Raw genomic sequence first — 1,153,433 nt, 5'->3', positions numbered from 1 at the left:
CACTAATATTTTTGTTTATCCACCCAGATAATATTTAAAAAAAAAAAAATTATTTTGTTTTATTAAACTGTCATTCCTTGTCTGGAAATATTAGATTGTTGAACCTTACATAAGTTGACTATTGTAGCATGAGTTTTTAAGTAATGTAAATTAGATTGTAGAAAGCTCAAGTAAGTATGTAAGCTGGCACATTAAACACCTAACAATACCAATAGGTTTGTAGAATTAACTGCAAATGTTTTTTTAATGTTTTTGTGGGTAATGTAAAAAATAAATAAAACCTGCTTAGGGCTAGATTAGAAAACATACTGATTCACCATAAAACCTTTGGTGTTTGTTTTTAGCCACAAAGCAGGGTAAAATACTGTACAATTTAACACATTACAGGATTAGCCATTAAGCAAGTTTGCCTTTTTTGGACCAGGTTACACTTGCTTGTAATTTAACAAGGAAATGTTTGTTTGACGTTAAAAATAATTTTAATGCACACAAATAATAAACACAAAGTGAATTGGCACAATCATTTCACACAGTGAAAACACAAACAAAAATCCAAACAACCCCCAAAAGAACAAAATAACAACAAACAAGAACTGTTTGAAGAAGTAGCATGCCAACATGAATACACAAATGAGGCGAAGAAATCATTGTTCCAGAAGTTATATCCAATGTGTCCACATGAAGTAAATTTTTTGGATCAGGTAGTAGGCATCATTTTTTATGTTAATTTTATGGAATAAAAGACAAAAAAACAAGAAAACACAAATTAAAATTGGCCATTAAAATCTTACATGTCTACATTGTGTCAATTAACTGATTTTTTAAAAAAATTAACAAAAAATCGGGCCACAATGTCATCGCGTATGGCCCCCCCACATACTGACCTCCGACCAACCTCGGGGGGGCCATCCTCAGGCAAGGCATCCTCTGGCTGCATTGGGACACCACTCCTTATGGCGATGTTGTGAAATATCCCACACAGGACCACAATTTTCGAAACCATAGCCGGCAAATACATGAGCTCGCCACCAGAGCGGTGGAGGCATCTGAATCAGCCTTTTAAAAGGCCGATACAGCACTCCACCACCTGCCTGGTGGCTGTAAGTGTGGAATTATACTCACATTGTGGCCCTGGTGTGGGAACCAAATAAGGAGTGAGAAGCCAGGGTGTGCAAGGGTAACCACTGTCTCTTGTGAAAATATAAAAAAACCATCAGAACCATTGTGTAACAAGCTTTGCATTGGTTTCAACAGAAGGTTTAAACTTACCCAGAAGCCACGCATCACGAGCTTGGAGGTTGTTTAATTTGTGCAAAAGCCCTGATTGCCGGATGACAAAGGAATCATGTGCACTGCCAGGGAATTTGGCATTCAGGGACAGGATCTGGAGGGAGGCATTACATACCACCATTACATTCAGTGAATGAAAGTGTTTTCGGTTCCTAAAAATAGCCTCCAGCCTTGCTGGAGGCTGAAGTGGTATGTGAGTGCCATCCACAACCCCTATGATGTGTGGGAAGCCAGCTATTTGGTAAAAATTCACCTTTGCCACACTAAGGGAACCCATATTCAATGGCATTTTAATAAAATGATGGAGGTGTTTAAAAAGGGCCTCCATCACTGCCCTCAGGATCCTTGAAAAGGAGGATTGGAATATTCCCACACCTATTCCCATAGTGGTTTGAAAGGATCCTGAGGCACAAAAATGTAACACCGACATTAATTGAGTAAGTGGTGGTATTGCTGTAGGACTGTCAATTTGCCGTTCACGATCACTCTCTATTAATGAGAGAGTGTCTATGATGATTTGGGGCAGCAGACGGTATCGCCTTAATACCTCATCATCTGGCATTCCAAAAAGGGTGACACGTGTTCTATATATCTGGGGCCTTGCATGCCTATGAGGCTTACGCCTGGGACGAAGTTGAGGTTGGTCGGGTTCTGGAACCATGGCCAATATAATACGACCAACATCAACCTGAAATGGTATGCCAGGTAGTTATTTTTTTAGACAAATGTGTAAAGAAAAATATACTTATCTTTTCAAAGAAATCCAAAGATGCTTACAGGCCTGGGATGGGTCATGTGCTGAACCACCTAAATTTAAAAAGTAGAAAATATATTTTAGATTAATTTAATAAACTATGATTGTAATCAAATTTCCGGGGGGAAAAATAGAGAAGGGAGGACACATTAGTTCTGAAAATATTACGCAACATTTCCAGGAGTATTCAATATGGGAGCGTTAACATCGTTTTTGCATTAATATTGGAGGTAAGACGTCATTATGGCCATTTTTACTTTTACACCCTACTCAATATCAAAGACTTATCGCAGTTTTGACAAGTCTTTGATAAAAAATGCATTGAATAGGTGTCGAAAAAAAGTGCAGAATTGGGGTTTAGGGGTGCAGGCTTTTAAAAAATAGCCTGCACCCCTGGGACTGACATTTATAAAAGAAATGTGTCAAAAAAAGTCTAACAACCAAAATAGGGACACCCCAAAAAAAAAAAGTAAAAATTGGGGTTAAAACAATAAAAAAGGGGATAAATTCTTACACAATAGGGAAATAGGTTCAGGGCTATTCTGCAAGTATGCGGCAGGTGTTTTGAAGAATAGAATTATAGTGGCAGGTGCACAAATGCTGAATTTTTACTAACTTACATTAGGGACATCAAAATATGCTAGTCCCCATTTTCCTGTTCACCAAATTTGATGGGACCACTTAAAAAAACGAAAAAAAAAAACCTAAGTGCTCTTCTGCATCACTTCTTCAATGTTGGGAAAAAAACACCTGCTGTGGCTGATAGGGCTAGGCATGCAGGGGGGACAGGTGGGGGTCCCACCTCTGTGTCACTGGAGCTCAATGATTTAGAGGAGATGGCCCAGGGGTGTGTGCAGGATGAGGAGGTGTTTAGCATGTCGAACATGGATACCGACATGCCAGACTTTGCGGCTCCTCATGTTGCCTCAGGTAAATGTAGTAATGTTAATAACTCAGAAATGTGTTTGTGACAATATGTAGATTCTAATGTTACTCTTTTCTCTTTTTTTTCACAGAGACACAGGCGGATGAGTCTGCTCCAGAGGGGAGCTTTGGCCGCAGAACTTCTGCTGGCTCTGCAGGGGAGGAACCAGTAGATCCGGCTGGGGACCCTGTGGCAGACAGTCCAGGGCAATCCCCCTCGCAGGCAGTGGCCCTCCTCACTGAGCTCAATATTAAAACGGATCAGCACACTGAGATTCTTGTGAGGCTGGACGCCAGTCCAAAAAGCAAAAGGACGATTGTTTTCTTGGCCCCTAAAAAAAGCAGAAAAATAACAAACATGCCTACAATATTGTTGGCCGAAAAAAAGTAATAAACTGATTTAGGAAAAACACGCAAATTTAAAATACATTTGTAAGCTAATTGATTGTATAACCCAGAAATTAGCAGCTGAGTAGTTCACCTGCGTACGTTTTTTGCTAATAAAAAAAGGCTATTTGCGAAACACCTTACAAGCATTTTTGCAATTCAAAACTGATTGTTTTTGTGTCCTCAATTGATAAATCGGAATACTATCGGTGAGCCACGGGAAGGACGAAGAGACCATCGTCATTGCGGTAGAGTATACCAGACCACAAGCTGAGCGAGCAGTTTGAATGGGAAGTGGATCAGACAGTGACGTATCACTTTTTCCGTTCACATTGGCCGTTCGCATCAGATAATTTATGTACGCCCCAAAAACGCCTCGCCACGCCTGCGTTTTCCCATCTCCACCCCCGTCACCGCCCAAAAACGGACAGTTCTGTCAATCACATTTGACATGTCACTTCCTGTTCGCTATTCGACGAACGACTGGAAAAATGATCGCAATCAGCCGTACGCACATGCGTACTGTTACACCGACGCATGCGTGGTTTTACAACATCGGATGACTACGAGCGTACGTCCGCTTACGAGCGGCTCTGAATGAGGGCCCATGTCAGCATTGGGTGTTGAACATTTAAAACAATTAGAGTTATCTGATATTCCTGTTAAATGTCTAAGATTTGGTGTATAGTACGCTCTATGCAATATTTTGTAGTGCATCTCAGCATATGAAGAAGATACCAATTGTTTATTCAGTGTAGTACAAGATGTAATGACATATTGAAGCGTTAAATATGGAAACGTATCCTTCCATTTGGCCAAGCATGTATCAACTTTAGCAAGATCCAGCCGTCTCCGTACATAATCATAAAGCATGGCCTTCCCCTCCCACTCCTCACCACAGCATCCAAAACATTAACTTTATCCAATTGATCAAGATGCGACAATGTTTTTAAAATATAACTTCTTACTATGCAAATATGCAAACACTGGAAAATTAATATTTGGATAACGCTCTTTAAGTGTAGACAAAGATAATACTGTAGAGCAGTCTTCATCTAAATATTGGTAAATCATACTAAGTCCCCGGAGATTCCGTCCCTAAAAACTTTTGTAGATATATCATCTTGTAAAGTAATGTCAGAAAAAATTGGCTTAAACAAAGACCTCGCGTGTGAAAGATTAAGTCGTTTCCTCAATAGTTGCCAAGCAGAAAAAGGAGTATTCAAAAGGGGGTTAAGTTTAATATCTGGAGCAATGTGTAAAGGCGAAGTATGCAATAAGCTGACCAAATTACTGTCAGGGCTAAAGGCTTGTTCTAATTACCTATATGCAAAATAACTGTTATTCCCTATCCAGTCCAGAACATATCTATAATTGGCTGCTATAGCATAATCCTGTACACATGGCAGATTCACCCCTCCAAGTGATAGTGGTTGTTGTAACTTTAATAACGAAATTCTTGGGCATTTGCCAGCCCAAATAAATTTAGATAAAGCTCCGTTAATTATTTTAACATCATTTTTTGTTAGAAGAAAAGGAAACATCTGGAGTGGATATAACAATCTAGGGAAGGAGATCATTTTATATAACTGGCGTTTGCCCAAAAAAGATAAAGGCAGATGTTTCCATTTTTCAAAATCTTGTAAGCAACTATTGAATAGAAAACGTGATATTAGCTGAGTATAAATTTTCCAACTTATTAGGAAATCTTAAGCCTAGATATGTTAAATGACCTTGAGTCCAGCGAAAGGGAAATTGGTCTCCCCATCCCAGTCTGGCATCAGTATATAGTGCGAAAGCTTCAGTCTTATTAAAAGTCACCAGAAAACCTGAGATGTCACGAAAATCTTCTAATATTTTTATTAACAAGGGAAAAGCCCTCTTTGGTTCACTAAAATATAAAAGACGGTCGTCTGCAAAAGCTGACACCTTGATCGTACAATTCCCCAATAAAATTCCATTCCATAGATCATTTTTAATAAATGTGCTTACTGGAGGATCTAGAGCAAGATCAGAAAGCAATGGGAATAAAGGGCATCCCTGGCATGTGCCTCTTGATAGATAAAATGGAGCAGAATTCAATCCATTAATTGTCAGGAAGGCAGTGGGGCGTGTGTAAAGTAACCTTAAAATATTAATAAATCCAGCGCCAAATTGCTGAAGGTGTAAGATATGTGATATATGTGACCAGGGAACGCGATCAAACGCCTTATCGGCATCACAACTAATTATTACAGCCTGTCTATTATTTATTTGTTTAGACCATGTCAAAGCTGCTATCAACATGCGTACATTGTGTACGGATGTACGACCCTTAACAAATCCAGTTTGTGCTGGATGGAGTATTCTAGGAAGAATGTTTTGAAGTCGCTGAGCTAATAATTTAGTGAACAGTTTTAGATCCTGGTTCAGTAGCGAAATGGGTCTGTAAGACTGAACTAATGTGGGGTCCTTTCCAGGTTTTGGCAATACTATAATTCTGGCCTCATTAAAACCAGTTTGCGGTGCCTTCCCTCCAATAATAGCATTAAACAAGGACAGCAGATGTGGCATTAATTGAGTGGAAAGAATTTGATAATATTCTGCACCAAAACCGTCAGGTCCTGGAGTCTTGCCCTTAGATAAAGTCTTAATTAATGGTAACAGTTCCAACTCCGTTACCGGTTCTACGTAGTGATGAGCGGTTCGGATTCTGAGGAATCCGAACCTCTCCGAACAGGTGGAATCCGAGTCCACCCGAACGCAAGTTCGGGTGTTCCCGCCTGACTCGGATTCCACCTCGAGGCCGAACGTCACCCGTCCGGCGTCGGATTCTCGCGAGAGCCGAGTGACGTTCGGCCTCAATAAAAAGGCGCGGCGCCCGGCAGTCGGCGCCATTTCTCGCGTGACGCGTAGTTAGGTAGTTAGCTAGTGCGCTGTCTGTTCTAGTGTTAGATAGATTAGAGTAGGCAGTGCTCTGTGACTTTACTGGGCATAAGCCCTTGTGTGTGCTCCGTGACTGGGCATAATAAGCCCACTTTGTGTATGTGTACTCTACTACTCACTGTATTATACAAGCTCCATGACAACTGACAGGGCATAGCCCACTGAGTGTATTATACAAGCTCCGTGACAGGGCATAGCCCACTGAGTATTATACAAGCTCCTTGACAGGGCATAGCCCACTGTGTCTATTATACAAGCTCTGTGACAGGGCATAGCCCACTGTGTCTATTATACAAGCTCCGTGACAGGGCATAAGCCCACTGAGTGTATTATACAAGCTCCGTGACAGGGCATAAGCCCACTGAGTATTATACAAGCTCCGTGACAGGGCATAGCCCACTCAGTGTATTATACAAGCTCCGTGACAGGGCATAGCCCACTGAGTATTATACAAGCTTCTTGACAGGGCATAGCCCACTGTGTCTATTATACAAGCTCTGTGACAGGGCATAGCCCACTGTGTCTATTATACAAGCTCCGTGACAGGGCATAGCCCACTGAGTGTATTATACAAGCTCCGTGACAGGGCATATGCCCACTGAGTATTATACAAGCTCCGTGACAGGGCATAGCCCACTGAGTGTATTATACAAGCTCCGTGACAGGGCATAGCCCACTGTGTCTATTATACAAGCTCCGTGACAGGGCATAGCCCACTGTGTCTATTATACAAGCTCCGTGACAGGGCATAGCCCACTGGGTCTATTATACAAGCTCCGTGACAGGGCATAGCCCACTGAGTGTATTATACAAGCTCCGTGACAGGGCATAGCCCACTGTGTCTATTATACAAGCTCCGTGACAGGGCATAGCCCACTGAGTGTATTATACAAGCTCCGTGACAGGGCATAGCCCACTGTGTCTATTATACAAGCTCCGTGACAGGGCATAAACCCACCGAGTATTATACAAGCTCCGTGACAGGGCATAGCCTACTGTGTCTATTATACAAGCTCCGTGACAGGGCATAGCCCACTGAGTGTATTATACAAGCTCCGTGACAGGGCATAGCCCACTGTGTCTATTATACAAGCTCCGTGACAGGGCATAAGCCCACTGAGTATTATACAAGCTCCGTGACAGGGCATAGCCCACTGTGTCTATTATACAAGCTCCGTGACAGGGCATAGCCCACTGGGTCTATTATACAAGCTCCGTGACAGGGCATAGCCCACTGAGTGTATTATACAAGCTCCGTGACAGGGCATAGCCCACTGGGTCTATTATACAAGCTCCGTGACAGGGCATAGCCCACTGTGTCTATTATACAAGCTCCGTGACAGGGCATAGCCCACTGAGTGTATTATACAAGCTCCGTGACAGGGCATAGCCCACTGTGTCTATTATACAAGCTCCGTGACAGGGCATAAACCCACTGAGTATTATACAAGCTCCGTGACAGGGCATAGCCTACTGTGTCTATTATACAAGCTCCATGACAGGGCATAGCCCACTGAGTGTATTATACAAGCTCCGTGACAGGGCATAAGCCCACTGAGTATTATACAAGCTCCGTGACAGGGCATAAGCCCACTGTGTCTATTATACAAGCTCTGTGACAGGGCATAAGCCCACTGTGTCTATTATACAAGCTTCGTGACAGGGCATAGCCCACTGAGTCTATTATACAAGCTCCGTGACAGGGCATAAGCCCACTGAGTATTATACAAGCTTCGTGACAGGGCATAGCCCACTGAGTGTATTATACAAGCTCCGTGACAGGGCATAGCCCACTGTGTCTATTATACAAGCTCCGTGACAGGGCATAGCCCACTGTGTCTATTATACAAGCTCCGTGACAGGGCATAGCCCACTGAGTGTATTATACAAGCTCCGTGACATGGCATAGCCCACTGTGTCTATTATACAAGCTCCGTGAAAGGGCATAGCCCACTGTGTGTATACAAGCTCTGTGACTCCAGTTCATAGTGATAAAGTAATATGGATCACGAGAATGAACTGAGAGGAGAGCAGAAACAACATGTAAATGCTAGCATTGCAGCGGCTGGAAGTCCATCACTTTTATCTAAAGCTGATGCTCAAGGGCGTAGAGGCTTTAAAACCTTAGGGAACCTGAAATCAAAAAATTTAGATTTTACAGGGGTAAAGACAAAAAAAAAACCTCTAAAGACTACTACTTTTGCAGAGAAACAGAAAATTGGCAACATACCATTCACCACACGTAGCGGCAAGGAAAGACTCAGGCTTTGCCCTTTATTTCTGAGTGGTGGTTCTGCAGCTGTCAGTGAGGCATCTTGTGCCTCTCGTGATGATAAAAGACCTTTTCAATCAGACTATAGAAGTGTGAAAAAATTTAAAACCAATAAGGCAGTCGAACAAACTGTGTTTTTTGAAACACAAATGTCAGAAATCCCTGAGGAGAGTCTAAGTGGGTCCACAAGTGGCATTTCTATGTGTAAGCCTGACCTTTCAGAGAAGCCGCCCTCCACAGTTTCTTTTCCATCTGTAGTTGTGGGGATGAGCAGTATTGCCGAGGACATAGAAATTGAGGATGCCACCGTGGAATTGCAAGAGGATGAGAGGAATATATGTGCAGCTGATGCTGGCACTAATGAGGATGTTGAGGATGAGGATATTATTTGTATAAGTCAGGCACCAGTGGAAGCAGCTCTTGGCCAAGATAAGAAGGCCATTGCCATGCCTGGGCATAGAACCAAGAAATCCACATCTTTTGTGTGGAATTACTTTTACCCAAACCCTGACAACATTTGTCAAGCCATTTGTAGCCTCTGTGAGACCACAGTTAGTAGAGGTAGGGACGTTAAACATCTAGGAACCTCTACGCTATTACGTCATCTGCAGCGAGCTCATGACAGGTGTTTGATAACAGAAACTACTGCAAAAAAAATAACAACAAGCAGTCCAGCATTAGCTAGATGCCTTCTCTCTACTAAATCCCAGCACCTGCAATCTCCACCGACAACACCTTCCTCCTCAATATCCTCAGGAATGATCAGTGGTAGTACAACATCCAATTTATTAGTGCTAAGTCACGGTGACTCCTCCAATTTCCAGGACACCTCAGAAGAAACTGAATCTTTGAGCGCTAGGCCTGCTGCTGCTGCTGCTGGTGGATCTTCATCCCAGAAGTGGACAAAGAAGACTACTAGTAGTATACCAAAAAAACAATTGACTGTTAAAGAATCTCTTGCAAGGGGAAGCAAGTATGACAGCTCTCACCCTGTCGCACAGCGGATCACTGACGCCATGACAGCTATGCTAATATTAGATCTGCGTCCAATATCCTCAATTAATGCAGTGGGATTTACACAGCTAGTTGAGGTCATGTGTCCCCGGTACCAAATTCCATCTCGGTTTCATTTTACCCGAAAAGCCATTCCTCGGCTGTACCAGGACGTTAAACAGAACCTAATTATTGGTCTGCAAAATGCTATTGTACCCACTGTCCACTTAACCACAGATATGTGGACAAGCGGTAGTGGACAAACTAAAGATTACATGACTGTGACAGCCCACTGGGTGGGTGAATCGCCTTCAGCAGCAGCAGTATCTAACAAACAACACCAGCTCATTCAGAGGCAGGCAACTCTGTGCATCACCGGATTCAATAAGAGGCATACCGCTGACAACCTCTTAGAAAAACTAAGAGATGTCATAGAAACATGGCTTACCCCACTTGGACTCTCCTCAGGATTTGTGATTTCTGACAATGCTACAAATATAGTGAAAGCATTACAGCTGGGTGAATTCCAACACATCCCCTGTTTTGCTCACACAATAAACTTAGTGGTGCAGGGTTTTTTAAAAAACGACAGGGGCGTTCAGGAGATGCTGTCTGTGGCCCGAAAAATTTCGGGACATTTTCGGCATTCAGCAACAGCGTGCAGGAGATTGCAGCACCTGCAAGAGCAGTTTAATTTGCCCTGCCATCAACTGAAGCAAGAAGTGGTAACGAGGTGGAACTCAACCCTGTATATGCTTCAGCGGATGGAGGAGCAGCAAAAAGCCATCCATAGCTATACGACAAGCCATGACATTGGGAGAGGAGGGGGAATGTACCTTACCCCAGCACAGTGGAGAGTACTTTCTGTCTTGTGCAAGGTGCTCAAACCATTTGAAGTTGCCACTTGTGAAGTGAGTGCTGACACTGCTAGCTTGAGTAAGGTGATTCCCCTGATTTCGCTTTTGGAAAAGCAGCTGGAGAAATTGAAGGATGATATTAAACAAAGTGATTCCGCAAAGTATGCTGGACTGATAGATCAAGTCCTTTGTTCGCTTCGCCAGGATCCACGGGTGGCCAAGATCTTGAAATCTGATCATTATATTTTAGCAACCATTCTTGATCCTAGGTTCAAGTCATATGCTGTGTCTTTCTTTACAACTGACCCAGATCTTAAAAGAACCAAAGCGCTCCTGGTGAGCAAGTTGGCAGCTGAAGTGACACATGGCACTACGATGACGTCTCCTCCTTCGGTTTCTGCAGCAGCAGCCAGAAAAAAATGCACCTTTTCCAAAAGACCCAGTGGTGATGCAGATAAGTCAAGTCAACATTTTGACATCTGGTCGGGTCTAAAAGATTTGCCCAACACCAGTGACACCTCTACCGCAACTCCATCTAATACGATTACCATCCAAAGAATGGTGGAGGATTATTTTCAGGACACCATACACGTAGACATGTCACAGAGTCCCTTCGAATATTGGAAGAAAAAAAAGGCAATTTGGAGACCCTTGTATAAACTGGCTTTGCATTATTTAAGCTGCCCACCCTCCAGTGTGTACTCGGAGAGAGTTTTCAGTACAGCCGGGAACCTTGTGAGTGAACGACGAAGGAGGCTACTTCCACAAAATGTAGAAAAAATGATGTTCATTAAAATGAACTGGAAATTTCACGAGGAAAACCTTTCCCACCAATCACGTCACAGTACAGATACTTCTGTAATGGTAGATTCCAGCGGGGATGAACTGATATTGTGTGAGGAATCGGATGATGTACACACTGATGAGGGTGACAATGATGGTGACATCATGCCACTGTAGACCTGTTGCCTTTAGTAGATTGGAAGATTTTTTTGTGGGGGCCCAAACAAACCAAGCACTTCAGCCACAAAGTGGCAGTACCTGTCGCTGAAATGCTTTGTTTGTTAAAGTGTGCATGTCCTTTTTAAGATCCAACATAAAGGGTGGGTGGGAGGGCCCAAGGACAATTCCATCTAGCACTACCTTTCATTTCTGCCACTGCTGTGTGGCATAGTTTCATAGATGTGCTTTAAACTGTGGTGTCTGTGCCACTGCGCCGCTGCTCTGACGCTTGGTCACCAGTCAGCTCACTGCAACCTTTGGCCAATAATGGTGAAACGAATAATTTAAGCTGTGAGGTGGTCTAAATTGACTGTAAATGACTGGAAATTAATGTTATTGAGGTAAATAACACTCTAGGAAGAAAAAAAAGCCCAATTTATGTAATTTTAGCTTTTTTTGCCAATTTTGGCAAAAAATCCAAATCCAAATCCAAAGCCAGTCACCGCAGTTTGGCAAATCCAAATCCAAATCCAAAGCCAGATGACGAATTAGAACCAAATCCAAATCCAAATCCGCCAAAAATGGTCCGGCGCACATCCCTAGTTCTACGAAAGATTCTCTTTCCTATTCTGTTAATATTGGTAAACCTGCCTCCTTCAAAAACATCATAGCTAACGCAGTAGATTCAGGGGGGGCCATATATAATTGTTTATAATATTGTTGAAACTGTTCTGAAATATCAGATGAACCATTAACATAAATTCCCAAATTATTCTGTAATTAAAGAATATGTGAAGATGTATTGTGAGTTTTGACTATATTAGCCAGTAATCTACCTAATTTATTGCATCCTCAAAAGAATTTGTTATGCTGAATATTATGTGAATATTGGGCCTGTTCTTCACACAAAAGATCCTATTCATTTTTAGCTTCCATGTATCTCTGTCTATTTTCAGGTGTTCTCACTCAAAATGAGTGAGTCATATGTTTTGGTTAAGTGTTTAGTAGATGCATCCAATTTAGAAGCTAACAGCTTACGTTTCCTGGCCACATATTCCATAATTTGTCCTCGAATCACCGGTTTTGAGGCAGCCCAAATTAGATTAACATCATCCAGATGTTCAATATTATCATCTGCATAATTACAAAACTCTCCCTCTAAATGGGTACGGAAATAAGTTGATTTATTTAAATATGTAGGAAATCTCCAATTATATGAAGTAAAAATAGGGGATTGTAATGAGAGAGTGAACCATATCGGAGCATGATCTGAAACTGCTATGGCTGCTATCCCAGAGGACTCTATCTGAATCTACTAACAACTGTATAGGGGACACCAAAGCCTCTCTGTTTCTACCTGGTATATTGGACCTATCTAAACCCTGAGATATTACACAATTGAAATCACCTCCCATATAAGTTCCCCTTCCATCCAGCCATTCAATCTAATATATACGGTAGATTTGTGAAAATTACCCTATTTGGGTAGGAGCGTAAACAGTAGCCAAAGAATAAATAGAGTCATGTAGTGATATTTTTACAAAGATAAATCTACCCTCAGGGTCTATCAATGTGTCTTTAATATTATATGGGATATTTTTACGAAAAAGAATCAAAACTCCTCTACATTTAGACGTGAAGGAGGCGGCTCTGTAATCACCTATCCATGTGTCTCTCAGCATAGTGGGATTTTTAGAATTCCAATGAGATTCTTGCAAAAATGCCACATCCAGTTTCATGCTTTTTAAATGTTTAAGGACCTTACGTCTCTTGATAGGTGTATTTAATCCTTCCACATTCCACGAAATGAATTTAAGTACTGACTTTACCCTTGTGGAGTTAGAAGATTGTATAACCATATTAACCTATCCCTACCCTAGGTTCTGAACAATAAATAATTTTAATTAAAAGGTCTATCTCTTTGCTATGTGAAAGACCTAACCCTCTGATTCAGTGGTGTAAGGTCATTCCAGATGCCCGGAAGCAAGCTATAATTTAGTCACAGCTGCTGACACTGTAATGTTGCAATTTGCATGCAGACAGGCTATACTGTAGTTACACGAAGGCAGCAGCTGATGGTCTGACATGGAGCTCTCCACTAGTGTATGGTGGCTTCTCAGGTGCTGGGAAGGGGTACCATGTATTGGGAAGCCATGACGGTACACTCCGGGTACATAGTTACAGCCCTAAGTGGGGTGAATATGTTGTGGACAATGGAGGAGGTGCCCCTTTCAGGGCTGGAGCCCGGCGGCAGGTGCCTCCATTGTCTCCCATAGTTCTGCCCCTGCTCTGATTACATTTTGGAAAGAGGATTGCCAGGCTCTCAGGGCGATCATTGAACTTTAAGAGTCCGTTTGTGACCAGCTCAAGGCGAGCAAGAAACTTGGCAAAGTCTAATGTGTCTTGATTGGCTCTAGGAGATGCTGTTTGTGCATTAACATGGTGAGTAAATGGTGCGTGGTCATACCTGTTAGGATTGTATGGTTCCTGTTGGCTTGTATCTTACCACTTTTCTGTGCAGGTAGTTGTGCCTTTGTTGTAGTTTGCAGATTCAGACACCTGGTGTGGGGGAAGGTTGTCCCTCATGGGTTCCCTGTGTCTAGAATTCTCTTGTTTGCAGTTCACTGTTGACTAGTGGGGGCGCTGCATAGTGTGTTTGGCTTGTTTCACTGATGAAGTCTGAATGCACGCTTTGTACTGATTGAGGATTCCTATCCATTTTGGATGCTTGATTGACATATTCTGATGTGCGTTGCAATGAATTCTGCGATCCAAGCTCTGCGTCAAGCACACTGATCCTCCTTATATTAATAAGTTTTACAGACTCTAAGAATTGTGCTTCAGCCATGGTGCTGCCGCCTCCTTCTCTGCAGTGAGCTTCTCACTAATTGTTTCTAAACCTGATTTATCTATTTTCAATCCCATCTCTTGTTTAGCAAAGGTGGCCCGCACTTTTGCAGCTTCTGCTTTTGCGCGTGCCATTATGGCTGCATTGCTGACAAAAAAAGATTTGGAGGAACTAGAGACTTGGGACCTTGTTTTGTATGAAGATGTCGTTTTCTGTGACATGATGGAAATGCTTGACTGTGTAGAGGCTGCTGTATTGTAATGTGCAGATAACTGAGCTGACACTGTAGCAGGTCTCTGAGTAATCAGGGTCTTGGGACTGTTGTTAGGCTGTTTGACTGTGCAGGGACTGTTGTCTTGCCATATGCAGGTAGCTGTACTGACAGTGTGAAAGTCCTGTGTAGTCAATGGCGGTACTCCTATAGCTGATCTGCCAGGTTAGACTGTATAGAAACTAGGGGTGAGCGGGTTCGGATTTCTGAAATCCGAACCCCCCCGAGCCCCACCGATCCGAGGCCGATCCGAGTCAGGCTCGACTTTTCCCGCCTGACTCGGATCTGAAATTGAGGCAAAACGTCATCATCCCGCCATCCGGGTCTCGCGGGTTTTGGATCCTATATAAGGTACCCGCGTCGGCGCCATTTTCTCACTCGGCTGTGGACAGTGAAGAGGGAGGGTGGGAGTTAGGGCTGTGTAGTGTAGTGTAGTGCAGTGCAGAGTAGTGTTGTGCTGTGTTGTGCTGCGCTGTGCTGCTGTTGTCCATAGGGGCTGTGTCCACTACTTCAAAGTCCATAGGGGCTGGCTGGACTGTGTTGTGCAGTCAGGTGTCCACTCCAAAGTCCTGTGCAGTGTCCCAGTCCTAAAGGGGTGCTGTAGTGTTGGCCAGGGGGTGCTCTGTCCATCAGGGGTGCTCCCCCCAAGTGCTAAAAAAATACATATTTTTTCAGTGTTTGTGAATTGTGTGCGCAGTAGCCGCACGTGCATCAACAAAGTAGTGCCAAGCGTGTGCCTGTGTCATAAGTAAAGGGCCGGCTGGCTTGACCATTAAAGGGTGCTGTAACCCCCAAAGTACACTCCAAACCAAATAAAAAAATATTTTCTGTGTTTGTGAATTGTGTGCGCAGTAGCCGCACGTGCATCAACAAAGTAGTGCCAAGCGTGTGCCTGTGTCATAAGTAAAGGGCCGGCTAGCTTGACCATTAAAGGGTGCTGTAACCCCCAAAGTACACTCCAAACCAAATAAAAAAATATTTTCTGTGTTTGTGAATTGTGTGCACAGTAGCCGCACGTGCATCAACAAAGTAGTGCCAAGCGTGCGCCTGTGTCATAAGTAAAGGGCCGGCTGGCTTGACCATTAAAGGGTGCTGTAACCCCCAAAGTACACTCCAAACCAAATAAAAAAATATTTTCTGTGTTTGTGAAATGTGTGCGCAGTAGCCGCATGCGCATCAACAAAGTAGTGCCAAGCGTGCACCTGTGTCATAAGTAAAGGGCCGGCTGGGCTGACCGTTAAAGGGTGCTGTAACCCCCAAAGTACACTCCAGTCCAAACCAAATAACAAAATATTTTCTGTGTTTGTGAATTGTGTGCGCAGTAGCCGCACGTGCATCAACAAAGGAGCCTGTGTCCCATAAGTAAAGAGCAGACTGGCTCATTTCTTAAAGGGTGCTGTAACCCACAAAGTGCACTACTCTCCTGCAAAAATAAAAAAATATTTTCTGTGTTTGTGTGCACCTTAGCCGCACGTATATATCAAATCGATATACCATAAATGGAGGACCAAACTTTTTCCATAAAAATAAAATAGAGAAAGATCAAGAACCACTTCCTCCTAGTGCTGAAGCTGCTGCCACTAGTCATGACATAGACGATAACATGCCATCAACGTCGTCTGCCAAGGCTGATGCCAAATTACATAGTAGAAGCCACATACAATCCCAAATGACAAAGTTCAGGAAAATTACCTTAAAAAAACATTTAAATCATCTGAAGAGAAACGTAAACTTGCCAATATGCCATTTATGACACGGAGTGGCAAGGAACGGATAAGGTCTTTCCCTATGTTCATGACTAGTGGTTCAGCTTCACATGACGATGGAAGCCCTCCTCCCTCTAAAAAAATCAAACGAGTTAAGCTGGCAAAAGCACAGCGAAGAACTGTGCGTTCTAAGAAGATATCACAAATCCCCAAGGAGAGTCCAAGTGTGGTGGCGGTTGCGATGCCTGACCTTCCCAGCACTGGACGGGAAGAGGTGGCTCTTTCCACCATTTGCATGCCCCCTGCAAGTGCTGAAAGGAGCACCCACAGTCCACTTGCTGATATGCAAATTGAAGATGTCACTGTTGAAGTACAACAGGATGAGGATACTGGTACAGCTGGCGCTGAGGAGGAAGTTGGACGAGGAGGAATCTGATGGTGATGTGGTTTGTTTAAATCAGGCTCCGGGGGAGACAGTTGTTGTCCGTGGGATGAAAAAGCCCATCACGGTCATGCCTGGGCAGAAGACCAAACATTCCACCTCTTTGGTCTGGCAATATTTCTATCCAAATCCGGACAACAACTGTCTTGCCATATGTACCATATGTAAAGATGGAATAAGTAGGGGTAGGGACGTTAACCACCTAGGAACATCCTCCCTTATACGCAGTCCAGGGACACCTAAATCCCATTGTCCTGTTGTATCCAAGCACCTGCAAACCACACCGTCAACTCCCTTCTCGTCAATTTCCTCCTTTGTCAGGATCAGAAGTAGTCCTGCAGGCCATGTCACTGGCATGACTGACTCTCCTATCCCGGATTCCTCCGGAGGATCCTGCATTGCTACGACTCCTGCTGCCGCTGCTGCTGTTGCTGCTGCTGGGAGTCGTTCATCATCCCAGAGAGGAAGTAGGAACACCACTACTTTTACTAAACAATTGACCCTGAAAAATGCCGTTGTACCCAATGTCCACTTAACCACGGACACGTGGACAAGTGGAACAGGGCAGACTAAGGACTATATGACTGTGACAGCCCACTGGGTAGATGTATCACCTTACGCAGCAACAGCAGCAGCGTCTCCAGTAGCAGCATCTCAGAAACGCCAGCTCGTTCCAAGGCAGGCTACGCTGTGTATCACCGGTTTCAGTAAGAGGCACACCGCCGACAACCTCTAAGAGAAACTGAGGGAAATCATCGCCCAGTGGCTTACCCCACTTAGACTCTCCTGGGGATTTGTGATATCTGACAACGCCACCAATATTGTGCGGGCATTACATCTGTGCAAATTCCAGCACGTCCCATGTTTTGCTCACACAATAAACTTGGTGGTGCAGAATTTTCTGAATAGCGACAGGGGCGTGCAGGAGATGCTTTGGGTGGCCCGAAAAATGTCTCGCCACTTTCGCCATTCAGCGACTGCGTGCCGAAGACTGGAGCGCCAGCAAACACTCTTGAACCTGCCCCGCCATCACCTGAAGCAAGAGGTTGTGACGCGGTGGAACTCAACCCTCTATATGCTTCAGAGGATGGAGGAGCAGCAAAAGGCCATACAAGCCTATACATCCACCTATGACATAGGCAAAGGAGGGGGTATGCACCTGACTCAAGCACAGTGGAGAATGATTTCCGTGTTGTGCAAGGTTCTCCAGCCCTTCGAACTTGCCACACGTGAAGTCAGTTCAGACACTGCCAGCTTGAGTCAGGTCATTCCCATCATCAGGCTTTTGCAGAAGCAGCTGGAGAAAGTGAAGGAGGAGCTAAGACGGAGCGATTCCACTCGACATGTGGGACTTGTGGATGAAGCCCTTCATTTGCTTTGCCAGGATTCCAGGGTGGTCAATCTGTTGAAATCAGACCACTACATTTTGGCCACCGTGCTCGATCCTAGGTTTAAAGCCTATGTGGTGTCTCTCTTTCCGGCCGACACAAGCCTGCAGAGGTGCAAAGTCCTGCTGGTGAACACACTGTCAGCTGAAGCGGAACGTGACATGTCAACAGCTCCTTCTCTATTTTCACCCGCAACTGGGGCTGCCAGGAAAAAACTTAGCTATCCTAAGCATCCCGCTGGCGGTGATGCAGGGCAGGCAGGACCAAGTTTGGACATCTGGTCTGGACTGAAGGACCTGGCAACAATTTTTGACATGTCTACTGTCACTGCATATGATACTGTCACCATTGACAGAATGGTGGAGGATTACATCGGTGACAGCATCCAAGTAGGCATGTCAGAAGAGTCCGTACCTGTACTGGCAGGAAAAAGAGGCAATTTGGAGGCCCCTGTACAAACTGGCTCTATTTTACCTGAGTTGCCCCCCTCCAGTGTGTACTCCGAAAGAGTGTTTAGTGCAGCCGGGAACCTTGTCAGCGAAAGGCGTAGGAGGTTGCTTCCACAAAATGTGGAGAAGATGATGTTCATAAAAATGAATTATCAACTCTTCCAGGGAGACCAGCCTCCAGAACGTACAGAGGGACCTGTGGTGGTGGATTCCAGCGGGGACGAGTTAATACTCTGAGGATGAGGATGTACACAACACTGAAGAGGGTGAGGAATCGGTGGATGAGGAGGATGAGGATGACATCTTGCCTCCGTAGAGCCAGTTTGTGCAGGGACAGATTAATTGCCAGCTTGTTTTGTGGGGGCCCAAACGAACCAATCATTTCAGCCACAGTCGTGTGGCAGACCCTGGCGCTGAAATGATTGCTTTGTTAAAGTGTGCATGTCCTGTTTATTCAACATAAGGGTGGGTGGGAGGGCCCAAGGACAATTCCATCTTGCACCTCTTTTTTTTCTTTGCATTATGTACAGTTTGGGGCCTAGTTTTTCAAACTGCCATCCTGTCTGCCACTGCAGTGTCACTCCTAGATGGGTCACATATTTGTGCTGCCCACTCGTGTCGCTTAGCATAGTCATCCAGCTACCTCGGTGCAACCTTTTGGACATAAAAACACTATTGTGAGGTGTGAGGTGTTCAGAATAGACTCGAAATTAGTGGAAATTAAGGTTATTGTGGTTAATAATAGCATAGGACCAGAAAAACCAACACATTCTGTGATTTTAGCTGTTTTTATGCTTTTTAAAAAAAATTCAGATCCAAAACACAAAACCCAGAACCCAAAACACGAAAGGGTGGTTTTGGCAAAACCAATCCAGATCCAAAACACGAAGAAAGATCCAGATCCAAAAGCAAAACACAAAACACGAAAAGGGGCCAGTGCACACCCCTAATAGAAACTCTTTTGCTGTCATATGCAGATAGCTCTGGCTGGCAGTGTAATGGAGCATACACACGGTCAGATTTGTCAGATAAACGATTGAATGATTTGAACAATTTTACCAAAGTTTTGAATGATTTGAACGATTTTTGACTGCATTAAAATGAATGGAATCGTGACTGCAAACACATCAGATGTCAGATATCGTTATCTGACAAAGGGGAACGCGCATCGTTCATCGTCCATCGTTCAGGCATGTCAGATATGTCAGATTTTCCTTCAGATATGAATGACTGAACGAGTTTTAAATTGTTATCATTCATATCTGAAGGAAAAATCTGACCGTGTGTATGCACCATAACAGATCTGTAAGTCAGTATATGTCCCACTTGCTGACAGAAAAGTTGCTGATGAAGTCAGATATATGCATCACACACTGTGAGCCCGATGTTTTACTGTACTGCCCCGCACTAAGGGCCTGATTCAGAGCCGCTCGTAAGCGGCCGCTCGTTCGTTCCGACCGATGTTCGCGCAACTGCGCATGCGTACAGATTTTAATACGCATGCGCGAACCAGTCAGTGCGGCCGGATATCGTTTGTTTGCTAAATAGCGAATGCCTGCTATTTTGAGTGACAGGAGGAGGCGTATGTGGGTGGTAACAGGGGAAGGTGCTTGAAAACAGGGAGTGGAAATCAGAACGCAGGCGTGCTTAAAGGTCAAAACGGGCGTTTTATGGGTGTGCATAATTAATACAGGAGCTTCATTGACCACGTCACTTGGTTGATTTATAGTCAGAACTGCTCGCAAGATTGTGGTAGGAAAAACCAGTCACAAGAATAGCGAGCAGTTCATACACTGTTCGATGTATTCGATTAATCTATTAAATAGTGGACATGACGTATGGTGCAAGCGGCCAGGGGGCGTCTTTTTCCAAATTACGACCGCAAGTTTTGTTCGCTCGTTCAGACATAGAGGCGTGAACAGACCACAAAGTGTGAACGGTTCATTTGAATAGCCAGCCCTTTTTAATGAGCGAGTGCAAATAGCGTCCGGCTCTGAATCAGGCCCTAAGTGTCTGACAAATTTGGAGCAGCCAGCATAACCAAAACTCTATCTTCCAATAATCCAGTCAGATGTGATCTGAAGGACTGAGTTTATTATTTGATAGAGGAACTTGCGTAGAAGTGATAAGTAATGTGAGTGATGATAAGTGATGACAAGTAATGTGAGTGATGATAAGTGATGACAAGTAATGTGAGTGATGATATTGCAAGTGATGGTAAAACTGTAAACGAACAATTAAAAGCAATTACTATATGTACATGGGATATGCAAACAACATGTAACATACAGTATGCAAAGTACAGGCTGCAATGTCACATAGTCCAGCTAACATGTATTACTGACTAAGCAGATCTACAATATGATGGAACAGTTGAAGCTTAGAACTCACCATCGGATGCTGTACCAGGTTGAGCATATGTAATGATGACTGTCTGGGACCATGTGAAAAGGAAAATGGCTGCTTAAAGCTCCTTTAGCCCAGAATGCATTGCTAGACTGCTATGGAATGCTAAGAAGGACAAAATGGATCAGATTTAAACTGCTGCTGTCCTGACCACTAGGTGGGGCTGCTAATGTGAATTAGTGCAACATAACAAACCCTATGCTGAAGGCATGACAGTATCTACCCTGGCTTTGGATCTGGATTGGTTTTGCCAAAACCTCTCCTCCATGTTTTGTTTTTCGGTTTTGGTTTTGGATCTAGATTTTTTTCTTAAAAAATCTTAAAAACAGCTAAAATCACATAAAATTGGTCTGATTTTGTTCCTACAGTATTATTAATCATTCTAGATGTCTAACCTGTGATTATATGTAGCGATGAGCGGGTTCGGTTTACAGAGATCCGAACCCACCCAAATTTAGCATAACTGAGTCGGATCCAAGCAGGCTCGGATGTTCCCGCCTTCCTCGGATCTCCCAAATCGAGGCAAAACCATAGAGATGAAATCTCGCAGTTCGTGAGCTTTCATCTCTATGATCAATGTAGTATATAAGGGACCACGCGACGGACGCCATTTCACTCCGGCTGTGGAGAGTGAACAGGGAGGGTGGGTAGTGTAGGGCTGGGAGAGGTGCTGGTGCTATCTGCTGTGTCCTGGGCTGGTAACTGATGATCCATTCTGGTCTCTGGTCACGGTGCTGTCACTGACACTGTGCTGTCTGCTGATCCATCTGGGCTGTCTGCTGTGTCCTGGGCTGGTGCTGCTGATCCATTCTGGGCTGGTGCCTGTGACAGCTGTCACTGTGCTGTCTGCTGTGTCCATCTGGGCTGTCTGTGCTGTCTGCTGTGTCCTGGGCTGCTGCTGCTGATCCATTCTGGGCTGGTGTTCTTCATGTCTGCTGTGTCCATCTGGGCTGGTGCAGAACTGCAGATACATCTGGGCTTGTCCTGTGTCCATCTGGGCCCAAGTTCTGGACTCTAAAAAAAAATATATATATATATATATAGTCCAAAAAAAAATCAATCCAAGTGTCTTTTTCCTGTGTGTGTGTGTGTGTGTGTGTGTGTGTGTGTGTGTGTGTGTTAGGCTTAACTGCAGTACCGCACAAGATCCAGCCAGCAACGCAAGTTGCAACCTAGTGCTGCCTGACTCCAGTCATCATCAATCTGTGCTCTGGGCTCAAGTTCTGGACCCGAAAATCCCCCCCCAAAATAGTGTCATTTATCTATTTATTTTCTCTGTGTGTGCGTCTTAGGCTAAGCCACACAAGATATATCAATGCAACCTAGTGCTGCCCGACTCCAGTCGTCACCAATGTGTGCTCTGGGCCCAAGTTCTGGACCCGAAAAAATGAAAAATAATGTCTTTTGAATATTTTTTTTTATATGCGCACGACTGCATGTGTGTGTATTTTGTAATAGTGTTTTGGCTACACTATTGGTGCTTGTGACACTGCTTCAAGACCGCAGAAAATATGGAGGGCTGCCACATGACAGGAGAGCAAGGCCAAGAGCCACATGTTGTAGCTGCCGCCAGAAGTCATCATGATAATGCAAGGCCGTCAACTTCTTTGTCCTCTATGAAGGCTCATGCCTTCAATCCTCAAGGGTATAACCATCATCATTGCACAGTCCTCAACTCTATTAATAATTATATCAATCAGTATATTTATTATTTTTTAATGAATGTATTAATTTATTCTCTACTCCTTGTATTATGATTATTTCTGGATAATTATGGTTTACCTGTTAGTATACACACTGCCACGATGATTATCTTTAGTGCTATATACTTTTCTGAGGTAGAGAGTGTGTGTGTATATACAGTAGGGGTGAGCGGGTTCGGATTTCTGAAATCCGAAGCCCCCCGAGCCCCCCCGATCCCAGGCCGATCCGAGTCAGGCTCAACTTTTCCCGCCTGACTCTGATCTGAAATGGAGGCAAAACGTCATCATCCCGCCTTCCGGGTCTCGCGGGTTTTGGAACCTATATAAGGTAACCACGTCGGCGCCATTTTCTCACTCGGCTGTGGACAGTGAAGAGGGAGGGTGGGAGTTAGGGCTGGCTGGGCTGTGTAGTGTAGTGTAGTGTAGTGTAGTGCAGAGTAGTGTTGTGCTGTGCTGTGCTGCACTGTGCTGCTGTTGTCCATAAGGGCTGTGTCCACTACTTCAAAGTCCAAAGGGGCTGTGTCCACTCCTCAAAGAGAGGGAAAGATACTGCACAGAACTAAAGAATAGTAAATTAAATTATAAACCAACCATTTCTCATTAACAGATAATTATCTGTAATCTATGATCGTTGGTGGTGCTCCCAAAGCCCATTATGTACACACTAAGCAATATAGAAGAAAAAAGTAGGGCTATGGTGTGGGGCACTCTTGTTAATTGATAATTGAATTAGTTTAATACATAACTTTTATTAACGACAATAAACTAAAGTACCATATAGTTAATTTAAAGATAGATGGTATAAATCCATCATCAAAGTCAAAATTCACTATCATAATAAAATCTGAAGGCAAATTGTAAATATTTACACAATCAAAACTGGATATATTGGATTGGTAATTTAATTATATTGAGATGTCTATATTACTATTGTCTGGCTTTGTGCAAATAACAATCCCAAGGTATCTTTTGCTACAGCACCTGGTATTCCCAGGGAGTCACCTTCCAAGTACTAATCAGGCCAATTACAGTTTAGCTGCCAAGATCAGACGAGATTGGGCAATCAAGTAATGTATGGCTGTAGGTAATGTAGGGAAATTTGCACAATTACAGCACAGAACAATAGAAATGTAGGACTAATTGTGTCAATAGTCCATTTGTTGGCTAGATATCCCAAAATCAAAGAAAGAATGCACAAGCAGACTTTATTTGTGTCACATATCCACATAATTTGTCAAAATAGTGATGGCGAAGTAAAGTATACAGTAGTTATGCTAATAGAGCCTCATTGGTGAATAAAGAGGCACAGCATATATATTATACATTCATAATAAGCCACACAAAAAAAGACATATAAGATTGATTATACAGATTAGTGAAAAGTAAATGGTATTAACAGTATCCATCAGGCTAGGAGCATTCATTGTATATATCAAAATAGGAATACATGTCAACTGATGACAAAAAATAATTGATATACCTAGCACATAGAACACAGCATTCTAACACATTTAAAATTAAGAAAAGCACACCTGTTAATGATTCAATTAGGTAAACAAAAAGAATCCCACTGAATACTAATGACTAATATGCAAAATATCACTTGTGTAAATTACTGCATATACAGATATACATATATATATATATATATATATATATATATATATATATGTCTCCATGTAAAGCTGGACACAAAATAATTATAATGAGAATTCAACAAACTCAAACAATGAATGAAATAACTGTGTCCAGAAATAGATACAAAGTCCTACATGTAGCGTAAGTCAATCAACTGAAAACCACAGGTAAAGAAAGCCATGGAGAACCAGTACCGCTATGGCTCACTGGAGAGACATATTGGTAAGTTAGTCACGCCTAATCGGCGATTGCCAGTGTGATGATAATAAAGACAGGGTGCATGTGTATGAAAATTGTGTAGAAAATAAAAGCAGTTCTAATATGAACTGTAGACCACTGTTGTGTCTGTCCACCTGCTGTAATAAGAATATGGTGAGCATACAGCGCTATAAGATCACACATAACCTAACATTTATACAATAAGACAGGCGTTGTGACACAGGGATCCTGCTGTGTAATGGTGCAAATACAATACCACTCCCGTATCCAAAATCCAGAAAGATCCAACCCATATGCTGGCTGGATATCTGTACAAAGTGTATGTATCTGAGAGGACGCACGTTTCGCCCGGCTGAGGGCTTGTTCACCTCATCCATATCGTTCTACTGTGACTCGCATGTATAAATACCAGAGCCAATAATCATCCACTTAGGCAGAGATTGGTTAGAAAACGGTCGGTTCCCAAAAGGATAGCTCCGCCCCTGTTAGCATCATGTGATCGGGCTGAGCGCCAAACACGATAGCAATATGCCGCTTGGCATGCTGGTAGATGTAGTTTGCACTAGCCTTTTTAACTACAGCTAATAGTGCAGATATATTAACAAACAGTTGAGGGTAGCTCCGCCCCTTGTAAAATCATGTGATCGGGCTATTAGTATCATGTGATCGGACTGAGCGCCAATCACAATAATAATATGCCGTTTGGCATGCTGGTAAATGTAGGTTGCACTGACGTGCTAAATTACAGCTAAAAGTGCAGATAAATTAGGTTAATGGACGGTTGAAAGGTAGCTCCGTCCCTAGTAAAATCATATAATCGGACTAGACAGATCAGGATATGATACTTTGCATGCTGGTACATGTAATTTAGTCTAGTTCTGCGGTTTTATAAGGCAGTGCAGAGATGGATATAAGACCCATAACAAGAAAAGAATGGATTGTAAATTTACTATGTAGCCACAAAAGGTATTTTTGTGGTCTAGAGTGAAAAATAAAAATTAAAATAAATATAAAAGATAAATTAAAAAATAAGTACTCCATGTAAAACAAATATAGAAAAATTAACTAAATGTGGGTAATGTGCATTGCATCATGGTAGATGTAGTTTTGGCACAAACTCATACCAGGTATTAGAAATAATAATTGGCTAAATAGTCTAACACAAAATAGTAATAAATAAAATATGAATATATATAGAAAAATGTGAAAAATTAGTGAATGATCATAAAGATCCACTGCATACAAATATAAAATAATAATGAAAGTGTGTATACCATATAAGTGTCATAAAAATATAATTATAAATATAATGACTAAACTAAGAATGTATGTTACACATATGTAACATGTGATGTCGCTATATTATGAGGTGTATTACCATATTAAAGTGAAAAAGTGTATGTGAAAATATAGATATAACAAAAAATTAAAGATGAAAGCAAAATCATGACAAAGCTAGAGATAATTCACCATTAAAATATTCTCCAATGGTTAAGATTAAAAAGTGAAAGAGGATATAATTAAATATATCTGCCATATATAATGAATGTGACATATAGTGAATGAGTGTGAATGAAGTGATATAGTGCAAAACAATAAGTGTTAAAATTACTAGTGCATGAACATGTATGTAAACAATGAATCCAAGTGAGTAAAGTATACCACCAAGAAATAATGAATGGTGATAACAAGGTGATGAGATACCCATATTAGTTCATTTTTAGAGAATTACGTTGATTCTAAACTTCAATTGTATTGATCACCGAACAGATATTGGTTAAAATATAACGTAAAAGCAAAAAAATTAATAAATCAGTGAATGTAAGAAGCTAAAATACACAATCATAAAATTTAGCAAAATTATATTACTCATGGTTGAGTTATTCACAAAAATACACCATAATTTATATATTCATTCATTCCATGTGGGTTCAGAGCACCTAGTCTAAATGTCCATCTGCTTTCCCATTTGATCAGCTCTTGTGTAAGGTCACCACCCCGAATTCCTAAACTAACTTTTTCCAGTCCAAAAGCTTTCAATTCCTTTGGATTATCATTATGTCGAGTATGGAAGTGACGAGCTACCGAGGTTAATTTCTTGAATTTGACAATGTCTAACGGGGCATTTCTAATGGTCCCTACATGCTCCAATATACGTTGTTTAAAAGTCCTGGAGGTCATTCCCACATATTTAATGTTACAACTGCAGGTGAGGCAATAGATAACACTTGAGGTGTTACAGTTAATAAAGTCTCTTATCTGAATGTCCGTTCCATATTTATCCTGAACAGTGTTACATTTGATCATATGTTGACACGCTTTGCATGTACCGCAAGCATGAGAAACTTGTATTTTGTTCTCCCCCTTAGGAAATTTGACATAGTGACTTTGGACGAGATTATCTTTTAAGTTTCTTGCTCTACGCCACCCCATAGTCACCTTTTTATCCAAAATTTGAGATAAAGCATGGTCTAAGTGGAGAATGGACCAATGTTGTTGAATGATGTTCTGAATAGTTCTCCATTCTTTACAGAAATTGCCTATAAATCTTGTTGTGTCTTTATTAGTCCTTGTTCTATGTTTCTTCTGGTTCTCATCTCTGAAGATCAATTGGTCTCTATGGGTGTCTCTGATGTTTGCTTGGGCCCGCTTAATGCACTTCTTGCTGTATCCTCTATCAATTAGTCTATCCGTCAGTTCAAGGCTTTTGGACCGATATGTTTGTACATCTGAACAATTCCGTTTCAACCGTAGAAATTCACCCTTTGGTAGGTTCTCATCTGTGGGCGGGAAATGTGCACTAGTCTGATGTAATAAACTGTTGGTTGTCGTGTCCTTCCGGTAAAGTTCAGTATATATAATCCCCTCATCTGACTTGCAAATTTTCAAGTCCAAAAAAGGTATTTGTTCTTGACTGTAGTGATAAGTGAGTCTGATGTTATCCTCATTCTTATTCAGCTCATGAATGAATTCAAGAAGCAAATGTTCATCTCCTTCCCATATCATAAAGATGTCATCGATATATCTCCACCAACCACCAACAAATTTTGTATATCGGTCCAAGGTATCTCCGAAAACGAATTCCCGCTCCCACCTGCCCATGAAGATGTTGGCATATGTGGGGGCACAAGCAGCCCCCATTGCCGTCCCCCTCATTTGCAGGTAGAAGCGGTCCCCAAAAGTGAAGTAATTTTTAGTCAAAATAAACTCCAGAAGGTCTAGGAGAAATTGATGGAATTCGCACGGTTCTTCCATCTGAAGAAAATATGCAATCGCCTGAATTCCCAAAACATGATCAATACATGTATACAGAGATTCCACGTCCAAGGTGACAAGAAAGTGCCATTTTTCTACCTTGACATCATGCAACTTTCGAAGGATATCTGATGTGTCCTGTATATAAGATGTTAGGCCCAATACATGGTGACGGAGATGAAGGTCCACAAACCTACTCGCATTCTCTGAGAGACCTCCCACTCCAGAGACAATAGGTCTCCCTGGTGGATCATGTAGATTCTTATGAACCTTAGGGAGTAGATAGAGCGTGGGTACTTTTGGGTTCTGCACTTTTAAATACTCATATTCTTCTTTGAGAATAATACCCTCATTTCTAGCTTTATCAATCATGTTGTTGAATAGTATAGTAAAATTGTCTGTTGGATTAAAGAGAATGTTTTTATAACATTCCTCATCATTGAGTTGTCGCATAGCTTCTCTTTGGTACATATCTGTCGGCCATATGACAACATTGCCACCCTTATCGGAGGGTTTAATAATAACTCCCTTCCAATTCTTGATATTCTTAAGGGCTTGGAACTCCTGTTTATTGAGATTACCCTTCATTCGTACTTGTCCCTTGATTTTCATATGTAATGCATCTAAATCCTTAGATACTAGTTCTTGGAAAATTTTAATTTCTGGACAAATAGATTCAGGGGGAAAGAATGTGGATTTTTTCTTAAATGTGGGTCTCTTCCGATATTCCATGGTGTAATTGCCCTCTTCTTGGAGTCCTTCAAGTGTGCATATAGCTTGTATTTCATCCTGTGCCAAGTTCATACTTTCACCGGATATTGGGTCTGTCAGGATAGCATTATTTTCATCGTATTGGTCCTTCTTCAGGTTGTTGAAATATTTTTTAAGTAAGAGTTTACATCCAAACAGTTTCAAGTCTTTTTCCCAACCAAACCGGTCGAAAGATTGTGTTGGGGAGAAAGACAGTCCTTTATTAAGTAGAGATGTTTCTGCTTCAGTTAGAATCAAATCAGATAAGTTGATAATGTTTCAATTGGAATTCTCAATTATTTCTTTCGAATTCTGGTTGAATATCTGGGTGGTAGTTGATGATCCCAATCTAGATGTTCTTCTGCACTTCTTCTTGCTCCGTCTCGTTAACCTCTTGGACAGAATTTGGTGTGTCCTCCTCTGCTTGGTCCTAAAAAAGCAGTCGACGGATGTTGATCATCAAATCTATCTTGTCTTGAACGAGATATTTGAGATATGTTTGGATTGTGTGAAAATTTAAAATGTGTTAGAATGCTGTGTTCTATGTGCTAGGTATATCAATTATTTTTTGTCATCAGTTGACATGTATTCCTATTTTTGATATATACAATGAATGCTCCTAGCCTGATGGATACTGTTAATACCATTTACTTTTCACTAATCTGTATAATCAATCTTATATGTCTTTTTTTGTGTGGCTTATTATGAATGTATAATATATATGCTGTGCCTCTTTATTCACTAGTGAGGCTTTATTAGCATAACTACTGTATACTTTACTTCGCCATCACTATTTTGACATATTATGTGGATATGTGACACAAATAAAGTCTGCTTGTGCATTCTTTCTTTGATTTTGGGATATGTAGCCAACAAATGGACTATTGACACAATTAGTCCTACATTTATATTGTTCTGTGCTGTAATTGAGCAAATTTCCCTACATTACCTACAGCCATACATTACTTGATTGCCCAATCTCGTCTGATCTTGGCAGCTAAACTGTAATTGGCCTGATTAGTACTTGGAAGGTGACTCCCTGGGAATACCAGGTGCTGTAGCAAAAGATACCTTGGGATTGTTCTTTGCACAAAGCCAGACAATATTAATATAGACATCTCAATATAATTAAATTACCAATCCAATATATCCAGTTTTGATTGCGTAAATATTTACAATTTGCTTTCAGATTTTATTATGATAGTGAATTTTGACTTTGATGATGGATAATACCATCTATCTTTAAATTAACTATATGGTACTTTATTTTATTGTCGCTAATAAAAGTTATGTATTAAACTAATTCAATTATCAATTAACAAGAGTGCCCCACACCATAGCCCTACTTTTTTCTTCTATATTGCTTACTGTGTCCACTCCTCCAAAGTCCATAGGGGCTGGCTGTGTTGCGCTGTGCTGCTGTTGTCCATAGGGGCTGTGTCCACTGCTCCAAAGTCCATAGGGGCTGGCTGTGTTGTGCTGTGCTGCTGTTGTCCATAGGGGCTGTGTCCACTCCTCCAAAGTCCATAGGGGCTGGCTGGACTGTGTTGTGCAATCAGTTGTCCATAGGGGCTGTGTCCACTCCATAGTCCTGTGCAGTGTCCCAGTCCTAAAGGGGTGCTGTAGTGTTGTTCAGGGGGTGCTCTGTCCATCAGGGGTGCTCCCCCCAAGTGCAAAAAAATAAATATTTTTTCTGTGTTTGTGAATTGTGTGCGCAGTAGCCACACATGCATCAACAAAGTAGTGCCAAGCATGCGCCTGTATCCCATAAGTAAAGGGCTGGCAGGCTTGTCCATTAAAGGGTGCTGTAACCCCCAAAGTACACTCCAAACAAAATAAAAAAATATTTTCTGTGTTTGTGAATTGTGTGCACTCTTTCTGCACGTGCATCAACAAAGGAGCAGCGCCAAGCGTGCGCCTGTGTCCCATAAGTAAAGAGCTGGCTGGCTCATTTCTTAAAGGGTGGTGTAACCCACAAAGTGCACAAGTCTCCAACAAAAATAAAAAAATATTTTCTATGTTTGTGTGCGCCTTAGCCGCACGTATATATCAATATAACATAAATGGAGGACCAAACTTTCTCCGATAAAAATAAAATAGGGAAAGATCAAGAACCACTTCCTCCTAGTGCTGAAGCTGCTGCCACTAGTCATGACATAGACGATAACATGCCATCAACGTCGTCTGCCAAGGCCGATGCCCAATGTCACAGTAGAGGGCACATACAATCCCAAATGACAAAGTTCAGGAAAATGACCTTAAAAAAACATTTAAATCATCTGAAGAGAAACGTAAACTTGCCAATATGCCATTTATGACACGGAGTGGCAAGGAACGGCTAAGGTCTTTCCCTATGTTCATGACTAGTGGTTCAGCTTCACATGACGATGGAAGCCCTCCTCCCGCTAAAAAAATCAAATGAGTTAAGCTGGCAAAAGCACAGCAAAGAACTGTCTGTTCTAAGAAGATATCACAAATCCCCAAGGAGAGTCCAAGTGTGGTGGCAGTTGCGATGCCTGACCTTCCCAGCACTGGATGGGAAGAGGTGGCTCTTTCCATCATTTGCATGCCCCCTGCAAGTGCTGAAAGGAGCACCCACAGTCCACTTGCTGATATGCAAATTGAGGATGTCACTGTTGAAGTACAACAGGATGAGGATACTGGTGCAGCTGGCGCTGAGGAGGAAGTTGGCAAGGAGGATTCTGATGGTGATGTGGTTTGTTTAAATCAGGCTCTTGGGGAGACAGTTGTTGTCCGTGGGATGAAAAGCCCATCACGGTCATGCCTAGGCAGAAGACCAAACATTCCACCTCTTTGGTATGGCAATATTTCTATCCAAATCCGGACAACAACTGTCTTGCCATATGTACCATATGTAAAGGTGAAATAAGTAGGGGTAGGGACGTTAACCACCTAGGAACATCCTCCCTTATACGGCAGCTGCAGCGCATTCATAAAAGTTACTGTCAAGTTCAGAAACTTTGGCTAAGACCGTAAGCAGTTCAGGGACACCTAAATCCCGTTGTCCTGTTGTATCCAAGCACCTGCAAACCACACCGTCAACTCCCTCCTCATCAATTTCCTCCTTAGTCAGGATCGGAAGTAGTCCTGCAGGCCATGTCTCTGGCATGACTGACTCTCCTATCTGGGATTCCTCTGAAGGATCCTGCATTGCTACGCCTCCTGCTGCTGCTGCTGCTGTTGCTGCTGCTGGGAGTCAATCATCATCCCAGAGAGGAATTTTACTAAACAATTGACCCTCCAACAGTCCTTAGCGAGGAGGATGAAGTACGACAGCAGTCATCCTGAAGCAAAACGTATAACTGAGGCCTTGACTGCTATGTTGGTGATAGACGTGCGTCCGGTATCTGCCATTAGTGCAGTAGGATTTAGACAATTGATGGAGGCAGTGTGTCCCCGGTTCCAAATCCCGTCTAGGTTCCACTTCACTAAGCAGGCAATACCGAGACTGTACAGAAACGTCAGAAAAAGTGTCATCAGTATCCTGAAAAATGCCCTTGTACCCAATGTCCACTTAACCACGGACATGTGGACAAGTGGAACAGGGCAGACTAAGGACTATATGACTGTGACAGCCCACTGTGTAGATGTATCACCTTACACAGCAACAGCAGCAGCGTCACCAGTAGCAGCATCTCAGAAATGCCAGCTCGTTCCAAGGCAGGCTACGCTGTGTATCACCGGTTTCAGTAAGAGGCACACCGCCGACAACCTCTTAGAGAAACTGAGGGAAATCATCGCCCAGTGACTTACCCCACTTGGACTCTCCTGGGGATTTGTGATATCTGACAACGCCACCAATATTGTGCGGGCATTACATCTGGGCAAATTCCAGCACGTCCCATGTTTTGCTCACACAATAAACTTGGTGGTGCAGAATTTTCTGAAAAGCGACAGGGGCGTGTAGGAGATGATTTGGGTGGGCCGAAAAATTTCTGGCCACTTTTGCCATTCAGCGACTGCGTGCCAAAGACTGGAGCGCCAGCAAACACTCTTGAACCTGCCCCACCATCACCTGAAGCAAGAGGTTGGGATGTGGTGGAACTCAACCCTCTATATGCTTCAGAGGATGGAGGAGCAGCAAAAGGCCATTCAAGCCTATACATCCACCAATGACATAGTCAAAGAAGGGGGTATGCACCTGACTCAAGAGCAGTGGAGAATGATTTCCGTGTTGTGCAAGGTTCTCCAGCCCTTCGAACTTGCCACACGTGAAGTCAGTTCAGACACTGCCAGCTTGAGTCAGGTCATTCCCCTCATCAGGCTTTTGCAGAAGCAGCTGGAGAAAGTGAAGGAGGAGCTAAGACGGAGCGATTCCGCTCGACATGTGGGACTTGTGGATGAAGCCCTTCATTCGCTTTGCCAGGATTCCAGGGTGGTCAATATGTTGAAATCAGACCACTACATTTTGGCCACTGTACTCGATCCTAGGTTTAAAGCCTATGTGGTGTCTCTCTTTCCGGCTGACACAAGCCTGCAGAGGTGCAAAGACCTGCTGGTGAACACACTGTCAGCTGAAGCGGAACGTGACACGTCAACGGCTCCTTCTTCATTTTCTCCCGCAACTGGGGCTGCCAGGAAAAAACTTAGGTATCCTAAACAACCTGCTGGCGGTGATGCAGGACAGGCAGGACCAAGTTTGGACATCTGGTCCGGACTGAAGGACCTGGCAACAATTTCTGACATGTCTACTGTCACTGCATATGATACTGTCACCATTGACAGAATGGTGGAGGATTACATCGGTGACAGCATCCAAGTAGGCATGTCAGAAGAGTCCGTACCTGTACTGGCAGGAAAAAGAGGCAATTTGGAGGCCCCTGTACAAACTGGCTCTATTTTACCTGAGTTGCCCCCCCTCCAGTGTGTACTCCGAAAGAGTGTTTAGTGCAGCCGGGAACCTTGTCAGCGAAAGGCGTAGGAGGTTGCTTCCACAAAATGTGGAGAAGATGATGTTCATAAAAATGAATTATCAACTCTTCCAGGGAGACCAGCCTCCAGAACGTACAGAGGGACCTGTGGTGGTGGATTCCAGCGGGGACGAGTTAATACTCTGAGGATGAGGATGTACACAACACTGAAGAGGGTGAGGAATCGGTGGATGAGGAGGATGAGGATGACATCTTGCCTCCGTAGAGCCAGTTTGTGCAGGGACAGATTAATTGCCAGCTTGTTTTGTGGGGGCCCAAATGAACCAATCATTTCAGCCACAGTCGTGTGGCAGACCCTGGCGCTGAAATGATTGCTTTGTTAAAGTGTGCATGTCCTGTTTATACAACATAAGGGTGGGTGGGAGGGCCCAAGGACAATTCCATCTTGCACCTCTTTTTTTTCTTTGCATTATGTACAGTTTGGGGCCTAGTTTTTCAAACTGCCATCCTGTCTGCCACTGCAGTTTCACTCCTAGATGGCAAAGAAAATGGATCTCAGACTGCATATTCTGGACATTTATATATAATTGGAAGTGGTACCTGTGGAGACCATTGATATATACACAAAGAAGAAATACAGGTGCACAACTCCAAATTAACTGATTATATATAAATAAATATATTTTGCAGTAAATACAATAGAGGTTTTTGGCATAATCTTGGCCAAGGTTATGGGCCTGCCCACCATATCCGGGTAACCTCTTGTTGGACAGGTCCCTAACATACTAAGGCTCAAATCCAGAGTGCAGGACACCCCCAAACTAGCCCAGCCAAACCACCCCAAAGCACCGCTCTAATAAGAAAAGTGAAGTGTTAAGAGCAGCCGCTGGCCGCATATAAAGCATAAAAATAAAAAAGTGAAATACATATATATAAAAGAATCAGACATTGAAGTATTAAAATGTGTTAAAGGAAAATGTGTTATACTGTGGTGCCCTGAAGCAGATCAGCAAAGCAATCTAGGGGGACCCACACCCCAAAAATGAACCAAAGCGGCACTACACAGTCTAAATATTAGCAGGACTTACCTATTATTGTGCCTCTGACTGGTGTGCATATTACATTGCCAGACTCCATGCTGTAACCAATGTAGTAGAAGTGCTAGTCTGAGTGGTGTGCATATTACATTGCCAGACTCCATGCTGTAACCAATGTAGTAGAAGTGCTAGTCTGAGTGGGAAGTGGCTCAGGCTTCCCAGGTGTGCTAATCAATGCACTAATTAGTTTACAAAGAAAATGGATCTCAGACTGCACATTCTGGACATATATATATATATATATATATAACTGGAGGTGCTACCTGTGGAGACCATTGATATATACACAAAGAAGAAATACAGGTGCACAACTCCAAATTAACTGATTATATATAAATAAATACATTTTGCAGTAAATACTATAGAGGTTTTTGGCATAATTTTGGCCTGCCCACCATATCCAGGTAACCTCTTGTAGGGCAGGTCCCTAACATACTAAGGCTCAAATCCAGAGCACAGGACACCCCCAAACAAGCCCAGCCAAACCACCGCTCTAATAAGAAAAGTGAAGTGTTAAGAGCAGCCACTGGCCGCATATAAAGCTAATTAGTGCATTGATTTGCACACCTGGGAAGCCTGAGCCACTTCCCACTCAGACTAGCACTTCTACTACATTGGTTACAGCATGGAGTCTGGCAATGTAATATGCACACCAGTCAGAGGCACAATATAGGTAAGTCCTGCTAATATTTACACTGTGTAGTGCAGCTTTGGTTCATTTTTGGGGTGTGGGTCCCCCTAGATTGCTTTGTTGATCTGCTTCAGGGCACCACAGTATAACACATTTTCCTTTAACACATTTTAATACTTCACTGTCTGTTTCCTTTATATATATGTATTTCACTTTTTTATTTTTATTTTTATGCTTTATATGCGGCCAGTGGCTGCTCTTAACACTTCACTTTTCTTATTAGAGCGGTGCTTTGGGGTGGATTGGCTGGGCTAGTTTGGGGGTGTCCTGTGCTCTGGATTTCAGCCTTAGTATGTTAGGGACCTGCCCGATAAGAGGTTACCCGGATATGGTGGGCAGGCCCATAAGCTTGGCCAAGATTATGCCAAAAACCTCTATTGTATTTACTGCAAAATGTATTTATTTATATATAATCAGTTAATTTGGAGTTGTGCACCTGTATTTTTTCTTTGTGTATATATCAATGGTCTCCACAGGTAGCACCTAAAATTATATATATATATATATATATATATTAGGGGTGAGCGGGTTCGGATTTCTGAAATCCGAACCCCCCCGAGCCCCCCCGATCCGAGGCAGATCCGAATCAGGCTCGACTTTTCCCGCCTGACTCGGATCTGAAATCGAGGCAAAACGTCATCATCCCGCCTTCCGAGTCTCGCAGGTTTTGGAACCTATATAAGGTACCCGCGTCAGCACCATTTTCTCACTCGGCTGTGGACAGTGAAGAGGGAGGGTGGGAGTTAGGGCTGGCTGGGCTGTGTAGTGTAGTGTAGTGCAGAGTAGTGTTGTGCTGTGCTGTGCTGCGCTGTGCTGCTGTTGTCCACTACTACAAAGTCCATAGGGGCTGGCTGTGTTGTGCTGTGCTGCTGTTGTCCATACTAGCTGTGTCCACTCCTCCAAAGTCCATAGGGGCTGGCTGGACTGTGTTGTGCAGTCAGTTGTCCGTAGGGGCTGTGTCCACTCCAAAGTCCTGTGCAGAGTCCCAGTCCTAAAGGGGTGCTGTAGTGTTGTCCAGGGGATGCTCTGTCCATCAGGGGTGCTCCCCCCAAGTGCTAAACAATTAATATTTTTTGTGTTTGTGAATTGTGTGCGCTGTCGCCGCACGTGCATCAACAAAGTATTGCCAAGCGTGCGCCTGTGTCATAAGTAAAGGGCCGGCTGGCTTGACCATTAAAGGGTGCTGTAACCCCCAAAGTACGCTCCAGTCCAAACCAAAAAAAAAATTATTTTCTGTGTTTGTGAATTGTGTACGCAGTAGCCGCACGTGCATCAACAAAGTAGTGCCAAGCGTGCGCCTGTGTCATAAGTAAAGGGCCGGCTGGCTTGACCGTTAAAGGGTGCTGTAACCCCCAAAGTACGCTCCAGTCCAAACCAAAAAAAAAAATTATTTTCTGTGTTTGTGAATTGTGTGCGCAGTAGCCGCACATGCATCAACAAAGTAGTGCCAAGCGTGCGCCTGTGTCATAAGTAAAGGGCCAGCTGGCTTGATCATTAAAGGGTGCTGTAACCCCCAAAGTACACTCCAGTCCAAACCAAAAAAATATATATTTTCTGTGTTTGTGAATTGTGTGCGCAGTAGCCGCACGTGCATCAACAAAGTAGTGCCAAGCGTGTGCCTGTGTCATAAGAAAAGGGCCGGCTGGCTTGACCGTTAAAGGGTGCTGTAACCCCCAAAGTACACTCCAGTCCAAACCAAATAAATATATATTTTCTGTGTTTGTGAATTGTGTGCGCAGTAGCCGCACGTGCATCAACAAAGTAGTGCCAAGCGTGCGCCTGTGTCATAAGTAAAGGGCCGGCTGGTTTGACTGTTAAAGGGTGCTGTAACCCCCAAAGTACACTCCAGTCCAAACCAAAAAAAAATTATTTTCTGTGTTTGTGAATTGTGTGCGCAGTAGCCGCACGTGCATCAACAAAGTAGTGCCAAGCGTGCTCCTGTGTCATAAGTAAAGGGCCGGCTGGCTTGACCGTTAAAGGGTGCTATAACCCCCAAAGTACACTCCAGTCCAAACCAAAAAAATATATATTTTCTGTGTTTGTGAATTGTGTGCGCAGTAGCCGCACGTGCATCAACAAAGTAGTGCCAAGCGTGCGCCTGTGTCATAAGTAAAGTTCCAGCTGGCTTGACCGTTAAAGGGTGCTGTAACCCCAAAAGTACACTCCAGTCCAAACCACAAAAATATATATTTTCTGTGTTTGTGAATTGTGTGCGCAGTAGCCGCATCAAATCCAGAGTGCAGGACACCCCCAATGTGCATCAACAAAGGAGCAGCGCCAAGCATGCGCCTGTGTCCCATAAGTAAAGAGCCGGCTGGCTCATTTCTTAAAGGGTGGTGTAACCCACAAAGTGCACTATTCTCCAGCAAAAATAAAAAAATATTTTCTGTGTTTAGCCGCACGTATATATCAAATCGATATAACATAAATGGAGGACCAAGCTTTCTCCGATAAAAATAAAATAGAGAAAGATCAAGAACCACTTCCTCCTAGTGCTGAAGCTGCTGCCACTAGTCATGACATAGACGATAACATGCCATCAACGTCGTCTGCCAAGGCCGATGCCCAATGTCATAGTAGAGGGCACATACAATCCCAAATGACAAAGTTCAGGAAAATGACCTTAAAAAAAATTTAAATCATCTGAAGAGAAACGTAAACTTGCCAATATGCCATTTACGACACGGAGTGGCAAGGAATGGCTAAGGACAATCCCTAGTATGTTCCTGACTAGTGGTTCAGCTTCACATGACGATGGAAGCCCTCCTCCCTCTTAAAAAATCAAAAGAGTTAAGCTGGCAAAAGCACAGCAAAGAACTGTGCTTTCTAAGAAGATATCACAAATCCCCAAGGAGAGTCCAAGTGTGGTGGTGGTTGCGATGCCTGACCTTCCCAGCCCTGGACGGGAAGAGGTGGCTCTTTCCACCATTTGCACACCCCCTGCAAGTGCTGAAAGGAGCACCCACAGTCCACTTGCTGATGTGCAAATTGAAGATGTCACTGTTGAAGTACAACAGGATGAGGATACTGGTGTAACTGGCGCTGAGGAGGAAGTTGGCAAGGAGGATTCTGATGGTGATGTGGTTTGTTTAAATCAGGCTCCGGGGGAGACAGTTGTTGTCCGTGGGATGAAAAAGCCCATCACAGTCATGCCTGGGCAGAAGACCAAACATTCCACCTCTTTGGTCTGGCAATATTTCTATCCAAATCCGGACAACAACTGTCTTGCCATATGTACCTTATGTAAAGGTGGAATAAGTAGGGGTAGGGACGTTAACCACCTAGGAACATCCTCCCTTATACGGCACCTGCAGCGTGTTCATAAAAAGTTACTGTCAAGTTCAGAAACTTTGGCTAAGACCGTAAGCAGTCCAGGGACACCTAAATCCCATTGTCCTGTTGTATCCAAGCGCCTGCAAACCACACCGTCAACTCCCTCCTCGTCAATTTCCTCCTTAGTCTGGATCGGAAGTAGTCCTGCAGGCCATGTCACTGGCATGACTGACTCTCCTATCCCGGATTCCTCCGGAGGATCCTGCATTGCTACGACTCCTGCTGCCGCTGCTACTGTTGCTGCTGCTGGGAGTCGTTCATCATCCCAGAGAGGAAGTAGGAACACCACTACTTTTACTAAACAATTGACCCTCCAACAGTCCTTAGCGAGGAGGATGAAGTACGACAGCAGTCATCCTGAAGCAAAACGTATAACTGAGGCCTTGACTGCTATGTTGGTGTTGGACGTGCGTCCGGTATCCGCCATTAGTGCAGTGGGATTTAGACAATTGATGCAGGTAGTGTGTCCCCGGTTCCAAATCCCATCTAGATTCCACTTCACTAGGCAGGCGATACCGAGACTGTACAGAAACGTCAGAAAAAGTGTCCTCAGTGTCCTGAAAAATGCAGTTGTACCCAATGTCCACTTAACCATGGACATGTGGACAAGTGGAACAGGGCAGACTAAGGACTATATGACTGTGACAGCCCACTGGGTAAATGTATCACCTTACGCAGCAACAACAGCAGCATCACCAGTAGCAGCATCTCAGAAATGCCAGCTCGTTCCAAGGCAGGCTACGCTGTGTATCACCGGTTTCAGTAAGAGGCACACCGCCGACAACCTCTTAGAGAAACTGAGGGAAATCATCACCCAGTGGCTTACCCCACTTAGACTCTCCTGGGGATTTGTGATATCTGACAATGCAACCAATATTGTGCGGGCATTACATCTGGGCAAATTCCAGCACGTCCCATGTTTTGCTTACACAATAAACTTGGTGGTGCAGAATTTTCTGAAAAGCGACAGGGGCGTGCAGGAGATGCTTTGGGTGGCCCGAAAAATTTCTGCCCACTTTTGCCATTCAGCGACTGTGTGCGCCTGTGTCATTTGTAAAGGGCCGGCTGTCTTGACCTTTAAAGCGTGCTGTAACCCCCAAAGTGCACTCCAAATAAAATAAAAAAAATTTCTTTTTTTTTCTGTCTTTGTGAAATGTGTGGGCTGTAGCCGCACCTGCATCCTCAAAGCAGCAGCGACAAGCGTGCGTCTGTCTGTTAAAGGGTGGTGTAACCCTCAAAGTGCGCTCCACAAACAATTAAAAAAATCTTTTTTTTTCTCTTTGTGAATTGTGTGCACTGTAGCTGCACATGCATCAACAAAGGAGCAGCGCCAAGCGTGCGCCTGTGTCCCATAAATCTGTTAAAGGGTGGTGTAACCCTCAAAGTGCTCCAAAAAATAAAAAACAATTTGTTTTCTGTGTTTGTGACTAGTGTGCGATTTAGCCGCACGTGCATCAACACAGTAGCAGCGCCAAGTGTGCGCCTGTGTCATAAGTCAAGTGCCGGTTTGGACATCTGCTCTGGACTGAAGGACGTGCCAACAATTTCTGACAAACCTACTGTCACTGCATATGATACTGTCCTCAAAGCAGCAGCAACAAGCATGCATCTGTCTGTTAAAGGGTGGTGTTACCCCCAAAGTGCGCTCCAACAAAATAAAATTATCTTCTTTTTTTCTATGTTTGTGTGTGAAATGTATGCGCAGTAGCCGCACCTACATCCTCAAAGCAGCAGCGACAAGCGTGCGTCTGTCTGTTAAAGGGTGGTGTAACACTCAAAGTGCGCTCCACAAAAAATAAAAAATTCTTCTTTTTTTCTCTGTCTTTGTGAATTGTGTGGGCTGTAGCCGCACCTGCTTCCTCAAAGCAGCAGCGACAAGCATGCATCTGTCTGTTAAAGGATTACATCGGTGACAGCATCCAAGTAGGCATGTCAGGAAAAAGAGGCAATTTGGAGGCCCCTGTACAAACTGGCTTTATTTTATCTGAGTTGCCCCCCCTCCAGTGTGTACTCCGAAAGAGTGTTTAGTGCAGCCGGGAACCTTGTCAGCGAAAGGCGTAGGAGGTTGCTTCTACAAAATGTGGAGAAGATGATGTTCATAAAAATGAATTATCAACTCTTCCAGGGAGACCAGCCTCCAGAACGTACAGAGGGACCTGTGGTTGTGGATTCCCGCAGGGATGAATTAATACTCTGTGAGGATGAGGATGTACACAACACTGAAGAGGGTGAGGAATCGGTGGATGAGGAGGATGAGGACGACATTTGCCTCCGTAGAGCCAGTTTGTGCAGGGACAGATTAATTGCCAGCTTATTTTGTGGGGGCCCAAACGAACCAATCATTTTAGCCACAGTCGTGTGGCAGACCCTGGCGCTGAAATGATTGGTTTGTTAAAGTGTGCATGTCCTGTTTATACAACATAAGGGTGGGTGGGAGGGCCCAAGGACAATTCCATCTTGCACCTCTTTTTTTTCTTTGCATTATGTACTGTTTGGGGCCTAGTTTTTCAAACTGCCATCCTGTCTGCCACTGCAGTGTCACGCCTAGATGGGTCACGTGTTTGTGGACAAGTGTCACTTAGCATAGTCATCCAGTTACCTCGGTGCAACCTTTTGGACATAAAAACACTATAGTGAGGTGTTCAGAATAGACTGGAAATGAGTGGAAATGAAGATTATTGAGGTTAATAATAGCATAGGAGCAGAAAAACCCACAAATTCTGTGATTTTAGCTGTTTTTCTGCTTTTTTTAAAAAAAAAATACAGATCCAAAACACAAAACCCAGAACCCAAAACACGGAAGGGTGGTTTTGGCAAAACCAATCCAGATCCAAAACACTAAGAAAGATCCAGATCCAAAACACAAAACACGAAAAGTGGCCGGTGCACACCCCTAATATATATATGTCCAGAATGTGCAGTCTGAGATCCATTTTCTTTGTAAACTAATTAGTGCATTGATTAGCACACCTGGGAAGCCTGAGCCACTTCCCACTCAGACTAGCACTTCTACTACATTGGTTACAGCATGGAGTCTGGCAATGTAATATGCACACCAGTCAGAGGCACAATAATAGGTAAGTCCTGCTAATATTTAGACTGTGTAGTGCAGCTTTGGTTCATTTTTGGGGTGTGGGTCCCCCTAGATTGCTTTGCTGATCTGCTTCAGGGCACCACAGTATAACACATTTTCCTTTAACACATTTTAATACTTCACTGTCTGTTTCCTTTATATATTTATTTTTTATTTATTTATTTACAGTTTCTTATATAGAGCAGCATATTCCGTTGCGCTTTACAATTGTCAACATTGATAGAACAAAACTGGGTAATAACAGACAGATATATAGGTAGGAAGGCCCTGCTCGCAAGCTTACAATCTATAGGGAAATAGGCATTGATACACAAGGATAGGTGCTATATATTGCATCTTGGTCCAGCCACAATGCACAGTTTCTTGGTTGGCTGCATGATCCAGTCACACAGGAATGTTGGCCAAATGTCATGAGGATGTGAGAGAAAGACAATGTGTGAGGTTATGTGTGGACTGTAAAAGGGGATGTAATTAGATATGGTAACTATGAAGGTTGTGAGGGCGGTTCTGGGATCTGATAAGCTTGCCTGAAGAGGTGAGTTTTCAGGGATCGCTTGAAGGATTGGAGACTAGAGGAAAGTCGTATTTTGCGTGGTAAGGCATTCCATAGAGTGGGTGCAGCCCTAAGAAAGTCCTGTAACCGTGAGTGGGAGCAAGTAATGTATGGGGATGAGAGACGCAGATCTTGTGCTGAGCGGAGAGGTCGGGTAGGGCGATATTTTGAGATGAGTGAAGAGATGTATGTTGGTGTGGTTTGGTTAATAGCCTTATGTGTAAGTAAGAGTATTTTGTATTGAATACGGTAGAAAACCGGCAACCAATGGAGGGACTGACAGAGCGGGGCAGCAGACGATGAACGTTTGGCAAGGAAGATAAGCCTTGCAGCTGCATTCATAATTGATTGTAATGGCGATAGCCTATTTTTGGGAAGACCAGTAAGGAGACTATTGCAATAGTCAAGGCGGGAAATAATAAGTGCATGAATTAGAGTTTTTGCAGTGTCTTGTGTGAGATATGGTTGAATTTTGGATATGTTTTTTAGATGTATGTAACATGATTTAGAGACAGATTGAATGTGGGGAACAAAGGACAGTTCAGAGTCAAGGATGACACCAAGGCAGCGAGCTTGTGGGGCAGGGTGGATTGTTGACTTATCAACTGTGATAGAGAGATCATGTTGGTAACTGTTGTTGGCTGGTGGAAATATAATTAATTCTGTTTTAGAAATATTAAGTTTCAGGTGGCGAGATGACATCCAAGATGAAATTGCAGAAAGACATTCAGTGACACGGACTAGTACAGTTGGTGATAAATCTGGGGAAGTTAGGTAGATTTGAGTATCATCCGCATACAGATGGTACTGAAATCCAAAAGAGCTGATTAGTTTGCCAAGAGAGGAGGTATAGATTGAGAATAACAGAGGCCCTAACACAGAGCCTTGAGGTACTCCAACTGATAGAGGTAGCGAAGAGGAGGCGGAATCAGAAAAACGAACATTGAAAGAGCGATCAGAAAGGTAATAAGAGAACCAAGAAAGAGCAGTGTTCTTAAAACCCAGGGATTGTAGTGTTTGTATGAGAAAAGAGTGGTCAACAGTGTCAAAAGCAGCAGAGAGATCTAGAAGAATTAGGAGTGAGTAATGGCCTTTAGCCTTGGCAGTGACCAGATCATTTACTACCTTAGTCAGTGCTGTCTCTGTGGAGTGTTGGGAACAGAAGCCAGACTGAAGTGGGTCCAATAGGTTGTGTGAGTTAAGAAAGTGTGTGAGGCGAGTGTAGACAAGTCTCTCCAGTAGCTTGGAGGGGCATGGGAGCTGGGAGATAGGACGGTAATTTGAGAGAGTGTTGGGGTCAGAGTTTTGTTTTTTCAGAATAGGAGTAATCACTGCATGCTTGAACAGTGATGGAAAGATGCCAGTAGAGAGAGAGAGATTACAGATTTTAGTTAGGGTTGGGATAAGCACAGGAGACAGAGCTTTACTGATTTGTGAGGGTATAGGATCTAGAGAAGAGGTAATAGAGTAGGAGGATGAGAAGAGGGAAGATACTTCATCTTCATTTGTGAGATCAAATGAAGAGAATGTGCCAGAGGATACAGGTAGCGAATTGAGCAGGTCACTAGCTGAGGAAGAGCATACCATTTCATTTCGGATCTCATCAATCTTGTCCCTAAAATAGGAAGCAAAATCTTGTGCACAGATAGTAGCAGGTGGTTTGGGTGAGGGAGGGGTAAGAAGCAGTTTAAATGTATTAAAAAGTCGCTTGGGGTTAGAGGCTTGAGCAGAGATAAGAGATTGGAAATATGTTTGTTTGGCAGTGTCCAGAGCAGTACGATAAGAGTTGTAGATAGTCTTATATGTGAGGAAGTCACTTGGAGTATGAGACTTTCGCCACTGACGTTCTACTTTACGTGAGAGTTTTTGTAGATGCTTTGTAAAGTTAGAATGCCACGGTTGACGTCTATGTTTACGTGGTGTGTGATGGGTAGCTGGAGCTACTTCATCAAGGGCTTTTTCTAGAATCTGGTTTAAGTGTGATGCAGCAGTCTCTGGAGAAGTGAATGTAGAAATTGGTGAGAGTTGTTGTTGTAGAGAGGTAGATAGTTGATGAAAGTTAATAGCATTAATATTTCTGCGGGTTTTAGGAGGTGTGGTTGATTTCACTGACGTTGAGGTTGATGTAATTGAGGAGAGTGTGCAGGTGATAAGATTGTGATCTGAGAGAGGGAAAGGAGCATTAGTGAAGTCAGAAACTGAGCATAGTCTGGTAAATACAAGATCAAGGCAGTGGCCCTCCTTATGAGTAGCGGAGTCAGTCCATTGGGAGAGGCCAAGAGAGGAGGTTAGAGAGAGTAGTTTGGAGGCATGAGGAGATTGTGGACTGTCAATGGGGATATTGAAATCACCCATAATGATGGTGGAGATGTCAGAGGATAGGAAGTGAGGGAGCCAGGCAGAAAAATGTTCCAGAAATTGTTGAGGTGGCCCAGGTGGGCGATAGATAACAGCAACTTGCAGAGAGAAAGGGGTGAAAGTCCTGATACAATGTACTTCAAATGATGTAAATGTGAGTGAAGGTACCTGTGGGAGAACTGTGTATGTAAAAGATTGGGAGAGTAATATTCCTACCCCACCTCCTTTACAATTACCAGGCCTGGAGGTGTGTGAGAAGTGTAGGTTACCATAAGAAAGTGCAGCAGGGGAGACAGTGTCTGATTGCGTGAGCCATGTTTCTGTTATCGCCAGAAGGTTGAGGTATATGTATTTCACTTTTTTATTTTTATTTTTATTCTTTATATGCGGCCAGCGGCTGCTCTTAACACTTCACTTTTCTTATTAGAGCGGTGCTTTGGGGTGGTTTGGCTGGGCTAGTTTGGGGGTGTTCTGCGCTCTGGATTTGAGCCTTAGTATGTTAGGGACCTGCCCAACAAGAGGTTACCCGGATATGGTGGGCAGGCCCATAAGCTTGGCCAAGATTATGCCAAAAACCTCTATTGTATTTACTGCAAAATGTATTTATTTATATATAATCAGTTAATTTGGCGTTGTGCACCTGTATTTCTTCTTCACTCCTAGATGGGCCACGTGTTTGTGCCGCCCACTCGTATCTCTTAGCATAGTCATCCAGCTACCTCGGTGCAACCTTTTGGACATAAAAACACTATTGTGAGGTGTGAGGTGTTCAGAATAGACTGGAAATGAGTGGAGATTAAGGTTATTGAGGTTAATAATAGCATAGGAGCAGAAAAACCAACACATTCTGTGATTTTAGCTGTTTTTATGCTTTTTTTAAAAAAAAATACAGATCCAAAACACAAAACCCAGAACCCAAAACACAGAAGGGTGGTTTTGGCAAAACCAATCCAGATCCAAAACACGAAGAAAGATCCAGATCCAAAACCAAAACACAAAACACGAAAAGTGGCCGGTGCACACCCCTAATAGACAGTATATACCACCATTTAACGAGTTAATATTTGAAAGCCATCTTGAATCCCTTCATTAAATGAAACATAAAATGAGTGGAAAGATAAACGAACCAGTTTTTATATGGGTTTTTTATATTTTGAAATTATTTTAATATACTGTACTGTGCATAATTTCAATATAATTTTTTTTATACTTGGATACAATATATGTTTTTTATATTACATGAATATACGATGTGTAGAGGAAAAGGAATTATTATAAACAAATCCAATATAGCAAGACTGGAATTAGGATCCTAGGAAGTGATCCAGGTGGATAATAATTCCTAATTTATAAGCACCAATCAAATGAGATAGTGTGGTACTTAGCCCAGCAGGGAGGAGGAAGGAACATCCAACTTGAAAAAGGACAAAGAAGTGGTTGAAACGTGTAGTTGTTCCTATATGGAATAATGTCATTAGACCTATGCCGAGAGCCTGACACCCGGCTTACCGATCAAAGGTAAGCCAGGCACCGGGTGCAGACAGCCATAGGGGGGAGGGTTAGGTTAGGGGCTCAAAGGGGGGTTACGCACCATCCTGGGAGGTTAGGGTTAGGCTAGAGGAAGGGGGGGCTAGGGCTAGGTTCCCTGGGGGGTGTTAGGGTTAGGCACCCCCCCAGGAGACTTAGGGTTAGGCTGTGGGGAAGGGGGGTTAGGTATAATCACTTAGAGGGGGTTAGGGTTAGGCACTTGGGGTGCAGGTTAGGGTTAGGCACCCCTAAAGGAAGGTTAGGGGGTAGAATAGGGTTAGTTGCAGCCAGCGGTAATAATTACTACACTTGGATTAATATGGAAAACAGCCAGCCAGCCCCTATGGACAGGACAACAGCCAGCCAGCCCCTATGGACAGGACAACAGTAAGCCCCTATATGGTATGGACTGGACAACAGCCAGCCCCACAATTATTATGCACAACAGCAGCGCAGCACAGCTCCTAGCTCCCTCCCTCTTGACTCTCCACAGCTGGAATAAAAAATAGCGGCGATCGTGGGACCTATACGATCCGAAACCCGCAAGAACCCGACAGTGGGATGATGATATTTTGCCTTGTTTTCAGATCCGAGACAGGCGGGAAAACCCGAGCCGACTCGTATCTGCTAAGTTCGGATGGGATCGGTTATCGGGGAACTGAACTGCTCATCTTTAGTTAGAACATAGAGGAATGCCTGCCTTCACACATCCACACCCCCATTTTTATAGACCATCCCCTGACTCCACCTGCAAACGGCACTATCTGTCACTCACAGTAGCGCTCAGTTTGTGTACTACGAGCGCACAATTCCCGATCACGGTGACTGGCTCGCGGACGCGCATAGCAACACGTACGCCTGCGTATACGGACGACTATCGGCCATAGCGTGCGATCACGGCTTAGCGTCCAGGTCTGAATCAGGCCCAGAGTTCCCACATGTGCACAGAGCGAGCAAACACAAGCGGAACTAAACACTGCAGGGTCCTGGGAACCAACAATGGTCCCGCAGGCAAACTCCTAAAGCTTTCAGTTTTCAGAATTTGCTGAATATTGGGCTAAAACCTTATGTTTCCGCATGTGTAATGGGACCATAAGTGATAATGGATAATCTCCATAGTAACATATGAGAGGGGAGAGAGTCAGACCTCCGCACCCAGGTCCCTCATTACACGTATGAGACCCCTAATCATAGCAGCCACCTCTCCTGGAATGTCTATCAGACCCCCCAATAAGGGGAACACGGCCCGGACCCCTGAGAGCAGGAAATTCTCCATCAGATCAATTACCTGCTGCCAGGCGATCACGGGCATGACGCACAGCAAGCCACACCCACCTGCGCTTTTCCTAGATCACTTTCACATCTCCTAGAAGGGAACGGGTAGAGTTGGGAAATATGCTCCTCATGCAGCTTCCTAGGGTGAGCGGGTTCGGTTTTACTCGGTTTTACTCGGTTCTTATCGCCACTTTACCGCAATTTCAGCTCGATTTAATTCGCTATCCAAAACACGTGTTCGGCGATAGCCAATAAAAAGATCCGAGTAAAACCGAACCCGCTCACCCCTAAACATAACCTGTTACTGATATTCATGGATACAATACATGATATTTACAGTACATACACTTTCCATATATGTCATCACAAGGTCAAATAAATCCAAATACAAGCTGTATCCTGACATTCAGTATATAGTAGAATATTTGATATAATTCACAAACCAAAGTAAAGGTATTTCCATGCCAAGGCCAGCCTGCATTATGTGATCGGTGCTGGAGAAGTCAGTAACACACCCGGCAGAACGACTGGGCTATAATAACCTTTCCGTGTGCATCTCTGGGATGGAGCCATGTAATTATAATGTTTGGAGGATGTTATCATTACTTCTCAACTATTATATAATAACAAGCACTGTACCAGGAACTCAGCTTATCAGCACCTTGGCACTCACTGGGCTACACAGCTGCCAGGGAACATTGTACTGCATAGACTATTGTTATCTCAGTTTATATCTTAATAATATTACACTAGGAAAATTTGTGTCAGGTCCCATTATTACATTATACAGTAAGATGTGTCAGGTCCCATCATTACATTGTACAGTAATATGTGTCAGGTCCCATCATTACATTATACAGTAAGATGTGTCAGGTACTATCATTACATTATACAGTAAGATGTGTCAGGTACTATCATTACATTATACAGTAAGATGTGTCAGGTACTATCATTACATTATACAGTAAGATGTGTCAGGTCCCATCATTACATTATACAGTAATATGTGTCAGGTGCTATCATTACATTATACAGTAAGATGTGTCAGGTCCCATCATTACATTATACAGTAAGATGTGTCAGGTCCCATCATTACATTATACAGTAATATGTGTCAGGTGCTATCATTACATTATACAGTAATATGTGTCAGGTCCCATCATTACATTATACAGTAAGATGTGTCAGGTACTATCATTACATTATACAGTAAGATGTGTCAGGTCCCATCATTACATTATACAGTAAGATGTGTCAGGTCCCATCATTACATTATACAGTAAGATGTGTCAGGTCCCATCATTACATTATACAGTAATATGTGTCAGGTGCTATCATTACATTATACAGTAAGATGTGTCAGGTCCCATCATTACATTATACAGTAATATGTGTCAGGTGCTATCATTACATTATACAGTAATATGTGTCAGGTCCCATCATTACATTATACAGTAAGATGTGTCAGGTCCCATCATTACATTATACAGTAAGATGTGTCAGGTACAATCATTACATTATACAGTAATATGTGTCAGGTCCCATCATTACATTATACAGTAAGATGTGTCAGGTCCCATCATTACATTACACAGTAAGATGTGTCAGGTACAATCATTACATTATACAGTAATATGTGTCAGGTCCCATCATTACATTATACAGTAAGATGTGTCAGGTCCCATCATTACATTATACAGTAAGATGTGTCAGGTCCCATCATTACATTATACAGTAAGATGTGTCAGGTCCCATCATTACATTATACAGTAATATGTGTCAGGTCCCATCATTACATTATACAGTAAGATGTGTCAGGTCCCATCATTACATTATACAGTAAGATGTGTCAGGTCCCATCATTACATTATACAGTAAGATGTGTCAGGTCCCATCATTACATTATACAGTAAGATGTGTCAGGTCCCATCATTACATTATACAGTAATATGTGTCAGGTGCTATCATTACATTATACAGTAAGATGTGTCAGGTACTATCATTACATTATACAGTAAGATGTGTCAGGTACTATCATTACATTATACAGTAAGATGTGTCAGGTCCCATCATTACATTATACAGTAAGATGTGTCAGGTCCCATCATTACATTATACAGTAAGATGTGTCAGGTCCCATCATTACATTATACAGTAAGATGTGTCAGGTCCCATCATTACATTATACAGTAAGATGTGTCAGGTCCCATCATTACATTATACAGTAAGATGTGTCAGGTCCCATCATTACATTATACAGTAAGATGTGTCAGGTCCCATCATTACATTATACAGTAAGATGTGTCAGGTACCATCATTACATTATACAGTAAGATGTGTCAGGTCCCATCATTACATTATACAGTAAGATGTGTCAGGTACTATCATTACATTATACAGTAAGATGTGTCAGGTCCCATCATTACATTATACAGTAAGATGTGTCAGGTCCCATCATTACATTATACAGTAATATGTGTCAGGTCCCATCATTACATTATACAGTAAGATGTGTCAGGTCCCATCATTACATTATACAGTAAGATGTGTCAGGTCCCATCATTACATTATACAGTAAGATGTGTCAGGTCCCATCATTACATTATACAGTAAGATGTGTCAGGTCCCATCATTACATTATACAGTAAGATGTGTCAGGTCCCATCATTACATTATACAGTAAGATGTGTCAGGTACTATCATTACATTATACAGTAAGATGTGTCAGGTCCCATCATTACATTATACAGTAAGATGTGTCAGGTCCCATCATTACATTATACAGTAAGATGTGTCAGGTCCCATCATTACATTATACAGTAAGATGTGTCAGGTCCCATCATTACATTATACAGTAATATGTGTCAGGTCCCATCATTACATTATACAGTAAGATGTGTCAGGTCCCATCATTACATTATACAGTAAGATGTGTCAGGTCCCATCATTACATTATACAGTAAGATGTGTCAGGTACCATCATTACATTATACAGTAAGATGTGTCAGGTCCCATCATTACATTATACAGTAAGATGTGTCAGGTACTATCATTACATTATACAGTAAGATGTGTCAGGTCCCATCATTACATTATACAGTAAGATGTGTCAGGTCCCATCATTACATTATACAGTAAGATGTGTCAAGTACCATCATTACATTATACAGTAAGATGTGTCAGGTCCCATCATTACATTATACAGTAAGATGTGTCAGGTACAATCATTACATTATACAGTAAGATGTGTCAGGTGCCATCATTACATTATACAGTAAGATGTGTCAGGTCCCATCATTACATTATACAGTAATATGTGTCAGGTACTATCATTACATTATACAGTAAGATGTGTCAGGTACAATCATTACATTATACAGTAAGATGTGTCAGGTCCCATCATTACATTATACAGTAAGATGTGTCAGGTCCCATCATTACATTATACAGTAAGATGTGTCAGGTCCCATCATTACATTATACAGTAAGATGTGTCAGGTCCCATCATTACATTATACAGTAAGATGTGTCAGGTACTATCATTACATTATACAGTAAGATGTGTCAGGTACCATCATTACATTATACAGTAAGATGTGTCAGGTCCCATCATTACATTATACAGTAAGATGTGTCAGGTCCCATCATTACATTATACAGTAAGATGTGTCAGGTACTATCATTACATTATACAGTAAGATGTGTCAGGTAAAATCATTACATTATACAGTAAGATGTGTCAGGTACCATCATTACATTATACAGTAAGATGTGTCAGGTACAATCATTACATTATACAGTAAGATGTGTCAGGTCCCATCATTACATTATACAGTAAGATGTGTCAGGTCCCATCATTACATTATACAGTAAGATGTGTCAGGTGCTATCATTACATTATACAGTAAGATGTGTCAGGTACCATCATTACATTATACAGTAAGATGTGTCAGGTCCCATCATTACATTATACAGTAATTTGTGTCAGGTCCCATCATTACATTATACAGTAAGATGTGTCAGGTCCCATCATAACATTATACAGTAAGATGTGTCGGGTCCCATCATTACATTATACAGTAAGATGTGTCAGGTGCCATCATTACATTATACAGTAAGATGTGTCAGGTCCCATCATTACATTATACAGTAAGATGTGTCAGGTCCCATCATAACATTATACAGTAAGATGTGTCAGGTCCCATCATAACATTATACAGTAAGATGTGTCGGGTCCCATCATTACATTATACAGTAATATGTGTCAGGTCCCATCATTACATTATACAGTAAGATGTGTCAGGTCCCATCATTACATTATACAGTAATATGTGTCAGGTCCCATCATTACATTATACAGTAAGATGTGTCAGGTCCCATCATAACATTATACAGTAAGATGTGTCAGGTCCCATCATAACATTATACAGTAAGATGTGTCGGGTCCCATCATTACATTATACAGTAAGATGTGTCAGGTCCCATCATTACATTATACAGTAAGATGTGTCAGGTGCTATCATTACATTATACAGTAAGATGTGTCAGGTCCCATCATTACATTATACAGTAATATGTGTCAGGTCCCATCATTACATTATACAGTAAGATGTGTCAGGTGCTATCATTACATTATACAGTAAGATGTGTCAGGTCCCATCATTACATTATACAGTAATATGTGTCAGGTGCTATCATTACATTATACAGTAAGATGTGTCAGGTACTATCATTACATTATACAGTAATATGTGTCAGGTCCCATCATTACATTATACAGTAAGATGTGTCAGGTGCTATCATTACATTATACAGTAAGATGTGTCAGGTCCCATCATTACATTATACAGTAAGATGTGTCAGGTCCCATCATTACATTATACAGTAAGATGTGTCAGGTGCTATCATTACATTATACAGTAAGATGTGTCAGGTCCCATCATTACATTATACAGTAAGATGTGTCAGGTCCCATCATTACATTATACAGTAAGATGTGTCAGGTGCTATCATTACATTATACAGTAATATGTGTCAGGTACAATCATTACATTGTACAGTAAGATGTGTCAGGTACAATCATTACATTATACAGTAAGATGTGTCAGGTACTATCATTACATTATACAGTAAGATGTGTCAGGTCCCATCATTACATTATACAGTAAGATGTGTCAGGTACCATCATTACATTATACAGTAAGATGTGTCAGGTCCCATCATTACATTATACAGTAAGATGTGTCAGGTACCATCATTACATTATACAGTAAGATGTGTCAGGTCCCATCATTACATTATACAGTAAGATGTGTCAGGTCCCATCATAACATTATACAGTAAGATGTGTCGGGTCCCATCATTACATTATACAGTAAGATGTGTCAGGTGCTATCATTACATTATACAGTAAGATGTGTCAGGTCCCATCATTACATTATACAGTAAGATGTGTCAGGTCCCATCATTACATTATACAGTAAGATTTGTCAGGTCCCATCATTACATTATACAGTAAGATGTGTCAGGTCCCATCATAACATTATACAGTAAGATGTGTCAGGTCCCATCATAACATTATACAGTAAGATGTGTCAGGTCCAATCATTACATTATACAGTAAGATGTGTCAGGTCCCATCATTACATTATACAGTAAGATGTGTCAGGTCCCATCATTACATTATACAGTAAGATGTGTCAGGTACCATCATTACATTATACAGTAAGATGTGTCAGGTCCCATCATTACATTATACAGTAAGATGTGTCAGGTACTATCATTACATTATACAGTAAGATGTGTCAGGTCCCATCATTACATTATACAGTAAGATGTGTCAGGTCCCATCATTACATTATACAGTAAGATGTGTCAAGTACCATCATTACATTATACAGTAAGATGTGTCAGGTCCCATCATTACATTATACAGTAAGATGTGTCAGGTACAATCATTACATTATACAGTAAGATGTGTCAGGTGCCATCATTACATTATACAGTAAGATGTGTCAGGTCCCATCATTACATTATACAGTAATATGTGTCAGGTACTATCATTACATTATACAGTAAGATGTGTCAGGTACAATCATTACATTATACAGTAATATATGTCAGGTCCCATCATTACATTATACAGTAAGATGTGTCAGGTGCTATCATTACATTATACAGTAAGATGTGTCAGGTCCCATCATTACATTATACAGTAATATGTGTCAGGTCCCATCATTACATTATACAGTAAGATGTGTCAGGTGCTATCATTACATTATACAGTAAGATGTGTCAGGTCCCATCATTACATTATACAGTAATATGTGTCAGGTACAATCATTACATTATACAGTAAGATGTGTCAGGTCCCATCATTACATTATACAGTAAGATGTGTCAGGTACTATCATTACATTATACAGTAAGATGTGTCAGGTACCATCATTACATTATACAGTAAGATGTGTCAGGTCCCATCATTACATTATACAGTAATATGTGTCAGGTACAATCATTACATTATACAGTAAGATGTGTCAGGTGCTATCATTACATTATACAGTAAGATGTGTCAGGTGCTATCATTACATTATACAGTAAGATGTGTCAGGTGCTATCATTACATTATACAGTAAGATGTGTCAGGTCCCATCATTACATTATACAGTAATATGTGTCAGGTACAATCATTACATTATACAGTAAGATGTGTCAGGTGCTATCATTACATTATACAGTAAGATGTGTCAGGTCCCATCATTACATTATACAGTAAGATGTGTCAGGTCCCATCATTACATTATACAGTAAGATGTGTCAGGTACTATCATTACATTATACAGTAAGATGTGTCAGGTGCTATCATTACATTATACAGTAAGATGTGTCAGGTACAATCATTACATTATACAGTAAGATGTGTCAGGTGCTATCATTACATTATACAGTAATATGTGTCAGGTACAATCATTACATTATACAGTAAGATGTGTCAGGTACAATCATTACATTATACAGTAAGATGTGTCAGGTACTATCATTACATTATACAGTAAGATGTGTCAGGTCCCATCATTACATTATACAGTAAGATGTGTCAGGTACTATCATTACATTATACAGTAAGATGTGTCAGGTCCCATCATTACATTATACAGTAAGATGTGTCAGGTACCATCATTACATTATACAGTAAGATGTGTCAGGTCCCATCATTACATTATACAGTAAGATGTGTCAGGTCCCATCATAACATTATACAGTAAGATGTGTCGGGTCCCATCATTACATTATACAGTAAGATGTGTCAGGTGCTATCATTACATTATACAGTAAGATGTGTCAGGTCCCATCATTACATTATACAGTAATATGTGTCAGGTACTATCATTACATTATACAGTAAGATGTGTCAGGTACCATCATTACATTATACAGTAAGATGTGTCAGGTCCCATCATTACATTATACAGTAAGATGTGTCAGTTCCCATCATAACATTATACAGTAAGATGTGTCAGGTCCCATCATTACATTATACAGTAAGATGTGTCAGGTACTATCATTACATTATACAGTAAGATGTGTCAGGTCCCATCATTACATTATACAGTAAGATGTGTCGGGTCCCATCATTACATTATACAGTAAGATGTGTCAGGTCCCATCATTACATTATACAGTAAGATGTGTCAGGTCCCATCATTACATTATACAGTAATATGTGTCAGGTCCCATCATTACATTATACAGTAAGATGTGTCGGGTCCCATCATTACATTATACAGTAAGATGTGTCAGGTCCCATCATTACATTATACAGTAAGATGTGTCAGGTCCCATCATTACATTATACAGTAAGATGTGTCGGGTCCCATCATTACATTATACAGTAAGATGTGTCAGGTCCCATCATTACATTATACAGTAAGATGTGTCAGGTACTATCATTACATTATACAGTAAGATGTGTCAGGTCCCATCATTACATTATACAGTAAGATGTGTCGGGTCCCATCATTACATTATACAGTAAGATGTGTCGGGTCCCATCATTACATTATACAGTAAGATGTGTCGGGTCCCATCATTACATTATACAGTAAGATGTGTCGGGTCCCATCATTACATTATACAGTAAGATGTGTCAGGTCCCATCATTACATTATACAGTAAGATGTGTCAGGTCCCATCATTACATTATACAGTAAGATGTGTCAGGTCCCATCATTACGTTATACAGTAAGATGTGTCGGGTCCCATCATTACATTATACAGTAAGATGTGTCAGGTCCCATCATTACATTATACAGTAAGATGTGTCAGGTACTATCATTACATTATACAGTAAGATGTGTCAGGTACTATCATTACATTATACAGTAAGATGTGTCAGGTACAATCATTAAATTATACAGTAAGATGTGTCGGGTCCCATCATTACATTATACAGTAAGATGTGTCAGGTCCCATCATTACATTATACAGTAAGATGTGTCGGGTCCCATCATTACATTATACAGTAAGATGTGTCAGGTCCCATCATTACATTATACAGTAAGATGTGTCGGGTCCCATCATTACATTATACAGTAAGATGTGTCAGGTACTATCATTACATTATACAGTAAGATGTGTCAGGTCCCATCATTACATTATACAGTAAGATGTGTCAGGTCCCATCATTACATTATACAGTAAGATGTGTCGGGTCCCATCATTACATTATACAGTAAGATGTGTCAGGTACAATCATTACATTATACAGTAATATGTGTCAGGTACTATCATTACATTATACAGTAATATGTGTCAGGTGCTATCATTACATTATACAGTAAGATGTGTCAGGTGCTATCATTACATTATACAGTAAGATGTGTCGGGTCCCATCATTACATTATACAGTAAGATGTGTCAGGTCCCATCATTACATTATACAGTAAGATGTGTCAGGTACCATCATTACATTATACAGTAAGATGTGTCAGGTCCCATCATTACATTATACAGTAAGATGTGTCAGGTCCCATCATTACATTATACAGTAAGATGTGTCGGGTCCCATCATTACATTATACAGTAAGATGTGTCAGGTCCCATCATTACATTATACAGTAAGATGTGTCAGGTCCCATCATTACATTATACAGTAAGATGTGTCGGGTCCCATCATTACATTATACAGTAAGATGTGTCAGGTCCCATCATTACATTATACAGTAAGATGTGTCAGGTACTATCATTACATTATACAGTAAGATGTGTCAGGTCCCATCATTACATTATACAGTAAGATGTGTCAGGTCCCATCATTACATTATACAGTAAGATGTGTCAGGTCCCATCATTACATTATACAGTAAGATGTGTCAGGTCCCATCATTACATTATACAGTAAGATGTGTCAGGTACCATCATTACATTATACAGTAAGATGTGTCAGGTGCTATCATTACATTATACAGTAAGATGTGTCAGGTCCCATCATTACATTATACAGTAAGATGTGTCAGGTGCTATCATTACATTATACAGTAAGATGTGTCAGGTCCCATCATTACATTATACAGTAAGATGTGTCGGGTCCCATCATTACATTATACAGTAAGATGTGTCAGGTCCCATCATTACATTATACAGTAAGATGTGTCAGGTCCCATCATTACATTATACAGTAAGATGTGTCGGGTCCCATCATTACATTATACAGTAAGATGTGTCAGGTCCCATCATTACATTATACAGTAAGATGTGTCAGGTACTATCATTACATTATACAGTAAGATGTGTCAGGTCCCATCATTACATTATACAGTAAGATGTGTCGGGTCCCATCATTACATTATACAGTAAGATGTGTCGGGTCCCATCATTACATTATACAGTAAGATGTGTCGGGTCCCATCATTACATTATACAGTAAGATGTGTCAGGTCCCATCATTACATTATACAGTAAGATGTGTCAGGTCCCATCATTACATTATACAGTAAGATGTGTCAGGTACTATCATTACATTATACAGTAAGATGTGTCAGGTCCCATCATTACATTATACAGTAAGATGTGTCAGGTCCCATCATTACATTATACAGTAAGATGTGTCAGGTCCCATCATTACATTATACAGTAAGATGTGTCAGGTCCCATCATTACATTATACAGTAAGATGTGTCAGGTCCCATCATTACATTATACAGTAAGATGTGTCGGGTCCCATCATTACATTATACAGTAAGATGTGTCAGGTACTATCATTACATTATACAGTAAGATGTGTCAGGTACTATCATTACATTATACAGTAAGATGTGTCAGGTACTATCATTACATTATACAGTAAGATGTGTCAGGTACCATCATTACATTATACAGTAAGATGTGTCGGGTCCCATCATTACATTATACAGTAAGATGTGTCAGGTCCCATCATTACATTATACAGTAAGATGTGTCGGGTCCCATCATTACATTATACAGTAAGATGTGTCAGGTCCCATCATTACATTATACAGTAAGATGTGTCGGGTCCCATCATTACATTATACAGTAAGATGTGTCAGGTCCCATCATTACATTATACAGTAAGATGTGTCAGGTACTATCATTACATTATACAGTAAGATGTGTCAGGTCCCATCATTACATTATACAGTAAGATGTGTCAGGTCCCATCATTACATTATACAGTAAGATGTGTCGGGTCCCATCATTACATTATACAGTAAGATGTGTCAGGTACAATCATTACATTATACAGTAATATGTGTCAGGTACTATCATTACATTATACAGTAATATGTGTCAGGTGCTATCATTACATTATACAGTAAGATGTGTCAGGTCCCATCATTACATTATACAGTAAGATGTGTCAGGTCCCATCATTACATTATACAGTAAGATGTGTCAGGTACCATCATTACATTATACAGTAAGATGTGTCAGGTGCTATCATTACATTATACAGTAAGATGTGTCAGGTCCCATCATTACATTATACAGTAAGATGTGTCAGGTGCTATCATTACATTATACAGTAAGATGTGTCAGGTCCCATCATTACATTATACAGTAAGATGTGTCGGGTCCCATCATTACATTATACAGTAAGATGTGTCAGGTCCCATCATTACATTATACAGTAAGATGTGTCAGGTCCCATCATTACATTATACAGTAAGATGTGTCGGGTCCCATCATTACATTATACAGTAAGATGTGTCAGGTCCCATCATTACATTATACAGTAAGATGTGTCAGGTACTATCATTACATTATACAGTAAGATGTGTCAGGTCCCATCATTACATTATACAGTAAGATGTGTCGGGTCCCATCATTACATTATACAGTAAGATGTGTCGGGTCCCATCATTACATTATACAGTAAGATGTGTCGGGTCCCATCATTACATTATACAGTAAGATGTGTCAGGTCCCATCATTACATTATACAGTAAGATGTGTCAGGTCCCATCATTACATTATACAGTAAGATGTGTCAGGTACTATCATTACATTATACAGTAAGATGTGTCAGGTCCCATCATTACATTATACAGTAAGATGTGTCAGGTCCCATCATTACATTATACAGTAAGATGTGTCAGGTCCCATCATTACATTATACAGTAAGATGTGTCAGGTCCCATCATTACATTATACAGTAAGATGTGTCAGGTCCCATCATTACATTATACAGTAAGATGTGTTGGGTCCCATCATTACATTATACAGTAAGATGTGTCAGGTACTATCATTACATTATACAGTAAGATGTGTCAGGTACTATCATTACATTATACAGTAAGATGTGTCAGGTACTATCATTACATTATACAGTAAGATGTGTCAGGTACCATCATTACATTATACAGTAAGATGTGTCGGGTCCCATCATTACATTATACAGTAAGATGTGTCAGGTCCCATCATTACATTATACAGTAAGATGTGTCGGGTCCCATCATTACATTATACAGTAAGATGTGTCAGGTCCCATCATTACATTATACAGTAAGATGTGTCGGGTCCCATCATTACATTATACAGTAAGATGTGTCAGGTCCCATCATTACATTATACAGTAAGATGTGTCAGGTACTATCATTACATTATACAGTAAGATGTGTCAGGTCCCATCATTACATTATACAGTAAGATGTGTCAGGTCCCATCATTACATTATACAGTAAGATGTGTCGGGTCCCATCATTACATTATACAGTAAGATGTGTCAGGTACAATCATTACATTATACAGTAATATGTGTCAGGTACTATCATTACATTATACAGTAATATGTGTCAGGTGCTATCATTACATTATACAGTAAGATGTGTCGGGTCCCATCATTACATTATACAGTAAGATGTGTCAGGTCCCATCATTACATTATACAGTAAGATGTGTCAGGTACCATCATTACATTATACAGTAAGATGTGTCAGGTACAATTATTACATTATACAGTAAGATGTGTCAGGTGCCATCATTACATTATACAGTAATATGTGTCAGGTGCCATCATTACATTATACAGTAAGATGTGTCAGGTGCCATCATTACATTATACAGTAAGATGTGTCAGGTACTATCATTACATTATACAGTAAGATGTGTCAGGTGCTATCATTACATTATACAGTAATATGTGTCAGGTCCCATCATTACATTATACAGTAATATATGTCAGGTGCTATCATTACATTATACAGTAAGATGTGTCAGGTCCCATCATTATATTATACAGTAAGATGTGTCAGGTCCCATCATTACATTATACAGTAAGATGTGTCAGGTCCCATCATTACATTATACAGTAAGATGTGTCAGGTCCTATCATTACATTATACAGTAAGATGTGTCAGGTCCTATCATTACATTATACAGTAAGATGTGTCAGGTCCTATCATTACATTATACAGTAAGATGTGTCAGGTACTATCATTACATTATACAGTAAGATGTGTCAGGTACAATCATTACATTATACAGTAAGATGTGTCAGGTACAATCATTACATTATACAGTAAGATGTGTCAGGTACCATCATTACATTATACAGTAAGATGTGTCAGGTCCCATCATTACATTATACAGTAAGATGTGTCAGGTCCCATCATTACATTATACAGTAAGATGTGTCAGGTACTATCATTACATTATACAGTAAGATGTGTCAGGTGCTATCATTACATTATACAGTAATATGTGTCAGGTGCTATCATTACATTATACAGTAATATGTGTCAGGTCCCATCATTACATTATACAGTAAGATGTGTCAGGTACTATCATTACATTATACAGTAAGATGTGTCAGGTCCCATCATTACATTATACAGTAATATGTGTCAGGTACAATTATTACATTATACAGTAAGATGTGTCAGGTCCCATCATTACATTATACAGTAAGATGTGTCAGGTACTATCATTACATTATACAGTAAGATGTGTCAGATGCTATCATTACATTATACAGTAAGATGTGTCAGGTCCCATCATTATATTATACAGTAAGATATGTCAGGTGCTATCATTACATTATACAGTAAGATGTGTCAGGTCCCATCATTATATTATACAGTAAGATGTGTCAGGTCCCATCATTACATTATACAGTAAGATGTGTCAGGTACAATCATTACATTATACAGTAAGATGTGTCAGGTCCCATCATTACATTATACAGTAAGATGTGTCAGGTACTATCATTACATTATACAGTAAGATGTGTCAGGTACTATCATTACATTATACAGTAAGATGTGTCAGGTCCCATCATTACATTATACAGTAAGATGTGTCAGGTACTATCATTACATTATACAGTAAGATGTGTCAGGTGCTATCATTACATTATACAGTAATATGTGTCAGGTGCTATCATTACATTATACAGTAATATGTGTCAGGTCCCATCATTACATTATACAGTAAGATGTGTCAGGTACTATCATTACATTATACAGTAAGATGTGTCAGGTGTTATCATTACATTATACAGTAATATGTGTCAGGTACAATTATTACATTATACAGTAAGATGTGTCAGGTCCCATCATTACATTATACAGTAAGATGTGTCAGGTACTATCATTACATTATACAGTAAGATGTGTCAGGTGCTATCATTACATTATACAGTAATATGTGTCAGGTCCCATCATTACATTATACAGTAATATATGTCAGGTGCTATCATTACATTATACAGTAAGATGTGTCAGGTCCCATCATTATATTATACAGTAAGATGTGTCAGGTCCCATCATTACATTATACAGTAAGATGTGTCAGGTACAATCATTACATTATACAGTAAGATGTGTCAGGTCCCATCATTACATTATACAGTAAGATGTGTCAGGTCCCATCATTACATTATACAGTAAGATGTGTCAGGTCCTATCATTACATTATACAGTAAGATGTGTCAGGTCCTATCATTACATTATACAGTAAGATGTGTCAGGTACTATCATTACATTATACAGTAAGATGTGTCAGGTCCCATCATTACATTATACAGTAAGATGTGTCAGGTACTATCATTACATTATACAGTAAGATGTGTCAGGTACAATCATTACATTATACAGTAAGATGTGTCAGGTACCATCATTACATTATACAGTAAGATGTGTCAGGTCCCATCATTACATTATACAGTAAGATGTGTCAGGTCCCATCATTACATTATACAGTAAGATGTGTCAGGTACTATCATTACATTATACAGTAAGATGTGTCAGGTCCCATCATTACATTATACAGTAAGATGTGTCAGGTCCCATCATTATATTATACAGTAATATGTGTCAGGTGCCATCATTACATTATACAGTAAGATGTGTCAGGTACCATCATTACATTATACAGTAAGATGTGTCAGGTACTATCATTACATTATACAGTAAGATGTGTCAGGTCCCATCATTACATTATACAGTAAGATGTGTCAGGTACTATCATTACATTATACAGTAAGATGTGTCAGGTCCCATCATTACATTATACAGTAAGATGTGTCAGGTCCCATCATTACATTATACAGTAAGATGTGTCAGGTCCCATCATTACATTATACAGTAAGATGTGTCAGGTCCCATCATTACATTATACAGTAAGATGTGTCAGGTCCCATCATTACATTATACAGTAATATATGTCAGGTCCTCTCATTACATTATACAGTAAGATGTGTCAGGTGCTATCATTACATTATACAGTAAGATGTGTCAGGTCCCATCATTACATTACACAGTAAGATGTGTCAGGTCCCATTATTTCATTATACAATCATTACATTATACAGTAAGATGTGTCAGGTGCTATCATTACATTATACAGTAAGATGTGTCAGGTACCATCATTACATTATACAGTAAGATGTGTCAGGTCCCATCATTACATTATACAGTAAGATGTGTCAGGTCCCATCATTACATTATACAGTAAGATGTGTCAGGTCCTATCATTACATTATACAGTAAGATGTGTCAGGTCCCATCATTACATTATACAGAAAGATGTGTCAGGTCCCATCATTACATTATACAGTAAGATGTGTCAGGTACAGTCATTACATTATACAGTAAGATGTGTCAGGTGCTATCATTACATTATACAGTAAGATGTGTCAGGTACTATCATTACATTATACAGTAAGATGTGTCAGGTACTATCATTACATTATACAGTAAGATGTGTCAGGTCCCATCATTACATTATACAGTAATATGTGTCAGGTCCCATCATTACATTATACAGTAATATGTGTCAGGTCCATTCATTACATTATACAGAAAGATGTGTCAGGTCCCATCATTACATTATACAGTAATATTTGTCAGGTCCCATCATTACATTATACAGTAAGATGTGTCAGGTACCATTATTACATTATACAGTAAGATGTGTCAGGTACTATCATTACATTATACAGTAAGATGTGTCAGGTGCTATCATTACATTATACAGTAAGATGTGTCAGGTACAATCATTACATTATACAGTAAGATGTGTCAGGTCCCATCATTACATTATACAGTAAGATGTGTCAGGTACAGTCATTACATTATACAGTAAGATGTGTCAGGTCCCATCATTACATTATACAGTAAGATGTGTCAGGTACAGTCATTACATTATACAGTAAGATGTGTCAGGTGCCATCATTACATTATACAGTAAGATGTGTCAGGTCCCATCATTACATTATACAGTAAGATGTGTCAGGTCCCATCATTACATTATACAGTAAGATGTGTCAGGTACAATCATTACATTATACAGTAAGATGTGTCAGGTCCCATCATTACATTATACAGTAAGATGTGTCAGGTACAATCATTACATTATACAGTAAGATGTGTCAGGTCCCATCATTACATTATACAGTAAGATGTGTCGGGTCCCATCATTACATTATACAGTAAGATGTGTCAGGTCCCATCATTACATTATACAGTAAGATGTGTCGGGTCCCATCATTACATTATACAGTAAGATGTGTCAGGTCCCATCATTACATTATACAGTAAGATGTGTCGGGTCCCATCATTACATTATACAGTAAGATGTGTCAGGTCCCATCATTACATTATACAGTAAGATGTGTCGGGTCCCATCATTACATTATACAGTAAGATGTGTCAGGTCCCATCATTACATTATACAGTAAGATGTGTCAGGTACTATCATTACATTATACAGTAAGATGTGTCAGGTACTATCATTACATTATACAGTAAGATGTGTCAGGTACTATCATTACATTATACAGTAAGATGTGTCAGGTGCTATCATTACATTATACAGTAAGATGTGTCAGGTCCCATCATTACATTATACAGTAAGATGTGTCAGGTCCCATCATTACATTATACAGTAAGATGTGTCGGGTCCCATCATTACATTATACAGTAAGATGTGTCAGGTACAATCATTACATTATACAGTAATATGTGTCAGGTACTATCATTACATTATACAGTAATATGTGTCAGGTGCTATCATTACATTATACAGTAAGATGTGTCAGGTGCTATCATTACATTATACAGTAAGATGTGTCGGGTCCCATCATTACATTATACAGTAAGATGTGTCAGGTCCCATCATTACATTATACAGTAAGATGTGTCAGGTACCATCATTACATTATACAGTAAGATGTGTCAGGTACAATTATTACATTATACAGTAAGATGTGTCAGGTGCCATCATTACATTATACAGTAATATGTGTCAGGTGCCATCATTACATTATACAGTAAGATGTGTCAGGTGCCATCATTACATTATACAGTAATATGTGTCAGGTACAATTATTACATTATACAGTAAGATGTGTCAGGTCCCATCATTACATTATACAGTAAGATGTGTCAGGTACTATCATTACATTATACAGTAAGATGTGTCAGGTGCTATCATTACATTATACAGTAATATATGTCAGGTGCTATCATTACATTATACAGTAAGATGTGTCAGGTCCCATCATTACATTATACAGTAAGATGTGTCAGGTACAATCATTACATTATACAGTAATATGTGTCAGGTCCCATCATTACATTATACAGTAAGATGTGTCAGGTCCTATCATTACATTATACAGTAAGATGTGTCAGGTCCTATCATTACATTATACAGTAAGATGTGTCAGGTACTATCATTACATTATACAGTAAGATGTGTCAGGTACAATCATTACATTATACAGTAAGATGTGTCAGGTACAATCATTACATTATACAGTAATATGTGTCAGGTACCATCATTACATTATACAGTAAGATGTGTCAGGTCCCATCATTACATTATACAGTAAGATGTGTCAGGTCCTATCATTACATTATACAGTAAGATGTGTCAGGTCCCATCATTACATTATACAGTAAGATGTGTCAGGTGCTATCATTACATTATACAGTAAGATGTGTCGGGTCCCATCATTACATTATACAGTAAGATGTGTCAGGTCCCATCATTACATTATACAGTAAGATGTGTCAGGTCCTATCATTACATTATACAGTAAGATGTGTCAGGTACTATCATTACATTATACAGTAAGATGTGTCAGGTACAATCATTACATTATACAGTAAGATGTGTCAGGTACAATCATTACATTATACAGTAATATGTGTCAGGTACCATCATTACATTATACAGTAAGATGTGTAAGGTCCCATCATTACATTATACAGTAAGATGTGTCAGGTCCCATCATTACATTATACAGTAAGATGTGTCAGGTACTATCATTACATTATACAGTAAGATGTGTCAGGTCCCATCATTACATTATACAGTAAGATGTGTCAGGTCCCATCATTACATTATACAGTAAGATGTGTCAGGTCCCATCATTACATTATACAGTAAGATGTGTCAGGTCCCATCATTACATTATGCAGTAAGATGTGTCAGGTCCCATCATTACATTATACAGTAAGATGTGTCAGGTCCCATCATTACATTATACAGTAAGATGTGTCAGGTCCCATCATTACATTATACAGTAAGATGTGTCAGGTACAATCATTACATTATACAGTAAGATGTGTCAGGTACCATCATTACATTATACAGTAAGATGTGTCAGGTCCTCTCATTACATTATACAGTAAGATGTGTCAGGTGCTATCATTACATTATACAGTAAGATGTGTCAGGTCCCATCATTACATTACACAGTAAGATGTGTCAGGTCCCATTATTTCATTATACAATCATTACATTATACAGTAAGATGTGTCAGGTGCTATCATTACATTATACAGTAAGATGTGTCTGGTCCCATCATTATATTATTCAGTAAGATGTGTAAGGTCCCATTATTACATTATACAGTAAGATGTGTCAGGTACCATCATTACATTATACAGTAAGATGTGTCAGGTACAGTCATTACATTATACAGTAAGATGTGTCTGGTGCTATCATTACATTATACAGTAAGATGTGTCAGGTCCCATCATTACATTATACAGTAAGATGTGTCAGGTCCCATCATTACATTATACAGTAAGATGTGTCAGGTCCCATCATTACATTATACAGAAAGATGTGTCAGGTCCCATCATTACATTATACAGTAAGATGTGTCAGGTACAGTCATTACATTATACAGTAAGATTTGTCAGGTGCTATCATTACATTATACAGTAAGATGTGTCAGGTACTATCATTACATTATACAGTAAGATGTGTCAGGTACTATCATTACATTATACAGTAAGATGTGTCAGGTCCCATCATTACATTATACAGTAATATGTGTCAGGTCCCATCATTACATTATACAGTAATATGTGTCAGGTCCCATCATTACATTATACAGAAAGATGTGTCAGGTCCCATCATTACATTATACAGTAATATTTGTCAGGTCCCATCATTACATTATACAGTAAGATGTGTCAGGTACCATTATTACATTATACAGTAAGATGTGTCAGGTACAGTCATTACATTATACAGTAAGATGTGTCAGGTACAATCATTACATTATACAGTAAGATGTGTCAGGTCCCATCATTACATTATACAGTAAGATGTGTCAGGTACAGTCATTACATTATACAGTAAGATGTGTCAGGTCCCATCATTACATTATACAGTAAGATGTGTCAGGTACAGTCATTACATTATACAGTAAGATGTGTCAGGTGCCATCATTACATTATACAGTAAGATGTGTCAGGTCCCATCATTACATTATACAGTAAGATGTGTCAGGTACAATCATTACATTATACAGTAAGATGTGTCAGGTCCCATCATTACATTATACAGTAAGATGTGTCAGGTACAATCATTACATTATACAGTAAGATGTGTCAGGTCCCATCATTACATTATACAGTAATATGTGTCAGGTCCCATCATTACATTATACAGTAAGATGTGTCAGGTGCTATCATTACATTATACAGTAAGATGTGTCAGGTCCCATCATTACATTATACAGTAAGATGTGTCAGGTACTATCATTACATTATACAGTAATATGTGTCAGGTCCCATCATTACATTATACAGTAAGATGTGTCAGGTCCCATCATTACATTATACAGTAAGATGTGTCAGGTACCATCATTACATTATACAGTAAGATGTGTCAGGTACAATCATTACATTATACAGTAAGATGTGTCAGGTACTATCATTACATTATACAGTAAGATGTGTCAGGTCCCATCATTACATTATACAGTAAGATGTGTCAGGTCCCATCATTACATTATACAGTAAGATGTGTCAGGTACAATCATTACATTATACAGTAAGATGTGTCAGGTCCCATCATTACATTATACAGTAAGATGTGTCAGGTACAATCATTACATTATACAGTAAGATGTGTCAGGTACTATCATTACATTATACAGTAAGATGTGTCAGGTCCCATCATTACATTATACAGTAAGATGTGTCAGGTGCCATCATTACATTATACAGTAATATGTGTCAGGTCCCATCATTACATTATACAGTAATATGTGTCAGGTGCTATCATTACATTATACAGTAAGATGTGTCAGTTCCCATCATTACATTATACAGTTAGATGTGTCAGGTCCCATCATTACATTATACAGTAAGATGTGTCAGGTCCTATCATTATATTATACAGTAAGATGTGTCAGGTACTATCATTACTTTATACAGTAAGATGTGTCAGGTCCCATCATTACATTATACAGTAAGATGTGTCAGGTCCCATCATTACATTATACAGTAAGATGTGTCAGGTGCCATCATTACATTATACAGTAAGATGTGTCAGGTACCATCATTAGATTATACAGTAAGATGTGTCAGGTACCATCATTACATTATACAGTAATATGTGTCAGGTAACATCATTACATTATACAGTAATATGTGTCAGGTCCCATCATTACATTATACAGTAATATGTGTCAGGTCCCATCATTACATTATACAGTAAGATGTGTCAGGTCCCATCATTACATTATACAGTAAGATGTGTCAGGTACTATCATTACATTATACAGTAAGATGTGTCAGGTCCCATCATTACATTATACAGTAAGATGTGTCAGGTACAATCATTACATTATACAGTAAGATGTGTCAGGTCCCATCATTACATTATACAGTAAGATGTGTCAGGTCCCATCATTACATTATACAGTAAGATGTGTCAGGTCCCATCATTACATTATACAGTAAGATGTGTCAGGTACTATCATTACATTATACAGTAAGATGTGTCAGGTACCATCATTACATTATACAGTAATATGTGTCAGGTCCCATCATTACATTATACAGTAATATGTGTCAGGTCCCATCATTACATTATACAGTAAGATGTGTCAGGTCCCATCATTACATTATACAGTAAGATGTGTCAGGTCCCATCATTACATTATACAGTAAGATGTGTCAGGTCCCATCATTACATTATACAGTAAGATGTGTCAGGTCCCATCATTACATTATACAGTAAGATGTGTCAGGTCCCATCATTACATTATACAGTAAGATGTGTCAGGTCCCATCATTACATTATACAGTAAGATGTGTCAGTTCCCATCATTACATTATACAGTAAGATGTGTCAGGTCCCATCATTACATTATACAGTAAGATGTGTCAGGTCCCATCATTACATTATACAGTAAGATGTGTCAGGTCCCATCATTACATTATACAGTAATATGTGTCAGGTACTATCATTACATTATACAGTAAGATGTGTCAGGTACAATCATTACATTATACAGTAAGATGTGTCAGGTGCTATCATTACATTATACAGTAAGATGTGTCAGGTACTATCATTACATTATACAGTAAGATGTGTCAGGTCCCATCATTACATTATACAGTAAGATGTGTCAGGTCCCATCATTACATTATACAGTAAGATGTGTCAGGTCCCATCATTACATTATACAGTAATATGTGTCAGGTACTATCATTACATTATACAGTAAGATGTGTCAGGTACAATCATTACATTATATAGTAAGATGTGTCAGGTGCTATCATTACATTATACAGTAAGATGTGTCAGGTACAATCATTACATTATACAGTAATATGTGTCAGGTCCCATCATTACATTATACAGTAATATGTGTCAGGTGCTATCATTACATTATACAGTAATATGTGTCAGGTACAATCATTACATTATACAGTAAGATGTGTCAGGTCCCATCATTACATTATACAGTAAGATGTGTCAGGTACAATCATTACATTATACAGTAAGATGTGTCAGGTGCTATCATTACATTATACAGTAAGATGTGTCAGGTCCCATCATTACATTATACAGTAAGATGTGTCAGGTACAATCATTACATTATACAGTAAGATGTGTCAGGTACAATCATTACATTATACAGTAAGATGTGTCAGGTCCCATCATTACATTATACAGTAAGATGTGTCAGGTCCCATCATTACATTATACAGTAAGATGTGTCAGGTCCCATCATTACATTATACAGTAAGATGTGTCAGGTCCCATCATTACATTATACAGTAAGATGTGTCAGGTCCCATCATTACATTATACAGTAAGATGTGTCAGGTACTATCATTACATTATACAGTAAGATGTGTCAGGTACAATCATTACATTATACAGTAAGATGTGTCAGGTCCCATCATTACATTATACAGTAAGATGTGTCAGGTCCCATCATTACATTATACAGTAAGATGTGTCAGGTCCCATCATTACATTATACAGTAAGATGTGTCAGGTCCCATCATTACATTATACAGTAATATATGTCAGGTACTATCATTACATTATACAGTAAGATGTGTCAGGTACTATCATTACATTATACAGTAAGATGTGTCAGGTCCCATCATTACATTATACAGTAAGATGTGTCAGGTACTATCATTACATTATACAGTAAGATGTGTCAGGTACCATCATTACATTATACAGTAAGATGTGTCAGGTCCCATCATTACATTATACAGTAAGATGTGTCAGGTACCATCATTACATTATACAGTAAGATGTGTCAGGTCCCATCATTACATTATACAGTAATATGTGTCAGGTACTATCATTACATTATACAGTAAGATGTGTCAGGTCCCATCATTACATTATACAGTAAGATGTGTCAGGTGCTATCATTACATTATACAGTAAGATGTGTCAGGTACTATTATTACATTATACAGTAAGATGTGTCAGGTCCCATCATTACATTATACAGTAAGATGTGTCAGGTCCCATCATTACATTATACAGTAAGATGTGTCAGGTCCCATCATTACATTATACAGTAATATGTGTCAGGTCCCATCATTACATTATACAGTAAGATGTGTCAGGTCCCATCATTACATTATACAGTAAGATGTGTCAGGTACTATCATTACATTATACAGTAAGATGTGTCAGGTACCATCATTACATTATACAGTAAGATGTGTCAGGTCCCATCATTACATTATACAGTAAGATGTGTCAGGTCCCATCATTACATTATACAGTAAGATGTGTCAGGTACTATCATTACATTATACAGTAAGATGTGTCAGGTACCATCATTACATTATACAGTAAGATGTGTCAGGTCCCATCATTACATTATACAGTAAGATGTGTCAGGTCCCATCATTACATTATACAGTAAGATGTGTCAGGTCCCATCATTACATTATACAGTAATATGTGTCAGGTACTATCATTACATTATACAGTAAGATGTGTCAGGTACAATCATTACATTATACAGTAAGATGTGTCAGGTGCTATCATTACTTTATACAGTAAGATGTGTCAGGTACAATCATTACATTATACAGTAATATGTGTCAGGTCCCATCATTACATTATACAGTAAGATGTGTCAGGTCCCATCATTACATTATACAGTAAGATGTGTCAGGTGCTATCATTACATTATACAGTAAGATGTGTCAGGTCCCATCATTACATTATACAGTAATATGTGTCAGGTGCTATCATTACATTATACAGTAATATGTGTCAGGTACAATCATTACATTATACAGTAAGATGTGTCAGGTCCCATCATTACATTATACAGTAATATGTGTCAGGTACTATCATTACATTATACAGTAAGATGTGTCAGGAACTATCATTACATTATACAGTAAGATGTGTCAGGTCCCATCATTACATTATACAGTAATATGTGTCAGGTACTATCATTACATTATACAGTAAGATGTGTCAGGTACTATCATTACATTATACAGTAAGATGTGTCAGGTACAATCATTACATTATACAGTAAGATGTGTCAGGTGCTATCATTACATGATACAGTAAGATGTGTCAGGTCCCATCATTACATTATACAGTAAGATGTGTCAGGTACAATCATTACATTATACAGTAAGATGTGTCAGGTACAATCATTACAATATACAGTAAGATGTGTCAGGTCCCATCATTACATTATACAGTAAGATGTGTCAGGTCCCATCATTACATTATACAGTAAGATGTGTCAGGCCCCATCATTACATTATACAGTAAGATGTGTCAGGTCCCATCATTACATTATACAGTAAGATGTGTCAGGTCCCATCATTACATTATACAGTAAGATGTGTCAGGTCCCATCATTACATTATACAGTAAGATGTGTCAGGTACTATCATTACATTATACAGTAAGATGTGTCAGGTCCCACCATTACATTATACAGTAAGATGTGTCAGGTACTATCATTACATTATACAGTAAGATGTGTCAGGTACCATCATTACATTATACAGTAAGATGTGTCAGGTCCCATCATTACATTATACAGTAAGATGTGTCAGGTACCATCATTACATTATACAGTAAGATGTGTCAGGTCCCATCATTACATTATACAGTAAGATGTGTCAGGTCCCATCATTACATTATACAGTAAGATGTGTCGGGTCCCATCATTACATTATACAGTAAGATGTGTCAGGTACAATCATTACATTATACAGTAAGATGTGTCAGGTGCTATCATTACATTATACAGTAAGATGTGTCAGGTGCTATCATTACATTATACAGTAAGATGTGTCAGGTCCCATCATTACATTATACAGTAAGATGTGTCAGGTGCCATCATTACATTATACAGTAAGATGTGTCAGGTGCTATCATTACATTATACAGTAAGATGTGTCAGGTGCTATCATTACATTATACAGTAAGATGTGTCAGGTGCTATCATTACATTATACAGTAAGATGTGTCAGGTGCTATCATTACATTATACAGTAAGATGTGTCAGGTCCCATCATTACATTATACAGTAAGATGTGTCAGGTACAATCATTACATTATACAGTAAGATGTGTCAGGTACAATCATTACATTATACAGTAAGATGTGTCAGGTACTATCATTACATTATACAGTAAGATGTGTCAGGTCCCATCATTACATTATACAGTAAGATGTGTCAGGTACTATCATTACATTATACAGTAAGATGTGTCAGGTGCTATCATTACATTATACAGTAATATGTGTCAGGTGCTATCATTACATTATACAGTAATATGTGTCAGGTCCCATCATTACATTATACAGTAATATGTGTCAGGTCCCATCATTACATTATACAGTAAGATGTGTCAGGTACTATCATTACATTATACAGTAAGATGTGTCAGGTACTATCATTACATTATACAGTAAGATGTGTCAGGTCCTATCATTACATTATACAGTAAGATGTGTCAGGTCCCATCATTACATTATACAGTAAGATGTGTCAGGTCCCATCATTACATTATACAGTAAGATGCGTCAGGTCCCATCATTACATTATACAGTAAGATGTGTCAGGTACTATCATTACATTATACAGTAAGATGTCAGGTACCATCATTACATTATACAGTAAGATGTGTCAGGTCCCATCATTACATTATACAGTAAGATGTGTCAGGTCCCATCATTACATTATACAGTAAGATGTGTCAGGTACTATCATTACATTATACAGTAAGATGTGTCAGGTACAATCATTACATTATACAGTAAGATGTGTCAGGTCCCATCATTACATTATACAGTAAGATGTGTCAGGTCCCATCATTACATTATACAGTAAGATGTGTCAGGTCCCATCATTACATTATACAGTAAGATGTGTCAGGTACTATCATTACATTATACAGTAAGATGTCAGGTACCATCATTACATTATACAGTAAGATGTGTCAGGTCCCATCATTACATTATACAGTAAGATGTGTCAGGTCCCATCATTACATTATACAGTAAGATGTGTCAGGTGCTATCATTACATTATACAGTAATATATGTCAGGTCCCATCATTACATTATACAGTAAGATGTGTCAGGTCCCATCATTACATTATACAGTAAGATGTGTCAGGTCCCATCATTACATTATACAGTAAGATGTGTCAGGTCCCATCATTACATTATACAGTAAGATGTGTCAGGTACAATCATTACATTATACAGTAAGATGTGTCAGGTCCCATCATTACATTATACAGTAAGATGTGTCAGGTCCCATCATTACATTATACAGTAAGATGTGTCAAGTCCCATCATTACATTATACAGTAATATGTGTCAGGTACTATCATTACATTATACAGTAATATGTGTCAGGTACCATCATTACATTATACAGTAAGATGTGTCAGGTCCCATCATTACATTATACAGTAAGATGTGTCAGGTACTATCATTACATTATACAGTAAGATGTGTCAGGTCCCATCATTACATTATACAGTAAGATGTGTCAGGTCCCATCATTACATTATACAGTAAGATGTGTCAGGTACAATCATTACATTATACAGTAAGATGTGTCAGGTCCCATCATTACATTATACAGTAATATGTGTCAGGTCCCATCATTACATTATACAGTAAGATGTGTCAGGTGCTATCATTACATTATACAGTAAGATGTGTCAGGTGCTATCATTACATTATACAGTAAGATGTGTCAGGTCCCATCATTACATTATACAGTAAGATGTGTCAGGTACAATCATTACATTATACAGTAAGATGTGTCAGGTGCCATCATTACATTATACAGTAAGATGTGTCAGGTCCTATCATTACATTATACAGTAAGATGTGTCAGGTACTATCATTACATTATACAGTAAGATGTGTCAGGTCCCATCATTACATTATACAGTAATATGTGTCAGGTCCCATCATTACATTATACAGTAAGATGTGTCAGGTACAATCATTACATTATACAGTAATATGTGTCAGGTCCCATCATTACATTATACAGTAAGATGTGTCAGGTACAATCATTACATTATACAGTAAGATGTGTCAGGTCCCATCATTACATTATACAGTAAGATGTGTCAGGTCCCATCATTACATTATACAGTAATATGTGTCAGGTCCCATCATTACATTATACAGTAATATGTGTCAGGTACAATCATTACATTATACAGTAAGATGTGTCAGGTACCATCATTACATTATACAGTAAGATGTGTCAGGTGCTATCATTACATTATACAGTAAGATGTGTCAGGTGCCATCATTACATTATACAGTAAGATGTGTCAGGTACTATCATTACATTATACAGTAAGATGTGTCAGGTCCCATCATTACATTATACAGTAATATATGTCAGGTGCTATCATTACATTATACAGTAAGATGTGTCAGGTACAATCATTACATTATACAGTAATATGTGTCAGGTCCCATCATTACATTATACAGTAAGATGTGTCAGGTCCCATCATTACATTATACAGTAAGATGTGTCAGGTCCCATCATTACATTATACAGTAAGATGTGTCAGGTCCCATCATTACGTTATACAGTAAGATGTGTCAGGTACTATCATTACATTATACAGTAAGATGTGTCAGGTCCTATCATCACATTATACAGTAAGATGTGTCAGGTCCCATCATTACATTATACAGTAAGGTGTGTCAGGTCCCATCATTACATTATACAGTAAGATGTGTCAGGTGCTATCATTACATTATACAGTAAGATGTGTCAGGTACCATCATTACATTATACAGTAAGATGTGTCAGGTCCCATCATTACATTATACAGTAAGATGTGTCAGGTCCCATCATTACATTATACAGTAATATGTGTCAGGTCCCATCATTACATTATACAGTAAGATGTGTCAGGTCCCATCATTACATTATACAGTAAGATGTGTCAGGTGCTATCATTACATTATACAGTAATATATGTCAGGTCCCATCATTACATTATACAGTAAGATGTGTCAGGTACAATCATTACATTATACAGTAAGATGTGTCAGGTCCCATCATTACATTATACAGTAAGATGTGTCAGGTCCCATCATTACATTATACAGTAATATATGTCAGGTGCTATCATTACATTATACAGTAAGATGTGTCAGGTACAATCATTACATTATACAGTAAGATGTGTCAGGTACAATCATTATATTATACAGTAAGATGTGTCAGGTCCCATCATTACATTATACAGTAAGATGTGTCAGGTGCCATCATTACATTATACAGTAAGATGTGTCAGGTCCCATCATTACATTATACAGTAAGATGTGTCAGGTACAATCATTACATTATACAGTAAGATGTGTCAGGTCCCATCATTACATTATACAGTAAGATGTGTCAGGTCCCATCATTACATTATACAGTAAGATGTGTCAGGTCCCATCATTACATTATACAGTAAGATGTGTCAGGTCCCATCATTACATTATACAGTAAGATGTGTCAGGTCCCATCATTACATTATACAGTAAGATGTGTCAGGTACTATCATTACATTATACAGTAAGATGTGTCAGGTCCTATCATTACATTATACAGTAAGATGTGTCAGGTACTATCATTACATTATACAGTAAGATGTGTCAGGTCCCATCATTACATTATACAGTAAGATGTGTCAGGTCCCATCATTACATTATACAGTAAGATGTGTCAGGTCCCATCATTACATTATACAGTAAGATGTGTCAGGTGCTATCATTACATTATACAGTAAGATGTGTCAGGTCCCATCATTACATTATACAGTAATATGTGTCAGGTCCCATCATTACATTATACAGTAAGATGTGTCAGGTCCCATCATTACATTATACAGTAAGATGTGTCAGGTACCATTATTACATTATACAGTAAGATGTGTCAGGTGCTATCATTACATTATACAGTAAGATGTGTCAGGTACAATCATTACATTATACAGTAAGATGTGTCAGGTCCCATCATTACATTATACAGTAAGATGTGTCAGGTCCTATCATTACATTATACAGTAAGATGTGTCAGGTCCCATCATTACATTATACAGTAATATGTGTCAGGTGCTATCATTACATTATACAGTAAGATGTGTCAGGTACAGTCATTACATTATACAGTAAGATGTGTCAGGTCCCATCATTACAGTATACAGTAAGATGTGTCAGGTCCCATCATTACATTATACAGTAAGATGTGTCAGGTACAATCATTACATTATACAGTAAGATGTGTCAGGTACTATCATTACATTATACAGTAAGATGTGTCAGGTACTATCATTACATTATACAGTAAGATGTGTCAGGTACAATCATTACATTATACAGTAAGATGTGTCAGGTACAATCATTACATTATACAGTAAGATGTGTCAGGTACTATCATTACATTATACAGTAAGATGTGTCAGGTACAATCATTACATTATACAGTAAGATGTGTCAGGTCCCATCATTACATTATACAGTAAGATGAGTCAGGTCCCATCATTACATTATACAGTAAGATGTGTCAGGTACAATCATTACATTATACAGTAAGATGTGTCAGGTACTATCATTACATTATACAGTAAGATGTGTCAGGTACTATCATTACATTATACAGTAAGATGTGTCAGGTACTATCATTACATTATACAGTAAGATGTGTCAGGTACTATCATTACATTATACAGTAAGATGTGTCAGGTACTATCATTACATTATACAGTAAGATGTGTAAGGTGCTATCATTACATTATACAGTAAGATGTGTCAGGTCCCATCATTACATTATACAGTAAGATGTGTCAGGTCCCATCATTACATTATACAGTAAGATGTGTCAGGTCCCATCATTACATTATACAGTAAGATGTGTCAGGTCCCATCATTACATTATACAGTAAGATGTGTCAGGTCCCATCATTACATTATACAGTAAGATGTGTCAGGTCCCATCATTACATTATACAGTAAGATGTGTCAGGTCCCATCATTACATTATACAGTAAGATGTGTCAGGTACTATCATTACATTATACAGTAATATGTGTCAGGTCCCATCATTACATTATACAGTAAGATGTGTCAGGTCCCATCATTACATTATACAGTAAGATGTGTCAGGTCCCATCATTACATTATACAGTAAGATGTGTCAGGTCCCATCATTACATTATACAGTAAGATGTGTCAGGTCCCATCATTACATTATACAGTAAGATGTGTCAGGTCCCATCATTACATTATACAGTAAGATGTGTCAGGTACTATCATTACATTATACAGTAAGATGTGTCAGGTCCCATCATTACATTATACAGTAAGATGTGTCAGGTCCCATCATTACATTATACAGTAAGATGTGTCAGGTCCCATCATTACATTATACAGTAAGATGTGTCAGGTCCCATCATTACATTATACAGTAAGATGTGTCAGGTACAATCATTACATTATACAGTAAGATGTGTCAGGTACAATCATTACATTATACAGTAAGATGTGTCAGGTGCCATCATTACATTGTACAGTAAGATGTGTCAGGTGCTATCATTACATTATACAGTAAGATGTGTCAGGTGCCATCATTACATTATACAGTAAGATGTGTCAGGTACTATCATTACATTATACAGTAATATGTGTCAGGTCCCATCATTACATTATACAGTAAGATGTGTCAGGTCCCATCATTACATTATACAGTAAGATGTGTCAGGTACCATCATTACATTATACAGTAAGATGTGTCAGGTACCATCATTACATTATACAGTAAGATGTGTCAGGTCCCATCATTACATTATACAGTAAGATGTGTCAGGTCCCATCATTACATTATACAGTAATATGTGTCAGGTGCTATCATTACATTATACAGTAAGATGTGTCAGGTGCCATCATTACATTATACAGTAATATGTGTCAGGTCCCATCATTACATTATACAGTAAGATGTGTCAGGTGCTATCATTACATTATACAGTAAGATGTGTCAGGTCCCATCATTACATTATACAGTAAGATGTGTCAGGTCCCATCATTACATTATACAGTAAGATGTGTCAGGTCCCATCATTATATTATACAGTAAGATGTGTCAGGTACAATCATTACTTTATACAGTAAGATGTGTCAGGTACTATCATTACATTATACAGTAATATGTGTCAGGTGCCATCATTACATTATACAGTAAGATGTGTCAGGTGCCATCATTACATTATACAGTAAGATGTGTCAGGTACCATCATTACATTATACAGTAATATGTGTCAGGTCCCATCACTACATTATACAGTAATATGTGTCAGGTCCCATCATTACATTATACAGTAAGATGTGTCAGGTCCCATCATTACATTATACAGTAAGATGTGTCAGGTCCCATCATTACATTATACAGTAAGATGTGTCAGGTCCCATCATTACATTATACAGTAAGATGTGTCAGGTACCATCATTACATTATACAGTAAGATGTGTCAGGTCCCATCATTACATTATACAGTAAGATGTGTCAGGTCCCATCATTACATTATACAGTAAGATGTGTCAGGTCCCATCATTACATTATACAGTAAGATGTGTCAGTTCCCATCATTACATTATACAGTAAGATGTGTCAGGTCCCATCATTACATTATACAGTAAGATGTGTCAGGTGCTATCATTACATTATACAGTAAGATGTGTCAGGTCCCATCATTACATTATACAGTAAGATGTGTCAGGTCCCATCATTACATTATACAGTAATATGTGTCAGGTACTATCATTACATTATACAGTAAGATGTGTCAGGTACTATCATTACATTATACAGTAAGATGTGTCAGGTACAATCATTACATTATACAGTAAGATGTGTCAGGTGCTATCATTACATTATACAGTAATATGTGTCAGGTGCTATCATTACATTATACAGTAATATGTGTCAGGTCCCATCATTACATTATACAGTAAGATGTGTCAGGTCCCATCATTACATTATACAGTAAGATGTGTCAGGTCCCATCATTACATTATACAGTAAGATGTGTCAGGTCCCATCATTACATTATACAGTAAGATGCGTCAGGTCCCATCATTACATTATACAGTAATATGTGTCAGGTCCCATCATTACATTATACAGTAAGATGTGTCAGGTACTATCATTACATTATACAGTAAGATGTGTCAGGTCCCATCATTACATTATACAGTAATATGTGTCAGGTCCCATCATTACATTATACAGTAAGATGTGTCAGGTCCCATCATTACATTATACAGTAATATGTGTCAGGTCCCATCATTACATTATACAGTAAGATGTGTCAGGTCCCATCATTACATTATACAGTAAGATGTGTCAGGTGCTATCATTACATTATACAGTAATATGTGTCAGGTACCATCATTATATTATACAGTAATATGTGTCAGGTACAATCATTACTTTATACAGTAAGATGTGTCAGGTGCCATCATTACATTATACAGTAAGATGTGTCAGGTCCCATCATTACATTATACAGTAAGATGTGTCAGGTACCATCATTACATTATACAGTAAGATGTGTCAGGTACAATCATTACATTATACAGTAAGATGTGTCAGGTGCCATCATTACATTATACAGTAAGATGTGTCAGGTCCCATCATTACATTATACAGTAATATGTGTCAGGTACCATCATTACATTATACAGTAAGATGTGTCAGGTACAATCATTACATTATACAGTAAGATGTGTCAGGTCCCATCATTACATTATACAGTAAGATGTGTCATGTGCCATCATTACATTATACAGTAAGATGTGTCAGGTCCCATCATTACATTATACAGTAATATGTGTCAGGTACCATCATTACATTATACAGTAAGATGTGTCAGGTACAATCATTACATTATACAGTAAGATGTGTCAGGTCCCATCATTACATTATACAGTAAGATGTGTCAGGTCCCATCATTACATTATACAGTAAGATGTGTCAGGTCCCATCATTACATTATACAGTAAGATGTGTCAGGTACTATCATTACATTATACAGTAAGATGTGTCAGGTCCCATCATTACATTATACAGTAAGATGTGTCAGGTCCCATCATTACATTATACAGTAAGATGTGTCAGGTACTATCATTACATTATACAGTAAGATGTGTCAGGTGCTATCATTACATTATACAGTAAGATGTGTCAGGTACTATCATTACATTATACAGTAAGATGTGTCAGGTCCCATCATTACATTATACAGTAATATATGTCAGGTGCTATCATTACATTATACAGTAATATGTGTCAGGTCCCATCATTACATTATACAGTAAGATGTGTCAGGTCCCATCATTACATTATACAGTAAGATGTGTCAGGTCCCATCATTACATTATACAGTAATATGTGTCAGGTGCTATCATTACATTATACAGTAAGATGTGTCAGGTACTATCATTACATTATACAGTAAGATGTGTCAGGTGCCATCATTACATTATACAGTAAGATGTGTCAGGTACAATCATTACATTATACAGTAAGATGTGTCGGGTCCCATCATTACATTATACAGTAAGATGTGTCAGGTACAATCATTACATTATACAGTAAGATGTGTCAGGTCCCATTATTACATTATACAGTAAGATGTGTCAGGTACAATCATTACATTATATAGTAAGATGTGTCAGGTCCCATTATTACATTATACAGTAAGATGTGTCAGGTTCCATCATTACATTATACAGTAAGATGTGTCAGGTCCCATCATTACATTATACAGTAAGATGTGTCAGGTCCCATCATTACATTATACAGTAAGATGTGTCAGGTACTATCATTACATTATACAGAAAGATGTGTCAGGTGCTATCATTACATTATACAGTAATATATGTCAGGTCCCATCATTACATTATACAGTAAGATGTGTCAGGTCCCATCATTACATTATACAGTAAGATGTGTCAGGTGCCATCATTACATTATACAGTAATATATGTCAGGTGCTATCATTACATTATACAGTAAGATGTGTCAGGTACAATCATTACATTATACAGTAAGATGTGTCAGGTCCCATCATTACATTATACAGTAAGATGTGTCAGGTCCCATCATTACATTATACAGTAAGATGTGTCAGGTACTATCATTACATTATACAGTAAGATGTGTCAGGTCCTATCATTACATTATACAGTAAGATGTGTCAGGTACTATCATTACATTATACAGTAAGATGTGTCAGGTCCCATCATTACATTATACAGTAATATGTGTCAGGTCCCATCATTACATTATACAGTAAGATGTGCCAGGTGCTATCATTACATTATACAGTAAGGTGTGTCAGGTCCCATCATTACATTATACAGTAAGATGTGTCAGGTGCTATCATTACATTATACAGTAAGATGTGTCAGGTACCATCATTACATTATACAGTAAGATGTGTCAGGTCCCATCATTACATTATACAGTAAGATGTGTCAGGTCCCATCATTACATTATACAGTAATATGTGTCAGGTCCCATCATTACATTATACAGTAAGATGTGTCAGGTCCCATCATTACATTATACAGTAAGATGTGTCAGGTGCTATCATTACATTATACAGTAATATATGTCAGGTCCCATCATTACATTATACAGTAAGATGTGTCAGGTCCCATCATTACATTATACAGTAAGATGTGTCAGGTACAATCATTACATTATACAGTAAGATGTGTCAGGTCCCATCATTACATTATACAGTAAGATGTGTCAGGTCCCATCATTACATTATACAGTAATATATGTCAGGTGCTATCATTACATTATACAGTAAGATGTGGCAGGTACAATCATTACATTATACAGTAATATGTGTCAGGTACAATCATTATATTATACAGTAAGATGTGTCAGGTGCTATCATTACATTATACAGTAAGATGTGTCAGGTCCCATCATTACATTATACAGTAAGATGTGTCAGGTACTATCATTACATTATACAGTAAGATGTGTCAGGTCCCATCATTACATTATACAGTAAGATGTGTCAGGTACTATCATTACATTATACAGTAAGATGTGTCAGGTCCCATCATTACATTATACAGTAAGATGTGTCAGGTCCCATCATTACATTATACAGTAAGATGTGTCAGGTACAATCATTACATTATACAGTAAGATGTGTCAGGTCCCATCATTACATTATACAGTAAGATGTGTCAGGTCCCATCATTACATTATACAGTAAGATGTGTCAGGTCCCATCATTACATTATACAGTAATATGTGTCAGGTACCATCATTACATTATACAGAAGATGTGTCAGGTGCCATCATTACATTATACAGTAAGATGTGTCAGGTCCCATCATTACATTATACAGTAAGATGTGTCAGGTCCTATCATTACATTATACAGTAAGATGTGTCAGGTACTATCATTACATTATACAGTAAGATGTGTCAGGTACTATCATTACATTATACAGTAAGATGTGTCAGGTCCCATCATTACATTATACAGTAAGATGTGTCAGGTCCCATCATTACATTATACAGTAAGATGTGTCAGGTCCCATCATTACATTATACAGTAAGATGTGTCAGGTCCCATCATTACATTATACAGTAAGATGTGTCAGGTCCCATCATTACATTATACAGTAAGATGTGTCAGGTCCCATCATTACATTATACAGTAAGATGTGTCAGGTCCCATCATTACATTATACAGTAAGATGTGTCAGGTCCCATCATTACATTATACAGTAAGATGTGTCAGGTCCCATCATTACATTATACAGTAAGATGTGTCAGGTACTATCATTACATTATACAGTAAGATGTGTCAGGTCCTATCATTACATTATACAGTAAGATGTGTCAGGTACTATCATTACATTATACAGTAAGATGTGTCAGGTACTATCATTACATTATACAGTAAGATGTGTCAGGTCCCATCATTACATTATACAGTAAGATGTGTCAGGTCCCATCATTACATTATACAGTAAGATGTGTCAGGTCCCATCATTACATTATACAGTAAGATGTGTCAGGTCCCATCATTACATTATACAGTAAGATGTGTCAGGTCCCATCATTACATTATACAGTAAGATGTGTCAGGTCCCATCATTACATTATACAGTAAGATGTGTCAGGTCCCATCATTACATTATACAGTAAGATGTGTCAGGTCCCATCATTACATTATACAGTAAGATGTGTCAGGTCCCATCATTACATTACACAGTAAGATGTGTCAGGTGCTATCATTACATTATACAGTAAGAATCATTACATTATACAGTAAGATGTGTCAGGTCCCATCATTACATTATACAGTAAGATGTGTCAGGTCCCATCATTACATTATACAGTAATATATGTCAGGTCCCATCATTACATTATACAGTAAGATGTGTCAGGTCCCATCATTACATTATACAGTAAGATGTGTCAGGTCCCATCATTACATTATACAGTAATATGTGTCAGGTCCCATCATTACATTATACAGTAAGATGTGTCAGGTGCTATCATTACATTATACAGTAATATGTGTCAGGTCCCATCATTACATTATACAGTAAGATGTGTCAGGTACCATCATTATATTATACAGTAATATGTGTCAGGTACAATCATTACATTATACAGTAAGATGTGTCAGGTGCCATCATTACATTATACAGTAAGATGTGTCAGGTCCCATCATTACATTATACAGTAATATGTGTCAGGTACCATCATTACATTATACAGTAATATGTGTCAGGTACAATCATTACATTATACAGTAAGATGTGTCAGGTGCCATCATTACATTATACAGTAAGATGTGTCAGGTCCCATCATTACATTATACAGTAAGATGTGTCAGGTCCCATCATTACATTATACAGTAAGATGTGTCAGGTCCCATCATTACATTATACAGTAAGATGTGTCAGGTCCCATCATTACATTATACAGTAAGATGTGTCAGGTCCCATCATTACATTATACAGTAAGATGTGTCAGGTCCCATCATTACATTATACAGTAAGATGTGTCAGGTACTATCATTACATTATACAGTAAGATGTGTCAGGTCCCATCATTACATTATACAGTAATATGTGTCAGGTCCCATCATTACATTATACAGTAAGATGTGTCAGGTACTATCATTACATTATACAGTAAGATGTGTCAGGTGCTATCATTACATTATACAGTAAGATGTGTCAGGTACTATCATTACATTATACAGTAAGATGTGTCAGGTGCCATCATTACATTATACAGTAAGATGTGTCAGGTACAATCATTACATTATACAGTAAGATGTGTCGGGTCCCATCATTACATTATACAGTAAGATGTGTCAGGTACAATCATTACATTATACAGTAAGATGTGTCAGGTCCCATTATTACATTATACAGTAAGATGTGTCAGGTACAATCATTACATTATATAGTAAGATGTGTCAGGTCCCATTATTACATTATACAGTAAGATGTGTCAGGTCCCATCATTACATTATACAGTAATATATGTCAGGTCCCATCATTACATTATACAGTAAGATGTGTCAGGTACAATCATTACATTATACAGTAAGATGTGTCAGGTCCCATCATTACATTATACAGTAAGATGTGTCAGGTCCCATCATTACATTATACAGTAATATATGTCAGGTGCTATCATTACATTATACAGTAAGATGTGTCAGGTACAATCATTACATTATACAGTAAGATGTGTCAGGTCCCATCATTACATTATACAGTAAGATGTGTCAGGTCCCATCATTACATTATACAGTAAGATGTGTCAGGTACTATCATTACATTATACAGTAAGATGTGTCAGGTACTATCATTACATTATACAGTAAGATGTGTCAGGTCCCATCATTACATTATACAGTAATATGTGTCAGGTCCCATCATTACATTATACAGTAAGATGTGTCAGGTGCTATCATTACATTATACAGTAAGGTGTGTCAGGTCCCATCATTACATTATACAGTAATATGTGTCAGGTCCTATCATTACATTATACAGTAAGATGTGTCAGGTCCCATCATTACATTATACAGTAAGATGTGTCAGGTGCTATCATTACATTATACAGTAATATATGTCAGGTCCCATCATTACATTATACAGTAAGATGTGTCAGGTACTATCATTACATTATACAGTAAGATGTGTCAGGTCCCATCATTACATTATACAGTAAGATGTGTCAGGTACAATCATTACATTATACAGTAAGATGTGTCAGGTCCCATCATTACATTATACAGTAAGATGTGTCAGGTCCCATCATTACATTATACAGTAATATATGTCAGGTGCTATCATTACATTATACAGTAAGATGTGTCAGGTACAATCATTACATTATACAGTAATATGTGTCAGGTACAATCATTATATTATACAGTAAGATGTGTCAGGTCCCATCATTACATTATACAGTAAGATGTGTCAGGTCCCATCATTACATTATACAGTAAGATGTGTCAGGTACAATCATTACATTATACAGTAAGATGTGTCAGGTCCCATCATTACATTATACAGTAAGATGTGTCAGGTCCCATCATTACATTATACAGTAAGATGTGTCAGGTCCCATCATTACATTATACAGTAATATGTGTCAGGTACCATCATTACATTATACAGTAAGATGTGTCAGGTCCCATCATTACATTATACAGTAAGATGTGTCAGGTCCCATCATTACATTATACAGTAAGATGTGTCAGGTCCTATCATTACATTATACAGTAAGATGTGTCAGGTGCTATCATTACATTATACAGTAAGATGTGTCAGGTACAATCATTACATTATACAGTAAGATGTGTCAGGTCCCATCATTACATTATACAGTAAGATGTGTCAGGTCCTATCATTACATTATACAGTAAGATGTGTCAGGTGCTATCATTACATTATACAGTAAGATGTGTCAGGTACAATCATTACATTATACAGTAAGATGTGTCAGGTCCCATCATTACATTATACAGTAAGATGTGTCAGGTCCCATCATTACATTATACAGTAAGATGTGTCAGGTGCCATCATTACATTATACAGTAAGATGTGTCAGGTCCCATCATTACATTATACAGTAAGATGTGTCAGGTCCCATCATTACATTATACAGTAAGATGTGTCAGGTCCCATCATTACATTATACAGTAAGATGTGTCAGGTCCCATCATTACATTATACAGTAAGATGTGTCAGGTACTATCATTACATTATACAGTAAGATGTGTCAGGTCCTATCATTACATTATACAGTAAGATGTGTCAGGTACTATCATTACATTATACAGTAAGATGTGTCAGGTACTATCATTACATTATACAGTAAGATGTGTCAGGTCCCATCATTACATTATACAGTAAGATGTGTCAGGTACAATCATTACATTATACAGTAAGATGTGTCAGGTCCCATTATTACATTATACAGTAAGATGTGTCAGGTACAATCATTACATTATATAGTAAGATGTGTCAGGTCCCATTATTACATTATACAGTAAGATGTGTCAGGTCCCATCATTACATTATACAGTAATATATGTCAGGTCCCATCATTACATTATACAGTAAGATGTGTCAGGTACAATCATTACATTATACAGTAAGATGTGTCAGGTCCCATCATTACATTATACAGTAAGATGTGTCAGGTCCCATCATTACATTATACAGTAAGATGTGTCAGGTCCCATCATTACATTATACAGTAAGATGTGTCAGGTCCTATCATTACATTATACAGTAAGATGTGTCAGGTACTATCATTACATTATACAGTAAGATGTGTCAGGTGCTATCATTACATTATACAGTAATATATGTCAGGTCCCATCATTACATTATACAGTAAGATGTGTCAGGTACAATCATTACATTATACAGTAAGATGTGTCAGGTCCCATCATTACATTATACAGTAAGATGTGTCAGGTCCCATCATTACATTATACAGTAATATATGTCAGGTGCTATCATTACATTATACAGTAAGATGTGTCAGGTACAATCATTACATTATACAGTAATATGTGTCAGGTACAATCATTATATTATACAGTAAGATGTGTCAGGTACCATCATTACATTATACAGTAAGATGTGTCAGGTCCCATCATTACATTATACAGTAAGATGTGTCAGGTCCCATCATTACATTATACAGTAAGATGTGTCAGGTCCCATCATTACATTATACAGTAAGATGTGTCAGGTACTATCATTACATTATACAGTAAGATGTGTCAGGTCCCATCATTACATTATACAGTAAGATGTGTCAGGTCCCATCATTACATTATACAGTAAGATGTGTCAGGTCCAATCATTACATTATACAGTAAGATGTGTCAGGTCCCATCATTACATTATACAGTAAGATGTGTCAGGTCCCATCATTACATTATACAGTAAGATGTGTCAGGTCCCATCATTACATTATACAGTAATATGTGTCAGGTACCATCATTACATTATACAGTAAGATGTGTCAGGTCCCATCATTACATTATACAGTAAGATGTGTCAGGTCCCATCATTACATTATACAGTAAGATGTGTCAGGTCCTATCATTACATTATACAGTAAGATGTGTCAGGTGCTATCATTACATTATACAGTAAGATGTGTCAGGTACAATCATTACATTATACAGTAAGATGTGTCAGGTCCCATCATTACATTATACAGTAAGATGTGTCAGGTCCTATCATTACATTATACAGTAAGATGTGTCAGGTGCTATCATTACATTATACAGTAAGATGTGTCAGGTCCCATCATTACATTATACAGTAAGATGTGTCAGGTCCCATCATTACATTATACAGTAAGATGTGTCAGGTCCCATCATTACATTATACAGTAAGATGTGTCAGGTGCCATCATTACATTATACAGTAAGATGTGTCAGGTCCCATCATTACATTATACAGTAAGATGTGTCAGGTCCCATCATTACATTATACAGTAAGATGTGTCAGGTACTATCATTACATTATACAGTAAGATGTGTCAGGTCCCATCATTACATTATACAGTAAGATGTGTCAGGTGCCATCATTACATTATACAGTAAGATGTGTCAGGTACTATCATTACATTATACAGTAAGATGTGTCAGGTACTATCTTTACATTATACAGTAAGATGTGTCAGGTCCCATCATTACATTATACAGTAAGATGTGTCAGGTACAATCATTACATTATACAGTAAGATGTGTCAGGTCCCATCATTACATTATACAGTAAGATGTGTCAGGTGCCATCATTACATTATACAGTAAGATGTGTCAGGTGCCATCATTACATTATACAGTAAGATGTGTCAGGTCCCATCATTACATTATACAGTAAGATGTGTCAGGTCCCATCATTACATTATACAGTAAGATGTGTCAGGTCCCATCATTACATTATACAGTAATATGTGTCAGGTCCCATCATTACATTATACAGTAAGATGTGTCAGGTCCCATCATTACATTATACAGTAAGATGTGTCAGGTGCTATCATTACATTATACAGTAAGAATCATTACATTATACAGTAAGATGTGTCAGGTACTATCATTACATTATACAGTAATATGTGTCAGGTCCCATCATTACATTATACAGTAAGATGTGTCAGGTCCCATCATTACATTATACAGTAAGATGTGTCAGGTGCCATCATTACATTATACAGTAATATATGTCAGGTGCTATCATTACATTATACAGTAAGATGTGTCAGGTACAATCATTACATTATACAGTAAGATGTGTCAGGTACTATCTTTACATTATACAGTAAGATGTGTCAGGTCCCATCATTACATTATACAGTAAGATGTGTCAGGTACAATCATTACATTATACAGTAAGATGTGTCAGGTCCCATCATTACATTATACAGTAAGATGTGTCAGGTGCCATCATTACATTATACAGTAAGATGTGTCAGGTGCCATCATTACATTATACAGTAAGATGTGTCAGGTCCCATCATTACATTATACAGTAAGATGTGTCAGGTCCCATCATTACATTATACAGTAATATGTGTCAGGTCCCATCATTACATTATACAGTAAGATGTGTCAGGTCCCATCATTACATTATACAGTAAGATGTGTCAGGTGCTATCATTACATTATACAGTAAGAATCATTACATTATACAGTAAGATGTGTCAGGTACTATCATTACATTATACAGTAATATGTGTCAGGTCCCATCATTACATTATACAGTAAGATGTGTCAGGTCCCATCATTACATTATACAGTAAGATGTGTCAGGTGCCATCATTACATTATACAGTAATATATGTCAGGTGCTATCATTACATTATACAGTAAGATGTGTCAGGTACAATCATTACATTATACAGTAAGATGTGTCAGGTCCCATCATTACATTATACAGTAAGATGTGTCAGGTCCCATCATTACATTATACAGTAAGATGTGTCAGGTGCTATCATTACATTATACAGTAAGATGTGTCAGGTACTATCATTACATTATACAGTAAGATGTGTCAGGTGCTATCATTACATTATACAGTAATATATGTCAGGTCCCATCATTACATTATACAGTAAGATGTGTCAGGTACAATCATTACATTATACAGTAAGATGTGTCAGGTCCCATCATTACATTATACAGTAAGATGTGTCAGGTCCCATCATTACATTATACAGTAATATATGTCAGGTGCTATCATTACATTATACAGTAAGATGTGTCAGGTACAATCATTACATTATACAGTAATATGTGTCAGGTACAATCATTATATTATACAGTAAGATGTGTCAGGTCCCATCATTACATTATACAGTAAGATGTGTCAGGTCCCATCATTACATTATACAGTAAGATGTGTCAGGTACTATCATTACATTATACAGTAAGATGTGTCAGGTCCCATCATTACATTATACAGTAAGATGTGTCAGGTCCCATCATTACATTATACAGTAAGATGTGTCAGGTCCAATCATTACATTATACAGTAAGATGTGTCAGGTCCCATCATTACATTATACAGTAAGATGTGTCAGGTCCCATCATTACATTATACAGTAAGATGTGTCAGGTCCCATCATTACATTATACAGTAATATGTGTCAGGTACCATCATTACATTATACAGTAAGATGTGTCAGGTCCCATCATTACATTATACAGTAAGATGTGTCAGGTCCCATCATTACATTATACAGTAAGATGTGTCAGGTCCTATCATTACATTATACAGTAAGATGTGTCAGGTGCTATCATTACATTATACAGTAAGATGTGTCAGGTACAATCATTACATTATACAGTAAGATGTGTCAGGTCCCATCATTACATTATACAGTAAGATGTGTCAGGTCCTATCATTACATTATACAGTAAGATGTGTCAGGTGCTATCATTACATTATACAGTAAGATGTGTCAGGTACAATCATTACATTATACAGTAAGATGTGTCAGGTCCCATCATTACATTATACAGTAAGATGTGTCAGGTCCCATCATTACATTATACAGTAAGATGTGTCAGGTGCCATCATTACATTATACAGTAAGATGTGTCAGGTCCCATCATTACATTATACAGTAAGATGTGTCAGGTGCTATCATTACATTATACAGTAAGATGTGTCAGGTCCCATCATTACATTATACAGTAAGATGTGTCAGGTCCCATCATTACATTATACAGTAAGATGTGTCAGGTCCTATCATTACATTATACAGTAAGATGTGTCAGGTCCCATCATTACATTATACAGTAAGATGTGTCATGTCCCATCATTACATTATACAGTAAGATGTGTCAGGTCCCATCATTACATTATACAGTAAGATGTGTCAGGTCCCATCATTACATTATACAGTAAGATGTGTCAGGTACTATCATTACATTATACAGTAAGATGTGTCAGGTCCTATCATTACATTATACAGTAAGATGTGTCAGGTACTATCATTACATTATACAGTAAGATGTGTCAGGTACTATCATTACATTATACAGTAAGATGTGTCAGGTCCCATCATTACATTATACAGTAAGATGTGTCAGGTACAATCATTACATTATACAGTAAGATGTGTCAGGTCCCATCATTACATTATACAGTAAGATGTGTCAGGTGCCATCATTACATTATACAGTAAGATGTGTCAGGTGCCATCATTACATTATACAGTAAGATGTGTCAGGTCCCATCATTACATTATACAGTAAGATGTGTCAGGTCCCATCATTACATTATACAGTAAGATGTGTCAGGTCCCATCATTACATTATACAGTAATATGTGTCAGGTCCCATCATTACATTATACAGTAAGATGTGTCAGGTCCCATCATTACATTATACAGTAAGATGTGTCAGGTGCTATCATTACATTATACAGTAAGAATCATTACATTATACAGTAAGATGTGTCAGGTACTATCATTACATTATACAGTAATATGTGTCAGGTCCCATCATTACATTATACAGTAAGATGTGTCAGGTCCCATCATTACATTATACAGTAAGATGTGTCAGGTGCCATCATTACATTATACAGTAATATGTGTCAGGTGCTATCATTATATTATACAGTAAGATGTGTCAGGTCCCATCATTACATTATACAGTAAGATGTGTCAGGTGCTATCATTACATTATACAGTAAGATGTGTCAGGTCCCATCATTACATTATACAGTAATATATGTCAGGTCCCATCATTACATTATACAGTAAGATGTGTCAGGTCCCATCATTACATTATACAGTAAGATGTGTCAGGTCCCATCATTACATTATACAGTAATATATGTCAGGTCCCATCATTACATTATACAGTAAGATGTGTCAGGTCCCATCATTACATTATACAGTAAGATGTGTCAGGTCCCATCATTACATTATACAGTAAGATGTGTCAGGTACTATCATTACATTATACAGTAAGATGTGTCTGGTCCCATCATTACATTATACAGTAAGATGTGTCAGGTCCCATCATTACATTATACAGTAAGATGTGACAGGTACCATTATTACATTATACAGTAAGATGTGTCAGGTCCCATCATTACATTATACAGTAATATGTGTCAGGTCCCATCATTACATTATACAGTAAGATGTGACAGGTACCATTATTACATTATACAGTAAGATGTGTCAGGTGCTATCATTACATTATACAGTAAGATGTGTCAGGTCCCATCATTACGTTATACAGTAAGATGTGTCAGGTCCCATCATTACATTATACAGTAAGATGTGTCAGGTCCCATCATTACATTATACAGTAATATGTGTCAGGTCCCATCATTACATTATACAGTAAGATGTGTCAGGTCCCATCATTACATTATACAGTAAGATGTGTCAGGTGCTATCATTACATTATACAGTAAGATGTGTCAGGTCCCATCATTACATTATACAGTAAGATGTGTCAGGTCCCATCATTACATTATACAGTAAGATGTGTCAGGTCCCATCATTACATTATACAGTAAGATGTGTCAGGTCCCATCATTACATTATACAGTAAGATGTGTCAGGTCCCATCATTACATTATACAGTAAGATGTGTCAGGTCCCATCATTACATTATACAGTAAGATGTGTCAGGTACAATCATTACATTATACAGTAAGATGTGTCAGGTACAATCATTACATTATACAGTAAGATGTGTCAGGTCCCATCATTACATTATACAGTAAGATGTGTCAGGTGCTATCATTACATTATACAGTAAGATGTGTCAGGTCCCATCATTACATTATACAGTAAGATGTGTCAGGTCCCATCATTACATTATACAGTAAGATGTGTCAGGTACAGTCATTACATTATACAGTAAGATGTGTCAGGTGCTATCATTACATTATACAGTAAGATGTGTCAGGTCCCATCATTACATTATACAGTAAGATGTGTCAGGTACTATCATTACATTATACAGTAAGATGTGTCAGGTACCATCATTACATTATACAGTAATATGTGTCAGGTACTATCATTACATTATACAGTAAGATGTGTCAGGTACTATCATTACATTATACAGTAAGATGTGTCAGGTACCATCATTACATTATACAGTAATATATGTCAGGTGCCATCATTACATTATACAGTAAGATGTGTCAGGTACTATCATTACATTATACAGTAAGATGTGTCAGGTCCCATCATTACATTATACAGTAAGATGTGTCAGGTCCCATCATTACATTATACAGTAAGATGTGTCAGGTCCCATCATTACATTATACAGTAAGATGTGTCAGGTCCCATCATTACATTATACAGTAAGATGTGTCAGGTACCATCATTACATTATACAGTAAGATGTGTCAGGTCCCATCATTACATTATACAGTAAGATGTGTCAGGTCCCATCATTACATTATACAGTAAGATGTGTCAGGTCCCATCATTACATTATACAGTAAGATGTGTCAGGTACCATCATTACATTATACAGTAAGATGTGTCAGGTCCCATCATTACATTATACAGTAAGATGTGTCAGGTACTATCATTACATTATACAGTAAGATGTGTCAGGTCCTATCATTACATTATACAGTAATATGTGTCAGGTCCCATCATTACATTATACAGTACGATGTGTCAGGTCCCATCATTACATTATACAGTAAAATGTGTCAGGTACTATCATTACATTATACAGTAAGATGTGTCAGGTCCCATCATTACATTATACAGTAAGATGTGTCAGGTCCCATCATTACATTATACAGTAAGATGTGTCAGGTCCCATCATTACATTATACAGTAAGATGTGTCAGGTCCCATCATTACATTATACAGTAAGATGTGTCAGGTCCCATCATTACATTATACAGTAAGATGTGTCAGGTCCCATCATTACATTATACAGTAATATGTGTCAGGTCCCATCATTACATTATACAGTAATATGTGTCAGGTACAATCATTACATTATACAGTAAGATGTGTCAGGTCCCATCATTACATTATACAGTAATATGTGTCAGGTACAATCATTACATTATACAGTAAGATGTGTCAGGTCCCATCATTACATTATACAGTAAGATGTGTCAGGTCCCATCATTACATTATACAGTAAGATGTGTCAGGTCCCATCATTACATTATACAGTAAGATGTGTCAGGTGCTATCATTACATTATACAGTAAGATGTGTCAGGTACTATCATTACATTATACAGTAAGATGTGTCAGGTCCCATCATTACATTATACAGTAAGATGTGTCAGGTGCTATCATTACATTATACAGTAAGATGTGTCAGGTACTATCATTACATTATACAGTAAGATGTGTCAGGTCCTATCATTACATTATACAGTAATATGTGTCAGGTCCCATCATTACATTATACAGTAAGATGTGTCAGGTCCCATCATTACATTATACAGTAAGATGTGTCAGGTCCCATCATTACATTATACAGTAAGATGTGTCAGGTCCCATCATTACATTATACAGTAAGATGTGTCAGGTGCTATCATTACATTATACAGTAAGATGTGTCAGGTACAATCATTACATTATACAGTAAGATGTGTCAGGTCCCATCATTACATTATACAGTAAGATGTGTCAGGTGCTATCATTACATTATACAGTAAGATGTGTCAGGTACTATCATTACATTATACAGTAAGATGTGTCAGGTCCCATCATTACATTATACAGTAATATGTGTCAGGTGCTATCATTACATTATACAGTAAGATGTGTCAGGTGCTATCATTACATTATACAGTAAGATGTGTCAGGTGCTATCATTACATTATACAGTAAGATGTGTCAGGTCCCATCATTACATTATACAGTAAGATGTGTCAGGTCCCATCATTACATTATACAGTAAGATGTGTCAGGTCCCATCATTACATTATACAGTAAGATGTGTCAGGTCCCATCATTACATTATACAGTAAGATGTGTCAGGTGCTATCATTACATTATACAGTAATATGTGTCAGGTCCCATCATTACATTATACAGTAAGATGTGTCAGGTGCTATCATTACATTATACAGTAAGATGTGTCAGGTGCTATCATTACATTATACAGTAAGATGTGTCAGGTGCCATTATTACATTATACAGTAAGATGTGTCAGGTGCTATCATTACATTATACAGTAAGATGTGTCAGGTGCTATCATTACATTATACAGTAAGATGTGTCAGGTCCCATCATTACATTATACAGTAATATGTGTCAGGTACAATCATTACATTATACAGTAATATGTGTCAGGTCCCATCATTACATTATACAGTAAGATGTGTCAGGTCCCATCATTACATTATACAGTAATATATGTCAGGTACAGTCATTACATTATACAGTAAGATGTGTCAGGTACAGTCATTACATTATACAGTAAGATGTGTCAGGTGCTATCATTACATTATACAGTAATATATGTTAGGTCCCATCATTACATTATACAGTAAGATGTGTCAGGTACAGTCATTACATTATACAGTAATATGTGTCAGGTACAGTCATTACATTATACAGTAAGATGTGTCAGGTGCTATCATTACATTATACAGTAATATATGTCAGGTCCCATCATTACATTATACAGTAAGATGTGTCAGGTCCCATCATTACATTATACAGTAAGATGTGTCAGGTGCTATCATTACATTATACAGTAATATGTGTCAGGTCCCATCATTACATTATACAGTAAGATGTGTCAGGTCCCATCATTACATTATACAGTAAGATGTGTCAGGTCCCATCATTACATTATACAGTAAGATGTGTCAGGTCCCATCATTACATTATACAGTAAGATGTGTCAGGTCCCATCATTACATTATACAGTAAGATGTGTCAGGTCCCATCATTACATTATACAGTAAGATGTGTCAGGTCCCATCATTACATTATACAGTAATATATGTCAGGTCCCATCATTACATTATACAGTAAGATGTGTCAGGTGCCATCATTACATTATACAGTAAGATGTGTCAGGTGCCATCATTACATTATACAGTAAGATGTGTCAGGTGCTATCATTACATTATACAGTAAGATGTGTCAGGTACTATCATTACATTATACAGTAAGATGTGTCAGGTCCCATCATTACATTATACAGTAAGATGTGTCAGGTCCCATCATTACATTATACAGTAAGATGTGTCAGGTGCCATCATTACATTATACAGTAAGATGTGTCAGGTGCCATCATTACATTATACAGTAAGATGTGTCAGGTCCCATCATTACATTATACAGTAATATATGTCAGGTACCATCATTACATTATACAGTAAGATGTGTCAGGTACAATCATTACATTATACAGTAATATGTGTCAGGTCCTATCATTACATTATACAGTAAGATGTGTCAGGTCCCATCATTACATTATACAGTAATATATGTCAGGTACTATCATTACATTATACAGTAAGATGTGTCAGGTCCCATCATTACATTATACAGTAAGATGTGTCAGGTCCCATCATTACATTATACAGTAAGATGTGTCAGGTACCATCATTACATTATACAGTAAGATGTGTCAGGTGCCATCATTACATTATACAGTAAGATGTGACAGGTACCATTATTACATTATACAGTAATATGTGTCAGGTACAATCATTACATTATACAGTAAGATGTGTCAGGTCCCATCATTACATTATACAGTAAGATGTGTCAGGTACAATCATTACATTATACAGTAAGATGTGTCAGGTACAATCATTACATTATACAGTAAGATGTGTCAGGTCCCATCATTACATTATACAGTAAGATGTGTCAGGTTCCATCATTACATTATACAGTAAGATGTGTCAGGTACAATCATTACATTATACAGTAAGATGTGTCAGGTTCCATCATTACATTATACAGTAAGATGTGTCAGGTACAATCATTACATTATACAGTAAGATGTGTCAGGTACAATCATTACATTATACAGTAAGATGTGTCAGGTGCTATCATTACATTATACAGTAATATGTGTCAGGTGCTATCATTACATTATACAGTAAGATGTGTCAGGTCCCATCATTACATTATACAGTAAGATGTGTCAGGTCCCATCATTACATTATACAGTAAGATGTGTCAGGTCCCATCATTACATTATACAGTAAGATGTGTCAGGTACTATCATTACATTATACAGTAAGATGTGTCAGGTACTATCATTACATTATACAGTAAGATGTGTCAGGTCCCATCATTACATTATACAGTAAGATGTGTCAGGTCCCATCATTACATTATACAGTAAGATGTGTCAGGTACAATCATTACATTATACAGTAAGATGTGTCAGGTACAATCATTACATTATACAGTAAGATGTGTCAGGTCCCATCATTACATTATACAGTAAGATGTGTCAGGTCCCATCATTACATTATACAGTAAGATGTGTCAGGTCCCATCATTACATTATACAGTAAGATGTCAGGTCCCATCATTACATTATACAGTAAGATGTGTCAGGTACAATCATTACATTATACAGTAAGATGTGTCAGGTCCCATCATTACATTATACAGTAAGATGTGTCAGGTCCCATCATTACATTATACAGTAAGATGTGTCAGGTCCCATCATTACATTATACAGTAAGATGTGTCAGGTACTATCATTACATTATACAGTAAGATGTGTCAGGTCCCATCATTACATTATACAGTAATATGTGTCAGGTGCTATCATTACATTATACAGTAAGATGTGTCAGGTACAATCATTACATTATACAGTAAGATGTGTCAGGTCCCATCATTACATTATACAGTAAGATGTGTCAGGTGCTATCATTACATTATACAGTAAGATGTGTCAGGTCCCATCATTACATTATACAGTAAGATGTGTCAGGTACAATCATTACATTATACAGTAAGATGTGTCAGGTCCCATCATTACATTATACAGTAAGATGTGTCAGGTCCCATCATTACATTATACAGTAAGATGTGTCAGGTCCCATCATTACATTATACAGTAAGATGTGTCAGGTCCCATCATTACATTATACAGTAATATATGTCAGGTACAATCATTACATTATACAGTAAGATGTGTCAGGTCCCATCATTACATTATACAGTAAGATGTGTCAGGTACAATCATTACATTATACAGTAAGATGTGTCAGGTCCCATCATTACATTATACAGTAAGATGTGTCAGGTACTATCATTACATTATACAGTAAGATGTGTCAGGTCCCATCATTACATTATACAGTAAGATGTGTCAGGTACTATCATTACATTATACAGTAAGATGTGTCAGGTCCCATCATTACATTATACAGTAAGATGTGTCAGGTACTATCATTACATTATACAGTAAGATGTGTCAGGTCCCATCATTACATTATACAGTAAGATGTGTCAGGTGCCATCATTACATTATACAGTAAGATGTGTCAGGTCCCATCATTACATTATACAGTAAGATGTGTCAGGTGCCATCATTACATTATACAGTAAGATGTGTCGGGTCCCATCATTACATTATACAGTAAGATGTGTCAGGTCCCATCATTACATTATACAGTAAGATGTGTCAGGTACTATCATTACATTATACAGTAAGATGTGTCAGGTACTATCATTACATTATACAGTAATATGTGTCAGGTGCCATCATTACATTATACAGTAAGATGTGTCAGGTCCCATCATTACATTATACAGTAAGATGTGTCAGGTCCCATCATTACATTATACAGTAAGATGTGTCAGGTCCCATCATTACATTATACAGTAAGATGTGTCAGGTCCCATCATTACATTATACAGTAAGATGTGTCAGGTCCCATCATTACATTATACAGTAAGATGTGTCAGGTGCCATCATTACATTATACAGTAAGATGTGTCAGGTGCCATCATTACATTATACAGTAAGATGTGTCAGGTGCTATCATTACATTATACAGTAATATGTGTCAGGTACTATCATTACATTATACAGTAATATGTGTCAGGTACTATCATTACATTATACAGTAATATGTGTCAGGTACTATCATTACATTATACAGTAAGATGTGTCAGGTGCTATCATTACATTATACAGTAAGATGTGTCAGGTACTATCATTACATTATACAGTAAGATGTGTCAGGTCCCATCATTACATTATACAGTAAGATGTGTCAGGTCCCATCATTACATTATACAGTAAGATGTGTCAGGTACTATCATTACATTATACAGTAAGATGTGTCAGGTCCCATCATTACATTATACAGTAAGATGTGTCAGGTCCCATCATTACATTATACAGTAAGATGTGTCAGGTCCCATCATTACATTATACAGTAAGATGTGTCAGGTACTATCATTACATTATACAGTAAGATGTGTCAGGTACTATCATTACATTATACAGTAATATGTGTCAGGTACAATCATTACATTATACAGTAAGATGTGTCAGGTCCCATCATTACATTATACAGTAAGATGTGTCAGGTCCCAACATTACATTATACAGTAAGATGTGTCAGGTACTATCATTACATTATACAGTAAGATGTGTCAGGTGCTATCATTACATTATACAGTAAGATGTGTCAGGTGCCATCATTACATTATACAGTAAGATGTGTCAGGTCCCATCATTACATTATACAGTAAGATGTGTCAGGTCCCATCATTACATTATACAGTAAGATGTGTCAGGTGCCATCATTACATTATACAGTAAGATGTGTCAGGTCCCATCATTACATTATACAGTAAGATGTGTCAGGTACTATCATTACATTATACAGTAATATGTGTCAGGTCCCATCATTACATTATACAGTAAGATGTGTCAGGTCCCATCATTACATTATACAGTAAGATGTGTCAGGTGCCATCATTACATTATACAGTAAGATGTGTCAGGTACTATCATTACATTATACAGTAAGATGTGTCAGGTCCCATCATTACATTATACAGTAAGATGTGTCAGGTGCCATCATTACATTATACAGTAAGATGTGTCAGGTGCCATCATTACATTATACAGTAAGATGTGTCAGGTCCCATCATTACATTATACAGTAAGATGTGTCATGTCCCATCATTACATTATACAGTAATATATGTCAGGTACAGTCATTACATTATACAGTAAGATGTGTCAGGTGCTATCATTACATTATACAGTAATATGTGTCAGGTACAGTCATTACATTATACAGTAAGATGTGTCAGGTACAATCATTACATTATACAGTAATATGTGTCAGGTGCTATCATTACATTATACAGTAATATATGTCAGGTCCCATCATTACATTATACAGTAAGATGTGTCAGGTGCTATGATTACATTATACAGTAATATGTGTCAGGTCCCATCATTACATTATACAGTAATATGTGTCAGGTCCCATCATTACATTATACAGTAAGATGTGTCAGGTCCCATCATTACATTATACAGTAAGATGTGTCAGGTCCCATCATTACATTATACAGTAAGATGTGTCAGGTCCCATCATTACATTATACAGTAATATATGTCAGGTCCCATCATTACATTATACAGTAATATGTGTCAGGTACAATCATTACATTATACAGTAAGATGTGTCAGGTACAATCATTACATTATACAGTAAGATGTGTCAGGTCCCATCATTACATTATACAGTAAGATGTGTCAGGTACAATCATTACATTATACAGTAAGATGTGTCAGGTACAATCATTACATTATACAGTAAGATGTGTCAGGTACAATCATTACATTATACAGTAATATATGTCAGGTCCCATCATTACATTATACAGTAAGATGTGTCAGGTGCTATCATTACATTATACAGTAAGATGTGTCAGGTCCCATCATTACATTATACAGTAAGATGTGTCAGGTCCCATCATTACATTATACAGTAAGATGTGTCAGGTACTATCATTACATTATACAGTAATATGTGTCAGGTACAGTCATTACATTATACAGTAAGATGTGTCAGGTGCTATCATTACATTATACAGTAATATATGTCAGGTCCCATCATTACATTATACAGTAAGATGTGTCAGGTGCTATCATTACATTATACAGTAATATGTGTCAGGTCCCATCATTACATTATACAGTAAGATGTGTCAGGTCCCATCATTACATTATACAGTAAGATGTGTCAGGTCCCATCATTACATTATACAGTAATATGTGTCAGGTACTATCATTACATTATACAGTAAGATGTGTCAGGTACTATCATTACATTATACAGTAAGATGTGTCAGGTACTATCATTACATTATACAGTAAGATGTGTCAGGTACTATCATTACATTATACAGTAAGATGTGTCAGGTACTATCATTACATTATACAGTAATATGTGTCAGGTACTATCATTACATTATACAGTAAGATGTGTCAGGTACTATCATTACATTATACAGTAATATGTGTCAGGTACTATCATTACATTATACAGTAAGATGTGTCAGGTACTATCATTACATTATACAGTAAGATGTGTCAGGTACTATCATTACATTATACAGTAAGATGTGTCAGGTCCCATCATTACATTATACAGTAATATGTGTCAGGTACAATCATTACATTATACAGTAATATGTGTCAGGTCCCATCATTACATTATACAGTAAGATGTGTCAGGTGCCATCATTACATTATACAGTAAGATGTGTCAGGTGCCATAATTACATTATACAGTAAGATGTGTCAGGTACAATCATTAAATTATACAGTAATATGTGTCAGGTACAATCATTACATTATACAGTAAGATGTGTCAGGTCCCATCATTACATTATACAGTAAGATGTGTCAGGTCCCATCATTACATTATACAGTAATATATGTCAGGTACTATCATTACATTATACAGTAAGATGTGTCAGGTCCCATCATTACATTATACAGTAAGATGTGTCAGGTGCCATCATTACATTATACAGTAAGATGTGTCAGGTTCCATCATTACATTATACAGTAAGATGTGTCAGGTACAATCATTACATTATACAGTAAGATGTGTCAGGTGCTATCATTACATTATACAGTAATATGTGTCAGGTGCTATCATTACATTATACAGTAAGATGTGTCAGGTACAATCATTACATTATACAGTAAGATGTGTCAGGTACAATCATTACATTATACAGTAAGATGTGTCAGGTGCTATCATTACATTATACAGTAAGATGTGTCAGGTCCCATCATTACATTATACAGTAAGATGTGTCAGGTACAATCATTACATTATACAGTAATATGTGTCAGGTCCCATCATTACATTATACAGTAAGATGTGTCAGGTCCCATCATTACATTATACAGTAAGATGTGTCAGGTGCTATCATTACATTATACAGTAAGATGTGTCAGGTGCCATCATTACATTATACAGTAAGATGTGTCACGTCCCATCAGTACATTATACAGTAAGATGTGTCAGGTACTATCATTACATTATACAGTAAGATGTGTCAGGTCCCATCATTACATTATACAGTAATATGTGTCAGGTCCCATCATTACATTATACAGTAAGATGTGTCAGGTACCATCATTACATTATACAGTAAGATGTGTCAGGTCCTATCATTACATTATACAGTAATATGTGTCAGGTGCTATCATTACATTATACAGTAAGATGTGTCAGGTCCCATCATTACATTATACAGTAAGATGTGTCAGGTACAATCATTACATTATACAGTAAGATGTGTCAGGTACTATCATTACATTATACAGTAAGATGTGTCAGGTACTATCATTACATTATACAGTAAGATGTGTCAGGTCCCATCATTACATTATACAGTAAGATGTGTCAGGTCCCATCATTACATTATACAGTAAGATGTGTCAGGTCCCATCATTACATTATACAGTAAGATGTGTCAGGTGCTATCATTACATTATACAGTAAGATGTGTCAGGTCCCATCATTACATTATACAGTAAGATGTGTCAGGTCCCATCATTACATTATACAGTAAGATGTGTCAGGTGCCATCATTACATTATACAGTAAGATGTGTCAGGTACAATCATTACATTATACAGTAAGATGTGTCAGGTACCATCATTACATTATACAGTAATATGTGTCAGGTCCCATCATTACATTATACAGTAAGATGTGTCAGGTCCCATCATTACATTATACAGTAAGATGTGTCAGGTCCCATCATTACATTATACAGTAAGATGTGTCAGGTCCCATCATTACATTATACAGTAAGATGTGTCAGGTACTATCATTACATTATACAGTAAGATGTGTCAGGTACTATCATTACATTATACAGTAAGATGTGTCAGGTACTATCATTACATTATACAGTAAGATGTGTCAGGTACCATCATTACATTATACAGTAAGATGTGTCAGGTCCCATCATTACATTATACAGTAAGATGTGTCAGGTACTATCATTACATTATACAGTAAGATGTGTCAGGTACTATCATTACATTATACAGTAAGATGTGTCAGGTCCCATCATTACATTATACAGTAAGATGTGTCAGGTACCATCATTACATTATACAGTAATATGTGTCAGGTACAGTCATTACATTATACAGTAAGATGTGTCAGGTCCCATCATTACATTATACAGTAAGATGTGTCAGGTCCCATCATTACATTATACAGTAAGATGTGTCAGGTACAATCATTACATTATACAGTAATATGTGTCAGGTACTATCATTACATTATACAGTAAGATGTGTCAGGTCCCATCATTACATTATACAGTAAGATGTGTCAGGTACTATCATTACATTATACAGTAATATGTGTCAGGTCCCATCATTACATTATACAGTAAGATGTGTCAGGTCCCATCATTACATTATACAGTAAGATGTGTCAGGTCCCATCATTACATTATACAGTAAGATGTGTCAGGTACTATCATTACATTATACAGTAAGATGTGTCAGGTACTATCATTACATTATACAGTAAGATGTGTCAGGTTCCATCATTACATTATACAGTAAGATGTGTCAGGTCCCATCATTACATTATACAGTAATATGTGTCAGGTACCATCATTACATTATACAGTAATATGTGTCAGGTACAATCATTACATTATACAGTAAGATGTGTCAGGTACAATCATTACATTATACAGTAAGATGTGTCAGGTCCCATCATTACATTATACAGTAAGATGTGTCAGGTCCCATCATTACATTATACAGTAAGATGTGTCAGGTCCCATCATTACATTATACAGTAAGATGTGTCAGGTGCCATCATTACATTATACAGTAAGATGTGTCAGGTGCCATCATTACATTATACAGTAAGATGTGTCAGGTCCCATCATTACATTATACAGTAATATATGTCAGGTACAGTCATTACATTATACAGTAAGATGTGTCAGGTGCTATCATTACATTATACAGTAATATGTGTCAGGTCCCATCATTACATTATACAGTAAGATGTGTCAGGTCCCATCATTACATTATACAGTAAGATGTGTCAGGTGCCATCATTACATTATACAGTAAGATGTGTCAGGTCCCATCATTACATTATACAGTAAGATGTGTCAGGTCCCATCATTACATTATACAGTAAGATGTGTCAGGTGCCATCATTACATTATACAGTAAGATGTGTCAGGTCCCATCATTACATTATACAGTAATATATGTCAGGTACAGTCATTACATTATACAGTAAGATGTGTCAGGTGCTATCATTACATTATACAGTAATATGTGTCAGGTACAGTCATTACATTATACAGTAAGATGTGTCAGGTGCTATCATTACATTATACAGTAATATGTGTCAGGTCCCATCATTACATCATACAGTAAGATGTGTCAGGTCCCATCATTACATTATACAGTAAGATGTGTCAGGTGCCATCATTACATTATACAGTAAGATGTGTCAGGTCCCATCATTATATTATACAGTAATATGTGTCAGGTCCCATCATTACATTATACAGTAAGATGTGTCAGGTCCCATCATTACATTATACAGTAAGATGTGTCAGGTGCCATCATTACATTATACAGTAAGATGTGTCAGGTCCCATCATTACATTATACAGTAAGATGTGTCAGGTGCTATCATTACATTATACAGTAAGATGTGTCAGGTACTATCATTACATTATACAGTAATATGTGTCAGGTACCATCATTACATTATACAGTAATATGTGTCAGGTACAATCATTACATTATACAGTAAGATGTGTCAGGTACAATCATTACATTATACAGTAAGATGTGTCAGGTCCCATCATTACATTATACAGTAAGATGTGTCAGGTCCCATCATTACATTATACAGTAAGATGTGTCAGGTCCCATCATTACATTATACAGTAAGATGTGTCAGGTCCCATCATTACATTATACAGTAAGATGTGTCAGGTGCCATCATTACATTATACAGTAAGATGTGTCAGGTGCCATCATTACATTATACAGTAAGATGTGTCAGGTCCCATCATTACATTATACAGTAAGATGTGTCAGGTGCCATCATTACATTATACAGTAAGATGTGTCAGGTCCCATCATTACATTATACAGTAATATATGTCAGGTACAGTCATTACATTATACAGTAAGATGTGTCAGGTGCTATCATTACATTATACAGTAATATGTGTCAGGTACAGTCATTACATTATACAGTAAGATGTGTCAGGTGCTATCATTACATTATACAGTAATATGTGTCAGGTACTATCATTACATTATACAGTAAGATGTGTCAGGTCCCATCATTACATTATACAGTAATATGTGTCAGGTCCCATCATTACATTATACAGTAAGATGTGTCAGGTCCCATCATTACCTTATACAGTAAGATGTGTCAGGTCCTATCATTACATTATACAGTAAGATGTGTCAGGTCCCATCATTACATTATACAGTAATATGTGTCAGGTACAATCATTACATTATACAGTAAGATGTGTCAGGTACCATCATTACATTATACAGTAAGATGTGACAGGTACCATTATTACATTATACAGTAAGATGTGTCAGGTCCCATCATTACATTATACAGTAAGATGTGACAGGTACCATTATTACATTATACAGTAATATGTGTCAGGTCCCATCATTACATTATACAGTAAGATGTGTCAGGTACAATCATTACATTATACAGTAAGATGTGTCAGGTGCTATCATTACATTATACAGTAAGATGTGTCAGGTCCCATCATTACATTATACAGTAATATGTGTCAGGTCCCATCATTACATTATACAGTAAGATGTGTCAGGTCCCATCATTACATTATACAGTAAGATGTGTCAGGTCCCATCATTACATTATACAGTAAGATGTGTCAGGTCCCATCATTACATTATACAGTAAGATGTGTCAGGTCCCATCATTACATTATACAGTAAGATGTGTCAGGTCCCATCATTACATTATACAGTAAGATGTGTCAGGTGCTATCATTACATTATACAGTAAGATGTGTCAGGTGCTATCATTACATTATACAGTAAGATGTGTCAGGTCCCATCATTACATTATACAGTAAGATGTGTCAGGTCCCATCATTACATTATACAGTAAGATGTGTCAGGTACAATCATTACATTATACAGTAATATGTGTCAGGTACTATCATTACATTATACAGTAAGATGTGTCAGGTCCCATCATTACATTATACAGTAAGATGTGTCAGGTACTATCATTACATTATACAGTAATATGTGTCAGGTCCCATCATTACATTATACAGTAAGATGTGTCAGGTCCCATCATTACATTATACAGTAAGATGTGTCAGGTCCCATCATTACATTATACAGTAAGATGTGTCAGGTACTATCATTACATTATACAGTAAGATGTGTCAGGTTCCATCATTACATTATACAGTAAGATGTGTCAGGTCCCATCATTACATTATACAGTAAGATGTGTCAGGTACCATCATTACATTATACAGTAATATGTGTCAGGTACAATCATTACATTATACAGTAAGATGTGTCAGGTACAATCATTACATTATACAGTAAGATGTGTCAGGTCCCATCATTACATTATACAGTAAGATGTGTCAGGTCCCATCATTACATTATACAGTAAGATGTGTCAGGTCCCATCATTACATTATACAGTAAGATGTGTCAGGTGCCATCATTACATTATACAGTAAGATGTGTCAGGTGCCATCATTACATTATACAGTAAGATGTGTCAGGTCCCATCATTACATTATACAGTAATATATGTCAGGTACAGTCATTACATTATACAGTAAGATGTGTCAGGTGCTATCATTACATTATACAGTAATATGTGTCAGGTCCCATCATTACATTATACAGTAAGATGTGTCAGGTCCCATCATTACATTATACAGTAAGATGTGTCAGGTGCCATCATTACATTATACAGTAAGATGTGTCAGGTCCCATCATTACATTATACAGTAAGATGTGTCAGGTCCCATCATTACATTATACAGTAAGATGTGTCAGGTGCCATCATTACATTATACAGTAAGATGTGTCAGGTCCCATCATTACATTATACAGTAATATATGTCAGGTACAGTCATTACATTATACAGTAAGATGTGTCAGGTGCTATCATTACATTATACAGTAATATGTGTCAGGTACAGTCATTACATTATACAGTAAGATGTGTCAGGTGCTATCATTACATTATACAGTAATATGTGTCAGGTCCCATCATTACATCATACAGTAAGATGTGTCAGGTCCCATCATTACATTATACAGTAAGATGTGTCAGGTGCCATCATTACATTATACAGTAAGATGTGTCAGGTCCCATCATTATATTATACAGTAATATGTGTCAGGTCCCATCATTACATTATACAGTAAGATGTGTCAGGTCCCATCATTACATTATACAGTAAGATGTGTCAGGTGCCATCATTACATTATACAGTAAGATGTGTCAGGTCCCATCATTACATTATACAGTAAGATGTGTCAGGTGCTATCATTACATTATACAGTAAGATGTGTCAGGTACTATCATTACATTATACAGTAATATGTGTCAGGTACCATCATTACATTATACAGTAATATGTGTCAGGTACAATCATTACATTATACAGTAAGATGTGTCAGGTACAATCATTACATTATACAGTAAGATGTGTCAGGTCCCATCATTACATTATACAGTAAGATGTGTCAGGTCCCATCATTACATTATACAGTAAGATGTGTCAGGTCCCATCATTACATTATACAGTAAGATGTGTCAGGTCCCATCATTACATTATACAGTAAGATGTGTCAGGTGCCATCATTACATTATACAGTAAGATGTGTCAGGTGCCATCATTACATTATACAGTAAGATGTGTCAGGTCCCATCATTACATTATACAGTAAGATGTGTCAGGTGCCATCATTACATTATACAGTAAGATGTGTCAGGTCCCATCATTACATTATACAGTAATATATGTCAGGTACAGTCATTACATTATACAGTAAGATGTGTCAGGTGCTATCATTACATTATACAGTAATATGTGTCAGGTACAGTCATTACATTATACAGTAAGATGTGTCAGGTGCTATCATTACATTATACAGTAATATGTGTCAGGTACTATCATTACATTATACAGTAAGATGTGTCAGGTCCCATCATTACATTATACAGTAATATGTGTCAGGTCCCATCATTACATTATACAGTAAGATGTGTCAGGTCCCATCATTACATTATACAGTAAGATGTGTCAGGTCCTATCATTACATTATACAGTAAGATGTGTCAGGTCCCATCATTACATTATACAGTAATATGTGTCAGGTACAATCATTACATTATACAGTAAGATGTGTCAGGTACCATCATTACATTATACAGTAAGATGTGACAGGTACCATTATTACATTATACAGTAAGATGTGTCAGGTCCCATCATTACATTATACAGTAAGATGTGACAGGTACCATTATTACATTATACAGTAATATGTGTCAGGTCCCATCATTACATTATACAGTAAGATGTGTCAGGTACAATCATTACATTATACAGTAAGATGTGTCAGGTGCTATCATTACATTATACAGTAAGATGTGTCAGGTCCCATCATTACATTATACAGTAATATGTGTCAGGTCCCATCATTACATTATACAGTAAGATGTGTCAGGTCCCATCATTACATTATACAGTAAGATGTGTCAGGTCCCATCATTACATTATACAGTAAGATGTGTCAGGTCCCATCATTACATTATACAGTAAGATGTGTCAGGTCCCATCATTACATTATACAGTAAGATGTGTCAGGTCCCATCATTACATTATACAGTAAGATGTGTCAGGTGCTATCATTACATTATACAGTAAGATGTGTCAGGTGCTATCATTACATTATACAGTAAGATGTGTCAGGTCCCATCATTACATTATACAGTAAGATGTGTCAGGTCCCATCATTACATTATACAGTAAGATGTGTCAGGTCCCATCATTACATTATACAGTAAGATGTGACAGGTACCATTATTACATTATACAGTAAGATGCATCAGGAATTATTATTTCACTGCAAAAAAAAAAATAGTGATCGGCGCTTTGGTGATGACCGCCACGGCGTCGGCCAGCTGGTCTCCCAGCCTGTAGTGTGACCCAGTCAGTCACAGTGCAGGAAGGGAGACCAGCTGACCAGAGCTACGGAGGACATTATTGGAGTACCGATCACTGGACGTAAGTGATATTATGTGGGGGGCGGGGGGAGGCGGTCGCTGGGGGAGTGGGCTAGGTGGCGTCGGCCAGTCGGCGCATGCGCAGGCATCTCGAAAAATACAGTGATAAGGCTGCAGAAGGGATTCGCAGGGACAGAGCTTTATTCCAAGCACTGTCTATGCAAGGAATTTTTAGTAAATCCCTGTGACATTGGCAATGCGAATTCAGTTTGTAATATCACACTACAATCTACATTTTAATGTGGATCATAGTAAATAGGGCCCTAAAACACTTGTAATGAATGGTGGTTAATGTCCCCACACACGGAGCGATCAGGTGGCCGACCACTGTATGTGCTGGCTCCCCCCTCCCCCACCCGCACATCTCATCCCCAGATCAACAGAACCTGCAGTAAGATCTTGGTGGTGCGATGTAGGACCTCACAGGTGGGCACACTGGCCGATATCATGCCCATACACAGTGCTATATAGCAGACAAATCATACCAATGGGCACCTTTAGACAGTGACAGGTACTTCACGATGGTATAAAGCAGACTTGTAGTGTGAGCTACAGTATATGCAGGAATACACAGGCTGCAACTGGGACAGCACAGAGATTAGCAGACAATGGTAAACAGAGCATTCAGGAAGATAATGGTAGAAACTGCATAGAATAAATACAGGTGATGTCTACAAACTGGTATGTGCAGGTATGGACTGTACGCAGGAGAGCGCAGGCTGAGGTGTTACTAGAAGAGACGCAGTCTGAGGTATTACTAGAAGAGACACAGGCTGAGGTATTACTAGAAGAGAGGCAGGCTGAGGTATTACTAGAAGAGACGCAGTCTGAGGTATTACTAGAAGAGACGCAGTCTGAGGTATTACTAGAAGAGAGGCAGGCTGAGGTATTACTAGAAGAGAGGCAGTCTGAGGTATTACTAGAAGAGAGGCAGGCTGAGGTATTACTAGAAGAGACACAGGCTGAGGTATTACTAGAAGAGAGGCAGTCTGAGGTATTACTAGAAGAAACGCAGGCTGAGGTATTACTAGAAGAGGTGCAGGCTGAGGTATTACTAGAAGAGACACAGTCTGAGGTATTACTAGAAGAGACGCAGGCTGAGGTATTACTAGAAGAGACACAGGCTGAGGTATTACTAGAAGAGAGGCAGGCTGAGGTATTACTAGAAGAGAGGCAGGCTGAGGTATTACTAGAAGAGAGGCAGGCTGAGGTATTACTAGAAGAGAGGCAGGCTGAGGTATTACTAGAAGAGAGGCAGGCTGAGGTATTACTAGAAGAGACGCAGGCTGAGGTATTACTAGAAGAGAGGCAGGCTGAGGTATTACTAGAAGAGACACAGTCTGAGGTATTACTAGAAGAGACGCAGTCTGAGGTATTACTAGAAGAGACGCAGGCTGAGGTATTACTAGAAGAGACACAGTCTGAGGTATTACTAGAAGAGACGCAGTCTGAGGTATTACTAGAAGAGACGCAGGCTGAGGTATTACTAGAAGAGAGGCAGGCTGAGGTATTACTAGAAGAGAGGCAGTCTGAGGTGTTACTAGAAGAGAGGCAGGCTGAGGTGTTACTAGAAGAGAGGCAGGCTGAGGTATTACTAGAAGAGAGGCAGGCTGAGGTATTACTAGAAGAGACACAGTCTGAGGTATTACTAGAAGAGACGCAGTCTGAGGTATTACTAGAAGAGACGCAGGCTGAGGTATTACTAGAAGAGACACAGTCTGAGGTATTACTAGAAGAGACGCAGGCTGAGGTATTACTAGAAGAGACACAGGCTGAGGTATTACTAGAAGAGAGGCAGTCTGAGGTGTTACTAGAAGAGACGCAGGCTGAGGTATTACTAGAAGAGAGGCAGGCTGAGGTATTACTAGAAGAGAGGCAGGCTGAGGTATTACTAGAAGAGAGGCAGGCTGAGGTATTACTAGAAGAGGTGCAGTCTGAGGTATTACTAGAAGAGACGCAGGCTGAGGTATTACTAGAAGAGACGCAGGCTGAGGTATTACTAGAAGAGACGCAGGCTGAGGTATTACTAGAAGAGAGGCAGTCTGAGGTGTTACTAGAAGAGACACAGGCTGAGGTATTACTAGAAGAGAGGCAGGCTGAGGTATTACTAGAAGAGAGGCAGGCTGAGGTATTACTAGAAGAGGTGCAGTCTGAGGTATTACTAGAAGAGAGGCAGGCTGAGGTATTACTAGAAGAGACGCAGGCTGAGGTATTACTAGAAGAGAGGCAGGCTGAGGTATTACTAGAAGAGAGGCAGTCTGAGGTATTACTAGAAGAGACGCAGTCTGAGGCATTACTAGAAGAGACGCAGTCTGAGGCATTACTAGAAGAGAGGCAGTCTGAGGCATTACTAGAAGAGACGCAGTCTGAGGTATTACTAGAAGAGACGCAGGCTGAGGTATTACTAGAAGAGACGCAGGCTGAGGTATTACTAGAAGAGACACAGGCTGAGGTATTACTAGAAGAGAGGCAGGCTGAGGTATTACTAGAAGAGAGGCAGGCTGAGGTGTTACTAGAAGAGAGGCAGGCTGAGGTATTACTAGAAGAGAGGCAGTCTGAGGTATTACTAGAAGAGACGCAGGCTGAGGTATTACTAGAAGAGACGCAGTCTGAGGTATTACTAGAAGAGAGGCAGTCTGAGGTGTTACTAGAAGAGAGGCAGGCTGAGGTATTACTAGAAGAGGTGCAGGCTGAGGTGTTACTAGAAGAGACGCAGGCTGAGGTGTTACTAGAAGAGACGCAGTCTGAGGCATTACTAGATGTGCAGTCTGAGGTATTACTAGAAGAGAGGCAGGCTGAGGTATTACTAGAAGAGAGGCAGGCTGAGGTATTACTAGAAGAGGTGCAGGCTGAGGTATTACTAGAAGAGGTGCAGGCTGAGGTGTTACTAGAAGAGACGCAGTCTGAGGTGTTACTAGAAGAGAGGCAGGCTGAGGTGTTACTAGAAGAGAGGCAGGCTGAGGTATTACTAGAAGAGACGCAGTCTGAGGTATTACTAGAAGAGACACAGTCTGAGGTATTACTAGAAGAGACGCAGTCTGAGGTACTACTAGAAGAGACACAGTCTGAGGTATTACTAGAAGAGACGCAGGCTGAGGTATTACTAGAAGAGACACAGGCTGAGGTATTACTAGAAGAGACGCAGGCTGAGGTATTACTAGAAGAGACACAGGCTGAGGTATTACTAGAAGAGAGGCAGGCTGAGGTATTACTAGAAGAGACACAGTCTGAGGTATTACTAGAAGAGACGCAGGCTGAGGTATTACTAGAAGAGACACAGGCTGAGGTATTACTAGAAGAGAGGCAGGCTGAGGTATTACTAGAAGAGACGCAGTCTGAGGTATTACTAGAAGAGACACAGGCTGAGGTATTACTAGAAGAGACACAGGCTGAGGTATTACTAGAAGAGACGCAGTCTGAGGTATTACTAGAAGAGACACAGGCTGAGGTATTACTAGAAGAGAGGCAGGCTGAGGTATTACTAGAAGAGACACAGGCTGAGGTATTACTAGAAGAGAGGCAGGCTGAGGTATTACTAGAAGAGAGGCAGGCTGAGGTATTACTAGAAGAGAGGCAGGCTGAGGTGTTACTAGAAGAGAGGCAGGCTGAGGCATTACTAGATGTGCAGGCTGAGGCAGAGAATTACACTGGTATAATTAGGTCAGACTGAGCACCAACTGAATGCAGGAGAAATTGGTTTGGGTGTAGGATCCCGACATTAGGATGCTGATGAACAGAATACTGACAGCAGCATCCTGACAGTCAAAATCCAGACGGATTTAGGTATTTTAATCCTTACCCTAACCCTCTCCTAATCCTAACTCTACTGTCCCACTGCCTAACCCTAACCTTCCTGTCCTGCAACCCAACCATAACCCTCCTCTCCCACAGCCCAACCATAACCCTCCTCTCCCACAGCCCAACCATAACCCTCCTGTCCTGCAGCCCAACCATAACCCTTTCATCCTGTAGCCTAACCCTCCTCTCCCACAGCCCAACCATAACCCTTCCTTCCTGCAGCCTAACTCTAACCCTCCTGTACTGCAGTCTAACCCTAACCTTCCTGTCCTGCAGCCCAACCCTAACCCTCCAATCCTGCAGCCTAACCCTAACCCTCTTGTCCCACAGCCCAACCATAACCCTTTCGTCCTGCAGCCTAACCCTCCTGTCCCACAGCCCAACCATAACCTTCTTGTCCTGCAGCCTATCCCTCCTGTCCCACAGCCCAACCATAACCCTTTTGTCTTGCAGCCTAAACCTAAAGCTCCTGTACTTCAGCCGAACCATAACCCTCCTGTCTTGCAGCCCAACCATAACCCTCCCGTCCTGCAGCCTAACTCTAACCCTCCTGTCCTGCAGCCTAACCCTAACCCTCCTGTCCCACAGCCCAACCATAATCTTCCCGTTCTGCAGGCTAACCCTAACCCTCCCCTCCTACAGCCTAACCCTAACCTTCCTCCTAGTGACTCACCCCTAACCCTAAGACTCCCCCAAACCCTATCGGTATTCTGATGCTTGGGATGCCACTGTCGGTATTGTGACCTTCGGCATTCTGACTGTTTGGATGCCGACTACATCCAGAGAAAACTAGCAAAGTGATTGGAGATGAACACAGGTGCGCTGAAGCACAATGAAACACACATTCATTTGCAGGAGTCAGTAGTCAGAGCTGCTAAAACTGGAACCAGTATAATACTGGCGCTGTGCTAGGTTAAGTGAGGAGTTTCAATAGGGAGTTCTGGACAATGATTGGTAGCACAGATCATGTGGGAAGAAATAGGCTAGCAATTGGTTCCATAGGAGTCAGATGACCAAATGCAAGATGGCGGTGCCCATGCTGTACCAGGCTCAGAATAAACACCAGTAATCAGGATCACAGCATGTGTGGCTTGGAATGACTGGCCGGTGAAGACATGCGAGTAGATGAACTGGCAAAGCTATGTGCAATAGGAGGGTCTGGGAGTCCGCTGCGATATATATATATATATATAGATAGATAGATAGAGAGAGAGAGAGAGATGTGCACTGACCCCATGTTGTGGTTTTGATTTTGGATATGTATCTCCTTGTGTTTTGGATATGGATCTGGTTTTGGATCTTTATCCCTTGGTGTTTTGTTTTTAGATTTTGGATCTGTATTTTTTCCATAAAATTATATAAACTGCTGAAACCACATAATTTGGGCCTGGTTTTGTTCCTACAGTATTATTGACATTATAACAATCATTTTCAGGCATTTCTGGGCATTTTTGACCACTTCACAGGTCACAATATTGATTTAATTATTTTTCACCAATATAGGCCAAAGGCTGCAGCGAGCTGGCTGGCTAAAGTAAGCGACAGAGCAGCGGCACAAATGCACGGCAGTTTTAAAAAATATCAGACATCTATGAAACATTACCACACAGCAGTGGCAGACAGGATGGCAGTTTAATAAACTATAATAATGTCAGTCGGCAATGCCCCAAATTGTGCCAAATGTAAAGGAAAGTGGTGCAAGACGGAATTGTCCCTCCCACACACTCTTATGTGGGATATTAAAAAGGACATGCACAGTTTAACAAACCAAGTACTTTAGCCACTAGGAGTGACACTTTCGTGGCTGAACTCCTTGGTTTGTTTGGGCCCCCACAAGACATTTTTTGGGAGGACTACCTTCAATTATTAAGGAGGAGGTTGATGATGAGGGTGTTGGTGGTGGAGATTGCATGTGCTGGTCCAACTGCTGGTAGCTGATACAGGAATGCTTGTTATTAATTTACAAATTATTATAATTTTGTTAAACAAATTGCATGAACTTGCTGCAAATGACGTAACAGGGAGGAGGTGCCTAGATAGTTAACATCCCTTCCTCTGCTAACTTTGGCTTTACAAATGGAACAGATGCCTTCATAACTGTTGTCAGAATTTAGAATAAAATAATTCCACACCCAAGACGTGGTTTTTCTGGCTTACTTTTTATCATGAGCAAGAACTGCTGCCACTGGTGGCTGATTTACGCAAACAATATCCTCATCATCAACATCTTCATTAGCATCAGATAGGACACAAATTTCCCCCTCATCCTCCTTTTGCACTTCCTCCACACTGTCATCCTCATTTTCTATTATTTCACAATCTAATACTAGCACAGCCGTCATGGTGTCAGTGATCCGCTGTGAAACTGGGTGACAGCTGTTATACTTACTTCCTCTATCAAAGTACTGTTTAATAGTCAATTGTTTTTTTTAATTACTACTAGTAGTAGTCTTCTTGGTCCCTTTCTGGGATGAAGATCCACCCCAGCAGCAGCAACAGGCGTAGCCCTCAAGGATTCTTCTGAGGAATCACGGATAGGAGAGGAGTCAGTCATGCTTATGAAATTGGATGCAGGACTACTTCTGTTCACGATTGTGGATGTTAATGATGATGCAGTTGTTGGTGATGGAGATTGCAGGCGCTTGGATCCAGATAGATGGGAGCAGCTAAGTGACACTGGACTGACTGTTGTTCGGTATTTTGTCCCCAAAGTTTCAGAATTTGAAATACTCTTTCCAATTTGATGAATGTGCTGCAAGTGACGTAACAGAGAGGAGGTTCCTAGATGGTTAAGGTCCTTACCTCTACTCACTGTTACATGGCAATGGTTACAAATGGCTTGGCAAAGGTTGTCTGAATTTGGATGGAAATAATTCCACACATGAGAAGTGGATTTTTTTGTCCTTTGCCCAGGCATGGCAACAATGGGATTTTTCCCACCATGGGCAACAACTGTTGCCTGATTTACAGTTTTTACACAAACATCCTCGGCATCAACATTCTCATTATCATCAACATCCTCATCATCCTTGTTGTTATCACCAACTAAGTAAATATCCTTCTCATTCTCCTGGTGGAACTCCACAGAAGCATCCTCGACTTCTACGTCAGCTTGTTGACTTGTGCTGCTCATCCCGCCATTTGCAGAGGGCACACAAATGGTGGTAGGAGGATCCTCTTCAAGTACAGTATTAGAAAGGTCAGGCTCACACATGGCAACCGCGGACACACTTGGACACACTCTGGGATCTGTGACTTTTCGGACTATTTTATGTTTTTTGGACCTCTCCTACAAATAGAAGGGCTTAAATCATCACAAGTAAAACCATCAGTCATAAACAAAGGCCAAGGCCTTATTCTGTGAATGGCATATTGCCAATTTTTTGTTTCTCTAAATCTGACTTAGCTTTAGATTATTTATTCTTTAATAGGGTAAAAGTTGATTTTACATGGCCTGACTTAAGCCCTGGGGCATCGACCTTCATAGATGACAGTGACGGCCTTGCATCGTCATCATGACTACTGCCGGCAGCTACAAGACTGGTATGTGGATCCTGCTCTCCTGTCATGTGTCCTCCATACTCACTGAGGTCTTACAGCAGTGTCACCAAGCAATTATAGCACAGCTAAGTTGCAGCTAATGCACACAACCACAAAAAAAAAAAATATATATTTAAAACTGGGGAAGAGCACCCCTGACCGAGGCAGCAGCCCTATTAGATATATATATAAAACAGCAGTAGTAGGCACTCCTGGTACAGATGACAAGGTTCAGACAACGTAATGTATCAACGTTTCAAAGCCTTTATTTTATGGCTTTTTCATCAGGACTAACAACAAACTGTTACATCTTACCTTATATATACACACAATACTGTGCAAAGGTTTTAGGCAGAGGTGAAAATAATGCTGCAGAGTAGGAATGCTTTCAAAAATAGAAGTTTTAACAGTTTATTTTTATCATTTAACAAAATGCAAAGTGAATGCACAGGAGATAAATCAGACAAATGATCGGAATCATCTGTTTTTTCTCACGGACCTCTGGTCAATCAGCGGCCGCTTTACATGTAGTGGCCACTCATTGGCTGGTCCCACATGGGTCCCACCAGCCAGTGTCAGTGATACTGAGGGGGAGAAGGAGATCAGGGGCACTGGTGGTAAGGATAGTGCAGGGGAAGGCACAGCAGCTCTCAGTGACCCTGTACCCAGCGTATGGTCCCACCAGCCAGTGTCAGAGTCACTGAGAGGGAGACGGAGACCAGGAGCACTGTTGGTAGGGATAGTGCAGGGGAAGGCACAGCAGCTCTCAGTGACCCTGTACCAAGCATATGGGAGAGCAGCCAGTGTCATAGTCACTGAGAGGGAGAAGGAGATCAGGGGCACTGGTGGTAAGGATAGTGCAGGGGAAGGCACAGCAGCTCTCAGTGACCCTGTACCCAGCGTACGGTCCCACCAGCCAGTGTCAGAGTCACTGAGAGGGAGAAGGAGACCAGGAGCACTGGTGGTAGGGATAGTGCAGGGGAAGGCACAGCAGCTCTCAGTGACCCTGTACCCAGCATATGGTCCCACCAGCCAGTGTCAGAGTCACTGAGAGGGAGAATGAGATCAGGGGCACTGGTGGTAAGGATAGTGCAGGGGAAGGCACAGCAGCTCTCAGTGACCCTGTACCCAGCGTATGGGTGAGCAGCCAGTGTCAGAGTCACTGAGAGGGAGAAGGAGACCAGGAGCACTGGTGGTAAGGATAGTGCAGGGGAAGGCACAGCAGCTCTCAGTGACCCTGTACCCAGCATATGATCTACCAGCCAGTGTCAGAGTCACTGAGAGGGAGAATGAAACCAGGAGTACTGGTGGTAAGGATAGTGCAGGGGAAGGCACAGCAGCTCTCAGTGACCCTGTACCCAGCATATGATTCCACCAGCCAGTGTCAGAGTCACTGAGAGGGAGAAGGAGACCAGGGGCACTGGTGGTAAGGATAGTGCAGGGGAAGGCACAGCAGCTCTCAGTGACCCTGTACCCAGCATATGGGTGAGCAGCCAGTGTCAGAGTCACTGAGAGGGAGAAGGAGACCAGGAGCACTGGTGGTAAGGATAGTGCAGGGGAAGGCACAGCAGCTCTCAGTGACCCTGTACCCAGCATATGGTCCCACCAGCCAGTGTCAGAGTCACTGAGAGGGAGAAGGAGACCAGGGGTACTGGTGGTAAGGATAGTGCAGGGAAGGCACAGCAGCTCTCAGTGACCCTGTACCCAGCGTATGGGAGAGCAGCCAGTGTCATTGTCACTGAGAGGGAGAATGAGACCAGGAGCACTGGTGGTAAGGATAGTGCAGGGGATGACACAGCAGCTCTCAGTGACCCTGTACCCAGCATATGGGAGAGCAGCCAGTGTCAGAGTCACTGAGAGGGAGAATGAGACCAGGAGCACTGGTGGTAGGGATAGTGCAGGGGAAGGCACAGCAGCTCTCAGTGACCCTGTACCCAGCATATGGTCCCACCAGCCAGTGTCAGAGTCACTGAGGGGAGGAGGAGACCAGGAGCACTGGTGGTAAGGATAGTGCAGGGGAAGGCACAGCAGCTCTCAGTGACCCTGTACCCAGCATATGGGAGAGCAGCCAGTGTCATAGTCACTGAGGGGAGAAGGAGACCATCGGCACTGGTGGTAAGGAGACTGCAGGGAAGGAGTTGCTGGGGGCATGGATAAGCTTTCCAGTGACATCTGGTATGAGGAATGATGAATCCTACAGATGTTATGAACGTGAAAGTAGCAGGACTGAGAGATGGGCTGACTGTGAGGTGAGAAGGAGAGCTGAATCCAGGATGGTAAAAAAGCAGCAGATGCCAAGTCTGCTACAATGACTCCATAGCCCTGGCTGGCACTAGAGCAGAAGTCCTCATAGTGTTTATGCTTTATGTACCTACTGCTCAGTACCCTGATCTTGCCATACACTCACACCCTCTTATGTCTGCTCCTGGTGTTAGAGTGATCATGGTTTCATGTGGTATACTCACAGAACACAGGCGTCGGCAGCATGTACATTGTGTGCGCTGATAAATGATTGGTTGACTTGTGTACCTGCTCGTCACCTATCAAAATTGCAGTATTCATGTGGCACAATAGCCAGAGATCAATGACAAAGGCTTCTCAGTATGCGTCTGACACAAAATGGGGGCTACATAAGTTGTTGTGATGTACTATGCATATTAGTGCAATCCCAAAAAGTGAAGAGAGATGTGTGATATGCTTTATTAGTGCACTGGGTCTTGTGAATAGAGAGGAAGAACAGTGATGATATGGGGGATCAGTGCTCTAACTGTCGTAGGTACTGGGGGCTCAGCTGCTATGGGGCCCGGACCCCTGCACCTGCGGTGCCAGCCTCGGTCCACACCCCCTTCCGCACCCTCCTCACTCCCCTCTTGTTGACTTACCTGCTCTGTGGTCGTGTCCCCCCCCTCGGTGGTCTTGTCCTACCGGTCAGCTCTACCTCTTTATCTTCTGTCTTATCATTGACTGATACTGGGAGGAGGCGTGGCCAACTCCTCTCTGTATCAATCAGTGAGGACTGAGGAGATGGAGCCGACCGGGAAAGGAAGTGTTCCTGCCCTGTGCAACGTGACCGTGGAGCAGGTAAGTCTACTGTCAAGGAGAGGGGAGTGAGGAGGGCGTGGGGGGAGGGGGTCGCGGACCTAGGGGGCTCGTGAAAATTTTGCTATTGGGCCCCCCTAGGTCCAGTTATGCCCCTGCGGGGGATCCTCATGCAGGTGCGTACATACAAATATGTCATAATCAGATGAGCAATTACATTAGGTGTCACTTATGCACCTGCCATAGAGCAAGCACAAATACACGCTGATGAAAAAGACTTGCTGCAGATACAGGTCCGGGCCCCCCGGGAGATGGGTGCAGCTAAGCATATGTAATATTGTGTGCACTTTGGGCCCTATATACTACAATCCGAATTTACAATTTTTCTTGCTAAATTCGACTGTGAGTTTAGGAAATATTACATGGATATACTAATATCCGCATGCAGGGACAGAGCTTGCAATAAAGATATTAAAGATCTTTCCCTGCAAATCCTGTCCACACACTTCTCTCTATATTTTTCGGAAACATTACAAAGAGAATGTGTCTGCACATGTGCCTCCAACCGGATACCGAAACCACCACCCCACCCCACTCAGATTACATTTCCCTCGTGATCGGTGCTCCAGTGATGTCCTCTGGAGCTCCAGTCAGCTGGTCTCCCGGCTCCTGCACTGTGACACCGGTCAGCTGTTCTGAACATGAGCCAGGAGACCAGCTGACCGGAGCACCAGTCACCGGTCCCTGGATGCAGATACGTGTTTTGGGTTTTTTTACTATATTTTTGCATTGATCAGCTTGTGCTCTATTTAGACCACACAGCTGATCACTGGGCACCTAACCCTAAGGAGGGTTAGGGGGTTAGGTTAGGTTAGTTAGTACTTACCTATCCATGATCGGGATTTCCAGCGCTGTCGGGCTGCCGCTCCCGGGAACTCTGCTGTTGTCGGCCAGGCACTGCCGGGAATCGAACATGCAGCCGGTGGTATTTCATACTGATTTCGGGTTAGGCACTCCCCCGGGGGACATAGGTTTAGGCACTTAGAGGGGGGATTAGGGTTAGGCACTGGGGGGGAAGGTTAGGGTTAGGCACCCCTAAGGGAGGGTTAGGTGGTTAGAAATAGGTTAGAGAATATTTACCTTCAACGATCGGGATTTCCTCTTCTGCCGGGATGCCGCTGTCAGGATTCCAACCACCGGGCAAAGGTCCGGTGGTTAATCATACCGATTCCGTTCTGCCTTTTAGAGCAGGGCAGGAGTCGGGAACCTGGGGGGACCCTGGATAACGCCATCTCCAGGTGGCGTTATTATTACAGGGCTTTTCCTGGTATTTATTCACAATATATTTTTAGTAACTTTGGCCATATCACATTTACCATTACAATAATGGGAAATGTGATCTGTTTACTAAAAATATGTGATAATTGGGGTTTGGAGTAGAATGTTGCGATTTTTCCTCCAATTGCCCTTTAGTATGATACTAAAATAATTTGAAAATGGTTTGAAAACACGTTTCACATTATTTTAGTAAAAATAATGTTAATAAATAGGCCCCTTTGTCATTTGTAACCCAGGGCTCGACAAATCCCAGTCGCCAGAGCGACCAAGTTTTCAGACGTGGCGACTGGATTTTGCAGGGAATAGAGAATTCCTAAGAAGCTCTGGAGATCCCCGACACAGAGGTCTCTGGGTCCCGGCATCCTTGGCACGGAGGTCTCTGGCTCCCGGCATCCCCGGCACAGAGGTCTCTGGGTCCCGGCATCCCCGGCACGGAGGTCTCTGGGTCATGGCATCCCCGGCACGGAGGTCTCTGGGTTCCGGCATCCCCCCACATGGAGGTCTCTGGTTCCCGGCACGGAGGTCTGTGGGTCTCAGCATCCCTGACGAGGAGGTCTCTGGGTCCCAGCATCCCCGGCATAGTGGTGTCTGGGTCCCGGCTTCCCTAGCGCTGAGGTCTCTGGTTCCTAGTATCCCCGGCACGGAGGTCTGTGGGTCTCAGCATCCCTGGTGTGGAGGTCTCTGGGTCCCGGCATCCCCCGCACGGAAGTCTCTGGGTCCTGGCATCCCCGGCGGTCTCTGTGTCCTGTCATATCTGCCTGTCTCTGGTCCCAGACTCCGTCTCCCTCAGTGGTCCCAGTAGATTTAGCAGAACCAGCGGTCCCAGGCATCCCAGAGCAGCAGCCACAATCCAATATGGGTAAGACATGTTGCTTCTATCTGTACATTTACCTCACGTCACCGTCCCCTCTGCTGGGCTTCAAGTTTACTAAGGCAAATAATCTAATGCAGACATTTTAATTTAAGGTCTTCCTCTGTTTGGCATGCTATAAATTGGGGGTACTACTGTATGGCATACTATATATTGGGCATTAGAGATAAGTATGAGGCTGGGTTTGATGGGCATTGAAGAGGCATGTGTGGTGGTTAAATGGCACGTTTGGAGGTCTGATGGGCATTGAAGGTACTTGTGTGGTAGTGTGTACAAGGTTTCATATGCTTTGGTAGGGGAAGATGGTCTGGCTCCTAAATTTTTAAGCTGGCTCCCAGACTTTAGAGAACTTTGTTGAGCCCTGTTGTAACCATTTAGTCACCAACTCTGCATTTCCCCCAAAGTGACAGATTATGGGTCCCTCATACATATGACACAACACATTGCTCTTAGAGGTCAGTCTCATGTGCTTCTGTTATCTGCATCTAATTTCCCCTTATATGTCAGTAACGTGTCTCCTGATGCTGTAACCCTCTAGCCAGGAGCCAGTCTGTTATGTTACCAGCAAGTTAGAATCATTTACGTCTTGTCTCTAATTATCTGATTAATGCATAGGAAAGTTTTCCACATTATACAACATGTTTTCAGGTTAGCAGAATAGATTTGTTGTGTCCTTGCCTCTTGTCAGATGGCCGTGTCCTTGGCGTGTGGTGTATGTCGGCCATATGGTATACATAACACTGTGAATGTGGAGGCAGTCAGATCATGTACAATGCTCAGGACTGCAAATATATATATGAATTAATTTCTTCAGTAAATGTGTCACAATCATAAAATGTAAACATACAGCAGCAGGGCAGTTATCTGACAGCAGAAATATATTCAGATAAATCTATTGTACATAGTAAGATTTCTGAATGTATTGTCTTTATGTTTCACCAAATTACACCACCCTGCATCCAATCAGAGCATCAGTGCACTCACAGGACTACACCAATCTGCATCCAATCAGAGCATTAGAGCACTCACGGGACTACACCACCCTGCAGCCAATCAGAGCATTAGAGCACTCACAGGACTACACCAATCTGCATCCAATCAGAGCATTAGTGCACTCACAGGACTACACCACCCTGCATCCAATCAGAGCATTAGAGCACTCACAGGACTACACCAATCTGCATCCAATCAGAGCATTAGTGCACTCACAGGACTACACCACCCTGCATCCAATCAGAGCATTAGAGCACTCACAGGACTACAACAATCTGCATCCAATCAGAGCATTAGAGCACTCACAGGACTACACCAATCTGCATCCAATCAGAGCATTAGAGCACTCACAGGACTACACCAATCTGCATCCAATCAGAGCATTAGTGCACTCACAGGACTACACCACCCTGCATCCAATCAGAGCATTAGAGCACTCACAGGACTACACCAATCTGCATCCAATCAGAGCATTAGTGCACTCACAGGACTACACCACCCTGCATCCAATCAGAGCATTAGAGCACTCACAGGACTACACCACCCTGCATCCAATCAGAGTATTAGAGCACTCACAGGACTACACCGCCCTGCATCCAATCAGAGCATTAGTGCACTCACAGGACTACACCACCCTGCATCCAATCAGAGCATTAGAGCACTCACAGGACTACACCAATCTGCATCCAATCAGAGCATTAGAGAACTCACAGGACTACACCAATCTGCATCCAATCAGAGCATTAGAGCACTCACAGGACTACACCACCCTGCATCCAATCAAAGCATTAGAGCACTCACAGGACTACACCAATCTGCATCCAATCAGAGCATTAGAGCACTCACAGGACTACACCACCCTGCATCCAATCAGAGCATTAGTGCACTCACAGGACTACACCACCCTGCATCCAATCAGAGCATTAGAGCACTCACAGGACTACACCAATCTGCATCCAATCAGAGCATTAGAGCACTCACAGGACTACACCAATCTGCATCCAATCACAGCATTAGAGCACTCACAGGACTACACCAATCTGCATCCAATCAGAGCATTAGAGCACTCACAGGACTACACCAACCTGAAGTCAGAGCATTAGAATGCCCACAGGACTACACCAACCTGCAGCCAATCAGAATATTAGAGCACTCACAGGACAACACCAACCTGTATCCAATCAGAATATTAGAGCGCTCACAGTACTACACCACCCTGCAGCCAATCAGAGCATTAATGCACTCACAGGACTACACCAACCTGTAGCCAATCAGAGCATTTGTGCACTCATAGGACTACACCAATCTGCAGCCAATCAGAGCATTAGAGTGCTCCCAGGACTACACCACTCTGCATCCAATCCGAATATTAGAGCGCTCACAGGACTACACCACCCTGCAGCCAATCAGAGCATTAGTGCACTCGCAGGACTACACCAATCTGCATCCAATCAGAGCATTAGAGCACTCACAGGACTACACCAACCTGTAGCCAATCAGAGCATTAGTGCACTCTTAGGACTACACCAATCTGCAGCCAATCAGAGCATTAGAGTGCTCACAGGACTACACCACCCTGCATCCAATCAGAGTATTAGAGCACTCACAGGACTACACCACCCTGCATCCAATCAGAGCATTAGTGCACTCACAGGACTACACCACCCTGCATCCAATCAGAGCATTAGAGCACTCACAGGACTACACCAATCTGCATCCAATCAGAGCATTAGTGCACTCACAGGACTACACCACCCTGCATCCAATCAGAGCATTAGAGCACTCACAGGACTACACCAATCTGCAATCCAATCAGAGCATTAGAGCACTCACAGGACTACACCAATCTGCATCCAATCAGAGCATTAGAGCACTCACAGGACTACACCACCCTGCATCCAATCAGAGCATTAGAGCACTCACAGGACTACACCAATCTGCATCCAATCAGAGCATTAGTGCACTCACAGGACTACACCACCCTGCATCCAATCAGAGCATTAGAGCACTCACAGGACTACACCACCCTGCATCCAATCAGAGTATTAGAGCACTCACAGGACTACACCGCCCAGCATCCAATCAGAGCATTAGTGCACTCACAGGACTACACCACCCTGCATCCAATCAGAGCATTAGAACACTCGCAGGACTACACCAATCTGCATCCAATCAGAGCATTAGAGCACTCACAGGACTACACCAATCTGCATCCAATCAGAGCATTAGAGCACTCACAGGACTACACCAACCTGTAGCCAATCAGAGCATTAGTGCACTCATAGGACTACACCAATCTGCAGCCAATCATAGCATTCGAGTGCTCACAGGACTACACCACCCTGCATCCAATCAGAGTACTAGAGCACTCACAGGACTACACCAATCTGCATCCAATCAGAGCATTAGAGCAGTCACAGGACTACACCAATCTGCATCCAATCAGAGCATAAGAGCACTCACAGGACTACACCAATCTGCTTCCAATCAGAGCATTAGAGCACTCACAGGACTACACCAATCTGCATCCAATCAGAGCATTAGAGCACTCACAGGACTACACCAACCTGAAGTCAGAGCATTAGAATGCCCACAGGACTACACCAACCTGCAGCCAATCAGAATATTAGAGCACTCAGAGGACTACACCAACCTGTATCCAATCAGAATATTAGAGCGCTCACAGTACTACACCTCCCTGCATCCAATCAGAGCATTAGTGCACTCACAGGACTACACCACCCTGCATCCTGTCAGAGCATTAGAGCACTCACAGGACTACACCAATCTGCATTCAATCAGAGCATTAGAGCACTCACAGAACTACACCACCCTGCATCCAATCAGAGTATTAGAGCACTCACAGGACTACACCACCCTGCAGCCAATCAGAGCATTAATGCACTCACAGGACTACACCAACCTGTAGCCAATCAGAGCATTAGTGCACTCATAGGACTACACCAATCTGCAGCCAATCAGAGCATTAGAGTGCTCACAGCACTACACCACTCTGCATCCAATCAGAATATTAGAGCGCTCACAGGACTACACCACCCTGCAGCCAATCAGAGCATTATTGCACTCTCAGGACTACACCAATCTGCATCCAATCAGAGCATTAGAGCACTCACAGGACTATACCAACCTGAAGTCAGAGCATTAGAATGCCCACAGGACTACACCAACCTGCAGCCAATCAGAATATTAGAGCACTCACAGCACTACACCAACCTGTATCCAAACAGAATATTAGAGCTCTCACAGTACTACACCACCCTGCAGCCAATCAGAGCATTAGTGCACTCACAGGACTACACCAACCTGTTGCCAATCAGAGCATTAGTGCACTCATAGGACTACACCAATCTGCAGCCAATCAGAGCATTAGAGTGCTAACAGGACTACACCACTCTGCATCCAATCCGAATATTAGAGCGCACACAGGACTACACCACCCTGCAGCCAATCAGAGCATTAGTGCGCTCACAGGACTACACCAATCTGCATCCAATCAGAGCATTAGAGCATTCACTGGACTACACCAACCTGTAGCCAATCAGAGCATTAGTGCACTCATAGGACTACACCAATCTGCAGCCAATCAGAACATTAGAGTGCTCACAGGACTACACCACCCTGCATCCAATCAGAGTATTAGAGCACTCACAGGACTACACCACCCTGCATCCAATCAGAGCATTAGTGCTCTCACAGGACTACACCACCCTGCATCCAATCAGAGCATTAGAGCACTCACAGGACTACACCAATCTGCATCCAATCAGAGCATTAGAGCACTCACAGGACTACACCAATCTGCATCCAATCAGAGCATTAGAGCACTCACAGGACTACACCAATCTGCTTCCAAATAGAGCATTAGAGCACTCACAGGACTACACCAATCTGCATACAATCAGAGCATTAGAGCACTCACAGGACTACACCACCCTGCATCCAATCAGAGCATTAGTGCACTCACAGGACTACACCACCCTGCATCCAATCAGAGCATTAGAGCACTCACAGGACTACACCAATCTGCATCCAATCAGAGCATTAGAGCACTCACAGGACTACACCAATCTGCATCCAATCAGAGCATTAGAGCACTCACAGGACTACACCAATCTGCATCCAATCAGAACATTAGAGCACTCACAGGACTACACCAATCTGCATCCAATCAGAGCATTAGAGTGTCCACAGGTCTACTCCAACCTGCAGCCAATCAGAATATTAGAGCACTCACAGGACTACACCAACCTGTATCCAATCAGAATATTAGAGCGCTCACAGTACTACACCACCCTGCAGCCAATCAGAGCATTAGTGCACTCACAGGACTACACCAACCTGTAGCCAATCAGAGCATTAGTGCACTCATAGGACTACACCAATCTGCAGCCAATCATAGCATTCGAGTGCTCACAGGACTACACCACCCTGCATCCAATCAGAGTACTAGAGCACTCACAGGACTACACCAATCTGCATCCAATCAGAGCATTAGAGCACTCACAGGACTACACCAATCTGCATCCAATCAGAGCATAAGAGCACTCACAGGACTACACCAATCTGCTTCCAATCAGAGCATTAGAGCACTCACAGGACTACACCAATCTGCATCCAATCAGAGCATTAGAGCACTCACAGGACTACACCAACCTGAAGTCAGAGCATTAGAATGCCCACAGGACTACACCAACCTGCAGCCAATCAGAATATTAGAGCACTCACAGGACTACACCAACCTGTATCCAATCAGAATATTAGAGCGCTCACAGTACTACACCTCCCTGCATCCAATCAGAGCATTAGTGCACTCACAGGACTACACCACCCTGCATCCTGTCAGAGCATTAGAGCACTCACAGGACTACACCAATCTGCATTCAATCAGAGCATTAGAGCACTCACAGGACTACACCACCCTGCATCCAATCAGAGTATTAGAGCACTCACAGGACTACACCACCCTGCAGCCAATCAGAGCATTAATGCACTCACAGGACTACACCAACCTGTAGCCAATCAGAGCATTAGTGCACTCATAGGACTACACCAATCTGCAGCCAATCAGAGCATTAGAGTGCTCACAGCACTACACCACTCTGCATCCAATCAGAATATTAGAGCGCTCACAGGACTACACCACCCTGCAGCCAATCAGAGCATTATTGCACTCTCAGGACTACACCAATCTGCATCCAATCAGAGCATTAGAGCACTCACAGGACTATACCAACCTGAAGTCAGAGCATTAGAATGCCCACAGGACTACACCAACCTGCAGCCAATCAGAATATTAGAGCACTCACAGCACTACACCAACCTGTATCCAAACAGAATATTAGAGCTCTCACAGTACTACACCACCCTGCAGCCAATCAGAGCATTAGTGCACTCACAGGACTACACCAACCTGTTGCCAATCAGAGCATTAGTGCACTCATAGGACTACACCAATCTGCAGCCAATCAGAGCATTAGAGTGCTAACAGGACTACACCACTCTGCATCCAATCCGAATATTAGAGCGCACACAGGACTACACCACCCTGCAGCCAATCAGAGCATTAGTGCGCTCACAGGACTACACCAATCTGCATCCAATCAGAGCATTAGAGCATTCACTGGACTACACCAACCTGTAGCCAATCAGAGCATTAGTGCACTCATAGGACTACACCAATCTGCAGCCAATCAGAGCATTAGAGTGCTCACAGGACTACACCACCCTGCATCCAATCAGAGTATTAGAGCACTCACAGGACTACACCACCCTGCATCCAATCAGAGCATTAGTGCTCTCACAGGACTACACCACCCTGCATCCAATCAGAGCATTAGAGCACTCACAGGACTACACCAATCTGCATCCAATCAGAGCATTAGAGCACTCACAGGACTACACCAATCTGCATCCAATCAGAGCATTAGAGCACTCACAGGACTACACCAATCTGCTTCCAAATAGAGCATTAGAGCACTCACAGGACTACACCAATCTGCATACAATCAGAGCATTAGAGCACTCACAGGACTACACCACCCTGCATCCAATCAGAGCATTAGTGCACTCACAGGACTACACCACCCTGCATCCAATCAGAGCATTAGTGCACTCACAGGACTACACCACCCTGCATCCAATCAGAGCATTAGAGCACTCACAGGACTACACCAATCTGCATCCAATCAGAGCATTAGAGCACTCACAGGACTACACCAATCTGCATCCAATCAGAGCATTAGAGCACTCACAGGACTACACCAATCTGCATCCAATCAGAACATTAGAGCACTCACAGGACTACACCAATCTGCATCCAATCAGAGCATTAGAGTGTCCACAGGTCTACTCCAACCTGCAGCCAATCAGAATATTAGAGCACTCACAGGACTACACCAACCTGTATCCAATCAGAATATTAGAGCGCTCACAGTACTACACCACCCTGCAGCCAATCAGAGCATTAGTGCACTCACAGGACTACACCAACCTGTAGCCAATCAGAGCATTAGAGCACTCACAGGACTACACCAATCTGCAGCCAATAATAACTAATAGCATTAGTGCACTCACAGGACTACACCAACCTGCATCCAATCAGAGCATTAGTGCACTCACAGGACTATTTCAACCTGTAGCCAGAGCATTAGAGTGCCCACAGGACTACACCAATCTGCAGCCAATTAGAGCATTAGTGAACTCACAGGACTACATCAACCTATAGCCATTAGGACTAGACGTCCCTGCAGCCAATCAGAGCTATAGAGCTAACACAGGACTACACCACCCTGCAGCCAATCAGAGCATTAGTGCACTCACAGGACTACACCAACTTGAAGTCAATCAGAGCATCAGAGCACTCACAGGATTAAACCAACATGCAGCCAGAGCATTAGAGTGCTCACAGGACTACACCAATCTGCAACCAATCAGAGCATTATTTACTGGTTACTTTGTACAGTAATTATAATTTAATACCCATGTGAAGGTTGACCTGATCGTCCAATGCCACCCAAGAGAGACTGATGCTGTCTTTGAGGAGTGTATACGTTGGCTCCCATCCTCTTCTCCGATGCTCGCTGCCAAAGTCATAAGGCAGCTGGACAACGCATCAATGACTATTTTCAGTACTGTGTGCTGTTCCGTGACTGCTCCTTCTTACCCCCTTATCTCAGGTCATTTTCTGTCTTCATGTCTGGATTATTATATCCCCTATCCCAGGACATTTTGTTTTTTAGTAGAGACTTTTACCTTGTTAATATGCCTATACCAGACAGGTCATCCAAGCATCATTGTCACTCTGAGAAACCTCCAATTGTGGAACTAGGGATAATAAAACATTTATGTACAGTCACATTGCCTTTCCCAGGAGAGACTTCTCACTAACCTGCCCCAAAGTCTGCACGACACGTATAGAACTGACAGTAATCTCAGACTAGGCCTGATATGGTTTCAGATACTGTATCCACTAGAATTGATAAAGAATAATTTTACCCATGACGAGTTCTCATTTGTTGCACTCACACGTGTCTCACTTGGCAGAATTATCACGTTTATAATCAACAGTATATTGATAACTATCTGGTTTTACAGACGAGATCAAAGCAAGTATCTTTGCACCTTGGTAGAACCTTGTTTTAGTGCAGGTGGTGTGTAGGGGGAGGAGGGCAGATGTACGATGTGCAGAGAGAGATAAGGCTCCAATACCTCAGCAATCAAATACCACAAATGAACGATTTGCGATTTCCCAATCCAGCAATCTGCGACCATACATTACAGATCTTTTTCAGTGATTTGCAGATCATTTTCAGGAAAGACTCATCATGTTACTAGTAACGGTCGGCAAATTGGTTCATCGCTTCCATACAGTAGCAATCTGCAGCCCCGATTGGTCGGTGAAATCCAACATGTTGGAGAACCTGATTTGGCGATTGCGGTCACTTTTTGATGGCAATCGTCAATCAGGGAAGCACATACATTAGCGATTTATTGTGACAAACATCACCAAATAACCCCAATCCATCGCAGATTGATAGGTGCCTTTAGATTTGGGAGGGGCGTCTCCTGGTTCGGATTAATTTGCTGTATAAAAATAAAGCTAAAAATACACACAAAATCTGGCGCTGGATCACTGCACAGCTGATAATATTTGAACAAATATAGAAAACCGACTGCTGCTCCAAATTATCTATCAAAGGGAATATGGATGAAAAAAATAAAAAGTAGATATTGAAGCGCTGTCTGTATAATAAAAATCACATATTTAATCACATAATGTAGACATAAACCAGACCTAGTCCAAAATATATAAAAAGAAAAAAATTGAAAATAAAAATAAAAAATATAAAAAAATATTCAGGCCTATTTAGACCCGAATCTACCTATAATTAACCGTTAAAAATAGCCAGTTCGGACAATACTTAATCACTTGTAATAAGTGACTAGCACTATATGTGTGTGAAAATGGGAAGACAAACATATATACAACACTAAGAAGCGAATGAACATAGGGCCTGATTCAGAGCCGGGCTTATGTTTTTTTTTTAACGGCCTCCTGGCTGCTCGCATGGCTGTGGGTGACCACCCACAGCTATTGCGAGTGGCCATGATGATAGTCGCGATGGTCAAGACCATTGCAACCATCAGGCTTGCGACGAGACCCTTGTGGTAGGGTCTCGTGGCCTCAAGCCCCAGAGAGCTTCTGGCTCTAATAGAGCCGGAAGCTCTCCCACTGACATCACTGTCAGTGTGATTAAAAATGAAGCTCCCCAGTATCGGTGGGCTACATGCAGAAGCAGCCAGTATTTACCCTGCATGCAAAAAGAATAAATGTATTTGCAACATTGCCCAGGAGCGAAGTTACTTTTTAATTTATTCCTAACTCAAAATCAGGCCTTAAATGAGATCCTACTACAATAAGCTCATATACAAGCATGTGTAATATAATATTATACTTTATATATAATTATCATATCATTATATACATACAGTATTATACATTGCTGTACATTGAGGAGGCAGGACATAGGGCCCCATTTACCAACGAGACATAGCACTCACTAAATGGGTTATGTCTTCTTTTCAATATTTAAGCAGTGATACAACTATTTGTCACTGTCCTTGGTGCAAGTGATCAGGGAGATCTCTGTGTGTGCACAACGCTGCACACTCTGTAGTTCTGTGCACACGCCCTTTATAAGCTGTGTGAGTGCTCCTTATACAGCCCTGACACGCGTATTAGCCAACAGTGGAGATGTCAGTAACATCAGCTGTGTACACTCGGCTCCAGAGCATGCACAGTGCGGAAACACACAACATACTAACCACAAAGAGACTGGTATTCAGCTCTGCATCACCCCTAAGAGGGTAACATTGGTACATGAGGGAGCAGTAAGAGGATAATACTTATACATGAGATAGCAGTAAGAGGATAATACTTATACATGAGATAGCAGTAAGAGGATAATACTTATACATGAGATAGTTGTAAGAGGGTAATACTTATACATGAGCTAGCAGTAGCAAGGGAACACTTATTTCTGAGGTCGCAGTAAGAGGATAAATTTATACCTGAAGTAGTAGTAACAGGGGAACAAAAACTTGAGGTAGAGATAAGGGAGGGACACATACTGTGCATGAGGCAGCAAAAAGAGGAGAACACTGGTACATGAGGTAGTAGTAACGGGAAAATGTGCTTGATGTAGAGATAAGAGGATAACAGTCATATATAAGCTAGTAGTAAGAGGAGAACACTTATTCATGAGAGAGCAATAAGAGGGTAACACTTATATATGATGTAGCGGTAAGACGGTAACACTTATATATGAGAGAGCAGTAAGAGGGTAACACTTATACATGAGATAGCGGTAAGACGGTAACACTTATATATGAGAGAGCAGTAAGAGGGTAACACTTATATATGATGTAGCAGTAAGAGGGTAACACTTATACATGAGATAGCGGTAAGAGGGTAACACTTATACATGAGATAGCGGTAAGACGGTAACACTTATATATGAGAGAGCAGTAAGAGGGTAACACTTATATATGATGTAGCAGTAAGAGGGTAACACTTATACATGAGATAGCGGTAAGAGGGTAACACTTATATATGATGTAGCGGTAAGAGGGTAACACTTATACATGAGAGAGCAGTAAGAGTATAACATTTATACATGAGATAGCGGTAAGAGGATAACACTTATACATGAGATAGCGCTATGAGGGTAACACTTATACATGAGATAGCATAACACTTATACATGATGTAGCGGTAAGAGGGTAACACTTATACATGAAAGAGCAGTAAGAGGGGAACACTTATACTTGAGATAGCAGTAAGAGGGTAACACTTATATATGAGAAAGCGATAAGAGGGTAACGCATATACATGAGAGAGTGGTAAGAAGGTTTCACTTATACATGAGGTAGCGGTAAGAGGGTAACACTTATACATGAGATAGTGGTAAGAGGGTAACACTTATACATGAGGTAGCGGTAAGAGGGTAACACTTATACATGAGATTGCGGAAAGAGGGTATCACTGACACATGAGATAGTGGTAAGAAAGTAACACTTATACATGATAGATTAGTAAGAAGGTAATACTAATATATGAGTTAGCGATAAGAGGCTAACACTTATACATGAGATAGTGGTAAGAGGGTAACACTTATTCATGAGACAGTGGTAAGAGGGTAATACTTATACATGAGATAGTGGTAAGAGGGTAACACTTATACAGGAGATAGCAGTTACAGGGGAACACTATTACATGAGTTAGTGGTAAGAGGATAAACTTATACCTGAGGTCGTAGTAACAGGGGAACACATTCTTGAGGTAAAGATAAGAGGGTATTAGTTATAAATGAGTGAGTAGTAACAGGGGAACACTTATACATGAGGTAGAGAAAAGGGAAGGACACATACTGTGCATTAGGCAGCAAAAAGAGGAGAACACTGGTACATGCGGGAGTAGAAACGGGAACACATACTTGAGGTAGAGATAAGAGGGTAATAGTTATATATGAGGTAGTAGTAAGAGGCGAACACTTATTCATGAGATTGCAGTAGCAGGGTAACACTTATTCATGAGATAGCAGTAAGAGGGTAACACTTATACATGAGAGAGCAGTAAGAGGGGAACACTTATACATGAGGTAGCAGTAAGAGGATAACACTTATACATGAGAGAGCGGTAAGAGGGTAACACTTATACAAGAGGTAGCGGTAAGAGGGTAACACTTATACATGAAGTAGGAGTAACAGGGGATCACTTATACAAGAGATAGCAGTAAGAGGATAACACTTATACATTTTGTTGCGGTAAGAGGGTAACACTTATACATGGGATAGCGGAAAGAGGGTAACACTTATACATAAGAGAGCGGTAAGAGGATAACACTTATATATGAGATAGCAGTAAGAGGGTAACACTTATACATGAGGTAGCAGTAAGAGGGTAACACTTATACATGAGAGAGCAATAAGAGGATAACACTTATAAATGAGGTAGTGGTAAGAGGGGAACACTTATACATGATGTAGTAGTAAGAGGGTAACACTTATGCATGAGGTAGCGGTAAGAGGGTAACACTTATACATGATGTAGCAGCAAGAGGGTAACACTTATGCATGAGGTAACGGTAAGAGGTTAACACTTATACTAGATGTTGCGGTAAGAGGGTAACACTTAAGCATGAGGTAACGGTAAGAGGTTAACACTTATACATGATGTTGCGGTAAGAGGGTAACTCTTATACATGAGATAGCGGTAAGAGGGTAACACTTATACATGAGATAGCGGTAAGAGGGTAACACTTATACATGAGATAGCGGTAAGAGGGTTGGACTTATACATGAGAAAGCATTAAGAGGGTAACACTTATACATGAGAGAGCAGTAAGAGGATAACACTTAAACATGAGAGAGCAGTAAGAGTATAACACTTATACATGAGATAGCGGTAAGAGGGTAACACTTATACATGAGATAGCAGTAAGAGGATAACACTTATACATGAGATAGCGCTATGAGGGTAACACTTATACATGAGATAGCTTAACACTTATACATGATGTAGCGGTAAGAGGGTAACACTTATACATGAAAGAGCGGTAAGAGGGTAACACTTATACATGAGATAGCGGTAAGAGGGTAACACTTATACATGAGGTAGCAGTAAGAGGGTAACACTTTCATGAGAGAGCGGTAAGAGGGTAACACTTATACATGAGAGAGCGGTAAGAGGGTAACACTTATACATGAGATAGCGGTAAGAGGTTTACACTTATACATGAAGTAGCAGTAAGAGGGTAACACTTATACAGGAGGTAGCGGTAAGAGGGTAACACTTATACATGATGTAGCAGTAAGAGTGTAACACTTATATATGATAGAGCAGTAAGAGTGTAACACTTAAACATGATGTAGCCGTAAGAGGGTACACTTATACATGAGATAGCAGTAAGAGGGTAACATTTATACATGAAGTAGCAGTAAGAGGGTAACACTTATACATGATGTAGCGGTAAGAGGGTAACACTTATACATGAGATAGCTTTAAGAGGGTAACACTTATACATGAGATAGCGGTAAGAGGGTAACACTTTCATGAGAGAGCAGTAAGAGGATAACACATATACATGAGAGAGTGGTAAGAGGGTAACACTTATACATGAGATAGCGGTAAGAGGGTTACACTTATACATGATGTAGCGGTAAGAGGGTAACACTTATACATGAGATAGCGGTAAAAGGGTAATATTATATACATGAGATAGCGGTAAGAGGGTAACACTTATACATGAGGTAGCGGTAAGAGGGTAACACTTATACATGATGTAGCAGTCACAGGGGATCACTTATACATGAGATAGCAGTAAGAGGATAACACTTATACATGATGTAGCGGTAAGAGGGTAACACTTATACATGGGATAGCGGTAAGAGGGTAACACTTATACATAAGAGAGCGGTAAGAGGATAACACTTATATATGAGATAGCAGTAAGAGGGTAACACTTATACATGAGGTAGCAGTAAGAGGGTAACACTTATACATGAGATAGCGGTAAGAGGGTAACACTTATATATGAGAGAGAAATAAGAGGATAACACTTATACATGATGTTGCGGTAAGAGGGTAACACTTATACATGAGATAGCGGGAAGAGGGTAACACTTATACATGATGTAGTAGTAAGAGGGTAACACTTATACATGAGGTAGCGGTAAGAGGGTAACACTTATACATGATGTAGCAGTAAGAGGGTAACACTTATGCATGAGGTAACGGAAAGAGGGTAACACTTATACATGATGTAGCGGTAAGAGGGTAACACTTATACATGAGATAGCGGTAAGAGGGTAACACTTATACATGATGTAGCGGGAAGAGGGTAACACTTATATATGATGTAGTAGTAAGAGGGTAACACTTATGCATGAGGTAGCGGTAAGAGGGTAACATTTATACATGATGTAGTAGTAAGAGGGTAACACTTATGCATGAGGTAGCGGTAAGAGGGTAACATTTATACATGATGTAGCAGTAAGAGGGTAACACCTATGCATGAGGTAACGGTAAGAGGGTAACACTTATACATGATGTAGCGGTAAGAGGGTAACACTTATATATGAGATAGCGGTAAGAGGGTAACACTTATACATGATGTAGCGGGAAGAGGGTAACACTTATACATGAGATAGCGGTAAGAGGGTAACACTTATACATGAGATAGGGGTAAGAGGGTTAGACTTATACATGAGAAAGCAGTAAGAGGGTAACACTTATACATGATGTAGCAGTAAGAGGGTACACTTATACATGAGAGAGCGGTAAGAGGGTAACACTTATACATGAGAGAGAGGTAAGAGGGTAACACTTATACATGAGAAGCAGTAAGAGGATAATACTTATACATGAGAGAGCGGTAAGAGGGTAACACTTATACATGAGAAAGCAGTAAGAGGATAACACTTATTCATGAAGTAGCAATAAGAGGGTAACACTTATACAGGAGGTAGCGGTAAGAGGGTAACACTTATACATGATGTAGCAGTAAGAGTGTAACACTTATACATGGTAGAGCAGTAAGAGTGTAACACTTATACGTGATGTAGCCGTAAGAGGGTTCACTTATACATGAAATAGCAGTAAGATGGTAACACTTATACATGATGTAGCAGTAAGAGGGTAACACTTATACATGATGTAGCGGTAAGAGGGTAACACTTATACATGAGATAGCGGTCAGAGGGTAACACTTATACATGAGATAGCGGTAAGAGGGTAACACTTATACATGAGGTAGCGGTAAGAGGGGAACACTTATACATGAGAAAGCGATAAGAGGGTAACACATATACATGAGAGAGGGGCAAGAGGGTAACACTTATACATGAAAGAGCGGTAAGAGGATCACATTTATACATGAGGTAGCAGTAAGAGGGTAACACTTATACATGAGAAAGCGATAAGAGGGTAACACATATACATGAGAGAGGGGCAAGAGGGTAACACTTATACATGAGGTACCGGTAAGAGGGTAACACTTATACATGATGTAGCGGTAAGAGGGTAACACTTATACATGAGATAGCGGTAAGAGGGTAACACTTGTACATTAGGTAGCGGTAAGAGGGTAACACTTATACATGAGATAGTGGTAAGAGGGTAACACTTATACACGAGGTAGCGGTAAGAGGGTAACACTTATACATGAGATTGCGGAAAGAGGATAACACTGACACATGAGATAGCGGTAAGAAAGTAACACTTATACATGATAGATTAGTAAGAGGGTAATACTAATACATGAGTTAGCGATAAGAGGCTAACACTTATACATGAGGTAGCAGTAAGAGGGTAACACTTATACATGAGATAGTGGTAAGAGGGTAACACTTATACAGGAGATAGCAGTTACAGGGGAACACTAATACATGAGATAGTGGTAAGAGGGTAATACTTATACATGAGATAGTAGTAGCAGGGGAACACTTATATCTGAGGTCGCAGTAAGAGGATAAACTTATACCTGAGGTAGTAGTAACAGGGGAACACATTCTTGAGGTAAAGATAAGAGGGTATTAGTTATAAATGAGTTAGTAGTAACAGGGGAACACTTATACATGAGGTAGAGAAAATGGAAGGACAGATACTGTGTATTAGGCAGCAAAAAGAGGAGAACACTGGTACATACGGTAGTAGAAACGGGAACACATACTTGAGGTTGAGATAAGAGGGTAATAGTTATATATGAGGTAGTAGTAAGAGGGTAACACTTATTCATGAGATAGCAGTAAGAGGGTAACACTTATACATGAGAGAGCAGTAAGAGGGGAACACTTATACATGAGGTAGCAGTAAGAGGATAACACTTATACATGAGAGAGTGGTAAGAGGCTAACACTTATACATGAGAGAGCGGTAAGAGGGAAAGACTTATACATGAGATAGTGGTAAGAGGGTTACACTTATACATGATGTAGCGGTAAGAGGGTAACACTTATACATGAGATAGCGGTAAAAGGGTAATATTATATACATGAGTTAGCGGTAAGAGGGTAACACTTATACAAGAGGTAGCGGTAAGAGGGTAACACTTATACAAGTTGTAGCAGTAACAGGGGATCAGTTATACAAGAGATAGCAGTAAGAGGATAACACTTATACATGATGTTGCCGTAAGAGGGTAACACTTATACATGGGATAGCGGTAAGAGGTTAACACTTATACATGATGTTGCAGTAAGAGGATAACACTTATATATGAGAGAGCGGTAAGAGGGTAACACTTATACATGAGATAGCGGTAAGAGGGTAACACTTATACATGAGAGAGCAATAAGAGGATAACACTTATAAATGAGGTAGTGGTAAGAGGTGAACACTTATACATCATGTAGTAGTAAGAGGGTAAAACTTATGCATGAGGTAGCGGTAAGAGGGTAACACTTATACATGATGTAGCAGTAAGAGGGTAACACTTATGCATGAGGTAACGGTAAGAGGGTAACACTTATACATGATGTAGCGGTAAGAGGGTAACACATACATGAGATAGCGGTAAGAGGGTAACACTTATACATGATGTAGCGGGAATAGGGTAACACTTATACATGAGATAGCGGTAAGAGGGTAACACTTATACATGAGATAGCGGTAAGAGGGTTGGACTTATACATGAGAAAGCAGTAAGAGGGTAACACTTATACATGATGTAGCAGTAAGAGGGTTACACTTATACATGAAAGAGCGGTAAGAGGGTAACTCTTATACATGAGAGAGCGGTAAGACGGTAACACTTATACATGAGAAAGCAGTAAGAGGATAACACTTATACATGAAGTAGCAGTAAGAGGGTAACACTTATACAGGAGGTAGCGCTAAGAGGGTAACACTTATACATGATGTAGCAGTAAGAGTGTAACACTTATACATGATAGAGCAGTAAGAGTGTAACACTTATACGTGATGTAGCCGTAAGAGGGTTCACTTATACATGAGATAGCAGTAAGAGGGTAACACTTATACATGAGATAGCGGTAAGAGGGTAACACTTATACATGAGATAGCGGTAAGAGGGTAACACTTATACATGAGGTAGCGGTAAGAGGGTAACACTTTCATGAGAGAGCAGTAAGAGGATAACACTTATACATGAGAGAGTAGTATGAGGGTAACACTTATACATGAGAGAGTGGTAAGAGGGTAACACTTATACATGAGATAGCGGTAAGAGGGTTACACTTATACATGATGTAGTAGTAAGAGGGTAACACTTATACATGATGTAGCGGTAAGAGGGCAACACTTATACATGAGATAGCGGTAAGAGGGTAACACTTATACATGAGATAGCGGTAAGAGGGTAACACTTATACATGAGATAGCGGTAAGAGGATAACACTTATACATGAGGTAGCGGTAAGAGGGTAACACTTTCATGAGAGAGCAGTAAGAGGATAACACTTATACATGAGAGAGTAGTATGAGGGTAACACTTATACATGAGAGAGTGGTAAGAGGGTAACACTTATACATGAGATAGCGGTAAGAGGGTTACACTTATACATGATGTAGTAGTAAGAGGGTAACACTTATGCATGAGGTAGCGGTAAGAGGGTAACACTTATACATGATGTAGCAGTAAGAGGGTAACACTTATGCATGAGGTAACGGTAAGAGGGTAACACTTATACATGATGTAGCGGTAAGAGGATAACACTTATACATGAGATAGAGGTAAGAGGGTAACACTTATACATGAGGTAGCAGTAAGAGGGTAACACTTATATATGATAGAGCGGTAAGAGTGTAACACTTATACATGATGTAGCCGTAAGAGGGTTCACTTCTACATGAGATAGCAGTAAGAGGGTAACACTTATACATGAGAGAGTGGTAAGAGGGTAACACTTATACATGAGAGAGCGGTAAGAGGGTAACACTTATACATGATATAGCGGTAAGAGGGTTACACTTATACATGATGTAGCGGTAAGAGGGTAACACTTATACATGAGATAGCGGTAAAAGGGTAATATTATATACATGAGATAGCGGTAAGAGGGTAACACTTATATATGAGGTAGCGGTAAGAGGGTAACACTTAAACATGATGTAGCAGTAACAGGGGATCACTTAAACATGGGATAGCGGTAAGATGATAACACTTATATATGAGATAGCAGTAAGAGGGTAACACTTATACATGAGGTAGCTGTAAGAGGGTAACACTTATACATGAGATAGCGGTAAGAGGGTAACACTTATACATGAGAGAGCAATAAGAGGATAACATTTATACATGAGGTAGTGGTAAGAGGGGAACACTTATACATGATGTAGTAGTAAGAGGGTAACACTTAAGCATGAGGTAACGGTAAGAGGGTAACACTTATACATGATGTAGCGGTAAGAGGGTAACACTTATACATGATGTTGCAGTAAGAGGATAACACTTATATATGAGAGAGCGGTAAGAGGGTAACACTTATACATGAGATAGCGGTAAGAGGGTAACACTTATACATGAGAGAGCAATAAGAGGATAACACTTATAAATGAGGTAGTGGTAAGAGGTGAACACTTATACATCATGTAGTAGTAAGAGGGTAAAACTTATGCATGAGGTAGCGGTAAGAGGGTAACACTTATACATGATGTAGCAGTAAGAGGGTAACACTTATGCATGAGGTAACGGTAAGAGGGTAACACTTATACATGATGTAGCGGTAAGAGGGTAACACATACATGAGATAGCTGTAAGAGGGTAACACTTATACATGATGTAGCGGGAATAGGGTAACACTTATACATGAGATAGCGGTAAGAGGGTAACACTTATACATGAGATAGCGGTAAGAGGGTTGGACTTATACATGAGAAAGCAGTAAGAGGGTAACACTTATACATGATGTAGCAGTAAGAGGGTACACTTATACATGAAAGAGCGGTAAGAGGGTAACTCTTATACATGAGAGAGCGGTAAGACGGTAACACTTATACATGAGAAAGCAGTAAGAGGATAACACTTATACATGAAGTAGCAGTAAGAGGGTAACACTTATACAGGAGGTAGCGCTAAGAGGGTAACACTTATACATGATGTAGCAGTAAGAGTGTAACACTTATACATGATAGAGCAGTAAGAGTGTAACACTTATACGTGATGTAGCCGTAAGAGGGTTCACTTATACATGAGATAGCAGTAAGAGGGTAACACTTATACATGAGATAGCGGTAAGAGGGTAACACTTATACATGAGATAGCGGTAAGAGGGTAACACTTATACATGAGGTAGCGGTAAGAGGGTAACACTTTCATGAGAGAGCAGTAAGAGGATAACACTTATACATGAGAGAGTAGTATGAGGGTAACACTTATACATGAGAGAGTGGTAAGAGGGTAACACTTATACATGAGATAGCGGTAAGAGGGTTACACTTATACATGATGTAGTAGTAAGAGGGTAACACTTATACATGATGTAGCGGTAAGAGGGTAACACTTATACATGAGATAGCGGTAAGAGGGTAACACTTATACATGAGATAGCGGTAAGAGGGTAACACTTATACATGAGATAGCGGTAAGAGGGTAACACTTATACATGAGGTAGCGGTAAGAGGGTAACACTTTCATGAGAGAGCAGTAAGAGGATAACACTTATACATGAGAGAGTAGTATGAGGGTAACACTTATACATGAGAGAGTGGTAAGAGGGTAACACTTATACATGAGATAGCGGTAAGAGGGTTACACTTATACATGATGTAGTAGTAAGAGGGTAACACTTATGCATGAGGTAGCGGTAAGAGGGTAACACTTATACATGATGTAGCAGTAAGAGGGTAACACTTATGCATGAGGTAACGGAAAGAGGGTAACACTTATACATGATGTAGCGGTAAGAGGATAACACTTATACATGAGATAGCGGTAAGAGGGTAACACTCATACATGATGTAGCGGGAAGAGGGTAACACTTATACATGAGATAGCGGTAAGAGGGTAACACTTATACATGAGATATAGGTAAGAGGGTTAGACTTATACATGAGAAAGCAGTAAGATGGTAACACTTATACATGATGTAGCAGTAAGAGGGTACACTTATACATGAGAGAGTGGTAAGAGGGTAACACTTATACATGAGAGAGCGGTAAGAGGGTACACTTATACATGAGAAAGCAGTAAGAGGATAACACTTATACATGAAGTAGCAGTAAGAGGGTAACACTCATACAGGAGGTAGTGGTTAGAGTGTAACACTTATACATGATAGAGCAGTAAGAGTGTAACACTTATACATGATGTAGCCGTAAGAGGGTTCACTTATACATGAGATAGCAGTAAGAGGGTAACACTTATACATGATGTAGCAGTAAGAGGGTAACACTTATACATGATATAGCGGTAAGAGGGTAACACTTATACATGAGATAGCGGTAAGAGGGTAACACTTATACATGAGATAGCGGTAAAAGGGTAACACTTATACATGAGATAGCGGTAAGAGGCTAACACTTATACATGAGGTAGCGGTAAGAGGGTAACACTTTCATGAGAGAGCAGTAAGAGGATAACACTTATACATGATGTAGCAGTAAGAGGGTAACACTTATACATTATGTAGCGGTAAGAGGGTAACACTTATACATGAGATAGCGGTAAGAGGCTAACACTTATACATGAGATAGAGGTAAGAGGTTAACACTTATACATGAGAGAGTGGTAAGAGGGTAACACTTATACATGAGAGAGCGGTAAGAGGGTAACACTTATACATGAGATAGCGGTAAGAGGGTTACACTTATTCATGATGTAGCGGTAAGAGGGTAACACTTATACATGAGATAGCGGTAAAAGGGTAATATTTTATACATGAGATAGTGGTAAGAGGGTAACACTTATACATGAGGTAGCGGTAAGAGGGTAACAATTACACATGAGATAGCAGTAAGAGGATAACACTTATACATGATGTAGTGGTAAGAGGGTAACACTTATACATGGGATAGCGGTAAGAGGGTAACACTTATACATAAGAGAGCGGTAAGAGGATAACACTTATGCATGAGGTAGCGGTAAGAGGGTAACACTTATACATGATGTAGCAGTAAGAGGGTAACACATATGCATGAGGTATCGGTAAGAGGGTAACACTTATACATGATGTAGCGGTAAGAGGGTAACACTTATACATGAGATAGCGGTAAGAGGGTAACACTTATACATGATGTAGCGGGAAGAGGGTAACACTTATACATGAGATAGCGGTAAGAGGGTTACACTTATACATGAGATAGCGGTAAGAGGGTTAGACTTATACATGAGAAAGCAGTAAGAGGGTAACACTTATACATGAGATAGCGGTAAAAGGGTAACACTTATACATGAGAGAGCGTTAAGAGGGTAACACTTATACATGAGAAAGCAGTAAGAGGATAACACTTATACATGAGGTACTGGTAAGAGGGTAACACTTATACATGAGGTACTGGTAAGAGGGTAACACTTATACATGATGTAGCAGTAAGAGGGTACACTTATACATGAGAGAGCGGTAAAAGGGTAACACTTATACATGAGAGAGCGTTAAGAGGGTAACACTTATACATGAGAAAGCAGTAAGAGGATAACACTTATACATGAGGTACTGGTAAGAGGGTAACACTTATACAGGAGGTAGCGGTGAGAGTGTAACACTTATACATGATAGAGCAGTAAGAGTGTAACACTTTTACGTGATGTAGCCGTAAGAGGGTTCTCTTATACATGAGATAGCAGTAAGAGGGTAACACTTATACATGATGTAGCAGTAAGAGGGTAACACTTATACATGATGTAGCGGTAAGAGGGTAACACTTATACATGAGATAGCGGTAAGAGGGTAACACTTATACATGAGATAGCGGTTAAAGGGTAACACTTATACATGAGATAGCGGTAAGAGAGTAACACTTATACATGAGGTAGCAGTATGAGGGTAACACTTTCATGAGAGAGCAGTAAGAGGATAACACTTATACATGATGTAGCAGTAAGAGGGTAACACTTATACATGATGTAGCGGTAAGAGGGTAACACTTATACATGAGATAGCGGTAAGAGGGTAACACTTATACATGAGATAGAGGTAAGAGGGTAACACTTATACATGAGGTAGCAGTAAGAGGGTAACACTTTCATGAGAGAGCAGTAAGAGGATAACACTTATACATGAGAGAGTGGTAAGAGGGTAACACTTATACATATGAGAGCGGTAAGAGGGTAACACTTATACATGAGATAGCGGTTAGAGGGTTACACTTATACATGATGTAGCGGTAAGAGGGTAACACTTATACATGAGATAAAGGTATAAGGGTAATATTATATACATGAGGTAGCGGTAAGAGGGTAACACTTATACATGATGTAGCAGTAACAGGGGATCACTTATACATGAGTTAGCAGTAAGAGGATAACACTTATACATGATGTAGTGGTAAGAGGGTAACACTTATACATGGGATAGCGGTAAGAGGGTAACACTTATACATAAGAGAGCGGTTAGAGGATAACACTAATATATGAGATAGCAGTAAGAGGGTAAAACTTATACATGAGAGAGCAATAAGAGGATAACACTTATACATGAGGTAGTGGTAAGAGGGGAACACTTATACATGATGTAGTAGTAAGAGGGTAACACTTATGCATGAGGTAGCGGTAAGAGGGTAACACTTATACATGATGTAGCAGTAAGAGGGTAACACTTATGCATGAGGTAACGGTAAGAGGGTAACACTTATACATGATGTAGCGGTAAGAGGGTAACACTTATACATGAGATAGCGGTAAAAGGGTAACACTTATACATGATGTAGCAGGAAGAGGGTAACAATTATACATGAGATATCGGTAAGAGGGTTAGACTTATATATGAGAATGCAGTAAGAGGGTAACACTTATACATGATGTAGCAGTAAGAGGGTAACACTTATACATGTGAGAGCGGTAAGAGGGTAACACTTGTACATGAGAGAGCGGTAAGAGGGTAACACTTATACATGAGAAAGCAGTAAGAGGATAACACTTATACATGAAGTAGCAGTAAGAGGGTAACACTTTTACAGGAGGTAGCGGTAAGAGTGTAACACTTATACATGATAGAGCTGTAAGAGGATAACACTTATACATGAGATAGCGGTAAGAGGGTAACACTTATACATGAGATAGCAGTAAGAGGGTAACACTTATATATGATGTAGCAGTAAGAGGGTAACACTTATACATGATGTAGCGGTAAGAGGGTAACACTTATACATGAGATAGCGGTAAGAGGGTAACACTTATACATGAGATAGCGGTAAGAGGGTAACACTTATACATGAGATATCGGTAAGAGGGTAACACTTATACATGAGGTAGCAGTAAGAGGATAACACTTATACATGAGAGAGCAGTAAGAGGATAACACTTATACATGAGAGAGCAGTAAGAGGATAACACTTATACATGAGAGAGTAGTAAGAGTATAACACTTATACATGAGATAGCGGTAAGAGGGTAACACTTATACATGAGATAGCGGTAAGAGGATAACACTTATACATGAGATAGTGCTATGAGGGTAACACTTATACATGAGATAGCATAACACTTATACACGATGTAGCGGTAAGAGGGTAACACTTATACATGAAAGAGCGGTAAGAGGGTAACATTTATACATGAGGTAGCGGTAAGAGGGGAACACTTATACTTGAGATAGCAGTAAGAGGGTAACAATTATACATGAGAAAGCGATAAGAGGGTAACACATATATATGAGAGAGGGGCAAGAGGGTAACACTTATACATGAGGTACTGGTAAGAGGGTAACACTTATACATGAGGTAGCGGTAAGAGGGTAACACTTATACATGAGATAGCGGTAACAGGGTAACACTTATACATGAGGTAGCGGTAAGAGGGTAACACTTATACATGAGGTAGCGGTAAGAGGGTAACACTTATACATGAGATTGCGGAAAGAGGGTAACACTGACACATGAGATAGCGGTAAGAAAGTAACACTTATACATGATAGATTAGTAAGAGGGTAATACTAATACATGGGTTAGCGATAAGAGGCTAACACTTATACATGAGATAGCAGTAAGAGGGTAACACTTATACATGAGATAGTGGTAAGAGGGTAATATTTATACATGAGATAGTGGTATGAGGGTAACACTTATACATGAGGTAGCAGTAAGACGATAATACTTAAAAATTAGATAGTGGTAAGAGGGTAACACTTATTCATGAGACAGTGGTAAGAGGGTAATACTTATAAATGAGATAGTGGTATGAGGGTAACACTTATACATGAGATAGTGGTAAGAGGGTAACACTTATACAGGAGATAGCAGTTACAGGGGAACACTAATACATGAGATAATGGTAAGAGGGTAATACTTATACATGAGATAGTAGTAGCAGGGGAACACTTATATCTGAGGTCGCAGTAAGAGGATAAACTTATACCTGAGGTAGTAGTAACAGGGGAACGCATTCTTGAGGTAAAGATAAGAGTGTATTAGTTATAAATGAGTTAGTAGTAAATGGGGAACACTTATACATGATGTAGAGAAAATGGAAGGAAACATACTGTGTATTAGGCAGCAAAAAAAAGAGAACACTGGTACATGCGGTAGTAGAAACGGGAACACATACTTTAGGTAGAGATAAGAGGGTAATAGTTATATATGAGGTAGTAGTAAGAGGCGAACACTTATTCATGAGATAGCAGTAGCAGGGTAACACTTATTCATGAGATAGCAGTAAGAGGGTAACACTTATACATAATGTAGCAGAAACAGGGGATCACTTATACATGAGATAGCAGTAAGAGGATAAAACTTATACATGATGTAGCGGTAAGAGGATAACACTTATACATGGGATAGCGGTAAGAGGGTAACACTTATACATAAGAGAGCGGTAAGAGGATAACACATATATATGAGATAGCAGTAAGAGGGTAACACTTATACATAAGGTAGCAGTAAGAGGGTAACACTTATACATGAGATAGCGGTAAGAGGGTAACACTTATACATGAGAAAGCGGTAAGAGGGTAACACTTATACATGAGATAGCGGTAAGAGGGTAACACTTATACACGAGGTAGCAGTAAGAGGGTAACACTTTCATGAGAGAGCAGTAAGAGGATAACACTTATACATGAGAGAGCAGTAAGAGGATAACACTTATACATGAGAGAGCAGTAAGAGTATAACACTTATACATGAGATAGCGGTAAGAGGGTAACACTTATACATGAGATAGCGGTAAAAGGATAACACTTATACATGTGAGAGCAATAAGAGGATAACACTTATACATGAGGTAGTGGTAAGAGGGGAACATTTATACATGATGTAGTAGTAAGAGGGTAACACTTATGCATGAGGTAGCAGTAAGAGGGTAACACTTATGCATGAGGTAGCAGTAAGAGGGTACACTTATACATGAGAGAGCGGTAAGAGGGTAACACTTATACATGAGAGAGCGGTAAGAGGGTAACACTTATACATGAGAAAGCGGTAAGAGGATAACACTTATACATGAAGTAGCAGTAAGAGGGTAACACTTATACAGGAGGTAGCGGTAAGAGGGTAACACTTATACATGATGTAGATGTAAGAGTGTAACACTTATACATGATAGAGCAGTAAGAGTGTAACACTTATACGTGATGTAGCCGTAAGAGGGTTCACTTATACATGAGATAGCAGTAAGAGGGTAACACTTATACATGATGTAGCAGTAAGAGGGTAACACTTATACATGAGAGAGCAGTTAGAGGTTAACACTTATACATGATGTAGCGGTAAGAGAGTAACACTTATATATGAGATAGCGGTAAGAGGGTAACACTTATATATGAGATAGCGGTAAGAGGGTAACACTTATACATGAGATAGCAGTAAGAGGGTAACCCTTATATATGAGAGAGTGGTAAGAGTGTAACACTTATACATGAGGTAGCAGTAAGAGGGTAACACTTATACATGAGGTATCAGTAAGAGGGTAACACTTATACATGAGGTAGCAGTAAGAGGATAACACTTATACATGAGGTAGCTGTAAGAGGGGAACACTTATACATGAGGTATCGGTAAGAGGGTAACACTTATAAATGAGGTAGCAGTAAGAGGGTAACACTTATACATAATATAGCGGTAAGAGGGTAACACTTATACATGAGATAGCGGTAAGAGGGTAACACTTATATAAGTGTTACCCTCTTACCACTCTAGCATGTATAAGTGTTACCCTCTTACCGATACCTCATGTATAAGTGTTCCCCTCTTACCGCTACCTCATGTATAAGTGTTCCCCTCTTACCGCTACCACATGTATAAGTGTTAGGCTCTTATTGCTACCTCTTGTATAAGTGTTCCTCTCTTACCGCTACCTCATATATAAGTGTTAGGCCTTTATTGCTACCTCATATATGTGTTCCTCTCTTACTGCTACCTCATATATAAGTGTTACCCTCTTACTGCTATATCATGTATAAGTGTTCCCCTCTTACCGCTACCTCATATATAAGTGTTAGGCTCTTATTGCTACCTCATGTATAAGTGTTCCTCTCTTACCGCTACCTCATATATAAGTGTTACCCTCTTACTGCTATCTCATGTATAAGTGTTGCCCTCTTACCGATACCTCATGTATAAGTGTTACCCTCTAACCGATACCTCATGTATTAGTGTTCCCCTCTTATCGCTAATTCATGTATAAGTGTTACCATCTTACCGCTACATCATGTATAAGTGTTACCCTCTTACTGCTACATCATGTATAAGTGTTACCCTCTTACTGCTTTCTCATGTATAAGTGTTACCCTCTTACCGCTACATCATGTATAAGTGTTACCCTCTTACCGCTACATAATGTATAAGTGTTATCCTCTTACTGCTACATCATGTACAGTATAAGTGTTACCCTCTTACTGCTACATCATGTATAAGTGTTAACCTCTTACCGCTACCTCATGTATGTGTTCCTCTCTTACCGCTACCTCATATATAAGTGTTACCCTCTTACCACTATAGCATGTATAAGTGTTACCCTCTTACCACTGTCTCATGTATAAGTGTTACCCTCTTACCGCTATATTATGTATAAGTGTTACCCTCTTACCGCTACCTCATGTATAAGTGTTCCCCTCTTACCGCTACCTCATGCATAAGTGTTACCCTCTTACTGCTACATCATGTACAGTATAAGTTTTACCCTCTTACTGCTACCTCATGTATAAGTGTTACCCTCTTACTGCTACATCATGTACAGTATAAGTGTTATTCTCTTACTGGTACATCATGTATAAGTGTTATTCTCTTACCGCTACCTCAAGTATAAGTGTTCCCCTCTTACCGCTACCTCATGTATGTGTTCCTCTCTTACCGCTACCTCATATATAAGTGTTACCCTCTTACCACTATAACATGTATATGAGGTAGCGGTAAGAGAGGAACGCATACATGAGGTAGCAATAAGAGCCTAACACTTTTATATATGAGGAAGCGGTAAGAGAGGAACACTTATACATGAGGTAGCAATAAGAGCCTAACACTTATACATGTGGTAGCGGTAAGAGGAGAACACTTATACATGAGGTAGCGGTAAGAGGGGAACACTTATACATGAGGTATCGGTAAGAGGGTAACACTTATACATGAGGTATCGTTAAGAGGGTAACACTTATACATGAGGTAGCAATAAGAGCCTAACACTTATACATTAGGTAGCGGTAAGACGGTAACACTTATACATGAGACAGCGGTAAGAGGGTAAACACTTATACATGCTATAGTGGTAAAAGGGTAACACTTATATATGAGGTAGCGGTAAGAGACGAACACATACATGAGGTAGCGGTAAGAGGGGAACACTTATACATTAGGTAGCCGTAAGAGGATAACACTTATACATGATGTAGCAGTAAGAGGATAACACTTAAACTGTACAAGATGTAGCAGTAAGAGGGTAACACTTATACATGAGGTAGCAGTAAGAGGGTAACACTGATACATGATGTAGCAGTAAGAGGATAACACTTATACATGATGTAGCAGTAAGAGGGTAACACTTATACATGATGTAGCGGTAAGAGGGTAACACTTATACATGAGGTAGCGATAAGAGGGCAACACTTATACATGAGGTAGCGGTAAGAGGGGAACACTTATACATGAGGTTTCGGTAAGAGGGTAACACTTAAACATGAGGTAGCGGTAAGAGGGGAACACTTATGCATGAGGTATCAGTAAGAGGGTAACACTTATACATGAGATAGCAGTAAGAGGGTAACACTTATATATGAGGTAGCGGTAAGAGAGGAACACATACATGAGGTAGCGATAAGAGGGGAACACTTATACATGAGGTAGCAATAAGAGCCTAATACTTATATAAGAGGTATCGGTAAGAGGGGAACACTTATACATGAGGTAGCGGTAAGAGGGGAACACTTATACATGAGGTATCACTTATAGAGTAACACTTATACATGAGGTATCGTTAAGAGGGTAACACTTATACATGAGGTAGCAATAAGATCCTAACACTTATATATGAGGTAGCGGTAAGAGAGGAACACTTATACTTGAGGTATCGGTAAGAGGGTAACACTTATACATGAGGTATCGGTAAGAGGGTAACACTCATACATGAGATAGCAATAAGAGCCTAACACTTATATATGAGGTAGCGGTAAGAGAGGAACACTTACAGTAATCATGAGCTAGTCGTAAGAGGGTAACACTTATATATGAGATAACGGTAGGATGGTAACACTTATACATGAGAGAGCGGTAAGAGGGTAATACTAATACATGAGATAGCGGTAGGAGGGTAACACTTATATAACTTATACATGAGAGAGTGGTAGGAGGGTAACACTTATACATGATATAGTGGTAAGAGGGTAACACTTATACATGAGAGAGCAGTAAGAGGGTAACAATTATTCATGAGATAGCAGTAAGAGGGTAACACTTATACATGAGATAGCAGTAAGAGGGTAACACTTATACATGAGGTAGCAGTAAGAGGGTAACACTTATACATGATATAGCGGTAAGAGGGTAACACTTATACATGAGGTAGCAGTAAGAGGGTAACACTTATACATGATATAGCGGTAAGAGGGTAACACTTATACATGAGGTAGCAGTAAGAGGGTAACACTTTTACATGAGGTATCGGTAAGAGGGTAACACTTATAGATGAGGTAGCTGTAAGAGGAGAACACTGGTACATGAGGTAGTAGTAAAAAATTTGCCACGGTGCTGGGGTACAGTGTATGACTACTGTGTAGAAGCAGACATAGGTGACTCATTTAGGGTGGGGATGGAATGAGGACAGTGGAGTTTGAGTTATGGAAGATGACGTAGAGATGCTTCTGGCATAGATGGTCGTCCTTCACCATTTGTCATAATTAAATTTCCTTTTCTGATCCTGAAAGAGGCTTCTTGATCTGCCTATCACACAGTATAACCCCAGCCTCCACCGCTTATTGTCACATCCCACAGCGCTGGCCTGATCAAAGTTCTCAACTATTTAGTATCATATAAAATGAGATTGAGCATTATAAATAGGACCATTTGCACCAAAGGTATGGAAATACATTTGTAAACTCCAACCTGCACCGGTACAAGGTTTCTCAGCACCCTAGGCAAAACTTCAGGTTACTGCCCCCACTCCCCACACGCACACCATCACCACCATCACCAATACCCACTTCCCAGCCCCACCATCCCCTCAGCTGAAAGCGTGGAGATGACATTTTAGAAGTTCCTCAGCCGCCTGCTGCATTAAGTACAAATATTTCTCGCTCATAGACATCCCGAAATTTGCGATAGGCAGACTCCGTGCCGTCCCCCAGATCCAGCACCCTAGGCAGCTGCCTGAAGCAGCCTAATGGTAGAGCCGGCTCTGATTCCAACAATCCTATTCTCAACCTTGATAGTTCTACACAATTAGTGCAGCTCTAAGGAGAAACACATTTCCAAATTGTCATAATAAAGTATTGTTCTGCAAGTTGTTAACCTTCCCCTTGTTACATCTCATAAAAGTGGGTAGCATGGTGTCAGAATGGTTAGCAATGCTGTCTCATTCCTACCACACACTGAGCTTTGGCTACCACTGTTAACGGCTGTACTATTACACCATCTATAGAGGGCATAGCGATACAGTACCCGCTGCTGGCAATGGGGACTCTACAAAGCCTTTCTAGCTTCAGTGAAGCCATCCAGCAGATGGTTGTCACACATGCGCATTCGTCAGTAACCTGCCATCAGCATTGTTGGGCTGACTGGCAACTCAGCAGGCTACCTCGTTGAGGAGGAAGACAGCACTGGACCTCACCGAACAGATGTGTCTAGATCCACTCCAGCGACAGGACCCTGATGTCATCTGTTACTATCCATGAGGAGATAGAGTGGGAAGAGTAACCTGTGATGAGCCACCGTGCCTGAAGCGTGGCGAGCGAAGCCAGCCCGCAAGGGTACACATTTCTACTATTGGTGGCCAGATACTACAGTTAGGACAAAATAACAGCGCTGTCAGGGTATGAAACCGCACGTCCGCCCTCACTCCACGTCACGTCCGGGTCCTTTAGCTGAAGGGGAAATAGGATCAACCCTCACCGAATGGCAAGTCTTGTTCATTGCCAGCGGGATATTTATAAGAATCACAGTGAAATTAAGGGGTCTATTTACTAAGCAGTGTTAGGAGACAGAGTGAAAAGTGATAAGAAAGTGATAAGGTGCCAGCCAATCAGCTCCCAACTTTCATTTTTCAAACACAGCCTGTGAGATGACAGTTGGGAGCTGATTGGCTGGCACCTTATTACTTTCTTATCACTTTTCACTGTCTCCTAACACTGCTTAGTAAATAGACCCCCAAATGCAGTATGGAGCCTGGCAATTAGGATCATTGTTAAATAGAGACCTAGAAGAATGAGGTAAATGATGAAACACTCACTGTAACACGTGTGCCGTGTAGACACCGTGTAAAAAATAGATAAGAGGGAGGTGAAGCCTGTGTAGAATAGGGTGGGGTTATAAACTGCGTCCAGTCAGATCAGCTGGAGCCTTGTTTGGGTTTGGGCTCGGGTTAGACTACTCACACTAATGGGTTACACACAAAATACAGCTCCAGACTCCTCTTCATGACTAAGAAATGATGTGACAGATGATTGCAGTACTGTATATTTTATATTGTAATAAATCTTTATAGTCCCCCTGATTTTACATCGCCATTCCAAACTTTATTATGTGCTCATCCTGTAGGGTCATTAACTGTGTTCTCTTATCAGCTGAAATAAAGAAACAAACTGCTGAAAACCCTTCTCATGTTGTTGCGGTTTATGGCTGATTATCCATGTGAGGTCCATGGTCAGGCGGTGACCTCCATCTTCTATCTGATAAGATGGCCCCCTCCCACCTGGCTGTATATCTTAGGGTCTGGGCCACCTGCTGACATCTCACACAGAGGCAGCTGTAGGAATAGTGACAAGGTGAGTGACCGGCCGTTGCTGATACCACGTCTCACAGCTATTATATAGCATTTATACATTATATACTGTAACTAACTCACATCTCTCACAGCTATTATATAGCATTTATACATTATATACTGTAACTAACTCACATCTCTCCCAGCTATTATATAGCATTTATACATTATATACTGTAACTAACTCACATCTCTCCCAGCTATTATATAGCATTTATACATTATATACTGTAACTAACTCACATCTCTCCCAGCTATTATATAGCATTTATACATTATATACTGTAACTAACTCACATATCTCAAATCTATTATATAGCATTTATACATTATATACTGTAACTAACTCACATATCTCACAGCTATTATATAGCATTTATACATTATATACTGTAAATAACTCACATCTCTCCCAGCTATTATATAGCATTTATACATTATATACTGTAACTAACTCACATCTCTCACAGCTATTATATAGCATTTATACATTATATACTGTAAATAACTCCTGTCTCTCACAGCTATTATATAGAATTTATACATTATATACTGTAACTAACTCACATCTCTCACAGCTATTATATAGCATTTATACATTATATACTGTAACTAACTCACATCTCTCACAGCTATTATATAGCATTTATACATTATATACTGTAACTAACTCGCATCTCTCCCAGCTATTATATAGCATTTATACATTATATACTGTAACTAACTCACATCTCTCACAGCTATTATATAGCATTTATACAGTATATACTGTAACTAACTCACATCTCTCCCAGCTATTATATAGCATTTATACATTATATACTTTAACTATCTCACATATCTCACAGCTATTATATAGCATTTATATTATATACTGTAACTAACTCACATCTCTCACAGCTATTATATAGCATTTATACATTATATACTGTAACTAACTCCTGTCTCTCACAGATATTATATAGCATTTATACATTATATACTGTAACTAACTCCTGTCTCTCACAGCTATTATATAGCATTTATATTATATACTGTAACTAACTCACATCTCTCACAGCTATTATATAGCATTTATACATTATATACTGTAACTAACTCACATCTCTCACAGCTATTATATAGCATTTATACATTATATACTGTAACTCCTGTCTCTCACAGCTATTATATAGCATTTATACATTATATACTGTAACTAACTCCTGTCTCTCACAGCTATTATATAGCATTTATACATTATATACTGTAAATAACTCACATCTCTCACAGCTATTATATAGCATTTATACATTATATACTGTAACTCCTGTCTCTCACAGCTATTATATAGTATTTATACATTATAACTATCTCACATATCTCACAGCTATTATATAGCATTTATACATTATATACTGTAACTAACTCACATCTCTCACAGCTATTATATAGCATTTATACATTATATACTGTAACTAACTCACATCTCTCACAGCTATTATATAGCATTTATACATTATATACTGTAACTAACTCACATCTCTCACAGCTATTATATAGCATTTATACATTATATACTGTAACTAACTCACATCTCTCACAGCTATTATATAGCATTTATAAATTATATACTGTAACTAACTCCCATATCTCACAGCTATTATATAGCATTTATACATTATATACTGTAACTAACTCACATCTCTCACAGCTATTAAATAGCATTTATAAATTATATACTGTAACTAACTCACATATCTCACAGCTATTATATAGCATTTATACATTATATACTGTAACTAACTCACATCTCTCACAGCTATTATATAGCATTTATACATTATATACTGTAACTAACTCACATATCTCACAGCTATTATATAGCATTTATACATTATATACTGTAACTAACTCACATCTCTCACAGCTATTATATAGCATTTATACATTATATACTGTAACTAACTCCTGTCTCTCACAGCTATTATATAGCATTTATACATTATATACTGTAACTAACTCACATCTCTCACAGCTATTATATAGCATTTATAAATTATATACTGTAACTAACTCACATATCTCACAGCTATTATATAGCATTTATACATTATATACTGTAACTAACTCACATCTCTCACAGCTATTATATAGCATTTATACATTATATACTGTAACTAACTCACATATCTCACAGCTATTATATAGCATTTATACATTATATACTGTAACTAACTCACATATCTCACAGCTATTATATAGCATTTATACATTATATACAGTAACTAACTCACATCTCTCCCAGCTATTATATAGCATTTATACAATATATACTGTAACTAACTCACATCTCTCCCAGCTATTATATAGCATTTATACATTATATACAGTAACTAACTCACATCTCTCACAGCTATTATATAGCATTTATACATTATATACTGTAACTAACTCACATTTCTCACAGCTATTATATAACATTTATACATTATATACTGTAACTAACTCACATATCTCACATCTATTATATAGCATTTATACATTATATACTGTAACTAACTCACATATCTCACAGCTATTATATAGCATTTATACATTATATACTGTAAATAACTCACATCTCTCCCAGCTATTATATAGCATTTATACATTATATACTGTAACTAACTCACATCTCTCACAGCTATTATATAGCATTTATACATTATATACTGTAAATAACTCCTGTCTCTCACAGCTATTATATAGAATTTATACATTATATACTGTAACTAACTCACATCTCTCACAGCTATTATATAGCATTTATACATTATATACTGTAACTAACTCACATCTCTCACAGCTATTATATAGCATTTATACATTATATACTGTAACTAACTCGCATCTCTCCCAGCTATTATATAGCATTTATACATTATATACTGTAACTAACTCACATCTCTCACAGCTATTATATAGCATTTATACAGTATATACTGTAACTAACTCACATCTCTCCCAGCTATTATATAGCATTTATACATTATATACTTTAACTATCTCACATATCTCACAGCTATTATATAGCATTTATATTATATACTGTAACTAACTCACATCTCTCACAGCTATTATATAGCATTTGTACATTATATACTGTAACTAACTCCTGTCTCTCACAGCTATTATATAGCATTTATACATTATATACTGTAACTAACTCCTGTCTCTCACAGCTATTATATAGCATTTATATTATATACTGTAACTAACTCACATCTCTCAGAGCTATTATATAGCATTTATACATTATGTACTGTAACTAACTCACATCTCTCACAGCTATTATATAGCATTTATACATTATATACTGTAACTCCTGTCTCTCACAGCTATTATATAGCATTTATACATTATATACTGTAACTAACTCCTGTCTCTCACAGCTATTATATAGCATTTATACATTATATACTGTAAATAACTCACATCTCTCACAGCTATTATATAGCATTTATACATTATATACTGTAACTCCTGTCTCTCACAGCTATTATATAGTATTTATACATTATAACTATCTCACATATCTCACAGCTATTATATAGCATTTATACATTATATACTGTAACTAACTCACATCTCTCACAGCTATTATATAGCATTTATACATTATATACTGTAACTAACTCACATCTCTCACAGCTATTATATAGCATTTATACATTATATACTGTAACTAACTCACATCTCTCACAGCTATTATATAGCATTTATACATTATATACTGTAACTAACTCACATCTCTCACAGCTATTATATAGCATTTATAAATTATATACTGTAACTAACTCCCATATCTCACAGCTATTATATAGCATTTATACATTATATACTGTAACTAACTCACATCTCTCACAGCTATTAAATAGCATTTATAAATTATATACTGTAACTAACTCACATATCTCACAGCTATTATATAGCATTTATACATTATATACTGTAACTAACTCACATCTCTCACAGCTATTATATAGCATTTATACATTATATACTGTAACTAACTCACATATCTCACAGCTATTATATAGCATTTATACATTATATACTGTAACTAACTCACATCTCTCACAGCTATTATATAGCATTTATACATTATATACTGTAACTAACTCCTGTCTCTCACAGCTATTATATAGCATTTATACATTATATACTGTAACTAACTCACATCTCTCACAGCTATTATATAGCATTTATAAATTATATACTGTAACTAACTCACATATCTCACAGCTATTATATAGCATTTATACATTATATACTGTAACTAACTCACATCTCTCACAGCTATTATATAGCATTTATACATTATATACTGTAACTAACTCACATATCTCACAGCTATTATATAGCATTTATACATTATATACTGTAACTAACTCACATATCTCACAGCTATTATATAGCATTTATACATTATATACAGTAACTAACTCACATCTCTCCCAGCTATTATATAGCATTTATACAATATATACTGTAACTAACTCACATCTCTCCCAGCTATTATATAGCATTTATACATTATATACAGTAACTAACTCACATCTCTCACAGCTATTATATAGCATTCATCCATTATATACTGTAACTAACTCACATTTCTCACAGCTATTATATAGCATTTATACATTATATACTGTAACTAACTCACATATCTCACAGCTATTATATAGCATTTATACATTATATACAGTAACTAACTCCTGTCTCTCACTGCTGTTATATAGTACTTATAGAATATATACTGTAACTAACTCCTGCCGCTCACTGCTGTTATATAGCACTTATAGATTATATACTGTAACTAACTCCTGCCTCTCACTGCTGTTATATAGCATTTATAGATTATACACAGTAACTATCTCCTGTCTCTCACTGCTGTTATATAGCACTTATATAATATATACAGTAACTAACTCCTGCCTCTCACTGCTGTTATATAACACTTATAGAATATATACAGTAACTAACTCCTGCCTCTCACTGCTGTTATATAGCACTTATATAATATATACTGTAACTAACTCCTGCCTCTCACTGCTGTTATATAGCATTTATAGGTTATATACAGTAACTAACTCCTGCCGCTCTCTGCTGTTATATAGCATTTATAGATTATATACAGTAACTAACTCCTGCCTCTCACTGCTGTTATATAGCACTTATAGATTATACACAGTAACTAACTCCTGTCTCTCACTGCTGTTATATAGCACTTATAGAATATATACAGTAACTAACTCCTGCCGCTCACTGCTGTTATATAGCATTTATAGATTATACACAGTAACTATCTCCTGTCTCTCACTGCTGTTATATAGCACTTATATAATATATACAGTAACTAACTCCTGCCTCTCACTGCTGTTATATAACACTTATAGAATATATACAGTAACTAACTCCTGCCTCTCACTGCTGTTATATAGCACTTATATAATATATACTGTAACTAACTCCTGCCTCTCACTGCTGTTATATAACACTTATAGATTATACACAGTAACTAACTCCTGCCTCTCACTGCTGTTATATAGCACTTATATAATATATACTGTAACTAACTCCTGCCTCTCACTGCTGTTATATAACACTTATAGATTATACACAGTAACTAACTCCTGTCTCTCACTGCTGTTATATAGCACTTATATAATATATACTGTAACTAACTCCTGCCTCTCACTGCTGTTATATAGCACTTATAGATTATACACAGTAACTAACTCCTGCCTCTCACTGCTGTTATATAGCACTTATAGATTATACACAGTAACTAACTCCTGCCGCTCACTGCTGTTATATAGCATTTATAGATTATACACAGTAACTATCTCCTGTCTCTCACTGCTGTTATATAGCACTTATATAATATATACAGTAACTAACTCCTGCCTCTCACTGCTGTTATATAACACTTATAGAATATATACAGTAACTAACTCCTGCCTCTCACTGCTGTTATATAGCACTTATATAATATATACTGTAACTAACTCCTGCCTCTCACTGCTGTTATATAACACTTATAGATTATACACAGTAACTAACTCCTGTCTCTCACTGCTGTTATATAGCACTTATATAATATATACTGTAACTAACTCCTGTCTCTCACTGCTGTTATATAGCACTTATAGATTATATACAGTAACTAACTCCTGCCGCTCACTGCTGTTATATAGCACTTATAGGTTGTATACAGTAACTAACTCCTGCCTCTCACTGCTGTTATATAGCACTTATAGATTATATACTGTAACTAACTCCTGCCGCTCACTGCTGTTATATAGCACTTATAGATAGTATACAGTAACTAACTCCTGCCTCTCACTGCTGTTATATAGCACTTATAGATTATATACTGTAACTAGCTCCTGCCACTCACTGCTGTTACATAGCACTTATAGATTATATACAGTAACTAACTCCTGTCTCTCACTGCTGTTATATAGCACTTGTACAATATATACAGTAACTAACTCCTGTCTCTCACTGCTGTTATATAGCACTTATATAATATATACAGTAACTAACTCCTGCCGCTCACTGCTGTTATATAGCACTTATAGATTATATACAGTAACTAACTCCTGTCTCTCACTGCTGTTATATAGCACTTATAGAATATATACAGTAACTAACTCCTGTCTCTCACTGCTGTTATATAGTACTTATAGATTATATACAGTAACTAACTCCTGTCTCTCACTGCTGTTATATAGTACTTATAGATTATATACAGTAACTAACTCCTGTCTCTCACTGCTGTTATATAGCACTTATAGAATATATACAGTAACTAACTCCTGTCTCTCACTGCTGTTATATAGTACTTATAGAATATATACAGTAACTAACTCCTGCCTCTCACTGCTGTTATATAGTACTTGTATAATATATACTGTAACTAACTCCTGTCTCTCACTGCTGTTATCTAGTACTTATAGATTATATACAGTAACTAACTCCTGTCTCTCACTGCTGTTATATAGCACTTATAGGTTATATACAGTAACTAACTCCTGCCTCTCACTGCTGTTATATAGCACTTATAGAATATATACAGTAACTAACTCCTGCCTCTCACTGCTGTTATATAGCACTTATAGATAGTATACAGTAACTAACTCCTGTCTCTCACTGCTGTTATATAGCACTTATAGATTATATACAGTAACTAGCTCCTGTCTCTCACTGCTGTTATATAGCACTTATAGATTATATACAGTAACTAACTCCTGCCTCTCACTGCTGTTATATAGTACTTATAGAATATATACAGTAACTAACTCCTGTCTCTCACTGCTGTTATATAGCACTTATAGAATATATACAGTAACTAACTCCTGCCTCTCACTGCTGTTATATAGCACTTATAGATTATATACAGTAACTAACTCCTGTCTCTCACTGCTGATATATAGCACCTATAGATTATATACATTAACTAACTCCTGTCTCTCACTGCTGTTATATAGTACTTATAGATTATATACAGTAACTAACTCCTGTCTCTCACTGCTGTTATATAGTACTTATAGAATATATACAGTAACTAACTCCTGTCTCTCACTGCTGTTATATAGCACTTATAGAATATATACAGTAACTAACTCCTGTCTCTCACTGCTGTTATATAGCACTTATAGAATATATACAGTAACTAACTCCTGTCTCTCACTGCTGTTATATAGCACTTATAGAATATATACAGTAACTAACTCCTGCCTCTCACTGCTGTTATATAGTACTTATAGAATATATACAGTAACTAACTCCTGTCTCTCACTGCTGTTATATAGCACTTATAGAATATATACAGTAACTAACTCATGTCTCTCACTGCTGTTATATAGCACTTATAGATAGTATACAGTAACTAACTCCTGCCTCTCACTGCTGTTATATAGCACTTATAGATAGTATACAGTAACTAACTCCTGTCGCTCTCTGCTGTTATATAGTACTTATAGGTTATATACAGTAACTAACTCCTGCCTCTCACTGCTGTTATATAGCACTTATATAATATATACAGTAACTAACTCCTGCCGCTCACTGCTGTTATATAGCACTTATAGATTATATACAGTAACTAACTCCTGTCTCTCACTGCTGTTATATAGCACTTATAGATTATATACTGTAACTAACTCCTGCCTCTCACTGCTGTTATATAGCACTTATAGATTATATACTGTAACTAACTCCTGCCTCTCACTGCTGTTATATAGCACTTATAGATTATATACTGTAACTAACTCCTGCCTCTCACTGCTGTTATATAGCACTTATAGATTATATACAGTAACTAACTCCTGCCTCTCACTGCTGTTATATAGCACTTATAGAATATATACAGTAACTAACTCCTGTCTCTCACTGCTGTTATATAGCACTTATAGATTATATACTGTAACTAACTCCTGCCTCTCACTGCTGTTATATAGCACTTATAGATTATATACTGTAACTAACTCCTGCCTCTCACTGCTGTTATATAGCACTTATAGATTATATACAGTAACTAACTCCTGCCTCTCACTGCTGTTATATAGCACTTATAGATAGTATACAGTAACTAACTCCTGCCTCTCACTGCTGTTATATAGCACTTATAGAAAATATACAGTAACTAACTCCTGTCTCTCACTGCTGTTATATAGCACTAATTGATAGTATACAGTAACTAACTCCTGCCTCTCACTGCTGTTATATAGCACTTATAGAATATATACATTAACTAACTCCTGTCTCTCACTGCTGTTATATAGCACTTGTAGATTATATACAGTAACTAACTCCTGCCTCTCACTGCTGTTATATAGCACTTATAGAATATATACAGTAACTAACTCCTGTCTCTCACTGCTGTTATACAGCACTTATAGAATATATACAGTAACTAACTCCTGTCTCTCACAGCTGTTATTTAGCACTTATAGGTTATATACAGTAACTAACTCCTGCCTCTCACTGCTGTTATATAGCACTTATAGATTATATACAGTAACTAGCTCCTGCCTCTCACTGCTGTTATATAGCACTTATAGAATATATACAGTAACTAACTCCTGCCGCTCACTGCTGTTATATAGCACTTATAGATTATATACAGTAACTAACTCCTGCCTCTCACTGCTGTTATATAGCACTTATAGAATATATACAGTAACTAACTCCTGTCTCTCACTGCTGTTATATAGCACTTATAGATTATATACAGTAACTAACTCCTGCCGCTCACTGCTGTTATATAGCACTTATAGATTATATACAGTAACTAACTCCTGCCGCTCTCTGCTGTTATATAGCACTTATTGATTATATAGCTAACTCATGTCTCTCACAGTTATCATATAGTGTTTACTGTATAGATTATATAGCTAACACACATCTCTCACAGTTATTATTATATAGCACTTACAAATTAAATAGCTGACTCCCATTTCCCACAGCTATTATATAGCACCTATATAATTTATACAGTAACGAACTCCTGCCTCTCACAGCTATTATATAGCACCTATATAATTTATACAGTAACTAACTCCTGCCTCTCACTGCTGTTATATAGCACTTATAGAATATATACAGTAACTAACTCCTGTCTCTCACTGCTGTTATATAGCACTTATAGATTATATACTGTAACTAACTCCTGCCTCTCACTGCTGTTATATAGCACTTATAGATTATATACTGTAACTAACTCCTGCCTCTCACTGCTGTTATATAGCACTTATAGATTATATACAGTAACTAACTCCTGCCTCTCACTGCTGTTATATAGCACTTATAGATAGTATACAGTAACTAACTCCTGCCTCTCACTGCTGTTATATAGCACTTATAGAAAATATACAGTAACTAACTCCTGCCTCTCACTGCTGTTATATAGCACTTATTGATAGTATACAGTAACTAACTCCTGCCTCTCACTGCTGTTATATAGCACTTATAGAATATATACAGTAACTAACTCCTGTCTCTCACTGCTGTTATATAGCACTTGTAGATTATATACAGTAACTAACTCCTGCCTCTCACTGCTGTTATATAGCACTTATAGAATATATACAGTAACTAACTCCTGTCTCTCACTGCTGTTATATAGCACTTATAGAATATATACAGTAACTAACTCCTGTCTCTCACAGCTGTTATATAGCACTTATAGGTTATATACAGTAACTAACTCCTGCCTCTCACTGCTGTTATATAGCACTTATAGATTATATACAGTAACTAGCTCCTGCCTCTCACTGCTGTTATATAGCACTTATAGAATATATACAGTAACTAACTCCTGCCGCTCTCTGCTGTTATATAGCACTTATTGATTATATAGCTAACTCATGTCTCTCACAGTTATCATATAGTGTTTACTGTATAGATTATATAGCTAACACACATCTCTCACAGTTATTATTATATAGCACTTACAGATTAAATAGCTGACTCCCATTTCCCACAGCTATTATATAGCACCTATATAATTTATACAGTAACGAACTCCTGCCTCTCACAGCTATTATATAGCATTTATAGATTATATAGCTAACTCATGTCTCTCACAGTTATCATATAGCACTTACTGTATAGATTATATAGCTTTCTCATGTCTCACATTTATTATTATATAGCATTTATAGATTATATAGCTATCTCATGTCTCTCACATTTATTATTATATAGTACTTATAGATTATATAGCTAACTCACGTCTCCCACAGCTATTATATAGCAACTATAGATTTTATACAGTAACTAACTCACGTCTCACAGCTATTATACAGTATTTATACATTATAACTAACTCATGGCTCACAGCTATTATACAGCACTTATACAATATAACTAACTCATTTCTCTCACAGCTATTATAGAGTATTCATACATTATAACTAACTCATGTCTCTCACAGCTATTATACAGCATTTATACTGTAAATTATAACTAAGTTATGTCTCTCTAAGCTATTATACAGCATTTATACATTATAACTAACTCACGTCTCTCACTGCTATTATACAGCATTTATTCATTATGACTATCTCACGTCTCTCACAGTTATTATACAGTATTTATACATTATAACTAACTCACGTCTCTCACAGCTGTTATACAGCACTTATACATTATAACTAACTCACATTTCTCACAGCTATTATACAGCACTTATACATTATAACTAACTCACGTCTCTCACTGCTATTATACAGCACTTATTCATTATGACTAACTCACGTCTCTCACAGTTATTATACAGCATTTATACATTATAACTAACTCACTTTTCTCACAGCTATTATACAGTATTTATACATTATAACTAACTCACGTCTCTCACAGCTGTTATACAGCACTTATACATTATAACTAACTCGTGTCTCACAGCTATTATACAGAATTTATACTTTATAACTAACTCACTTCTCTCACAGCTATTATACAGCATTTATACATTATAACTAACTCACGTCTCTCACAGCTATTATACAGCACTTATACATTATAACTAACTTGTGTCTCACAGCTATTATACAGCATTTATACATTAAAACTAACTCACGTCTCTCACAGTTATTATACAGCATTTATACATTATAACTAACTCACTTTTCTCACAGCTATTATACAGTATTTATACATTATAACTAACTCGTGTCTCACAGCTATTATACAGAATCTATACATTATAACTAACTCACGTCTCTCACAGCTATTATACAGCACTTATACATTATAACTAGGGGTGTGCACCGGCCACTTTTCGTGTTTTGTGTTTTGGTTTTGGATCTGGATCTTTCTTCGTGTTTTGGATCTGGATTGGTTTTGCCAAAACCACCCTTCCGTGTTTTGGTTTCTGGGTTTTGTGTTTTGGATCTGTATTTTTTTTTTAAAAACATAAAAACAGCTAAAATCACTGAATTTGTAGGTTTTTCTGCTCCTATGCTATTATTAACCTCAATAACCTTAATTTCCACTCATTTCCAGTCTATTCTGAACACCTCACACCTCACAATAGTGTTTTTATGTCCAAAAGGTTGCACCGAGGTAGCTGGATGACTATGCTAAGCGACACGAGTGGGCGGCACAAACACGTGGCCCATCTAGGAGTGACACTGCAGTGGCAGACAGGATGGCAGTTTGAAAAACTAGGCCCCAAACAGTACATAATGCAAAGAAAAAAAGAGGTGCAAGATGGAATTGTCCTTGGGCCCTCCCACCCACCCTTATGTTGTATAAATAGGACATGCACACTTTAACAAATTAATCATTTCAGCGCCAGGGTCTGCCACATGACTGTGGCTGAAATGACTGGTTCATTTGGGCCCCCACAAAACAAGCTGGCAAATAATCTGTCCCTGCACAAACTGGCTCTACGGAGGCAAGATGTCATCCTCATCCTCCTCATCCACCGATTCCTCACCCTCTTCAGTGTGTACATCCTCATCCTCACAGAGTATTAATTCGTCCCGGCTGGAATCCACAACCACAGGTCCCTCTGTACGTTCAGGAGGCTGGTCTCCCTGGAAGAGTTGATAATTCATTTTATGAACATCATCTTCTCCACATTTTGTGGAAGCAACCTCCTACGCCTTTCGCTGACAAGGTTCCCGGCTGCACTAAACACTCTTTCGGAGTACACACTGGAGGGGAGGCAACTCAGGTAAAATAGAGCCAGTTTGTACAGGGACCTCCAAATTGCTTCTTTTTCCTGCCAGTACAGGTACTGACTGTCTGACATGCCTACTTGGATGTTGTCACCGATGTAATCCTTTAACAGACAGACGCACGCTTGTCGCTGCTGCTTTAAGGATGCAGGTGCGGCTACAGCCCACACATTTCACAAAGACAGAAAAAAAAAGAAGAATATTTTTATTGTTTGTGGAGCGCACTTTGAGGGTTACACGACCCTTTAACAGACAGACGCACGCTTGTCGCTGCTGCTTTGAGGACAGTATCATATGCAGTGACAGTAGACTTGTCAGAAATTGTTGGCACGTCCTTCAGTCCAGACCAGATGTCCAAACCGGTCCTTGACTTATGACACAGGCGCACGCTTGGTGCTGCTACTGTGTTGATGCACGTGCGGCTACATCGCACACAAGTCACAAACACATAAAAAAAATAGTTTTTTATTTTTTGGAGCACTTTGAGGGTTACACCACCCTTTAACAGACAGACGCACGCTTGTCGCTGCTGCTTTGAGGATGCAAGTGTGGCTACAGCCCACACAATTCACAAAGACAGAAAAAAAAAGAAGAATATTTTTATTGTTTGTGGAGCGCACTTTGAGGGTTACACCACCCTTTAACAGACAGACGCACGCTTGTCGCTGCTGCTTTAAGGATGCAGGTGTGGCTACAGACCACACATTTCACAAAGACAGAAAAAAAAAGAAGAATTTTTTTATTGTTTGTGGAGCGCACTTTGAGGGTTACACCACCCTTTAACAGACAGACGCACGCTTGTCGCTGCTGCTTTGAGGATGCAGGTGGAATCTAGACGGGATTTGGAACCGGGGACACACTACCTCCATCAATTGTCTAAATCCCACTGCACTAATGGCGGATACCGGACGCACGTCTAACACCAACATAGCAGTCAAGGCCTCAGTTATACTCTTTGCTTCAGGATGACTGCTGTCGTACTTCATCCTCATTGCTAGGGACTGTTGGAGGGTCAATTGTTTAGTAAAAGTAGTGGTGTTCCTACTTCCTCTCTGGGATGATGAACAACTCCCAGCAGCAGCAACAGCACTAGGAGGAAGCGGTTCTTGATCTTTCCCTATTTTATTTTTATCAGAGAAAGTTTGGTCCTCCATTTATGTTATATTGATATATACGTGCGGCTAAAGCGCACACAAACACAGAAAATATTTTTTTATTTTTGCTGGAGAGTAGTGCACTTTGTGGGTTACACCACCCTTTAAGAAATGAGCCAGCCGGCTCTTTACTTATGGGACACAGGCGCACGCTTGGCGCTGCTCCTTTGTTGATGCACGTGCAGCCACAGTGCACACAATTTACAAACATAGAAAATATTTGTTTATTTGGTTTGGAGTGTACTTTGGGGGTTACAGCACCCTTTAATGGTCAAGCCAGGCAGCCCTTTACTTATGACACAGGCGCACGCTTGGCACTACTTTGTTGATGCACGTGCAGCTACTGTGCACACAATTCACAAACACAGAAAAAAATGTTTTATTTGGTTTGGAGTGTACTTTGGGGGTTACAGCACCCTTTAACGGTCAAGCCAGCTGGCTCTTTACTTATGACACAGGCGCACGCTTGGCACTACTTTGTTGATGCACGTGCAGCTACTGCGCACACAATTCACAAACACAGAAAATATTTTTTTATTTGGTTTGGACTGGAGTGTACTTTGGAGGTTACAGCACCCTTTAGCGGTCAAGCCAGCCGGCCCTTTACTTATGACACAGGCGCACGCTTTGCACTACTTTGTTGATGCACTTGTGGCTACTGCGCACACAATTCACAAACACAGAAAATATTTTTTTATTTGGTTTGGAGTGTACTTTGGGGGTTACAGCACCCTTTAACGGTCAAGCCAGGCAGCCCTTTACTTATGACACAGGCGCACGCTTGGCACTACTTTGTTGATGCACATGCGGCTACTGCGCACACAATTCACAAACACAGAAAATATTTTTTTATTTGGTTTGGAGTGTACTTTGGGGGTTACAGCACCCTTTAACGGTCAAGTCAGCCGGCCCTTGACTTATGACACAGGCGCACGCTTGGCACTACTTTGTTGATGCACATGCGGCTACTGCGCACACAATTCACAAACACAGAAAATATTTTTTTATTTGGTTTGGAGTGTACTTTGGGGGTTACAGCACCCTTTAACGGTCAAGTCAGCCGGCCCTTTACTTATGACACAGGCGCACGCTTGGCACTACTTTGTTGATGCACGTGCGGCTACTGCGCACACAATTCACAAACACAGAAAAAATATTTTTTTTTTAGCACTTGGCGGGAGCACCCCTGACGAACAGAGCACCCCCTGGACAACACTACAGCACCCCTTTAGGACTGGGACACTGCACAGGACTTTAGAGTGGACACAGCCCCTATGGACAACTGACTGCACAACACAGTCCAGCCAGCCCCTATGGACTTTGAAGTAGTGGACAACAGCAGCACAGCTCAGCACAGCACAACACTACTCTGCACTACACTAAACTACACTACACAGCCCAGCCAGCCCTAACTCCCACCCTCCCTCTTCACTGTCCACAGCCGAGTGAGAAAATGGCGCCGACGCGGGTACCTTATATAGGATCCAAAACCCGCGAGACTCGGAAGGCGGGATGATGACGTTTTGCCTCGATTTCAGAATCCGAGTCAGGCGGGAAAAGTCGAGCCTGACTCGGATCGGACTCGGATCGGGGGGGCTCGGGGGGTTCGGATTTCAGAAATCCGAACCCGCTCACCCCTAATTATAACTAACTCACGTTTCTCACTGCTATTATACAGAATTTATACATTATAACTAGCTCACGTCTCTCACAGCTATTATACAGCATTTATACTGTAGATTATAATTAAATCATGTCTCTCACAGCTATTATACAGCATTTATACTGTAGATTATAATTAAATCATGTCTCTCACAGCTATTTTACAGCATTTATACTGTAGATTATAACTATGGGGTCTATTTACAAAGCAGTGTTAGGAGACAGAGTGAAAATTGATAAGAAAGTGTTGGGAGCTGATTAGCTGGCACCTTATCATTTTTCACTCTGTCTCTTAACACTGCTTAGTAAATAGACCCCTATATCACGTCTCTCACAGCTATTATACAGTATTTATACATTATAACTAACTCACATCTCTCACAGCTATTATACAGCATGTATACATTATAACTAACTCATGTCTCTCACAGCTATTATACAGTATTTATATTTATAGATTATAACTAACTCACGTCTGTCACAGCTATTATACAGTATTTATACATTATAACTAACTCACGTCTCTCACAGCTATTATATAGTAGTTATACATTATAACTAACTCACGTCTCTCACAGCTATTATACAGCATTTCTAGATTATAACTAACTCATGTCTCTCACAGCTATTATACAGTATTTATAGATTATAACTAACTCACGTCTCTCACAGCTATTATACAGCATTAATACATTATAACTAACTCACTTCTCTCACAGCTATTATACAGCATTAATACATTATAACTAACTCACGTCTCTCACAGCTATTATACAGTATTTATACATTATAACTAACTCACATCTCTCACAGCTATTATACAGCATTTATACATTATAACTAACTCATGTCTCTCACAGCTATTATACAGTATTTATAGATTATAACTAACTCACGTCTCTCACAGCTATTATACAGTATTTATAGATTATAACTAACTCACGTCTCTCACAGCTATTATACAGTATTTATACATTATAACTAACTCCCGTCTCTCACAGCTATTATACAGTATTTATACATTATAACTAACTCACGTCTCTCACAGCTATTATACAGTATTTATACATTTTAACTAACTCACGTCTCTCACACCTATTATACAGTATTTATACATTATAACTAACTCCCGTCTCTCACAGCTATTATACAGTATTTATACATTATAACTAACTCATGTCTCTCACAGCTATTATACAGTATTTATAGATTATAACTAACTCACGTCTCTCACAGCTGTTACAAAGCATTTATACATTATAACTAACTCCCGTCTCTCACAGCTATTATACAGTATTTATACATTATAACTAACTCACGTCTCTCACAGCTATTATACAGTATTTATACATTATAACTAACTCCTGTCTCTCACAGCTATTATACAGTATTTATACATTATAACTAACTCACGTCTCTCACAGCTATTATACAGTATTTATACATTATAACTAACTCACGTCTCTCACAGCTATTATACAGTATTTATACATTATAAGTAACTCACGTTCATCACAGCTATTATACAGTATTTATACATTATAACTAACTCACGTCTCTCACACCTATTATACAGTATTTATACATTATAACTAACTCATGTCTCTCACACCTATTATACAGTATTTATACATTATAACTAACTCCCGTCTCTCACAGCTATTATACAGTATTTATACATTATAACTAACTCATGTCTCTCACAGCTATTATACAGTATTTATACATTATAACTAACTCCTGTCTCTCACAGCTATTATACAGTATTTATACATTATAACTAACTCACGTCTCTCACAGCTATTATACAGCATTTATACATTATAACTAACTCACTTCTCTCACAGCTATTATACAGTATTTATAGATTATAACTAACTCACGTCTCTCACAGCTATTATACAGCATTTATACATTATAACTAACTCACTTCTCTCACAGCTATTATACAGCATTTATACATTATAACTAACTCACGTCTCTCACACCTATTATACAGTATTTATACATTATAACTAACTCCCGTCTCTCACAGCTATTATACAGTATTTATACATTATAACTAACTCATGTCTCTCACAGCTATTATACAGTATTTATAGATTATAACTAACTCACGTCTCTCACAGCTGTTACAAAGCATTTATACATTATAACTAACTCCCGTCTCTCACAGCTATTATACAGTATTTATACATTATAACTAACTCCTGTCTCTCACAGCTATTATACAGTATTTATACATTATAACTAACTCACGTCTCTCACAGCTATTATACAGTATTTATACATTATAACTAACTCACGTCTCTCACAGCTATTATACAGTATTTATACATTATAAGTAACTCACGTCTCTCACAGCTATTATACAGTATTTATACATTATAACTAACTCACGTCTCTCACACCTATTATACAGTATTTATACATTATAACTAACTCATGTCTCTCACACCTATTATACAGTATATATACATTATAACTAACTCCCGTCTCTCACAGCTATTATACAGTATTTATACATTATAACTAACTCATGTCTCTCACAGCTATTATACAGTATTTATACATTATAACTAACTCCTGTCTCTCACAGCTATTATACAGTATTTATACATTATAACTAACTCACGTCTCTCACAGCTATTATACAGCATTTATACATTATAACTAACTCACTTCTCTCACAGCTATTATACAGTATTTATAGATTATAACTAACTCACGTCTCTCACAGCTATTATACAGCATTTATACATTATAACTAACTCACTTCTCTCACAGCTATTATACAGCATTTATACATTATAACTAACTCACGTCTCTCACACCTATTATACAGTATTTATACATTATAACTAACTCCCGTCTCTCACAGCTATTATACAGTATTTATACATTATAACTAACTCATGTCTCTCACAGCTATTATACAGTATTTATAGATTATAACTAACTCACGTCTCTCACAGCTGTTACAAAGCATTTATACATTATAACTAACTCCCGTCTCTCACAGCTATTATACAGTATTTATACATTATAACTAACTCCTGTCTCTCACAGCTATTATACAGTATTTATACATTATAACTAACTCACGTCTCTCACAGCTATTATACAGTATTTATACATTATAACTAACTCACGTCTCTCACAGCTATTATACAGTATTTATACATTATAAGTAACTCACGTCTCTCACAGCTATTATACAGTATTTATACATTATAACTAACTCACGTCTCTCACACCTATTATACAGTATTTATACATTATAACTAACTCATGTCTCTCACACCTATTATACAGTATTTATACATTATAACTAACTCCCGTCTCTCACAGCTATTATACAGTATTTATACATTATAACTAACTCATGTCTCTCACAGCTATTATACAGTATTTATACATTATAACTAACTCCTGTCTCTCACAGCTATTATACAGTATTTATACATTATAACTAACTCACGTCTCTCACAGCTATTATACAGTATTTATAGATTATAACTAACTCACGTCTCTCACAGCTATTATACAGTATTTATACATTATAACTAACTCACGTCTCTCACAGCTGTTGTACAGTATTTATACATTATAACTAACTCACTTCTCTCACAGCTATTATACAGCATTTATACATTATAACTAACTCACGTCTCTCACAGCTATTAAACAGTATTGATACATTATAGGTTGAGTCTCCCATATCCAAATATTCCGATATACGGAATATTCCGAAATACAGAAAATTTTTAGCATGACTGAGAAAGTGAAACCTTTACTTTCTGATGGTTCAATGTAGGGGTGAGCGGGTTCGGATTTCTGAAATCTGAACCCCCCCGAGCCCCCCCGATCCGAGTCCGATCCGAGTCAGGCCCGACTTTTCCCAGCACTGGACCGGAAGATGTGGCTCTTTCCACCATTTGCACGCCCCCTGTAAGTGCTGAAAGGAGCACCCACAGTCCACTTGCTGATATGCAAATTGAAGATGTCACTGTTGAAGTACAACAGGATGAGGATACTGGTGTAGCTGGCGCTGAGGAGGAAGTTGGCGAGGAGGATTCTGATGGTGATGTGGTTTGTTTAAATCAGGCTCCGGGGGAGACAGTTGTTGTCCGTGGGATGAAAAAGCCCATCACGGTCATGCCTGGGCAGAAGACCAAACATTCCACCTCTTTGGTCTGGCAATAATTCTATCCAAATCCGGACAACAACTGTCTTGCCATATGTACCATATGTAAAGGTGAAATAAGTAGGGGTAGGGACGTTAACCACCTAGGAACATCCTCCCTTATACGGCACCTGCAGCGCATTCATAAAAAGTTACTGTCAAGTTCAGAAACTTTGGCTCAGACCGTAAGCAGTCCAGGGACACCTAAATCCCTTTTTCCTCTTTTATCCAAGGAATCGGTGGATGAGGAGGATGAGGACGACATCTTGCCTCCGTAGAGCCAGTTTGTGCAGGGACACATTAATTGCCAGCTTGTTTTGTGGGGGCCCAAATGAACCAATCATTTCAGCCACAGTCATGTGGCAGACCCTGGCACTGAAATGATTGGTTTGTTAAGTGTGCATGTCCTATTTATACAACATAAGGGTGGGTGAGAGGGCCCAAGGACAATTCCATCTTGCACCTATTTTTTCTCTTTGCAGTATGTACTGTTTGGGGCCTAGTTTTTCAAACTGCCATCCTGTCTGCCACTGCAGTGTCACTCCTAGATGGGCCACGTGTTTGTGCCGCCCACTCGTGTCGCTTAGCATAGTCATCCAGCTACCTCGGTGCAACCTTTTGGCCATAAAAACAATATTGTGAGGTGTGAGGTGTTCAGAATAGACTGGAAATGAGTGGAAATGAAGGTTATTGAGGTTAATAATAGCATAGGAGCAGAAAAACCCACAAATTCTGTGATTTTAGCTGTTTTTATGCTTTTTTTAAAAAAAATACCGATCCAAAACACAAAACCCAGAACCCAAAACACGGAAGGGTGGTTTTGGCAAAACCAATCCAGATCCAAAACACGAAGAAAGATCCAGATCCAAAACCAAAACACAAAACACGAAAAGTGGCCGGTGCACACCCCTAGTTCAATGTACACAAACTTTGTTTGATGCACAAAATTATTGAAAATATATTATAAAATGACCTTCAGGCTGGGTGTATAAGGTGTATATGAAACATAAATGCATTCTGTATTTAGATTTGGGTCCCATTCCCAAGATATTTCATAATTTTATGCAAATATTCCAAAATACCCCTGGTCCCAAGTATTTGGATATGGGAGACTCACCCTGTTTAACTAATTATATATTATAACTAACTCACGTCTCTCACAGCTATTATACAGTATGTATACATTATAACTAACTCATGTCTCTCACAGCTATTATACAGCACTTATACATTATAACTAACTAACGTCTCTCACAGCTATTATACAGCACTTATACATTATAACTAACTCATGTCTCTCACAGCTATTATACAGTATTTATACATTATAACTAACTCACGTCTCTCACAGCTATTATACAGTATTTATACATTATAACTAACTCACGTCTCTCACACCTATTATACAGTATTTATACATTATAACTAACTCATGTCTCACAGCTATTATACAGTATTTATACATTATAACTAACTCATGTCTCACAGATTTTATACAGCATTTATACATTATAACTATCTCATGTCTCACAGCTATTATACAGTATTTATACATTATAACTAATTATATCTTATAACTAACTCTCGTCTCTCACAGCTATTATACAGCACTTATACATTATAACTAACTCATGTCTCTCACAACTATTATACAGTATTTATACATTATAACTAACTCACGTCTCTCACAGCTATTATACAGTATTTATACATTATAACTAACTCACGTCTCTCACAGCTATTATACAGTATTTATACATTATAACTAACTCACGTCTCTCACAGCTATTATACAGTATTTATACATTATAACTAACTCATGTCTCACAGCTATTATACAGTATTTATACATTATAACTAACTCATGTCTCACAGATTTTATACAGCATTTATACATTATAACTAACTCATGTCTCACAGCTATTATACAGTATTTATACATTATAACTAATTATATATTATAACTAACTCACGTCTCTCACAGCTATTACACAGCATGTATACATTATAACTAACTCATGTCTCACAGCTATTATACAGTATTTATACATTATAACTAACTCATGTCTCACAGCTATTATACAGTATTTATACATTATAACTAACTCATGTCTCACAGCTAGCATTTATACATTATAACTAACTCACGTCTCACAGCTATTATACAGTACATCATTTATACATTATAACTAACTCATGTCTCACAGCTATTATACAGCATGTATACATTATAACTAACTCACGTCTCACAGCTATTATACAGTACATCATTTATACATTATAACTAACTCACGTCTCACAGCTATTATACAGCATTTATACATTATAACTAACTCACGTCTCTCACAGCTATTATACAGCACTTATACATTATAACTAACTCACATCTCTCACAGCTATTATACAGTATTTATACTGTAGATTATAACTAAATCATGTCTCTCACAGCTATTATATAGTATTTATACTGTAGATTATAACTAAAACCTGTCTCTCACAGCTATTATACTGTATACTGTAGATTATAACTAAAACATGTCTCTCACAGCTATTATACAGTATTTATACTGTAGATTATAACTAAATCATGTCTCTCACAGCTATTATATAGTATTTATACTGTAGATTATAACTAAATCATGTCTCTCACAGCTATTATACAGTATTTATACTGTAGATTATAACTAAAACTTGTCTCTCACAGCTATTATATAGTATTTATACTGTAGATTATAACTAAATCATGTCTCTCACAGCTATTATACAGTATTTATACTGTAGATTATAACTAAATCATGTCTCCTGCATTTTTAGGCTTTACTTATTGCAAAGGGACAGTATTTGCTTTATTATTATTTTGTTTTATTGCTGTAACTATTCATTTCTCATACTGATGCATTGTTACCTTTTAGACATCAATTGTACCATTACTATCAGTAGACAGTTGTTTCAGTTAATTACACATCAGTCTGAGTTCCATACATTAGAACTGTTACCATTCCATGATAGAGCAGAATAACGTTCGTCTTACGTCACCTCAGTCACTGTTACAGACAGGTCAGGTGTTCTGCGCAGTAATGACGCACGGCATGCAGGTGATTGCAGCATATTGGAATAGGCCGGCACTACCCTATCAGGGGCAGTTATCTACACAGACCAAGTGGCATATTTCTCACAAACTGCTTTTTTATTGCGGTTGTGAGGTGGAAATTACAGTACAGTATGTACCAACTCGCAATGTATTTACTATTGGTAGGGAGCCAGAGCAGAGCTCCTGAAAAAGTCTTGCCCTGGAGAAGGCTTTGAAGCAAAGTGACAGCTGTACAGACCAGTGGAGCTGTTGTTTTCAGGAGAGAGTATGCCATCTGAATATGGCATCAGCTACCCGGCCTAAGCTTCACATTCTGGATCTTGGTAAACTTCACAATTCAGCAAGCCCCTTAGAAACCTATGGGGGCTGATTTTGTGGTCAGAACTGGAAGGATTGTGGCACAGATGTCTGCTGTGGTCCCACCTTCTTATATACGGCGGACACTGAGCTTTTGTGGGAATTCCTCTAAATGTATGTTCCAAAGAGATTTCCAGAAAACAGACTTTAGTAAGTATCCCCCTATTAATAATAGTAACTGGTATAGACTCACAGTGACAATAACTGACATTACAGTGACTGACACAGGCTCACAGTGACAATAACTGACATAACAGTGACTGACACAGACTCACAGTGACAATAACTGACATAACAATGACTGACACAGACTCACAGTGACAATAACTGAAATTACAGTGACTGACACAGACTCACAGTGACAATAACTGACATTATAGCCACTGACAGACTCACAGTGACAATAACTGACATTACAGTGACTGACACAGACTCACAGTGACAATAACTGACATTACAGTGACTGACACAGACTCACAGTGACAATAACTGACATTACAGTCACTTACACAGACTCACAGTGACAATAACTGAAATTACAGTGACTGACACAGACTCACAGTGACAATAACTGACATTACAGTGACTGACACAGGCTCACAGTGACAATAACTGACATAACAATGACTGACACAGACTCACAGTGACAATAACTGACATTACAGTGACTGACAGATTCAGTAACAATAACTGACATTACAGTGACTGACAGACTCACAGTGACAATAACTGACATTACAGTCACTGACACAGACTCACAGTGACAATAACTGACATTACAGTGACTGAAACAGACTCACAGTGACAATAACTGACATTACAGTGACTGACACAGACTCACAGTGACAATAACTGACATTACAGTGACTGACACAGACTCATAAAAACAGTGACTTGTATAGAACAACAATACCAGTGACTGACAGAGGGAGACATGTTTCATTAATTGATCAACATATTGGACCTTTGCACAAGATGTCGGGCAGGTGTGAGCAGCCTAGCTTTGGCCTCCTCCCTAGGGGACGTTACTGTGTTACTGTTGCACTTGCATTGCCTCAGTCTGTCAGAAGGTGGCATCCTCTTCTTCTGGGCTGGCTCTGACATCATAGCCAAGCACCACATTCCCAGCATAACACTGATATGGGGGAGCAGCACTCATGAACTTTACAGTTAATACGGTGGTGGCTGCTTCTCCTTCAGCAGTTGTTCCTCTGTGTATAAGTGCCATTATGTCCCTGTAGTCATAGGCACCCACAGAAACCTCCTAGTTTCTCTTAATGGTAGTGCCATCCTTGGTAGGGTATGCATGCAGAAATCGACTGGCTTGCCCGGGTATTGACGTGATCCACTAACAGTCTGAGTGTGCCAGGGAAAGGCTGAGAGGCACCAGGATATCTGCACCCGATTCTGCACATACCATTAGCATCACTCATGTCACAATCAGTCAATGGGGCCGATTTTAGGTGACAGCACAGAGAGCCAGGTGCTGAGTCTAAGCAGGGTGCCAGCATAGACACACTGGCAGCTGGTCCGGCGAGCCAGTCTGGTTCCTAGGTGCATATGTGCGCAACTTTGCTCTATGCGGAATCGCAGTAGCAACAGAATTTGTAAGCGCTTGTGAATCAGGCCCATTGTGTAAAAGACATCAATATTCTCTGGCTGACTACAAATCATAATGTAAATGTGTTTATCTTTAATTCCAGATGCTCTGTGCTTTGCTGCCAGTACTATTTCTGCTGGGAGCTGTGAGAGGTAAGTCCGGGGGTAAGGAACTAGTGGGGACAGTGAGTGATAAGGAATTAGCAGGTGGTGTGAGAGATAAGGGCCTGTGAGGTAAGTTAGAGGCTAAGGAACTAGTGGGGACAGTGAGTGTTAAGGAATTAGCAGGTGGTGTGAGAGGTAAGGGCCTGTGAGGTAAGTCAGGGGGTAAGGATCTAGTGGGGACAGTGAGTGATAAGGAATTAGCAGGTGGTATTAGAGGTAAGGGCCTGTGAGGTAAGTCAGGGGTTAAGTAACTAGTGGGGAGAGTGAGTGATAAGGAATTAGCAGGTTGTGTGAGAGATAAGGGCCTGTGAGGTAAGTCAGGGGGTAAGGAACTAGTGGGGACAGTGAGTGATAAGGAATTAGCAGGTGGTATTAGAGGTAAGAGCCTGTGAGGTAAGTCAGGGGGTAAGGAACTAGTGGGGACAGTGAGTGATAAGGAATTAGCAGGGAGTGTGAGAGATAAGGGCCGGTGAGGTAAGTCAGGGGGTAAGGAACTAGTGGGGACAGTGAGTGATAAGGAATTAGCAGGTGGTCTGAGAGGTAGGGACCTGTGTGGTAAGTCAGGGGGTAAGGAACTAGTGGGGACAGTGAGTGATAAGGAATTAGCAGGTGGTATTAGAGATAAGGGCCTGTGAGGTAAGTCAGAGGGTAAGGAACTAATGGGGACAGTGAGTGATAAGGAATTAGCAGGTGGTGTGAGAGGTAGGGACCTGTGAGGTAAGTCACAGGGTAAGGAACTAGTGGGGACAGTGAGTGAAAAGGAAATAGCAGGTGGTATTAGAGATAAGGGCCTGTGAGGTAAGTCAGGGGGTAAGGAACTAGTGGGGACAGTGAGTGATAAGGAATTAGCAGGTGGTATTAGAGGTAGGGGCCTGTGAGGTAAGTCAGGGGGTAAGGAACTAGTGGGGATAGTGAGTGATAAGGAATTAGCAGGTGGTGTGAGAGTTAGGGGCCTGTGAGGTAAGTCAGGGGGTAAGGAACTAGTGGGGACAGTGAGTGAAAAGGAATTAGCAGGTGTGTGAGAGGTAAGGGCCTGAGAGGTATGTCAGGGGGTAAGGAACTAGTGGGGACAGTAAGTGATAAGGAATTAGCAGGTGGTATTAGAGGTAAGGGCCTGTGAGGTAAGTCAGGGGTAAGGAACTAGTGGGGACAGTAAGTGATAAGGAATTAGCAGGTGGTATTAGAGGTAAGGGCCTGTGAGGTAAGTCAGGGGTAAGGATCTAGTGGGGACAGTGAGTGATAAGGAATTAGCAGGTGGTGTGATAGGTAAGGGCCGGTGAGGTAAGTCAGGGGGTAAGGAACTAATGGGGACAGTGAGTGATAAGCAATTAGCAGGTGGTATTAGAGGTAAGGGCCTGTGAGGTAAGTCAGGGGGTAAGGAACTAGTGGGGACAGTGAGTGATAAATAATTAGCTGGTGGTGTGAGAGATAAGGGCCAGTGAGGTAAGTCAGGGGGTAAGGAACTAGTGGGGACAGTGAGTGATAAGGAATTAGCAGGTGGTGTGAGAGGTAGGGACCTGTGATGTAAGTCAGGGGGTAAGGAACTAGTGGGGACAGTGAGTGATAAGGAATTAGCAGGTGGTATTAGAGATAAGGGTCTGTGAGGTAAGTCAGGGGGTAATGAACTAATGGGGACAGTGAGTGATAAGGAATTAGCAGGTGCTGTGAGAGATAGGGACCTGTGATGTAAGTCAGGGGGTAAGGAACTAGTGGGGACAGTGAGTGATAAGGAATTAGCAGGTGGTATTAGAGATAAGGGCCTGTGAGGTAAGTCAGGGGGTAATGAACTAATGGGGACAGTGAGTGATAAGGAATTAGCAGGTGCTGCGAGAGATAGGGACCTGTGAGGTAAGTCAGGGGGTAAGGAAATAGTGGGGACAGTGAGTGATAAGGAATTAGCAGGTGGTGTGAGAGGTAGGGGCCTGTGATGTAAGTCAGGGGGAAAGGAACTAGTGGGGACAGTGAGTGATAAGAAATTAGCACGTGGTGTGATAGGTAAGGGCCTGTGAGGTAAGTCAGGGGGTAAGGAACTAGTGGGGACAGTGAGTGATAAGGGATTAGCAGGTGGTGTGAGAGGTAGGGGCCTGTGAGGTAAGTCAGGGGGTAAGGAACTAGTGGGGACAGTGAGTGATAAGGAATTAGGTTGTGGTGTGAGAGGTAAGGGCTTGAGAGGTAAGTCAGGGGGTAAGGAACTAGTGGGGATAGTGAGGGTTAAGGAATTTGCAGGTGGTGTGAGAGATAAGGGCCAGTGTTGTAAGTCAGGGGTAAGGATCTAGTGGGGACAGTGAGTGATAAGGAATTAGCAGGAGGTGTGAAAGCTAAGGGCCTGTGAGGTAAGTCAGGGGGTAAGGAACTAGTGGGGACAGTGAGTGATAAGCAATTAGCAGGTGGTATTAGAGGTAAGGGCCTGTGAGGTAAGTCAGGGGGTAAGGAACTAGTGGGGACAGTGAGTGATAAGGAATTAGCAGGTTGTGTGAGAGATAAGGGCCTGTGAGGTAAGTCAGGGGTAAGGATCTAGTGGGGACAGTGAGTGATAAGGAATTAGCAGGTGGTGTGATAGCTAAGGGCCGGTGAGGTAAGTCAGGGGGTAAGGAACGAGTGTGGACAGTGAGTGATGAGCAATTAGCAGGTGGTATTAGAGGTAAGGGCCTGTGAGGTAAGTCAGGGGGTAAGGAACTAGTGGGGACAGTGAGTGATAAGGAATTAGCAGGTTGTGTGAGAGATAAGGGCCTGTGAGGTAAGTCAGGGGGTAAGGGACTAGTGGGGACAGTGAGTGATAAGGAATTAGCAGGTGGTATTAGAGGTAAGGGCCTGTGAGGTAAGTCAGGGGGTAAGGAACTAGTGGGGACAGTGAGTGATAAGGAATTAGCAGGTGGTGTGAGAGATAAGGGCCGGTGAGGTACGTCAGGGGGTAAGGAACTAGTGGGGACAGTGAGTGATAAGGAATTAGCAGGTGGTGTGAGAGGTTGGGACCTGTGAGGTAAGTCAGGGGGTAAGGAACTAGTGGGGACAGTGAGTGATAAGGAATTAGCAGGTGGTATTAGAGATAAGGGCCTGTGAGGTAAGTCAGGGGGTAATGAACTAATGGGGACAGTGAGTGATAAGGAATTAGCAGGTGCTGCGAGAGATAGGGACCTTTGAGGTAAGTCAGGGGGTAAGGAAATAGTGGGGACAGTGAGTGATAAGGAATTAGCAGGTGGTATTAGAGATAAGGGCCTGTGAGGTAGGTCAGGGGGTAAGGATCTAGTGGGGACAGTGAGTGATAAGGAATTAGCAGGTGGTATTAGAGGTAGGGGCCTGTAAGGTAAGTCAGGGGGTAAGGAACTAGTGGGGACAGTGTGTGATAAGGAATTAGCAGGTGGTGTGAGAGGTAAGGGCCTGTGAGGTAAGACAGGGGTAAGGAACTAGTGGGGACAGTGAGTGATAAGAAATTAGCAGGTGGTGTGAGAGGTAGGGGCCTGTGATGTAAGTCAGGGGGAAAGGAACTAGTGGGGACAGTGAGTGATAAGAAATTAGCAGGTGGTGTGATAGGTAAGGGCCTGTGAGGTAAGTCAGGCGGTAAGGAACTAGTGGGGACAGTGAGTGATAAGGGATTAGCAGGTGGTGTGAGAGGTAGGGGCCTGTGAGGTAAGTCAGGGGGTAAGGAACTAGTGGGGACAGTGAGTGATAAGGAATTAGGTTGTGGTGTGAGAGGTAAGGGCTTGAGAGGTAAGTCAGGGGGTAAGGAACTAGTGGGGATAGTGAGTGATAAGCAATTAGCAGGTGGTATTAGAGGTAAGGGCCTGTGAGGTAAGTCAGGGGGTAAAGAACTAGTGGGGACAGTGAGTGATAAGGAATTAGCAGGTTGTGTGAGAGATAAGGGCCTGTGAGGTAAGTCAGGGGTAAGGATCTAGTGGGGACAGTGAGTGATAAGGAATTAGCAGGTGGTGTGATAGCTAAGGGCCGGTGAGGTAAGTCAGGGGGTAAGGAACGAGTGGGGATAGTGTATGATGAGCAATTAGCAGGTGGTATTAGAGGTAAGGGCCTGTGAGGTAAGTCAGGGGGTAAGGAACTAGTGGGGACAGTGAGTGATAAGGAATTAGCAGGTTGTGTGAGAGATAAGGGCCTGTGAGGTAAGTCAGGGGGTAAGGGACTAGTGGGGACAGTGAGTGATAAGGAATTAGCAGGTGGTATTAGAGGTAAGGGCCTGTGAGGTAAGTCAGGGGGTAAGGAACTAGTGGGGACAGTGAGTGATAAGGAATTAGCAGGTGGTGTGAGAGATAAGGGCCGGTGAGGTACGTCCGGGGGTAAGGAACTAGTGGGGACAGTGAGTGATAAGGAATTAGCAGGTGGTGTGAGAGGTTGGGACCTGTGAGGTAAGTCAGGGGGTAAGGAACTAGTGGGGACAGTGAGTGATAAGGAATTAGCAGGTGGTATTAGAGATAAGGGCCTGTGAGGTAAGTCAGGGGGTGAGGAACTAGTGGGGACAGTGAGTGATAAGAAATTAGCATGTAGTGTGATAGGTAAGGGCCTGTGAGGTAAGTCAGGGGGTAAGGAACTAGTGGGGACAGTGAGTGATAAGGAATTAGCAGGTGGTGTGAGAGGTAAGGGCCTGTGAGGTAAGTGAGGGGTAAGGAACTAGTGGGGATAATGAGTGATAAGGAATTAGCAGGTGGTGTGAGAGGTAGGGGCCTGTGAGGTAAGTCAGGTGGTAAGGAACTAGTGGGGACAGTGAGTGATAAGAAATTAGCAGGTGGAGTGATAGGTAAGGGCCTGTGACGTAAGTCAGGGGGTAAGGAACTAGTGGGGACAGTGAGTGATAAGGAATTAGCAGGTGGTGTGAGAGGTAGGGGCCTGTGAGGTAAGTCAGGGGGTAAGGAACTAGTGGGGACAGTGAGTGATAAGGAATTTGCAGGTGGTGTTAGAGGTAAGGGCCTGTGAGGTAAGTCAGGGGGTAAGGAACTAGAGGGGACAGTGAGTGATAATTAATTAGCAGGTGGTATTAGAGGTAAGGGCCTGTGAGGTAAGTCAGGGGGTAAGGAACTAGAGGGGACAGTGAGTGATAAGGAATTAGCAGGTGGTATTAGAGGTAAGGGCCTTTGAGGTAAGTCAGGGGGTAAGGAACTAGTGGGGACAGTGAGTGATAAGGAATTAGCAGGTAGCGTGATAGGTAAGGGCCTGTGAGGTAAGTCAGGGGGTAAGGAACTAGTGGGGACAGTGAGTGATAAGGAATTAGCAGGTGTTGTGATAGGTAAGGGCCTTTGAGGTAAGTCAGGGGGTAAGGAACTAGTGGGGACAGTGAGTGATACGGAATTAGCAGGTGGTTTGAGAGATAAGGGCCTGTGAGGTAAGTCAGGGGGTAAGGAACTCGTGGGGACAGTGAGTGATAAGGAATTAGAAGGTGGTATTAGAGGTAAGGGCCTGTGAGGTAAGTCAGGGGTAAGGATCTAGCGGGGAGAATGAGTGATAAGGAATTAGCAGGTGGTGTGAGAGGTAAGGGCCTGTGAGGTAAGCCAGGGGGTAAGGATCTAGTGGGGACAGTGAGTGATAAGGAATTAGCAGGTGGTGTGATAGGTAAGGGCCGGTGAGGTAAGTCAGGGGGTAAGGAACTAGTGGGGACAGTGAGTGATAAGGAAATAGCAGGTGGTTTTAAAGATAAGGGCCTGTGAGGAAAGTCAGGGGGTAAGGAACTAATTGGAACAGTGAGTGATAAGGAATTAGCAGGTGGTGTGAGAGGTAGGGACCTGTGAGGTAAGTCAGGGGGTAAGGAACTAGTGGGGACAGTGAGTGATAAGGAATTAGCAGGTGGTATTAGAGGTAGGGGCCTGTGAGGTAAGTCAGGGGGTAAGGAACTAGTGGGGACAGTGAGTGATAAGGAATTAGCAGGTGGTGTGAGAGGTAGGGGCCTGTGAGGTAAGTCAGGGGGTAAGGAACAAGTGGGGACAGTGAGTGATAAGGAATTAGCAGGTGGTGTGATAGGTAAGGGCCTGTGAGGTAAGTCAGGTGGAAAGGAACTAGTGGGGACAGTGAGTGATAAGAAATTAGCAGGTGGTGTGAGAGGTAGGGACCTGTATGGTAAGTCAGGGGGTAAGGAACTAGTGGGGACAGTGAGTTATAAGGAATTAGCAGGTGATGTGAGAGGTAAGGATCTTTGAGGTAAGTCAGGGGGTAAGGAACTAGTGGGGACAGTGAGTGATAAGGAATTAGCAGGTGGTATTAGAGGTAAGGGCCTGTGAGGTAAGTCTGGGGGTGAGGAACTAGTGGGGACAGTGAGTGATAAGGAATTAGCAGGTGTGTGAGAGGTAATGGCCTGTGAGGTAAGTCAGGGGGTAAGGAACTAGTGTGGACAGTAAGTGATTAGGAATTTGCAGGTGGCATTAGAGGTAAGGGCCTGTGAGGTAAGTCAGGGGTAAGGATCTAGTGGGGACAGTGAGTGGTAAGGAATTAGCAGGTGGTGTGATAGGTAAGGGCCTGTGAGGTAAGTCAGGGGGTAAGGATCTAGTGGGGACAGTGAGTGATACGGAATTAGCAGGTGGTATGATAGGTAAGCGCCTGTGAGGTAAGTCAGGGGGTAAGGAACTAGTGGGGACAGTGCATGATAAGGAATTAGCAGGTGGTGTGTGAGATAAGGGCCGGTGAGGTAAGTCAGGGGGTAAGGAACTAGTGGGGACAGTGAGTGATATGGAATTAGCAGGTTGTGTGAGAGATCAGGGCCTGTGAGGTAAGTCAGGGGGTAAGGAACTAGTTGGGACAGTGAGTGATAAGGAATTAGCAGATGGTATTATAGATAATGGCCTGTGAGGTAAATCAGGGGGTAAGGAACTAGTGGGGACAGTGAGTGATAAGCAATTAGCAGGTGGTATTAGAGGTAAGGGCCTGTGAGGTAAGTCAGGGGGTAAGGAACTAGTGGGGACAGTGAGTGATAAGGAATTAGCAGGTTGTGTGAGAGATAAGGGTCTGTGAGGTAAGTCAGGGGGTAAGGGACTAGTGGGGACAGTGAGTGATAAGGAATTAGCAGGTGGTATGAGAGGTAAGGGCCTGTGAGGTAAGTCAGGGGGTAAGGAACTAGTGGGGACAGTGAGTGATAAGGAATTAGCAGGTGGTGTGAGAGATAAGGGCCGGTGAGGTAAATCAGGGGGTAAGGAACTAGTGGGGACAGTGAGTGATAAGCAATTAGCAGGTGGTATTAGAGGTAAGGGCCTTTGAGGTAAGTCAGGGGGTAATGAACTAATAGGGACAGTGAGTGATAAGGAATTAGCAGGTGGTGTGAGAGATAGGGACCTGTGAGGTAAGTCAGGGGGTAAGGAACTAGTGGGGACAGTGAGTGATAAGGAATTAGCAGGTGGTATTAGAGATAAGGGCCTGTGAGGTAAGTCAGGGGGTAAGGAACTAGTGGGGACAGTGAGTGATAAGGAATTAGCAGGTGGTATTAGAGGTAGGGGCCTGTGAGGTAAGTCAGGGGGTAAGGAACTAGTGGGGACAGTGAGTGATAAGGAATTAGCAGGTGGTGTGAGAGGTAAGGGCCTGTGAGGTAAGTCAGGGGTAAGGAACTAGTGGGGAAAATGAGTGATAAGGAATTAGCAGGTGGTGTGAGTGGTAGGGGCCTGTGAGGTAAGTCAGGGGGTAAGGAACTAGTGGGGACAGTGAGTGATAAGAAATTAGCAGTTGGTGTGATTGGTAAGGGCCTGTGACGTAAGTCAGGGGGTAAGGAACTAGTGGGGACAGTGAGTGATAAGGAATTAGCAGGTGGTGTGAGAGGTAGGGGCCTGTGAGGTAAGTCAGGGGGTAAGGAACTAGTGGGGACAGTGAGTGATAAGGAATTTGCAGGTGGTGTGAGAGGTAAGGGCCTGTGAGGTAAGTCAGGGGGTAAGGAACTAGTGGGGACAGTGAGTGATAATTAATTAGCAGGTGGTATTAGAGGTAAGGGCCTGTGAGGTAAGTCAGGGTGTAAGGAACTAGTGGGGACAGTGAGTGATAAGGAATTAGCAGGTGGTAATAGAGGTAAGGGCCTGTGAGTTAAGTCAGGGGGTAAGGATCTAGTGGGGACAGTGAGTGATAAGGAATTAGCAGGTGGCGTGATAGGTAAGGGCCTTTGAGGTAAGTCAGGGGGTAAGGAACTAGTGGGGACAGTGAGTGATACGGAATTAGCAGGTGGTGTGAGAGATAAGGGCCTGTGAGGTAAGTCAGGGGGTAAGGAACTAGTGGGGACAGTGAGTGATAGGGAATTAGAAGGTGGTATTAGAGGTAAGGGCCTGTGAGGTAAGTCAGGGGTAAGGATCTAGCGGGGAGAATGAGTGATAAGGAATTAGCAGGTGGTGTGAGAGGTAAGGGCCTGTGAGGTAAGTCAGGGGGTAAGGATCTAGTGGGGACAGTGAGTGATAAGGAATTAGCAGGTGGTGTGATAGGTAAGGGCCGGTGAGGTAATTCAGGGGGTAAGGAACTAGTGGGGACAGTGAGTGATAAGGAATTAGCAGGTGGTATTAGAGGTAAGGGCCTGTGAGATAAGTCTGGGGGTAAGGAACTAGTGGGGACAGTGAGTGATAAGGAATTAGCAGGTGTGTGAGAGGTAAGGGCCTGTGAGGTAAGTCAGGGGGTAAGGAACTAGTGTGGACAGTAAGTGATTAGGAATTTGCAGGTGGCATTAAAAGTAAGGGCCTGTGAGGTAAGTCAGGGGTAAGGATCTAGTGGGGACAGTGAGTGGTAAGGAATTAGCAGGTGGTGTGAGAGGTAAGGGCCTGTGAGGTAAGTCAGGGGGTAAGGATCTAGTGGGGACAGTGAGTGATATGGAATTAGCAGGTGGTATGATAGGTAAGCGCCTGTGAGGTTAAGTCAGGGGGTAAGGAACTAGTGGGGACAGTGCGTGATAAGGAATTAGCAGGTGGTGTGAGAGATAAGGGCCGTTGAGGTAAGTCAGGGGGTAAGGAACTAGTGGGGACAGTGAGTGATAAGCAATTAGCAGGTGGTATTAGAGGTAAGGGCCTGTGAGGTAAGTCAGGGGGTAAGGAACTAGTTGGGACAGTGAGTGATAAGGAATTAGCAGGTTGTGTGAGAGATAAGGGCCTGTGAGGTAAGTCAGGGGGTAAGGGACTAGTGGGGACAGTGAGTGATAAGGAATTAGCAGGTGGTATGAGAGGTAAGGGCCTGTGAGGTAAGTCAGGGGGTAAGGAACTAGTGGGGACAGTGAGTGATAAGGAATTAGCAGGTGGTGTGAGAGATAAGGGCCGGTGAGGTAAGTCAGGGGGTAAGAAACAAGTGGGGACAGTGAGTGATAAGGAATTAGCAGGTGGTGTGAGAGGTTGGGACCTGTGAGGTAAGTCAGGGGGTAAGGAACTAGTGGGGACAGTGAGTGATAAGGAATTAGCAGGTGGTATTAGAGATAAGGGCCTGTGAGGTAAGTCAGGGGGTAATGAACTAATAGGGACAGTGAGTGATAAGGAATTAGAAGGTGGTGTTAGAGATAGGGACCTGTGAGGTAAGTCAGGGGGTAAGGAACTAGTGGGGACAGTGAGTGATAAGGAATTAGCAGGTGGTATTAGAGATAAGGGCCTGTGAGGTAAGTCAGGGGGTAAGGAACTAGTGGGGACAGTGAGTGATAAGGAATTAGCAGGTGGTATTAGAGGTAGGGGCCTGTGAGGTAAGTCAGGGGGTAAGGAACTAGTGGGGACAGTGAGTGATAAGGAATTAGCAGGTTGTGTGAGAGATAAGGGCCTGTGAGGTAAGTCAGGGGGTAAGGGACTAGTGGGGACAGTGAGTGATAAGGAATTAGCAGGTGGTATTAGAGGTAAGGGCCTGTGAGGTAAGTCAGGGGGTAAGGAACTAGTGGGGACAGTGAGTGATAAGGAATTAGCAGGTGGTGTGAGAGATAAGGGCCGGTGAGGTACGTCCGGGGGTAAGGAACTAGTGGGGACAGTGAGTGATAAGGAATTAGCAGGTGGTGTGAGAGGTTGGGACCTGTGAGGTAAGTCAGGGGGTAAGGAACTAGTGGGGACAGTGAGTGATAAGGAATTAGCAGGTGGTATTAGAGATAAGGGCCTGTGAGGTAAGTCAGGGGGTGAGGAACTAGTGGGGACAGTGAGTGATAAGAAATTAGCATGTAGTGTGATAGGTAAGGGCCTGTGAGGTAAGTCAGGGGGTAAGGAACTAGTGGGGACAGTGAGTGATAAGGAATTAGCAGGTGGTGTGAGAGGTAAGGGCCTGTGAGGTAAGTGAGGGGTAAGGAACTAGTGGGGATAATGAGTGATAAGGAATTAGCAGGTGGTGTGAGAGGTAGGGGCCTGTGAGGTAAGTCAGGGGGTAAGGAACTAGTGGGGACAGTGAGTGATAAGAAATTAGCAGGTGGTGTGATAGGTAAGGGCCTGTGACGTAAGTCAGGGGGTAAGGAACTAGTGGGGACAGTGAGTGATAAGGAATTAGCAGGTGGTGTGAGAGGTAGGGGCCTGTGAGGTAAGTCAGGGGGTAAGGAACTAGTGGGGACAGTGAGTGATAAGGAATTTGCAGGTGGTGTTAGAGGTAAGGGCCTGTGAGGTAAGTCAGGGGGTAAGGAACTAGAGGGGACAGTGAGTGATAATTAATTAGCAGGTGGTATTAGAGGTAAGGGCCTGTGAGGTAAGTCAGGGGGTAAGGAACTAGAGGGGACAGTGAGTGATAAGGAATTAGCAGGTGGTATTAGAGGTAAGGGCCTTTGAGGTAAGTCAGGGGGTAAGGAACTAGTGGGGACAGTGAGTGATAAGGAATTAGCAGGTAGCGTGATAGGTAAGGGCCTGTGAGGTAAGTCAGGGGGTAAGGAACTAGTGGGGACAGTGAGTGATAAGGAATTAGCAGGTGTTGTGATAGGTAAGGGCCTTTGAGGTAAGTCAGGGGGTAAGGAACTAGTGGGGACAGTGAGTGATACGAAATTAGCAGGTGGTTTGAGAGATAAGAGCCTGTGAGGTAAGTCAGGGGGTAAGGAACTCGTGGGGACAGTGAGTGATAAGGAATTAGAAGGTGGTATTAGAGGTAAGGGCCTGTGAGGTAAGTCAGGGGTAAGGATCTAGCGGGGAGAATGAGTGATAAGGAATTAGCAGGTGGTGTGAGAGGTAAGGGCCTGTGAGGTAAGCCAGGGGGTAAGGATCTAGTGGGGACAGTGAGTGATAAGGAATTAGCAGGTGGTGTGATAGGTAAGGGCCGGTGAGGTAAGTCAGGGGGTAAGGAACTAGTGGGGACAGTGAGTGATAAGGAAATAGCAGGTGGTTTTAAAGATAAGGGCCTGTGAGGAAAGTCAGGGGGTAAGGAACTAATTGGAACAGTGAGTGATAAGGAATTAGCAGGTGGTGTGAGAGGTAGGGACCTGTGAGGTAAGTAAAGGGGTAAGGAACTAGTGGGGACAGTGAGTGATAAGGAATTAGCAGGTGGTATTAGAGGTAGGGGCCTGTGAGGTAAGTCAGGGGGTAAGGAACTAGTGGGGACAGTGAGTGATAAGGAATTAGCAGGTGGTGTGAGAGGTAGGGGCCTGTGAGGTAAGTCAGGGGGTAAGGAACAAGTGGGGACAGTGAGTGATAAGGAATTAGCAGGTGGTGTGATAGGTAAGGGCCTGTGAGGTAAGTCAGGGGGAAAGGAACTAGTGGGGACAGTGAGTGATAAGAAATTAGCAGGTGGTGTGAGAGGTAGGGACCTGTGTGGTAAGTCAGGGGGTAAGGAACTAGTGGGGACAGTGAGTTATAAGGAATTAGCAGGTGATGTGAGAGGTAAGGACCTTTGAGGTAAGTCAGGGGGTAAGGAACTAGTGGGGACAGTGAGTGATAAGGAATTAGCAGGTGGTATTAGAGGTAAGGGCCTGTGAGGTAAGTCTGGGGGTGAGGAACTAGTGGGGACAGTGAGTGATAAGGAATTAGCAGGTGTGTGAGAGGTAATGGCCTGTGAGGTAAGTCAGGGGGTAAGGAACTAGTGTGGACAGTAAGTGATTAGGAATTTGCAGGTGGCATTAGAGGTAAGGGCCTGTGAGGTAAGTCAGGGGTAAGGATCTAGTGGGGACAGTGAGTGGTAAGGAATTAGCAGGTGGTGTGATAGGTAAGGGCCTGTGAGGTAAGTCAGGGGGTAAGGATCTAGTGGGGACAGTGAGTGATACGGAATTAGCAGGTGGTATGATAGGTAAGCGCCTGTGAGGTAAGTCAGGGGGTAAGGAACTAGTGGGGACAGTGCATGATAAGGAATTAGCAGGTGGTGTGTGAGATAAGGGCCGGTGAGGTAAGTCAGGGGGTAAGGAACTAGTGGGGACAGTGAGTGATATGGAATTAGCAGGTTGTGTGAGAGATCAGGGCCTGTGAGGTAAGTCAGGGGGTAAGGAACTAGTTGGGACAGTGAGTGATAAGGAATTAGCAGATGGTATTATAGATAATGGCCTGTGAGGTAAATCAGGGGGTAAGGAACTAGTGGGGACAGTGAGTGATAAGGAATTAGCAGGTTGTGTGAGAGATAAGGGCCTGTGAGGTAAGTCAGGGGGTAAGGGACTAGTGGGGACAGTGAGTGATAAGGAATTAGCAGGTGGTATGAGAGGTAAGGGCCTGTGAGGTAAGTCAGGGGGTAAGGAACTAGTGGGGACAGTGAGTGATAAGGAATTAGCAGGTGGTGTGAGAGATAAGGGCCGGTGAGGTAAGTCAGGGGGTAAGAAACAAGTGGGGACAGTGAGTGATAAGGAATTAGCAGGTTGTGTGAGAGATAAGGGCCTGTGAGGTAAGTCAGGGGGTAAGGGACTAGTGGGGACAGTGAGTGATAAGGAATTAGCAGGTGGTATTAGAGGTAAGGGCCTGTGAGGTAAGTCAGGGGGTAAGGAACTAGTGGGGACAGTGAGTGATAAGGAATTAGCAGGTGGTGTGAGAGATAAGGGCCGGTGAGGTACGTCCGGGGGTAAGGAACTAGTGGGGACAGTGAGTGATAAGGAATTAGCAGGTGGTGTGAGAGGTTGGGACCTGTGAGGTAAGTCAGGGGGTAAGGAACTAGTGGGGACAGTGAGTGATAAGGAATTAGCAGGTGGTATTAGAGATAAGGGCCTGTGAGGTAAGTCAGGGGGTGAGGAACTAGTGGGGACAGTGAGTGATAAGAAATTAGCATGTAGTGTGATAGGTAAGGGCCTGTGAGGTAAGTCAGGGGGTAAGGAACTAGTGGGGACAGTGAGTGATAAGGAATTAGCAGGTGGTGTGAGAGGTAAGGGCCTGTGAGGTAAGTCAGGGGGTAAGGAACTAGTGGGGACAGTGAGTGATAAGAAATTAGCAGGTGGTGTGATAGGTAAGGGCCTGTGACGTAAGTCAGGGGGTAAGGAACTAGTGGGGACAGTGAGTGATAAGGAATTAGCAGGTGGTGTGAGAGGTAGGGGCCTGTGAGGTAAGTCAGGGGGTAAGGAACTAGTGGGGACAGTGAGTGATAAGGAATTTGCAGGTGGTGTTAGAGGTAAGGGCCTGTGAGGTAAGTCAGGGGGTAAGGAACTAGAGGGGACAGTGAGTGATAATTAATTAGCAGGTGGTATTAGAGGTAAGGGCCTGTGAGGTAAGTCAGGGGGTAAGGAACTAGAGGGGACAGTGAGTGATAAGGAATTAGCAGGTGGTATTAGAGGTAAGGGCCTTTGAGGTAAGTCAGGGGGTAAGGAACTAGTGGGGACAGTGAGTGATAAGGAATTAGCAGGTAGCGTGATAGGTAAGGGCCTGTGAGGTAAGTCAGGGGGTAAGGAACTAGTGGGGACAGTGAGTGATAAGGAATTAGCAGGTGTTGTGATAGGTAAGGGCCTTTGAGGTAAGTCAGGGGGTAAGGAACTAGTGGGGACAGTGAGTGATACGGAATTAGCAGGTGGTTTGAGAGATAAGAGCCTGTGAGGTAAGTCAGGGGGTAAGGAACTCGTGGGGACAGTGAGTGATAAGGAATTAGAAGGTGGTATTAGAGGTAAGGGCCTGTGAGGTAAGTCAGGGGTAAGGATCTAGCGGGGAGAATGAGTGATAAGGAATTAGCAGGTGGTGTGAGAGGTAAGGGCCTGTGAGGTAAGCCAGGGGGTAAGGATCTAGTGGGGACAGTGAGTGATAAGGAATTAGCAGGTGGTGTGATAGGTAAGGGCCGGTGAGGTAAGTCAGGGGGTAAGGAACTAGTGGGGACAGTGAGTGATAAGGAAATAGCAGGTGGTTTTAAAGATAAGGGCCTGTGAGGAAAGTCAGGGGGTAAGGAACTAATTGGAACAGTGAGTGATAAGGAATTAGCAGGTGGTGTGAGAGGTAGGGACCTGTGAGGTAAGTCAGGGGGTAAGGAACTAGTGGGGACAGTGAGTGATAAGGAATTAGCAGGTGGTATTAGAGGTAGGGGCCTGTGAGGTAAGTCAGGGGGTAAGGAACTAGTGGGAACAGTGAGTGATAAGGAATTAGCAGGTGGTGTGAGAGGTAGGGGCCTGTGAGGTAAGTCAGGGGGTAAGGAACAAGTGGGGACAGTGAGTGATAAGGAATTAGCAGGTGGTGTGATAGGTAAGGGCCTGTGAGGTAAGTCAGGGGGAAAGGAACTAGTGGGGACAGTGAGTGATAAGGAATTAGCAGGTGGTATTAGAGGTAAGGGCCTGTGAGGTAAGTCTGGGGGTGAGGAACTAGTGGGGACAGTGAGTGATAAGGAATTAGCAGGTGTGTGAGAGGTAATGGCCTGTGAGGTAAGTCAGGGGGTAAGGAACTAGTGTGGACAGTAAGTGATTAGGAATTTGCAGGTGGCATTAGAGGTAAGGGCCTGTGAGGTAAGTCAGGGGTAAGGATCTAGTGGGGACAGTGAGTGGTAAGGAATTAGCAGGTGGTGTGATAGGTAAGGGCCTGTGAGGTAAGTCAGGGGGTAAGGATCTAGTGGGGACAGTGAGTGATACGGAATTAGCAGGTGGTATGATAGGTAAGCGCCTGTGAGGTAAGTCAGGGGGTAAGGAACTAGTGGGGACAGTGCATGATAAGGAATTAGCAGGTGGTGTGTGAGATAAGGGCCGGTGAGGTAAGTCAGGGGGAAAGGAACTAGTGGGGACAGTGAGTGATATGGAATTAGCAGGTTGTGTGAGAGATCAGGGCCTGTGAGGTAAGTCAGGGGGTAAGGAACTAGTTGGGACAGTGAGTGATAAGGAATTAGCAGATGGTATTATAGATAATGGCCTGTGAGGTAAATCAGGGGGTAAGGAACTAGTGGGGACAGTGAGTGATAAGCAATTAGCAGGTGGTATTAGAGGTAAGGGCCTGTGAGGTAAGTCAGGGGGTAAGGAACTAGTGGGGACAGTGAGTGATAAGGAATTAGCAGGTTGTGTGAGAGATAAGGGTCTGTGAGGTAAGTCAGGGGGTAAGGGACTAGTGGGGACAGTGAGTGATAAGGAATTAGCAGGTGGTATGAGAGGTAAGGGCCTGTGAGGTAAGTCAGGGGGTAAGGAACTAGTGGGGACAGTGAGTGATAAGGAATTAGCAGGTGGTGTGAGAGATAAGGGCCGGTGAGGTAAATCAGGGGGTAAGGAACTAGTGGGGACAGTGAGTGATAAGCAATTAGCAGGTGGTATTAGAGGTAAGGGCCTTTGAGGTAAGTCAGGGGGTAATGAACTAATAGGGACAGTGAGTGATAAGGAATTAGCAGGTGGTGTGAGAGATAGGGACCTGTGAGGTAAGTCAGGGGGTAAGGAACTAGTGGGGACAGTGAGTGATAAGGAATTAGCAGGTGGTATTAGAGATAAGGGCCTGTGAGGTAAGTCAGGGGGTAAGGAACTAGTGGGGACAGTGAGTGATAAGGAATTAGCAGGTGGTATTAGAGGTAGGGGCCTGTGAGGTAAGTCAGGGGGTAAGGAACTAGTGGGGACAGTGAGTGATAAGGAATTAGCAGGTGGTGTGAGAGGTAAGGGCCTGTGAGGTAAGTCAGGGGTAAGGAACTAGTGGGGAAAATGAGTGATAAGGAATTAGCAGGTGGTGTGAGTGGTAGGGGCCTGTGAGGTAAGTCAGGGGGTAAGGAACTAGTGGGGACAGTGAGTGATAAGAAATTAGCAGTTGGTGTGATAGGTAAGGGCCTGTGACGTAAGTCAGGGGGTAAGGAACTAGTGGGGACAGTGAGTGATAAGGAATTAGCAGGTGGTGTGAGAGGTAGGGGCCTGTGAGGTAAGTCAGGGGGTAAGGAACTAGTGGGGACAGTGAGTGATAAGGAATTTGCAGGTGGTGTGAGAGGTAAGGGCCTGTGAGGTAAGTCAGGGGGTAAGGAACTAGTGGGGACAGTGAGTGATAATTAATTAGCAGGTGGTATTAGAGGTAAGGGCCTGTGAGGTAAGTCAGGGTGTAAGGAACTAGTGGGGACAGTGAGTGATAAGGAATTAGCAGGTGGTAATAGAGGTAAGGGCCTGTGAGTTAAGTCAGGGGGTAAGGATCTAGTGGGGACAGTGAGTGATAAGGAATTAGCAGGTGGCGTGATAGGTAAGGGCCTTTGAGGTAAGTCAGGGGGTAAGGAACTAGTGGGGACAGTGAGTGATACGGAATTAGCAGGTGGTGTGAGAGATAAGGGCCTGTGAGGTAAGTCAGGGGGTAAGGAACTAGTGGGGACAGTGAGTGATAAGGAATTAGAAGGTGGTATTAGAGGTAAGGGCCTGTGAGGTAAGTCAGGGGTAAGGATCTAGCGGGGAGAATGAGTGATAAGGAATTAGCAGGTGGTGTGAGAGGTAAGGGCCTGTGAGGTAAGTCAGGGGGTAAGGATCTAGTGGGGACAGTGAGTGATAAGGAATTAGCAGGTGGTGTGATAGGTAAGGGCCGGTGAGGTAATTCAGGGGGTAAGGAACTAGTGGGGACAGTGAGTGATAAGGAATTAGCAGGTGGTATTAGAGGTAAGGGCCTGTGAGATAAGTCTCGGGGTAAGGAACTAGTGGGGACAGTGAGTGATAAGGAATTAGCAGGTGTGTGAGAGGTAAGGGCCTGTGAGGTAAGTCAGGGGGTAAGGAACTAGTGTGGACAGTAAGTGATTAGGAATTTGCAGGTGGCATTAAAAGTAAGGGCCTGTGAGGTAAGTCAGGGGTAAGGATCTAGTGGGGACAGTGAGTGGTAAGGAATTAGCAGGTGGTGTGAGAGGTAAGGGCCTGTGAGGTAAGTCAGGGGGTAAGGATCTAGTGGGGACAGTGAGTGATATGGAATTAGCAGGTGGTATGATAGGTAAGCGCCTGTGAGGTTAAGTCAGGGGGTAAGGAACTAGTGGGGACAGTGCGTGATAAGGAATTAGCAGGTGGTGTGAGAGATAAGGGCCGTTGAGGTAAGTCAGGGGGTAAGGAACTAGTGGGGACAGTGAGTGATAAGCAATTAGCAGGTGGTATTAGAGGTAAGGGCCTGTGAGGTAAGTCAGGGGGTAAGGAACTAGTTGGGACAGTGAGTGATAAGGAATTAGCAGGTTGTGTGAGAGATAAGGGCCTGTGAGGTAAGTCAGGGGGTAAGGGACTAGTGGGGACAGTGAGTGATAAGGAATTAGCAGGTGGTATGAGAGGTAAGGGCCTGTGAGGTAAGTCAGGGGGTAAGGAACTAGTGGGGACAGTGAGTGATAAGGAATTAGCAGGTGGTGTGAGAGATAAGGGCCGGTGAGGTAAGTCAGGGGGTAAGAAACAAGTGGGGACAGTGAGTGATAAGGAATTAGCAGGTGGTGTGAGAGGTTGGGACCTGTGAGGTAAGTCAGGGGGTAAGGAACTAGTGGGGACAGTGAGTGATAAGGAATTAGCAGGTGGTATTAGAGATAAGGGCCTGTGAGGTAAGTCAGGGGGTAATGAACTAATAGGGACAGTGAGTGATAAGGAATTAGAAGGTGGTGTTAGAGATAGGGACCTGTGAGGTAAGTCAGGGGGTAAGGAACTAGTGGGGACAGTGAGTGATAAGGAATTAGCAGGTGGTATTAGAGATAAGGGCCTGTGAGGTAAGTCAGGGGGTAAGGAACTAGTGGGGACAGTGAGTGATAAGGAATTAGCAGGTGGTATTAGAGGTAGGGGCCTGTGAGGTAAGTCAGGGGGTAAGGAACTAGTGGGGACAGTGAGTGATAAGGAATTAGCAGGTGGTGTGAAAGTTAGGGGCCTGTGAGGTAAGTCAGGGGGTAAGGAACTAGTGGGGACAGTGAGTGATAAGAAATTAGCAGGTGGTGTGTGAGGTAGGGGCCTGTGAGGTAAGTCCGGGGGTAAGGATCTAGTGGGGACAGTGAGTGATAAGAAATTACCAGGTGGTATGAGAGGTAAGGACCTGTGAGGTAAGTCAGGGGGTAAGGAACTAGTGGTGACAGTGAGTGATAAGGAATTAGCAGGTGGTATTAGAGGTAAGGGCCTGTGAGGTAAGTCCGGGGGTAAGGAATTAGTGGGGACAGTGAGTGAAAAGGAATTAGCAGGTGTGTGAGAGGTAAGGGCCTGAGAGGTAAGTCAGGGGGTAAGGGACTAGTGGGGACAGTGAGTGATAAGGAATTAGCAGGTGGTATGAGAGGTAAGGGCCTGTGAGGTAAGTCAGGGGGTAAGGAACTAGTGGGGACAGTGAGTGATAAGGAATTAGCAGGTGGTGTGAGAGATAAGGGCCGGTGAGGAAAGTCAGGGGGTAAGAAACAAGTGGGGACAGTGAGTGATAAGGAATTAGCAGGTGGTGTGAGAGGTTGGGTCCTGTGAGGTAAGTCAGGGGGTAAGGAACTAGTGGGGACAGTGAGTGATAAGGAATTAGCAGGTGGTATTAGAGATAAGGGCCTGTGAGGTAAGTCAGGGGGTAATGAACTAATAGGGACAGTGAGTGATAAGGAATTAGCAGGTGGTGTTAGAGATAGGGACCTGTGAGGTAAGTCAGGGGGTAAGGAACTAGTGGGGACAGTGAGTGATAAGGAATTAGCAGGTGGTATTAGAGATAAGGGCCTGTGAGGTAAGTCAGGGGGTAAGGAACTAGTGGGGACAGTGAGTGATAAGGAATTAGCAGGTGGTATTAGAGGTAGGGGCCTGTGAGGTAAGTCAGGGGGTAAGGAACTAGTGGGGACAGTGAGTGATAAGGAATTAGCAGGTGGTGTGAGAGTTAGGGGCCTGTGAGGTAAGTCAGGGAGTAAGGAACTAGTGGGGACAGTGAGTGATAAGAAATTAGCAGGTGGTGTGTGAGGTAGGGGCCTGTGAGGTAAGTCCGGGGGTAAGGATCTAGTGGGGACAGTGAGTGATAAGAAATTACCAGGTGGTGTGAGAGGTAAGGACCTGTGAAGTAAGTCAGGGGGTAAGGAACTAGTGGGGACAGTGAGTGATAAGGAATTAGCAGGTGGTATTAGAGGTAAGGGCCTGTGAGGTAAGTCCGGGGGTAAGGAATTAGTGGGGACAGTGAGTGAAAAGGAATTAGCAGGTGTGTGAGAGGTAAGGGCCTGAGAGGTAAGTCAGGGAGTAAGGAACTAGTGGGGACAGTAAGTGATAAGGAATTAGCAGGTGGTATTAGAGGAAAGGGCCTGTGAGGTAAGTCAGGGGTAAGGAACTAGTGGGGACAGTGAGTGAAAAGGAATTAGCTGGTGTGTGAGAGGTAAGGGCCTGAGAGGTAAGTCAGGGGGTAAGGAACTAGTGGGGAGAGTGAGTGATAAGGAATTAGCAGGTGGTGTGAGAGATAAGAGCCGGTGATGTAAGTCAGGGGGTAAGGAACAAGTGGGGATAGTGAGTGATAAGGAATTAGCAGGTGATGTGAGAGGTAGGGACCTGTGAGGTAAGTCAGGGGGTAAGGAACTAAAGGGGACAGTGAGTGATAAGGATTTAGCAGGTGGTGTGAGAGGTAGGGACCTGTGAGGTAAGTCAGGGGGTAAGGAACTAGTGGGGACAGTGAGTGATAAGGAATTAGCAGGTGGTATTAGAGATAAGGGCGTGTGAGGTAAGTCAGGGGGTAAGGAACTAGTGGGGACAGTGAGTGATAAGGAATTAGCAGGTGGTATTAGAGGTAGGGGCCTGTGAGGTAAGTCAGGGGGTAAGGATCTAGTGGGGACAGTGAGTGATAAGGAATTAGCAGGTGGTGTGAGAGGTAAGGACCTGTGAGGTAAGTCAGGGGGTAAGGAACTAGTGGGGACAGTGAGTGATAAGGAATTAGCAGGTGGTATTAGAGGTAAGGGCCTGTGAGGTAAGTCCGGGGGTAAGGAACTAGTGGGGACAGTAAGTGATAAGGAATTAGCGGGTGTGTGAGAGGTAAGGGCCTGAGAGGTAAGTCAAGGGGTAAGGAACTAGTGGGGACAGTAAGTGATAAGGAATTAGCAGGTGTGTGAGAGGTAAGGGCCTGAGAGGTAAGTCAAGGGGTAAGGATCTAGTGGGGACAGTGAGTGATAAGGAATTAGCAGGTGTTGTGATAGGTAAGGGCCGGTGAGGTAAGTCAAGGGGTAAGGAACTAGTGGGGACAGTGAGTGATAAGCAATTAGCAGGTGGTATTAGAGGTAAGGGCCTGTGAGGTAAGTCAGGGGGTAAGGAACTAGTGGGGACAGTGTGTGATAAGGAATTAGCAGGTTCTGTGAGAGATAAGGGCCTGTGAGGTAAGTCAGGGGGTAAGGAACTAGTGGGGACAGTGAGTGATAAGGAATTAGCAGGTGGTATTAGAGGTAAGGGCCTGTGAGGTAAGTCAGGGGGTAAGGAACTAGTGGGGACAGAGCGTGATAAGGAATTAGCAGGTTGTGTGAGAGATAAGGGCCTGTGAGGTAAGTCAGGGGGTAAGGAACTAGTGGGGACAGTGAGTGATAAGGAATTAGCAGGTGGTGTGAGAGGTAGGGACCTGTGAGATAAGTCAGGGGGTAAGGAACTAGTGGGGACAGTGAGTGTTAAAGAATTAGCAGGTGGTATTAGAGATAAGGGCCTGTGAGGTAAGTCAGGGGGTAAGGAACTAGCGGGGACAGTGAGTGATAAGGAATTAGCAGGTGGTATTAGAGGTAGGGGCCTGTGAGGTAAGTCAGGGGGTGAGGAACTAGTGGGGACAGTGAGTGATAAAAAATTAGCAGGTGGTGTGATAGGTAAGGGCCTGTGAGGTAAGTCAGGGGATAAGGAACTAGTGGGGACAGTGAGTGATAAGGAATTAGCAGGTGGTGTGAGAGGTAAGGGCCTGTGAGGTAAGTCAGCGGTATGGAACTAATGGGGACAGTGAGTGATAAGAAATTAGCAGGTGGTGTGAGAGGTAGCGGCCTGTGAGGTAAGTCAGGGGGAAAGGAACTAGTGGGGACAGTGAGTGATAAGAAATTAGCAGGTGGTGTGATAGGTAAGGGCCTGTGAGGTAAGTCAGGGGTAAGGAACTAGTGGGGACAGTGAGTGATAAGGAAGTAGCAGGTGGTGTGAGAGGTAGGGGCCTGTGAGGTAAGTCAGGGGGTAAGGAACTAGTGGGGACAGTGAGTGATAAGGAATTAGGTTGTGGTGTGAGAGGTAAGGGCTTGTGAGGTAAGTCAGGGGGTAAGGAACTAGTGGGGATAGTGAGTGTTAAGGAATTTGCAGGTTGTGTGAGAGATAAGGGCCTGTGTTGTAAGTCAGGGGGTAAGGAACTAGAGGGGACAGTAAGTGATAAGCAATTAGCAGGTGGTATTAGAGGTAAGGGCCTGTGAGGTAAGTCAGGGGGTAAGGAACTAGTGGGGACAGTGAGTGATAAGGATTTAGCAGGTGGTGTGATAGGTAAGGGCCTGTGAGGTAAGTCAGTGGGTAAGGAACTAGTGGGGACAGTGAGTGATAAGAAATTAGAAGGTGGTGTGAGAGGTAGGGGCCTGTGAGGTATGTCAGGGGGTAAGGAACTAGTGGGGACAGTGAGTGATAAGAAATTAGCAGGTTGTGTGATAGGTAAGGGCCTGTGAGGTAAGTCAGGGGGTAAGGAACTAGTGGGAACAGTGAGTGATAAGGAATTAGCAGGTGGTGTGAGAGATAAGGGCCTGTGTGGTAAGTCAGGGGGTAAGGAACTAGTGGGGACAGTGAGTGATAAGGAATTAGCAGGTGGTGTGAGAGATAAGGGCCTGTGAGGTAAGTCAGGGGGTAAGGAACTAGTGGGGACAGTGAGTGATAAGAAATTAGCAGGTGGTGTGAGAGGTAAGGGCCGGTGAGGTAAGTCAGGGGGTAAGGAATTAGTGGGGACAGTGAGTGATAAGGAATTAGCAGGTGGTGTGAGATGTAAGGGCCTGTGAGGTAAGTCAGGGGGTAAGGAACTAGTGGGGACAGTGAGTGATAAGGAATTAGCAGGTGGTGTGAGAGGTAAGGGCCTGTGAGGTAAGTCAGGGGGTAAGGAACTAGTGGGGACAGTGAGTGATAAGGAATTAGCAGGTGGTGTGAGAGGTAAGGGCCTGTGAGGTAAGTCAGGGGGTAAGGAACTAGTGGGGATAGTGAGTGTTAAGGAATTAGCAGGTGGTGTGAGAGATAAGGGCCTGTGTGGTAAGTCAGGGGGTAAGGAACAAGTGGGGACAGTGAGTGATAAGGAATTAGCAGGTGGTGTGAGAGATATGGGCCTGTGAGGTAAGTCAAGGGGTAAGGAACTAGTGGGGACAGTGAGTGATAAGAAATTAGCAGGTGGTGTGAGAGGTAAGGGCCGGTGAGGTAAGTCAGGGGGTAAGGAATTAGTGGGGACAGTGAGTGATAAGGAATTAGCAGGTGGTGTGAGAGGTAAGGGCCTGTGAGGTAAGTCAGGGGGTAAGGAACTAGTGGGGACAGTGAGTGATAAGGAATTAGCAGGTGGTATTAGAGGTAAGGGCCTGTGAGGTAAGTCAGGGGGTAAGGAACTAGTGGGGACAGTGAGTGATAAGGAATTAGCAGGTGGCATGATAGGTAATGGCCTTTGAGGTAAGTCAGGGGGTAAGGAACTAGTGGGGACAGTGAGTGATATGGAATTAGCAGGTGGTGTGAGAGGTAAGGGCCTGTGAGGTAAGTCAGGGGGTAAGGAACTAGTGGGGACAGTAAGTGATAAGGAATTAGCAGGTGGCGTGATAGGTAAGGGCCTGTAAGGTAAGCATGATGAATACCTCGTAAACTGTGTTTGAACTAGCAGTGAGTTCAAAACATAATTATAACAAGAGAATAGTGGGGACTGCAAGACATAAGGTTTATGTTTGGGACCAGGGAGAGAGGGCAATAAGGAGTAAGGACTTTGTGGGTGCTTAGAGGGGTAAGGACCTGATGATGCATGGCAGGAGGTAGGGCACTTAGTAGTATAGAATTAGTGGGAGGTGTGAGTGCTATGGAACGGATGGAGCAGTTGTCACAAAACACTTTGCTGGTTATGTTATCAGAAACAATCCTCACGAGAATTTTACCTTTAGCAACCTCCGTTCCCATTAATATGTTCACCGGGTTTTGGTTGTCACCAACACTTAATCTCAAGTAATGACACCTTAACAGGTGACAGTTGGCGCAATTGGATACAAGTATCCTTTCCTTTGCCACCATTGCTTACCTGTCACCCAGGGGCACTGAGAGGGTGGACTGGTATTGATTACATGAACAAGGGCCTCTGTAGTTGCCAGGACTGCAAGAGAAGGTGTAACTAGGGATGGCCATTTTTGGGGTGTCCATTGATGGTTACCATCGATGGTACACAAACCTTCTCTTGCGAACCATCAATGGTTTGCACCCCTCGATGGCCACTGCTGTGGGGGAGAATGGCAAGCTGCGGGCCAATAAAAAAATCAGGGGCGGGGCTTAACAGCACCAGGGGACGGGGCTAAACTCCATCATATCTGGAGGGGATAAAAAAAACATTGGCTCCCACTTGACTCTTAGCCATCAATGGTAAAAATATTCAACATCGGTCATAAACCATCAATGATTTTCAATCATAGATGTTTGATGGCCATCCCTAGGTGTAACCTCCCCCCTACCACGATGTTGAACTACGCCCAACCAGTGCACACACCACTGGTTAGTGCCCATAAGTATCTACACAACAAGCGTTAGGAGTGCACCTTACCTATGGTTGGGTGAGTGGTGCTGCTACCCAGGTTGAATGGCCTAGGGGGTGGCACTGGCCTAGGGGGTGGCACTGTCTCATATCTGTATCACCTATATTTGACTTGCAGGGTACATAGGATGGCATCATCTGCATACTGTGGAGAGGTCACTGTGTATCTGTGAAGGGTGGATGGAACAGAGCAATGCTCTGCATATCTGTGGAGAGGTCAGTAGTGTAATAATCTGCAGAATATATCACCATGTATCTGTTAGGGGGTTATATAGAACAGAGCAATGTTCTGCAGATCACTAGACAGGTGAATGGGAATAAGCCTATAGTTACTATATACTAATACAGAAAGAAATTGGCTCAGGCTGCAGTATAGCAATGATGAGGCTATGGAGGAGGAAGGACAGTATACGGAGTATGGTAACTTGCTGATTCTGTCACATTCCAGGCGCGGAGATCTGCAACTCCAGGCTCGGATGTTTCACAGACAACATTCCATGGTCAGGAACAGTAGAGCGTCCGAACGTCCAACTACCATGGTCCACGGAGAAGATTAATCCCCGTTTCCTGCTCTACACAACCGCAAACACCAACTACTTCCAGGTAGGACAGGCGCAGGTGCTTTTTAGTATATTACCCACCAACTGAAGTGCCGGCGTTGCCCAGATTTAAATCTTCAAGTTAACAGGTTTTATAAGTCCAAATCCATTCAGTGGAATGCCCAGAACAGGCTCCCCGGGTCAAAGTTCTGCCCAGCATCCTCATTTCAAAGTTTTGTCCAGCATGCACCAACGAAAGGTCCAACCGGGACCTTAAACCCCTATTATGTCTTCTGGGATCCAATGTTATCTCTCTGAAGTTTTTGTCCAGATCCATTCAGTGGAAGGCTCAGAATAGGCTGCCCGGGCCAAAGTTCTGCCCAGCATACACCAACGGGAGGTCCACCCGGAACCCTAATCCCCCTAAACCTGACCAGGATGCAACTAAATCATCTCGCATTGGTTTCATCCCAATTGGTGCAGGGGTGTCCAAATACATAACTGGACAGAATAACATACAAAAAGACCAATTAATTTTCTATATAAGATTTGTGGGGCGGGGGGATTAGGGTGGTTGGTGCAGACTGATATTTTTGAACTGCTGGAGAGAGAAGTCTGACACAACAATTAGGCAAATTTCTGTGACGTGTTGCTGGTGAGTTAGTGCATCTAAGCATATTGTCAGGACTTGGCAGCAAGACCCCCATCACCTACCTGTAATATGGGTGGCTCTCTTCCAGCAGGGTTCCCAGCATTCCTGCAGCTCTCTGGCAGCTAGCTCCCCATCACTTACCTGTAGTATGGGTGACTCTCCTCCAGCAGGGTTCCCAGCATTCCTGCAGCTCTCTGGCAGATAGCTCCCCATCACTTACCAGTAATATGGGTGACTCTGCTCCAGCAGGGTTCCCAGCGTTCCTACAGCTCTCTGGCAGCTATCTCCCCATCACTAACCTGTAGTATGGGTGACTCTCCTCCAGCAGGATTCCCAGCATTCCTGCGGCTCTATGGCAGCCAGACCCCCATCACTTACCTGTAATATGGGTGACTCTCCTCCAGCATGGTTCCCAGCACTCCTCCAGCTCTCAGGCAGCTATCTTCCCATCACTTACCTGTAATATGGGTGACTCTCCTCCAGCAGGGTTCCCAGCATTCCTGCAGCTCTCTGGCAGCTAGCTTCCCATCACTTACCTGTAATATGGGTGACTCTCCTCCAGCAGGGTTCCCAGCATTCCTGCAGCTCTCTGGCAGCCAGATCCCCATCACTTACCTGTAATATGGGTGACTCTCCTCCAGCAGGGTTCCCAGCGTTCCTGCAGCTCTCTGGCAGCTAGCTTCCCATCACTTACCTGTAATATGGGTGACTCTCCTCCAGCAGGGATCCCAGCATTCCTGCAGCTCTCTGGCAGCTAGTTCCCCATCACTTACCTGTAATATGGGTGACTCTCCTCCAGCATGGTTCCCAGCGTTCCTGCAGCTCTCTGGCAGCTAGCTCCCCATCACTTACCTGTAATATGGGTGACTCTCCTCCAGCATGGTTCCCAGCGTTCCTGCAGCTCTCTGGCAGCTAGCTCCCCATCACTTACCTGTAATATGGGTGACTCTCCTCCAGCAGGGTTCCCAGCATTCCTGCAGCTCTCTGGCAGCTAGCTCCCCATCACTTACCTGTAATATGGGTGACTCTCCTCCAGCAGGGTTCCCAGGGTTCCTGAAGCTCTCTGGCAGCTGCACATTGTTCCAGAGTTCATGCCAGCTATGTCCCCAGCACTTTCCCTACAGTACTGTGTACCAGGTGTAGTACACAGTACTCAACCCCCATTGATGTAACAGGATTCAGTCATGTGAATCAGGTCACCAATCCAAGTGCAGCAAGGGGTATAAAAGGCTGTCCAGGTGCACTTGTAAACTGCCAGTCCAACATTGTATCCTATCTATGTACAGTGACTCCTGATTATACTGATCAGTACCTGTTATGACTGCAGTACTACTGGTCCCAGCCAGTTAAACTAGTTAAAATTCAACCAGGACTCTGAAGCACCACTGGTCCCATCCAGTAATATATCCGAGCGTAGCCTGTCCCAGACCGGCACCTAAGCGAGTATAGTGGTTCCCAGCCTGGTACCTGAGCCAGTATAGACGTTCCCAACCTGGTAACTGAGCGAGCATAGCCGTTCCCAGCCTGGTACCTGATTGAGTATAACCATTCCCAACCTGGCACCTGAGCCAGTATAGCCATTCCCAGCCTGGTACCTGAGTGAGTATAGCCATTCCCAGCCTGGTACCTGAGTGAGTATAGCTGTTCCCAACCTGGTACCTGAGCGACTATAGCCGTTCCCTGCCTAGTACCTGAGCGACTATAACCATTCCCAGCCTGGTACCTGAGCGAGTATAGCCGCTCCCAGCCTGGTACCTGAGCGAGTATAGCTGTTCCCAGCCTGGTACCTGAGCGAGTATAGCCTTTCCCAGCCTGGCACCTAAACCAGTATAGCCGTTCCCAGCCTGGTACCTGAGCGAGTATAGCCATTCTCAGCCTGGTACCTGAGTGAGTATAGCCATTCCCAGCCCGGCACCTGAGCGAGTATAGTCGCTCCCAGCCTGGTACCTGAGCGAGTATAGCCGTTCCCAGCCTGGTAACTGAGCGAGTATACCCGCTCCAAGCCTGGTACCTGAGCGAGTATAACCATGATGGTCGATGGTTTTGCCATTGGTGGCTGTAGTCCAGTGGTTTGCCGCCATCGATGGTACAGAGCCGAACAATGTTTTTTTTGCCCCTCCATGTGCTGGGACAGGGAGCTTAGCTGCACCCCCCGACATGACATGTGAAACCTTGCCCCCACACCCTATATTGGCCCGCTGCTTGGACAGTATTAAAACAGGGATGACCATTAGTGGTTACAGCTGATAGTTTCATACCATCAGTGTCATGCACCAATGGTACCATCGATGGTGACCATCAATTGGTAACCTACCGATGGCCTTCTCAGTTTATTAATGAAAATGAGAAGAGGCAATAATGTATACTTGTCTACTCTGCTGGAAGAGTAGGTATGTTTCATGAAACCAGCTGACACCTTGCTGCACCCCTAAGCCTCCAATACACACCCCCCTGTGGCCACCATGTACTAGGGATGGCCATCGTCCATTGATAATTTACAAATATCAATAGTTTAATACCGATGGTTGACGGAACCCTATGGTTTTTTGTGTCTGCTTCTGACAAGGAGCGTAACTCTGACCCCTGGTGGCCCACTAAACCCCGCCTCCATTTTTTATTGGCTCACAGGCACCCAGTAGTGGTGGCCATGGAGTGGTGCAAACCATCGATGGGTCACCATAGATGGTTATTGTACCACTGCCGGAAAACCACAGATGGCCATCTCTACCACTTAGTGAGCAAAAGTGCACAGTCCATGGGGGCCTGTAATATCAGTACTGTATAGTGGGGGTGGGGCCACAATGATGCAATTGAGTCACCACGCCCCCATACCGCCCACATATGGCCATGCCACGCTCCCCTGCTGTGATGCGGAAGTATGCAGTAATGTAACTAAAGGCGGCATGAACCCTAGATCCACCCCTGGCTAATGATGAACAGTCCTGGAGCCCCTAAAGCTAGAACACTTTATATAATATTCCGGAAAAAATTAAATAATCTACAAACAAAATGCAAACTCCATGGATGGTGTCTGGTCCTGCTGCAGAATAGCCATGTAATATATTGCATTATTATTTGCAGGAAGTGACCGCAGTTACCCCGTCCACAATTTCTGCATCTAACTTCAATGCTAGCAAGAAGACACGATTCATAATCCATGGATTTATAGATAAAGGGGAGGAGAGCTGGCTCAGCGACATGTGTAAGGTACGTGCCCCGGACTCAGTGTAAGGGACAGAAATGATCCACAAACATCAGTCATTTCCCTTATTAATACTTTCAGGCCCTGTTAGCGGTGGAGGACATCAACTGCATCTGCGTGGATTGGAGCGGCGGTTCCCGGACGTTGTATTCTCAGGCATCAAATAACATTCGGGTGGTGGGAGCAGAAGTGGCTTATTTCATTGACATACTCTTGGTATGTAACGATAGGGGGGTGGGTGGTATTATAGTCAGAGTGATATAAAAGTGATATTGGGGGATAAACACCTAAATATTAGAATAGTTGTCTTTAGGATTTGTCCTTTTTTACCCAACATAATCCGTAACATTATAACGCTTTCTGGCCAACTCTTCTTCCTCTATATAAATAAGCACAATATGGGCGGCTAAAACATTAGAGGGCTGATTCTCAGCTGTGAGCAGAGCAAATGAATAATTCAACTTCCCAAACTATTCTGCGGAATGTGCACCTCGTCCTGACTCCACCCCCAAACACAGAACACAAACTCCACCCCCAACCTCAGCACACAGACTCCACCCCCAACCTCAGAACACAAGCTCCACCCTCAACCTCAGCATGCAGGCTCCACCCGCAACCTCAACACGCAGACCCCACCCCCAACCTCAGCACTTAGATGCCACCCCAAAACTCAGCACACAGACTCAACCCCTAACCTCAGCACACAGACTCCACCCTCATCCTCAGCATGCAGACTCTACCCCCAACCAAGCCCCCAAACCGCCCCTATATCTCCATCTCATGTTCACACATGTTGGGGATGTGTGTGCAGCTTGGAGGATAAGCAGAATACTGTACACACCAGTGGTTAAATGTGTAGCCAATGACCAGTCAGATAACATAACTAGGCTCGGTTGTGTATTGCAATGATGTGCGGTCAGGTGAGGCTGGTGAGGCTGGTGAGGCTGGTGAGGCAGGTGAGGCTGGTGAGGCTGGTGAGGCAGGTGAGGCAGGTGAGGCTGGTGAGGCTGGTGAGGTAGATGAGGCTGGTGAGGCAGGTGAGGCTGGTGAGGCAGGTGAGGCTGGTGAGGCAGGTGAGGTAGGTGAGGTAGGTGAGGCAGGTGAGGCTGGTGAGGCAGGTGAGGCAGGTGAGGCAGGTGAGGCTGGTGAGGCAGGTGAGGCTGGTGAGGCTGGTGAGGCTGGTGAGGTAGAGCCTTTTCTGTCATACTCCACAGTTTTTACTATAAAAATTATAAGAACAATGTTAAGAAAATATTATAAAAATCTTCTTTATATTATTCTAATAATTTTTATAGACAAAACTCTGGGGTAAAAGGCACTGCCTCCCCGTCTACCTTTTCCCCACATCACTGACCAAAACACATCAAATTTCCAGCTCTATATACTGATGCACCTTTGTATAATGCCCACATGTACCCTCTGGTTTATATATGTATCTGTAAATCTGGTTCTGATACTAGCCAGTGTCTCCCCAGCCATTTACCTCACCGCAGGTCACTGCCAGTGTCTCCCCAGCCATTTACCTCACCGCAGGTCACTGCCAGTGTCTCCCCAGCCATTTACCTCACCGCAGGTCACTGCCAGTGTCTCCCCAGCCATTTACCTCACCGCAGGTCACTGCCAGTGTCTCCCCAGCCATTTACCTCACCGCAGGTCACTGCCAGTGTCTCCCCAGCCATTTACCTCACCGCAGGTCACTGCCAGTGTCTCCCCAGCCATTTACCTCACCGCAGGTCACTGCCAGTGTCTCCCCAGCCATTTACCTCACCGCAGGTCACTGCCAGTGTCTCCCCAGCCATTTACCTCACCGCAGGTCACTGCCAGTGTCTCCCCAGCCATTTACCTCACCGCAGGTCAATGGTTTATTGATAGAAAGTGAATATACAGCCGTACTCACTGTTGTATATATTCTGCAATGGAGTGAAGCCTGTAGCGGAGCAGGGGTGCAGAGAGCTCGCCAGCCGTGCACGATGGATGCAGTTGGGTAATGTTGTGGGTCTCTGGAGCTAAGAGGAGAATGTCTGTCCTCCACCATGTCGCTCATACGCAGTGACAAGATGGCGATGCGCATGCACAGATACACTACCGGTGGCCATCTTGGTTTGGGAACGAAGCTTCCCTGGAGGTGCCATTTTGTTGGAGACTGCGCAGTAGCACACTCCACTACTAGCCACACTCTCTCCCACCCACTTTGCTCTGCCAGTCACCACCTCCTATCCTCCCAGATTAACACCTCCCATGCCCGCCTTCAGTGCATCTTCTGTGCCGCCCCACGTGCTGAGGACACCATCAGCGACCCCACACTGTCGACACTACCGGCACTCCCACACTGAGGACAGCACTGGCACCCCTGCACTGCCAACACTGTCAACATACGTGCCCTGAGGACACCGCTGGCACCCCAGCTTTGCCAATATCCTGCACTGAGGACACTGCCAGCACCAGGGCTGCCATCAGAAAATGAGGGGCCTGGCACTGACAAAATAGGCAGGTCCCCTAACCGGGGTATGGGACAGAGGTGGGTGGATCTGTGGATAATGCGGGTGCAGCTACTTTGGAGAGGCATCAATTGGTGCGTAAACCAGTTAAAAAATTCTCAACATTTGGGCTGCGGGGGCAGTTGTTATTATAACTTGGGGAGAGGGGTGCAGGGAAGGCTGGCTGCACTGGTGGAGGGCTTAGCGAAGGCAGGCTGCCTGGCTGGACTAGGGGAGCTCAAGGAAGGCAGGCTGGACTGGGACAGAGCAGGGAAGACAGGCTGGCTGGACTGGGGGGTTGCAGGGAAGACTGGCTGGCTGGACTAGAATGCTGGCTGGACTTGGGGGGGCAGGGAATGCTGGATGGACTGGGGGTGGGGAGCAGGGAAGGCTATCTGCACTGGGGCAAGGAAGACAGGGTGGGTGGCTGGCTGGCTGGACTGGAATTAGGTTCAGGGATGGCAGGCTGTCCGGACTAGAGGACTGGCTGGACTGGGGGGGAGGGAAGCAGGCAGGGAAAGCTGGCTGGCTAGAGCAGGGCCGGTGCTAGGATTCTCAGCACCCTAGACAATTCGGTAGCCCTTCTCCCCTCCCCCACACCAATACCAACTTCCCAACTCCTCAGGGAGGCGGAGTCTTATAAGTTCCACAGCTGCCACCTTTATTAAGTAAAACTGTGACTCAGTGGTGCCCCCCAGATCCTGGTGCCCTAGGCAGCTGCCTAATGGTAGAGCCGGCCCTGGGCTAGGGTCGGGTGGGGGCACAGGGCATGGTTTGCTGACCTTGTTTAGAGAGAGAGGGGGCCTAGGTGGCAGCAGTGCAGAAATGCACCAGGTAGCAGGTAGAGGCAGAGCATTGGCGCCGTAGAATTTGGATTATGGAGCTGGCCGTGAGCCAATCACAGCTTGCGGCTGGCTCAATACTTCATTCAAGCACTGCCGATGCTCTGTCTCCTGTGACTGTCTGCCACCTGGTGCATTGCGCACCACTGCCACCCGGGCCTCATCTCGCTCCGGGCCCGGGACTGGATTCCCAGCAGTCCCCCCTGATGGCAGCGCTGGACAGCACCCCCGCACTCCCCACAGCAACCCGACACTGCCGGCACTCCCACACTGAGGACACCAACTGCACCCCTGCACTGCCGACACCGCTGGCACCCCCGCTTTGCCGAAACTGCCGGCACCCTGCACTAAGGACACTGTCAGCACCACCGCACTACTGCCCCACATATTGAGGATGCTGTCAGCGACCCTGCACTGCCGCTACTCCCACACTGAGGACATCCCCGCACAGCCGACATTGTGAGCACTCCTGCACCGAGAACACCGCTGGCACCCGCGCTCTGCCGACAATGCCGGCACTATGCAGTCAGGACACTGCCAGGACCCCCACTCTGCCAACACTGCCGGTACTCGCCGGAATCTTGGCAGATGGATATCACTGTGTAGCCCCGAGTTCATGAGTGTTTGTACTATTACTGCTGTGTGACTCTGCCAGTGAGACCATGCTGCAGCCTCCGGCAGTATAGTGTACAGGTCACCTCTTCATCACTCCAATTAGCCATCACTGCAGTGACAGTATTGGCATTACCCCCTCCAGGCTGCCAGAATGCTGCCTCTGCTGTTGTCTGCAGTGTGCTGCCTGTGTGTCTGACTGCTGACATCATCAAGTGAGACCCAGGAACATCCAGTCAGCTGTGTTTGAGTCCCGGGTTGGGCCCGTTCACACTGCACATCAACCCGGCTTGTTCCTGAGTTAAACTCTGGTCGATTGCAGGGTTGAAATGCAGAGTGACCGGACCCGACAATTTTTCTGTTGGCGCGTTCACACTGCACCCCGACCCGGGTTGACCTGGCAATATACTGGGTTATTTTTACGATGTGAAAGGGGCATAAATGGCGCAACCCGGGTTATCCGACTTGGGTCATGCCTAAAATTAGCTTATTGGTGTTTGTGCAGCAGTCAACTCCCACTTTTTATGACCTCACAAGTTTAGCAGAGCAGACCCAGGTTCAGTGTGAAATGAATGGGGCCGACCTCAGAATAACCCAGATCGATGGTGCTGTGTAAACGGTGTCTGACCTGGGTTGGAAAAAAAAGGTATGAGAGAGGTATGGACTAATTGGAGGAGGGGACCCAAACTAGTCTAGGCCTTATAAGGGTGTAATCCAGGTCTGCCATCAATGGACGGCAGGCTTGAAAACTTCCCCAAACCCGCCCTTTAATAAATCCACCCCTTGGTGTTTCTAGCAATCGGGGAGGAGCCATTCAGCCTTCAGTGTATGTTAGGGGTCACTGAGCAATGCCATTGCTGGTACGAAGGGTCTCCCAGTGGATGCTGTCTGTACGGGAGGCAATCGGGAAGCCGACTGCCTAAATACCGGCAGCCGGCTTCCCGTCTGCCATTTCCCGGCAAGGGTGAAATGCCGATGCCGGGCGTCTAGATGTAGACGCCCGCATTTCCACGATGCCGGGAGACCAACGCCCGGCATCCCGATCGTAGGGATGCCGGGCGCCGCGAGCGGACAGCCGCGGGGGGTAGGAGGGTTAGGTTTAGGGCTCCTGGGGGGGACTTAGGGTTAGGCACCCCCCCGGGAGGGTTAGGGTTAGGCTAGGGGGAGGGAGGGTTAGGGTTAGGCACCCCTGGGGGGGACTTAGGTTTAGGTAGCAGGGAAGGGGGTGGTTAGGGTTAGGCACTTAGAGGGGGGATTAGGGTTAGGCACTTGGGGGGGAAGTTAGGGTTAGGCACCCCTAAGGAGGGTTAGGGTTAGGGGGGTTAGGTTAGGTTAGTAAATACTTACCTATCCACGATCGGGATTTCCAGCGCTGTCGGGCTTCCGCTGCGTCGCACTCTGCTCCTGTCGGGCAGCCGCTGACGGCAACCAAACCGCCGGCCATGCGGCCGGTGGTATTTCGAACCAATTCCGTCTGTACTGTGCCTTACACCTTCACCTTATACGATTGTTCATTCTAGCACCATGAACCTGATAAAACCTGTGCAGTTCCTCTATCCTACCTGGGGGGTCACACTCTGCTCTGGTGCTCCTAGCACACTCTGGTCTGTGTCTCAGCAGTGTGTTGCATCAGTGGAGTGTGCTAGAACCACCAGATAGAGGAACTACATGGGGTGTGACAGGTGCAGGGTGCTAGAATGAAGACTACCTTATACTATTCCACTACAAACCAGATAGCCCTCAATGTGAGCTCTCTAATTCTGATTAGTAATTGTGTTTATTGTTCTCATCTATTAAATGATTTTCAGAGCGACTTTGGCTATTCTCTAGCCAATGTCCATGTAATCGGTCACAGTCTGGGGGCTCACGCTGCTGGAGAGGCGGGGAAAAGACGTCCCGGAATTGCGAGAGTAACTGGTAGGTTTAAAAACATATAATTAACCAAAACATAAAAATGGTCAACTTGTAATAGCTGAGAGCCGTCCTGTGACCATCACTGAGAGGCCGCTACTCTATGGGGGCGATTACACTTAGCCATGGGATAATTGCCCAGAGCTATTCAGTTACCTCTCACAGTAAGACTGTGGCTTAAGGGCCTGTTTCAGGCTGCGGACGCACGCAACCTGTCGATATTTGAGTTCTGCCTATGCCTATGCATCGCAGTGCGCGTGTTCAAGCCGGCAACTGCGATTGGGTATGTGAATGCAGCGGACACGCATCGTCACAAAGAAATAAATGCCAGGAAGCACTGTTTGGGGCTGGAGAGAGGAACTGGTCGAAGGAACGCAGGTGTGCCTGTGCATCTGAACGCCGTTACAGGGCCGTGCATAACTAAGCCACTGCGATGGCAGACGCAGCCAGAGGTCTAGATGGCGACAGGAAGATTCGCAGTTGATGAGTCAGGGTCAGCTCAACCACAACTGTGCATATGGGTCCAATGTTCCGGATGTTTTCGCTGACTTGTGGATGTATGTAGCCAGTGTGGAGGTAGTGCCCATGTGTTATAGGATCATATATATATATATATATATATATATATAATGTGTGTGTGCATCATATATTTAATTTTTTAGTCTTTGTATATTAATTGGAGATGAAGTACTATGTGTATATATGTAAACTGATGATAGTTAAGATATGTATATGCTGTACAGGGTGGTAGAAGTCATGGTAAGAACACAAGCACTCAGGGTAAGGGTCTGTGTCTTAGAAAATACTAGATTGGGCACGAGGGGATCTGAAGGCTGGAGCCATAGGTGGAGGAGAAGCGGGGGTTGGTGGGCGGTTGGCAAGTGTCGGTTGGAGAGGAGAGAGACAGCAAAGGTGCGGACGGTCCGTGGTTCTTCTCTCCAGTGCGGTACCTTGGTCTCAGAGCGCAGCGTTGAGAGCTAGAAGACTGCTGCTGGGAGTCGGAGGCACGCTAACCAGTGAGGGGCAATATAGTTGCTGAAGAGGCATCGCACTTCGGAAGATTAGCGGTGGCTGGAGAGAGAAAGGTGTCCGGCATTGGCTGCATCATAGCGGTTGGCTGTAGGGAGGAAGACGGAGATCAGAGAGACTGCGACGTCCGGGTCAATAGCGGTAGCAGCGGAGCTGGGGATCGGGGGAGAAGCTGTGTATTATAGTCATCCCAGCAGATACCGAACTTCAGTTTCACGCTAACCGCGGGAATGAAGTAGGAGCCGCCATTGTTTCTTCCCATTGCTGGCATCAATGTACCTATGGAGTGAGTAGAGTCATTCCAATGCACCTCACATAGACAGACTTCATCTTTACTTAATACAATTGTTCCAGAAGAAGGATCAGAGGCCAGATTAATGATTAACAATGCTGCATATATAAGGCTGATTTTATACCTTGCTGCCCCTATAGAGTATACTTTATAACATTCTTACCAATTCAGCCTCCAGGGGATTATAGACTGCAACATTGTAACAGATTATCACCAGAATAGAAACAAGCTACAGAGAGGAACACAAAGTACTATAGAAGGCAGTGAGGGGAATACAGCATAGCAACTATAATCTCTCACCGTGACTTCTGACACTATTGAGGATTGTATATTTATTCAGTTTAGGAGAAGGTGAAATCGCTCCATTGAGTAACAATCTTGGTCCCGTTCATGTGGAGGTGTCAGTCAGTTAGTAATAAGGGATAGACTATTTCCTTCCGCTGCCAGGAGACTTTGGACCTCAGACAGAGTACTAATGGGAAAGAATTGATATCCGCACACATCCCTTAATTACATAATATTACCCCATCTTCAATATTCAGACTCTAATATGTATTATTTATTTTTTACTTGGGGGTGCTGCCAACAGACAAATGGTATACAATACCTTATTATACAAAAACAGAAGTAAAGAAGAAAAAAAGGAAAGGTTTTGTCTATAGTAGGGCGCACATTTTGTGGATTTTTTATATATTAAAATCATATGCTTTATTTGGTATTCATTAAAAAATAGTTTATCTAATCCCAAAAGGGAATAGTGTTCAGCGAAATATTGGTTTAAAATAAATAGAAAAGTAGAAATGTGCAATAAAATATATTTTCTTCGCTGTGTGTCCTCTTTTATTAATCTTTGTTGTTATATTAGAAAATGTGTTTAATGTAGAAATATGAACCAATTGAAACCTCTCAACATATCTTGATATGGTAGTTTATTATTATACACCATATAATATTATCAGTACCGCTTCATTCACTGGGTGATTCAATATTAATTCTTCAGACCTGATGCATAATATTATTGGTCAGTATTTTCATCAATAAATAGCATATATATGGTCTGGTTCTATTCAATAAATATAATGTATCCTAGTCCCCTAATATATTCTCACATGATACTGTATCTATATTGGGGGTATTGGTTCTCCTTCTAATGTTTTAGGGAGGTTGTTTTGTCATCCAACCTCTACATAAACATGTTAGTAGTGTGGTTATAATCAGTGTGATTTACTTCAGACTTTGGACCTCACTCAGACCCGGTTACAAGCGCTGAGCGCTCGCACCCGGGTCGATGTTTAGGCCCTGTGCATGCGCAGTGGCCGCACTGCATGTGCGCAAGCCCAGGAGGGTGAGAGAAATTCTCTCGATTCGGAGCTCACTACATAAGGGCCAGCTGTCAATGTTGATCGACAGCTCAACCCATTTTGTAGGCATGGCGGGGGGGTGGTTTCCTTAAGGAACGACTGCCATTTTGAGGGCGGCCGCACTGACATCAGTAGTGATGTCAGTGGGGAGCTTCCTGCTCGAACAGAGAAGGAAGCTCCCTGGGGCTTGCGGTTGCCGAGACCCAACCTTAGGGTCTCGTCGCAAGCCCCGATGGTCGCGATGGGCTTGACCATCGCGACCATCAACCTGGTCGGTCGCTAAAGCTGTGGGTGATAACCCACAGCTTAGCTAGCGACCAGGAGGCCGCACTTGAAAAATCAAGCGGCCACCCTCATTCAGAGCGAGCGCTCACTTCTTGCGACCACCTCTGAATGAGGGCCTTTATCCGGGACTTTCACACATTGGCAGTGTTATGTAAATCCTGAACTAATTGTCATAAGGGAGTTTATTCACCACAATCCACGCTTAGAGTAACTGTTTAAGATGACATTGTAGAATAATATGTGTTATAGATATATGAAATAACCTTGGATTACATTAAGCAGCATATGTTGAATTTGTAGCTGTATGTTGATTTCTTTTATAAATAATATAATAGAAAACCATTTACAATTCGTGAGTCACTTACCTGATGTAGTGTCGAGGAGCTGAAAGGAAAAAATCGATTGGGTTTGTCAAATATTGAAAATTGTATTATATGAACACTATATACACTAACACCCCACAACTTGTCATTACTCTGTATGGGCTTTCCCAGGTTGGCATAAATATTTTTCATAAAATATAAATGTGGGTGGAGGCACCGATATAAGGGTACCTCACCTAATAGGCTGTGAATGGTAGGTACATACTAGGATAATCGTAACATAACCAGGTGTCCCTTTAGGCGTTAAAGGGAGGGTTACATGTATGTAATGGGAAGTGGGTGGCTTGGTATAGTGCTGTGATTGCAGTCATTTGCATATTTTCGCAGCAATCGGGTGTGTGCAATCGTAGACTTGCGATCTGTGCTGAATCAGAGCTATTCAATTGCTGCCTGGAAGTAGCCGCGAGCTGCACTTAACGTGGATTTCTGCTTGCAACCTCCTGAGGTGCAAGTAGAAATGGAAGTTTACCAGTGCTTCCAGGACTGGTTACGATGTAATTGCTGGCTGTTATGGCATAAACTAAACCTGGGAACTGTGACTTACTGAGCCTTAGCCGCAGGAAGGACAGCGTAAGGCAAGTGCAATCTGACTGAGCCAGTGTAAACCCCGTGGGTGTGGGAGCAGTATACCTGTAAGACTTTTGTTGTTAAATGTCAGTCATTAGTGTTAGCCTATAGGGATCCTTGGGGGATTGGCCTCGCTGGTATATTAGGTCTGTCAGCCAAAGACTCCTTCTCTTTGTTTGGTGGAAAGTACGGTAGTGTGCTTTTAGTTACACAAATTAGATGGGTGCGCTCTCCTGGTTCAGCTTGTCCGGGCGTGCTTTTTGGGGAGAGCTGAACACCAACGAGTGATGTGATTGGTCTGCGTGTGTCTGTGGGAGTGTCCATTCTTTGTTGTCCACCACCATACTAACTTTAAGATCACAATTTATTTCAATTGGCAACATCTAATTATCTAATTAGATAACCCAAATTTAATATGATTGATAATTAATTAATAATCTGATGTCAAATAAAGTTGACCTTTAATTTAAATCCAACTCCTGTTGTCTGTGTGTTTATTTTTGATAAGTTTTAGTTGTGTTAAGTAGGTAAGGTACAGTGCACATATCAACCAAAGGGAGTTTAATAACTGAATAGCTCTGGGAATATACAGTAAACTGGGAGCTAAAACCGCACAGTAAGACCCACGTCTAATTGTATTACTTACTATAATCTGAGTGACCTGTACGCTATAATCTCTGTCTCTATCCCCTGAGTGACCTGTACTCTATATTCTCTGTCTCTATCCCCTGAGTGACCTGTACTCTATATTCTCTGTCTCTATCCCCTGAGTGACCTGTACTCTATATTCTCTGTCTCTATCCCCTGAGTGACCTGTACTCTATATTCTCTGTCTCTATCACCTGAGTGACCTGTACTCTATATTCTCTGCCTCTATCCCCTGAGTGACCTGTACTCTATATTCTCTGTCTCTATCCCCTGAGTGACCTGTACTCTATATTCTCTGTCTCTATCCCCTGAGTGACCTGTACTCTATATTCTCTGTCTCTATCCCCTGAGTGACCTGTACTCTATATTCTCTGTCTCTATCCCCTGAGTGACCTGTACTCTATATTCTCTGTCTCTATCACCTGAGTGACCTGTACTCTATATTCTCTGTCTCTATCCCCTGAGTGACCTGTACTCTATATTCTCTGTCTCTATCACCTGAGTGACCTGTACTCTATATTCTCTGTCTCTATCCCCTGAGTGACCTGTACTCTATAATCTCTGTCTCTATCCCCTGAGTGACCTGTACTCTATATTCTCTGTCTCTATCCACTGAGTGACCTGTACTCTATATTCTCTGTCTCTATCCCCTGAGTGACCTGTACTCTATATTCTCTGCCTCTATCCCCTGAGTGACCTGTACTCTATATTCTCTGCCTCTATCCCCTGAGTGACCTGTACTCTATATTCTCTGTCTCTATCCCCTGAGTGACCTGTACTCTATATTCTCTGTCTCTATCCCCTGAGTGACCTGTACTCTATATTCTCTGCCTCTATCCCCTGAGTGACCTGTACTCTATATTCTCTGTCTCTATCCCCTGAGTGACCTGTACTCTATGTTCTCTGTCTCTATCCCCTGAGTGACCAGTACTCTATATGCTCTGACAGTCTTTATCCGTATTTGTTCTTACAGGGTTGGATCCAGCTGAACCCTATTTCCTTGGGACCCCAATAGAGGTCAGACTGGACCCCTCAGATGGAAATTTTGTAGATGTCATTCATACAGATTCCAAGTCGATGCTGCCTTATTTAGGTGTGTATAGGAGAGATGAGTGGCACCCTGGGTCCAGGTGTTGGGTTTCGATTCTGAGAAGGTGTGTGCCCTTGGGACGGCCACCCGTTTCATTATGTTGGGGGTTGATTACCCCTATCATTATGGGGGGACAGTACCCCTATCACTATTTCCGTTGCTATTTGGAGGAGCTGCTGTTCTGGGAGAGATTATAAAGCAAGTTTTAGAGGCTCCCGTCTGACACTTTTACCTATTTGATGTTTACAAGTCGACGTACAGTAGTACTGCTATATAGTCATCATGTCATCACAATACCGACAGTCAAACGGTCGACACCATATTGTCAAATGTCCTAAAATGCACACAGTCGAAATACCAACACATGATTGGTCAGCACAGTCAAAATGCTGACAAGCGAAATTCTAGGTTCAGAGTTTAGGGTTTGGGTTAAAATTTGGGTGTCAGCATTATGTACCTCTCTACATTCTGAACAATTGTGTCGGCATGTATAAGCTGTCGTCATTGTGGTTCCTATACAACGACCGTCAATATTGTGATTGTCAACATAACATACCAAAGCCGTAGTACTGACAGTATTAGCGCTGAGAAGTTCCTACTCTATAGATGGTTGTATGACAGGGACACTGCCACATACATCAGCCGCCACCGCGCCGGGTGCACGCAGAATGCAATGGGACAAGAGCGGCTATAACGCTGTTCTGGTGATCAGTCACTAACACACAATATTGCATAATATGTTTTCTGCTTTTATTGTATCATACATTTATTTTAGCCATTGTTTGACGCCTGTCTTGTCTGTGTTCCACTGAGTGCGCTCTCTCTCTCTCTCTCTCTCTCTCTCTCTCTCTCTCTCTCTCTATATATATATATATACTGTTCTGCTCTGCCAATGCTATTGGTTTGATCAATTCACATTTACAGTGAATGAAAATGGAAAAAGAAAATGTGTCTTTAGCTCCTGACCCAGCGCACAATATTGTCATTATAATAGGAGATTTTCAGTGGAAAACCTTTTCTTTGCTTTTTGATTTTTTCACCTGTCAGATTCAGTTTGTATGGTCAGTGATACATCGGAATAACAGCAGCTTTTGTTTTATTCGCACGTTTCAGGTTTAGGAACGAGTCAGCTGTCCGGTCACCTGGATTTCTTTCCAAACGGAGGAGAGGAAATGCCAGGATGTGATAAGAACGCAATATCCCAGATCATAGACCTCGACGGTATCTGGCAAGGTAACCGAGTGTGCGGCTGCTTTATAGGACTATATAGAATCTGTTGTACAGTATCAGTTATAAATATACAAAGGATATGTCTGCGTGGAATCAGTATGAGATACCGCCGGCCCTGTGGCCGACAGTTCGAATCCCGGCAGCGCCTGGCCGACAGAAGCAGAGTTCCCGGCAGTGGAAGCCTGACAGCGCTGGAAATCCCGATCATCCCTAAGGTAAGTATCTACTAACCTAACCTAACCCCCTAGCCCTAACCCTCCTTAGGGGTGCCTAACCCTAACCTCCCCCCCAAGTGCCTAAACCTAATCCCCCCTCTAAGTGCCTAACCCTAACCCCCCCTTCCCCGCTGCCTAACCCTAAGTCCCCCTGTGGGGTGCCTAACCCTAACCCTCCCTCCCCCTAGCCTAACCCTCCCGGAGGGGTGCCTAACCCTAAGTCCCCCCGGGGGTGCCTAACACTAACCCTCCCTCCCCCTAGCCTAACCCTAACCCTCCCGGGGGGGTGCCTAACCCTAAGTCCCCCCTGGGTGCCCTAAACCTAACCCTCCCCCCGCGGCTGTCTGCTGGCGGCGCCCGGCATCCCTTCGATTGGGATTCCGGGCGCTGGTCTCCCAGCGTCGGGTAAATGACAGGCGTCTAGATATAGACGCCGGTCATTTATCCCACATCGGGATAAAGCAATCGGGAAGCCGGCTGTCGGGATTAAGACAGTCGGTTTCCCGATTGCATCCCATCTGCGCTTGTGCTCACAAAAAAATCTAATAAATGGTTAATTGTATAAATATCACAATTTATTAAGTACATATAAATTAGAACTGCAGTTCCTATATTAAAAATATATCAGCAATTCACTAATACATTAATAAAACAAAATAATAATAAATAAAAGATAGAATGCATAAATGGTGTAATGAGTCTTACAAAAATAACTGTCCATGAATCATCATGTTGGAACAGTAGTAAATTGATTGATATCCGCAATGATTGGAGGGGAAAAGAGAAGACGGTCAGCAGAGAGTCCACGAATGAAAAGCACTCACCGCTTCGTGTCCCATAGGGCTCCTGATCAATATAATAAAGCTGCTTTGATGAAAATAGTATATTGTAATTTGCTCTGGCAATTATATGATGCGAAGTGGCTGCTCGCCGTCAATAGGATCCACAGTGGGATAGGAAGCTCCGGCAATCGATCCGTAGTGCGCGCTGCAGTCAGGGGGACACGATGTGCTGCACTCCGGTGCTCATGTGACCGCTCACCGTCAGCACAGCTACCCCGGAGGTCTGTCTGCTCCAGCAGACTCCCGGCTCCAGATATATCAATGGGATAAGTAGCAGCTGATTGCGGCTGCTGGCGGCTAGAAGTGAATGCTGATGCGGTCTCAAATTCCTGTCAGGAACAGATGCAGGTACTGGTTTCTCTCCCTTGACGCGTTTTTCCCCTCTCCCAGGGGTTTCATCAAAAGGCTGAAGTGACCATTGTGTCCATGGATTCCTATTTGAATGGGTAGTGACCAATCCCACCTTCAATAGATCTATACCTAGATAGATAGATACAATAGATCACCAGTTTTCATTTGTAAGCGAATTGCATTCTATTAACTCATTAGCAAAGAAAAAAATATATAATACAACTCAAAATGTCTCAGTATTGGATAGTTATAATACTAAAACCATTTAATATAAATGCCATTATCCATTGCTGGGTGAATATCAAGATCTAAAGTTGCAAACTATATAAACTATAAATTGCACATAGTTAAGCATCTGATTTGAATAAGATTGTAAATAGGTCAATAAGTGCTATACAGAAGACATATAAATATAAAGAAAACATATAGGTTAAACACAACAAGTCCAACTCCAGATGAACAAAAATAATTAATATATTAACCCAAAAAAGTCTTCAAGTTCTCAATTTTTCACAATTTAACCCATATGAATAAAAAAAATATTAATAAGAGATAGTTGTTTAAATGAAAAAGAAATAAAGACCATTGAATAATCCCATATTGTAAAACTACCGTTCTACAATAGTCCTATACGTCTATAGGTGGTGGGTGTATCCCCTATTAGATGTTTTTCCACCTAAAACAATATAAATAAATAAATAAATATAAGAAAATATATAAAAAAACATAAAAAAGTAGAGAGAATCAAAAGTCTGATTCAACAATTTAATTTAACCCCTCTGGGTATAAAGTCCGTATTGCATGCATCCAATAAGCTTCACGGATGCAAAGTTTGCGATATCTATCCCCTCCTCTCAAAGTGGGGGGGATGAATTCGATAGCTATAAGTATCAATCCTTCAGGGTTCCCAGAGTGTTTCAAACGAAAATGTCTTGAGACATTATGTGTGTCTAAACCATTAAGTATATTTCTCCTGTGATCTAGGAATCTAGTTTTTAAACATCTCGCGGTGCGTCCTATATATTGCAGAAGGCATGGACACGGCAATAGATATGACATACACACTATTGCAGTAAATGAAAGAATTAATGGGGTACTTGATCACAGAGTGTTTAGAAGAAATGGATAAGGTCTTATTGTGAATGTAACCACATGTAATACAGCGTGATTGAGAACATCTGAAACAACCTACAATTCTCGGTAACCAATCTGATTTCTTGGATGAAGCTTCTAATGTCTTTTTTCCTTTTAAAAAGACTTGGAGCTAATACCGTATATTCTTAAGGTTATCTGCCTTTTGGAATATTATTGTGGGTTTCATTTTCAATACTTTTTTCAAAAGGGGGTCAAAGAGTAATGTTTTGTAATTCCTACTAAAAATATTCCTAATCTGCTGGGAACAACTATTAAATTTAGAGATAAAAGCACTCGATTTATCCAGGTCTAATTTGGATGAATTCTTCTTAGAAGGCTTTAAAAGGGCATTGCGATCTAAATCTTCACTTTCTTTGAGAGAATCTTGTAAAATGGATTCAGGATAATTTTTTTCTTGAAAAACTTGACAAAGGTGTGTAGCTTGTTGGGTGAATACATCCCTTGATGAGCAATTCCGACGTAAACGTCTGAGCTGTCCCGAAGGGATGTTATTCAACCATTGTTTACTGTGGTTGCTGGAATAATTTATATAAATGTAAGAATCCGCTTCCTTATGAAAGGTGCTAGTTTGAATGGTTCCATCCACAATTGTGAGTCTGATATCCAAGAAAGTAATCAGTTATAAACAGTATCAGTTATAACAGTTATTAATAATTTGTAGCAAAGTTATTATAGATACCTAAGGGGCCTATTCATGATGAAAAAAAATATCAGTGGTGATATGTTCCGAACTCCGCGAGTTCAGTGTAAAAATTAGAGCAATTCATCATTCTTCCATTTCTTAACTTCCACTTCCGAAAAGCTGCTCTTTCTGCAAAGTCAGCTTTTCCCCGACAGCTGCAGAGTCCCGTTACTAAACTGCTTCATTTCCTCCAGCTGAGCAATGTGCAATCAGAAGTTTACAGGGGGGGGGGGTATTTCGAGGTTTGCAGTCCCCTCTGGAGATGTCCAGGACTTGGAAGCAGGTGCTAAGAATTCTGAGAGTTGGTTGTGGTTTATCTCAGATCCCTGCAGGCACCTGGATCTAGTCCTGGCCTTGAAATTTAGATCTCTCTGCTGCACAAGCTGCCATGTAAACATCAGCTCATGAAGAGTAGTGAGGACTGTACGCCATCTCAGGATGCTTTACAGTGACACTCACAAGTTCTGAAAAATGCTTTTTTGGAACTTAATAAATTATATAATTTCCACTTCTCCATTCTAATGTATGAGGACTGTGGTAACTATCGGAGGAGAATTGTAACCAGGAGATATCAGTGATACAGTTAATGAATAGCCCTGAAACATAATTTCTACAAAATTAGGTGAAGATGTTAATTTTCACCTACTGTAGAAATTAAGGGATGATGAATAGGCCTCTAAATGTCTATAAGGATGTCTACATCCTAATTTGTCATAAGCAATCGCCAAATGAGCCAATACAAAATTAAATCACCTAATAAACTTCTTCCAGGCAATAAAGAGGGGCGAGGGATGAGGAGGGGGCGCACAATTACACCTCTAGAGTTACAGTACAATTCCTTAGCTGCAAAAACAGAAACTTATTTAACTGAAGATCTCAATAATACTAAACACAAAGAATTTAGTAAGTACAATTATAATGAATAAAATGTATGTAAATTGCTTTTGAGACCTAAAATATCTAAAAGGGGTACAGATGTAAGGGTAGGAGGAGTCTGACCTTAATCTGCCAGCACAATGCACCTAGGGCCAAATGTAATAGGGTGAGAGTTACAAAATGTGAGAGTTTAGCAGTAACCTCTCACATTGGTCCAGTTTTATCTTCAAAATGGGAAAAACTTCTGGGTGAGAGTTTAAATCGTGAGAGTTTTTTGAGTCTAAAAACATGTGACTTTGCCTGTTCTCAGACTATATTACATTGGGGAAGTTTCCATGTTCTCTCTCTCTATTACATTGGGAGAGTTACCATGTTCTCTGTCTCTATTACATTGGGGGAATTTCCATGTTCTCTGTCTCTGTTACATTGGGAGAGTTACCATGTTCTCTGTCTCTATTACATTGGGGGAGTTACCATGTTCTCTATCTCTATTACATTGGGGTAGTTTAAAAAATGTCAGAGGTTACTTCTAAACTCTCACATTATCTAACCTCTCACCCTATTACATCTGGCCCCTAGTGCTACCATTATGCTACATACGGTACATTGGGCCTGATTCAGTAAGGATCGCTATTACGATCAAAACAGCAATTAAGCAAGCAGTCTCACTGTGAAAATATGCTAATGATTGTAATCGCAGAGCCGTCGAAGCCTAAAATAAGGACGCCCACTTTACCTTACATACATTGGTAATAGTTTGCAATACTGCAAAACCATTGGTAACATAGAGTACCATCGCAGCCTCGCGCACACTTGCACAAGCTCTGACCTTACTCAGGAATTACTAACCTCATCACATGCAGTGACTACACAAGACTGAGAAACCATCGGTAACATGGAGTACCATCACAGCCTCACACACACTTACAAAGACTCTGACCTTACTCAGGAATAACTAACCTCATCATACACAGTGATTACACAAGACTGAGATACCACCAGTAACATGGAGTACCATCACAGCCTCACATACGCTTACACAGGCTCTGACCTTACTCAGGAATTACTAACCTCATCACACGCAGTGATTACACAAGACTGAGATACCATCAGTAACATGGAGTACCGTCACATCCTCACACAGACTTACACAGGCTCTGACCTTACTCAGGAATTACTAACCTCATCACACGCAGTGACTACACAAGACTGAGAGACCATCAGTAACATGGAGTACCATCACAGCCTCACACACACTTACACAGGCTCTGACCTTACTCAGGAATTACTAACCTCATCACACGCAGTGATTACACAAGTCTGAGAAACCATCAGTAACATGGAGTACCATCACAGCCTCACACACACTTACACAGCTCTGACCTTACACATGAATTACTGACCTCATCACACACAGTGACTACACAAGACTGAGAGACCATCAGTAACATGGAGTACCATCACAGCCTCACACACACTTACACAGGCTCTGACCATACTAAGGAATTACTAACCTCATCACATGCAGTGATTACACAAGACTGAGATACCATCAGTAACATGGAGTACCATCACAGCCTCACACACACTTACACAGGCTCTGACCTTACTAAGGAATTACTAACCTCATCACATGCAGTGATTACACAAGACTGAGATACCATCAGTAACATGGAGTACCATCACATCCACACACACTTACACAGGCTCTGACCTTACTCAGGAATTACTAACCTCATCACACACAGTGATTACACAAGACTGAGAAACCATCATTAACATGGAGTACCATCACAGCCTCACACACACACACAGGCTCTGACCTTACTCAGGAATTACTAACCTCATCAAACACAGTGATTACACAAGACTGAGAAACCTTCAGTAACATGGAGTACCATCACATCCTCACACACACTTACACAGGCTCTGACCTTACTCAGGAATTACTAACCTCATCACACACAGTGATTACACAAGACTGAGACACCATCACTAACATGGAGTACCATCACAGCCTCACACACACACACAGGCTCTGACCTTACTCAGGAATTACTAACCTCATCACACACAGTGATTACACAAGACTGAGAAACCATCAGTAACATGGAGTACCATCACATCCTCACACACCCCTACACAGGCTCTGACCTTACTCAGGAATTACTAACCTCATCACACACAGTGATTACACAAGACTGAGACACCATCAGTAACATGGAGTACCATTACAGCCTCACACACACTTAAACAGGCTCTGACCTTACTCAGGAATTACTAACCTCATCACACACAGTGATTACACAAGACTGAGATACCATCAGTAACATGGAGTACCATCACATCCTCACACACACACTTACACAGGCTCTGACCTTACTCAGGAATTACTAACCTCATCACACACAGTGAATACACAAGACTGAGACACCATCAGTAACATGGAGTACAATCACATCCTCACACACACTTACACAGGCTCTGACCTTACTCAGGAATTACTAACCTCATCACACACAGTGATTACACAAGACTGAGACACCATCAGTAACATGGAGTACCATCACAGTCTCACACACACTTACACAGGCTCTGACCTTACTCAGGAATTACTATCCTCATCACACACAGTGATTACACAAGACTGAGACACCATCAGTAACATGGAGTACCATCACATCCTCACACACACTTACACAGCTCTGACCTTACTCAGAAATTACTAACCTCATCACACACAGTGATTACACAAGACTGAGAGACCATCAGTAACATGGAGTACCATCACATCCTCACACACACTTACACAGGCTCTGACCTTACTCAGGAGTTACTAACCTCATCACACACAGTGATTACACAAGACTGAGATATTATCAGTAATATGGAGTACCATCACAGCCTCACACACACACACAGGCTCTGACCTTACTCAGGAATTACTAACCTCATCAGACACAGTGATTACACAAGACTGAGAAACCATCAGTAACATTGAGTACCATCACATCCTCACACACACTTACACAGGCACTGACCTTACTCAGGAATTACTAACCTCATCACACACAGTGATTACACAAGACTGAGAAACCATCACTAACATGGAGTACCATCACAGCCTCACACACACACACAGGCTCTGACCTTACTCAGGAATTACTAACCTCATCACACACAGTGATTACACAAGACTGAGAAACCATCAGTAACATGGAGTACCATCACATCCTCACACACACTTACACAGGCTCTGACCTTACTCAGGAATTACTAACCTCATCACACACAGTGATTACACAAGACTGAGATACCATCAGTAACATGGAGTACCATCACATCCTCACACACACACTTACACAGGCTCTGACCTTACTCTGGAATTACTAACCTCATCACACACAGTGATTACACAAGACTGAATAACCATCAGTAACGTGGAGTACCACCACAGCCTCACACACACTTACACAGGCTCTGACCTTACTCAGGAATTACTAACCTCATCACACACAGTGAATACACAAGACTGAGACACCATCAGTAACATGGAGTACCATCACATCCTCACACACACTTACACATGCTCTGACCTTACTCAGGAATTACTAACCTCATCACACACAGTGATTACACAAGACTGAGACACCATCAGTAACATGGAGTACCATCACTGCCTCACACACACTTACACAGGCTCTGACCTTACTCAGGAATTACTAACCTCATCACACACAGTGACTACACAAGACTGAGAAACCATCAGTAACATGGAGTACCATCACAGCCTCACACACACTTACACAGGCTCTGACCTTACTCAGGAATTACTAACCTCATCACACACAGTGATTACACAAGACTGAGATACCATCAGTAACATGGAGTACCATCACACCATCACACACACTTACACAGGCTCTGACCTTACTCAGGAATTACTAACCTCATCACACGCAGTGACTACACAAGACTGAGATACCATCAGTAACATGGAGTACCATCACATCCTCACACACACTTACACAGGCTCTGACCTTACTCAGGTATTACTAACCTCATCACACACAGTGATCACACAAAACTGAGATACCATCAGTAACATGGAGTACCATCACATCCTCACACACACTTACACTGGCTCTGACCTTACTCAGGAATTACTAACCTCATCACACGCATTGATTACACAAGACTGAGATACCATCAGTAACATAGAATACCATCACATCCTCACACACACACTTAAACAGGCTCTGACCTTACTCAGGAATTACTAACCTCATCACACACAGTGACTACACAAGACTGAGACACCATCAGTAACATGGAGTACCATCACATCCTCACACACACTTACACAGGCTCTGACCTTACTCAGGTATTACTAACCTCATCACACACAGTGACTACACAAGACTGAGACACCATCAGTAACATGGAGTACCATCACAGCCTCACACACACTTACACAGGCTCTGACCTTACTCAGGAATTACTAACCTCCTCACACACAGTGACTACACAAGACTGAGACACCATCAGTAACATGGAGTACCATCACAGCCTCACACACACTTACACAGGCTCTGACCTTACACAGGAATTACTAATCTCATCACACACAGTGACTACACAAGACTGAGACACCATTAGTAACATGGAGTACCATCACAGCCTCACACACACTTACACATGCTCTGACCTTACTCAGGAATTACTAACCTCATCACACACAGTGATTACACAAGACTGAGACACCATCAGTAACATGGAGTACCATCACTGCCTCACACACACTTACACAGGCTCTGACCTTACTCAGGAATTACTAACCTCATCACACACAGTGACTACACAAGACTGAGAAACCATCAGTAACATGGAGTACCATCACAGCCTCACACACTCTTACACAGGCTCTGACCTTACTCAGGAATTACTAACCTCATCACACACAGTGATTACACAAGACTGAGATACCATCAGTAACATGGAGTACCATCACAGCCTCACACACACTTACACAGGCTCTTACCTTACTCAGGAATTACTAACCTCATCACACGCAGTGACTACACAAGACTGAGATACCATCAGTAACATGGAGTACCATCACAGCCTCACACACACTAACACAGGCTCTGACCTTACACAGGAATTACTAATCTCATCACACACAGTGACTACACAAGACTGAGACACCATCAGTAACATGGAGTACCATCACAGCCTCACACACACTTACACTGGCTATGACCTTACTCAGGAATTACTAACCTCATCACACGCAGTGATTACACAAGACTGAGATACCATCAGTAACATAGAATACCATCACATCCTCACACACACACTTACACAGGCTCTGACCTTACTCAGGTATTACTAACCTCATCACACACAGTGACTACACAAGACTGAGACACCATCAGTAACATGGAGTACCATCACATCCTCACACACACTTACACAGGCTCTGACCTTACTCAGGTATTACTTACCTCATCACACACAGTGATCACACAAGACTGAGATACCATCAGTAACAAGGAGTACCATCACATCCTCACACACACTTACACTGGCTCTGACCTTACTCAGGAATTACTAACCTCATCACACGCATTGATTACACAAGACTGAGATACCATCAGTAACATAGAATACCATCACATCCTCACACACACACTTACACATGCTCTGACCTTACTCAGGAATTACTAACCTCATCACACACAGTGACTACACAAGACTGAGACACCATCAGTAACATGGAGTACCATCACATCCTCACACACACTTACACAGGCTCTGACCTTACTCAGGTATTACTAACCTCATCGCACACAGTGACTACACAAGACTGAGACACCATCAGTAACATGGAGTACCATCACAGCCTCACACACACTTACACAGGCTCTGACCTTACTCAGGAATTACTAACCTCCTCACACACAGTGACTACACAAGACTGAGACACCATCAGTAACATGGAGTACCATCACAGCCTCACACACACTTACACAGGCTCTGACTTTACACAGGAATTACTAATCTCATCACACACAGTGACTACACAAGACTGAGACACCATCAGTAACATGGAGTACCATCACAGCCTCACACACACTTACACTGGCTCTGACCTTACTCAGGAATTACTAACCTCATCACACGCAGTGATTACACAAGACTGAGATACCATCAGTAACATAGAATACCATCACATCCTCACACACACTTACACAGGCTCTGACCTTACTCAGATATTACTAACCTCATCACACACAGTGACTACACAAGACTGAGACACCATCAGTAACATGGAGTACCATCACATCCTCACACACACTTACACAGGCTCTGACCTTACTCAGATATTACTAACCTCATCACACACAGTGACTACACAAGACTGAGACACCATCAGTAACATGGAGTACCATCACATCCTCACACACACTTACACAGGCTCTGACCTTACTCAGGTATTACTAACCTCATCACACACAGTGATCACACAAGACTGAGATACCATCAGTAACATGGAGTACCATCACATCCTCACACACACTTACACAGGCTCTGACCTTACTCAGGAATTACTAACCTCATCACACACAGTGATCACACAAGACTGAGACACCATCAGTAACATGGAGTACCATCACATCCTCACACACACTTACACTGGCTCTGACCTTACTCAGGAATTTCTAACCTCATCACACGCAGTGATTACACAAGACTGAGATACCATCAGTAACATAGAATACCATCACATCCTCACACACACTTACACAGGCTCTGACCTTACTCAGGAATTACTAACCTCATCACACACAGTGATCACACAAGACTGAGACACCATCAGTAACATGGAGTACCATCACATCCTCACACACACTTACACTGGCTCTGACCTTACTCAGGAATTTCTAACCTCATCACACACAGTGATCACACAAGACTGAGATACCATCAGTAACATGGAGTACCATCACATCCTCACACACACTTACACAGGCTCTGACCTTACTCAGGAATTACTAACCTCATCACACACAGTGATCACACAAGACTGAGAGACCATCAGTAACATGGAGTACCATCACAGCCTCACACACACTTACACAGGCTCTGACCTTACTCAGGAATTACTAACCTCATCACACACAGTGATTACACAAGACTGAGAGATCATCAGTAACATGGGGTACCATCACATCCTCACACACACTTACACAGGCTCTGACCTTACTCAGGAATTACTAACCTCATCACACACAGTGACTACACAAGACTGAGACACCATCAGTAACATGGAGTACCATCACAGCCTCACACACACTTACACAGGCTCTGACCATACTCAGGAATTACTAACCTCATCACACACAGTGACAGCCCAAGCTGTGTATGGCATCACAGTGGCTAATTTATGCACTCCCCTGTAACGGCGTTAAAATTTCTCTGACACGCCTGCATTTCGTGGACCGGGCTGTCTCCACCCCCAAACGGTCACTTCCTGTCAATCTTTCTGCGATGGGTTTGTGTAGTCACTGCGATTGCTGTCCCAATCGCAATGTAGTTTTCAAGTACCCGCACTGTGATGCATATGCAGAACACAATAATCGTCCGATTGCTTGCGTAATCACAGTTTTGATCGGTAATGAACCAGGCCCAGTATGCCCATCCATGTAACGCTATGGAGGGTGCTTGGCTAAAATTTATAAGAATTCAGAAGTGAAGTAGAAAGAAGAAAATAGAAAAAAGTTCAATTAATCTCGTTTCTGAACAGTGGGATCCAGATCAGTGTGATATAGAGTCCAACAAATGAACACTAGATAGATGAGTAGAAGGCAGAGAGCTACTGTGCATACTCCATATTGGCTCCTATAGGGAGGCTTCAATCCCTAACCAAGATGGCTGCCACCTGTACTTCTGCGCAGCCAGCTCCCATCGACAGGAGATGCTCGGTAATGCTTTATCATTTGGTGACACTGTGACCCCACAACACTTATAGAAACCATAGCGGCTTTAAGCGCTTACCTTTCTATCCACATTACTTTTACACTTGATGTGCGCATAAAGGGTTATATTCACCACGAGACAAATTGGAGAGGTGATAATCTGCAGTGAGCACATAAAGAGACACAGATATTGTATATATACCACGAGACAAATTGGAGTGGTGATAATCTGCAGTGAGCACATAAAGAGACACAGATATTGTATATATACCACGAGACAAATTGGAGAGGTGATAATCTGCAGTGAGCACATAAAGAGACACAGATATTGTATATATACCACGAGACAAATTGGAGTGGTGATAATCTGCAGTGAGCACAGTGTGAAATACCTGCAAGTGACTTTGTATAAAAAGCTACAATACAATAGTATGCGAAGGCTGGATAAGCGTGAGAATCACTAAGATATGCTGCGTTTTTTGCTGTATGGATGTTGATGACAGTCTTGTTGCTGGGCAGATTATAAGGCTGTCTGGTCAGCTGGTTGGGTGAGCCAATGATATTGCTTGAGGGAGTGGTCTGATGATCAGTATATAGTGGCTCGTTTGTATGTCAGACAGCCTCTTGTTTTCGGGATCTTTCGTACGGCATGAAAGAAGGTATAAATGGGGTGATAGTTCGTGGTGAGAAATTTTTTCGGTTGGGTTAAAGGGCGAATGGAAGGATTGTTGTGATTTGTATGGTGCATAGTTTGACCTGGAGAATGTTGTGTTAGCTTGGTGCGTTTGACAGAGCAAGGAAGAAGGTGAGTGTGTCAGAAGCCTGCCATGCTGTGTCATTGGGTGGCTTGGTTGTGAGTCATGGCTTTTAGTTGGTGATTTAACTCGGTATTTCAATCCTGATGGATTGCATCTTGATCATTTGGATCTGTTTGCTTATTATGGAATTCTTGTTCCGTCCTAGGTCGTTTTGGGTGGCGGGACAGTTTTCCGTTGGAGTCTGGCTTTGGCGGGAGTACGCTGCAGCTCTGTGGCTTTATGTGGCGCAAGATACGTTGTGGGGGCACTTGCCCTCGATGAACCTGGCGAATTTGTCCGCTTTGTGCGGGGGGACCCGGGCGGTTTTGTACGAAAGCGTCTAGGATTGGCCCAGGAGGGAAGTGGGACCCTCACAGCGTTAGTGCGTCTAGAGGGGGGACGTTTCAGTCGTTCCCCCGAGTATTGGAGCAAAGAAAAAGCTAGAACTGAGTCTGCAGCGTCTCTTTGCCACCCTGGTTAGGTTAATTCATTATAAATAAAAGCTGTGACCTTTTAGCCAAGCTCTTGTTGTCTGTGTCGTTATTTATTAGTTTAAGTTAAGTAAGCTATACAAGGTTGTTAAGCGTTTAGAAGCAATAAACCAATGTATGTCTTATCACTATAGTAACTATTTTCCTGCTGATACAGTATTTTCTTTTTAGAAATGTTTCTATTCAAAATATTAGGCTGTTACAAATGAATTTTCAAGATATTGTGTTTTTTTACATTCTTATTGTATTTGATTAAACAAATAAATATATTTACATATTTTGCATATTAATTAGCAGTCAGACATCCCTATTGCGCTGTTGTTATGTGATATACTTTTAGTTTTTCTTTTTCTGGCTTGCTACCATTTTTTTCAACAGCAGCAGAGGATTGTGATACAGTATATCCATTTGTTAATGAAATGTACTAATTTATAATCAGTGTGAGCAGAAGCCCTACTTTTTTACTGCGGCAGTTGTATACTTATATTCTGTGTGCTCATCAGGCTCTCGGTATTAATTACCTTAGCAACCAATCAGCCTTGCGGTAGAATTTTACTAGTACATGCTATACATTGATAAGTAGATGCTGATTGGTTGCTGTAGGTATCTTCACCTGTCCTCCCTAGAAGGTTTGATACATCTCCCCCTAAGTGGGGGTACCAGGACATTTGCTGTCTATCCCAATGCTGAGACCTTCTCGCATCAGCAGTCCATATAATCTAATTCACATCTCTCCCACAAACACTGTCCCTCTATCCTCTATCCTGTGCCCTCTGGAATGCCAGATCAGTATGTAACAAACTCGTACCCACCCATGACCATTTAATTTCCAAAAAACTTGCATCTCCTAGCCATTACTGAAACCTGGATTTCACCTTCTGACACCACTTCCCCTGCTGCTTTCTCCTCTGGGGGCCTCATCTTCTCTCATACCCCTCAGCCTGGGGGTCCCCATAGTGGTGGGGTAGGGGTCCTTCTATCCCCCGGTTACTCCTACCAACTCCTACCCTCTGAACCATCTCTTACATTCTCTACATTTGAGGTTCATGCTATATGCCTCTTCCAAACAGTAAACCTTAGAGTAACTGTCATTTACTGTCCCCCTGGCCCTCCTTCCAAATTCATTGACAACTTTGCTTCCTAGCTCCCTCACTTTCTCTCCTCTGACCTTCCCTCTATTATCCTAGGTGACTTCAATATTCCTATTGATAACCCTGCAAGCCTTTGCCTCTAAACTCCTTACCCTCACGTCTTCATTTGGTCTCTCCCAATGGACTTCCTCACCCTCCCATGTGAGTGGGCATTCGCTTGACCTGGTCTTCACTCACCGTTGTGATATTTCTGACAACTCCAATTCCCCATTCTCCCTCTCTGACCATCACCTTCTCTCTTTTAACCTATCCTCTCTCCTTCCTTTCCTCTACCTCCTAAGGCCACCATCACTAAGCGTAACATTGAGGCTATTGACACCATTTCTTTTTCTTCCCAGCTTGACTCACTTCTCTCCCCTATCCTCTCTCTCTCCTGCCCTGAACAAGCCATTTCCTTATAAAATACCTCCCTTACTTCTGCTCTGGACTCTGTTGCTCCGGTGATCATTATTCACCCTCGTAGATTTACACTTCAACCCTGGCATTCCAAAAGCACCAGATACCTGCAAAAGTGTTCATGAACTGCCAAGCAACAGTGGAGAAGATCACGCTCTAAGGCTGATTTTATTCATTTAAAATTTATGCTCTCATCATACCATACAGTGCTGCCCTTTCCCTCTCTAAACAGTCATATTTCAAGAACCTCATGTCCTCTCAGTCCTCCAATCCCCAACGTCTCTTCACCACCTTCAACTTCCTCCTCCGCCCACCCCTCCTCACCTCCCCTCCTCGCTCTCAGCCCTTGACTTTGCTACCTACATTACATCTAACATTTAGTCCATACATCAGTACATCATATCCCACCAGTCCCCCTGCTATCACCCCTCTCCTTCCATTTTACCAACTCTAACTTTCTTCTCCCCTGTTTCTGGAGAGGAAGTCATGTCCCTCATCCGGTCCTCCCCCCCTTCCACCTCCCCCCTTGACCCTATCCCTTCATGCCTCCTCTGCTACCTCTCTCCTTCTGCCTACTCCCATCTTGCCCCCTCCTTAATTAAAACTTGCCCTTGTCTCCCCCATTCTAAAAAAACCTACCCTCGATTCCGATTCTAACACTCTCTCCAACTACCGTCCCATCTCTCTCCTCCCTTTCGCGTCCAAGCTCCTTGAGCGTGTTGTTTACAACCGCCTTACCACCTTTATTTCCTCCCACTCCCTCCTTGACCCTTTTCAGTCTGGCTTCCATTCTCTCCACTCCACTGAAACTGCCCTCACAAAAGTCAGCAGTGACCTCCTTGCTGCTAAATCCAAGGGCCATTACTCTCTACTCATCCTCCTTGACCTCTCTGATGCTTTCAATACTGGGGACCACCCTCTCCTGCTGCAAATCCTTCACTCCCTTGGTCTATGTGACACTGCCCTCTCCTGGCTACCTCTCTGACCGTTCCTTCTCTGTCTCCTCTCATGATTCCTCTTCTCCCCCACAGCCTCTTACAGTAGGTGTTCCCTAAGGTTCTGTTTTTGGACCTCTCCTTTTCTCCCTATATACGTCCTCACTAGGTGAACTCATCAGCTCTTTTGACCTCCAATATCATCTCTATGCTGATGATACTCAGATCTACCTTTCCTCCTCTGATCTCTCTCCCTCTCTCCTCACTTGTGTCTCCCACTGTCTCTCTGCCATCTCTTCCTTGATGTCCCAGCAATTTCTTAAACTTAATATGTCTAAGGCTGAGCTAATCATCTTCTCACCCCCCTACATAACCGTACTTCCCACCATTTCTTTATCAATTGATGGCACAACTATCTCCTCTATCCCCAAAGTCCGCTGTCTTGGAGTTATCCTGGACTCCTCCCTCTCCTTGAAACCACATATTCAGAACCTCTCGCAGTCCTGTTGTTTTCAACTTAAAAATATTAGATTAGACCCTTTCTCACCCAGGATGCCACTAAAACCCTCATACACTCATTGGTCATCTCCAGATTGGACTACTCTAACCTCCTCCTATCTGGCCTCCCCAACTCCCTTCTCTCTCCTCTCCAGTCTGTCCTCAATGCTGCTGCTCAGCTCATCTTCCTCTCAAAACACTCTGCATCTGCCTCCCCTCTCTTACAAGCCCTCCACTGGCTCCCCTTCCCTTTCAGAACTCAATTTAAGGTTCTCACACTCACTTACAAAGCCCTCACCCATTCCTCTCCCATTTACATCTCTGATATCACCTCCCTTCACTCTCCTGTCTGCCCTCTTCATTCAACAAATGCACGCCGTCTCTCATGCCAATTGATTACTTCCTCCCACTCCCGCCTCCAAGATTTTGCCTGTGCTGCTCCCCACCTTTGGAACTCTCTCCCGCTTCCCATCAGACTCTCCACCTCTCTACAATCCTTCAAACGGGCTTTCAAGACCCACTACTTCATCAAAGCCTTCCAGCTCTCATCCTAACCCGCTGCTACATACTCCTTCCTCCCTGCCTACCCCATCTGTGTCACCCCTGTTTGCCTGTCCCCTCCCCCTTAGAATGTAAGCTCCTATGAGCAGGGCCCTCTATCCTTTTGTGCTTCTCCTTACTCTACCTTCATCTACTTCTTACTCTCTACCAGGGCACCTAACACTTGGTTGCTTTGCATTGTTGCTTATCTGGGTGTTATGGTCGTGAATGTAGCAATGTATATTATCCATGTCCTGTAATGTATTTTACTGTACTGTACTGTAAGTCACTGTAAATCAACCTATTTCTTTATGTACTTTGTAAGGCGCTGCGGAACACTTGTGGCGCCATATAAATAAACAATAATAATAATAATAATAATAATAATAATAATAATGTATAAGTGACACATTGCACCTCAGACTAGTGGCACAAAGCGGTCCCATCGGGATTAAGACATCTATCTATAGCTCATTTGTTGGGTTCTATATCACTTCCATCTCCGTAGCTTTCTATTCTAATTTGTTCCTTACGCTATTTATTTCGACTTTCTGATATTTTCTTTTCTGTCCCAACATACAGTATATATATTGTTACTATTTTTTTTTTCTCCTCTCCTTCTGAAATTCTTGACGAGACTTCTCTCAAAGGGTTGGGTAAGGGATGCCCGCGTTCAGGTTCCCTTTTCCTACCCCTTACCCTAACCTCCCTCCCAACTACCTAAACCTAACCCTCCCCCCTAGTGCCTAACCCTAACCTCCCTCCCCCGCTCCCTAAACCTAACCCTCCCCTCCTAGTGCCTAACTGTCCCCCCAACCCCGCTACTTACTTTCGGGAATCTGAGTGGTGTCGGTATCCAGGCGCTGTTATTCTAAGCTCCGACATCCCACTTGCTGCGATACTGATGCCTCCCCTCTCATATTCTGCATGCGCTATAGATAGTACTCACAGATGGACATAGAGATGTGTCCTCATACGCCTAGCCTTAATACACCACGGGGCACAAGACGCCTGATGCAAGTGAGCCGTCAGGTCCGGCTTGACTCTGCTTATTTGTGCCTCTTTTTTTGTGTTTTTTTTGCCCAAAAATGAGCCCTAATATCAATGCGATGGACTAGGATGCACCGCGAGAATGCACTCATTAAATATCTGGCACTTGTAGCACTTTATATACAGATTCAGAGACTTAGTCACACACAGATATACATGCACAAATTAATCAGGCAAGTCTGCTGATGCGTTCTAGTTACATCGCATTTACGGGAGAAAAAGATGAAAAAAAGAGGCTCGCCAATAGCAGATTCACGCGGGACCTGGCACGCCGGGGTGTGTGGTGCAACTACAGTAATAATGTATGAGGACATCTCTGTAACATGATGGTGGAGCTTGGTATTATCATTGTATGGTGTGGTATGATATGTCGACGTTCATTATGTAGACACTGATGAAATATGGACATGTTAGAATGTAGACATATCATCCCTTGTGGCCCAGCGGTCACTTAGCTGCCCCCTTTGCAGCTTCCAGGTCCTGGTGGTCGTGTGACCGTCACTTCTGGGTCAGACCTCCGATGCAGCAGCTTTCCAGAGAGTATTTCTCCCCTGTCCCTAACCCTAACCCTCCCTTTAGTGCCTAACCATATTCTCCCTTACGCAAAGCTAACCCTCCCATTTGCAGTCTAACCCTAATACTCCCTTTCCCACAGCCTAACCCTAACCCTCCCCTCCCACTGCCTAAGCCTTGCCCTTCCACAGCCTAACCCTCCCCCCCACAGCCTCACCCTAACAATCCCCCCCGCAGCCTAACCCTAACCCTCCCCTCAAGCAGCCTAACCCTAAACCTCTTCTCCCTCAGCCTAACCCTAAGCTACCCTCCTGCAGCCTAACCCTAACCTCTCCTGCGGCCCAGCCCTAAAGTACCGTCCTGTAGCCTAACCCTAACAATCCCCTCCCTCAGTCTAACCCTAAGCTACCCTCCTGCAGCCTAACCCTAACCTACCCTCCTGCAGCCTAACCCTAACCCTCCCCTCCCTCAGCCTAATCCTAACATCCTCTCCTGCAGTCTAACCCTCCCTTTAGTGCCTAAACATATTCTACCTTCCGCGAAGCCTAACCCTAACCTCCCCTCCTGTAGCCTAACCCTAACCTCCCCTCCTGCAGCCTAACCCTCCCCTCCCGCAGCCTAACCCTAACCCTCCTGCAGCCTAACCCTTGCTGTCTCTCGGCCTAACCCTAACCCTCCTGCAGCCTAACCCTAACCCTTCTGCAGTCTAACCCTAACCCTCCTGCAGCCAAACCTCGCTGTCTCTCAGCCTAACCCTAACCCTCCCTCACCCTAACCACCTCCTCCTGCAGCCTAACCCTAACCTCCACTACTACAGCATAACCTTAACCTTCCCTCACACAGCCAAACCCCTCCCTCCCCTGCTGCAGCCTAACCATCCCCTTCTTCTAGTGCATAACCCTACCCTCCCACAGGCTAAGCCTAACCCTTACTTCCTGCAGCCTAACTCTACCCCTCCCCTCCTGCAGCCTAGGCCTAATCCTACCCTCCCACAGCCTAAGCCTAACCCTTCCTTCCCACAGCCTAACTCTACCCCTCCCCTCCTGCAGCCTAGGCCTAACCCTTCCTTCCCACAGCTTAAGCCTAACTCTTCCTTCCCACAGCCTAACTCTACCCCTCCCCTCCTCCAGCCTAGGCCTAACCCTCCCTTCCCACAGCCTAAGCCTAACCCAGGTCAAACACACTGACATTCCCAACACTGATTTCGGACCATGCCCAGTATCCCTATTACCTGACAGGCTGGTAGATCACAACTTTGGCATTTCTCCAGCTTCCTTTATCATTCTAATGATATTCTGTGAATTCCTTACTCATAAATGTATGAACTACTTGGACGATAATCTGTACAAGGGACCGTCCTCCCTTATTTTGGTGTGTGTCTAGGAGAGTTCTCTGAGGCCACATAATTAACTATGGGGTCTATTTACTAAGCAGTGTTAGAAGTTAGGGGTGAAAAGTGATAAGCTGCCAGCCAATCAGCTCCTAGATGTCATTTTTCAAACACAGGGCCTGATTCAGAGCCGCTCGAAAGCGGCCGCTCATTCGTTCCAAGCGATGTTCGCACAACTGCGCATGCGTACGGATTGTAATACGCATGCGCGAACCAGTCAGTGTGGCTGAAAATCGTGTGCTCGCTAAATAGCGAATGCCTGCTATTTTGAGTGACAGGAGGAGGCGTATGTTGGTGGTAACAGGGGAAGGTGCTTGAAAACGGGGAGTGGAGATCAGAACGCAGGCGTGCCTAAAGGTCAAAACGGGCGTTTTATGGGTGTGCATAATTAATAAAGCAGCGTCATCGACCACGTCACTGGGTTATTTTATAGTCAGAACTGCTCGCATGATTGCGGTAGGAAAAACCAACCACAAGAATAGCAAGCAGTTCATTCGCCGTCCGATGTACTCGATTAATCTAATAAATAGCGGACATGACGTATGGTGCGAGCGGCCAGGGGGCGTTTTTTTCAAAATTACGTTCGCATGTTTTGTTCGCTCGTTCAGACATAGAGGTGTGAACAGACCGCAAAGAGCGAACGGTTAATTTAAATAGCCACCCCCTTTTTCTGAACGAGCGAGTGCAAATAGCGTCCGGCTCTGAATCAGGCCCACAGCCTGTCAGATGACAGTTAGGAGCTGATTGGCTGGTACCTTATCACTTTTCACTCTGTCTCCTAACACTGCTTAGTAACTAGACCCCTATGTCGCCAAACAAAAGAGAAAATGAGTTGCACGATACCAGTCTTTGCCTGATTGACTATCCAAGGCTGTGCAGGGCCACCTCACCTCGCCGTCCGGTGAATCGTTATACTGTCAGTGTGGTAACAAGGCTGGCCATCTACTAGCAACTACCATCATTAAGTACCTACAGACGGGGACTCTTACCACAACTTCCCCTGAAATTCCTACTATACCAATTTATATTCTGCTCTTCCCTATTACCTGACTACCAGTTGTTACGGGAGACGGTTACCTCCCTTGGCTCTGACCCAATCGGAATCCCTGAATGGTATGTTTATTAAAATGAGAGTTTTTAGAAATGGAGATGTGCCCATAGCAACCAATCAGATTCTACTTAACATATAACTAGCACCTTCTAGAAGATAATAGCTAGAATCTGGTTGGTTGCTATGGGCAACATCTCCATTTCTATAAACTCTCACTTTAGTAAATATACCCCTTACTCAGGACATTACACTTTTAGAAATCACTGCAGCCGTTTCCAAGCTTCAGCACCATAAATCCAGGCCCTGATGGGCTCTCCTATCACTACTATAACATCGTGCAGCCCCATGTAGCCCCTGCTTTACTGGATAATCTACAGCATCCTGCCCCTTTTGCACATTTTAACTCTCACACCATTTAGCTTACTAAGCCGGAATGTGACCCCAGCTAGTAGAGTCTTACAGACCTATCACATTGCTTAAAACTTGGCATTAAATTGCTCTGTAGGTAAAATCATGGCTGACAGACTTCCAACCATAAATCCCCAGGTTCTTGCTAAACACCAACACAGTTTAGTACACAACAAACACTCCGTTAAGACAGTGCAGACGGTTGTGGCTGCGTTTGTTGTGTGTCGCATACACATAACTTACCAAAGCCTATGACACTGTCCTGTAGCCATATTTCTATTTTACAGCATAGGAATTTTCCGTCACACTTTTATTGATTTTGGTCGCTAGCTGTATGTGTCCACTTCCACTTTTCTCCTACTTAACAGCCACTGAGTTGACCCTTTGACTATGTACTGCGGCACCCGTCAAGGCTGTCCCCTCTCCCCACTGTTGTTCATTTTGGAATTTGACCCCTCTTCCATCTATTATACATTTCCAACCCTCTGAATCCCTGTCTCATATCTTTCACACTCTTTAGCTGTTTGGTGAAGTTTCATGGATCACTGTTCCACTATGTCTTGGCTCTGGGGGAGCTTGTGGGACTGGGGTGGGGGGTGTTCCAATTTACATATCGGGGGGGTTAAAATACCAAAGTACCTGGGGCTTCTGTTCAGTCTAAATTTTACAAACATCTGGAGAGCTGGAGAGCTGAAAATCCCTTCCCCTTCTCAATATGGTGACAATCCCCCGCCTAATGTTCTTAATTCAGATTCTACCGATTTTATTTGATTGTCCCCCAAAGACATTCAATATGTTCATTTCCTTTTCCAACACTTCATTTTGGGCAAGACAAGAAACCGCATATTTCTTGCTAAAGCTGCAACCACACAGAGCCAACGGTGGCATTAACTTCTCCAGGGTCCAGTGGTATTCTCATACAGCTCACCTTATCCTATAGATTGTTTGTACCCTCATGACCAGGAAGTTCAGATCCACACTTGGGGGTACCCATTGCTTTGGTCCACCAGGAAATCATGGCATGTAATGCATCACAAACATGGCTTAAACACGCACACATCTGTACCCCTTTAATCTGTGGAGGTTGTCAATGTTGGTCGTTTGGTCAATAAGCTGGTCAGATGGCCTCTAACGTTCCGGGAAGACACTGAAAAGTTCACTGTGTTGGTCACATACCCCGTGGCATTTCTTTTAGCCCAACATTACGCTACTGTAGTCCTATTATTAGGAATTTCTCTCCTGTTGACTGACACAACCCTGTAAAGATATAACGATATAACTTCAACATCCACCAGCGGGTAAGGAAGCGATTTTATTGGCATATAAACACTATCCAGTCTCTTTGGACTCTCAGGGGGTCCTGCAGCTGAGTCCTCACAGCTTCCAGGCCTGCAGGTAACTGACTTTATTATGTCACTACATTATGTCAGCTGCTGTTCTCCACCATATACTGTATACAGAGATGTTTCTTAATGACCTGCATAGAACATTCTTTCTCCCCACATAGGAGGTTCCTTACCAGTATCTACTACTCATCGGGATCCCTCCCAGCACCCCCAGCAACGCACGCATGCACAGAAAGACGCCAGAGAGACTTCTGGGTCATAATCCTCTCTTACCGGGAGAGCTGCCCTTTGTGATTTTATTCTTGCATAATGGCATTAGTTACACGGGTATACATGCAGGGAGTGGCAGGATGTATCATATGTAACATACAATGCGACATGCATCTCGCCCAGTGTCTCCCTGCCAACACAGCGCATCCTTCACCTGTGTCATGTCTGTGTTCTAGATGTGCTACTAATTGTTTGTGCCAATGTATTACATGGCCTAGTTACTTCTTCTGCATCCTTCACCTGTGTCATGTCTGTGTTCTAGATGTGCTACTAATTGTTTGTGCCAATGTATTACATGGCCTAGTTACTTACTCTGCATCCTATTTCTGTTACTTTGTATTATTAAGTACAGTATGTGCAGTTGTTACTACACCTCCCCCCATGAATGGCTGGGTGCCCTCCCTGGCACGACTCTTACCCCATGTGTCAGTCACTATTGGGGATAGTGAAAAACAGCAGGAAGAGAGATCATGTTTTTGGGTTGTCCAGTTTTCTCACCAGTTACTATTGAAAGTCTTCAGTTTGCAGCCACTAGGGGGCGATATGAGATAAGATTAATATTTAGCTCACTTTTATACAGACTATTATAGTATACAGTACTAATATGTAATGTTCTTAACATTATACTGTATGCTAAACACCATGAAAGCTTTTTTATGGATAATACGTGTTCTTTCATATTTTTAGGATAGTTAATCTGCATTCATTTTAAAACAGGATACATTTAATATCCCGAGAGCGGGGATACCGGTGGTCACAATGCCGACGCCGGAATCCCGACACTTATCAGAAAACCGCCGCTGGCATCCTGCCCGCCGGAATCCTGAAGGTGAGTAGCAGGATTGGGGGGAGAGTTGGTGCTAGGATTAGGGGTTAGGCACTATGGGGAGGTTTAGGGTTAGGCACTATGGGGAGGAAGGGTTAGGCACTAAGGGGGATAGTTAGGTTTAGGCAGTGGGGAGGGAGGGTTAGGTTTAGGCACCAGGGAGGGAGGGTTAGGATTAGGCACCGGGGAGAGAGGGTTAGGTTTAGGCACCAGGGAGGGAGGTTTAGGTTTAGGCTTCGGGGAGGGAGGGTAAGGTTTAGGTACCGGGGAGGGAGGGTTAGGTTTAGGCACCAGGGAGGGAGGGTTAGGTTTAGGCACCGGGGAGGGAGGGTTAGGTTTAGGCACCGGGGAGGGAGGGTTAGGTTTAGGCACCGGGGAGGGAGGGTTAGGTTTAGGCCCCAGGGAGAGAGGCTTAGGTTTAGGCACCGGGGAGGGAGGGTTAGGTTTAGGCACCATAGAGGGAGGGTTAGGTTTAGGCACCAGGGAGGGAGGGTTAGGCACCAGGGAAGGAGGGTTAGGTTTAGGCACCAGGGAGGGAGGGTTAGGCACTGGGGAGAGATGGTTAGGTTTAGGCACTGGGGAGAGAGGGTTAGGTTTAGGCACCGGGGAGGGTTAGGGTTAGGCATCGGGAAGGGAGGGTTAGGTTTAGGCACCGGGGAGGGAGGGTTAGGTTTAGGCACTGGGGAGGGAGGGTTAGGTTTAGGCACCGGGGAGAGAGGGTTACGTTTAGGAACCAGAGAGAGAGGGATAGGGTAGGGTAAGGTCAAGTATACATACCTTCAGCCATCAGGCTGCTAACCTAGTTGGGATGCCAGCGTTTTGATTTTGACTGCTGGGATCCCGAACGCCAGCTTCCCGTGCCAACCCCTTTAAATCACATATTTTCTTAACTCTATATACCACCATTAATATAAACAGTCACTGAATACACCTTATATCCTCTTTAAAAAATGTTTTAATCATTACCTTCAGCATTATATATCACCAATACACCATGTATCATTCTGTAGCAGTAAACCCACTCGGCACCCTACGCTAGATATTTCGGTAATGCACCTGGGAATACTGCCCCCTCTATCGCTGGAATACACATTCAGTGCTTTGTGCATTACTTTACAATTTATTTTCTTATATATCTATATATATATATATATAAAATAAAATGTCTTCACTGACTGACTCATCAACACCCAGCTGAAACCCCTGGACCTAGAAACATGAAAATCAGGGAGTATATTCCTTCCATGACGTAGGTGCCCACTAAGAAGGGATTTTTCTAAATTTGACTCCCAAGGGGGTGAAAAGGGCTAAAATGTTCCTCCCCCTGTGCAATGTCCTGTCTGACTGTCTCTTCATGGCTGCAGCACAGATCATGTTCAAACACCAACTGTCACCCCAAGTGCTGCCAAACATCATTGGCAGTTGGTGTGGCTCCCCTCTTTGTATAGTGAGGGAAGGGAATGTGTTACTACACAGGTGAGAGAGGAAAATGTGTTACTACACAGGTGAGGGAGGGGAATGTGTTACTATATAGAGGTGAGGGAAGGGAATGTGTTACTATAGAGCAGAAAAAGGGAAAGTGTTACAACAGCAGTGAGAGGGGAATGTGTTACTACAGAGATGAGGCAGGGGAATGTGTTACTACACAGATGAGAAGTGAAATGTGTTACTATAGAGGTGAGGGAGGGGAATGTGTTACTACATAGATGAGGGAAGGGAATGTGTTACTGTACAGGTGAGGGAGGAGAATGTGTTACTACACAGGTGAGGGTGGTGAATGTCAAATGTGTTACTAGGGGTGAGGGAGGGAATGTGTTACAACATGGGTGGGGGAGGGGAATGTGATACTACAGGGGTGAGTGGGGGTATTGTGTTACTACAGAGCTGAAGGAGGAGAATGTGTTACTCCAGAGGTGAGGGAGGGGAATAATTTACTACAAGTATGAGTGTGGGTAATGTGTTAATACAGGTGTGAGGGAGGGGTGGTATTTCTACACAGGTGAGGGAAGGGAATGTCGAATGTGTTACAACATGGGTGAGGGAGGGAAATGTGTTGCTACAGAGGAGAGCAAGGATAATGAGTTACTACAGAGGTGAGGGAGCGGAATGTGTTACTACACCGATGAGGGAGTTGAATGTGTTACTATAGAGGTGAGAAAGGGGAATGTGTTACTACACAGGTATGGGAGGAGAATGTGTTACTACACAGGTGAGGGACGGGAATCTGTTAGTACACAGGTGTGAGAGGTGAATGCCAAATGTGTTACTACACGCACAAGGGAGTGGAATGTGTTTTTACAGGGGTGAACGGGGATAGTGTGTTACTATAGAGGTGAGGGAGGTGAATGTATTACTACAGGGGTGAGAATAGGCAATGTGTTACTACAGAGGTGAGGAAAAATAATAAGTTATTACATGTGTGAGTGAGGGTAATGTGTTACTACAAGTGTGAGGGAGGGATTGTATTTCAACACAGGAGGGGAATGTCAAATGTGTTACAACATGGGCGAGGGAGGGAAATGTGTTACTACAGGAGGTGAGGGTGTGGAATATGTTAGTACACAGCTGAAGGAGGGTAATATCTTACTATAACAATGTTGCATTACTATAGAGGTGAAGGATCAATATGTTATTGGAGTGGTGAGATAGAAATGGAAACAGTAAATATCTAATGTCTACCCAAGTTAAACAGGGTGCATCAGCTAATATATTGTTTAAGTTTACCTTTTACAAGGTGTTCCATTGTTGCATAAAGTAATAAAGTCCAATCCAGTATACTTAAGAATTTGTCATTTTATTAATGAATTAAATAAATAGATCTAGTCCTTATCTGGGAGCACATATTCCCCCAGGGTTAATGCAGCAATAACAACCATAGACTTCATTACAGAGTATTTTATATCTTATTACAGTCCTCAGGTAATACGCCCCCTGTACACCCACTGACATTATCAGATAGACAAAGTTTGCTCTTATGGTCTGTTCCTGTGCTTGTCAGTTAAAGAGAAAAAGATTCCTCTATGAGATGATCATGGTGTTCTGCATCTCTATATTTGGTGCAAATCTTTCACTAAATTTCTCTAGCACACAATTATACATAAATGGACAAGTACTTGTACACACTTTCAGATAAACATTTTCATAGGGAGTCGCCCTTAACGATATCTCATCTAATTTCTCCATTTAAATGTGAGTTTGCACAAAGCAAAATGGATGTGCAAAGGCCATATTGAATTTCATGAACTGTTTCATTATAAAGCATACAGTATATGTAAATATGGAATTATGTAAATATGTTTCTTGTAAATTAGTTTTTCATATATATATATATATATATATATATATATATATATATATATATATACAGGATTTTAAATTGAAATAAGGTTAAACCATGTTTGTAGAGTGACTATATTGTGTGTTGTGTGTTGTGTTTCCTACACAGGAACCCGTGACTTTGTAGCCTGCAACCACCTCAGAAGTTACAAGTATTACACCGAGAGTATCAGTAATCGTGACGGCTTTGTTGGGTTCCCCACCTCCACATACAGTTCATTCACATCTGTAAGTTCATATAGTGAGTAAGACTGAAATAACCGATGCCCTAACTGTAAGGTAAAGAATAATCTATAAGCATATATAAGAGTCTATAACTTCACTGATTTCAGACATTCAAGACCAGTCCGATGCCTGCGCTGAGCTTCCCCATTGCCAGAAACCCCCTGATATAAATGGGCCACAAAAAAGAAATAAAAAAGTCCTGTACATATGATAAATAAATTAAATAACTAAATAAAATGTGCAGATGCCCCCCCCCATTAACATCATGAAGAAGCCCCAGTGCTAAACATCCTGATATTCCACCCTTTGTGCCGTATATCTGGTAAAAGACCAAAGTCCACGTTCGCCTGTAAGTGCCCCCACAGATACATCTGTGAACCTTACTTACCGTCTATTCATCTGTCCTCCCCGGGAGAAGCCCAGGAAGATGCAGCAGTTGGGCAGTGATGGGAGCGGGGCCCGACCATTCATATCCTCATGGCAAAATCCTGTGAACCGCGCATATTTGACCAAGGGGCAGGGCCAAATGACGCGATTATCATAAAATCGTATCAATAAGCCCTGCACCCTAACGACAGACTGCAGATTCTGGGAGGGTAGGCAAGTGTGCTGTGAACAGTGCCAGATTAAAGCCCACATGGGCCTGGAGCGGAAATGTATGAAAGGCCTATTGTATGCTGCCGTGGGAGGGTGGCTAGTGATGTGGGGGCATGACCAGGGTTGTGTGGGTGTGGTCTGTGCAGGGGGCGTGTCCTGTGCCATAGGGTGTGGCTAGCCAGCCATCGACATAAAAAAATAAACACCAGGACAAGCATACAATAACAAAAAGTACACACAATAAACAAAGCCAAGAACTTTTACAGTACTGTATGTCCTATCTGAGCTTGCATCCCTGATAACTTGCTGCCAGCTTGTGGTGTACTTGTCTAAATCCCGGCCTGTCTGGAAGAGATGGGTAAGAAACACCTGCAGTAAAACAATTAACTGGCTAAAAATTTTGCCAAAATTGTTCCTAAATTTTCCATTTTTTGTTTCATTATCAAGTGATGTAAATAATAAGCATTTATTCCCGATTCAGTAGTAATTTTTGTCACTAGCCAACTAGTCTACCAGTATATTTTTGGAGTGTGGGAGGAAACTGGAGTACCCAGGAGAAACCCATACAAGTACGGGGAGAATATACAAACTCCATCTTAGGTATTCCAGTTTGCCCTTTGTTACTTGAAGGAGATTCAGATTGAAATACTCTTGAAGTTGGGACTAATCTCATATGCCGCTGTGCTCCCAGTTCATCAGATTGTCACCAAGAGTACATCGTTTGCTCCATTGGTCGTTATGGGGCCATTTGGGCTGGACTCTGAACACAGACGTCAGTCTCAGGGGGTGGGAAGCAGTCATGCTCCGGTCCAGGTCTCATGGTACTGGGTGCTTTCTTCAGCAACACTCAAATTCCTTGTGTTCAATGAGATCGGTGCTGTCCTAAGTTCAATGTCCAGATGACTAGGAAAGTGCGTTGGATAGACAATCTTTTGATCCTTTATGATTGACCAGGGCTGGCCAGCCTCTAAGCAGACCATCGCCCAGTGGATTATGGACCTGATTCAGACCCGCCTGCTAAGTTGCGCTCGCTGTGAGCGATTTTCGCCCATCTGTGCATGCGTATAATTCGCAGTGCGTGTGCGCAAGCCATTCTTTGCAATCTGATTTTTGTTGCAAATAAGCCACTATCAGGTCGCTACTTTGAGTGACAGATAGCGCTATTTGTGGGTGGTAACAGGGGAAGGTGCTTGTGAACGGGGGAGTGGATGTGCAAATGCAGGCATGTCAGGCCGCCAAAATGGCCTGACATGGGGCGTGCATAATTAGCAAAATAGCGTCATTGTACACGTCACCTGCATGTATTTCAGCCAGCACTGATCGCTGTGCTTGCGGCGGATTAAGGCAACCTCAAAGGCTGCGAGCAGCTCCGATGGTTCACGATGGTCCCGATTAATCCTACATTTCCCGGAGATGACGTGTGCTGCGAGTGGCAAGGGGGCGTCTTTAGACACTTGCGAGCACACTTTGACGTAGCGCGCTAAAACATAGAGGGCATCCTTACGCGACGCAGTGCGAGCACTTCATTTAAATATCCGGCCCCATTTTGCCAGCGAGCGAACGCATCTTGCGAGCGGCTCTGAATGAGCTCCTATTTTGGTTAGCCACCAGGCTTACTTTGGGACAGGCAAGCTTGTTCTGAAGATTATAAGAGCCCATTCTGCTAAGTCAGTGGGTAATTCTTTAACGGCAAAGCACTGGGCCTCCAATGAGCAACTGTGTATAGCAGCAACTTGGTCTTCCATGCACAAGAATGCCAATTTTGGAAATATGACTTATGGTCAGCTTGGGACATTCCCAATGTTCCAGTGTTGACCAAGGATAAAAAGAAATCTTTATACATACAACCTTTTTCTCTAATTCCATGGGGGATACTGGAAGTCCTAGTCTCGCCCTACTTGGTGCTGGTCTTGATTTAATGGCCTTGGCTCATGCTTTGACCTTGATTCTTCTCCTCTCTCTTGCTTATGCTCCATCTCAGAACTTTTGGGCTTTGTTTGTTGGAAGCCAGACAACCAGGGTATAAAGAGTGATGGTCCTGAGTTTCAGCTGTAATATTATAATTGCCCAGGCTCCTCACACTACTTGCTATACGCCAGTGTTTCGGTACCTCCATAGTCTAAAAGGATTGAGTGCAGGTATGAAAACACCTTATTATAAAGGGGAGAGAATACACCACTAACTATACATACATACTAGCTCCTTAATGAGGTGCATCACACAACCAGAAACAACTGTCTCTTGTGTCTCTTAGGGTGGAGGGTTTCCATGCCCTAGTAAAGGATGCCCATTAATGGGGCACTATGCTGATACCTATACGGGAGTCACTTCTTCCAGCCAAACGTTTTATTTCAATACTGGAAGTCAATCCAGCTTTTCACGTAAGTTTGGGAAAGCCAGAAATATGTTTCGTTAATGTCTTATAAAAGTTTTAATATAAAGAAAAAATTACAGCAGACGTGTGTATCCTGTAATGGCTTCATAAATCATCTTGCTGACACTGCGCGCATCCCTCAACCGAACCCTGAGCTCATTGTCACTGGCCCAAATTATTAGCCGGGGGTGGGGCTGTTATTTTGGTATTTAAAAAAATAAATAAATATATATATATATATATATATATATATATAAAATTTAAATATAATTTAATCACCACTTTAAATAATTAACATAAGATGTATGTTGGGGGGATAGTATATACTGTGTAGTGTAGATTATAAGGGTGTTAGCAGTAAATGTAAAACCTGTAAATAATAAATTTTTGGAAAAATATCAAAATAACACTCTCCCCCCCCCTGATAATATGGCTTAGTGATGATGAGCTGAGGGATCGGATGAGGGATGCAGAGGATGAAACTGTGGTGGTCATTCGGACCCGCTTGCGAGCGGCAGTACGCTCGCAAGCGGGTCGATGTTCCCCACTGCGCATGCACACGACGGAGGGAGCTCCGTCGTGCGCATCCGCGAGACCCGGACTGCGACAGCCAAGCTGTCACTGCGGGTCTCGCACCAAAGGGGGCGTGCTGTCGATGTTGATTGACAGCACGCCCCCTTTGGTGGGCGTGCCGGGGGCGTGCCTGCCAGACGGAGGCGTTCCCATGGGAACGCCTACCGTCTGAAGCCGGCCCCACTGACATCACTAGTGATGTCAGTGGGAGTGATTTTGGCTCTGATAGAGCCAAAATCACTCCAGGGCTTGCGGCAGTGAGACCCTACCGCAGGGTCTCCATCGCAAGCCCGATGGTCGCGATGGTCAAGACCATCGCGACCATCATCATGGACGCTCGCTATAGCTGTGGGTGGTAACCCACAGCTATGCGAGCGTCCATGAGGACACTCCAAAAAAAGGTAGGAGGGCCCTGATTCAGAGCGAGCACTCTGGTCAGAGCGTTCAGCTCTGAATCAGGCCCTGTGCCCACCACCCTTACCTCCCTCCTGCATGGCAGTAAGATGAGGGGGGGGGAGGGAGGCGCATGGGGAATGTGCATCTTCCCAGCTGTGATCAGGTCTGTCCGCCCCTGCCCCCACCCCCATACCTTACCTGGTGGCCAGTCAGTCTCTTACCCAGGCTTCCACGGTGCCTGCATTGCTGAGACAGGACAGTCCTTCTACGATTATTAGAATATATACATTATATAAATATATATGTTTATTAGTGGAACTGAAGCTATACCACTATCACTGTATAATGATAACTTTGTGCCTCACGATGCTCTCAGACATTTATATTTATGCCTGTTTGTATAAGACAGAATAAGATTTTCGTCCAAAGAGAAATACTTACAGACCTGTAATATTATACAATGTATTATCTCCAGGCTGGAGGTACAAGGTCACAGTGCAGATCACCGGCACCCTGAACGTACAGGGGTATTTCCACGTTTCTCTGTACGGGGCCAATGGAAACAGTCGTCAGTATGAAATCTATAAGTAAGTGACTGATACATTACATGGTGAATCTTCCTGGTGGTTTGATCTGAAAAAGAAATGATTGTTATGACTTGAGATAGGGAATACTGGGCCTGATTCAGAGCCGCTCGTAAGCGGCCGCTCGTTCGTTCTGAGCGATGCTGGCACAACTGTGCATGCGTATGGGTCATAATGCGCATGCGCAAACCAGTCATTGCGGTCGGAAATCGTGCGCTCGCAAAACAGCGAGCGGCTGCTAATGTGATTGACAGAATGTACCGTTTGTGGGTGGTAACAGGGGAAGGTGCTTGAAAACGGGGAGTGGAGATCCGAACGCAGGCGTGCCAAACGGTCAAAAGGGCGTTCAGTGGGAGTGCATAATTAGTAAAGGAGCATGATCGACCACGTCACTTGGTTGTCTTATAGCCTGAACTGCTCACAGTGATAGCGGTAAGAAAATCCTACCACAAGCACTGCGAGCAGTTCTGATGCCTTTCGATGTTCCCAATGAATCTAATAAATACCGGAGATGACGTGTGATGCAAACGGCAAAGGGGCGTCTTTACAAACTAGCGAGCACATTTTTCATTTGCTTGCTCAGACATAGAGGCGTCAACACACAGCAAAGAGCGAACGCTCAATTTAAATAGCCGGACCCTTTTTTGGAACGACCGTCCACAAATAGCGTCTGGCTCTGAATCAGGCCCTCTGTCCCAAGACAGTGTAGCCTGCAGCAGAGATATACTACCTGTAGCATTCCGGCTGTTGGGGAACTACAAGTAGCAGCACACCCTGCCAGCCGGTGCAGTACCACAGTGACTAGGACACACCAGAGTGTCAGTCTCACCTCTAGCGTAATTAATGGTTAGAGTTGAAAGCCAAATGCTGTATTTTCTCTGTCTTTCATCCATACAGAGGCTACATTAATACCAGAGACGCGTACACAGCGTACATAGATGTGGATAACGACGTTGGAGTCATTAGTAGTGTGAAATTTGTGTGGAACAATAACCTTATTAACCCTCTGTTTCCAACAATCGGGGCTTCATCTGTGATAGTGCAATTTGGACAAGATGGACGAACGTATGTATAATACTCCAATCACCTATTAGATGCCTCATTCACCCATCACAGTACTGCACTGTTTTAAAGGTGTATGTACCAAAGAACCAGGAGGTGCACCCACAGCTGGGGCAGGGGAATTGGAGAACAACATGTGTGTGTAACTATGGGCTTTGTTCATGTACATATGGTCCATTACACAATATTGCTTTGGGGATTTCAAATGTCTAGTTACCCTCTGCGTCCGATGTTTATAACCCCAGCTTCTCTGACCTTCATAATCCCACTGTGATTTCACACCCACAGTCATCCGCTATCCTCAGCCCTTCATACACCCACCGTGATATCTCACCCGCCATCACCCACTATCCCCAGCCCTTCATACAGCCACCATGATATCTCACCCGCCATCACCCACTATCCTCAGCCCTTCATACACACACCGTGATATCTCACCCACCATCACCCACTATCCTCAGCCCTTCATACAACCATCATAATATCTCATCTACCATCACCCACTATCCTCAGCCCTTCGTACACCCACCGTGATTTCTTATCCGCCATCACCCACTATCCTCAGACCTTCATACACCCACCATAATTTCTCGCCCACAATCATATGCTTTCATCAGATCTTCATACACCCACCATGATTTCTCAACCGCCATCACCTACTATTCTCAGCTCGTCATAACTCCACCATGATTTTTCACTCACAACCATACGCTATCGTCAGCCCTTCATAACCCCACCATGATATCTCACCTTCCATCGCCTTCTATCCTCAACCCTTCATAACCCCATCGTGATATCTCACCTTTCATCACCCACTATCCTCAACTCTTCATAATCCCACCGTAAATTCTCACCTGCCATCACCCTCTATTTTAAGCCCTTCATAACCCCATCGTGGTTTCTCCCCAACCATCACCTGCTATCCTCAGCCCTTCGCAATAGGGATGTGCAGGCTCGGATAGGTTCGAGTTTGCACGGCGAGTTCTGCTTTTCCCCTCCAAAAAACGGGACTCAGAAAGAGGCAAAACGTCAGCTTGCATGGACAAACATCATCATTCCTGGACTTTTGCCTCTTTCTGAGTCACGTTTTTTAGAGGGAAAAATCCGAACTCGGCGTGCAAACTCGAACCTATCCGAGCCTGCACATCCCTACTTCACAACCCCATCATGATATACCACCTGCTATCCTCAGCCCTTCATAATGCCACCGTAATTTCTCACCTGACATCACCCACAATCCACAGCCCATCATAACCCCACCATGATTTTACACCCACTATCACCCACTATCAAAAGCCCTTCATCACCCCACTGTGTTATCACACCCGCCATCACCCACTATTCTCAGCCCTTCATAACCCCACCGTGATTTCTCACCCACTATCCTCAGCTCTTCATAACCCCACCGTCATTTCGCACCTGCATCACCTGCTATCCTCAGCCCTTCATAACCCCACCGTGATATCTCACCTTCCATCACCTGCTATTCTCAGCCCTTCATAACACCATCGTGATGTCACACTCGTATCACCAGCTATTCTCAGCTCTTCATAACCCCACCGTGATTTTTCACCTGCCATCACCCAATATTCTCAGCCCCTCATAATCCCACCGTGATTTCTCACCCACCATCACCTGCTATTCTCAACCCTTCCTAACCCCACCATGATTTCTCACCCGCATCGCCTGCTATTCTCAGCCCTTCCTAACCCCACCGTGATTTCTCACCCACCATCACCTGCTGAAGATGAAGGGCAACGTACAACACACAGGACAGACCCTGTAAATATCAGTTTAATGAAGGGCAGTGCACAACACACAGGACAGCCCCTGTAAAATTAGTGGACACTCCATAACATGCCCACTGACACACCCAGGACACTCCCATAACATCCCCACTGAGATGCCCAGGACACTACCGTAACACGCCCACTGACACGCCTAGGACACTCCCATCCGATCATGGGGGCGGGGATTAACAATGGGGCTGGGCTTAGCGCCGGGGGGCAGCAGCGACGGTCAGTCGGCACATGCGCAGGGCACTGGTCACGGTATTTCTTTGAGAAAATACCGTGACTAGTGTGCGGAGGGATTCACAGGGACAGAGCTTTCTCGCAAGCTCTGTCCCTGCAAAGGATTTGTAGTAAATCCCTGTGAAATTGCCCTTAGAGTGTAGATGAGGACAGGTCTCCTGGAGAAATAAATGACAGAATTTAGTTATACATATACCCTGAGAGTTTTCATTTGATGCAATTTGAAAAGGGAACTGAGAAAAGGGGATGCTCCACCACAAATGTCTTTTATTGTAATGTTAATTATTGGTGCCACACACATCCTTACCTATTATCCACAGCCCCTCATATCTCCACCATGGTTTTACACCCATCACCCGTTATCGTCATCCATTTCATTACTAGCTACACAGCCGCCCTCCTCTACTATCCTCAGGATCTGCCCAGTTTGGTATCAGGCTACCAGAGGCCCATGTCCTTCTCCGATTACTGAGCCCACGTGCTGGCTGTGTGGTGTTAGTCATGATTTCACCCCTGGTGACTGGCATGCTACCAATGCTTCTTACTGCAGTACATACTCGTATCCAGGGCCGTAACTAGGGTAGTGCGACCTGTGCCATGGCACATGGTACCGCAGGGCAGGGGGCGCTGTTTGGGCTTGTCCATGCTCCTGTTTATTATCATTTTCACTTGTAGCTTCCTCTTTTTTTAGTCCCAGCATCTCCTGGCTGCCCCAGGAGTACCCATATCTCTTCCCAGGTCCTACCCATGGCTATTTTTCAGGTGCACTTATGTCCCTATTTAAAAAATGGGGGTGGGGCGCCAATGCTCTCTCTGGCACAGGGCGCCAAAAAGTCTAGTTACGGCTCTGCTTGTATCTGTAGTATACTGACTCCAGCACACATTGCAGCCTGTACCTGTCTCACTGAGGCTGCTGGGTCTTTCTTTACATGACTCATGTTACTCGGTTACTAGAACACATATAACGATTGGTATTCTTGTTTTCCCCAGGGATCAATTCTGCGGCAGTGGAACTGTAAGAGAAGAGGTTCTCCAGACACTTCAGTTATGTTAAAAATGTGAATTTGTTTTTTTAAATAAATATCCATTATGCAAACACTCTGTGTCCAGTATTATTCCTATTACAACCTATACAACAGAAAGGTACATTGACAACATTGCTCTCTGGCATAAAAATAGGACACAATTGTCATGTTTAGATTGAATAAAAGTCTGAAATTAGGTGTCGAGAAACATAATGTCAGGAATTCTCATCAGGAAATGGAGGCTGTGAGTTTACGGAGCCTCTTATTGACGCCACATGAGGAGCGATTCTCTCTGGCCTAAGCAGAGTAAAAATGGCGACTTTCCTGCTTGTCTGTGACGTCGCAATCTCAAATCGTATTCTAGAGGGAAAATCAGGCGATAGAAATGTTGCTGGACAGATTGTAAGTATCATACAATAGTATACTGACTGAGGAGAGAGATTCTGCTGTAAATGTGGGGTCTCATGTGGGCGGTATCAGGAAGACCGAGTGTTGTGCTTTATAAACTAAAACAATTGCTGTTGTGTAAAGTAACAGCTGATGGTGACAGCCGCAAGTGCCCACTGTTAGTGTGGATACTCAGTGGCGTCCCTCCCCGCGGTGTCACCTGGTGCGGGGTGGGATGCTATGCTCACAACCTTTGAAAAGGGGCGTGGTCTCACAGACAAGGGGCATGGCTTTGCAGGCAGGGGGCGTATCGACGCTGCCCGAACCCCCGTAGTCCTGACTCCTGTGCTTTTACCGGGGGTGTGCAGGAGATGCGGACTGCCCTGTGTGCAGTGACGGCTCCCTCACAGAGTCAGGAGCTGAGTGCTGCACTTAATACTACAGGTGCAACACCCAGTTCTCGTTACTGAGGGGGAGTCTGCATCTGGGTGTCACCCCTCGGTATGTGACACCCAGGTGCGTCCCGCACCCCCCATTGTGATGCCACTGTGGATACTACAGTATAAGTGCAGTATATTCTTTGTATTTTCCAATAAAACCTGGGGGTAAAAACCATTTTACCTCTAACTAGGAGCACAGAATCTATGGACGTGGTGTTACTGATTGGGTGTGAGGTATCAATGTAAAAATTGTGGTAAAACTTCTAAAAACTGTTTTTGGGGGTTTACTACATTACATATAGATCCCCGTATGGTCCACAAAGATGTCCTGGACGGTAAGTATTCCTATATAAAGGTAATCAAAATTGCCAATATAAAGGCAAATAGAGGCTGGTTGTATCTACATTTTCTTGCAAAATTGTTACAGTAATATAAAATAGTGGCTACTCAGATCAATGTAATGTAATATAACGTAAAGTAACATAATACAATATAACGTAATGTAATGTAATATAACGTAATGTAACATAATACAATATAACGTAATGTAATGTAATGTAATATAACATAATGTAATATAACGTAATGTAACATAATATAATGTAATGTAATGTAATATAATATAACATAATGTAATGTAATATAACGTAATGTAACATAATGTAATATAATGTATTGTAATATAATGTAATGTAACGTAATGTAATATAATGTAACGTAATATAATATAATGTAATGTCACGTAATGTAATGTAATATAACATAATGTAATGTAATGTAACATAATATAATATAACGTAATGTAACGTAATGTAATGTAATATAACATGTAATATAACGTTGCAAACACAAGAAAAGAAAGTACAAGTGCACAACTCCAACATTACTAATTATATATAATACATTATGCAATAGAATTTTGCAATCCATAGAGGTTTTAGCATAATCATGGCCATGGTTATGGGCCTACCCACCGCGCCCAGGTAACCTCTGAGGGTAGGTCCCTAACCTACTGGGGTTGAAATCCAGAGCACAGGACACCCCTAAACAGGCCCAGCTGAGCCACCCCAGGGCATCACTCCAATGAGAGAAGGTGAAGTGTAAGATAGATAAGAGCAGCTGCTGCATATATAAGGTGAAAAATACATATATATTAAACAAACAATAAAGGTGCTAAAAGTGCAAAAAGGAAAATGTGTTTATAATGCGATGCCCTGAAGCAGCCCAACCAAAGCAATCCAGGGGACCCATGCCCCAAAAAAACAACGTTGGAGTTGTGCACTTGTACTTTCTTTTCTTGTGTTTGCAACAATAGTCTCCACAGGTAGCACCTCCCATTATATATATATTCAGGGTGTGCAGTCTAGGACCCCCTTTCTATATACTCTATTTAGTGTGTGTTCCCATGCACACATGAAGGTTTGAGATGCCTTCAGCCTAGATTAGCACCCCTCCCCCATTGATTTTAAGCAGGGATTCTGGCATTTTGACTGCACCTTAGTACAAGGCACAATCCTAGGTAAGTCCTAAAAAATGTTATATTGCAGTGCAGATATGGGTTGTTTTTTGGGGCATGGGTCCCCTGGATTGCTTTGGTTGGGCTGCTTCAGGGCATCGCATTATAAACACATTTTCCTTTTTGCACTTTTAGCACCTTTATTGTTTGTTTAATATATATGTATTTTTCACCTTCTTATATATGCAGCAGCTGCTCTTATCTATCTTACACTTCACCTTCTCTCATTAGAGTGATGCCCTGGGGTGGCTCAGCTGGGCCTGTTTAGGGCTTTCCTGTGCTCTGGATTTCAACCCCAGTAGGTTAGGAGGTAGCCTCAGAGGTTACCTGGGCGCGGTGGGTAGGCCCATAACCATGGCCATTATTATACTAAAACCTCTATGTATTGCAAAATTCTATTGCATAATGTATTATATATAATTAGTAATGTTGGAGTTGTGCACTTGTACTTTCTATTCTTGTGTTTGCAACAATAGTCTCCACAGGTAGCACCTCCCATTATATATATATTCAGGGTGTGCAGTCTAGGGCCCCCTTTCTATATGTAATATAACGTAATATAACGCAATGTAATGTAATATAACGTAATGTAACATAATGTAATGTAATGTAATATAATGTAACGTAATATAATATAATGTAATGTAATGTCACGTAATATAGGGCCTCATTCAGAGGAGGTCGGAGGATGCAAGCAGTCGCTCAGAAACTGGGCGGCCGCTTGCATCCTGACAGTCCGCCTCTGTTTCGGTCGTTAGGGTGTGGGTTTACACCCACAGCTCTAACGACCGCTAGGGTGATGGTCGTGATGGTCTCTGACCATCGGGGCTTATGACGAGACCCTAGGGTAGGGTCTCACTTGTCGTAAGCCCCGGAGAGCTTCTGGCTCTGTCAGAGCCGGAAGCTCTCCACTGACATCACTAGTGATATCAGTGGGGCCTCCCCCAAACGGTAGGCATTCCAATGGGAACACCTCCGTTTGGGCTGCCACCCCCCCGGCCCGCCTTCCAAACGGGACGAGCTGTCAATCAACAGCGACAGCTCGCCCCCTTTGGAAAGAGACCCGCTATGACCGGCGCTGTCGGTCGTAGCGGGTCTCACGCATGCAAACGAAGGAGCCGGCTCCCTCGTGCGCATGCGCACTTGACAAACATCGAAGCGGCCATGCGGTCGTAGACCGTACGCCCGCCTCTGAATGAAGGCCATAATGTAATGTAATATAATGTAATGTAACGTAATATAACATAATGTAACATGTAATGTAATATAACGTAATGTAATATAATGTAATGTAACATAACATAATGTAATGTAACATAATGTAATGTAATATAACGTAATGTAATATAATGTAACGTAATGTAACATAATGTAATGTAATATAACATAATGTAATAGAATGTAATGCAATGTGACGTAATGTAATGTAATATAATGTAATGTACTGTAATGTAACATAATGTAATATAATGTAATATAATGTAATGTAATGTAATATAATGTAATTTACTGTAATGTAATGTAACGTAATATAATATATAATGTAATGTAACATAATGTAAAGTAATGTAACGTAATGTAATATAATATAATGTAATGTAATATAATGTAATTTACTGTAATGTAATGTAACGTAACGTAATGTAATGTAACATAATATAATGTAATGTAACATAATGTAATATAATGTAATGTAATTTACTGTAATGTAACATAATGTAACATAATGTAATATAATGTAATGTAACGTAATGTAATGTAACGTAATATAATATATAATGTAATGTAACATAATGTAAAGTAATGTAACGTATTGTAATATAATATAATGTAATGTAATATAATGTAATTTACTGTAATGTAATGTAACGTAACGTAATGTAATGTAACATAATATAATGTAATGTAACATAATGTAATATAATGTAATGTAATTTACTGTAATGTAATATAATGTTATGTAACATAATATAATATAATGTAATGTAATGTAACATAATATAATATAATGTAATATAATGTAATTTACTGTAATTTAATGTAACGTAATGTAATGTAACATAATGTAACATAATATAATGTAATTTACTGTAATGTAATGTAACGTAATATAATATATAATGTAATGTAATATAATGTAATTTACTGTAATGTAATGTAACGTAATGTAATGTAATGTAACATAATATAATATAAAGTAACATAATGTAATGTAACGTAATGTAATGTAATGTAACATAATATAATATAAGCTAATGTAATGTAACATAACGTAATATAATGTAATGTATCATAATATAATATAATGTAACGTAACGGGCTTTCACAGGTGCATGAATGTGGGCGCTATTATCATGTAGTGTTCACATCTTATTGCTGGTCTCTTACAGTGAGCTGGGGGAACACATTGTTTTCTTATTTTTATAGTCTAGATCAGACCCCTCCCTTTACAAGCCCCCATGAAAGACCATTCAGGTGATCTGAGCAGTCACTCATTTATATTACTGTTCTGAAAGGCATGGGACCAGTATTTGGAGGGTGTGCTGGTTCTTGTAGTGCCATTTGGAGGATTCTGAGGCACCTCCAGGTGAGTTGGCTCTTAACTTAGATATATTAATGTATGTGCTATTATCATGTGGCCTAACAGTATGCAATCATATGACCCAAAGTGGGTGCTATTATCATGTAGCGTTAGGGACCAGCGGTACAGAGACACCTTGGTGCGGCGCTTAAACTTATCTTTTTACATCTATGCAACAAAGATCTCTTTACAGTATTTCTATCATCACGTAGTATTCCATTCTTATTGCTGGCCGTATGCAGTGCGCTGGGGGAACATTACTTTCTTATTTTCTAGCCTTAAAATGATGCTTTCTGCTGATAATCATAGTATACAGCTTTTCTGTAAAGTGTTTTGTAATAAATGTCTGCACAGGGGCATGGCTATTAAGTACACATCATTTATAAGGATCTAAATCCTTCGGAGACAGAAGGATATGAGCAAGCTACATCCACAGAAGATCTGTGGTTAGTTCTCCAAAATGATTAGAACAACCTCCTTGCCGAGTTCCTTCAAAAACTGTGTGCAAGTGTACCTAGAAGAATTGATGCTGTTTTGAAGGCAAAGGGCGGTCACACCAAATATTGATTTGATTTAGATTCCTCTTCTGTTCATTCACTTCGCATTGTGTTAATTCTTAAAAATAAACTATTAACACTTCTATTTTTGAAAGCATTCTCACTTTGCAGCATTTTTCCACACCTGCTTAAACCTTTGCACAGTACCGTATGATAGTGATAAATGCATTTTAGATGCTTTCTAGGGCTGCTGCTGCTGCTGGGGGTGAATCTTCATCACAGAAGGGGACCAAGAAGACTCGTAATCTCAAACAATTAACTGTGACACAATCATTTGCCAGAGGAACCAAGTATGTCAGCTGTGGATCACCTAAGCCATGATCACCAATGGGAGCTTTAACTATGCTGAAATATAGAGTATGCTACTGCGCTACTTTCACACAGAAGAAAAAAAGAAAGGGGAGGAAAAAATATCCAACTAAGCGCCAGAGAATATAAGGGTCCAATTCAATATATATTCTATATCTATCTCAACAAATAATGTTACCTGTGTCCTGCTGCTCGCCCTAGAGAGAAATGGGATTCTGAGTCCCGAGGTAAGAAAACGGAAAAAGAAATATAGGGACAGCGCTGGGCAGAAGTATACTATTTAATATCACTTCTAAAAATACAGATAATGTAAATCCATCACATATAATACATAAATATAAGAAAAATAATAAAATAAACGAATCTTATAGAATCCAGAATCAACTGAATCAGTATATACTGAATGATCATTAAATAGGGCACTTTAAGCGGTCACAGGTGGTAAATTAATTAGTGCAAAACTGACCACAAGTATAGAAAGCAGCAGGTCATAGTCCAAGGCTAAAAATAGCAAAAAAGCGTATTATATACTTAGAAGCCACATTCAGCCAAAAGTATATAGATGTTAGTGCATATCCATATATTGCAAATTCTGCACATTCAGGAAACTCCAGCAGATTTAGTTGTAGTTAGTAATCGATGGGGATGAAATAAGGGAACAGATTGATAAATAATATAGCGTTATACTGGGGTAGCCCCATGTCAGGGACGACACATCACCTACATAAAGTAGCACTGTAAGCCGGCGTCCTGGTCAGAAACAGTGGAGCAGCGTCTGTCTTGTGTTCCCTAGCTGTCTGGTGATGTAGCGGCTCTTGACCAACCTGGAAGGAAGAGCCACGCTGGAGAGTGATCCCAGCACTATAAAGTAATGGCTGCTGCAGAGGTGTAACCTCCGTGACTGGGTGTAATCCTGCTGCTACGGAGAGATGTAGCTTCTGGATGTTTGGAAGGATGGATCGCGCCTCCGTGTGTGAGTATGTCCCGGCAGCTGAGAAGAAAGGTGGCGTTTCTGTCTATAGAGCTCCAACTGGAGCGGAGCAAAATGGGATAAGCCGCAATGCACAGTGTGACCATCTACTGGGCTTCTTCCATGGCGCTCCTTTAGGGAAGCATCTGCCTTCACCAAGATGGCCACAGTTTGTTCTTCTGCTCACACACTGTGCCATCTTGTACTTTGTTAGATCGCTACAGAGAAACCCTGCAATATACCTCAGCATACTGTATATCCTGCAAAGCATACCGCTTACCTGTATATGCACCGCTACCTACATGCAACAGTGGCTGGTGTTCTGTGTGTTCCACTCAATCTCCATTCCATCCAAGATATTGTGTGTATATAACTGTGAGTACAGACATACTGTTACACAGTTAACCAATCTCCTTATTAAGTACTGAGCTGTTTTGCACATCTGGTGAATCCACTGGTGTATACAATTTACTCTGCCTACCATAGCCAAATAGTATACACATATCAACAAACCAAATCACCAAAATGTTTTCTTTTGTGGGGGTCCAAACAAACCAAGCACTTCAGCCACAAAAGTGGCAGTCCCTGTTGCTGAAATGCTTGGTTTGTTAAAAAGTGCATGTCCTTTTTAAGTAGCGTGTTGGTAATATATTTTATTTTCTACTAGGCTTTGAATTTTAGGCTATTAGTTTTAGATTAATAAAAATATTATATAGGCTCAGATACTGTAATACACTGTCATCCTGTCTGCGCCTGAAGTGCCTCTATGGTTCACCAATGTGCTATATTTTTTTAAACTGTGATGTGTCTGTGCCACTGCTCTGTTGCTTAGTTTAGCTGCTCAGCTAGCTGTAGCCTTTGGTCGATATGGGTGAAAACAATATTGTGAGGTGGTCAAAATTTTCTGGAAATGACTGGAAATTAATGTTATTGATGTTAATAATTCTGAATATGTGTGTACTATTATTGATGGTAATACTGAGTAATAGTATACAAAAGCAGGTTCTCCAAAGTCATGGAGCAGGCCAGTGCTTAACCAGCAGAGTGGGTGGTTTATTTAACAGTAATGTGATTGTATAGCTGTATTCACAGTTATGCACATACTGGACCTCATTCAGAGTCGGTCGTAGCGGCCGCATGGTCATACGGGCTACAGCTGCAAAATCTGATCGTACGGCTGGTCGATCGTAGACAAAGTGATGCCCATTCGTTAGCACTGCACCTCCTCTAGCTACCGACTGATCTGATCGAACGAACGAGACAGTCGTAGTCAGGCGCTGTCAGTCGCTGTATGCTAATTATGTTCTGATGTTTGCGGCCGTTTGTGTTGTATTGATGGTCACATGTCATGTTTACATGGACTATCGAACAGCTTGTTATTAGCTTGTTGTCAATTATCTAATTAAGAGTGTTTAACTCTTGCTGTTCTTTTTATTCTTTTTTTTCATGTGTCAATAAACTTTACTGTTTTTTTTGTGTGTGTGTTTTTTTTCAAAATTTCCAAAACAAAGTAATGTTTATTATCTGTGAATGTACTGTTGCTAATTGTGTTAACTTTAAAAATGCATGTGCAGTTTGCGTTAGGATCATTTGCACTCTTATGTTTGCAATTGCACACTGCGTGTTTTATCCAATCAAATCTGACCTTATTTTTCAGGTCACATGATTAAAGGATTGGCCAATAGTGTTTATTTTAGGAAACTGAGTCAATATTTTAGCCAATCATCTTTCTTTTACCCCATGTATATTTCATGAAAAATCGGCCATTGCCATTATGAGAGCCGCAGCCTTTACCCATCGGGAATTGTTGATTCTTGTCAATATTATGGACAGGCGGATTACGAATGCCCAGGCTCCAATTTCCAACCGCATAAAGCATGCGGCCTATGCGGAGGTGAGGAGAGCCCTTCGCAGTGCAGGATATAGGCGCTATATAGCGCAACTAGAGAGGCGGTGGTCGGATTTGCGCCACCGGTCGCCAGTCCTTTTGGGAAATTTGCGGGCGCGATTACGCAGATGTAAGTATGCGTTTGTATAAATGTTATAATTAGTGGAGTGTTAAAAATGTATGTTCCTTTTCCAATTATTTTATTAAATGTAAACAATCCTGTTATTCAATATTTTTGGCTTATGTTTTGTGCCTGGGCCCTTTTTTTGGGGGGTACCCAAAAATGTATGCCTTTTGAGGTTTACAAAATGCTTTTTATTTGGTGTAAAAATTGATTAAATTTGTATTTGTATTTTAGATTTAAATAAAACATGTCACAGAACTTGGGAGGGTGATAGGAACCAGACTAACCTTGTTAATGTTGTGTACACTGTGTTTAAAATGTACTAGGATGTAACTTCATTAGGAAAAGTGATGTTAGCCATAGCAAACAAACACATTGTAGTTTTGGATAATCACAAACATTCTAGAAGTGAATACATGCAGTATGTTTAAAGGATATGGCCATCATGACTTAAGAATACACCTCCCAGTTGTTTAGAAATCATCCTAGGGTTTTTTTGGTTATGCCACATATTTAGTGTTTCAAAGTGTTTTTACACCATAAAAGTTTCAACATAATAATAATGTTGTGTGGAGGAAACTTTAGAACACACCCTAACATCATTGTGTCTACCCACTATTTGGGACATTGAATAATGTGTAATGTTAAAATGTGGGTAATTTTTTAGATGTTTTTAACCTACAAATACATTTTTCTGTCCACAGATCTAACCAACATACTGGTGGGAATTCGGGAGGATCTAACTCGTTCAAGTGGCCATCTGTTGGAGGCTTACTGCTGCCTACAGCAGATTGTGGGGAGTCTGGAGCATTTTTAAAACCTTAAGAACATTTGCATTAATGTTTTTTTTTTTTTGGATTGGGGTTGCCCTACATTATCCACCTCAAAATGGCTTTCAAAATACATTTACACCAAACCTTTTTTTTGGTAAAACATTTATTAAATAACAAACATGTTGCCAACATGCTTTTAATTGTAAAAAGCATTTCATTACAGAATCACACAAAAAAATGGCCTCAGGGTTTTCACAAATAAAATATCTTGCTTAGTCAGACATAAACAACCAAAGCAAAAATCAAACATAATTTTCTTTTTTAACAGACATTTTTTTTACAAAAACACAAAATTAACTAAACATGTGGTGGTATATCCGGAAAAATTATGTTAGTTGTCCAAAAACAGTGCAGGGTATTGCCAATGGGTTCCATTAGTTTTTCATTTTTGGAAAGTGTTGTGATTTTGGTTCCAAAAAACAAAACAAAATTAGGTTCATCTTAAAATACATTTGCTCTAACTGTAAAATTTAAAATAAATGTTAAAATTATTACCTAAAAAAATCTGGAAACAACAGAATCGCATCTCCCCCCCCCCCCGACAGCATCACAACACCTTCCTCTGGGGGGCCATCCTCTGGCAAGGCATCCTCTGGCTGCATGGGTACTCGACTCCTTATTGCAATGTTGTGTAAAATCCCACACAGGACCACAATGCGAGAAATAATATCCGGTGAATACATGAGTGCACCACAAGAGTGATGGAGACACCGGAACCGACCCTTTAAAAGGCTGATACAGCGCTCCACCACCTGCCTGGTGTCAGTAAATGCAGCATTATATTGAGTTTGTGGCCCTGGTATGGGATTCAAATAAGGAGTCAGCAGCCAGGGCATGCAAGGATATACACTGTCACCTGATGGAAATGGGACACCAAAAGATCCATAAATTGTCAATGAAAACATGTTTACACTATTGCTATAGCTACATACTGGATTTATACTTACCAAGAAGCCATGCGTCACCAGCTTGCAGTGTGCTTAATTTTGGCCAAATCCCTGAATGCTGGATCACGTATGCATCATGGCTGCAGCCTGGAAATTTGGCATTCAGGGAGAGGATCTGGAGGGAGGCATCACATAGCACCATTACATTTAGCGAATGGAAATGTTTATGGTTCCTATAGATTTGTTCCCTGCATGCAGGGGGCTGAAGTGCCATCCACTACCCCTATGATGTGTGGAAAGCCTGCAATCTCAAAAAACTTCTGCTTTACCACATCAAGGGCTTCCATATCCAAAGGCATACTAATAAAATGTGCTATATGATTGAAGAATGCATCTAGCACATGCCTCAGGATTCGTGAAAATGAGGGCTGGGAGAGGCCACCCACCAGCCCCATAGTGGTTTGGAAGGACACTGAGGCACAGAAATGTAACACCGCCAACAGCTGTGTAAGTGGTGTGATTGCTGTAGGAATGTGAATCTGACTTTCTAGATCATTCTTTATTATTGAAAGAGTGTCTAGGATAATATTTGTAGGCAGGCGATAAGTGGTTACAACCACATCATCAGGTATTCCAAAAAGGGTGACGCGTGTTCTATATATCTTGGCCCTTGCACGCCTCCTATGCCTACGCCCAGGAGGAGGCTGAGGAAGGTTGGTGGGGGGGGCAACATGGCCACTATTAGCTGGCCCACATCACTCTGTAAAGTTACAAATAAAAAAAAAGTGTTTTTGAGAATGATTTTTCAATATTTTTGCAAAAATACTTAGCTTAGTAATAATGGTGCATATTCTTACAGGGTTGGGCTGTGCCATCTTCGGGAACCCCTACAGGTGTTGTTTGTGTATGGGTTTTTATTTTATGGAAGACAAAGAAAATAATATTTTATTCAAAAAACACCACTATTACTACTGTTATTGTTAAAACAATCATTAACTTTGAAATTGGGCAATATTAAATTTGGAAAACATAATTTTTTTTTACATTATAAACCACAAATGCATTATTAAATGTCAAAAAGACTGCAAAAAACTATTCATTCTTAAATACAAAAAACTTTTAGGTTTGTAAAAATAGACACTTACCTGAATCAAGTACAAACTGGACTGTTAAACACCTAAAACAAAACAATAGAACATGACAATAATTGTTTGAATAATGTCTTTTTTTTGTTTAAAATAACAACCAAAAAACAAACAGCTTGCAGTAGGCTGGCACACTTACTGGAGTCTGCCAAGAATGTTGTTATTTTCTTCTTCAAAAAAACACAGCCACCCAAAAACACAAAGTAACCGGGTTCGGGAAATGTATGGACAAACAAAAATTAAAAAATAACCCACCACCCCAAAAAAAAAAACCACCACCCAAAAAAATATTACAAAAAAACCCAACACCAAAAAAAACAAAAACAAAACACCCCCCAAAAAATAAAAATAAATACCACCACCCAAGAAAACCCCCCCAAAAAAACCACCACCCAAAATAAAATAAAAAACTCCAAAAATACAAAAACACACACAAGGACCAATCAAACAACACACACAAGCACCACTCAAACAACACACACAAGCACCACTCCAAAAACACACAAGCACCACTCAAACAACACACACAAGCACCACTCAAACAACTCCAAACACTGTAAACACTAGCAATCCCTTCCTGCACCACAAATCACTCCAACTACAACCCACAAGTAAGAGAACATTTGGCTTTGCCTTAAAAAAGGCCAAAAAAACACAATGATTGAATAATGCAGGCAAGGTGTGCATTGTACATAGGCAAATAGGGATGCACGGGTAACCAATCCAGGGATGCGCTCACATCTAGCCCAACCCATGCAGTAATTGAATAATGCAGGCAAGGTGTACATTGTACATAGGCAAATAGGGATGCAAATAGATGTAGGCAAATAGAGATATTTCCAGACTCAGAGGAGGTAGTGCCTGCTCCTGAGGACAGGTCTGGGTCCAGCACAGATGGAGACTCTGCAGGGGAGGATCCAAGTACTCCATCTGGGGACCCTGTGGAGTCTACTCCAGGGCAACCATCGGAACGAGCAGTGCCTCTCCTCCCAAGGTTGGTCTCCCAAACTCAGGAGAACACATGTGTTTTTCTGAGGATGGTGACCACTCTGGTGAGGGTGGCGGTGGCCCTGGAGACCATTGCTGGGGCCATAGATCATTGGGCCAATACCCAGGAGCGGGCAAACCCACCTGCCATGATGGAGCGAGACTCCCTTCCTCCCAGGACCACCACCTCTGGCAGCCCAACAGCCACCCCCGCAAGTATGGAGAGCCCTATGCTTAGGCCTGAGGAAATTCCATCTACCTCTGTCCAGGCCAGTCGGCGTGTTACACACCAGTCGGCTGTCCGTAGCTTACCTCTTCCTCCCAAACGACGAAAGTAGCCCTGGATATCTCCTCCCTCACCTCTTGTCCAGTCCCCATATTTCTTGTCACCAATGTCTCAAGCTCTTTTGTTTTTATTAATTTATTTTTAGAATTGTGTTTTTTATTTTTATTTATAGGCAAATGTTGCCCTAACAATTGTAAGTAAAATTGTTATGAAAGGCTAATTTCCTAAAAATAATTTTTTTTTTAATACAAAATGTCTATATTTAACTATATCAATGTATACATGGTTTAAAAAGTATGGTATCTGAAAAGGCTGCTACGCAAAACACAATGCTAGATGTTTTTAAAAATGTGCGAACAAAATAAGTTTAAAAAGCACAAATAAACATATGTTTTCTGAATTCCCTAATGCACATGCAAGTGAAATCAGTTACAAGGTAATTAGCAGTGTTAATAGTTACAATGCAACAATCTTAGCTGCTTGGTTTGTGTGGTTCCAATTAGAAACATCACAAGTAACATCGGATTAACGATTGTACTGTTGTGGCTTACGGACAGTTCTTGCCTACCTTAGCCTGGACGATCATCCTGTTCGTAGAGTGACGTTGTCATGCATCCGCAATTCATGGTCGTATGAAGCAGGTAATTTATGCACTCCCGGAAACGCTGAAGAACGCCTCCGTTTGCAGACCACCACCCCCGTATACACCCACAAATGGACTTTCCTGTCAATCAACTTTAGCAATCCACTTCCATTTCGGAAGCCCTACGACCGACAGTATTTTGCATCGGTAGAGCTCATACGCACATGCGCACAGCTAGCCATGCGCAGGTGCAGAAAGAAAAACATCGGATGCGTACGACCGTGCTGCCGCTACGACCAACTCTGAATGAGGTCCACAGACTCTTGCATTGAGCGGAGCTTGTGTGGAGCATGTAGGTCGCAAACTGGTGACTGTACTGTATGTGGGTAGTGTTGATAAAGGAGTACGGTACTGCCCATAACCCTTTGGTTACTACAGGGAGGCTCTAATCCCAATTCCAAGATGGCTGCCAAGTTTAATAGTAAGCATGTGCGAGGCCATCTTGTCTACTGTGAGAGAGTGACAGTGGGAAATGGATATCACCCACTTAGATCTAAGAGACTCAGGGGGTCATTCAGAGTCGGTCGCAAGCACTGAGCGCTCACAACCAACTCAATGTTGCCCCACTGGGCATGCGCACGACGGAGCCGGCTCCATCGTGTGCATGCATGAGATCCGGCTAGCGACGGACTCTCCGTCGCTAGGGGTCTCGCAGCAGATGGGGCGAGCTGTCAATGGTGAGTGACAGCTTGCCCTGTTTGGGAGGTGGGTAGGGGGTGTGGTTGCCCAAATGGAGGTGTTCCCACTAGAATGCCTGCCTTTGGGAGCGGCCCCACTGACATCATTGCTGATGTTAGTGGGGAGCTTCCTGCTCGATCAGAGCAGGAAGCTCCCTGGGGCTTACGAGTGCCCAAACCCAACCTTAGGGTCTGGTCGTAATCCCCGATGGTCATGATGGTCTTGACCATCGCGAGCATCACCCATGTTGGTCGCTAGAGCTGTGGGTGTTAGCGATTGACAAGGAGGCGGTCATTCAGGATGGAAGCGGCCGCCCTGATTCAGTGCAACCACTTGCAACTAAAGACCACCTCTGAACGAGTTCCTCAGGGCCTGATTCAGACCCGCTCGCGAGCGCTATGCACTCACAAGCGGGTCAATGGTGGTCCAGTTTGCATGCGCACGACGGAGCCGGCTCCGTCGTGCACATGCGCGAGCTCCGATTCTCGTACCAAAGTGGGTGTGCTGTCGATGTTGAATGACATCATGCCCCCTTTGGTGGGCGGGCCGGGGGAGTGGCTGCCCAATCGGAGCCGTTCCCATGTGAACGCCTCCGTTTGGGGCTGGCCCCACTGACATCACTCGTGATGTCAGTGGGAGAGATTTCGGCTCTGTCAGAGCCGAAATCTCTCTGGGGCTTGCGGCAATGAGATTTTACCATCACAACCATCTTCCTGGCCTCTCGCTATAGCTGTGGGTGGTCACCCACAGCTATGCGAGCGGCCTGGAGGCCACTCTAAAAAACAAGAAGGCCGGCCCTGATTCAGAGCGAGTGCTCTGTCAGAGCATCCGGCTCTGAATCAGGGCCTTAGGGCCTGATTCAGACCCGCCCGTAAGCGGCCGCTCGTTCGCTCCAAGCAATGTTCGCACAACTGCGCATGCGTATGGGTCGTAATTAGAGATGAGCGGTTCGGATTCTGTGGAATCCGAACCGCTCCGAACATTGGGGATCCGAGTCCACCCGAACCCTGTTCGGGTGTTCACCGCCTGACTCGGATCCCCGTTCGGGGCCGAATGGCGGCCGCCTCATGTCGGATTCTCACTAGAGAATCCGACATCAGGTCTCCTCGCGTGTAGGGCAGAGCGCAGTGATAGCGCTCTGCCCTACACAGACACAGACACACAGCCGCCAGCGGCAGCTGTGTGTTTGTTACAGCAGCCAATGAGAGTCACACAGACTCTCATTGGCTGCTGCACGGAGGGAGCCGGCTGGAGCTCACACATGGGGGGCCATACTACAGAGGGGCCTGCTACTGGGGGGGGCTATACTACTGGGGGGGGTCTGCACTACAGAGGGGCCTGCTACTGGGGGGGGCTATACTACTGGGGGGGTCTGCTACTGGGGGGGCCATACTACTGAGGGGCCTGCTACTGGGGGGGCCATACTACTGGGGGGGCTTACTACTACTGGGGGGGGGCTGCTACTGGGGCAGCCTACTACAGGGGGGCCATACTACAGGGGGGGCCCATACTACAGGGGGGCTACTACTGGGGCAGCCTACTACTGGGGGGGGCCTGCTACTGGGGGGGCCATACTACTGGGGGGGCCATACTACTGGGGGGGCATACTACTGGGGGGGCATGCTAATGGGGGGCATACTACTGGGGGGGCCTGCTAATGGGGGGCATACTGCTGGGTGGCATGCTAATGGGGGGCATCCTACTGGGGGGCATTCTACTGGGGGCACTGCATAGTGGACCCTACTACTAAGGGGACTGCATAGGGGGCACCACTGCTGGGGGACATTGTGTAAGGGACACCGCTACTGTGGGCATTGTGTAAAAGGGTCACTACTGTGGGCATTGTGTAAAAGGGGCACTACTGTGTGTCGTAACATAAATAAGAGACACTACTTTATGGTGTAATGTGAATCAGGCCCTATGTGCGGTGTAATGCTAATAAGATTGTGCACTGTGACTCCTAGGGCCGTAGCCCACTTTGTAAACAAGTACTGTGACTCTGCTGGCCGTACCCCACTGGGTGGGTGCACTACTTTTCATTTCTGCCACTGCTGTGTGGCAATGTGTCATAGATGTGCTTTATACTGTGGTGTCTGTGACGTTGTGCCGCTGCTTTGTCGCTTAGTAACCAGTCAGCTCACTGCAACCTTTGGCCAATAATGTTGAAAACAATATTATAAGCTGTGATATGGTCTAAATTGAATGGAAATTAATGTTATTGAGGTTAATAATACTCTAGGAAGAAAAAAAAGACCAATTTATGTGATTTTAGCTTTTTTGTCAATTTTTGTAAAAAAATCCAAATCCAAATCCAAATCCAAAGCCAATCACCGCAGTTTGGCAAATCCAAATCCAAATCCAAAGCCGGACGACGAATTAGAACCAAATCCAAATCCAAATCCGGCAAAAATGGTCCGGCGCACATCCCTAGTCGTAATGCGCATGCGCCAACCAGTCTGGGCGAGGGCCTGCTAATTTGAGTGACAGAATGAGGCGTTTGTGGGTGGTAACAGGGGAAGGTGCTTGAAAACGGGGAGTGGATATCTGAACGCAGGCATGCCAAACAGTCAAAACGGGCATTTTAAGGGTGTGCATAATTAACAAAGCAGCGTCATCGGCCACGTCACCTGGTTGTCTCTTAGCCTGAACTGTTCGCATGATTGCAGTAGTAAAATCCTACCACAAGCACTGCGAGCAGTTCAGACGCCTTTCGATGTACTCGATTAATCTAATAAATAGCGGAGATGACATATGATGCGAACGGCCAGGGGTCGTTTTTACAAAATATCGAGCGCATATTTCGTTCGCACGCTCAGACATAGAGGCGTCAACAGACCGCAAAGAGCGAGCGCTCTATTTAAATATCCGGCCCCTTTTTCTGAACGAGTGAGCGCAAATAGCGTCCGGCTCTGAATCAGGCCCTCAGTGTATTATCCTGCATTTACTGCTGTTCCAGCATCCTCTACCTCAACTTGCAATCTGTATACAGTATCCAGCTGGTGATCTGTGTCAAACCCCGCTCCACTCAAACTCCACTTCAGCCTAACCAGTGTATCACAGTGAGTATCACATAAACCATCCTACTGGTTAAGCAACTTGGCTGTCATACCACTGCACCTGTACACATCCATTTCCAACAAGTTATGGGCTCAGACACACAAGTATAAAGCATAGAGGTGCCAAGCTACTAAGACGCCTGCAGCAGCACACAGATACCAACTTAGCCACATGCAAGACACAGACTACTACAGGACGCAGAGAGAGGACAGCACACAGTGGGGGTCATTCAGACCTACTCGCGAGCGGCAGTACGCTCGCAAGTGGGTCAATGTTCCTCACTGCGCATGCGCACGACGGAGGGAGCCGACCGCAGGGTTTCCCTCGCAAGTCCGATGGTCGCGATGGTCAAGACCATCGCGACCATCTTTTTGCACGCTCGTATATGCTGTGGGTGGTGACCCACAGCTATACGAGCATCCAGGAGGACGCTCCATTTTAATGGAGGAGGGCCCTGATTCAGAGCGAGCGCTCTGGTCAGAGCGTCCGGCTCTGAATCAGGGCCAGTGTTTCCTGTGCAGTTGGTCACTACAGAGACTGATCAGTGCACAGAAGCTCCATAAATATGGCTGCAAGAAACATACACACAGGAGCTATACCCAAAGTTGAAAGGTATAGAAAATTATACAACCTGGAAGTTCACAGTAGAACCAGGTGCAGATCCAAACCCAGAGCCGAAAGCACTCCCACTGACATCACTTGTGATGTCAGTGGGGCCGGCCCCAGACTGTAGGCGTTCCCATGGGAACGCCTCGATCTGGCCAGCCACCCCCCCGGGCCGCCCACCATAGGGGGCGTGCTGTCACTCAACACCGACAGCATGCCCCCTTTGGCACGAGACCCGGAGCAACGGCTTGCCCGTCGCTATCTGGGTCTCGTGCATGCGCACGACGGAAATGGCTCCGTCGTGCACATGCGCACTGGGCCAACATTGACCCGCTTGCGAGCGGGTCTGAATCAGGCCCAGAGTGCCATTATGCACCTGCAAGTGCGCACGCATTGTGGCATAGCGCAGCAATTGACAGGCTGCAAGCACTCGCAGCTGATGATTACTCCATTAAAGTCTATGGTGTGTGCGTGCGTACGCACTCGAACACCATAGCCGTGGGCACACTAGTCACTCCATCTATGCCGCGATGCGCTTGCTACATCTCTAGTATATAACAAAAGTTAATTGAATACAGCGGTATGAGTGACTACATTGACAAAATGATGTCAGTTTCTCAGCAGTTAACATCTGTTAGCGTGCAAGTTGACAATGAAGAGATCGCTGCAGTATTGTTACATAATGTAATGTCTGAGTTTTGGTTGTGGTACAGCGATTGTTTTCCATTGTGCATGAGTATAAGACAGTGATCGCATTAAGACTATGGATGCACAGAGGAATCCATCGCAACGTGAGTGACAGTTTGTCAATGTTTGGGAGTTATGACAGGGGCTGGTCTGAAAGACACAGGCGTGCCTGTCCTTTTCATGGGCATGCATAAATTAGCCACTCCGATTGCATAGGCAGCTCTACGTGTCAGAAGAGCTCCCAAGGCTGCAGCACGCCAGCTCTGCCACAAGGGTAAGATGGTTGCTCAATGTGCGTCAATGTTACCGATATTTATGTAGGTAAGCGACGTCGTACACATATGAGAAAGAAGCAGGGGGCGTCCTTATGCTCGGGTAAGCTTTGCAACCATTAGCATATTTTCGTAGCTGCAATGTGCACGAAATCACAGCTGTGATTGCATTGGCGTGTGTCTCTGAATCATGCTCATAGCCACAGGAAAGACTGTTGGTATATCAATTTAAGTGTAACAGGGCATTTCAGCTGCAATGAGGAATGCTTTACAACACTTACCAAATGTGACCCTATTACAACCAAAGGGATTGGCAATCAAGTACTTATACTGTAGCTACAACAGGTGGAATAATTATAAGCAGCTTGAAATTTGGGATAAGAATTAAAGTCACAGAAATCCAAGACATGCTTTATGTACCAACCAGAAATGGGAACAAATTGAATAGCCATCAGTGTCCTTGAACAGAGAGGTCATATACAGTAGTTCACTTCACTAAAGGAAAGGGGATTGCATGAAACAGAAGCGGGACAGTAATAGCTACTGACACAAGGTGTCAGCAATTGTACATCCTTCATACACAGCACTGTTATGCAATGATGACAACAGAGTCAAAGTCTCTAGAATTCTGGCATAGAGGACTTGGGGCCTGATTCAGCAAGGAACGCAAATGTGTGCATGCATGCACCTGGCTGCTACAAAAATATGCTAATCTATGTATATGTCAATCAGCATTGGAGGGGTTTCCGTGCTCACTGTGTACGCCATGCAAACCCTTACCCAGCCACACTGCCTGGTTGTGCATACGCAATGCGATGTATATGCATGTGCAGAACTAAGATCTGCCAAGTGCGTGTGTCTCAGCACTTGCATTCTTTGCTGAATCAGGCCCTTGGTCACCTTGGATACCACAGTGTTCAAAACAGAACAAGATGGTCACAGGAATGTCAGTGACTAATAAAGAGAAACCTGTCTGTACTGTACTGTAGCTCTACTAGTTTACTTGGGAAATGGTTGGCAACTTTGTTTTTCCTGCATAGCACCACTTGAGGTAGTACATTCAGATGTATGTTGTTCAATGGAAGTAAAGTCACTAATTGGATACAGATACTTTATGAAATTTCTAGATGACTTCTCAAGAGTAACACACGTATACTTCATAAGAGAGAAATCTGAAGTAGTAAAGAAAATTGAAAACTACAAGACACTTGTAGAAAATCAAACTGGTCACAGACTCAAGGCCCTGAGATCTGATAACAGTGGAGACTTCCTAAACAAAGAGGTGGAATCATTCCTAAGAGAATATGGAATAGAGCATCAGTTGGCCATTGCCTATACTCCTAAGCAAAATGGTGGAAGTTAAAGAGCAAACCATATGCTAGTTGTTTGCTGAAGGACACAGGCCTAGACAAACATTATTGGGTGGAAGCCATGTCCACATCAGTTTGTCTAAAAAAATCATTCTCGCACAGTTGCCCTAAATGAATTAACACATACTGAAAAATGGCTAAAGAGAAAACCAAATGTAAAACATCTCAGAACTTTTGGAAGTACTGCTTACTGTACATACACATACCAAAGTTAAGAAGACACAAACTGGATTCAAAATCAGTAAAGTGCAGCATGTATGGCTAATGCCATGAAAGCAAAGGCTACATATTATGGAATCCAAGTACCAAAAACCATACCACTGCACCTGTACACACATATATTTCCAACAGGGTGTGGTATAAAAGATTGACAGTACTAAAGTCGGCGGACATTAAATCGACACCAGATGGTCAACATACATTAGTGCTTAATCCTAACTGCCCCCAGGTGCCTTAACTCTAACTCTCACCTTAGTGCCTAAACTTAACCCTAGCCTAACCTTATTCCTCCCTCTAGTGCCTAACTCTAACTGTCCTCTCCAGCAACCTAACACAAAGTCTTCCTCTAGTGCCTAATCCTCACCCTTAACCCTAACCCTAAAAATATTGATAAAAACATAATAAAACATGCATTGACCATTTATGGGTCAACAATTTGTGTGACAACCATTGAACCCTGTTGACCTTTTTCTTGACTTTGGCTCTTGGATATTTTGAGGGACACTGAACACAATATGTGCAAATTCCTCATAGTATCTCCTTGGTGGCTTTCCAATGTTTTGATCTCACAGACTTTTTTTCTGTGGTTGGATTTCTAGAGTGGTAGAATTGGGTTCAAATATATCTCCAGCTGCTGATACATACAATGACATATACTTGTTCCGGGTTTCCAACTACAATTTTTTTTAAGTGATGCTGTTTCTTGAAATAAAAAAGCTCTTGATTTGTCAATATTTCTAGTATTTGGATTCCAGAGTCTGTACCCTTTACTCTCATGGCAATAACCAAACATCATACACTTCATGGACTTTGAATCCAGTCTTTTTCCTTTGGGTATGGGTACACAGATGGTACTCGGAAAAATCCTGATATGTCTGACAATTAGCTTTCTTCCAGACCACACTTCAATTGGTGTTTTGTCTATTAAGGAAACTGTATGAACACAATTGTTGCATGGAGCAGAGCCTATGGGCCTGTTGCAGATGTGGATGTAGTTGCTATCATAGCTGCTGACATGGTAGCAGCTGTGATAGCACTATTATGGTAATTCAGCAGGAAGCGTCATCTGCAAACTCATCGGCCGACCGAGTGACCATGGGGTCACGCAAGCTAGACATTGCAGATCCTCAAGAGAGGCCAGTAAATCTCCATCACCTGACAAAGATCCCTCTCCACTCACAAGCCTCCGTTTTGGGAATTGGTGAATAATCAGAGCAGTGGTTCTCAAACTCGGGGCCTGATTCAGACCCGGTTGCAAGCGCTGTGCGCTCACAACTGGGTCAATGGTGGGCCAGTGCACACAAGCGGCATGCACACTGCGTGTGCGAGCCCCAGGACTCAATACAAAAGGAGCGGCTGTCGATGTTGATCGACAGCTCGACCCCTTTTGTAGGCGTGGCCGGGGGGTGGCTTCACAAACTGAGGCGTTTCCAAGCGAATGACTGCCATTTTCTGGTTCTGTTAGAGCCGAAAGCTCTCTGGGGCTTGCGGCCACGAGACCCTACCACAAGGGTCTCATTGCAAACCTGATGGTCACGATGGTCTTGACCATCGCGACCATCATCATGGCCGCTCGCATGAGCTGTGGGTGGTACCCCACAGTTATATGCGAGCAGCCAAGAGGCCGCAACTTAAAAACCAATCGCCCGCTCTGATTCAGAGCGAGCGCTGGCTTTTTGCGAGCGCCTCTGAAACAGGGCCTCGGTCATCAGGACTCCACACAGGTCACATTTCCAGGTCACCCAGCAGGTGCACAGGTGTGTTCATTACTCACTGACACATTTTAAAAGATCCACAGGTGGAGCTAATTATTTCACTTGTGATGCTGCGAGGAGACCTTGAAAACATGCACTGTTTGGGGTCCTGAGGACCGAGTTTGAGAACCTGTGAATAAGGGCAATGGCAGGATATTCAGAACATTTTTTCCTTCATAACACCGATTATCCTAACTGCAGTAATTGGGTTAGTTTGGATCTGCAAAATCAGTTTACACATAATAAACTACAGTATATATGAATGAGGGTCTTTTCCATAATTTTACGATGTCATTTAGTTTTTATGGGCTATTACAGTGTTTCCCAAAATACCAGTGCAGGGTTTCCACATTTCCTAGTTGGTGCACAGGTGTACTCATTACTGGCTGACAGAGGTGGAGCTAATTATTGCATTTGTGATTCTGTGAGGAGACCTGGAAAACATGCACTGTTAGTGCTCCCTGATGAATGAGTTTGGGAAATGCTGGGCTATTATACCATCAGATATTACCTATTGCTCCAATCATCGTGTGTGGATAATTGGCATTCTGATAATCAGAGTTCTACTATAACATGGCTTAGTGCATGGGGGGTGTCAGAGCTGGTAATGAAATGGTTAAAGTGGGGAGAGGGATGTCAGAGCTGGTAATGAAATGGTTAAAGTGGGGAGGGGGATGTCAGATCTGGCAATGAAATGGTTAAAGTGGGGAGGGGGATGTCAGATCTGGCAATGAAATGGTTACAGTGGGGAGGGGGATGTCAGAGCTGGTAATGAAATGGTTAAAGTGGGGAGTGGGATGTCAGTGCTGGTAATGAAATGGTTAAAGTGGGGAGAGGGATGTCAGAGCTGGTAATGAAATGGTTAAAGTGGGGAGGGGGATGTCAGAGCTGGTAATGAAATGGTTAAAGTGAGGAGGAGGATATCAGTGCTGGTAATTAAATGGTTAAAGTGGGGAGAGCCATTATAGCAGCACGTGAGAGGGTAAATGAGGTGACAGACGTATGTAGTTATAGTAATATAGGCACCTGCCATAGCCCCGCCCACATTAGGGGGTATATATATATATGCAGGACCCTGTACCTGGGCAGGTGATGCAGTCAGTGCTGGGTGTAAGGTGAGTAATGGCAGAGGCTGTGGTATAAGCTTTAGTTATCTCTGTTCTCTGCACCTGAGGTTTTTATTCTTATTTTGTAAGTCTTATTACCCAGCACCAGTGGTTCTTGTGTTATTAATAACAGCAATGGGGTAATATGTGGGACAGGTGACTGGATATTGGGCTTTTATATTGCTGACCTATTAAGTTCCTGAATCTTTAAATATCTATAAATCTGTTTAGTGAGCTCCTGATAAATGTATGTAGTCTAACCCTGTGCAGCCCAGGATGGGTGAGTTATGTTAGTTTAGCAGGTGACCTAATAGAATGGAAGTCTGACATCCGTGTTGGTCACTCACCTGCTCCTGACAGCTGCTGTGGCTCCAGTTTCGCTTCTGGTTCCCTGTGGTCATGTGACTGTTACTTCTGTCGGTTGGGGCAGTGATTAGGGTGATTATATTTTGCCTTTTCTCCCTACCCCCCCCCTCCCACTTCCCCAGCTGGTGCTACATAACAGTGGCTATGATGTGGGGAGGATGACTTCTATGCCCCCCCAGAGCAGGTGGTGCCACTAGCACCTCATCAGTGGTGTAACTACTGCCCCCGCGGTGGCTTGGAGGTGCTGGTAGCTTGGGGGCGATGGGGGCAGTAGTAGTAACCACGGAGGGTGCAGGGGGTGTGGTCGCACCCCCTGCACCCTCCATCGGCCGGGCACACGCTGAGTGTTACCAGCGGTTACCAGCGTCCCGGCTCCTAATCAAACCCCCGGCGGTAGCCGGAGGACGGAGCTCCCTCCGTCTTCCGGGTCCCGCAGGGCACTATGGGAGTGATTTTTCACTTTTTAGGCTGTGCATAGATGAGGGAGATGTGCTGTTGTTGTTGTCAAAACTTCATACTTGTTACTGGCTGGCTGTTGGCGTGCCTGTAGAGGGGCGGGCTGGCTGTTGGCGTGTCTGTAGAGGGGCTGTTGGCATGTCCACAGCGGCTGGCTGTGTTGTCGAGGGGGTGCTCTGTCCTTCAGGGGTGCTCTTCATCCACCCCCAGTGTGAAAGAAAAATAAAAAAAAATATTGTTATCTTAACCACACTTGTAAGTGCAGGGGTGCTGTGCTGCTGTCTGTTAAGGGGCTGCTGCCTCTTTTCAGGGGTTCACCCCAGTGTTAAAAAAATAAAAAATAAGTTTGTCTGGCATGTAGGTGCGCAGTGGTGCTGTGCTGCTGTCTGTAAAGGGGCTGCTGGCCCAAAAATAAAATAATAATAATAATTGTGTGCATGTCAGCCACACGTGGCTGTCACTGTCATCGGCATAGCTGTGCAGGGGTGCTATGCTACTTTCTGTCAATGGGCTGCATGAATATTGCAATGAAAACTTTTTTTTTTTAAAGTTGGGTTACAAAAAGTTTTTTATTTTTTTTATTTTAATCTTAAACATAGCAGAAATGTTATCCTAACTGCTTCTAAAGTTATATGCTCTAAAAAAAACTGTAGCCTATATTTAAAAACCTATATAGAGTGGACATCCTAAATTCTAAACCAACAAAAAAAAAAAAAAAAAACTTAGCAGGTTGCAAATTCTGATAGGGCCCTATGATTGCAGCTGGCCCAGGGGCTGCCAATCTCTCCGCAACCTGTGCCATAATCTTGGAAAAGGAAGCCCAGGGGGATTCCTGCCCAGAAACTGGAAAATTTGACTGATGGAGACTCCTTGACACAGCGGCCACATAACCCATCCTGTATGAAATCCTGTGGGGATAACCCAGCTTTACAGGCCATACATGATACCAGAACTCAGTGGCATAACTAGGGTATTTGGAGCCCAGGGCAAATTTGAAAAGGGAGTCCCCCCCCCCCCCCTTCCTGATGTGCTCGCGCCGGACAAAAAAATGGGTGTGGTCACTTAAAAATTGGGCGTGTCAACATGACACACCCCTTTATTTTCACACTGAACATTCCTATCCATATGCATCTTAACCCCAGTAGTACCCCTTATACAGTACCCCCAGTATGCAGTTGTGGTCCCTCTTATGCAGGCCCATAGTAGTGCCCCTTATACAGTATCCCCAGTAGTGGTCCCCCTTATACAGTCCCCAATTAGTTCCCCTTACTCAGTACCCCCAGTAGTGGCCCCCCAAATGCAGTGCCCCATGTAGTGTTCCCCCTTATGCAGTGCCCCCAGAAGAAGTCCCCACAACGCAGTGCGCCCAGTAGTGGTATCCCCTTATGCAGTGCCCTTTATATAGTGCCCCCAGTAGTAGTCCCCCCTATGCAGTGCCCTTTATATAGTGCCCCCAGCAATAGTCCCCCCATGCAGTTTTCCCAGTAGTGGTCCCCTTTATGCAGGCACCCAGTAGTGATCCCCCTATCCAGTGCCCCCTGTAGTGGCCCTTCCTATTATTGCCCCCAGTAGTGGTCCTCCCAGTGCAGTGCCTCTAGTAGTAGGCCCCTTTTATAATGCCCCCAGTGGTAGTTTCCCCCACCCCCCCAAGTAGTAGTCCCCAGTAGAGGCTCCCCCTCCCGATTAAGTGCCCCCAGTAGTAGCCCCCCCAGTACAGGTCCTCCCAATAATGGTGCCCCCAGTAGTAGCCACCCCTCCCCATTGTGCCCCCACCCCAAGTAGAGGTCACCCTAGTAGTAGCCACCTCCCTCCCCCGTTGTGCCCCCAGTAGTGCAGACAGGTTTAAAAAATATATATATATAAAAATATACTTACCTGAATCCACGATGCTGCGGCTCCTGGACATTCAACCTGGTACAATCGGACAACGTCACTGCAGTAGCCTACCTAAACAATCAGGGAGGCACACAGAGCCACGCTGCCATGTCAGAAGTGTCAATCATTCTGGTATGGGCAGAATGACACCGCTTAGCAATATCGGCAGTGTTCATACCAGGAGTCCTAAATTGGGAAGCAGACTTCCTAAGTCTGCAAGATATACATTCTGGAGAATGGGCTCTACATCCTCAGGTATATCAGAACCTAGTGGACAGTCTTCCAGAGGTAGACCTTATGGCCTCAAGACACAACCACAGGTTTCTTGGGTACAGGACCAGGGATCCTGCGCCCTAATTTGTGGACGCACTGGCAGTAAAGTGGAATTTCAGACTGGCGTATCTGTTTCCTCCACTTTCCCTTCTTCCCAGGGTCAACGGGAAGGTCAAGCAGGAAAGTGGGCCAGTAATACTGATAGCTCCTGCTTGGCCCAGATGCCATTGGTTCACCGACCTGCAGAGTGTCTCCATAGACACTCTGTGGCCTCTTCCTCCAAGGCAGGACCTCTTAATACAGGGTCCCTGCCTGTGTCAGGACCTTCCTAGGCTGTCTTTGACTGCATGGCTCTTGAGGCCTCCGTCTTAAAGGCAAAAGGTTTTTACGAGTCTGTAATCCAGACAATGTTGAGGGCATGGAAACCTTCCTCTGCCTGCATTTATTACAGAATTTGGCATTCATTTTTTCAGTGGTGGGAACTGAGGAACTATGACCCTAAAGTATTTGTCTCAAGTGCTTTCTTTTCTTTAGGCTGGGTTGGACAGAGGTCTCTGTCTGGCTACTCCTGAGGGTGCAAGCCTCGGCACTGTCTGTTTGGTTTTAGAAAGGGTTGCCACCTTGTCTGATGTAAGAATAGTTTTTTCAGGGTGTTCTGAGGGTTCAGCCTCCCTTTGTTCCCCCGGTAGCCCCGTGGGATTTGACATTGGTACTCAGGGCTTTACAGGCTCCTCCATTTGAACCCCTGAAATCAGTAGACCTGAAGTAGCTGACAGTGAAGGCAGTTTTTCTTCTAGCTATCGCTTCGGCCTGCGGGGTCTCTGATTTAGCAGCCTTATCTTTTCACTCTCCTCTTTTAATATTTCATCAGGGTAGAGCCATTCTTCATACCAGGGCCGGCTACCTTCCTTCGGTTGTATCTCTGTTTCATATGAATGAAGAAATTGTAGTTCCGGCTTTGCAAGCTTCTGGCTTTTCGGCTGGTGACTCATCATGGGATGTTGTGCGGGCTCTACATATCTATGTAGACTGCACTAACTCCATTAGAAAGCCAGATTATTTATTTGTGTTGTATGGCTGTCATAAGTGAGCTGGCCAGCTAATAAACAGACTTTGGCCAGATGGTTTCATATGAGAATTTATGCATTTGATAATTGTTTTTTGGAAGCACACTTCATTTTCCCCTTCTGGGATGAAAATCCACTCCTAGCCGCAGAAGCAAGTGCAGGATTCTCAGGAAAGACACAACTAAAATCCTTAAGTCAGGGGTAGCTAACCTCTGTCCTCGAGAGCTCACATTTTCCAGATGACCTAGCTGGTGCACAGGTGTATTCATTACTTGCCAAAACATTTAGAAACATCCACAGGTGGAGATAATTATAGTTGTGATTCTGTGAGGAGACTTGGAAAACATGCACTGTTGGTAGCTCTTGAGGACCATGGTTGGCTACCCCTTCCCTTAAATCATAGATCTTACGCTTGACCACATCTGTGCTGGTTAAGTGGCATATTGAGGCCACTAACTTTTTTTTTTTTTTTTTTTTTTTTTATGTCCCTGTACAGGTTGGGAAATGCCCTTTTTTTTTTTTTTTTTGGGAATGCACTCTTCCTGGTCCCCTTCTGGTATGAGAAAATCAACTCCCATGCTCAAGGATTCTTCTATGGCAAGGACTGATGTAAATGTATACATTTTTTGTAAATGCCTCCTCCTTTCCCGTTCTCCCGCATAAATATTCTTCGGAATCAAAAAACAAAATTAAATTTACTACCAATCAACTCTTCCTGGCCCTGCCCTACCTTCGACTACATACATATTCCAACTTCCTCAGGCCTCTTGAATAAGATTTTCCTGATGTGCTATGATTGAAGTTGAACTGCCATGTGTTTGTGCCGCCCACTGCTGCAGCTTAGCTTAGTCAGCCAGCTAGCTTGGTGCAAATTTTGGGCCTAAACCAGATGTGGTCAAAATTGACTGGAAACAAGTGGTAATGTTATTGAGGTCAATAATACTGTAGGAACAAAAAGGCCCATTTTATGTGATTTTCAGCTGTTATGATTTTATTTAAGAGAAAATCCATAACCAATTCAGAACCTAAAACAGGGGAGATCTAGATCCAAAACACAAGGGTCAATGCACATCTCTAGTGTGTACCCAGTATAACTTTCTCCCCACACCCTAGTGATTAGCCCTAACCCTCTTGTTGGTTCCTCAGATAGCATTCTGAGTATGTCAACATGGTGAGTGTCACTACCACAAAGTTGACATTAGAATATCCACGATGTGACCGGAGCCCCCAGCACTTCCTGTCTCTATGTTCTGTGATATAATCAGACTACACTGTATGATGTGTTATGTATGTGACAGCTCAGTCTCCTCTGTCTCTATATGGTCTGTGATATAATCAGATTACACTGTATAATGTGTTATGTATGTGACAGCTCAGAGTCTCCTCTGTCTCTATATGGTCTGTGATATAATCAGATTACACTGTATAATGTGTTATGTATGTGACAGCTCAGAGTCTCCTCTGTCTCTATATGGTCTGTGATATAATCAGATTACACTGTATAATGTGTTATGTATGTGACAGCTCAGAGTCTCCTCTGTCTCTATATGGTCTGTGATATAATCAGACTACACTGTATCATACTTGCCTACCCTCCCGATTTTGGTCAGGAGCCTCCTGAAAATCGGGTGCCGCTCCCGACCTCCCGGGAAGGCAGGCAATTCTCCCGGCTGCTGCCCACCCCTCCTATTCCCCCCCCCCCCCTGCAATGACCCCCTGCAACCCCGCAGCGGGGGGGGGGGGCGGGGGTGATGTGATTTGCGTCATTTTGGCCCCGCCCCCTGCTACACAATGCCTATTTTATCGGCATTGCATAGCGGGGGCGGTGCCAAATGGACGCGATCGCGTGACCCCCGCTCCCACCACGCCTTCAAGTGATGTCACCCGTCTGGCAACTCCCCCTTGTCCTGCCGATCTGGCTGCTCCCTCCCGGAAGGAGTAGCCAGAAAGTCGGCAGGTATGCACTGTATGTGTCACGGACAGGGTATTTCAGCATGGCGCTAGGCGGGTGTTACCTGTGAGGTCGTTGTGGCGCGGGCTGTCTGGTGACGGAGCTGGTGTCTGGCGGGGGGCTTTGGCTGCGCGCATTGTTGTGCGGCCCTGTTGTCACTCTGCGCTGGTGAGGCCTGGCGGCGTCTCCGTTCCGTTTTGGCATGGGCGCCGCCATCTTGCCTTCTGGCCATGTGATGCGGCTGGCCAATCCTGGTGAGTCACATGTTCCCTCCAGCCAGTAACAGCACGGCATGGGGTATTTAGGAATGGTCAGTGCCTTCCTTCTTTGCCAGTGCAACGTGTATCTCAGCCTAGCTGAGAGGGAGTTCTCTGTGCTTTCCTGTTCCTGTGATATCGCTGTCTGCCTGTCAGCTCCTAGCTCCCACTGGACTACCCCGCTTCCTCCATCACCCTTGCCCATACCTGAGTGCCTGAGCCTGCTGACATCCTGCACTTCAGTTCACTACCTGTATACCTGGCTTGATTATTTTCAGTTTCACTACCTGCACATCTGGACAGCTCTAATTGTTTCTACTTGGACATTAACCCTTTTACTCCCACCACAGAACTCTTGTGCACATTATATATTCCTGGACTTTTATTTACTGCCATTATGTCTACTCAAGCACTTATTAAAATTTCTAGTTTTATTTTCAAATCTGCTTCTGTGATCGCTCCTGCTACCACCCCGGGTCCACAAACAACCCAGAACATCACAGTATGATGTGTTATGTTTGTGACAGCTCAGAGTCTCCTCTGTCTCTATATGGCCTGTGATATAATCAGACTACACTGTATGATGTAGGGATGAGCGGGTTCGGATTTATGAAATCCGAGCCCCCCCCCCCCTCACAATCCAAGCTGGGAACAGAGTTGGGCTCAGATTTTCCCACATGACTCTGACCTGAAATCGAGGCAAAGTGTCATCATCCCGCTGTTGGATCTTGCAGTTTTTGGATTCTATAAAAGGTCACTGCATCTGTGCCATTTTTCACTCTGGCTGTGGATAGTGAAGAGGGAGGGTGGGAGTTAGGGCTGGCTGAGCTGTGTTGTGCAGTGTCCCATAAAGGCTGTAGTCCTAAAGGGGTGCTGTAGTGTTGTCCAGGGGGTGATCTGTCCATCAGTGGTGCTCCCCCCCCCCCTCCCCCCAGTGCAAAAAAATATATATATTTTTTCTGTTTGAAATGTGTGCGCAGTAACAGCATGTGAAGCAACAAAATAGCAGTGCCAAGCATGCACCTGTGTCATAAATCAAGGAACGACTGTCTGTTGAAGGGTGGTGTAACCCCCAAAGTGCCGGGGAAAAAAAAAATCTTTCTGTGTTTGTGTGCGCCTTAGCCGCACGTATATATCAATATCACATAAATGGAGGACAAATATTTGTCCCATAAAAATAGAATAGTGAAAGATCAAGAACCACTTCCTCCTAGTGCTGAAGCTGCCACCACTAGTCATTACTTAGACGATGAAATGCCATCAACATTGTCTGCCAAGGCCGATGCCCAATGTCATAGTAGAGGGCCTATAAAATCCCAAATGACAAAGTTCAGGAAAATGACCTTTAAAAATTAAAATTATCTGAGGAGAAACATAAACTTGCCATTTATGACTGAGTGGCAAGGAACGGCTAATGTCCTCCCTTATGTTCATGGCTATTGGTTCAGCTTCACATGATGATGGAAGCCCTCCTCCCGCTACAAAAATCAAATGAGTTAAGCTGGCAAAAGCACAGCGAAGAACTGTGCGTTCTAAGAAGATATCACAAATCCCCAAGGAGAGTCCAAGTGTGGTGGTGGTGGTTGCGATGCCTGACCTTCCCAACACTGGATAGGAAAAGGTGGCTCCTTCCACCATTTGCACGCCCCCTGCAAGTGCTAGAAGGAGCACCCACAGTCCACTTGCTGATATGCAAATTGAAGATGTCACTGTTGAAGTACAACAGGATGAGGATACTGGTGTAGCTGGCGCTGAGGAGGAAGTTGGCGAGGAGGATTCTGATGGTGATGTGGTTTGTTTAAATCAGGCACCGGGGGAGACAGTTGTCCGTGGGATGAAAAAGCCTATCGTTATGCCTGGGCAGAAGACCAAACATTCCACCTCTTTGGTCTGGCAATATTTCTATCCAAATCCGGACAACAACTGTCTTGCCATATGTACTATATGTAAAGGTGAAATAAGTAGGGGTAGGGACGTTAACCACCTAGGAACATCCTCCCTTATACGGCACCTGCAGCGCGTTCATAAAAAGTTACTGTCAAGTTCAGAAACTGTGGCTAAGACCGTAAGCAGTCCAGGGACACCTAAATCCCGTTGTCCTGTTGTATCCAAGCGCCTGCAAACCACACCGTCAACTCCCTCCTCGTCAATTTCCTCCTTAGTCAGGATCGGAAGTAGTCCTGCAGGCCATGTCACTGGCATATAGATTAATTTAAAGATTTGCGCTATTGTGTAGTACCTCTTGCTGCTGAACACTGGGAAGGTATCATAAATGAAAATTGTGATATGGTGTACGTGCTCTGAGGTCCTATTTTATCATTGTAAAGTGGTAATCTGTGGTCTATATTATAGGTGTATCTGATATGGTGTATAATTCTGTGCCAATTTACTGTGACTTATTTGATTATTTGTGTTAATATTGGTGCCAAAGTCCTGGTGTAAACCACCTGTAACCAACTGCAGGGTGGGTGTTCTTATAACCTCGGTCCTGGTGACTGATGCTGGTTTGCAAAAAGGCGGTCATATTCATCTGAATCTTTTATTGGAGTTATAATGGGTATTAGTTAATTGAGGCCCTGGTTGGCATTAATGTAGTGATGATGTATCTTCCCCTCTCCAACTGGTATCTGCATCGGAAAACTGCCACTCCACCTCAAGGATTCACATAAACAACCCACAGTATCAGGTGCTGATGGACACCATTGTGCAGAAGGTGGGTAAACATGTGCGACTTACCCAGAACTCGACGCCGTCCTGCTGGTTCACCAGGTGCACTCTGTGTGGGTGTGAGGGGCAGGAGACACAAGGTCCAATGATAACCTTAACAGAACACTATGTACGTGGAAGGGTAAAGATACATTTATTGCTCTGCCCACATGCCTTGCTGTGGCAAATTGTGGTGCCAGAGGAGGCTAAAACTATGCAATTGCAGATCACACATACAATATGGTTTGAGGGTAAAGATTAGTCAGTCATACAAGTGATGGTGCTGTCCCAATGTGTTTCATCCCATGTGGGGACTTTTTCAAGGGTAGGTGAAGTGGTGACCTAAGATTGGGGTTTAAATACCTTGTGTAATAGGTCCATTAAGTCACCGGTCCGTTTCTTCCGGTGTGTCTGAGTGCTCCGCGTCATCTGCTAGAGCACGCTCTGCCTTACGGTGTTCAATATCACGCTGTGTTTTAGATGTCACGCGCATGCTCTGTAGGCAATGCGAGGAGATATTGTGTCATAGGAGGATGTCAGTGTATTTGGCTGTAGCACTCTGGTTGTCCTGCTCTTCACTGTTGTAGTAATGGAGATAATGTCCCCGTGATGGGGGTAGCCATTTTGGGTGTGATTCTGTTAATAGCCTTAATACGATGTCCTGCAATCCTCTATTGTACACTTTATGTTCCCTGTTGTACAGGCGGGATCTTTCCTTAGACTATCACTTAGCATGGTAAGATGCATTATGTTATCTATACACTTGTACTTGGAGTTATACTAATTACATATATAAAGTGGTCATGGTTTTTGCATGTCTTGTAACCTTGTCGGTTATCATGTGCTGTTTCGTACAGTGTAAGGTGAATTCAGCATCAATGATCATAATAGCAGGGTTAGTTCCTGATACTGTTGACCTATGGTATAAGTGTAATTCTGTTATATTCTTTCATGATTCTTCAGTATCTCTGGGATCTTACACTGGTGATTCTTCTATTGGTTAAAAAACCTGCATTGTCGTGGGCTTAAGTATGTTTAGAGGATGCAAACTTAGGGGTCTATATTAAGGCCTTCTGGTTGGAGTGTCTTCATCTAAAAGATACAATGGCTCATTGGCGTAACTAGGGGGGATCGGGCAGGGTGCGTGCCCTGGTCGCCGTGGGACCAGCGGCATGGGGGGCGCCGCCGGCCACGGTCCGGCCTGTCCTTTTTAGCCACCAGTGTAGCACCGACCGCAGTGATGTGCGGTCAGTGCTACACATTTACACAGGACCGGCGCTAGGCTTCCAGCGCCGGTCCTGTGCTGCACAACTGAGCCCATTCCCTCCCCCTGAGCGCTTGCCCAATAGCGCCAGGAGGCGGACTCAGGCTGTGCATAACACACACATCACTGGCAGCGGTGTGTGTGTGTGTGTGTGTGTGTGTGTGTGTTAAACAGCAGCCAATGAGAGTCACACTCTGACTGCTGCAGCACCCACTGCAAGAGCCGGGCTTCTATCCGACTCCTGAGGTGGGTAATGGGACAGACGTCATGACGTCTCTCCCATAATGCTGAGCGGTGTCGCGGCCCGGTGCAGCAGCGTGGATTCAGGTGTGTGTGTGTGTATATATGTGTGTATGTATATATATATATGTGTGTGTATATATATATATATATATATATGTGTGTATATATATATATATATATGTGTGTGTATATATATGTATATATATATATATATATATATATATATATATATATATATATATATATATATATATATATATATATATATATATATATATATATATATATATATATATATATATATATACCTGCCTGCACTAGTGGCACAATGGGGGAGGGGGGTGGTTACTACTGGGGGGACCTCTACTGGGGGTGGGGGCACAATGGGGGGGTGGGGTGGCTACAACTGGGGGCACCATTATTGGGAGGACCTCTACTGGGGGGGCTATTACTAGGGGCACCATTATTGGGTGGACCTCTACTGGGGGGGCTATTCCTGGGGGCACTTAATCGGGAGGGGGAAACCTCAACTGGGGACCACTACTTGGGGGAGGGGGGGGAAACTACTACTGGGGGCATTATAAAAGGGGCCTACTACTAGGGCACTGCACTGGGGGACCACAACGGGGGGCAATAATAGGAAGGACCACTACAGGGGGCACTGAAGAAGGGGTCACTACTGGGGGCCTGCATCAGGGGGACCACTACTGGGGGCACTGCATGGGAGGGGGGGTACTACTGCTGGGGGCACTATATAAGGGGCTTTCTGCTAGGGGCACTGCACTGGGTGGGACCACTACAGGGGGCACTAGATAGAGGGGATCACTACTGGGTGCCTGCATAAGGGGGACCACTACTGAGAAAACTGCATGGGGGGGGACTACTGCTGGGAGCACTATATAAAGGGCACTGCATAGCGGGGGGGACTACTACTGGGGGGCACTATATAAAAGGCACTGCATAAGGGGATACCACTACTGGGTGCACTGCATAAGGGGTAACACTATATGGGGCACTCATTTGGGGGGACCACTACTGGGGGCACTGAGTAAGGGGAACTAATTGGGGGCTGTATAAGGGGGACCACTACTGGGGATACTGTATAAGGGGCACTACTATGGGCCTGCATAAGAGGGACCACAACTGCATACTGGGGGTACTGTATAAGGGGTACTACTGGGGTTAAGATGCATATGGATAGGAATGTTCAGTGTGAAAATAAAGGGGTGTGTCATGTTGACATGCCCCATTTTTAAGTGACCATGCCCATTTTTTCAGCGAGCACACATATCGGGGTGTTGGGTGAGGTGGAGGCTCCCTTTTCAAATTTGCCCTGGGCTCCAAATACCCTAGTTACGCCACTGCAATGGCTTGCTACTTTATCGATCCTATTTGAGTGATCTCCCCCTCCCCCTCCAGTTGGGCTCTACTGATCCTAACCCAATACATTCAAGCCCATCTGGTTTGCCATTGTGCATAATTCTAAAATGGTCAGATACACTGTGTCCGACAAATGCCTTCCTGATGTTATTAATGTGTTCATTGATCCTCACTTTCAGGGATCTTGTTGTCCTCCCTACATACTGTAATTTACAAGGGCATTGTAAAACAGATGATGTTACGGCTATCACACGTGATTGTATTCTTAATTTGATAGGTCTTTCCGGTGTTCAGAGCAGTTGCTGTTGTGTTGGTACGGTACTTTTGTATCTCAGTAGTTTACAAGCCTTACATTGTCCACAATGGTAGAAACCTGATTTCACCATTTGTCTATCTATAGTGGATTGCTTTTGATGTTTGGTTTTAATATGGTTAACCACTAATTTTCTCCCCAAGTCTGGTGCTTTCTTAAAGACTAGATCTGGTCATGTTGGTAAAACTGTGTAGTTTCTCATCCATATGCGGTATAGGCCAGTGTTTATTTAGGATTTTCCTAATCTTAATGGCCGATTTTGTGTAGTTTAAAAAAAAAAAAAAGATTATTTCTGCGATGTTTTACCATTGTACTCTAGGAGGGGGGCTTGTGGGTCTCCAAGTGACTTACTGAATGCCTTCTCCACCCTGTCCATATCATAATCTGTCTTTAAAGAGCATTTTTAGAGCATTACCTTGTTCCACAAAATCCTCTGTTTGAACAGTTCCTCCTGACTTGTGTGAACTGGCTGAGTGGTACACTATTTAGCTAACTTGGGTGATGGCTACTGTCAGCCCTAATGTAGCTGACATCTTCTTTCTCATAAGTCTTCGTGTGTATCTCGTTATCTCGGATGAAGTTGTCCAGGTCTAAGAATTGGACTCTTTACTGTATTGTGTGATGAACACCAGATTACGGTCGTTGGCATGTATGTGTCAAAAATGTTTGTAATGATGCTTCACTACCTTGCCATATAAAGAGCATGTTATCTATGTAACTTCTCCAGATGATCAAGTTTGCCCCAAGCTCGCTGGAGGACCAGATGTTGTCATCCCAATGACTCATAGAGATCTGCGTAGCTTGGGGCAAACTTGGTCCCCCATTGCTGTTCTGCACTGTTGTAAATAGAATTCGTCCTGAAATCACATGTAATTGTGGGTAAAGATGAACTCTATTCCATGAAGTATGAATCTGGACTGTGTATGTCCTAATTCCGGATCCTGTTCTAAAAAATGTTTTACACTTGACAGGCCCTGGGTGTGGTTGATTATAGCAATTTAAGATTAATACTGGTGTTAGACCGGCTTTAAACTGAAGGGAACCAACCTTTCTACACTCCTAACATCCTGATCTAGACTTGAAGAAAATAACAACATCAACAAAGGTGAATCAACATTCTCCCTGCTACATGAGCCTGCTGACTGCATTGCCTGGACTTTCAACACTGGACTCTGTTTGGTTGCTACAAAAACTTTGCATCACTCTCTACTATTTATGCTGCCTCTGTGCTTAACAGATAATCTTAATGAACACTGTTAATGTCAGCTTACCTCTCTAATAATGAATTTCTACCTTGGCTCTTTTGCCTAGTCTTACATCATCTAGCTACTACCAATGTCTACTCTAATATTCCATTTCGGCTCCCATCAAATCTCCACTTTTTCTATAATCAATAATATATTTTTGTTGTGCTGACACTTTACCTCATCCTTACCATGACCATGTTGTCTTCAACTCCTCCCTTCACTCAGTTTCTAACTAATCTTTTGTTCTGCCCTCTGACTCTACCTCTATCCTTTTCCCCTGGTCTTCTCCACCTCCTCCTATCTCCCCTTCTCTCTCTGCCTTCCTCCCCCTCTTCCCCCCCCCCATTACTCCTTTTTCTTTCTCTTACACCCCCCAAGGATCCTATTACCCCACTGCTAATCTCTCCTCCCTCACTTCTCTCCCTGTCACTTTACCCCACCTCCATCCACATCTCCTTAATTTCCCTCCCTGCCCACCTCCTACAGGTCCCCCCCTAGCACAGGAGCCCGAATGATCCCTACACTCTATTCATCTCACTCTCCCAAAGTAATCTCATCTCCACGCTATACCAACCCTGACAATCTCATTCACATTTCTCTTATCAACTGTCTCTCTATCCTGTGCCCTCTGGAATGCCAGATCAGTCTAACAAAGTGGCCCCCACCCATGACCTTTTCATCTCCAACTCCCTGAATCTCCTTGCCATTACTAGTACCTAGATTTTACCCTCTGACACCACTTCTCCTGCAGCTCTCTCCTATGGGGGTCTCACTTTCTCCCACATGCCCAGGCCTGGGGGTCGCCATGGGGGGTGGTGTTGGGGTCTTTATATCCCCTGGTTACTCATACCAGCTTATACCCTCAGAAGAATCCCTTACATTCTCCACATTTGAAGTTCATGCTATACGCCTCTTCCAACCAGTACACAACTGAGAGTAGCTGTCATCTACCGTCCCCCCGGCCCTCCCTCCAAGTTCCTTGACAACTTTGCTTCCTGGCTGACTCACTTTCTCTCCTCAGACCTTCCCTCTATTATCCTAGGTGACTTCAATATTCCAATTGATATCACCACAGAATCTGCTGCCTCCAAACTACTCCCCCTCACTTCCTCATTTGACCTCTCCCAATGGACCTCCTCACCATCCCATGCAAGTGGGCATTTGCTCGATCTAGTATTCACTCACCATTGTGATATTTGTGCCTACTTCAGTTCCCCATTCCCCCTCTCTGACCATCACCTTCTTTTAACCTATCCCTCTCTCCTTCCCCTCCTCTACCTCCGAGAGCCACCGTCACTAAGCATAACATTGAAGCTATCGATACTGCTTTCTGTTCTTCCCTACTTGACTCTCCCCTACAGTCTTTCTCCTGCACTGAACAAGCTGCTTTCCAATACAATGCCTCCCTTACTTCTGCTCTTGACTCTGTTGCTCCAGTGATCACTACTCACCCTTGCAAATCCACACCTCAACCTTGGCATTATAAATGCACCAGATACCTGCAAAAATGTTCACGAACTGCCGAGCGACAGTGCAGAAGATCACGCTCTCAGGCAGGTTTTCTCCATTTCAAATTCATGCTGTCATCCTACAGTGCTGCCCTTTCTCTCTGTAAACAGTCATATTTCGAGAATCTCATCTCCCAGTCCTCAAATCCCCAGCATCTCTTTTCCACCTTCAACTCCCTCCTAGTCTCCCCTCCTTGCCCTCTGCCACTGACTTTGCTACCTATTTTACATCTAAAATTGATTCCATATGTCAGGGCATTATATCCAACAAGCTCTCCACCTCCTTTCCTGGATCTCCCCTCCCCATCCATTTTACTGACTCTGACATCCTTCTCCCCTGTGACTGGAGTGGAAGTTAAGGCCCATATCCATCCCTCCCCCCCCCCCTACACCTCTTCCCTCGACCCTATCCCCTCCCACCTCCTCTTCTGCCTGCTTCCATCTTGCCCACCTCCTTATCGGCCTTATGTGGTTCTAGGATGGTGTCAAGTGTAAGGATCTTGCTTGCTGACTCTCTTTGACAAACAAAGTCTGAGTTAGAGGAGTTAGCAAGTGAGATCCATACACTTGACACCATCCTAGAACCACATAAGGCCGATAAGGAATATAAGACATTAGAACTGGTTAAACAGAACTTGGATAGAGAGGAAGATTCCATCATTGGGACAAAAAAAATCACAAATTTTCAGGGATAAGTTTGGCATCAAAGGTCCACATAGGGAGAAAGTTGGAAAAACAGAAACCAGTGACAGTGCATAAGAAGGTATTTTCCTTAAGAACATTAATCACTTCAAACAGATACCCATATATAAAAAAATTAACCTTCATGTACCAACAATTCATGACCCGTTTACATACAACCAACAGGGAGTGACAAATTAACATATATTGAATCTTCGTACACATAATGAAGAAGACACAGATGAATTCTCCATACACTCCAAAGATCTAAGTCCCACTACAGATCACTACACAAACAATGTGAGACAATCATTTGAAAGAGGTTGGATAGACTCTCTAGGTACTAGAGATATTCAAATACAGGAGCTCACCCAGAAAATTCCTTCACAAACCAATATTGACACCTCAGAGTCCCTAATTAGTGCAGTACAGGAGGATTTAACATCAGCAAAAAATGGGAGGACAATTTTTTAGAATTAGTGACCCAGATACCGATATTAAAGAGCAGAACACAAATACAACAAAAAAGAAGTTAAATATGGTAGAAGAGTATGTAGGAGGACAAAGGAAACAACAAAAACAAAGAAGCAGGAGACAACCAATAGGGATATTTAACCTGAGCAGTAAGACACTGACACAACCCAAAATCTTTGTACTCAATAAAGGCCTCAAATTGCCACAGATACCAAATTAGACAAATTTTACATGTATCAAGACCTCAAAAATTTCACAAGGAAACTTAGCCTTAAAAAGTATTTCATGGACAAACAGGGATAATGCCCAAAGCCAACACACGAATATAAACATACCAGTTTGAAACCCCAATCTCAATTCAATACCACATACCTAAAAGGACATTATGTACACACCTTTATTAAAGCTGTGATGAATGACATTGACAAAATGAAAACAGAACAGATGCACACTAAGAGCAATTTGACCAGAGCAGAAAGAACAGCACTGATTAGCCTGAAGGACGATACTAACCTAGTCATTAAACCTGCAGACAAGGGGGGAGGGATTGTGGTGCTCCACAAGGAGGATTGCATAAAGGAGGCAACTAGAATCCTTCGGGACATCCACACCTACACCAAACTTAGAGGAGATCTGACCAAACAATACCTTGAATTAAAGAAGCTACTGAAAGAAGTTTTCAACACAGGGGTCCTCAAACAGGAGTTTGATTTCTTAAACACAGCCTACCCAGTAATTCTGGTATTTTATTATCTCCTTAAACTGCACAAAGATGCAATGCAACCACCAGGAAGGCCCATTACATCTGGGATAAACTCATTGACATCAGCACTTTCCCAATAAATAGATTACCTGCAAATTAATGTGAAAAAACAGATCATATTTGAGGGACACCACTCAAGTGCTGAATATACACCAGACCACCAACTGGAATAGCGAGTGCTGGTTAGCAACAAGCAATGTAACATGACTTTATACTATAACCCACCACACCCAGGGCCTGTCAAGTGTAAAACACTTTTTAGAACAGGATCCGGAATTAGGACATGCACAGTCCAGATTCATACTTCATGGAATAGAGTTCATCCTTACCCACAATTACATGTGGTTTCAGGATAAATTCTATTTACAACAGTGCAGAACAGCAATGGGGACCAAGTTTGGTACAAGCTATGTGAGTTTGAGTCATTGGGAGGACAATAACATCTGGTCCTCTAGTGAGCTTGGGGCAAACTTGGTCCTCTGGAGACATTAGATAGATGACATGCTCTTTATATGGCAAGGTAGTGAAGCATCATTACAAACTTTTTTGACACATATAAATGCCAATGACCATAATCTGGTGTTCACCACACAATACAGTAAAGAGTGAGGCCAATTCTTAGACCTGGACATCTTCATCCAAGATAACGAGATACACACGAATACTCATAAAGTAGATATCAACAGCTACATTGGGGCTGACAGTAATAATCACCCAAGTTGGCTAAATTAGTGTACCACTCACCCAGTTCACACGAGTCTGGAGGAACTGTTCAAACAGGATTTTATGGAACAAGGTAACGATCCAAAAAAGCTCTTTAAAGAAAATTTATTATATGGACAGGGTGGAGAAGGCATTCAGTAAGTCACTTGGAGACCCACAAGCCCCTCTCGTAGAGTAAAAAGTTAAAGTTAAAATATCGCAGAATGTGTTGTTTTTTTTTTAATATAACCAACTACACAAAATCGTCTATTAGGAAAATCCTAAATAAATACTGGCCTATACCGCATATGGATGAGAAACTACACAGTTTTACCAACACGACTGGATCTAGTCTTTAAGAAAGCACCAGACTTGGGGAGAAAATTAGTGGTTAACCACATTAAAAACAAACCATATCAAAAGCAATCCACTATAGATAGACAAATGGTGAAATCTGGTTTCTACCATTGTGGACAATGTAAGGCTTGTAAACTACTGAGATACAAAAGTACCGTACCAACACAACAGCAACTGCTCTGAACACCGGAAAGACCTATCAAATTAAGAATACAATCACGTGTGATAGCCGTAACATCATCTGTTTTACAATGCCCTTGTAAATTACAGTATGTAGGGAGGACAACAAGATCCCTGAAAGTGAGGATCAATGAACACATTAATAACATCAGGAAGGCATTTGTCAGACACAGTGTATCAGACCATTTTAGAATTATGCACAATGGCAAACCAGATGGGCTTGAATGTATTGTGTTAGGATCAGTAGAGCCCAACGGGAGGGGGAGATCACTCAAATAGGATCGATTAAAGTAGAAAGCCATTGGATCTTTTAGATGAAGACCCTCCAACCAGAAGGCCTTAATATAGACCCCAAGTTTGCATCCTCTAAACATACTTGAGCCCACGACAATGCAGGTGTTTTAACCAATAGAAGTATCACCAGCGTAAGATCCCAGAGATACTGAAGAATCATGAAAGAATATAACAGAACAACACATACCATAGGTTAACACAGTATCAGGAACTAACCCTGCTATTCTGATCATTGATGCTGAATTCACCTTACACTGTACATACTGTACAAAACAGCACATGATAACTGACAAGGTTACAAGACATGCAAAAACCATGACTACTTTATATCTGTTATTAGTATAACTGTCCAAGTACAAGTGTATAGGTAATATAATACAATGCATCTTACCATGCTAAGTGACAAAGTCTAATTAAGGAAAGATCCTTTAGAACAGGGAACATAAAGTGTACAATAGAGGATTGCAGGACATCGTATTAAGGCTATTAACAGAATCACACCCAAAATGGCCACCCGCATCATGGGGACATTATCTGCATTATTACAACAGTGAAGAGAAGGACAACCAGAGTGCTACAGCCAAATACACTGACATCCTCCTATGACACAATATCTCCGCGTATTGCCTACAGAGCAAGCGCGTGACATCTCTAACACACATATTGAACACCATAAGGCAGAGCGTGCTCTAGCAGATGACGCAGAGCGCTCACACACCGGAAGTAACGGACCGGTGACTTAATGGACCTATTACACAAGGTATTTAAACCCCAGTCTTGGGTCACCACTTCACCTACCCTTGTCCCCACATGGGATGAGACCCGTTGGGACAGCACCATCACTTGTATGACAGACTTTTTAATCTTTACCCTCAGACCATATTGTATGTGTGATCTGCAATTGCATATTTTTAGCCTTCTCTGGCACCACAATTTGCCACAGCAAGGCATGTGGGCAGAGCAATAAATGTATCTTTACCCTTCCACGTACATAGTGTTCTGTTAAGGTTATCATTGGACCTTGTGTCTCCTGCCCCTCACACCCACACAGAGTGCACCTGGTGAACCAGCAAGACGGCGTCGAGTTCTGGGTAAGTCGCACATGTTTACCCACCTTCTGCACAATGGTGTCCATCAGCACCTGATACTGTGGGTTGTTTATGTGAATCCTTGAGGTGGAGTGGCAGTTTTCCGATGCAGATACCAGTTGGAGAGGGGAAGATACATCATCACTACATTAATGCCAATCAGGGCCTCAATTAACTAATACCCATTATAACTCCAATACAAGATTCAGATGAATATGACCGCCTTTTTGCAAACCAGCATCCGTCACCAGGACCGAGGTTATAAGAACACCCACCCTGCAGTTGGTTACAGGTGGTTAACACCAGGACTTTGGCACCAATATTAACACAAATAATCAAATAATTCACAGTAAATTGGCACAGAATTATACACCATATCAGATACACCTATAATATAGACCACAGATTACCACTTTACAATGCTAAAATAGGACCTCAGAGTGCGTACACCATAGCAAAATTTTCATGTAACTGGCATGACTGACTCTCCTTTCTGGGATTCCTCAGGAGGATCCTGCATTGCTACGCCAACTGCTGCCACTGCTCTGAGTCGTTCATCATCCCAGAGAGGAAGTAGGAACACCACTACTTCTTTTACTAAGCAATTGACCCTCCAACAGCCTTAGCAAGGAGGATGAAGTACGACAGCAGTCATCCTGAAGCAAAGCAGATAACTGAGGCCTTGGCTGCTATGTTGGTGTTAGATGTGCGTCCGGTATCCGCCATTAGTGCAGTGGGATTTAGACAGTTGATGGAGGTAGTGTGTCCCCGGTACCAAATCCCATCTAGATTCCACTTCACTAGGCAGGCGATACCGAGACTGTACAGAGACGTCAGAAAAAGTGTCCTCAGTGTCCTAAAAAATGCAGTTGTACCCAATGTCCACTTAACCACGAACATGTGGACAAGTGGAACAGGGCAGACTAGGGACTATATGACTGACAGCCCACTGGGTAGATGTATCACCTTATGCATCAACAGCAGCATCACCAGTAGCCGCATCTCAGAAACGCCAGCTCATTCCAAGGCAGGCTACGCTGTGTATCACTGCCGACAACCTCTTAGAGAAACTGAGGGAAATAATCGCCCAATGGCATACCCCACTTTAGACTCTCCTGGGGAATTTGTGATCTTTGACAATGCCACCAATAATGTGTGGGCATTACATCTGGGCAAATTCCAACACGTCCCATAATAAATTTGGTGGTGCAGAATTTTCTGAAAAATGACAGAGGCATGCAGGAGATGCTGTTGGTGGCCCAAAAACAGTCTGGCCACTTTCGCTATTCAGTGACTGCGTGCCGAAGACTGGAGCGCCATCACCTGAAGCAAGAGGTTGTGATGCGGTGGAACTCAACCCTCTATATGCTTCAGAGGATTGAGGAGCAGCAAAAGGCCATTGAAGCCTATACATCTACCTATGACATAGGCAAAGGAGGGGGGGTTATGCACCTGACTCAAGCACAGCCCTTTGAACTTGCCACACATGAAGTCCGCTCAGACACTGCCAGATTGAGTTAGGTCTTTCACCTCATCAGGCTTTTGCAGAAGCAGCTGTAGAAAGTGAAGGAGGAGTTAAGGTGGAGCGCTTCTACTTGTGGATGAAGCCCTTCATTCGCTTTGCCAGGATTTGAGGGTGGTCATTCTGTTCAAATCAGACCACTACATTTTGGCCACCGTGCTCGATCCCAGGTTTAAAGCCTACATGGTGTCTTTCAGGCTGAAACAAGCCTGCAGAGGTGCAAAGACCTGCTGGTGAAAACAATGTCAGCTGAAGCGGAACGTGAAATGTCAACAGCTCCTTCAATTTCTTCCGCAACTGGAGCTGCCAGGAAACCACATTGGGTATCCTAAACAACCTGCTGGCAGTGATTCAGGGCAGACAGGACCAAGTTCAGACATGTGGTCCGGACTGAAGGACCTGGCAACAATTTCTGACATGTCTACTGTCACTGCATATGACAGAATGGTGGAGGATTACATCAGTGACACCATCTAAGTAGGCATGTCAGACAGTCCGTACATGTACTGGCAGGAAAGACTCAGGCCCCTGTACAAACTGGCTTTATTTTACCTGAGTTGCCCCCCCTCCAGTGTGTACTCCGAAAGAGTGTTTAGTGCAGCCGGGAACCTTGTCAGCGAAAGGTGTAGGAGGTTGCTTCCATAAAATGTGGAGAAGATGATGTTCATCAAAATGAATTATCAATTCTTCCAGGGAGACCAGCTTCCAGAAAGTACAGAGTGACCTGTGGTGGTAAATTCCAGCGGGGATGAATTAATTCTCTGATGTACACAACACTGAAGAGAGTGAGGAATCGGTGGATGAGGATGACATCTTGCTCTCCGTAGAGCCAGTTTGTGCAGGGACAGATTAATTGCCAGCTTGTTTTGTAGGGGCCCAAACGAACCAATCATTTCAGCCACAGTTGTGTGGCAGACCCTGGTGCTGAAATGATTGGTTTGTTAAAGTGTGCATGTCCTGTTTATACAACATGAGGGTGAGTGGGAGGGTCCGAGGACAATTCCATCTTGCACCTTTTTTTTTCTTTTTTTTTTTTTTCTTTGCATTATGTACAGTTTGGGGCCTAGTTTTCAAACTGCCATCCTGTCTGCCACTGCAGTGTCACTCCTAGATGGGCCACGTGTTTGGGCCGCCTACTTGTGTCGCTTAGCAAAGTCATCCAGCTACCTCTGTGCAACCTTTTGGCCTAAAAACAATATTGTGAGGTGTTCAGAATAGACTGGAAATGAGTGGAAATTAATGTTATTGAGGAAAATGGCATAGGAGCAGAAAAACCCACAAAATCTGATTATTTTATTTTTTTATGCTTTTTTTTTTTTTTTCTTCCAATTTCGGGGATCCGGGGCGATCCAAGCACAGCTCAGATCTCCCTGCCTGCCCCAGATCCCTGACCCGAGGCAAAACCTCGTGACCCCTCTGTCGAGTCGTGAGGTTTTATTTTCATTTTCAGCGGGCTTAACGCTGATTGACTGAGAGAGCCGTATGTCACGGCCATATGTCAATCAGCGTTAAGCCCATTGAAAACACTACAAGGAGGAAAAAAAGATTGTGCCCACCGCCAGCACCCACACTGGCAGCATCCCTTGCTGCTGACACCACCGCTGCCGACACTCCTGCACTGCTGCCCAACATACTGAGTACACCGTCAGTGAACCCCACACTGCCGACAATCCCACAGTGAGGACACCGCTAGCACCCCTGCACTGCCGACAGTCAGCAAACCTACACTGAGGACACCGCTGGCACCCACGCTCTGCCGGCACCCTGCATTTAGAACACCCCTGCAATGATGACACTGCTGTCACCCCCACTCTGCTGACACCGCTGGTACCCTTCACTGAGAACACTGCCAGCACTGCCATTCCATGTACTGAGGACACCAACAGCAACCCACGCATTGCTGACAGTCAGCAAACCTGCAATAAGGACATTGCTGACACCCCCACACTACCGACATCACCGGCACCCTTCACTGAGGGCACTGCCATTCCATGTACTGAGGACACTGTCAGCAACCCCGCTCTGCCGACACTGCTGTCACAGTATGTGCACTATTGGTGCATCCAACCCACACTGTATAATACACTGTATCCGTGTTGGAAATTAGAACTGAACTGCCACATGTTAGTGCCACTCACTGTCACTTAGCTTAGTCAGCCAGCTAGCTGGATGCAACCTTTTGGCATTAACTAAATTAAGCAAATAATATTGTGAGGTGGTCAAAATTGATTGGAAATGACTGGAAATAAATTATATTGAGGTTAATTATACTGTAGGAACAGAACAGGCCCATTTTATGTCATTTTAGCTGTTTTTATGATATTTTTCAAAGAAATTATCCAGAACCTAAACCCGATAACAAAACGCCAAGTAAAGAAATCCAGAAACAGATCCAAAACCAGGGGAGTTCCAGATCCAAAACAAAGACGTGAGGGTCTGCGCACATCTCTACCCAGAACCCAAAACACTGAAGGGTAGTTTTGGCAAAACCAATCCAGATCCAAAACCAAAACACAATGTGTCAGGTGCACACCTAGTATGATGTGTTATGTATGTGACAGCTCAGAGTCTCCTCTGTCTCTATATGGTCTGTGATATAATCAGACTACACTGTATGATGTGTTATGTATGTGACAGCTCAGTCTCCTCTGTCTCTATATGGTCTGTGATATAATCAGATTACACTGTATGATGTGTTATGTATGTGACAGCTCAGAGTCTCCTCTGTCTCTATATGGTCTGTGATATAATCAGATTACACTGTATGATGTGATGTATACGGTCTCTGTTCTCTCTGCAGATGTTTGGGCTGTTATTACTCATCTCTGTAACTTTGGCTGTGAGAGGTAAGAGATTTCTGCGTCTATAAGCACTGGGCAGGGGTCTGTCCTACATTCCTTTCCCAGTAATTGGGAGATGGTGGTCAGCACCTTTGCCATATAGCATCTGTATAAAAGATTAATGAGTTAAGTTCTCGCTGTAATTAAGGTTATTAGTAATGGTCATTTTATGTGACCTATGACTTATGTATATCTTCTCTATAATGTTTCCTGGAGAATAATACTAATACTGAGACATTGGCAGAATTGTACTACATGTAGCAGATGACAGAGCCAAGATGGAGTGTAGTATTAGCAACATCTGAGCAGAGGGAACAGTCACCCACTAATGTGTATATATCACGCCCTGATTTGTGCCGCTTACATGGTAGTGTGCAATACTCTACCACAGTGGTTATAGCAAGGTGGTGCATGGCTTATCCCGATTACACATGAAGTAATGGCGGCCGGTATGGCTGGCTGACCAGTGGCAGTTACACTCCGTTAGACTGCAGATGCTGGGGTTCTTGTTTGCCAGTATTTTGCCTTAGGGTGAACCATGTTTCTAATGTTTTGACTGGGTTAAACTGTAATTTGATGGAGCCTCTGCTGTGTCCTGGCAATTCTTAGAAATTGCCAGTATCATGATGCTGATCCTTCTAACCTACAGTACAAGCCAGGGCTATCTTCTGGAAAAATAGGTTCAGGAACTGTGGGTGGAGCTATAGAAAAACAATGCAAGATAGAGAGATAGATGGATATATATATATATATATATATATATATATAATTTATTTAGAAAAGAAGGGACTTTAAAATAAAACTTGTATTATGGAAAATACATGTTGGCCCAGGACATTACATCATGGTTAATGAGAGGTTCAGAAACTGAGTTCCTGCTGAAAAATAGCACTGGTACCACCTACGCCAGCCTGTTTATAATGTCTCTTGGTATCTGCAATGTACCTCTATCCCAATGGCTGTCGGAGTACAAAGTGCCACACTTGTTGTTCTGCAGCCTGTACGTGGAATGAGATGGTTCCTCTTCCACTAAAGCCCCTTGAAATGGGCTGGCCAGGCAGTGACACCCCCCTGCTCATTATACTCACTGCCTATAATAGATCACTAACATGATGTGGTAAAAGGTATTGCAGAAACTGCTTGATGTACTGTGTATCACCACTAACCTTCTCTGCCCAGCTGATGAGGTGTGCTACAAACGCCTGGGATGCTTCACTAATGATCCTCCCTATTCCGGCACGCTGGAGAGGTCCATCAGCCGCCTGCCATGGCTGGCGGAGGTGATTGGCACTCGCTTCCTGCTCTTCACTAGAGAAAATCCCAACTACTTTGAAGTAAGTTGTCCAGTAAATCATAAGCCGTCTCCCAGTAATGACCATCCCCCTCTTCTAGGCCCTTATTGTGTCTGATCTCCCCCCCCCCCCCCCCCTCCAGTGTCACATGTTGCACCTGGCAAACCCCTTAATAGTCTCAGAGGCTAAATAAAGGGATTATTGATGGAACACAACAGCATATGGAGGCTCTGGTTCTGTCTCTTACTAGCAACACGTGGCGTGGGCTTTATTGAACACTAAATGGGACCTGTACATGTGGAGGGTTGGGTACAGGATGCCGTGGTCATAATACAGATGGCAGCATCCCGACCCATGTAGGTAAGTGTCATAACTCGACCGTCAGGACTGTAACTGCTTCCCAATGTGGAAGCTGCCCTTGCTGGGTAGGGGGTGAGAGCATGCTCCATATATAGAGTTCTGTTACTATTGCTGGTACTGGCCAATTGGAGCTACTCAACTAGCTAGAACCCTTAAGCTACATACACACGTAAAGATTCTGTCGAACCATCCAACTTGTTGATTGGTTGGAATGAAAATCTGGTAATGTATGGCTCTGACCAGCACCTGTCATGCTTATGTTTCTTTTTATTTAGGATCGTCTTGACTACCGTCTGTCTAACATACACCTAATCGGGCACAGTCTGGGGGCGCACGCTTCTGGGGAAGCTGGAAAGAGACGACCAGGAATTGCAAGAATCACAGGTGACCTTGGTATAGATCATTATATAGATGTTGGAGCAACCCACTTAATTTGAGGCTTAATGCTGCCCAAGTTAGTGCCCAGTCCTGGCAGCATGTGGTGTTATTACATTGGTTGTATTGGGCATGGACAGTCGCATAACTGTATGCCAGCCAGAATCTCTCTGCAAATAGACTACTGTCAGGAGTACTGGGGGCAACTGTAATGCTATCTTCTGAATATTGGGTACACGTATATATACTGAGTTGTAGGGTTCTAGAATCCCTTTAGAATACATGTGTAACACCTGTAATAAGTTTCCAAACTTGCAAGGTTGTATAAATCATCGGGATGTAGTTTTTCCTTCCCATTTTGCCTATATCCACTCTTATTATAATGCAGTATTGGATAGTCTGACACCTACTTCTTCTCACTGTAATCCCCAGTCACTCATGAGCTGACTCACTGACCTATGATCTGTATGTTCATAGTTGTGTGCACACGGAGTCCTGGGGGTGTCCGGCACACCCTAATGCTGGCCACTAACTTCATGCTTGTCAGCAAAATATAAATGACACCGGCATAATATGGGTCAGTGAGGTGATGGTGTAGGAAGTATTGATGTGGATATGAAAGGGGGGAGATTGGGGGAATTTGGCTAGCACCAGGCCTCTTTGACATGAAAATAGAGCGATTTCCCTGGACACACCCCATAATGTGCTGTGCATGCCTGTGTGATGTGTAGGCTGATACAGTAATGGATAAACTGCTCAGGGTGACTGACTTTATGCTTGGTGGAACTTTCCTACAGGACTGGATCCGACTGGACTCTATTTTAAAGATACCCCTCCCCAGGTGCGGCTGAACCCTACAGATGCTGACTTTGTTGACGCCATTCACACCGACGGATGTTCCATCTACCTTCATTTTGGTATAACCGCAATGTTCTATATTGGCACATGTAACACGGGAAGCAATCGGGAAGCCGACTGCCTAAATACAGGCAGTCAGCTTCCCGACTGTCTTATGCCGGCATGGGTGAAATGCCGGGCGTCTAGTTGTAGACGCCCGCATTTCCCCAACGCTGGGAGACCGGCGCCCGGCATCACGATCGTAGTGATGCCGGGCGCCGCGGGGGGGGAGGGATTGGTTTAGGGCCCTGGGGACTTGGGGTTAGGCAGCGGGGAAGTTGGGGTTAAGCACCCCTAAGGAGGGTTAGGGGGGTTAGGTTAGTGTATACTTACCTATCCACGATCGGGATTTCCAGCGCTGTCGGGCTACCGCTGCTTCTAACTCTGCTCCAGTTGGGCTGCCGCTGACTGGAATCGAACCGCCGGCCGCATACACATTCCAGTAACACAACTCCCAATATGTAACTGATACAGAACCGGGTCTTCAAATGGCTTTTTTTTTTTCCAACTTGTTCAAAACTGTACAATGAGATTTGTTTCTTGGATGCATTAAGGTAATGGGGCCATTAGAAAGTGGGAGAGATACTATAGATTATAAAATATACATATCCTATTTGCAGCTAGGCGTGTTCAATTCCAAGCACACTAGCCCCCCGCCCCACTCAGTATTGTGGGTCTCCCAAGTGACAAGTTGCCCTAATCCCCCCCTCTTCCCTCAATATTTTGTTTTTCATTTTTAAAAACACCCCTTAAGAATAAGGCAAATGCAACAATGTAAGGAGACGGCTGTCACTTTGGAGATGTAGCAACAAATTTGATTCTAGACCTTTTGTAGAATTATGGGCAGAATCTGGTTGCTATGGACAAGCCCTGATCTGACCATTTTTAGAAAGTTTGATAAATATTCCCATTGACGTCTGAACATGAAATAAATAAACACTAGAGATGTGGTGGGAAGTATTTAAAGGTTAAATGTGCTAACACTTTAAACTGTTATTGTCTCAGGGTTACCGCACTACATGGGGATCCCCACCTGTATTAGTCTCTAATTTCCAGTATCTGCAGCAGTCCCACAGTACAGCGTCCCGTAGGATTCTATAAGGGGCTGCATTGTCCCTGAATGTAACTTTCTGGAGCTTGTGTCCATTAGCCAATGCTATCAGTAGATGCCATTGGCTATAGAAACCTATGGACACTTTGTGACAATCATGAGGGGGATCCTAAGGAACCCTTCGTTACGGGTCCCTTACATGGGCTGATGGACGTGCATTTCAACAATTGGGTCAGGAACCTAGAATACAAGTAATTGCTGGGACAGTTGTGCTTTGCAGACCAGTCCCAGCAAGAAGAGGATAATACTGTACATGTCGGCAGACTATCCTGGAGGCGAGCATGCAAAGGTGTTCTAAATGCAATCCTCAATGCATCTCTCCCTTCTCTGTATCTTCAAGTGTTTGATTGCACAAGTCAGTGAAAGAATGAGGCAAAGGGGAATAAAAGCCAAAGCCCCATTTTTCACTGGTATACTGGTAGCTGTGATGATGGGTTGGAGGGGAACTTGGGTTTCAAGTGCAGGTGAATGAATGATGGAGGCAGTAAAGGAGCTGTACAGCTCATGGCCTCCTGTGGGACTCTTACTATTGTGGACTAATGTTAAATACATGCAGAGAATACATCAATAAATGGAAGTGTGGCTACTTTCTTAGAAATGCTGTATTGTCACCTAGAGATGAGCAAATGGCTCACAGCTGTCCTGCACCGTACTCTGCCAGACTCACTACATGGCTTGCTGGTGTCTTTGGCCTACAGTTCTGCCCCAGCCATGCCACACTGCAGAGTATTTCCATGCATTGTCCATCATTCTATAGATTAATTGTAAAGATCCCTTTTGTGGACTAAGTAGTGTTGAAGCCAAAGCAGACCTGGGCTGTTTAGTCTCAAAACTGTATTCTAAAGTCGTTCATCCATCCTTCTAGGAATAACCCACAGTAACAGACCGCCCTATGCTGCTAGTTCAGGGGTAGGCAACACTTTCTAATGTTACATGCCCAAAGTATCTGGAGTCTCACCATTATGCCATATACAAACCTTTACAAAAGTAGCAGTGGTTATAATGGTGACTAAAATGTCAGTGGCTGCCCATGCTTGGTGCAGAGAGATGTAGTATGAGGGTAGAAGCAGTGCAGCACATACTGGCAGAGGGACTGACCTTACAGGTGCCACTCACCACATCCTGTAGTGTCAGGGGTTGCCTGTTCCTGCACTAACTATTATTTTTTGTTCTTTTTAATGAAGGTCTTGGAGGCTTTGGCATGTTGGAGCCAGCTGGTCATCTAGACTTCTATCCAAATGGAGGAGAACACTAGCCTGGATGTGACCGAATGCATATTAAGCATGGAGACATTGATCATCTGATTTATGGTACAGACTTCAGTCACTGTATTGGTGGCTGGTGATCTCGCAGGTGACAAGCGTTCTGATTGGCTGTCTGCTCTACTTTTCAGGAATTGAGGATAAGGTGCTGTGTAACCATGGAAGGAGCCACCAGCTTTTCACACACAGTATTGTCAGTCCTGGTGGGTTCATCAGTTACCCAGGTTCTTCGTACAGCGCTTTTCAGGATGTAAGTGGCGACATCACTATTAGGAAATGTCCACATACAGGGGTGGAAGAACTACAAATGAGCTGGTATAATGCACAATTTTAGAATGGTGAATATGTAATTGTTAGACTCTGGCTTCTTTAAGTTTGCAATGTGTACCCTTAACACAGATTGTGGGGGACATGTACTAAGCCTTGGACATAAAGTACCAACCAATCAGCTCCTAACTGTCATTTAATGCAGCCTGTAATATGACAAGCGCTGATTGGTTAGTACTTGGCACATCTCCCCCAGTATGTTGTCTGACAGGTATGCAGTCGGGAAGCCGGCGGACTGAATCCCGACAGCCGGCTTCCCGACTGCTTAATCCCAGTGAGGGTTAAATGACAGGCGTCTAAATCTAGACGCCTGTCATTTTACCGACGCCGGGAGACCAGTGCCCGGCATCCCGATTGAAGGGTTGCTGAGCGCGGATAGCTGTGGGAGGGGAGGGTTAGGTTTAGGGTTCCCGGGGGGGGACTTAGGATTAGGCTCCCCCACCCCCCGGGGGGGGTTAAGGTTAGGCTAGGGGGAGGGATGGTTAGGCTAGGGGGAGGGAGGGTTTGGCTAGGGGGAGGGAGGGTTTGTGGCAGGAAAGGGCGGGTTAGGTTTAGGCACTGGGGGAAGGTTAGGCACCCCTAAAGGAGGGTTAGGGTAGGGAATTAAGGGCCTGATTCAGACCCACTCGCGAGCGGCTGTCCGCTCGCAAGTGGGTCGATGGTCTGCACTGAGCATGTGCCTGATGGAGGGAGCTCCGTCGTGCGCATGCACCAGACGCGACGAGCGAAGGACTTTCCTTCGCTCGTTGTGTCTAATCAAAGGGGGCGTGCTGTCGATGTTGATTGACAGCACGCCCCCTTTGGTGGGCGTGCCGGGGGTGTGCCTCCCTGATGGGGGTGTTCCCAAGGGAACGCCTACCGTCAGAAGCCGGCCCACTGACATCACTAGTGATGTCAGTGGGAGTGATTTTGGCTCTGATAGAGCCAAAATCACTTCGGGCCTTGCGGTTGAAAACCTCAACCGCAGGCTCCGGGTCGCAGTGGCGATGGTCACGACCATCGCGGCCATCAAACTGCACGCTCGTATAGGCTGTCCAGGAGGACGCTCCATGATTATGGAGGGCGGCCCTCATTCAGAGCGTGCGCTCTGCTCAGAGCGTACGGCTCTGAATGAGGGCCTAAGTTAGTCAATACTTACCTTAGGGACGATCAGGATTTTCACCCATGTTGGGTAGCTGCTGTCGGGATTCCAACCAATCATACCGATTCCGTCTGACATTAGCCCAGTAGAGAAATCTTCATATATACCAGTGTAAGGAATTACTGAATGGACAGATTATTGCCTTTTATGGCATGGTAGCTCCTATATACTCCCCTATGTGGTCTGTGTATATACTGACTCCACCTCCTCACAAAACTGCATCAAATATGGAATTATAGGCAGATCCTATGATGCTAGGTGTCAGCTGTGTGTGATGGAGGTTAGTCCTAATCACACATGCCTACAAGTTGGTAGGTATACAGCAGATGTAAACAAGTTTAGTCCACACAACTTCAAATCAGTAGGTTTTATTGAATATAATAGGATACAGATAAAAGAAAAAGCAGTCAATATTAGGTATCAATCTCTATTGGGCTAAGTACTGTACAGCCATACAGCACTGTGATGCTCCAGTAACAGGCTTGGGTACATGCAGACCGTTCTATAGAGCCAAATAAACCTTGCACCTGCAGTGTAGATGGCATGACTTTAATTCTGGTTACTGACGTGTGATGTTATTGAGTCAAGCAGTTTATGAATTGCTTTAAGCATTTAACCATGTCAACAAGTCCACATGTTTGGTAACTTAACCAGGGATTTGTTTATTAACCAGTAGAAACACCTGGTTAAGCAGAATGTATGGGGGGGTTAATGATTGGTATATTGCACCTGTACACAGTGGTGGCAGCAGGATGTATTATGGGGTATGCAACAGTGGCAGCTTCCTTTTTTATAGGGGGCACATACTTCACTGTGGACTGGAGAATGCATGGAGACCTGTGCAGTAGTGCACTTAGCCAAGTTAGGTTGTGCTAGTCCTTGGTCCTAGTACCCAGATGAAGAGGAAACTGAGCAGAGTGCTCTCCTCGAACCAAAATTATAATATGGTTCAAGTTTATTCCTTTGTTTATGCAAGTCAATGGGGGCTACAGCACAACAAGCAGATATTTAAGTTTCCACTAAAGAGGGTATTGACAACTGTATCTAGATTTAAAAACCTTTGCTACATGAGAGGTAAACTATCTCCATTCTCTGGAAGCTGAGCAGGCATTTGATGGGGTTGTTTGGTCTATCATGGGCATTACCCTACAGGCTTTTGGATTCCACAGTAATTAGATATATTTTTGAAACCTAAAATCAGTTAACAGAAGGCCTAAGGTCCCCCAACCCCCCAGATCTTCTATATGTGCAGCAAAGACTGGGTAAACATAAGGCTCAATCTACATGACTACTTGGCCTACACAGCTTGAGTTAGATTGCTAGCAAACTCACACCTATTGTGCGAGCTGATGGCGGAGCAGATGGTAATGGTTTCCTCTCACCATACACAATCTTCTGGTGTCACATGGAACACCGGCCCTGATTCAGAGCCAGACGCTCTGACAGAGCACTCGCTCTGAATCAGGGCCGTCCTGTGACCACCCACAGCTATAGCGAGCGGCCAAAATGATGGTTGCAATAGTCAAGACCATCGTAACCATCAGGCTTGCGACGAGACCCTTGTGGTAGGGTCTCGTCTGCCGCAAGCCCTGGAGTGCTTTTGGCTCTATCAGAGCCAAAAGCACTCCCACTGACATCACTAGTGATGTCAGTGGAGCCGGCCCCAGACGATAGGCGTTCCCATGGGAATGCCTCAGTCTGGGCAGCCACACCCCCGGTACGCCCACCAAAGGGGGCGTGCTGTCAATCACCATCGACAGCATGCCCACTTTGGTGCGAGACCCATAACGACTGCTTGGCCATCGTTATTCGGGTCTCGCGCATGCACACGACGGAGCCGCCTCTGATGTGCACTTGGCCAACATCGACCCACTTGCGAGCGCTCAGCGCTTGCGAGAGGGCCTGAATCAGGCCCACAGGCCTAACATGACTTCTCTACCTTCTAATTTAGTTGTTTGTTTAAAAAAAAATGGGATTGTTTCAAAGTGTATTACATTAACTAGTCCAAAGCTTGCTCCCCATGGCTACTTCCCTTTAGCATATAACCCCCACATCTGACTCCTATTGTCTAAAAAAAAAAAAAAAAAACTTTTCATAACAATAATGACCTTACTACTAGTCAGAGCTCACTACACCCTGCTAGAGGCCTGTCTATTGGCACTTACTTTGAGTGTACTTGTCTCATTATGCAGCCTAGCAATCTCTAACTCCTCAAAGTTGACTGGCCTAGAAGAGACATGGGGAAGACCCACATCCAGATGAGAGAGGGCAGAATTGTTGCTGCTAGTCCTCAATTTGTGTCAGTCAGGGAAAATGATAAGACACTGTAGGGCTGTGTAAGTGATACCTGGTGCCCACCCATTTACAAGCTATATCTAGACCTTCGGTGAGTGAAGGGATTCCAGGGGGAGGGCACCATGGCCCACACGGGGATCTGGCTACAAACCCTGACATGGCACCTACAGTAGTTCACCAATTAATCCCTATCATGGTCTCCTGCCTATTTCAGGGTTTTCATACTTCCTCTTGATTAAAAACTGCAGATGTAATGTGAGGACCCCAGGTTTATGCGTGTTATTTTTGCCCTCTTGACCATTCACCACCTTGAGAAAAGCAGAAGGGTTATAGCTCTCTCTTGCACAGTTCCCCAGGTCCTTTATGAATCCCTTTAGATCGCACAGAAAATTACACAATAGCAAAGGTATAACGATACCTTTTATTTTACACATACTCTACTTCTACATGTAAAATCAGCAGCTACAACTATATACAGCAATGCCAGTAATATTAGCTACACCTTGGGGAACCCAGGCACATGTCCCTATAGCAGAGTTACCTTTAGTGTTAGAAAGGTGGACAGCTACTGGGTCCGGCTTACCCGCCTGGGCTGGGGACACCACACTTCTCTGGGAAATGGTTTCTCCATCCCTGGCTTGCAGTTCCTGGCCACTTGGCCTGATGGTCCTCTGCTGGTTGGCAGGATCTCCCGACTCCTTTGCCCAGCAAGGGTCCTGCCACTCAGGTTAGGTCCTCCACTCCACCCAGGTCTCGGGTCAGAACTCCCTGCATAAAACCTAAGTTTGCTATTTCCACCATAAGGTAACACCCCTGAGCCCTGCTATTGGGTGATTTGAATCCTCTGTACAGTTTAGTGATGGTCTTACCTCACTCCAGAGGTGAGGATTCCGGTGCCAAGCTGTCTGACACAGGACCTTTTTGGACAAAGACCACTCCATCACATTGACAAGGGGATTCAGCATTTCAAGGCAATAAAGCCAGTCACTGTTAACCCCTCACAGTCATTTGTGATGTCACATGCCATTCAGCTGGCTATAGCACGTCATCTCCGGCTATATAAGGATTAATCGCGAGCATCGTGTACCATCGGAACTGGTCATAGAGCTAAAGGTTGACCATACCCTCTCAAGTTCTACGATCATTTCAGTGTAAAACCTCCCAGGTCACGTGTGCCATGACACTACTTTGTAATTTATGCACTCCCATTAAACGCCGTTCGCATAATTAGGCATGCCTGCGTTCGGATCTCCACACCCCCGTTTTCAAGCACCTTCCCCTGTTACCACCCACAAACGCCGCAATCTGTCACTCAAGCTACCGACCTGGCGGTGTTCAAGGAGAGAGAAATTTCTGATCGTAGCCGCTAGTTTGCGCACGCGCATTGCGAACTGTACGCATGCGCAGTAAAGCGAACATCGGCTGCGTACGACCGTGCGGCCGCTTCGACCGACTGAATGAGGTCCTATTTCCCGCCATGGGAATGACATAGTACACACAGTAACACAACATGGTCAGACTCCTTGATATAAGGTCCTATTAATGTCCAATACACATGAAAGCAGAAACTGGCTGTAAAAAGTATACCATTTTGGGACGGGCTGAATAGCAGGGTTGTAAGACGCTGGGATGGGGGGGTACTTAGGCTGTCACACACCACCCCTACTTTTTCCAGCCGGTGCTTGTAAGTGTCCCTAACATTATTCTACCCAGTTGGTAGAGATCACACCTGGTCCCCCTGGGTCGAACAGTTGCTGGCTCAATTTGCTATCTGAGCCCACAGGCCCTTTCTCTGGATCTGGGGGAGCTCTGCTCAGCAGTTCAGTTTTTACAACTCCCTCCAGAGTCCCCGGCAGTGGGTTTAATCACCCTCCTCAGTGGGGTGCAACCCACCTCAGAGATATAGAGGCAGCCGTGGATGACTATGGCAGACGTGTATTATAAGCACTAAGTGTAAATTATATAACCACAGTTAAAAAACAGTTGAATAAACATTGAACAACATCTACGACAAGGTAATTACAATATCATTCCTTACCAGTAGTTTGTGTGTTGTATATTTGAATGTATTGAGAAATTTATCAAAAACTTCTATTAATGATCTCACTCCATGGAATCATCTCTAAGACTACTACATCCTTTACTCTCCCTGCAGCTCATCCTTCTGTACATATTGCTGCCTCATTACTTTTCTCTCCTCTTACAACCACACATGAGCTTTCAAATGATCTATACCAGTGATTCTCAAACGCAGTCCTCAGGACCTCACACAGTTGACTTTTTGCAGGTCACCCAGCAGGTACCACAGGTGTATTCATTAGTCACTGACACGTTTTTAAAATATCCACAGGTGCAGCTAACAGTTTCACTAGTAATTATGTGAGGAGACCTGCAAAACATGCACTGTTTGGGGTCCTGAGGACCGAGTTTGAGAACCTGTGATCTATACACATTGACATTAACATCCACAACCTCTCACCATAAAAATAATTCAGACAAATCCCACAAATATATTTATATCTCTCTCCTGTTGCTTCTATTAGCTGGTGACATAGCACCAAATCCAGGCCCAACCCACAACAAGCTATAAATCCAGCTAACCTCATAAACATTGCGTGCCTCCCTTCACCCTCCAAGTCACCAAAAATGTGCCTTTATAGAATACAAGCTCTGTCTGCAACAAACTAACATCCATCCATGACCTCTTTATTTCATCTAACCTCAACCTTCTGGCAATATCAGAAACATGGCTCCCACAATCGGACACTGGGCTCTATTTATTAATATTTTTACTGTGAATGCAAATTCAGTCAATAATATCACACTTCAATATGCGGATTGTAGTAAATAGAGCCCACTGTCTCCCCTGCTGCACTTCCACATGGTGACCTACACTTCTCACACACCTCCAGGCCTGGTAATTGTAAAGGAGGTGGGGTAGGAATATTACTCTCCCAATCTTTCACATAAACAGTTCTTCCACAGGTACCATCACTCATTTACATCATTTGAAGTACATTGTATCAGGACTTTCACCCCTTTCTCTCTGCAAGTTGATGCTATCTATCGCCCACCTGGGCCACCCCAACAATTTCTGGAACATTTTTCAGCCTGGCTCCCTCACTTCTTATCCTCAGACGTCTCCACCATCGTTATGGGTGATTTCAATATCCCCATTGACAGTCCACAATCTCCTCATGCCTCCAAACTACTCTCTCTAACCTCCTCTCTTGGCCTCTCCCAATGGACTTGTTCTTGTATTTACCAGACTATGCTCCATTTCTGATTTCACGAACGCTCCTTTCCTTCTCTCACATCACACCCTTATCCCCTGCACTCTCCTCCATTACATCACCCTCATTGTCACTAACGCTCCTTTCCCTCTCTCACATCACATCCTTATCCCCTGCACTCTCTCCTCCATTACATCACCCTCATTGTCACTAACGCTCCTTTCCCTCTCTCACATCATACCCTTATCCCCTGCACGCTCTCCTCCATTACATCACCCTCAGTGTCACTAATGCTCCTTTCCCTCTCACATCACACCCTTATCCCCTGCACTCTCTCCTCCATTACATCACCCTCAGTGTCACTAATGCTCATTTCCCTCTCTCACATCACATCCTTATCCCCTGCACTCTCTCCTCCATTACATCACCCTCATTGTGACACTAAGGCTCCATTTCCTCTCTCACATCACACCCTTATCCCCTGCACCCTCTCCTCCATTACATCACCCTCATTGTCACTAACGCTCCTTTCCCTCTCTCACATCACACCCTTATCCCCTGCACGCTCTCCTCCATTACATAACCCTCAGTGTCACTAACGCTCCTTTCCCTCTCTCACATCACACCCTTATCCCCTGCACGCTCTCCTCCATTACATCACCCTCAGTGTCACTAATGCTCCTTTCCCTCTCACATCACACCCTTATCCCCTGCACGTTCTCCTCCATTACATCACCCTCAGTGTCAGTGAAATCAACCAAACCTCCTCCTAAAACCCGCAGAAATATTGATGTTATTAACTTTCAACAACTATCGTCCTCTCTACAACAACAACTCTCTCCAATTTCTACATTCACTTCTGTGACTGCTGCATCACACCTAAACCAGATTCTACAAAAAGCCCTCAATGAAGTAGCTCCAGCTACCCATCACACACCACGTAGACTTAAATGTCAACCGTGGCATTCTAACTTAACAAGGCTTCTTCAAAAACACTCATATAAAGTAGAACGTCAGTGGCGAAAGTCTTGTACTCCATGTGACTTCCTCACATATAAGACTATCTACAACTCTTATCATACTGCCCTGGACACTGCCAAACAAACATATTTCCAATCTCTAATCTCTGCTCAAGCCTCTAATCCCAAGCGACTTTTTAATACATTTAAACTGCTTCTTACCCCTCCCTCACCCAAGCAACCTGCTACTATCTGTGCATATGATCTTGCTTCCTATTTTAAGGACAAGATTGATAATATCCGAAATGAAATAGTAGGCTCTTCCTCAGCTAGTGACCTGCTCAATTCCCTACCTGAACCCTCTGGCACATTCTCTTCATTTGACCTCACAAACGAAAATGAAGTATCTACACTCTTCTCATCCTCCTACTCTATTACCTCTCCTCTAGATCCTATACCCTCACAAATCAGTAATGCTCTGTCTCCTGCGCTCATCCCAACCCTAACAAAAATCTAATCTTTTTCTCTACTGACATCTTTCCATCACTGTACAAGCACGCAGTGATCACTCATAGTGTACAAGCACGCAGTGATCACTCATAGTGTACAAGCACGCAGTGATCACTCATAGTGTACAAGCACGCAGTGATCACTCATAGTGTACAAGCACGCAGTGATTACTCCCATTCTGAAAAAACAAAATTCTGACCCTAACACTCTCTCTAATTACCGTCCTATCTCCCAGCTCCCATGCCCCTCCAAGCTACTGGAGAGACTTGTCTACACCCATCTCACACACTTTCTTAACACCCACAACTTATTGGACCCACTTCAGTCTGGCTTCCGTTCCCAGCACTCCACAGAGACAGCACTGACTAGGGTAGTAAATGATTTGGTCACTGCCAAGGCTAACGGCCATTACTCACTCCTAATTCTTCTAGATCTCTCTGCTGCTTTTGACACTGTTTGATCACACTCTTCTCATACAAACATTACAATCCCTAGATCTCAGGGCCAGATTAACAATGGGGCTGATGGAGCTTCAGCTCCAGGCCCACCATCAGAATAGGCCCACAGACAGCTGATGTATGTGTGCTGCTGTAGACAGGATTTATTTTCTCCCTTCTACAGCAGCCTTCCTGTAGCTGTCCGGCCGCGCACCCTCTCTCCTAGCTGCGCACCCCCGTACTTTCTCCTCCCCGGCGCCAGTGATCAAAAACTGCCATGATGGCGGCACACAGTGGAGGGCTGGGCTTCACTAGCCCTCCCAGTGCTGATAAAACAATTACTCGGCAGCGACGCTGCCTCCGCGTAACGTGCGTGTGACGTTACGAAAGCCGCCTGCCACCACTACCGCACCCGCAAGCAGCCACTGTCTACTGGGCACCATAGACACAGGAGCTCTGTGAAGGCAGCCTGGTAGCGTGTGTGCGTGCGTGTGCGTGTGTGTGTTTTCTCAATCCACGGCACTCAACCCTCTGGGGTGCCCTTGGTATGTGACCACACCATCTACATTAAAATATCATACAAACTCGCCACTCACTTGGTTTTCAAACTGCAACTCCTTTGAATACAGGGAATGTTGGTTCCAATATATTGCAATAATTTGTTAAGCTGGCCACCGCTTCAGTCAGATAAGATAAATGATCTTGGGCTCAAGCTTGCATACATTTTAAACATAAATATGGGTACTGGCTTAAAAAGACAGGACCACACCCACGGATATCAGTTAATAAGCACCTGGATATAGACAAAAAAGTTAGTCTAACATTTGAAAAATGTTATCCTTGATCCCTGAACTGTCCTTTGTTCCCCACATTCAATCTGTCTCAAAATCATGTTACATACTTCTAAAAAACATATCCAAAATTCGACCATATCTCACACAAGACACTGCAAAAACTAATCCATGCACTCATTATTTCCCGCATTGACTGTTGCAATAGTCTCCTTACTGGTCTTCCCAAAAACAGGCTATTGCCATTACAATCAATTATGAATGTAACTGCGAGGCTTATCTTCCTTGCCAAAAGTTCAACATCTGCTGCCCCGCTCTATCAGTCCCTCCATTGGTTGCTGGCTTTCTACTGTATTCAATACAAAATACTTTTACTTACACGTAAGGCCATTAACCAAATGACACCAACATACATCTCTTCACTCATCTCAAAATATCTCCCAACCCGACCTCTCCGCTCAGCACAAGATCTGTGTCTCTCATCCCCGCGCATTCCTTGCTTCCATTCACGGTTACAGGACTTTCTTCGGGCTGCACCCACTCTATGGAATGCCTTATCACGCACAATAAGACTTACCTCTAGTCTTCAATCCTTCAAGCGTTCCCTGAAAACTCACCTCTTCAGACAAGCTTATCAGATTCCAGAACTGACCACATAACCTTCATAGCTTCCATATCTAATTACATCCCCTATCACAGTCCACACACAATCTCACACATCGTCTTTCTCTCACATCCTCCTGACATTTGGCCGACATTCCTGTGTGACTGGATCATGCAGCCAACCAAGAAACTCTGCATTCTGGCTGGTGCAAAATGTAATATATAGCACCTATCCTTGTGTATCAATGCCTATTTCCCTATAGATTGTAAGCTTGTGAGCAGGGCCTTCCTACCTATATATCTGTCTGTTATTACCCAGTTTTGTTCTATAAATGTTTCCAATTGTAAAGCGCAACGGAATATACTGCGCTATATAAGAAACTGTTAATAAATAAATAGATGTTTGTTCTATATTAAGAATCAATCTGTTATATGAAATGGGTACTATTGTAGCTGATAGAAGGAAACAGAACCTGCCTTCTGCAATTCAGGGATAAAGAGTGTGGACCAGTTAGTTAAACAATGTTTCCCACCTGTAAGTGCAGCTGTGACTTCTGTTTCTTCATAATGCGAAAGAAAGAATATACATTGTAGAAATTTATATATTTTATTAAACAGTCTTGATATTAGGACATTGGGAGCTAGTTACATAGGCTTGTGTGGCGGAATAGCTTATACTTGTCTCTTCTCCTCCTCCCCAGGGTGCTGGGTTCCCATGTACCAATGGAAGCTGTGCAATGATGGGATACTACGCAGACCTTTATCTCAGAGACCCAACTACCAGCCAGAAGTTTTACTTGAACACAGGAACTGCTGAGAACTTTCTGCGTAAGTTCTACATGAGGAAACCATGGGAGGGACAAACTGGTGGCGGGTGTCAGTGTGGACTACATCCATCTGACAAGTGTAGTGGTTTCCCTGAATAATGCAGACTTGAGATTAGGGATGTGCGCCGGACCATTTTTGCCGGCTTTGGATTTGGTTCTAATTCGTCGTCCGGCTTTGGATTTGGATTTGGATTTGGATTTTTTTACAAAAATTGACAAAAAAAGCTAAAATCACATAAATTGGTCTTTTTTTTCTTCCTAGAGTATTATTAACCTCAATAACATTAATTTCCAGTCTATTTAGACCATATCACAGCTTATAATATTGTTTTCAACATTATTGGCCAAAGGTTGCAGTGAGGTGACTGGTTACTAAGCGACAAAACGACACAGACACCACAGTATAAAGCACATCTATGACACATTGCAACACAGCAGTGGCAGAAATGAAAAGTAGTGCACCCACCCAGTGGGGTACGGCCAGCAGAGTCATAGTACTTGTTTACAAAGTGGGCTACGGCCCTAGGAGTCACAGTGCACAATCTTATTAGCATTACACCGCACATAGGGCCTGATTCACATTACACCATAAAGTAGTGTCTCTTATTTATGTTACGACACACAGTAGTGCCCCTTTTACACAATGCCCACAGTAGTGACCCTTTTACACAATGCCCACAGTAGCGGTGTCCCTTACACAATGTCCCCCAGCAGTGGTGCCCCCTATGCAGTCCCCTTAGTAGTAGGGTCCACTATGCAGTGCCCCCAGTAGTATGGCTCCCCCAGTAGTATGGCTCCCCCAGTAGTATGGCTCCCCCAGTAGTATGGCTCCCCCAGTAGTATGGCTCCCCCAGTAGTATGGCTCCCCCAGTAGTATGGCTCCCCCAGTAGTATGGCTCCCCCAGTAGTATGGCTCCCCCAGTAGTAGCCCCCCCTGTAGTATGGGCCCCCCTGTAGTATGGCCCCCCCTGTAGTATGGCCCCCCCTGTAGTATGGCCCCCCCTGTAGCAGGCCCCTCAGTAGTATGGCCCCCCCCAGTAGTATAGCCCCCCCCAGTAGCAGGCCCCTCTGTAGTATGGCCCCCCAAGTAGTATAGCCCCGCCCAGTAGCAGACCCCCCCAGTAGTATAGCCCCCCCCAGTAGCAGGCCCCTCTGTAGTATGGCCCCCCAATAGTGCAGATCCCCCCCAGTAGTATGGCCCCCCCAGTAGCAGACCCCCCCCCCCCAGTAGTATAGCCCCCCCCCCCAGTAGCAGGCCCCTCTGTAGTATGGCCCCCCCAGTAGTATTCCCCCCCCCAGTAGCAGACCCCCCCAGTAGTGCAGACCCCCCCCAGTAATATAGCCCCCCCCCCGAGTAGCAGGCCCCTCTGTAGTATGGCCCCCCAAGTAGTATAGCCCCCCCCAGTAGCAGACCCCCCCCCAGTAGCGCCCCCGGACCTTTGACAAGTAAAAAAATAATAAAAATAAAACTTACCTGATTCCCCGCTCCCGCGCCGTCCGCTCTGTCACACGCTGAGGAGGGAGCCGGAAGACGGAGCTCATGTGTGAGCTCCAGCCGGCTCCCTCCGTGCAGCAGCCAATGAGAGTCTGTGTAACTCTCATTGGCTGCTGTAACAAACACACAGCTGCCGCTGGCGGCTGTGTGTCTGTGTCTGTGTAGGGCAGAGAGCTATCACTGCGCTCTGCCCTACACGCGAGGAGACCTGATGTCGGATTCTCTAGTGAGAATCCGACATCAGGCGGCCGCCGTTCGGCCCCGAACGGGGATCCGAGTCAGGCGGTGAACACCCGAACAGGGTTCGGGTGGACTCGGATCCCCAATGTTCGTAGCGGTTCGGATTCCACAGAATCCGAACCGCTCATCTCTACTTGAGATATATATAATTTTTTTTGGAGGGGGGGGTTGATGGTCATTCTCTGTAGCTCTGACCACACGAAGATGCATCACTGTACAACAGTGGTTAAGAATCTGTTATAACAGATCAGCAGGTGCGAAGACCTTTAGATGAGGGATGATGGGAATAACTTATACATGAGCTACATAATGCAATGGATAAGAGGGTATTGTAGCTACCAGGGTGATTTTAATGAACCCATCTTAATTCCACTCCTGCTGCTGTGTCTGACCAAGGAAATCCTGGCTGGTGTTGCTGTTCCCTCACACAATACCTAATAGGTTACAGTCTGTATTTGAACCTATGGCTGTGAGTGTAAGCTCTGCTGGGCCAGATACTGTGCCACAGTTTTGAGGACTGTTCATATTACTAGGCTAAAGTTCTTGTAATAACTGTTTCTCGCTCTACACTGGGCACGATGGCTAGATGGCATCACATGTGCCAATACCATGGGTGACACTAGTGCTCTGCTGGCCTAATTTCTGTACTTCCGGCAGCTCCATCACTCAGGTGTGACCTGGTAACTACAGACACAGGTATCCTAAGGGCAGCAGTAACCTCCCAGCAGTCATTGCAGCCATGTGTGGGAGCAGACTCCATGTATGGGGATAGGAGCTGCTGGGGATGTTGCTAACTTTGATCTCTGCCTTAGAACAGATGTGAGACTTATTGTACTATCCCTGTGTCCTATGTCCAGGTTGGAGGTACCATGTAAATGTAACAATTGCCGGCACAATGGTTGCTCTGGGATCATTTCACATCTCTCTCTCTGTGGGAGTAATGGGTGCAGTCCTCAGTATGTAAGTCCATTTCTCAGATGTCTGTGGGGCAGGGTCTGAACTTGTTCTGCTAAATCTCTGTTCTCTCCTTTTCCCAGTGGATTCATTCACCCAGGCTCCTCATACGCTGCTTTCATTGATGTGGAGAAGGACGTTTATCCAGTCAAGGAAGTGACCTTTGTCTGGCACAAGAATGTGCTCTGCTTTATTCACCCATTGCTGGCGGCTTCTGCTGTGTCTGTCCAATATGGACCCAGTGGAAGAACGTATGTAACCTGTGTGCACCTCATACACATTACAGAATCCTGAGTGTATCATGTGAAGGGAGATGGGGAAGTGTCGTATCGGGGACTATAGTGAATTGGGTGGAGTCCTCAGCTTGCTCTGTTTTGTTACATTCAACTTCTTGGCTTTTTCCTAGAACACCTCCATAAATATGTATTCTACTTCTATCAACTGCTGGGAGGCTCTCACAGTTAATTCCTGGAAATGTAGCCAGGGACTTAGATGCTACTTAGGCAGGGGCGTATCTATAATGGGTGCAGAGTGTGTAGGGAACACAGGCCCCTGGGTCCACGGGGTCCCCACCCTGCACCCATAAAATTACTTACCCCTCCGGACTCCCATGTTGGTGCGGGGGTCCGGCGCTGTAAAAACAACTGGACCCCGGCAGTACAGGGAAAAGCAGTACAGTGAAAATGGCCGCCGTGGTATTGTGACCAGTGCATCCTCTATAAACTCTGGGCGCAATCTAGTGCCCAGAGTCTATTACTCCGGCACTGGCCATGCACAGCTCAGTGCGCCGCTGGACAGAGGAGGGGGCCCATGTCGGATACTGCACACGGGCCTTCTCCTCCTCTCTAGAAATGCCCCTGTACTTAGGGGTATATGTAGTAATAATTGTGGTACTTCTGCAATTATTAACAATCCAACTCGCCAGGAATACTTTCGTTTTTAATGAAAATATCCCGGCTATGTATTACCAGGAGTTTGCAATTGCGGTAACTGCTGGCCCCGCGACTTATATCCCCGGCATTTCGGAGACTTATTTCATAGAAACGAGACTTTCCCGGAGGAAGCTGATACTGCACTTGCGCACAGCGGCGGCTACACTGGCCGGGGGCTGCAGGGGGCTCTCCTGCACCTGGAGCCTCCATAGGCAAACATTAGTTTACACTATTTGAAGATGGTGTAAACTACTGGGACTAAACTCTGAAAAGCTTGCTTTTTGGAGTTTAGTACATAGGGGTCAGATTGTAGTCCTCATTGATGATGGAGACAGCGATCTGCAGAGCTAATTAGCACTTTGCCGGAGATTTCTTTGAAATTCCTTATGTTATTACTAGGGGTGTGCACCGGCCACTGTTCATGTTTTGGATCTGGATCTTTCTTCGTGTTTTGGATCTGGATTGGTTTTGCCAAAACCACCCTTCCGTGTTTTGGGTTCTGGGTTTTGGATCTGTATTTTTTTTTAAATAAAAACAGCTAAAATCACAGATTTTTTGTGGGTTTTTCTGCTCCTATGCTATTATTAACCTCAATAATCTTCATTTCCAGTCTATTCTGAACACCTCACAATATTGTTTTTATGGCCAAAAGGTTGTGCTGAGGTAGCTGGATGACTATGCTAAGCGACACGAGTGGGCGGCACAAACACGTGGCCCATCTAGGAGTGACACTGCAGTGGCAGACAGGATGGCAGGTTGAAAAACTAGGCCCCAAACTGTACATAATGCAAAGAAAAAAAAGAGGTGCAAGATGGAATTGTCCTTGGGCCCTCCCACGCACCCTTATGTTGTATAAATAGGACATGCACACTTAACAAACCAATCATTTCAGCGCCAGGGTCTGCCACATGACTGTGGCTGAAATGATTGGTTCGTTTGGGCCCCCACAAAACAAGCTGGCAATTAATGTGTCCCTACACAAACTGGCTCTATGGAGGCAAGATGTCGTCCTCATCCACCGATTCCTTGGATAAAACAGGAAAAAAGGGTTTAGGATTGTCCCTGGACTGCTTATGGTCTTACCCATAGTTTCTGAACTTGACAGTAACTTTTTATGAATGCGCTGCAGGTGACGTATAAGGGAGGATGTTCCTAGGTGGTTAACGTCCCTACCCCTACTTATTCCACCTTTACATATGGTACATATGGCAAGACAGTTGTCCAGATTTGGATAGAAATATTGCCAGACCAAAGAGGTGGAATGTTTGGTCTTCTGCCCAGGCATGACCGTGATGGGCTTTTTCATCCCATGGACAACAACTGTCTCCCCCGGAGCCTGATTTAAACAAACCACATCACCATCAGAATCCTCCTCGCCAACTTCCTCCTCAGCGCCAGCTACACCAGTATCCTCATCCTGTTGTACTTCAACAGTGACATCTTCAATTTGCATATCAGCAAGTGGACTGTGGGTGCTCCTTTCAGCACTTGCAGGGGGCGTGCAAATGGTGGAAAGAGCCACCTCTTCCCGTCCAGTGCTGGCAAGGTCAGGCATCGCAACCACCACCACACTTGGACTCTCCTTGGGGATTTGTGATATCTTCTTAGAAAGCACAGTTCTTCGCTGTGCTTTTGCCAGCTTAACTCATTTGATTTTTTTAGTGGGAGGAGGACTTCCATCGTCATGTGAAGCTGAACCACTAGTCATGAACATAGGGAAAGACCTTAGCCGTTCCTTGCCACTCCGTGTCGTAAATGGCATATTGGCAAGTTTACATTTCTCTTCAGATGATTTAAATGTTTTTTTCAAGGTCATTTTCCTGAACTCTGTCATTTGGGATTGTATGTGCCCTCTACTTTGACATTGGGCATCGGCCTTGGCAGACGACGTTGATGGAATGTTATCGTCTATGTCATGACTAGTGGGAGCAGCTTCAACACTAGGAGGAAGTGGTTCTTGATCTTTCCCTATTTTATTTTTATCGGAGAAAGTTTGGTCCTCCATTTATGTTATATTGATATATATGTGCGGCTAAGGCACACAGAAAATAAGTTTTTATTTTTGTTGGAGACTAGTGCACTTTGTGGGTTACACCACCCTTTAAGAAATGAAACAGCCAGCCCTTTACTTATGGGACACAGGCGCACGCTTGGCGTTGCTCCTTCGTTGATGCACGTGCAGCCACAGTGCACACAATTCACAAACACAGAAAATATTTTTTTTTTGTAGCACTTGGGGGGAGCACCCCTGATGGACAGAGCACCCCCTGGACAACACTACAGCACCCCTTTAGGACTGGGACACTGCACAGGACTTTGGAGTAGACACAGCCCCTATGGACAACTGACTGCACAACACAGTCCAGCCAGCCCCTATGGACTTTGAAGTAGTGGACACAGCCCCTATGGACAACAGCAGCACAGCACTACACTACACTACACTACACAGCCCAGCCAGCCCTAACTCCCACCCTCCCTCTTCACTGTCCACAGCCGAGTGAGAAAATGGCGCCGTTGCGGGTACCTTATATAGGATCCAAAACCTACGAGACCCAGAAGGCGGGATGATGACGTTTTGCCTCGATTTCAGATCCGAGTCAGGCGGGAAAAGTCGAGCCTGACTCGGATCGGCCTCGGCTTTGGGGGGGTTCGGATTTCAGAAATCCGAACCTGCTCACCCCTAGTTATTACATAGGAGCGATATATAAAACTATGCAGAAACTACAGTTTCTGCATAAGTTTATGTAAAAAAGAAATGGTTTGATACATAGGCCTCTAAATCACTAGTCATAGCATTTACCATGTAATAAAGCTTATCTTTATGTAACCCCCCTTTTTACCACTAAAGGGTCACCAGGTTACTAACACCTCTATTACTCCTAATGTACCCACCCTTAACCTCTTTCTAAGTGGTGTACCATTATTTTATCAGTGCCTCCACCCAAGTATTGGTTGTCGGTATGGGTCTACTTGGGAAAACCCATAGAATATATATAGGACTTGCCTATGTAAGCCCAAGGATACACTCAAGTATTAATATTATTCCCTATAGTGTAGTGTGTAGAAGGGGCATGTTAGTTGAAAACAATATTATAACACAAAGACATCTGTTCCTTATACTTTTTGGATGCTTGCATCACACCTCCAGGTAAGTAAACACAATTACATATAGATATAACGTTCTTTATATTGACGAAATTCCAAGTAAATAAGAACATACATTCATCTCATTATATGACATAACAGTGTACTGTGTTGTATATTGACATACATATGTTTATCTGAACAATGCAGTAACATCATGCATAAATAATAACAATATATCAATATAGATTTCCTCCTAAATACTAAGTTCTAAAAGTCCGGTTGCAGTTCCTGTGGATCTCTGCTATCAGAAGCCAAAACTGAATGGTTACTTTACTGTGTGATCAAATGTCAATATACCAGTTTTCAGCTTTGTCTGAATAAGTGCAGTAAACTGTTCTCTCCCCCAACTCTTTAGTCAGTCTGGTATTAATGAGAGTATTAGAGATATAGTACATGAGGCTAGTAACTGCAGGTAACATGGCCTGCTATTGGTGTGACTGCCCAGCTTTATTGCATCCTGTAAGGGCACAAGTTATGTTTCCTCACAGCCGATGACTGGTGCTTTCCAGGGAGATAGAGGCCTTATGACCACACGTCAGCGGTCAGTGCCTGCTCGGCAGGGGCTGTGTGTACACAGGCTCTCCAGCTGCTTGTGCAGGGATGACTGCTGATATCCTCACCCCATCAGCTTCAGTGTCTCCCTCTCCCCCGGCTCTGTCATAGCATGCCACCAAGCAGGCAGCCCTCCTGTTCTGGACAGTAGCCAGAACTTCCGGAGCTGCCTCCCCGCTGACGTGGCGGCTGACGCCGGGACTTCCTGCGTGGCTCCTAGCCACTTCCACTCATGCTGCCTAGTCCACGTCCCACAACGCTGCCTCTCTGGCATCATCAGGTAGGCAGGGTGGGTGCCACTGTTCCACCTTCTTCCCCAGCTCCGGCTGGGCTCCATCTCCGGCTCTGCCCCCCTGCGCCCGGCAGCATATAGCCGCTCACTGGCTGCCTGGGTCACAGGAGGGAGGGATCAGCAGACTGCCTCTCAGCTGCTGCTAACAGCTGTTATATCCTCCCCCTCACCGGATCCTATTTTCCTGACAGGAACCAATTCACTCCCATCTATATTACTCCGCCCCCTTCTGCAACTATCACCAATGTCTGTGAAATGTATATCTGCAGCATGAAGCACTAAAGTCCACTGACATCATAGATATCTAACATGCACAGGGTACATACATTTCCACATATTTACTTATATTTATATCACATCACATCTATCCCTACAGTATATATAACATTTACCTCATAAATTGCATTTTGCTGTAAATAGATGAATGAAAATATATACCTGTTTCAATTGTATATATGAATTATCTCCGTAACCCTAACCAGGGTTACATTTAAGTCGCAATGAGTCACTAAATAATGGCAATTACTTGGCTGTCATCTGTTATTGCCCCTAGTGGTTTCCTCCCTAGTTCTCTGTACTGTAGTTGGCGATTATCAGGGGAATATTCCCTATAGTGGATGTTTGTGCTCTGACTTCTCTCCTGGATGCTAAACGCTGACTTATCCTGTAATAAACTGATCTTTCTGTCTCTGCAGATCCACCTTCTGCGGCAAGGACCCAACAATAGAAGACATTAATCAGACTCTGGATTCTTGCTAGATGTTACATAAGGAAATGCTAATAAATCCAGTGATTTCATATGTTTCCTGCCTGACTTCTTAGTGGGGTAGAGCGGTTCGGATTCTGTGGAGTCCAAACCGTTCTTAACTTCGGGGATCCAAGTCATGGATCGGGTGTTCCCGTCTGACTCAGATCCCACTGCGAGGTTGAACGTCATCCTCCTGAAGTGGGATTTTCGTGTGGGTTCAACTCTACATAAGGCGCCGAGACCGGGACTTGGCACCATTTCTCTTCCTATACTTTCAGGCATGGAACAAGGAGTTATGTGCTGCATGCATGAAGAAACTGATGCATGTATGGATCTCCGTCCATGCATCTGTGTCTAATAAAAATGAAAACCTGTGAAAAAGTGTGACACCCCCCCCCCCTCCCCCAAAAGCAACCAGCCCTGGGCTTTAGTTACCCATTACTGGTTGTGCAAAATATGGGGGAAAAACTATTTAGGGGGTCCCCTGTACTTAAGCACAACCAGCACCATGCTAATCAGAACCAGCCCTGGTTGCCAAAATACGGGGGATAAAATGATGTACGGGTCCGGCGTACTTTAATAAACCAGCACTGGGCTCTGATCTGGTCCTTGAAAAAATGTGCATGGTCCCCCTGTATTATCCGGGACCACCACTAGACATTTTCTAGAAGAGGGGGAGCTTTTTCACCACCCGAAGCATTAACCCTGACCACTAGTCAGCGCAAGCCGGGGATCCTTGGGGCTGGAGACACCCCTGCCCCCCAACAAAGGGGTCCCCCACTCCAGGGCACCCCTGACCTAGGCTGATATTCCGGGGATATCCCCGCCACCCCTGGGTGGTGGATGGCGGCTTGCTAGTGTAGTGTAAAAAAATAAAAAAAGTATAACATTGTCTTTACAGTAGAACTGCAGGTCCCGGCAAGCCTCCCCTGCATGCTGGTACTTGGAGAACCACAAGTACTAGCATTAAGGGCCCACTGGTATCTGTAGTTCAGTAAAGAAATGTTTAAATAAACACAATACACACACCATGATAGTAAAGTTTTAATACATACACACTCACCTACAGGCTTGGACTGGGGCACCGGGCATTTGGGGAATTCCCCCTGCTGTGTCATAGTCACTCCCTCTATTATAGGAGTGCGTGGCCTAGCCAGTGTCAGAGTGGCCCATCTAAATTCCTGGTGGGATTATAGCTCCACTGGGAGGGGGCGGATACATTCTTGCATAATTTTTGTTTGAGCAGTCTCTTGGTAAGCGATCACTGTCTTGAAGCTACGCCCACTAATACAGGGCTGGGGATGGAGCCTTGTGTGTGCTGCTGCCTGTAAACTGCCTCATAATATACTGGCAGTGGGAAGCTGATCTGTCATCTAGCAGATGATGTGCAGATCACGTCAGTGAGGTGGGCAGAGATGTACAGTGCATGCTGTAGAGTCTGCCAGCAGCACCTCCTAACAGGAGGAAGATGGGCCCAGCACACGTGTCCTTCCAGGTCAGTAATTACTCATTTTATCTGGCTCTGCTTTCTACACTAAACTTTCTCTGCTGCTCCCCCTCCCCCCTCACTGAGTGCCAGATCTTTGTGTATAAGCTTGCTCCCAACCACACCAGCATTAGTCGTGGGTTAGACATTGTTGACTTTATAGCATGGTGCAATGTAAATTTTTTCTTTGTGCAGGTTTTCTTGTATCCCTGATTTAATGACCATGGATAAGTATGCATCTCAGGCTGTGGGTCATGTCACATACAGGACAGCAGCACTAGCAGAGCCTACTCCCTTCTCACCCTGATGGGTGTTTTGCACTAAACCCAAATATTTTGTACTGATGTTAAAAAGCACATACAGCGGGGGTGTGGCTTGGATGTGGATCCAGGAGGACGCAGGTTTGGAAGCGCTCCCCACAGTGGATACTAAAAGACGGGCTTAGGAGGGAAGTTGCAGCTTATATACAGCTATCTCTGGCTGTGTTTACTCACCGGAGCCTGCTGCATTGAACAAGATTTATTCCGAGGCTCCCGCCTGCTGTTGCCGTCTGCAGCCTGGTGCCAGTGGAGAGACCGCAGTCTTGATTTTTGGCCTGAGTGATCGTGGCTGTACCCAGAAGTTCGGAGATGCTGGTCTGCACTGCCTGCATCCGTGGCACTGAATCGCTAAGCTGTGAAGGCAAGTGGTGGCTTCCTTATTATCGGAGGGGCTACTCTGATAGCTGAGGCCTTGATAAGGTGTTGACAGCAAGGCCTGCCAGTTTGTTTTTCAGACACTGACAAATTAATAAGGGAGTTCTGCTGGGGTACACATTCAGAGAGCTATTATCACCTTGCTATCCCCCCACAACCACTGGATAGGATATCAACAATTAGAGACTGCTGGTCAGGTCTTAATATTTTTCTGTTGATTTTACATATTACATGACTGTTCTCTAATCCATGTGGTGTTAAAAATTACACTCCACAATCTGATTATAATTCTGATGTAGTAATTATCACCCCACAGAGCTCCGTTGCTATCCCACAACTATCTTTCATAATGTTCCATTTATTATTGCTAATATAGGGCACCTATTGTCTATGGAAAAATACTTCCCTTCATCTGTCACACTGAAGCCACAACAGCAGAGACAAGAAAAATGACAATGTCATCAGGCAGTGATAAAGATCCTGCATCACCTGCAGCCAAGAAAGCAATATTCCCTCAAGATTCACTGTCTCCTCTACAGAGCTGTAGTGTATCAGATGCTCCTATTACTTACAATGATGTTGTGGAAGCCATTAAAGTAACAATGGGTCCACTTCTATCCCAAGCTGTTTCTGATATTACGCTGCAGTTGAAAGATTTAACTCATAGAGTTACAGTGACAGAGCAGAAAATGGGAGAAGCTTTTCAAGATGTCTCACAACTAAAGCATACAGTGAAGAAGCTGGAGCAAGACAACTACAATTTATGGAATAAACTTGATGACCTAGAAAATAGGTCTCGTTTGAAATATTAGGCTTCTTGGCCTTCCGGAATCTATCAAAGGTTCAGCATTGGCCCATTTTGTTTGCAATACGTTGCCGACCATACTTGGCATTGAAGAAGAATGCCGTGATTTAGTAGTGGAGAGAGTTCATAGACTGGGCCAAATTCCCAATTCGTCTAACATGCAACCAAGAGTTGTACTTTTTTGATGTCTCGAATATCTACACAAGCAGACATTCTGGGCGGCTTCAAAGAAAAAAACAATGCCAATCATTTGGGAGAGCAAGAAGCTCTATCTTTTTCAAGATTTGAAAAATGATGGAATTATTTAGAGCTCGGAAAGCTTTTTCTGCTCACAATTAGCTACAGCCAAACGCAAGTTTGCCCTTATTTATCCGGCCAGACTTCGATTTGTTTGAAGGTTCCACCTACAAAGATTTTACCAATCCTTCAGATGCGATGGCCTATATTCTTGAAGATAGAGAGGCTACTTCTCGGGATATATCTGACATTCCTGCTATGACACGTTGACTTGATTTCATCTCATCCATTTTTCTGGACTTGTTTTGAATGGTAAAGAACCTGATTGGTTCCACATGAATCAGTTCTTTAGGTTTTGAAGACCTAAAAGATTTACTGCAATCTAATTCACGTCAATGGCTGAGTATATTCTGATTGTTGAATGCTCTTTTTACTTGTATGTAATTTCACTAGAATACTTTCTACTTTTGTTATAAAAATACTACATCTACCCACTTTAGTAGTATGATTGTATCTATTTTAGTTCATATGTTCTCTAGATGCCAGAAGGTAATAGCACGGGGCTCTGTTGAGCCTTATTGAGTATTAAGATTTGATTTTTGATTTATTACTGCAAATATTGGCTAGCTTTATGTTTTTTAAGTTAGTGACGCTCATTTCATTATAAAATTGGAGTATAATATGTCTTGTCTTTCCCATGTCTTTGTCTTTTTCTTTCCCTATGGACTTTCCACCTTATATCACACTAGGAGGTATGTCCATATATATGGCTTCTTTTCTAAAAGATTTATTCTCTTTGTCTATTACTGGATGTGCTATTATGGCGCTTAAGATTGGTATGTGGGAGGGATAAATTCTTTGGATAGATGCATAAGACTTTTTTACGTCTATTCACCGAACAGCAAATCAATATTGCTTGTCTTCAGAAGGCTCATTTAATGGCAGAGGAGACAACTAAATTGCAAATGCTTCATTGGACACTAATAGCAGCGGCTCCTTTTAAGTTTAAATCACGAGGGGGTTGTTATTCTGGCCAAACGCTCTATTCCTCTTTCGGTAGTTTCTGTGGATACAGACCCAGATGGGTGATTGTTATAACCAAGTAATGTATTAATAAAACTAATTATGTTCTTTGTAATGTCTATGCCCCAAATATATGTAAGAAATCTTTTTTTCAAATACTCTTAACCAAGCTACTAGTGTATAATTCAGATTCAATGATCTGTGGTGATTTAAATTTAATTTCTTCCCCATTCCTGGACCAATCGCAGAATGCCCCCTCTTCAATATCATTGACTAAATTAGGAGTTCCCACTCTAGCTTCTCGTTAATAGATGTTTGGAGGTCAAGTAATCCCATAGAAAAAGAATATACTTGTCTCTCTGCAGCCCATCATATTCTTTTACGAATAGATTATATTTTATCTTGTTCTCTTTCTCCCAAGTATTGAAAACAAATATTGAGTCTATAGTTTTATCGGATCATGCACTGGTCTGGATGATTATTCAGACAACTCTAGATAGAGGACCATACCGACATTGGAGACTTCCAACATATCTCTCGCAGTCAATTTCTTTTCGTAATTAGTTAGAAACAGCATGGATGGATTATAAGCAAACTAATGTCTCTCACGCAGAATCTAATCCTTCATTGTTTTGGCAAGCGGCAAAATCAGTCCTCTGAGGTAATATGATCTCTTGCGTTTCGGCAGAAAATAAGAAATTTGCTACTGCATATTTGGATGTTCAAAATAGACTCAATTATTTAAAACTAACCCCACTCCCTCATCCAAAATAATATATAATGAAGTGAGTTCATTTTGATGAATACATGAAAAATAAAGGAGATACTTTTTACTTAATTACAAATTTGGCAATAAAACTGCGAAATTGTTAACCAATTTATTGCAGGAAACCAGGAAACCAATGATGGTTAATCCACTATGGACTGAAGATGGTTCTTTGACCACCTCTAGTAGTCAAATTACGGAGGTTATGAAAACCTTCCATTCCAGCCTTTATTCATATACTGATATTTTAATTGATTCTAATAATTTAGCGAATACTATAATAGAACCGATAACACTTAAGGAGGTTAGTGGGGTTGTGCGGCAGCTGAAATTTTTAAAGCTCCTGGTCCAGATGGATTATTGACTGAATTCTAGAACATCCTTTTAGCAAGGATTGGGGACACTTTTTTAGTCTAATTTTATAATCACGTTATTAGCACTAAATCTGTTCCACTCCTATATTAATTCCGCAATAATTAAAGTTTTGTCTAAACCTGGTAGAGATTTATCACTTCTGGGATCTTATAGACCGATATCTTTAATGTAGACTACAAGATATTAAGAAAAATTTATGCTGAGGGATTGAAACAAATTCTTCCACTGCTCATACATACGGACCAATCTGGATTTATTATGGGGGTGCCATTCTGTGGTAAATGTTAGGAGAGTATTGGCTGTGGTACAACATCTTCGATCTTCCCAATGCATTAATCCCCACATGATAGTTTCCTTTGATGCAGAAAAGGCATTTGACCTTGTGATTTGGAAACCTCTTTACTCAACATTGACCAGATTTGGCTTTCCCCTGTCTTTTATTGACATATTAAAAACCTTATATACAAATCCACTTTCACAGGTCTCTTGCAATGGATATATCTCCTCGCCGTTTGAGATTTATAGAGGAACAAGACAACGCTGCCCCCTTTCTCCACTCCTATTGGCTGTAGCAATTGAACCATTGGCTATAGCATTAAGAGTATCCCAACAAGTGGAGGGAATCTCAACTTGTGATACCACTTTGAAAATTGCCCTTTTTGCGGATGATATGTTTTTAATTTCTAATCCTTGTGATTCGTTTCCGGTGGTCATGGATCTCATATCTTCCTCTGGGTTAATTTCAGGATATAAAGTTAATTTGGATAAATCTGAAGTAATGCCTATTTGTGGATCAAATGTTTATTTTGACTCTTTACCGTTTATACAATCTTTTCGGGGTGTTTTAGATGGCTTTAAATATTTAGGTGTTCACATTACTTTGAATTTATTACAACTTTATGCTGCCGATTATACACCTATGATAGCTAAATCTTTACTAGATAATTGGAAATCTTTACCTCTTACATTATTGGGTAGATTGGCAGTAATAAAGTTTATAATCTGACCAAAATTGTTTTATTTGATGCAAATGTTACCAATTACTCTTTCCCTAAAAGATATAAAAAATTTTACTAATAGTTTCTAGTATTTTATATGGCAAGGTAAACGCCCACGGATAGCGCGGGCTAGGATGACAAATACTCGCACCACTGGAGGTTTTGGTCTCCCTGATCTTAAGAATTACTCTTTCCATATATTTTGTTGGTATATTAGTGGATATTAGAGAGAGAAAACTACACAGATAAACAATTGGAATTAGCATTGTTCTCCCCGTACTCCCCTAGTGCGTTATTACACTCCAACATTAAAGACACCCCTCCTTCTATTTTACTAAACGTTCTCTTCAAAGATTCTTATTGCTCATGGATTTCTATTAACAAGAAATTACCCCTTACCATTATATGGTTATTTATGTGAAGTGTTTGTATATGACTCACCGTTATTGGTTTCCATTATTAGCTAATTAATATCATTTGGTTTATTATTTATTATTCATCATTTTATTTTATATTGTAATTATGTTCCTATTTGCTTATTTGTTGTTTATTTATTAATTCATATAGCCATATACATAATCTATCGGCAGATCATAACCTCTTGCACATAAGTTCAAACTGTTAGTATTATGTATTCTTCTGTATAGAATGATTTATATATATATATATTTATATATATAATTATAGCACAAAGAAAAGGGAGCGCACCATTGTGAAATAAATCACAAAGAGTTTATTACATTCTAAATAGGAACACTCACATTTTGTCTACAATGAGCAAGCATATCACAGAGAGTCCAGGTGAGTACCGCACGGCGGATATCCTCTACTCCGCCTGACCGCTAATGGTAGAGGCGGGTAACCGGCTCTTTATCCTTCGCGCTGGCAGGACCAATACCAAGCATCACTCCAGTGCCCAAACTAGTTTCGTCACAATGGGACTTCATCAGCAGGCGTGTTTGGAACCAGTGGTCCGGATAGTATTTATCACCGGCTTAATTAACCATTTAACCATTTCTTATAACATACTCTATTTCCTGATTAATTAATCTCTGCTTGTTGCATATCTGCATATCTCAATCATAAACATATCACGGACTAACCTCACGTATAACACATAAATAATATATCATTCTGACCAATACTTTTCACATTTCATACAATCAGTTAACTCACAGAAAAACCAATACAGAATTACAAATATAAAACACATACTAAGTATCCTTTTATAAAATTCACTATTTAAATTTAAAAACAATGTTGCCATTTCTTTTAGAAGAAGAGGGAACTTGATACATCAAAGCTAGAATAAGCTAAAAAACAAGAAAGAATAAGGTTACAGCTGCCTATTATATATCATTTCAATGTAAATCTTTTTAACAACATTACACATGGCAGCCTCTACTCCACCAAAAATTATTCTCTATTATGGTCATATTCTAGTATGATATCCTGCTTCATAGCAGTTTGATAGGAATAAGAAACAAGGAACTATAATTCAAGGAAGCATAGAAAAATGTTTCTAATTATTTATTTTATTTTTTTTATAAATTAATATATAAAATGCATAACACATCTAATACCTGACCATCTAGCACTGCGGTCAATTAAGGTTCAAGACTGAATCCACGGATTCAACAATGTCCTAACCAAATCTGGCAGTACTTATCAGGCCACTTAGTCTGTCAAAAAAGGAACCAGGTCATAACTCTCGTTTAAACTGAAAGGAATCATAGTATTCAACTTGTGAATCCAGAACGTCTCCCGTCTCGCTAATTTCTTAAGAATATCCCCCCCCTTTCATCAGGAATGACATGTTCAATTGCTTTATAAGACAGGTTTTTTACTGAAGAATTTTGACATTCAGCAAAATGTCTGGGAACACTATGATTTTTAACTCGATTTAAAATATTTCTCATGTGCTCCAACACGCGTAATTTTATTGGACGTTTCGTTTTACCAACATTTTTTCTTACAACCTTTACATTCTAATAAATAGACAACGTGTTGTCTGACAATTCATTAGACTCTGAATAGCAAATTTATTAGTCTCATTAGAATCACTAAAAAATCTCCTTTCTTTACTACAGAATTGACAGGCCTTACAGTGATTACAGGGATAAAAACCTTTAAAGCGGTCTTTCTCACTTGTTGCAGTAACTTTAGGGAGAGCACTAGGGGCTAACATATTTTTTAAAGATTTTGCTTTTTTAAAAATAACTTGTGGGTAAGCAGGCAAAGCTTTCCCTATAATTGGATCTAATGTCAACACACTCCAATGTTTCTTTAATATGGTCCTGATTTCCTTCTCTTTATTATTGAAAGTAGTTACAAATGGGACAAACAATTTATCTTTCTTAACATAGTCTGTCTTTATCTTATATTCTAATAGCTGTTTTCTAGGAAGAATCTTCGCTCTCTGTATACTTTCCGTAATTAGATCCATTGGGTAATTCTTCTCCCTAAATCTAGTCCTGTATACAGCAGATTGTTCATCAAACATAACCTCTCGTGCACAATTTCTGCGCAACCGCAGAAATTGAGAGTAAGGTACATTTGATTTCCATTTTTGTAAATGACAGCTATTAAAATGGACATAACTGTTAATGTCCACAGTTTTAACATGGGTATAAGTATCCACATTTTCTCCTACTTTCCAGAAGTAAGTATCCAACACTAGATCCAAAAATTAAATTCTTTTATCTTGTATATTAGATGTAAACCATAAATTGAAATCATTAATGGCAAGGTATGACAAACTCCTGAAACACAGATAGACCACCCTCCCAAATGATCAGGACATCATCTATATAGTATAGCGTTTAAACAATTTGTTATTCAAAAAAGGATTTGCAAAACTACTGACATATTCCTTCTCCCATACTCCTAAGTATAAATTTGCTACACTCGGAGCACAAGGGGTCCCCATCGCAGTCCCACAGTGCTGCAGCAGGTAACAATCCTGAAATGTAAACATTATTTTTCAGAACTAAATGTAAACATTCCAAAAGAAATTCCTTTTTATTTCTGTAATCTCAGGATCATCCTTCAGGAATGAACCTACTGTAGCAATACCTTTTATCATGGGGAATGCTCGTATATAGGGCCTCAATGTCAATAGTACACCACATAAAGTTTTCTGACCATTTTAACTCATCCAATATTTTTAATACTTGGGTGGAGTCCTTAATATATGAATCTAAATTTACCACATATTTTTTGATATACACATCCACAAATTCTGACAACCCCGATGTAGCCGATTTTATCCCCGATACTATCGGCCTTCCCGGGGGGTCAATTAATCGTTTATGGATTTTTGGCAGGAAATAGAACACTGGCATCCTAGGATGTTTAACCATCAGATACCCGTGTTCTGCCTTTGAAATACAACCCTCATCCAGTCCACGTTTCAAGAGTATATTAATATCAGTGATGATGCTGTCAATTAAAGTCTTCTCAACCTTTAAATAGGTTGACTCATCATTTAATAATCTCCATGCTTCCTTTAAATAAGCCTCTTTATCCAAAATAACTACCCATCCCCCTTTAACTGCACTCTTAATTAATATAGCTGTATTTTTCTCCAATGATTTAACAGCGTCTTGTTCATTTTTTGTAAGATTCAGTTTCCCTGTTGTATCTTTACATAAAAGTTCCAAATCCTTTTTAATTCTGAGGTTTCCAAAAAATTCCCTCTCGATTCAATAGGGTAAAAGCTTGATCTCTGCTTCAAACCTGTAACATTAATCTCTCTAGCAATAGTGGGGTTCTCATCAACCTGTTCATTCTTCATAAAATGTCTTTTTAATGTCATACATCTAATAAATTTATTTGCATCTAAAAATAGTTCAAAGCTATTGGGGCTACGAGTTGGAGCAAAAATGAACCCTTTATTTAAAATCGCCAATTCATTTAATTTCAATTCATATTTATATAATATTTTAAAAACCCATTTAATATCGGTACTGAACTTTCCTTATTTTTTCCCCTCTTTCCTGCTCTCTTACCCCTCTTTGTTTGTCCTGTTTCCTTTTAAAACCCCTTGGAGAATCCTGAATCGCATCCATCAAAAGATCCTTCCTTTCCTGTTCCCCCTGGCTCCGAATTATTGGACTTTTCCACCACACCCGTTTTTTTTAAACTTAGGTGATTCAAATACTTGAAATCTATTAGAGGTGTTAACCTGTTGATTTGACCCTATTCTCTTACTATAACCAACCCCCTGATTTCTTCTGTTTTTAAACAGAATTCTCTGCCAGTTTTCTTGTAGTAATAAAATCTTGTTTATCTGACCAACTTCTAACCTTATTCATTTTATAATCCATCAGGTCTCTCTTAAACTTCCTTACTTTGGTCTCAATAATCTCCTTTTCCAATTTTTTAACTCTCAGATCTATATTTTTTTTTAATTCTTTATATTCTTCTACCTCTTTCAACAAATTTTGTTTTTTTTCCATTATTTTAACCATTTCACTATCTAATTCATTCAACTCCCTCTTTCTTTCCAAAACTATCAATCTCATTAATTTCTTAGAACAACTATCCAAAATATTGAACCATTTATCTTTAAAATCACTGTTTTCATTTCCAAAGGTTGGATTTTTATGAATCTTTAAACCTCTTGGAATCCTATTTGCTTCCAAGTAATTCTCAATTGATGTTATTTCCCAAGTTAAAATGGTTTCTTTGGTCAGAATTTTTTTCTAAATGAAAACAGACTGATTCTAAGTCCATATCATTATCACCTTCCCCTGATTGGAGCAAGTCTTTCAAGTAATCGTTAAATAGTTTATGACACTCTTCTGCTCTTTTTTGTGTCCATTCCATTCAAGACATGGTTAAATTAAATTACCACAAGTCAGAACATAAAGTGACAAACTTAGAGAATAAACAATTGGACTAGAAAAAAAAATTACATATAGAAACCACAAATTACCAATAAAACAATCACTTGTTAAAACACAGAACTTTGCAGCTCCTGGAAATAGAGGTAGTTTATAACAGCAAAGAGTCCAAGGCGCAAATCAGTTCCTTTGTGTACTGAAAAAAGTATCTCTCCCGACCAGCTCTAAATCTGTATATTTAATTGGGATATATTGCAGATCTCCTCCTTAGCTCTCCTCCAGAGACGTATTGAATCTATGGCACAAAGAAAAGGGAGTGCACCATCGTGAAATAAATCACAAAGAGTTTATTACATTCTAAATAGGAACACTCACATTTTGTCTACAATGAGCAAGCATATCACAGAGAGTCCAGGTGAATACCACACGGTGGATATCCTCTACTCCGTCTGACCGCTAATGGTAGATGCGGGTAACCGGCTCTTTATCCTTCGCGCTGGCGGGATCAATACCAAGCATCACTCCAGTGCCCATCTTTGTGCCACAGATTCAATACGGCTCTGGAGTAATGTAATTGCCTGCAAAGGATTTGCAACAAAGCATTAAAAAGTGAAAGTTAGATTTAGGATTGTTTAGTTTGTCCCATTACTTTTGTCCCCTTAAAAAGTGGGAGGCACATATAGACACATATAGAAACCGTTGTAATTCCTACACCGTTCACCTGATTTGGATGTAATTACCCTCAAATTAAATCTGAAAGTCTGCAGGTAAAGCACATCTTGTTTGTTTCATTTCAAAGCCATTGTGGTGGTGAATAGAGGCCAAAATATGAAAATTCTGTCAATGGGGGTCATTCAGACCCACTCGCAAGCGGCAGTACGCGCGCAAGTGGGTCGATGGTCCCCACTGCGCATGCGCATGACGGAGGGAGCTCCGTTGTGCGCATGCGCGAGACCCGGACTGCGACTGCCAAGCTGTTGCTCCGGGTCTCGCACCAAAGGGGGCGTGCTATCGATGGTGACTGACAGCATGCCCCCTTTGGTGGGCGTGCCGGGGGCATGGCGCCTACTTCTGTGACATCACAGGTTGGACAGAAGTTGGCTGGTCTGTTGAAAAAGTTGTCAGGTTGCCTGGTTGGATGAAAAGTTGGTTAGATGTGTGGGGAAGAATTTTAGTTGGACAGACAAGTTGGACGATTGGTCAGTTGGCTGGTTGGGCAGATAATCTTCAGATGTGTGGCCAGCTTTAGAGTGCCTTTAGAGTGCCTTGAGGATTGAGTTTGGGAACCTCTGTTTTAAAAAAGTTCGACTCCATATTTTCTAAAAAGGATGTTAGTCAGACTTCTCTCACTAACTCTGTGAACCATATCAACAGTCTTCCTATGTGAACTCGGGATTGCTGTCACTCACAATGTTGATGTCTCCTTTACTTATGAGACTCAACTCACAGTCTCTTTGGGTATCTTAGATTTCCATCCACATCAGTCATTTATTGCCTTTGGCTTTAGGATAGCTTGAGGGTCACTGAACACAATCTGTGGAAATTCCTCATAGTATCTCCTTTGTAGCTTTCCAATGTTTTCATCTCACAGAAGTGGTTGAATGTCCACACTAGTAGGCTCAGATTCCGATATTAATTCAACTACTGGCACAGCCAATGACAGATACTTGTTCTGTGTTTCCAAATGCAAATTATTTCTAAGTGATGGTGTTTCTTGAAATAAAACATCTTGATTTGGCAGGATTTACAGTATTGGTTTTGGATTCCAGAGTCTGTACCCTTTACCCTCATGGCAATAACCAAGCATCATACACTTCATGGACTTTGAATCCAGCTTGTGTATTCTTTCTTTTGGTATCTGTATACAGATGGTACTCCCACAAACATGCCATATGTCTGACACGTGGCTTACTTCCAGACCACTCTTCAATTTGTTTGTTGACTTTTCAGGAAACGGTGGGGACACAATTGCAACCTAACTCTTCCACAAATCACAGCCAGTGACTGAGTGTAGCAGTGCTTGCAAACAGAAAGTGGTGATATTGTGGCAAACTTGTAACTGGTGAGGGGATACGTAACACTCACTCGGATCTATGAGTACTGTTTTGGATAGTCCGGATGCATTGGAGAGGTACAGAAGAGAGTTCAATCCCCACAGGAAATATAAAACTGGTAATACTTGTAACTCAATTTAATATAATATTTGATCATCTGCTCAAATTGACCAATTTGAATTATCAAATAACATTCAAATTAGTGTAAAACTCTTATTTCTACATTTAATATTCAATTCAAGATAATTTTAGTGTACAGGAGCTGGAAAGTGGATCTCCAAAATCTGGATCAGCGTCTACTACCTGCAAAACAGGAAATACTTCCTACTAGCCCTGTGATATTATACAATACCTTAACTAAACTAGTAAGATCACTTTCCCTAACATTTACTCTATTGACATCTCTAACCTATTCTATAGATGTCAGGGACCCGTACCCCGTATCCCTGATGTGGGGGGGTTTGCACCTCTGCTATAGACAGAGCGCCGTAATACAAATACCTTACTTACCAAACTGCCACCACCGATGGTCCTTATTTCATCTGTTCTAAAAGTGTAAATATGATGTGGTTGTCATAGTGCATTCCTGAGATATCTCCTATCTTCAAAACTGTATGTCTCAGTCAGGGGCGGATTGGGAATTTAAAGTGGCCCTGGAAAAAAATGTGGAAGAGGCCCTATGTACGTGCGCCTACGGCACGCGCCCAGAAAGGTGGGTGTGGCCTAATTAGAAGGGGTGTGGTCTAATGAGAAATGCCATGCCCACAAGCCACTCCCCCTTTTATTTCATGCTAGGGGCATGCCCATAGTTCCAGGAGATGATGGCCATGCCCCCAATCCCTCTCTTTAGTGAATAAACACAGCGAGCATGTGAAGGAGAATTTTCTTACCTATATGATTTATTTGCAGAGTGGAAACAATGAAGAAATTGATCCTTCTTGGACAGGCAGTTTCTTGAGTCGGTGATCACTATTCATGCTGAGATCACATGGTCCGGAGGCCGCCAGTTTGCGTAGCAATAAAGCCAATGTCATCATCATGCAACAGAGGTTTAACCAGATAATACATAGTACCAGATGTTTTGGGGCAGGACAAGATGGGAGTTTCCTATATTGAACAATTTAATAATAATAAAATATATTTGCTCATTTGGTACCATGTGCATTAGAATATGGTTTCATTAGAATTGTTATCTTACTGAAGATGACTGTGCCCCGGTGTTTTCTTCTAATAGTACCAGTGGTCCTACCGTCCTCTATGTGTGTGTCCAGCATCATCACCTTGGTGTGTCTCCAGCCTATCCCCTCTCATGTGTTTCTTCAGCGCTATCCCCCTGCGCCTCTCCAGTGCCACCCCCAATTCTCTCTGGCACCATCCGCCTATGTCTCCCCAGCGCCATCCTCCTGCGTCTCCTCAGTGGCGTCTCCCTGCCCTAGCACAGAACAGCCCTTCTTTCTCACACACAGCTCATCTCCCCTTAGCACAGAATATACCCCTCCCCACAGATCATCATCTCCCGCACCACTAGTGTAGCAGAGCCCTTCCCAACAGAAATATCATCTCCCCTTAGACCAAAATGAGCCCACCCCACAGACAGATCATCTCGATATAGCAGACCCCCCTCCCCCACAGAAAGTCCATCTCCCCCCAGTTCAACAGATCTCACCAACCCCTCTCCGACAGATATTCTCCCCTCCCTCCCTCCCTCCCCCTTAGACACATCATCTCCCCTCCCCCGTCCCCCTTAGACACATCATCTCCCCTCACCCTCTCCTCCTTAGACAGATCATCTCCGCTCACCCTCTCCCCCTTAGACAGATCATCTCCCCTCATCCCCTTCCCCTTAGACACATCATCTCCCCTCACCCCCTCCCCATTAGACAGATCATCTCCCCTCACCCTTTCCTCCTTAGACAGATCATCTCCCCTCACCCTCTCCCCCTTAGACAGATCATCTCCCCTCATCCCCTTCCCCTTAGACACATCATCTCCCCTCACCCTCTCCCCCTTAGACACATCATCTCCCCTCACCACCTCCCCCTTAGACAGATCATCTCCCCTCACCCTCTCCCCCTTAGACACATCATCTCCCCTCACCCTCTCCCCCTTAGACACATCATCTCCCCTCACCTTCTGCCCCTTAGACACATCATCTCCCCTCTCCCCCTTAGACACATCATCTCCCCTCACCCCCTCACCCTTAGACACATCATCTCCCCTCACCACCTCCCCCTTAGACACATCATCTCCCCTCCCCCTTAGACACATCATCTCCCCTCACCCCCTCACCCTTAGAGACATCATCTCCCCTCACCACCTCCCCCATAGACAGATCATCTCCCCTCACCCCCTCCCCCTTAGACACATCATCTCCCCTCCCCCTTAGACACATCATCTCCTCTCACACCCTCACCCTTAGACACATCATCTCCCCTCACCACCTCCCCATAGACAGATCATCTCCCCTCACAATCTCCCCCATAGACAGATCATCTCCCCTCATCCCCTCCCCCATAGACAGATAATCTCCCCTCACCCTCTCCCCCATAGACAGATCATCTCCCCTCACCACCTCCCCCATAGACAGATCATCTCCCCTCACTCCCTCCCCCATAGACAGATCATCTCCCCTCACCCTCTCCCCCTTAGACAGATCATCTCCCCTCATCCCCTCACCCTTAGACAGATCATCTCCCCTCACCCCCTCCCCCTTAGACACATCATCTCACCTCACCCCCTCCCCCTTAGACACATCATCTCTCCTCCCCCACTCCCCCTCAGACAGATCATCTCCCCTCACCCTCTCCCCGTTAGACACATCATCTCCCCTCACCTTCTCCCCCTTAGACACATCATATCCCCTCATCCTCTACCCCTCAGACAGATCATCTCCCCTCACCTTCTCCCCCTTAGACACATCATATCCCCTCATCCTCTACCCCTCAGACAGATCATCTCCCCTCACCCTCTCCCCCTTAGACACAACATCTCCCCTCACCACCTCCCCATAGACAGATCATCTCCCCTCACCCCCTCCCCCTTAGACACATCATCTCCCCTCACCCTCTCCCCCTTACACACATCATCTCCCCTCACCCCCTCCCCCTTAGACAGATCATCTCCCCTCATCCCCTCCCCCTTAGACAGATCATCTCCCCTCATCCCCTTCCCCTTAGACACATCATCTCCCCTCAACTCCTCCCCATAGACAGATCATCTCCCCTCACCCTCTCCCCCTTAGACACATCATCTCCCCTCAACCTCTCCCCCTTAGACACATCATCTCCCCTCACCCCCTCCCCCTTAGACACATCATCTCCCCTCACCACCTCCCCCTTAGACACATCATCTCCCCTCACCCTCTCCCCCTTAGACACATCTTCTCCCCTCCCCCTTAGACACATCATCTCCCCTCACCCTCTCCCCCTTAGACACATCATCTCCCCTCCCCCTTTGACACATCATCTCCCCTCACCCCCTCACCCTTAGACACATCATCTCCCCTCACCACCTCCCCATAGACAGATCATCTCCCCTCACCCTCTCCCCCTTAGACACATAGGCCCTCATTCAGACCCACTCGCAAGTGGGCGTACGCACGTTCGGCGTACATAAAAAAATATTTAAATTCAAGCACTCGCTCGTATTTTCGTACGCAGCTAAAAATCCGCCCCAACTCAGGCGACCCCTCCTCTGACTAACGAGTGTGCCAAATAGCGAGCGTACATCCCCGAAATGGCTTGAAGGGAACGCACGCACAAGTACACACCGGAAGTGGGACTGTCAGATTCCGATTACCTGCTCGTTTTTTCTGCCTACCTCCCTCAATCGTATCGTGCCAATCAATGTATCAATTAGCTTAATTGTTTGTTTTTTTTCAACACAATGCAATAAACTTTAATCTTGTCCTTGTTTGTATTTGCTCGCAGAATACGTACGGCTGAAACCTTCGCTTTTATTGTTCAAAAGACATGTTAGCCCCAATTAAACAATTGTTCTATTTGTTTGTCTCCCCACAATTTTTCTGTGGTTCATTTCTTTATTTAAATTAGCTTACGCATGTCACTGCATCAAGCCTATCATAACTCTCAAGAGATTTGTGGCCCTGTCGAACACATGACTTATACACTAACCAATAGAATTTGTCCTGTTAATTTCCCAAATACATTAGCCAATCAAATTTTTTTGTGGTGCTTTATTAAAAATATTTTGTCAAAAAAACACCATTGCCATCATGAGATCCGCCGCATTCACCAGGCGCGAACTGCTGGTGCTGACGGAGGTGATGGACAGGAGGATCACCAGTCAGCCTCCACCCATCTCCAATAGGCGCAAGCGTTCCGCATATGCGGTGGTACGTCGACGCCTGCGCTCCTTCGGCTCACGCCGACATATTGGCCAGCTGGAGCGCAGGTGGTCGGACCTGCACCGGCGGACGCCCCGCTTGCTGGCATGCTTTTGCATGCAGATTGCGGAAAGTAAGTGTTCTGGACTGTGGTTTTCAAGTTTATCTTGTGGGCCCTAACTGCGTGTGCATGTTTTCATGTCTGTCCTATTGAGTCATTGTAGTCATATCTGCATGTGCATGTTTTCATGTCTGTCCTATTGAGTCATTGTAGTCATATCTACATGTGCATGTTTTCATATCTGTCCTATTGAGCCATTGTAGTCATATCTGCATGTGCATGTTTTCATGTCTGTCCTATTGAGTCATTGTAGTCATATCTGCATGTGCATGTTTTCATGTCTGTCCTATTGCGTTTTTTTTTTGGTTTCCTGTTGAAACTAACCACAATATTTTTGTCGTTTTTTAGGGGCACAGCAAACACTACGGCGGCATCGCCACACAAGACGCCGGTCCCGGCCCCTCTCTCCAACCCCCAATTCCTCTATTACCCCCTCCTCCCCAGACCCTGTGGCCGAAATTTCAGGCCTACTTCCCCTCCAGCCCAATTCCCCCTCTCCTCCATCCGTCCCTCCTCCAAATACCCCCTCCCAGGATCCCGAAAACACCTTGCCCCTCGGGTTGGGGAATGTTGCCACCTCCGAGGTGGTCCAGGGAGTGGCTTCTGGCTCTGTCGTTTTGGAGAACGGTATGTTTTTAAAGTTTATTTTGGACATCACAAATTGTTTGTATGTAATCATGTGTCGTCCCCATTTTTTTTTACTTTTTGTCGCCTTAGGGTATTTTTGGGGGTTGTCTTTACCTGTTCCTGCTGATGTCACCATACACATATCACACCTGTGTGCCTTTTTTTAGGGCCCTTGTATTTTTGCCCTTAGACATTTTGGGGTGCTGGGTTTTATCCGTGTAATGTTTTTTTGGCCCACAAGCTTGTAAGTTTTGGTTTGCTTGTTTTGTGTTTTTTTACAATGTTGCTTCATTATCGATTTATTAATCCCCAAACTTTTGTCACCCACAGAGGAACAGAGGCGTCGGGAAGAGATCGTGAATTGTGTGGGCCGTATGCGGGAGCAGGTCACCGGGCTTATGCAGGGCCTTGACCATCTGTTGGTCCTCCTTAGGAATTAGTTTTTTTTTTTTATTTTTTTACAAATTGTTTCTTAATAAATCAGTTTTAAATCAAGCTCTGTCTCATGCGTTTGGAGTAAATCCAAGATTCTTTACACTGACATAAGTAGACTCTTCAAGCAAGGTTTGCCCCAGAAACTCACTACAGATTGTGTGTTGTATTTTGAATGCAAACAGGCACAAGAAACACCTCCCAGTACCAATGTCATTTTCCTTTTTTGTGGTGGTCAACATGATAGTTTACACCATTTTTCAGGTTCCTATTTGGTGGCCAAACTGCTTCGGACAATCTTACGAAGGCAACTGATTGTACACGATTCCTTGTTGTGTTGGTTAGTACCCCGAAAACATATTACATTTTAGCTCCACTTGCTTCATTACTGGGTTACCCCTTAGGTAAAATTAACGTTTGGGAGTTTGTTTACACTTGCTTCTAACGTGCCCAAAAAGGAAACAAATTACACTCTCCAAGTATTTATTCACAACAGAAATCAAAATACAAAGTGGTCACTCACAAACAAAACACACAGTGATAATCAGAAAATCTCCACATACCAAAAACAATAAACAAACACACAACAAATCAAGAACTGGTTGACGAAGGTCCATGCCCACATGATTTCAAAAATATGGCATTGCAATATTGGTGTCAGAATATATTCCCGAAGTTTCCACAGAAAGGTTTTTGAAGGGTAGCAGGAAGTAGTCATCGTGGGAGTGCCAAAGATTATGCAAACAAACAGAAGATGGTGCAAGAATTAATATCAAAAAAGATGAACGTGAAAAAACCGTAACACATTGGGTATACACACTGTTGTTTGATCAATAATTACCTAAAATATCAGGCCACCACATCATCGCGTATGGCCCCCCCACATACTGACCTCCGACCAACCTCGGGGGGGCCATCCTCAGGTAAGGCATCCTCTGGCTGCATTGGAACACCACTCCTAATGGCGATGTTGTGAAAGATCCCACACAGGACCACAATTTTTGAAACCATATCCGGCAAATACATGAGCTCGCCACCAGAGCGGTGAAGGCATCTGAATCGGCCTTTTAAAAGGCCGATACAGCGCTCCACCACTTGCCTGGTGGCTGTAAGTGTGGTATTAAACTCACTTTGTGGACCTGGTGTGGGAGCCAAATAAGGAGTGAGCAGCCAGGGCATGCAAGGGTATCCACTGTCTCCTGTGAAAAAGAATAGACAACATCAGGATCACTGTGTATCAAGCTTAACATTGTTATGCACTAAAGGTCTCCACTTACCCAGAAGCCACGCTTCACCTGCTTGTAAGTTGGTTAATTTGTGCCATATCCCTGATTGCCGGATGACGAAGGAGTCATGTGCACTTCCTGGTAATTTTGCATTCAGGGACAGGATCTGGAGGGAGGCATCACATACCACCATTACATTCAGGGAGTGATAGTGTTTCCTGTTTTGAAATATGGCCTCCAGCCGTGCTGGAGGCTGAAGTGGTATGTGAGTACCATCCACAACCCCTTTGATGTGTGGGAAGCCAGCTATTTGGTAAAAATTGGCCTTGGCCACACTAAGGGCACCCATATCCAAAGGCATTTGAATAAAATGATAGGGGTGCTTGAAAAGTGCCTCCATCACTGCCTTCAGGATCCGGGAAAAGGAGGATTGTGAGATGCCCGCCACTATTCCCACCATTGTTTGAAATGATCCTGAGGCACAGAAATGTAACACCGCCATAAATTGCGTAAGTGGTGGTATTGCTGTTGGACTGTCAATTTGCCGCTCAAGATCACTCTCTATTAATGAGAGAGTGTCTATGATGATTTTGGGAGGAAGACGGTAGCGTCTTAAAACCTCATCATCGGGCATTCCAAAAAGGGTGACACGTGTTCGAAATATCTGGGGCCTTGCACGCCTACGATGCCTACACCTGGGACGAGATTGAGGTTGGTCGGCTTCCGGGAGCATGGCCAGAACAATCCGCCCAAGATCAACCTGAAATGGCAAGATTGGAATGTAAGGCTTTGGACCCACCCCAAAAGAAAATTAAAAACAACTTAGCTTGATGATACCATCCATTGCTGCTTACATGCCGGGGTATTGTCATGATACGTCCAAACTGAAATTAATCACAAAAATAATTTGACAAATTTTTGTTTCTAAATTTTGTGCTAGACAAAACTTAAAATATGCGAAACACACATTTGGCAAAAGAGCAAAATGACATTGCACACAGTACATCAAAATGGGTTGAAATGTTTGCCAAAAAAGCGAAAGGGCAACCACAAAAAATTTTACAGGATTAATAAGCATTTAAAAATGCGCTAATTAGTTCGCAAATACAAGTCACAATAGTAAGTAGTAAAAATGTGCTAATTAGTTCGCAAATACAAGTCACAATAGTAAGTAGTAAAAATGCACTAATTAGTTCGCAAATACAAGTCACTATACAAACTGAGAAAAATGCGCTAATTAGTTCACAAATACAAGATTAAAAAATGGACTTACCAAGAGCAAATATATGAGTCCAAATCAAAAGGTCTTTGGGTCCGAAATTAATAAAAAGCTAAAATATATGAAATTATGGATCCAAAAATTAAAAACAAGAAGAAACACAATGAGACAACAATTGATCAAAAGTTAGACTTCACAAAACTTACCAAATCAAGAAACGAGGCCAAAAAAATAAAAACCAAAAAAGAGAACGGAAAATAAAAACGCAAATCTAGCAAACAAAATAAACTCCAAACGCCAACTCCTTTATCCGCAAACAAGAAACTCCAGCCAAGCTAACCTCCAACAATCCAAAAACACCACCTCGACTCGAGACACACCAAGCCATAAATAGTGTTTCGTTTCCCGCACAAATTAAGGAGGGATCATAGGAACGCACAATCAATGATGCGGCCACAAAATAAGGACGCATGTATAAATACGTCACGAAAACACATTAAAATTCTGGTGTATTTCTTGTTTGGACCTCAGACATGGCGACAGACCAGGGAAACAATGCCCAAGAGTCAGGCGGTAAGTCTTTCATGCATTTTGTATCAATGATTAATTTGAAACATAAGATTGGGCAAGTTGTGAATTTGTGAAATCTGAATATTTACACAAATAGGTGAGGAGGATGACATGGAAGAGGCTGCTGGGCCCAGTATTCCGGCCAAAGCTGCCAAAAAAAAAGGCAGCCACATTTCACAAGAAAGGAGATGGAGGTTTTGATACAGAAGTGTGTGGACATCCTGCCACAGGCAGACAGGAATATGAGTCTAAGGGACTGATTCAGACCCACTCGCGAGCGGCTGTCCGCTCGCAAGTGGGTCTATGTTCTGGACTGAGCATGTGCATGACGGGGGGAGCTCCGTCGTACGCATGCGCCAGACGCGACGAGCGAAGGAAAGTCCTTCGCTCGTTGTGTCCGATCAAAGGGGGCGTGCTGTCAATGTTGATTGACAGCACTCCCCCTTTGGTAGGTGTGCCGGGGGCGTGCCTCCCTGACGGGGGCGTTCCCACGGGAACGCCTCCCGTCAGAAGCCGGCCCACTGACATCACTAGTGATGTCAGTGGGAGTGATTTTGGCTCTGATAGAGCCAAAATCACTCCGGAGCTTGTGGTTGAAAACCTCAACCGCAGGCTCCGGCTCGCAATTTCGATGGTCGCGATGGTCTCGACCATCGCGGCCATCAAACTGCACGCTCGTATAGCCTCTGGGTGGTGACCCACAGCTATACGAGCGTCCAGAAGGACGCTCCATTTTCATGGAGGCCGGCCCTCATTCAGAGCGTGCGCTCTGCTCAGAGCGTACGGCTCTGAATGAGGGCCTAAGCCAGAAGGGGAGAATGTGGGAAGAGGTAGCCGTTGCTGTCAATAGGGTGGGTGATTATGTCCGTCTAGCCCAGGATGTCAAACGGCGGTAAGTAAACACTTGCCCCCCCTAAAAACAAACACCATTTTAAACAAAAGGATAATGGCTTCCATTTCTTCCCACAGATGGGGCGACTTCAAATATCGCCTAAAGCAAAAACTCGCGGACAGGGCTAGGCATGCAAGGGGGACAGGTGGGGGTCCCACCCCTGTGTCATTGGAGTTGACGGATTTAGAAGAGCTGGCACAGGGGTGTGTGCAGCCTGTGGAGGTGTTTCGCGTGTCCAACATGGATACGGACATGCCAGACTTTGCGGCTCCTCATGTTGTCCCAGGTAAATCTTTTGATGTCACCAACTCTGAAATGTTATTGTGCCAATATGAAGATTATAATGTGAGTCTTTTCTCTTTTTTCCTAACAGAGACACAAGCGGATGAGTCTGCTCCAGAGGGGAGCCTTGGCCGCCAAATTTCTGCTGGCTCGGCAGGGGAGGAACCAGTACATCCGGCTGAGGACCCTGCAGAAGCCAGTCCAGGGCAATCCCCCTCGCAAGCAGTGTCCCTCCTCACAGAACTCAATTTCAAATCGGATTTCCATACGGAGATTCTGCAGAGGATGGACGCCAGTCTGCTACGGGTGGCTGAGGCCCTGGAGCAAAATGCTGTGGCCAACGTGACCATTGGTCAGGCCCTGGCGGAAAATACCAGGGCCAACATCCGCATCGCCAATGCCCTGGAGCAGCTCGTTCGCCAGCACATGGTGGAGCCGACCTCCCTTCCTGCCGGAACATCAGGATCCTCCACCTCTGGCACAACATCAGCCAATCCTCCAAATGTGCCTAGCCCTGTGCCTAGTCCAGAGGCCACAACATCTGCCTCTGGACAGGCCAGCCCGATGACATCCCGGACCCGGTCTGGCGCCCTCCCTCCCCCATCCAAACGGGTGAAAAAACAGTGACAGCAATGGCGACTTTTCCCACAATCCTTCTGTGCTTGGCTCATATTCCTTTCTGGTCAAAACTTCCCTCTCCTTTCTTGTGAAATGTTTTTAATTTTTTGTTGTATGTTTATGTCAACAGTTATGATGGGCCAATTTGTTTGATTTTGGGACAGATCTTTGCCAAAAAAAGATGTCCCCAAATTTTTTAGTAATTTATTTTTTGTTTGAACAATAAATTGACACCAAAAATCTGACATTGGATTGTGAAATTATTGTACAAATGGGTTACATTTAATCCTGGACCAAAAGGCAAAAACTTGGCAAAAAAAAAAAAAAATTTATAAAAAAAACGGGCTCTTTAAGGAACGTTTAAAAATTCATATAACGAGGCAAATTCAAGAGGCAAAAATAAAATGGTGAGAAAATTAAAACATGATGACATTATTGTTACAATAGGCCCTAACCACCAAATTGAGGCCAAAATAAACCCCCACAAATGTACGCAAATTGATTGTGTCATCCTGACATTAGCAGCTCTGATTTCCACCTGCGTACGGTTTTGTGCTATCCCAAAAAACTGATTTCAAAACACATACCAAGCCGGTTTTCAATCCAACACTAATTGCTTTTCAGCCCTCCCGCGATTAATCGCAACAACATCGTGGAGTCCCGGGACGGAGGAGAAGGCCATCGCCAATGTGGTCGAGTAATCCAGTCCCTAAGCTGTGCGAGCATTTTGAAGGGAAAGAGGATCATCCAGTGACGTATGAGTCGGTCCGAACACATTTTACGCTCGCATCTGCTAATGTATGTACGCCCCAAAAGCGCCTCGCCACGCCTGCGTTTTTCCATCTCCAGCCCCGTCAACACCCAAAAACGCCCTGTTCTGTCAATCACATTTGACATGTCACTTCCTGTACGCTATTTGACGAACGAGACCAAAAAAGCTCGCAATCTGCCGTACGCACATGCGCAGTGTTACACCGACGCATGCGCGGTTATTCAACATCGGAACGCAACGAGCGTACTGCTGTTTGCGAGTGGCTCTGAATGAGGGCCATAATCTCCCCTCACCCTCTCCCCCCTTATACACATAATCTCCCCTCACCCTCTCCCGCCTTAGACACATAATCTCCCCTCACCCTCTCCCCCCTTAGATACATAATCTCACCTCACCCTCTCCCCCCTTAGACACATAATCTCCCCTCACCCTCTCCCCCTTAGACATATCATCTCCTCTCACCTTCTCCCCCCTTAGACACATCATCTCCCCTCACCCTCTCCCCCCTTAGACACATCATCTCCCCTCACCCTCTCCCCCTTAGACAGATCATCTCCCCTCACCCTCTCCCCCCTTAGACAGATCATCTCCCCTCACCCGCTCCCCCTTAGACAGATCATCTCCCCTCACCCTTAGACACATCATCTCCCCTCACCCCCTCCCCCTTAGACACATCATCTCCCCTCACCCTCTCTGCCTTAGACACATCATCTCCCCTCACCCTTAGACACATCATCTCCCCTCACCACCTCCCCCATAGACAGATCATCTCCCCTCACCCCCTCCCCCTTAGACACATCATCTCCCCTCACCACCTCCCCAAAGACAGATCATCTCCCATCACCACCTCCCCCATAGACAGATCATCTCCCCTCATCCCCTCCCCCTTAAACACATCATCTCCCCTCACCACCTCCCCCTTAGACACATCATCTCCCCTCACCACCTCCCCCATAGACAGATCATCTCCCCTCACCCTCTCCCCCTTAGACACATCATCTCCCCTCACCCTCTCCCCCTTAGACAGATCATCTCCCCTCACCCCCTCCCCCTTAGACACATCATCTCCCCTCATCACCTCCCCCTTAGACACATCATCTCCCCTCACCACCTCCCCCTTAGACACATCATGTCCCCTCAACCCCTCCCCCTTAGACACATCATATCCCCTCCCCCACTCCCCCTTAGACACATCATCTCCCCTCACCCTCTCCCCCTTAGACACATCATCTCCCCTCACCTTCTCCCCCTTAGACACATCATCTCCCCTCACCCTCTCCCCCTTAGACACATCATCTCCCCTCCACCTTAGACACATCATCTCCCCTCACCCCCTCACCCTTAGACACATCATCTCCCCTCACCACCTCCCCATAGACAGATAATCTCCCCTCACCCTCTCCCCCTTAGACACATTATCTCCCCTCACCCTCTCCCCCCTTATACACATAATCTCCCCTCAACCTCTCCCCCCTTAGACACATAATCGCCCCTCACCCTCTCCCCCCTTAGACACATCATCTCCTCTCACCTTCTCCCCCCTTAGACACATCATCTCCCCTCACCCTCTCCCCCCTTAGACAGATCATCTCCCCTCACCCGCTCCCCCATAGACAGATCATCTCCCCTCACCCTCTCCCCCTTAGACACATCATCTCCCCTCACCCCCTCCCCCTTAGACACATCATCTCCCCTCACCCCCTCCCCCTTAGACACATCATCTCCCCTCACCCCCTTCCCCTTAGACAGATCATCTCCCCTCACCCCCTCCCCCATAGACAGATCATCTCCCCTCACTCTCTCCCCTTAGACAGATCATCTCCCCTCACCCTTAGACAGATCATCTCCCCTCACCCTCTCCCCTTAGACACATCATCTCCCCTCCCCCTTAGACACATCATCTCCCCTCACCCTCTCCCCTTAGACAGATCATCTCCCCTCCCCCTTAGACACATCATCTCCCCTCCCCCTTAGACACATCAACTCCCCTCACCCTCTCCCCTTAGACAGATCATCTCCCCTCCCCCTTAGACAGATCATCTCCCCTAATCCTCTCCCCTTAGACACATCATCTCCCCTCCCCCTTAGACACATCATCTCCCCTCACCCTCTCCCCTTAGACAGATCATCTCCCCTCCCCCTTAGACACATCATCTCCCCTCCCCCTTAGACACATCAACGCCCCTCACCCTCTCCCCTTAGACATCATCTCCCCTCACCCTCTCCCCTTAGACACATCATCTCCCCTCACCCTCTCCCCCTTAGACACATCATCCCCCTTTCCCCTTAGACAGATCATCTCCTCTCCCCCTTAGAAGGGCCCCCACCCCAGACATCCCGAGTCTCTCCTGATGGACCTAGCCCCAATGTCCTGCACTGCATCTAGCCAGAACATCTCCTCTCCTCTCTGCCCTCTCCCCAGGCTGTGAAATTAAACTTGACACTTCACAGCCTGGGGAGGGAAGAGTAGAGAGGAGACAGACTGCCTGGGCTGCCTACCATTGCCGCCGGAGCCGCAACTTACCTCTGCCACTGACACCCGCAGGCTGCTCCACTTCTTTTATTCTTCACTCCTCCGTGGCATGTGATGCCAAAGGCATGCTGGGCGGGGTTTAAATAGGCCGTGCTGGCCTCGCAAGAGAGGCTCAGGTGCGGCAAGGCAGAGGCAGAGCTGACAGTTAGCCGGCCCGGGTGCCTGTAAAAAAATAGTAAGTCTGTGTCAGGACCCAGCGGCCGTGGGTGATGGGTATAAGGGGGCGGGGCCTCAATGGAAAAGCGTCCCCACAACCAATCGGCCCAAAGGGATTTTCCCCGCAGAAGGTAACTGCCATCCGCCCCTGGTCTCAGTGATCTGGGAATCACACACAACCTGGATATGGGGTCCCGTTATATGTATATAATTTCCCAAGCTTCCAGCTATCACTGATACATCAATTTTATCTCATAAACCATCCAAATATGACTGCTCTTTGATCTGCTATATCATCCCACCTGAATGTCAGCCTGGTTACTATTTGTTTTACCCCCTATGGTGCTGACTGTCTATAGATGCAGACACAAAGGCTGAGCAATAATACACATGCCCTGGTGACAATGTTACCATAATTGAATGGACACAGAGGGGCTCTAAGGTAGACAAATCTGTGTAGTATTTCCTTATTTCATTAACAAGCTAGTGGGAACCTATTAATTTAATTACCTGGGCAAGACTGTAACCTATAAGGCTTGGACACTTCAAAGAATAATTATCATGTGAGTCCTATGACATTTAACAATTCTTAAAATTAGGCCCTTTCAGGAACATCCAGAGCTAGGTCCCATTTGCATGTCAGATGGTTAGCTTTCCATCATCCCTGCCTTTCATTAACCTGTAACAGGACTCACAGGATACATGACCTAATAAAGACAGTCAGCTCTCCTGCCCTCACATTAAGAAAACCAGTAATTCTATGGCTTTTGAATTACCACTCTGTTATGACATGAAACTATAATTCACACTATGGACCTCATTCAGAGTCGGTCGAAGCGGCCGCACAGTCGTACGCCACCGATGTTCGCTATACTGCGCATGCGTAAAGTTCGCAATGCGCATGCGCAAACTTGCCGCTATGATCAGAAATTTCTCTCTTCTTGAACACAGCCAGGTCGGTAGTTTGAGTGACAGATTGAGGCGTTTGTGGGGGGTAACAGGGGAAGGTGCTTGAAAACAGGGGAGTGGAGATCCGAACACAGGCGTGCCTAATTATGCGAACGGCGTTTTATGGGAGTGCATACGGTTTATGGGAGTGCATAATTAACAAAGTAGCTTCATGGCACATGTTACATGGGTGGTTTGTACACTTACATGATCATAGAGCATAAGAGAGGGTATGGTCAACCTTAAGCTCTATGACCAGTTCTGATGGTTGCCGATGGTCTCGATTAATCCTTATATGCCTGGAGATGACATGCAATGCGTACGAGAAGGGGGCGTTTTTTTTTAAATTCCGTCCGCTTCCTCCCCTTGGTCGGCCAGCTACCGATCCGAACTTAGGGACGCAACTTGCGAGGGAATCATTTGCATATCTGGCACCTTTTCCCGTACGACCGCGCGGCCGCTTTGACCCACTCTGAATGAGGTCCTATGTGCCATATCGCTATATTCCTCACAATATATATAAGCACAATATATTTGTATACGATTACTACCTTAAATACAATAACTTTCTTATCAGTAAATATTGTTTTCTGTTTCAATTCCCTTTTTACATTTCCTTTCCCTTAGCGTGCATTCTATAAGTCACTGTCTAAATTGTCAGTCAGGAATTTAGAGGTGGTGCACTTTTTGCTTCTTAAGGGTAACCTAGGTTCTTCTTACTGAGCACTATATTACTGTTGTTGCCTGGGTTAGTTTTGGTCAAAGGAACTTCTCCTATTTAATTCCACTGTGTGAGCTTCCTGCTTAATCAAAAGTGTCTGTAGCAAGTTTTTATTCACTAAATGTTTGTAGCCTTTCACTCACCATCTGGCAATTGTTTCACTACTGTTACTATCTGCAACTTACAATTTAGCTTCTGTTGTGGCTGACAAGGGGCCTGATTCAGACCCACTCGCGAGCGGCTGTCCGCTCGCAAGTGGGTCGATGTTATGGACTGAGCATGTGCACGACGGAGGGAGCTCCGTCGTGCGCATGCGCCAGATGTGACGAGCGAAGGAAAGTCCTTCGCTCGTTGTGTCCGATCAAAGGGGGCGTGCTGTCAATGTTGATTGACAGCACGCCTCCTTTGGTGGGCGTGCCGGGGGCGTGCCTCCCTGACGGGGGCATTCCCACGGGAACGCCTCCCGTCAGAAGCCGGCCCACTGACATCACTAGTGATGTCAGTGGGAGTGATTTTGGCTCTGATAGAGCCAAAATCACTCCGGAGCTTGCGGTTGAAAACCTCAACCGCAGGCTCCGGCTCGCAAATTCGATGGTCTCGACCATCGCGACCATCACAATGCAAGCTCGTATAGCCTGTGGGTGATGACCCACAGCTATACGAGCGTCCAGGAGGACGCTCCATGAAAATGGAGCCCGGCCCTCATTCAGAGCGTGCGCTCTGCTCAGAGCGTACGGCTCTGAATGAGGGCCAAAGTTGGTTAAGATTTTAGATTTTTTCCTCTCTGTCTGTGAGTTATAATCCCAGTTGGTTTTTCTGCATGATAATCTGACTGCTGGCTCCTGTCAGAGACACTGCTATTGCACTTTATGGAAGCAGCATCCGCATTCTGGACATGATGTAGATAAGCGATGGGGTAATGGGGATATAAATTGGGGCTAGTTGGATGAATAGCCTTTGTAGCAGGCAAGAAGTGTGTTGCTGCTGTAAGAGCAGAGGGGGCTGGGGCATGACCCAGGCCATACAGGGTTAAAGTGACTCACAAGAGAGGAGAGGTCCAGTCCAGGAGGAGAAGGGGGAGGAATCAGAATCAATGTGAAGGCAACGTGCAGGAAGGTGCTTTCTCTTTCTAAGGAATTTTCATTTCCTAGAGGTGGCAGCAGCCTGGATATATTACATTACATCTAGGAAAACGACATTTCAGATCATTGAAGGGCAGCCATGGCTGGTGTCTTCACAGGCGCTTCCTTCTTTTATGAACCTAAAAGGTAAGAAAAATATAACAAGGGCTTCTAAGCTCAAGGGCACTGATGGGGTAGGGAAAATGCCAACTCGTGAGAGAGGATAAAAGAAGAAGAATACACACATAAATGTTAACAAACTTGAAGGCTGCAATCAGCAGGGTCACTAGCAGCACCTTTTGAGGTGACCCTCTTTCACGTGACTTTTTCTGTGCCTACATTGGCATCTTTCAGTGAGAGTAACTAGTAGCTGCATCCAAAACACCAACAAACATAGGCTTACTGTATAATAAAGTGATGATCACGGAGTCTGAGTACTTTGTATAATCCATAGGTCCAAAACGGATCAAGTGGGCAAAGGACAGTTGGTTACACTAGCGCAGCATGACAACGAGATGACATGCCCACTCCCGAGATGAGCACGAGGGCATACTGTACATGGTTACTACATGAAAATGGTGCATTAGAAAGTTTCCGTTCCTCTCATTGTTTAGGACAGGCATTTCTGATTTAGGGGTTGGATGTTAAGAACTTCAGTTCACATTCTGTCAGCAGAAACTAGCGCTGCTAGTATGGGGCTATCAGCAGCAACTTAAAGATGCTAGGTAGGCATCCGGGAAATGCAATTGCAAACAAAATATAACCAAGTTACACTGATAACAATGTGATGGAAGGATGATATGTCCTCCGGGGCTGTGTAGCGATTTGGCACACTTACTGGAATGGCCTACCTCATGCCAGGCAGAAGACACCTATGTCAGTGTATGACACCTGTGCCAGGTGTGGGCAGCGGTGCTGCTAGTAGTGTAATGGTCCCTTTGTTAGATGTTGGATCGTGAAGGCTCCTCTTAAGCTGACCATTGCAGGGGCACTAAGCCCAAACTCGGACTGTCATGCCGCTGTGGGAAGAGTGACAGTAGAATTGGAGAACCCAGTCCGTTGAATCAGGTTGGCACATTGCTGCCCACCTATGGGTGGGGTGAGTACCTACTCCAATTACCAAATGTGAATAGTATGTTTGCAGTATTTTTCCAGGGGGGTATCACATTTGAGTTACATTAGACCTGGGACATAGACAGTTGCAGATCACATTCGTCACGATTTTGGGTGAGGGGATCTACCTCTGCAGGGGGGGGTTTCCTCATTTCACAAAATTATTAATCTTCCATCAATTAGCTTCTTCGGCATGAGGGTTTTCAACCCCCTTCATGGCCTGTGAACCCCGTGAGTACACATTAGTGGTATGTGGGATAGGGGTGCTGTGCGTTACCAAGTCATAATGTGGTTACTGACATCTTTGTCATATTTTCAGATGCATGGTGCAGGACTGGAGACACGTGGATCATGGGTCATTCATTTGTATACTGGACTGAGAAGTTTGGCAGGGCCAATATGTTGGATGGGGCCAGGGACAAGTATGATCAGAATATATGGTGGGTAGATGAAGGGGGATGAAGTGGAAGCAGTTAAGGTCAGCACTGATAAGGGTAAGCAGGTGGTATGGGGACCCTAGTAGGAAAATAACATTGATAGGGGGTAACTGGTTAAGGCAATATAACATTCAGGAACCTGTTTAGGACAATTAAAACAGGTTTAGGAAAAGTAAAGACCCATTGACCAAATGTACACCTTGTTTGGATGAAAACAGTACCAAGGAGATGCTAGCGAGGTGCATCAGGGGCAGCATGAACAGAACAAGAGGAAAGTTAATAAATGGTTGATGAGGGGATTCAGGCGCTCCATGGGGTAAACCCAACACAGAGCATATGGGGTGCATCTGTCAGAACTTAGCATGTGGAAGACTTGCTACAGGGCTAAGGGCAGTAGGCTAGTTGGCGGCAGTATAGGTTGTGGTTAGGCCTAGCTGTGGCAGGAAACGCAATTGCAAACTTAAGATAGTCAAGGTACATTGTCAATGATATTATGGGAGGATGATACAGTATTTCCTCCGGAGCTGTGTAGTGATTGAGCTCTCTTCCTGGAATGGATTTCCTAATGACGGGCAGAGCACACTGATGTCAGTGTCTAACACCTGTGCCGATGTGGGCAGCAGTGCTGCTAGTAATATCATGGCCACCTTTTGTTAGATGATGAAATGTGAAGGCTTCTCCCAAGCTGACCATCGCAGGGGCACTAGGCCCAAACTTGGACCATCACTCCGATTAGTGAGGGAGGAGTGACTGAGGTCTTGGTTTCACAGTCAATAGGATTGGAGAACCCAGTCCATTTGAATTGGGTGGGCTCGGATGAGCCCACCTGCGGATGGAGTGGGTATGAGTACTCACCCTAATTACCAAATTGAATAGTATGTTTGCAATTGCTTATCCTGGGCCACCAGCTTTATGGAAGTGTTAAATAAATTGGATCTTCTTCTGCCAGCTGTAGTGTGTTATGTCTTTATTCAATGGGATTTCAGAGATGGTCATGTACAGTATAGTGCCATAAAAGATGCTAGCAGTAAGTAGGCACAAGGGAATCCCTCGTACCTAAGCGGCTTATGACTCTGGATTGTTATAACTGTTCTGACTGGCAGGAGAGAGGGAGAAATGTAGTGTTGTTTCTCACTTGTCTCTGGGAGGTAAATTTACTCTGACTATTAAAACCTGACAAGAAATGATGATCTTGCTGACTGGAGGCTGACACTGATCAGCTAAGCTTCGGTGCAGTCTGTTATGCCTCAGTGTAGTAGGTTCAAGCTGGGCTGAGTTTACCAACCTCTCTAGATGCAGGATACAGCTGTTACATGGAAGAAATCTCCTGGTGCTGTATTTCTGGGGCTCAGCTGCTTCCCCACTGTAACACTGCTTTAGCTGGGAGGGGTCGCAGACATTCTGGCCTCGGGAGCTCTGCCTCTGTCCAGCCCCAAAGTCAGCATCAGCCTATCTCTGCCTCACCGCTATCAATCACAGCCAGGAAGCCGACAAGGAACAGTTTAATAGGAATGCAGAAGATGATTGTTGTGTGATTTTATAAATGTATCAGGCAATAGATAATGGTCAGACTTTGTATAAGGCGTTTTTGACAGAAAGAACCTAAGCAAAGCTCACCATTTAGTTCTGTGACCAGAAATACTAATCCTGAATCAACATGGTGTTACCTTCAATTTATCTGAGTACATACACCATAAAGGCAGAACAGTGGCTCTTACCCCTGAACTGAAGAGCAAAGAGAACTGTACAACCTGGGAGAATGGGCTCATGTGCAGTGTGGCCACAGAGGAGCAGAAGACACGTATACCTGGGCCCAGAGAAAAGAAATTCCCATGAAACGGTTCATGGCAAGAAACATCGTGGAGAAATGCAAACCAGATCAGCTGGTGAACTACAAGGAAAAGCAAACTGAAGACATGGGCTCTATATACAGAGGAGAACGAGCAGGACAGGTGGCAGATGGCTTTAATTGGCCCTGTGCCCACTGGATGTGGGGGGTCACCCTCTGTACATGCTAATACACATGCCCATAGACTAAATGGTATACGCAGACACAGCACTGACTGTGCAGAGACTTGTGAGCTATGAAGAAGCTGATGTCATTCCAGCAAAACCTTATTCCAAATGATGGAGAGACAATGCTGAAAACGGTCACGTCTGACAAAGACAAACTATCTTTGAGACATTGAGAAACTTTGAGCAAACACAGCACAGAGTACACTGGAGGGTCATTTGCATTTCTTACTATCCATGAAACTGCCAGTGTTAATGTTTTGTTTAGGGAACTGAAAAGTTCTATGTTTTATGTAGATTAGATATTACAGGAGGATGTATATATCTGTTTATTACAGAAGCAGCTGATTAAAGAAAATGTTTATTCTCTTTGTTTAGTAAGATTTAACAAGGGTTAAGGTGCAGATTTTGCTGTTAAGTGAATACTATGAGATATATAAGTAGAAAGTTATATCTATAGTACTGATGTATTAGGTATTGAGACTCACTCTGTTTCTTCCTTCTTTCAGGATGTGTTATCAAGAAAGATAATGTCCCTCATGTTTATCCCGGGCTTGTGATACTACTGTATATCAGAGACTGCATTACCAAGTGCCCGATGACAACAGGGAAAGACTGTTAAATTGCATGGTGTAAGGGTGGGGAGATATTGACTTTACAACAACTGGAATTTGGTGTGATCTCACACAGGACAATTTCAGATACCATCAAGGACTCAGGGCCTGATTCAGAGCCGCTCGTAAGTGGCCGCTCGTTCGTTCCGAGCGATGTTTGCACAACTGCGCATGCGTACGGATCGTAATACGCATGCGCGAACCAGTCAGTGCGGCCGAAAATCGTTTGTTCGCTAAATAGCGAATGCCTGCTATTTTGAGTGACAGAAAGAGGCGTATGTGGGTGGTAACAGGGGAAGGTGCTTGAAAACGGGGAGTGGAGATCAGAACGCAGGCGTGCTTAAAGGTTAAAACGGGCGTTTTATGGGTGTGCATAATTAATACAGCAGCGTCATTGACCACGTCACTGGGTTATTTTATAGTCAGAACTGCTCGCAAGATTGCGGTAGGAAAAACCAACCACAAGAATAGCGAGCAGTTCATACCCTGGTCGATGTACTCAATTAATCTAATAAATAGCGGACATGACATAGGATGCGAGAGGCCAGGGGACGTAGTTTCCCAAAAAACGACCGCAAGTTTTGTTCGCTCGTTCAGACCAAAAGGCGTGAACAGACCGCAAAGAGCGAACGGTTCATTTGAATAGCCACCCCTTTTTTCTGAACGAGCGAGCGCAAATAGCGTCCGGCTCAGAATCAGGCCCTCAGTTTGTCCAAGTATCAGATGATTGTGTTTGTACGTGTATGGTGAAAAGACGAAGAATGGTTAAATAATATAATGTTCACACTAGGGGATTTTATACACAGGGATTTGTGATAATGTGTATTATCTTAGTGGTAGAAAGGTGACAAATGAATGAATGCCTTCTACATCATAAAACCAAGGGTGGATTGTAACAGGAGTGCAGAAAATGGTTGTTGAATGCCATGTTGTGTGATTTTATAAATGTATCAGGCAAAAGATAATGGTCAGACATTGCATATGGTGTTTTTGACAGAACCTAAGCAAAGGTCACTGTTTAGTTCTGTGACCAGAAATATTAATCCTGAATCAACATGGTGTTACCTTCAATTTATCTGAGTACATACACCATAAATAGTCTGAGGTTTCCAACATTCATAATTGAGGCAACAGTGCCCCCTACTGTCTATTAATATTTATGTATATTTCCAAACATGACCTTTATACTTGTTAAATGCTTATGTAGGGGTATATCTCTTAGAGAACAGCATATATAAGATGTGATTTTTTAGTATACAAGCAGCATTTGCCTATGCTTGATGTATTGGAGAGACTCCTGGGAATGAAATCATTTATGTTATGAGTAGATGATCTGACAAGCAAGTTAAGTGTTTATTATATGTCACTCTCTTTCTGTTACTTTGTAAAAAATGTCTTTTAAACTGTTGTGTGGTTTGAATAACATCTCTGTATGCAAAGAATCTTATCTCGTTCCACAGAGAACACACAGGAAGGGGAAGCTCTAATCACACATCTAACAATGTGCTCTATCACTCTTCCTGCTCTCACACAGGACAGGGCAATGGCGCTCCGTCACTCCTCCTGCTCTCCTACAGGACATGGTAATGGCACTCCATCACTCCTCCTGCTCTCCTACAGTACATGGTAATGGCGCTCCATCACTCCTCCTGCTCTCCTACAGGACATGGAAATGGCGCTCCATCACTCCTCCTGCTCTCCTACAGGACACGGTAATGGCGCTCCATCACTCCTCCTGCTCTCCTACAGGACATGGTAATGGTGCTCCATCACTCCTCCTGCTCTCCTACAGGACATGGTAATGGTACTCCATCACTCCTCCTGCTCTCCTACAGGACATGGTAATGGTGCTCCATCACTCCTCCTGCTCTCCTACAGGACAGGGTAAAGGTGCTCCATCACTCCTCCTGCTCTACTACAGGACATGGAAATGGCGCTCCATCACTCCTCCTGCTCTCCTACAGGACATGGTAATGGCGCTCCATCACTCCTCCTGCTCTCCTACAGTACATAGAAATGGTGCTCCATCACTCCTCCTGCTCTCCTACAGTACATGGTAATGGTGCTCCATCACTCCTCCTGCTCTCCTACAGGACATGGTAATGGTGCTCCATCACTCCTCCTGCTCTCCTACAGGACATGGTAATGGTGCTCCATCACTCCTCCTGCTCTCCTACAGGACATGGAAATGGCGTTCCATCACTCCTCCTGCTCTACTACAGGACATGGTAATGGCGCTCCATCACTCCTCCTGCTCTCCTACAGGACATGGAAATGGCGCTCCATCACTCCTCCTGCTCTCCTACAGGTCACGGTAATGGCGCTCCATCACTCCTCCTGCTCTCCTACAGCACACTGTAATGGTGCTCCATCACTCCTCCTGCTCTCCTACAGGACATGGAAATGGCGCTCTATCACTCCTCCTGCTCTCCTACAGGACATGGTAATGGTGCTCCATCACTCCTCCTGCTCTCCTACAGGACATGGAAATGGCGCTCCATCACTCCTCCTGCTCTCCTACAGGACATGGAAATGGCGCTCCATCACTCCTCCTGCTCTCCTACAGCACACGGTAATGGTGCTCCATCACTCCTCCAGCTCTCCTACAGGACATGGAAATGGCTCTCCATCACTCCTCCTGCTCTCCTACAGGACACGGTAATGGCGCTCCATCACTCCTCCTGCTCTCCTACAGGACACGGTAATGGTGCTCCATCACTCCTCCTGCTCTCCTACAGGACACGGTAATGGTGCTCCATCACTCCTCCTGCTCTCCTACAGTACATGGAAATAGTGCTCCATTACTCCTACTGCTCTCCTACAGGACATGGTAATGGTGCTCCATCAATCCTCCTGCTCTCCTACAGGACATGGAAAAGGTTCTCCATCATTCCTCCTGCTCTCCTACAGGACATGGAAATGGCGCTCCATCACTCCTCCTGCTCTCCTACAGGACACGGTAATGGTGCTCCATCACTCCTCCTGCTCTCCTACAGTACATAGAAATGGTGCTCCATCACTCCTCCTGCTCTCCTACAGGACATGGTAATGGTGCTCCATCACTCCTCCTGCTCTCCTACAGGACATGGAATTGGCGCTCCATCACTCCTCCTGCTCTACTACAGGACATGGTAATGGCGCTCCATCACTCCTCCTGCTCTCCTACAGGACAGGGTAATGGCGCTCCGTCACTCCTCCTGCTCTCCAACAGGACAGGGTAATTGCGCTCCATCACTCCTTCTGCTCTCCTACAGGACAGGGTAATGGTGCTCCATCACTCCTCCTGCTCTCCTACAGGACAGGGTAATGGCGCTCCGTCACTCCTTCTGCTCTCCTACAGGACAGGGTAATGGCGCTCCATCACTCCTTCTGCTCTCCTACAGGACAGGGTAATGGCGCTCCATCACACCTCCTGCTCTCCTACAGGACAGGGTAATGGCGCTCCGTCACTCCTCCTGCTCTCCTACAGGACAGGGTAATGGCGCTCCGTCACTACTGCTTTCCTACAGGACAAGGTAATGGTGCTCCGTCACTCCTCCTGCTCTCCAACAGGACACGGTAATGGCACTCCATCACTCCTCCTGCTCTCCTACAGGACACGGTAATGGTGCTCCGTCACTCCTCCTGCTCTCCAACAGGACAGGGTAATGGCGCTCCATCACTCCTCCTGCTCTCCAACAGGACAGGGTAATGGCGCTCCGTCACTCCTCTGCTCTCCTACAGGACAGGGTAATGGTGATCTGTCACTCCTCCTGCTCTCCAACATGACATGGTAATGGCGCTCCATCACTCTTACTGCTCTCCTACAGGACAGGGTAATGGTGATCTGTCACTCCTCCTGCTCTCCAACAGGACATGGTAATGGCGCTCCGTCACTCCTCCTGCTCTCCTACAGGACATGGTAATGCCGCTCCATCACTCCTCCTGCTCTCCTACAGGACACGGTAATGGCGCTCAGTCACTCCTCCTGCTCTCCATCAGGACATGGTAATGGCGATCCGTCACTCCTCCTGCTCTCCTACTGGACAGGGTAATGGCGATCCGTCACTCCTCCTGCTCTCCTACAGGACAGAGTAATGGCGATCCGTCACTCTTCCTGCTCTCCTACAGGACAGGGTAAGGGCGATCCGTCACTCCTCCTGCTCTCCTACAGGACATGGTAATGGCGATCCGTCACTCCTCCTGCTCTCCTCCAGGACAGGGTAATGGCGATCCATCACTCCTTCTGCTCTCCTACAGGACAGGGTAATGGCGCTCCGTCACTCCTCCTGCTCTCCTACAGGACAGGGTAATGGTGCTCCGTCACTCCTCCTGCTCTCCTACAGGACAGGGTAATGGCGCTCCGTCACTCCTCCTGCTCTCCTACAGGACAGGGTAATGGCGCTCAGTCACTCCTCCTGCTCTCCTACAGGACAGGGTAATGGCACTCCATCACTCCTCCTGCTCTCCTACAGGACAGGGTAATGGCGCTCCATCACTCCTCCTGCTCTCCTACAGGACAGGGTAATGACGCTCCATCTCTCCTCCTGCTCTCCTACAGGACAGGGTAATGGCGCTCAGTCACTCCTCCTGCTCTCATACAGGACAGGGTAATGGCGCTCAGTCACTCCTCCTGCTCTCATACAGGACAGGGTAATGGCGGTCAGTCAATCCTCCTGCTCTCCTACAGGACAGGGTAATGGCGCTTCGTCACTCCTCCTGCTCTCCTACAGGACATGGTAATGGCGCTCAGTCACTCCTCCTGCTCTCCTACAGGACACGTTAATGGCGCTCAGTCAATCCTCTTGCTCTCCTACAGCACACGGTAATGGCGCTCCATCACTCCTCCTGCTCTCCTACAGGACACGGTAATGGCGCTCAGTCACTCCTCCTTCTCTCATACAGGACACGGTAATGGCGCTCAGTCAATCCTCCAGCTCTCATACAGGACACGGTAATGGCACTCAGTCAATCCTCCTGCTCTCATACAGAAAACGGTAATGGCTCCCCTCTCCTCCCCTGGAAGGGCTCACTCCTAGCGGTTCCTTCCCCTGTGGCTTTTCAACTGTCTCCTGCAGACAGTATTCCCCATTTTAAGTCTTATGAGGGGATCCATGGCCAGTCCCCCTATATAATAGATGTAGTAGAGGTAGTAGAGGTAGCGGATGTTGCGGAGGTAGTGGAGGTATTGATGTAGTTGATATGGTAGATGTAGTGGATGTATTGTATGTAGTAGATGTAGTAGATGTGGTAGATGTAGTGGATGTATTGGACGTAGTAGATGTATTGGAGGCAGTAGAGATAGTAGATGTATTGGACGTAGTAGATGGAGCAGATGTAATGGATGTAGTGGATGTATAAGATGTGGTAAATGTGGTAGATGTAGTGGAGGTTTCAGATGTAGTAAGATGTAGTGGAGGTAGTAGATGTAGTGGAGGTAGTAGATGTAGTAGAGGTAGTGGAGGTAGTGGATGTATTGGATGTAGTAGATGTAGAGTATGTAGTAGATGTAGTGGAGGTAGTAGATGTATTGGATGTAGTAGATGTATTGGAGGTAGTAGAGATAGTAGATGTATTGGACATAGTAGATGGAGTAGATGTAATGGATGTATAAGATGTGGTAAATGTGGTAGATGTAGTGGAGGTAGTAGATGTAGTAAGATGTAGTGGAGGTAGTAGATGTAGTAGAGGTAGTGGAGGTAGTGGAGGTAGTGGAGGTAGTAGATGTATTGGATGTAGTAGATGTAGAGTATGTACTAGATGTAGTGGAGGTAGTAGATGTAGTGGAGGTAGTAGATGTATTGGATGTAGTAGATGTATTGGAGGCAGTAGAGATAGTAGATGTATTGGACGTAGTAGATGGAGCAGATGTAGTGGATGTATAAGATGTGGTAAATGTGGTAGATGTAGTGGAGGTAGTAGATGTAGTAAGATGTAGTGGAGGTAGTAGATGTAGTGGAGGTAGTAGATGTGGTAGATATTGTGGCGTTAGTAGATGTAGGGAGGTAGTAGATGCATTGTATGTAGTAGATGTAGCGGAGGTAATAGATGTATTAGATGTAGTGGATGTAATAGATGTAGTGGATGTAGTAGATGTAGTGGATGTAGTGGAGGTAATAGATGTGGTAGATGTAGTGTAGGTAATAGATGTATTAGATGTAGTGGATGTAATAGATGTAGTGGATGTAGTAGATGTATTGGATGTAGTAGATGTATTGGACGTAGTAGATGTAGCAGATGTAGTGGATGTATAAGAAGTGGTAAATGTGGCAGATGTAATGGAGGTAGTAGATGTAGCAGATTTAGGCGAGGTAGTGGATGCAGTGGAGGTAGTAGATGTAGTGGAGGTAGTGGAAGATGTGGAGGTAGTAGATGCAGTGGAGGTAGTAGGTGTACTGGAGGTAGTAGATGTAGTGGAGGCAGTGGAGGTAGTAGATGTAGTGGAGGTAGTAGATGTAGTGCAGGTAGCAGATGTAGTAGATGTAGTGGAGATAGTAAATGTAGTGGAGGAAATAGATGTAGTGCAGGTAGCAGATGTAGTGGAGGTAGTAGATTTAGTAAATGTAGTGGAGGTAGTAGATGTAGTAGATGTAGTGGAGGTAGTAGATGTAGCAGATGTAGTGGAGGTAGTAGATGCAGTGGAGGTAGTAGATGTAGTGGAGGTAGGGCAGGTACTAGATGTAGTAGATGTATTGGATGTAGTGGAGGTAGTAGATATAGTGGAGCTAGTAGATGTAGTGGAGGTAGTAGATGTAGTGGAGGTAGTAAATGTATTGGATGTAGTGGAGGTAGTAGATGTAGTGGCTGTAGTGGAGGTAGTGGAGCTAGTAGATGTAGTGGAGGTAGTAGATGTAGTAAATGTAGTGAAGTTAGTAGATGTAGATGTATTGGATGTAGTAGATGTAGTGGAGGTAGTAGATGTAGTGAAGTTAGTAGATGTAGTGAAGTTAGTAGATGTAGTGGAGTTAGTAGATGTAGTGGAGGTAGTAGATGCAGTGGAGGTAGTAGATGCAGTGGAGGTAGTGGAGGTAGGGCAGGTACTAGATGTAGTAGATGTAGTGGAGGTAGTAGATGTATTGGATGTAGTGGAGGTAGTGGAGCTAGTAGATGTAGTGGAGGTACTAGATGTAGTGTAGCTAGTAGATGTAGTGGAGTTAGTAGATGTAGTGGAGGTAGTAGATGTAGTGGAGGTAGTGGAGGTAGTGGAGCTAGTAGATGTAGTGGAGGTACTAGATGTAGTGTAGCTAGTAGATGTAGTGGAGTTAGTAGATGTAGTGGAGGTAGTAGATGTAGTGGAGGTAGTAGATGTAGTGTATTTAGTAGATGTGGTAGATGTAGTGGAGGTAGTAGATGTAGTGGAGGTAATAGATGTATTGGATGTAGTAGATGTAGTAGAGGTAATTGATGTAGTGGAGGTAGTAGATGTATTGGATGTAGTCGATGTAGTAGATGTAGTGGATGTAGTAGATGTAGTAGATATATTGGATGTAGTAGATGTAGTTGAGGTAATTGATGTAATGGAGGTAGTAGATGTATTGGATGTAGTCGATGTAGTAGATGTAGTGGATGTATTAGTTGTGGTAAATGTGGTAGATGTAGTGGAGGTAGTAGATGTGGTAGATGTATTGTAAGTAGTAGATGTAGTGGAGGTAATAGATGTATTGGATGTAGTAGATGTAGTGGAGGTAAATGATGTAGTGGAGGTAGTAGATGTATTGGATGTAGTCGATGTAGTAGATGTAGTGGATGTAGTAGATGTAGTGGATGTAGTAGATGTAGTAGATATATTGGATGTAGTAGATGTAGTTGAGGTAAATGATGTAATGGAGGTAGTAGATGTATTGGATGTAGTCGATGTAGTAGATGTAGTGGATGTATTAGTTGTGGTAAATGTGGTAGATGTAGTGGAGGTAGTAGATGTGGTAGATGTATTGTAAGTAGTAGATGTAGTGGAGGTTATAGATATATTGGATGTAGTAGATGTAGTGGAGGTAAATGATGTAGTGGAGGTAGTAGATGTATTGGATTTAGTCGATGTAGTGGATGTAGTAGATGTAGTGGATGTAGTAGATGTAGTGGATGTAGTAGATGTAGTAGATATATTGGATGTAGTAGATGTAGTTGAGGTAATTGATGTAGTGGATGTAGTAGATGTAGTGGATGTATTAGTTGTGGTAAATGTGGTAGATGTAGTGGAGGTAGTGGAGGTAGTAGATGTAGTGGAGGTAGTAGATGTATTGGATGTAGTAGATGTAGTGGATGTAGTAGATGTAGTAGATGTAGTAGATGTAGTGGATGTAGTAGATGTAGTGGATGTAGTAGATGTAGTGGATGTATTAGTTGTGGTAAATGTGGTAGATGTAGTGGAGGTAGTGGAGGTAGTAGATGTAGTGGAGGTAGTAGATGTATTGGATGTAGTGGATATAGAAGATGTAGTGGATATAGTTGATGTAATGGAGGTAATAGATGTATTTGATGTATTGGATGTAGTAGATGTAGTGGATGTAGAAGAGGTAATAGATGTAGTAGATGTAGTGTAGGTAATAGTTGTATTGCATGTAGTAGATCTACTGGATGTAGTGGAGGTAGTAGATGTATTGGCGGTAGTAGATGTATTGGAGGTAGTAGATGTATTGGAGGTAGTAGATGTAGTGGATCTAGTTGATGTAGTGGATGTAGTGGAGGTAATAGATGTAGTAGATGTAGTGGCGGTACTAGATGTAGTGAAGTTAGTAGATGTAGTGGAGTTAGTAGATAAGGTGGAGGTAGTAGATGTAGTAGATGTGGTACATATGGCTGAGGTAGTACATGTAGTAGATGTAGTGGATGTAGTAGATGTGGTAGATGTAGTATATGTAGTGGAGGTAGTGGATGTATTGGAGGTAGAAGATGTAGTGGATATAGTTGATGTAGTGGAGGTAATAGATGTATTGGATGTAGTAGATGTAGTGGATGTAGTGTAGGTAATAGATGTAGTAGATGTAGTGGATGTAGTGTAGGTAATAGATGTAGTAGATGTAGTGGATGTAGTGTAGGTAATATATTTAGTGGAGGTAGTAGATGTATTGGTTGTAGTGGAGGTAGTAGATGTAGTGGATGGAGTAGATGTAGTTGAGGTAGTGTATGTAGTGGATGTAGTGGATGTAGTGGATGTAGTGGAGGTAGTAGATGTAGTGGAGGTAATGGATGTAGTGGATGTAGTGGAGGTAGTAGATGTAGTGGAGGTAGTAGATGTAGTGGATGTAGTGTAGGTAATAGATGTAGTGGATGTAGTGGAGGTAGTAGATGTACAGTAGTAGATGGAGTAGATGTGGTACATGTGGTGGAGGTAGTAAAGGTAGTAGATGTAGTTGAGGTTGTGTATGTAGTGGAGGTAATAGATGTAGTATAGGTAATAGATGTAGTGGATGTAGTGGAGGTAGTAGATGTAGTGGATGGAGTAGATGTAGTGGAGGTAGTAGATGTAGTGGATGTAGTGGATGTAGTGGATGTAGTGGAGGTAGTAGATGTAGTGGAGGTAATGGATGTAGTGGATGTAGTGGAGGTAGTAGATGTAGTGGAGGTAGTAGATGTAGTGGAGGTAGTGTAGGTAATAGATGTAGTGGATGTAGTGGAGGTAGTAGATGTACAGTAGTAGATGGAGTAGATGTGGTACATGTGGTGGAGGTAGTAAAGGTAGTAGATGTAGTTGAGGTAGTGTATGTAGTGGAGGTAATAGATGTAGTATAGGTAATAGATGTAGTGGATGTAGTGGAGGTAGTAGATGTAGTGGAGGTAGTAGATGTAGTATAGGTAATAGATGTAGTGTATGTAGTGGAGGTAATAGATGTAGTATAGGTAATAGATGTAGTGGATGTAGTGGAGGTAGTAGATGTAGTGGATGTAGTGGAGGTAGTGTATGTAGTGGAGGTAATAGATGTAGTATAGGTAATAGATGTAGTGGATGTAGTGGAGGTAGTAGATGTAGTGGAGGTAGTAGATGTAGTATAGGTAATAGATGTAGTGTATGTAGTGGAGGTAATAGATGTAGTATAGGTAATAGATGTAGTGGATGTAGTGGAGGTAGTAGATTTAGTGGATGTAGTGGAGGTAGTGTATGTAGTGGAGGTAATAGATGTAGTATAGGTAATAGATGTAGTGTATGTAGTGGAGGTAATAGATGTAGTATAGGTAATAGATGTAGTGGATGTAGTGGAGGTAGTAGATGTAGTGGATGTAGTAGAGGTGGTAGATGTAGTAGATGTAGTGTAGGTAATAGTTGTATTGCATGTAGTAGATCTACTGGATGTAGTGGAGGTAGTAGATGTATTGGCGGTAGTAGATGTATTGGAGGTAGTAGATGTATTGGAGGTAGTAGATGTAGTGGATCTAGTTGATGTAGTGGAGGTAATAGATGTAGTAGATGTAGTGGCGGTACTAGATGTAGTGAAGTTAGTAGATGTAGTGGAGTTAGTAGATAAGGTGGAGGTAGTAGATGTAGTAGATGTGGTACATATGGCTGAGGTAGTACATGTAGTAGATGTAGTGGATGTAGTAGATGTGGTAGATGTAGTATATGTAGTGGAGGTAGTGGATGTATTGGAGGTAGAAGATGTAGTGGATATAGTTGATGTAGTGGAGGTAATAGATGTATTGGATGTAGTAGATGTAGTGGATGTAGTGTAGGTAATAGATGTAGTAGATGTAGTGGATGTAGTGTAGGTAATAGATGTAGTAGATGTAGTGGATGTAGTGTAGGTAATATATTTAGTGGAGGTAGTAGATGTATTGGTTGTAGTGGAGGTAGTAGATGTAGTGGATGGAGTAGATGTAGTTGAGGTAGTGTATGTAGTGGATGTAGTGGATGTAGTGGATGTAGTGGAGGTAGTAGATGTAGTGGAGGTAATGGATGTAGTGGATGTAGTGGAGGTAGTAGATGTAGTGGAGGTAGTAGATGTAGTGGATGTAGTGTAGGTAATAGATGTAGTGGATGTAGTGGAGGTAGTAGATGTACAGTAGTAGATGGAGTAGATGTGGTACATGTGGTGGAGGTAGTAAAGGTAGTAGATGTAGTTGAGGTTGTGTATGTAGTGGAGGTAATAGATGTAGTATAGGTAATAGATGTAGTGGATGTTGTGGAGGTAGTAGATGTAGTGGAGGTAGTAGATGTAGTATAGGTAATAGATGTAGTGTATGTAGTGGAGGTAATAGATGTAGTATAGGTAATAGATGTAGTGGATGTAGTGGAGGTAGTAGATGTAGTGGATGTAGTGGAGGTAGTGTATGTAGTGGAGGTAATAGATGTAGTATAGGTAATAGATGTAGTGGATGTTGTGGAGGTAGTAGATGTAGTGGAGGTAGTAGATGTAGTATAGGTAATAGATGTAGTGTATGTATTTGAGGTAATAGATGTAGTATAGGTAATAGATGTAGTGGATGTAGTGGAGGTAGTAGATGTAGTGGAGGTAATGGATGTAGTGGATGTAGTGGAGGTAGTAGATGTAGTGGATGTAGTGTAGGTAATAGATGTAGTGGATGTAGTGGAGGTAGTAGATGTACAGTAGTAGATGGAGTAGATGTGGTACATGTGGTGGAGGTAGTAAAGGTAGTAGATGTAGTTGAGGTAGTGTATGTAGTGGAGGTAATAGATGTAGTATAGGTAATAGATGTAGTGGATGTAGTGGAGGTAGTAGATGTAGTGGAGGTAGTAGATGTAGTATAGGTAATAGATGTAGTGTATGTAGTGGAGGTAATAGATGTAGTATAGGTAATAGATGTAGTGGATGTAGTGGAGGTAGATGTAGTGGATGTAGTGGAGGTAGTGTATGTAGTGGAGGTAATAGATGTAGTATAGGTAATAGATGTAGTGGATGTTGTGGAGGTAGTAGATGTAGTGGAGGTAGTAGATGTAGTATAGGTAATAGATGTAGTGTATGTAGTGGAGGTAATAGATGTAGTATAGGTAATAGATGTAGTGGATGTAGTGGAGGTAGTAGATGTAGTGGATGTAGTAGATGTGGTAGATGTGGTACATGTGGCTGAGGTAGTAGATGTAGTAGATATAGTGGAGGTAGCAGATGTAGTGGATGTAGTAGATGTGGTAGATGTAGTATATGTAGTGGAGGTAGTGGATGTATTGGAGGTAGAAGATGTAGTGGATATAGTTGATGTAGTGGAGGTAATAGATTTATTGGATGTAGTAGATGTAGTGGATGTAGTGTAGGTAATAGATATAGTAGATGTAGTGTAGGTAATAGATGTAGTAGATGTATTGTAGGTAATAGATGTAGTGGTTGTAGTGGAGGTAGTAGATGTACAGTAGTAGATATAGTGGATGTCGTAGATGTGGTACATGTGGTGGAGGTAGTGGATGTAGTGGAGGTAGTAGATGTAGTGGAGGTTGTAGATGTAGTTGATGTATTAGATCTGGTGGAGGTAGTAGATGTGGTAGTGGATGTAGTGGATGTCGTAGATGAGGTGGAGGTAGTAGATGTAGTGGAGGTAGTAGACGTGGTATATGTAGTGGAGGTAGTAGATGTGGTGGATGTAGTACATGTGGTGGATGTAGTACATGTGGTAGATGTAGTGGATGTAGTAGATGTAGTGGAGGTAGTAGATGTAGTAGATGTAGTTGATGTAGTGGAAGTAGTAGATGTAGTGGAGGTGGTAGATGTAGTAGATGTGGTAGATGTAGTGGAGGCTGCTTTTGCTTCTTTTGGCGGTCTCCCATTTGTGACTTTATGAAAATGATGCTACACAGTCCTTTCATGGTGGACCCCCATGCGTATGAATGTGCAAGGAATGAGATGGCCACTATTACTGCTCGTATGAACTGTAATTCCGCCTGGCTCTTCTTTACACATCACCATTGGTCGCACCATTTATTCATTCGTTATTTATTACCAGTTATTTGTATAGCTCACAAATATTCCACAGCGCTTTACAGAGAATATCTGGCCATTCACATCAGTCTCTGTCCCACTGGAGCTTACACTCTATATTCCCTACCACAAGCGCACACAAAACACATTTTGGTTAATTTTGATTAGGAGCCAATTAACCTACCAGTATATTTTTGGAGTGTGGGAGGAAACCGGAGGAAACCCACGCAAGCACAGTTAGGCTGCAGTAGTGGGAATCAAACCAACGACCTCAGTGCTGTTAGGCAGTATCGCTCACCATTGCACCATCTGTGCTGCACCATCAAAACTTAAACCAACCTATGGTATATGGCAATTACGGCCTCCAAACTAAGAGTTTGAGTGTCTGTGTACACATGCACCTCAGCGACACGACCGAAAAACACTCCCATAACACCCTTGTTACACGGACCTTCTCCATGTGTGTGCACTAAGACACCTCCCAGGAGCCGCCCAGCACTTTTCATGGCATCGCTGATACCGTGCGTGTGAAATGCATCTGCGCCTTTGTGTGTGTTTGTGTGTAACAGTTGCGCTGCAGGAGTTTTTAGGGATTCTCATGCATGTGCAGTACTAAAAACATCGCTTTACTGCATGATCATCGGCCACGTGTGCGGCTCTGTATAAGGCCTCTGTGAGTGTGTGTGCGGCATTGGTAGGTGTGGCAGGAAAATGGTGATTGCATGGGACAGGATGGGGGATGGGGAGAAGGTGCACTCTAGCGCTTCTAGGCCCTAGGAATGCTCCCCCATAGCATGGCATGACCCCTCACAGCATGGCATGACCCCTCACAGCATGGAATGACCCCTCACAGCATGGCCTATCCTGTCCTGATCGAGCAACACACAATGTTGGTTGATTTTGCAACCATAGATCAGCCCCATGTGAGCGGAGAATAACTAATGTCCATATGCTTTATTTATTATGTGTGTAAATAAATATACTTATACATAGTCTACATTCCCCTGCACAATACACTGAGGTGTTGTCGACTCATTGCGATTTTTACCAGTTTATGTGCTTCCAAAATGGCCAGTTACTAAGAGTTCTCAATTCAACAGGTGGGTATATACTGAAATGGCAAAATACATATATTAACTCACCTGTGCGTGAATAAATAAATCCCAAAAACATGACCTGTTGGGGTACTTGAGGACTGTAGTTGAGCACCACTGTGTGTAATGTCTGCATTATTGTTAGTATATTTCTGCATCATATTCCAGATAACACACAGGGGAAAATTCACTCTGGAAATGCTGCAGAAATAATCTGTCTTCTCTGTTACAGGAGGATTCGCAGATCAGACGAAAGTGTCGCTGGGCGCAGCCTGCGGTCACCTGACTGTGTGTGATCAGCAGAAATCTCGGCCTCAGGATGAATGGTCAGGACACTGGCAGGATATTCAGAAAATGTTCATCTTTAGAACACTGATTACCCTGACTGTATTACTGATGTGTCCTGCTACATCCTTGCTCCAACGCCACATAGTGCACTTCCCCCGCCGCTGGGTCATGGTCAACCCCATCCACACCTCCCAATGGGACATAGACTACTCACCTGGATGGCCAGGTGAGTCTAGGTGAGCAGTGTATGACCCAGAGGGAGGGGGAGTGGGGTAGTCCATGACCCAGCCAAAGCAGTTCCCCCTGTGCCTGTACCTGCATACGCCTATGAGCGTGACCTGCTAGTTGCGCTGTGCCATGGCATATTGAGTTGCATCATAATGTAATGAAGAGCTGTAAAAAAAACATAGAGTGTAATACAACTTTCTGTCCACCAGATGTCGCTTTTCCTAAACTGCATTGTGCATGCGTAAAATAAGACAATACAATGTCTGTAGTACCGCCCACTGATTGGCTGACTGAACCTGTCACTCAGTACGCTATAGTTGTCATGGATCGAGAGATGTAATAAAGAATTAAATCATTCGGTATGAGAGTCCTGAGTACACTTTATAAATGTGTTCTGCCATCATTATTACAGTATATTATGCTAGATACACATATCAGCAAGATACAGTAACACCTCATTATTAGGAAAGTCAGTGCCAATCCGTGTGACAATGTTCTGCAGCGATATGAGGCAGTCACACAGCGATAACATGTCTTAGAAATGAACAGTTGGGTTTGAAGGGAACTGTATAAACCATCACTGAACTACAAGTCTCAGAAAGAGGTGTCCTTGGATTACAATGCGTTGTGTGCTGCACACCACTTTCTACAATGCCGCTGTGACCGGCACTGACTGATGTATACCGGCTAGTGACATGTTGTTCAAGCTTCTAGTGGCGCTGCAGTGCTGACGGGATGTAGTTTTCCGACTGTGAAATCCCGGCATGGGACTGATGATAGGTGTTTACTACCGATGCTTATCACCAACCACACGCCGAAACCCCGATCGTACATAAGCCGGGCGTCAGAAGCGCTTAGCCTAGTGGGGGTGGGGGGTTAGATTTAGGCTAGGGGAAGGGTGGGTTAGGGTAAGGCACCACTGGGGTGCGCTTAGGTTGAGGTGCCCCCCAGGAAAGTTAGGTTTAGGGTACAGGGGGGGGGTTAGGTTTAGGCACCACTGGGGGAGGTTAGGGTTAGACACTTTTGGCACCCCCTAAGGGAGGGTTAGGGGGTGGACAGGGATAGTAATTGCCTACTTACCTTTCCCATCAGGATCTTCAGCTGCCGGCCTTCCGGCGTCAGTATTTCATCCGCTGGGCTTAGGTCCGATGGTGATTCATACTGATTCCGTGCTGACATTGCTGCAGAAAACACAGACAGTTTGTAACCTAGAGACACCTCTTTCTGGGCTGAGATTTGTGGTTCATTGATGATTTCATACAACTCTGCTAAAACCCCACTACTAATTTCTAAGGCACAGGTTCTCAAACTCGGTCCTCAGGACCTCAAACAGTGCATGTTTTCCAGGTCTCCTCACAGAATCGCAAGTGAAATAATTAGCTCCACCTGTGGAACTTTTAAAATGTGTCAGTGAGTAATGAATACACCTGTGCACCTGCTGGGTGACCTGGAAAACGTGACCTGTGAGGGGTCCTGAGGACAGAGTTTGAGAACCACTGATCTAAGGCATGCCTGCACTGCCGAAAATAGCCTGCTGTGCAGAATTACTACAGTACTGTATTATAGACACTATTTATACTCTGCAGTACTGTACAGTATGTGATTGGTCCTCCTGTCAGGGCTTATTGTTCTATTGTATTCTGTAGGGCCATATCCATCCACTGCTGTATTATTCACACTTATTCATAGAAAACATACGTTATACCGCCGGCTGATCGTCTGCAAGGGAAGTATCAACTAAACTAATCTACTCCCTAACCCTAATCCCCACTCTAACTGCCTAAACCTTACCCCCCCTATCCTCGCCTCCTAAACCTAAGCCCCCGGGGGTGCCTAACCCTAAATTCCCCCCGTGGGTGCCTAACCCTCTCCCTAGCCTAAACCTAACCTCCGGGGGGGGTGCCTAACCCTAAGTCCCCCCCACAAACCCTAAACCTAAAAAGTTCCACAGGTGGAGCTAATTATTGCATTTGTGATTCTGTGAGGAGAACTGGAAAACATGCACTGTTAGTGCTCCCGGAGGAATGAGTTTGGGAAACGCTGGGCTATTATACTATCGGATATTACCTATTGTCCCGTACATCGTGTGTGGATAATTGGCATTTGTATAATCAGAGTTGTACTGTAACATGGCTAAGTGCATGGGGGGGTGTCAGAGCTGGTAATGGAAATGGTTGAAGTGGGGAGGGGGATGTCAGAGCTGGTAATGAAATGGTTAAAGTGGGGAGAGAGCATTATAGCAGCACGTGAGAGAGTAAATGGGGCGTCAGCTGTATGTAATTATAGTAATATAGGCATCTGCCATAGCCCCGCCCACATTAGGGGGTATATATATATGCAGGACCCTGTACCTGGGCAGGTGATGCAGTCAGTGCTGGGTGTAAGGTGAGTAATGGCAGAGGCTGTGGTATAAGCGTTATGCTGGGTATACGCTATACAAGTCACTGTCCTGTCTGGTTGGAATGAGAACCTGGTAATACATGGGAGTGAATGACAATCGTCCATTTACTGAAACACTGGAAAATAGGCAAAAATTGTCATTCAGACAAATGTGTTAAAACACAGAAATGTAACAAATGTTTTTAGTCAGTTTTCCAGTGTTTAAGACCATATGACTTACTGTCATTTGCTCTCATACATTACCAGGTTTTCATTCCAACCAGCCAGATTGGGCAGCAATCTGACAGATTGTTTATGCTGGGCACACACTATACAATGATGTCGCTAATGCTGGGCACACACTATACAATGATGTCGCTAATGCTGGGCGCGCACTATACAATGATGTCGCTAATGCTGGGCGCGCACTATACAATGATGTCGCTAATGCTGGGCGCGCACTATACAATGATGTCGCTAATGCTGGGCGCGCACTATACAATGATGTCGCTAATGCTGGGCGCGCACTATACAATGATGTCGCTAATGCTGGGCGCGCACTATACAATTATCTGTTCTCAGCTTCTGAGGTTTTATTTTTTGTTTGTAAATCTTATTACCCAGCACCAATCTCTAATGCTGGCCATACACGTTACAATTAACGGGGTGATCCGCCTGATATTGGTGCTTTGCCCCGATAATTGTAGCGTGTATGCGGGCGACCGAGGGTTAAATATTGCTCGGTCGGGCATGCTGGATTGTCCAGCATGCCCATCCGATGCGATATTTACCCAGTAAACTGTCAGCTGCATCGGGTAGTGTATGCCCAGCGCGGCCGACAGACATTTCCTGTGTTCATTCCTAAGGAAGGAACAGGGAAATGTCTCCTCCCCCGGGGGCGGAGCGCAGATGTCTGCCGAATACACTGTGAGAAATCTCAGTGTATGCCGACGACATCTGTGATTGGCAGCCGGCCAGATAAAATGTGTCGGTCTGGCCATGTATGCCCAGCATAACTCGGTCTAGTGAGCTCCTGATAAATGGTCGTACGCTGATCCTGTGCTGCCCAGAATGGGAGCAGTATGTTAGGTTGTTATCGTGTTGACATAAGAATATGGCCATGGTTGATGTGTCGGCATGCTTAGTGTGTCAGCAGTGACCATGTTGACATGATGGAATGGAAGTGTAACATCCCTGTTGGTCACTCGCCTGGTCCTGACAGCTGCTGCGGCTCCAGTTTGGCTTCTGGTTCCCTGTGGTCATGTGACTGTTACTTTGGTCTCAGCCTGTGACGGAGCAGCAGTTTGGGTATTTTCTGCCATCTCTAATCTCCCCTCCCCCCTGACATTAAGGGTCAGGATGCTCCTAGGCACAATTTTGCCCCTCGCCCTCTGTGGTCATGGCTGGTAAGCTGCAGTGATATGTGGCTCTGCATAGACCTAATAAATGTCACTCTCAGTTTAGGCTCCTTTACCCCTAAACTGAAGCTTCTGGGCAGACAGCATTTAGGCTGATACCCCCCAGCCTCTCCTGCATGTACCTCACATCACATATGGGGTAACACCCCTGACAATGTCACTTTAAGGGGTTTTACCATATGTTTGTGTTTAGTACATCCCACCTATAATCAGACTACACTGTATGATGTGTTATGTATGTGACAGCTCAGTCTCCTCTGTCTCTATATGGTCTGTGATATAATCAGATTACACTGTATGATGTGTTATGTATGTGACAGCTCAGAGTCTCCTCTGTCTCTATATGGTCTGTGATATAATCAGATTACACTGTATGATGTGTTATGTATGTGACAGCTCAGTCTCCTCTGTCTCTATATGGTCTGTGATATAATCAGATTACACTGTATGATGTGTTATGTATGTGACAGCTCAGTCTCCTCTGTCTCTATATGGTCTGTGATATAATCAGATTACACTGTATGATGTGATGTATACGGTCTCTGTTCTCTCTGCAGATGTTTGGGCTGTTATTACTCATCTCTGTAACTTTGGCTGTGAGAGGTAAGAAATCTCCATGTCTATAGACACTGGGCAGGGGTATCTGGAGCTGATGTACAAGCGGTGAAAAGCTTGCGCTAGTGGAGGTTACCCTTAGTAACCCTTCAAATTTGAAGTTGCATATATCAAGTACTGTCTATAAAATAATAGGTAGAATCTAATTGGTTGCTATGGGCCTCTCACTGCTTGAGGCATAAACCCCTGTTAGTAACCCCCCCTGTTATTGGGAGATGGTGATCATGGCCTTTGCCATATAGCATCTGTGCAAAAGGTTAATGAGATCAAGTGTTAGGTGCCCTAGGGGGCAGTGAGAAGTAGATTTAAGTAAGGAGAAGCACAAGAGGGTAGAGGCCCTGCTCATACGCTTACATTCTAAATGGGATGGACAGATGGGGAGGAAGGAGCATGTAGCAGTGGGTTAGGATGAGCTGAAAGGCTTTAAGTAAGTATTGGGTCTTGAGAGCCCATTTGAGTGATTGTAGAGATGTGGAGAGTCTGAGAGGGAGAGAGTTCCAAAGGTAGTGAGCAGCATGGGCAAAATCTTGGAGGCGGAAGATGGTAATCAGTCTGCATTAGTTGAATGAAGAGGGCAGACAGGAGAGTGAAGGGAGATGACAACCTACATCGGTCTGTCTGTCTCTTGGTATCTGCAAAGTACCTCTATGCCAATGGCTCTCCCTGGCATTACAAAGTGCAAGAATTGTTCTGCAATCTGGATACAAGTGTTACTGGCAGCCTGTACATGAAATAAGATGGTTCCTCTTCCGTTAAATCCCCTGGCAGCAGGCTGGCCAGGCAGTGACACCCCCTGCTCATTATACTCCCTATCTTTAATAATCAGATCACTAACAAACACGCGGTGCTAAAAGGTATTGCAGAAGCTGCTTGATGTACTGTGCATCACCACTAACCTTCTCTGCCCAGCTGGTGAGGTGTGCTACAAAAACCTGGGATGCTTCACTAATGATCCTCCCTATTCCGGCACGCTGGAGAGGCCCATCAGCCGCCTGCCATGGCCGCCGGAGGAGATTGGCACTCGCTTCCTGCTCTTCACTAGAGAAAATCCCAACTACTTTGAAGTAAGTTCTCCACTAACTCATAAGCTGTCTCCCAATAATGATCATCTCTTGTAGACCCTGATTGTGTATGATCCTTCCCACTGTCTCTCTCTGTACCACAATACAGTATTAAATTCAATTGTTGCACCTGGCAAGCTACTAAATGGTCCTGGACAATTAATAGGGATTATTGTTGGAACACTTAGTATCCTAGCATGTGGAGACCCTGGTTCTCTCCTACTAGTAACAAGTGGTGTGGCCTCTATTGGACTCCATGTGGGACCTGTACTAGGCTGGGAAGGAGATGAGAAAATGTTCCATATCTAAATAGCTAATTGTTACTGTAGCTGGTAGTGGCCGATTACAGCTGTTCAACTAACCAGAACCCTCAGATTCATACCAGCTTCAGTGTCTCCATCTTCAGTATGGTCATAATCCTGAGCTACAGTAGCTTTATTTTCATGGTCCAGACATTGGACTATAGTACATGAATCTAATTGGTCATTACGGGGTTTGAGGTCGATGCTGTATATCAGGGATTCTAAACTCTAGTCCCCAAGTTCCACCAACAGGTGAGGATGATTTAGCTTTACTCATGCACAGGTGAGTTAAGGCCCATATACATCAGCAATCGTGCAATTTGCAATCGATTTGTGTATAAAAGAAAAAAATCCCTTTTTTTTTAATTGATTGCAAATTGCAGAATTGCCACAATCAATTGAAAAAGGAAAAGATTTTTATACACAATCGATTGCAAATTGCACGATTGCTGCAATCAATTGCTGATGTATGGGGGCCTTTACTGTTTCTGGGTCACTAATTATTCCACCTGCTTCCACAGATCTTCATGACCAGTTGGGGGTACTTGAGGGTTGATAACTGCTGCTACATAGTAATTATTTATAGCAATTTTAACTACTGATTTATATATGGCTTTGAAACCCTTGCAGTTTAGATTTTTACCAACATAGGGCAAGTGGCATTTAGTAGACATAACCCTTATGTGGAGGAGGAAATGACGGCCAGAGGTCACTATATTTGTAGCAATACGAGCTGCATAAAACTAGTTTTCATAAAAACTGTAGTCATGGATGAAACCTGGTTGGTGTTTTTAAATGGAAAAAAAAAATGTGGTCCCCTGAGAGGTACAAAGCTTTGTTGCTAAAGTCTGAGATCATTAATGTCATCGCCATTTGGTCTTATTGGTAAACATCATTTCTGTGAAATTTATAGCTTGGACAAAATTCAGTTGTGGATGGGGTAGGATTGGGGACACTTAAAGCCACGTTCCACTGGGGAGAGTTGTGATCTCTATTGTGAGACGCACATCCGATGTCTCTGCTTAGATTGTTTTGGAACATGTACTAACTGAGGCAGAATGTATGATGCTTGAAGAACATGGCAAAGGACAGCTCTCTCTGTAAGATCTGTCCTCTGCGAATGAGGAACTCTCGGGTTTTTGACCCGGAAGTCCCTCTGGCATCCTTCTGCACATAGCACAGGGGGTGCTGGGAGGATCCGATTGGATCCCTCTCACAGCACTCTGCAGAGAGAAGCCCCTAGACTTCTATAGGGGAACTCTATCAGAAGTTGGCATTGCCCACCACATAAAAGCCCCGGAATGAATCGCATTCCGAGGCTTGGCGCATATGAGAAGTGGTCAAACCCGCATTTCTCCCATTGCTGCATCCTGATATGGTATCTTTCTACACTCCAGCTGGAAAGTCCTATTTCCGTAGACCTCTATGAAATCTTCGCAAATATGCATGTATTTGTTTATTTTATATAACAAATTGCTTCATACTTACTACTTCAGGTGGTCAGCTCCACCAATGTCTCCCAATCCAACTTCAATACCAGCAGGAAGTCTTGTTTCATTATCCATGGGTTCCTTGAGGAAGGCTATAAGAGCTGGGTCACAGCTATGTGTAAGGTGAGTGGGCTGGATCTCTGTCATGTTTGGCTTGAAAAGCTCAAGATCTGTGTTCATCTCCATATTTTCTCCTTTCTTACAAGACCCTGTTAGAAGTGTCGGACTTGAACTGTTTCAGCGTTGACTGGAGCGGTGGTTCCCATGCTGTTTATACACAAGCTGCTAATAATATCCGTGTTGTTGGGGCAGAAGTAGCTCACTTTATCAATGAGCTAATGGTAGGTAACCTCACCTTATGAAACCTAATTATGTTTGTAGCTAAAATGTTCCTAATGTCACAATTTCCCATCTCTGGGGTCAAACCAACTGGCTGCAAGTTGTGTGTTGCATGTATGGTAGCTCCAGACTCTCAAACTTCTGTCACAGCCCTAAAGGGTTGCATACAAAGATCTGCTAATCCTCAGTGAGATCAGGCAGTGGGGGGGGATGCATTGTGGTACCATTGCCAGAGTTTCTACACCGTTTCAATGGGAACTCTTCTCCATGACTAAATGAATTGAGCCCTCTGTCAAGTTTATCTTGGGCAGACCATTGAGGGTCTAAATTCTCTTAATTGCTGGGCATACACTCTACAATTCTGTCCAATCTGGCTGGTTGGATTGAAGGCCTGGTAATGTATGGGAGCCAATTACCATTGACCATATGGTCTTAAACACTAGAAAATGGACAACCATGATTGTTCAAATTAATTTGTTTTAACCAATTTGTCTGACAACTTTTGTTTGTTTTTTCAGTGTTTGTGAGCAAATGGATGATTGTCATTTGCTCCCATGCATACCAGATTTTCATTGCACTCATCTAGATTGGGCAGATATCTGGCAGATAATTGTGTAGTGTATACCCAGCATTACATGTTCTGTGCTAAGCATGAGATAATGATTGGGGCTTGATGGAAGCTACAGGCGAGTGTTTACAAGAACAGAGGTGTCCTCATCCACCTAATGTGTTTGCACCATCTCAATCTATCAGGGGTAACAATCCTTGTACCTTTCCAGAATTTTCTTATTCCCATCGTAGCTGCACACAGGTAACTTGCACCAAGTACTAAAGCCGGACAGGCATAGAGGACATGTGGTGCTGGGCATGGTGCAGGTCACACACAAGCTACATGAAATGCCAGTCTCTGTGCTCAGGGTGTTCCCAGAATTGTATAACTATTGCATTAGTGATGTAAGACTCGTATTATTTTTGAGACTGACTTGGCCACCCCAAGTGTCCTAAGTCTGGTGTCATTAGGGGCAATTTGGTGTAATCTGATGGGTGTATGTGGGCACATCTGTAGCCCTGTGTAGAGACTATATCCTGATGCAAAATGGACTGATGCATAAAGCAGAGCAAGGCCTGATTGGGGGGAAGAAGGTGGTAATGATGTGGCAGCTTCCATTGCTGGACCATACATAAGCCTCATGATGTGGCTCTAACCAGCACCTGTCATGCTCATGGTCCATGGTTTTATTTTTAGGATCGACTTGACTACCACCTGTCCAACATACACCTAATCGGGCACAGTCTGGGAGCGCATGTTGCAGGAGAAGCTGGAAAGAGACGGACGGGAATTGCAAGAATCACAGGTAACCTTGGTATAGATCATTACATAGATGTTGGATGCAGTTTGCTGGAAACAATCCCCTGGGAGAAGAAAGTCGTCCTAATTTGAGGCTTAATGCTGCCCAAGTTAATGCCCAGTCCTGGCAGCATTTGGAGTTGTTACATTGGTGGTTTGGACACAACTGCCAACCAGCATCTCTGCAAGTAGCCTCCTCTGTTTGGGGCTGCTGGTGGCATCTGTAAAGCTATCTTCTAAATAAGGGGCACTCATATAAAGTGAGTTGTAGGGTTCTAGGTGTGGCACTGAATAGACAAACTAAGTTGTCTGTGGTTATCACTGTAGCTTCTCCATCACAACAAGATCTTAATCTGTGGAAAATATGTACTAAATCCAGGCTGTAAATACCGGAGCATACAGTAACACTTATATTGCGCCAGGCTTTCTAGGAGTCTACATTGGCTAAAGGATACTTTGGGGACTGAAGACAAAAGCAGGTTTCATATGACTTCTGTACACAATCCTGTATAATGGAACCCAGGCTGGTGGCACATTGTGTACAGGAAGCCATTATTGGTGATATATACATTTGGGTTAATGTCTAACTTTCCCAGTGGGAGATGGAATACATTGAAAATTGATTCCCAGTGGCTCCATTACAGGCAGTTATTACTCTCGTTTAGAGTACATATTATATAGCGGTGTAACACATGTAACAAGTTTCCCAACTTGCAACATTGTATAAAATCATAGCTGTGTACATACTGTAGCTTCTCCTTCCCATCTCTGCTATATTCACTTTGTGGAGTGTAGTATTGGATAGTTTGGCACCTACAGCTTGTCACTGTAATTCCCAGTCCCTCATTAGCTGGCTCACTGACCTATGATCTGTATCAGTGGTGTATCCAGGGCAGGGTGGCTGGGTATCATGCCCTGGGACCGGCGGCGCGGGGGGAGCCTCTGGCCATGATCCAGGTCAGGTAAAGTCAGTGTACTGCGGAATGCAGTGAGTGCGGTCCACACTACACAGTAACTCACACATAGCCATCGGCACTGGGTAGTACATTCGTAATACCCGGAGGCGGTGTTTTCAGCAGCCAATGAGTCTCGCTCTCATTGTTTACTGCACCCACTGCCAGAGCTTGCTCATGATCTCCGGCTCCTGCAGTGGTTAATGGGAAACATAATTGTCTCTCCCATAGGATAGAGGTGCGGACAGCGGCGTGCACGGCAGGAGCGGGGACTCATTCAAGTTTTGTTTTTTTTGGTGCATGTCTGCGGGGACACTGTATAGAGTGCACTATATCACTACTGGGGGCACTGTATAAGGGGGCACTACTACAGTGGGCATTGCAAGAGGGGCATTGCAGTGTGTATGGAATGGAAGGAATGTTTCCAGAGTGACCAGTAATGAGGGTGTCATGTTGACCCACCACCATGTTTCAGTGACCACACACTTTTCGGTGCATGGGAGGGGTTTGTCTTCCATGTTGCCCTGGGCTCGTAGTTATGCCACTGATCTGTATGTTCATAGATGTGCACACATGGGGTGTCTGGCACTCTAGTGCTGGTGAGCTAAACATGAATTGGATCATTACTGAGGTATAATGTGGGTCAGTGAGGTTATGGAGTAGGGGGTAATGATGTGGATATGATATGGGGGAGATTGGGGCTACACAGCTATCGGCAGGCATTGCTTACAGCAAAATACAGCCAGATGCACCCCTCATTGCAGAATATCCCCCCCCCCCCCTAGATTTCCCTGGATACACCCCTTAATGTGCTGTGCATTCCTGTGATGTGCTGCGTGTGCCTGTGTGATGTGCTGGCTGATACAGTAATGGATAAACTGCTCAGGGTGACTGATTTTATGCTCGGTGGAATTCTCCTACAGGACTGGATCCGGCTGGACCCTATTTTGAATATACCCCTCCCGAGGTGCAGCTGAACCCTACGGATGCTGACTTTGTTGATGCCATTCACACTGACGGATCTTCCATCTTCCTCCATCTTGGTATAACCGCAATGTTCTATATTGGCACATGTGACCCCACACTGCATAAGTAACACAACTCCCAATATGTAACTGATACAGAACCGGGTCTTAAATGTTTTTATTTTAAATCTTATTCAAAACTGTACAATGAGATTTGTATCTTGGATATATTAATAGTTAATGGGGCCATTAAATAGTGGGGGAGATGCTATTTGCAGCTAGGCATGTTCAATTCAATGCACACCAGCCCCCTCCCCCTGTCAGCATTGCATGTTACCCATTGCCCTAATCCCCCCCCCCCCTTCCAGAATAGTTTGGATTTGTCAGTTTTGTTTATAAATACACCCCTTAGAGACAAGGCAAATGCCACAATGGACACCTCCCATTAATGTTAGGAGACTGCTCCCTATATTCTGTCACTTAGGAGATGTAGCCAAAAAATCAGACTCTAGACTTTGTAGAACTATGGCTAGAATCTGATTGCTATGGACAACCCCCTGATATTATCCTTTTTTTAGAAAGCTTGATAAATATCCCCATAACATTTGTTAGGAGTAATCTGAAATGATACTTGAGATGTGGCAGAAAGTTGCAAAGGTAAAACCTCAAACTGCCATTGTCTGAGGGTTACTGTGGTACATGGGGTCCCCATATGTATTCGTCTACACTCCCACAGTACAGCCTCCCATAGAATTTTATAGGGGGGCTGCATTGTGCCCAAATATAACTTTCTGGAGCTTGTGCACATTAGCCAGTGCCATCAATAGATGGTATTGGCTATAGAAGCCTATGTACTCATCAGAAGAACCCAGAAAAGGGTATTAAGGGCTCCTTGCACAGCCCTATGGACATGTATTTCAACCATTGTCAGAAAACCAGTCTAATTGCCAGAGCTGTCCCAGCAAGAAGAGAATAACACTGTACATGCCGGCAGACTATCCTGGAGGTGAGTATGTAAATGTTCCCTACTGAATACCTCCTAAATGCAATCCTGAATACATCTCACCCTTCTCTGTATCTTCAGGAGTTTTATCCATTTTTTATAATTGACTTGTGCAATCATAGGGGAATCATAGCCCCTTTTCCCTGGTATACTGGTAAGGGATTAATGATGGGTTGGAGGGAACGTGGGTTCTAAGTGCAGGTGAATGATGGAGGCAGTAAAGGAACTGTACAGCTCATGGCCTCCTGTGGGACTTCTATCTATTGTGTTCTCTGCGTGTATTTAACATTAGTCCACAATAGTAAGTGTGGCTGCTTTCTTAGAAATGCTGTGTTGTCCCCTAGAGATGAGCAAATGGCTCACAGCTGTCCTGCACCGTACTCTGCCAGGACTCACTACATGGCTTGCTGGTGTCATTGGCCTCCAGTTCTGCCCCAGCCATGCCACACTGCAGAGTATTTCCATGCATTGTCCATCATTCTGTAGATTTAGTCCACAAAAGGGATCTTTACGAATGGTGTTCAAGCCAAAGCAGAACTGGGCTGTCCTATCCCTAACACTGCATCTCTATAAAATGTCCTGTTCCATCTAAACCTGTACTCCAAAGTCACTCATTGTCAATCTAGGTATATCCCAGAGTAAGACACCCCTCTGCTGCTAGTTCAGGGCTAGGCAATATATTCTTTCTAATGTGTCATGCCAAAAGTTTCTGGAACTGACCTTGCAGGTGCCACTCACCACATCCTGTAGTGTCAGGGGTTGCCTGTCCCTGCACTAATATATATTTTTTTTAATATGAAGGTCTTGGAGGCTTTGGCATGTTGGAGCCAGCTGGTCATCTAGACTTCTATCCAAATGGAGGAGAACACCAGCCTGGATGTGACCGAATGCATATTAAGCATGATGACATTGATCATCTGATTTATGGTACAGACGTCAGTCACTGTATTGGTGGCTGGTGATCTCGCAGGTGACAAGCGTTCTGATTGGCTGTCTGCTCTACCTTTCAGGAATTGAGGATAAGGTGCTGTGTAACCATGGAAGGAGCCACCAGTTTTTCACACACAGTATTGTCAGTCCTGGTGGGTTCATCAGTTACCCAGGTTATTCGTACAGCGCTTTTCAGGAAGTAAGTGGTGACATCACTATTGGAAATTTCCACATACAGGAGTGGTACAATTACTAAACTGGTGTAATGCACTATAGTAGAATGGTGAATAATTGTTGGGTCTATGGCTCCTTTAGTAGTATGCAATGTATACCCTGAACACTAACACTATGTTCTAGTCTGACATTTGCCCAGTAGAGAATTCTTCATACATTCCAATATAAGGAATTACTGAATGGCACCTATATACTCCCCTGTGTGGTCAGTGTATATACTGACTCCACATGCTTATAAACCTCACAAAAATAGCACCAAATATGGAATAATTATAGGCTAATATAGGTGTCTGCAGTGTGTGATGGAGGCTAGTCCTATTCAGATGCCTACAAGTTGGTAGGTGTGTAGCGGATGTGAACAAGAATGTTGGTCCACACATTCCAAATCGGTAGGTTTTATTGAATATAATAGGATACATGTGATAAAAAAGTGACAGTTGATATAAGGTATCAATCTCTATTGGGCTAAGTACTTTAGAGACTGCTTGAAGCATTTAACTATTAACCTCATGTCAACTCTGAGATACTTAACCAGGGATTTGGTTAACCAGTAGAAATCTGATGTAAAACACATGGTTAAGCAGTGTGCAATATCTCCAGGTGCTGCCAGGAATGTATGGGCTTAATGCTGTTTGGTATATTACACCTGTACAGTGGTTGCAGCAGGATATATTATGGGGTATCCAGCAGTGGCAGTTTCCTTTATAGGAAACACTTGGGGGCACTTCCTTCACTATGGACTAGAGAATGCATGAAGACCTGTGCAGTAGTGCACTTAGCCAAGTTAGAGGTTGTGCCTCCAGCAGTCCTTGGTCCTAGATCCCAGAGGAAGAGGAAACTGAGTGCTCTCATCTAGCAAAAATCTGAATTTGGTTCAGAGTTTATTCCTTGGTTATAAAAGTTTACCTCACTCATGTAGCAAACAGTATCTCCATTCTCTGGAGGCTGAGCAGGTCTGATAGGGTTCAATGGCCTTACTGTACAGGCATTAATGGAGTCTGTTTAGGTTTCAAAAATATATTTGGTAGGAGGCCTAAGATCCAGCACCCCCCCCTCCCACCTCCAGATCTTGTATATGTGCACCAAAGACCGAGTCTTGGGCTTGGTCATCTAAATGAATACTTTACCTGGGCAGCTTGAGTAAGATTTCTTAAACTCTCACCTTTTTGTGTGTGCTGATAAAGAAGCTCTCTAATGGCTTTCCCCCTCACCATAAAAATATTCTGGTGTCACATGGAACAGAAGCCTAACATGACTTCTCTCCCTTCTAATTCATCATTTTTTATTTTTTTTTTAATATGGGTTGATTGTTTCAAAAGTATTACAGTACCTAGTCCAAGTCTTGCACCTCATAACTTCTTTGTAGAATAACAACTTTCCTCTAATCCTATAACCACCCACCACATATTTGTCTCCTGGACCAGGAACGTTAGGACTTTGCCCCATGTATTAGAACTCTTGAATCATTAGTTTAGTCTTCCTGAAAGTTTCTTTCAGTACTCGATGACCTTACTACTAGTCAGAGCTCACTACGCCCTGCTAGGGCCCTGTCTATTGGCACTTAGCCAAGGGTACAGGTAACTTGCAGATTAGTAGGCTGCATAAAGAGACGAGTACACTCTACACATCAAAGTAGGCTGGCCTGGGAAAGATGTTTGGAAGATCCAGATGAGAGGGCAGAATTGGTGCTGCTTAGTCCTCAATTTGTCTGCCAGGGAAATGACTAGATACTGTAGGGCTGTGTATGTGATACCTGGTGCCCACCCATTATATATAGATGGATATCTATCTCACACCTTCAGTGAGTGGAGGGATCCCAGGAGGAGGGCACCATGACCCACATGGGGACTCTGGATACAAATGCTGACATGGGACCTAGTACACCAGTCAATCCCTATCCTGGTCTCATCTATTGCATTGTCTTCATGCGTCCGCTTTATTTCTGATGGAGAAAAAACATCTGCAGCTTTTGATCAGTCATATGTAATGGTGGGGATAGTGTGGGCCCTATAGGGTTACACGTGGAGCTTTGGTTCTATTCTGTTCCTTCGTTACTTGATATAAGAAAAATATATATTCTATTATGTAAACCCTATATTAAAGTCTTGATATTAGGACATTGGGAGCTAGTTGTGTAGGCTTGTGTGGCTGAATAGCTTATACTTGTCTCTTCTCCTCCTCACCAGGGTGCTGGGTTCCCATGTACCAATGGAAGCTGTGCAATGATGGGATACTACGCAGAACTTTATCTCAGAGACCCAACTACCAGACAGAAGTTTTACTTGAACACTGGAAATGCTGAGAACTTTCTACGTATGTTCTACATGAGGAAACCATGGGAGGGACAACCTGGTGGCGGGTGTCAGTGTGGACTACATCCATCTGACAAATGTTGTGGTCTCCCTGAATGATGCAGACTTGAGAAATTTGGGGGGGTGGGCCTTCCTGTAGCTGTGACCACATGGGTACTTCATCCTATACAAGACCACAGCGGTTAAGAATCTGTCTGATACAACAGATCAGTAAATGTTAAGACATTAGATGAGATAACGGGGATAAGTGATACATGAGCTACATAATGCAATGTGTGAGGGGGTATTGCAGTTACCAGGGGGATGTAATGAACCCATCTTAAGTCCACTGCAGCTGCATGTCTGACCAAGGAAAACCTGGCTGGTGTTGCTGCTCACTCAAGGTTCCCTCCCACAATACATAATAGGTGACAGTCTGTATTTGAGCATATGGCTGTGAGTCTAAGCTCTGCTGGGTCAGATGCTGTGCTTCAGTTTTGAAGAATCTGAGGAATGCTTAAATTACTAGGCCAGAGGTTCCCAAACACTGTCCTCAACGCTCCCCAACAGTTCTAGTTTTGGAGATATCCATGGTTGAGCACAGGTGACTTGATTTAAACATCTGTACTCAACCATTGATATCTCCAAAACCAGAACTGTTGGGAAGCCTTGAGGACAGTGTTTTGGCAACCTCTGTACTAGACTAAAGTTCAGTTTCTCACACTACACTGGGCACTATGGCTAGATGGCATCGCATGATCTAATGTTATGGGTGACACTGGTGCTCTACTGGCCTTGTTTCTATACTTCCAGCAGCTCCATCACTCAGGTGTGACCCGGTAACTACAGACACTGGGATCCTAAGAGCAGTAGTAACCACCCAGCAGTCATTGCAGCCATGTGTGTGTGGGAGCAGACTCCATGTATGGGGATGGGAGATGCAGGAGGAGCTGCAGGGGATGTTGATGACTGATCTCTGCCTCAGAACATGAGACTTATTGTACTATCCCTGTGTCCTATGTCTAGGCTGGAGGTACCATGTAGATGTAACAATTGCCGGCACAATGGTTGCTCTGGGAACATTTCACATCTCTCTCTGTGGGAGTAATGGGTGCAGTCCTCAGTATGAGATCCACACGTAAGTCCATCTCTCAGATATCTGTGGGGCAGGGTCTGAACTTGTTCTGCTAATTCTGTTCTCTCCTTTCCCAGTGGATTCATTCACCCAGGTTCCTCATATGCTGCTTTCATTGATGTGGAGATGGACATTTATCCCATCAAGGAAGTGACCTTTGTCTGGCACAAGAATGTGCTCTTCTTACTTCATCCATCACTGGCAGCTTCTGCTGTGTCTGTCCAGTATGGACCCAATGGAAAAATGTATGTAACCTATGTGAACCTCATACACATTACAGAATCCTGCGTATCATGTGAAGGGAGATGGGGAGAGTGTCCTATCGGGGACTATAGTAGCTTAGGTGGAATTCCTCAGCTTGCTCTGTCCTGTTACATCCAACGTCATAGATTTTCCGTAGAACACCTCAGTGACTGTACCTGGTCTCCATAATGTGGATTACATATTTCTAAAAAATCCAAAAATTCAGCTATGTCATCTGTTATTGCCCGTAGTGGTTTCCTCCCTAGTTCTCTGTACTGTAGTTGGGGATTATCAGGGGAATATTCCCTATAGTGGATGTTTGTGCTCTGACTTCTCTCCTGGATGCTAAACGCTGACTTATACTGTAATAAACTGATCTTTGTCTCTGCAGATCCACCTTCTGCGACACAGACCCAACAATAGAAGACATTAATCAGACTCTGGAATCTTGCTAGATGTTACATAAGGAAATGCTAATAATAAATCCAGTGATTTTCAAATGATTGTTTCCTGTCTGACTTATTAGTAACAGTCTGCAATATCTGGGCTTTCATCAGTAGTTACTGGCAGCAATCTCTATTTCTCTAAATCACAGGTTCTCAAACTCTGTCCTCAGGACCCCAAACTGTGCATATTTTCCATGTCTCCTCACAGAATCACAAGTGAGATATTCACTCCACCTGTGGATCTTTTTAAAATGTGCCAGTGAGTAATTAATACACCTGTGCACCTGCTGGGTGACCTGCAAAACATGAGCTTTGTGGGGTCCTGAGGACTGAGTTTGAGAACCCCCTGCTCTAAATGTTTCACCATTCTAAACGACTAAGCCAGCGGTACAGAACATTGTAGTAATGGGATTTCCCACAGTGGAAAGATGGTAAGTCTGTTATAAGGCAGGAATGAGGTGACTTTATCTAATGGAGGTACTGCCTACTCTGTTTTATGGTTTGAGGCAATTGTGCAAAGTAACAATATAGTTGCCATACTGTGCTTGTTACTGTAGCATTTTCCAATAAATGGTTCCCTGGAGATTAGCTGCATGTTGCTATATCTGTATGATTTGTATACAGAACTAATCAGTACAACTATATGGTATAAAGGGAGAGCCAGTGCTGCCAGACCCTTGGCGAGGGTGCTGGGCTCTGGCACACTATGACACATTGGAGGCCTGCAGTACAACTAACATCCATTATGTGGTCATATTATAAAGCCTGGGACTTTTAACTAAGTGGTACACTGAGAAACATTGCACCAAACTCTAGGCAACCATTGCGATGTGCGCCCTACATAAGTAGTGCAAAGAAGTGTCGAAGTCGAATGATTGCATGTGACCGCAATTCAATTTATCGGATTATTTGGTCGTCCGCTGCCCGATTTTATGTTTGTACAATCCATGATGTAACACTGCGTGCGCACGCACCCAGTGTGTACATGTATTCGCACAACACTAAATAGTGAATAATATACAACACTCTCACTGACCAACACAATATTCATGCAGGGTTTAGTTTTTAACTAAACAAGGAACAGCTGCTGTATACATGTCTGAGAAGTAATAAACAATACACCAGGATACTGTGAGTGTTTTACATATAAATTGGGAAGCCCTGTATATAGACAAGTATGGCTGTGGCAATTGAAATATAACCCTGACATTGATATGGACAATTGAATTTGTCTGAGTTAACAATGGTCAGAGGTTTTGCTTACCAGACGCAGTGGCAATGACAATCAGCTGGGGGTCCCCACCCTGCTTGCAAGTGAATCTAGCTGTTTGTAACACCTTACATTATAGTTTTAAAAATGTTAGTAAGGGATTATATATATTACATCATAAGTAAACTCTCATGCATAAACACCGCACATTACGCACAGTTGCGCTGTTTCACTCTACAAATAAACACACTATGTATATTTGCAACTTTATGCAATATTATCTTACACTTACACTTTAATACTAGGGAACCTTTCATGTAATTTGTGTAATATTCAAGGTTTATTCAGTGATTATTAATGTTGTGTAATAAGGGTTATTTGATATCTAAGGTTTAGTACATGGTAAGCAGACAGTGTCTGGTGTTGTACTGATCCACTGTCTCCACAGATTTCCGGTACCATCGGTGAGAAGATCGGAACCTGCATCTGCAAACTATGGACTATAGAGGGTTAAAACATTAAAAATGTACTCTCATGTTTGCAGCTTATATTTGCATGCAGGGGGAAAAAGGATACAAAGGGCGGTTGGCGGCTGTTGTGTCCATCTGAAATTGTCCAATAAACGATGCTGGAACCAAGACTCCTTTAAGAAGAACCAATGGAATCATGCAAAAGTATCTATTATATTTCCAGATCCCTGCAAGGGTATATATGTGCGCTCTCTGACCCCAGTGGGGAGTCTTCTTGCTGATGCTGTTGACGGAGGTTTCTTGCTGATGCTGGTATCTGGTCCAGAGTGCGTGTGTGTGTGTGTGTGTGTGTGTGTGTGTGTGTGTGTACCTCTGGTCTGTATGACTTATTTGTACTAACTGTCTTTAGATCACAGCGTGTAACCATCTGTTTTTATGTTTAATAACTTTTTGTGCTTTGGAAACCTTCAAAGTCTGAAGGCATTTATTTACTGTGCAAATCCATCATGCTAAATTGCGACAATTCTAGAAGGTGGCAGGATTTAGAAGGTATAGACAGGATTGTACCAAGGTTTAATTCAGGATATAACAGTAGGGATGGACATCAATTGTCGATGTTTGCCAATTCATTAAGTTTGAGTCATGGATCGAGAGCTGTAATTGAGTGAAATAAAGGATTTTAGAACAGTCCATGGAGGCAGAGCCGTAACTAGACTGACTGGTGCCCTGTGCCGGAGAGAGCATTAGTGCCCCCCCCATACTTTTTAAATAAGGATATAAGATGGTGCCCCTGAGATGGAATGCTCCTGGCAATGTCCGCCCTGCAACTAGTCCCTGGGGTGTGTTCACTCTGCAAAGCAACCCTGATGTCATTGGAATGAAACTCTGCCCTAGGGATGGACATCGGCAGCCCACCATCAAATAATGGCAGCGCTTCCACCATTGAATCTTTCAATGCAATGGTAAACTAACCATCGCATGAGAAGAATTTGATAGTATTTATTTGAGTAGTAAAGGGGTGGGGCTTGGAGCCAGGGCAGAAATAAAGCAGTGCGCGCAGAGCTGAGGATGAGACTAACGCTGCTGTTGTCACTGGGAGATGAGTCTGGGACCTGCTCACTGACGTGTCTGAGTGACATCTGCTGCACACTGATTGGCTCCCACTGTCTCAGAGCCAATCAGAGCTAGCATAGAGGGGACTGAGGGTCACGTCTGAGGCAGTGATACGGTCTCTAACAAGCCCAGCAGCATGAGACATGGAGACTATAGCACGTAGAGACAGCACACAGCAGCCAGGGGAGGCAGAGCTTTTAAGAATTAAAGAAAACAAGCCACCATCGGAACACCATCAAATTGTTACCATGCGATGGCAGCAAACACCTGAATGCTGCCATGGAATGGTAAAAACACTAACATTGGAAGAAAAACATTGATGGTTGGCAAACATCGACAATTGATGTCCAGCCCTACTTGGCACTACTTATGTAGTGTGCACATCGCAATGGTTGCCTAGTGTTTGGTGCTATGTTTCTCAGTCTACCACTTAGTTAAAAAGTCCCAGGCTTTATAATATGACTGACTGCATAATGGACGTTTAGTTGTACTGCAGGCCTCCAATGTGTCATAGTGTGCCAGTGCCCTGTCCAAGGGTCTGGCAGCACTGGCTATCCCCAGGCAGTTGCAACTCACTGGCAGATGGATGCGTCTTCTGCTGCTCTGTACCCATCTCAGTAGGTTACCTCTCAATGCCAACACATTCTCTCCCTGTCCTCTGCTGTGGTGGCTCTACTTCAGGTGGCTGCAATTCCTGTAGTTGTGTACTGCTCTGCTTAAAATTTAAAGAGTTAGTGAACCAAAAAGTGATGCCATGTTCTAAATGCTAAATCTGAATCCTTCCTTATATACGGAAGTTATTGGGCACAATTTGGTACCTGATCCTCCGGTGCCTGTTCTGCTAGAACGCCCTCCATACTTAGCTGTGTTCTGATTGCTCTGTATGACAATTCTCATCGCCTGCTTCTAGTAACTTCCTGGTTCCAACCTTGGCTTTCTCCTGACCTGATTCTGCTTGTTCCCTGGTACCATGTTGTCCATCTGGTTCTGACAACACCTCACGGAGCCCAGTTACTGGCTGAATTTAGGTCTTCAAGTGTCCACCAGCTCCTTACTTTGGGAACCCAGTCAGAAGTCCATGACTTCAGACACAGTGAGGCCCAAACCCTAGTCAAGACCACCAATATGTTAGACCTACATGCCTCCACTCCAGGTCTACGGTTATCCTACAAGTATGGTCAGTACTTTAGAAAATTGCAATCCTCGTGGTTGAAAGGACGTGACTTATTCTCATAACCACCCTCTTTGTTCTCATACAGGATGGAGAATCATGGCCATGAGGGAATGTATAACCTCCTGGCTGAGATCTGTCAGCACCTCTGCTTGCTTGTGTACAGTATATGGCTTAGAAAGGGGAGGGGGGTAACCTTTAGCCTTGTGATTTGTTGAAGATACTGTTCCTAGGGCCTGATTCATTTCCAATCGCAACTGTGATTACGCACGCAATCGGCTGATTGTCGCATTCTGCGTATGCATCACAGGGCATGAAGACTCCATTGCCATCAGGACTGCGATCCATCGCAGAACGATTGACCGGAAAAGTGACTGTTTGTGGTGGAGACGGGGTTATTGGTGAAACGCAGGTGTGCCAGTGTTTGAATGTCGTTACTGGGGCGTGCATAAATTAGTCGCTGTGATGCCGTACGCAGCTTGTGTATCACTGCGTGTGCTGAGGTTCGCAATATCTGAGTAAGGTCTGAGCGTGTGCACGAGGCTGCGATGGTACTCTGTTACCGATGGTTTTGCAGACTTGCATAGTATTACGGATGTGTGTAAGGTAAAATGGTCGTCCTTAAGTTTGTCTGTGATGGCAATTCTAATTTTTCACAGTGAGACTGCATGTGTATTTGCATTTGCGATCGGAATAGTGATCTGTAATGAATCAGGCCACTAATCGTGGGAATGGGGCTTATTTGTGATCTACTGCAGGTGAATACTTGATCTCAAATCTTATCCCCTTGATAGTTTTTTTTTTTTTACCATCACATATTTCTATTTTCAATAATTAAAATGTTACTTTTGGTTATTCCAAATGAGATAAAAATGATCAGCTACTTCTAAGACTGGTTATATATTAGCAATTTAACTTCTACTTTTTAGGTGTCTTTTGCATTGAATTAATAGAAAGTACTCAAACTACATATCATGGTGCATTATAATTAAAATGTATAGACCTGGGGTTCTCAACTCCAGACCTCAAGTACTACAAACAGGTCTTGGTTAGTGAATGTGTTCAATCACGCACAAGCTAATCTATGCTGCTGGGTCAGTAATTATCCCGCCTGTTCCCACAGACAGAAATCCAGGAAACATGACCTGCTGGTGGAACTTGAGGGCTGAGAACCACTGGCATAGATCAGTATATACGCTTATTACCATATCTAAGATTGTAATTTGCTAGAGAAACCAATGGTTAGCTTTTGTAGAAGCAGAGCTTTGTTCCTAGCTCAGAAATGTTACTAATGAAATAAGGTAATGTTTACCCCCTTATTGCTTTCATACGCCGGTATGCACCATTCCTTACCGCTTAGGGCAGCTCTTCCAATGTTCAGCTGTCCCGGAAAACTTCTGACTCGCGGGATAATGACCTGGGACACCTACTGCAAATGCGCGGCCTGCTCTTGCTGCAGGGGGGGAGGCGAGAACCTTTCGTAGCTCTCTCTGGGGATTCATTACATAAAGGAGCCTATGAGGGGTATTCAATATGGGAGCGAAAAGTCCGTGCTGGACTTTTCACTCCACATCAGAGAATTTTCTGGGTTAAAGTATCGGGCGCGTGCCCGCTTTATACCCGTATTCAATATACAACCTACGAAAATGGGAGCCAGGGAAGTGGGATTTGCGATAAAAAAAAAAAATAAATAAAAAAATGTACCTGAAAAAAATTGTAGGACCCCCCCTAAAGCTGTAAAAACATGGGGGATCATTATGGGTCCCCCCATTTTAGTCTGCAAATGAGTCGGGGATTTAAATAGCTGCGGCAGGTGCTTTTTTCCCGACATTGAAGAAGTGATGCAGAAGAGCACTTAGGCTATTTTTTTCGTTTTTTTTTATGGTCCCATCAAATTTGGGGTACATGAAAATGGGTACTAGCATATTTTTATGTCCCTAAAGTAATTTTTGACAAATTCTGCAACTGTGCACCTGCCGCTAATAATCTATTCTAGAATACATGTTTACATTATTCCATAGGACGGATAGTCACTAAATATAGGGTTGTTTGAAGCTATTCACACGATAATTATACAGTGGATAATTGATGACCTGTGATGTTATGTGTTTTGCATATCAGCAGAAGACGCTAGGGCTCATTACTTTATAATAGCGGTGCGCTTCTTTATACATTTCCTATTTCTGCTGACTGCATATCAACATTTCCATGGTTAAAATCAGTGGTGGCTCCAGAGGTGGGTCTGCAGCGAAGTCCAAAATTCAAACAGGGGAACCACACCAACTGCCAGTGATTTCCAGCCGGCAACGTATGGGGTGGCAGTTGGTGTGAATTTTGGACTGCGCTGCAACTCCATCACTGGAACCACCGCTACAATGTTGACATGAAATGTAGACACCGTCAGAATGACAAAACACAAGTTTAAGATTTTACATAATGTCAAACTACAATTTAGTCTGACATTATGCACCAGTCAAAATTATGGTGACTATATAATGACTTTTGAGTTGTGATTGTGGACCTGACTTTATAAAAGAGGAACATGAGAGTGTAGGAGACCAACAATGTATCTTAACTCTGTTATACAATATTGTAACATTTCAATTTTGGGTTTGGTCGGTCTGTCAACCCAAGCTACTTTCCAATATGATGTAATAATCTATAGTTGCTGTATAGACACATGGACACAAGTAACATATGATGTCATCAGAAGAGATTTATTCCTGATCAGTGAAAGGTCGGCGGAGGTGATCTCTGGGATCTATGTGCGAGGTGCTGACAGTGGGATGAAGACCTCTAGGCCCATCAGGAACAGGGAGAAGCGCTACAGGGAGGATACTTAGGGGCGGAGTCCTTCTGTCCATGCGGCAAATTTACTCATCTGCAAAAGATTGAATTAGATAAATAATTGATAAAGGCAGAAAGTTGTGCAATTTACATAGAGATCTTACAGTGAGCGTGTGCTCAGTCTGCATTAGCATAAGAATGTCTGTCGCTTCCGATCTGTAGGAGGGGACAGGTTTCTCCATCCCACGAGACTGCTGGGGACTAATGGCTTCCCATATCCCTTCAGTCTCTGCATCCACTGACCTAGTGGTTCCCAATCTCCATCCTCAAGACACCCTAACAGTCCAGGTTCTAAGGATATCCATACTTAAAACACATGTGATTTAACATTCTTAAAACCTGTACTGTTATGGTGACTTGAGGATGGAGGGTGAGAACCCTGCCCTTGCTGATAAGATTTGGTAGAGATGGTTTTCTTGCCCAGATTAATGCTATTGGGAAAGCTTCAATATTCTGCTTAATGATCAAATCTGTCTAACACTGGGGTAAATTTACTGGAGGTCGGATTTAGGAATTTGGTCGTTTTGCAATTGTGCATTTACCAAAGGCAAAATGTCTATAAACCTGACTTTAGAACATTGTGTATCATTCATCAATGTTTTTACATAGGCCAATATCGAACCCGCAGATTTACTAATGGTCGGTTTTAAAACCGCCCAAAACCCAACTGTACAACAACTGAAAACCCCACCCAAACAATAGATCTCCTTGTGGCAGGAAAGTTTGTGAGAAGCGTTGCATAGATCACTATGATCTGTGCAGGCTTTGTTAGGTTGAAAAGCTTTGAAAGAGTTAAATAAAAAAAAAGTTTGGAACACCATTTTTGGGGTGCATTAACCTTCTGTGGAAATTCAGCCCCGGGTTGTCCAGTTTGGGACAAGAGTATGTGATGGTAGGGGGACCCCACACTGTGTTTCTCTCTGCTATAGCAACCCCCCCCCCCTGCCTCCTGGCTGGTTCCATGTGGTGCTGGTTAAAGGAAAATAAGGGGAACCCCACACCATTTTGCACCCTAGTTTCCCATACCAGCCAAGGATCAGAGTCCAGGAGCTGGATTGGAGGGGGGTTCAACCTGAGCAGTCGAACAGGGGTGCCACCCATAGAGGGAGCAGCCTTCCCCAGCATCCCGATCTCAGCGAAGTGGACCGCAACTGTTCCGTGGTGTCGGGTCCCCGGAGTCTGAATGGATGCTGCCATGAGAGGGCTGGGGGAAGCCCAGCTAGTGAGGCTCCCCCCAGCCTGATGTAATTTGATTTGCCGTATTTATTTTTTACTTCTATTTGCCGTCTATTTTGAACCGAAAGATTAAAACCAACAGCATTTACAGCTGGCAAACCCATCTAACGGCGACTTTCAACTGATGCTGAAACCCGAAGGATGATAACTACTGTAGTCCGTTTTCTGGCAGCAACACAACGGCAATGTCCGATGGTTAGTAAATGTAACCTATTGGGGTAAATTTACTAAAGTGAGAGTTTTTAGAATGGACATGTTGCCCATTGCAACCAATTAGAGTATATTTAGCACTTATCTAGCACCTTCTAGAAGATAACTAGAATCTGATTGGTTGCTATGGGCAACATCTCCACTTCTAAAAGCTCTCACTTTCGTAAATGTACCCCATTGTCTTCTGCTTTACACTGTTCCAGGCATGGAACCCAAAGTTACCCCTTGTTTAACTGCCCTGAACTAAAAGATAAAATAAACTTAGGGCCTGATTCAGAGCCGCGCGCAAAAAGTGAGCGCTCGCTCTGAATCAGGGCGGCTGCTTTGTTTTAAAAAACCCGGCCTCCTGGCCGCACGCTAAGCTGTGGGTGACCATCCACAGCTTAGTGAGCGGCCAGGTGATGGTCGCGACCATCGGGCTTGCAACGAGACCCTTGTGGTAGGGTCTCGTCTTCCGCAAGCCCCAGTGAGCTTCCGGCTCTAATAGAGCAGGAAGCTCACTACTGACATCACACATGATGTCAGTAGAGCCGCCCACTAACGGCAGGCGTTCCTTCAGGAATGCCTCCGTTTGTCCAGCCACCCCGCCTACAAAATGTTGTGAGCTGTCAATCAATATCGACAGCCGCCCCGTTTGTAGTGAGCCCCGGAGCAAGAGAATTTCTCTCTCGCTCTGGGGCTTGCACACGCTGCGTGTGCGCAATGCCCCACCATCGACTTGCTTGCGAGCGGGTCTGAATCAGGCCCTTAATACAAGTCTATTTTCATGGTGGAACAGAACACTTATTGCAGCACCTCTATCGTGTGTTTCTTGATTTCGCTGCAGGATTTAAAGTGGTAATTTTTGATAAAAGGTAAAACCGACTTGATTTTGCCTTTTTTTTTTATTAAAAAAAAAAAGCTTTAAATCCCGCAGGAAAATTGCTCAAAAATCAGCATCTCCCCAAATCCGGACCCATTACATTGTCCCTTTGTCACAGATGCAAAAAACACACATTTCCCCTGGCAGAGCAAGTACAATAATAACCACCCCTGTAACACCCCTGCTGCTTCCTATACATACAGTATGTGCCTCTGTCTTCTCTGTACTGGAGGGGAGGTGGAATGGTGGCCTTATACAAAGCATCGGGTCCACCTCAATGTCCGTTCTTGTCACAGACTTTGTTATATCTAATGGTGCGTACACACAGGACGATTTTCTGAGCGATTTGACGTTAACGACAAATCGTTCACAAAATCGTTCAGTTTCTGAGGCATAACGATGAACAAAAATTACAAATGCGCGCTCCCGTTTGTAGTTTTCATTCATCGTCTGAACTTCTTGTCCAACCTGACGATATTGTCAGGTTGGACGTGCTCGGGGATGAGGGAGGGAGCCCGGCACTGAGCGATATCGTTCTTGATTTCGTTAAGTGTTTTGTGCTCAGAGCACAAACCGCCGGGGACACACGGGACGATGTTCTTTCAGGGAGCAAATCGTCCCCTGTGTACGCACCTTTATATACTGTGAGACAGATAAGCACCTATTTCTTATTATATTGGTATTATAATTTAGTATGCTTTATATGGTGCCACAAGGGGTCTGCAGCCCCTTACAGTGTACATAGACAGAAACAGTATAAACAAAACACGAAAAAAAGTGACATACAGCACAGGACATAGCAGGACATAGACGTGGTATAAACATTGCAAAACGCTTTGGGAGTGGGGCCCCCGGGGGGGTTCGGACTGGGCCTTTCTCATGGCATCACCACTTAATTCACATAGAATACTTTTATCACTTTTCTATTTGTTTGTACATTATTTATGTTATTTTAATTCTTTTTCATTTCATTAACACTTATTGATTTATCTTTACACATCTTTTCTTCATACTTCACTATCACCTTTTTCCCCTTTTCGTGTGATGCCCTGGGGATGGCCCTTGGTTGGAATTTTTTTGGGGTGCCTTGCTTCTCGGACGTGAACCCCTTAATGCTAGGGACGCCAGTATAGAGGAGCCTTGACGATTGGCCTGGCGCTTATTCATATATTTGCAAATGTATGTAACTAATACCTCTGAATCCCTATTATCATGTAGGATTTAAGTATTGTTTTTGCTGGAGGGCAAATCTCTCTTTTTTTTCTGTGGTATAAACATTGCTGCATCAGCGGCTATAATACTCAAATAGGCAACAGGGCGGCAGAACCCAATGGTTGGGTGCTATTGTAGGCAGTACATGATGGCAGGGCCGGATTGAGGGCCACATGGGCCTGGAGCTGAAAATGATCAATGGCCTATTATGAGAAGCAGAGGAAGTGTGTCCAGTACTGTGTAGGTGTGGCCAGTGCCATGTGGGCATATACACCCCCTATACTATCAGCCCCAATGTCCCCATAAATATGTAAGAGAAGAAAAAAAAAAAAAGCTTAATTTTGTGAGGTAACAATTTTACTACTTATGATTTATGGCTGACCTTGTGGACAGCAGATGGCCAGTCAACATTATGCTGTGATGATGATGGGCCTATTTTCATGTGTAGGCCTGGAGCTGTAGCTCCATCCGCCCCATTGTTAATCTGGCCCTGCATGATGGTACCGTATAACTAATGAAGGAAAAGCATATGAGGGAAGAGGGCCCTGCTCTAAAGGGAGGGAGAGACAGACAAGGGTGACACAGATGGGGGAGACAGTGAGGAAGGAGCATGGAGCAGTAGGTTATATATATATATATAATATATTAGGGGTGAGCGGGTTCGGATTTCTGAAATCCGAACCCCCCCGAGCCCCCCCGATCCGAGTCCGATCCGAGTCAGGCTCGACTTTTCCCGCCTGACTCGGATCTGAAATCGAGGCAAAACGTCATCATCCCGCCTTCCGAGTCTCGCGGGTTTTGGATCCTATATAAGGTACCCGCGTCGGCGCCATTTTCTCACTCGGCTGTGGACAGTGAAGAGGGAGCGTGGGAGTTAGGGCTGTGTAGTGTAGTGTAGTGCTGCTGTTGTCCACTACTTCAAAGCCCATAGGGGCTGGCTGTGTTGTGCTGTGCTGCTGTTGTTAATAGGGGCTGTGTCCACTACTTCAAAGTCCATAGGGGCTGGCTGGACTGTGTTGTGCAGTCAGTTCTCTATAGGGGCTGTGTCCACTCCAAAGTCCTGTGCAGTGTCCCAGTCCTAAAGGAGTGCTGTAGTGTTGTCCAGGGGGTGCTCTGTCCATCAGGGGTGCTCCCCCCAAGTGCTAAAAAAATAATATATTTTCTGTGTTTGTGAATTGTGTGCGCAGTAGCCGCACGTGCATCAACAAAGTAGTGCCAAGCGTGCGCCTGTGTCATAAGTAAAGGGCCGGCTGGCTTGACCGTTAAAGGGTGCTGTAAACCCCGAAAGTACACTCCAGTCCAAACCAAAAAAAATTATTTTCTGTGTTTGTGAATTGTGTGCGCAGTAGCCGCACGTGCATCAACAAAGTAGTGCCAAGCGTGCGCCTGTGTCATAAGTAAAGGGCCGGCTGGCTTGACCGTTAAGGGTGCTGTAACCCCCGAAAGTACACACCAGTCCAAACAAAAAAAAAAATTTTTTTCTGTGTTTGTGAATTGTGTGCGCAGTAGCCGCACGTGCATCAACAAAGTAGTGCCAAGCGTGCGCCTGTGTCATAAGTAAAGGGCCGGCTGGCTTGACCGTTAAGGGTGCTGTAACCCCCGAAAGTACACTACAGTCCAAACCAAAAAAAAAATTATTTTCTGTGTTTGTGAATTGTGTGCGCAGTAGCCGCACGTGCATCAACAAAGTAGTGCCAAGCGTGCACCTGTGTCATAAGTAAAGGGCCGGCTGGCTTGACCGTTAAGGGTGCTGTAACCCCCGAAAGTACACTCCAGTCCAAACCAAAAAAAAAATTATTTTCTGTGTTTGTGAATTGTGTGCGCAGTAGCCGCACGTGCATCAACAAAGTAGTGCCAAGCGTGCGCCTGTGTCATAAGTAAAGGGCCGGCTGGCTTGACCGTTAAAGGGTGCTGTAACCCCCAAAGTACACTCCAGTCCAAACCAAAAAAAAAATTATTTTCTGTGTTTGTGAATTGTGTGCGCAGTAGCCGCACGTGCATCAACAAAGTAGTGCCAAGCGTGCGCCTGTGTCATAAGTAAAGGGCCGGCTGGCTTGACCGTTAAAGGGTGCTGTAACCCCCGAAAGTACACTCCAGTCCAAACCAAAAAAAAATTATTTTCTGTGTTTGTGAATTGTGTGCGCAGTAGCCGCACGTGCATCAACAAAGTAGTGCCAAGCGTGCGCCTGTGTCATAAGTAAAGGGCCGGCTGGCTTGACCGTTAAGGGTGCTGTAACCCCCGAAAGTACACTCCAGTCCAAACCAAAAAAAAAATTATTTTCTGTGTTTGTGAATTGTGTGCGCAGTAGCCGCACGTGCATCAACAAAGTAGTGCCAAGCGTGCGCCTGTGTCATAAGTAAAGGGCCGGCTGGCTTGACCGTTAAGGGTGCTGTAACCCCCGAAAGTACACTCCAGTCCAAACCAAAAAAAAAATTATTTTCTGTGTTTGTGAATTGTGTGCGCAGTAGCCGCACGTGCATCAACAAAGTAGTGCCAAGCGTGCGCCTGTGTCATAAGTAAAGGGCCGGCTGGCTTGACCGTTAAGGGTGCTGTAACCCCCGAAAGTACACTACAGTCCAAACCAAAAAAAAAATTATTTTCTGTGTTTGTGAATTGTGTGCGCAGTAGCCGCACGTGCATCAACAAAGTAGTGCCAAGCGTGCACCTGTGTCATAAGTAAAGGGCTGGCTGGCTTGACCGTTAAGGGTGCTGTAACCCCCGAAAGTACACTCCAGTCCAAACCAAAAAAAAAATTATTTTCTGTGTTTGTGAATTGTGTGCGCAGTAGCCGCACGTGCATCAACAAAGTAGTGCCAAGCGTGCGCCTGTGTCATAAGTAAAGGGCCGGCTGGCTTGACCGTTAAAGGGTGCTGTAACCCCCAAAGTACACTCCAGTCCAAACCAAAAAAAAAATTATTTTCTGTGTTTGTGAATTGTGTGCGCAGTAGCCGCACGTGCATCAACAAAGTAGTGCCAAGCGTGCGCCTGTGTCATAAGTAAAGGGCCGGCTGGCTTGACCGTTAAAGGGTGCTGTAACCCCCGAAAGTACACTCCAGTCCAAACCAAAAAAAAATTATTTTCTGTGTTTGTGAATTGTGTGCGCAGTAGCCGCACGTGCATCAACAAAGTAGTGCCAAGCGTGCACCTGTGTCATAAGTAAAGGGCCGGCTGGCTTGACCGTTAAGGGTGCTGTAACCCCCGAAAGTACACTCCAGTCCAAACCAAAAAAAAAAATATTTTCTGTGTTTGTGAATTGTGTGCGCAGTAGCCGCACGTGCATCAACAAAGTAGTGCCAAGCGTGCGCCTGTGTCATAAGTAAAGGGCCGGCTGGCTTGACCGTTAAGGGTGCTGTAACCCCCGAAAGTACACTCCAGTCCAAACCAAAAAAAAAATTATTTTCTGTGTTTGTGAATTGTGTGCGCAGTAGCCGCACGTGCATCAACAAAGTAGTGCCAAGCGTGCGCCTGTGTCATAAGTAAAGGGCCGGCTGGCTTGACCGTTAAAGGGTGCTGTAACCCCCAAAGTACACTCCAGTCCAAACCAAAAAAAAAATTATTTTCTGTGTTTGTGAATTGTGTGCGCAGTAGCCGCACGTGCATCAACAAAGTAGTGCCAAGCGTGCGCCTGTGTCATAAGTAAAGGGCCGGCTGGCTTGACCGTTAAAGGGTGCTGTAACCCCCGAAAGTACACTCCAGTCCAAACCAAAAAAAAATTATTTTCTGTGTTTGTGAATTGTGTGCGCAGTAGCCGCACGTGCATCAACAAAGTAGTGCCAAGCGTGCGCCTGTGTCATAAGTAAAGGGCCGGCTGGCTTGACCGTTAAGGGTGCTGTAACCCCCGAAAGTACACTCCAGTCCAAACCAAAAAAAAAATTATTTTCTGTGTTTGTGAATTGTGTGCGCAGTAGCCGCACGTGCATCAACAAAGTAGTGCCAAGCGTGCGCCTGTGTCATAAGTAAAGGGCCGGCTGGCTTGACCGTTAAGGGTGCTGTAACCCCCGAAAGTACACTCCAGTCCAAACCAAAAAAAAAATTATTTTCTGTGTTTGTGAATTGTGTGCGCAGTAGCCGCACGTGCATCAACAAAGTAGTGCCAAGCGTGCGCCTGTGTCATAAGTAAAGGGCCGGCTGGCTTGACCGTTAAGGGTGCTGTAACCCCCGAAAGTACACTACAGTCCAAACCAAAAAAAAAATTATTTTCTGTGTTTGTGAATTGTGTGCGCAGTAGCCGCACGTGCATCAACAAAGTAGTGCCAAGCGTGCACCTGTGTCATAAGTAAAGGGCTGGCTGGCTTGACCGTTAAGGGTGCTGTAACCCCCGAAAGTACACTCCAGTCCAAACCAAAAAAAAAATTATTTTCTGTGTTTGTGAATTGTGTGCGCAGTAGCCGCACGTGCATCAACAAAGTAGTGCCAAGCGTGCGCCTGTGTCATAAGTAAAGGGCCGGCTGGCTTGACCGTTAAAGGGTGCTGTAACCCCCAAAGTACACTCCAGTCCAAACCAAAAAAAAAATTATTTTCTGTGTTTGTGAATTGTGTGCGCAGTAGCCGCACGTGCATCAACAAAGTAGTGCCAAGCGTGCGCCTGTGTCATAAGTAAAGGGCCGGCTGGCTTGACCGTTAAAGGGTGCTGTAACCCCCGAAAGTACACTCCAGTCCAAACCAAAAAAAAATTATTTTCTGTGTTTGTGAATTGTGTGCGCAGTAGCCGCACGTGCATCAACAAAGTAGTGCCAAGCGTGCACCTGTGTCATAAGTAAAGGGCCGGCTGGCTTGACCGTTAAGGGTGCTGTAACCCCCGAAAGTACACTCCAGTCCAAACCAAAAAAAAAAATATTTTCTGTGTTTGTGAATTGTGTGCGCAGTAGCCGCACGTGCATCAACAAAGTAGTGCCAAGCGTGCACCTGTGTCATAAGTAAAGGGCCGGCTGGCTTGACCGTTAAAGGGTGCTGTAACCCACAAAGTACACTCCAGTCCAAACCAAAAAAAAAATTATTTTCTGTGTTTAGCCGCACGTATATATCAAATCGATATAACATAAATGGAGGACCAAACTTTCTCCGATAAAAATAAAATAGAGAAAGATCAAGAACCACTTCCTCCTAGTGCTGAAGCTGCTGCCACTAGTCATGACATAGACGATAACATGCCATCAACGTCGTCTGCCAAGGCCGATGCCCAATGTCATAGTAGAGGGCACATACAATCCCAAATGGCAAAGTTCAGGAAAATGACCTTGAAAAAGACATTTAAATCAGCTGAAGAGAAACGTAAACTTGCCAATATGCCATTTACGACACGGAGTGGCAAGGAACGGCTAAGGTCGATCCCTAGTATGTTCATGACTAGTGGTTCAGCTTCACATGACGATGGAAGCCCTCCTCCCACTAAAAAAATCAAAAGAGTTAAGCTGGCAAAAGCACAGCGAAGAACTGTGCTTTCTAAGAAGATATCACAAATCCCCAAGGAGAGTCCAAGTGTGGTGGTGGTTGCGATGCCTGACCTTCCCAGCACTGGACGGGAAGAGGTGGCTCTTTCCACCATTTGCACGCCCCCTGCAAGTGCTGAAAGGAGCACCCACAGTCCACTTGCTGATATGCAAATTGAAGATGTCACTGTTGAAGTACAACAGGATGAGGATACTGGTGTAGCTGGCGCTGAGGAGGAAGTTGGCGAGGAGGATTCTGATGGTGATGTGGTTTGTTTAAATCAGGCTCCGGGGGAGACAGTTGTTGTCCGTGGGATGAAAAAGCCCATCACGGTCATGCCTGGGCAGAAGACCAAACATTCCACCTCTTTGGTCTGGCAATATTTCTATCCAAATCCGGACAACAACTGTCTTGCCATATGTACCATATGTAAAGGTGAAATAAGTAGGGGTAGGGACGTCAACCACCTAGGAACATCCTCCCTTATACGGCACCTGCAGCGCGTTCATAAAAAGTTACTGTCAAGTTCAGAAACTTTGGCTAAGACCGTAAGCAGTCCAGGGACACCTAAATCCCGTTGTCCTGTTGTATCCAAGCGCCTGCAAACCACACCGTCAACTCCCTCCTCGTCAATTTCCTCCTTAGTCAGGATCGGAAGTAGTCCTGCAGGCCATGTCACTGGCATGACTGACTCTCCTATCCGGGATTCCTCTGGAGGATCCTGCATTGCTACGCCTACTGCTGCCGCTGCTGCTGTTGCTGCTGCTGGGAGTCGTTCATCATCCCAGAGAGGAAGTAGGAACACCACTACTTTTACCAAACAATTGACCCTCCAACAGTCCTTAGCGAGGAGGATGAAGTACGACAGCAGTCATCCTGAAGCAAAACGTATAACTGAGGCCTTGACTGCTATGTTGGTGTTAGACGTGCGTCCGGTATCCGCCATTAGTGCAGTGGGATTTAGACAATTGATGGAGGTAGAGTGTCCCCGGTTCCAAATCCCGTCTAGATTCCACTTCACTAGGCAGGCGATACCGAGACTGTACAGAAACGTCAGAAAAAGTGTCCTCAGTGTCCTGAAAAATGCCGTTGTACACAATGTCCACTTAACCACGGACATGTGGACAAGTGGAACAGGGCAGACTAAGGACTATATGACTGTGACAGCCCACTGGGTAGATGTATCACCTTACGCAGCAACAGCAGCAGCGTCACCAGTAGCAGCATCTCAGAAATGCCAGCTCGTTACAAGGCAGGCTACGCTGTGTATCACCGGTTTCAGTAAGAGGCACACCGCCGACAACCTCTTAGAGAAACTGAGGGAAATCATCGCCCAGTGGCTTACCCCACTTAGACTCTCCTGGGGATTTGTGATATCTGACAACGCCACCAATATTGTGCGGGCATTACATCTGGGCAAATTCCAGCACGTCCCATGTTTTGCTCACACAATAAACTTGGTGGTGCAGAATTTTCAGAAAAGCGACAGGGGCGTGCAGGAGACGCTTTGGGTGGCCTGAAAAATTTCTGGCCACTTTCGCCATTCAGCGACTGCGTGCCGAAGACTGGAGCGCCAGCAAACACTCTTGAACCTGCCCCGCCATCACCTGAAGCAAGAGGTTGTGACGTGGTGGAACTCAACCCTCTATATGCTTCAGAGGATGGAGGAGCAGCAAAAGGCCATACAAGCCTATACATCCACCTATGACATAGGCAAAGGAGGGGGTATGCACCTGACTCAAGCACAGTGGAGAATGATTTCCGTGTTGTGCAAGGTTCTCCAGCCCTTCGAACTTGCCACACGTGAAGTCAGTTCAGACACTGCCAGCTTGAGTCAGGTCATTCCCCTCATCAGGCTTTTGCAGAAGCAGCTGGAGAAAGTGAAGGAGGTGCTAAGACGGAGCGATTCCGCTCGGCATGTGGGACTTGTGGATGAAGCCCTTCATTCGCTTTGCCAGGATTCCAGGGTGGTCAATCTGTTGAAATCAGACCACTACGTTTTGGCCACCGTGCTCGATCCTAGGTTTAAAGCCTATGTGGTGTCTCTCTTTCCGGCCGACACAAGCCTGCAGAGGTGCAAAGACCTGCTGGTGAACACACTGTCAGCTGAAGCGGAACGTGACACGTCAACGGCTCCTTCTTCATTTTCTCCTGCAACTGGGGCTGCCAGGAAAAAACTTAGGTATCCTAAGCAACCCGCTGGCGGTGATGCAGGGCAGGCAGGACCAAGTTTGGACATCTGGTCCGGACTGAAGGACCTGGCAACAATTTCTGACATGTCTACTGTCACTGCATATGATACTGTCACCATTGACAGAATGGTGGAGGATTACATCGGTGACAGCATCCAAGTAGGCATGGCAGACAGTCCATACCTGTACTGGCAGGAAAAAGAGGCAATTTGGAGGCCCCTGTACAAACTGGCTCTATTTTACCTGAGTTGCCCCCCCTCCAGTGTGTACTCCGAAAGAGTGTTTAGTGCAGCCGGGAACCTTGTCAGCGAAAGGCGTAGGAGGTTGCTTCCACAGAATGTGGAGAAGATGATGTTCATCAAAATGAATTATCAGCTCTTCCAGGGAGACCAGCCTCCAGAAGGTACAGAGGGACCTGTGGTGGTGGATTCAAGTGGGGACGAGTTAATACTTTGTGAGGATGAGGATGTACACACTGAAGAGGGTGAGGAATCGGTGGATGAGGAGGATGAGGATGACATCTTGCCTCCATAGAGCCAGTTTGTGCAGGGACACATTAATTGCCAGCTTGTTTTGTGGGGGCCCAAACGAACCAATCATTTCAGCCACAGTCGTGTGGCAGACCCTGGCGCTGAAATGATTGGTTTGTTAAAGTGTGCATGTCCTGTTTATACAACATAAGGGTGGGTGGGAGGGCCCAAGGACAATTCCATCTTGCACCTCTTTTTTTTCTTTGCATTATGTACAGTTTGGGGCCTAGTTTTTCAAACTGCCATCCTGTCTGCCACTGCAGTTTCACGCCTAGATGGGTCACGTGTTTGTGCCGCCCACTCGTGTCGCTTAGCATAGTCATCCAGCTACCTCGGTGCAACGTTTTGGACATAAAAACACTATTGTGAGGTGTGAGGTGTTCAGAATAGACTGGAAATGAGTGGAAATTAAGGTTATTGAGGTTAATAATAGCATAGGAGCAGAAAAACCTACAAATTCTGTGATTTTAGCTGTTTTTATGCTTTTTTTTTAAAAAATACAGATCCAAAACACAAAACCCAGAACCCAAAACACGGAAGGGTGGTTTTGGCAAAACCAATCCAGATCCAAAACACGAAGAAAGATCCAGATCCAAAACCAAAACACAAAACACGAAAAGTGGCCGGTGCACACCCCTATAATATATATATATATATATATATATATATATGTGTGTGTGTGTGTGTTTGTGTTACATAGATGATAAGTTGGAGCAGTGAACACACACTCACCTCAGGAGCAGGTTTGTAGGTAGTCAATAGTTTTTTCTTCATCTGAAACAGAACAATAAATTGATGGAAAAGTCTCATTATTGTAGAAAACTGATCGCTGATAGAGGGGATGATCACTGATAGAGGGGCTGATTGATTGCTGATAGAGGGGCTGATTGCTGATAGAGGGGCTGATCGCTGATAGAGGGGCTGATCGATGATAGAGGGGCTGATCACTGATAGAGAGGCTGATCACTGATAGTGGGGATGATCACTGATAGTGGGGATGATCACTGATAGTGGGGATGATCACTGATAGAGGGGTTGATCGCTGATAGTGGGGATGATCACTGATAGTGGGGATGATCACTGATAGTGGGGATGATCACTGATAGTGGGGCTGGTCGCTGATAGTGGGGATGATCACTGATAGTGGGGCTGATCGCTGATAGAGGGGCTGATCGCTGATAGAGGGGCTGATAGAGGGGCTGATAGAGGGGCTGATAGAGAGGTTGATCACTGATAGAGGGGCTGATCGCTGATAGAGGGGCTGATTGCTGATAGTGGGGCTGATCGCTGATAAAGGGGCTGATTGCTGATAGAGGGGCTGATCGCTGATAGAGGGGCTGATCGCTGATAGAGGGGCTGATTGCTGATAGAGGGGCTGATTGCTGATAGAGGGGCTGATCGCTGATAGTGGGGCTGATTGCTGATAGAGGGGCTGATCGATGATAGAGGGGCTGATCACTGATAGAGAGGCTGATCACTGATAGTGGGGATGATCACTGATAGAGGGGCTGATCACTGATAGTGGGGATGATCACTGATAGAGGGGCTGATCGCTGATAGTGGGGATGATCACTGATAGTGGGGATGATCACTGATAGTGGGGCTGGTCGCTGATAGTGGGGATGATCACTGATAGTGGGGCTGATCGCTGATAGAGGGGCTGATAGAGGGGCTGATTGCTGATAGAGGGGCTGATCACTGATAGAGGGGCTGGTCGCTTATAGAGGGGCTGAACGCTGATAATGGGGCTGATCGCTGATAGAGGAGATAATCGCTGATAGAGGGGCTGATCGCTGATAGAGGGGCTGATCACTGATAGAGGGGCTGATCACTGATAGAGGGGCTGATTGATTGCTGATAGAGGGGCTGATTGATTGCTGATAGAGGGGCTGATTGCTGATAGAGGGGCTGATTGCTGATAGAGGGGCTGATTGCTGATAGAGGGGCTGATCGCTGATAGAGGGGCTGATCGCTGATAGTGGGGCTGAACGCTGATAGTGGGGCTGAACGCTGATAGTGGGGCGTATCGCTGATATAAGGATGATCACTGATAGAGGGCTGATCGCTGATAGAGGGCTGATCGCTGATAGAGGGGCTGATCGCTGATAGTGGGGATGATCACTGATAGTGGGGATGATCACTGATAGTGGGGCTGGTCGCTGATAGTGGGGATGATCACTGATAGTGGGGCTGATCGCTGATAGAGGGGCTGATAGAGGGGCTGATTGCTGATAGAGGGGCTGATCACTGATAGAGGGCTGATCGCTGATAGAGGGCTGATCGCTGATAGAGGGGCTGATCGCTGATAATGGGGATGATTGCTGATAATGGGGCTGATTGCTGATAGAGGAGCTGATGCAGAGATGAACGCGACTAGCACAGCTACTGGCTCTTTGGAGCCATTTTTTATAAACGATTGTGGGAGCTCTATATGGGAGCTGAAAATGTCACACACAGACATAGGTACTGATGGCACAAATATTAGGGGCGCTTACGGGGCTGGCACCTATGGTTTTATGTTGTATATCCATGTGACCGTTATACATTCCATCACAATGAGACAAAATTATATCAGTTTCCCAATTATAAGGACATATTTTACCCGCTGTATATATACCTATAAAATAAGTATTGAACACCTCAACATTTTTCTCAGTAAATATATGGGTAATGGGGCTATTGCACAGGTTCTCAAACTCGGTCCTCGGGATCCCAAACGGGGCATGTTTTGCAGGTCTCCTGACAGAATCACAAGTGAAATTAGCTCCACCTGTGGATCTTTAAAAATGTGTCAGTGAGTAATGAACACACCTGTGCACCTGCTGGGTGACCTGGAAAACGTGACCTGTGTGGGGTCCTGAGGACTGAGTTTGAGAACCACTGGGCTATTGTAATGAAATTTTCACCAAATGTCAGCAACAACCCATGCAATCTACACATGCAAAGAAATCAAACCATAGATGTCCATAAATTTATGTGTAATAATGTGAAATGACATAGGGAAAAGTATTGAACACATGAAGAAAGGTAGGTGCAAAAAGGCATGGAAAGCCAAGACACCAGCTGAAATCTATCAGTAATTAGAAAGCAAACCAGCCAACACCTGACTTCAATCCAATAGAAAATCTATGGAAAGAACTAAAGATCAGAGGGTCTGATTCAGAGCCGGACGCTCTTTCAGAGCGCTCGCTCTGAATCAGGGCGGCATTTTTTTTTTTTTGAGAGCCGGCCTCCTGGCCACTCGCTAAGCTGTGGGTGACCACCCACAGCTTTTGTGAGCAGATAGATGATGGTCGCGATGGTTGCGACCATCGGGCTTGCGACGAGACCCTTGTGGTAGGGAAGCCGGAAGCTCACTACTGAGGCCGCCCCCAAATCACAATCGACAGCCGCCCCGTTTTGGTGCAAGACCCGTAGCGACGGAGCGCCCGTTGCTGGCCGAGTCTCGCACATGCGCACGCCGAAGCTGGCTCAGGTGTGCGCATGCGCAGTGCGGGACCATCGACCCCTGAGAAATCCCACCTTAGCAAAGCGTGCGGCTAGGTTCTCCATACAGGAGGTGTCTTGAAGCCGTCATTACCAACAAAGGCTTTTGTACAAAGTATTAAATACATTTCAGTAATCGTGTTCAATACTTTTTCCCTGTGTTATTTCACATTATTACACATAACTTAATTTATGGACATCTATGGGTTGATTTCTTTGCATGTGTGGATTATATGGGCTATTGCTGACATTTGGTGAAAATGTCATTACAATAGCCCCATTACATATATATTTACTGAGAAAAGTATTGATGTGTTCAATACTTATTTTACCCGCTGTGTATATTTATATATTCATGTAAAACTTTAATTAATATAAGGTCCTATTTATTGAAAACATTGTTATTACAATATAAAAAATAATTGTCTTTATAATTGTCAGAATGACTTGTGCAGGTGAGTCCGCAGGCAGTGAGCCCCATATCTGTAGGCAATACTCCTCTACGCTGGGACCCCGATTCTACGCATTGTCCTTTATTCACACTGGGTGATATCACTAATTGTCCTGGGTCACAGGACACACTGGGAGTTACCTGGGTGAGTCTCTTACTCCAGAATTGGGGAATAAGAGGAAACCAACGGAGATATTTACAAAGATTCTAACAGTGACCAAAAACTGACAATATGACTACGGAGGGCATGTAATATGCAGGACGTATTTTATACCCCGAGGCAGTGCAGTCTGGGAGCATTAGTTGCAGGGCAGTTAGGTGTTAGTTTAGGCTGATAGCCCCTTTTAGTGTTACTACAGTAGGTGAGGAGTAATGCTGGGTGCACACGGGACGATCTGTTCAGCGAACGATATCGCTGTACGATGTCCCATTGAAATTCCTGGTGTGCTCGATGAACGATATTGTTCATCCATACACAAAAGAAATCACGAACGATGAATGACTAACGATCGTTCTGCCATATGGCAAATGCACGATATTGCCCAGATTGGCCAGCATTCATGCCCGATGGACGATATCGTTATCGTCCAGCGGAAGCGCGCATCGTTGGTCGTTCATTGCATACACACTGAACAATGTGAACAATATCATTATCGTTCATATCGTAATGCTATATTGTTCCGTGTGAAAATGTGTTTTTCAAATTGTGCCTAAATTTCATCAATGAATACATGATTTATTACATGGCTAAATGTGACACATGGCAGTGAGGTGTATTACATGGGTAAATGTGACACATGGTAGTGAGGTGTATTACATGGGTAAATGTGACACATGGCAGTGAGATTTATTACATGGCTAAATGTGACACACGGCAGTGAGGTGTATTACATGGGTAAATGTGACACACGGCAGTGAGGTGTATTACATGGGTAAATGTGACACAGGGCAGTGAGGTGTATTACATGGGTAAATGTGACACACGGCAGTGAGATGTATTACATGGGTAAATGTGACACACGGCAGTGAGGTGTATTACATGGGTAAATGTGACACACGGCAGTGAGGTGTATTACATGGGTAAATGTGACACACGGCAGTGAGGTGTATTACATGGCTAAATGTGACACAGGGCAGTGAGGTGTATTACATGGGTAAATGTGACACATGGCAGTGAGGTGTATTACATGGGTAAATGTGACACATGGCAGTGAGGTGTATTACATGGGTAAATGTGACACAGGGCAGTGAGGTGTATTACATGGGTAAATGTGACACAGGGCAGTGAGGTGTATTACATGGGTGAATGTGACACAGGGCAGTGAGGTGTATTACATGGGTAAATGTGACACACGGCAGTGAGGTGTATTACATGGGTAAATGTGACACACGGCAGTGAGGTGTATTACATGGGTAAATGTGACACACGGCAGTGAGGTGTATTACATGGGTAAATGTGACACACGGCAGTGAGGTGTATTACATGGGTAAATGTGACACATGGTAGTGAGGTGTATTACATGGGTAAATGTGACACATGGCAGTGAGGTGTATTACATGGGTAAATGTGACACATGGCAGTGAGGTGTATTACATGGGTAAATGTGACACATGGCAGTGAGGTGTATTACATGGGTAAATGTGACACATGGCAGTGAGGTGTATTACATGGGTAAATGTGACACATGGCAGTGAGGTGTATTACATGGGTAAATGTGACACATGGTAGTGAGGTGTATTACATGGGTAAATGTGACACACGGCAGTAAGATGTATTACATGGGTAAATGTGACACATGGCAGTGAGGTGTATTACATGGGTAAATGTGACACATGGCAATGAGATGTATTACATGGGTAAATGTGACACATGGTAGTGAGGTGTATTACATGGGTAAATGTGACACACGGCAGTGAGGTGTATTACATGGGTAAATGTGACACACGGCAGTGAGGTGTATTACATGGGTAAATGTGACACACGGCAGTGAGGTGTATTACATGGGTAAATGTGACACACGGCAGTGAGGTGTATTACATGGGTAAATGTGACACACGGCAGTGAGATGTATTACATGGGTAAATGTGACACACGGTAGTGAGGTGTATTACATGGGTAAATGTGACACACGGCAGTGAGGTGTATTACATGGGTAAATGTGACACACGGCAGTGAGGTGTATTACATGGGTAAATGTGACACACGGCAGTGAGGTGTATTACATGGGTAAATGTGACACACGGCAGTGAGGTGTATTACATGGGTAAATGTGACACACGGCAGTGAGGTGTATTACATGGGTAAATGTGACACACGGCAGTGAGGTGTATTACATGGGTAAATGTGACACACGGCAGTGAGGTGTATTACATGGGTAAATGTGACACACGGCAGTGAGGTGTATTACATGGGTAAATGTGACACATGGCAGTGAGGTGTATTACATGGGTAAATGTGACACATGGCAGTGAGGTGTATTACATGGGTAAATGTGACACATGGCAGTGAGGTGTATTACATGGGTAAATGTGACACATGGCAGTGAGGTGTATTACATGGGTAAATGTGACACATGGCAGTGAGGTGTATTACATGGGTAAATGTGACACACGGCAGTAAGATGTATTACATGGGTAAATGTGACACAGGGCAGTGAGATGTATTACATGGGTAAATGTGACACATGGTAGTGAGGTGTATTACATGGGTAAATGTGACACACGGCAGTAAGATGTATTACATGGGTAAATGTGACACAGGGCAGTGAGGTGTATTACATGGGTAAATGTGACACACGGCAGTAAGATGTATTACATGGGTAAATGTGACACAGGGCAGTGAGGTGTATTACATGGGTAAATGTGACACACGGCAGTAAGATGTATTACATGGGTAAATGTGACACAGGGCAGTGAGGTGTATTACATGGGTAAATGTGACACATGGTAGTGAGGTGTATTACATGGGTAAATGTGACACACGGCAGTGAGATTTATTACATGGGTAAATGTGACACACGGCAGTGAGGTGTATTACATGGGTAAATGTGACACATGGCAGTGAGGTGTATTACATGGGTAAATGTGACACACGGCAGTGAGGTGTATTACATGGGTAAATGTGACACATGGCAGTGAGGTGTATTACATGGGTAAATGTGACACACGGTAGTGAGGTGTATTACATGGGTAAATGTGACACATGGCAGTGAGGTGTATAACATGGGTAAATGTGACACACGGTAGTGAGGTGTATTACATGGGTAAATGTGACACATGGTAGTGAGGTGTATTACATGGGTAAATGTGACACAGGGCAGTGAGGTGTATTACATGGGTAAATGTGACACATGGCAGTGAGGTGTATTACATGGGTAAATGTGACACATGGTAGTGAGGTGTATTACATGGGTAAATGTGACACACGGCAGTGAGGTGTATTACATGGGTAAATGTGACACAGGGCAGTGAGGTGTATTACATGGGTAAATGTGACACACGGCAGTGAGATTTATTACATGGGTAAATGTGACACATGGCAGTGAGGTGTATTACATGGGTAAATGTGACACATGGCAGTGAGGTGTATTACATGGGTAAATGTGACACATGGCAGTGAGGTGTATTACATGGGTAAATGTGACACATGGCAGTGAGGTGTATTACATGGGTAAATGTGACACATGGCAGTGAGGTGTATTACATGGGTAAATGTGACACATGGCAGTGAGGTGTATTACATGGGTAAATGTGACACATGGCAGTGAGGTGTATTACATGGGTAAATGTGACACATGGTAGTGAGGTGTATTACATGGGTAAATGTGACACACGGCAGTGAGGTGTATTACATGGGTAAATGTGACACACGGCAGTGAGGTGTATTACATGGGTAAATGTGACACACGGCAGTGAGGTGTATTACATGGGTAAATGTGACACACGGCAGTGAGGTGTATTACATGGGTAAATGTGACACATGGTAGTGAGGTGTATTACATGGGTAAATGTGACACATGGCAGTGAGGTGTATTACATGGGTAAATGTGACACATGGTAGTGAGGTGTATTACATGGGTAAATGTGACACATGGTAGTGAGGTGTATTACATGGGTAAATGTGACACATGGTAGTGAGGTGTATTACATGGGTAAATGTGACACACGGTAGTGAGGGGGTGATGAGAGTGATACTGTGGGGTTGGGTTACCTGGCAGGTAATAGTCAAAGACTTTAATGATGGCAGGTTTCAGGCCCAGAACTTGGACTCTCTGCTCAGCCAGGATCTCCAGAGTCTGGGACTCAGACGTAACCTGACGAGAGAGGAGAGAGTTAGATCAAACACAGAGCAAATACACTGTATGATATATACTGTATATCACCTTCTGTAATGGCCGCTGAGGGATTGATCTTCTGACGTTGGTCCACAGAGTGTCAATGGGACAGTCGTCATAGTAAGCTCTTGGGTCCAGGTTACTTATGCAGTGTGCTTTTATTTATTGTGCTTCCCCATATCTGACAGACACTTTCCATATGTGACACTTGGGGTTATTTACTAACTCTGTATGTACAGTACACTGAGCGACAGCAATAAGTTTATTCCCATTAGTATTATTATCCTTTATTTACCGTATATAATGCTCACATACTAGTCAGCGCTGTACATAGAATTCTGTTCATTTCTCACGACACCCTCAACCTCACAGTTTACCGTCTAAAGGGTATATTTACTAAAGGTCGATTTTGATCGATTATTTAAATCGATTATCATTGATGTTGTGTTTCTGGGGCTAAATCTCGCATTTACTAATACTTACAAAAAAAAATTAAAAAATGTCTGTTAGTAAATGTGATTTAGCCCCAGAAGTACAACATCAATGTTAATCGATTTTATCGATTTTAAATCGATCAAAATCAACCTTTAGTAAATATACCCCTAAGGGGCCTATTTATCAATTATTTTCTTTTTCATAAAATTATGTAGAAACTGCAGTTTGTGAATAAATGTATAAATTGTTGCTATGTACTAATTATTGACATGTCCTATTGGTGTAGAGCCTGGGAAGTTAACAATAGACACTAGCAAAAATGGAGTCTAGGCCAGGCAGCTTGTTCTTATCCTTAATGAACCTGCATATCTGATTAACAGTGGTAACAGCTGTAATACTCGGAGTCCGCGGTGGTAACTGTGCTAGTAACAGCTGTAATACACGGAGTCTAACAGAGCAGGAAGCACCCTACTGACATCACTGGTGATGTCAGTAGGGCTGCCTACAAACGCATCCGTTTGTCTGGCCACCCCCCCACCCCACCTACAAAACGAGGCGAGCTGTCGATCAACATCGACAGCCGCCCCTTTTGTAGTGAGCCCCGGAGCGAGTGCATTTGTCACTCGCTCTGGGGCTTGCGCACGTGCAGTGCCCTCACCATCGACCTGCTTGCGAGTGCATAGTGCTTGCGAGTGGTTCTGAATGAGGTCCAGAGTCAGCGGTGGTAACTGTGCTAGTAACAGCGGTAATACATGGAGTCAGCGGTGGTAACTGTGCTAGTAACAGCGGTAATACACGGAGTCAGCGGTGGTAACTGTGCTAGTAACAGCGGTAATACATGGAGTCAGCGGTGGTAACTGCGCTAGTAACAGCGGTAATACATGGAGTCAGCGGTAGTAACTGTGCTAGTAACAGCGGTAATACATGGAGTCAGCGGTGGTAACTGTGCTAGTAACAGCGGTAATACACGGAGTCAGCGGTGGTAACTGTGCTAGTAACAATGGTAATATATGGAGTCAGCGGTGGTAACTGCGCTAGTAACAGCGGTAATACACGGAGTCAGCTGTGGTAACTGTGCTAGTAAAAGTGGTAATATATGGAGTCAGCGGTGGTAACTGCGCTAGTAACAGCGGTAATACACGGAGTCAGCGGTGGTAACTGCGCTAGTAACAGCGGTAATATATGGAGTCAGCGGTGGTAAATGCGCTAGTAACAGCGGTAATACACGGAGTCAGCGGTGGTAACTGCGCTAGTAGCAGCGGTAATACACGGAGTCAGCGGTGGTAACTGCGCTAGTAGCAGTGGTAATACATGGAGTCAGCGGTGGTAACTGCGCTAGTAAGAGCGGTAATACACGGAGTCATCGGTGGTAACTGCGCTAGAAACAGCGGTAATACACGGAGTCATCGGTGGTAACTGCGCGAGTAACAGCAGTAATACACGGAGTCAGCGCTGGTAACTGCGCTAGTAACAGCGGTAATACACGGAGTCAGCGCTAGTAACTGCGCTAGTAACAGCGGTAATACACGGAGTCAGCGCTGGTAACTGCGCTAGTAACAGCGGTAATACACGGAGTCAGCGGTGGTAACTGCGCTAGTAACAGCGGTAATACACGGAGTCAGCGGTGGTAACTGCGCTAGTAACAGCGGTAATACACGGAGTCAGCGCTGGTAACTGCGCTAGTAACAGCGGTAATACACGGAGTCAGCGGTGGTAACTGCGCTAGTAGCAGTGGTAATACATGGAGTCAGCGGTGGTAACTGCGCTAGTAAGAGCGGTAATACACGGAGTCATCGGTGGTAACTGCGCTAGAAACAGCGGTAATACACGGAGTCATCGGTGGTAACTGCGCTAGAAACAGCGGTAATACACGGAGTCAGCGGTGGTAACTGCGCTAGTAACAGCGGTAATACACGGGGTCAGCGGTGGTAACTGCGCTAGTAACAGCGGTAATACACGGAGTCAGCGCTGGTAACTGCGCTAGTAACAGCGGTAATACACGGAGTCAGCGGTGGTAACTGCGCTAGTAACAGCGGTAATACACAGAGTCAGCGGTGGTAACTGCGCTAGTAACAGCGGTAATACACAGAGTCAGCGGTGGTAACAGCGGTAATCAGTCCCTGGAGGAACATGTGCTACACGGCCATGCAGTACTCATCACACACTGATGTGGGGTCGCGCATGTGCAGTGACATGTTCCGGTGGCCATCTTGGTAAAGGTCACTGGCCGGCTTCAAAGCAGGATGGTAGAGCGCACTCCTCTCTAACACTAATAGCCGAACGCTCACAGAAATCTCCTGCAGAGGCTGATTAGCGCTGCCGATCGCTGTCTCCATTATTATCACTGGGGACTACGATCTGACCCCCGTGTACCAGACTACGAAAATCGAATCTTTTTAGAGTTTGGCCCCGTTAGTTTACACCGTCTTCAGATTTAAGCGTATGGAGGCATATTCACACGTCAGAGATCTTCTGGTGTGTGTGATCCCCCAGGCACAATAGGAATTACAGATGTGCGCGGACCCCCGTTTTGGCAGCAAAATCACCCTCAAGTTTTTTGTTTTAGGTTCGGATTTGGTTTTGGATTTCTTTAAAATGGATAAAAACAGCTAAAATCAGTAACTTGGACCGGTTACATGCAAATCTAAATCCGAGATTCGTTTTTTAAATCCTAGTTCTGAACTTGCAGCAGAGCAGAGCCTGGACTCCGTTCTAGTCAGAACCCAGAACCCCAAAGTTCGGGTGTGTTCGGGTGATGTGATCTGCACATGTCTAATAGGAATATGCTAGTAGTGTTTGTTATAGTGATCTGTGGTGAACGCAGCAAAGGCGAGATGCTCCCATGATCTGAATTGTGCTACTTTCTATGTAACCTAAGAAATGCGCCTCCATAAATCTGTGTGTGAAGATAGAGGATGAGCAGGATGAATATAAATATAGAATATAAGCTTTATTCACCTTTTCTAAGTAGATAGTCACCATGTCTTCCGTGGTCTCCACGCGTTTCACCAGCACCATTTTTTTCAGCTGTGAAATGGGAAAATCAGTTACATATTTTATCATTGATGGTTTCACATCAGCAAGACAGAATCTGGTGACTTATTCATATCTTACTGGCAGAATAAACTCTATGGGGCATAAGTAATAACCTGCGAGATAATTGGAATTTAGCTGCTAAATTTAAAGTGGCAATTTCTTAAAAGGCAAAAACAACCAACTAACCATGTGGCGGCTGTCCGCTGCCATGTGCCCTTATTTATATCTGTAGGGTTTTTACTTTATTTCCTTTTTTAAAATCCACATTCTTTTCTCTACAAAGATCATTTGTTTTGTACATGTTATTCTGAGCTCGGAGGAGTGAGTGTGGGTGTACATACATACCGTTCCTCAACCAACCCTTCTTCTGTGTTTTCTTTTTATCTATTTATCCAATAGTCATAAATAGCACAAAAGTATTCTGTTTAGCGTGTGAGTATTTGGAAATACTGTAGCTGGCGGTGGGGTGCGTGTAGTTGGATTCTGGGGAGTATGGATGGATTTGAATGTATTCTAGTCGAACATTCAGAAGGGCCCTATTTATAAAAAGGCACCATGAGCAAGCCAATCATGACACGCTGTGGGCATGGATATGGACAACGTAGAGGGCCAGTCCTGGTTCGTCGTGTCATTTCACCGCTCAAGCGCATGGACTTATATTAGCCAGTGCAGGGGGGCAATTGGCTCACCTGGACCAGAGCCCTAAAGAGAGAAGACGCTGCAAACATAAAAGACACTGGAAATCCTGGGAAAGTGGTGGCCACTGAAAAAGAGCTAACGTCCCTAACATTCAGGGGTTCACATCTGAGGTGCAGGGTACCCCAAAAGAATCCAGTGAATGACCATCCCCAGGGCATTACACTAAAAAAGGAAAGAAGGTGTGATGCCCTGGGGATGGTCCTTGGCTGGATTATTTTGGGGTGCCCTGCGCCTCAGATGTGAACCCCTGAATGTTAGGGACGTCTGTAAAGAGGAGCCTTGCTGCTGGCCCGGCGCTTAATCATATATTTGCAAATGTATGCAACTAATACCTCTGAATTTCTATTATCATGTAGGGTTCAAGTATTTTTGTGGATATTGTTGCAGTGTGCTAGAGGGAATACTCTTTTTTTCTGTGGTTCAGAGTAAACCCCGCCCTTTACAAGCACCTGTGCAATACCATTAAGCTGATGTGAGTGACCAGTATATTTTTTATTGAAGACTCTACAAGTCCTGATGCTGTGAAGGGGATCATTCCTCAGATAAAGCCCAAGATAGAGATGGGGATTTTGTGCTTTCTTCCATTAGACCACCAGGGGGTTCTCATCAGTGCTAGGCCCATGCCATTGCAATAATACTTAGGTGCTAGGGCCTTGCCACTAAGTAAAACTTTGGATACTAGGCCCATGCCACTAAGTAAAATTTTTCACACAGGCCCATACCACTAAATCAAACTTCAGGCACACGGCTCATACCACTAAATAAAACTTCGGGAACTAGGCCAGTACCACTAAAAAAAAATTCAGGCACTAGGCCTGTACCAATAAATAAAACTTTGGGAACTAGTCCCATACTACTAAATAAAATTTTGGGCACTAGGCCCATGTTACTACTATAATATTTCAGGAACTAGGTCCATGTCCCTGGACTGATTTTTCAGACACTAAGGGGAATATTTACTAAAGCTTCTAAAACAGACAAGTGGTGATGTTGCCCATAGCAACCAATCAGATTATGTGTATAATTTTCGAGAATGCAATAGAGAAATGGTAGCGAGAATCTGATTGGTTGCTATGGGCAACATCACCAATTGTCTTTTTTAGAAGCTTTAGTAAATCTAGCCCTAGGCCCATGCACCTAACAGCAACCTAGTGCATTAGGCATATTCAGCACATACTGGGCACTAGGGCCAAATGAGTCCTGGCAAACTAAGTGGGTGGTGCATTGGGGAGGGTGCATCCCATCGGTGTGAAGGTGCTCCTACACTACACTGAGCCACATAGTAGGAGCTGGGTGTGTAGGTGCTCCTACACTACATTGAGCCACATAGTAGGAGCTGGGTGTGAAGGTGCTCCTACACTACACTGAGCCACATAGTAGGAGCTGGGTGTGTAGGTGCTCCTACACTACATTGAGCCACATAGTAGGAGCTGGGTGTGAAGGTGCTCCTACACTACATTGAGCCACATAGTAGGAGCTGGGTGTGAAGGTGCTCCTACACTACATTGAGCCACATAGTAGGAGCTGGGTGTGAAGGTGCTCCTACACTACACTGAGCCACATAGTAGGAGCTGGGTGTGTAGGTGCTCCTACACTACATTGAGCCACATAGTAGGAGCTGGGTGTGTAGGTGCTCCTACACTACATTGAGCCACATAGTAGGAGCTGGGTGTGAAGGTGCTCCTACACTACATTGAGCCACATAGTAGGAGCTGGGTGTGTAGGTGCTCCAACACTACACTGAGCCACATAGTAGGAGCTGGGTGTGTAGGTGCTCCTACACTACATTGAGCCACACAGTAGGAGCTGGGTGTGAAAGAACTACCTTGGTCACAGCCTTTGATGGTAAGTTTTGGGAAGCACGCAGTGACTCCATTACCCTGTTAAAGCCTCTGCCTGTAACTAATTGTTAGGTCCCCTAAGTTCTGTAAGAGATGCCGGCCGGCATAGGGATTGGAAGTGACTGTTGTACATGTGATTATTATATGTATGCTCACCGTATTGTGGATGGTCAGTGTTGGTGATCTGTGTGTATTGTGAGATTGAGGGTAGTGCCAGATTTTGCTACAGTTATTACAAGTTTTTACACCAATGCTAATTACTGTAGTGCTAGAAGTGTCATTAAGCCACCTACAGATGTGTCCTGATTCATTCGCACACAGATACACAAGTGTTGGCATTTCAAATTGATCAGTGCAGACAAAGCATTTCAGGACACTATAAACATGCTTAGCTCACATCAAGTCACATGGGACATGGTAGCTTACGTGCACCAGCATTTGGAGGCTAGGTGCATGAGGACGCCCTATAGTTGATTAGCGGGGTGGTATATAGCAGTTATTACATAAGGTAGGTGTGTGGGTGGGTTTATTTACAGGTGCAGCTGAGGTGTCACGACCCTGTCTAGTTGTCACATTTTTGCCTTGAGACTTACCCCTGTCAGCTGCCCCATGGATCTGTGTGTGTAATTTGCCTGGAGGATTTGCTCTGATTATTGCACCTGGTCTCTCCTCTGTCTGTGAGCACTGCTAGCCCTGATTGGAATCGCAGGTGTGGTTCTGATTCTCAGAGCTGCAGAGATGAATACTCCCTCTGCATGTTGTGCCTTCCACCACTCAGAATGCTACTACCAGACCACCTGTCCGTATCCACCAATTGCTGCCAGACCCATGGTATATATATCCTCCCCTGATAGCATTCTGGGCCTGAACATCTCGTCTTCCCGTGGTGTATGGTTCATGTGGTTTCTGCATTCAAGTATATCCCAGAAAACCTGTTACAGCTGTACCTGGCAATCCAGTAAATCTGCTGGCAGCTCCCCCCGATGCTTCCAGAAAACCTGCTACAGCTAAACCTGGCAATCCAGTAAATCTGCTGACAGCAACCCCTGGTGCATCCTGAAAACCTGCTACAGTAATACCTGGCATCCAGTCGTCCTGTTACAGCAATACCTGGCCTGTGCTCTGCTGCTAGTCCTACTCCTGGTTGGTCCCTGGCACTCTGTAAACCTGCATCGTGTCACCCCGCCTTGCTTCCTGCTGTGGATCAACTCCTGCCCCTTTTACCTACCTACTCCCTCCCTGAACCTAAAATTCCCAAACCTACCCATTCCTTCCTGAAACCTGTTATTCCCAATTATCCAATCCAGCCTGCACCTGATTTCCAGCCTTTGTCATAGAAATTCCAGATTACCCTGTTTAGCCCTCGTCTCAGCATTACCTGACTTCCCATCAGTTCAGTCCATGTTGTTCCAGTCCAGAGTCAAGTTCCAAGCTCATCAGTTCAGTCCACGTTGTTCCAGTCCAGAGTCAAGTTCTTAGTTTATCAGTTCAATTCAACAAGTCTTCCTGCCGGTCCCAGTCCGGTCCCTCCAGTTTGTCATTTATCATCAAAGGCAGTTTTCACTGCTACACAAGTCTTGTAAATAGAGCTATCTACATCACCTGTGGTTCCAGTCATGCCGGCCTCCATTGAAACCCGATCACCACCTGAGACAGGTAACTCGCAGACACCAATTGTGACATGAGGTCATTTATCAAGGATTGTGAAGGTGAGTGTTAAACCCATGTTTGTGTGTGTCTATCCATTAATCTTCCCTTAGGCTGCTTTGAAACCACCACATGTACATTCACACTCTATGTTCCACCTCTGCTGTGTGCAAACACAAGTGGTGGAACGGGGTGGCTGAAGCCTCAGAGCCAGTGATCATCATTCAGCCACCTTATATCCAAATTTGCTTTTCGCCAGTAGGTGTTGATGCTCCTAACCTGTCTTTAATTTCCCTGCATCCTTGTGCAGCAATGCCATCATATTAGTACCATAACCGGCATCAGGTGATTGGAACTCATAGGAGAGCCCAGTGGAAATCTTTTCTCTGGACCTACCCAGACTCACATTTTGGCATAGCCAGCAGGATGAACAACATTGCAGACATCACCAATGAGGAGTCAGGCTCCACCCAATAACATGCTTCTGGCTGGACAACCAATGCTTCTGGCTGAAACCTATTCCTCCTATTGTGCTGGCCTCCCCGTTTGCACCCATTACTGCGGTTCGACTGGGAATTGTCCTCCTAATCTGGTTTGATGGCATTAATATCATGCTGTCGGACTGGAGGGAAAGTGTGTGACTGTACCAGGTACCACTAGTAATGTAGGCTGAGTTGGGTGGAGGGGGATTCCCATTGCACAGTGCTTCCATGGACTGAAGAGGAGCGAGCTACACTAGACAACATTTCCCAGATATTGAAAGTTATCTACAGGGATACATTATTTGTGACTGTGTTGATATAGGTCTTCATCCAGGTTGAAAACGATGAAGAAACCATTCCACAATTTGTTAATACACTCATGGAGTGGATGATGGAACTCCAGAGAAAGGATCCTCGGGTTCTCACAGCACTCAGGAATATAGACCACATGCTCAGAGACCAGTCTGTAATGGGACTACGGAGTGCCCCATTGTGTCAGATCCTGCTGGAAGAATGAGTGGCTACAAGTTCTTCTGAACTTATTGGAGAGTGTCCCGTATCATGGGAAAGTTTGGGGGTAAGACACAACCATGTTTAGTGGACACTGGGTTACAAGTGATGATCATGATTCAGCAGTGAGTCCAACATCACTATGCTCACCTCTAGCTGAACACAGATGACACTTGGGTGACATGAACTGCCACAAACCATCTACCCATCTTGGTGGTCAATGTGGTGTGTATGGATGTGCAGCTACGCCTGGAAAAACATACTTGTTCCAAAACCAGTACATGTTTTACTACAAGTGTTATGGTGGTGTGAATAAGAACAGGCTGCCAAGACAGAGTACTCAATGATATCAAGACCGGTATTGGCAAAACTTGATGGTCCAGCCAAACAGTGAGTCATCTAATTTTTGGAGGTACCAAAAAAGAAGCGGTTAGAAGGATGCAGGTCATGATGGAGGCTAAAGCATCTCTGGAAAGTATGGGTGTCCCCTTAATGGCCTGTACTTTGGAAATCATGACAAATGGGAAAGTGTAATGTCAAAGATCAACTCAGTTGATTTATTTCCCTATATTTTTGTGGAGAAGGTCTTGAGGGTAACTACTCCAGTGATGGAAGGGGCTTCTGATTGAGTGGACTTGAAGCAGGTCATTGGCTGACTGTGGAAAGTAGTAGTTCAAGTCAGACCAAAGAAGGAACCAACAGAAGGGTCAGTCAATCTTTCTGCCAAAAAGGTGGCCCAGTTAGAAGCTCTACTGTATTATGAAAGCAGCCGAAGGCCTTTTCGTGTCATGAAGATGACTTTTATGCTGTACTGACAACCTTGAATACAAGTTTCTCACTGGCAATGCTGCCCCATACTGGGAGAGATAACAACAGGTCCATACACAATTATACCAGGAAGTAAGAGCTATTATCCACTGGATGTTGAATCACCAAATGCTGGTTATAAAGCAAGGGTTACCTGGTGAGGCCTCAAACAGGGTGATGACTGAAGTGTTAAATTGGTGATCCTCAGAGGTCCAAACATTTTTGTCCTACAGGAAAATATGTAGGCCTGGATTATGCTTGGTACTAACCTGTCCCTGTAGGGACTACAGTTAAAAATTATGGGGAAAATGTAGCGGGCAGTGGGTTGCATACACTGTCACCCCAGTTCGGTCCCAGCAAGCTTGAGTACAAATGGATTCAAGCTGGACCAAGCTGAGTGGCTTTATCTGGAAAAGCCTCTGTGAGCTGGCCAATTATCGTTTGCCACATGCCTGGATACATACGGATGCAGAAGGTCAATCCCTTCTTGTCACATCATTCCCTGCCTACCTGCACTGACTGATATCAGCCAGCAGATTTGATGGCAGATAAGAAGAGAATGGATGCTTCAGACCTGCCCTGAGCCCTTAAGAGAGAAACCAATGGAGATGACAGGCAAAAAAAAAAGATGTGGCATTTGGCTTTCTTTCACTATACCACCAGGGGGTTCTCATTTCAATAATGCTTTGGGTACTAGACCCTCACCACTTAATAACAGTTTGGGTGGTAGGCCATTACAATAATATATTTTACACTATGCTCGTGCCACTGCCCAAACACTTTGGGCGCTAGACGCATGCCCCTGGAATAATACCTAACCCGTGGTGGATCTTACCTAGGGGCTGCGAGCCCCCCTCAGTAAAATCAGACACTTCAGTGAGCCAGTGCAGGCTACACTGTGACTGGAGGTGGCTTCCTATTGGAAGCGCCTCCTGCCACTCACGCACAGGACAGGCAGTCCCAGGGGTAGGGGTCTCCTCCCCCTGGGATTGCCAGTCCCGGCTGCGATAAGCAGAGAGCGGCTTCCAGTGGAAGCCGCTGTTCTGTTTTCCGGGCAGCCCTGACTGGCTTCTCTGGGTTGCAACCAATGCAGCCCATAGAAGCTGGTCTAGTGTTATGCGCATGAGCAACGCTACTGCCACTCATGGGCACGCAGAAGCAGCAGCAGCCCCTCTCAGGTAATAGGGCAGGAGCCGCTGCTGTACCTAACCAGTGGGTGCTCCAGGGGTGGGACTGCAGCACAGTCCACAATTCAAATAGGGGATCCACACCAACTGCCACTCCAAATCACTGGTTGGGACTCACTGGCAGTTGGTGTGACTCCCCTATTTGAATTGTGGACTGCGCTGCTCCCCCACCTCTGGAGCTGCCACTTTACCTAACTCTGACCTTGGGCGCTAGGCCCAAATTAAGCCGAGGGGGCAAAGTAGCAGCAGCAGCTGGAGAGAGCACCCCAGTAGTGACTCTCATTGTGACAGTGTTTGTCTGGATCGTACACACAACGATAAGATTAGGGATATGCCTGCTGTCTCCATTCCCCAGTTAAAGCCTTTCCCAGTAACTAATCTATAGGTCCCATAGGGACAGGAAGTGAATGTTGACCTTTGTACATGTGATTATTACATGTACGCTCACTGTATTGCGGATTGTTAGTGTTGGTGATTTTTGTTCCTTTTCCGCCATTCCAGTCAATGCTAACGCAAAGCGCTTCTTCACACCACTCAGCGCAACAAAAGATAGTATTGAGATGATTTCAGAGGAACTTACTGTCTCTATACATTCTTTTTGTGGAACGAATCCTGACATCATTTTAAGCTCCACAAGGGCCATGTTAGAAGACGCTCGTTTCCCGATATACCTGTAATAACAGAGAACACTATGTCACCGAGCGATATAATATATTCCACACACATCCTTCTGCCATTTTACATCTACCGATGTGTCCTCACTTACCTATTCTTCCTCCCCCACGTAGCGCGGGATACGTGATGCGTCCTATATGTGCTATGGCGCACTGAAGCACGCCAAGACAAGTCAGAAATGTACGGGTTGTGTAAAATTCAGGCATTCATAACATAAACACTGTAATGTCGACAGGTACAATATTTAGACAACCAAAATGTCGACATGGACTATATGTAGACATTCAATATGTAGACAGACAACATTTTGACAGGTACCTAACTTAGACATTAAATATACAGTATAGTCAGTTCAAACGTTGACATTTAAAATATAGAGAAATAATGTTGACAGTCAAAATGTTGACACAGCTAAAACAATAACGGCTGTAGTGGTGACCAGTAAAGAGTGCGTCTCCCTTGTCAGACTGATTGCAATTCGCAACTCAGATGATAGCACTCTACTTTGTGATTCTAATTGCAATGAAACTGTTGGAACAGAGCATGCTGGCATATGTAGTTCCACAGCAGCATAATAACTAATTGCAGCAACCATTATTGCTGCCGCTGCCGCTAAACCCAATCACAGTATTGCTGCTGTTAGGGCCTGCTCAAACTGTGACAGGGCATGCTGGCATCTGTAGTTCCACACAGAGCCGGATTATTTGCTATTTGGGTTCATAGTAAATGATAATATTTAACATAAAAACTACAGTAAGCCGGCACAGCTCTGTTCCCTGATGACACTGGCTGGCAGCAGTAATAAGAGTTATGGTCCCTTCAGCGCATGTGTAATCCGGCTCTGCTGAACACCCATACTGACTGCTCTGGAGCCATGACTAAACTTTGCAACAGCAGATTCTACTAAAATAAATAAAACAAAACATTTTTTTTTAAATGAAATGATGCACTTACCTACCTATTCAATAATAGCTGCACAAAGAGGAGGTGGAAATATGGAGCTGAAGTGTCCAGAAACTTTACAAGTGCATTCCAAGGCAGCAGCTTCACAGTAATCCTGGGGAGCGTGGTTAGCATCCTATCAGTCGGTGCCTTGGAGACACTGTAGGTTACATTGCCACAATCCTCTGTCGCAGCTGCCCAGGGCACGCCATCTGCAGTCCCGGCGGCTTGTTCCCCCTACTTCTGGTTCATGGCTGCGGCTCATCCAGACACCAGTAAGTATTAGCTATAGCAGCGGGGGGAGGGGTACGTTTAGCAACCCCCGGGGGGACTTAGGGTTAAGCACCCCCTGGGGAGGGTTAGGGTTAGGAGGGTTAGGGTTAGGCACCACTGTGGGGAGGTTAGAGTTAGGCACCCCCCCGGGAGGGTTAGTTTTAGGGTGCGGGAAGGGGGGGCTAGTGTTAGGCACCACCAGGGGGAGGTTACCGTTAAGCACCCCCCATGGAGGTTAGAGTTAGGCTCCACTAAGGGAGGGTTAGGGGGGAGAGGGGAAGGTTAGGGTACTTACCTGCCCTAGTCAGGTTCTTTAGTGATCAAGCTTCTGGCATCGGTATTTCAACCGTCGGCTGTTCAGCTGCCGGCATCTCATACCCATCCTTCGCTCCACTTTGTATCATCTGAGTGGATGGGAAAAACTTTCCATCGCTACCACCCACACCCAGATGACAGAACTTACCTTGCAAGTGTGCGCTTCCATCGGGAGTTGATATCCTTTTACGTACTCTCATCAGCCGAGAGTCATATTATACTGGGTTTTCGGTGGCTATGGAAGCATGCTACCACATTAGATTGGAGTAAAACTCAAACCCTGTTGTGGGGACCTCCGTACCGTCAGACGTACTTGCCAACCATTGAACCTCCACACCGTCCATTTCTTCGGATGATCCCCTTCTAGCTCTATACCAGTCCTTCAGAGATGTATTCAGCAAGAAGACCACTGAAACACTCTCAGCTCATCGGGAGTGGGACTGTGCTATAGATTTACTGCCTGGGAAAATGCCTCCCTGTGGGAGAATGTTTCCTCTCTCACTTCCTGGGGCCCAAGCGGTATCTGAATATATCATGGAGAACCTTGAGCGTGTGTTCATCATGGAGTCTAAATCACCGGTGGGAGCAAGGTTATTTTTCGTTAAGAAGAAAGATGGAGGGTTGAGACTATGTATCGATTATCGGTGACTGAACGCCATCACCGTCAAGGATCGGTATCCGCTACCACTAATCTCTGAACTCTTTGTTCGCATAAAAGGAGCAAAGATTTTCCCAAGTTAGATCTCTGTGGAGTGGGGTTAAAGGCGATATAACATTTCCAGGGCTTCTGTAACTTTTACCAGCAGTTCATCAGAAAGTATTCGTCTGTTGTAGCTCCCATCACTGCTCTCACCAGGAAGGGCCAAGACACTTGGGTGTGGCCTCCTAAGACAGAGGAAGTGTTCAACCTATTGAAGCAGTGGATCATCTCTGCTCCCATCCTGGGTCAACCTGGTTGTGACCAGCCTTTCTTTCTGGAGGTGGACGCCTCTACTTGGGGTTGGGGCAGTGCTTCGTAGAAGGGTGAGGAGGAAAAGTGGTATTCTTGTGGGTTTTTTTCCCTGCAAGTTTTCAGCTCCAGAGAAAAATTGCGCTGTCAGGGATAAAGAATTGTTAGCCATCAAGCTGGCCATACAGGAATGGTGATATCTGTTGGAGGGGACAAACTCCCGGTGATGGTTTACACTGACCACAAGAACCTTACTGACCTCAGGACCACTCACTGTCTGAACTATCATCAATCCAAATGGTCTCTGTTCTTCGACTGGTTCAATTTGGTGATCATCTACCGGCCAGGTAGCAAAAACATAAAAGCTGATGCACTGAGCCCGACATTCAGTTCCGCTGAAGTGGATGAAGTTCAGGAGGATAAACTCATTCTGAACCTGGCTTGCTCTGTAGCAGTAACCACCGAGGTAAAAATTCTTCCAGGGAAGACAATCATAGCAACTGAGCTCCATGCAAAACTGCTACAATGGGCACATGGTTCTTTCTTCACCGGTCACGTGGGTGTGAAAAGAACCATGGAACTCATTCTTAGGGGGTATTGATGGCCAATGGTCCGTCAAGATGTTAAGGGCTTCGTGGTAGCCTGTTCTATATGCGCTCAACACAAGGTTTCACCTTACTATCCCCTGGGTGCCCTGCTACCATTGCCAGTAACAGACCATCCTTGGACCCATATTTCTATGGACTTCGTCATCGATCTGCTGTCCTATCAATATTTCAATAGTGCACAGGTTTCCAAGGCCGCTCACTTTTTCCCATTAAAGGCCTACCTTCAGCTCCAAAGTTAGCAGAGGCATTCATAAGGGAAATCTTCAGGTTGCACAGGTTCCCTAAGGACATTGTTTTGGACCGTGGAGTGCAATTTACCTCCAAATTGTGGAAGGTATTGTGTAAATGTTTTGGGGTTAACCTGAGCTTTTCATCAGCCTACCATCCCCAGAGTAATGTTCAGACAGAGTGGGTGAATCAGGATTTGGAGAAATTTATCCAAATGTTCATGTCGGCCAATTAGGATGATTGGGTCTCTTTGCTGCCATGGGCTGAATTCGCTCACAACAATCTGTTCAATGAGACATCGGGCCACTCTCCATTCTTTATCCAGTATGGTTTGCATCCTGTGTTGCTGGAATTGCCAGTACTTAGATCGGTATCACTCCAAATCATCCGCGATCTTGCCAATTTGGTCATCATCGTGCTCTATTCCTATCCATAGAACACAAGCACCTGTATTAGGGAACCTGCATGTTGGACGTAGCTAAGTCCAAACTTCTTTGCGGGGGTTCCTGATGAACACCGCCAGCACATTAGACTCCGCACCTCAGTACTAGGTCTCATCAATCCCAAAATATGGGTTTGCATCTGTGAGTTGTGACATTGGCCCAGGATATGAGCACCCAGCAGAGGAGGAGCAGTGGAGAGGTGAGGAGACATGGAATGTGCACCTTACATGCACAAGATGAGCAGCACAGTATGAGATGCATGGCAGATGAGAGGCAGAAGTGTGGGAACAATCAGAGAAAGGGGTATATTTACTAAGAATCATGTTTGGGCGAGATTAAACTCGAATAGGTTCCCACAAACAGCAATGAGTTTTCCCAGAACAAACTCACAAATTTACCATGAAGTGATTTTTGCTAAATCGTGTTTTTCGATGGTGAATGCAAACGTGTTTTGTTGTGTGAGTTTTAGTCAAAACACGCGTGAGAATAGTTGTGTTCATAAAACATGTGTGAGAATGGATGTTTTTATGAAACACACAGGAGAATAGTTGTGTTTAGAAAACACACAGGAGAATGGTTGTGTTTAGAAAACACACAGGAGAATGAATGCATCATCTTAGAAACATGTTCTGATTGAAAAAGGTATCATCATGTACACACTGCCTAAGCATATAAAAACACCACAAACAGCCCAACCTTTGAGGGTTTTGTTGGTTGGAGGTTGCCGAGGTAAAGTGAGGAGTGTGTTTAGTTGTGTAGTGTTCACTCTAGCTCTGGCGGTAGACAGGGCACCGGAGCTAGAGAGGGCTCTTCCGTGCACACGCCGAAGGCGCGCGTGTGCCCGAAAAGGGGGCGAGGCCATTGAAAAGGGGTCGTGTCTATAAGACGTGTCCCCTTTTCGTCACTCTTGGGGGCATGCCCGGCACTTATGGACACGCCGGGCAGCCCCCAATCACTGCTGACAGAGAGAATAGATGCCTGGTGCATGCGCCCTGTGTCTGTTCTCCGGCGGTGACATTTCCCCACCCGCAGGACACTGCAACCCGCGGGTGAAGATGGCACCCGCAGGCTGTGAGGGCAGGGTGCTTTTTGCCCTCCAGAATGAGGGTAGGGTGCCATGCCCCACTAAAATAGCCTAGCAGGAATGCTAGTTGTGTATGAGAGTTTTTGGCTACTGGAATAGATTGCTGCTTGGTATGTGGAAATTGTTTTGTGCTTATTTATTGTCTTATCAAATATCTGTTTGTCTAATTTTTCTGTCTTTTTTATTATGGTTTTTTCTTTTGTTCTGTCAGTGTGTTTTGTGTGGTGTGTGTGGCATGTGTGTGTGTGTGGTATGTGTGTTTTGTTTGGCATGTGTGTTTTGTGTGGCATGTGTGTTTTGTTTGGCATGTGTGGTGTGTGTGGCATGTGTGTGTGGTATGTGTGTTTTGTTTGGCATGTGTGTTTTGTGTGGCGTGTGTGTGTGTGTGTGTGTGGCGTGTGTGGTGTGTGTGGGTAGTAGGAGAGGAGGTTTGTTTTAGTTAGTTTTTTTCTGTGTTTTGCGTTTGTATAGTGAGGGGGACAGGAATATGTCCAGGGCAGAGGAGAGGCAGGGGGAGAGTGAGGTGGAAGAGGCCCTATAGAGCAGTACAGGCAACAATGATGAGGGGCAAGACCAAGATGGGGCGCAATGTGAATATTTCTGTGGAGTAGAACATGGTCCTTGTGCAGGAGGTCATGAAATACCAGCCACATGCAATGAATACCAATGGTAGTATATATTCTGCTATTTTTGCTTCACACAAATCAATGCAGCTTATTTAGCACCTTTAAAAAACATCATCATTGTTTTCCCGCTAATTGCAACTAGAAACACCTGTGAACACATCGAAACTCACTCACGCTCACCTCAGGGGGTCGTCTATTTGATAAATTTGCGAGTTGTATGGTTTCCTATAGAAAGTACTTGTGAGTTTGGTCAATGGTGTATTTGGTCTTGTTTTGTAAACTCAAGCGAGTTCACATGTGTTTGCCTTTAGTAAATTTGCGAGTTGGAAAAACAGGGTAAACCCACCCGAGATTGCAATCTCGACCAAACACAATTCTTAGTAAATTTACCCCAAAGTATCCAGATCATATGGATTTTACGAGAATGTGAAATACGTAGTTTGTTATACAGTAATAAAAATAACCTCCCCCCTGTAACAACCTGCTCTCCACCCGTCATGGCAGACATGCGCCATTTATCCTGCCATTCACCACGCAGGTAAGCCAACCAGACTGTAGATGGCAAGTGCTGACCACACACATTCAGGCTCTGGGGGTGATTCAGCAAGGATCGCAACTACGATTACGCACGCAATCGGCTGATTGTTATGTTCTGCATATGCATCGCATTGCACGTGCGCAAACTAGCCACTGTGATCGGTTCTGCGGTCGCAGAGACTACGTAGACCCATCAGTGATTGACAGGAATTGCCGTTTGTGGGTGGTGACAGGCGTGCCAGTGCGTTCAAACGCCGTTGCAGGGTCGGCATAAATTATCCGCTGTGATGCCATATGCAGCTCAAGTACACAGTGCATGAGATGAGGTTAGCAATTTCTGAGGTCTGGTGTGCGCGAGGCTGTGATGATACTCCATGTTACCGATGGTTTCGCAGTCTTGCTAAACATTACAGATGTGTGTAAGGTAACATAGGCGTCCTGCGACAGTATAGCGATCACAATGGATTAGCATATCATCGCAGTCAGACTGTGTGCGTAATCGCAGCTGCAATTGCAGTGCGATCCATAGTGAATGAGGCCCTCTGATCTATTACTCAGGACAGATGTATTATGAGCTAATACAAAGGTCAATTTACAACCGATTCACTCAATAAATAACTCTCCAGCAGAGTGAAACGTGCAGAACACATATATGTAGGAATATTATGGTCACTTACCTGCAATGCACTTTGATCTCCACTAAGTCACTTCTAATACAACGAGTTTGTGCTGATAGTACAAATGCAGCTTCTTGGACAAGAGGTGGAGTATGATAGCGCTGAGTAACCTGCATAATAGAACACGGCAAACATGGAAGGTAACGGAAAATAATAATGTCCCCTGCTCCCCCCTCACCAGTCCAAGAATGATGAATTCAATAATAGCCCCCTACCCTGACATTCACCCCAAAAGTCCTCACCTTCTATAGAATGATTAACACAAGTAGAATCAGCTCTACATTACCTGCCCAGGAATGACTACAAACCAGACATCATCTTCTCCTGCCCATGATTGATTGACACAACTTATTTTTCCTAACTTATCTACCACATCCTGCTATATCTCACCTACTAAGGAATCATTTACACTATCAGAATCCATACTTCATCATCTATCCAGAAATAACAGGCACAGCCAGACATAGCTTTCTCACTTATCCAGGAATGGCAGACACAACCAGACGTACCCCTTCCTCACCTACCAGGAATGACAGTAGCAACCAGGCGTAGCTCTTCCTCACCTATCCAGGAATGACAGACACAACCAGGTGTGGCTCTTCCTCACCTATTCAGGAATAACAGACACAACCAGGCCCTAGCTCTTCCTCACCTATCCAGGAATGACAGGCACAACCAGGCATAGCGCTTCCTCACCTATCCAGGAATGACAGAAACAAACAGACATAGCTCTTTCTCACCTATCAAGGAATGACAGACACAACCAGACGTAGCCCTTCCTCACCTATCCAGGAATGACCGAAACAACCAGGCATAGTGCTTCCTCACCTATCAAGGAATGACAGTAATAAACAGGCATAGCGCTTCCTCACCTATACAGGAATGACAGACACAACCAAACGTAGCTCTTCCTCATCTATCCAGGAATGACAGACACAACCAGGACTTCACTCTTCCTTACCTACCCAGGAATGTCAGACACAAGCAGATGTTGCTCTTCCTCACCTACCCAGGAATGTAAGACACAACCAGATTTTGCTCTTCCTCACCTACCCAGGAATGTAAGACACAAGCAGATGCCGCCCTTCCTCACTTACCCAGGAATAACAGACACAAGCAGATGCCACTCTTCCTCACCTACCAAGAATAACAGACACAAGCAGATGCTGCTCTTCCTCACCTACACAGGAATTTCAGACACAAGCAGATGCCGCTCTTCCTCACTTACCCAGGAATGTCAGACACAAGCAGATGCCGCTCTTCCTCACCTACCCAGGAATGTCACACAAGCAGATGCTGCTCTTCCTCACCTACCCAGGTTTAACAGACACAAGCAGATGCCACTTTTCCTCACCTACCCAGGAATGTCAGACACTAGCAGATGCCGCTCTTCCTCACCTACCCCGGAGTAACAGACACAAGCAGATGCCACTCTTCCTCACCTACCCTGGAATAACAGACACAAGCAGATGCCGCTCTTCCTCACCTACCCAGGAATGTCAGACATAAGCAGATGTCGCTCTTCCTCACTTACCCAGGAATAACAGACACAAGCAGATGCTGCTCTTCCTCACCTACCCAGGAATAACAGACGCAACCAGATGCTGCACTTCCTCACCTACCCAGGAATAACAGACACAAGCAGATGCCGCTCTTCCTCACATACCCTAGAATAACAGACACAAGCAGATGCCGCCCTTCCTTACCTACCCTAGAATAACAGACACAAGCAGATGCTGCACTTCCTCACCTACCCTAGAATAACAGACACAAGCAGATGCCACTCTTCCTCACCTACCCTAGAATAACAGACACAAGCAGATACCACTCTTCCTCACCTACCCAGGAATGTCAGACACAAGCAGATGCCGCTCTTCCTCACCTACCCAGGAATGTCAGACACAAGCAGATGCCGCTCTGCATCACCTACCCAGGAATGTCAGACACAAGCAGATGCTGCTCTTCCTCACCTACCCAGGAATGTCAGACACAAGCAGATGCTGCTCTTCCTCACCTACCCAGGAATGTCAGACACAAGCAGATGCTGCTCTTCCTCACCTACCCAGGAATGTCAGACACAAGCAGATGCCGCTCTTCCTCACCTACCCTAGAATAACAGACACAAGCAGATGCCGCTCTTCCTCACCTACCCTAGAATAACAGACACAAGCAGATGCCGCTCTTCCTCACCTACCCTAGAATAACAGACACAAGCAGATGCCGCTCTTCCTCACCTACCCTAGAATAACAGACACAAGAAGATGCTGCTCTTCCTCACCTACCCTAGAATAACAGACACAAGCAGATGCCGCTTTTCCTCACCTACCCTAGAATAACAGACACAAGGAGATGCCGCTCTTCCTCACCTACCCAGGAATGTCAGACACAAGCAGATGCTGCTCTTCCTCATCTACCCTAGAATAACAGACACAAGCAGATGCTGCTCTTCCTCACCTACCCAGTATGGTCAGACACAAGCAGATGCCGCTCTGCCTCACTTACCAAGGGATCAATGATAAAACCAGGAACCCGCTGTTAATAACCACCCAAGAAATTACAGTACAATGAAAGCCTGTCCCACCACACCTGCATAAATACTGTCCCACTCCCGGATGCGGTCACTGTGTATTCCCCATGGACATCTGGAAGTGGTGCCCTCTGCAGCAGAAGTCGGTTGTCATTATCAACGTGGAGCTGAAGCTGAAACCCTTTCTCTGTGGTCACCTGCACGGTCATACTGCCAGTTTTGGTGGAGGCTAGGGATGCAAACTTTGACAGCGATTGAATTCCCACAACCGTGTCCTGGGGATCAAAAGGAAAAAATAACAAAATATTGGCTGTTTTATACTCAAAAGTATTTTTTTTTTCTCTCTTTCTATCATACATAGTTACTTAGTATTGATAAAGTGATCTATTACACACATAGCGACAATGCGACAGAGCGACAAGTCTTATATAAAAAATTAATTGGTGTTTGTTTGTTTTTTTGTCTGTATTGTTAAGCATTCAGACACCCCTGCATTGAATGGGATGAAACCATTGCGAGGTGGTCCAGCTGGATCCTGGGTAGGTTTTAGGGGGGTTAGGGTCCTGGTTGGTCGGACCGTTGGTGTACGCTGGGCAGAACTTTGACCCAGGGAGCCTGTTCTGGACTTTCCACTGGATGGATTTGGATGACATCACATAATAAAACTTAATAACTTGAATATTTAAACCAGGGCAACACCGGGCACTTCATCTAGTTTACTATAAGTGTTCAAAAAACAGTCATAGAGATCAGAGGCTTATTCTGAGTTGCACGCTGCTGAGACCGCTTTAGTGTCTTTTGCTGTTGTCGCATCTCCGCTGGTGCACTTCCGTGTGTCAGAATAAGTAAGGACTGAGACACCCACTTTGTGAGTCTTTAGATGCAACAATCTAGCTTGGTGCATCTTTAATTGTATAGTGCAGTGCAGTCCAAAACTATGGGGTCTATGTACTAAGCAGTGTTAGGAGACAGAGTTAAAAGTGATAAGGTACCAGCCAATCTGTTCCTAACTGTCATTTTTCAAACACAGCCTGTGAGATGGCAGTTAGGAGCTGATTGGCTGGTACCTTATCACTTTTCACTCTGTCTCCTAACACTGCTTAGTACATAGACCCCTAAAAGTGGGGAGCCACACCAACAAATGCTGCCCGGGCACCCCAACATCGCCAGCCGGGAGTCAGTGGGAAGCCATGGGGACTATCTGCCCTCACCCCAGTGATGTGTAGTCTGTGTCACTGGGGTGTGGGCAGATCTGTGTCTGTGTCACTGGGGTGTGGGCAGATAGTTAGCCAGCCAATGGTAGCTAGTTGGCACCGGAGTCTGGGGGGGTGGGCTGATCCATTGCTGCTGTTCTGTGTGGTTGGTGCTGCTCCCCTCTTTTAGTTTTGGACTGTGCTGCAGCCCAGCTTCACATGCGCACCTGAGCGCTACCATGGGACGGACAATCAAAACTTGTACGTGCCATATGCTGAGTGCAGATTCTCCATCAGTGCAAAGCATCGCCTAGTGTGTAGAAGGTGTCCCTAATTACTTACACACTATATCTATACATACTGTATATTTAGATAAGGCATATATAACATCATTTATTGATTGCTGCAGATAGAAGAAAGCTGTTGGGGCCACTAATGTATTTTCCAGTGTTGGGAAGGGGATGGGGGCTTATAGGTCTACAGACAAGGAGATGTAGGCAGGGCAAAAATCTGAACCTACAGCCTTGGCCAAAAGTTATGAGAATGAAACAAGTATTGGTTATCACAAAGTTTGCTGCTTCAGTGTTTTTAGACCTTTTTGTCAGATGTTACTATGGTATACTGAGGTAACATTACAGCATTACATAAGTGTCAGATGTTACTATGGTATACTGAGGTAACATTACAGCATTACATAAGTGTCAGATGTTACTATGGTATACTGAGGTAACATTACATAAGTGTCAGATGTTACTATGGTACATTACAGCATTTCATATGTGTCAAAGGCTTTTATTGACAATTACATTAAGTTTATGCAAAAAGTCAATATTTGCAGTGTTGTCCCTTCTTTTTCAAGACCTCTGCAATTCGCCCTGGCATGCTGTCACTCAACTTCTGGGCCACATAGTGACTGATGGCCACCCATTCTTGCCTAATAAATGCTTGGAGTTTGTCTGAATTTGTGGGGTTTTGTTTGTCCACCCACCTCCTAAAGATTGACCACAAGTTCTCAATGGGATTAAGGTCTGGGGAGTTTCCTGGCCATGGACCCAAAATTTTGATGTTTTGATCCCCGAGCCACTTAGTTATCACTTTTGCCTTATGGCAAGGTGCCCCATCATGTTGGAAAAGGCATTGTTCATGACCAAACTGTTCTTGGATGGTTGGGAGAAGTTGGTCTTGGAGGATGTTTTAGTACCATTCTTTATTCATGGCTGTGTTCTTAGGCAAAATTGTGAGTGAGCCCACTCCCTTGGCTGAGAGGGAACCCCACACATGAATGGTCTCAGGATGCTTTGCTGTTGGCAAGACACAGGACTGATGGTAGTGCTCGCCTTTCCTTCTCCAGACAAGCATTTTTCCATATGCCCCAAACAATCTGAAAGGGGATTCATCAGAGAAAATAACTTTACCCCAGTCCTCAGCAGTCCAATCCCTGTACCTTTTGCAGAATATCACTCTGTCCCTGATGTTTTTCCTGGAGAAGTGGCTTCTATGCTGACCTTCTTGACACCAGGCCATTCTTCAAAAGTCTTTGCCTCACTGTGCGTGAAGATGCACTCACACCTGCCTGCTGCCATTCCTGAGCAAGCTCTGCACTGGTGGTGCCCCGGTCCTGCAGCTGAATCAACTTTAGGAGACTGTCCTGGCACTTGCTGGACATTCTTGGGCGCCTTGAAGAATTCTTCTCAACTATTGAAACTCTCTCCTTGAAGTTCTGTTATGGAAAAGTGTCTCACCAGATAAGGCAGGAAAACTTGGTTTGTAGAGTAGCCTGCGAGGAGGGCAGGATAACTTGGTGAGATAAATTGCCTGCCAGGAGGGCAGGATTTCTTGGCTAGATGAGTTGCTTGCCAGGAGGGCAGGATTTCTTGGATAGATGAGTTGCCTGCCAGGAGGGCAGGATTTCTTGGCTAGATGAGTTGCCTGCCGGGAGGGCAGGATTTCTTGGCTAGATGAGTTGCCTGCCGGGAGGGCAGGATTTCTTGGCAAGATGAGTTGCCTGCCAGGAGGGCAGGATTACTTGGCTAGATGAGTTGCCTTCCAGGAGGGCAGGATTTCTTGGCTAGATGAGTTGCCCGCCAGGGGGGCAGGATTTCTTGGCTAGATGAGTTGCCTGCCAGGAGGGCAGGTTTTCTTGGCTAGATGAGTTGCCTGCCAGGAGGGCATGATTTCTTGGCTAGATGAGTTGCCTTCCGGGAGGGCAGGATTTCTTGGCTAGATGAGTTGCCTGCCAGGAGGGCAGGATTTCTTGGCTAAATGAGTTGCCTGCCAGGAGAGCAGGATTTCTTGGCTAGATGAGTTGCCTGCCAGGAGGGCAGGATAACACAGGCTGAAAATAGTTCAGGTGTAAATGTACAGTTTGATTACACACAGTAGGGCTGAGAAAGCTGTAGCTGCTGATTATATAGAGGAAGCATGGACCCAAAGGCTTGGGCCTGCATACACTAAGCACAGCATGTGGATGGTAAAACAGACAGCAAGCTAACAGCATTCAGTGCAGAGTGGAACAACAGTCTTGAATAATTGAGCTACCTGTTGAAGCCTGGAAGGCAGCATGGAGGGAGACGGAGAGTGGTAAATAGAAGCAGCGGCTGAAGTGTAGACAATCACGGAGGATAGCTGGAACAACCAGACTGAGCTGTAGGAGGAAACTCTATAACTGGTGAGGGGGAATGAATTTGGAAGCTACAAATAGGAGGAGCAGCCAATCGGCAGCATATGGAGTATGAGTCACTCTCTGCAGCATCCCCGGTGCTTGGTAATTAGCGGAACCGGATTCTGAGTCAGTGTAGGTCCCGAGCCGGTGGGAAACAAGCCGCTGCCATGGCTTGTGACAGTACCCCCCCTTGACGCGGGGTTGAAGAACCCCCAGAGCCTGGTTTAAAGGGAAATTCCTGAAAAAACATCTTCTTCAACCTGGGAGCATGTCAGGCATCTTCTGGAATCCAGGAACGTTCTTCCGGACCATAGCTCTTCCAATGGACCAGAAACTGCAACCGACCTCTAGATACTCTAGAATCCAGCACTTTCTCAACCACAAACTCCTGTTGACCGTGGACCACCACCGGAGCAGGCCTGAAAGAACTCCAGTTCCCAAATCTATCTGACTTATGGACTGGCTTTAATAAAGACGCATGAAAAGTGTTGTTAATCTTTAATAAATTTGGTAGTTGGAGTTTGAAAGCAACTGGGTTAACTTGAGAAATTATCCGGAAAGGACCAATAAACTGAGGACCCAATTTGTGAGAGGGTTGCCGGAGTTTGATATTTCTAGTGGACAGCCACACTAAGGACCTCATTCAGAGGCGGACGGAGGATGCAAGCGGTCGCTCAGAAACTGGGCGGCCACTTGCATCCTGACCGCCCGCCTCTGTTGTGGTCATTTGGCTGTCGGTTTACACCCACAGCTCTAACGACCACTCGGGTGGGGTCTCACTTGTCGTAAGCCCCGGAGAGCTTCTGGCTCTGTCTGAGCCGGAAGCTCTCCACTGGGGCCTCCCCCAAACGGTAGGCATTCCCATGGGAACGCCTCCATTTGGGCTGCCACCCCCCCGGCCCACCTTCCAAACGGGGCGAGCTGTCAATCAACATCGACAGCTCGCCCCTTTTGGATCGAGACCTGCTACGACCGGCGCTGTCGGTCATAGCGGGTCTCACGCATGTTAACGATGGCGCCCATCGACCTGGTCCGAGCACATCGGCGCTAATGACTGGGTCTGCCACCCCCCCTAAGAACCTCATTCAGAGCCGGTCACACAGAGCGTGCATTCGGTCTGAATGAGGGGAGGACCTCTTTAATTATCAAGACATCCTCCTTTGCGGTGGTAAGGCTGTGGGTTAACACCCACAGCCTTATGACCGCCTAAGGTGATGGTCGCGATGGTCAAGACCATCGCGACCATCGGGGCTTACGACGAGACCCTAGGGTAGGGTCTCCCTTGTCGTAAGCCCCAGAGAGCTTTTGGCTCTGTCTGAGCCGGAAGCTCTCCACTGACATCACTAGTGATGTCAGTGGGGCCGCCCCAAACGGTAGGCGTTCCCATGGGAACGCCCCCGTTTGGGCTGCCACTCCCCCGGCCCGCCTTCCAAACGGGCCGAGCTGTCAATCAACATCGACAGCTCGCCCCCTTTGGATCGAGACCCACTACAACCCACTACAACCGGCGCTGTCGGTTGTAGCGGGTCTCACGCATGCGCACGACAGCACCGGCGCCATCGTGCGCATGCTCTGTGGGGGGTCATTGACCCAGTCCGAGTGCATCGGCGCTAACGACCGGGTCTGAATGACCCCCTAAGTCCCCCCTTTTGAACGTGCAAGACCTCCGATGTCTATCTGCCAATTTCTTAGAATGGAGAGATGCCTTGAGGAGATTATGATGCACCTTGGCCCAAATACCACGGAGTCTGGAAACAGTCCCTGCGTCAGAGGATCTGGAGAATGATAAATCAAATGAATTGGCCCGAGGATGTTGGCCCGTCCCACAATAGAAGGGTGAAACTGAAGATGCAGTGACAGGAATTGTTAAAAGCAAATTCAGCCATGGGAAGATGAGACACCCAATCATTCTGGAATTTTGAGACGTAACACCGTAAATATTGCTCCAGGGTTTGATTAGCATGTTCTGTCTTCCCATTAGACTGTGGGTGATATCCTGAAGACAAGCTGAGACTGATACCCAGTGCAGTGCAGAAACATCTCCAAAACCGTCCCATGGTCGGAAACAATGTCACAGGGAAGACCATGCAAATGAAAAATATGTTCCAAGAAGAGGACAGAAAGTTATTTGGCAGATGGCAATTTGGGCAGAGGAATAAAGTGCGTCATTTTGCTAAAGTGGTCCACGATAGTCCAAATAACTGAACAGCCAGCAGAGCGAGGAAGGTCCACAATGAAGTCCATCGCAATGTGTGTCCAGGGTCTTTTTGGTGTGGAAAGAGGAAGCAGTAATCCTGATGGAGGGGTACGAGGAGTCTTGTTACGAGCACAAACCTCACATGCCAAAACAAACTCCCGAACGTCCAAAGCCAAGGATGGCCACCAAACCGCACGAGACATTAATTCAATGGTCTTATTGATGCCTGGATGTCCGAAAGCCCATCTCACATGGAAGTCCTGTAGGACAGCTTTTCTGAAATTTACAGGAACAAACAGGCGATTGGACGGTCTACCAGGAGGCGAATCCTCCTGAAACACAGACAGATCCTCAGCCAAATTTCGAGATAAAGCCACCTGGATACAAGATCTGGGAATGATGGATTCTTTGATCACAGTATCCTGTTGGACAGGAGTGAAACTCCTGGACAATGCATCAGCCTTGATGTTAGTAGATCCGGGTCAAAAAGAAATGAGAAAATTAAATCTGGTAAAAAATAGTGCCCATCATGCTTGCCTGGAGTTAAGCCTCTTGGCCGATTCAATGTATGCCAAATTTTTGAGGTCGTGAGGACAGAGATCCGGTGTTTGGGTCCTTCAAGCCAATGTCTCCAATACTCAAAAGCTAACTTAATGGCAAGCAGCTCCCTGTTCCCAATGTCATAATAACACTCGGCTGAAGAAAATTTACGTGAAAAAAAATGCACATGGATGGAGTTTGCCATCCAACGGATTATTCTGAGAGAGAATAGCTCCTGCCCCAATCTCAGAGGCATCCACCTCAACCACAAAAGGTAGATCTGGATCCGGATGTTTGAGAACAGGGGCGCTGGTGAAAGAAAGTTTGAGATGTTCAAAGGCCCGAACTGCCTGACTAGGCCAGTTAGAAGCACCCACACCTTTCTTGGTTAACTCTACTATGGGGGCAACAATGGAGGAAAATGAGCCAATAAATCTACGATAGTAATTGGAAAAACCAAGGAAACGTTGAATGCCTTTCAATGTAGTAGGCTGAACCCAGTCCAATACTGCTTTAACCTTTCCAAGATCCATGGAGAAGCCATGAGGAGAAATAATATATCCAAGAAAAGATACTTGCTCCACATGAAGCTCACACTTCTCCAACTTGGCAAATAAAGAATTCTCTCTCAATTTAGATAGGACCTGACTGGACATGCTGGTGCATGGAGTGAGAGTAAATGAGGATGTCATCAAGTTAAACAACCACAAAAATGGCAAGAAACTCCCGGAGTACATCGTTGATAAAGTCTTGAAAGACTGCTGGAACATTAGCCAATCCGAACGGCATAACTAAATTTTCATAGTGCCCCATATGCATATTGAACGCCATTTTCCATTCATCTGTGGTCTTGATCCTGATCAAATTATAAGCTTCACGGAGATCAATCTTGGAAAAAATGGAAGCTTGCCGGAGCTAATCAAATAGTACCGAGATCAAGGGCAAAGGGTACGAGTTTTTGATGGTGATTTCGTTCAATGCCCTAAAGTCAATGCAAGGACGTAATGACCCATCCGTCTTCTGGACGAAGAAGAATCCAGCCCCAACTGGATATTTAGAAGGACGGATGAATCCTTTAGCCAAGGCATCCGCAATATACTCCTCCATGGCCTTATTCTCAGGTATAGAAAGAGAATAGAGACGACCCTTGGGTAACTTGGCTCCTGGTAACAGCTGTATGGCGCAATCATATGGACAATGAGGTGGCAGAGAATTGATCTTTGATTTAGAAAAAACATCTGCAAAAAGATGGTATTGAGCAGGAAGTCCTGGAAGAGACTCTGAGACAGCAGAGATAGCCATCCGGATGGGTGTAGATAAACAGCAATTTTGATATGCTGGACTCCATATGACAATATCCCCCGTAATCCAATCAATGACTGGATTATGGGTCATTAACCATGGAAACCCCAAAATGACGGGAGCAAAAGGACACTGGAGTAGCAAAAAATAAATCATCTCCGAATGCAAAATTCCAACTGAGAGACGAAGAGGTGGTGTCTTGAATTTGATAAGACCATTAGCCACCAGACCACCATCTAACCCACAAATAGGTTTAGCTGCAGTTCCTTTACCTCAAGAGGTTCCTAAGGAATGAAAAAATGATAAGTCCATGAAGTTCCCAGCAGCACCGCTGTCCACAAATGCCGATACGGAATGGACAGATTGCGACAGATGTACCACCGCAGGAACTAGCAACAAATTTTTTGAGGAAACAGATGCCAGGCCTAAATGTAACTCCTCTTTTACATTAAGAACCAATCTTTTACTGGTCTATGTGGGCAAGATTTCAGCGGATGACCTTTAGCTCCACAATATAGGCAGAGGCCTTGAGATCATCGTCTTTATCTCTCCCTGGGCGATAGCCGGAAAGCTCCCAGTTGCATGGATACCTCAGAGTCCTCCGCCAGCAGCCAGGAAGGTGACTGAGGCGACTGTACAGAAAGACTGCGTTCTCGTTTGCATTCTCGGAGGTGACGGTCAATACGGATGGCTGAAGAGATTAAGTCGTCAAGGGACTCAGGTGATGGATGTTGGACCAAAATGCCCTTGATGGCATCCGAAAGACCCAAGCGGAATTGGCTATGCAATGCCGGGTCGTTCCATCCTGAATCCACTGCCACCACTGAAACTCTGAGGAATAATCCTCTGCGGGATTCTTTCCCTGCCGAAGAGCCCGCAGCTTGGATTCGGCCAAAGAACTACGGTCGGGATCTGCATATAATAATCCAAGAGCATTAAAAAAGGCATCTACTGATAAAAGCGCAGAATGTGTTGAAGCGAGACCAAATGCCCAAGTCTGTGGATCTCCTTGTAAGAGCGAGATCACTAATCCTACCCGCTGAGTCTCGGATCCAGAAGATAAAGGTTGGAGACGAAAATAGAGTTTACAATTCTCACGGAAGTTCTGGAACTGAGTACGGTCTCCAGAAAAGCTATCAGGGAGATTAATTTTAGGTTCCCTGGGAACAGCTCCAGGAGTGGATGCCCGAACATCCTCAAATCTTATAGAGAGCTCCTGAACTTTTTGGGTAAGCACTTGGTCTGTGGGGCAAGGATTTGTGCAGGGTTTTGAGCCTGCTCCATAATGAAGGACATGGAACGCACAGACTTAAATACAAAGTTGGCTGGTTATAATGTTATGGAAAAGTGTCTCACCAGATAAGGCAGGAAAACTTGGTTTGTACAGTAGCCTGCAAGGAGGGCAGGATAACTTGGTGAGATGAGTTGCCTGCCAGGAGGGCAGAATTTCTTGGCTAGATGAGTTGCCTGCCAGGAGGGCAGGATTTCTTGGCTAGATGAGTTGCCTGCCAGGAGGGCAGGATAACACAGGCTGAAAATAGTTTAGGTGTAAATGTACAGTTTGATTACACACAGTAGGGCTGAGAAAGCTGTAGCTGCTGATTATACAGAGGAAGCACGGACCCAAAGGCTTGGGCCTGCATACACTGAGCACAGCATGTGGATGGTGAAAACAGACAGCAAGCTAACAGCATTCAGAGCAGAGTGGAACAACAGTCTTGAATAATTGAGCTACCTGCTGAAGCCTGGAAGGCAGCATGGAGTGAGACGGAGAGTGATAAATAGAAGCAGCGGCTGAAGTGTAGACAATCACGGAGGATAGCTGGAACAACCAGACTGAGCTGTAGGAGGAAACTATAACTGGCGAGGGGGAATGAATTTGGATGCTACAAATAGGAGGAGCAGCCAATCAGCAGCATATGGAGTATGAGTCACTCTCTGCAGCATCCCCGGTGCTTGGTAATCAGCGGAACCGGATTCTGAGTCAGTGTAGGTCCCGAGCCGGTGGGAAACAAGCCGCTGCCACGGCTTGTGACAAGTTCTTGATGATCCAATAAATGGTTGATTTAGCTGCAGTCTTACTAGCAGCAATATCCTTTCCTGTGAATCCCTTTTTGTTCAAAGCAATTATGACTGCACGTGTTTCCTTGCAGGTAACCATGGTTAACAGAGGAAGAACAATGATTTCAAGCTCCACTCTCCTTTTAAAGCTTCCAGTCTGTTATTCTAACTTAATCAGCATGACAGAGTGATCTAAAGCCTTGTCCTCGTCAACACTCTCACCTGTGTTAATGAGAGAATCACTGACATGATGTCAGCTGGTCCTTTTATGGCAAGGCTGAACTGCAGTGGAAATGTTATTTTTGGGATTAAGGCCCTCATTCAGAGCCACTCGCTATTTGCGGTCGTTCGTTTTCTAAAAAGGGGTGGCTATTCAAATGAACCGTTCGCACTTTGCGGTCTGTTCACGCCTCTAAGTCTGAACGAGCGAGCAAAACATGCGAACGTAAATTTGAAAAATACGCTTCCTGGCCGCTCGCACCATACGTCATGTCCGCTATTTATTAGATTAATCGAGTACATCGACCAGCGTATGAAATGCTCGCTATTCTTGTGGTTGGTTTTTTCAACCACTATTTTGCGAGCAGTTCTGAGTTAAAATAACCCAGTGACGTGGTCAATGACGCTGCTGTTTTAATTATGCACTCCCTTAAAATGCCTGTTTTGACCTTTAAGCACGCCTGCGATCGGATCTCCACTCCCCGTTTTCAAGCACCTTCCCCTGTTACCACCCACATACGCCTCATCCTGTCACTCAAATTAGCAGGCATTCGCTATTTTGCGAGCACATGAATTTCGGCCTCACTGACTGGTTCGCGCATGCGTATAACGATCCGTACGCATGCGCAGTTGGGCAAACATCGCTCGGAGCGAATGAGCTGCCACTTACGAGTGGCTCTGAATCAGGCCCTAAGTTCATTGTCATGGCAAAGACGGACTTTGCAATTAATTGCAATTCATCTGATCACTCTTCATGACATTCTGGAGTATATGCAAATTGCCATCATAAACACTGAAGCAGCAGACTTTGTGAAAACCAATGTCATTCTCAGAGCTTTTGGCCATGGCTGTATAGTACATGACTAAAGCTGGGTACACACTAGACAATAAATTGGATGAATTGATGATTTTAGACGAATTGAAATGACAAATTGTCCACATCATCTAGTGTGAATGCACAATTGCGCGCTTCCGTGCATCGTTCATCGCATCTTCTGATCTGCCTGCAGTGCATAATAATGAAGGATGGAATTACGCATTGTTCCATCAGTCATAAAATCTTCAAATGTGTACCACCAATTTTGGATGGTCCAGGGCAAAGGTAAATTGCATCAACCATCGACAATATTGCCGGGTCGTGTAGTGTGTACCCGCCTTTACTCAGCAGTTTCTGCTAAGATATGAAATATAATATATAGAGAATATCAATTCACATAATTCTGATAGTGGTTGTGAGGTAACATGATGTGAGGAACGAGTATGGAGGAGATGGAGGAGGAGGAGGATGAATGATGATGATTATGTGATACATAGTTTCTATATGGGAATGCATGATGGTGATGATTATGTGACACAATACTTCTATATGGGAATGAATGATGATGATTGCAGTGACACATTGCTTCTATATGGGAATGAATGATGATGATTATGTGACACAATGTTTCAATATGGGAATGAATGATGATGATTATGTGACACAATGTTTCTATATGGGAATGAATGATGATGATTATGTGACACAATGTTTCTATATGGGAATGAATGATGATTATGTGATGCACAGTTTCTATATGGGAATGAATGATGATGATTATGTGACACAATGGTTCAATATGGGAATGAATGATGATGGCTATGTGAAACAATGTTTCTATATGGGAATGAATGATGATGGCTATGTGATACAATGTTTCTATATGGGAATGATGATGATGATTATGTGACACAATGTTTCTATATGGGAATGAATGATGATGATTATGTGACACAATGCTTCTTTATGGGAATGAAGGATGATAATTGCAGTGACACAATGTTTCTATATAGGAATGAATGATGATGATTATGTGACACAATGCTTCTATATGGGAATGAAGGATGATGATTGCAGTGACACAATGCTTCTATATGGGAATGAAGGATGATGATTATGTGACACAATGCTTCTATATGGGAATGAATGATGATGATTATGTGACACAATGCTTCTATATGGGAATGAATGATGATGATTGCAGTGACACAATGCTTCTATATGGGAATGAATGATGATGATTATGTGACACAATGCTTCTATTTGGGAATGAATAATGATGATTATGTGACACAATGCTTCTATATGGGAATGAATGATGATGACTGCAGTGACACAATGCTTCTATATGGGACTGAATGATGATGATTGCTGTGACACAATGTTTCTATATGGGAATGAATGATGATGATGATTATGTGACACAATACTTCTATATGGGAATGAAGGATGATGATGATTATGTGACACAATACTTCTATATGGGAATGAAGGATGATGATGATTATGTGACATAATGCTTCTATATGGGAATGAATAATGATGATTATGTGACACAATGCTTCTATATGGGAATGAATGATGATGATTATGTGACAATGGTTCTATATGGGAATGAATGATGATGATTATGTGACACAATGCTTCTATATGGGAATGATGATTATGTGACACAATGTTTCTATATGGGAATGAATAATGATGATTATGTGACACAATCCTTCTATATGGGAATGAATGATGATGACTATGTGACACAATGTTTCTATATGGGAATGAATGATGATGATTATGTGACACAATGTTTCTATATGGGAATGAATAATGATGATTATGTGACACAATCCTTCTATATGGGAATGAATGATGATGATTATGTGACACAATGCTTCTATATGGGAATGAATGATGATGATTATGTGACACAATGCTTCTATATGGGAATGAATGATGATTATGTGACACAATGCTTCTATATGGGAATGAATAATGATGATGATTATGTGACACGATGCTTCTATATGGGAATGAATAATGATGATGATTATGTAACACAATGCTTCTATATGGGAATGAATGATGATGATTATGTGACAATGCTTCTATATCGGAATGGATGATGATGATTATGTGACACAATACTTCTATATGGGAATGAATGATGATGGCTATGTGACACAATGTTTCTATATGGGAATGAATGATGATGATTATGTGACACAATCCTTCTATATGGGAAAGAATGATGATGATTATGTGACACAATGCTTCTATATGGGAATGAATGATGATGATTATGTGACACAATCCTTCTATATGGGAATGAATGATGATGATTATGTGACACAATGCTTCTATATGGGAATACCTGAGTAGAGCAGAAACCACCATTTGCATTCTGCTGTTTGGATAGCCAGCGTACAATGGCCAGCATATCCCCAAGCTCCTTTTTGGAAGCCGGTCCATTAGACGCTAAAGTCAGGAGGACATACGCCGCCATCTCCACTTCCACGGACTTGGGCTTGGACCAGTATGACAGCTTCTGGGGTTTGGACTCCTGAGTCCAGTACATGAGCCCATCTGTAAAGCAAATTGTTTAACAATCACCTGCAGAGTCATTCACTATATTACAATGGTTGCACTCCCTTTATGTTCCTACATAACTCATTCAGTGGGTTCTGTAATTGTATACTGTAGGTTTAGAATAGACCCTAAAGCAGTTGGGCAATCATCCCCCTCACATAAGATGCAGTAAGTTTGCTGTATGTCATAGGAAGATTAAAATACATGAGCACAAGAAAAGTGTGTGGAATAGGAGTTTGACTTGAATAATGTCCTCGGATCATAGTAGGTTTAATCATTTCGAACAATTATAGTGAAAAGGAAAGATGCTCAGTAGGAGCTATGTAAACATTGGATATGTAATGGGATATTTGAACTTACATTCAATTATTTTCTTGTAGTCTATTGGAGAACATTGGAAAAGAAGAGCTTCAAAAAATGAATGAAGTCTGATCTCCTCCCCATCAGCCCCATCTATTGACCCCTAGATGGATAATCCCCAGATAATTGACTAACACAGACTTATATCAGTTGAAGTAAAAAGGAAATGAGAGGAAACTGAGAACTGTAAACATGTAACAAAAGCAGGGAGCAATGTGCGGGCATCCAGTGTCCCCTAATGGGCTACAAAAAAAGCATTTCACGTAAATAAAAATACTCATTCGTGCTGACATCCATACTGGGACCAGGGGGTAACTCCCAGAGACAATAGAGGCACCTGCATCCGGGCACCAAGCCCTGAAGGGGCTCCTCCATCTATAGCATGTACAGCAGCACTTGTGTGGTTCACAGGGGACACTGAGTGTGACGCTGATCTTCCAGTGCAGCTCTGCACCCGCCGCTGCAGCTACAGTGCTGATCTGCTCTGTCCCGGGAGCCCCGCTATCACCTGCAATAGGGGACAGGAAGGATCCCTCCCAGCCTGCACTGCAGCAAGCGATGGAGCACTCGCCACTGCTGCTATAATGTGAGCTGGGACCCGAGACACCTGTCTGATCTCCTATCCCAGGGACTATGGGTACAGAGCCAGCCACTGCTAACCTCTGATTCTGCATCACAACAAGCAGCGGCTCACCAGCATATACTACTGCAGGGTCAGCTAAACCTCGGTGATTCTGTCTGACTCTGACCCGCCAGCCGCTGTCACACAGAGTACCTGGAGCCCTGGAACAACATTTACATATCAGGCGTAATTGTATATGAGCATCTGTGCCTAATGCAGCGCTGCCACGGCTATCCTTGTCACAGCTACAGCGAAACGCACGTCACTGTCCTAATGTGTGTCTGATGCCTAGATATAATACGTTTGTAACTTTGTACCTATGCACTAACTTTAGGAGAACTATCCCTGGGTCCTGATACTGCAGAACACCGGGGCATAGCAGCTCCGAATCAGGCAAAAATGCTCATATACAATTATACCTGATATGTAAATTATCATACACCTCTAGACCCCATAGAATCATATTCATATATTCTACTTAAGTGTGATTGTGTATATATATATATATATATATATATATATATACACAATCAATTGATGGCACAACTACCTCTTTTAGCCCCAAAGTGCGCTGTCTTGGAGTTATCTTGGACTCTTCCCTCTCCTTCAAACCACATATCCAGAACCTCTCGCAGTCCTGTCATTTTCATCTTAAAAATATTTCAAAGATTAGACTCTTTCTCACCCAGGATGCCTCTAAAGCCCTCATACACTCACTGGGCATATCCAGATTGGACTACTGTAACCTCCTCCTATCTGGCCTCCCCAACTCCCATCTCTCTCCAAACGATCTACATCTGCCTCCCCTCTCCTACAAGCCCTCCACTGGCTCCCCTTACCTTTCAGAACCCAATTCAAGCTTCTCACACTCACTTACAAAGCCCTCACCCATTCCTCTCCCATTTACATCTCTGATCTCATCTCCCTTCACTCTCCTGGCTGCCCTCTTCGTTCAGCTAATGCACGCTGCCTCTCATGCCAGCTGATTACTTCCTCCCACTCCCATCTCCAAGATTTTGCGCGCGCTGCTCCCCATCTTTGGAACTCTCTCCCTCTCCCCATCAGACTCTCCACCTCTTTTCAATCCTTCAAACGGGCTCTCAAGACCCACTACTTCATCATAGCCTTCCAGCTCTCATCCTAACTTGCTGCTACATCTTCCTTTCTCCCTGCCTACCCCATCTGTGTCACCCCTGTTTGTCTGCCCCTCCCCTTTAGAATGTAAGCTCTTATGAGCAGGTCCCTCTACCCTCTTGTGCTTTTCCTAACTCTAGTTTCATCTACTTCTTACTCCCCACTAGGGCACCTAACACTTGGTTGCTTTGCTCTGGTGCTTATCTGGGTGTTATGGTCACGAATGTAGCAATGTATATTATCCATGTCCTGTATTGTATTGTATTGAATGTCACTGTAAGTCAACCTTTTTGCCTATGTACTTTGTAAGGAGCTGTGGAACACTTTTTGTATATGATGTGGTCCTGAAGATGGGGCTCTGGTCCAGAAACGGTTGTAGACCAATACATGTTCATTGTTGTTTTTTAAATCTCTGAGTGATGGGTGTTTCTTTGGAGATATTGTATATATATCACGACTTGCAACGTCATCACCTGCCCACCTCGGCTGGTTTATTTACAGCCTGAGCGAGGTGCCGGCTACTCACAGTCCATCGGCCGGGAGGCAGCAGAGAAGAGTTGCCGAAGACAGAAGACGCAGCGGAAGCCCTGGATGGGCAGTGGCTGTGAAAAAGAGCTTAACGGCCGCCGCTGTCCAGATGAAGACACCATAGAAGTCCTGGGGGAAGCGGCAGCCATGAAAGAGAGCTTAAAGGCTGCCGCCCCCCAGGTGAAGGTCCCGCTAAATAAAATAATAAAAATAACTGTGTTTGTTTTATTTTAGATTTCTTTTGCTGTTTTATTTTAATGTTTTATTTTAATATTTATTTTGCAGAGGTACTTTAGATACCAGCAGGCCCTTAATGCCCCACCTGCTGGTACTTGTGGTTCTCCAAATACCAGTGTGCGGGGATGCCTGCTGGGACCTGTAGTACTACTGCAAAAGGCAATATTTATATTTTCATATGCACTACGCTACATAATCAACCCAGCACCCACCACCCAGAGCTACCAGCCTGGGGTGCCCTGAGGAGTGGGACCCCTTTATTGGGTGGTTCTCCAGCTCCCCAGGGATTCCCGGCCTGGGCTGACTAGCAGTCAGGGGTGATGCTTCGGCTGGGGGGCCCAGTGAAAGGGCTCGCCTGGCTGTGGTATCATTCCCCCGCTAGAAAGAGTCAGGTGCTGGTTCTGGTAAATACAGGGGGACTCTACGCATTTTTTTCCCCCTGTATTTTCCAGAATCAGGACTGGCTGAGAGCCCAGTGCTGGTTGCGCTGAATACGGGGGACCCCTACGTCATTTGTACCCCATATTATGGCAACCAGGACTGGTTCTGAAAAGCCTGGTGCTGGTTGTGCTTCATACGGGGACCCCTACGTCATTTGTCCCCTGTATTTAGCACAACCAGTACTGGCTTTCCAAAGCACGGTGCTGGTTGTTGTTCTTGGAGAGGAGGCCACATCATTTTTTTTTTTTAAACAGGGTTTTTTGTAATCACAAGCATAGACAGGTCTCACTGATCCCATCCGTGCTTTTGTGTTTATACACAGATGCAGGTATCATGGATCTTTCAGATCTGAGCCTGCATCTTTCTGCTGCTACCTCCCCCAAGTCCTTCCGCCTGCTCCACCGCCGCCACTAACGCTCCCGGGTCCCGGCCACAGCTAACGTCTGCTGCCCCCCTGGGTTCCTGTCGTAACTTACCTAAACCCCAAAAGCACTTACCATTGAACAATAGTTACCTAATAAAACAAACCCCAAGTCTAAATTTGCCCCTTACCCTGAGCTATGCCTTCCCAAGGATCCACCATAGAGAACAGCAGAATAGTGGTCCTAATTGAGTGTCAGAAAAAACTGACAGTTGCAAATTTAGATTACTCCCAAGTCCTCAATTTTTATGTTTTTGCCCTGAAATTTGACATGCAGCAGCAAGCGACAATTCTACCAGCCCATGTCAATTTCAGCTCCGTACCTCCAATAGCTTTTGAGGTGTGGCCCCTTAAACACCATGCCCCCTCCCTCTGGAATTCTCTATGGGAAAATTCAGGTTTTTTTAGGGGACCCCTATGTCATTTGTCCCCTATATTTTGGTAACCAGGACTGGCTCTGATTAAGCTGGTACTGGTTGTACTTTATACAGGGAACCCCTACATTGTTTGTCCCCTGTGCTTAGCACAACCAACACTGAGGCTCCAAAGCTCGATGCTGGTTGTGCTGTGGGGGTACGTCATTTTTTTTTTTATATTACACATTTTTTAAAACAATACATGGATGGATCTCACTGATACGTCCATGCATCTATGTCTTATTGATTCGATTTTCTCAGGTGCATGCCCAGCACCAGTGAGTACCTCTGTCGCCTGCTGATGCTTCTGCGCATGGCCCTGTTGCTGCCACTGCTAAACAACCCCGCTGCTGCCACTGCCCCACACACCTAAAGCCTGCCCCCACAGCCGTCTCTCCCTCTGCACCCTTAAAATACCTCCTGTGTGCTGTCTGCTCCTCTACCCGTGTTAGTGTACCTATTTGTTGTCCTTCTGCCCTGCAGGTGGCCTGGTTTGCTCATCAAAACCCTGATGGTTAATAAATTATAAAAAGCTATGAAATTCCATAGACAAAAAACCTTACGGTGTCACATGCCCCATTCAGGCTGCTTAGACATGATCTGAAAATTCACAAAACCTATTGAATTTCTGCCGCTCAAACTCCAAAAATCAATGAAATTCTGATCATGAAGACTGACGCCTTAATGGACGTGTTCCTTGTGTAATACAGATATGGTATGCCATCACACCATGTGGTTAACTGCAGATTCAGCACTCTCACAGAGTGAGATTGCTGTCACTCACAAAATGGTGAAGCTGCTAATTCACAGAATTGTGTTCTCATTGGAATACACACATGCAGTTTATGCAACTGAGGTCTGAGCAGTTAGGATAAGAGTATGGTGGATGGGGGAACAGGGGCAGAACTATGGGAGCAATGCAGGCGCCTACCGTCGGGTGCCAGCACTGAAGAGGCACCTCCTCCATTGCATACAATGTATTCACCCCGCTTAAGGCTATTTTATATTAGTGTTTTTGTGCATATGCAATAGATAGAATAATAGATAGATCGATAGATAGATAAATAGATAGATAGATATGCACAATATATATTTTCCCTTTTTTTAGGGGGGGCACCAAATTAAAACTTGCCTCCAAGGTAGTACAGATGGGGGCGAGCCAAAGTGATGCAGATTGGTGGAAAATGGTGCACATGGGGGGGAAACAGAGTGGCATGGTTTGGGGGAACAGAGTGACATGAATGGGGGTACAGAGTGGCATGGATGCAGGAAGACAGAGCAGTGCAGATGGGTAATGATTGGTGTGGATGAGGAATATAGACTAGTACAATGGGAGAACACACAACAGTAGGGATTGGGGAAGACAGATTGGTGCAAATGGGTGGGAAGTCAGAGTGGCACGGTTGGGGGGACAGAGTGGTGCAGAAGGAGGAAGAGTGGCAGAGATAAGGGAAGTCAGAGTGGCGTCGCTGGGGGCAAGGCAGTGGTGCAGATGGAAGGAAACAGTGGCACGGATGTAGGAAGACAAGGCTGTGCACATGGGGAAAGACATATTGGTGTGGATGAGGGCATGCAGACTAGCACAGTTGGGGGAACACACAGCTGTAGGGATTGGGGAAGTTATAGCAGCATGGAGGTGAATATAGTGTACATGTATACACAGAGTATGATAGTTTTAGCAATTAGGGAGCTGAATGTGTATAATGAATGAGATGGATGTATGGAGTGACAAGGATGTTGGAACCCAGTGGGATTGTTGTGGTGACTGAATGGGAAGATTGTGGGATGTATGTGCAACATAAGTGCTCAGACCTCAGTTGCATAGACTGCATGTGTGTATTCCAATGAGCACACAATACTGTGAATTAGCAGCTCCACCATTTTGTGAGTGACAGCAATTCCACTCTGTGAGAGTGCTGAATCTGCAGTTAACCACATGGTGTGATGGCATACCATATCTGTATTGCGCAAGGAACTCGACCATTACGGCGTCAGCCTTAATGATCGTAATTTCATTGCTTTTTGGAGTTTGAGTGGCAGAAATTCAATAGATTTTGTGAATTTTCAGATCATGTCTAAGCAGCCTTAATGGGACATGTGAAACCGTAAGGTTTTTGTCTATGGAATAAATATATAAATATATGGGTTTACACTAATGGTGGACATTATGTTATAAACCTTCATTCATTTGTAAGGTGTGGAAATCTATTTTTATCTGTATAAAAGATGTTGATATATTAACATATTTATACATTTATCTATCTGAATTTGCGAATTTTTTAATAAAGATTGTTTTACATTGTATTAATGTTGGCCTTTGGGCCTATCTTGGGTGTTTTTCTGGTATGAGGGTATCTTATAGAACCTCAAGAAGGACGTTAAAACAAGTTTTGTGATATGAACTCTCCGATCAGCTCTGAAAAGCGAGCACGAAAGTTGTTATCTACATTCACAAAACAGAAATAACTGGAGCCTATAAACCCTGAAGGGATTGTTATTTACGAAGAATATAAGAATTGACTGTATTATTAAGTGTGTTGTAGCGCCCTTGAAGTAATTGTTTTATATATATATATATATATATATATATACACACACCCACACACAGTTTTTATTAGAGATGTTCGGTTCAGTTCTCCAGAAATCTGAATCCACAAGAAACGGCTCCTGTGGTATTAGCATAACTTCTCATACCCCCTGCGGCCAGAGACGCAGCGCTGACCCCTCCATCTTTGTTATTGTGGGTGTGGTGAGAATCACAAACGATAAAAGAGCCTAAAATGGCACAAAGTGAAGTGGAGTAACGTAACAGCCTCTCGCATGATGCTAAATGCTGGCACCTGAGGCATACAGAGCACTAATGCTGGCACCTGAGGCATACAGAGCGCTAATGCCGGCACCTGAGGCATACAGAGCGCTAATGCCGGCACCTGAGGCATACAGAGCGCTAATGCCGGCACCTGAGGCATACAGAGCGCTAATGCCGGCACCTGAGGCATACAGTGCGCTAATGCCGGCACCTGAGGCATACAGAGCACTAATGCTGGCACCTGAGGCATACAGGGCGCTAATGCTGGCACCTGAAGCATACAGAGCGTTAATGCTGGCACCTGAGGCATACAGAGCGCTAATGCTGGTACCTGAGGCACACAGAGCACTAATGCTGGCACCTGAGGCATACAGAGCACTAATGCCGGCACCTGAGGCATACTGAGGCATACAGAGCACTAATGCTGGCACCTGAGGCACACAGAGCACTAATGCTGGCACCTGAGGCATACAGAGCACTAATGCCGGCACCTGAGGCATACTGAGGCATACAGAGTGCTAATGCTGGCACCTGAGGCATATAGAGCACTAATGCTGGCACCTGAGGCATGCTGGCACCTGAGGCATACAGGGCACTAATGCTGGCACCTGAGGTATACAGAGCGCTAATGCTGGCACCTGAGGCATACAGAGCGCTAATGCTGGCACCTGAGGCATACAGAGCACTAATGCTGGCACCTGAGGCATACAGAGCGCTAATGCTGGCACCTGAGGTATACAGAGCACTAATGCTGGCACCTGAGGCACACAGAGCACTAATGCTGGCACCTGAGGCATACAGAGCACTAATGCTGGCACCTGAGGCATACAGACCGCTAATGCTGGCACCTGAGGCATACAGAGCACTAATGCTGGCACCTGAGGCATACAGAGCACTAATGCTGGCACCTGAGGCATACAGAGCAATAAAGCTGGCACCTGAGGCATACAGAGTGGTAATGCTGGCACCTGAGGCATATAGAGCACTAATGCTGGCACCTGAGGCATGCTGGCACCTGAGGCATACAGGGCGCTAATGCTGGCACCTGAGGCATACAGAGCGCTAATGCTGGCACCTGAGGCATACAGAGCGCTAACGCTGGCACCTGAGGCATACAGAGCGCTAATGCTGGCACTTGAGGTATACAGAGCGGCTAATGCTGGCACCTGAGGCACACAGAGCGGCTAATGCTGGCACCTGAGGCATACAGAGCACTAATGCTGGCACCTGAGGCATACAGAGCACTAATGCTGGCACCTGAGGCATACAGAGCACTAATGCTGGCACCTGAGGCATACAGAGCACTAATGCTGGCACCTGAGGCATACAGAGCACTAATGTTGGCACCTGAGGCATACAGAGCACTAATGCTGGCACCTGAGGCATACAGAGCGCTAATGCTGGCACCTGAGGCATACAGAGCGCTAATGCTGGCACCTGAGGCGTACAGAGCGCTAATGTTGGCACCTGAGGTGTACAGAGCACTAATGCTGGCGCCTGAGGCATACAGAGTGCTAATGCTGGCGCCTGAGGCGTACAGAGGGCTAATGCTGGCGCCTGAGGCATACAGAGCGCTAATGCTGGCGCCTGAGGCATACAGAGCGCTAATGCTGGCACCTGAGGCATACAGAGCGCTAATGCTGGCACCTGAGGCATACAGAGCGCTAATGCTGGCACCTGAGGCATACAGAGCACTAATGCTGGCACCTGAGGCATACAGAGCGCTAATGCTGGCACCTGAGGCATACAGAGCACTAATGCTGGCACCTGAGTCATACAGAGCGCTAATGCTGGCACCTGAGGGCACCTGAGGCATACAGAGCACTAATGCCGGCACCTGAGGCATACAAAGCACTGATGCCGGCACCTGAGGCATACAGAGCACTAATGCTGGCACCTGAGGCATACAGAGCACTAATGCCGGCACCTGAGGCATACAGAGCACTAATGTTGGCACCTGAGGCATACAGAGCACTAATGCTGGCACCTGAGGCATACAGAGCGCTAATGCTGGCACCTGAGGCATACAGAGCACTAATGCTGGCACCTGAGGCGTACAGAGCACTAATGCTGGTTATGAGTGATTGCCAGTGATCCTCTCCACACAACTGTAGGGGCAGCGAGTCTGATACTAGTGACAGTGACAGCTCAGGAGTGCGGCCTGTGCCCATCAGACCGCTGCTGATTCAGGCAGAGGGTGCACGGGTGACTGGGTTCCCCTCTTGTATATCACAGAAAGTACAGGGACGTGACTGAAATCATAGCAAGAAGAGTATAATAATGGACTATACATAGTATAAAGAGGCTGCCAATACAGAAGGTGCCCTGCTCCCGTGGTGACTGTCCGGCTGGCGGATATAAAGGGGGAGGGGCTCAGACCTCATTCCATGTTCTCAGAAAGTACTTTCATTCCTGTGTCACCTCTAATCCCCATTGTTCCAGTCTCCTCTTATGAATGTCAGAGAAAAACTGATCTAAGAGAGGAAATTTCTAATTGGTTTGAAATTTGAACAAGTCTCACTATGTGCAGTCGCTAATTGCCCCCAATTCAGAATCTGAGGTTCCTCTCACTTTAAAATTTGTGTTTTAAAACATTTAATTTGAGCTGTTTAAATATTTTTAATTAACAACAAAATAACTTTAAGAATTTTAAAATGAAAACGACAAAAGCCACGTTTTGGAAGTTCGTGGTTCACGTCCACGGCTGGCAATTAAGAACGATTAAAACGTTTCAATTTTAGTTAAAAGTGACCGAGCCGATTCACACTTACTGTATGCAAACTGACCTCGACATGGTGGAAATGACTCTGGAATATACTGTAGCTTTCACGCTGGTCTATTTACTAAGCCCTGGATGGAGATAAAGTGAACGGATAAAGTACCAGACGATCAGCTCCTAACTCCCATGTCACAGGCTGTGTTTGAAAAATGACAGGAGCTGGTTGGTTGGTACGTTATCTCCATCCAAGGCTTAGTAAATAGACCCCTAAGTTTTTCATCCATTACAATGATTTGTACGGAGTATACTAATTATGTACTAGTACAATGTAGCCCGTAGTACTGTCCTGGAGCACTCACAGACCAAGGGCTTTAATTACTAAGCCTTGGAGAGAGAGACCCATTGTCATCCCTGTGCCCCCTAGTGGAGGAAGAAGAAATTACAGTTAGGAGCTGTATGGCTGGGGCTTATCTTTCTCCATTTTATTTTTCTCCAAGGCTTAGGGCTCTATTTATTAACATTATTTTTACTAAAATAAAGTGAAAAAGGGTGTTTTCACACCCTTTTCACATTATTTTAGTTTCACCTGTAGTTATTACAGGGCAATTGGAGTAGAATTAGTAAAATTCTACTCCAACCCCCAGTATCACTTATTTTTAGTAAAGCAGATCGCATTTCCCATAATTGTAATGGGAAATGTGATCCGACCAGAGTTACTAAAAATAAATTGTAAAAAAATACCGGGGGAAGCCCTGTGATAATAACGCCACCTGGAGGTGGCGTTATCCAGGGTCTCCCCCAGTTACCAGGCTCCCACTCTGCTCTAACGGGGAGAGCAGAGCCGGGAGCCGGTACCAGTAATCAGCTATGTGGTCTAAGCAGACCGCAAGCTGATTACTGTATAAAAAAGAAAAAAAAAATTAAACATTTTCTTTTTTTACTTACCTGACTCGGTGATCGGGCCTCCGGTGATGGCTCCTCTCCGGTCAGCTGGTCTCCCACAGTGCACTGCTACCCGGTCATCAGGTGATCGGGCCTCCGGTGATGGCTCCTCTCCGGTCAGCTGGTCTCCCACAGTGCACTGGGGCCCGGTCATCAGGTGATCGGGCCCCAGTGCAGTATGGGAGATCACCTGATCGGGAAGTCCGGAGAAGATCACCGGAGGCCAGGAGGATGCAGGTAAGTGTAATGAAGGGAGGGGGGGTCGTGGTGGTCCGCCATCGCAGGGGGCAGGGCTTAGCGCCGGTGGGGGGGTAGTAGCGGCGGTCGGTCGGCGCATGCGTGGGCTCTTAGTCACGGTATTTTTTCCAAAAATACCGCAACTAGAGTGCGGATGGGATCTGCAGGGACAGAGCTTTATCGCAAGCTCTGTCCCTGCAAGGGATTTATAGTAAATCCCTGTGATATTGCCTGAATTCGCAATGCGAATTCAGGCAATATCACACTACAATCCATTCAATATTCAATATGCGGATTGTAGTAAATAGAGCCCTTAGTGTATAGACCCCCAGATGCTACTAAAATTTACAGGATGGTCATAGAATTCTGGTATGATAAGCCACTAGTTATAGGGCCAATGGTCGGGTTATAACTGCACCACTGACTCTTCTAGTATTTTGTATACATCACATCATTTAACACCTCACAGAAATATTGTCACTTGTTCCAGGTAATGGTCCAGTAATGGCACCTTACGTACCTTAGTGCTCTTAGATGTGTTAGATCAGGACGTGTCCTGGACTAGCAGTGACTGTACCTGATTTGGTGGCTCGATCCTTCAGCTTCTTCAGGACAGCAGCTCTGAGCTCGGTACGATTGGCCAGTGTGAATGCGTAAGACAGAAGGGCCAGCTTGTAGGGACTGGCTTGTTCCAGGGATTCATTCATAATACACTGCAGGGATTTCTCCACAACAGGATCCTGTATCACACAAACACATGATCTATAACCAGCAGAACTAGTATCTATTCTAGACACTTTCTGAAGTGGACACGTGTGAAATAAGGTTTACATCGAAGTGATAAATCCATAAAATCTCTTATTGTAGTACTTACACTGGGTTTCACGGACGCCTCGAGCAAGGCAGCTGTGACGTAAGCTGTGAGAGACACCTCATCATCCACCCCACCCTGCCAGGGAGCAATGGGAAAACGTCATAAATGCCGCAACTGATTCACGGGACAAAATTCTACAGGTAACTAAAGACATCACAAACCAACGGCAGTATATAGGGCGTAATGCATCCAATATCATTCTGATTACAAGGATATTATAATTGATGTATTATTGATAACAAATACTATATATTACTCATTAATCACCAAATAGCATCTTTCTGCCCATCCACAAGCAGAATAAGGTTTTCATGTTGGACCTTTGAAATCTGGTTATTTAGAAAATGAGTAGAAAGTAGCATCTGATTTATCACTGGTGCAGGTTACAGTCAGAGCAGCTGCAGGGTGTATATAGAGCCCCGGCTATGGGTAGAAAGTAGCATCTGATTTATCACTGGTGCAGGTTACAGTCAGAGCAGCTGCAGGGTGTATATAGAGCCCCGGCTATGAGGAGAGAGTAGCATCTGATCTATCACTGGTGCAGGTTACAGTCAGAGCAGCTGCAGGGTGTATATAGAGCCCCGGCTATGGGTAGAAAGTAGCATCTGATTTATCACTGGTGCAGGTTACAGTCAGAGCAGCTGCAGGGTGTATATAGAGCCCCGGCTATGGGCAGAGAGTAGCATCTGATTTATCACTGGTGCAGGTTACAGTCAGAGCAGCTGCAGGGTGTATATAGAGCCCCGGCTATGGGTAGAAAGTAGCATCTGATTTATCACTGGTGCAGGTTACAGTCAGAGCAGCTGCAGGGTGTATATAGAGCCCCGGCTATGGGCAGAGAGTAGCATCTGATTTATCACTGGTGCAGGTTACAGTCAGAGCAGCTGCAGGGTGTATATAGAGCCCCGGCTATGGGTAGAAAGTAGCATCTGATTTATCACTGGTGCAGGTTACAGTCAGAGCAGCTGCAGGGTGTATATAGAGCCCCGGCTATGAGCAGAGAATAGCATCTGACTTATCACTGGTGCAGGTTACAGTCAGAGCAGCTGCAGGGTGTATATAGAGCCCCGGCTATGAGCAGAAAGTAGCATCTGATTTATCACTGGTGCAGGTTACAGTCAGAGAGCAGCTGCAGGGGGTATATAGAGCCCCGGCTATGAGCAGAGAGTAGCATCTGATTTATCACTGGTGCAGGTTACAGTCAGAGCAGCTGCAGGGTGTATATAGAGCCCCGGCTATGAGCAGAGAGTAGCATCTGATTTATCACTGGTGCAGGTTACAGTCAGAGCAGCTGCAGGGTGTATATAGAGCCCCGGCTATGGGCAGAAAGTAGCATCTGATTTATCACTGGTGCAGGTTACAGTCAGAGAGCAGCTGCAGGGTGTATATAGAGCCCCGGCTATGGGCAGAAAGTAGCATCTGATTTATCACTGGTGCAGGTTACAGTCAGAGCAGCTGCAGGGTGTATATAGAGCCCCGGCTATGAGCAGAGAGTAGCATCTGATTTATCACTGGTGCAGGTTACAGTCAGAGCAGCTGCAGGGTGTATATAGAGCCCCGGCTATGGGTAGAGAGTAGCATCTGATTTATCACTGGTGCAGGTTACAGTCAGAGCAGCTGCAGGGTGTATATAGAGCCCCGGCTATGGGTAGAAAGTAGCATCTGATTTATCACTGGTGCAGGTTACAGTCAGAGCAGCTGCAGGGTGTATATAGAGCCCCGGCTATGAGGAGAGAGTAGCATCTGATCTATCACTGGTGCAGGTTACAGTCAGAGCAGCTGCAGGGTGTATATAGAGCCCCGGCTATGGGTAGAAAGTAGCATCTGATTTATCACTGGTGCAGGTTACAGTCAGAGCAGCTGCAGGGTGTATATAGAGCCCCGGCTATGGGCAGAGAGTAGCATCTGATTTATCACTGGTGCAGGTTACAGTCAGAGCAGCTGCAGGGTGTATATAGAGCCCCGGCTATGGGTAGAAAGTAGCATCTGATTTATCACTGGTGCAGGTTACAGTCAGAGCAGCTGCAGGGTGTATATAGAGCCCCGGCTATGGGCAGAGAGTAGCATCTGATTTATCACTGGTGCAGGTTACAGTCAGAGCAGCTGCAGGGTGTATATAGAGCCCCGGCTATGGGTAGAAAGTAGCATCTGATTTATCACTGGTGCAGGTTACAGTCAGAGCAGCTGCAGGGTGTATATAGAGCCCCGGCTATGAGCAGAGAATAGCATCTGACTTATCACTGGTGCAGGTTACAGTCAGAGCAGCTGCAGGGTGTATATAGAGCCCCGGCTATGAGCAGAAAGTAGCATCTGATTTATCACTGGTGCAGGTTACAGTCAGAGAGCAGCTGCAGGGGGTATATAGAGCCCCGGCTATGAGCAGAGAGTAGCATCTGATTTATCACTGGTGCAGGTTACAGTCAGAGCAGCTGCAGGGTGTATATAGAGCCCCGGCTATGAGCAGAGAGTAGCATCTGATTTATCACTGGTGCAGGTTACAGTCAGAGCAGCTGCAGGGTGTATATAGAGCCCCGGCTATGGGCAGAAAGTAGCATCTGATTTATCACTGGTGCAGGTTACAGTCAGAGAGCAGCTGCAGGGTGTATATAGAGCCCCGGCTATGGGCAGAAAGTAGCACCTGATTTATCACTGGTGCAGGTTACAGTCAGAGCAGCTGCAGGGTGTATATAGAGCCCCGGCTATGAGCAGAGAGTAGCATCTGATTTATCACTGGTGCAGGTTACAGCCAGAGCAGCTGCAGGGTGTATATAGAGCCCCGGCTATGAGCAGAGAGTAGCATCTGATTTATCACTGGTGCAGGTTACAGTCAGAGCAGCTGCAGCGTGTATATAGAGCCCCGGCTATGAGCAGAAAGTAGCATCTGATTTATCACTGGTGCAGGTTACAGCCAGAGCAGCTGCAGGGTGTATATAGAGCCCCGGCTATGAGCAGAGAGTAGCATCTGATTTATCACTGGTGCAGGTTACAGTCAGAGCAGCTGCAGGGTGTATATAGAGCCCCGGCTATGAGCAGAAAGTAGCATCTGATTTATCACTGGTGCAGGTTACAGTCAGAGCAGCTGCAGGGTGTATATAGAGCCCGGCTATGAGCAGAAAGTAGCATCTGATTTATCACTGGTGCAGGTTACAGTCAGAGCAGCTGCAGGGTGTATATAGAGCCCCGGCTATGAGTAGAAAGTAGCATCTGATTTATCACTGGTGCAGGCTACAGTCAGAGCAGCTGCAGGGTGTATATAGAGCCCCGGCTATGAGCAGAAAGTAGCATCTGATTTATCACTGGTGCAGGTTACAGTCAGAGCAGCTGCAGGGTGTATATAGAGCCCCGGCTATGAGCAGAAAGTAGCATCTGATTTATCACTGGTGCAGGTTACAGTCAGAGCAGCTGCAGGGTGTATATAGAGCCCCGGCTATGAGCAGAGAGTAGCATCTGATTTATCACTGGTGCAGGTTACAGTCAGAGCAGCTGCAGGGTGTATATAGAGCCCCGGCTATGAGTAGAAAGTAGCATCTGATTTATCACTGGTGCAGGTTACAGTCAGAGCAGCTGCAGGGTGTATATAGAGCCCCGGCTATGGGCAGAAAGTAGCATCTGATTTATCACTGGTGCAGGTTACAGCCAGAGCAGCTGCAGGGTGTATATAGAGCCCCGGCTATGAGCAGAAAGTAGCATCTGATTTATCACTGGTGCAGGTTACAGTCAGAGCAGCTGCAGGGTGTATATAGAGCCTCAGCTATGAGCAGAGAGTAGCATCTGATTTATCACTGGTGCAGGTTACAGTCAGAGCAGCTGCAGGGTGTATATAGAGCCCCGGCTATGAGCAGAGAATAGCATCTGATCTATCACTGGTGCAGGTTACAGTCAGAGCAGCTGCAGGGTGTATATAGAGCCCCGGCTATGAGCAGAAAGTAGCATCTGATTTATCACTGGTGCAGGTTACAGTCAGAGCAGCTGCAGGGTGTATATAGAGCCCCGGCTATGAGCAGGTCACTGATTCACAAATCCCATCAAAATACGTCTATATGGCAACTTAAACGCAACCTCTCTCCTAGGTCTGGCCCACCTGTGGCTTCATGGACTCTCCTGTGGCTGGTGGGATGTAGATGTTCTTATTACTAAAGGATAACAATAACAACATTCTACTGCACCTCATTACATCATACTTACCAACATTATTATTTTCTTCTCCGGGCGTTGCCTGGACAGGATATGGCAAAATGCTGGTAAATTCCACATATTAACTGGTGGACAGGGCCAAATGACGCTATTCCCATAAAATCGCGTTATTAGGCCCCGCCGCTAATCATGGATCCGCCGATCCTCTGGAAATTTCTCCCTTTTCTGCCCAAATCACTAGGAATTGGGTAGGATGTGGGAGAATTGCCTACATTTCCCGGGGTGCGGGGGGTTATCCGAAAAATCGGGACTCTCCTACAGGTCCCGGAGAGTAGGCAAGTATGCATTTAATTCGTTTTAAATTAGCAAGACACTAGTGTCTTGGGGTGGTATGTACTAAGCATGGCTTCCGCGATGCGGTACATCCCCCTGACTTCGGTTACATACCGCAGTTCATTACCGCGGTATGTACCAAGATGTTCGCAAAGGAGGGCTCTCCCGATAAGAGGTGTCCTTAGCGATGCTGCCGGGCAGAGGGACCTCCGAGTTGAACACCCAGAAGTCCTTTTGCGGCCGCAGGGGCTCATGGGAGAGATCTGGTCAAATCCCTCCCAGCCAAGAGTGTCGCGATAAGAAGCCCATAGGCTTCTATTGGATACCGCCACCTGAAGGTGGTTAGTACAAATACAAAACTGCATTTTCGGGGGTTTTACCACATTTTCCCCTTTGTCTCCATGGAAATGAGGAAACTGTGGGCCTGATTCAGAGCCGGACACTCTGACCAGAGCGCTCGCTCTGAATCAAGGCCCTCCTACATGAAAATGGAGCAGCCTTATGGACGCTCGCATAGCTGTGGGTTACCACCCATAGCTTATGCGAGCGTCCATGATGATGGTCGCGATGGTCAAGACCATCACGACCATCGGGCTTGCGACGGAGACCCTGCGGTTGGGTCTCGCTGCCGCAAGCCCTGGAGTGATTTTGGCTCTATCAGAGCCAAAATCACTCCCACTGACATCACTAGTGATGTCAGTGGGGCCGGCTTCAGACGGTAGGCGTTCCCATGGGAACACCTCCGTCTGGAAGCCACGCCCCCGGCACGCCCACCAAAGGGGGCGTGCTGTCAATCAACATCGACAGCACGCCCCCTTTGGTGCGAGACCCGGAGCGACGGAGAGCCCGTTGCTATCTGGGTCTCGCGCATGCGTGGAGCTCCCTCCGTCGTGCGCATGTGCAGTGGGGCAACATCGACCCGCTTGCGAGCGTCCTGCGCTCGCGAGCAGGTCTGAATGACCCCCAGTGTACCTGATAAGTGGAGAAGACACTAAGATCACAGCAGCCACTGCAGGTCCTCCCAGTAAGCATCTAATACCTGGGCATGCTCACTGGATGCTCCAGACCAGTCCATGGTGCCGCACATATGCAAGTAAAGGCTGCTGAAGGGTGATCAGAAGATATGCGATATTGTAGCCTATAGGTGATGATGACTAATGCCATCTACCTTTTGCAGTGTCAAGCTTCAAAACAGTCACATTTCTGAACTTCATGAATTAGAAAACCACAATCCTCAGTGAAGAAAACAGGGACTTACTGTAGGTAATCTGCACTTCTTAGCTGAAAGCAGGAGCTATCTCTGAACCTACAATATTTATCTAATTGTTTTCCTCACTATCCTTCTATGGCATTCCAAGATTTACAACACCATTGGGCCCCCTAACCACCTTATACCAATATTGAGATGCCCCCCAATGGTTCATTCCTCTCTCATGGACCTTCTTTCCCATCTTCGTACCAGAAAATATCATCTTTTTCTATCTTTCACCCTTCTGTATCTCTAGCAGCCAGCAGCAGATCACCAGATGCCAGCACCACCTCCATATCCCACACGTCATTCTGATACAGAATGCTACAGAAGACCTTCAAACCACAAACACATCACGTCTCATATCACCCTCTAAATCCTTTACATGTGTCCCATGCATGGAATGCCCTATCTGTAATAAGTAACCTCCATACACGGTGCCTTCATCTCACACAGTCTCCTCCTTTCCTTGCACGTTATTTGTTCTAACAGTTCCATCACTCAAGGTCCCATTTTCCGAAGTGCGTGCTATCTTCTTCTTCAAGCCATTCTCTCTGCATGTTGCCTGTATCTATTATCCCCACTTACTATCTGCTCACATTCCCAGTGTCACAATCCCGCAAGAAAAAACACTGATGTCCTTCAACTGAACCCTGGATCTTTTGCATGGTAGGCCTATATTCTTGCCAGTTGTACCATTGTGGATCTTGACTCCTGCTCAGTAAAACCTGATTATTCAGATGTTGTTGGTTCCTGTTGCTCTGCTTTTGGATATCCCAGATTTGGACTCTAACTTATACCTTATTTAACCCCTTCGCTACCAACCATTGAGATCCAACTAATGAAAATATATTGCTGCCTGTGACAACCACTTACTTCAATTTTGAGACTGCATCCACACTATAGTCTACAAAGTGTTGTCTGAAAACTCACCTCTTCAGGCAGCTCATTACATTCCAGAACCTCCCTACTAAAATGTGTAGGCTATTCTGCCCGATTATATCCCTTTAGTCTCCTCCATTACCCTCCTCTACTCTATTCAACCGGATAACCCCCCTCTACTCAAATCTTCCATAAAACAACCACTCTCCTCTATTCTACCAGATAACCACCCCTCTACTCTATTCTACCAGATAACAAACCCTCTACTCTATTCTACCAGATAACAGTCTACTCTATTCTACCAGATAACCACCCCTCTCTATTCTAACAGATAACAAACCCTCTACTCTATTTTATCAGATAACAAACCCTCTACTCTATTCTATCAGATAACAACCCCTCTACTCTATTCTACCAGATAACAAACCCTCTATTCTATTCTATTAGATAAACCACCCCTCTACTCTATTCTACCAGATAACAAACCCTCTACTCTATTCTACCAGATAAACCACCCCTCTACTCTATTCTACCAGATAACAAACCCTCTACTCTTTTCTTCCAGATAACAACCCCTCTACAATATTCTACCAGATAACAAACCCTCTACTCTATTCTATTAGATAAACCATCCCTCTACTCTATTCTACCAGATAACAAACCCTCTACTCTATTCTACCAGATAAACCACCCCTCTACTCTATTCTATCAGATAACCACCCCTCTCCTCTATTCTACCAGATAACAAACCCTCTACTCTATTCTACCAGATAAACCACCCCTCTCCTCTATTCTACCAGATAACAAACTCTCTACTCTCTTCTACCAGATAAACCACCCCTCTACTCTATTCTACCAGATAACAAACCCTCTACTCTGTTCTACCAGATAACAAACCTACTCTATTCTACCAGATAACGCTCCTCAACTCTATTCTACCAGATAAACCCCCTCCACTCGATTCTTCCAGAAAACAAACCCTCTACTCTATTCTACTAGATAACCACCCCCTCTACTCTATTTAACCAGATAAACCACCCCTCTACTCTATTCTACCAGATAACAAACCCTCTACTCTGTTCTACCAGATAAACCCACTCCACTCAATTCTACCGGAAAACAACCCCTCTACTCTATTCTATTAGATAAACCACCCCTCTACTCTATTCTACCAGATAACAAACCCTCTACTCTATTCTACCAGATAAACCACCCCTCTACTCTATTCTATCAGATAACCACACCTCTCCTCTATTCTACCAGATAACAAACCCTCTACTCTATTCTACCAGATAAACCACCCCTCTCCTCTATTCTACCAGATAACAAACTCTCTACTCTCTTCTACCAGATAAACCACCCCTCTACTCTATTCTACCAGATAACAAACCCTCTACTCTGTTCTACCAGATAACAAACCCTCTACTCTATTCTACCAGATAACGCTCCTCAACTCTATTCTACCAGATAAACCCCCTCCACTCAATTCTTCCGGAAAACAACCCCTCTACTCTATTATACTAGATAACCACCCCCTCTACTCTATTTTACCAAATAACCCCCCTCTACTCTATTCTACCAGATAACAACCCCTCTCCTCTATTGTCCATTGTTATCTGGCTGTAATACATAGCATTTAACATCATTCATCAATCTGCAATTTTCTATATAAAATGTAGATACAAACACTATTCAAGCATTATTAGATTATGTAATATAATACAGCTGAGAAGCAGAGGTGCACTAAGCATAAAGTAATAAAGTGGAATGTTATAAACTACCAACCAATCAGCTCCTAACTGTCATTTTTCAAACACAGATAGTGTAAAGTGGCAGGAGCTGATTCGTTGGTACTGTATCACTCTCTAGGGCCTAGTGCTTCTCCCCCTCGTGTGTTTGTGGATACATACTTAATAATGGTGTAAAAAGTATACCCCATACAAAATAGGGGAATTAAACCAACAAATATTGTATGGAAGGTGCTGTGCTTATAAAACATAAACAAAATGTTTTTCCTTGGCTGAAATTAATTATAGACACCTGTATATATAAAAGATAAATGCATTTAAGTTTCAATTTATAATAATCAGAATGCATACATACAGAATCAGATCAGAAGAAACATATAACTACATTTGATCCTTCAGCATTTGTTCTATAAAAATATATAATAAACAATTTTAGGCTGAGTGGTAATAGAGAATATTTTCCTTTAAACCTATGTTAAAGTCTTTATATAACAAGAATCCGAATTTCTCTTTAAAAAGCTCCACAGGAATAAGGGTTTGATTCAGACCCGCTCGCTAGATGTGTTCGAACGCACCGAGTATATGTAAATCCAGCACACCCAAGCAAGGCAGGTGATCACACGGCAAGGCATTAGCACGCCCACTATGTTTTGGCGTGCGATCGTTTTTTGTATGTAGATGCCCACCAGCCTGTCTTAAGATGCCCACTTGCGCACGTCATCTCCAGGAAGTGTATGCAACCATCGATTACCATCGGATGCGATCGCAGCACTTGTGATTGACCATAGCCCACCGCAAGCACTGCGAGCACTTCAGTGTACAAATCAGCCAAGTGACGTGTACCATGATGCTGCCTCTTAATTATGCATGCCCCTGAAATGGCGTCAAGATGCTCCAGCACGCCTGCGTTCGCACCACCACTCCCCATTTTCATCGACCAACTTCCGTCACCACCTACAAATGGCTTCTCCCTGTCACTCATTCACCAGGGCTGTCTATATGCAGCGAGTGAACGCTTCCCGATCGCTCAGACTGACTCGCGCACGCGGGCTGTGATGCGTACGCAATGAAGTTAGCAATTCCTGAGTAAGGTCAGAGCTTGTGCAAGTGTGCGTGAGGCTCTGATGGTATTAGATGTTACCGATGGTTTCACAGTCTTGCTAAGGATTACGGATGTGTGTAAGGTAAAGTGGGCGTCCATATGTTGTGCTGCGGCAGCATAGCGATCGCAATGGATTAGCATACTATCACAGTTGATCTGCGTGTGTAATCGCTATTGCATTCGCAGTTGCGATCCATAGTGAATCAGGCCCAATGTCTTTATATAACAGCCTGTACTATTTATTGCATCTCTGCTGAGTTGTATTAGAGACTTTCCTAGCAAAGTTCTGAATGAAATAACGATCAGTCCTTACGTTCCGCCCTCACCTGCAGGAGTCAGCAATAAACGGCTGTAGTAAGCTCTCCCCGGCCGATGGCAGGTAATACCAGTGTGATAGACAATTGTCTGTGGACTGACCCCACGGTTCTGTCTTGTTTTATCATGATGTAAAGCGCTGCAGAGTATCTTGGTACCACATTAATAATATATATTAATAAACTGTGATTTGGAGGTACTGAGACTCACCTTCATATCGTTGTGTAAAACCCGACCCATTGACTTGAAGCATCCATTGGGCTTCTGTTGTTGCTTCAACCAATCAAAGCCTTGTTTTATATGGTTCTCATCAACAAACATAAACTCTTGGCCCTGACAGAAGCTCTTCAGGACGAAAGCTGTGAGCCTGGGAATATACAAAGTAACAGGAGATAGAGGGAGGATCGGGACTGACAGGAGAGAGGGGGCTGTTCCCAGACATCTGGGATCAATGTTCTGTATATAGATGAATAAGTGTGTTTATTGTTACATTATTGTAATGTGGTATCTTTCTATAAATCACTTATCTTATTTATATGGGTTTCGCAGCACCGTACATAGGTGTAGCACTTACAGTAATAAATTGCACATGCACCATACAGGAACATAACTTCTAACAACAGTATATACATAATAACATAATTATGTGCAGAATACAGGTGGGAAAGCACACTGCTCTAAAATACCCACACAAGGAATATAGCTATCTAGTCCTAAACCCTTCTTTCACCTGCAGTGTCATCCATCTGAGTAACTCTCTCATCAGCTGTTCATTGCCTTAAAGGCAACCAGTTGACAGCAGAATTCAGAGAGTGGTTTGAACTGCAGATACAATTCTATTTCAACAGGATAGTTGCTTGTTCATCTCTCTCACTTGCCGTTCACTACCATTCGGTACATGATGAGCAGCAGAATTTGGAAAACAACCTGTACCTAACCTATTACACTTTCCTTTCTTATACATCAAGCTAAATATGTAAATAACCATAAACTTACATATGTCTACCTGCTTTATGAGCAATCATCATCAGCCTGCCCTATGATAAGGAATTCATTCCTTACACATTTTCTTTGTGAATTTTAGCTCTTGTATATGATTTAATTTGGTCAAATGTTATCCTATGATCACTTGTATGTGATGGGTTCTCTGCAATACCCGCCACTTCAGGTTTCAGCACTTACATTATAGGAAAGTAAACCAGTACAGGAATCCTCCCCCTAATTTTCCATGTACTAATTTATATCTCCCAACTTTTCCATCGAAGGACCACATGCAGTGAGCATGAGACGGGTCCTGTTACATGGGACTTGGCCCATAGGGTACAAATACACAATTACAGATACACTAGGTGGCAAAGTATCTCACTTTGAAACCTAAAATCCCCCTCCCTAAATATTGTTTGCTTTGACTCCTTCTCTATTATCTTGTGTGGTAAGATAGCTTTGTTCCTGCAGATAATTCATTTCAGGAACACCTGTCCCACCAGTTCCCTGGTGCTTGTACAAGTGATAATAGCCATACCTACCATGTGCTGCCCTCCTTATCACTTTTGCCGAAGGCGCTGTAACATCCTTCTGGGTACTTGTATGTCAACTGGCGCTGGAGTCCTGGAAGGACAGAGGTCAAAGATCATTAACCAAAAATACATTTATCATAGTAGTATCATAGAGTAAAAGGTCACTCAGGGAACCTTAATACATCCTGGGGCTGCTTTTCTATAATTGTGAGATCTGAGGGTCTCTATTATATTATAGAAGTAGACTATAGATTAGATGCCAGCTAATATCATAGCAGAAGGGTCAGGGTTACCTGTATTAAACGATCTTAAGGGAATTTATTATTTTAGTTTAGAAGCATGAAGATTACGATGGTCAAACAAATAAATTAAAAGCGGAAACATGGAGTCCCACAGCCATATGAGTCCCAGCCCAATGAAGAGGAGGAATTGAGGAACACCATCTGGGAAATGTAGTTTGTAGAACATTGAGTGGAGATTAAGGTGTGTACTGTACATCGGCAGTGCTGGATGGATGATGTCTACACACAAAGTGGCCTGCTCATAGGAAACTTATCCTGTGGAAACACATTGGGATTTATTTACAGTCCTGAAGGAAAGTGGCAGCTCAGTCTAATAGCTACATCTGCCATCCGTGCCACATCTCATGTCTAATCACCACAAGATGCGATGACAGTGATAAAAGGAAATGTCTGCCCTTATGATGGGTGGGCTGGTCACATAAGGACAGTTGGATTATTATTCAGAATACAGTATAGTTACAGTAATGTGCTGATTTGTGCTGGTAGGGGGACTGTTGTTTATCAGATGGAGGCTGCAGATATTTGGAACATTACAATTTACCATGTATCTACTAAGCAGCTAAACTGTTATAGTTCTCTCTAAGGTATCTGTGTTATTCTTCAGCCTTGTAGATCGATGGGACACCACATGGGCGCTTGAAATAAAAGGTGGGACATCATCGCTGAAAAAACTTCACAGATGGGTGGAAATTGCTCCGAGATGTTTAACTTCATAAATTGAAGATTTAAACCCTTCAGATAGTGTAATATATAATAAAGCATCAGTCCACCTAATAACGTGTACTCACCACTCTCCAGGAACTCTTTCCCTTTCTTTAAGATACCAGGATTCAGGTCACCCGAAGTCTTCAGATACTGTAGAGTGTAAACATTTGGGGCAAAGCGGATCATGTTCTGCTCACCACAGCCATATGACATAGCTAGAAGGTTATCCAAGTTATTCATGGCAGTTCCCATGATGTTCCCTAGTGTAGGAATTAGATTTAGGCAAAGGAACATAAGAAAGGAGAGGACAGAACTAATTAGATGAATGGAGTCCAGCTCTTCAAATTAATTTACTTTAGCTCCTAACAGGCTGTATACTGTATACTATACTGCGCTCACCACCTACACTCAGTGCAGTCATTAGCTCCTAACAGGCTGTATACTATACTGCACTTACCACCTACACTCAGTGCTGCCATTAGCTCCTAACAGGCTGTATACTGTATACTATACTGCACTTACCACCTACACTCAGTGCTGCAATTAGCTCCTAACAGACTGTATAATCATGAGTATTGGTTCAGCTCACAAAGTGATGGGCAGTGGGTTGTTGAAGGGATCCTTTATATTGAATGGTTAAGATTAATCATGAATATTGGAGATCCTCCATGATCTGTCTCATTACTGGGGAAGAAATCCCAAGGGTTAAAGCTTTCATCTCTCTCTGTAATACACCGTGGAATATGTTTGCACTATATAAATAACTGTTTATAAATTAATGAATCTTAACGAAGGAACATTCTAATGGAAAATACAGCAAATTCATGTTTACAGGTAACAGCACAGAAATACTCACCATCTTTCCCTACTCACCAGTAATACTGATAAACGCTTTCTCTGACCCTGGGACATGTGACGCCGGCAGCTCCAACTTCACCTTCTCTGATACAGAATTACCTGGAAATGTCAGATTCGTGTTTCAGCATTTTTTCCAATTAAAGAAACAGTTTTCTGGATTAAAAAAATGTAGGATAATTTATAAATTGCAAATGTGCAAAACCGCACTTCAAATGTTCTTTTAAGATGTCAAACACCAAGTTTACAAGAGAGAGGATGTATCTGAGAGCCAATATTTTTGCATCTTTGGTGATACATTATGTTGCACCAATTAGTGAGAGAGGTTGGGCAGATTGAGGTGTGTAGTGAAGAGTGGAGGGATTAGGCACATGGTTGACACTAAAGTGCATAAATATTTAATTTTAGGATGCATTTCCTATATTTTTAGGAACCCACAGATATTTTCTCACTACAAAAAAACTTTAACTCTCTCCCCTGTAGCCTTCAAGATTGTGCCTCATCCTTATAGTACTAATTAGGTGTATTTTGCACCATTCGGTCTCATTAATGTGTTAAAGCTCAATTTTAGTCACAATTCAAATAATGTAATAAAAAATGTCAAACACTCAATAGTGACATATGTAATACAGACGGTTCATATTAAAAATACTTCTCAATTTGTTTTCAATTAACAATTTTATTTACAATTTGAGGGACCGCTATGGGAACCAGGTTCACCCTGAGCTATTCCAACATCTAGATGGAGCACTTCGAGGAGAAGCACATATGGGTTGTGGCTTTGTGGTATTTATATTGATTACTTGTTTATTTTTGGGATGGGATGTTCACTCTCTCAGTAATTGTGTAAATTAATTGAAATAATTGTTTTCAGTCTTTTGTACAATAGGGCTTTATCATTGCTATTTTAGATCAACCTTTTGAAGAGTTTACAAAGATTGAAAATACCTAATTTATACCTGAGCCAATAGGGAGAAAACACAAAAGAATACTATAGATAATAATCTTTATTTTTTTACTCAGTTTATTTTCCCATGCTAATAAAATTAAGAAAATTATAAGAACATTTTTTTTGCCTACTAAAACCTCATGACATTGTATATACCCTCCCATTATAGAAGTAAATAAAGTGTTAGTTGGAAGATTAGAAACCCTAAAGTGTATATTGGCTCTGATACATTTTAGGAGGTAAGAGGTCTCTAAAACGTTTATGTCAATTGTTGGGTGATACAGCACAGTCTGATGAAATCGAATGCCATTTAAAAAACCTCACATTTTACTATTAACTAATATATTTAGTAGATATTTCTATATAAATTAGATTTAGCCTTATGATGTGCGCTGTATACTATTCTACTTTGGCGGCCACTGATACAGCTGCCAAACTTGAATATTCTACCTACAGAAGAGCCTGATAAGTTCAGTACCACAGTCCTACAGTCACCATATTTAATTTTGTCTAAAGATTAAAATTATATTACTGTCCTGTCACCTTCACAAACCAGCATGGAGTTGTGCGTCTGCTCCACCAAGGTCCCCTCGGGCTGAAATATAAACAGAAGTCTCTTTTATCCTGTGTTCATCATGATGGGATGAAGCCGGTGTGGGGGACATCAGGTCTTTCCTTATAAGACGAGTTAATAAATGTCATACTTACGTTATGGCGCACAGACAGCAGTGCTCATTTATTGAGCTGCAAACATTCCCTTGTGTGATGTCATGCTCCTATTTCTGCTCTACCGCCCCCATTTATATGGACTTACGCAGGACTCACACAGGACTTAGCAAATGATTACAGTGACACTAATGGTGGTGCCAATTTGTCCTACTTCTGACAGGAGATGCTGGATGGATGGAGTCATACCTGGCTGAATCTAATATAGGTGCCTTGTATTGCATTAAAAAAAAGTGATTTTCCTGTTGCAGGAAGATATATTAATAAGCTTTGAAGACTGTGCAGCTATGAGGGTTCTTTGCTTGGTGGCATCTGCTGATCCTCTTTCCCTTTATGAGGAAGAGTTAGTGTAAAGCAGGTGTTACCCTTTGCTTGGGACACCATCTGCTCCTACCAGGATCCATATACACCGGCTTTCTCCATACTCGTCATATACACATAAAATTAAATTCTCACATTCTGTGGTCAGTGGATGAGCTGTAGCCCCCGTATGAGCTCAGCTATAGTGACTGCATACAGGTTTATAGTGAGATCAGCCATTATAATAACAGAAGACCGATCTGTCAGGGTTACTAACCTCCACCAGGACAGACTGGATCACAACATCTCTGTTCCCTTTGTCTGGGACTATCGTCTTCTGCCCCTCACACAGGTTCTGACTCTTCACAGCTTCAGCGATGATGGAAACATTCATTTGTCCTGGAATATAATAATACATAACAATACAAATTTTTTCATATAGCACTTTTCTGTAAACATAATAAAGAGGTTTTAGCTTTACAGTAAATATAGACACTAAGGGCCTTGATCAGTAGTGCATGCAAATGTGATTACGGACGCAGATCTCTTTGCCACCACGATTGTGGTTAAGGTGTGCTGCGCAGCGATTGCATTGCAATTACAGACGCACAGAGGAATCCATTGCAAAGTGAGTGACAGGCTGTCAGGTGGTGGTGACGGGGGGTTGTGACGGGGGGTTGTCAGATAAACGGGGGGTTGTCAGAAAAACGCAGGCTTACCTATGCATTTGAACGCCGTTTCATAAATTATCAAAAAAACTTGAAAGATAGAGTGCGCTCGTATCTTATTGAAATTCTCTAGATACTGCCCTTTGCAGTATAGAATTCTTCCTCTTGCTGTTAAATCTTCTCATAATTTGGATACGTGTAACACATTGATGGATAGTGTGTGACACCTGTTATTTATTTGATGTCATATGAATAAATGTTATAATTTTTGAGAAAATACTACACCATGATTGTGGCACAATCTTCTTGTCTTGCAGGTTATGAATATTGATTAAGAGAAGATTTAACAGCAAGAGGAAGAATTCTATACTGCAAAGGGAAGTATCTAGAGAACTTCAATAAGATACGAGCGCACTCTATCTTTCAAGTTTTTTTGATTATTTATGCTATTATAGTTCTAAGGGTAGAACCATTTTGATTGATTGTTTGCTGCTCCACGGGTATCTGGGCGCCCAGGGGAACTACAACTAGATAACATATGCCGTTTCATAAATTAGCTACTGCGATTACATACACAGCATGAGAGCTATCTGCGTGTGAGGAGACGCAGCGTCTGCGGCTGGTCAGACCTGGTGTGAAGCTGTGTTACTGCCCAATGTGCGTCCATGGTACCGATGTTTACACACAGGAGCAACATTGGACAGATATGAGAAGGCAGCAGTGGTGTCTTTATGTCGCCATTAGCATATGCGATCCGTAGGCGATTGCAGTTGCGATTGCATTTGAGTCCGCTGAAGAATCAGGTCCTATTGTTTAAACTGCCCATAAAGGTACCAGTTGAGGCAGCCATCTTGGGCACCCTACCAAGGTAACCTATGCAGTGTGCTCGAGATGGCCACCACAACTGGTACCTGGGCATTATAAGCAGCGCTTGGTAGAGATGTCATGTACAATAATGGGGGAGCTACAGAATACTAACGCAAGATACATGATCATTATCAAAATTAGCAGATCCATGTATTGCTTATCCTACACATTATTATCCTTTATGTATATGGAGCCGCAAGTGTTACACAGCACCTTACACAGTACATAAATAAGTGAACAACCAGTGACTTACAGTACAATACAGAGCAGGACAAGGACTATACACATTGCTGCATTAGCGATTATAAGACTCATATAAGTAACAGGGCGTCAGCAACCAGGTGTTAGGTGCCCTAGTGGAGATTGAGGAGCAGATAAAATTCTAAGTACTGTAAGTAGAAGCACAAGTGGGTAGAGAGGGCCTTGCTCGTGAGAGCTTACATTCTAATTGGAGTACCAGACGAGGTGGTCATATTGGGTACAGTAGGTTACAATGTGTGTGAGAAGCAATACATGGAACTAATAAACGACTAACAAGATACCCACTTCATATATACAGTAGATGCACATTATTTATGCTGCCCATAATAGTACCAGACTAGAGATCCATTTGGGGTACACTAAACAGGTTACAGAGGGCAGGATGGGCAATTTTAGAAATGTGATATAAATGTAATATGGGAATATATACAGATACAACTCTTCATGGAATATAATATCCCATTATACAAACATTAATCCTCCCAGGTCATTAGTGTCTTTGCTCTATATGGCGCGAGGCACCTGGCGCAACTGAGCCACACCGATATCTATAGCAAATTTTGCATCCTAGTCGCAACGTAGCTACAGCTCACAGTGAACCTAGAGATGCTAATCTGCGACTTTTGTCACATAGGAGTTTGTATAAGTACTAAGTCACAGATAAAGCATAAGGGAACAGAGGAGAAGCCACAATCACTTGTGTCGGGACCCGTTTTGCACTGATTTCACACAGATGTACAAGAACCGCAATCCCCAGTGGTGAGTGTTCACTAGTGTAGTAGTTTTATTGCTTCTTATTTACATTTTGAGCAAAAAGGATGCTTGGCGTGGCTGAAACACATGGACCCTGTCGTGGAGAGAGGTGCTATTTGTAACGACTTGAGCCACAGTACATGAGGACACATTTGTCCGGACATGCGCTGGATAAACACATCAGTTATACATATGTCCGGACGTGCGCTGGATAAACACATCAGTTACACATTTGTCCGGACGTGCGCTGGATAAACACATCAGTTACACATTTGTCTGGACGTGCGCTGGATAAACACATCAGTTACACATTTGTCCAGACGTGCGCTGGATAAACACATCAGTTACACATATGTCCGGACGTGCGCTGGATAAACACATCAGTTACACATTTGTCTGGACGTGCGCTGGATAAACACAAAGTTATACATTTGTCCGGACGTGCGCTGGATAAACACATCAGTTACACATTTGTCCGGATGTGCGCTGGATAAACACATCAGTTACACATTTGTCCAGACGTGTGCTGGATAAACACATCAGTTACACATTTGTCCGGACGTGCGCTGGATAAACACAAAGTTATACATTTGTCAGGACGTGCGCTGGATAAACACATCAGTTACACATTTGTCCGGATGTGCGCTGGATAAACACATCGGTTATACATTTGTCCGGACGTGCGCTGGATAAACACATCAGTTACACATTTGTCCGGACGTGCGCTGGATAAACACATCAATTACACATTTGTCCGGACGTGCGCTGGATAAACACATCAGTTACACATTTGTCCGGACGTGCGCTGGATAAACACATCAATTATACATTTGTCCGGACGTGCGCTGGATAAACACATCAGTTACACATTTGTCCGGACGTGCGCTGGATAAACACATCGGTTACACATTTGTCCGGATGTGCACTGAATAAACACATCAGTTACACATTTGTCTGGACGTGCACTGGATAAACACATCGGTTACACATTTGTCCGGACGTGCGCTGGATAAACATATCAACTACACATTTGTCCGGACGTGCACTGGATAAACACATCAGTTACACATTTGTCCGGACGTGCGCTGGATAAACACATCGGTTACACATTTGTCCGGACATGCGCTGGATAAACACATCAATTACACATTTGTCTGGACTTGCGCTGGATAAACACATCGGTTACACATTTGTCCGGACGTGCGCTGGATAAACACATCAGTTACACATTTGTCCGGACTTGCGCTGGATAAACACATCAGTTACACATTTGTCCGGACGTGTGCTGGATAAACACATCAGTTACACATTTGTCCTGACGTGCGCTGGATAAACACATCAGTTACACATTTGTCCGGACATGCGCTGGATAAACACATCAGTTACACATTTGTCCGGACGTGCGCTGGATAAACACATCAGTTACACATTTGTCTGGACGTGCGCTGGATAAACACATCAGTTACACATTTGTCCGGATGTGCGCTGGATAAACACATCAGTTATACATTTGTCCAGATATGCGCTGGATAAACACATCAGTTACACATTTGTCCGGACGTGTGCTGGATAAACACATCAGTTACACATTTGTCCTGACGTGCGCTGGATAAACACATCAGTTACACATTTGTCCGGACGTGCGCTGGATAAACACATCAGTTACACATTTGTCAGGACGTGCGCTGGATAAACACATCAGATACACATTTGTCTGGATGTGCGCTGGATAAACACATCAGTTACACATTTGTCCGGATGTGAGCTGGATAAACACATCAGTTATACATTTGTCCGGACGTGCGCTGGATAAACACATCAGTTACACATTTGTCCGGACGTGCGCTGGATAAACACATCAGTTACACATTTGTCCGGATGTGCGCTGGATAAACACATCAGTTACACCTTTGTCCGGATGTGCGCTGGATAAACACATCAGTTACACATTTTGAATATGATTCTACGGGCTGATTAGACACAGAGGGCAATGTGCAGAACAAAACAAAATAGTACAAAGAGAAAATATTGCTGGCAATGTGCTGACTGATGTGTATGTATTGGAGTTTGCATGCAAGTTGGCACCAGAAGCATTTGTGCCCAGTTGTGCCCAGCATATGTCACATACATGTTTGCCCTTGTTATTATCCATTTGATTTGCGTGTACAGTATAGTATTACTATTCAATACTAATAAATCTTCAAAAACCATTCAGACAGCAGAATACACACATAAAGCAGCATACAGTATAATATAATATAAATATATATATAGCAGCATACAGTATAATATAATATAAATATATATATATAGCAGCATACAGTATAATATAATATAAATATATATAAAGCAGCATACAGTATAATATAATATAAATATATATAAAGCAGCATACAGTATAATATAATATAAATATATATATATAGCAGCATACAGTATAATATAATATAAATATATATATAGCAGCATACAGTATAATATAATATAAATATATATAAAGCAGCATACAGTATAATATAAATATATATATAGCAGCATACAGTATAATATAATATAAATATATATAAAGCAGCATACAGTATAATATAATATAAATATATATATAGCAGCATACAGTATAATATAATATAAATATATATAAAGCAGCATACAGTATAATATAATATAAATATACATAAAGCAGCATACAGTATAATATAATATAAATATACATAAAGCAGCATACAGTATAATATAATATAAATATACATAAAGCAGCATACAGTATAATATAATATAAATATATATAAAGCAGCATACAGTATATGGCTGAGCAACAAATGAAGCGCTGATCAATATCAATAGAGCATTGCAAACAGCCAATCAGAAGTGGTTTGTTAGCGCTTTATCACCAGCAGGTAAAATGTTATTGCATAAGACGCTATGATAGCGCTCAGCTTCCATTAGAACTAGGGGTGAGCGGGTTCGGATTTCTGAAAACCGAACCCCCCCGAGCCCCCCCGATCCGAGGCCGATCCGAGTCAGGCTCGACTTTTTCCGCCTGACTCGATCTGAAATCGAGGCAAAACGTCATCATCCCGCCTTCCAGGTCTCGCGGGTTTTGGATCCTATACAAGGTACCCGCGTCGGCGCCATTTTCTCACTCGGCTGTGGACAGTGAAGAGGGAGGGTGGGAGTTAGGGCTGGCTAGGCTGTGTAGTGTAGTGTAGTGCAGTGTAGTGTTGTGCTGTGCTGTGCTGTGCTGCTGTTGTCCATAGGGGCTGTGTACACTCCTTCAAAGTCCATAGGGGCTGCCTGGACTGTGTTGTGCAGTCAGGTGTCCACTCCAAAGTCCTGTGCAGTGTCCCAGTCCTAAAGGGGTGCTGTAGTGTTGTCCAAAGGGTGCTCTGTCCATCAGGGGTGCTCCCCCCAAGTGCAAAAAAAATATATTTTTTTGTGTTTGTGAATTGTGTGCGCAGTAGCCGCACGTGCATCAACAAAGTAGTGCCAAGTGTGCGCCTGTGTCCCATAAATAAAGGGCCGGCTGGATTGACCGTTAAAGTGTGCTGTAACCCCCAAAGGGCACTCCAAACAAATAAAAATTTTTTTTCTGTGTTTGTGAATTGTGTGCACTGTGGCTGCACGTGCATCAACAAATGAGCAGCACCAAGCGTGCGCCTGTGTCCCATAAGTAAAAGGCCGGCTGGCTTGTCCGTTAAAGGGTGCTGTAACCCCCAAAGGGCACTCCAAACAAAATAAAAATATATATTTTTGGTGTTTGTGAATTGTGTGTGCAGTAGCCGCACGTGCATCAACAAAATAGTGCCAAGCGTGCGCCTGTGTCCCATAAACAAAGGGCTGGCTGGCTTGTCCATTAAAGGGTGCTGTAACCCCCAAAGGGCACTCCAAACAAAATAAAAACATTTTTTTTTTGTGTTTGTGAATTGTTTGCGCAGTAGCCGCACGTGCATCAACAAAGTAGTGCCAAGCGTGCGCCTGTGTCCCATAAATAAAGGGCCGGCTGGATTGACCGCTAAAGGGTGCTGTAACCCCCAAAGGGCACTCCAAACAAAATAAAAAAAATATTTTCTGTGTTTGTGAATTGTGTGGGCTGTAGCTGCACGTGCATCAACAAAGGAGCAGCGCCAAACGTGCGCCTGTGTCCCATAAGTAAAGGGCCGGCTGGCTCATTTCTTAAAGGGTGATGTAACCCACAAAGTGCACTAGTCTCCAACAAAAATAAAAAAATATTTTCTGTGTTTGTGTGCACCTTAGCCGCACGTATATATCAATATAACATAAATGGAGGTTCAAACTTTCTCCGATAGAAATAAAATAAGGAAAGATCAAGAACCACTTCCTCCTAGTGCTGAAGCTGCTGCCACTAGTCATGACATAGACGATAACATGCCATCAACGTCGTCTGCCAAGGCCGATGCCCAATGTCATAGTAGAGGGCACATACAATCCCAAATGACAAAGTTCAGGAAAATGACCTTGAAAAAAACATTTAAATCATCTGTAGAGAAACGTAAACTTGCCAATATGCCATTTACGACACGGAGTGGCAAGGAATGGCTAAGGTCTTTCCCTATGTTCATGACTAGTGGTTCAGCTTCACATGACGATGGAAGCCCTACTCCCACTAAAAAAATCAAACGAGTTAAGCTGGCAAAAGCACAGCGAAGAACTGTGCGTTCTAAGAAAATATCACAAATCCCCAAGGAGAGTCCAAGTGTGGTGGTGGTTGCGATGCCTGACCTTCCCAGCACTGGACGGGAAGAGGTGGCTCTTTCCACCATTTGCACGCCCCCTGCAAGTGCTGAAAGGAGCACCCACAGTCCACTTGCTGATATGCAAATTGAAGATGTCACTGTTGAAGTACAACAGGATGAGGATACTGGTGTAGCTGGCGCTGAGGAGGAAGTTGGCGAGGAGGATTCTGATGGTGATGTGGTTTGTTTAAATCAGTCTCCGGGGGAGACAGTTGTTGTCCGTGGGATGAAAAAGCCCATCACGGTCATGCCTGGGCAGAAGACCAAACATTCCACCTCTTTGGTCTGGCAATATTTCTATCCAAATCCGGACAACAACTGTCTTGCCATATGTACCATATGTAAAGTTGAAATAAGTAGGGGTAGGGACGTTAACCACCTTGGAACATCCTCCCTTATACGTCACCTGCAGCGCGTTCATAAAAAGTTACTGTCAAGTTCAGAAACTTTGGCTAAGACCGTAAGCAGTCCAGGGACACCTAAATCCCGTTGTCCTGTTGTATCCAAGCACCTGCAAACCACACCATCAACTCCCTCCTCGTCAATTTCCTCCTTAGTCAGGATTGGAAGTAGTCCTGCAGGCCATGTCACTGGCATGACTGACTCTCCTATCCGGGATTCCTCCGGAGGATCCTGCATTGCTACACCTCCTGCTGTCGCTGCTGCTGTTGCTGCTGCTGGGAGTCGTTCATCATCCCAGAGAGGAAGTAGGAAGACCACTACTTTTACTAAACAATTGACCCTCCTACAGTCCTTAGCGAGGAGGATGAAGTACGACAGCAGTCATCCTGAAGCAAAACGTATAACTGAGGCCTTGACTGCTATGTTGGTGTTAGACGTGCATCCGGTATCTGCCATTAGTGCAGTGGGATTTAGACAATTGATGGAGGTAGTGTGTCCCCGGTTCCAAATCCCGTCTAGATTCCACTTCACTAGGCAGGCGATACCGAGACTGTACAGAAATGTCAGAAAAAGTGTCCTCAGTGTCCTGAAAAATGCCGTTGTACCCAATGTCCACTTAACCACGGACATGTGGACAAGTGGAACAGGGCAGACTAAGGACTATATGACTGTGACACCCCACTGGGTAGATGTATCACCTTATACAGCAACAACAGCAGCGTCACCAGTAGCAGCATCTCAGAAACGCCAGCTCGTTCCAAGGCAGGCTACGCTGTGTATGACCGGTTTCAGTAAGAGGTACACCGCCGACAACCTCTTAGAGAAACTGAGGGAAATCATCGCCCAGTGGCTTACCCCACTTAGACTCTCCTGGGGATTTGTGATATCTGACAATGCCACCAATATTGTGCGGGCATTACATCTGGGCAAATTCCAGCACATCCCATGTTTTGCTCACACAATAAACTTGGTTGTGCAGAATTTTCTGAAAAGCGACAGGGGCGTGCAGAAGACGCTTTGGGTGGCCCGAAAAATTTCTGGCCACTTTCGCCATTCAGCAACTGCGTGCCAAAGACTGGAGCGCCAGCAAACACTCTTGAACCTGCCCCGCCATCACCTGAAGCAAGAGGTTGTGACGCGGTGGAACTCAACCCTCTATATGCTTCAGAGGATGGAGGAGCAGCAAAAGGCCATTCAAGCCTATACATCCACCTATGACATAGGCAAAGGAGGGGGTATGCACCTGACTCAAGCGCAGTGGAGAATGATTTCCGTGTTGTGCAAGGTTCTCCAGCCCTTCGAACTTGCCACACGTGAAGTCAGTTCAGACACTGCCAGCTTGAGTCAAGTCATTCCCCTCATCAGGCTTTTGCAGAAGCAGCTGGAGAAAGTGAAGGAGGAGCTAAGATGGAGCGATTCTGCTCAGCATGTGGGACTTGTGGATGAAGCCCTTCATTCGCTTTGCCAGGATTCCAGGGTGGTCAATCTGTTGAAATCAGACCACTACATTTTGGCCACCGTGCTCGATCCTAGGTTTAAAGCCTATGTGGTGTCTCTCTTTCCGGCTGACACAAGCCTGCAGAGGTGCAAAGACCTGCTGGTGAAAACACTGTCAGCTGAAGCGGAACGTGACACGTCAACAGCTCCTTCTTCATTTTCTCCAGCAACTGGGGCTGCCAGGAAAAAACTTAGGTATCCTAAGCAACCCGCTGGCGGTGATGCAGGGCAGGCAGGACCAAGTTTGGACATCTGGTCCGGACTGAAGGACCTGGCAACAATTTCTGACATGTCTACTGTCACTGCATATGATACTGTCACCATTGACAGAATGGTGGAGGATTACATCGGTGACAGTATCCAAGTAGGCATGTCAGACAGTCCGTACCTGTACTGGCAGGAAAAAGAGGCAATTTGGAGGCCCCTGTACAAACTGGCTCTATTTTACCTGAGTTGCCCCCCCTCCAGTGTGTACTCCGAAAGAGTGTTTAGTGCAGCCGGGAACCTTTTCAGCGATAGGCGTAGGAGGTTGCTTCCACAAAATGTGGAGAAGATGATGTTCATAAAAATGAATTATCAACTCTTCCAGGGAGACCAGCCTCCAGAACGTACAGAGAGATCTGTGGTGGTGGATTCCAGCGGGGACGAGTTAATTCTCTGTGAGGATGAGGATGTACACAACACTGAAGAGGGTGAGGAATCGGTGGATGAGGAGGATGAGGACGACATCTTGCCTCCGTAGAGCCAGTTTGTGCAGGGACACATTAATTGCCAGCTTGTTTTGTGGGGGCCCAAACGAACCAATCATTTCAGCCACAGTCTTGTGGCAGACCCTGGCGCTGAAATGATTGGTTTGTTCAAGTGTGCATGTCCTGTTTATACAACATAAGGGTGGGTGGGAGGGCCCAAGTACAATTCCATCTTGCACCTCTTTTTTTTCTTTGCATTATGTACTGTTTGGGGCCTAGTTTTTCAAACTGCCATCCTGTCTGCCACTGCAGTGTCACTCCTAGATGGGCCACGTGTTTGTGCCGCCCACTCGTGTCGCTTAGCATAGTCATCCAGCTACCTCGGTGCAACCTTTTGGACATAAAAACACTATTGTGAGGTGTGAGGTGTTCAGAATAGACTGGAAATGAGTGGAAATTAAGGTTATTGAGGTTAATAATAGCATAGGAGCAGAAAAACACACAAATTCTGTGATTTTAGCTGTTTTTATGCTTTTTAAAAAAAAAAAATTACAGATCCGAAACACAAAACCAAGAACCCAAAACACGGAAGGGTGGCGCATGGCGTGCAGAGAAATAATCTCATTGTGTCTCTATCCATTTGCTTCTGAATTCAGCCGCCATTACTATCAGCGCACATTTGTACCAGCCCTATACCTGTGTATTGTCACCCCAGCCTAGCCAGCGACCCCGCCCCTCAGAAGACTATGAGGGGTATTCAATATGAAACGTAAACTTTGCTGTCGAAGTTTACGTTTCATATCGGAGTTTTTACCTGCGTTAATGTATCGGGCGCGCGCCCGCTTATCCCCGTATTCAATATGAAATGAACGAAAACGGGAGCCTCCGAAGTTGGATTTGCGTAAAGTTACGAATTTTTCCTTAAAAAAATTGTAGGACCCCCCTAAAGCTGTAAAAGCATGGGGGATCACTACGGGTCCCCCCGTTTTAGCCTTTAAATGAAAGTCGGGAATTTAAATAGCCGCAGCAGGTGTTTTTTTCCCGACATTGAAGAAGTGATGCAGAAGAGCACTTAGGTTATTTTTTTCATTTTTTTAAGTGGTCCCATCAAATTTGGGGTACATGAAAATGCGTACTAGCATATTTTTAAGTCCCTAAAGTAAGTTTTTAAAAATTCTGCAACTGTGCACCTGCCGCTATAAATCTATTCTAGAATAAACCTGCCGCTAATAATCTATTCTAGAATACACCTGCCGCTAATAATCTATTCTAGAATACACCTGCTGCTAATAGCCTATTCTAGAAAACACCTGCCGCTAATAATCTATTCTATAATACACCTGCTGCTAATAATCTATTCTATAATACACCTGCCGCTAATAATCTATTCTAGAATACACCTGCCGCTAATAATCTATTCTAGAATACACCTGCTGCTAATAATCTATTCTAGAATACACCTGCCGCTAATAATCTATTCTAGAATACACCTGCCACTAATAATCTATTCTAGAATACTCCTGCCGCTAATAATCTATTCTAGAATACACCTGCTGCTAATAATCTATACTAGAATACACCTGCCGCTAATAATCTATTCTAGAATACACCTGCTGCCAATAATCTATTCTAGAATACACCTGCCGCTAATAATCTATTCTATAATACACCTGCTGCTAATAATCTATTCTAGAATACACCTGCCGCTAATAATCTATTCTAGAATACACCTGCCACTAATAGCCTATTCGAGAAAACACCTGCCGCTAATAATCTATTCTAGAATACACCTGCCGCTAATAATCTATTATAGAAAACACCTGTCGCTAATAATCTATTCTAGAATACACCTGCCGCTAATAATCTATTCTAGAAAACACCTGCCGCTAATAATCTATTCTAGAAAACACCTGCCGCTAATTATCTATACTAGAATACACTTGCCACTAATAATCTATACTAGAATACACCTGCCGCTAATAATCTATACTAGAATACACCTGCCGCTAATAATCTATTCTAGAATACACCTGCCACTAATAGCATATTCTAGAAAACACCTGCCACTAATAGCATATTCTAGAATACACCTGCCGCTAATAATCTAAACTAGAATACACCTGCCACTTATAATCTATACTAGAATACACCTGCCGCTAATAACCTATTCTAGAATACACCTGCCGCTAATAATCTATACTAGAATACACCTGCCGCTAATAATCTATTCTAGAATACACCTGCCACTAATAGCATATTCTAGAAAACACCTGCCGCTAATAATCTAAACTAGAATACACCTGCCGCTAATAATCTAAACTAGAATACACCTGCCATTTATAATCTATACTAGAATACACCTGCCGCTAATAACCTATTCTAGAATACACCTGCCACTAATAGCATATTCTAGAAAACACCTGCCGCTAATAATCTAAACTAGAATACACCTGCCACTTATAATCTATACTAGAATACACCTGCCGCTAATAATCTATTCTAGAATACACCTGCCACTAATAGCCTATTCTAGAAAACACCTGCCGCTAATAGCCTATTCTAGAATACACCTGCCGCTAATAATCTATTCTAGAAAACACCTGCTGCTAATAGCCTATTCTAGAATACACCTGCCGCTAATAGCCTATTCTAGAATACACCTGCCGCCAATAATCTATTCTAGAATACACCTGCCGCTAATAATCTATTCTATAATACACCTGCCGCTAATAATCTATTCTAGAATACACCTGCCGCTAATAATCTATTCTAGAAAACACCTGCTGCTAATAGCCTATTCTAGAATACACCTGCCGCTAATAATCTATTCTAGAATACACCTGCCGCTAATAGCCTATTCTAGAATACACCTGCTGCTAATAATCTATTCTATAATACACCTGCCGCCAATAATCTATTCTAGAATACACCTGCCGCTAATAATCTATTCTATAATACACCTGCCGCTAATAATCTATTCTAGAATACACCTGCCGCTAATAGCCTATTCTAGAATAAACCTGCCGCTAATAGCCTATTCTAGAATACACCTGCCGCATACATGCAGAATAGCCCTGAACCTATTTCCCTATTGTTAATCAATTTTTTCCCATTTTTTTTTTCACCCCAATTTTTAAATACATTTTTTGGGGTGTCCCTATTTTTTTTTATTTTTGACACAGTTCTTTTTTAAATGTCATTCTATTTTTTTTAAGCCTGTACCCCTAAACCACAATTCTGCACTTTTTTTCGACACCTATTCAATGGTGAAAAGTTATCCCCATTTTTTATGAAAGACTTTTCAAAACTGCGAAAAGTCTTTGAAATTGAATACGGTGTAAAACTAAAACCTGTGATAATGACGTCATAGGTGCGAGATTAACTCAAAAACTATGTTTTCGCTCCTATATTGAATACCCCTGTTAGTCCCAAAGCCCACATTGCCGGCCAGGTACATCCACTCAACCACAACTGGAGCTATGACTGAGGACTCAGTATTGCCAGCAGTGTACCCTCAACCACGGAGCATTCACAGTGCTACACAACATTGCAAGATCAATCCGCAAAATGGAGTTAGGTGCAGCTCTAAATACGCCCAGTCATGACCAATATTTTGTTTATAGGAAGCGCAGAACTAAGGCAATCAGTCAATGCTGGCACTGGTGTAAGTAAATAAAATATACACAGGATCACAGTCACTGTAGGAAATTTAGAAGAACCTACAGATATGGTTAACATTCTTGGCATCCTTGAATTTTAAGTACAACCAATAGAATATCTTCAGAAATGAGTGGAGATGTATCAACTTCATATCATCAGACTATTTTAATAGGATGTGCAAAGTTATGAACAAAAATAATATTCCTTTTCAACTTGCATACAATAATGTCAAAGACAAAATAAAACACATGACCTGGATAGTATTGAAGGCACCTTCCTTAATAGTTGGTTGCACACACTTTGGCAACAGTGATGGCCTCCAAACCTGTCTTGTAGCCATCTGAAAGCTTCTTGCACCTTTACGATGGTAGTTTCTCCCACTCTTTGCTGAAACTCTTGAATGTTTGCAGGATTCATTTTCCTAATGGCAGAGTGTAGCTCTCTCCAAAGATTTTGAATAGGTCTGAGAACAGAGCTCATTGCTGGCCATGTAAAACATTCCATTCTTTTCCTTTACAACAATTATTTTGTGCTTTTATCATTCTGGAGGCTCATGATATGCAACCCGTAGCTAGTCTTCTTTCTCTGGGTAGCAAATCCCTTGGCAATCCTCTGACTTCATTATTCCTTCAATACATTGAAGGCCTCCAGTACCATAGACAGCATAGCAGACTTACAACATTATGGATCCCCCATGTGTAACAAACCTCTTGATAACATTGCACATTGGTGAAACAGGGATGCCAAGTTATTTGGAAATAGCCAGGTGCCATTTAGAGGACTTGTGTTTGGTGATAATAAAACTTCTTAGACAGTTTTATTGTCTTCATCATTGTAACAAAGTAACAGACTAAAAAGTTGCCTTTTCAACTTTAAAGCTAATATTCAATGGTTAATTCAAGTCATGTGAGCACTGACAATTTACCACAAGTGACTCATCACACTTGAGCCTGATTTACACATAGATCCGAATTGCTCAAAAGGGTGACAGTAACTGTAACATGGTGATATTTCCATTTGTATAGTTTATCCTGCTATTGATTATTCAAATTTTTATCCTCAGCTATTCTGTGACAAACTCAAGTGTCTATAGGCCCAAGCAATATCACTACATTCCTTGTTTTCAGGATTGCCATTTTAAATCTAACAGTCAAAGCTGACGATCATCTGCAGCTTTAAAAAAACAACAAATGCATTGTTAAATCTGTATCTGACTGTAAAACAAGATAACTGTAGACAAAATGATGTATAATTAATGGAGTTTCTTAAAGAGAGCTTCAAAAATAAAGAGAGAGTCTATTTCTGCAGTACCGAACTGAGTGGGTAAAAAAGAGAATTTAGAATATACAAAAGAAAGCAGTCATTTCTCAACAAACTTTCACTTCTACTCCAGTCTCTTCCATCCCATGTGTACATCACCATACACTCTCTCTCCCATTCCAGTCTCTTCCATCCCATGTGTACATCACCATACACTCTCTCTCCCATTCCAGTCTCTTCCATTCCTTGTGTACATCACCATACACTCTCTCTCCCATACCAGTCTCTTCCATCCCATGTGTACATCACCATACACTCTCTCTCCCATACCAGTCTCTTCCATCCCATGTGTACATCACCATACACTCTCTCTCCCATTCCAGTCTCTTCCATCCCATGTGTACATCACCATACACTCTCTCTTCCATTCCAGTCTCTGCCATCCCTTGTGTACATCACCATACACTCTCCCTCCCATTCCAGTCTCTTCAGTCCCATGTGTAGATCACCATACACTCTCTCTTCCATTCCAATCTCTTCCATCCCATGTGTACATCACCATATGCTCTCTCTTCCATTCCAGTCTATTCCATCGCTTGTGTACATCACCATACACTCTCTCTTCCATTCCAATCTCTTCCATCTCATGTGTACATCACCATACACTCTCTCTCCCATTCTAATCTCTTCCATCCAATGTGTACATCACCATACACTCTCACTCCCATTCCAGTCTCTTCCATCCCATGTGTACATCACCATACACTCTCTCTCCCATTCCAGTCTCTGCCATCCCTTGTGTACATCACCATACACTCTCCCTCCCATTCCAGTCTCTGCCATCCCATGTGTACAGCACCATACACTCTCTCTCCCATTCCAGTCTCTGCCATCCCATGTGTACATCACCATACACTCTCTCTTCCATTCCAATCTCTTCCATCCCATGTGTACATCACCATATGCTCTCTCTTCCATTCCAGTCTATTCCATCTCTTGTGTGTACATCACCATACATTCGCTCATCCATTCCAATCTCTTCCATCCCATGTGTACATCACCATACACTCTCTCTCCCATTCCAGTCTCTGCCATCCCATGTGTACATCACCAAACACTCTCTCTTCCATTCCAGTCTCTGCCATCCTTTGTGTTCCTCACTTTACACTTTCTCTTCTATTGAAGTCTCTTCCATCCCATTTTTACATCACCATACACTCTCTCTTCCATTCCAGTCTCTTCCATCCCTTGTGTACATCACCATACACTCTCGCTTCCATTCTGGTCTCTTTAATCTCATGTGTACATCACCATATGCTCTCTCTTCCATTCCAGTCTCTTCCATCCCTTGTGTACCTCACCATACACTCTCTCTTCCATTCCAGTCTCTTCCATCCCTTGTGTACATCACCATATACTCTCTCTCCCATTCCAGTCTCTTCCATCCAATGTGTACATCACCATATACTCTCTCTCCCATTCCAGTCTCTTCCATCCCAATTGTACATCACCATACACTCTCTCTTCCATTCCAATCTCTTCCATCCCATGTGTACATCACCATACACTCTCTCTCCCATTCCAGTCTATTCCATCACTTGTGTACACCACCATACACTCTCACTTCCTTTCTGGTCTCTTTAGTCTCATGTGTACATCACCATACACTCTCGCTTCCATTCTGGTCTCTTTAATCTCATGTGTACATCACCATATGCTCTCTCTTCCATTCCAGTCTCTTCCATCCCTTGTGTACCTCACCATACACTCTCTCTTCCATTCCAGTCTCTTCCATCCCTTGTGTACATCACCATATACTCTCTCTCCCATTCCAGTCTCTTCCATCCCATGTGTACATCACCATATACTCTCTCTCTCCCATTCCAGTCTCTGCCATCCCATGTGTACATCACATACACTCTCTCTTCCATTCCAGTCTCTTTCATCCCATGTGTACATCACAATACACTCTCCCTCCCATTCCAGTCTCTGCCATCCCATGTGTACATCACATACACTCTCTCTTCCATTCCAGTCTCTTTCATCCCATGTGTACATCACCATACACTCTCCCTCCCATTCCAGTCTCTGCCATCTCATGTGTACATCACATACACTCTCTCTTCCATTCCAGTCTCTTTCATCCCATGTGTACATCACCATACACTCTCCCTCCCATTCCAGTCTCTGCCATCCCATGTGTACATCACATACACTCTCTCTTCCATTCCAGTCTCTTTCATCCCATGTGTACATCACCATACACTCTCCCTCCCATTCCAGTCTCTGCCATCCCATGTGTTCATCACCATACACTCTCTCTTCCATTCTGGTCTCTTTAATCTCATGTGTACATCACCATACACTCTCTCTTCCATTCTGGTCTCTTTAGTCTCATGTGTACATCACCATATACTCTCTCTCCCATTCCAGTCTCTGCCATCCCTTGTGTACATCACCATACACTCTCTCTTCCATTCTGGTCTCTTTAATCTCATGTGTACATCACCATACACTCTCTCTTCCATTCTGGTCTCTTTAATGTAATGTGTACATCACTATACACTCTCTCTTCCATTCTGGTCTCTTTAATCTCATGTGTACATCACCATACACTCTCTGTCTCACTCCAGTCTCTTCCATCCTTTGTGTTCATCCCCATACACTCTCTCTTCCATTGATGTCTCTTTCATCCCTTGTTCACATCACTATACAAGACACGTATCATAAATTAATACTTATATTCCCCAAATGATAACAAGTGACAATCATGTATGTCCTTTGTTTTAAAAGTGCTGTAACAAAGTAAAAAGTAGAACCAGTAGCTTCCTGCCAAGGTATTTGGTAGTGAATAAGGAATTTTACGTGACAGATCAGACTAAACTCCCAAAATACATGGCAGCTGAAACTTCATGCTCACTCGTAAATAGAAAACTTAAGCTTACAGTATTTTTACCACCTTTATCAGCAAAATGATGAACAAAAGATTGTAAATCATCTTACAAACTGTTGGGGGAGGTGAAGCTATAAACAAATCAGATTGTGAGAACTTTCAATTAAAGCACATGAGAACCGTGATCCTTGTGGTTGAACTGCAGGAAGCAGATAATCATCCCTAGTGTTTCATTTCATGTATCTCTCCTAAATTGTAACTTCCTACAGTATGTGCATGATTCTATCAAATGCATTGTGTGTTCCTTTATGTATATCATTATATTTCCAATGTTTGCACCCTATTATTTGGCACTTTGTAATACCGGTTATTAATAAATACTTATATCAGTTATGCAGGATGGGAAAGTCCTGGGCAGGCTGGATGCATTGGATTTGTATTTTATGTATTAGCTATATTAATGCTATATGGATGATACTGTTACTTTGTTAAATAATAAAGTAAATAAATGAGATAGATGACATATTCCTCAGACATTACACATTTACCAATAATGGTCGGGGTCACCTCCCAGGAGAGGGTCCTTTTCTGCCCACCAGCCAAACAGAACGGGTCCTTATTGGCGATGTTATTCTTCATGGTGAATTCATTAGATGGAGGAAGAGTGGTCACAATCTAAGAGAGAAAACAATGACAAACAGTCTAACTGCAGCACTGTTACACATATAGAGGGGCAAAATGCTATAAAATAATAATATCTACAAGTACTGGAGACCTAGAGATGAAATGAAGAGGGGTACGATGTTAGTTATTATCTAGAGGGGATGGATATTGTAAGTTAGTACCTCGGGGGGCCAGATACTGTGAGCTTTTACCTAGAGCAGGATACTAAGAGTTATTACCTAGAGGGCTGGATATTGTGAGTTATTACCTAGAGGGGCTGGATACTAAGAGTTATTACCTAGAGAACTGGATACTGTGAGTTATTACCTAGAGACTGGATAATTTTGGTTATTACCTAGAGGGTGGGATACTGTGGGTTATTACCTAGAGGGTGGGATACTGTGTTATTATTGAGAGGGGCCAGATACCTGTGATTTATTATATAGAGGGGCCAGATACCTGTGATTTATTATATAGAGGGGCCAGATACCTGTGAGTTATTATATAGCAGGGCCAGATACCTGTGAGTTATTATATAGAGGGGCCAGATACCTGTGAGTTATTATATAGAGGGGTCAGATACCTGTGAGTTATTAAATAAAGGAGCCCGATACCTGTGAGTTATTATATAGAGGAGCCAGATCCCTGTGAGTTATTATGTAGAGGAGCCAGATACCTGTGAGTTATTATATAGAGGGGCCAGATACCTGTGAGTTATTATATAGAGGGGCCAGATACCTGTGAGTTATTATATAGAGGAGCCAGATACCTGTGAGATATTGTAAAGAGGGGCCAGTTACCTGTGAGTTATTATATAGAGGGGCCAGATACCTGTGAGTTATTATATAGAGGGGCTAGATACCTGTGTGTTATTATATAGAGGAGCCAGATACCTGTGAGATATTGGGGGTGACTCTGAGTCGGACACATGCTATCACTTTTCTGTACACCCGTTGCATTCTACTTAGGTTAATATGCTAATGCAATAATCCGCCAATGTGAGCAGAAAGTAAGTGCGCCAAGAAGTGGCAGCCCGTCCCACCCACGGGGTTTCTGTCTGCATCCGACACCATCATCATCATCGACAGTAGTACCGGAACTTGCTCCAGCCCCATGCTAGTTGCAAGTGTTCCATTAGAAACAGACGTGTTACTTGGCAATCTCGCCCACAACACTCCCGCAAAACAGGGCAGTCGTCACCACCCAGAAATGCCCATTTTATGGAAACTGAGGTCCAGCAATGGCCAGATTAATCCTGTCACAGCAGCGATCTCCACCAGTCAGTGTGAGAATGATCCAGCGCATGCACAACAGCTGATTTACTCCTTTGGCGCATTATGCTGCTCTGCTAGATCCAGATAATGTGAGTGATTACCTAGCGGAGCCAGATAATGTGAGTGATTACCTAGCGGAGCCAGATAATGTGAGTGATTACTTAGCAGAGCCAGATAATGTGAGTGATTACTTAGCGGAGCCAGATAATGTGAGTGATTACCTAGCGGAGCCAGATAATGTGAGTGATTACCTAGCGGAGCCAGATAATGTGAGTGATTACTTAGCAGAGCCAGATAATGTGAGTGATTACCTAGCGGAGCCAGATAATGTGAGTGATTACTTAGCAGAGCCAGATAATGTGAGTGATTACTTAGCAGAGCCAGATAATGTGAGTGATTACCTAGCAGAGCCAGATAATGTGAGTGATTAACTAGCAGAGCCAGATAATGTGAGTGATTACCTAGCAGAGCCAGATAATGTGAGTAATTACTTAGCAGAGCCAGATAATACAAGTGATTACTTAGCAGAGCCAGATAATGTGAGTGATTACCTAGTGGAGCCAGATAATGTGAGTGATTACCTAGCAGAGCCAGATAATGTGAGTGATTACCTAGCAGTGCCAGATAATGTGAGTGATTACTTAGCAGAGCCAGATGATGTGAGTGATTACCTAGCGGAGCCAGATAATGTAAGTGATTACCTAGCGGAGCCAGATAATGTGAGTGATTACCTAGCGGAGCCAGATAATGTGAGTGATTACTTAGCGGAGCCAGACAATGTGAGTGATTACTTAGCAGAGCCAGATAATGTGAGTGATTACCTAGCGGAGCCAGATAATGTGAGTGATTACTTAGCAGAGCCAGATAATGTGAGTGATTACCTAGCGGAGCCAGATAATGTGAGTGATTACTTAGCGGAGCCAGATAATGTAAGTGATTACCTAGCGGAGCCATATAATGTGAGTGATTACCTAGCGGAGCCAGATAATGTGAGTGATTACTTAGTGGAGCCAGATAATGTGACTGATTACTTAGTGGAGGATGAGGGTCACTCATATACCACTACACCTAATGTACACTGACCTGGAGAGGGTCACTCATACACCACTACACCTAATGTACACTGACCTGGAGAGGGTCACTCATACACCACTACACCTAATGTACACTGACCTGGAGAGGGTCACTAATACATCGCCACACCTAATGTACACTGACCTGGAGAGGGTCACTCATACATCCCCACACCTAATGTACACTAACCTGGAGAGGGTTTATCATACACCACTACACCTAATGTACACTGACCTGGAGAGGGTCACTCATACATCACCACACCTAATGTACACTGACCTGGAGAAGGTCACTCATACACCACTACACCTAATGTACACTGACCTGGAGAGGGTCACTCATACACCACTACACCTAATGTACACTGACCTGGAGAGGGTTACTCATACACCACTACACCTAATGTACACTGACCTGGAGAGGGTCACTCATACATCCCCACACCTAATGTACACTGACCTGGAGAGGGTCACTCATACACCACTACACCTAATGTACACTGACCTGGAGAGGGTTACTCATACACCACTACACCTAATGTACACTGACCTGGAGAGGGTCACTCATACATCACCACACCAAATGTACACTGACCTGGAGAAGGTCACTCATACACCACTACACCTAATGTACACTGACCTGGAGAGGGTCACTCATACACCACTACACCTAATGTACACTGAACTGGAGAGGGTCACTCATACATCCCCACACCTAATATACACTGACCTGGAGAGGGTTACTCATACATCCCAACACATAATGTACACTGACCAGGAGAGGGTTACTCATACATCCCCACACCTAATGTACACTGAACTGGAGAGGGTCACTCATACATCCCCACACCTAATGTACACTGAACTGGAGAGGGTCACGCATACATCCCCACACCTAATATATACTGACCTGGAGAGGGTTACTCATACATACCAACACCTAATGTACACTGACCGGGAGAGGGTTACTCATACATCCCCACACCTAATGTACACTGAACTGGAGAGGGTCACTCATACATCCCCACACCTAATGTACACTGACCTGGAGAGGGACACTCATACACCACAACACCTAATGTACACTGACCTGGAGAGGGTCACTCATACATCACTACACCTAATGTACACTGACCTGGAGATTGTCACTCATACACAACCACACCTAATGTACACTGAACTGGAGAGGGTCCCTCATACTTCCCCACACCTAATGTACACTGACCTGGAGAGGGTTACTCATACATCACCACACCTAATGTACACTGACCTAGAGAGGGTTACTCATACATCCCCACACCTAATGTAAACTGACCTGGAGAGAGTTACTCATACATCCCCACACCTAATGTACAGTGAAGAGGAGAGGGTCACTCATACAGCCCCACACCTTATGTACACTGAACTTGGAGAGGGTCACTCATACACCACTACACCTAATGTACACTGACCTGGAGAGGGTCACTCATACACCACTACACCTAATGTACACTGACCTGGAGAGGGTTACTCATACATCCCAACACCTAATGTACACTGACCTGGAGAGGGTCACTCATACACCACTACACCTAATGTACACTGACCTGGAGAGGGTTACTCATACACCACTACACCTAATGTACACTGACCTGGAGAGGGTCACTCATACACCACTATGCCTAATGTACACTGACCTGGAGAGGGTCACTCATACATCACTACACCTAATGTACACTGACCTGGAGTGGGTCACTCATACACCACTACACCTAATGTACACTGACCTGGAGAGGGTCACTCATACACCACTACACCTAATGTACACTGACCTGGAGAGGGTCACTCATACACCACTACACCTAATATACACTGAAATGGAGAGGGTCACTCATACATCACTACACCTGATGTACACCGACCTGGAGAGGGTCACTCATACACCACTACACCAAATGTACACTGACCTGGAGAGGGTCACTCATACATCCCCACACCTAATGTACACTGACCTGGAGAGGGTTTATCATACACCACTACACCTAATGTACACTGACCTGGAGAGGGTCACTCATACTTCACAACACCTGATGTACACCGACCTGGAGAGGGTCACACATACACCACTACACCTAATGTACACTGACCTGGAGAGGGTCACTCATACATCCCCACACCTAATGTACACTGACCTGGAGAGGGTTTATCATACATCACTACACCTAATGTACACTGACATGGAGAGGGTCACTCATACATCCCCACACCTAATGTACACTGACCTGGAGAGGGTCACTTATACACCCCCACACCTAATGTACACTGACCTGGAGAGGGTCACTCATACATCACTACACCTAATGTACACTGACATGGAGAGGGTCACTCATACACCACTACTCCTAATGTACACTGACCTGGAGAGGGTTACTCATACACCACTACTCCTAATGTACACTGACCTGGAGAGGGTTACTCATACACCACCACACCTAATGTACACTGACCTGGAGAGGGTCACTCATACATCACTACACCTGATGTACACTGACCTGGAGAGGGTCACTCATACACCACTACACCTAATGTACACTGACCTGGAGAGGGTCACTCATACACCACTACACCTAATCTACACTGACCTGGAGAGGGTCACTCATACACCACAACACCTGATGTACACTGACCTGGAGAGGGTCACTCATACACCACTACACCTAATGTACACTGACCTGGAGAGGGTCACTCATACACCACTACACCTAATGTACACTGAAATGGAGAGGGTCACTCATACTTCACAACACCTGATGTACACCGACCTGGAGAGGGTCACTCATACACCACTACACCTAATGTACACTGACCTGGAGAGGGTCACTCATACATCCCCACACCGAATGTACACTGACCTGGAGAGGGTTTATCATACACCACTACACCTAATGTACACTGACCTGGAGAGGGTCACTCATACATCACCACACCTAATGTACACTGACCTGGAGAAGGTCACTCATACACAACTACACCTAATGTACACTGACCTGGAGAGGGTCACTCATACACCACTATGCCTAATGTACACTGACCTGGAGAGGGTCACTCATACATCACTACACCTAATGTACACTGACCTGGAGTGGGTCACTCATACACCACTACACCTAATGTACACTGACCTGGAGAGGGTCACTCATACACCACTACACCTAATGTACACTGACCTGGAGAGGGTCACTCATACACCACTACACCTAATATACACTGAAATGGAGAGGGTCACTCATACATCACTACACCTGATGTACACCGACCTGGAGAGGGTCACTCATACACCACTACACCAAATGTACACTGACCTGGAGAGGGTCACTCATACATCCCCACACCTAATGTACACTGACCTGGAGAGGGTTTATCATACACCACTACACCTAATGTACACTGACCTGGAGAGGGTCACTCATACTTCACAACACCTGATGTACACCGACCTGGAGAGGGTCACACATACACCACTACACCTAATGTACACTGACCTGGAGAGGGTCACTCATACATCCCCACACCTAATGTACACTGACCTGGAGATGGTTTATCATACACCACTACACCTAATGTACACTGACCTGGAGAGGGTCACTCATACATCACCACACCTAATGTACACTGACCTGGAGAGGGTTTATCATACACCACTACACCTAATGTACACTGACCTGGAGAGGGTCACTCATACTTCACAACACCTGATGTACACCGACCTGGAGAGGGTCACTCATACACCACTACACCTAATGTACACTGACCTGGAGAGGGTCACTCATACATCCCCACACCTAATGTACACTGACCTGGAGAGGGTTTATCATACACCACTACACCTAATGTACACTGACCTGGAGAGGGTCACTCATACATCACCACACCTAATGTACACTGACCTGGAGAAGGTCACTCATACACAACTACACCTAATGTACACTGACCTGGAGAGGGTCACTCATACTTCACAACACCTGATGTACACCGACCTGGAGAGGGTCACTCATACACCACTACACCTAATGTACACTGACCTGGAGAGGGTCACTCATACATCCCCACACCTAATGTACACTGACCTGGAGAGGGTTTATCATACACCACTACACCTAATGTACACCGACCTGGAGAGGGTTTATCATACACCACTACACCTAATGTACACTGACCTGGAGAGGGTCACTCATACATCACTACACCTAATGTACATTGACCTGGAGTGGGTCACTCATACACCACTACACCTAATGTACCCTGACCTGGAGAGGGTCACTCATACATTACTATACCTAATGTACACTGACCTGGAGAGGGTCACTCATACACCACTACACCTAATGTACACTGACCTGGAGAGGGTCACTCATACACCACCACACCTAATGTACACTGACCTGGAGAGGGTCACTCATACGCCACCACACCTAATGTACACTGACCTGGAGAGGGCCACTCAAGTAGTTGAACACTGAAACTCTCAGCATAAAGCTCTCTCCTTGTTTCACGGAGTACGGCAGAGTCATATCAGCAAAGAATGGCTGGAACACTTTGAATGGAACAGTGGCAGAGAGTCCTAAACCTCCAGGTCCGGCACAGAACATCTGGGCTCTCCACTCAGTGATGGTGTCTGGCACGGTGACTGGGACCTCACCATAACCGGATGAGCTGTGTACAACACATACATTAAAGATGTATTAATGGTACATTTTTCACAAGAGGAAATAACTAATAGGAGTAAATAAAATAACTTGCGGGACTTAGGCATTGACAAGATCCTAGTGAGTCTGTCCTTTTTTTTTAAGTTTAAAATCCATGACCAGATTGGTTTTGCCTTTTAAACTATCGTTACTTTAAAAAATGGACAAGCTCCCCAGGATCTTGCTGAAGCCTGCATCTTGCAGGCTTTTTGCATTTCTCCCACAGGGTTATTTATTTAGTAACAAACAATAATATATACTAATCAGAAAGTCATAATATGTTTTTCAATGCACCTGAAAACATAAACCTCCTCAGCGCTTTATAATATTGATCAGCATCCAGTGACGGAAATACTGCTATGGAAATGCAGCTGCTATGTAGCAGTAGGGCAGGGCCCACCAATATTGATTCAGTCTACCCCCCTTCCTCCCGCACTTCCCTCTGAGATCCTTGCTCCCCTCTGTGGCTGCTTCTCTGCTTGGCAAACATCATGATGATGAGGAGGTTGCAATGGCGATGCTACAAAATCTAATGCTGGAATTTGATTTCTTAGTAGTGACTTTGAAACTCGGTGTGATTAAGCTAGCAATGGAGATCGTGAAGGATAAACTATTGCAGTTCTAGGAGTACATAATGGTTTAGACAAATGCTGAGAGTTCTGCTTTATTCACAAAGGACAGTAAGCCCAAAAGACCCAAGTACAAGTGTTTCATATGTCACAAGGTAGGACATAAGGCCACTGAATGCAGTCTGAGAGACTCAAGTGGCAGGTAGAAGATTTGTGATAAAAGGAACTGGCACTGGTTCTTTTCTCCACTCTGAACACTGCTTGATACATCTTCCCCTTAGGGCAGAGATGCACTGGACTGGAGCACGAAGCAAGCATCAATATTGCTGTAGCCACTCATGAGTTAAAGTGGTTCTGTAACATTTATTCCACCCTTTGCAATTTAGGCCATTCCCCAGGTGGGTTAGGTATGGTTGGTTGACTGTGGTGCTGACAGTCAAAATGTTGGCAGTGTAATGTCAATGGGAGAATGCTGATGCAATAAGAATGTTCAATCCCCCGAGCAAGGCCATGGATTGGCCGATACATTTACTCACTTGCAGTCTTCAGCACACTGGGTCTGGCCGTAGCAACCAGCACACTGGCGTCTGGCCGCTTATTATAGCCCTTGCCACCAGCACCTCGAGCTGCAGGCTCTGCAGAATCAGCACTGTGCAGCCTAAGGCAACTGCTTACTGTGCATCTTATGGCATCTCCCAGGACCACTGCTCCTGGCTACAGACACTGCAGCCTAGTGTTTCTATACCGGGAATATTCACATATGCCGGCCACAATATGCCATGTAAGAGGTCTGCCAGCAGCAGTCCAGTCTGTTACCCCATAACAGGCAGTCCAGGTCTGGATAGCACATCAGTTCACACCGTTATGTGAGTTATTCCAAACACATCCTTAATTAGACAACTGCAGCTTGGGCTAAAACATACAAAAGACACAACTGACTTTTACACAGCTTAAAGAAGATCCAAGTCACGACCTCCTAGGACAACTATTCCCAGGATGCCAGCAACACTTGTGTTTCTGGAGAGAGCTACAATAGAAAAGTGTTGAGGTCTAAAAATAGTAGAGAATATGAGAACAAAGATCTAGCTACTGTATCTTTCTAAAGAGGAATGGCATCCAACACCAACTAACAATTGCCTACACACCTGAGCAAAATGGCGTGAGTGAAAGGGCAAACAGAATAATCATTGAGAATGCACTAGCTATGTTTAGTTATGCAGGTCTGGATAAAAGTCTGGGCAGAGGCAAGCCTAACTGCAGTGTACCTCAGGAATCGAGCACCTACTGTACAGTGGCAGTTAAAGGTAAAACATCATTGGAAGTGTGGTCCAGTATAAAGACAAGTGTTACTCAATGGGGAAGTGATGACTGGTCAGTTCGTGGTTGTTCCCATGCCCTGACCAATCAGCAAGTCCCCATTCACTGTGGGACCCCCTGCTATAGCATCACCCCCCCCCCAGGCAGGTTCAGCCTACTGCTGGCTATTATACAATAGGGGGAGCCCCACAACATTTTTCTGACTACTTGCCAATACCAGTTTAGACTCAGAGATCTGTGGCTGACTGTAGATTTGGGGGGGACCAATCAATACCAAAGCCATTTATTAACATTTTAAGCCAATAAAGCCTGAACAGATCATAGGGTCTCATTCAGACCCGGTCCGATGTGCTTGCAACCGGGTCGATGGGGAGCCCTGCGCATGCAAGGCGGCTGCACTGCGCTTGTGCAAGCCCTGGAGCGAGTGAGAAACTCTCTCGCTCCGGAGCTCTCTACAAAAGGGGCGGCTGTCGATGTTGATCGACAGCTCGCCCCGTTTTATAGGCGGGCTGGGGGGTGGTTTCCAAAACAGCCTACCATTTTGTGGGCGGCCGCACTGACATCATCAGTGATGTCAGTGGGGAGCTTCCTTGTTCTATTGTATTGCCTATCTCTGTAAGGGTACATAAACAGGCACTCTGAATCTGTTAGCTAGTCATCATTTTCTTGCTATTGATGGAGGCTTCACCTTTGATGCCGGAAATCTGGATCCAGAGCGCATGCATATGTATTCCACTGTACCTAGTGATTGTATAATTTGTTTGCGCTAATTGTATTTAGATCACAGTGTATAACTATATGCTTTTTGGTGAATAATATCTTTTTGTGCTTTGGAACCACAATCAAAGTCTGGAAAGCAATTATTTCTTGTGCGACTTAAAACGCTAGATAGCGACATTTAGGGTGTATAGATCATTAGGAATTCATAGTTGGGGGCTCGTATAGTGAGATCACGCTACCATTTCACATGGTAACACATGGTTATCGATCTCTCAGCAAAGGGTGGAGGCTTCATATGCAGGAAAGAACGCATTGTGCCTTCGAAAACCTGCTATCACTTGATGCTGATAGACCGCTATCCGTTATTGTGTGAGTTCAAGGAGCGCTGATTAGAATCCAGGGACAAGGAAGGAAAAAGTTTGTTTTCCTTTGTTGATAAAGTTTTCTGTTAAAAGGGGAAGTCACACAATAGCGTATGCATATTTCCTGTATTGCTGCCACGTGTTCAATGGTCATTGTATGTATAGTGTGATTGCTTGTTAAAACTCCTCGTGTATACACACGGATCATAACATAGCGGTGAAGTGGGTTATAGCGGGAAGGAGCGAGTGGCTGAAGCTTGGTTTAATATGGCTGCATGTAGAATAATTTACAATAGGTGGTTAGTCTGCTCCTCGTTGTGTAAGCTGACTGTAATGCCAGGCCGGTCTGCTGTGTATAATGGGAGGGAGTGAACGTAGCTCTTTGAAAATCGTTCACTAATTGAAATTCTCTAGAAATTGCTAAGCGTTTTCCCAGATGGGTGCAAGGCAATCTCTAGTAATGGTCGATGATGTGCTGCAGATGGAAGGGCCATTAGGATCGGCCAGGTATTTATGTTTAAAAAGTATGGTGCGTACGCTACAGCGTACTGCGACATATGGGTCAAAATGACCAAGAAAAGTAGAACACCTTTTCCTAAAATTGGTAGCTTTGATTCAGAGGTTCTGAATAATCTCAGAGACAGTATATGTTTAGTGAAGTCTCTGAAGAAAAGGGTAAAGTTTAACGATTGCTTGAAGTTGTGGCAGCACGAGGGGGACATGTGGCTTAGCGGTGTGCACACGACACAAGGGAGTGCGCACGCACAGCAAGGTAGCGTTGCGGAAGGTAATGTCAGTAGTTCAAGCACACCACCACTGCCCTAAGCGGATGGGGGTGTAGGTACAGTCGATCTAAAACTCATAAAAGTGTAACAAGTAATTTGTACCCTCTTCTAAGTAACTATAAGGAACATGCTCATGATGCAGATGATGAACCTGTTGTGAGGCCCGCTCTCTCCCATGTTGCACAAATGTTAAATGTACCACCACAGCAAGCACAGGTATCTGCCCCGCTAGTACCAGAAATGGAGGTAGCCCCACCAGTACAGGAGTATTAACACCGGCTTTAACAGTAGCGGAGATTACTAATACCATATGTAGTAGCAATAGGCTGAACCCTCAACTCAACCTCAACCAGGCCAAAGGTAGCATTATGGCAGGCATCCATCCCATCCGGACAATAACTGTTCCCAATGGGAATCCGGACGCACATGGTATAGTGGCCACAAGGGATGTAACGATGCATTGTCCATGGACAAGAGCAGAACTACGTTCTATAATGACAGATTTCCCCATCCCTAGGAAAGAACTAGCAAAGTGCCAGAGATTTGTAAAGGATTTAGGTAATGCTCATGAGCCAACCAATAAAGATTGGCGATTGGTATTACGGGCATGTCTTCCACACAATACTGATGTGAAAAAGTTTATCACGGCTTGTGTATTGGATGGAGATAATTCCATAACTGATACAGGTAATCAGGACAATATAACCCACATTGTCACCCAATTGGCTGTATTTTCCCATTAATTGTTAACTAGAGTAAAATCTTCACGATTAAGCAGAAAGAGAGTGAGTCTGCAGCAGATTATTTTACCAGAGCGCTGCAGACTATTACCCAATACACAGGTATAGAGGCTATAAAAGACAACACCCATCACAGGGAAGTTACAATCACAATGCTTATGGATGGTCTTAAGGACAGCCTAAAAGCCAGGGTTCAGACCTCACTTCCTGGGTGGAGAGGAGTTACAGTAGACACACTCAGGGAATCTACAATTGAAAATGATAAAAACATCTTTAGGAAGAGAGAAATGCAGAGCCAGAAACTAATGGCTGTTAGTATCCAAGCTCTGGAAGGAATGCAAATAACACCGCAGCACTCTTACCACACACAGCCACAATACACTCATCCCATACATACTCCAAATCCTTATCCCTATACACAACCACAATCTTTCCTCATTCCCCAACCCACACAACAACAACCTTTTACAACATGTCAACTACGAAGGTGTTATAGATGTAACCAGGGCATATAAGTAAGTTCTGTAGGGCTAGGAAATGGTAAACGCCAAACCAGGGAACACCGACATACCCACAACAGAAGGGACAATTCCAGCCATCACCTTCTCATATCGCAGCAGTGAATGCTTTGCTGGAAGAAGATAGTCAGCTCTCTGGGTCAGGTCACACCTGTAGTCTACAGTCAGTCAGGTTAACTGGGGATGTTAAAGAAGAACCTGTAATGTTAATTGATGTAGCTGGTTCTAAACATTCTTTTCTGGTAGACACAGGAGCGACCAGATCAGTGATAAAATCTCCATCTAATTTACAGGTGACCAGCAAAACAGTACCAGCAATGGGTGTAACGGATAAAGTGCAACATTATCCTTTAAAAAAATCTGCAGACGTTACTATCGGTCCATTGCATACCAGGCACACCTTTCTCCTGGCAGCAGTGGCCCCTACTAACCTACTGGGAAGGGATTTGTTATGTAAAATGGGATGTGTCATTTATTGTACCCCTGATGGAATATTTCTAGATATCCCAGAGAGAGTTGCGCACGAGGTGAGGGATATACTGGACACTCCCCAAAGGTTAATGTTTCACTCTACTATTTCAGATAAAAATCCATCTCAAGTAAAACAAATGTTATCTCAGATACCAGGGTCCCTCTGGACCAAAGATGGACAGGACACTGGATTGATGGCAAACGTAGCTCCCGTAATGGTAAATCTAAAAAGCGGTAGGCAAGCTCCAAAAATTCCCCAGTACCCGTTAAAACAGGAGGTAGAGATAGGGGTTTATCCCATAATCGAGCGGTTATTTGCAACAGGGAATTTTAGTATGTACAGCGAGTATAGCCAACAGTCCCATCTTTCCTGTGAAGAAGAGTGGTGGGAGGGGTTATAGGCTGGTACAGGACCTTAGAGGGGTTAATAAGGTAATAGAGAGCCAATTCCCCGTAGTGCCGAATCCAGCTGCCATCCTCATGCAGATCCCACTAAATGCAACCCATTTTACTGTCATTGACCTCTGTTCTGCTTTCTTCTCTGTCCCTCTTCATCCTGACTGTCAGTACCTATTTGCATTTACGTACAGATGGACACGGTTGCTCCAGGGCTTCATAGACAGTCCCAGTATCTTCTCCCAGGCCTTACAAGACTGTTTACAATCTTTTCAACCTGCCAATGGATCTGTACTAATACAATATGTAGATGATTTATTGTTGTGTTCTGATTCATGTTGTCATGTTTAAATGATACCAAACTACTGTTGCCTCATCTCTTACAGAATGGACACAAGGTTGCTAAGGACAAATTAAAGTCATGCCAGTCCAGGCTTAAATACTTGGGACACTGCCTAACCCAGGAGTTACGACATCTGGCCACTGACAGAATCCAGGCCATACAGACCATGACACTGCCGCAGAACCAACAGCAAATCTGTACCTTCTTGGGAATGTGTGGATACTGCAGAATGTGGATCCCAGGTTTTTCTATTTTGGCCTTGCCATTACAGGACTTAGGGCCTCATTCAGAGGCGGTCGTTAGATGCAAGCGGTTGCTCAGAATCAGGACGGCCGCTTGCATCCTGAAAGGCCACCTCCTTGTCTATCATTAAGCTGTGGGTTACCACCCACAGCTCTAACAACCGACATGAGTGATGGTCGCAATAGTCAAGACCATCACGACCATCGGGGCTTAGGACGAGACCCTAGGGTAGGGTCTGGGCACTCGTAAGCCCCAGGGAGCTTCCTGCTCTGTTTGAGCAGGAAGTTCCCCACTGACATCAGCAATGATGTCAGTGGGGCCGCCCCCAAACGGCAAGCGTTCTGACTGGAATGCCTCCGTTTGGCCAGGCACGCCCCCGGCCCACCCAGCAAACAGGGCGAGCTGTCACTCAAAATCGATAGCTCGCCCCATTTGCTACGAGACCCCTAATGACAGAGTCCCCATCGTTAGCTGGGTCTCACACATGTTCACGACGGTGCCGGCTCCGTCATGCTCATGCGCTGTGGGGCAACATCGAGTCGGTCGCGAGCGCTAAGCCCTCACGACCGACTCTGAATAAGCTCCTGGGAGTTGTCATAGACAGAGTGACACTGTAGAGTTATGTACAGGTTATGCTGTTGTAAATGACAAAGACATCATAAAAGCCAAACCTCTAGGTTCACCTCACTGGGCCCAAGTGGCGGAGCTGGTGGCACTAAGAAGAGCGTGTGAATTAGCAAAAGGCAAATCCGCTAATATCTACAGTGACTCTAGGTACGCCTTCGTGGAGGTACATGATTTTGGTGCTCTATGGCGTCTGAGAAATTTTATGACAGCAGCAGGCACACCAGTCACACATTCCAGACAAATAAAAGGACTACTGACAGCGATCCCGTTGCCTAAGGAAGTGGCCGTCATTAAGTGTAAAGCCCATACATGTGAAGATGATCCGGTGTCACTGGGCAATAACAGGGCAGACAAAGCTGCTAAATGGGCAGCAGGGTTAAAAGTGAACATGCCAATTAACCAAATGATGTTTCAAATGACTGATATGCAGAAATTAATTGAGATGCAAAATTTGTGTTCCAGGCAGACTGGAGATCTAAGGGATGTGCAAGAGTCCTCTGGACTCTGGAGAGATGGACAAGGTAAGCCGGTGGCACCCAATGCTTACTACCCGAGCTTGGCTGAGGCAGCGCATGGTCTGACTCACCTGGGAAAGCAGGGTATGTGCAAGTTGGTCAGGGCGTATTGGTGTGCACCAGGTTTTTCTTCCCAAGCCGAAAAGAGGGCAATGTCCTGTTTGACCTGCTTGAGGAAGAACGTTGGAAAAACAATATCAACCGAGCCATCCCACGTTCCCCCGACAGATGGACCTTTTCAGGTAATACAAATTGATTTCATCCACATACCACCCTGCAGGAATCTCAAGTATGTATTAGTTTGTACAGATGTATTTTCTAACTGGGTAGAGGCATACCCAGCTGCCACTAATACTGCTGTGTTCACTGCTAAAAAGATTGTACAGGAATTTGTATGCAGATACGGTATCCCTAGAATTATTGAAAGTGATAGGGGTACTCATATCACAGGTGATGTCTTCCAGAACATGTGTAAGTTGATGGGTATTAATAGTAGATTTCACACCCCCTACCGACCGCAAGCCAGTGCCAAGGTGGACAGGATGAACGGTACTATTAAAAAAATAAAAAGTAAGATCAGGGCAGAAACTGGACTGGGGTGGCCAGAAGCACTACCACTTGTCCTTCATAGTATCAGGACAACTCCTAGACCTCCCCTCAATCTGTCCCCCTTTGAAATACTGTTTGGTAGACAACATCGTTTGATTGTAAGCCCGCAGGAAGATTTGAAAAGTAACAACAAGGTTACTGTAAGGTATCTTATAACAGTGAGAAACTGAAATTGTTGTCACATGATATGCCAGAAACAAACTGATATGATGCTGAACCTGGAGAATTTGTTATGATCAGAAATTTCCTGCGTTCAGGTTGTTTGACAGATCGGTGGGAAGGTCCGTATCAGGTGTTGCTGACAAGTACAACATCCTTGAAAGTGGCAGAGAGAGATACCTGGGTCCTTTCCACTCACTGTAAGAAAGTCAACCAACAGGTGGAGAGACAAGGCGGAATTGAGGCAGATAACATACACCTGTCAATTGCAAGACTGTTCCGGGAGGGTTAAAGGTTGCAGTGAGATACCTGAGCTAAAGAAATTTGTAAATCATTGTTTTCAGCAATGGAGTGGTCTGCTGTGGTTATCTTTGTGTTTTGGAGAGGGGAGCTGAGGGTGATATCGATGGAGTGGAGTTGGGAGAAGGAGCAATACAGTCACAAGGGTGGTATCTGAGCAAACCCAGTACAGTAATCAGATCTGTTATTTTGGAAACTCAGAGACAGTGTGAAGGTCTATCGTCTGAGGATTATTGTATATGTGAGTTTTGTGGGTCCCTAGTCGATGAGAGGTGCATCCAACGGTGCCAACCTAAGTATAACCCATATTGGGGTGAGTATCCTTTAGAGGATTATCATACCATGGTGGGTAAAGTTTTAAATCAAACTGACTGTTGGGTGTGCTCTCATGTTCCTCAAGGATAGCATAATGTAGGGGTAGTGCCATTCGTATTGAATGTCTCTGAGGTTTTAGAATCACAAAGAGGGGATGCACTGGATGGAAAATTTCTTAAGTCCAAACCACCTCATTTTAAACTCCACCAGTACCAAGTGGATAGATCACTTTTATGTTTGAACATCACCAACTTCAATAAACCAGGAAGTTGGGAGGTGACGGGGAATAACCAGACGATGACCTTCTCACTAAGAGCTGATAATGAACCTATACATTTTTAACTTTTATGCACAATTAGGTTAAATGGGAGACACTTCCGTTATTGGTACACACTAAGTAACATCAAAGAAATGATTGGTAGGGTACCAGAAGGATATTGTACCAAGATATTACAACCAGAAACTTGCATGAGTCAAATGGGAGAACCTGAAATAGGATCACTTGCTATGGAAATGTGTGGGTTACTGATGTTTACTATTCCTTATGTTCTCCCCGATGATGTATATTTTATATGTGGTAGAAAAGCGTACAAGTGGCTCTCTCCGAGTTCTGAAGGTTTCTGTTACCTGGGAAGAGTAGTTCCAGAAGTTATGACCCTTACACATGGTGAAATGCTGGGTATTCATAAAAACACACCATCACCATATCTTCACACACAGTATGAACACCGTGACAAGAGAAACATGATACCTGATGATGTACATAAAGCCACACAATTGATTAGTGAAACAACTGGCTTTCAAGTTTTGGTAGCATTGGATCCCACCAGGATCGCTCGGGGTATTCTAAATTTCAGATATGTTGAAGATCTTGCTAAATTAATAGATAATATCACTGAGATGTATGATGACACGTTAAGGTATACAGGGAAGAAGTTTCAAGCTTATAAGAAAGAACTTGTACAACATAGTCTAGTGTTAAATTATTTAACAGCTGTCACTGGAGGGTATTGTGCAACTTTGGCCACCCATTTGGTGTAAAGTGTTGTACCTACATCACAAACGATACTAGTGACCCCAAGGAGGCGATAGACCGGAAGATGGACGAAATTCTGCAGTTAAAATGGGAATTTCGGAAGAACCATAATGCTTCAGTCGCTGAAGTAGAGGAAAAGGTGGAAGAATGGGTTTCTTGGTTGAACCCAGTGAAATGGTTCTCCGGTCTAGGAGAGTGGGTAAAGGAAACGATTGCTAGTATAGGTAAACTCCTGATCCTCATATTGGTTGTCATCTTAGTAATTGGCATATGTGTCAGGTGTGTTCCTGCTGTGTTGAAATGTGGAAAATATAACGCTAAAGTTAATCAAAGGAATGAAATTATGATGGTGGTCAGTAGTATCAGTACGAATACCAAGGTAAATGAAAAACTGCATTACAACCCTGATCTAGAATGTACCATCAGATGATGTATAAATTTAGCCATGCATGAAATGTGTTATTAAATGTTATTTTAAACACCTTAAATAATGTAAGTGCCTATCCTCTTCAAGACTTCCTTTATAGGTTAGGTGCATCCCCACATCTTTCCCATGATCTCCCAAGATCTGCAGTGTGCGTATAAGGGTAGTTTTATGTCCCTCCCAGAGACACATTATTGATGGTTTAAAAACCACCTTGTGCCATCCCATAATATAATATTAAATAATATGTCACAGTGTAAGTCTAAATTTAATTTTTAAAATCAGAGTGATAGCATGTTGTTGGCTATCAAAGGGTTGACTGTCGAAGTCGAATGATTGGCTGAGACAGAATCTGTTAAAATTAAAATCTGCACGACGCCATTTTGCGAATGGCAACAAGACGCCATTTTGCAAATGGCCGCCCAGCGCCATTTTAGCGAATCTCACACAATATCAGTACATACGGCGATGTTATTATTTAGCATCATGCGATTCCCACGCAATAGAACACTATTAAAAGTCCTCATTATATAAATACATACATTTACTAAAATATATAATATGAACAACCCTGCAAAACACATGTCACGGTGCACTCCACAAACACGTAGATGCTCAATGCTAACTAGCATCTTTTCCGAATATCCGTACACTTACATATTGCACAGTTACATAGAAAGGTTCTCTAGCATTAAGGTTAATATTCAAGGTTATATTAATTATTAATTATGTTATGAAGTGACTGTATTTGATATCTAGGGTTTAGTACATGATAAACAGACCATGTTTGGTGCCATTCTGAACCACTGTTTATTTGCAGATTTCCGGTTCCATTGGCGAGGAAATCGCAACATGTGTCTGCAAATTATGGATCATAGAGAGATAGGCATTGTAATGTACTCTGTAAATGTAATGCAGCCAGTTTAGACTTGTTCTTCAGCGGGAAAATGGACGCAAAGAGTTGTTGGAGGCTGAACTATTACAATTATTATTATTATTATTATTATTATTATTATTATTATTATCCATTATTTATATGGCACCACAAGTGTTCTGCAGCGCCTTACAAAGTACATAAACAAATAATTTGACAACTGACTTACAGTAAAAAAATAGGACAAGGACATGGATAATATACATTGATACATAAGTGACCATAACACCTAAATATGCAACAGAGCGTAAGCAACCAAGTGTTAGGTGCCCTGGTGGGGGGTAAGAAGTAGGTGAAAGTAAAGTAAGGAGAAGCACAAGAGGGTAGAGGCCCTGCTCATAAGAGCTTACATTCTAAAGGGGAGGGGCAGACAAACAGGGGTGACACAGATGGGGTAAACGGAGGAAGGAGCATGTTGCAGCAAGTTAGGATGGGAGCTGGAAGGCTTTGATGAAGTAATGGGTCTTGAGAGCCCTTTGAAGGATTGTAAAGAGGAGGAGAGTCTGATAGGGAGAGGGAGAGAGTTCCAAAGGTCGGGAGCAGCACGGGCAAAATCTTGGAGGCGGAAGTGGGAGGAAGTAATCAGTTGGCATGAGAGGCGGCGTGCATTGGTTGAGCGAAGGGGTGGCCAGGAGAGTGGAGGGAGATGAGGTCAGAGATGTAAATGGGAGAAGAATGGGTGAGGGTTTTGTAAGCAAGTGTGAGAACCTTGAATTGGGTTCTAAAAGGGAAGGGGAGCCAGTGTAGGGCTTGTAGGAGAGGGGAGGCAGATGTAGAGTGTTTGGAGAGGAAGATGAGTTGAGCAGCAGCATTGAGGACAGACTGGAGAGGAGAGAGATGGGAGATGGGGAGGCCCGATAGGAGAAGGTTACAGTAGTCCAATCTGGATATGACCAGTGAGTGTATGAGGGTTTTGGTGGCATCCTGGGTGAGAAAGTGTCTAATCTTGGAAATATTTTTGAGATGGAAGCGACAGGACTGTGAGAGGCTCTGGATATGTGGTTTGTAGGAGAGGGAGGAGTCCAGGATAACTCCAAGACAGTGCACTTTGGGGCTAGAAGAGATAGTTGTGCCATCAATTGTTAAAGAAATAGTAGAGGTTATGTTGGAGGGTGGAAAAATGATCAGCTCAGTCTTAGACATATTATGTTTAAGAAATCGCTGGGACAAATAGCAGAGAGACAGTTGGAGATACGAGTGAGGAGAGAGGGGGAGAGGTCAGGGGAGGAAAGGTAGATCTGAGTATCGTCAGCATAGAGATGATAATGGAGGTCAAAAGAGCTGATGAGTTCACCTAGAGAGGACGTATAGAGGGAGAATAGTAAAGGTCCAAGAATGGAACCTTGGGGAACACCTACTGTTGAGGCTGTGGTGGGGAAGAGGAGTCATGAGAAGAGACAGAGAAGGACCAGTCTGAGAGGTAGGACGACAGCCAGGAGAAGCAGTGTCATGTAAACCAAGGGAGTGAAGGATTTGCAGCAGGAGAGGGTGGTCAACAGTGTCGAAGGCAGCAGAGAGGTCAAGGAGAATGAGTAGAGCGTAATGGCCCTTGGATTTGGCAGCAAGGAGGTCATTGCTGACTTTTGTGAACTCAGTTTTAGTGGAGTGGAGAGAATGGAAGCCAGACTGAAAAGGATCAAGGAGGGAGTTGGAGGAAAGAAAGGTGGTAAGGCATTTGTAAACAACAAACTCAAGGAGCTTGGAGGCAAAAGGGAGCAGAGAGATGGGACGGTAGTTGGAGAGTGTGTTGGGATCAAGGGTAGGTTTTTTAAGAATGGGGAAACTATCACATGTTTGAATGCAGAAGGGACAGTGCCAGATGAGAGGGAAAGATTAAGGAGATGGGCAAGATGGGAACAGGCACAAGGAGAGAGGTAGCGGAGGAGACGTGAAGAGATATGGTCAAGGGGGAGGTAGAAAGGGGGGGAAGGCTGGATGAGAGCCATGACTTCCTCTCCAGATACAGGGGAGAAGGCTGTCAGAGTTGGTGAAATAGATGGAGATGGGTGATCAGGGAAAGAAGGAGGTGTAGAGCAGGGGGACTGGTGGGATGTGATGTCCTGACATATGGAATCGATTTTGGATGTAAAGTAGGTAGCAAAGTCAATGGCAGTGAGTGAGGAGGGGAGGCGGGGAGGGGGTGGACAGAGGAGGGAGTTGAAGGTGGTGAAGAGATGCTGGGAATTTGAGGACTGGGAGGAAAGGAGGTTCTTGAAATAGGACTGTTTAGATAGGGAAAGGGCAACACTGTAGGATGAGAGCATAAATTTGAAGTGGAGAAAATCTGACTTGGAGCGTGATCTTCTCCACTGTCGCTCAGCGGTTCATGAACACTTTTGCAGATATCTGGTGCATTTGGAATGTCAGGGTTGTAGTGTGGATCTGCGAGGGTGAGTAGTGATTGCCGGTGCAACAGAGTCCAGAGCAGAAGTAAGGGAGGCATTGTATAGGGAAGCAGCTTGCTCAGGGCAGGAGAGAGAGAGGATAGGGGAGAGAAGCGAGTCAAGCAGGGAAGATAAAGAAACGGCATTGATAGCCTCAATGTTAGTGATGGTGGCCTTCGTAGGTAGAGGAGAGGAGGGAGAGAGAGATAGGTTAAAAGAGAGAAGGTGATGATCAGAGAGGGGGAATGGGGAGTTGGAATAATTAGAAATATTACACCGGTGAGTGAAGACTAAATCAAGTGAGTGCCCACTTACATGTGAGTGTGAGGAGGTCCATTGTGAGAGACCAAATGAAGATGTGAGGGTAAGGAGTTTGGAGGCAGAGAATACAAACTGACCTAAGAACGGTATCGTAACAGGAGAACCAGGAAGAAGAACCAATGGGATTATGCCAACTTGTTCTATTGTATTGCCTATCTCTGTAAGGGTACATAAACAGGCACTCTGAATCTGTTAGCTAGTCATCATTTTCTTGCTATTGACGGAGGCTTCACCTTTGATGCCGGAAATCTGGATCCAGAGCGTATGCGTATGTATTTGACTGTACCGAGCGATTGTATAATTTGTTTGCGCTAATTGTATTTAGATTACAGCGTGTAACTATATGCTTTTTGTTGAATAATATCTTTTTGAGCTTTGGAACCACAATCAAAGTCTGGAAAGCAATTATTTCTTGTGCGACTTACAACGCTAAATAGCTACATTTAGGGTGTATAGAGCATTAGGAATTCATAATGCCAAAACCGACACTTAGTTATTTTTACCCCTTAGTTTTTCACAAGAAAGCTTCAATCAAAAACAAGCTAGATGTTGCAACACCACAAAAACTGGTGATTCTAGACATGCCGACAGCTGGTAGCGTGACTACAGATGCAGGTGATCAATTGCAGAGCAGGAGCTCTATTAGAAGTAACAAAGGAAAACCACCTAAAAGATACAGAAAATAATTGCTAACTTTCTCTACTGTGAACCTCAAACTATACAAGAAGAAAGAAGAAAAGTTAAGCAGTGACTGGGAAGACTAGAAATCAGCCATAGATAAAGAGCCTACAACTTTGAACGACAATCACACATGGAACATTGGGACAGGTCAAAAGACTGCAAAACAAGTGGGTCTATTGTAAGATGGAAGTCTTGCTCATTACAAAGCCCATCTTGTTGCCAAGGGTTACACACAGAAATCAGACATTGACTACAGAGAGATATTCTCTCCTGTTGCAAGATACAGTAAGTTACATATGGTCATTGCTATATCTACTGTGTATGATTTGCTACTGTAGCAAGTGGACTGTGATTCTGATTACCTAAACTGTGAGCTAGCTGAGGAAATTTAAATGGAGCCACCGTATCACTACAATGTAACCACTGCTGGTACATAAAACTTGATAGTGGATTGCTAGAAATTGACTTTGGAGGTTCTAAAACTCATCACTGCTTATGCTACAAGTGGAAAGAGAAAAGATTGTTCATCACATTTGTGTGTGTAGGTGATATATTGGGTATGGGATCCCGACATCAGGATACTGACCATCGGCATCCCCACCTCCGGGATGCCAACTACATCCCGAAGGCAGGTTCAGACAAAAAGACCTTGGGCTGGCACACCATTTTCTGGGTCTGAGGATCATGCAAAACTTGAATGCTGGAACTGATACATTGGAGCAATGCTTATCAAATTTTGAATGGCAGATGCCAAACCTGTCAGTACACCAAATGACAACAGTACAAAAACAAACCTATGGATGGTATTCAATTAGCCGCGGGGTTTACCCATGGATAATTGCCACATCAGAGCTATTTAATTAGCGGGGATTACCCCACGTGCAAGTCCCCACAGTCGGACTGAACTGCACAGCTCATGGAGCTGCGAGGCAAAGTCTGTGGAAAAAACACCAAATCGGGCTCGCACGCGGGGAAAAAGGCCCAATGATTCCACAGTTTACACGGAATTAGTGTGTTTCCGCACGTGAGTCATGATTTTTTCGGTGCGGGAAAAAGGCTATTTAATTGAATAGACTTTCCCTGTGCCGCAGGGATTTTAGCTGGCAATTGGGTAAATAGCCGATAAGCCTGGTTACATTTCCTGCCATGACCTCCATCGCACACCACTGACACCTATCAGCACCAATTTGTGGTGCATTTTAGGAAGCATATTTGGGATGTAGGGGCATTTGGGGCATGTTTTAGCAAGTGAGGGCATGTGAGGCTGTTAAGAGCAAATAGAACGTTTGATGTGGTGGATTTCTGGAGCAGGTGAGTGGCATGTTGGGGCATTTTGGGGTGAGTTATATGGGCGTGCAGGTCATTAGGGCTATTGTTTGAATGTGACTGTCCTTACATGCAAAGCCCACAGGACAACGGATATTTCATTATGAGATGAGCCACAGTCACTATATCCTTAGGGAACAATGACAATCTCAGGCATATACGGTCACAATGTTCCACTGCGCACGTCCCTGGGAATTGCCACCATCTCACATTTTCCTGTGCACATCCATGGGGTGCGAGGTAAAATGTTCTTAGAAGGTTACTGCAAAGGGTCGGAGCTGTAGAACCTCATGGCCATTGGTACTAATTAATTTGACACCTAAATGTCTAGCACAGGGTGAAATTCTATCTTTCTCTGTTATTAGACAAATATGATCAGGTGGAAGTAAAGCAAAAAAAAAATCTAAGTATACAGCACAGACATAAATTGCAGAAGAGCAAATAAGAGATAACGTGGGAGGAGTCAGTACTGCGCATATAGAAACCACAGTTCGCAGATACTCACTTAACCGGTTGCAGCATCCAAATCCAACTTTCTGGAAAATACGTCCGAACTCCAGAGCTCTCTCCACTGTCACTGTCACTGTCACTGTCCTCATGTACGGAATCAGCCACCGCAATAAATGTCTCCATAGAGGTCGACATAGCGGACGTCATACGAGCAGGGGGTGCTGAAACCCATTTACAAGGAAAAAGAGCAGGTAATATCAGCGTAGAATAATAACAGTATATAGAATGTAGTGTGTGGGGGATATATCAGGAAAGTCAGTATATAGAATGTAGTGTGTGGGGGATATATCAGGACAGTCAGTATATAGAATGTAGTGTGTGGGGGATATATCAAGACAGTCAGTATATAGTATGTAGTGTGTGGGGGATATATCAGGACAGTCAGTATATAGAATGTAGTGTGTGGGGATATATCAGGACAGTCAGTATATAGAATGTAGTGTGTGGGGGATATATCAGGATAGTCAGTATATAGAATATGGTGTGTGGAGGATATATCAGGACAGTCAGTATATAGAATGTAGTGTGTGGGGATATATCAGGACAGTCAGTATATATAGAATGTAGTGTGTGGGGATATATCAGGACAGTCAGTATATAGAATGTAGTGTGTGGGGGATATATCAGGATAGACAGTATATAGAATATGGTGTGTGGAGGATATATCAGGACAGTCAGTATATAGAATGTAGTGTGTGGGGATATATCAGGACAGTCAGTATATAGAATGTAGTGTAAGGAGGATATATCAGGACAGTCAGTATACAGAATGTAGTGTAAGGAGGATATATCAGGACAGTCAATATATAGAATGTAGTGTGTGGGGGATATATCAGGACAGTCAGTATAGAGAATGTAGTGTGTGAGGGATATATCAGGACAGTCAGTATATGGAATGTAGTGTGTGGGGGATATGTCAGGACAGTCAGTATATAGAATGTAGTGTGTGGGGATATATCAGGACAGTCAGTATATAGAATGTAGTGTAAGGAGGATATATCAGGACAGTCAGTATACAGAATGTAGTGTAAGGAGGATATATCAGGACAGTCAGTATATAGAATGTAGTGTGTGGGGGATATATCAGGACAGTCAGTATATAGAATGTAGTGTGTGAGGGATATATCAGGACAGTCAGTATATGGAATGTAGTGTGTGGGGGATATGTCAGGACAGTCAGTATATAGAATGTAGTGTGTGGGGGATATATCAGGACAGTCAGTATATAGAATGTAGTGTGTGGGGGATATATCAGGACAGTCAGTATATAGAATGTAGTGTGTGAGGGATATATCAGGACAGTCAGTATATAGAATGTAGTATGTGATGGATATATCAGGACAGTTAGTATATGGAATGTAGTGTGTGGGGGATATGTCAGGACAGTCAGTATATAGAATGTAGTGTGTGGGGCATATATCAGGACAGTCAGTATATAGAATGTAGTGTGTGGGGGATATATCAGGACAGTCAGTATATAGAATGTAGTGTGTTGGGGATATATCAGGACAGTCAGAATATAGAATGTAGTGTGTGTGAGGGATATATCAGGACACTTAGTATATGGAATGTAGTGTGTGGGGGATATGTCAGGACAGTCAGTGTATAGTATGTAGTGTGAAGGGGATATATCAGGATAGTCAGTATATAGAATGTAGTGTGTGGGGGATATATCAGGACAGTCAGTATATAGAATGTAGTGTGTGGGGGATATATCAGGACAGTCAGTATATAGAATGTAGTGTGTGGTGTAGTGTGTGTGGGGGATATATCAGGACAGTCAGTATATAGTATGTAGTGTGAGGGGGATATATTAGGCCAGTCAGTATATAGAATGTAGTGTGTGGGGGATATGTCAGGACAGTCAGTGTATAGAATGTAGTGTGTGGGGGATATATCAGGACAGTCAATATATAGAATGTAGTGTGTGGGGGATATATCAGGATAGTCGGTATATAGAATGTGGTGTGTGGAAGATATATCAGGACAGTCAGTATATAGAATGTAGTGTGTGGAGGATATATCAAGACAGTCAGTATATAGTATGTAGTGTGTGGAGGATACATCAGGACAGTCAGTATATAGAATGTAGTGTGTGGGGATATATCAGGACAGTCAGTATATAGAATGTAGTGTGTGGGGGATATATCAGGATAGTCAGTATATAGAATATGGTGTGTGGAGGATATATCAGGACAGTCAGTATATAGAATGTAGTGTGTGGGGATATATCAGGACAGTCAGTATATAGAATGTAGTGTAAGGAGGATATATCAGGACAGTCAGTATACAGAATGTAGTGTAAGGAGGATATATCAGGACAGTCAGTATATAGAATGTAGTGTGTGTGGGATATATCAGGACAGTCAGTATATAGAATGTAGTGTGTGAGGGATATATCAGGACAGTCAGTATATGGAATGTAGTGTGTGGGGGATATATCAGGACAGTCAGTATATAGAATGTAGTGTGTGGGGGATATATCAGGACAGTCAGTATATAGAATGTAGTGTGTGGGGGATATATCAGGACAGTCAGTATATAGAATGTAGTGTGTGAGGGATATATCAGGACAGTCAGTATATAGAATGTAGTATGTGAAGGATATATCAGGACAGTCAGTATATGGAATGTAGTGTGTGGGGGATATGTCAGGACAGTCAGTATATAGAATGTAGTGTGTGGGGGATATATCAGGACAGTCAGTATATAGAATGTAGTGTGTGGGGGATATATCAGGACAGTCAGTATATAGAATGTAGTGTGTTGGGGATATAGCAGGACAGTCAGTATATAGAATGTAGTGTGTGAGGGATATATCAGGACACTTAGTATATGGAATGTAGTGTGTGGGGGATATGTCAGGACAGTCAGTGTATAGTATGTAGTGTGAAGGGGATATATCAGGATAGTCAGTATATGGAATGTAGTGTGTGGGGGATATATCAGGACAGTCAGTATATAGAATGTAGTGTGTGGGGGATATATCAGGACAGTCAGTATATAGAATGTAGTGTGTGGGGGATATATCAGGACAGTCATTATATAGAATGTAGTGTGTGTGGGGGATATATCAGGACAGTCAGTATATAGTATGTAGTGTGAGGGGGATATATTAGGCCAGTCAGTATATAGAATGTAGTGTGTGGGGGATATGTCAGGACAGTCAGTGTATAGAATGTAGTGTGTGGGGGATATATCAGGACAGTCAGTATATAGAATGTAGTGTGTGGGGGATATATCTTGATAGTCAGTATATAGAATGTGGTGTGTGGAAGATATATCAGGACAGTCAGTATATAGAATGTAGTGTGTGGAGGATATATCAAGACAGTCAGTATATAGTATGTAGTGTGTGGAGGAAACATCAGGACAGTCAGTATATAGAATGTAGTGTGTGGGGATATATCAGGACAGTCAGTATATAGAATGTAGTGTGTGGGGGATATATCAGGATAGTCAGTATATAGAATATGGTGTGTGGAGGATATATCAGGACAGTCAGTATATAGAATGTAGTGTGTGGGGATATATCAGGACAGTCAGTATATAGAATGTAGTGTGTGGGGGATATATCAAGACAGTCAGTATATAGAATGTAGTGTGTGGGGTATATATCAGGACAGTCAGTATATAGAATGTAGTGTGTGAGGGATATATCAGGACAGTCAGTATATAGAATGTAGTATGTGAGGGATATATCAGGACAGTTAGTATATGGAATGTAGTGTGTGGGGGATATGTCAGGACAGTCAGTATATAGAAGGTAGTGTGTGGGGCATATATCAGGACAGTCAGTATATAAATGTAGTGTGTGGGGGATATATCAGGACAGTCAGTATATAGAATGTAGTGTGTTGGGGATATATCAGGACAGTCAGTATATAGAATGTAGTGTGTGAGGGATATATCAGGACACTTAGTATATGGAATGTAGTGTGTGGGGGATATGTCAGGACAGTCAGTGTATAGTATGTAGTGTGAAGGGGATATATCAGGATAGTCAGTATATAGAATGTAGTGTGTGGGGGATATATCAGGACAGTCAGTATATAGAATGTAGTGTGTGGGGGATATATCAGGACAGTCAGTATATAGAATGTAGTGTGTGGGGGATATATCAGGACAGTCATTATATAGAATGTAGTGTGTGTGGGGGATATATCAGGACAGTCAGTATATAGTATGTAGTGTGAGGGGGATATATTAGGCCAGTCAGTATATAGAATGTAGTGTGTGGGGGATATGTCAGGACAGTCAGTGTATAGAATGTAGTGTGTGGGGGATATATCAGGACAGTCAATATATAGAATGTAGTGTGTGGGGGATATATCAGGATAGTCGGTATATAGAATGTGGTGTGTGGAAGATATATCAGGACAGTCAGTATATAGAATGTAGTGTGTGGAGGATATATCAAGACAGTCAGTATATAGTATGTAGTGTGTGGAGGATACATCAGGACAGTCAGTATATAGAATGTAGTGTGTGGGGATATATCAGGACAGTCAGTATATAGAATGTAGTGTGTGGGGGATATATCAGGATAGTCAGTATATAGAATATGGTGTGTGGAGGATATATCAGGACAGTCAGTATATAGAATGTAGTGTGTGGGGATATATCAGGACAGTCAGTATATAGAATGTAGTGTAAGGAGGATATATCAGGACAGTCAGTATACAGAATGTAGTGTAAGGAGGATATATCAGGACAGTCAGTATATAGAATGTAGTGTGTGTGGGATATATCAGGACAGTCAGTATATAGAATGTAGTGTGTGAGGGATATATCAGGACAGTCAGTATATGGAATGTAGTGTGTGGGGGATATATCAGGACAGTCAGTATATAGAATGTAGTGTGTGGGGGATATATCAGGACAGTCAGTATATAGAATGTAGTGTGTGGGGGATATATCAGGACAGTCAGTATATAGAATATAGTGTGTGAGGGATATATCAGGACAGTCAGTATATAGAATGTAGTATGTGAAGGATATATCAGGACAGTCAGTATATGGAATGTAGTGTGTGGGGGATATGTCAGGACAGTCAGTATATAGAATGTAGTGTGTGGGGGATATATCAGGACAGTCAGTATATAGAATGTAGTGTGTGGGGGATATATCAGGACAGTCAGTATATAGAATGTAGTGTGTTGGGGATATAGCAGGACAGTCAGTATATAGAATGTAGTGTGTGAGGGACATATCAGGACACTTAGTATATGGAATGTAGTGTGTGGGGGATATGTCAGGACAGTCAGTGTATAGTATGTAGTGTGAAGGGGATATATCAGGATAGTCAGTATATGGAATGTAGTGTGTGGGGGATATATCAGGACAGTCAGTATATAGAATGTAGTGTGTGGGGGATATATCAGGACAGTCAGTATATAGAATGTAGTGTGTGGGGGATATATCAGGACAGTCATTATATAGAATGTAGTGTGTGTGGGGGATATATCAGGACAGTCAGTATATAGTATGTAGTGTGAGGGGGATATATTAGGCCAGTCAGTATATAGAATGTAGTGTGTGGGGGATATGTCAGGACAGTCAGTGTATAGAATGTAGTGTGTGGGGGATATATCAGGACAGTCAGTATATAGAATGTAGTGTGTGGGGGATATATCTTGATAGTCAGTATATAGAATGTGGTGTGTGGAAGATATATCAGGACAGTCAGTATATAGAATGTAGTGTGTGGAGGATATATCAAGACAGTTAGTATATAGTATGTAGTGTGTGGAGGAAACATCAGGACAGTCAGTATATAGAATGTAGTGTGTGGGGATATATCAGGACAGTCAGTATATAGAATGTAGTGTGTGGGGGATATATCAGGATAGTCAGTATATAGAATATGGTGTGTGGAGGATATACCAGGACAGTCAGTATATAGAATGTAGTGTGTGGGGATATATCAGGACAGTCAGTATATAGAATGTAGTGTGTGGGGGATATATCAAGACAGTCAGTATATAGAATGTAGTGTGTGGGGTATATATCAGGACAGTCAGTATATAGAATGTAGTGTGTGAGGGATATATCAGGACAGTCAGTATATAGAATGTAGTATGTGAGGGATATATCAGGACAGTTAGTATATGGAATGTAGTGTGTGGGGGATATGTCAGGACAGTCAGTATATAGAAGGTAGTGTGTGGGGCATATATCAGGACAGTCAGTATATAAATGTAGTGTGTGGGGGATATATCAGGACAGTCAGTATATAGAATGTAGTGTGTTGGGGATATATCAGGACAGTCAGTATATAGAATGTAGTGTGTGAGGGATATATCAGGACACTTAGTATATGGAATGTAGTGTGTGGGGGATATGTCAGGACAGTCAGTGTATAGTATGTAGTGTGAAGGGGATATATCAGGATAGTCAGTATATAGAATGTAGTGTGTGGGGGATATATCAGGACAGTCAGTATATAGAATGTAGTGTGTGGGGGATATATCAGGACAGTCAGTATATAGAATGTAGTGTGTGGGGGATATATCAGGACAGTCATTATATAGAATGTAGTGTGTGTGGGGGATATATCAGGACAGTCAGTATATAGTATGTAGTGTGAGGGGGATATATTAGGCCAGTCAGTATATAGAATGTAGTGTGTGGGGGATATGTCAGGACAGTCAGTGTATAGAATGTAGTGTGTGGGGGATATATCAGGACAGTCAATATATAGAATGTAGTGTGTGGGGGATATATCAGGATAGTCGGTATATAGAATGTGGTGTGTGGAAGATATATCAGGACAGTCAGTATATAGAATGTAGTGTGTGGAGGATATATCAAGACAGTCAGTATATAGTATGTAGTGTGTGGAGGATACATCAGGACAGTCAGTATATAGAATGTAGTGTGTGGGGATATATCAGGACAGTCAGTATATAGAATGTAGTGTGTGGGGGATATATCAGGATAGTCAGTATATAGAATATGGTGTGTGGAGGATATATCAGGACAGTCAGTATATAGAATGTAGTGTGTGGGGATATATCAGGACAGTCAGTATATAGAATGTAGTGTAAGGAGGATATATCAGGACAGTCAGTATACAGAATGTAGTGTAAGGAGGATATATCAGGACAGTCAGTATATAGAATGTAGTGTGTGGGGGATATATCAGGACAGTCAGTATATAGAATGTAGTGTGTGAGGGATATATCAGGACAGTCAGTATATGGAATGTAGTGTGTGGGGGATATATCAGGACAGTCAGTATATAGAATGTAGTGTGTGGGGGATATATCAGGACAGTCAGTATATAGAATGTAGTGTGTGGGGGATATATCAGGACAGTCAGTATATAGAATGTAGTGTGTGAGGGATATATCAGGACAGTCAGTATATAGAATGTAGTATGTGAGGGATATATCAGGACAGTCAGTATATGGAATGTAGTGTGTGGGGGATATGTCAGGACAGTCAGTATATAGAATGTAGTGTGTGGGGGATATATCAGGACAGTCAGTATATAGAATGTAGTGTGTGGGGGATATATCAGGACAGTCAGTATATAGAATGTAGTGTGTTGGGGATATAGCAGGACAGTCAGTATATAGAATGTAGTGTGTGAGGGATATATCAGGACACTTAGTATATGGAATGTAGTGTGTGGGGGATATGTCAGGACAGTCAGTGTATAGTATGTAGTGTGAAGGGGATATATCAGGATAGTCAGTATATGGAATGTAGTGTGTGGGGGATATATCAGGACAGTCAGTATATAGAATGTAGTGTGTGGGGGATATATCAGGACAGTCAGTATGTAGAATGTAGTGTGTGGGGGATATATCAGGACAGTCATTATATAGAATGTAGTGTGTGTGGGGGATATATCAGGACAGTCAGTATATAGTATGTAGTGTGAGGGGGATATATTAGGCCAGTCAGTATATAGAATGTAGTGTGTGGGGGATATGTCAGGACAGTCAGTGTATAGAATGTAGTGTGTGGGGGATATATCAGGACAGTCAGTATATAGAATGTAGTGTGTGGGGGATATATATTGATAGTCAGTATATAGAATGTGGTGTGTGGAAGATATATCAGGACAGTCAGTATATAGAATGTAGTGTGTGGAGGATATATCAAGACAGTCAGTATATAGTATGTAGTGTGTGGAGGAAACATCAGGACAGTCAGTATATAGAATGTAGTGTGTGGGGATATATCAGGACAGTCAGTATATAGAATGTAGTGTGTGGGGGATATATCAGGATAGTCAGTATATAGAATATGGTGTGTGGAGGATATATCAGGACAGTCAGTATATAGAATGTAGTGTGTGGGGATATATCAGGACAGTCAGTATATAGAATGTAGTGTAAGGAGGATATATCAGGACAGTCAGTATACAGAATGTAGTGTAAGGAGGATATATCAAGACAGTCAGTATATAGTATGTAGTGTGTGGAGGATACATCAGGACAGTCAGTATATAGAATGTAGTGTGTGGGGATATATCAGGACAGTCAGTATATAGTATGTAGTGTGTGAGGGATATATCAGGACAGTCAGTATATGGAATGTAGTGTGTGGGGGATATGTCAGGACAGTCAGTATATAGAATGTAGTGTGTGGGGGATATATCAGGACAGTCAGTATATAGAATGTAGTGTGTGGGGGATATATCAGGACAGTCAGTATATAGAATGTAGTGTGTGAGGGATATATCAGGACAGTCAGTATATAGAATGTAGTATGTGAGGGATATATCAGGACAGTTAGTATATGGAATGTAGTGTGTGGGGGATATGTCAGGACAGTCAGTATATAGAATGTAGTGTGTGGGGGATATATCAGGACAGTCAGTATATAGAATGTAGTGTGTGGGGGATATATCAGGACAGTCAGTATATAGAATGTAGTGTGTTGGGGATATATCAGGACAGTCAGTATATAGAATGTAGTGTGTGAGGGATATATCAGGACACTTAGTATATGGAATGTAGTTTGTGGGGGATATATCAGGACAGTCAGTATATAGAATGTAGTGTGTGGGATATATCAGGACTGTCAGTATATAGTATGTAGTGTGTGGGGGATATATCAGGACAGTCAGTATATATAGAATGTAGTGTGAAGGGGATATATCAGGATAGTCAGTATATAGAATGTAGTGTGTGGGGGATATATCAGGACAGTCAGTATATAGAATGTAGTGTGTGGGGATATATCAGGACAGTCAGTATATAGAATGTAGTGTGTGGGGGATATATCAGGATAGTCAGTATATAGAATATGGTGTGTGGAGGATATATCAGGACAGTCAGTATATAGAATGTAGTGTGTGGGGATATATCAGGACAGTCAGTATATATAGAATGTAGTGTGTGGGGATATATCAGGACAGTCAGTATATAGAATGTAGTGTGTGGGGGATATATCAGGATAGTCAGTATATAGAATATGGTGTGTGGAGGATATATCAGGACAGTCAGTATATAGAATGTAGTGTGTGGGGATATATCAGGACAGTCAGTATATAGAATGTAGTGTAAGGAGGATATATCAGGACAGTCAGTATACAGAATGTAGTGTAAGGAGGATATATCAGGACAGTCAGTATATAGAATGTAGTGTGTGGGGGATATATCAGGACAGTCAGTATATAGAATGTAGTGTGTGAGGGATATATCTGGACAGTCAGTATATGGAATGTAGTGTGTGGGGGATATGTCAGGACAGTCAGTATATAGAATGTAGTGTGTGGGGATATATCAGGACAGTCAGTATATAGAATGTAGTGTAAGGAGGATATATCAGGACAGTCAGTATACAGAATGTAGTGTAAGGAGGATATATCAGGACAGTCAGTATATAGAATGTAGTGTGTGGGGGATATATCAGGACAGTCAGTATATAGAATGTAGTGTGTGAGGGATATATCAGGACAGTCAGTATATGGAATGTAGTGTGTGGGGGATATGTCAGGACAGTCAGTATATAGAATGTAGTGTGTGGAGGATATATCAAGACAGTCAGTATATAGTATGTAGTGTGTGGAGGATACATCAGGACAGTCAGTATATAGAATGTAGTGTGTGGGGATATATCAGGACAGTCAGTATATAGAATGTAGTTTGTGGAGGATATATCAGGATAGTCAGTATATAGAATATGGTGTGTGGAGGATATATCAGGACAGTCAGTATATAGAATGTAGTGTGTGGGGATATATCAGGACAGTCAGTATATAGAATGTAGTATAAGGAGGATATATCAGGACAGTCAGTATACAGAATGTAGTGTAAGGAGGATATATCAGGACAGTCAGTATATAGAATGTAGTGTGTGGGGGATATATCAGGACAGTCAGTATATAGAATGTAGTGTGTGAGGGATATATTAGGACAGTCAGTATATGGAATGTAGTGTGTGGGGGATATATCAGGACAGTCAGTATATAGAATGTAGTGTGTGGGGGATATATCAGGACAGTCAGTATATGGAATGTAGTGTGTGGGGGATATATCAGGACAGTCAGTATATAGAATGTAGTGTGTGGGGGATATATCAGGACAGTCAGTATATAGAATGTAGTGTGTGGGGGATATATCAGGACAGTCATTATATAGAATGTAGTGTGTGGGGGATATATCAGGACAGTCAGTATATAGTATGTAGTGTGAGGGGGATATATTAGGCCAGTCAGTATATAGAATGTAGTGTGTGGGGGATATGTCAGGACAGTCAGTGTATAGAATGTAGTGTGTGGGGGATATATCAGGACAGTCAGTATATAGAATGTAGTGTGTGGGGGATATATCTTGATAGTCAGTATATAGAATGTGGTGTGTGGAAGATATATCAGGACAGTCAGTATATAGAATATAGTGTGTGGAGGATATATCAAGACAGTCAGTATATAGTATGTAGTGTGTGGAGGATACATCAGGACAGTCAGTATATAGAATGTAGTGTGTGGGGATATATCAGGACAGTCAGTATATAGAATGTAGTGTGTGGGGGATATATCAGGATAGTCAGTATATAGAATATGGTGTGTGGAGGATATATCAGGACAGTCAGTATATAGAATGTAGTGTGTGGGGATATATCAGGACAGTCAGTATATAGAATGTAGTGTAAGGAGGATATATCAGGACAGTCAGTATACAGAATGTAGTGTAAGGAGGATATATCAAGACAGTCAGTATATAGTATGTAGTGTGTGGAGGATACATCAGGACAGTCAGTATATAGAATGTAGTGTGTGGGGATATATCAGGACAGTCAGTATATAGAATGTAGTGTGTGAGGGATATATCAATATCAGGACAGTCAGTATATGGAATGTAGTGTGTGGGGGATATGTCAGGACAGTCAGTATAGAGAATGTAGTGTGTGGGGGATATATCAGGACAGTCAGTATATAGAATGTAGTGTGTGGGGGATATATCAGGACAGTCAGTATATAGAATGTAGTGTGTGAGGGATATATCAGGACAGTCAGTATATAGAATGTAGTATGTGAGGGATATATCAGGACAGTTAGTATATGGAATGTAGTGTGTGGGGGATATGTCAGGACAGTCAGTATATAGAATGTAGTGTGTGGGGGATATATCAGGACAGTCAGTATATAGAATGTAGTGTGTGGGGGATATATCAGGACAGTCAGTATACAGAATGTAGTGTGTTGGGGATATATCAGGACAGTCAGTATATAGAATGAAGTGTGTGAGGGATATATCAGGACACTTAGTATATGGAATGTAGTGTGTGGGGGATATGTCAGGACAGTCAGTGTATAGTATGTAGTGTGTGGGATATATCAGGACAGTCAGTATATAGAATGTAGTGTGTGAGGGATATATCAGGACACTTAGTATATGGAATGTAGTGTGTGGGGGATATATCAGGACAGTCAGTATATAGAATGTAGTGTGTGGGATATATCAGGACAGTCAGTATATAGTATGTAGTGTGTGGGGGATATATCAGGACAGTCAGTATATATAGAATGTAGTGTGAAGGGGATATATCAGGATAGTCAGTATATAGAATGTAGTGTGTGGGGGATATATCAGGACAGTCAGTATATAGAATGTAGTGTGTGGGGATATATCAGGACTGTCAGTATATAGAATGTAGTGTGTGGGGGATATATCAGGATAGTCAGTATATAGAATATGGTGTGTGGAGGATATATCAGGACAGTCAGTATATAGAATGTAGTGTGTGGGGATATATCAGGACAGTCAGTATATATAGAATGTAGTGTGTGGGGATATATCAGGACAGTCATTATATAGAATGTAGTGTGTGGGGGATATATCAGGATAGTCAGTATATAGAATATGGTGTGTGGAGGATATATCAGGACAGTCAGTATATAGAATGTAGTGTGTGGGGATATATCAGGACAGTCAGTATATAGAATGTAGTGTAAGGAGGATATATCAGGACAGTCAGTATACAGAATGTAGTGTAAGGAGGATATATCAGGACAGTCAGTATATAGAATGTAGTGTGTGGGGGATATATCAGGACAGTCAGTATATAGAATGTAGTGTGTGAGGGATATATCAGGACAGTCAGTATATGGAATGTAGTGTGTGGGGGATATGTCAGGACAGTCAGTATATAGAATGTAGTGTGTGGGGATATATCAGGACAGTCAGTATATAGAATGTAGTGTAAGGAGGATATATCAGGACAGTCAGTATACAGAATGTAGTGTAAGGAGGATATATCAGGACAGTCAGTATATAGAATGTAGTGTGTGGGGGATATATCAGGACAGTCAGTATATAGAATGTAGTGTGTGAGGGATATATCAGGACAGTCAGTATATGGAATGTAGTGTGTGGGGGATATGTCAGGACAGTCAGTATATAGAATGTAGTGTGTGGGGGATATATCAGGACAGTCAGTATATAGAATGTAGTGTGTGGGGGATATATCAGGACAGTCAGTATATAGAATGTAGTGTGTGAGGGATATATCAGGACAGTCAGTATATGGAATGTAGTGTGTGGGGGATATGTCAGGACAGTCAGTATATAGAATGTAGTGTGTGGAGGATATATCAAGACAGTCAGTATATAGTATGTAGTGTGTGGAGGATACATCAGGACAGTCAGTATATAGAATGTAGTGTGTGGGGATATATCAGGACAGTCAGTATATAGAATGTAGTGTGTGGGGGATATATCAGGATAGTCAGTATATAGAATATGGTGTGTGGAGGATATATCAGGACAGTCAGTATATAGAATGTAGTGTGTGGGGATATATCAGGACAGTCAGTATATAGAATGTAGTGTAAGGAGGATATATCAGGACAGTCAGTATACAGAATGTAGTGTAAGGAGGATATATCAAGACAGTCAGTATATAGTATGTAGTGTGTGGAGGATACATCAGGACAGTCAGTATATAGAATGTAGTGTGTGGGGATATATCAGGACAGTCAGTATATAGAATGTAGTGTGTGAGGGATATATCAGGACAGTCAGTATATGGAATGTAGTGTGTGGGGGATATGTCAGGACAGTCAGTATAGAGAATGTAGTGTGTGGGGGATATATCAGGACAGTCAGTATATAGAATGTAGTGTGTGGGGGATATATCAGGACAGTCAGTATATAGAATGTAGTGTGTGAGGGATATATCAGGACAGTCAGTATATAGAATGTAGTATGTGAGGGATATATCAGGACAGTTAGTATATGGAATGTAGTGTGTGGGGGATATGTCAGGACAGTCAGTATATAGAATGTAGTGTGTGGGGGATATATCAGGACAGTCAGTATATAGAATGTAGTGTGTGGGGGATATATCAGGACAGTCAGTATATAGAATGTAGTGTGTTGGGGATATATCAGGACAGTCAGTATATAGAATGAAGTGTGTGAGGGATATATCAGGACACTTAGTTTATGGAATGTAGTGTGTGGGGGATATGTCAGGACAGTCAGTGTATAGTATGTAGTGTGTGGGATATATCATGACAGTCAGTATATAGAATGTAGTGTGTGAGGGATATATCAGGACACTTAGTATATGGAATGTAGTGTGTGGGGGATATATCAGGACAGTCAGTATATAGAATGTAGTGTGTGGGATATATCAGGACAGTCAGTATATAGTATGTAGTGTGTGGGGGATATATCAGGACAGTCAGTATATATAGAATGTAGTGTGAAGGGGATATATCAGGATAGTCAGTATATAGAATGTAGTGTGTGGGGGATATATCAGGACAGTCAGTATATAGAATGTAGTGTGTGGGGATATATCAGGACTGTCAGTATATAGAATGTAGTGTGTGGGGGATATATCAGGATAGTCAGTATATAGAATATGGTGTGTGGAGGATATATCAGGACAGTCAGTATATAGAATGTAGTGTGTGGGGATATATCAGGACAGTCAGTATATATAGAATGTAGTGTGTGGGGATATATCAGGACAGTCAGTATATAGAATGTAGTGTGTGGGGAATATATCAGGATAGTCAGTATATAGAATATGGTGTGTGGAGGATATATCAGGACAGTCAGTATATAGAATGTAGTGTGTGGGGATATATCAGGACAGTCAGTATATAGAATGTAGTGTAAGAAGGATATATCAGGACAGTCAGTATACAGAATGTAGTGTAAGGAGGATATATCAGGACAGTCAGTATATAGAATGTAGTGTGTGGGGGATATATCAGGACAGTCAGTATATAGAATGTAGTGTGTGAGGGATATATCAGGACAGTCAGTATATGGAATGTAGTGTGTGGGGGATATGTCAGGACAGTCAGTATATAGAATGTAGTGTGTGGGAATATATCAGGACAGTCAGTATATAGAATGTAGTGTAAGGAGGATATATCAGGACAGTCAGTATACAGAATGTAGTGTAAGGAGGATATATCAGGACAGTCAGTATATAGAATGTAGTGTGTGGGGGATATATCAGGACAGTCAGTATATAGAATGTAGTGTGTGAGGGATATATCAGGACAGTCAGTATATGGAATGTAGTGTGTGGGGGATATGTCAGGACAGTCAGTATATAGAATGTAGTGTGTGGGGGATATATCAGGACAGTCAGTATATAGAATGTAGTGTGTGGGGGATATATCAGGACAGTCAGTATATAGAATGTAGTGTGTGAGGGATATATCAGGAAAGTCAGTATATAGAATGTAGTATGTGAGGGATATATCAGGACAGTTAGTATATGGAATGTAGTGTGTGGGGGATATGTCAGGACAGTCAGTATATAGAATGTAGTGTGTGGGGGATATATCAGGACAGTCAGTATATAGAATGTAGTGTGTGGGGGATATATCAGGACAGTCAGTATATAGAATGTAGTGTGTTGGGGATATATCAGGACAGTCAGTATATAGAATGTAGTGTGTGAGGGATATATCAGGACACTTAGTATATGGAATGTAGTGTGTGGGGGATATGTCAGGACAGTCAGTATATAGTATGTAGTGTGAAGGGGATATATCAGGATAGTCAGTATATAGAATGTAGTGTGTGGGGGATATATCAGGACAGTCAGTATATAGAATGTAGTGTGTGGGGGATATATCAGGACAGTCAGTATATAGAATGTAGTGTGTGGGGGATATATCAGGACAGTCATTATATAGAATGTAGTGTGTGTGGGGGATATATCAGGACAGTCAGTATATAGTATGTAGTGTGAGGGGGATATATTAGGCCAGTCACTATATAGAATGTAGTGTGTGGGGGATATGTCAGGACAGTCAGTGTATAGAATGTAGTGTGTGGGGGATATATCAGGACAGTCAATATATAGAATGTAGTGTGTGGGGGATATATCAGGATAGTCAGTATATAGAATGTGGTGTGTGGAAGATATATCAGGACAGACAGTATATAGAATGTAGTGTGTGGAGGATATATCAAGACAGTCAGTATATAGTATGTAGTGTGTGGAGGATACATCAGGAAAGTCAGTATATAGAAAGTAGTGTGTGGGGATATATCAGGACAGTCAGTATATAGAATGTAGTGTGTGGGGGATATATCAGGATAGTCAGTATATAGAATATGGTGTGTGGAGGATATATCAGGACAGTCAGTATATAGAATGTAGTGTGTGGGGATATATCAGGACAGTCAGTATATAGAATGTAGTGTAAGGAGGATATATCAGGACAGTCAGTATACAGAATGTAGTGTAAGGAGGATATATCAGGACAGTCAGTATATAGAATGTAGTGTGTGGGGGATATATCAGGACAGTCAGTATATAGAATGTAGTGTGTGAGGGATATATCAGGACAGTCAGTATATGGAATGTAGTGTGTGGGGGATATATCAGGACAGTCAGTATATGGAATGTAGTGTGTGGGGGATATGTCAGGACAGTCAGTATATAGAATGTAGTGTTTGGGGGATATATCAGGACAGTCAGTATATAGAATGTAGTGTGTGGGGGATATATCAGGACAGTCAGTATATAGAATGTAGTGTGTTGGGGATATATCAGGACAGTCAGTATATAGAATGTAGTGTGTGAGGGATATATCAGGACACTTAGTATATGGAATGTAGTGTGTGGGGGATATGTCAGGACAGTCAGTGTATAGTATGTAGTGTGAAGGGGATATATCAGGATAGTCAGTATATGGAATGTAGTGTGTGGGGGATATATCAGGACAGTCAGTATATAGAATGTAGTGTGTGGGGGATATATCAGGACAGTCAGTATATAGAATGTAGTGTGTGGGGGATATATCAGGACAGTCATTATATAGAATGTAGTGTGTGTGGGGGATATATCAGGACAGTCAGTATATAGTATGTAGTGTGAGGGGGATATATTAGGCCAGTCAGTATATAGAATGTCGTGTGTGGGGGATATGTCAGGACAGTCAGTGTATAGAATGTAGTGTGTGGGGGATATATCAGCACAGTCAGTATATAGAATGTAGTGTGTGGGGGATATATCTTGATAGTCAGTATATAGAATGTGGTGTGTGGAAGATATATCAGGACAGTCAGTATATAGAATGTAGTGTGTGGAGGATATATCAAGACAGTCAGTATATAGTATGTAGTGTGTGGAGGATACATCAGGACAGTCAGTATATAGAATGTAGTGTGTGGGGATATATCAGGACAGTCAGTATATAGAATGTAGTGTGTGGGGGATATATCAGGATAGTCAGTATATAGAATATGGTGTGTGGAGGATATATCAGGACAGTCAGTATATAGAATGTAGTGTGTGGGGATATATCAGGACAGTCAGTATATAGAATGTAGTGTAAGGAGGATATATCAAGACAGTCAGTATATAGTATGTAGTGTGTGGAGGATACATCAGGACAGTCAGTATATAGAATGTAGTGTGTGGGGATATATCAGGACAGTCAGTATATAGAATGTAGTGTGTGAGGGATATATCAGGACAGTCAGTATATGGAATGTAGTGTGTGGGGGATATGTCAGGACAGTCAGTATATAGAATGTAGTGTGTGGGGGATATATCAGGACAGTCAGTATATAGAATGTAGTGTTTGGGGGATATATCAGGACAGTCAGTATATAGAATGTAGTGTGTGAGGGATATATCAGGACAGTCAGTATATAGAATGTAGTATGTGAGGGATATATCAGGACAGTTAGTATATGGAATGTAGTGTGTGGGGGATATGTCAGGACAGTCAGTATATAGAATGTAGTGTGTGGGGGATATATCAGGACAGTCAGTATATAGAATGTAGTGTGTTGGGGATATATCAGGACAGTCAGTATATAGAATGTAGTGTGTGAGGGATATATCAGGACACTTAGTATATGGAATGTAGTGTGTGGGGGATATGTCAGGACAGTCAGTGTATAGTATGTAGTGTGTGGGATATATCAGGACAGTCAGTATATAGAATGTAGTGTGTGAGGGATATATCAGGACACTTAGTATATGGAATGTAGTGTGTGGGGGATATATCAGGACAGTCAGTATATAGAATGTAGTGTGTGGGATATATCAGGACAGTCAGTATATAGTATGTAGTGTGTGGGGGATATATCAGGACAGTCAGTATATATAGAATGTAGTGTGAAGGGGATATATCAGGATAGTCAGTATATAGAATGTAGTGTGTGGGGGATATATCAGGACAGTCAGTATATAGAATGTAGTGTGTGGGGGATATATCAGGACAGTCAGTATATAGAATGTAGTGTGTGGGGGATATATCAGGTCAGTCATTATATAGAATGTAGTGTGTGTGGGGGATATATCAGGACAGTCAGTATATAGTATGTATTGTGAGGGGGATATATTAGGCCAGTCAGTATATAGAATGTAGTGTGTGGGGGATATATCAGGAGAGTCAGTATATAGAATGTAGTGTGTGGGGGATGTATCATGATAATCAGTATATAGAATGTAGTGTGTGGGATATATCAGGACAGTCAGTATATAGTATGTAGTGTGTGGGGGATATATCAGGACAGTCAGTATATAGAATGTAGTGTGTGAGGGATATATCAGGACAGTCTGTATATATAGAATGTAGTGTGTGGGGGATATATCAGGACAGTCAGTATATATAGAATGTAGTGTGTGGGGGATATATCAGGACAGTCAGTATATAGAATGTAGTGTGTGGGGGATATATCAGGACAGTCAGTGTATAGTATGTAGTGTGTGGAGGATATATCTGGACAGTCAGTATATAGAATGTAGTGTGAGGGGGATATATCAGGACAGTCAGTATATAGAATGTAGTGTGTGGAGTTTATATTAGGACATTAGGAAAATATATATTAAAAACCTCGTGCCATTAACGAATCACCCATGAAGTTTGCAGACATGGCCGACTCTGGCATCATACCTGACAGATAGAAATATTATTACATGTACAATAAGTAAGAACAAAATGAAATGAAAAAAAGAAACATTTTCAGCTTCTATATAAATCTGTATAAAATATCCTATTTGTGTTCCCCATAGTTTGTAGATGAGGACTCTGTGACTTTGCTCAACGTTCTCCCTCTTATCCCACTAACTCCCGTCATCCTTTCTCCGCAGGAACTTACCCTCCGCCTCCATGTACTGTACTTACCCTCCGCCTCCATGTACTGTACTTACCCTCCACCTCCATGTACTGTACTAACCCTCCGCCTCCATGTACTGTACTTCCTCTCCGCCTCCATGTACTGTACTTACCCTCCACCTCCATGTACTGTACTTACCCTCCGCCTCCATGTGCTGTAGTTACCCTCCGCCTCCATGTACTGTACTTACCCTCCACCTCCATGTACTGTACTTACCCTCCGCCTCCATGTACTGTACTTACCCTCCGCCTCCATGTTCTGTACTTACCCTCCGCCTCCATGTGCTGTACTTCCTTTCTGCCTCCATGTACTGTACTTACCCTTCGCCTCCATGTACTGCACTTACCCTCCGCCTCCATGTACTGTACTTACCCTCCGCCTCCATGTACTACACTTACCATCCGCCTCCATGTACTGTACTTACCCTCCACCTCCATGTACTGTACTTACCCTCTGCCTCCATGTACTGTACTTACCCTCCGCCTCCATGTACTGTACTTACCCTCCACCTCCATGTGCTGTACTTACCCTCCGCCTCCATGTGCTGTAGTTACCCTCCACCTCCATGTACTGTACTTACCCTCCACCTCCATGTACTACACTTACCATCCGCCTCCATGTACTGTACTTACCCTCCGCCTCCATGTACTGTACTTACCCTCCACCTCCATGTACTGTACTTCCTCTCCACCTCCATGTACTGCACTTACCCTCCGCCTCCATGTGCTGTAGTTACCCTCCGCCTCCATGTACTGTACTTCCTCTCCACCTCCATGTACTGCACTTACCCTCCGCCTCCATGTGCTGTAGTTAGCCTCCACCTCCATGTACTGCACTTACCCTCCGCCTCCATGTACTGTACTTACCCTCCGCCTCCATGTAGTACTCAGGGCTTTTCTTATTTAAACATTTTATAGCAGAGGAAAACCATGAACTATGACTGGGCCGCTATAAGTAAGAGTAATAAGCTGCCATTTTGTGGCTATGTTGATTTTCGCTAAGGAGTTACCCCAAACTATTACATTACTAGTATTGCTTGTCAATACCACTTTGGAATTAATTATCGTCAACATTAAAGTATGTTGGATCCAAAAACATCCAAAGGGCCTCATTGAGAGATGTACACTATCCCCATGTTCACGCAGTTCAGCGATTGTCGGCCATCTGTCCATGCGTCTGTGTCACACTTTGTATGCATTAAGGTACATTACTGTAGTCGCACGCAGTGACTTTTCATTTACAAAGTGATTGAGAGTTAGGGGCTGTTTGGGGGAGGTAACAGGGAGTGACTAGAAAAAAGTCAGCGATAAATTTGTTCTGACATTTTAGTTCAGACGCCCATTCTGCGCAGCCATAGGAGGAGTCATATGGGCGATTATCATTATATGACCTGCGATGGCAGCTGCGTATTTGTACCAAGTTGCTTGGATTTGCTATGGCACCAGTCGGCGTCTCAATACAATATCCTGGCATCTGCAACATTTTCATATTTTTCCACATCTGCTACATAAAAAATCGCAGCTGTAATTACATTAGAGCACATCCCTGAATCATGCCCTGTATTACTGGTCTGTGGGCTGCACCACCAGTCTCTGTATTACCTGCAGCTGTAATTACATTAGAGGACATCCCTGAATCATGCCCTGTATTACTGGTCTGTGGGCTGCACCACCAGTCTCTGTATTACCTGCAGCTGTAATTACATTAGAGGACATCCCTGAATCATGCCCTGTATTACTGGTCTGTGGGCTGCACCAGCAGTCTCTGTATTACCTGCAGCTGTAATTACATTAGAGCACATCCCTGAATCATGCCCTGTATTACTGGTCTGTGGGCTGCACCAGCAGTCTCTGTATTACCTGCAGCTGTAATTACATTATAGAGGACATCCCTGAATCATGCCCTGTATTACTGGTCTGTGGGCTGCACCAGCAGTCTCTGTATTACCTGCAGCTGTAATTACATTATAGAGGACATCCCTGAATCATGCCCTGTATTACTGGTCTGTGGGCTGCACCAGCAGTCTCTGTATTACCTGCAGCTGTAATTACATTAGAGCACATCCCTGAATCATGCCCTGTATTACTGGTCTGTGGGCTGCACCAGCAGTCTCTGTCTTGCCTGCAACTGCAGTCTCGGCAACCAGACCCGTCTTTAAAATGAATTATACCTATCAGTAGAGATGTGCGTGAACCCGTGTTTTGGTTTTGGTTGTAATCTGTTTCATGTTTTGGTTTTGTATAATAATTGCAAAAAAAAGCTGAATTGCCGAGCGTCAGTGGAGAAAATCACGCTCTAAGGCTGAATTCCCCCATTTCAAATTTGTTCTCTCATCCTACAGTGCTGCCCTGTCCCTCTCCAAACAAACATATTTCAAGAACCTCATCTCCTCCCAGTCCTCAAACCCCCGGTGTCTCTTTGCCACTTTTAACTCCCTCCTCTGCCCTTCCCCTCCTCACTCTCCGCCCTTGACTTTGCCACCTACTTTACATCTAAAATTGACTCCATACGTAAGGACATCATAATCATATCCCATCAGACCCTCAGCACTCCTCCCCCTCCTTTCCCTAACCACCCCTCCAATTCTGCCTCACCACCTCTGACATCCTTCTCCACTGTTTCTGGAGAGGAAGTCATGGCCCTAATCAGGTCCTCACCTCCTTCCACCTCCCCTCTTGACCCTATCCCTTCACGTCTCCTCTGTTACCTGTCTCCTTCTGCCTATTCCTATCTTGCTCACCTCCTTAATCTCTCCCTATCATCTGGCACTGTCCCTTTTGCATTCAAACATGCCCTTGTCTCCCCCATTCTTAAAAAACCTACCCTTGATCCTAACATACTTTCCAACTACCGACCCATCTCTCTTCTCCCTTTTGCTTCCAAACTACTTGAGCGTATTGTTTACCAACGCCTTACCACTGTCCTTTCCTCCCACTCCCTCCTTGACTCATTTCAATCTGGCTCCCGTTCTCTCCACTCCACTGAAACTGCCCTCACAAAAGTCAGCAATGACCTCCTTGCTGCCAAATCCAAGGGCCAGTACTCTCTGCTCATTCTCCTTGACCTCTCTGCTGCATTTGGCACTGTAGACCACCCTCTCCTCCTGCAAATCCTTCCTTCACTCTCTTGGTTTATGTGGCACTGCCCTCTCCTGGCTTTCCTCCTACCTCCTTGATCATTCCTTCTCTGTGTCCTCATGACTCCTCTTCCCCCCTACTTCCACTAACAGTAGGAGTTCCCCAAGGTTCTGTTCTTGGACCTCTCCTTTTCTCCCTATACACATCCTCTTTAGGTGAACTCATTAACTCCTTTGACCTCCAATATCATCTCTATGCTGATGATACTCAAATTTACCTTTCCACCCCTGAGTTCTCCCCCTTGCTCCTTACCCGTATCTCCAATTGTCTCTCTGCTGTCTCTTCATGGATGTCCCAGCGCTTTCTTAAACTTAACATGTTTAAGACTGAGCTGATCATCTTCCCATCCTCTTCCACTACCTCACTTCCCACAATTTCATTATCTATTGATGGCACAACTATCTCCTCTAGCCCCAAAGTGCGCTGCCTTGGAGTTATCCTAGACTCCTCCCTCTCATTTAAACCAGACATTCAGCACCTCTCGCAGTCCTGCCATCTCCACCTAAAATATATCTCCAGGATTAGACCCTTCCTCACCGAGGATGCCACTAAAACCCTCATCCACTCACTGGTCATCTCCAGATTGGACTACTGCAACCTTCTCCTAGATGGCCTCCCAGTCTCTCACCTCTCTCCACTACAATAAGTTCTCAATGCTGCTGCTCGGTTCATCTTTCTCTCCAGACGTTCTTATATATGCTTCCCCTCTCCTTCAAGCCCTACACTGGCTCCCCTTCCCCTTCAGATGCCAATTCAAGGTTCTTACACTCGCCTACAAAGCCCTCACCAAATCCTCTCCAACATACATTTCTGACCTTTTCTCCCCTCACACTCCCGCCCGTCCACTTCGCTCATCTAATGCATGCCGCCTCTCTTGCCAACTGATTACTTCCTCCCACTCCCGCATCCAAGACTTTGCCCGTGCTGCTCCCTACCTTTGAAATGCTCTACTTCTCCCTATCAGACTCTCCACCTCTCTACAAATCTTCAAATGGGCTCTCAAGACCCACTACTTCATCAAGGCCGTTCAGCTCTCATCCTAACCCACCTCATGCTCTTTCTTCACTATCTTCCCCCTCTGCATCATGCCTGTCTGTCTGCCCCTCCCCTTCTGTGTCACGCCTGTCTGTCTGCCCCTCCCCTTCTGTGTCACGCCTGTCTGCCCCTCCCCTTCTGTGTCACACCTGTCTGTCTGCCCCTCCCCTTTAGAATGTAAGCTCCCATGAGCAGGGACCTCTTCCCTCATGTGCTTCTCTTTACATTTTCTTCGACTCTTTTCTCCCCATTAGGGCACCTAACACGTGACTGCCAACTCCCGGCAGCTTATTGTGAGTGTCTAACTACTATTGCAGCAATGTATATAAGTCATGCCCTTGTCCTGTACTGTAATGTACTGTAAGTTACTTGTTTCTTGTTCACTTGTTAGTTCTATGTACTATGTAAGGCGCTGCGGAACACTTGTGGCGCAATATAAATAAAGGATAATAATAATAATAAATATCCTGTGATTTTCAAAATCATATAATGTGTTAGAGGGAGCCGGCTTAGGTAACATTGTGTTATCAGAGAGCCAGAATTGTAGTGCCTGAGGCCATAAGGGCATTGTGGTAGCTGAGAGACATTCCACACACAGCCGCGCTGGGAGCCCCACAGCTGTAATAGCTGACAGCTGGAAAGAGGAGGACCATCTTCTAGTAGCGAACAGCGCTGTGTGTTTATAACTAGTGGGCCGCAGCCATTCAGGTGTGAGCAGTGTGCGGCCACAGCCAATCAGGTGTGAGCAGTGTGCGGCCGCAGCCAATCAGGTGTGAGCAGTGTGCGGCCGCAGCCATTCAGGTGTGAGCAGTGTGTGGCCGCAGCCATTCAGGTGTGACCAGTGTGTGGCTGCAGCCATTCAGGTGTGACCAGTGTGTGGCCGCAGCCATTCAGGTGTGAGTAGTGTGCGGCTGCAGCCTTTCAGGTGTGAAGAGTGTGCGGCCGCAGGCATTCAGGTGTGAGCAGTGAGCGTCTGCAGCCATTCAGGTGTGAGCAGTGTGTGGCCGCAGCCATTCAGGTGTGACCAGTGTGTGGCCGCAGCCATTCAGGTGTGAAGAGCGTGCGGCCGCAGCCTTTCAGGTGTAAGCAGTGTGCGGCCGCAGCCTTTCAGGTGTGAGTAGTGAGCGGCCGCAGCCATTCAGGTGTGAGCAGCGTGCGGCCGCAGCCATTCTGGTGTGAGCAGTGTGTGGCCGCAGCCATTCAGGTGTAAGCAGTGTGCGGCCGCAGCCATTCAGGTGTGAGCAGCGTGCGGCCGCAGCCATTCTGGTGTGAGCAGTGTGTGGCCGCAGCCATTCAGGTGTAAGCAGTGTGCGGCCGCAGCCATTCAGGTGTGAGCAGCGTGCGGCCGCAGCCATTCTGGTGTGAGCAGTGTGTGGCCGCAGCCATTCAGGTGTAAGCAGTGTGCGGCCGCAGCCATTCAGGTGTGAGCAGTGTGTGGCCACACCTGCTGTATTAAACTTGTTTTTGACATTATATTACTACATAGACGGGTAAAACAAAGACCTTTAAGTTTCATAGCCTGGTCTGGCTGGAGGATTGCATGCAGCACTTGATATACTGTATGAGGATTTAATAGGATTTTAATTATTCCTGGTGATTGGCTTTTTTTATATAAAGGACTGTGGACTATCATACCGGTATTTTATATGATCCTTGAATAGAGGTGGATATCCAACGGAGCACAATTATACATATATCCATTTTTGAACCATGTTTTTTTTTAGATATCAAATATATCTCACCTGATTGTGGTTACATGTTTTTGTATATTTTATATTATTCAATTTAGATTTTTTTTATTTTTTTTATGTAACAACTGGTTGTTGATTTATTTGATTATATATTGTTGAAAAATATTTACATTATATATATATAAAATTTAAAATGTAAACATTTGTATTCACATATCACACTTCATTTAGATGAGCGCAACTCAGTTTATATTGTTTTGTATTTCGTTTCACACCGGAGATATTTGGGTGTTATATGTGTGCATTTACATGCACACATGACTTGTTGCAGCTAAGATTCTAATTGAATTTGGATTACATATGATCTTATATAGCGCCTAAATTATTGTTTTTAGTTGTACAACTTACTGAGGCAGAGCGAGTTTTTCAAAGATATAATCAGCTGTGTTTATATTGTGCCAGATCTGAAGATTGTTTTGCTCTCCTCACCACTCCTCAGTATCCAACGGACTAAGTGACATGCTAATTGGTACATTATTATTAAGGTAATCCACCACTATTCTATTGATGCTTACTGTATCATACTGAGTCATGGTAAAGGTGTCAATAATTGTGGATAATTATTTTAAGCCTGACCAGGTATCATAATGTTTCACTCTGGTGCACTGAGTTGACAACATCATCACCAGTGGGTCTCTTGGAAAAGCACAGTTTTTTCCTGCAAGCAGCATTTGCAGGTGAAACTGAATCAGGTGACATAATTGTTTCATGTGCCACTTGAGCTGACAATTTGCTCACAAGCTGCTCTTTGCATCTCTTAAGTTCTGTGTCAGTTTAAAATAAAGATTGTATGTAGGACGTAAACCTTGGATAAAACATGGTTGCCAAAATTGTGCAATTGCAAGATGTTGCAAACCCTTTGGTCCTGGCAAAGCAAATAAAGAAGATGGTCTACAAGTTCAACATACTTAGAAATGCGCATTTTCTTCTCTTCCTTCAGCTTTTACTTTTCCAGTTTTTAAGAAATTCTGATCCACAAGCTTATTTTGTGCACAAAAATGATATGTCTTCAAAATCCCTCAGTTTTAATGCTCATACAATGTTACTTATGTCATCGGAAATAAATCCTGTGGAGAATCTTGGCAGGTGAAGCTATGTTGCTATGACATCCCTGAGTTTTTGCAACAGTTTGACATCAGTATGCCTCTTAGTAAAGCCGTTGATACAGAGAGTAGCCTATAAGAATAAGCTGATATTCTGTGTTAGATATGACTGCTGCTAAAGGTGATATACCCACCTAGTGGGCTGTCACAGGCATGTTGTTTTACCAGTGCTGCTTGTCCACAACTCTGTAGTTAAGTGGATAGTCAGTACAATGGCATTTTCTAGACAACTGATAACTTTTGTCTTGGTACAGGTGAGGAATAGCCTTTCTTGTAAATGGAATCAAGATGGAATTTGGTAGCATTGACAAATGACTTCAGCTAAATGTCTAAAACCAGATGCATTGATGGTGGATATTTAACACAAATCTAATGCGCTAACATAGTTGCTTTGGCCTCAGTGATCTGCTGGTTATGATGAAGGTGTTGGTGGTGGAGATTTCATGTGCTGGGATCTATCCATGCTGCTCGTAGCAGATGCTGGACTGCATGTTAATTTGATCTTCCAGAGTTTGCTAAATCATTTGCTTGAACTCGCTGCATATGAGGAGGAGGTTTAACTTTGCTACTTCTACTTGCTTTGGCATCACAAATGGTAGAGATATCTGGATACATTTTGTCAGGATTTTGGTAAGAATAACTCCACACAAAAAAGGTGGCTTTTTTTGTCTTTTGCCCAGGCATGACAACGGCTTTCTTATCACTCGCATGAATTGCTGCCTGACTTTTTAAATTGCTGCTGCTCATTGACCCAAAAGTTGCTCGACCCAATTGGCACAAGTAGAGATCACACCTTCCCCGTCTAGGTCTAACAATTGTGGCTTAAAATTTCCATATGGGTCTGCATGGTCTGGGTTTAGCAGTTCACAATTTTAAAACCCCCAGAGTCCCAGGCACTGGGTTTAGTCTTTAATAATCTGATCCACATCATCAGTGCTTTGTCCCTCGCCTCTTCTCTTTGGAGGACCTCACTCAATTTACCTCTGATGCTACAGGAAGGAGCATAATCTGTGACAACAGGCCTGCATCAGGAACCTGCCAGGGGTGGGCTATAGCTGTGGGTCTCTCTCTGCAATTAATAACAAGGGCTAAATTTGACTGCAGAGAGAATCTGCAATTCTTCTCCACATACTCCCCCTCAATAGTCTCTACAGCCTCCCACAGGTCTAACTCTTCCACTGTCCCCTTAAGCAATGATAGCTGGGGTGTACATGGGACATTCTCCATCTTGTTGTCCAGTATGACCATCTGAGGGACTGGTGGGACTCTACTGCTAGGCTTGACTGCTGGTGTCTCCATCACAACCACATCACTCAGTTTTGCAGTGCTGAGAAGCAATGCATCTTCCTAGGCTTCTTTTGACTGTCGTTGAGCAAACTCCTCGTCGTTCAGCATACTGTCCATGGAATCTTCCAGATCCTCCACCAGTTCAGTCTCTTTTAATAATCCTTCTAACTGCAGTTTCCCCTGAGCCTGTTTCATTAACCTGCTCAAAGACCTTAACAGAGCAGAGGGGATGGGAGCCACAATGTACTTCCTTCTCCTCGTTCTCTAGCATTGGGAGTTTAGCAATAATAGACACAGTCTCTGTACTATGGTCTGTTATGGGGATATATTCTAAGGAAACATTTAGCCCATACTCTGGCTCTGCTTGATCCATTACATGCTCTGGCTACATCTGCCTGTCAGAACCACATGGGACACCAGCATTAGGAACCAACATATTCACAGACACTTTGTATTGGAATAAATATCCTCTTCTAGATTTTGCTCTGCCAGAATTAGTCTCTGATGTTAAGGACCCTTTAGAGTGCCCTGGTGTCATATTGTACTGACACTCACCAGCTCACTCCTCATTTTCCAATTCAGTAAATGGGAACAGTTCTGCTAATACATCTTGTGTCAGTGGGGTAGCCATATGCATGCTGGACATATCTTTTCCAGCCTACCCAACTGCAACACACTGTGCAGTGGCTGGTTCTGCAACATTTTCAGTGGACATAAACTGCTGCAGGCGGTGCACTTCAGCCAGCACTCTGCAACACAGTTCCACCACCTTGTGGAGTTCCATTGTCCATGTGTTGCTGCTACATCCTCAGTCTCTTCAAAACATTACAGGAGGCACTACTGCTGCTCCCAAACACTATCTCTCCCAGACCCCAATGCTGCAGTTCTTGAATCTCCAATGGTGTAGTTCTTTTCTGCCGGTAGAAATTTCCTAGAGAAGTAACCACAACAGTACATCTTCTTAGCCTCAAGCCTTTGCAAGAGTATGTCTCCTACACCCTTGGACGAGGCAACTACATCATGGAAAAAAAGTTGAGAGACGTCAGGTTGTCTTAAGGCTTGAGCAGAAGTAAAGGCTTGTTTCAAGGACTGAAAGGCTAAGCAGGCTTCCAGTGACCAGTTAGATAGGTCAGCATCCTTTCTAGTAAGAGCAGTGATTGGGATGACTAATGTGGAGAAGGCCTTAAAAAACTTTTGATAATAATTGATGAAGCCAAGAAAGTGTTGAACTGCCTTTAACATAGTTGGTTGGTTCCAATTGTTGATTGCTTGAACTGTCTCTGGGTCCATCTGAAGTCTGGTTCCCGAAAGGATGTACCCCAAAAAGGCAATAGAGGGTACATCAAAAATGAATATCTCCAGTTTGCAAAAAAGTTGATTCTCTCTGTCTCTGTAAAACCTACTTCACCTGTTGACGGTGATCATTTAGGTTTTGAGAAAAAATTAAAATGTTGTTAAGATACACCACTACAGATCGATACAGCAAAACCTGGAAAATGTAATTTACAAAATTCTGGAACACAGCTGGAGCATTACTCAGGTTGATCGGCATAACTAAATATTTGTAGTGGCCATCCCTGGTGTTGAATGCAGTTTTCCATTTGTCGCTGTACCGGATATGGAGTAAATTGTAGGCACCTGTTAAATCAAGTTTAGTGAATATCGAAGCTCCCTTGACCCTATTGAATAATTCTGAGATTAAAGTCAATGGATACCTAATCTTAATGATGATGTAATTGAGACCTTTGTAATCTATGCAGGGCCGAAGGCCTCCGTCTTTTACTTGACAAAAAAATCCAGCACCTGCCAGTGAGGTAGAAGGCCGAATGAAGCCTTTCTCCAGGTTCTCTTTGATGTACTCTGACATCGCCTCAGTTTTAGGAACCGACAGAGGATAACTCCTGATATGGGGAGGATTCTTTCCCAGGACCAGATCAATAGGACAGTCCCATTCGGGAAGGGTGTAGGCTCCTTGTTTACTGAACACATCAGAAAACTGAGAGTAGGATGGAAGTATCTTCAAGGAGTCAAGGGTTTCAGAGGCATGCAAATACCTGTTTTAAACAGGACTTGAGACAAGAAGAGGCCCAGAATGTGATTTCCATAGAAGTCCAATTGAACTGTGGATTGTGCTTACGCAACCATGGAAAACCTAGGACTATGGTGTGTGTGACCCAAGGAACGACGAAGAACTTGATTTCTTCAGAATGAAGAGCCCCCACTCCAAGCTTGAGAGTTGCAGTGTGGTGAGAGATGGAGGCATTAGGGGATACGTCTTCCATCAACCGCAGAAAGTGAATCAGGATGTAGCAGAGGTATAACAGGAATCTGGTACTTTTGAACAAAACTAGAAGTGATAACATTTCCAGAAGGGCAAGTAGATTCATAGACTTATCCAAAATTTCAAGATGAACAGACATGACTGGATCAGGACAGGATGGAGAACATTCCTAATCTAGCTTCTCCAGGATTAATTAGGACTGGGAGTTTCCCAGACGATGGGAACAAGCAGCCACAAGATGACCTGCCTCTCCGCAATACAGACATAAATTTTCCCTGTATCTTCTTAAACGTTCCTCAGGGATTAACTTGGATCAATTAATTTGCATGAGCTCATCCACAGGGGTAGTGGGTGAAGAACCCAAATGAGATACAGGACTGAATCTCAGAAGCTTTCCCTTTTTCTTCTCAGCTTTTCGCTCTCGGTACCAAAGATCCACCTTGTTACAGAGTGAGATCAAGTATCACAACTTGGACAGAAGATCCCTGGTAACCAGGACATCCTTTAAATGAACTGAGAGGCCACTCCAGAATGCAGTAGTGAGAGCCTCCTCATTCCACTGAAGCTCAGATGCTAGACTCTGGAACTGGAATACATACTGTGGAAATGACCAGTTACCTTGGCGGAGACACATCAGCTCTAAGGCCGCGGATGAAGTTCTTCCCGGCTCATCAAAGATCATTCTAGAGGTGGCAATAAACTTGGAATAATTTGAGAGCAGTGGGTCGAATATCTCATATAATGGTGACACCCAGTCAAGGGCTGAACCGGATAGAAGGAAAACAATATATGTCACTCGGATCTTTGCACTTCAACCTACCAGCTTTCCGAGTGTAAAGTGGATGTCACACTGATTCAGAAAACCCCTACATAACTTTGGGGAACCATCAAATTTATTAGGAGAAGAGAATTGCACAGATGGTATACACATAGAAGGAGACATTCAAGCTGGATTCACTTGTTCCAGATGAGGAAGTGAAGCTTGAAGCATATCCTGACAGCATTGAGCCAACTGTCTTTGTGAGGTTTCCAAATTTTCCAGACAATTAGCAATACCCTACAGGAGATCCACACTGATGACTTGACCCATTGACGAATCCATCAGGCCAGTGCCAACTGTCATGGACTGGGTTTTTTGTGAATCTAGACAGGGACTGGGAGTGACAGGGACTCTGTGGATTCTGTGGTAAAAGTTGCTGGGCAGAAGTAACTCCTGCTCATGTGTGGGACTGGGTACTAAAACTAGTACTGAGTATTGGTGGAGACCCAGACCAGAGGCGTGGAGTCTAACCTGCCGGCGGTGTTCACAAGGGACCCCCAGAAGGAGATATGGACTTTGTGGTGTCCAATGAGCAGGTCGCAGCCCTCTGGCTGGGTCACTCAGTACTAGCACTGAAACTAAGGAAATCAACAGGAGCTGGGGGTTTGTGGTTATTGGCTGAGACCGATGATCTGTGGTTATTGGTAGGGGACCGATGATCTGTGGTTATCGGTAGGGACCGATGGTCTGTGGTTATTGGTAGGAACTGATGAGTTGTAGTTATCAGTAAGAACCGATGAGTTGTGATTATCGGTAAGGACCGATGAGTTGTAATTATCGGTGAGGACCGATGAGTTGTGGTTATTGGTATGGACCGATGAGCTGTGGTTATCGGTAAAGACCAATTACCTGTGTTTATTGGCAGGAACCAATGCACTATGAATATAAAGCACACAATAGAACCTAGGTGCTGAAGAGTTAAAACACCTTCAGACTCTATGTGGTTGTATGAGGGAATCACCCTCACTAGAATACGCAAAACGGATACAAAGTAGCAACTACATAGTTTGAAGGAGACAAGTGAAAAGCACTCAGATAAGTAACATATTATAAAATATTTATTATGAAACAAGACAGAAAGTTACTAAATAGTAGAGATGAGCGGGTTCAGATTAGTTTGGATTTACAAGCCAAGTACGGATTTTTCCCGCAAAAAAATAGGACTCAGAAAGAGGCAAAACGTCATTTTTCATGGACAAACATCATCATTCCTGGACTTTTGTCTAGGAATGATGATGTCCTGATGAAATTTTGTATTAAATGAAACGTTAACTGTATGAAGATACCTGTCATGTGTTAGGTGTGAACACACCATGTTCATTGTAGACAAACTTTGTCTAGGGCACAAATTACTAAAAATATTGTATAAAATTACCTTCAGGCTGTGTGTATAAGGTGTATATAGAACATATATGCATTCTGTGTGTATATTGGGGTCCTATTCCCAAGATATTTCATTATGGTATGCAATTATTCCACAATACAGAATATTCCATTATCCAAAATACCCCTGGTACCAAGCATTTTGGATATTGAAGAATCAACCTATATATCAATATATGTGATCTCTCCATATTCCTATACCAGTATTTGTTAGGTGTTTTGCTTGTATACTCTTATAGTTCTTATTAATTACTTATGGCCCCTTTTCCTGTTTTTGCTTTTTTCTTATAAATTGTTCCTTACACCTTTAATATGTAATATATGAACTAATAATGGATTCATGTTCGATATGGTGCTGGTTACCCCTAACATCAGTTATGTATACAGAGAGCATTTCTCTGTCCATCTCTCCCCTTTTATCTCTTCATTTTTGAGGATATAAATGACATCAGAATATATAAAATGTAAGCAGGTTTATTTTTGAAATTTGCTGATTGTGGCACATTTATTATACATCCCAAAGAGTGGAACTATATCTTTTATGTCTCTGTATGTTATATTAAGTATTGTTTTATTCTACCATACCTCTGTATAAATGTCTTATACGGATTATAATGGTTGTCTCCTTAGCACTGAGATCAGTCCCTTATATAAATCAGATGTGCTGAATGATACTAATCACTGACACTATATAAATCTACCAGTCCTGGGAAACAATACTCACCTTTGAAAAAGACGTCATAGGGACGTAGAAACGCGTTGGTGCGAGTTTATACCCCACGGTGTCTCTGGGAACCAATCACAAGCAGGTGCACTTACCACACAGAGATCGGGACGTCTCTCTCTTTGGCCATCTCTGGTGATCTATCAGCCATACAGCCCTTATGAGAACAGATTGCTGGGGATCCATCCGGTAACTATCAGGCCACACGGGATCTCTAGAGCGGCTTTCTACAGTTCAACATCCCGCTCCCCGCTGGTCGGGTTGAGCGTAGAAGCCACCCATCCGTGTATACCATCACTTATTACAGTCTGTTTCGGACTTCAGCTAAAGACGGGACATTTCCTCTGATAAACAGGCCATTTACTGCTACATTGTGATCTCTGATGCACGGATTGCACTGACTATTACCTTCTGACGAACAGCTAACAATTACATCGTTACAGAGCGATCGCGCTTGGCAGGTACACCCTGCTTCAACACCATAAGTACAAACTATACCCACCAACATTTTTGGGAGTGGATTCCTCTCATTTAGGCTGATTTCAATGCTGCTATATACAGTTGTGTATCTGTTCAAGTGGGTTTAAATTTCAAGTTTTTTAAAATATATTATATTATATTTTATTTTTATATTTATATATATATATATATATATATATATATATATATATGGATTTGTGGACTATTACTTGTGTAATATATTCATGCACATCATAGTAGTGGTATAATATTGTTACTATTTAGTAACTGTCTTGTTTCATAATAAATATTTTATAATATGTTACTGGTTTGAGTGCTTTTCACTTGTCTCCTTCAGACTCTGTAGTTACTACTTTGTATGCACTATGAATATAAGCTGGAACTGATGACCTGTCGGTATTGGCAGCACCGATGAAGCCAGAGGTATAAGGTGAAAGAGCACAGGAAGGACTGAGGAATAACACAGGAATGACTGAGGAATAACACAGGAATGACTGAGGAATAACACAGGAGCTCTCTCCAGGCCCGTTGAGAGCCTGGCCGGGCCCGGGTAATGGAGGGTGTGTGGCCTAATCGCGGGAGGCGTGGCTACGCCCCCTTGGGAAAAAAACAACAATTACTTTTGCACTGAGCGCCAGGGAGGGGGGGCGCTGTAAGCCCCCCAGCCCAGTGCTAAGCAGGGGGTGGGGGCGCGATCAGTGTTATCGCTCCCCCCCACAGCCATAGGAGACTGCTCCGGCTGCTGCAGCAGCAGCGAGCAGTCTCACACAGCAGCCCAGCACAAGCTGTGTGCTGAGCTGCTGTGAGGGAGTGGGGGGGCGACACCGGACCCGGGCCCGTCTAGCAAGTCCAGGCCCGGGTAAACTGTACCCGCTCCCCCCGGCTCTCTCCTCGCCCAGCTACGCTGTGAATACAGTGGCACTGGCACACTTCCTGGGCTGCTCCTTTTATCCCCCCTGACCAGCGGCGATTAGATGCAGAAGTCAGGTGACTCAGTGCCAGCTCAGGATTGGTAGTGGCTGGATCAGCTGATCCTTGGAAAGGTGGCGGCACCCTGTCTCCCGCACACATGGAGAATGCTGGACACTGGCACTCCCTCTGGCAATGCTGCACAATGACCCCCATGCTGAGCCGCCGGCCTGCTCAAAAACGCAGGACCGCTACACAGACAGAGGCGAAGTGAACAGAGTGGTGAGTAGCGGAGATCCCATTTAGTTTGACCGCGGTTTGTGACAGAATGTAGTGTATGGGGGATATATCAGGACAGTCAGTATATAGAATGTAGTGTATGGGGGATATATCAGGACAGTCAGTATATAGAATGTAGTGTGTGGGGGATATATCAGGACAGTCAGTATATAGAATGTAGTGTGTGGGGGATATATCAGGACAGTCAGTATATAGAATGTAGTGTGTGGGGGATATATCAGGACAGTCAGTATATAGAATGTAGTGGGTGGGGGATATATCAGGACTGTCAGTATATAGAATGTAGTGTGTGGGAGATATATCAGGACAGTCAGTATATAGAATGTGGTGTGTGGAGGATATATCAGAACAGTCAGTATATAGAATGTAGTGTATGGGGGATATATCAGGACAGTCAGTATATAGAATGTAGTGTATGGGGGATATATCAGGACAGTCAGTATATAGAATGTAGTGTGTGGGGGATATATCAGGACAGTCAGTATATAGAATGAAGTGTGTGGGGGACATATCAGGACAGTCAGTATATAGAATGTAGTGTGTGGGGGATATATCAGGACAGTCAGTATATAGAATGTAGTGTGTGGGGGATATATCAGGACAGTCAGTATATAGAATGTAGTGTGTGGGGGACATATCAGGACAGTCAGTATATAGAATGTAGTGTGTGGGGGACATATCAGGACAGTCAGTATATAGTATGTAGTGTGTGGGGGACATATCAGGACAGTCAGTATATAGAATGTAGTGTGTGGGGGATATATCAGGACAGTCTGTATATAGTATGTAGTGTGTGGGGGATATATCAGGACAGTTAGTATATAGAATGTAGTCTGTGTGGGATATATCAGGAGAGTCAGTATATAGAATGTAGTGTGTGCGGGATATATCAGGACAGTCAGTATATAGAATGTAGTGTGTGGGGGATATATCAGGACAGTCAGTATATAGAATATAGTGTGTTGGGGATATATCAGGACAGTCAGTATACAGAATGTTGTGTGTGGGGGATATATCAGGACAGTCAATATATAGAATGTAGTGTGTGGGGGATATATCAGGACAGTCAGTTTGTAGAATGTAGTGTGTGTGGGATATATCAGGACAGTCAGTATATAGAATGTGGTGTGTGGGGGATATATCAGGACAGTCAGTATATAGAATGTATTGTGTGGGGGATATATCAGGACAGTCAGAATATAGAATGTAGTGGGTGGGGGATATATCAGGACAGTCAGTATATAGAATGTGGTGTGTGGGGGATATATCAGGACAGTCAGTATATAGAATGTAGTGGGTGGGGGATATATCAGGACAGTCAGTATATAGAATGTAGTGTGTGGGGGATATATCAGGACAGTCAGTATATAGAATGTAGTGTGAGGGGGATATAACAGGACAGTCAGTATATAGAATGTAGTGTGTGTGGGATATATCAGGACAGTCAGTATATAGAATGTAGTGTGTGAGGGATATATCAGGACAGTCAGTATACAGAATGTTGTGTGTGGGGGATATATCAGGACAGTCAATATATAGAATGTAGTGTGTGGGGGATATATCAGGACAGTCAGTTTGTAGAATGTAGTGTGTGTGGGATATATCAGGACAGTCAGTATATAGAATGTGGTGTGTGGGGGATATATCAGGACAGTCAGTATATAGAATGTATTGTGTGGGGGATATATCAGGACAGTCAGTATATAGAATGTAGTGGGTGGGGGATATATCAGGACAGTCAGTATATAGAATGTGGTGTGTGGGGGATATATCAGGACAGTCAGTATATAGAATGTAGTGGGTGGGGGATATATCAGGACAGTCAGTATATAGAATGTAGTGTGTGGGGGATATATCAGGACAGTCAGTATATAGAATGTAGTGTGTGGGGGATATATCAGGACAGTCAGTATATAGAATGTAGTGTGAGGGGGATATAACAGGACAGTCAGTATATAGAATGTAGTGTGTGTGGGATATATCAGGACAGTCAGTATATAGAATGTGGTGTGTGGGGGACATATCAGGACAGTCAGTATATAGAATGTGGTGTGTGGGGGACATATCAGGACAGTCAGTATATAGAATGTAGTGTGTGGGGGATATATCAGGACAGTCAGTATATAGAATGTAGTGTGTGGGGGACATATCAGGACAGTCAGTATATAAAATGTAGTGTGTGGGGGATATATCAGGACAGTCAGTATATAGAATGTAGTGTGTGGGGGACATATCAGGACAGTCAGTATATAGAATGTAGTGTGTGGGGGATATATCAGGACAGTCAGTATATAGAATGAAGTGTGTGGGGGACATATCAGGACAGTCAGTATATAGAATGTAGTGTGTGGGGGATATATCAGGACAGTCAGTATATAGAATGTAGTGTGTGGGGGATATATCAGGACAGTCAGTATATAGAATGTAGTGTGTGGGGGACATATCAGGACAGTCAGTATATAGTATGTAGTGTGTGGGGGACATATCAGGACAGTCAGTATATAGAATGTAGTGTGTGGGGGATATATCAGGACAGTCTGTATATAGTATGTAGTGTGTGGGGGATATATCAGGACAGTCAGTATATAGAATGTAGTGTGTGGGGGATATATCAGGACAGTCAGTATATAGAATGTAGTGTGTGGGGGACATATCAGGACAGTCAGTATATAGAATCTTCTGTGTCAAAAACCTCGTGACATGGACGGTGCCATCATTGCTACTGTTGGAGATTTCTTTGGCATCACACCTGTGTGACAGACAGACCATTATATGTACAGTTTGTAAGGACTTACGGAATTACTAAAAACAAACAAAATATACTTTATGTTATAAAATATTCCCTGTAAATTCTTCTGTTCCCTACAGTTTCTATATATTTGTTTTTTTTCCTTGATCCTGAGACTTTGCTCTGTCATCCTCACCTCCTACTAACTCCTTCACAACAAGTGCAGTGTATCACATGGATCCAGCTTGTGTGTGTGTGTTTTATTACTGTGTCTGTGTTTTATTAGTGTGTGTGTGTGTGTTTTATTACTGTGTGTGTGTGTGATATTAGTGTGTGTGTGTTTTATTAGTGTGTGTGTGTGTGTGATATTAGTGTGTGTGTGTTTTATTAGTGTGTGTGTGTTTTATTAGTGTGTGTGTGATATTAGTGTGTGTGTTTTATTAGTGTGTGTGTGATATTAGTGTGTGTTTTATTAGTGTGTGTGTGTGATATTATAGTGTGTGTGTGTGATATTAGTGTGTGTGTGTGATATTAGTGTGTGTGTGATATTATTGTGTGTTTTATTAGTGTGTGTGTGTGATATTAGTGTGTGTGTGTGATATTAGTGTGTGTGTGTTTTATTAGTTTGTGTGTGTGATATTAGTGTGTGTGTGTGATATTAGTGTGTGTGTGATATTAGTGTGTGTTTTATTAGTGTGTGTGTGTGTGTGTGTGTGATATTAGTGTGTGTGTGTGATATTAGTGTGTGTGTGTGTGTGTGTTTTATTAGTGTGTGTGTGTGTGATATTAGTGTGTGTGTGTTTTATTAGTGTGTGTGTGTGATATTAGTGTGTGTGTGTGTGTGTGTGTGAGATATTAGTGTGTGTATGTTTTATTAGTGTGTGTGTGTGTTTTATTAGTGTGTGTGATATTAGTGTGTGTGTGTGTTTTATTAGTGTTTGTGTGTGTGATATTAGTGTGTGTGTGTGTGTTTTATTAGTGTTTGTGTGTGTGATATTAGTGTGTGTGTGTGTTTTATTAGTGTGTGTGTGTGTGATATTAGTGTGTGTGTGTTTTATTAGTGTGTGTGTGTGATATTAGTGTGTGTGTGTGTGTGAGATATTAGTGTGTGTAGGTTTTATTAGTGTGTGTGTGTGTTTTATTAGTGTGTGTGTGATATTAGTGTGTGTGTGTGTTTTATTAGTGTTTGTGTGTGTGATATTAGTGTGTGTGTGTGTTTTATTACTGTGTGTGTGTGATATTAGTGTGTGTGTGTGATATTAGTGTGTGTGTGTTTTATTAGTGTGTGTGTGATATTAGTGTGTGTGTGTGTTTTATTAGTGTTTGTGTGTGTGATATTAGTGTGTGTGTGTGTTTTATTACTGTGTGTGTGTGATATTAGTGTGTGTGTGTTTTATTAGTGTGTGTGTGATATTAGTGTGTGTGTGTGTTTTATTAGTGTTTGTGTGTGTGATATTAGTGTGTGTGTGTGTTTTATTACTGTGTGTGTGTGATATTAGTGTGTGTGTGTGTGATATTAGTGTGTGTGTGTTTTATTAGTGTGTGTGTGATATTAGTGTGTGTGTGTTTTATTAGTGTTTGTGTGTGATATTAGTGTGTGTGTGTGATATTAGTGTGTGTGTGTTTTATTACTGTGTGTGTGTGATATTAGTGTGTGTGTGTGTGATATTAGTGTGTGTGTGTTTTATTAGTGTGTGTGTGATATTAGTGTGTGTGTGTTTTATTAGTGTTTGTGTGTGTGATATTAGTGTGTGTGTGTGTTTTATTACTGTGTGTGTGTGATATTAGTGTGTGTGTGTGATATTAGTGTGTGTGTGTTTTATTAGTGTGTGTGTGTGATATTAGGGTGGATCTGGCTGCTCTGGGTGTGCGCATGTGTGGGCCTGTAAACCCCAAGGCTGGGACAGGCTGTGTGTAAAGTGTCATTACTTTGTGGTTTCCATTTTGGCATTGTGCTGTGATGTCAGCTTGATCAGCCTATGGCTGCGTGAAGGCGGAGATTGGCCGTGTCTTCCGATGCGTAATGGGTGCTTGGCATGTAACCTGCCTCTTTGTTTCCTGAATTTCCCTCCCTCCTTCCCCTTAGTGGTATGCCATATCATTGGCTTTGTGAATGGTTGGTGGGAAAGGACAGCGTTCCCATAGCCATCTTGCGCTAGCCTTCAATACACTGGCCAGGCTGATTCCACCCTACTGGGATGAGCAGCTCCACCTGGCCGCATTGGCTGTTTGTGTGTTATTGATATGGGAGTTGCAGGCCGCTCACTTTTCTGCCGTTGTTGTTAGTGCCGTTGGCAAACACCAATGTTGTTCAAAGTGAACTTGAATCAACTCAAGTGACTCCACCGGTCAGCTGCCGTTCTTTCTTCCGACCACTTACTATTGTATTTAGCTGGTCATTTTCACACCACTTATGTTTTATGTCGTTATTTATATAGTGTTTTTGGTATAATGTCTATTCATATGAATTTTTAGCAGAAGCTGTCATCACCTAATAGAGCATTTGTATAGTGTGGATCCGGCTTTTTTAATACATTTAGTATAGATCCAGATTTTACCCACACCCGATGTGAGGACATCCAGAGACACTGAGGTTGTCCCATGACATCGCTGCCTGAATTCTTCCCCTATCTGTCAGGAGAGGTGGGTGAAGGGTTTAGGGTGTGCGCCTCTATGCATAGATGTAACACATATAGATGGAATTCAGCTATGTACCGTATAGAGGATGCGTTGGTGTCAGAAGTGAATGATGGTATTTAAATATCTACAGAGACAATATCTAGAAAGAAACCCTGATAAATCCTCTGCCATAGTTCTCATTCCATTGACTTTGTTGGAACTTGTTCAAGTAGAGCTTAAGCTCAAGTCCATTTATACAGCTTTGTGACCAGGGCCTTCCTACCCCTGTCTGTCTATTATTACCCAGTTTTGTTCTATTAATGTTTGCAATTGTGTAGCGCAACTGAATATGTTGGGCTATATAAGAAACTGTTAATAAATAAATACATTTGCAGGTATGCTGGCACTAATAGCTGACCAAGGCGAGCACTGTAAGGTTTACCTGCTTCCAGAAAAGAGCAGTAAGAGCAGACACCTCAGCTAAACTATAGAGTCCAATACCTGAAAGCTGTGTGTGCTCCTGTGACTGGTAAGAGGGACCTGGGGACGAGTGGGATGGAGAGACGTTAATGTTGAGGAGTAAGGAGAGCTTATAAGGGAGCAGAGTAGGATTCGGGAGACACAGTGGCAGTTCCCAGGGTGAGAATGTAGGCATTGGTCTGGTCATTGTGTTCTTCATCCACAAACTTGTACAATCCAAATTGAGTGACAATTTGATAAGTGACAATTTGATAAGTGACAAACATTTTTGAGGCACTGGGGTCAGTGGAATTTGCCAATGCCTTTTACTCACCTGGAGATGGAAATGTACCTATAACTTGCTAACTCACCTATCAAGGCTTCAGCGCATGGCATGGGCTCACACATGCTCACATCATTCAGCTGTCCCCAAGCCATATTCATCTGAGTTTTTGGACGCCATCACAATGGAGGCTGACCATGAACTACGGGATGACTGGATAACAGCTAAATCCATTGTCAGCAGCACCTCCTTGTATTACTAATACTTTCACCAGCCCTGGTGAGACCTATAGGTGCATTTCCTTATTGGCCCAGGCTCACCAGTTATTACTTAGTTTCTAACAAGGAAGCTCTTCATGGTTTCCTCCTGTACAGCTCCTCAAAGCTGCCCCTTCTGAGAGGCAGGAATCACATCTTCACATAGTAATCACATATGAGGAGGAGCAGGGGCAAGCTGGGGACCCCTGTCACATAAGCACTGGTACATGTATTTAATAACTGGGCTAAAGTGGTGCAGTCACACCTCCAGCACATCACAGCTGTAACATAGTAATAATAACAGGGCATTGTCAAGCCTCCCAAACTTGCCCATGACCCAAGGTGTCCCTACAGGTAAGGTAGATATCGTAAAACTCTGCTTAGCTGTGTGTCTATTCCAGTCCATTCCTGTCAGGAGATGCATTTGACTGTTTTAAACAGGATGTCTTGTGAATCCCTGTGACACTTATGCCGGGTACAAGACTCCTCAGTGCATCACGTGGGTCTGCCTCAGTATCTTCATGAACTTGGGGTACAATCTTCATTATTGGGTGTCCTCATTCCAGAAGGAAGGACAATATTCTAGTGGTTGTAGATCTTCTTACTAAAGTTAATCACTTCACTGACACCTACTGCTGATTTGGTGATTTAAGAAAGGTTTCTTCTGTCACTTCCCAGAGAAAGCGATTTCTAGTTGACATGGTAAATATACTTTAAAGTTTTGGAGAAGTTATTTTTCTTAATGCTGAGAATAAATTTATCTTTCAGCCTTTCACCAGCAATCTAGTGGGGAAACTGAATCCCCAAACTAAGCTTTAGATCAAAGCTTCTGAGGAATTGTTAGATACCTACAGAATGACCTAATCAGTGTCCAATCAGTGTCCAATCAGAGAAACACTGGGCTATTTAACCTAAGCAATTTTATTTCCCCTCTCCCCCTCCCTCTCTCCCCCTCTCTCTCCCCCCCTCTCTCTCCCCTCTTCCCCCCTCTCTCTCTTCCCCCCTCTCTCTCTCCCCTCTTCCCCTCTCTCCCTCCCCCTCCCTCTCCCTTTAGAAGAGATGTTGCCCATAGCAACCAATCAGATTCTACATTCTTCATTTAACTTGCACTTTCTAGAAGATAATAGCTAGAATCTGATTGGTTGCTATGGGCAACATCTCTTCTAAAACTCACTCTAAAAACTGTCACTTTAGTAAATGTACCCCTAGGTGTATGAGGACACACCTGTATGTACTGTGTATATATAGGGATGTACTGCTGTACACTGTTTGGATGGATGGCACAATTGGGAGCTGGTCTCTTGGCGCACTGGTCGTGGAGCCTATCTCTGACCTCGGATGTCAGTAAGTACCATGATATGTGTCCAAGTGTCGCACCATCAGTAGCTCAGGAAAAATACTACAAATCTTTCATCTCTGAAAAGAAATAATAATGCTACATACCATAGGATTTACAGGTCACCGGAGCCACAATCTTCCAGTTGCTCAGTATTAAGAGTCCCATCTCCTGCGAGGAAGCAAATGTATAATATAGATTAGTGTTTATACAGCAGAGAGCAGATTTTAATCAAAAGACGAATGCAATGTTATGGGTTAGCTGTAGATTATTACTGCCCTCCATGATACCAGCGGCATAAGTCCCTTCTCTCCACCAACACTATGACCTGAACCAAAGCAATGATCACCATATAACTAGATTATATTACGAATCCCAGGAATGAGATAACCAAGCTACTGCCTGGTGCCCTGGCGCTGTAAGAACAAGGAACTTTCCACTTCCATTGTTCTTGTTATAATCAGATGGTGACTGAGCAGCTCTTCTTGTGACTGGGACCTTTGCTGTACAGTAACTGAAATTTGTCACACCCAGATGATATTGGTACAGTATGTGTGTGCTACTGGTGCTGGAATGCAGAGTATAATAGTAACACCAGAGAATACAGATACTGTAATAAGCACTTGGGCTGTGCAGTGTAAGTGTGCGGTTTATTGAAGTGCAATAGAAGTTGTTTATACAGCACTCCTGACGGGGATCACAGAGCGATGGGAGGGGAACTTAGTTATATAACCATGGGGGTCGGAGGAGGTGTAATATAGAGAAATATGAGGCGAGAGAGGGTAACAGAATAATAAAAAAGGTGTGTGGAAAAATAGGCTATTTTCAAAGGGAGGGGGTTGGTTTAATGAAAATATTTTATTTATAGTACTAAGGGTGTTTGTATGTGTGGGGGTTACTACTATTAGGATTTATGACCACTAGGGGGGTCTATTAATAATGATTAGAAACAACAAGATAATGATTAGACACAACAAGATAATGATTAGACACAACAAGAAAATGATTAGACAAGATAATGACTAGACAAGAGATAATGATTAGAAACAACAAGATAATGATTAGACACAACAAGATAATGATTAGACACAACAAGAAAATGATTAGACACAACAAGATAATGATTAGACACAACAAGATAATGATTAGACACAACAAGATAATGACTAGACAAGAGATAATGATTAGAAACAACAAGATAATGATTAGACACAACAAGATAATGATTAGAAACAACAAGATACTGACTAGAAACAATAAGATAGTGACTAGAAATAACAAGATAATGACTAGAAATAACAAGATAATGATTAGACACATCAAAAAAATGATTAGACACAACAAGATAATGATTAGACACAACAAGATAATGATTAGACACAACAAGATAATGACTAGACAAGAGATAATGATTAGAAACAACAAGATAATGACTAGAAACAACAAGATAATGACTAGAAACAACAAGATACTGACTACAAACAACAAGATAATGACTAGAAACAAGATAGTGACTAGAAACAACAAGATAATGACTAGAAACAACAAGATAGTGACTAGAAATAACAAGATAATGACTACAAACATCAAGATACTGAATAGAAACAACAAGATAATGATTAGAAACAACAAAATAATGACTAGAAACAAGATAATGACTAAAAACAACAAGATAATGACTAGAAACAACAAGATAATGACTAGAAAAAAGATAATGACTAAAAACAAGATAATGACTAGAAACAACAAGATAATGATTAGAAACAACAAGATACTGACTAGAAACAACAAGATAATGACTAGAAACAACAAGATAATGATTAGAAACAACAAGGTAATGAATAGAAACAACAAGGTAATGACTAGAAACAACTAGATAATGACTAGAAACAACAAGATAATGACTAGAAACAACAAGATAATAATTAGAAACAACAAGGTAATGACTAGAAACAACAAGGTAATGACTAGAAACAACAAGATAATGACAAGAAAAAACAAGATAATGACTAGAAACAACAAGATAATGACTAGAAACAACAAAATAATGATTTCAAACAACAAGATAATGACTAGATACAAGATAATGACTAGAAACAACAAGATAATGATTAGAAACAACAAGATACTGACTAGAAACAACAAGGTAATGACTAGAAACAACAAGTTAATGACTAGACACAACAAGATAATGACTAGAAACAACAAAATAATGACTAGAAACAAAAAGATAATGACTAGAAACAACAAGATAATGATTAGAAACAACAATATAATGACTAGAAACAACAAGATAATGATTAGAAACAAGATAATGATTAGAAGCAACAAGATAATGATTACACACAACAAGATAATGATTAGACACAAGATAATGACTAGACAAGAGATAATGATTAGAAACAACAGGATAATGACTAGAAACAAGATAATGAATAGAAACAACAAGATAATGATTAGAAACAACAAGATAATGACTACAAACAACAAGATACTGCCTAAAAACAACAAGATACTGACTAGAAACAACAAGATAATGACTAGAAACAACAAGTTAATGACTAAAAACAAGATAATGAATAGAAACAACAAGATAATGATTAGAAACAACAACATAATGACTAGAAACAACAAGATACTGACTAGAAACAACAAGATACTGACTACAAACAAGATAGTGACTAGAAACAACAAGATAATGACTAGAAACAACAAGATAGTGACTAGAAACAACAAGATAATGTCTAGAAACAAGATAGTGACTAGAAACAACAAGATAATGACTAGAAACAACAAGATACTTACTACAAACAACAAGATAATGACTAGAAACAAGATAGTGACTAGAAACAACAAGATAATGACTAAAAACAACAAGATAATGACTAGAAACAACAAGATAATGATTAGAAACAACAAGATACTGACTATAATCAACAAGGTAATGACTAGAAACAACAAGGTAATGACTAGAAACAACAAGATAATGACTAGAAACAAAAAGATAATGACTAGAAACAACAAGATAATTACTAGAAACAACAAGATAATGACTAGAAACAACAAGTTAATGATTAGAAACAACAAAATAATGATTTGAAACAACAAGATAATGACTAGAAATAACAAGATAATGACTAGAAACAACAAGATAGTGACTAGAAACAAGATACTGACTAGAAACAACAAGATAATGATTAGAAACAACAAGGTAATGACTAGACACAACAAGAAAATGACTAGAAAAAACATGATAATGACTAGAAACAACAAGATAATGATTAGAAACAACAAGATAATGATTAGAAACAACAATATATGACTAGAAACAACAAGATAATGATTAGAAACAACAATATAATGACTAGAAACAACAAGATAATGATTAGAAACAAGATAATGATTAGAAGCAACAAGATAATGACTAGAAACAACAAGATATTGCTTAGACACAACAAGATAATGATTACACACAACAAGATAATGATTAGACACAAGATAATTACTAGACAAGAGATAATGATTAGAAACAACAGGATAATGACTAGAAACAAGATAATGAATAGAAACAACAAGATAATGACTAGAAACAACAAGATAATGATTAGAAACAACAAGATACTGACTAGAAACAAGATAATGACTAGAAACAACAAGATACTGACTAGAAACAACAAGATACTGACTAGAAACAAGATAATCACTAGAAACAAGATAATGACTAGAAACAACAAGATACTGACTAGAAACAATAAGATAGTGACAAGAAACAACAAGATACTGACTAGAAACAAGATAATGACTAGAAACAACAAGATACTGACTAGAAACAACAAGATACTGACTAGAAACAAGATAATGACTAGAAACAACAAGATACTGACTAGAAACAAGATAATCACTAGAAACAAGATAATGACTAGAAACAACAAGATACTGACTAGAAACAATAAGATAGTGACAAGAAACAACAAGATACTGACTAGAAACAAGATAATGACTAGAAACAACAAGATACTGACTAGAAACAACAAGATACTGACTAGAAACAAGATAATGACTAGAAACAACAAGATACTGGCTAGAAACAATATAATGACTAGAAACAACAAGATACTGACTAGAAACAAGATATTGACTAGAAACAACAAGATACTGACTAGAAACAACAAGATACTGACTAGAAACAAGATAATGACTAGAAACAACAAGATACTGACTAGAAACAAGATAATGACTAGAAACAACAAGATAGTGACTAGAAACTAGGGATGTGCAGGCTCGGTTCTACTCTGTTCTGTTCATTTTTTTTCCCCGATTCTTATTGGGTTTCAGCTGTCACGAGTTTTGGATAGCCAAAAAGATTTGGTAAAAAAAAACGAACGGAACCGAGTCGAACCGAGACTGCACATCCTTACTAGAAACATCAAGATACTAACTAGAAATAACAAGATAATGATTAGAAACAACAAGATAATGACTAGAAACAAGATAATGATTAGAAGCAACAAGATAATGACTAGAAACAACAAAATAATGACTACAAACAACAAGATAATGATTAGAAACAACAAAATAATGACTACAAACAACAAGATAATGACTAGAAACAACAAGATAATGACTACAAACAACAAGATAATGACTAGAAACAAAAAGATACTGACTAGAAATAACAAGATAATGACTAGAAACAAGATAATGACTAGAAACAACAAGATAATGACTACAAACAACAAGATAATGACTAGAAACAACAAGATACTGACTAGAAATAACAAGATACTGACTAGAAACAAGATAATGACTAGAAACTACAAGATACTGACTAGATTCAACAAGATACTGACTTGAAATAACAAGATAATGATTAGAAACACCAAGATAGTGATTAGAACCAACAAGATAATGACTAGAAACAACAAGATACTGACTAGAAACAACAAGATACTGACTAGAAACAACAAGACACTGACTACAAACAAGATAGTGACAAGAAACAAGATAGTGACAAGAAACAACAAGATAATGACTAGAAACAAGATAATGATTAGAAACAAGATACTGACTAGAAACAAGATAATGAATAGAAACAAGATAATGATTAGAAGCAACAAGATAATGACTAGAAACAACAAAATAATGACTACAAACAACAAGATAATGACTAGAAACAACAAAATAATGACTTCAAACAACAAGATAATGATTAGAAACAACAAAATAATGACTAGAAAAAACAAGATAATGACTAGAAACAACAAGATAATGACTACAAACAACAAGATAATGACTAGAAACAACAAGATACTGACTAGAAACAAGATAATGAATAGAAACAACAAAATAATGACTAAAATTACAAGATAATGACTATAAACAACAAAATAATGACTAGAAACAACAAGATAATGACTACAAACAACAAGATAATGACTACAAACAACAAGATAATGATTAGAAACAACAAAATAATGACTACAAATAACAAGATAATGACTATAAACAACAAAATAATGACTAGAAACAACAAGATAATGACTAGAAACAACAAGATAATGACTACAAACAACAAGATAATGAGTAGAAACAACAAGATACTGACTACAAATAACAAGATAATGACTATAAACAACAAAATAATGACTAGAAACAACAAGATAATGACTACAAACAACAAGATAATGAGTAGAAACAACAAAATAATGACTACAAATAACAAGATAATGACTATAAACAACAAAATAATGACTAGAAACAACAAGATAATGACTAGAAACAACAAGATAATGACTACAAACAACAAGATAATGATTAGAAACAACAAAATAATGACTACAAATAACAAGATAATGACTTCAAACAACAAGATAATGATTAGAAACAACAAAATAATGACTACAAACAACAAGATAATGATCAGAAACAACAAAATAATGACTACAAACAACAAGATAATGACTATAAACAATAAAATAATGACTACAAACAACAAGATAATGATTAGAAACAACAAAATAATGACTACAAATAACAAGATAATGACTATAAACAACAAAATAATGACTAGAAACAACAAGATAATGACTACAAACAACAAGATAATGAGTAGAAACAACAAGATACTGACTAGAAACAAGATAATGACTAGAAACAACAAGATACTGACTAGGATCAACAAGATAATGACTAGAAACAAGATAATGACTAGAAACAACAAGATAGTGACTAGAACAACAAGATACTGACTAGAAACAAGATAATAACTAGAAACAAGATAATGAATAGAAACAAGATAATGACTATAAACAACAAAATAATGACTAGAAACAACAAGATAATGACTATAAACAACAAGATAATGACTACAAACAACAAGATAATGAGTAGAAACAACAAGATACTGACTAGAAACAACAAGATAATGACTAGAAACAACAAGATACTGACTAGAAACAACAAGATAATGATTAGAATCAACAAGATACTGACTAGAAACAAGATAATGACTAGAAACAACAAGATAATGATTAGAATCAACAAGATAGTGACTAGAAACAAGATAATGATTAGTAACAACAAGATACTGACTAGAATCAACAAGATACTGACTAGAAACAAGATAATGACAAGAAACAACAAGATAATGACTACAAACATCAAGATAATGACTAGAAACAACAAGATACTGACTAGAAACAAGATAATGACTAGAAACAACAAGATACTGACTAGAAACAACAAGATACTGACTAGAAACAAGATAATCACTAGAAACAAGATAATGACTAGAAACAACAAGATACTGACTAGAAACAATAAGATAGTGACAAGAAACAACAAGATACTGACTAGAAACAAGATAATGACTAGAAACAACAAGATACTGACTAGAAACAAGATAATGACTAGAAACAACAAGATACTGACTAGAAACAAGATAATCACTAGAAACAAGATAATGACTAGAAACAACAAGATACTGACTAGAAACAATAAGATAGTGACAAGAAACAACAAGATACTGACTAGAAACAAGATAATGACTAGAAACAACAAGATACTGACTAGAAACAACAAGATACTGACTAGAAACAAGATAATGACTAGAAACAACAAGATACTGGCTAGAAACAATATAATGACTAGAAACAACAAGATACTGACTAGAAACAAGATATTGACTAGAAACAACAAGATACTGACTAGAAACAACAAGATACTGACTAGAAACAAGATAATGACTAGAAACAACAAGATACTGACTAGAAACAAGATAATGACTAGAAACAACAAGATAGTGACTAGAAACTAGGGATGTGCAGGCTCGGTTCTACTCTGTTCTGTTCATTTTTTTTCCCCGATTCTTATTGGGTTTCAGCTGTCACGAGTTTTGGATAGCCAAAAAGATTTGGTAAAAAAAAACGAACGGAACCGAGTCGAACCGAGACTGCACATCCTTACTAGAAACATCAAGATACTAACTATAAATAACAAGATAATGATTAGAAACAACAAGATAATGACTAGAAACAAGATAATGATTAGAAGCAACAAGATAATGACTAGAAACAACAAAATAATGACTACAAACAACAAGATAATGATTAGAAACAACAAAATAATGACTACAAACAACAAGATAATGACTAGAAACAACAAGATAATGACTACAAACAACAAGATAATGACTAGAAACAACAAGATACTGACTAGAAATAACAAGATAATGACTAGAAACAAGATAATGACTAGAAACAACAAGATAATGACTAGAAACAACAAGATAATGACTACAAACAACAAGATAATGACTAGAAACAACAAGATACTGACTAGAAATAACAAGATACTGACTAGAAACAAGATAATGACTAGAAACTACAAGATACTGACTAGATTCAACAAGATACTGACTTGAAATAACAAGATAATGATTAGAAACACCAAGATAGTGATTAGAACCAACAAGATAATGACTAGAAACAACAAGATACTGACTAGAAACAACAAGACACTGACTACAAACAAGATAGTGACAAGAAACAAGATAGTGACAAGAAACAACAAGATAATGACTAGAAACAAGATAATGATTAGAAACAAGATACTGACTAGAAACAAGATAATGAATAGAAACAAGATAATGATTAGAAGCAACAAGATAATGACTAGAAACAACAAAATAATGACTACAAACAACAAGATAATGACTAGAAACAACAAAATAATGACTTCAAACAACAAGATAATGATTAGAAACAACAAAATAATGACTAGAAAAAACAAGATAATGACTAGAAACAACAAGATAATGACTACAAACAACAAGATAATGACTAGAAACAACAAGATACTGACTAGAAACAAGATAATGAATAGAAACAACAAAATAATGACTAAAATTACAAGATAATGACTATAAACAACAAAATAATGACTAGAAACAACAAGATAATGACTAGAAACAACAAGATAATGACTACAAACAACAAGATAATGATTAGAAACAACAAAATAATGACTACAAATAACAAGATAATGACTATAAACAACAAAATAATGACTAGAAACAACAAGATAATGACTAGAAACAACAAGATAATGACTACAAACAACAAGATAATGAGTAGAAACAACAAGATACTGACTACAAATAACAAGATAATGACTATAAACAACAAAATAATGACTAGAAACAACAAGATAATGACTACAAACAACAAGATAATGAGTAGAAACAACAAAATAATGACTACAAATAACAAGATAATGACTATAAACAACAAAATAATGACTAGAAACAACAAGATAATGACTAGAAACAACAAGATAATGACTACAAACAACAAGATAATGATTAGAAACAACAAAATAATGACTACAAATAACAAGATAATGACTTCAAACAACAAGATAATGATTAGAAACAACAAAATAATGACTAGAAACAACAAGATAATGATCAGAAACAACAAAATAATGACTACAAACAACAAGATAATGACTATAAACAATAAAATAATGACTACAAACAACAAGATAATGATTAGAAACAACAAAATAATGACTACAAATAACAAGATAATGACTATAAACAACAAAATAATGACTAGAAACAACAAGATAATGACTACAAACAACAAGATAATGAGTAGAAACAACAAGATACTGACTAGAAACAAGATAATGACTAGAAACAACAAGATACTGACTAGGATCAACAAGATAATGACTAGAAACAAGATAATGACTAGAAACAACAAGATAGTGACTAGAACAACAAGATACTGACTAGAAACAAGATAATAACTAGAAACAAGATAATGAATAGAAACAAGATAATGACTATAAACAACAAAATAATGACTAGAAACAACAAGATAATGACTATAAACAACAAGATAATGACTACAAACAACAAGATAATGAGTAGAAACAACAAGATACTGACTAGAAACAACAAGATAATGACTAGAAACAACAAGATACTGACTAGAAACAACAAGATAATGATTAGAATCAACAAGATACTGACTAGAAACAAGATAATGACTAGAAACAACAAGATAATGATTAGAATCAACAAGATAGTGACTAGAAACAAGATAATGATTAGTAACAACAAGATACTGACTAGAATCAACAAGATACTGACTAGAAACAAGATAATGACTAGAAACAACAAGATAATGACTACAAACATCAAGATAATGACTAGAAACAACAAGATACTGACTAGAAACAAGATAATGAATAGAAACAAGATAATGATTAGAAGCAACAAGATAATGACTAGAAACAACAAAATAATGACTACAAATAACAAGATAATGACTATAAACAACATAATAATTACTACAAACAACAAGATAATGATTAGAAACAACAAGATAATGACTACAAACAACAAGATAATGACTAGAAACAACAAGATACTGACTAGAAACAAGATAATGACTAGAAACAACAAGATACTGACTAGAAACAACAAGATAATGACTAGAAACAACAAGATAATGATTAGAAACAACAAGATAATGACTAGAAACAACAAGATACTGACTAGAAACAACAAGATAATGACTAGAAACACAAAGATACTGACTAGAAACAACAAGATAATGACTAGAAACAACAAGATAATGATTAGAAACAACAAGATAATGACTAGAAACAACAACATAATGATTAGATACAAGATCCTGACTAGAAACAACAAGATACTGACTAGAAACAACAATATAATGATTAGAAACAACAAGATAATGACTAGAAACAACAAGATACTGACTAGAAACAAGATAATGACTAGAAACAACAAGATACTGACTAGAAACAACAAGATAATGATTAGAAACAACAAGATAATGATTAGAAACAACAAGATAATGACTAGAAACAACAAGATAATGATTAGAAATAAGATACTGATTAGAAATAACAAGATACTAACTAGAAATAACAAGATAATGACTAGAAACAACAAGATAATGACTAGAAACAAGATACTGACTAGAAACAACAAGATCCTGACTAGAATCAACAAGATACTGACTAGAAACAAGATAATGACTAGAAACAACAAGATAGTGACTAGAAACAACAAGATACTGACTAGAAACAAGATAATAACTAGAAACAAGATAATGAATAGAAACAAGATAATGACTATAAACAACAAAATAATGACTAGAAACAACAAGATACTGACTAGAAACAACAAGATAATGACTACAAACAACAAGATAATGAATAGAAACAAGATACTGACTAGAAACAACAAGATACTGACTAGAATCAACAAGATACTGACTAGAAACAAGATAATGACTAGAAACAACAAGATAGTGACTAGAAACAACAAGATACTGACTAGAAACAAGATAATAACTAGAAACAAGATAATGAATAGAAACAAGATAATGACTAGAAACAACAAAATAATGACTAGAAACAACAAGATACTGACTAGAAACAACAAGATAATGACTACAAACAACAAGATAATGAGTAGAAACAACAAGATACTGACTAGAAACAACAAGATAATGACTAGAAACAACAAGATACTGACTAGAAACAACAAGATAATGATTAGAATCAACAAGATACTGACTAGAAACAAGATAATGACTAGAAACAACAAGATAGTGACTAGAAACTAGGGATGTGCAGGCTCGGTTCTACTCTGTTCCGTTCATTTTTTTTCCCCGATTCTTATTGGGTTTCAGCTGTCACGAGTTTTGGATAGCCAATAAGATTCGGCAAAAAAAAACGAACGGAACCGAGTCGAACCGAGACTGCACATCCTTACTAGAAACATCAAGATACTAACTAGAAATAACAAGATAATGATTAGAAACAACAAGATAATGACTAGAAACAAGATAATGATTAGAAGCAACAAGATAATGACTAGAAACAACAAAATAATGACTACAAACAACAAGATAATGATTAGAAACAACAAAATAATGACTACAAACAACAAGATAATGACTAGAAACAACAAGATAATGACCACAAACAACAAGATAATGACTAGAAACAACAAGATACTGACTAGAAATAACAAGATAATGACTAGAAACAAGATAATGACTAGAAACAACAAGATAATGACTAGTAACAACAAGATAATGACTACAAACAACAAGATAATGACTAGAAACAACAAGATACTGACTAGAAATAACAAGATACTGACTAGAAACAAGATAATGACTAGAAACTACAAGATACTGACTAGTTTCAACAAGATACTGACTTGAAATAACAAGATAATGATTAGAAACACCAAGATAGTGATTAGAACCAACAAGATAATGACTAGAAACAACAAGATACTGACTAGAAACAACAAGACACTGACTACAAACAAGATAGTGACAAGAAACAAGATAGTGACAAGAAACAACAAGATAATGACTAGAAACAAGATAATGATTAGAAACAAGATACTGACTAGAAACAAGATAATGAATAGAAACAAGATAATGATTAGAAGCAACAAGATAATGACTAGAAACAACAAAATAATGACTACAAACAACAAGATAATGACTAGAAACAACAAAATAATGACTTCAAACAACAAGATAATGATTAGAAACAACAAAATAATGACTAGAAAAAACAAGATAATGACTAGAAACAACAAGATAATGACTACAAACAACAAGATAATGACTAGAAACAACAAGATACTGACTAGAAACAAGATAATGAATAGAAACAACAAAATAATGACTACAAACAACAAGATAATGACTATAAACAACAAAATAATGACTACAAACAACAAGATAATGATCAGAAACAACAAAATAATGACTACAAACAACAAGATAATGACTATAATCAATAAAATAATGACTACAAACAACAAGATAATGATTAGAAACAACAAAATAATGACTACAAATAACAAGATAATGACTATAAACAACAAAATAATGACTAGAAACAACAAGATAATGACTAGAAACAACAAGATAATGACTACAAACAACAAGATAATGAGTAGAAACAACAAGATACTGACTAGAAACAAGATAATGACTAGAAACATCAAGATACTGACTAGAATCAACAAGATAATGACTAGAAACAAGATAATGACTAGAAACAACAAGATAGTGACTAGCAACAACAAGATACTGACTAGAAACAAGATAATAACTAGAAACAAGATAATGAATAGAAACAAGATAATGACTATAAACAACAAAATAATGACTAGAAACAACAAGATAATGACTAGAAACAACAAGATAATGACTACAAACAACAAGATAATGAGTAGAAACAACAAGATACTGACTAGAAACAACAAGATAATGACTAGAAACAACAGGATAATGATTAGAATCAACAAGATACTGACTAGAAACAAGATAATGACTAGAAACAACAAGATAATGATTAGAATCAACAAGATAGTGACTAGAAACAAGATAATGACTTGTAACAACAAGATACTGACTAGAATCAACAAGATACTGACTAGAAACAAGATAATGACTAGAAACAACAAGATAATGACTACAAACAACAAGATAATGACTAGAAACAACAAGATACTGACTACAAACAAGATAATGAATAGAAACAAGATAATGATTAGAAGCAACAAGATAATGACTAGAAACAACAAAATAATGACTACAAATAACAAGATAATGACTATAAACAACAAAATAATTACTACAAACAACAAGATAATGATTAGAAACAACAAGATAATGACTACAAACAACAAGATAATGACTAGAAACAACAAGATACTGACTAGAAACAAGATAATGACTGGAAACAACAAGATACTGACTAGAAACAACAAGATAATGACTAGAAACAACAGGATAATGACTAGAAACAACAAGATACTGACTAGAAACAACAAGATAATGACTAGAAACACAAAGATACTGACTAGAAACAACAAGATAATGACTAGAAACAACAAGATAATGATTAGAAACAACAAGATAATGACTAGAAACAACAACATAATGATTAGATACAAGATCCTCACTAGAAACAACAAGATACTGACTAGAAACAACAATATAATGACTACAAACAACAAGATAATGACTAGAAACAACAAAATAATGACTAGAAACAACAAGATACTGACTAGAAACAAGATAATGACTAGAAACAACAAGATACTGACTAGAAACAACAAGATAATGATTAGAAACAACAAGATAATGATTAGAAACAACAAGATAATGACTAGAAACAACAAAATAATGATTAGAAACAACAAGATACTGACTAGAAACAAGATAATGACCAGAAACACAAGATAATGACTAGAAACAACAAGATAATGATTAGAAATAAGATACTGACTAGAAATAACAAGATACTGACTAGAAATAACAAGATAATGACTAGAAACAACAAGATAATGACTAGAAACAAGATACTGACTAGAAACAACAAGATACTGACTAGAATCAACAAGATACTGACTAGAAACAAGATAATGACTAGAAACAACAAGATAGTGACTAGAAACAACAAGATACTGACTAGAAACAAGATAATAACTAGAAACAAGATAATGAATAGAAACAAGATAATGACTATAAACAACAAAATAATGACTAGAAACAACAAGATACTGACTAGAAACAACAAGATAATGACTACAAACAACAAGATAATGAGTAGAAACAACAAGATACTGACTAGAAACAACAAGATAATGACTAGAAACAACAAGATACTGACTAGAAACAACAAGATAATGAGTAGAATCAACAAGATAATGACTAGAAACAAGATAATGACTAGAAACAACAAGATAATGATTAGAATCAACAAGATAGTGACTAGAAACAAGATAATGACTAGTAACAACAAGATACTGACTAGAATCAACAAGATACTGACTAGAAACAAGATAATGACTAGAAACAACAAGATAATGACCACAAACAACAAGATAATGACTAGAAACAACAAGATACTGACTAGAAACAAGATAATGAATAGAAACAAGATAATGATTAGAAGCAACAAGATAATGACTAGAAACAACAAAATAATGACTACAAATAACAAGATAATGACTATAAACAACAAGATAATGACTAGAAACAACAAGATACTGACTAGAATCAACAAGATACTGACTAGAAACAAGATAATGACTAGAAACAACAAGATAGTGACTAGAAACAACAAGATACTGACTAGAAACAAGATAATAACTAGAAACAAGATAATGAATAGAAACAAGATAATGACTATAAACAACAAAATAATGACTAGAAACAACAAGATAATGACTAGAAACAACAAGATAATGACTACAAACAACAAGATAATGAGTAGAAACAACAAGATACTGACTAGAAACAACAAGATAATGACTAGAAACAACAAGATACTGACTAGAAACAACAAGATAATGAGTAGAATCAACAAGATAATGACTAGAAACAAGATAATGACTAGAAACAACAAGATAATGATTAGAATCAACAAGATAGTGACTAGAAACAAGATAATGACTAGTAACAACAAGATACTGACTAGAATCAACAAGATACTGACTAGAAACAAGATAATGACTAGAAACAACAAGATAATGACCACAAACAACAAGATAATGACTAGAAACAACAAGATACTGACTAGAAACAAGATAATGAATAGAAACAAGATAATGATTAGAAGCAACAAGATAATGACTAGAAACAACAAAATAATGACTACAAACAACAAGATAATGACTAGAAACAACAAAATAATGACTTCAAACAACAAGATAATGATTAGAAACAACAAAATAATGACTAGAAAAAACAAGATAATGACTAGAAACAACAAGATAATGACTACAAACAACAAGATAATGACTAGAAACAACAAGATACTGACTAGAAACAAGATAATGAATAGAAACAACAAAATAATGACTAAAATTACAAGATAATGACTATAAACAACAAAATAATGACTAGAAACAACAAGATAATGACTACAAACAACAAGATAATGACTACAAACAACAAGATAATGATTAGAAACAACAAAATAATGACTACAAATAACAAGATAATGACTATAAACAACAAAATAATGACTAGAAACAACAAGATAATGACTAGAAACAACAAGATAATGACTACAAACAACAAGATAATGAGTAGAAACAACAAGATACTGACTACAAATAACAAGATAATGACTATAAACAACAAAATAATGACTAGAAACAACAAGATAATGACTACAAACAACAAGATAATGAGTAGAAACAACAAAATAATGACTACAAATAACAAGATAATGACTATAAACAACAAAATAATGACTAGAAACAACAAGATAATGACTAGAAACAACAAGATAATGACTACAAACAACAAGATAATGATTAGAAACAACAAAATAATGACTACAAATAACAAGATAATGACTTCAAACAACAAGATAATGATTAGAAACAACAAAATAATGACTACAAACAACAAGATAATGATCAGAAACAACAAAATAATGACTACAAACAACAAGATAATGACTATAAACAATAAAATAATGACTACAAACAACAAGATAATGATTAGAAACAACAAAATAATGACTACAAATAACAAGATAATGACTATAAACAACAAAATAATGACTAGAAACAACAAGATAATGACTACAAACAACAAGATAATGAGTAGAAACAACAAGATACTGACTAGAAACAAGATAATGACTAGAAACAACAAGATACTGACTAGGATCAACAAGATAATGACTAGAAACAAGATAATGACTAGAAACAACAAGATAGTGACTAGAACAACAAGATACTGACTAGAAACAAGATAATAACTAGAAACAAGATAATGAATAGAAACAAGATAATGACTATAAACAACAAAATAATGACTAGAAACAACAAGATAATGACTATAAACAACAAGATAATGACTACAAACAACAAGATAATGAGTAGAAACAACAAGATACTGACTAGAAACAACAAGATAATGACTAGAAACAACAAGATACTGACTAGAAACAACAAGATAATGATTAGAATCAACAAGATACTGACTAGAAACAAGATAATGACTAGAAACAACAAGATAATGATTAGAATCAACAAGATAGTGACTAGAAACAAGATAATGATTAGTAACAACAAGATACTGACTAGAATCAACAAGATACTGACTAGAAACAAGATAATGACAAGAAACAACAAGATAATGACTACAAACATCAAGATAATGACTAGAAACAACAAGATACTGACTAGAAACAAGATAATGACTAGAAACAACAAGATACTGACTAGAAACAACAAGATACTGACTAGAAACAAGATAATCACTAGAAACAAGATAATGACTAGAAACAACAAGATACTGACTAGAAACAATAAGATAGTGACAAGAAACAACAAGATACTGACTAGAAACAAGATAATGACTAGAAACAACAAGATACTGACTAGAAACAAGATAATGACTAGAAACAACAAGATACTGACTAGAAACAAGATAATCACTAGAAACAAGATAATGACTAGAAACAACAAGATACTGACTAGAAACAATAAGATAGTGACAAGAAACAACAAGATACTGACTAGAAACAAGATAATGACTAGAAACAACAAGATACTGACTAGAAACAACAAGATACTGACTAGAAACAAGATAATGACTAGAAACAACAAGATACTGGCTAGAAACAATATAATGACTAGAAACAACAAGATACTGACTAGAAACAAGATATTGACTAGAAACAACAAGATACTGACTAGAAACAACAAGATACTGACTAGAAACAAGATAATGACTAGAAACAACAAGATACTGACTAGAAACAAGATAATGACTAGAAACAACAAGATAGTGACTAGAAACTAGGGATGTGCAGGCTCGGTTCTACTCTGTTCTGTTCATTTTTTTTCCCCGATTCTTATTGGGTTTCAGCTGTCACGAGTTTTGGATAGCCAAAAAGATTTGGTAAAAAAAAACGAACGGAACCGAGTCGAACCGAGACTGCACATCCTTACTAGAAACATCAAGATACTAACTAGAAATAACAAGATAATGATTAGAAACAACAAGATAATGACTAGAAACAAGATAATGATTAGAAGCAACAAGATAATGACTAGAAACAACAAAATAATGACTACAAACAACAAGATAATGATTAGAAACAACAAAATAATGACTACAAACAACAAGATAATGACTAGAAACAACAAGATAATGACTACAAACAACAAGATAATGACTAGAAACAACAAGATACTGACTAGAAATAACAAGATAATGACTAGAAACAAGATAATGACTAGAAACAACAAGATAATGACTAGAAACAACAAGATAATGACTACAAACAACAAGATAATGACTAGAAACAACAAGATACTGACTAGAAATAACAAGATACTGACTAGAAACAAGATAATGACTAGAAACTACAAGATACTGACTAGATTCAACAAGATACTGACTTGAAATAACAAGATAATGATTAGAAACACCAAGATAGTGATTAGAACCAACAAGATAATGACTAGAAACAACAAGATACTGACTAGAAACAACAAGATACTGACTAGAAACAACAAGACACTGACTACAAACAAGATAGTGACAAGAAACAAGATAGTGACAAGAAACAACAAGATAATGACTAGAAACAAGATAATGATTAGAAACAAGATACTGACTAGAAACAAGATAATGAATAGAAACAAGATAATGATTAGAAGCAACAAGATAATGACTAGAAACAACAAAATAATGACTACAAACAACAAGATAATGACTAGAAACAACAAAATAATGACTTCAAACAACAAGATAATGATTAGAAACAACAAAATAATGACTAGAAAAAACAAGATAATGACTAGAAACAACAAGATAATGACTACAAACAACAAGATAATGACTAGAAACAACAAGATACTGACTAGAAACAAGATAATGAATAGAAACAACAAAATAATGACTAAAATTACAAGATAATGACTATAAACAACAAAATAATGACTAGAAACAACAAGATAATGACTAGAAACAACAAGATAATGACTACAAACAACAAGATAATGATTAGAAACAACAAAATAATGACTACAAATAACAAGATAATGACTATAAACAACAAAATAATGACTAGAAACAACAAGATAATGACTAGAAACAACAAGATAATGACTACAAACAACAAGATAATGAGTAGAAACAACAAGATACTGACTACAAATAACAAGATAATGACTATAAACAACAAAATAATGACTAGAAACAACAAGATAATGACTACAAACAACAAGATAATGAGTAGAAACAACAAAATAATGACTACAAATAACAAGATAATGACTATAAACAACAAAATAATGACTAGAAACAACAAGATAATGACTAGAAACAACAAGATAATGACTACAAACAACAAGATAATGATTAGAAACAACAAAATAATGACTACAAATAACAAGATAATGACTTCAAACAACAAGATAATGATTAGAAACAACAAAATAATGACTAGAAACAACAAGATAATGATCAGAAACAACAAAATAATGACTACAAACAACAAGATAATGACTATAAACAATAAAATAATGACTACAAACAACAAGATAATGATTAGAAACAACAAAATAATGACTACAAATAACAAGATAATGACTATAAACAACAAAATAATGACTAGAAACAACAAGATAATGACTACAAACAACAAGATAATGAGTAGAAACAACAAGATACTGACTAGAAACAAGATAATGACTAGAAACAACAAGATACTGACTAGGATCAACAAGATAATGACTAGAAACAAGATAATGACTAGAAACAACAAGATAGTGACTAGAACAACAAGATACTGACTAGAAACAAGATAATAACTAGAAACAAGATAATGAATAGAAACAAGATAATGACTATAAACAACAAAATAATGACTAGAAACAACAAGATAATGACTATAAACAACAAGATAATGACTACAAACAACAAGATAATGAGTAGAAACAACAAGATACTGACTAGAAACAACAAGATAATGACTAGAAACAACAAGATACTGACTAGAAACAACAAGATAATGATTAGAATCAACAAGATACTGACTAGAAACAAGATAATGACTAGAAACAACAAGATAATGATTAGAATCAACAAGATAGTGACTAGAAACAAGATAATGATTAGTAACAACAAGATACTGACTAGAATCAACAAGATACTGACTAGAAACAAGATAATGACTAGAAACAACAAGATAATGACTACAAACATCAAGATAATGACTAGAAACAACAAGATACTGACTAGAAACAAGATAATGAATAGAAACAAGATAATGATTAGAAGCAACAAGATAATGACTAGAAACAACAAAATAATGACTACAAATAACAAGATAATGACTATAAACAACATAATAATTACTACAAACAACAAGATAATGATTAGAAACAACAAGATAATGACTACAAACAACAAGATAATGACTAGAAACAACAAGATACTGACTAGAAACAAGATAATGACTAGAAACAACAAGATACTGACTAGAAACAACAAGATAATGACTAGAAACAACAGGATAATGACTAGAAACAACAAGATACTGACTAGAAACAACAAGATAATGACTAGAAACACAAAGATACTGACTAGAAACAACAAGATAATGACTAGAAACAACAAGATAATGATTAGAAACAACAAGATAATGACTAGAAACAACAACATAATGATTAGATACAAGATCCTGACTAGAAACAACAAGATACTGACTAGAAACAACAATATAATGATTAGAAACAACAAGATAATGACTAGAAACAACAAGATACTGACTAGAAACAAGATAATGACTAGAAACAACAAGATACTGACTAGAAACAACAAGATAATGATTAGAAACAACAAGATAATGATTAGAAACAACAAGATAATGACTAGAAACAACAAAATAATGATTAGAAACAACAAGATACTGACTAGGAACAAGATAATGACCAGAAACACAAGATAATGACTAGAAACAACAAGATAATGATTAGAAATAAGATACTGATTAGAAATAACAAGATACTAACTAGAAATAACAAGATAATGACTAGAAACAACAAGATAATGACTAGAAACAAGATACTGACTAGAAACAACAAGATCCTGACTAGAATCAACAAGATACTGACTAGAAACAAGATAATGACTAGAAACAACAAGATAGTGACTAGAAACAACAAGATACTGACTAGAAACAAGATAATAACTAGAAACAAGATAATGAATAGAAACAAGATAATGACTATAAACAACAAAATAATGACTAGAAACAACAAGATACTGACTAGAAACAACAAGATAATGACTACAAACAACAAGATAATGACTAGAAACAAGATACTGACTAGAAACAACAAGATACTGACTAGAATCAACAAGATACTGACTAGAAACAAGATAATGACTAGAAACAACAAGATAGTGACTAGAAACAACAAGATACTGACTAGAAACAAGATAATAACTAGAAACAAGATAATGAATAGAAACAAGATAATGACTAGAAACAACAAAATAATGACTAGAAACAACAAGATACTGACTAGAAACAACAAGATAATGACTACAAACAACAAGATAATGAGTAGAAACAACAAGATACTGACTAGAAACAACAAGATAATGACTAGAAACAACAAGATACTGACTAGAAACAACAAGATAATGATTAGAATCAACAAGATACTGACTAGAAACAAGATAATGACTAGAAACAACAAGATAGTGACTAGAAACTAGGGATGTGCAGGCTCGGTTCTACTCTGTTCCGTTCATTTTTTTTCCCCGATTCTTATTGGGTTTCAGCTGTCACGAGTTTTGGATAGCCAATAAGATTCGGCAAAAAAAAACGAACGGAACCGAGTCGAACCGAGACTGCACATCCTTACTAGAAACATCAAGATACTAACTAGAAATAACAAGATAATGATTAGAAACAACAAGATAATGACTAGAAACAAGATAATGATTAGAAGCAACAAGATAATGACTAGAAACAACAAAATAATGACTACAAACAACAAGATAATGATTAGAAACAACAAAATAATGACTACAAACAACAAGATAATGACTAGAAACAACAAGATAATGACCACAAACAACAAGATAATGACTAGAAACAACAAGATACTGACTAGAAATAACAAGATAATGACTAGAAACAACAAGATAATGACTAGAAACAACAAGATAATGACTAGTAACAACAAGATAATGACTACAAACAACAAGATAATGACTAGAAACAACAAGATACTGACTAGAAATAACAAGATACTGACTAGAAACAAGATAATGACTAGAAACTACAAGATACTGACTAGTTTCAACAAGATACTGACTTGAAATAACAAGATAATGATTAGAAACACCAAGATAGTGATTAGAACCAACAAGATAATGACTAGAAACAACAAGATACTGACTAGAAACAACAAGACACTGACTACAAACAAGATAGTGACAAGAAACAAGATAGTGACAAGAAACAACAAGATAATGACTAGAAACAAGATAATGATTAGAAACAAGATACTGACTAGAAACAAGATAATGAATAGAAACAAGATAATGATTAGAAGCAACAAGATAATGACTAGAAACAACAAAATAATGACTACAAACAACAAGATAATGACTAGAAACAACAAAATAATGACTTCAAACAACAAGATAATGATTAGAAACAACAAAATAATGACTAGAAAAAACAAGATAATGACTAGAAACAACAAGATAATGACTACAAACAACAAGATAATGACTAGAAACAACAAGATACTGACTAGAAACAAGATAATGAATAGAAACAACAAAATAATGACTACAAACAACAAGATAATGACTATAAACAACAAAATAATGACTACAAACAACAAGATAATGATCAGAAACAACAAAATAATGACTACAAACAACAAGATAATGACTATAATCAATAAAATAATGACTACAAACAACAAGATAATGATTAGAAACAACAAAATAATGACTACAAATAACAAGATAATGACTATAAACAACAAAATAATGACTAGAAACAACAAGATAATGACTAGAAACAACAAGATAATGACTACAAACAACAAGATAATGAGTAGAAACAACAAGATACTGACTAGAAACAAGATAATGACTAGAAACATCAAGATACTGACTAGAATCAACAAGATAATGACTAGAAACAAGATAATGACTAGAAACAACAAGATAGTGACTAGCAACAACAAGATACTGACTAGAAACAAGATAATAACTAGAAACAAGATAATGAATAGAAACAAGATAATGACTATAAACAACAAAATAATGACTAGAAACAACAAGATAATGACTAGAAACAACAAGATAATGACTACAAACAACAAGATAATGAGTAGAAACAACAAGATACTGACTAGAAACAACAGGATAATGATTAGAATCAACAAGATACTGACTAGAAACAAGATAATGACTAGAAACAACAAGATAATGATTAGAATCAACAAGATAGTGACTAGAAACAAGATAATGACTTGTAACAACAAGATACTGACTAGAATCAACAAGATACTGACTAGAAACAAGATAATGACTAGAAACAACAAGATAATGACTACAAACAACAAGATAATGACTAGAAACAACAAGATACTGACTACAAACAAGATAATGAATAGAAACAAGATAATGATTAGAAGCAACAAGATAATGACTAGAAACAACAAAATAATGACTACAAATAACAAGATAATGACTATAAACAACAAAATAATTACTACAAACAACAAGATAATGATTAGAAACAACAAGATAATGACTACAAACAACAAGATAATGACTAGAAACAACAAGATACTGACTAGAAACAAGATAATGACTGGAAACAACAAGATACTGACTAGAAACAACAAGATAATGACTAGAAACAACAGGATAATGACTAGAAACAACAAGATACTGACTAGAAACAACAAGATAATGACTAGAAACACAAAGATACTGACTAGAAACAACAAGATAATGACTAGAAACAACAAGATAATGATTAGAAACAACAAGATAATGACTAGAAACAACAACATAATGATTAGATACAAGATCCTCACTAGAAACAACAAGATACTGACTAGAAACAACAATATAATGACTACAAACAACAAGATAATGACTAGAAACAACAAAATAATGACTAGAAACAACAAGATACTGACTAGAAACAAGATAATGACTAGAAACAACAAGATACTGACTAGAAACAACAAGATAATGATTAGAAACAACAAGATAATGATTAGAAACAACAAGATAATGACTAGAAACAACAAGACACTGACTACAAACAAGATAGTGACAAGAAACAAGATAGTGACAAGAAACAACAAGATAATGACTAGAAACAAGATAATGATTAGAAACAAGATACTGACTAGAAACAAGATAATGAATAGAAACAAGATAATGATTAGAAGCAACAAGATAATGACTAGAAACAACAAAATAATGACTACAAACAACAAGATAATGACTAGAAACAACAAAATAATGACTTCAAACAACAAGATAATGATTAGAAACAACAAAATAATGACTAGAAAAAACAAGATAATGACTAGAAACAACAAGATAATGACTACAAACAACAAGATAATGACTAGAAACAACAAGATACTGACTAGAAACAAGATAATGAATAGAAACAACAAAATAATGACTACAAACAACAAGATAATGACTATAAACAACAAAATAATGACTACAAACAACAAGATAATGATCAGAAACAACAAAATAATGACTACAAACAACAAGATAATGACTATAATCAATAAAATAATGACTACAAACAACAAGATAATGATTAGAAACAACAAAATAATGACTACAAATAACAAGATAATGACTATAAACAACAAAATAATGACTAGAAACAACAAGATAATGACTAGAAACAACAAGATAATGACTACAAACAACAAGATAATGAGTAGAAACAACAAGATACTGACTAGAAACAAGATAATGACTAGAAACATCAAGATACTGACTAGAATCAACAAGATAATGACTAGAAACAAGATAATGACTAGAAACAACAAGATAGTGACTAGCAACAACAAGATACTGACTAGAAACAAGATAATAACTAGAAACAAGATAATGAATAGAAACAAGATAATGACTATAAACAACAAAATAATGACTAGAAACAACAAGATAATGACTAGAAACAACAAGATAATGACTACAAACAACAAGATAATGAGTAGAAACAACAAGATACTGACTAGAAACAACAGGATAATGATTAGAATCAACAAGATACTGACTAGAAACAAGATAATGACTAGAAACAACAAGATAATGATTAGAATCAACAAGATAGTGACTAGAAACAAGATAATGACTTGTAACAACAAGATACTGACTAGAATCAACAAGATACTGACTAGAAACAAGATAATGACTAGAAACAACAAGATAATGACTACAAACAACAAGATAATGACTAGAAACAACAAGATACTGACTACAAACAAGATAATGAATAGAAACAAGATAATGATTAGAAGCAACAAGATAATGACTAGAAACAACAAAATAATGACTACAAATAACAAGATAATGACTATAAACAACAAAATAATTACTACAAACAACAAGATAATGATTAGAAACAACAAGATAATGACTACAAACAACAAGATAATGACTAGAAACAACAAGATACTGACTAGAAACAAGATAATGACTGGAAACAACAAGATACTGACTAGAAACAACAAGATAATGACTAGAAACAACAGGATAATGACTAGAAACAACAAGATACTGACTAGAAACAACAAGATAATGACTAGAAACACAAAGATACTGACTAGAAACAACAAGATAATGACTAGAAACAACAAGATAATGATTAGAAACAACAAGATAATGACTAGAAACAACAACATAATGATTAGATACAAGATCCTCACTAGAAACAACAAGATACTGACTAGAAACAACAATATAATGACTACAAACAACAAGATAATGACTAGAAACAACAAAATAATGACTAGAAACAACAAGATACTGACTAGAAACAAGATAATGACTAGAAACAACAAGATACTGACTAGAAACAACAAGATAATGATTAGAAACAACAAGATAATGATTAGAAACAACAAGATAATGACTAGAAACAACAAAATAATGATTAGAAACAACAAGATACTGACTAGAAACAAGATAATGACCAGAAACACAAGATAATGACTAGAAACAACAAGATAATGATTAGAAATAAGATACTGACTAGAAATAACAAGATACTGACTAGAAATAACAAGATAATGACTAGAAACAACAAGATAATGACTAGAAACAAGATACTGACTAGAAACAACAAGATACTGACTAGAATCAACAAGATACTGACTAGAAACAAGATAATGACTAGAAACAACAAGATAGTGACTAGAAACAACAAGATACTGACTAGAAACAAGATAATAACTAGAAACAAGATAATGAATAGAAATAAGATAATGACTATAAACAACAAAATAATGACTAGAAACAACAAGATACTGACTAGAAACAACAAGATAATGACTACAAACAACAAGATAATGAGTAGAAACAACAAGATACTGACTAGAAACAACAAGATAATGACTAGAAACAACAAGATACTGACTAGAAACAACAAGATAATGAGTAGAATCAACAAGATAATGACTAGAAACAAGATAATGACTAGAAACAACAAGATAATGATTAGAATCAACAAGATAGTGACTAGAAACAAGATAATGACTAGTAACAACAAGATACTGACTAGAATCAACAAGATACTGACTAGAAACAAGATAATGACTAGAAACAACAAGATAATGACCACAAACAACAAGATAATGACTAGAAACAACAAGATACTGACTAGAAACAAGATAATGAATAGAAACAAGATAATGATTAGAAGCAACAAGATAATGACTAGAAACAACAAAATAATGACTACAAATAACAAGATAATGACTATAAACAACAAGATAATGACTAGAAACAACAAGATACTGACTAGAATCAACAAGATACTGACTAGAAACAAGATAATGACTAGAAACAACAAGATAGTGACTAGAAACAACAAGATACTGACTAGAAACAAGATAATAACTAGAAACAAGATAATGAATAGAAACAAGATAATGACTATAAACAACAAAATAATGACTAGAAACAACAAGATAATGACTAGAAACAACAAGATAATGACTACAAACAACAAGATAATGAGTAGAAACAACAAGATACTGACTAGAAACAACAAGATAATGACTAGAAACAACAAGATACTGACTAGAAACAACAAGATAATGAGTAGAATCAACAAGATAATGACTAGAAACAAGATAATGACTAGAAACAACAAGATAATGATTAGAATCAACAAGATAGTGACTAGAAACAAGATAATGACTAGTAACAACAAGATACTGACTAGAATCAACAAGATACTGACTAGAAACAAGATAATGACTAGAAACAACAAGATAATGACCACAAACAACAAGATAATGACTAGAAACAACAAGATACTGACTAGAAACAAGATAATGAATAGAAACAAGATAATGATTAGAAGCAACAAGATAATGACTAGAAACAACAAAATAATGACTACAAATAACAAGATAATGACTATAAACAACAAGATAATGACTAGAAACAACAAGATACTGACTAGAATCAACAAGATACTGACTAGAAACAAGATAATGACTAGAAACAACAAGATAGTGACTAGAAACAACAAGATACTGACTAGAAACAAGATAATAACTAGAAACAAGATAATGAATAGAAACAAGATAATGACTATAAACAACAAAATAATGACTAGAAACAACAAGATAATGACTAGAAACAACAAGATAATGACTACAAACAACAAGATAATGAGTAGAAACAACAAGATACTGACTAGAAACAACAAGATAATGACTAGAAACAACAAGATACTGACTAGAAACAACAAGATAATGATTAGAATCAACAAGATACTGACTAGAAACAAGATAATGACTAGAAACAACAAGATAATGATTAGAATCAACAAGATAGTGACTAGAAACAAGATAATGACTAGTATCAACAAGATACTGACTAAAATCAACAAGATACTGACTAGAAACAAGATAATGACTAGAAACAACAAGATAATGACTGCAAACAACAAGATAATGACTAGAAACAACAAGATACTGACTAGAAACAAGATAATGAATAGAAACAAGATAATGATTAGAAGCAACAAGATAATGACTAGAAACAACAAAATAATGACTACAAATAACAAGATGATGACTATAAACAACAAAATAATTACTACAAACAACAAGATAATGATTAGAAACAACAAGATAATGACTACAAACAACAAGATAATGACTAGAAACAACAAGATACTGACTAGAAACAAGATAATGACTAGAAACAACAAGATACTGACTAGAAACAACAAGATAATGACTTGAAACAACAGGATAATGACTAGAAACAACAAGATACTGACTAGAAACAACAAGATAATGACTAGAAACACAAAGATACTGACTAGAAACAACAAGATAATGACTAGAAACAACAAGATAATGATTAGAAACAACAAGATAATGACTAGAAACAACAACATAATGATTAGATACAAGATCCTGACTAGAAACAACAAGATACTGACTAGAAACAACAAGATAATGATTAGAAACAACAAGATAATGACTAGAAACAACAAAATAATGACTAGAAACAACAAGATACTGACTAGAAACAAGATAATGACTAGAAACAACAAGATACTGACTAGAAACAACAAGATAATGATTAGAAACAACAAGATAATGATTAGAAACAACAAGATAATGACTAGAAACAACAAAATAATGATTAGAAACAACAAGATACTGACTAGAAACAAGATAATGACTAGAAACAACAAGATAATGACTAGAAACAACAAGATAATGATTAGAAATAAGATACTTACTAGAAATAACAAGATACTGACTAGAAATAACAAGATAATGACTAGAAACAACAAGATAATGACTAGAAACAAGATACTGACTAGAAACAACTAGATACTGACTAGAAACAACAAGATAATGACTAGAAACAACAAGATAATGATTAGAAATAAGATACTGACTAGAAATAACAAGATACTGACTAGAAATAACAAGATAATGACTAGAAACAACAAGATACTGACTAGAAACAAGGTAATGACTAGAAAGAACAAGATACTGACTAGAAACAACAAGATACTGACTAGAAACAACAAGGTAATGACTAGAAACAACAAGGTAATGACTAGAAACAACAAGATACTGACTAGAAACAACAAGATAATGATTAGAAACAACAAGATACTGACTAGAAACAACAAGATACTGACTAGAAACAACAAGGTAATGACTAGAAACAACAAGATACTGACTAGAAACAACAAGATAATGATTAGAAACAACAAGATACTGACTAGAAACAACAAGATACTGACTAGAAACAAGATACTGACTAGAAACAAGATAATGACTAGAAACAACAAGATACTGACTAGAAACAACAAGATACTGACTAGAAACAAGATAATGACTAGAAACAAGATACTGACTAGAAACAAGATAATGACTAGAAACAACAAGATAATGACTAGAAACAATATAATGACTAGAAACAACAAGATAATGATTAGAAACAATAAGATAATGACTAGAAACAAGATAATGATTAGAAACAACAAGACAATGACTAGAAACAATAAGATAAAGACTAGAAACAACAAGATAATGACTAGAAACAAGATAATGACTTGAAACAACAAGATAATGATTAGAAACAACAAGACACTGACTAGAATCAACAAGATAGTGACTAAAAACAACAAGATACTGACTAGAAACAACAAGATACTGACTAGAAACAAGATAATGACTAGAAACAAGATAATGATTAGAAACAACAAGATACTGACTAGAAACAACAAGATAATGATTAGAAACAAGATAATGATTAGAAACAATATAGTGATTAGAAGCAACAAGATAATGACTAGAAACAAGATAATGACTAGAAACAACAAGATAATGACTAGAAACAAGATAATGACTAGAAACAACAAGATAATGACTAGAAACAACAAGATAATGACTAGAAGCAACAAGACAATGATTAGAAACTGCAAGATAATGACCCAAAACAAGAAGATAATGATTATAAACAACAAGATAAAGACTCGAAACAACAAGATAATGATTCAAAACAACAAGATAATGACTCGAGTTCTAATCATTATCTTGTTTTTATCCATTATCTTGTTGTTTCTAGTCATCATCTTGTTGTTTCTAATCATTATCTTCTTGTTTCGAGTCATTATCTTGTTGTTTCTAATCATTATCTTGTTTCAAGTCATTATCTTGTTGTTTCTAATCATTATCTTGTTGTTTCTAGTCATTATATTGTTTCTCTTCATTATCTAGTTGTTTCTAATCATTATATTTCTATGCGTCAGTCCTTCCAATTTCCCCCCACTGAAAGCGGCTAATGTTTTCTTTGCATGCCCTTTTCAGTCTTTGCTGGGGTTGTCTCATTTTCCTTGCCATATCATTACCATGAGTTCTTTGCAAGTAATTGTAATGCATGACCGAGATACGTTGGGGCCTCACAGTTTATGATACTTTCTTTGCTGAATTTAATGGTTTGTGTTACTGGCCCACCTCTTCTTTGTCTAATTTACAATTGCAGCTGTTCACTGATGCCGCAAGTTTCGGGGTATACTTGGAGGGTTCTTGGTCGGCTGCTTATTATCATCGCAGTATTGTATGGACATTCCCTTCTTTAATATGGAGAAATTAATACTTACGGTGATCCACGGTGGTGGAACGCTAAAGGAGATTGCCAGCACATCCGGTAATGGAGGAAGTCTTCGGGAGTCCTCTTCCGCCGGAAGTCGCAAGTCGGACGGTCACGTGACTTCCGGCGGGGGTGAACCCCGGAAGTTGTAAGACTTACAAGCAGGAAGTTGTGTTTGGTAATTAGTGAGGGTATATTAGATGGATTAGGCAGGTATCCCACTATGCTTCTGACGAAGGATAAAGCATATCTGAAACGCGTTAAGCTAGTGGGACGGACCCTCCAGAGATGTTGGAATCATGAGAGCGGTGGACCTTGTCAGGTGGTGGCGGGTATCCGGAACCTTCTACCCCGTATTGTTTACAACAAAGATTTACCGGTATTCCCTGTACAACTGATCCAGAGAGTGCATCTATTTGGTGATGCGTTATGTCTGTTATTTTTATTGAAATGTGAGTGCTATATTTTCTGAATAAATTGTTTTATTTGTGGAACATATTGCACTATATATTTTTTTTTTCTCTTCTTTTTGAGAATATTCGATTTAAAGATATGCACCATTGATGAACAAAGGTTGAAACCCATTGAGCTGTGAAAAGTACTTCAAACTGGACACTGTTTTAGATGTAAGAACTTTTCCTTTATTAAACAAGACAGCGCTGGACGGGGATTCTATATTATTTTTTTAATTCAGAATTGTATCCAGTAGCTCAGTTTGTCCCCTTCAGATTACGGTACACATTCCTTTCAGATAGGGGCTGCCACCACCGCTGCTTCCCAGGAATTTTCGCCATCCGAGATCAAGGCTCTCGGACATTGGAAGTCCAAAGAGTATAACCATTATATTCATTGATGTTGTTCTGCTGGGGTTTTTCCTCTATGCAATGTTTTGGCTTTTGGCTTGGGAGCAGTGTTGCCGTTCATCACTGTTCTTGGTGGGGGCCCTGAGGGATTTTGCCCTGTTTTGATCTCAGAGTCTGAGCGGCATTTGTACTCCAGACAGATTTTTTGTGTGTTTACCTCAGGCCAAGTCCCCCTCCCCCCTCCAAGGGTCCCTTGATACAGGTGGACACACCGAAACAGCTGTCGGGGCTGGGAGCTGTCATTATGCTAGACATTCTAAACGCATGGCTTTGATAAGTACCAATATGTTTTATTACAGCATGATGGCTTTTTTGTGTCTCTAAATAAATGTTTTTATATATTTTTTGCTACATGGAAGGTGTGCTGGTTTGCTTCTGCTCATTTTGTCTATAAGCATCTGGGAGTATATTGCTGTGTGTGTGTATATATATATAATATATACATATATTTACATGCTGTACACATATACATTTATTTCCATACAAATATACATCCCAGAGTCATCTCAGTCAGCCCCCGACGGCTCCACCCCCCACTGTCTGACCCTAAGCCCGGCTCTGACTGCTAGTGATTTTCTGTAATTGTTGGTGTTACATTTATTAAAAACTGTGTATATTATTTTAACAAAGATCTTCAGTTCCGTGCTGCCCTGCTGCAAGGTGCACAATGATTATAAGCAGCAGACACACAGGGGAGGGATCTAAAGAGATCCCTCCCGTCCGTGCAGTATCTAGTAAAGTGACGGCTACGGCCACCTGAAATTGACGTTAGCTGGAGACCCAAGCGCCAGAATAACAATGTGGAGCTTAATAAATTACAGTCGATCTCGGTTCCCATTGAGGACGTGGGAACGGCTGTGTACTTGCAAAGCCGGGGGAAATTCTATGCAAAGAATACCGCTGATATTAAAACTATTAAAAAGCATGTTTATTGTGAAAATACAGAAAATAATGTCAGCACCAAGACTGGACGGGTCACTTACCTGAATTATATTCTGAATATCCTTCTTTTTTTCCGGATAGGAATACTCCCTCCACCGGGGTGCAATCCAAAATTCAAAAGAGTCACTGTCAAATCGTGGGGCCCTTCCCCGGCAAAGGCTGTTATCCAGGTGATTAGATATATAGGTGCGCTGTGTCTTTACGAGGTTCTGTATCTGTAACCACACAAAGGGGGAGCTTACTAGTAACATTGGCTGGAGATGATATTTTCAGGAAATGATTGTATCACTGGAAATATCGGTGTTTAGAACATTCATAACATCTGTAAGATTGCGCATGTTCTATAAACAGGGGGCGGCAGATATTTCTAATAGCCAGATCGCCAAATGCGTCATTTCCATTTGCTGTAACGGAGGTGATTACAGATATTCTCACCTTTTGGGCTTTCTCACACTTCACTTTGTTGCAACATAGAATCTTTATTAAATGAATTGAAATTTATTCCCACTAATCAATGCAAAGTAATTGGCAATGTGCCAGAAAAAGTAATCCAACCAATTGTCAAAATGAATTAGGAAGAATATTACAATTCACCCCCTTGCTATGTCCATGCTAGACATTCTCTGAAGTAACCACGTTCTTCACAAGTCACATAACCTGTTTGTTTCAGCCCCCCTGTGTGCAGGTAAGGTGTGTCACATGACTGCAGCACAAATACACCTGTCTCTGCGAGCGAGAGCCCCCACAACTGCATGTGTGCATGTGGTACTCATTGCTGTTGTGGTGATATTTTTCCCTGCGTGTCCCTAATTTGTGTATTTCACTGTGTTTTTGAGTTACAATATAAGATTTCATCCAGAAATCAAAGAACAGTTTTCATGGGGCGCTGTTATTTTTTTTGTTGCCTTTGGCATCATCAACCCCAGTTACTCCACTGGTGAAAGGAACAAGGAGGGAGCATGATCCAAAGTTGGAGAAGAAGAAACCGATAGTGACGCTGTGCTGGTACCTTGCTCTCCGTCAGCTCAGCCTCTGGTTTCATCAGCACCACACTCTTGTCCACCACGCGCAGGGCGCACATGGAGCCGCAGTTGGCTTGGAGAAGCAGTTTAACGTCTGATCCAGGCAACGCTTCACTCTCTGAGAACTTCAGACTGACCTGGAATAGAACCCAGCAATGTAACACTGTAACATTGCCCAACAGTTATACATCAGGACACAATGCTGCCCAAAGTGCACCCCGGGCCACCTCATAATGCCCACATTAGCTAAACTCCATCCACTTTCAGGTGATCCTCATCCCATCTGAGGCCATGGATTTGGGAGGTATGTAAAGGGTACAGAGCTATGGAATATAAAAGTAAAGCATAAGGGTTATATTTACTAGAGTGAGAGTTTTTAGACGTTGAAGCAACCAATACCTCCATTTCTAAAAACTCTTACTTTAGTAAAATACCCCTAATAGTAATGTTTTAGCCTTCTCATCCAGTGCTCTGTCTGGTCATCTTATAGTCAGGATCCAGCTTACTCATAATTTACAATGTACATTTACAGGGTTTGTTTACGAAGTGTTGGGTTGCCCGATATGTAAAAGGTCAGTGTTTTTACTAGCAAGACACGGCTAGCAAGACACGGCTAGCAAGACATGGCTAGCAAGACACGGCTAACAAGACACGGCTAACAAGACACGGCTAGTAAGACACGGCTAGCAAGACACGGCTAGTAAGACACGGCTAGCAAGACACGGCTAGTAAGACACGGCTAGTAAGACACGGCTAGCAAGACACGGCTAGCAAGACACGGCTAGTAAGACACGGCTAGCAAGACACGGCTAGTAAGACACGGCTAGCAAGACACGGCTAGCAAGACACGGCTAGTAAGACACGGCTAGCAAGACACGGTTAGCAAGACACGGTTAGCAAGACACGGTTAGCAAGACATGGCTAGCAAGACACGGCTAGCAAGACACGGCTAGCAAGACACGGCTAGTAAGACACGGCTAGCAAGACACGGTTAGCAAGACACGGTTAGCAAGACACGGTTAGCAAGACACGGCTAGCAAGACACGGCTAGCAAGACACGGCTAGCAAGACACGGCTAGTAAGACACAGTTAGTAAGACACGGCTAGTAAGACACGGCTAGTAAGACACTGCATTTTTAACTATTGGACATAAACACAAACAGAAGTGTCAGGTTTATCAACTCGAAACATCTAAGAGAGTGCAAGAACCAATCACAGTATTTATCTTGCACAGAATCACATGAACAAAAATGCTACAAATAAACATATTAACAAAACATATATGAAATATATAACAATGAAATAAATATAAAATAAAATTGTCCAAAATATTTTTAAAAAAGCTGTTTCTTTAAATGAAGAATAGTTTATTGTGACAAACACCACATAATGGTACAAACTGTTATTTGCATAACGCGCAAACAAAAATTATTTGGGGGTTGGTCTAGGCACAAGTGTAAATACGCTAAGTCTGCGTAACAAATATGATTACCGGTAATAAGTCGTTTGTAATTATATTAATTTCAGAAAACGATTGTAGCTGGTGGTGCTCCCCTAGAGTCAATGAATGACAGTATATGGAACAGTAGAGAAAAGGAGACTTGTTTGGGGGCACTCTTATTGGTTACAATTATGTTTATTAGATCTCTACACGGATCAGAAAAGACTTTCTAACACAAGTGGACACTGATATCTTATATAAGTAAAAGAAAAACGTATACATACACCGTTTCCCCCAATAGTCAGAGCCAACTAATCAATATTAAAAACGTGTTAAATTATGTTTCCTAGGTAATGGTAATATACAATCTGAGTTTATATCAATCAAACAAGAATATTCATTTTGTCACCATGACGCCCCCATTGTAGAAGTAGACATAAAAATAACCAGACACGGTTGTATGACAGCTCTTATATCTGGTTTCAACTGTTTTTAGGTAAATACCATTTATGTATTAGAGGGATACCATAAGTATAGACCTGACCAAGAGATTGAGAGATAGAGGGTACAGCCACCACTCGATCAAAAGAGCAATACAATACACCTCGCGGGTCAAAAGAGAGAGCCTGATCTTCCCACCAAACAAAGAGAAGAAAAAGGAGAAGGAAGACATGCAATATGTAGGTAATTTCAGCCTGGAACGGCAGGATATTAAAAATATAACCATGAAAAATTGGCCTATCCTTCTGATGGATAAGGATCTGAACAAAAACCTGCCTTCCAAACCTATGATGAGTTGGAGAAGATCCAAAAACATCAGGGACTCTATTGTCTATTGTCTGCAGCCACTTCGAACAAACTCCCATGAATATCTGGAAAATGAAGGGATCACACGCATGTGGCAATTGTAAAGCCTGCACATACATGGAAAGCATAGAAGTGATAAAAGACAGATATGGCAAAACCAGAGAGATTAAAACATTTATTAACTGTAACACTACTGGTGTCATATACTGTATAGAATGTGTCTGCGGACTTAGATATGTCAGAATGACTTCTAGGAAACTAAAACAAAGAGTACTGCAACATGTCGGCAACATTAGGAACGTTAAAACGGACAGAGCCAGAATGAGACACATCACAACACTGGCCAAACATGATTTTTTTGAAACACAGTGTACAAATAAATGTGATCAAAGCCTATGGCCTTGAAAAAATAAAACTAGACATCCGTGGAGGTGACATGACAAAATCACTAATAAGAAAAGAAAGCGAGTGGATTTTCAATTTACGAACATTGACCCCGGATGGTCTGAACGAAAACATCAATTACGCAGCATTCCTTTAAATATTGGGTTAATGCATCCATGTGGAATACACTCTTTTGTAGCACTCATATCATCTTTTGGGTGTGCTATTTACACCCCAATTTTGGAACACCTAGTTGCCCGCATTATATAGCTTTTGTATATAACCTTTTTGAAAACAAGGAGCGATACCCGAGGATCATATAATCTACCCTCTATCCCCTCAGAAGATGTAGATCACTGACTGCATATAGCTAGAAATACTCTAGCCTTTTTATGTAAGGAGTGATAAAAGGCCATAATATTACCACGATAGACAAAAAGATACTAATTGTCATTAACAATTTATGATAAGGTAATATTCCAGTATGTAAGAACCTACTACTGGTGCTCTGGCCTAAATCAGCTTATTCATTGATCTAGTTCTGCGCCTATCCCTAACCCCATAAAATAATTGTGTGGCCTGTTATCGTACCCTGAGTTACTCTGATACAGATATATTCTTATATTTTGAATTTACAGAGTAAATGACCATCTAGAACCTTCACAAAATTTAGGATTAAACATGGGGATAGACACACATGATGTTTTACTTTTCTGTCCTATCCTATCTATCCTCTTCTCTAAATCCAAACTAGGATTAACTAAGACTCTAATGGACTCAAATAATACTAACATTATCCTGCACTAGTAATAATACACATGTTGATTATTTTAAAAACTGTGTTCTAACTACTGCAATATTAAGTTCTTTGAATACCTTTTGAGACATGATTTAGATAATGTTAACATAGAGATAGATGTGACATGGAGATATTTGTGTAATAATACATATTCTCCTCTTCAAGTCCAAACCATGACTAACCCTAACATATATGGATTATAAAAGTGCTAGCATAGTTCTACACTAGTAGCGCAGATGCTTTGACTACTACAATACTGAGCGCTATGGTCTCTTTACAGACATTGCTTAGATTATGCCTTCATAGATTATAAGAGGATCATGTATAATAGGACCCTGTTTTGATTATAACTTGATGGGACACAACCAATGCCAATGTGTAACGGGAGACTGACAGAACCAAGCCCCTATTATATGAACCTAGGACCTCATTCAGAGGCGCTCGCAAAATGCGAGTGCTCGCTCTGAATGACGGCAGCCGCATCTATTTTCCGGGTCGGCCTTCTGGCCGCTCACTAGGCTGTGGGTGACCACCCACAGCTTTAGCGAGCGGCCAGGTTGATGGTCGCGATGGTCAAGACCATCGTGACCATTGGGGCTTGCGACGAAACCCTTGTGGTAGGGTCTCATCTGCCACAAGCCCCAGTGAGCTTTCGGCTCTATTAGAGCCGGTAGCTCACCACTGACATCACTCGTCAAGCCACTCCACCGACCCTCCTACAAAACAGTGCGAGCTGTCGATCACCATCGACAGCCGGGGGGCTTTTGTAGTAAGCCCCGGAGCAAGAGAATTTCTCTCTCGCTCCAGGGCTTGCGCACACGCAGTGCGGCCGCTGTGCATGAACAGGGCCTCTACATCAACCCGCTTGCGAGCGCATCGGCGCTTGCGAGCGGTCTGAATGAGACCCCTAGTCCGATGGAACTAAGCACCGCCCACCGGAATGACGGACACAGGGGTTTCCCTGAAGAGAAGGTGGATATCCACATCCATGTTCTTTCCTTTATCCCTCCCCTTCACTGACGCTCTCTGGAGATGATTGCAGACAGCTTTGATGCGGGAATCTTAAGGTGGCCGTACACGGTGCGATGCACCGTGTAGGGTGACTGCTGATCCGTCGGCAGACGGATCATGCTGTCACCGCCGGCAATCGTGCGGTCCCCGCAGGCCACACGATATGCCAGCTTCCCCATCCTTCATCTGAATGGGATCGTACATCGTATCCCAGGTCAGATGGTTTTGCAGGAAGACCTGGGGATGCGATGTACGACCGCGCAGGAGCGCGCAGCATGATATCAGGTATGATATCGTGCCCATACACGGGCACGATATAGTACCTATATCATGCCGATCCGTCGGCTCAGCACGCACATCGTGCCGTGTATGGGGGCCTTTAATCCCTGCTAAAAAGCCAATGGCCTCTATTATGACACACACGGACCTGTGAAGAAGCCTGAGGGTGAAACGTGCGTCAGTCACTTTGAGGGACACTTCGGAGTGTGCACCCCAGATCCCTGCATCTTAGCAACTAACTCCCAATCATCTGGCAGAACACACTCTTGAGACAAGGTTATTTCCTACTCTATTTCTCCAGTGTAGTTCTCAGCAGATAGTGAGGATTATCCTCACCAATGGAATCATTCCCACATATCTGCATAAGAGAACTACATGTCTTAAGGTGCCCATACATCTGACCGGTATTTCTGCGATCCTGCGGCGCAATCGGAAATGCCGATCTGCCGGGTGGAAATGCCGGCCGTCCAACATTGATGTTCAGTGATCCGTTGCAGGATCGTTGAAATATTAATGTTAAATGTCCCCGATTTGACGATCACGATAAATTTTTGATCGCGATCGTCAAATCGGGAAAATCCAACATGTTGAATATCTGCGATCCCGCGATGCCGGGTTGCAGCATCGCGGGATCGCGGCAATCTATCGCTGATGGATGGGCCCCATTAGCCTCCTAGTAGGGCATCCAGCTCTGATTACGGAGCATTCACTGCAAATGAATGCACATGATTGGGAAGCTAGGCTGGATTTGAATAGAACAGAGGCTTTCTCTTTCTTTTTCCTTCTATATATTCTCCATTTAAATCATAGTACCTGAGTACTGTTTACCCTACAAATGTGGATGACTGATTAAACATAGTTACCTGCCGAATATACAGCATATGTTTGATGCAAGGGAGAATTACATAAGTACAGATAAAGAAAATTGCCCCCCAGCACACTGCAGATAAATAAAAAATACTTGAATCCTACATGATAATAGAAATTCAGAGGTATTGGTTTACATACATTTGCAAATATATGAATAAGCGCTGGGCCGACGTCAAGGCTCCTCTATACCAGCGTCCCTAACATTAAGGGGTTCACAGCTGAGAAGCAAGGCACCCCAAAAAATTCCAGCCAAGGACCATACACAGGGCATCACACGAAAAGGGGAAAAAAGGTGAAAGTAAAGTGTATAAGAATAGATGTGTAAAGATAAATCAATAAGTGTTAATGAAATGTAAAATGTTAGGGACGCTGGTATAGAGGAGCCAGTGTGCTGGGGGGCAATTTTCTTTTTTCTGTGATCAGTGTAAACCCCGCCCTTTACAAGCACCTGTAGTATATCATTAAGCTGATTGAGCAACTACCATATTTTTTGCTTAGAATTACATAAGTAACTGAACTATATACAAGTAATAGAATTGTTGCTGGGAACTGCTACATATGCAGTAGATGTTGTACCATTATATACAAAAAAAAAACAAAAACATTTTTTCACCCTATACACCAAAATTGTGACATGCATATATATGTATACAGACTTTAAAAGGTTATGGTATATAAATCATTGACATGATTGACTTATGTTATCAATCTAAGAATCAATTGTACTGTCTCCTCTCTCTATCTTTACTATCTGTAATCTCATCAGATCCATCTCTGGGAGCTGACGGCAGACGCAGGAACACTTTCTGACCGCTGGTATTGAAGTTGGTGACTCTCACTAGCCATCTCTGACGATGGACAAGTGGTTAGAAGTAGATCACTAACTTCAGTTTAATACAAACGCTTTTCAGAACTGCTTGTATATAATAATTGTTACCACAATATGTAAACATCGCGTGACACGTTTACTTGATGAGATTACGAGAGAAATCTGGTAGTATCCATGAATACATAAATGGTATTTACCTAAAAACAGTTGAAACCAGATATAAGAGCTGTCATACAACTGTGTCTGGTTATTTTTATGTCTACTTCTACTACTTATATAAGATATCATTGTCCAGTTGTCCATTCTTTTCCACTTATTTGTGTTAGTAAATCTTTTCTGATCCATGTAGAGATCTAATAAACATAATTTTAACCAATAAGAGTGCCCCAAACAAGTCTCCTTTTCTCTACTTTTCCATATACATAACACGCAAATAGCCAACTCTGTCTGACATTAAATTAATCCAAATCCTCCATCTGTGATACATATTGTTGTTGTCATTTTTAGAGATTAACAAATCTACAATTAAATGTTGCACAAATCCAATTTTGGCATGGAACTGCGGTCCCAGTAATACAACCATCACATTCTGCACTGCTTGTGTACAGTAATACAGCCATCACATTCTGCACGTCATGTATACAGTAATACAGCCATCACATTCTGCTCGGCATGTATACAGTAATACAGCCATCACATTCTGCGTGGCATGTGTACAGTAATACAACCATCACATTCTGCACTGCTTGTGTACAGTAATACAGCCATCACATTCTGCACTGCTTGTGTACAGTAATACAGCCATCACATTCTGCACGTCATGTATACAGTAATACAGCCATCACATTCTGCTCGGCATGTATACAGTAATACAGCCATCACATTCTGCGTGGCATGTGTACAGTAATACAACCATCACATTCTGCACTGCTTGTGTACAGTAATATAGCCATCACATTCTGCATGTCATGTATACAGTAATACAGCCATCACATTCTGCGTGGCATGTGTACAGTAATACAGCCATCACATTCTGCACGTCATGTGTACAGTAATACAGCCATCACATTCTGCACATCTTGTGTACAGTAATACAGACATCACATTCTGCACGTCTTGTGTACAGTAATACAGCCATCACATTCTGCACATCATGTGTACCGTAATACAGCCATCACATTCTGCTCGGCATGTGTACAGTTATACAACCATCACATTCTGCTCGGCATGTGTACAGTAATACAGCCATCACATTCTGCACGTCATGTGTACAGTAATACAGCCATCACATTCTGCTCGGCATGTGTACAGTTATACAACCATCACATTCTGCTCGGCATGTGTACAGTAATACAGCCATCACATTCTGCACGTCATGTGTACAGTAATACAGCCATCACATTCTGACCGTCATGTGTACAGTAATACAGCCATCACACTCTGCACTGCATGTGTACAGTAATACAGCCATCACATTCTGCACGTCATGTGTACAGTAATACAGCCATCACATTCTGCACGTCATGTGTACAGTAATACAGCCATCACATTCTGCACGTCATGTCTACAGTAATACAGCCATCACATTCTGCACGGCATGTGTACAGTAATACAGACATCCCATTCTGCTCGGCATGTGTACAGTAATACAGACATCCCATTCTGCTCGGCATGTGTACAGTAATACAGCCATCACATTCTGCACGTCATGTGTACAGTAATACAGCCATCACATTCTGCACGTCATGTGTACAGTAATAAAGCCATCACATTCTGCACGTCATGTGTACAGTAATACAGCCATCACATTCTGCACGTCTTGTGTACAGTAATACAGCCATCACATTCTGCACGTCTTGTGTACAGTAATACAGCCATCACATTCTGCACGTCATGTATACAGTAATACAGCCATCACATTCTGCACGTCATGTGTACAGTAAAACAGCCATCACATTCTGCACGTCATGTGTACAGTAATACAGCCATCACATTCTGCACGTCATGTGTACAGTAAAACAGCCATCACATTCTGCACGTCATGTATACAGTTATACAGCCATCACATTCTGCGCGTCATGTGTACAGTAATACAGCCATCACATTCTGCGTGGCATGTGTACAGTAATACAACCATCACATTCTGCTCGGCATGTGTACAGTAATACAGCCATCACATTCTGCACGAATGTGTACAGTAATACAGCCATCACACTCTGCACGTCATGTGTACAGTAATACAGCCATCACATTCTGCACGTCATGTGTACAGTAATACAGCCATCACATTCTGCGCGTCATGTGTACAGTAATACAGCCATCACATTCTGCGTGGCATGTGTACAGTAATACAGCCATCACAATCTGCTCGGCATGTGTACAGTAATACAGCCATCACATTCTGCACTGCATGTGTACAGTAATACAGCCATCACATTCTGCACGTTATGTGTACAGTAATACAGCCATCACATTCTGCGTTGCATGTGTACAGTAATACAACCATCACATTCTGCTCGGCATGTGTACAGTAATACAGCCATCACATTCTGCACGAATGTGTACAGTAATACAGCCATCACATTCTGCTCGGCATGTGTACAGTAATACAGCCATCACATTCTGCACTGCATGTGTACAGTAATACAGCCATCACATTCTGCAGTGCATGTGTACAGTAATACAACCATCACATTCTGCACTGCATGTGTACAGTAATACAGCCATCACATTCTGCTCGGCATGTGTACAGTAATACAGCCATCACATTCTGCACGGCATGTGTACAGTAATACAGCCATCATGTTTTGCACGTCATGTGTACAGTAATACAGCAATCACATTCTGCTCGGCATGTGTACAGTAATACAGACATCACATTCTGCACGTCATGTGTACAGTAATACAGCCATCACATTCTGCACGTCATGTGTACAGTAATACAGCCATCACATTCTGCGTGGCATGTGTACAGTAATACAGCCACCACATTCTGCGTGGCATGTGTACAGTAATACAGCCATCACATTCTGCACGTCATGTGTACAGTAATACAGCCATCACTTTCTGCACGTCATGTGTACAGTAATACAGCCATCACATTCTGTACGTCATTTGTACAGTAATACAGCCATCACATTCTGCACGTCATATGTACAGTAATACAGCCATCACATTCTGCACGGCATGTGTACAGTAATACAGCCATCACATTCTGCTCGGCATGTGTACAGTAATACAGCCATCACATTCTGCACGTCATGTGTACAGTAATACAGCCATCACATTCTGCACGGCATGTGTACAGTAATACAGCCATCACATTCTGCACGTCATGTGTACAGTAATACAGCCATCACATTCTGCACATCATGTGAACTGTAATACAGACATCACATTCTGCACATCATGTGTACAGTAATACAGCCATCACATTCTGCACGTCATGTGTACAGTAATACAGACATCACATTCTGCACATCATGTGTACAGTAATACAGCCATCACATTCTGCACGTCATGTGTACAGTAATACAGACATCACATTCTGCACGTCATGTGTACAGTAATACAGACATCACATTCTGCACGTCATGTGTACAGTAATACAGCCATCACATTCTGCACGTCATGTGTACAGTAATACAGCCATCACATTCTGCACGGCATGTGTACAGTAATACAGCCATCACATTCTGCTCAGCAAGAGTACAGTAATACAGCCATCACATTCTGCTCGGCATGTGTACAGTAATACAGCCATCACATTCTGCTCGGCATGTGTACAGTAATACAGCCATCACATTCTGCATGTCATGTGTACAGTAATACAGCCATCACATTCTGCACGTCATCTGTACAGTAATACAGCCATCACATTCTGCACGTCATGTGTACAGTAATACAGCCATCACATTCTGCGTGGCATGTGTACAGTAATACAGCCATCACATTCTGCACATCATGTGTACAGTAATACAGCCATCACATTCTGCACGTCAAGTGTACAGTAATACAGACATCACATTCTGCACGTCATGTGTACAGTAATACAGCCATCACATTCTGCACGTCATGTGTACAGTAATACAGCCATCACATTCTGCTCGGCATGTGTACAGTAATACAGCCATCACATTCTGCACGTCATGTACACAGTAATACAGCCATCACTTTCTGCTCAGCATGTGTACAGTAATACAGCCATCACATTCTGCACTTCATGTGTACAGTAATACAGCCATCACATTCTGCACATCATGTGTACAGTAATACAGCCATCACATTCTGCACGTCATGTGTACAGTAATACAGCAATCACATTCTGCACGTCATGTGTACAGTAATACAGCCATCACATTCTGCTCAGCATGTGTACAGTAATACAGACATCACATTCTGCACGTCATGTGTACAGTAATACAGCCATCACATTCTGCTCAGCATGTGTACAGTAATACAGACATCACATTCTGCACGTCATGTGTACAGTAATACAGCCATCACATTCTGCACTGCATGTGTACAGTAATACAGCCATCACATTCTGCTCAGCATGTGTACAGTAATACAGACATCACATTCTGCTCGGCATGTGTACATTAATACAGACATCACATTCTGCGTGGCATGTGAACAGTAATACAGATATCACATTCTGCGTGGTATGTGTACAGTAATACAGCCATCACATTCTGCTCGGCATGTGTACAGTAATACAGCCATCACATTCTGCACGTCATGTGTACAGTAATACAGCCATCACATTCTGCACGTCTTGTGTACAGTAATACAGCCATCACATTCTGCACGTCATGTATACAGTAATACAGCCATCACATTCTGCACGTCATGTGTACAGTAAAACAGCCATCACATTCTGCACGTCATGTGTACAGTAATACAGCCATCACATTCTGCTCGGCATGTGTACAGTAATACAGACATCACATTCTGCACGTCATGGGTACAGTAATACAGCCATCACATTCTGCACGTCATGTGTACAGTAATACAGCCATCACATTCTGCGCGTCATGTGTACAGTAATACAGCCATCACATTCTGCGTGGCATGTGTACAGTAATATAACCATCACATTCTGCTCGGCATGTGTACAGTAATACAGCCATCACATTCTGCACGAATGTGTACAGTAATACAGCCATCACATTCTGCTCGGCATGTGTACAGTAATACAGCCATCACATTCTGCACTGCATGTGTACAGTAATACAGCCATCACATTCTGCACGTTATGTGTACAGTAATACAGCCATCACATTCTGCGTTGCATGTGTACAGTAATACAACCATCACATTCTGCTCGGCATGTGTACAGTAATACAGCCATCACATTCTGCACGAATGTGTACAGTAATACAGCCATCACATTCTGCTCGGCATGTGTACAGTAATACAGCCATCACATTCTGCACTGCATGTGTACAGTAATACAGCCATCACATTCTGCAGTGCATGTGTACAGTAATACAACCATCACATTCTGCACTGCATGTGTACAGTAATACAGCCATCACATTCTGCTCGGCATGTGTACAGTAATACAGCCATCACATTCTGCACGGCATGTGTACAGTAATTCAGCCATCATGTTTTGCACGTCATGTGTACAGTAATACAGCAATCACATTCTGCTCGGCATGTGTACAGTAATACAGACATCACATTCTGCACGTCATGTGTACAGTAATACAGCCATCACATTTTGCACGTCATGTGTACAGTAATACAGCCATCACATTCTGCTCGGCATGAGAACAGTAATACAGCCATCACATTCTGCACGTCAAGTGTACAGTAATACAACCATCACATTCTGCGTGGCATGTGAACAGTAATACAGCCATCACATTCTGCACATCATGTGTACAGTAATACAGCCATCACATTCTGCTCGGCATGTGTACAGTAATACAACCATCACATTCTGCGCGTCATGTGTACAGTAATACAACCATCACATTCTGCACGTCATGTGTACAGTAATACAGCCATCACATTCTGCACGTCATGTGTACAGTAATACAGCCATCACATTCTGCGTGGCATGTGTACAGTAATACAGCCACCACATTCTGCGTGGCATGTGTACAGTAATACAGCCATCACATTCTGCACGTCATGTGTACAGTAATACAGCAATCACTTTCTGCACGTCATGTCTACAGTAATACAGCCATCACATTCTGCTCAGCAAGTGTACAGTAATACAGCCATCACATTCTGCACGTCATGTGTACAGTAATACAGCCATCACATTCTGCACCTCATGTACACAGTAATACAGCCATCACTTTCTGCTCAGCATGTGTACAGTAATACAGCCATCACATTCTGCACTTCATGTGTACAGTAATACAGCCATCACATTCTGCACATCATGTGTACAGTAATACAGCCATCACATTCTGCACGTCATGTGTACAGTAATACAGCAATCACATTCTGCACGTCATGTGTACAGTAATACAGCCATCACATTCTGCTCAGCATGTGTACAGTAATACAGACATCACATTCTGCACGTCATGTGTACAGTAATACAGCCATCACATTCTGCTCAGCATGTGTACAGTAATACAGACATCACATTCTGCACGTCATGTGTACAGTAATACAGCCATCACATTCTGCTCAGCATGTGTACAGTAATACAGACATCACATTCTGCACGTCATGTGTACAGTAATACAGCCATCACATTCTGCTCAGCATGTGTACAGTAATACAGACATCACATTCTGCACGTCATGTGTACAGTAATACAGCCATCACATTCTGCACTGCATGTGTACAGTAATACAGCCATCACATTCTGCTCAGCTTGTGTACAGTAATACAGACATCACATTCTGCTCGGCATGTGTACATTAATACAGACATCACATTCTGCGTGGCATGTGAACAGTAATACAGACATCACATTCTGCGTGGTATGTGTACAGTAATACAGCCATCACATTCTGCTCGGCATGTGTACAGTAATACAGCCATCACATTCTGCACGTCATGTGTACAGTAATACAGCCATCACATTCTGCACGTCATGTGTACAGTAATACAGCCATCACATTCTGCACGTCATGTGTACAGTAATACAGCCATCACATTCTGCAAGGCATGTGTACAGTAATACAGCCATCACATTCTGCACGTCATGTGTACAGTAATACAGCCATCACATTCTGCAAGCATGTGTACAGTAATACAGCCATCACATTCTACACGGCATGTGTACAGTAATACAGCCATCACATTCTGCACCTCATGTGTACAGTAATACAGCCATCACATTCTGCACGTCATGTGTACAGTAATACAGCCATCACATTCTGCTCGTCATGTGTACAGTAATACAGCCATCACATTCTGCACGTCATGTGTACAGTAATACAGCAATCACATTCTGCACCTCATGTGTACAGTAATACAGACATTGCATTCTGCATTGCATGTGTACAGTAATACAGCCATTACATTCTGCTCGTCATGTGTACAGTAATACAGCCATCACATTCTGCACGTCATGCATACAGTAATACAGCCATCACATTCTGCACGTCATGCGTACAGTAACACAGCCATCACATTCTGCTCGTCATGTGTACAGTAATACTGCCATCACATTCTGCACGTCATGTGTACAGTAATACAGCCATCACATTCTGCTCTTCATGTGTACAGTAACACAGCCATCACATTCTGCACGTCATGTGTACAGTAATACAGCCATCACATTCTGCACGTCATGTGTACAGTAATACAGCCATCACATTCTGCACGTCATGTGTACAGTAGTGGTGTGCACCGGCCACTTTTCGTGTTTTGTGTTTTGGTTTTGGATCTGGATCTTTCTTTGTGTTTTGGATCTGGATTGGTTTTGCCAAAACCACCCTTCCGTGTTTTGGGTTCTGGGTTTTGTGTTTTGGATCTGTATTTTTTTTTAAAAAAGCATAAAAACAGCTAAAATCACAGAATTTGTTGGTTTCTCTGCTCCTATGCTATTATTAACCTCAATAACCTTAATTTCCACTCATTTCCAGTCTATTCTGAACACCTCACACCTCACAATAGTGTTTTTATGTCCAAAAGGTTGCACCGAGGTAGCTGGATGACTATGCTAAGCGACACGAGTGGGCGGCACAAACACGTGACCCATCTAGGCGTGACACTGCAGTGGCAGACAGGATGGCAGTTAGAAAAACTAGGCCCCAAACTGTACATAATGCAAAGAAAAAAAAGAAGTGCAAGATGGAATTGTCCTTGGGCCCTCCCACCCACCCTTATGTTGTATAAACAGGACATGCACACTTTAACAAATCAATCATTTCAGCGCCAGGGTCTGCCACACAACTGTGGCTGAAATGATTGGTTCGCTTGGGCCCCCACAAAACAAGCTGGCAATTAATGTGTCCCTGCACAAACTGGCTCTACGGAGGCAAGATGTCATCCTCATCCTCCTCATCCACCGATTCCTCACCCTCTTCAGTGTGTACATCCTCATCCTCACAAAGTATTAACTCGTCCCCACTTGAATCCACCACCACAGGTCCCTCTGTACCTTCTAGAGGCTGGTCTCCCTGGAAGAGCTGATAATTCATTTTGATGAACATCATCTTCTCCACATTCTGTGGAAGCAACCTCCTACGCCTTTCGCTGACAAGGTTCCCGGCTGCACTAAACACTCTTTCGGAGTACACACTGGAGGGGGGGCAACTCAGGTAAAATAGAGCCAGCTTGTACAGGGGCCTCCAAATTGCCTCTTTTTCCTGCCAGTACAGGTATGGACTGTCTGACATGCCTACTTGGATGCTGTCACCGATGTAATCCTCCACCATTCTGTCAATGGTGACAGTATCATATGCAGTGACAGTAGACATGTCAGAAATTGTTGCCAGGTCCTTCAGTCCGGACCAGATGTCCAAACTTGGTCCTGCCTGCCCTGCATCACCGCCAGCGGGTTGCTTAGGATACCTAAGTTTTTTCCTGGCAGCCCCAGTTGCGGGAGAAAATGAAGAAGGAGCCGTTGACGTGTCACGTTCCGCTTCAGCTGACAGTGTGTTCACCAGCAGGTCTTTGCACCTCTGCAGGCTTGTGTCGGCCGGAAAGAGAGACACCACATAGGCTTTAAACCTAGGATCAAGCACGGTGGCCAAAATGTAGTGGTCTGATTTCAACAGATTGACCACCCTGGAATCCTGGCAAAGCGAATGAAGGGCTTCATCCACAAGTCCCACATGCCGAGCGGAATCGCTCCGTCTTAGCTCCTCCTTCACTTTCTCCAGCTGCTTCTGCAAAAGCCTGATGAGGGGAATGACCTGACTCAAGCTGGCTGTGTCTGAACTGACTTCACGTGTGGCAAGTTCGAAGGGCTGGAGAACCTTGCACAACACGGAAATCATTCTCCACTGCGCTTGAGTCAGGTGCATACCCCCTCCTTTGCCTATGTCATAGGTGGATGTATAGGCTTGTATGGCCTTTTGCTGCTCCTCCATCCTCTGAAGCATATAGAGGGTTGAGTTCCACCGTGTCACAACCTCTTGCTTCAGGTGATGGCGGGGCAGGTTCAAGAGTGTTTGCTGGCGCTCCAGTCTTCGGCACGCAGTCGCTGAATGGCGAAAGTGGCCAGAAATTTTTCGGGCCACCCAAAGCGTCTCCTGCACGCCCCTGTCGCTTTTCAGAAAATTCTGCACCACCAAGTTTATTGTGTGAGCAAAACATGGGACGTGCTGGAATTTGCCCAGATGTAATGCCCGCACAATATTGGTGGCGTTGTCAGATATCACAAATCCCCAGGAGAGTCTAAGTGGGGTAAGCCACTGGGCGATGATTTCCCTCAGTTTCTCTAAGAGGTTGTCGGCGGTGTGCCTCTTACTGAAACCGGTGATACACAGCGTAGCCTGCCTTGTAACGAGCTGGCGTTTCTGAGATGCTGCTACTGGTGACGCTGCTGCTGTTGCTGCGTAAGGTGATACATCTACCCAGTGGGCTGTCACAGTCATATAGTCCTTAGTCTGCCCTGTTCCACTTGTCCACATGTCCGTGGTTAAGTGGACATTGTGTACAACGGCATTTTTCAGGACACTGAGGACACTTTTTCTGACGTTTCTGTACAGTCTCGGTATCGCCTGCCTAGTGAAGTGGAATCTAGACGGGATTTGGAACCGGGGACACACTACCTCCATCAATTGTCTAAATCCCACTGCACTAATGGCGGATACCGGACGCACGTCTAACACCAACATAGCAGTCAAGGCCTCAGTTATACGTTTTGCTTCAGGATGACTGCTGTCGTACTTCATCCTCCTCGCTAAGGACTGTTGGAGGGTCAATTGTTTAGTAAAAGTAGTGGTGTTCCTACTTCCTCTCTGGGATGATGAACGACTCCCAGCAGCAGCAACAGCAGCAGCCGCAGCAGTAGGCGTAGCAATGCAGGATCCACCAGAGGAATCCCGGATAGGAGAGTCAGTCATGCCAGTGACATGGCCTGCAGGACTACTTCCGATCCTGACTAAGGAGGAAATTGACAAGGAGGGAGTTGACGGTGTGGTTTGCAGGCGCTTGGATACAACAGGACAACGGGATTTAGGTGTCCCTGGACTGCTTACGGTCTTAGCCAAAGTTTCTGAACTTGACAGTAACTTTTTATGAACGCGCTGCAGGTGCCGTATAAGGGAGGATGTTCCTAGGTGGTTGACGTCCCTACCCCTACTTATTTCACCTTTACATATGGTACATATGGCAAGACAGTTGTTGTCCGGATTTGGATAGAAATATTGCCAGACCAAAGAGGTGGAATGTTTGGTCTTCTGCCCAGGCATGACCGTGATGGGCTTTTTCATCCCACGGACAACAACTGTCTCCCCCGGAGCCTGATTTAAACAAACCACATCACCATCAGAATCCTCCTCGCCAACTTCCTCCTCAGCGCCAGCTACACCAGTATCCTCATCCTGTTGTACTTCAACAGTGACATCTTCAATTTGCATATCAGCAAGTGGACTGTGGGAGCTCCTTTCAGCACTTGCAGGGGGCGTGCAAATGGTGGAAAGAGCCACCTCTTCCCGTCCAGTGCTGGGAAGGTCAGGCATCGCAACCACCACCACACTTGGACTCTCCTTGGGGATTTGTGATATCTTCTTAGAAAGCACAGTTCTTCGCTGTGCTTTTGCCAGCTTAACTCTTTTGATTTTTTTAGTGGGAGGAGGGCTTCCATCGTCATGTGAAGCTGAACCACTAGTCATGAACATACTAGGGATCGACCTTAGCCGTTCCTTGCCACTCCGTGTCGTAAATGGCATATTGGCAAGTTTACGTTTCTCTTCAGCTGATTTAAATGTCTTTTTCAAGGTCATTTTCCTGAACTTTGCCATTTGGGATTGTATGTGCCCTCTACTATGACATTGGGCATCGGCCTTGGCAGACGACGTTGATGGCATGTTATCGTCTATGTCATGACTAGTGGCAGCAGCTTCAGCACTAGGAGGAAGTGGTTCTTGATCTTTCCCTATTTTATTTTTATCGGAGAAAGTTTGGTCCTCCATTTATGTTATATCGATTTGATATATACGTGCGGCTAAACACAGAAAATAATTTTTTTTTTGGTTTGGACTGGAGTGTACTTTCGGGGGTTACAGCACCCTTTAACGGTCAAGCCAGCCGGCCCTTTACTTATGACACAGGCGCACGCTTGGCACTACTTTGTTGATGCACGTGCGGCTACTGCGCACACAATTCACAAACACAGAAAATCATTTTTTTTTGGTTTGGACTGGAGTGTACTTTCGGGGGTTACAGCACCCTTTAACGGTCAAGCCAGCCGGCCCTTTACTTATGACACAGGCGCACGCTTGGCACTACTTTGTTGATGCACGTGCGGCTACTGCGCACACAATTCACAAACACAGAAAATAATTTTTTTTTGGTTTGGACTGGAGTGTACTTTCGGGGGTTACAGCACCCTTTAACGGTCAAGCCAGCCGGCCCTTTACTTATGACACAGGCGCACGCTTGGCACTACTTTGTTGATGCACGTGCGGCTACTGCGCACACAATTCACAAACACAGAAAATAATTTTTTTTTTGGTTTGGACTGGAGTGTACTTTGGGGGTTACAGCACCCTTTAACGGTCAAGCCAGCCGGCCCTTTACTTATGACACAGGCGCACTCTTGGCACTACTTTGTTGATGCACGTGCGGCTACTGCGCACACAATTCACAAACACAGAAAATCATTTTTTTTGGGGTTTGGACTGGAGTGTACTTTCGGGGGTTACAGCACCCTTAACGGTCAAGCCAGCCGGCCCTTTACTTATGACACAGGCGCACGCTTGGCACTACTTTGTTGATGCACGTGCGGCTACTGCGCACACAATTCACAAACACAGAAAATAATTTTTTTTTTGGTTTGGACTGGAGTGTACTTTCGGGGGTTACAGCACCCTTAACGGTCAAGCCAGCCGGCCCTTTACTTATGACACAGGCGCACGCTTGGCACTACTTTGTTGATGCACGTGCGGCTACTACGCACACAATTCACAAACACAGAAAATAATTTTTTTTTTGGTTTGGACTGCAGTGTACTTTCGGGGGTTACAGCACCCTTAACGGTCAAGCCAGCCGGCCCTTTACTTATGACACAGGCGCACGCTTGGCACTACTTTGTTGATGCACGTGCGGCTACTGCGCACACAATTCACAAACACAGAAAATAATTTTTTTTTGGTTTGGATTGGAGTGTACTTTCAGGGGTTACAGCACCCTTAACGGTCAAGCCAGTCGGCCCTTTACTTATGACACAGGCGCACGCTTGGCACTACTTTGTTGATGCACGTGCGGCTACTGCGCACACAATTCACAAACACAGAAAATAATTTTTTTTTTGGTTTGGACTGGAGTGTACTTTCGGGGGTTACAGCACCCTTAACGGTCAAGCCAGCCGGCCCTTTACTTATGACACAGGCGCATGCTTGGCACTACTTTGTTGATGCACGTGCGGCTACTGCGCACACAATTCACAAACACAGAAAATAATTTTTTTTTTGGTTTGGACTGGAGTGCACTTTCGGGGGTTACAGCACCCTTAACGGTCAAGCCAGCCGGCCCTTTACTTATGACACAGGCGCACGCTTGGCACTACTTTGTTGATGCACGTGCGGCTACTGCGCACACAATTCACAAACACAGAAAATATTATTTTTTTTGGTTTGGACTGGAGTGTACTTTCGGGGGTTACAGCACCCTTTAACGGTCAAGCCAGCCGGCCCTTTACTTATGACACAGGCGCACGCTTGGCACTACTTTGTTGATGCACGTGCGGCTACTGCGCACACAATTCACAAACACAGAAAATAATTTTTTTTTGGTTTGGACTGGAGTGTACTTTCCGGGGTTACAGCACCCTTAACGGTCAAGCCAGCCGGCCCTTTACTTATGACACAGGCGCACGCTTGGCACTACTTTGTTGATGCACGTGCGGCTACTGCGCACACAATTCACAAACACAGAAAATAATTTTTTTTTGGTTTGGACTGGAGTGTACTTTCGGGGGTTACAGCACCCTTAACGGTCAAGCCAGCCGGCCCTTTACTTATGACACAGGCGCACGCTTGGCACTACTTTGTTGATGCACGTGCGGCTACTGCGCACACAATTCACAAACACAGAAAATATATTATTTTTTTAGCACTTGGGGGGAGCACACCTGATGGACAGAGCACCCCCTGGACAACACTACAGCACCACTTTAGGACTGGGACACTGCACAGGACTTTGGAGTGGACACAGCCTCTACGGAGAACTGACTGCACAACACAGTCCAGCCAGCCCCTATGGACTTTGAAGTAGTGGACACAGCCCCTATTAACAACAGCAGCACAGTACAACACAGCCAGCCCCTATGGACTTTGAAGTAGTGGACAACAGCAGCACTACACTACACTACACTACACAGCCCTAACTCCCACCCTCCCTCTTCACTGTCCACAGCCGAGTGAGAAAATGGCGCCGACGCGGGTACCTTATATAGGATCCAAAACCCCGAGATTCGGAAGGCGGGATGATGACGTTTTGCCTCGATTTCAGATCCGAGTCAGGCGGGAAAAGTCGAGCCTGATTCGGATCGGACTCGGATCGGGGGGGCTCGGGGGGGTTCGGATTTCAGAAATCCGAACCCGCTCACCCCTAGTGTACAGTAATACAGCCATCACATTCTGCACGAATGTGTACAGTAATACAGCCATCACATTCTGCACTTCAAGTGTACAGTAATACAGCCATCACATTCTGCACGTCATGTGTACAGTAATACAGCCATCACATTCTGTGTGGCATGTGTACAGTAATACAGCCATCACATTCTGCTCGGCATGTGTACAGTAATACAGCCATCACATTCTGCACGTCATGTGTACAGTAATACAGCCATCACATTATGCACTTCATCTGTACAGTAATACAGCCATCAAATTCTGCACGTCATGTGTACAGTAATACAGCCATCACATTCTGCACGTCATGTGTACAGTAATACAGCCATCACATTCTGCACGGCATGTGTACAGTAATACAGCCATCACATTCTGCTCGGCATGTGTACAGTTATACAGCCATCACATTCTGCACGTTATGTGTACAGTAATACAGCCATCACATTCTGCACGTCATGTACACAGTAATACAGCCATCACTTTCTGCTCAGCATGTGTACAGTAATACAGCCATCACATTCTGCACGTCATGTGTACAGTAATACAGCCATCACATTCTGCACGTCATGTGTACAGTAATACAGCCATCACATTCTGCACGTCATGTGTACAGTAATACAGCCATCACATTCTGCACGTCATGTGTACAGTAATACAGCAATCACATTCTGCACGTCATGTGTACAGTAATACAGCCATCACATTCTGCACTGCATGTGTACAGTAATACAGCCATCACATTCTGCTCAGCATGTGTACAGTAATACAGACATCACATTCTGCACGTCATGTGTACAGTAATACAGCCATCACATTCTGCTCGGCATGTGTACAGTAATACAGCCATCACACTCTGCACGTCATGTGTACAGTAATACAGCCATCACATTCTGCACATCATGTGTACAGTAATACAGCCATCACATTCTTCTCGGTATGTGTACAGTAATACAGCCATCACATTCTGCACATCATGTGTACAGTAATACAGACATCACATTCTGCACATCATGTGTACAGTAATACAGCCATCACATTCTGCTCGGCATGTGTACATTAATACAGACATCACATTCTGCGTGGCATGTGTACAGTAATACAGCCATCGCATTCTGCACGTCATGTGTACAGTAATACAGACATCACATTCTGCTCGGCATGTGTACATTAATACAGACATCACATTCTGCGTGGCATGTGAACAGTAATACAGACATCACATTCTGCGTGGTATGTGTACAGTAATATAGCCATCACATTCTGCTCGGCATGTGTACAGTAATACAGCCATCACATTCTGCAAGTCATGTGTACAGTAATACAGCCATCACATTCTGCACGTCATGTGTACAGTAATACAGCCATCACATTCTGTGTGGCATGTGTACAGTAATACAGCCATCACATTCTGCTCGGCATGTGTACAGTAATACAGCCATCACATTCTGCACGTCATGTGTACAGTAATACAGCCATCACATTATGCACTTCATCTGTACAGTAATACAGCCATCAAATTCTGCACGTCATGTGTACAGTAATACAGCCATCACATTCTGCACGTCATGTGTACAGTAATACAGCCATCACATTCTGCACGGCATGTGTACAGTAATACAGCCATCACATTCTGCTCGGCATGTGTACAGTTATACAGCCATCACATTCTGCACGTTATGTGTACAGTAATACAGCCATCACATTCTGCACGTCATGTACACAGTAATACAGCCATCACTTTCTGCTCAGCATGTGTACAGTAATACAGCCATCACATTCTGCACGTCATGTGTACAGTAATACAGCCATCACATTCTGCACGTCATGTGTACAGTAATACAGCCATCACATTCTGCACGTCATGTGTACAGTAATACAGCCATCACATTCTGCACGTCATGTGTACAGTAATACAGCAATCACATTCTGCACGTCATGTGTACAGTAATACAGCCATCACATTCTGCACTGCATGTGTACAGTAATACAGCCATCACATTCTGCTCAGCATGTGTACAGTAATACAGACATCACATTCTGCACGTCATGTGTACAGTAATACAGCCATCACATTCTGCTCGGCATGTGTACAGTAATACAGCCATCACACTCTGCACGTCATGTGTACAGTAATACAGCCATCACATTCTGCACATCATGTGTACAGTAATACAGCCATCACATTCTTCTCGGTATGTGTACAGTAATACAGCCATCACATTCTGCACATCATGTGTACAGTAATACAGACATCACATTCTGCACATCATGTGTACAGTAATACAGCCATCACATTCTGCTCGGCATGTGTACATTAATACAGACATCACATTCTGCGTGGCATGTGTACAGTAATACAGCCATCGCATTCTGCACGTCATGTGTACAGTAATACAGACATCACATTCTGCTCGGCATGTGTACATTAATACAGACATCACATTCTGCGTGGCATGTGAACAGTAATACAGACATCACATTCTGCGTGGTATGTGTACAGTAATATAGCCATCACATTCTGCTCGGCATGTGTACAGTAATACAGCCATCACATTCTGCAAGTCATGTGTACAGTAATACAGCCATCACATTCTGCACGTCATGTGTACAGTAATACAGCCATCACATTCTGCAAGGCATGTGTACAGTAATACAGCCATCACATTCTGCACGGCATTTGTACAGTAATACAGCCATCACATTCTGCTCGGCATGTGTACAGTAATACAGCCATCACATTCTGCACGTCATGTGTACAGTAATACAGACATCACATTCTGCATTGCATGTGTACAGTAATACAGCCATCACATTCTGCTCAGCATGTGTACAGTAATACAGCCATCACATTCTGCACGTCATGTATACAGTAATACAGCCATCACATTCTGCACGTCATGTATACAGTAATACAGCCATCACTTTCTGCTCAGCATGTGTACAGTAATACAGCCATCACATTCTGCACGTCATGTGTACAGTAATACAGCCATCACATTCTGCACATCATGTGTACAGTAATACAGCCATCACATTCTGCACGTCATGTGTACAGTAATACAGCCATCACATTCTGCTCAGCATGTGTACAGTAATACAGACATCACATTCTGCACGTCATGTGTACAGTAATACAGCCATCACATTCTGCACTGCATGTGTACAGTAATACAGCCATCACATTCTGCTCAGCATGTGTACAGTAATACAGACATCACATTCTGCACGTCATGTGTACAGTTATACAGCCATCACATTCTGCACGTCATGTGTACAGTAATACAGCCATCACATTCTGCACGTCATGTGTACAGTAATACAGCCATCACATTCTGCACGTCATGTGTACAGTAATACAGCCATCACATTCTGCACTGCATGTGTACAGGAATACAGCCATCACATTCTGCTCAGCATGTGTACAGTAATACAGACATCACATTCTGCACGTCATGAGTACAGTAATACAGCCATCACATTCTGCACGTCATGTGTACAGTAAACCAGCCATCACATTCTCCACGTCATGTGTACAGTAATACAGCCATCACATTCTGCACGTCATGTGTACAGTAATACAGCAATCACATTCTGCTCAGCATGTGTACAGTAATACAGACATCACATTCTGCACGTCATGTGTACAGTAATACAGCCATCACATTCTGCACGTCATGTGTACAGTTATACAGCCATCACATTCTGCACGTCATGTATATAGTAATACAGCCATCACATTTTGCACGTCATGTGTACAGTAATACAGCCATCACATTCTGCACTGCATGTGTACAGTAATACAGCCATCACATTCTGCTCAGCATGTGTACAGTAATACAGACATCACATTCTGCACATCATGTGTACAGTAATACAGCCATCACATTCTGCACGTCATGTGTACAGTAATACAGCAATCACATTCTGCATGTCATGTGTTCAGTAATACAGCCATCACATTCTGCTCGGCATGTGTACAGTAATACAGCCATCACACTCTGCACGTCATGTGTACAGTAATACAGCCATCACATTCTGCACTGCATGTGTACAGTAATACAGACATCACATTCTGCACTGCATGTGTACAGGAATACAGCCATCACATTCTGCTCAGCATGTGTACAGTAATACAGACATCACATTCTGCACGTCATGAGTACAGTAATACAGCCATCACATTCTGCACGTCATGTGTACAGTAATACAGCAATCACATTCTGCACGTCATGTGTACAGTAATACAGCCATCACATTCTGCACGTCATGTGTACAGTAATACAGCCATCACATTCTGCACGTCATGTGTACAGTTATACAGCCATCACATTCTGCACGTCATGTATATAGTAATACAGCCATCACATTTTGCACGTCATGTGTACAGTAATACAGCCATCACATTCTGCACTGCATGTGTACAGTAATACAGCCATCACATTCTGCTCAGCATGTGTACAGTAATACAGACATCACATTCTGCACATCATGAGTACAGTAATACAGCCATCACATTCTGCACGTCATGTGTACAGTAAACCAGCCATCACATTCTCCACGTCATGTGTACAGTTATACAGCCATCACATTCTGCACGTCATGTATATAGTAATACAGCCATCACATTTTGCACGTCATGTGTACAGTAATACAGCCATCATATTCTGCACTGCATGTGTACAGTAATACAGCCATCACATTCTGCTCAGCATGTGTACAGTAATACAGACATCACATTCTGCACGTCATGAGAACAGTAATACAGCCATCACATTCTGCACGTCATGTGTACAGTAAACCAGCCATCACATTCTGCACTGCATGTGTACAGTAATACAGCCATCACATTCTGCACTGCATGTGTACAGTAATACAGCCATCACATTCTGCTCAGCATGTGTACAGTAATACAGACATCACATTCTGCACATCATGTGTACAGTAATACAGCCATCACATTCTGCACGTCATGTGTACAGTAATACAGCAATCACATTCTGCATGTCATGTGTTCAGTAATACAGCCATCACATTCTGCTCGGCATGTGTACAGTAATACAGCCATCACACTCTGCACGTCATGTGTACAGTAATACAGCCATCACATTCTGCATTGCATGTGTACAGTAATACAGACATCACATTCTGCACATCATGTGTACAGTAATACAGCCATCACATTCTGCACGTCATGTGTACAGTAATACAGACATCACATTCTGCACGTCATGTGTACAGTAATACAGCCATCACATTCTTCTCGGCATGTGTACAGTAATACAGCCATCACATTCTGCTCGGCATTTGTACAGTAATACAGACATCACATTCTGCACGTCATGTGTACAGTAATACAGCCATCACATTCTGCACATCATGTGTATAGTAATACAGACATCACATTCTGCACATAATGTGTACAGTAATACAGCCATCACATTCTGCTCGGCATGTGTACATTAATACAGACATCACATTCTGCGTGGCATGTGTACAGTAATACAGACATCACATTCTGCTCGGCATGTGTACATTAATACAGACATCACATTCTGCGTGGCATGTGAACAGTAATACAGCCATCACATTTTGCACGTCATGTGTACAGTAATACAGCCATCACATTCTGCACTGCATGTGTACAGTAATACAGCCATCACATTCTGCTCAGCATGTGTACAGTAATACAGACATCACATTCTGCACATCATGTGTACAGTAATACAGCCATCACATTCTGCACGTCATGTGTACAGTAATACAGCAATCACATTCTGCATGTCATGTGTTCAGTAATACAGCCATCACATTCTGCTCGGCATGTGTACAGTAATACAGACATCACATTCTGCACATCATGTATACAGTAATACAGCCATCACATTCTGCACGTCATGTGTACAGTAATACAGCCATCACACTCTGCACGTCATGTGTACAGTAATACAGCCATCACATTCTGCATTGCATGTGTACAGTAATACAGACATCACATTCTGCACGTCATGTGTACAGTAATACAGCCATCACATTCTTCTTGGCATGTGTACAGTAATACAGCCATCACATTCTGCTCGGCATGTGTACAGTAATACAGCCATCACATTCTGCACATCATGTGTATAGTAATACAGACATCACATTCTGCACATAATGTGTACAGTAATACAGCCATCACATTCTGCTCGGCATGTGTACATTAATACAGACATCACATTCTGCGTGGCATGTGTACAGTAATACAGACATCACATTCTGCTCGGCATGTGTATATTAATACAGACATCACATTCTGCGTGGCATGTGAACAGTAATACAGACATCACATTCTGCGTGGTATGTGTACAGTAATACAGCCATCACATTCTGCTTGTCATGTATACAGTAATACAGCCATCACATTCTGCACGTCATGTATACAGTAATACAGCCATCACATTCTGCACGTCATGTGTACAGTAATACAGCCATCACATTCTGCACTTCATGTGTACAGTAATACAGCCATCACATTCTGCAAGGCATGTGTACAGTAATACAGCCATCACATTCTGCACGGCATTTGTACAGTAATACAGCCATCACATTCTGCTCGGCATGTGTACAGTAATACAGCCATCACATTCTGCTTGTCATGTATACAGTAATACAGCCATCACATTCTGCACGTCATGTGTACAGTAATACAGACATCACATTCTGCACGTCATGTGTACAGTAATACAGACATCACATTCTGCTTGGCATGTGTACAGTAATACAGCCATCACATTCTGCTTGTCATGTATACAGTAATACAGCCATCACATTCTGCACGTCATGTGTACAGTAATACAGACATCACATTCTGCACGTCATGTGTACAGTAATACAGACATCACATTCTGCATTGCATTTGTACAGTAATACAGCCATCACATTCTGCTCGGCATGTGTACAGTAATACAGCCATCACATTCTGCACGTCATGTGTACAGTAATACAGACATCACATTCTGCTCAGCATGTGTACAGTAATACAGACATCACATTCTGCATTGCATGTGTACAGTAATACAGCCATCACATTCTGCTCAGCATGTGTACAGTAATACAGCCATCACATTCTGCACGTCATGTATACAGTAATACAGCCATCACATTCTGCACATCATGTATACAGTAATACAGCCACCACTTTCTGCTCAGCATGTGTACAGTAATACAGCCATCACATTCTGCACGTCATGTGTACAGTAATACAGCCATCACATTCTGCACATCATGTGTACAGTAATACAGCCATCACTTTCTGCACGTCATGTGTACAGTAATACAGCCATCACATTCTGCACGTCATGTGTACAGTAATACAGCCATCACATTCTGCTCAGCATGTGTACAGTAATACAGACATCACATTCTGCACATCATGTGTACAGTAATACAGCCATCACATTCTGCACTGCATGTGTACAGTAATACAGCCATCACATTCTGCTCAGCATGTGTACAGTAATACAGACATCACATTCTGCACGTCATGTGTACAGTTATACAGCCATCACATTCTGCTCAGCATGTGTACAGTAATACAGCCATCACATTCTGCACGTCATGTGTACAGTAATACAGCCATCACATTCTGCACGTCATGTGTATAGTAATACAGCCATCACATTCTGCACTGCATGTGTACAGGAATACAGCCATCACATTCTGCTCAGCATGTGTACAGTAATACAGACATCACATTCTGCACGTCATGAGTACAGTAATACAGCCATCACATTCTGCACGTCATGTGTACAGTAAACCAGCCATCACATTCTCCACGTCATGTGTACAGTAATACAGCCATCACATTCTGCACGTCATGTGTACAGTAATACAGCAATCACATTCTGCTCAGCATGTGTACAGTAATACAGACATCACATTCTGCACGTCATGTGTACAGTAATACAGCCATCACATTCTGCACGTCATGTGTACAGTTATACAGCCATCACATTCTGCACGTCATGTATATAGTAATACAGCCATCACATTTTGAACGTCATGTGTACAGTAATACAGCCATCACATTCTGCACTGCATGTGTACAGTAATACAGCCATCACATTCTGCTCAGCATGTGTACAGTAATACAGACATCACATTCTGCACATCATGGGTACAGTAATACAGTCATCACATTCTGCACGTCATGTGTACAGTAATACAGCAATCACATTCTGCATGTCATGTGTTCAGTAATACAGCCATCACATTCTGCTCGGCATGTGTACAGTAATACAGCCATCACACTCTGCACGTCATGTGTACAGTAATACAGCCATCACATTCTGCACTGCATGTGTACAGTAATACAGACATCACATTCTGCACTGCATGTGTACAGGAATACAGCCATCACATTCTGCTCAGCATGTGTACAGTAATACAGACATCACATTCTGCACGTCATGAGTACAGTAATACAGCCATCACATTCTGCACGTCATGTGTACAGTAAACCAGCCATCACATTCTCCACGTCATGTGTACAGTAATACAGCCATCACATTCTGCACGTCATGTGTACAGTAATACAGCAATCACATTCTGCACGTCATGTGTACAGTAATACAGCCATCACATTCTGCACGTCATGTGTACAGTAATACAGCCATCACATTCTGCACGTCATGTGTACAGTTATACAGCCATCACATTCTGCACGTCATGTATATAGTAATACAGCCATCACATTTTGCACGTCATGTGTACAGTAATACAGCCATCACATTCTGCACTGCATGTGTACAGTAATACAGCCATCACATTCTGCTCAGCATGTGTACAGTAATACAGACATCACATTCTGCACATCATGAGTACAGTAATACAGCCATCACATTCTGCACGTCATGTGTACAGTAAACCAGCCATCACATTCTCCACGTCATGTGTACAGTTATACAGCCATCACATTCTGCACGTCATGTATATAGTAATACAGCCATCACATTTTGCACGTCATGTGTACAGTAATACAGCCATCACATTCTGCACTGCATATGTACAGTAATACAGCCATCACATTCTGCTCAGCATGTGTACAGTAATACAGACATCACATTCTGCACGTCATGAGTACAGTAATACAGCCATCACATTCTGCACGTCATGTGTACAGTAAACCAGCCATCACATTCTGCACTGCATGTGTACAGTAATACAGCCATCACATTCTGCACTGCATGTGTACAGTAATACAGCCATCACATTCTGCTCAGCATGTGTACAGTAATACAGACATCACATTCTGCACATCATGTGTACAGTAATACAGCCATCACATTCTGCACGTCATGTGTACAGTAATACAGCAATCACATTCTGCATGTCATGTGTTCAGTAATACAGCCATCACATTCTGCTCGGCATGTGTACAGTAATACAGCCATCACACTCTGCACGTCATGTGTACAGTAATACAGCCATCACATTCTGCATTGCATGTGTACAGTAATACAGACATCACATTCTGCACATCATGTGTACAGTAATACAGCAATCACATTCTGCACGTCATGTGTACAGTAATACAGACATCACATTCTGCACGTCATGTGTACAGTAATACAGCCATCACATTCTTCTCGGCATGTGTACAGTAATACAGCCATCACATTCTGCTCGGCATTTGTACAGTAATACAGCCATCACATTCTGCACATAATGTGTACAGTAATACAGCCATCACATTCTGCTCGGCATGTGTACATTAATACAGACATCACATTCTGCGTGGCATGTGTAAAGTAATACAGACATCACATTCTGCTCGGCATGTGTACATTAATACAGACATCACATTCTGCGTGGCATGTGAACAGTAATACAGCCATCACATTTTGCACGTCATGTGTACAGTAATACAGCCATCACATTCTGCACTGCATGTGTACAGTAATACAGCCATCACATTCTGCTCAGCATGTGTACAGTAATACAGACATCACATTATGCACATCATGTGTACAGTAATACAGCCATCACATTCTGCACGTCATGTGTACAGTAATACAGCAATCACATTCTGCATGTCATGTGTTCAGTAATACAGCCATCACATTCTGCTCGGCATGTGTACAGTAATACAGACATCACATTCTGCACATCATGTATACAGTAATACAGCCATCACATTCTGCACGTCATGTGTACAGTAATACAGCCATCACACTCTGCACGTCATGTGTACAGTAATACAGCCATCACATTCTGCATTGCATGTGTACAGTAATACAGACATCACATTCTGCACGTCATGTGTACAGTAATACAGCCATCACATTCTTCTTGGCATGTGTACAGTAATACAGCCATCACATTCTGCTCGGCATGTGTACAGTAATACAGCCATCACATTCTGCACATCATGTGTATAGTAATACAGACATCACATTCTGCACATAATGTGTACAGTAATACAGCCATCACATTCTGCTCGGCATGTGTACATTAATACAGACATCACATTCTGCGTGGCATGTGTACAGTAATACAGACATCACATTCTGCTCGGCATGTGTACATTAATACAGACATCACATTCTGCGTGGCATGTGAACAGTAATACAGACATCACATTCTGCGTGGTATGTGTACAGTAATACAGCCATCACATTCTGCTTGTCATGTATACAGTAATACAGCCATCACATTCTGCACGTCATGTATACAGTAATACAGCCATCACATTCTGCACGTCATGTGTACAGTAATACAGCCATCACATTCTGCACTTCATGTGTACAGTAATACAGCCATCACATTCTGCAAGGCATGTGTACAGTAATACAGCCATCACATTCTGCACGGCATTTGTACAGTAATACAGCCATCACATTCTGCTCGGCATGTGTACAGTAATACAGCCATCACTTTCTGCTTGTCATGTATACAGTAATACAGCCATCACATTCTGCACGTCATGTGTACAGTAATACAGACATCACATTCTGCACGTCATGTGTACAGTAATACAGACATCACATTCTGCTTGGCATGTGTACAGTAATACAGCCATCACATTCTGCTTGTCATGTATACAGTAATACAGCCATCACATTATGCACGTCATGTGTACAGTAATACAGACATCACATTCTGCACGTCATGTGTACAGTAATACAGACATCACATTCTGCATTGCATTTGTACAGTAATACAGCCATCACATTCTGCTCGGCATGTGTACAGTAATACAGCCATCAGATTCTGCACGTCATGTGTACAGTAATACAGACATCACATTCTGCTCAGCATGTGTACAGTAATACAGACATCACATTCTGCATTGCATGTGTACAGTAATACAGCCATCACATTCTGCTCAGCATGTGTACAGTAATACAGCCATCACATTCTGCACGTCATGTATACAGTAATACAGCCATCACATTCTGCACATCATGTATACAGTAATACAGCCACCACTTTCTGCTCAGCATGTGTACAGTAATACAGCCATCACATTCTGCACGTCATGTGTACAGTAATACAGCCATCACATTCTGCACATCATGTGTACAGTAATACAGCCATCACTTTCTGCACGTCATGTGTACAGTAATACAGCCATCACATTCTGCACGTCATGTGTACAGTAATACAGCCATCACATTCTGCTCAGCATGTGTACAGTAATACAGACATCACATTCTGCACATCATGTGTACAGTAATACAGCCATCACATTCTGCACTGCATGTGTACAGTAATACAGCCATCACATTCTGCTCAGCATGTGTACAGTAATACAGACATCACATTCTGCACGTCATGTGTACAGTTATACAGCCATCACATTCTGCACGTCATGTGTACAGTAATACAGCCATCACATTCTGCACGTCATGTGTACAGTAATACAGCCATCACATTCTGCACGTCATGTGTACAGTAATACAGCCATCACATTCTGCACTGCATGTGTACAGGAATACAGCCATCACATTCTGCTCAGCATGTGTACAGTAATACAGACATCACATTCTGCACGTCATGAGTACAGTAATACAGCCATCACATTCTGCACGTCATGTGTACAGTAATACAGCCATCACATTCTGCACGTTATGTGTACAGTAATACAGCCATCACATTCTGCACGTCATGTGTACAGTAATACAGCAATCACATTCTGCACGTCATGTGTACAGTAATACAGCCATCACATTCTGCACGTCATGTGTACAGTAATACAGCCATCACATTCTGCACGTCATGTGTACAGTAATACAGCCATCACATTCTGCTCAGCATGTGTACAGTAATACAGACATCACATTCTGCACGTCATGTGTACAGTTATACAGCCATCACATTCTGCACGTCATGTATATAGTAATACAGCCATCACATTTTGCACGTCATGTGTACAGTAATACAGCCATCACATTCTGCACTGCATGTGTACAGTAATACAGCCATCACATTCTGCTCAGCATGTGTACAGTAATACAGACATCACATTCTGCACGTCATGTGTACAGTAATACAGCCATCACATTCTGCACGTCATGTGTACAGTTATACAGCCATCACATTCTGCACGTCATGTATATAGTAATACAGCCATCACATTTTGCACGTCATGTGTACAGTAATACAGCCATCACATTCTGCACTGCATGTGTACAGTAATACAGCCATCACATTCTGCTCAGCATGTGTACAGTAATACAGACATCACATTCTGCACATCATGTGTACAGTAATACAGCCATCACATTCTGCACGTCATGTGTACAGTAATACAGCAATCACATTCTGCATGTCATGTGTTCAGTAATACAGACATCACATTCTGCTCGGCATGTGTACAGTAATACAGCCATCACACTCTGCACGTCATGTGTACAGTAATACAGCCATCACATTCTGCATTGCATGTGTACAGTAAATACAGACATCACATTCTGCACGTCATGTGTACAGTAATACAGCCATCACATTCTACTCGGCATGTGTACAGTAATACAGCCACCACATTCTGCTCGGCATGTGTACAGTAATACAGCCATCACATTCTGCACATCATGTGTATAGTAATACAGACATCACATTCTGCACATAATGTGTACAGTAATACAGCCATCACATTCTGCTCGGCATGTGTACATTAATACAGACATCACATTCTGCGTGGCATGTGTACAGTAATACAGCCATCACATTCTGCACATCATGTGTATAGTAATACAGACATCACATTCTGCACATAATGTGTACAGTAATACAGCCATCACATTCTGCTCGGCATGTGTACATTAATACAGACATCACATTCTGCGTGGCATGTGTACAGTATTACAGACATCACATTCTGCTCGGCATGTGTACATTAATACAGACATCACATTCTGCGTGGCATGTGAACAGTAATACAGCCATCACATTTTGCACGTCATGTGTACAGTAATACAGCCATCACATTCTGCACTGCATGTGTACAGTAATACAGCCATCACATTATGCTCAGCATGTGTACAGTAATACAGACATCACATTCTGCACATCGTGTGTACAGTAATACAGCCATCACATTCTGCACGTCATGTGTACAGTAATACAGCAATCACATTCTGCATGTCATGTGTTCAGTAATACAGCCATCACACTCTGCACGTCATGTGTACAGTAATACAGCCATCACATTCTTCTCGGCATGTGTACAGTAATACAGCCATCACATTCTGCACTGCATGTGTACAGTAATACAGCCATCACATTCTGCTCAGCATGTGTACAGTAATACAGACATCACATTCTGCACATCATGTGTACAGTAATACAGCCATCACATTCTGCACGTCATGTGTACAGTAATACAGCAATCACATTCTGCATGTCATGTGTTCAGTAATACAGCCATCACATTCTGCTCGGCATGTGTACAGTAATACAGCCATCACATTCTGCACATCATGTGTATAGTAATACAGACATCACATTCTGCACATAATGTGTACAGTAATACAGCCATCACATTCTGCTCGGCATGTGTACATTAATACAGACATCACATTCTGCGTGGCATCTGTACAGTAATACAGACATCACATTCTGCTCGGCATGTGTACATTAATACAGACATCACATTCTGCGTGGCATGTGAACAGTAATACAGACATCACATTCTGCGTGGTATGTGTACAGTAATACAGCCATCACATTCTGCTTGTCATGTATACAGTAATACAGCCATCACATTCTGCACGTCATGTATACAGTAATACAGCCATCACATTCTGCACGTCATGTGTACAGTAATACAGACATCACATTCTGCACGTCATGTGTACAGTAATACAGACATCACATTCTGCTCAGCATGTGTACAGTAATACAGATATCACATTCTGCTCAGCATGTGTACAGTAATACAGATATCACATTCTGCATTGCATGTGTACAGTAATACAGCCATCACATTCTGCACGTCATGTATTCAGTAATACAGCCATCACATTCTGCACGTCATGTATACAGTAATACAGCCATCACTTTCTGCTCAGCATGTGTACAGTAATACAGCCATCACATTCTGCACGTCATGTGTACAGTAATACAGCAATCACATTCTGCACATCATGTGTACGGTAATACAGCCATCACATTCTGCACGTCATGTGTACAGTAATACAGCAATCACATTCTGCATGTCATGTGTTCAGTAATACAGCCATCACATTCTGCTCAGCATGTGTACAGTAATACAGACATCACATTCTGCACGTCATGTGTACAGTAATACAGCCATCACATTCTGCACTGCATGTGTACAGTAATACAGCCATCACATTCTGCTCAGCATGTGTACAGTAATACAGACATCACATTCTGCACGTCATGTGTACAGTTATACAGCCATCACATTCTGCACGTCATGTGTACAGTAATACAGCCATCACATTCTGCACGTCATGTGTACAGTAATACAGCCATCACATTCTGCACGTCATGTGTACAGTAATACAGCCATCACATTCTGCACTGCATGTGTACAGTAATACAGACATCACATTCTGCACGTCATGTGTACAGTAATACAGCCATCACATTCTGCTCGGCATGTGTACAGTAATACAGCCATCACACTATGCACGTCATGTGTACAGTAATACAGCCATCACATTCTCCATTGCATGTGTACAGTAATACAGACATCACATTCTGCACGTCATGTGTACAGTAATACAGCCATCACATTCTGCTCGGTATGTGTACAGTAGTACAGCCATCACATTCTGCTCGGCATGTGTACAGTAATACAGCCATCACATTCTGCACATCATGTGTACAGTAATACAGACATCACATTCTGCACATCATGTGTACAATAATACAGCCATCACATTCTGCTCGGCATGTGTACATTAATACAGACATCACATTCTGCGTGGCATGTGTACAGTAATACAGCCATCACATTCTGCATGTCACGTGTACAGTAATACAGATATCACATTCTGCACGTCATGTATATAGTAATACAGCCATCACATTCTGCACGTTATGTGTACAGTAATACAGCCATCACATTCTGCACTGCATGTGTACAGTAATACAGCCATCACATTCTGCTCAGCATGTGTACAGTAATACAGACATCACATTCTGCACGTCATGTGTACAGTAATACAGCCATCACACTCTGCACGTCATGTGTACAGTAATACAGCCATCACATTCTGCATTGCATGTGTACAGTAATACAGACATCACATTCTGCACATCATGTGTACAGTAATACAGCCATCACATTCTGCTCGGCATGTGTACAGTAATACAGCCATCACATTCTGCTCGGCATGTGTACAGTAATACAGCCATTACATTCTGCACATCATGTGTACAGTAATACAGATATCACATTCTGCACATCATGTGTACAGTAATACAGCCATCACATTCTGCTCGGCATGTGTACATTAATACAGACATCACATTCTGCGTGGCATGTGTACAGTAATACAGCCATCACATTCTGCGCGTCATGTGTACAGTAATACAGACATCACATTCTACTCGGCATGTGTACATTAATACAGACATCACATTCTGCGTGGCATGTGAACAGTAATACAGACATCACATTCTGCGTGGCATGTGTACAGTAATACAGCCATCACATTCTGCTCGGCATGTGTACAGTAATACAGCCATCACATTCTGCACGTCATGTGTACAGTAATACAGCCATCACATTCTGCACGTCATGTGTACAGTAATACAGCCATCACATTCTGCTCGGCATGTGTACAATAATACAGCCATCACATTCTGCACGTCATGTGTACAGTAATACAGCCATCACATTATGCACTTCATGTGTACAGTAATACAGCCATCACATTCTGCACGTCATGTGTACAGTAATACAGCCATCACATTCAGCACGTCATGTGTACAGTAATACAGCCATCACATTCTGCACGGCATGTGTACAGTAATACAGCCATCACACTCTGCTCGGCATGTGTACAGTTATACAGCCATCACATTCTGCACGTCATGTGTACAGTAATACAGCCATCACATTCTGCACGTCATGTACACAGTAATACAGCCTTCAATTTCTGCTCAGCATGTGTACAGTAATACAGACATCACATTATGCTCAGCATGTGTACAGTAATACAGACATCACATTCTGCACGTCATGTACACAGTAATACAGCCTTCAATTTCTGCTCAGCATGTGTACAGTAATACAGCCATCACATTCTGCTCAGCATGTGTACAGTAATACAGCCATCACATTCTGCACTGCATGTGTACAGGAATACAGCCATCACATTCTGCTCAGCATGTGTACAGTAATACAGACATCACATTCTGCACTTCATGTGTACAGTAATACAGCCATCACATTCTGCACGTCATGTGTACAGTAATACAGCCATCACATTCAGCACGTCATGTGTACAGTAATACAGCCATCACATTCTGCACGGCATGTGTACAGTAATACAGCCATCACATTCTGCTCGGCATGTGTACAGTTATACAGCCATCACATTCTGCACGTCATGTGTACAGTAATACAGCCATCACATTCTGCACGTCATGTACACAGTAATACAGCCTTCAATTTCTGGTCAGCATGTGTACAGTAATACAGACATCACATTCTGCTCAGCATGTGTACAGTAATACAGACATCACATTCTGCACGTCATGTACACAGTAATACAGCCTTCAATTTCTGCTCAGCATGTGTACAGTAATACAGCCATCACATTCTGCTCAGCATGTGTACAGTAATACAGACATCACATTCTGCACGTCATGTGTACAGTAATACAGCCATCACATTCTGCACTGCATGTGTACAGGAATACAGCCATCACATTCTGCTCAGCATGTGTACAGTAATACAGACATCACATTCTGCACATCAGGTGTACAGTAATACAGCCATCACACTCTGCACGTCATGTGTACAGTAATACAGCCATCACATTCTGCATTGCATGTGTACAGTAATACAGACATCACATTCTTCACGTCATGTGTACAGTAATACAGCCATCACATTCTGCTCGGTATGTGTACAGTAATACAGCAATCACATTCTGCTCGGCATGTGTACAGTAATACAGCCATCACATTCTGCACATCATGTGTACAGTAATACAGCAATCACATTCTGCACATCATGTGTACAGTAATACAGCCATCACATTCTGCACATCATGTGTACAGTAATACAGCAATCACATTCTGCACATCATGTGTACAGTAATACAGCCATCACATTCTGCACGTCATGTGTACAGTAATACAGCCATCACATTCTGCACATCATGAGTACAGTAATACAGCAATCACATTCTGCACGTCATGTGTACAGTTATACAGCCATCACATTCTGCACGTCATGTGTATAGTAATACAGCCATCACATTTTGCACGTCATGTGTACAGTAATACAGCCATCACATTCTACACTGCATGTGTACAGTAATACAGCCATCACATTCTGCTCGGCATGTGTACATTAATACAGACATCACATTCTCCGTGGCATGTGTACAGTAATACAGCCATCACATTCTGCACGTCATGTGTACAGTAATACAGACATCACATTCTGCTCGGCATGTGTACATTAATACAGACATCACATTCTGCGTGGCATGTGAACAGTAATACAGACATCACATTCTGCTCGGCATGTGTACAGTAATACAGCCATCACATTCTGCTTGTCATGTATACAGTAATACAGCCATCACATTCTGCACGTCATGTATACAGTAATACAGCCATCACATTCTGCACGTCATGTGTACAGTAATACAGCCATCACATTCTGCGTGGTATGTGTACAGTAATACAGATATCACATTCTGCACGTCATGTGTACAGTAATACAGCCATCACATTCTGCACGTCATGTATACAGTAATACAGCCATCACATTCTGCACGTCATGTGTACAGTAATACAGCCATCACATTCTGCGTGGTATGTGTACAGTAATACAGATATCACATTCTGCACGTCATGTGTACAGTAATACAGCCATCACATTCTGCACGTCATGTGTACAGTAATACAGCCATCACATTCTTCTCGGTATGTGTACAGTAATACAGCCATCACATTCTGCTCGGCATGTGTACAGTAATACAGCAATCACATTCTGCACATCATGTGTACAGTAATACAGACATCACATTCTGCACATCATGTGTACAGTAATACAGCCATCACATTCTGCTCGGCATGTGTACATTAATACAGACATCACATTCTGCGTGGCATGTGTAGAGTAATACAGCCATCACATTCTGCACGTCATATGTACAGTAATACAGACATCACATTCTGCTCGGCATGTGTACATTAATACAGACATCACATTCTGCGTGGCATGTGAACAGTAATACAGACATCACATTCTGCGTGGTATGTGTACAGTAATATAGCCATCACATTCTGCTCGGCATGTGTACAGTAATACAGCCATCACATTCTGCACGTCATGTGTACAGTAATACAGCCATCACATTCTGCACGTCATGTGTACAGTAATACAGCCATCACATTCTGCAAGGCATGTGTACAGTAATACAGCCATCACATTCTGCACGGCATGTGTACAGTAATACAGCCATCACATTCTGCACGTCATGTGTACAGTAATACAGACATCACATTCTGCTCGGCATGTGCACAGTAATACAGCCATCACATTCTGCTTGTCATGTATACAGTAATACAGCCATCACATTCTGCACGTCATGTATACAGTAATACAGCCATCACATTCTGCACGTCATGTGTACAGTAATACAGCCATCACATTCTGCGTGGTATGTGTACAGTAATACAGATATCACATTCTGCACGTCATGTGTACAGTAATACAGCCATCACATTCTGCACGTCATGTGTACAGTAATACAGCCATCACATTCTGCTCGTCATGTGTACAGTAATACAGCCATCACATTCTGCACGTCATGTGTACAGTAATTCAGCCATCACATTCTGCACGTCATGTGTACAGTAATACAGCCATCACATTCTGCACGTCATGTGTACAGTAATACAGCCATCACATTCTGGATGTCATGTGTACAGTAATACAGCCATCACATTCTGCACGTCATGTGTACAGTAATACAGCCATCACATTCTGCTCAGCATGTGTACAGTAATACAGACATCACATTCTGCACGTCATGTGTACAGTTATACAGCCATCACATTCTGCACGTCAAGTATATAGTAATACAGCCATCACATTTTGCACGTCATGTGTACAGTAATACAGCCATCACATTCTGCACTGCATGTGTACAGTAATACAGCCATCACATTCTGCTCAGCATGTGTACAGTAATACAGCCATCACATTCTGCTCGGCATGTGTACAGTAATACAGCCATCACACTCTGCACGTCATGTGTACAGTAATACAGCCATCACATTCTGCATTGCATGTGTACAGTAATACAGCCATCACATTCTGCACGTCATGTGTACAGTAATACAGCCATCACATTCTTCTCGGCATGTGTACAGTAATACAGCCATCACATTCTGCTCGGCATGTGTACAGTAATACAGCCATCACATTCTACACATCATGTGTATAGTAATACAGACATCACATTCTGCACATCATGTGTACAGTAATACAGCCATCACATTCTGCTCGGCATGTGTACATTAATACAGACATCACATTCTGCGTGGCATGTGTACAGTAATACAGCCATCACATTCTGCACGTCATATGTACAGTAATACAGACATCACATTCTGCTCGGCATGTGTACATTAATACAGACATCACATTCTGCGTGGCATGTGAACAGTAATACAGACATCACATTCTGCGTGGTATGTGTACAGTAATATAGCCATCACATTCTGCTCGGCATGTGTACAGTAATACAGCCATCACATTCTGCACGTCATGTGTACAGTAATACAGCCATCACATTCTGCACGTCATGTGTACAGTAATACAGCCATCACATTCTGCAAGGCATGTGTACAGTAATACAGCCTTCACATTCTGCACGGCATGTGTACAGTAATACAGCCATCACATTCTGCACGTCATGTGTACAGTAATACAGACATCACATTCTGCTCGGCATGTGCACAGTAATACAGCCATCACATTCTGCTTGTCATGTATACAGTAATACAGCCATCACATTCTGCACGTCATGTATACAGTAATACAGCCATCACATTCTGCACGTCATGTGTACAGTAATACAGCCATCACATTCTGAGTGGTATGTGTACAGTAATACAGATATCACATTCTGCACGTCATGTGTACAGTAATACAGCCATCACATTCTGCACGTCATGTGTACAGTAATACAGCCATCACATTCTGCTCGTCATGTGTACAGTAATACAGCCATCACATTCTGCACGTCATGTGTACAGTAATTCAGCCATCACATTCTGCACGTCATGTGTACAGTAATACAGCCATCACATTCTGCACGTCATGTGTACAGTAATACAGCCATCACATTCTGGACGTCATGTGTACAGTAATACAGCCATCACATTCTGCACGTCATGTGTACAGTAATACAGCCATCACATTCTGCTCAGCATGTGTACAGTAATACAGACATCACATTCTGCACGTCATGTGTACAGTTATACAGCCATCACATTCTGCACGTCAAGTATATAGTAATACAGCCATCACATTTTGCACGTCATGTGTACAGTAATACAGCCATCACATTCTGCACTGCATGTGTACAGTAATACAGCCATCACATTCTGCTCAGCATGTGTACAGTAATACAGCCATCACATTCTGCTCGGCATGTGTACAGTAATACAGCCATCACACTCTGCACGTCATGTGTACAGTAATACAGCCATCACATTCTGCATTGCATGTGTACAGTAATACAGCCATCACATTCTGCACGTCATGTGTACAGTAATACAGCCATCACATTCTTCTCGGCATGTGTACAGTAATACAGCCATCACATTCTGCTCGGCATGTGTACAGTAATACAGCCATCACATTCTGCACATCATGTGTATAGTAATACAGACATCACATTCTGCACATCATGTGTACAGTAATACAGCCATCACATTCTGCTCGGCATGTGTACATTAATACAGACATCACATTCTGAGTGGCATGTGAACAGTAATACAGCCATCACATTCTGCACGTCATGTGTACAGTAATACAGACATCACATTCTGCTCGGCATGTGTACATTAATACAGACATCACATTCTGCGTGGCATGTGAACAGTAATACAGACATCACATTCTGCGTGGTATGTGTACAATAATACAGCCATCACATTCTGCTTGTCATGTATACAGTAATACAGCCATCACTTTCTGCTCAGCATGTGTACAGTAATACAGCCATCACATTCTGCACGTCATGTATACAGTAATACAGCCATCACTTTCTGCAAGTCATGTGTACAGTAATACAGCCATCACATTCTGCATGTCATGTGTACAGTAATACAGACATCACATTCTGCTCAGCATGTGTACAGTAATACAGATATCAAATTCTGCATTGCATGTGTACAGTAATACAGCCATCACATTCTGCACGTCATGTATACAGTAATACAGCCATCACATTCTGCACGTCATGTGTACAGTAATACAGACATCACATTCTGCACGTCATGTGTACAGTTATACAGCCATCACATTCTGCACGTCATGTGTACAGTAATACAGCCATCACATTCTGCACGTCATGTGTACAGTAATACAGCCATCACATTCTGCACGTCATGTGTACAGTAATACAGCCATCACATTCTGTACGTCATGTGTACAGTAATACAGCCATCACATTCTGTACTGCATGTGTACAGGAATACAGCCACCACATTCTGCTCAGCATGTGTACAGTAATACAGACATCACATTCTGCACGGCATGTGTACAGTAATACAGCCATCACATTCTGCTCGGCATGTGTACATTAATACAGACATCACATTCTGCGTGGCATGTGTACAGTAATACAGCCATCACATTCTGCACGTCATGTGTACAGTAATACAGACATCACATTCTGCACATCATGTGTACAGTAATACAGCCATCACATTCTGCTCGGCATGTGAATATTAATACAGACATCACATTCTGCGTGGCATGTGTACAGTAATACAGCCATCACATTCTGCACGTCATGTGTACAGTAATACAGATATCACATTCTGCACGTCATGTATATAGTAATACAGCCATCACATTCTGCACGTTATGTGTACAGTAATACAGCCATCACATTCTGCACTGCATGTGTACAGTGATACAGCCATCACATTCTGCTCAGCATGTGTACAGTAATACAGACATCACATTCTGCACGTCATGTGTACAGTAATACAGCCATCACACTCTGCACGTCATGTGTACAGTAATACAGCCATCACATTCTGCACATCATGTGTACAGTAATACAGCCATCACATTCTGCATTGCATGTGTACAGTAATACAGACATCACATTCTGTACATCATGTGTACAGTAATACAGACATCACATTCTGCACATCATGTGTACAGTAATACAGCCATCACATTCTGCTCGGCATGTGTACATTAATACAGACATCACATTCTGCGTGGCATGTGTACAGTAATACAGCCATCACATTCTGCGCGTCATGTGTACAGTAATACAGACATCACATTCTACTCGGCATGTGTACATTAATACAGACATCACATTCTGCGTGGCATGTGTACAGTAATACAGCCATCACATTCTGCTCTGCATGTGTACAGTAATACAGCCATCACATTCTGCACGTCATGTGTACAGTAATACAGCCATCACATTCTGCACGTCATTTGTACAGTAATACAGCCATCACATTCTGCTCGGCATGTGTACAGTAATACAGCCATCACATTCTGCACGTCATGTGTACAGTAATACAGCCATCACATTATGCACTTCATGTGTACAGTAATACAGCCATCACATTCTGCACGTCATGTGTACAGTAATACAGCCATCACATTCAGCACGTCATGTGTACAGTAATACAGCCATCACATTCTGCACGGCATGTGTACAGTAATACAGCCATCACATTCTGCTCGGCATGTGTACAGTTATACAGCCATCACATTCTGCACGTCATGTACACAGTAATACAGCCTTCAATTTCTGCTCAGCATGTGTACAGTAATACAGACATCACATTCTGCTCAGCATGTGTACAGTAATACAGACATCACATTCTGCACGTCATGTACACAGTAATACAGCCTTCAATTTCTGCTCAGCATGTGTACAGTAATACAGCCATCACATTCTGCTCAGCATGTGTACAGTAATACAGACATCACATTCTGCACGTCATGTGTACAGTAATACAGCCATCACATTCTGCACTGCATGTGTACAGGAATACAGCCATCACATTCTGCTCAGCATGTGTACAGTAATACAGACATCACATTCTGCACATCATGTGTACAGTAATACAGCCATCACACTCTGCACGTCATGTGTACAGTAATACAGCCATCACATTCTGCATTGCATGTGTACAGTAATACAGCCATCACATTCTGCACGTCATGTGTACAGTAATACAGACATCACATTCTGCACGTCATGTGTACAGTAATACAGCCATCACATTCTGCTCGGTATGTGTACAGTAATACAGCCATCACATTCTGCTCGGCATGTGTACAGTAATACAGCCATCACATTCTGCACATCATGTGTACAGTAATACAGCAATCACATTCTGCACATCATGTGTACAGTAATACAGCCATCACATTCTGCACGTCATGTGTACAGTAATACAGCCATCACATTCTGCACTTCATGAGTACAGTAATACTGCAATCACATTCTGCACGTCATGTGTACAGTTATACAGCCATCACATTCTGCACGTCATGTGTATAGTAATACAGCCATCACATTTTGCACGGCATGTGTACAGTAATACAGCCATCACATTCTACACTGCATGTGTACAGTAATACAGCCATCACATTCTGCTCAGCAAGTGTACAGTAATACAGACATCACATTCTGCACGTCATGTGTACAGTAATACAGCCATCACATTCTGCTCGGCATGTGTACAGTAATACAGCCATCACACTCTGCACGTCATGTGTACAGTAATACAGCCATCACATTCTGCATTGCATGTGTACAGTAATACAGACATCACATTCTGCACGTCAGGTGTACAGTAATACAGCCATCACATTCTTCTCGGTATGTGTACAGTAATACAGCCATCACATTCTGCTCGGCATGTGTACAGTAATACAGACATCACATTCTGCACGTCATGTGTACAGTAATACAGCCATCACATTCTGCACTGCATGTGTACAGGAATACAGCCATCACATTCTGCTCAGCATGTGTACAGTAATACAGACATCACATTCTGCACTTCATGTGTACAGTAATACAGCCATCACATTCTGCACATCATGTGTACAGTAATACAGCCATCACATTCAGCACGTCATGTGTACAGTAATACAGCCATCACATTCTGCACGGCATGTGTACAGTAATACAGCCATCACATTCTGCTCGGCATGTGTACAGTTATACAGCCATCACATTCTGCACGTCATGTGTACAGTAATACAGCCATCACATTCTGCACGTCATGTACACAGTAATACAGCCTTCAATTTCTGGTCAGCATGTGTACAGTAATACAGACATCACATTCTGCTCAGCATGTGTACAGTAATACAGACATCACATTCTGCACGTCATGTACACAGTAATACAGCCTTCAATTTCTGCTCAGCATGTGTACAGTAATACAGCCATCACATTCTGCTCAGCATGTGTACAGTAATACAGACATCACATTCTGCACGTCATGTGTACAGTAATACAGCCATCACATTCTGCACTGCATGTGTACAGGAATACAGCCATCACATTCTGCTCAGCATGTGTACAGTAATACAGACATCACATTCTGCACATCAGGTGTACAGTAATACAGCCATCACACTCTGCACGTCATGTGTACAGTAATACAGCCATCACATTCTGCATTGCATGTGTACAGTAATACAGACATCACATTCTTCACGTCATGTGTACAGTAATACAGCCATCACATTCTGCTCGGTATGTGTACAGTAATACAGCAATCACATTCTGCTCGGCATGTGTACAGTAATACAGCCATCACATTCTGCACATCATGTGTACAGTAATACAGCAATCACATTCTGCACATCATGTGTACAGTAATACAGCCATCACATTCTGCACATCATGTGTACAGTAATACAGCAATCACATTCTGCACATCATGTGTACAGTAATACAGCCATCACATTCTGCACGTCATGTGTACAGTAATACAGCCATCACATTCTGCACGTCATGAGTACAGTAATACAGCAATCACATTCTGCACGTCATGTGTACAGTTATACAGCCATCACATTCTGCACGTCATGTGTATAGTAATACAGCCATCACATTTTGCACGTCATGTGTACAGTAATACAGCCATCACATTCTACACTGCATGTGTACAGTAATACAGCCATCACATTCTGCTCGGCATGTGTACATTAATACAGACATCACATTCTCCGTGGCATGTGTACAGTAATACAGCCATCACATTCTACACGTCATGTGTACAGTAATACAGACATCACATTCTGCTCGGCATGTGTACATTAATACAGACATCACATTCTGCGAGGGCATGTGAACAGTAATACAGACATCACATTCTGCTCGGCATGTGTACAGTAATACAGCCATCACATTCTGCTTGTCATGTATACAGTAATACAGCCATCACATTCTGCACGTCATGTATACAGTAATACAGCCATCACATTCTGCACGTCATGTGTACAGTAATACAGCCATCACATTCTGCGTGGTATGTGTACAGTAATACAGATATCACATTCTGCACGTCATGTGTACAGTAATACAGCCATCACATTCTGCACGTCATGTATACAGTAATACAGCCATCACATTCTGCACGTCATGTGTACAGTAATACAGCCATCACATTCTGCGTGGTATGTGTACAGTAATACAGATATCACATTCTGCACGTCATGTGTACAGTAATACAGCCATCACATTCTGCACGTCATGTGTACAGTAATACAGCCATCACATTCTTCTCGGTATGTGTACAGTAATACAGCCATCACATTCTGCTCGGCATGTGTACAGTAATACAGCAATCACATTCTGCACATCATGTGTACAGTAATACAGACATCACATTCTGCACATCATGTGTACAGTAATACAGCCATCACATTCTGCTCGGCATGTGTACATTAATACAGACATCACATTCTGCGTGGCATGTGTACAGTAATACAGCCATCACATTCTGCACGTCATATGTACAGTAATACAGACATCACATTCTGCTCGGCATGTGTACATTAATACAGACATCACATTCTGCGTGGCATGTGAACAGTAATACAGACATCACATTCTGCGTGGTATGTGTACAGTAATATAGCCATCACATTCTGCTCGGCATGTGTACAGTAATACAGCCATCACATTCTGCACGTCATGTGTACAGTAATACAGCAATCACATTCTGCACGTCATGTGTACAGTAATACAGCCATCACATTCTGCAAGGCATGTGTACAGTAATACAGCCATCACATTCTGCACGGCATGTGTACAGTAATACAGCCATCACATTCTGCACGTCATGTGTACAGTAATACAGACATCACATTCTGCTCGGCATGTGCACAGTAATACAGCCATCACATTCTGCTTGTCATGTATACAGTAATACAGCCATCACATTCTGCACGTCATGTATACAGTAATACAGCCATCACATTCTGCACGTCATGTGTACAGTAATACAGCCATCACATTCTGAGTGGTATGTGTACAGTAATACAGATATCACATTCTGCACGTCATGTGTACAGTAATACAGCCATCACATTCTGCACGTCATGTGTACAGTAATACAGCCATCACATTCTGCTCGTCATGTGTACAGTAATACAGCCATCACATTCTGCACGTCATGTGTACAGTAATTCAGCCATCACATTCTGCACGTCATGTGTACAGTAATACAGCCATCACATTCTGCACGTCATGTGTACAGTAATACAGCCATCACATTCTGGACGTCATGTGTACAGTAATACAGCCATCACATTCTGCACGTCATGTGTACAGTAATACAGCCATCACATTCTGCTCAGCATGTGTACAGTAATACAGACATCACATTCTGCACGTCATGTGTACAGTTATACAGCCATCACATTCTGCACGTCAAGTATATAGTAATACAGCCATCACATTTTGCACGTCATGTGTACAGTAATACAGCCATCACATTCTGCACTGCATGTGTACAGTAATACAGCCATCACATTCTGCTCAGCATGTGTACAGTAATACAGCCATCACATTCTGCTCGGCATGTGTACAGTAATACAGCCATCACACTCTGCACGTCATGTGTACAGTAATACAGCCATCACATTCTGCATTGCATGTGTACAGTAATACAGCCATCACATTCTGCACGTCATGTGTACAGTAATACAGCCATCACATTCTTCTCGGCATGTGTACAGTAATACAGCCATCACATTCTGCTCGGCATGTGTACAGTAATACAGCCATCACATTCTGCACATCATGTGTATAGTAATACAGACATCACATTCTGCACATCATGTGTACAGTAATACAGCCATCACATTCTGCTCGGCATGTGTACATTAATACAGACATCACATTCTGAGTGGCATGTGAACAGTAATACAGCCATCACATTCTGCACGTCATGTGTACAGTAATACAGACATCACAATCTGCTCGGCATGTGTACATTAATACAGACATCACATTCTGCGTGGCATGTGAACAGTAATACAGACATCACATTCTGCGTGGTATGTGTACAATAATACAGCCATCACATTCTGCTTGTCATGTATACAGTAATACAGCCATCACATTCTGCACGTCATGTATACAGTAATACAGCCATCACATTCTGCACGTCATGTGTACAGTAATACAGCCATCACATTCTGCATGTCATGTGTACAGTAATACAGACATCACATTCTGCTCAGCATGTGTACAGTAATACAGATATCACATTCTGCATTGCATGTGTACAGTAATACAGCCATCACATTCTGCACGTCATGTATACAGTAATACAGACATCACATTCTGCACGTCATGTATACAGTAATACAGCCATCACTTTCTGCTCAGCATGTGTACAGTAATACAGCCATCACATTCTGCACGTCATGTATACAGTAATACAGCCATCACTTTCTGCAAGTCATGTGTACAGTAATACAGCCATCACATTCTGCATGTCATGTGTACAGTAATACAGACATCACATTCTGCTCAGCATGTGTACAGTAATACAGATATCAAATTCTGCATTGCATGTGTACAGTAATACAGCCATCACATTCTGCACGTCATGTATACAGTAATACAGCCATCACATTCTGCACGTCATGTGTACAGTAATACAGACATCACATTCTGCACGTCATGTGTACAGTTATACAGCCATCACATTCTGCACGTCATGTGTACAGTAATACAGCCATCACATTCTGCACGTCATGTGTACAGTAATACAGCCATCACATTCTGCACGTCATGTGTACAGTAATACAGCCATCACATTCTGTACGTCATGTGTACAGTAATACAGCCATCACATTCTGTACTGCATGTGTACAGGAATACAGCCACCACATTCTGCTCAGCATGTGTACAGTAATACAGACATCACATTCTGCACGGCATGTGTACAGTAATACAGCCATCACATTCTGCTCGGCATGTGTACATTAATACAGACATCACATTCTGCGTGGCATGTGTACAGTAATACAGCCATCACATTCTGCACGTCATGTGTACAGTAATACAGACATCACATTCTGCACATCATGTGTACAGTAATACAGCCATCACATTCTGCTCGGCATGTGTACATTAATACAGACATCACATTCTGCGTGGCATGTGTACAGTAATACAGCCATCACATTCTGCACGTCATGTGTACAGTAATACAGATATCACATTCTGCACGTCATGTATATAGTAATACAGCCATCACATTCTGCACGTTATGTGTACAGTAATACAGCCATCACATTCTGCACTGCATGTGTACAGTGATACAGCCATCACATTCTGCTCAGCATGTGTACAGTAATACAGACATCACATTCTGCACGTCATGTGTACAGTAATACAGCCATCACACTCTGCACGTCATGTGTACAGTAATACAGCCATCACATTCTGCACATCATGTGTACAGTAATACAGCCATCACATTCTGCATTGCATGTGTACAGTAATACAGACATCACATTCTGTACATCATGTGTACAGTAATACAGACATCACATTCTGCACATCATGTGTACAGTAATACAGCCATCACATTCTGCTCGGCATGTGTACATTAATACAGACATCACATTCTGCGTGGCATGTGTACAGTAATACAGCCATCACATTCTGCGCGTCATGTGTACAGTAATACAGACATCACATTCTACTCGGCATGTGTACATTAATACAGACATCACATTCTGCGTGGCATGTGTACAGTAATACAGCCATCACATTCTGCTCTGCATGTGTACAGTAATACAGCCATCACATTCTGCACGTCATGTGTACAGTAATACAGCCATCACATTCTGCACGTCATTTGTACAGTAATACAGCCATCACATTCTGCTCGGCATGTGTACAGTAATACAGCCATCACATTCTGCACGTCATGTGTACAGTAATACAGCCATCACATTATGCACTTCATGTGTACAGTAATACAGCCATCACATTCTGCACGTCATGTGTACAGTAATACAGCCATCACATTCAGCACGTCATGTGTACAGTAATACAGCCATCACATTCTGCACGGCATGTGTACAGTAATACAGCCATCACATTCTGCTCGGCATGTGTACAGTTATACAGCCATCACATTCTGCACGTCATGTACACAGTAATACAGCCTTCAATTTCTGCTCAGCATGTGTACAGTAATACAGACATCACATTCTGCTCAGCATGTGTACAGTAATACAGACATCACATTCTGCACGTCATGTACACAGTAATACAGCCTTCAATTTCTGCTCAGCATGTGTACAGTAATACAGCCATCACATTCTGCTCAGCATGTGTACAGTAATACAGACATCACATTCTGCACGTCATGTGTACAGTAATACAGCCATCACATTCTGCACTGCATGTGTACAGGAATACAGCCATCACATTCTGCTCAGCATGTGTACAGTAATACAGACATCACATTCTGCACATCATGTGTACAGTAATACAGCCATCACACTCTGCACGTCATGTGTACAGTAATACAGCCATCACATTCTGCATTGCATGTGTACAGTAATACAGCCATCACATTCTGCACGTCATGTGTACAGTAATACAGACATCACATTCTGCACGTCATGTGTACAGTAATACAGCCATCACATTCTGCTCGGTATGTGTACAGTAATACAGCCATCACATTCTGCTCGGCATGTGTACAGTAATACAGCCATCACATTCTGCACATCATGTGTACAGTAATACAGCAATCACATTCTGCACATCATGTGTACAGTAATACAGCCATCACATTCTGCACGTCATGTGTACAGTAATACAGCCATCACATTCTGCACTTCATGAGTACAGTAATACTGCAATCACATTCTGCACGTCATGTGTACAGTTATACAGCCATCACATTCTGCACGTCATGTGTATAGTAATACAGCCATCACATTTTGCACGGCATGTGTACAGTAATACAGCCATCACATTCTACACTGCATGTGTACAGTAATACAGCCATCACATTCTGCTCAGCAAGTGTACAGTAATACAGACATCACATTCTGCACGTCATGTGTACAGTAATACAGCCATCACATTCTGCTCGGCATGTGTACAGTAATACAGCCATCACACTCTGCACGTCATGTGTACAGTAATACAGCCATCACATTCTGCATTGCATGTGTACAGTAATACAGACATCACATTCTGCACGTCATGTGTACAGTAATACAGCCATCACATTCTTCTCGGTATGTGTACAGTAATACAGCCATCACATTCTGCTCGGCATGTGTACAGTAATACAGACATCACATTCTGCACGTCATGTGTACAGTAATACAGCCATCACATTCTGCACTGCATGTGTACAGGAATACAGCCATCACATTCTGCTCAGCATGTGTACAGTAATACAGACATCACATTCTGCACTTCATGTGTACAGTAATACAGCCATCACATTCTGCACATCATGTGTACAGTAATACAGCCATCACATTCAGCACGTCATGTGTACAGTAATACAGCCATCACATTCTGCACGGCATGTGTACAGTAATACAGCCATCACATTCTGCTCGGCATGTGTACAGTTATACAGCCATCACATTCTGCACGTCATGTGTACAGTAATACAGCCATCACATTCTGCACGTCATGTACACAGTAATACAGCCTTCAATTTCTGGTCAGCATGTGTACAGTAATACAGACATCACATTCTGCTCAGCATGTGTACAGTAATACAGACATCACATTCTGCACGTCATGTACACAGTAATACAGCCTTCAATTTCTGCTCAGCATGTGTACAGTAATACAGCCATCACATTCTGCTCAGCATGTGTACAGTAATACAGACATCACATTCTGCACGTCATGTGTACAGTAATACAGCCATCACATTCTGCACTGCATGTGTACAGGAATACAGCCATCACATTCTGCTCAGCATGTGTACAGTAATACAGACATCACATTCTGCACATCAGGTGTACAGTAATACAGCCATCACACTCTGCACGTCATGTGTACAGTAATACAGCCATCACATTCTGCATTGCATGTGTACAGTAATACAGACATCACATTCTTCACGTCATGTGTACAGTAATACAGCCATCACATTCTGCTCGGTATGTGTACAGTAATACAGCAATCACATTCTGCTCGGCATGTGTACAGTAATACAGCCATCACATTCTGCACATCATGTGTACAGTAATACAGCAATCACATTCTGCACATCATGTGTACAGTAATACAGCCATCACATTCTGCACATCATGTGTACAGTAATACAGCAATCACATTCTGCACATCATGTGTACAGTAATACAGCCATCACATTCTGCACGTCATGTGTACAGTAATACAGCCATCACATTCTGCACGTCATGAGTACAGTAATACAGCAATCACATTCTGCACGTCATGTGTACAGTTATACAGCCATCACATTCTGCACGTCATGTGTATAGTAATACAGCCATCACATTTTGCACGTCATGTGTACAGTAATACAGCCATCACATTCTACACTGCATGTGTACAGTAATACAGCCATCACATTCTGCTCGGCATGTGTACATTAATACAGACATCACATTCTCCGTGGCATGTGTACAGTAATACAGCCATCACATTCTACACGTCATGTGTACAGTAATACAGACATCACATTCTGCTCGGCATGTGTACATTAATACAGACATCACATTCTGCGAGGGCATGTGAACAGTAATACAGACATCACATTCTGCTCGGCATGTGTACAGTAATACAGCCATCACATTCTGCTTGTCATGTATACAGTAATACAGCCATCACATTCTGCACGTCATGTATACAGTAATACAGCCATCACATTCTGCACGTCATGTGTACAGTAATACAGCCATCACATTCTGCGTGGTATGTGTACAGTAATACAGATATCACATTCTGCACGTCATGTGTACAGTAATACAGCCATCACATTCTGCACGTCATGTATACAGTAATACAGCCATCACATTCTGCACGTCATGTGTACAGTAATACAGCCATCACATTCTGCGTGGTATGTGTACAGTAATACAGATATCACATTCTGCACGTCATGTGTACAGTAATACAGCCATCACATTCTGCACGTCATGTGTACAGTAATACAGCCATCACATTCTTCTCGGTATGTGTACAGTAATACAGCCATCACATTCTGCTCGGCATGTGTACAGTAATACAGCAATCACATTCTGCACATCATGTGTACAGTAATACAGACATCACATTCTGCACATCATGTGTACAGTAATACAGCCATCACATTCTGCTCGGCATGTGTACATTAATACAGACATCACATTCTGCGTGGCATGTGTACAGTAATACAGCCATCACATTCTGCACGTCATATGTACAGTAATACAGACATCACATTCTGCTCGGCATGTGTACATTAATACAGACATCACATTCTGCGTGGCATGTGAACAGTAATACAGACATCACATTCTGCGTGGTATGTGTACAGTAATATAGCCATCACATTCTGCTCGGCATGTGTACAGTAATACAGCCATCACATTCTGCACGTCATGTGTACAGTAATACAGCAATCACATTCTGCACGTCATGTGTACAGTAATACAGCCATCACATTCTGCAAGGCATGTGTACAGTAATACAGCCATCACATTCTGCACGGCATGTGTACAGTAATACAGCCATCACATTCTGCACGTCATGTGTACAGTAATACAGACATCACATTCTGCTCGGCATGTGCACAGTAATACAGCCATCACATTCTGCTTGTCATGTATACAGTAATACAGCCATCACATTCTGCACGTCATGTATACAGTAATACAGCCATCACATTCTGCACGTCATGTGTACAGTAATACAGCCATCACATTCTGCGTGGTATGTGTACAGTAATACAGATATCACATTCTGCACGTCATGTGTACAGTAATACAGCCATCACATTCTGCTCGGCATGTGTACAGTAATACAGCCATCACATTCTGCTCGTCATGTGTACAGTAATACAGCCATCACATTCTGCACGTCATGTGTACAGTAATTCAGCCATCACATTCTGCACGTCATGTGTACAGTAATACAGCCATCACATTCTGCACGTCATGTGTACAGTAATACAGCCATCACATTCTGGACGTCATGTGTACAGTAATACAGCCATCACATTCTGCACGTCATGTGTACAGTAATACAGCCATCACATTCTGCTCAGCATGTGTACAGTAATACAGACATCACATTCTGCACGTCATGTGTACAGTTATACAGCCATCACATTCTGCACGTCAAGTATATAGTAATACAGCCATCACATTTTGCACGTCATGTGTACAGTAATACAGCCATCACATTCTGCACTGCATGTGTACAGTAATACAGCCATCACATTCTGCTCAGCATGTGTACAGTAATACAGCCATCACATTCTGCTCGGCATGTGTACAGTAATACAGCCATCACACTCTGCACGTCATGTGTACAGTAATACAGCCATCACATTCTGCATTGCATGTGTACAGTAATACAGCCATCACATTCTGCACGTCATGTGTACAGTAATACAGCCATCACATTCTTCTCGGCATGTGTACAGTAATACAGCCATCACATTCTGCTCGGCATGTGTACAGTAATACAGCCATCACATTCTGCACATCATGTGTATAGTAATACAGACATCACATTCTGCACATCATGTGTACAGTAATACAGCCATCACATTCTGCTCGGCATGTGTACATTAATACAGACATCACATTCTGAGTGGCATGTGTACAGTAATACAGCCATCACATTCTGCACGTCATGTGTACAGTAATACAGACATCACATTCTGCTCGGCATGTGTACATTAATACAGACATCACATTCTGCGTGGCATGTGAACAGTAATACAGACATCACATTCTGCGTGGTATGTGTACAATAATACAGCCATCACATTCTGCTTGTCATGTATACAGTAATACAGCCATCACATTCTGCACGTCATGTATACAGTAATACAGCCATCACATTCTGCACGTCATGTGTACAGTAATACAGCCATCACATTCTGCATGTCATGTGTACAGTAATACAGACATCACATTCTGCTCAGCATGTGTACAGTAATACAGATATCACATTCTGCATTGCATGTGTACAGTAATACAGCCATCACATTCTGCACGTCATGTATACAGTAATACAGACATCACATTCTGCACGTCATGTATACAGTAATACAGCCATCACTTTCTGCTCAGCATGTGTACAGTAATACAGCCATCACATTCTGCACGTCATGTATACAGTAATACAGCCATCACTTTCTGCAAGTCATGTGTACAGTAATACAGCCATCACATTCTGCATGTCATGTGTACAGTAATACAGACATCACATTCTGCTCAGCATGTGTACAGTAATACAGATATCAAATTCTGCATTGCATGTGTACAGTAATACAGCCATCACATTCTGCACGTCATGTATACAGTAATACAGCCATCACATTCTGCACGTCATGTGTTCAGTAATACAGCCATCACATTCTGCTCAGCATGTGTACAGTTTTACAGACATCACATTCTGCACGTCATGTGTACAGTAATACAGCCATCACATTCTGCACTGCATGTGTACAGTAATACAGCCATCACATTCTGCTCAGCATGTGTACAGTAATACAGACATCACATTCTGCACGTCATGTGTACAGTTATACAGCCATCACATTCTGCACGTCATGTGTACAGTAATACAGCCATCACATTCTGCACGTCATGTGTACAGTAATACAGCCATCACATTCTGCACGTCATGTGTACAGTAATACAGCCATCACATTCTGTACGTCATGTGTACAGTAATACAGCCATCACATTCTGTACTGCATGTGTACAGGAATACAGCCACCACATTCTGCTCAGCATGTGTACAGTAATACAGACATCACATTCTGCACGGCATGTGTACAGTAATACAGCCATCACATTCTGCTCGGCATGTGTACATTAATACAGACATCACATTCTGCGTGGCATGTGTACAGTAATACAGCCATCACATTCTGCACGTCATGTGTACAGTAATACAGACATCACATTCTGCACATCATGTGTACAGTAATACAGCCATCACATTCTGCTCGGCATGTGTACATTAATACAGACATCACATTCTGCGTGGCATGTGTACAGTAATACAGCCATCACATTCTGCACGTCATGTGTACAGTAATACAGATATCACATTCTGCACGTCATGTATATAGTAATACAGCCATCACATTCTGCACGTTATGTGTACAGTAATACAGCCATCACATTCTGCACTGCATGTGTACAGTGATACAGCCATCACATTCTGCTCAGCATGTGTACAGTAATACAGACATCACATTCTGCACGTCATGTGTACAGTAATACAGCCATCACACTCTGCACGTCATGTGTACAGTAATACAGCCATCACATTCTGCACATCATGTGTACAGTAATACAGCCATCACATTCTGCATTGCATGTGTACAGTAATACAGACATCACATTCTGTACATCATGTGTACAGTAATACAGACATCACATTCTGCACATCATGTGTACAGTAATACAGCCATCACATTCTGCTCGGCATGTGTACATTAATACAGACATCACATTCTGCGTGGCATGTGTACAGTAATACAGCCATCACATTCTGCGCGTCATGTGTACAGTAATACAGACATCACATTCTACTCGGCATGTGTACATTAATACAGACATCACATTCTGCGTGGCATGTGTACAGTAATACAGCCATCACATTCTGCTCTGCATGTGTACAGTAATACAGCCATCACATTCTGCACGTCATGTGTACAGTAATACAGCCATCACATTCTGCACGTCATTTGTACAGTAATACAGCCATCACATTCTGCTCGGCATGTGTACAGTAATACAGCCATCACATTCTGCACGTCATGTGTACAGTAATACAGCCATCACATTATGCACTTCATGTGTACAGTAATACAGCCATCACATTCTGCACGTCATGTGTACAGTAATACAGCCATCACATTCAGCACGTCATGTGTACAGTAATACAGCCATCACATTCTGCACGGCATGTGTACAGTAATACAGCCATCACATTCTGCTCGGCATGTGTACAGTTATACAGCCATCACATTCTGCACGTCATGTACACAGTAATACAGCCTTCAATTTCTGCTCAGCATGTGTACAGTAATACAGACATCACATTCTGCTCAGCATGTGTACAGTAATACAGACATCACATTCTGCACGTCATGTACACAGTAATACAGCCTTCAATTTCTGCTCAGCATGTGTACAGTAATACAGCCATCACATTCTGCTCAGCATGTGTACAGTAATACAGACATCACATTCTGCACGTCATGTGTACAGTAATACAGCCATCACATTCTGCACTGCATGTGTACAGGAATACAGCCATCACATTCTGCTCAGCATGTGTACAGTAATACAGACATCACATTCTGCACATCATGTGTACAGTAATACAGCCATCACACTCTGCACGTCATGTGTACAGTAATACAGCCATCACATTCTGCATTGCATGTGTACAGTAATACAGCCATCACATTCTGCACGTCATGTGTACAGTAATACAGACATCACATTCTGCACGTCATGTGTACAGTAATACAGCCATCACATTCTGCTCGGTATGTGTACAGTAATACAGCAATCACATTCTGCTCGGCATGTGTACAGTAATACAGCCATCACATTCTGCACATCATGTGTACAGTAATACAGCAATCACATTCTGCACATCATGTGTACAGTAATACAGCCATCACATTCTGCACGTCATGTGTACAGTAATACAGCCATCACATTCTGCACGTCATGAGTACAGTAATACAGCAATCACATTCTGCACGTCATGTGTACAGTTATACAGCCATCACATTCTGCACGTCATGTGTATAGTAATACAGCCATCACATTTTGCACGGCATGTGTACAGTAATACAGCCATCACATTCTACACTGCATGTGTACAGTAATACAGCCATCACATTCTGCTCAGCATGTGTACAGTAATACAGACATCACATTCTGCACGTCATGTGTACAGTAATACAGCCATCACATTCTGCTCGGCATGTGTACAGTAATACAGCCATCACACTCTGCACGTCATGTGTACAGTAATACAGCCATCACATTCTGCATTGCATGTGTACAGTAATACAGACATCACATTCTGCACGTCATGTGTACAGTAATACAGCCATCACATTCTTCTCGGTATGTGTACAGTAATACAGCCATCACATTCTGCTCGGCATGTGTACAGTAATACAGACATCACATTCTGCACGTCATGTGTACAGTAATACAGCCATCACATTCTGCACTGCATGTGTACAGGAATACAGCCATCACATTCTGCTCAGCATGTGTACAGTAATACAGACATCACATTCTGCACTTCATGTGTACAGTAATACAGCCATCACATTCTGCACGTCATGTGTACAGTAATACAGCCATCACATTCAGCACGTCATGTGTACAGTAATACAGCCATCACATTCTGCACGGCATGTGTACAGTAATACAGCCATCACATTCTGCTCGGCATGTGTACAGTTATACAGCCATCACATTCTGCACGTCATGTGTACAGTAATACAGCCATCACATTCTGCACGTCATGTACACAGTAATACAGCCTTCAATTTCTGGTCAGCATGTGTACAGTAATACAGACATCACATTCTGCTCAGCATGTGTACAGTAATACAGACATCACATTCTGCACGTCATGTACACAGTAATACAGCCTTCAATTTCTGCTCAGCATGTGTACAGTAATACAGCCATCACATTCTGCTCAGCATGTGTACAGTAATACTGACATCACATTCTGCACGTCATGTGTACAGTAATACAGCCATCACATTCTGCACTGCATGTGTACAGGAATACAGCCATCACATTCTGCTCAGCATGTGTACAGTAATACAGACATCACATTCTGCACATCAGGTGTACAGTAATACAGCCATCACACTCTGCACGTCATGTGTACAGTAATACAGCCATCACATTCTGCATTGCATGTGTACAGTAATACAGACATCACATTCTTCACGTCATGTGTACAGTAATACAGCCATCACATTCTGCTCGGTATGTGTACAGTAATACAGCAATCACATTCTGCTCGGCATGTGTACAGTAATACAGCCATCACATTCTGCACATCATGTGTACAGTAATACAGCAATCACATTCTGCACATCATGTGTACAGTAATACAGCCATCACATTCTGCACATCATGTGTACAGTAATACAGCAATCACATTCTGCACATCATGTGTACAGTAATACAGCCATCACATTCTGCACGTCATGTGTACAGTAATACAGCCATCACATTCTGCACGTCATGAGTACAGTAATACAGCAATCACATTCTGCACGTCATGTGTACAGTTATACAGCCATCACATTCTGCACGTCATGTGTATAGTAATACAGCCATCACATTTTGCACGTCATGTGTACAGTAATACAGCCATCACATTCTACACTGCATGTGTACAGTAATACAGCCATCACATTCTGCTCGGCATGTGTACATTAATACAGACATCACATTCTCCGAGGCATGTGTACAGTAATACAGCCATCACATTCTGCACGTCATGTGTACAGTAATACAGACATCACATTCTGCTCGGCATGTGTACATTAATACAGACATCACATTCTGCGTGGCATGTGAACAGTAATACAGACATCACATTCTGCTCGGCATGTGTACAGTAATACAGCCATCACATTCTGCTTGTCATGTATACAGTAATACAGCCATCACATTCTGCACGTCATGTATACAGTAATACAGCCATCACATTCTGCACGTCATGTGTACAGTAATACAGCCATCACATTCTACGTGGTATGTGTACAGTAATACAGATATCACATTCTGCACGTCATGTGTACAGTAATACAGCCATCACATTCTGCACGTCATGTATACAGTAATACAGCCATCACATTCTGCACGTCATGTGTACAGTAATACAGCCATCACATTCTGCGTGGTATGTGTACAGTAATACAGATATCACATTCTGCACGTCATGTGTACAGTAATACAGCCATCACATTCTGCACGTCATGTGTACAGTAATACAGCCATCACATTCTTCTCGGTATGTGTACAGTAATACAGCCATCACATTCTGCTCGGCATGTGTACAGTAATACAGCAATCACATTCTGCACATCATGTGTACAGTAATACAGACATCACATTCTGCACATCATGTGTACAGTAATACAGCCATCACATTCTGCTCGGCATGTGTACATTAATACAGACATCACATTCTGCGTGGCATGTGTACAGTAATACAGCCATCACATTCTGCACGTCATATGTACAGTAATACAGACATCACATTCTGCTCGGCATGTGTACATTAATACAGACATCACATTCTGCGTGGCATGTGAACAGTAATACAGACATCACATTCTGCGTGGTATGTGTACAGTAATATAGCCATCACATTCTGCTCGGCATGTGTACAGTAATACAGCCATCACATTCTGCACGTCATGTGTACAGTAATACAGCCATCACATTCTGCACGTCATGTGTACAGTAATACAGCCATCACATTCTGCAAGGCATGTGTACAGTAATACAGCCATCACATTCTGCACGGCATGTGTACAGTAATACAGCCATCACATTCTGCACGTCATGTGTACAGTAATACAGACATCACATTCTGCTCGGCATGTGCACAGTAATACAGCCATCACATTCTGCTTGTCATGTATACAGTAATACAGCCATCACATTCTGCACGTCATGTATACAGTAATACAGCCATCACATTCTGCACGTCATGTATACAGTAATACAGCCATCACATTCTGCACGTCATGTGTACAGTAATACAGCCATCACATTCTGCGTGGTATGTGTACAGTAATACAGATATCACATTCTGCACGTCATGTGTACAGTAATACAGCCATCACATTCTGCACGTCATGTGTACAGTAATACAGCCATCACATTCTGCTCGTCATGTGTACAGTAATACAGCCATCACATTCTGCACGTCATGTGTACAGTAATTCAGCCATCACATTCTGCACGTCATGTGTACAGTAATACAGCCATCACATTCTGCACGTCATGTGTACAGTAATACAGCCATCACATTCTGGACGTCATGTGTACAGTAATACAGCCATCACATTCTGCACGTCATGTGTACAGTAATACAGCCATCACATTCTGCTCAGCATGTGTACAGTAATACAGACATCACATTCTGCACGTCATGTGTACAGTTATACAGCCATCACATTCTGCACGTCAAGTATATAGTAATACAGCCATCACATTTTGCACGTCATGTGTACAGTAATACAGCCATCACATTCTGCACTGCATGTGTACAGTAATACAGCCATCACATTCTGCTCAGCATGTGTACAGTAATACAGCCATCACATTCTGCTCGGCATGTGTACAGTAATACAGCCATCACACTCTGCACGTCATGTGTACAGTAATACAGCCATCACATTCTGCATTGCATGTGTACAGTAATACAGCCATCACATTCTGCACGTCATGTGTACAGTAATACAGCCATCACATTCTTCTCGGCATGTGTACAGTAATACAGCCATCACATTCTGCTCGGCATGTGTACAGTAATACAGCCATCACATTCTGCACATCATGTGTATAGTAATACAGACATCACATTCTGCACATCATGTGTACAGTAATACAGCCATCACATTCTGCTCGGCATGTGTACATTAATACAGACATCACATTCTGAGTGGCATGTGTACAGTAATACAGCCATCACATTCTGCACGTCATGTGTACAGTAATACAGACATCACATTCTGCTCGGCATGTGTACATTAATACAGACATCACATTCTGCGTGGCATGTGAACAGTAATACAGACATCACATTCTGCGTGGTATGTGTACAATAATACAGCCATCACATTCTGCTTGTCATGTATACAGTAATACAGCCATCACATTCTGCACGTCATGTATACAGTAATACAGCCATCACATTCTGCACGTCATGTGTACAGTAATACAGCCATCACATTCTGCATGTCATGTGTACAGTAATACAGACATCACATTCTGCTCAGCATGTGTACAGTAATACAGATATCACATTCTGCATTGCATGTGTACAGTAATACAGCCATCACATTCTGCACGTCATGTATACAGTAATACAGACATCACATTCTGCACGTCATGTATACAGTAATACAGCCATCACTTTCTGCTCAGCATGTGTACAGTAATACAGCCATCACATTCTGCACGTCATGTATACAGTAATACAGCCATCACTTTCTGCAAGTCATGTGTACAGTAATACAGCCATCACATTCTGCATGTCATGTGTACAGTAATACAGACATCACATTCTGCTCAGCATGTGTACAGTAATACAGATATCACATTCTGCATTGCATGTGTACAGTAATACAGCCATCACATTCTGCACGTCATGTATACAGTAATACAGCCATCACATTCTGCACGTCATGTGTTCAGTAATACAGCCATCACATTCTGCTCAGCATGTGTACAGTTTTACAGACATCACATTCTGCACGTCATGTGTACAGTAATACAGCCATCACATTCTGCACTGCATGTGTACAGCAATACAGCCATCACATTCTGCTCAGCATGTGTACAGTAATACAGACATCACATTCTGCACGTCATGTGTACAGTTATACAGCCATCACATTCTGCACGTCATGTGTACAGTAATACAGCCATCACATTCTGCACGTCATGTGTACAGTAATACAGCCATCACATTCTGCACGTCATGTGTACAGTAATACAGCCATCACATTCTGTACTTCATGTGTACAGTAATACAGCCATCACATTCTGTACTGCATGTGTACAGGAATACAGCCACCACATTCTGCTCAGCATGTGTACAGTAATACAGACATCAGATTCTGCACGGCATGTGTACAGTAATACAGCCATCACATTCTGCTCGGCATGTGTACATTAATACAGACATCACATTCTGCGTGGCATGTGTACAGTAATACAGCCATCACATTCTGCACGTCATGTGTACAGTAATACAGACATCACATTCTGCACATCATGTGTACAGTAATACAGCCATCACATTCTGCTCGGCATGTGTACATTAATACAGACATCACATTCTGCGTGGCATGTGTACAGTAATACAGCCATCACATTTTGCACGTCATGTGTACAGTAATACAGATATCACATTCTGCACGTCATGTATATAGTAATACAGCCATCACATTCTGCACGTTATGTGTACAGTAATACAGCCATCACATTCTGCACTGCATGTGTACAGTGATACAGCCATCACATTCTGCTCAGCATGTGTACAGTAATACAGACATCACATTCTGCACGTCATGTGTACAGTAATACAGCCATCACACTCTGCACGTCATGTGTACAGTAATACAGCCATCACATTCTGCACATCATGTGTACAGTAATACAGCCATCACATTCTGCATTGCATGTGTACAGTAATACAGACATCACATTCTGTACATCATGTGTACAGTAATACAGACATCACATTCTGCACATCATGTGTACAGTAATACAGCCATCACATTCTGCTCGGCATGTGTACATTAATACAGACATCACATTCTGCGTGGCATGTGTACAGTAATACAGCCATCACATTCTGCGCGTCATGTGTACAGTAATACAGACATCACATTCTACTCGGCATGTGTACATTAATACAGACATCACATTCTGCGTGGCATGTGTACAGTAATACAGCCATCACATTCTGCTCTGCATGTGTACAGTAATACAGCCATCACATTCTGCAAGTCATGTGTACAGTAATACAGCCATCACATTCTGCACGTCATTTGTACAGTAATACAGCCATCACATTCTGCTCGGCATGTGTACAGTAATACAGCCATCACATTCTGCACGTCATGTGTACAGTAATACAGCCATCACATTATGCACTTCATGTGTACAGTAATACAGCCATCACATTCTGCACGTCATGTGTACAGTAATACAGCCATCACATTCAGCACGTCATGTGTACAGTAATACAGCCATCATATTCTGCACGGCATGTGTACAGTAATACAGCCATCACATTCTGCTCGGCATGTGTACAGTTATACAGCCATCACATTCTGCACGTCATGTACACAGTAATACAGCCTTCAATTTCTGCTCAGCATGTGTACAGTAATACAGACATCACATTCTGCTCAGCATGTGTACAGTAATACAGACATCACATTCTGCACGTCATGTACACAGTAATACAGCCTTCAATTTCTGCTCAGCATGTGTACAGTAATACAGCCATCACATTCTGCTCAGCATGTGTACAGTAATACAGACATCACATTCTGCACGTCATGTGTACAGTAATACAGCCATCACATTCTGCACTGCATGTGTACAGGAATACAGCCATCACATTCTGCTCAGCATGTGTACAGTAATACAGACATCACATTCTGCACATCATGTGTACAGTAATACAGCCATCACACTCTGCACGTCATGTGTACAGTAATACAGCCATCACATTCTGCATTGCATGTGTACAGTAATACAGCCATCACATTCTGCACGTCATGTGTACAGTAATACAGACATCACATTCTGCACGTCATGTGTACAGTAATACAGCCATCACATTCTGCTCGGTATGTGTACAGTAATACAGCAATCACATTCTGCTCGGCATGTGTACAGTAATACAGCCATCACATTCTGCACATCATGTGTACAGTAATACAGCAATCACATTCTGCACATCATGTGTACAGTAATACAGCCATCACATTCTGCTCAGCATGTGTACAGTAATACAGACATCACATTCTGCACGTCATGTGTACAGTAATACAGCCATCACATTCTGCTCGGCATGTGTACAGTAATACAGCCATCACACTCTGCACGTCATGTGTACAGTAATACAGCCATCACATTCTGCATTGCATGTGTACAGTAATACAGACATCACATTCTGCACGTCATGTGTACAGTAATACAGCCATCACATTCTTCTCGGTATGTGTACAGTAATACAGCCATCACATTCTGCTCGGCATGTGTACAGTAATACAGCAATCACATTCTGCACATCATGTGTACAGTAATACAGACATCACATTCTGCACATCATGTGTACAGTAATACAGCCATCACATTCTGCTCAGCATGTGTACAGTAATACAGCCATCACATTCTGCACGTCATGTGTACAGTAATACAGACATCACATTCTGCTCGGCATGTGTACATTAATACAGGTATCACATTCTGCGTGGCATGTGAACAGTAATACAGACATCACATTCTGCGTGGTATGTGTACAGTAATACAGCTATCACATTCTGCTCGGCATGTGTACAGTAATACAGACATCACATTCTGCACGTCATGTGTACAGTAATACAGACATCACATTCTGCATTGCGTTTGTACAGTAATACAGCCATCACATTCTGCTCGGCATGTGTACAGTAATACAGCCATCACATTCTGCACGTCATGTGTACAGTAATACAGACATCACATTCTGCTCAGCATGTGTACAGTAATACAGACATCACATTCTGCATTGCATGTGTACAGTAATACAGCCATCACATTCTGCACGTCATGAATACTGTAATACAGCCATCACATTCTGCACGTCATGTATACAGTAATACAGCCATCACTTTCTGCTCAGCATGTGTACAGTAATACAGCCATCACATTCTGCACGTCATGTGTACAGTAATACAGCAATCACATTCTGCACATCATGTGTACAGTAATACAGCCATCACATTCTGCACGTCATGTGTACAGTAATAAAGCAATCACATTCTGCACGTCATGTGTACAGTAATACAGACATCACATTCTGCACATCATGTGTACAGTAATACAGCCATCACATTCTGCTCGGCATGTGTACAGTAATACAGCCATCACATTCTGCACGTCATGTGTACAGTAATACAGACATCACATTCTGCTCAGCATGTGTACAGTAATACAGACATCACATTCTGCATTGCATGTGTACAGTAATACAGCCATCACATTCTGCACGTCATGTATACTGTAATACAGCCATCACATTCTGCACGTCATGTATATTGTAATACAGCCATCACTTTCTGCTCAGCATGTGTACAGTAATACAGCCATCACATTCTGCACGTCATGTGTACAGTAATACAGCAATCACATTCTGCACGTCATGTGTACAGTAATACAGCCATCACATTCTGCACGTCATGTGTACAGTAATACAGCCATCACATTCTGCAATGCATGTGTACAGTAATACACCCATCACATTCTGCTCAGCATGTGTACAGTAATACAGACATCACATTCTGCACGTCATGTGTACAGTTATACAGCCATCACATTCTGCACGTCATGTGTACAGTAATACAGCCATCACATTCTGCTCGGCATGTGTACAGTAATACAGCCATCACACTCTGCACGTCATGTGTACAGTAATACAGCCATCACATTCTGCACTGCATGTGTACAGTAATACAGACATCACATTCTGCACGTCATGTGTACAGTGATACAGCCATCACATTCTGCTCGGTATGTGTACAGTAGTACAGCCATCACATTCTGCTCGGCATGTGTACAGTAATACAGCCATCACATTCTGCACATCATGTGTACAGTAATACAGACATCACATTCTGCACATCATGTGTACAGTAATACAGCCATCACATTCTGCTCGGCATGTGTACAGTAATACAGCCATCACACTCTGCACGTCATGTGTACAGTAATACAGACATCACATTCTGCACGTCATGTATATAGTAATACAGCCATCACATTCTGCACGTCATGTGTACAGTAATACAGCCATCACATTCTGCACTGCATGTGTACAGTAATACAGCCATCACATTCTGCTCAGCATGTGTACAGTAATACAGACATCACATTCTGCACGTCATGTGTACAGTAATACAGCCATCACATTCTGCTCGGCATGTGTACAGTAATACAGCCATCACACTCTGCACATCATGTGTACAGTAATACAGCCATCACATTCTGCACATCATGTGTACAGTAATACAGACATCACATTCTGCTCGGCATGTGTACATTAATACAGACATCACATTCTGCGTGGCATGTGTACAGTAATACAGCCATCACATTCTGCGCGTCATGTGTACAGTAATACAGACATCACGTTCTGCGCGGCATGTGTACAGTAATACAGACATCACATTCTGCGTGGCATGTGAACAGTAATACAGACATCACATTCTGCGTGGTATGTGTACAGTAATATAGCCATCACATTCTGCGTGGTATGTGTACAGTAATATAGCCATCACACTCTGCTCGGCATGTGTACAGTAATACAGCCATCACATTCTGCACGTCATGTGTACAGTAATACAGCCATCACATTCTGCACGTCATGTGTACAGTAATACAGCCATCACATTCTGCACGTCATGTGTACAGTAATACAGCCATCACATTCTGCAAGGCATGTGTACAGTAATACAGATATCACATTCTGCACGTCATGTGTACATTAATACAGCCATCACATTCTGCACGTCATGTGTACAGTAATACAGCCATCACATTCTGCTCGTCATGTGTACAGTAATTCAGCCATCACATTCTGCACGTCATGGGTACAGTAATACAGCCATCACATTCTGCTCGTCATGTGTACAGTAATACAGCCATCACTTTCTGCACGTCATGTGTACAGTAATACAGCCATCACATTCTGCTCTTCATGTGTACAGTAATACAGCCATCACATTCTACACGGCATGTGTACAGTAATACAGCCATCACATTCTGCACGTCATGTGTACAGTAATACAGCCATCACATTCTGCACGTCTTGTGTACAGTAATACAGCCATCACATTCTGCACGTCATGTGTACAGTAATACAGCCATCACATTATGCACGTCATGTGTACAGTAATACAGCCATCACATTTTGCACGTCATGTGTACAGTAATACAGCCATCACATTCTGCACGTCAAGTGTACAGTAATACAGCCATCACATTCTGCATGTCATGTGTACAGTAATACAGCCATCACATTCTGCGTGGCATGTGTACAGTAATACAGCCATCACATTCTGCTCGGCATGTGTACAGTAATACAGCCATCACATTCTGCACGGCATGTGTACAGTAATACAGCCATCACATTCTGCTTGGCATGTGTACAGTAATACAGCAATCACATTCTGCACGGCATGTGTACAGTAATACAGCCATGACATTCTGCTCGGCATGTGTACAGTAATACAGCCATCACATTCTGCACGTCATGTGTACAGTAATACAGCCATCACATTCTGCACGTCATGTGTACAGTAATACAGCCATCACATTCTGCTCGGCATGTGTACAGTAATACAGCCATCACATTCTGCACGGCATGTGTACAGTAATACAGCCATCACATTCTGCACTGCTTGTGTACAGTAATACAGCCATCAGATTCTGCTCGGCATGTGTACAGTAATACAGCAATCACATTCTGCTCGGCATGTGTACAGTAATACAGCCATCACATTCTGCTCGTCATGTGTACAGTTATACAGCCATCACATTCTGCACGTCATGTGTACAGTAATACAGCCATCACATTCTGCACGTCATGTGTACAGTAATACAGCCATCACATTCTGCTCGGCATGTGTACAGTAATACAGCCATCACATTCTGCACGGCATGTGTACAGTAATACAGCCATCACACTCTGCTCGGCAAGTGTACAGTAATACAGCCATCACTTTCTGCACGTCATGTGTACAGTAATACAGCCATCACATTCTGTACATCATGTGTACAGTAATACAGCCATCACATTCTGTACATCATGTGTACAGTAATACAGACATCACATTCTGCTCAGCATGTGTACAGTAATACAGACATCACATTCTGCACGTCATGTGTACAGTAATACAGCCATCACACTCTCCTCGGCATGTGTACAGTAATACAGATATCACATTCTGCTCGTCATGTGTACAGTAATACAGCCATCACATTCTGCACGTCATGTGTACAGTAATACAGCCATCACACTCTGCTCGGCAAGTGTACAGTAATACAACCATCACATTCTGCACGTCATGTGTACAGTAATACAGCCATCACATTCTGCACGTCATGTGTACAGTAATACAGACATCACATTCTGCTCGGCATGTGTACATTAATACAGACATCACATTCTGCGTGGCATGTGAACAGTAATACAGACATCACATTCTGCGTGGTATGTGTACAGTAATACAGCCATCACATTCTGCTTGTCATGTATACAGTAATACAGCCATCACATTCTGCACGTCATGTATACAGTAATACAGCCATCACATTCTGCACATCATGTGTACAGTAATACAGCCATCACATTCTGCATGTCATGTGTACAGTAATACAGACATCACATTCTGCTCAGCATGTGTACAGTAATACAGATATCACATTCTGCATTGCATGTGTACAGTAATACAGCCATCACATTCTGCACGTCATGTATACAGTAATACAGCCATCACATTCTGCACGTCATGTATACAGTAATACAGCCATCACTTTCTGCTCAGCATGTGTACAGTAATACAGCCATCACATTCTGCACGTCATGTATACAGTAATACAGCCATCACATTCTGCACGTCATGTGTACAGTAATACAGCCATCACATTCTGCATGTCATATGTACAGTAATACAGACATCACATTCTGCTCAGCATGTGTACAGTAATACAGATATCACATTCTGCATTGCATGTGTACAGTAATACAGCCATCACATTCTGCACGTCATGTATACAGTAATACAGCCATCACATTCTGCACGTCATGTGTTCAGTAATACAGCCATCACATTCTGCTCAGCATGTGTACAGGTTTACAGACATCACATTCTGCACGTCATGTGTACAGTAATACAGCCATCACATTCTGCACTGCATGTGTACAGTAATACAGCCATCACATTCTGCTCAGCATGTGTACAGTAATACAGACATCACATTCTGCACGTCATGTGTACAGTTATACAGCCATCACATTCTGCACGTCATGTGTACAGTAATACAGCCATCACATTCTGCACGTCATGTGTACAGTTATACAGCCATCACATTCTGCACTGCATGTGTACAGTAATACAGCCACCACATTCTGCTCAGCATGTGTACAGTAATACAGACATCACATTCTGCACGTCATGTGTACAGTAATACAGCCATCACATTCTGCTCGGCATGTGTACAGTAATACAGCCATCACACTCTGCACATCATGTGTACAGTAATACAGCCATCACATTCTGCACGTCATGTGTACAGTAATACAGCCATCACATTCTGCTCGGCATGTGTACAGTAATACAGCCATCACATTCTGCTCGGCATGTGTACAGTAATACAGCCATCACATTCTGCACGTCATGTGTACAGTAATACAGCCATCACATTCTGCTCGGCATGTGTACAGTAATACAGCCATCACACTCTGCTCAGCATGTGTACAGTAATACAGACATCACATTCTGCACGTCATGTGTACAGTAATACAGCCATCACATTCTGCTCGGCATGTGTACAGTAATACAGCCATCACATTCTGCTCGGCATGTGTACAGTAATACAGCCATCACATTCTGCACATCATGTGTACAGTAATACAGACATCACATTCTGCACATCATGTGTACAGTAATACAGCCATCACATTCTGCTCGGCATGTGTACATTAATACAGACATCACATTCTGCACATCATGTGTACAGTAATACAGACATCACATTCTGCACATCATGTGTACAGTAATACAGCCATCACATTCTGCTCGGCATGTGTACATTAATACAGACATCACATTCTGCATGGCATGTGTACAGTAATACAGCCATCACATTCTGCGCGTCATGTGTACAGTAATACAGACATCACATTCTACTCGGCATGTGTACATTAATACAGACATCACATTCTGCGTGGCATGTGAACAGTAATACAGACATCACATTCTGCGTGGCATGTGTACAGTAATACAGCCATCACATTCTGCTCGGCATGTGTACAGTAATACAGCCATCACATTCTGCACGTCATGTGTACAGTAATACAGCCATCACATTCTGCACGTCATTTGTACAGTAATACAGCCATCACATTCTGCTCGGCATGTGTACAGTAATACAGCCATCACATTCTGCACGTCATGTGTACAGTAATACAGCCATCACATTATGCACTTCATGTGTACAGTAATACAGCCATCACATTCTGCACGTCATGTGTACAGTAATACAGCCATCACATTCAGCAAGTCATGTGTACAGTAATACAGCCATCACATTCTGCACGGCATGTGTACAGTAATACAGCCATCACATTCTGCTCGGCATGTGTACAGTTATACAGCCATCACATTCTGCACGTCATGTACACAGTAATACAGCCTTCAATTTCTGCTCAGCATGTGTACAGTAATACAGACATCACATTCTGCTCAGCATGTGTACAGTAATACAGACATCACATTCTGCACGTCATGTACACAGTAATACAGCCTTCAATTTCTGCTCAGCATGTGTACAGTAATACAGCCATCACATTCTGCTCAGCATGTGTACAGTAATACAGACATCACATTCTGCACGTCATGTGTACAGTAATACAGCCATCACATTCTGCACTGCATGTGTACAGGAATACAGCCATCACATTCTGCTCAGCATGTGTACAGTAATACAGACATCACATTCTGCACATCATGTGTACAGTAATACAGCCATCACACTCTGCACGTCATGTGTACAGTAATACAGCCATCACATTCTGCATTGCATGTGTACAGTAATACAGACATCACATTCTGCACGTCATGTGTACAGTAATACAGCCATCACATTCTGCTCGGTATGTGTACAGTAATACAGCAATCACATTCTGCTCGGCATGTGTACAGTAATACAGCCATCACATTCTGCATTGCATGTGTACAGTAATACAGACATCACATTCTGCACGTCATGTGTACAGTAATACAGCCATCACATTCTGCACGTCATGTGTACAGTAATACAGCCATCACATTCTGCACGTCATGTGTACAGTAATACAGCCATCACATTCTGCTCGGCATGTGTACAGTAGTACAGACATCACATTCTGCTCGGCATGTGTACAGTAATACAGCCATCACATTCTGCACATCATGTGTACAGTAATACAGACATCACATTCTGCACATCATGTGTACAGTAATACAGCCATCACATTCTGCTCGGCATGTGTACATTAATACAGACATCACATTCTGCGTGGCATGTGTACAGTAATACAGCCATCACATTCTGCACGTCATGTGTACAGTAATACAGATATCACATTCTGCACGTCATGTATATAGTAATACAGCCATCACATTCTGCACGTTATGTGTACAGTAATACAGCCATCACATTCTGCACTGCATGTGTACAGTGATACAGCCATCACATTCTGCTCAGCATGTGTACAGTAATACAGACATCACATTCTGCACGTCATGTGTACAGTAATACAGCCATCACACTCTGCACGTCATGTGTACAGTAATACAGCCATCACATTCTGCACATCATGTGTACAGTAATACAGCCATCACATTCTGCATTGCATGTGTACAGTAATACAGACATCACATTCTGCACATCATGTGTACAGTAATACAGACATCACATTCTGCACATCATGTGTACAGTAATACAGCCATCACATTCTGCTCGGCATGTGTACATTAATACAGCCATCACATTCTGCACGTCATGTGTACAGTAATACAGCCTTCAATTTCTGCTCAGCATGTGTACAGTAATACAGACATCACATTCTGCTCAGCATGTGTACAGTAATACAGACATCACATTCTGCACATCATGTACACAGTAATACAGCCTTCAATTTCTGCTCAGCATGTGTACAGTAATACAGCCATCACATTCTGCTCAGCATGTGTACAGTAATACAGACATCACATTCTGCACGTCATGTGTACAGTAATACAGCCATCACATTCTGCACTGCATGTGTACAGGAATACAGCCATCACATTCTGCTCAGCATGTGTACAGTAATACAGACATCACATTCTGCACATCATGTGTACAGTAATACAGCCATCAAACTCTGCATGTCATGTGTACAGTAATACAGCCATCACATTCTGCATTGCATGTGTACAGTAATACAGACATCACATTCTGCACGTCATGTGTACAGTAATACAGCCATCACATTCTGCTCGGTATGTGTACAGTAATACAGCAATCACATTCTGCTCGGCATGTGTACAGTAATACAGCCATCACATTCTGCACGTCATGTGTACAGTAATACAGCAATCACATTCTGCACATCATGTGTACAGTAATACAGCCATCACATTCTGCACGTCATGTGTACAGTAATACAGCCATCACATTCTGCACGTCATGAGTACAGTAATACAGCAATCACATTCTGCACGTCATGTGTACAGTTATACAGCCATCACATTCTGCACGTCATGTGTATAGTAATACAGCCATCACATTTTGCACGTCATGTGTACAGTAATACAGCCATCACATTCTACACTGCATGTGTACAGTAATACAGCCATCACATTCTGCTCAGCATGTGTACAGTAATACAGACATCACATTCTGCACGTCATGTGTACAGTAATACAGCCATCACATTCTGCTCGGCATGTGTACAGTAATACAGCCATCACACTCTGCACGTCATGTGTACAGTAATACAGCCATCACATTCTGCATTGCATGTGTACAGTAATACAGCCATCACATTCTGCTCGGCATGTGTACAGTAATACAGACATCACATTCTGCACGTCATGTGTACAGTAATACAGACATCACATTCTGCATTGCGTTTGTACAGTAATACAGCCATCACATTCTGCTCGGCATGTGTACAGTAATACAGCCATCACATTCTGCACGTCATGTGTACAGTAATACAGATATCACATTCTGCTCAGCATGTGTACAGTAATACAGCCATCACATTCTGCACGTCATGTGTACAGTAATACAGCCATCACATTCTGCACGTCATGAGTACAGTAATACAGCAATCACATTCTGCACGTCATGTGTACAGTTATACAGCCATCACATTCTGCACGTCATGTGTATAGTAATACAGCCATCACATTTTGCACGTCATGTGTACAGTAATACAGCCATCACATTCTACACTGCATGTGTACAGTAATACAGCCATCACATTCTGCTCAGCATGTGTACAGTAATACAGACATCACATTCTGCACGTCATGTGTACAGTAATACAGCCATCACATTCTGCTCGGCATGTGTACAGTAATACAGCCATCACACTCTACACGTCATGTGTACAGTAATACAGCCATCACATTCTGCATTGCATGTGTACAGTAATACAGACATCACATTCTGCTCGGCATGTGTACAGTAATACAGCCATCACACTCTGCACGTCATGTGTACAGTAATACAGCCATCACATTCTTCTCGGTATGTGTACAGTAATACAGCCATCACATTCTGCTCGGCATGTGTACAGTAATACAGCAATCACATTCTGCACATCATGTGTACAGTAATACAGACATCACATTCTGCACATCATGTGTACAGTAATACAGCCATCACATTCTGCTCAGCATGTGTACAGTAATACAGCCATCACATTCTGCACGTCATGTGTACAGTAATACAGACATCACATTCTGCTCGGCATGTGTACATTAATACAGACATCACATTCTGCGTGGCATGTGAACAGTAATACAGACATCACATTCTGCGTGGTATGTGTACAGTAATACAGCCATCACATTCTGCTCGGCATGTGTACAGTAATACAGCCATCACATTCTGCTCGGCATGTGTACAGTAATACAGCCATCACACTCTGCACGTCATGTGTACAGTTATACAGCCATCACATTCTGCACGTCATGTGTATAGTAATACAGCCATCACATTTTGCACGTCATGTGTACAGTAATACAGCCATCACATTCTACACTGCATGTGTACAGTAATACAGCCATCACATTCTGCTCAGCATGTGTACAGTAATACAGACATCACATTCTGCACGTCATGTGTACAGTAATACAGCCATCACATTCTGCTCGGCATGTGTACAGTAATACAGCCATCACACTCTGCACGTCATGTGTACAGTAATACAGCCATCACATTCTGCATTGCATGTGTACAGTAATACAGACATCACATTCTGCTCGGCATGTGTACAGTAATACAGCCATCACACTCTGCACGTCATGTGTACAGTAATACAGCCATCACATTCTTCTCGGTATGTGTACAGTAATACAGCCATCACATTCTGCTCGGCATGTGTACAGTAATACAGCAATCACATTCTGCACATCATGTGTACAGTAATACAGACATCACATTCTGCACATCATGTGTACAGTAATACAGCCATCACATTCTGCTCAGCATGTGTACAGTAATACAGCCATCACATTCTGCACGTCATGTGTACAGTAATACAGACATCACATTCTGCTCGGCATGTGTACATTAATACAGACATCACATTCTGCGTGGCATGTGAACAGTAATACAGACATCACATTCTGCGTGGTATGTGTACAGTAATACAGCCATCACATTCTGCTCGGCATGTGTACAGTAATACAGACATCACATTCTGCACGTCATGTGTACAGTAATACAGACATCACATTCTGCATTGCGTTTGTACAGTAATACAGCCATCACATTCTGCTCGGCATGTGTACAGTAATACAGCCATCACATTCTGCACGTCATGTGTACAGTAATACAGCCATCACATTCTGCACGTCATGAATACTGTAATACAGCCATCACATTCTGCACGTCATGTATACAGTAATACAGCCATCACTTTCTGCACAGCATGTGTACAGTAATACAGCCATCACATTCTGCACGTCATGTGTACAGTAATACAGCAATCACATTCTGCACATCATGTGTACAGTAATACAGCCATCACATTCTGCACGTCATGTGTACAGTAATACAGCAATCACATTCTGCACGTCATGTGTACAGTAATACAGACATCACATTCTGCACGTCATGTGTACAGTAATACAGCCATCACATTCTGCACTGCATGTGTACAGTAATACACCCATCACATTCTGCTCAGCATGTGTACAGTAATACAGCCATCACATTCTGCACTGCATGTGTACAGGAATACAGCCATCACATTCTGCTCAGCATGTGTACAGTAATACAGACATCACATTCTGCACATCATGTGTACAGTAATACAGCCATCACACTCTGCACGTCATGTATACAGTAATACAGCCATCACATTCTGCATTGCATGTGTACAGTAATACAGACATCACATTCTGCACGTCATGTGTACAGTAATACAGCCATCACATTCTGCTCGGTATGTGTACAGTAATACAGCAATCACATTCTGCTCGGCATGTGTACAGTAATACAGCCATCACATTCTGCACATCATGTGTACAGTAATACAGCAATCACATTCTGCACATCATGTGTACAGTAATACAGCCATCACATTCTGCACGTCATGTGTACAGTAATACAGCCATCACATTCTGCACGTCATGAGTACAGTAATACAGCAATCACATTCTGCACGTCATGTGTACAGTTATACAGCCATCACATTCTGCACGTCATGTGTATAGTAATACAGCCATCACATTTTGCACGTCATGTGTACAGTAATGCAGCCATCACATTCTACACTGCATGTGTACAGTAATACAGCCATCACATTCTGCTCAGCATGTGTACAGTAATACAGACATCACATTCTGCACGTCATGTGTACAGTAATACAGCCATCACATTCTGCTCGGCATGTGTACAGTAATACAGCCATCACACTCTGCACGTCATGTGTACAGTAATACAGCAATCACATTCTGCATTGCATGTGTACAGTAATACAGACATCACATTCTGCACGTCATGTGTACAGTAATACAGCCATCACATTCTTCTCGGTATGTGTACAGTAATACAGCCATCACATTCTGCTCGGCATGTGTACAGTAATACAGCAATCACATTCTGCACATCATGTGTACAGTAATACAGACATCACATTCTGCACATCATGTGTACAGTAATACAGCCATCACATTCTGCTCAGCATGTGTACAGTAATACAGCCATCACATTCTGCACGTCATGTGTACAGTAATACAGACATCACTTTCTGCTCGGCATGTGTACATTAATACAGACATCACATTCTGCGTGGCATGTGAACAGTAATACAGACATCACATTCTGCGTGGTATGTGTACAGTAATACAGCCATCACATTCTGCTCGGCATGTGTACAGTAATACAGACATCACATTCTGCACGTCATGTGTACAGTAATACAGACATCACATTCTGCATTGCGTTTGTACAGTAATACAGCCATCACATTCTGCTCGGCATGTGTACAGTAATACAGCCATCACATTCTGCACGTCATGTGTACAGTAATACAGACATCACATTCTGCTCAGCATGTGTACAGTAATACAGACATCACATTCTGCATTGCATGTGTACAGTAATACAGCCATCACATTCTGCACGTCATGAATACTGTAATACAGCCATCACATTCTGCACGTCATGTATACAGTAATACAGCCATCACTTTCTGCTCAGCATGTGTACAGTAATACAGCCATCACATTCTGCACGTCATGTGTACAGTAATACAGCAATCACATTCTGCACATCATGTGTACAGTAATACAGCCATCACATTCTGCACGTCATGTGTACAGTAATACAGCAATCACAGTCTGCACGTCATGTGTACAGTAATACAGACATCACATTCTGCACGTCATGAATACTGTAATACAGCCATCACATTCTGCACGTCATGTATACAGTAATACAGCCATCACTTTCTGCTCAGCATGTGTACAGTAATACAGCCATCACATTCTGCACGTCATGTGTACAGTAATACAGCAATCACATTCTGCACATCATGTGTACAGTAATACAGCCATCACATTCTGCACGTCATGTGTACAGTAATACAGCAATCACATTCTGCACGTCATGTGTACAGTAATACAGACATCACATTCTGCATTGCGTTTGTACAGTAATACAGCCATCACATTCTGCTCGGCATGTGTACAGTAATACAGCCATCACATTCTGCACGTCATGTATACTGTAATACAGCCATCACATTCTGCACGTCATGTATATTGTAATACAGCCATCACTTTCTGCTCAGCATGTGTACAGTAATACAGCCATCACATTCTGCACGTCATGTGTACAGTAATACAGCAATCACATTCTGCACATCATGTGTACAGTAATACAGCCATCACATTCTGCACGTCATGTGTACAGTAATACAGCCATCACATTCTGCACGTCATGTGTACAGTAATACAGCCATCACATTCTGCACTGCATGTGTACAGTAATAAACCCATCACATTCTGCTCAGCATGTGTACAGTAATACAGACATCACATTCTGCACGTCATGTGTACAGTTATACAGCCATCACATTCTGCACGTCATGTGTACAGTAATACAGCCATCACATTCTGCACGTCATGTGTACAGTAATACAGCAATCACATTCTGCACGTCATGTGTACAGTAATACAGACATCACATTCTGCATTGCGTTTGTACAGTAATACAGCCATCACATTCTGCTCGGCATGTGTACAGTAATACAGCCATCACATTCTGCACGTCATGTGTACAGTAATACAGACATCACATTCTGCTCAGCATGTGTACAGTAATACAGACATCACATTCTGCATTGCATGTGTACAGTAATACAGCCATCACATTCTGCACGTCATGTATACTGTAATACAGCCATCACATTCTGCACGTCATGTATATTGTAATACAGCCATCACTTTCTGCTCAGCATGTGTACAGTAATACAGCCATCACATTCTGCACGTCATGTGTACAGTAATACAGCCATCACATTCTGCACATCATGTGTACAGTAATACAGCCATCACATTCTGCACGTCATGTGTACAGTAATACAGCCATCACATTCTGCACGTCATGTGTACAGTAATACAGCCATCACATTCTGCACTGCATGTGTACAGTAATACAGACATCACATTCTGCACGTCATGTGTACAGTTATACAGCCATCACATTCTGCACGTCATGTGTACAGTAATACAGCCATCACATTCTGCTCGGCATGTGTACAGTAATACAGCCATCACACTCTGCACGTCATGTGTACAGTAATACAGCCATCACATTCTGCACTGCATGTGTACAGTAATACAGACATCACATTCTGCACGTCATGTGTACAGTAATACAGCCATCACATTCTGCTCGGCATGTGTACAGTAATACAGCCATCACATTCTGCACATCATGTGTACAGTAATACAGACATCACATTCTGCACATCATGTGTACAGTAATACAGCCATCACATTCTGCTCGGCATGTGTACAGTAATACAGCCATCACATTCTGCACGTCATGTGTACAGTAATACAGACATCACATTCTGCACGTCATGTATATAGTAATACAGCCATCACATTCTGCACGTCATGTGTACAGTAATACAGCCATCACATTCTGCACTGCATGTGTACAGTAATACAGCCATCACATTCTGCTCGGCATGTGTACATTAATACAGACATCACATTCTGCACATCATGTGTACAGTAATACAGACATCACATTCTGCACATCATGTGTACAGTAATACAGCCATCACATTCTGCTCGGCATGTGTACATTAATACAGACATCACATTCTGCGTGGCATGTGTACAGTAATACAGCCATCACATTCTGCGCGTCATGTGTACAGTAATACAGACATCACATTCTACTCGGCATGTGTACATTAATACAGACATCACATTCTGCGTGGCATGTGAACAGTAATACAGACATCACATTCTGCGTGGCATGTGTACAGTAATACAGCCATCACATTCTGCTCGGCATGTGTACAGTAATACAGCCATCACATTCTGCACGTCATGTGTACAGTAATACAGCCATCACATTCTGCACGTCATTTGTACAGTAATACAGCCATCACATTCTGCTCGGCATGTGTACAGTAATACAGCCATCACATTCTGCACGTCATGTGTACAGTAATACAGCCATCACATTATGCACTTCATGTGTACAGTAATACAGCCATCACATTCTGCACGTCATGTGTACAGTAATACAGCCATCACATTCAGCAAGTCATGTGTACAGTAATACAGCCATCACATTCTGCACGGCATGTGTACAGTAATACAGCCATCACATTCTGCTCGGCATGTGTACAGTAATACAGCCATCACATTCTGCTCGGCATGTGTACAGTAATACAGCCATCACATTCTGCACGTCATGTACACAGTAATACAGCCTTCAATTTCTGCTCAGCATGTGTACAGTAATACAGACATCACATTCTGCTCAGCATGTGTACAGTAATACAGACATCACATTCTGCACGTCATGTACACAGTAATACAGCCTTCAATTTCTGCTCAGCATGTGTACAGTAATACAGCCATCACATTCTGCTCAGCATGTGTACAGTAATACAGACATCACATTCTGCACGTCATGTGTACAGTAATACAGCCATCACATTCTGCACTGCATGTGTACAGGAATACAGCCATCACATTCTGCTCAGCATGTGTACAGTAATACAGACATCACATTCTGCACATCATGTGTACAGTAATACAGCCATCACACTCTGCACGTCATGTGTACAGTAATACAGCCATCACATTCTGCATTGCATGTGTACAGTAATACAGACATCACATTCTGCACGTCATGTGTACAGTAATACAGCCATCACATTCTGCTCGGTATGTGTACAGTAATACAGCAATCACATTCTGCTCGGCATGTGTACAGTAATACAGCCATCACATTCTGCACATCATGTGTACAGTAATACAGCAATCACATTCTGCACATCATGTGTACAGTAATACAGCCATCACATTCTGCACGTCATGTGTACAGTAATACAGCCATCACATTCTGCACGTCATGTGTACAGTAATACAGCCATCACATTCTGCTCGGCATGTGTACAGTAGTACAGCCATCACATTCTGCTCGGCATGTGTACAGTAATACAGCCATCACATTCTGCACATCATGTGTACAGTAATACAGACATCACATTCTACACATCATGTGTACAGTAATACAGCCATCACATTCTGCTCGGCATGTGTACATTAATACAGACATCACATTCTGCGTGGCATGTGTACAGTAATACAGCCATCACATTCTGCACGTCATGTGTACAGTAATACAGATATCACATTCTGCACGTCATGTATATAGTAATACAGCCATCACATTCTGCACGTTATGTGTACAGTAATACAGCCATCACATTCTGCACTGCATGTGTACAGTGATACAGCCATCACATTCTGCTCAGCATGTGTACAGTAATACAGACATCACATTCTGCACGTCATGTGTACAGTAATACAGCCATCACACTCTGCACGTAATGTGTACAGTAATACAGCCATCACATTCTGCACATCATGTGTACAGTAATACAGCCATCACATTCTGCATTGCATGTATACAGTAATACAGACATCACATTCTGCACATCATGTGTACAGTAATACAGACATCACATTCTGCACATCATGTGTACAGTAATACAGCCATCACATTCTGCTCGGCATGTGTACATTAATACAGCCATCACATTCTGCTCGGCATGTGTACAGTAATACAGCCATCACATTCTGCACGTCATGTGTACAGTAATACAGCCATCACATTATGCACTTCATGTGTACAGTAATACAGCCATCACATTCTGCACGTCATGTGTACAGTAATACAGCCATCACATTCAGCACGTCATGTGTACAGTAATACAGCCATCACATTCTGCACGGCATGTGTACAGTAATACAGCCATCACATTCTGCTCGGCATGTGTACAGTTATACAGCCATCACATTCTGCACGTCATGTACACAGTAATACAGCCTTCAATTTCTGCTCAGCATGTGTACAGTAATACAGACATCACATTCTGCTCAGCATGTGTACAGTAATACAGACATCACATTCTGCACGTCATGTACACAGTAATACAGCCTTCAATTTCTGCTCAGCATGTGTACAGTAATACAGCCATCACATTCTGCTCAGCATGTGTACAGTAATACAGACATCACATTCTGCACGTTATGTGTACAGTAATACAGCCATCACATTCTGCACTGCATGTGTACAGGAATACAGCCATCACATTCTGCTCAGCATGTGTACAGTAATACAGACATCACATTCTGCACATCATGTGTACAGTAATACAGCCATCACACTCTGCACGTCATGTGTACAGTAATACAGCCATCACATTCTGCACTGCATTTGTACAGTAATACAGACATCACATTCTGCACGTCATGTGTACAGTAATACAGCCATCACATTCTGCTTGGTATGTGTACAGTAATACAGCAATCACATTCTGCTCGGCATGTGTACAGTAATACAGCCATCACATTCTGCACGTCATGTGTACAGTAATACAGCAATCACATTCTGCACATCATGTGTACAGTAATACAGCCATCACATTCTGCACGTCATGTGTACAGTAATACAGCCATCACATTCTGCACGTCATGAGTACAGTAATACAGCAATCACATTCTGCACGTCATGTGTACAGTTATACAGCCATCACATTCTGCACGTCATGTGTATAGTAATACAGCCATCACATTTTGCACGTCATGTGTACAGTAATACAGCCATCACATTCTACACTGCATGTGTACAGTAATACAGCCATCACATTCTGCTCAGCATGTGTACAGTAATACAGACATCACATTCTGCACGTCATGTGTACAGTAATACAGCCATCACATTCTGCTCGGCATGTGTACAGTAATACAGCCATCACACTCTGCACGTCATGTGTACAGTAATACAGCCATCACATTCTGCATTGCATGTGTACAGTAATACAGACATCACATTCTGCACGTCATGTGTACAGTAATACAGCCATCACATTCTTCTCGGTATGTGTACAGTAATACAGCCATCACATTCTGCTCGGCATGTGTACAGTAATACAGCAATCACATTCTGCACATCATGTGTACAGTAATACAGACATCACATTCTGCACAACATGTGTACAGTAATACAGCCATCACATTCTGCTCAGCATGTGTACAGTAATACAGCCATCACATTCTGCACGTCATGTGTACAGTAATACAGACATCACATTCTGCTCGGCATGTGTACATTAATACAGACATCACATTCTGCGTGGCATGTGAACAGTAATACAGACGTCACATTCTGCGTGGTATGTGTACAGTAATACAGCCATCACATTCTGCTCGGCATGTGTACAGTAATACAGACATCACATTCTGCACGTCATGTGTACAGTAATACAGACATCACATTCTGCATTGCGTTTGTACAGTAATACAGCCATCACATTCTGCTCGGCATGTGTACAGTAATACAGCCATCACATTCTGCACGTCATGTGTACAGTAATACAGACATCACATTCTGCTCAGCATGTGTACAGTAATACAGACATCACATTCTGCATTGCATGTGTACAGTAATACAGCCATCACATTCTGCACGTCATGAATACTGTAATACAGCCATCACATTCTGCACGTCATGTATACAGTAATACAGCCATCACTTTCTGCTCAGCATGTGTACAGTAATACAGCCATCACATTCTGCACGTCATGTGTACAGTAATACAGCCATCACATTCTGCACATCATGTGTACAGTAATACAGCCATCACATTCTGCACGTCATGTGTACAGTAATACAGCCATCACATTCTGCACTGCATGTGTACAGTAATACACCCATCACATTCTGCTCAGCATGTGTACAGTAATACAGCCATCACATTCTGCACTGCATGTGTACAGGAATACAGCCATCACATTCTGCTCAGCATGTGTACAGTAATACAGACATCACATTCTGCACATCATGTGTACAGTAATACAGCAATCACATTCTGCACGTCATGTGTACAGTAATACAGCCATCACATTCTGCACGTCATGTGTACAGTAATACAGCCATCACATTCTGCACTGCATGTGTACAGTAATACACCCATCACATTCTGCTCAGCATGTGTACAGTAATACAGCCATCACATTCTGCACTGCATGTGTACAGGAATACAGCCATCACATTCTGCTCAGCATGTGTACAGTAATACAGACATCACATTCTGCACATCATGTGTACAGTAATACAGCCATCACACTCTGCACGTCATGTGTACAGTAATACAGCCATCACATTCTGCATTGCATGTGTACAGTAATACAGACATCACATTCTGCACGTCATGTGTACAGTAATACAGCCATCACATTCTGCTCGGTATGTGTACAGTAATACAGCAATCACATTCTGCTCGGCATGTGTACAGTAATACAGCCATCACATTCTGCACATCATGTGTACAGTAATACAGCAATCACATTCTGCACATCATGTGTACAGTAATACAGCCATCACATTCTGCACGTCATGTGTACAGTAATACAGCCATCACATTCTGCACGTCATGAGTACAGTAATACAGCAATCACATTCTGCACGTCATGTGTACAGTTATACAGCCATCACATTCTGCACGTCATGTGTATAGTAATACAGCCATCACATTTTGCACGTCATGTGTACAGTAATACAGACATCACATTCTGCACGTCATGTGTACAGTAATACAGCCATCACATTCTGCTCGGCATGTGTACAGTAATACAGCCATCACACTCTGCACGTCATGTGTACAGTAATACAGCCATCACATTCTGCATTGCATGTGTACAGTAATACAGACATCACATTCTGCACGTCATGTGTACAGTAATACAGCCATCACATTCTTCTCGGTATGTGTACAGTAATACAGCCATCACATTCTGCTCGGCATGTGTACAGTAATACAGCAATCACATTCTGCACATCATGTGTACAGTAATACAGACATCACATTCTGCACATCATGTGTACAGTAATGCAGCCATCACATTCTGCTCAGCATGTGTACAGTAATACAGCCATCACATTCTGCACGTCATGTGTACAGTAATACAGACATCACTTTCTGCTCGGCATGTGTACATTAATACAGACATCACATTCTGCGTGGCATGTGAACAGTAATACAGACATCACATTCTGCGTGGTATGTGTACAGTAATACAGCCATCACATTCTGCTCGGCATGTGTACAGTAATACAGACATCACATTCTGCACGTCATGTGTACAGTAATACAGACATCACATTCTGCATTGCGTTTGTACAGTAATACAGCCATCACATTCTGCTCGGCATGTGTACAGTAATACAGCCATCACATTCTGCACGTCATGTGTACAGTAATACAGACATCACATTCTGCTCAGCATGTGTACAGTAATACAGACATCACATTCTGCATTGCATGTGTACAGTAATACAGCCATCACATTCTGCACGTCATGAATACTGTAATACAGCCATCACATTCTGCACGTCATGTGTACAGTAATACAGCAATCACATTCTGCACATCATGTGTACAGTAATACAGCCATCACATTCTGCACGTCATGTGTACAGTAATACAGCAATCACATTCTGCACGTCATGTGTACAGTAATACAGACATCACATTCTGCACGTCATGAATACTGTAATACAGCCATCACATTCTGCACGTCATGATGTATACAGTAATAGAGCCATCACTTTCTGCTCAGCATGTGTACAGTAATACAGCCATCACATTCTGCACGTCATGTGTACAGTAATACAGCAATCACATTCTGCACATCATGTGTACAGTAATACAGCCATCACATTCTGCACGTCATGTGTACAGTAATACAGCAATCACATTCTGCACGTCATGTGTACAGTAATACAGACATCACATTCTGCACGTCATGTGTACAGTAATACAGACATCACATTCTGCACGTCATGTGTACAGTAATACAGACATCACATTCTGCATTGCGTTTGTACAGTAATACAGCCATCACATTCTGCTCGGCATGTGTACAGTAATACAGCCATCACATTCTGCACGTCATGTGTACAGTAATACAGACATCACATTCTGCTCAGCATGTGTACAGTAATACAGACATCACATTCTGCATTGCATGTGTACAGTAATACAGCCATCACATTCTGCACGTCATGTATACTGTAATACAGCCATCACATTCTGCACGTCATGTATATTGTAATACAGCCATCACTTTCTGCTCAGCATGTGTACAGTAATACAGCCATCACATTCTGCACGTCATGTGTACAGTAATACAGCAATCACATTCTGCACATCATGTGTACAGTAATACAGCCATCACATTCTGCACGTCATGTGTACAGTAATACAGCAATCACATTCTGCACGTCATGTGTACAGTAATACAGACATCACATTCTGCACATCATGTGTACAGTAATACAGCCATCACATTCTGCTCGGCATGTGTACATTAATACAGACATCACATTCTGCGTGGCATGTGTACAGTAATACTGCCATCACATTCTGCACGTCATGTGTACAGTAATACAGACATCACATTCTGCTCGGCATGTGTACATTAATACAGACATCACATTCTGCGTGGCATGTGAACAGTAATACAGACATCACATTCTGCGTGGTATGTGTACAGTAATACAGCCATCACATTCTGCACGTCATGTGTACAGTAATACAGACATCACATTCTGCACGTCATTTGTACAGTAATACAGACATCACATTCTGCATTGCGTTTGTACAGTAATACAGCCATCACATTCTGCTCGGCATGTGTACAGTAATACAGCCATCACATTCTGCTCGGCATGTGTACAGTAATACAGCCATCACACTCTGCACGTCATGTGTACAGTAATACAGCCATCACATTCTGCACTGCATGTGTACAGTAATACAGACATCACATTATGCATGTCATGTGTACAGTAATACAGCCATCACATTCTGCTCGGTATGTGTACAGTAGTACAGCCATCACATTCTGCTCGACATGTGTACGGTAATCCAGCCATCACATTCTGCACATCATGTGTACAGTAATACAGCCATCACATTCTGCACGTCAAGTGTACAGTAATACAGCAATCACATTCTGCACATCATGTGTACAGTAATACAGCCATCACATTCTGCACGTCATGTGTACAGTAATACAGCAATCACATTCTGCACGTCATGTGTACAGTAATACAGCCATCACATTCTGCATGTCATGTGTACAGTAATACAGCCATCACATTCTGCACTGCTTGTGTACAGTAATACACCCATCACATTCTGCTCAGCATGTGTACAGTAATACAGACATCACATTCTGCACGTCATGTGTACAGTTATACAGCCATCACATTCTGCACGTCATGTGTACAGTAATACAGCCATCACATTCTGCTCGTTATGTGTACAGTAATACAGCCATCACATTCTGCACGTCATGTGTACAGTAATACAGCCATCACATTCTGCACGTCATGTGTACAGTAATACAGCCATCACATTCTGCACTGCATGTGTACAGGAATACAGCCATCACATTCTGCTCAGCATGTGTACAGTAGTACAGACATCACATTCTGCACGTCATGTGTACAGTAATACAGCCATCACATTCTGCTCGGCATGTGTACAGTAATACAGCCATCACACTCTGCACGTCATGTGTACAGTAATACAGCCATCACATTCTGCACTGCATGTGTACAGTAATACAGACATCACATTATGCATGTCATGTGTACAGTAATACAGCCATCACATTCTGCTCGGTATGTGTACAGTAGTACAGCCATCACATTCTGCTCGACATGTGTACGGTAATACAGCCATCACATTCTGCACATCATGTGTACAGTAATACAGACATCACATTCTGCACATCATGTGTACAGTAATACAGCCATCACATTCTGCACATCATGTGTACAGTAATACAGCCATCACATTCTGCATTGCATGTGTACAGTAATACAGACATCACATTCTGCACATCATGTGTACAGTAATACAGACATCACATTCTGCACATCATGTGTACAGTAATAAAGCCATCACATTCTGCTCGGCATGTGTACATTAATACAGCCATCACATTCTGCTCGGCATGTGTACAGTAATACAGCCATCACATTCTGCACGTCATGTGTACAGTAATACAGCCATCACATTATGCACTTCATGTGTACAGTAATACAGCCATCACATTCTGCACGTCATGTGTACAGTAATACAGCCATCACATTCAGCACGTCATGTGTACAGTAATACAGCCATCACATTCTGCACGGCATGTGTACAGTAATACAGCCATCACATTCTGCTCGGCATGTGTACAGTTATACAGCCATCACATTCTGCACGTCATGTACACAGTAATACAGCCTTCAATTTCTGCTCAGCATGTGTACAGTAATACAGCCATCACATTCTGCTCAGCATGTGTACAGTAATACAGACATCACATTCTGCACGTCATGTGTACAGTAATACAGCCATCACATTCTGCACTGCATGTGTACAGGAATACAGCCATCACATTCTGCTCAGCATGTGTACAGTAATACAGCCATCACACTCTGCACGTCATGTGCACAGTAATACAGCCATCACATTCTGCATTGCATGTGTACAGTAATACAGACATCACATTCTGCACGTCATGTGTACAGTAATACAGCCATCACATTCTGCTCGGTATGTGTACAGTAATACAGCAATCACATTCTGCTCGGCATGTGTACAGTAATACAGCCATCACATTCTGCACGTCATGTGTACAGTAATACAGCAATCACATTCTGCACATCATGTGTACAGTAATACAGCCATCACATTCTGCACGTCATGTGTACAGTAATACAGCCATCACATTCTGCACGTCATGAGTACAGTAATACAGCAATCACATTCTGCACGTCATGTGTACAGTTATACAGCCATCACATTCTGCACGTCATGTGTATAGTAATACAGCCATCACATTTTGCACGTCATGTGTACAGTAATACAGCCATCACATTCTACACTGCATGTGTACAGTAATACAGCCATCACATTCTGCTCAGCATGTGTACAGTAATACAGACATCACATTCTGCACGTCATGTGTACAGTAATACAGCCATCACATTCTGCTCAGCATGTGTACAGTAATACAGCCATCACATTCTGCACGTCATGTGTACAGTAATACAGCCATCACATTCTGCACGTCATGAGTACAGTAATACAGCAATCACATTCTGCACGTCATGTGTACAGTTATACAGCCATCACATTCTGCACGTCATGTGTATAGTAATACAGCCATCACATTTTGCACGTCATGTGTACAGTAATACAGCCATCACATTCTACACTGCATGTGTACAGTAATACAGCCATCACATTCTGCTCAGCATGTGTACAGTAATACAGACATCACATTCTGCACGTCATGTGTACAGTAATACAGCCATCACATTCTGCTCGGCATGTGTACAGTAATACAGCCATCACACTCTGCACGTCATGTGTACAGTAATACAGCCATCACATTCTGCATTGCATGTGTACAGTAATACAGACATCACATTCTGCACGTCATGTGTACAGTAATACAGCCATCACATTCTTCTCGGTATGTGTACAGTAATACAGCCATCACATTCTGCTCGGCATGTGTACAGTAATACAGCAATCACATTCTGCACATCATGTGTACAGTAATACAGACATCACATTCTGCACATGATGTGTACAGTAATACAGCCATCACATTCTGCTCAGCATGTGTACATTAATATAGACATCACATTCTGCGTGGCATGTGAACAGTAATACAGACATCACATTCTGCGTGGTATGTGTACAGTAATACAGCCATCACATTCTGCTCGGCATGTGTACAGTAATACAGACATCACATTCTGCACGTCATGTGTAGAGTAATACAGACATCACATTCTGCATTGCGTTTGTACAGTAATACAGCCATCACATTCTGCTCGGCATGTGTACAGTAATACAGCCATCACATTCTGCACGTCATGTGTACTGTAATACAGACATCACATTCTGCTCAGCATGTGTACAGTAATACAGCCATCACATTCTGCACGTCATGTGTACAGTAATACAGCAATCACATTCTGCACGTCATGAATACAGTAATACAGACATCACATTCTGCACGTCATGAATACTGTAATACAGCCATCACATTCTGCATGTCATGTATACAGTAATACAGCCATCACTTTCTGCTCAGCATGTGTACAGTAATACAGCCATCACATTCTGCACGTCATGTGTACAGTAATACAGCAATCACATTCTGCACATCATGTGTACAGTAATACAGCCATCACATTCTGCACGTCATGTGTACAGTAATACAGCAATCACATTCTGCACGTCATGTGTACAGTAATACAGACATCACATTCTGCACGTCATGTGTACAGTAATACAGACATCACATTCTGCACGTCATGTGTACAGTAATACAGACATCACATTCTGCATTGCGTTTGTACAGTAATACAGCCATCACATTCTGCTCGGCATGTGTACAGTAATACAGACATCACATTCTGCTCAGCATGTGTACAGTAATACAGACATCACATTCTGCATTGCATGTGTACAGTAATACAGCCATCACATTCTGCACGTCATGTATACTGTAATACAGCCATCACATTCTGCACGTCATGTATATTGTAATACAGCCATCACTTTCTGCTCAGCATGTGTACAGTAATACAGCCATCACATTCTGCACGTCATGTGTACAGTAATACAGCAATCACATTCTGCACATCATGTGTACAGTAATACAGCCATCACATTCTGCACGTCATGTGTACAGTAATACAGCAATCACATTCTGCACGTCATGTGTACAGTAATACAGCCATCACATTCTGCACGTCATGTGTACAGTAATACAGCCATCACATTCTGCACTGCATGTGTACAGTAATACACCCATCACATTCTGCTCAGCATGTGTACAGTAATACAGACATCACATTCTGCACGTCATGTGTACAGTAATACAGCAATCACATTCTGCACATCATGTGTACAGTAATACAGCCATCACATTCTGCACGTCATGTGTACAGTAATACAGCCATCACATTCTGCACGTCATGTGTACAGTAATACAGACATCACATTCTGCTCAGCATGTGTACAGTAATACAGACATCACATTCTGCATTGCATGTGTACAGTAATACAGCCATCACATTCTGCACGTCATGAATACTGTAATACAGCCATCACATTCTGCACGTCATGTATACAGTAATACAGCCATCACTTTCTGCTCAGCATGTGTACAGTAATACAGCCATCACATTCTGCACGTCATGTGTACAGTAATACAGCAATCACATTCTGCACATCATGTGTACAGTAATACAGCCATCACATTCTGCACGTCATGTGTACAGTAATACAGCAATCACATTCTGCACGTCATGTGTACAGTAATACAGACATCACATTCTGCACGTCATGTGTACAGTAATACAGCCATCACATTCTGCACTGCATGTGTACAGTAATACACCCATCACATTCTGCTCAGCATGTGTACAGTAATACAGCCATCACATTCTGCACTGCATGTGTACAGGAATACAGCCATCACATTCTGCTCAGCATGTGTACAGTAATACAGACATCACATTCTGCACATCATGTGTACAGTAATACAGCCATCACACTCTGCACGTCATGTGTACAGTAATACAGCCATCACATTCTGCATTGCATGTGTACAGTAATACAGACATCACATTCTGCACGTCATGTGTACAGTAATACAGCCATCACATTCTGCTCGGTATGTGTACAGTAATACAGCAATCACATTCTGCTCGGCATGTGTACAGTAATACAGCCATCACATTCTGCACATCATGTGTACAGTAATACAGCAATCACATTCTGCACATCATGTGTACAGTAATACAGCCATCACATTCTGCACGTCATGTGTACAGTAATACAGCCATCACATTCTGCACGTCATGAGTACAGTAATACAGCAATCACATTCTGCACGTCATGTGTACAGTTATACAGCCATCACATTCTGCACGTCATGTGTATAGTAATACAGCCATCACATTTTGCACGTCATGTGTACAGTAATACAGCCATCACATTCTACACTGCATGTGTACAGTAATACAGCCATCACATTCTGCTCAGCATGTGTACAGTAAAACAGACATCACATTCTGCACGTCATGTGTACAGTAATACAGCCATCACATTCTGCTCGGCATGTGTACAGTAATACAGCCATCAAACTCTGCACGTCATGTGTACAGTAATACAGCCATCACATTCTGCATTGCATGTGTACAGTAATACAGACATCACATTCTGCACGTCATGTGTACAGTAATACAGCCATCACATTCTTCTCGGTATGTGTACAGTAATACAGCCATCACATTCTGCTCGGCATGTGTACAGTAATACAGCAATCACATTCTGCACATCATGTGTACAGTAATACAGACATCACATTCTGCACATCATGTGTACAGTAATACAGCCATCACATTCTGCTCAGCATGTGTACAGTAATACAGCCATCACATTCTGCACGTCATGTGTACAGTAATACAGACATCACTTTCTGCTCGGCATGTGTACATTAATACAGACATCACATTCTGCGTGGCATGTGAACAGTAATACAGACATCACATTCTGCGTGGTATGTGTACAGTAATACAGCCATCACATTCTGCTCGGCATGTGTACAGTAATACAGACATCACATTCTGCACGTCATGTGTACAGTAATACAGACATCACATTCTGCATTGCGTTTGTACAGTAATACAGCCATCACATTCTGCTCGGCATGTGTACAGTAATACAGCCATCACATTCTGCACGTCATGTGTACAGTAATACAGACATCACATTCTGCACAGCATGTGTACAGTAATACAGACATCACATTCTGCATTGCATGTGTACAGTAATACAGCCATCACATTCTGCACGTCATGAATACTGTAATACAGCCATCACATTCTGCACGTCATGTGTACAGTAATACAGCAATCACCTTCTGCACATCATGTGTACAGTAATACAGCCATCACATTCTGCACGTCATGTGTACAGTAATACAGCAATCACATTCTGCACGTCATGTGTACAGTAATACAGACATCACATTCTGCACGTCATGAATACTGTAATACAGCCATCACATTCTGCACGTCATGTATACAGTAATACAGCCATCACTTTCTGCTCAGCATGTGTACAGTAATACAGCCATCACATTCTGCACGTCATGTGTACAGTAATACAGCAATCACATTCTGCACATCATGTGTACAGTAATACAGCCATCACATTCTGCACGTCATGTGTACAGTAATACAGCAATCACATTCTGCACGTCATGTGTACAGTAATACAGACATCACATTCTGCACGTCATGTGTACAGTAATACAGACATCACATTCTGCACGTCATGTGTACAGTAATACAGACATCACATTCTGCATTGCGTTTGTACAGTAATACAGCCATCACATTCTGCTCGGCATGTGTACAGTAATACAGCCATCACATTCTGCACGTCATGTGTACAGTAATACAGACATCACATTCTGCTCAGCATGTGTACAGTAATACAGACATCACATTCTGCATTGCATGTGTACAGTAATACAGCCATCACATTCTGCACGTCATGTATACTGTAATACAGCCATCACATTCTGCACGTCATGTATATTGTAATACAGCCATCACTTTCTGCTCAGCATGTGTACAGTAATACAGCCATCACATTCTGCACGTCATGTGTACAGTAATAGAGCAATCACATTCTGCACATCATGTGTACAGTAATACAGCCATCACATTCTGCACGTCATGTGTACAGTAATAGAGCAATCACATTCTGCACGTCATGTGTACAGTAATACAGCCATCACATTCTGCACGTCATGTGTACAGTAATACAGCCATCACATTCTGCACTGCATGTGTACAGTAATACACCCATCACATTCTGCTCAGCATGTGTACAGTAATACAGACATCACATTCTGCACGTCATGTGTACAGTAATACAGCAATCACATTCTGCACATCATGTGTACAGTAATACAGCCATCACATTCTGCACGTCATGTGTACAGTAATACAGCAATCACATTCTGCACGTCATGTGTACAGTAATACAGACATCACATTCTGCACATCATGTGTACAGTAATACAGCCATCACATTCTGCTCGGCATGTGTACATTAATACAGACATCACATTCTGCGTGGCATGTGTACAGTAATACAGCCATCACATTCTGCACGTCATGTGTACAGTAATACAGCCATCACATTCTGCACGTCATGTGTACAGTAATACAGCCATCACATTCTGCACGTCATGTGTACAGTAATACAGACATCACATTCTGCTCAGCATGTGTACAGTAATACAGACATCACATTCTGCATTGCATGTGTACAGTAATACAGCCATCACATTCTGCACGTCATGAATACTGTAATACAGCCATCACATTCTGCACGTCATGTATACAGTAATACAGCCATCACTTTCTGCTCAGCATGTGTACAGTAATACAGCCATCACATTCTGCACGTCATGTGTACAGTAATACAGCAATCACATTCTGCACATCATGTGTACAGTAATACAGCCATCACATTCTGCACGTCATGTGTACAGTAATACAGCAATCACATTCTGCACGTCATGTGTACAGTAATACAGACATCACATTCTGCACGTCATGTGTACAGTAATACAGCCATCACATTCTGCACTGCATGTGTACAGTAATACACCCATCACATTCTGCTCAGCATATGTACAGTAATACAGCCATCACATTCTGCACTGCATGTGTACAGGAATACAGCCATCACATTCTGCTCAGCATGTGTACAGTAATACAGACATCACATTCTGCACATCATGTGTACAGTAATACAGCCATCACACTCTGCACGTCATGTGTACAGTAATACAGCCATCACATTCTGCATTGCATGTGTACAGTAATACAGACATCACATTCTGCACGTCATGTGTACAGTAATACAGCCATCACATTCTGCACGTCATGTGTACAGTAATACAGACATCACATTCTGCTCAGCATGTGTACAGTAATACAGCCATCACATTCTGCACGTCATGTGTACAGTAATACAGCAATCACATTCTGCACGTCATGAATACAGTAATACAGACATCACATTCTGCACGTCATGAATACTGTAATACAGCCATCACATTCTGCATGTCATGTATACAGTAATACAGCCATCACTTTCTGCTCAGCATGTGTACAGTAATACAGCCATCACATTCTGCACGTCATGTGTACAGTAATACAGCAATCACATTCTGCACATCATGTGTACAGTAATACAGCCATCACATTCTGCACGTCATGTGTACAGTAATACAGCAATCACATTCTGCACGTCATGTGTACAGTAATACAGACATCACATTCTGCACGTCATGTGTACAGTAATACAGACATCACATTCTGCACGTCATGTGTACAGTAATACAGACATCACATTCTGCATTGCGTTTGTACAGTAATACAGCCATCACATTCTGCTCGGCATGTGTACAGTAATACAGACATCACATTCTGCTCAGCATGTGTACAGTAATACAGACATCACATTCTGCATTGCATGTGTACAGTAATACAGCCATCACATTCTGCACGTCATGTATACTGTAATACAGCCATCACATTCTGCACGTCATGTATATTGTAATACAGCCATCACTTTCTGCTCAGCATGTGTACAGTAATACAGCCATCACATTCTGCACGTCATGTGTACAGTAATACAGCAATCACATTCTGCACATCATGTGTACAGTAATACAGCCATCACATTCTGCACGTCATGTGTACAGTAATACAGCAATCACATTCTGCACGTCATGTGTACAGTAATACAGCCATCACATTCTGCACGTCATGTGTACAGTAATACAGCCATCACATTCTGCACTGCATGTGTACAGTAATACACCCATCACATTCTGCTCAGCATGTGTACAGTAATACAGACATCACATTCTGCACGTCATGTGTACAGTAATACAGCAATCACATTCTGCACATCATGTGTACAGTAATACAGCCATCACATTCTGCACGTCATGTGTACAGTAATACAGCCATCACATTCTGCACGTCATGTGTACAGTAATACAGACATCACATTCTGCTCAGCATGTGTACAGTAATACAGACATCACATTCTGCATTGCATGTGTACAGTAATACAGCCATCACATTCTGCACGTCATGAATACTGTAATACAGCCATCACATTCTGCACGTCATGTATACAGTAATACAGCCATCACTTTCTGCTCAGCATGTGTACAGTAATACAGCCATCACATTCTGCACGTCATGTGTACAGTAATACAGCAATCACATTCTGCACATCATGTGTACAGTAATACAGCCATCACATTCTGCACGTCATGTGTACAGTAATACAGCAATCACATTCTGCACGTCATGTGTACAGTAATACAGACATCACATTCTGCACGTCATGTGTACAGTAATACAGCCATCACATTCTGCACTGCATGTGTACAGTAATACACCCATCACATTCTGCTCAGCATGTGTACAGTAATACAGCCATCACATTCTGCACTGCATGTGTACAGGAATACAGCCATCACATTCTGCTCAGCATGTGTACAGTAATACAGACATCACATTCTGCACATCATGTGTACAGTAATACAGCCATCACACTCTGCACGTCATGTGTACAGTAATACAGCCATCACATTCTGCATTGCATGTGTACAGTAATACAGACATCACATTCTGCACGTCATGTGTACAGTAATACAGCCATCACATTCTGCTCGGTATGTGTACAGTAATACAGCAATCACATTCTGCTCGGCATGTGTACAGTAATACAGCCATCACATTCTGCACATCATGTGTACAGTAATACAGCAATCACATTCTGCACATCATGTGTACAGTAATACAGCCATCACATTCTGCACGTCATGTGTACAGTAATACAGCCATCACATTCTGCACGTCATGAGTACAGTAATACAGCAATCACATTCTGCACGTCATGTGTACAGTTATACAGCCATCACATTCTGCACGTCATGTGTATAGTAATACAGCCATCACATTTTGCACGTCATGTGTACAGTAATACAGCCATCACATTCTACACTGCATGTGTACAGTAATACAGCCATCACATTCTGCTCAGCATGTGTACAGTAAAACAGACATCACATTCTGCACGTCATGTGTACAGTAATACAGCCATCACATTCTGCTCGGCATGTGTACAGTAATACAGCCATCAAACTCTGCACGTCATGTGTACAGTAATACAGCCATCACATTCTGCATTGCATGTGTACAGTAATACAGACATCACATTCTGCACGTCATGTGTACAGTAATACAGCCATCACATTCTTCTCGGTATGTGTACAGTAATACAGCCATCACATTCTGCTCGGCATGTGTACAGTAATACAGCAATCACATTCTGCACATCATGTGTACAGTAATACAGACATCACATTCTGCACATCATGTGTACAGTAATACAGCCATCACATTCTGCTCAGCATGTGTACAGTAATACAGCCATCACATTCTGCACGTCATGTGTACAGTAATACAGACATCACTTTCTGCTCGGCATGTGTACATTAATACAGACATCACATTCTGCGTGGCATGTGAACAGTAATACAGACATCACATTCTGCGTGGTATGTGTACAGTAATACAGCCATCACATTCTGCTCGGCATGTGTACAGTAATACAGACATCACATTCTGCACGTCATGTGTACAGTAATACAGACATCACATTCTGCATTGCGTTTGTACAGTAATACAGCCATCACATTCTGCTCGGCATGTGTACAGTAATACAGCCATCACATTCTGCACGTCATGTGTACAGTAATACAGACATCACATTCTGCACAGCATGTGTACAGTAATACAGACATCACATTCTGCATTGCATGTGTACAGTAATACAGCCATCACATTCTGCACGTCATGAATACTGTAATACAGCCATCACATTCTGCACGTCATGTGTACAGTAATACAGCAATCACCTTCTGCACATCATGTGTACAGTAATACAGCCATCACATTCTGCACGTCATGTGTACAGTAATACAGCAATCACATTCTGCACGTCATGTGTACAGTAATACAGACATCACATTCTGCACGTCATGAATACTGTAATACAGCCATCACATTCTGCACGTCATGTATACAGTAATACAGCCATCACTTTCTGCTCAGCATGTGTACAGTAATACAGCCATCACATTCTGCACGTCATGTGTACAGTAATACAGCAATCACATTCTGCACATCATGTGTACAGTAATACAGCCATCACATTCTGCACGTCATGTGTACAGTAATACAGCAATCACATTCTGCACGTCATGTGTACAGTAATACAGACATCACATTCTGCACGTCATGTGTACAGTAATACAGACATCACATTCTGCACGTCATGTGTACAGTAATACAGACATCACATTCTGCATTGCGTTTGTACAGTAATACAGCCATCACATTCTGCTCGGCATGTGTACAGTAATACAGCCATCACATTCTGCACGTCATGTGTACAGTAATACAGACATCACATTCTGCTCAGCATGTGTACAGTAATACAGACATCACATTCTGCATTGCATGTGTACAGTAATACAGCCATCACATTCTGCACGTCATGTATACTGTAATACAGCCATCACATTCTGCACGTCATGTATATTGTAATACAGCCATCACTTTCTGCTCAGCATGTGTACAGTAATACAGCCATCACATTCTGCACGTCATGTGTACAGTAATAGAGCAATCACATTCTGCACATCATGTGTACAGTAATACAGCCATCACATTCTGCACGTCATGTGTACAGTAATACAGCAATCACATTCTGCACGTCATGTGTACAGTAATACAGCCATCACATTCTGCACGTCATGTGTACAGTAATACAGCCATCACATTCTGCACTGCATGTGTACAGTAATACACCCATCACATTCTGCTCAGCATGTGTACAGTAATACAGACATCACATTCTGCACGTCATGTGTACAGTAATACAGCAATCACATTCTGCACATCATGTGTACAGTAATACAGCCATCACATTCTGCACGTCATGTGTACAGTAATACAGCAATCACATTCTGCACGTCATGTGTACAGTAATACAGACATCACATTCTGCACATCATGTGTACAGTAATACAGCCATCACATTCTGCTCGGCATGTGTACATTAATACAGACATCACATTCTGCGTGGCATGTGTACAGTAATACAGCCATCACATTCTGCACGTCATGTGTACAGTAATACAGCCATCACATTCTGCACGTCATGTGTACAGTAATACAGCCATCACATTCTGCACGTCATGTGTACAGTAATACAGACATCACATTCTGCTCAGCATGTGTACAGTAATACAGACATCACATTCTGCATTGCATGTGTACAGTAATACAGCCATCACATTCTGCACGTCATGAATACTGTAATACAGCCATCACATTCTGCACGTCATGTATACAGTAATACAGCCATCACTTTCTGCTCAGCATGTGTACAGTAATACAGCCATCACATTCTGCACGTCATGTGTACAGTAATACAGCAATCACATTCTGCACATCATGTGTACAGTAATACAGCCATCACATTCTGCACGTCATGTGTACAGTAATACAGCAATCACATTCTGCACGTCATGTGTACAGTAATACAGACATCACATTCTGCACGTCATGTGTACAGTAATACAGCCATCACATTCTGCACTGCATGTGTACAGTAATACACCTATCACATTCTGCTCAGCATATGTACAGTAATACAGCCATCACATTCTGCACTGCATGTGTACAGGAATACAGCCATCACATTCTGCTCAGCATGTGTACAGTAATACAGACATCACATTCTGCACATCATGTGTACAGTAATACAGCCATCACACTCTGCACGTCATGTGTACAGTAATACAGCCATCACATTCTGCATTGCATGTGTACAGTAATACAGACATCACATTCTGCACGTCATGTGTACAGTAATACAGCCATCACATTCTGCTCGGTATGTGTACAGTAATACAGCAATCACATTCTGCTCGGCATGTGTACAGTAATACAGCCATCACATTCTGCACATCATGTGTACAGTAATACAGCAATCACATTCTGCACATCATGTGTACAGTAATACAGCCATCACATTCTGCACGTCATGTGTACAGTAATACAGCCATCACATTCTGCACGTCATGAGTACAGTAATACAGCAATCACATTCTGCACGTCATGTGTACAGTTATACAGCCATCACATTCTGCACGTCATGTGTATAGTAATACAGCCATCACATTTTGCACGTCATGTGTACAGTAATACAGCCATCACATTCTACACTGCATGTGTACAGTAATACAGCCATCACATTCTGCTCAGCATGTGTACAGTAAAACAGACATCACATTCTGCACGTCATGTGTACAGTAATACAGCCATCACATTCTGCTCGGCATGTGTACAGTAATACAGCCATCAAACTCTGCACGTCATGTGTACAGTAATACAGCCATCACATTCTGCATTGCATGTGTACAGTAATACAGACATCACATTCTGCACGTCATGTGTACAGTAATACAGCCATCACATTCTTCTCGGTATGTGTACAGTAATACAGCCATCACATTCTGCTCGGCATGTGTACAGTAATACAGCAATCACATTCTGCACATCATGTGTACAGTAATACAGACATCACATTCTGCACATCATGTGTACAGTAATACAGCCATCACATTCTGCTCAGCATGTGTACAGTAATACAGCCATCACATTCTGCACGTCATGTGTACAGTAATACAGACATCACTTTCTGCTCGGCATGTGTACATTAATACAGACATCACATTCTGCGTGGCATGTGAACAGTAATACAGACATCACATTCTGCGTGGTATGTGTACAGTAATACAGCCATCACATTCTGCTCGGCATGTGTACAGTAATACAGACATCACATTCTGCACGTCATGTGTACAGTAATACAGACATCACATTCTGCATTGCGTTTGTACAGTAATACAGCCATCACATTCTGCTCGGCATGTGTACAGTAATACAGCCATCACATTCTGCACGTCATGTGTACAGTAATACAGACATCACATTCTGCTCAGCATGTGTACAGTAATACAGACATCACATTCTGCATTGCATGTGTACAGTAATACAGCCATCACATTCTGCACGTCATGAATACTGTAATACAGCCATCACATTCTGCACGTCATGTGTACAGTAATACAGCAATCACCTTCTGCACATCATGTGTACAGTAATACAGCCATCACATTCTGCACGTCATGTGTACAGTAATACAGCAATCACATTCTGCACGTCATGTGTACAGTAATACAGACATCACATTCTGCACGTCATGAATACTGTAATACAGCCATCACATTCTGCACGTCATGTATACAGTAATACAGCCATCACTTTCTGCTCAGCATGTGTACAGTAATACAGCCATCACATTCTGCACGTCATGTGTACAGTAATACAGCAATCACATTCTGCACATCATGTGTACAGTAATACAGCCATCACATTCTGCACGTCATGTGTACAGTAATACAGCAATCACATTCTGCACGTCATGTGTACAGTAATACAGACATCACATTCTGCACGTCATGTGTACAGTAATACAGACATCACATTCTGCACGTCATGTGTACAGTAATACAGACATCACATTCTGCATTGCGTTTGTACAGTAATACAGCCATCACATTCTGCTCGGCATGTGTACAGTAATACAGCCATCACATTCTGCACGTCATGTGTACAGTAATACAGACATCACATTCTGCTCAGCATGTGTACAGTAATACAGACATCACATTCTGCATTGCATGTGTACAGTAATACAGCCATCACATTCTGCACGTCATGTATACTGTAATACAGCCATCACATTCTGCACGTCATGTATATTGTAATACAGCCATCACTTTCTGCTCAGCATGTGTACAGTAATACAGCCATCACATTCTGCACGTCATGTGTACAGTAATACAGCAATCACATTCTGCACATCATGTGTACAGTAATACAGCCATCACATTCTGCACGTCATGTGTACAGTAATACAGCAATCACATTCTGCACGTCATGTGTACAGTAATACAGCCATCACATTCTGCACGTCATGTGTACAGTAATACAGCCATCACATTCTGCACTGCATGTGTACAGTAATACACCCATCACATTCTGCTCACCATGTGTACAGTAATACAGACATCACATTCTGCACGTCATGTGTACAGTAATACAGCAATCACATTCTGCACATCATGTGTACAGTAATACAGCCATCGCATTCTGCACGTCATGTGTACAGTAATACAGCAATCACATTCTGCACGTCATGTGTACAGTAATACAGACATCACATTCTGCACATCATGTGTACAGTAATACAGCCATCACATTCTGCTCGGCATGTGTACATTAATACAGACATCACATTCTGCGTGGCATGTGTACAGTAATACAGCCATCACATTCTGCACGTCATGTGTACAGTAATACAGACATCACATTCTGCTCGGCATGTGTACATTAATACAGATATCACATTCTGCGTGGCATGTGAACAGTAATACAGACATCACATTCTGCGTGGTATGTGTACAGTAATACAGCCATCACATTCTGCACGTCATGTGTACAGTAATACAGACATCACATTCTGCACGTCATGTGTACAGTAATACAGACATCACATTCTGCATTGCGTTTGTACAGTAATACAGCCATCACATTCTGCTCGGCATGTGTACAGTAATACAGCCATCACATTCTGCTCGGCATGTGTACAGTAATACAGCCATCACACTCTGCACGTCATGTGTACAGTAATACAGCCATCACATTCTGCACTGCATGTGTACAGTAATACAGACATCACATTATGCATGTCATGTGTACAGTAATACAGCCATCACATTCTGCTCGGTATGTGTACAGTAGTACAGACATCACATTCTGCTCGACATGTGTACGGTAATCCAGCCATCACATTCTGCACATCATGTGTACAGTAATACAGCCATCACATTCTGCACGTCATGTGTACAGTAATACAGCAATCACATTCTGCACATCATGTGTACAGTAATACAGCCATCACATTCTGCACGTCATGTGTACAGTAATACAGCAATCACATTCTGCACGTCATGTGTACAGTAATACAGCCATCACATTCTGCACTGCATGTGTACAGTAATACACCCATCACATTCTGCTCAGCATGTGTACAGTAATACAGACATCACATTCTGCACGTCATGTGTACAGTTATACAGCCATCACATTCTGCACGTCATGTGTACAGTAATACAGCCATCACATTCTGCTCGTTATGTGTACAGTAATACAGCCATCACATTCTGCACGTCATGTGTACAGTAATATAGCCATCACATTCTGCACGTCATGTGTACAGTAATACAGCCATCACATTCTGCACTGCATGTGTACAGGAATACAGCCATCACATTCTGCTCAGCATGTGTACAGTAGTACAGACATCACATTCTGCACGTCATGTGTACAGTAATACAGCCATTACATTCTGCTCGGCATGTGTACAGTAATACAGCCATCACACTCTGCACGTCATGTGTACAGTAATACAGCCATCACATTCTGCACTGCATGTGTACAGTAATACAGACATCACATTATGCATGTCATGTGTACAGTAATACAGCCATCACATTCTGCTCGGTATGTGTACAGTAGTACAGCCATCACATTCTGCTCGACATGTGTACGGTAATACAGCCATCACATTCTGCACATCATGTGTACAGTAATACAGACATCACATTCTGCACATCATGTGTACAGTAATACAGCCATCACATTCTGCTCGGCATGTGTACAGTAATACAGCAATCACATTCTGCACGTCATGTGTACAGTAATACAGACATCACATTCTGCACTTCATGTATATAGTAATACAGCCATCACATTCTGCACGTCATGTGTACAGTAATACAGCCATCACATTCTGCACTGCATGTGTACAGTAATACAGCCATCACATTCTGCTCAGCATGTGTACAGTAATACAGACATCACATTCTGCACGTCATGTGTACAGTAATACAGCCATCACATTCTGCTCGGCATGTGTACAGTAATACAGCCATCACACTCTGCACGTCATGTGTACAGTAATACAGCCATCACATTCTGCATTGCATGTGTACAGTAATACAGACATCACATTCTGCACATCATGTGTACAGTAATACAGCCATCACATTCTGCTCGGCATGTGTACATTAATACAGACATCACATTCTGCGTGGCATGTGTACAGTAATACAGCCATCATATTCTGCGCGTCATGTGTACAGTAATACAGACATCACGTTCTGCTCGGCATGTGTACATTAATACAGACATCACATTCTGCGTGGCATGTGAACAGTAATACAGACATCACATTCTGCGTGGTATGTGTACAGTAATATAGCCATCACATTCTGCGTGGTATGTGTACAGTAATATAGCCATCACATTCTGCACGTCATGGGTACAGTAATACAGCCATCACATTCTGCTCGTCATGTGTACAGTAATACAGCCATCACATTCTGCACGTCATGTGTACAGTAATACAGCCATCACATTCTGCTCTTCATGTGTACAGTAATACAGCCATCACATTCTGCACGGCATGTGTACAGTAATACAGCCATCACATTCTGCACGTCATGTGTACAGTAATACAGCCATCACATTCTGCACGTCATGTGTACAGTAATACAGCCATCACATTCTGCACGTCATGTGTGCAGTAATACAGCCATCACATTATGCACGTCATGTGTACAGTAATACAGCCATCACATTCTGTACATCATGTGTACAGTAATACAGCCATCACATTCTGTACATCATGTGTACAGTAATACAGCCATCACATTCTGTACATCATGTGTACAGTAATACAGCCATCACATTCTGCACGTCATGTGTACAGTAATACAGCCATCACATTCTGCACGTCAAGTGTACAGTAATACAGCCATCACATTCTGCATGTCATGTGTACAGTAATATAGCCATCACATTCTGCGTGGCATGTGTACAGTAATACAGCCATCACATTCTGCTCGGCATGTGTACAGTAATACAGCCATCACATTCTGCACGGCATGTGTACAGTAATACAGCTAATCACATTCTGCTTGGCATGTGTACAGTAATACAGCAATCACATTCTGCACGGCATGTGTACAGTAATACAGCCATGACATTCTGCTCGGCATGTGTACAGTAATACAGCAATTACATTCTGCACGTCATGTGTACAGTTATACAGCCATCACATTCTGCATGTCGTGTGTACAGTAATACAGCCATCACATTCTGCTCAGCATGTGTACAGTAATACAGCCATTACATTCTGCACGTCATGTGTACAGTAATACAGCCATCACATTCTGCACGTCATGTGTACAGTAATACAGCCATCACATTCTGCACGTCATGTGTACAGTAATACAGCCATCACATTCTGCTCGGCATGTGTACAGTAATACAGCCATCACATTCTGCACGGCATGTGTACAGTAATACAGCCATCAAATTCTGCACTGCTTGTGTACAGTAATACAGCCATCAGATTCTGCTCGGCATGTGTACAGTAATACAGCAATCACATTCTGCACGTCATGTGTACAGTTATACAGCCATCACATTCTGCACGTCATGTGTACAGTAATACAGCCATCACATTCTGCACGTCATGTGTACAGTAATACAGCCATCACATTCTGCTCGGCATGTGTACAGTAATACAGCCATCACATTCTGCACGGCATGTGTACAGTAATACAGCCATCACACTCTGCTCGGCAAGTGTACAGTAATACAACCATCACTTTCTGCACGTCATGTGTACAGTAATACAGCCATCACATTCTGTACATCATGTGTACAGTAATACAGCCATCACATTCTGTACATCATGTGTACAGTAATACAGCCATCACATTCTGCTCAGCATGTGTACAGTAATACAGACATCACATTCTGCACGTCATGTGTACAGTAATACAGCCATCACATTCTGCTCGTCATGTGTACAGTAATACAGCCATCACACTCTCCTCGGCATGTGTACAGTAATACAGATATCACATTCTGCTCGTCATGTGTACAGTAATACAGCCATCACATTCTGCACGTCATGTGTACAGTAATACAGCCATCACACTCTGCTCGGCAAGTGTACAGTAATACAACCATCACATTCTGCACGTCATGTGTACAGTAATACAGCCATCACATTCTGTACATCATGTGTACAGTAATACAGCCATCACATTCTGTACATCATGTGTACAGTAATACAGCCATCACATTCTGCTCAGCATGTGTACAGTAATACAGCCATCACATTATGCTCAGCATGTGTACAGTAATACAGACATCACATTCTACACGTCATGTGTACAGTAATACAGCAATCACATTCTGCTCAGCATGTGTACAGTAATACAGCCATCACATTATGCTCAGCATGTGTACAGTACATTTTGTGTGTGAGCGAGTCATATTTGCCTTAAAAGTTATGAACTATTGCTGAGCTCATCAGTATATTACACTTTTTTACATCTGATAGGATATGGATAGTACAGTACAAATGTTTACACAGACACTGAGGGGTAAATTTACTAAGAATTGTGTTTGGTTGAAATTGCAGTCTCGGGTGAGTATTACAATTTTTTTTCAACTCGCAAATTTCTTTTGGACAAAGAATACTCAGGTGAGAATGCAAACTTGATTGAATGAACCATCGGCCAAACTTTCACTGAAAATAATATAACTCAGGAATTTACCAAGAATCGTGATTACAATTTCAAATGTAATTGGGGGCAAACTCAGACCAAAATAGTTTCAAACAGTCCACCGCCTGTGCTGCGAGTTTGACAGAAACATACACAGATCGGCGTGATTTGTGTATGTTTCTGCCTCTAAACACTACCTAATGGGCGGATATTGGAAAAAAAAATACGTAGGATCACCCAAGAAAAAAAGCAAAACCAGCCAAGGGCACCTCAGCCAGTCCTGGTTCCGAAAAATACGGGGAAAAAAAATAGTAGGGTTCCCCCATATTTTAGGAACCAGCACTGGGCTGTTGAGCCTATCCTGGTTTTCAAAATAGGGGTGAAAAATTACGTAGGGGTCCCTCTATTTTTAAAACCAGCACTGGGCTCAAATCCGGCTGGGGTGTAATGCCACAGCCAGGGGATCCTTTCACCATGTCTCTACCACCAAAGCATTATCCCCTCTCTCCAGAGCACCCCAGGCTTAAGCTGAAGACCGGAGCTCTTCCCTGCACCCCTGGAACAGTGCGTGTAGGGGTAATAGTGGTGAAAAGAGAGTAAAACTATTGTTTTTTTGCAGTGGATCTACAGGTGCCAGCATGCCTGCCCTTTGCCAGTAGGCGGCCGACCCCCGTACTTCCACTGTAAAAAAAATAGTTAAAAAACCACAAGACACACGGATCGTAGATTATAAAATGTTATTACACACCTACCTATCACACTCACACATACTTACCTGGTGCCAGCTGTTTTGTCCCCTTGTCCATGTAGATTTCCATTTCTACTTGGAGAAGAGGACAGAACAGCTGGCAGCAGGTAAGTATGTGTGAGTGTGATAGGTAGGTGTGTAATAATAGTGTACAATCTATGGTGTGTGTCTCTTGTGGATTTTTTATCTATTTTTTTTACAGTGGAAGTACGGGTGCCGGCCAACTGCTGGCAGTTGTAGTTCCACAAGTGCCAAAGGGCCGGCATGCTGGCACCTGTAGTTTCACTGTAAAAAACAATAGTTTTACTCTATTTTTACCACTAATTACCCCTGCACCCACCTCTCCAGGGGTGGGTTTCAGCTTAAGCCTCAGGTGCTTAGGTAGAGGGGGTACCCCTTTATTGGGAGGTCCCCACCTCCCCTGAGATCCCCAGCTTGGGCTGACTGGCTTGGGGTGATATGCTTTGGCCAGGAACAGGGTCAGCAACCCAGTGCTAGTTCCTAAAATACTGGGAAACCCTACACGTTTTTTACCTGTATTTTAAAGAACCAGGAATGGCTGAAGTGCCCAGGGCTGGTTAAGCTTTTTTTGGGGGGGGGACTCTATGTCTTTTAAAAAAGAAAGAAAAAAAAACCTTTATTCACAGGTTTAACACACAAGCAGCCTTCAAATATCACTCTGATATGTGCAGGCTGCTTGTTTGGGAGTCTTTGGCTGAGGTCAGACACTGCAAACTCGGGGGAGAAATCTCGATCTGATACACCTTTGGAAAACTCGATCTCAGCAAAACATGAGTCTTGGTGAATTTCAGTGTTTCCTAAAATCACCTGAGTTTCAGCGATGCAAAAAAAACCCCATGATTCTTAGTAAAAGTATCCCCTATAATCTTCAAATTGCACCAAATAGCCCTATTTGGCACGCCATGGAAAATACAACTAAGGAAATGTGTGTATTTTTTGCACTAATGTGATAAGAACACAAGGTCCCTGTACCCTGTACATCACTTAGTGCTATAGCAGTCTGAAAAAGACACTAATTTGAGATAAGAGAGACCAGGGGACTGATATAACTGAGCTGTGCCATGTACCCGGCCATACAGCATTGTGGGATTTACACGTGTCCTCATGGTGAGGCAAATAGCTTCTGTGATTGGCACTGGAATGAAACATTGGGTCCCAGTGCCAGGCCAGAGTCAGTGACAGTTTAAACTTGGTATCGTCCACAAGCCAATCACTGCTTGCGGACTGGTGGCCAATCAAAATAAGTGGTGGTTGCCGTTTGAATTTAGCGTTGGGCATAGATCATTGGTAGCCAATGAGAAACAGCAGCTAGGTATCACATGTCGCATCCCTCTTCTACTATGTTTATTTATATTCAGCCAAGATAAGAATATGAATAATGACCCTTATGTATCACCAGGAAGTTACAGCTGCCAGGAAGTAAAACATTCATTAGACCACACAGTAAAGTCGTTCAGACAAACTGGGTATTTGCTATTGAGCAGCTCTGACTTTTACCCAGGTAAACAAGGCGTGAGGACACTAACCTCATGTTTCAGGCATGGCGTCACTTGGACCGTTGTTGTATCTGCAGCGACTCCACCGTCCTGAGACATGGTGAAAACCAGCAGCTTTCCCGATGGGGAAATGTCACGGACTGGGATGGGGAAGTATACGGAACCTGAGAGAGCAGAATATAGAGTAATCAAGTGAAGACACGAGAGACCCATCACCAAATGCCATGGAAGTAGATGCGGTAATGCGCTGCCTTTATCTGTAACAATAACTGGCATCATTATTAGCGAGCACTCACCAGCCCTATTGCTGGAACAAGGCATCTGCCTGACACCATCAGTCACGCAGTCTGCATCTATCCCTCTCACGGTCTTCTGGCCTCCAAGTGTGATTCCATTATTAACCACCTGAAAGAAAGAGTGTGGGTGAGATGACCCAACAGAGATAAGGAGGAACGGGGCCCAGAACATCAATATAATTATTCTCTCACTGTGGTAGGGTGAGACATTACAACATGTGAAGTTTTGGGCCTATTTAAGGCCTCAAGCTCAGCCCCTTGTCGGCTAGTGGTTGGGGAGGTTGTTAGGATCCCTACACTGTATCTTCTGGAATTGGTAACCAGCAGAGAACTCCTGTCCTGTGTGCTGTTCTCTGACCACAAGGTGACGTCAGGCCTTTAGGCCAAGGCGTGGAATTCTGTGGACTGACAGCAATCGTAGGAGAAAAGAATTGGTTCTAGTGTAACTGGTAAAATTGTGAAGGATCTGGATGAGTTTGCTTGGAAGAAGCAAAAGTCAATGGGAATGAGGTGTGAGGTGAGAGGTGAGAGGTGATATAAGTGCATGCTGTGGATGTGCAATTCCGGAGTCCTATCATTTACCTCCCTCCCGTCCCTTTGTTGCAGGTTCTTTGTGTGGAGTGATGGTGGTGCTGATGGAAAATCATCATCGTCAGTGGATACACGCCCCCCTTACCTTACACACATCCATAATACTTAGGTGTCTAGTTACTAAGCAGTGTCAGGAGACAGAGTGAAAAGTGATAAGGTACCAACCAATCAGTTCCCAACTGTCATCTCACAGGCTGTGTTTGAAAAATGACAGTTGGGAGCTGATTGGCTGGTACCTTATCACTTTTCACTCTGTCTCCTAACACTGATTAGTAAATAGACCCCCTTAGCAAGTTTGTGAAACCATCGGTAACACTGAGTATCATCGCAGCCTCACACATACTTACACAGGTTCTGACCTTACTCAGGAATTACTAACCTCATCCCACACAGTGATTACACAAGACTGAGAAACCATCAGAAACATGGAGTACCATCACATCCTCACACACACTTACACAGGCTCTGACCTTACTCAGGAATCACTAACCTCATCACACACAGTGATTACACAAGACTGAGAAACCATCAGTAACATGGAGTACCATCACAGCCTCATACACACTTACTCAGGAATTACTAACCTCATCACACACAGTGATTACACAAGACTGAGAAACCATCAGTAACATGGAGTACCATCACATCCTCACACACACTTACTCAGGAATTACTAACCTCATCACACACAGTGATTACACAAGACTGAGAAACCATCAGTAACATGGAGTACCATCACACCCTCACACACACTTACACAGGATCTGACCTTACTCAGGAATCACTAACCTCATCACACACAGTGATTACACAAGACTGAGAAACCATCAGTAACATGGAGTACCATCACGCCTCATACACACTTACACAGGCTCTGACCTTACTCAGGAATTACTAACCTCATCACACACAGTGATTACACAAGACTGAGATACCATCAGTAACATGGAGTACCATCACATCCTCACACACACTTACTCAGGAATTACTAACCTCATCACACACAGTGATTACACAAGACTGAGAAACCATCAGTAACATGGAGTACATCACATCCTCTCACACTTACACAGGCTCTGACCTTACCCAGGAATTACTAACCTCATCACACACAGTGATTACACAAGACTGAGATTTCATCAGTAACATGGAGTACCATCACAGCCTCACACACACTTTCACAAGTTCTGACCTTACTCAGGGATTACTAACCTCATCACATGCAGTGATTACACAAGACTGAGATACCTTCAGTAACATGGAGTACCATCACAGCCTCACACACACTTACACAGGCTCTGACCTTACTCAGGGATTACTAACCTCATCACACGCAGTGATTACACAAGACTGAGAAACCATCAGTAACATGGAGTACCATCACAGTCTCACACACACTTGCACAGGCTCTGACCTTACTCAGGAATCACTAACCTCATCACACACAGTGATTACACAAGACTGAGATACCATCAGTAACATGGAGTACCATCACAGCCTCACACGCACTTACACAGGCTCTGACCTTACTCAGGAATTACTAACCTCATCACATGCAGTGATTACACAAGACTGAGAGACCATCGGTAACATGGAGTACCATCACATCCTCACACACTTACACAGGCTCTGACCTTACTCAGGAATCATTAACCTCATCACATGCAGTGATTACACAAGACTGAGAAACCATCAGTAACATGGAGTATATCACAGCCTCACACACACTTACACAGGCTCTGACCTTATCCAGGAATTACTAACCTCATCACACACAGTGATTACACAAGAATGAGATTTCATCAGTAACATGGAGTACCATCACAGCCTCACACACACTTACACAAGTTCTGACCTTACTCAGGGATTACTAACCTCATCACATGCAGTGATTACACAAGACTGAGATACCATCAGTAACATGGAGTACCATCACAGCCTCACACACACTTACACAGGCTCTGACCTTACTCAGGGATTACTAACCTCATCACACGCAGTGATTACACAAGACTGAGACACCATCAGTAACATGGAGTACCTTCACAGTCTCACACACACTTACACAGGCTCTGACCTTACTCAGGAATTTCTAACCACATCACACACAGTGATTACACAAGACTGAGAAACCATCAGTAACATGGAGTACCATCACGTCCTCACAAACACTTACACAGGCTCTGACCTTACTCAGGATTTACTAACCTCATTACACACAGTGATTACAAAAGACTGAGAAACCATCAGTAACGTGGAGTACCATCACATCCTCACACACACTTACACAGCTCTGACCTTACTCAGGAATTACTAACCTCATCACACGCAGTGATTACACAAGACTGAGAAACCATCAGTAACATGGAGTACCATCACATCCTCACACACACTTACACAAGCTCTGACCTTACTCAGGAATTACTAACCTCATCAAACACAGAGATTACACAAGACTGAGATACCATCTGTAACATGGAGTACCATCACAGCATCATGCACACTTACACAGCTCTGACTTTACTCAGAAATTACTAACCTCATCCCAAACAGTGATTACACAAGACTGAGACACCATCAGTAACATGGAGTACCATCACATCCTCACACACACTTACACAGGCTCTGACCTTACTCAGGAATCACTAACCTCATCACACACAGTGATTACACAAGACTGAGAAACCATCAGTAACATGGAGTACCATCGCAGCCTCATACACACTTACACAGGCTCTGACCTTACTCATAAATTGCTAACCTCATCACACACAGTGATTACACAAGACTGAGATACCATCAGTAACATGGAGTACCATCGCAGCCTCATACACACTTACACAGGCTCTGACCTTACTCATAAATTGCTAACCTCATCACACACAGTGATTACACAAGACTGAGATACCATCAGTAACATGGAGTACCATCTCAGCCTCACACGCACTTACACAGGCTCTGACCTTACTCAGGAATTACTAACCTCATCACATGCAGTGATTACACAAGACTGAGAAACCATCAGTAACATGGAGTACCATCACAGCCTCACACACACTTACACAGGCTCTGACCTTACTCAGGAATTTCTAACCACATCACACACAATGATTACACAAGACTGAGAAACCATCAGTAACATGGAGTACCATAACGTCCTCACACACAGTTACACAGGCTCTGACCTTACTCAGGAATTACTAACCTCATCAAACACAGAGATTACACAAGACTGAGATACCATCTGTAACATGGAGTACCATCACAGCATCACGCACACTTACACAGCTCTGACTTTACTCAGAAATTACTAACCTCATCACACACAGTGATTACACAAGACTGAGACACCATCAGTAACATGGAGTACCATCACATCCTCACACACACTTACACAGGCTCTGACCTTACTCAGGAATTACTAACCTCATCACACACAGTGATTACACAAGACTGAGAAACCATCAGTAACATGGAGTACCATCACAGCCTCACACACACTTACACAGGCTCTGACCTTACTCAGGAATTTCTAACCACATCACACACAGTGATTACACAAGACTGAGAAACCATCAGTAACATGGAGTACCATCACGTCCTCACACACACTTTCACAGGCTCTGACCTTACTCAGGAATCACTAACCTCATCACACACAGTGATTACACAAGACTGAGAAACCATCAGTAACATGGAGTACCATCGCAGCCTCATACACACTTACACAGGCTCTGACCTTACTCAGGATTTACTATCCTCATTACACACAGTGATTACAAAAGACTGAGAAACCATCAGTAACGTGGAGTACCATCACATCCTCACACACACTTACACAGCTCTGACCTTACTCAGGAATTACTAACCTCATCACACGCAGTGATTACACAAGACTGAGAAACCATCAGTAACATGGAGTACCATCACATCCTCACACACACTTACACAAGCTCTGACCTTACTCAGGAATTACTAACCTCATCAAACACAGAGATTACACAAGACTGAGATACCATCTGTAACATGGAGTACCATCACATCCTCACACACACTTACACAGCTCTGACCTTACTCAGGAATTACTAACCTCATCACACGCAGTGATTACACAAGACTGAGAAACCATCAGTAACATGGAGTACCATCACATCCTCACACACACTTACACAAGCTCTGACCTTACTCAGGAATTACTAACCTCATCAAACACAGAGATTACACAAGACTGAGACACCATCAGTAACATGGAGTACCATCACATCCTCACACACACTTACACAGCTCTGACTTTACTCAGAAATTACTAACCTCATCCCACACAGTGATTACACAAGACTGAGACACCATCAGTAACATGGAGTACCATCACATCCTCACACACACTTACACAGGCTCTGACCTTACTCAGGAATTACTAACCTCATCACACACAGTGATTACACAAGACTGAGAAACCATCAGTAACATGGAGTACCATCACATCCTCACACACACTTACACAGGCTCTGACCTTACTCAGGAATCACTAACCTCATCACACACAGTGATTACACAAGACTGAGAAACCATCAGTAACATGGAGTACCATCGAAGCCTCATACACACTTACACAGGCTCTGACCTTACTCATAAATTGCTAACCTCATCACACACAGTGATTACACAAGACTGAGATACCATCAGTAACATGGAGTACCATCACAGCCTCACACGCACTTACACAGGCTCTGACCTTACTCAGGAATTACTAACCTCATCACATGCAGTGATTACACAAGACTGAGAAACCATCAGTAACATGGAGTACCATCACAGCCTCACACACACTTACACAGGCTCTGACCTTACTCAGGAATTTCTAACCACATCACACACAATGATTACACAAGACTGAGAAACCATCAGTAACATGGAGTACCATAACGTCCTCACACACAGTTACACAGGCTCTGACCTTACTCAGGAATCACTAACCTCATCACACACAGTGATTACACAAGACTGAGAAACAATCAGTAACATGGAGTACCATCGCAGCCTCATACACACTTACACAGGCTCTGACCTTACTCAGGATTTACTAAACTCATTACACACAATGATTACAAAAGACTGAGAAACCATCAGTAACGTGGAGTACCATCACATCCTCACACACACTTACACAGCTCTGACCTTACTCAGGAATTACTAACCTCATCAGACGCAGTGATTACACAAGACTGAGAAACCATCAGTAACATGGAGTACCATCACATCCTCACACACACTTACTCAAGCTCTGACCTTACTCAGGAATTACTAACCTCATCAAACACAGAGATTACACAAGACTGAGATACCATCTGTAACATGGAGTACCATCACAGCATCACGCACACTTACACAGCTCTGACTTTACTCAGAAATTACTAACCTCATCACACACAGTGATTACACAAGACTGAGACACCATCAGTAACATGGAGTACCATCACATCCTCACACACACTTACACAGGCTCTGACCTTACTCAGGAATTACTAACCTCATCACACACAGTGATTACACAAGACTGTGAAACCATCAGTAACATGGAGTACCATCACATCCTCATACACACTGACACAGGCTCTGACCTTACTCAGGAATCACTAACCTCATCACACACAGTGATTACACAAGACTGAGATACCATCAGTAACATGGAGTACCATCACAGCCTCACACGCACTTACACAGGCTCTGACCTTACTCTGGAATTACTAACCTCATCACATGCAGTGATTACACAAGACTGAGAAACCATCAGTAACATGGAGTACCATCACAGCCTCACACACACTTACACAGGCTCTGACCTTACTCAGGAATTTCTAACCACATCACACACAATGATTACACAAGACTGAGAAACCATCAATAACATGGAGTACCATAACGTCCTCACACACAGTTACACAGGCTCTGACCTTACTCAGGAATCACTAACCTCTTCACACACAGTGATTACACAAGACTGACAGACCATCAGTAACATGGAGTACCATCGCAGCCTCATACACACTTACACAGGCTCTGACCTTACTCAGGATTTACTAACCTCATTACACACAGTGATTACAAAAGACTGAGAAACCATCAGTAACGTGGAGTACCATCACATCCTCACACACACTTACACAGCTCTGACCTTACTCAGGAATTACTAACCTCATCAGACGCAGTGATTACACAAGACTGAGAAACCATCAGTAACATGGAGTACCATCACATCCTCACACACACTTACACAAGCTCTGACCTTACTCAGGAATTACTAACCTCATCAAACACAGAGATTACACAAGACTGAGATACCATCTGTAACATGGAGTACCATCACAGCATCACGCACACTTACACAGCTCTGACTTTACTCAGAAATTACTAACCTCATCACACACAATGATTACACAAGACTGAGACACCATCAGAAACATGGAGTACCATCACATCCTCACACACACTTACACAGGCTCTGACCTTACTCAGGAATCACTAACCTCATCACACACAGTGATTACACAAGACTGAGAAACCATCAGAAACATGGAGTACCATCACAGCCTCACATGCACTTACACAGGCTCTGACCTTACTCAGGAATTACTAACCTCATCACATGCAGTGATTACACAAGACTGAGAAACCATCAGTAACATGGAGTACCATCACAGCCTCACACACACTTACACAGGCTCTGACCTTACTCAGGAATTTCTAACCACATCACACACAGTGATTACACAAGACTGAGAAACCATCAGTAACATGGAGTACCATCACGTCCTCATACACACTTTCACAGGCTCTGACCTTACTCAGGAATCACTAACCTCATCACACACAGTGATTACACAAGACTGAGAAACCATCAGTAACATGGAGTACCATCGCAGCCTCACACACACTTACACAGGCTCTGACCTTACTCAGGATTTACTATCCTCATTACACACAGTGATTACAAAAGACCGAGAAACCATCAGTAACGTGGAGCACCATCACATCCTCACACACACTTACACAGCTCTGACCTTACTCAGGAATTACTAACCTCATCACACGCAGTGATTACACAAGACTGAGAAACTATCAGTAACATGGAGTACCATCACATCCTCACACACACTTACACAAGCTCTGACCTTACTCAGGAATTACTAACCTCATCAAACACAGAGATTACACAAGACTGAGATACCATCTGTAACATGGAGTACCATCACAGCATCACGCACACTTACACAGCTCTGACTTTACTCAGAAATTACTAACCTCATCACACACAGTGATTACACAAGACTGAGAAACCATCAGTAACATGGAGTACCATCACGTCCTCACACACACTTTCACAGGCTCTGACCTTACTCAGGAATCACTAACCTCATCACACACAGTGATTACACAAGACTGAGAAACCATCAGTAACATGGAGTACCATCGCAGCCTCATACACACTTACACAGGCTCTGACCTTACTCAGGATTTACTATCCTCATTACACACAGTGATTACAAAAGACTGAGAAACCATCAGTAACGTGGAGTACCATCACATCCTCACACACACTTACACAGCTCTGACCTTACTCAGGAATTACTAACCTCATCAGACGCAGTGATTACACAAGACTGAGAAACCATCAGTAACGTGGAGTACCATCACATCCTCACACACACTTACACAAGCTCTGACCTTACTCAGGAATTACTAACCTCATCAAACACAGAGATTACACAAGACTGAGATACCATCTGTAACATGGAGTACCATCACAGCATCACGCACACTTACACAGCTCTGACTTTACTCAGAAATTACTAACCTCATCACACACAGTGATTACACAAGACTGAGACACCATCAGTAACATGGAGTACCATCACATCCTCACACACACTTACACAGGCTCTGACCTTACTCAGGAATTACTAACCTCATCACACACAGTGATTACACAAGACTGAGAAACCATCAGTAACATGGAGTACCATCACATCCTCACACACACTTACACAGGCTCTGACCTTACTCAGGAATCACTAACCTCATCACACACAGTGATTACACAAGACTGAGAAACCATCAGTAACATGGAGTACCATCGCAGCCTCATACACTCTTACACAGGCTCTGACCTTACTCAGGAATTACTAACCTCATCACACACAGTGATTACACAAGACTGAGATACCATCAGTAACATGGAGTACCATCACAGCCTCACACGCACTTACACAGGCTCTGACCTTACTCAGGAATTACTAACATCATCACACGCAGTAACTACACAAGCTGCGTATGGCATCGCAGTGGATAATTTATGCATGCCCCTGTAACGGCGTTCAAACGCAATGGCACGCCCAGGTCCGGTTCTACCATTACGCATGGTACGCAGCTGAGTAGGGCGACACATAGTGGAGGGCACCTCAGCTGCGTACCATGCGGGCCGTGGGCAGTCTGTGTGGCTGTGACACACCTGCACCTTGTGTAGCGCTGACTGGACTGAGTTCGGTCAGCACTACACAGTGCCAAACACACAGCTGCTGATGACGGCAGCTGTGCGTTTGTTTAGCAGCCAATGAGAATCAGTCAGACTCTCATTGGCTGTTAAGCCCACTACCAGAGCCATCTTCCGGCTCACGCAGTGGGTAATGGGAGAGCCGTTTCTCCCATCATGCAAAGCGGCCTGGAGGACGGACGGAGGAGCTGATAGCAATGGTGGGACCAGGAGCGGGGTTTCAGGCAAGTGGGTTTGTTTTATTTTTATTACGTGTGTCTTTACTAGGGGGGACTACTACTGGGGACAATACAAGAGGGGATTACTACTCTGGGCACTACAAGGGGGGGCTACTACTGGGGGCACTACAAGGAGGACTACTACTGGGGGCACTACAAGGGGGGCTACTACTGGGGGCACTACAAGGGGTGGTTACTACTGGGGGCTCTACAAGGGGGGCTACTACTGGGGGCACTACAAGGGGGGCTACTACTGGGGCACTACTACTGGGGGCACTAAAAGCGGGGCAACTACTGGGGGCATTACAAGGGGGGCTACTATTGGGAGCACTACAAGGGGGGGCTACAAGGAGGGGCTACTACTGGGGGCACTACAAGGGGGGCTACTACTGGGGGCACTACAAGGGGGGATTACTACTGGGGGCACTTCAAGGGGGGCTACTACTGGGGGCACTACAAGGGGGCTACTACTTGGGGCACTACAATGGGGGTTACTACTGGGGGAACAACAAAGGGGATTACTACTGGGGGCACTACAAGGGGGGCTACTAGGGGCACTACAATGGGGGCTACTAGTGGGGGCACTACAAGGGGGATTACTACTTGGGGCACTACAAGGGAGGATTACTGCTGGGGCATTACAAGGGGGGATAACTACTGGGGGCACTACAAGGGAGGATTACTACTGGGGGATTACAAGGGGGGATTACTATTGGAGGCGCTACAAGGGAGGATTACTACTGGGGGCACTACAAGGGAGGATTACTACTGGGGGCACTACAAGGGAGGATTACTACTTGGGGCACTACAAGGGAGGATTACTGCTGGGGCATTACAAGGGGGGATAACTACTGGGGGCACTACAAGGGAGGATTACTACTGGGGGCATTACAAGGGGGGATTACTGCTGGAGGCACTACAAGGGGGGACTACTACTGGGGGCACTACAAGGGGGGATTACTACTGGGGGCACTACAAGGGATGATTACTACTGGGGGCACTACAAGGTAGGATTACTACTGGGGGCACTACAAGGGGGAATTACTACTGGAGGAACTACAAGGGGGGAGTACTACTAGGGACACTACAAGGGGGAGGACCGCTACTGGGGGCACTATATAAAGGGCAATACTGGGGGTACTGCATAGGGGGGTTAACTACAACTGGGGCCACTGTTTAAAGGGCACTGCATAAGGGGTACCAATATTGGGGGCACTGTATGGGGGGACTACTACTGGGGGCACAAGGGGCACTGCACAGGAAGGACCACTACCGGGGGCACTGTAGGGACACTGCATAGGGGGGGCGCCAAAAAATATACTCGCTTACAAAAAAATTTGGGATAGGGCCGGCCCTGGCCACGCCTGTATTTCCCCAACCACCCCCCTGTCACCTCCCACAAATGGTACTTCCTGTGTATCACTCTGCGATTGGTCACTGTAGTCACTGCGATCGCAGTCTTGATTGCAGTGGAGTGTTCGTGCATGCGCAGAACACAACAAGCAGCCGATTGCGTGTGTATTCTCAGTTGTGATCCTTGCTGAACCAGACCCAATGTACTATGGATGATGGTAAAGACAATATCACGCTATATGTAGGACTGAGACTATGGGGTAAATTTACTAAAGTGAGAGTTTTTAGAAGTGAGTTTTAAAGTGATGTTGCCCATAGCAACCAATAAGATTCTACTTAACATTTAACTAGCACCTTATAGAAGATAATAGCTAGAATCTGATTGGTTGCTATGGGCAACATCACTTTTAAAACTCACTTTTAAAACTCTCACTTTAGTAAATTTACACCTATAACTCCAAAATGGATGAACAAAAATCCTGTTGAGAATAGTAATTTAGACTAAAATGATTTACTTGAACCGTATATTACGTACTGGTAATACCAGATGGGTACTATGTGAGGGAATCGGTATGAATAACCGTCGGATGAGAGCCCGGGGGTCGAAATCCCGAAGCCGGCATGCCGAACAGCCCAGATCCCAACGGAGGTAAGTAAAGTACCTAACCCTCCCCTTTCCCCTTCCTAACCTTAACTCTCCTTTAGGGGTGCCTAATCCTAACCCCCTCTATTGCCTAACCCTAACCTACCCCCTGGGGTGCCTAAACCTAACCCCCCCTCACTGCAACCTAAACCAAACCCTCCCATGGGATGCCTAACCCTAACCCACCCCTCTATTGCCTAACCCTAACCTACCCCCTGGGGTGCCTAAACCTAACCCTGCCTCCCTGCAGCCTAAACCAAACCCTCCCATGGGGGTGCCTAACCCTAACCTCCCCCTGGGGGTGCCTAACCCTATACCCCCCTTACCTTAGCCAAATCCTCCCCGTGGGTGTACCTAACCCTAAGTCCCCCCAGGGGTCCCTAAACCTATCCCCCATCCCCATCATTGGACGATCAGTTCGGCGTCCTGTTGGGGTACCGGCTTCGAGATTAACATAGGCGTCAGTATTTCGACACCTATGTTAGATCCTTTGCCGGGTTTACACTGTCGGGACTGTGAACCGCAGCCGCAAGACTGCATCCCCTATGTGAGGATATGGGGTTACAGACCACCCAGGCACTGTAGCAATGGTGGTTTGTAGAACAGAATGGGTGACAGACACCACATCGCACACTTCTGTAATACAATCCAACACTTCCACATGATAGTTCCCAAGACTAATCCCTGGCAAAACAAAGAGAAATTGAAACCTGGCGCTCCACTGTAGGGTTACAATACAAAATTATAGAAAATAATGAACATTTTCATAAAATTATATAAAACAAGGGGTACTTAATTTTCTCAAAGCCATTAGATATTCTTGCGATCCAGTTTTTCTTATGTCAAAAGTCTGTACATACAGTAAAAGAAAGAAATATAACAGTAGTGTTCTCTGATTCTCAACCACAATGTTTTGCAATTAAAGGGAAAGAGGGGCAGAGTCCCAAATGTCACTTCCCAAACCAATTTCACAGCCACGTATAGAGGTTTAAAGATGAAACACCCGGGGTGAAGTTTTAGAAATCAGCAATGCTCACATTCAAAGCTTACATCAAAAGATATGTTTGAAATCATATAAAGGTATCTTTTATTCTTCACGATTTTTCATCACACTTCCTCAATCACCACATATCCGTATTTATGGGCAAAAAAGCTTACATGTATGCTTACATATAAATGGCACTTTGTATTCATATAGCAGTTTCTTTAAATTTCTTCAAAGTCACAGATGTCACTCCCACTCCAAAAAATGGGTATAAGGATATTTATTCAAAAATAAAACAAATGCACACACAAAAAAAATCATTAAAATTATGCTAAGATCATATTCTGAATACCAGGATGCTGTTAAAAATTTTCACTCCAATACAGTACAGAACCAAAAAGGGGCCCCAAAAAAGTTCCTACCGCAGGAGGGAATCACTGGTAGAAGATGGATCTATTCATATAACACGATGCCACCAAAATGGGACTTCCATTTTACTAATATTAAAAATTAGAGTAATATTAAAAGTATTATTATTTAAAATATTACAAAAAGAGTTTAAATCATCCTCATTGCCATGCCAAATAAAAATAATGTTGTCTATATATTTTTTCCATAACTTAATATTAGACATGTATACATTATTTTTCCAAATGTGGTTCTCTTCCCAAAAACCCATAAAAATATTTGCGTATGCTGGCGCAAATTTGGTGCCCATTGCGGTACCTTGTATTTGTTGATAAAATTGATCTTTATACCAAAAAAAGTTATTTTTTAATATAAAATCTATAGCCTCTAGTAAAAATTGTATTTTGTTTATATCCATATCACTTTTTTCAAGGTTTTGTTTTACTGCATTTATTCCAATTTGGTGGTCTATAATGGAATATAAGGAACTCACATCTGCCATAATTAAAAAAAATCATCATTCGTCCAATTTATATTTATTAATTCATTAATGGTATTAATGGTATCTTTTAGATATGATTATATTTTTCAAACTTCAGGTTGGAGGTGATGATCCACGTACTGAGAAAGGTTAGCTGTTACAGAGTCAGTTCCTGCCACGATAGGTCTTCCTGGAGGATTTAATAAATCCTTATGGATTTTTGGCAGTATATAAAATACTGATAAGGTGGGGTTCTCATTAATGATAAATTTCATTTCTTTCTCAGTGATAGTACCATTATCAAAAAATCTTTTTTTCAAAATTTTCAATTCTTTTTCTGTTTTGGCACTAACATCCCCTCGTAGGATTTTATAAGTTGTTCTATCTTTTAATTGCCACATCACTTCTTTATCATAATCTACTTTGTTTAATATAACTATTCCCCCACCTTTATCAGCCTGTTTAATTATAATATTTTCATTGGTTTCCAGAGTTTCCAATGCTTTTCTTTCTGCTTTCGTAATATTCGGATATTTGTTTCATTTGGGTACAATTTGTTTTAAATATTCACTCACCAATTTACTGAAGGTCTCCACAGAGCATATATGTAGGATTAAATGTAGATTTAGGTTTAAAGATATCTCTCACTTCCGAGCTGGCTTGCTTTTGTGTGATAAAATATATTTTTAATGATAGATTACGAGTAAATTTCTGTAGGTCTCTATATGTACTGAATTGTTGATGTTATTGTCCGGTGCATATTTTAGACCCCGTTGTAATACTGTGGTTTCATCTTTTGATAGTATATGGGAACTTAAATTAAATATCCTACTATCTTTCTGTGGTAAAGGGTCTCCATTTAGTTCCATAATTGGATTGATAATGGTATTTTGATCCATTCATTTTTCTTTCTTTTTTACTCCCTTTGCTCTTTTCCCCCTCCTTTTCCTTTTATAATAAATTACTGTTTTTGGGAGTACTTCTTCCTGGCTCGACCTAAAAAATCCTCATTTCTCAATGTATCAAATCTGTTCCTGTGGACCAATGGGCTCGATTCTCCCTTATTCCACTCATCTTTGATAATGTAATCTCTAAAGTTTGTTTCTTTAAATCTCCTAGGATAAAAATTATCTCTTCTACTTGTTGGATGAATATATTTTTCCATTTTATATCTTCCTTCTCTACTTCTGTCATAGGTCTGTCTATATTGGTAATCATCCTTTCTTCTCCTACTCTCGCCATTGTATTTCCCATATTCTTTTCTATATGGTGCAGTATTCCATCTATTCCTGTTTCTGTAATTCTGCGGACTTGTTAATACTTTTCTATCTATTTTTTTTCTTTTTTAAATCAGTTCTTTTATAAGGAGTTGTTTCTGATTTCTCAGTAATTATGCTGGATGAGCAACTACAGATCCTTTCTCTGGGATTAATCATCAAATATTCTTTATTATTTTTCGTGTCTATTGGAAATTTGTCTCTAATATATTTTCTATGTTTACGCTGGATGATCTCTTTTTCTTTCATCTTAATTTTATATTCTAAATCTTCCTCTAAGGTTTTATATTCCTCCATCTTTCTAAGTGGCTCTACTGCTACTGTTAACCTATTGATATCTTCCTCTATTCTTTCTAAGGATTTTTTTCTTTCTCTTATGATTAGCTCCATTAACACGAATGAGCATGAGTCTATAATATGTTTCCAAGCAATTTTAAACTCCAATAACTCCATAGAGTTCGTGGGCTCTTTTTTTTTATAACCAGGCCTTTTGGGATTAATTGATCTGCTAGATATTTTTCCAGAGTAGCTATTTCCCACCATAACTTGCTTTCCTTTGTTAACAAGCTCTCTAATTGATACATAATCTCATCTAGTGTTTCTTCCATGTGTTCTTCCTGTACATCTAAATTGGTCACATTAATCTTATCAAATATATTTTCCAGTATAGTTTTTCTTTTTTTCTCTGTATCCCAACATCCTGCTGCAAACCACACAGATAACCAAACAAAGATACACAATATAATAGTGAAATATTGCGCTGGAAAGGAGAAGCTCAGGATTCTGTCCAGTGTTATCAAAACTGGACTAATAACAATGATTATAACAAAGAGAAATTGAAACCTGGTGCTCCACTGTAGGGTTACAATACAAAATTATAGAAAATAATAATGAACATTTTCATGAAATTATATAAAACAAGTTTCTTAAGTTTCTTAAGTTTCTCAAAGTCATTAGATCTTCTTGCGATCCAGTTTTTTTTAATGTCAAAAGTCCGTACATACAGTAAAAGAAAGAAATATAACAGTAGTGTTCTCTGTTTCTCAACCACAATGTTTTTCAATTAAGGGGAGAGAGGGGCAGAGTCCCAAACATCACTTCCCAGACCAATTTCACAGCCACGTGTAGAGGTTTAAAGATGAAACACCCGGGGTGAAGCTTTAGAAATCAGCAATGCTCACATTCAAAGCTTACATCAAAAGATATATTTTTTTTTATTCTCTCTCTCTTTTTCTCTCTCTCTTTCTCTTTCTCTCTCCCTCTCTGTCTTTCTCTCCCTCCCTCTCCTCTCTCTCTTTCTTTCCCTCCCTCTCCCACTCCCTCTCCCTCCCTCCCTCGCCCCCTCTCTCCCTCCCTCTCCCCCTCTCTCTCCCTCCCTCTCTCTTTTTCTCTCTCTCTCTCTTTCACTCTTTTTCTCTCTCTCTTTCTCTTTCTCTCTCCCTCTCTCTTTCTCTCTCCTTCTCCCCCTCTCTCTCTCCCTCCCTCTCCCCCTCTCTCTCCCTCCCTCTCTCCCTCTCCACCTCTCTCTCTCTCCCTCTCCCCCTCTCTCTCTTTCTTTTTCTCCCTCTGTCTGTGTTTGTTTTTGTTGTTATGGAGGCTCTGTTCAAGATTTATACAGTTTATTTGTTTTCAAATGGTTTTGATGGAAACTGTTCTTTTTCCACAGTCCTACCACCACCACCATGATCAACACCACCACCTTCAATGTCCGACAATTCATAGTATAAGCAGTGCGCACTGTGTAACAATTGGAAGACACCAGGCCCGGAAATTACAGTCCTCCCTCACAGATAAGCAACATGCAGATGTGCTGATATACAGCATCCGATATGTAGAGGGATCTCCAGCCCATGGAGCTGAGGGAAAAGGCTCACCGGTCCAGCAATGGAATCCTCAGCAGAGAAAACCTGCAGACCGCTGACAAATAGAGATGCACTGAGGTATACTGCATCTGTGGGGTCTTATACGCAGGATCGTCATTGGCCCTAGGAAGCGTGAATAGGTCACAGGAGTAATACGGGCTATTGCGTTTCGTTCTACCAAGCAGAACTTTTTCACGGCTGGTTGTATCTGTGTCCTGTGTGTTCTTATATAGTGGTACAATCAGGATGAATTGATAAAGGCTGAATCTGCAGCACATGTAGCTGATTTGTTGAAAACAAATGTTATTTTATTTAAACAAAGATGCTGAATAGTTGTACTTCTGTAAGTTCATTAAATCGTCATCGGACATAAGGCTTTTGAAAGAATCTCAATATAATTAACAACATTTATTTGAAAGGATATATAAATCATTACAGATGACTAATACATTTATAAATATGATGGAAGTAAGTGAATATACACATTTCTCACTGGGAATATTGCACTTACAGTAGTTGTTTTGTTAGTTAAAAATAAACCACATAAAGGGAAATATATATTGGTAAATACTAAATACTAATCTAAGGACTAATGGCGAATAACCCTTTTCTGCCATTTAACTGGCTAAATTTTTTTTCCAAAAACCGCTCAGATATTGTCATTTTATATATATGTATCAATTATCGTGACAAACAGGGCAGGTCGGGGCTCTGCTCTGGTTATATGTCCTGGTGTATATATGTCCAGATATACATTAGGGTAAGCGCTGTATTTACCAGCAGCTGGTCCTCTCCACCGGTGCCGGTAGGAGACTGATCTGATCCTCTGTCAGTTGATGATTTGAGAGATTGCAGATACCTTTGTTACTTGTCACATTTGTCTGCCACTTACTTTACTCCCTATTGTTCTCTGAATCTTTTGGGAGCATTTGATTTGAGTGTCCATAGGGATTTTTATGTTGAAAGTGTTTAAATCTTTGGTCTTGATTGTGAAAATCCTTAGATGAAGATGGTGACTAAGGGGCCTATTCATCAACACTCAATTACCATTATTTTAGTATTCATGAACACATTTAACACAGGAGACATCTCCGATATCAATGTTATTAATGATCAGTAAAGCTGCATAGACGTAGGCTGCTATAGTCAGTTTTAGATTCAAAGTGTTAGATTATAAGTGTAATTACAATTTGATAACTAAGACAGAGTTACACCGGAGTTCTTATTAGCAATATGCACACCATGCAAAGACTGATGTAACTTCTCTATCTCTCTCTGAATTGCAGGTAAATTGTACCACTGCTCCCATCAGATGCTGTTATAGTGAATGTATAAGCACAGCTTTGAAAAATTACTTAGGTAAATTGTCTCCACTTTTATATTAGGAGCATTTTCTATAAAGGAAGTTTGGCATTTATTGTGAATCTGTGTTGTTCTACCCCCCTCTCACAAATTGTTTATCTTAGACTTTATTGCATCCCAATTTAGTGTGTATTGAGCACAGGGGGTGGGGTCCCAATCAGTGAGCACATAGAGACGTTTGTGACAGGAAGCAGCCAACTATACCCAACCACGACACCAGGATCATTTGATGAATTCATTTTGGACTGCATATTGAGGTACAATATTGCACCATTATCAATTTATGTTGTGTTTGTTTCCTTTATTTTTTTATTGAATTTTCAGGGCCATATCACAAAATTATGTATTTATAAATCCAAATTTAACATTATTAATTATGTAATATTAATCTAAAAACAAATATAGATAACACTCTACTCATAACATCTGGATGTGGCTAAAGCTATATCCAGATATAAAATCACTTAAGGGGCAAAAAATAAAAAGTTTGATTTTGTGAATGTGATAATCGCCAGTTAGAGAATGACTGTATCTTGATTACTTGTGCAGTAATGTTGTCCAGCTCTAACTGAGAGACTCATTTATAGCAGGTCGCAAATTTAATGGCCCAAATATAAATGTGTTAAATTGCGACCTTGCACATGTTTTAGTATGCTCTTATATTGAGAAACTCCAAGTACAGTGTATGAAGATGGAGATGTACTGAAAGCAGGAATTAATTTATCATAAGTAATTAACAATACATTAGTAATATGATATCTATATTTGGTATTAAGTTAGTTGTGGTCGGTAAAACCCCCACTGCTGATCATAACATGGTCCCCTTTGATAATTCTACTCCATGGTGGCCAGGCTGTAGCTATAACATAAGGGGTCCCGCTGTGTACGCCTTTGGGGTGTTGTGCGTCTTTGGGGTGTTGTACATCTTTGGGGTGTTGTATGCCTTTGGGGTGTTATACGTCTTTGGGGCTACAAGTGGAGCGTCCTCTATACTCTAAATCACATTCCCATGTGCAGTAGAACCTTTGAGAGTTGGACTTTATGCCCTAAATGCATTGCTCTGACAGTCACATATACATTATTATTGTTACCACATAGAAAATGTCCAAGTCGTCCTTTACTTCCTCTCCTATGGTGTAATCCACAGTCACCATCACATCCTGGTGACACGGTGCCGAGCTCCTAACCGGGCGGATATGCACCGAGTTCTTACTCTCCACATGTATGTCCTTCAGATGGAGGCTGCACTGGCCGTACCGAACCGAGACTTTCTGGTAGTCGTATGGCTCATTGGTTTTATCAGAGATGGCCTGAAATACAGACACGGTAGACCGATAAGGAGAGCTAGCAGCTATTAGGGGGATTACTGCCTGGTTTTATCTGAGGTGGCCTGAGATACAGACACGGTAGACCGATAAGGAGAGCTAGCAGCTATTAGGGGGATTACTGCCTGACGTAAATGTGGCTTTGTACAGATTAAACCCTGGAATGCTGGGAAATTGTCAATTTTCAGAATAAAACAGAAAACAATCAGTAATATGATAAAATGATGCCATTAGATATATTCTGCACTAAGTGACAACTTTTGTTAGGGACTCCAGTATCATATACTGAAATATAGAGAACTACATGAAATTCACCTTCACATTCTAGGGGCGATTTACAGTGTCATGCCTTGGGGGTCTATTCATCATAACTAAAAACTCTCTGGAGGTAATTAGGTTTAGAGCTGGCATGGAGTTCTACCTAATTACCGGAGGATCCATCATTCCTCCTCCCCATAACTATCTATTTAGTCATTTTTGCGATGACAGCTTTTCGGGAAATAGATAGTTTTCCCTCTCTATACTACCTTACCGCAGCTGGAATCTGGACTGCGCATGCGCCGTTAAATCCGTAAAACAAGCGCATGCACATCACTGCCTACAGCTGCAGTAATTCCCTCTCCCCACCCTCCCTCTGCTTCAATCTCCCACCTACCTGGCCCCCTGGTACACAGGCTGCAGCCGTGGACCCCGGACCTCCTGTCTGAAAATTATTATTATTATTATTTTTTTTTTTCAAACTTTATTGTTTTTGTTTTGTTTTTTAAACTTTAACCTGTTCTCACCGGCGCAATGCTGCTGCTGCCGGGTAGCGTCTCCCCTCCATTCCCCAGAGGCACATGTAAGTGCAATTAATTGAAGAAGCACCAAGGAACAGAGGGGAGACGCTACCCGGCAGCAGCAGCATTGCGGAGGGGAGAACACACAGTGCAGCACCCGGAGCGATGGAGGGAGCTGGAGGAGGACCTGCTCAGCTCACAGCAGGTAAGTGTAACCCGCTGTACGCCACCTGAGCATGGCGTATAATAACACCATCAAGCTCCTGACGAAGGTGTCTAATGACACAGAAATGCGTTGAGCTATACATCAATATGACAGAGACATTTTATCACAGCACAAGGAAACGTTCAGAGTAACAACCGGCATATACCTCGACTGTCCACCTTTGTATTTGCAACTCGAGTCTGCACATCGGACACAGGAGGTCTGCAAGTTAAGACTCGACTACAGCTCCTAGTCAAGCAGTTCCCGCAGTCCCAGTCGGCGCTGCATCTACACCGGGTGTCCCTCGTATCCAGGAAGAGCCGCACAGTGCTTCCAACTATTTCCTCACGGATTGAGGTACAGCCACACAGTGCCTCTAATAGATTGAAGCTATCAACACACCTATTGATCCGGTGTGTTCATTCACGGGGCATCCAACCAAGGGGTCCTGCTAAAGCCTATACAGTGAATTAACGGAACCGTTCCCTGTGCCGACTGCACATCCTAGGAGAGCGTAACCACCTCACTACACAGGTACACGGGTGTACATACTATTTTTTTCGTGTACCTGTTTGGGATATTCACCAGGATACCCTATAGACGCTGTGACCCTATACTTCAAATGGGTGACCTAAATCCTACTTGTATAGACACTTTTTTTATAATATATGCCGGCATAAAACCTCAAACTCTATTACTGCTGTGTTCTTATATCGCATAAAGCCCAGATGCTTTACATGGTCTATTCAAATAGACAAGAAATATCTACTTCAACTGTGTCGTTATACAACATTTTATGGAACCTTATTTCATTAATTCATTCCTAACATTTTAGGTTAAATAGGGAATATATTTTTGTATAATTTTATATTGAATGTAAATACCTTGAATTGTGTAATATTCATGTGCGCAATTGTTTCTATATTTCTGAAGAGTTATAATGCTCATAAGTTTAATAATCCATGACTATTTATATGTAATAAAAAATTCCTATTTGTTAATGAGAAACGCAGACAATCTATTCCTTCTAATACATTTGTTTGAAGCAATCGCACATCCTTCATTGTTTGGCAGCAGCATCTCTGTAACATCTAACCTTTAGGGGAGCGCTTCTACACAACCACCTTTTTTTTAAAAATACACTAAGCACTGACCAGCAGAGGGTTAGATACACTAAGCACTGACCAGCACAGGGTTAGATACACTAAGCACTCACCAGCAGAGGGTTAGATACACTAAGCAATGACCATCAGAGGGTTAGATACACTAAGCACTGACCAGCAGAGGGTTAGATACACTAAGCACTGACCACCAGAGGGTTAGATACACTAACCACTGACCAGCAGAGGGTTAGATACACTAAGCGCTGCCCAGCAGCGGGTGTAGATACACTAAGCACTGACCATCAGAGGGTTAGATACACTAAGCACTGACCAGCAGAGGGTTAGATACACTAAGCACTGACCAGCAGAGGGTTAGATACACTAAGCGCTGGCAGGTAGAGAGTCAGATACACTAAGCACTGACCAGCAGAGGGTTAGATACACTAAGTGCTGGCCAGTAGATGGTTAGATACACAAAGCACTGACCAGCATAGGGTTAGATACACTAAGCACAGACCAGCACAGGGTTAGATACACTAAACACTGACCACCAGAGGGTTAGATACACTAAGCACTGACCAGCAGAGGGTTAGATACACTAAGCGCTGGCCAGTAGAGAGTCAGATACACTAAGCACTGACCAGCAGTTGATTAGATACACTAAGTGCTGGCCAGTAGAGGGTTAGATACACAAAGCACTGACCAGCATAGGGTTAGATACACTAAGCACAGACCAGCACAGGGTTAGATACACTAAGCACTGACCAGCAGAGGGTTAGATACACTAATCACTGACCAGCAAAGGGTTAGATACACTAAGCACTGACCAGCAGAGGGTGAGCTACACTAAGCAATGGCCAGTAGAGAGTCAGATACACTAAGCACTGACCAGCAGTGGATTAGATACACTAAGTGGTGGCCAGTAGAGGGTTAGATATGCTAAGCACTGAACAGTAGAGGGTTCGATACATTAAGCACTGACCAGCAGAGGGTTAGATACACTAAGCACTGACCAGCAGAGGGTTAGATACACTAAGTACTGACCAGCAGAGGGTTAGATACGCTAAGCACTGAACAGTAGAGGGTTAGATACGCTAAGCACTGACCAGCAGAGGGTTAGATACACTAAGCAATGACCAGCAGAGCGTCAGATACACTAAGCACTGACCAGCAGTGGATTAGATACACTAAGTGGTGGCCAGTAGAGGGTTAGATACGCTAAGCACTGAACAGTAGAGGGTTAGATACACTAAGCACTGACCAGCAGAGGGTTAGATACACTAAGCACTGACCAGCAGAGAGTTAGATACACTAAGCGATGACCAGCAGAGGGTTAGATACACTAAGCACTGACCAGCAGTGGATTAGATACACTAAGTGGTGGCCAGTAGAGGGTTAGATACACTAAGCACTGAACAGTAGAGGGTTACACATACTAAGCACTGACCAGCAGAAGGTTAGATACACTAAGCACTGGCCAGTAGATAGTCAGATACACTAAGCACTGACCAGCAGTGGATTAGATACACTAAGCACTGACCAGCAGAGGGTTAGATACACTAAGCACTGACCAGCAGAGTGTTAGATACACTAAGCGCTGGCCAGCAGAGGGTTAGATACACTAAGCACTGGCCAGCAGAGGGTTAGATACACTAAGCACTGACCAGCAGTGGATTAGATACACTAAGTGGTGGCCAGTAGAGGGTTACATACGCTAAGCACTGAACAGAAGACGGTTAGACACACTAAGCACTGACCAGCAGAGGCTTAGATACACAAAGCACTGGCCAGTAGATAGTCAGATACACTCAGCACTTACCAGCAGTGGATTAGATACACTAAGCACTTACAACCAGAGGGTTAGATACACTAAGCACTGACCAGCAGAGTGTTAGATACAATAAGCGCTGGCCAGCAGAGGGTTAGATACACTAAGCACTGGCCAGCAGAGGGTTAGATACACTAAGCACTGACCAGCAGTGGATTAGATACACTAAGTGGTGGCCAGTAGAGGGTTACATACGCTAAGCACTGAACAGAAGACGGTTAGACACACTAAGCACTGACCAGCAGAGGCTTAGATACACAAAGCACTGGCCAGTAGATAGTCAGATACACTCAGCACTTACCAGCAGTGGATTAGATACACTAAGCACTTACAACCAGTGGGTTAGATACACTAAGCACTGACCAGCAGAGTGTTAGATACAATAAGCGCTGGCCAGTAGAGAGTCAGATACGCTAAGCGCTGACCAGCAGTGGATTAGATACACTAAGCACTGACCAGCATAGGGTTAGATACACTAAGCACAGACCAGCACAGGGTTAGATACACTAAGCACTGACCAGCAGAGGGTTAGATACACTAATCACTGACCAGCAAAGGGTTAGATACACTAAGCACTGACCAGCAGAGGGTGATACGTTAAACACTGAGCAACAGAGGGTTAGATACACTAAGCACTGACCAGCAGAGTGTTAGCTACACTAAGCGCTGGCCAGTAGAGAGTCAGATACACTAAGCACTGACCAGCAGTGGATTAGATACACTAAGTGGTGGCCAGTAGAGGGTTAGATACGCTAAGCACTGAACAGTAGATGGTTAGATACACTAAGCACTGACCAGCAGAGGGTTAGATACACTAAGCACTGACCAGCAGTGTATTAGATACACTAAGTGGTGGCCAGTAGAGGGTTAGATACGCTAAGCACTGAACAGTAGAGGGTTAGATATGCTAAGCACTGACCAGCAGAGGGTTAGATACACTAAGCACTGACCAGCAGAGCGTTAAATACACTAAGCACTGACCAGCAGTGGATTAGATACAATAAGTTGTGGCCAGTAGAGGGTTAGATACGCTAAGCACTGAACAGTAGAGGGTTAGATTCACTAAGCACTGACCAGCAGAGGGTTAGATACACTAAGTGCTGGCCAGTAGATAGTCAGATACACTAAGCACTGACCAGCAGTGGATAAGATACACTAAGCACTGACCAGCAGAGGGTTATATACACTAAGCACTGACCAGCAGAGGGTTAGATACACTAAGCGCTGGCCAGCAGAGAGTTAGATACACTAAGCACTGACCAGCAGTGGAATAGATACACTAAGTGTTGGCCAGTAGAGGGTTAGATACGCTAAGCACTGATCACCAGAGGGTTAGATACACTAAGCACTGACCAGCAGTGGATTAGATACACTAAGCACTGACCAGCAGAGGGTTAGATACACTAAGAACTGACCAGCACAGGGTTAGATACACTAAGCGCTGGCCAGCAGAGGGTTAGATACACTAAGCACTGACCAGCAGTTGTTTAGATACACTAAGTGGTGGCCAGTAGAGGGTTAGATACGTTATGCACTGAACAGTAGAGGGTTAGAAACACTAAGCACTGACCAGCAGAGGGTTAAATACACTAAGCACTGACCAGCAGTGGATTAGATACACTAAGCACTGACCAGCAGAGGGTTAGATACAATAAGCACTGACCAGCAGAGGGTTAGATACACTAAGCACTGACCACCAGAGAGTTAGATACACTAAGCACTGACCAGCAGAGGGTTAGATACACTAAGTGCTGGCCAGCAGAGGGTGTAGATACACTAAGCACTGACCATCAGAGGGTTAGATACACTAAGCACTAACCAGCAGAGGGTTAGATACACTAAGCACTGACCAGCAGAGGGTTAGATACACTAAGAGCTGGCCAGCAGAGAGTGTATATACACTGAACACTGACCAGCAGAGGGTTAGATACACTAAGCACTGACCACCAGAGGGTTAGATACACTAAGCACTGACCAGCAGAGGGTTAGATACACTAAGCGCTGGCCAGTAGAGAGTCAGATACACTAAGCACTGACCAGCAGTGGATTAGATACACTAAGTGCTGGCCATTAGAGGGTTAGATACACAAAGCACTGACCAGCATAGGGTTAGATACACTAAGCACTGACCAGCAGAGGGTTAGATACACTAGGCACTGCCCAGCAGAGGGATAGATACACTAAGCACTGACAGCAGAGGGTTAGATACACTAAGCACTGACCAGCAGAGGGTTAGATATACTAAGCACTGACCAGCACAGTGTTAGATACACTAAGCACAGACCAGCAGAGGGTTAGATACACTAAGCACTGACCAGCACAGGGTTAGATACACTAAGCACTGACAGGCAGAGGGTTAGATACACTAAGCACTGACCAGCAGAGGGTTAGATACACTAAACACTGACCAGCAGAGGGTTAGATACACTAAGCGCTTGCCAGCAGAGGGGTAGATACACGGAGCACTGACCAGCAGAGGGTTAGATACACTAAGCACTGACCAGCAGAGGGTTAGATACACTAAGCACTGACCAGCACATGGTTAGATACACTAAGCACAGACCAGCAGAGGGTTAGATACACTAAGCACTGACCAGCAGAGGGTTAGATACACTAAGCAATGACGATCAGAGAGTTAGATACACTAAGCACTGACCAGCAAAGGGTTAGATACCATAAGCACTGACCACCAGAGGGTTAGATACACTAACCACTGACCAGCAGAGGGTTAGATACACTAAGCGCTGGCCAGCAGAGGGTGTAGATACACTAAGCACTGACCATCAGAGGGTTAGATACACTAAGCACTGACCAGCAGAGGGTTAGATACACTAAGCACTGACCAGCAGAGGGTTAGATACACTAAGCGCTGGCCAGTAGAGAGTCAGATACACTAAGCACTGACCAGCAGTGGATTAGATACACTAAGTGCTGGCCAGTAGAGGGTTAGATACACAAAGCTCTGACCAGCATAGGGTTAGATACACTAAGCACAGACCAGCACAGGGTTAGATACACTAAGCACTGACCACCAGAGGGTTAGATACACTAAGCACTGACAGGCAGAGGGTTAGATACACTAAGCGCTGGCCAGTAGAGAGTCAGATACACTAAACACTGACCAGCAGTGGATTAGATACACTAAGTGCTGGCCAGTAGAGGGTTAGATACACAAAGCACTGACCAGCATAGGGTCAGATACACTAAGCACAGACCAGCACAGGGTTAGATACACTAAGCACTGACCAGCAGAGGGTTAGATACACTAATCACTGACCAGCAAAGGGTTAGATACACTAAGCACTGACCAGCAGAGGGTGAGCTACACTAAGCGCTTGCCAGTAGAGAGTCAGATACACTAAGCACTGACCAGCAGTGGATTAGATACACTAAGTGGTGGCCAGTAGAGGGTTAGATACGCTAAGCACTGAACAGTAGAGGGTTAGATACACTAAGCACTGACCAGCAGAGGGTAAGATACACTAAGCACTGACCAGCAGTTGATTAGATACACTAAGTGGTGGCCAGTAGAGGTTTAGATACGCTAAGCACTGACCAGCAGAGGGTAAGATACACTAAGCACTGACCAGCAGAGGGTTAGATACACTAAGCACTGACCAGCAGAGCGTCAGATACACTAAGCACTGACCAGCAGTGGATTAAATACACTAAGTGGTGGCCAGTAGAGGGTTAGATACGCTAAGCACTGACCAGCAGAGGGTTAGATACACTAAGCGCTGGCCAGTAGATAGTCAGATACATAAAGCACTGACCAGCAGTGGATTAGATACACTAAGCACTGACAAGCAGAGGGTTAGATACACTAAGCACTGACCAGCAGAGGGTTAGATACACTAAGCGCTGGCCAGCAGAGGGTTAGATACACTAAGCACTGACCAGCAGTGGATTAGATACACTAAGTGGTGGCAAGTAGAGGGTTAGATATGCTAAGCACTGAACAGTAGAGGGTTACACATACTAAGCACTGACCTGCAGTGGATTAGATAAACTAAGTGCTGGCCAGTAGAGGGAAGGATACACAAAGCACTGACCAGCATTGGGTTAGATACACTAATCACTGACTAGCAAAGGGTTAGATACACTAAGCACTGACCAGCAGTGGATTAGATACACTAAGTGGGGCCAGTAGAGGGTTAGATACACTAAGCACAGACTAGCACAGGGTTTAGATACACTAAGCACTGACCAGCAGAGGGTTAGATACACTAATCACTGACCAGCAATGGGTTAGATACACTAAGCACTGACCAGCAGAGGGTGAGCTACACTAAGCGCTGGCCAGTAGAGAGTCAGATACACTAAGCACTGACCAGCAGTGGATTAGATACACTAAGTGGTGGCCAGTAGAGGGTTAGATACGCTAAGCACTGAACAGTAGAGGGTTACACATACTAAACACTGACCAGCAGAAGGTTAGATACACTAAGCGCTGGCCAGTAGATAGTCAGATACACTAAGCACTGACCAGCAGTGGATTAGATACACTAAGCACTGACCAGCAGAGGGTTAGATACACTAAGCACTGACCAGCAGAGTGTTAGATACACTAAGCGCTGGCCAGCAGAGGGTTAGATACACTAAGCACTGGCCAGCAGAGGGTTAGATACACTAAGCACTGACCAGCAGTGGATTAGATACACTAAGTGGTGTCCAGTAGAGGGTTAGATACGCTAAGCACTGAACAGTAGAGGGTTAGACACACTAAGCACTGAGCAGCAGAGGCTTAGATACACTAAGCGCTGGCCAGAAGATAGTCAGATACACTAAGCACTGACCAGCAGTGGATTAGATACACTAAGCACTGACCAGCAGAGGGTTAGATACACTAAGCACTGACCAGCAGAGGGTTAGATACACTAAGTGCTGGCCAGCAGAGGGTTAGATACACTAAGCACTGACCAGCAGTGGATTAGATACACTATGTGCTGGCCAGTAGAGGGTTAGATACACTAAGCACTGACCACCAGAGGGTTAGATACACTAAGCACTGACCAGCAGAGGGTTAGATACACTAAGCGCTGGCCAGTAGAGAGTCAGATACACTAAGCGCTGACCAGCAGTGGATTAGATACACTAAATGCTGGCCAGTAGAGGGTTAGATGCACTAAGCACTGACCAGCATAGGGTTAGATACACTAAGCACTGACCATCAGAGAGTTAGATACACTAATCACTGACCAGCAAAGGGTTAGATACAGTAAGCACTGACCAGCAGAGGGTGATACACTAAACACTGAGCAACAGAGGGTTAGATACACTAAGAACTGACCAGCAGAGGGTTAGCTACAGTAAGCGCTGGCCAGTAGAGAGTCAGATACACTAAGCACTGACCAGCAGTGGATTAGATACACTAAGTGGTGGCCAGTAGAGGGTTAGATACGCTAAGCACAGAACAGTAGAGGGTTAGATACACTAAGCACTGACCAGCAGAGGGTTAGATACACTAAGCACTGACCAGCAGTGGATTAGATACACTAAGTGGTGGCCAGTAGAGGGTTAGATACGCTAAGCACTGAACAGTTGAGGGTTAGATATGCTAAGCACTGACCGGCAGAGGGTTAGATACACTAAGCGCTGACCAGCAGAGCGTCAGATACACTAAGCACTGACCTGCAGTGGATTATATACAATAAGTTGTGGCCAGTAGAGGGTTAGATACGCTAAGCACTGAACAGTAGAGGGTTAGATACACTAAGCACTGACCAGCAGAGGGTAAGATACACTAAGCGCTGGCCAGTAGATAGTCAGATACACTAAGCACTGACCAGCAGTGGATTAGATACACTAAGCACTGACCAGCAGAGTGTTAGATACACTAAGCACTGACAAGCAGAGGGTTAGATACACTAAGAGCTGGCCAGCAGAGGGTTAGATACACTAAGCACTGACCAGCAGTTTAATAGATACACTAAGTGGTGGCCAGTAGAGGGTTAGATACGCTAAGCACTGAACAGTAGAGGGTTAGACACACTAAGCACTGACCAGCAGAAGGTTAGATACACTAAGCGCTGGGCAGTAGATAGTCAGATACACTAAACACTGACCAGCAGTGGATTAGATACACTAAGCACTGACCAGCAGAGGGTTAGATACACTAAGCACTGACCAGCAGAGGGTTAGATACACTAAGCACTGACCAGCAGAGGGTTAGAAACACTAAGCGCTGGCCAGCAAAGGGTTAGATCAACTAAGCACTGACCAGCAGTGGATTAGATACACTAAGTGGTGGCCAGTAGAGGGTTAGATACACTAAGCACTGACCAGCATAGGGTTAGATACACTAAGCACTGACCATTAGAGAGTTAGATACACTAATCACCAACCAGCAAAGGGTTAGATACACTAAGCACTGAACAGCAGAGGGTTAGCTACACTAAGCGCTGGCCAGTAGAGAGTCAGATACACTAAGCACTGACCAGCAGTGGATTAGATACAACAAGTGGTGGCCAGTAAAGGTTTAGATACGCTAAGCACTGAACAGTAGAGGGTTAGATACACTAAGCACTGACCAGCAGAGTGTTAGATACACTAAGCACTGACCAGCAGTGGATTAGATACACTAAGTGGTGGCCAGTAGAGGGTTAGATATGCTAAGCACTGAACAGTAGAGGGTTAGATATGCTAAGCACTGACCGGCAGAGGGTTAGATACACTAAGCGCTGACCAGCAGAGCATCAGATACACTAAGCACTGACCAGCAGTGGATTAGATACAATAAGTTGTGGCCAGTAGAGGGTTAGATACGCTAAGCACTGACCAGTAGAGGGTTAGATACACTAAGCACTGACCAGCAGAGGGTAAGATACACTAAGCGCTGGCCAGTAGATAGTCAGATACACTAAGCACTGACCAGCAGTGGATTAGATACACTAAGCACTGACCAGCAGAGGGTTAGATACACTAAGCACTGACAAGCAGAGGGTTAGATACACTAAGCGCTGGCCAGCAGAGGGTTAGATACACTAAGCACTGACCAGCAGTTTAATAGATTCACTAAGTGGTGGCCAGTAGAGGGTTAGATACGCTAAGCACTGAACAGTAGAGGGTTAGACACACTAAGCACTGACCAGCAGAAGGTTAGATACACTAAGCGCTGGGCAGTAGATAGTCAGATACACTAAGCACTGACCAGCAGTGGATTAGATAAACTAAGCACTGACCAGCAGAGGGTTAGATACACTAAGCACTGACCAGCAGAGGGTTAGATACACTAAGCGCTGGCCAGCAGAGGGTTAGAAACACTAAGCGCTGGCCAGCAAAGGGTTAGATCAACTAAGCACTGACCAGCTGTGGATTAGATACACTAAGTGGTGGCCAGTAGAGGGTTAGATACACTAAGCACAGACCAGCACAGGGTTAGATACACTAAGCACTGACCATCAGAGAGTTAGATACACTAATCACCAACCAGCAAAGGGTTAGATACACTAAGCACTGACCAGCAGAGGGTTATACGCTAAACACTGAGCAACAGAGGGTTAGATACACTAAGCACTGACCAGCAGAGGGTTAGCTACACTAAGCGCTGGCCAGTAGAGAGTCAGATACACTAAGCACTGACCTGCAGTGGATTAGATACACTAAGTGGTAGCCAGTAGAGGGTTAGATACGCTAAGCACTGAACATTAGAGGGTTAGATACACTAAGCACTGACCAGCAGAGGGTTAGATACACTAAGCACTGAACAGCAGTGGATTATATACACTAAGTGGTGGCCAGTAGAGGGTTAGATACGCTAATCACTGAACAATAGAGGGTTAGATATGCTAAGCACTGACCGGCAGAGGGTTAGATTCACTAAGCACTGACCAGCAGCGCATCAGATACACTAAGCACTGACCAGCAGTGGATTAGATACACTAAGTGGTGGCCAGTAGAGGGTTAGATACGCTAAGCACTGAACAGAAGAGGGTTAGATACACTAAGCACTGACCAGCAGAGAGTTAGATACACTAAGCACTGACCAGCAGTGGATTAGATACACTAAGTGGTGGCCAGTAGAGGGTTAGAAACGCTAAGCACTGAACAGTAGAGGATTAGATACACTAAGCACTGACCAGCAGAGGGTTAGATACACTAAGCACTGACCAGCAGAGTGTTAGATACACTAAGCGCTGGCCAGCAGAGGGTTAGATACACTAAGCACTGGCCAGCAGAGGGTTAGATACACTAAGCACTGACCAGCAGTGGATTAGATACACTAAGTGGTGTCCAGTGGAGGGTTAGATACGCTAAGCACTGAACAGTAGAGGGTTAGACACACTAAGCACTGACCAGCAGAGGCTTAGATACACTAAGCGCTGGCCAGAAGATAGTCAGATACACTAAGCACTGACCAGCAGTGGATTAGATACACTAAGCACTGACCAGCAGAGGGTTAGATACACTAAGCACTGACCAGCAGAGGGTTAGAAACACTAAGTGCTGGCCAGCAGAGGGTTAGATACACTAAGCACTGACCAGCAGTGGATTAGATACACTATGTGCTGGCCAGTAGAGGGTTAGATACACTAAGCACTGACCACCAGAGGGTTAGATACACTAAGCACTGACCAGCAGAGGGTTAGATACACTAAGCGCTGGCCAGTAGAGAGTCAGATACACTAAGCACTGACCAGCAGTGGATTAGATACACTAAATGCTGGCCAGTAGAGGGTTAGATGCACTAAGCACTGACCAGCATAGGGTTAGATACACTAAGCACTGACCATCAGAGAGTTAGATACACTAATCACTGACCAGCAAAGGGTTAGATACAGTAAGCACTGACCAGCAGAGGGTGATACACTAAACACTGAGCAACAGAGGGTTAGATACACTAAGAACTGACCAGCAGAGGGTTAGCTACAGTAAGCGCTGGCCAGTAGAGAGTCAGATACACTAAGCACTGACCAGCAGTGGATTAGATACACTAAGTGGTGGCCAGTAGAGGGTTAGATACGCTAAGCACTGAACAGTTGAGGGTTAGATATGCTAAGCACTGACCGGCAGAGGGTTAGATACACTAAGCACAGAACAGTAGAGGGTTAGATACACTAAGCACTGACCAGCAGAGGGTTAGATACACTAAGCACTGACCAGCAGTGGATTAGATACACTAAGTGGTGGCCAGTAGAGGGTTAGATACGCTAAGCACTGAACAGTTGAGGGTTAGATATGCTAAGCACTGACCGGCAGAGGGTTAGATACACTAAGCGCTGACCAGCAGAGCGTCAGATACACTAAGCACTGACCTGCAGTGGATTATATACAATAAGTTGTGGCCAGTAGAGGGTTAGATACGCTAAGCACTGAACAGTAGAGGGTTAGATACACTAAGCACTGACCAGCAGAGGGTAAGATACACTAAGCGCTGGCCAGTAGATAGTCAGATACACTAAGCACTGACCAGCAGTGGATTAGATACACTAAGCACTGACCAGCAGAGTGTTAGATACACTAAGCACTGACAAGCAGAGGGTTAGATACACTAAGAGCTGGCCAGCAGAGGGTTAGATACACTAAGCACTGACCAGCAGTTTAATAGATACACTAAGTGGTGGCCAGTAGAGGGTTAGATACGCTAAGCACTGAACAGTAGAGGGTTAGACACACTAAGCACTGACCAGCAGAAGGTTAGATACACTAAGTGCTGGGCAGTAGATAGTCAGATACACTAAACACTGACCAGCAGTGGATTAGATACACTAAGCACTGACCAGCAGAGGGTTAGATACACTAAGCACTGACCAGCAGAGGGTTAGATACACTAAGCGCTGGCCAGCAGAGGGTTAGAAACACTAAGCGCTGGCCAGCAAAGGGTTAGATCAACTAAGCACTGACCAGCAGTGGATTAGATACACTAAGTGGTGGCCAGTAGAGGGTTAGATACACTAAGCACTGACCAGCATAGGGTTAGATACACTAAGCACAGACCAGCACTGGGATAGATACACTAAGCACTGACCATTAGAGAGTTAGATACACTAATCACCAACCAGCAAAGGGTTAGATACACTAAGCACTGAACAGCAGAGGGTTAGCTACACTAAGCGCTGGCCAGTAGAGAGTCAGATACACTAAGCACTGACCAGCAGTGGATTAGATACACCAAGTGGTGGCCAGTAGAGGGTTAGATACGCTAAGCACTGAACAGTAGAGGGTTAGATACACTAAGCACTGACCAGCAGAGTGTTAGATACACTAAGCACTGACCAGCAGTGGATTAGATACACTAAGTGGTGGCCAGTAGAGGGTTAGATATGCTAAGCACTGAACAGTAGAGGGTTAGATATGCTAAGCACTGACCGGCAGAGGGTTAGATACACTAAGCGCTGACCAGCAGAGCATCAGATACACTAAGCACTGACCAGCAGTGGATTAGATACAATAAGTTGTGGCCAGTAGAGGGTTAGATACGCTAAGCACTGACCAGTAGAGGGTTAGATACACTAAGCACTGACCAGCAGAGGGTAAGATACACTAAGCGCTGGCCAGTAGATAGTCAGATACACTAAGCACTGACCAGCCGTGGATTAGATACACTAAGCACTGACCAGCAGAGGGTTAGATACACTAAGCACTGACAAGCAGAGGGTTAGATACACTAAGCGCTGGCCAGCAGAGGGTTAGATACACTAAGCACTGACCAGCAGTTTAATAGATTCACTAAGTGGTGGCCAGTAGAGGGTTAGATACGCTAAGCACTGAACAGTAGAGGGTTAGACACACTAAGCACTGACCAGCAGAAGGTTAGATACACTAAGTGCTGGGCAGTAGATAGTCAGATACACTAAGCACTGACCAGCAGTGGATTAGATACACTAAGCACTGACCAGCAGAGGGTTAGATACACTAAGCACTGACCAGCAGAGGGTTAGATACACTAAGCGCTGGCCAGCAGAGGGTTAGAAACACTAAGCGCTGGCCAGCAAAGGGTTAGATCAACTAAGCACTGACCAGCTGTGGATTAGATACACTAAGTGGTGGCCAGTAGAGGGTTAGATACACTAAGCACAGACCAGCACAGGGTTAGATACACTAAGCACTGACCATCAGAGAGTTAGATACACTAATCACCAACCAGCAAAGGGTTAGATACACTAAGCACTGACCAGCAGAGGGTTATACGCTAAACACTGAGCAACAGAGGGTTAGATACACTAAGCACTGACCAGCAGAGGGTTAGCTACACTAAGCGCTGGCCAGTAGAGAGTCAGATACACTAAGCACTGACCTGCAGTGGATTAGATACACTAAGTGGTAGCCAGTAGAGGGTTAGATACACTAAGCACTGAACATTAGAGGGTTAGATACACTAAGCACTGACCAGCAGAGGGTTAGATAGACTAAGCACTGAACAGCAGTGGATTAGATACACTAAGTGGTGGCCAGTAGAGGGTTAGATACGCTAATCACTGAACAATAGAGGGTTAGATATGCTAAGCACTGACCGGCAGAGGGTTAGATTCACTAAGCGCTGACCAGCAGTGCATCAGATACACTAAGCACTGACCAGTAGTGGATTAGATACACTAAGTGGTGGCCAGTAGAGGGTTAGATACGCTAAGCACTGAACAGAAGAGGGTTAGATACACTAAGCACTGACCAGCAGAGGGTTAGATACACTAAGCACTGACCAGCAGTGGATTAGATACACTAAGTGGTGGCCAGTAGAGGGTTAGAAACGCTAAGCACTGAACAGTAGAGGGTTAGATATGCTAAACACTGACCGGCAGAGGGTTAGATACACTAAGCACTGACCAGCAGAGCGTCAGATACACTAAGCACTGACCAGCAGTGGATTAGATACAATAAGTTGTGGCCAGAAGATGGTTAGATACGCTAAGCACTGAACAGTAGAGGGTTAGATACACTAAGCACAGACCAGCAGAGGGTTAGATACACTAACGCTGGCCAGTAGATAGTCAGATACACTAAGCATTGACCAGCAGTGGATTAGATACAATAAGTTGTGGCCAGTAGAGGGTTAGATACGCTAAGCACTGAACAGTAGAGGGTTAGATACACTAAGCACTGACCAGCAGAGGGTAAGATACACTAAGCGCTGGCCAGTAGATAGTCAGATACACTAAGCACTGACCAGCAGTGGATTAGATACACTAAGCACTGACCAGCAGAGTGTTAGATACACTAAGCACTGACAAGCAGAGGGTTAGATACACTAAGAGCTGGCCAGCAGAGGGTTAGATACACTAAGCACTGACCAGCAGTTTAATAGATACACTAAGTGGTGGCCAGTAGAGGGTTAGATACGCTAAGCACTGAACAGTAGAGGGTTAGACACACTAAGCACTGACCAGCAGAAGGTTAGATACACTAAGCGCTGGGCAGTAGATAGTCAGATACACTAAACACTGACCAGCAGTGGATTAGATACACTAAGCACTGACCAGCAGAGGGTTAGATACACTAAGCACTGACCAGCAGAGGGTTAGATACACTAAGCGCTGGCCAGCAGAGGGTTAGAAACACTAAGCGCTGGCCAGCAAAGGGTTAGATCAACTAAGCACTGACCAGCAGTGGATTAGATACACTAAGTGGTGGCCAGTAGAGGGTTAGATACACTAAGCACTGACCAGCATAGGGTTAGATACACTAAGCACAGACCAGCACTGGGATAGATACACTAAGCACTGACCATTAGAGAGTTAGATACACTAATCACCAACCAGCAAAGGGTTAGATACACTAAGCACTGAACAGCAGAGGGTTAGCTACACTAAGCGCTGGCCAGTAGAGAGTCAGATACACTAAGCACTGACCAGCAGTGGATTAGATACACCAAGTGGTGGCCAGTAGAGGGTTAGATACGCTAAGCACTGAACAGTAGAGGGTTAGATACACTAAGCACTGACCAGCAGAGTGTTAGATACACTAAGCACTGACCAGCAGTGGATTAGATACACTAAGTGGTGGCCAGTAAAGGGTTAGATATGCTAAGCACTGAACAGTAGAGGGTGAGATATGCTAAGCACTGACCGGCAGAGGGTTAGATACACTAAGCGCTGACCAGCAGAGCATCAGATACACTAAGCACTGACCAGCAGTGGATTAGATACAATAAGTTGTGGCCAGTAGAGGGTTAGATACGCTAAGCACTGACCAGTAGAGGGTTAGATACACTAAGCACTGACCAGCAGAGGGTAAGATACACTAAGCGCTGGCCAGTAGATCGTCAGATACAATAAGCACTGACCAGCAGTGGATTAGATACACTAAGCACTGACCAGCAGAGGGTTAGATACACTAAGCACTGACAAGCAGAGGGTTAGATACACTAAGCGCTGGCCAGCAGAGGGTTAGATACACTAAGCACTGACCAGCAGTTTAATAGATTCACTAAGTGGTGGCCAGTAGAGGGTTAGATACGCTAAGCACTGAACAGTAGAGGGTTAGACACACTAAGCACTGACCAGCAGAAGGTTAGATACACTAAGCGCTGGGCAGTAGATAGTCAGATACACTAAGCACTGACCAGCAGTGGATTAGATACACTAAGCACTGACCAGCAGAGGGTTAGATACACTAAGCACTGACCAGCAGAGGGTTAGATACACTAAGCGCTGGCCAGCAGAGGGTTAGAAACACTAAGCGCTGGCCAGCAAAGGGTTAGATCAACTAAGCACTGACCAGCTGTGGATTAGATACACTAAGTGGTGGCCAGTAGAGGGTTAGATACACTTAGCACAGACCAGCACAGGGTTAGATACACTAAGCACTGACCATCAGAGAGTTAGATACACTAATCACCAACCAGCAAAGGGTTAGATACACTAAGCACTGACCAGCAGAGGGTTATACGCTAAACACTGAGCAACAGAGGGTTAGATACACTAAGCACTGACCAGCAGAGGGTTAGCTACACTAAGCGCTGGCCAGTAGAGAGTCAGATACACTAAGCACTGACCTGCAGTGGATTAGATACACTAAGTGGTAACCAGTAGAGGGTTAGATACGCTAAGCACTGAACATTAGAGGGTTAGATACACTAAGCACTGACCAGCAGAGGGTTAGATACACTAAGCACTGAACAGCAGTGGATTAGATACACTAAGTGGTGGCCAGTAGAGGGTTAGATACGCTAATCACTGAACAATAGAGGGTTAGATATGCTAAGCACTGACCGGCAGAGGGTTAGATTCACTAAGCGCTGACCAGCAGTGCATCAGATACACTAAGCACTGACCAGCAGTGGATTAGATACACTAAGTGGTGGCCAGTAGAGGGTTAGATACGCTAAGCACTGAACAGAAGAGGGTTAGATACACTAAGCACTGACCAGCAGAGGGTTAGATACACTAAGCACTGACCAGCAGTGGATTAGATACACTAAGTGGTGGCCAGTAGAGGGTTAGAAACGCTAAGCACTGAACAGTAGAGGGTTAGATATGCTAAACACTGACCGGCAGAGGGTTAGATACACTAAGCACTGACCAGCAGAGCGTCAGATACACTAAGCACTGACCAGCAGTGGATTAGATACAATAAGTTGTGGCCAGAAGATGGTTAGATACGCTAAGCACTGAACAGTAGAGCGTTAGATACACTAAGCACAGACCAGCAGAGGGTTAGATACACTAACGCTGGCCAGTAGATAGTCAGATACACTAAGCATTGACCAACAGTGGATTAGATACACTAAGCACTGACCGGCAGAGGGTTAGATACACTAAGCACTGACCAGCAGAGGGTTAGATACACTAAGCGCTGGCCAGTAGATAGTCAGATACACTAAGCACTGACCAGCAGTGGATTAGATACACTAAGCTCTGACCAGCAGAGGGTTAGATACACTAAGCACTGACCAGCAGAGGGTTAGATACACTAAGCGCTGGCCAGCAGAGGGTTAGATACACTAAGCACTAACCAGCAGTGGATTAGATACACTAAGTGGTGGCCAGTAGAGGGTTAGATACACTAAGCACTGAACAGTAGAGGGTTAGATACACTAAGCACTGACCAGCAGAGGGTTAGATACACTAAGCGCTGGCCAGTAGATAGTCAGATGCACTAAGCACTGACCAGCAGTGGATTAGATACACTAAGCACTGACCAGCAGAGGGTTAGATACACTAAGCACTGACCAGCAGAGGGTTAGATACACTAAGTGCTTGCCAGCAGAGGGTTAGATACACTAAGCACTGACCAGCAGTGGATTAGATACACTAAGTGGTGGCCAGTAGAGGGTTAGATACACTAAGCACTGACCACCAGAGGGTTAGATACACTAAGCACTGACCAGCAGAGGGTTAGATACACTAAGCGCTGGCCAGTAGAGAGTCAGATACACTAAGCGCTGACCAGCAGTGGATTAGATACACTAAGTGCTGGCCAGTAGAGGGTTAGATACACTAAGCAAAGACCAGCACAGGGTTAGATACACTAAGCACTGACCATCAGAGGGTTAGATACACTAAGCACTGACCAGCAAAGGGTTAGATACACTAAGCACTGACCAGCAGAGGGTGATACACTAAACACTGAGCAACAGAGGGTTAGATACACTGAGCACTGACCAGCAGAGGGTGAGCTATACTAAGCGCTGGCCAGTAGAGAGTCAGATAAACTAAGCACTGATCAGCAGTGGATTAGATACACTAAGTGGTGGCCAGTAGAGGGTTAGATACGCTAAGCACTGAACAGTAGAGGGTTAGATACACTAAGCACTGACAGCAGAGGGTTAGATACACTAAGCACTGACCAGCAGTGGATTAGATACACTAAGTGGTGGCCAGTAGAGGGTTAGATACGCTAAGCACTGAATAGTAGAGGGTTAGATATGCTAAGCACTGACCAGCAGAGGGTTAGATACACTAAGCACTGACCAGCAGAGCGTCAGATACACTAAGCACTGACCAGCAGTGGATTAGATACAATAAGTTGTGGCCAGTAGAGGGTTAGATACGCTAAGCACTGAACAGTAGAGGGTTAGATTCACTAAGCACTGACCAGCAGAGGGTTAGATACACTAAGCGCTGGCCAGTAGATAGTCAGATACACTAAGCACTGACCAGCAGTGGATAAGATACACTAAGCACTGACCAGCAGAGGGTTAGATACACTAAGCACTGACCAGCAGAGGGTTAGATACACTAAGCGCTGGCCAGCAGAGAGTTAGATACACTAAGCATTGACCAGCAGTGGAATAGATACACTAAGTGGTGGCCAGTAGAGGGTTAGATATGCTAAGCACTGACCACCAGAGGGTTAGATACACTAAGCACTGACCAGCAGTGGATTAGATACACTAAGCACTGACCAGCAGAGGGTTAGATACACTAAGAACTGACCAGCACAGGGTTAGATACACTAAGCGCTGGCCAGCAGAGGGTTAGATACACTAAGCACTGACCAGCAGTTGTTTAGATACACTTAGTGGTGGCCAGTAGAGGGTTAGATACGTTATGCACTGAACAGTAGAGGGTTAGAAACACTAAGCACTGACCAGCAGAGGGTTAAATACACTAAGCACTGACCAGCAGTGGATTAGATACACTAAGCACTGACCAGCAGAGGGTTAGATACACTAAGCACTGACCAGCAGAGGGTTAGATACACTAAGCACTGACCACCAGAGAGTTAGATACACTAAGCACTGACCAGCAGAGGGTTAGATACACTAAGTGCTGGCCAGCAGAGGGTGTAGATACACTAAGCACTGACCATCAGAGGGTTAGATACACTAAGCACTAACCAGCAGAGGGTTAGATACACTAAGCACTGACCAGCAGAGGGTTAGATACACTAAGAGCTGGCCAGCAGAGAGTGTATATACACTGAACACTGACCAGCAGAGGGTTAGATACACTAAGCACTGACCACCAGAGGGTTAGATACACTAAGCACTGACCAGCAGAGGGTTAGATACACTAAGCGCTGGCCAGTAGAGAGTCAGATACACTAAGCACTGACCAGCAGTGGATTAGATACACTAAGTGCTGGCCATTAGAGGGTTAGATACACAAAGCACTGACCAGCATAGGGTTAGATACACTAAGCACTGACCAGCAGAGGGTTAGATACACTAGGCACTACCCAGCAGAGGGATAGATACACTAAGCACTGACAGCAGAGGGTTAGATACACTAAGCACTGACCAGCAGAGGGTTAGATACACTAAGCACTGACCAGCACAGTGTTAGATACACTAAGCACAGACCAGCAGAGGGTTAGATACACTAAGCACTGACCAGCAGAGGGTTAGATACAATAAGCACTGACCAGCACATGGTTAGATACACTAAGCACAGACCAGCAGAGGGTTAGATACACTAAGCACTGACCAGCAGAGGGTTAGATACACTAAGCAATGACCATCAGAGGGTTAGATACACTAAGCACTGACCAGCAAAGGGTTAGATACACTAAGCACTGACCACCAGAGGGTTAGATACACTAACCACTGACCAGCAGAGGGTTAGATACACTAAGCGCTGGCCAGCAGAGGGTGTAGTTACACTAAGCACTGACCATCAGAGGGTTAGATACACTAAACACTGACCAGCACAGGGTTAGATACACTAAGCACTGACCAGCAGAGGGTTAGATACACTAAGCGCTGGCCAGTAGAGAGTCAGATACACTAAGCACTGACCAGCAGTGGATTAGATACACTAAGTGCTGGCCAGTAGAGGGTTAGATACACAAAGCTCTGACCAGCATAGGGTTAGATACACTAAGCACAGACCAGCACAGGGTTAGATACACTAAGCACTGACCACCAGAGGGTTAGATACACTAAGCACTGACAGGCAGAGTGTTAGATACACTAAGTGGTGGCCAGTAGAGGGTTAGATACGCTAAGCACTGAACAGTAGAGGGTTAGATACACTAAGCACTGACCAGCAGAGGGTAAGATACACTAAGCACTGACCAGCAGTTGATTAGATACACTAAGTGGTGGCCAGTAGAGGTTTAGATACGCTAAGCACTGACCAGCAGAGGGTAAGATACACTAAGCACTGACCAGCAGAGGGTTAGATACACTAAGCACTGACCAGCAGAGCGTCAGATACACTAAGCACTGACCAGCAGTGGATTAAATACACTAAGTGGTGGCCAGTAGAGGGTTAGATACGCTAAGCACTGAACAGTAGAGGGTTAGATACACTAAGCACTGACCAGCAGAGGGTTAGATACACTAAGCGCTGGCCAGTAGATAGTCAGATACATAAAGCACTGACCAGCAGTGGATTAGATACACTGAGCACTGACAAGCAGAGGGTTAGATACACTAAGCACTGACCAGCAGAGGGTTAGATACACTAAGCGCTGGCCAGCAGAGGGTTAGATACACTAAGCACTAACCAGCAGTGGATTAGATACACTAAGTGGTGGCCAGTAGAGGGTTAGATACACTAAGCACTGAACAGTAGAGGGTTAGATACACTAAGCACTGACCAGCAGAGGGTTAGATACACTAAGCGCTGGCCAGTAGATAGTCAGATGCACTAAGCACTGACCAGCAGTGGATTAGATACACTAAGCACTGACCAGCAGAGGGTTAGATACACTAAGCACTGACCAGCAGAGGGTTAGATACACTAAGTGCTTGCCAGCAGAGGGTTAGATACACTAAGCACTGACCAGCAGTGGATTAGATACACTAAGTGGTGGCCAGTAGAGGGTTAGATACACTAAGCACTGACCACCAGAGGGTTAGATACACTAAGCACTGACCAGCAGAGGGTTAGATACACTAAGCGCTGGCCAGTAGAGAGTCAGATACACTAAGCGCTGACCAGCAGTGGATTAGATACACTAAGTGCTGGCCAGTAGAGGGTTAGATACACTAAGCAAAGACCAGCACAGGGTTAGATACACTAAGCACTGACCATCAGAGGGTTAGATACACTAAGCACTGACCAGCAAAGGGTTAGATACACTAAGCACTGACCAGCAGAGGGTGATACACTAAACACTGAGCAACAGAGGGTTAGATACACTGAGCACTGACCAGCAGAGGGTGAGCTATACTAAGCGCTGGCCAGTAGAGAGTCAGATAAACTAAGCACTGATCAGCAGTGGATTAGATACACTAAGTGGTGGCCAGTAGAGGGTTAGATACGCTAAGCACTGAACAGTAGAGGGTTAGATACACTAAGCACTGACAGCAGAGGGTTAGATACACTAAGCACTGACCAGCAGTGGATTAGATACACTAAGTGGTGGCCAGTAGAGGGTTAGATACGCTAAGCACTGAATAGTAGAGGGTTAGATATGCTAAGCACTGACCAGCAGAGGGTTAGATACACTAAGCACTGACCAGCAGAGCGTCAGATACACTAAGCACTGACCAGCAGTGGATTAGATACAATAAGTTGTGGCCAGTAGAGGGTTAGATACGCTAAGCACTGAACAGTAGAGGGTTAGATTCACTAAGCACTGACCAGCAGAGGGTTAGATACACTAAGCGCTGGCCAGTAGATAGTCAGATACACTAAGCACTGACCAGCAGTGGATAAGATACACTAAGCACTGACCAGCAGAGGGTTAGATACACTAAGCACTGACCAGCAGAGGGTTAGATACACTAAGCGCTGGCCAGCAGAGAGTTAGATACACTAAGCATTGACCAGCAGTGGAATAGATACACTAAGTGGTGGCCAGTAGAGGGTTAGATATGCTAAGCACTGACCACCAGAGGGTTAGATACACTAAGCACTGACCAGCAGTGGATTAGATACACTAAGCACTGACCAGCAGAGGGTTAGATACACTAAGAACTGACCAGCACAGGGTTAGATACACTAAGCGCTGGCCAGCAGAGGGTTAGATACACTAAGCACTGACCAGCAGTTGTTTAGATACACTTAGTGGTGGCCAGTAGAGGGTTAGATACGTTATGCACTGAACAGTAGAGGGTTAGAAACACTAAGCACTGACCAGCAGAGGGTTAAATACACTAAGCACTGACCAGCAGTGGATTAGATACACTAAGCACTGACCAGCAGAGGGTTAGATACACTAAGCACTGACCAGCAGAGGGTTAGATACACTAAGCACTGACCACCAGAGAGTTAGATACACTAAGCACTGACCAGCAGAGGGTTAGATACACTAAGTGCTGGCCAGCAGAGGGTGTAGATACACTAAGCACTGACCATCAGAGGGTTAGATACACTAAGCACTAACCAGCAGAGGGTTAGATACACTAAGCACTGACCAGCAGAGGGTTAGATACACTAAGAGCTGGCCAGCAGAGAGTGTATATACACTGAACACTGACCAGCAGAGGGTTAGATACACTAAGCACTGACCACCAGAGGGTTAGATACACTAAGCACTGACCAGCAGAGGGTTAGATACACTAAGCGCTGGCCAGTAGAGAGTCAGATACACTAAGCACTGACCAGCAGTGGATTAGATACACTAAGTGCTGGCCATTAGAGGGTTAGATACACAAAGCACTGACCAGCATAGGGTTAGATACACTAAGCACTGACCAGCAGAGGGTTAGATACACTAGGCACTACCCAGCAGAGGGATAGATACACTAAGCACTGACAGCAGAGGGTTAGATACACTAAGCACTGACCAGCAGAGGGTTAGATACACTAAGCACTGACCAGCACAGTGTTAGATACACTAAGCACAGACCAGCAGAGGGTTAGATACACTAAGCACTGACCAGCAGAGGGTTAGATACAATAAGCACTGACCAGCACATGGTTAGATACACTAAGCACAGACCAGCAGAGGGTTAGATACACTAAGCACTGACCAGCAGAGGGTTAGATACACTAAGCAATGACCATCAGAGGGTTAGATACACTAAGCACTGACCAGCAAAGGGTTAGATACACTAAGCACTGACCACCAGAGGGTTAGATACACTAACCACTGACCAGCAGAGGGTTAGATACACTAAGCGCTGGCCAGCAGAGGGTGTAGTTACACTAAGCACTGACCATCAGAGGGTTAGATACACTAAACACTGACCAGCACAGGGTTAGATACACTAAGCACTGACCAGCAGAGGGTTAGATACACTAAGCGCTGGCCAGTAGAGAGTCAGATACACTAAGCACTGACCAGCAGTGGATTAGATACACTAAGTGCTGGCCAGTAGAGGGTTAGATACACAAAGCTCTGACCAGCATAGGGTTAGATACACTAAGCACAGACCAGCACAGGGTTAGATACACTAAGCACTGACCACCAGAGGGTTAGATACACTAAGCACTGACAGGCAGAGTGTTAGATACACTAAGTGGTGGCCAGTAGAGGGTTAGATACGCTAAGCACTGAACAGTAGAGGGTTAGATACACTAAGCACTGACCAGCAGAGGGTAAGATACACTAAGCACTGACCAGCAGTTGATTAGATACACTAAGTGGTGGCCAGTAGAGGTTTAGATACGCTAAGCACTGACCAGCAGAGGGTAAGATACACTAAGCACTGACCAGCAGAGGGTTAGATACACTAAGCACTGACCAGCAGAGCGTCAGATACACTAAGCACTGACCAGCAGTGGATTAAATACACTAAGTGGTGGCCAGTAGAGGGTTAGATACGCTAAGCACTGAACAGTAGAGGGTTAGATACACTAAGCACTGACCAGCAGAGGGTTAGATACACTAAGCGCTGGCCAGTAGATAGTCAGATACATAAAGCACTGACCAGCAGTGGATTAGATACACTGAGCACTGACAAGCAGAGGGTTAGATACACTAAGCACTGACCAGCAGAGGGTTAGATACACTAAGCGCTGGCCAGCAGAGGGTTAGATACACTAAGCACTGACCAGCAGTGGATTAGATACACTAAGTGGTGGCAAGTAGAGGGTTAGATATGCTAAGCACTGAACAGTAGAGGGTTACACATACTAAGCACTGACCTGCAGTGGATTAGATACACTAAGTGCTGGCCAGTAGAGGGAAGGATACACAAAGCACTGACCAGCATTGGGTTAGATACACTAATCACTGACTAGCAAAGGGTTAGATACACTAAGCACTGACCAGCAGTGGATTAGATACACTAAGTGGGGCCAGTAGAGGGTTAGATACGCTAAGCACAGACTAGCACAGGGTTTAGATACACTAAGCACTGACCAGCAGAGGGTTAGATACACTAATCACTGACCAGCAATGGGTTAGATACACTAAGCACTGACCAGCAGAGGGTGAGCTACACTAAGCGCTGGCCAGTAAAGAGTCAGATACACTAAGCACTGACCAGCAGTGGATTAGATACACTAAGTGGTGGCCAGTAGAGGGTTAGATACGCTAAGCACTGAACAGTAGAGGGTTACACATACTAAGCACTGACCAGCAGAAGGTTAGATACACTAAGCGCTGGCCAGTAGATAGTCAGATACACTAAGCACTGACCAGCAGTGGATTAGATACACTAAGCACTGACCAGCAGAGGGTTAGATACACTAAGCACTGACCAGCAGAGTGTTAGATACACTAAGCGCTGGCCAGCAGAGGGTTAGATACATTAAGCACTGGCCAGCAGAGGGTTAGATACACTAAGCACTGACCAGCAGTGGATTAGATACACTAAGTGGTGGCCAGTAGAGGGTTAGATACGCTAAGCACTGAACAGTAGAGGGTTAGACACACTAAGCACTGACCAGCAGAGGCTTAGATACACTAAGCGCTGGCCAGAAGATAGTCAGATACACTAAGCACTGACCAGCAGTGGATTAGATACACTAAGCACTGACCAGCAGAGGGTTAGATACACTAAGCACTGACCAGCAGAGGGTTAGATACACTAAGTGCTGGCCAGCAGAGGGTTAGATACACTAAGCACTGACCAGCAGTGGATTAGATACACTAAGTGCTGGCCAGTAGAGGGTTAGATACACTAAGCACTGACCACCAGAGGGTTAGATACACTAAGAACTGACCAGCAGAGGGTTAGATACACTAAGCGCTGGCCAGTAGAGAGTCAGATACACTAAGCGCTGACCAACAGTGGATTAGATACACTAAATGCTGGCCAGTAGAGGGTTAGATACACTAAGCACTGACCAGCATAGGGTTAGATACACTAAGCACTGACCATCAGAGAGTTAGATACACTAATCACTGACCAGCAAAGGGTTAGATACAGAAAGCACTGACCAGCAGAGGGTGATACACTAAACACTGAGCAACAGAGGGTTAGATACACTAAGAACTGACCAGCAGAGTGTTAGCTACAGTAAGCGCTGGCCAGTAGAGAGTCAGATACACTAAGCACTGACCAGCAGTGGATTAGATACACTAAGTGGTGGCCAGTAGAGGGTTAGATACGCTAAGCACAGAACAGTAGAGGGTTAGATACACTAAGCACTGACCAGCAGAGGGTTAGATACACTAAGCACTGACCAGCAGTGGATTAGATACACTAAGTGGTGGCCAGTAGAGGGTTAGATACGCTAAGCACTGAACAGTTGAGGGTTAGATATGCTAAGCACTGACCGGCAGAGGGTTAGATACACTAAGCGCTGACCAGCAGAGCGTCAGATACACTAAGCACTGACCTGCAGTGGATTAGATACAATAAGTTGTGGCCAGTAGAGGGTTAGATACGCTAAGCACTGAAAAGTAGAGGGTTAGATACACTAAGCACTGACCAGCAGAGGGTAAGATACACTAAGCGCTGGCCAGAAGATAGTCAGATACACTAAGCACTGACCAGCAGTGGATTAGATACACTAAGCACTGACCAGCAGAGTGTTAGATACACTAATCACTGACAAGCAGAGGGTTAGATACACTAAGAGCTGGCCAGCAGAGGGTTAGATACACTAAGCACTGACCAGCAGTTTAATAGATACACTAAGTGGTGGCCAGTAGAGGGTTAGATACGCTAAGCACTGAACAGTAGAGGGTTAGACACACTAAGCACTGACCAGCAGAAGGTTAGATACACTAAGCGCTGGGCAGTAGATAGTCAGATACACTAAACACTAACCAGCAGTGGATTAGATACACTAAGCACTGACCAGCAGAGGGTTAGATACACTAAGCACTGACCAGCAGAGGGTTAGATACACTAAGCTCTGGCGAGCAGAGGGTTAGAAACACTAAGCGCTGGCCAGCAAAGGGTTAGATCAACTAAGCACTGACCAGCAGTGGATTAGATACACTAAGTGGTGGCCAGAAGAGGGTTAGATACACTAAGCACTGACCAGCATAGGGTTAGATACACTAAGCACAGACCAGCACAGGGTTAGATACACTAAGCACTGACCATCAGAGAGTTAGATACATTAATCACCAACCAGCAAAGGGTTAGATACACTAAGCACTGACCAGCAGAGGGTTAGCTACACTAAGCGCTGGCCAGTAGAGAGTCAGATACACTAAGCACTGACCAGCAGTGGATTAGATACACCAAGTGGTGGCCAGTAGAGGGTTAGATACGCTAAGCACTGAACAGTAGAGGGTTAGATACACTAAGCACTGACCAGCAGAGTGTTAGATACACTAAGCACTGACCAGCAGTGGATTAGATACACTAAGTGGTGGCCAGTAGAGGGTTAGATACGCTAAGCACTGAACAGTAGAGGGTTAGACACACTAAGCACTGACCAGCAGAAGGTTAGATACACTAAGCGCTGGGCAGTAGATAGTCAGCTACACTAAGCACTGACCAGCAGTGGATTAGATACACTAAGCACTGACCAGCAGAGGGTTAGATACACTAAGCGCTGGCCAGCAGAGGGTTAGAAACACTAAGCGCTGGCCAGCAAAGGGTTAGATCAACTAAGCACTGACCAGCTGTGGATTAGATACACTAAGTGGTGGCCAGTAGAGGGTTAGATACACTAAGCACAGACCAGCACAGGGTTAGATACACTAAGCACTGACCATCAGAGAGTTAGATACACTAATCACCAACCAGCAAAGGGTTAGATACACTAAGCACTGACCAGCAGAGGGTTATACGCTAAACACTGAGCAACAGAGGGTTAGATACACTAAGCACTGACCAGCAGAGGGTTAGCTACACTAAGCGCTGGCCAGTAGAGAGTCAGATACACTAAGCACTGATCTGCAGTGGATTAGATACACTAAGTGGTAGCCAGTAGAGGGTTAGATACGCTAAGCACTGAACAGTAGAGGGTTAGATACTCTAAGCACTGACCAGCAGAGGGTTAGATACACTAAGCACTGAACAGCAGTGGATTAGATACACTAAGTGGTGGCCAGTAGAGGGTTAGATACGCTAATCACTGAACAATAGAGGGTTAGATATGCTAAGCACTGACCGGCAGAGGGTTAGATTCACTAAGCGCTGACCAGCAGCGCATCAGATACACTAAGCACTGAACAGCAGTGGATTAGATACAATAAGTTGTGGCCAGTAGAGGGTTAGATACGCTAAGCACTGAACAGTAGAGGGTTAGATACACTAAGCACTGACCAGCAGAGTGTTAGATACACTAAGCGCTGGCCAGTATATAGTCAGATACACTAAGCACTGACCAGCAGTGGATTAGATACACTAAGCACTGAACAGCAGAGGGTTAGATACACTAAGCACTGACCAGAAGAGGGTTAGATACACTAAGCGCTGGCCAGCAGAGGGTTAGATACACTAAGCACTGACCAGCAGTTTAATAGATACACTAAGTGGTGGCCAGTAGAGGGTTAGAAACGCTAAGCACTGAACAGTAGAGTGTTAGATACACTAAGCACTGACCAGCATAGGGTTAGATACACTAAGCAAAGACCAGCACAGGGTTAGATACACTAAGCACTGACCATCAGAGAGTTAGATACACTAATCACTGACCAGCAAAGGGTTAGATACACTAAGCACTGACCAGCAGAGGGTGATACGCTAAACACTGAGCAACAGAGGGTTAGCTACACTAAGCACTGACCAGCGGAGGGTTAGCTACACTAAGCGCTGGCCAGTAGAGAGTCAGATACACTAAGCACTGATCTGCAGTGGATTAGATACACTAAGTGGTAGCCAGTAGAGGGTTAGATACGCTAAGCACTGAACAGTAGAGGGTTAAATACTCTAAGCACTGACCAGCAGAGGGTTAGATACACTAAGCACTGAACAGCAGTGGATTAGATACACTAAGTGGTGGCCAGTAGATGGTTAGATACGCTAATCACTGAACAATAGAGGGTTAGATATGCTAAGCACTGACCGGCAGAGGGTTAGATTCACTAAGCGCTGACCAGCAGTGCATCAGATACACTAAGCACTGACCAGCAGTGGATTAGATACAATAAGTTGTGGCCAGTAGAGGGTTAGATACGCTAAGCACTGAACAGTAGAGGGTTAGATACACTAAGCACTGACCAGCAGAGGGTTAGATACACTAAGCGCTGGCCAGTATATAGTCAGATACACTAAGCACTGACCAGCAGTGGATTAGATACACTAAGCACTGACCAGCAGAGGGTTAGATACACTAAGCACTGACCAGAAGAGGGTTAGATACACTAAGCGCTGGCCAGCAGAGGGTTAGATACACTAAGCACTGACCAGCAGTTTAATAGATACACTAAGTGGTGGCCAGTAGAGGGTTAGATACGCTAAGCACTGAACAGTAGAGTGTTAGATACACTAATCACTGACCAGCATAGGGTTAGATACACTAAGCACAGACCAGCACAGGGTTAGATACACTAAGCACTGACCATCAGAGAGTTAGATACACTAATCACTGACCAGCAAATGGTTAGATACACTAAGCACTGACCAGCAGAGGGTGATACGCTAAACACTGAGCAACAGAGGGTTAGATACACTAAGCACTGACCAGCGGAGGGTTAGCTACACTAAGCGGTGGCCAGTAGAGAGTCAGATACACTAAGCACTGACCAGCAGTGGATTAGATACACTAAGTGGTGGCCAGTAGAGGGTTAGATACGCTAAGCACTGAACAGAAGAGGGTTAGATACACTAAGCACTGACCAGCAGAGGGTTAGATACACTAAGCACTGACCAGCAGTGGATTAGATACACTAAGTGGTGGCCAGTAGAGGGTTAGAAACGCTAAGCACTGAACAGTAGAGGGTTAGATATGCTAAGCACTGACCGGCAGAGGGTTAGATACACTAAGCACTGACCAGCAAAGCGTCAGATACACTAAGCACTGACCAGCAGTGGATTAGATACAATAAGTTTTGGCCAGTAGATGGTTAGATACGCTAAGCACTGAACAGTAGAGGGTTAGATACACTAAGCACAGACCAGCAGAGGGTTAAATACACTAACGCTGGCCAGTAGATAGTCAGATACACTAAGCACTGACCAGCAGTGGATTAGATACACTAAGCACTGACCAGCAGAGGGTTAGATACACTAAGCACTGACCAGCAGAGGGTTAGATACACTAAGCGCTGGCCAGCAGAGGGTTAGATACACTAAGCACTGACCAGCAGTGGAATAGATACATTAAGTGGTGGCTAGTAGAGGGTTAGATACACTAAGCACTGACCACCAGAGGGTTAGATACACTAAGCACTGACCAGCAGAGGGTTAGATACACTAAGCGCTGGCCAGTAGAGAGTCAGATACACTAAGCGCTGACCAGCAGTGGATTAGATACACTAAGTGCTGGCCAGTAGAGGGTTAGATACACTAAGCAAAGACCAGCACAGGGTTAGATACACTAAGCACTGACCATCAGAGGGTTAGATACACTAAGCACTGACCAGCAAAGGGTTAGATACACTGAGCACTGACCAGCAGAGGGTGAGCTACACTAAGCGCTGGCCAGTAGAGAGTCAGATACACTAAGCAATGATCAGCAGTGGATTAGATACACTAAGTGGTGGCCAGTAGAGGGTTAGATACGCTAAGCACTGAACAGTAGAGGGTTAGATACACTAAGCACTGACAGCAGAGGGTTAGATACACTAAGCACTGACCAGCAGTGGATTAGATACACTAAGTGGCGACCAGTAGAGGGTTAGATACGCTAAGCACTGAATAGTAGAGGGTTAGATATGCTAAGCACTGACCAGCAGAGGGTAAGATACACTAAGCACTGACCAGCAGAGCGACAGATACACTAAGCACTGAACAGCGGTGGATTAGATACACTAAGTGGTGGCCAGTAGAGGGTTAGATACACTAAGCACTGACCAGCATAGGGTTAGATACACTAAGCACAGACCAGCACAGGGTTAGATACACTAAGCACTGACCATCAGAGAGTTAGATACACTAATCACCAACCAGCAAAGGGTTAGATACACTAAGCACTGACCAGCAGAGGGTTAGCTACACTAAGCGCTGGCCAGTAGAGAGTCAGATACACTAAGCACTGACCAGCAGTGGATTAGATACACCAAGTGGTGGCCAGTAGAGGGTTAGATACGCTAAGCACTGAACAGTAGAGGGTTAGATACACTAAGCACTGACCAGCAGAGTGTTAGATACACTAAGCACTGACCAGCAGTGGATTAGATACACTAAGTGGTGGCCAGTAGAGGGTTAGATATGCTAAGCACTGAACATTAGAGGGTTAGATATGCTAAGCACTGACCGGCAGAGGGTTAGATACACTAAGCGCTGACCAGCAGAGCATCAGATACACTAAGCACTGACCAGCAGTGGATTAGATACAATAAGTTGTGGCCAGTAGAGGGTTAGATACGCTAAGCACTGACCAGTAGAGGGTTAGATACACTAAGCACTGTCCAGCAGAGGGTAAGATACACTAAGCGCTGGCCAGTAGATAGTCAGATACACTAAGCACTGACCAGCAGTGGATTAGATACACTAAGCACTGACCAGCAGAGGGTTAGATACACTAAGCACTGACAAGCAAAGGGTTAGATACACTAAGCGCTGGCCAGCAGAGGGTTAGATACACTAAGCACTGACCAGCAGTTTAATAGATACACTAAGTGGTGGCCAGTAGAGGGTTAGATACGCTAAGCACTGAACAGTAGAGGGTTAGACACACTAAGCACTGACCAGCAGAAGGTTAGATACACTAAGCGCTGGGCAGTAGATAGTCAGCTACACTAAGCACTGACCAGCAGTGGATTAGATACACTAAGCACTGACCAGCAGAGGGTTAGATACACTAAGCGCTGGCCAGCAGAGGGTTAGAAACACTAAGCGCTGGCCAGCAAAGGGTTAGATCAACTAAGCACTGACCAGCTGTGGATTAGATACACTAAGTGGTGGCCAGTAGAGGGTTAGATACACTAAGCACAGACCAGCACAGGGTTAGATACACTAAGCACTGACCATCAGAGAGTTAGATACACTAATCACCAACCAGCAAAGGGTTAGATACACTAAGCACTGACCAGCAGAGGGTTATACGCTAAACACTGAGCAACAGAGGGATAGGTACACTAAGCACTGACCAGCAGAGGGTTAGCTACACTAAGCGCTGGCCAGTAGAGAGTCAGATACACTAAGCACTGATCTGCAGTGGATTAGATACACTAAGTGGTAGCCAGTAGAGGGTTAGATACGCTAAGCACTGAACAGTAGAGGGTTAGATACTCTAAGCACTGACCAGCAGAGGGTTAGATACACTAAGTGGTGGCCAGTAGAGGGTTAGATACGCTAATCACTGAACAATAGAGGGTTAGATATGCTAAGCACTGACCGGCAGAGGGTTAGATTCACTAAGCGCTGACCAGCAGCGCATCAGATACACTAAGCACTGACCAGCAGTGGATTAGATAAAATAAGTTGTGGCCAGTAGAGGGTTAGATACGCTAAGCACTGAACAGTAGAGGGTTAGATACACTAAGCACTGACCAGCAGAGGGTTAGATACACTAAGCGCTGGCCAGTAGAGAGTCAGATACACTAAGCACTGACCAGCAGTGGATTAGATACACTAAGCACTGACCAGCAGAGGGTTAGATACACTAAGCACTGACCAGCAGAGGGTTAGATACACTAAGCGCTGGCCAGCAGAGGGTTAGATACACTAAGCACTGACCAGCAGTTTAATAGATACACTAAGTGGTGGCCAGTAGAGGGTTAGATACGCTAAGCACTGAACGGTAGAGTGTTAGATACACTAAGCACTGACCAGCATAGGGTTAGATACACTAAGCACAGACCAGCACAGGGTTAGATACACTAAGCACTGACCATCAGAGAGTTAGATACACTAATCACTGACCAGCAAAGGGTTAGATACACTAAGCACTGACCAGCAGAGGGTGATACACTAAACACTGAGCAACAGAGGGTTAGATACACTAAGCACTGACCAGCGGAGGGTTAGCTACACTAAGCGCTGGCCAGTAGAGAGTCAGATACACTAAGCACTGACCAGCAGTGGATTAGATACACTAAGTGGTGGCCAGTAGAGGGTTAGATACGCTAAGCACTGAACAGAAGAGGGTTAGATACACTAAGCACTGACCAGCAGAGGGTTAGATACACTAAGCACTGACCAGCAGTGGATTAGATACACTAAGTGGTGGCCAGTAGAGGGTTAGAAACGCTAAGCACTGAACAGTAGAGGGTTAGATATGCTAAGCACTGACCGGCAGAGGGTTAGATACACTAAGCACTGACCAGCAGAGCGTCAGATACACTAAGCACTGACCAGCAGTGGATTAGATAAAATAAGTTGTGGCCAGTAGATGGTTAGATACGCTAAGCACTGAACAGTAGAGGGTTAGATACACTAAGCACAGACCAGCAGAGGGTTAGATACACTAACGCTGGCCAGTAGATAGTCAGATACACTAAGCACTGACCAGCAGTGGATTAGATACACTAAGCACTGACCAGCAGAGGGTTAGATACACTAAGCACTGACCAGCAGAGGGTTAGATACACTAAGCGCTGGCCAGCAGAGGGTTAGATACACTAAGCACTGACCAGCAGTGGAATAGATACATTAAGTGGTGGCTAGTAGAGGGTTAGATACGCTAAGCACTGAACAGTAGAGGGTTAGACACACTAAGCACTGACCAGCAGAAGGTTAGATACCCTAAGCGCTGGCCAGTAGATAGTCAGATACACTAAGCACTGACCAGCAGTGGATTAGATACACTAAGCACTGACCAGCAGAGGGTTAGATACAATAAGCATTGACCAGCAGAGGATTAGATACACTAAGCGCTGGCCAGCAGAGGGTTAGATACACTAAGCGCTGGCCAGCAAAGGGTTAGATTAACTAAGCACTGACCAGCAGTGGATTAGATACACTAAGTGGTGGCCAGTAGACGGTTAGATACGCTATGCACTGAACAGTAGAGGGTTAGACACACTAAGCACTGACCAGCAGAGGGTTAGATACACTAAGCGCTGGCCAGTAGATAGTCAGATACACTAAGCACTGACCAGCAGTGGATTAGATACACTAAGCACTGACCAGCAGAGGGTTAGATACACTAAGCACTGACCAGCAGAGGGTTAGATACACTAAGCGCTGGCCAGCAGAGGGTTAGATACACTAAGCACTGACCAGCAGTGGATTAGATACACTAAGTGGTGGCCAGTAGAGGGTTAGATACACTAAGCACTGAACAGTAGAGGGTTAGACACACTAAGCACTGACCAGCAGAGGGTTAGATACACTAAGCGCTGGCCAGTAGATAGTCAGATGCACTAAGCACTGACCAGCAGTGGATTAGATACACTAAGCACTGACCAGCAGAGGGTTAGATACACTAAGCACTGACCAGCAGAGGGTTAGATACACTAAGTGCTTGCCAGCAGAGGGTTAGATACACTAAGCACTGACCAGCATTGGATTAGATACACTAAGTGGTGGCCAGTAGAGGGTTAGATACACTAAGCACTGACCACCAGAGGGTTAGATACACTAAGCACTGACCAGCAGAGGGTTAGATACACTAAGCGCTGGCCAGTAGAGAGTCAGATACACTAAGCGCTGACCAGCAGTGGATTAGATACACTAAGTGCTGGCCAGTAGAGGGTTAGATACACTAAGCAAAGACCAGCACAGGGTTAGATACACTAAGCACTGACCATCAGAGGGTTAGATACACTAAGCACTGACCAGCAAAGGGTTAGATACACTGAGCACTGACCAGCAGAGGGTGAGCTACACTAAGCGCTGGCCAGTAGAGAGTCAGATACACTAAGCACTGATCAGCAGTTGATTAGATACACTAAGTGGTGGCCAGTAGAGGGTTAGATACGCTAAGCACTGAACAGTAGAGGGTTAGATACACTAAACACTGACAGCAGAGGGTTAGATACACTAAGCACTGACCAGCAGTGGATTAGATACACTAAGTGGCGGCCAGTAGAGGGTTAGATACGCTAAGCACTGAATAGTAGAGGGATAGATATGCTAAGCACTGACCAGCAGAGGGTTAGATACACTAAGCACTGACCAGCAGAGCGACAGATACACTAAGCACTGAACAGCGGTGGATTAGATACAATAAGTTGTGGCCAGTAGAGGGATAGATACACTAAGCACTGACCAGCAGAGGGTTAGATACACTAAGCGCTGGCCAGTAGATAGTCAGATACACTAAGCCCTGACCAGCAGTGGATTAGATACACTAAGCACTGACCAGCAGAGGGTTAGATACACTAAGCACTGACCAGCAGAGGGTTAGATACACTAAGCGCTGGCCAGCAGAGGGTTAGATAAACTAAGCACTGACCAGCAATGGAATAGATACACTAAGTGGTGGCCAGTAGAGGGTTAGATACGCTAAGCACTGAACAGTAGAGGGTTAGACACACTAAGCACTGACCAGCAGAAGGTTAGATACACTAAGCGCTGGCCAGTAGATAGTCAGATACACTAAGCACTGACCAGCAGTGGATTAGATACACTAAGCACTGACCAGCAGAGGGTTAGATACACTAAGCACTGACCAGCAGAGGGTTAGATACACTAAGCTCTGGCCAGCAGAGGGTTAGATACACTAAGCGCTGGCCAGCAAAGGGTTAGATAAACTAAGCACTGACCAGCAGTGGATTAGATACACTAAGTGGTGGCCAGTAGAGGGTTAGATACGCTATGCACTGAACAGTAGAGGGTTACACACACTAAGCACTGACCAGCAGAGGGTTAGATACACTAAGAGCTGGCCAGTAGATAGTCAGATACACTAAGCACTGACCAGCAGTGGATTAGATACACTAAGCACTGACCAGCAGAGGGTTAGATACACTAAGCACTGACCAGCAGAGGGGTAGATACACTAAGCGCTGGCAAGCAGAGGGTTAGATACACTAAGCACTGACCAGCAGTGGATTAGATACACTAAGTGGTGGCCAGTAGAGGGTTAGATACACTAAGCACTGAACAGTAGAGGGTTAGACACACTAAGCACTGACCAGCAGAGGGTTAGATACACTAAGCGCTGGCCAGTAGATAGTCAGATACACTAAGCACTGACCAGCAGTGGATTAGATACACTAAGCACAGACCAGCACAGGGTTAGATACACTAAGCACTGACCATCAGAGGGTGATACGCTAAACACTGAACAACAGAGGGTTAGATACACTAAGCACTGACCAGCAGAGGGTTAGAAACACTAAGCGCTGGCCAGCAAAGGGTTAGATCAACTAAGCACTGACCAGCTGTGGATTAGATACACTAAGTGGTGGCCAGTAGAGGGTTAGATACACTAAGCACAGACCAGCAAAGGGTTAGATACACTAAGCACTGACCATCAGAGAGTTAGATACACTAATCACCAACCAGCAAAGGGTTAGATACACTAAGCACTGACCAGCAGAGGGTTATACGCTAAACACTGAGCAACAGAGGGTTAGATACACTAAGCACTGACCAGCAGAGGGTTAGCTACACTAAGCGCTGGCCAGTAGAGAGTCAGATACACTAAGCACTGATCTGCAGTGGATTAGATACACTAAGTGGTAGCCAGTAGAGGGTTAGATACGCTAAGCACTGAACAGTAGAGGGTTAGATACACTAAGCACTGACCAGCAGAGGGTTAGATACACTAAGCACTGAACAGCAGTGGATTAGATACACTAAGTGGTGGCCAGTAGAGGGTTAGATACGCTAATCACTGAACAATAGAGGGTTAGATATGCTAAGCACTGACCGGCAGAGGGTTAGATTCACTAAGCGCTGACCAGCAGCGCATCAGATACACTAAGCACTGACCAGCAGTGGATTAGATACAATAAGTTGTGGCCAGTAGAGGGTTAGATACGCTAAGCACTGAACAGTAGAGGGTTAGATACACTAAGCACTGACCAGCAGAGGGTTAGATACACTAAGCGCTGGCCAGTATATAGTCAGATACACTAAGCACTGACCAGCAGTGGATTAGATACACTAAGCACTGACCAGCAGAGGGTTAGATACACTAAGCACTGACCAGCAGAGGGTTAGATACACTAAGCGCTGGCCAGCAGAGGGTTAGATACACTAAGCACTGACCAGCAGTTTAATAGATACACTAAGTGGTGGCCAGTAGAGGGTTAGATACGCTAAGCACTGAACAGTAGAGTGTTAGATACACTAAGCACTGACCAGCATAGGGTTAGATACACTAAGCACAGACCAGCACAGGGTTAGATACACTAAGCACTGACCATCAGAGAGTTAGATACACTAATCACTGACCAGCAAAGGGTTAGATACACTAAGCACTGACCAGCAGAGGGTGATACGCTAAACACTGAGCAACAGAGGGTTAGATACACTATGCACTGACCAGCGGAGGGTTAGCTACACTAAGCGCTGGCCAGTAGAGAGTCAGATACACTAAGCACTGACCAGCAGTGGATTAGATACACTAAGTGGTGGCCAGTAGAGGGTTAGATACGCTAAGCACTGAACAGAAGAGGGTTAGATACACTAAGCACTGACCAGCAGAGGGTTAGATACACTAAGCACTGACCAGCAGTGGATTAGATACACTAAGTGGTGGCCAGTAGAGGGTTAGAAACGCTAAGCACTGAACAGTAGAGGGTTAGATATGCTAAGCACTGACCGGCAGAGGGTTAGATACACTAAGCACTGACCAGCAGAGCGTCAGATACACTAAACACTGACCAGCAGTGGATTAGATACAATAAGTTGTGGCCAGTAGATCGTTAGATACGCTAAGCACTGAACAGTAGAGGGTTAGATACACTAAGCACAGACCAGCAGAGGGTTAGATACACTAACGCTGGCCAGTAGAAAGTCAGATACACTAAGCACTGACCAGCAGTGGATTAGATGCACTAAGCACTGACCAGCAGAGGGTTAGATACACTAAGCACTGACCAGCAGAGGGTTAGATACACTAAGCGCTGGCCAGCAGAGGGTTAGATACACTAAGCACTGACCAGCAGTGGAATAGATACATTAAGTGGTGGCTAGTAGAGAGTTAGATACGCTAAGCACTGAACAGTAGAGGGTTAGACACACTAAGCACTGACCAGCAGAAGGTTAGATACCCTAAGCGCTGGCCAGTAGATAGTCAGATACACTAAGCACTGACCAGCAGTGGATTAGATACACTAAGCACTGACCAGCAGAGGGTTAGATACAATAAGCATTGACCAGCAGAGGGTTAGATACACTAAGCGCTGGCCAGCAGAGGGTTAGATACACTAAGCGCTGGCCAGCAAAGGGTTAGATTAACTAAGCACTGACCAGCAGTGGATTAGATACACTAAGTGGTGGCCAGTAGAGGGTTAGATACGCTATGCACTGAACAGTAGAGTGTTAGACACACTAAGCACTGACCAGCAGAGGGTTAGATACACTAAGCGCTGGCCAGTAGATAGTCAGATACACTAAGCACTGACCAGCAGTGGATTAGATACACTAAGCACTGACCAGCAGAGGGTTAGATACACTAAGCACTGACCAGCAGAGGGTTAGATACACTAAGCGCTGGCCAGCAGAGGGTTAGATACACTAAGCACTGACCAGCAGTGGATTAGATACACTAAGTGGTGGCCAGTAGAGGGTTAGATACACTAAGCACTGAACAGTAGAGGGTTAGACACACTAAGCACTGACCAGCAGAGGGTTAGATACACTAAGCGCTGGCCAGTAGATAGTCAGATGCACTAAGCACTGACCAGCAGTGGATTAGATACACTAAGCACTGACCAGCAGAGGGTTAGATACACTAAGCACTGACCAGCAGAGGGTTAGATACACTAAGTGCTTGCCAGCAGAGGGTTAGATACACTAAGCACTGACCAGCATTGGATTAGATACACTAATTGGTGGCCAGTAGAGGGTTAGATACACTAAGCACTGACCACCAGAGGGTTAGATACACTAAGCACTGACCTGCAGAGGGTTAGATACACTAAGCGCTGGCCAGTAGAGAGTCAGATACACTAAGCGCTGACCAGCAGTGGATTAGATACACTAAGTGCTGGCCAGTAGAGGGTTAGATACACTAAGCAAAGACCAGCACAGGGTTAGATACACTAAGCACTGACCATCAGAGGGTTAGATACACTAAGCACTGACCAGCAAAGGGTTAGATACACTAAGCGCTGGCCAGTAGAGAGTCAGATACACTAAGCAGTGATCAGCAGTGGATTAGATACACTAAGTGGTGGCCAGTAGAGGGTTAGATACGCTAAGCACTGAACAGTAGAGGGTTAGATACACTAAGCACTGACAGCAGAGGGTTAGATACACTAAGCACTGACCAGCAGTGGATTAGATACATTAAGTGGCGGCCAGTAGAGGGTTAGATACGCTAAGCACTGAATAGTAGAGGGTTAGATATGCTAAGCACTGACCAGCAGAGGGTTAGATACACTAAGCACTGTCCAGCAGAGCGACAGATACACTAAGCACTGAACAGCAGTGGATTAGATACAATAAGTTGTGGCCAGTAGAGGGTTAGATACGCTAAGTACTGAACAGTAGAGGGATAGATACACTAAGCACTGACCAGCAGAGGGTTAGATACACTAAGCGCTGGCCAGTAGATAGTCAGATACACTAAGCCCTGACCAGCAGTGGATTAGATACACTAAGCACTGACCAGCAGAGGGTTAGATACACTAAGCACTGACCAGCAGAGGGTTAGATACACTAAGCGCTGGCCAGCAGAGGGTTACATAAACTAAGCACTGACCAGCAATGGAATAGATACACTAAGTGGTGGCCAGTAGAGGGTTAGATACGCTAAGCACTGAACAGTAGAGGGTTAGACACACTAAGCACTGACCAGCAGAAGGTTAGATACACTAAGCGCTGGCCAGTAGATAGTCAGATACACTAAGCACTGACCAGCAGTGGATTAGATACACTAAGCACTGACCAGCAGAGGGTTAGATACACTAAGCACTGACCAGCAGAGGGTTAGATACACTAAGCTCTGGCCAGCAGAGGGTTAGATACACTAAGCACTGGCCAGCAAAGGGTTAGATAAACTAAGCACTGACCAGCAGTGGATTAGATACACTAAGTGGTGGCCAGTAGAGGGTTAGATACGCTATGCACTGAACAGTAGAGGGTTAGACACACTAAGCACTGACCAGCAGAGGGTTAGATACACTAAGAGCTGGCCAGTAGATAGTCAGATACACTAAGCACTGACCAGCAGTGGATTAGATACACTAAGCACTGACCAGCAGAGGGTTAGATACACTAAGCACTGACCAGCAGAGGGGTAGATACACTAAGCGCTGGCAAGCAGAGGGTTAGATACACTAAGCACTGACCAGCAGTGGATTAGATACACTAAGTGGTGGCCAGTAGAGGGTTAGATACACTAAGCACTGAACAGTAGAGGGTTAGACACACTAAGCACTGACCAGCAGAGGGTTAGATACACTAAGCGCTGGCCAGTAGATAGTCAGATACACTAAGCACTGACCAGCAGTGGATTAGATACACTAAGCACAGACCAGCACAGGGTTAGATACACTAAGCACTGACCATCAGAGGGTGATACGCTAAACACTGAACAACAGAGGGTTAGATACACTAAGCACTGACCAGCAGAGGGTTAGCTACACTAAGCGCTGGCCAGTACAGAGTCAGATACACTAAGCACTGACCAGCAGTGGATTAGATACACTAAGTGCTGGCCAGCAGAGGGTTAGATACACTAAGCACTGACCAGCAGTTTAATAGATACACTAAGTGGTGGCCAGTAGAGGGTTAGATACGCTAAGCACTGAACAGTAGAGGTTTAGACACACTAAGCACTGACCAGCAGAAGGTTAGATACACTAAGCGCTGGCCAGTAGATAGTCAGATACACTAAGCACTGACCAGCAGTGGATTAGATACACTAAGCACTGACCAGCAGAGGGTTAGATACACTAAGCACTGACCAGCAGAGGGTTAGATACACTAAGCGCTGTCCAGCAGAGGGTTAGATACACTAAGCGCTGGCCAGCAAAGGGTTAGATAAACTAAGCACTGACCAGCAGTGGATTAGATACACTAAGTGGTCGCCAGTAGAGGGTTAGATACACTAAGCACTGACCAGCATAGGGTTAGATACACTAAGCACAGACCAGCACAGGGTTAGATACACTAAGCACTGACCATCAGAGAGTTAGATACACTAATCACCAACCAGCAAAGGGTTAGATACACTAAGCACTGACCAGCAGAGGGTTATACGCTAAACACTGAGCAACAGAGGGTTAGATACACTAAGCACTGACCAGCAGAGGGTTAGCTACACTAAGCGCTGGCCAGTAGAGAGTCAGATACACTAAGCACTGACCTGCAGTGGATTAGATACACTAAGTGGTAGCCAGTAGAGGGTTAGATACGCTAAGCACTGAACAGTAGAGGGTTAGATACACTAAGCACTGACCAGCAGAGGGTTAGATACACTAAGCACTGAACAGCAGTGGATTAGATACACCAAGTGGTGGCCAGTAGAGGGTTAGATACGCTAATCACTGAACAATAGAGGGTTAGATATGCTAAGCACTGACCGGCAGAGGGTTAGATTCACTAAGCGCTGACCAGCAGCGCATCAGATACACTAAGCACTGACCAGCAGTGGATTAGATACAATAAGTTGTGGCCAGTAGAGGGTTAGATACGCTAAGCACTGAACAGTAGAGGGTGAGATACACTAAGCACTGACCAGCAGAGGGTTAGATACACTAAGCGCTGGCCAGTATATAGTCAGATACACTAAGCACTGACCAGCAGTGGATTAGATACACTAAGCACTGACCAGCAGAGGGTTAGATACACTAAGCACTGACCAGCAGAGGGTTAGATACACTAAGCGCTGGCCAGCAGAGGGTTAGATACACTAAGCACTGACCAGCAGTTTAATAGATACACTAAGTGGTGGCCAGTAGAGGGTTAGATACGCTAAGCACTGAACAGTAGAGTGTTAGATACACTAAGCACAGACCAGCACAGGGTTAGATACACTAAGCACTGACCATCAGAGAGTTAGATACACTAATCACTGACCAGCAAAGGGTTAGATACACTAAGCACTGACCAGCAGAGGGTGATACGCTAAACACTGAGCAACAGAGGGTTAGATACACTAAGCACTGACCAGTGGAGGGTTAGCTACACTAAGCGCTGGCCAGTAGAGAGTCAGATACACTAAGCACTGACCAGCAGTGGATTAGATACACTAAGTGGTGGCCAGTAGAGGGTTAGATACGCTAAGCACTGAACAGAAGAGGGTTAGATACACTAAGCACTGACCAGCAGAGGGTTAGATACACTAAGCACTGACCAGCAGTGGATTAGATACACTAAGTGGTGGCCAGTAGAGGGTTAGAAACGCTAAGCACTGAACAGTAGAGGGTTAGATACACTAACTCTGGCCAGTAGATAGTCAGATACACTAAGCACTGACCAGCAGTGGATTAGATACACTAAGCACTGACCAGCAGAGGGTTAGATACACTAAGCACTGACCAGCAGAGGGTTAGATACACTAAGCGCTGGACAGCAGAGGGTTAGATACACTAAGCACTGACCAGCAGTGGAATAGATACATTAAGTGGTGGCTAGTAGAGGGTTAGATACGCTAAGCACTGAACAGTAGAGGGTTAGACACACTAAGCACTGACCAGCAGAAGGTTAGATACACTAAGCGCTGGCCAGTAGATAGTCAGATACACTAAGCACTGACCAGCAGTGGATTAGATACACTAAGCACTGACCAGCAGAGGGTTAGATACAATAAGCATTGACCAGCAGAGGGTTAGATACACTAAGCGCTGGCCAGCAGAGGGTTAGATACACTAAGCGCTGGCCAGCAAAGGGTTAGATTAACTAAGCACTGACCAGCAGTGGATTAGATACACAAAAGTGGTGGCCAGTAGAGGGTTAGATACGCTATGCACTGAACAGTAGAGGGTTAGACACACTAAACACTGACCAGCAGAGGGTTAGATACACTAAGCGCTGGCCAGTAGATAGTCAGATACACTAAGCACTGACCAGCAGTGGATTAGATACATTAAGCACTGACCAGCAGAGGGTTAGATACACTAAGCACTGACCAGCAGAGGGTTAGATACACTAAGCGCTGGCCAGCAGAGGGTTAGATACACTAAGCACTGACCAGCAGTGGATTAGATACACTAAGTGGTGGCCAGTAGAGGGTTAGATACACTAAGCACTGAACAGTAGAGGGTTAAACACACTAAGCACTGACCAGCAGAGGGTTAGATACACTAAGCGCTGGCCAGTAGATAGTCAGATGCACTAAGCACTGACCAGCAGTGGATTAGATACACTAAGCACTGACCAGCAGAGGGTTAGATACACTAAGCACTGACCAGCAGAGGGTTAGATACACTAAGTGCTTGCCAGCAGAGGGTTAGATACACTAAGCACTGACCAGCAGTGGATTAGATACACTAAGTGGTGGCCAGTAGAGGGTTAGATACACTAAGCACTGACCACCAGAGGGTTAGATACACTAAGCACTGACCAGCAGAGGGTTAGATACACTAAGCGCTGGCCAGTAGAGAGTCAGATACACTAAGCGCTGACCAGCAGTGGATAAGATACACTAAGTGCTGGCCAGAAGAGGGTTAGATACACTAAGCAAATACCAGCACAGGGTTAGATACACTAAGCACTGACCATCAGAGGGTTAGATACACTAAGCACTGACCAGCAAAGGGTTAGATACACTAAGCACTGACCAGCAGAGGGTGATACGCTAAACACTGAGCAACAGAGGGTTAGATACACTGAGCACTGACCAGCAGAGGGTGAGCTACACTAAGCGCTGGCCAGTAGAGAGTCAGATACACTAAGCACTGATCAGCAGTGGATTAGATACACTAAGTGGTGGCCAGTAGAGGGTTAGATATGCTAAGCACTGAACAGTAGAGGGTTAGATACACTAAGCACTGACAGCAGAGGGTTAGATACACTAAGCACTGACCAGCAGTGGATTAGATACACTAAGTGGCGGCCAGTAGAGGGTTAGATACGCTAAGCACTGAATAGTAGAGGGTTAGATATGCTAAGCACTGACCAGCAGAGGGTTAGATACACTAAGCACTGACCAGCAGAGGGTTAGATACACTAAGCGCTGGCCAGCAGAGGGTTAGATACACTAAGCACTGACCAGCAGTTTAATAGATACACTAAGTGGTGGCCAGTAGAGGGTTAGATACGCTAAGCACTGAACAGTAGAGTGTTAGATACACTAAGCACAGACCAGCACAGGGTTAGATACACTAAGCACTGACCATCAGAGAGTTAGATACACTAATCACTGACCAGCAAAGGGTTAGATACACTAAGCACTGACCAGCAGAGGGTGATACGCTAAACACTGAGCAACAGAGGGTTAGATACACTAAGCACTGACCAGTGGAGGGTTAGCTACACTAAGCGCTGGCCAGTAGAGAGTCAGATACACTAAGCACTGACCAGCAGTGGATTAGATACACTAAGTGGTGGCCAGTAGAGGGTTAGATACGCTAAGCACTGAACAGAAGAGGGTTAGATACACTAAGCACTGACCAGCAGAGGGTTAGATACACTAAGCACTGACCAGCAGTGGATTAGATACACTAAGTGGTGGCCAGTAGAGGGTTAGAAACGCTAAGCACTGAACAGTAGAGGGTTAGATACACTAACTCTGGCCAGTAGATAGTCAGATACACTAAGCACTGACCAGCAGTGGATTAGATACACTAAGCACTGACCAGCAGAGGGTTAGATACACTAAGCACTGACCAGCAGAGGGTTAGATACACTAAGCGCTGGACAGCAGAGGGTTAGATACACTAAGCACTGACCAGCAGTGGAATAGATACATTAAGTGGTGGCTAGTAGAGGGTTAGATACGCTAAGCACTGAACAGTAGAGGGTTAGACACACTAAGCACTGACCAGCAGAAGGTTAGATACACTAAGCGCTGGCCAGTAGATAGTCAGATACACTAAGCACTGACCAGTAGTGGATTAGATACACTAAGCACTGACCAGCAGAGGGTTAGATACAATAAGCATTGACCAGCAGAGGGTTAGATACACTAAGCGCTGGCCAGCAGAGGGTTAGATACACTAAGCGCTGGCCAGCAAAGGGTTAGATTAACTAAGCACTGACCAGCAGTGGATTAGATACACAAAAGTGGTGGCCAGTAGATGGTTAGATACGCTATGCACTGAACAGTAGAGGGTTAGACACACTAAGCACTGACCAGCAGAGGGTTAGATACACTAAGCGCTGGCCAGTAGATAGTCAGATACACTAAGCACTGACCAGCAGTGGATTAGATACATTAAGCACTGACCAGCAGAGGGTTAGATACACTAAGCACTGACCAGCAGAGGGTTAGATACACTAAGCGCTGGCCAGCAGAGGGTTAGATACACTAAGCACTGACCAGCAGTGGATTAGATACACTAAGTGGTGGCCAGTAGAGGGTTAGATACACTAAGCACTGAACAGTAGAGGGTTAGACACACTAAGCACTGACCAGCAGAGGGTTAGATACACTAAGCGCTGGCCAGTAGATAGTCAGATGCACTAAGCACTGACCAGCAGTGGATTAGATACACTAAGCACTGACCAGCAGAGGGTTAGATACACTAAGCACTGACCAGCAGAGGGTTAGATACACTAAGTGCTTGCCAGCAGAGGGTTAGATACACTAAGCACTGACCAGCAGTGGATTAGATACACTAAGTGGTGGCCAGTAGAGGGTTAGATACACTAAGCACTGACCACCAGAGGGTTAGATACACTAAGCACTGACCAGCAGAGGGTTAGATACACTAAGCGCTGGTCAGTAGAGAGTCAGATACACTAAGCGCTGACCAGCAGTGGATTAGATACACTAAGTGCTGGCCAGTAGAGGGTTATTTACACTAAGCAAATACCAGCACAGGGTTAGATACACTAAGCACTGACCATCAGAGAGTTAGATACACTAAGCACTGACCAGCAAAGGGTTAAATACACTAAGCACTGACCAGCAGAGGGTGATACGCTAAACACTGAGCAACAGAGGGTTAGATACACTGAGCACTGACCAGCAGAGGGTGAGCTACACTAAGCGCTGGCCAGTAGAGAGTCAGATACACTAAGCACTGATCAGCAGTGGATTAGATACACTAAGTGGTGGCCAGTAGAGGGTTAGATATGCTAAGCACTGAACAGTAGAGGGTTAGATACACTAAGCACTGACAGCAGAGGGTTAGATACACTAAGCACTGACCAGCAGTGGATTAGATACACTAAGTGGCGGCCAGTAGAGGGTTAGATACGCTAAGCACTGAATAGTAGAGGGTTAGATATGCTAAGCACTGACCAGCAGAGGGTTAGATACACTAAGCACTGACCAGCAGAGCGACAGATACACTAAGCACTGAACAGCGGTGGATTAGATACAATAAGTTGTGGCCAGTAGAGGGTTAGATACGCTAAGCACTGAACAGTAGAGGGATAGATACACTAAGCACTGACCAGCAGAGGGTTAGATACACTAAGTGCTGGCCAGTAGAGGGTTAGATACACTAAGCACTGACCAGCAGAGGGTTAGATACACTAAGCACTGACCAGCAGAGGGTTAGATACACTAAGCGCTGGCCAGCAGAGGGTTAGATACACTAAGCGCTGGCCAGCAAAGGGTTAGATAAACAAAGCACTGACCAGCAGTGGATTAGATACACTAAGTGGTGGCCAGTAGAGGGTTAGATACGCTATGCACTGAACAGTAGAGGGTTAGACACACTAAGCACTGACCAGCAGAGGGTTAGATACACTAAGAGCTGGCCAGTAGATAGTCAGATACACTAAGCACTGACCAGCAGTGGATTAGATACACTAAGCACTGACCAGCAGAGGGTTAGATACACTAAGCACTGACCAGCAGAGGGGTAGATACACTAAGCGCTGGCAAGCAGAGGGTTAGATACACTAAGCACTGACCAGCAGTGGATTAGATACACTAAGTGGTGGCCAGTAGAGGGTTAGATACACTAAGCACTGAACAGTAGAGGGTTAGACACACTAAGCACTGACCAGCAGAGGGTTAGATACACTAAGCACTGGCCAGTAGATAGTCAGATACACTAAGCACTGACCAGCAGTGGATTAGATACACTAAGCACTGACCAGCAGAGGGTTAGATACACTAAGCACTGACCAGCAGAGGGTTAGATACACTAAGCGCTGTCCAGCAGAGGGTTAGATACACTAAGCGCTGGTCAGCAAAGGGTTAGATAAACTAAGCACTGACCAGCAGTGGATTAGATACACTAAGTGGTCACCAGTAGAGGGTTAGATACACTAAGCACTGACCAGCATAGGGTTAGATACACTAAGCACAGACCAGTACAGGGTTAGATACACTAAGCACTGACCATCAGAGAGTTAGATACACTAATCACTGACCAGCAAAGGGTTAGATACACTAAGCACTGACCAGCAGAGGGTGATACGCTAAACACTGAGCAACAGAGGGTTAGATACACTAAGCACTGACCAGCGGAGTGTTAGCTACACTAAGTGCTGGCCAGTAGAGAGTCAGATACACTAAGCACTGACCAGCAGTGGATTAGATACACTAAGTGGTGGCCAGTAGAGGGATAGATACGCTAAGCACTGAACAGAAGAGGGTTAGATACACTAAGCACTGACCAGCAGAGGGTTAGATACACTAAGCACTGACCAGCAGTGGATTAGATACACTAAGTGGTGGCCAGTAGAGGGTTAGATACGCTAAGCACTGAACAGTAGAGGGTTAGATATGCTAAGCACTGACCGGCAGAGGGTTAGATACACTAAGCACTGACCAGCAGAGCATCAGATACACTAAGCACTGACCAGCAGTGGATTAGATACAATAAGTTGTGGCCAGTAGATGGTTAGATACGCTAAGCACTGAACAGTAGAGGGTTAGATACACTAAGCACAGACCAGCAGAGGGTTAGATACACTAAGCGCTGGCCAGTAGATAGTCAGATACACTAAGCACTGACCAGCAGTGGATTAGATACACTAAGCACTGACCAGCAGAGGGTTAGATAAACTAAGCACTGACTAGCAGAGGGTTAGATACACTAAGCGCTGGCCAGCAGAGGGTTAGATACACTAAGCACTGACCAGCAGTGGAATAGATACACTAAGTGGTGGCTAGTAGAGGGTTAGATACGCTAAGCACTGAACAGTAGAGGGTTAGACACACTAAGCACTGACCAGCAGAAGGTTAGATACACTAAGCGCTGGCCAGTAGATAGTCAGATACACTAAGCACTGACCAGCAGTGGATTAGATACACTAAGCACTGACCAGCAGAGGGTTAGATACACTAAGCATTGACCAGCTGAGGGTTAGATACACTAAGCACTGGCCAGCAGAGGGTTAGATACACTAAGCGCTGGCCAGCAAAAGGTTAGATAAACTAAGCACTGACCAGCAGTGGATTAGATACACTAAGTGGTGGCCAGTAGAGGGTTAGATACACAATGCACTGAACAGTAGAGGGTTAGACACACTAAGCACTGACCAGCAGAGGGTTAGATACACTAAGCGCTGGCCAGTAGATAGTCAGATACACTAAGCACTGACCAGCAGTGGATTAGATACACTAAGCACTGACCAGCAGAGGGTTAGATACACTAAGCACAGACCAGCAGAGGGTTAGATACACTAAGCGCTGGCCAGCAGAGGGTTAGATACACTAAGCACTGACCAGCAGTGGATTAGATACACTAAGTGGTGGCCAGTAAAGGGTTAGATACACTAAGCACTGAACAGTAGTGGGTTAGACACACTAAGCACTGACCAGCAGAGGGTTAGATACACTAAGCGCTGGCCAGTAGATAGTCAGATGCACTAAGCACTGACCAGCAGTGGATTAGATACACTAAGCACTGACCAGCAGAGGGTTAGATACACTAAGCACTGACCAGCAGAGGGTTAGATACACTAAGCACTGACCAGCAGAGTGTCAGATACACTAAGCGCTGGCCAGCAAAGGGTTAGATTAACTAAGCACTGACCAGCAGTGGATTAGATACACTAAGTGGTGGCCAGTAGAGGGTTAGATACGCTATGCACTGAACAGTAGAGGGTTAGACACACTAAGCACTGACCAGCAGAGGGTTAGATACACTAAGCGCTGGCCAGTAGATAGTCAGATACACTAAGCACTGACCAGCAGTGGATTAGATACACTAAGCACTGACCAGCAGAGGGCTAGATACACTAAGCACTGACCAGCAGAGGGTTAGATACACTAAGCGCTGGCCAGCAAAGGGTTAGATTAACTAAGCACTGACCAGCAGTGGATTAGATACACAAAGTGGTGGCCAGTAGAGGGTTAGATACGCTAAGCACTGAATAGTAGAGGGTTAGATATGCTAAGCACTGACCAGCAGAGGGTTAGATACACTAAGCACTGACCAGCAGAGGGTTAGATACACTAAGCGCTGGCCAGCAGAGGGTTAGATACACTAAGCACTGACCAGCAGTTTAATAGATACACTAAGTGGTGGCCAGTAGAGGGGTAGATACGCTAAGCACTGAACAGTAGAGTGTTAGATACACTAAGCACAGACCAGCACAGGGTTAGATACACTAAGCACTGACCATCAGAGAGTTAGATACACTAATCACTGACCAGCAAAGGGTTAGATACACTAAGCACTGACCAGCAGAGGGTGATACGCTAAACACTGAGCAACAGAGGGTTAGATACACTAAGCACTGACCAGTGGAGGGTTAGCTACACTAAGCGCTGGCCAGTAGAGAGTCAGATACACTAAGCACTGACCAGCAGTGGATTAGATACACTAAGTGGTGGCCAGTAGAGGGTTAGATACGCTAAGCACTGAACAGAAGAGGGTTAGATACACTAAGCACTGACCAGCAGAGGGTTAGATACACTAAGCACTGACCAGCAGTGGATTAGATACACTAAGTGGTGGCCAGTAGAGGGTTAGAAACGCTAAGCACTGAACAGTAGAGGGTTAGATACACTAACTCTGGCCAGTAGATAGTCAGATACACTAAGCACTGACCAGCAGTGGATTAGATACACTAAGCACTGACCAGCAGAGGGTTAGATACACTAAGCACTGACCAGCAGAGGGTTAGATACACTAAGCGCTGGACAGCAGAGGGTTAGATACACTAAGCACTGACCAGCAGTGGAATAGATACATTAAGTGGTGGCTAGTAGAGAGTTAGATACGCTAAGCACTGAACAGTAGAGGGTTAGACACACTAAGCACTGACCAGCAGAAGGTTAGATACACTAAGCGCTGGCCAGTAGATAGTCAGATACACTAAGCACTGACCAGCAGTGGATTAGATACACTAAGCACTGACCAGCAGAGGGTTAGATACAATAAGCATTGACCAGCAGAGGGTTAGATACACTAAGCGCTGGCCAGCAGAGGGTTAGATACACTAAGCGCTGGCCAGCAAAGAGTTAGATTAACTAAGCACTGACCAGCAGTGGATTAGATACACAAAAGTGGTGGCCAGTAGATGGTTAGATACACTATGCACTGAACAGTAGAGGGTTAGACACACTAAGCACTGACCAGCAGAGGGTTAGATACACTAAGCGCTGGCCAGTAGATAGTCAGATACACTAAGCACTGACCAGCAGTGGATTAGATACATTAAGCACTGACCAGCAGAGGGTTAGATACACTAAGCACTGACCAGCAGAGGGTTAGATACACTAAGCGCTGGCCAGCAGAGGGTTAGATACACTAAGCACTGACCAGCAGTGGATTAGATACACTAAGTGGTGGCCAGTAGAGGGTTAGATACACTAAGCACTGAACAGTAGAGGGTTAGACACACTAAGCACTGACCAGCAGAGGGTTAGATACACTAAGCGCTGGCCAGTAGATAGTCAGATGCACTAAGCACTGACCAGCAGTGGATTAGATACACTAAGCACTGACCAGCAGAGGGTTAGATACACTAAGCACTGACCAGCAGAGGGTTAGATACACTAAGTGCTTGACAGCAGAGGGTTAGATACACTAAGCACTGACCAGCAGTGGATTAGATACACTAAGTGGTGGCCAGTAGAGGGTTAGATACACTAAGCACTGACCACCAGAGGGTTAGATACACTAAGCACTGACCAGCAGAGGGTTAGATACACTAAGCGCTGGCCAGTAGAGAGTCAGATACACTAAGCGCTGACCAGCAGTGGATTAGATACACTAAGTGCTGGCCAGTAGAGGGTTATTTACACTAAGCAAATACCAGCACAGGGTTAGATACACTAAGCACTGACCATCAGAGGGTTAGATACACTAAGCACTGACCAGCAAAGGGTTAAATACACTAAGCACTGACCAGCAGAGGGTGATACGCTAAACACTGAGCAACAGAGGGTTAGATACACTGAGCACTGACCAGCAGAGGGTGAGCTACACTAAGCGCTGGCCAGTAGAGAGTCAGATACACTAAGCACTGATCAGCAGTGGATTAGATACACTAAGTGGTGGCCAGTAGAGGGATAGATATGCTAAGCACTGAACAGTAAAGGGTTAGATACACTAAGCACTGACAGCAGAGGGTTAGATACACTAAGCACTGACCAGCAGTGGATTAGATACACTAAGTGGCGGCCAGTAGAGGGTTAGATACGCTAAGCACTGAATAGTAGAGGGTTAGATATGCTAAGCACTGACCAGCAGAGGGTTAGATACACTAAGCACTGACCAGCAGAGGGTTAGATACACTAAGCGCTGGCCAGCAGAGGGTTAGATACACTAAGCACTGACCAGCAGTTTAATAGATACACTAAGTGGTGGCCAGTAGAGGGTTAGATACGCTAAGCACTGAACAGTAGAGTGTTAGATACACTAAGCACAGACCAGCACAGGGTTAGATACACTAAGCACTGACCATCAGAGAGTTAGATACACTAATCACTGACCAGCAAAGGGTTAGATACACTAAGCACTGACCAGCAGAGGGTGATACGCTAAACACTGAGCAACAGAGGGTTAGATACACTAAGCACTGACCAGTGGAGGGTTAGCTACACTAAGCGCTGGCCAGTAGAGAGTCAGATACACTAAGCACTGACCAGCAGTGGATTAGATACACTAAGTGGTGGCCAGTAGAGGGTTAGATATGCTAAGCACTGAACAGAAGAGGGTTAGATACACTAAGCACTGACCAGCAGAGGGTTAGATACACTAAGCACTGACCAGCAGTGGATTAGATACATTAAGTGGTGGCTAGTAGAGGGTTAGATACGCTAAGCACTGAACAGTAGAGGGTTAGACACACTAAGCACTGACCAACAGAAGGTTAGATACACTAAGCGCTGGCCAGTAGATAGTCAGATACACTAAGCACTGACCAGCAGTGGATTAGATACACTAAGCACTGACCAGCAGAGGGTTAGATACAATAAGCATTGACCAGCAGAGGGTTAGATACACTAAGCGCTGGCCAGCAGAGGGTTAGATACACTAAGCGCTGGCCAGCAAAGGGTTAGATTAACTAAGCACTGACCAGCAGTGGATTAGATACACAAAAGTGGTGGCAAGTAGAGGGTTAGATACGCTATGCACTGAACAGTAGAGGGTTAGACACACTAAGCACGGACCAGCAGAGGGTTAGCTACACTAAGCGCTGGCCAGTAGATAGTCAGATACACTAAGCACTGACCAGCAGTGGATTAGATACATTAAGCACTGACCAGCAGAGGGTTAGATACACTAAGCACTGACCAGCAGAGGGTTAGATACACTAAGCGCTGGCCAGCAGAGGGTTAGATACACTAAGCACTGACCAGCAGTGGATTAGATACACTAAGTGGTGGCCAGTAGAGGGTTAGATACACTAAGCAATGAACAGTAGAGGGTTAGACACACTAAGCACTGACCAGCAGAGGGTTAGATACACTAAGCGCTGGCCAGTAGATAGTCAGATGCACTAAGCACTGACCAGCAGTGGATTAGATACACTAAGCACTGACCAGCAGAGGGTTAGATACACTAAGCACTGACCAGCAGAGGGTTAGATACACTAAGTGCTTGCCAGCAGAGGGTTAGATACACTAAGCACTGACCAGCAGTGGATTAGATACACTAAGTGGTGGCCAGTAGAGGGTTAGATACACTAAGCACTGACCACCAGAGGGTTAGATACACTAAGCACTGACCAGCAGAGGGTTAGATACACTAAGCGCTGGCCAGTAGAGAGTCAGATACACTAAGCGCTGACCAGCAGTGGATTAGATACACTAAGTGCTGGCCAGTAGAGGGTTAGATACACTAAGAAATACCAGCACAGGGTTAGATACACTAAGCACTGACCATCAGAGGGTTAGATACACTAAGCACTGACCAGCAAAGGGTTAGATACACTAAGCACTGACCAGCAGAGGGTGATACACTAAACACTGAGCAACAGAGGGTTAGATACGCTGAGCACTGACCAGCAGAGGGTGAGCTACACTAAGCGCTGGCCAGTAGAGAGTCAGATACACTAAGCACTGATCAGCAGTGGATTAGATACACTAAGTGGTGGCCAGTAGAGGGTTAGATATGCTAAGCACTGAACAGTAGAGGGTTAGATACACTAAGCACTGACAGCAGAGGGTTAGATACACTAAGCACTGACCAGCAGTGGATTAGATACACTAAGTGGCGGCCAGTAGAGGGTTAGATACGCTAAGCACTGACCAGCAGAGGGTTAGATACACTAACCACTGACCAGCAGAGGGTTAGATACACTAAGCGCTGGCCAGCAGAGGGTTAGATACACTAAGCGCTGGCCAGCAAAGGGTTAGATAAACAAAGCACTGACCAGCAGTGGATTAGATACACTAAGTGGTGGCCAGTAGAGGGTTAGATACGCTATGCACTGAACAGTAGAGGGTTAGACACACTAAGCACTGACCAGCAGAGGGTTAGATACACTAAGAGCTGGCCAGTAGATAGTCAGATACACTAAGCACTGACCAGCAGTGGATTAGATACACTAAGCACTGACCAGCAGAGGGTTAGATACACTAAGCACTGACCAGCAGAGGGGTAGATACACTAAGCGCTGGCAAGCAGAGGGTTAGATACACTAAGCACTGACCAGCAGTGGATTAGATACACTAAGTGGTGGCCAGTAGAGGGTTAGATACACTAAGCACTGAACAGTAGAGGGTTAGACACACTAAGCACTGACCAGCAGAGGGTTAGATACACTAAGCGCTGGCCAGTAGATAGTCAGATACACTAAGCACTGACCAGCAGTGGATTAGATACACTAAGCACTGACCAGCAGAGGGTTAGATACACTAAGCACTGACCAGCAGAGGGTTAGATACACTAAGCGCTGTCCAGCAGAGGGTTAGATACACTAAGCGCTGGTCAGCAAAGGGTTAGATAAACTAAGCACTGACCAGCAGTGGATTAGATACACTAAGTGGTCGCCAGTAGAGGGTTAGATACACTAAGCACTGACCAGCATAGGGTTAGATACACTAAGCACAGACCAGTACAGGGTTAGATACACTAAGTACTGACCATCAGAGAGTTAGATACACTAATCACTGACCAGCAAAGGGTTAGATACACTAAGCACTGACCAGCAGAGGGTGATACGCTAAACAGTGAGCAACAGAGGGTTAGATACACTAAGCACTGACCAGCGGAGTGTTAGCTACACTAAGTGCTGGCCAGTAGAGAGTCAGATACACTAAGCACTGACCAGCAGTGGATTAGATACACTAAGTGGTGGCCAGTAGAGGGTTAGATACGCTAAGCACTGAACAGAAGAGGGTTAGATACACTAACCACTGACCAGCAGAGGGTTAGATACACTAAGCACTGACCAGCAGTGGATTAGATACACTAAGTGGTGGCCAGTAGAGGGTTAGATACGCTAAGCACTGAACAGTAGAGGGTTAGATATGCTAAGCACTGACCGGCAGAGGGTTAGATACACTAAGCACTGACCAGCAGAGCATCAGATACACTAAGCACTGACCAGCAGTGGATTAGATACAATAAGTTGTGGCCAGTAGATGGTTAGATACGCTAAGCACTGAACAGTAGAGGGTTAGATACACTAAGCACAGACCAGCAGAGGGTTAGATACACTAAGCGCTGGCCAGTAGATAGTCAGATACACTAAGCACTGACCAGCAGTGGATTAGATACACTAAGCACTGACCAGCAGAGGGTTAGATAAACTAAGCACTGACTAGCAGAGGGTTAGATACACTAAGCGCTGGCCAGCAGAGGGTTAGATACACTAAGCACTGACCAGCAGTGGAATAGATACACTAAGTGGTGGCTAGTAGAGGGTTAGATACGCTAAGCACTGAACAGTAGAGGGTTAGACACACTAAGCACTGACCAGCAGAAGGTTAGATACACTAAGCGCTGGCCAGTAGATAGTCAGATACACTAAGCACTGACCAGCAGTGGATTAGATACACTAAGCACTGACCAGCAGAGGGTTAGATACACTAAGCATTGACCAGCTGAGGGTTAGATACACTAAGCGCTGGCCAGCAGAGGGTTAGATACACTAAGCGCTGGCCAGCAAAAGGTTAGATAAACTAAGCACTGACCAGCAGTGGATTAGATACACTAAGTGGTGGCCAGTAGAGGGTTAGATACGCTATGCACTGAACAGTAGAGGGTTAGACACACTAAGCACTGACCAGCAGAGGGTTAGATACACTAAGCGCTGGCCAGTAGATAGTCAGATACACTAAGCACTGACCAGCAGTGGATTAGATACACTAAGCACTGACCAGCAGAGGGTTAGATACACTAAGCACAGACCAGCAGAGGGTTAGATACACTAAGCGCTGGCCAGCAGAGGGTTAGATACACTAAGCACTGACCAGCAGTGGATTAGATACACTAAGTGGTGGCCAGTAAAGGGTTAGATACACTAAGCACTGAACAGTAGTGGGTTAGACACACTAAGCACTGACCAGCAGAGGGTTAGATACACTAAGCGCTGGCCAGTAGATAGTCAGATGCACTAAGCACTGACCAGCAGTGGATTAGATACACTAAGCACTGACCAGCAGAGGGTTAGATACACTAAGCACTGACCAGCAGAGGGTTAGATACACTAAGCACTGACCAGCAGAGTGTCAGATACACTAAGCGCTGGCCAGCAAAGGGTTAGATTAACTAAGCACTGACCAGCAGTGGATTAGATACACTAAGTGGTGGCCAGTAGAGGGTTAGATACGCTATGCACTGAACAGTAGAGGGTTAGACACACTAAGCACTGACCAGCAGAGGGTTAGATACACTAAGTGCTGGCCAGTAGATAGTCAGATACACTAAGCACTGACCAGCAGTGGATTAGATACACTAAGCACTGACCAGCAGAGGGCTAGATACACTAAGCACTGACCAGCAGAGGGTTAGATACACTAAGCGCTGGCCAGCAAAGGGTTAGATTAACTAAGCACTGACCAGCAGTGGATTAGATACACAAAGTGGTGGCCAGTAGAGGGTTAGATACGCTATGCACTGAACAGTAGAGGGTTAGACACACTAAGCACTGACCAGCAGAGGGTTAGATACACTAAGCGCTGGCCAGTAGATAGTCAGATACACTAAGCACTGACCAGCAGTGGATTAGATACATTAAGCACTGACCAGCAGAGGGTTAGATACACTAAGCACTGACCAGCAGAGGGTTAGATACACTAAGCGCTGGGCAGCAGAGGGTTAGATACACTAAGCACTGACCAGCAGTGGATTAGATACACTAAGTGGTGGCCAGTAGAGGGTTAGATACACTAAGCACTGAACAGTAGAGGGTTAGACACACTAAGCACTGACCAGCAGAGGGTTAGATACACTAAGCACTGACCAGCAGTGGATTAGATACACTAAGTGGTGGCCAGTAGAGGGTTAGATACGCTAAGCACTGAACAGAAGAGGGTTAGATACACTAAGCACTGACCAGCAGAGGGTTAGATACACTAAGCACTGACCAGCAGTGGATTAGATACACTAAGTGGTGGCCAGTAGAGGGTTAGAAACGCTAAGCACTGAACAGTAGAGGGTTAGATACACTAACTCTGGCCAGTAGATAGTCAGATACACTAAGCACTGACCAGCAGTGGATTAGATACACTAAGCACTGACCAGCAGAGGGTTAGATACACTAAGCACTGACCAGCAGAGGGTTAGATACACTAAGCGCTGGACAGCAGAGGGTTAGATACACTAAGCACTGACCAGCAGTGGAATAGATACATTAAGTGGTGGCTAGTAGAGAGTTAGATACGCTAAGCACTGAACAGTAGAGGGTTAGACACACTAAGCACTGACCAGCAGAAGGTTAGATACACTAAGCGCTGGCCAGTAGATAGTCAGATACACTAAGCACTGACCAGCAGTGGATTAGATACACTAAGCACTGACCAGCAGAGGGTTAGATACAATAAGCATTGACCAGCAGAGGGTTAGATACACTAAGCGCTGGCCAGCAGAGGGTTAGATACACTAAGCGCTGGCCAGCAAAGGGTTAGATTAACTAAGCACTGACCAGCAGTGGATTAGATACACAAAAGTGGTGGCCAGTAGATGGTTAGATACACTATGCACTGAACAGTAGAGGGTTAGACACACTAAGCACTGACCAGCAGAGGGTTAGATACACTAAGCGCTGGCCAGTAGATAGTCAGATACACTAAGCACTGACCAGCAGTGGATTAGATACATTAAGCACTGACCAGCAGAGGGTTAGATACACTAAGCACTGACCAGCAGAGGGTTAGATACACTAAGCGCTGGCCAGCAGAGGGTTAGATACACTAAGCACTGACCAGCAGTGGATTAGATACACTAAGTGGTGGCCAGTAGAGGGTTAGATACACTAAGCACTGAACAGTAGAGGGTTAGACACACTAAGCACTGACCAGCAGAGGGTTAGATACACTAAGCGCTGGCCAGTAGATAGTCAGATGCACTAAGCACTGACCAGCAGTGGATTAGATACACTAAGCACTGACCAGCAGAGGGTTAGATACACTAAGCACTGACCAGCAGAGGGTTAGATACACTAAGTGCTTGACAGCAGAGGGTTAGATACACTAAGCACTGACCAGCAGTGGATTAGATACACTAAGTGGTGGCCAGTAGAGGGTTAGATACACTAAGCACTGACCACCAGAGGGTTAGATACACTAAGCACTGACCAGCAGAGGGTTAGATACACTAAGCGCTGGCCAGTAGAGAGTCAGATACACTAAGCGCTGACCAGCAGTGGATTAGATACACTAAGTGCTGGCCAGTAGAGGGTTATTTACACTAAGCAAATACCAGCACAGGGTTAGATACACTAAGCACTGACCATCAGAGGGTTAGATACACTAAGCACTGACCAGCAAAGGGTTAAATACACTAAGCACTGACCAGCAGAGGGTGATACGCTAAACACTGAGCAACAGAGGGTTAGATACACTGAGCACTGACCAGCAGAGGGTGAGCTACACTAAGCGCTGGCCAGTAGAGAGTCAGATACACTAAGCACTGATCAGCAGTGGATTAGATACACTAAGTGGTGGCCAGTAGAGGGATAGATATGCTAAGCACTGAACAGTAAAGGGTTAGATACACTAAGCACTGACAGCAGAGGGTTAGATACACTAAGCACTGACCAGCAGTGGATTAGATACAATAAGTGGCGGCCAGTAGAGGGTTAGATACGCTAAGCACTGAATAGTAGAGGGTTAGATATGCTAAGCACTGACCAGCAGAGGGTTAGATACACTAAGCACTGACCAGCAGAGGGTTAGATACACTAAGCGCTGGCCAGCAGAGGGTTAGATACACTAAGCACTGACCAGCAGTTTAATAGATACACTAAGTGGTGGCCAGTAGAGGGTTAGATACGCTAAGCACTGAACAGTAGAGTGTTAGATACACTAAGCACAGACCAGCACAGGGTTAGATACACTAAGCACTGACCATCAGAGAGTTAGATACACTAATCACTGACCAGCAAAGGGTTAGATACACTAAGCACTGACCAGCAGAGGGTGATACGCTAAACACTGAGCAACAGAGGGTTAGATACACTAAGCACTGACCAGTGGAGGGTTAGCTACACTAAGCGCTGGCCAGTAGAGAGTCAGATACACTAAGCACTGACCAGCAGTGGATTAGATACACTAAGTGGTGGCCAGTAGAGGGTTAGATATGCTAAGCACTGAACAGAAGAGGGTTAGATACACTAAGCACTGACCAGCAGAGGGTTAGATACACTAAGCACTGACCAGCAGTGGATTAGATACATTAAGTGGTGGCTAGTAGAGGGTTAGATACGCTAAGCACTGAACAGTAGAGGGTTAGACACACTAAGCACTGACCAACAGAAGGTTAGATACACTAAGCGCTGGCCAGTAGATAGTCAGATACACTAAGCACTGACCAGCAGTGGATTAGATACACTAAGCACTGACCAGCAGAGGGTTAGATACAATAAGCATTGACCAGCAGAGGGTTAGATACACTAAGCGCTGGCCAGCAGAGGGTTAGATACACTAAGCGCTGGCCAGCAAAGGGTTAGATTAACTAAGCACTGACCAGCAGTGGATTAGATACACAAAAGTGGTGGCCAGTAGAGGGTTAGATACGCTATGCACTGAACAGTAGAGGGTTAGACACACTAAGCACGGACCAGCAGAGGGTTAGCTACACTAAGCGCTGGCCAGTAGATAGTCAGATACACTAAGCACTGACCAGCAGTGGATTAGATACATTAAGCACTGACCAGCAGAGGGTTAGATACACTAAGCACTGACCAGCAGAGGGTTAGATACACTAAGCGCTGGCCAGCAGAGGGTTAGATACACTAAGCACTGACCAGCAGTGGATTAGATACACTAAGTGGTGGCCAGTAGAGGGTTAGATACACTAAGCAATGAACAGTAGAGGGTTAGACACACTAAGCACTGACCAGCAGAGGGTTAGATACACTAAGCGCTGGCCAGTAGATAGTCAGATGCACTAAGCACTGACCAGCAGTGGATTAGATACACTAAGCACTGACCAGCAGAGGGTTAGATACACTAAGCACTGACCAGCAGAGGGTTAGATACACTAAGTGCTTGCCAGCAGAGGGTTAGATACACTAAGCACTGACCAGCAGTGGATTAGATACACTAAGTGGTGGCCAGTAGAGGGTTAGATACACTAAGCACTGACCACCAGAGGGTTAGATACACTAAGCACTGACCAGCAGAGGGTTAGATACACTAAGCGCTGGCCAGTAGAGAGTCAGATACACTAAGCGCTGACCAGCAGTGGATTAGATACACTAAGTGCTGGCCAGTAGAGGGTTAGATACACTAAGAAATACCAGCACAGGGTTAGATACACTAAGCACTGACCATCAGAGGGTTAGATACACTAAGCACTGACCAGCAAAGGGTTAGATACACTAAGCACTGACCAGCAGAGGGTGATACGCTAAACACTGAGCAACAGAGGGTTAGATACGCTGAGCACTGACCAGCAGAGGGTGAGCTACACTAAGCGCTGGCCAGTAGAGAGTCAGATACACTAAGCACTGATCAGCAGTGGATTAGATACACTAAGTGGTGGCCAGTAGAGGGTTAGATATGCTAAGCACTGAACAGTAGAGGGTTAGATACACTAAGCACTGACAGCAGAGGGTTAGATACACTAAGCACTGACCAGCAGTGGATTAGATACACTAAGTGGCGGCCAGTAGAGGGTTAGATACGCTAAGCACTGACCAGCAGAGGGTTAGATACACTAACCACTGACCAGCAGAGGGTTAGATACACTAAGCGCTGGCCAGCAGAGGGTTAGATACACTAAGCGCTGGCCAGCAAAGGGTTAGATAAACAAAGCACTGACCAGCAGTGGATTAGATACACTAAGTGGTGGCCAGTAGAGGGTTAGATACGCTATGCACTGAACAGTAGAGGGTTAGACACACTAAGCACTGACCAGCAGAGGGTTAGATACACTAAGAGCTGGCCAGTAGATAGTCAGATACACTAAGCACTGACCAGCAGTGGATTAGATACACTAAGCACTGACCAGCAGAGGGTTAGATACACTAAGCACTGACCAGCAGAGGGGTAGATACACTAAGCGCTGGCAAGCAGAGGGTTAGATACACTAAGCACTGACCAGCAGTGGATTAGATACACTAAGTGGTGGCCAGTAGAGGGTTAGATACACTAAGCACTGAACAGTAGAGGGTTAGACACACTAAGCACTGACCAGCAGAGGGTTAGATACACTAAGCGCTGGCCAGTAGATAGTCAGATACACTAAGCACTGACCAGCAGTGGATTAGATACACTAAGCACTGACCAGCAGAGGGTTAGATACACTAAGCACTGACCAGCAGAGGGTTAGATACACTAAGCGCTGTCCAGCAGAGGGTTAGATACACTAAGCGCTGGTCAGCAAAGGGTTAGATAAACTAAGCACTGACCAGCAGTGGATTAGATACACTAAGTGGTCGCCAGTAGAGGGTTAGATACACTAAGCACTGACCAGCATAGGGTTAGATACACTAAGCACAGACCAGTACAGGGTTAGATACACTAAGTACTGACCATCAGAGAGTTAGATACACTAATCACTGACCAGCAAAGGGTTAGATACACTAAGCACTGACCAGCAGAGGGTGATACGCTAAACAGTGAGCAACAGAGGGTTAGATACACTAAGCACTGACCAGCGGAGTGTTAGCTACACTAAGTGCTGGCCAGTAGAGAGTCAGATACACTAAGCACTGACCAGCAGTGGATTAGATACACTAAGTGGTGGCCAGTAGAGGGTTAGATACGCTAAGCACTGAACAGAAGAGGGTTAGATACACTAACCACTGACCAGCAGAGGGTTAGATACACTAAGCACTGACCAGCAGTGGATTAGATACACTAAGTGGTGGCCAGTAGAGGGTTAGATACGCTAAGCACTGAACAGTAGAGGGTTAGATATGCTAAGCACTGACCGGCAGAGGGTTAGATACACTAAGCACTGACCAGCAGAGCATCAGATACACTAAGCACTGACCAGCAGTGGATTAGATACAATAAGTTGTGGCCAGTAGATGGTTAGATACGCTAAGCACTGAACAGTAGAGGGTTAGATACACTAAGCACAGACCAGCAGAGGGTTAGATACACTAAGCGCTGGCCAGTAGATAGTCAGATACACTAAGCACTGACCAGCAGTGGATTAGATACACTAAGCACTGACCAGCAGAGGGTTAGATAAACTAAGCACTGACTAGCAGAGGGTTAGATACACTAAGCGCTGGCCAGCAGAGGGTTAGATACACTAAGCACTGACCAGCAGTGGAATAGATACACTAAGTGGTGGCTAGTAGAGGGTTAGATACGCTAAGCACTGAACAGTAGAGGGTTAGACACACTAAGCACTGACCAGCAGAAGGTTAGATACACTAAGCGCTGGCCAGTAGATAGTCAGATACACTAAGCACTGACCAGCAGTGGATTAGATACACTAAGCACTGACCAGCAGAGGGTTAGATACACTAAGCATTGACCAGCTGAGGGTTAGATACACTAAGCGCTGGCCAGCAGAGGGTTAGATACACTAAGCGCTGGCCAGCAAAAGGTTAGATAAACTAAGCACTGACCAGCAGTGGATTAGATACACTAAGTGGTGGCCAGTAGAGGGTTAGATACGCTATGCACTGAACAGTAGAGGGTTAGACACACTAAGCACTGACCAGCAGAGGGTTAGATACACTAAGCGCTGGCCAGTAGATAGTCAGATACACTAAGCACTGACCAGCAGTGGATTAGATACACTAAGCACTGACCAGCAGAGGGTTAGATACACTAAGCACAGACCAGCAGAGGGTTAGATACACTAAGCGCTGGCCAGCAGAGGGTTAGATACACTAAGCACTGACCAGCAGTGGATTAGATACACTAAGTGGTGGCCAGTAAAGGGTTAGATACACTAAGCACTGAACAGTAGTGGGTTAGACACACTAAGCACTGACCAGCAGAGGGTTAGATACACTAAGCGCTGGCCAGTAGATAGTCAGATGCACTAAGCACTGACCAGCAGTGGATTAGATACACTAAGCACTGACCAGCAGAGGGTTAGATACACTAAGCACTGACCAGCAGAGGGTTAGATACACTAAGCACTGACCAGCAGAGTGTCAGATACACTAAGCGCTGGCCAGCAAAGGGTTAGATTAACTAAGCACTGACCAGCAGTGGATTAGATACACTAAGTGGTGGCCAGTAGAGGGTTAGATACGCTATGCACTGAACAGTAGAGGGTTAGACACACTAAGCACTGACCAGCAGAGGGTTAGATACACTAAGTGCTGGCCAGTAGATAGTCAGATACACTAAGCACTGACCAGCAGTGGATTAGATACACTAAGCACTGACCAGCAGAGGGCTAGATACACTAAGCACTGACCAGCAGAGGGTTAGATACACTAAGCGCTGGCCAGCAAAGGGTTAGATTAACTAAGCACTGACCAGCAGTGGATTAGATACACAAAGTGGTGGCCAGTAGAGGGTTAGATACGCTATGCACTGAACAGTAGAGGGTTAGACACACTAAGCACTGACCAGCAGAGGGTTAGATACACTAAGCGCTGGCCAGTAGATAGTCAGATACACTAAGCACTGACCAGCAGTGGATTAGATACATTAAGCACTGACCAGCAGAGGGTTAGATACACTAAGCACTGACCAGCAGAGGGTTAGATACACTAAGCGCTGGGCAGCAGAGGGTTAGATACACTAAGCACTGACCAGCAGTGGATTAGATACACTAAGTGGTGGCCAGTAGAGGGTTAGATACACTAAGCACTGAACAGTAGAGGGTTAGACACACTAAGCACTGACCAGCAGAGGGTTAGATACACTAAGCGCTGGCCGGTAGATAGTCAGATGCACTAAGCTCTGACCAGCAGTGGATTAGATACACTAAGCACTGACCAGCAGAGGGTTAGATACACTAAGCACTGACCAGCAGAGGGTTAGATACACTAAGTGCTTGCCAGCAGAGGGTTAGATACACTAAGCACTGACCAGCAGTGGATTAGATACACTAAGTGGTGGCCAGTAGAGGGTTAGATACACTAAGCACTGACCACCAGAGGGTTAGATACACTAAGCACTGACCAGCAGAGGGTTAGATACACTAAGCACTGGCCAGTAGAGAGTCAGATACACTAAGCGCTGACCAGCAGTGGATTAGATACACTAAGTGCTGGCCAGTAGAGGGTTAGATACACTAAGCAAATACCAGCACAGGGTTAGATACACTAAGCACTGACCATCAGAGGGTTAGATACACTAAGCACTGACCAGCAAAGGGTTAGATACACTAAGCACTGACCAGCAGAGGGTGATACGCTAAACACTGAGCAACAGAGGGTTAGATACACTGAGCACTGACCAGCAGAGGGTGAGCTACACTAACCGCTGGCCAGTAGAGAGTCAGATACACTAAGCACTGATCAGCAGTGGATTAGATACACTAAGTGGTGGCCAGTAGAGGGTTAGATATGCTAAGCACTGAACAGTAGAGGGTTAGATACACTAAGCACTGACAGCAGAGGGTTAGATACACTAAGCACTGACCAGCAGTGGATTAGATACACTAAGTGGCGGCCAGTAGAGGGTTAGATACGCTAAGCACTGAATAGTAGAGGGTTAGATATGCTAAGCACTGACCAGCAGAGGGTTAGATACACTAAGCACTGACCAGCAGAGCGACAGATACACTAAGCACTGAACAGCGGTGGATTAGATACAATAAGTTGTGGCCAGTAGAGGGTTAGATACGCTAAGCACTGAACAGTAGAGGGATAGATACACTAAGCACTGACCAGCAGAGGGTTAGATACACTAAGTGCTGGCCAGTAGATAGTCGGATACACTAAGCCCTGACCAGCAGTGGATTAGATACACTAAGCACTGACCAGCAGAGGGTTAGATACACTAAGCACTGACCAGCAGAGGGTTAGATACACTAAGCGCTGGCCAGCAGAGGGTTAGATAAACTAAGCACTGACCAACAATGGAATAGATACACTAAGTGGTGGCCAGTAGAGGGTTAGATACGCTAAGCACTGAACAGTAGAGGGTTAGACACACTAAGCACTGACCAGCAGAAGGTTAGATACACTAAGCGCTGGCCAGTAGATAGTCAGATACACTAAGCACTGACCAGCAGTGGATTAGATACACTAAGCACTGACCAGCAGAGGGTTAGATACACTAAGCACTGACCAGCAGAGGGTTAGATACACTAAGCGCTGGCCAGCAGAGGGTTAGATACACTAAGCGCTGGCCAGCAAAGGGTTAGATAAACTAAGCACTGACCAGCAGTGGATTAGATACACTAAGTGGTGGCCAGTAGAGGGTTAGATACGCTATGCACTGAACAGTAGAGGGTTAGACACACTAAGCACTGACCAGCAGAGGGTTAGATACACTAAGAGCTGGCCAGTAGATAGTCAGATACACTAAGCACTGACCAGCAGTGGATTAGATACACTAAGCACTGACCAGCAGAGGGTTAGATACACTAAGCACTGACCAGCAGAGGGGTAGATACACTAAGCGCTGGCAAGCAGAGGGTTAGATACACTAAGCACTGACCAGCAGTGGATTAGATACACTAAGTGGTGGCCAGTAGAGGGTTAGATACACTAAGCACTGAACAGTAGAGGGTTAGACACACTAAGCACTGACCAGCAGAGGGTTAGATACACTAAGCACTGGCCAGTAGATAGTCAGATACACTAAGCACTGACCAGCAGTGGATTAGATACACTAAGCACAGACCAGCACAGGGTTAGATACACTAAGCACTGACCATCAGAGGGTTAGATACACTAAGAACTGACCAGCAGAGGGTGATACGCTAAACACTGAACAACAGAGGGTTAGATACACTAAGCACTGACCAGCAGAGGGTTAGCTACACTAAGCGCTGGCCAGTAGAGAGTCAGATACACTAAGCACTGACCAGCAGTGGATTAGATACACTAAGTGCTGGCCAGCAGAGGGTTAGATACACTAAGCACTGACCAGCAGTTTAATAGATACACTAAGTGGTGGCCAGTAGAGGGTTAGATACGCTAAGCACTGAACAGTAGAGGGTTAGACACACTAAGCACTGACCAGCAGAAGGTTAGATACACTAAGCGCTGGCCAGTAGATAGTCAGACACAATAAGCACTGACCAGCAGTGGATTAGATACACTAAGCACTGACCAGCAGAGGGTTAGATACACTAAGCACTGACCAGCAGAGGGTTAGATACACTAAGCACTGACCAGCAGAGGGTTAGATACACTAAGCGCTGGCCAGCAAAGGGTTAGATAAACTAAGCACTGACCAGCAGTGGATTAGATACACTAAGTGGTCGCCAGTAGAGGGTTAGATACACTAAGCACTGACCAGCATAGGGTTAGATACACTAAGCACAGACCAGTACAGGGTTAGATACACTAAGCACTGACCATCAGAGAGTTAGATACACTAATCACTGACCAGCAAAGGGTTAGATACACTAAGCACTGACCAGCAGAGGGTGATACGCTAAACACTGAGCAACAGAGGGTTAGATACACTAAGCACTGACCAGCGGAGTGTTAGCTACACTAAGCGCTGGCCAGTAGAGAGTCAGATACACTAAGCACTGACCAGCAGTGGATTAGATACACTAAGTGGTGGCCAGTAGAGGGTTAGATACGCTAAGCACTGAACAGAAGAGGGTTAGATACACTAAGCACTGACCAGCAGAGGGTTAGATACACTAAGCACTGACCAGCAGTGGATTAGATACACTAAGTGGTGGCCAGTAGAGGGTTAGATACGCTAAGCACTGAACATTAGAGGGTTAGATATGCTAAGCACTGACCGGCAGAGGGTTAGATACACTAAGCACTGACCAGCAGAGCATCAGATACACTAAGCACTGACCAGCAGTGGATTAGATACAATAAGTTGTGGCCAGTAGATGGTTAGATACGCTAAGCACTGAACAGTAGAGGGTTAGATACACTAAGCACAGACCAGCAGAGGGTTAGATACACTAAGCGCTGGCCAGTAGATAGTCAGATACACTAAGCACTGACCAGCAGTGGATTAGATACACTAAGCACTGACCAGCAGAGGGTTAGATACACTAAGCACTGACCAGCAGAGGGTTAGATACACTAAGCACTGACCAGCAGAGGGTTAGATACACTAAGTGCTTGCCAGCAGAGGGTTAGATACACTAAGCACTGACCAGCAGTGGATTAGATACACTAAGTGGTGGCCAGTAGAGGGTTAGATACACTAAGCACTGACCACCAGAGGGTTAGATACACTAAGCACTGACCAGCAGAGGGTTAGATACACTAAGCGCTGGCCAGTAGAGAGTCAGATACACTAAGCGCTGACCAGCAGTGGATTAGATACACTAAGTGCTGGCCAGTAGAGGGTTAGATACACTAAGCAAATACCAGCACAGGGTTAGATACACTAAGCACTGACCATCAGAGGGTTAGATACACTAAGCACTGACCAGCAAAGGGTTAGATACACTAAGCACTGACCAGCAGAGGGTGATACGCTAAACACTGAGCAACAGAGGGTTAGATACACTGAGCACTGACCAGCAGAGGGTGAGCTACACTAACCGCTGGCCAGTAGAGAGTCAGATACACTAAGCACTGATCAGCAGTGGATTAGATACACTAAGTGGTGGCCAGTAGAGGGTTAGATATGCTAAGCACTGAACAGTAGAGGGTTAGATACACTAAGCACTGACAGCAGAGGGTTAGATACACTAAGCACTGACCAGCAGTGGATTAGATACACTAAGTGACGGTCAGTAGAGGGTTAGATACGCTAAGCACTGAATAGTAGAGGGTTAGATATGCTAAGCACTGACCAGCAGAGGGTTAGATACACTAAGCACTGACCAGCAGAGCGACAGATACACTAAGCACTGAACAGCGGTGGATTAGATACAATAAGTTGTGGCCAGTAGAGGGTTAGATACGCTAAGCACTGAACAGTAGAGGGATAGATACACTAAGCACTGACCAGCAGAGGGTTAGATACACTAAGTGCTGGCCAGTAGATAGTCAGATACACTAAGCCCTGACCAGCAGTGGATTAGATACACTAAGCACTGACCAGCAGAGGGTTAGATACACTAAGCACTGACCAGCAGAGGGTTAGATACAGTAAGCGCTGGCCAGCAGAGGGTTAGATAAACTAAGCACTGACCAACAATGGAATAGATACACTAAGTGGTGGCCAGTAGAGGGTTAGATACGCTAAGCACTGAACAGTAGAGGGTTAGACACACTAAGCACTGACCAGCAGAAGGTTAGATACACTAAGCGCTGGCCAGTAGATAGTCAGATACACTAAGCACTGACCAGCAGTGGATTAGATACACTAAGCACTGACCAGCAGAGGGTTAGATACACTAAGCACTGACCAGCAGAGGGTTAGATACACTAAGCGCTGGCCAGCAGAGGGTTAGATACACTAAGCGCTGGCCAGCAAAGGGTTAGATAAACTAAGCACTGACCAGCAGTGGATTAGATACACTAAGTGGTGGCCAGTAGAGGGTTAGATACGCTATGCACTGAACAGTAGAGGGTTAGACACACTAAGCACTGACCAGCAGAGGGTTAGATACACTAAGAGCTGGCCAGTAGATAGTCAGATACACTAAGCACTGACCAGCAGTGGATTAGATACACTAAGCACTGACCAGCAGAGGGTTAGATACACTAAGCACTGACCAGCAGAGGGGTAGATACACTAAGCGCTGGCAAGCAGAGGGTTAGATACACTAAGCACTGACCAGCAGTGGATTAGATACACTAAGTGGTGGCCAGTAGAGGGTTAGATACACTAAGCACTGAACAGTAGAGGGTTAGACACACTAAGCACTGACCAGCAGAGGGTTAGATACACTAAGCACTGGCCAGTAGATAGTCAGATACACTAAGCACTGACCAGCAGTGGATTAGATACACTAAGCACAGACCAGCACAGGGTTAGATACACTAAGCACTGACCATCAGAGGGTTAGATACACTAAGAACTGACCAGCAGAGGGTGATACGCTAAACACTGAACAACAGAGGGTTAGATACACTAAGCACTGACCAGCAGAGGGTTAGCTACACTAAGCGCTGGCCAGTAGAGAGTCAGATACACTAAGCACTGACCAGCAGTGGATTAGATACACTAAGTGCTGGCCAGCAGAGGGTTAGATACACTAAGCACTGACCAGCAGTTTAATAGATACACTAAGTGGTGGCCAGTAGAGGGTTAGATACGCTAAGCACTGAACAGTAGAGGGTTAGACACACTAAGCACTGACCAGCAGAAGGTTAGATACACTAAGCGCTGGCCAGTAGATAGTCAGATACACTAAGCACTGACCAGCAGTGGATTAGATACACTAAGCACTGACCAGCAGAGGGTTAGATACACTAAGCACTGACCAGCAGAGGGTTAGATACACTAAGCACTGACCAGCAGAGGGTTAGATACACTAAGCGCTGGCCAGCAAAGGGTTAGATAAACTAAGCACTGACCAGCAGTGGATTAGATACACTAAGTGGTCGCCAGTAGAGGGTTAGATACACTAAGCACTGACCAGCATAGGGTTAGATACACTAAGCACAGACCAGTACAGGGTTAGATACACTAAGCACTGACCATCAGAGAGTTAGATACACTAATCACTGACCAGCAAAGGGTTAGATACACTAAGCACTGACCAGCAGAGGGTGATACGCTAAACACTGAGCAACAGAGGGTTAGATACACTAAGCACTGACCAGCGGAGTGTTAGCTACACTAAGCGCTGGCCAGTAGAGAGTCAGATACACTAAGCACTGACCAGCAGTGGATTAGATACACTAAGTGGTGGCCAGTAGAGGGTTAGATACGCTAAGCACTGAACAGAAGAGGGTTAGATACACTAAGCACTGACCAGCAGAGGGTTAGATACACTAAGCACTGACCAGCAGTGGATTAGATACACTAAGTGGTGGCCAGTAGAGGGTTAGATACGCTAAGCACTGAACATTAGAGGGTTAGATATGCTAAGCACTGACCGGCAGAGGGTTAGATACACTAAGCACTGACCAGCAGAGCATCAGATACACTAAGCACTGACCAGCAGTGGATTAGATACAATAAGTTGTGGCCAGTAGATGGTTAGATACGCTAAGCACTGAACAGTAGAGGGTTAGATACACTAAGCACAGACCAGCAGAGGGTTAGATACACTAAGCGCTGGCCAGTAGATAGTCAGATACACTAAGCACTGACCAGCAGTGGATTAGATACACTAAGCACTGACCAGCAGAGGGTTAGATACACTAAGCACTGACTAGCAGAGGGTTAGATACACTAAGCGCTGGCCAGCAGAGGGTTAGATACACTAAGCACTGACCAGCAGTGGAATAGATACACTAAGTGGTGGCTAGTAGAGGGTTAGATACGCTAAGCACTGAACAGTAGAGGGTTAGACACACTAAGCACTGACCAGCATAAGGTTAGATACACTAAGCGCTGGCCAGTAGATAGTCAGATACACTAAGCACTGACCAGCAGTGGATTAGATACACTAAGCACTGACCAGCAGAGGGTTAGATACACTAAGCATTGACCAGCTGAGGGTTAGATACACTAAGCGCTGGCCAGCAGAGGGTTAGATACACTAAGCGCTGGCCAGCAAATGGTTAGATAAACTAAGCACTGACCAGCAGTGGATTAGATACACTAAGTGGTGGCCAGTAGAGGGTTAGATACGCTATGCACTGAACAGTAGAGGGTTAGACACACTAAGCACTGACCAGCAGAGGGTTAGATACACTAAGCGCTGGCCAGTAGATAGTCAGATACACTAAGCACTGACCAGCAGTGGATTAGATACACTAAGCACTGACCAGCAGAGGGTTAGATACACTAAGCACAGACCAGCAGAGGGTTAGATACACTAAGCGCTGGCCAGCAGAGGGTTAGACACACTAAGCACTGACCAGCAGTGGATTAGATACACTAAGTGGTGGCCAGTAAAGGGTTAGATACACTAAGCACTGAACAGTAGTGGGTTAGACACACTAAGCACTGACCAGCAGAGGGTTAGATACACTAAGCGCTGGCCAGTAGATAGTCAGATGCACTAAGCACTGACCAGCAGTGGATTAGATACACTAAGCACTGACCAGCAGAGGGTTAGATACACTAAGCACTGACCAGCAGAGGGTTAGATACACTAAGCACTGACCAGCAGAGTGTCAGATACACTAAGCGCTGGCCAGCAAAGGGTTAGATTAACTAAGCACTGACCAGCAGTGGATTAGATACACTAAGTGGTGGCCAGTAGAGGGTTAGATACGCTATGCACTGAACAGTAGAGGGTTAGACACACTAAGCACTGACCAGCAGTGGGTTAGATACACTAAGCGCTGGCCAGTAGATAGTCAGATACACTAAGCACTGACCAGCAGTGGATTAGATACACTAAGCACTGACCAGCAGAGGGCTAGATACACTAAGCACTCACCAGCAGAGGGTTAGATACACTAAGCGCTGGCCAGCAGAGGGTTAGATACACTAAGCACTGACCAGCAGTGGATTAGATACACTAAGTGGTGGCCAGTAGAGGGTTAGATACACTAAGCACTGAACAGTAGAGGGTTAGACACACTAAGCACTGACCATCAGAGGGTTAGATACACTAAGCGCTGGCCAGTAGATAGTCAGATGCACTAAGCACTGACCAGCAGTGGATTAGATACACTAAGCACTGACCAGCAGAGGGTTAGATACACTAAGCACTGAGCAGCAGAGGGTTAGATACACTAAGTGCTGGCCAGCAGAGGGTTAGATGCACTAAGCACTGACCAGCAGTGGATTAGATACACTAAGTGGTGGCCAGTAGAGGGTTAGATACACTAAGCACTGACCACCAGAGGGTTAGATACACTAAGCACTGACGAGCAGAGGGTTAGATACACTAAGCGCTGGCCAGTAGAGAGTCAGATACACTAAGCGCTGACCAGCAGTGGATTAGATACACTAAGTGCTGGCCAGTAGAGGGTTAGATACACTAAGCAAAGACCAGCACAGGGTTAGATACACTAAGCACTGACCATCAGAGGGTTAGATACACTAAGTACTGACCAGCAAAGGGTTAGATACACTAAGCACTGACCAGCAGAGGGTGATACGCTAAACACTGAGCAACAGAGGGTTAGATACACTGAGCACTGACCAGCAGAGGGTTAGCTACACTAAGCGCTGGCCAGTAGAGAGTCAGATACACTAAGCACTGATCAGCAGTGGATTAGATACACTAAGTGGTGGCCAGTAGAGGGTTAGATACTCTAAGCACTGAACAGTAGAGGGTTAGATACACTAAGCACTGACCAGCAGAGGGTTAGATACACTAAGCACTGACCAGCAGTGGATTATATACACTAAGTGGTGGCCAGTAGAGGGTTAGATACACTAAGCACTGAATAGTAGAGGGTTAGATATGCTAAGCACTGACCAGCAGAGGGTTAGATACACTAAGCACTGACCAGCAGAGTGACAGATACACTAAGCACTGACCAGCGGTGGATTAGATACAATAAGTTGTGGCCAGTAGAGGGTTAGATACGCTAAGCACTGAACAGTAGAGGGATAGATACACTAAGCACTGACAAGCAGAGGGTTAGATACACTAAGCGCTGGCCAGTAGATAGTCAGATACACTAAGCCCTGACCAGCAGTGGATTAGATACACTAAGCACTGACCAGCAGAGGGTTAGATACACTAAGCACTGACCAGCAGAGGGTTAGATACACTAAGCGCTGGCCAGCAGAGGGTTAGATACACTAAGCACTGACCAGCAGGGGATTAGATACACTAAGTGGTGGCCAGTAGAGGGTTAGATACGCTAAGCACTGAACAGTAGAGGGTTAGATATGCTAAGCACTGACCAGCAGAGGGTTAGATACACTAAGCACTGACCAGCAGAGCGTCAGATACACTAAGCACTGACCAGCAGTGGATTAGATACAATAAGTTGTGGCCAGTAGATGGTTAGATAAGCTAAGCACTGAACAGTAGAGGGTTTGATACACTAAGCACAGACCAGCAGAGGGTTAGATACACTAAGCGCTGGCCAGTAGATAGTCAGATACACTAAGCACTGACCAGCAGTGGATTAGATACACTAAGCACTGACCAGCAGAGGGTTAGATACACTAAGCACTGAGCAGCAGAGGGTTAGATACACTAAGTGCTGGCCAGCAGAGGGTTAGATACACTAAGCACTGACCAGCAGTGGATTAGATACACTAAGTGGTGGCCAGTAGAGGGTTAGATACACTAAGCACTGACCACCAGAGGGTTAGATACACTAAGCACTGACGAGCAGAGGGTTAGATACACTAAGCGCTGGCCAGTAGAGAGTCAGATACACTAAGCGCTGACCAGCAGTGGATTAGATACACTAAGTGCTGGCCAGTAGAGGGTTAGATACACTAAGCAAAGACCAGCACAGGGTTAGATACACTAAGCACTGACCATCAGAGGGTTAGATACACTAAGTACTGACCAGCAAAGGGTTAGATACACTAAGCACTGACCAGCAGAGGGTGATACGCTAAACACTGAGCAACAGAGGGTTAGATACACTGAGCACTGACCAGCAGAGTGTTAGCTACACTAAGCGCTGGCCAGTAGAGAGTCAGATACACTAAGCACTGATCAGCAGTGGATTAGATACACTAAGTGGTGGCCAGTAGAGGGTTAGATACGCTAAGCACTGAACAGTAGAGGGTTAGATACACTAAGCACTGACCAGCAGAGGGTTAGATACACTAAGCACTGACCAGTAGTGGATTATATACACTAAGTGGTGGCCAGTAGAGGGTTAGATACACTAAGCACTGAATAGTAGAGGGTTAGATATGCTAAGCACTGACCAGCAGAGGGTTAGATACACTAAGCACTGACCAGCAGAGTGACAGATACACTAAGCACTGACCAGCGGTGGATTAGATACAATAAGTTGTGGCCAGTAGAGGGTTAGATACGCTAAGCACTGAACAGTAGAGGGATAGATACACTAAGCACTGACAAGCAGAGGGTTAGATACACTAAGCGCTGGCCAGTAGATAGTCAGATACACTAAGCCCTGACCAGCAGTGGATTAGATACACTAAGCACTGACCAGCAGAGGGTTAGATACACTAAGCACTGACCAGCAGAGGGTTAGATACACTAAGCGCTGGCCAGCAGAGGGTTAGATACACTAAGCACTGACCAGCAGTGGATTAGATACACTAAGTGGTGGCCAGTAGAGGGTTAGATACGCTAAGCACTGAACAGTAGAGGGTTAGATATGCTAAGCACTGACCAGCAGAGGGTTAGATACACTAAGCACTGACCAGCAGAGCGTCAGATACACTAAGCACTGACCAGCAGTGGATTAGATACAATAAGTTGTGGCCAGTAGATGGTTAGATACGCTAAGCACTGAACAGTAGAGGGTTAGATACACTAAGCACAGACCAGCAGAGGGTTAGATACACTAAGCGCTGGCCAGTAGATAGTCAGATACACTAAGCACTGACCAGCAGTGGATTAGATACACTAAGCACTGACCAGCAGTGGGTTAGATACACTAAGCACTGACTAGCAGAGGGTTAGATACACTAAGCGCTGGCCAGCAGATGGTCAGATACACTAAGCACTGACCAGCAGTGGAATAGATACACTAAGTGGTGGCTAGTAGAGGGTTAGATACGCTAAGCACTGAACAGTAGAGGGTTAGACACACTAAGCACTGACCAGCAGAAGGTTAGATACACTAAGCGCTGGCCAGTAGATAGTCAGATACACTAAGCACTGACTAGCAGTGGATTAGATACACTAAGCACTGACCAGCAGAGGGTTAGATACACTAAGCATTGACCAGCTGAGGGTTAGATACACTAAGCGCTGGCCAGTAGAGGGTTAGATACGCTTATCACTGAACAGTAGAGGGTTAGACACACTAAGCACTGACCAGCAGAGGGTTAGATACACTAAGCGCTGGCCAGTAGATAGTCAGATACACTAAGCACTGACCAGCAGTGGATTAGATACACTAAGCACTGACCAGCAGAGGGTTAGATACACTAAGCACAGACCAGCAGAGGGTTAGATACACTAAGCGCTGGCCAGCAGAGGGTTAGATACACTAAGCACTGACCAGCAGTGGATTAGATACACTAAGTGGTGGCCAGTAAAGGGTTAGATACACTAAGCACTGAACAGTAGTGGGTTAGACACACTAAGCACTGACCAGCAGAGGGTTAGATACACTAAGCGCTGGCCAGTAGATAGTCAGATGCACTATGCACTGACCAGCAGTGGATTAGATACACTAAGCACTGACCAGCAGAGGGTTAGATACACTAAGCACTGACCAGCAGAGGTTTAGATACACTAAGCACTGACCAGCAGAGCATCAGATACACTAAGCGCTGGCCAGCAAAGGGTTAGATTAACTAAGCACTGACCAGCAGTGGATTAGATACACTAAGTGGTGGCCAGTAGAGGGTTAGATACGCTATGCACTGAACAGTAGAGGGTTAGACACACTAAGCACTGACCAGCAGAGGGTTAGATACACTAAGCGCTGGCCAGTAGATAGTCAGATACACTAAGCACTGACCAGCAGTGGATTAGATACACTAAGCACTGACCAGCAGAGGGTTAGATACACTAAGTGCTGGCCAGCAGAGGGTTAGATACACTAAGCACTGACCAGCAGTGGATTAGATACACTAAGTGGTGGCCAGTAGAGGGTTAGATACACTAAGCGCTGGCCAGTAGAGAGTCAGATACACTAAGCGCTGACCAGCAGTGGATTAGATACACTAAGTGCTGGCCAGTAGAGGGTTAGATACACTAAGCAAAGACCAGCACAGGGTTAGATACACTAAGCACTGACCATCAGAGGGTTAGATACACTAAGCACTGACCAGCAAAGGGTTAGATACACTAAGCACTGACCAGCAGAGGGTGATACGCTAAACACTGAGCAACAGAGGGTTAGATACACTGAGCACTGACCAGCAGAGGGTGAGCTACACTAAGCGCTGGCCAGTAGAGAGTCAGATAAACTAAGCACTGATCAGCAGTGGATTAGATACACTAAGTGGTGGCCAGTAGAGGGTTAGATATGCTAAGCACTGAACAGTAGAGGGTTAGATACACTAAGCACTGACAGCAGAGGGTTAGATACACTAAGCACTGACCAGCAGTGGATTAGATACACTAAGTGGCAGCCAGTAGAGGGTTAGATACGCTAAGCACTGAATAGTAGAGGGTTAGATATGCTAAGCACTGACCAGCAGAGGGTTAGATACACTAAGCACTGACCAGCAGAGCGACAGATACACTAAGCACTGAACAGCAGTGGATTAGATACAATAAGTTGTGGCCAGTAGATGGTTAGATACGCTAAGCACTGAACAGTAGAGGGATAGATACACTAAGCACTGACCAGCAGAGGGTTAGATACACTAAGCGCTGGCCAGTAGATAGTCAGATACACTAAGCCCTGACCAGCAGTGGATTAGATACACTAAGCACTGACCAGCAGAGGGTTAGATACACTAAGCACTGACCAGCAGAGGGTTAGATACACTAAGCGCTGGCCAGCAGAGGGTTAGATAAACTAAGCACTGACCAGCAATGGAATAGATACACTAAGTGGTGGCCAGTAGAGGGTTAGATACGCTAAGCACTGAACAGTAGAGGGTTAGACACACTAAGCACTGACCAGCAGAAGGTTAGATACACTAAGCGCTGGCCAGTAGATAGTCAGATACACTAAGCACTGACCAGCAGTGGATTAGATACACTAAGCACTGACCAGCAGAGGGTTAGATACACTAAGCACTGACCAGCAGAGGGTTAGATACACTAAGTGCTGGCCAGCAGAGGGTTAGATACACTAAGCGCTGGCCAGCAAAGGGTTAGATAAACTAAGCACTGACCAGCAGTGGATTAGATACACTAAGTGGTGGCCAGTAGAGGGTTAGATACGCTATGCACTGAACAGTAGAGGGTTAGACACACTAAGCACTGACCAGCAGAGGGTTAGATACACTAAGAGCTGGCCAGTAGATAGTCAGATACACTAAGCACTGACCAGCAGTGGATTAGATACACTAAGCACTGACCAGCAGAGGGTTAGATACACTAAGCACTGACCAGCAGAGGGGTAGATACACTAAGCGCTGGCAAGCAGAGGGTTAGATACACTAAGCACTGACCAGCAGTGGATTAGATACACTAAGTGGTGGCCAGTAGAGGGTTAGATACACTAAGCACTGAACAGTAGAGGGTTAGACACTCTAAGCACTGACCAGCAGAGGGTTAGATACACTAAGCACTGACCAGCAGTGGATTAGATACACTAAGCACTGACCATCAGAGGGTTAGATACACTAAGCACTGACCAGCAGAGGGTGATACGCTAAACACTGAACAACAGAGGGTTAGATACACTAAGCACTGACCAGCAGAGGGTTAGCTACACTAAGCGCTGGCCAGTAGAGAGTCAGATACACTAAGCACTGACCAGCAGTGGATTAGATACACTAAGTGCTGGCCAGCAGAGGGTTAGATACACTAAGCACTGACCAGCAGTTTAATAGATACACTAAGTGGTGGCCAGTAGAGGGTTAGATACGCTAAGCACTGAACAGTAGAGGGTTAGACACACTAAGCACTGACCAGCAGAAGGTTAGATACACTAAGCGCTGGCCAGTAGATAGTCAGATACACTAAGCACTGACCAGCAGTGGATTAGATACACTAAGCACTGACCAGCAGAGGGTTAGATACACTAAGCACTGACCAGCAGAGGGTTAGATACACTAAGTGCTGTCCAGCAGAGGGTTAGATACACTAAGCGCTGGCCAGCAAAGGGTTAGATAAACTAAGCACTGACCAGCAGTGGATTAGCTACACTAAGTGGTCGCCAGTAGAGGGTTAGATACACTAAGCACTGACCAGCATAGGGTAGATACACTAAGCACTGACCATCAGAGAGTTAGATACACTAATCACTGACCAGCAAAGGGTTAGATACACTAAGCACTGACCAGCAGAGGGTGATACGCTAAACACTGAGCAACAGAGGGTTATATACACTAAGCACTGACCAGCGGAGTGTTAGCTACACTAAGCGCTGGCCAGTAGAGAGTCAGACACACTAAGCACTGACCAGCAGTGGATTAGATACACTAAGTGGTGGCCAGTAGAGGGTTAGATACGCTAAGCACTGAACAGAAGAGGGTTCGATACACTAAGCACTGACCAGCAGAGGGTTAGATACACTAAGCACTGACCAGCAGTGGATTAGATACACTAAGTGGTGGCCAGTAGAGGGTTAGATACGCTAAGCACTGAACAGTAGAGGGTTAGATATGCTAAGCACTGACCGGCAGAGGGTTAGATACACTAAGCACTGACCAGCAGAGCATCAGATACACTAAGCACTGACCAGCAGTGGATTAGATACAATAAGTTGTGGCCAGTAGATGGTTAGATACGCTAAGCACTGAACAGTAGAGGGTTAGATACACTAAGCACAGACCAGCAGAGGGTTAGATACACTAAGCGCTGGCCAGTAGATAGTCAGATACACTAAGCACTGACCAGCAGTGGATTAGATACACTAAGCACTGACCAGCAGAGGGTTAGATACACTAAGCACTGACTAGCAGAGGGTTAGATACACTAAGCGCTGGCCAGCAGAGGGTTAGATACACTAAGCACTGACCAGCAGTGGATTAGATACAATAAGTTGTGGCCAGTAGATGGTTAGATACGCTAAGCACTGAACAGTAGAGGGTTAGATACACTAAGCACAGACCAGCAGAGGGTTAGATACACTAAGCGCTGGCCAGTAGATAGTCAGATACACTAAGCACTGACCAGCAGTGGATTAGATACACTAAGCACTGACCAGCAGAGGGTTAGATACACTAAGCACTGAGCAGCAGAGGGTTAGATACACTAAGTGCTGGCCAGCAGAGGGTTAGATACACTAAGCACTGACCAGCAGTGGATTAGATACACTAAGTGGTGGCCAGTAGAGGGTTAGATACACTAAGCACTGACCACCAGAGGGTTAGATACACTAAGCACTGACGAGCAGAGGGTTAGATACACTAAGCGCTGGCCAGTAGAGAGTCAGATACACTAAGCGCTGACCAGCAGTGGATTAGATACACTAAGTGCTGGCCAGTAGAGGGTTAGATACACTAAGCAAAGACCAGCACAGGGTTAGATACACTAAGCACTGACCATCAGAGGGTTAGATACACTAAGTACTGACCAGCAAAGGGTTAGATACACTAAGCACTGACCAGCAGAGGGTGATACGCTAAACACTGAGCAACAGAGGGTTAGATACACTGAGCACTGACCAGCAGAGTGTTAGCTACACTAAGCGCTGGCCAGTAGAGAGTCAGATACACTAAGCACTGATCAGCAGTGGATTAGATACACTAAGTGGTGGCCAGTAGAGGGTTAGATACGCTAAGCACTGAACAGTAGAGGGTTAGATACACTAAGCACTGACCAGCAGAGGGTTAGATACACTAAGCACTGACCAGTAGTGGATTATATACACTAAGTGGTGGCCAGTAGAGGGTTAGATACACTAAGCATTGAATAGTAGAGGGTTAGATATGCTAAGCACTGACCAGCAGAGGGTTAGATACACTAAGCACTGACCAGCAGAGTGACAGATACACTAAGCACTGACCAGCGGTGGATTAGATACAATAAGTTGTGGCCAGTAGAGGGTTAGATACGCTAAGCACTGAACAGTAGAGGGATAGATACACTAAGCACTGACAAGCAGAGGGTTAGATACACTAAGCGCTGGCCAGTAGATAGTAAGATACACTAAGCCCTGACCAGCAGTGGATTAGATACACTAAGCACTGACCAGCAGAGGGTTAGATACACTAAGCACTGACCAGCAGAGGGTTAGATACACTAAGCGCTGGTCAGCAGAGGGTTAGATACACTAAGCACTGACCAGCAGTGGATTAGATACACTAAGTGGTGGCCAGTAGAGGGTTAGATACGCTAAGCACTGAACAGTAGAGGGTTAGATATGCTAAGCACTGACCAGCAGAGGGTTAGATACACTAAGCACTGACCAGCAGAGCGTCAGATACACTAAGCACTGACCAGCAGTGGATTAGATACAATAAGTTGTGGCCAGTAGATGGTTAGATACGCTAAGCACTGAACAGTAGAGGGTTAGATACACTAAGCACAGACCAGCAGAGGGTTAGATACACTAAGCGCTGGCCAGTAGATAGTCAGATACACTAAGCACTGACCAGCAGTGGATTAGATACACTAAGCACTGACCAGCAGTGGGTTAGATACACTAAGCACTGACTAGCAGAGGGTTAGATACACTAAGCGCTGGCCAGCAGAGGGTCAGATACACTAAGCACTGACCAGCAGTGGAATAGATACACTAAGTGATGGCTAGTAGAGGGTTAGATACGCTAAGCACTGAACAGTAGAGGGTTAGACACACTAAGCACTGACCAGCAGAAGGTTAGATACACTAAGCGCTGGCCAGTAGATAGTCAGATACACTAAGCACTGACTAGCAGTGGATTAGATACACTAAGCACGGACCAGCAGAGGGTTAGATACACTAAGCATTGACCAGCTGAGGGTTAGATACACTAAGCGCTGGCCAGTAGAGGGTTAGATACGCTATGCACTGAACAGTAGAGGGTTAGACACACTAAGCACTGACCAGCAGAGGGTTAGATACACTAAGCGCTGGCCAGTAGATAGTCAGATACACTAAGCACTGACCAGCAGTGGATTAGATACACTAAGCACTGACCAGCAGAGGGTTAGATACACTAAGCACAGACCAGCAGAGGGTTAGATACACTAAGCGCTGGCCAGCAGAGGGTTAGATACACTAAGCACTGACCAGCAGTGGATTAGATACACTAAGTGGTGGCCAGTAAAGGGTTAGATACACTAAGCACTGAACAGTAGTGGGTTAGACACACTAAGCACTGACCAGCAGAGGGTTAGATACACTAAGCGCTGGCCAGTAGATAGTCAGATGCACTATGCACTGACCAGCAGTGGATTAGATACACTAAGCACTGACCAGCAGAGGGTTAGATACACTAAGCACTGACCAGCAGAGGTTTAGATACACTAAGCACTGACCAGCAGAGCATCAGATACACTAAGCGCTGGCCAGCAAAGGGTTAGATTAACTAAGCACTGACCAGCAGTGGATTAGATACACTAAGTGGTGGCCAGTAGAGGGTTAGATACGCTATGCACTGAACAGTAGAGGGTTAGACACACTAAGCACTGACCAGCAGAGGGTTAGATACACTAAGCGCTGGCCAGTAGATAGTCAGATACACTAAGCACTGACCCGCAGTGGATTAGATACACTAAGCACTGACCAGCAGAGGGTTAGATACACTAAGCGCTGGCCAGCAGAGGGTTAGATACACTAAGCACTGACCAGCAGTGGATTAGATACACTAAGTGGTGGCCAGTAGAGGGTTAGATACACTAAGCGCTGGCCAGTAGAGAGTCAGATACACTAAGCGCTGACCAGCAGTGGATTAGATACACTAAGTGCTGGCCAGTAGAGGGTTAGATACACTAAGCAAAGACCAGCACAGGGTTAGATACACTAAGCACTGACCATCAGAGGGTTAGATACACTAAGCACTGACCAGCAAAGGGTTAGATACACTAAGCACTGACCAGCAGAGGGTGATACGCTAAACACTGAGCAACAGAGGGTTAGATACACTGAGCACTGACCAGCAGAGGGTGAGCTACACTAAGCGCTGGCCAGTAGAGAGTCAGATACACTAAGCACTGATCAGCAGTGGATTAGATACACTAAGTGGTGGCCAGTAGAGGGTTAGATATGCTAAGCACTGAACAGTAGAGGGTTAGATACACTAAGCACTGACAGCAGAGGGTTAGATACACTAAGCACTGACCAGCAGTGGATTAGATACACTAAGTGGCAGCCAGTAGAGGGTTAGATACGCTAAGCACTGAATAGTAGAGGGTTAGATATGCTAAGCACTGACCAGCAGAGGGTTAGATACACTAAGCACTGACCAGCAGAGCGACAGATACACTAAGCACTGAACAGCGGTGGATTAGATACAATAAGTTGTGGCCAGTAGATGGTTAGATACGCTAAGCACTGAACAGTAGAGGGATAGATACACTAAGCACTGACCAGCAGAGGGTTAGATACACTAAGCGCTGGCCAGTAGATAGTCAGATACACTAAGCCCTGACCAGCAGTGGATTAGATACACTAAGCACTGACCAGCAGAGGGTTAGATACACTAAGCACTGACCAGCAGAGGGTTAGATACACTAAGCGCTGGCCAGCAGAGGGTTAGATAAACTAAGCACTGACCAGCAATGGAATAGATACACTAAGTGGTGGCCAGTAGAGGGTTAGATACGCTAAGCACTGAACAGTAGAGGGTTAGACACACTAAGCACTGACCAGCAGAAGGTTAGATACACTAAGCGCTGGCCAGTAGATAGTCAGATACACTAAGCACTGACCAGCAGTGGATTAGATACACTAAGCACTGACCAGCAGAGGGTTAGATACACTAAGCACTGACCAGCAGAGGGTTAGATACACTAAGTGCTGGCCAGCAGAGGGTTAGATACACTAAGCGCTGGCCAGCAAAGGGTTAGATAAACTAAGCACTGACCAGCAGTGGATTAGATACACTAAGTGGTGGCCAGTAGAGGGTTAGATACGCTATGCACTGAACAGTAGAGGGTTAGACACACTAAGCACTGACCAGCAGAGGGTTAGATACACTAAGAGCTGGCCAGTAGATAGTCAGATACACTAAGCACTGACCAGCAGTGGATTAGATACCCTAAGCACTGACCAGCAGAGGGTTAGATACACTAAGCACTGACCAGCAGAGGGGTAGATACACTAAGCGCTGGCAAGCAGAGGGTTAGATACACTAAGCACTGACCAGCAGTGGCTTAGATACACTAAGTGGTGGCCAGTAGAGGGTTAGATACACTAAGCACTGAACAGTAGAGGGTTAGACACACTAAGCACTGACCAGCAGAGGGTTAGATACACTAAGCACTGACCAGCAGTGGATTAGATACACTAAGCACTGACCATCAGAGGGTTAGATACACTAAGCACTGACCAGCAGAGGGTGATACGCTAAACACTGAACAACAGAGGGTTAGATACACTAAGCACTGACCAGCAGAGGGTTAGCTACACTAAGCGCTGGCCAGTAGAGAGTCAGATACACTAAGCACTGACCAGCAGTGGATTAGATACACTAAGTGCTGGCCAGCAGAGGGTTAGATACACTAAGCACTGACCAGCAGTTTAATAGATACACTAAGTGGTGGCCAGTAGAGGGTTAGATACGCTAAGCACTGAACAGTAGAGGGTTAGACACACTAAGCACTGACCAGCAGAAGGTTAGATACACTAAGCGCTGGCCAGTAGATAGTCAGATACACTAAGCACTGACCAGCAGTGGATTAGATACACTAAGCACTGACCAGCAGAGGGTTAGATACACTAAGCACTGACCAGCAGAGGGTTAGATACACTAAGCGCTGTCCAGCAGAGGGTTAGATACACTAAGCGCTGGCCAGCAAAGGGTTAGATAAACTAAGCACTGACCAGCAGTGGATTAGATACACTAAGTGGTCGCCAGTAGAGGGTTAGATACACTAAGCACTGACCAGCATAGGGTAGATACACTAAGCACTGACCATCAGAGAGTTAGATACACTAATCACTGACCAGCAAAGGGTTAGATACACTAAGCACTGACCAGCAGAGGGTGATACGCTAAACACTGAGCAACAGAGGGTTATATACACTAAGCACTGACCAGCGGAGTGTTAGCTACACTAAGCGCTGGCCAGTAGAGAGTCAGACACACTAAGCACTGACCAGCAGTGGATTAGATACACTAAGTGGTGGCCAGTAGAGGGTTAGATACGCTAAGCACTGAACAGAAGAGGGTTCGATACACTAAGCACTGACCAGCAGAGGGTTAGATACACTAAGCACTGACCAGCAGTGGATTAGATACACTAAGTGGTGGCCAGTAGAGGGTTAGATACGCTAAGCACTGAACAGTAGAGGGTTAGATATGCTAAGCACTGACCGGCAGAGGGTTAGATACACTAAGCACTGACCAGCAGAGCATCAGATACACTAAGCACTGACCAGCAGTGGATTAGATACAATAAGTTGTGGCCAGTAGATGGTTAGATACGCTAAGCACTGAACAGTAGAGGGTTAGATACACTAAGCACAGACCAGCAGAGGGTTAGATACACTAAACGCTGGCCAGTAGATAGTCAGATACACTAAGCACTGACCAGCAGTGGATTAGATACACTAAGCACTGACCAGCAGAGGGTTAGATACACTAAGCACTGACTAGCAGAGGGTTAGATACACTAAGCGCTGGCCAGCAGAGGGTTAGATACACTAAGCACTGACCAGCAGTGGAATAGATACACTAAGTGGTGGCTAGTAGAGGGTTAGATACGCTAAGCACTGAACAGTAGAGGGTTAGACACACTAAGCACTGACCAGCAGAAGGTTAGATACACTAAGCGCTGGCCAGTAGATAGTCAGATACACTAAGCACTGACCAGCAGTGGATTAGATACACTAAGCACTGACCAGCAGAGGGTTAGATACACTAAGCATTGACCAGCTGAGGGTTAGATACACTAAGCGCTGGCCAGCAGAGGGTTAGATACACTAAGCGCTGGCCAGCAAAAGGTTAGATAAACTAAGCACTGACCAGCAGTGGATTAGATACACTAAGTGGTGGCCAGTAGAGGGTTAGATACGCTATGCACTGAACAGTAGAGGGTTAGACACACTAAGCACTGACCAGCAGAGGGTAAGATACACTAAGCGCTGGCCAGTAGATAGTCAGATACACTAAGCACTGACCAGCAGTGGATTAGATACACTAAGCACTGACCAGCAGAGGGTTAGATACACTAAGCACAGACCAGCAGAGGGTTAGATACACTAAGCGATGGCCAGCAGAGGGTTAGATACACTAAGCACTGACCAGCAGTGGATTAGATACACTAAGTGGTGGCCAGTAAAGGGTTAGATACACTAAGCACTGAACAGTAGTGGGTTAGACACACTAAGCACTGACCAGCAGAGGGTTAGATACACTAAGCGCTGGCCAGTAGATAGTCAGATGCACTAAGCACTGACCAGCAGTGGATTAGATACACTAAGCACTGACCAGCAGAGGGTTAGATACACTAAGCACTGACCAGCAGAGGGTTAGATACACTAAGCACTGACCAGCAGAGTGTCAGATACACTAAGCGCTGGCCAGCAAAGGGTTAGATTAACTAAGCACTGACCAGCAGTGGATTAGATACACTAAGTGGTGGCCAGTAGAGGGTTAGATACGCTATGCACTGAACAGTAGAGGGTTAGACACACTAAGCACTGACCAGCAGAGGGTTAGATACACTAAGCGCTGGCCAGTAGATAGTCAGATACACTAAGCACTGACCAGCAGTGGATTAGATACACTAAGCACTGACCAGCAGAGGGCTAGATACACTAAGCACTGACCAGCAGAGGGTTAGATACACTAAGCGCTGGCCAGCAGAGGGTTAGATACACTAAGCACTGACCAGCAGTGGATTAGATACACTAAGTGGTGGCCAGTAGAGGGTTAGATACACTAAGCACTGAACAGTAGAGGGTTAGACACACTAAGCACTGACCAGCAGAGGGTTAGATACACTAAGCGCTGGCCAGTAGATAGTCAGATGCACTAAGCACTGACCAGCAGTGGATTAGATACACTAAGCACTGACCAGCAGAGGGTTAGATACACTAAGCACTGAGCAGCAGAGGGTTAGATACACTAAGTGCTGGCCAGCAGAGGGTTAGATACACTAAGCACTGACCAGCAGTGGATTAGATACACTAAGTGGTGGCCAGCAGAGGGTTAGATACACTAAGCACTGACCACCAGAGGGTTAGATACACTAAGCACTGACGAGCAGAGGGTTAGATACACTAAGCGCTGGCCAGTAGAGAGTCAGATACACTAAGCGCTGACCAGCAGTGGATTAGATACACTAAGTGCTGGCCAGTAGAGGGTTAGATACACTAAGCAAAGACCAGCACAGGGTTAGATACAGTAAGCACTGACCATCAGAGGGTTAGATACACTAAGTACTGACCAGCAAAGGGTTAGATACACTAAGCACTGACCAGCAGAGGGTGATACGCTAAACACTGAGCAACAGAGGGTTAGATACACTGAGCACTGACCAGCAGAGGGTTAGCTACACTAAGCGCTGGCCAGTAGAGAGTCAGATACACTAAGCACTGATCAGCAGTGGATTAGATACACTAAGTGGTGGCCAGTAGAGGGTTAGATACGCTAAGCACTGAACAGTAGAGGGTTAGATACACTAAGCACTGACCAGCAGAGGGTTAGATACACTAAGCACTGACCAGCAGTGGATTAGATACACTAAGTGGTGGCCAGTAGAGGGTTAGATACACTAAGCACTGACCAGCATAGGGTTAGATATGCTAAGCACTGACCAGCAGAGGGTTAGATACACTAAGCACTGACCAGCAGAGCGACAGATACACTAAGCACTGACCAGCGGTGGATTAGATACAATAAGTTGTGGCCAGTAGAGGGTTAGATACGCTAAGCACTGAACAGTAGAGGGATAGATACACTAAGCACTGACAAGCAGATGGTTAGATACACTAAGCGCTGGCCAGTAGATAGTCAGATACACTAAGCCCTGACCAGCAGTGGATTAGATACACTAAGCACTGACCAGCAGAGGGTTAGATACACTAAGCACTGACCAGCAGAGGGTTAGATACACTAAGCGCTGGCCAGCAGAGGGTTAGATACACTAAGCACTGACCAGCAGTGGATTAGATACACTAAGTGGTGGCCAGTAGAGGGTTAGATACGCTAAGCACTGAACAGTAGAGGGTTAGATATGCTAAGCACTGACCGGCAGAGGGTTAGATACACTAAGCACTGACCAGCAGAGCGTCAGATACACTAAGCACTGACCAGCAGTGGATTAGATACAATAAGTTGTGGCCAGTAGATGGTTAGATACGCTAAGCACTGAACAGTAGAGGGTTAGATACACTAAGCACAGACCAGCAGAGGGTTAGATACACTAAGCGCTGGCCAGTAGATAGTCCGATACACTAAGCACTGACCAGCAGTGGATTAGATACACTAAGCACTGACCAGCAGAGGGTTAGATACACTAAGCACTGACTAGCAGAGGGTTAGATACACTAAGCGCTGGCCAGAAGAGGGTTAGATACACTAAGCACTGACCAGCAGTGGAATAGATACACTAAGTGGTGGCTAGTAGAGGGTTAGATACGCTAAGCACTGAACAGTAGAGGGTTAGACACACTAAGCACTGACCAGTAGAAGGTTAGATACACTAAGCGCTGGCCAGTAGATAGTCAGATACACTAAGCACTGACCAGCAGAGGGTTAGATACACTAAGCACTGACCAGCAGAGGGTTAGATACACTAAGCACTGACCAGCAGAGCATCAGATACACTAAGCGCTGGCCAGCAAAGGGTTAGATTAACTAAGCACTGACCAGCAGTGGATTAGATACACTAAGTGGTGGCCAGTAGAGGGTTAGATACGCTATGCACTGAACAGTAGAGGGTTAGACACACTAAGCACTGACCAGCAGAGGGTTAGATACACTAAGCGCTGGCCAGTAGATAGTCAGATACACTAAGCACTGACCAGCAGTGGATTAGATACACTAAGCACTGACCAGCAGAGGGTTAGATACACTAAGCACTGACCAGCAGAGGGTTAGATACACTAAGCGCTGGCCAGCAGAGGGTTAGATACACTAAGCACTGACCAGCAGTGGATTAGATACACTAAGTGGTGGCCAGTAGAGGGTTAGATACACTAAGCGCTGGCCAGTAGAGGGTCAGATACACTAAGCGCTGACCAGCAGTGGATTAGATACACTAAGTGCTGGCCAGTAGAGGGTTAGATACACTAAGCAAAGACCAGCACAGGGTTAGATACACTAAGCACTGACCATCAGAGGGTTAGATACACTAAGCACTGACCAGCAAAGGGTTAGATACACTAAGCACTGACCAGCAGAGGGTGATACGCTAAACACTGAGCAACAGAGGGTTAGATACACTGAGCACTGACCAGCAGAGGGTTAGCTACACTAAGCGCTGGCCAGTAGAGAGTCAGATACACTAAGCACTGACCAGCAGTGGATTAGATACACTAAGCACTGACCAGCAGAGGGTTAGATACACTAAGCACTGACCAGCAGAGGGTTAGATACACTAAGCGCTGGCCAGCAGAGGGTTAGATACACTAAGCGCTGGCCAGCAAAGGGTTAGATAAACTAAGCACTGACCAGCAGTGGATTAGATACACTAAGTGGTGGCCAGTAGAGGGTTAGATACGCTATGCACTGAACAGTAGAGGGTTAGACACTCTAAGCACTGACCAGCAGAGGGTTAGATACACTAAGAGCTGGCCAATAGATAGTCAGATACACTAAGCACTGACCAGCAGTGGATTAGATACACTGAGCACTGACCAGCAGAGGGTTAGATACACTAAGCACTGACCAGCAGAGGGTTAGATAAACTAAGCGCTGGCCAGCAGAGGGTTAGATACATAAAGCACTGACCAGCAGTGGATTAGATACACTAAGTGGTGGCCAGTAGAGGGTTAGATACGCTAAGCACTGAACAGTAGAGGGTTAGATATGCTAAGCACTGACCGGCAGAGGGTTAGATACACTAAGCACTGACCAGCAGAGCGTCAGATACACTAAGCACTGACCAGCAGTGGATTAGATACAATAAATTGTGGCCAGTAGATGGTTAGATACGCTAAGCACTGAACAGTAGAGGGTTAGATACACTAAGCACAGACCAGCAGAGGGTTAGATACACTAAGCGCTGGCCAGTAGATAGTCAGATACACTAAGCACTGACCAGCAGTGGATTAGATACACTAAGCACTGACCAGCAGAGGGTTAGATACACTAAGCACTGACTAGCAGAGTGTTAGATACACTAAGCGCTGGCCAGCAGAGGGTTAGATACACTAAGCACTGACCAGCAGTGGAATAGATACACTAAGTGGTGGCTAGTAGAGGGTTAGATACCCTAAGCACTGAACAGTAGAGGGTTAGACACACTAAGCACTGACCAGAAGAAGGTTAGATACACTAAGCGCTGGCCAGTAGATAGTCAGATACACTAAGCACTGACCAGCAGTGGATTAGATACACTAAGCACTGACCAGCAGAGGGTTAGATACACTACGCATTGACCAGCTGAGGGTTAGATACACTAAGCGCTGGCCAGCAGAGGGTTAGATACACTAAGCGCTGGCCAGCACAGGGTTAGATAAACTAAGCACTGACCAGCAGTGGATTAGATACACTAAGTGGTGGCCAGTAGAGGGTTAGATACGCTATGCACTGAACAGTAGAGGGTTAGACACACTAAGCACTGACCAGCAGAGGGTTAGATACACTAAGCGCTGGCCAATAGATAGTCAGATACACTAAGCACTGACCAGCAGTGGATTAGATACACTAAGCACTGACCAGCAGAGGGTTAGATACACTAAGCACAGACCAGCAGAGGGTTAGATACACTAAGCACTGACCAGCGGTGGAATAGATACAATAAGTTGTGGTCAGTAGAGGGTTAGATATGCTAAGCACTGAACAGTAGAGGGTTACATACACTAAGCACTGACCAGCAGAGGGTTAGATACACTAAGCGCTGGCCAGTAGATAGTCAGATACACAAAGCACTGACCAGCAGTGGATTAGATACACTAAGCACTGACCAGCAGAGGGTTAGATACACTAAGCGCTGGCCAGCAGATGGTTAGATACACTAAGCACTGACCAGCAATGGAATAGATACACTAAGTTGTGGCCAGTAGAGGGTTAGACACACTAAGCACTGAACAGTAGAGGGTTAGACACACTAAGCACTGACCAGCAGAGGGTTAGATACACTAAGCGCTGTCCAGCAGTGGATTAGATACACTAAGTGGTGGCCAGTAGAATGTTAGATACACTAAGCACTGACCACCAGAGGGTTAGATACACTAAGCACTGACCAGCAGAGGGTTAGATACACTAAGCACTGGCCAGTAGAGAGTCAGATACACTAAGCGCTGACCAGCAGTGGATTAGATACACTAAGTGCTGGTCAGTAGAGGGTTAGATACACTAAGCACTGACCAGCATAGGGTTAGATACACTAAGCACAGACCAGCACAGGGTTAGATACACTAAGCACTGACCATCAGAGGGTTAGATACACTAATAACTGACCAGCAAAGGGTTAGATACACTAAGCACTGACCAGCAGAGGGTGATACGCTAAACACTGAGCAACAGAGGGTTAGATACACTAAGAGCTGGCCCGCAAAGGGTTAGATAAACTAAGCACTGACCAGCAGTGGATTAGATACACTAAGTGGTGGCCAGTAGAGGGTTAGACACACTAAGCACTGACCAGCAGAGGCTTAGATACACTAAGAGCTGGCCAGTAGATAGTCAGATACACTAAGCACTGACCAGCAGTGGATTAGATACACTAAGCACTGACCAGCAGAGGGTTAGATACACTAAGCACTGACCAGCAGAGGGTTAGATACACTAAGCGCTGGCCAGCAGAGGGTTAGATACACTAAGCACTGGCCAGCAAAGGGTTAGATAAACTAAGCACTGACCAGCAGTGGATTAGATACACTAAGTGGTGGCCAGTAGAGGGTTAGATACGCTATGCACTGAACAGTAGAGGGTTAGACACACTAAGCACTGACCAGCAGATGGTTAGATACACTAAGAGCTGGCCAGTAGATAGTCAGATACACTAAGCACTGACAAGCAGTGGATTAGATACACTAAGCACTGACCAGCAGAGGGTTAGATACACTAAGCACTGACCAGCAGAGGGTTAGATACACTAAGCGCTGGCCAGCAGAGGGTTAGATACACTAAGCACTGACCAGCAGTGGATTAGATACACTAAGTGGAGGCCAGTAGAGGGTTAGATACACTAAGCACTGAACAGTAGAGGGTTAGACACACTAAGCACTGACCAGCAGAGGGTTAGATACACTAAGCAATGGCCAGTAGATAGTCAGATACACTAAGCACTGACCAGCAGTGGATTAGATACACTAAGCACTGACCAGCAGAGGGTTAGATACACTAAGCACTGACCAGCAGAGGGTTAGATACACTAAGCGCTGGCCAGCAGAGGGTTAGATACACTAAGCACAGACCTGCACAGGGTTAGATACACTAAGCACTGACCATCAGAGGGTTAGATACACTAAGCACTGACCAGCAGAGGGTAATACGCTAAACACTGAACAACAGAGGGTTAGATACACTAAGCACTGACCAGCAGAGGGTTAGCTACACTAAGCGCTGGCCAGTAGAGCGTCAGATACACTAAGCACTGACCAGCAGTGGATTAGATACACTAAGTGGTGGCCAGTAGAGGGTTAGATACGCTAAGCACTGAACAGTAGAGGGTTAGATACACTAAGCACTGACCAGCAGAGGGTTAGATACACTAAGCACTGACCAGCAGTGGATTAGATACACTAAGTGGTGGCCAGTAGAGGGTTAGATACGCTAAGCACTGAACAGCTGAGGGTTAGATACACTAAGCACTGACCAGCAGAGCGTCAGATACACTAAGCACTGACCAGCAGAGGATTAGATACAATAAGTTGTGGCCAGTAGAGGGTTAGATACGCTAAGCACTGAACAGTAGAGGGTTAGATACACTTAGCACTGACCAGCAGAGGGTTAGATACACTAAGCGCTGGCCAGTAGATAGTCAGATACACTAAGCACTGACCAGCAGTGGATAAGATACACTAAGCACTGACCGGCAGAGGGTTAGATACACTAAGCACTGACCAGCAGAGCGTCAGATACACTAAGCACAGACCAGCAGTGGATTAGATACAATAAGTTGTGGCCAGTAGATGGTTAGATACGCTAAGCACTGAACAGTAGAGGGTTAGATACACTAAGCACAGACCAGCAGAGGGTTAGATACACTAAGCGCTGGCCAGTAGATAGTCAGATACACTAAGCACTGACCAGCAGTGGATTAGATACACTAAGCACTGACCAGCAGAGGGTTAGATACACTAAGCACTGACTAGCAGAGGGTTAGATACACTAAGCGCTGGCCAGCAGAGGGTTAGATACACTAAGCACTGACCAGCAGTGGAATAGATACACTAAGTGGTGGCTAGTAGAGGGTTAGATACGCTAAGCACTGAACAGTAGAGGGTTAGACACACTAAGCACTGACCAGAAGAAGGTTAGATACACTAAGCGCTGGCCAGTAGATAGTCAGATACACTAAGCACTGACCAGCAGTGGATTAGATACACTAAGCACTGACCAGCAGAGGGTTAGATACACTAAGCATTGACCAGCTGAGGGTTAGATACATTAAGCGCTGGCCAGCAGAGGGTTAGATACACTAAGCGCTGGCCAGCACAGGGTTAGATAAACTAAGCACTGACCAGCAGTGGATTAGATACACTAAGTGGTGGCCAGTAGAGGGTTAGAGACGCTATGCACTGAACAGTAGAGGGTTAGACACACTAAGCACTGACCAGCAGAGGGTTAGATACACTAAGCGCTGGCCAGTAGATAGTCAGATACACTAAGCACTGACCAGCAGTGGATTAGATACACTAAGCACTGACCAGCAGAGGGTTAGATACACTAAGCACAGACCAGCAGAGGGTTAGATACACTAAGCACTGACCAGCGGTGGAATAGATACAATAAGTTGTGGCCAGTAGAGGGTTAGATATGCTAAGCACTGAACAGTAGAGGGTTACATACACTAAGCACTGACCAGCAGAGGGTTAGATACACTAAGCGCTGGCCAGTAGATAGTCAGATACACAAAGCACTGACCAGCAGTGGATTAGATACACTAAGCACTGACCAGCAGAGGGTTAGATACACTAAGCGCTGGCCAGCAGATGGTTAGATACACTAAGCACTGACCAGCAATGGAATAGATACACAAAGTTGTGGCCAGTAGAGGGTTAGACACACTAAGCACTGAACAGTAGAGGGTTAGACACACTAAGCACTGACCAGCAGAGGGTTAGATACACTAAGCGCTGTCCAGCAGTGGATTAGATACACTAAGTGGTGGCCAGTAGAATGTTAGATACACTAAGCACTGACCACCAGAGGGTTAGATACACTAAGCACTGACCAGCAGAGGGTTAGATACACTAAGCACTGGCCAGTAGAGAGTCAGATACACTAAGCGCTGACCAGCAGTGGATTAGATACACTAAGTGCTGGTCAGTAGAGGGTTAGATACACTAAGCACTGACCAGCATAGGGTTAGATACACTAAGCACAGACCAGCACAGGGTTAGATACACTAAGCACTGACCATCAGAGGGTTAGATACACTAATAACTGACCAGCAAAGGGTTAGATACACTAAGCACTGACCAGCAGAGGGTGATACGCTAAACACTGAGCAACAGAGGGTTAGATACACTAAGAGCTGGCCCGCAAAGGGTTAGATAAACTAAGCACTGACCAGCAGTGGATTAGATACACTAAGTGGTGGCCAGTAGAGGGTTAGACACACTAAGCACTGACCAGCAGAGGCTTAGATACACTAAGAGCTGGCCAGTAGATAGTCAGATACACTAAGCACTGACCAGCAGTGGATTAGATACACTAAGCACTGACCAGCAGAGGGTTAGATACACTAAGCACTGACCAGCAGAGGGTTAGATACACTAAGCGCTGGCCAGCAGAGGGTTAGATACACTAAGCACTGGCCAGCAAAGGGTTAGATAAACTAAGCACTGACCAGCAGTGGATTAGATACACTAAGTGGTGGCCAGTAGAGGGTTAGATACGCTATGCACTGAACAGTAGAGGGTTAGACACACTAAGCACTGACCAGCAGATGGTTAGATACACTAAGAGCTGGCCAGTAGATAGTCAGATACACTAAGCACTGACAAGCAGTGGATTAGATACACTAAGCACTGACCAGCAGAGGGTTAGATACACTAAGCACTGACCAGCAGAGGGTTAGATACACTAAGCGCTGGCCAGCAGAGGGTTAGATATACTAAGCACTGACCAGCAGTGGATTAGATACACTAAGTGGAGGCCAGTAGAGGGTTAGATACACTAAGCACTGAACAGTAGAGGGTTAGACACACTAAGCACTGACCAGCAGAGGGTTAGATACACTAAGCAATGGCCAGTAGATAGTCAGATACACTAAGCACTGACCAGCAGTGGATTAGATACACTAAGCACTGACCAGCAGAGGGTTAGATACACTAAGCACTGACCAGCAGAGGGTTAGATACACTAAGCGCTGGCCAGCAGAGGGTTAGATACACTAAGCACAGACCAGCAGAGGGTTAGATACACTAAGCGATGGCCAGCAGAGGGTTAGATACACTAAGCACTGACCAGCAGTGGATTAGATACACTAAGTGGTGGCCAGTAAAGGGTTAGATACACTAAGCACTGAACAGTAGTGGGTTAGACACACTAAGCACTGACCAGCAGAGGGTTAGATACACTAAGCGCTGGCCAGTAGATAGTCAGATGCACTAAGCACTGACCAGCAGTGGATTAGATACACTAAGCACTGACCAGCAGAGGGTTAGATACACTAAGCACTGACCAGCAGAGGGTTAGATACACTAAGCACTGACCAGCAGAGTGTCAGATACACTAAGCGCTGGCCAGCAAAGGGTTAGATTAACTAAGCACTGACCAGCAGTGGATTAGATACACTAAGTGGTGGCCAGTAGAGGGTTAGATACGCTATGCACTGAACAGTAGAGGGTTAGACACACTAAGCACTGACCAGCAGAGGGTTAGATACACTAAGCGCTGGCCAGTAGATAGTCAGATACACTAAGCACTGACCAGCAGTGGATTAGATACACTAAGCACTGACCAGCAGAGGGCTAGATACACTAAGCACTGACCAGCAGAGGGTTAGATACACTAAGCGCTGGCCAGCAGAGGGTTAGATACACTAAGCACTGACCAGCAGTGGATTAGATACACTAAGTGGTGGCCAGTAGAGGGTTAGATACACTAAGCACTGAACAGTAGAGGGTTAGACACACTAAGCACTGACCAGCAGAGGGTTAGATACACTAAGCGCTGGCCAGTAGATAGTCAGATGCACTAAGCACTGACCAGCAGTGGATTAGATACACTAAGCACTGACCAGCAGAGGGTTAGATACACTAAGCACTGAGCAGCAGAGGGTTAGATACACTAAGTGCTGGCCAGCAGAGGGTTAGATACACTAAGCACTGACCAGCAGTGGATTAGATACACTAAGTGGTGGCCAGCAGAGGGTTAGATACACTAAGCACTGACCACCAGAGGGTTAGATACACTAAGCACTGACGAGCAGAGGGTTAGATACACTAAGCGCTGGCCAGTAGAGAGTCAGATACACTAAGCGCTGACCAGCAGTGGATTAGATACACTAAGTGCTGGCCAGTAGAGGGTTAGATACACTAAGCAAAGACCAGCACAGGGTTAGATACAGTAAGCACTGACCATCAGAGGGTTAGATACACTAAGTACTGACCAGCAAAGGGTTAGATACACTAAGCACTGACCAGCAGAGGGTGATACGCTAAACACTGAGCAACAGAGGGTTAGATACACTGAGCACTGACCAGCAGAGGGTTAGCTACACTAAGCGCTGGCCAGTAGAGAGTCAGATACACTAAGCACTGATCAGCAGTGGATTAGATACACTAAGTGGTGGCCAGTAGAGGGTTAGATACGCTAAGCACTGAACAGTAGAGGGTTAGATACACTAAGCACTGACCAGCAGAGGGTTAGATACACTAAGCACTGACCAGCAGTGGATTAGATACACTAAGTGGTGGCCAGTAGAGGGTTAGATACACTAAGCACTGACCAGCATAGGGTTAGATATGCTAAGCACTGACCAGCAGAGGGTTAGATACACTAAGCACTGACCAGCAGAGCGACAGATACACTAAGCACTGACCAGCGGTGGATTAGATACAATAAGTTGTGGCCAGTAGAGGGTTAGATACGCTAAGCACTGAACAGTAGAGGGATAGATACACTAAGCACTGACAAGCAGATGGTTAGATACACTAAGCGCTGGCCAGTAGATAGTCAGATACACTAAGCCCTGACCAGCAGTGGATTAGATACACTAAGCACTGACCAGCAGAGGGTTAGATACACTAAGCACTGACCAGCAGAGGGTTAGATACACTAAGCGCTGGCCAGCAGAGGGTTAGATACACTAAGCACTGACCAGCAGTGGATTAGATACACTAAGTGGTGGCCAGTAGAGGGTTAGATACGCTAAGCACTGAACAGTAGAGGGTTAGATATGCTAAGCACTGACCGGCAGAGGGTTAGATACACTAAGCACTGACCAGCAGAGCGTCAGATACACTAAGCACTGACCAGCAGTGGATTAGATACAATAAGTTGTGGCCAGTAGATGGTTAGATACGCTAAGCACTGAACAGTAGAGGGTTAGATACACTAAGCACAGACCAGCAGAGGGTTAGATACACTAAGCGCTGGCCAGTAGATAGTCCGATACACTAAGCACTGACCAGCAGTGGATTAGATACACTAAGCACTGACCAGCAGAGGGTTAGATACACTAAGCACTGACTAGCAGAGGGTTAGATACACTAAGCGCTGGCCAGAAGAGGGTTAGATACACTAAGCACTGACCAGCAGTGGAATAGATACACTAAGTGGTGGCTAGTAGAGGGTTAGATACGCTAAGCACTGAACAGTAGAGGGTTAGACACACTAAGCACTGACCAGTAGAAGGTTAGATACACTAAGCGCTGGCCAGTAGATAGTCAGATACACTAAGCACTGACCAGCAGAGGGTTAGATACACTAAGCACTGACCAGCAGAGGGTTAGATACACTAAGCACTGACCAGCAGAGCATCAGATACACTAAGCGCTGGCCAGCAAAGGGTTAGATTAACTAAGCACTGACCAGCAGTGGATTAGATACACTAAGTGGTGGCCAGTAGAGGGTTAGATACGCTATGCACTGAACAGTAGAGGGTTAGACACACTAAGCACTGACCAGCAGAGGGTTAGATACACTAAGCGCTGGCCAGTAGATAGTCAGATACACTAAGCACTGACCAGCAGTGGATTAGATACACTAAGCACTGACCAGCAGAGGGTTAGATACACTAAGCACTGACCAGCAGAGGGTTAGATACACTAAGCGCTGGCCAGCAGAGGGTTAGATACACTAAGCACTGACCAGCAGTGGATTAGATACACTAAGTGGTGGCCAGTAGAGGGTTAGATACACTAAGCGCTGGCCAGTAGAGGGTCAGATACACTAAGCGCTGACCAGCAGTGGATTAGATACACTAAGTGCTGGCCAGTAGAGGGTTAGATACACTAAGCAAAGACCAGCACAGGGTTAGATACACTAAGCACTGACCATCAGAGGGTTAGATACACTAAGCACTGACCAGCAAAGGGTTAGATACACTAAGCACTGACCAGCAGAGGGTGATACGCTAAACACTGAGCAACAGAGGGTTAGATACACTGAGCACTGACCAGCAGAGGGTTAGCTACACTAAGCGCTGGCCAGTAGAGAGTCAGATACACTAAGCACTGACCAGCAGTGGATTAGATACACTAAGCACTGACCAGCAGAGGGTTAGATACACTAAGCACTGACCAGCAGAGGGTTAGATACACTAAGCGCTGGCCAGCAGAGGGTTAGATACACTAAGCGCTGGCCAGCAAAGGGTTAGATAAACTAAGCACTGACCAGCAGTGGATTAGATACACTAAGTGGTGGCCAGTAGAGGGTTAGATACGCTATGCACTGAACAGTAGAGGGTTAGACACTCTAAGCACTGACCAGCAGAGGGTTAGATACACTAAGAGCTGGCCAATAGATAGTCAGATACACTAAGCACTGACCAGCAGTGGATTAGATACACTGAGCACTGACCAGCAGAGGGTTAGATACACTAAGCACTGACCAGCAGAGGGTTAGATAAACTAAGCGCTGGCCAGCAGAGGGTTAGATACATAAAGCACTGACCAGCAGTGGATTAGATACACTAAGTGGTGGCCAGTAGAGGGTTAGATACGCTAAGCACTGAACAGTAGAGGGTTAGATATGCTAAGCACTGACCGGCAGAGGGTTAGATACACTAAGCACTGACCAGCAGAGCGTCAGATACACTAAGCACTGACCAGCAGTGGATTAGATACAATAAATTGTGGCCAGTAGATGGTTAGATACGCTAAGCACTGAACAGTAGAGGGTTAGATACACTAAGCACAGACCAGCAGAGGGTTAGATACACTAAGCGCTGGCCAGTAGATAGTCAGATACACTAAGCACTGACCAGCAGTGGATTAGATACACTAAGCACTGACCAGCAGAGGGTTAGATACACTAAGCACTGACTAGCAGAGTGTTAGATACACTAAGCGCTGGCCAGCAGAGGGTTAGATACACTAAGCACTGACCAGCAGTGGAATAGATACACTAAGTGGTGGCTAGTAGAGGGTTAGATACCCTAAGCACTGAACAGTAGAGGGTTAGACACACTAAGCACTGACCAGAAGAAGGTTAGATACACTAAGCGCTGGCCAGTAGATAGTCAGATACACTAAGCACTGACCAGCAGTGGATTAGATACACTAAGCACTGACCAGCAGAGGGTTAGATACACTACGCATTGACCAGCTGAGGGTTAGATACACTAAGCGCTGGCCAGCAGAGGGTTAGATACACTAAGCGCTGGCCAGCACAGGGTTAGATAAACTAAGCACTGACCAGCAGTGGATTAGATACACTAAGTGGTGGCCAGTAGAGGGTTAGATACGCTATGCACTGAACAGTAGAGGGTTAGACACACTAAGCACTGACCAGCAGAGGGTTAGATACACTAAGCGCTGGCCAATAGATAGTCAGATACACTAAGCACTGACCAGCAGTGGATTAGATACACTAAGCACTGACCAGCAGAGGGTTAGATACACTAAGCACAGACCAGCAGAGGGTTAGATACACTAAGCACTGACCAGCGGTGGAATAGATACAATAAGTTGTGGTCAGTAGAGGGTTAGATATGCTAAGCACTGAACAGTAGAGGGTTACATACACTAAGCACTGACCAGCAGAGGGTTAGATACACTAAGCGCTGGCCAGTAGATAGTCAGATACACAAAGCACTGACCAGCAGTGGATTAGATACACTAAGCACTGACCAGCAGAGGGTTAGATACACTAAGCGCTGGCCAGCAGATGGTTAGATACACTAAGCACTGACCAGCAATGGAATAGATACACTAAGTTGTGGCCAGTAGAGGGTTAGACACACTAAGCACTGAACAGTAGAGGGTTAGACACACTAAGCACTGACCAGCAGAGGGTTAGATACACTAAGCGCTGTCCAGCAGTGGATTAGATACACTAAGTGGTGGCCAGTAGAATGTTAGATACACTAAGCACTGACCACCAGAGGGTTAGATACACTAAGCACTGACCAGCAGAGGGTTAGATACACTAAGCACTGGCCAGTAGAGAGTCAGATACACTAAGCGCTGACCAGCAGTGGATTAGATACACTAAGTGCTGGTCAGTAGAGGGTTAGATACACTAAGCACTGACCAGCATAGGGTTAGATACACTAAGCACAGACCAGCACAGGGTTAGATACACTAAGCACTGACCATCAGAGGGTTAGATACACTAATAACTGACCAGCAAAGGGTTAGATACACTAAGCACTGACCAGCAGAGGGTGATACGCTAAACACTGAGCAACAGAGGGTTAGATACACTAAGAGCTGGCCCGCAAAGGGTTAGATAAACTAAGCACTGACCAGCAGTGGATTAGATACACTAAGTGGTGGCCAGTAGAGGGTTAGACACACTAAGCACTGACCAGCAGAGGCTTAGATACACTAAGAGCTGGCCAGTAGATAGTCAGATACACTAAGCACTGACCAGCAGTGGATTAGATACACTAAGCACTGACCAGCAGAGGGTTAGATACACTAAGCACTGACCAGCAGAGGGTTAGATACACTAAGCGCTGGCCAGCAGAGGGTTAGATACACTAAGCACTGGCCAGCAAAGGGTTAGATAAACTAAGCACTGACCAGCAGTGGATTAGATACACTAAGTGGTGGCCAGTAGAGGGTTAGATACGCTATGCACTGAACAGTAGAGGGTTAGACACACTAAGCACTGACCAGCAGATGGTTAGATACACTAAGAGCTGGCCAGTAGATAGTCAGATACACTAAGCACTGACAAGCAGTGGATTAGATACACTAAGCACTGACCAGCAGAGGGTTAGATACACTAAGCACTGACCAGCAGAGGGTTAGATACACTAAGCGCTGGCCAGCAGAGGGTTAGATACACTAAGCACTGACCAGCAGTGGATTAGATACACTAAGTGGAGGCCAGTAGAGGGTTAGATACACTAAGCACTGAACAGTAGAGGGTTAGACACACTAAGCACTGACCAGCAGAGGGTTAGATACACTAAGCAATGGCCAGTAGATAGTCAGATACACTAAGCACTGACCAGCAGTGGATTAGATACACTAAGCACTGACCAGCAGAGGGTTAGATACACTAAGCACTGACCAGCAGAGGGTTAGATACACTAAGCGCTGGCCAGCAGAGGGTTAGATACACTAAGCACAGACCTGCACAGGGTTAGATACACTAAGCACTGACCATCAGAGGGTTAGATACACTAAGCACTGACCAGCAGAGGGTAATACGCTAAACACTGAACAACAGAGGGTTAGATACACTAAGCACTGACCAGCAGAGGGTTAGCTACACTAAGCGCTGGCCAGTAGAGCGTCAGATACACTAAGCACTGACCAGCAGTGGATTAGATACACTAAGTGGTGGCCAGTAGAGGGTTAGATACGCTAAGCACTGAACAGTAGAGGGTTAGATACACTAAGCACTGACCAGCAGAGGGTTAGATACACTAAGCACTGACCAGCAGTGGATTAGATACACTAAGTGGTGGCCAGTAGAGGGTTAGATACGCTAAGCACTGAACAGCTGAGGGTTAGATACACTAAGCACTGACCAGCAGAGCGTCAGATACACTAAGCACTGACCAGCAGAGGATTAGATACAATAAGTTGTGGCCAGTAGAGGGTTAGATACGCTAAGCACTGAACAGTAGAGGGTTAGATACACTTAGCACTGACCAGCAGAGGGTTAGATACACTAAGCGCTGGCCAGTAGATAGTCAGATACACTAAGCACTGACCAGCAGTGGATAAGATACACTAAGCACTGACCGGCAGAGGGTTAGATACACTAAGCACTGACCAGCAGAGCGTCAGATACACTAAGCACAGACCAGCAGTGGATTAGATACAATAAGTTGTGGCCAGTAGATGGTTAGATACGCTAAGCACTGAACAGTAGAGGGTTAGATACACTAAGCACAGACCAGCAGAGGGTTAGATACACTAAGCGCTGGCCAGTAGATAGTCAGATACACTAAGCACTGACCAGCAGTGGATTAGATACACTAAGCACTGACCAGCAGAGGGTTAGATACACTAAGCACTGACTAGCAGAGGGTTAGATACACTAAGCGCTGGCCAGCAGAGGGTTAGATACACTAAGCACTGACCAGCAGTGGAATAGATACACTAAGTGGTGGCTAGTAGAGGGTTAGATACGCTAAGCACTGAACAGTAGAGGGTTAGACACACTAAGCACTGACCAGAAGAAGGTTAGATACACTAAGCGCTGGCCAGTAGATAGTCAGATACACTAAGCACTGACCAGCAGTGGATTAGATACACTAAGCACTGACCAGCAGAGGGTTAGATACACTAAGCATTGACCAGCTGAGGGTTAGATACATTAAGCGCTGGCCAGCAGAGGGTTAGATACACTAAGCGCTGGCCAGCACAGGGTTAGATAAACTAAGCACTGACCAGCAGTGGATTAGATACACTAAGTGGTGGCCAGTAGAGGGTTAGAGACGCTATGCACTGAACAGTAGAGGGTTAGACACACTAAGCACTGACCAGCAGAGGGTTAGATACACTAAGCGCTGGCCAGTAGATAGTCAGATACACTAAGCACTGACCAGCAGTGGATTAGATACACTAAGCACTGACCAGCAGAGGGTTAGATACACTAAGCACAGACCAGCAGAGGGTTAGATACACTAAGCACTGACCAGCGGTGGAATAGATACAATAAGTTGTGGCCAGTAGAGGGTTAGATATGCTAAGCACTGAACAGTAGAGGGTTACATACACTAAGCACTGACCAGCAGAGGGTTAGATACACTAAGCGCTGGCCAGTAGATAGTCAGATACACAAAGCACTGACCAGCAGTGGATTAGATACACTAAGCACTGACCAGCAGAGGGTTAGATACACTAAGCGCTGGCCAGCAGATGGTTAGATACACTAAGCACTGACCAGCAATGGAATAGATACACAAAGTTGTGGCCAGTAGAGGGTTAGACACACTAAGCACTGAACAGTAGAGGGTTAGACACACTAAGCACTGACCAGCAGAGGGTTAGATACACTAAGCGCTGTCCAGCAGTGGATTAGATACACTAAGTGGTGGCCAGTAGAATGTTAGATACACTAAGCACTGACCACCAGAGGGTTAGATACACTAAGCACTGACCAGCAGAGGGTTAGATACACTAAGCACTGGCCAGTAGAGAGTCAGATACACTAAGCGCTGACCAGCAGTGGATTAGATACACTAAGTGCTGGTCAGTAGAGGGTTAGATACACTAAGCACTGACCAGCATAGGGTTAGATACACTAAGCACAGACCAGCACAGGGTTAGATACACTAAGCACTGACCATCAGAGGGTTAGATACACTAATAACTGACCAGCAAAGGGTTAGATACACTAAGCACTGACCAGCAGAGGGTGATACGCTAAACACTGAGCAACAGAGGGTTAGATACACTAAGAGCTGGCCCGCAAAGGGTTAGATAAACTAAGCACTGACCAGCAGTGGATTAGATACACTAAGTGGTGGCCAGTAGAGGGTTAGACACACTAAGCACTGACCAGCAGAGGCTTAGATACACTAAGAGCTGGCCAGTAGATAGTCAGATACACTAAGCACTGACCAGCAGTGGATTAGATACACTAAGCACTGACCAGCAGAGGGTTAGATACACTAAGCACTGACCAGCAGAGGGTTAGATACACTAAGCGCTGGCCAGCAGAGGGTTAGATACACTAAGCACTGGCCAGCAAAGGGTTAGATAAACTAAGCACTGACCAGCAGTGGATTAGATACACTAAGTGGTGGCCAGTAGAGGGTTAGATACGCTATGCACTGAACAGTAGAGGGTTAGACACACTAAGCACTGACCAGCAGATGGTTAGATACACTAAGAGCTGGCCAGTAGATAGTCAGATACACTAAGCACTGACAAGCAGTGGATTAGATACACTAAGCACTGACCAGCAGAGGGTTAGATACACTAAGCACTGACCAGCAGAGGGTTAGATACACTAAGCGCTGGCCAGCAGAGGGTTAGATATACTAAGCACTGACCAGCAGTGGATTAGATACACTAAGTGGAGGCCAGTAGAGGGTTAGATACACTAAGCACTGAACAGTAGAGGGTTAGACACACTAAGCACTGACCAGCAGAGGGTTAGATACACTAAGCAATGGCCAGTAGATAGTCAGATACACTAAGCACTGACCAGCAGTGGATTAGATACACTAAGCACTGACCAGCAGAGGGTTAGATACACTAAGCACTGACCAGCAGAGGGTTAGATACACTAAGCGCTGGCCAGCAGAGGGTTAGATACACTAAGCACAGACCTGCACAGGGTTAGATACACTAAGCACTGACCATCAGAGGGTTAGATACACTAAGCACTGACCAGCAGAGGGTAATACGCTAAACACTGAACAACAGAGGGTTAGATACACTAAGCACTGACCAGCAGAGGGTTAGCTACACTAAGCGCTGGCCAGTAGAGAGTCAGATACACTAAGCACTGACCAGCAGTGGATTAGATACACTAAGTGGTGGCCAGTAGAGGGTTAGATACGCTAAGCACTGAACAGTAGAGGGTTAGATACACTAAGCACTGACCAGCAGAGGGTTAGATACACTAAGCACTGACCAGCAGTGGATTAGATACACTAAGTGGTGGCCAGTAGAGGGTTAGATACGCTAAGCACTGAACAGCTGAGGGTTAGATACACTAAGCACTGACCAGCAGAGCGTCAGATACACTAAGCACTGACCAGCAGAGGATTAGATACAATAAGTTGTGGCCAGTAGAGGGTTAGATACGCTAAGCACTGAACAGTAGAGGGTTAGATACACTTAGCACTGACCAGCAGAGGGTTAGATACACTAAGCGCTGGCCAGTAGATAGTCAGATACACTAAGCACTGACCAGCAGTGGATAAGATACACTAAGCACTGACCGGCAGAGGGTTAGATACACTAAGCACTGACCAGCAGAGCGTCAGATACACTAAGCACAGACCAGCAGTGGATTAGATACAATAAGTTGTGGCCAGTAGATGGTTAGATACGCTAAGCACTGAACAGTAGAGGGTTAGATACACTAAGCACAGACCAGCAGAGGGTTAGATACACTAAGCGCTGGCCAGTAGATAGTCAGATACACTAAGCACTGACCAGCAGTGGATTAGATACACTAAGCACTGACCAGCAGAGGGTTAGATACACTAAGCACTGACTAGCAGAGGGTTAGATACACTAAGCGCTGGCCAGCAGAGGGTTAGATACACTAAGCACTGACCAGCAGTGGAATAGATACACTAAGTGGTGGCTAGTAGAGGGTTAGATACGCTAAGCACTGAACAGTAGAGGGTTAGACACACTAAGCACTGACCAGAAGAAGGTTAGATACACTAAGCGCTGGCCAGTAGATAGTCAGATACACTAAGCACTGACCAGCAGTGGATTAGATACACTAAGCACTGACCAGCAGAGGGTTAGATACACTAAGCACTGACCAGCAGAGGGTTAGATACACTAAGCGCTGGCCAGCAGAGGGTTAGATACACTAAGCACAGACCTGCACAGGGTTAGATACACTAAGCACTGACCATCAGAGGGTTAGATACACTAAGCACTGACCAGCAGAGGGTAATACGCTAAACACTGAACAACAGAGGGTTAGATACACTAAGCACTGACCAGCAGAGGGTTAGCTACACTAAGCGCTGGCCAGTAGAGCGTCAGATACACTAAGCACTGACCAGCAGTGGATTAGATACACTAAGTGGTGGCCAGTAGAGGGTTAGATACGCTAAGCACTGAACAGTAGAGGGTTAGATACACTAAGCACTGACCAGCAGAGGGTTAGATACACTAAGCACTGACCAGCAGTGGATTAGATACACTAAGTGGTGGCCAGTAGAGGGTTAGATACGCTAAGCACTGAACAGCTGAGGGTTAGATACACTAAGCACTGACCAGCAGAGCGTCAGATACACTAAGCACTGACCAGCAGAGGATTAGATACAATAAGTTGTGGCCAGTAGAGGGTTAGATACGCTAAGCACTGAACAGTAGAGGGTTAGATACACTTAGCACTGACCAGCAGAGGGTTAGATACACTAAGCGCTGGCCAGTAGATAGTCAGATACACTAAGCACTGACCAGCAGTGGATAAGATACACTAAGCACTGACCGGCAGAGGGTTAGATACACTAAGCACTGACCAGCAGAGCGTCAGATACACTAAGCACAGACCAGCAGTGGATTAGATACAATAAGTTGTGGCCAGTAGATGGTTAGATACGCTAAGCACTGAACAGTAGAGGGTTAGATACACTAAGCACAGACCAGCAGAGGGTTAGATACACTAAGCGCTGGCCAGTAGATAGTCAGATACACTAAGCACTGACCAGCAGTGGATTAGATACACTAAGCACTGACCAGCAGAGGGTTAGATACACTAAGCACTGACTAGCAGAGGGTTAGATACACTAAGCGCTGGCCAGCAGAGGGTTAGATACACTAAGCACTGACCAGCAGTGGAATAGATACACTAAGTGGTGGCTAGTAGAGGGTTAGATACGCTAAGCACTGAACAGTAGAGGGTTAGACACACTAAGCACTGACCAGAAGAAGGTTAGATACACTAAGCGCTGGCCAGTAGATAGTCAGATACACTAAGCACTGACCAGCAGTGGATTAGATACACTAAGCACTGACCAGCAGAGGGTTAGATACACTAAGCATTGACCAGCTGAGGGTTAGATACATTAAGCGCTGGCCAGCAGAGGGTTAGATACACTAAGCGCTGGCCAGCACAGGGTTAGATAAACTAAGCACTGACCAGCAGTGGATTAGATACACTAAGTGGTGGCCAGTAGAGGGTTAGAGACGCTATGCACTGAACAGTAGAGGGTTAGACACACTAAGCACTGACCAGCAGAGGGTTAGATACACTAAGCGCTGGCCAGTAGATAGTCAGATACACTAAGCACTGACCAGCAGTGGATTAGATACACTAAGCACTGACCAGCAGAGGGTTAGATACACTAAGCACAGACCAGCAGAGGGTTAGATACACTAAGCACTGACCAGCGGTGGAATAGATACAATAAGTTGTGGTCAGTAGAGGGTTAGATATGCTAAGCACTGAACAGTAGAGGGTTACATACACTAAGCACTGACCAGCAGAGGGTTAGATACACTAAGCGCTGGCCAGTAGATAGTCAGATACACAAAGCACTGACCAGCAGTGGATTAGATACACTAAGCACTGACCAGCAGAGGGTTAGATACACTAAGCGCTGGCCAGCAGATGGTTAGATACACTAAGCACTGACCAGCAATGGAATAGATACACAAAGTTGTGGCCAGTAGAGGGTTAGACACACTAAGCACTGAACAGTAGAGGGTTAGACACACTAAGCACTGACCAGCAGAGGGTTAGATACACTAAGCGCTGTCCAGCAGTGGATTAGATACACTAAGTGGTGGCCAGTAGAATGTTAGATACACTAAGCACTGACCACCAGAGGGTTAGATACACTAAGCACTGACCAGCAGAGGGTTAGATACACTAAGCACTGGCCAGTAGAGAGTCAGATACACTAAGCGCTGACCAGCAGTGGATTACATACACTAAGTGCTGGTCAGTAGAGGGTTAGATACACTAAGCACTGACCAGCATAGGGTTAGATACACTAAGCACAGACCAGCACAGGGTTAGATACACTAAGCACTGACCATCAGAGGGTTAGATACACTAATAACTGACCAGCAAAGGGTTAGATACACTAAGCACTGACCAGCAGAGGGTGATACGCTAAACACTGAGCAACAGAGGGTTAGATACACTAAGAGCTGGCCCGCAAAGGGTTAGATAAACTAAGCACTGACCAGCAGTGGATTAGATACACTAAGTGGTGGCCAGTAGAGGGTTAGACACACTAAGCACTGACCAGCAGAGGCTTAGATACACTAAGAGCTGGCCAGTAGATAGTCAGATACACTAAGCACTGACCAGCAGTGGATTAGATACACTAAGCACTGACCAGCAGAGGGTTAGATACACTAAGCACTGACCAGCAGAGGGTTAGATACACTAAGCGCTGGCCAGCAGAGGGTTAGACACAAAGCACTGGCCAGCAAAGGGTTAGATAAACTAAGCACTGACCAGCAGTGGATTAGATACACTAAGTGGTGGCCAGTAGAGGGTTAGATACGCTATGCACTGAACAGTAGAGGGTTAGACACACTAAGCACTGACCAGCAGATGGTTAGATACACTAAGAGCTGGCCAGTAGATAGTCAGATACACTAAGCACTGACAAGCAGTGGATTAGATACACTAAGCACTGACCAGCAGAGGGTTAGATACACTAAGCACTGACCAGCAGAGGGTTAGATACACTAAGCGCTGGCCAGCAGAGGGTTAGATATACTAAGCACTGACCAGCAGTGGATTAGATACACTAAGTGGAGGCCAGTAGAGGGTTAGATACACTAAGCACTGAACAGTAGAGGGTTAGACACACTAAGCACTGACCAGCAGAGGGTTAGATACACTAAGCAATGGCCAGTAGATAGTCAGATACACTAAGCACTGACCAGCAGTGGATTAGATACACTAAGCACTGACCAGCAGAGGGTTAGATACACTAAGCACTGACCAGCAGAGGGTTAGATACACTAAGCGCTGGCCAGCAGAGGGTTAGATACACTAAGCACAGACCTGCACAGGGTTAGATACACTAAGCACTGACCATCAGAGGGTTAGATACACTAAGCACTGACCAGCAGAGGGTAATACGCTAAACACTGAACAACAGAGGGTTAGATACACTAAGCACTGACCAGCAGAGGGTTAGCTACACTAAGCGCTGGCCAGTAGAGAGTCAGATACACTAAGCACTGACCAGCAGTGGATTAGATACACTAAGTGGTGGCCAGTAGAGGGTTAGATACGCTAAGCACTGAACAGTAGAGGGTTAGATACACTAAGCACTGACCAGCAGAGGGTTAGATACACTAAGCACTGACCAGCAGTGGATTAGATACACTAAGTGGTGGCCAGTAGAGGGTTAGATACGCTAAGCACTGAACAGCTGAGGGTTAGATACACTAAGCACTGACCAGCAGAGCGTCAGATACACTAAGCACTGACCAGCAGAGGATTAGATACAATAAGTTGTGGCCAGTAGAGGGTTAGATACGCTAAGCACTGAACAGTAGAGGGTTAGATACACTTAGCACTGACCAGCAGAGGGTTAGATACACTAAGCGCTGGCCAGTAGATAGTCAGATACACTAAGCACTGACCAGCAGTGGATAAGATACACTAAGCACTGACCGGCAGAGGGTTAGATACACTAAGCACTGACCAGCAGAGCGTCAGATACACTAAGCACAGACCAGCAGTGGATTAGATACAATAAGTTGTGGCCAGTAGATGGTTAGATACGCTAAGCACTGAACAGTAGAGGGTTAGATACACTAAGCACAGACCAGCAGAGGGTTAGATACACTAAGCGCTGGCCAGTAGATAGTCAGATACACTAAGCACTGACCAGCAGTGGATTAGATACACTAAGCACTGACCAGCAGAGGGTTAGATACACTAAGCACTGACTAGCAGAGGGTTAGATACACTAAGCGCTGGCCAGCAGAGGGTTAGATACACTAAGCACTGACCAGCAGTGGAATAGATACACTAAGTGGTGGCTAGTAGAGGGTTAGATACGCTAAGCACTGAACAGTAGAGGGTTAGACACACTAAGCACTGACCAGAAGAAGGTTAGATACACTAAGCGCTGGCCAGTAGATAGTCAGATACACTAAGCACTGACCAGCAGTGGATTAGATACACTAAGCACTGACCAGCAGAGGGTTAGATACACTAAGCATTGACCAGCTGAGGGTTAGATACATTAAGCGCTGGCCAGCAGAGGGTTAGATACACTAAGCGCTGGCCAGCACAGGGTTAGATAAACTAAGCACTGACCAGCAGTGGATTAGATACACTAAGTGGTGGCCAGTAGAGGGTTAGAGACGCTATGCACTGAACAGTAGAGGGTTAGACACACTAAGCACTGACCAGCAGAGGGTTAGATACACTAAGCGCTGGCCAGTAGATAGTCAGATACACTAAGCACTGACCAGCAGTGGATTAGATACACTAAGCACTGACCAGCAGAGGGTTAGATACACTAAGCACAGACCAGCAGAGGGTTAGATACACTAAGCACTGACCAGCGGTGGAATAGATACAATAAGTTGTGGTCAGTAGAGGGTTAGATATGCTAAGCACTGAACAGTAGAGGGTTACATACACTAAGCACTGACCAGCAGAGGGTTAGATACACTAAGCGCTGGCCAGTAGATAGTCAGATACACAAAGCACTGACCAGCAGTGGATTAGATACACTAAGCACTGACCAGCAGAGGGTTAGATACACTAAGCGCTGGCCAGCAGATGGTTAGATACACTAAGCACTGACCAGCAATGGAATAGATACACTAAGTTGTGGCCAGTAGAGGGTTAGACACACTAAGCACTGAACAGTAGAGGGTTAGACACACTAAGCACTGACCAGCAGAGGGTTAGATACACTAAGCGCTGTCCAGCAGTGGATTAGATACACTAAGTGGTGGCCAGTAGAATGTTAGATACACTAAGCACTGACCACCAGAGGGTTAGATACACTAAGCACTGACCAGCAGATGGTTAGATACACTAAGCACTGGCCAGTAGAGAGTCAGATACACTAAGCGCTGACCAGCAGTGGATTATATACACTAAGTGCTGGTCAGTAGAGGGTTAGATACACTAAGCACTGACCAGCATAGGGTTAGATACACTAAGCACAGACCAGCACAGGGTTAGATACACTAAGCACTGACCATCAGAGGGTTAGATACACTAATCACTGACCAGCAAAGGGTTAGATACACTAAGCACTGACCAGCAGAGGGTGATACGCTAAACACTGAGCAACAGAGGGTTAGATACACTAAGAGCTGGCCCGCAAAGGGTTAGATAAACTAAGCACTGAACAGCAGTGGATTAGATACACTAAGTGGTGGCCAGTAGAGGGTTAGACACACTAAGCACTGACCAGCAGAGGCTTAGATACACTAAGAGCTGGCCAGTAGATAGTCAGATACACTAAGCACTGACCAGCAGTGGATTAGATACACTAAGCACTGACCAGCAGAGGGTTAGATACACTAAGCACTGACCAGCAGAGGGTTAGATACACTAAGCGCTGGCCAGCAGAGGGTAAGATACACTAAGCACTGGCCAGCAAAGGGTTAGATAAACTAAGCACTGACCAGCAGTGGATTAGATACACTAAGTGGTGGCCAGTAGAGGGTTAGATACGCTATGCACTGAACAGTAGAGGGTTAGACACACTAAGCACTGACCAGCAGAGGGTTAGATACACTAAGAGCTGGCCAGTAGATAGTCAGATACACTAAGCACTGACCAGCAGTGGATTAGATACCCTAAGCACTGACCAGCAGAGGGTTAGATACACTAAGCACTGACCAGCAGAGGGTTAGATACACTAAGCACTGACCAGCAGTGGATTAGATACACTAAGTGGTGGCCAGTAGAGGGTTAGATACACTAAGCACTGAACAGTAGAGGGTTAGACACACTAAGCACTGACCAGCAGAGGGTTAGATACACTAAGCACTGGCCAGTAGATAGTCAGATACACTAAGCACTGACCAGCAGTGGATTAGATACACTAAGCACTGACCAGCAGAGGGTTAGATACACTAAGCACTGACCAGCAGAGGGTTAGATACACTAAGCGCTGGCCAGCAGAGGGTTAGATACACTAAGCACAGACTAGCACAGGGTTAGATACACTAAGCACTGACCATCAGAGGGTTAGATACACTAAGCACTGACCAGCAGATGGTAATACGCTAAACACTGAACAACAGAGGGTTAGATACACTAAGCACTGACCAGCAGAGGGTTAGCTACACTAAGCGCTGGCCAGTAGAGAGTCAGATACACTAAGCACTGACCAGCAGTGGATTAGATACACTAAGTGGTGGCCAGTAGAGGGTTAGATACGCTAAGCACTGAACAGTAGAGGGTTAGATACACTAAGCACTGACCAGCAGAGGGTTAGATACACTAAGCACTGACCAGCAGTGGATTAAATACACTAAGTGGTGGCCAGTAGAGGGTTAGATACGCTAAGCACTGAACAGCTGAGGGTTAGATACACTAAGCACTGACCAGCAGAGCGTCAGATACACTAAGCACTGACCAGCAGAGGATTAGATACAATAAGTTGTGGCCAGTAGAGGGTTAGATACGCTAAGCACTGAACAGTAGAGGGTTAGATACACTTAGCACTGACCAGCAGAGGGTTAGATACACTAAGCGCTGGCCAGTAGATAGTCAGATACACTAAGCACTGACCAGCAGTGGATAAGATACACTAAGCACTGACCAGCAGAGGGTTAGATACACTAAGCACTGACCAGCAGAGGGTTAGATACACTAAGCGCTGGCCAGCAGAGGGTTAGATACACTAAGCACTGACCAGCAGTGGAATAGATACACTAAGTGGTGGCCAGTAGAGGGTTAGATACGCTAAGCACTGAACAGTAAGAGGGGTAGACACACTAAGCACTGACCAGCAGAAGGTTAGATACACTAAGCGCTGGCAAGTAGATAGTCAGATACACTAAGCACTGACCAGCAGTGGATTAGATACACTAAGCACTGACCAGCAGAGGTTTAGATACACTAAGAACTGACCAGCAGAGGGTTAGATACACTAAGCGCTGGCCAGCAGAGGGTTAGATACACTAAGCGCTGGCCAGCAAAGGGTTAGATAAACTAAGCACTGACCAGCAGTTGTTTAGATACACTAAGTGGTGGCCAGTAGAGGGTTAGATACGCTATGCACTGAACAGTAGAGGGTTAGACACACTAAGCACTGACCAGCAGAGGGTTAGATACACTAAGCGCTGGCCAGTAGATAGTCAGATACAATAAGCACTGACCAGCAGTGGATTAGATACACTAAGCACTGACCAGCAGAGGGTTAGATACACTAAGCACTGACCAGCAGAGGCATAGATACACTAAGCGCTGGCCAGCAGAGGGTTAGATGCACTAAGCACTGACCAGTAGTGGATTAGATACACTAAGTGGTGGCCAGTAGAGGGTTAGATACACTAAGCACTGAACAGTAGAGGGTTAGACACACTAAGCAATGACCAGCAGAGGGTTAGATACACTAAGCGCTGGCCAGTAGATAGTCAGATACACTAAGCACCGACCAGCAGTGGATTAGATACACTAAGCACTGACCAGCAGAGGGTTAGATACACTAAGCACTGACCAGCAGAGGGTTAGATACACTAAGAGCTGGCCACCAGAGAGTTAGATACACTAAACACTGACCAGCAGAGGGTGTAGATACACTAAGCACTGGCCATCAGACGGTAAGATACAATAAGCACTGACCAGCAGAGGGTTAGATACACTAAGCACTGACCAGCAGAGGGTTAGATACACTAAGAGCTGGCCAGCAGAGAGTATATATACACTGAACACTGACCAGCAGTGGGTTAGATACACTAAGCACTGACCACCAGAGGGTTAGATACACTAAGCACTGACCAGCAGCGGGTTAGATACACTAAGCGCTGGCCAGTAGAGAGTCAGATACACTAAGCACTGACCAGCAGTGGATTAGATACACTAAGTGCAGGCCAGTAGAGGGTTAGATACACAAAGCACTGACCAGCATAGGGTTAGATAAACTAAGCATAGACCAGCACAAGGTTAGATACACTAAGCACTGACCAGCAGAAGGTTAGATACACTAAGCACTGACCAGCAAAGGGTTAGATACACTAAGCACTGACCAGCAGAGGGTGAGCTACACTAAGCGCTGGCCAGTAGAGAGTCAGATACACTAAGCACTGACCAGCAGTGGATTAGATACACTAAGTGCTGGCCAGTAGAGGGTTAGATACTCTAAGCACTGAACAGTAGAGGGTTAGATACACTAAGCACTGACCAGCAGAGTGTTAGATACACTAAGCACTGATCAGCAGTGGATTAGATACACTAAGTGGTGGCCAGTAGAGGGTTAGATACGCTAAGCACTGAACAGTAGAGGGTTAGATACGCTAAGCACTGACCAGCAGAGAGTTAGATACACTAAGCACTGACCAGCAGAGCATCAGATACACTAAGCACTGACCAGCAGTGGATTAGATACACTAAGTGGTGGCCAGTAGAGGGTTAGATACGCTAAGCACTTAACAGTAGAGGGTTAGATACACTAAGCACTGACCAGCAGAGGGTTAGATACACTAAGCACTGGCCAGTAGATAGTCAGATACACTAAGCACTGACCAGCAGTGGATTAGATACACTAAGCACTGACAAGCAGAGGGTTAGATACACTAAGCACTTACCAGCAGAGGGTTAGATACACTAAGCGCTGGCCAGCAGAGGGTTAGATACACTAAGCACTGACCAGCAGTGGATTAAATACACTAAGTGGTGGCCAGTAGAGGGTTAGATACGCTAAACACTGAACAGTAGAGGGATACACATACTAAGCACTGACCAGCAGAAGGTTAGATACACTAAGCGCTGGCCAGTAGATAGTCAGATACACTAAGCACTGACCAGCAGTGGATTAGATACACTAAGCACTGACAAGCAGAGGGTTAGATACACTAAGCACTTACCAGCAGAGGGTTAGATACACTAAGCGCTGGCCAGCAGAGGGTTAGATACACTAAGCACTGACCAGCAGTGGATTAAATACACTAAGTGGTGGCCAGTAGAGGGTTAGATACGCTAAACACTGAACAGTAGAGGGTTACACATACTAAGCACTGACCAGCAGAGGGTTAGATACACTAAGCACTGACCAGCAGAGGGTTAGATACACTAAGTGCTGGCCAGCAGAGGGTTAGATACACTAAGCACTGTCCAGCAGTGGATTAGATACACTAAGCACTGAAAAGGAGTGGATTTGATACACTAAGTGGTGGCCAGTAGAGGGTTAGATACGCTAAGCACTGAACAGTGGAGGGTTAGACACACTAAGCACTGACCAGCAGAGGCTTAGATACACTAAGTGCTGGCCAGTAGATAGTCAGATACACTAAGCACTGACCAGCAGTGGATTAGATACACTAATCACTGACCAGCAGAGGGTTAGATACACTAAGCACTGACCAGCAGAGGGTTAGATACACTAAGTGCTGGCCAGCAGAGGGTTAGATACACTAAGCACTGTCCAGCAGTGGATTAGATACACTAAGTGGTGGCCAGTAGAGGGTTAGATACACTAAGCACTTACCACCAGAGGGTTAGATACACTAAGCACTGACCAGCAGAGGGTTAGATACACTAAGCGCTGGCCAGTAGAGAGTCAGATACACTAAGCGCTGGCCAGTAGAGGGTTAGATACACTAAGCACTGAACAGCATAGGGTTAGATACACTAAGCACAGACAGCACAGGGTTAGATACACTAAGCACTGACCATCAGAGAGTTAGATACACTAATCACTGACCAGCAGATCGTCAGATACACTAAGCACTGACCAGCAGTGGATTAGATACAATAAGTTGTGGCCAGTAGAGGGTTAGATACGCTAAGCACTAAACAGTAGAGGGTTAGATACACTAAGCACTGACCAGCAGAGGGTTAGATACACTAAGCGCTGGCCAGTAGATAGTCAGATACACTAAGCACTGACCAGCAGTGGATTAGATACACTAAGCAGTGACCAGCAGAGGGTTAGATACACTAAGCACTGACCAGCAGAGGGTTAGATACACTAAGCGCTGGCCAGCAGAGGGTTAGATACACTAAGCACTGACCAGCTGTTTAATAGATACACTAAGTGGTGGCCAGTAGAGGGTTAGAAACGCTAAGCACTTAACAGTAGAGGGTTAGACACACTAAGCACTGACCAGCAGAAGGTTAGATACACTAAGCGCTGGACAGTAGATAGTCAGATACAATAAGCACTGACCAGCAGTAGATTAGATACACTAAGCACTGACCAGCAGAGGGTTAGATACACTAAGCACTGACCAGCAGAGGATTAGCTACACTAAGCGCTGTCCAGCAGAGGGTTAGATACACTAAGCACTGACCAGCAGTGGATTAGATACACTAAGTGGTGGCCAGTAGAGGGTTAGATACACTAAGCACTGACCAGCATAGGGTTAGATACACTAAGCACAGACCAGCACAGGGTTAGATACACTAAGCACTGACCATCAGAGGGTTAGATACACTAATCACTGACCTGCAAAGGGTTAGATACACTAAGCACTGGCCAGCAGAGGGTGATATGCTAAACACTGTGCAACAGAGGGTTAGATACACTAAGCACTGACCAGCAGAGGGTTAGCTACACTAAGCGCTGGCCAGTAGAGAGTCAGATACACTAAGCACTGATCAGCAGTGGATTAGATACGCTAAGCACTGACCAGCATAGGGTTAGATACACTAAGCACAGACCAGCACAGGGTTAGATACACTAAGCACTGACCATCAGAGGGTTAGATACACTAATCACTGACCAGCAAAGGGTTAGATACACTAAGCACTGACCAGCAGAGGGTGATATGCTAAACACTGCGCAACAGAGGGTTAGATACACTAAGCACTGACCAGCAGAGGGTTAGCTACACTAAGCGCTGGCCAGTAGAGAGTCAGATACACTAAGCACTGATCAGCAGTGGATTAGATACGCTAAGCACTGACCAGCAGAGGGTTAGATACACTAAGCACTGACCAGCAGAGCATCAGATACACTAAGCACTGACCAGCAGAGGGTTAGATACACTAAGCACTGACCAGCAGAGCGTCAGATACTCTAAGCACTGACCAGCAGTGGATTAGATACAATAAGTTGTGGCCAGTAGAGGGTTAGATACGCTAAGCACTGAACAGTAGAGGGTTAGATACACAAAGCACTGACCAGCAGAGGGTTAGATACACTAAGCGCTGGCCAGTAGATAGTCAGATACACTAAGCACTGACCAGCAGTGGATTAGATACACTAAGCTCTGACCAGCAGAGGGTTAGATACACTAAGCACTGACCAGCAGAGGGTTAGCTACACTAAGCGCTGGCCAGCAGAGGGTTAGATACACTAAGCGCTGGCCAGCAAAGGGTTAGAGAAACTAAGCACTGACCAGCAGTGGATTAGATACACTAAGTGGTGGCCAGTAGAGGGTTAGATACGCTAAGCACTGAACAGTAGAGGGTTAGACACACTAAGCACTGACCAGCAGAAGGTTAGATACACTAAGCGCTGGCCAGTAGATAGTCAGATACACTAAGCACTGACCAGCAGTGGGTTTGATACACTAAGCACTGACTAGCAGAGGGTTAGATACACTAAGTGCTGGCCAGCAGAGGGTTAGATACACTAAGCACTGAACAGTAGAGGGTTAGACACACTAACCACTGACCAGCAGAGGGTTAGATACACTAAGCGCTGGCCAGTAGATAGTCAGATACACTAAGCACTGACCAGCAGTGGGTTTGATACACTAAGCACTGACTAGCAGAGGGTTAGATACACTAAGTGCTGGCCAGCAGAGGGTTAGATACACTAAGCACTGAACAGTAGAGGGTTAGACACACTAACCACTGACCAGCAGAGGGTTAGATTCACTAAGCGCTGGCCAGTAGATAGTCAGATACACTAAGCACTGACCAGCAGTGGGTTTGATACACTAAGCACTGACTAGCAGAGGGTTAGATACACTAAGTGCTGGCCAGCAGAGGGTTAGATACACTAAGCACTGACCAGCAGAGGGTTAGATACACTAAGCACTGACCAGCAGAGGGTTAGCTACACTAAGCGCTGGCCAGCAGAGGGTTAGATACACTAAGCACTGACCAGCAGTGGAATAGATACACTAAGTGGTGGCCAGTAGAGGGTTAGATACGCTAAGCACTGAACAGTAGAGGGTTAGACACACTAAGCACTGACCAGCAGAAGGTTAGATACACTAAGTGCTGGCCAGTAGATAGTCAGATACACTAAGCACTGACCAGCAGTGGATTAGATACACTAAGCACTGACCAGCAGAGGGTTAGATACACTAAGCACTGACCAGCAGAGGGTTAGATACACTAAGCGCTGGCCAGCAGAGGGTTAGATACACTAAGCGCTGGCCAGCAAAGGGTTAGAGAAACTAAGCACTGACCAGCAGTGGATTAGATACACTAAGTGGTGGCCAGTAGAGGGTTAGATACGCTATGCACTGAACAGTAGAGGGTTAGACACACTAAGCACTGACCAGCAGAGGGTTAGATACACTAAACGCTGGCCAGTAGATAGTCAGATACACTAAGCACTGACCAGCAGTGGATTAGATACACTAAGCACTGACCAGCAGAGGGTTAGATACACTAAGCACTGACTAGCAGAGGGTTAGATACACTAAGTGCTGGCCAGCAGAGGGTTAGATACACTAAGCACTGAACAGTAGAGGGTTAGACACACTAACCACTGACCAGCAGAGGGTTAGATACACTAAGCGCTGGCCAGTAGATAGTCAGATACACTAAGCACTGACCAGCAGTGGGTTTGATACACTAAGCACTGACTAGCAGAGGGTTAGATACACTAAGTGCTGGCCAGCAGAGGGTTAGATACACTAAGCACTGAACAGTAGAGGGTTAGACACACTAACCACTGACCAGCAGAGGGTTAGATTCACTAAGCGCTGGCCAGTAGATAGTCAGATACACTAAGCACTGACCAGCAGTGGGTTTGATACACTAAGCACTGACTAGCAGAGGGTTAGATACACTAAGTGCTGGCCAGCAGAGGGTTAGATACACTAAGCACTGACCAGCAGAGGGTTAGATACACTAAGCACTGACCAGCAGAGGGTTAGCTACACTAAGCGCTGGCCAGCAGAGGGTTAGATACACTAAGCACTGACCAGCAGTGGAATAGATACACTAAGTGGTGGCCAGTAGAGGGTTAGATACGCTAAGCACTGAACAGTAGAGGGTTAGACACACTAAGCACTGACCAGCAGAAGGTTAGATACACTAAGTGCTGGCCAGTAGATAGTCAGATACACTAAGCACTGACCAGCAGTGGATTAGATACACTAAGCACTGACCAGCAGAGGGTTAGATACACTAAGCACTGACCAGCAGAGGGTTAGATACACTAAGCGCTGGCCAGCAGAGGGTTAGATACACTAAGCGCTGGCCAGCAAAGGGTTAGAGAAACTAAGCACTGACCAGCAGTGGATTAGATACACTAAGTGGTGGCCAGTAGAGGGTTAGATACGCTATGCACTGAACAGTAGAGGGTTAGACACACTAAGCACTGACCAGCAGAGGGTTAGATACACTAAACGCTGGCCAGTAGATAGTCAGATACACTAAGCACTGACCAGCAGTGGATTAGATACACTAAGCACTGACCAGCAGAGGGTTAGATACACTAAGCACTGACCAGCAGAGGGTTAGATACACTAAGCGCTGGCCAGCAGAGGGTTAGATACACTAAGCACTGACCAGCAGTGGATTAAATACACTAAGTGGTGGCCAGTAGAGGGTTAGATACGCTAAGCAATGAACAGTAGAGGGTTACACATACTAAGCACTGACCAGCAGAAGGTTAGATACACTAAGCGCTGGCCAGTAGATAGTCAGATACACTAAGCACTGACCAGCAGTGGATTAGATACACTAAGCACTGACCAGCAGAGGGTTAGATACACTAAGCACTGACCAGCAGAGGGTTAGATACACTAAGCGCTGGCCAGCAGAGGGTTAGATACACTAAGCACTGACCAGCAGTTTAATAGATACACTAAGTGGTGGCCAGTAGAGGGTTAGATACGCTAAGCACTGAACAGTAGAGGGTTAGACACACTAAGCACTGACCAGCAGAAGGTTAGATACACTAAGCTCTGGCCAGTAGATAGTCAGATACACTAAGCACTGACCAGCAGTGGATTAGATACACTAAGTGGTGGCCAGTAGAGGGTTAGATACGCTAAGCACTGAACAGTAGAGGGTTAGATACACTAAGCACTGACCAGCAGAGGGTTAGATACACTAAGCACTGACCAGCAGTGGATTAGATACACTAAGTGGTGGCCAGTAGAGGGTTAGATACGCTAAGCACTGAACAGCAGAGGGTTAGATACACTAAGCACTGACCAGCAGAGCGTCAGATACACTAAGCACTGACCAGCAGAGGATTAGATACAATAAGTTGTGGCCAGTAGAGCGTTAGATACGCTAAGCACTGAACAGTAGAGGGTTAGATACACTAAGCACTGACCAGCAGAGGGTTAGATACACTAAGCGCTGGCCAGTAGATAGTCAGATACACTAAGCACTGACCAGCAGTGGATAAGATACACTAAGCACTGACCAGCAGAGGGTTAGATACACTAAGCACTGACCAGCAGAGGGTTAGATACACTAAGCACTGGCCAGCAGAGGGTTAGATACACTAAGCACTGACAAGGAGTGGATTTGATACACTAAGTGGTGGCCAGTAGAGGATTAGATACGCTAAGCACTGAACAGTAGAGGGTTAGACACACTAAGCACTGACCAGCAGAGGCTTAGATACACTAAGTGCTGGCCAGTAGATAGTCAGATACACTAAGCACTGACCAGCAGTGGATTAGATACACTAAGCACTGACCAGCAGAGGGTTAGATACACTAAGCACTGACCAGCAGAGGGTTAGATACACTAAGTGCTGGCCAGCAGAGGGTTAGATACACTAAGTGGTGGCCAGGAGAGGGTTAGATACACTAAGCACTGACCACCAGAGGGTTAGATACACTAAGCACTGACCAGCAGAGGGTTAGATACACTAAGCGCTGGCCAGTAGAGAGTCAGATACACTAAGCGCTGACCAGCAGTGGATTATATACACTAAGTGCTGGCCAGTAGAGGGTTAGATACACTAAGCACTGACCAGCATAGGGTTAGATACACTAAGCACAGACAGCACAGAGTTAGATACACTAAGCACTGACCATCAGAGAGTTAGATACACTAATCACTGACCAGCAAAGGGTTAGATACACTAAGCACTGACCAGCAGAGGTTGATACGCTAAACACTGAGCAACAGAGGGTTAGATACACTAAGCACTGACCAGCAGAGGGTTAGCTACACTAAGCGCTGGCCAGTAGAGAGTCAGATACACTAAGCCCTGACCAGCAGTGGATTAGATACACTAAGTGGTGGCCAGTAGAGGGTTAGATACGCTAAGCAATGAACAGTAGAGGGTTAGATACACTAAGCACTGACCAGCAGAGGGTTAGATACACTAAGCACTAACCAGCAGTGGATTAGATACACTAAGTGGTGGCCAGTAGAGGGTTAGATACGCTAAGCACTGAACAGTAGAGGGTTAGATATGCTAAGCACTGACCGGCAGAGGGTTAGATACACTAAGCGCTGACCAGCAGAGCGTCAGATACACTAAGCACTGACCAGCAGTGGATTAGATACAATAAGTTGTGGCCAGTAGAGGGTTAGATACGCTTAGCACTGAACAGTAGAGGGTTAGATACACTAAGCACTGACCAGCAGAGGGTTAGATACACTAAGCGCTGGCCAGCAGAGGGTTAGATACACTAAGCACTGACCAGCAGTGGATTAGATACACTAAGCACTGACCAGCAGAGGGTTAGATACACTAAGCACTGACCAGCAGAGGGTTAGATACACTAAGCGCTGGCCAGCAGAGGGTTAGATACACTAAGCACTGACCAGCAGTTTAATAGATACACTAAGTGGTGGCCAGTAGAGGGTTACATACGCTAAGCACTGAACAGTAGAGGGTTAGACACACTAAGCACTGACCAGCAGAAGGTTAGATACACTAAGCGCTGGCCAGTAGATAGTCAGATACACTAAGCACTGACCAGCAGTGGATTAGATACACTAAGCACTGACCAGCAGAGGGTTAGATACACTAAGCACTGACCAGCAGAGGGTTAGATACACTAAGCGCTGTCCAGCAGAGGGCACTGACCAGCAGTGGATTAGATACACTAAGTGGTGGCCAGTAGAGGGTTAGATACACTAAGCACTGACCAGCATAGGGTTAGATACACTAAGCACAGACCAGCACAGGGTTAGATACACTAAGCACTGACCGTCAGAGAGTTAGATACACTAATCACTGACCAGCAAAGGGTTAGATACACTAAGCACTGACCAGCAGAGGGTGATACGCTAAACACTGAGCAACAGAGGGTTAGATACACTATGCACTGACCAGCAGAGGGTTAGCTACACTAAGCGCTTGCCAGTAGAGAGTCAGATACACTATGCACTGACCAGCAGTGGATTAGATACACTAAGTGGTGGCCAGTAGAGGGTTAGATACGCTAAGCACTGAACAGTAGAGGGTTAGATATGCTAAGCACTGACCGGCAGAGGGTTAGATACACTAAGCACTGACCAGCAGAGCGTCAGTTACACTAAGCACTGACCAGCTGTGGATTAGATACAATAAGTTGTGGCCAGTAGATGGTTAGATACGCTAAGCACTGAACAGTAGAGGGTTAGATACACTAAGCACTGACCAGCAGAGGGTTAGATACACTAAGCGCTGGCCAGCAGAGGGTTAGATACACTAAGCGCTGGCCAGTAAAGGATTAGATACACTAAGCACTGACCAGCAGTGGAATAGATACACTAAGTGGTGGCTAGTAGAGGGTAAGATACGCTAAGCACTGAACAGTAGAGGGTTAGACACACTAAGCACTGACCAGCAGAAGGTTAGATACACTAAGCGCTGGCCAGTAGATAGTCAGATACACTAAGCACTGACCAGCAGTGGATTAGATACACTAAGCACTGACCAGCAGAGGGTTAGATACACTAAGCACTGACCAGCAGAGGGTTAGATACACTAAGCGCTGGCCAGCAGAGGGTTAGATACACTAAGCACTGACCAGCAGTGGATTAAATACACTAAGTGGTGGCCAGTAGAGGGTTAGATACGCTAAGCAATGAACAGTAGAGGGTTACACATACTAAGCACTGACCAGCAGAAGGTTAGATACACTAAGCGCTGGCCAGTAGATAGTCAGATACACTAAGCACTGACCAGCAGTGGATTAGATACACTAAGCACTGACCAGCAGAGGGTTAGATACACTAAGCACTGACCAGCAGAGGGTTAGATACACTAAGCGCTGGCCAGCAGAGGGTTAGATACACTAAGCACTGACCAGCAGTTTAATAGATACACTAAGTGGTGGCCAGTAGAGGGTTAGATACGCTAAGCACTGAACAGTAGAGGGTTAGACACACTAAGCACTGACCAGCAGAAGGTTAGATACACTAAGCTCTGGCCAGTAGATAGTCAGATACACTAAGCACTGACCAGCAGTGGATTAGATACACTAAGTGGTGGCCAGTAGAGGGTTAGATACGCTAAGCACTGAACAGTAGAGGGTTAGATACACTAAGCACTGACCAGCAGAGGGTTAGATACACTAAGCACTGACCAGCAGTGGATTAGATACACTAAGTGGTGGCCAGTAGAGGGTTAGATACGCTAAGCACTGAACAGCAGAGGGTTAGATACACTAAGCACTGACCAGCAGAGCGTCAGATACACTAAGCACTGACCAGCAGAGGATTAGATACAATAAGTTGTGGCCAGTAGAGCGTTAGATACGCTAAGCACTGAACAGTAGAGGGTTAGATACACTAAGCACTGACCAGCAGAGGGTTAGATACACTAAACGCTGGCCAGTAGATAGTCAGATACACTAAGCACTGACCAGCAGTGGATAAGATACACTAAGCACTGACCAGCAGAGGGTTAGATACACTAAGCACTGACCAGCAGAGGGTTAGATACACTAAGCACTGGCCAGCAGAGGGTTAGATACACTAAGCACTGACAAGGAGTGGATTTGATACACTAAGTGGTGGCCAGTAGAGGATTAGATACGCTAAGCACTGAACAGTAGAGGGTTAGACACACTAAGCACTGACCAGCAGAGGCTTAGATACACTAAGTGCTGGCCAGTAGATAGTCAGATACACTAAGCACTGACCAGCAGTGGATTAGATACACTAAGCACTGACCAGCAGAGGGTTAGATACACTAAGCACTGACCAGCAGAGGGTTAGATACACTAAGTGCTGGCCAGCAGAGGGTTAGATACACTAAGTGGTGGCCAGGAGAGGGTTAGATACACTAAGCACTGACCACCAGAGGGTTAGATACACTAAGCACTGACCAGCAGAGGGTTAGATACACTAAGCGCTGGCCAGTAGAGAGTCAGATACACTAAGCGCTGACCAGCAGTGGATTATATACACTAAGTGCTGGCCAGTAGAGGGTTAGATACACTAAGCACTGACCAGCATAGGGTTAGATACACTAAGCACAGACAGCACAGAGTTAGATACACTAAGCACTGACCATCAGAGAGTTAGATACACTAATCACTGACCAGCAAAGGGTTAGATACACTAAGCACTGACCAGCAGAGGTTGATACGCTAAACACTGAGCAACAGAGGGTTAGATACACTAAGCACTGACCAGCAGAGGGTTAGCTACACTAAGCGCTGGCCAGTAGAGAGTCAGATACACTAAGCCCTGACCAGCAGTGGATTAGATACACTAAGTGGTGGCCAGTAGAGGGTTAGATACGCTAAGCAATGAACAGTAGAGGGTTAGATACACTAAGCACTGACCAGCAGAGGGTTAGATACACTAAGCACTAACCAGCAGTGGATTAGATACACTAAGTGGTGGCCAGTAGAGGGTTAGATACGCTAAGCACTGAACAGTAGAGGGTTAGATATGCTAAGCACTGACCGGCAGAGGGTTAGATACACTAAGCGCTGACCAGCAGAGCGTCAGATACACTAAGCACTGACCAGCAGTGGATTAGATACAATAAGTTGTGGCCAGTAGAGGGTTAGATACGCTTAGCACTGAACAGTAGAGGGTTAGATACACTAAGCACTGACCAGCAGAGGGTTAGATACACTAAGCGCTGGCCAGCAGAGGGTTAGATACACTAAGCACTGACCAGCAGTGGATTAGATACACTAAGCACTGACCAGCAGAGGGTTAGATACACTAAGCACTGACCAGCAGAGGGTTAGATACACTAAGCGCTGGCCAGCAGAGGGTTAGATACACTAAGCACTGACCAGCAGTTTAATAGATACACTAAGTGGTGGCCAGTAGAGGGTTACATACGCTAAGCACTGAACAGTAGAGGGTTAGACACACTAAGCACTGACCAGCAGAAGGTTAGATACACTAAGCGCTGGCCAGTAGATAGTCAGATACACTAAGCACTGACCAGCAGTGGATTAGATACACTAAGCACTGACCAGCAGAGGGTTAGATACACTAAGCACTGACCAGCAGAGGGTTAGATACACTAAGCGCTGTCCAGCAGAGGGCACTGACCAGCAGTGGATTAGATACACTAAGTGGTGGCCAGTAGAGGGTTAGATACACTAAGCACTGACCAGCATAGGGTTAGATACACTAAGCACAGACCAGCACAGGGTTAGATACACTAAGCACTGACCGTCAGAGAGTTAGATACACTAATCACTGACCAGCAAAGGGTTAGATACACTAAGCACTGACCAGCAGAGGGTGATACGCTAAACACTGAGCAACAGAGGGTTAGATACACTATGCACTGACCAGCAGAGGGTTAGCTACACTAAGCGCTTGCCAGTAGAGAGTCAGATACACTATGCACTGACCAGCAGTGGATTAGATACACTAAGTGGTGGCCAGTAGAGGGTTAGATACGCTAAGCACTGAACAGTAGAGGGTTAGATATGCTAAGCACTGACCGGCAGAGGGTTAGATACACTAAGCACTGACCAGCAGAGCGTCAGTTACACTAAGCACTGACCAGCTGTGGATTAGATACAATAAGTTGTGGCCAGTAGATGGTTAGATACGCTAAGCACTGAACAGTAGAGGGTTAGATACACTAAGCACTGACCAGCAGAGGGTTAGATACACTAAGCGCTGGCCAGCAGAGGGTTAGATACACTAAGCGCTGGCCAGTAAAGGATTAGATACACTAAGCACTGACCAGCAGTGGAATAGATACACTAAGTGGTGGCTAGTAGAGGGTAAGATACGCTAAGCACTGAACAGTAGAGGGTTAGACACACTAAGCACTGACCAGCAGAAGGTTAGATACACTAAGCGCTGGCCAGTAGATAGTCAGATACACTAAGCACTGACCAGCAGTGGATTAGATACACTAAGCACTGACCAGCAGAGGGTTAGATACACTAAGCACTGACCAGCAGAGGGTTAGATACACTAAGCGCTGGCCAGCAGAGGATTAGATACACTAAGCGCTGGCCAGCAAAGGGTTAGATAAACTAAGAACTGACCAGCAGTGGATTAGATACACTAAGTGGTGGCCAGTAGAGGGTTAGATACGCTATGCACTGAACAGTAGAGGGTTAGACACACTATGCACTGACCAGCAGAGGGTTAGATACACTAAGCGCTGGCCAGTAGATAGTCAGATACACTAAGCACTGACCAGCAGTGGAATAGATACACTAAGCACTGACCAGCAGAGGGTTAGATACACTAAGCACTGACCAGTAGAGGGTTAGATACACTAAGCGCTGGCCAGCAGAGGGTTAGATACACTAAGCACTGACCAGCAGTGGATTAGATACACTAAGTGGTGGCCAGTAGAGGGTTAGATACACTAAGCACTGAACAGTAGAGGGTTAGACACGCTAAGCACTGACCAGCAGAGGGTTAGATACACTAAGCGCTGGCCAGTAGATAGTCAGATACACTAAGCACTGACCAGCAGTGGATTAGATACACTAAGCACTGACCAGCAGAGGTTAGATACACTAAGCACTGACCAGCAGAGGGTTAGATACACTAAGTGCTGGCCAGCAGAGGGTTAGATACACTAAGCACTGACCAGCAGTGGATTAGATACACTAAGTGGTGGCCAGTAGAGGGTTAGATACACTAAGCACTGACCACCAGAGGGTTAGATACACTAAGCACTGACCAGCAGAAGGTTAGATACACTAAGCACTGACCAGCAGAAGGTTAGATACACTAAGCGCTGAACAGCAGTGGATTAGATACACTAAGTGCTCGCCAGTAGAGGGTTAGATACACAAAGCACAGACCAGCACAGGGTAAGATACACTAGCACTGACCATCAGAGGGTTAGATACACTAATCACTGACCAGCAAAGGGTTAGTTACACTAAGCACTGACTAGCAGAGGGTGATATGCTAAACACTGTGCAACAGAGGGTTAGATACACTAAGCACTGACCAGCAGAGGGTTAGCTACACTAAGCGCTGGCCAGTAGAGAGTCAGATACACTAAGCACTGATCAGCAGTGGATTAGATACCCTAAGTGGTGGCCAGTAGAGCGTCAGATACACTAAGCACTGACCAGCAGAGGGTTAGATACACTAAGCGCTGTCCAGCAGAGGGTTAGATACACTAAGCATTGACCAGCAGTGGATTAGATACACTAAGTGGTGGCCAGTAGAGGGTTAGATACACTAAGCACTGACCAGCATAGGGTTAGATACACTAAGCACAGACCAGCACAGGGTTAGATACACTAAGCACTGACCGTCAGAGAGTTAGATACACTAATCACTGACCAGCAAAGGGTTAGATACACTAAGCACTGACCAGCAGAGGGTGATACGCTAAACACTGAGCAACAGAGGGTTAGATACACTATGCACTGACCAGCAGAGGGTTAGCTACACTAAGCGCTTGCCAGTAGAGAGTCAGATACACTATGCACTGACCAGCAGTGGATTAGATACACTAAGTGGTGGCCAGTAGAGGGTTAAATATGCTAAGCACTGAACAGTAGAGGGTTAGATACACTAAGCACTGACCAGCAGAGGGTTAGATACACTAAGCACTTACCAGCAGTGGATTAGATACACTAAGTGGTGGCCAGTAGAGGGTTAGATACGCTAAGCACTGAACAGTAGAGGGTTAGATATGCTAAGCACTGACCAGCAGAGGGTTAGATACACTAAGCACTGACCAGCACAGTGTCAGATACACTAAGCACTGACCAGCAGTGGATTAGATACAATAAGTTGTGGCCAGTAGATGGTTAGATACGCTAAGCACTGAACAGTAGAGGGTTAGATACACTAAGCACTGACCAGCAGAGGGTTAGATACACTAAGTGCTGGCCAGCAGAGGGTTAGATACACTAAGCGCTGGCCAGTAAAGGATTAGATACACTAAGCACTGACCAGCAGTGGAATAGATACACTAAGTGGTGGCTAGTAGAGGGTTAGATACGCTAAGCACTGAACAGTAGAGGGTTAGACACACTAAGCACTGACCAGCAGAGGGTTAGATACACTAAGCGCTGGCCAGTAGATAGTCAGATACACTAAGCACTGACCAGCAGTGGATTAGATACACTAAGCACTGACCAGCAGAGGGTTAGATACACTAAGCACTGACCAGTAGAGGGTGAGATACACTAAGCGCTGGCCAGCAGAGGGTTAGATACACTAAGCGCTGGCCAGTAGATAGTCAGATACACTGAGCACTGACCAGCAGTGGATTAGATACACTAAGCACTGACCAGCAGAGGGTTACATACACTAAGCACTGACCAGCAGAGGGTTAGATACACTAAGCGCAGGCCAGCAGAGGGTTAGATACACTAAGCGCTGGCCAGCAAAGGGTTAGATAAACTAAAGCACTGACCAGCAGTGGATTAGATACACTAAGTGGTGGCCAGTAGAGGGTTAGATACGCTATGCACTGAACAGTAGAGGGTTAGACACACTAAGCACTGACCAACAGAGGGTTAGATACACTAAGCGCTGGCCAGTAGATAGTCAGATACACTAAGCACTGACCAGCAGTGGATTAGATACACTAAGCACTGACCAGCAGAGGGTTAGATACACTAAGCACTGACCAGTAGAGGGTGAGATACACTAAGCGCTGGCCAGCAGAGGGTTAGATACACTAAGCACTGACCAGCAGTGGATTAGATACACTAAGTGGTGGCCAGTAGAGGGTTAGATACACTAAGCACTGACCAGCAGAGGGTTAGATACACTAAGTGCTGGCCAGTAGATAGTCAGATACACTAAGCACTGACCAGCAGTGGATTAGATACACTAAGCACTGACCAGCAGAGGGTTAGATACACTAAGCACTGACCAGCAGAGGGTTAGATACACTAAGTGCTGGCCAGCAGAGGGTTAGATACACTAAGCACTGACCAGCAGTGGATTAGATACACTAAGTGGTGGCCAGTAGAGGGTTAGAAACACTAAGCACTGACCGCCAGAGGGTTAGATACACTAAGCACTGACCAGCAGAAGGTTAGATACACTAAGCGCTGGCCAGTAGAGAGTCAGATACACTAAGCGCTGACCAGCAGTGGATTAGATACACTAAGTGCTCGCCAGTAGAGGGTTAGATACACAAAGCACAGACCAGCACAGGGTAAGATACACTAAGCACTGACCATCAGAGGGTTAGATACACTAATCACTGACCAGCAAAGGGTTAGATACACTAAGCACTGACTAGCAGAGGGTGATATGCTAAACACTGTGCAACAGAGGGTTAGATACACTAAGCACTGACCAGCAGAGGGTTAGCTACACTAAGCGCTGGCCAGTAGAGAGTCAGATACACTAAGCACTGATCAGCAGTGGATTAGATACCCTAAGTGGTGGCCAGTAGAGGGTTAGATACGCTAAGCACTGAACAGTAGAGGGTTAGATACACTAAGCACTGACCAGCAGACGGTTAGATACACTAAGCACTGACCAGCAGTGGATTAGATACACTAAGTGGTGGCCAGTAGAGGGTTAGATACGCTAAGCACTGAATACTAGAGGGTTAGATATGCTAAGCACTGACCAGCAGAGGGTTAGATACATTAAGCACTGAGCAGCAGAGCGTCAGATACACTAAGCACTGACCAGCGGTGGATTAGATACAATAAGTTGTGGTCAGTAGAGGGTTAGATACACTAAGCACTGACCAGCAGAGGGTTAGATACACTAAGCGCTGGCCAGTAGATAGTCAGATACACTAAGCACTGACCAGCAGTGGATTAGATACACTAAGCACTGACCAGCAGAGGGTTAGATACACTAAGCACTGACCAGCAGAGGGTTAGATACACTAAGCGCTGGCCAGCAGATGGTTAGATACACTAAGCACTGACCAGCAATGGAATAGATACACTAAGTGGTGGCCAGTAGAGGGTTAGATACACTAATCACTGAACAGTAGAGGGTTAGACACGCTAAGCACTGACCAGCAGAGGGTTAGATACACTAAGCGCTGGCCAGTAGATAGTCAGATACACTAAGCACTGACCAGCAGTGGATTAGATACACTAAGCACTGACCAGCAGAGGGTTAGATACACTAAGCACTGACCAGCAGAGGGTTAGATACACTAAGCACTGACCACCAGAGGGTTAGATACACTAAGCACTGACCAGCAGAAGGTTAGATACACTAAGCGCTGGCCAGTAGAGAGTCAGATACACTAAGCGCTGAACAGCAGTGGATTAGATACACTAAGTGCTCGCCAGTAGAGGGTTAGATACACAAAGCACAGACCAGCACAGGGTAAGATACACTAGCACTGACCATCAGAGGGTTAGATACACTAATCACTGACCAGCAAAGGGTTAGTTACACTAAGCACTGACTAGCAGAGGGTGATATGCTAAACACTGTGCAACAGAGGGTTAGATACACTAAGCACTGACCAGCAGAGGGTTAGCTACACTAAGCGCTGGCCAGTAGAGAGTCAGATACACTAAGCACTGATCAGCAGTGGATTAGATACCCTAAGTGGTGGCCAGTAGAGCGTCAGATACAGTAAGCACTGACCAGCAGAGGGTTAGATACACTAAGCGCTGTCCAGCAGAGGGTTAGATACACTAAGCATTGACCAGCAGTGGATTAGATACACTAAGTGGTGGCCAGTAGAGGGTTAGATACACTAAGCACTGACCAGCATAGGGTTAGATACACTAAGCACAGACCAGCACAGGGTTAGATACACTAAGCACTGACCATCAGAGAGTTAGATACACTAATCACTGACCAGCAAAGGGTTAGATACACTAAGCACTGACCAGCAGAGGGTGATACGCTAAACACTGAGCAACAGAGGGTTAGATACACTATGCACTGACCAGCAGAGGGTTAGCTACACTAAGCGCTTGCCAGTAGAGAGTCAGATACACTATGCACTGACCAGCAGTGGATTAGATACACTAAGTGGTGGCCAGTAGAGGGTTAAATACGCTAAGCACTGAACAGTAGAGGGTTAGATACACTAAGCACTGACCAGCAGAGGGTTAGATACACTAAGCACTTACCAGCAGTGGATTAGATACACTAAGTGGTGGCCAGTAGAGGGTTAGATACGCTAAGCACTGAACAGTAGAGGGTTAGATATGCTAAGCACTGACCAGCAGAGGGTTAGATACACTAAGCACTGACCAGCACAGTGTCAGATACACTAAGCACTGACCAGCAGTGGATTAGATACAATAAGTTGTGGCCAGTAGATGGTTAGATACGCTAAGCACTGAACAGTAGAGGGTTAGATACACTAAGCACTGACCAGCAGAGGGTTAGATACACTAAGCGCTCGCCAGCAGAGGGTTAGATACACTAAGCGCTGGCCAGTAAAGGATTAGATACACTAAGCACTGACCAGCAGTGGAATAGATACACTAAGTGGTGGCTAGTAGAGGGTTAGATACGCTAAGCACTGAACAGTAGAGGGTTAGACACACTAAGCACTGACCAGCAGAAGGTTAGATACACTAAGCGCTGGCCAGTAGATAGTCAGATACACTGAGCACTGACCAGCAGTGGATTAGATACACTAAGCACTGACCAGCAGAGGGTTAGATACACTAAGCACTGACCAGCAGAGGGTTAGATACACAAAGCGCTGGCCAGCAGAGGGTTAGATACACTAAGCGCTGGCCAGCAAAGGGTTAGATAAACTAAAGCACTGACCAGCAGTGGATTAGATACACTAAGTGGTGGCCAGTAGAGGGTTAGATACGCTATGCACTGAACAGTAGAGGGTTAGACACACTAAGCACTGACCAGCAGAGGGTTAGATACACTAAGCGCTGGCCAGTAGATAGTCAGATACACTAAGCACTGACCAGCAGTGGATTAGATACACTAAGCACTGACCAGCAGAGGGTTAGATACACTAAGCACTGACCAGTAGAGGGTGAGATACACTAAGCGCTCGCCAGCAGAGGGTTAGATACACTAAGCTCTGACCAGCAGTGGATTAGATACACTAAGTGGTGGCCAGTAGAGGGTTAGATACACTAAGCACTGACCAGCAGAGGGTTAGATACACTAAGCGCTGGCCAGTAGATAGTCAGATACACTAACCACTGACCAGCAGTGGATTAGATACACTAAGCACTGACCAGCAGAGGGTTAGATACACTAAGCACTCACCAGCAGAGGGTTAGATACACTAAGTGATGGCCAGCAGAGGGTTAGATACACTAAGCACTGACCAGCAGTGGATTAGATACACTAAGTGGTGGCCAGTAGAGGGTTAGAAACAATAAGCACTGACCGCCAGAGGGTTAGATACACTAAGCACTGACCAGCAGAAGGTTAGATACACTAAGCGCTGGCCAGTAGAGAGTCAGATACACTAAGCGCTGACCAGCAGTGGATTAGATACACTAAGTGCTCGCCAGTAGAGGGTTAGATTCACAAAGCAAAGACCAGCACAGGGTAAGATACACTAAGCACTGACCATCAGAGGGTTAGATACACTAATCACTGACCAGCAAAGGGTTAGATACACTAAGCACTGACTAGCAGAGGGTGATATGCTAAACACTGTGCAACAGAGGGTTAGATACACTAAGCACTGACCAGCAGAGGGTTAGCTACACTAAGCGCTGGCCAGTAGAGAGTCAGATACACTAAGCACTGATCAGCAGTGGATTAGATACCCTAAGTGGTGGCCAGTAGAGGGTTAGATACGCTAAGCACTGAACAGTAGAGGGTTAGATACACTAAGCACTGACCAGCAGACGGTTAGATACACTAAGCACTGACCAGCAGTGGATTAGATACACTAAGTGGTGGCCAGTAGAGGGTTAGATACGCTAAGCACTGAATACTAGAGGGTTAGATATGCTAAGCACTGACCAGCAGAGGGTTAGATACACTAAGCACTGAGCAGCAGAGCGTCAGATACACTAAGCACTGACCAGCGGTGGATTAAATACAATAAGTTGTGGTCAGTAGAGGGTTAGATATGCTAAGCACTGAACAGTAGAGGGTTAGATACACTAAGCACTGACCAGCAGAGGGTTAGATACACTAAGCGCTGGCCAGTAGATAGTCAGATACACTAAGCACTGACCAGCAGTGGATTAGATACACTAAGCACTGACCAGCAGAGGGTTAGATACACTAAGCACTGACCAGCAGAGGGTTAGATACACTAAGCGCTGGCCAGCAGATGGTTAGATACACTAAGCACTGACCAGCAATGGAATAGATACACTAAGTGGTGGCCAGTAGAGGGTAAGATACACTAAGCACTGAACAGTAGAGGGTTAGACACACTAACCACTGACCAGCAGAGGGTTAGATTCACTAAGCGCTGGCCAGTAGATAGTCAGATACACTAAGCACTGACCAGCAGTGGATTAGATACACTAAGCACTGACCAGCAGAGGGTTAGATACACTAAGCACTGACCAGCAGTGGATTAGATACACTAAGTGGTGGCCAGTAGAGGGTTAGATACACTAAGCACTGACCAGCATAGGGTTAGATACACTAAGAACAGACCAGCACAGGGTTAGATACACTAAGCACTGACCATCAGAGGGTTAGATACACTAATCACTGACCAGCAAAGGGTTAGATACACTAAGCGCTGGCCAGCAGAGGGTTAGATACACTAAGCACTGACCAGCAGTGGATTAGATACACTAAGCACTGACCAGCAGAGGGTTAGATACACTAAGCGCTAACCAGCAGAGGGTTAGATACACTAAGCGCTGGCCAGCAGAGGGTTAGATACACTAAGCACTGACCAGCAGTTTAATAGATACACTAAGTGGTGGCCAGTAGAGGGTTAGATACGCTAAGCACTGAACAGTAGAGGGTTAGACACACTAAGCACTGACCAGCAGAAGGTTAGATACACTAAGCGCTGGCCAGTAGATAGTCAGATACACTAAGCACTTATCAGCAGTGGATTAGATACACTAAGTGGTGGCCAGTAGAGGGTTAGATACGCTAAGCACTGAACAGTAGAGGGTTACATACACTAAGCACTGACCAGCAGAGGGTTAGATACACTAAGCACTGACCAGCAGGGGATTAGATACACTAAGTGGTGGCCAGTAGAGGGTTAGATACGCTAAGCACTGAACAGCAGAGGGTTAGATACACTAAGCACTGACCAGCAAAGCGTCAGATACACTAAGCACTGACCAGCAGAGGATTAGATACAATAAGTTGTGGCCAGTAGAGGGTTAGATACGCTAAGCACTGAACAGTAGAGAGTCAGATACACTAAGCACTGACCAGCAGAGGGTTAGATACACTAAGCGCTGGCCAGTAGATAGTCAGATACACTAAGCACTGACCAGCAGTGGATAAGATACACTAAGCACTGACCAGCAGAGGGTTAGATACACTAAGCATTGACCAGCAGAGGGTTAGATACACTAAGCACTGGCCAGCAGAGGGTTAGATACACTAAGCACTGACAAGGAGTGGATTTGATACACTAAGTGGTGGCCTGTAGAGGTTTAGATACGCTAAGCACTGAACAGTAGAGGGTTAGACACACTAACCACTGACCAGCAGAGGCTTAGATACACTAAGTGCTGGCCAGTAGATAGTCAGATACACTAAGCACTGACCAGCAGTGGATTAGATACACTAAGCAATGACCAGCAGAGGGTTAGATACACTAAGCACTGACCAGCAGAGGGTTAGATACACTAAGTGCTGGCCAGCAGAGGGTTAGATACACTAAGCACTGTCCAGCAGTGGATTAGATACACTAAGTGGTGGCCAGTAAAGGGTTAGATACACTAAGCACTGACCACCAGAGGGTTAGATACACTAAGCACTGACCAGCAGAGGGTTAGATACACTAAGCGCTGGCCAGTAGAGAGTCAGATACACTAAGCGCTGACCAGCAGTGGATTATATACACTAAGTGCTGGCCAGTAGAGGGTTAGATACACTAAGCACTGACCAGCATAGGGTTAGATACACTAAGCACAGACAGCACAGGGTTAGATACACTAAGCACTGAACATCAGAGAGTTAGATACACTAATCACTGACCAGCAAAGGGTTAGATACACTAAGCACTGATCAGCAGAGGGTGATACGCTAAACACTGAGCAACAGAGGGTTAGATACACTAAGCACTGACCAGCAGAGGGTTAGCTACACTAAGCGCTGGCCAGTAGAGAGTCAGATACACTAAGCACTGACCAGCAGTGGATTAGATACACTAAGTGGTGGCCAGTAGAGGGTTAGATACGCTAAGCAATGAACAGTAGAGGGTTAGATACACTAAGCACTGACCAGCAGAGGGTTAGATAAACTAGGCACTAACCAGCAGTGGATTAGATACACTAAGTGGTGGCCAGTAGAGGGTTAGATACGCTAAGCACTGAACAGTAGAGGGTTAGATATGCTAAGCACTGACCGGCAGAGGGTTAGATACACTAAGCGCTGACCAGCAGAGCGTCAGATACACTAAGCACTGACCAGCAGTGGATTAGATACAATAAGTTGTGGCCAGTAGAGGGTTAGATACGCTAAGCACTGAACAGTAGAGGGTTAGATACACTAAGCACTGACCAGCAGAGGGTTAGATACACTAAGCGCTGGCCAGTAGATAGTCAGATACACTAAGCACTGACCAGCAGTGGATTAGATACACTAAGCACTGACCAGCAGAGGGTTAGATACACTAAGCACTGACCAGCAGAGGGTTAGATACACTAAGCGCTGGCCAGCAGAGGGTTAGATACACTAAGCACTGACCTGCAGTTTAATAGATACACTAAGTGGTGGCCAGTAGAGGGATAGATACGCTAAGCACTGAACAGTAGAGGGTTAGACACACTAAGCACTGACCAGCAGAAGGTTAGATACACTAAGCGCTGGCCAGTAGATAGTCAGATACACTAAGCACTGACCAGCAGTGGATTAGATACACTAAGCACTGACCAGCAGAGGGTTAGATACACTAAGCACTGACCAGCAGAGGGTTAGATACACTAAGCACTGTCCAGCAGAGGGTTAGATACACTAAGCACTGACCAGCAGTGGATTAGATACACTAAGTGGTGGCCAGTAGAGGGATAGATACACTAAGCACTGACCAGCATAGGATTAGATACACTAAGCACAGACCAGCACAGGGTTAGATACACTAAGCACTGACCGTCAGAGAGTTAGATACACTAATCACTGACCAGCAAAGGGTTAGATACACTAAGCACTGACCAGCAGAGGGTGATACGCTAAACACTGAGCAACAGAGGGTTAGATACACTATGCACTGACCAGCAGAGGGTTAGCTACACTAAGCGCTTGCCAGTAGAGAGTCAGATACACTATGCACTGACCAGCAGTGGATTAGATACACTAAGTGGTGGCCAGTAGAGGGTTAAATACGCTAAGCACTGAACAGTAGAGGGGTAGATACACTAAGCACTGACCCACAGAGGGTTAGATACACTAAGCACTGACCAGCAGTGGATTAGATACACTAAGTGGTGGCCAGTAGAAGGTTAGATACGCTAAGCACTGAACAGAAGAGGGATAGATATGCTAAGCACTGACCGGCAGAGGGTTAGATACACTAAGCACTGACAAGCAGAGCTTCAGATACACTAAGCACTGACCAGCAGTGGATTAGATACAATAAGTTGTGGCCAGTAGATGGTTAGATACGCTAAGCACTGAACAGTAGAGGGTTAGATACACTAAGCACTGACCAGCAGAGGGTTAGATACACTAAGCGCTGGCCAGCAGAGGGTTAGATACACTAAGCGCTGTCCAGCAGAGGGTTAGATACACTAAGCACTGACCAGCAGTGGAATAGATACACTAAGTGGTGGCTAGTAGAGGGTTAGATACGCTAAGCACTGAACAGTAGAGGTTTAGACACACTAAGCACTGACCAGCAGAAGGTTAGATACACTAAGCGCTGGCCAGTAGATAGTCAGATACACTAAGCACTGACCAGCAGTGGATTAGATACACTAAGCACTGACCAGCAGAGGGTTAGATACACTAAGCACTGACCAGCAGAGGGTTAGATACACTAAGCGCTGGCCAGCAGAGGGTTAGATACACTAAGTGCTGGCCAGCAAAGGGTTAGATAAACTAAGCACTGACCAGCAGTGGATTAGATACACTAAGTGGTGGCCAGTAGAGGGTTAGATACGCTATGCACTGAACAGTAGAGGGTTAGACACACTAAGCACTGACCAGCAGAGGGTTAGATACACTAAGCGCTGGCAAGTAGATAGTCAGATACACTAAGCACTGACCAGCAGTGGATTAGATACACTAAGCACTGACCAGCAGAGGGTTAGATACACTAAGCACTGACCAGTAGAGGGTTAGATACACTAAGCGCTGGCCAGCAGAGGGTTAGATACACTAAGCACTGACCAGCAGTGGATTAGATACACTAAGTGGTGGCCAGTAGAGGGTTAGATACACTAAGCACTGAACAGTAGAGGGTTAGACACGCTAAGCACTGACCAGCAGAGGGTTAGATACACTAAGCGCTGGCCAGTAGATAGTCAGATACACTAAGCACTGACCAGCAGTGGATTAGGTACACTAAGCACTGACCAGCAGAGGGTTAGATACACTAAGCACTGACCAGCAGAGGGTTAGATACACTAAGTACTGGCCAGCAGAGGGTTAGATACACTAAGCACTGACCAGCAGTGGATTAGATACACTAAGTGGTGGCCAGTAGAGGGTTAGATACACTAAGCACTGACCACCAGAGGGTTAGATACACTAAGCACTGACCAGCAGTGGATTAAATACACTAAGTGGTGTCCAGTAGACGGTTAGATACGCTAAGCACTGAACAGTAGAGGGTTACACATACTAAGCACTGACCAGCAGAAGGTAAGATACACTAAGCACTGACCAGCAGTGGATTAGATACACTAAGTGGTGGCCAGTAGAGGGTTAGATACACTAAGAACTGACCAGCATAGGGTTAGATACACTAAGCACAGACCAGCACAGGGTTAGATACACTAAGCACTGACCGTCAGAGAGTTAGATACACTAATCACTGACCAGCAAAGAGTTAGATACACTAAGCACTGACCAGCAGAGGGTGATACGCTAAACACTGAGCAACAGAGGGTTAGATACACTATGCACTGACCAGCAGAGGGTTAGCTACACTAAGCGCTTGCCAGTAGAGAGTCAGATACACTAAGCACTGACCAGCAGTGGATTAGATACACTAAGTGGTGGCCAGTAGAGGGTTAGATACGCTAAGCACTGAACAGAAGAGGGTTAGATATGCTAAGCACGGACCGGCAGAGGGTTAGATACACTAAGCACTGACAAGCAGAGCGTCAGATACACTAAGCACTGACCAGCAGTGGATTTGATACAATAAGTTATGGCCAGTAGATGGTTAGATACGCTAAGCACTGAACAGTAGAGGGTTAGATACACTAAGCACTGACCAGCAGAGGGATAGATACACTAAGCGCTGGCCAGCAGAGGGTTAGATACACTAAGCGCTGGCCAGTAAAGGATTAGATACACTAAGCACTGACCAGCAGTGGAATAGATACACTAAGTGGTGGCTAGTAGAGGGTTAGATACGCTAAGCACTGAACAGTAGACGGTTAGACACACTAAGCACTGACCAGCAGAAGGATAGATACACTAAGCGCTGGCCAGTAGATAGTCAGATGCACTAAGCACTGACCAGCAGTGGATTAGATACACTAAGCACTGACCAGCAGAGGGTTAGATACACTAAGCACTGACCAGCCGAGGGTTAGATACACTAAGCGCTGGCCAGCAGAGGGTTAGATACACTAAGCGCTGGCCAGCAAAGGGTTAGATAAACTAAGCACTGACCAGCAGTGGATTAGATACACTAAGTTGTGGCCAGTAGAGGGTTAGATACGCTATGCACTGAACAGTAGAGGGTTAGACACACTAAGCACTGACCAGCAGAGGGTTAGATACACTAAGCGCTGGCCAGTAGATAGTCAGATACACTAAGCACTGACCAGCAGTGGATTAGATACACTAAGCACTGACCAGCAGAGGGTTAGATACACTAAGCACTGACTAGTAGATGGTTAGATACACTAAGCGCTGGCCAGCAGAGGGTTAGATACACTAAGCACTGACCAGCAGTGGATTAGATACACTAAGTGGTGGCCAGTAGAGGGTTAGATACACTAAGCACTGAACAGTAGAGGGTTAGACACGCTAAGCACTGACCAGCAGAGGGTTAGATACACTAAGCGCTGGCCAGTAGATAGTCAGATACACTAAGCACTGACCAGCAGTGGATTAGGTACACTAAGCACTGACCAGCAGAGGGTTAGATACACTAAGCACTGACCAGCAGAGGGTTAGATACACTAAGTGCTGGCCAGCAGAGGGTTAGATACACTAAGCACTGACCAGCAGTGGATTAGATACACTAAGTGGTGGCCAGAAGAGGGTTAGATACACTAAGCACTGACCACCAGAGGGTTAGATACACTAAGCACTGACCAGCAGTGGATTAAATACACTAAGTGGTGGCCAGTAGAGGGTTAGATACGCTAAGCACTGAACAGTAGAGGGTTACACATACTAAGCACTGACCAGCAGAAGGTTAGATACACTAAGCGCTGGCCAGTAGATAGTCAGATACACTAAGCACTGACCAGCAGTGGATTAGATACACTAAGTACTGACCAGCAGAGGGTTAGAAACACTAAGCACTGACCAGCAGAGGGTTAGATACACTAAGCGCTGGCCAGCAGAGGGTTAGATACACTAAGCACTGACCAGCAGTTTAATAGATACACTAAGTGGTGGCCAGTAGAGGGTTAGATACGCTAAGCACTGAACAGTAGAGGGTTAGACACACTAAGCACTGACCAGCAGAAGGTTAGATACACTAAGTGCTGGCCAGTAGATAGTCAGATACACTAAGCACTGACCAGCAGTGGATTAGATACACTAAGTAGTGGCCAGTAGAGGGTTAGATACGCTAAGCACTGAACAGTAGAGGGTTAGATACACTAAGCACTGACCAGCAGAGGGTTAGATACACTAAGCACTGACCAGCAGTGGATTAGATACACTAAGTGGTGGCCAGTAGAGGGTTAGATACGCTAAGCACTGAACAGCAGAGGGTTAGATACACTAAGCACTGACCAGCAGAGCGTCAGATACACTAAGCACTGACCAGCAGAGGATTAGATACAATAAGTTGTGGCCAGTAGAGGGTTAGATACGCTAAGCACTGAACAGTAGAGGGTTAGATACACTAAGCACTGACCAGCAGAGGGTTAGATACACTAAGTGCTGGCCAGTAGATAGTCAGATACACTAAGCACTGACCAGCAGTGGATTAGATACACTAAGCACTGACCAGCAGAGGGTTAGATTCACTAAGTGCTGGCCAGCAGAGGGTTAGATACACTAAGCACTGTCCAGCAGTGGATTAGAAACACTAAGTGGTGGCCAGTAGAGGGTTAGATACACTAAGCACTGACCACCAGAGGGTTAGATACACTAAGCACTGACCACCAGAGGGTTAGATACACTAAGCACTGAGCAACAGAGGGTTAGATACACTAAGCACTGACCAGCAGAGGGTTAGCTACACTAAGCGCTGGCCAGTAGAGAGTCAGATACACTAAGCCCTGACCAGCAGTGGATTAGATACACTAAGTGGTGGCCAGTAGAGGGTTAGATACGCTAAGCAATGAACAGTAGAGGGTTAGATACACTAAGCACTGACCAGCAGAGGGTTAGATACACTAAGCACTAACCAGCAGTGGATTAGATACACTAAGTGGTGGCCAGTAAAGGGTTAGATACGCTAAGCACTGAACAGTAGAGGGTTAGATATGCTAAGCACTGACCGGCAGAGGGTTAGATACACTAAGCGCTGACCAGCAGAGCGTCAGATACACTAAGCACTGACCAGCAGTGGATTAGATACAATAAGTTGTGGCCAGTAGAGGGTTAGATACACTAAGCACTGAACAGTAGAGGGTTAGATACACTAAGCACTGACCAGCAGAGGGTTAGATACACTAAGCGCTGGCCAGTAGATAGTCAGATACACTAAGCACTGACCAGCAGTGGATTAGATACACTAAGCACTGACCAGCAGAGGGTTAGATACACTAAGCACTGACCAGCAGAGGGTTAGATACACTAAGCGCTGGCCAGCAGAGGGTTAGATACACTAAGCACTGACCAGCAGTTTAATAGATACACTAAGTGGTGGCCAGTAGAGGGTTAGATACGCTAAGCACTGAACAGTAGAGGGTTAGACACACTAAGCACTGACCAGCAGAAGGTTAGATACACTAAGCACTGGCCAGTAGATAGTCAGATACACTAAGCACTGACCAGCAGTGGATTAGATACACTAAGCACTGACCAGCAGAGGGTTAGATACACTAAGCACTGACCAGCAGAGGGTTAGATACACTAAGTGCTGTCCAGCAGAGGGTTAGATACACTAAGCACTGACCAGCAGTGGATTAGATACACTAAGTGGTGGCCAGTAGAGGGTTAGATACACTAAGCACTGACCAGCATAGGGTTAGATACACTAAGCACAGACCAGCACAGGGTTAGATACACTAAGCACTGACTGTCAGAGAGTTAGATACACTAATCACTGACCAGCAAAGGGTTAGATACACTAAGCACTGACCAGCAGAGGGTGATACGCTAAACACTGAGCAACAGAGGGTTAGATACACTATGCACTGACCAGCAGAGGGTTAGCTACACTAAGCGCTTGCCAGTAGAGAGTCAGATACACTATGCACTGACCAGCAGTGGATTAGATACACTAAGTGGTGGCCAGTAGAGGGTTAAATACGCTAAGCACTGAACAGTAGAGGGTTAGATACACTAAGCACTGACCAGCAGAGGGTTAGATACACTTAGCACTGACCAGCAGTGGATTAGATACACTAAGTGGTGGCCAGTAGAGGGTTAGATACGCTATGCACTGAACAGTAGAGGGTTAGACACACTAAGCACTGACCAGCAGAGGGTTAGATACACTAAGCGCTGGCCAGTAGATAGTCAGATACACTAAGCACTGACCAGCAGTGGAATAGATACACTAAGCACTGACCAGCAGAGGGTTAGATACACTAAGCACTGACCAGTAGAGGGTTAGATACACTAAGCGCTGGCCAGCAGAGGGTTAGATACACTAAGCACTGACCAGCAGTGGATTAGATACACTAAGTGGTGGCCAGTAGAGGGTTAGATACACTAAGCACTGAACAGTAGAGGGTTAGACACGCTAAGCACTGACCAGCAGAGGGTTAGATACACTAAGCGCTGGCCAGTAGATAGTCAGATACACTAAGCACTGACCAGCAGTGGATTAGATACACTAAGCACTGACCAGCAGAGGGTTAGATACACTAAGCACTGACCAGCAGAGGGTTAGATACACTAAGTGCTGGCCAGCAGAGGGTTAGATACACTAAGCACTGACCAGCAGTGGATTAGATACACTAAGTGGTGGCCAGTAGAGGGTTAGATACACTAAGCACTGACCACCAGAGGGTTAGATACACTAAGCACTGACCAGCAGAAGGTTAGAAACACTAAGCGCTGGCCAGTAGAGAGTCAGATACACTAAGCGCTGAACAGCAGAGGGTTAGATACACTAAGCGCTGGCCAGCAGAGGGTTAGATACACTAAGCACTGACCAGCAGTTTAATAGATACACTAAGTGGTGGCCAGTAGAGGGTTAGATACGCTAAGCACTGAACAGTAGAGGGTTAGACACACTAAGCACTGACCAGCAGAAGGTTAGATACACTAAGCACTGGCCAGTAGATAGTCAGATACACTAAGCACTGACCAGCAGTGGATTAGATACACTAAGCACTGACCAGCAGAGGGTTAGATACACTAAGCACTGACCAGCAGAGGGTTAGATACACTAAGTGCTGTCCAGCAGAGGGTTAGATACACTAAGCACTGACCAGCAGTGGATTAGATACACTAAGTGGTGGCCAGTAGAGGGTTAGATACACTAAGCACTGACCAGCATAGGGTTAGATACACTAAGCACAGACCAGCACAGGGTTAGATACACTAAGCACTGACTGTCAGAGAGTTAGATACACTAATCACTGACCAGCAAAGGGTTAGATACACTAAGCACTGACCAGCAGAGGGTGATACGCTAAACACTGAGCAACAGAGGGTTAGATACACTATGCACTGACCAGCAGAGGGTTAGCTACACTAAGCGCTTGCCAGTAGAGAGTCAGATACACTATGCACTGACCAGCAGTGGATTAGATACACTAAGTGGTGGCCAGTAGAGGGTTAAATACGCTAAGCACTGAACAGTAGAGGGTTAGATACACTAAGCACTGACCAGCAGAGGGTTAGATACACTTAGCACTGACCAGCAGTGGATTAGATACACTAAGTGGTGGCCAGTAGAGGGTTAGATACGCTATGCACTGAACAGTAGAGGGTTAGACACACTAAGCACTGACCAGCAGAGGGTTAGATACACTAAGCGCTGGCCAGTAGATAGTCAGATACACTAAGCACTGACCAGCAGTGGAATAGATACACTAAGCACTGACCAGCAGAGGGTTAGATACACTAAGCACTGACCAGTAGAGGGTTAGATACACTAAGCGCTGGCCAGCAGAGGGTTAGATACACTAAGCACTGACCAGCAGTGGATTAGATACACTAAGTGGTGGCCAGTAGAGGGTTAGATACACTAAGCACTGAACAGTAGAGGGTTAGACACGCTAAGCACTGACCAGCAGAGGGTTAGATACACTAAGCGCTGGCCAGTAGATAGTCAGATACACTAAGCACTGACCAGCAGTGGATTAGATACACTAAGCACTGACCAGCAGAGGGTTAGATACACTAAGCACTGACCAGCAGAGGGTTAGATACACTAAGTGCTGGCCAGCAGAGGGTTAGATACACTAAGCACTGACCAGCAGTGGATTAGATACACTAAGTGGTGGCCAGTAGAGGGTTAGATACACTAAGCACTGACCACCAGAGGGTTAGATACACTAAGCACTGACCAGCAGAAGGTTAGATACACTAAGCGCTGGCCAGTAGAGAGTCAGATACACTAAGCGCTGAACAGCAGTGGATTAGATACACTAAGTGCTCACCAGTAGAGGGTTAGATACACAAAGCACAGACCAGCACAGGGTAAGATACACTAGCACTGACCATCAGAGGGTTAGATACACTAATCACTGACCAGCAAAGGGTTAGTTACACTAAGCACTGACTAGCAGAGGGTGATATGCTAAACACTGTGCAACAGAGGGTTAGATACACTAAGCACTGACCAGCAGAGGGTTAGCTACACTAAGCGCTGGCCAGTAGAGAGTCAGATACACTAAGCACTGATCAGCAGTGGATTAGATACCCTAAGTGGGGGCCAGTAGAGCGTCAGATACACTAAGCACTGACCAGCAGAGGGTTAGATACACTAAGCGCTGTCCAGCAGGGGGTTAGATACACTAAGCACTGACAAGCAGTGGATTAGATACACTAAGTGGTGGCCAGTAGAGGGTTAGATACACTAAGCACTGACCAGCATAGGGTTAGATACACTAAGCACAGACCAGCACAGGGTTAGATACACTAAGCACTGACCGTCAGAGAGTTAGATACACTAATCACTGACCAGCAAAGGGTTAGATACACTAAGCACTGACCAGCAGAGGGTGATATGCTAAACACTGAGCAACAGAGGGTTAGATACACTATGCACTGACCAGCAGAGGGTTAGCTACACTAAGCGCTTGCCAGTAGAGAGTCAGATACACTATGCACTGACCAGCAGTGGATTAGATACACTAAGTGGTGGCCAGTAGAGGGTTAAATACGCTAAGCACTGAACAGTAGAGGGTTAGATACACTAAGCACTGACCAGCAGAGGGTTAGATACACTAAGCACTGACCAGCAGTGGATTAGATACACTAAGTGGTGGCCAGTAGAGGGTTAGATACGCTAAGCACTGAACAGTAGAGGGTTAGATATGCTAAGCACTGACCAGCAGAGGGTTAGATACACTAAGCACTGACCAGCACAGTGTCAGATACACTAAGCACTGACCAGCAGTGGATTAGATACAATAAGTTGTGGCCAGTAGATGGTTAGATACGCTAAGCACTGAACAGTAGAGGGTTAGATACACTAAGCACTGACCAGCAGAGGGTTAGATACACTAAGCGCTGGCCAGCAGAGGGTTAGATACACTAAGCGCTGGCCAGTAAAGGATTAGATACACTAAGCACTGACCAGCAGTGGAATAGATACACTAAGTGGTGGCTAGTAGAGGGTTAGATACGCTAAGCACTGAACAGTAGAGGGTTAGACACACTAAGCACTGACCAGCAGAAGGTTAGATACACTAAGCGCTGGCCAGTAGATAGTCAGATACACTGAGCACTGACCAGCAGTGGATTAGATACACTAAGCACTGACCAGCAGAGGGTTAGATACACTAAGCACTGACCAGCAGAGGGTTAGATACACTAAGCGCTGGCCAGCAGAGGGTTAGATACACTAAGTGCTGGCCAGCAAAGGGTTAGATAAACTAAAGCACTGACCAGCAGTGGATTAGATACACTAAGTTGTGGCCAGTAGAGGGTTAGATACGCTATGCACTGAACAGTAGAGGGTTAGACACACTAAGCACTGACCAGCAGAGGGTTAGATACACTAAGCGCTGGCCAGTAGATAGTCAGATACACTAAGCACTGACCAGCAGTGGATTAGATACACTAAGCACTGACCAGCAGAGGGTTAGATACACTAAGCACTGACCAGTAGAGGGTGAGATACACTAAGCGCTGGCCAGCAGAGGGTTAGATACACTAAGCACTGACCAGCAGTGGATTAGATACACTAAGTGGTGGCCAGTAGAGGGTTAGATACACTAAGCACTGACCAGCAGAGGGTTAGATACACTAAGCGCTGGCCAGTAGATAGTCAGATACACTAAGCACTGACCAGCAGTGGATTAGATACACTAAGCACTGACCAGCAGAGGGTTAGATACACTAAGCACTGACCAGCAGAGGGTTAGATACACTAAGTGCTGGCCAGCAGAGGGTTAGATACACTAAGCACTGACCAGCAGTGGATTAGATACACTAAGTGGTGGCCAGTAGAGGGTTAGATACACTAAGCACTGACCACCAGAGGGTTAGATACACTAAGCACTGACCAGCAGAAGGTTAGATACACTAAGCGCTGGCCAGTAGAGAGTCAGATACACTAAGCGCTGACCAGCAGTGGATTAGATACACTAAGCACTGACCAGCAGAGGGTTAGATACACTAAGCACTGACCAGCAGAGGGTTAGATACACTAAGCGCTGGCCAGCAGATGGTTAGATACACTAAGCACTGACCAGCAATGGAATAGATACACTAAGTGGTGGCCAGTAGAGGGTTAGATACACTAAGCACTGAACAGTAGAGGGTTAGACACACTAACCACTGACCAGCAGAGGGTTAGATTCACTAAGCGCTGGCCAGTAGATAGTCAGATACACTAAGCACTGACCAGCAGTGGATTAGATACACTAAGCACTGACCAGCAGAGGGTTAGATACACTAAGCACTGACCAGCAGTGGATTAGATACACTAAGTGGTGGCCAGTAGAGGGTTAGATACACTAAGCACTGACCAGCATAGGGTTAGATACACTAAGAACAGACCAGCACAAGGTTAGATACACTAAGCACTGACCATCAGAGGGTTAGATACACTAATCACTGACCAGCAAAGGGTTAGATACACTAAGCACTGACCAGCAGAGGGTGATATGCTAAACACTGTGCAACAGAGGGTTAGATACACTAAGCACTGACCAGCAGAGGGTTAGCTACACTAAGCGCTGGCCAGTAGAGAGTCAGATACACTAAGCACTGATCAGCAGTGGATTAGATACCCTAAGTGGTGGCCAGTAGAGGGTTAGATACGCTAAGCACTCAACAGTAGAGGGTTAGATACACTAAGCACTGACCAGCAGACGGTTAGATACACTAAGCACTGACCAGCAGTGGATTAGATACACTAAGTGGTGGCCAGTAGAGGGTTAGATACGCTAAGCACTGAATACTAGAGGTTTAGATATGCTAAGCACTGACCAGCAGAGGGTTAGATACACTAAGCACTGAGCAGCAGAGCGTCAGATACACTAAGCACTGACCAGCGGTGGATTATATACAATAAGTAGTGGTCAGTAGAGGGTTAGATATGCTAAGCACTGAACAGTAGAGGGTTAGATACACTAAGCACTGACCAGCAGAGGGTTAGATACACTAAGCGCTGGCCAGTAGATAGTCAGATACACTAAGCACTGACCAGCAGTGGATTAGATACACTAAGCACTGACCAGCAGAGGGTTAGATACACTAAGCACTGACCAGCAGAGGGTTAGATACACTAAGCGCTGGCCAGCAGATGGTTAGATACACTAAGCACTGACCAGCAATGGAATAGATACACTAAGTGGTGGCCAGTAGAGGGTTAGATACACTAAGCACTGAACAGTAGAGGGTTAGACACACTAACCACTGACCAGCAGAGGGTTAGATTCACTAAGCGCTGGCCAGTAGATAGTCAGATACACTAAGCACTGACCAGCAGTGGATTAGATACACTAAGCACTGACCAGCAGAGGGTTAGATACACTAAGCACTGACCAGCAGTGGATTAGATACACTAAGTGGTGGCCAGTAGAGGGTTAGATACACTAAGCACTGACCAGCATAGGGTTAGATACACTAAGAACAGACCAGCACAAGGTTAGATACACTAAGCACTGACCATCAGAGGGTTAGATACACTAATCACTGACCAGCAAAGGGTTAGATACACTAAGCACTGACCAGCAGAGGGTGATATGCTAAACACTGTGCAACAGAGGGTTAGATACACTAAGCACTGACCAACAGAGGGTTAGCTACACTAAGCGCTGGCCAGTAGAGAGTCAGATACACTAAGCACTGATCAGCAGTGGATTAGATACCCTAAGTGGTGGCCAGTAGAGGGTTAGATACGCTAAGCACTGAACCGTAGAGGGTTAGATACACTAAGCACTGACCAGCAGAGGGTTAGATACACTAAGCACTGACCAGCAGTGGATTAGATACACTAAGTGGTGGCCAGTAGAGGGTTAGATACGCTAAGCACTGAACAGTAGAGGGTTAGATACGCTAAGCACTGACCAGCAGAGGGTTAGATACACTAAGCACTGAGCAGCAGAGCATCAGATACACTAAGCACTGACCAGCAGAGGGTTAGATACACTAAGCACTGACCAGCAGAGCGTCAGATACACTAAGCACTGACCAGCAGAGGGTTAGCTACACTAAGCGCTGGCCAGCAGAGGGTTAGATACACTAAGCAGTGACCAGCAGTGGGTTAGATACACTAAGCACTGACCAGCAGAGGGTTAGATACACTGAGTGCTGGCCAGCAGAGGGTTAGATACACTAAGCACTGACCAGCAGAGGGTTAGATACACTAAGCACTGACCAGCAGAGGGTTAACTACACTAAGCGCTGGCCAGCAGAGGGTTAGATACACTAAGCACTGACCAGCAGTGGAATAGATACACTAAGTGGTGGCCAGTAGAGGGTTAGATACGCTAAGCACTGAACAGTAGAGGGTTAGACACACTAAGCACTGACCAGCAGAAGGTTAGATACACTAAGTGCTGGCCAGTAGATAGTCAGATACACTAAGCACTGACCAGCAGTGGATTAGATACACTAAGCACTGACCAGCAGAGGGTTAGATACACTAAGCACTGACCAGCAGAGGGTTAGATACACTAAGCGCTGGCCAGCAGAGGGTTAGATACACTAAGCGCTGGCCAGCAAAATGTTAGATAAACTAAGCACTGACCAGCAGTGAATTAGATACACTAAGTGGTGGCCAGTAGAGGGTTAGATACGCTATGCACTGAACAGTAGAGGGTTAGACACACTAAGCACTGACCAGCAGAGGGTTAGATACACTAAGCGCTGGCCAGTAGATAGTCAGATACACTAAGCACTGACCAGCAGTGGATTAGATACACTAAGCACTGACCAGCAGAGGGTTAGATACACTAAGCACTGACCAGCAGAGGGTTAGATACACTAAGCGCTGGCCAGCAGAGGGTTAGATACACTAAGCACTGACCAGCAGTGGATTAAATACACTAAGTGGTGGCCAGTAGAGGGTTAGATACGCTAAGCACTGAACAGTAGAAGGTTACACATACTAAGCACTGACCAGCAGAAGGTTAGATACACTAAGCGCTGGCCAGTAGATAGTCAGATACACTAAGCACTGACCAGCAGTGGATTAGATACACTAAGCACTGACCAGCAGAGGGTTAGATACACTAAGCACTGACCAGCAGAGGGTTAGATACACTAAGCGCTGGCCAGCAGAGGGTTAGATACACTAAGCACTGACCAGCAGTTTAATAGATACACTAAGTGGTGGCCAGTAGAGGGTTAGATACGCTAAGCACTGAACAGTAGAGGGTTAGACACACTAAGCGCTGACCAGCAGAAGGTTAGATACACTAAGCGCTGGCCAGTAGATAGTCAGATACACTAAGCACTTATCAGCAGTGGATTAGATACACTAAGTGGTGGCCAGTAGAGGGTTAGATACGCTAAGCACTGAACAGTAGAGGGTTAGATACACTAAGCTCTGAGCAGCAGAGGGTTAGATACACTAAGCACTGACCAGCAGGGGATTAGATACACTAAGTGGTGGCCAGTAGAGGGTTAGATACGCTAAGCACTGAACAGCAGAGGGTTAGATACACTAAGCACTGACCAGCAGAGCGTCAGATACACTAAGCACTGACCAGAAGAGGATTAGATACAATAAGTTGTGGCCAGTAGAGGGTTAGATACGCTAAGTACTGAACAGTAGAGGGTTAGATACACTAAGCACTGACCAGCATAGGGTTAGATACACTAAGCGCTGGCCAGTAGATAGTCAGATACACTAAGCACTGACCAGCAGTGGATAAGATACACTAAGCACTGACCAGCAGAGGGTTAGATACACTAAGCATTGACCAGCAGAGGGTTAGATACACTAAGCACTGGCCAGCAGAGGGTTAGATACACTAAGCACTGACAAGGAGTGGATTTGATACACTAAGTGGTGGCCAGTAGAGGTTTAGATACGCTAAGCACTGAACAGTAGAGGGTTAGACACACTAAGCACTGACCAGCAGAGGCTTAGATACACTAAGTGCTGGCCAGTAGATAGTCAGATACACTAAGCACTGACCAGCAGTGGATTAGATACACTAAGCACTGACCAGCAGAGGGTTAGATACACTAAGCACTGACCAGCAGAGGGTTAGATACACTAAGTGCTGGCCAGCAGAGGGTTAGATACACTAAGCACTGTCCAGCAGTGGATTAGATACACTAAGTGGTGGCCAGTAGAGGGTTAGATACACTAAGCACTGACCACCAGAGGGTTAGATACACTAAGCACTGACCAGCAGAGGGTTAGATACACTAAGCGCTGGCCAATAGAGAGTCAGATACACTAAGCGCTGACCAGCAGTGGATTATATACACTAAGTGCTGGCCAGTAGAGGGTTAGATACACTAAGCACTGACCAGCATAGGGTTAGATACACTAAGCACAGACAGCACAGGGTTAGATACACTAAGCACTGACCATCAGAGAGTTAGATACACTAATCACTGACTAGCAAAGGGTTAGATACACTAAGCACTGACCAGCAGAGGGTGATACGCTAAACACTGAGCAACAGAGGGTTAGATACACTAAGCACTGACCAGCAGAGGGTTAGCTACACTAAGCGCTGGCCAGTAGAGAGTCAGATACACTAAGCACTGACCAGCAGTGGATTAGATACACTAAGTGGTGGCCAGTAGAGGGTTAGATACGCTAAGCAATGAACAGTAGAGGGTTAGATACACTAAGCACTGACCAGCAGAGGGTTAGATACACTAAGCACTAACCAGCAGTGGATTAGATACACTAAGTGGTGGCCAGTAGAGGGTTAGATACGCTAAGCACTGAACAGTAGAGGGTTAGATATGCTAAGCACTGACCGGCAGAGGGTTAGATACACTAAGCGCTGACCAGCAGAGCGTCAGATACACTAAGCACTGACCAGCAGTGGATTAGATACAATAAGTTGTGGCCAGTAGAGGGTTAGATACGCTAAGCACTGAACAGTAGAGGGTTAGATACACTAAGCACTGACCAGCAGAGGGTTAGATACACTAAGCGCTGGCCAGTAGATAGTCAGATACACTAAGCACTGACCAGCAGTGGATTAGATACACTAAGCACTGACCAGCAGAGGGTTAGATACACTAAGCACTGACCAGCAGTGGATAAGATACACTAAGCACTGACCAGCAGAGGGTTAGATACACTAAGCATTGACCAGCAGAGGGTTAGATACACTAAGCACTGGCCAGCAGAGGGTTAGATACACTAAGCACTGACAAGGAGTGGATTTGATACACTAAGTGGTGGCCAGTAGAGGTTTAGATATGCTAAGCACTGAACAGTAGAGGGTTAGACACACTAAGCACTGACCAGCAGAGAGTTAGATACACTAAGTGCTGGCCAGTAGATAGTCAGATACACTAAGCACTGACCAGCAGTGGATTAGATACACTAAGCACTGACCAGCAGAGGGTTAGATACACTAAGCACTGACCAGCAGAGGGTTAGATACACTAAGTGCTGGCCAGCAGAGGGTTAGATACACTAAGCACTGTCCAGCAGTGGATTAGATACACTAAGTGGTGGCCAGTAGAGGGTTAGATACACTAAGCACTGACCACCAGAGGGTTAGATACACTAAGCACTGACCAGCAGAGGGTTAGATACACTAAGCGCTGGCCAATAGAGAGTCAGATACACTAAGCGCTGACCAGCAGTGGATTATATACACTAAGTGCTGGCCAGTAGAGGGTTAGATACACTAAGCACTGACCAGCTTAGGGTTAGATACACTAAGCACAGACAGCACAGGGTTAGATACACTAAGCACTGACCATCAGAGAGTTAGATACACTAATCACTGACCAGCAAAGGGTTAGATACACTAAGCACTGACCAGCAGAGGGTGATACGCTAAACACTGAGCAACAGAGGTTTAGATACACTAAGCACTGACCAGCAGAGGGTTAGCTACACTAAGCGCTGGCCAGTAGAGAGTCAGATACACTAAGCACTGACCAGCAGTGGATTAGATACACTAAGTGGTGGCCAGTAGAGGGTTAGATACGCTAAGCAATGAACAGTAGAGGGTTAGATACACTAAGCACTGACCAGCAGAGGGTTAGATACACTAAGCACTAACCAGCAGTGGATTAGATACACTAAGTGGTGGCCAGTAGAGGGTTAGATACGCTAAGCACTGAACAGTAGAGGGTTAGATATGCTAAGCACTGACCGGCAGAGGGTTAGATACACTAAGCGCTGACCAGCAGAGCGTCAGATACACTAAGCACTGACCAGCAGTGTATTAGATACAATAAGTTGTGGCCAGTAGAGGGTTAGATACGCTAAGCACTGAACAGTAGAGGGTTAGATACACTAAGCACTGACCAGCAGAGGGTTAGATACACTAAGCGCTGGCCAGTAGATAGTCAGATACACTAAGCACTGACCAGCAGTGGATTAGATACACTAAGCACTGACCAGCAGAGGGTTAGATACACTAAGCACTGACCAGCAGAGGGTTAGATACACTAAGCGCTTGCCAGCAGAGGGTTAGATACACTAAGCACTGACCTGCAGTTTAATAGATACACTAAGTGGTGGCCAGTAGAGGGTTAGATACGCTAAGCACTGAACAGTAGAGGGTTAGACACACTAAGCACTGACCAGCAGAAGGTTAGATACACTAAGCGCTGGCCAGTAGATAGTCAGATACACTAAGCACTGACCAGCAGTGGATTAGATACACTAAGCACTGACCAGCAGAGGGTTAGATACACTAAGCACTGACCAGCAGAGGGTTAGATACACTAAGCGCTGTCCAGCAGAGGGTTAGATACACTAAGCACTGACCAGCAGTGGATTAGATACACTAAGTGGTGGCCAGAAGAGGGTTAGATATACTAAGCACTGACCAGCATAGGGTTAGATACACTAAGCACAGACCAGCACAGGGTTAGATACACTAAGCACTGACCGTCAGAGAGTTAGATACACTAATCACTGACCAGCAAAGGGTTAGATACACTAAGCACTGACCAGCAGAGGGTGATACGCTAAACACTGAGCAACAGAGGGTTAGATACACTATGCACTGGCCAGCAGAGGGTTAGCTACACTAAGCGCTTGCCAGTAGAGAGTCAGATACACTATGCACTGACCAGCAGTGGATTAGATACACTAAGTGGTGGCCAGTAGAGGGTTAAATACGCTAAGCACTGAACAGTAGAGGGGTAGATACACTAAGCACTGACCCGCAGAGGGTTAGATACACTAAGCACTGACCAGCAGTGGATTAGATACACTAAGTGGTGGCCAGTAGAAGGTTAGATACGCTAAGCACTGAACAGAAGAGGGTTAGATATGCTAAGCACTGACCGGCAGAGGGTTAGATACACTAAGCACTGACAAGCAGAGCGTCAGATACACTAAGCACTGACCAGCAGTGGATTAGATACAATAAGTTGTGGCCAGTAGATGGTTAGATACGCTAAGCACTGAACAGTAGAGGGTTAGATACACTAAGCACTGACCAGCAGAGGGTCAGATACACTAAGCGCTGGCCAGCAGAGGGTTAGATACACTAAGCGCTGGCCAGTAAAGGATTAGATACACTAAGCACTGACCAGCAGTGGAATAGATACACTAAGTGGTGGCTAGTAGAGGGTTAGATACGCTAAGCACTGAACAGTAGAGGTTTAGACACACTAAGCACTGACCAGCAGAAGGTTAGATACACTAAGCGCTGGCCAGTAGATAGTCAGATACACTAAGCACTGACCAGCAGTGGATTAGATACACTAAGCACTGACCAGCAGAGGGTTAGATACCATAAGCACTGACCAGCAGAGGGTTAGATACACTAAGCGCTGGCCAGCAGAGGGTTAGATACACTAAGCGCTGGCCAGCAAAGGGTTAGATAAACTAAGCACTGACCAGCAGTGGATTAGATACACTAAGTGGTGGCCAGTAGAGGGTTAGATACGCTATGCACTGAACAGTAGAGGGTTAGACACATTAAGCACTGACCAGCAGAGGGTTAGATACACTAAGCGCTGGCCAGTAGATAGTCAGATACACTAAGCACTGACCAGCAGTGGATTAGATACACTAAGCACTGACCAGCAGAGGGTTAGATACACTAAGCACTGACCAGTAGAGGGTTAGATACACTAAGCGCTGGCCAGTAGATAGTCAGATACACTAAGCACTGACCAGCAGTGGATTAGATACACTAAGCACTGACCAGCAGAGGGTTAGATACACTAAGCACTGAACAGCAGAGGGTTAGATACACTAAGCGCTGGCCAGCAGAGGGTTAGATACACTAAGCACTGACCAGCAGTGGATTAAATACACTAAGTGGTGGCCAGTAGAGGGTTAGATACGCTAAGCACTGAACAGTAGAGGGTTACACATACTAAGCACTGACCAGCAGAAGGTTAGATACACTAAGCGCTGGCCAGTAGATAGTCAGATACACTAAGCACTGACCAGCAGTGGATTAGATACACTAAGCACTGACCAGCAGAGGGTTAGATACACTAAGCACTGACCAGCAGAGGGTTAGATACACTAAGCGCTGGCCAGCAGAGGGTTAGATACACTAAGCACTGACCAGCAGTTTAATAGATACACTAAGTGGTGGCCAGTAGAGGGTTAGATACGCTAAGCACTGAACAGTAGAGGGTTAGACACACTAAGCGCTGACCAGCAGAAGGTTAGATACACTAAGCGCTGGCCAGTAGATAGTCAGATACACTAAGCACTTATCAGCAGTGGATTAGATACACTAAGTGGTGGCCAGTAGAGGGTTAGATACGCTAAGCACTGAACAGTAGAGGGTTAGATACACTAAGCTCTGACCAGCAGAGGGTTAGATACACTAAGCACTGACCAGCAGGGGATTAGATACACTAAGTGGTGGCCAGTAGAGGGTTAGAAACGCTAAGCACTGAACAGCAGAGGGTTAGATACACTAAGCACTGACCAGCAGAGCGTCAGATACACTAAGCACTGACCAGAAGAGGATTAGATACAATAAGTTGTGGCCAGTAGAGGGTTAGATACGCTAAGCACTGAACAGTAGAGGGTTAGATACACTAAGCACTGACCAGCATAGGGTTAGATACACTAAGCGCTGGCCAGTAGATAGTCAGATACACTAAGCACTGACCAGCAGTGGATAAGATACACTAAGCACTGACCAGCAGAGGGTTAGATACACTAAGCATTGACCAGCAGAGGGTTAGATACACTAAGCACTGGCCAGCAGAGGGTTAGATACACTAAGCACTAACAAGGAGTGGATTTGATACACTAAGTGGTGGCCAGTAGAGGTTTAGATACGCTAAGCACTGACCACCAGAGGGTTAGATACACTAAGCACTGACCAGCAGAGGGTTAGATACACTAAGCGCTGGCCAATAGAGAGTCAGATACACTAAGCGCTGACCAGCAGTGGATTATATACACTAAGTGCTGGCCAGTAGAGGGTTAGATACACTAAGCACTGACCAGCATAGGGTTAGATACACTAAGCACAGACAGCACAGGGTTAGATACACTAAGCACTGACCATCAGAGAGTTAGATACACTAATCACTGACCAGCAAAGGGTTAGATACACTAAGCACTGACCAGCAGAGGGTGATACGCTAAACACTGAGCAACAGAGGGTTAGATACACTAAGCACTGACCAGCAGAGGGTTAGCTACACTAAGCGCTGGCCAGTAGAGAGTCAGATACACTAAGCACTGACAAGCAGTGGATTAGATACACTAAGTGGTGGCCAGTAGAGGGTTAGATACGCTAAGCAATGAACAGTAGAGGGTTAGATACACTAAGCACTGACCAGCAGAGGGTTAGATACACTAAGCACTAACCAGCAGTGGATTAGATACACTAAGTGGTGGCCAGTAGAGGGTTAGATACGCTAAGCACTGAACAGTAGAGGGTTAGATATGCTAAGCACTGACCGGCAGAGGGTTAGATACACTAAGCGCTGACCAGCAGAGCGTCAGATACACTAAGCACTGACCAGCAGTGGATTAGATACAATAAGTTGTGGCCAGTAGAGGGTTAGATACGCTAAGCACTGAACAGTAGAGGGTTAGATACACTAAGCACTGACCAGCAGAGGGTTAGATACACTAAGCGCTGGCCAGTAGATAGTCAGATACACTAAGCACTGACCAGCAGTGGATTAGATACACTAAGCACTGACCAGCAGAGGGTTAGATACACTAAGCACTGACCAGCAGAGGGTTAGATACACTAAGCGCTTGCCAGCAGAGGGTTAGATACACTAAGCACTGACCTGCAGTTTAATAGATACACTAAGTGGTGGCCAGTAGAGGGTTAGATACGCTAAGCACTGAACAGTAGAGGGTTAGACACACTAAGCACTGACCAGCAGAAGGTTAGATACACTAAGCGCTGGCCAGTAGATAGTCAGATACACTAAGCACTGACCAGCAGTGGATTAGATACACTAAGCACTGACCAGCAGAGGGTTAGATACACTAAGCACTGACCAGCAGAGGGTTAGATACACTAAGCGCTGTCCAGCAGAGGGTTAGATACACTAAGCACTGACCAGCAGTGGATTAGATACACTAAGTGGTGGCCAGTAGAGGGTTAGATACACTAAGCACTGACCAGCATAGGGTGAGATACACTAAGCACAGACCAGCACAGGGTTAGATACACTAAGCACTGACCGTCAGAGAGTTAGATACACTAATCACTGACCAGCAAAGGGTTAGATACACTAAGCACTGACCAGCAGAGGGTGATACGCTAAACACTGAGCAACAGAGGGTTAGATACACTATGCACTGGCCAGCAGAGGGTTAGCTACACTAAGCGCTTGCCAGTAGAGAGTCAGATACACTATGCACTGACCAGCAGTGGATTAGATACACTAAGTGGTGGCCAGTAGAGGGTTAAATACGCTAAGCACTGAACAGTAGAGGGGTAGATACACTAAGCACTGACCCGCAGAGGGTTAGATACACTAAGCACTGACCAGCAGTGGATTAGATACACTAAGTGGTGGCCAGTAGAAGGTTAGATACGCTAAGCACTGAACAGAAGAGGGTTAGATATGCTAAGCACTGACCGGCAGAGGGTTAGATACACTAAGCACTGACAAGCAGAGCGTCAGATACACTAAGCACTGACCAGCAGTGGATTAGATACAATAAGTTGTGGCCAGTAGATGGTTAGATACGCTAAGCACTGAACAGTAGAGGGTTAGATACACTAAGCACTGACCAGCAGAGGGTCAGATACACTAAGCGCTGGCCAGCTGAGGGTTAGATACACTAAGCGCTGGCCAGTAAAGGATTAGATACACTAAGCACTGACCAGCAGTGGAATAGATACACTAAGTGGTGGCTAGTAGAGGGTTAGATACGCTAAGCACTGAACAGTAGAGGTTTAGACACACTAAGCACTGACCAGCAGAAGGTTAGATACACTAAGCGCTGGCCAGTAGATAGTCAGATACACTAAGCACTGACCAGCAGTGGATTAGATACACTAAGCACTGACCAGCAGAGGGTTAGATACCATAAGCACTGACCAGCAGAGGGTTAGATACACTAAGCGCTGGCCAGCAGAGGGTTAGATACACTAAGCGCTGGCCAGCAAAGGGTTAGATAAACTAAGCACTGACCAGCAGTGGATTAGATACACTAAGTGGTGGCCAGTAGAGGGTTAGATACGCTATGCACTGAACAGTAGAGGGTTAGACACATTAAGCACTGACCAGCAGAGGGTTAGATACACTAAGCGCTGGCCAGTAGATAGTCAGATACACTAAGCACTGAACAGCAGTGGATTAGATACACTAAGCACTGACCAGCAGAGGGTTAGATACACTAAGCACTGACCAGTAGAGGGTTAGATACACTAAGCGCTGGCCAGTAGATAGTCAGATACACTAAGCACTGACCAGCAGTGGATTAGATACACTAAGCACTGACCAGCAGAGGGTTAGATACACTAAGCACTGACCAGCAGAGGGTTAGATACAATAAGCGCTGGCCAGCAGAGGGTTAGATACACTAAGCACTGACCAGCAGTGGATTAAATACACTAAGTGGTGGCCAGTAGAGGGTTAGATACGCTAAGCACTGAACAGTAGAGGGTTACACATACTAAGCACTGACCAGCAGAAGGTTAGATACACTAAGCGCTGGCCAGTAGATAGTCAGATACACTAAGCACTGACCAGCAGTGGATTAGATACACTAAGCACTGACCAGCAGAGGGTTAGATACACTAAGCACTGACCAGCAGAGGGTTAGATACACTAAGCGCTGGCCAGCAGAGGGTTAGATACACTAAGCACTGACCAGCAGTTTAATAGATACACTAAGTGGTGGCCAGTAGAGGGTTAGATACGCTAAGCACTGAACAGTAGAGGGTTAGACACACTAAGCGCTGACCAGCAGAAGGTTAGATACACTAAGCGCTGGCCAGTAGATAGTCAGATACACTAAGCACTTATCAGCAGTGGATTAGATACACTAAGTGGTGGCCAGTAGAGGGTTAGATACGCTAAGCACTGAACAGTAGAGGGTTAGATACACTAAGCTCTGACCAGCAGAGGGTTAGATACACTAAGCATTGACCAGCAGGGGATTAGATACACTAAGTGGTGGCCAGTAGAGGGTTAGATACGCTAAGCACTGAACAGCAGAGGGTTAGATACACTAAGCACTGACCAGCAGAGCGTCAGATACACTAAGCACTGACCAGAAGAGGATTAGATACAATAAGTTGTGGCCAGTAGAGGGTTAGATACGCTAAGCACTGAACAGTAGAGGGTTAGATACACTAAGCACTGACCAGCATAGGGTTAGATACACTAAGCGCTGGCCAGTAGATAGTCAGATACACTAAGCACTGACCAGCAGTGGTTAAGATACACTAAGCACTGACCAGCAGAGGGTTAGATACACTAAGCATTGACCAGCAGAGGGTTAGATACACTAAGCACTGGCCAGCAGAGGGTTAGATACACTAAGCACTGACAAGGAGTGGATTTGATACACTAAGTGGTGGCCAGTAGAGGTTTAGATACGCTAAGCACTGAACAGTAGAGGGTTAGACACACTAAGCACTGACCAGCAGAGGCTTAGATACACTAAGTGCTGGCCAGTAGATAGTCAGATACACTAAGCACTGACCAGCAGTGGATTAGATACACTAAGCACTGACCAGCAGAGGGTTAGATACACTAAGCACTGACCAGCAGAGGGTTAGATACACTAAGTGCTGGCCAGCAGAGGGTTAGATACACTAAGCACTGTCCAGCAGTGGATTAGATACACTAAGTGGTGGCCAGTAGAGGGTTAGATACACTAAGCACTGACCAGCAGTTTAATAGATACACTAAGTGGTGGCCAGTAGAGGGTTAGATACGCTAAGCACTGAACAGTAGAGGGTTAGACACACTAAGCGCTGACCAGCAGAAGGTTAGATACACTAAGCGCTGGCCAGTAGATAGTCAGATACACTAAGCACTTATCAGCAGTGGATTAGATACACTAAGTGGTGGCCAGTAGAGGGTTAGATACGCTAAGCACTGAACAGTAGAGGGTTAGATACACTAAGCTCTGACCAGCAGAGGGTTAGATACACTAAGCACTGACCAGCAGGGGATTAGATACACTAAGTGGTGGCCAGTAGAGGGTTAGATACGCTAAGCACTGAACAGCAGAGGGTTAGATACACTAAGCACTGACCAGCAGAGCGTCAGATACACTAAGCACTGACCAGAAGAGGATTAGATACAATAAGTTGTGGCCAGTAGAGGGTTAGATACGCTAAGCACTGAACAGTAGAGGGTTAGATACACTAAGCACTGACCAGCATAGGGTTAGATACACTAAGCGCTGGCCAGTAGATAGTCAGATACACTAAGCACTGACCAGCAGTGGATAAGATACACTAAGCACTGACCAGCAGAGGGTTAGATACACTAAGCATTGACCAGCAGAGGGTTAGATACACTAAGCACTGGCCAGCAGAGGGTTAGATACACTAAGCACTAACAAGGAGTGGATTTGATACACTAAGTGGTGGCCAGTAGAGGTTTAGATACGCTAAGCACTGACCACCAGAGGGTTAGATACACTAAGCACTGACCAGCAGAGGGTTAGATACACTAAGCGCTGGCCAATAGAGAGTCAGATACACTAAGCGCTGACCAGCAGTGGATTATATACACTAAGTGCTGGCCAGTAGAGGGTTAGATACACTAAGCACTGACCAGCATAGGGTTAGATACACTAAGCACAGACAGCACAGGGTTAGATACACTAAGCACTGACCATCAGAGAGTTAGATACACTAATCACTGACCAGCAAAGGGTTAGATACACTAAGCACTGACCAGCAGAGGGTGATACGCTAAACACTGAGCAACAGAGGGTTAGATACACTAAGCACTGACCAGCAGAGGGTTAGCTACACTAAGCGCTGGCCAGTAGAGAGTCAGATACACTAAGCACTGACCAGCAGTGGATTAGATACACTAAGTGGTGGCCAGTAGAGGGTTAGATACGCTAAGCAATGAACAGTAGAGGGTTAGATACACTAAGCACTGACCAGCAGAGGGTTAGATACACTAAGCACTAACCAGCAGTGGATTAGATACACTAAGTGGTGGCCAGTAGAGGGTTAGATACGCTAAGCACTGAACAGTAGAGGGTTAGATATGCTAAGCACTGACCGGCAGAGGGTTAGATACACTAAGCGCTGACCAGCAGAGCGTCAGATACACTAAGCACTGACCAGCAGTGGATTAGATACAATAAGTTGTGGCCAGTAGAGGGTTAGATACGCTAAGCACTGAACAGTAGAGGGTTAGATACACTAAGCACTGACCAGCAGAGGGTTAGATACACTAAGCGCTGGCCAGTAGATAGTCAGATACACTAAGCACTGACCAGCAGTGGATTAGATACACTAAGCACTGACCAGCAGAGGGTTAGATACACTAAGCACTGACCAGCAGAGGGTTAGATACACTAAGCGCTTGCCAGCAGAGGGTTAGATACACTAAGCACTGACCTGCAGTTTAATAGATACACTAAGTGGTGGCCAGTAGAGGGTTAGATACGCTAAGCACTGAACAGTAGAGGGTTAGACACACTAAGCACTGACCAGCAGAAGGTTAGATACACTAAGCGCTGGCCAGTAGATAGTCAGATACACTAAGCACTGACCAGCAGTGGATTAGATACACTAAGCACTGACCAGCAGAGGGTTAGATACACTAAGCACTGACCAGCAGAGGGTTAGATACACTAAGCGCTGTCCAGCAGAGGGTTAGATACACTAAGCACTGACCAGCAGTGGATTAGATACACTAAGTGGTGGCCAGTAGAGGGTTAGATACACTAAGCACTGACCAGCATAGGGTTAGATACACTAAGCACAGACCAGCACAGGGTTAGATACACTAAGCACTGACCGTCAGAGAGTTAGATACACTAATCACTGACCAGCAAAGGGTTAGATACACTAAGCACTGACCAGCAGAGGGTGATACGCTAAACACTGAGCAACAGAGGGTTAGATACACTATGCACTGGCCAGCAGAGGGTTAGCTACACTAAGCGCTTGCCAGTAGAGAGTCAGATACACTATGCACTGACCAGCAGTGGATTAGATACACTAAGTGGTGGCCAGTAGAGGGTTAAATACGCTAAGCACTGAACAGTAGAGGGGTAGATACACTAAGCACTGACCCGCAGAGGGTTAGATACACTAAGCACTGACCAGCAGTGGATTAGATACACTAAGTGGTGGCCAGTAGAAGGTTAGATACGCTAAGCACTGAACAGAAGAGGGTTAGATATGCTAAGCACTGACCGGCAGAGGGTTAGATACACTAAGCACTGACAAGCAGAGCGTCAGATACACTAAGCACTGACCAGCAGTGGATTAGATACAATAAGTTGTGGCCAGTAGATGGTTAGATACGCTAAGCACTGAACAGTAGAGGGTTAGATACACTAAGCACTGACCAGCAGAGGGTCAGATACACTAAGCGCTGGCCAGCTGAGGGTTAGATACACTAAGCGCTGGCCAGTAAAGGATTAGATACACTAAGCACTGACCAGCAGTGGAATAGATACACTAAGTGGTGGCTAGTAGAGGGTTAGATACGCTAAGCACTGAACAGTAGAGGTTTAGACACACTAAGCACTGACCAGCAGAAGGTTAGATACACTAAGCGCTGGCCAGTAGATAGTCAGATACACTAAGCACTGACCAGCAGTGGATTAGATACACTAAGCACTGACCAGCAGAGGGTTAGATACCATAAGCACTGACCAGCAGAGGGTTAGATACACTAAGCGCTGGCCAGCAGAGGGTTAGATACACTAAGCGCTGGCCAGCAAAGGGTTAGATAAACTAAGCACTGACCAGCAGTGGATTAGATACACTAAGTGGTGGCCAGTAGAGGGTTAGATACGCTATGCACTGAACAGTAGAGGGTTAGACACATTAAGCACTGACCAGCAGAGGGTTAGATACACTAAGCGCTGGCCAGTAGATAGTCAGATACACTAAGCACTGAACAGCAGTGGATTAGATACACTAAGCACTGACCAGCAGAGGGTTAGATACACTAAGCACTGACCAGTAGAGGGTTAGATACACTAAGCGCTGGCCAGTAGATAGTCAGATACACTAAGCACTGACCAGCAGTGGATTAGATACACTAAGCACTGACCAGCAGAGGGTTAGATACACTAAGCACTGACCAGCAGAGGGTTAGATACAATAAGCGCTGGCCAGCAGAGGGTTAGATACACTAAGCACTGACCAGCAGTGGATTAAATACACTAAGTGGTGGCCAGTAGAGGGTTAGATACGCTAAGCACTGAACAGTAGAGGGTTACACATACTAAGCACTGACCAGCAGAAGGTTAGATACACTAAGCGCTGGCCAGTAGATAGTCAGATACACTAAGCACTGACCAGCAGTGGATTAGATACACTAAGCACTGACCAGCAGAGGGTTAGATACACTAAGCACTGACCAGCAGAGGGTTAGATACACTAAGCGCTGGCCAGCAGAGGGTTAGATACACTAAGCACTGACCAGCAGTTTAATAGATACACTAAGTGGTGGCCAGTAGAGGGTTAGATACGCTAAGCACTGAACAGTAGAGGGTTAGACACACTAAGCGCTGACCAGCAGAAGGTTAGATACACTAAGCGCTGGCCAGTAGATAGTCAGATACACTAAGCACTTATCAGCAGTGGATTAGATACACTAAGTGGTGGCCAGTAGAGGGTTAGATACGCTAAGCACTGAACAGTAGAGGGTTAGATACACTAAGCTCTGACCAGCAGAGGGTTAGATACACTAAACATTGACCAGCAGGGGATTAGATACACTAAGTGGTGGCCAGTAGAGGGTTAGATACGCTAAGCACTGAACAGCAGAGGGTTAGATACACTAAGCACTGACCAGCAGAGCGTCAGATACACTAAGCACTGACCAGAAGAGGATTAGATACAATAAGTTGTGGCCAGTAGAGGGTTAGATACGCTAAGCACTGAACAGTAGAGGGTTAGATACACTAAGCACTGACCAGCATAGGGTTAGATACACTAAGCGCTGGCCAGTAGATAGTCAGATACACTAAGCACTGACCAGCAGTGGTTAAGATACACTAAGCACTGACCAGCAGAGGGTTAGATACACTAAGCATTGACCAGCAGAGGGTTAGATACACTAAGCACTGGCCAGCAGAGGGTTAGATACACTAAGCACTGAGAAGGAGTGGATTTGATACACTAAGTGGTGGCCAGTAGAGGTTTAGATACGCTAAGCACTGAACAGTAGAGGGTTAGCCACACTAAGCACTGACCAGCAGAGGCTTAGATACACTAAGTGCTGGCCAGTAGATAGTCAGATACACTAAGCACTGACCAGCAGTGGATTAGATACACTAAGCACTGACCAGCAGAGGGTTAGATACACTAAGCACTGACCAGCAGAGGGTTAGATACACTAAGTGCTGGCCAGCAGAGGGTTAGATACACTAAGCACTGTCCAGCAGTGGATTATATACACTAAGTGGTGGCCAGTAGAGGGTTAGATACACTAAGCACTGACCACCAGAGGGTTAGATACACTAAGCACTGACCAGCAGAGGGTTAGATACACTAAGCGCTGGCCAATAGAGTCAGATACACTAAGCGCTGACCAGCAGTGGATTATATACACTAAGTGCTGGCCAGTAGAGGGTTAGATACACTAAGCACTGACCAGCATAGGGTTAGATAAACTAAGCACAGACAGCACAGGGTTAGATACACTAAGCACTGACCATCAGAGAGTTAGATACACTAATCACTGACCAGCAAAGGGTTAGATACACTAAGCACTGACCAGCAGAGGGTGATACGCTAAACACTGAGCAACAGAGGGTTAGATACACTAAGCACTGACCAGCAGAGGGTTAGCTACACTAAGCGCTGGCCAGTAGAGAGTCAGATACACTAAGCACTGACCAGCAGTGGATTAGATACACTAAGTGGTGGCCAGTAGAGGGTTAGATACGCTAAGCAATGAACAGTAGAGGGTTAGATACACTAAGCACTGACCAGCAGAGGGTTAGATACACTAAGCACTAACCAGCAGTGGATTAGATACACTAAGTGGTGGCCAGTAGAGGGTTAGATACGCTAAGCACTGAACAGTAGAGGGTTAGATATGCTAAGCACTGACCGGCAGAGGGTTAGATACACTAAGCGCTGACCAGCAGAGCGTCAGATACACTAAGCACTGACCAGCAGTGGATTAGATACAATAAGTTGTGGCCAGTAGAGGGTTAGATACGCTAAGCACTGAACAGTAGAGGGTTAGATACACTAAGCACTGACCAGCAGAGGGTTAGATACACTAAGCGCTGGCCAGTAGATAGTCAGATACACTAAGCACTGACCAGCAGTGGATTAGATACACTAAGCACTGACCAGCAGAGGGTTAGATACACTAAGCACTGACCAGCAGAGGGTTAGATACACTAAGCGCTTGCCAGCAGAGGGTTAGATACACTAAGCACTGACCTGCAGTTTAATAGATACACTAAGTGGTGGCCAGTAGAGGGTTAGATACGCTAAGCACTGAACAGTAGAGGGTTAGACACACTAAGCACTGACCAGCAGAAGGTTAGATACACTAAGCGCTGGCCAGTAGATAGTCAGATACACTAAGCACTGACCAGCAGTGGATTAGATACACTAAGCACTGACCAGCAGAGGGTTAGATACACTAAGCACTGACCAGAAGAGGGTTAGATACACTAAGCGCTGTCCAGCAGAGGGTTAGATACACTAAGCACTGACCAGCAGTGGATTAGATACACTAAGTGGTGGCCAGTAGAGGGTTAGATACACTAAGCACTGACCAGCATAGGGTTAGATACACTAAGCACAGACCAGCACAGGGTTAGATACACTAAGCACTGACCGTCAGAGAGTTAGATACACTAATCACTGACCAGCAAAGGGTTAGATACACTAAGCACTGACCAGCAGAGGGTGATACGCTAAACACTGAGCAACAGAGGGTTAGATACACTATGCACTGACCAGCAGAGGGTTAGCTACACTAAGCGCTTGCCAGTAGAGAGTCAGATACACTATGCACTGACCAGCAGTGGATTAGATACACTAAGTGGTGGCCAGTAGAGGGTTAAATACGCTAAGCACTGAACAGTAGAGGGGTAGATACACTAAGCACTGACCCGCAGAGGGTTAGATACACTAAGCACTGACCAGCAGTGGATTAGATACACTAAGTGGTGGCCAGTAGAAGGTTAGATACGCTAAACACTGAACAGAAGAGGGTTAGATATGCTAAACACTGACCGGCAGAGGGTTAGATACACTAAGCACTGACAAGCAGAGCGTCAGATACACTAAGCACTGACCAGCAGTGGATTAGATACAATAAGTTGTGGCCAGTAGATGGTTAGATACGCTAAGCACTGAACAGTAGAGGGTTAGATACACTAAGCACTGACCAGCAGAGGGTCAGATACACTAAGCGCTGGCCAGCAGAGGGTTAGATACACTAAGCGCTGGCCAGTAAAGGATTAGATACACTAAGCACTGACCAGCAGTGGAATAGATACACTAAGTGGTGGCTAGTAGAGGGTTAGATACGCTAAGCACTGAACAGTAGAGGTTTAGACACACTAAGCACTGACCAGCAGAAGGTTAGATACACTAAGCGCTGGCCAGTAGATAGTCAGATACACTAAACACTGACCAGCAGTGGATTAGATACACTAAGCACTGACCAGCAGAGGGTTAGATACCATAAGCACTGACCAGCAGAGGGTTAGATACAATAAGCGCTGGCCAGCAGAGGGTTAGATACACTAAGCGCTGGCCAGCAAAGGGTTAGATAAACTAAGCACTGACCAGCAGTGGATTAGATACACTAAGTGGTGGCCAGTAGAGGGTTAGATACACTATGCACTGAACAGTAGAGGGTTAGACACATTAAGCACTGACCAGCAGAGGGTTAGATACACTAAGCACTGGCCAGTAGATAGTCAGATACACTAAGCACTGACCAGCAGTGGATTAGATACACTAAGCACTGACCAGCAGAGGGTTAGATACACTAAGCACTGACCAGTAGAGGGTTAGATACACTAAGCGCTGGCCAGTAGATAGTCAGATACACTAAGCACTGACCAGCAGTGGATTAGATACACTAAGCACTGACCAGCAGAGGGTTAGATACACTAAGCACTGACCAGCAGAGGGTTAGATACACTAAGCGCTGGCCAGCAGAGGGTTAGATACACTAAGCACTGACCAGCAGTGGATTAAATACACTAAGTGGTGGCCAGTAGAGGGTTAGATACGCTAAGCACTGAACAGTAGAGGGTTACACATACTAAGCACTGACCAGCAGAAGGTTAGATACACTAAGCGCTGGCCAGTAGATAGTCAGATACACTAAGCACTGACCAGCAGTGGATTAGATACACTAAGCACTGACCAGCAGAGGGTTAGATACACTAAGCACTGACCAGCAGAGGGTTAGATACACTAAGCGCTGGCCAGCAGAGGGTTAGATACACTAAGCACTGACCAGCAGTTTAATAGATACACTAAGTGGTGGCCAGTAGAGGGTTAGATACGCTAAGCACTGAACAGTAGAGGGTTAGACACACTAAGCGCTGACCAGCAGAAGGTTAGATACACTAAGCGCTGGCCAGTAGATAGTCAGATACACTAAGCACTTATCAGCAGTGGATTAGATACACTAAGTGGTGGCCAGTAGAGGGTTAGATACGCTAAGCACTGAACAGTAGAGGGTTAGATACACTAAGCTCTGACCAGCAGAGGGTTAGATACACTAAGCACTGACCAGCAGGGGATTAGATACACTAAGTGGTGGCCAGTAGAGGGTTAGATACGCTAAGCACTGAACAGCAGAGGGTTAGATACACTAAGCACTGACCAGCAGAGCGTCAGATACACTAAGCACTGACCAGAAGAGGATTAGATACAATAAGTTGTGGCCAGTAGAGGGTTAGATACGCTAAGCACTGAACAGTAGAGGGTTAGACACACTAAGCACTGACCAGCAGAGGCTTAGATACACTAAGTGCTGGCCAGTAGATAGTCAGATACACTAAGAACTGACCAGCAGTGGATTAGATACACTAAGCACTGACCAGCAGAGGGTTAGATACACTAAGCACTGACCAGCAGAGGGTTAGATACACTAAGTGCTGGCCAGCAGAGGGTTAGATACACTAAGCACTGTCCAGCAGTGGATTAGATACACTAAGTGGTGGCCAGTAGAGGGTTAGATACACTAAGCACTGACCACCAGAGGGTTAGATACACTAAGCACTGACCAGCAGAGGGTTAGATACACTAAGCGCTGGCCAATAGAGAGTCAGATACACTAAGCGCTGACCAGCAGTGGATTATATACACTAAGTGCTGGCCAGTAGAGGGTTAGATACACTAAGCACTGACCAGCATAGGGTTAGATACACTAAGCACAGACAGCACAGGGTTAGATACACTAAGCACTGACCATCAGAGAGTTAGATACACTAATCACTGACCAGCAAAGGGTTAGATACACTAAGCACTGACCAGCAGAGGGTGATACGCTAAACACTGAGCAACAGAGGGTTAGATACACTAAGCACTGACCAGCAGAGGGTTAGCTACACTAAGCGCTGGCCAGTAGAGAGTCAGATACACTAAGCACTGACCAGCAGTGGATTAGATACACTAAGTGGTGGCCAGTAGAGGGTTAGATACGCTAAGCAATGAACAGTAGAGGGTTAGATACACTAAGCACTGACCAGCAGAGGGTTAGATACACTAAGCACTAACCAGCAGTGGATTAGATACACTAAGTGGTGGCCAGTAGAGGGTTAGATACGCTAAGCACTGAACAGTAGAGGGTTAGATATGCTAAGCACTGACCGGCAGAGGGTTAGATACACTAAGCGCTGACCAGCAGAGCGTCAGATACACTAAGCACTGACCAGCAGTGGATTAGATACAATAAGTTGTGGCCAGTAGAGGGTTAGATACGCTAAGCACTGAACAGTAGAGGGTTAGATACACTAAGCACTGACCAGCAGAGGGTTAGATACACTAAGCGCTGGCCAGTAGATAGTCAGATACACTAAGCACTGACCAGCAGTGGATTAGATACACTAAGCACTGACCAGCAGAGGGTTAGATACACTAAGCACTGACCAGCAGAGGGTTAGATACACTAAGCGCTTGCCAGCAGAGGGTTAGATACACTAAGCACTGACCTGCAGTTTAATAGATACACTAAGTGGTGGCCAGTAGAGGGTTAGATACGCTAAGCACTGAACAGTAGAGGGTTAGACACACTAAGCACTGACCAGCAGAAGGTTAGATACACTAAGCGCTGGCCAGTAGATAGTCAGATACACTAAGCACTGACCAGCAGTGGATTAGATACACTAAGCACTGACCAGCAGAGGGTTAGATACACTAAGCACTGACCAGCAGAGGGTTAGATACACTAAGCGCTGTCCAGCAGAGGGTTAGATACACTAAGCACTGACCAGCAGTGGATTAGATACACTAAGTGGTGGCCAGTAGAGGGTTAGATACACTAAGCACTGACCAGCATAGGGTTAGATACACTAAGCACAGACCAGCACAGGGTTAGATACACTAAGCACTGACCGTCAGAGAGTTAGATACACTAATCACTGACCAGCAAAGGGTTAGATACACTAAGCACTGACCAGCAGAGGGTGATACGCTAAACACTGAGCAACAGAGGGTTAGATACACTATGCACTGACCAGCAGAGGGTTAGCTACACTAAGCGCTTGCCAGTAGAGAGTCAGATACACTATGCACTGACCAGCAGTGGATTAGATACACTAAGTGGTGGCCAGTAGAGGGTTAAATACGCTAAGCACTGAACAGTAGAGGGGTAGATACACTAAGCACTGACCCGCAGAGGGTTAGATACACTAAGCACTGACCAGCAGTGGATTAGATACACTAAGTGGTGGCCAGTAGAAGGTTAGATACGCTAAGCACTGAACAGAAGAGGGTTAGATATGCTAAGCACTGACCGGCAGAGGGTTAGATACACTAAGCACTGACAAGCAGAGTGTCAGATACACTAAGCACTGACCAGCAGTGGATAAGATACAATAAGTTGTGGCCAGTAGATGGTTAGATACGCTAAGCACTGAACAGTAGAGGGTTAGATACACTAAGCACTGACCAGCAGAGGGTCAGATACACTAAGCGCTGGCCAGCAGAGGGTTAGATACACTAAGCGCTGGCCAGTAAAGGATTAGATACACTAAGCACTGACCAGCAGTGGAATAGATACACTAAGTGGTGGCTAGTAGAGGGTTAGATACGCTAAGCACTGAACAGTAGAGGTTTAGACACACTAAGCACTGACCAGCAGAAGGTTAGATACACTAAGCGCTGGCCAGTAGATAGTCAGATACACTAAGCACTGACCAGCAGTGGATTAGATACACTAAGCACTGACCAGCAGAGGGTTAGATACCATAAGCACTGACCAGCAGAGGGTTAGATACACTAAGCGCTGGCCAGCAGAGGGTTAGATACACTAAGCGCTGGCCAGCAAAGGGTTAGATAAACTAAGCACTGACCAGCAGTGGATTAGATACACTAAGTGGTGGCCAGTAGAGGGTTAGATACGCTATGCACTGAACAGTAGAGGGTTAGACACATTAAGCACTGACCAGCAGAGGGTTAGATACACTAAGCGCTGGCCAGTAGATAGTCAGATACACTAAGCACTGACCAGCAGTGGATTAGATACACTAAGCACTGACCAGCAGAGGGTTAGATACACTAAGCACTGACCAGTAGAGGGTTAGATACACTAAGCGCTGGCCAGTAGATAGTCAGATACACTAAGCACTGACCAGCAGTGGATTAGATACACTAAGCACTGACCAGCAGAGGGTTAGATACACTAAGCACTGACCAGCAGAGGGTTAGATACACTAAGCGCTGGCCAGCAGAGGGTTAGATACACTAAGCACTGACCAGCAGTGGATTAAATACACTAAGTGGTGGCCAGTAGAGGGTTAGATATGCTAAGCACTGAACAGTAGAGGGTTACACATACTAAGCACTGACCAGCAGAAGGTTAGATACACTAAGCGCTGGCCAGTAGATAGTCAGATACACTAAGCACTGACCAGCAGTGGATTAGATACACTAAGCACTGACCAGCAGAGGGTTAGATACACTAAGCACTGACCAGCAGAGGGTTAGATACACTAAGCGCTGGCCAGCAGATGGTTAGATACACTAAGCACTGACCAGCAATGGAATAGATACACTAAGTGGTGGCCAGTAGAGGGTTAGATACACTAAGCACTGAACAGTAGAGGGTTAGACACACTAACCACTGACCAGCAGAGGGTTAGATTCACTAAGCGCTGGCCAGTAGATAGTTAGATACACTAAGCACTGACCAGCAGTGGATTAGATACACTAAGCACTGACCAGCAGAGGGTTAGATACACTAAGCACTGACCAGCAGTGGATTAGATACACTAAGTGGTGGCCAGTAGAGGGTTAGATACACTAAGCACTGACCAGCATAGGGTTAGATACACTAAGAACAGACCAGCACAAGGTTAGATACACTAAGCACTGACCATCAGAGGGTTAGATACACTAATCACTGACCAGCAAAGGGTTAGATACACTAAGCACTGACCAGCAGAGGGTGATATGCTAAACACTGTGCAACAGAGGGTTAGATACACTAAGCACTGACCAACAGAGGGTTAGCTACACTAAGCGCTGGCCAGTAGAGAGTCAGATACACTAAGCACTGATCAGCAGTGGATTAGATACCCTAAGTGGTGGCCAGTAGAGGGTTAGATACGCTAAGCACTGAACCGTAGAGGGTTAGATACACTAAGCACTGACCAGCAGAGGGTTAGATACACTAAGCACTGACCAGCAGTGGATTAGATACACTAAGTGGTGGCCAGTAGAGGGTTAGATACGCTAAGCACTGAACAGTAGAGGGTTAGATACGCTAAGCACTGACCAGCAGAGGGTTAGATACACTAAGCACTGAGCAGCAGAGCATCAGATACACTAAGCACTGACCAGCAGAGGGTTAGATACACTAAGCACTGACCAGCAGAGCGTCAGATACTCTAAGCACTGACCAGCAGTGGATTAAATAAAATAAGTTGTGGCCAGTAGAGGGTTAGATACGCTAAGCACTGAACAGTAGAGGGTTAGATACACTAAGCACTGACCAGCAGAGGGTTAGATACACTAAGCGCTGGCCAGTAGATAGTCAGATACACTAAGCACTGACCAGCAGTGGATTAGATACACTAAGCTCTGACCAGCAGAGGGTTAGATACACTAAGCACTGACCAGCAGAGGGTTAGCTACACTAAGCGCTGGCCAGCAGAGGGTTAGATACACTAAGCAGTGACCAGCAGTGGGTTAGATACACTAAGCGCTGGCCAGCAAAGGGTTAGATAAACTAAGCACTGACCAGCAGTGGATTAGATACACTAAGTGGTGGCCAGTAGAGGGTTAGATACGCTATGCACTGAACAGTAGAGGGTTAGACACATTAAGCACTGACCAGCAGAGGGTTAGATACACTAAGCGCTGGCCAGTAGATAGTCAGATACACTAAGCACTGACCAGCAGTGGATTAGATACACTAAGCACTGACCAGCAGAGGGTTAGATACACTAAGCACTGACCAGTAGAGGGTTAGATACACTAAGCGCTGGCCAGTAGATAGTCAGATACACTAAGCACTGACCAGCAGTGGATTAGATACACTAAGCACTGACCAGCAGAGGGTTAGATACACTAAGCACTGACCAGCAGAGGGTTAGATACACTAAGCGCTGGCCAGCAGAGGGTTAGATACACTAAGCACTGACCAGCAGTGGATTAAATACACTAAGTGGTGGCCAGTAGAGGGTTAGATATGCTAAGCACTGAACAGTAGAGGGTTACACATACTAAGCACTGACCAGCAGAAGGTTAGATACACTAAGCGCTGGCCAGTAGATAGTCAGATACACTAAGCACTGACCAGCAGTGGATTAGATACACTAAGCACTGACCAGCAGAGGGTTAGATACACTAAGCACTGACCAGCAGAGGGTTAGATACACTAAGCGCTGGCCAGCAGATGGTTAGATACACTAAGCACTGACCAGCAATGGAATAGATACACTAAGTGGTGGCCAGTAGAGGGTTAGATACACTAAGCACTGAACAGTAGAGGGTTAGACACACTAACCACTGACCAGCAGAGGGTTAGATTCACTAAGCGCTGGCCAGTAGATAGTCAGATACACTAAGCACTGACCAGCAGTGGATTAGATACACTAAGCACTGACCAGCAGAGGGTTAGATACACTAAGCACTGACCAGCAGTGGATTAGATACACTAAGTGGTGGCCAGTAGAGGGTTAGATACACTAAGCACTGACCAGCATAGGGTTAGATACACTAAGAACAGACCAGCACAAGGTTAGATACACTAAGCACTGACCATCAGAGGGTTAGATACAGTAATCACTGACCAGCAAAGGGTTAGATACACTAAGCACTGACCAGCAGAGGGTGATATGCTAAACACTGTGCAACAGAGGGTTAGATACACTAAGCACTGACCAACAGAGGGTTAGCTACACTAAGCGCTGGCCAGTAGAGAGTCAGATACACTAAGCACTGATCAGCAGTGGATTAGATACCCTAAGTGGTGGCCAGTAGAGGGTTAGATACGCTAAGCACTGAACCGTAGAGGGTTAGATACACTAAGCACTGACCAGCAGAGGGTTAGATACACTAAGCACTGACCAGCAGTGGATTAGATACACTAAGTGGTGGCCAGTAGAGGGTTAGATACGCTAAGCACTGAACAGTAGAGGGTTAGATACGCTAAGCACTGACCAGCAGAGGGTTAGATACACTAAGCACTGAGCAGCAGAGCATCAGATACACTAAGCACTGACCAGCAGAGGGTTAGATACACTAAGCACTGACCAGCAGAGCGTCAGATACTCTAAGCACTGACCAGCAGTGGATTAGATAAAATAAGTTGTGGCCAGTAGAGGGTTAGATACGCTAAGCACTGAACAGTAGAGGGTTAGATACACTAAGCACTGACCAGCAGAGGGTTAGATACACTAAGCGCTGGCCAGTAGATAGTCAGATACACTAAGCACTGACCAGCAGTGGATTAGATACACTAAGCTCTGACCAGCAGAGGGTTAGATACACTAAGCACTGACCAGCAGAGGGTTAGCTACACTAAGCGCTGGCCAGCAGAGGGTTAGATACACTAAGCAGTGACCAGCAGTGGGTTAGATACACTAAGCACTGACCAGCAGAGGGTTAGATACACTGAGTGCTGGCCAGCAGAGGGTTAGATACACTAAGCACTGACCAGCAGAGGGTTAGATACACTAAGCACTGACCAGCAGAGGGTTAACTACACTAAGCGCTGGCCAGCAGAGGGTTAGATACACTAAGCACTGACCAGCAGTGGAATAGATACACTAAGTGGTGGCCAGTAGAGGGTTAGATACGCTAAGCACTGAACAGTAGAGGGTTAGATACACTAAGCACTGACCAGCATAGGGTTAGATACACTAAGCGCTGGCCAGTAGATAGTCAGATACACTAAGCACTGACCAGCAGTGGATAAGATACACTAAGCACTGACCAGCAGAGGGTTAGATACACTAAGCATTGACCAGCAGAGGGTTAGATACACTAAGCACTGGCCAGCAGAGGGTTAGATACACTAAGCACTGACAAGGAGTGGATTTGATACACTAAGTGGTGGCCAGTAGAGGTTTAGATACGCTAAGCACTGAACAGTAGAGGGTTAGACACACTAAGCACTGACCAGCAGAGAGTTAGATACGCTAAGTGCTGGCCAGTAGATAGTCAGATACACTAAGCACTGACCAGCAGTGGATTAGATACACTAAGCACTGACCAGCAGAGGGTTAGATACACTAAGCACTGACCAGCAGAGGGTTAGATACACTAAGTGCTGGCCAGCAGAGGGTTAGATACACTAAGCACTGTCCAGCAGAGGGTTAGATACACTAAGTGCTGGCCAGCAGAGGGTTAGATACACTAAGCACTGTCCAGCAGTGGATTAGATACACTAAGTGGTGGCCAGTAGAGGGTTAGATACACTAAGCACTGACCACCAGAGGGTTAGATACACTAAGCACTGACCAGCAGAGGGTTAGATACACTAAGCGCTGGCCAATAGAGAGTCAGATACACTAAGCGCTGACCAGCAGTGGATTATATACACTAAGTGCTGGCCAGTAGAGGGTTAGATACACTAAGCACTGACCAGCATAGGGTTAGATACACTAAGCACAGACATCACAGGGTTAGATACACTAAGCACTGACCATCAGAGAGTTAGATACACTAATCACTGACCAGCAAAGGGTTATATACACTAAGCACTGACCAGCAGAGGGTGATACGCTAAACACTGAGCAACAGAGGGTTAGATACACTAAGCACTGACCAGCAGAGGGTTAGCTACACTAAGCGCTGGCCAGTAGAGAGTCAGATACACTAAGCACTGACCAGCAGTGGATTAGATACACTAAGTGGTGGCCAGTAGAGGGTTAGATACGCTAAGCAATGAACAGTAGAGGGTTAGATACACTAAGCACTGACCAGCAGAGGGTTAGATACACTAAGCACTAACCAGCAGTGGATTAGATACACTAAGTGGTGGCCAGTAGAGGGTTAGATACGCTAAGCACTGAACAGTAGAGGGTTAGATATGCTAAGCACTGACCGGCAGAGGGTTAGATACACTAAGCGCTGACCAGCAGAGCGTCAGATACACTAAGCACTGACCAGCAGTGGATTAGATACAATAAGTTGTGGCCAGTAGAGGGTTAGATACGCTAAGCACTGAACAGTAGAGGGTTAGATACACTAAGCACTGACCAGCAGAGGGTTAGATACACTAAGCGCTGGCCAGTAGATAGTCAGATACACTAAGTACTGACCAGCAGTGGATTAGATACACTAAGCACTGACCAGCAGAGGGTTAGATACACTAAGCACTGACCAGCAGAGGGTTAGATACACTAAGCGCTTGCCAGCAGAGGGTTAGATACACTAAGCACTGACCTGCAGTTTAATAGATACACTAAGTGGTGGCCAGTAGAGGGTTAGATACGCTAAGCACTGAACAGTAGAGGGTTAGACACACTAAGCACTGACCAGCAGAAGGTTAGATACACTAAGCGCTGGCCAGTAGATAGTCAGATACACTAAGCACTGACCAGCAGTGGATTAGATACACTAAGCACTGACCAGCAGAGGGTTAGATACACTAAGCACTGACCAGCAGAGGGTTAGATACACTAAGCGCTGTCCAGCAGAGGGTTAGATACACTAAGCACTGACCAGCAGTGGATTAGATACACTAAGTGGTGGCCAGTAGAGGGTTAGATACACTAAGCACTGACCAGCATAGGGTTAGATACACTAAGCACAGACCAGCACAGGGTTAGATACACTAAGCACTGACCGTCAGAGAGTTAGATACACTAATCACTGACCAGCAAAGGGTTAGATACACTAAGCACTGACCAGCAGAGGGTGATACGCTAAACACTGAGCAACAGAGGGTTAGATACACTATGCACTGGCCAGCAGAGGGTTAGCTACACTAAGCGCTTGCCAGTAGAGAGTCAGATACACTATGCACTGACCAGCAGTGGATTAGATACACTAAGTGGTGGCCAGTAGAGGGTTAAATACGCTAAGCACTGAACAGTAGAGGGGTAGATACACTAAGCACTGACCCGCAGAGGGTTAGATACACTAAGCACTGACCAGCAGTGGATTAGATACACTAAGTGGTGGCCAGTAGAAGGTTAGATACGCTAAGCACTGAACAGAAGAGGGTTAGATATGCTAAGCACTGACCGGCAGAGGGTTAGATACACTAAGCACTGACAAGCAGAGCGTCAGATACACTAAGCACTGACCAGCAGTGGATTAGATACAATAAGTTGTGGCCAGTAGATGGTTAGATACGCTAAGCACTGAACAGTAGAGGGTTAGATACACTAAGCACTGACCAGCAGAGGGTCAGATACACTAAGCGCTGGCCAGCAGAGGGTTAGATACACTAAGCGCTGGCCAGTAAAGGATTAGATACACTAAGCACTGACCAGCAGTGGAATAGATACACTAAGTGGTGGCTAGTAGAGGGTTAGATACGCTAAGCACTGAACAGTAGAGGTTTAGACACACTAAGCACTGACCAGCAGAAGGTTAGATACACTAAGCGCTGGCCAGTAGATAGTCAGATACACTAAGCACTGACCAGCAGTGGATTAGATACACTAAGCACTGACAAGCAGAGGGTTAGATACCATAAGCACTGACCAGCAGAGGGTTAGATACACTAAGCGCTGGCCAGCAGAGGGTTAGATACACTAAGCGCTGGCCAGCAAAGGGTTAGATAAACTAAGCACTGACCAGCAGTGGATTAGATACACTAAGTGGTGGCCAGTAGAGGGTTAGATACGCTATGCACTGAACAGTAGAGGGTTAGACACATTAAGCACTGACCAGCAGAGGGTTAGATACACTAAGCGCTGGCCAGTAGATAGTCAGATACACTAAGCACTGACCAGCAGTGGATTAGATACACTAAGCACTGACCAGCAGAGGGTTAGATACACTAAGCACTGACCAGTAGAGGGTTAGATACACTAAGCGCTGGCCAGTAGATAGTCAGATACACTAAGCACTGACCAGCAGTGGATTAGATACACTAAGCACTGACCAGCAGAGGGTTAGATACACTAAGCACTGACCAGCAGAGGGTTAGATACACTAAGCGCTGGCCAGCAGAGGGTTAGATACACTAAGCACTGACCAGCAGTGGATTAAATACACTAAGTGGTGGCCAGTAGAGGGTTAGATACGCTAAGCACTGAACAGTAGAGGGTTACACATACTAAGCACTGACCAGCAGAAGGTTAGATACACTAAGCGCTGGCCAGTAGATAGTCAGATACACTAAGCACTGACCAGCAGTGGATTAGATACACTAAGCACTGACCAGTAGAGGGTTAGATACACTAAGCACTGACCAGCAGAGGGTTAGATACACTAAGCACTGACCAGCAGAGGGTTAGATACACTAAGCACTGACCAGCAGTTTAATAGATACACTAAGTGGTGGCCAGTAGAGGGTTAGATACGCTAAGCACTGAACAGTAGAGGGTTAGACACACTAAGCGCTGACCAGCAGAAGGTTAGATACACTAAGCGCTGGCCAGTAGATAGTCAGATACACTAAGCACTTATCAGCAGTGGATTAGATACACTAAGTGGTGGCCAGTAGAGGGTTAGATACGCTAAGCACTGAACAGCAGAGGGTTAGATACACTAAGCACTGACCAGCAGAGCGTCAGATACACTAAGCACTGACCAGAAGAGGATTAGATACAATAAGTTGTGGCCAGTAGAGGGTTAGATACGCTAAGCACTGAACAGTAGAGGGTTAGATACACTAAGCACTGACCAGCATAGGGTTAGATACACTAAGCGCTGGCCAGTAGATAGTCAGATACACTAAGCACTGACCAGCAGTGGATTAGATACACTAAGCACTGACCAGCAGAGGGTTAGATACACTAAGCACTGACCAGTAGAGGGTTAGATACACTAAGCGCTGGCCAGTAGATAGTCAGATACACTAAGCACTGACCAGCAGTGGATTAGATACACTAAGCACTGACCAGCAGAGGGTTAGATACACTAAGCACTGACCAGCAGAGGGTTAGATACACTAAGCGCTGGCCAGCAGAGGGTTAGATACACTAAGCACTGACCAGCAGTGGATTAAATACACTAAGTGGTGGCCAGTAGAGGGTTAGATATGCTAAGCACTGAACAGTAGAGGGTTACACATACTAAGCACTGACCAGCAGAAGGTTAGATACACTAAGCGCTGGCCAGTAGATAGTCAGATACACTAAGCACTGACCAGCAGTGGATTAGATACACTAAGCACTGACCAGCAGAGGGTTAGATACACTAAGCACTGACCAGCAGAGGGTTAGATACACTAAGCGCTGGCCAGCAGATGGTTAGATACACTAAGCACTGACCAGCAATGGAATAGATACACTAAGTGGTGGCCAGTAGAGGGTTAGATACACTAAGCACTGAACAGTAGAGGGTTAGACACACTAACCACTGACCAGCAGAGGGTTAGATTCACTAAGCGCTGGCCAGTAGATAGTCAGATACACTAAGCACTGACCAGCAGTGGATTAGATACACTAAGCACTGACCAGCAGAGGGTTAGATACACTAAGCACTGACCAGCAGTGGATTAGATACACTAAGTGGTGGCCAGTAGAGGGTTAGATACACTAAGCACTGACCAGCATAGGGTTAGATACACTAAGAACAGACCAGCACAAGGTTAGATACACTAAGCACTGACCATCAGAGGGTTAGATACACTAATCACTGACCAGCAAAGGGTTAGATACACTAAGCACTGACCAGCAGAGGGTGATATGCTAAACACTGTGCAACAGAGGGTTAGATACACTAAGCACTGACCAACAGAGGGTTAGCTACACTAAGCGCTGGCCAGTAGAGAGTCAGATACACTAAGCACTGATCAGCAGTGGAATTAGATACCCTAAGTGGTGGCCAGTAGAGGGTTAGATACGCTAAGCACTGAACCGTAGAGGGTTAGATACACTAAGCACTGACCAGCAGAGGGTTAGATACACTAAGCACTGACCAGCAGTGGATTAGATACACTAAGTGGTGGCCAGTAGAGGGTTAGATACGCTAAGCACTGAACAGTAGAGGGTTAGATACGCTAAGCACTGACCAGCAGAGGGTTAGATACACTAAGCACTGAGCAGCAGAGCATCAGATACACTAAGCACTGACCAGCAGAGGGTTAGATACACTAAGCACTGACCAGCAGAGCGTCAGATACTCTAAGCACTGACCAGCAGTGGATTAGATAAAATAAGTTGTGGCCAGTAGAGGGTTAGATACGCTAAGCACTGAACAGTAGAGGGTTAGATACACTAAGCACTGACCAGCAGAGGGTTAGATACACTAAGCGCTGGCCAGTAGATAGTCAGATACACTAAGCACTGACCAGCAGTGGATTAGATACACTAAGCTCTGACCAGCAGAGGGTTAGATACACTAAGCACTGACCAGCAGAGGGTTAGCTACACTAAGCGCTGGCCAGCAGAGGGTTAGATACACTAAGCAGTGACCAGCAGTGGGTTAGATACACTAAGCACTGACCAGCATAGGGTTAGATACACTGAGTGCTGGCCAGCAGAGGGTTAGATACACTAAGCACTGACCAGCAGAGGGTTAGATACACTAAGCACTGACCAGCAGAGGGTTAACTACACTAAGCGCTGGCCAGCAGAGGGTTAGATACACTAAGCACTGACCAGCAGTGGAATAGATACACTAAGTGGTGGCCAGTAGAGGGTTAGATACGCTAAGCACTGAACAGCAGAGGGTTAGATACACTAAGCACTGACCAGCAGAGCGTCAGATACACTAAGCACTGACCAGAAGAGGATTAGATACAATAAGTTGTGGCCAGTAGAGGGTTAGATACGCTAAGCACTGAACAGTAGAGGGTTAGATACACTAAGCACTGACCAGCATAGGGTTAGATACACTAAGCGCTGGCCAGTAGATAGTCAGATACACTAAGCACTGACCAGCAGTGGATAAGATACACTAAGCACTGACCAGCAGAGGGTTAGATACACTAAGCATTGACCAGCAGAGGGTTAGATACACTAAGCACTGGCCAGCAGAGGGTTAGATACACTAAGCACTGACAAGGAGTGGATTTGATACACTAAGTGGTGGCCAGTAGAGGTTTAGATACGCTAAGCACTGAACAGTAGAGGGTTAGACACACTAAGCACTGACCAGCAGAGAGTTAGATACACTAAGTGCTGGCCAGTAGATAGTCAGATACACTAAGCACTGACCAGCAGTGGATTAGATACACTAAGCACTGACCAGCAGAGGGTTAGATACACTAAGCACTGACCAGCAGAGGGTTAGATACACTAAGTGCTGGCCAGCAGAGGGTTAGATACACTAAGCACTGTCCAGCAGAGGGTTAGATACACTAAGTGCTGGCCAGCAGAGGGTTAGATACACTAAGCACTGTCCAGCAGTGGATTAGATACACTAAGTGGTGGCCAGTAGAGGGTTAGATACACTAAGCACTGACCACCAGAGGGTTAGATACACTAAGCACTGACCAGCAGAGGGTTAGATACACTAAGCGCTGGCCAATAGAGAGTCAGATACACTAAGCGCTGACCAGCAGTGGATTATATACACTAAGTGCTGGCCAGTAGAGGGTTAGATACACTAAGCACTGACCAGCATAGGGTTAGATACACTAAGCACAGACATCACAGGGTTAGATACACTAAGCACTGACCATCAGAGAGTTAGATACACTAATCACTGACCAGCAAAGGGTTATATACACTAAGCACTGACCAGCAGAGGGTGATACGCTAAACACTGAGCAACAGAGGGTTAGATACACTAAGCACTGACCAGCAGAGGGTTAGCTACACTAAGCGCTGGCCAGTAGAGAGTCAGATACACTAAGCACTGACCAGCAGTGGATTAGATACACTAAGTGGTGGCCAGTAGAGGGTTAGATACGCTAAGCAATGAACAGTAGAGGGTTAGATACACTAAGCACTGACCAGCAGAGGGTTAGATACACTAAGCACTAACCAGCAGTGGATTAGATACACTAAGTGGTGGCCAGTAGAGGGTTAGATACGCTAAGCACTGAACAGTAGAGGGTTAGATATGCTAAGCACTGACCGGCAGAGGGTTAGATACACTAAGCGCTGACCAGCAGAGCGTCAGATACACTAAGCACTGACCAGCAGTGGATTAGATACAATAAGTTGTGGCCAGTAGAGGGTTAGATACGCTAAGCACTGAACAGTAGAGGGTTAGATACACTAAGCACTGACCAGCAGAGGGTTAGATACACTAAGCGCTGGCCAGTAGATAGTCAGATACACTAAGCACTGACCAGCAGTGGATTAGATACACTAAGCACTGACCAGCAGAGGGTTAGATACACTAAGCACTGACCAGCAGAGGGTTAGATACACTAAGCGCTTGCCAGCAGAGGGTTAGATACACTAAGCACTGACCTGCAGTTTAATAGATACACTAAGTGGTGGCCAGTAGAGGGTTAGATACGCTAAGCACTGAACAGTAGAGGGTTAGACACACTAAGCACTGACCAGCAGAAGGTTAGATACACTAAGCGCTGGCCAGTAGATAGTCAGATACACTAAGCACTGACCAGCAGTGGATTAGATACACTAAGCACTGACCAGCAGAGGGTTAGAAACACTAAGCACTGACAAGCAGAGGGTTAGATACACTAAGCGCTGTCCAGCAGAGGGTTAGATACACTAAGCACTGACCAGCAGTGGATTAGATACACTAAGTGGTGGCCAGTAGAGGGTTAGATACACTAAGCACTGACCAGCATAGGGTTAGATACACTAAGCACAGACCAGCACAGGGTTAGATACACTAAGCACTGACCGTCAGAGAGTTAGATACACTAATCACTGACCAGCAAAGGGTTAGATACACTAAGCACTGACCAGCAGAGGGTGATACGCTAAACACTGAGCAACAGAGGGTTAGATACACTATGCACTGGCCAGCAGAGGGTTAGCTACACTAAGCGCTTGCCAGTAGAGAGTCAGATACACTATGCACTGACCAGCAGTGGATTAGATACACTAAGTGGTGGCCAGTAGAGGGTTAAATACGCTAAGCACTGAACAGTAGAGGGGTAGATACACTAAGCACTGACCCGCAGAGGGTTAGATACACTAAGCACTGACCAGCAGTGGATTAGATACACTAAGTGGTGGCCAGTAGAAGGTTAGATACGCTAAGCACTGAACAGAAGAGGGTTAGATATGCTAAGCACTGACCGGCAGAGGGTTAGATACACTAAGCACTGACAAGCAGAGCGTCAGATACACTAAGCACTGACCAGCAGTGGATTAGATACAATAAGTTGTGGCCAGTAGATGGTTAGATACGCTAAGCACTGAACAGTAGAGGGTTAGATACACTAAGCACTGACCAGCAGAGGGTCAGATACACTAAGCGCTGGCCAGCAGAGGGTTAGATACACTAAGCGCTGGCCAGTAAAGGATTAGATACACTAAGCACTGACCAGCAGTGGAATAGATACACTAAGTGGTGGCTAGTAGAGGGTTAGATACGCTAAGCACTGAACAGTAGAGGTTTAGACACACTAAGCACTGACCAGCAGAAGGTTAGATACACTAAGCGCTGGCCAGTAGATAGTCAGATACACTAAGCACTGACCAGCAGTGGATTAGATACACTAAGCACTGACAAGCAGAGGGTTAGATACCATAAGCACTGACCAGCAGAGGGTTAGATACACTAAGCGCTGGCCAGCAGAGGGTTAGATACACTAAGCGCTGGCCAGCAAAGGGTTAGATAAACTAAGCACTGACCAGCAGTGGATTAGATACACTAAGTGGTGGCCAGTAGAGGGTTAGATACGCTATGCACTGAACAGTAGAGGGTTAGACACATTAAGCACTGACCAGCAGAGGGTTAGATACACTAAGCGCTGGCCAGTAGATAGTCAGATACACTAAGCACTGACCAGCAGTGGATTAGATACACTAAGCACTGACCAGCAGAGGGTTAGATACACTAAGCACTGACCAGTAGAGGGTTAGATACACTAAGCGCTGGCCAGTAGATAGTCAGATACACTAAGCACTGACCAGCAGTGGATTAGATACACTAAGCACTGACCAGCAGAGGGTTAGATACACTAAGCACTGACCAGCAGAGGGTTAGATACACTAAGCGCTGGCCAGCAGAGGGTTAGATACACTAAGCACTGACCAGCAGTGGATTAAATACACTAAGTGGTGGCCAGTAGAGGGTTAGATACGCTAAGCACTGAACAGTAGAGGGTTACACATACTAAGCACTGACCAGCAGAAGGTTAGATACACTAAGCGCTGGCCAGTAGATAGTCAGATACACTAAGCACTGACCAGCAGTGGATTAGATACACTAAGCACTGACCAGTAGAGGGTTAGATACACTAAGCACTGACCAGCAGAGGGTTAGATACACTAAGCACTGACCAGCAGAGGGTTAGATACACTAAGCACTGACCAGCAGTTTAATAGATACACTAAGTGGTGGCCAGTAGAGGGTTAGATACGCTAAGCACTGAACAGTAGAGGGTTAGACACACTAAGCGCTGACCAGCAGAAGGATAGATACACTAAGCGCTGGCCAGTAGATAGTCAGATACACTAAGCACTTATCAGCAGTGGATTAGATACACTAAGTGGTGGCCAGTAGAGGGTTAGATACGCTAAGCACTGAACAGCAGAGGGTTAGATACACTAAGCACTGACCAGCAGAGCGTCAGATACACTAAGCACTGACCAGAAGAGGATTAGATACAATAAGTTGTGGCCAGTAGAGGGTTAGATACGCTAAGCACTGAACAGTAGAGGGTTAGATACACTAAGCACTGACCAGCATAGGGTTAGATACACTAAGCACTGGCCAGTAGATAGTCAGAAACACTAAGCACTGACCAGCAGTGGATAAGATACACTAAGCACTGACCAGCAGAGGGTTAGATACACTAAGCACTGACCAGCAGAGGGTTAGATACACTAAGTGCTGGCCAGCAGAGGGTTAGATACACTAAGCACTGACCAGCAGTGGATTAGATACACTAAGTGGTGGCCAGTAGAGGGTTAGATACACTAAGCACTGACCACCAGAGGGTTAGATACACTAAGCACTGACCAGCAGAGGGTTAGATACACTAAGCGCTGGCCAATAGAGAGTCAGATACACTAAGCGCTGACCAGCAGTGGATTATATACACTAAGTGCTGGCCAGTAGAGGGTTAGATACACTAAGCACTGACCAGCATAGGGTTAGATACACTAAGCACAGACAGCACAGGGTTAGATACACTAAGCACTGACCATCAGAGAGTTAGATACACTAATCACTGACCAGCAAAGGGTTAGATACACTAAGCACTGACCAGCAGAGGGTGATACGCTAAACACTGAGCAACAGAGGGTTAGATACACTAAGCACTGACCAGCAGAGGGTTAGCTACACTAAGCGCTGGCCAGTAGAGAGTCAGATACACTAAGCACTGACCAGCAGTGGATTAGATACACTAAGTGGTGGCCAGTAGAGGGTTAGATACGCTAAGCAATGAACAGTAGAGGGTTAGATACACTAAGCACTGACCAGCAGAGGGTTAGATACACTAAGCACTAACCAGCAGTGGATTAGATACACTAAGTGGTGGCCAGTAGAGGGTTAGATACGCTAAGCACTGAACAGTAGAGGGTTAGATATGCTAAGCACTGACCGGCAGAGGGTTAGATACACTAAGCGCTGACCAGCAGAGCGTCAGATACACTAAGCACTGACCAGCAGTGGATTAGATACAATAAGTTGTGGCCTGTAGAGGGTTAGATACGCTAAGCACTGAACAGTAGAGGGTTAGATACACTAAGCACTGACCAGCAGAGGGTTAGATACACTAAGCGCTGGCCAGTAGATAGTCAGATACACTAAGCACTGACCAGCAGTGGATTAGAAACACTAAGCACTGACCAGCAGAGGGTTAGATACACTAAGCACTGACCAGCAGAGGGTTAGATACACTAAGCGCTTGCCAGCAGAGGGTTAGATACACTAAGCACTGACCTGCAGTTTAATAGATACACTAAGTGGTGGCCAGTAGAGGGTTAGATACGCTAAGCACTGAACAGTAGAGGGTTAGACACACTAAGCACTGACCAGCAGAAGGTTAGATACACTAAGCGCTGGCCAGTAGATAGTCAGATACACTAAGCACTGACCAGCAGTGGATTAGATACACTAAGCACTGACCAGCAGAGGGTTAGATACACTAAGCACTGACCAGCAGAGGGTTAGATACACTAAGCGCTGTCCAGCAGAGGGTTAGATACACTAAGCACTGACCAGCAGTGGATTAGATACACTAAGTGGTGGCCAATAGAAGGTTAGATACACTAAGCACTGACCAGCATAGGGTTAGATACACTAAGCACAGACCAGCACAGGGTTAGATACACTAAGCACTGACCGTCAGAGAGTTAGATACACTAATCACTGACCAGCAAAGGGTTAGATACACTAAGCACTGACCAGCAGAGGGTGATACGCTAAACACTGAGCAACAGAGGGTTAGATACACTATGCACTGACCAGCAGAGGGTTAGCTACACTAAGCGCTTGCCAGTAGAGAGTCAGATACACTATGCACTGACCAGCAGTGGATTAGATACACTAAGTGGTGGCCAGTAGAGGGTTAAATACGCTAAGCACTGAACAGTAGAGGGGTAGATACACTAAGCACTGACCCGCAGAGGGTTAGATACAGTAAGCACTGACCAGCAGTGGATTAGATACACTAAGTGGTGGCCAGTAGAAGGTTAGATACGCTAAGCACTGAACAGAAGAGGGTTAGATATGCTAAGCACTGACCGGCAGAGGGTTAGATACACTAAGCACTGACAAGCAGAGCGTCAGATACACTAAGCACTGACCAGCAGTGGATTAGATACAATAAGTTGTGGCCAGTAGATGGTTAGATACGCTAAGCACTGAACAGTAGAGGGTTAGATACACTAAGCACTGACCAGCAGAGGGTCAGATACACTAAGCGCTGGCCAGCAGAGGGTTAGATACACTAAGCGCTGGCCAGTAAAGGATTAGATACACTAAGCACTGACCAGCAGTGGAATAGATACACTAAGTGGTGGCTAGTAGAGGGTTAGATACGCTAAGCACTGAACAGTAGAGGTTTAGACACACTAAGCACTGACCAGCAGAAGGTTAGATACACTAAGCGCTGGCCAGTAGATAGTCAGATACACTAAGCACTGACCAGCAGTGGATTAGATACACTAAGCACTGACCAGCAGAGGGTTAGATACCATAAGCACTGACCAGCAGAGGGTTAGATACACTAAGCGCTGGCCAGCAGAGGGTTAGATACACTAAGCGCTGGCCAGCAAAGGGTTAGATAAACTAAGCACTGACCAGCAGTGGATTAGATACACTAAGTGGTGGCCAGTAGAGGGTTAGATACGCTATGCACTGAACAGTAGAGGGTTAGACACATTAAGCACTGACCAGCAGAGGGTTAGATACACTAAGCGCTGGCCAGTAGATAGTCAGATACACTAAGCACTGACCAGCAGTGGATTAGATACACTAAGCACTGACCAGCAGAGGGTTAGATACACTAAGCACTGACCAGTAGAGGGTTAGATACACTAAGCGCTGGACAGCAGAGGGTTAGATACACTAAGCACTGACCAGCAGTGGATTAGATACACTAAGTGGTGGCCAGTAGAGGGTTAGATACACTAAGCACTGAACAGTAGAGGGTTAGAAACGCTAAGCACTGACCAGCAGAGGGTTAGATACACTAAGCGCTGGCCAGTAGATAGTCAGATACACTAAGCACTGAACAGCAGTGGATTAGGTACACTAAGCACTGACCAGCAGAGGGTTAGATACACTAAGCACTGACCAGCAGAGGGTTAGATACACTAAGTGCTGGCCAGCAGAGGGTTAGATACACTAAGCACTGACCAGCAGTGGATTAGATACACTAAGTGGTGGCCAGTAGAGGGTTAGATACACTAAGCACTGACCACCAGAGGGTTAGATACACTAAGCACTGACCAGCAGTGGATTAAATACACTAAGTGGTGGCCAGTAGAGGGTTAGATACGCTAAGCACTGAACAGTAGAGGGTTACACATACTAAGCACTGACCAGCAGAAGGTTAGATACACTAAGCACTGACCAGCAGTGGTTTAGATACACTAAGTGGTGGCCAGTAGAGGGTTAGATACACTAAGCACTGACCAGCATAGGGTTAGATACACTAAGCACAGACCAGCACAGGGTTAGATACACTAAGCACTGACCATCAGAGAGTTAGATACACTAATCACTGACCAGCAAAGGGTTAGATACACTAAGCACTGACCAGCAGAGGGTGATACGCTAAACACTGAGCAACAGAGGCTTAGATACACTATGCACTGACCAGCAGAGGGTTAGCTACACTAAGCGCTTGCCAGTAGAGAGTCAGATACACTATGCACTGACCAGCAGTGGATTAGATACACTAAGTGGTGGCCAGTAGAGGGTTAAATACGCTAAGCACTGAACAGTAGAGGGGTAGATACACTAAGCACTGACCGGCAGAGGGTTAGATACACTAAGCACTGATCAGCAGTGGATTAGATACACTAAGTGGTGGCCAGTAGAGGGTTAGATACGTTAAGCACTAAACAGAAGAGGGTTAGATATGCTAAGCACTGACCGGCAGAGGGTTAGATACACTAAGCACTGACAAGCAGAGCGTCAGATACACTAAGCACTGACCAGCAGTGGATTAGATACAATAAGTTGTGGCCAGTAGATGGTTAGATACGCTAAGCACTGAACAGTAGAGGGTTAGATACACTAAGCACTGACCAGCAGAGGGTTAGATACACTAAGCACTGGCCAGCAGAGGGTTAGATACACTAAGCGCTGGCCAGTAAAGGATTAGATACACTAAGCACTGACCAGCATGTGGAATAGATACACTAAGTGGTGGCTAGTAGAGGGTTAGATACGCTAAGCACTGAACAGTAGAGGGTTAGACACACTAAGCACTGACCAGCAGAAGGATAGATACACTAAGCGCTGGCCAGTAGATAGTCAGATACACTAAGCACTGACCAGCAGTGGATTAGATACACTAAGCACTGACCAGCAGAGGGTTAGATACACTAAGCACTGACCAGCAGAGGGTTAGATACACTAAGCGCTGGCCAGCAGAGGGTTAGATACACTAAGCGCTGGCCAGCAAAGGGTTAGATAAACTAAGCACTGACCAGCAGTGGATTAGATACACTAAGTGGTGGCCAGTAGAGGGTTAGATACGCTATGCACTGAACAGTAGAGGGTTAGACACACTAAGCACTGACCAGCAGAGGGTTAGATACACTAAGCGCTGGCCAGTAGATAGTCAGATACACTAAGCACTGACCAGCAGTGGATTAGATACACTAAGCACTGACCAGCAGAGGGTTAGATACACTAAGCACTGACCAGTAGAGGGTTAGATACACTAAGCGCTGGCCAGCAGAGGGTTAGATACACTAAGCACTGACCAGCAGTGGATTAGATACACTAAGTGGTGGCCAGTAGAGGGTTAGATACACTAAGCACTGAACAGTAGAGGGTTAGACACGCTAAGCACTGACCAGCAGAGGGTTAGATACACTAAGCGCTGGCCAGTAGATAGTCAGATACACTAAGCACTGACCAGCAGTGGATTAGGTACACTAAGCACTGACCAGCAGAGAGTTAGATACACTAAGCACTGACCAGCAGAGGGTTAGATACACTAAGTGCTGGCCAGCAGAGGGTTAGATACACTAAGCACTGACCAGCAGTGGATTAGATACACTAAGTGGTGGCCAGTAGAGGGTTAGATACACTAAGCACTGACCACCAGAGGGTTAGATACACTAAGCACTGACCAGCAGTGGATTAAATACACTAAGTGGTGGCCAGTAGAGGGTTAGATACGCTAAGCACTGAACAGTAGAGGGTTACACATACTAAGCACTGACCAGCAGAAGGTTAGATACACTAAGCGCTGGCCAGTAGATAGTCAGATACACTAAGCACTGACCAGCAGTGGATTAGATACACTAAGTGGTGGCCAGTAGAGGGTTAGATACGCTAAGCACTGAACAGTAGAGGGTTAGATACACTAAGCACTGACCAGCAGAGGGTTAGATACACTAAGCACTGACCAGCAGTGGATTAGATACACTAAGTGGTGGCCAGTAGAGGGTTAGATATGCTAAGCACTGAACAGCAGAGGGTTAGATACACTAAGCACTGACCAGCAGAGCGTCAGACACACTAAGCACTGACCAGCAGAGGATTAGATACAATAAGTTGTGGCCAGTAGAGGGTTAGATACGCTAAGCACTGAACAGTAGAGGGTTAGATACACTAAGCACTGACCAGCAGAGGGTTAGATACACTACGTGCTGGCCTGTAGATAGTCAGATACACTAAGCACTGACCAGCAGTGGATTAGATACACTAAGCACTGACCAGAAGAGGGTTAGATACACCAAGCACTGACCAGCAGAGGGTTAGATACACTAAGTGCTGGCCAGCAGAGGGTTAGATACACTAAGCACTGTCCAGCAGTGGATTAGATACACTAAGTGGTGGCCAGTAGAGGGTTAGATACACTAAGCACTGACCACCAGAGGGTTAGATACACTAAGCACTGACCAGCAGAGGGTTAGATACACTAAGCACTGACCAGCAGAGGGTTAGATACACTAAGCGCTGGCCAGCAGAGGGTTAGATACACTAAGCACTGACCAGCAGTTTAATAGATACACTAAGTGGTGGCCAGTAGAGGGTTAGATACGCTAAGCACTGAACAGTAGAGGGTTAGACACACTAAGCACTGACCAGCAGAAGGTTAGATACACTAAGCGCTGGCCAGTAGATAGTCAGATACACTAAGCACTGACCAGCAGTGGATTAGATACACTAAGTGGTGGCCAGTAGAGGGTTAGATACGCTAAGCACTGAACAGTAGAGGGTTAGATACACTAAGCACTGACCAGCAGAGGGTTAGATACACTAAGCACTGACCAGCAGTGGATTAGATACACTAAGTGGTGGCCAGTAGAGGGTTAGATATGCTAAGCACTGAACAGCAGAGGGTTAGATACACTAAGCACTGACCAGCAGAGCGTCAGACACACTAAGCACTGACCAGCAGAGGATTAGATACAATAAGTTGTGGCCAGTAGAGGGTTAGATACGCTAAGCACTGAACAGTAGAGGGTTAGATACACTAAGCACTGACCAGCAGAGGGTTAGATACACTACGTGCTGGCCTGTAGATAGTCAGATATACTAAGCACTGACCAGCAGTGGATTAGATACACTAAGCACTGACCAGAAGAGGGTTAGATACACCAAGCACTGACCAGCAGAGGGTTAGATACACTAAGTGCTGGCCAGCAGAGGGTTAGATACACTAAGCACTGTCCAGCAGTGGATTAGATACACTAAGTGGTGGCCAGTAGAGGGTTAGATACACTAAGCACTGACCACCAGAGGGTTAGATACACTAAGCACTGACCAGCAGAGGGTTAGATACACTAAGCGCTGGCCAGTAGAGAGTCAGATACACTAAGCGCTGACCAGCAGTGGATTATATACACTAAGTACTGGCCAGTAGAGGGTTAGATACACTAAGCACTGACCAGCATAGGGTTAGATACACTAAGCACAGACAGCACAGGGTTAGATACACTAAGCACTGACCATCAGAGAGTTAGATACACTAATCACTGACCAGCAAAGGGTTAGATACACTAAGCACTGACCAGCAGAGGGTGATACGCTAAACACTGAGCAACAGAGGGTTAGATACACTAAGCACTGACCAGCAGAGGGTTAGCTACACTAAGCGCAGGCCAGTAGAGAGTCAGATACACTAAGCACTGACCAGCAGTGGATTAGGTACACTAAGCACTGACCAGCAGTGGATTAGGTACACTACGCACTGACCAGCAGAGGGTTAGATACACTAAGTGCTGGCCAGCAGAGGGTTAGATACACTAAGCACTGACCAGCAGTGGATTAGATACACTAAGTGGTGGCCAGTAGAGGGTTAGATACACTAAGCACTGACCACCAGAGGGTTAGATACACTAAGCACTGACCAGCAGTGGATTAAATACACTAAGTGTTGGCCAGTAGAGGGTTAGATACGCTAAGCACTGAACAGTAGAGGGTTACACATACTAAGCACTGACCAGCAGAAGGTTAGATACACTAAGCGCTGGCCAGTAGATAGTCAGATACACTAAGCACTGACCAGCAGTGGATTAGATACACTAAGCACTGACAAGCAGAGGGTTAGATACACTAAGCACTGACCAGCAGAGGGTTAGATACACTAAGCGCTGGCCAGCAGAGGGTTAGATACACTAAGCACTGACCAGCAGTTTAATAGATACACTAAGTGGTGGCCAGTAGAGGGTTAGATACGCTAAGCACTGAACAGTAGAGGGTTAGACACACTAAGCACTGACCAGCAGAAGGTTAGATACACTAAGCGCTGGCCAGTAGATAGTCAGATACACTAAGCACTGACCAGCAGTGGATTAGATACACTAAGTGGTGGCCAGTAGAGGGTTAGATACGCTAAGCACTGAACAGTAGAGGGTTAGATACACTAAGCACTGACCAGCAGAGGGTTAGATACACTAAGCACTGACCAGCAGTGGATTAGATACACTAAGTGGTGTCCAGTAGAGGGTTAGATACGCTAAGCACTGAACAGCAGAGGGTTAGATACACTAAGCACTGACCAGCAGAGCATCAGATACACTAAGCACTGACCAACAGAGGATTAGATACAAAAAGTTGTGGCCAGTAGAGGGTTAGATACGCTAAGCACTGAACAGTAGAGGGTTAGATACACTAAGCACTGACCAGCAGAGGGTTAGATACACTAAGTGCTGGCCAGCAGAGGGTTAGATACACTAAGCACTGTCCAGCAGTGGATTAGATACACTAAGTGGTGGCCAGTAGAGGGTTAGATACACTAAGCACTGACCACCAGAGGGTTAGATACACTAAGCACTGACCAGCAGAGGGTTAGATACACTAAGCGCTGGCCAGTAGAGAGTCAGATACACTAAGCACTGACCAGCAGTGGATTATATACACTAAGTGCTGGCCAGTAGAGGGTTAGATACACTAAGCACTGACCAGCATAGGGTTAGATACACTAAGCACAGACAGCACAGGGTTAGATACACTAAGCACTGACCATCAGAGAGTTAGATACACTAATCACTGACCAGCAAAGGGTTAGATACACTAAGCACTGACCAGCAGAGGGTGATACGCTAAACACCGAGCAACAGAGGGTTAGATACACTAAGCACTGACCAGCAGAGGGTTAGCTACACTAAGCGCAGGCCAGTAGAGAGTCAGATACACTAAGCACTGACCAGCAGTGGATTAGATACACTAAGTGGTGGCCAGTAGAGGGTTAGATACGCTAAGCACTGAACAGTAGAGGGTTAGATATGCTAAGCACTGACCGGCAGAGGGTTAGATACACTAAGCGCTGACCAGCAGAGCGTCAGATACACTAAGCACTGACTAGCAGTGGATTAGATACAATAAGTTGTGGCCAGTAGAGGGTTAGATACGCTAAGCACTGAACAGTAGAGGGTTAGATACACTAAGCACTGACAAGCAGAGGGTTAGATACACTAAGCGCTGGCCAGTAGATAGTCAGATACACTAAGCACTGACCAGCAGTTTAATAGATACACTAAGTGGTGGCCAGTAGAGGGTTAGATACGCTAAGCACTGAACAGTAGAGGGTTAGACACACTAAGCACTGACCAGTAAAAGGTTAGATACACTAAGCGCTGGCCAGTAGATAGTCAGATACACTAAGCACTGACCAGCAGTGGATTAGATACACTAAGTGGTGGCCAGTAGAGGGTTAGATATGCTAAGCACTGAACAGTAGAGGGTTAGATACACTAAGCACTGACCAGCAGAGGGTTAGATACACTAAGCACTGACCAGCAGTGGATTAGATACACTAAGTGGTGGCCAGTAGAGGGTTAGATACGCTAAGCACTGAACAGCAGAGGGTTAGATACACTAAGCACTGACCAGCAGAGCGTCAGATACACTAAGCACTGACCAGCAGAGGATTAGAAACAATAAGTTGTGGCCAGTAGAGGGTTAGATACGCTAAGCACTGAACAGTAGAGGGTTAGATACACTAAGCACTGACCAGCAGAGGGTTAGATACACTAAGCGCTGGCCAGTAGATAGTCAGATACACTAAGCACTGACCAGCAGTGGATAAGATACACTAAGCACTGACCAGCAGAGGGTTAGATACACTAAGCACTGACCAGCAGAGGGTTAGATACACTAAGCACTGGCCAGCAGAGGGTTAGATACACTAAGTACTGACAAGGAGTGGATTTGATACACTAAGTGGTGGCCAGTAGAGGGTTAGATACGCTAAGCACTGAACAGTAGAGGGTTAGACACACTAAGCACTGACCAGCAGAGGCTTAGATACACTAAGTGCTGGCCAGTAGATAGTCAGATACACTAAGCACTGACCAGCAGTGGATTAGATACACTAAGCACTGACCAGCAGAGGGTTAGATACACTAAGCACTGACCAGCAGAGGGTTAGATACACTAAGTGCTGGCCAGCAGAGGGTTAGATATGCTAAGCACTGTCCAGCAGTGGATTAGATACACTAAGTGGTGGCCAGTAGAGGGTTAGATACACTAAGCACTGACCACCAGAGGGTTAGATACACTAAGCACTGACCAGCAGAATGTTAGATACACTAAGCGCTGGCCAGTAGAGAGTCAGATACACTAAGCGCTGACCAGCAGTGGATTATATACACTAAGTGCTGGCCAGTAGAGGCTTAGATACACTAAGCACTGACCAGCATAGGGTTAGATACACTAAGCACAGACAGCACAGGGTTAGATACACTAAGCACTGACCATCAGAGAGTTAGATACACTAATCACTGACCAGCAAAGGGTTAGATACACTAAGCACTGACCAGCAGAGGGTGATACGCTAAACACTGAGCAACAGAGGGTTAGATACACTAAGCACTGACCAGCAGAGGGTTAGCTACACTAAGCGCAGGCCAGTAGAGAGTCAGATACACTAAGCACTGACCAGCAGTGGATTAGATACACTAAGTGGTGGCCAGTAGAGGGTTAGATACGCTAAGCAATGAACAGTAGAGGGTTAGATACACTAAGCACTGACCAGCAGATGGTTAGATACACTAAGCGCTGACCAGCAGAGCGTCAGATACACTAAGCACTGACCAGCAGTGGATTAGATACAATAAGTTGTGGCCAGTAGAGGGTTAGATACGCTAAGCACTGAACAGTAGAGGGTTAGATACACTAAGCACTGACCAGCAGAGGGTTAGATACACTAAGCGCTGGCCAGTAGATAGTCAGATACACTAAGCACTGACCAGCAGTGGATTAGATACACTAAGCACTGACCAGCAGAGGGTTAGATACACTAAGCACTGACCAGCAGAGGGTTAGATACACTAAGCGCTGGCCAGCAGAGGGTTAGATACACTAAGCACTGACCAGCAGTTTAATAGATACACTAAGTGGTGGCCAGTAGAGGGTTAGATACGCTAAGCACTGAACAGTAGAGGGTTAGACACACTAAGCACTGACCAGCAGAAGGTTAGATACACTAAGCGCTGGCCAGTAGATAGTCAGATACACTAAGCACTGACCAGCAGTGGATTAGATACACTAAGCACTGACCAGCAGAGGGTTAGGTACACTAAGCACTGACCAGCAGAGGGTTAGATACACTAAGCGCTGTCCAGCAGAGGGTTAGATACACTAAGCACTGACCAGCAGTTTAATAGATACACTAAGTGGTGGCCAGTAGAGGGTTAGATACACTAAGCACTGACCAGCATAGGGTTAGATACACTAAGCATAGACCAGCACAGGGTTAGATACACTAAGCACTGACCGTCAGAGAGTTAGATACACTAATCACTGACCAGCAAAGGGTTAGATACACTAAGCACTGACCAGCAGAGGGTGATACGCTAAACACTGAGCAACAGAGGGTTAGATACACTATGCACTGACCAGCAGAGGGTTAGCTACACTAAGCGCTTGCCAGTAGAGAGTCAGATACACTATGCACTGACCAGCAGTGGATTAGATACACTAAGTGGTGGCCAGTAGAGGGTTAAATACGCTAAGCACTGAACAGTAGAGGGTTAGATACACTAAGCACTGACCTGCAGAGGGTTAGATACACTAAGCACTGACCAGCAGTGGATTAGATACACTAAGTGGTGGCCAGTAGAGGGTTAGATACGCTAAGCACTGAACAGAGGAGGGTTAGATATGCTAAGCACTGACCGGCAGAGGGTTAGATACACTAAGCACTGACAAGCAGAGCGTCAGATACACTAAGCACTGACCAGCAGTGGATTAGATACAATAAGTTGTGGCCAGTAGATGGAAAGATATGCTAAGCACTGAACAGTAGAGGGTTAGATACACTAAGCACTGACCAGCAGAGGGTTAGATACACTAAGCGCTGGCCAGCAGAGGGTTAGATACACTAAGCGCTGGCCAGTAAAGGATTAGATACACTAAGCACTGACCAGCAGTGGAATAGATACACTAAGTGGTGGCTAGTAGAGGGTTAGATACGCTAAGCACTGAACAGTAGAGGGTTAGACACACTAAGCACTGACCAGCAGAAGGTTAGATACACTAAGCGCTGGCCAGTAGATAGTCAGATACACTAAGCACTGACCAGCAGTGGATTAGATACACTAAGCACTGACCAGCAGAGGGTTAGATACACTAAGCACTGACCAGCAGAGGGTTAGATACACTAAGCGCTGGCCAGCAGAGGGTTAGATACACTAAGCACTGGCCAGCAAAGGGTTAGATAAACTAAGCACTGACCAGCAGTGGATTAGATACACTAAGTGGTGGCCAGTAGAGGGTTAGATACGCTATGCACTGAACAGTAGAGGGTTAGACACACTAAGCACTGACCAGCAGAGGGTTAGATACACTAAGCGCTGGCCAGTAGATAGTCAGATACACTAAGCACTGACCAGCAGTGGATTAGATACACTAAGCACTGACCAGCAGAGGGTTAGATACACTAAGCACTGACCAGTAGAGGGTTAGATACACTAAGCGCTGGCCAGCAGAGGGTTAGATACACTAAGCACTGACCAGCAGTGGATTAGATACACTAAGTGGTGGCCAGTAGAGGGTTAGATACACTAAGCACTGAACAGTAGAGGGTTAGACACGCTAAGCACTGACCAGCAGAGGGTTAGATACACTAAGCGCTGGCCAGTAGATAGTCAGATACACTAAGCACTGACCAGCAGTGGATTAGGTACACTAAGCACTGACCAGCAGATGGTTAGATACACTAAGCACTGTCCAGCAAAGGGTTAGATACACTAAGTGCTGGCCAGCAGAGGGTTAGATACACTAAGCACTGACCAGCAGTGGATTAGATACACTAAGTGGTGGCCAGTAGAGGGTTAGATACACTAAGCACTGACCACCAGAGGGTTAGATACACTAAGCACTGACCAGCAAAGGGTTAGATACACTAAGCACTGACTAGCAGAGGGTGATATGCTAAACACTGTGCAACAGATGGTTAGATTCACTAAGCACTGACCAGCAGAGGGTTAGCTACACTAAGCGCTGGCCAGTAGAGAGTCAGATACACTAAGCACTGATCAGCAGTGGATTAGATACCCTAAGTGGTGGCCAGTAGAGGGTTAGATACGCTAAGCACTGAACAGTAGAGGGTTAGATACACTAAGCACTGACCAGCAGACGGTTAGATACACTAAGCACTGACCTGCAGTGGATTAGATACACTAAGTGGTGGCCAGTAGAGGGTTAGATACGCTAAGCACTGAATACTAGAGGGTTAGATATGCTAAGCACTGACCAGCAGAGGGTTAGATACACTAAGCACTGACCAGCAGAGCGTCAGATACACTAAGCACTGACCAGCGGTGGATTAGATACAATAAGTTGTGGTCAGTAGAGGGTTAGATATGCTAAGCACTGAACAGTAGAGGGTTAGATACACTAAGCACTGACCAGCAGAGGGTTAGATACACTAAGTGCTGGCCAGTAGATAGTCAGATACACTAAGCACTGACCAGCAGTGGATTAGATACACTAAGCACTGACCAGCAGAGGGTTAGATACACTAAGCACTGACCAGCAGAGGGTTAGATACACTAAGTGCTGGCCAGCAGAGGGTTAGATATGCTAAGCACTGTCCAGCAGTGGATTAGATACACTAAGTGGTGGCCAGTAGAGGGTTAGATACACTAAGCACTGACCACCAGAGGGTTAGATACACTAAGCACTGACCAGCAGAATGTTAGATACACTAAGCGCTGGCCAGTAGAGAGTCAGATACACTAAGCGCTGACCAGCAGTGGATTATATACACTAAGTGCTGGCCAGTAGAGGCTTAGATACACTAAGCAATGACCAGCATAGGGTTAGATACACTAAGCACAGACAGCACAGGGTTAGATACACTAAGCACTGACCATCAGAGAGTTAGATACACTAATCACTGACCAGCAAAGGGTTAGATACACTAAGCACTGACCAGCAGAGGGTGATACGCTAAACACTGAGCAACAGAGGGTTAGATACACTAAGCACTGACCAGCAGAGGGTTAGCTACACTAAGCGCAGGCCAGTAGAGAGTCAGATACACTAAGCACTGACCAGCAGTGGATTAGATACACTAAGTGGTGGCCAGTAGAGGGTTAGATACGCTAAGCAATGAACAGTAGAGGGTTAGATACACTAAGCACTGACCAGCAGATGGTTAGATACACTAAGCGCTGACCAGCAGAGCGTCAGATACACTAAGCACTGACCAGCAGTGGATTAGATACAATAAGTTGTGGCCAGTAGAGGGTTAGATACGCTAAGCACTGAACAGTAGAGGGTTAGATACACTAAGCACTGACCAGCAGAGGGTTAGATACACTAAGCGCTGGCCAGTAGATAGTCAGATACACTAAGCACTGACCAGCAGTGGATTAGATACACTAAGCACTGACCAGCAGAGGGTTAGATACACTAAGCACTGACCAGCAGAGGGTTAGATACACTAAGCGCTGGCCAGCAGAGGGTTAGATACACTAAGCACTGACCAGCAGTTTAATAGATACACTAAGTGGTGGCCAGTAGAGGGTTAGATACGCTAAGCACTGAACAGTAGAGGGTTAGACACACTAAGCACTGACCAGCAGAAGGTTAGATACACTAAGCGCTGGCCAGTAGATAGTCAGATACACTAAGCACTGACCAGCAGTGGATTAGATACACTAAGCACTGACCAGCAGAGGGTTAGGTACACTAAGCACTGACCAGCAGAGGGTTAGATACACTAAGCGCTGTCCAGCAGAGGGTTAGATACACTAAGCACTGACCAGCAGTTTAATAGATACACTAAGTGGTGGCCAGTAGAGGGTTAGATACACTAAGCACTGACCAGCATAGGGTTAGATACACTAAGCATAGACCAGCACAGGGTTAGATACACTAAGCACTGACCGTCAGAGAGTTAGATACACTAATCACTGACCAGCAAAGGGTTAGATACACTAAGCACTGACCAGCAGAGGGTGATACGCTAAACACTGAGCAACAGAGGGTTAGATACACTATGCACTGACCAGCAGAGGGTTAGCTACACTAAGCGCTTGCCAGTAGAGAGTCAGATACACTATGCACTGACCAGCAGTGGATTAGATACACTAAGTGGTGGCCAGTAGAGGGTTAAATACGCTAAGCACTGAACAGTAGAGGGTTAGATACACTAAGCACTGACCTGCAGAGGGTTAGATACACTAAGCACTGACCAGCAGTGGATTAGATACACTAAGTGGTGGCCAGTAGAGGGTTAGATACGCTAAGCACTGAACAGAGGAGGGTTAGATATGCTAAGCACTGACCGGCAGAGGGTTAGATACACTAAGCACTGACAAGCAGAGCGTCAGATACACTAAGCACTGACCAGCAGTGGATTAGATACAATAAGTTGTGGCCAGTAGATGGAAAGATATGCTAAGCACTGAACAGTAGAGGGTTAGATACACTAAGCACTGACCAGCAGAGGGTTAGATACACTAAGCGCTGGCCAGCAGAGGGTTAGATACACTAAGCGCTGGCCAGTAAAGGATTAGATACACTAAGCACTGACCAGCAGTGGAATAGATACACTAAGTGGTGGCTAGTAGAGGGTTAGATACGCTAAGCACTGAACAGTAGAGGGTTAGACACACTAAGCACTGACCAGCAGAAGGTTAGATACACTAAGCGCTGGCCAGTAGATAGTCAGATACACTAAGCACTGACCAGCAGTGGATTAGATACACTAAGCACTGACCAGCAGAGGGTTAGATACACTAAGCACTGACCAGCAGAGGGTTAGATACACTAAGCGCTGGCCAGCAGAGGGTTAGATACACTAAGCACTGGCCAGCAAAGGGTTAGATAAACTAAGCACTGACCAGCAGTGGATTAGATACACTAAGTGGTGGCCAGTAGAGGGTTAGATACGCTATGCACTGAACAGTAGAGGGTTAGACACACTAAGCACTGACCAGCAGAGGGTTAGATACACTAAGCGCTGGCCAGTAGATAGTCAGATACACTAAGCACTGACCAGCAGTGGATTAGATACACTAAGCACTGACCAGCAGAGGGTTAGATACACTAAGCACTGACCAGTAGAGGGTTAGATACACTAAGCGCTGGCCAGCAGAGGGTTAGATACACTAAGCACTGACCAGCAGTGGATTAGATACACTAAGTGGTGGCCAGTAGAGGGTTAGATACACTAAGCACTGAACAGTAGAGGGTTAGACACGCTAAGCACTGACCAGCAGAGGGTTAGATACACTAAGCGCTGGCCAGTAGATAGTCAGATACACTAAGCACTGATCAGCAGTGGATTAGGTACACTAAGCACTGACCAGCAGATGGTTAGATACACTAAGCACTGTCCAGCAAAGGGTTAGATACACTAAGTGCTGGCCAGCAGAGGGTTAGATACACTAAGCACTGACCAGCAGTGGATTAGATACACTAAGTGGTGGCCAGTAGAGGGTTAGATACACTAAGCACTGACCACCAGAGGGTTAGATACACTAAGCACTGACCAGCAAAGGGTTAGATACACTAAGCACTGACTAGCAGAGGGTGATATGCTAAACACTGTGCAACAGATGGTTAGATTCACTAAGCACTGACCAGCAGAGGGTTAGCTACACTAAGCGCTGGCCAGTAGAGAATCAGATACACTAAGCACTGATCAGCAGTGGATTAGATACCCTAAGTGGTGGCCAGTAGAGGGTTAGATACGCTAAGCACTGAACAGTAGAGGGTTAGATACACTAAGCACTGACCAGCAGACGGTTAGATACACTAAGCACTGACCTGCAGTGGATTAGATACACTAAGTGGTGGCCAGTAGAGGGTTAGATACGCTAAGCACTGAATACTAGAGGGTTAGATATGCTAAGCACTGACCAGCAGAGGGTTAGATACACTAAGCACTGACCAGCAGAGCGTCAGATACACTAAGCACTGACCAGCGGTGGATTAGATACAATAAGTTGTGGTCAGTAGAGGGTTAGATATGCTAAGCACTGAACAGTAGAGGGTTAGATACACTAAGCACTGACCAGCAGAGGGTTAGATACACTAAGCGCTGGCCAGTAGATAGTCAGATACACTAAGCACTGACCAGCAGTTGTTAGATACACTAAGCACTGACCAGCAGAGGGTTAGATACACTAAGCACTGACCAGCAGAGGGTTAGATACACTAAGCGCTGGCCAGCAGATGGTTAGATACACTAAGCACTGACCAGCAATGGAATAGATACACTAAGTGGTGGCCAGTAGAGGGTTAGATACACTAAGCACTGAACAGTAGAGGGTTAGACACACTAAGCACTGACCAGCAGAGGGTTAGATTCACTAAGCGCTGGCCAGTAGATAGTCAGATACACTAAGCACTGACCAGCAGTGGATTAGATACACTAAGCACTGACCAGCAGAGGGTTAGATACACTAAGCACTGACCAGCAGAGGGTTAGATACACTAAGTGCTGGCCAGCAGAGGGTTAGATACACTAAGCACTGACCAGCAGTGGATTAGATACACTAAGTGGTGGCCAGTAGAATGTTAGATACACTAAGCACTGACCACCAGAGGGTTAGATACACTAAGCACTGACCAGCAGATGGTTAGATACACTAAGCACTGGCCAGTAGAGAGTCAGATACACTAAGCGCTGACCAGCAGTGGATTAGATACACTAAGTGCTGGTCAGTAGAGGGTTAGATACACTAAGCACTGACCAGCATAGGGTTAGATACACTAAGCACAGACCAGCACAGGGTTAGATACACTAAGCACTGACCATCAGAGGGTTAGATACACTAATCACTGACCAGCAAAGGGTTAGATACACTAAGCACTGACCAGCAGAGGGTGATACGCTAAACACTGAGCAACAGAGGGTTAGATACACTAAGCACTGACCAGCAGAGGGTTAGCTACGATAAGCGCTGGCCAGTAGAGAGTCAGATACACTAAGCAATGACCAGCAGTGGATTAGATACACTAAGTGGTGGCCAGTAGAAGGTTAGATACGCTAAGCACTGAACAGTAGAGGGTTAGATACACTAAGCACTGACCAGCAGAGGGTTAGATACACTAAGCACTGACCAGCAGTGGATTAGATACACTAAGTGGTGGCCAGTAGAGGGTTAGATACGCTAAGCACTGAACAGTAGAGGGTTAGATACGCTAAGCACTGACCAGCAGAAGGTTAGATACACTAAGCACTGACCAGCAGAGCGTCAGATACACTAAGCACTGTCCAGCAGTGGATTAGATACAATAAGTTGTGGCCAGTAGAGGGTTAGATACACTAAGCACTGAACAGTAGAGGGTTAGATACACTAAGCACTCACCAGCAGAGGGTTATATTCACTAAGCGCTGGCTAGTAGATAGTCAGATACTCTAAGCACTGACCAGCATTGGATTAGATACACTAAGCACTGACCAGCAGAGGGTTAGATACACTAAGCACTGACCAGCAGAGGGTTAGATACACTAAGTGCTGGCCAGCATAGGGTTAGATACACTAAGCACTGACCAGCAGTGTATTAGATACACTAAGTGGTGGCCAGTAGAATGTTAGATACACTAAGCACTGACCACCAGAGGGTTAGATACTCTAAGCACTGACCAGCAGATGGTTAGATACACTAAGCACTGGCCAGTAGAGAGTCAGATACACTAAGCGCTGACCAGCAGTGGATTAGATACACTAAGTGCTGGTCAGTAGAGGATTAGATACACTAAGCACTGGCCAGCATAGGGTTAGATACACTAAGCACAGACCAGCACAGGGTTAGATACACTAAGCACTGACCATCAGAGGGTTAGATACACTAATCACTGACCAGCAAAGGGTTAGATACACTACGCACTGACCACCAGAGGGTTAGATACACTAAGCACTGACCAGCAGAGGGTTAGATACACTAAGCGCTGGCCAGTAGAGAGTCAGATACACTAAGCACTGACCAGCAGTGGATTATATACACTAAGTGCTGGCCAGTAGAGGGTTAGATACACTAAGCACTGACCAGCATAGGGTTAGATACACTAAGCACAGACAGCACAGGGTTAGATACACTAAGCACTGACCATCAGAGAGTTAGATACACTAATCACTGACCAGCAAAGGGTTAGATACACTAAGCACTGACCAGCAGAGGGTGATACTCTAAACACCGAGCAACAGAGGGTTAGATACACTAAGCACTGACCAGCAGAGGGTTAGCTACACTAAGCGCAGGCCAGTAGAGAGTCAGATACACTAAGCACTGACCAGCAGTGGATTAGATACACTAAGTGGTGGCCAGTAGAGGGTTAGATACGCTAAGCAATGAACAGTAGAGGGTTAGATACACTAAGCACTGACCAGCAGAGGGTTAGATACACTAAGCACTAACCAGCAGTGGATTAGATACACTAAGTGGTGGCCAGTAGAGGGTTAGATACGCTAAGCACTGAACAGTAGAGGGTTAGATATGCTAAGCACTGACCGGCAGAGGGTTAGATACACTAAGCGCTGACCAGCAGAGCGTCAGATACACTAAGCACTGACCAGCAGTGGATTAGATACAATAAGTTGTGGCCAGTAGAGGGTTAGATACGCTAAGCACTGAACAGTAGAGGGTTAGATACACTAAGCACTGACAAGCAGAGGGTTAGATACACTAAGCGCTGGCCAGTAGATAGTCAGATACACTAAGCACTGACCAGCAGTTTAATAGATACACTAAGTGGTGGCCAGTAGAGGGTTAGATACGCTAAGCACTGAACAGTAGAGGGTTAGACACACTAAGCACTGACCAGTAGAAGGTTAGATACACTAAGCGCTGGCCAGTAGATAGTCAGATACACTAAGCACTGACCAGCAGTGGATTAGATACACTAAGTGGTGGCCAGTAGAGGGTTAGATATGCTAAGCACTGAACAGTAGAGGGTTAGATACACTAAGCACTGACCAGCAGAGGGTTAGATACACTAAGCACTGACCAGCAGTGGATTAGATACACTAAGTGGTGGCCAGTAGAGGGTTAGATACGCTAAGCACTGAACAGCAGAGGGTTAGATACACTAAGCACTGACCAGCAGAGCGTCAGAAACACTAAGCACTGACCAGCAGAGGATTAGAAACAATAAGTTGTGGCCAGTAGAGGGTTAGATACGCTAAGCACTGAACAGTAGAGGGTTAGATACACTAAGCACTGACCAGCAGAGGGTTAGATACACTAAGCGCTGGCCAGTAGATAGTCAGATACACTAAGCACTGACCAGCAGTGGATAAGATACACTAAGCACTGACCAGCAGAGGGTTAGATACACTAAGCACTGACCAGCAGAGGGTTAGATACACTAAGCACTGGCCAGCAGAGGGTTAGATACACTAAGTACTGACAAGGAGTGGATTTGATACACTAAGTGGTGGCCAGTAGAGGGTTAGATACGCTAAGCACTGAACAGTAGAGGGTTAGACACACTAAGCACTGACCAGCATAGGCTTAGATACACTAAGTGCTGGCCAGTAGATAGTCAGATACACTAAGCACTGACCAGCAGTGGATTAGATACACTAAGCACTGACCAGCAGAGGGTTAGATACACTAAGCACTGACCAGCAGAGGGTTAGATACACTAAGTGCTGGCCAGCAGAGGGTTAGATATGCTAAGCACTGTCCAGCAGTGGATTAGATACACTAAGTGGTGGCCAGTAGAGGGTTAGATACACTAAGCACTGACCACCAGAGGGTTAGATACACTAAGCACTGACCAGCAGAATGTTAGATACACTAAGCGCTGGCCAGTAGAGAGTCAGATACACTAAGCGCTGACCAGCAGTGGATTATATACACTAAGTGCTGGCCAGTAGAGGCTTAGATACACTAAGCACTGACCAGCATAGGGTTAGATACACTAAGCACAGACAGCACAGGGTTAGATACACTAAGCACTGACCATCAGAGAGTTAGATACACTAATCACTGACCAGCAAAGGGTTAGATACACTAAGCACTGACCAGCAGAGGGTGATACGCTAAACACTGAGCAACAGAGGGTTAGATACACTAAGCACTGACCAGCAGAGGGTTAGCTACACTAAGCGCAGGCCAGTAGAGAGTCAGATACACTAAGCACTGACCAGCAGTGGATTAGATACACTAAGTGGTGGCCAGTAGAGGGTTAGATACGCTAAGCAATGAACAGTAGAGGGTTAGATACACTAAGCACTGACCAGCAGATGGTTAGATACACTAAGCGCTGACCAGCAGAGCGTCAGATACACTAAGCACTGACCAGCAGTGGATTAGATACAATAAGTTGTGGCCAGTAGAGGGTTAGATACGCTAAGCACTGAACAGTAGAGGGTTAGATACACTAAGCACTGACCAGCAGAGGGTTAGATACACTAAGCGCTGGCCAGTAGATAGTCAGATACACTAAGCACTGACCAGCAGTGGATTAGATACACTAAGCACTGACCAGCAGAGGGTTAGATACACTAAGCACTGACCAGCAGAGGGTTAGATACACTAAGCGCTGGCCAGCAGAGGGTTAGATACACTAAGCACTGACCAGCAGTTTAATAGATACACTAAGTGGTGGCCAGTAGAGGGTTAGATACGCTAAGCACTGAACAGTAGAGGGTTAGACACACTAAGCACTGACCAGCAGAAGGTTAGATACACTAAGCGCTGGCCAGTAGATAGTCAGATACACTAAGCACTGACCAGCAGTGGATTAGATACACTAAGCACTGACCAGCAGAGGGTTAGGTACACTAAGCACTGACCAGCAGAGGGTTAGATACACTAAGCGCTGTCCAGCAGAGGGTTAGATACACTAAGCACTGACCAGCAGTTTAATAGATACACTAAGTGGTGGCCAGTAGAGGGTTAGATACACTAAGCACTGACCAGCATAGGGTTAGATACACTAAGCATAGACCAGCACAGGGTTAGATACACTAAGCACTGACCGTCAGAGAGTTAGATACACTAATCACTGACCAGCAAAGGGTTAGATACACTAAGCACTGACCAGCAGAGGGTGATACGCTAAACACTGAGCAACAGAGGGTTAGATACACTATGCACTGACCAGCAGAGGGTTAGCTACACTAAGCGCTTGCCAGTAGAGAGTCAGATACACTATGCACTGACCAGCAGTGGATTAGATACACTAAGTGGTGGCCAGTAGAGGGTTAAATACGCTAAGCACTGAACAGTAGAGGGTTAGATACACTAAGCACTGACCTGCAGAGGGTTAGATACACTAAGCACTGACCAGCAGTGGATTAGATACACTAAGTGGTGGCCAGTAGAGGGTTAGATACGCTAAGCACTGAACAGAGGAGGGTTAGATATGCTAAGCACTGACCGGCAGAGGGTTAGATACACTAAGCACTGACAAGCAGAGCGTCAGATACACTAAGCACTGACCAGCAGTGGATTAGATACAATAAGTTGTGGCCAGTAGATGGAAAGATATGCTAAGCACTGAACAGTAGAGGGTTAGATACACTAAGCACTGACCAGCAGAGGGTTAGATACACTAAGCGCTGGCCAGCAGAGGGTTAGATACACTAAGCGCTGGCCAGTAAAGGATTAGATACACTAAGCACTGACCAGCAGTGGAATAGATACACTAAGTGGTGGCTAGTAGAGGGTTAGATACGCTAAGCACTGAACAGTAGAGGGTTAGACACACTAAGCACTGACCAGCAGAAGGTTAGATACACTAAGCGCTGGCCAGTAGATAGTCAGATACACTAAGCACTGACCAGCAGTGGATTAGATACACTAAGCACTGACCAGCAGAGGGTTAGATACACTAAGCACTGACCAGCAGAGGGTTAGATACACTAAGCGCTGGCCAGCAGAGGGTTAGATACACTAAGCACTGGCCAGCAAAGGGTTAGATAAACTAAGCACTGACCAGCAGTGGATTAGATACACTAAGTGGTGGCCAGTAGAGGGTTAGATACGCTATGCACTGAACAGTAGAGGGTTAGACACACTAAGCACTGACCAGCAGAGGGTTAGATACACTAAGCGCTGGCCAGTAGATAGTCAGATACACTAAGCACTGACCAGCAGTGGATTAGATACACTAAGCACTGACCAGCAGAGGGTTAGATACACTAAGCACTGACCAGTAGAGGGTTAGATACACTAAGCGCTGGCCAGCAGAGGGTTAGATACACTAAGCACTGACCAGCAGTGGATTAGATACACTAAGTGGTGGCCAGTAGAGGGTTAGATACACTAAGCACTGAACAGTAGAGGGTTAGACACACTAAGCACTGACCAGCAGAGGGTTAGATACACTAAGCGCTGGCCAGTAGATAGTCAGATACACTAAGCACTGACCAGCAGTGGATTAGGTACACTAAGCACTGACCAGCAGATGGTTAGATACACTAAGCACTGTCCAGCAAAGGGTTAGATACACTAAGTGCTGGCCAGCAGAGGGTTAGATACACTAAGCACTGACCAGCAGTGGATTAGATACACTAAGTGGTGGCCAGTAGAGGGTTAGATACACTAAGCACTGACCACCAGAGGGTTAGATACACTAAGCACTGACCAGCAAAGGGTTAGATACACTAAGCACTGACTAGCAGAGGGTGATATGCTAAACACTGTGCAACAGATGGTTAGATTCACTAAGCACTGACCAGCAGAGGGTTAGCTACACTAAGCGCTGGCCAGTAGAGAGTCAGATACACTAAGCACTGATCAGCAGTGGATTAGATACCCTAAGTGGTGGCCAGTAGAGGGTTAGATACGCTAAGCACTGAACAGTAGAGGGTTAGATACACTAAGCACTGACCAGCAGACGGTTAGATACACTAAGCACTGACCTGCAGTGGATTAGATACACTAAGTGGTGGCCAGTAGAGGGTTAGATACGCTAAGCACTGAATACTAGAGGGTTAGATATGCTAAGCACTGACCAGCAGAGGGTTAGATACACTAAGCACTGACCAGCAGAGCGTCAGATACACTAAGCACTGACCAGCGGTGGATTAGATACAATAAGTTGTGGTCAGTAGAGGGTTAGATATGCTAAGCACTGAACAGTAGAGGGTTAGATACACTAAGCACTGACCAGCAGAGGGTTAGATACACTAAGCGCTGGCCAGTAGATAGTCAGATACACTAAGCACTGACCAGCAGTTGTTAGATACACTAAGCACTGACCAGCAGAGGGTTAGATACACTAAGCACTGACCAGCAGAGGGTTAGATACACTAAGCGCTGGCCAGCAGATGGTTAGATACACTAAGCACTGACCAGCAATGGAATAGATACACTAAGTGGTGGCCAGTAGAGGGTTAGATACACTAAGCACTGAACAGTAGAGGGTTAGACACACTAAGCACTGACCAGCAGAGGGTTAGATTCACTAAGCGCTGGCCAGTAGATAGTCAGATACACTAAGCACTGACCAGCAGTGGATTAGATACACTAAGCACTGACCAGCAGAGGGTTAGATACACTAAGCACTGACCAGCAGAGGGTTAGATACACTAAGTGCTGGCCAGCAGAGGGTTAGATACACTAAGCACTGACCAGCAGTGGATTAGATACACTAAGTGGTGGCCAGTAGAATGTTAGATACACTAAGCACTGACCACCAGAGGGTTAGATACACTAAGCACTGACCAGCAGATGGTTAGATACACTAAGCACTGGCCAGTAGAGAGTCAGATACACTAAGCGCTGACCAGCAGTGGATAAGATACACTAAGTGCTGGTCAGTAGAGGGTTAGATACACTAAGCACTGACCAGCATAGGGTTAGATACACTAAGCACAGACCAGCACAGGGTTAGATACACTAAGCACTGACCATCAGAGGGTTAGATACACTAATCACTGACCAGCAAAGGGTTAGATACACTAAGCACTGACCAGCAGAGGGTGATACGCTAAACACTGAGCAACAGAGGGTTAGATACACTAAGCACTGACCAGCAGAGGGTTAGCTACATTAAGCGCTGGCCAGTAGAGAGTCAGATACACTAAGCAATGACCAGCAGTGGATTAGATACACTAAGTGGTGGCCAGTAGAAGGTTAGATACGCTAAGCACTGAACAGTAGAGGGTTAGATACACTAAGCACTGACCAGCAGAGGGTTAGATACACTAAGCACTGACCAGCAGTGGATTAGATACACTAAGTGGTGGCCAGTAGAGGGTTAGATACGCTAAGCACTGAACAGTAGAGGGTTAGATACGCTAAGCACTGACCAGCAGAAGGTTAGATACACTAAGCACTGACCAGCAGAGCGTCAGATACACTAAGCACTGTCCAGCAGTGGATTAGATACAATAAGTTGTGGCCAGTAGAGGGTTAGATACACTAAGCACTGGACAGTAGAGGGTTAGATACACTAAGCACTCACCAGCAGAGGGTTATATTCACTAAGCGCTGGCTAGTAGATAGTCAGATACTCTAAGCACTGACCAGCATTGGATTAGATACACTAAGCACTGACCAGCAGAGGGTTAGATACACTAAGCACTGACCAGCAGAGGGTTAGATACACTAAGTGCTGGCCAGCATAGGGTTAGATACACTAAGCACTGACCAGCAGTGTATTAGATACACTAAGTGGTGGCCAGTAGAATGTTAGATACACTAAGCACTGACCACCAGAGGGTTAGATACTCTAAGCACTGACCAGCAGATGGTTAGATACACTAAGCACTGGCCAGTAGAGAGTCAGATACACTAAGCGCTGACCAGCAGTGGATTAGATACACTAAGTGCTGGTCAGTAGAGGATTAGATACACTAAGCACTGGCCAGCATAGGGTTAGATACACTAAGCACAGACCAGCACAGGGTTAGATACACTAAGCACTGACCATCAGAGGGTTAGATACACTAATCACTGACCAGCAAAGGGTTAGATACACTAAGCACTGACCAGCAGAGGGTGATACGCTAAACACTGAGCAACAGAGGGTTAGATACACTAAGCACTGACCAGCAGTGGGTTAGCTACATTAAGCGCTGGCCAGTAGAGAGTCAGATACACTAAGCAATGACCAGCAGTGGATTAGATACACTAAGTGGTGGCCAGTAGAAGGTTAGATATGCTAAGCACTGAACAGTAGAGGGTTAGATACACTAAGCACTGACCAGCAGAGGGTTAGATACACTAAGCACTGACCAGCAGTGGATTAGATACACTAAGTGGTGGCCAGTAGAGGGTTAGATACGCTAAGCACTGAACAGTACAGGGTTAGATACGCTAAGCACTGACCAGCAGAGGGTTAGATACACTAAGCACTGACCAGCAGAGCGTCAGATACACTAAGCACTGACCAGCAGAGGGTTAGCTACACTAAGCGCTGGCCAGCAGAGGGTAAGATACACTAAGCACTGACCAGCAGTGGAATAGATACACTAAGTGGTGGCCAGTAGAGGGTTAGATACGCTAAGCACTGAACAGTAGAGGGTTAGACACACTAAGCACTGACCAGCAGAAGGTTAGATACACTAAGCGCTGGCCAGTAGATAGTCAGATACACTAAGCACTGACCAGCAGTGGATTAGATACACTAAGCACTGACCAGCAGAGGGTTAGATACACTAAGCACTGACCAGCAGAGGGTTAGATACACTAAGCGCTGGCCAGCAGAGGGTTAGATACACTAAGCGCTGGCCAGCAAAGGGTTAGATAAACTAAGCACTGACCAGCAGTGGATTAGATACACTAAGTGGTGGCCAGTAGAGGGTTAGATACGCTATGCACTGAACAGTAGAGGGTTAGACACACTAAGCACTGACCAGCAGAGGGTTAGATACACTAAGCGCTGGCCAGTAGATAGTCAGATACACTAAGCACTGACCAGCAGTGGATTAGATACACTAAGCACTGACCAGCAGAGGGTTAGATACACTAAGCACTGACCACCAGAGGGTTAGATACACTAAGCGCTGGCCAGCAGAGGGTTAGATACACTAAGCACTGACCAGCAGTGGATTAGTTACACTAAGTGGTGGCCAGTAGAGGGTTAGATACACTAAGTACTGACCTGTAGAAGGTTAGATACACTAAGCACTGGCCAGCAGAGGGTTAGATACACTAAGCACTGACCAGCAGAGGGTTAGATACACTAAGCACTGACCAGCAGAGAGTCAGATACACTAAGCACTGACCAGCAGAGAACCACATCAGAAGCAGTAATAAGGATGACCAATTGGATGTACAGTATGTGGCTTTTACTGTACATTAGTGCTCACTATGTAACACAATCTGCAGACACTACCACACAGGAGATTTTTTGATCCAGTACAGAAGCCAAGAAGCATCATCTATAGCCGTCACCAGAGTTGACAGGCAGCCCCTTCTATAGCATCATTGCAGAGTTACCTAGGTTGGTAAAAGATAAATAGAGTCTATTCATTAAGCTGAAGAGGGCCCTTTACACATGCCCATGTTTTAATTAATGGACCCATTCACCATTAGCGGCTCGATGTAGCCACCAGGTATTCATCAAACCCGTAAACTGCTGAAAGTTTTCGGAGTTTGGCTGTCAGAACTGATGCCATCTTCACATAGCTTTAGTTTCCTGATACTATTGGAAGGAGGTCTGTAGGGATCCCTCTGCTCCCTCCAGCCCTCTACGTGTGCAGGCGTGAACTGAGTTCATGTATGCGCAGTATCATTCGTGGATCAATTCAGGTCAAACCCAGTAGTGGTAATGTTGAAAGCTAGTCCTCCACAACGAAAGTGTTAGTTATTGGGCTGGGGGACAGCTGATTTTCCAAGTAGCTGTCCCCATACTGGAGCAATACTGAATTGCTCTGGTAATTTGGCATCCGCTGAAGATGAATGCCAAAGTAAAAGGGGGGGGTGACATTCGTGGCACAATGATGAATATTCCCTAAGAGAGTTTGCAGCTTGTGGTGGGCTGACTATTTCCAGCACCAGAAAGGGAATCTCAGTTATGATAACACCATGGTTTACTCCTTCTCACTCACCTGTAATGTAACAGCGGTTTTGCCCCATGACGTGGTAGATAACTGGAATGAGACCTCCCCCGCAGAGTCTGTAATAAATGTCTCTTTCACAGCCTCTCCTTTGAATGAGGCGGTGAGGTGCACCTTCTGCCCCCCCAGGGGCTTTCCATCGTAAGACTCTAAGACTAACTGAAAAAAAGAAGTAATAAGATTATAACTCTGTATAAGCTCAGGTAGGTGTGTGTCCCTATCCATAGGTCCTCCTGCATTGCTGGCTACAGCAAGGCTTCTTATGCCAATCAGGCTTTAACAAAATGCACAAAACATTAAAAATGGTCCATCCTACAAATAAACCAATAATAATCTAATTGGACAAAGTAGATGAGACAATAGGGAATTTTCTTGATCAAAGAAAGAGAATAAAACTGAAAAACATATACAAAAATAAGCTGGTTCAAGGGAGATTTCCGTCACCACTCATAAGACAAAGGGCAAGATTTTTCTAAGCAGCGGGTTCTAAACCCCAGCGGTTTGGTGGCAGTTTGGCGGCGGTTCTGCTATCCGCAGATTTACTAATACCAAAACTGCACCAAAACACATTTTAGAAAAGAATAGAACAGGGCTAGGGCTAAAATTCCTAGTCAGTGGTTTTGGTGTCTTTTAGAAACTGCCGCCAAACCACCACTAAACCGTCGGGTTTAGAACCCGCCGCTTAGTAAATTTTGCCCAAAGTACTGTAAAAACTACAAAGTATAGTGCTAAATTGGCAGAATTTATAATTAACACCAAGAATTGGTTCATTTAAAAATCACTTAATGGTAATTAATTAGCTGAAAGACCCATATAGTCATCTACAGAAAAATTAAGCTTCTCATACTTAAAAAAAATGGAAACTACCTAAAATCTCTTGATAAATATGCCCCTAAGTATGATAATCATACTGTAATTTAGTGCTATTCTTTGTTTTTTTTCCATAGGAAATTCTTTGCTGCTAAAGTAACATTTATACCCCTCTCAGACATAAACCTGGCATGCACCATGGACACTGAACACGAGTTGAAGCCAGGATTTCAGTACTTACCCCCTTTCTCATCTGGATGATGGACCCGGGTTATTCCCGGGTTGTCACCTTTCACACCGGACCGTGGTCTTACAGTGATCCAGGTCTTCCGTTTAACAGAGGACACTTGGAGATGATGTCATCTCCAAGCGCTACTGTGCCCGCCAATCAAGTCCTCTTACGCATGACCTGAGTCATCAAGACCCGGTTCATGCCTTTTAGACATACTGTAATCCCAGGCACTGACACAGGTTGCAAGTCCTGTGAACAACCATGGTCGAGTGCAGGGTCACTGTGAACTCGGGTCAGACCCTTTAAGACATAAGCAGGACCTGGGTTGACTCACCGTGCCCCGGTAAATTTCTGTGTTTTTGCTTATGTCTGAAAGGGGGATGAGTAAAGTGAAGCTTTGACAAGGATAAACTTTACGCTGTTAGAGGTTCCTAGGTATTAGTTTCCTCTATTTGTCTGATGGTCTCTAGTGAACACAAGCCAGGAAATAATATCACAGCTTCCATGTATCTATAATAAATGTATCTATGCGTTGCTCTCACCTTTCCCCGGTATGGAGCCCCTGGTTGATAATAAGACTTTGAGTCCTTGAATGACAGCTTAGTGAGCTCTGATTTGATGTCTATTGTTTTGGTTGGAGCGCTAAACGTCACTTCTGTGAGAAGACAGGAGAAGAAACGTAATTACTCACATACTGGGGTTTAAACTTACACCCCGGGACCCGTAACGTGGAACAAGGAAGACACCAACCCGTATGTCACAATGGAAACATTTAATAACGTCTTTTATTGGGGCTCATCAGGCCTGTTATGGGTCAGTTTACTTTCTCAGCCAATAAAAATCTCACTTTTTGGATCATTTTTATAATTTTCTGTAAATTGGTGCTAATAAAAGACTTATTTATTATCAGTGATTTATATACCGCACACATATTCCGCAGTGCTTTACAGAGAATATTTGATCATTCACATTAGTCCCTGCCCCAGTGGAGCTTACAATCTATATTTCCCACCACATGTACACACACATACACAATGGGGATAACTTTTGTTGGGAGCCAATTAACCTACCAGTATATTTTTGACCTATGTATTTTAGAAGTGAACAAACAATTCTTTACTAGACATCACTTACATATAGTATTAGAACTAACCCAGAATCTGAAACAGAGTCTAACATTAGTTCTCAGAAGATCCGACAGAACGTACATCTACATTTTTCCTGTCCAGCCATTACACTGGGATAAAAGGGGGAACTACAGGAATAACCTGGTTGTAACAGGGATAGAATGAGCAAGGAGGTCATGCCCAGGTGTACACAGGCCCTGATTCAGAGCTGGACGCTCTGACAGAGCGCTCGCTCTGAATCAGGGTTGTCCCTCTGAATTTAGGAGCGGCGTCCTGGCAACTCGCACAGCAGTGGGTGACCACCCACAGCTATAGCGAACGACCAAAATGATGGTCGCGATGGTCAAGACCATCGCGAACATCGGGCTTGCGATGAGACCCTTGCGGTAGGGTCTCATTGCCGCAAGCCCTGGAGTGCTTTTGGCTCTATCAGAGCCAAAAGCACTCCCACTGACATCACTTGTGATGTCAGTGGGGCCGACCCCAGATGGTAGGCGTTCCCATGGGAACGCCTCCGTCTGGCCAGCCACGCACCCGGCATGCCCACCAAAGGGGGCGTGCTGTCACTCACCATCGACAGCACGCCCCCTTTGGTGCGATACCCATAATGACGGCTTGACCGTCGTCATTCGGGTCTCGCGCATGCGCACGACGGAGCCGCCTCCATTGTGTGCATGCGTACTTGGCCAGCATCGACCCGCTTGCGAGCGCTCAGCACTCGCGAGCGGGTCTGAATTAGGCCCACAGTGCTGAAGTAAAATAGTCCAGAAACCTTTGGTACGACCTGGAAACACTGCCAGATCTGGTGGTGGCATTTAATGAAGGTATCTGCTTTAATGTGGTGTTCCAAAGATGATCAGTGAATTTGTGGGGATCTGAAGGTATGGCAAGGTGTGCTCTATTTGCGGATTCATGTGGGAAATACATACTGAAGAAACTGGCTAAGGAACACTTAGCAGGTGGTATCTGTTCCATTTGTAAGTGGTGTAGTTGGCTGGACCTCATAGATGTTGGGTCGGGTGCATATTCTATGTACTGTAGCTGATTTCTCATACCCATATGGGGTTTGCATCCTGGCAGCTTGGCCATGGTGAAGTGGAACCAGTCAGCTCGCCATTGTTATTATAGTGTGATTTGCCACATACAGTACTCATGCATTTGTTACGTCATCTTGTTCTTTTGTATCAGCCATCTGTTTTAGCTGGTGCATTGTTACAGGAGTAAATGTTCTGGTGTATCGTGGATAAAATAGATTTCCGAGCACTACATTCAGTCAAGGTCAGAGTGTCCTTGGTGCAACTGTAAATTTCTTCTGGAGAGCATATGGAATAATGAACCTTTGTCTACACAACAAGATGCTATCAGATAGGGCAAGTTCATGTCTCAGGGGGAGAGCATGCACCATGAGATTGTTGAGGCAGTATAGGTTGGAGCTTATATGTCTTCCATCTGGCAATGGCGGCAAACAAGTCCTCTTATTCAGGCCAGAACCAATTCAGTAGCAGGAAATTGGATATTCTGTTACCTGTCCTACTTATCATATTACTTGTCCTACCTATACTGTTACCTGTCCTACCTATACTGTTACCTGTCCTACTTATCATATTACTTGTCCTACTTATACTGTTACCTGTCCTACCTATACTGTTACCTGTCCTACATATACTATTACCTGTCCTATTTGTACTGTTACCTGTCCTACCTATACTGTTACCTGTCCTACCTGTACTGTTACCTGTCCTACTTGTACTGTTACCTGTCCTACTTGTACTGTTACCTGTACTACTTGTACTGTTACCTGTCCTACCTATACTGTTACCTGTTCTACCTGTACTGTTACCTGTCCTACTTGTACTGTTACCTGTCCTTCTTGTACTGTTACCTGTCCTACCTGTACTGTTACCTGTCCTACTTGTACTGTTACCTGTTCTACTTGTACTGTTACCTGTCCTATTTGTACTGTTACCTGTTCTACTTGTACTGTTAACTGTCCTACTTGTACTGTTAACTGTCCTACTTGTACTGTTACCTGTCCACCTGTCCAACTTATACTGTTACCTGTCCTACCTATACTGTTACCTGTCCTACTTGTACTGTTACCTGTCCTATTTTTACTGCTACCTGTACTACTTATACTGTTACCTGTCCTACTTATACTGTTACCTGTCAAACCTATACTGTTACCTGTCCTACTTGTACTGTTACCTGTCCTACTTGTACTGTTACCTATCCTACCTATACTGTTACCTGTCCTATTTGTACTGTTATCCGTCCTACTTATACTGTTACCTGTCCTACTTATGTTACATGTCCTACTTGTACTGTTACCTGTCCTACTTGTACTGTTAACTGTTCTACTTGTACTGTTACCTGTCCTACTTGTACTGTTATCTGTCCACCTGTCCTACTTATACTGTTACCTGTCCTACTTATGTTACCTGTCCTACTTATACTGTTACCTGTCCTACTTGTACTGTTACCTGTCCTACTTGTACTGTTAACTGTCCTACTTATACTGTTACCTGTCCTACTTGTACTGTTACCTGTCCACCTGTCCTACTTATACTGTTACCTGTCCTACTTATACTGTTACCTGTCCTACCTATACTGTTACCTGTCCTACTTGTACTGTTACCTGTCCTATTTTTACTGCTACCTGTACTACTTATACTGTTACCTGTCATACTTATACTGTTACCTGTCCTACCTATACTGTTACCTGTCCTACTTGTACTGTTACCTGTCCTACTTGTACTGTTACCTGTCCTACCTATACTGTTACCTGTCCTATTTGTACTGTTATCTGTCCTACTTATACTATTACCTGTCCTACTTATGTTACCTGTCCTAGTTGTACTGCTACCTGCTATTTGTACTGCTACCTGTCCTACTTGTACTGTTACCTGTCCTATTTGTACTGCTACCTGTACTACTTATACTGTTACCTGTCCTACTTATACTGTTACCTGTCCTACCTATACTGTTACCTGTCCTATTTGTACTGTTATCTGTCCTACTCATACTGTTACCTGTCCTACTTATGTTACCTGTCCTACATATATTGTTACCTGTCCTACCTATACTGTTACCTGTCCTACTTATACTGTTACCTGTCCTACATATACTGTTACCTGTCCTACCTATACTGTTACCTGTCCTATTTGTACTGTTATCTGTCCTACTTATACTGTTACCTGTCCTACTTATGTTACCTGTCCTCCTTATACTGTTACCTGTCCTACATATACTATTAACTGTCCTATTTGTACTGAAACCTGTCCTACCTATACTGTTACCTGTCCTACATATACTGTTACCTGCCCTACCTATACTATTACCTGTCCTACTTGTACTGTTACCTGTCCTACTTGTACTGTTACCTGGCCTACCTGTACTGTTACCTGTCCTACTTGTACTGTTACCTGTCCTACTTGTACTGCTACCTGTCCTACTTATACTGTTACCTGTCCTGCCTGTACTGTTACCTGTCCTACTTGTACTGTTACCTGTCCTACCTATACTGTTACCTGTCCTATTTGTACTGTTATCTGTCCTACTTATACTGTTACCTGTCCTACTTATGATACCTGTCCTACTTGTACTGCTACCTGTCCTATTTGTACTGCTACCTGTCCTACTTATACTGTTACCTGTCCTACTTATACTGTTACCTGTCCTACCTATACTGTTACCTGCCCTATTTGTACTGTTATCTGTCCTACTTATACTCTTACCTGTCCTACTTATGTTACCTGTCCTACTTATGTTGTTACCTGTCCTACTTGTACTGTTACCTGTCCTACTTATACTGTTACCTGTCCTACCTATACTGTTACCTGTCCTATTTGTACTGTTATCTGTCCTACTTATACTGTTACCTGTCCTACTTATGTTACCTGTCCAACTTATGTTACCTGTCCTACTTATACTGTTACCTGTCCTACTTATGTTACCTGTCCTACCTATACTGCTACCTGTCCTACTTATACTGTTACCTGTCCTACTTATCATATTACTTGTCCTACTTATACTGTTACCTGTCCTACCTATACTGTTACCTGTCCTACATATAATATTACCTGTCCTATTTGTACTGTTACCTGTCCTAAATATACAATTACCTGTCCTACCTATACTGTTACCTGTCCTACCTATACTGTTACCTGTCCTACTTGTACTGTTACCTGTCCTACTTGTACTGTTACCTGTCCTACTTACACTGTTACCTGTCCTACCTATACTGTTACCTGTCCTACTTGTACTGTTACCTGTCCTTCTTGTACTGTTACCTGTCCTATTTGTACTGTTATCTGTCCTACTTATACTGTTACCTGTCCTACTTATGTTACCTGTCCTACTTATGTTACCCGTCCTACTTGTACTGTTACCTGTCCACCTGTACTACTTATACTGTTACCTGTCCTACTTATACTGTTGCCTGTCCTACCTATACTGTTACCTGTCCTATTTGTACTGTTACCTGTCCGACTTGTACTGTTACCTGTCCTACCTATACTGTTACCTGTCCTATTTGTACTGTTATTTGTCCTACTTATACTGTTACCTGTCCTACTTATATTGTTACCTGTCCTACTTGTACTGCTACCTGTCCTATTTGTACTGCTACCTGTACTACTTATACTGTTACCTGTCCTACTTATACTGTTACCTGTCCTATTTGTACTGTTATCTGTCCTACTTATACTGTTACCTGCCCTACTTATGTTACCTGTCCTACTTGTACTGTTACCTGTCCTACTTATACTGTTACCTGTCCCTTCCTCTTCCAGCGTTGCCTCCACCTCTAGTTGCCGGGAGTAGTCAAAATCACGCACTTTAAAGTGAGCTAGACTCACCACTGTTTGCAGCTTACCAGACCGGTCCGTCTATGGAGAGGAGGGAAAATACCAAAATTACACTTATAGGCTTATAGGCTTATAGGCTCCTGCATTACTAATTTCTCTGTTATCATAGCATAGACCCTGTTTGTTTTTAAATTAGTCTAACAATAGAAATCATTTTATTTAGTCTTGTGGAGTGCACACGGGCCCATGGGTCATGGGGGACCCAAACCACACACCCTTCACCCCCAAACAAATCTGATCATTCTGAGAATGGCGCCATTTTTCGAGTGATTTCTTCACAAATATTGTGTCAGCACCATATATTTGGGGGACACTCAAGAAAAATGACACGTGCACAGAAGACTGCAGGGACTCCGGCACTGTGCATGCACCAGTGCTCTCTATCTGGGGGAACATGAGGAAATGCTCCTGTGCAGGGTGCTGACTTTGTCTTCCTTTGTAGTGGTATCTTTCAGAAATGCTTATTGCTCAATTTCCGCCTTCCAATACAATAAAAAGCAGCCGGCGTGTGGTGTAAAACATTCCTGTCATCTACATGGACTATGGCAGAAGTTTTGTGGCTTGAACCAATATTTCAACTGACAAGTTACTGTAAGCCAGTGACAAAGTGCCTGATGCCTCAGTGTGGTCCCCGCTTCCTAGTGACACTGATTCAGTGCAGAAAATGACAGCCCATTGTCTGTATTTACATGATGCATTCAATTTAACCAAGTGAGTTTGTACATATTAGGCATTCAACAAAAAACTTCATGTTTACATGTTTTTTCTGTTGGTTTTAGCTCACATGTTGCCACTAAGCCTCTCCCAAAGCAAAATGACTCTTGTATAATGTTGTTTATAATGCTGTGCTATGAATCAACTGCTGGGTTTTAGAGCATGAATCTGACATGTTATGGTCATCGTTCCTTCTTAAAATCACTTGATGAAATGCGTCAGTCAGTGTATTTTTTCAGATCTTTGTCCGGATCTGTTTTATTTAATGCAGTGAACGATTAAGACAGTGCTTACTATATCAGGGATTGAACAAGTTGTTCCATATTTACTTCTAGTCTCTTTCCTTTGGATCCATGTTCACATATCGCTGCAGACATGTGGGCAGGACACTCTTTATAGCTGCCCATACAAGCTCACAGGTCTATACCTCTAAAGCTGGATACACACTAGAGTGACGTCGGGCTGATTTTCCGTTTTGTAGCTACAAATTGCCTACATCGCTCAGTGTGCACGAGCGATTGCACGCTCACGCAGTCACTAGCAACAGTCGCTAGATTTTGATGTGCTGCACATCAAACCAAGAGATAATGTTAGTAAACTGTAGTAAGTTAATAAAGCACTGAACAGTGGCCCTGATTCAGAGCTGGATGCTCTGAAAGAGCGCTTGCTCTGAATCAGGGCCGGCCTTTTTGTTTTTTAAAACGGCCTCCTGGCCGCTCGCATAGCTGTGGGTGACCATCGCGACTACCGGGCTTGCGATGAGACCCTTGTGGTAGGGTCTCATTGCCGCAAGCCCCAGAGAGATTTCGGCTCTCACAGAGCCAAAATCTCTCCCACTGATATCACTAGTGATGTCAGTGGGGCCGTCCCCAAACGGAGGCGTTCACATGGGAATGCCTCCGTCTGGGCAGCCACCCCCCGGCCCGCCCACCAAAGGGGGTGTTCTGTCACTCAACATCAACAGCACGCCCCCTTTTGTGCGAGACACGGAGCGACGGCTTTCCCGTCACTATCCAGGTCTCGCGCATGCACACAACGGAGACGGCTCCTTCGTGCGCATGCGCACTGGCCCACCATTGACCCAGTTGCGAGCACACAGCGCTTGGCACCGGGTCTGAATCAGACCCAGTGATCGTTCCGTCATTCACAAACTCTTTCCAGTGTGGATGGGCAATCCATATTTAAGAGCTTTCATCACAGCGTCATCACAGTGTGTACCAGGCTTTAGAGACACATAGCTTTCTGAATTGAACTTTTTACGGGATCATATTTCCTTTTTTTCGTACTCCAGCACTTTGAGAAACACTTTGATGTAGAGATGCTGTTATTTTGTTATATTTTGGAGGTACCACCGTAAATTAATATTACCACTTATATTGGTTTATAACTATTTGCAGGAGCAGTTTTAGTTATTATTCCTCACTTTGATATCCTTCTGATTATTATCATATTGATAAGATATTATTTATAAAATTTTTATTTATTTTTGTGATTTTATATTAGTGCAATGTTTTTAATACATTTTATGTTTAATAAAGACACCACTGTGTTATTTGAACTTTCCCCGATGTTATTATACATTATATCCTTAGTTCATTTACTTTGGTTTTGCATACAATATACAACATTCATGTGTGACTAGTACAAAAAGCCCACAAAACATTGAAAGGTGCTCCAATGACTCTGGGCCATCTCTAAAAAGAGTGGTTCCTTTATTCTCCTAACCACAAACCATTAAATACCCCTAGTGGGTAATGTTCTTACTTCTTCTTCCTTCGCCACATGACAAAGAGAGTCTCCCTAATGCCTATTTCTTACTGCTGATGGGGTCAGAGAGATACATGTACAATAGCAGGAGGGACATCTGGGAAATGACATTTACCTGAATTATAATAGTTATTTTTCCGCTATAGTATTTAATGTTGAATTTTTGCTGCTATTTTCATTCTGGATAATATGTCTAAGATCATCTATATTGTAATGAAATGCCCCCTTTTAACACTCTAGTTTGTCAGTGCCCATCCTCTCCGTCTCCTCTACACACATCCTCACCTTGGCGGTCTCACTGTGGCACAGAATTTCTTCCATCCTTTCTTCACTCCATCCTCGCCAGTACCAGTGGCGCCATCTCTTTTTCTGGCAGATTTTAAGCGTCACTTTTCCTGGGACGGATTCTCCGTATGTGTATCTGTCACATAAGATGATGTGTAAAACAGGAGCTCTGCTCATTGTCATCTCATAACCCTGTACCGTGTACAAACAGGGGCGTAACTAGGTATTTGAAGGCCCCATAGCAAAAATCTGTAAGGGTCCCTATGTAACTATGTAACTCTGACAAGGAAGATGGGCCCCCCTCAGTCCTGGACCCAATAGCAGCTGCACCCCTTGCTCCTATGGTAGTTATGCCCATGTATACAAATATTTATTATATATTGCTACATTTCCCATTCGGTAATCTGCACAATGTAAGGGATAATTGGTCTGGGGGGAAGAACATCAAGTTAAACAATAAAACTGAACATTACTTAGCCAGGGTCTAACAATTCCTCCTAATCCAATGGGTCCCCCTGAGTCTGTAATGGTCCAGCAACACTCCCCTTGCTGTTATTACTTGTCTGATTCATACATTAATGGTGTCAATGCCCCTAATCAGACATAGCGGAGGCAAGAGACTGGTCTGAAAAGAATCGTGAATGTTTCTGACCTTGTACAAACATTAGGGAACCAATCCCCATGGTACAAGAGGAACGCTGACCCCAGGCTAGAACGTTGACCCCCAGCTAAATAATATTAGTAATGCCGTATTAGTTATTAAACTTCACCCCTAACTGAAAACTTAATTCACATCCCTTAATCTAAGTTGAAACATTATTCTAGAATAATTAATTAAACATTACTGTGGAAATTATACATTAACCGTAGCCTAGATTTCAGCCAAACACCTGATTCTGATTGGTAGTAATAACGGAATTTGCTAGAATAAAACACATGCACAGTGCCTCAGGTACACCACATTATAGATGTACAGTGCCTCAGGTACACCACATTATAGATGTACAGTGCCTCAGGTACACCACATTATAGATGTACAGTGCCTCAGACACACCACATTATAGATGTACAGTGCCTCAGATACACCACATTATAGATGTACAGTGCCTCAGATACACCACATTATAGATGTACAGTGCCTCAGATACACCACATTATAGATGTACAGTGCCTCAGGTACACCACATTATAGATGTACAGTGCCTCAGGTACACCACATTATAGATGTACAGTGCCTCAGACGCACCACATTATAGATGTACAGTGCCTCAGACACACCACATTATAGATGTACAGTACCTCAGATACACCACATTATAGATGTACAATGCCTCAGATGCACCACATTATAGATGTACAGTGCCTCAGATGCACCACATTATAGATGTACAGTGCCTCAGATACACCACATTATAGATGTACAGTGCCTCAGATACACCACATTATAGATGTACAGTGCCTCAGATACACCACATTATAGATGTACAGTGCCTCAGATACACCACATTATAGATGTACAGTGCCTCAGATACACCACATTATAGATGTACAGTGCCTCAGATACACCACATTATAGATGTACAGTGCCTCAGATACACCACATTATAGATGTACAGTGCCTCAGATACACCACATTATAGATGTACAGTGCCTCAGATGCACCACATTATAGATGTACAGTGCCTCAGAAACACCACATTATAGATGCAATAGAGCACAAACGTCTAACCTGAATGTGCTGCAGTGATAATCATTGTGGAGATGAGTTCACATCACATTTATTAGCTTTGCACGCTAATCCCAGTCATGCTTAGAAAGACGATGGGGTATATTTACTAAAGGTCGATTTTGATTGATTTAAAATCAGTCAAAATACAGTAGATCAGTGGTTCTCAAACTCGGTCCTCAGGAACCCACACAGGTCATGTTTTGCAGGTCTCCTGGCAGGTGCACAGGTGTAATCATTACTCACTGACACATTTTAAAAGATCCACAGATGTAGCTAATTATTTCACCTGTAATTCTGTGAGACCTGCAAAACATGCACCATGTGGGGTCCCGAGGACCGAGTTTGAGAACCTGTGCAGTAGATCAACATCAACGTGATTCTAGGGCTAAATCACACATTTACTAACAGACTATTTTTATTTTAAGTATTTGTAAATGTGATTTAGCCCCAGAAAGACAACATCGATGTTGATCAATTTTTTTTATTGATTGTAAGTCGATTAAAATCGACCTTTAGTAAATATACCCCTAGGAGAGACTTATGCTGGAGAAGTTGCTAAATGCAACCAATCAGCTTCTAACTGGCATTTCATAGAGTGTTCTAGATAAGTGACACGTAGACGCTGATTGGTGCTTGTGGCAACTTCTCCACTGTATCTCTCTCCAAGGCTTCATACATCTCCCCCTGAATATGTTGCCATAATGTTGTCCCAGAATAAGCCCCCGAGTAGTGAGGGAGGGGGCATCTATCTGTCAGTGCAGAGGGTGGATGGGACGAAAGCTGCAGCTCCAGGGGCACAGTCCCTCTGTAATAGGCATGTGCAGCATTTCTTCGTCAGATGTGGGACTTGTACGGGTGGTACACACATGCCTTCTGTGACAGCTAACCGATGATTTTCAATATCTTCAGTACTTAGTTAAAGTACTTCTCAGTTCTAATTGAATATTCAAGCAGTTTCTGTCACCAAAACCATCTCACATTGTCAGTGAAGAAATAATTATGAGATAAAATTGTTCACAAGGCAGAGATTAGCCAAAGTCCTTCAGTAAGAAGTGTTCTTGTATAGTCCTTAAGTAAGAACTGTTCTTGTATAGTCCTTCATTAAGAACTGTTCTTGTATAGTCCTTCAGTAAGAAGTGTTTTTGTATAGTAGTTCAGTAAAAACTGTTCTTGTATAGTCCTTCAGTAAGAACTGTTCTTGTATAGTCCTTCATTAAGAACTGTTCTTGTATAGTCCTTGTATAGTCCTTCAGTAAGAACTGTTCTTGTATAGTCCTTCAGTAAGAACTGTTCTTGTATAGTCCTTCAGTAAGAACTGTTCTTGTATAGTCCTTCATTAAGAACTGTTCTTGTATAGTCCTTCAGTAAGAAGTGTTTTTGTATAGTAGTTCAGTAAAAACTGTTCTTGTATAGTCCTTCAGTAAGAACTGTTCTTGTATAGTCCTTCATTAAGAACTGTTCTTGTATAGTCCTTGTATAGTCCTTCAGTAAGAACTGTTCTTGTATAGTCCTTCAGTAAGAACTGTTCTTGTATAGTCCTTCAGTAAGAACTGTTCTTGTATAGTCCTTCAGTAAGAACTGTTCTTGTATAGTCCTTCAGTAAGCACTGTTCTTGTATAATCCTTCAGTAAGAACTGTTCTTGTATAGTCCTTCAGTAAGAACTGTTCTTGTATAGTCCTTCAGTAAGAACTGTTCTTGTATAGTCCTTCAGTAAGCACTGTTCTTGTATAATCCTTCAGTAAGAACTGTTCTTGTATAGTCCTTCAGTAAGAACTGTTCTTGTATAGTCCTTTGGGCAGATTTAGGGTCTTCACATTACAGTAGGGATGGTCATCTATGGTTCATGGCCAATTTTTAATGGTTTTACTATATATGAGGGAGGTAAAATGCTGCAAAAAGGAGATTGCATGGCCGCTACTTGTGCATTAACCAGTCATCAATGGTTCAACCATCTATGGTTTCCAGATGATGTTTAGAAATCAGTGACCATTGGTGGACATGCCATGATGGATAGCTCTACTGTAAAGTGGAAATGGCCTAATCCATAGAAATTTCTTTGCCTGATAACCTCTAATTGCTCAAGTACAAGGGAAATGTAAAACAGGGTCAGTAAGGAATGAAACTAGGGGGCATATTCAATTAATTATCGCGCTTGACGTAATTCAATTAGCGGGGATTGCACGCGCGGGTGTCCCCGAGACCCCGCGCGCTAGTCCCCGCTGTCGGCCTTTACCTCGCACCTCATGTAGGTGCGAGGTAAAATATGCGTGTAGCCGTCCTAATCGGCCTCGTGCTAGATGCTATAACACACTGTTTCCGCGTTGCTCGCGGAAACAGTGTGTTCCCGCGTGCGACATAGGAATTAACGGCGCGGGGAAAAAGCTATTTTATTGAATAGCTTAACCCCGCGCCGCGGGACTATCAAGTCCCAATTACTCGCGGGAGAGGTCCCGCGGGTAATTGGATATGGCCCTAAGATTAAAAACCAGAATTAAGAAAGTTTTCATTTGAAAGAATGAAGTTTGGGACCCTCATCTCTCAGTCCTTGGGAGTCTTTATCCCGGAGACCTGCAAGGCTATTGTTAAAGTGCTGCAGTACCAGTATTGCAAGGTAAGAAAAAAAAAACACACTACACATTTGTTTCTTGTGAAAGAAAAAGTTTTTATACATATATATGTTTTAAACTCTTTATATAACAGTAGTGTCAGCCAATAAGGCTGCATTAACAACACTGTGCCATCAACACTGCACAGTAATACCTCCATTTTTTATTTTTTATTTAAATATACATTTTTAAGTATGCATATAAACTGTGGAAAACAGCATTATCACCAAATGTTATCACTCCCAATAGCTAGGCTGCTGTATGCTATACGGTGGGTCAGATGCCAGATTGAACAGGCCAATACATACATGGCACAGGTACAGATTGTGGCCCCGGCTTCCATCAATCTGTACTTGCGCCATGTGTGTAGTGACCTTGTCCAATCAGCGTCTTAACCACCGTATAGCATACAGTACCTATTGGGAGTGATAAAATTTGGTGATAGTACAGGCAACAATAATACAAAAAAATACATTACGAATTATGGGGCAAATCATCGTCTGCCTCCAGCAGAGCAGTGTAAATAGCATGGCTTGTGGATGGGATACTGCATGGGGAAATAGTCTCCAACTGGGCTGGGGGGCCTCACTGAGGCGGTTGGGGCAGGTGACTACATAAGAGGGTCTGCTATATATGTTGAACCATGCAGATTACAATTAAGAGGCCTAATCAGGAGCTCATAGAGCAGCCTCTGGAACTCCCTCTGTGTTTGCCCATTCATTTTGCGCATAGGGCTATTTATATGTGATGTGAAGTCATCTATGTTATCAGGTTGTTTTTGGAGGATTCGTTCCGCCTGCTGCAGGAATATGTCCTCCGGCTCAGTGTATTGCTGCTGGTTTCTCCCCTGCCTTTTTTTTTTCTTTGGGGAGGTGCGGAAGATGTTGGGGGGGGGTTGAATGGTCGGTGGGCATGGGGATAAGGTATCCACCTTGCTTTCCCCAATCAGACTGATGGTCGGAGTAGAGGACAAATCTGGCTCTTGGGTGGAAGTCTATATGGTAAAAAAATGGAGAACAAATATATGTCATGTTTTAACCCATTTTTTACAATTCTTCTAGTTTCCAAACACCGTGGATGAGTGGAAGAGCATCGCTGAAGAGTTTGACAATGTTGGATTTTCCCTAACTGCGGAGGAACCATCGTTGGAAAACATATATGCATTAACCCACCTGCCAACACCGGATCATATTACTATAACTATAAAGGCTTCTTCAGTATCGTTCTCATGGCAGTGGTGAATGCTAACTATGAACTTTTGTTTGTGGATGTTGGCAAGGATGACTGTGCTTCAGATGGTGGGTCCTTCAAACAGACGGCATTCTACCAGAGACTCACCAACAAAACCCTCAACTTGCCGTCACTGGAGACAAAGCACAGCCTAAATTACATTTTTCGTCGCAGACAAGGCTTTTGCTTTACATGAACATGTGATGAAGCCATTTGCACAGAGGGGCCTGACCAGAGAAAAGAGGATCTACAAATATCGTCTATCCTGGGCATGGCGCATTGTACAAAATGCGTTTGGAATACTGAGTAACCGGTTCCAGATTTTCCACTTCACCATAAACCTACGTGTGGACAAGATAGACTGGGTCGTAATGGCCTGCTGTGTGCTGCATAACTTTTTGTGAAGAAAAACAACACAACAGGGACCAGTCACAGCTAGTCCTGAAGATACAATTCAAACAACATCGACCGCACATACCAAAGAAGGGAGGGAGGAGTATATGGCCTATTTCAACGGACCAGGTGCAGTGCCATGGCAGGAGGACTGTCTGAGATAACTGACTAAAGTGGACATTTGGGATTATTCTAAAATGTTTTGCTTAAAAAAAAAAAAAAGGTTTTGGTGTATGAACTGTGTCTCTACTTACCAAAATCTCCTCAGACGGTCCACTCACTTCTGCCGCCTCCTCTTCTCCCTCTTGCTCGGCCATGAAGGTTACAGACTGGCGTTGTGGATCCTGATCACTGATGAAGGTCATCATGTTGTAGTACCACAGCGTGGGATTATAGAAGTTGTCGGTGCCTGCTCTGGAGCACTTGGAATCGTTCACTTTCTTACGTTCCTTCACGTACACCGTCCTCAAATTTTGGATTTTCTGACGGATTGTTTTGAGGGTAGCATCTGAAAAACAAATTTTTTGTTGTACTTCTGCAACTCCTCCAACGCTGCCAATTTTTGGGACTTAGGCCCTCATTCAGAGGCGGTCGGAGGATGCAAACGGTCGTTAGGCTGTGGGTTAACACCGCTCGGGTGATGGTCGCGATGGTCATAGACCATCGCGACCATCGGGGCTTACGATGAGACCCTAGGGTAGGGTCTCTCTTGTCGTAAGCCCCGGAGAGCTTCTGGCTCTGTCAGAGCTGAAAGCTCTCCTCTGACATCACTAGTGATGTCAGTGGGGCCTCCCTCAAACGGTAGGCGTTCCCATTTGGGCTGCCACCCCCCCGGCCCGCCTTCCAAACGGGGCGAGCTGTCAATCAACATCAACAGCTCGCCCCCTTTGGAAAGAGACCTGCTACGACCGGCGCTGTCGGTCGTAGCGGGTCTCACGCATGCGCACGAGGGAGACGGCTCCCTCGTGCGCATGCGCACTGGACAAACATCGAGGCAGCCGTGCGGTCGCAGACCGTACGGCCGCCTCTGAATTAAGCCCTTATTGTTGTATTGTCTACAGCTTATCCGCCACAGACATTCTTTGGACTGTAGGATCTCCAGGAATTCAGTGACAAATTCTTGTTCGCTATACATAGACATCGCTAGGAAGGAGAAAAATATGGACATATACAGTTTTAGCAATAATTGTAAATAGTTTTTTTATTTTTAATGTTTATTTTTTAAGTTTTAGGTACATTTAATATGTTTAACAGGGTATTATTATGTTTGCTATGTTGTTTTAATATGTTTAACAGGGTTTTATTATGTTTGTTATGTTGTTTTAATATGTTTATTTTCAGGGTTTTATTATGTTTGCTATGGTATTTTCATTTGTTTATTTTACAGGATTGTAATATGTTTTCTATAGTATTTTAAATAGTTTTTTTACAGGACTGTAATATGTTTGCTATGGTATTTTAAATAGTTTTTTTACAGGATGTTATTATATTTGTTTATGGTGTTGTGATATATTTGTTTATGGTGTTGTGATATTTTTGTTTATGGTGTTGCAATATATTTGTTTATGGTGTTGTAATATGTTTGTTTATAATTTTTTAATATGTTTGTGGTGTTTTCATATTTTCTAGGTATTTAATAGATGGGCCGTGACATTGGTGGGTAGGTGGGTGGCCCACATTGGGGGGCAGGGTGTATAATGCATGACCCAGCCATCGCACACCTCATGTAAGCGTGTGTGACTGGGTCATGCATTTATAGGGGGACAGTGGGTGGCTCACACTAGTGGGCAGTGCTAGTGCATCAATGCAGCACCAATATACTCACCAAAAAAATAAAGTCCAGACTTGGGTGTGCGGGCTCTCAAATTGCGTCCTTTCTTCTTCAAACCATGATGCTGCACAAGATGGCAATTGGGCATGTACAGGGATCGGCCAGTCAAGTTACGCGACGTACGATGAATGATGCGATACATCGTGAGTTAAAAAGTACTCATGATCAGCACCACATTGTGTCCCAGATTGGCAAATCTGCCCTACAGCATGGCAGATCTGAAGATGCGATGTACGACCAGCAAGGACGCACATCGGCATTGTGATCGTGAGTGGAAACTCATGATTTGGGCATTTTTTACACGATTTTTCCTCACGATTCGTCGGAATCGGGCAAATCATGTAAAAAATCGCCACTTGTGTTGGCACCTTAAGGGCCATAATCAATTAGGAAAAGTCAGTTTCTGCAGAAAAACTTTCGCCAGTGACGTAATTTCGCCAGGCGAAAACTTATCCCCCTATTCAATTTCCAAAGATTTTTCACCGGTGCGGAAAGTCAATGCATTAGAATAGGCAAAAAAGATTTGCCTATGAATCCAGGCGGAAAAAACTTGCGGGAACCACCCAGCACCCTTGGGACAGTCCCCCAAAGGTAAACTGTGTCAAAAAAAGTTTAAAAAAGACTTAAGAACACCCAAAAAAATACTTTTGTTTTGGGTCGAAAAAAAACAAAGTTGAGGGACAAACTTAAAAACCAGCGAAATAGACTCGAGGGTGTCTCCAAGTATGGCCCAGGTGTTTTCAAGATTGCATGTGCTAGTGGCAGGTCGATTTTTAAATCTTCACTTTAACAACTTCAAAATATGCTTGCACCCATTTTCATGTACCCCAAATTAGTTATTTTGCAGAAAAAATAAATCTAAATGCCATTCTTCACCACTTATGTAAAGACGGTAATTACCAGCTATTAAGTATATTTAAGTACCCCAAATACCTTCAGCAGGCCTACTCGGGGGTATCTATTGCGATCCCCAATGTCAATGCATCTTTTGGGGGGTGTCAGGCTGATTTCCCCATATCTGACGGAACTTTACCCTGGTTTCGAATTCGCCGGTCCGTTTTCGCCGATTTGTAATTGAATATGGGGATAAGCTGGGACGAGCGCGATACTTTTCCACATGCAAAACCAACGATGATGGCGAAAAAATTACAGAATGCGAAAAGTCCGGGACTTTCTGCTCCTAATTGAATACGGGCCTAAATCTGTAATTGGAATGAAGGTGTGATAAGGGGTAACTGTTAGTTAGTGAGGACCCTGTAAACTTTTAAAAGAATTGGCGACTAACTTTCTGCAAACTAGTCATTGGTATTCATTTGTTCTGGTCACATTTAATGTCTTCTAGAATCTCTCCTGCTGAAGAAGTATAATGGTGGCCGTCATTCCAAGAGGGCCCTGGGCAAGTTCCCAATTTGTCTTTCCTACTTTGTAATAAAGTCATCATGCTCCATCTGTATACATGATTTCCTATATGATAATATCAGACAAATATGACATTTTCCTCTCCCCCTCTGATAGTATAGAGACTGGAGTAATGAGAGGACTCACTTGCCAAACACCGACATGGAGACAGTGTCATCCAATACTGACATCTGTGCTGGGCCATCTATCATCACTTCATACTTTGGGAGCACTGGGTAAGAGAGAGGAAGGATACAGCGGGTGGTAAATGTCAGTCACTCTACGGCATTAGTGTAAAACAATTTAAAGCTATTATACAAAGTATAATATTGATTTACAAATCAAAATAGCAAAAGATGACTATGGAAACCAGTCACTGTGAGAAGATCGTACAGTATGGAGAGTCTGAAAAGGAAACAAAATTTGAATATGGTACAACTTCCTATGTATAAAACTATTAAAGCTGTTGAACAAGTACAAATTATAGCAAGAGGAGATGGTATATTTAACACACCCTGTAACATTCCCATAACGGGTGTGGATCACTTGGTCTACAATAAAAAGGTAGACAATACAAGTTAGACAGGCATTAGGTCGACAGGGTCTGAAGGTCAACACACTGAAGGTCAACTAGTAAGAAGGTCAACAGGGACAGTAGGTTGATAGGGTCATTAGGTCAACACAGAAATGGTTGACACATTATTTTCCCTTCTAGTGCCTAAACCTAACCCTCGGGTAATTGCCTAACCCTCCCTCCTGGTGCCTATCCCTAACCATCGGGGTAAGTGCCAAACCCTAACCGTCAGAGTAAGTGCCTAACTCTAACCCTAACCATCGGAGTAAGTGCCTAACCCTAAAAAAATTGTGTCGACCATTTTTGTGTCGTCCATTTGTGTTTTGACCTAATGACACCTTCGACCTTATGTCCCTTTCAACCTTCTTACTAGCTGATCTTTATTGTGCGTACACACCATCAGATATTTGTTTATCGTTCGATCATTTATATCGACCGGAATATTACCCATTTCAACGACCAAATGATGGCCGATACCTGGGCATGAATGAACAATTTAGATATCGACCATTGCCCATGCATGCAGGCCTACATGGTCGACAGCCTGTTTACTGTAGGGACCGTTATAGTAGTTGGGGGGTTGTTGCTTGTGCTGGATGTCCGATCCAGCACATGCTGGATGATCAGATAATGATCATTATCGTTATCTGATAGTCTGATGGTCTCACCATGTGTACCCTCCATTGTTGTGTTGACCTTCAGACCCACTAAGTGACTGAGAAAAGACAGTACGATTACGACATCATAATTGTACAGTCATTCCTCATCCCATGTAGTGCCTACACTGAACGATATGTCGCACAGTGTAGGCACCCTCCCTCATCCCTGAACATTGCAAATCTGTCGTTATTGGCAGATTGACTGGCATGTTCAGGCGATGATTGATGTGGGATATGACTAGCAGGAGCACGCATCGCTGGTTGTTTCCGACATTTTCATGCCCAATTTGTGCATGATTAACGAGCGACTGAATGATAACAATGTCGTTATCATTCAATCGCTCTGTTTAATCGGCAAGTGAATACGCGGCTTAAAGCCACGTACACACTGGGTGATATTTTAAATGACTGAATGATAATGATATCATTATCGTTCAGTCATTCACTATATTGGCCAGTGTGTATGCAAAAATGATGAACGATAACGACCAATGATGCACTCTCCCACAGATCGTTGGTCTTTGTCATTCATCGCCCAAACATGCAGGCCAATCTGATGATATTGTCAGGTTGTTACATGTTCGGGGATTAGGGAGGGTGCCCAGCACTGAACGATATCATTCTTGACACCGTGCAGTGTGTGTGCTCAATATCGTTAATGACATTGAGCACACCCCTGCTGGGACACATTAAATGATGTTGTTCATGGAGCGAATCATCTAGTGTGTATGCCCCTTACTTTGTACTGTCTACCTAAACATTGTCTACCTTTTTACTGTAGATCTAAAAACCGGATACTCCCTGTAACATGCCCTGTAACATGCGCTGTAACATTCCCTGTAACAAACCCTGTAACATTCCCTGTAACACACACTGTAACATGCCCTAGTTATATGAGGGATACAGGAGACTTTTGGATACAATTAGTTCTTTAATGGATTTACAGGGTGAATGTTTTTTAGCAAAACTTGATGTATCTTCTTTGTACACTATTATACCCCTAAAGAGAGGTCATTGTTGACCAAGAAAGTCACTAATGATCCGCCTGTTGAATCAATATTAGAACTTCTTGAACTAATCTTGGTGCATAACCATTTCATGTATGAAGATAGTTATTAAATACAAGCAGCAGGCACTGCAATGGGCTCTGTTGTGGCACCAATATATGCTACTATCTTCATGCATGAAAATGAAACTGAGCACATCATGCCTACAGTAGGTTTGGTGGTGATATCATTTATTTAAATAGATTCATTGATGACATTTTTTTTATTTGGAAGGGCACCAAGGAGGATTTTAATTTTATGTTGAACGAGTTGAATCAAGTCGACAGTACAGTACGGCTGACTGGCCACTGTAGTCGATATTCTGTTAACTTTTTGGATGTTACCATCACCCACATTGGCACCAAGCTCAGCACGGTGCTTTACAGAAATGATACAGATCGGAACACCATTGTGTATGCGACCAGTAGTCATCCACCCAGCCTCAAGGCTAGCCTCCCGATATCTCAGTCTATGAGAATTATACATAATAACACAGATCCTGATATGGCGGAATATCAGTTGAGGGAGATGTTTGATCATTTCCATGATAGGGGTTATAAGCGTAAAACAATCTAAAGGTACCTCACCAGAGCACGTAAGAAGGTGGCTGTAAAAACAAACAAAGCCAGAGATTGAATGTTTTTTGTCACCCAATATGACAAAGTGTCCACAAAGGTGGCCCAATCGATTAAGAGACATTGGCCTATCATTGGCACTGACCAGAGCTTGGGCTTATCATGTTGAGATCCACCAATAATGGCCTATAGATGAGGTAGGAATTTTAAACAAATATTGTATTGATGCACCCTAATAGAGATCCTGTGCCAGATGATCATACGTGGCTTATGACACAAAAGCCAGGCTGTATCAAATGTGCGGGTTGCACCATATGTCGTTCTATAGTCCCGGGTATAAAGTTTCCGCATCCACAAAATGGCAGTCCCATCCGGATTCAATACAAGCTGCATTGTCAGTTGGATCACGTAATATATTTATTAACTTGTCCATGTGGTCTGTCGTATGTGGGTATGACCACCTGCAAGTTCCGTGAAAGAATGGCGAATCATCGTACATCGATAAGACAAGCCTTAGCGACTAGTATGACAGATAAACCAGTTGCCAATAATTTTCTACAACTGGGGCATCAGTTGACATCTCTGAGATGCCGTATAATCGACTGAGTACTTCAATTGATGCGTGGATGTGCTGGTGCTCGAAGCTAGTTGGATTTTTAGGCTTGGAAAGCAACCCCCCATGGCCTGAGTGAATGTAATCCACTCAATGTTTTTTGGTAGTGACTGAATCATGGATGGGCTAAAGCTTTTTTGCATGTACATTCGCTTATATAAAATATTGGCTGGATGCACACTTGGGCATTTATTGCCTGTGAAATGGAATTTTTTATATACAATTTAGTTTGATCAATACACTCTCTCTATCATTATTTCTTTACTATTTCAGATATTGTTTTATATGGAATATTTTTATATATATTCTTTTGTTTGTGATTGGGTTATGTGGTTCTGTATGGTATTGTAATTGTATATGTGCATGGGTACATTTATGGATGTGCACCCACATGAGCATGTGTGCATATATCTGATGTGATATTATTCTCTCTATAGTTGAATATTGGATGCTTAGTCTTATATCTTAGTATATATTCTATGGGTCTCTATTGTCCCCAGTGATGATGTACAGTGGTGTCCATATGTTATATAGTTATATATGGGGGCTGAGTGCTTCATTGTATTCCAGGTTGCCTTGGTGATGCTTTAGTTAGTAGACACAGTATTGAGGTCCGCCGGATGTGATGGTAGGAAGTGATGTGTGTGGCTCAGCTGCCAGAAAGCCGCCATGTGAGCCCCTGGTTCTGTCCTTCTCATGTGCTCAAAATCCTGTATCCCTCACATAACTAGGAATGTGATAATTATTGACAAAGAATTTACCTTTCCATCGTACATACACCACTATGGGCTCTATTTATTAACATTGTTTTTACAAAAATAAAGTGAAAAGGTGTGTTTTGTGTTTTCACACTCTTTTCACCTTATTTTAGTATAACATAAATTTACTAAATGGTAACTGGAGTAGAATTTGTAAAAGGAGGTTTTGGTCGCATTGTTCACAATGTCATGTAATGGATAGCCTGCAAAAACCAACGATGCGCGTGCACGCTGGGTCCTTGCCGACCCCGACTATCTACTGAACATGCCCGTAAACCTGACGATGCTCGTCAGGTTCAGCATGTTCAGAGATAGGAGGTCGGACTCCAGCACTGAATGATGTTCAGTGAACACCATTCAGTGTGGGCACCGCACCTCGGCGACCTTAAGGTCTGAATGCTAGACGTTCAGTCTTTCAGGTCTCCTAGTGGATAGGCCCTTTTACTTTGCTCCCACCTCAGGTCCTTAAAGAGCTGCTACTGATTAATGACACATATATATCCTACCAACTTCCTCTGAGGAGCTTTCTCATCACTCACCATATTCCCCTACATCGAATGTTGAACTAATGCCTCCACACTTTATAGTGTAGGTCCCCAGAGGTGGCTCAGGAGCCATCTGATAAAGGAGATCTACAATTCCATTATTTGGAGAGACATCTTTCCATTGTGCCAGACGGTTCTTCTGAGGGTCCTATGAATAAACAAAGACTTGGAGGCTGGCGAATCAGGGAATGATATATTACCACTATAAATAGATAGAAAGACATAGAGGCTGGAGAATCAGGCTATGATATATTACCACTATGAATAGATAGAAAGACAAGAAGGCTGGAGAATCAGGGTATGATATATTACCACTATAACTAGATAGAAAGACATGGAGGCTGGAAAATCAGGGTATGATATATTACCACGCTAACTAGATAGAAATACATGGAGGCTGGAGAATTAGGGTATGACATATTACCACTATGAATAGATGGAAAGACATGGAGGCTGGAGAATCAGGGTATGATATATTACCACTATAACTAGATAGAAAGACAAGGAGGCTGGAAAATCAGGGTATGATATATTACCACTCAAACTAGATAGAAATACATGGAGGCTGGAGAATTAGGGTATGACATATTACCACTATGACTAGATAGAAAGACATGGAGGCTGGAGAATCAGGGGATGATATATTACCATTATGACTAGATAGAAAGACATGGAGGCTGGGAGAATCAGGGTATGATATATTACCACTATGAATAGATAGAAAGACATGGAGGCTGGAGAATCAGGGTATGATATATTACCACTATGAATAGATAGAAAGACATGGAGGCTGGAGAGTCAGGATATGATCTATTATCACTATGACTAGATAGAAAGACATGGAGGCTGGAGAATCAGGGTATGATATAATACCACTATGAATAGATAGAAAGACATGGAGGCTGGTGAATCAGGGAATTACATATTACCACTATGAATAGACAGAAGAACATGGACGCTGGGAGAATCAGGGTATGATATATTACTGCTAAGAATAGATAGAAAGACATGGAGGCTGGAGAATCAGGGTATGATATATTACCATGATGAATAGATAGAAAGACATGGAGGCTGGAGAATCAGGGTATGATATATTACCACTATGAATAGATAGAAAGACATGGAGGCTGGAGAGTCAGGATATGATCTATTATCACTATAACTAGATAGAAAGACATGGAGGCTGGAGTATCAGGGCATGATATATTACACTATGACTAGATAGAAAGACATGGAGGCTGGAGAATCAGGGTATGATATAATACCACTATGAATAGATAGAAAGACATGGAGGCTGGTGAATCAGGGAATTATATATTACCACTATGAATAGACAGAAGAACATGGAGGCTGGGAGAATCAGGGTAAGATATATTACTACTATGAATAGATAGAAAGACATGGAGGCTGGAGAATTAGAGTATGATATATTATCACTATGTATAGATAGAAAGACATGGAGGCTTGAGAATCAGGGTATGATATATTACCACTATAACTAGATAGAAAGACATGGAGGCTGGAGAATCAGGGTATGATATATTACCATGATGAATAGATAGAAAGACATGGAGGCTGGAGAATCAGGGTATGATATATTACCACTATGAATAGATATAAAGATATGGAGGCTGGAGAAGTAGGGTGTGATATATTACTACTATGAATAGATAGAAAGACATGGAGGCTGGAGAATTAGAGTATGATATATTACCACTATGAATAGATAGAAAGACATGGAGGCTGGAGAATCAGGGTATGATATATTACAACTATAACTAGATAGAAAGACATGGTGGCTGGAGAATCAGGGTATGATATATTACCACTATGTATAGATAGAAAGACATGGAGGCTTGAGATTCATGGTATGATATATTACCACTATAACTAGATAGAAAGACATGGAGGCTGGTAGAATCAGGGTAAGATATATTACCACTATAAATAGATAGAAAGACATGGAGGCTGGAGAGTCAGGGTATGAAATATTACCACTATGAATAGACAGAAAGACATGGAGGCTGGAGAATCAGGGTATGATATATTACCACTATGAATAGACAGAAAGACATGGAGGCTGGAGAATCAGGGTATGATATATTATGACTATGTATAGATAGAAAGACATGGAGGCTGGAGAAGTAGGGTATGATATACTACCACTATAACTAGATAGAAAGACATGGAGGCTGGAGAATCAGGGTATGATATATTACCACTATAACTAGATAGAAAGACATGGAGGCTGGAGAATAAGGGAATGATATATTACCACTATGTATAGATAGAAAGATATGGAGGCTGGAGAATCAGGGTATGATATATTACCACTATAACTAGATAGAAAGACATGGAGGCTGTAGAGTCAGGGTATGATATATTATCACTATGTATAGATAGAAAGACATGGAGGCTGGAGAAGTAGGGTATGATATATTACTACTATGACTAGATAGAAAGACATGTTGGCTGGAGAATCAGGGTATGATATATTACCATTATGTATAGATAGAAAGACATGGAGGCTGGAGAATCAGGGTATGATATATTACCACTATGTATAGATAGAAAGACATGGAGGCTGGAGAATCAGGGTATGATATATTAACACTATGAATAGATAGAAAGACATGGAGGCTGGAGAATCAGGGTATGATATATTACCATTATGTATAGATAGAAAGACATGGAGGCTGGAGAATCAGGGTATGATATATTACCACTATAAATAGATAGAAAGACATGGAGGCTGGAGAATCAGGGTATGATATATTACCATTATGTATAGATAGAAAGACATGGAGGCTGGAGAATCAGGGTATGATATATTACCGCAATAACTAGATAGAAAGACATGGAGGCTGGTGAATCAGGGAATGATATATTACACTATGACTAGATAGAAAGACATGGAGGCTGGAGTATCAGGGTTTGATATATTACCACTATGTATAGATAGAAAGACATAGAGGATGGTGAATCAGGGTATGATATATTACCACTATGAATAGATAGAAAGACATGGAGGCTGGAGAATCAGGGTATGATATATTACCACTATAACAAGATAGAAAGACATTGAGGCTGGAGAATCAGGTTTTGATATATTACCACTATGTATAGATAGAAAGACATAGCGGATGGTGAATCAGGGTATGATATATTACCACTATGAATAGATAGAAAGACATGGAGGCTGGAGAATCAGGGTATGATATATTACAACTATAACTAGATAGAAAGACATGGTGGCTGGAGAATCAGGGTATGATATATTACCACTATGTATAGATAGAAAGACATGGAGGCTTGAGAATCAGGGTATGATATATTACCACTGTAACTAGACAGAAAGACATGGAGGCTGGAGAATCAGGGTATGATATATTACCATGATGAATAGATAGAAAGACATGGAGGCTGGAGAATCAGGGTATGATATATTACCACTATGAATAGATATAAAGATATGGAGGCTGGAGAAGTAGGGTGTGATATATTACTACTATGAATAGATAGAAAGACATGGAGGCTGGAGAATTAGAGTATGATATATTACCACTATGAATAGATAGAAAGACATGGAGGCTGGAGAATCAGGGTATGATATATTACAACTATAACTAGATAGAAAGACATGGTGGCTGGAGAATCAGGGTATGATATATTACCACTATGTATAGATAGAAAGACATGGAGGCTTGAGATTCATGGTATGATATATTACCACTATAACTAGATAGAAAGACATGGAGGCTGGTAGAATCAGGGTAAGATATATTACCACTATAAATAGATAGAAAGACATGGAGGCTGGAGAGTCAGGGTATGAAATATTACCACTATGAATAAACAGAAAGACATGGAGGCTGGAGAATCAGGGTATGATATATTACCACTATGAATAGACAGAAAGACATGGAGGCTGGAGAATCAGGGTATGATATATTATGACTATGTATAGATAGAAAGACATGGAGGCTGGAGAAGTAGGGTATGATATATTACCACTATAACTAGATAGAAAGACATGGAGGCTGGAGAATCAGGGTGTGATATATTACCACTATAACTAGATAGAAAGACATGGAGGCTGGAGAATAAGGGAATGATATATTACCACTATGTATAGATAGAAAGATATGGAGGCTGGAGAATCAGGGTATGATATATTACCACTATAACTAGATAGAAAGACATGGAGGCTGTAGAGTCAGGGTATGATATATTACCACTATGTATAGATAGAAAGACATGGAGGCTGGAGAAGTAGGGTATGATATATTACCACTATGACTAGATAGAAAGACATGGTGGCTGGAGAATCAGGGTATGATATATTACCATTATGTATAGATAGAAAGACATGGAGGCTGGAGAATCAGGGTATGATATATTACCACTATGTATAGATAGAAAGACATGGAGGCTGGAGAATCAGGGTATGATATATTACCACTATGAATAGATAGAAAGACATGGAGGCTGGAGAATCAGGGTATGATATATTACCACTATGTATAGATAGAAAGACATGGAGGCTGGAGAATCAGGGTATGATATATTACCGCAATAACTAGATAGAAAGACATGGAGGCTGGTGAATCAGGGAATGATATATTACACTATGACTAGATAGAAAGACATGGAGGCTGGAGTATCAGGGTTTGATATATTACCACTATGTATAGATAGAAAGACATAGAGGATGGTGAATCAGGGTATGATATATTACCACTATGAATAGATAGAAAGACATGGAGGCTGGAGAATCAGGGTATGATATATTACCACTATAACTAGATAGAAAGACATGGAGGCTGGAGAATCAGGGTATGATATATTACCACTATAACTAGATAGAAAGACATGGAGGCTGGAGAGTCAGGGTATGATATATTACCACTATGTATAGATAGAAAGACATGGAGGCTGGAGAATCAGGATATTATATATTACCACTATAACTAGATAGAAAGACATGGAGGCTGGAGAATTAGGGAATGATATATTACCACTATGACTAGATAGAAAGACATGGAGGCTGGAGAAGTATGGTATGATATATTACCACTATGAATAGACAGAAAGACATGGAGGCTGGAGAAGTACGGTATGATATATTACCACTATAACTAGTTAGAAAGACATGGAGGCTGGAGAGTCAAGGTATGATATATTACCCCTATTTGTAGATAGAAAGACATGGAGGTTGGAGAATCAGGGTATGATATATTACCACTATAAATAGATAGAAACATATGGAGGCTGGAGAATCAGGGTATGATATATTACCACTATGTATAGATAGAAAGACATGGAGGCTGGAGAATCAGGATATGATATATTACCGCTAGGAATAGATAGAAAGACAAGGAGGCTGGAGAATCAGGGTATGATATATTACCACTATGTATAGATAGAAAGACATGGAGGCTGGAGAGTCAGGGTATGAAATATTACCTCTATGTATAGATAGAAAGACAAGGAGGCTGGAGAATCAGGGTATGATATATTACCGCTAAGAATAGATAGAAAGCCAAGGAGGCTGGAGAATCAGGGTATGATATATTACCGCTAAGAATAGATAGAAAGACAAGGAGGCTGGAGAATCAGGGTATGATCTATTATTCCATAGACAGAAAACCATACGGTTTCACATGTCTTATTAAGGCTTCTTAGACATGATAGGAAATTTCACAAATCCTACTGAATTTCTGTCACTCAAACTAAAAAAAAGCAATGAAATTCCGATCATTAAGTCTGACGCCTTAATGGACATGTTCCTTGCGCAATACATTAATGGTATGCCATCACATCATGTGGTTAACTGCAGATTCAGCACTCTCACAGAGTGAGATTGCTGTCACTCAAAAAATGGTGGAGCTGCTAATTCACAGAATTGTGTGCTCATTGGAATACACACATGCAGTCTATGCAATCACTGAAAGTGATGTCATGTTCTGTGCCATATTCAAATCTTCTCCCTATAAAAGGGAGACTTAGCACAAGCTAGTGTCAGAGTAGAGTCTCCTTCCTACTATACCTCCAGCTTTCCTGCTTCTTAAGCTGTTTGCTTAACCTGTTCCTGACTGTAGCATTTCTGCATCAGTTTGCTGATATTGTGTAATTACTGGTTCCCTCATGGACGTCTACAGTTTCAATCAGTCCCAGCTCTTTACAGGGAACCCAGACAGAGGGTTGCGACCTGCTTGTCGGATGCTGTGTAGCCTAATCTTTCTTGCAGGGGTCACTAGTGAAAACCCCCGGCACGTTAGACTACTACATGCCTCTGTTCTGGGTTTTAGTCAATCCATTAGTACATTTCAAGAATCCGTTATCCTAACAGTGTTGTATACCAGTCATTATAAAATGTGATGCTACACCATAGTTCAGGAGTTTTCAACCACGGTCCTCAAGGTACATAACAGTCCAGGTTTTAAGGATCGCCATACTTGAGCACAGGTGACTTGATTGGTACCTCAGTTATTTTGCTTTAACCATCTGTGCTTGAGCATGTATATCACTAAAGCCTGGACTGTTATACCCCTTTTTCACTGCTGGAATAACCCAGGTTATTTGTGGGTCTTCCCAGGTTGCAGCTCAGTGGAAAAGGGAGCCTGAAAAATAACCTGGGTCAAGTGACTTGGGAATCCAACCCAGGGTTGGACCAGGGATGGACCTGGGTAATGGTGTAGTATAGAGGGTACCACCCGGGTTATCCGACCTGGGTGATGCCTAAAATGAGCTGATTGGTGGTTGTGGAGCGATCACCTCCCACTTTTTATGAGCTGAAACATTTAGTCGGACGGAAGGTGCTGTGTACCTGGGGTCTGACCTGGGTTTTTGGTGAAAGATGAGTAATATTGTGCCTTGAGGGCCGAGGTTGGGAATAACTGACATAGTAGTTCACATTCACTCTCTGCCGCAGGCAGCACAAATACTGCATCCCTACTCCAGGTTATTTCATTTTATAGCAGTTTAATACCCAGTTTACTCCTCTGTCTCTAAATAATAGTAAATCAAGTGGGAATCCCATCAACTTCATAGTAGAGCAGGTTTAGTTTATAGTTTATACCATACTTGCCTACTTTTGAAGAAGCATGTCAGGGAGAATGTGACAGCAGCACCTATGACCGTGTACTGCTACATCTGAGAGGCGTGTCTTACATGTGATGGGCATGTACTGCTACATCTGAGGGGCGTGTCTTACATGTGATGGGCGTGTACTGCTATATCTGAGAGGCGTGTCATACATGTGATGGGCATGTACTGCTACATCTGAGGGGCGTGTCATACATGTGATGGGCGTGTACAGCTTCATCTGAGAGGCGTGTCATACATGTGATGGGCGTGTACAGCTATATCTGAGAGGCGTGTTATACATGTGATGGGCGTGTACAGCTATATCTGAGAGCGTGTCTTACATGTGATACGCGTGTACTGCTATATCTGAGAGGCGTGTCATACATGTGATGGGCGTGTACAGCTACATCTGAGAGGTGTGTCATAAACCTGACTTACATCCACATGTATATAGCAGTTAGTAAGATCTACGTGTTGATGAAAACACTCTGATACTGTTCAGAAAACGCATGTAGCCATAGGGATCATTGTGACTTATACCCAATGCAGGGAAATGATACTAATACATGTAACCATAGGGATCATTGTGCCTTATACCCAATGCAGGGAAATGATACTAATGCATGTAGCCATAGGGATCATTGTGCCTTATACCCAATGCAGGGAAATGATACTAATACATGTAGCCATAGGGATCATTGTGCCTTATACCCAATGCAGGGAAATTATACTAATACATGTATCCATAGGGATCATTGTGCCTTATACCCAATGCAGGGATATTATACTAATACATGTTGCCATAGGGATCATATACCCAATACAGGGAAATTATACTAATACATGTAGCCATAGGGATCATTGTGCCTTATACCCAATGCAGGGAAATGATACTAATACATGTAACCATAGGGATCATTGTGCCTTATACCCAATGCAGGGAAATGATACTAATGCATGTAGCCATAGGGATCATTGTGCCTTATACCCAATGCAGGGAAATAATACTAATACATGTAGCCATAGGGATCATTGTGCCTTATACCCAATGCAGGGAAATTATACTAATACATGTATCCATAGGGATCATTGTGCCTTATACCCAATGCAGGGATATTATACTAATACATGTTGCCATAGGGATCATATACCCAATGCAGGGAAATTATACTAATACATGTAGCCATAGGGATCATTGTGCCATATACCCAATGCAGGGAAATTATACTAATACATGTAACCATAGGGATCATTGTGCCATATACCCAATGCAGGGAAATTATTCTAATACATGTAGCCATAGGGATCATTGTGCCATATACCCAATGCAGGGATATTATACTAATACATGTAGCCATAGGGATCATTGTGCCTTATACCCAGTGCAGGGAAATTATACTAATTCACGTAGCCATAGGGATCATTGTGCCTTATACCCAATGCAGGGAAATTATACTAATACATGTAGCCATAGGGATCATCGTGCCTTATAACCAATGCAGGGAAAGATACTAATGATCCCATTTGAATGAATATATCTCTGTTCTTTTTTAATATAACATACATAATGGGGGTTAGCAGGGAGATAACTACACTCTTCAGGGAGACAGTGAGATTGTTAGACTCTTCCAGGGAGTCTCCCTGACAATCACAGAGAGTTGGCCAGTATAATTCTATTTTATATGTTATGTAAATCTCATACATTCAGATAAGACGTGATATACAAATATATACATAAGAATCTATTTATGATTGTGCCATCAACCCAATTAGTAAGAGTAGCATGGACTCACCTGAATCTCCACCAGCGGGTACTGCGAAGACAAAGAAAACAGACAGAAATAAATGTAATTATAATATATGCAGAAGGTGAGTGAGACGTCCCTACAGGGCTGGGAGCTGCCGGGTGACAGAGTTATATTACTCAGATTAGAGAGCTAATGTGCAAACTACAAAACCTCTTTGGTGGAATTACACCTGTGTTATTTTCGGGAAAGCTGAGGAATACGTACACCGACATGGTGGTGCCTGCAGCGGAATAATACTGTGCACCAGCCAGTGTCAGAGTTAGGCAGACTGTGGGATTTCTTGCTGTGAATAGGTATATCCGTGTTCCTGTGCACACCGTACTGTTCTAGCGGGAGTCTTCTACACTCTAACTTGCTGTGCATTTACATTCCGTGTAGTTATGTGGTAGATGACAGTGTAACCTTTGGAGTGGACGGAATGACAATTACATACAGTACCGATGCTTTGTCTGGGATGAGACCTGGATATATGAATTGCACACATAAAAAGGGTATAGATTAGGTAACACATTGGAATCTGATTATTTAGCAGAATTGTTGCTCTTCTCTTGTTTTGCCTCCGCTAAGCACCATCACATCTGTCTACAGTTATTATACATTAGAATTACCCATTTTTAGCGCAGCCATTACCCCTAGCGGCAGAATAAGCCATTTATGACAGCTCTCTGGACACACTGAGACCGAACCAGTATTCAGCAGCTAAATTGGTGTAATTTATAACCATTATTAAAAGGAATTAAAACCCATTCTTTATTGTAAAATCCTTAATGTCCTCTTTCATTGTGTAGGAGAACACGTAATGCCTTTCTTACCTACATATGGAATTAATATACTGCTTTGGATTTTTAACTGTATATGAAATAAAAGTTGTACTTAAAAAAAAAAAGTGTTTGTTCTGTGTTGCAGCTATTGTTATTGGAAGATGTCTACAAATTGGTAAGTGCGTAGTGGATGTGAGCAAGGAGGTTTTTCCACACATTAATTCCAAACCAGAGTAGGATTTATTGAATATAAGAGGATACAGGTGACAGAAGATAAACAGCAGTCAATATGATATGGTATCAATCTCTCTTGGGCTTACTGTAGGGCCGTAGAGCACAGTGATGCTCCAATAATAGAGTGTCAAACTTCTGCACATACAGACCCTTTTATAGAGCCAAGTACACAAGTCTTGCACTTGCAGTAATAATTAGCCTGACTTTAAAGTCTGGTGACTCAGATTTGACGAGTCATGTATAATAGACATGTGATGTTATTGTGGCTGTTGACTCATTCACAGTCAATAACACAGTTAAAAGACAGCTTGTAGCATTTAACCATTTATCTACATGTCAACAATTTTGAGGTTACAATTTACCCCACTCACCCCTGCAATTATTATTTTCCATCTCATAATATTTAACTTTTTGCTTTATGTAATTTTTGTTCATAATTTAATAATTATAATTTAATTTTAATTGCAATTATTTTATGTTTTATGCTTTAAGGTTGAAGTATCTTCACCTTTAAATAAATAGTAATTTTTTATATATTGGTTGTGTCTTCTTGAATTGGGAGACCATCCGTAAGTAGACATTATTTTATTCTAAGAACACCCTAACACTCTAGATTATTTCAGTCCTTATCCTCTCTGTAATGAGATAACAAGACTTTATTCCATTACTATTAAACCAAAGGACATCTTGATTATAAATTAAGGTCCAAGGTGAATAACACATTTATAATCGGAGAGTAATTATTTGGTCCGATTCACCATAAGCGACATTAGACACTATAGGCCTGAGTCACTACGGATCGCAATGCTGCGTACGCAGGTAACAATCGACTGATTGCGTGCGTATTAGCAACGCGATCCAAGCTGTATCAGGCCCTATGTTCTTTGTTCTGTAGCCCTTTCTGAGTACCCTGAGGAACAAACACCGGTTGGTTTGAAAGCCACCGATGCAATCTGCAATCACTGGCAGGTAACAGTGCAATATTGCCCAATGCCCCATTGCATTCAAGAATCGGTAAGCATACAGTATATCATAAGGGGCCTATTTTAAATAGGAAGCACCAAAGCTAATATTATCCACATCTGTCAATTACAATTGCAAGGGAGATAGGGATACAGTAACTACAATTGCAGAGAGAGAGAGGCAAAAGCACTCGGTAATAATAACCCCTGATGAGCTTTCATTTGCCCATTTTATCAGCCTCTGTACTTGCACTTAAGTGTTTGAAGGACAAAGGACAGATATCAGATAGGAGACAGGAACTTGTCCCCAGATAGAGACAGCTGTAATTTATTCGGCACTAATGCTGGGATCTTATGGACCCAACTATAACATTTATCCCGGGCTCCGTTTAACAATATTGCACAAAATAACACAACTACAGTACATGCAGTAGCGAATGGTAATTTATTGTGCACAAAACTAATTCGGAGTCATTGTTCTTGTTGACTTGATTTATTTCTATTGTTATTTGGTTGTTGGCATATATTCATTTAACCCCTTTTCCTACAGTCAGAAGAAGGATCTAATCAGACCCGGTATTTCTGCGTTCCAGGTTATTAAACTTCCTTCAGGACCTGAGTGTATTTTACTCCTGTACTGTTTATACATGACGCTGTACTGTATTTTGACTTGTTGAATTGTAATAACTGTTGTGTGACTTAGATACTTGATTAGATTATTATTTGTGAAAAAATTCTTGCTAATATTTCAAAAGTACATTGGTACAATACCCAGAACCGGGAGACAGGACAGACTGGTAGGAAAACCTCTGTATTACACCACACCTGGGGCCATTGTGTAACAGATATACTTACACTTTCCCTGGATATTTCCATGTCCTGATCCACAGTGACAATACGGAACATGACTAAGAGGAGGGGACAGGAATATTAGTATAAAGAATGATAAATAAGACAACATAAACCAGCACAGTGAAATATAGATTTCTACTATAATTAATGTATAAGCTCCATAACTGGATTTCCTACAGTTTGAGGGGGAGATTTACTAAGCGAATGTTTTGTATGCAGATTGCAAACCCCTAAACATGCGGATCAAGGCAAGCTGCACTCACATGGTAAAATATCTGGTTTTAACACTTACATTGTGCAAGAGTCTAGTGTTAACGCCGCCATACATCAGCGACGGATCGCTGTGTTCCTGCAATCCAGCAACCCGGCATCGCAGGATCGGTGAAATCCAACATGTTGGATTTCACAGATATGCCAATCACGATCAGAAAATGATAGTGATTGGCACATTGGTGAATTTAACATGTAGAATTTCAGCGATCTTGCGACGGATCACGGAACACTAATGTCCATCAGTCGGCATTTCCATTGTAGGATCGCTGGATCGGATGCCTGATGTATGGGGGGTCGTTACTCAGTATCAGGCCTGGTCCTCTAGGGCGTCCCTAACAAATGATCGGGCCCCATCATTTAGAGATGTCAGCTCAATGCTTAATTGCAATGTGACCCCCCCTGACGTGGGAGGTGTGGGAAGGGGGGTTGGAATGTGCACATGGCACATGAGCCAGACCCATAATTTGTATTTATAGTGGCCATCCAGCCGTCCTTGTAGGACTTAGTACATGTGACGCTAATGCGGCTTCATAACCGGCGCTTTTATACTGTACAATGCAATTTTATAAGGTTCTGCTTAGTGAGTCTCCCCGACAATCCAATATCTCTCTGTACAAATAAAGAAGAAACTCTCACTTAATAAAAATTACTGTAAACGTAGAATGTGACACAATTAATATATAAAAGATTAATTTTGTTCCATGTTGAAGTTTGTTATTATACATAATTTTTTTATTTCCTAAATGCTTAAAAAGAAAACAATAGTTTATACATGATCTAGAGAGAGAAGCCAGCAAAAGACTGAAAAAGGTTCTTCCAAAACATTGGTGCCAGCGGTGAGTATGGCAACTAATTGTGGCCTCCCAGAGGAGGCAACGACACCCCATTATGGGCATTAAGGCTCAAAGGACAGATATCAGATAGGAGACCTCCTATTGTCCTCCTATTGTCTTTTACTTCCACATATGTCACAGATTTTGTACAACTGAGGCTACAGTGTTTATTCATCTATATATTGCTCTAGGAAGAGCGGCTAGAAGAGATCTTTTTTAATAATGTCCAAATAATGTTTGGATAAAACCTGTCCTATTTGATTACTTTTGAAAGCTGTATACAAAGTGGATTCAATTCCAGCCTTTTATAAAAAAAAATAATGTTTATAATTAAGATTCATGTTTCAGTTTTGGAAAAATTAATTAGCGATCTTGGATAATTGTTACTTCTAAATATACCAGGCAATAATTCACATCCGAGGGTCCAGGAAGTTAGGAAAAATCTGTTTGGCAGAACGGATCTCCTCTGTGAAGACAGCTGGGCAGCACGGTCACATGTGATGCGATCTTGCCAGCTGAAACAAAGCTGCCTGCGGGCGCATCACATGCAACGCCACCAGTTAAGTGTTTAAACATGATGTTTTGGGAGTACGGTGTTTTCATGACTAACCCTGTCCCTCTATTATACAGCTTTAACCATTAATTCTATTGGCGTATTTCAAACAATCACTCTCACTCCTATTTCCTAACACTCCGTTGTCTACAGACGTGATAAGTAAATCAGCCTTTGTTATAATGACTTATCACTGCGGTCAGTCAGCAACAGGAAATATCCCCATGGCGTAGGGATTAGCGGTGCCTCTGTGGCAGAACTGCTCTGTGCCCGAGTCATACCATAAGGCTCAACATACTTTGTAGGATTCCGGTCCTCCTTACTCCTCACCTTTCTGTCCTGGTTTATATTTGGGTTTGTCAGTTTGGATGAAAGTTCCATTATTTTTCCTGCGGACAATCAGAGATTTGGTGCTGAGCTGTATCTTGGTGCCTCCAATCTCGTGTCCATATACCTCAATGTCTACGTTCTCTGTGGCTGCAGAAGGTTCAGGAACCTGAAAATGGGTGAGTAATATTTTAGTATGAAATTTGTACTTTTTGGTTAATACCTGTAATATTAGAAGAATCCTGCTCACAGTGAGTCTGAGGGATCATTTCCTCATATCATGTTATTTTATTCCAGTGGTACTCCGTGGTAAATACTGAACCTATTTTTGTATCATTTTTAATTCGTATAACTAATTCTAGAAACAGGAAGAATCAGTGCACCAATTTCATATATGAAAGGAATAAAATAAAAATGAATAACATAAGCACCCAAAGGCAGTTCCAGTGTAAAGAAATACTATAAACTAGAGATGTGCAGTTCTCTTCTCCAGAGATGTGAATCCACCCAAAATTTAGAGAATCAGATCTGAGTCACAGTTCTGATCTTCTGAGGAGATCCACACAGATCTGAGTAACAGTTCTGATCTCCTGAGGAGATCCAGACAGAGCTGAGTCACAGTTCTGATCTTCTGAGGAGATCCACACAGATCTGAGTAACAATTCTGATCTCCTGAGGAGATCCAGACAGAGCTGAGTAACAGTTCTGATCTTCTGAGGAGATCCACACAGATCTGAGTAACAATTCTGATCTCCTGAGGAGACCCAGACAGAGCTGAGTCACAGTTCTGATCTCCTGAGGAGATCCGGACAGATCCCAGTTGCGGTTTTGATCTCACTGTTCGGAATTCAGATTTTAAATCTGAATTTTGGGTTTTGGATTGCAAAAATTACAAGATTTTAGCTGTTTTTAAAAACTTTTAATCAATTCTTTTAAACCAAAAACCCAGATTCAAAAGTAAAACACGATGATGAATCCAGATCCAAAACCAAGAGACGGGGGTCAGCGCACATCTCTACTATAAACCCTGTATTAATGTGTAACTGTGAGTACCGGCAGCTTTCTTCGTATACAAAAAAAACTACTGTGGAACATATTGTATACACACACACGGAGCTGCTATTGTCAGCGCAAATCATATTCTTGGCAACCATTCAGCCTCTCTATCATGATTTCAGGTGCTGTGAGGTGCTCAAAATTGACTGGAAATGACTGGAAATTAATGTTATTGAAGTTAATAATAAAGGAATAAAACAGGCACAAGTTACATGACTTTATCTGTTCTTATCAATTTTTAAAGAAATCCAAAACCGAACAAAAACACTTGAGGGTGGTTTTGCCAAAACCAAAATCAAAACCCAATGACGATTTAGTACCAAAACACGGGTTTCTGCGCACATCTCTAATAGGTAAGCCTACCTACACAATTTCTCTTAATATATAAAAACAAATGTCCTAACTCACTGACTTATCACTGCCCAGTCCAAACCCCAGGACCTAGAACCATGAAATTCAGGGAGTTTATTCTTTCAATGACATCGACACCCACTAAGAAGGGATTTTTCAAAATTGGACTCCTAAAGGGCTGAAAACCTTTAAAATTTTTCCTCTCGGCCAAGGTGTTTGGGTGACAAAGCAACATGGCCCAAGTGCTGCAGGACTGTAAGCTCAATGTCTGGGACGAGAGCACCATGGTGCACAAGGGGGGTATTGAGGCACTGAGCAAAACCCTTAAAGACATCAGGAGCAATGATGGAGTGATGGGGGTGTTGCCGTGCTGCTAGCTGGAGACTTCCAGCAGACTCTGCAAGTAGTACTGACGGGAAGTGGAAGTTAAGGCGTATGTCAAGGTGTTGTACTGTATCTGTTGCCCCTCATCTGGAAACAGGAATAACATGAGGGTCCACTTCAGGGGTGAGGTCTCGGCTGGGCAATTCTCTAAACTTCTACTCAAAATAGGGGACTGAGAGTATCTCGAGACCAAGGGAAAGGAGACCATCCCTGCAGGCCTAGGCACAGTAGTGAAGACTAGCAGACCTCAGAGCCAGGATATATTCTGATACTGCCGATATCCAAAACAAGTCCATGGACTGGCTGTGCGAGCGTCTCATTCTGACCCCCAAGAACGACACCACTACCGTCATTAAAGACACTCTACTTCAGTCATTAGAAGGGGTAGAAATTGAGTAAAAGTCTGTGGCCTCGGTAGTGCAAATGGATAATGCAATCCACAATCGTGTAGAGTTTCTCAACACCCTTGATCCTCCCGGACTTTCAGCCCACAAGCTTCTTCTCAGTATGGGGGTTCCAGTGATGTTGCTGTGGACCCTCAACCTGCCCAAACTCTGCAGTGGCACCAGACTGCAGGTAAAGGCCCTCAGCAGAACTTCATCAAGCCACAGTGTACACCTGGTGTGCTCGGGGGGGTGTGGGTGTTCATACCACAAATACCCCTCATAAGATCAGAGTACCCCTTCCAGTTTAAGAGGCTGCAGTTCCCCATCATGCTCTGCTTTACATTGACCATCAACAAGTCCCAGGGGCAGTCACTGAAAGTGGCAGAGAGTGGCTGGAGGGAGGACTGCTCACATGGGCAGCTCTACATGGCCTGTGCCAGAGTGAGCTCACCCAGCAGCCTGGTGATCCCAGCCCCTGAGGAGAGAACCACTAATGTGAGCTCACCCAGCAGCCTGGTGATCCCAGCCCCTGAGGAGAGAACCACTAATGTGAGCTCACCCAGCAGCCTGGTGATCCCAGCCCCTAAGGAGAGAACCACCAATGTGAGCTCAGCCAACAGCCTGGTGATCCCAGCCCCTGAGGAGAGAACCACCAATGTGGTTTACAAAGAAGATTAAGTAGAGAAAAAAAAGTTCAACATACGACACATTCACTCATATTAAATGCTCCTTTACCTCAGAGGCATAAAATTATCTGAGCATATAAGTTAAGTTAAAATGGGATAAAATGAATAGAAATAGTAAATATCTATGGTCTACCTGGGTGAAACCAGGTACATCAGCATATATACTGTACATAATATACTGTATATAATAATTTGATTAACTCTGGATCAGCTTCCTGTCTTTGAGATTTGTTTAATCTGCTTTGATGAGTCTTTAGCATGACTACTCTAATTGCTGTAGAAGGTGACTTTCTTCCTGAATTTGTTGCCAGTTGATATCTGATCCAATTCACTCGCAACTATTGGTTGTCTGCTATAAAGAAGTGTGACGGACAAGGTTATCATCTGTTGATGGAGTAGTTTTGAACAAATAGGAATTTCCGCTGTCTCCCATCATCCTTTTCATTCTCTTCATTTACAGGTAGGCGTGATAATAACGCATCCGTATTACCATTCAACTTTCTGCTTCTGAACTTAATTATATGTTGGAAATTAAGCGTGCATTCTGAAAATGGGCCAGTGGATTGTTATCGGTAAATATTATGCATGGGGAAGCAGCTAAATAACTCTTACATGTTTCTGTAACAGCCCACACAGGTGCAAGGAGTTCTAACTATAATTATCATCAATTCACTATAATTTACATCATTTTGCTCTGTTCTTTGGAGTCCTCAACTGGCATAGGCAATTACTTTCTCACGCCCATCCTGTACCTGGGATAGGACTGCACCCAAACCCTGTGGGCTGGCATCGTTGTATACATGGAAAACTTCTTCATAGTCAGGGTAGGCCAAGAATGGGACATCAGTCAGCAGGAGTTTTAGTCATTGAAATGCTGTTTGCTGTTGGTCAGTCCAAACCACAGAGACATTGCATCTCTTCATTTCTGGGATTCCCCATAACAACTCATGCAATGGAGTGACTATTTTTGCAAAGTTTTCAATGAATCGACTGTAATAACCATCGAATCCCAGGAATTTTCAAACATCCCAGACAGTTTGTGGGACTACCCAGTCCCTGACAATGTGAATCTTCTTGGGGTCAGATGTTACTCCCTCAGCACTGACAATGTGTCCCAAGTATTACACTTCTGCCTTCAGGAGATGACACTTACATGATTTGACTTTAAGACCATATTTGGCCAGTTGCTTGAAAACTTTTTCCACATGCTGTAAATGTTCGCTAAAAGTTTTGGAGAAGATAATGATGTCATGGAGATACTGTAGAGCAAGACCATATCAAAATTCCTGTGCCCTAAACAGTGCCCCATTACCCTCTGAAAAGTTGCCAGGGCATAATCAAAATGGCAATCGGTCGAACTCAAACAACCCCACTGGGGTTGTAAAGGCTGTTTTTTCTCGATCTTCAGGAACCATGGCTACTTGCCAATATCCGCTGGTGAGATCCATTGAATATGTATCAGTCTTCAAGGCAGCCAGCGATTCCTCTGATCTCGGTAAGGGAAATGCATGATGGTAAGTAGCCTGGTTGAGTTTGCGATAATCAATGTAGAATCGTAAACTGCCATGTTTCTTTCATACCAGCACCAAAGGTGTTGGCCAAGGGCTGAGATTCTCCTTCATGACTTAAAACTCCTTAATCTTTTTTATCATTTGTCTAATGGGTTGGCACAGGGCTGGGGGTAAGGCCCGATTTATTTTGCAAATAGAAGGAGCCGTTCCCGTGGTATGTAATGTTGGACTCCTTCCACCTTACCAATGAGATATTTACTAAAAGTATTTTCATTTTGCAGGACAATCCATTCGGCTCCCAATTTCTCCTCTTCTGAGGTATCTGGGCCTCAAATCCTCAATCTTTTTCCGCCAAGCAGGTTCTTTCAGTGTTTTCAACTGGTTGTCAATGATCAGACTTGGATTATGGTGGATTCAACTCTAATTAAATCTTGGAAAGTTGTCTGTAACAACTTGGCTACTGGACATTTGCAAAACAATCTAATAAAATGGTCATGTGGGTTCAAGATTCTTACAGGGACTTTTCCCTGTTCAACTCGGGTTAACGTGTGAGCCACAGCAAACTGATTGGTTCCATTCTCTTCACAGGGCTCCAGGATCACTTGGTAATCTCTTCCACCAGGCCCAATCCTAGCCTTGCGGCCAATCATATTCTCTGAGTTGGCTTGGAGAATAATGGGCCTTTGATCTGCAATTCTGGCTTCACCAACGTCTTCTTTAGCGTTGGCGAATTTGTGCTGACCTTGAAGGAGCTGAATGGTCAGTCATAGTGATCTCCTATCATTTGTGCCACTGTCTGTAATTGGCCTTTCAGAGTGGTAAGCAGTTCTTTGGGACAGTTCTGCAGGATATTCATCACAATGATCACTGGCGGGAGATTGTTATCTAGAAGCATTGCAATAAGGCAGACTTGCTTTGATAATGCCGTCTGTCTGATTTTCATATCAGCTTCCCAGTAGACATGACAAGTGATCTGTAAACATTACTGGCTATTAGATTTAACCAGGATGGGGGTGGTGAAGTTACTTTTCTTTCTCCCCAATGCTGTACAAATTCTGCTAATTGTATAGTTGTGACTTGTGATCCAGTGTTGAGTAAAGCTGGCAGAGTGACCCTGTTTATTCGGACACCCATGGGCTACAAACTGTGGCCACCATGCCCCTAACAAAGTACATACTGGCATGGTGCTTCCCGAAGATTTGTCTTGTGGACACTAAATGATTAGTTTTAGTGAACTGAATCAATTACTCTATGATACTCCAAAGATATCAGCTAGGGCTAAGGTGCTGTCCTGAGAAGCTATGTAACTGCTGTGAGGCTGGAGATGAATTTACATTTCCACTGACGGTTGAAACTCTTCCTATCTGTGGTGATGTAAGAACGCCAATCTAACTTTTTCCACTTCTACAATGTATTTAAGCTCCCTGGCAATATTATTCCTGGAGGAGTTTATGGGGGCATAGGTTGTCTGTTCGGATATATCTAACAAGTATTTTAGCACAAAGTTCTTGCCTGTGATATTGCTGGGCAGCCTTCCTTACTAATAGGGATTAATGAGACACAGGTAGCATTTGAAGGCAGTTTATATAACATCCTATCTGCGCTACAAATGTTTATTCACTGGGTAATAGGTCCTGGCTGTTACTCCCTCCAGCTGATTTAGGGGTTACTGCAGCTAATGAGTGGTTCTAGACTTCCAGAGTGAATGGTCAGCGGGACACCTAACTGACACCTAGGCTGTCGACTGTCCTCACTGACAAGCATTTCATCTGTGCGGCACATGGAAGGTAAAGCTGAATGGTGCAGAATGCTGGAACTACAGTTCCCTTTGGACCATTTAACGGCTGGTAAATCTCCTTTTTATCCATCCTCCTGGGTGTCCCAGATGTTTCTCTCCGAGACCACGAGACAGTTCACGGGTGGCGGCCCATGTACCTGCTCCTGCAACTGGCCAAATTGTCCACAGTCACCAATGCAGCCCAATGTACACATGAATGTCCCTATCAGTAATATACCCCAACATCACAAATAATATAGAGGGCACATATATGGATCGTCCCAATGGGGCATCACATCGCCCTATAAGCTGCAGTTTATTTTTTGCTGGGATTAAATACTAAGAAAGTTGTACTGTATGGAGAACCTTCAACATAAAATGGATTTGACAAACTCTTTTGCTATTTTAAGGTACATAGATGAGATGTGTATGTCATAGTTACCTAGAATACAGCACACATGAGCTGTAGTGGAGCTGAAGTATAATAATAACAGCTGTACTGAATAATGGGAAGAGGCACTATATATGTGTTCATTTATACTGCCATTAACCTAGTACATATGCTGTAGCATCAGAAGGAAGGTGTACAGGGTGTAAGCATTCGCCACGTACCATACATCAGCACATACCATGCAGAGCCATAACTAGACTTTTTGGTGCCCCCCCCCCCATCCATATTTTAAGTACGGACATAATATAGTGCACCTGAGAGAGGGCCATGGCCTCATGGGGAAGGGCCATGGAAGAGATCGGGGAGGCCAGGAGATGCTGGGGATAAATAGTGACATAATATAGTGAACCTGAGAGAGGGCCATGGCCTCATGGGGAAGGGCCAGGGAAGAGATAGGGGAGGCCAGGAGATGTTGGGGATAAATAGGGACATAATATAGTGCACCTGAGAGAGAGCCATGGCCTCATGGGGAAGGGCCAGGGAAGAGATAGGGGAGGCCATGAGATGCTTGGGATTAATAGGGACAAAATATAGTACACCTGAGAGAGGGCCATGGCCTCATGGGGAAGGGCCGGGGAAGAGATAGGGGAGGCCAGGAGATGCTGGGGATAAATAGGGACATAATATAGTGCACCTGAGAGAGGGCCATGGCCTCATGGGGAAGGGCCAGGGAAGAGATAGGGGAGGCCAGGAGATGCTGGGGATAAATAGGGACATACTATAGTGCACCTGAGAGAGGGCCATGGCCTCATGGGGAAGGGCCAGGGAAGAGATAGGAGAGGCTAGGAGATGCTGGGGATAAATAGGGACATAATATAGTGCACCAGAGAGAGAGCCATGGCCTCATGGGGAAGGGCCAGGGTAGAGATAGGGGAGGCCAGGAGATGCTGGGGATAAATAGGGACATAATATAGTGCACCTGAGAGAGAGCCATGGCCTCATGGGGAAGGGCCAGGGAAGAGATAGGGGAGGCCAGGAGATGCTGGGGATAAATAGGGACATAATATAGTGCACCTGAGAGAGGGCCATGGCCTCATGGGGAAGGGCCAGGGAAGAGATAGGGGAGGCCAGGAGATGCTGGGGATAAATAGGGACATAATATAGTGCACCTGAGAGAGAGCCATGGCCTCATGGGGAAGGGCCAGGGAAGAGATAGGGGAGGCCAGGAGATGCTGGGGATAAATAGGGACATAATATAGTACACCTGAGAGAGGGCCATGGCCTCATGGGGAAGGGCCAGGGAAGAGATAGGGGAGGCCAGGAGATGCTGGGGATAAATAGGGACATAATATAGTGCACCTGAGAGAGGGCCATGGCCTCATGGGGAAGGGCCAGGGAAGAAATAGGGGAGGCCAGGAGATGCTGGGGATAAATAGGGACATAATATAGTGCACCTGAGAGAGGGCCATGGCCTCATGGGGAAGGGCCATGGAAGAGATCGGGGAGGCCAGGAGATGCTGGGGATAAATAGTGACATAATATAGTGCACCTGAGAGAGGGCCATGGCCTCATGGGGAAGGGCCAGGGAAGAGATAGTGGAGGCCAGGAGATGCTGGGGATAAATAGGGACATAATATAGTGCACCTGAGAGAGGGCCATGGCCTCATGGGGAAGGGCCAGGGAAGAGATAGGGGAGGCCAGGAGATGCTGGGGACAAATAGAGACATAATATAGTGCACCTGAGAGAGGGCCATGGCCTCTTGGGGAAGGGCCAGGGAAGAGATAGGGGAGGCCAGGAGATGCTGGGGATAAATAGGGACATAATATAGTGCACCAGAGAGAGGGCCATGGCCTCATGGGGAAGGGCCAGGTAAGAGATAGGGGAGGCCAGGAGATGCTGGGGATAAATAGGGACATAATATAGTGCACCTGAGAGAGGGCCATGGCCTCATGGGGAAGGGCCAGGGAAGAGATAGGGGAGGCCAGGAGATGCTGGGGATAAATAGGGACATAATATACTGCACCTGAGAGAGGGCCATGGCCTCATGGGGAAGGGCCAGGGAAGAGATAGGGGAGGCCAGGAGATGCTGGGGATAAATAGGGACATAATATAGTACACCTGAGAGAGGGCCATGGCCTCATGGGGAAGGGCCAGGGAAGAGATAGGGGAGGCCAGGAGATGCTGTGGATAAATAGGGACATAATATAGTACACCTGAGAGAGGGCCATGGCCTCATGGGGAAGGGCCAGGGAAGAGATAGGGGAGGCCAGGAGATGCTGGGGATAAATAGGGACATAATATAGTACACCTGAGAGAGGGCCATGGCCTCATGGGGAAGGGCCAGGGAAGAGATAGGGGAGGCCAGGAGATGCTGGGGATAAGAGAAGAGGAAGCTACAAGTGAGAATAATAATAAACATGAAAACTGACAGGCCCAAACAGCACCCCCTGCCCTATGGTGCCCTGGTCGCACTAGCCTACTTATGGCCCTGATACCATGCTGTATAGCAGAGAGCAGTTAGTGAGTGACACTTAATAATTGTATTACTGCTGTATCAGTAGCTAAATACAGTCGAGATAACAATAAAAGGACAAATCTTTACAACAACATGACTGTATTTCATATAGTGATGGAGACAGAAAAAAAGGGATTTGCCCCCCTGCACACTGTAGCATAATCAAGAAAAAATACTTAAATCCTACATAATAATAGCGATTCAGAGGTAATAGTTACATACATTTGCAAATATATGAATAAGCGCCAGGCCAATCGTCAAGGCTCCTCTATACTGGCGTCCCTAACATTAAGCTGTTCACGTCCGAGAAGCAAGGTACCCCAAAAAATTCCAGCCAAGGACCATCCCCAGGGCATCACACAAAAAGGGGAAAAAGATGATAGTGAAGTGTAAAGGATAGATGTGTAAGGATAAATCAATAAGTGTTAATGAAATTAGAAAGATTTAAAATTACATAAATAATAAACAAACAATTAGAAAAGTGATGAAAATATTCTATGTGAATTAAGTGGTGATGCTCTGAAAAAGGTCCAGCCAGTACAACTCCGGGGGCCCCACTCCCAAACGCTCACCCCAAAATAATTATTGCTATATAATAGTAGCACCCACTCTGGGTCATATAATTACAAATTTTCGTGTGATGCTCTGGGGATGGTCCTTGCCTGGAATTTTTTGGGGTACCCTGCTTCTCGGACGTGAACCCCTTAATGTTAGGGATGCTGGTATAGAGTTGCCTTGATGATTGGCCTGGCGCTTATTCATATATTTGCAAATGTATGTAACTAATACCTCTGAATCTCTATTATTATGTAGGATTTAAGTATTTTTTGTTGATTTTGCTGCAGTGTGCTGGGGGGCAAATCCCTTTTTTTCTGTGTTCATTGTAAACCCCGCCCTTTACAACCATACCATCTGCCGCTGGTGTAGAATCGCAGGGAAGGTGCGTACACTCTGCACTTTTGGTCTGACCTGGCCCAGTCATATCAGATTAATATTAAACTGCACATAGGTGCGATCCTTTGATTCAACCAGTTTTCATCCTACAGACATGATAGAAGGTGCGTACGCGTTCTTATTATACGAAAAGAATGGGTAGAACCCAGCTTTCCCCTGACATTTTACTGCAGCGCTGATTCCTGATGGGATGCGGTCAGAATGCTGACCGACAGCGGAAATCCTGAAGGTAAGTACTGGGGTTAGGGGGAAGGTTAGGGTTAGGCTGCGGGGGTGTTGGTTTAGGCCCCCGGGAGGCAGGGTTCAGTTTAGGCACAAGGAGGGGAGGTTAGGTTTAGACACAGGGATGGTTAGGGGTAGAATTAGGGGTTAGGTTAGGCTTACTTACCTGGGAGGCGTTAGCATTCTAACCTAGTCAGGATGATGGCGTCGGGATTTTGGCCAGCAGCCCGTCCCCCAACCCTTCCTTACAGATGCTTGAAGCCCCTCCCTCATCTGTAACTCCAACCTCCTACTGTAAAGAGCAAACTGGACATATGCACTGTTGCCAACACGATATGTAATTTCGTGCTGGATAACCAATTGCAGGCTGCAATCCCTTCATTGTGGGTCTTCCTACTCTACCCACCCGGTTTTTGGATACAGCAGAATGAGGGCTGATATGAAGAGATTGGAGGGGTGCTGGGACCAAGTGCAGGGTTTGGAGGGGTGTGGGGACCAAGTGCAGGGATTGGAGGGGTGCAGAGTTCAGAGGGGTGTCGGGACCAAGTGGAGGGCTGTGGGGACCATATGCAGAGGTAGGAGGGGTGCTGGGACCAAGTGGAAGGATTGGAGGGGTGCAGAGATCGGAGGGTTGCGGGGACCAGGTGCAGGGATATGAGGGTTGTGGGGACCAGGTGCAGCGATTGGAGGGGGTGCAGAGATCAGAGGGTTGCGGGAAGCAGGTGTAGGGATTCGAGGGGGTGCAGAGATCGGAGGGTTGTGGAGACCAGCTGCAGGGATTGGAGGGGTGCTGGGACCAAGTGCAGGGATTAGAGGGTTGTTGGGACCATGTGCAGGGATCAGTGGGGGTGCAGAGATCGGAGGTTTGAGGGGACCAGGTGCAAGGATTGGAGGGGGTGTAGAGATCAGAGGGTTGTTGGGACCAGGTGCAGGGATTGAAGGGGGTGCCAGGGATCGGAGAGGTGCAGGGACCAAGTGTAGTGATCGGAGGGTTGTGGGGACCAGGTGCAGGGATTGGAGGGGTGCAGGGATTGGAGGGCTGTGGGGACTAGATGCAGGGATTGGAAGGGTGCAGGGCTCAGAGTGGTGTGGGGACCAGGTGAGGGATCAGGGTTGTGGGGACCAGGTGCAGGGATTGGAGGGGTGCAGAGATTGGAGGGGTGCACGGACCAGAGTGATGCAGGGACCAGGTGCAGGGATGAGGGTTGTGGGGACCAGGTGCAAAGATTGGAGGGGTGCAGGGATTGGAGTGACGTGGGGACCAGATGCAGGAATGTGAGGGTTGTGTGGACCAGGTGCAGGGATTGGAGGGGTTTGTGGATCAGAGGGGTGCTGGGACCAAGTGAAGGGAATGGAGGGTTGTGGGGACCAGGTGCAGGGATTGGAGGGGTGTGGGGACCAAGTGCAGGACTTGGAGGGGTGCAGAGATTGGAGGGGTGCCGGGACCAGGTGCAGGAATTGGAGGGCTGTGGGGACCATATGCATAGATTGGAGGTGTGCTGGGACAAAGTCCAAGTATTGGAGCGGTGCAGGGATCAGAGGGGTGTGGGAATAAGGTGCAGGGATTTGAGGGTTGAGGGGACCAGGTGCAGGGATTGAAGGGGTGTGGGGACCAGTTGCAAGGTTTGGAGGGGTCCATGGATTGGAGGGTTGTGGGGACCAGGTGCAGAGATTGGAGGGAGTGCAGAGATGGGTTGTGGAGACCAGGTTGTGGAGACCAGGTTCAGGGATTGGAGGGGTGTGGGGACAAAGTTCAGGGATTGGAGGGGTGCAGAGATCAGAGGGGTGCCGGGACCAGGTGCAGAAATCGGAGGGCAGTGGGGACCACATGCAGAGATTGGGGGGTGCTGGGACCAGGTGCAAGGCAGTGGGGACCACATGCAGAGATTGGGGGGTGCTGGGACAAGGTGCAGAGATCGGAGGGTTGCCGGGACCAGGTGGAGGGATTGGAGGGCTGTGGGGACCATCTGCAGGGATTGGAAGGTTGTGGTGACCAGTTTCAGTGATTGGAGGGTTGTGTAGACCAGGTTTCAGGGATCAGTGGGGTGCTGGGACCAGATGCAGGGATAGGAGGGTTGTAGAGACCAGGTGCAGGGATCGGAGGGGTGCTAGGACATGGTGCAGAGATTGGAGGTGTGCAGGGACCAGGTGCAGAGATTGGAGGTGTGCAGGGACCAGATGCAGAGATCAGAGGGTAGTGGGGACCATGTACTGGGATCAGATTGGTTCTGGAACCATGTTCAGGGATTGGAGGGTTGTGGACACCAGGTGCAGGGATCAGAGGGGTGCTGGGACCAGGTGCAGGGATTGGAGCGCTGTGTGGACCAGGTGCAGGTATCATACGGGTGCTGGATTCAGATGTGGGGATTGGAGAGTTGTGGGGACCAGGTGCAGGGATTGGAGGCTTGTGGGGAACAGGTGCAGGGATCAGAGGGGTGGCGGGACCAGGTGCAGAGATTGTAGGATTATGGGGACAATCTGCAGGAATTGGAGGGTTGTGGTGACCAGTTTCAGTGATTGGAGTGTTGTGTAGACCAGGTGCAGGGATCAGTGTGGTGCTGGGACCAGATGCAGGGATTGGAGAGTTGTAGAGACCAGGTGCAGGGATCGGAGGGGTGCTAGGACCAGGTGCAAAGATTGGAGGTGTGCAGGGACCAGGTGCAGAGATCGGAGGGTAGTGGGGACCATGTACTGCGATCAGAGGGGTGCTGGAACCATGTTCAGGGATTGGAGGGATGTGGGCACCAAGTGCAGAGATCAAAGGGGTGGTAGGACCAGGTGGAGGGATTGGAGGTGTGCGGGGACCAGGTGCAGAGATAGGAAGGGGTGCTTGGACCAGGTGCAGAGATTGGAGGGGTGTGGGGACCAGGTGCAGGGATCAGAGGGGTGCGGGGACCAGGTGAAAGGATTGGAGGGGTGCTGGAACCAGCTGAAGGGATTGGAGGGGTGCTGGGCCCAGGTGCAGAGATTGGAGGGGTGCGGGAACCAGGTGCAGGGTTTAGAGGAGTGCGGGGACCAGGTGCAGAGACTAGAGGGGTGCGGCGACCAGATGCAGGGATTAGAGGGGTGCTGGAATCAGGTGCAGGGATCGAAGGGCTGCTTGGACCAGGTGCAGAGATTAGAGCATTGTGGGTACCAGGTGCAGGGATTGGGGGGGTGCTGGGACAAAGTGCAGATATTGGAGGGGTGTGGGGACCAGGTCAGTTGCAAGGATTGGAGTGGTCCATGGATCGGAGTGGTGTGGGGACCAGGTGCAGAGATCGGAGGGTTGTGGGGACCAGGTGCAGGGATTGGAGGGAGTGCAGAGATTGGAGTGTTGTGGGGACCATGTGCAGGGATCGGAGGGGTGCTGGGACCAGGTGCAGGGATTGAAGTATTGTGGGGACCAGGTGCAGGGATTGGAGGGGTGCTGGGACCAGGTGCAGGGATTGGAGGGTTGTGGGGACCAGGTGTAGGGATCGGAGGAGTGCGGGGATGAGGGTCAGAGATTGGAGGGTTGTGTGGACCAGGTGCAGGGATCAGTTGTGTGCTGGGACCAGGTGCAGGGATTGGAGGGTTGTAGAGACCAGGTGCACAGAATTGATGCGTGCTAGGACCAGGTACATTGATTGGAGGGCTGCAGGGACCAGGTGCAGAGATCGGAGGGTAGTGGGGACCATATACTGGGATCAGAGGGCTGCTGGAACCATGTTCAGGGATTGGAGGGTTGTGGGCACCAGGTGCAGAGATCAAAGGGGTGATGGGACCAGGTGGAGGTATTGAAGGTGTGCGGGGACCAGGTGCAGAGATAGGGAGGGGTGCTTGGACCAGGTGCAGAGATTGGAGGGGTGTGTGGACCAGGTGCAGGGATCAGAGGGGTGCAGGGACCAAGTGCAGGGTTTGGGGGGGTGCTGGGACCAGGTAAAGGGAGTGGAGGGGTGTTGGGACCAGGTGCAGAGATTGGAGGGGTGCGCGGACCAGGTGCAGGGATTAGAGGGGTGCGGGGACCAGGTGCAGGGATCGGAGGGGTGCTGGGACCAGGTGCAGAGATTAGAGCGTTGTGGGGACCAGGTGCAGGGACTGTAGGGGTGCTGGGACAAGGTGCAGTGATTTGAGGGGTGTGGGGACCAGGTGCAGGGATTGGAGTGGTCCTGGGACCAGGTGCTGAGATTGGAGGGGTGGAGGGACCATGTGCAGTGATTGGAGTGGTGCAGGGACCACGCGCAGGATTTGGAGGGCTGTTGAGACCATATGCAGAGATAGGAGCGGTGCTGGGACCAAGTGCAGGGATTGGAGGGGTGCAGAGATTGGAGGGGTGCCGGAACCAGGTGCAGGGATCGGAGGGCTGTGGGGACCATATGTAGAGATTGTAGGGGTGCTGGAAAAAGGTGCAAGGATTGCAGGGGTGCAGGGATAGGAGGAGTGTGGGGACAAGGTGCAGGTATTTGAGGGTTGTGGGGACCAGGTGCAGGGATTTGGGGGTTGTGGGGACCAGGTGCAGAGATTGGAGGGGGTGCAGAGATCAGAGGGTTGCGGGGACCAGGTGCAGGGATCGGAGGGATGTTGGGACCAGGTGTAGGGATTGGAGGGGTGCTGGGACCAAGTACAGGGATCGGAGGGTTGTTGGGACCTGGTGCAGGGATTGAAGGGGGTGCCAAGGATCGGAGGGGTGTAGGGACCAGGTGTAGTGATCGGAGGGTTGTGATGACCAGATGCAGGGATTGGAGGGGTGCAGGGATTGGAGGGGTGTGGGGACCAGGTGCAGGTATTGGAGGGGTGCAGGGATCGGAGTGATGTGGGGACCAGGTGCAGGAGTTTGAGGGTTGTGGGGACCAGGTGCAGGGATTGGAGTGGTGTGGGGATCAGAGGGGTGCCGGGACCAAGTACAAGGAATGGAGGGTTGTGGGGACCAGGTGCAAGGCTTGGATGGGTTCTGGGACCAGGGGGGGTGAGGGGAACATGTGAAGAGATTGTTGGGCAGGCGGGATTGGAGGTGTGCAGGGACCGGGTGTAGGGATCAGAGGGGTGTGGGGACAATATGCAGAGATTGGAGGGGTGCCGGGATTGGAGGGTTGCAGGGACCAGGTGCAGGGATTGTAGAGGTCAATGGATCGGAGGGGTGCGGGGAACAGGTGCAGAGATTTGAGGGTTGTGGGGACCAGGTGCACAGATTGGAGGGGTGTAGGAGAGTGGAGGGATTTGGGGACCAGGTGCAAGGATTGTAGGGGGTGCAGAGATCGAGGGTTGTGGGGACCAGGTGTAGGGATTCGAGGGGGTGCAGAGATCGATGGTTGTGGGGACCAGGTGTAGGGATTCAAGGGGGTGCAGAGATCGGAGGGATGCTGGAAGCGGAGGGGTGTGGGGACCAGGTACAGGGATTGGAAGGGTGCATGGACCAGTTGCAGAGATTGGAGTGGTGCAGGGACCAGGTGCAGGGATTGGAGGGGTGATGGGACCAGATGCAGATTGGAGGGGTGCATGGACCAGGTACAGGGATTGGAAGGGTGCATGGACCAGGTGCAGGGATTGGAGGGGTGCATGGACCAGGTGCAGAGATTGGAAGGGTGCAGGGAACAGGTGCAGGCATAGTAGGGGGTGCAAGTGCCTGGTGCAGATATCAGAGGGGTGCGGTAATCAGATCCGATACCTGTGGATGCGGAGAGCTCCTGAGCCTGACACAGTTGATGCTGGAAGATGAGAGGAAGGATCTAGAGGATGTTCGTGCTCCAGAGGAGGATGATAGTGTTGCCAATAAGGTCATGTAATTGGACTAATTGAGCTAACTGGAATTTTCCAGTTAATTAATTTTTAGGTGGGTGTCTTATGGGTTTAATGGCACACATCCACTAGACGACAGGCAAAAGACTGCAGGATTATGACATTGTAATGGTGCAGTCGTTTGTCTGTCTGTGATGAGCCTGCACTGAACGAGCAGTCGATCAGTACAGGCTCATCAATCATCTGTAAACATGCTGGACCTGACGATATCGTCAGATTGTACAACATATTTGTACGACGATAGATGTCTAAACGACCAGCGGGAGCGAGCATCACTGGTCGTTTTAGACATTTTTTAAACAATCTGCAAACGATTTTCAAATGATTATCGAACGATAACGATATCGTTATCGTTCAATCGCTCAATTTAATCGTCTAGTGGATGTGTGCCTTAAGTCTAATGATTTTATGAAAAATTGGACTTGCTCTGAAGGTGTAATTGAGTGCCCCCCCCAAAAAATGAATAATCTCTCCCCCAATTGAAAAACAAAACTCTGTAGTGTGTGATTCTTGGTACATTTGCACCTAATTGAATATTCCCCTATGTGTGTTTGTATTCAGCCCGAGTGAGATGTATGAAGCCTTGGAGAGAGAGAAAGTGGAGAAGTTATCCAGAGCACCAATCAGATTCCTGCTGTCATTTCAAAGACTGTAGTAGACAAATGACACTGAGAAGTGGATTGGATGATTTGGGCAACTTCTCCATTTTATATCTCTCCAAGGCTTGTTACATCTCCCCCTAAATGTGAGATGAATTAGTAAGAACAGGAGCAGAACATTATGCACCTGGTGAAAGAGGTTGTGGTGTATGGTGTGTGGTGTATGGTGTGTGGTGTGTGGTGTATGGAGTGTGGTGTATAGTGTATGGTGTATGGTGTGTGGTGTATAGTGTATGGTGTATGGTGTATGGTGTGTGGTGTGTGGTGTATGGTGTGTGGTGTATGGTGTGTGGTGTATGGTGTGTGGTGTATGGTGTGTGGTGTATGGTGTGTGGTATATGGTGTATGGTGTATGGTGTGTGGTGTATGGTGTGTGGTGTATGGTGTGTGGTATATGGTGTGTGGTGTATGGTGTGTGGTGTATGGTGTATAGTGTGTGGTGTATAGTGTATGGTGTATGGTGTATGATGTGTGTGGTGTGTTGTGCATGGTGTATGGTGTATAGTGTATGGTGTATGGTGTATGGTGTATGATGTGTGGTATATGGTGTGTGGTGTATGGTGTGTGGTGTATGGTGTATGGTGTGTGGTGTATGGTGTGTGGTGTAAGGTGTGTGGTATATGGTGTGTGGTGTATGGTGTGTGGTGTATGGTGTGTGGTGTATAGTGTGTGGTGTATAGTGTATGGTGTATGGTGTATGATGTGTGTGGTGTATGGTGTATAGTGTATGGTGTATGGTGTATGGTGTATGATGTGTGTGGTGTGTGAAGGGGCGGATTGGGATGAAAAACCAGCCCGGAAAAATTCTGGTAGCAGCCCTAATGGGGGCAGGTCTGCTGAGGGGGCAGGGACTGTTGAGGGGAGTGGGATACTCCCTTCCGTAGAGGCCGTCCATGCATCTTTTGATGCAGTTGCGTCTGCGACTTAATACCAATGCCAACAAAGCCCTTCCCTGGTGTACATCCATGCAGCTGAATGTGCAAGGACAAAGACACCCACTGTCAGTGTGCACAGAAGCTGTAATCTCGACCATTGGGGCTTGCGACGAAGACCCTTGCGGTAGGGTCTCGTTCACGCAAGCCCCAGTGAGCTTCTGGCTCTTAATAGAGCCGGAGGCTCACCACTGACATCACTCGTGATGTCAGTGGGGCCGCCTCCAAACGGCAGGCGTTCCAACGGGAACGCCTCTGTTTGGCCAGCCGCGCCCCCTGCCCGCCTCCAAAATGGGCGAGCTGTCAATCAAAATTGACAGCCGCCCCCTTTTGGTGCGAGACCTGGAGCGACGGAGAGCCCGTCGCTAGCCGGGTCTCGCGCATGTGCACGTCGCAGCCGGCTCAGGTGTGTGCATGCGCAGTGGCCAAACATCGACCCGCTGCCCGCACGCTGGGATTGTGGGTGTTTTTTTTTTGTTCTCCAGGCGCTCGCAAAGCTGTGGGAGACCACCCACAGCTTGTGCGAGCAGCCAGGAGACAATCGCGATAATTGCGACCATCGACCTTGCAACGAGACCCTACGGTAGGGTCTAGGCTGCCGCAAGGCCAAGTGGACTTCCTGCTCTAATTGAGCAGGAAGTCCACTACTGACATCAGTAGTGATGTCAGTAAGGCCTCCCTATAAATGCCAGGCATTCCTAAGGGAACGCCTTCGTTTGTCCAGCCACCCCCCCTAACCGCCCACAAAACGGGGCGAGCTGTCACTCACCATCGACAGCCGCCACGTCTTGTTGCGAGCCCCGTACCATCTGAACTTCAGTCGCCCGGAGGGGCTCGCGCATGCGCAGTGCCTAAACATCGGGATGCTTGCAAGCACACAACGCATGCGACCGGGTCTGAATGAGGCCCTAGATCCGGTGCCGGACCTAGAGAAAGGGCACTTCTGCGCGTGCCTAAGGCGAAAAGAGCCATGGTCAAGGAAAAGGGAGCGTGTCTTTATGACACATCCCCTTTATGTCAGTCTTTGGGGAGTGCCCCCCAAGCGCTGCAGTCACTGTGAATGGATGCCGGGAGCATGCGCCCGGCATCCACTCACCGAAGCTGACCGCTGCACCACCATTTACCCCACCCGCGGGACACTGCGGCCCGCGGGTGGGGACAGAACAGGCTTGTTTCAGCAGGGCGCCGCGCCGGAGGGTAGGGTGCTTTCTGCCCTTTACAAATAGGGCAGGGCACAGAGCCCCTCTGAAACAGCCTAGTAGGAATGCTAGATCACATGACTGCACATTATTCCCCGACCGCAGTTTCCAGCATAACCGGTAAACAGATCCACCTGTATACACTAACACAGGGGGCGATTCAATTCAGTGCGATGTTGAATAGCCCCGGGTAGGAGTTACTGGCGCTATTCAATTGACCGCCCTGTCAAGTCTCACTAAAACCACTTAAGTCGGGAATGCCAGTGACCGCGCCTTAAGCTGGGTATTTGGTCGAGCTAACCGGCATCCTCCGACCAAAGTAACGGCCACAATGCTGTTAGCACTCAGCTAAGCCGGAAAACAGCATTGCAGCTGGCACTTTAGTAGGATTTCTGCTCTTTTTAATCTTTTTAAGGGCCTCATTTACTAACGAGTTCTATCATTCACAACAAGTGATACAACTCATTGGGCGGAATTCAATTGATTCCTGCCCCTATCGCGTCCGACGGAGCTATTTAATTCTTGCTCCTGTCGGGCACGATCAGCTGACAGCGCTACATTTCAGCTCGCAGCCCCAGGGGGGTGAGAGCTGAAATGTGCGAAAAGTGACATGTTTGGGCGCCCAAACATCACTTTTTGCGATCGCGCCCTGGACTTTGGTCGGGTTTAGCTGCTTTACGCAGCTAAACCCAACCACTTTGGGCGCGATCAGCAGGAAAATCTGGAACATTTGCATAGCGGCCCGCAAACTCCTGTCACTTTAGACGGGAGATGCGGGCGGCGAAAACAATTGAATTCCGCCCATTGCGTATGATAATGGTGCTCCGGCCAATCAGCTCCCAACTGTCATTTTTCAAACAGATGACAGTTGGGAGGGTGATTGGCTGGAGCACTATTATCATATGCAACGAGTTTCATCACTCATTAATAAATGAGGACCCTAGTCACTTACACTATTCTACCAGTTAAGGGGACCTGTGTGGGGGAGGGGGATGGGGGGAGCTGAGGATGAGGGTGGGTGAAGTGTTTGGATCTGTGAGGAGAGAGCAGGAAAAGGGTGCTGTGTGTGTGTGGCGGGGAGGCTGCGGATGGGGGAAATGTTTGGAGCTATGAGGTGAGGAGCAGGAAAGGGGGACCTGTTTATGTGTGTGTATGGGGGGGGAGTGCCTGGAGCTATGAGGTGAGGAGCACGAAAGAGGACCTGTGTGTGGAGGGGAGGGGGGGGTCGGGGGTGCCGCTATTGGGGGTGGGGGAAGTGTCTGGAGCTATGAGGTGAGGAGGAGGAAAGAGGACCTGTGTGTGTGGGGGAGGGGGGGGTCGGGGTGCCGCTATTGGGGGTGGGGGTAGTGTCTGGAGCGATGAGGTGAGGAGCAGGAAAGAGGACCTGTGTGTGTGGGGGAGGGGAGGGGGGGGGTCAATGGTGCTGGTATTGGGGGTAGGGGAAGTGTCTGGAGCTATGAGGAGCAGGAAAGGAGACCTGTGTGTGTGGGGGAGGGGGGGGTCGGGGGTTCCGCTATTGGGGGTGGGGGAAGTGTCTGGAGCTATGAGGAGCAGGAAAGAAGACGTGTGTGGGTGGGGGGTGGGGTGCCGCGATTGGGAGGGGGTTTTTTGGAGCTGTGTGGGATAGGTGGAGAGAGCTGGGTGTTATTTGCACATATACAGTATATCTTGATTACCTACCTTCTGTCTAGGCTGCGCTGCTGGGACGGCTGCTTGCAGATCAGTCAGACCACACTGCAGTGCAAATGGAGATGTCCTGGAGGCGGGCCTTCGGTCGGGCTGGAGGCGGAGCCATCAGTGGTGACTGACTGGCTCCGCAAAGGCTTATGGGAGGAGCTGCTGCGGCTGGGCATGCGCAGTAGCTCCCCCGACGGCCATTTTTTTTTCATTTACAGTGTAGAGTGTACTACTTCTGCCCGATCGGAGCTGAGCTGAGCTCCGATCGTGGCAGCCGGCAGGAGGGGTGAGTAAAGGAGGACCACCAGCCACTACAGGGAGCATAGGGACCGGCCCAGCGGGAAATGGCCTGGTGTCCCGGTGGCCCAATCCACCCCTGGATATGGTGTGTGGTGTATGAAGTAGGGGTGTGCACCGGCCACTTTTCGTGTTTTGTTTATTGGTTTTGGATCTGGATCTTTCTTCGTGTTTTGGATCTGGATTGGTTTTGCCAAAACCACCCTTCCGTGTTTTGGGTTCTGGGTTTTGTGTTTTGGATCTGTATTTTTTTGACAAAAAAGCATAAAAACAGCTAAAATCACAGAATTTGTAGGTTTTTCTGCTCCTATGCTATTATTAACCTCAATAGCCTTAATTTCCACTCATTTCCAGTCTATTCTGAACACCTCACACCTCACAATAGTGTTTTTATATCCAAAAGGTTGCACCGAGGTAGCTGGATGACTATGCTAAGAGACACGAGTGGGGGGCACAAACACGTGGCCCATCTAGGAGTGACACTGCAGTGGCAGACAGGATGGCAGTTTGAAAAACTAGGCCCCAAACAGTACATACTGCAAAGAAAAAAAATAGGTGCAAGATGTAATTGTCCTTGGGCCCTCCCATCCACCCTTATGTTGTATAAACAGGACATGCACACTTTAACAAACCAATCATTTCAGCGCCAGGGTCTGCCACACAACTGTGGCTGAAATGATTGGTTCGTTTGGGCCCCCACAAAACAAGCTGGCAATTAATCTGTCCCTGGACAAACTGGCTCTACGGAGGCAAGATGTCATCCTCATCCTCCTCATCCACCGATTCCTCACCCTCTTCAGTGTGTATATCCTCATCCTCACAGAGTATTAACTCATCCCCACTGGAATCCACCACCACAGGTCCCTCTTTACGTTCTGGAGGCTGGTCTCCCTGGAAGAGCTGATAATTCATTTTGATGAACATCATCTTCTCCACATTCTGTGGAAGCAACCTCCTATGCCTTTCGCTGACATGGTTCCCGGCTGCACTAAACACTCTTTCGGAGTACACACTGGAGGGGGGGCAACTCAGGTAAAATAGAGCCAATTTGTACAGGGGCATCCAAATTGCCTCTTTTTCCTGCCAGTACAGGTACGGACTGTCTGACATGCCTACTTGGATGCTGTCACCGATGTAATCCTCCACCATTCTGTCAATGGTGACAGTATCATATGCAGTGACAGTAGACATGTCAGAAATTGTTGCCAGGTCCTTCAGTCCGGACCAGATGTCCAAACTTGGTCCTGCCTGCCCTGCATCACCGCCAGCGGGTTGCTTAGGATACCTAAGTTTTTTCCTGGCAGCCCCAGTTGCGGGAGAAAATGAAGAAGGAGCTGTTGACGTGTCACGTTCCGCTTCAGCTGACAGTGTGTTCACCAGCAGGTCTTTGCACCTCTGCAGGCTTGTGTCGGCCGGAAAGAGAGACACCACATAGGCTTTAAACCTAGGATCGAGCACGGTGGACAAAATGTAGTGGTCTGATTTCAACAGATTGACCACCCTGGAATCCTGGCAAAGCGAATGAAGGGCTTCATCCACAAGTCCCACATGCCGAGCGGAATCGCTCCATCTTAGCTCCTCCTTCACTTTCTCCAGCTGCTTCTGCAAAAGCCTGATGAGGGGAATGACCTGACTCAAGCTGGCAGTGTCTGAACTGACTTCACGTGTGGCAAGTTCGAAGTGCTGGAGAACCTTGCACAACACGAAAATCATTCTCCACTGCGCTTGAGTCAGGTGCATACCCCTTCCTTTGCCTATGTCATAGGTGGATGTATAGGCTTGTATGGCCTTTTGCTGCTCCTCCATCCTCTGAAGCATATAGAGGGTTGAGTTCCACCGCGTCACAACCTCTTGCTTCAGGTGATGGCGGGGCAGGTTCAAGAGTGTTTGCTGGCGCTCCAGTCTTCGGCACGCAGTCGCTGAATGGCGAAAGTGGCCAGAAATTTTTCGAACACCCAAAGCGTCTCCTGCACGCCCCTGTCGCTTTTCAGAAAATTCTGCACCACCAAGTTTATTGTGTGAGCAAAACATGGGAATTTGCCCAGATGTAATGCTCGCACAATATTGGTGGCGTTGTCAGATATCACAAATCCCCAGGAGAGTCTAAGTGGGGTAAGCCACTGGGCGATGAATTCCCTCAGTTTCTCTAAGAGGTTGCCGGTGGTGTGCCTCTTACTGAAACCGGTGATACACAGCGTAGCCTGCCTTGGAACGAGCTGGCGTTTCTGAGATGCTGCTACTGGTGACGCTGCTGCTGTTGCTGCGTAAGGTGATACATCTACCCAGTGGGCTGTCACAGTCATATAGTCCTTAGTCTGCCCTGTTACATTGTGAACAATGGCATTTTTCAGGACACTGAGGACACTTTTTCTGACGTTTCTGAACAGTCTCGGTATCGCCTGCCTAGTGAAGTGGAATCTAGACGGGATTTGGGACCGGGGACACACTACCTCCATCAATTGTCTAAATCCCACTGCACTAATGGCGGATACCGGACGCACGTCTAACACCAACATAGCAGTCAAGGCCTCAGTTATACGTTTTGCTTCAGGATGACTGCTGTCGTACTTCATCCTCCTCGCTAAGGACTGTTGGAGGGTCAATTGTTTAGTAAAAGTAGTGGTGTTCCTATTTCCTCTCTGGGATGATGAACGACTCCCAGCAGCAGCAACAGCAGCAGGATCCTCCGGGAGGAATCCCGGAAAGGAGAGTCAGTCATGCCAGTGACATGGCCTGCAGGACTACTTCCGATCCTGACTAAGGAGGAAATTGACGAGGAGGGAGTTGACGGTGTGGTTTGCAGGCGCTTGGATACAACAGGACAACGGGATTTAGGTGTCCCTGGACTGCTTACGGTCTTAGCCAAAGTTTCTGAACTTGACAGTAACTTTTTATGAACGCGCTGTAGGTGCCATATAAGGGAGGATGTTCCTAGGTGGTTGACGTCCCTACCCCTACTTATTTCACCTTTACATATGGTACATATGGCAAGACAGTTGTTGTCCGGATTTGGATAGAAATATTGCCAGACCAAAGAGGTGGAATGTTTGGTCTTCTGCCCAGGCATGACCGTGATGGGCTTTTTCATCCCACGGACAACAACTGTCTCCCCCGGAGCCTGATTTAAACAAACCACATCACCATCAGAATCCTCCTCGCCAACTTCCTCCTCAGCGCCAGCTGCACCAGTATCCTCATCCTGTTGTACTTCAACAGTGACATCTTCAATTTGCATATCAGCAAGTGGACTGTGGGTGCTCCTTTCAGCACTTGCAGGGGGCGTGCAGATGGTGGAAAGAGCCACCTCTTCCCGTCCAGTGCTGGGAAGGTCAGGCATCGCAACCACCACCACACTTGGACTCTCCTTGGGGAATTGTGATATCTTCTTAGAAAGCACAGTTCTTCGCTGTGCTTTTGCCAGCTTAACTCTTTTGATTTTTTTAGTGGGAGGAGGGCTTCCATCGTCATGTGAAGCTGAACCACTAGTCATGAACATACTAGGGATCGACATTAGCCGTTCCTTGCCACTCCGTGTCGTAAATGGCATATTGGCAAGTTTACGTTTCTCTGCAGCTGATTTAAATGTTTTTTTCAAGGTCATTTTCCTGAACTTTGTCATTTGGGATTGTATGTGCCCTCTACTATGACATTGGGCATCGGCCTTGGCAGACGACGTTGATGGCATGTTATCGTCTATGTCATGACTAGTGGCAGCAGCTTCAGCACTAGGAGGAAGTGGTTCTTGATCTTTCTCTATTTTATTTTTATCGGAGAAAGTTTGGTCCTCCATTTATGTTATATCGATTTGATATATACGTGCGGCTAAACACAGAAAATATTTTTTTATTTTTGCTGGAGAGTAGTGCACTTTGTGGGTTACACCACCCTTTAAGAAATGAGCCAGCCGGCTCTTTACTTATGGGACACAGGCGCACGCTTGGCGCTGCTCCTTTGTTGATGCACGTGCGGCTACTGCACACAATTAACAAACACAGAAAATAATTTTTTTTTTGGTTTGGACTGGAGTATACTTTGGGGGTTACAGCACCCTTTAACGGTCAAGCCAGCCGGCCCTTTACTTATGACACAGGCGCACGCTTGGCACTACTTTGTTGATGCACGTGCGGCTACTGCGCACACAATTCACAAACACAGAAAATATTTTTTTTTTTGGTTTGGACTGGAGTGTACTTTGGGGGTTACAGCACCCTTTAATGGTCAAGCCAGCCGGCCCTTTACTTATGACACAGGCGCACGCTTGGCACTACTTTGTTGATGCACGTGCGGCTACTGCGCACACAATTCACAAACACAGAAAAAATATTTGTTATTTGGTTTGGACTGGAGTGTACTTTGGGGGTTACAGCACCCTTTAACGGTCAAGCCAGCCGGCCCTTTACTTATGACACAGGCGCACGCTTGGCACTACTTTGTTGATGCACGTGCGGCTACTGCACACACAATTCACAAACACAGAAAATAATTTTTTTTTTGGTTTGGACTGGAGTGTACTTAGGGGGTTACAGCACCCTTTAACGGTCAAGCCAGCCGGCCCTTTACTTATGACACAGGCGCACGCTTGGCACTACTTTGTTGATGCACGTGCGGCTACTGCGCACACAATTCACAAACACAGAAAATATATATTTTTTTTGGTTTGGAGTGTACTTTGGGGGTTACAGCACCCTTTAACGGTCAAGCCAGCTGGCCCTTTACTTATGACACAGGCGCACGCTTGGCACTACTTTGTTGATGCATGTGCGTCTACTGCGCACACAATTCACAAACACAGAAAAATATTTTGTTATTTGGTTTGGAGTGTACTTTGGGGGTTACAGCACCCTTTAACGGTCAAGCCAGCCGGCCCTTTACTTATGACACAGGCGCACGCTTGGCACTACTTTGTTGATGCACGTGCGGCTACTGCGCACACAATTCACAAACACAGAAAATATATATTTTTTTGGTTTGGAGTGTACTTTGGGGGTTACAGCACCCTTAAACGGTCAAGCCAGCTGGCCCTTTACTTATGACACAGGTGCACGCTTGGCACTACTTTGTTGATGCACGTGCGGCTACTGCGCACACAATTCACAAACACAGAAAAAATATTATTTTTTTAGCACTTGGGGGTAGCTCCCCTGATGGACAGAGCACCCCCTGGACAACACTACAGCACCCCTTTAGGACTGGGACACTGCACAGGACTTTGGAGTGGACACAGCCCCTATGGAGAACTGACTGCACAACACAGTCCAGCCAGCCCCTATGGACTTTAAGGAGTGGACACAGCCCCTATGTACAACAGCAGCACAGCGCAGCACAGCACAGCACAACACTACTCTGCACTACACTACACTACACAGCCCAGCCAGCCCTAACTCCCACCCTCCCTCTTCACTGTCCACAGCCGAGTGAGAAAATGGCGCCGACGCAGGTACCTTATATAGGATCCAAAACCCGCGAGACCCGGAAGGCGGGATGATGACGTTTTGCCTCGATTTCAGATCAGAGTGTTGTGTGTGGTGTATTATGTGTGGTGTATAGTGTATGATGTGTGGTGTGTTGTGTGTGGTGTATTATGTGTGGTGTATGGTGTATAGTGTATTGTGTATGTTGTGTGGTGTATTATGTGTGGTGTATAGTGTATGATGTGTGGTGTGTTGTGTGTGGTGTATTATGTGTGGTGTATAGTGTATGGTGTGTGGTGTGTGGTGTATTATGTGTGGTGTATAGTGTGTGGTGTGTAGTGTATGGTGTGTGGTGTATGCTATGTTTTGTATGTAATAGATCACTCTGCCAGCAACATGTCTTCTCTACACACGTGTCTGCTAAACTGAAACATGTTAGATAATAACTGGTGCTGTTGTGCTGATAACAACTTCTCTGGATGATATTTATCTATTGTTTAATTTAATTTTCCATTTAATAAAAAACTTTGGAATTTGCCATAGAAACCAACACTTGACTGCAGAGCTCACACTTTACCTGGAAAGACTGGCAGTGCCAGCTGGGGCTTTTGGGTTGCACCGAATACAGGGTCTGGGATTTAGAAGCGATCTTTAGATCCACAGATATACGAGAGAATCTACTTTGGCCCCTGGAAATGTGGATGCAGAAAGTCTCCTCCGATGGGTAATACAGGTCCGGTGGAATAAACACAGCAAAGTATCTACAATGGGGAAGAAATATTTTACTTCTGATACCAAAACACGGCCCCAGATTTCATGGTCACTCATTGTACTATGGTTAGAGGTCTAAATTTACACCCCCCAATCACGGCAGCGATCACGGCAGGGTACAAAGGACCTTTCATTCACTCATGACAAGCAGAAAATACCCTCAGTTATTCTCAGAGTACTGGTGAGGAGCCTGCCACCACTGCAATGAGGAGGCTTCTGGAGAGGCATGGGTGGTGAGCTGGGTTTATGGAGAGACTTAGGGGGAGGGCTGAGTTTGCTCAGAGACAAAGGGCTCTATTTACTACAATCCGCATATTGAATGCAGATTGTAGTGTCATATTACCGAGTGAATTCGCATTGCGTATTCTGGCAATATCACAGGGATTTACTACAAATCCCTTGCAGGGACAGAGCTTGCGATACAGCTCTGTCCCTGCGAATCCCATCCGCACACTAGTCACGGTATTTTCGAAAAAAATACCGTGACAAAGCGCCCGCTATGCACCGACCGTCCGCCGCTGCTACCCCCCTTCCCGGTGCTAAGCTCCGCCCCCGGTGCTAAGCCCTGCCCCCCACAATCATGGACCCCACTCTCCCTTAATTACACTTACCTGCATGATCCGGGCACCTGGTGATGTCCTCCATGCCTCCGATCAGGTGGTCTCCCATACTACACTGGGACCCGATCACCTGATGACTGGCCCGCAGTGCAGCATGGGAGACCAGCTGACTGGAGGGGAGACATCACCGGAGCCCCGACCACCGGTCCCTGGAGTCAGGTAAGTGAAAAAAAAAATTGACAATTTTTTTTTCTATTTTTTACAGTGTATCAGCTTGCGGTCTGTGTAGCAGTGATCAGTGTGGGATCTGTTTAGACCACACAGCTGATTACTGGGACCGACTCCTGCCTCTGCTCTCCCCATTAGAGCAGAGCAGGAGTCCGTAACCGGGGGAGACCCTGGATAACGCCACCTCCAGGTGGCGTTATTATCACAGGGCTTTCCCCGATATTTTTTTACAATTTATTTTTAGTAACTTTGGTTGGATCACAATTCCCATTACAATTATGGGAAGTGCGATCTGATTACTAAAAATAAGTGATACTTAGGGGTTGGAGTAGAATCTTACGAATTCTACTCCAATTGCCCTGTAATAACTATAGGTGATACTAAAATAATGTGAAAAGGGTGTGAAAACACAAAACAGCCTTTTTCACTCTATTTTAGTAAAAATAATGTTAATAAATAGAGCTGAAAAGGTGAGCTAAGGCTATGGAGAGACACAGGGGCGTGAGCTAAGGCTATGGAGAGACAAAGGGGGGTGAGCTGAGGCTATGGAGGGACACAGAGTAATGTTGAGACTATAGAGAGACACAGGAGGGGTCTGGGCAGAGGCTGCTGGAGAGACACTAGGTGGGGGAAGGTGAGGCTATGGAGAGACTCGGTGGGTTTGAGACTGTTAGAGAGACAGTGGGAAAGGGGCTGGGACGCAACAATCTACAATAAGACACCAATTCTAAAAAAATAAACATATTACCTCTGTAGTATTGTAACCCTTACTCACTGTGAAATCTGGAAGGTAGTGTCCTCAGAATACCTAGAATCAGGGCTATGTGGCTTTTCGGGTGCCTTCTGGATTGGAATTGTATTAGTCTTTGTCCCACCAGAGAAACTGGACACCACAACAACGAAAAAAGTTTATTACAGTTATTTATTAAAACAAGACTTCTTGGACAAAGTAATCACATACAGTAGTTAGCAGATATTCTATAAATGTTGCAGTTTTCCAAATTAACACTCTAAAATTACATATGCGTTTTACAAGCAATCTAGGCCTATTCCTTCTACAACACAATATTTATATATACCCCAATAACCCATACTTACCCCTGTTCTCATCGCTTGTACCCTTAACAGGTTCTCCCAGGTTATCTCCAGAATTGGGAGATATCAACCTCTCACCTCCAATTCAGCACACAGAATGCCTCCCCCTCTATTCCCCCTCCTCTCTTGACACTACCTCCTCCCCTTCTACTGCCTGTGGTACGAGAGGCATGTCCATTAGTCAGGGAGAGTGTAATTGATGATGTTAGATGGGACGGTCAGCCTTTTATACTGTGCTGGGGATCAGGGCTGCCATCAGAAATTGTGGGGCCGGTACTAACAAAATAGGTATGGGGCAGAGATGGGCAGAGCTGTGGATAATGTGGGTGGAGCTACTTTGGGGGGCATCAATTGGTGTGCAAACCAGTTTAAAAATTCTCAAGGTTTGGGCTGCAGGGGCAGTTGTTATTATAACTGTGGGAAGACTCAGGGAAGGCTGGCTGGACTGGGGCAGGGCAGGGAATACAGGCTGGCTGGCTGAACTGGGGCAGGGCAGGGAAGACAGGATGGCTGGGTAGACTGGGGGAGGGCACAGGATGGGCAGGCTGCCTGGACTAGAAGGCAGGCTGGAACGGGGGGCAGGAGGGAGTGAAGGCAGGCTCAATAGCTGGACTGGGGGGGTGCAGGGAACACTCGCTGGACTGGGGGGCACAGGAAAGGCTGGCTGGACTGGGGAAGGGCAGTGAAGACAGGGTGGCTGGCTGGACTGGGGGGCGTAGGGAAAGCAGGCTGGCCGGACTAGAAGACTGGCTGGACTGGAGGGGCACTGGGAATGCTGGCTAGACTAGGGGGGCACTTGGAACACTGGCTGGACTGCGGGTGGTGTGCAGGAAAGGCTGGCTGAACTGGGGCAGTGCAAGGAAGACAGGGTGGCTGGCTGGAATGGGTTTGGACACAGGGATGGCAGACTGGCCGGACTAGAAGGCTGGCTGCACTGGGAGAGGGATGGCAAGGAATGCAGACTAACTGGCTGGACTGAAGGGGTGTAGGGAAGGCTGGCTGTCCAGACTAGAAGGCTTCCTGGACTGGGGGGAAGTCAAGCTAGCTGGCTGGACAGGGGGAGTGCAGGGAACACTGGCTTGACTCGGGGTTGGGTGCAGGGAAGTCTGGCTGGACTGGGGGGGCACAGGGAAGGCAGGCTGGCTGGCTGGACTGGGGGTGGGGGCACAGGGAATGCTGACTGGACTGTGGCACTGGACAGGGTTTGCATACCTTGTTTTGGAGGAATTTCCTGAGAGAGACAGGGGGCCCGATGGCAGCGGTGCAGCAGGCAGAGAGAAAGAGCATCGGCTCCATGGCATTTTAAATATTGAGCTGGCTGCTAGCCAATCACAGCTCGCGGAATGGCAGCCAATCAGGAGCGTCCATTCCGCAAGCGGTGATTGGTTTGCGGCCGGCTCAATATTTCAAATGCAGTCGATGCTCTTTCTCCTGTTTGCCACCCGGGCTCCCTCTCTCTCTGGACCCAGGATTGGATTCCCAGCAGTCCCCTCCTGATGGTAACCTTGCTGGGGTTTGTTGATGTGCACTTCCAGGGAAAATTTGTCCTGCCACCCTGGTGTCTGCTTGGAATTTTACTGAGGCCACCAGGTGCCATTTATGAATCTGCAGTGTCCCAGGCTAGCTTTCACTAACCAAGCAAAGGAACCACCTTGTGGATAAACTAACATGAGACTGCACAAACTAGAAAGTGGGCTGGTGTGTCTGGTAGGTCCAGTCCACAATCCACATGCAGAATCCTCACAGTGCCCAATAGAAAGAGTTCTACCCTATACCATCTAAGTGTACATGGTGCCAGAGTCAGGTTGGATTGCAACTGCGAAATGGCATGCTATCGGCCGATTGTTGTGTTCTGCGCATACGTATGCATCGCAGTGCGTATACCTTAACTAGTCACTGTGATCGGGACTGCAACCACAGAAACTACACAGACCCATCACAGAGTAATTGACAGGAAGTATTGATTGTGGTAGGTGACGGGGGTGATCGGTGAAATGCAGGCGATTAATGCCGTTGCAGGGGCGTGCATAAATTAGCCATTGCGATGCAATACGCAGCATGAGGACTCACAGTAAACCAGAAGGTTAGTAATTCCTGAGTAAGGTTAGAGCCTGTGTAAGTGTGTGTGAGGCTGTGATGGTACTCCATGTTACCGATGGTATCTCAGTCTTGTGTAGTCACTGCATGTGATGAGGTTAGTAATTCCTGAGTAAGATCAGAGCCTGTGTAAGTGTGTGTGAGGCTGTGATGGTACTCCATGTTACTGATGGTGTCTCAGTCTTGTGTAGTCACTGTGTGTGATGAGGTTAGTAATTCCTGAGTAAGGTTAGAGCCTGTGTAAGTGTGTGTGAGGCTGTGATGGTACTCCATGTTACTGATGGTGTCTCAGTCTTGTGTAGTCACTGTGTGTGATGAGGTTAGTAATTCCTGAGTAAGGTTAGAGCCTGTGTAAGTGTGTGTGAGGCTGTGATGGTACTCCATGTTACTGATGGTATCTCAGTCTTGTGTAGTCACTGTGTGTGATGAGGTTAGTAATTCCTGTGTAAGTGTGTGTGAGGCTGTGATGGTACTCCATGTTACTGATGGTTTCTCAGTCTTGTGTAGTCACTGCGTGTGATGAGGTTAGTAATTCCTGTGTAAGTGTGTGTGAGGCTGTGATGGTACTCCATGTTACTGATGGTTTCTCAGTCTTGTGTAATCACTGTGTGTGATGAGGTTAGTAATTCCTGAGTAAGGTCAGAGCTGTGTAAGTGTGTGTGAGGCTGTGATAGTACTCCATGTTACAGATGGTGTCTCAGTCTTGTGTAGTCACTGTGTGTGATGAGGTTAGTAATTCCTGAGTAAGGTCAGAGCATGTGTAAGTGTGTGTGAGGATGTGATGGTACTCCATGTTACTGATGGTTTCTCAGTCTTGTGTAGTCAATGCGTGTGATGAGGTTAGTAATTCCTGAGTAAGGTCAGAGCCTGTGTAAGTGTGTGTGAGGCTGTGATAGTACTCCATGTTACCGATGGTTTCTCAGTCTTGCGTAGTCACTGCGTGTGATGAGGTTAGTAATTCCTGAGTAAGGTCAGAGCCTGTGTAAGTGTGTGTGACGATGTGATGGTACTCCATGTTACCGATGGTTTCTCAGTCTTCTGTAGTTACTGTGTGTGATGAGGTTAGTAATTCCTGAGTATGGTCAGAGCCTGTGTAAGTGTGTGTGAGGCTGTGATGGTACTCCATGTTACTGATGGTTTCTCAGTCTTGTGTAATCACTGTGTGTGATGAGGTTAGTAATTCCTGAGTAAGGTCAGAGCCTGTGTAAGTGTGTATAAGGAAGTGATGGTACTCCATGTTACCGATGGTTTCTCAGTCTTGTGTAGTTACTGTGTGTGATGAGGTTAGTAATTCCTCAGTATGGTCAGAGCATGTGTAAGTGTGTGTGAGGTTGTGATGGTACTCCATGTTACCGATGGTTTCTCAGTCTTGTGTAGTCACTGCGTGTGATGGGGTTAGTAATTCTGAGTAAGGTCAGAGCCTGTGTAAGTGTGTGTAAGGCTGTGATGGTACTCCATGTTACCGATGGTATCTCAGTCTTGTGTAGTCACTCCGTGTGATGAGGTTAGTAATTCCTCAGTAAGGTCAGAGCCTGTGTAAGTGTGTGTGAGGCTGTGATGGTACTCCATGTTACTGATGGTTTCTCAGTCTTGTGTAATCACTGTGTGTGATGAGGTTAGTAATTCCTGAGTAAGGTCAGAGCTGTGTAAGTGTGTGTGAGGCTGTGATAGTACTCCATGTTACTGATGGTGTCTAAGTCTTGTGTAGTCACTGTGTGTGATGAGGTTAGTAATTCCGGACTAAGGTCAGAGCCTGTGTAAGTGTGTGTGAGGATGTGATGGTACTCCATGTTACTGATGGTTTCTCAGTCTTGTGTAGTCAATGTGTGTGATGAGGTTAGTAATTCCTGAGTAAGGTCAGAGCCTGTGTAAGTGTGTGTGAGGCTGTGATGGTACTCCATGTTACCAATGGTTTCTCAGTCTTGCGTAGTCACTGCGTGTGATGAGGTTAGTAATTCCTGAGTAAGGTCAGAGCCTGTGTAAGTGTGTGTGAGGATGTGATGCTACTCCATGTTACTGATGGTTTCTCAGTCTTGTGTAATCACTGTGTGTGATGAGGTTAGTAATTCCTGAGTAAGTTCAGAGCCTGTGTAAGTGTGTGTGACGATGTGATGGTACTCCATGTTACCGATGGTTTCTCAGTCTTGTGTAGTTACTGTGTGTGATGAGGTTAGTAATTCCTGATTATGGTCAGAGCCTGTGTAAGTGTGTGTGAGGCTGTGATGGTACTCCATGTTACTGATGGTTTCTCAGTCTTGTGTAGTCACTCCGTGTGATGAGGTTAGTAATTCCTCAGTAAGGTCAGAGCCTGTGTAAGTGTGTGTGAGGCTGTGATGGTACTCCATGTTACTGATGGTTTCTCAGTCTTGTGTAATCACTGTGTGTGATGAGGTTAGTAATTCCTGAGTAAGGTCAGAGCTGTGTAAGTGTGTGTGAGGCTGTGATAGTACTCCATGTTACTGATGGTGTCTAAGTCTTGTGTAGTCACTGTGTGTGATGAGGTTAGAAAATCCTGACTAAGGTCAGAGCCTGTGTAAGCGTGTGTGAGGATGTGATGGTACTCCATGTTACTGATGGTTTCTCAGTCTTGTGTAGTCAATGCGTGTGATGAGGTTAGTAATTCCTGAGTAAGGTCAGAGCTTGTGTAAGTGTGTGTGAGGCTGTGATGGTACTCCATGTTACCGATGGTTTGTCAGTCTTGCGTAGTCACTGCGTGTGATGAGGATAGTAATTCCTGAGTAAGGTCAGAGCCTGTGTAAGTGTGTGTGAGGCTGTAATGGTACTCCATGTTACCGATGGTTTCTCAGTCTTGCGTAGTCACTGCGTGTGATGAGGATAGTAATTCCTGAGTAAGGTCAGAGCCTGTGTAAGTGTGTGTGAGGATGTGATGGTACTCCATGTTACTGATGGTTTCTCAGTCTTGTGTAATCACTGTGTGTGATGAGGTTAGTAATTCCTGAGTACGTTCAGAGCCTGTGTAAGTGTGTGTGATGATGTGATGGTACTCCATGTTACCAATGGTTTCTCAGTCTTGTGTAGTTACTGTGTGTGATGAGGTTAGTAATTCCTGATTATGGTCAGAGCCTGTGTAAGTGTGTGTGAGGCTGTGATGGTACTCCATGTTACTGATGGTATCTCAGTCATGTGTAGTCACTGCGTGTGATGAGGTTAGTAATTCCTGAGTAAGGTCAGAGCCTGTGTAAGTGTGTGTGAGGATGTGATGGTACTCCATGTTACTGATGGTTTCTCAGTCTTGTGTAGTCACTGTGTGTGATGAGGTTAGTAATTCCTCAGTATGGTCAGAGCCTGTGTAAGTGTGTGTGAGGATGTGATGGTACTCCATGTTACTGATGGTCTCTCAGTCTTGTGTAGTCACTGTGTGTGATGAGGTTAGTAATTCCTCAGTATGGTCAGAGCCTGTGTAAGTGTGTGTGAGGCTGTGATGGTACTCCATGTTACTGATGGTATCTCAGTCTTGTGTAGTTAGTGTGTGATGAGGTTAGTAATTCCTGAGTAAGGTCATACTCTGTGCAAGTGTGTGTGAGGATGTGATGGTACTCCATGTTACTGATAGATTCTCAGTCTTGTGTAATCACTGCGTGTGATGAGGTTAGTAATTTCTGAGTAAGGTCAGAGCCTGTGTAAGTGTGTGTGAGGCTGTGATGGTACTCCATGTTACCGATGGTTTCGCAGACTTGCTAAGTATTACTGATGTTTGTAAGGTATAGTGAGCCTCTTTATGTTGTGCTGTGACAGCATAGCGATCGCAGTGGATTAGCATACTACCGCAGTCAGACTGCTTTTGTAATTGCAGTTGCAATCCATACTGAATTAGGCCCACAGTTATCAGTGCCTTCACAGAAGAGCTGTTGTGTTCAGCAACATGAAGAGCTGGACAGCTCCATCAGTCATTATCCCTCACCTGCAACCTGATACATTTATTTGTGTCTCACAGCGGCTCCATCTTCAATACTCGTCCGGCCACCGCCAGTCAAAGCTTGAAGGTAGGTACTAGGCAGCAATCTCTGTTCATCATAGAAGGTAAGTCTGCTGCACTGACAGGAGGGGTCAACAGACATTGGCCCTCATTCAGAGCCACTCGCTAGCGGCAGTACGCTCATTCCGAGCGATGTTCGCATATCTGCGCATGCGTACGGTTTTTAGTACGCATGCGCGAACCAGTCAGTGCGGCCGAAAATCGTTTGTACGCTATATAGCGAGTGCCTGCTATTTTGAGTGACAGAATGAGGCATATGTGGGTGGTAACAGGGGAAGGTGCTTGTAAACGGGGGAGTGGAATTCGAACGCAGGCGTGCTTAAAGGTCAAAACGGGCGTCTTAAGGGAGTGCATAATTAATACAGCAGCGTCATTGACCACGTCACTTGGTTTTTTTAACTCAGAACTGCTCGCAAAATAGCGGTTGAAAAAACCAACCACAAGAATAGCGAGCAGTTCCTACGCTGTACGATGTACTCGATTAATCTAATAAATAGCGGACATGACGTATGGTGCGAGCGGCCAGGGGTCGTTTTTATTAAATAAATGAGCGTATGTTTTGCTCGCTCGTTCAGACTTAGAGGTGTGAACAGACTGTAATGTGCGAACGGATCATTTGAATAGCCACCCCTTGTTTTCGAACGAACGACCGCAAATAGCGAACGGCTCTGAATGAGGGACATAATGTCCATGGGGCAGCAATGGCTTTCAGTCTGCTCACAAAGTGAATCTACCCTGCAGCTGTGCTAATAGGAATCTCCAGCAGCACAGCATTTCTGCTCTCTGCTCCTCCTGAGGTAACCTCTATCCCTCTCACAGCCTCTGTCTCTAATCCTCCTGAGGTAACCTCTATCCCTCTCACAGCCTCTAACTCTCTGATCCTCCTGAGGTATCTTCTATCCCTCTCAGAGCCTCTGATCCTGCTCCTCCTGAGGTAACCTCTATCCCTCTCACAGCCTCTAACTCTCCGCTCCTCCTGAGGTAGCCTCTATCCCTCTCACAGCCTCAGACCCTGCTCTTCCTGAGGTAACCTCTGTCCCTCTCACAGCCTCTGACTCTGCTCCTCCTGAGGTAACCTCTGTCCCTCTCACAGCCTCTGACTGCTCCTCCTGAGGTAACCTCTATCCCTCTCACAGTCTCTAACTCTCTGCACCTCCTGAGGTAGCCTCTATCCCTCTCACAGCCTCTGACCCTGCTCCTCCTGAGGTAACCTCTGTCCCTCTCACAGCCTCTGACACTCTGCTCCTCCTGAGGTAACCTCTATCCCTCTCACAGCCTCTGACTCTCTGCTCCTCCTGAGGTAACCTCTGTCCCTCTCACAGCCTCTGACTCTCTGCTCCTCCTGAGGTAACCTCTATCCCTCTCACAGCCTCTGACTCTAATCCTCCTGAGGTAACCTCTATCCCTCTCACAGCCTCTAACTCTCTGATCCTCCTGAGGTTTCTTCTATCCCTCTCACAGCCTCTGATCCTGCTCCTCCTGAGGTAACCTCTATCCCTCTCACAGCCTCTAACTCTCTGCTCCTCCTGAGGTAGCCTCTATCCCTCTCACAGCCTCTGACCCTGCTCCTCCTGAGGTAACCTCTGTCCCTCTCACAGCCCCTGACTCTGCTCCTCCTGAGGTAACCTCTGTCCCTCTCACAGCCTCTGACTGCTCCTCCTGAGGTAACCTCTTTCCCTCTCACAGCCTCTAACTCTCTGCTCCTCCTGAGGTAGCCTCTATCCCTCTCACAGCCTCTGACCCTGCTCCTCCTGAGGTAACCTCTGTCCCTCTCACAGCCTCTGACACTCTGCTCCTCCTGAGGTAACCTCTATCCCTCTCACAGCCTCTGACTCTCTGCTCCTCCTGAAGAAACCTCTGTCCCTCTCACAGCCTCTGACTCTCTGCTCCTCCTGAGGTAACCTCTATCCCTCTCACAGCCTCTGACTCTAATCCTCCTGAGGTAACCTCTATCCCTCTCACAGCCTCTGACTCTCTGCTCCTCCTGAGGTAACCTCTATCCCTCTCACAGCCTCTAACTCTCTGATCCTTCTGAGGTAACCTCTATCCCTCTCACAGGCTCTGACTCTACTCTTCCTGAGGTAACCTCTATCCCTCTCACAGCCTCTGACTCTGCTCCTCCTGAGGTAACCTCTGTCCCTCTCACAGCCTCTGACTCTGCTCCTCCTGAGGTAACCTCTGTCCCTCTCACAGCCTCTGACCCTGCTCCTCCTGAGGTAACCTCTGTCCCTCTCACAGTCTCTGACCCTGCTCCTCCTGAGGTAACCTCTGTCCCTCTCACAGCCTCTGACACTCTGCTCCTCCTGAGGTAACCTCTATCCCTCTCACAGCCTCTGACTCTCTGCTCCTCTTGAGGTAACCTCTGTCCCTCTCACAGCCTCTGACTCTCTGCTCCTCCTGAGGTAACCTCTACCCCTCTCACAGCCTCTGACTCTCTGCTCCTCCTGAGGTAACCTCTATCCCTCTCACAGACTCTGACTCTAATCCTCCTGAGGTAACCTCTATCCCTCTCACAGCCTCTGACCCTGCTCCTCCTGAGGTAACCTCTATCCCTCTCACAGCCTCTGACTCTGCTCCTCCTGAGGTAACCTCTATCCCTCTCACAGCCTCTACCTCTCTGATCCTTCTGAGGTAACCTCTATCCCTCTCACAGGCTCTGACTCTACTCTTCCTGAGGTAACCTTTATCCCTCTCACAGCCTCTGACTCTGCTCCTCCTGAGGTAACCTCTGTCCCTCTCACAGCCTCTGACTCTGCTCCTCCTGAGGTAACCTCTGTCCCTCTCACAGCCTCTGACCCTGCTCCTCCTGAGGTAACCTCTGTCCCTCTCACAGTCTCTGACCCTGCTCCTCCTGAGGTAACCTCTGTCCCTCTCACAGCCTCTGACTCTGCTCCTCCTGAGGTAACCACTATCCCTCTCACAGTCTCTGACCCTGCTCCTCCTGAGGTAACCTCTATCCCTCTCACAGCCTCTGACTCTGCTCCTCCTGAGGTAACCTCTGTCCCTCTCACAGTCTCTGAACCTGCTCCTCCTGAGGTAACCTCTATCCCTCTCACAGCCTCTGACTCTCTGCTCCTCCTGAGGTAACCTCTATCCCTCTCACAGCCTCTGACACTGCTCCTCCTGAGGTAACCTCTATCCCTCTCACAGCCTCTGACACTGCTCCTCCTGAGGTAACCTCTATCCCTCTCACAGCCTCTGACCCTGACCCTCCTGAGGTACCTCTATCCCTCTCACAGCCTCTGACTCTGCTCCTCCTGAGGTAACCTCTATCCCTCTCACAGCCTCTGACCCTGCTCCTCCTGAGGTAACCTCTATCCCTCTCAGATCCTCTGACCCTGCTTCTCCTGAGGTAACCTCTATCCCTCTCACAGCCTCTGACCCTGCTCCTCCTGAGGTAACCTCTATCCCTCTCACAGCCTCTGACTCTGCTCCTCCTGAGGTAAAGTCTATCCCTCCCACAGCCTCTGACTCTGCTCCCCTCAGCACTGGTGCATCTGTCTCCCCTCAACTCCTCATGTGCTCCTCAACAACATTCCTTCATGACTATCCATCTGATAGTCACTAAGAGGTGCCAGACTCCATGCCCCTGTTCTCTGGGAGCCCCTCACTGTCTCAGAGGTGTGCCTGCTCTATCCATCAGGTCAGCTCACCACAACTGTCCTCTCTCTCTCTCTGGACTCAGAGATACAGCCAGGAACACTGTGCACTGCTCCTCTCTCTCCACCGAGAGCACAGGCTCCATCTCTTATGATAGGCATCTCACACCACCTCCCTCATATACAACAGAGCAGCTTTCTCTCCCTGCCTCAAGGCTAGATCCCTGGATCTTTCCCGCTCTGCCCAGGAGCCCTTCTTCCCTTAGCATGCATGCTTCTTACACTTTCTGTGTGTGCTGCAGTATTAGCCCGGTTTTGGATCTGGATTTTTTAAATAAAAAGGTGCCACCGCTGGTCCGATGGATAGAGTCTCTCTCAGAAGCTGGTAGTGATTCAGATGTAGACTTGCTGAGAGGCAGAAGAAGGCAGAAGCTGGGTGCTGGTAATGCAGTTGGTCAGGCAGCTTGTGGGAACCGGTAATAAGCAGGTGAGATGAGAAAACTAGAAGTGCTCTAAAACCCACTGGAGTTGCTGAGCACTGGAAGGTAACTTGGGAATTGCGCAGGTTAATGCACTGATGGCTGTAGACAGGTCTATAGCCTAGAGCAGGACTCGAGATTATAGGCTGATGACAGAGATACTGGAATCTGGCTGTTTACTAAGAGCACTGGCACAGGCTGACAACAGGAACACTGAATGCAAACTGGTGGTAGCGGTACTGGGCTCAGACTGACAACAGGAGCACTGGCACAGGCTGACAACAGGAGCACTGAACACAGACTGGTGGTAGCGGTACTGGGCTCAGACTGACAACAGGAGCACTGGCACAGGCTAACAACAGGAACACTGAACACAGACTGGTGGTAGCGGTACTGGGCACAGACTGACAACAGGAGCACTGGCACAGGCTGACAACAGGAGCACTGAACACAGACTGGTGGTAGCGGTACTGGGCTCAGACTGACAACAGGAGCACTGGCACTGGTTGGATAATAATGCACTAAGTACAGGTAATAGCACAGAGTGACCAGGAGTCAGTGAACTCATACACAATGAAGTCAGCATAGACTATAACTTCAGGTAGCTGTTAGTAGTGCTGCGGAAGGCTCAGGCTGGTAGCCGGAGTGCTGGTCACAGGCAGGGGACAGAGGTGCTGAATTCAGGCTGATAACAGGAGCGCTGGCACAGGGCTGATAACAGGAGCGCTGGCACAGGGCTGAATACAGAAGCACTGAATGCAGACAGGTGACAGAGGCGCTGAATTCAGGCTGATAACAGGAGCGTTGGCATAGGCTGATAACAGGAACGCTGGCACAGGCTGATAACAGGAGCGCTGGCACAGGCTGAGAACAGGAGCGCTGGCACAGGCTGATAACAGGAGCGCTGGCACAGGGCTGAATACAGAAGCACTGAATGCAGACAGGAGACAGAGGCGCTGTATAAGTAGATTTCAGGAACGCTGAATACAGGCAGATGACAGGAGGTCAGAGGGCACATCCACTGAGAGCTGAGTTGTTCCAACACTGGAGGAGTCCCAGGTGCTGGTTTAAATGGGGCGGTCCTGGCTGTCATTGGATGCAGAGATCATGTGAGTGCAGCATTCAGAATCTGACTGGATGGATCAGTCACCTGACTGCACCAGCGCCCATGTAGTCCAGGAGATGAAAACACACAAGAGAGCAGGAATGCTGCGAACGGCCAGGAGAGATACAGCCCACCTGAATATGACGGAGGGCATGATACAGAGATGGACGGTTCTGCGATTGCAGCTGCAAATTCATACGCAACGCTGCTTTGAACATATGCTGATAGTGTCAAAGCTAACCCGAGCATAAGGACGCCCACTGTTACCTTCTTACCTGCATGCGACGGTACAAACCTGCGTAAATATTGGTAACATCGGTGCCCTTACAGCTGGTCTGATCAGCCGCAGACTCTTTGGCTCTCTCACGCAGAGGGCTCTCATGCTGTGTATACCCTCACAGTGGCTAATTTATGCACGTCCATGTAACGGCATTTAAACAGAGAGACATCCCTGCGTTTCAGACCACTCCCCATTACCACCCCCAAACGCTGGCAGCCTGTCACTGGCTTTGCCATGGATTCGCAGTGTGGTCGCTGGGCACGCGGAGTGCGCCTTATACGCATGCGTCCATCTCTGCATCGGGTCCGGTGTCAGAGGAAATAAGACAGACTAAGGCCCTGTATTGTTACATCTAAAATGTGCATCTTTAGGTTCAACTGTAACCCGTAGCATCCCATGGGGCCAGAGGAGGCCTATGCACCGCTAACCAAGCATCTGCTTTCATTGTGCATAGTAAGAGAGGCTCATTAATGATTGCTCGGTTGGTTACTGAACATTTACATCTTTGGCCAATGCTAACAAGTATCAGAATAATGGAATAAACGACAATATTTGGATAGAAATTGAATACACCTGCGCTTACTCTTGGGGTAGTAGTATGAGCAGCGGGCACTGGGAGTAACCCCCACTCCTAATTAGCGTAAGTAAATACAATAGGTAGGTACAACTATTATTTTTACAAATGACAATATTTATTGTTCCACATCTTCAGTCTGCACAATTCCACATTAGTCAGTGGTGCAGTGTGGTAAACGGGTGCACTCCCTAATTATGGGAACACACAATCCTCATTAAAGATGCTAGAACATTTTAATAGGTTCAAAATTGGATTGAAATTGATCAAGTTTGATAATGAAGAACTTGTCACCGATGCAAATTAGTGGTTCAATAAATAAGGTAACAAGACCTCTCATTGCGTAAATTTATTCAACTCGCACGTATACATACGCATCTCCACCAGCAAAGCCGCACCTTGGCTCTCAAAGCACCACCACGGCCCTCAAGGCTGCACCTCCACTCTCAAAGCATCACCTTGGCTCTCAAAGCACCACCACGGCCCTCAAGGCTGCACCTCGGCTCCCAATGTACCGGTGAGTGTACACAGCTCTAAGGGAACAAGAGGGGGCTTTTATTGGCAGAAGACCTCGCCAGCACGACTCTAGAGGTCTTACATGGCAACTTTCTGGTGATCATAACAGGTGCAGTCTAATGGCCATGAGGAGAAGCAGTTAGAATGAAATATAGAACATTACACACGTGGTCTTGCGACCTTATTTATTGAACCACCCTCGTATTCACGTTCAAGATTTAATTTTAGATGACAGTTTAGAAAATTTGTATTTCTAAAAACCTTAAATAAGTAATTTAAAAATAAATAAACTGCTATTGTTGCTCAACCTTTGTGTTTAAGGTTGAAATTTCACCTCCCTCCTCTGCCCACCCCCTCCTCGCCTCCGCTCCGCACTCTCTGCCCTTGACTTTGCTACCTACTTTACATCTAAAATATACTCCATATATCACAACATCATATCCCACCAGACACCCAGTATTTAACCCCCTTGTCATGACCTGGCCCTTGAGATTTCCAGTCAGTGGACTGGGAGTCAGGGTGACTAGGTGGGAAGGCAGCAGTAGACAAGGAGGAAGTATATACGACTTCCTCATCGGTTAATTCCAGGTGTTGATAAGACCTAACCAGAGGCACAGGGTCTAACTCATTGGTGGTTTTCACCGGTGACCCCTCCAAATGGGATATGGCCTTAGCTGCGCCCAATGAGCAGGTCGCGGCCCCCTGGTCAGGGACCAAGGACTTTGCAACTGACAGGTAAGTAAGGAAGACAACAGAGTGGCAGGAGATTATCACTAGTGAATATTGGTAGTAACCACTGAAGTATATTGGTAGGGACCATTGATGAATATCACTGAAGAATATCGGTAGTGACCGATGTTGAATATCACTGGAGAATATCGGTAATGTCTGATGTAGCACACTGAATACAGCAAAGAATGGTGAAAGGGCACTGAGGATACAACAGCGTGGAGCCTGGAACAGCGATCCAAAGCTAGCAGCTACTGGAGAAGAGAAGTTGTTCAGACAACTTCCTGTTTCCTGGAGTCTTGCCTTTAGATCGCTGTCCATTGGAGGAGAGAGTCAGCTGAGAGCTGGCAAGGCTACTATTGGTGGAGGGTCCGATTAGGTGAGAAAGACAACAAGGTTGCGCCCATGACCACTATCCCGGGAACTTCAATATGGAAAATTGCGTGGAAGACAACAGGGCCCCAGAGAGAATACTCACCATGTTTCCTGCCACCGCACCTGGTCTCTGACCAAAAGGCTAGTCAGGGGAAGCCAGTGCCATGGTGAGTAACAGCCAATCCCATGCTGAATCCTGATAACCCTCCTTTTCCTGACCATTCCTCCTTATCCATCTTACCAACTCTGACATTCTTCTCCCCTGTATATGGAGAGGAAGTCATGGCCCTCACACAGTCCTCGCCCTCTTCCACCTATGTATATTGCTTCCAGCCTCCTCAGCTACCTCTCTCCTTCTGCCTGTCCCTATCTTGCCCACCACCTTAATCTATCTCTTCTTTTCTCCTACTCCCTGCTTGACCCATTCCAGTCTGGCTTCTGTCCTCTCCACTCCACTAAAACTGCTCTCACAAAATTCATCAACAATCACTTTGCTGCCAAATCCAAGAGCCACTACTCTCTGCTTGTTCTTCTCAACCTGTCAGCTGCCTTTGACACTATGGATCACACTCTCCTGCAAATTCTTTACTCCCTTTGTCTATGTGATACTGCCCGACCCTGGCTGTTCTCCTACCTGTACCTCTCTGACCATCCCTTATCTGTCTCCTGTCATTAGTCCTCTTCCCCTCCAGTTCCACAAATGGTAGGTATTCCCCAAGGTAACATACTGTTCTTGGACCTCACCTATTCTCCCTCTATACATCCTCTCTAGGTGAACTCATCAGCTCTTTTTACCTCCATTATCATCTCTGCGCTGATGATACTTAGATCTACCTTTACAACCCTGACCTCTCCCCTACTTTCCTCACTCATATCTCCAACTGTCTGTCCACTATCTCTTCCTTGATGCCTCAGCGCTTTCTTATACTTAACATATCTAAGACTGATCTGATCATCTTCCCACCCTCCTGCATAACCTCACTTTCCACAATTTCATTATCTATTAATGGCACAACTATCTCCTCTAGACCCCAAGTGCACTGTCTTGGAGTTATCCTTGACTCCTCCCTCTCCTTCAAAACACATTCAGCACCTCTCGCATTTCTGCCATTTGCATTTCAAAAATATTTCTACGATCAGGCACTTTCTCACCTTCTAAGACCCTCATTCACATCTCCAGATTGGACAACTGTAACCTCCTATCTGGCCCTCCTGACTCTCACCTCTCTTTAATCCAATCTGTTCTCCATGCTGCTGCTCTGCTCATCTTTCTATCCATCTGTCTCATCTCTCCTACAAGCACTAGACTGGCTCCCCTTCCCCTTCAGAACCCAATTCAAGGTTCTTACACTCACTTACAAAGCCCTCACCCATTCCTCTCCCATTTACAGTACATCTCAGACCTCATCTCCCTTTACACTCCTGCCCGCCCCCCGTGCTCAACAAATGCATTCCACCTCTTCCGCCACCTGATTACTTCCTCCAACTCTTGCCTCCAAGATTTTTCCCGTGCTGCTCCCTACCTCTGGAACTCTCTTCCTCTCCCCATCAGACTCTCCACCTCTCTACAAATCTTCAAATAGACTTTCAAGACCCACTACTTCATCAAAGCCTTCCAGCTCTCTTCCTAACCCGCTGCTCCAAGCTCCTTCCTCTCTGTCTACCTCACCTGTGTCATCCCTGTCTGTATGCCCCTTTCCTTTTAGAATGTAAGCTCTCACGAGCAGGGCCCTCATCCATCATGTGCTTCACCTTCCCTTACTCATACTGTTGTCTACCCCTTACTCCCCGGTAGGGCACCTATCACTGACGCCCTGCTATTTATATGAGTGTTATTATCACTAATGTAGCAATGTGTATAAACCTGGTATTTGTCCTGCATTGTTTTGTACTGCAAGTAACTGTTACTCATTTCTTTATGTACTATGTAAGGCGCTGCGGAACACTTGTGGCGCCATATAAATAAAGGGTAATAATAATAATAATAACTGGTCGCATACTCAATTTTTGTGTTATAGTTTCTAAATTGATCCAAAATTCAATACAGTAAGTTCATACAGGTTTGCCCTGATCTGACTATAACCAGGACAGGGAATGATGCGTAGCTGACAGAAGTGTCTTTAATCATGAAGCACAATGAACCTCATAGCTGACAGGGGTCATATGGGTGAGAGCACATACAGTACAACCAACATATTAAACAACAGGATCATTAAAGTTGTAGAAATTACACATTATATAATCACTATAATATATAAATCATTGATGTTGCTGAACCTAGAACACAGACAGCAGTGATAGATCTCGGCCTATACTTACGCTATATTGCTGCTTAGAGCCAACGTCATCTCCAGGGATAGTAAGAGACATAGCGCCCGCATCATGGTGCCTGGACCTGATGGACAGACAGAAATAGGGGTCACACTCATGTTCTGTTATCTCTTCCCAGTAGTACAGGAGACCCCAGTACACTTATCATGTAATAGTTTAAACACAATTATTAATTATATTGACAAAAACACATTTAGCAGGCGCTAATCAGCCTGTGTAAGCTCAAACCCGTGACCAACCTAGCTGGACACTCCAAAATGACTCACATAACCTATTGCCCCCTAAGTACATACTTATACATTATCTGATACAAGTTCAACAAATATTCTGATGCAATGATCCCTACACATTTTTTTACAGCCACATGTAATACTGAACCAAAAGAGGGAACACGCTGCTGTTGTCTAATATTTCTATACTGCTACAGTATATTGTATGTCATCATTTGTAATGCAAGATATCCATATTTGGAGCAGGGGTTTGCAGAGGCCGTTTGGGGAGGCTGGGCGGACAGAGGACATTTGGGTTTTCCAGAGCAGACAGATTCCATTATACAGAGCAGATCAGTGAGATACTATAACACGGATGATATGGGACATCTCTAAATTATAATAACACTATAAGATTAACCACCAGATTTATTTCATTGTGCATTGAACAAAGGGCCTGATTCAGAGCCGCTCGTAAGCGGCCGCTCGTTCGTTCCGAGCGATGTTAGCCCAACTGCGCATGCGTACGAATCGTTACACGCATGCGCTAACCAGTCAGTGCGGCCGAAATTCATGTGCTCGCAAAATAGCGAGTGCCTGCTAATATGAGTGACAGAAAGAGGCGTATGTGGGTGGTAACAGGGGAAAGTGCTTGAAAATGGGGAGTGGAGATCAGAACGCAGGCGTGCTTAAAGGTCAAAACGGGCGTTTTATGGGTGTGCATATTTAAAACAGCAGCGTCATTGACCACGTCACTGGGTTATTTTATAGTCAGAACTGCTCGCAAAATTGTGGTAGCAAACACCAACCCCAAGAATAGCGAGCAGTTCATACCCTGGTCGATGTACTCGATTAATCTAATAAATAGCGGACATGACGTAGGATGCGAGCGGCCAGGGGGCGTATTTTTCCAAAAAACTAATGCATAGAGGCGTGAACAGACCGCAAACAGCGAACGGTTCATTTGAATAGCCACCCCTAGTTTTAGAACGAACGACCGCAAATAGCGAGTGGCTCTGAATGAGGGCCAAAGTTTCTCTTTTTAATTGTAGATGATTCTGAGTAATAATCACTTTATAATACTGAAAGAGGGAGAGAAGAGTCTGTTTATAGGTGCACTGAGAAATGTAAAACTACAGTATGATGGTTATTCCCGAATACAGGGTCACCAGTAACCACCCCATAATATATCAGTCTTATCCAACATTAGTGACATGTAACATTTATGTAGTTATTAGAGAAACACATACTGTACTTATGAATCTATAACAAAATGTGTAAAAACAAAAGATAGTGTGATATAAAGCAGGAACAATGGTCCAGATTCAGATCCGCACGCAAATGCCGATGTTTGCGCAGATTGAGCGATTGTTTGTCATTGTGCATACGCAAAAGCATTACTGAGCATGTGTAGCAATTGTATTATGATTACGCTCGCACAGAAGGATCACTCGCACAGTGAGTGACAGGTAGTCAGCGGTTGGGGGAGGTATCGGGGGGGTTAGAAAAATGCAGATGTGTCGGTACCATTTAAACGCAGTTTTCTGAATGTGCATAAAATTCTTCACACTTTGCATCGATGCCCAATTTTTAGTTTGTGATGTTTTCCCTGCACAGATAGAACCAGGAACATCGTGCCCAGATCACAGGATAAGTTGGCTTATAGCTGTGTACTGAAGCTGCACTAGCTCAGTGTGAAGACCCCGGCCACACAAACTAGTGAGAAGAGGGGGCTTGGGGTACACTTATGTGGGTGAGGTGAGTGAGGATTCAGTTGCTTCATCATCAATATCTGCATCCATTAAAGGCAAAAGGCTACGAGACAGATAGTATATTGGATGTGTCCTGTTATTTCTACTACTCCTGCTCATGATGATACAGGAGCTTACAGATCTCACTTAAACTATTTATTGCTTATCCTGCATTAGTGCCGTGTAAAAAAATAACAGGATCAGACCTTTCCTCACTCAGGATGCTACTAAGACCCTCATACACTCAACGGTCATCTCCAGATTGGACTACTGTAACCTCCTCCTATCTGGCCTCCCCAACTCCCATCTCTCTCCCCTCCAGTCTGTCCTCAATGCTGCTGCTCAGCTCATTTTCCTTTCCAAATGCTCTACATCTGCCTCCCCTCTCCTACAAGCCCTCCACTGGCTTCCCTTCCCTTCCCAATTCAAGGTTCTCACACTCATTTACAAAGCCATCACCCAATCTTCTCCCTCCTGTCCACCCTCTTCCGCCAACTGATTACTTCCTCCCACTCCCGCCTCCAAGATTTTGCCCGTGCTGCTCCCCACCTTTGGAACTCTCTCCCTCTCCCCATCAGGCTCTCCACCTCTCTACAATCTCAAGACCCACTACTTCATCAAAGCCTTCCAGCTATCATTCTAACTTGCTGTTCCTTGCTCCTTCCTCCCCGTCTACCCCATCTGTGTCATGCCTGTCTGTCTGCCCCTCCCCTTTAGAATGTAAGCTCTTGCGAGCAGGGCCCTCTACCCTCTTGTGCTTCTCCTTACTTTACTTTCATCTACCTCTTACCCCCCACTAGGGCACCTAACACTTGGTTGCTTATGCCCTGTGTCATATCTAGGTGTTATGGTCACTAATGTATATTATCCATGTCCTTGTCCTATATTGTACTGTATTGTAAGTCACTGGTTACTTATTTGTCTATGTACTATATAAGGCACTGCAGAACACTTGTGGTGCCGTATAAATAATTAATAATAATAATAATAATAACACTAACAACTAATAACTGGGATGGTTTTAAAAGTACTAGTCAGGGACAGTGAGGGGTTCTTAGTTATTTAATTTAGGTTGTGCATTTGTCCAATGGTGTAGTGTAAGGGGCATGTTATGGGCGGGATTTTATGGGTTCTCTGCTCATTTACATTGTTTAGATTTATTGCTTGATTGTGGCCTGGCCTGTGCCCTTTTCTGTCTCTCTACTGAGCTCTGTTTGTCTTTTACATACTTCTTTTCCTTTCCGCTGTTTTTATATTTTCCTTTATTGCCCTCTTTCTAGCCTCTTCTTTCTTTCACCTTTTCCCTCGTCTTGTCTTGCCTCCATCTCCCTTTATCTGCACCTGCTGCATACCCTGCCCCAAGCATGCAATTCTGATACACACTCACTTTATAGACAAAGCAGGACATTAAGGGTTGGCCCAACATCTTACAGCCTGGTTGTATGTAGGCTGTAAGATGTTGTAGGACATGTGTAGGACAGCAGACCTGGATTTGCCTCATCCTATAAAGACTTCTTCTCCTGTGGTCTGTAGAATTTAATGTCTGCTTTCAAATTACTACATATAGTCAAAGAGGTCATGATAGAGGTGCATCCGGGGATGCTTCCAAAAAGACTCTTCATAGCTAAGCGCTCATTCAACATCTTTGCCAGTGGAACATTCTGTCTTCTTGATGTGATATTGGAGAACATTTGCCACTTGAGCTATCAATCATTTGATTCTGCTGTCACTATTGTGCATTCCTTTAGGGTCGGCACCTTTTTGGCTAAGGTTCATGTTGGAACGTCCTTTCATCTATTGCCACTACATCCTGATACAATCAGGTTTATAGGCTTTAGGTTGGATGACAAGTTTTATGGCCAAATACTGAGCAATTTAGGGATATAAAAAGGTTTTTGTGGTCTGTTTAGATGTTACTGGAACTTGGAACCTTTAACAAGATATATGATACCTGAATTTCTCCAAAGCCAGTTGCATGGCCAATATTTGATATCTCCTTCTGTGTAGCTTCTCTTAACTCAATATTAAAAAAAAAAGAAGCCACAGGAGGGAGTTTGTGATCAACTGATTTTTTAGAGGTGACACAACTCCTGCTCCCTCAGAAGAGGTATTTATCTCTAGGAAGAATGGAAGGGAGATGTCTGGTTGAAGAAGGACTGGAGCTATATGAGAAGGCCATCTTCAGAATTTGTAAAGTTGTCTCTGGAGACCATTATTTTGGATTGGCTTGTTTTTTTGGTCAAAGCTGTGGTCTGTGCCACTATAGAAGAGTATCCTAGAATAAAATGTTTATAACAATTGGTGAATCCCAAGAACCATTGGACTGCATTGAGATTTTAGGATTCTGGCCAAACTAAAATGGCTTGGATCTTGTCAGGGTCTATCTATAGAATAGTACTAGACACAATATATCCCAGGAATAGCATTTTGGTTATTCCAAAGTGGAAACAATACAAATGATGTTTCCACAGATGACTCAAAACCTCAGAAACCTGAGCACTATGAAACTTTAGATCATGAGAAAATATTAAAATGTTATCCAAGTAGACTACAATGGATTTGTATAGGAGATAGCTAAATACTTCATTAATGAAACCCTGGAAGACAGCAGGTGCATTGCATAAACTAAAGGGCTGTTATGATTCCTGGAGGGAATCGATGGTATTAATGTAAAGCCAACTGATGACAGCCTTGAGGGCTGGAATGTATTGTACTAGTCGGGGCCAAGGGTTAAGGATTGGATGCATCCATTGGCCTTTTGATGCTGCCTTGGGGCTGGTTTGTTTTGACTAGTTGTGCCTAGGGCAAGAGGTGTGATGCAGCCTGTAGGCTGTTGGAGCAGCCTTGGGGGCTGATTGTGACCTTTATAGTCGTGGCCAAGGGACTAATGGTGTGAAGCAGCCTTGGGGGCTGATTGTGGCCTTTATAGTCGTGGCCAAGGGACTAATGGTGTGAAGCAGCCTTTGGGCTGTTGCAGCAGTCTTGAGGGCTGAAAGTGACCAGGGGCGCCAGGACCATTGCAGCCTTTGGGCTGATGAGACTCATGTGAGATCTGCAACAATAATGTGGGGCTAGTACCAGTGCCGCTGAGATGACACTGGCAATGGTGTGCTTAATAGTGCCCCTGGAACGCAGAGTTGCCACCAGTGCTGCTGGGGTGACACTGGCGACGGTGTGCTAATTTGCACATCTGGAACGCAGAGTGGCTACCAGTGTTGCCGGGATGACACTGGCGATGGTGTGCTAGATTGCGCACCTGGAATGCAGAGTTGCTACCAATGCCGTCGGGATGACACTGGCAACGGTGTGCTAAGTTGCGCACCTGGAATGCAGTGCTGCTACCAGTGCTGCCGGGATGACACTGGCGATGGTGTGCTAGATTGTGCACTTGGAATGCTAAACTTCGACTGGTGCCACCAGGTTGACACAAGCCACCAGATGGTGACAGATGCTTCTGGGGTAGGAAGCACTCTGTGCTGCACGTGTGGATGAGATGAAGGTGGAGCCTCCTGGATGGAATAAATGGCACACATGAAACACAGCTAGACTGACTCAGGAACTCGACTGACATGCGGGAGACTGGACCCGGAAGTATGAAAAACTCTATCACCAGCATGGAGTGCAGGGCTGGCTGGATTATAACAGGAACAAGGCCCAACCATAGCAAGTCTCCTTTAATGATAGATCAGTGTGCAGCTGTGCTGTGAACAGACAGGAGAATCAATAAGCATGCACCTGGCACTGCACACAGACAGGCAGTAATTAATGCAGTGCCTCAGGCTGGAAGCTGCAGATCCTGATAAGGGCATGACCAAATACTTGTAGCATTCATCACTAGTATTGAATGGAGTCTTCCATTTGTCAACCTCCTGGATTCAAATGAGGTTGTAAGCTCCACAAAGGTCCAATTTCTTGAAGAGAGAGGCACATTTGATACATCCAAATAGCTCGGTAATGAGTGGAAGTTGATATATATTATGAGGATTGCCTTTAAGCCTCGATAATCCATACATGGCCACAGGGAGCTGTTCTTCTTCTCTTTAAAGAAGAACTGCTCCAGTTTGTGACCTTGCTGAAAGTTTTCTTGGATATAATCAGACATTGTCTGAGTCTAAGGGAATGAAAGTGGGTAGATATGACCAACTGGAGACTGCATCCAAGGCATTAGGTCAATGGTGCTGTCCCAAGGTGGTGTGAAGGCAGGACTTCTGCTCATTGTTTACTGGATGTTTTGGAAGCACTGGTAGAGAATAGATAGAGGAGTTTCTTTCAAACTTTGTGAAGATGCTAGTGTTATGTCACAGCTCGGGTAATTGGGATTGGTGGACCCGAACTGGGTTGATGAACAGAGACACCTGGACCAGTGGGTAGTTGGAATTTAGATGGTTTAATGTAATTCTTAATCATACAGCTGAATGAGGACTTTAATATGAGATGTAGAATAATGTCCTCTATGCAGAGATGCACAACAAAAGATACTGAATAAAACTAAAACAAAAAGTCTCTGGAGTACATAATGTGATGTGTCAACAAGGACTGTAGACTTGGAACTGTAGAATTAGATGAGGAATATTAAAATTAGAAATAGAGTCCGGGCTGAGGATTGCTGAATAAGAATTGTATACTTGAATGTGGCTCCTGGGTGGAGTACGCTGGATTGGAGAGAACACTTGAATAGGTCTCCGGGATGGAGTATGCTGGATTGGGTGAGCACTTTGAATAGGACTCTGGGATGGAGTGTGCTGGACTGGAAGCAGGGGTATACAGGAACTTGAGGCAGGCAAACGAAAGGAAACCAGTGGAGCTCAGGAACATAGGTCTTGCTGTAGCAAAGAGCACTATTGTACTGGCAATGAGACAGAGTCAGGGAAGGGCTTTTATACCCCTGGTCAGATGCTGATTGGCTGGAGCAACTGGAGAGTGCTGCTAACTGGATGGATCTGGACCACCTGACTTGATCCAAGATGGCCGCACCCATGATCCAGAGGTCTGACACACTGAAGTGCAGGAAGTGCATGGAAGTGTGGCTGGGAGACCTAGGCAACAGCGGGGATGCAGGAAACCACTTTCAGGCATAGGCCCCACTCTGGATTCCACTGACAGAAGCGGCCGGCGACTCAGCAAGACGCGATGACATAAGCACATGGGGAGATGCAGGGGTCTCAGCCGGAGGGCTTTAGCACAGTTTGTGACATGTTACTGGTGTTACTAAGACAGCCACCAAAATATGAGGATCCCCCTTAAGTCCAATTGTGGAGAATAAAGCTTGAGCCAATGATGACCAAGAAATACAAATTCTAAAAACAGAATAATTCTGTGTGAATCACTCCTTTCCAGAGAGTAATGGAAATAAGGTGAACTGTTACCTCCGGAATACGGCTCCCATCAGTGGCTGTGAAGAATAGGGTTATTGTATACAGTAACATACAGTAGTCGTCTATGACCACAGGCATTGCGCTTGGACCCATTTTGTTGTCTGCTGGTCCACACTACTTTATGTACTTTACCAACTGCTTCCCTTTAACAATTCACTGGTGCAGGTGTTTTGCTAATGCTCGCACCGCTGTTGTGAGTGCCAACATTCATGCCAATTCACTATAGTGCCAACATTCATTCCACTTTCAAAGTTCATCTGATTGTGTTATTTACCAGTTATTGAATGAGTGGCAAACTTCATTAGTCTCTGCACACCTTCGGCTTTCTGTTCTTATACAGAATCAGACACCCTACAGTACATCACCACTATCTGTGGAATAGCTACTTTGTATAAAATCTCCTGATGGTTTTAATAATTTGGCCACTTAGTGTATATGGTGTCAGAAGATTGGCTGTCATGGTAAAAGGTCTCGGAGGCATACAACAGCTGGCCTTTGATGACAATATTGTGGATGCTTGGATTAAGTTATGGAAAGAATGGCGGGTGTACAGCTGTGCTACTTAGCCCCATTTGGTGAGCCACAGACTTTGTGACTTAGCCACACCAAGCATTCTGCCAGAGACTTTTTCCTAAAATATGCATTTTTATCTCAGCAATATTTCAAGAATAATACCCAGAAAACTACTAAAACACTCATTCATGCCCTCATTTTTTCCCACCTGGTTTACTGTAATCTCTTAGTTTCTGGCTTTCCTAGCTATCGCTTTGCCCCTTTCCACTTTATACTCAACTCTACAGCCCTCCTATGCAGCCCTCCTCTGCAGTCCTCCTCTACAGCCCTCCTCTACAGCCCTCCTCTGCAGTCCTCCTCTACAGGCCTCCTCTGCAGTCCTCCTCTACAGCCCTCCTCTGCAGCCATCTCTGCAGCCCTCCTCTGCAGCCCTCCTCTGCAGTCCTCCTCTGCAGCCCTCTGCAGCCCTCCTCTGCAGCCCTCTGCAGCCCTCCTCTGCAGCCCTCCTCTGCGGCCCTCCTCTGCAGCCATCTCTGCAGCCCTCCTCTGCAGTCCTCCTCTGCAGCCCTCTGCGGCCCTCCTCTGCAGCCCTCCTCTACAGGCCCTCCTCTACAGCCCTCCCTCTACAGCCCTCTTCTGCAGCCCTCCTCTGCAGCCCTCCTCTGCAGCCATCTCTGCGGCCCTCCTCTGCAGCCCTCCTCTGTAGCTCTCCTCTGTAGCCCTCCTCTACAGCCCTCCTCTGCAGCCCTATGTGGCCCTTTCTCTGCAGCCCTCTGCGGCCCTCATCTGCAGCCCTCCTCTGCAGCCCTCTACGGCCCTCCTCTGTAGCCTTCCTCTGCAGCCCTCCTCTGCGGCCCTTCTTTATGGCCCTCCTCTGCGGCCCTCCTCTGCGGCCCTCCTCTGTAGCCTTCCTCTGCAGCCCTCCTCTGTGGCCCTCCTCTGTGGCCCTCCTCTGCGGCCCTCCTCTGCAGCCCTCCTCTACAGCCCTCCTCTGCGGCCCTTCTTTACAGTCCTCCTCTGCGGCCCTTCTTTACGGCCCTCCTCTGCGGCCCTCCTCTGCGGCCCCCCTCTGTAGCCTTCCTCTGCAGCCCTCCTCTACAGCACTCCTCTGCAGCCCTCCTCTGCTGCCCTCCTCTGTGGCCCTCCTCTGCAGCCCTCCTCTGCAGCCCTTTACGGCCCTCCTCTGTAGCCTTCCTCTGCAGCCCTCCTCTACAGCCCTCCTCTGCGGCCCTTCTTTACGGCCCTCCTCTGCGGCCCTCCTCTGCGGCCTTCCTCTGCGGCCCTCCTCTGCGGCCCTCCTCTGCGGCCTTCCTCTGCGGCCCTCCTCTGCGGCCCTCCTCTGTGGCCCTCCTCTGCGGCCCTCCTCTACGGCCCTCCTCTGCGGCCCTCCTCTGTGGCCCTCCTCTGTGGCCCTCCTCTGCGGCCCTCCTCTGCAGCCCTCCTCTACAGCCCTCCTCTGCGGCCCTTCTTTACAGTCCTCCTCTGCGGCCCTTCTTTACGGCCCTCCTCTGCGGCCCTCCTCTGCGGCCCCCCTCTGTAGCCTTCCTCTGCAGCCCTCCTCTACAGCCCTCCTCTGCTGCCCTCCTCTGTGGCCCTCCTCTGCAGCCCTCCTCTGCAGCCCTTTACGGCCCTCCTCTGTAGCCTTCCTCTGCAGCCCTCCTCTACAGCCCTCCTCTGCGGCCCTTCTTTACGGCCCTCCTCTGCGGCCCTCCTCTGCGGCCTTCCTCTGCGGCCCTCCTCTGCGGCCCTCCTCTGCGGCCTTCCTCTGCGGCCCTCCTCTGCGGCCCTCCTCTGTGGCCCTCCTCTGCGGCCCTCCTCTACGGCCCTCCTCTGCGGCCCTCCTCTGTGGCCCTCCTCTGTGGCCCTCCTCTGCGGCCCTCCTCTGCAGCCCTCCTCTACAGCCCTCCTCTGCGGCCCTTCTTTACAGTCCTCCTCTGCGGCCCTTCTTTACGGCCCTCCTCTGCGGCCCTCCTCTGCGGCCCCCCTCTGTAGCCTTCCTCTGCAGCCCTCCTCTACAGCCCTCCTCTGCTGCCCTCCTCTGTGGCCCTCCTCTGCAGCCCTCCTCTGCAGCCCTTTACGGCCCTCCTCTGTAGCCTTCCTCTGCAGCCCTCCTCTACAGCCCTCCTCTGCGGCCCTTCTTTACGGCCCTCCTCTGCGGCCCTCCTCTGCGGCCCTCCTCTGCGGCCTTCCTCTGCGGCCCTCCTCTGCGGCCCTCCTCTGTGGCCCTCCTCTACAGCCCTCCTCTGCGGCCCTTCTTTACGGCCCTCCTCTGCGGCCCTCCTCTGCGGCCCTCCTCTGCGGCCTTCCTCTGCGGCCCTCCTCTGCGGCCCTCCTCTGTGGCCCTCCTCTGCGGCCCTCCTCTACGGCCCTCCTCTGCGGCCCTCCTCTGCGGCCCTCCTCTGCGGCCCTCCTCTGCGGCCCTCCTCTGCGGCCCTTCTTTACGGCCCTCCTCTGCGGCCCTCCTCTGCGGCCCCCCTCTGTAGCCTTCCTCTGCAGCCCTCCTCTACAGCCCTCCTCTGCTGCCCTCCTCTGTGGCCCTCCTCTGCAGCCCTCCTCTGCAGCCCTTTACGGCCCTCCTCTGTAGCCTTCCTCTGCAGCCCTCCTCTACAGCCCTTCTTTATGGCCCTCCTCTGCGGCCCTCCTCTGCGGCCCTCCTCTGTAGCCTTCCTCTGCAGCCCTCCTCTGTGGCCCTCCTCTGTGGCCCTCCTCTGCGGCCCTCCTCTGTGGCCCTCCTCTGCGGCCCTCCTCTGCAGCCCTCCTCTACAGCCCTCCTCTGCGGCCCTTCTTTACAGTCCTCCTCTGCGGCCCTTCTTTACGGCCCTCCTCTGCGGCCCTCCTCTGCGGCCCCCCTCTGTAGCCTTCCTCTGCAGCCCTCCTCTACAGCACTCCTCTGCAGCCCTCCTCTGCTGCCCTCCTCTGTGGCCCTCCTCTGCAGCCCTCCTCTGCAGCCCTTTACGGCCCTCCTCTGTAGCCTTCCTCTGCAGCCCTCCTCTACAGCCCTCCTCTGCGGCCCTTCTTTACGGCCCTCCTCTGCGGTCCTCCTCTGCGGCCCTCCTCTGCGGCCCTCCTCTGTGGCCCTCCTCTGCGGCCCTCCTCTGCAGCCCTCCTCTGCAGCCATGTTTATTAATGTAAATGAGGTACGCCATCAACACTTCCACAGAATATCCACATTTAAAAAAAATTTAAAATACCCAGGGCCCTCTCACCTTTATGTATTTTGTGTGTGTATGTCTTTTACAACCCAGTAAAATGTTAATGTTGATTCAAATTGTAAAGCACAACGGAATTTGCTGCATTATATAAGAAATTGTTAATAAATAAATAAATAAATAATAAATATTGCAGACAAAGATCCTGGGAAACCAATGTAAGACCACCCAGGTGCTGCCTCTCTCTGCAAGTCACTCAATTATCTCCCTATAAAACTCAATTCAAACCTCTCTCTCATCTACAAAACTCTCTATATCCCCAAACTCATTTCCTCATACCCCCCTCGGCTCTCACCCGCTTTGCCCTGCTAATGATTGCCACCCACCTCCTGACTAATCACCACTTCCCATTCCTGATTAAAGGATTTCTCCTGGGCTGCTCCTAACTATGGCAATATCCTCTCTCACTTCATTAGACTTTCATCCAGTCTCTCAGCCTTCAAGTGTACCCCTACATTATTTATTTCTACTGCAGGTTACCAGCCCTTCGTCTAACTCTGCAGTCTAAGCCCTCCTCTGCCTTCTTCTCCCAGGGCCGGCTCTAGAGGTGTTCGACCAGTGCGGTCACACAGAGGTGCCACCCATAGAGGGTGCACCGCTTCCCAAAATCCCGATTTCAGTGGGACATTACTGTCCCGTTGTTTCACCCATGGGCCGGAGTGGCCTGCGGGTGGTCAAATCCGGAGGTTGGGGACCCCCACCGCCGCAGCTGTGCGGCGGTGCCGGACCCCAGAGTCTGAATGGATGCTGCGCGCAGTGACGGGAAAGGGCTGGGGGAAGCCCAGCTAGTGAGGCTCCCCCCAGCCTGACGTTATTTGGAGGCATGCCATGCGGGCACGCCTCCAAATAACGTCAAATAGGGGGCATGGTCTATTATAATTAGGCCACGCCCTCATTTTCGGTAAGGGCACCCTCTTAAGACCCGACACAGGGTGCTCTAACCCCTGGAGCCGGCACTGTCTTATCCCCACTGTGTCCACCCATATCCCCTTTGGATTGTAAGCTCATATGTCTCCTTTGTCTTCCAACTGCCTGGTGTAATGATGTATCTATGTGCATTAATATACTGTCTGTATTAAGGGCCTGATTCAGAGCCGCTCGTAAATATTTGCTCGATCGCTCCGCGCGATGTTCGCACATATGCGCATGCGTATGGGTCGTAATGCGCATGCGCCAACCAGTCAGTGTGGTCGGAAATCGTGTGCTCGCAAAATAGCAAATGCCTGCTAATTTGAGTGACAGGATGAGGCGTTTGTGGGTGGTAACAGGGGAAGGTGCTTGAAAACGGGGAGTGGAGATCCGAACGCAGGCGTGCTTAAAGGTCAAAACGGGCGTTTTATGGGTTTGCATAATTAACAAAGCAGCGTCATCGACCGCGTCACTTGGTTGTCTTTTAGCCTGAACTGCTCGTATGATTGCGGTAGGAAAATGCTATCACAAGCACTGCAAGCAGTTCATACGCCTTTCGATGTACTCGATTAATCAAATAAATAGCGGAGATGACGTATGATGCGAGCGGCCAAGGGGCGTCTTTACAAAATAGCGAGCGCATGTTTCGTTCGCTCGCTCAGACATAGAGGCGTCAACAGACAGCAAAGAGCGAGCGCTCAAATTAAATAGCCGGCCCCTTTTTCTGAATGAGCGTCCGCAAATAGCGTCCGGCTCTGAATCAGGCCCTATGTTTCTTATTGTCAGTTATATCCCCTTGTATAGAGCTACGGAGCCCTGTAGGTATGTTATAAATAATATACATTAGAAATAAAAGTGCATTGCCAAACACCGGCAAATGAACAGTAGAGAGCCCCTGAAACACCGAGCTACCATGCTACAGTATTCAGAGCTTACCATTGTGTAGTATAACATTAACCCTCAACATCCAGCTGCTGCATCCTAAGAAAATGTTCAAAATTATTATTATCCATTATATGGCACCGTAAGGGTTCTGCAGCACCTAACAAAGTACATAAACCATTGAGCAGAGCTAAAGAACAGTGACTTACAGTACAGGCAGCGCCGGCTCTTGGGGTGTTCGAGCAGTGCGGTCAAACAGGGGCGCCACCTTATAGAGGGTGCACCCCCTCCCAACATCCCAATTTCCAGCCAAAGTGTCCCGTGGGTGGTCAAATTGGGAGGTTGGGCACCGGTGCTGGACCCCAGTGTAGCTGAATGGATCCATTCGGTGCCGGGAGAGGGCTGAGGGAAGCCCAGGTAGTGACAGAGTGCTGGGCTCTCCCCCAGTCTAACGTTACATGGGAGGTGCGCCATGCTGGCACGCCCCAATTAACGTCACATAGGGGGCATGGCCCATGGTAATTAGGCCACACCCCAATTTTTGTTCACGTTCGGCTAGAAGCACTTTACACCGAGCCACTACAGAGCGCGGCTTCCCCTGGAGCCAGCCCTGAGTACAAGACAAGTACATGGTATATAAACATTGCTGTAACAGCGTTCATTACCCTCAGATACTGTAAGTAATACGGTGCTGAAGTGAAGGGTTAGGTGCTGAAGGTAATAGTAAGGGAATAAAGCACATGGGGAAGAGGGTCCTGCTCGTGAGAGCTTACATTGTAAAGGGGAGGGGCTGACAGGGGTGACACAGATGGGGTATATAGTGACCATGGGACCATAATGGTACTGCCACGTGAGGTGTTATTAAGGCCACAGATCGCAGCCACATGAGGCAGTAGTAGGACCAGTATTACCAGCCATGGCAGCAGTAATTACTATGTCATTTTACATGGAGTGAGATAACAGAATGACTTTTATTGGAAGACAAAATCGTTCTCTGCCTGAAATATAACTGTGATACATAAACTGGTCATTGCAGAGAAGTGAATAAGTTACAGAATATTATTTATATCACATATTACACTTTTCTTCTAGTTTTATGTGTCCAAACTTCATACAGACAGAAGGTAATTTCCTGACCATATACAGGGACTAGCACAGCTGTCACCAGTCCCTAATATCCAGGGAAGGCCCCAGATTGTAATGATTTGTCCCTGGAAGTGTTTCTCTATTTCAACATTCACCGGCTTCACAAAACAAACTCTCACTTTAGTAAATATACCCCACAATGTTTTTTGATGAAGTTGTCAACTAACAAACTATTTTGGAGTTACAATCTTCTAAGATACCAGCAAGAACATACAAAGTAAATGGCTGGAATCTGTATGATTTGGCGGCTGAGAAATTGGTGCTGATCTGACTCCAATCATTCTCGTGGGATCATTACAAAAGAAACACAATGAAAGAAAATGGTTCCACTAAGAGCAAATCTAAATGCACAGAAACAGTCACCTGCTGACGTCTATTAGATGTCTCCCAGCACTAAGACTACACAGAGCAATGGACGTGGGGGGTATTCCGGATCCCAATAGCACCAACACAGTGTAATCTCATTGTTCTTCTACTGACCAACCAACATAATGATCTGTCTCCTCACCTTCCTCCATGTCGCTCAGACGCTCCTCGTTAACTGTCTCTTTCTTCAACTCTGAATTTTACTGCTTGCTGTGTGTCCTGTTGGAGTGACATATAGAACATTTTCCTTCTCTTATTTACTCCCTGCATTAATAGTATTGGCTGAGATCCCGCTCTCTGAGCTTTGGGATAATCTGCTTGTTTGAATGTGTCACTTCCCTCAGTTACATTTAATGATTCTTCCAAGATCAGAGTAGAAATATATATTGTAATAAAAGCCTGAGAGATTGTTACCATGGTCCTATATCATGAAAACAATTCAGGATGTGTCAGAAGAACACATTGCGTTTAGCCCAGTTTATTATATCACATAAATGTAAAATCTGACCTGTAGGACCTCAGAGCAGTAACCGGGGTTATAAAGTGGAAAGAAATTAATGGTTAGAATTATTAAAGTACTCACATGGGACTTCATGTGGCATCATTGTGCTAAAGGGGACTACACAGTGACATGGTACTGTCACAGCGCGCCGGACACCGGCTGTCACTTACCGGGTCCGGCGGTGCTGGAGTTTCGAGCAGCGGACGGTGTGTCCCCGGCACCCGCTGCCTGTGTGTGCGGCGTCCATGGAGGATGGCTGCAGCTCTCCCTGCTGGGCAGCTGGTAAATTTCAGGCGGCTGCGGCTCCTAGGAGCGCGCGTGCCGACCTGTAAGGAATTTAAAGGGCCATACACGTGGAGGGGTGACATCATAGTAGGCGCCAGTTTCAACCTGCCTATTTAAGGAAGTTCCTTGGAGCACTCCTGTGCCAGAGTATAGGCTCCATTACCTTACTCCAGCATTCCTGTGTATATCCTCTGAAAACGTTCCTGACCTTTGGCTTGCCTGTGACTCCAATTCTGCCTGATCCTTTGTACTGCATTATATCCGGCTCTGACCTCGGCTATTCCCTGTGACCTGCTCTTTTCTGCTCCCTGGTACTGTATTGTCTGTTTGGTTCTGACCCGGCTTGTAGACTACGCTGAGCATCCCCTACACTCCATCCAGAGTTTCCCAGCACCTGTATAGGGTGAACCTATCCTGGGGGCTGCGGCCTGTGTGTCGGACGCAGCCAAGTCCATACCTTCTTGCGAGGGTCCCTGGTGAAAACCGCTGGCACACTAGACTCCGCACCTCAGGAATAGGTCACGTCAATTCCCTAAATACGGGCCGCATCCATAATCTACCCAAGAGTTGCGACAGAATACTCTGGCCTAAAAAACATGGATGCTGCTGGAAGTCCGTCACCATGAGATCTGCTCATCAACCTTCTTGCTAGGGTCAAGAAACAAGAACATGACCAGGCTCAGATTATGCAGTGCCTGCAGACACTAATGCAGCAAGTCAGACCTGCTCAGCCACCTCCGGAGTAGTTAACCACCCCTCCTATGGTGACTGTTCTAGCTGTGGGCGCTACCAGCTCATTACGTATACCGAATCCCACGAAGTATGTTGGGGACCCCAAAGGCTTTCAAGGTTTTCTGAACCAATGCTCAATCCAATTTGAGGTCCAAGCAGCGAATTTCTCCTCAGAGAGAACAAAGGTGGCCTACGTGATCTCCCTACTGACTGGACAGGTGTTAGCCTAGGCTTCACCGTTATGGGAATGGAATGATCTCTTGGTCAATATCAATAACAGCACAGAGTTTTTTAAAGTTTTTTGGAGGGTCTTCGATGAGCATGGATGAGTATCCTCTGCAGGATCAGCTATCTTACAACTGAAACAAGGCAGTTAATCTGCAGGACAGTATGCTGTACACTTCCGAACCCTTGCTCCAGAATTAGGGTGGAATGATGAAGCATTGATTGCTGCATTTATGCAAGGACTATCCAAATAGATCAAAGATGTACTCGCATCCAGGGAATTGCCAACCACATTGGATGGCTTAATCTCCTTATGCATCTGTGTAGATCTTCACCACAGGGAGAGAGCAAAAGAGAAGGAACAGTCCTGTCGCTTCACTTTCAAACTCGATCCATGCTTTACGGCACCAGTGAAACCTCCTGAGGAGTCCATGCAGGTTGGGAAGTCCCGCCTTCCTGCCGCCGAAAGGGAGAGAAGGTTTAAAAACAAACTTTGTCTGTACTGTGGTGAGCCGGGACACCTTCTTTCTGGATGTTCAAAACGTCCAGGAAACGAGAAGGCCTAATTGATCAAGGGGTGGTCAAGTTAGGTACATTTCAACACCCCCCAAAAGACTGTACTGTTCCTCAGTTTACTATTTACTTAACTCTGGTCCATGGAAATTCCTCCGAAAGTCACTAAAGCTTTTTTGGATTCGGGTGCTGATGGTAACTTCATATCGGCAAAAAAGGCCAAGGAACTATTAATCCCAAGTCTGCCTCTACAAACACCCCTTTGTATCATTGGAGTGGATGGGAATAAACTTCCCACAGCTACCATCCACTCTCGGATGCCAGAGATTTCTATGCAAGTAGGGGCGCTCCATCGGGAACAGATTGCGTTCTATATACTCCTGTCAGCTGAGAGTCCAGTCATTCTGGGTCTACCTTGGCTCTGCAAGCATGCCCCTGTTCTGGATTGGAAGGAACCTCAAATATTGTCATGTGTCCTCAATGCCACCGTCCTGCCTGTCGTCTGTCAGACCTCCACACTGAGTTATGCGGAGTTCAGTCGTCTCTCCGCGGGAACAGCTTCCAGTCCCATATCGATCCTTCAGTGCTGCATTTAGTAAAAAAAGGCTGCTGAGACACTTTCTACCCACAGAGAATGGGATTGTGCCATTGATTTGTTACCTGGGAAAGTCCCTTCTCATGGAGGAATTTTTCTTCTCCCGCTTCCTGAATCCCAGGCAGTGACAGAATATATTAAGGAGAATATGGAACGTGGTTTTATCAGGGAATCCAAATCCCCCGCTGGAGCCAGCCTGTTTTTGATAAAAAGAAGAATGAAAGTTTGCGACCTTGCATTGATTATGAAGGTCTCAATGCGATTACTATCAAAGACAGGTTTCCCTTACCTCTGATCTCTGAGCTCTTTGATCAGATAAAAGGAGCAAAGATTTTCACCAAGCTGGACCTTCATGGAGCTTATACTCTAAACAGGATCTGATCAGGAGATGAATGGAAGATGGCCTTTAATACTCGGGATGGCCACTACGAATACCTTGTTATGCCATTTGGTTTGAGCAACGCTCCCACAGTTTTTCAAAAGTATATCAATCATATATTTTGGGGACCTGTTATACAAGTATGTTGTGGTATACCTGGACGACATCCTGATTTTCTCTGAGTATATAGTGAGTCATCGTCAGCATGTATGTGAAGTTTTGTCATGACTTAGAGCTAACCAGCTTTTCTGCAAGCTTGAAAAATGCTCCTTTGAACAGGAAGAATTGACATTTCTGGGATGCATCGTTTCAGGGTCTTGCCTTCGGATGGACCCAGAGAAGCTTTCCGCCATTGTCAACTGGCCTTGGCCAATTGGATTAAAATGCATTCAACGTTTCCTGGGGTTTTGTAACTTCTATCATCAATTCATCAGGAACTACTCATCCATCGCAGCCCCAATCACGGCTCTTACCAAGAAGGGCCAGAGTACTAGTGTTTGGCCTTCTGAGGCAGAAGAAGCTTTCTCTCTGCTAAAACAGTGTTTCCTGTCAGCACCAATTCTAAGGCAACCTAATTGTGACCAGCCATTCTTCCTGGAGGTGGCCATCTCTACAGTCGGAGTGGGAGCGGTGCTATCCCAAAGAGATGAAGAAGGCAAGTGGTATTCTTGTGGGTTTTTCTCCAGTAAATTCTCTGCTCCGGAGAAGAATTATGCTTTCGGGGATAAAGAACTAATAGCCATCAAGTTGGCCCTTCAGGAGTGGCAGTATTTGTTGGAGGGAGTTAAGTTTCCATTGACAGTCTATACCGATCATAAGAACTTAATGTACCTTAAGACAACGAATTGTTTAAATTATCGTCAGTCCAGGTGGTCATTGTTTTTTGACCAATTTAATTTGGTGATTACCTATCGACCAGGTGATAAAAACATCAAAGCTGATGCTCTGTCCCGGGCATTTATTACTGCTGAAATGGAGGAAGTAAAGGAAGATAAACCCATTCTGAACCCTGCTTGCTTTGTAGCTGTCACCAGCAGGGTCAAAATTCCACAGGGGAAAACATGTATAGCCTCCGAACTTTGGGCCTGATTCAGAGCCGGACGCTATTTGCGAACAGTCGTTCCAAAAAAGGGGCTGGCTACTTAAATTGAGCGCTCGCTCACTGCGGTTTATTGATGCCTCTATGTCTGAGCGAGCATTCAAAAAGTGTGCTCGCTATTTTGTAAAGACGCCCCTTTGCCATTCGCATCACACGTCATCTCCGGTATTTATTTGATTAATTGGGTACATCGAAGCATCTGAACTGCTCGCAATTCTTGTGGTAGGATTTTCCTACCGCTATCACTGCGAGCAGTTCAGGTTAAAAGACAACCAAGTGACGTGGTCGATGACGCTCCTTTACTAATTATGCACTCCCATTAAATGCCCTTTTTACCGTTAGGCACGCCAGCGTTCGGATCTCCACTCCACTGTTTTCAAGCACCTTCCCCTGTTACCACCCACAAACGGTACATTCTGTCAATCAAATTAGCAGGCCCTCGCTATTTTGCGAGTGCACGATTTTCGAACGCATTGACTGGTTTGCGCATGCGCATTAGGACCCATACGCATGCGCAGTTGTGCGAAAATCGCTCATAGCGAACAAGCGGCCGCTTACGAGCGGCTCTGAATCAGGCCCTTTGCTCCAAACTACTTCAGTGGGCACATTCGTCACAGTTCAGTGGGCACACGGGAGTCAAAAAAACCTTGGAGCTAATCCTCAGGAGATACTGGTGGCCAACGGTTCGGCAAGATGTTAAGGGCTTCATGGCAGCTTGTCATACGTGTGCGCAGCACAAAGTTCCATCACTCCCTCCAACTGGTCCTCTGATGCCACTATCAGTACCTGATTGTCCCTGGACTCACATCTCTATGGGCTTTCTCCCTTTGTGCCATGGGTACAACACTATCCTGGTGGTGGTGGATAGATTCTCCAAGACTGCGCACTTTAGTCCTCTAAAAGGTCTACCTTCAGCACCGATGTTGGCAGAGGTGTTTTTTAGAGAGATTTTTAGATTGCACGGATTTCCAAAAGACATTGTTTCCAACCGAGGTGTACAATTTACTTGTAAATTCTGGACAGCATTATGCAGATGCTTTGGCATTAAGTTGAGCTTCTCCTCGGCCTACCATTCCCAGAGTAATAGCCAGACAGAGCAAATAAACCAGGATTTGGAGAAGTTCATTCAGATGTATGTCACAGCCAATCAAGTTGACTTGGTCAATCGCCCACAATAATTTGTATCATGAAGCATCGGGGCACTCTCCATTTTTTGTGATATACGGCTTGCATCCCATGTTACCAGAACTACCAGGTCTTCTATCAGCTTCGTGTCCAGCTGTGCATGGTACAGTGAGCCACTTCCTTAAGGTCTGGAAGGAGGTAAAGAAGAATCTGTGCAAAGCCTCTTTAAGGTATAAAATATTTGCAGATAGGAAAAGAAGGAATGTTCCAGTATTAAGGCCTGGTGATAAAGTTTGGTTGTCAACCAATCATCTGAGATTGAGAGTTCCTACGATGAAATTTGCTCCAAGATACATTGGTCCCTTCCCGATTCTTCAGGTGATTAATCCAGTGGCATTCCGTCTGAAGCTTCTTAATACACTTAGGATCCCCAATGTATTTCGTGTGTCCCTTCTAAAACCCCTGGTCCTTAACCTGGCAGACCTCCTCCTGCGATTGCAATGGATCAGCAGGAGGCGTATGAAGTGAAACAGATCCTGCATTCCAGGGTTTCTAGAGGAGCTGTTCAGTTCTTGGTGGACTGGAAGGGGTATGGACCTGAGGAACGCTGCTGGGTCAAGGCCTCAGATATCCATGCGCCCCGTCTTCTTCAGAAGTTCCACCAAAGTTTTCCCAACAAACCATTTGTGAGGTGTTTGGTGCCCACCCCTAGAGGAGGGGGTAATATCACAGTGCACCGGACACCGGCTGTCACTTACCGGGTCCGACGGTGCTGGAGTTCCAAGCAGCGGGCTGTGTGCCCCCGATGCCCGCTGCCTGTGTGTGCGTTATCCATGGAGGATGGCTGTGGCTCCCCCTACTGGGCGGCTGGTAAATTACAGGCGGCTGCGGCTCCAAGGAGCGCACGTGCCGACATGTAAGGAATTTAAAGGGCCATGCACGTGTAAGGGTGACATCACAGTAGGCACCAGTTTCAACCTGCCTATTTAAGGAAGTTCCTTGGAGCACCCTTGTGCCAGAGTATAGGCTCCATTACCTTACTCCAGCATTCCTGTGTATATCCTCTGAAAATGTTCCTGTCCTTTGGCTTGCCTGTGACTCTGATTCTGCCTGATCCTTGGTACTGCATTATATCTGGTTCTGACCTCGGCTATTCCCTGTGACCTGCTCTTGTCTGCTCCCTGGTACCGTATTGTCTGTTTGGTTCTGACCCAGCTTGTCGACAACGCTGAACATCCCCTACACTCCATCCAGAGTTTCCCAGCACCTGTATAGGGGAACCTATCCTGGGGGCTGCAACCTGTGTGTCGGACGCAGCCAAGTCTATACCTTCTTGCGAGGGTCCCTGGTGAAAACCACCGGCACATTAGACTCTGCACCTCAGGAATAGGTCACGTCAGTTCCCTAAATACGGGTCGCATCCATAATCTACCCGAGAGTTGCGACAGGTACAGGGACATAGATATGTAATAAGGCTACATAGTGACATGGTACAGGGACACGGATATGTAATAAGGCTATAGAGTGACATGGTACACGGACACGGATATGTAATAAGGCTACATAGTGACATGGTACAGGGACACGTATATGTAATAAGGCTACATAGTGACATGGTACAGGGACACGGATATGTAATAAGGCTACATAGTGACATGGTACAGGGACACGGATATGTAATAAGGCTACAAAGTGACATGGTACAGGGACACGGATATGTAATAAGGCAACATAGTGACATGGTACAGGGACACGGATATGTAATAAGGCTACATAGTGACAAGGTACAGGGACACAGATATGTAATAAGGCTACATAGTGACATGGTACAGGGACACAGATATGTAATAAGGCTACATAGTGACATGGTACAGGGACACAGATATGTAATAAGGCTACATAGTGACATGGTACAGGGACACAGATATGTAATAAGGCTACATAGTGACATGGTACAGGGACACGGATATGTAATAAGGCTACATAGTGACATGGCACAGGGACACGGATATGTAATAAGGCTACATAGTGACATCTTACAGGGACACGGATATGTAATAAGGCTACATAGTGACATGGTACAGGGACACGGATATGTAATAAGGCTACATAGTGACATGGTACAGGGACACGGATATGTAACAAGGCTACATAGTGACATGGTACAGGGACACATATATGTAATAAGGCTACATAGTGACATGGTACAGGGATACGTATATGTAATAAGGCTACATAGTGACATGGTACAGGGACACGGATATGTAATAAGGCTACATAGTGACATGGTACAGGGACACGGATATGTAATACGGCTACATAGTGACATGGTACAGGGACACGGATATGTAATAAGGCTACATAGACACATGGTACAGGGACACGGATATGTAATAAGGCTACATAGTGACATGGTACAGGGACACATTTATGTAATAAGGCTACATAGTGACGTGGTACAGGGACACATATATGTAATACGGCTACATAGTGACACGGTACAGGGACACAGATATGTAATAAGGCTACAGAGTGACACGGTACAGGGACACAGATATGTAATAAGGCTACAGAGTGACAAGGTACAGGGACACAGATATGTAATAAGGCTACATAGTGACATGGTACAGGGACACAGATATGTAATAAGGCTACAGAGTGACATGGTACAGGGACACAGATATGTAATAAGGCTACATAGTGACATGGTACAGGGACACAGATATGTAATAAGGCTACATAGTGACATGGTACAGGGACACAGATATGTAATAAGGCTACATAGTGACATGGTACAGGGACACAGATATGTAACAAGGCTACATAGTGACATGGTACAGGGACACAGATATGTAACAAGGCTACATAGTGACATGGCACAGGGACACATATATGCAATAAGGCTACATAGTGACATGGTACAGGGACACAGATATGTAATAAGGCTACATTGTGACATGGTACAGGGACACAGATATGTAACAAGGCTACATAGTGACATGGTACAGGGACACGGATATGTAACAAGGCTACAGAGTGACATGGTACAGGGACACGGATATGTAATAAGGCTACAGAGTGACATGGTACAGGGACACGGATATGTAATAAGGCTACATAGTGACATGGTACAGGGACACGGATATGTAATAAGGCTACATAGTGACATGGTACAGGGACACGGATATGTAATTAGGCTACATAGTGACATGGCACAGGCACACGGATATGTAATAAGGCTACATAGTGACATGGCACAGGGACACGGATATGTAATAAGGCTACATAGTGACATGGTACAGGGACACGGATATGTAATAAGGCTACATAGTGACATGGTACAGGGACACGGATATGTAATAAGGCTACATTGTGACATGGTACAGGGACACGGATATGTAATAAGGCTAATTAGTGAGATGGTACAGGGACACGGATATGTAATAAGGCTACATAGTGACATGGTACAGGGACACGGATAAGTAATAAGGCTACATAGTGACATGGTACAGGGACACGGATATGTAATAAGGCTACATAGTGACATGGTACAGGGACACGGATATGTAATAAGGCTACATAGTGACATGGTACAGGGACACGGATATGTAATAAGGCTACATAGTGACATGGTACAGGGACACGGATATGTAATAAGGCTACATTGTGACATGGTACAGGGACACGGATATGTAATAAGGCTAATTAGTGAGATGGTACAGGGACACGGATATGTAATAAGGCTACATAGTGACATGGTACAGGGACATGGATAAGTAATAAGGCTACATAGTGACATGGTACAGGGACACGGATATGTAATAAGGCTACATAGTGACATGGTACAGGGACACGGATATGTAATAAGGCTACATAGTGACATGGTACAGGGACACGGATATGTAATAAGGCAGTGACATGGTACAGGGACACGGATATGTAATAAGGCTACATAGTGACATGGTACAGGGACACGGATATGTAATAAGGCTACATAGTGACATGGTACAGGGACACTGATATGTAATAAGGCTACATAGTGACATGGTACAGGGACACGGATATGTAATAAGGCTACATAGTGACATGGTACAGGGACACGGATATGTAATAAGGCAGTGACATGGTACAGGGACACGGATATGTAAAAAGGCTACATAGTGACATGGTACAGGGACACGGATATGTAATAAGGCTACATAGTGACATGGTACAGGGACACGGATATGTAATAAGGCTACATAGTGACATGGTACAGGGACACGGATATGTAATAAGGCTACATAGTGACATGGTACAGGGACACGGATATGTAATAAGGCAGTGACATGCTACAGGGACACGGATATGTAATAAGGCTACATAGTGACATGGTACAGGGACACGGATATGTAATAAGGCTACATAGTGACATGGTACAGGGACACGGATAGTAATAAGGCTACATAGTGACATGGTACAGGGACACGGATATGTAATAAGGCTACATAGTGACATGGTACAGGGACACGGATATGTAATAAGGCTACATAGTGACATGGTACAGGGACACGGATATGTAATAATGTAGTGACATGGTACAGGGACACGGATATGTAATAAGGCTACATAGTGACATGGTACAGGGACACGGATATGTAATAAGGCTACATAGTGACATGGTACAGGGACACGGATATGTAATAAGGCTACATAGTGACATGGTACAGGGACACGGATATGTAATAAGGCTACATAGTGACATGGTATAGGGACACGGATATGTAATAAGGCTACATAGTGACATGGTATAGGGAAACAGATATGTGATAAGGCTACATAGTGACATGGTACAGGGACACAGATATGTAATAAGGCTACATAGTGACATGGTACAGGGACACAGATGTTTAATAAGGCTACATAGTGACATGGTACAGGGACACAGATATGTAATAAGGCTACATAGTGACATGGTACAGGGACACAGATATGTAATAAGGCTACATAGTGACATGGTATAGGGAAACAGATATGTGATAAGGCTACATAGTGACATGGTACAGGGACACAGATATGTAATAAGGCTACATAGTGACATGGTACAGGGACACAGATATGTAATAAGGCTACATAGTGACATGGTACAGGGACACAGATATGTAATAAGGCTACATAGTGACATGGTACAGGGACACAGATATGTAATAAGGCTACATAGTGACATGGTACAGGGACACAGATATGTAATAAGGCTACATAGTGACATGGTACAGGGACACAGATATGTAATAAGGCTACATAGTGACATGGTATAGGGAAACAGATATGTGATAAGGCTACATAGTGACATGGTACAGGGACACAGATATGTAATAAGGCTACATAGTGACATGGTACAGGGACACAGATGTCTAATAAGGCTACATAGTGACATGGTACAGAGACACAGATATGTAATAAGGCTACATAGTGACATGGTACAGAGACACATATACTGTATATATTAAGGCTGCATAGTCATATGGTAGCGTTACACAGATATGTGAGGACGCCCTCCAGGAGCTGAGGTTTGGGTGGGCTTATATATTTATTCACACTGTTCACTTATTGCTCAATGTATCCAGAGCCATGCACCAGACATGGGTACTATGGACCTCATTCAGAGTTGGTCGAAGTGGCCGCACAGTCGTATGGCCTACGACCACAAATTCCGATTGTACGGCAGGGCAATCGTAAACAAAGTGACGCCCATTCGTTAGCACTGCACCTCCTCTAGCTACCGACTGATCTGATCGAACGAACGAGACAATCGTAGTCAGGCGCTGTCAGTCGCTGTATGCTAATTATGTTCTGATGGTTGGGGCCGTATGTGTTGGTTTGATGGTCACATGTCATGTTTATATGGACTATCGATCAGCTTGTTATGAGCTTGTTGTCAATTATCTAATTAATAGTGGTTAACTCTTGCTGTTCTTTAAAACGAGTTTTTTATCATGTCAATAAACTTTATTGTTCATTTCATTGTTGTTTTCTCCGTTATCTTTTTTTCAGACAATTTTAAAAACAAAGTAAGATTTATTATCTGTGAATGTAGTGTTGATAAGTGTGTTATATATAAAAATACATGTGCATTTTGCGTTAGGATCATTTGCACTCTTATGTTTGCAATTGCACACTGCGTGTTGTAGCCAATCAAATGTGAGCTTATTTTTCGGGACACATGATTAATGGATTGGCCAATAGTGGTTTTTTTGAGGAAACTGTAAATATTTTAGCAATTATCTTTTTTGTACCCCATGTATATTTCATGTTTTCTGTAAAATCGGCCATGGCCATCTTGAGAGCCGCAGCCTTTTACCAGGATAGCGTTGCTTGTCCTGGTAAACATCATGGACAGGTGGATTACCCACGCTGTGCTGCCCATTTCCAATCGCATAAAGCGGGCAGCCTATGCGGAGGTGAGGCGAGCCCTCCGATCAGCGGGGTACAGGCGCAATATTGCCCAATTAGAGAGGCACTGGTCGGACCTGCGCCGCCGGTCACCTGCGCTCCTCATGAATTTGCGGGTGCAAATACGCAGACGTAAGTATGCATTTGTTTAAAAGTAATAATTAGTGGAATGTTAAAAATGTATGTTCCTTTGCCAATTATTTTAGTCAATGTTAAAAAACACTCCTGTATATTGTCCCTATTGTGCAGAATGTGTAAAGTGTACTTGTATTGTGTAGCCAAAATTCTAAACTAATTTAATTTTTTTATTTTATGTTTACATTTTAGAAGCACAGCGGAGACAGAGAAGGGCACGCAGACTGCAAAGACATGCTGTTGGAAACCTGCAGCCCTCACCTGCATCTCCTCAACCCAGCCCTCCCTCCCCACCACCATACTGCCCAAGTAACCCTCCCTCCCTCTTCCAATCCTCCCCAAGTATTCCTCCCTCCCCTGCCCACTCATCCCAAATGTCTCAAATCTCCCCTCCCTTGGATCTTTCCTGCTCCATTTCCCCTTCAACCATTCCCCCCACTCCTGAATATTCTCCTTCACCGGAAGGATCTCCGCCCACATCTGTTGCTGTGTCTGACCACTCTAAGGGTATGTTTTTTTTATTTTTTTTGGGTGTGGTTGTTATCCATGTATTTGTACAAATTTATGACCTTTTTTTGGTTTAAAAAATTTCTGTATGGGGTTCAAAATCATTGCACAGTAATGCTATTTTTCAGTATTACGACCTTAGGTTTTGTGGCTGGGCCTTTTTTTTATTGTGGACAACAAAAATATAGGTTTAGTGGTTTATTAAAAATGTTTTGTATTTTTAGGAAATAATGATTACATTCGGATTAGTATTTTACAATGTAAAAAAACATGTCACCAAACTTGGCAAGGTGCTAGGAACCAGACTACCCTTGTTGATGTTGTGTACACTGTGTTTAAAATGTACTTAGGCAAAGTGATGTTTTCCATAGCAAACAAGCACATTGTATTTTAGGTTTATCCACAACATTCTAGAAGTGAATACATGCATTGTGTTTTAAGGATATGGCCATCATGACTTAAGAATACACCTCCCATTATTTGTAATATCATCATAGTGGTTTTTGGCTTATGCCACATAGTTAGGGTTTCCAATTAGTTTAACAACATAAAAGTAGTAACCTATTAATAATGTTGTGTGGCTGATACTTTCAAACACACCGTAACATCATTGTGTTTAAACACTTTTTGGTACATTGAATAATGTGTAATTTTCACATGTTTGTAATTTTAATGAAGTATTTAATCCTCAAAATTTTTATGTTTTCCACAGATCTAACCCACATCCTGAGGGAAATTCGGGAGGACCTCAGAGAGACCTCGGGATTTTTAATGCAGGCCTACTGCTGCCTCCAACGAATAGTGGGGCGTTTGGAGGATGTTTAGTTTTTTTGTTTTCATATTTTTTCATTTTTCTGACACAAAAATAAAAAAATAAAGTTTTTATATTTCAAACATTTGTCCTCTTTATTGCCACACATTAAAAGGTGTAGTTCTGCATGTAAAAAAAATTGTGAACAAAGGTGGGTGCCTTTCCATAGTGTAAGAATTTTAAAAATGTATTTGTAAACCTTAAGAACATTTGCAGTAATGTTGTATATTTTTTATTTATGGGTTGGCATACATTATCCACCTCTAAATGGCTTTTTTTTTAAACAAAAATCAACATTTGTATTTATTTGAAAACATTTATTAAATAACAAACATGTTGCCAACAGGCTTTTACTGGTAAAAATATTTTCATGTAGACAAAAAGAAGAAAGAGAACTCTCTTTTCAGGGGCACTCTTGTAGATTATAACTATCACAGTTCCATAAAATATAACTTTTATTGATTATACATTAAAATAACATGTGCAGGTATAGGCCTACTCAGACCCAAGAATTATTAAACTCTCATTTGACCTAAGGGTGATAATTTTATCACCACTGATAAACTATATATTTCCTGCAATATTTCACCTGACTTCATAATATTTAAGATATTATAATTAGCTTCATGTTTTGTGTGTTTTTTTGTATCGTCTATATGTATTATTGTTTGTTCTCTCCCTGTCTCGTACGTATATGTCAGTACAGCTCCTGCCCCTTGGCAGTTTAATAATTCTTGGGTCTGAGTAGGCCTATACCTGCACATGTTATTTTAATGTATAATCAATAAAAATTATTTTTTATGGAACTGTGATAGTTATAATCTACAAGAGTGCCCCTGAAAAGAGAGTTCTCTTTCTTCTTTTTGTCTACATGAAAATATTTTTACCAGTAAAAGCCTGTTGGCAACATGTTTGTTATTTAATAAATGTTTTCAAATAAATACAAATGTTGATTTTTGTTTAAAAAAAAAGCCATTTAGAGGTGGATAATGTATGCCAACCCATAAATAAAAAATATACAACATTACTCCAAATGTTCTTAAGGTTTACAAATACACTTTTTGTCTACATTTATATTTATACTCTCAAGGGGAGCACCTCCACCAATGTTATTTTCTATGACCCATATTGGGAGACTACCATAATAATTGTGGATGAAATTATGAATAAACCCATCTATATGTCTGATTAATCACAAATTAGATCCTGTGCTCGAACTATACTTCCCCTTTCCCCTTCCCTTGGTTAGCGAAAAATATTTTCATAACAGATTCACACATAACAAAGGTCCTCATGGTTTTGGCAAATAAAACATCTGGCTTAGTCAAACTTAAACAACTATAGTAAAAAACAAGCAGATTCTTGAATGGGAAACATACAAATTACTAAAACAAAAGGCAAATTAACTAAACATGTTGGGGGATATCCGTGCAAAATGTGTTAGTTGTCCAAAAACATACAGGGTATTGCCAATGGGTTCCAGTGTTGTGATTTGGTTGGTAGGAAAAGAAAACAAAAGAAAAAGGTACACATTAAAATACATTTGCAAAAAGTGTTTTTTTATTAAAAAAATGTAAGTATTCCTACCTAAAAAATGTGAAACATCATCGCGTCTGGCCCCCCCTGATAGCATCACAACACCTTCCTCCGGGGGGCCATCATCTGGCAAGGCCTCCTCTGGCTGCATGGGTACTCAACTCCTTATTGCAATGTTGTGTAAAATCCCACACAAGACCACAATGCGAGAAACCATATCCGGCAAGTACATGAGTGCACCACCAGAGTGATGAAGACACTGGAACCGGCCCTTTAAAAGGCCGATACAGCGCTCCACCACCTGCCTGGTGGCAGTAAACGCGGCATTATAGTGAGTTTGGGGCCCTGGTGTGGGAGTCAAATAAGGAATCTGCAGCCAGGGTGTGCAAGGATATCCACTGTCACCTGATGGAAATGGGACACCAAAAGATACATACATTTACCATGAAAACCTGTTTACACTATTACTAGAGATACATACTGATTTTCACTTACCAAGAATCCACGCATCAGCAGCTTGCAGTGTGCTTAATTTTGGCCAAATCCCTTAATGCTGGATCACATACGCATCATGGCTGCGGCCTGGGAATTTTGCATTCAGGGAGAGGATCTGGAGGGAGGCATCACATAGCACCATTACATTTAGGGAATGGAAATGTTTTTGGTTCCTATAGATTTGTTCCCTGCATGCAGGGGGCTGAAGTGCTATGTGAGTGCCATCCACTACCCCTATGATGTGTGGAAAGCCTGCAATTTCAAAAAACTTCTGTTTTACCACATCAAGGGCTTCCGTATCCAAAGGCATACTAATAAAATGTGCTAGATGATTGAAAAATGCATCTAGCACACGCCTAAGTATCCTTGAAAATGAGGGCTGGGAGAGGCCACCCACCAGCCCCACAGTGGTTTGGAAGGACCCTGAGGCGCAGAAATGTAACACCGCCAACAACTGTGTAAGTGGTGAGATTGCTGTAGGAATGTTAATCTGACTTTCTAGATCATTCTTTATTATTGAAAGAGTGTCTAGGATAATATTTGGAGGCAGGCGATAAGTGGTTACAACCACATCATCAGGCATTCCAAAAAGGGTGACACGTGTTCTATATATCTTGGCCCTTGCACGCCTCCTATGCCTACGCCCTGGAGGAGGCTGAGGAAGGTTGGTGGGGGTCAACATGGCCACTATTAGCTGTCCAGCATTGCTCTGTAAAGTTAAATTTATATTTATAATTGGCTCTACAGAGTGTTTTTGGATTATTTGTTCAAAAATACTTAGCTTTATAATAATGGTGCATATTCTTACAGGGTCGGGCAGTGCCATCTTCGGAAATCCCTACATGTTTATTTGTTGTAGGTTTTTTTATTTTTAGGGAAGACAAAAATTAATTAGATTTTTTTAGTCCAAACCAATATTACTACTATTATTGTTAAAACAAAGCTTAACTTTGAAAATTGCCAAGATGAATTGTTGTTAAATGTACGAATTTACATTTACCAAATAGATCAAAAAACATTATTAAAAGTATTAATTTTAAATTTTTCAACCAAAAAATATATAATAATTGTAGGTTTGAATAAATAGACACTTACATGATTCAAGTACAAAATGGACTGTTAAACACCTTTAATAAATTTAAATAAATAAATAAAAATTAGTACCAAAAAATGAAAGTTTTTTAGGATTGTTGATCCAAAAATAAAAAAAACCAAATGCAGTAGGCTGCCACACTTACTTGAGTCTTCGAATAAAGTTGTTTTTTGAAGGATACAAAAGCTCGGCAACCCAAACAGAACAAGTAACCGGCTCAAGCAAAACAATTAACGGGGTTTGTTAAATGTCAGCACCAATCAAATTTGACAAACAAAAACCACCACCAATAACAAAACAGTAAAAAAAAAACCACAAACCAAAATAAAGGCGCACAAAAACCACCACCACCAAAAAAAAAAAAAAACACCCAAAATAAAGTAACCAAAAAAACCCCCACCAAGACTAAAGGAACACAAAAAACAAACACCAAAAAGAAAGGAACACAAAAAACAAACACCAAAAAGAAAGGAACACAAAAAAAAATAAATACAGGAAATTAAAAAAAAAATAATAAAAAAAAAAAAATTAAATAAAAGGAAACAAAAAAAACCCACAACCAAAATAAAAACACAAAAAAACCCACACAAACAACTCACACAAGCACCTCTCAAACAACTCACACAAGCACCTCTCAAACAACTCACACAAGCACCTCTCCAAACACTCACACAAGCACCTCTCAAACAACACACACAAGCACCTCTCCAAACACTCACACAAGCACCTCTCAAACAACTTCAACCAATGTAACTACTATCAAACACCTCCTGCACCACAAAACACTCCAACTACAACCCACAAGAAAGGGAACATTTGGCTTTGCCTTAAATAAAGAAACCAAACTGCAATTATTGAAACATGCAGGAAAGGTGTGCATTTGTAGTTAGGGAAATAAGGATGCACGGGTAACCAATCCAGGGATGCTCTCACATCTAGCCCAACCCACTCAGTGATTATGGAATGCAGGAAGGGTGTGCATTTGTAGTTAGGGAAATAAGGATGCATGGTCACAGGTTAGCAGAATGTCAAACGAGGAGCATGGTGAGCAGAGGCCAACTGAGCCAGGTAAGTGCAAATCACATTTTTTCAACAACACAAGAACTGTTCATATTTCCCTTTAAATATGTTTTTAATTTTATCTAATTTAAAATATGTTGTAGGTGCTGGGAATCAAAGTCCACCAGTAGAGGAGGAGGAGGCGGGTCCAAGCAGGCCAAGGCCAAGAAACCCTCCATTTTCACGGATTGAGCTTGAGACATTGGTGACCATGACAATGGAGAACCTTGTCAATGCCCCCAGAAATATGGGGGCTGGAGCCAAAGACAGGATTTGGGAGGAGATATCCAGGGCTGTTAATGCTGTGGGGACTACCTACAGAACACAGAAAGTCGTTAAAAAACGGTAAGAAAATGATATTGTGAGTGTACTGAAGTCCAAAGCTTGATCTTATTTAAAAAAACTATCCCTTAAAATTTCCAAAATCACATTGACAGCTGGACGGATTTCAAGTACCAACTGAAGAGGAAGCTACGGAGGACCATTGGGACAGGTGGTGGTCCCATCCCTGAGGAGCTGGCCTTGACAAGGTTGGAGATGTTGGCTCAGGGATGTGTGGCGGAAGTGGAGATAGTCGGCGTATCCACTATGGACACTGACATGGCCGACTTCAATGCTCCACATGTGCAAGAAGGTAATTTTTTTTGGCAGCCCAAAAAGTATAAAGCTAAAACGTGTATGCGTTTTTTTATTTAAAAAAAATAAAAATGCTATTTTTTCTTTTTTTTCCAGACTCAGAGGAGGTAGTGCCTGCTCCAGAGGTCAGGTCTGGGTCCAGCACAGATGGAGACTCTGCAGGGGAGGATCCAAGTACTCCATCTGGGGACCCTGTGGAGTCTATTCCAGGGCAACCATCAGACCGAGCAGTGCCTCTCCTCACCAGGTTGGTCTCCCAAACTCAGGAGAACAGATGTGTTCTTCTGAGGATGGAGACCACTCTGGTGAGGGTGGCGGTGGCACTGGAGACCATTGCTGGGGCCCTAGATCGTTTGGCCAATACCCAGGAGCAGGCCAAGCCACCTGCCATGATGGAGCGAGACTCCCTTCCTCCCAGGACCACCACCTCTGGCAGGCCAACAGCCACCCCCGCAAGTATGGAGAGCCCTATGCCTAGTCCAGAGGAAATCCCACCTACCCCTGGCCAGGCCAGTCGGCGTGTTACACGCCAGTCGGCTGTCCGTAGCTTACCTCTTCCTCCGAGCCGGCCCAAACAACGCAAGTAGCCCTGGATATCTCCTCCCTCACCTGTTGTCCAGTCCCCATATTTCTTGTCACCAATGTCTCAAGCTCTTTTTTTTGTTTAACAAAAAAAATTATTATTTTTTTATTTTTAAAATTATTTTAATTTTATACAAATGTTGCCGAAACAATTATTATTTACATTGTGATGAAAGGCAAATTTAGAAAAAATAAAAAAATGTCATAACAAAAATGTCTATCTTTAACTATATCAATGTAGACAAGGTTTAAAAAGTGTGATTTCTGAAAAGGCTGCTACGCAAAACACAATGCTAGATGTTTTAAAAACTGTTTTACAAAAAAAAGGTTTAAAAAGCACAAATAAACATTTTTGTGACGAATTCCCTAATGCACACGCAAGTGAAATGAGTTACAAGGTAATTAGCAGTGTTAATAGTTACAATGCAGCAATCTTAGCTGCTTGGTTTGTGTGGTTCCAAATCGAAACATCGCAGGTAACATCAGATTAACGATTGTACTGTTGTGGCTTACGGACGCTTCTTGCCTACCTTAGCCTGGACGATCATCCTGTTCGTAGAGTGACGTTTTCATGCATCCGCAATTCTTGGTCGTACGAAGCAGGTAATTTATGCACTCCCCTAAAACGCCTGGAAACGCTGAAGAACGCCTCCGTTTGCAGACCACACCCCCGTATACTCCCACAAACGGTCTTTTCTGTCAATCAACTTTAGCAATCCACTTCCGTGTCGGAAGCCCTACGACCGACAGTATTTTTGTTTTTGATCGGTAGAGCTCGTACGCACATGCGCACTGCTAGCCGTGCGCAGGCGCAGAAAGAAAAACATCATATGCGTACGACCGTGCGGCCGCTTCAACCAACTCTGAATGAGGTCCTATGTAACTTGGATCTCCAGGGGGTATATTTACTAAAGATCGATTTTGGATACTGGGCCTGATTCTGACCCGGTCGCAAGCGCTGTGCGATCGCAACCGGGTTGATGGTGGGCCAGTGCGCATGCGCACGACTGAGCCAGCTCCGTTGTGCGCATGCACGAGACCCGGATAGCGACGGGCACTCCGTCGCTCCGGGTCTCGCAGCAAAGGGGGTGTGCTGGCGATGTTGAGTGACAGCATGCCCCCTTTGGTGGGCGGGCCGGGGGAGTGGCTGCCCAAACGGAGGCGTTCCCATGTGAACGCCTCCATTTGGGGACGGCCTCACTGACATCAAGTGATGTCAGTGGGAGAGATTTTGGCTCTGTTAGAGCCAAAATCTCTCTGGGGCTTGCAGCAACGAGACCCTACCACAAGTGTATCATCGCAAACCCGATGGTCACGATGGTCTTGACCATTGCGACCATCTTCCTGGCCGCTTGCTCTAGCTGTGGGTGGTCACCCACAGCTATGCGAGCGGCCAGGAGGCGTTCCAAAAAAAAAAATAGCCCGGCCCTGATTCAGAGCGAGCGCTCTATCGGAGAGTCCGGCTCTGAATCAGGGCCTCTGTTTGATTTGCCATTCGATTTTGATATTGGAGATTTACTACAGTCAAAATTGAATGTTAAATCAAACAGGAAACGGAATTTCACTCAAAATCGAATATAGGCAAAACATCAATGTTTTCCCATAGTCAAATATAGGATCCCTTCATTTACTAACATTCCATTTGCTAATCTAACGTAAATCGAACTTCAAATCCCCAAATGAATAGAACAAGGAGAGACAGTCAATTTGAGCTTCTAAACATCATTCTGTTGGCTGGAAATTGATTGTGATGCCTTTAAAAGTACCCAAAAGCACGTGGGGCAGTCTGGCTGTAGGAATAATGGCTGCCCAAGGCTATGCTGCGCTGTGCACCTATTAGGGGCATAACTAGCTCTTTGGGGGCCCATAGCAAAGGTGCATACAGCCCCTCCCCCCCATGGTGGGGTTTAGCCGACATACAAAATGTAAAAAATGACATATATATATATATCTTTAAGATGAGCATTTTCTATTTATGAAGTAGTTATAAATCACTTTCACTTTTCTAGAGTGTGCACAAGTGTTTCCATTTTTCCCCTGTTAATTAGTGAGCATGTGATACATTTGGCCCAGTAGGAAGTAATGAGGAAGTTGAGTTCGATTTTGCATTCTATTTTGATGGGGATTTGAGGTTGGATTGTGGAAGCTATTTCATAAACTGAACACAAAATCCCTTCTTAAAATCGACCCAAATCGAATATTAGTAAATGAGGAATTTGTTAAGGTATTTTGCAGTTCGATTTAAATTAAATTTCAGTCGATTTTATAGATTCATAAAATCAAATACCAAATCGAACTTTAGTAAATTTCCCCCCAGGTCACTGTGTGTAAGGTAAATGATCATATATATATATATATATATATATATATATATATATATATATATATATATATATTAGGGGTGTGCACCGGCCACTTTTCGTGTTTTGTGTTTTGGTTTTGGATCTGGATCTTTCTTCGTGTTTTGGATCTGGATTGGTTTTGCCAAAACCACCCTTCCGTGTTTTGGGTTCTGGGTTTTGTGTTTTGGATCTGTATTTTTTTGAAAAAAAGCATAAAAACAGCTAAAATCACAGAATTTGTAGGTTTTTCTGCTCCTATGCTATTATTAACCTCAATAACCTTAATTTCCACTCATTTCCAGTCTATTCTGAATACCTCACACCTCACAATAGTGTTTTTATGTCCAAAAGGTTGCACCGAGGTAGCTGGATGACTATGCTAAGCGACACGAGTGGGCGGCACAAACACGTGACCCATCTAGGCGTGAAACTGCGGTGGCAGACAGGATGGCATTGGAAAACTAGGCCCCAAACTGTACATAATGCAAAGAAAAAAAAGAGGTGCAAGATGGAATTGTCCTTGGGCCCTCCCACCCACCCTTATGTTGTATAAACAGGACATGCACACTTTAACAAACCAATCATTTCAGCGCCAGGGTCTGCCACACAACTGTGGCTGAAATGATTGGTTCGTTTGGGCCCCCACAAAACAAGCTGGCAATTTATCTGTCCCTGCACAAACTGGCTCTACGGAGGCAAGATGTCATCCTCATCCTCCTCATCCACCGATTCCTCACCCTCTTCAGTGTGTACATCCTCATCCTCACAGAGTATTAATTCGTCCCTGCTGGAACCACATGTCCCTCTGTACGTTCTGGAGGCTGGTCTCCCTGGAAGAGTTGATAATTCATTTTATGAACATCATCTTCTCCACATTTTGTGGAAGCAACCTCCTACGCCTTTCGCTGACAAGGTTCCCGGCTGCACTAAACACTCTTTCGGAGTACACACTGGAGGGGGGGCAACTCAGGTAAAATAGAGCCAGTTTGTACAGGGACCTCCAAATTGCTTCTTTTTCCTGCCAGTACAGGTACGGACTGTCTGACATGCCTACTTGGATGCTGTCACCGATGTAATCCTTTAACAGACAGACGCACGCTTGTCGCTGCTGCTTTGAGGATTCAAGTGCGGCTACAGCCCACACAATTCACAAAGACAGAAAAAAAAAAGAATATTTTTATTGTTTGTGGAGCACACTTTGAGGGTTACACCACCCTTTAACAGACAGACGCACGCTTGTCGCTGCTGCTTTGAGGATGCAAGTGCGGCTACATCGCACACAAGTCACAAACACATTAAAAAAATAGTTTTTTATTTTTTGGAGCACTTTGAGAGTTACACCACCCTTTAACAGACAGACGCACGCTTGTCGCTGCTGCTTTAAGGATGCAGGTGCGGCTACAGCCCACACATTTCACAAAGACAGAAAAAAGAAGAAGAATATTTTTATTGTTTGTGTAGCACACTTTGAGGGTGTCACCACCCTTTAACAGACAGACGCACGCTTGTCGCTGCTGCTTTAAGGATGCAGGTGCGGCTACAGCCCACACAATTCACATAGACAGAAAAAAGAAGAAGAATATTTTTATTGTTTGTGTAGCACACTTTGAGGGTGTCACCACCCTTTAACAGACAGACGCACGCTTGTCGCTGCTGCTTTAAGGATGCAGGTGCGGCTACAGCCCACACATTTCACAAAGACCAAAAAAAAAAGAACAATATTTTAATTGTTTGTGTAGCACACTTTGAGGGTGTCACCACCCTTTAACAGACAGACGCACGCTTGTCGCTGCTGCTTTAAGGATGCAGGTGTGGCTACAGCCCACACAATTCACAAAGACAGAAAAAAGAACAATATTTTAATTGTTTGTGTAGCACACTTTGAGGGTGTCACCACCCTTTAACAGACAGACGCACGCTTGTCGCTGCTGCTTTAAGGATGCAGGTGCGGCTACAGCCCACTCAATTCACAAAGACAGATAAAAGAAGAAGAATATTTTTATTGTTTGTGTAGCACACTTTGAGGGTGTCACCACCCTTTAACAGACAGACGCACGCTTGTCGCTGCTGCTTTAAGGATGCAGGTGCGGCTACAGCCCACACATTTCACAAAGACCGAAAAAAAAGAACAATATTTTAATTGTTTGTGTAGCACACTTTGAGGGTGTCACCACCCTTTAACAGACAGACGCACGCTTGTCGCTGCTGCTTTAAGGATGCAGGTGCGGCTACAGCCCACACATTTCACAAAGACCGAAAAAAAAAGAACAATATTTTAATTGTTTGTGTAGCACACTTTGAGGGTGTCACCACCCTTTAACAGACAGACGCACGCTTGTCGCTGCTGCTTTAAGGATGCAGGTGCGGCTACAGCCCACACAATTCACAAAGACAGAAAAAAGAACAATATTTTAATTGTTTGTGTAGCACACTTTGAGGGTGTCACCACCCTTTAACAGACAGACGCACGCTTGTCGCTGCTGCTTTAAGGATGCAGGTGCGGCTACAGCCCACACAATTCACAAAGACAGAAAAAAGAAGAAGAATATTTTTATTGTTTGTGTAGCACACTTTGAGGGTGTCACCACCCTTTAACAGACAGATGCACGCTTGTCGCTGCTGCTTTGAGGATGCAAGTGCGGCTACATCGCACACAAGTCACAAACACATTAAAAAAATAGTTTTTTATTTTTTGGAGCACTTTGAGAGTTACACCACCCTTTAACAGACAGACGCACGCTTGTCGCTGCTGCTTTAAGGATGCAGGTGCGGCTACAGCCCACACATTTCACAAAGACCGAAAAAAAAAGAACAATATTTTAATTGTTTGTGTAGCACACTGTGAGGGTGTCACCACCCTTTAACAGACAGACGCACGCTTGTCGCTGCTGCTTTAAGGATGCAGGTGGAATCTAGACGGGATTTGGAACCGAGGACACACTACCTCCATCAATTGTCTAAATCCCACTGCACTAATGTCGGATACCGGACGCACGTCTAACACCAACATAGCAGTCAAGGCCTCAGTTATACGTTTTGCTTCTGGATGACTGCTGTCGTACTTCATCCTCATCGCTAGGGACTGTTGGAGGGTCAATTGTTTAGTAAAAGTAGTGATGTTCCTACTTCCTCTCTGGGATGATGAACAACTCCCAGCAGCAGCAACAGCACTAGGAGGAAGTGGTTCTTGATCTTCCCCTATTTTATTTTTATCGGAGAAAGTTTGGTCCTCCATTTATGTTATATTGATATATATACGTGCGGCTAAAGCGCACACAAACACAGAAAATATTTTTTTATTTTTGCTGGAGAGTAGTGCACTTTGTGGGTTACACCACCCTTTAAGAAATGAGCCAGCCGGCTCTTTACTTATGGGACACAGGCGCACGCTTGGCGCTGCTCCTTTGTTGATGCACGTGCAGCCACAGTGCACACAAGTCACAAACACAGAAAATATATATTTTTTTGGTTTGGAGTGTACTTTGGGGGTTACAGAACCCTTTAACGGTCAAGCCAGCCGGCCCTTTACTTATGACACAGGCGCACGCTTGGCACTACTTTGTTGATGCACGTGCGGCTACTGCGCACATAATTCACAAACACAGAAAATAATTTTTTTTTTGGTTTGGACTGGAGTGTACTTTCGGGGGTTACAGCACCCTTTAACGGTCTAGCCAGCCGGCCCTTTACTTATGACACAGGCGCACGCTTGGCACTACTTTGTTGATGCACGTGCGGCTACTGCGCACACAATTCACAAACACAGAAAATAATTTTTTTTTTGGTTTGGACTGGAGTGTACTTTGGGGGTTACAGCACCCTTTAACGGTCAAGCCAGCCGGCCCTTTACTTATGACACAGGCGCACGCTTGGCACTACTTTGTTGATGCACGTGCGGCTACTGCGCACACAATTCACAAACACAGAAAATAATTTTTTTTTTGGTTTGGACTGGACTGTACTTTCGGGGGTTACAGCACCCTTTAACGGTCAAGCCAGCCGGCCCTTTACTTATGACACAGGCGCACACTTGGCACTACTTTGTTGATGCATGTGCGGCTACTGCGCACACAATTCACAAACACAGAAAATATTTTTTTTTTTGGTTTGGACTGGAGTGTACTTTGGGGGTTACAGCACCCTTTAACGGTCAAGCCAGCCGGCCCTTTACTTATGACACAGGCGCACGCTTGGCACTACTTTGTTGATGCACGTGCGGCTACTGCGCACACAATTCACAAACACAGAAAATAATTTTTTTTTGGTTTGGACTGGAGTGTACTTTCGGGGGTTACAGCACCCTTTAACGGTCAAGCCAGCCGGCCCTTTACTTATGACACAGGCGCACGCTTGGCACTACTTTGTTGATGCACGTGCAGCTACTGCGCACACAATTCACAAACACAGAAAATAATTTTTTTTTGGTTTGGACTGGAGTGTACTTTGGGGGTTACAGCACCCTTAACGGTCAAGCCAGCCGGCCCTTTACTTATGACACAGGCGCACGCTTGGCACTACTTTGTTGATGCACGTGCGGCTACTGCGCACACAATTCACAAACACAGAAAATAATTTTTTTTTTGGTTTGGACTGGAGTGTACTTTCGGGGGTTACAGCACCCTTAACGGTCAAGCCAGCCGGCCCTTTACTTATGACACAGGCGCACGCTTGGCACTACTTTGTTGATGCACGTGCGGCTACTGCGCACACAATTCACAAACACAGAAAATAATTTTTTTTTTGGTTTGGACTGGAGTGTACTTTCGGGGGTTACAGCACCCTTAACGGTCAAGCCAGCCGGCCCTTTACTTATGACACAGGCGCACGCTTGGCACTACTTTGTTGATGCACGTGCGGCTACTGCGCACACAATTCACAAACACAGAAAATAATTTTTTTTTAGCACTTGGGGGGAGCACCCCTGATGGACAGAGCACCCCCTGGACAACACTACAGCACCCCTGTAGGACTGGGACACTGCACAGGACTTTGGAGTGGACACAGCCCCTATGGAGAACTGACTGCACAACACAGTCCAGCCAGCCCCTATGGACTTTGAAGTAGTGGACACAGCCCCTATTAACAACAGCAGCACAGCACAACACAGCCAGCCCCTATGGACTTTGAAGTAGTGGACAACAGCAGCACTACACTACACTACACTACACAGCCCTAACTCCCACCCTCCCTCTTCACTGTCCACAGCCGAGTGAGAAAATGGCGCCGACGCGGGTACCTTATATAGGATCCAAAACCCGCGAGACTCGGAAGGCGGGATGATGACGTTTTGCCTCGATTTCAGATCCGAGTCAGGCAGGAAAAGTCGAGCCTGATTCGGATCGGACTCGGATCGGGGGGGCTCGGGGGGGTTCGGATTTCAGAAATCCGAACCCGCTCACCCCTAATATATATATATACCCCAGGTCACTGTGTGTAACACATTCTCCCACCATCCCAGCAGAGACAACTATCAGCCTTTGCTGATGGACATAGTAATCCTGTACATGACTGATAGATCTTATTTCAGGCTCTAGTTTATTACTTACCAGGATGTGTGGAAAGTTATATCTCACTAATGGATGTGCATATCAGTCAGCTCTTGCCAAGGTAAATGGTAATTATTTGCACATACATGAGTTAATGCCATGCAGAGCATGCATATAGCATTACAGAACAGGCATAATGACAGCAGGGATTATCCTGACATCCTGTATGCTAGAAAGTGGACATCAGAGCTCCTGACCAACTTCCAGAGAATTTCTCTTCAGAACAAAATAAGTTCCCTCTACAGACATTAATCACCGGGTGCGATTACGTTATTATTTCTCTTCTGAGTACTGCGCACTGGTGATTACTGGTGCTGGGTAACTGGACAATGGTTCTGTAGCATTATTAATGTCAGTGCTGCCAGAGGCAGGAAGCATTATATCACTGGGTATATTGTGAGGTCCAGGTTTTAAAAGAGAAGAATATAGAAAAAGATATCAGCATATAATTAACTTCTTCTATTGTCATGTCACTGCTACAGAATGTGTGAGGGGGAGAGAGAGGGGGAGGGAGAGGGGGGAGTGAGAGCAGGGGCATCATAAGAGAGGAGGGGGCCCGTGTGCATTCCCTGTGCCGGGCCCCCTCCTCTCTCTCCGGCTGGCCGGCACTAGAGTGTGCCCAGAGTCTACTGCGCATGCGCAGAACACCGGAAAAATGTCCGTGGTGGCCAATTTCCACTGTTATGTGCAGCGCTGACACCCGACGAGGGACCATGGACAGGTGAGTTTTAGATAATATGGGTGCAGGGTGTGCGGTGCAGGGCCCCTCTGGACCTGGGGGCCCGTGTGCCTTGCACACCCTGCACCCATTATAGATATGCCCCAAAGTGAGAGAGTGAAGGGGAGAGAGGGGGAGGGAGAGAGAAGTTTAAGCGAGACTGATAGGGGTAAGAGAGACTGATAGGGGTAAGAGAGACTGAGAAGGGTAAGAGAGAAGGAGTGGTGAGAAAGTGAGAGAAGAAAGAGAGTGTCACGACCAGGGTTTCGCGGCGTGGAGGTTGTGGTTGAGAAGAGAGAGGGGAGGTAGCAAGAGAGGGGGAGAAAGAGAGAGGGGTAGGGTGGAGAGCGAAGTGGAGGTAGAGAGAGAAGTGTAAGAAAGAGTGAGAGGGTAGAGAGAGAGTGAGAAGGGAGAGAGAGAGAAGTGTAAGAGAGAGTGAGAGGGTAGAGAGAGAGAGTGAGAAGGGAGAGAGAGAAGTGTAAGAGAGAGTGAGAAGTGAGAGAGAGAAGTGTAAGAGAGAGTGAGAGGGTAGAGAGAGAGAGACAGGGGGAACGAGAAAAGAGGGTGAGAGGGGAGAGAGCAAGGGGAAGAGACAGAGGGGAAGGTGGAAATAGAAGTATAAGATAGAGTGAGAGGGGGGAGAGCAAGGTGAGAGCAGGAGGGGAAGAGACAGAGGGGGAGATAGAGAGAGAAGTGTAAGACAGAGTTAGAGGAAAGTGAGAGGGGGAGGTAGAGAGAGATTCAGCTTGATGAATAAATAGGCCCATAATGTAACTAATTGCATATTGTGTATGTTATACAGTACTTCAAAGAATTTATTGTTGTGTTCCCAACTCTCAAGTCCAAACTCTAAAGACCAGGAGTATTCAACATGCAGCCCTCTAACTGCTGAGGAATACACATCTTAGCTGCCCAGCCACAGTATTAGCCTGCAATAGTTGCAACACTGTGGCCAGCATGCAGGGATATGTAGTTCCACAGCAGCTGTAGAGCCGCATGTTGAATACCCCTGCTATAGACTAAACATTCTGGAAAATACAAGGAAATGGAACATTGCATTACCTGCAACTTATTACATCCAAAACTGCCTGTTCTACCTCAAAATATGTATCATTTCTCCTGCAACCTCACTCATGGTCTGCAGTCACAGCGTCCTAAGACCACCAGAGATCCATTATGGCTGATAGTCAGTGATGTTTATGTAAGATAATACTTGTCACATAATCATAAAGTATGTAGTTTTCCAAGTCTCTGGCTCTAGTTCTTCTATTTACATCTGAATCTGGGTATGGACAGTACAGTGAATATGTTTGTGAATGCTGCCACACAGTGCTAGGGCAATGGGTTCATTCTGACCTGGGCACTATCTGGTTAGGGGGTAGAAGTATTCTCATGTTAAGTGTTTTAAGATAAGTAATAGCACTTTGTTGTAAATCCATACAAAGAACATTAGTAATAGTGAGTGGATTATAAATCTACAGTAGATACAGTATGGGTCTGGGGCAACAAGAGACTGATAGCTGTATCACTAATAACTATCTGAGTGCTCCTGTCACAACTCATCGTACCATCGCAGGTGTGTGTATTACAGGATACCAGGAGGTCTGCTACAGTGGTCTGGGAGGTGACGGTCTCTTGGCAGCTGAAGTCTGCATGGTATCAGTGCCTGGCCATTGGTACGGATCATGGCAGTTTTTGTACCATGGCAATCTGGTGTGCTCTGGGATGCTGTTGGCATCTTGGTCCTGCAGTGCATAACCTGTCCTGTCAGCATTGTGCCGGCTTCCCCTCCCTCTGCTGATGGTGTCACCTGATAACTCCCTATTTAGGGCATAGCCATAGCTTCAGTGATGGATCATTTCTACAAGCTCCTGGTGCTCCACTGCCTCGTTCCTACACCTTGTTTCCCCATTATTTGTCCTGTTTGCCATGTACCAACGTCTGACTACATGTTTGACCTCTCCTTGGATTTCCCTAGAACTGTGCATCGCATATTAGAGCCCCGCTGTGTACTGACCGCGAATGGTCTATGCTAGGACCCACTCCCAGGGTTCTTGTGAACCATACTCTGCAGACAGCAGCTTTATTTGAGTCTGGTTGGATTCCGCTCTTAATTAAACCTAATAATATATATTTACTGGGAAGTTTGATTGTGTTTGTGGAGCTGTGGTTATCTACCACCAAGCTGTCAAATACTCTACTTAGGGTCTAATTCAGACCCGCTCGCGAGCACATAGCGCTCGCAAGTGGGTCAATGGTGGGGTACTGCGCACGCGTGGCGCGAGCCACGTGCATGCACAAACCCCGGAGCAAGAGAGAAATTCTCTCGCTCCGGGACTCACTACAAAAGGGGCAGCTATCGATGTTGATTGACAGCTCGCCCCGTTTATAGGCAGGGTGGGAGGTGGCTACACAAACTGAGGCGTTCCCGAAGGAACGCCTGCCATTTGTGGGAGGCACCACTGACATCACCAGTGATGTCAGTGAAGAGCTTCCTGCTCTGTTAGAGCAGGAAGCTCTCTGGGGCTTGCGACGGATGAGACCCTACCACAAGGGTCTCGTCGCAAGCCCTGATGGTCGCGATGGTCGCGACCATCGTGACCATCACCTGGCCACCCGCAAAAGCTGCGGCTAGGAGGCTGCTACAACAATAATAAAAAAATGCCCTGATTCAGAGCGATCGCTCTTATAGAGCGTCCGGCTCTGAATCAGGCCCCAACTGCGAGCTATAGCTCCATCAGCTGCACCCCAAAATAATAAAAGCTGAAATAAGACATACATTTCTGGTTTAAAGAAAATTCTCAAGTCTTTTAATAAAACTGCATGGTAAAGGTAACAGTCCCTCATTTCCCTATCTCATTGTACGTTCACTTGGTGTTGGGCAGTTACAACTTCAAATACAGTAGCTTCACTCCTGTCCTGGTGTAAATCAATCATGAATCAATCTCTAGAAGAACAGGAGCATCCCAGTACTAGTGCTGGCAGTCATTGTCCTACTTCAACATCCATCTTTATAAATGGTCAAGGGGTAATAAGAAGGTGTAAGAAAGGGAATTCCGAATCTAAACAGTATGTCACAATCGAAAGAAAACATCACCTCTAGCTATAAAGGGAAAAGTTACTGCTGAAAAATGTAAAATGGTTAACATACCATACACCACATGTGGTGGCAAGGAAAGGCTCAGACCATTGCCTTTATTTACAAGTGGTGGTCCAGCTACTGCTATTTAATGCACTAGAATGAAGTCAGGCATTTTCTGTAACCACACATGCACTCACTCTTAGTCTCCAAAAATCTGGGCACTAAAAAAACACTAAGGAGAAATTTGCTAAGATTCGAGTTAGGTCGAGGTTGTGAGTTTAGCCATTTTTTTCAACTCTTCTCACTGGTAAAACTCGGGTGAGTTTGCAAACTCAAATCAACTCACCATCGGCCAAAGTCGGAAGTACTTTTCATGAAAAAGATACAACTCGGGAATTTACCAAGAATCGAGATTACAATCTTGGGTGAGATTGTAGCAAACTCACTGATAAATTCAAGTTTGAAACACTCACCTCCTGAGCTGGGAGTTTGCCAGAAACATACACAGATCAGTCTGATTTGTGCATGTAAACACAATCTAAAGTTAATTTAAACAAAAAAAAATACGTAGAGTCCCCCCCCAAAAGACATAACCTGCCCTGGACTGCTCAGCCAGTTCTGGTTCCTAACATTACGGTGAAAAAACGTGTAGGGTTCCCCCGTAGTTTACGAACCAGCACCTGGTAGCAGGGCCAGTCCTGGTTTTAAATATAGGGGGAAAATACGTAGGGGTTCCCCTATATTTAAAATTAGCAACAGACCCAAACCGACCGGGGTGTAATGCCACAGCCAGGAGACCCTATCACCGGGTCTCCATGGCCAAAGGATTAAAAAATATTTACTCATGGAAGAGGTGGCCTCTTCCATGAGGAAATATTTTTTCACAAATCCTAACATTTATCAAGGCATCTGTACCATATGTGAGGCCAAAATAAGTAGAGATAAGGATGTAAACCTCCTCTCTGTTATGTCATTTGCAGCAAATTTATTCCAGTTGTTTATTAATATTGGAAAATCGTATACATTATCAAAGCAGTCCACCATCAGCTACCAGCAGCATGGATAGATACCAGCACATGTATTCCCCACCACCAACACCTTCAGCATCAGCCTCCTCATTAGTCCTCCTGCATCCGATTTGCAAAGGCAAACAGGCTCCCCTAATGCAAACTGCAATACCCTAGAAGAATCCTTGTGCACTAGGGCTGCTGCTGCTGGGGGTGAATCTTCAGTACAGTAAGGAACCAAGAAGACTCCGTAGTTTCAAACGACATTTGTCTGAGAAACAATTATTTGCAAGGGGAACCTGTTGCCCAGCAGATCACTAAAGTCATAATGGCAACATCAGCATAAGATCTGCTTCCAATATCTGCCAGCAATGCATTTAATATTAGCTGATTAGCTGAGATCATGTGTTCATGCTGTCAAATGCCATCTCAATATTATTTTTCCAGAACAGCAATTCCTCACCTGTGCTGGGACATGAAGCAAATAGTATATTTTTTGTGGGGGCCCAAACAAACAAAGCACTTCAGCCACAAAGTCCTTGTTGCTTGGTTTGTTAAGCAGGATGCAGTTGGCATCTCGATGTGCGGGATGCCGATGGTGTGAATACCGGCGCAGAAATTCTGACAGGTCAGGATCCCGGCACCAGTATCCCAACCGCTGGCATACTGAAGGTAAGTATAATGGTGTTAGGGGGAGGTTAGCGTTAGGTAGCAGGGTTAGGCACTAGGAGGTTTAGGGTTAGGCACTAGGTAGGGGGGGTAGGTTTAGGGTGCGGGGAGGGTGAGGTTAGGTTTACGCACTAGATAGGGGGGCTAGGTTTAGGCACTGGGGAGGGGGTGTTAGGGTTAGGGTGCGGGGAGGTTAGGTTTAGGCACTAGGGGGGCAGGTTAGGGTTAGGCACCGGAGAGGGAGGGTTAGGGTAGGGGTTAGGGGGAGACTTACAATTACTTTCTATGGGTGTCGGGATTCTGAACAGCGGTATCCTGACAGCTGGGATTTCATACTGATTCCAGGACACTGTGCAATGTCTCTTAAATATTTAACATGAAAGGGGGGTGGAAGGATCCAAAGACAATTCCATTGTGCACCACTTTTCATAATGGGCTTTGCCACCCTTGCTGTATTGGTGTAAAGACTATGGGCCATATTCAATTTGAGGCGAAAAGTCAGAGGTCGGACTTTTTGCCATCATAGCTGTTTTTAGCAGGGATAAAGTATTGGGCACGTGCCCGCTTATCCCCGTATTCAATTTGGATCCGACGAAAACGGGACCTGGTGGAGAGGTAAGTATCAAAAAGTTTTGTCAGATTTTGGGGAAATTATCCTGTCTCCCCCCAAAAGATGTTCTGATATGGGGGATCACTTTGGGTACCCCCGATTTGGCCTGCTGAAGATAGCCAGGGTTTTTAAATAGCCGCGCCTGTGAAGAACTACTGAAGAATAGCACTTCGCTTTTTTTTGGTAAAAATAACTATGCCTATCAAATTTGGGGTACATGAAAACGGGTGTAAGCATATGTTTAAGTCCCTGAAGTCATTTTTTTAAATTCTTCAAAAATGCACTGCAGAATTCTAGAAAACCCCTGCTGCATACATGGGAACCCCCCCTGAATCAATTTCGCTAGTTTAAAACTTTGTTCCCCAATATTTTTTTTCACCCCCAAAATAAAAGTTCATTTTTTGGGGTGTCCTGAGGATTGTTTTTTCTTTTTTTGACACAGATTACTTTTTGGGGACATTAAAGAAGCTGCAAGCTATTATTTTTTTAATTCTACACCCCAAAATCCAAATTCTGCACTTTTTTTTCGCCATGTATTACATGGAGAAAAGTTATCCCAGTTTTTTAACAAAGACTTTTCGCACCGGCGAAAAAGCCTTTGAACATGAATATGGGGATAATTAAAACAGGTGAAAATGACGCCCCAAATGGTTCCCCATATTGAATATGCCCCAAATGATGCCTCATATTGAATACACCCCAAATGACACCCTATATTGAATTTGCCCCTTAGGGTCAAATGTAAAAGGGTGAGAGTTTTGGAAAATGTGAGAGTTTAGCAGTGAACTCTCACATTCTTAGAGTTTTATCTACAAAACAGGAAAGCATCTGGATGAGAGTTTAAATCATGAGAGTTTTTTGAGTCTAAAAACATGTGAGTTTGCATGTTCTCGGACTCTATTACATTTAGCAGTAAACTCTCACAATTTTTAAACATTACAGTTTAAAAAGTGTGAAAGTTTACTGCTAAACTCTCACACTTTATAAATTCTCACCCTATTATATTTGGCCCTAATAGTCTGTTAATCCATCTCCGTTTACCTATACTGGCCTGAGGCCAGTGATTTGCTAGTTGGAAAAGTTTGTTATTATTATCTTTTATACTAGGTTGTTACTTTGGCTTGAATCACATGTATTAGACTGTTTGGGTTCAGTTCACATTTGCAAGCTTGTTTTTTTAATAATTTTTGCATGTTTCAAATTTACTTTTCTTTATAGTAATAAATTATTTACTTTCGACTAAATACTCCACCTCCAATCTCCTGCAATGGCCTTGGGACTGTGATTTGCTGTTTGTAGTAAGTTTGATTCTGATTTTGCTTTCTACTAGACTTACCTCCACCAGTAATCACCTCTGCTGGCCTGACGCCAGTCATTTTCTTTTTAGAGAAGTGTGTTGGTAATCTATACTAATAAAATAAGTTGTGCCTGTCTGTTTATCCCAAGTTAGTGCAAAAACTATTGAACCAATTTTCATGACAACTGCCTCATTTTATAGTGAAAGCTCCTAGTAGTATCCTACACTTTGTTTCATTTTGAAGTTAAAGCTGAGCAATAACAAAAAGAAAATGTATTGACGTCATCAATGACAATCAATTTTTTATACTATTTTCCCAGACAAAATGTACTGAATAGTGACAAATGCTGAATCGTTATACTGTTTCTTTTCTATGACAATTGTAAGAATATATCCGGCTACTGTGACTTATTACCCTTTCAGTGAAGAATCATTAAATGTAACTGAGGGAAGTGACACATTCTTACAAGCAGATTATCCAGGAGCTCAAAGAGCGGGATCTCAGCCAATACTTTAATTAAAAGCAGGGAGTAAATAAGAGAAGGAATGTGTTCTATATGTCACCCCAACAGGACGCACAGCAAGCAGTAAAATTCAGAGTTGAAGAAAGAGACAGTTAACGAGGAGCGTCTGAGCGACATGGAGGAAGGTGAGGAGACAGATCATTATGTTGGTTGGTCAGTAGAAGAACAATGAGATTACACTGTGTTGGTGCTATTGGGATCCGGAATACCCCCCACGTCCATTGCTCTGTGTAGTCTTAGTGCTGGGAGACATCTAATAGACGTCAGCAGGTGACTGTTTCTGTGCATTTAGATTTGCTCTTGGTGGAATCTTTTTTCTACATTGTGTTTCTTTGTAATGATTCCAGGAGAACGATTGGAGTCGGGGCCTGATTCAGAGGTGCTCGCTCTCAATCAGGGCAGGCACTGGTTTTTTAGGAGCGGCCTCCTGGCTGCTTGCATAGCTGTGGGTGACCACCCACAGCTATAGCGAGCGGCCATGATGATGGTCAAGACCATCGCAACCATCGGGCTTGCGACGAGCCCCAGAGAGCTTCTGGCTCAAATAGAGCTGGAAGCTCTCTGACTGACATCACTGCTGATGTCAGTGGGTCCGCCCACAAACGGCAGGCGTTTGCTTGGGAATGCCTCCGTTTGTGAAGCCAACCCCCCGGCCACGCCTACAAAATGGGGCGTCCTGTCGATCAACATTGCAGCCGACCCTTTTGTAGTGAGTCCCGGAGTGAGCGCTTTTTGTGTTCGCTCTGGGGCTCACGCATGCACAGTGCACACGCCGCACATGTGCACTGGGCCACCATCGACCCGGTTGTGAGCACTCAGTGCTTGTGACCGGGTCTGAATCAGGCCCACAGATCAGCAGCAATTTCTCAGAACACTGCGGCCTGGTCTGTAAATGAATCATTGAATTTGGTGGTATTTACTTAAGCAGCATATGACTTTCTAGCTGTTGTGGAAAAAAAATCCATGTGTGGCATGCTTGGACTTATAAAAAGGCTGCAGAGTCACATTAAAGGCTCTTTCATTGGAGATATATTGTACAGCAGGGTTATTTAATATGCGGCCCACCAGCTGCTGTGGAACTACACTTTCCAGCATGCCTTGCCACATTTTTAGCATGCCCTACTAGCAAATCTGTAGCAGTGCATGCTGGGATGTGTAGTTCCACAGCATTGGAGGGCCGCACATTGAATACACCTGCTTCAGTACTTTAAGCACCATTATAATCCATTCTGCACATACTGAGTCTTTAGTCTCTGATAACCTCTGGTAACTGTAGTATATGGATGCCATTATTTTTAGTAAATTCTCGGGATGCATTATTACTGAGCCACTACATCCATGGAGTATACACACACCTTGGCGGACCTTGTAGCACTACAACCCCCAGCATAACATTTACTGTATACTGGATTTGACTGTTGGCAACTGTCAGTTTCTAGATGTGATCAGGAAATCACTGACGGTCTGTCTGAAATTATGGACACATAACATTAGAGGAAAAGCCTGAAATGGAATTTAAATTACATTCTAATGCACTATTCACTATAGCACTATTCACTGTAGCACTATGCATTATTCACTATAGCACTATTCACTATAGCACTATTCACTATAGCACTATTCACTACAGCACTATTCACTACAGCACTATTTTACTATAGCACTATTCACTATAGCACTATTCACTATAGCACTATTCACTACAGCACTATTTTACTATAGCATTTAGAATTGGCAAATTGTATGTTTTATGGTTCATTTTAGGAAAGCAGCGCTGATAGTATAATTATCTCACTAAGGGGCCTATTCATCAACACTAAAATAAAGATTTTATGGACATTTTCCTTAATTACTGTTATTTTAGTATTCATGGAGACACTTAACACACGAGATATGACTGATATCTCCTCCCTAAGTCTGCCTGTGTTAATTTCCACACTCCCCATCCATTAGTATATTAGAATATTAGTACATTAGTATGGGGATGTAGAATTTAGCCTATTCATTAAATTCTGAAAAATATTATTTTTGGAATTTGATGGTGTTACTATTCGTCACTCTCATGTGGCGTATAGCGGGTTACACTTACCTGCTGTTAGCTGGGCAGGTCCTCCTCTGCTCCCTCCATCGCTCCCTGGTCCCTCCTCCGGCTCTGGCTGCTGCTCTGACACTGTGTTCTCCTGGCAGAGTGCAGTAAACTTTAGAAGAAGAAAAAAAACTTTTTTTTTTTTCTAAACTTTACTGTGTTCTGCTGGGAGAACACAGTGTCAGAGCAGCAGCCAGAGCCGGAGGTGGCTGCAGCCGCCAGGTAAGTGGGGGACAGATAGGTGAGCGGAGAGGTGGAGAGGAGGGTTGGGGATGAAACAAAATTACCGCGGCTGCAGGCAGTGCTGCGTGTGAGCTGGTTTTACAGGTGTAACTACGCATGTGCAGCACGGATTCCAGCTGTGGTAAGTGTGACGGAGGTCAGTGCTGGGATCACCATCGTGACCATCGTGCGGGCGGCTGGCCGGCTTGTGAGCCCAGCAGACTGCATGTATCCACTCAGTCTCTGAGCTGACCACTCCTGGAAAACAGGTTGGATACACCCCATTTCTGGGAACTCCAGCTGCCCCCGTCCCGCCCCTTAAATACCTCTGCCTGTCATTCAGGCACAGACTTTCAAGGTCTAGCCATCGTGTTAGCAGCACCCATTCTGCACACTCGCGTGCACTGCTGAATTAGCCCCCGAGATCTCCTGTACTACTGGGAAGAGATAACAGAAGGTGAGTGTGACCCCTATTTCTGTCTCTCCGGCAGGTCCATGCACCATGATGCGGGCGCTGTGTCTCTTACTATCCCTGGAGATGACGCTGGCTCTAAGCAGCAATATAGCTTAAGTATAGGCCGAGATCTATCACTGCTGTCTGTTCTAGGTTCATCATTATCAATGGGTTACATAGTGTATATATAATTATAAATAAAAGAATATGTCTGCCTCTGTGGACAGGTTTTGTATGGTCATTTCTGCAACCTACGTTATATACCTACATTATATACCTATATTATATTCCTACATTATATTCCTACGTTATATTCTTACGTTATATTCTTACGTTATATTCCTACATTATATTCCTACGTCATATTCCTACATTATATTCCTAATTATATTCCTACATTATATTCCTACATTATATACCTACATTATATTCCTACATTATATTCCTACATTATATACCTACATTATATTCCTACATTATATACCTACATTATATACCTACATTATATTCCTACATTAATGAGTTGATTAGATACACTGTGCAGTAATGCTCATCTACCATCTGACCCATGTAAGAATAATGGGGCTCATTCAGAGGATGGCGATAAAGGTGCAGCCGTGTGCAGCGCCTGTGCAATATGATGCAAACACAGCAGGAAACATCTTAAGTAAGAAGACTCCACTGCCGGCTTCTGTGGTCCGCTGCTGCATCCAAACATGCAGCATCACATCAGCTGTATGACCACTGCCTCAGGGGGCGGGAGAAGAAGAAAAAATAAGTCTTTAATAGGTGTACACTGGTAACAAAAATAAACCCTTTTTAAAACTTAGCTTTTATTATACTAATAAATAATATGATTCAACTAAATTATTATTAAAATATTGTACATGAGAAACAAGCAAAATAAAACAATAGAGATAGAATGTGTAGAAATATAAAGAATGTGTTTAATAACTGGTTGACGGGTGTATTTTATTTGTGTTTCAGGATTATATATTGTTTAATGTCACCTGTATATTCCAGATTAATGGTAAATCAATTGTATCTCGACATAAAAATATAAATATATTGATAATTCTTGTTTTCTATGTTATATTAGAGGAGCCATGCTAAATTTACAGATTCTATCCAATATTTGGATACAATTTATTATTTTTCACCTAATGCATGATTTAAAAAAATGTTTTAATTAATCTTCAAGACTTATAAAAACAGTTTTTTTTTTATACTGTAAAACTAAACAAGGTATACACGTGTCCACTTGAGTGGACAGCATGCATCTAAAACGTAAAAAGATGCCCTATTATTGTGGAACAGTATTTTTTTAACTGTGAAAGTTCTTTTATTTGCAAATAAATACTGTCAAATGATAAAAACAATGTCTGGTATGGTTCTAATTAGTTATCATCATATTGTTGACTGTATTTTTTCTCTAGAAGCAAACAATCCTCTAAGTTGAAAACAATAATATTTTTTGCCTATTTATGGATATATTCATCCAGAAACAAAAATGTCCTCTGTATCTGTAACACAAATATTATCATGTATTTGAGTTTGCTTCATACCTAGAAAGGTAACCTATTTTTGCAAATTTAATTTGACTGATTTTAATGCTTGGTGTGAATGTTGGAGAAGCCCCCTGAACACAAGGGCACAAGACACTACATGCAGATGTACTAAGTGTTAGGTGTACAAGCTGCATTATGGCACCTGTTAGAATGGTTTGCATCCATAAGCTTTAGCCAGTGATTTCCTGCACTGTCCCTGATTAATGGGGGGTGCCTTTGATACTGCCATGGTGCTTTAGCTGTGTTGATGTTTCACTTGGTCTTCTGCTTTTATGTTGCTCCAAAGAGCCAGGGGTGATCAATGCTCCAGCAATGGATGCATTGAAATCCAACTGATTTTTGTAATTGAATCCAGATATATGATACAACAGCCAGAAATTACATAAATCGCATCAAGAAAGTGAAAGAACACCCAAATGTTCCATCTCCTGTTTCTGCGTCTGCGTGGGTACATCGTCATACACTGATCCAAGAGATCCACCCACCCATGTGCGTGTTATACAGTTTAATGGCAAATGGATGAGGGATGTGGATCAGTTCATTTACTTTCTTGTTCTACCTCTGGGAGGACTCGTGTGGCTGCAGCCTGCACAGGACGATGCAACGTGAATCACTGAGCTGTCTATCCATTGTGTAATGGTGATATAACAACTGATGATGCAGCTCTTCCTTCTTCCTTCAGCTGCTTCTCACTCTTCATCTTTGATTGGGCTCCCATTAGCCTTTTAGGCCTACATGTTACATAGATACCCTGGTTGCGTAACTTCTGGAGGAGAGGAATGGTGCAAAACAGGTCCAGAAATACTATTCTACTGTACCTCTAAGTAATTTTGAAAGTCAGTGTTAGGAATTCCAACTTTATGATGAGTGAGACCATTGCACTGGCATCACAAGGGGGGTGTGGATAGCACCCAGTTGTCACCAGCTGAGGGGTGACACCAAAGTGCTGGCTCCCCCTCAGTGACAGGAGCCAGGTGCTGCATTATGTGTAGCACTTGCATCCTAGCACAGTGAGGGAGCCAGAACTTCACACAGGCTGGTCCCTGGGGGCAGCCTGCACCTCCAGCACCCCTAGTTTGACAAAAAAATGGGGGTTTGGCCACGAGGCACACTCTTATCTCCCAGGCCATGCCCCCATAAGCCATGCTGCATTAGTTGTCACTGCACCGTGTGCAGTGAAATCTTCCCATCCCCGCCTGCACTGGGTGCAAAGTGAGGTAGGGGCCAGGAGACTTGCCCCCTCTTCCGGGAGGTCAGGAGGGACACCCGATTTTCGGGAGGGTAGGCAAGTATGATGTACCCAGATGTTCCTGCTCTCACTCACACCTTCATACCCCATGGCTTGGGTTTCTTGGGAATGGTCTGATGTCCCTTGAAGGGAATGATTTGCTCATCAACAGACTGAAACTCTGCAGGATCAACTGCTCCACTAAAGGATCTCTTCAGTTTGTCTAACAGTTTGGCAGGTTTGTCTTTGTTTTTTGGCTGTTGTGAATACATGTCTACAAAGTGAATATACCAGAGAATCTGTTCAAATCTGGTTACAGCCGTTGCATTTACAATCAGGTCAAGACGAAGCCCTTCATTTGAAGATCAGTACATTCTGGTACTAGGATATCTGAGATAGGACATTACCAAATTTATCCCAAGGAATGTTTCAAGTCAAAGTATCAGAAAATAGGTGCATAAAGAAGTATATGGGTTCTGTACCCTCAACATTTCTTTTCCACAATGTACTGTGTTTCTGTTTCCTTTTTGCTATCACATCTACTTCATCATCATCATCATCATCATCGTTTCTTTCGCTGCAGCTACTAAATCTCCTGAAGACTGGAGAATATAAAAACAATACGAATAAAGTGTCTGCCACTACTACCACAGCTGCTACTATTAATAATGATAATTTGAAATAATTAACAATTTAAAAAGTTAAGATATCATATAATCATACATTTAAGGCTAACAGCTGGAATATACATGGATATTATATGTGGAAAATAATAGGTTAGGCCAATGTGTCAGGATAAGCCTTGCATGCAGTATGGATCTTTTTGTTGCACGACGTCTACTGAAGTGCTCAGGGCTGGTGAGCCATTTCTCAGCCATTTTATTTTGGCCTTATTGTTTTTTTAAGAATTAAAAGCTGCTATTAGGTGCCAAGGATTTTAATTCATCCCTGAGTTATCATAGGTCTGTACGGATATATTGTTCTTCTGTTTATGACAGGTGCCATAACTTCTAAGATTGGTAGAGGTCCAAACAAGAGGACACCATGCACTAGTGATGTCAAAAAAGAGTTTCTATAGGAAATAAGGAATTAAAAACAGCTGTCCACTGTAGTGGCCTCTATGCATGAAATAGTGTGTATTTAAATTAGAGATGTGCGCTGATCCCTGTGTTTTGGTTTTGGATCTGAATCTGGTTTGGGATTTTTTTCCTCCGTGTTTTGGTTTTGGATCTGGATTTTTTCTTAAAAAATCATAAAAACAGCTAAAACCACATCATTTGGGCCTGTTTTTGTTCCTACAGTATTATTACACTTAATATCAATCATTTTCAGGCATTTCTAGGCATTTTTAACCACCTCACAATATTGATTTCACTATTTTTCACCAATATAGGCCAAAGGCTGCAGCGAGCTGGCTGGCTAAAGTAAGCGACAGAGCAGCGGCACAAACGCACGGCAGTTTAAAAAAATATCAGGCATCTATGAAACATTGCCACACAGCAGTGGCAGACAGGATGGCAGTTTAATAAACTATAATAATGTCAGTCGGCAATGCCCCAAATTGTGCCAAATGTAAAGGAAAGAGGTGCAAGATGGATTTGTCACTCCCACCCACTCTTATGTGGGATAGTAAAAAGGACATGAACAGTTTAACAAACCAAGTACTTTAGCCACTAGGATTGACACTTTCGTGGCTGAACTCCTTGGTTTGTTTGGACCCCACAAAACATTTTTTGGAAGGACTACCTTCAATTATTAAGGAGGAGGTTGATGATGAGGGTGTTGGTGGTGGAGATTGCATGTTCTGGTCCAAACTGCTGGTAGCTGATACTGGACTGCTTGTTATTAAATTACAAATTAGAATTTTGCTAAACAAATTGCATGAACTTGCTGCAAATGACGTAACAGGGAGGAGATGCCTAGATGGTTAACGTCCCTTCCTCTGCTAACTTTGGCTTTACAAGTGGAACAGATACCTTCACAACTGTTGTCAGAATTTAGATTAAAATAATTTCACACCCAAGACGTGGCTTTTCTGGCTTTCTTTTTATCATTAGCAAGAACTGCTGCCACTGGTGGCTGATTTATGCAACCACATCCTTATCATCAACATCCACATTAGCATCAGATAAGACACAAATTTCCCCCTCATCCTCCTTTTGCACTTCCTCCACACTATCATCTTCATTTTTTATTATTTCACCATCTAATACTAGCACAGCCGTCATGGCGTCAGTGATCCGCTGTGAAACTGGGTGACAGCTGTTATATTTACCTCCTCTGTCAAAGGACTGTTTAATAGTCAATTGTTTTTTTAAATTACTTCTGATCACGAATTAGGATGTTGATGCAGGTGTTGGAGATCAAAGGTGCTTGGATCCCACAGAGAGGGAACAGGTAGGTGACACTGGACTTGTAACGTTTTGAGTTTTGGAACTTGGCGACATAGACTTTGATATTTGATGAATGCGCTCCAAGTGACGTAACAAGGAGGAGGTTCCTAGGTGGTTTAGGTCCCTCCCTCTACTCACTCTTGCATGGCAACGGGCACATATGGCTTGACAACTGTTGTCCGGATCGAGATGGAAATAATTCCACACATGAGAAATAGATTTTTTTGTCTTTTGTCCCGGCATGACAACAATGGGCTTTGACTTTTTCAAACCATGGACAACAGCTGTTGCCCTACTTACACAAAGGACATCCTCGGCATAAACATCCTCACCACCAACATCTTCATCATCAACATCCTCATCATCCTTAGCGCCTTCAGCCACCAAAATATCCTCCTCTTCATGTGCAATTCCACAGAATCATCCTCAATGACTACGTGTGCAAGATGGTGACACACAAATGATGGAACTTGGAGGATCCTCCAGTACACTAGTATTTAGGTCGGGCTCACACATGGCAACCGCAGACACACTTGCACTCTCCTCTGGGATTTGTAATTTCGATTTCTCAGGGCACACAGTTGGTTTTTCCCGGAGCTGTTTTAACAACTTTCACATTTTTAATTGGACCACCACCACTACTACTACAAGCAGAAGGGCTATCAGCAGTCTTCATAAAGAAAGGCCAAGGCCTTATCCTTTCCTTGCCACTTCTTGTAGTGAATGGCATATTGGCCATTTTTTGTTTATCTAAAGACAAATATCCTTTCAATTTTTTTTTCTTAACTTCAGTAAAACCTGCTTTACCTTATCGATGGCGTGACTTAAGCCCTGGGGCATGGGCCTTCATAGAGGACGAGGAAGTTGACGGCCTTGCACTGCTGGCGGCAGCTACAACATGTGGTTCTTGGCCTTGCTCTCCTGTCATGTGACAGCCCTCCATATTTTCTGCAGTCTAGAAGCAGGGTCACGATCACCAATAGTGTAGCCAAGGTGCGGTTACAAAATTCACACATGTGCAGTCGTGCGCACACACAAAAATATTAGAAAAAAAGACAAATAATGATTTTTATTTTTTGTCAGCTCCAGAAGAACTTGGCCCCAGAGCACCGATTGATCACGAGTGGAGTCGGGCAGCACAAGGTTGCAAATAGCGTTGCTGGCTGGATCTTGTGTGCTACTGCGGTTAGGCCTAACACCCACAAGCTCACACAGAAAAATAGAAGACACTAATTATTTTTTTTTTGGAGTCCAGAACTTGGGCCCAGAGATGGACACAGCACAAGCCCAGGACACAGCACAAGCCCAGGACACAGCACAAGCCCAGGACACAGCAGACAACCCAGATGTATCAGCACAGAAAGCACAGTGACAGTGACAGCACCGTGACCAGAGACCAGAATGGATCAGCACAGACAGCACAGTGATAGTGACAGCACCGTGACCAGAGACCAGAATGGATCAGCACAGACAGCACAGTGACAGTGACAGCACCGTGACCAGAGACCAGAATGGATCAGCACAGACAGCACAGTGATAGTGACAGCACCGTGACCAGAGACCAGAATGGATCAGCACAGACAGCACAGTGATAGTGACAGCACCGTGACCAGAGACCAGAATGGATCAGCATAGACAGCACAGTGATAGTGACAGCACCGTGACCAGAGACCAGAATGGATCAGCACAGACAGCACAGTGACAGTGACAGCACCGTGACCAGAGACCAGAATGGATCAGCACAGACAGCACAGTGATAGTGACAGCACCGTGACCAGAGACCAGAATGGATCAGCACAGACAGCACAGTGATAGTGACAGCACCGTGACCAGAGACCAGAATGGATCAGCATAGACAGCACAGTGATAGTGACAGCACCGTGACCAGAGACCAGAATGGATCAGCACAGACAGCACAGTGACAGTGACAGCACCGTGACCAGAGACCAGAATGGATCAGCAGACAGCACAGTGATAGTGACAGCACCGTGACCAGACACCAGAATGGATCAGCACAGACAGCACAGTGACAGTGACAGCACCGTGACCAGAGACCAGAATGGATCAGCAGACAGCACAGTGATAGTGACAGCACCGTGACCAGAGACCAGAATGGATCAGCACAGACAGCACAGTGACAGCACCGTTACCAGAGACCAGAATGGATCAGCACAGACAGCACAGTGATAGGGACAGCACCGTGACCAGAGACCAGAATGGATCAGCACAGACAGCACAGTGATAGTGACAGCACCGTGACCAGAGACCAGAATGGATCAGCATAGACAGCACAGTGATAGTGACAGCACCATGACCAGAGACCAGAATGGATCAGCAGACAGCACAGTGACAGTGACAGCACCATGACCAGAGACCAGAATGGATCAGCATAGACAGCACAGTGATAGTGACAGCACTGTGACCACAGACCAGAATGGATGAGCAGACAGCACAGTGATAGTGACAGCACCGTGACCAGAGACCAGAATGGATCAGCAGACAGCACAGTGACAGCACCGTCACCAGAGACCAGAATGGATCAGCACAGACAGCACAGTGATAGTCACAGCACCGTGACCAGAGACCAGAATGGATCAGCAGACAGCACAGTGACAGTGACAGCACCGTGACCAGAGACCAGAATGGATCAGCACAGACAGCACAGTGACAGTGACAGCACCGTGACCAGAGACCAGAATGGATCAGTACAGACAGCACAGTGATAGTGACAGCACCGTGACCAGAGACCAGAATGGATCAGTACAGACAGCACAGTGATAGTGACAGCACCGTGACCAGAGACCAGAATGGATCAGCACAGACAGCACAGAGATAGTGACAGCACCGTGACCAGAGACCAGAATGGATCAGCACAGACAGCACAGTGATAGTGACAGCAACGTGACCAGAGACCAGAATGGATCAGCAGACAGCACAGTGACAGTGACAGCACCGTGACCAGAGACCAGAATGGATCAGCACAGACAGCACAGTGATAGTGACAGCACCGTGACCAGAGACCAGAATGGATCAGCAGACAGTACAGTGATAGTGACAGCACCGTGACCAGAGACCAGAATGGATCAGCAGACAGTACAGTGATAGTGACAGCACCGTGACCAGAGACCAGAATGGATCAGCAGACAGTACAGTGATAGTGACAGCACCGTGACCAGAGACCGGAATGGATCACCAGACAGCACAGTGATAGTGACAGCACCGTGACCAGAGACCAGAATGGATCAGCACAGACAGCACAGTGACAGCACCGTGACCAGAGACCAGAATGGATCAGCACAGACAGCACAGTGATAGTGACAGCACCGTGACCAGAGACCAGAATGGATCATCAGACAGCACAGTGATAGTGACAGCACTGTGACCATAGACCGGAATGGATCAGGACAGACAGCACAGTGACAGCACCGTGACCAGAGACCAGAATGGATCAGTACAGACAGCACAGTGATAGTGACAGCACCGTGACCAGAGACCAGAATGGATCAGCACAGACAGCACAGTGACAGTGACAGCACCGTGACCAGAGACCAGAATGGATCAGCACAGACAGCACAGTGATAGTGACAGCACCGTGACGAGAGACCAGAATGGATCAGCACAGACAGCACCGTGATAGTGACAGCACCGTGACCAGAGACCAGAATGGATCAGCACAGTGATAGTGACAGCACCGTGACCAGAGACCAGAATGGATCAGCACAGACAGCACAGTGACAGTGACAGCACCGGGACCAGAGACCAGAATGGATCAGCACAGACAGCACAGTGATAGTGACAGCACCGTGACCACAGACCAGAATGGATGAGCAGACAGCACAGTGATAGTGACAGTACCGTGACCAGAGACCAGAATGGATCAGCAGACAGCACAGTGACAGCACCGTGACCAGAGACCAGAATGGATCAGCACAGAGAGCACAGTGACAGTGACAGCACTGTGACCAGAGATCAGAATGGATGAGCAGACAGCACAGTGATAGTGACAGTACCGTGACCAGAGACCAGAATGGATCAGCAGACAGCACAGTGACAGCACCGTGACCAGAGACCAGAATGGATCAGCACAGACAGCACAGTGATAGTGACAGCACCGTGACCAGAGACCAGAATGGATCAGCAGACAGCACAGTGACAGCACCGTGACCAGAGACCAGAGATCAGAATGGATCAGCAGACAGCACAGTGATAGTGACAGCACTGTGACCAGAGACCAGAATGGATCAGCACAGACAGCACAGTGACAGTGACAGCACCGTGACCAGAGACCAGAATGGATCAGCACAGACAGCACAGTGACAGTGACAGCACCGTGACCAGAGACCAGAATGGATCAGCACAGACAGCACAATGACAGTGACAGCACTGTGACCAGAGACCAGAATGGATCAGCACAGACAGCACAGTGATAGTTACAGCACCGTGACCAGAGACCAGAATGGATCAGCAGACAGCACAGTGACAGTGACAGCACCGTGACCAGAGACCAGAATGGATCAGCACAGACAGCACAATGACAGTGACAGCACCGTGACCAGAGACCAGAATGGATCAGCACAGACAGCACAGTGACAGTGACAGCACCGTGACCAGAGACCAGAATGGATCAGCACAGACAGCACAGTGACAGTGACAGCACCGTGACCAGAGACCAGAATGGATCAGCACAGACAGCACAGTGATAGTGACAGCACCATGACCAGAGACCAGAATGGATTAGCAGACAGCACAGTGACAGTGACAGCACCGTGACCAGAGACCAGAATGGATCAGCAGACAGTACAGTGATAGTGACAGCACCGTGACCAGAGACCAGAAGGGATCAGCAGACAGCACAGTGACAGTGACAGCACCGTGACAAGAGACCAGAATGGATCATCAGACAGCACAGTGATAGTGACAGCACTGTGACCATAGACCGGAATGGATCAGGACAGACAGCACAGTGACAGCACCGTGACCAGAGACCAGAATGGATCAGTACAGACAGCACAGTGATAGTGACAGCACCGTGACCAGAGACCAGAATGGATCAGCACAGACAGCACAGTGACAGTGACAGCACCGTGACCAGAGACCAGAATGGATCAGCACAGACAGCACAGTGATAGTGACAGCACCGTGACGAGAGACCAGAATGGATCAGCACAGACAGCACCGTGATAGTGACAGCACCGTGACCAGAGACCAGAATGGATCAGCACAGTGATAGTGACAGCACCGTGACCAGAGACCAGAATGGATCAGCACAGACAGCACAGTGACAGTGACAGCACCGGGACCAGAGACCAGAATGGATCAGCACAGACAGCACAGTGATAGTGACAGCACCGTGACCACAGACCAGAATGGATGAGCAGACAGCACAGTGATAGTGACAGTACCGTGACCAGAGACCAGAATGGATCAGCAGACAGCACAGTGACAGCACCGTGACCAGAGACCAGAATGGATCAGCACAGAGAGCACAGTGACAGTGACAGCACTGTGACCAGAGATCAGAATGGATGAGCAGACAGCACAGTGATAGTGACAGTACCGTGACCAGAGACCAGAATGGATCAGCAGACAGCACAGTGACAGCACCGTGACCAGAGACCAGAATGGATCAGCACAGACAGCACAGTGATAGTGACAGCACCGTGACCAGAGACCAGAATGGATCAGCAGACAGCACAGTGACAGCACCGTGACCAGAGACCAGAGATCAGAATGGATCAGCAGACAGCACAGTGATAGTGACAGCACTGTGACCAGAGACCAGAATGGATCAGCACAGACAGCACAGTGACAGTGACAGCACCGTGACCAGAGACCAGAATGGATCAGCACAGACAGCACAGTGACAGTGACAGCACCGTGACCAGAGACCAGAATGGATCAGCACAGACAGCACAATGACAGTGACAGCACTGTGACCAGAGACCAGAATGGATCAGCACAGACAGCACAGTGATAGTTACAGCACCGTGACCAGAGACCAGAATGGATCAGCAGACAGCACAGTGACAGTGACAGCACCGTGACCAGAGACCAGAATGGATCAGCACAGACAGCACAATGACAGTGACAGCACCGTGACCAGAGACCAGAATGGATCAGCACAGACAGCACAGTGACAGTGACAGCACCGTGACCAGAGACCAGAATGGATCAGCACAGACAGCACAGTGACAGTGACAGCACCGTGACCAGAGACCAGAATGGATCAGCACAGACAGCACAGTGATAGTGACAGCACCATGACCAGAGACCAGAATGGATTAGCAGACAGCACAGTGACAGTGACAGCACCGTGACCAGAGACCAGAATGGATCAGCAGACAGTACAGTGATAGTGACAGCACCGTGACCAGAGACCAGAAGGGATCAGCAGACAGCACAGTGACAGTGACAGCACCGTGACCAGAGACCAGAATGGATCAGCAGACAGCACAGTGACAGAGACAGCACCGTGACCAGAGACCAGAATGGATCAGCACAGACAGCACAGTGATAGTGACAGCACCGTGACGAGAGACCAGAATGGATCAGCACAGACAGCACAGTGATAGTGACAGCACCGTGACCAGAGACCAGAATGGATCAGCACAGTGATAGTGACAGCACCGTGACGAGAGACCAGAATGGATCAGCAGACAGTACAGTGATAGTGACAGCACCGTGACCAGAGACCAGAAGGGATCAGCACAGACAGCACAGTGATAGTGACAGCACCGTGACCAGAGACCAGAATGGATCAGTACAGACAGCACAGTGATAGTGACAGCACCGTGACCAGAGACCAGAATGGATCAGCACAGACAGCACAGTGACAGTGACAGCACCGTGACCAGAGACCAGAATGGATCAGCACAGACAGCACAGTGATAGTGACAGCACCGTGACCAGAGACCAGAATGGATCAGCACAGACAGCACAGTGATAGTGACAGCACCGTGACCAGAGACCAGAATGGATCAGCAGACAGCACAGTGACAGTGACAGCACCGTGACCAGAGACCAGAATGGATCAGCAGACAGTACAGTGATAGTGACAGCACCGTGACCAGAGACCAGAATGGATCAGCAGACAGTACAGTGATAGTGACAGCACCGTGACCAGAGACCAGAATGGATCAGCAGACAGCACAGTGACAGTGACAGCACCGTGACCAGAGACCAGAATGGATCAGCACAGACAGCACAGTGATAGTGACAGCACCGTGACCAGAGACCAGAATGGATCAGCACAGACAGCACAGTGATAGTGACAGCACCGTGACCAGAGACAAGAATGGATCAGCACAGACAGCACAGTGACAGTGACAGCACCGTGACCAGAGACCAGAATGGATCAGCACAGACAGCACAGTGATAGTGACAGCACCGTGACCAGAGACCAGAATGGATCAGCACAGACAGCACAGTGATAGTGACAGCACCGTGACCAGAGACAAGAATGGATCAGCACAGACAGCACAGTGACAGTGACAGCACCGTGACCAGAGACCAGAATGGATCAGCACAGACAGCACAGTGATAGTGACAGCACCGTGACCAGAGACCGGAATGGATCACCAGACAGCACATTGATAGTGACAGAACCGTGACCAGAGACCAGAATGGATCAGCACAGACAGCACAGTGATAGTGACAGCACCGTGACCAGAGACCAGAATGGATCAGCGCAGACAGCACAGTGACAGTGACAGCACCAGGACCAGAGACCAGAATGGATCAGCACAGACAGCACAGTGATAGTGACAGCACCGTGACCAGAGACCAGAATGGATCAGCACAGACAGCACAGTGATAGAGACAGCACCGTGACCAGAGACCAGAATGGATCAGCACAGACAGCACAGTGATAGTGACAGCACCGTGACCAGAGACCAGAATGGATCAGCACAGACAGCACAGTGATAGTGACAGCACCGTGACCAGAGACCAGAATGGATCAGCACAGACAGCACAGTGACAGTGACAGCACCGTGACCAGAGACCAGAATGGATCAGCACAGACAGCACAGTGACAGTGACAGCACCGTGACCAGAGACCAGAATGTATCAGCAGACAGCACAGTGACAGTGACAGCACCGTGACGAGAGACCAGAATGGATCAGCAGACAGCACAGTGACAGTGACAGCACCGTGACCAGAGATCAGAATGGATCAGCACAGACAGCACAGTGACAGTGACAGCACTGTGACCAGAGACCAGAATGGATCAGCACAGACAGCACAGTGACAGTGACAGCACCGTGACCAGAGACCAGAATGGATCAGCACAGACAGCACAGTGACAGAGACAGCACCGTGAACAGAGACCAGAATGGATCAGCACAGACAGCACAGTGATAGTGACAGCACCGTGACCAGAGACCAGAATGGATCAGCAGACAGCACAGTGATAGTGACAGCACCGTGACCAGAGACCAGAATGGATCAGCACAGACAGCACAGTGATAGTGACAGCACCGTGACCAGAGACCGGAATGGATCACCAGACAGCACAGTGATAGTGACAGCACCATGACCAGAGACCAGAATGGATCAGCACAGACAGCACAGTGATAGTGATAGTGACAGCACCGTGACCAGAGACCAGAATGGATCAGCACAGACAGCACAGTGATAGTGACAGCACCGTGAACAGAGACCAGAATGGATCAGCGCAGACAGCACAGTGACAGTGACAGCACCAGGACCAGAGACCAGAATGGATCAGCACAGACAGCACAGTGATAGTGACAGCACCGTGACCAGTGACCAGAATGGATCAGCACAGACAGCACAGTGATTGTGACAGCACCGTGACCAGAGACCAGAATGGATCAGCACAGACAGCACAGTGATAGAGACAGCACCGTGACCAGAGACCAGAATGGATCAGCACAGACAGCACAGTGACAGTGATAGTGACAGCACCGTGACCAGTGACCAGAATGGATCAGCACAGACAGCACAGTGATAGTGACAGCACCGTGACCAGAGACCAGAATGGATCAGCACAGACAGCACAGTGATAGAGACAGCACCGTGACCAGAGACCAGAATGGATCAGCACAGACAGCACAGTGACAGTGACAGCACCGTGACCAGAGACCAGAATGGATCAGCACAGACAGCACAGTGACAGTGACAGCACCGTGACCAGAGACCAGAATGGATCAGCACAGACAGCACAGTGACAGTGACAGCACCGTGACCAGAGACCAGAATGGATCAGCACAGACAGCACAGTGATAGTGACAGCACCATGACCAGAGACCAGAATGGATTAGCAGACAGCACAGTGACAGTGACAGCACCGTGACCAGAGACCAGAATGGATCAGCAGACAGTACAGTGATAGTGACAGCACCGTGACCAGAGACCAGAAGGGATCAGCAGACAGCACAGTGACAGTGACAGCACCGTGACCAGAGACCAGAATGGATCAGCAGACAGCACAGTGACAGAGACAGCACCGTGACCAGAGACCAGAATGGATCAGCACAGACAGCACAGTGATAGTGACAGCACCGTGACGAGAGACCAGAATGGATCAGCACAGACAGCACAGTGATAGTGACAGCACCGTGACCAGAGACCAGAATGGATCAGCACAGTGATAGTGACAGCACCGTGACGAGAGACCAGAATGGATCAGCAGACAGTACAGTGATAGTGACAGCACCGTGACCAGAGACCAGAAGGGATCAGCACAGACAGCACAGTGATAGTGACAGCACCGTGACCAGAGACCAGAATGGATCAGCACAGACAGCACAGTGACAGCACCGTTACCAGAGACCAGAATGGATCAGCACAGACAGCACAGTGATAGGGACAGCACCGTGACCAGAGACCAGAATGGATCAGCACAGACAGCACAGTGATAGTGACAGCACCGTGACCAGAGACCAGAATGGATCAGCATAGACAGCACAGTGATAGTGACAGCACCATGACCAGAGACCAGAATGGATCAGCAGACAGCACAGTGACAGTGACAGCACCATGACCAGAGACCAGAATGGATCAGCATAGACAGCACAGTGATAGTGACAGCACTGTGACCACAGACCAGAATGGATGAGCAGACAGTACAGTGATAGTGACAGCACCGTGACCAGAGACCAGAATGGATCAGCAGACAGCACAGTGACAGCACCGTCACCAGAGACCAGAATGGATCAGCACAGACAGCACAGTGATAGTCACAGCACCGTGACCAGAGACCAGAATGGATCAGCAGACAGCACAGTGACAGTGACAGCACCGTGACCAGAGACCAGAATGGATCAGCACAGACAGCACAGTGACAGTGACAGCACCGTGACCAGAGACCAGAATGGATCAGTACAGACAGCACAGTGATAGTGACAGCACCGTGACCAGAGACCAGAATGGATCAGTACAGACAGCACAGTGATAGTGACAGCACCGTGACCAGAGACCAGAATGGATCAGCACAGACAGCACAGAGATAGTGACAGCACCGTGACCAGAGACCAGAATGGATCAGCACAGACAGCACAGTGATAGTGACAGCAACGTGACCAGAGACCAGAATGGATCAGCAGACAGCACAGTGACAGTGACAGCACCGTGACCAGAGACCAGAAAGGATCAGCACAGACAGCACAGTGATAGTGACAGCACCGTGACCAGAGACCAGAATGGATCAGCAGACAGTACAGTGATAGTGACAGCACCGTGACCAGAGACCAGAATGGATCAGCAGACAGTACAGTGATAGTGACAGCACCGTGACCAGAGACCAGAATGGATCAGCAGACAGTACAGTGATAGTGACAGCACCGTGACCAGAGACCGGAATGGATCACCAGACAGCACAGTGATAGTGACAGCACCGTGACGAGAGACCAGAATGGATCAGCACAGACAGCACCGTGATAGTGACAGCACCGTGACCAGAGAAAAGAATGGATCAGCACAGTGATAGTGACAGCACCGTGATCAGAGACCAGAATGGATGAGCACAGACAGCACAGTGATAGTGACAGCACCGTGACCAGAGACCAGAATGGATCAGCAGACAGCACAGTGACAGCACCGTGACGAGAGACCAGAATGGATCAGCACAGACAGCACCGTGATAGTGACAGCACCATGACCAGAGACCAGAAGGGATCAGCAGACAGCACAGTGACAGTGACAGCACCGTGACCAGAGACCAGAATGGATCAGCAGACAGCACAGTGATAGTGACAGCACCGTGAAAAGAGACAAGAATGGATCAGCACAGACAGCACAGTGATAGTGACAGCACCGTGACCAGAGACAAGAATGGATCAGCACAGACAGCACAGTGACAGTGACAGCACCATGACCAGAGACCAGAATGGATCAGCACAGTGATAGTGACAGCACCGTGATCAGAGACCAGAATGGATGAGCACAGACAGCACAGTGATAGTGACAGCACCGTGACCAGAGACCAGAATGGATCAGCAGGCAGCACAGTGACAGCACCGTGACCAGAGACCAGAATGGATCAGCACAGACAGCACAGTGACAGTGACAGCACCGTGACCAGAGACCAGAATGGATCAGCACAGACAGCAGAGTGACAGTGACAGCACCGTGACCAGAGACCAGAATGGATCAGCACAGACAGCACAGTGATAGTGACAGCACCATGACGAGAGACCAGAATGGATCAGCACAGACAGCACAGTGATAGTGACAGCACCGTGACCAGAGACCAGAATGGATCAGCACAGTGATAGTGACAGCACCATGACCAGAGACCAGAATGGATCAGCAGACAGCACAGTGATAGTGACAGCACCGTGACCAGAGACCAGAATGGATCAGCAGACAGCACAGTGACAGTGACAGCACCGTGACCAGAGACCAGAATGGATCAGCAGACAGTACAGTGATAGTGACAGCACCGTGACCAGAGACCAGAAGGGATCAGCAGACAGCACAGTGACAGTGACAGCACCATGACCAGAGACCAGAATGGATCAGCAGACAGCACAGTGATAGTGACAGTACCGTGACCAGAGACCAGAATGGATCAGCACAGACAGCACAGTGACAGTGACAGCACCGTGACCAGAGACCAGAATGGATCAGCACAGACAGCACAGTGATAGTGACAGCACTGTGACCAGAGACCAGAATGGATCAGCACAGACAGCACAGTGACAGTGACAGCACCGTGACCAGAGACCGGAATGGATCACCAGACAGCACAGTGATAGTGACAGCACCGTGACCAGAGACCAGAATGGATCAGCACAGACAGCACAGTGATAGTGACAGCACTGTGACCAGAGACCAGAATGGATCAGCACAGACAGCACAGTGATAGTGACAGCACCGTGACCAGAGACCAGAATGGATCAGCAGACAGTACAGTGATAGTGACAGCACCGTGACCAGAGACCAGAATGGATCAGCAGACAGTACAGTGATAGTGAAAGCACCGTGACCAGAGACCAGAATGGATCAGCAGACAGTACAGTGATAGTGACAGCACCGTGACCAGAGACCAGAATGGATCAGCAGACAGCACAGTGACAGTGACAGCACCGTGACCAGAGACCAGAATGGATCAGCACAGACAGCACAGTGATAGTGACAGCACCGTGACCAGAGACAAGAATGGATCAGCACAGACAGCACAGTGACAGTGACAGCACCGTGACCAGAGACCAGAATGGATCAGCACAGACAGCACAGTGATAGTGACAGCACCGTGACCAGAGACCAGAATGGATCAGCACAGACAGCACAGTGACAGTGACAGCACCGTGACCAGAGACCAGAATGGATCAGCACAGACAGCACAGTGACAGTGACAGCACCGTGACCAGAGACCGGAATGGATCACCAGACAGCACAGTGATAGTGACAGAACCGTGACCAGAGACCAGAATGGATCAGCACAGACAGCACAGTGATAGTGATAGTGACAGCACCGTGACCAGAGACCAGAATGGATCAGCACAGACAGCACAGTGATAGTGACAGCACTGTGACCAGAGACCAGAATGGATCAGCACAGACAGCACAGTGATAGTGACAGCACCGTGACCAGAGACCGGAATGGATGAGCAGACAGCACAGTGATAGTGACAGCACCGTGACCAGAGACCAGAATGGATCAGCACAGACAGCACAGTGACAGTGACAGCACCGTGACCAGAGACCAGAATGGATCAGCACAGACAGCACAGTGATAGTGACAGCACCGTGACCAGAGACCAGAATGGATCAGCACAGACAGCACAGTGATAGTGACAGCACCGTGACCAGAGACCAGAATGGATCAGCACAGACAGCACCGTGATAGTGACAGCACCGTGACCAGAGACCAGAATGGATCAGCACAGTGACAGTGACAGCACCATGACCAGAGACCAGAAGGGATCAGCAGACAGCACAGTGATAGTGACAGCACCGTGACCAGAGACCGGAATGGATCAGCACAGACAGCACAGTGATAGTGACAGCACCGTGACCAGAGACAAGAATGGATCAGCACAGACAGCACAGTGATAGTGACAGCACCGTGATCAGAGACCAGAATGGATCAGCACAGACAGCACAGTGACAGTGACAGCACCGTGACCAGAGACCAGAATGGATCAGCACAGACAACACAGTGATAGTGACAGCACCGTGACCAGAGACCAGAATGGATCAGCACAGACAGCACAGTGATAGTGACAGCACCGTGACCAGAGACAAGAATGGATCAGCACAGACAGCACAGTGACAGAGACAGCACCGTGACCAGAGACCAGAATGGATCAGCACAGACAGCACAGTGATAGTGACAGCACCGTGACCATATACCAGAATGGATCAGCACAGACAGCACAGTGACAGTGACAGCACCGTGACCAGAGACCAGAATGGATCAGTACAGACAGCACAGTGATAGTGACAGCACCGTGACCAGAGACCAGAATGGATCAGCACAGACAGCACAGTGACAGTGACAGCACCGTGACCAGAGACCAGAATGGATCAGCACAGACAGCACAGTGATAGTGACAGCACCGTGACCAGAGACCAGAAGGGATCAGCACAGACAGCACAGTGATAGTGACAGCACCGTGACCAGACACCAGAATGGATCAGCACAGACAGCACAGTGATAGTGACAGCACCGTGACCAGAGACCAGAATGGATCAGCAGACAGCACAGTGACAGTGACAGCACCGTGACCAGAGACCAGAATGGATCAGCACAGACAGCACAGTGATAGTGACAGCACCGTGACGAGAGACCAGAATGGATCAGCACAGACAGTACAGTGATAGTGACAGCACCGTGACCAGAGACCAGAATGGATCAGCAGACAGTACAGTGATAGTGACAGCACCGTGACCAGAGACCAGAATGGATCAGCAGACAGCACAGTGACAGTGACAGCACCGTAACCAGAGACCAGAATGGATCAGCAGACAGCACAGTGACAGTGACAGCACCATGACCAGAGACCAGAATGGATCAGCAGACAGCTCAGTGATAGTGACAGCACCGTGACCAGAGACCAGAATGGATCAGCACAGACAGCACAGTGATAGTGACAGCACCGTGACCAGAGACCAGAATGGATCAGCAGACAGCACAGTGATAGTGACAGCACCGTGACAGAGACCAGAATGGATCAGCACAGACAGCACAGTAACAGTGACAGCACCGTGACCAGAGACCAGAATGGATCACCAGACAGCACAGTGACAGTGACAGCACCGTGACCAGAGACCAGAATGGATCAGCACAGTGATAGTGACAGCACCGTGACAAGAGACCAGAATGGATCAGCACAGTGATAGTGACAGCACCGTGACCAGAGACCAGAATGGATCAGCAGACAGCTCAGTGATAGTGACAGCACCGTGACCAGAGACCAGAATGGATAAGCACAGTGATAGTGACAGCACCGTGACCAGAGACCAGAATGGATCAGCAGACAGCACAGTGATAGTGACAGCACCGTGACCAGAGACCAGAATGGATCAGCACAGACAGCACAGTGACAGTGACAGCACTGTGACCAGAGACCAGAATGGATCAGCACGGACAGCACAGTGATAGTGACAGCACCGTGACCAGAGACCAGAATGGATCAGCACAGACAGCACAGTGACAGTGACAGCACCGTGACCAGAGACCAGAATGGATCAGCACAGACAGCACAGTGATAGTGACAGCACAGTGACCAGAGACCAGAATGGATCAGCACAGACAGCACAGTGATAGTGACAGCACCGTGACCAGAGACCAGAATGGATCAGCAGACAGCACAGTGATAGTGACAGCACCGTGACCAGAGACCAGAATGGATCAGCACAGACAGCACAGTGACAGTGACAGCACCGTGACCAGAGACCAGAATGGATCAGCACAGACAGCACAGTGATAGTGACAGCACCGTGACCAGAGACCAGAATGGATCAGCAGACAGCACAGTGACAGTGACAGCACCGTGACCAGAGACCAGAATGGATCACCAGACAGCACAGTGATAGTGACAGCACAGTGACCAGAGACCAGAATGGATCAGCACAGACAGCACAGTGATAGTGACAGCACCGTGACCAGAGACCAGAATGGATCAGCAGACAGCACAGTGATACTGACAGCACTGTGACCAGAGACCAGAATGGATCAGCACAGACAGCACAGTGATAGTGACAGCACCGTGACCAGAGACCAGAATGGATCAGCAGACAGCACAGTGATAGTGACAGCACCGTGACCAGAGACCAGAATGGATCAGCAGACAGTACAGTGATAGTGACAGCACCGTGACCAGAGACCAGAATGGATCAGCAGACAGTACAGTGATAGTGACAGCACCGTGACCAGAGACCAGAATGGATCAGCAGACAGCACAGTGACAGTGACAGCACCGTGACCAGAGACCAGAATGGATCAGCACAGACAGCACAGTGATAGTGACAGCACCGTGACCAGAGACAAGAATGGATCAGCACAGACAGCACAGTGACAGTGACAGCACCGTGACCAGAGACCAGAATGGATCAGCACAGACAGCACAGTGATAGTGACAGCACCGTGACCAGAGAACAGAATGGATCAGCACAGACAGCACAGTGACAGTGACAGCACCGTGACCAGAGACCAGAATGGATCAGCACAGACAGCACAGTGACAGTGACAGCACCGTGACCAGAGACCGGAATGGATCACCAGACAGCACAGTGATAGTGACAGAACCGTGACCAGAGACCAGAATGGATCAGCACAGACAGCACAGTGATAGTGATAGTGACAGCACCGTGACCAGAGACCAGAATGGATCAGCACAGACAGCACAGTGATAGTGACAGCACTGTGACCAGAGACCAGAATGGATCAGCACAGACAGCACAGTGATAGTGACAGCACCGTGACCAGAGACCGGAATGGATGAGCAGACAGCACAGTGATAGTGACAGCACCGTGACCAGAGACCAGAATGGATCAGCACAGACAGCACAGTGACAGTGACAGCACCGTGACCAGAGACCAGAATGGATCAGCACAGACAGCACAGTGATAGTGACAGCACCGTGACCAGAGACCAGAATGGATCAGCACAGACAGCACAGTGATAGTGACAGCACCGTGACCAGAGACCAGAATGGATCAGCACAGACAGCACCGTGATAGTGACAGCACCGTGACCAGAGACCAGAATGGATCAGCACAGTGACAGTGACAGCACCATGACCAGAGACCAGAAGGGATCAGCAGACAGCACAGTGATAGTGACAGCACCGTGACCAGAGACCGGAATGGATCAGCACAGACAGCACAGTGATAGTGACAGCACCGTGACCAGAGACAAGAATGGATCAGCACAGACAGCACAGTGATAGTGACAGCACCGTGATCAGAGACCAGAATGGATCAGCACAGACAGCACAGTGACAGTGACAGCACCGTGACCAGAGACCAGAATGGATCAGCACAGACAGCACAGTGACAGTGACAGCACCGTGACCAGAGACCACAATGGATCAGCACAGACAGCACAGTGATAGTGACAGCACCGTGACCAGAGACCAGAATGGATCAGCACAGACAGCACAGTGATAGTGACAGCACCGTGACCAGAGACAAGAATGGATCAGCACAGACAGCACAGTGACAGAGACAGCACCGTGACCAGAGACCAGAATGGATCAGCACAGACAGCACAGTGATAGTGACAGCACCGTGACCATATACCAGAATGGATCAGCACAGACAGCACAGTGACAGTGACAGCACCGTGACCAGAGACCAGAATGGATCAGTACAGACAGCACAGTGATAGTGACAGCACCGTGACCAGAGACCAGAATGGATCAGCACAGACAGCACAGTGACAGTGACAGCACCGTGACCAGAGACCAGAATGGATCAGCACAGACAGCACAGTGATAGTGACAGCACCGTGACCAGAGACCAGAATGGATCAGCACAGACAGCACAGTGATAGTGACAGCACCGTGACCAGAGACCAGAATGGATCAGCAGACAGCACAGTGATAGTGACAGCACCGTGACCAGAGACCAGAATGGATCAGCAGACAGCACAGTGACAGTGACAGCACCGTGACCAGAGACCAGAATGGATCAGCACAGACAGCACAGTGACAGTGACAGCACCGTGACCAGAGACCAGAATGGATCAGAACAGACAGCACAGTGATAGTGACAGCACCGTGACCAGAGACAAGAATGGATCAGCACAGACAGCACAGTGACAGTGACAGCACCGTGACCAGAGACCAGAATGGATCAGCACAGACAGCACAGTGATAGTGACAGCACCGTGACCAGAGACCGGAATGGATCACCAGACAGCACAGTGATAGTGACAGCACCGTGACCAGAGACCAGAATGGATCAGCACAGACAGCACAGTGATAGTGATAGTGACAGCACCGTGACCAGAGACCAGAATGGATCAGCACAGACAGCACAGTGATAGTGACAGCACCGTGACCAGAGACCAGAATGGATCAGCACAGACAGCACAGTGACAGTGACAGCACCAGGACCAGAGACCAGAATGGATCAGCACAGACAGCACAGTGATAGTGACAGCACCGTGACCAGAGACCAGAATGGATCAGCACAGACAGCACAGTGATAGTGACAGCACCGTGACCAGAGACCAGAATGGATCAGCACAGACAGCACAGTGACAGTGACAGCACTGTGACCAGAGACCAGAATGGATCAGCACAGACAGCACAGTGATAGTGACAGCACTGTGACCAGAGACCAGAATGGATGAGCAGACAGCACAGTGATAGTGACAGCACCGTGACCAGAGACCAGAATGGATCAGCACAGACAGCACAGTGAGATAGTGACAGCACCGTGACCAGAGACCAGAATGGATCAGCACAGACAGCACAGTGATAGTGACAGCACCATGAACAGAGACCAGAATGGATCAGCACAGACAGCACAGTGACAGTGACAGCACCGTGACCCGAGACCAGAATGGATCAGCACAGACAGCACAGTGACAGTGACAGCACCGTGACCAGAGACCAGAATGGATCAGCACAGTGATAGTGACAGCACCGAGACCAGAGACCAGAATGGATCAGAATGGATCAGCACAGACAGCACAGTGATAGTGACAGCACCGTGACCAGAATGGATCAGCACAGACAGCACAGTGACAGTGACAGCACCGTGACCAGAGACCAGAATGGATCAGCACAGTGATAGTGACAGCACCGAGACCAGAGACCAGAATGGATCAGAATGGATCAGCACAGACAGCACAGTGACAGTGACAGCACCGGGACCAGAGACCAGAATGGATCAGCACAGACAGCACAGTGATAGTGACAGCACCGTGACCACAGACCAGAATGGATGAGCAGACAGCACAGTGATAGTGACAGCACCGTGACCAGAGACCAGAATGGATCAGCAGACAGCACAGTGACAGCACCGTGACCAGAGACCAGAATGGATCAGCACAGAGAGCACAGTGACAGTGACAGCACTGTGACCAGAGATCAGAATGGATCAGCACAGACAGCACAGTGATAGTGACAGCACCGTGACCAGAGACCAGAATGGATCAGCAGACAGCACAGTGACAGCACCGTGACCAGAGACCAGAGATCAGAATGGATCAGCAGACAGCACAGTGATAGTGACAGCACTGTGACCAGAGACCAGAATGGATCAGCACAGACAGCACAGTGACAGTGACAGCACCGTGACCAGAGACCAGAATGGATCAGCACAGACAGCACAGTGACAGTGACAGCACCGTGACCAGAGACCAGAATGGATCAGCACAGACAGCACAGTGATAGTGACAGCACGGTGACCAGAGACCAGAATGGATCAGCACAGACAGCACAGTGATAGTGACAGCACTGTGACCAGAGACCAGAATGGATCAGCAGACAGCACAGTGACAGTGACAGCACCGTGACCAGAGACCAGAATGGATCAGCACAGTGATAGTGACAGCACCATGACCAGAGACCAGAATGGATCAGCAGACAGCACAGTGACAGTGACAGCACCGTGACCAGAGACCAGAATGGATCAGCACAGACAGCACAGTGATAGTGACAGCACCATGACCAGAGACCAGAATGGATCAGCAGACAGCACAGTGACAGTGACAGCACCGTGACCAGAGACCAGAATGGATCAGCACAGACAGCACAGTGATAGTGACAGCACCGTGACCAGAGACCAGAATGGATCAGCAGACAGCACAGTGACAGTGACAGCACCATGACCAGAGACCAGAATGGATCAGCAGACAGTACAGTGATAGTGACAGCACCGTGACCAGAGACCAGAATGGATCAGCACAGACAGCACAGTGATAGTGACAGCACTGTGACCAGAGACCAGAATGGATCAGCACAGACAGCACAGTGATAGTGACAGCACCGTGACCAGAGACCAGAATGGATCAGCAGACAGCACAGTGATAGTGACAGCACCGTGACCAGAGACCGGAATGGATCAGCACAGACAGCACAGTGACAGTGACAGCACCGTGACCAGAGACCAGAATGGATCAGTACAGACAGCACAGTGACAGTGACAGCACCGTGACCATAGACCCGAATGGATCAGCAGACAGCACAGTGATAGTGACAGCACCGTGACCAGAGACCAGAATGGATCAGCACAGACAGCACAGTGTCAGTGACAGCACCGTGACCAGAGACCAGAATGGATCAGCACAGACAGCACAGTGACAGTGACAGCACCGTGACCAGAGACCAGAATGGATCAGCAGACAGTACAGTGACAGTGACAGCACCGTGACCAGAGACCGGAATGGATCACCAGACAGCTCAGTGATAGTGACAGCACCGCGACCAGACATCAGAATGGATCAGCAGACAGCACAGTGACAGTGACAGCACCGTGACCAGAGACCAGAATGGATCAGTACAGACAGCACAGTGACAGTGACAGCACCGTCACCAGAGACCAGAATGGATCAGCACAGACAGCACAGTGATAGTGACAGCACCATGACCAGAGACCAGAATGGATCAGCACAGACAGCACAGTGATAGTGACAGCACCGTGACGAGAGACCAGAATGGATCAGCACAGACAGCACAGTGATAGTGACAGCACCGTGACCAGAGACCAGAATGGATCAGCACAGACAGCACAGTGATAGTGACAGCACCGTGACCAGAGACCAGAATGGATCAGCACAGTGATAGTGACAGCACCGTGACGAGAGACCAGAATGGATCAGCAGACAGTACAGTGATAGTGACAGCACCGTGACCAGAGACCAGAAGGGATCAGCACAGACAGCACAGTGATAGTGACAGCACTGTGACCAGAGACCAGAATGGATCAGCAGACAGCACAGTGACAGTGACAGCACCGTGACCAGAGACCAGAATGGATCAGCACAGACAGCACAGTGACAGTGACAGCACCGTGACCAGAGACCAGAATGGATCAGCACAGACAGCACAGTGATAGTGACAGCACCGTGACCAGAGACAAGAATGGATCAGCACAGACAGCACAGTGACAGTGACAGCACCGTGACCAGAGACCAGAATGGATCAGCACAGACAGCACAGTGATAGTGACAGCACCGTGACCAGAGACCGGAATGGATCACCAGACAGCACAGTGAAAGTGACAGCACCGTGACCAGAGACCAGAATGGATCAGCACAGACAGCACAGTGATAGTGATAGTGACAGCACCGTGACCAGAGACCAGAATGGATCAGCACAGACAGCACAGTGATAGTGACAGCACCGTGACCAGAGACCAGAATGGATCAGCACAGACAGCACAGTGACAGTGACAGCACCAGGACCAGAGACCAGAATGGATCAGCACAGACAGCACAGTGATAGTGACAGCACCGTGACCAGAGACCAGAATGGATCAGCACAGACAGCACAGTGATAGTGACAGCACCGTGACCAGAGACCAGAATGGATCAGCACAGACAGCACAGTGACAGTGACAGCACTGTGACCAGAGACCAGAATGGATCAGCACAGACAGCACAGTGATAGTGACAGCACTGTGACCAGAGACCAGAATGGATGAGCAGACAGCACAGTGATAGTGACAGCACCGTGACCAGAGACCAGAATGGATCAGCACAGACAGCACAGTGAGATAGTGACAGCACCGTGACCAGAGACCAGAATGGATCAGCACAGACAGCACAGTGATAGTGACAGCACCATGAACAGAGACCAGAATGGATCAGCACAGACAGCACAGTGACAGTGACAGCACCGTGACCCGAGACCAGAATGGATCAGCACAGACAGCACAGTGACAGTGACAGCACCGTGACCAGAGACCAGAATGGATCAGCACAGTGATAGTGACAGCACCGAGACCAGAGACCAGAATGGATCAGAATGGATCAGCACAGACAGCACAGTGATAGTGACAGCACCGTGACCAGAGACCAGAATGGATCAGCACAGACAGCACAGTGACAGTGACAGCACCGTGACCAGAGACCAGAATGGATCAGCACAGTGATAGTGACAGCACCGAGACCAGAGACCAGAATGGATCAGAATGGATCAGCACAGACAGCACAGTGACAGTGACAGCACCGGGACCAGAGACCAGAATGGATCAGCACAGACAGCACAGTGATAGTGACAGCACCGTGACCACAGACCAGAATGGATGAGCAGACAGCACAGTGATAGTGACAGCACCGTGACCAGAGACCAGAATGGATCAGCAGACAGCACAGTGACAGCACCGTGACCAGAGACCAGAATGGATCAGCACAGAGAGCACAGTGACAGTGACAGCACTGTGACCAGAGATCAGAATGGATCAGCACAGACAGCACAGTGATAGTGACAGCACCGTGACCAGAGACCAGAATGGATCAGCAGACAGCACAGTGACAGCACCGTGACCAGAGACCAGAGATCAGAATGGATCAGCAGACAGCACAGTGATAGTGACAGCACTGTGACCAGAGACCAGAATGGATCAGCACAGACAGCACAGTGACAGTGACAGCACCGTGACCAGAGACCAGAATGGATCAGCACAGACAGCACAGTGACAGTGACAGCACCGTGACCAGAGACCAGAATGGATCAGCACAGACAGCACAGTGACAGCACTGTGACCAGAGACCAGAATGGATCAGCAGACAGCACAGTGACAGTGACAGCACCGTGACCAGAGACCAGAATGGATCAGCACAGTGATAGTGACAGCACCATGACCAGAGACCAGAATGGATCAGCAGACAGCACAGTGACAGTGACAGCACCGTGACCAGAGACCAGAATGGATCAGCACAGACAGCACAGTGATAGTGACAGCACCATGACCAGAGACCAGAATGGATCAGCAGACAGCACAGTGACAGTGACAGCACCGTGACCAGAGACCAGAATGGATCAGCACAGACAGCACAGTGATAGTGACAGCACCGTGACCAGAGACCAGAATGGATCAGCAGACAGCACAGTGACAGTGACAGCACCATGACCAGAGACCAGAATGGATCAGCAGACAGTACAGTGATAGTGACAGCACCGTGACCAGAGACCAGAATGGATCAGCAGACAGTACAGTGATAGTGACAGCACCGTGACCAGAGACCAGAATGGATCAGCACAGACAGCACAGTGATAGTGACAGCACTGTGACCAGAGACCAGAATGGATCAGCACAGACAGCACAGTGATAGTGACAGCACCGTGACCAGAGACCAGAATGGATCAGCAGACAGCACAGTGATAGTGACAGCACCGTGACCAGAGACCGGAATGGATCAGCACAGACAGCACAGTGACAGTGACAGCACCGTGACCAGAGACCAGAATGGATCAGTACAGACAGCACAGTGACAGTGACAGCACCGTGACCAGAGACCCGAATGGATCAGCAGACAGCACAGTGATAGTGACAGCACCGTGACCAGAGACCAGAATGGATCAGCACAGACAGCACAGTGTCAGTGACAGCACCGTGACCAGAGACCAGAATGGATCAGCACAGACAGCACAGTGACAGTGACAGCACCGTGACCAGAGACCAGAATGGATCAGCAGACAGTACAGTGACAGTGACAGCACCGTGACCAGAGACCGGAATGGATCACCAGACAGCTCAGTGATAGTGACAGCACCGCGACCAGACACCAGAATGGATCAGCAGACAGCACAGTGACAGTGACAGCACCGTGACCAGAGACCAGAATGGATCAGTACAGACAGCACAGTGACAGTGACAGCACCGTCACCAGAGACCAGAATGGATCAGCACAGACAGCACAGTGATAGTGACAGCACCATGACCAGAGACCAGAATGGATCAGCACAGACAGCACAGTGATAGTGACAGCACCGTGACGAGAGACCAGAATGGATCAGCACAGACAGCACAGTGATAGTGACAGCACCGTGACCAGAGACCAGAATGGATCAGCACAGACAGCACAGTGATAGTGACAGCACCGTGACCAGAGACCAGAATGGATCAGCACAGTGATAGTGACAGCACCGTGACGAGAGACCAGAATGGATCAGCAGACAGTACAGTGATAGTGACAGCACCGTGACCAGAGACCAGAAGGGATCAGCACAGACAGCACAGTGACAGTGACAGCACCGTGACCAGAGACCAGAATGGATCAGCACAGACAGCACAGTGATAGTGACAGCACCGTGACGAGAGACCAGAATGGATCAGCACAGACAGTACAGTGATAGTGACAGCACCGTGACCAGAGACCAGAATGGATCAGCAGACAGTACAGTGATAGTGACAGCACCGTGACCAGAGACCAGAATGGATCAGCAGACAGCACAGTGACAGTGACAGCACCGTAACCAGAGACCAGAATGGATCAGCAGACAGCACAGTGACAGTGACAGCACCATGACCAGAGACCAGAATGGATCAGCAGACAGCTCAGTGATAGTGACAGCACCGTGACCAGAGACCAGAATGGATCAGCACAGACAGCACAGTGATAGTGACAGCACCGTGACCAGAGACCAGAATGGATCAGCAGACAGCACAGTGATAGTGACAGCACCGTGACAGAGACCAGAATGGATCAGCACAGACAGCACAGTAACAGTGACAGCACCGTGACCAGAGACCAGAATGGATCACCAGACAGCACAGTGACAGTGACAGCACCGTGACCAGAGACCAGAATGGATCAGCACAGTGATAGTGACAGCACCGTGACAAGAGACCAGAATGGATCAGCACAGTGATAGTGACAGCACCGTGACCAGAGACCAGAATGGATCAGCAGACAGCTCAGTGATAGTGACAGCACCGTGACCAGAGACCAGAATGGATAAGCACAGTGATAGTGACAGCACCGTGACCAGAGACCAGAATGGATCAGCAGACAGCACAGTGATAGTGACAGCACCGTGACCAGAGACCAGAATGGATCAGCACAGACAGCACAGTGACAGTGACAGCACTGTGACCAGAGACCAGAATGGATCAGCACAGACAGCACAGTGATAGTGACAGCACCGTGACCAGAGACCAGAATGGATCAGCACAGACAGCACAGTGACAGTGACAGCACCGTGACCAGAGACCAGAATGGATCAGCACAGACAGCACAGTGATAGTGACAGCACCGTGACCAGAGACCAGAATGGATCAGCAGACAGCACAGTGATAGTGACAGCACAGTGACCAGAGACCAGAATGGATCAGCACAGACAGCACAGTGATAGTGACAGCACCGTGACCAGAGACCAGAATGGATCAGCAGACAGCACAGTGATAGTGACAGCACCGTGACCAGAGACCAGAATGGATCAGCACAGACAGCACAGTGACAGTGACAGCACCGTGACCAGAGACCAGAATGGATCAGCACAGACAGCACAGTGATAGTGACAGCACCGTGACCAGAGACCAGAATAGATCAGCAGACAGCACAGTGACAGTGACAGCACCGTGACCAGAGACCAGAATGGATCACCAGACAGCACAGTGATAGTGACAGCACAGTGACCAGAGACCAGAATGGATCAGCACAGACAGCACAGTGATAGTGACAGCACCGTGACAAGAGACCAGAATGGATCAGCAGACAGCACAGTGATAGTGACAGCACTGTGACCAGAGACCAGAATGGATCAGCACAGACAGCACAGTGATAGTGACAGCACCGTGATCAGAGACCAGAATGGATCAGCAGACAGCACAGTGACAGTGACAGCACCATGACCAGAGACCAGAATGGATCAGCACAGACAGCACAGTGACAGCACCGTAACCAGAGACCAGAATGGATCAGCACAGACAGCAAAGTGACAGCACCGTGACCAGAGACCAGAATGGATCAGCACAGACAGCACAGTGACAGCACCGTGAACAGAGACCAGATTGGATCAGCACAGACAGCACAGTGATAGTGACAGCACCGTGACCAGAGACCAGAATGGATCAGCAGACAGCACAGTGACAGTGACAGCACCATGACCAGAGACCAGAATGGATCAGCACAGACAGCACAGTGACAGCACCGTAACCAGAGACCAGAATGGATCAGCACAGACAGCACAGTGACAGTGACAGCACCGTGACCAGAGACCAGAATGGATCAGCACAGACAGCACAGTGATAGTGACAGCACCGTGACCAGAGACCAGAATGGATCAGCACAGACAGCACAGTGACAGTGACAGCACCGTGACCAGAGACCAGAATGGATCAGCACAGACAGCACAGTGACAGTGACAGCACCGTGACCAGAGACCAGAATGGATCAGCACAGACAGCACAGTGACAGCACTGTGACCAGAGACCAGAATGGATCAGCAGACAGCACAGTGACAGTGACAGCACCGTGACCAGAGACCAGAATGGATCAGCACAGTGATAGTGACAGCACCATGACCAGAGACCAGAATGGATCAGCAGACAGCACAGTGACAGTGACAGCACCGTGACCAGAGACCAGAATGGATCAGCACAGACAGCACAGTGATAGTGACAGCACCATGACCAGAGACCAGAATGGATCAGCAGACAGCACAGTGACAGTGACAGCACCGTGACCAGAGACCAGAATGGATCAGCACAGACAGCACAGTGATAGTGACAGCACCGTGACCAGAGACCAGAATGGATCAGCAGACAGCACAGTGACAGTGACAGCACCATGACCAGAGACCAGAATGGATCAGCAGACAGTACAGTGATAGTGACAGCACCGTGACCAGAGACCAGAATGGATCAGCAGACAGTACAGTGATAGTGACAGCACCGTGACCAGAGACCAGAATGGATCAGCACAGACAGCACAGTGATAGTGACAGCACTGTGACCAGAGACCAGAATGGATCAGCACATACAGCACAGTGATAGTGACAGCACCGTGACCAGAGACCAGAATGGATCAGCAGACAGCACAGTGATAGTGACAGCACCGTGACCAGAGACCGGAATGGATCAGCACAGACAGCACAGTGACAGTGACAGCACCGTGACCAGAGACCAGAATGGATCAGTACAGACAGCACAGTGACAGTGACAGCACCGTGACCAGAGACCCGAATGGATCAGCAGACAGCACAGTGATAGTGACAGCACCGTGACCAGAGACCAGAATGGATCAGCACAGACAGCACAGTGTCAGTGACAGCACCGTGACCAGAGACCAGAATGGATCAGCACAGACAGCACAGTGACAGTGACAGCACCGTGACCAGAGACCAGAATGGATCAGCAGACAGTACAGTGACAGTGACAGCACCGTGACCAGAGACCGGAATGGATCACCAGACAGCTCAGTGATAGTGACAGCACCGCGACCAGACACCAGAATGGATCAGCAGACAGCACAGTGACAGTGACAGCACCGTGACCAGAGACCAGAATGGATCAGTACAGACAGCACAGTGACAGTGACAGCACCGTCACCAGAGACCAGAATGGATCAGCACAGACAGCACAGTGATAGTGACAGCACCATGACCAGAGACCAGAATGGATCAGCACAGACAGCACAGTGATAGTGACAGCACCGTGACGAGAGACCAGAATGGATCAGCACAGACAGCACAGTGATAGTGACAGCACCGTGACCAGAGACCAGAATGGATCAGCACAGACAGCACAGTGATAGTGACAGCACCGTGACCAGAGACCAGAATGGATCAGCACAGTGATAGTGACAGCACCGTGACGAGAGACCAGAATGGATCAGCAGACAGTACAGTGATAGTGACAGCACCGTGACCAGAGACCAGAAGGGATCAGCACAGACAGCACAGTGACAGTGACAGCACCGTGACCAGAGACCAGAATGGATCAGCACAGACAGCACAGTGATAGTGACAGCACCATGACGAGAGACCAGAATGGATCAGCACAGACAGTACAGTGATAGTGACAGCACCGTGACCAGAGACCAGAATGGATCAGCAGACAGTACAGTGATAGTGACAGCACCGTGACCAGAGACCAGAATGGATCAGCAGACAGCACAGTGACAGTGACAGCACCGTAACCAGAGACCAGAATGGATCAGCAGACAGCACAGTGACAGTGACAGCACCATGACCAGAGACCAGAATGGATCAGCAGACAGCTCAGTGATAGTGACAGCACCGTGACCAGAGACCAGAATGGATCAGCACAGACAGCACAGTGATAGTGACAGCACCGTGACCAGAGACCAGAATGGATCAGCAGACAGCACAGTGATAGTGACAGCACCGTGACAGAGACCAGAATGGATCAGCACAGACAGCACAGTAACAGTGACAGCACCGTGACCAGAGACCAGAATGGATCACCAGACAGCACAGTGACAGTGACAGCACCGTGACCAGAGACCAGAATGGATCAGCACAGTGATAGTGACAGCACCGTGACAAGAGACCAGAATGGATCAGCACAGTGATAGTGACAGCACCGTGACCAGAGACCAGAATGGATCAGCAGACAGCTCAGTGATAGTGACAGCACCGTGACCAGAGACCAGAATGGATAAGCACAGTGATAGTGACAGCACCGTGACCAGAGACCAGAATGGATCAGCAGACAGCACAGTGATAGTGACAGCACCGTGACCAGAGACCAGAATGGATCAGCACAGACAGCACAGTGACAGTGACAGCACTGTGACCAGAGACCAGAATGGATCAGCACAGACAGCACAGTGATAGTGACAGCACCGTGACCAGAGACCAGAATGGATCAGCACAGACAGCACAGTGACAGTGACAGCACCGTGACCAGAGACCAGAATGGATCAGCACAGACAGCACAGTGATAGTGACAGCACCGTGACCAGAGACCAGAATGGATCAGCAGACAGCACAGTGATAGTGACAGCACAGTGACCAGAGACCAGAATGGATCAGCACAGACAGCACAGTGATAGTGACAGCACCGTGACCAGAGACCAGAATGGATCAGCAGACAGCACAGTGATAGTGACAGCACCGTGACCAGAGACCAGAATGGATCAGCACAGACAGCACAGTGACAGTGACAGCACCGTGACCAGAGAACAGAATGGATCAGCACAGACAGCACAGTGATAGTGACAGCACCGTGACCAGAGACCAGAATAGATCAGCAGACAGCACAGTGACAGTGACAGCACCGTGACCAGAGACCAGAATGGATCACCAGACAGCACAGTGATAGTGACAGCACAGTGACCAGAGACCAGAATGGATCAGCACAGACAGCACAGTGATAGTGACAGCACCGTGACAAGAGACCAGAATGGATCAGCAGACAGCACAGTGATAGTGACAGCACCATGACCAGAGACCAGAATGGATCAGCACAGACAGCACGGTGACAGCACCGTAACCAGAGACCAGAATGGATCAGCACAGACAGCAAAGTGACAGCACCGTGACCAGAGACCAGAATGGATCAGCACAGACAGCACAGTGACAGCACCGTGAACAGAGACCAGATTGGATCAGCACAGACAGCACAGTGATAGTGACAGCACCGTGACCAGAGACCAGAATGGATCAGCAGACAGCACAGTGACAGTGACAGCACCATGACCAGAGACCAGAATGGATCAGCACAGACAGCACAGTGACAGCACCGTAACCAGAGACCAGAATGGATCAGCACAGACAGCACAGTGACAGTGACAGCACCGTGACCAGAGACCAGAATGGATCAGCACAGACAGCACAGTGATAGTGACAGCACCGTGACCAGAGACCAGAATGGATCAGCACAGACAGCACAGTGACAGTGACAGCACCGTGACCAGAGACCAGAATGGATCAACGGACAGCACAGTGATAGTGACAGCACCGTGACCAGAGACCAGAATGGATCAGCACAGACAGCACAGTGATAGTGACAGCACTGTGACCAGAGACCAGAATGGATTAGCACAGACAGGACAGTGATAGTGACAGCACCGTGACCAGAGACCAGAATGGATCAGTACAGACAGCACAGTGATAGTGACAGCACCGTGACCAGAGACCAGAATGGATCAGCACAGACAGCACAGTGATAGTGACAGCACCGTGACCAGAGACCAGAATGGATCAGCACAGACAGCACAGTGATAGTGACAGCACCGTGACCAGAGACCAGAATGGATCAGCACAGACAGCACAGTGACAGTGACAGCACCGTGACCAGAGACCAGAATGGATCAGCACAGACAGCACAGTGATAGGGACAGCACCGTGACCAGAGACCAGAATGGATCAGCACAGACAGCACAGTGATAGTGACAGCACCGTGACCAGAGACCAGAATGGATCAGCACAGACAGCACAGTGATAGTGACAGCACCATGACCAGAGACCGGAATGGATCACCAGACAGCACAGTGATAGTGACAGCACCATGACCAGAGACCAGAATGGATCAGCACAGACAGCACAGTGATAGTGATAGTGACAGCACCGTGACCAGAGACCAGAATGGATCAGCACAGACAGCACAGTGATAGTGACAGCACCGTGACCAGAGACCAGAATGGATCAGCGCAGACAGCACAGTGACAGTGACAGCACCAGGACCAGAGACCAGAATGGATCAGCACAGACAGCACAGTGATAGTGACAGCACCGTGACCAGTGACCAGAATGGATCAGCACAGACAGCACAGTGATTGTGACAGCACCGTGACCAGAGACCAGAATGGATCAGCACAGACAGCACAGTGATAGAGACAGCACTGTGACCAGAGACCAGAATGGATCAGCACAGACAGCACAGTGACAGTGATAGTGACAGCACCGTGACCAGTGACCAGAATGGATCAGCACAGACAGCACAGTGATAGTGACAGCACCGTGACCAGAGACCAGAATGGATCAGCACAGACAGCACAGTGATAGAGACAGCACCGTGACCAGAGACCAGAATGGATCAGCACAGACAGCACAGTGACAGTGACAGCACCGTGACCAGAGACCAGAATGGATCAGCACAGACAGCACAGTGATAGTGACAGCACCGTGAACAGAGACCAGAATGGATCAGCACAGACAGCACAGTGATAGTGACAGCACCGTGACCAGAGACCAGAATGGATCAGCAGACAGTACAGTGATAGTGACAGCACCGTGACCAGAGACCAGAATGGATCAGCAGACAGTACAGTGATAGTGACAGCACCGTGACCAGAGACCAGAATGGATCAGCAGACAGCACAGTGACAGCACCGTGACCAGAGACCGGAATGGATCACCAGACAGCACAGTGATAGTGACAGGACTGTGATCAGAGACCAGAGTGGATCAGCACAGACAGCACAGTGATAGTGACAGCACCGTGACCAGAGACCAGAATGGATCAGCACAGACAGCACAGTGATAGTGACAGCACCGTGACCATATACCAGAATGGATCACCACAGACAGCACAGTGACAGTGACAGCACCATGACCAGAGACCAGAATGGATCAGCACAGACAGCACAGTGATAGTGACAGCACCATGACCAGAGACCAGAATGGATCAGCACAGACAGCACAGTGACAGTGACAGCACCGTGACCAGAGACCAGAATGGATCAGCACAGACAGCACAGTGTTAGTGACAGCACCGTGACCAGAGACCAGAATGGATCAGCACAGACAGCACAGTGATAGTGACAGCACCATGACCAGAGACCAGAATGGATCAGCACAGACAGCACAGTGATAGTGACAGCACCGTGACCAGAGACCAGAATGGATCAGCACAGACAGCACAGTGATAGTGACAGCACCGTGACCAGAGACCAGAATGGATCAGCACAGACAGCACAGTGATAGTGACAGCACCGTGACCAGAGACCAGAATGGATCAGCAGACAGCACAGTGACCGTGACAGCACCGTGACCAGAGACCAGAATGGATCAGCACAGACAGCACAGTGATAGTGACAGCACCGTGACCATATACCAGAATGGATCAGCACAGACAGCACAGTGACAGTGACAGCACCGTGACCAGAGACCAGAATGGATCAGCAGACAGCACAGAGATAGTGACAGCACCGTGACCAGAGATCAGAATGGATCAGCAGACAGCACAGTGATAGTGACAGCACCGTGACCAGTGACCAGAATGGATCAGCACAGACAGCACAGTGATAGTGACAGCACCGTGACCAGAGACCAGAATGGATCAGCAGACAGCACAGTGACAGTGACAGCACCATGACCAGAGACCAGAATGGATCAGCAGACAGCTCAGTGATAGTGACAGCACCGTGACCAGAGACCAGAATGGATCAGCACAGACAGCACAGTGATAGTGACAGCACCGTGACCAGAGACCAGAATGGATCAGCAGACAGCACAGTGATAGTGACAGCACCGTGACAGAGACCAGAATGGATCAGCACAGACAGCACAGTAACAGTGACAGCACCGTGACCAGAGACCAGAATGGATCACCAGACAGCACAGTGACAGTGACAGCACCGTGACCAGAGACCAGAATGGATCAGCACAGTGATAGTGACAGCACCGTGACAAGAGACCAGAATGGATCAGCACAGTGATAGTGACAGCACCGTGACCAGAGACCAGAATGGATCAGCAGACAGCTCAGTGATAGTGACAGCACCGTGACCAGAGACCAGAATGGATAAGCACAGTGATAGTGACAGCACCGTGACCAGAGACCAGAATGGATCAGCAGACAGCACAGTGATAGTGACAGCACCGTGACCAGAGACCAGAATGGATCAGCACAGACAGCACAGTGACAGTGACAGCACTGTGACCAGAGACCAGAATGGATCAGCACAGACAGCACAGTGATAGTGACAGCACCGTGACCAGAGACCAGAATGGATCAGCACAGACAGCACAGTGACAGTGACAGCACCGTGACCAGAGACCAGAATGGATCAGCACAGACAGCACAGTGATAGTGACAGCACCGTGACCAGAGACCAGAATGGATCAGCAGACAGCACAGTGATAGTGACAGCACAGTGACCAGAGACCAGAATGGATCAGCACAGACAGCACAGTGATAGTGACAGCACCGTGACCAGAGACCAGAATGGATCAGCAGACAGCACAGTGATAGTGACAGCACCGTGACCAGAGACCAGAATGGATCAGCACAGACAGCACAGTGACAGTGACAGCACCGTGACCAGAGACCAGAATGGATCAGCACAGACAGCACAGTGATAGTGACAGCACCGTGACCAGAGACCAGAATAGATCAGCAGACAGCACAGTGACAGTGACAGCACCGTGACCAGAGACCAGAATGGATCACCAGACAGCACAGTGATAGTGACAGCACAGTGACCAGAGACCAGAATGGATCAGCACAGACAGCACAGTGATAGTGACAGCACCGTGACAAGAGACCAGAATGGATCAGCAGACAGCACAGTGATAGTGACAGCACTGTGACCAGAGACCAGAATGGATCAGCACAGACAGCACAGTGATAGTGACAGCACCGTGATCAGAGACCAGAATGGATCAGCAGACAGCACAGTGACAGTGACAGCACCATGACCAGAGACCAGAATGGATCAGCACAGACAGCACAGTGACAGCACCGTAACCAGAGACCAGAATGGATCAGCACAGACAGCAAAGTGACAGCACCGTGACCAGAGACCAGAATGGATCAGCACAGACAGCACAGTGACAGCACCGTGAACAGAGACCAGATTGGATCAGCACAGACAGCACAGTGATAGTGACAGCACCGTGACCAGAGACCAGAATGGATCAGCAGACAGCACAGTGACAGTGACAGCACCATGACCAGAGACCAGAATGGATCAGCACAGACAGCACAGTGACAGCACCGTAACCAGAGACCAGAATGGATCAGCACAGACAGCACAGTGACAGTGACAGCACCGTGACCAGAGACCAGAATGGATCAGCACAGACAGCACAGTGATAGTGACAGCACCGTGACCAGAGACCAGAATGGATCAGCACAGACAGCACAGTGACAGTGACAGCACCGTGACCAGAGACCAGAATGGATCAACGGACAGCACAGTGATAGTGACAGCACCGTGACCAGAGACCAGAATGGATCAGCACAGACAGCACAGTGATAGTGACAGCACTGTGACCAGAGACCAGAATGGATTAGCACAGACAGGACAGTGATAGTGACAGCACCGTGACCAGAGACCAGAATGGATCAGTACAGACAGCACAGTGATAGTGACAGCACCGTGACCAGAGACCAGAATGGATCAGCACAGACAGCACAGTGATAGTGACAGCACCGTGACCAGAGACCAGAATGGATCAGCACAGACAGCACAGTGATAGTGACAGCACCGTGACCAGAGACCAGAATGGATCAGCACAGACAGCACAGTGACAGTGACAGCACCGTGACCAGAGACCAGAATGGATCAGCACAGACAGCACAGTGATAGTGACAGCACCGTGACCAGAGACCAGAATGGATCAGCACAGACAGCACAGTGATAGTGACAGCACCGTGACCAGAGACCAGAATGGATCAGCACAGACAGCACAGTGATAGTGACAGCACCATGACCAGAGACCGGAATGGATCACCAGACAGCACAGTGATAGTGACAGCACCATGACCAGAGACCAGAATGGATCAGCACAGACAGCACAGTGATAGTGATAGTGACAGCACCGTGACCAGAGACCAGAATGGATCAGCACAGACAGCACAGTGATAGTGACAGCACCGTGACCAGAGACCAGAATGGATCAGCGCAGACAGCACAGTGACAGTGACAGCACCAGGACCAGAGACCAGAATGGATCAGCACAGACAGCACAGTGATAGTGACAGCACCGTGACCAGTGACCAGAATGGATCAGCACAGACAGCACAGTGATTGTGACAGCACCGTGACCAGAGACCAGAATGGATCAGCACAGACAGCACAGTGATAGAGACAGCACTGTGACCAGAGACCAGAATGGATCAGCACAGACAGCACAGTGACAGTGATAGTGACAGCACCGTGACCAGTGACCAGAATGGATCAGCACAGACAGCACAGTGATAGTGACAGCACCGTGACCAGAGACCAGAATGGATCAGCACAGACAGCACAGTGATAGAGACAGCACCGTGACCAGAGACCAGAATGGATCAGCACAGACAGCACAGTGACAGTGACAGCACCGTGACCAGAGACCAGAATGGATCAGCACAGACAGCACAGTGATAGTGACAGCACCGTGAACAGAGACCAGAATGGATCAGCACAGACAGCACAGTGATAGTGACAGCACCGTGACCAGAGACCAGAATGGATCAGCAGACAGTACAGTGATAGTGACAGCACCGTGACCAGAGACCAGAATGGATCAGCAGACAGTACAGTGATAGTGACAGCACCGTGACCAGAGACCAGAATGGATCAGCAGACAGCACAGTGACAGCACCGTGACCAGAGACCGGAATGGATCACCAGACAGCACAGTGATAGTGACAGGACTGTGATCAGAGACCAGAGTGGATCAGCACAGACAGCACAGTGATAGTGACAGCACCGTGACCAGAGACCAGAATGGATCAGCACAGACAGCACAGTGATAGTGACAGCACCGTGACCATATACCAGAATGGATCACCACAGACAGCACAGTGACAGTGACAGCACCATGACCAGAGACCAGAATGGATCAGCACAGACAGCACAGTGATAGTGACAGCACCATGACCAGAGACCAGAATGGATCAGCACAGACAGCACAGTGACAGTGACAGCACCGTGACCAGAGACCAGAATGGATCAGCACAGACAGCACAGTGTTAGTGACAGCACCGTGACCAGAGACCAGAATGGATCAGCACAGACAGCACAGTGATAGTGACAGCACCATGACCAGAGACCAGAATGGATCAGCACAGACAGCACAGTGATAGTGACAGCACCGTGACCAGAGACCAGAATGGATCAGCACAGACAGCACAGTGATAGTGACAGCACCGTGACCAGAGACCAGAATGGATCAGCACAGACAGCACAGTGATAGTGACAGCACCGTGACCAGAGACCAGAATGGATCAGCAGACAGCACAGTGACCGTGACAGCACCGTGACCAGAGACCAGAATGGATCAGCACAGACAGCACAGTGATAGTGACAGCACCGTGACCATATACCAGAATGGATCAGCACAGACAGCACAGTGACAGTGACAGCACCGTGACCAGAGACCAGAATGGATCAGCAGACAGCACAGAGATAGTGACAGCACCGTGACCAGAGATCAGAATGGATCAGCAGACAGCACAGTGATAGTGACAGCACCGTGACCAGAGACCAGAATGGATCAGCAGACAGCACAGTGAGATAGTGACAGCACCGTGACCAGAGACCAGAATGGATCAGCACAGACAGCACAGTGACAGCACCGTGACCAGAGACCAGAATGGATCAGCACAGACAGCACAGTGATAGTGACAGCACCGTGACCAGAGACCAGAATGGATCATCAGACAGCACAGTGATAGTGACAGCACTGTGACCATAGACCGGAATGGATCAGGACAGACAGCACAGTGACAGCACCGTGACCAGAGACCAGAATGGATCAGTACAGACAGCACAGTGATAGTGACAGCACCGTGACCAGAGACCAGAATGGATCAGCACAGACAGCACAGTGACAGTGACAGCACCGTGACCAGAGACCAGAATGGATCAGCACAGACAGCACAGTGATAGTGACAGCACCGTGACGAGAGACCAGAATGGATCAGCACAGACAGCACCGTGATAGTGACAGCACCGTGACCAGAGACCAGAATGGATCAGCACAGTGATAGTGACAGCACCGTGACCAGAGACCAGAATGGATCAGCACAGACAGCACAGTGACAGTGACAGCACCGGGACCAGAGACCAGAATGGATCAGCACAGACAGCACAGTGATAGTGACAGCACCGTGACCACAGACCAGAATGGATGAGCAGACAGCACAGTGATAGTGACAGTACCGTGACCAGAGACCAGAATGGATCAGCACAGACAGCACAGTGATAGTGACAGCACCGTGACCACAGACCAGAATGGATGAGCAGACAGCACAGTGATAGTGACAGTACCGTGACCAGAGACCAGAATGGATCAGCACAGACAGCATAGTGATAGTGACAGCACCGTGACCAGAGACCAGAATGGATCAGCAGACAGCACAGTGATAGTGACAGCACCGTGACCAGAGACCAGAATGGATCAGCACAGACAGCACAGTGACAGTGACAGCACCGTGACCAGAGACCAGAATGGATCAGCACAGACAGCACAGTGATAGTGACAGCACCGTGACCAGAGACCAGAATGGATCAGCACAGACAGCACAGTGATTGTGACAGCACCGTGACCAGAGACCAGAATGGATCAGCACAGACAGCACAGTGATAGAGACAGCACCGTGACCAGAGACCAGAATGGATCAGCACAGACAGCACAGTGACAGTGATAGTGACAGCACCGTGACCAGTGACCAGAATGGATCAGCACAGACAGCACAGTGATAGTGACAGCACCGTGACCAGAGACCAGAATGGATCAGCACAGACAGCACAGTGACAGTGACAGCACCGTGACCAGAGACCAGAATGGATCAGCACAGACAGCACAGTGATAGTGACAGCACCGTGACCAGAGACCAGAATGGATCAGCACAGACAGCACAGTGATAGTGACAGCACCGTGACCAGAGACCAGAATGGATCAGCACAGACAGCACAGTGATAGTGACAGCACCGTGACCAGAGACCGGAATGGATCACCAGACAGCACAGTGATAGTGACAGCACCATGACCAGAGACCAGAATGGATCAGCACAGACAGCACAGTGATAGTGATAGTGACAGCACCGTGACCAGAGACCAGAATGGATCAGCACAGACAGCACAGTGATAGTGACAGCACCGTGACCAGAGACCAGAATGGATCAGCGCAGACAGCACAGTGACAGTGACAGCACCAGGACCAGAGACCAGAATGGATCAGCACAGACAGCACAGTGATAGTGACAGCACCGTGACCAGTGACCAGAATGGATCAGCACAGACAGCACAGTGATTGTGACAGCACCGTGACCAGAGACCAGAATGGATCAGCACAGACAGCACAGTGATAGAGACAGCACCGTGACCAGAGACCAGAATGGATCAGCACAGACAGCACAGTGACAGTGATAGTGACAGCACCGTGACCAGTGACCAGAATGGATCAGCACAGACAGCACAGTGATAGTGACAGCACCGTGACCAGAGACCAGAATGGATCAGCACAGACAGCACAGTGACAGTGACAGCACCGTGACCAGAGACCAGAATGGATCAGCACAGACAGCACAGTGACAGTGACAGCACCGTGACCAGAGACCAGAATGGATCAGCACAGACAGCACAGTGATAGTGACAGCACCGTGAACAGAGACCAGAATGGATCAGCACAGACAGCACAGTGATAGTGACAGCACCGTGACCAGAGACCAGAATGGATCAGCAGACAGTACAGTGATAGTGACAGCACCGTGACCAGAGACCAGAATGGATCAGCAGACAGTACAGTGATAGTGACAGCACCGTGACCAGAGACCAGAATGGATCAGCAGACAGCACAGTGACAGTGACAGCACCGTGACCAGAGACCGGAATGGATCACCAGACAGCACAGTGATAGTGACAGGACTGTGATCAGAGACCAGAGTGGATCAGCACAGACAGCACAGTGATAGTGACAGCACCGTGACCAGAGACCAGAATGGATCAGCACAGACAGCACAGTGATAGTGACAGCACCGTGACCATATACCAGAATGGATCAGCACAGACAGCACAGTGACAGTGACAGCACCATGACCAGAGACCAGAATGGATCAGCACAGACAGCACAGTGATAGTGACAGCACCATGACCAGAGACCAGAATGGATCAGCACAGACAGCACAGTGACAGTGACAGCACCGTGACCAGAGACCAGAATGGATCAGCACAGACAGCACAGTGTTAGTGACAGCACCGTGACCAGAGACCAGAATGGATCAGCACAGACAGCACAGTGATAGTGACAGCACCATGACCAGAGACCAGAATGGATCAGCACAGACAGCACAGTGATAGTGACAGCACCGTGACCAGAGACCAGAATGGATCAGCACAGACAGCACAGTGATAGTGACAGCACCGTGACCAGAGACCAGAATGGATCAGCACAGACAGCACAGTGATAGTGACAGCACCGTGACCAGAGACCAGAATGGATCAGCAGACAGCACAGTGACCGTGACAGCACCGTGACCAGAGACCAGAATGGATCAGCACAGACAGCACAGTGATAGTGACAGCACCGTGACCATATACCAGAATGGATCAGCACAGACAGCACAGTGACAGTGACAGCACCGTGACCAGAGACCAGAATGGATCAGCAGACAGCACAGAGATAGTGACAGCACCGTGACCAGAGATCAGAATGGATCAGCAGACAGCACAGTGATAGTGACAGCACCGTGACCAGAGACCAGAATGGATCAGCAGACAGCACAGTGAGATAGTGACAGCACCGTGACCAGAGACCAGAATGGATCAGCACAGACAGCACAGTGACAGCACCGTGACCAGAGACCAGAATGGATCAGCACAGACAGCACAGTGATAGTGACAGCACCGTGACCAGAGACCAGAATGGATCATCAGACAGCACAGTGATAGTGACAGCACTGTGACCATAGACCGGAATGGATCAGGACAGACAGCACAGTGACAGCACCGTGACCAGAGACCAGAATGGATCAGTACAGACAGCACAGTGATAGTGACAGCACCGTGACCAGAGACCAGAATGGATCAGCACAGACAGCACAGTGACAGTGACAGCACCGTGACCAGAGACCAGAATGGATCAGCACAGACAGCACAGTGATAGTGACAGCACCGTGACGAGAGACCAGAATGGATCAGCACAGACAGCACCGTGATAGTGACAGCACCGTGACCAGAGACCAGAATGGATCAGCACAGTGATAGTGACAGCACCGTGACCAGAGACCAGAATGGATCAGCACAGACAGCACAGTGACAGTGACAGCACCGGGACCAGAGACCAGAATGGATCAGCACAGACAGCACAGTGATAGTGACAGCACCGTGACCACAGACCAGAATGGATGAGCAGACAGCACAGTGATAGTGACAGTACCGTGACCAGAGACCAGAATGGATCAGCAGACAGCACAGTGACAGCACCGTGACCAGAGACCAGAATGGATCAGCACAGAGAGCACAGTGACAGTGACAGCACTGTGACCAGAGATCAGAATGGATGAGCAGACAGCACAGTGATAGTGACAGTACCGTGACCAGAGACCAGAATGGATCAGCAGACAGCACAGTGACAGCACCGTGACCAGAGACCAGAATGGATCAGCACAGACAGCACAGTGATAGTGACAGCACCGTGACCAGAGACCAGAATGGATCAGCAGACAGCACAGTGACAGCACCGTGACCAGAGACCAGAGATCAGAATGGATCAGCAGACAGCACAGTGATAGTGACAGCACTGTGACCAGAGACCAGAATGGATCAGCACAGACAGCACAGTGACAGTGACAGCACCGTGACCAGAGACCAGAATGGATCAGCACAGACAGCACAGTGACAGTGACAGCACCGTGACCAGAGACCAGAATGGATCAGCACAGACAGCACAATGACAGTGACAGCACTGTGACCAGAGACCAGAATGGATCAGCACAGACAGCACAGTGATAGTTACAGCACCGTGACCAGAGACCAGAATGGATCAGCAGACAGCACAGTGACAGTGACAGCACCGTGACCAGAGACCAGAATGGATCAGCACAGACAGCACAATGACAGTGACAGCACCGTGACCAGAGACCAGAATGGATCAGCACAGACAGCACAGTGACAGTGACAGCACCGTGACCAGAGACCAGAATGGATCAGCACAGACAGCACAGTGACAGTGACAGCACCGTGACCAGAGACCAGAATGGATCAGCACCGACAGCACAGTGATAGTGACAGCACCATGACCAGAGACCAGAATGGATTAGCAGACAGCACAGTGACAGTGACAGCACCGTGACCAGAGACCAGAATGGATCAGCAGACAGTACAGTGATAGTGACAGCACCGTGACCAGAGACCAGAAGGGATCAGCAGACAGCACAGTGACAGTGACAGCACCGTGACCAGAGACCAGAATGGATCAGCAGACAGCACAGTGACAGAGACAGCACCGTGACCAGAGACCAGAATGGATCAGCACAGACAGCACAGTGATAGTGACAGCACCGTGACGAGAGACCAGAATGGATCAGCACAGACAGCACAGTGATAGTGACAGCACCGTGACCAGAGACCAGAATGGATCAGCACAGTGATAGTGACAGCACCGTGACGAGAGACCAGAATGGATCAGCAGACAGTACAGTGATAGTGACAGCACCGTGACCAGAGACCAGAAGGGATCAGCACAGACAGCACAGTGATAGTGACAGCACCGTGACCAGAGACCAGAATGGATCAGTACAGACAGCACAGTGATAGTGACAGCACCGTGACCAGAGACCAGAATGGATCAGCACAGACAGCACAGTGACAGTGACAGCACCGTGACCAGAGACCAGAATGGATCAGCACAGACAGCACAGTGATAGTGACAGCACCGTGACCAGAGACCAGAATGGATCAGCACAGACAGCACAGTGATAGTGACAGCACCGTGACCAGAGACCAGAATGGATCAGCAGACAGCACAGTGACAGTGACAGCACCGTGACCAGAGACCAGAATGGATCAGCAGACAGTACAGTGATAGTGACAGCACCATGACCAGAGACCAGAATGGATCAGCAGACAGTACAGTGATAGTGACAGCACCGTGACCAGAGACCAGAATGGATCAGCAGACAGCACAGTGACAGTGACAGCACCGTGACCAGAGACCAGAATGGATCAGCACAGACAGCACAGTGATAGTGACAGCACCGTGACCAGAGACCAGAATGGATCAGCACAGACAGCACAGTGATAGTGACAGCACCGTGACCAGAGACAAGAATGGATCAGCACAGACAGCACAGTGACAGTGACAGCACCGTGACCAGAGACCAGAATGGATCAGCACAGACAGCACAGTGATAGTGACAGCACCGTGACCAGAGACCAGAATGGATCAGCACAGACAGCACAGTGATAGTGACAGCACCGTGACCAGAGACAAGAATGGATCAGCACAGACAGCACAGTGACAGTGACAGCACCGTGACCAGAGACCAGAATGGATCAGCACAGACAGCACAGTGATAGTGACAGCACCGTGACCAGAGACCGGAATGGATCACCAGACAGCACATTGATAGTGACAGAACCGTGACCAGAGACCAGAATGGATCAGCACAGACAGCACAGTGATAGTGACAGCACCGTGACCAGAGACCAGAATGGATCAGCGCAGACAGCACAGTGACAGTGACAGCACCAGGACCAGAGACCAGAATGGATCAGCACAGACAGCACAGTGATAGTGACAGCACCGTGACCAGAGACCAGAATGGATCAGCACAGACAGCACAGTGATAGAGACAGCACCGTGACCAGAGACCAGAATGGATCAGCACAGACAGCACAGTGATAGTGACAGCACCGTGACCAGAGACCAGAATGGATCAGCACAGACAGCACAGTGATAGTGACAGCACCGTGACCAGAGACCAGAATGGATCAGCACAGACAGCACAGTGACAGTGACAGCACCGTGACCAGAGACCAGAATGGATCAGCACAGACAGCACAGTGACAGTGACAGCACCGTGACCAGAGACCAGAATGTATCAGCAGACAGCACAGTGACAGTGACAGCACCGTGACGAGAGACCAGAATGGATCAGCAGACAGCACAGTGACAGTGACAGCACCGTGACCAGAGATCAGAATGGATCAGCACAGACAGCACAGTGACAGTGACAGCACTGTGACCAGAGACCAGAATGGATCAGCACAGACAGCACAGTGACAGTGACAGCACCGTGACCAGAGACCAGAATGGATCAGCACAGACAGCACAGTGACAGAGACAGCACCGTGAACAGAGACCAGAATGGATCAGCACAGACAGCACAGTGATAGTGACAGCACCGTGACCAGAGACCAGAATGGATCAGCAGACAGCACAGTGATAGTGACAGCACCGTGACCAGAGACCAGAATGGATCAGCACAGACAGCACAGTGATAGTGACAGCACCGTGACCAGAGACCGGAATGGATCACCAGACAGCACAGTGATAGTGACAGCACCATGACCAGAGACCAGAATGGATCAGCACAGACAGCACAGTGATAGTGATAGTGACAGCACCGTGACCAGAGACCAGAATGGATCAGCACAGACAGCACAGTGATAGTGACAGCACCGTGAACAGAGACCAGAATGGATCAGCGCAGACAGCACAGTGACAGTGACAGCACCAGGACCAGAGTCCAGAATGGATCAGCACAGACAGCACAGTGATAGTGACAGCACCGTGACCAGTGACCAGAATGGATCAGCACAGACAGCACAGTGATTGTGACAGCACCGTGACCAGAGACCAGAATGGATCAGCACAGACAGCACAGTGATAGAGACAGCACCGTGACCAGAGACCAGAATGGATCAGCACAGACAGCACAGTGACAGTGATAGTGACAGCACCGTGACCAGTGACCAGAATGGATCAGCACAGACAGCACAGTGATAGTGACAGCACCGTGACCAGAGACCAGAATGGATCAGCACAGACAGCACAGTGATAGAGACAGCACCGTGACCAGAGACCAGAATGGATCAGCACAGACAGCACAGTGACAGTGACAGCACCGTGACCAGAGACCAGAATGGATCAGCACAGACAGCACAGTGACAGTGACAGCACCGTGACCAGAGACCAGAATGGATCAGCACAGACAGCACAGTGACAGTGACAGCACCGTGACCAGAGACCAGAATGGATCAGCACAGACAGCACAGTGATAGTGACAGCACCATGACCAGAGACCAGAATGGATTAGCAGACAGCACAGTGACAGTGACAGCACCGTGACCAGAGACCAGAATGGATCAGCAGACAGTACAGTGATAGTGACAGCACCGTGACCAGAGACCAGAAGGGATCAGCAGACAGCACAGTGACAGTGACAGCACCGTGACCAGAGACCAGAATGGATCAGCAGACAGCACAGTGACAGAGACAGCACCGTGACCAGAGACCAGAATGGATCAGCACAGACAGCACAGTGATAGTGACAGCACCGTGACGAGAGACCAGAATGGATCAGCACAGACAGCACAGTGATAGTGACAGCACCGTGACCAGAGACCAGAATGGATCAGCACAGTGATAGTGACAGCACCGTGACGAGAGACCAGAATGGATCAGCAGACAGTACAGTGATAGTGACAGCACCGTGACCAGAGACCAGAAGGGATCAGCACAGACAGCACAGTGATAGTGACAGCACCGTGACCAGAGACCAGAATGGATCAGTACAGACAGCACAGTGATAGTGACAGCACCGTGACCAGAGACCAGAATGGATCAGCACAGACAGCACAGTGACAGTGACAGCACCGTGACCAGAGACCAGAATGGATCAGCACAGACAGCACAGTGATAGTGACAGCACCGTGACCAGAGACCAGAATGGATCAGCACAGACAGCACAGTGATAGTGACAGCACCGTGACCAGAGACCAGAATGGATCAGCAGACAGCACAGTGACAGTGACAGCACCGTGACCAGAGACCAGAATGGATCAGCAGACAGTACAGTGATAGTGACAGCACCGTGACCAGAGACCAGAATGGATCAGCAGACAGTACAGTGATAGTGACAGCACCGTGACCAGAGACCAGAATGGATCAGCAGACAGCACAGTGACAGTGACAGCACCGTGACCAGAGACCAGAATGGATCAGCACAGACAGCACAGTGATAGTGACAGCACCGTGACCAGAGACCAGAATGGATCAGCACAGACAGCACAGTGATAGTGACAGCACCGTGACCAGAGACAAGAATGGATCAGCACAGACAGCACAGTGACAGTGACAGCACCGTGACCAGAGACCAGAATGGATCAGCACAGACAGCACAGTGATAGTGACAGCACCGTGACCAGAGACCAGAATGGATCAGCACAGACAGCACAGTGATAGTGACAGCACCGTGACCAGAGACCAGAATGGATCAGCACAGACAGCACAGTGACAGTGACAGCACCGTGACCAGAGACCAGAATGGATCAGCACAGACAGCACAGTGATAGTGACAGCACCGTGACCAGAGACCGGAATGGATCACCAGACAGCACATTGATAGTGACAGAACCGTGACCAGAGACCAGAATGGATCAGCACAGACAGCACAGTGATAGTGACAGCACCGTGACCAGAGACCAGAATGGATCAGCGCAGACAGCACAGTGATAGTGACAGCACCAGGACCAGAGACCAGAATGGATCAGCACAGACAGCACAGTGATAGTGACAGCACCGTGACCAGAGACCAGAATGGATCAGCACAGACAGCACAGTGATAGAGACAGCACCGTGACCAGAGACCAGAATGGATCAGCACAGACAGCACAGTGATAGTGACAGCACCGTGACCAGAGACCAGAATGGATCAGCACAGACAGCACAGTGATAGTGACAGCACCGTGACCAGAGACCAGAATGGATCAGCACAGACAGCACAGTGACAGTGACAGCACCGTGACCAGAGACCAGAATGGATCAGCACAGACAGCACAGTGACAGTGACAGCACCGTGACCAGAGACCAGAATGTATCAGCAGACAGCACAGTGACAGTGACAGCACCGTGACCAGAGACCAGAATGGATCAGCAGACAGCACAGTGACAGTGACAGCACCGTGACCAGAGACCAGAATGGATCAGCACAGACAGCACAGTGACAGTGACAGCACTGTGACCAGAGACCAGAATGGATCAGCACAGACAGCACAGTGACAGTGACAGCACCGTGACCAGAGACCAGAATGGATCAGCACAGACAGCACAGTGACAGAGACAGCACCGTGAACAGAGACCAGAATGGATCAGCACAGACAGCACAGTGATAGTGACAGCACCGTGACCAGAGACCAGAATGGATCAGCAGACAGCACAGTGATAGTGACAGCACCGTGACCAGAGACCAGAATGGATCAGCACAGACAGCACAGTGATAGTGACAGCACCGTGACCAGAGACCGGAATGGATCACCAGACAGCACAGTGATAGTGACAGCACCATGACCAGAGACCAGAATGGATCAGCACAGACAGCACAGTGATAGTGATAGTGACAGCACCGTGACCAGAGACCAGAATGGATCAGCACAGACAGCACAGTGACAGTGACAGCACCGTGACCAGAGACCAGAATGGATCAGCACAGACAGCACAGTGATAGTGACAGCACCGTGACCAGAGACCAGAATGGATCAGCGCAGACAGCACAGTGACAGTGACAGCACCAGGACCAGAGACCAGAATGGATCAGCACAGACAGCACAGTGATAGTGACAGCACCGTGACCAGTGACCAGAATGGATCAGCACAGACAGCACAGTGATTGTGACAGCACCGTGACCAGAGACCAGAATGGATCAGCACAGACAGCACAGTGATAGAGACAGCACCGTGACCAGAGACCAGAATGGATCAGCACAGACAGCACAGTGACAGTGATAGTGACAGCACCGTGACCAGTGACCAGAATGGATCAGCACAGACAGCACAGTGATAGTGACAGCACCGTGACCAGAGACCAGAATGGATCAGCACAGACAGCACAGTGATAGAGACAGCACCGTGACCAGAGACCAGAATGGATCAGCACAGACAGCACAGTGACAGTGACAGCACCGTGACCAGAGACCAGAATGGATCAGCACAGACAGCACAGTGACAGTGACAGCACCGTGACCAGAGACCAGAATGGATCAGCACAGACAGCACAGTGATAGTGACAGCACCGTGAACAGAGACCAGAATGGATCAGCACAGACAGCACAGTGATAGTGACAGCACCGTGACCAGAGACCAGAATGGATCAGCAGACAGTACAGTGATAGTGACAGCACCGTGACCAGAGACCAGAATGGATCAGCAGACAGTACAGTGATAGTGACAGCACCGTGACCAGAGACCAGAATGGATCAGCAGACAGCACAGTGACAGTGACAGCACCGTGACCAGAGACCGGAATGGATCACCAGACAGCACAGTGATAGTGACAGGACTGTGATCAGAGACCAGAGTGGATCAGCACAGACAGCACAGTGATAGTGACAGCACCGTGACCAGAGACCAGAATGGATCAGCACAGACAGCACAGTGATAGTGACAGCACCGTGACCATATACCAGAATGGATCAGCACAGACAGCACAGTGACAGTGACAGCACCATGACCAGAGACCAGAATGGATCAGCACAGACAGCACAGTGATAGTGACAGCACCATGACCAGAGACCAGAATGGATCAGCACAGACAGCACAGTGACAGTGACAGCACCGTGACCAGAGACCAGAATGGATCAGCACAGACAGCACAGTGTTAGTGACAGCACCGTGACCAGAGACCAGAATGGATCAGCACAGACAGCACAGTGATAGTGACAGCACCATGACCAGAGACCAGAATGGATCAGCACAGACAGCACAGTGATAGTGACAGCACCGTGACCAGAGACCAGAATGGATCAGCACAGACAGCACAGTGATAGTGACAGCACCGTGACCAGAGACCAGAATGGATCAGCACAGACAGCACAGTGATAGTGACAGCACCGTGACCAGAGACCAGAATGGATCAGCAGACAGCACAGTGACCGTGACAGCACCGTGACCAGAGACCAGAATGGATCAGCACAGACAGCACAGTGATAGTGACAGCACCGTGACCATATACCAGAATGGATCAGCACAGACAGCACAGTGACAGTGACAGCACCGTGACCAGAGACCAGAATGGATCAGCAGACAGCACAGAGATAGTGACAGCACCGTGACCAGAGATCAGAATGGATCAGCAGACAGCACAGTGATAGTGACAGCACCGTGACCAGAGACCAGAATGGATCAGCAGACAGCACAGTGAGATAGTGACAGCACCGTGACCAGAGACCAGAATGGATCAGCACAGACAGCACAGTGACAGCACCGTGACCAGAGACCAGAATGGATCAGCACAGACAGCACAGTGATAGTGACAGCACCGTGACCAGAGACCAGAATGGATCATCAGACAGCACAGTGATAGTGACAGCACTGTGACCATAGACCGGAATGGATCAGGACAGACAGCACAGTGACAGCACCGTGACCAGAGACCAGAATGGATCAGTACAGACAGCACAGTGATAGTGACAGCACCGTGACCAGAGACCAGAATGGATCAGCACAGACAGCACAGTGACAGTGACAGCACCGTGACCAGAGACCAGAATGGATCAGCACAGACAGCACAGTGATAGTGACAGCACCGTGACGAGAGACCAGAATGGATCAGCACAGACAGCACCGTGATAGTGACAGCACCGTGACCAGAGACCAGAATGGATCAGCACAGTGATAGTGACAGCACCGTGACCAGAGACCAGAATGGATCAGCACAGACAGCACAGTGACAGTGACAGCACCGGGACCAGAGACCAGAATGGATCAGCACAGACAGCACAGTGATAGTGACAGCACCGTGACCACAGACCAGAATGGATGAGCAGACAGCACAGTGATAGTGACAGTACCGTGACCAGAGACCAGAATGGATCAGCAGACAGCACAGTGACAGCACCGTGACCAGAGACCAGAATGGATCAGCACAGAGAGCACAGTGACAGTGACAGCACTGTGACCAGAGATCAGAATGGATGAGCAGACAGCACAGTGATAGTGACAGTACCGTGACCAGAGACCAGAATGGATCAGCAGACAGCACAGTGACAGCACCGTGACCAGAGACCAGAATGGATCAGCACAGACAGCACAGTGATAGTGACAGCACCGTGACCAGAGACCAGAATGGATCAGCAGACAGCACAGTGACAGCACCGTGACCAGAGACCAGAGATCAGAATGGATCAGCAGACAGCACAGTGATAGTGACAGCACTGTGACCAGAGACCAGAATGGATCAGCACAGACAGCACAGTGACAGTGACAGCACCGTGACCAGAGACCAGAATGGATCAGCACAGACAGCACAGTGACAGTGACAGCACCGTGACCAGAGACCAGAATGGATCAGCACAGACAGCACAATGACAGTGACAGCACTGTGACCAGAGACCAGAATGGATCAGCACAGACAGCACAGTGATAGTGACAGCACCGTGACCAGAGACCAGAATGGATCAGCACAGACAGCACAATGACAGTGACAGCACCGTGACCAGAGACCAGAATGGATCAGCACAGACAGCACAGTGACAGTGACAGCACCGTGACCAGAGACCAGAATGGATCAGCACAGACAGCACAGTGACAGTGACAGCACCGTGACCAGAGACCAGAATGGATCAGCACAGACAGCACAGTGATAGTGACAGCACCATGACCAGAGACCAGAATGGATTAGCAGACAGCACAGTGACAGTGACAGCACCGTGACCAGAGACCAGAATGGATCAGCAGACAGTACAGTGATAGTGACAGCACCGTGACCAGAGACCAGAAGGGATCAGCAGACAGCACAGTGACAGTGACAGCACCGTGACCAGAGACCAGAATGGATCAGCAGACAGCACAGTGACAGAGACAGCACCGTGACCAGAGACCAGAATGGATCAGCACAGACAGCACAGTGATAGTGACAGCACCGTGACGAGAGACCAGAATGGATCAGCACAGACAGCACAGTGATAGTGACAGCACCGTGACCAGAGACCAGAATGGATCAGCACAGTGATAGTGACAGCACCGTGACGAGAGACCAGAATGGATCAGCAGACAGTACAGTGATAGTGACAGCACCGTGACCAGAGACCAGAAGGGATCAGCACAGACAGCACAGTGATAGTGACAGCACCGTGACCAGAGACCAGAATGGATCAGTACAGACAGCACAGTGATAGTGACAGCACCGTGACCAGAGACCAGAATGGATCAGCACAGACAGCACAGTGACAGTGACAGCACCGTGACCAGAGACCAGAATGGATCAGCACAGACAGCACAGTGATAGTGACAGCACCGTGACCAGAGACCAGAATGGATCAGCACAGACAGCACAGTGATAGTGACAGCACCGTGACCAGAGACCAGAATGGATCAGCAGACAGCACAGTGACAGTGACAGCACCGTGACCAGAGACCAGAATGGATCAGCAGACAGTACAGTGATAGTGACAGCACCGTGACCAGAGACCAGAATGGATCAGCAGACAGTACAGTGATAGTGACAGCACCGTGACCAGAGACCAGAATGGATCAGCACAGACAGCACAGTGATAGTGACAGCACCGTGACCAGAGACAAGAATGGATCAGCACAGACAGCACAGTGACAGTGACAGCACCGTGACCAGAGACCAGAATGGATCAGCACAGACAGCACAGTGATAGTGACAGCACCGTGACCAGAGACCAGAATGGATCAGCACAGACAGCACAGTGATAGTGACAGCACCGTGACCAGAGACAAGAATGGATCAGCACAGACAGCACAGTGACAGTGACAGCACCGTGACCAGAGACCAGAATGGATCAGCACAGACAGCACAGTGATAGTGACAGCACCGTGACCAGAGACCGGAATGGATCACCAGACAGCACATTGATAGTGACAGAACCGTGACCAGAGACCAGAATGGATCAGCACAGACAGCACAGTGATAGTGACAGCACCGTGACCAGAGACCAGAATGGATCAGCGCAGACAGCACAGTGACAGTGACAGCACCAGGACCAGAGACCAGAATGGATCAGCACAGACAGCACAGTGATAGTGACAGCACCGTGACCAGTGACCAGAATGGATCAGCACAGACAGCACAGTGATAGTGACAGCACCGTGACCAGAGACCAGAATGGATCAGCACAGACAGCACAGTGATAGAGACAGCACCGTGACCAGAGACCAGAATGGATCAGCACAGACAGCACAGTGATAGTGACAACACCGTGACCAGAGACCAGAATGGATCAGCACAGACAGCACAGTGATAGTGACAGCACCGGGACCAGAGACCAGAATGGATCAGCACAGACAGCACAGTGACAGTGACAGCACCGTGACCAGAGACCAGAATGGATCAGCACAGACAGCACAGTGACAGTGACAGCACCGTGACCAGAGACCAGAATGTATCAGCAGACAGCACAGTGACAGTGACAGCACCGTGACCAGAGACCAGAATGGATCAGCAGACAGCACAGTGACAGTGACAGCACCGTGACCAGAGACCAGAATGGATCAGCACAGACAGCACAGTGACAGTGACAGCACTGTGACCAGAGACCAGAATGGATCAGCACAGACAGCACAGTGACAGTGACAGCACCGTGACCAGAGACCAGAATGGATCAGCACAGACAGCACAGTGACAGAGACAGCACCGTGAACAGAGACCAGAATGGATCAGCACAGACAGCACAGTGATAGTGACAGCACCGTGACCAGAGACCAGAATGGATCAGCAGACAGCACAGTGATAGTGACAGCACCGTGACCAGAGACCAGAATGGATCAGCAGACAGCACAGTGATAGTGACAGCACCGTGACCAGAGACCAGAATGGATCAGCAGACAGTACAGTGATAGTGACAGCACCGTGACCAGAGACCAGAATGGATCAGCAGACAGCACAGTGACAGTGACAGCACCGTGACCAGAGACCGGAATGGATCACCAGACAGCACAGTGATAGTGACAGGACCGTGACCAGAGACCAGAATGGATCAGCACAGACAGCACAGTGATAGTGACAGCACCGTGACCATATACCAGAATGGATCAGCACAGACAGCACAGTGATAGTGACAGCACCGTGACCAGAGACCAGAATGGATCAGCACAGACAGCACAGTGACAGTGACAGCACCGTGACCAGAGACCAGAATGGATCAGCACAGACAGCACAGTGATAGTGACAGCACCGTGACCAGAGACCAGAATGGATCAGCACAGACAGCACAGTGATAGTGACAGAACCGTGACCAGAGACCAGAATGGATCAGCAGACAGCACAGTGACAGTGACAGCACCGTGACCAGAGACCAGAATGGATCAGCACAGACAGCACAGTGACAGTGACAGCACCGTGACCAGAGACCGGAATGGATCAGCAGACAGCACAGTGACAGTGACAGCACCGTGACCAGAGACCAGAATGGATCAGCACAGTGACAGTGACAGCACCATGATCAGAGACCAGAAGGGATCAGCAGACAGCACAGTGATAGTGACAGCACCGTGACCAGAGACCAGAATGGATCAGCACAGACAGCACAGAGATAGTGACAGCACCGTGACCAGAGACAAGAATGGATCAGCACAGACAGCACAGTGACAGTGACAGCACCGTGACCAGAGACCAGAATGGATCAGCACAGACAGCACAGTGATAGTGACAGCACCGTGACCAGAGACCAGAATGGATCAGCACAGACAGCACAGTGATAGTGACAGCACCGTGACCAGAGACCGGAATGGATCAGCAGACAGCACATTGATAGTGACAGAACCGTGACCAGAGACCAGAATGGAGCAGCACAGACAGCACATTGATAGTGACAGCACCATGACCAGAGACCAGAATGGATCAGCACAGACAGCACAGTGATAGTGACAGCACCGTGACCAGAGACCAGAATGGATCAGCACAGACAGCACAGTGACAGTGACAGCACCAGGACCAGAGACCAGAATGGATCAGCACAGACAGCACAGTGATAGTGACAGCACCGTGACCAGAGACCAGAATGGATCAGCACAGACAGCACAGTGATAGTGACAGCACCGTGACCAGAGACCAGAATGGATCAGCAGACAGCACAGTGATAGTGACAGCACCGTGAGCAGAGACCAGAATGGATCAGCAGACAGCACAGTGACAGCACCGTAACCAGAGACCAGAATGGATCAGCAGACAGCACAGTGACAGCACCGTAACCAGAGACAAGAATGGATCAGCACAGACAGCACAGTGACAGTGACAGCACCGTGACCAGAGACCAGAATGGATCAGCAGACAGCACAGTGACAGTGGCAGCACCGTGACCAGAGACCAGAATGGATCAGCACAGACAGCACAGTGACAGTGACAGCACCGTGACCAGAGACCAGAATGGATCAGCACAGTGATAGTGACAGCACCGTGACCAGAGACCAGAATGGAGCAGCACAGACAGCACAGTGATAGTGACAGCACCGTGACCAGAGACCAGAATGGATCAGCAGACAGCACAGTGATAGTGACAGCACCGTGACCAGAGACCAGAATGGATCAGCACAGACAGCACAGTGACAGTGACAGCACCGTGACCAGAGACCAGAATGGATCAGCACAGACAGCACAGTGAGATAGTGACAGCACCGTGACCAGAGACCAGAATGGATCAGCACAGACAGCACAGTGACAGCACCGTGACCAGAGACCAGAATGGATCAGCACAGACAGCACAGTGATAGTGACAGCACCGTGACCAGAGACCAGAATGGATCAGCACAGACAGCACTGTGATAGTGACAGCACTGTGACCAGAGACCAGAATGGATCAGCACAGTGACAGTGACAGCACCATGACCAGAGACCAGAAGGGATCAGCAGACAGCACAGTGACAGTGACAGCACCGTGACCAGAGACCAGAATGGATCAGCACAGACAGCACAGTGATAGTTACAGCACCGTGACCAGAGACAAGAATGGATCAGCACAGACAGCACAGTGACAGTGACAGCACCATGACCAGAGACCAGAATGGATCAGCACAGACAGCACAGTGATAGTGACAGCACCGTGATCAGAGACCAGAATGGATCAGCAGACAGCACAGTGATAGTGACAGCACCGTGACCAGAGACCAGAATGGATCAGCACAGACAGCACAGTGATAGTGACAGCACCATGACCAGAGACCAGAATGGATCAGCACAGACAGCACAGTGATAGTGACAGTACCGTGACCAGAGACCAAAATGGATCAGCACAGACAGCACAGTGATAGTGACAGCACCGTGATCAGAGACCAGAATGGATCAGCACAGACAGCACAGTGATAGTGACAGCACCGTGACCAGAGACCAGAATGGATCAGCACAGACAGCACAGTGACAGCACCGTGACCAGAGACCAGAATGGATCAGCACAGACAGCACAGTGACAGTGACAGCACCGTGACCAGAGACCAGAATGGATCAGCACAGACAGCACAGTGATAGTGACAGCACCGTGATCAGAGACCGGAATGAATCACCAGACAGCACAGTGATAGTGACAGCACCGTGACCAGAGACCAGAATGGATCAGCACAGACAGCACAGTGACAGCACCATGACCAGAGACCAGAATGGATCAGCACAGACAGCACAGTGACAGTGACAGCACCGTGACCAGAGACCAGAATGGATCAGCACAGACAGCACAGTGACAGTGACAGCACCGTGACCAGAGACCAGAATGGATCAGCACAGACAGCACAGTGACAGTGACAGCACCGTGACCAGAGACCAGAATGGATCAGCACAGTGACAGTGACAGAACCGTGACCAGAGACCAGAATGGATCAGCACAGACAGCACAGTGATAGTGACAGCACCGTGACCAGAGACCAGAATGGATCAGCGCAGACAGCACAGTGACAGTGACAGCACCAGGACCAGAGACCAGAATGGATCAGCACAGACAGCACAGTGATAGTGACAGCACCGTGACCAGTGACCAGAATGGATCAGCACAGACAGCACAGTGATAGTGACAGCACCGTGACCAGAGACCAGAATGGATCAGCACAGACAGCACAGTGATAGAGACAGCACCGTGACCAGAGACCAGAATGGATCAGCACAGACAGCACAGTGATAGTGACAGCACCGTGACCAGAGACCAGAATGGATCAGCACAGACAGCACAGTGATAGTGACAGCACCGGGACCAGAGACCAGAATGGATCAGCACAGACAGCACAGTGACAGTGACAGCACCGTGACCAGAGACCAGAATGGATCAGCACAGACAGCACAGTGACAGTGACAGCACCGTGACCAGAGACCAGAATGTATCAGCAGACAGCACAGTGACAGTGACAGCACCGTGACCAGAGACCAGAATGGATCAGCAGACAGCACAGTGACAGTGACAGCACCGTGACCAGAGACCAGAATGGATCAGCACAGACAGCACAGTGACAGTGACAGCACTGTGACCAGAGACCAGAATGGATCAGCACAGACAGCACAGTGACAGTGACAGCACCGTGACCAGAGACCAGAATGGATCAGCACAGACAGCACAGTGACAGAGACAGCACCGTGAACAGAGACCAGAATGGATCAGCACAGACAGCACAGTGATAGTGACAGCACCGTGACCAGAGACCAGAATGGATCAGCAGACAGTACAGTGATAGTGACAGCACCGTGACCAGAGACCAGAATGGATCAGCAGACAGCACAGTGATAGTGACAGCACCGTGACCAGAGACCAGAATGGATCAGCAGACAGTACAGTGATAGTGACAGCACCGTGACCAGAGACCAGAATGGATCAGCAGACAGCACAGTGACAGTGACAGCACCGTGACCAGAGACCGGAATGGATCACCAGACAGCACAGTGATAGTGACAGGACCGTGACCAGAGACCAGAATGGATCAGCACAGACAGCACAGTGATAGTGACAGCACCGTGACCATATACCAGAATGGATCAGCACAGACAGCACAGTGATAGTGACAGCACCGTGACCAGAGACCAGAATGGATCAGCACAGACAGCACAGTGATAGTGACAGCACCTTGACCAGAGACCAGAATGGATCAGCACAGACAGCACAGTGACAGTGACAGCACCGTGACCAGAGACCAGAATGGATCAGCACAGACAGCACAGTGATAGTGACAGCACCGTGACCAGAGACCAGAATGGATCAGCACAGACAGCACAGTGATAGTGACAGCACCGTGACCAGAGACCAGAATGGATCAGCAGACAGCACAGTGACAGTGACAGCACCGTGACCAGAGACCAGAATGGATCAGCACAGACAGCACAGTGACAGTGACAGCACCGTGACCAGAGACCGGAATGGATCAGCAGACAGCACAGTGACAGTGACAGCACCGTGACCAGAGACCAGAATGGATCAGCACAGTGACAGTGACAGCACCATGATCAGAGACCAGAAGGGATCAGCAGACAGCACAGTGATAGTGACAGCACCGTGACCAGAGACCAGAATGGATCAGCACAGACAGCACAGAGATAGTGACAGCACCGTGACCAGAGACAAGAATGGATCAGCACAGACAGCACAGTGACAGTGACAGCACCGTGACCAGAGACCAGAATGGATCAGCACAGACAGCACAGTGATAGTGACAGCACCGTGACCAGAGACCAGAATGGATCAGCACAGACAGCACAGTGATAGTGACAGCACCGTGACCAGAGACCGGAATGGATCAGCAGACAGCACATTGATAGTGACAGAACCGTGACCAGAGACCAGAATGGAGCAGCACAGACAGCACATTGATAGTGACAGCACCATGACCAGAGACCAGAATGGATCAGCACAGACAGCACAGTGATAGTGACAGCACCGTGACCAGAGACCAGAATGGATCAGCACAGACAGCACAGTGACAGTGACAGCACCAGGACCAGAGACCAGAATGGATCAGCACAGACAGCACAGTGATAGTGACAGCACCGTGACCAGAGACCAGAATGGATCAGCACAGACAGCACAGTGATAGTGACAGCACCGTGACCAGAGACCAGAATGGATCAGCAGACAGCACAGTGATAGTGACAGCACCGTGAGCAGAGACCAGAATGGATCAGCAGACAGCACAGTGACAGCACCGTAACCAGAGACCAGAATGGATCAGCAGACAGCACAGTGACAGCACCGTAACCAGAGACAAGAATGGATCAGCACAGACAGCACAGTGACAGTGACAGCACCGTGACCAGAGACCAGAATGGATCAGCAGACAGCACAGTGACAGTGGCAGCACCGTGACCAGAGACCAGAATGGATCAGCACAGACAGCACAGTGACAGTGACAGCACCGTGACCAGAGACCAGAATGGATCAGCACAGTGATAGTGACAGCACCGTGACCAGAGACCAGAATGGAGCAGCACAGACAGCACAGTGATAGTGACAGCACCGTGACCAGAGACCAGAATGGATCAGCAGACAGCACAGTGATAGTGACAGCACCGTGACCAGAGACCAGAATGGATCAGCACAGACAGCACAGTGACAGTGACAGCACCGTGACCAGAGACCAGAATGGATCAGCACAGACAGCACAGTGAGATAGTGACAGCACCGTGACCAGAGACCAGAATGGATCAGCACAGACAGCACAGTGACAGCACCGTGACCAGAGACCAGAATGGATCAGCACAGACAGCACAGTGATAGTGACAGCACCGTGACCAGAGACCAGAATGGATCAGCACAGACAGCACTGTGATAGTGACAGCACTGTGACCAGAAACCAGAATGGATCAGCACAGTGACAGTGACAGCACCATGACCAGAGACCAGAAGGGATCAGCAGACAGCACAGTGACAGTGACAGCACCGTGACCAGAGACCAGAATGGATCAGCACAGACAGCACAGTGATAGTTACAGCACCGTGACCAGAGACAAGAATGGATCAGCACAGACAGCACAGTGACAGTGACAGCACAATGACCAGAGACCAGAATGGATCAGCACAGACAGCACAGTGATAGTGACAGCACCGTGATCAGAGACCAGAATGGATCAGCAGACAGCACAGTGATAGTGACAGCACCGTGACCAGAGACCAGAATGGATCAGCACAGACAGCACAGTGATAGTGACAGCACCATGACCAGAGACCAGAATGGATCAGCACAGACAGCACAGTGATAGTGACAGTACCGTGACCAGAGACCAAAATGGATCAGCACAGACAGCACAGTGATAGTGACAGCACCGTGATCAGAGACCAGAATGGATCAGCACAGACAGCACAGTGATAGTGACAGCACCGTGACCAGAGACCAGAATGGATCAGCACAGACAGCACAGTGACAGCACCGTGACCAGAGACCAGAATGGATCAGCACAGACAGCACAGTGACAGTGACAGCACCGTGACCAGAGACCAGAATGGATCAGCACAGACAGCACAGTGATAGTGACAGCACCGTGATCAGAGACCGGAATGAATCACCAGACAGCACAGTGATAGTGACAGCACCGTGACCAGAGACCAGAATGGATCAGCACAGACAGCACAGTGACAGCACCATGACCAGAGACCAGAATGGATCAGCACAGACAGCACAGTGACAGTGACAGCACCGTGACCAGAGACCAGAATGGATCAGCACAGACAGCACAGTGACAGTGACAGCACCGTGACCAGAGACCAGAATGGATCAGCACAGACAGCACAGTGACAGTGACAGCACCGTGACCAGAGACCAGAATGGATCAGCACAGTGACAGTGACAGCACCGTGACCATATACCAGAATGGATCAGCACAGACAGCACAGTGAGTGACAGCACCGTGACCAGAGACCAGAATGGATCAGCACAGACAGCACAGTGACTGTGACAGCACCGTGACCAGAGACCAGAATGGATCAGCGCAGACAGCACAGTGACAGTGACAGCACCGTGACCAGAGACCAGAATGGATCAGCAGACAGTACAGTGATAGTGACAGCACCGTGACCAGAGACCAGAATGGATCAGCAGACAGTACAGTGATAGTGACAGCACCGTGACCAGAGACCAGAATGGATCAGCAGACAGCACAGTGACAGCGACAGCACCGTGACCAGAGACCAGAATGGATCAGCACAGACAGCACAGTGATAGTGACAGCACCGTGACCAGAGACCAGAATGGATCAGCACAGACAGCACAGTGATAGTGACAGCACCGTGACCAGAGACAAGAATGGATCAGCACAGACAGCACAGTGACAGTGACAGCACCGTGACCAGAGACCAGAATGGATCAGCACAGACAGCACAGTGATAGTGACAGCACCGTGATCAGAGACCGGAATGAATCACCAGACAGCACAGTGATAGTGACAGCACCGTGACCAGAGACCAGAATGGATCAGCACAGACAGCACAGTGACAGCACCATGACCAGAGACCAGAATGGATCAGCACAGACAGCACAGTGACAGTGACAGCACCGTGACCAGAGACCAGAATGGATCAGCACAGACAGCACAGTGACAGTGACAGCACCGTGACCAGAGACCAGAATGGATCAGCACAGACAGCACAGTGACAGTGACAGCACCGTGACCAGAGACCAGAATGGATCAGCACAGTGACAGTGACAGCACCGTGACCATATACCAGAATGGATCAGCACAGACAGCACAGTGAGTGACAGCACCGTGACCAGAGACCAGAATGGATCACTACAGACAGCACAGTGATAGTGACAGCACCGTGACCAGAGACCAGAATGGATCAGCACAGACAGCACAGTGACTGTGACAGCACCGTGACCAGAGACCAGAATGGATCAGCGCAGACAGCACAGTGACAGTGACAGCACCGTGACCAGAGACCAGAATGGATCAGCAGACAGTACAGTGATAGTGACAGCACTGTGACCAGAGACCAGAATGGATCAGCAGACAGTACAGTGATAGTGACAGCACCGTGACCAGAGACCAGAATGGATCAGCAGACAGCACAGTGACAGCGACAGCACCGTGACCAGAGACCAGAATGGATCAGCACAGACAGCACAGTGATAGTGACAGCACCGTGACCAGAGACCAGAATGGATCAGCACAGACAGCACAGTGATAGTGACAGCACCGTGACCAGAGACAAGAATGGATCAGCACAGACAGCACAGTGACAGTGACAGCACCGTGACCAGAGACCAGAATGGATCAGCACAGACAGCACAGTGATCGTGACAGCACCGTGACCAGAGACAAGAATGGATCAGCACAGACAGCACAGTGACAGTGACAGCACCGTGACCAGAGACCAGAAAGGATCAGCACAGACAGCACAGTGATAGTGACAGCACCGTGACCAGAGACCAGAATGGATCAGCACAGACAGCACAGTGATAGTGACAGCACCGTGACCAGAGACCAGAATGGATCAGCACAGACAGCACAGTGATAGCGACAGCACCGTGACCAGAGACCAGAATGGATCAGCAGACAGCACAGTGATAGTGACAGCACCGTGACCAGAGACCAGAATGGATCAGCACAGACAGCACAGTGACAGTGACAGCACCGTGACCAGAGACCAGAATGGATCAGCACAGACAGCACAGTGATAGTGACAGCAAAGTGACCAGAGACCAGAATGGATCAGCACAGACAGCACAGTGACAGTGACAGCACCGTGACCAGAGACCAGAATGGATCAGCAAAGACAGCACAGTGATAGTGATAGTGACAGCACCGTGACCAGAGACCAGAATGGATCAGCACAGACAGCACAGTGATAGTGACAGCACCGTGACCAGAGACCAGAATGGATCAGCACAAACAGCACAGTGACAGTGACAGCACCGTGACCAGAGACCAGAATGGATCAGCACAGACAGCACAGTGATAGTGACAGCACCGTGACCAGAGACCAGAATGGATCAGCACAGACAGCACAGTGATAGTGACAGCACCGTGACCAGAGACCAGAATGGATCAGCACAGACAGCACAGTGATAGTGACAGCACCGTGACCATAGACCAGAATGGATCAGCACAGTGATAGTGACAGCACCGTGACCAGAGACCAGAATGGATCAGCACAGACAGCACAGTGACAGTGACAGCACCGTGACCAGAGACCAGAATGGATCAGCAAAGACAGCACAGTGATAGTGACAGCACCATGACCAGAGACCAGAATGGATCAGCACAGACAGCACAGTGATAGTGACAGCACCGTGACCAGAGACCAGAATGGATCAGAACAGACAGCACAGTGATAGTGACAGCACCGTGACCAGAGACCAGAATGGATCAGCACAGACAGCACAGTGATAGTGACAGCACTGTGACCAGAGACCAGAATGGATCAGCACAGACAGCACAGTGATAGTGACAGCACCGTGACCAGAGACCAGAATGGATCAGAACAGACAGCACAGTGATAGTGACAGCACCGTGACCAGAGACCAGAATGGATCAGCACAGACAGCACAGTGATAGTGACAGCACCGTGACCAGAGACCAGAATGGATCAGCACAGACGGCACAGTGATAGTGACAGCACTGTGACCAGAGACCAGAATGGATTAGCAGACAGCACATTGATAGTGACAGCACCGTGACCAGAGACCAGAATGGATCAGCACAGACAGCACAGTGATAGTGACAGCACCGTGACCAGAGACCAGAATGGATCAGCACAGACAGCACAGTGATAGTGACAGCACCGTGACCAGAGACCAGAATGGATCAGAACAGACAGCACAGTGATAGTGACAGCACCGTGACCAGAGACCAGAATGGATCAGCACAGACAGCACAGTGATAGTGACAGCACTGTGACCAGAGACCAGAATGGATCAGCACAGACAGCACAGTGATAGTGACAGCACCGTGATCAGAGACCAGAATGGATCAGAACAGACAGCACAGTGATAGTGACAGCACTGTGACCAGAGACCAGAATGGATCAGCACAGACAGCACAGTGATAGTGACAGCACCATGACCAGAGACCAGAATGGATCAGCAGACAGCACAGTGATAGTGACAGCACCGTGACCAGAGACCAGAATGGATCAGCAGACAGCACAGTGATAGTGACAGCACCGTGATCAGAGACCAGAATGGATCAGCACAGACAGCACTGTGATAGTGACAGCACCGTGACCAGAGACCAGAATGGATCAGCACAGACAGCACAGTGATAGTGACAGCACTGTGACCAGAGACCAGAATGGATCAGCACAGACAGCACAGTGATAGTGATAGTGACAGCACCGTGACCAGAGACCAGAATGGATCAGCACAGACAGCACAGTGATAGTGACAGCACCGTGACCAGAGACCAGAATGGATCAACAGACAGCACAGTGATAGTGACAGCACTGTGACCAGAGACCAGAATGGATCAGCACAGACAGCACAGTGATAGTGACAGCACCGTGACCAGAGAGCAGAATGGATCAGCACAGACAGCACAGTGACAGTGACAGCACCGTGACCAGAGACCAGAATGGATCAGCACAGACAGCACAGTGATAGTGACAGCGCAGTGACCAGAGACCAGAATGGATCAGCACAGACAGCACAGTGATAGTGACAGCACCGTGACCAGAGACCAGAATGGATCAACAGACAGCACATTGATAGTGACAGCACTGTGACCAGAGACCAGAATGGATCAGCACAGACAGCACAGTGACCAGAGACAAGAATGGATCAGCACAGACAGCACAGTGACAGCACCATGACCAGAGACCAGAATGGATCAGCACAGACAGCACAGTGACAGTGACAGCACCGTGACCAGAGACCAGAATGGATCAGCACAGACCGCACAGTGACAGTGACAGCACAGTGACCAGAGACCAGAATGGATCAGCACAGACAGCACAGTGATAGTGACAGCACCATGACCAGAGACCAGAATGGATCAGCACAGACCGCACAGTGACAGTGACAGCACCGTGACCAGAGACCAGAATGGATCAACACAGACAGCACAGTGATAGTGACAGCACCGTGACCAGAGACCAGATTGGATCAGCAGACAGTACAGTGATAGTGACAGCACCATGATCAGAGACCAGAATGGAAAAGCACAGACAGCACAGTGATAGTGACAGCACTGTGACCAGAGACAAGAATGGATCAGCACAGACAGCACAGTGATAGTGACAGCACCGTGACCAGAGACCAGAATGGATCAGCACAGAAAGCACAGTGATAGTGACAGCACCGTGACCAGAGACCAGAATGGATCAGCAGACAGCACAGTGATAGTGACAGCACTGTGACCAGAGACCAGAATGGATCAGCACAGACAGCACAGTGACAGCACCGTAACCAGAGACCAGAATGGATCAGCAGACAGCACAGTGATAGTGACATCACCGTGACCAGAGACCAGAATGGATCAACAGACAGCACAGTGAAAGTGACAGCACCGTGACCAGAGACCAGAATGGATCAGCAGACAGCACAGTGATAGTGACAGCACCGTGACCAGAGACCAGATTGGATCAGCACAGACAGCACAGTGATAGTGACAGCACCGTGACCAGAGACCAGAATGGATCAGCACAGTGATAGTGATAGTGACAGCACCGTGACCAGAGACCAGAATGGATCAGCAGACAGCACAGTGATAGTGACAGCACCGTGACCAGAGACAAGAATGGATCAGCACAGACAGCACAGTGACAGAGACAGCACCGTGACCAGAGACCAGAATGGATCAGCACAGACAGCACAGTGATAGTGACAGCACCGTGACCAGAGACCAGAATGGATCAGAAGACAGCTCAGTGACAGTGACAGCACCGTGACCAGAGACCAGAATGGATCAGCACAGACAGCACAGTGATAGTAACAGCACCGTGACCAGAGACCAGAATGGATTAGCAGACAGCACAGTGATAGTGACAGCACCGTGACCAGAGACCAGAATGGATCAGCACAGACAGCACAGTGACAGTGACAGCACCGTGACCAGAGACCAGAATGGATCAGCAGACAGCACAGTGATAGTGACAGCACCGTGACCAGAGACCAGAATGGATCAGCAGACAGCTCAGTGACAGCACCGTGACAAGAGACCAGAATGGATCAGCAGACAGCACAGTGACAGTGACAGCACCATGACCAGAGACCAGAATGGATCAGCAGACAGCACAGTGATAGTGACAGCACCGTGACCAGAGACCAGAATGGATCAGCACAGACAGCACAGTGATAGTGACAGCACCGTGACCAGAGACCAGAATGGATCAGCACAGTGATAGTGACAGCATCGTGACCAGAGACCAGAATGGATCAGCACAGACAGCACAGTGACAGCACTGTGACCAGAGACCAGAATGGATCAGCACAGACAGCACAGTGACAGTGACAGCACCATGACCAGAGACCAGAATGGATCAGCACAGACAGCACAGTGATAGTGATAGTGACAGCACCGTGACCAGAGACCAGAATGGATCAGCACAGACAGCACAGTGATAGTGACAGCACCGTGACCAGAGACCAGAATGGATCAGCACAGACAGCACAGTGATAGTGACAGCACCATGACCAGAGACCAGAATGGATCAGCACAGACAGCACAGTGATAGTGATAGTGACAGCACCATGACCAGAGGCCAGAATGGATCAGCACAGACAGCACAGTGATAGTGACAGCACCGTGACCAGAGACCAGAATGGATCAGCACAGACAGCACAGTGATAGTGACAGCACCGTGACCAGAGACCAGAATGGATCAGCACAGACAGCACAGTGATAGTGACAGCACCGTGACCAGAGACCAGAATGGATCAGCACAGACAGCACAGTGATAGTGACAGTGACAGCACCGTGACTAGAGACCAGAATGGATCAGCAAAGACAGCACAGTGATAGTGACAGCAAAGTGACCAGAGACCAGAATGGATCAGCACAGACAGCACAGTGATAGTGACAGTGACAGCACCGTGACTAGAGACCAGAATGGATCAGCACAGACAGCACAGTGATAGTGACAGCACCGTGACCAGAGACCAGAATGGATCAGCACAGACAGCACAGTGATAGTGACAGCACCGTGACCAGAGACCAGAATGGATGAGCACAGACAGCACAGTGATAGTGACAGCACCGTGACCAGAGACCAGAATGGATCAGCACAGACAGCACAGTGATAGTGACAGCACCGTGACCAGAGACCAGAATGGATCAGCACAGACAGCACAGTGATAGTGACAGCACCGTGACCAGAGACCAGAATGGATCAGCACAGACAGCACAGTGATAGTGACAGCACCGTGACCAGAGACCAGAATGGATGAGCACAGTGATAGTGACAGCACCGTGACCAGAGACCAGAATGGATCAGCACAGACAGCACAGTGATAGTGACAGCACCGTGACCAGAGACCAGAATGTATCAGCACAGACAGCACAGTGATAGTGACAGCACCGTGACCAGAGACCAGAATGGATCAGCACAGACAGCACAGTGATAGTGACAGCACTGTGACCAGAGACCAGAATGGATTAGCAGACAGCACAGTGATAGTGACAGCACCGTGACCAGAGACCAGAATGGATCAGCACAGACAGCACAGTGATAGTGACAGCACCGTGACCAGAGACCAGAATGGATCAGAACAGACAGCACAGTGATAGTGACAGCACCGTGACCAGAGACCAGAATGGATCAGCACAGACAGCACAGTGGTAGTGACAGCACCGTGACCAGAGACCAGAATGGATCAGCACAGACAGCACAGTTATAGTGACAGCACCATGACCAGAGACCAGAATGGATCAGCAGACAGCACAGTGATAGTGACAGCACCGTGACCAGAGACCAGAATGGATCAGCAGACAGCACAGTGATAGTGACAGCACCGTGATCAGGGACCAGAATGGATCAGCACAGACAGCACAGTGATAGTGACAGCACCGTGACCAGAGACCAGAATGGATCAGCACAGACAGCACAGTGATAGTGACAGCACCGTGACCAGAGACCAGAATGGATCAGCACAGAGAGCACAGTGATAGTGACAGCACTGTGACCAGAGACCAGAATGGATCAGCACAGACAGCACAGTGATAGTGATAGTGACAGCACCGTGACCAGAGACCAGAATGGATCAGCACAGACAGCACAGTGATAGTGACAGCACCGTGACCAGAGACCAGAATGGATCAGCACAGACAGCACAGTGACAGCACAGTGACCAGAGACCAGAATGGATCAGCACAGACAGCACATTGATAGTGACGGCACTGTGACCAGAGACCAGAATGGATCAGCACAGACAGCACAGTGATAGTGACAGCACCGTGACCAGAGACCAGAATGGATCAGCACAGACAGCACAGTGACAGCACAGTGACCAGAGACAAGAATGGATCAGCACAGACAGCACAGTGACAGCACCATGACCAGAGACCAGAATGGATCAGCACAGACAGCACAGTGACAGTGACAGCACCGTGACCAGAGACCAGAATGGATCAGCACAGACCGCACAGTGACAGTGACAGCACAGTGACCAGAGACCAGAATGGATCAGCACAGACAGCACAGTGATAGTGACAGCACCATGACCAGAGACCAGAATGGATCAGCACAGACCGCACAGTGATAGTGACAGCACCGTGACCAGAGACCAGATTGGATCAGCAGACAGTACAGTGATAGTGACAGCACCGTGACCAGAGACCAGATTGGATCAGCAGACAGTACAGTGATAGTGACAGCACCATGATCAGAGACCAGAATGGAAAAGCACAGACAGCACAGTGATAGTGACAGCACCGTGACCAGAGACCAGAATGGATCAGCAAAGACAGCACAGTGATAGTGACAGCAAAGTGACCAGAGACCAGAATGGATCAGCACAGACAGCACAGTGATAGTGACAGCACTATGACCAGAGACCAGAATGGATCAGCACAGACAGCACAGTGACAGTGACAGCACCGTGACCAGAGACCAGAATGGATCAGCACAGACCGCACAGTGACAGTGACAGCACAGTGACCAGAGACCAGAATGGATCAGCACAGACAGCACAGTGATAGTGACAGCACCATGACCAGAGACCAGAATGGATCAGCACAGACCGCACAGTGATAGTGACAGCACCGTGACCAGAGACCAGATTGGATCAGCAGACAGTACAGTGATAGTGACAGCACCGTGACCAGAGACCAAAATGGAAAAGCACAGACAGCACAGTGATAGTGACAGCACTGTGACCAGAGACAAGAATGGATCAGCACAGACAGCACAGTGATAGTGATAGTGACAGCACTGTGACCAGAGACCAGAATGGATCAGCACAGACAGCACAGTGACAGCACCGTAACCAGAGACCAGAATGGATCAGCAGACAGCACAGTGATAGTGACAGCACCGTGACCAGAGACCAGAATGGATCAACAGACAGCACAGTGAAAGTGACAGCACCGTGACCAGAGACCAGAATGGATCAGCACAGACAGAACAGTGATAGTGACAGCACCGTGACCAGAGACCAGATTGGATCAGCACAGACAGCACAGTGATAGTGACAGCACCGTGACCAGAGACCAGAATGGATCAGCACAGACAGCACAGGGATAGTGATAGTGACAGCACAGTGACCAGAGACCAGAATGGATCAGCAGACAGCACAGTGACAGCACCGTGACCAGAGACCAGAATGGATCAGCACAGACAGCACAGTGATAGTGACAGCACCGTGACCAGAGACAAGAATGGATCAGCACAGACAGCACAGTGACAGTGACAGCACCGTGACCAGAGACCAGAATGGATCAGAAGACAGCTCAGTGACAGTGACAGCACCGTGACCAGAGACCAGAATGGATCAGCACAGACAGCACAGTGATAGTAACAGCACTGTGACCAGAGACCAGAATGGATTAGCAGACAGCACAGTGATAGTGACAGCACCGTGACCAGAGACCAGAATGGATCAGCACAGACAGCACAGTGACAGTGACAGCACCGTGACCAGAGACCAGAATGGATCAGCAGACAGCACAGTGATAGTGACAGCACCGTGACAAGAGACCAGAATGGATCAGCAGACAGCACAGTGACAATGACAGTACCATGACCAGAGACCAGAATGGATCAGCAGACAGCTCAGTGACAGCACCGTAACCAGAGACCAGAATGGATCAGCAGACAGCACAGTGACAGCACCGTAACCAGAGACCAGAATGGATCAGCACAGACAGCACAGTGATAGTGACAGCACCGTAACCAGAGACCAGAATGGATCAGCAGACAGCACAGTGATAGTGACAGCACCGTGACAAGAGACCAGAATGGATCAGCACAAACAGCACAGTGATAGTGACAGCACCTTGACCAGAGACCCGAATGGATCAGCAGACAGCACAGTGATAGTGACAGCACTGTGACCAGAGACCAGAATGGATCAGCACAGACAGCACAGTGATAGTGACAGCACCGTGACCAGAGACCAGAATGGATCAGCACAGACAGCACAGTGATAGTGACAGCACTGTGACCAGAGACCAGAATGGATCAGCACAGACAGCACAGTGATAGTGACAGCACCGTGACAAGAGACCAGAATGGATCAGCACAGACAGCACAGTGATAGTGACAGTGACAGCACCGTGACCAGAGACCAGAATGGATCAGCACAGACAGCACAGTGATAGTGACAGCACCATGACCAGAGACCAGAATGGATCAGCACAGACAGCACAGTGATAGCACTGTGACCAGAGACTAGAATGGATCAGCACAGACAGCACAGTGATAGTGACAGCACCGTGACCAGAGACCAGAATGGATCAGCAGACAGCACAGTGATAGTGACAGCACCGTGACCAGAGACCAGAATGGATCAGCAGACAGCACAGTGATAGTGACAGCACCGTGACCAGAGACCAGAATGGATCAGCACAGACAGCACAGTGACAGTGACAGCACCATGATCAGAGACCAGAATGGATCAGCACAGACAGCACAGTGATAGTGACAGCACCGTGACCAGAGACCAGAATGGATCAGCACAGACAGCACAGTGATAGCGACAGCACCGTGACCAGAGACCAGAATGGATCAGCACAGACAGCACAGTGATAGCGACAGCACCGTGACCAGAGACCAGAATGGATCAGCACAGACAGCACAGTGATAGTGACAGCACCTTGACCAGATACCAGAATGGATCAGCAGACAGCACAGTGACAGTGACAGCACCATGACCAGAGACCAGAATGGATCAGCACAGACAGCACAGTGACAGTGACAGCACAGTGACCAGAGACCAGAATGGATCAGCACAGACAGCACAGTGACAGTGACAGCACCGTGACCAGAGACCAGAATGGATCAGCACAGACAGCACAGTGACAGAAACAGCACCGTGACCAGAGACCAGAATGGATCAGCACAGACAGCACAGTGACAGTGACAGCACCGTGACCAGAGACCAGAATGTATCAGCAGACAGCACAGTGACAGCACCGTGACCAGAGACCAGAATGGATCAGCACAGACAGCACAGTGATAGTGACAGCACCGTGACCAGAGACCAGAATGGATCAGCAGACAGCACAGTGATAGTGACAGCACCGTGACCAGAGACCAGAATGGATCAGCAGACAGCACAGTGATAGTGACAGCACCGTGACCAGAGACCAGAATGGATCAGCACAGACAGCACAGTGACAGTGACAGCACCGTGACCAGAGACCAGAATGGATCAGCACAGATAGCACAGTGACAGTGACAGCACCGTGACCAGAGACCAGAATGGATCAGCACAGACAGCACAGTGATAGTGACAGCACCGTGACCAGAGACCAGAATGGATCAGCAGACAGCACAGTGACAGCACCGTAACCAGAGACCAGAATGGATCAGCACAGACAGCACAGTGACAATGACAGTACCAAGACCAGAGACCAGAATGGATCAGCAGACAGCTCAGTGACAGCACCGTGACCAGAGACCAGAATGGATCAGCACAGACAGCACAGTGACAGTGACAGCACCGTGACCAGAGACCAGAATGGATCAGCACAGATAGCACAGTGACAGTGACAGCACCATGACCAGAGACCAGAATGGATCAGCACAGACAGCACAGTGATAGTGACAGCACCGTGACCAGAGACCAGAATGGATCAGCAGACAGCACAGTGACAGCACTGTAACCAGAGACCAGAATGGATCAGCAGACAGCACAGTGACAGTGACAGCACCGTGACAAGAGACCAGAATGGATCAGCAGACAGCACAGTGACAGTGACAGCACCATGACCAGAGACCAGAATGGATCAGCACAGACAGCACAGTGACAGTGACAGCACCGTGACAAGAGACCAGAATGGATCAGCAGACAGCACAGTGACAGTGACAGCACCATGACCAGAGACCAGAATGGATCAGCACAGACAGCACAGTGATAGTGACAGCACCGTGACCAGAGACCAGAATGGATCAGCACAGACAGCACAGTGATAGTGACAGCACCGTGACCAGAGACCAGAATGGATCAGCAGACAGCACAGTGACCAGAGACCAGAATGGATCAGCAGACAGCTCAGTGATAGTGACAGCACCGTGACCAGAGACCAGAATGGATCAGCAGACAGCTCA

At 44.3% G+C, this 1,153,433-nt stretch overlaps 4 protein-coding genes across 4 annotated transcripts; 3 read left to right on the top strand and 1 right to left on the bottom strand.

Annotated features, from left to right (window-relative positions):
• Positions 1–123,024: 123,024 nt before the first annotated feature.
• On the top strand, positions 123,025–257,013 carry PNLIP (pancreatic lipase). Its single transcript, XM_088466431.1, has 12 exons — positions 123,025–123,028; positions 204,343–204,497; positions 208,167–208,292; positions 208,369–208,503; positions 214,027–214,135; positions 219,668–219,787; positions 220,898–221,017; positions 248,225–248,343; positions 251,192–251,318; positions 252,756–252,867; positions 253,762–253,929; positions 256,950–257,013. The coding sequence occupies exons 1-12, from the start codon at positions 123,025–123,027 to the stop codon at positions 257,011–257,013; spliced, it is 1,359 nt and encodes a 452-aa protein (XP_088322557.1).
• A 23,266-nt stretch (positions 257,014–280,279) lies between these two features.
• LOC148430839 (pancreatic triacylglycerol lipase-like) lies at positions 280,280–328,882 on the top strand. The gene is made up of 9 exons (XM_088466437.1): positions 280,280–280,295; positions 304,054–304,099; positions 305,273–305,427; positions 306,021–306,129; positions 306,918–307,037; positions 309,313–309,438; positions 309,522–309,640; positions 320,388–320,514; positions 328,821–328,882. Exons 2-6 carry the CDS (start codon positions 304,054–304,056, stop codon positions 309,381–309,383), a joined length of 501 nt encoding a protein of 166 aa, XP_088322563.1. The 5' UTR covers positions 280,280–280,295; the 3' UTR covers positions 309,384–309,438; positions 309,522–309,640; positions 320,388–320,514; positions 328,821–328,882.
• Positions 328,883–379,700: 50,818 nt separating this feature from the next.
• On the top strand, positions 379,701–394,574 carry LOC148430838 (pancreatic lipase-related protein 2-like). The gene is made up of 13 exons (XM_088466455.1): positions 379,701–379,753; positions 381,723–381,768; positions 382,690–382,844; positions 384,640–384,756; positions 384,840–384,974; positions 386,219–386,327; positions 388,197–388,316; positions 390,043–390,168; positions 390,252–390,370; positions 392,592–392,718; positions 393,723–393,834; positions 393,909–394,076; positions 394,466–394,574. Exons 2-13 carry the CDS (start codon positions 381,723–381,725, stop codon positions 394,527–394,529), a joined length of 1,398 nt encoding a protein of 465 aa, XP_088322581.1. The 5' UTR covers positions 379,701–379,753; the 3' UTR covers positions 394,530–394,574.
• A 6,641-nt stretch (positions 394,575–401,215) lies between these two features.
• LOC148430837 (alpha-2-macroglobulin-like protein 1) lies at positions 401,216–1,032,087 on the bottom strand. Its single transcript, XM_088466430.1, has 40 exons — positions 1,031,805–1,032,087; positions 1,026,014–1,026,089; positions 1,007,867–1,008,050; positions 981,127–981,292; positions 979,141–979,193; positions 976,314–976,334; positions 967,426–967,579; positions 962,809–962,893; positions 953,474–953,609; positions 950,614–950,728; positions 945,258–945,370; positions 943,665–943,832; positions 729,540–729,758; positions 710,782–710,826; positions 710,452–710,595; positions 599,554–599,703; positions 598,586–598,759; positions 566,353–566,416; positions 554,547–554,709; positions 553,070–553,720; positions 551,777–551,865; positions 524,273–524,438; positions 507,415–507,640; positions 500,487–500,613; positions 482,512–482,633; positions 481,752–481,803; positions 480,278–480,361; positions 479,488–479,664; positions 478,407–478,488; positions 477,091–477,247; positions 467,118–467,192; positions 466,821–466,983; positions 455,163–455,374; positions 441,863–442,078; positions 439,277–439,386; positions 432,500–432,590; positions 424,669–424,737; positions 421,152–421,254; positions 413,737–413,778; positions 401,216–401,365 (listed from the first exon to the last, which is right to left on the bottom strand). The coding sequence occupies exons 1-39, from the start codon at positions 1,032,085–1,032,087 to the stop codon at positions 413,738–413,740; spliced, it is 5,526 nt and encodes a 1,841-aa protein (XP_088322556.1). The 3' UTR covers positions 401,216–401,365; position 413,737.
• Positions 1,032,088–1,153,433: the final 121,346 nt, after the last annotated feature.

This window comes from Taudactylus pleione, unplaced genomic scaffold (assembly GCF_031769625.1).
Source record: "Taudactylus pleione unplaced genomic scaffold, aTauple2 ptg003137l, whole genome shotgun sequence".
In the NCBI taxonomy this organism is placed as follows: domain Eukaryota; kingdom Metazoa; phylum Chordata; class Amphibia; order Anura; family Myobatrachidae; genus Taudactylus; species Taudactylus pleione.
The sequence above is the reverse complement of the archived record's forward strand: the minus strand, read 5'-3'. Positions and strand labels throughout refer to the sequence as shown.

Coding starts and splice junctions, on each gene's coding strand:
- PNLIP (XM_088466431.1), top strand. Junction 219,788..220,897: donor GTCGATGCTGCCTTATTTAG/GTGTGTATAGGA, acceptor CGCACGTTTCAG/GTTTAGGAACGAGTCAGCTG. Junction 252,868..253,761: donor CGTCAGTATGAAATCTATAA/GTAAGTGACTGA, acceptor TCATCCATACAG/AGGCTACATTAATACCAGAG.
- LOC148430839 (XM_088466437.1), top strand. CDS start 304,054: ATGTTTGGGCTGTTATTACTCATCTCTGTAACTTTGGCTGTGAGAG. Junction 304,100..305,272: donor TGTAACTTTGGCTGTGAGAG/GTAAGAGATTTC, acceptor TTCTCTGCCCAG/CTGATGAGGTGTGCTACAAA. Junction 306,130..306,917: donor AGGAATTGCAAGAATCACAG/GTGACCTTGGTA, acceptor ACTTTCCTACAG/GACTGGATCCGACTGGACTC.
- LOC148430838 (XM_088466455.1), top strand. CDS start 381,723: ATGTTTGGGCTGTTATTACTCATCTCTGTAACTTTGGCTGTGAGAG. Junction 390,371..392,591: donor CGTACAGCGCTTTTCAGGAA/GTAAGTGGTGAC, acceptor CCTCCTCACCAG/GGTGCTGGGTTCCCATGTAC. Junction 394,077..394,465: donor TATGGACCCAATGGAAAAAT/GTATGTAACCTA, acceptor TTGTCTCTGCAG/ATCCACCTTCTGCGACACAG.
- LOC148430837 (XM_088466430.1), bottom strand. CDS start 1,032,087: ATGTCTGATTATATCCAAGAAAACTTTCAGCAAGGTCACAAACTGGAG. Junction 477,248..478,406: donor GATAAGGAGGGCAGCACATG/GTAGGTATGGCT, acceptor GTATATTCCCAG/GCTCACAGCTTTCGTCCTGA. Junction 424,738..432,499: donor AAAAAGAATGTATAGAGACA/GTAAGTTCCTCT, acceptor CCCATTTCACAG/CTGAAAAAAATGGTGCTGGT.